This window comes from Cataglyphis hispanica, chromosome 13 (assembly GCF_021464435.1).
Source record: "Cataglyphis hispanica isolate Lineage 1 chromosome 13, ULB_Chis1_1.0, whole genome shotgun sequence".
Taxonomy (NCBI): domain Eukaryota; kingdom Metazoa; phylum Arthropoda; class Insecta; order Hymenoptera; family Formicidae; genus Cataglyphis; species Cataglyphis hispanica.
The window spans coordinates 1697140-2850572 of record NC_065966.1 but is presented as its reverse complement, the minus strand read 5'-3'; the positions used below and the strand labels follow the sequence as shown (position 1 = coordinate 2850572).

Below are 1153433 nucleotides of genomic sequence, written 5' to 3'. Positions count from 1 at the left end.
TTTTTAAAATTTTTTAAAGTTTTGTAAATTATTAATCTTAAATAACATTGAAAAAAAGATACAAAATTTTTATTACATATCCGAAATAATCGATAGTGTTTCTTAGCTCATCACTAATTATTAATTAATTAATATGTTGGTACAAGCAAAAAGGTGATCAAATAAGAATATATAAAATCATGACATCTCTGTTGCAAAGATGTATTCTGTATATATCTTGACTTCGAACTAAAACAAGATATTCGTGATATCAATCATGAAAAACGTTCGCAATCGTCGCAAATTTCCACGATAATTTAAATGTAATAATGGATATTAGAGAGCTCGTTATTAAATTAAATTATTGTATACTCGATGCGCCAGTCGTGCGGAATCGCGCGATGTTATGTTTAAAATGCTCTATAGAGTCTTTATTTATTGTACAAAAAATGCTGGATATTATATATAAATATTATATACGTATAAATTATACACATATATGATTTAAATAGTACCTAATACGATGAATAGTCGTATATGCTTATTATGTGTATAAATATATGAAACAATAAAAAATTACTTCGATGTTTCACGCAGCTCTCAGCTGTAATACTTCCTATATCCTCTTCTTTTTTATTTCTATCTTCTCTCTGTAATAATAATAATATACCGGTATATTCGGTGACAAAGAGCGAGTCTTTTTTCTTCCTTACGATATTAATTTACGGAAGTCTTGCCGACAACATAAAGTTACGATGCCGCACGCAAAAGCAACTTTAACACTACAGCGGGCAATATAATGCGCTCTGTAACATGTTACGTCACGTAACTTGTTTTACAAAATGCAAGAAGAAGTTTCGAAACTTACTCTGTACCGAATAGGAAGGAACTCTTCGAACAAGAAAGGCGAGATGAAAGGGAGAGAAAGGGAAAGAAGAGGAAAGAAAGAAAAAGCTTTCACAGATTCGCGAATATATTTACATCGACGTAAAGTAGAAGTTCGATATCAATAGTATAAAAGTCAGACGATCACATACTATATTATAGGTATATTAGAAAAGTGTCGCGCTTTCAATAGAATATATAAAATATATTTTTAATATCATATATTTTTCTTTACTTTTAATAATCGTCTATATGCTACGCAATAAAAATATCAAATGTACTTATATATCTCGTATTTTGCAGAACAGATTTGTAATATCTACCTTGTAAAACTGTCATCTTAAGCTATCATCTTAATGCGACTATAAAGTAGCGCGATATATACAGAGTAAGGTATCTAAAACAGGCCAGCTGAATAACTTGACTGCTTTTGGCGATAGAAGAATATTTATCAAATTTATCTTTAAAGGAGACATAATTTGATATTAACAGTGTTTTTGTAGGTGCAAAATTGATTCGATGCATTTTTTTCTATCGCCAAAAGCAGCCGAGTTATTCGGTATCTTATTTTAGATGTCTCACCCTGTATATAATTCAATAATCGAAATCATATTTTAAAATGTATAAGAAGAAGAGAAAGAATTTTATTTTAGTTATAGTAGAATTTTATTTTATTATAATATGGTTATTGTTTGACGTCAAAAGAACGTCGGCGTACGTACGTATGTTTACACATCGCTCGCATTCTTTTCTCCCACCATACTGCCTAGGCGCGCTCACCTTTGACGCTTGACGCCTTGAGGTCATTCGCATCCGAGATTCGGTCGGGTAGAGTAGATAGCGGCGTCGCTCCGTTTTTCGTGGCGTTATTTCGTACAAGGTGATCGTATATAATCAAGTAACAGGAGAACACAATAAACGCAATCATATCTTGTTGATTATCAGTCCGCATGATTAATTATCTCTTGCAATTAATGAACGAGCAATGTGCTATTTATCAAAGTAGATATTGCGCGTGATTTATGCATATGAAGCAGGATTCGCGCGGAAGAAATAATAATAAATTACTATTAGCGTCTTTGCGATAATTACGAAAAATATTTCTTTAATTACGCTTGAGTTCTCTCTCTCTCTCTCTCTCTTTCTCTCTCTTCCTCCCTCCCTCCCTCTCTCTCTGTCCAATATAATTTTTATATCGCGTCTTGTCGATTCAAATGTAATTTGCCGATTATTATTGAGTATAAAGAATCGTCAGATTTTCTATAAGCGCGATATATTGATTAGAGTAATACTTAAATTTTAATAATATATCTTTTGTAATTAGTTCATATATATATTATACATTGGGTTTTTATTTGACTCGCGTAGTATCCGCGCTATATGAAAATGAAGTTGGCAATATTGACTTTAAAGTTCTCACTTCACCGGTCAACGACGGTACAACACGAATGTGAAGTAAGATCGAATCGGCGGCATCGCATTTAATAAATAAATACGTACGTAATTATATACAACTAAATATACTAATATTTACAAACCGCAGAATATATTTACGCAATTCTACGTACATTTGTATATTCGTATATTTGTTGAAACGCGTACCTCGCGAGATTTATTTCGATCGTAACCTCGCAACGTCGATAATATATTCGACGTATTTCTAGATATTGAATTCCGCGGCTATTTATTTATAATATTTACTCCGCGGATAATGTTTACTTTTCATTTTAATCCGCATATTTATATTTACACTTATACGAGATAGTGATTGCGTTTGAAAATGCGAGTTTTCTGATAGCAACAAGTGCAATATCGTTGAAACGCGCGAATTTAGCTGAGCAATTTTCGAAATCGTAGCTTCGCGCAGTAATATTTTCTTCTTATCGAAACGTAATAAAGTATGCGCCGCGTGTGATTAATATCGGGAGTGCCGTATAAAGTGCTGCGCTTTCGATAAATACTGTGTTTCTGCGAGTGCCAGCAAAAGACGAGGAACGGAAGAAGAGGAGGCCCGGGGAGGCATCACGTAACGGCGGAGCAAACCAGTCAGGTAATAATTCACAACTTATTAAAAGACGCGGAATATCAGAGAAAAAGTGAAGAATTAAAATTCTTTTCTATTGCAAAATGTATAAAAATTTAAATTTGACAACAATACTGATTGTGGGAAGTCCATCATTACTTTCGGATTTCATGTCATCTCTCTCGATCAGCATCATTTATTTAAAAATATTAAGAAATGATTAGAGGTGAACAATTGTTTCCAATTACTGTCCAAAATGCCAAGGTTTACTATTAAGATTTAATAATTGAAAAAATTATTAAAAATATTAAAAATAAATTATTAAAAATATTTATTAGCTATTAGAATATAATTATTATATAACCACATGTTTATATTACAATCTACATATTTTTAAAAAATATAAACATGAAGAGAGTAGAGAAAAAAAAGGAGTTTCTACTTGTGATATATACGTATGTATGTTTAATAATATATATATACATTATTAAATTACATTATATACATATATGTATTCCAACATATTTTTAAAATTATTTTATAATACATAAAAATAGAATTCCAAATAAAATTCTGCTCTGAATTCCATTGCAAATAATAGATTGCCTGTAGGTTTTATAAATTCACTCGGGTTTGAATTGTTTCAATTTCTATCTATGATAGTACTTTTACACAATCGGTCTTCTACCTGTTAGCCTATCAATTATTCACTCATATCCATTATATTTGTTTCCTTTCTCATCTATCCAAGTAATCCTCCGTCATATTTTTCGCAATATATCGTTCTTTTTTTTTTTTGCACTTTTCACCGTTTCGCATCGTATATACATATATGAATTCTTTATCTATTTTATCTATTTTTCCGACAAAGCACTTTTCTCTTTCTCTTCCTCTCAGTTTCCTTTTTCCCTTGTTGATTCTCTTTCTTTCATTGTCAGCAATTCTTCCCCCGGTCGCTTTTGTGATCTAGATAGGGTCGCAAACGCTCAAAAGAATCGAGTACACAAAGAACCAACAGTATTCTCTTGAAAAGTTTGAGTCGCATTTTAACAGGTGACTACCGAAAGTGGACGTACCGACAAATTTCAAGCATATTTTTCAATTTAAAAACGAATTGCGCAAATTGCTGCTAATTTAAACTTGTGTTACAAATAAAAAAGAAAAATAGAGTCATTAAAATCTGTAAAGATAAATTCATTGTTCGCAAATTTTGGAAGAAATTTGGGATATTATATTTTTTACATTATTAAGCTATATTTTAATATAAAGCTTTTATTTGAAAGAGCCTATTTTTATTTGCCTATTAATCGATTATCGGTATAATTAGTTGAGGAAACATGTGTAGAATATTTCTAAATGCATTCTTTTAAGTACACACAGAGACACATTCATATACTTATATTTTTCTATCTTTTTTTTTTACAACATAAACATTATAGATTTATTTTAAAGAAAAAGCCATGCGTGGAATCAAATAAATTAACAAATAATATATAATTTATAATATATAATTTAATAATATATAATTTTATTTATTATATATATATATATATATATATATATATATATATAATTTTATATATATAATTTAATAATATATAATTTTAATTTATAATTAATAATATATAATTTAATATATAATTTTAAATAATAGTTTAAATTTTTATAATAATTTAATAAAAAAATGATTTTTTAAATTTCTAATATTAATCTATCGTTAAACGTGTAATTATTAATCACTAAATAATTATAATCATTAATCAGTAATTTTGTTTAATAATCATTAACTCGATTTCGTGCAATTTTGATAAGAAATAACATTTCTTCCTCCAAGTTAAGCACGCCCACGGTGATAGGAATTAGAAAAGGTTGCGCCGACAAAGCGTATACTGCGTAAGTCGCCCGTCTAACAATCGACTTCCACGAATGACACGCCGATTACCTCATCGAGGAAATTAGCATATTAATTATCGCGTAGGCGTGACGGCACGCGGCTTTCCGTCGCAAGTACGACCTTTTGCCCTGCGTCCTTCCCCTTCCTCTCTCACAGATGGAAACAAACAAGCGCTTTAATAAATTAGCTAATGGACGCACCGGCGGAATTGCCGGACTAATTCCGGGTGCAGGAAGTAGGACGAGTGACAACGAATAACTGGACGGGGTAACAGGCCAAATTCCCAAGTGTAGGAGTTACTGGGACGATATCACGACCGGGGCACCGTGTGTTTGCAGCGACCGTGTATTCACGAGTTTACTCGTTTTACGACGCACGTGCGCGGAATAAGAATTACGTTCAATTAGTCGCGACCTCTAATGCGCATAATTTCCGGTATAAAGTTCACGCGTTCCCAGCTCTGAATTTCGGCGTCAACTCGAGATATCATTGAGAATTTGATAATGAGACGATCAAAGGAGCTTTAATTCTCAAAGTGATTGCACATGCTTCAAAGATACATCACTTTCTCATGGTCGAGTATTTTTTTAAACGTTCTAGTATCTAACACGCGTGATTAAAGATCCAGATGTATTTTATTCTATCACTGTTTTTTGCGTAAAATATTTATAAATCATAATTTAAATTATACGCAAGCAGTGCATGTGAGAGATAATTTACGACCACATACGTAAATAAGCAAGTAGCTTCAGCTTTAATGTCTGTGGAATCTCTTCCCCATGTCTGTTGATTACCTAGTTTCTCAGACACGCTAGATGATCTCAATAAGCCGTACCTTACTGCAATATAAAATTAATCCTGCGGAAGCAATCTCATCCTAACACTTAACGTATATACTCTACGTATATACTCTTTTAGCTTCGGAAATGTTTCTAAACTTTAACAGTTTCAACCGCTACTCACGCGAGGATACGGAAAGAAGTACGTTAGCAAAATTTATTATTCCGGAATAATATATATACCTCTTTGTAATGATATAGAGATGGTAACTTTCCTAAATTTTTACGCAAACTTTAAAAAACGGATTTATGTTTTTAATATATTTTTATATTTTTAATATACTTTAAAAATGTCTAATTAAAAGTTACACTATTCTTACTTCGAATTTTTAATAAAGATTTGTGTGCGTCATACCGTCGAGTGGTGGCTAAATGTAAATAAAACGCGAACGCTAATTAATACGAATCTTGCGTTATATATTTCTCTTATCCTATAATTATAATATGTATATCCGCGTCGTAGATATTTCCCTCGCATATAAATTCGCTCTTCAACGCTCGAGTTGCGTAAGTAATGTTTCAAATTCATATGTGCCAGTGCGATCGTATTTTTCTGTATTTGTCATAAAATTCTATGGACATTTTACTTCAAATTTTACAGCGCGAACCACGCATACGGCTCTGTCATATTTTTTTTCTAATGCAATATCTGAATTTTCTTTGCCGCCGGGCTCAAAATTCTAAAGAATCGGATAGAATTCGTTTTAGCAAACTTTAAATGCTCCGAGTGCATATATCAAGTATTTTAGAAACATATTTATTAATTCTTTTACTTTTGTATAAAGTCTAATAATATAGTAAAATATCTAATGATTTATGAAATGATAACGCCAACATATTCTCCGCGATCAATTTGTTATTTTCGATTGTAAATACGTCCAAACAAAAAAAGTCTGTTTAAAATTAATAAGATTTTATTATCCATTCGTATCTGTAAACAGAAATGTTGTTTACAGAACAATATTTGCAAGCATTTTTATTTATTTTTAAGTAATAATGTACACTGAAAAATAAGAGAGATTCATAATTATAAATAACTTGTTCACGAAAATTTAAAGGCATTATTATATAAATAAGAGGTGCCGAAGTATGAAGAAGCTTTCTCTCTATAGAGTGATGAAAATAAATGTGCTTAAATTATATAAACCTATAATATTCGGGTTTCACATGCAGCGTCATCCACGTGGAACGAGATTTCAATATTTCAAGTATTATGGTTAAGTCGCGCCAAAATGTTACTGTATGTGTTATAGAAGTTGAAAGGACGGATATATATACGGAGACATATTTACATATTTACATTATCGTGCACAGTTAATGTCATATAGAGGAGCGACTGAAATCCTATGAGCATTGAATCTGCTTCCCGCAGGATCTAGTGTTTAACGTCTAGTAAAGTTGATTTATTCTCTCTATTATGTTTCTCCGCACATACGTCTATTATGTGAACAGATTTATGAAATACATTCCGACGAGGTGTTCATGCTTTGTATGTTTATTAATTATGTATCTCCGACGTAACAGGACATTACGGAAATAATTTTGCATCTATTAATATTTCTATTTTCCGAGCTTTTTTATAATTTTTTCTCGCGCATAAAAAGAATATGAGTTGTCCGTAAAGATTGAGATTATTATTATTATTCGTAATTCTTTTTTTCAGAATATTAATAAATATTAATGAATTTTTTTTTATAACATGTTCTAGTAGGTTAAAGATTTTAAATATAGAATTAAATTACCTTATAAGATGTTTTAAAACTTGTAATAGCTTGAGAGAGATAGTTTAATTCTTTTATTCTCTTTTTTATTCTGTAGCATTCACCGCATTTCTTTGCATTTATTATCTCCGGACTACTTTCCGGTTTCTTTCCTCGCATTTTCTCCGAAACTTTTTTTTCATTTCTCTGTTGAGCTTGTTTGTGAACTTAACACGTGTAATTCTTTAGAGTGGACGTACATCTAACGTTTTCGCGACTGATAAAAATAGTCAGCGACTTCGCGATAAAATGTCCTGACAATGAGAATTTTGAGATGGTTGAAATTACATGAACACAGACACGCGCATAATATTGATATAACATTCTGTGCAACAAATAATATTTATATTAATAATTCAGTAATTAATATTGAACACATTATTCACACATGTAGCACGAAATTTAAATATTTTAGAGATTAAACTTCTCGATAAAATAATGTTGCAATATTTTATGTCACTAATATATTATAACATAATTCATAAAATAATGTTTTAAAATATACTAGTATTTTATTTTTCAAAATATTTTTTACTACGTTTTTATAATAAAAAAAAATAGGAATGTTAATATTTCACTTATCAATAGACAAGTTGACTCGTTTATGCTAAAAACGTTTCTTTAAGAGAGCACAAGTTTATATTCGTGATTCAAGATAGAAAAGGTTTTGTGCATTAAAAGATTTTTTTTACGGTCAATGCATAGTGTGATATCACGCAGAAGAAAAATGCGACAATATCATGTGCATACACGTCATATCTGTCATAGGTAATAGACATACATCTCGATAACGTTAAAGCTCGACGACGCGTTCATTGTCATCCTCGTCGCCGCAGAAACGCGATGCGTCACGCTGCGAAACATTTACATATTCCCTAGAATAATATCGATCACGCGAAGAGAGAATGAGAGATAGAGAGAGAAAAGAGAAGAGAAAGGGTTCTCTGAATCATTGATCAGGGAGAGTACAGTCGCCTGTAACGGGCACACAATAAATTATTAATATGTATCATCTCGATAATGTGTGCACATTTGTTTGTGCGCCTCGTAGTTTACGATTGTCGATTAAATCGGCGGTGACGAAAAATATCATGAATAATGTAAAAAAAAAAAAAACTGAAAAATACACTGAAACATTTCGTGGACCAGGTCATTGGTTGGGAAATCCCTGTTGCACATCGACCACACACTTTCCACATTCCGCGCGAGAACGCGTCGCTGTTCCCACAGGCGGTCGCGTACGGGCACGTGTGTATGTGTGTGTATTCGTGTATGTCTGTGCCTGCGGCATTATCCGGCGGTTCGTGCAAAATTCGTGGAGGCGTGATCGTGAGCAATTCTCTCACGCGCCGATGAAGCGATCCTTTCAGCGGGGGATCGCCGATAGCAGCAGGTGAATAAACAGGCACGTATGCTTGTGTGCGATCCGGAGGGTTGTGGGATGGCACTTCGTGCCGGCTGCTAATGACATTGTGCGACTGTAGAAGCACAGCTCCATAACTGCACTAAAGTTGTGCTAAAGCGAATGGTTAAAAAAAAACATTGTCACACATTATTATTGTTGTCGTATCTTTAACGTAAAAACTTTAATTTTCTTTTTACATGTTGTTCTCGTGACTTTAAAGAAACGTATCATGTAAATTTGACATTCATAGCAAGCGTTAATAATTTTTTTCAAATTTTGGATCGATATATATGAGTCTGCTCATTATATGTAAAGAAACATATTGATATTAGAAGATAAAAAAAAGTATTATCTTTATATTTTATATTAATTACAAATTAACTATATGTGAATATCTTCGTACATCTTTGTGTAGAAGCGTAGAATAGCGCGTGTATTGGACCCGTATATTGATGTGTGAATGACCTCGGTGTACAAAGTGTATATAAGCTTCCGTGTGCTCTCACCATTTTAATCTGCTCCGCTCGATTTGACTCTCGAATAAACGAAGATTGTAAGAGAAAAAGCCGCTGCAGGAAGCCGTCTATTATAAAGGGACTGCCTCAAGTGAAGTCGATCTCTCTCTCTCTCTCTCTCTCTCTCTCTCTCTCTCTCTCTCTCTCTCTCTCTCTCTCTCACTCTCTATCTCTCTCTCTCTCTCTTTCTTAAATAACTCATCTTAACTTATAATAAAAACATTTTGTATAAATAAATAATATGATTTAAAAATTTGTAAGTAAATTTTGAGAAATTATATAATATTTTCTCATAATTATATTTTGTCAATTAAGGTGTTAAAATTTAAAATATCTTACCGCGTTATTTCACATTTTATTTTAATTTATCATTATGTAATATTTAAAAAATAATCGGAATAACAGTTTTGTTAAGAGGATTAAATAAATGAATGAAGACGTTATTGAAGCTTTTCTCTCTCTCTCTCTCTGTGTCGAGTGGAATATGACTGCTAATTTCAATTTGTAACACAATACAATCCTATTAACGATATGATATAACAAGGAGCTCTAAAATTGCGGTCAAACTAATGAAGAAGATTTTCTTGCTATTGCGTCGCTCGGCTGCCCAAGAAGACTGCACAGGAAACGGGGAAAGTGGACACGTCTCCATTCCGTTTTTGCAAAACACAGTTTTCCCGCATCCTTAGAAATCTTTTTATCTCTTGTTTCCATTTCCCTTGCGGATACGAAACTTAGAAAGCCCATTGTGCACTGTGGAAATAAAAACGCTAACCGGAACCAGCAGTTAATCGTAAGAAGAGCGTAATAAGTCGCGTTTTGTTTAAGGAAAATCAATGTCGAAGCCGATTAGCTAATTGCGCGTGTTCGATAATTTGAATCGAGAAAGTCTCGCTTATAATGAATTTTAATCTTGTAGCTAGCTATTAGGTGGCGGCTTGTTAAGCTCTCATTGTGAAAACCAGTAGTTTGCAGAGGCAAGTATTGGAAGCTAGTTGTTACTCTTAAAGTTAAAGATAAAAATAGAGGAGAGAATTTGTAGAAGCAACAATCTGCGGTTAAATTTGTTGCGGTTATATTACGTTCTTTAATAAAAATTCTTCATAAATTAATATTATTAGATGCATAAATTTTTATTCAAAGTTATATTTAAAAAATAACGAGAGAGAGAGAGAGATTCATAAAAAATTACAAAATTAAGAATTGTATTATTTTGTAAGATCATTTCTCTCTCTCTCTCTCTCTCTCTCTCTCTCTCTCTCTCTCTTCAGAGTTTCGCTTTTTCTGAGAGTGATTCATCGTAGTTTCGCTTTTTAGATGTGACCCTCGAGTTCTCGATGGCGCCAAGATATATCATGTAATTGTTATGACAAATATTGATAATTTAGTCATACAAGTGTACATGTAATTATGTCTAATCGCTTTTTGTTATTTATCTCTCTCTATAATATTTCTTGTAATTCATTACATGCAAAAGAGAACGTTTTAATTGGAAGCACAAACATTATGATAACTTTAATCTATTTTTTACCCATATTTGTTGCGATAAAACAAAAGCGAAAGCATATTGCTCCACTTTTATGCGACCTGTTTTTATTTGACAACTTATTATAATGACAAAATATGAGTTTAGTACCTTCTTGAGAATTTACAGCGACCTTGGCGCAAAGAGAAGAACTTTTACTGTCACGAATTAAACGAGAATGATATAATAGGTTGACTCATCAATTAAGATCAATTACAATTCTTGCCGTACAGCGTTTCATTTTACGATGTTTCTCTGCGGAACTAGCTCGAGTATTTGTTTCGAAATCTGAATGAATTTGTTTGAGATAGGTGTAGTATTAAAAAATATTATTTCCAAAAAAACCTGTAAAGAATAAAAAACTTTCTTGTTTAAAAATCAACTTAAACAATTTTATTTGAAAAGTATATTTTTATCGACGATCAGCTGCTTTATTTCGAAAAGAGAAATGACTAACAATAAGTAGCTTTAAATCAAGACAATTTAAAAAATTTTCTTTAATAAAGCACAGAAAAACGAATCTTGCTATAAAAAATTTTCAGATTGAAACAAATTATAAATGAAGAGAACACTCCGTAGACATTTCCTCAGAGAGAAGTATCCATTACAAACCGTGATTCTCAACAGCAGACGACGTCACTCTCAACATGCGGACGTCCCGCTCCTCTCGAAAACGTGTTCATTAGCATACTTCGATTAAACAATGTCCTTAGCAAGCGCGCCACCCCCCCCCGTGCCTTCCCTCCCCCGCGGGACGGAAGAAAATAAGTGCAGAGGGAAAGTTGCGGAAATGGTCCGCGCGCGGTCCGATACCACCGGGCGGAGAGAGCGGAATTATTTATCTCACACTGGCCGCATGCAGCAGCACGGTGTCCAGGGCCTTGATAAATAGATCCTCGCGCGAAACGTTGCAGCAGGTTCCCGCAGTTGGGCTCGAGAAGGGACCATTAGGTAGGATCTACCGCGTGGTAGTGGAAAAATGAAAAGCGAGAGGAAAAAAAAAAGAAGAGAGAAGCAGATCGGCGTGGGGTCGCGAAATAAAGCAGCCGTTTATAGTCGCCGTTGGATGTTGCCATCCTTTTTCATCGGATGCGCTATGGAAAATTGAAATAATTAATTCAGACTCCAGACTCTCTTTCTCTCTTCCCATTTCGTCTCGTTTTGAGGACGCGACTTGTCATAATCATCGCGAGAGCGTGATACGAAACGCATTAATCGACAGAGAACTCGGCTTTCTTCTGCCTTTAAATGTACATAAAAGAGATGCATGTTTCTGTATATTAACTTATTCAACGTGAAATCGCTTCGCGATCGGTATTTTGATTATTTGCCCTAGAGGTAAAAAAGCAAGACGTAAGAATACCCGATAGCATCATAATAATGTTCCAACAGCCATTTCTTTTGCAATAACGAAGTAGTAATGACGAATTGTAACATTAATAGTCAGAAACATTTAATATAACATTTTGTATTCTGTATTTTAAATATCAATATCAGATGCATACATGATTGAGTCCTTTGGATAATTAAAGATTAATAATAAAACGATGATTTTAAATATTCTGAGATAGCAATAAAGAACGTAATAAAATGTTTTATATTATCGTTGAAATTCTTCTATTTTTTTTTTTTCGTTTATAAAATATTTTATATTAAAAATAAGAGTAAAATATGATTCTCTCATTCGTATGTTAGTATAATTTGCAAAATGTTTTGATATCTTTTAATATGTTTTGATATGTTTTTAATAGTAAAATGCATAAAAGCTGTATTCAAAACTTACAATGTTTGATATTTATACAAAATCAGATTATTTATAATTCTGTTAATTAAAATATTATTTAATACTTTTTGTTTTAAAACTATGGATTTACTCATATTTCATTTATTGTGTAAATTCATGATTGTTTATAATATCCTCCATTGTTATTTTATCTAGCTTATAGCTTTGAAATTTGTATACAGATGTATCTGTACATTCCGCACGTGATATATCTATACACGGATATTGATTTAATCAAATAAGTGTAATACACGTAATTGTACAGAAATTGATATTTGCAACTGTTTCCCGAGGATTATACAATGATAGACAAATATATATGTTTGTGTGTGTGTGCATGTGTATCATTTGCTCCCAAAAGGCCGAAAAGTATCAAATGAAAAATATGCTTTTTGTAAAATGCACTTTGATACGAAATGAATACACGCATACACTTTCATATATAGCTTTTTCGCAGCCGCATAGTATACATAAATGAATAAAATTCTTTCCCCCACGTAATCCGTATCAGATTGTATATTGTAACATAGGAGAGAGCACAGGTTTGAAATATTGATTTGACCGAATTGCGGTGTGTGTTCTCTCTATCGCAGATACATATACATTAAAAGAACACAGGTAGATGACTATTTTTCTGAAATATTGAAAGTAATATCATATGCGCGTATACTTTTCAACTTGCTGTTCTCTCGCTCTCGTGATTTAAAATATCCAATGACAAAAGTAAAATAATTCAATCGAAATGGATGACGCATGTCGGGATGTGTAAAGTTTTCTCCGCTAAATGTACGAATATTTCATCATTAAATTAAACTATTTCTATTATAATCAAAATTGAAAAATGTTATTTTATTATTTTTATTTTTTTTCTGCTTGCTGTGATACGTTATATAGTAATATATAGTAAGCAAAAATTATTTTATTGTTCACAATGACGTTCTAATTGTACGTGCTTTCATATTCCATGTAAATTATATATGAATATATGGAAAGACACATACGAAAAAGTGAAATATTTTTATGCAAAATAGTGACAGATTTTTTCATATATCATTCAAAGGCAAAGCAAGAGAGATTTCTTCATATATAGAGATTTCTATATATTTATATATATATAATTTTGCAACACTAATAATTTTTAAATATCCTGATTTTTTGTAATTATATATCAATTGTAAACGTTGTGTGTTCATTAATTTTAATTTTTTGAAATTTAAATAAAAATTTTACGAAAATCAGGATATCTAACAATTCTGCGTCAAACATTTTAATTAAACTTTTCGCGATTCTTTGAAAATTACACGCACATTCAAAAGATTTACAATATTCAATTAGAAAAGCTAAAAATTTTTTTTAACCGATGGTACATGCAATCCGTTAGCGAAATCATTCCTTTCACAAAAATTTATTGGAAAGCTCTGTTCTCAATGAAAGCTACCAGCTTTACATCCAGCTATAATTGGCAATTTTTTCGATTTTTGTGAAATTTTTCTAATCTTGTAAAATTTTCTAAATTCCTATACATTTAAATTAAACAATTTACTTTACAACATATAGGCCTAATATATTCCCTAAACATTGTCGACCAATATTATTCAATAATAATTAATATATTTTATGATTGAATTTTATATACAGGATGAATTATAAGTATAGTTTTCAATTACTACATTTCTCGACCAAAATATTTTGTTCGAAAAATATTTATTCCATATTTGTTATTTACTTTTAATCTTGTATACCTTAATAATATATCTTAATGTTATTTTATCTGCTCCTAGTTCTTTCGGGATGTATCCATCCAATATGGTTAAAATTATATTTTTGTTACGTAAAAGAATAGCGGGATTTTTTTTTCGTCTCGATATATAAATCAATAAATATAATTCCGTTTATGCGCTCGTTTTACCACTATGTGTTGTCATCTAATAACGAAAAAGATGTTCCGTGGAGCTTATACGAGGAGAACACGTTGACCATCTCGTCGGCGAGTATATAAGCCTTGTATATATTGAGAATGAAAAATTCATAGGGTTTGCGATGCAACGTCCAATTTTAGGTATTTATTTCATGTAAGATATACGCGTCCGCACACGCGTATTTTCCTCTTTTACGGAATATAATATCTAATATCTTCTGTGAAAAATAGTGCGCGAAAATAGTATTTAATCATTTTTATAAAGAAAATTTTAACTAAATAGCAAAAAATTTTTGTGTAAGTTTTTACATTCTTGAAGTTTGTTCATACTTATTTAACTCATCTTTTAAATAAACTTGAAAAATTTATACTTGATTCTGGATTTTTACATTTTAGACATGTGTAAAATTCGTAAGATATAAATATTCAAAAATAAAAGACTTACTATATAATAAATTGTTTGAGAGAAAGAAAAGTGATAAAATAATATCATTATAAAAATCATGTCTTGATAAAATAAAATTTTCTTCTGAGCTGGTAAATGCTCGATAGATATAGTATAGTTATGTAGGATTAATGGCATATAGTACATACAGATTTGAAGACGATATCTGAAGCAGTATCGATTATCACACCAGAGCACAAATTGGAAGATAATTGGCTGTGTCAGCTTGCGCGCACCAGTCTCGTTCCTCTATACTGGACAATATCACATGACGGGAATTTAATAAAGTTCCGAGTTCCGACCTGGACATTGCGTAGGACGTGAAAGAAATAGATGCGGAGCGTGTCCAGCATGCACAGAACCCTCTTTCCTTCGATTCTTCCTCTTCTTATCACCCAGTTTGTCGCATTTCTCTTCTAGTTTTTCTTTCCTACGCTTCTCTCCTTCGAATCTCTTTAATTTTCCGATCGCGTGTAGATAAAATTTGAAAATAAAATGAAAGCTATCAAACGGAGTCAAATAAATTTTTTTCATTCTTTTGTAAATGTATTTAAGAAAATTGATTATTGAAATTTTTATATATAAAATTTATTAAATCTTTATTAGTTGAATATTATTAAAATACTCCCAAAATTTCAAATATTAATCGAAAAAATATTGAATTAGATATAAGAATACCGATGAGAAAATATTATATTGTTATTTTATTTCATGAATAATTATTTCACAAACATATTTAATATTAAAGATAATATTGTTTTATCTGCAAAATGCATTTTAAAAATCGTATCTTTATGGAAAATTAAGAAAATTATAATTTTAAAGAAAATTTTAATAAATAAAAAATAAATATTGTATATTATGCATACATATTTATTTATTGCTATAATGGTGAACGTTGTTAAGAGATTAGAATGAAATCAGTTCTTGAGTTTTACATATATTACATAAAATTTCATAGGTATGGATCTTTCTTTCTCTTTCTCTTCAGGCGCCGAATATATTTAAGGAAAAAAAAAATTATGCGTTTTATAGTAAATGCTTTATATTTATGTCATACAAATTTTAAATTACTCAGTTCATAGTATACACAAAAATCAATTACATTTACAGTGTATATTAATTATTATCATTAACATTTTAATATATACATATGTACATTTGATTACATATGTACAGAAATGGTTAAATTAATTTTACAAATGTTACACACATAGATCAATTTCAGTGTATTAAATTATCTTATTATAAAATCATCTAACGCATTCACTTCTATGACTTCACTGTAATGTACGTATATTTTAACAGACGAAATTTTCAATAAATCTCTATTTAGCGAATATTAGAATTAACAGATTAATTTTCTAACTCAGAAATTAGTCTAATTTGGGATATATTAATAATATAAATACTGATTAGTAATATTAAATTTATTTTTTTTCTTTTCTGTTTTTTCTTTATTAATTCACATTAGATCTAGAATTATCGTTATCATGATAAAACAATGATACGATTTTCGATATAGTAAGGTGTCTATAATAATAGATAATAAAGAAAAATTCTTATATACAAATGTTAAAATGATAACTCTATAAAATATCAGATATTATTATACTTAGCTAAAAAAATTATATTACTTTTACAATTTTTTTAATTATGATAAATTTCCTTTGCATATGATAGTATCACAGGAAAGTATATTATGTAACATTTCATGTGTATATTGTAAAGATTTTTCTACACACATCGCAATGTGTTATAAAATATTTTTTGCAATAATTATATATGGAAACATCAAATTATATATGGAAAATAATTTTATTGTCTTAAACCATTATTTATATAACGATTTTAATTTTTTACATCAGTACAAACACTATGTGCTTATATATTAATATTAATATCTCTAACATTGTTGTAAAAAAAAAGGAAATAAATAATTTTAAACTTTTTATAACTGGATGAAATTTGATATCTCACACTAAATTGTTAATTTATTAACAAGAAAATTACTGAATAAGTTCTTCTGTATAAATATAGAATATTTTATGATTGTTTTTTCGAAAAATTTTGATTTTATTTATAATATATATAAATGTTTTAAAACAATAAAAAAATGCTTTTTTTAGATTTACGTAGTTAATGAGATGTACAAAAATTCAGATCTCACAACTTACTAAAAACTATATTAAAAAACTAAAATTATTTGAAAACTGATACTAACAGACTTTTTACAAATAATAATCATGTAATTTGTCAATAAAGACAATATGTCAGTAATATAAGTTATAATTGAAACAAACATATGATAATTATTGTAATAAAAAATTAAAAAAGCAAACTTTCTTAACAGATCATGATCTAATAAAATTATTTTATATTGTCTTATATTACATAATTATGATTATCTGATAAATCTCACAATATTCCATCTGTATGTTTGTTTCTTAACATCAGTGTAGACATAATATTTTTAAGCGTATTTGCATACATAACTCTCTTTAATTTTTTTTTTTTTTTTTTTTCAAGGAAGGCAATATTCGTATTAATTATTAATCTAAAAGTAATTATATTGCTTATTTTACATTGACACTTTACTTGTATTTCTATTGTTAGAATTGTTTGGAAATTTGGACGCATTTGGAAATTTCCGTTGTCTGTTCTATACATTTGTTTGGATAACCGTCTTTTATCGTTTCGGAAGAGGGTTTTATATCATAGATCTTAGTTTTCGATGGATGCTCATATTTGCATATCACAGCATACATATCACCGCCTAAGCGAAGTGCCAACCATCGATTTTTTACAACAGCCAATTTTAAACATTCGCACTTCATTTTGGCATGAAAATTCGTATGTAAGGTTCTACCCATGCCCTCGATGACTATAAGATCAACATTATGCTTCACCATCGCAAGACATAGCTCCAAATTTAGACGACTATTGTATAATGAAATAATATTACATATTACTAATATTAAAATATCAATGAATATTACGAAATTGAGGGAGTTATAAAATAGCTTTTTTTCTATTAGAAAAATATATAACTGCTTATAATTGTAATTATATATTTGATATTCTAAAATACATACCTGAGATCTAGACAAGGACCTGCTTGTGCAGTTTCCATGGCAATAAGTGTATTATCTTCTAAAGCCTGTTTAATAACATTACAAATTTTTGCAGCATCCCGTAACATTACAACCAACTCGGGATACGTTACATCATTCAGAGCTGGCAAAGAATTAGCGCATAATATTACCTAAAAATATACACAAAAAAAATTTTTAAATAATAGAAAATTTTTTTATTAATTATTTAATAAATTGATTTCTAAAAATAGTTCGACATTTTCAAAAAGATTGATTCAGATATGATTAATGTTAATAGAACTAACTTTAGTTCCCCGTTGTAATAAATCTCGTGCAAATGGCAAAATTCCAAGAACAATATCTACACCACTGTTGTCTACAAAAATGGCTGCGCATTTGTGAGACTGTCCATTCTGTAATCTATATATCCAATCATCTAAATCATCTTCTAACCATGGTCTACCTATTTTTACAACAGAATATTTTTAGAGTTTTATTAAAATAACACAAAATTAGAAAAAATTTATTGAAAGATATAATTGTAGTAGTTAAGAGAGGTTGAAATATTGATTTTTTAATAATAATAATAGTTTACCTGGAATTTTTGCTTGAGCTTCTTCAAAGCCAAAATCATTGGTTTCCAATAATTTTGCAACATCTTTTGCACCCCAATCAAATATATTCCCACTTAGAACACCAAGGATTAAAGCCCTTATTTTTTCTGCACCTTCTAACTTATCTAAAACCGTTATGCGATTGTGTAGATGCCTTAAAGCTTCCTCGTTCTCTTTCTTTTTTTGCTACAAATAAAATGATATACCAATATGGTATGATATATAAATTGAGCGTTTTGATAATTTAAAAAACATAATTTAAAAAAAAAAATCACTTACATGTAAATATGGATCCGGAAAATCAAACTCTTTCATACAATGCTCAATAGTATCCAGTAATATTCTAACTGTAAGTGCCCCATATGCACTGCAAGTTAAAAATTATACATTTAGTCCATATATATATAATTATTTGCATACATATATGTAATTAATTTATCTATTATTAGTATTTCTCATGATGGAAAACTTACACTGGTTGCGTATTGAGATAATGTAATCTATTAATGTACTTCTCCTTAAGTTTTGATCCTCTATCCTTTGCCGTCGGACTATGCGGTTGACTATGAATAGCTCTCGACACAAATTTATCCACAGACTCTTCGAAACATTGTAACCAATAATCTCTATAATTATAAATATTTTTGTATTTTATATTTTATTATTTAGATTTGCATAATCGTAATTTTTAAAAATAATTGAATAATATAATTAAATAATAATCTCTCATACCTGGCCTCTTTATCCTGAGCAAGATCTGTAGTGTCAGGATTGTAAGATGCGGGATCTTTCAATAATGGACAGAATGTAACAGCATATTCTGCTTGATCAATTTCCAACTGATCAATCTTCATTCCAAGATCAGTTGGTATAGAATCCTTAAAACCTGATGATCCAGCATAATTTTCTAGCCAACTATATTTGTCTGATTGTTCAGTGCCATATAAATATGCTCCAATCGCACCAAGGTAACCTTCATGGCGAAGAAAGAGAGGCTTTACCTTACCCTAGATAATGAATATGTGACAGCAACATAAATATATAGAAACATATAATTTTCAAAAAACCTGCATTTTACTATAATTTTTTGCTAATTATATAAAAATGATTTAATTAAAAAAGATATAATTATGTCCCAAAAAAAGAAAAAGAAAGATATATTGTAAAGCATGGAGAGAAGCAAATGTAGAGACTAACATGAGACCAGTATTTGATGGAGTATGAAATGGTATGCATCGATAGTGGATGGTTACGAAGGAAATAACCACCAAAATAAACCTTATCCATATTGTATACGGTCGCATATAAACTAGCAATGTGTCCAATATCATTACTGATGGTGAGCAATAAACTCCTTGCAAGATCAGCTTCAGAAAATTGTGGATGTGCTAAAATGTTATATATTAATATAATTAATATAAATTAGCCTAATGCATATTTTAATTTTTTTGAAATTTTCAAAGAATGATTCAAACTAGACAATAATAACTAAGAACTTATTAGAATGATTTGATGTAGAAATAATTGTCATTTTTTATGATATTATTTAATTGCATATTTTGAGAGAATGCATTTTTGACAGAAATAACATTTGATATAGTGTTTATATATATTTATGCTTACCACAAGCCACTGCTTTGCCAAAAGATGATGCAATAAGTTCTCCAGGTAAACCTTGAGAGGAATAATCGCCTCCATAAATATCTTTTACTAACATATCTACATTACGGTGATCCCCTCGTTCTGCAAGTTGCAGCAATTCATCAAAGCCCTAGCAGGGTGTTTTTAAAGTCATTGTTTTAATACATATTTCTATATATATATAATTTACATGACTCAATGGAGTACTAAGATGGTGCAAAATCCTTTCATATAATGAAACAATCCATTTTACCATAAAATTTCATTTTTGTAAAAAGCAGATTTGTAAAAATTAAAAATTAAAAAAAAAGAAAATACATTTAAATGATATCAAACAATGTTTAATAGTAATAAAAAGAAATTTAACAGCAATAAAAAGAAATAATAGGCATAAAAGTTTAAGAAATTATAAATTCTATACCTTTCTTTTTCTTTCTATACCTTTCTTTTTGTCAGTAATGATCCTAATCCCCAAAATGTACCTCCTCCTGTAGCTGTACCTCCAACTCTTTCAAATACTTCATCTGACTCTACCTATAAAAATTAAAAAGACTTTTAAAAGTTCATTTATTTACTATAAACACAAATTTATTAAATATTTATTTCTTACTTTAAGAATACTGACGCCACTGCCAACATTAACTAGCAAATATGGAAATATATTAGGTTCAGCTTTTTGAAATTTATACTCTGGATTTGCATGACGATGGTATTCAAAAGCTTCGCATGGTATATTTTTAAGTAAGAAATTACAGCCCTTTATCAGACAGTCTATCTCATCCTCTTTGTCAACTCTAAAATTTTATCTTATCAATCAGTAAACATGATGTTGAGAATTTCATATATTGTGTATTATAAATTGAATAATGTTAAAATTAAATATATATTATACATAATAAGATATTATTTTTAAAATCTATTTTTAATATTTATATTAAAAATATCTACAATTCAAAAATTTTAAAAAATTTAAAATTTATATTTTAAGCAAAATTCAAAATATATATATAATACTTACAATAATCCTAATTTCTCTTGTAACAAACGAGTATATTTAAATGCTCCACCTCCAGTTACTTTAATGCTTTTCCCATGAAAGCGTTCGACATCTACTAAATTCTTTTTGACAAAATCTAAGCAATTCTCAATATATCTTGTTTCAAACTTAACAAAATGTAGTCTGCAACCCTCAAATACTTTGTATGCTCGTTCTCCACTATTTCCTAAACCTTCTGCATCCTCATAAAATGCCTTGCGATAACTTATCGTTGAATAATAGGCAATTTTCGTTAATGACAATCCTGAAATAATACAACATTGAATTTGTATAATACATATAATATGAAAATATTTATTTCCTTTTTTTCTTGAGGCAAACAATAAGCAACTGATAAAAGTGATCTAAAAACAATCAAATTTATTGTGTAATTTGGTACATAATATTCGTTATATTAACAGGTATCATGTCACTTAGTAACGTAGACGCTGCAGATAATTAAATTTATTTTACGACAGTTTAAACTCGTGCAACAAGATAGAAGATGATGATGCAAGAGTTAATTTTAAAAAGCCAAGCTGAAGAAGATGCAATCCCGAAAAGATCATTCGATTTCGATTGTATAACATACCGATGTCTATAGCGAAGGTTTGCGCATTTTTCAAATTGGCGAACACCTCGACAGCCGGCGGCAATTTGATGCATTGCGGATGCGAATGCTCGCCATCAATTTCTGCTGCCATTTCCGCGTCACAAACGATAATTTGTCGATTTTCCCAGTATGACACTTACTTGACTGTTCACGTACATTTAACAACTGGCAGGTGGCGATTGTACTACACCTACATGGTCGACGCGTGTAGGTCAAGTACCAGACAATGCTAGATAAGAAGATGCTTTGATTTATGTAGCCGACATAAACATCTGATTCTGAGAGAGTGGGGAGAAACTCCAAAAAGGAGTTTCGCTCTTTCTCGTTTTTGCTCATATACTAATTATTCATTTACTCATATTGCGCATGCGGAGTATATGTATACGTTTAGTTAAGGTTAAGTAATAGTAAATATAATAAATTGACATATGGGATACTTTTTAAATTTATTTATTTCTCTATGCATTTTATATTTATTATATTTACATCTGTCCAGAATAGCATATTAATTTTAGAGAATAAATAAATATGTGAGCTTTCTCTACCAATTCCAGTTTCTTTATGTTGCATATGCTATATATTAATGTGCAACTAAAATATATAAATGTCTAAAGTGTTTTAATTGAACAACTGATTTACAAGATTTACAAGTTTTAAATAAACTTTTAAGTTTAGTCTTAAGTTCTGCTTACAGGTGCTTATAGCTTACAGGTATCCTAAAACATTATGTTATGATATCGTAATTAGAATAGATGTGTTAATGACTACTGATGTGTTTATAATATGTACATCACGCGCGCATATATGTACATATTTATATCAATATAATTTAATTATCTAATTATCTCTCTAATAAATAAATAATTTTGCAATTTACAATTATAATTCATATATCTTGATCTTAACAAAGATTTCTTACAATTACATCATATTATATGTGTATCGTTTATCGCAGTCATATTAAAAATACTATAAAATAAAATAAAATAAAAATTTAATAACTTTGAAAATTTATAAAGTTCCACACAGATTATAAATTTTATGCTGCAAAAATAGTTGTCTTTCATGCATCATTAGAAAGTGATAAAGTAAAATATTAAAACCATTAAATGTGAAATTGCAAGCAATTCCATTAATAAAATTAATTTCTATATTTATTTCTATTAATTTTTACTATCATTTGTAACTTTCAAATAAAGTTTTGAATCAAAATCTTTAACTTAAATTAATTTATCTTTATGTACGTAATATATACATTATTAAATGCTTCATCATAAAATAACAAAAATCACTTCTCTGACAAAATCTTATCCTTTGTTTAAGAAAGCTTAGAATTTTTCTGCTTTAAGGATAGCAAAGATTTAAACTTATTACTTTGTAATAAGTTGTATGAGCCATATGTACAAAATTTGTCAGATACAAATGGAATGTAGAAAGCTCTGAAAAGTGGATGCGATCTGTAACATAAATGATAATAGATTATGTTAGATGTGAAAGAATATTCCTAATTACATTGCCAGACATTGAATTTATGAAAAATTTGTTTACTTACTTTGATGCATCAAGGAATTTAGAAGATTTGATAATAGTAAATTGATCACTTAGGCGAGAATAATTCGGTTCTAAGGCCGTTTCAGTTCCTATATCCAGATCTAATAGAAAATGGCACTTATCTAAATTAAACTAAAAACAAAAGAGAAAAAAAAAGTATTGATAAAGTATATTGATATAACTATAAAATTTAATAACTTGTAATATCTTATTATGAAACAAGTACTTACATAGCGAGATGATTCCTCTTTATTCATATCATTAAAATGTGCTTGAATTACACTTGTCGCATTTTCATGATCTAAAAAAGGTTGCGGTAATTGTCCTTTAAATTCAGATCTCAAGTATTGTAATTTCCAACTAAAAACAGTCCAATATTGTATATAAGAATAATATAATTGTATTAGATTAATGTAAAATGTATCAGCGTATTGTAATATGTAAAAGAATATATTGTTTAATTAATTCAGAGTTAATTTTTGCACTCACTTATTGGAAGGAAAGAAAAAACTGCTAGGAAAACGATGCCACTCCTTTCCAATACAAAAATTTATATTAACATCGTTGGGTACCTTGCCTTCTGTTCCAAGCTTGTTAGCTTCAAACATTATTTCCATAGGAGCATAATATCCTAATATAATAAACAAATAAACCTTATTATATGTTAAGTAGTATTAGATGTATAAATTAGCGACATAAATTGTTATCTAAATAAAAAATAATCGTAATATAAAAAATAATTATATCATAAAAGATATATGAGATATATAAGACCTTTATATATCGCCAATGATCTTGATAATCCCAACAGACCACTTATTAGTATTGCCAGAACAGTAATATGTGTAGTATACTGTAAGTAGTGACAACTAATATGTGACGAATTGAATTTCGTTCTAAGAAAAAAGTATAACTTTTGTACAATATCCACTGCTAAAGCGCCTGCCAAACAAATCATAGGATATACTGGAAACAAGAACCGTTCCTCCTGTTGACACATTCATCTCGTCAATCTTTCTGTTTTCTGTTTTGTAGATTAATGCATTATAGTAACATTAAGTAATAGAATAGAAGCACATACATTTGAATCTAAATATTGCAAACAAAAGAATTTTCACTACTTTTCAAGAATGCAGAAATATGTTGTTTAAATGTGTATCCATTCTTTTCTTAATAATGTAATGCAAATAATGTCAATATTATTTTTTATACATACTTTGTGTGGTTGAAGGAAGAACACGAAAATCCATAGATACAAAGGCGCCAATGAATACCAATAAGACAAGCATAAACGATCTCTTGGCCGTGCTGGCACAATCAACCACACTAAAAACTATATAACACAGAATATTTAAAACAGTACCAAAATATACCATATGTTATACAAGATGTGCCTACTATCGCGCACTTTTTTTCGTTCAGTGATAAACGATTTAAATAAAATTTTAGAGATGCAAACAATTAATGTTCTGCTTATTTAATTGTAAATAAATTTGACTTAATTTCAATATATCAATAATAAAAGAGGTCTGTAAAAATATAATATTCACATCAAATATTTTGGAATAGGAAAAAATATTAATTACATTTCGTTAAAGAAAATCTACAGTTTATAAAAAATGCGCGACATTCAAGACATTCTGTATGCAAAATATGAACTGAAAAAATTCTTACTAAACCCAAGGGAGCAAGTAATGCGCCGATAAAGACAAAGTTAAAATTCAAGAATCCATTAACAATATAATAACTGAATGGTTCAGTGCCATAAAGATTAGGTCCATGATTGGTGAAAACATTATACAATACGATGTTTATTGGCGCGATGACAAATTTGCCGAAGTATAAAGAATCCACCCATATCATTGGGACTCCAATTACAACAGCTGATATAATAACCCACTTTATAAATTTGCTCCATTCTCGCCTATGTATTAATATCTCAATGGCAATAGGAAGTCTAGAAAATAAGACAAAGGAAATACTTTTCACTTTATCATGATATACACTATTTACATTAGTATACAAATTACCCAAGTAATGCAGCAAATGGCCATCCAAGTAACGAAGAAATGGCAGTAGCAAAAATAGCCAATTCATATTGGCGAGCATACCAAGCTGCTGTAGCAACAGTACTTAAATACCTGTGACAAATATTAATGTAATATAGATAAATTATATCTCAAAATCCATATATATATATATATATATATATATATATATATATATATATATATATATATTTTATTTTATAACTAATTCTTACATTGAAAAAGATGATGGTAAAAATGCAGCACTAGAAATATACATCCCAGAATTGAGAGTAAGAAATGCTAATGTAAGCCTTGCTACATGAACTCCAAATTCGCGACAGACATTTCTGGAAAATATAAAAGATTATAAGTTATAAAGCAAAATTAAGATTTGCTCTGCAATCATAACTCATATATCATATAGATATTATCTAATTTTATAAAAAATCAATCATACTTGTAAAAGTATACTTCACATAATGCACAACCCACTGACAGGAAGCATCGTATAAAATAGAAAACTAGCATAGGATTTGGTTCCAATAAGTAATGATAAACTTTTGCTGGTACTATGTGAATTAATAGATACATATATGAACGTAAGGCATATTCGGGACTATATTCCCATGTTTGCTGGCCTGTTCCATAGAGCAAATAATGACTCTAAAACAATAGATATAAATGCATAAAATTATATATGAAAAATTAAAAAATAAAATTTATATATTCCATTTATAACAATATTTTTAACAATATGTTTTTTGAAAGAATGAACTGCACATCTTTGATATTTTGATTAAAATACAAATCAACTCCGGATGCAACAAATATAATGTGTAGCTTAAAAAAATTATAATAATTTTTGAAATAGTGTAATGCATATTTATAATATTAAATTATATTATGAATTCACCGGTTCCCAGTAGTTGTATGTTTCATCACAATCTGTTATGTGACTCCATATAGCAGAGCAAAATCTTGCTGATAGCAGCAATTTGAAAGCTGTATCATAGCCAGGATAAATAAGTCCCACATCAGAAGATTCTTCTGGCCTGAAATATACTTATTTAATTTTTTGCTCCACATTTTTTGTACATTTATATTTTAACTAGCATTATTCATGGTATGATTGCTAGACAGGATTTTGTTTTGTGATTAAAACTTGCAAAATTATAATTATATTAAGAAAAATAATGTGATGATAATGTATATGATTTATTTTTCTGAATACGATTGAAATATTGCAATAATTAATATGCAGGATATAGACTTCTCTTATTCTAAAATTCACAAATTCACATATCTTGACCAAAATTAAAAATCTGAATATCAAATATATAAAGTAGAATAAAATATAAAAAATTAACATCAATTATATGAGTATCATAAAAGAGATGCTTTGTAAGCATGCATATTTGTTGTTATCTAATGTTTCCAATAGCTAAAAGGTTAACCGCTATGTGAGTTGAACGTTTCACGCACCAGAAATGTTTACGAAACTGTCTAGTTAGGAAGGGAAAAAGAAAAGGGAAAGAACATTTTATATACTTTGAAAATCTTCTTCCATTGATCTTTTTCAATTCTTTCTTCGATAAAACCAGCTGACGCTGACGTTGATTAGGCGCCATGATCTTTTCGCGGACCTTATCTCTTATCTATTATCTTCTCTCTGCTGTTATCTACTGAGAACCCATCATTCTTAATTAATGTTAAAAATCAATACCAAAAAATATAATCGGAACCATAATTAAAATTTTTCATCAAATATTTTTGTAAAATTGCAAAAATGATATGATTTTTTTTTTTAACAAGACAAAAATACGCAAAGAGAAGAAAAATGATTATAGAGAGGGAGAGAGAGAGAGAGAGAGAGAGAGAGCTCTGCCTCAGTATCCATTTAAATTTAAATCTTTATAGAGTGTATTTTAAAAAAAAGAACATGCTTTTACAATTTGATTATCTCATATTATTTTAAGAATTATTTCATATTTGTAATAAATTGTACGCGCGTATGCATGCGTAAGCGTCTGTTATTATTTCCATAGTGATGACAGGTGTATATGTTTAAAAATGGAGATTGATCCGAAATTTACGTTTGTGCCACTGAAAGAAAAAACTTATTTCAGAATTAATGATATAAATTCACAAGAGTATCTTTGCAAATGGTAACATTAATATTTATTTTAGTTTAATACGATTTTTATACCGTAGATATGTTTAATTTTTTAATTATGTTAGTGAATATACTTTATATTCTCTCGATAAAAAGTATAGCGATTTATTATTTTCAAATTTATTAAAAATTATTTTATTGTTTTATTTCATAGGGGTTTGAAAGGAAATTTTGTCATTCAGAATTTTTCATTCAACGAACAATTTCAACAATATCACAAATATCAGCTGGCTGATGTAAGTTTTATATTTTGTTTTAATAAAAATTTTGGATATTTTAAAAAACCAAAATCAAAATCAAAATATTCTTCAAATATAGTATTAATAAAACAAAAGTAAACATAATGGATATCAAAATTAATTTTCTTGTTATGTACCAAATATTCGAATTAACTTAATTTCTAACTATGGGAACAAAAATTTAAAAAAATTATATAATTATTCAATAAACTTATATGTTTATGTTGTTTATTGAAATTTATAAATTTGTAGGCATTTTTTAAAGACGACTCAGTTGCAGAAGTGTTATTGTCTAAACAGGGCAATGCCTGGGTAAAACAAGGTATATATTAGGTATTAATATATTATTTATAATCTTTAACAAATCTTATATTTTATAGTTTTTTCTATAAATCAATCAGGAGAATAAAAAGAAATTTCTGTTAGGTATACGTGCATCGAGCGTAGAGATAAAGCAAGTGCCATGTTCCGTCTTATGTATGTCTTTCTTTAATAAATTGAAGGATCCAGATAATGGGATAATATATGGTGCAGAAATGATCTGTAAAAGATATGATATGCAAGTAGAAGAATTTTTGGTGTCTGATAATTTGCGTAGTGTAAGACATTTTTATTATAGAATTTATTACATAAATAAACTATATTGTAATATTACACATTGTTTAACGAAATCTGATTAAAATTATCGAAACATGTTTAAATAATCTTAAACAGCAAACTCTAAGAGATATTTGTATGTTGCGTATCAGAAATTTTTCTAATGTATACATATTATTCTTATCTAGATGCTTTTAGACGAGGAATCGGAAGAATACAATCTGTATTCGGAAGAAGAAAGAAATGAATTTGTGTTTCGAATTTTTCAAATGCTCGTCCTTGGCGGAAAATTATGCCAATTTGAGGATGCGTTAAAACCATATCTAGATATTACTAAAAGTATCTATAAGGATCTTGTAAGGTTATTAGAATATTTATATTAAATTTGTTTTACAAATTTATAGAAACAAAATATAGAATGAGAAATTTAATGCTGCTTGTTCTAGAGTGCAGAAACAAAGTACTTCGAATAATTTATTTATAAGTACTATGGTATTGGAGGTAATTGCTAAGGATAGCAAAGGCCAAGATTACTTTCCATCTAATTCTAGTAACAGGCAAAATATTGCGTTTCTATTGATAGACGCTGATTCTCGCGAAATTACATCCTTTGTGCATCAGTATGGCGGATATTGTCCTGTAGACTAAATCTGATTACATTATATATATTTTATTCGATTATAAACATATCGTACTTATTTCTCTTATGCATATTTTCTTAATTTATGTTAGTCATATAATATGTTCGACTAGTACATAATCCTAATTAATCTACATAATATAGGCTTATAAACATAATAATTTATATAAAATGATTTATGATAATATCAATATCAATATTTGTATTTCATACAAGATAATTTATTCAATTATAAATTGTGAGCTTAATTATATTTAATTGTCCTTATTTGCATTTATTTATATATATTATATAATTTATATATAAATACAATTCTCTTGTTGTGTATGTATGTGTGTAGAAATAATTATTTGATTAGAATGTATATATTATTATTATTTATATATATATAAATTATATACACACATGAGTCATTCAATTTGTTGCAAAAATTATAAAACAAAAATAAACCGCTATTACATGTATTCATTTGAATTAATTTATATTATACTTAATATTATTTAATGAAAATTGTATTCCATCTAATTAAATATAAACATAACTGAAACATTTACAATGTAAATTTGTTGGCGCACAATACTGCTACATATATTAATTTTATTATTGCCTTTCTCGCACACATTAAATAATTTCTTGCAAAATATATCATCATGATATTCACAAAAATTATACATATATCCTGTATTTTTATCACATATACAAATGCTGTGTATATTTAATGACTTTAAAACGCTTATCAATATTTTGCTCGAACACATGTGCGTAAATCTTTTTTTTGTACATATATAAATAGAACTTTTCTCCATATATTATTATTATGCAAATCCATTAATCCATTAATTAAATAAATAAAATTGTTGAACATATTACGTTTAATGAAAGATTAACAAAATATAATTTTTAATTTATATATATATATATATATATATATATATATATATATATATCTGAATAATTTAAAATATGATTTTCTTTTAGGAATGATATGTGCCATATGATATTCTCTTGATAATTCAGTTAGCTATAGTCGGTACATATAATAATTTAAATAAACCAATCTAACAGTATAATATCACACATAATAAAATTATACCAATCTAACACAGGAAACTCTTTATAGCCCAAAAAATATTAAGTCACAGCAGCGCTTTTATTTAAAATTAAGTAACACCTTTTGCGCTATATACAATTAAAATTGTCACTTTCTTTGATTCATATTTTGATGTTACGTTCTTATATACAATGTTTAAAACTATATTATACCTAGACATTTAACTCCTTATCCTTTACAATAGCAATATTTGCGTAAATGAAACAGTGAATTTTCCACACATCTCGCTTGAGATCCATACATATTAATTCTGCTAACATCGGAAATCTATAACGCAGATTATAATTTGTATTGTAAAAAATATATTTGTATTTTTGTTAATTATGAGTTGGTTCCTAAACTTACCTTAATGTGGAAAGTATTTTCCGCGAGATTATGAGTAATGCTAACTTCGAATAGCGCATCACCTGGCACTGTTCTCACTTTTAATTGATAAATTTCTGTTGCTACTTGGGTTTTGGCACTAAAATCACCTATGAAACCGTCTTGATCTCCAGATTTTCGGAAATTTAATAAACCTGTGAAATGTCATAAATACATTAACTTTTTCTATGGTGCATTTGATAATAATGTATTCTCTTGCATGCTATACCTTTGGTAGGTATGAGCTTAGCAGCCCATAAGATCTTGTCCAAATGTAATATCGCACATATGTCATGATGATCTGCAGTGTAACCATTAAGGAACTGGACAAAATAATTGGCAGCTGCGACAACATTCATGTCGTCAATCAAAATTTCTTTCCATCCAAGACAAGCACACCAATGTGGCTCTATGAATGCATCCGCGCACGTTCTGTTCAAGGGCACCTAAAAAGCGTTGCATTTAACAAAATAATCATTTAAATAGTTTAAATAGTTTAAAAAAATGTTAATTTAAAAAAATAAGGGAATGAACTTCATTTAGTGTAAAAATTAAAAAAAAAAAACCTTTATGAAACATCTTTGTAAGTCTAATATTAATAATTTGCAATTAATCCTGCAAACAATTTGCAGGAAGTAATGAAAGAATATCAAGAATGAGAAGTGGTAGGAAGTAGTGGGGATAGTCTGATCTGATACTGAAGCGTATTATTCATTAGTATTATTTAGATCTCGTGTTGTTGCAGACGCACGACGCAGTTCTCGGTCTCGGTTAATTCACTTTTCCAAAATTCGCGTAAATAAAAATTATCCATCCGCTTTTCGTTACTTTATACTGAGAGTGATTATGATTGTATTTATAATCTCTGATACTTGCAAAAGCCAGATAGCCTATCTCAATACTTGTAGATATCATGTGTTATTGAAATTAGAAAAGATAGTAGAAGATTTAGTTCCAACAAAGGAATGTCACTCTTTGTAGTTCAGTCTATATTATAGAAATTATCTTTTCATTAAAATATTTAAAAATGTAAGGAAAAGTTTATTAAATTCCGGCTTTTCTTTTTATTTTTGTAACTACACAAAATATATGTAAGCAATATATTGAAGTTGTAAAAAAACCTTTCAAATTTAATCTCAATTTTACGTTTATAGAATATACATATGTATATAATATACACACACACACACACACACACACACACACACACACACACACACACACACACACACACACACACACGCACACGCACACGCACGCACACGCACACGCACACGCACACATGTGTGTGTGTGTGTGTAAAAATTAGACAGATTATTGTATTAACTTACTTTATCGAATAAGCTGATGGCTCTTTGATGACGATCTCCATCTTTTGGGACATCAAAGTTAAGTATGTTTTCCAATGTTTTGTGTACGTCAAACGGTGATGTTAAATATTGTGTATTGTATACAAAATTTGCATAAGCTTGTGGATGGGCTTGCTTGAACCATGGTGGAAAAATGAAAGAGAAAAACGGTAATCTTTCCTCTTGTTTACCTTGGAGAGTATTACGAATGTCCGCAAATCTATGAAACAAAAACAACTCGATTGCTCATATGTATTTCAAATAACCAGTATATGTATAAACTGTCAGTAAATGGCATAGAATGCACATTAATGACATTTATATATACAGATATATATATATATATATATATATATATATATATATATACACATATAATATTTAAACCTGTGTCCATGGTCGCTCATCAAAATCAAAATGGTATTGTTTAAATGTCCATGATCATGGAGGTCTTTAACCCAAAAATATACATCGTTATCTACCACCCCGATATCATTGTAAGAGTCGTGAGAAAGTTCGCCATGAAATCCAAATACAAATTTTGGTTGTTTTTTATATGTATTAAATATCGTTTTTATATAATTCATCATCACCTATATAAAAATAATTAAATCAGCAATTAGATAGCATTTCTTTGATCTATTATCTGATTAATAAAAATTGATAACGTTTTATACATACCATATGACGCGGGATACCAGCTATACAAAATTTGTTATATGTTTTGAAATACGGAGAAGCGGCTAGATAATACGTGCGCATGTAATGATGAGTTGGTTGCTCGTCGAATCCTTTCAAACGATACGTAAACGTTCCGATATGCGGTACATCTTCCATAAAACCTGTTATGTATCCGTGTTCCTTATATTTATTCCATATCATGGGATACACGTTGACGTAGTATGCATTGTGACCCATTCGTTTTCGCGTTTCCGGTAATTCAAGTTCGATCTTGCCAGTTAAAATTGGGATAAGCGCTTGCGGTGTACCATCTCCTACGATATTATATCCTTCTAATACTAGAGCATCCAATTGTTGTTTTATAAAATGATAAGTTCTTGGTAGTTTACGAATGAACGTATTTCGCGACAATGAATCGAAGCCGAACATAAGCACGTTTAATTTCAAGCCCGGCACATTGTCCCAATTATGTTGCTGCTCAACGTACGGATTGTATTTTACTCCGGCGAGTACACTACGCCACCTAAGCATATTCATCATCAGTGATGTAACGATGAGTACGTTTGTAAAAATTAATTAAACAAATTAACTAACACGTTTCCATTTTGTGACTTGCAACTGACGCTTGCAAAATCGCTGTCCTTCAAAATGTAGAAATCGTCAGCCTGTTTACCATCTAATAATTTTATATTGTAATCATCTGTTCTGATAATTTCTGAAAAAAAAATAATGTATATCATACATATTATCTGGAATAATAGTAAATAATTTCATATTAAATATTAGTAATTGAAATAACATATATCTCAATTAGTATTAATGTATACAAATATACACAATATTTTATCTATATTAAAAAGATACAATCTTCTTTTACTTACCATTGAATATGCATTCTATTCGTCCATGCTTCGTTCTCGCTTTATTAGTAATAATAAGTCTTGAACCTTCCACTGTGACCCAGTCTTCAGGTCCACATGATAATGGTGGCACATCATATATAAATCTCATTATCTCTGGACTAGAGATATTTAATTGAGGTAATTTGCACGCAACACCTTCTCTGCACAAATATATTAAGTAAATGATAAATACTCACAAATAAAATAACAACTGCAAATAATAAAATGTATGAGCTATCATATGCTGCAATTATACACATTGTTCAGCAGTTAAATATATAAAATAAGATATATTGCTATATAAAATTTATATATTATTGCCTCGCTTCTTTAAAACAGATTATTGTATACATACCTCACATAAGATTGTTCTGACTCTTTGATTAATTGTGATATGTGTACTCTGAAATTATTTGATAAAAATTGATTATCAACTTGATATTAAAGCAAGAACATAAGATAAAATATTAAAAGATCACTCACAATTTGTCTAGATTTGAAAGATCAGGTTCATTAAATCCTAATTCTGTTCTTATTACTTGAAAGACACAAAATAATAGCGCTACAGATAGTACTGCTATTATGCAACGACGAAAATGGCACGCCGTGATCCTCATGTTTATTCAATATATAAAGAATTTCTGTAAAATATAAAATGTCATGAGCTTAATTATCAACATTAGGAATAAATATCTTTTTATTGTTCTTTCTTTTTTACAGAATATAATAATCCTCTATTGAATTTTATTGCATTTATTAAGACAGTATTATATTACTCTTGTTTTTTTATAAATATCATAAAAATATTTAAAATATTCAAAATACAATTAATAAAATATAATTGTTTTGCTAATTTGCCTTGTTGTCTAAGCAATATCATGCAATACAAGATTAAGATAAAAAAAATCACTAACAAAACACAAAATTGATAAATTTATTTAGTAGTAAAAGTTTATTCTTATTCTTATTAAATGTTTAAACTTATTTTCTTACATGTTCAGATATAAGATTATTATTATAGAAAGACTGATGATGATTTCAATTCAAACTGATGTTTAAATATGTAATAATTGTCTACAAAAAGACGTTATACATGTTATATACATGCATAAACGTACAAAACGAAAAAAGTATTACCTTTACGTTCTCAATCACCTTTACGTATCACTCACAACAGGCGATTAGCGCGAATGCATAAGAATTTAATAAACATAATGTCAATGTTCGTCTAGGAATTAGAAAAAATATACGTAGGACGTATAAATACAAAGGACGTACAAATAAAAACGCACGACAAAATTCTCATCGAAGATTCAAGACAGCCACACGAGTTACAGCCTGTCGGAATGCTCAGACAAGTGGTGTAGGAATTTGTCTGTAAAACGTAATGCTACATCGCGCGCAAAAATGAGAATATAAGAAGACCGGTTCGTTTCACAAAAAGCACTCTCGTAATCGTGACAATACATCACGACGTTGTCGATGTATTTGATCCTTACAAGTTTTTAAGCCCGGATCTACTAATAGGTGTAATAAAAGCCTCAAACTATAAGAAATTAATCAATCACAGTCAAATGTGAAAAGAATAATGAATTGTTAATGGTAATTTTTTTTTATGGCTTTTTAAGACTTACATCACCTATTGTTTGCTACACCTATTGTAGATCCGGCCTTACCGATGTCCATTGAAAATCAAGACCATCTCTTTTCGGTATATATTCAGGATATATTCGGTCCAAGTGTAGTAAACTGTCGCTCGCACATGCACCATGTACGACGCACGACACACGACGCATGCACGCGTGAAACGTGAGACATCGGCGTAGACCGTGAGCAATAGTGCAATGAAGTCAAAAGTCAAATGTCCAATCGAAAGGTCGACCGTTTAGTATTACATGTGAAATTCGAGTATCATTTAATCAAAAAATATTATTTTTCTTTTCTTTTCCCTCTCCTTTCTTTTAAGATTATTTTATTCAAACGGGTCGATCGGGAAATTTAAGAGAATTTTTGAGGATTTCGAGATAATACGAGATATTTCATGTGTAAAATTTCGAGGATAAATAACACGAAATAGAATGATTATTTTCTGTAATAGAAATATGATTTGATGCAATTTGTGTAAAAATTGATATTAGAAAACATGCCGAATTTAATAATTCCTGTGATTTTAATAACTTGCTTGTAAACCACAAGTTGAAACGCGATCGTGTAAATATTTTTGTATGCCTGACGTATAGTTTTATATGTATGAATAAATCAGCTGATCGCTTACGAAGCGCTCGTGTCTTGTGTCAATACGCGACCTAGCACTCTTGTCAACGCAAAGTGTATATACTTGCAATACCGCTCGATCGATCCGTCACGTTGAAAGCTCACAAAATATATTATGCCAGCGAAGTAATTGTTTTATCGAAGTATTTTTATATGTAAGCTGCAATACACATAATATTTTTATTACAGAAAATCGATTATGCACAACATTTTAATCACAAATGTGCATTGTAAGCGAATTATATATTACATATGTTTGTTTAATTTTTTTCTATTGAATTTGCACACATACTTACGTATATATTACCTTTACTTCGCGATATCTACTGGAAGAAAAGAAAGAGAACATATAAAATATATAAAGACGTAGATAGGGAAAAGTGCAAACTAAACCTGACTACGCCCACTTCCTGTTTTATATGTTTTTCTAACGTCCACTTAACGTTACTATGACGTAATGATAGCACTATTAATTATTTTTTTTCAATAAATTGCAAAATTTTTTTCATTTTTTATTTTTTTTTTTTTTATTTTTTTAGCTTCTTTAATAAATATTCTATTTTAAAATATTAAGTACATTATCTATTTTGTTTCAATTGTTTTATGACGTGGACAAATATAAAGTAATCAATCATGTTTGAAACAACGCTATATTGCATAGAAGGAAATTGTGAAATTTACTCGGTAAAATTGCGGAAATATATTTATTTCTATAATTATGCGATAAATGAAAATAAATCAATGAATATTTTTTAGACAGAGAAAAAAATATATTTAATATATTAATTATATAAATAAATATATGTAACAATTATTTAACTAAAGAAGGGAGATATTAATTCAACTGTAAGTAAGAATTGTAGTATTTATTTAATGTATATTTATTTACATCATTATCACCTTTTAAATAAATCCAGACATAGTGCAAGTAAAAAATTCACATATTTCTTAAGTGCATTAAATATTACGCGCATATATACATACATACATTGATCATAAGGTACACTTCATATTTCTTATAAATCATATATACAATTCATATATATACATGAAATTATATATTAAGAAATTTTATACCTCGCGACAAAATGAAGTTTATCGGGATTTATTGGGGTTTATCGGGAAAAAATCACAGTTTTGCTATTTGCTTATCGCATACATTTTTTATCTTAATCATTATATGTATAAGAACAATATTGATATTTAACACATAATATTATTATATTATGATAGAGGTATCGTACACAAGCTTAATTACTTATTTCTCACGGAACTTTCTTATAAAATTATTTAATTATAAATACTTGTTTTTGCCAAAGAATTCGTTAAGAACTCGCTGATTTAGTCAAACTGTACACTAATTGTAACTACATTTTAAATATATCTGTTTGTAAATTTTCTACAAATAATGATTATTTATTTATTTTCTTGTAATCATTATTTATCTAAACTTGTATACACATATATCGTATGTGAGCCTTTATAATACATATATCGTTATCTATCTTTGTACATATGTTAATTATAACGACTAGTATTTTGTGATGGTCTTAATAATTGCGAAAATAGTGTTTAATTTAATACTTGCAAAAGAGCATTTTTTTCCTATTTTGTTATTAATATATTATATATATTAGATTTATTTTTACATTATTAGTAAATACAGAAAATTTTGGTATATATAAATTTTCAGGCTTGTTTAAAGATTGCAGAAATGAAAAAAATGATAGCGATATAACTTATCATGTAGTTTATATCGGAATTTTAACCGATTTTGCCAGTATATACATATGTAAATAACGGCTAAGTTCATTTGGTAATAAAATTAGTCGTATCAGCAACTTAAATTATATCACTGATATGAAAGAAAATAAGATGCTAAAATAATCATTAGACTTCTTTATTTGCATGACTAATACTGGAGCGAGGAATATCGAAGCAACAGTTTTGCCAGCATATTATTCCGTTTTTTGAAACGAAAGACTACCTCTCCATGGAAACATGCGATATCCCTGGTAATAATTTACTTTCTTTAATGACGTTACAAACATTTTTCAATTTAATAAACTAATTCCTTAAGTAAACTAAATTAAATAATGAATAATGTAAATATTGAATTTATGAAATTGGATGAATGTAGATCAAATAAAACAAGAGGCATAATTTATGATCTTGGCGTATGAACAAAAATTTAAAAAAAGAAATAAAAGAGAGAGATAGATAGTCTAATTTTATTAAATATTTCTATTATTATTACCGCTTGCGAAGAACTGCGTTCGCTGTCGTGGTCGCTACAATTGAGAGGTTGTGGGGGTTCCTCGTTTCTTCGTAGAATTTTCATTGGTCTATAAGTGTCATATGTGAGTAATAAATAATCAGGTATTAAGCATATAACGACTACGATTATAGTAATTAACCAGAACGAGGGTGACATTAATAATCTATAGAAAACCCCAAACATATCACCATCGTATTTCCTAAAAAGACACAAAAAGACACTTTCTAGATAAAAATTATATTTCTTTATAAATATGATAATTATTAGTTATAACTTTTCCGATAACATAGATTCATACTTACACATTTATAACTGAATAACAAAATGCGCTTAGGAAGAATACTAATTCGGAAAGTATTATGCTTAAAATTAATGGAAATGTCCAATATGAGCTACGCAACAAAATCTGAAATAATATTATCGTCATCACGATGATGCGTGATTATATAATTTATCGTGACATTTATATATTAGATTGTTGACTCGAAAGATTAAACGCGTCCGATTAAAAAGTTTCAACCATTAAGATAATAAAATTTTTATTGTAAGTGATGCTTGAAATACTCAATATAAAACATTCAATTATCCATTCTTTATCATCTGAATTAGATTATCCAAATCAACGATCTTAATCTACATATTATTTAATGCCTTGATACGTACTTGTAGATTTGCTAGCAAAGTGACTATATGAAAAATGCATGTACTAAAAGTCCAGTGTCCAACCGGCGTATTATCGTATAAATATGTCGGATTGATGTATGAAATACAATATACTGTAAAATATGTTATTCCTGTGTGCCATAATCCTAAAAAAATAATAAGGAAGTCACACAATATCTATCGATGTGTGCTGGGCTAATTTTATTAAAAAGTAAGAGGCCATGATATATGAGAAATAATTTTTATATATTAATGTTTTATTATTTTTATTTAAAGAAAATAAATTTTATATTAGCTGAAAAAGATAGAATTATTAAATTCTCTATATATACGGACCTAAAAGCAACCATACCATGAACTGTTTTCTCGACATTAAGTAATTTCTTTTATTAAGTTTATACAAGTACGGATGTCGCATAAGCTTTTTCGCACTGTGATTCTGTTCAAATAATCCATACAGCAATATTGGTAATGACGTGAATAACAAGTTAAAACACATTAGAAATATACCGTCATACAGTTCCTATAAAAATATACAGAATAATATATGTTGGTAGTTCACATTATATGGCATATAGTTCGTAAATTATTAAATAATTAAATTTTAAAAGAAAAATTATAACAAGAATTAAATATGTAATAATTTTGTTTACTAATCTAGTCATAAAGAAAGTTATTAACTATTTTAAAGAGTTATTCACTACAAAAATAAAAATGACATGTGATATACGAAAGGGAAAAGAATTCATTTACATAACGTAAGTATATAAAACACCGAGGATTTTTTTGACAGAACGAAAACACAGGACATTATTATTCTCTCACCTGGGTGGAGAAACCGTTGTGAACGCCGAATAACACCTGCGGCGTTATGAATACCACGTTTTTGTAGAAAAAATACTGCATTAAGATGCTGATGCGCAAATAATACCAATGGCCGTGCACTAACAACGCTTTTTTCAGATACATAAACTTTGTGAAGGCAAAGTCGGCGGATATCGACGCCTGTCGACCTTCCTTTCCCAATATTCCGATTCCCACGTGAGCTTCCTGTATCATCGAGACATCGTTACCGCCATCGCCAATGGCTGCGGTGTGTGGCCGACTTTGTGCAGTTTTTATCAGATGCACGATCTATGTCAGATTTAATATTTTTAATATATATTTTTTTTATGATATTAATATTTTTAATATATTTTTGATATCAAGTATTTCGAGTACCTCGCTCTTTTGCAATGGCGTTAATCTACAACAGACAACCGCTTCACAGGCCATTCCGATGGACTTCAATAATTCAGGGCAATTACGTAAGGTCGCCGCCATGCTCGTACCATCTATTATCAAACCATATTGCTTATGCGGTTCCAATTTTATTTTGCGGCTGTAAAATAATATGTATAGACTTATTATATTTTACTTTCCTTAATGAAATTTCAATATATTATTATTGAGTAAATTTTTTGAAAAGAATTTCTATTCTATGTGTGTATGTGAGTGAATAGTTGTCATGTTAGAAATAATATGAGCAGTTAAGTAAGTAGCACAACTGATATAAATAAAGAAAATAAGAAAATAAAATTTTGGACATATAAGTTGTACACTCACTCGAAAGTAGTTAATATAAGGAAACAAGATTGTCCTGAAGTTTCTTCCATTAGTCTTAAAACTTCAGTACCCTTTTTAAAGTGGCCGCAGAGAAAAGCAATGTTCTCCGCAGTTTCTGCTTTATCTCCGGTGAGTACCCATATCTAAACAATAGAGATTCGCCAAGTTGAATATTATTCTTCTCGAAGTTAATTAGTTTTAATTATATATAATTATTTTATCTTTCAAAATTTTTTTTAGAAATTTAAGAAAAATATACATATATTTAATGTATTTTCTGTAAAAAATAAATAAAAAATTAAACAAAATAAATGAAATATATATATAATTATACTTTTGAGAATATACAGCTTAGAAAAGAATAATACAATTTGAAAACTCGATGATTCTGATTGTGATAAAACCGATATGTGACTTGATAGTTAAATAATAATGGATTAATAATTTGTATAAAGACGGTAATAAACTAACTTTGATTCCAGCGACTCGTAAGCATTCCAAGGTCTCTTGCACGTCGTCTTGCAGACGATCTTCCACTGCAGTTACTCCGAGCAAGGTGAGTTCGCTTTCCATAAGATTGTACGCACGTGTCATGTACGTTTCTCTCTCCGTCCCGATTATTTGTCTCGCCTGCTCGATGTTTTGCGATAGCCTATTGTATTCAGATTGATCCATCTTTTTGTACGCTATAACCAATGTTCGCAAACCTCTCTGAAAAAAATTGAGAGATATTTTAATAGAGAGAGATAGATTCTATAATATAATAATAAAATCAAAGAAAAAAATTAAATATTAATTTAATTTAATATTAAACATTTGTTTGCAATCAGAAATTAATTTTGTTTTTTAAATTGGATTGATTTCCTATTGTATCATACTATTTGATATCATTCACATGAGACAATACAGTGCAAATTAATATAATTATCAATTTATCGATCATAGCCGAGACAACATACCATGGAGAAATCGGCGACATGAAGGGAAGCTTCTTGAATTTTCCCTTGTACGATCAATGGAAGAACAGCCGAATCCGCACCCTTACAATACAACCAAATATCATTTGCCGAATCTTTCACTATTATTGACATTCTCTTTCGTTCTGTCCAAGATACATAATATTAACAATATTTATTTCTCTAGTATTAAAATATAATGATAATTTAATTCTTGTTTATGATTAATGATATATATAATTCATGAATAATGTTTGGTTTCAATGCTAATTATTTGAGTGACAATTATTTTAATGATTATTTTATCATATATGTGATATTTAGTTGTTATTTAATTAATTATTGTGTTTTATACTGATTTATTTTGATTTTGCAAACACGTACCAGAAGTGAACTCTAGTATCTCCAATTTTTGGAAAATCATCATGTTTTTGTTAATCCGGATGTACATTGCCTCGTTAGTACCCTTCTGAAAAATAACACCGCATCTGGCACTTGCCTCCACTAGTGCCTTCTCATCTGCCGATGCTGCCTGCCATATGTTATATGTGTTTGTACATATCTTTATACAGAGCTAATCGCGCACGCGTGTTTACGCTTCTTCATAGATAAACATCGCAAATTTGATATTTGCGTACGCAAGTTATTTTTACCTGATATTGCGGTAAATCCGGATGCATCATCAACGAACTGTTGACCCTCGTGATTTTTTTTAATCTGAAGCTTTCGCGGAATGAAATGCGTTTAGCTATCATTTCTGGACGTAGGCTCGGCGGCGCGATTTGGACCATGTGACATAGCGATATACTTATCATAAAGTGCCAGATGTTCTCCTATAATCGCGTATTATAGTGATAACATTGAAATTATATTTTTATAAATAATAATAACGAATATCATATTTTCTTTTTTTGTGTTTGGATTTACCTCCCATGACGTTAGTTTGACAGCTTCATCTTCGTTCCCGCTTGATGGCAATAGATAAAGATTCCCATCGCAATCTTTTTCCATGTATATGTTGCCGTCGATCGAGCAACGTCTGAACACCATCAAATTTTCAGTAAGCGTGCCGGTCTTGTCAGTAAACAAATATTCAACCTGACCAAGCTCTTCGTTCAAATCTGACGTGTTGGCGAGTGCTGGCTGATCGTTGGCCGCATCGTACATATCCAAGTCCCAAGCGAAAAACAAGGAGCCGAGAAACTTTTGTAACTCTGAAAAAATACACGCAAATCTTCATCGATAATATTTTTGTAGATTTTTAATTTTAATGCATTTTATAAATGTTTTTTTTTTTGTATATTGAAAATTTCAGAAGAAAAGAGACAGAGAGAGATACAGATAGAGGAAACGATTTAAATAATTTTTAAAGTAGAAAATTTTATGATAAGAAAAGAGACTTAAATGGAAATGTCAAATAGAAATGTCTCACCGACAGTGACATATAAGGATATCGGTACGATGTAATTGAATAAGATAAGAAAGCTCATAATATTCTCAATCAACGTAGAAAAATTGATTTCAGGCGATGGACCCAGATAACTGTCCCACTTTTCATAAGATTCAACGTATATCTTCATTATAGTAGATACTAATACTTCAATCAACAGTATTACGACATATACAATAAGATATTTATTGATTGATCTGCGAATAATATAATATTTGGATAAGAGAGTATAAATTTAAACAGCAATCTCTATTTTAAATAAAATAATTTCTTAAATAAATAATTTAAGCTTTTCTTGAAAATACAGCGATTGTGATAGCAAAAATGCAAGCAGATTTAGCGGAAGCAAGTAGTAATATCAGTTGTTTATTTTTGTGCATAAGTAAAGCTTAAATAATTACTTCTCGGCGGTTGAAAATTTATTACTGACTATCTTTGAATTAAGTGACAGTTTTGTATCCTGACCGGTATAAACTGCACAACCAATCACATATTCGGTGTCTTTTAGTCTCGATCCACGCAGCAAGAGATTATCTATCGTCAAATGCCCGTTTATTGTTTCGTTGCCACTGTTAATCTCAAGCTTACCATGGAAGGTATAAAGATTTGCCAGAGGATGCTGACACGTAATCGTCGCTTCCATAGCCACTATATGCGAAAGCGGCAACTTCGAGACCACTTTCGGAACATTCAACGTCTAAAAAAATTAATAATCTTAAAATTAATAATCCTATAACAATTATAATTTAAATATTAAAAAAAATTTTTGATTGTATTTTAAGTTTTGTCAGAGAAAAATACATGTCGCATCTAATCTTTAAATATGTAAAGTACTTTTAAATTTGTTTCTCCGTCGAGATTAGATGTCGTGACATAACAACATCCGGGAGTCTCGCTATAAAGAAGTATGATATCACATGGCACGTCCTCGTCCCGAGATACTTTTACGAGATCACCTACCACTATTTGCTCGCAATATATATCCTGTAAATATCATATGTTATTTACGTATAAAGCATAAGAGCATGCTTAACATGAGTTAATTTCAGTCGTAAGAAATATTTTTTACATTTTATAATTTTAGTTAAAAAATTATAAATTTTAGGGAATAATTTAAATTAAATAATTTTTTTTATTATGTCAAAATTAATAAAGCGTTTAAATTATGATATTATATTTAGCGGCAACAAACCTGTGTACATTTGTTGCGAATGACATTAACTGATCTCTGATTATCTCGTTGATCTGTCTTGTAGCGCAAATAATCTTCATATCCCTGTTTACATGCGGTTACCAGAATGACGAATGATAAAGGCAGGGCGCTGGTTAAGGGCGAAATAGGCGAGTCTATCGTAAGCGTGATTATTGTCGTTAGCAGGAAATAAAAATTCGCTATTCGCCGGAACTGCTCGAAGAAATTCTTTGGAATGAAGTTCCATATTGTGTACTATAGATTACGGAGATAATATGATTAATATATCGCTAAAATATTTTTAGATGTATGCAAAAATTTTAGAAATAATAATTAAATTTTTAAAACGTCAGCAGAGCACGACGTTAAAATACTATAATACTTTTTATATAGAATTGAAATATATATATATATATATTTATATAATATATATATTTTTCAATATTATTTTAAAATAAAATACAGAAAGAAAGCACACGCGAGATATACCTTATGCGATTTGACGCGATTGTTGGTAAAATGTGTTTGTAATGGATCATTTGTAGGATTAATATTCACGATTCTGTGGTCGCTAAGCACTGAAGATGTTGCATATGTAACACCCTATATGTAAACAAAAAAAAAAGAAATATTACCTTAAATAAATAAAAGAAATAAATTTAAGAAATTTATAAATCGCGCTTTGATTGTAATTTCTAACGATTGCAAGACTATGCAAAAGATGTGAACTTGATTTCAAGTCCAATTTTTCATCCCAAAACAAAGGTTAATCGCGAATTTTAATTACAATTGTGAATGCAGGTCTTAGAAGTCAAAAATCACGATCAAAAGTCATAATGACATAAAGAAATACAATATATGTGTAAAAATTATCTGTTTGTTTGACTTGTTCGGAAAATCAAATTTCCAAATTGTATGATTTTCTATTTTTTACACGTGATACCACATTGGCTTTCATTTGTGCTGCAACAACAAATGGGGGGCAATGTACGCGAAACTACAACCTTATCAAACTACACAATTCGTTGCGTCATGTTTATATCGGAAATTTGTACAGTGTTATCTGTACTCGAGTTGGAAAAATCCTAAATACAAGAATAAATTTCCTAAAACCATTATCAAGCAATTTCACAAAGATCTAATATGCTGCAAACGCGATAATGGCGATAAGAAGGATAGCATGCTTAACATGAGCAACAGCCAGTACTTGGATTACATGTACAAGGCATGGCTCGAGGACCATAAATCTGTGAGTAAGTCGTGGGACTTATATTTCAAATTGATCCACACCAAAAGCTCAAAAGATTCTCATGCTAAATCCAATCCGACTCGCATCAATTCCCCTACATTAAAGACATCGAAGTTAGGAGGACAATCGAACAGTGAGTTTATTTTAATAAATTCTGTTTGAGATCCACATGATGACATCGTTTTCATACAATTGCAGTTAGAATGAATAATTAATATTACATACAAGTGTAATATTGATTTCAATTTTAATTTATACATAATGCAGAATAATAAATACTATATTTTATATATAAAGATTTTCTTTCATCCATATCTAAAATTAAAAAAAATATATATTATTAAAATATATTATTAATAATAAAATTAAATTTTTAGGTGTTGTTTGCGTACAAAAGTTAAAAATGTTATAAAATAATATAATAAAAATATATTTTATTAATTTATATTTTTATTAATTTATTAATTTAATATAATTTATAAAAATATATATGATTTTAATATATGTATATAATTATATACTTTGTATAATTATACTTAATACATTTATTATTTTATAATTATATTTTATTATTTTATACAAGTAAAATACATATAATACATATATATATAATATAACAGTTAAATAAATTTATTTCATGAATCGCTTACATCAACTAATGTGTCTAGTTAATCACATATGTTTTTTTGTATGTCTTATATAATAGATCCCTCGTTTCCAAACAAATCTTTTGTCCGAGAGAAATCAGATGAACAGGGGAATCAATATGTAGTCGATGCACTCCATATCAATGCCACGATCCGCGCTTATCAAGTACATCTCTCAAAATAAATTTCGTAAAGTTGCGCTGTATAAAAATATGCGCTCTTTTGTATATATATTGAGACTTATTTGGTTCTCTCAAGGCACGTGGCCACCTTATTGCCGATACAGATCCGTTGGGCATACAGAATCCGGACTCGGCGAAACTGCAGGGCACTGCAGATTTGCCACCGGCAATTGTAGTGCGACAACATCTTAAGGGTATGACGGAAGCGGATATGAATAAGGAATTCCCTCTCGGTACCGTGACCCTTATCGGTGGCGATAAGCCAAAATTAACATTGCGAGAAATACTAACGAGACTCAACAAAGTCTATTGTGGTCATTTGGGCCTGGAATACACGTACATTCACGATCTTAATGTGGTATGTGTGAATTGTACGTTAAATCAGAATTTTATTTTTGCGGGAAATTTTCCTATGCAAGTATATACATTTTGTACTTGAACAAGCGATATATCGCGATGAATATAAATACTATGTGATAATTAGAAATTAGATTAAATTGCCAATTCATTCTATTATTGTAATAAATAATATTCCTGTAATAAATGTTGACAATTAAATTTTAGCTCTGTAATATGAAGATATAAGCCGGGAATATCTATTATATAAAAATTGAGAAAAGAAAAAGAAATTTAAATAAAAAAAAATTATTTAGATTGCATTACAAAATTGCGAAGATTCTAACTATGATTTAATTAAGAAATTTCTCATTTTTGTAATTAAGTATCAGTAGAAATATTTTTTTATTAAATATATATACAATAGCTGATAATTGAGTTCTGAGATCAAAAAGAAAGAATAATTTGTATAGAGCTACGAAATATATTTAATATACGTTTCAGTTAGATTGGTTGCGGGAGAGATTTGAAAGACCAGGCGCCTGGGAATTGCCCGCGGAGCACCGGAAGTGGAGCTGGATGAATCTCATGAGAGCTGTGAGTTTCGAGAGTTTTCTAGCGAAAAAATACGGAACAGAAAAGAGATTCGGGCTAGAAGGTTGCGATACGTTTATACCGGCCATGGCGGAATGTATGGAATCATCGGCGTTAAATGGTGATAAATAAGTTGTTAAACCTTGATGACTTAAACTGACAGATGAATATGAAGCTTATTACTTACTTATCTTTGAGCTTTTATAAATGATATATTTATTAGGAGTGGAAACTGTAGTCATTGGAATGGCACATCGCGGTCGTCTGAATACTTTGGCAAACATATGTTTAAAACCAATGAGTCAATTGTTTACTCAGTTCAATCCGATTGCACTGGAAGGATTCGGTTCCGGTGACGTTAAATATCATCTCGGCACGCATGCGGAAAAATTGTTAGAGAGGTGAAAGGAATTATATATATACCACATCATGTAAAATTTATTTACAGCTTTAATATGGATATGTCAAGCATCATTTTTTAAATCTTTATTCCTTTCATTTATACTTAAAGTTTTTAAGTAAAGTTAGTAACGTTTATTATATTTATGTCGATTAATTATTTATTTATGTCGATTTATAGAACTAAGAAAACAATGCTTGTTTCTATAATGGCAAATGCCTCGCATTTAGAATCGATCAATCCGGTCATAGTCGGCCGTGTGCGCGCCGAGCAAGTCGAGAAAGGTGACTCTAAAGGTATATATCAACGCGAATACATAATTTTTTAACAGACGATTGCAACTATCCTCAAATAAATTGGCTTTTTTTAGAGGGCAAAAGATCTTTGGCTATTCTAGTTCATGGTGATGCCGCTTTTTCCGGTCAAGGTGTCGTTTACGAAACAATGCATCTCACCAATCTGCCAGAGTATACGACGGGTGGTGTGATGCATATCGTAATTAATAATCAAGTAGGGATTATTAACGACAATTTTTGTGAGATAATTCTATAAATATTAATCAGAAAATTCTAATTTTGCTTTAATTAATTAAATTTTATTCAAATTTACTTTAGGTTTTTAAATATATAATTATAATAATATTGATATATAATTTGTAATTAAGGAATATTAAAATAAGAAAATAATTAATGGAAATATAAATTTAGATTTAAATTAATATTCCTTAATTAATATTATAAAATCATAATGAAACATTTATTAAATAAGTGAAAAAATATTTATGAATGTAATATGATTTTAGATTGGTTTTACAACCGATCCAAGATATTCACGATCTAGTACACATTGTACGGACGTGGCTCGCGTGGTTAACGCTCCTATTTTTCATGTACACGCTGATGATCCCGATTTAGTGACTTATTGCAGCAAAGTGGCCAGCGATTATCGGTAAATCGCGATATAGATAACGTTTAATTTAAAATTTTTATAATATTTTATTATAAGATCACTTGAAGTATTTAATCTTTTCTTATAGTTATCGAAATGTTATCGAAGTTGGAGAAGATATTTAAAATATAAAAATCCAAATAATTTTGACAAATAGAATTTTAAAAAAGAAAAGAGTAATCTTTATAGATTCAATTTCAAGAATTTTTTATTTATAGAACATAAACGTATTACTATTAATTTATTATTATATAAATATTTATTTGACACTTAACTTGTAACACGTTTTGTATTAAAAATTGAAATACCACCAAAAGTAAATAACGAGTTTTTTAGAAAATATTATCTGAGAGAAAATTATCTAAATTCGTCAAGTAATTTATTGGTACAGTTGCTGCGGTAAAATTGTTTATAATGATTTATTTATTCTTTATTCTGAAGAAAAGGGTTGACTATTATTCTAAAAATTGGCAAAAAAATTATATTTTATATTAGGGCCACCTTTCATAACGATGTAGTACTGGATATTGTTGGCTATCGAAAACAAGGACATAATGAAATGGACGAACCGATGCTAACTCAACCGTTAATGTATAAACGCATAAAGGCTCATCCCAATGTTCTTTCTTTATACACTGATAAGCTTCTTAAGGAAGGCGTGATAACGGAGGCTTTTGCAAAAGAAGTTCGGAAAAAATTTGCGCAACAATTAGCTTATCTAATTCTTGTCTATGATCTTGACGTTAAATACATAAATTTCTCCTGTGGATAGGAAGTGGAAAAGTATGTAAATCATTGCGAGGAAGAATTTAAAAAAGCGCAGACCATTAGTTCGATGCAGATGAGTGATTGGCATGATGTACCCTGGACCGAATTCTACTCGCATCAGAGTCCGAAACAAATGATACCTGCAACTGGTATCGATTTAATGATCATTAAAACGATATGTAAAGCTATATCTACTCCGCCCAGTAATATCGAGGCGCATCTTCAAGTTAGTAAAGTATATAAATATGAGGAATTTTGAAGATCAAAAAAATACCTTCTTATTCATATTTATTTAAACCTATTCCAGAAATTATCTATCATCAATCTTTGCAGATATTCTTGGAAAAAAAAGAAATGAATTTTTGGATTTACAGAGAATTTTTCAGAATTTTAGCCTAGAATTTTATTCTCTTTAATTGATATTTGATTTAATTCAAACACGCACTTTACGCGCACAGGTATTGAGAGCGATGGACAGGCGAGCGAAACTCATGGCGGCTCGACAAATTGATTGGGCGATGGGGGAATGTCTGGCTTTTTCTTCTTTATTGAAAGAAGGTCATCACGTTAGATTATCCGGACAAGATGTTGAACGAGGCACCTTCACCCAACGTATACACATCATTCATGATCAGAACAGAGACAAGATTTACAAGAACATTTTGCACAATATTTTTCCCGGGCAAGCTTTATATACCGTCTCGAATTCGTCGTTATCGGAATTCGGCGTGTGCGGTGAGTGAAGTTCGACGAAAAATTGATTAGCATTGATTAATTATTACGTCACATACGTGGCGATAACAATATCTATTTTTACGATTTGTCCTTCTCTTAATCATCATGTTGTTGACGATATCTGTTTGTCTGACTTTTCGTATATTAGATCAGTGATCTTAGAGTATAAGTAATTTCTCAACATGAAATATTAAACTGTTAAATTTTATCGTTCAGAAAAACTAATGATAAGCTTTTCAAATAAGCGTAGAATGTCTCAGCTGTGTTATTCATTAATAAAATAAATATTGTAGAATTATTGGAGAAATATGAAGATATTAAAATTTAAAATTAATTTGCCTTTAATTATAACAGATAATTTATGATAAATTTTAATATTTTATGAATAATTGACGAGAAAAGGTTTTGAGTTGGGATATGCGGCGTACAATCATAAGGCTCTTACACTCTGGGAAGGACAATTCGGCGATTTTTGCAATTGCTGTCAGGTAACGTTCCTCATTATTATTATTATATCTTTCAATTTAATAAAAAATTTTATATAATTAATTTATAATCTCAAGTACAATATATTTTAATTGGAGATTTTAAATTAATTAAATTTTCCTCACAACTAAAGATTTATTTTCGATCACATTAGTTTGATTGCCGAAAAGAAAATTATCGAAAATTAATTACAATATTTTATCGAGAATATCAATCGGCCATATAATTAAATTGGAGGATCTTTAGGTTATAATAGACTGCTTGTTATGCTCCGGACAAACCAAATGGGGTAGGCAGCTAGGATTAGTGATGTTACTACCGCATGGTTTGGAGGCCCAAGGACCAGAACATTCATCTGCCAGATTGGAAAGATTCCTTCAGTTGTGCGACGACGAGTGTACTCACGTGCCAGGAACGGAGCCCGGTGCCCCTGGCGGCGAGACAATCGAGCAGATCATGACCAGGCAGCTTTTTGAAATAAATTGGATTATCGCCAATCCCACGACACCCGCTAATCTGTTTCATCTTCTACGCCGGCAGATACTGATGCCGTTTCGAAAACCGTTGGTTCGTTAAATCTTTGTCTATATAATATACCGTGTGTTTTTGTCTCGAATACTTTATATGATAATATACTATAAGCATCGCTATCTTTTAGAAAAAATATGTTTAAGCAAAAAGTTGCAAGGTTTTGAAAAAAAATGCTTGAATAAAAAAGAAAAGTAAGATTCTTGCTTCTTTTTGACATTTATATCAATTTTGTGTTAATAGTTTTCAACAACTTCAAGTTCTCTGTTTATTTTTTAATGTTGCATTTGAGAAATCTGTCTTGCAAATGTAATGAAACAAATTGATGAATTAATATAAATTCTTGAGGAGAAAACAAGAGCCGTTACAAAATCAGCTACTAAATATTTCCTTTGAGACTCTATAACTTTTGCTTGAACATTTTTTTGCTAATGCCAATACTTTCGGAGAAATTGGCCTTGGTAATATCGATGCTGAAACAATTCTGTACATCCAGCACATGAAATTGTTTTGCGCGATTCGCGAGGTGCCACATTGCGGTGAAAAATCGACGTAACATTTTCCAGAACGCGTTTGCTTATGCCAATTCGAATGAGCGTAACCGATTATACTGAATAAAAATTTAATACGGCAAACTTTTTATTTGCACCTTGCATTTTTACCGTAAATTAAGCGTGGTAGCAAAGGACGGTTTTAAACCCGATTAGTTTAGTCACGACGCAATTATATCAGTTACATCATTTTTCGTGAGGTATAATGTGAGGTATAATGTTAGTCCTTCAATTCTTATCACATTTTCTGATAATTCTATTATTTTATATCATATTTATTTCATCGTAAAAAAACATTAGATCAAACTTTTAGTCATACTTTAGTCATACTTTTCGAAATTTGACTCTAAAATAAAGCATATAAGAGTTATTGTATTTCCAACTTCTATGTTTATTTGTTATTATATTATGGAATATTTTAAATTCGATCAAACTTAAAATTTGAGCAAAATTATGTCTTCCATGCTGTTTAGATTATTATGTCCCCCAAATCTTTGCTACGTCATCCAATGGCGATATCAAATTTTGAGGAGATGGGACCAGGTACAACTTTCACGAACGTTTTACCGGATCCTTTTGTGAAGCACGGAAACGTGAAGAAAGTATTGATGTGTACCGGAAAGGTATACTATGATTTGATCGTCGAGCGGCAGGAGAGACAACTGGAGGATAAAATAGCGATACTTAGAATCGAGCAGCTCTGTCCCTTTCCGTATCATCTTTTGGCAGAGGAAATGAGGAAATTTCCGCGAACCAAAGTGAGAAGCTTTTGATATAATAACATGCAATTTTTAAATTGATTTAAACATCTATTAGTGTAAATTCAATGGTAAGAAAAATTCCGATTTACGAAGTTGAATTCCAAAATTGCAATAAATTAAAAATAATAATAGCAATAGCATCAGGGTACTAATAATTAAGTGGCAAAAACGGCAGATAAGAGCCAAGATACAATATCGACGTCTTGGCTCTGCCAGTTTTCCCATTTAATTATAATTAAAAATAATTATATCCATGCGCAGATCATGTGGCTGCAAGAGGAGCATAAGAATCAAGGCGCTTATTATTACGTGAGAGACAGGATAGCCTTAACCTTGGGCATTCCATTGGAAAATGTGAAATATGGCGGTCGTCCTAGTTCGGCTTCGCCGGCAACCGGCAGCAAAATCATTCACAAAAACGAATACGACAATATGATAGCAATGGCGATGAGTCTCGATTAATTGCGTGAGAACATGACAGAAACATAACTTTTTCGAAAAATTAATAGCATATACCGTAAAATTATATAAGATTAGATAAGAAATATTTGCATGTGTTGTGTCAAGTGCAATATAAGAAATCAGAAATAGAATGTAAATGTCCACTTTTTTTTATCAATAATTTATAATTGATTATTATTATCTATTTTTTTATCAATAATTTATAATTATTATTATTATCTATTTATTTAATAATAAATATGAAAATGAGACGTAAAATTAATTTTGATTATTAATTTTGATTTTCTTTTTTTATCATTGACTTACCGACAAACAAAAATATTCGGCATTTTCTTGTATTGTGCACGAAGGAATTTCTTTACTCAAACAATTCCACATTACATTCTACGTTTCTGTCTCGAAAGATCCCGTAAGCACGAGTTGCAAGAACGCTTGAGATGGGACTAAACGTTGATTAAGATGAGAGGCGCTAATGTTACCGTCCTTGGCAGAAAAAAATTTACACCTTGGACAAAGGCCATGATCGTTAAACGCGGCTTTAATAGCTTCTTCTGTAGTCAACTAACAATAATTTTTATTGTTTTTATTTTAAAGTAACATTTCTTGCATCATATCAAGAAATTAGATTTAGCGAAATATCTTTTCGCGTTCTGAGCAATTTCTGAAAATACCGATTCGTAGACTGAAGGAGCGGTTATGATAAATATATTGATAATCCTTCTTTATCACATTGAGTGACATAAACCTTGTTCGGTATCTCCAATATTTGCATTCTTATTCATTCAAAGAATAAACTTTAATCATACCGGAATTATTATTATCTATTTATCACATTTTAAAACGGAAATCCGTATAACTATATATTCCATTTGCTCTCGCAGAGTTTATTAATAAATCATAATTAAATAATAAAAATAAATTTTTCAAATAAAAAGGCTTACCTGAAATCTAATATTGTTGAAAAAAATATGATAACGTTTCAGAGATAAGATAGTGCCAAATTAAATGTTCGTTCAAAAAGTTAAATAATTTTTTAAGCTGGAATTTTATGTATCTTATACATATAACTTACCATATCGTTGTTTTGACGGTGTTTAAAGTGACGAGTACGATTTCAGCAACAGAAAATAATTTCTTCACTTGCTTTAACTTTACTCTTATCTGATAAAAAATATTCACTTTATTTTGTACGCACTTTTAACCGTATATTATTCTCACTATTACTAAATATATTTTTAAATATCACACAATGTGTGTATGTATGTGTGTGTGGCCGTTCATTAAGATGCACTTTAATTACTTTTTTCTTGATTTTGTTGCAGCAGTTTTCCACTTTTGTCTAGTTTGTTCATGCAGTAAGCACTGTGAACAAATTTGTGTACTCACTTATTTGAATATTCATATATAAAAAAGATACATTTTTATTACATGCATGTGCAAGTGAACGATGAATGCACATTGTGCATACAAATTTCATTCGCAGTTAAAAAAAAAGCAATTAATATTAATGATCGATAAAATTGTTTTAATTAACAACAATAAAATAATATCACAAGCAAATCGCAAAATTACTTCAAGTATAAATTCAAATTTCTCAGTTTTAATATTTTTATATTTTATAATCGACATTATAATCTCAAAAAAAACAAGCTATTTTAAAACAGTAATTAATTAATCAATATGTGTGATAAAACTTAAACGTAGTATAAATATAGTTGTCGTTATCAATTAATATCTCGCGACATTCTATAATCGATCATCGTGTGTCTGATTAAAATCGAGGAATCGCTCGATATTTGCGTCAACGCTTAGTGCTCATTAGTTTGTTTTTTACTTACTTAAAAGTTTTTTTTTTATTTCCTTATAAAGCGCTTTGCTGTTAGTCGATGGTTTCCTCACGAACGAAAACCAATTATTCGCTGCCTATCGGCCAAGAGAGACCGATACTGAAATACTCGGTCGTGACAACGGATAAGAAAATCTTTATCAAGCGTTTTGCACATCTACTTCCACATCGGTCATTAGCGATTATAAGTACGAATCGCCGCCTATCGCAAAAAGAACAGATAAGCCAGTTAAAAAAAAAAGTTTTATTATCATTAATTTTCCTCATCCCCTTCATCTTTAATTAAATCTCAAGGATTTATTGAAATAGCAAGCATTCGATGATAATGAAAAGGTCAGAATGTTTATTACAATATGTTGAAACAAGGCACATTGAGATCGCCTTCTACTTTAGGATCGTTTCTTTCTCTCGTTGGTTTCGTCTTATTTAATCAATTTTTCACAAAACAGAACGTATATCTTATTTTTGATTGCGGAATTTGTATAAAAATAAATCGGGCATGAATCCTATATCAGTTCAATTGCACATTATAACTTCAAGTGCGAAAAGCAGTTTAAATGTCCGTCGGAACGTCTTTTATTATTGCATAAAATAATAATAATTATATTAATAATAATTGCATGTTTCATTTTGATTATTACATCAAAATGTCTCGTGCCAAATCAAGCATGGCGGTGATTTTTCTTATCTGAATAACGGCTGGGTCAATCGAGTTTGTAATAGGTTTAATTAATAGCTTAAAAATTAAAAATTCTTGAAGCAAAAAATAATATTAAATTTATTTATACAAATAATTTTTTTATCAAAATAAAATAAATTTATATGTATGAGTATATATATATATACTCATACATATAAATTTATTTTATTCTCGATCCTATATATATATATATATATGTCATAGTCAAATATTTCGATAACAAAATATCAACAAACATGTATTCGGCCTCGGGGGGGTATACAAGAGCACGCTAATGCTTACGTGCTTTGAGCTTGTTGTCATTCGCACGACGACACTCGAGCAGTAAAGTTGTAGTCAAAACGTTTCGGAGATTATCGAATTATTTTTTAAACGCGATCGCACCTAATATCGATACATAATTACGCGCGTATATATATATATATATATATATATATATATATATATATATATGTATATATATTCGTACGTAAAATATTTCGGCAACAAAATATTAACAACGATATGTTCGACTTTGTTGACTTTTTTTAAAGCTCGTTATATTGTTTACTTGTCACGGCCTTTTTATTATTCGTATGGCGACACTCGAGGAGTAATGTAGTAGTGCGAAACGATTCATATATTATCAAATTCTTTTTCTAAACTCTCGATAGCGATTAGTATTAAAATATGATTTAATATAATTATAACAGTTAATTAATTAAAAGATTAATTTAATTTATTAACTTTTGATAAACAACATAAAATTGTATTGCGACAATAATAATGCGTATATAGCGTGATTGTTCCACGATCAGTGTCGTGTAAAATATCTCGCGATTGTTGCTTATACTACTAATTATAATTAACGTGTTTTCACAAGTGTGAGTGCCACGAGAGAAGAGCAAAGAATAAGAAAGAGAAGAAAAGGAGGTTTGGGTGATAAATGAACCAACGATATGTGATAAGTAATTTAACAATTATTTATTATCTACATTATTTCCTAATTAGATTCATTTCTCGTTCTTTTCTCATTTTCTTGATGTACGCTTGTGTGTAACAAAGTAGTGCTATAGGACGATAATAAATCGATTAGTATAAGGATTAATTACTAATTAATGTATAAATCCATTTGAAACATTTAATATTTTTGTTATATAATTATACATAATTTTATTTATTAAGAGTAATTCTCACGTGATATGGGATTCAATCGTACAGAAATTCGAAAGTGCGGGAGTGCCGTTTAAAGTATCGCGCGTGTGAATCAATCTGAGAGGAGGAGGAGGAGGCCTAGGAAAGGCATCCTGCATCGGCGGAGCAACCCTAGGGTGAGTATTTATTATTTGTATATCACTTGTTAAAATTCACGCGCATTAAATCAGTCTCTTTATTGGAATGAATTAAAGAAGAGAAAATTAAAAAGAAAGATTTTTACATAAATCTTATAAAAGTCTTTATTTGAAAAAGAAGTTTTTATTTGAGAAATTTTTTTATAATTTATAAAATTGTTCCATATTTATATAGAGCTTTTTAATATTGTATGCATCGGATATAAGTTATTCCGCATGAAATATATGCTATTGCTATAATTTGGATTGTATATTTTTATGTTACAGACAACGTAGCCTCAAGTCCAACAACTCCGCCGTTGCGCATCAGTGCCGGTGCGTGACAAATTTTTAATTTTAAAGTAACGGATTTTTAGAGATTGTAGATGTACGTTGTAGATTATAGATTGTAGATAAATCCGTTGCTTTTAAATGGATGAGCTAAAACTGATTTAGTTGAATAACTTTTAATAAGTTCTGTTAATATACATTACATCTATTACATCTATTGCAAAAGTAAATTAAAGTCAAAATTAAAAAAAAAAGGATTATAGAAAACATTTTTTTCTAATTTGTCAGACATTGTCTGATTTATTGAATAAAAAACGCTGGTATTTTTATCAATTATATATATGATGGTAATTTATTCTTATAATGCGCGCTGATCTTATCCTAATTTCTTGTACTCATCCATAGCGTAGAATTTGTTTGTAGAATGTTTTTAAACGTTGTTTTAATTGATATAAGAGCCAAATACTCAATCAATTAAATTATCTTAATAATAAATGGCATAAATGTTGTGTAAATTAATTTTATTTTAATATTATATATAATTTTATATTACTATGTAATTTTTTAATATTACATATTATTATAAAAATTAATTTTATATACTATTATATTATTACATAAATTTTATATTAATATATAAATTTTAATGTAATTTATATATTTATCATTTATTATCATAATTTTTTAATCAAAATTTTGATTGATAATTTGGCTTTGTCTCAGTTAAAAAAAAATTTTATATTAAAATAAATATATCTAACGAATGATTGTAAAATCATACGATCGTCAACGAGCGTGAAATATTTGCGCTCATCTACTGGCGACAATAATTAGCCGCCAAAAGAAGGAGTTTATCTCCTTACTAGCGCAAGAAAAATCTTGTGGCTAATAAATAGCCAGCGATAAAAGGAGTATGTCTCTCCTTTTTCGATCTCTTTAGAGATCAATTCAGAAAGTGGCCAGAAGCAACGAAAGGTAGGTCCAATTGGCCTGAAGAATGAATAGTTTACGCAGAATAGGCGGCCAATACAAAATGCGTACATATAAGTACATGTAAGTTTAGGATACGCGATTAGGGCACGCGATTAGGGCACGCGATTAGGGCACGCGTTTAAGGCAACGCAGTTAAGCCCCTCGCGGTTAGGCTCCTCAAAATTTTGATGATCCCGTATTCCCGCTGCCTTAGTCAGCAAAAATAGGATTGTTGGGACTATTAGAACTATCTTAACTTAAAATAGTTTTGAATTTCTTACGAATTTAACTCCTTAAAATTCTTACGGAGTTAAATGCTTACTAGGAACTAAAATAATATTAAAATTACTAAAATATTGGACAAATAAGCAAAAAAATAAAACAGAAATAATATGAAATTTAAATTTATTTGTATATCAGATAAATTTTAAAAATAAAATTAAAATTACTTTTAGGGATAATAAAATAAAATTTATCTTTAAGAAAACTAAGAGGGAGAATTAATAATAAAAAATTTTAAAAGTGACATCTTTTAATAAATCAAAAATTGTATATATATATATATATATATATATATATATATATTTATTATGTACAAAATAAAATGTAATATACATGTATGTTACATTTTATTTTATATAATTTTAAACTTTTATATATATATATTTATTATATTGTTATTCACATTTATGTAATATTGAACTTAAAATAAATGCTGTCAGTATCAAATTATCTGCATCACTAGATATATCGGATGTAATACTGATAGCATCATTAATTGTAAATTCTATTTTCTTGTTATAATATTTGTACAATATTTAATTATAATTTTACAACACGCAATTAGGGCACGTGGATAAGATGCGCGATTAGGTAATTAAAATGTGTGATTAAGGATATGTTCTCCAAATCTCAAATTTCCGCTGGTTCAACCAACAAGTAGGATTGTTAGGGCTGTAGAGACTATTATGACATTAAGGAAACAGCAAAATAAAATTAAATATATAAAAAATAAAATTAAAATATATAATAATAAAATAATTAAATTTAAAATAATTAAAATAAAAATAATTAAAATAAAAATAATTAAATTTGACTATTATTAATGTTATTGTGTTTTTTTTTATTTTCCAAAAAATAAATTTAATTATTTTAATTTTATTTTAATAATCAAATTTAATTATTTTAAATTTATTTTTATTTTATATATATATATATATATATATATATATATATATATATATATATATATATATGTGCGTGTGTGTGTGTGTGTTCGTGTGTGTATAATATGTGTGTTATATTATTTATTACATTAATAATTTTTAAATAAAATAAAAGTAAAAAAAACAATAATTGAGAGAATAGAAAAAAGGAAGTTTTAGATCTTTACCCTTTCAAAAAATGTGGGTTCTAATATTAAATTAATCAAGGATAGGTCTGTATACTTTTTAATCAATAGCCATACATGATATGCGCGCGAATATATCTAGAATATGTTCAAATCAGGAATATTTAAACCATCCATTATTCTATTTTTTCTATTTTTATTATATTACGCACCTTCTGTGCTCGGAATGTCAAATAGATATATGATAAATTGTAAGCATTAAAGAGAGAATCTCTTTAATGCTTACAATAAATAAGAACAAGAAATAAGAAAGGTGAAAATTACGGAAAGTTAAGTTACGGAGAACCAGATCTGACAGCGAGAACGGCGTCTGCTACACTTGCGCCACTGCGCACGCGTACATATTTGCTCTCCCCTACCTCCCTATCTAGAAACATCGCTCAGCTGCTAGCGCCGTCGTCAAGTACCAGCCTACCAGCTGCCCGGTCGACCAGTATCCTGTCTCTATCCAGTATGACAGCAGACGGCGTATGCATTGCAAAGTGCTTGTTGATATTACGTAATCGTGATCAGTAGAAGGAGCATTAGAGCGAGTGGATCTGTTGCGAGCGAAAGGAGGAGAGAACACGAGAGGTGATTATTTCGCAGACAAGTGACACTACGACAGTTCGACGACAGTGCCTGCCGTGGATCAGGAGATATGCCGCCGAGTGCAGGCGCGCATTGCTAACATTGGCGAGGATGCGAATACGATTATCACCGGATCGGTAACGAAGGTGAACGGCGAGCGGCACGATAGCGCCAGCGCCAGCGTTAATATCAGCAATAGCAGCAGTAGTAACGTTTCGTGGAACATGACGACGATCAAGGATAGCGGTACGCCAGGCACGCCGCGTCAACTTAACGTCCTGAGCAACTTCAAGTACGAGTACTTTGTCGCGGGCATCTCAGGCGGCGTCGTCTCGACCCTCATGCTGCATCCGCTGGATCTCATCAAGATACGATTCGCAGGTAAGTCACGCGCGCGTTGACGTGAACGCGCTCGCAAATATGGCGGCTGTCTCTCACCTCGCCTCTCCGCTTCACTCGCGTCACGGCTAGCACGTGGTATAGGTATTTCGATCGCCTCGTGTATCGCTCACACGAATATGTCTTTTCTTTCCTGTCCGATAAACAATTTTTTCGAGTGGTCTTTCTTGATCCAGCTCGTTTTTTTTTATTCGAACTCACGAGAAGAAAGCATGTTAAATATATAGAAATGTTTGAAATATTTAATTTATGGATTCACCACGTGTACGTACGCTCGTACGTTCTCTTTCGCTCATATATTATCTCTTTGAAGAGAAGAGAAAAAGAAGAAAAGGCAGGGAGATAGACAAATGTGAAATCAAATAGGCGATTTTTTTTTCTAAATCAGTTTGTACTGAATGTGTAGAAAATCAATGTACTTTTATCGGAATTTTTAAGATTAAGCGTGCTTAACACGTTTTTTTTTTTAAATTCTATGCTTTCATTTATTAGATTGTTAGATAGTTTATTAGATAGTTATACTATAAATAGTATAAAATGCTTTGTTATGCATACATTTAAAATTCTTTTTTAATCTCGTTTTTAAATTATTTTTAAATTATTACCCCATATTATATATAATAATTTATGAATTAATTATTTATTTTATTCTAATAGATTCGATATAATTGCATCGTATCACATTTAATTTTGGAAATCTTGAGTCATTTTTATCATGTAGAAAATAATATAATCCTTTTAAAATATAATTTTGTTATTTATCGCAGTTTTAATCTAACTTACATTTTTTTGTAACATTAATTTGGGAGCAGAATTTTTCAGCGGTATGTTTTACAAGAAGATTATTTTTAATAAGCATTTAATTAGATTTTAAAGACAAATTTAATAATTATCAGATGCTGCTATTGTAAAACTTATTAGTCATACAATTTAATATTCGATATAAATAGCTTGATTAAATGTGAAGAACAAGATGTTGAACCGAAAAAGGAGATATTAAATCATATATGGATTAAAATATTATTCAATGTAAGTAGCTCCATTTTAATCTCTCTGTTTTACATAATTCAACGAAGGAATTGAAAAAAAAATGTTCCCTCAAAATTATATGTTGTGATAATATTTGTCAGTTTACGAATGGAATTTATCTCGTGCGAATAAATGTTTGGCAAGGAAAGTTTTTTTTTGTTTGAGAAAGAGAAAGAAAAACAGATCAAAACATTATATATTCTGATTTATGAAGCATTGCGACATGCAAGATGGACTTTTGTCGAGAAGTCAGTGATTGTAGAATCTAAACGAGCAAACCACAAATAATTTATCGCCTTGTTTTTTTTTTTAAGAAGGAACTAAGAGAATAACATAGAGATTACGGGCTGAGCTGATATTTTCCGACTTATTTCTTTCGTGTAAATAGATATATATATATAATAGATAAATTCGTTTCTATAAATTAAAGACATGATAATGATGCGTGAATCAAGTTTCTATTCGACGTGCATGTTAAATAAAATGATAAAGTTAGAAAGTTTTCGATTGCAACATTCGATTTTGTGTTACTTGATATCGATATATCATCGTGGATCACCAGAAACAGAACGTTCGCATATTTTTTTTTACGTTTAAAAGATAAAAAACCAAATTGCGTTCTACATATTTCCTTTTATTTTCAAATCCAAGAGAGATATTGAAGTACGTTCTGTTTATGGAATATTGAATTTTAACGTGTATATTCGTCGTGTATTATCGTCGATAGTCGATATTATGGATATTTTCATTGATGATGAATTTCGTTATTTTTATTTAATTATGATACTGTCACAGCAGTTTTTCTTGAGCTCATATGATCACATGATTATCTTTTCATTGGCTCTTTGTCACGATAATTATATATAAGATTTAGATTAGATAACTTTCTCAAAACTAAACTGTTTCTATTTACAAGTTTTTTGTTCGACGATGATATCATTCTGGGTTAATGTTCCGATACGTAATAACAACTATCTGACAAATGTCTATTAGCTTGTCTGGCGAATGACAAAACTGCTTTTAAACGACAGCGCATTGTATCTTAAGATAATTCTACGCAAAACAATATGACAGAGATTAAATTATTTTAATTCTATTTTTAACTCGAAGTAAATCGGTCATCCATATAACATTTGAGATATTAAATTGTATGAGTAATATTTAAAATATTTTGATATTGGAATACTGATGACATCGTTGACTAATGTGAAATTTTTGATTTCAAAAGTAACTGCAAACAAAAGAATAAATTAGTAATTAACTACGCTGATAAATGAAAAATCTTCTATGTTTCTAATTTATTCATATTCACATTATTTGACTATTATCGCGATAAATTGGTAATAATAATTTCTCCATTCAATATTTTTTCAATGAAATAATTATATTATGTAATTATATTATGTAATATTATGTAATAATTAATAAAATATTGATTAGAAAAACAATAGAAAATTCGTACGTATATTGTTATATCGTTATAATTCATATTATCGTTATAGATTAAATTCCTCTATATGAATAAAAATTTTATCTTGAAAAAGAAGACAAAGGAACATGCAGCTATTTTAAATTATTTGCATAAATTTTCTATTATAATTGATAATTAAAGAATATACGAAGCACGAAAAAATCACAAAATTTATTCATTGACAGGGAATGTTATTTAAGCGAAAAATCGGAGAAAGTAACGTCTAAATTAAGCTCATAATAAGAATAGAGCGCATTTAAATAAACTCATATCAATTCCGATGATGAAACATTTCTGTGAAAAGATAATTGTCACAAGGATGTCGTTCCGATAAGCCTTTTGCCTTTGAAAGGCAGATGATTAATATGATATATGAATTTAATTGATATGAATAAACGAGACGTTTGAATTTGAAATGCCTTTTGGGAACTTTGAAATTTGAACGAACATTTCGTCGGATTTATCTCGAAGTCTTAGAGACGTTAAGCTATTTGCTGAGATATTAATCTACATTCATCACGTGCTACTGATATCAGAGTTTACTTTCGGGAAATAGCTCTGATATGTGATTGATATAATGATTATGTAATCGTCACGTGTCCGCATTTAACCGCGAATTAACTATTATGAACTGTTTTTTCCACCATAAATACAAGTACACATTTTAACACTATTGATCAAATATTTTTATTATTTTATTTTTTTTATATAAGTACACTTAAAATAAGTTATACAATATACTCAATATATTTTATAACAATCTTAAATAGAGGCAAATTCGTAACCATTTATTCATGTTATTATTACTAAAATTTAAAATATATATTAATGACAATTTACTGATACGTAGAAATATGTATGTATTTTTTAATCTTTATTTTTACGTCAATGAATCTGATGTCAATTAATCGATTCCTGTTTATGCAATAAATGCGAAAACATCGCAGTTACCAATTACCATACCTCATATGCGTCAATCTTTCGCGATAGATTTATTATAGAAATTTTTCGTGAAAAAGAATGTGCGAAAAAAATTATCACATGTAGCTAATTGTAATGATAAATTGCACGTGATCTTTTTTTACGGTGAGATAAGCGAGTTTTTTCTGCGTTTTCACAAATTATCTCTGTAATTGAAAATCATTAATAATTACTTTAAAATGAAATATTTATCTATTATATTATGTTGTAAGTAGATATTACAGTCACATTATTTATTGTTTTGATTATAATTTAAAAAAACTTAATTTCCGAATATATATGTTTATATCCAGCTTTTCTTGTTTTGAAGCTGTCTTCTCGCTCTCACGTTTGCGTTTGTCCAATATATAATACCTTGTCTATATCGATTTTTCACTGAATGTGCGATTACAAACAAGTTTTTACACACACACACACACACACACACACACACACACACACACACATATATATATACACAAACTTGCGGAAGCGAGAGAAATATTAAAATGTATTAGAACAGAAATAGCTCTTATAATAACATTTAACACGTTAATAGTTGTTTTAGGAAATTTCCGTACCAGTATAAAGACATTCTTTTTTTTGTCATTATTGCACGTCAAACCAAATGAATTGCTGTTTTGAATAATGGTGTTTTGAATAACGATAGCATACCGCGAGTACAATCAGCTTTTGTTTATTCATATCTTGCTTGTTTGGGAGATTCAACTTCCGCGTAGAGGTTGATAACGAATCACAATCGCCTTGTGCATCTATTTTTATCCGCTTCAGATCTTCAAGATGCGGCCGATATTGGTCACCTAAAATTGCGAAACTCAGAAGCGAGATAAATTCTGTACAAAACAGAATAAGGTCAGGAAAGTTTCTCTTCGTGTTTAAATGATTTTTTTTTTTTTTTTTAAACGAACTTGTCACAACTGATGATGACATAAATGTGACATAAATGTTGGTACTAAACGCGGCGTGAAATAAGGATGAATAAGACTTGTGTTGTGAGAAACTGTGTAGTATTTTTAACAAAATATTCATTGGCCGTTCACCAAGCACCAAGTCACGCGAATTTCACGAGTTGCGTCAAAATGTCACGTGACATTCGTTATTAAATCATCTTGTCATGCAATTTAGTCGGAGAAAAAGGGAAAGACAAAAAAGTGTCATGCTGAGAGTTGATTCAAAATTCCTTATCCTATTATCTTTGAAAATTTAATAGATACGATTATTAAATCAATTTTTGCAAATACATGGATCTGCATTTTTTTTACACGAATGTATAAATGTACACCTACTTTCAAATTTTTTATCTTAATTTTTTTATAGAATTAACTAATAATAATATACTTTTTTGCATGTATATAAGTACATATGTAAACCGATATTTTAAATTAAAATTATAAATAAATAAATAAATAAACGTAAAATATCTTTGTTTTTGCGTTTTCTGAATTTTAAATATTGCGGAGATAAATGACAAAGTATTATTTATCTAATTTTGTGTAATTGCATTTTACATTTTCTATAAATTTAATGTAAAGTTTATTATATTTAATAAAGTATACAATGTTCAATATTAGCTATCTCGCGCAAATTCTAAGTTACGCAAACAACTTTAAGATCAAATTAAAATATAAAAGCTTTTGGTCGTTTGTCCGTATCATATGGCTTTCTATTTACTTTATGCTCGATCATGAAAAAGATAGCAATCGTTTTTAAAATTTATATCAAGAAAGAAATGATTTCAAATTAATGAAGAAATTGGTAAAGAAAATTTCATCAGAAACATCTTGCATACATAAGACCGTATACATAGGACGATTTCTGGCCACGTGAAATCACTGTTATTCATGAAAGCGAAAGTAGATTGTACCTCGCAGATGGTGATTATACTTTATTTTTTCTCGCTTCTTCTACCGTGACCTACCTTAGGATGATAGGCATTTTCAAAAACAACATCACCATTGTCGATTAATTTTCGTACTAGCTTTGAATAAAAGGTTGTCTGTATAATGGATATAAAATTTATATGCCTCATCTGTTCTTTGTGATCTCTCTCTGTAGAAAAAATAATTATAATATTTGTTATCTATTTTTTATTATTTATTATATCATATGTACTAGACTACATCATAAACTGTAAACTATATGAAACTATAAAAATCGAGGACGTAATAGAAATGTGTGTAATGAAATTTTAAGTATTTATATTTCATCTTAGAATGTGTATCTTGTATATAAATAATTTGAGAAGAGAATTTCTCGGATATATATTTAAGAGGAGAATGTTTCTCGGAAAATAAGACATCGCAAGACGATATCGCTGCTTTCTCGCGAGACACGGTATGAAACTAATGCTACAGATAAAGCGAGTTGATATTCGATATGACAATGCGCATATATATATATATACATTGATTATACCTATATACATTGAGAACGCATTCAAGCATGACAATTAAGTGTTGCTTATCACGAGACGATGCATTTGACGACGGTAGTTTAATTAACAGAGATAAACGATGAACGCAGATATCGCTTTCATAAACTCTATTAGTTATGACACAGATTCTCGTATCAACGAAAAGTTAAATGTATTATAGATGCCGATAATGTTATGATAATTTTCACGAGAATAGAAGTACCATCTAAGTTGTGATAGAAGTTGTTTAGGTTTTGTTATCTTTTTGTAGTAAATGATGGTCATACGAATGCAGTACCACGATACAACGGACTCAGGAATGCCATCGTTCAGATTGTTAAAACCGAGGGAGTGCGCGGACTTTATAGAGGAGTAACTCCAAACATTCTAGGATCAGGGAGTTCGTGGGGTTTCTACTTTTTCTTGTAAGTATATATATATTATATCTATTAATATTGATTAATTTTTTTTTTTATATAACGTTTTATATTTTATACATATATGTTGAATATATCGAGATTTAATTTGCAGCTATAACACGATAAAGACTTCGATCCAAGGTGGTAATTCGAAGAAACCGCTTGGTCCGTCCATGCATATGTTTGCTGCCGCTGACGCTGGAGTGCTTACCTTGCTCATGACTAATCCAATCTGGGTGGTGAAAACGCGGCTGTGTTTACAATATGCTGAGGACGTAAATGTGGCGGAGTCCAAGAGGTATAGCGGAATGATAGATGCTTTAAGGAAGATTTATAGGACGGAGGGCATTAGAGGCTTATATAAAGTAAGCAAATGTTTTGTTGATTAAACTGAAAATTAATTTGAAATAAAATAAATTATTATAGTTTATGAGAAAGCGAAAGTTATTATATCGTTGTATTTTTTTGTAGGGTTTAGTTCCTGGATTGTTCGGTGTTTCGCACGGTGCAATACAATTCATGGTGTACGAGGAGATGAAGAACAAGTATTATAATTATCTAAATGTACCCATTGATACGAAATTGGTGAGTCGATTATATTTTTATTGAAGATTTTATGAGGCTATAAGATGCATTTAGAATCCTGTGTGTCATATTAATTATTAATTTGCGTCATTGGTGTTGTTTTCTTCCACTAATCTATATCTTTTGTACGAAGAGTATGGCGACGTTATCAATTCATAATATTATCAATTCATAAAAATGGCGCCATAAGTTTTAACTTAATTTATGAGCATCTATTAAGATGCTCATAAATTTAGAATAAAAATGAACAATATCCATTCTTCCATACAGAGTACAACCGAATATATCGTCTTTGCCGCGATGTCTAAACTGATCGCTGCAGCATCGACGTATCCTTATCAAGTGGTGAGAGCACGACTTCAGGATCATCATCACGACTACCGGGGTACCTGGCATTGCATTCAATGCACATGGAGGTCAGAAGGCATTAAGGGTTTCTATAAGGGTTTATCACCATACCTTTTACATGTTACGCCAAACATATGTCTGATTATTCTTATTTATGAGCATTTTACTAATGGTAGTTAATTGTGTTGATATCTTATTATTGCAAATGTAAGGAAATTTTTTAGATCAATTTTTTTAAATCTTCTATAGAACGCAATATTTCCTTTAATCAAAATGACGCCAGATGCTCACAATGCATATGATTTTTCAAGTATGCGAGGCCATAGTACTCAATTATTTCAAAATAGCTAAATATCACGCGTACATAATGTACCATTCAGATTGATTATGATGTAGAATGATATTTGTTTCAAAAGGGTCGTTTTTAGAAAATTATTTTTATTTCAAGTATTTTTGAAAGAAGCGTGAAAGGTAGTGACTATTATTAGTAATAATTTTTATTCGATTTTTATTTGATTTTAAATGACATGTGAATATATATTAATTTTCTTTCTAGTATTTGAAGTGGAAGCTTATGATATTTTCTATTATTTGTATCTCTATTAATTGATATTAGATTTATTGAACAGAAGGATTGATATTAGATTTATTGAAGAAGGAAATTGCTTGATATAGCAGTTTAAATCATTGCTTTTACTATCATTGTTTTAACTTGTATAAATTACTAAACTCATATAAATTGTAATTCAATAATTATTGCAAACCAAGAAATGGATTTTAGAATGGCAATAGTGAAATGGGAAACAGTTGGTAGCATATTGCATAAATGTATGCGTTTTATTTATTTAATTATTTATCGTTCCTTATCCAAGAATATTGAAAGACTACGATAGTATAGAAGATGGTAGTTTATTTCTCGCTTAATTTTATATAAATTTATTGCGAAATTTACTGATGTATAATACTTTATGCAAGGAAAGTTTTTTTATACAACAGCACAATATATTTCAACTGAAGTGTCTTCTAATCGTATAAGGTTAGTTTGCGTGACAAACGAATGTATGTCATCCTTTGTTTACTGAGACACATAAGATATCTGAATGTCGTGTAAATCAGATTTAATTAGGCACACGATTTGGTTATATGTATAAGTGAAAGAAAAGTAGTGAAAGAATACTGAAGCATAAGCTTAATGCGTTCTACACAAAGGGCTGTAAAAATACACCCGATTTACATCGCTAAAGACGGGTGTATAATCTTGAATAGTTAAATTAATAACCAAATATTTACGTAACTGTACGAATAATACATGTATGTCTATATAATGCTCGAACTATTTTTTATGCATAATGTGTGCGAACCACATGTATAAAGTGATGAGTTTTATGTTTCCGCATGACTCGACGAGTTTCAGTGCGGTTTTTGATTCAGACAATTTTTCTTTTTTAACAAATGTAGTAAAAGTTTACAGTTCCCATTTTTGTGTCTTACATATATTTTTTTTTACGTAAGCGGCTCTCTGTAATTATTTATATTATTCTAAGTTCAGTACATATAAGAGTCCGCGATAGATCAATTTTGCGGGGATTGTCATAGAATTTGGCACTCGAAAAATACGATAGATAGCAATAAGTTTCCGCAATCTGTAAATAGTAGGATGAATTTATTTATATCAATTCCTTTAGCTATAAATCTAGTTAGAATCTGTTTTTTCGATAATAAAATAATGAAACACGCGAAGGTACATACTTAAAAGCAACATTGTGACGATATTAATAAATACAACACACACACACACATATCGAAAAATGTTCGTCATTAAATCAGCTACCGACTATTCTTTAAATTACGCTATTCGAGTTTCCCCATATTTGATTTCTTCGTTTTCCCAATTTTATGCTATTGACATAGATTCTTATTGGCAGCGAAAGATGTCATTAAGCATATATAATTTAATGAATTATATTTTCCTAAACCTATTTTGCATTAAAGTTATTTTATCGCCATTTACAGGAGGATAGCATGTAGAAAGGTATTGTGACTGAATGCGTTATTGATTATATTATTTGTTGGGTAGTTTGTTAAGCCACCAGCAGTACGATTTTTGGACGTAATACGATGATTATTGAATTATTAAGCATTTATCGTAATTTATATAAATTTATTGTGTTGTAATTAATGAAATAAAAATAAAACATTTTTTATTGCTTTAAATTTGAGCGCTTGTTTAAGAGAAATCCTACGATTGAAATATGTTAGAAAAACACACATTGTTTTCTCTAATTTAATCTTTCGTTGAATTTTTGGAGCCGTAGAATGAAAATCAGTTTTTGAAGAATGTCAGTTTTTTCCGGCTCTTTATGTGACTTTGAATTTTTATAATAGATTGCATGTAGCGTCAAGAATCGTACGCGGGTTAAATTAAAAGCGCTTTATACGATGCTTCGTATCTTCTGTCTTTTGTTATAAAACAAGTAAAACAAAGGCGTATTGCTGGTGGTTCGTTGCAGGTATGAAAGTTGGCGTGGCTTTTACAAGGGTTTAGGTGTAAACCTCACCAGAGTGACACCGGCGACGGTTATCACATTTGTGGTCTACGAACATATGTTTCATTATCTGCAACCGAGGCGCGCTGCCGTGGATGAAACGATCACTGTGCCTGTCTCTACGGTTAACAAACTGAAGAAATAAGAAGTAAAAAGGATATTCCTTTTGGAGCTTTGATGAAATCGAGCGAAAGTTTGATTTGGAGTCCAATTTTTCTTATATTCCCGGTGATATGTTTCGGTATGCACCGAAAAATATGATTTATAGAAATCATAATAAAGTTCTACTATAACGAGAAAAACTTAAGGCGCAAATTTTGCAAGGTACAAAAATTTAAATCTCTTATTAATAGATTGCAAAAATTAAAAATGGCATAAAAAATTAGAAAAGGCTATAAATGTCAGAAATCTTATAAGAAAAGCTAGTTACTTTAATTTTTTTCTTTTTTTAAGTTGCAAAATATTTTTGTTTATATATTACTGTCATATATATTATTATAATTGTTATTCTCGCAGACTGTTGAAATGCTATTGGCATTTCCATTTAGCTCTAGTTTTTAAATGATTAACCATACAATTTTTCTATTGAGAAAGAGAGAAATATCTTAGCAAAAAAGCTTTAATAGATTAAGTGATTTGCATCAAATAAATAATTTCATCAAATAAAAAAAAAATTTAACTAATTAAAGCGTGTATAGTTTTCGGGGGTATGCTTAAAATGCAATCGATATTGAAGAATATTTTCAAATGCATCGATCACATTTTTTTCGTATTTGTAATTTAACTTTACAAGAGCTTCGCGAAAAAAGTACATAGTAGTCTACGAAATTTTGTTTTCTTTAATCTAAATGTGTTTATAATGATAGAAAAACAGATTCGTTGATTAGTACGGTAGCATTTTTGTGGAAAACATTCAAAATATTCTTGTAACTTGCACAAATATAATGTGACATTTGTAATTTTCACGTGCTCTTTCGAGATAGTAGATTAAAGATGAAAAGAAAATAAAAGAAAAAGATTTTATTTATAATGTATATTTCCGACGATAGATTTGAATTTTATTACATTGTGAAGAACAATCTCATGATAAACTTTGCATTTAAAGATGTTTTAAATATGTGTATAATAAGTAGGTGAAAGAAAATCAACAAAAAGCAGTTACATACGAGGAACAAATTGAAATATTCCCAATTTCTGCTATTTGTACTGTTGATTACTGATTGCTTGTTGCAAAATGTATTTATCGTTATATTTGTTAGATTTTTGTTGATATCATCATTTGCGCAAATATTATCATCTTTATCAGCTGATAAAGCTTGCGACAGGCACTTTATGGGATTCTTTTTCGATAAACTCTGAATTAACAATAAGTTATTAATGCGTTATTAATATTTGCAAATATTTGTATGATTCAATAAACAATTAAATGTTAATTATGAAAAAAGTTACATTCATCAGTTGATGCTGACGTAATGGCTTATTAGATCTAAAGGATTCAAAGAGCATTTTTTGTAACGTTGGTCGCAATCCTGCTCGTATTCGGCTTCTATAATCTCGTTCGGAAGATTTTCGCTTCTTGATGTGGAGGGTCTGCAATAAAAATATGCAAACAAATGTTAGAATTTGTATATTAATCGTTTAAGGCGTGCCTGATGGTTGATAATTATAAAATATTAATGTCTACCGAATGAACTTTCGATGAGAAATAAAAGCATATCGCATTAATTAAGTTGAACCCAATTTTCTAGATCTCCCGCATCAAGTTTTTATCTATTGCTTACATTATATGCTGACTAATAAAATAATTATTGATTCTTCTCTTTATTATTTCGACTTGATAGTATCGAATAAAGTTCTTTTGTATTCAATACTTACGCGAGTATGATTTGCAGGATATCACCGAGTACTCCATTTTCGCTTAAAGAATATCTCGCAGCTTCACAAATCATTTTCAGCAAACAATCTAATCCAGAATAACCCAGGCTGCAAGGTAGATTGCACTATATTTTTTAAATTTTACTTGCAAAACATTATATTTAGGAGTCAATAATCCTGTTATCGAAAACTACGTAGTAAGATTTTACGAAAGCGAAAAGTTTAACCGAGATACATGATATGCTTTGTAAAAGACATTATTTGTGCGCAATTTTGTTACCTTTCCATTTTATTTATAAGCACCCTATACACTAATTGGCGATTAAGACTGCGTTTTGCGTAGTAACCTTCCTCGTAAAAATAACTTGAATTCCATTCGTACGGCAATCCATAATTCGCTTCGAAATAAAATGCCATCGATATAGACTGGTCGGGAATATCTATGGGAATTCCCAAGGCGAAAAATATCTGCAAATGCAAATATGCGCTGACAAATGTAGCAACATTGCCCCTCTACATACAATATTGTCCGTTCATATAAAATGATTAATTGATTTAGTCTTCAACGCGAGCAGATAAGTTATTTACAGAATGTGAAAATATTTTGTAAAGTATGAAAAAAGCATTTACAAATTCTGAGGAAATGTTGATAAAAATAAATTACAATTTACGATTTTCTGTCGTAATAATTTTCATGCTAGAGATAAATGATGTCTCTTTCAAAATACGAGTAAGAGTGAATTTTCATTATAGGAAATATTAAACGTTTATGCTGTGAGATTTTTCGATTTTGTCGGACGAATCTTATTTCACGCGAGTATATGTGAAGTAAAAATGATTAATATATTGAGTTAACAGGCCGCTCATATAATCCTGGACGCATTACTAGATGAAAAATGAATGATTGATTCATCATACCCCCGTATTGCTACCCTTGGGAAATCCGATGGATCGTACATGTCTCGATATACCATGTGTAATATTTTTCACTCCCGATACACGTGTTGACTTCATGAAACACCATATCAAAAAAGCCAATGCCGTAATTTGATCTCTGAAATATTTCGGAAAATGCAACAAGTTTCATATATTTTATTTATTTATCGAATTTGTCAACAATTATCTCGTATTATTTTTTATTTTTTTATCTTTCGAAAGTAGATGCTTAATAATCAACTGTTAAAAATTATTAATTATATAATTTTTACAATAATTAGGAATTGTTTTTTTTTATAATTTTATTGATTTATTTATTAAAATATATTGAAGTAAAATTGTTGTAATTTATAATGAATGTGTCGAAATTTATTTTAATTATTTGCACATTGTTATTCATACAATTTTTATTAATAACAATATCCGTAAAATGAAATTCGATAGAGAAAGCTGCGTAACAATGATACTTAAATTTGTTTTGCAAAATAAATAATACATCGTGTAAAATAAATAACTGAATGTTTAAATACCAGAATATTTTTAGGATTTTATCGAGATAGCGCAATACCTTGGATATTCTTCATTCGGTATTCGTATGTGGGATTCGCGGAACGATCGATATCTCGGTAAAAAACAAAAAAAAAAAAGGTATACGCGCCGCATCTGTTTGTCCATTTCTTTATTTCACGAATTGTTTTGATTTTGCCGATCGCTTCATTGGTTTTCAGTCCAAATGTAAATATTCGCTCATCCCGCGCATTGCGATTGCAGGAATTTTCGCTGCCACGAATGAAACAAGTTTATTTTCCGTGACGAGTCACGCATATCGCGTCAGTAAATATTTCGCGCTTTTTGTTGTGCGCATTACCATGTATTTTTTAACAATTAGCGTACTCACACTTAAAAAAAAATAAATAAATTTGCAGCGCTAGTTACGTAATAATAATTTCGGTATCGAATACTCACTTCCTCATCTCTTTAGTACATACACGTCGCACGAGACTCACATAAGGCTTTCACCGAGTGGCGAATTAGCGGTTTGTACACATTGCAGGGATATGCGAGGAAAAAAATAGTCCGGTAATTTGCGTAAAGCTAATAATCGTAATCGTTGCTGAAGTACAGTTTCCACTTTGTTATGAGCATTTAACGATGCTAGTATATTTGTAAATTAACAACTTGCAAATCATATTTAACATTGCACAACCAAAAAATCTTTTTTTTTTTTTTTCAATATATTCTTCGTAATATATACAATTTTTTTTTACTCGCGAATGTAATTATTTAAATTGTGAGTGATGGGATAAATTGTGTTTGTATATAATGTATTTGATACAGATTGCTGAATATAGTCACATATATACGCTGTTCGCAAATATTTTGATTATGGAATCTCATTGCTCTTCCACGTCGTGTAACAAGATCGCATTTCGAAATCACTTTAGCAAAATCCAAATTCAAATCAGACTAAATGAATAAACGGATTTATGCACGGTGTTTCAGATCTATCCTCCGCGTCTTTTTTTACGTACGGATTCTTCGATTAATCTCTATCTCTCTTTTATTGGAGCTTTTTTTTAATTTCAACATTAGATATTTTTAAGTGATAATTGAATCTTGAATTAAAATTACGTTAAGATAAAATTAACTTATAATTAAATAGAAAATAATATTTTGTTATTTATTTTTAACGACAAAAGTTAATAATTGAAAAAAATTTGTTTTTAATTCTCATTCCAGTATTATTCACGGAAATTATTATTTTAATATTTATTTAGCGTAAACTTTACATTAATTCGAGAATACGATGAGACCTACCCGGTGTGTAGCGAGCGATATCGGCTAGTTCCAATCGTTCAGATGGCGGAATGAGATTATGGTCCGCGTGATGCATTAATCCTACGATCAGTATGCATCTAGCACTAATTGAATTAATAATGGAATTGCAGGATGTCTGTTTCTGCCTTGTTTGGTACATTCCTGATTCAATGGCGAACTTGTAATTATTCCGCGAGACTTTACGTATAGAATAACCCCTTCTCTTTCTCGCCGATATACCATCGGGCTTCTGTGGCTGGATGAACAATGTCCAGGAACCACCTTTTACTATGTCCCCCAGCTGGAATATCTACGAAGTGTTTCGCACACCAAATACATTATTGATTAGCGTACCTTGAATTTAGCGGTCTCCGCTGCATCTTGCAAGCCGAATACTCGGAGTGGCAGTCGGTCGTAGGGTGGCAATCATTTTTGGGTCACGAAATACATTTACCTGCATTGTGTATGCGTAGAGTGGCACGGTTTTTCGAAGCAGTCAGCTGTCAAGCTGCATGTCTTGCGTACTCTTTCTTGCGAATTTTTACTTTTCTTTTATCCTGCTTTTGTATTTTTATATTTTTATAATTTTATAATTTACTTTCTCTCTTTCACGAGAAGTTCTCTCTCTCTCTCTCTCTCTCTCTCTCTCTCTATATATATATATATATATATATATATATATATATACATATATATATACCATATATATTTTATTAACTTTTCATTTTATATATGTTTTGTAAAATTAAATAGATATTATTTTTACAATTATTAACAAATATAAAGTATTGCTTTCTCTTTCGAGCTTTATATACCGCCAGAGAAATATCTACTTCGCAGGTGCTGCTCGACAAAAAGTGAATTATTAGTAATATCTCCTTCCTTTTTCTACGCGAAAAAATTCGCTCCGCACGCGTGCGAATCACTTCCGCGCTCGGGCAATATCGTGCGCTCATTGAAATAAAGGATGCGAGATTTACGGTGGAATTGCGCGAGGAAAATTTTATGACGGTGCCTGCGGTACGCGGAACAACGCCGAAGATTCTCGCCGCAATTTTCTGCAGGGCTGCGGAATGCGAGATGCGCGGCGTTACACGGTGTGTGCTCGACGAGACGTTGGTGGTTCGGGTGACTGCGGATACCATTGTCGTCGCGCACGTAACAAGCGATCGCGGCAGGTAGACATTGCGAGAAATTCCAAAGCGAAATCTTATCTCGCCATAGAGCGATTCAGACGATGCTGGGGCGTCGATAAGCGTAATGCTATTCTGCGTAAATGTTCACTGCGATTTTTATGAAATATATAGAAACACAAGTGTTATCTCATATTGAAATTTTATTGTTGAAAGAGCACGCGAATGTATGCAAGAATATGGTACATCTGGTACATCTCGCGGTATAAGCGAAAATTTTATTGAAAATGGGAAAAGACAGAAAAATGTAATTCCAATCTAATCTTTTTTTTTTCAGAAGAAATTTTTTCCGAAGACTCAGAATCTCCCTCTCATGAATGTTGATTTTAAGATCAATAATAATTAGAATACATTTACTCAGATTAAAAAAAGATATAAAATATATATAAAATGATAAAAAAATAAGCAATATAAAAATATATATATATATATATATATATATATATATATATATATATTTAAAATAAATAAATAAAAAAAATATGAAGGAAAAAATAAATAATGCGAATAACATTGTGAAAGGGATTAGACATGGGTGAGAGTGCAAATCCGCGCACGATATTCCATCCTTGGATCGCGAAGGGCGAACGTTAGCTCAGAGGGTTGTTCGCCCTGTGGTGTGCAGATGGCGGTTCCTGGTTGGTATCCGGGACCTTCAGCCCCGCCCATGTAATTTAAACGACGACCTTCCCAGTGTCGCACCCACGCGCACCCCAGACCCAGAATGGGTTTACGCGGGGTGATCGTGGAATTCTCGAGGGGGTGAATGACTGAACGCGGCGTGTATCTGCGTCGCGTTACACGCGCCCGTGTCTTCGCCCTCGTTAAACGCGACCCATTTCGGCTCGGTAACACCGAGCACAGTTCAGGTATCCCAAAGAAGGGGTGGATGCCGCAAAACATTGTACAGACGACGTCATGTTACATTATTATATAAATTGATGTCTTATCAATAGAGTCGTGGGATAAAATCAATGAAATACGAGTAAAGTGGAGAACGAATGTTTCTTCTGTCTTATTTTAAAATAAACGACCGTGTTTGATGGAAACAACAGTCGTGCAATTTTTACGTAGCAATCAAAAGTTTATTTTTTATTCATGATTACTTTATAAGAAGAGAATAAGAAATGCATGGATTAACTGAATCTTACATCATCATTTAAATCTGAATAATATAATGTCTGTTTTCTTTTTTTTTTAAACTAATTAATTGCAATACATGCTTAAGTTTATCTGCATGTTATCTTGTTTCAGCGTTATTTTTTCGTCATTATAAATATCTATCAATTTTTCCATATAATTCTCTGTTCTCTTTATATTTTCTTTTCGTGATGATTATTGCTTGTACTTATATTTCCTGATACATTTTTATACATATATATATATATATTTTACATTTAATAAGGGGATGTTATTCTAGAGCTTGATAAAATTATGCTTTGAAGAAAGAACCGCCCCAGGCTCACATTTTGAAGACAGAACAGAGAAAATACGCGATGCTCGGGACACCCTGTACAAAGTACTGGAGTACCCTCGAGCACGACCGCGGACCCGGCGCGACCGGACCGAAAAGTTCAACAGACAGATTTGCATCGGAATTACATCGCGTAAAGTCGCGGTTCCCTTCCTCCCCTATCTCTCTCACCCCCTCACAGCGGACCACGGGCGCAACCGCATTAAATACTGTCCGGGATCTCCCGCTTTCCACGTTCTTGTCCAACCGCCGTCTAAGCCCCCTTCCCCCCTCACCCCGCCTCCCCCTCCCCTCGGGCCACGAATCGCCCCGGGTCATGTCAGACAAGTTCATCTTCCACTTTGACCGAAGTTCGGCGTTCGCTTTGAGCGGCACGAGAAGCGGGAACGATTATGAGCTTACTTGCGGCAGGCCGGGGCCGGCGACTTATGACTTGACGAGAATTAATGCGGCCGTAGGGGATAATCGTCGCCGGAAAGGGGTGAAGAGCTCAATGGGTGCTTTGAGAATGAAGGATTAAAAAAATTATATAATCGACAATTGTCTTATACGTAAGAATGTAACGATATTCGACGTTTTAAACGTATCGCAGTATTTATAATTTTATATTGAAAATTTGAGTTTATTTTTTTTTCTTCCCCGGGCATTATTTTAAACTCGTTTTTCGAAGCGCAATTGTATTTTTTTTTTCCATAAGTTTATACCGTGCAGTCCAATTGAATCATATATCAAAGGAGATATGTACCTCTAATCCCTTACTTTATACTTTGTTTAAATATGATTGATGTTTTAGGAGAATATTTTTGAAGCACACAATTCTAAATGTTTGTTTTTATCTTTTGTGTTTTCTCATCACTCTTCGTGTAAAAAAAATCATGGCAGATAAAAAATAAAAGCGCTATGAAAAAATCAGATATATAAATATAATAATAGATATGTGTGGAATAGAAGAACGCAAGACAATAAATTCTTTAAATGCTATATACACGTGGATTTTTCGTAGCATTTTTACTTTTTGGAGGTGCGACAAATTGGGCCACTGTTCGCGAGCGGTCGTTTTTGTTGCGCGACACGCGATATTGTTCGAATCGGTTCCGATATGTTCAAACGCACCCCCTCATCCCTTCCCTGTCACGCCTATACGTGGGGCGCTTACGTGGTGCACATGTGTCTCGTACGTGCATGTTACCCGGAAATCGATTAACCCGATTTCGTGCACCGCGAGTTAACGTCCACCATCTACCTTGCCAGCCACGTACGAGGGCATTCCACGAACCACCCGTGCCGCGCCCCATCGGCTTTCGCTAGGCGAAACGTTTCGAATCACAGGGGAGTATGAGGGGTAAGATATAGGGAAAGAGAGAGAGAGAGAGAGAGAGAGAGAGAGAGATGGGAAGGGGGGTTGTGCAAAAGTGTATGGTAAGCATTTATTCCGCCAGGCAGCATGCAACCGACGAGATCGAATAATTTCCGAAGGTGGGCCAGGTGGATGAGATTATTATCCGAGGAAATTGCCGCGTCTCGGAAAAGACGGGAAGGAAGTCGGGATTCGTCGGCATTCGTTTTCCGGCTTTGCCGGAAAAGCGGAACGTTTTCATTTTAAAACGTCACCGCTGCTGTTAGACATTCAAAAACTCGTTCTTTTTTTCCTCTTCAACCAGAGAGAATTCATTTTAATTACATTTATCTCGCTCATCCGCTCGTATGTTGAACGAGAAAAGCGATTTTTACTTTCATTTCATATCCGAATCTTCTTCAAGGGGAGAAACGCGCAATGTCTGGGACATCCCTGAAGAAATGAATGTTGGAATAATATGGTACTATATACCGTTGAGAATTCTTGCGTTTTATTTTTGCATGTTTGCATTTCGCTCATAGTTGTACATCTTGCGCGTTGATTTTTGTTTATAGCCCCCCGACGCTTGCAATCCCGAGTTGCTATCGGCACGGACCATTCTATTTGCGGAAACTACACGGCGCGAACGCATGGCGACGCATTGAATGCAACTTTGATGCGGATAGATCTTTGCGATACTCTTTTGGGACGCAAAAAAAAAAAAAAAACTAAAAATCGGTAAACACCGTTGCTGCGCAAACTTTTAAACTCAATCAGTGAAAATGTTACTAATTATAAAATAGTGACGAGATTTTATCGAAAAGATTAATAAGTATTTTATTGATCTTCAATGCAAACACTCATACTTTGTTTCATTGATTATGGCAATAAAATTTCACAAAAAAAAAAAAATCAATATTACTGATTCTTTTCAATAAAATTTTGCTATCTGCAGTGTTACGCTTATAATCACTGAAACCATCGCTTATCACTAATATCATTTATAAGAGCAACGAAGAAAAACTTGAGCCCATTTTTTACTGCATCTCTGCTTCTCAAGTGACGTAGAAATTAACTCGTTCTCGATGTACGATACTGTCGGATTCTTTCGGTTCTATTATCTATTATAGGGGCGATTCTCTCTTTTCGTTTCTTTTCACCCAGAGCGATTCGATATCCGTAGTGACTATTTTTGAGAATCCCAGCGCGTCGACTATTGTTATTCGCGATCTCTGTCGACAACTCGAATTCAAAGGCCCGATAACCGAACGATCGATCGTGACGGACGATTTTTCGTGATGTCTAGGGTGCCCGGGGATTCCGTCGCTTGTGTCTCGACCGGTCAAGATAGACGACCGGAGGGTTAATCGGGTTAAACGATGAGATTACCACCGATGAAGATTCGTCCTACCGTTTTCCAAGGAAAAGTGTCATTCGCCCTCTTATCAGAGTCCGTGAGAGATTCTCATAATGAAACTGCACAGAGGCAACGATTAACGTGACGGTAATGAAAACACACTCGATGATCAGGCGCCATCAACTTAATTGATACTTGTCGGCGATGTTAGCTTTATCGTTACGTAAACGAAATTTGAGAGTAAATCGACGATAACGATGTATGTGCGCGCAATAATTTTAGCTAGCTACAAGATACATATTTTTTATCTACGTGTCAAAAGTTTGTCGCATACTTTTTGTCGCAAATTTTCAATTTTCCGTTTCGATTGTAATCTTCTTTCATATTTTCAATACGCGCTCTTCGATTATTCTGCAGCATCATCTACCTTCGATCGTAGATTGCCCTGCACCTGTGTGTCTGGAGGGAAGAAACGGCTCCTCGAGTTTCTCGTTCGCCGAGCAATGTCATTTCGACCTTCCCCGTCGCGGTTATGTATTTCAGAATCTATTTCCAATTTCCGCTCGAAAGGTCCCATAAAGGTAGCATAAAGAAATAAATTTTATGCAGTTTTTTCTCACTTATTATTAAATTATTTTTATTATTATTAGAATATTATAAAAGTGTTAAATATAAATATTCACTTTCTATGAATAAACGTAAAAAAAGATTTTTTTTTTTTTTTAATTGGAAGGATTAATCATATTAAAGAGATCTTTAAAAAATATATATTTACATTTTTTTCTTTTTCAAAGTTTTATATATTAAATGATTAAACTATCGTATGTAATGGATGCCCGATACTTTTAATGAGACAAAATTGATTCAAAATTAATCAGAGCAGCTGCCATTTAGCATTGATGCGACAGTATGACATAGGATACTCCATATAAGATATCAGAATATCGGATGAAGCGTGAAAAATCTGGATATCCTCCAAATTGACACGTGGAATCGATAACTTCGCGTTAATTAATGGCGGAAAGGGTATTTCTCTCTTCCCGGATTGGAATGTATGGAATTAGTTTCTGGAATCGGCGCGACATTTATTACTCCGGTGGAGGAAAAAAAAAAAAAATTTGATAACTATTCATTTCCGATAGCTTTAAGCGGACGTTGCGAGAATGCTGGGTCAGCGTTATTAATTGAAAGTTCGCTACTTTTTGATCAAAAGGGCCGTGAAACTTTAATTTCAATTCAAAACTCGCCAACAACTCTGGGAATGACCGCAAACTTTTCTTCAAAACTGCCATTTTTTTCCCCTCAGGAAAATCAGTTTGACACCCGGAGACTCACTACATAAAACTAACTTGCGTAACAAGTGGCACTTTTTAATCTATTTTAAATTTTATAATTAAATTCAGCAAATTAATATAAACGCGTCCTCATATATATACACAGAAGAAGTATCCTGTAATTCTCTGTCGAGTTATAGATTAACAGTGTGCTTTTTTTTTTACATTTTTTAAGATTTACTTATGATTTTTTTCGTTCTACAAAATAAATTGAAAGCTCAAGTTAGTTGAGGATCACTGAGCCGCGCAATATTGTCTGTCCGGGCTTACATCGTTCGGGAACGCCCTTCTCTTTTCTCACGAATCTTCTGAAAAAGTCACGTCAGGGTTTAGTCACTTCAATTCTTTTCGCCTTTTACCGGTCTTCAGCATCCTCCTACGTGCCATACAGTTTTTCTTCAAGTTCTCGAGATTGTACGTGGAAGAAGAAAAGGGGTATCCTCGAGGAGCGATCCTCCGGCTTGGCCGAGTGATCCGATCTAACGAATTTTCTTTAGAGATTCGATCTAGACTTCCGGTGCCAGTATCATATTTCTCGTAAATACTCGCGTTCTTCTCGTCGTCCCCGTTGGATCTCTTTAACACGTCCTTCAGTCCCAGATGCACGCTTCGTTAAATTAGCTTTGTCAGCCCTTAACCAGATACACATAGTACGTATGGCTGGATCCTCGGACTCGGCAAAGGATACGATTTTATTCTCTTGTCGATGGATCGACCTCAGGGAATTGGGGTCGAACAATGGAGTCGGGTGAGGTTTTGTTCTTGTCGCGGGACCGCCCTTTTTTCGACGGACTAACGACGCTGCGACATTAATTTTCAGGTGACTTAGCATTCTCGCGTCGTCGGCTCTGTGCTTAAATGACTTTCTGAGAATAGCGCGATAAGATTGCAAATTTGCGAGTAAGAGTTTTTAATGGAAACTTTGATTTTTTTTTATGCAAGAGACTGTTTTAACGAGAATTAATTGGAAAGGATCTAAAACAGCATATGAATTGCTTTATATATTTGTAATTTTTTTGTTGTGAATATAAAAAAAAAATATATATTTTAATTTGAAAAAGATTAAAGAAAAAGATTTAAATAATTAATTTATATATTATATATATATTGATATCTATGCTAAATATTTCGCTAAATTTGATTGTATAGAAATAATTAATATCTTTTCTAAATATTTTGCTATATTTTGAGACGATTTTTTTAGGCCTACATGATTTATAGAGATAAAAATTAATTATATATATTTTCTGCATTTTGTATGTAAATATTGAAATGCTTTTTTACGAGTTCACATATCTCTTTTTTTTCTTGCTCAATCATATTGAGAGATTCACGTTTTTTTGACGCTCGGCAAAGCTACTGCAATCATTATTTAAAGTTGTTCGATTTAAAAAGAGCCTTTTAATGAAGACGCTTTTGCTTCTAAAGAAAATGCTCGCGAAAAAAACTTCGGAATCTTTGATATCGCTGTTCGAAGATGCATTAAATAGCGCGCTTAACGATATTGAGCGACGCGATTATTCGCTTCGTTCTTTTGAAACCTTCTTTAAAGCTAGGAGAAAAAAAAAAAAAAAAACTTTCGACGGAATTCTTCGCTAATTAAAGCCCCCAGTAGCTTTTCTATATCTTATGCGCGTTTAATTAGACTACGTCTTAATTAAACTTCATTTTCTCTCATTTAAGATTTTAGAAAGCATTAGACCGTATTTGTGCAGGCACATTCTGAATTTTTTTTCATTTATTTATTATTTAATCATATTAAAACTAATGTCGAAGTGTGGCGAGGAGATAGCGATCTCTCTTTGCCATTAATAGGAAGGACTCCGAAAGGAAATCGGGACCTGCCACTGTCATTATCATTATTATCTTATCATAATGGCGAACCCCGATGGGATAAGGAGGCGCGGGGGCATCCCAGATGTGTGCAAATGTCAGATTTTCGAAATGTCCCCATTATGCTTTGAAGGAATAGTCATCATAGAAGTTTTTAGTGAATTCTATATCTTTCCGATCTGTCGCCCCCCTCCTCCCTCCACCGTCACTGTGCAAGGTCCTCCTCTCATTAAAAAAAAAGAACTAATGTAACATAATGTGTTAGAGCTAATCAATAACTTTGTGAGTTACGTTATCGACTTGGAGGTGATATAACAAACGATAAACTGTGTATGACTATGTATGGTGTCAAGTCGCTTTCGCGATTCGCACGTCGAAGCATTAACACGTGTGCTGTGTTCTCTCTCTACGATTTTTTTATTATAAACGTGATTACAGTGACGAAGAATCAGTGATTGGATAAAATATAAACGCTATCTTTCAGGATAATACAAGGTATGCCAATGAAATTTAAGAAAAAAGATTTATCTAAAAAAATAAAAAATTGAATTAAATAGGTTTTAAAGATTTTTAAAACACATTTTTTTAATAAAATTTTTTAAAGTTTACTGTCTCTATAAAATTAAATGTATTTTGTAGAAGATTGAGAATATCTGGACAACGTGAATCTGGAATCTTTTTTAAATTCACTAATTCTGTGATCGCTGTGTGGAAAATATTCTTTTAACCTGGAATTTTCAACTGAAATAAAATCAGCGTTTTCCTGATGATGATCGCTTCAACGACTTAAATCGCCGACGGAATTATGTAAGATATAAATTTATTGATACTTTTCAGAAGTGAATTTATGTACGATATTATTTTAATTAGACTAAGAATCAGCCGATATATATATTATTCACACAATGTCCCGTGAATTTTTGCTATTCTATAATACGTTCGCGGAAAATAATTAATACTTCTCCTTCTTCATTTGCGGGAGGAAAAGGAAGACCATCTTCTTTTATATTATCTCATTACTACCCGAGCATAGTAATTAAGTTCGAATTAAGTTCGACCAAAAAAGAGAAAGCATCGTGAAGATAAATTATATCAAAAAGGATTAAAGACTTCAAGTTGAGCCTCATTCGGCGCGGTTCGTTCGCTTTCTCGTTTCGAACTGTAGCCTCTCGAGTAGCCTCGTAAATAGTGTGCATCGGCATTATTTACCGGACCATAAGCAAAGCGCTCATCGTACACATGCAAACATAGAAATACACACACACATAGGATGCTGAACTAAGGTACTGCAAAACGGAAGCCTTTGCGCAAAGGGTCCGCGTGATGAAGGATAGAACTCGGTATGGTCGCGGTTCGTTTAAACGAAATGACGCGAGGCTCGCCATTTATACGCGTGAGTAGGAAATGCAATTTCTCTCTCCGACATTCGTACCGGGATTGGGAGTCACAATCAAGCCGAGGGCGCGCATCCCTCGAATGTTCTCGGTCGCTGTCGTCTCTTTCATCGACGGGGCGGCGGCCCTCGATCCTGCTCGCTCGTATACGAAAATCTATCTGTGGCTCATCGACGTACACGTCGAAAAAAACTTTTAGAAAAAAGAGGAGATTGAAAAAAAATATCACGTCGCCGATGGTTCTATCCACTTTCTTTCTTGTTTTTATGTGTTCCATTCATTTATGATATAAAATGACGATGCTTTCTGATTATTATTTCTTTAACATGTATATGTTTCTTGACTCTGCTTAAATTTAATCTTGCATATATATCTTGCAAGAAACAATAGGATGTAAGTCTACAGATTTAGACATCAAGAATTGAAAATGATGATCTTCCTTGCCAAGGGGATAGCGACACTGAAGAGTTATCGATCAAGATCTGTCAGTGAAATTAAGGTTCGCGATTCTAACGAGAAACTTGGTATAAAAAAGTTTTTTTTACTATTTTTTTTTGACATACGAGATGTATTCGATCATCGTGAAAAATTCTAAGACAAAGAATTCAGAGAATCCAGGATAGCGCGAAAAGAGGTCGCGCTATCTTTCACGATTATCTACTTTTTTTTTTTTTGCTTTGTGGCCGGAGCTTTTTTCTTATACTTGATTTTGCAAAAAATTATTTGTCCTCTTTTCTTGCAGAATTCCCGCGATTCTTTGTGCTGTCGCAAATGCGATGGAAATGCGGATGACGGATGCGATGCGGCGTCACGTGAGGAGCCTGCCCTTTCCGGAAGACAGCAGGATGGGGCTTAGAAAATTTTCGATTAAGATGCTGTACCGATGTAGTGAAGTAATATGTCATACAGTTTGTCGTGTAAAAGGATATCGTGCGTATTGCGCGGCTATATTTATGACGTATGTATTATTTCCGTGCAATTTTTCATCGACGAGGAGATGACAGATACTTGCACATAAAGACACGAATAGAAAAGGTCCATCGGCATCATCAAGAAATTACATTAGTATAAAGAATTAATATTTCTAGTTTGCTTACGATTCAATATTAATTTCATTTTTGGAATTTCGTACATCAGTCGATAAATACAATTCAATTAGCGAAGTGCGGGAGGATTGGCGGATTAATGAATTATGTAGGAGACTATCGAATGCACTTTCCTGAAAAAGCTTCTCGCGAAATATAGCACCGCGTACAATATCGGCGAAGTGAACGAATCCATTTAAATTATATATATCCATCTCTTCTCTGTTCATAATTACCGGAATTGAAAGTTCCGGTAATTGGAAATACATTGATATATATATGCATATATTATCTTAAATTTTGCAGATGTATTATATATGAATTCTATATCGGTATATATTGTATCGTATTATATATATATAAAAAATTGTACAAAAGATTATGAAACTCGTAATAATTAGAATACAATGATTTAATATTAATGTAATGATAATTAAACACAGCTAAGATTTTTTTAATATTCATAACATATAATATACTAATAATTTTAATAATATATTTAATAATATGTATATATGTATAAATTTATGATTATTACACATTTCTAAATCTTAATTAAAGCTTTAACTGTTTCTTGGAGCTTAATGAGTTCGTTTGAGGTTCTTGCCATGCACGTTTCACTGAAATTCGGTGGAAGATTATTCTATGTTCTGCGTTTATTTTATGTTCACACACTTACATCTTATGACACGAACTCTGACCGAATACGACTTTATCGTGGATCTAACAAGTACATTTTTCACATCGCGTTGCGGTAAGATCTCTTAACGCCCGTAGACATTTTCTACACTTCCCCTCTCTCGTGACTTCGATTTAGTTTCAGGTTCGTTAGCTAGTAGTCTCTGCGTTTTGAGAGATGAAAGAAAGTCGTTGTTATCGCGCGCTTTCTCTTTACCGGGATCGCGCGCGCGCACGAACGGAGTTTTACTCCTAGTATCCATATTTATAACAAGGAAAAGTTCGCAGGCCGAACTTTTGTTCTCCCGGAAGATTAATCACGCGGGACGCGCGACTCCGTCATTACGCGTTTTCCTTTTTTTTTTTTTTTTTCTTTTTTCACCCCTTCGCGACACACCCAACAGTAGTCGGCTTTCTCGCTGCGACATAATGCTCGAGTCGAATAATATCGCAGCGTATTCGCTGGATATACGCGACATTGAAAAACGATCCGTATCCGAGAAATAGGAAGAGAATGGAATATTCAAATATTTTTATAATTTCTCTAAAGTGTCAAGAGGGTTGCGTCTCTTCTAAACGATATTAAAGATTCTGATCGATTCTAATCGGAATGATATTTTTTCTTTTTAGCTGTTTTTCGCTCTTGCCATTCCTTTGGACGATCCATCGTCGACGATGGCTCAGTGGCTATGTTTCTTGAGGCGGAATATGAGTTGCCGAACGTAACGGAAATCGAATGGATGAGCGGAAATGATGAGGGCGGGGTCAAAAGAAACGCTAATCGACAACAACGAAGGGTCATAGATCGTACCACGATCTACGCCATGCTGGAGTCCAAATTTGAATCGATAACTCGTACATAAAGTAGTTTTCATCTTAGAATAAGACTTGTATTAATCAATTTTTGAAAAATTGGAGGGTATATATATTTTTCGCTTTTTAAAATTTTATTTATCGCGAATTATAGATGTGTTTCTCAGGGAGGAATAGCTTTAAAAAAAAAATTTGGCGAATATTATCGTGTAAGAAAGCATATCAAACAATAATAATAGTCTCCACGAACGACGGGGCGAGGTAAAATGGCCTCGTCGAGATTTACTTGGAGACTTTGGGAGATCCTCGATTCACCTTCCATGAACTTTCACATACGCAAAGTTATGCAGTACGAATTTCCCCGGTCCAAAATTTCCGCATGGTACACGTGTCGGAAAGCTTATCAACAGGGGCTATTATCCGTCGAAATTATTCAATGCGATTCTTGACGAGATAATTAGCGTCTTATCTCATATTCGATTTTATTCACGCAAGTTCAGAGAGCACGCGTTCTAGGAGGAAGAAAATTCTCATACTCTCATAAACGTAAATTAATCATTGAAATATATTTTTCATTTTTTTTTTTTTTTTAATCTAGCATTGTTGTCACTCTGCAGAGATGAATGACAGTCTCAAATCGCCGATAATTTAATTGTCGCGTTTGCACGGCCGATATCTAACAACTGCTTTCCCCGAACGATTCATCTTATCTGCTTCGAAGATTGATTAACTGTGCACTTTTCCTTCCTTCGTGTGATTCCGTTCCAGCTGTCGCTCAATTCCTTGACGGGATTCCTCCAATAAGCGCGGCATTGTATAGGTATACGCAAGTGCAGAAATGTCGTTCCGTAAGCTTAGCAATCAGATATCTTCCTAACATTTGAAAAAGGTAGAGAGACACTTTTCCCTTTTAGATAGTTTTAGTTGCTTGATTCATCCGTTTTATACTCCCGATAAGAACAAAGAGATAGAACGGACGAATGTTATTTTTGCGAATGGATAAGAGGAAAGGGATATCATTAGTGCCCCGGATTGTAGATGCGGTTCGTCGCTGAGACGCGTGACATTTAAATCGAATCCGACAAGTACGAGAGATTTGCATATTAGAGTCTATGCTTTAGCTGGCGCATGTCAAACCCCGTACCGTATGCTGATGGGAACGTTATGGGCTTTTGCAGTCGCTTAACGTCGAATCGCTGTTAGTTTCTGATGTCCTGAATGAGAAATGAATAGCGAATCGATGACAATTATCACCGCGAATTAGCGTATTCGAATTCTTAATCGGGAAATTTCGAATTTGTTTGTTCACTTTAATAACTAGTTACAGAATTAAATAATTTTAATCTTAATTTAACAATAAATATTTTTAATTTTTTGATATAAAGAGAGAAGAATGGAATAAATTGGCAACATGTGTACGACATGTTCTAATATCTTATCATATTTCAAATGAAAAAAAAGAGAGAAATAATTGATGTATTTTTTAATTTATTACAAAATTGTTTTATTTTAGGAAAGTCTGATTTATTTCAATTAAATATACAAAGTCGATCACTTTTGTTGAAAAAAATGTCTAATTAATTTATTTTGATTTCATTACGAAATATAAACTTGATATAAAGTTTTTTTTTCTAATCGCATATAGCAACTATCTAGTGATTCAAGTGTTGCGAAAAATTATATAATAAAAATTCCCGAAAAATGTTCTCGATTAATATGTATTTTTTCATCATTACTCTTAAAATCTTTTTTGCTCTTTGTTTCTTTGTATTGTCATATTAGCAAACAGTCTTGCATCCGGCTCAAAGGGACGTGACTTCTTAGAGAAGTTCATTGTCGGCGACACTTAGGGACCGAGACACATCCTTTTCGCAAACCCAATCCAATTTCTCTCTCATTCGTCACTCTCCCTATTTCTTTCGGAGTAAGCCAAAAAGTGTCAAGCGCCGGAAACGAGTACAACATGCGTCTATCTGGCGGATAAACTGAGACAATATACTTATAGAAGACAGGCATTTTCCGATGTCACAATAGGATGAATAGTAAAGCTCGCGCAAAAATATGCTATTTCTTGCGCTGAATAGTAACGCTGCGCATTTGCATTCAACATTTATTTTACATAACTTGTTATAGCGTGCTACCGCTTTCTTTTCTTTTTCTATTATTCTTGTTTCTTTTTTTTTTTTATTGTACAATGAATTGTACAATTTTAACTTTATGTAATATACGTCGCAGACTTTTTGCAAATTTAAAAGCCTAGGATTTTTATAAAACGTCGTTTTTATAAAAATTCGACATTGCATAAGAAGATTTTAGCCTTTTTAAAAATATTATCATTTAATAGCAAAAACAATATGGAAATTCTTATTATTATTATATATATTGACGGTCGTTAATATATATATATATATATATTAACAGATATTAATACAAACTAATCAACTCCACTTTTTATAAATTTCTTAATTTTCTTACCATAGCACAGGGATATTAACATTCTTGTATTAAAATTTAAAAATTTTATGAAAAGTAGAGTTGATTAGTTTGTCTTTTAAGAGGCTGATATATTAACGATATTTATTATAAGTCAATAGTGCTGATCGTTAAGATTGATCAATTGATAATCTACTATCGGGTTTCTTGAGCCGGCTGTTTTTGTGTCAAACATACTTTATCTGACGCTACATTTATTATCTTTATCCACAGCTAACACACTGTGCACTGTATGGCGCAAGTTTTTCAATTAGCTGTCAAAGCTGTTTTAAACGAGCAAACTTCCGCTTCACGTATCTTCCTGTCCGCGACACCGTTGCTCTTACTACTAGCCACCTCATTTGTCTCGTCAAACATCATCGTATGGGAATGACGTATGTACGTATGACGGAACATTTGTTCTATTGCTTCGCAGAATGGGATATCCAGGACGTCAATGTCTTCTTAGATCCATATGCGAGACCAAACGACGAGCCGTTCACATCCAGAACGGGCTCCTCGGCGATCTGTTGCGTATCGTATTTGCATTCATCAAGATTTTTTTAGCATATGCCTCTGCTCTCCCGAGTGAAAAAAGCGGTATCATTTTTTTTTTTTTTTTTTAAATCGATCATCCTGGAGAGCGTAAAAAAGATACTTCTTCACTCGTTGAGGAATGCTTTGAAATGTTAGTAAATGAAATATCTTTGAAACTGCGCGAAAATTTAATATTAAAATTGGTGAAGTTCTTAATATTGAGAAATAATGGAATGTTGGAATAAATCTTTCTTTAGTTTAGCATTGTATAATCTCTTTTTATGAATATATAATCTTCGATAAATTTGAAATACATTTCGCTGATAAAGATTTTACGATGACAAACAAAAATATTTTCAATTTTCCATTTTCGATATCTCTTTTTCTTCTTAATTTACGTCTAATTAAAGCTAAAGCTAATATGGGATTTAATATAAGAAAAAAAGTATCAAATAAAGAATATTTGATTTGATAATATCAATGCATCATAAATATCTTTAAAAATATCTCGTATAAATGGTTGGCAGTTGATAACAGCGAAATATTAAATAATATTACCTGTTCTCTCTAGCTAACACAATGAATGTAATATTTTCTGCATAAATAAAAAGTAACTCAATTTTTATCTACATTTTTACAGCAAATAATATTGTGATATATTTATATGCAATGGGAATGTAAAAAAATTGACGTAAAATGGAATCATAGCGAAAAGAGAAATACGTAATATTTTTAATATGAAAACAAGATGGATTAATTTCTAATTATCGTTCAATTTGAATTTTAATTATTGCAAGCCACTTGAAGAAGATCAAGTGATTTTTTTATTGATGCTGGTCGCGAAGCTGACTTAAAATTTTCTCTCCGTAGACCAAGTCCATGCCCGAGCAAGATCTTCTTCAGGAGCACATCGACGCGGAGAATGTTAAAGAAACGGAGGAATGTATGGGAATATATTCCTCCTGCGAATTTAACATTTACGACTTTGTAACTTTTCGAGAAGCATGAAGTTTTTCTCCTTGAAAAGTGCGTTGCACGCGAATTTTCTAAGGATGTATCCACGCGGAAGGGTAATTCTATTTTCACGCGACTTGAATATTTTTGCTGTCGTTGAGCGTGTGAATATGCAGGCGTTATAAAGATCGCTTTCGTACTGATTCAACGAAATGTACAAGTGTATTCTCTCGATATCATCGTGTCACGAAATCAAATAAAATATTTGGGAACTTGAGTTTTTAAGTCAAGAAAAAAAACATCTCGGATTACAATGTGATATCCTTAAGGATTAAATTATGCATTTAGACATCAATATTATATAATTAATAGTTACATATACGTGTTAAATTGTTACACATCAATTTATTAAAGGGAAGATTGCGTAATGAATTAAATCAGTAGTTCGCAATTACATGATCTAGCGTAAAAAGGTTAAACCGACCAAGGACATCGTCGTTAAATCGGTAAACGATTCACACGTGCAGGAGTATCGCTTTTAAATCTCTAATATAAAGCGAATAAAGTCCTTCGTGCTAAACTCGATGCTATAAAATGCTTTACTTTCCACGTAGATGTCAGAATCTTTGAGACTTCTCTATTTGTAGCGGTTGTAAAATTTACTGCATTTTCGGGAACTTTGGGTATAAACTTGAAAGTTCCGACGAATCTCTTTATGAAATTTTATTCGGCGAGTTATTGCTTGAATTATTGCCGATAGACTTCTCTTTCGAGCGATCCGCGTTCTCTCTCATGAACTCCCAAAGAGATAATGCAAAAAATAGAAAATTTTTCGAAGCGTTCTAAAGTGAAAATAGCGTCGTAAAAATTCGGCCCACGATTAATTTGCAATTTTAATGTTTCGCTACTACTATATATTTAAAAAATGAAGGGATGTGAAAAAAATGTAACATTTGTGTAATGTATTTATAATTATAAATACATGCAGAAATAGTTTATTAATAATTTATATCAAAAATTTAACATTGTAATAATTAATTTTAATTATTTGTTCATCATTAATTACTTTCGAAAAGTTTCTTATCTCCCTTATCGGTGCCGGCGCTGAAATAACTAACGCAGTCTCGCTCGGGAGCGGATACGGAAGCGGAGAAATGTGGCAATAACTCTTATATCCTTTCTCGTTCATTTGAGATTTACGACCACACGACAATTAGGAGTGGGCATATAAATACGTTCACCTGCGCGTTAATTCGATAATACAGCGGCGCGTTTCTCCGCTCTTTTCCACTGTGTATGTAGCGAGTTCTCCCGGTAGATAATAAACTGCGAATAAATTGTAAGGATATACCCAAAGGACTACTTTTAGTTTGCCATATATCATCGTGCGAGTACAAATTAACTGTTACTGTTTTAAAGACCGCGTCCTTTTGCGGAGTTTTAAAGATCAAATAATTTCGCAAAGTAAAGCACAAGAGAGGAAGAATTGTATAAAAAATTTAGCGTAATCTTCAGATCTTTAGATCAAACAATGATTATGCTCGAATAATAATTTATTTAATAATATAATGTATATTATAATAAATATAGTAATAGCTTACACGCATATTACTTACACAATACGTACTCTACATATAAATATAAATATATCTCTAACTAAGAATGTTTAATATTCTTTTATTAGAGAATTTCTCCTGTCAGCGTTTCTCTATCTAATAGATTGAATCACCGAGAAACTACGGAACTACGGAAACATGAAACATTCTACGTTTGTACACGTGGACGTAGCTTTTCAATAGCGGCGCAATTAGACTGTTTGTTTCCCGAAAACCGCACGGTAAACTTGGCGACGATTTTTCAGGGCTTACGCGAAAACTCCAATCAAGTCGAAGAGTCCCAGCGGACATTGCGGTTGGTACTTGGAGCAGCTTCCATTGCGGCCGACCAGCTCAGCCTCGACAATATCTCGCGGCAATCCCTCGTGCCTCGATGCGCTCGGACTGAAAACACGATTTCTTCTAATAATTGAACCGCAATAAAAATCTGTGGCGTCCCCTTCGCAATCATTCCATTGAAGGGAAAGGTTTCTTTATTTAGATGATGAGACAAAATGTTTCTCTCTTTTTCTCTCTCTCTCTCTCTCTCTCTCTCTCTTATAAGAGAATGTCTCGTCAGAGATTAGCATTTATTTTTTAACTCGCAATGTCAAAACAATTAAAAAATTAAAACAAAAACTGTTTGAGATTATAATTAGAATTAAAGATCTTCTTTCTCCGCTGAAACCGTGTAGGTGTTTTTTTAATTTTGCCGAAAGTCACGATGGCAATCTTTTTTTAACACGATGCTCTCGTGTTAGGAAATTGGCTAAAAACTTTATCTCCCCCGAGTGCAAGCCTGATAATACGTTCGGCATTATTTTCGCATATCCGCGGATAATGAGCCGAAGAAAAGATATAGGCACCTTACGGTAATTTCACGAACACAATTTGCCCTGTGTTTGTTCATTCTTTCGGCTTTTACGTTCGAGATGCCGTGAGCTTACGACGAAATTTCGAGTATCGTCTTGCATGGTAATCGCCACTTTAAGAGAGAGAAAGAAAAAAAAAAATGGTTTTGCACTGGCCCAATTCTTTTTATATGATCTTTTGTTATACTGTGCGCGGCGATACAATCGGTTTATTGGAGTTTTATTTCGTCCCCTTTTTTTTTTCAGCTCTTCTCCTTCGGCAGCCTTTTGCCCCGATCCGTCTCTCATAATCCCGCTCCCTCCTCTCTCTTTCTCTCTCGGGGGAGTACATAAGCCTTCTCGATGAGAGACGATAAATCTTGAATATCCTGCGTGCTCGAAAGGAACCGAATGAAAAATATTTTTCCTTCACGGTAATATTCCCCTCTCCAAGTTTCTTTCTCCTTTTTTTTTTTTTTTTTCGGAGTCGCGGCAACGAGGATGCATCTTCGCGTTCTGAAATATCCGAAGGGCGTATCGTCCTGCTTTCCGACCTTCGTCCGAAGAAGCGTCGGGCGTTCCTCTCTTGAAACTTTATTGCCGGTTTTATTAAAATTTAGAACGGCTGCGCCATAACTTTGCAACTTTGTTGTCTCGTACTTACGGAGCGAATCGAGTATTCAATGTTTCTTGACTGGCGAGCGGAAATAACGAAGTAACTCGTGTCATAAAGTAATTTTATTTTATTTTATTTTATTTTATTTATTTTTTTTTTTTTGAGAAGATACAACGGAAAAAATTTAATATTGCAAGAATGGCGAGCCAAAGAACTTTCCTCGATACATCAAAAAATTATTTTATGACAAATTTTTCCACTGTCCGTATATTTCGTTCCTACTGTCTAACGATCAGTAGAGACCTTTCTCGGCCACCTCGAGACGTAAATGGAGTTCCCTCGTAATTTCACGTTTCTTCTGGTAGTCAAAAAGATGAAGATGCATCCGGGCAGGGCGTAATAATGCATCAGTGTATAGCACGAGTGCGACGTTAAGAACGAAGACGCGAAACGAGCTCTCGCTTCTTTGTATGTCCTTTCTCCGCTGTGTTTTCTGCGCGCAACATTTTCCGCGGAAGGCAACCGTGCATTGTCGCGTCCCCGACGATGAAAACGACAATGCAATGGGAGTGAGGTCGCGTATCTCTCGTGCCGAGATACAAAAATCTTAAAGGGACGACACTCCGGTTCTTTACCCCGTTATTTTTACTTGCTCCGTCGCATTTTCCGCTTTTTCGGTTCACTGATGGAAGATCGTTCACTGATTCGATTTAATGCAAACTATGATGTTTAAAATCTCAAAGGATTAAAAAGATACAGTTTCGACAGTACAGTATATTTGTAATTAACAAAAAATATTTTTTTATATATATAAACTATGTTGCGACAGTTACGGTATTATTAGAAATGCGTTCTCTGCGAGCGATGAATATAATATCAGAAGCTTTCACTTTCATTTACAATAGAATTATTTATGTGATTTAAAATATGAGAGGGAGGTGGAAGAAAAGTTCTTGGCGTTTTTCGCGAAAAGTGCAATTTATCAACACGATTACGTTATACGGAGACGGATTTTTTCGCTCGTACGTCGCGATGACGACAATGTCGCTTTTGCCCGCGGATTCGTGTCCTTTATTCATACGTTCCTGGTCGGAGAGCTTATTCGCCCACGGCAGGAAGAAGCGGGTCGAAACGGAATGGATGCACATCTCTATAGGGTGGGCGGGTTGGCTGCGAGAAAGTCAAATTTGCTTTTCTACGGCGCGCGTATCTGCTCCAATTTGCAGCGCCTTGGAACGCCGCTGTATTCGGGGGGAAAAAAAGGCCCGCGAGCGGTGCGCTTTTTTCTTTTTGCAGAAGAGAGAAAATTCCCGTCTGTGCATTTTCTTTGGCGCATTTTATTCGCCAGTCGACCGAACAATACCGTGTAACGGAGAAAGCGAGAGGGGAAGGGGGAGGATGAGAGACTGCGAATTATTAATCGAATTCGCGAATCTTATCGCGTATATAATAGATCGTTAATTGCTTTAGCGTGATAGCTCGTTTCCGAATGAAGAGAGTTTCGAGAGTCATTGTTAAACGCGAAATTAATCTTGTATTATTGACGAACGAGTTAATAGATTATTATATTAGTTTTAAAGTAAGAGTAGCCTAAAGTTCACGATCCCAATTTCTCAGAGTGTACAGAAGTAATTTATTTAAGCTTCTTTTCTCGACATATAGTCTTTGTTCCATTAAATAATTTGTTTCACTTTGTGCTTCGTATGGATTTTGGAAAAAATTATTCAAGAGATTAGAAGAGAGTTTTATAAAAAGAGATGAAATGATTTTAATCGCGTTAGTCTTTATTTTTGCAGAATTTTGGCTGTCATTGTTACGTAAACAACAGAAACTTACGTGAAAAGCACGTGCATTATGTCGCCGATGATCCCGTTGTGCCGCAGCGGATATTCCGAGGTTTCGCAGATCGCTCTTAGGAGGCACTCTCTTCCGGGATTCCCGGAGCTGGCAGGCAGAGAGAAAAATCAAGGAAGCGCATGGAGATGGGAAAACGAAACGTCGTGGTCTGTTTACTTTGCGCTTTACGATTCTCTAAATACCGGATTGAAGACTCATGTGTGCATACGTAATTCGTTGCCTATGTATATTTTCGCGAATGCATACACACATACACACATACACACGCAGATGCCGAGTCGAGCATGTAACGCAATTCCCAGATGCCCCGAATGCTCGTAAAATGGAGCCAAGAGTGCATTTGTGCCTTTCTATCCCGAATCTCCACTGATTTTTCGCCTGTTCCGAGCGTCGCGACGATGCAGCATTCCGATGAAAGTTTTCCCACCAATTTTCATATTCCACGATCAACGTGATTCGCGCCATAATCGAGCTCACTGTTTCAATCTTACTGTGTAATTAGCCAAATCATTTACGACGCGCTAATTTACAAGTGATTAGTATTTTCGAGAACTCTATGGTATGTCTTGAAAAGTAGTCCATTTTATTTTGAGAATGTATGAGAATTTTAAGAAGACGAAATGTGTAAGAAAAATTGAGAAAGCAAACTGAAAAATAAGATAATATATATAAAACAAAATTAGAAATTGATCTAATATGATTCAATCAAAAATTGAGATAAGAGAACAAAAATGATGAAGGATTTATAATTTGAATCCGTTATTATAGTAAATTAGTTTAAAATTAAATTTTATTAACGTTTAAATCAAATCTCTTACCAAATTTAAAGATAGAGTATTTTGAGTTTGAGTTGGGAAAAAATTTAAGAAATTGCAGATAGGTTGTATCAGAATTCATGAATCAGAAGAAACATAAATACCATAAAGTATCGCGAACGAATTACACTAGGAATTATAGAACTACGAAGAAGGGCTCCAACTCTCGTAACATATAGCTGTCTGTTTGCGAACTTGCCTCTCGAATTTACTTTCCAGAACTCGATAGATCGTGGCTCTGTCGATAGTCCGCTTTCTCCTTTTTAGCTCCGTCCAGGGCTCAAAGTACGTTATGTTCGGCGGTAAAACGTAGTTAGCCTCGAAAAAGTACGACAGGGAGATAGAGTTCAGTGGATTTTCGAGCGGCACCGCGAGAGCGACAAAGATCTGTGAAAACATTCATCGATTTCATTTCTGTCTTAAATTCTTCTCGGGATTGCGAAATTTTCAAGGGAACATTAATTTAATATCGATTAATGATAAATAATAAAAAATGATGATATAAAGAAAAAATATTGAAATTTCAGGGAAGAGAAACGTAAAAATATGATTGCAGATTTTTTATATCTATAGCGATGAATTGTGTTAACTGATACTATTACAATTGCGCTGCTATCTTAATGGTACATCTTAATTATTGCTTATATACTAAATATTTTTTTTATACTCACGCCCATATTACTGTTCTTAGGAAATGACAGGCTTCTGATTGGCCGATGTAATATTTCTGCGATATCCGAGTTCGCCATTTTTGATAGTACAATGGATATCAACATCAAATTAAATACGAAAAATCTACAAATTACCAAAAATGTGGTTTATATATAAAAAATTACATTTAGAAAATTCAAAATCGTTTAATTTAATTTTTTTACATTTAATTTTGTAATAAATTCACTTTCCTTTTATTTGATTGTTAATAAATAAAATTAATACTATTTAGATCAATTAGAGTTTGATAAACATGTAGAGCAAAATAGAGAGCCAAAAGAGAAAGTAAGTTGAATTTTGAAGCTTACAAGATCTTTTCTACCCGGCAATGCATGGCAGCTCAAATTTGCAGAAACCGCTTCAATCTGCAGACTTTAAAACTTTGCGCCGATTTGCGTGAGCAATCGAGAGGTGTTTCGCGACGTCGAGATATGTAAATCGGTTTCTGTCAGACGTCACTCTGTATACAGTTATGAGTTACGAATGTTAACTAACGTGTACACACGGAAATCTTTTCGTATTAATTAGTCCGCTACTTAGGCGACCGGAATATTGATTCGTACCTTCACGATTAAATTTCACGATTGTTTTAACCAATTCCTCTGAAATCACGAATGGTAAAATGATAAAAGTTTCTCGTTTGATACTGACATTTCTCGTGTGTATCTATCGATTCGAAGTTAAATCGAATCGGCGAGTGATAAACTTTTTCCGAGAACGACGACATCTTCTGTTTCCTGATCCGAAAAACAGCGAGACTAGATATCAGGTAATATTTGAATGTAAATAATTTTAATATAATAATAATAACAGATAACATAATAATATGTAATAGGCAAGTGTTACACGTAGATGTATAATAATGAAATAATATTTGATCCAATTATTTTCGTACGTATATTGAATATTTTTAATCAAGATGAATCTTATATATACATATAATTTTACTCTCAGATTACATTTCCGTTTGTTTGATATGACGATTGGAGCTTTCAATATTTTCTTATATTTGCTATATATATATACTTTATTTTATATATTATAAATTAAAATTATAAAATGACAATATATAATTTACAGACAGATATAAAAAAAAAACAGATATTAAAATATCAAGCATTTTTCAATAAGTATACTACTTTTAAGAATGAGAGATAAGCATATTTTATTTTCATAAAACTTTCTGCTTTTATTATATTGGATCTCTGTTCTTTTTATATCATTTTATGCTTTTCGAACACGAAATCGAACAAATATCTATTTATTCGCGCTTGAAAGAGAAAAATGCAAATATAGAAATTGCAGTTGAAAGAAATATACATATAAATATGTACATATATCTATCGCAAATGCGAATTTTATAGCTTTATAAAAATCACTCTAATAATGGATTCTAATTCTCTAATTGAATTTGTTAAAAAGAAAATATAATATTCCACATGTTTTCGCGATACAAATCAGCGATATGGACGGCGCGGAGATTATCAATGTTATCACCTTTGTTGCAAATATTGACTTAACGTATCTCGATGCGCCGAAGAAATAGCTCGTGAATTCTCGCACTAAGCGTTTAATTAAATTTGCATAGATGCTCTTCGGACTCGGACTGCGCATGGAGGACGACGTATCCACGATTCTCGGTTATGTGCTGAAATGCAATTATGATCTTCCCTACAACGCGTATTGGACTTGCAGCAGTGGCGGTCACGGTTAAAGAGATCCGAGAATGACTTTGCATTATCGCGGCACGACAACGAGCGAAGGTAAAGTGCAGTCGCGGCTTAATCGCGCGTATATATAAAAATGAGCCCCGTTCCCCCTCCCCTCCAACCCGAACATGTAACCCACGGATTATGCTCGTTTTTAATTTTCCCTCCTTGTTTTTGCGCATCGCGCCATCAAAGGCACTCTCGTTCTCGCGAAAAATCTCTCGGAACAAAAATGCACGAAACGGAAATCACGGAGAGTAACGAACGAGACGATAATGAAACGCATAATAGTGGCGAGAAAGCGACGCGGGTAATTAAACCGCGGCGCAGGACGAACGCACGGCTTAATGAAACGCAACGAATGCGGAGTCACGTATTTAAGGGACGCGATTAACGAGGGGCTAGCATCGCCAACATAAAGCGGTGGATTTATATGTGGACGTCAGCTAATTGATGTAGATATATTAGTTCTCCGCTCCCTCATTAGGGGCGCGAAGAGGGAGCGGATCAACTCAACGCACTTATATGTTTTATTGAGATTTTTTTTTAAAATGTTTATTTATTTCATTTTTATCGTAAACGTTTAGTTCCAGCGAATAAATCTTTAGTCGTATAACAAATTTTATTTAAAAATGTTTGACGAAGATTTTCAAATATTTTCAGATATCAAGAGTATTGATTTCCTTCCTTTTGTCCATATCACCGTGGAGATAAACACGGAATATTAATGGGGAGATGTAATTAATTCCCGTCCTGGAGTGATTAATTAGCCGTTTATTAGATATTCATAGAAGCAGTTAAGAAGTGGAATGTTTCTAGGATATTTTAAGATACCCACAGATCTCGCTGTCTTCTCGGGACAATTTTGTACAAGATATATTTACAGAAAAGAATATTATCTCAAACCCAAAAGTGCCATTAACGGTGGATTAACGAGATAAAACGGTTTTAATTTTTAATGAAGATATCAAGATGTCATAATAGAGTTTTATGACAAAAATTTGCTAAGAGTATATGTGGTACCTTACATATATATTACAATATCTTCATTCAAACACGAGCTTTTTAAAGAGAATATCGATAGAGGATTATTGGATGAATAGATTATTCTTTAATTTTATGCAGTGTAAATAATAGATATATTTAATTTCGCATTTATTACGGAAAACTTATCGCTACGTTTCTGTACCGTTATGTATAGTAGAAAAAAAATTAAGGGCTCAAGAATTCTTCGCCCGAGGCGCATTCTTTATTGGAAACTATCGATAAAATACTAAGCACTTTGCATGCCTATTTTTGCTCGCATTTTTAAAAATGGAAAATTGCTTTAATCGCGAAATAAAACGAGAATAAAGAGAAAAATCGAAACTATTGGAATTTCTATCAGCGACAACATGACCAATACTTTTCTTTACAATAAATCTTTCTCTCTCTTCAACGTAATCTCTCGCGACGATTAAAAATAAGAGATTGACAACTCTTGAAAAACTTAATTGCAAATAGACCAGAGACTGAATTATGCATACGTCAGAGTACGAAAGATTTTTTTTTTTTATTTTCAAAGGATAAATTTTTGAAGTTTTGTCCAATTGCGAAAATTCGTATTTGATTTTTTAATTTACACGTAAAAGTCGGACTCGTATTACGTATCGAGAGCAATTTGCTAGCGCGTTGTACCGCGTGGTTTTTCAGTTTACAATAACTCATTTAAAGCGACATCCACGTTCTTTCTCATCCCTTTGCTAACCGTACGTTTCTAGTGCCGGCCACCGCCGAATGGTTGTTTACCGCAGATGTTTCCCCCTTTTTACGAGGTGAGCTCCGCCACCGGCATCAGGTTTTTTTCCCTCATTTTCGCCCGGAAGGAACCTCCGCGGGACGGTTTCTCGTGGAAGTCAATAGAAACACGTGCTGCTGCACGGCTAATGTTGACGGGTCACTCGACACTACACGTTGTCATAACACTTCTTTTACGACTCTCGTCGTAATATTAACGCACATTCGGCAAGTCGCCGCACGATCAGCTCTCTTTTTTACGACATCCGAGACTGAGGCTGATGTTAATTTGATAGAGATTCAAAGAATGCGGGGAAGGTTTAGAATACAGAATGGGCAATATTTTAAACACAGTGTATACATATCTGGAAAGCGTGATTCAAACTCATATGTCACTGAAAATTAAATTTATCTAAAAGGCTAATCTAATATAACACGATGAATACGCGAAATTAATATATAAATAGATTTAATACATTGCGCTGTTAACTAAAAGTTAAAGGTAGAAAATTAATTAAATTTAAGTCTAATTCTAATTAGTTTTTACGCGAATAATTTATAAATATTTCATGTGACAGCTTTGAAACGTCGCTTATATTTAATATTCAATCTTTCCTATCTTTATCTCTATATTGCAGAATTTTAATATCTCTTAAATTTCTATAAGATATCTCTATATATGTTTCCTGTATTCCTTGTGTATCAATCACCGTAAACGCGAAAAAAGATACATTTCGTTCAAGAGCCCACGTTAATCGACTTGTGGGAAGATTCTCGCACGGACCCTTATTATCGTCTTCTTTTCGCAACGTAGAAGGAAAAATGGGCTTGATTTGACCCAGGTGTTGCGCCTCCACGTAATTTTCCTTTTATTTTCGTTTTATTTACATGACACGATGGACATTGTACGGGATGCTGGAATCGACGATGAAGCGCTTCGGTTCCGATAAAGCATGTCTACTGCGGGTCGTCTGCAAATCCGCGGCGTATCCCTTCAACAAAGGACACGGACTCCTGGGGGAGCTATTGCACGTTCTCCTAACGCCGTCGACGACCAGCGAGGAATACGAAATCTATTGGAATCGCGAGTATCACGCAGCCGAGGCGATCGGTAGGAATACACGCGGGAGATGCGCGCCCTTTTATCCCGAAGTACAATCCGCTCGATTACTTCACCAAACTGCACGTTTGAATAAATTCAGTTTTCGAAGAAGGCAAGTTTCGCGAATTTCCCGAAGGTTTGTTCTTCGTTTCGAGTAACTGAACAAAAAAAACTGTCACGAGACTGGCAATGTAATGTTCGTTTGTAAATTAAAGAGTGTAAGAATAAAATCTACAACCTAATTTTGTAAGAACATTTAAAGAATTAATCTTTAAATTAAATTTTAATGTAACGATTAAGTTTTTCGAGTCTTCGAAAACATCATTTGCGATTATTTAATACACAATAGATATAGTTCGGCATCGTGAAGTAAAATAATGCGAGAGAAAAAAATCTGAATGTATCTCGAGAATGTTTATGCAGAATTGTGCATTAAAAGTCATACAGCGGCCTCGGATATTCTCCTCCGTTCTTCTCAAACATGCTGACGTAACGTGAATAAAATCCGTGAATCGAGAAGGAGTCTCTTAGGATCGCTATTGTCCGAAGGGAAGGACCAGCGCGTGAGCGAGTTCCCGCGAAAAAGGAGAAAAAAATGGGTCCTTCTCTTGCATAATTTATAAAGAGAACTTCGTAAAGGGTGTGCACAACGACGAAATTGCTAAGTATGCAAAAGCCTGCAACGTCCACCTGTCCGTTTCGCGATCGCTCCGAAACTTTTCCCGGTCGGTCCAGCGTTATCGCGTCATCGTTTCGTTGAAGCAGCAAAATTTCCAGTAAAATTTTTTTCGCACCCCTGCTTTTACCATCGTCGTCGGTCTAAAGTCGAAAAAAGCGGGACGATCGACATTCCGCGAATGAAAACAATCACGTCATTGTCTTCGCGGAACGCGTTTCTTTTTGCGCTTCTATATTAATGAGTGGTTCCTATATTACGCTGAATTTTTCAGGCTTTCCATAAAATTTTCCATGAGAGATTTCCAACCCGATTAAAGCCACGGGACTTTCACGAATTAAGTATTCGTTGTGTCGGCTAAACTAAAAACAAATATGTATGACGCAGATTGCCGCGTGTTCGCAATTTATTGAATTCCGCGAGTCCCTCTTTTTAGCACCGTGATTTGATTATTTAATTTATAAATTATTAAGTAGAATTTCATAGAAGCGGTCTAACTTTTCTGGAATATCAATTTGTAAAATGTGACAGAAAAAATTGATCAATAATAAAATATTTAAAATAAAATATTTAATCTAAATTAAACCAAGAGTGTCTCTTTTTAACTATTATACTTTTTAATTATTACTGCATATTTGAAGTGGAATATTGTAAATTGATGTGCGATTAAATAAGATTTTAAATACACAAGAATATAACACAGATTTAATTTTTTTAATTTACAAATTTACAAATTAAATTTTTTATTAGATCGTAGTTTGTACGTAATTAAAATGATTTTTTTAAGAGAAAATATGTGTGTGGCTGTTTCTATTTAAAAATATTTTTTAAAAGTCATTAGTAGGATGAAAACTCGATAAAAAATTTGAGGATGCAGTCGAAGCATTCATTTCTGAAAAATTTTGCCACTCTTTTAGTTAATCCGATGTTATTTTTTAACTCTCTTTAAATTAATTAACAGATGCTCTAGAGCCATTTCATAAAAATTTTAGACTCTAATAGATTTTTCTTCGACGATAAAAGCGAAATAAATTAAAAAGTTAAATGTCCATCATTTATATCAAGAAACTATTTATGAAAGAAAAACTTTCTATATCTTCTGCATGTTTTTGCAATCAATAAACTAAGTGTGGTTTTCTTGCATGATATTGAAGCTGCTTATCAATACATATCAACGCTTTCACACACATACACACATACACATATATAAAGAGCTTGTTGAAGAAAGTTTACTTTAAGTTTTGCTTGTGAAATCCGCGCAGTGCTTAAAGCTCGAGTTGCGTTTTGCTTATGTTTGAGGAACGTTGGAAATATTCCGTTGTATCGAGAAAAGATAAATGATTCTCAGTGGAGCTTGCGTCGCTGGAAACGTTTCAAGCTGGAAAAAAGTTTCGATCGTTTTTCTTCCCATTCGTTTTCTTTCATTCGGCGCGGCGAGAAGGTATTTACCAAGACGTTTTCCTTCCTTCTCGCAATTATGGGATTTTATATGATTGCTTATGAGAAAATATTAGGCATTGTTCGCTCGTCGCGCTTGATACAGAGAAGCTCTGCCGCAAATAAATCTCTCGTACAACAAAAACAAAACTTTGATCGAGATCCAACGATATTTGGTGCGCAGAATGCAATGTCATTTATAGATACAAGGTTTGTTCACTGCAGTTGTTATCGATTCGAAAAAAGAAACATTATTTTACAAATTATAGTTTGTTAAAATAACTAACGAAAGATAAATAACGAAAGATTTATGCTTATTTTAACAAAAGATTCACATAATTATTCTTTGCCGTAAGAGAAAATGAATGCTCAATTAAAACTATATATAATGAATGACAGACATTTCATAATCTGGCAAGAAATTATAATATATAGAGAAAAGTAAAAAAAAAAAAAATTCTCAGGATCATTACAAAACAAGATTAATGCATTTGATTAAAGTGGTACTAATCGAATCGATTCTAGCTGCATTAAAACTATTATTGAGAAATTAAAGTACAGAAAGAGCGCGAAAAGGAACGCGAGAGCGCAAACAGCCGCACGTTTGAATCTCTCGGGTAAGAAAAATAAGCCGGGATAATCTTCGTCAACATCGTTCGCGGTGCTTATGGAAATCGAGCCTCGCCTTTCCTTTAACCATTATGAGATTTTCTAGACGTCAGCTATCCGCTGTCTGTGAAATGCGCTGCATTAAACTGCCCGTTCCGGACCGTAGGATTGAAGACAGTTCTCCCAGCCGCGGTTGGGCTTTTCATCGAGCTTACACTCCCGAGTTTTTCGATAATCACCTTTCATAACCACGTTTCCCCCTCGGTTACTTTTTTTCATCCTTTCCTAGAATATTCCGCCGTTCTCCGACGAGCCGATGTCGTCCCCCTCCCCGTCACCCTTCCACTGGTATAATCAACTCCACAGAAATGCGACAAAACGAGGGAAATATCCTATTCGCGACGTCTATTTACGTATTTATATTTTCTATTACACATGTGCAAAAGATTTTCTTTAAGAGAATAAAACGTCGTAACGAGCAATTATTCGGTGTATGAAATGCAAAATGTATATTATTCTCAGTCGCGTTTATTGGATTTTTCGTCGCGAGTACATTTTATCCTTTCTCCTAGAAGAGTACGAGGCGAGAGCGGAGTATTATCGACGCAATCGGCCATTTTTAATATCGAGCGAAAAATGGCAAAGGAGCCAGAGAATGGCCGGTCACTTGTTATTACTAGTTGCTTCGATATTAATGATCGTCGACCCCATCCCTTCCCCGCGAAACATGGCAGGAGGATACGTACTTCGAAAGTGGGTCGACGAGCGCAGCTTTTTAAATAGCGAGTGCTTTCATGATCTCGAACAACTTTAATTCCTCCAACATTTTTCAATACCTACCTACCATCGACAAAAATTTATATCCAAACATATTTGCTCGTAATCATAGACGGAGAGAGAGAGAGAGAGAGAGAGAGAGAGAGAGAGAGAGAGACAGAGAGAAAGCTGCATTGCGCATAAATTTTAACATTATACAATGCATGTCATGTTTCGCATCACGCACTCACACAATTCGATATTATTAGACGTTTACAAAAATTTATAACCTGAGTTTTTCTCCATCACGTTTTACGTATTATTCAAAAATCATATAATTTTCATTATAGCTTTACTGTTTGTACGTTGTTTAAATTATTGAAAATTCGATTGTGTATTATGTTCTACAGATATTTTATCTTGCATGCGATAGATTTATGAATTCATCGATAAATTTAAAATGTATTTCTTTATGATGAATAATTGTCGAGTTATTAATATTCTACGGGAAATTAAATTAAAACTCTTAATATAAATTTTCTTATATTACGGAACAAAAAATAATGGGAAAATTATCTAATTAATTTTAAATATTTTTAGAGAAAGAAAAGTTAAAATATATTTAGACTAAATTAATTAATTAAATCTTATAATTTAAACAAGAGAATCAGTATGTAAATAAAAAAAGATTATTAACTGGATTATTAAAAATATATCCTATATAATGTTCGCTTACTTTCAAGCATTTGTAAATTTCTTCGAAAACATTCTCGAGCTCAAGTCCTTAATTCATTGCCTCTTGATCAGCTGAATAATGCATTCTTATTCGTTCCGGAATTTATTATAATAAAACTTTTGCGTACATACTTTAATTTTATTCTCATCAATTCCGTTAAAACATAAGAAGATTTTCCACGCGGCGCTATCGATTCCGCTTAAATCCCGCGGCATGGTCTTTAAATCGCGAATATTAATCCACTCTCGAACAAGCTATTCGCGCAAATTTATCGAGTTGCGGGTGACCAAAATCCTTTCAAAGTGTCATTATGTCGCCGAGATTAATTACGCATTAACTGCTGCATCAAATGACAGCAATGATGACGTTCAAATTACTCGTTTTAGGGAAGAGAGAACATCTGATGCATTTAATTATGCAATAAAATTTAAATGCACAAACAAATACAAAGATGGATTTTGCATTAGTTGTAATAATTAATTTTCCAAATTAATCATTAATTCTCGCATGGTGGTATAAATCTTACAAAGGCAAAAAAGCTCTTTTGGTTCATTATCCGGTTAACTCGCGGCAGCCGACTAACTCGCGAACTATTAATTGCGATAATTGGCACGTTTGACTACACCTCGACCGACGGCCGTTAATTTGTCAGTTTCGCTAAAGTTTAAGAATGCGAATCCCCCGTGAATTTTCGCTGGCCATCTTGTGTGTCTACATTCACGATATTTATGCTGCCACTTTATCTCAAAGTAGCGGCAAGTTTGCCCGCGATAAGAGATATTTGGTGTACCCGCCGCCTGGGGACTATGCGCTGTCAAGAGTTCAGGTACTCAAAGATTCCTCTTAAAACGCGCGATAGAATACGTGACAAATTGCAAACAGATCGCATCTTTTTTCATTGTTCAAGATTATTGTTAGATAAATTAATTTATTTTTTTTTTATCTTCAATAAAAATATATTATAATTGTCTTATATTCTTTATAAATATATGCAATCAAATATTTTGATCTTTCTTGATTAATCGAATTGATATGTGTACATTAAAATCTCGAAATATTAAATTAGACGTATTCAGTGCGGTGTTTCATATATAAATATATGAGTGCTCTATTCAAGTCAAAGCATTTATAAAATTTTCTACAAAATTCTCTGGGTTTCTCAAAGTTAACTAAACATTGTTTTATTATCGTGTTGTTCGGATTGGTTCGTATAATCTCTCGATGGCGAACGAAGCGTTTAGTAGAGATTCGCGATCGCTGCTTCTTCGAATCACAGAGTTCGAGAGACACCTATTTTCCGATCTAATTTCATGCGATTGAATTTCGATTGTTGTCAAAAAGAGGGGGAGGGGAAAGGGCCAAGAGGGTGTGACTGGATCTCTGGTTGCGGCAAACGATCGATGACACCTTCCTATATTTGAAAACCGTTCCAGTTAATCCTTGGCCTCGGTTTACCCATGGAAGTTGACGTCAGCATGATTATCGGCTATGTGATGAAATTTAATTACGTCCTACCCTATAATGCCTCGTACTTGACGGATCCATACGTCCGCTATGACAGATCGATCAGTCGCCATGTCGAATCTGATGGCAATGACGCTTCTCCATCAAACGCGAAAGGTATAACGTTCTTTATTTGCAAAGGATGCGAAACTAATTGATTTATCGATTTGCTTCCCCTCTTAGAAATTTCTCCTTATTTTTCCTTCATCTTGCAGCAGAAAAATATCTTGCATCTTCATGCTATCTTGTAATGATATTTCATTATTTGCTTTGTTACAGAATATTATAATCAACAATTTTTCTCATGTTAAATGGATCTTAATTAATGCGTTAAAAAGCAGAGAGAAATAAATTAAAATCCTCGGCTTTGTAATTGATTGCGCGGATTTTTATCCGCGTGAAGTGAAACTGTCGATATCTCGAATTGGCAAAAATGTGCGTCCAACGGAACGTATTTAATTATTTAAAATATAAAATTTTTATCTAGACAGCTATTCAAACGCTTCGTAAGCTTCTGAAGAAAGTGCTTGTATGAATTTGCGTCTCGCTGTTTTTCGAATTAATACATATGTTTGAACGGAAAATTGTTGAAAATTGAAGAAAACGCGAGATTATATAAGAAGCACATAAAATGCTTCGAGAGATCCTTGAGAATCTCCGTCTTTCGAAATTTGACAAGTGTACTCGGGATTCAAGGGTCGAAAGCGAGACTTAATAATATCCGGATAAGGCGAAGATCTCTTTCCTTTTTACATATTAATAAGGCTACTTTGTGTTGCGTGCCTACCTCGCGATACAATGGATACGTTAAATCCTACTTCCTTATCGAAGAATTTTCTCTCTCATTCGCTTTGATCTATTTAATTCAGATCTCACGCTTGGATGTTTTCTCATTTTTTTCGACGTTATTATTATCTTCTTATTTGTATCTCAGATTCATAAAGAATTATGATGTTTGAAGATTTTTGAGAATATTTTCCGGGATAATAATCGTTTTCGATAATAATATAGAAAGTCTAGACTAAATATCTAAAAATAATATATGATATACATTTATTTTTAACTTTAATTTAATTTTATATTTATAATTTATACTATCTTTCTCATAAATATATTTCTTTTTCATCTTTATTATTTTTTTTGGGGGTTAAGCAGCATTGATATCTAGATGGGAATGCTATGAAATCCTCGAGTCGGTCTTCGAATCTACGCGCTCGGGTAAAGCCTGTCTTTTAAAAATCATTTGCGAGGCTGCGGCGGTACCTTTCGGACAAAGTCACACTCTGACTGCGCAACTCGCTCACATTTTCCTCACGTAAGCATTAATCTGGCAAGAAGTCTCTTAGAATAATCTTCGTTAAGCCTAGCGTAGCTGCGATTAAGCAACGTTTATCATACCATTGTCGCAGCTTAGGAACGCGGTTAATTCATGCATGGCTGTATTATTATGCGGCGTATCCGAATTCATATGTATGCTTACAAGACGTTTATTCAGAATGAGACAATTATATATATATATATATATATATGTATATATAATAAGACACATTCCATTATAGCGAGACCGAGTCTTATTTTACCGAATAACGCTACATAATAAATGTCTCAATATTAAAATATTTTTTTATAATATTTCATTCTGCGATATGTTTTTGCAAAATAAAAATTATAATTTTTAAAAGTGTAATAAAATATATATAGTAATAATACAAATATTTCAGACCTTCCACTACATCTGAATCATACGGAAGTGTCTTTGACCAAGAATATCACGCCGCTGAGATGGCGGGACAACGAGATCCCAGCAACTGCGACAACTTATATCCCGAATGCACGGAAAGCCTCTTGGATTATTTTACCGAAATCTATTAAAATAACTGTGTCATTTCACAAAGAGTGCTTTTATTTTAGCGTTACATTATAGCGCTACGTCATCAAGCTATTTATGTGGTATCTCTAAAAGTCAATCTCTATCGTTATAGCAGAATTGATCGGCGTTTTTTTGGTCGTGCAATTGTACGGAAAGACATTATTTGTCACAATTTTTCTATTTTTAATACAAAATAATTGACATGCATTAATTAATAATTTCAAGAAAGAGAGAGAGAGAGAGAGAGAGAGAGAGAGAGAGAGAGAGAGAGAGTTTTATCTATCATTTTTGAAAAAAGCAAACGTTCTTATCAATTTTCATTTGCAAAACTTCATTTGCTGAAATTATTGAATACGCGCAACTCGTTAAATTAAATTTGAGTTATATGTATGTAACACGATGCGAATTTTCGATATAAATCCTCGAATGAAAAGCGAGAATACAGCGAAAAAATTTGCTAGAGATTGGAGACGCAAACGAAGTATCCTTTTTAATAACAGTTGCGCTGCACCGCGTGATGATTAGTAGCCGGTTTCTCCGGCTTCTATAAATTTCGAGCCGGTCATTTTCTCCTCGCGTGCACCTGTTGTCGAACGGGAATATTGGCAATAATAAAACCCGATAACTGCGTCACGTTCCAATCGCGTTTGGACGCGACTTTTATATATTTTTCGCTTCCTCTCACGGTTTCCTTTTTATCGTTCTTTTTTACTCACTCTCGTCCTGCCGCCATTGTCCTGTTCCTTAATATTTGTAATATTAGATCGGACGTGATCGTGCGATCGTAACTTATCTCTATACGAAAAAGCTAACACACGTTCCAACATATATTATGTGCATTAGTTGTCCTGCAAACACTGCTTGTGACGATAAATCTTATGACGATCAGAAGAGACTGATTTTGAACCACTAAAGTTGGGACAAAATCGATACGTATCGTTGATAAATTTAATATTAATTAAATTTATATCGCATTAATTTAATATTAATGTGTATTGTTAATTAATTTTATGCGTATCGTTTATTAATTTAATGTGTATTGTTTATTAATTTTTATTAAAAAAAGAAACATGCTTTTTATTGATTATATAATAATACATACACGTGTATGTATTAATATGATCAATAAAAATCATGTTTCTTTTTTTAATAAAAATTAATAAACAATACACATTAAATTAATAAACAATACAAGTTTTATAGAAAGTAATAAAGAACTTTGATATTATAAGATAAAAGTGCAGTCTTTCGAAAAGTGTGAGACCGAGAATCTCGATATTACGGTATCCTGATAGATAAACGTGACGTGAAAAATAGGACCGAGTGATCCGAATTGTGCTGGCAATCACGCAATAAAAAAGGCAGTAAGCAATGTGTCCTCCGACAAGGGTTCAAGGTTTCGTGTAGGCGGTAATAAAAAAGAGAACGGTATTCTACAAGAATATTGAGCTAGCTAGGTTTATATATAGCTTATACATTCCGCGTGAATCTATATTTTATTATCTCAATTATATTATTTTAATCTATGAGCTGATTGAATGCACATCTCTTTAAACAATTTTTTTTTTAAAGCCCACTTTAGACGATATATAATCCGCAATAAAATTTTATGTATTACATAATAAAAGAAATATTTGCAGAAATGTGAGACAATTATAATAAATTAAATTCTGTTTTGAATTTTGTTGCAAATTATGGATCGTTTAAGGCAGTCTTTTTATATAAAAATGTATGTAGATGGCATAAATTTGTAAGGGATTTATTAATTTTTAACAGCTAATAACTCGAAAACTGTTGATAACCTTAGTAAAAGAAGAGCAAATGTAAAATTAATCAAAGAGAGTCCAATAGGCAGAAATTATCTTTGATTTATTAGTTTTATTAGAATTACGTATTGTTAATAACATGCCATTTTCTAATCTTGTGGACAACTGGAACCATTTGTCCTTATCGAGTGGACGGAGCAATTGGTTTGGTTCACATGTATTGCCGTGAAATGTACTGCCGTGTATTCTGCCACGAAATTGAATTACAACTCCAGAACGACGTAATAAAACCCACCCTTCTCGGGTATATATCCTTGTTCGCCCGTCATTGGGGCAAGTGTAAGAAGAAACGAATCAACCCCCAACCGTCTTCTCTGGATTGTCCAGGAAGGTTCGTTATCGATCAGCGACAAACAAGTTTCTGATTCGCGTAATGGAATTTTAACGATGTTACAGACGTCGAAAAATTCTAACGTAAATTATATAATGCGTGAGATAAATACGTTTACAATTAATCTTTATTAAATCTGCGTGGGAAAAAAATCCGTCTATCTCGTCGTATTATAATAAATAATTACAGCTTAACAAATCGTAAATACAATTATTTTAAATGAGATTTATGTAACAAACCGCGCGAAAGAATCCAAATGTGCTTTTGTTCTATTTTTAGGTTTATAGCGCTTTTAATCATTCATTTCAAGCACTTCTAAGGTGCTGACACGAACAATGGATATTTTTTTCAATTTTCGTTTTAAGTGGCACGTACAACCGGGCTACTGCGGAAAATGGAGCCCCCGATAACCCCCATTGTTGACCAGCGTGATAAACTGGCCCCGTCTTCTTTTGTTTCAGAAATACCCCGCGTGCTCTCTGTTACATAACAATTTATTTTTCGTCCAGCGTCGATTTTGTGCATTGTATAAACTCAGCGTCTCCCGATATAAAGAGAAATGATCAAAGCCGCGGAAATGTTTCCTGCCACGCTATCAAGGATACACCTTACAATTTCAATTGTTTAATTTCAAAGATGAAGGATTCCGTGACAGGATGATTAGGAGCAATTATACATATAATACCTTATTTCTTTTTTTAATTATAAATATAACAAGACCACATTACAATGATTATATAATTAAATACGAAATGGGAGTATAGCGTTCACCAACTCAATATCGTAAAACAACACGAAGATCGAGAGGAGTTTTACTTCGCTAGAAGAATAGATGTTTCTTTTATCGAGAGCTGAATTTTTACTTTCCATCAAGGGTTCTCAGATGAAATAGGCGTTATTTAGATCGCATATGACCGACCGTGGGCATAACACACGTACTACGTTTTGCATTCGGCTTTTTGTCCGGTGATTGTGCAAGATAACACAGGTGGAGTGTTTTATGAGATCATACGGTTGCGCTGTGATTCAATTTAACGCCAGCAACCGCGGACTAAGTCAAGATTTCACGATGCGTTCCGAGAGACTCACGAGAGACTGATCTTTTGCACAGCAAAACTTCTTTCTTCTCGTTACACGTCGGTCATTTTTCTTCGCGAGCGCGAAGAACTTACCCGACTTACCCTCCGTCCTCGCACAAATTTCGCGTCAAGATTTTATTACTGCAATTGTTCGTTTAAAAGCTCGCGAAGTATTTATTGTGACTTTAAAAATATCTGTATTTATAAGAAATAAGAGAATTTAAATTCTCATCCACATTTGCAATTCATATCGTGATAAACACAAATAAAATTTATTTCCGTTTTTTTTTCTATTCTATTTGATCGAAATTGAATAATAGAAAGCGATATGTATATTTCAAACGAACTTTCCCTCCATCTTTCCTCTTCGCTGTACGAGAAGAATCTACCTTTGACCTTTTTCTTCCATTGTAGTCAATCCTCGGAGATCGTTTTGCGAAAGGCCAATGTTGCGTTTTAAGAAAACACAGTTCCTCCTGCGGTTGAAGACGCCGCGATGAACTTAAGCTAGGCTGGATTTAAAGAGCAAGATATTATTCTTTTCGTTCAGAGATTTTTCCGTTTCTTTTCTTTCTTTTATCACATAATACGACTTCGATTTGGACCCGAGTCGGTTATGACTGCGGCTACGCGCACTTCGCGCCGCTCTTATCGAGTTTTCTCTCGTGACGCTATCGGCAAAGTGCCGATCCATTCATCCTAGATGCCGTATTAAGGCGATATCATAACGAAATGGAGCGCAAATGTACTCTTCCTTTTGCGGTTCGCCAATGCGATAGATTTTTTTTCTTCAAGCAACCCGCAAAGGTCACTGAACTCACTTTGGCACTCTACAGTTTGTAAAAGGATTCGCGAAGCTTGGCGCCGATTTTTTAAAGCGAAAGAGGAGAAGATTTCTTTGCAGCATCGCGTGAGGGAAAATGTATAGTTACTGCAGCTACGCGCGTGACGTATCGATTGTAAGAGAGGCTGTTATAACGAGGAGAAATAGATTTAAAACAAAAATTTTTCAGATTTTTAAATAAAATGTATTTTTCGACACGCGTAATATTTACAAATATAAATTATTTTTAAGATTATCTTATTTATTTGTTCAAGTAAAAATTAAAAACGAGATTAATAAAGCGCTCTTATTTCTCTGTAGCGTTAATAATTCTCACAATAATAATGATTCATTCAAAGCAGCTTCGTCGAGATGCTCCTCCGCGCGTATTTCGCGTCCCGGTGAATATTTAATTCGCACGACAGGCGTGCAGACGCACGAAAAGATTTCGCGACGCTGCGCAAAACCTGACTTATTAACAGAGACACATTACATGTATTTTCGCACGATTACACCGCTGGTGTAATCGCGAGATTTCAAACATTTGTTCGAGAGACATTTCGCAGACAGACGCGCCAACGTTAACGAAAACCGGCCTCATTATGCATACGTCGGCGTTGCGCAGGAGGTGGAAATTGCTTGCTCCTTGTCGGATTACGTAAACGGTCTTCGAACCCGGCCACAATTCGACTCCCGGGAACCAACCAGGAGCAAACATTTGCGGCCCAGGATGTTTAACGGGTTCCCGCGACACGCGAAAATGCCTCGCTGTTCGAAGTCGGCGACAAAGTCAAGCTTAATTACGCCGAGAAACCTCTCGACTGTGTCATCCTCTCGTCGCGACTGTAATCCCGGGAAAATGATCGCATCGATCGTTCTCGCTCTGTTCCTGTTTTGTCAATCGATCAACATCGGTGGATGCCTCTTGCCTCGTGCGAACGGCACGATCCAGCAAATCTCACAGCGCAGAATGAAAAGAAGTCTCACTTTTCCCGATTCATCCATGCTCCTGGTATGTAATCGATTAATCCCCTTTTTAAATTATTATTAATATTAGTGAATTATTAATTTGTCGTCAACTATAAAGTTGTACAGATATAGAGTTTTTTTTACACTCTGTGTAAAAAGATTTGGCAAATTATGTGTGCTCTGAAATAATATTGTAATTACATTATACTTTATCGCGACACACGCGTACATTTTATTATTCGTTTTTATTATTCGAGTAATTAAAATCTCCGTTCGTTAAGCTTGTCTGTGAAAATGAATATACACAGCCCTTTCTCATGCGCGCGTGCTCCGCCCTTCGTCGTTCATCCAATTTTCAGGACAGCGTGTTTCTACGCAAACACCACAACGGTCTCGCATGGTCTCGGCTTTTGAATAAATGGCGCAAAGAAAATCGACCAGCAGGAAAATCGTTATTCGCGACGGTTTTTTTTTTTTTTTCAACGACATGAATAATTATTCGTCTCTCGCGAACGACATCGCCGGAAAATTATTAGATGGTCGATTTTGACAGTCCAATGCATACAACGCGATCTTTCGTGGTTCATTCGATTTCCACGACAGCTGACGAGGAGGAGGGAATTGGAAGAGAACTTATATAGAGGAGATAAACCACACACACACACACACGCTTACAGAACGTTACTATGTGGACAGCCTCTCGTGGACGCGTATATGAATTTCGATAAAACCGCGAATTTCTAGGGAAAATCGTACTTTGGTGATATGTCTGGAAAGGACAGTTTAACGAGATATTCGCTGTAGCTTTTGTACGAAATCGCGGTGAGGATCGTTTTTACACATCGTGCCTACGAGATTGCCTCGGCGAACGAAATCGATACATTCCACGAATCGCGTTGACAGATCACTGGTTAGAGCGAGAGAGTGCGGAAGAACGGCTTTCATTATCCGCGTTTTAATTAAAGACAAATCAATCGGACTGGCAACTCAAGTCAGAAAATAGTGTTTGGAGAACACATTTTCAATGCGGCAAGCGAGAATGTTTATTCTTATATTTACATTACTATTGTGAGCACACATACGCGAAGAATACTACGTTTGCCCAAGATTAACAAGCTTTCGCCGTACCATTGAAACACATTTATTCAGCAAACACGTGTAATGAGAGACTACATCTCGTTAGCCCGTAAACAAACTTTTCATTTAGATTTCCGAGTAGTAAGAGGGGGTTGTACCGAAAATTATGAACGTATTAATCTCACGGTTAAATAAACGTTAGTTCAAACTTTTAAATTTTTTTCTTTCTACTCCTCGTGTTATCAAAAATCTCGCAAAAGAAATTTAAAAAATAAGTAAAAAAATTCACATATTTTCAATTCTTCTAATATTTGTAATTGGCAGTTTTTATTTGATGCAGATTTATTTTATTTAACTTGAAGAGTCACAAGTTCCTATCAGCTATATTGACCGATGATTCTGAAAATAGCTCGCATTTCCGGAGTGCGAAGGGATTAGTTGCATTGGCGAGAGACATTCGCGCCGGAATTACGCTCGTACGATACGTTCGCAATCAATTATTCGCGCATAATGTCGGGTGCGGACAGGCGGCATTGTTTATCCCCGGACGGGGAGGGGGTAAGGGGAGAGAAATACTGCGTGTCGGCTCCCTTTTTTCCGTCGGCTAGCATTTTCTCCTCTTCCGGTGAGGGCCGAGATACTCGCCGCCCAGATACTCGGCGGCGGAATGCGATTCCACGCGGAAATTTGCGGTTTTATCGGAAATTCATACGAGGGGCGGGGCTCGCATGCGAACCCGACGCGGAAATTGGATGAACTTCGTACGATCGTGCGGGATTCATTGCGAGTAGCCGTATATCGGGTGTTCCCAAACCATCGTGCGTGTGTGTGTGTGTGAGTCGTTTTAATGACAGATTCTTCGATCAATTTAAAGTGCATTTTTTCTTAACGAAAATATCGAGACATTAAGAATCTTTGAATTATAAGCGATTTAAAAAAAAAAAAGAGAGTTTTCCTTAAATAAATTTCGGGAGAGCCAAATGGATAACAAAACTATGCTCTTCAGTTAATTTCAGGCAAAGTTTACTTAATAGAATTTTTATTCGAGACTTAGACAAGAACAAATATATAGTACATGATGATTTTTCTTTACATTTTCACTAGAAATCGACTTTAAATCGATCAAAGAATTTGTCTTTAAAATGACATTCATGTGGTTTTGTATATAAGAAAATAATTATATCGTTAGATGGCCAGCAAAAATAATTATTACTTATTAAATTACGCTTTTAGTTGATCTTTGGTCTGGGCACTCCGCTACAGTTAGAGCGCGAAAGCGTAATCGTGGGTGTATTTACGAAAATGTGGTACATCCTGCCAAGCAACGCTACGGATTTTACGGAACCGGGGGTGTATTACACAAGAGCCGGTAGAAGTAGATGGAGTTTTTACAAAATGTTCGAAAAGATGCTGGCTATATACGGCTTTGGTGGCAAAGAGTGTTTGCTAAGAGCCATTTGCGAAGTGGCATCCGTTCCGTTTGACATTCACCACGGATTACTAGGGCAATTGGTACAGACTTTTCTCAGGTATGTCATTTTGGAAAAAGAATTTTGTACATTTGAATTTTTATCTCGAAAACTTCAAGTTTTTTTTTTAAATATAAAAACAAATTACAAAAAAAAGAAAAATTATAAATTGAAGTATTAGAACTAAATAAGTCTTTTTAAATTTTACAGTATTTTAAACTAATGTGCTATATTTTTTTTAGAAACTCATAAATAAATTTCAACTAAATTTTCTCAAGTTTTATTGAACAATTCAAATACTATTTATCTCGATCTGAATTTTTAGTTGCGCGAAACTTGTTACAAAATACTGATTATGCGATGTTAATGCATATACGTGTCTCTCTGGATACCTCATTTATAAAAAAAAAAAAAAAAACATTTGTTTTTGATAATCGTTTGAAACAGATATTGTTAGCGAAAAAATCGATTGGCCGCGCTAAATAAAACATCACACCAGTCACTCGCGGATGTCGATTACACGCGTACATAATGTTACAACAAGAACGGGTAACGCGGTATTTAACAAACACCACATCAATTACATAGCCCAGCGAGTTTCCCCGATACAAGCATATACGATATTTCCCATAATTTTAATACATTTATTCAACAGCACGTGTCCGCGGCTAGCGGACAAATTTTGCAATTTTTCACGCACGATCTAATTATTTATACAAAAATTCTATGGGATTCTAGGCCCTCCAGTACTCAGGAAGAATATGACGAGTACGGGGATCGTGAGTACCGGGCGGCCGAACAGCTGGGTGAGCAGGTGGAGGGTGAAAACTGCCACACCCTTTATCCGGAATGTCACAGAAGTATTCTCGACGTGTTTTCCGCATTGATCACATGAGACCGAATGGAAATCTCGATGGGAGATACGATATGCCAAGGATACGAGGAACGTTAGGATTATCGAGATATTGGATGATATTGAAAGATGCCAAATCACACAGAGTCCGAAAATTTTCAAATAATATGTTGCTGTCGAGACATTTTTATAAAATATTTATATGTATTTTTCCTATAATTTCCTATAATTTTCGCATATTATTTTCGCAAGATAAGAGATTATGATAAGAGATTATTTGGTTTGAAACGCTATTGGTTTTATCTAACGCGTACGATATATATCGACAATTTCTGTTTACAGAAAGAACACGTACTATATTTGTCAATAATAAATCGAATTTCGACGCCGCGCTTTAAACGAGATCCCTACCAAATAATCCATCTCCGCTCGATGTTTCGTCGCTTTGAGGATGCGAAGAGATCGTGAAAGCGTTCCTACGTTCTTCTACGTTCCCTATTGGCATTCCTCTCTCTTTCCCGATTCGGAGTTTCATTTTCCTAAAAGTGCGCGGAAGAAATACAGAGTTTCGGCGGCTGGAATGCCGGCATACGATATTAAAGAATCTTCGGCATTCGCAGAGCCCATCCGCTAAAGTTTATCGCGCTTTTTTTCCGCTACTTCCCGCATACTCCCGTATAATCAGCCGAAAGAAAAACTTGTCGAATGTTTCCGCTTTTACGATGCGCCTATCGCGATTTCTTCATGTACATTCAGAGCGATAAGATTTTTAAGTTATTTCTTCTTTTTTTTTATGATACTTCCTTTTCTAAGATATGGCAGAAATAAAATTTTAAGAAGAAAATTGTAGTAAAAGCTATTAATTGTCCAAAATAGTTATCTGAACTACCTTCGCGTGTGATATATGCAAATCAATTCGGTGGAATGCCCTTAATTTAGTGTGTGCGCGTGTATATATTTACATATAGATGCATACCTGTACATTTCTCGTAATGATGCCTATTGCAACCGCATTCGCATCTATGTGGTTGCATGTGGTTACCGGTTAATTATTAGATAATAGACGCCCTTACTATATATATAGTTAATTATGAATAGATATTAATTTAGCCGGTAACTTGATCTTTACTGGACAGAACAAAATGTAAAAATACGACGTCGCAAAGCATGTGAAAAACTATTCCTTAGCCTTAGACTATCTTAGACTATTCTTTATACCTAAAGAAAAAAAGAATGTAAATAAGAATCTATAATTTTTCAAGACGAGCATGCAAAACTCGAGAATCACGGATAAGCATTTTGAATGGGCTTGCTTTTAGTGAATATAATATATATATATATGTTAAATTTAATATGTAATTTAATAATTCTTGCTTTTTCTCATATCTTTCAGGTATAAAAAATATTCTGCAAATGTCTTGTTGATATTTTTATGTCATTTGGCTTCATGGGTAAGTTGAAAGAAACCGAATTTCTTGCCTTTCAATTTACAAAGATATAATGTTTACAAAAAAAATTTGCTTCATTCTCATTTATTATCAAAATCGCCTTGAACCCTGGCAAAGTTGCATCTTGTACACGCAATTTTTTACATTTCAAGCGATTTTGTTGCCGCGATAAATCCTTTTTCTCGCGTTAACATTCCCGGAATATTGCAATCAATGTACGATCCTGGATTGGCATGGCATACTATATTGGAAAGCCGCTTTAGCGTGTTACATCGCGAAACGATTTCCTCTCCGTGACTTTTTTTTATTATGTCGTGCCTCATGCACGCTTGTTTGCAATGCGCTCGTGAAAATCTCATCTCCTTAAAGCGTCGCGTAAACACGTGGTCTTACGTGTCGTTCCACGTGATAATGCTAAACGAGCGTATTTCTCTGGGATTCACAGATCGCGAATTTGTTTCGCGACTTACAATAACTGCCTCCCGTCTTCTGTGTTGACTACTTGCTCCAAGATATTCTCGAGTTTACGCGATGTCCGCAACTGGGAAAGCTAAATTTGATGGGAAAAGTTTGCCTTCTTTGGAGACGGAGAAAGTTTGCGCGGAATATTCGACGAATATTTGCATTTCTATTAAAAATATATTTGTAGTATAGAAAACAATGTATTTATGTAATGTAAATATAATCCAAAAACTCACTAGGTGAGTAAGAATGATTGGATGGTTGTCTTTAACAATACTTTGTCAGTGACCGAAATAATTCATGCCTTGTAATGTCATTAAGATCTAATATCGACTTTGTAATATCAATATGAAATATATTTTGATAAAATTCAAGAGAAAGGCAAAAGTAGAAAAATGTGCATAATATTAATTAAAAATTGCTATTAATTTGCATCGTAATCAAAACATGAAAAACTTGAACTGCAAGTCGCGCGCGTCGCTGCAATCAATCAGCGATTCGTAATTATTATTGTTGAATTATTCATTATCAATTAATTATAATTATGCACAAATGTATTTGCTATAATTGCTCATCCACTAATTACAAATGTCGATAATAATTGATGATAAGTAACGAGCCGATTATATAATTTTATCACTTTCTTTTGAAAGGAAGCTCTTCCTTGAAAAGAGAGGCATACTTTTTTTTTTAAATTTTCTATCGATGTATAAAAATGACACTACAAATTTACGGATTTTTCTCGAATTATCGATATTATCGGGTACAACTTTTCCTCGTTTCAAATTTTCCATGCTTCTACAATGTATCGAGACATTTTCGTGCTTCTCATTCGACTGGATACACTTGTCTCGAGGTCGGTCGGTAGTGAATAGAAACGATTTATTGCCGTGCGACATCCGCTCTCCGACGCCAATATTTCTCCCTTTCCTCTAATCCCTCAAGAGGAAGTAATACCTGACATTGGATGGAGATTGCAAGTTTGCTTGTCGGAAAAAAAATTTGCATGAATATGATGGCATCATTTCGATATGATCAACTGACAGTTGGAAATACTCGATGTGGCATGTGAATAGACGCGTCAATTGCTGTTGTCACTTGCGATATATAATTTTTTTAAAGAACGCTCTAACAATAAGAATATTATATATTATATATATATATATATATATATATATATATATATATAATTATATAAATAATTATTCTCCTTTTTGCTTCTATTTCATTTAAAAATATTAATATAACAAATGTACATCATCAAAATTTTGGGGAGCTTAACCGCGTGCCCTAACCGCGTGCCTTAATCGCGTATCCTAAACTTATATGTAGCTATGCATTTTGAGCAGTGCTCATTGGTTACCTATTTTGCGTAGCTTATCCATTTTTCAGATCAGTTGAATCTATTTTTCGTTGCTCTTGGCCACTTTCTGAATTGATCAGAGATCGAAAAAGAAGATACATACTCCTTTTATCGCTGGCTGTTAATTAGTTGGCGAATAATCGCATTTTTTTTTGAGCTCGTAAGAAGATAAACTCCTACTTTTGGTGGCGAATTATTGTCGCCAGCTGATGAGCGCAAATATTTCACGCTCGTTGGCGTACGATTTTACGATTGTTCGTTGGATATTTGTTTTAATATAACTTTATTTTAACTGAGACAAAGCTAAATTATCAATAAAAATTTTGATTAAAAAATTATGATAAATATATAAATTGGATTAAAATTTATACATTAATATAAAATTTATATAATAATATAATAATAATATATGAAATTAATTTATATAATAATATATAATTTATAATAAAATAAGATTGATTTTCACTTTTTTGCCAATTATTATTAAGGTAATTGATTTGATTGAGCATTTGGCATTCTTATATCAATTAAAACAAAGTTTAAAAACAATCCACAAACAAATTCTACGATATGGAGCTATAAGAAATTAGGATAAGATCAGCGCATTATAAGAATAAATTACCATCTATATATATAATTGATAAAAATATCAGCGTTTTTTATTCAATAATAAATCTGGTGAAATCTGACAAATTGGGAAAAAAAATGTTTTCTATAATCTTCTTTTTTAATTTTGACTTTAATTTACTTTTGCAACAAATGTAATAGATGTAATGTATATTAACAGAACTTATTAAAAGTTATTCAATTAAATCCGTTCAAAAAAATATTAAAAAAAAAAAAAAAATTATTTCTTATAAAGAAAGAGAAAGATCGCGACAAACCAATAATTTATAATTTTGATTCCTGTCACTTCGATTCTTGATTATATGTGTGTATATCACGTGCAAAATATGTGTCTCGAAATTTATCATTGCGATATAATTACGTATTATTTAAGATAAATATTAATTAATTATTTATCATATCAAAGTATTTTGCAATATTTATCGCGATCGCGTTCAGAAAACAAATTTGACGGAGTGTCTCGCGCTCTACTACTTTAGGTTCAAGGGTTGCGAATGATAAGCCATACGTTAACAATAGCGCGCCAATGTTTACTTCACCAAGGCCGAATACCTTGTTGTTGATAATACGCAGCCAAAATTATTTTGCGTGTTATGACGTACATACAAGCGGAATATTATACAAGTATTTTAAATTATAGATTATTTAATAAACGATTAATATATCGCGGAGCTTATCATTATGTTAATTATTCGAACCTGTGATTTAACTATTTTATTACGCGATCTCAATTCGAGTCATATTTAAATTGTCAGAAAAAAAGCATTATTATCGAAAGATAGCATTATTTATTATTTTACAGAAAAAGGAGAATATATAATATTAAATAATAATATTGTTTATTATTTTTTTTTTGATATTTTTTTTATTTTTAAATGTAAATCCGCGGAAGGTGCGCGCAAAGTGCGCGCTGCGTGCTCGTATATTAAAATTTTAAATTAATTAATTAATATTTTAATACTACAAACTAAAACAGATATTTTAATTTTAGTCTTCCATTTATCAAAAGTATCTCTAAATTCTACTTTATATACGTTTTTATTAACAGCTATTTCGCTTCGATGTTTGTTCGATTTTGCCTTAATAAAGCGAACTGTACCACTTATTCCAGATTGTTGCTTCCTCTCTCTCGCGTTTTGCTTCGCTTCCGGGCTTTAATATAGCACAAATATCACATGACCCATATAAATTAATTGCCCTGCAATCCTAATTCTGTCTCGTTCGATTCTCAATACGCATCCTCTTCTCACTACTGCTCTTCAAATCTTTCGTCCCAAATTCGGCAGAAATCTATCTATCGAGAAAATAAAATCTAGAGTAAAGCCTCGAGTCTTCGACTCGATTGGTCGAATCATTCGGGGATGATTTTTTGAATCAATTTATAAAACGCGAGATAAAAAGGAAAGGAACGTATAATATAATCGTATCTCTCGCACACGTATCGCGCGTAAAGCGTTACGTGTCGTATCTCGTTTGTATCAGTTATGAAAATTATGGTCTCTTCCCACGGTCCACTTTCCCAGGACGAGCTGTCAACCTTGTCGGAACTAAAATTGTATTTTCAGTGAGACCGGAAGCGCGGTAGGGAGAGTTAAATGGTGCCGTTGCGCCAATGATTGTTGACAATCGGTGAGGATATTTGTTCACTGAAAAGAGAGAGAGAGAGAGAGAGAGAGAGAGAGAGAGAGAGAGAGAGAGAGAGACGGCGTGTTGTCTTATTTGCCGCGATGCTGCGCGAAATGTTACTCGTCGGGAAAAGCGTCATCCACTTAAAGCTACATCGTATCGAGCGTTGAAGATTCTACTTGAGAGTTGTTGACGCTGTTGCTTTGACAATCTCTGTTGGTGACGGATTTCGTATTTCATTCAAAAAAAAAAAGATTTTTGAAAACGCTGACACAATCAGAGGCACATATATCGCTCGAGTAATATGGAATTTATATCTAAGGGAAAATTTTGGATCGGTAATTTTTATATCAAGAAAATTATGTAAGAATGATCACAAATAATTTACTCTCTTTGCGAATTAACGTAACAATACCAATGTAAGATAGAAATGGAAATTAAAAGGATGAAAGGGGAGTGCGACGCGGGGATAAATGATATATATCGTTTATGTAATATATTAAAAGAATAATTTAAAGTTAATCGATAGTTGATATTCGATAGTCCAATATTGAAACCAATACGCTTAGATTATTCATCCGTGGACGAATAATAAATTATCCTATTACTAAATTGTGATATTGCGAAGTTTTATCGATGATCAATTATTTCCTTCTTGTTATGAATAATTTATATTCGTCGCAAATAAATTTAAAAATTAAAAATTTATAAGAAAAATAGAATATTTATAAAAGCCATCTTATTGTTGCAGTTATCTTCATTGAACGATAAAATGGAGTAAAAATAGAATAATAGAATAATAGTATTTATATAATCAAATTTGTGCACATATAATTAAATTCGCGCTCTTATTATAAATAATTTACCGAAAGTTCATTTATTATTGACTAAAATTTAAAATATTGAATATTTGGAATTTTATATTGTATTTATAAAATTTTATATATTACCTTGTATAAGATTTTTTTTTTAATAAATTGTTTAATTATACAAGTATAAAGAAAACATGATGATATCAGATTATGTTCTCTTCAAAAGTGATTCAATATAAGCTTTTTAAAATAATACGATATCTTATATGAAATCAATTACAGTGAGAACTTCTATGTAATTTGCGTTTCCATCATGTGTTTTGTCGACAATGGCAATCGGAGAAAATAAACTAATAAAGAGAGACAGATATTGCTTATTCCTTTGCTCAGTTAACCTTTCCTTTCTCCTCTTCGTCAGGACGAAGAGTCCGTTGTATGCAAGCAGACAGCACGGAAATGCATATCGTGCGTTTTTCGCGTCTACAAAGGGCAGCACGTTGTTGCCGAAACGAAGTTGTCATATGTCGTTCGCCCCAACTCATTTTGCGAGTTTTGCAAATTCCATTTGTCGCGCATCCTGCATAGAGACGGAAACTAAATAACGCACGACAGTGGTAAAATATCAAAGTCGCTTCATATAGTACCTAGTCAATGTACCTTGTGTAACAAGAAACCAAATCAACATCCGTTAGTAGTATTTGCAAAAAGATAAAAATTAATTAAAATTGCTTCCTATAACTCTCTAAGCTTTTTTAACATTAAAATGTCCGTTACAAAAATATATTCACGCTTTTGCATTTTTCCCGGTAAAATCACTGGAATTATAATTTATTCTATCATGTGCCGTGGATATGATTCGATATTCGAATGTGCTGGCGCCGAGATCTGGATATCCGTTCTTCTCACGCCAACAATTCGACGAATGATTAACGGACAACATCCAGACATTCTATCGCGTAAATGTCTCGTGGATTTTCGATGGATTATAGGCGTCGTATAACTGCGGACGTCCGAATCCACGTAGGCATTCGTTGCAATCTGTATATAATGGACATACGTAGCGATTGCATTCAGATAACTCGAATCCACTGTGATTGTTATGATCCGTCTGTAAGTTCACGAACATGCAGGAATTTATGCGGCAATAAATGCCTACGACAAAGAATCTAATTTTCTTTGATATGAAAATTGAAACGATTATTCTTTTAGGAAATTTAATTGGAATTTTTTTTCAGAAGAGCGACTTGAAGAAAAAAATGTGTGGGCAACCGCGAAATGCAATTATAAGAGTTTGGAGGATATTTTATCACAATCTTTTTCACAATCGACTTACAAATCCAATTCAAGTGCTCTCTGACGTCGCACTTATCTCCCGCAAAAATATTATTAGAATTGACAAATGTCCGACTTGCAGACATAAAGGATGCCGTGCTTCCTTCGGGCGAGCATCGATTCGATGCAATTTCAATTTAATAGCGCATCTCCAATCAACAAGGCTTTATCTTAGAAGACGTTTCGGACGAGCGCAATTTTCTCGAATCAAAGATTTCTTCGTCCATTCTTTCCGATGTTATATCAGGTATTCCTTCATATTATATGTCTCTTAATTTTCGACGGTTTTGATTTTAATTAATTTATTATCTTCAATAATTTCACGAGTAAATTATAAAAAAAATTATTAAAATTTTGATTAAACGTTAAGATTTCCCTTATCCGGTTGCAATGTAATGATATAATCACGATAGTATATACGATAAATCGTGTGAGAGCAATCTCGCTAATGATGTAAATACGATATCTGGAATGTGGTACGAGAGAGACATGTAACGGTCGAGCCGGACTTTTGCTTCGGATGAGATTTTAATTCAACTTCGGCCGTTAATCCCGCCGGTACGAAAACGGAATTAATTAAAGCTGCTTAAGACGGGCAATTATTGGATTTAAAACGCTATCGCTTGCCAAGATTAAACCTGGTATACGCTGATGAATTGCCTGGCGGCGTCGCCGGCTTGATGTATGGCTGTGTTGTGTCTCTAACGCCCACGCAAATTTTCTTTCTTTTCGTGCATGTTTAATCGCGTAGCGGATTCTCGCTTTTTTCCCGCTGCTCACACGCGACTAAAACGAAGGATCGATTATTTTCTCGAATGTCTGTCAATCGAAGCGTCGATTTGTTCTTCTTGTGAAAATATATGGGCGCGCAGGTTTAATCGAGCGAATAAATAAACGCAAAAAACAATATTTGATAAGAAATCTATAGCGTACATACATATATGTGTGTGTGTATGTAATAAATATCGTTTATAAAATATTATTTTAAATAAAATATCTACTAAATCTATTTCCCACAACGAAGCGAGAGATAACTGTTATTACTTCGAGATATATAACATCGATGATTCAATAACAGGGAAAAAAAAATGACTCTTTAGACAATCCAAGTTTTTGATCGCTCATAATATCTGATCGGGAACGTTTGCCGGATGCAAATAGCAGTGTATTCACGTTTTCCAGGCGTCAGTCCGAGACTCATTATCGCGCTCTCACAAACTCGTCGATAAGCGCGCCGAGAAATAAGAGAACATTCGCCCACGGTTCGTTGACCAGTGGATCCGCGTGAATTACTTGGGTACAGAATTAGGAGCGCACTTCTTTCCAAGACGTCCCGTCGACATCGATACCGTAACGCGATCATGCCGCGGCTGCTTTTATGGGTGTTCGCATCCGTTGGCCTTTGGACGAATTTTTCGAGGTGCTGGGAGATACTGCTGTACCCCGAGAACACTTTGTATCAGGTATCCTTAAAATTTTCCGCTATTTTTATACACGCACGTTATATCGAAAGAATTAATCGAATTAAAAGTTTCATTTTATTTTTATCGAGAAAATACACGCATCTCTCTCTCTCTCTCTCTCTCACTCTCTCTCTTGATGAGGGAAGCTTCACACACACTCAACTTTGTTAAGTGAGCATTCTTAGCATTGTAAATGCTATTCGGCAAAAAAAAAATCTGTTATTATACAATTTTTGTATTGTTTTTAAAATAAATAAAACTTTTAATAAAAAAATCGCAAAGAAAATCATTTTTTCAGAATCTGTATTGCCCAACACGTATATAGTATTCGCATGTTATTTTTTAAAATTAAACTGGTGTGTCGAAACATTGAATATTAAAACTCTGGGTATTAGAAGTTGTTTTTATAATGCTGATGAATTTATCTTTAAACTCGCAGATTGACAATAAAAAATTTCTCCACGTTCCATATGCAGCAGAAGAAATTGCGCTCGAGCTGAAAACGCGATAGGCTATTAAAATGATATTTAGCTGCGGATACCAATTGTTACAGGGGCTTTTAGTTTGCGCCTGCGGTTCGCGCGACAAAATACTACCGCTGTCATCGCGCAAATTAAATATTTATTTGCAAGCAGTCGCAACGCTAATTAACGAATTTAGCTATCCGACCCGACTGAAAATCATTATTTTCCTTGAAAAAGCTCTTTCGCTGTTTGAATCAAATTTTTTAAATCTAAATATAACATTTATTTAACTTTAATTAAATTTAACTTTAATTTATACAAAATTTGCTTTATTAAATTATTAAAATTAAATCAAATTACAAGACCCACATCATTTGCCTCGCAAGTTGAATATAAGATAATAATCTTGGAAAATTTGTTCGACAGTTTACTATGGGTATCTCGACGCCGGTAGCGATGACGAAAAGGGGCGGCATCGTCTTCAGTTCGGGATTTCAACTCAACTACGCTCTACCCTGGAATCTGTCGCAGCTCGAATCGACGATAATTCCTGCGAGGCACATTAGGGATCTCAATTTGCAGGAAACTTACGTCACCATTGAGAATCTGCTGGATGAGTAAGTTTTGTCGGTCGTAAATTTCCTTAAAAGAAACTCCGTCGCGGGACTTCACCGTCATAATCTCGATGAGAAACGAGGATTTATCAAATTACGCGATTATCCGATTGCACAATTATTCTTGTTTGCATTAATTAAATTTGCCGACAATTAGGAACAATCGAAATATAAAAGTCACGGAAGATATATCAGGTGATTTCAATCTGTGCGACCCTTACAGAGTGTTATCGAGATTGGTTGAATGAGACGAGCGAGTTCTGTCGTTTCTCTTTCCCTCGTTATTTCTCCACCCGCACCTTTTGTCCATTTTCATACACGCGATCCGAGAACAAGCGCGCAATTTTGCTCGCATTTTCCCCCCTCCCCCCGTCGAATTTGCACAATGAGCAGTCGAGAGGCGATTTGAATTTTGAATCGGAAGAACAAACGCCGTGCATTACGCAGACGAAATTGCTCGATGAATCAGTAAACATGGCAGAAGTTGGCGCGAGCGCGAGTAAATTCGTAATTAACTTAAACTCCGCTGCTGTGTATATTAGTAGTGGTGCGCGATGGCCGCTTATTGAAATCATATTTCTTGCAAAAGGCAGGGAGAGACAATGGTTCTTTTTTTTTTCGATAATTTATCTTTCGGGCAAAGTTCCAAGAGTATTGACATTGACATTATCGATAAAATTATACATCAGCGTTTTTGAAATTTTATCACAAATTCTTTCACATCTCATTTTTTGGACATCGGTAATATATTTGTTAATAATGGCATTAAACATGTCACAGTGATAAAATTTATTTATCACTTGGGGGAGTTTTTGATATGTCATATTTTTTTATATCAATCTATAGTCACGATAAATAAACTAATAGCAATTTTATATTTCTTTTTTTATTGTTTAGGCACAAATACCTACATTCATTATTTGCTCTTAATTCAAAATTAACAAAGAGATGAGATAAAATCATTGGAATTTAGAGATATTACGATTCGAGGCAATTACTACTATTAAATTAAACATAACAGAATATATGCAATTGCAATTTGTACGATACGAATTCTGCCAACTAGTTTCAACAATAAAGGAGAACGTATCTGCTCGCTTTCTATTACTCACGCTTTCGCCTTGTATAAGCGAAGCATCGTCACTCGCAGGATCAAAGGGCGGCGCAGGAACGGCGACTCGAACATAAATTAATTGGGACACAAGGCTATTACTCCGCTGGGATACAGGGTGGTATAATGCAGGGTCGTACGTGATAAATGAGAAGTCTGCCTTCTGAGATATCGCGTATAAGAAGTGGCCAATCAATAATGTCGAGTGTAATAATTTTGCGAATACCTGAGAGAAGTGATTTTGAGGAATGATGTTGGCGCAAAATTTTCAACTTTCTTTTTGTCTTTGAAATAAAATTCAAAGCACTGTAAAAACTAATCTTATCGATATATAAAATGCACATTTTCAGAATTTCAAATATCGTTTTTTATTTAATTATCACACCAAATAAAATGCGAAATATAAGTTTCACGCTTACGTAAAATTCCGTAGCAAGTGTTTAATGAAAAGTCGATATTTCTGCTCTCTCGATTGCTTGTCAAAGATTTCACATGGTTTTTCCAATAATTTTGTCGTTCCAATAAAATTACGTGTTAGATTAAAATAAGAAAAAAATTAAAGAGTGAGGAGAAAGAAAGAAGATACATTGCCCGAAGTAATATTTATTTTAATTGATTCTTTAGACACGGCTGGAGGGATGGCAGGCAATGCCTTTTGAGAACTATTTGCGAACTCGCGGAGACGCCACTTCGCAGGACCCAACAGGATATCCTCGAGGAAATGATTCACTTAATTTTAACGTAAGTCAATTTCAACGTTTCGGCACTCGCGCTTTGACCCTCGTCGAAAGGTGACGGTCGATGTACATTCGTACGATGTACCGGAAACGAGATTTATTACCGGAAGAGTCGCGAGTAATGAATTCCCTTGGAAGCCTCTAATGGTCGAAATGCATTCGTTGGAAATAATGTAAAGACTCTGCTTTGAGATATTTTTAATGTAAAATGTAGGTTAACGAGATGCAAAAATTGCAAATTCTTCTTTGTTCTATTATGCGTATTACCAGCTATTATTATAAAGTTTTAACATATGATTTTACAAATCTTTCAAAATCCGAATTACGAGACTCAAACTATATCGGTCTTAGAAACGGGATTAGAACATATATTTATACAAAATGATATGTGTGAAAAATGTCAAAAATAAACGCAATCTCTTCTTTGGAGAGTTTTATTTTTTAGTAAGAGATTTCTCGACCCGCATGGCGGATGGGAATTTTATCATTAATTAAAATTTCTTATGCCACTCATGTTTGGCAATAAGTTCTAATTGATCGTCAATCGAGCAGTACGGGTAGCTGTTACATCATGTAAAATATTCGCTCATTTTGTAGGGAGGCCACGAATTTGCTATTCCGAACGCGCGTTCACGTCCGCGTGTGTTCGAGGGAAATTGCGCTTGCAAGCTAACACCGGCGCGCTAATTGCGACAAAGTTAGGCGCGTACATTAAGTTTCTAATGGAAGTGTTTCGCCTAGGAAGGTTTTCGCCGGGCTTTACTTTGTGCTATCCCTTCGCAGCCGCTCCGGGAATTTCCCTTCGAAATAACCCAACGAAATGCCGATGAATGTAATTGCATATTTGGAGAGAAAGAGAAAAGAAGGAGCGCTCACGCGAATATATGAGCTTTGTTGCTTTGAAAATGTATTTCACGAATTAATACCGGCAAGCCATTAATTCCTGCACACGAGCACGCAAATTACTGAGATTTGTCGAAAATTCTAGTCATCAATATAAATTCCGCTCGGTTCAATAATATATGAGTAATGGAATAAATTATAGCATTTCACTTATAAATATAGACATGTAGATTACATTCAGCATCGACATGAGCAGCGGAAATTATAATTTTTATATAGTACAATTTTTCATTTTTATTAAAAAAATTGTACAATAATTTATTAAAATTTCAATTCTATTTTTTGCTCATATATTATATTATAAAAAATATGTATTATATATTATAAACATAACTACATATATATATATATATATATTCTAAAATGAAGGTATCTTGATATGATGGCTTGTAATGATAGAGATAAACATCATAGTTTTTGAAATAATAATGCTTTTGAAATACAAGATACGTTTTAAAAGACATCGGATAACGTGGATTTGAATAAGACTCGCTGGGAGAAGCGCTCGAAACGATTTAATCGCAATCTCTTCTCGATAGGCCCACAGAGGACTTGCCGGTAGCGATTAATTCCAGTCACCGGAGTGTCAACAAATTGTATCAGGAAGCCGAACGATTGGGTAGGTCTGGCGGCGATTGCATCCTAATGTATCCCGATTGCGTCGAGTCACCGTTGGAATCATTTACCGAGATTGTATTTCCTTGAGTAATCGAATCGTCGCGACTTCGTTTCCTTCCGGTTCAAGACGCGACTTCAATTAAACGCTGTGTCGCGCGTTCGATTATGCGTGTCACTTTCTTACGTTACGTGCGAATCTTAAGACGTGACGAGCAGCATGTCCTGCGGCCTTTTGTTTACCGATGAGCAATCCATCCCGACATGTGACAGATGGAAGTTTTATCATAAACTGAAGCTTGACACGTTCGAGTGTAAATGACAAATTGCAGTTTGTGAATTATTTATCCTTTTTATCTTGTATAAAATTTAAGATTATATTACTATTACTCGTACCTTGTATTGTTGGAGTGAATCATGTTCTATTCTTGCGTATAAATATTTTAAAATTTCAGAAAACTTTTAAAACAATAAAAATTTATCGTTCTCTACAAAACGAAGCGCATGCATTTTAAATTCCATTACTTTCACTTATTCTACATTTCCTACATTTTTATATCTGTGTTTTTAAAATGCACACGAGAAGATACAAATATAATATTTGCAAAACAGATGCAAATTTAAACAGATTGAATATCCTTGATTAAAATTGTTTTAAAGGAGTTTATTTATATGAATATGTATATATTAATAAAATGTTAACGTTAATAAAATTTCTGAAACGCTATCGCAATTTAATTAAATTTAAGAGAGAACTGCTTTTTATCAAAAAATATTGGTTTGCAATGATGATATGATCGTAAACACTAAAGAAGGAACAACAAGAGTACTAAATAAATTCAACTCTCTGGTCTCACCCCATAAGATAACTCGAAAAGCGTTATTCAGCGACTGATTTTTTTTCTCGTACGTATCTTCTTTCGGATTTTTTATCTGGATTCGTAAATACCGTATCTATCCTCGTCCCTTTTCCTTCTTCTCTTTCTTTATCGTTCTTCCTCTTCCGGTCCCTCCTCGTGTCCGCTATCTTTTAACGTCTCTTCCTTCCGCCTGTCTCGCACCGTCGAAGCTTACGTATGTATGTATCTGGTACTTCATGCGCAGCCACGGAGGCACTTCGTGAAAGATCCATCAACTCGCGATAGTTTCTCCTCTAGACGATGATGGAGTGCGTTCAGTCACGCACCTCCACATGTCCTATATATATATAGAGCGCCCTAGAATAGACCCATAACACTATTCCTTGGAAGATTTAGAGTCGATTTTTGTTAGCGAGTATCGAAAGATTAACGATCCTTTAGCTGTACGAAGAGATTTCCGCGAACTTAAGTCTTAAGAGATAAAAGAAAAAAGCGCATTCTTTAGAGAGTTAATTTCAAGTGGACTTTACTTTAACTGAATTTTAATTTTCAGTCTTGCCGCAAAACTACGTTGCTATAAAAAATTGAAAGTTTGTTGACAAGATAATAACTTTGCTGCACATTTTTAAAATAAAAAAAAAAACAGACTCTGCATAACAAAAGAGAGATTTCAGAGGGATTTACATAATTATAATAAAATATTTTGCTATCATTAAAAAATTTGAGGTTTTACAGAAAAAAGACGTGTCTAATTAAATAATGTCTAATAAAATAATTTATATGCAAACATGGAATTTTTTTTTTACGAGAATGACCTAATTTTATGCCCTCGGCGCTTTCGGGGATCGTATTGTGCAGCGTACCTAGTGTTAAACATATTACGCTCCTGGGATTAACGGTTACATTTGCGATATAATAGTATAATGTTACAATAGAATGGCGCGCTAGAGGATTACATGTACGGTTGGAATTAATTAATTAAACAATTAACTATTCGTAGATAACGTTATGCGCAATTTTCAGCGAAAGAAATGGAGTAAGATGGTTCCGGAGATCCATCTTACCCAGTGTTTCCTCTGTGCTGGGCGAGACGGAAGGCTTTTTCTCCGTTTACTATCCAATTTCGTTCAACCGCTTTATTGTCTCCCCTGTTTCCATCTTCATTTATCTCCACCTTTTCTCCCACAATTTTTCGTCCGCGCCCGAAACATCTCGAGTGCAAAGTATCAGAAGTAAGATTACTCCCGCCTTATTTTGCATAACGTGGCATTATATAATTTTATTATAGCGCATCGATTAAAACTTTGCAAGTCATTAACTCTAAGGAGATTTATCCCCCGCGAGACATAGAATAATGTCTCTTTCTTTGCTTAGTTGCGCGTCGGTTTACATTCTCTTCTTCCCTTCTTTCCTCTTTCGATCCTATCTTTATTTATCTCATCTGGCCTTTCATCTTTCTCTTTATTTCGCATTATTCCATTTTCTTCTCCCTCTCTATCTTCTAATGCCACCCCCTTCTTCGCGTTTCTCGGGGCTTGAAATCGCGTAATCTTCCTGTTCCCAAAACTTATTCCGCGCGCAACGTCTCTTATCCGGAACTTGTCGCGGGCATTCTCACCTGGGACGGGGTGGTGACAACTTTCAGCAAACAGTGATTACAAAGGCAGAACTGACAAACATTTGAAGCAGGAGAGGATGAACAGTAGATGGCCATCTATCTCTCGCGATGGTATCCGGCTGTTACTTTCCGAGCGCGTTTTCACCACCATTGTTCGAAGTAAGTCTTAGCATTAACTTTAACTACTTTAACTACTGTCACACTTATGAGAGAGGCTTTACTCTGCATTATCAACGCGTTGTTTTTCCGACGCGCGGAAGTGATGAGAATTAAATTTGAAATGTTGAGTGAAAGAACAGACGTGCGGAATGTAAAAATAATTTGCGTAACGATGATTAATTGCTGTCTGACATTGCGCGTGTCTCATTTTTGCTCGTACAACATGTGAAAAAAGCGAGGGAATTACGAGAGAGCATAAGTAGATAAAATATAATACAGGTGGAAGATTAATTCACCCGGTGGGGACTGTAATCCTAAATTTAACGATGAAATATAATATTCGGTAAATACACAAATGTATTTTACATTTGAAATTTCTTTTTTATAATTACTTGTTAATATGCGCACGAGTAATGATTGAAGACAAAGGGAATTATATTGGAATTATACGAAAATAAATTTAGAGTTACGAATCAAATCCATTTTTATCAACAGTTGTTACTTTCAAGATTATTAAAGTAAAAAGAATCTCTATGAACATTTTCATGTATTTTATTTTATGCAAACATCAAATAAATTTTTTTATAAAAAGTACTCCGGTTATAAAAAGAAAAAGAGAATTTATAAAACATTTCATATGATTTTTCGCATAATAAAAAAAAAATGATTAAAAAAGTATTTTAATTAATAAAACATTTTTCTATGTTGTTACGTCGCACTCTCTCTCCTTTTTTATAAAATACATTTTAGAAAAAAAAAATGATGTATGTAATTCAATAAAATATTTAAAGCTATTTATAACAAGAAAGCGAGCATTTATCTTATTTCTGTAAATTTCAAAATTGCACGCTATTCTAGAAAACTGATTATTCAAAAGTGTAGATTGTGTAATAGAAATAACTAATATTTTATCACAAAAAGCAAACGACAAAAATTGCCCGAGTTTCAAAAGCATTATCCGTTTAATTTCAAGAACATCCTCCAGATCCTCTTTAGACCATGACTGCCCCGAGACTGTCCGTTGCGCACGAAATTATTTGAGCGTATTTGGCTATAATTCATCGCAGGTGTCGACTCGCTGAGCAAGCAATTCGTGCGGCTCTGCGAATTTACGTTAATTTCCACGAGACGGGCCACGTGCGCCGCTATAGGAGTTCCGAAACGGAGGAAGTGGAAGCGGCCGGTTAAAGTCAGACAAGCGTACGTATGCGCCGCTACTGCAGCGAGTCTGTATTCTCAGTCATAAGATTAAAGGTACGCCATCAGATGAAACACATGTTGTCTACAAACTATTACGGTCGGTATTACGGTTTAAAGATATTTCTACGATATTTTCACTTACGTTGTTCAAAATTTATAAGTCATTTATTAAATTTATATAGTTATTCTGTTTTTTTTTACATATATTAAACATTGATTAGTCCTAACAGTGTTCTGCTGCAAACTCCTGCAATTTACGTCAAGTCATATTTATTACTAAAGGATATATAAGCGTTAAAAAAGTGAGCTTACGATCTTATACGTTATATTTGCCGAGAAGTAAATAAGGTCTACACTGTTCGCATGAAATGGCACGCGATTTATTTGAATTTAAATTTATGTAGCCGTGTGCGAGAAGAAACCTAAGTAAGGTTTTAATGTGACATAATACTTGTCGCGAAGCGAGCTTAAGAGAAAAACGCCGGAAACAACGACGAATCCGCGACACCTCAAGAGGTCTTTCCCTTCGAGCAATGGTCAAAAACTTTTCCGGACGCCAGGCGAGTTATTTACCGCAAGTCGCTCCTTTTTCGGCACGGTTATACTCGCCACGGGGAAAAGTGCGAAAAACGACGCGATACTTATACAGGGCGGGCCATAAAAGCCGTCATAAATCGCGCCCTTGATAAAGGTAGCTATATTTAACGCCGGCCACCCGCGGGTTACACCTGAATACAAATTCATTCGTCTTGGCAGCGTACATTTTATCCGTAGAATACGCCGCGGGTTTAAGAATCGTGCTGCTTTCGGCTTCGGGATTATGGCATATTTGCCGCTGCTCGTGAGTTTCGCTTCTTATCCCCCATAGAATCCAATAGGATCGACTCGGGCGAGTGTGTGACAGTCGTGATAGTCGTGAAACGTAAAGATTATTATGTAAGTCGATCTTCGATTTTATTCACTATGTCTCTAATAATAAAAGATTCTCCAACTGCTCCAAATGTCCGCAATTTTTATATAAAAAAGTGTAGATTTCGCAATCTTATTCAACTTATAAAGGAATTTTCTGTTTTAAATGTTTTTATATATTAAAGTGATGAGTCGAATTGATAATAAAATTGTTAATTTTATGATATATAATTTGTATTATATATATATATTTCATTTATTCTTTCACAGTTAAAATAAATGTAATCTTTGTAGATATATATATATATATATAATAATTAAAACCTGAATTATAAAAATACAAATTCTTATTTTCATTATTTTTTCTTTGATGAAAAATGATGAAAATCATCTTTTGCGTCATATACTATCACCATAAAGTAATATTATCCTGTTGTTTGTAGACGAATACGTGATATGGACTTTTAATGAGTGACTCTATGTGTCTCAAAGAGAAGCACGGTGTACAGATACAGAGAAAATTGAGTTGATAAAATACAAAACAATTTTAAATAATATTTTTTGCATGAGTGAAAAGTGGCCAATTTTAGACAGAAATTGCAATGCGATAAATGACGAATGTGAAACTATGCAGAGAGTACAGCTTTCAATCGAAATTGATAGTTATTAAATCAAAAATTCAAAAAAAGCTTATCTCTGTTTATACTCTGTTTTAAAGCATATTTTTCTCAAATATATCTATTTTACTATTAAAAGTGTTGACAGTAAAGACAGTACATAAAAGAAGTAATATCAAAAATAGGCAAACACTTAGATCTTCATGCTTAAATAAAAAAATAATAAATTGAAATATATTTGTATGAAATAAAATAAATATATTATATATGTTTTTTTTTTTTTACAATTTTATTAGATTTAAATGGCGAAAAAGGTATTTCTGTTCATCTTGCTTGTATTATATCGTTGGAAAGATGAAAGTTTCGCTTCCAGACAGAGAAGACAGATATTATATCCACCGCCGATTGTCTATCCATATGGAGGAACATTCAAGGTATTTTAATCTCTAAATCCTTTTTGGTCTTTAAAAAAATCTTGTTTCTTAAATAAATGCCATTAAAAATATTGTTTTGTTTTTGCTTTAATTTTATTATTCAAATGTCAAATATTTAGAGCGAGATTTTTCGCCTCAAGATAGTTGAAAAGAGATTCCTGATTAGTTTACAAACTAATTTTTGAAGTTTTTGATGCGCATATTTGAAAATTTCTTTAAATATCTTCTAAAGGACGCGCTAACTAATTACGATTCTCAGGACATAATATTCCGCATGGTTGAACCGAGTGGGAGTGAATCCTCTTTTGAAGGCGCGTATTCTATATCGCGGCAACTATCTTCCATCCAACAGGCTAATGATACTTCCTATCTTTGGATGTGGTAGATTTCCGTAGTTACCTTGTAATCTGGATTTCGCTAAAACAAACTTTCCGTTTCGGATACTCAAAGAAACATTTCTTGAACAAGTTTTAAACATAATTAGTTTAACACGTGTTCCGCCATTTTAGTATCAATCGTTAAGTGAGTATTTAATTTGCGTAGTTATCGGCGTAACATTATCCTTTCAAACGTTTCATGTTATTAAATGACAATTTAATTAAAATCTATGAAATATTTAATTTATTATTTAATCATAATAAATAAATAAATAAAAGTTTCCGTACTGGAGATATTTTGCAATTTATCATATGTAAAAGATACTGAAACAAAATGTGTGTTGTATATAAATTTAAATATTTTTACAATAATTATTTATGACTAATTTATTATTTTAAATATTAAAATTCTAAATAAAAATTGCTGTCTCACACGCGTGTAATGTTTGAAACTCTATAAATTGATTTTAACCAACTCTATTAACAAATATTGAAATTAAAATGATTTCGTGAACAAGGTGAGAAAATGCGCTAAATTTTTCTTAACACAATTTTAACAGAGTCATCGATAATAGCGCTTTTAATGTCTCGCGACAGCGCGAGAAGCGGAAGAATAAATTTAATTGGCAAAGAAGTCCCGATGCGATTGTTCACCACAGAACGCGATTGATAATTAACTGCGGTTTTATGTCAGCGTTCTCAAATTCTCTAATTAAATAGAAAAACTTTAGCCGCACTGCCCGTCCTTACGGCGGATGAAACAAAGCTCGATATCATGATGAGTTGTTTGTTTTGATTCTCGCTGCCTTAGCAAAATTCTATTCTCTGATAATACTTTCTCTGTCTTTCTTTCTTTCTTTTTCTTTCTTTCTTTCTTTTTATCGAGAGAAAGGCTGAAAATAATCAAAAGAAAACGCAATGCTCTAGAACTTTGACAATACGCGGATTATTGTTTGCATTTAGCTACGTATTTTTTACCATTTTTTAAAAAGGAAATATAAAAAATTCCGTATGCATAACGTAAAACGTAAATGTATGAAAAAGGCAAATTGTATTTAGGTCAATGCACGTAGAAAGAGACGTCAAAATATACGCTGATATAAAGACGACGAAGTAAATCGACATCGATTGTTCGCGTTACTTATAACGCGAGTTAGTCGCCGATTGCCATTTCCTTTCGTGGAAGGAGTGTCTTTAATCCCGGAGGCAGCACGACAATTGTAAATATTTGAATGTTTGCTTCAAAACGCGGGCGACCAAAGGGGGAAAGCGGATTGAACGCGTTTCGGGTCACCGCACGTGTAAACTCGCGGAAGAAATGATGTCGGGGCTTGATTGTGATTTGCGATGCGAGCAAAGGGGAGAGGGCAATGTCGGCAGTTAAATCTCTTCTTTTTCAATTCAGCGTTATTCTGCGAGATATTACATTCTGTAAGTAATATCGTTCTAGCGGAAAATGCAGCGAGTCGTGATCAAAGCGTAGTTCGAATACATTTCACGAATGCCACTGTTTTATTGCGTGCTCGATGAAGCGATATCCGGATTACAACAGCCGTTAAATATCGTGAGGGAAGCTTGAAACTCTCTTGGCTGCCGCGTACCAATTTAACAAGAGACGTTTGTATTTCTTCTGAAAATTGGTATTCCCGTCGCACGTTTTAACAAATGCGCAATATATCCGGAGTAAAAGGTAAATTCCCATGTAAACATTCGAGATTGTTGAAACAAAGCGCGTCGCGATCGCTCTGCAGAGCTCAAGAGATTCCTCATGTAAATGCATCCCGAAAATACGGCAGCGATCGCGAAGAGAAGGAGATGCTGCGGGCGCAGTTTTGCGTTCGTTTTCCCCGCCGGGAAGATATTTAGAATAGGGATATCGATCTCGTCTCTTGATTTCTACAAGTAGCAAGATGCAATCGGTACATCTCTCGTGGGAAAATTCAGATTCCATCGATGCAACCAGATAGCGAAAACGTTGCACAATTTATAATAATAACGAAGACAAAGCAAGAGACATTTGCGGTAATAAAAAGTCAATCAAAACAATTTATGTTATTAATATAAAGCAATGTATAACAAAAATCAGTTTACTTTTTTGAGCATAGATATTATAGGCAATTTCAATTTTCAATATTAAAAATAATTTTACATATAAAATAAATATTTAATTAAAAGATCATTATTAAAATTCAAATATTGATATTGTTAATATTTTTGTAATGTTTTTCAAGAAGGGAAAGCGCCAAGTAACAACATAAAACTGGCAATGCATCTTGGCAATGTTAGCTTTTGTGTAAATAATAGCGAAGCATCTAACCAAAGTAGGAGCCTCGCGCGTTATAAAAACTAATAGGAAGAGGAAATACAGGTTTGGCGTGTCGCCAGAGAGATGTATATAACTGCTCTGTCATCTGCAGGTTACGAAAATAGCATAAGGGTAGAGGTCTTCTCTTGGGAACACGAAAAGGCACACCATCCAAATATTATAGCTAACTGGGCAAGTTTATTTCGAATGTTTCCCTATAATATTTTTTATGCTTTACGTTCATTAGAATCAAATCTTCGCATACATTTCGCAAAACGACAGATCGGTATCTTGCGACCATTTCTTTTTTCTTCTCGCTCTCTTTGAAACGCAATCTTGTCTTCTCTCTCGTATTTATTCCGATTAGTCATCGATCTTCTCCGGGAATGTACGAGCTGCGGTCATCGCCAGTCGCATCTTTATATCCAATAGACGCCGATATCGTTATTGATACTCCTTCGCATTTCATTCCTTTTTACCGCTCGATGCTCGGGCTAGGTCGGATTTTTGCTTCTCCGTTTTCGCGAGATTGATTTACGACGACGCGTAATCTCTAAAATGAATTCGCGAGTCCTCCTCCGCCCATCGCGGTCAATTCTTTTCCTTACAACTAGATACTGCCGCGCATATGAAATTTTATGTTTATTGCGAGATGCCATCAAGAGAGCACCGGTGACGCCGCTCGGCATTAACTTACTCCGCTGCGACCGCGTTTTCTCTTCCTCGCTCCCCTCGTTCCCTGACTATCATCCAAGAAAATCACAAAATTAATTCCCCTCCGTTTCTCCTCGCATTGCTTCGGTCTATACTTTTCCGAACGAGTAAACTACCTCCTCTCGCGATAGATCCACTCGCGGCGCATATTTTTTATCCTCCGACCAAGTCCGGAAAAGCTCGCGCTTTTATCTCGATCGCTCGAGATAGATCTTTTATATTTTCGAGGATAAAAGAAAAGGAAATATTTCAAGAGCGTGATCGCGAGATCCTCTAAGCTCTTTTAGAAATGTGCAAACTCGTTTGCTCTGTTCCGCGGTTATCTTACTTGGAATTTCGCGACGCAATTTTGTAGAAGATTTTACAAGAGAGTCATTGCCTTTAATTAAATATTTTTTTTTTAAATTTTATTAATTTGTGTGTTTCAAACACTCACGTTTTTTTGTTAAACAGATATTTTATTTTTATTGTGATCTAAATCTCTATTAAAACACTTATTTATATGTATGTATGCATTAAAAATGATTGTAAGTGCCGTATTAAAAATATTTTAATTATGTTTTTTTATAATATTTTTAATAATAAGTAATATATTAAAAATAGCAAAAATAACTTGTAAATGACTGCATATTTAATATTTCCATGATGCTATATATTTATGCAAATATATTTATTTATGCATTATATTTGCTAAGCTCATCGTGGGATATGCAGTGCCCGTAGAACTCGCGGGCAGAACTTTGGTTTACGGGCAGAATTTTCAGTTCCAATACGTCTTGCCGCAGAACGCGACCTTCTTCACGGAGTTCTTCAAAAATTCGTCACGACGACGTCGCGAAAGTGTTAACTGGGACGAAAGGTTCACTGTCTACAGGCTCTTAGAGGGGCAGCTTGAGAGGTGAGATAGTTCTCTATTTTGAATATTCGCATACTGCAGAGGAATATGATATCCGCGATGACAGCGTGAAAATTTATCATGTTATGTACGTGTAGATGCATCTCGAATGATTATAAACTCAATCTAAAAAGGTGCACAGAAATTCAAAGAGATAATTCACATGTATGTAATTGAATTTTCTTTTTTGTAATTTCCAGAAAAGGAATAGATGGAAGGGAATGCATGAAAAAAAGTATATGCGAAGCAGCGATGGCGCCTTTAAAGGACGAAGGACTCGTGGGAGAATTACTGCATCTCTTGCTCACGTAAAAAAATTTTTATATTTTTATACCAATTTTTATATTATTATATTTCAAAGATTTTGAGATACAATGTTCATTAAATTTTAGGCCTCAACAAGGAAATAATTCATCCTTAAATTCCGAATACTTGGAAGCGTTAGAATTTGGACAAAAAAATTATGATTGTGCGTTAATCTATGAATCGTGTTTGTCTGGTCAAGGAATTCTAGATCAAATCTCAAAAGTGATCTCATAAAAAATTGTATTATATAATTTCCACTAACAAAACTTGACACAGAAACTACTACATGGTAGTGAATAAAGAGCAATCAAAAATTAAAAATTGAAATAAATCGAGTGCAAAGAATACTAGCTGCAAATATTCTGATATTTACTATAATAAAGTTGTAGTGTAATAATTTGATTTTTTTTTTTTTATGTGTTTGCATCAATAAGCCTTATTTTAGTTTATACATATCTTTTACAAAATATTTTAGTATAAAAGTGCACGTGTATAATAATAGTTAATATTAATAAAAAATATTAAAATAATCGATTTAATTTTCTTTTAATAAATATCACTTAAATGTCTACATATTTATTTCTGGTTGAAAGAATTTGTATATTTTACGATTCGTTTACAAGACGCTTCACCGATCAATTAAATCGTATTGAGCCGAATGAATGGCCAAAATATCAAACGAAATTGATGTGCGAATGAAAAGAAGGATTTGACACACGGTGGAAAACTCGTGGTGCAGAAAATCATCGCGTTTAGTTACGCTCGAGCTAAATCACACAACCGGTGTATTTCGCACATTTAACACGTTAGCTGTGTGGAGATTTTAATAAAGACGACAAACTAACTCTGAATCGTGTCGCAAATAATTTTCTATTCGAAATGCAAACATGCAACGAATACAGTTAGATGTGTTACTTACACTGCGATACTGATAATTGATTGATCCTGGAAGCGCGTAAAGGTCAATGTATCCTTGTCTCAACGGTAATAATTTACGTAGTCGAAATACTACACGCGGTCGAAATTAAACGACCGTTGTATCTCACGAAATTAACTACGCTAACCACGCTCCTTATAATTCGCATACGAGTTGGGCGAGTCTATAGTAAGGAGGTCGAAAACGGCTAAGAGGGAGGTTGCCCGGCTTACGTTGTAAATGTTAGCACGAACGATCGTAGTGGTTGTTCGAGATAAGCGTCGGTGGATTCTGGCGTAAAGCGTGTCACGTCGGAAACTCCGACGCACAGAACTCGAAACGGATTTCACAATATAACTTTGTCCTAAGAACTCCTCGTCCCCGAGTCCCCCTCTCTGTCTTCGACCAAGTTACGAGATAGTGCTGATTATGTGCCCGTCATTCTCCAGCGGTGTCTACTTCATCCTTCTCGCAAACTTGGGGTTCGCACAATCCGGAAGACCGATTAGGGCTCTAGCCTTCCGCAAAGGCAGCACCTTTTTCGTAAGTGTCACGTAATATTTTCTCCCTTTTCTTTTTTTTTTTTTTTATTATAAGCTTAAGCAAACCATATTGTATGATTTTTAGGGGGACATTATTTTTTAACATTAAATCTACCGCTATTAACATCATTTAACGTTACTTTTTAAATACAGTTTAATTTTGCACAATTTGACAATAGAGAAACTGTTGTTTAATAGAAGATATTTCTTTATTTCATATTTAAAATCTTATCGCAAATGTAACTTTATATATGTTTTAAACAAAAAGTTGACTCGTTATTCATCAAAATAATTATAAGAGGAAATAAAAATATTTTAAGTATTTTTGTTTATGTAATTTGTGCATAAAACTGAAAAAAAAATAACTTTATATGTCTTTTAATCAAAAGTTGGCAAAGTTGTAAAATAAATAAATTACGTAAAGTGAAGGATGAACAGATCACACGGAAAATTATTATCAAGAGAATTAAAATCGAAAAAAAAGAAAATTGAATTAAAAAGGCAACATGCTGAGTTGATGGGGCAAAGTAAAACGCGAACTACTGGAAACTAGTTTGTACCGTAAAAAAACTTGGCACGAAAAAATTAACAAACGTTAAATTGACAATTTATCAAATTTTTGACGGTCTAGTGGGAACACCATCGATTTCACAATTTTTCGCATTCGTGGGAAAAATCGTAACGTAAAAATTAGGAGTAAAAGACCGTTAACCAAGTAATGGATATTACCTGATGTTGTAAAATTGATGTAATCTAATTAACATTTGTATACATCAGCTGTTTTCAAGCACAATTGCATCATTAATATAATTAAAAGAGAATCTAATGCTATATACACGATGATATAAAGAAATCGAAGATCGCAATACTTTCACAGTTTCTTTTTGCCAATGATAATCCCGCTTTGATTTTCTAAATCAAAATTCTAATGCAGAACGGATATTATCGCACATTCAAAATACGTAGTCCAATTTCAATGTGACAGAAAATATTGACATTATTGTAAAATACAATATATATATTCATATAAATATATTCCGCCCAATCGAATTTATCGCTCGAAGAATGTTATTGGAAATATTTTGCATTTGCATTGTACAATCGAGAGATGCCGATGAATATATCATTTTAAATTAATTACATTCTCATTATCCTGTTGGACGAAATATGCGAAAACGTATCTGTCCAATGAAGAAATTTGCGGAATTTTTTACGCGGATTTCCACGCACGCAGTAATTCGCTTCGATTATTTCGATTTTTCTGCCATTTATTTTTGTACAAATCGCAGCCTCTCTTTCTCTGTCTCTGTCTTTCTCTCTCTTTTTTCGCACCGGTTGCTTTTCCCGAATTTCGATATTCAAATGCAATGAAGTGCTTGCTTTTTTCGTCTTTCATGAAACAGCTGTGTGCACGCGCAAAATAATATCTTCCTCACCTTTTATAATTTATACGATTTCGCATCCGGCTTCGTCCGTCAAACGTAATGCAAATAAATGTTAAATCTTATTTTTTTTAGAAATACCCGCTACGTGACTCCTCTAAGAATAAACTTGTTTGTTGAATATTGCAATATTATTTTTGACAGTCGTAAGCAGCATTTTTTGAAACTTGTCAAACTAATGTTTTTGTTTTCTGCTACGTATTCTCTGCTAAATTTTCCGTTTTGAAAGTTAAAATAAGCAAGAGATTTATTTCTCTTCATACGAAACACAGGAATTTGTTGAAATGTACGTTTCAAATATAGAAAAAAATCGAATAATAATTCTGCACGATTATGCGAGTGATTATAGAAAAATCTACTCTACAATTCAGCATCATAAATCAATCGTAATTTTTGTATGTTAATCGTATTATAATTAATTGTAAATTATTCGAAACGTGCGTTTTGAAAAATGCGCGGATACGTTAGCCAATACCAATTATTACATTTTACGGAATGTAATAAACTATAGTTTCCACGCGGTATTAATGAAAGTATGCGAATTATTTCCATCTCCGGGATTGGGGAATACAGGAAGAGGGAGAGAACGTAAAATAGATGGAAATCCATCTATTTCACTTCCGTGAAAAAAAAAAGCTTCACTCGCAATTTCGACATATTAAAGGAACATGGTGCATCAATGGCAGGTAAATGGATCGTTCGTTCGAACGGGTCGTAAAAAGCCATATAAGAATCAATGTTGAATAACATCCCGTATCATCCGTGCCAGCGCATGGCATTGGCACTGTTTATGCAGCGTCTAGTGTGCCGTTGCAGAGAGAGAGAGAGAAAAGGAGAGGGAGAGAACACGAGAGATAAATTTATGCGCTATATGTACACGAGACTCGCTATAATGTAAACCGATCGGGGCTACATCCGTATTTTCACTTTAAAAGGCATGAAGCTACCGGATGGCGGACATATTTTGAAGCACGATAGTGTGGGCTATTAATACGGAATGAAACTTGCGCGCTTTTCGCGTTCTCGTACGATAAGTACGTACAAATAAAAAAAAAAATTCAGATCGATAGAAATTGATCGGTGGTATCGCAAATGTAAGAGAATGCAACGATTAAAATATACTGGTATCAAAATGTGCAACGTAATGTAAAAATCGTCTGTTCACGTATGTATTTTTGCTGTCGCAATTTTTTCATCTTTAATAATCTTTAGAATTAAAGACATTTTTTTATATTTTTATATTTAATTGACGTCTCTTAATGTACGCGAATCGTACGAGTAGAGATTTGCATTGACGAGACGAAGAAAGTGATTCTGATTTGCAGAGACGCAATTGTGATGATGATGATATTATAAATATAGAATTGCTCTTTGAAATGATAGAATTAAATGCGACACGAGCAGGAGGGAATATGTTTTTGTTGCTTAAGAAAATAGCAGGTGTCTCTCTCTGAAAGATCCGAGCATTTGGGCCAACTTGTATGACAGAAGAATTATGCAGCCCGTGATGATCCGGTGCACTTACGACGAAGTGCACCGCGATATCGATGATACGCGCCGTGTTTACCGTATACATTATCCGATGTATGGCGGAAACAGGGCTTAGGATCAATATGCATGAATCAACGTTGTCTCGTTACAACCAGTCTATGTATAGCGCCGTATATATGGCAACACTTAACAGATTATTCTGATCGACATAAAAAAATGTTACATTAAATTTTTTTTTAAGAAAATAAATTGTTTTTTTTTTTTTTTTTTCTTTGAAAACGTCAATAATAAAAAATGCAGTCATGTTTTTCGTCTCGTGTAAAAACTGCTCAAATAGTATAAATTTAGTCAGGTTTGAAAAGTTGATCGATTTAAATATTGAGCTTTTCAATTTTAAAATAAACTTTAAATAAAATTTTTTAATTTTAAATAAAATTTTTTTAATTTTAAAATAAATTATAAATTATATTACATTATAAAATTATATAAATTAGTAATATAAATAATAATAGAAATTCTGAATATTTCGTTTGATACACCATCAATTATTAATATATATTTATATATTAATAATTTTTGCTGCTATTTGAGCAGTTTTACACGAGACGAAAAACATGACTGCATTTTTTATTATTGACGTTTTCAAAAAAAAAAACTATTTCTTAAAAAAATTTAATGTAACATTTTTTATGTCGATCAGAATAATCTGTTAAGTTATATTATTAATATAAATTTCGTATTATTAATATAAATTTGTATTGAAATTTATATTAATATATATTATTAATATAAATTTCAATACAAGAAATATATACATACAGATTGTTGAATAATTATCGTATATTGTAAATATGCCAATAACAGAATGATAATTCCCATCTTTCATTGTTTCAATTGTTTCCACTTTAAATAAATAAATTGAGCGAAATATTTGTTTAGCGGTAAATATCTACCACCTTGATATATTTACAAATCTTTAATCGCGGAGTTAATTAAAAGTACAGCAAGTTAATAATCGCTCATTATAATTCAGAGAATGCTTCATCTATTGAGTATCTTTTAAACTTTCGACGATAAATGCGCAAAATTTTGCGACCGTCACGTTCTCCGTCCATCCAGCTTTTTACCCTCTACCTTGCAAGTCCGAGAACGCGTTTTGGTAGCGATAGAGCACTGCCGGAAAATTATAGACACACACACATACGCACGCACACACATCCAACGATCCAGAGCGCCCATACATATTTCGTCTCGATGGGCTGGCGCGAGGGGCGCATAAATCTGATCGCCTTATCGTATTTTCGGCCGTTAAGAAACAGAGGTGGTAAGGTGGCGGAATGCGCGCGACTGACAAACGGCTTGCCAGATCCAGGCGACACCATCCTTCCGTCGCGTTTACACGGGGAGAAATAGCAGGGCGCGATTCACGCGCCGGTTAATAGGCGCCGCGAAACCGGCACGATGCTTCCATCCCCGTGGCAGCTTCTTGCTCCGAGGAGGAAATACGTCGAGGAGATCAAGCGCCATTTAGAATAGACGCACTAGTGAATAACCAGTTCAAGACTATTGTTAGACGATTCAGTATATATCTCGCGATGTAGAATATTCCGTATTTTGATACCTATGATACTAAATGCTGCGATGAAATAAGAGACTTTGTTATCCTTCAAGTCTATCGAAATTTCAATAATTTTGTACTCCAATGATTTATATATAAAATTTATATGTATATTTAGCATTTTCATAAATGAAAGGGAATAAGACTGAAGAAAGCGAAAACAACATTATAATAAAATTTATATAATGTCTCTTAAATATTTTCTATATTCTTAGAACAAGTTGATGTCCGAGAACTTTATTTACGGAAGAAATCGATAAGCGGCGCGGGAGATTTTCTCGCTGTATTGCTCGCGCGGATAATGAGGGAATAACTCGTAAAAATCGCGGCGACGCGGAGACGCAATTTCACGATAAGTGTGTCATTATTTATGGACGAACGTAAAGATAAAATCACGAGGGGGTGAGAGAAAAGAAAATTATACGTGGCGCAAAAGAATTACAGTGTAACGTTACAATGCGTTTTTACAATTGCTTCAGACGGGAAAGTAATTTACAATAGAATAACCTGGATAAGAGACGAAAACTGAATTTTCTCGGCGAATTTCCATGGCGAATTGAACGGCCGATGGAAAATTCAGAAAATTGTTCTCTTAAAACGATTACGCCGGAAATTTCATATATTTCTGCACTCCTTTGATACAAAGTTACGATTTCGAATTTCGTAAGTGAAATTTCGCACGATTTTCAGCGCGCAATTTCGCGTTCCTTCTCCCGATCCTGTTCTCAAAGAAGTCTTTTGTATGTGCAGAATGTGTCAAATCTATTTAAAATTATTTCACTTTCGATAATCACATAATAAAATTAATTTATAAATATTTCAGTAGCTGCATCAAACGTTCTCAAATTATTCGACTATCTATTTTATTCGATTCCAATTTATGGACGTTGAATATATCGAGACACTAAAATATATTGGTACTAGAATATTTAAATATATCTCTCCAGAGTATTCTCGCAATTATTTTATACGGCTAGATGCGTCATCTCGGAAAGGCCACGCGAGAATTCAGACTCTTGTTTGGCCGACAGTTGAAGAGAACGAGAGTTATAAAATAACTCTGGCATTCACGGTGAATAAATGATCTTTCAGTATCGGCTGAACTACAAGATAAACTCACTCCCCTACACGACCATCTTTGCGCAAGCGTCGGGCTTTAAGACGACATGGCAACTGCCCACCACCGGCGACTATCGCAACATCCGGTCCCTACCTGACATTCACGAGTGCGCCGAGCTCGTATACGAAAGGTAATAAATACTGTAAATAGTCGAGCTATATAATGTAAGAATGGTGACAGTCGCGAGGGAGCGGGAAAGATAGCGAGAGAAATGTGATCATAGGTGAGACAGTGGTCGTAGGTGTTGATCAAGCGGTTAAAAGGATGATGCGGGAATGTATTTCCGGCCGACTGACCGAAGACATCCGTTGCCAGTGGGATCACAGGCAACCGTCAATAGTTCAATGCCGTTTTCCGTGCATCGACTTTCTAGACACAATCGAAGAAAATTAATTTATATATTCTTATAATTAGACAATTAGTAACAGGTGCAATTAGGATAATTAAATAATTGAGCTAAATGTGACACCGCAATAAATTTCTACGATATTCATTATTTTTCAATGATTTTGAACCCTTCCTAACGAGTTTTTAACGCTTATTGGATTTATTAAATCATTATTTCTCGATATCATTGATTTGTTCCAGTATCGTAATTACCGTGATTAAATTGATTGTAATTAAAACTTCGTTTTTATCTCGATAATGCATATCTCTTTTCTGGTTGTGTTTAAATAAATTACGATAAATGTTTCAGTCACGGTTTCGACGGTCGTTCTTGCTTATTGAAGAATGTCTGTCAAGCGTTACGGTACACGAGGCAGCAGGATGGCGTTATAGGAAAGATATTGAAATTATTCGTAAGGTAAGAGTGCCGAAATATATTAATTTTAATTACATTGTTAATCGTCTTTTGTTACTTTCAGATTGTACATTAATAATGATACTTGGCACGAAGATCCGTTGTTCTGTGAGCGTCATTCCAAGAATTGTCCTCTGGAATTAATTGGGGTTAATAGTTTTACGGCGAGCTAACATTTTTTAGAGTATCGAAGAGTGTAAGTTAAAAGTAAATATCTGTTTATCGCAAATAAAATAAATATACAATAATATGGTGATGTAATTATTTTTATGAAATTAATATTTTATATAATATTATTAGTCACAAGTCACATACACTTTTTTTTTTTTACACGTAATGTATTGTTAATCGATGAAAAAAATTGAGTTGTTGTTTTCTTGGCAATGCTTGAATAGTATTGTGATTAATAATGATGTTGTAAATGATGTATGTTAAGAACGAAGCAACATTATTCAAGAAAACGGATAAAGTGAATACAGTTATGTATTCACCGCAATATATAAAATTGTCGTGTCTGCCTGGGGTCTTGCTAGTCGTTTTTGTAGGAGATTTCATTTTTCACATTGAAATAAGCACGGACGTTACAAAAAACGCTTGAAGACCTGCCTCATTCCTACGCGATTGTCCCTACAGTTATCACTAGATGACACTGTGAGAAATGACAGCGGTTAATGAAACATTTGTCACGCTGCAAAACCGCACTCGAATTATTCCGGGGCACCGGACACGGCAAGCGATAAAATATGGTGGTACGTCAGCCGACTAAATGTAGTAAAAATATACGTTTAGCTCTAAAGACCGGAAAAGAGAGAGAGAGAGAGAGAGAGAGAGAGTGTGGAGCACGTATTACAAAAAATGAGCGAAAGGATATTTCTACCAAGCGTTATATACGGCCCTCAGCGCCATTAATTTGTCTTCGTATAATGGTTACCGCGAAAAAAAATATTTCTCGTTTTCGTGCATTATTCTTTCTCTCTTTTCCCTCTCCCACTTCTGTCTCTCTTTCTCGTATCCTTTGCCTGTCACGTTCCCACAGGACGATTATAATTGCTACTCACGAGCAGCGCTGGTCCAGTTCCAACGAGAAGCATTAATTTGGACTATCGCGCAACTATCTGGCAATTAAAAAGTGCCCCACTTTACGTTCGCCATTTGCCAACGCAAACACATATTATTCAGGAGTCAGGTTACAATTGCTGGCTTACAATTACGCTAATGAGCTAAAGTCGCAGTATTTAAATATTATGATAAAAGATTTAAATTTACGCGTAATGATGTAAAATTACTCAAGAAGAGACTCTCTTCGCGGGAAAAACGTTTTCGATTTTTATTTCGATTATTTTCTAAGTTTCCTGTCTTGAACATCCATTGTTCGACTATTTTATGTTAAAAATTTAATGTATTATAATTAATTAATTTTGATTACAATATACATATATCCAATACGTTGAAATACTGCCAATATTTATATATTTTTTTTTTTATTTTATACAATTACGTCAAAAAATGTTTCGTTTGAAATACGTTTCTTGCACGTTAACAAAGGGACCATTTTTCCATAAATACGGACTTTTAATTGCTGTGCATTGTTGCCCGACGATGAATCCCATGACACAGATTATTTTATTTTAAATATACACAGCGTTGTAAGATTGCTTTATTAGCATGTAAATAAATTTGCGATGTAATTATTTCGAGTTTCGTAATGGAGGCCGCATCCAAATAAGGACATCAAAGGTTGATATCCGGCACAAGTTTTAACGATCAAAAATATAAATTGTTAATTACGGATTATCGGTAATTTATACAGTGCGTGGAATTTTTTTTTTTTTTATTATCCCCGAGCGAATCTGCTAACGGCGATAAATAATTAGGGCTTCAAAGCGGCGCGTTGAAATTTTCATTATAACTCAATGACTCAATATGAATTATATGATTCTCCTAAGTGCCATATTTCTAACGATTCACATATATAAGATAAAGTATGAAATCACGATGTTTCTGAATGAGAGCTTCAAATTTCCAAATTTTTTTTCTCCCGAAATTGAAAAATCTGCGAAAGCCATAGATCTAGACACGACTTGGAACAGATTCGATATATTTTTGCAAAAATAGAAAAAGAAAGAACATTATACAACATTTCTATAATAGTTGTAGTCAATGCTGTAGAATTAAATTTTGTCAAATGTTGTAAATAAAATATCAGTATACTTCATCGAGAGGGCATCATAGCTAACATATCGAAGATCAGTAAGGGAATGGCAGCGAAGAAATTTCTCGCCTATATACGCATCTCCTTGACGGTTCGCGTGTCTCAATTGCGGCGACTTCCATTATGTACATTGCGAGTATACGTTTCTATTCCCCACGGAAGCTTCACCGACGAGATGCTCCAATGATCCACGTCCAATAAAATCAATCTGCGATCGTTTCGATGGACCGGCGATCGTTTAGATAAAACGCGAACGCCACCCTTTTACAACGCCTCTCCCTGCTTCTATCTTCGTTATTATCCCAGCGGAGGAACTGTCGTGTCGGGACTGTCGCATTCCGGGAGAGAACGGGTTATAATTGCATACGGCCGTGGTCCCGGAGGGACACGCGTTAACGAAAAGCATTAATTTAGAATGCTCTGTGGTTTTCTTGTCAGAAAACAGGCCGCGCGCGCAACTCCCGTATGCAATTAACGGAAAGCGTTATGCGCCTCCGTCGCAATGACGACACAGAAATCGCTTCAAGCGGAGAGAGAGAGAGGGGGAAAGGAAAAAAAGAAGAAAGGGTACGTTAAAGAGCCTGGCTTTGTCAGGCTTGATCCACGCGAGCGGGTAATATTACGTGCTTGGCGATGCCGGTACACAAAAAGATTCGGCCGCGGTGAAAATGTGTGCGAGAGGGATTCGCTGATAGCAGCGGTTCGTCGGAGATAATAAAGGGTTGAAAGGGCGCGACGGTGAAATGGACTGGAAAATCCCAAGTGAAATTAAATGACGATCTCCTCCGCTGCTCATCCCGTTTATTTATTCTCATATCACGCATCTTTATCGCAGGTTTCAAGCTCGTAGACCCCACATAATTATACTCAGATATTTAATACGCGATATATAAAATCAATTATATCTAATTATCATATAATTTTTGTTAAGAATAAGCTAATTATGCAGATAATTTTTTAACATCAAAATAAAGAACGCATTACTTGTGATTTATTTTATAGCCATATAATGATATACATTTCGTATATATATAAAATAAGTAATTAATAAAATAATTAATAAATAATTAATAAAGATAAGCATAAATTATATAATAACGAAGAATACAAACACATAAAATTTAAAATAAAGATAAAAGAATTTCTTGCACATTGTTGATTTAAAAAAAAATATCTTTTAATAAATATAAAGATGTCAGTTTTTAATGTCTTTTTTTTAATGAGAGAGAGAGATAAATTAATTTTGTATTCCAATGGAATAACTCATTCGAATGCTGTAAAACTTTTTATTGGAGCGCAACATATGTATTGGTCTTCTATCAGCAAATTAAATATTCTAATCTTTAATTAACAGAGTATTCGAAGAATCTTTGAGAACTTTAGAAGATCGTAGAATGTAATTATCGACTTTCCGTCCACTTTCTTAATTGCGGATACAATTTGTGGACTTGTATCCACGTGGGGATTTATGCGGTGGCTCCGCATTTTACTTCAGAGCAAAAGTTCTCAACGATGTATGCAAAACACTCGAGCAACTATCAACTACAGTAAACATACCATAAATCGAGATCCAACTTTGCAATTTTCGCTAAATTATTAATTATACAAAATGTGTATGTATATATAGTGTATTCATTAATTGTTGCAATTTTCGTTTAATAATTATTTCTATATGCAAGAAAAAATGCTTGTTCTTTTTTTTTACAATTCCACAAATTTTTTTAGTTACAATGTAGTATAATTTACAGCCTCATGTTATGAAATTATTTATTTATTTATTAATATTTTTAAATTTATTATTATAAATTATTATATTAAATTGTTAATCGATGCCAATAAAGTAATCAATATCAAAAAATTATTTGTCTCAAGAACAAATGCTTCTCCTTATATTGAGTCATTGCTTTCATTTCAGAATATATATTTGGTAAATACTCTTTTTTTCCCATTCACATCTCTTTCAGCGCTAATGAATATTTTATGCTCATTGCAATTTTTCTCATTATTCTTTTTTCTCATTAAGGAACAAATTATAAACACAAAAATGTGTTGCGCAAACGCGCAATCAGAACCGGTAATAACGAGAAAGATAACGTCTTAGTTCCGCATTTTGTGCAATGTTTAAACGACGTAAGGATAAATAAAACGCTCGCGCACAAACAGACTTTCCTTTTGTTTGACTAAGTAATCATCGATGCAAACATGAGCCGTTAAAATGCAAAGAAACTTCCAATAATCGTCATTACCGTTAGCGAAAATTACTTTGCCAAATCTTTGCACTCATCGTCCACTGCCGGTCACGGCCGGTTAGTGTAACGATGACTACCTCGTGACAAACCGCTGATCGATGACGAAACGAATTTATCAGATATCGCCTACTTATGTCATGTGATTTTGTTGTGTGTCGCTCTGTGAGTTTTGTTATTAATTAACGTACATTAAAAGAGCTCGATCTATCTACTCGAGAACTTGTTTCCTTTTTTTCCAAGATATTGTGTGCAAATTTATAATAATAATTATATATAAAAATGAATTTTATTAATCAACTCCCGGAGCTCTTTTTACGAAACCTTTTGTAATTTTAAGTATAAACTAGCCTACTTCTTGCAGGCAGGGGATACACATAATACGAAAAAAACGTTCTGACGTACGATGGATATGTCAGACTACCGGTTTTCTTTTCTTATAGGATACTTGAATTGTTTGATTCTTTGCACCAGTTCGACGATCATTGATGAGAACACAACAGAGATCGATATCGCGCCTAGAATCTTATCGCGGCCTAAGAGGTACTTGATTTTTCCACAGGGTAGTAACTTTCAGGTAAATTTATTTAAATAATACTTTAAAAAGAACATCCTTAAAATTTATATTTTGTTTTTTTAAATTCAAGAATTTTTTCACTTGTAATTTATAGAACTTTTTACATGTATAAAACTTTTGCGAAATAATATAACCACACAAGCACAATTTAAAAAAATTAGATTTAATATCCAGGAGAGTATCTTTCTACTTAGAATTTAATACAATTGTGAGAAAGAATAAGCGATATTATTTTAAATCAAATTATATCGTACGCATAGAATTGTAGAAAATCAAGCCATATAAATTTTGCCAAGTACTTGGCAAACGTTTTGTATACTTTCCATAGCGTGATTTTATTGCCTCTTTCCCTCTCTTAAATTTCGGTACACGGATAAAGTAGAAAAGTAAAGTACCTCACCGCGCTCTCGAGCTTTCTGCAGTCTGCGAAATTTACGTGGAAAACTAAATTTGCGCGTGAATGTTCCGTGTATTTTCCAGTTAGTGTATTGTCTGACTATCGGAGCGTACGGCCGAGATGGTGATTTGGTGCTGGGACTGACAGCTGCCTTAGCCTGGGAACTTCCGAATAAGGTCGACTCAAAGATATCGAATTTGCTTCACCGTAGAAGCCGTAGCGTCGTATATCCGAAAATGGAGGCTTTTCTACAATCGTGAGTGTCGTGTTATTTGGCGTTTTTCGAAAACCGGCTTTGCCAATCTTTCAATACGCATTCGGCCTGACGAGAAGTAACACTATGGTCAAGAATACTTGTCCGAAACGATTTGAAACATGGAAAAATCGTGTAAGAAGTTGAGAAATGGATGCGCGTCTTGTCTACGTCTAGATCGACTCTTAAATTTATCGGGAAGAATTTAACGCAATGAATTAATCGTTATGTAAACGCGGCTTTTTATTTTATGACAATTTATTAAAATGAAAGAGAAAACTAGAAAACGTAATTCCGATAATGTTAATCTCTATTATACGCGGTTCGCGCGCTGTAAGTTGTGATTGCAATTATTTTTAACTGTAATTAAAAACAAAATCATTTCGAGCATAATTATTTTCGCGCGGGGCAAGCCGAGCCGTCGTCAAAGTTTATGCCAACCAACGCTTTCAAATTAAACTTTATCGGCAGCACCGGCCTTGACGGTAGATCCTGCGTGATGAGAGCACTCTGCGAAGCGAGCCAACGAGATCCCTCTCAAGTAGGTACAGGCTCCTTCGTTCAAGAACTTCTTCATGCAATTTTCACGTAAGTGCAATCGCGACTTTATTTTCATAAATTATTTTTATATTAAATAATTATATTAATTTTTTCTTTCTTTTCTGCTTCTTTTTGCGAAATACTATCCTTAGAGTTCTACAGCACATTTATCTTTTATCTTAATTAAGAAACAAGCACAACTTGATAAATGCTTTATTCCTACAAAGGATTAAATATAGAAAATATTATTACAGCAATAATTCTGTTGTAATTCACAGATTACCTATAGACGGCGGCAGATTCGAACGTTCGGAAGACCGCGCTTACGATCACGCTTACGAAACGAGCGGAAACTGCAAGATGCTATATCCCAAGTGTCCGTATTCCATTTATGACATGGAATTTTGAAATTATATTGACTTTGCGACCGATTTTGCTTCGGAAACCGTGCCACAAACTGTAGTTTGCATACACATTGGCCGACATGACGATCGCACATCTGATGGTGACCGACTTGTCGTCGAAACCTTGGTGAAGTTTTTCTGGCGACTGGACAATTTTTCCTGACATTTGCCCTGGCTACGTGTGTGTTATTCCGAATATCGGTCTTCGATTACTGATAAAACGCGTGGACCTATCGCATAGTTGGTTTTATTGTCATTTCAAACTTTTCAAATATCGCCGAGACTAGAGAGCAATTTTACCGTTTGTTTTTTTTCTTTTTTTTTTTCTTCAAAACGTCATTTTCGAGAGAGAAGATATATTTGCATTAAAATAGAGATGAGTTTACGCAACCCGTTAATCGAGTAAAATCTAATTACGTAATGTTAAATATTCATACATTATATTTTAATTCAACATATACTAATTAAGTATATGTTAATATCATTATCTTGCCACGAGCCGCCCTACATTGGTTGCTATATGTATTAACATGTAGCATATAATATATGTGCATATAAAGCTAATAATTTAATGAATGGGTGACAATCCGTTTGCGCGTCTTCTTTTTTTAAATTTCTGATAATATTTTATCGCGAACGTTGTATTTGCTTGATCAATCGAATATGTGAATATTTCGAGATTTACACAATTTTTAACGATAATATAGCATTTTCGCATTTTTTATGAGCGTGTGTGTTGATGGATCACGACGACAAACGATTATTCAACATCAATGACTATTGCGGGGTTAAATTCAGAAAGTTTCACGCGAGACTCTCGCGCTATGAATATTCTATATCGGTCATTACATTACTTCCGCAACGTGTAATTCATTTTGGCACGGTTTCGAATAATTTCACGACGTTTTGCATTAATAAAACGGTCGCTCGGCTCTCGTCGATTTATGGTTCATTTCTGTAGAGTGCTCCGATGGAACGCTCCGAATCTCGCGGTTAATTTTCCTTTTTTTTCTTTTTCCTTTTTTAATACGAATAAAATATGCCAAATACATCTCCATGTTATTATAACAAACGTCTAATCGATATTCAATCGCAGAAGCTGCTCGGCAAACATCTTTGCATTTAAATATGTCAGTATTTAATCTGTCGCGAGCGACAGAAGAGCCAGTCGCGAATATAAATAATATCACATTTGTTTGATAATTCTTTTTATTGTACATAGTAATTGCACGCTCATTTATTAACAACAAAATTTTATCCGCGATGTAATACATATTTTAAGCAACTGAAAAATTATTGTTATCGTCATAAAAATTGCAGGCTGGATATTTTCCGCTTCGATGTAAAATTTCGTTCTTCTACTCGGTATTCCGACATTATTATTATTATTACATTCACGCGCGTATTCCGCTTTTGTTGCGTCGCGCTAAATATAATTTTGCGATGCATGTAATATTTGGCTTAAATTAGATTACTGGCACGAGTCTGATTCGATAATATGTACCGTGCGCCCGGTTTAGTCGTGTCCTAGTTATTTTAACCGGAAATTTATTCCAATGATAATCAAATTATTGCAGGATCGTTTACCGCGCAACTTAAAAACGCAGGAGGATCGCTGATATAATTTTGTGTCCGAAATCCATAATATATATGTAATCTGCGGAAATATGAAATAATTGTTATGTGAGTAAATTGTACGAGGTTATTCTGACGAATTAACGACTTTCTGAAGTAATAAATTATTGTATTTATAAAAAGCACCTGTACATTTTGATATTAATTTGAATCAAATTAATGTTTAATCGGCTCATGCTTTATTTTAATGTAATCGATAAATAATTAAAATTTTATTTTAATAATTGTTCTTGGAATGCCTCATTACTAATTACATGGTCATATTATTATATTGTGCAAATAAAAATTTAGAAAAAAAATGCAATAATAATTGCCGGATAATTAATATCTTTTTACATAAATTTTTATAAATTTTTTCTGTATTTTCTTCAAAAGACAAAACAAGAATAAAAAGTCAAATTATTCCTCGCTTAGCTCATCGTTAAGATAACTGCCCCGGAGTACCGTTGCTTTTCGACACACGCGAATGTAGTTAGCGTTCACTCTCGAGTATTCGCTGCTCAGCGCGCTCACCCGTTCAAGCGTTATTCTATCAGTTAGGATTAGGACTTTAGCTCCGTTCGATGGAACATGAAATTTGCGCACCGCAATGCTGATCAATCGTTTCCGACACCTCGTTTTACTCGGTATTCTCGTGCCTCGTTTCGGAGGACCGACAAACTCGACGACATTCCCAAACAACTCGCTTGTGAGGTCCGAGAGAGAAGCTGGCATTAATTATCTAATATTTCCTCAAGGCAGCAACGTTCAAGTAAGATGAACTTTCATTTTACATACATATATTACAAAGAGAGGAGCGCGTTCTCGCTAAAATGGCAATTACGGTCGCCTCTTCTCGCGTCAAGTCCGCGAATTTGCGATGCATAAACTTGAGAAATGTTAGGGCGAGCGTAAATGCACCTGTTCACACTCGCTTTGGATTCGGAGTCCGTTATTAAAATGAAATCATAATCTTCTCGTGTTTTTGTTTTGACGGAACGCGCGAGGCAGGTCGATACGCGAGCCGGTGCAAAGGGCTTCGCCTTGTGCGAAGTATACCATGGCGCAACATAAATTTTCGATATAGTTTAGCTAGGAAAGTTTCATATGCTAAATGAAACGGAACTTGCTTTATACATAACGTTTTAAAAGACTCTAATAAGCGCAGCAACCTTCGCAAGTAATAGCAAACTATATAAAAGGCAGAAATATTAATCTGAATAACGTTTACAAGTAAATAATTAATTTGATGAATACACGCCGCGTTCAGTATACACTGAATTATATCGAATAATAAATTAATTACTTAGAAAGTAAGTTTTAATTAATCAGCACTAGTGATCTATTTCTCTTTCTCTCATCTTTTTAAATTAAATTTTTTTTTTTTTTAATATATACATTATTTTTATTCTTCCCTTGGTTTAATAAAAATTAATCTCCGTATTTACCTTCTCGTTTCTCCTTTATTTGCTCACTGTATTACGTAGCTCGTCTACTGCCTAACCATGGGCACGTATTCGAAGCCCCGAGGAATGTTCGTCATCGGTGTCACCGCCGGGCTGGCGTGGGAATTACCCTATAGAAATACCGTGCCATACAGGAAGCCAGCCGAGGTTTATCATCGTCGAAGCAGAAGAGAATTATATCGTAAAGTGGAGCTAATGCTAAGAACGTGAGTAAGGAAGACAGACGAGGAAAGAAGGAGAGAGAGAGAGAGAGAGAGAGAGAGAGAGAGAGAGAGAGAGAGAGAGCTAAAGACCATTCTCTTTCTCTCTCATTCTATACACATTACAATATAATATTACAGACTTTATGGACGGACAAAATCACATAAATTAATAATAACGTAAAAGTGTCACGTTATTTTTAATATACGACAGAAAAATCGAGATCACGACTGCACGATTACGCGACATTTCGTCATCCATCGGGAAAATCGAATATTCCATCGTTGCATTGCATTTTGCGTCTGGCTCCGTTTCGTTTTTCTCTGCTGATCAGATTTATTCTTCTCTTCGATGAAAAGTCCGTCGATGGAGAAATGGTAATTTTATTGACAAAGCGCGTGAAGGGTGACTTAGAGTGAGATTTTTTCTACTTCGGCGAGTAAAAAGTTTGTTGTCTTCCAATGCAAAGGAAAATAAAAGTGAACTTATTATATATGGAGGAAGAGCCGCCTTTCTCATCTTAACATTGAGAAAATATTTCCATTTTTCCAAGAACGAAGAACAGTTTCTCGTTTTAGGAGCGATCCGGAGTCGTGCGAGAAAATTATTATAAAGACAGAAATTTAAGAATATTTAGATGATATTCGCCTAGTATGCGCTCTCCCCCTCCCCTCCCCCCCCCGACGTAATCGACGTTCCCTGTTCGACAGCTAGCCGCGTCTCATGCGCTCGCATGAAAACGTGAAACTCTCGTAAAGCTCGACCGCGCACGCGAGCGTGACCGTAATAAGATTATCCAGGAAATCCGGATAACACACCGGCCGTGGCGAAACACGCGCGACGAAAGAATTTCACGGCCCGATGGTTGCGGCAGAGAAATGCTTTCGAACCCTCTCTACCTATGACGATAATTTAAGAAACGACGCACACAATGCGCGCTCGCGGGCGGATTAAGAGAAGCTACCTCACTCAATGCCACCGTGAAAGTTCTATGCTTGTTCACGCGACAAAAACGTGCTCGGAGTCGATAAATGGTTTCTTTTCGTCTCGTTCGCCGAATTATTCCTTGAACGTGCTAGGAATAATACTTTGAAAAAAAAAAAAGTCATCAGTTTAATCTGTCTTCTTACCATGTGACGTTACAAATCCGTCAAACAATATCGTCGCGGAGAACGATTGTTGGAAACGCGGACGTTTCATCAGGTGAGAGCAATTTGTTTTTTTGGGGAGAATCGGAGTGAAAGCAATTATATAGAAAGCCGTTGGAGAAGCACTTGCTTTCGCGCCGCAAAAACAGTGAACAATTATGTGCGAGAGAACGGGTATTTTAATGTAATCTCCGATTAAATCGGATTTTCGATATAATTGCAGCGCGTTGCAGCGATGACGTTCCACAAAATCGGATAAATCCCGGCGCTAAAAGTTCCAGAAACTAGCCGACGTTCTCGCGACGCGAAACACGAAGGGATAACGCGAGAATCGCCGTAATCGCTTGCGAAACGCATACGCCGCGGGGAAAATATATGGGGCTGTCGCCGTTTGACGCGCGCTCAGCTCACGTGAAAAAATTGCACGGCATTACTCGGATGAACGATGCCCGCGTACTTGCGATACTTTATTCCGAGCGTCGCCTCGGCGATGCGGTTTCGTGGACGACCATCCCCAGCATCCAACCAACCAACCAGTCAGTCAGCCACGGCTTAGAGAGCGCGATTCCGTCGTCTTAAGACGTCCTCGTCGAGTAATCCGCGGGAATAAAAACGACCGTTATTAATTTTGATTACCCGAGGGATTGTATTTCATACGTCACATGCGGACGGCCGAAGATTACCGTTGACAAAATGGTACGCGAGTACGAAGGATCTGAAAAAAGAAAATTAAGCGCATTGTCCCTGTCCTCTTGTCTAGATTGACGGAATCCTAATGGATCTTTTTGACATTTCCTTAAAATTACCGCAACGAATTCTCCATTAATATTTAAGCGTTTGATAAAGATTCGCGTTGCATTCCCGACAAACTCGACTATCTTAGCATGTGAATGTTAATGGATTAAAAAACTCGCGAAAGGATTTATTACTCAAATAACGGGACATTAAAAGGAAGCTCCAAGAGATTCCGGCTCGTCGATCGCACTAACACGCTGGGGTAAAATCCCCTTTTGGTGCGGATAAATCATCCCTCCTTCCTCGCAAACTGTCTGGGTATTCGCAATCCTCTTGATCGAGTCATATATACGTTCTACCGATCTACAACCGCGCGTATACTAAAGTTTCGGTTAAGAGTCGAGCAGCGGGATTAATCCTGGGTGAGACGGTTACTCTAATTCTAATTGCGCCGAGCCATAGCCTAATTGCCAGTGCTTGCTCAGCGAGGGTAGAGGCGGCGAGAGAGGAAGGCAGACGCGAAACGACGGCGCGCGGTTGTTTAGCATACTGTGCGGAGAAGGGAGGGTGGGGGGAGGGAAGGGAAGGGAATGAGGGCTCATTGTAACCCCCGGGTTTACAGTGAAACGTTTCGTGCACGGCAATATCAACGCGCGGTATTATCGCGAACTTAATGAATAGACCGCCGACTCTCGGGGCGAGACCGACAACGATAACGAGGATGATAATGACAAACGACCACCGAATTACACCGCTCTTCGCCGAATCTTCGACCCGGTAATCTCATCCTGTGTTTCTCATCGCGAAGCCAGGAGAAGGACGGCAAGGCCTGCGTTCTCAAGGCGATCTGCAAAGCAGCCGAGCGTAAACGCGAAGACGTAGGGAATGGGAGCTTTATCGAGGAGATCCTGCACGCTACGTTCACGTAAAGAAACGTCTCATTAATATTAATAATTAAATCAAGTTCTTTGATATTTATATTAATATCAGTAATTGAATTAAATTTCTTGTTTCAAAATTAAAAAAAAAAAATATATCTCGAATTAATATCGGGTCGAAAGGTGACGGGTTTAATGATTGCAGTTTGCCTGGAGGACACTACGACATCGATCCGATGACCGAATACGAACGAACTTACCACTTGGGTGAGAATTGCGATGAAATGCACGCCAAGTGTCCAGATGTCTTCTAAAGTGCCGCAATCAGCGTGATCATCTCTTACACAATCACGGAATGAGCAGCTATCACGCAGAATTCTCTCTCTCTCTCTCTCTCTCTTTCTCTTCTATCTTTTCTTCGTTGTAATCAGATTAACGAAGTGCTCGAACTGTATATAATACCAAAGATTATCAGATTTAGATTAAGATTTTCAGGAAACTTGGTATTCACAGATAGATGGAATAATAGATGTTATTAATTGTGCTTCATCTTAAGTTTTTAAATTAATTATAATACAAGTATAGCACTTTTTAAATTAAAACAATCATTTCTTATATTGAATTTTTAAATATATGCAAGTTTGTTTTTTTTAACATAATTGTAGAACTAAAACTATTTACTATTTCATTGTTTGACAGAAATGTTTAAATAGAATTAGTTGTACCCATGTATAATATATTATAATAAAAAATTTATTACATTTATATACAATACATATCTCACATTTGTCGTGTCTACTTTATACGTAACAGAGCTTCATATACATTCTAAAGTGCATTTTAAAAGTACTCGGATCGTCGTAAGTTTCGCGTGACATATGTCATGAATTAGTTTAGACATAAACCCACCTCTCTTTCTATGCAGTGTGCAAAGTAAGATACTCTTTGCTCTGAGCTTGAAAGATCGTGTCGCTTTGAATAGTAACTGCGCGGTTTTTAAATCGTGAAAAAAAAAAAGACGAAATATCGTGGCATAAAAGCGAATAATATTAACCATCAGTATGTGATGAGATCGACAGCAATGTTGACAACAATGACGTCAACAATTCATATTATGCAGTAAATGTCATTCTTGGAATTTCCTCGTAACTATGAAATTGCTCGGATTACAACAGAACTTTCAAAGACCTGATCTTTCGTAGTGAGAGTGAGAGAAAGAGAAGAGTCTTTTGATAAAGTATAAATATACTGTGTACCTCGCATTAAAGTCTATTCACTTTTTAATAATTGCGAATAATTTAATACAATTCTAATTTAATTATTCTCGGAAAGACTATTCTTTTCCACCGATGCACCAGATAATAAAATCTTATTCTTCGATTAATTCGACGCACGTCTTCAAAAGAGTTTTACAATAAAAATTAATTGGAAAAAAGTCACTTTCTCTAAATATCTCGGATGTCCTTTTAAATTGCAACTTCTTTAAATAATTCGAAGAGAACATTTCTCTTTTTTAGCAAAAAATTAATACTCCCATATATATCTTCATGCGCATCAGAAGATTTCGCGAGAAGTTTTCGGATAAATTCCATCGCGATGTCAATTCCAATATTGCGAGAGAATATAGCTTCGGAGATCGCGTGATTTGCGCGCGAATCGACGACGACTCCGCTCTAATTATATGTGATGTAAACTCGACTACCGGCTGACGTTCTCAGGAGGGGAATTGTATTACGTTAGCTTACCATCTGTACGTGCAAACAGAGCGTAATTTCGTACATGCGACATGCAACACGCGATGCATTACGATGTCTTAGAATATGCGGAAATGTCAGCGAGAGAGAGAGAGAGAGAGAGAGAAATGCGGTGTATTATTCTATACACGACCTATTATTGCAAGCTACACAGATGAATCTGCGTCCGCCGGTTTCCTTAATAGCGACCAAAATGTTCGTGGAAAATGGACTTTGGGGTAACATTGCGTTTCAAGGAAATAGTCGACCCGCAACCGGATAAGCGTGTTGCCAACTATGGGGCGCGTTTCGTAACGGATCTAATAGATGCTCCAAGTATTTACCGTAATGAGAATCGAGGAGAATCGAGAATCTTGAAAGTACATTGCGAAATATAGAGATTACTGCGCTGATTACGTTGGCAATTTTTTTTTTTTTCCCTTGCATTTCTGTAGCAATTGCGCGCGATTAACTAAAGATTTCGAAGAATCGTTCTCTCGAAAGTGAGAGAAAAAAATCACTCGATTTTAAGCGTTAGATAAATCACGCGGTTTTCTCGGTAAGGGTGGCAGAATGGAACTGGCAGTGTCGTCGAGAAAAGGAAATAAAGAATGGGCTTAAGTAGGGAGAAGAAAGAGGGGAGAAAAGAAGGGGGAATCAAAAAGATCCGAAAGCCCAAAATGAAATTACCTCGCAGATGGAAGCTGCGAAGATGGTCAGAAAGCACTCGAATCCTCGGGATTGGATAAAACAGGCAGCCCGTTCTTGAATATATTTTGTGAGATTTACGAAATTTAAAGGCTCTCGCGGTGGATAGAAGACTGCGACGAGAAGGGGAAGGGGAGGAAAAATAAAGAGCCGATGAAGCTCTCATAAAGAACCGGCCGAGCTTTCGGTGAGATTTTTCAAGATTAGCATGGAAAAGCCAGAGGACTCCGCAATATGGGGAACAGCTTGTCAGACTTTAATGGCCTACGAGAAACCCGAGAGAATTAATGAGCTTTCTTGGTCGTGTTCATTGAATACGAAAAAACGCATGAAAATAAGCGCCAATTTGACGATTCAATAAATAAATAAATCACGAAAAAGTTTGCAAAGATTATAAAGACGTATTTGCTATGCTATTGTCTGTGTTAGGTTTATTTTAATTTAAATTTCTTTTACGTGTTTTTTTTTTTCTTTATACATTAACTGTCTTATTTCAAATTTAGAAGATATTCTCATTTATATTGAAATTTTCACGTATATCAGCGTTGCATGTGCTGAAATATTAAAACTAGACAAAAACTAAAATTTATTCTGTCTTGCCACTGAAAAGGTATCTTGCCGCGACATAAAATATACCAGAGAACGTATGTGCGAGTCCATGTATGAGATAGAAGCGCATACTTTATCACAACCGCAGAAGTAGTCCCTTACATGAAATTTCGTACATATGACTGAAATGTACAAAAAATTTCATACTTGATTAGTACATTACTTTTAAAGGAATAATTTTTTGTCCACAAAATAATTGCAACAGAAATAATTGCAGCCTTTTCAATCTCGTAATAATCTATCTACCTTGAACGAAACCGCAATAATGCGGCTATATAAATGTACGTTTAAATATTCGTCCGAGCAATTAGATTGTCTCTCGTCGTTCCAAGTCAGACACGTGATAATTCGCGGTGCAAACAGCGAGCGCGGAGACTCTTTCCCATATCGTCGTCCCAGCGGCGAGTCGCTTCCCGTGCGCGCAAAATGCAAGTGTAATATGTCGACGTAACCGCGAAGGATGTTTCCGGGTTTTCTGAAAATTTTCTCCGTCCCGTGAACCTCCCGGGAGATCTCCCGAGCAACGAAAGGTGGACCGATTTTGCCTCGCCCGCTCGGTAATTCCGAGAAATGAGAGCCCCGTGGCTCGTCCTGATCCTCGCCGAGATCCCGGACTCGTTGTCGCTCCTGCGGGAGGCGGTGTGTCACCGTAATGACGCCGACTTAAGTGCCGCTGGTCAAAGATCAGGGGAGACTTTACCTAGACGTAGACGGGAGCTCGCTTTTCCGAAGGGGAGCGCCTTCGTGGTGAGTCAGACGGTCAGCGGAGGGTCCGCCTTTCGTTACTTTTACGAGAACGTCACACACTACTCGCTCCACCAAGATCGAAAGAGATCGATAGGAATCAGTTAGACGGGCGTTTTCTCATTTTATGCGAAAACCGCGCTTTTACGACCAATCATTCCGAAGATGAGCACGTTTTATACCATAAATCGAAAAATATTATTGAATTAAGTTTATCAGTAGTGAACGTGCAAAGTATGAAACACGTATTTTCTCGCTTCTATCAGCGATTATATTTTACTCATCAAAATAGTAGTAAAAGTATTTCATTAGTTTGATAAGTTTTTATAAACGTGTATATCAATTTAAAATAAGAAAATTTTTATTAATTTTTATTGTATCAATTTAATTATATAACCTTGAATTAAAAAAAAATTAAAGACATTTTATTAGTTAAACAGTAATTTTATATACGTGGAATTGTTCATTTAGGTAACCTTGAGCTTGCTAAAGGCTATTCAGATTATGGAGCCTAGCAACTGGAATCTCGATCTGGAATTCGATATGATATGGCCTATACCTAGTCGGGAAGATTTGAGGAAAACTGCGATCAAAAGACCATCTAAATTAAAACGACGACATAGACGCGAACTTTATGCCAATCTTGAATTGGCATTAAACAGGTAAAAAAAATTAAATGATTAATAAATATATATAAAGCAAAATTTTTAGAAAATACATAAAAAATATCAGAATCAAAATATAAAAGATTTTAAATATTCGAAGCAAATTATTTAATGTAAAAAGAAATATTCTTTTGATAATATAAATTTATGATTTTATATATTAAGACATACATGTACATTAAAGAACGTAAGGGGAAGGAAATCAGTTATAATTTTTCGATAAATGTTAAAATATTAATTTTATCAAATGTGCATTAAATATGTATAAGTATATATTTTCTATCAAATATAATTATAGCTGGTTATTGAAAAATTTTATTCATATTTTGACTATATTTAAAGCTTAATATTTGCCGTTATCTATTTTAGTCAAAACTTGCCTGGACGATTATGTATTCTTCGTGCGATTTGTGAGGCGGAAACACTGTTAAGTCCCCCGGGATTTTCAATTATCGAAGATGCCATACGAATTATTTTAAGGTAAGCGCATTTCCAACATTTTTATTGCGATAAATTAATACTTTCTACAAATATTTTAATATATAATATTTTAATATATATTTTATATATTATATTGCTTTCATAAAAATTTGTGTAATATAATGATATTTCAAATTAAAAGTTTAAAAATATTTATTTCAGAAATTTCGAGGATACTAATAATCATGACTGTTATGATATTGCATATCGAACAAAAAATGATTGTGAGATTGTCTATCCCTGTCCATTTTCACTACTGAAATTATTGTTATATAATTTATATACAGAAAATAAATAATTGTGCCGGTTTAAAAGTTAGACTAGTAATAAAATTAAAGTCTAGGCAATCTAACTCTAAGCACTTTATAATGTAATTTATTAAAAAATTTTATATTTAATTGGCGTGTTTTCTAGGCGGAAAAATCTGTGATATTTTCAATATTATTTTATCGAATAAATCATACATCTAAAATCTGCATATCTTAAAAGATGTTATAATATATAAAAATATAAAAAAAAAACAAAATTACAAATAACAAGCAATTTAATTCAAGCATTTTTTAAACTTTAATTTGATACCTACCGAAATTATTATTAGATCATTGTTTAATTGTATAATTTTCATTGGAAATAAATTCCTAAAAAAATACACCAATTTTTAAAATTTATCATTTTCTCGTAATAAAAGTCATATTTTCGAGAAAACGAGCGATTTCAATCGCAAAATCTGAATCACATACATGAAGCATATTTAGCATTACACTGGTGTAATGAAGTAAATGGTATTTGATATTAAACCATAGCCACGTATATAAAATAGTAGAAAATTAGCTATTGGCTTCACATATTTGAAATTATAATCCTCAACTTTTATACCGTCGGCTTTATTAATATTTCAAATGCATGTTACAGTCGCGCCGAATTTATAAAACTTTTGCCTCATAGATAAATAAATTTTTATTTCGACATACCGGTTTAATCAGTCTAACAATTTTCGTATGTTTCTCTGACGCACAACCAACAAGTTAAAATTACATATGACTCTTGTTAGTTCATACGTGAACTTAATCTAGCGAGGCTAATTTGTTAGACGCAAGCATGATAAAAATAAAAAAAACTTTATCTACGTTTATATTTAATCCTATCCAGTTTAGACCAATTATAGAAATATACACATATTTTTTATCTTTAAATTAATTTTAGTTAATATTCCTCTTTCAATTCATAATTTAATAACATTTGTTATTCTTACCCTCAATAAGTGACATTTCTCATAAGATAATCTTTTAATTTATTTAGAATTCTCAAACTATCGATAATATCTGTTTTACGGTTTATTCAACGGTAAACATTGCTTTCTCAAAAAATGAAGTTTTTCAAACCAGCCACTCTCATAATTCGCCGCGTGGATAATGATAATCGGCAAAATTGCAGTGCGCGATGATAAATGCTCTTAAATTATAAGCACAACCACATGATACAAGAGCGCGTGCGTGTGTCGTGTGCAGACACAGGAGAGAGACGCACTCGACACACGCACACATATAATACGGACGGAAACGTTAATCGCACTAATAGTGGAGCGGTATTTTACGTTCACGCCCAGCAACGTGTCGGGCAGTGTTCGGCTCTTGAGCCGTTAATCGTTCAGCTAAATAAAGCCGAGGAGAACGGAAGTACGAGCGAGCGCGGCTGGACGTTAATGAATTCGACAATGCTCCGCGCTCACACCTAACTGCAATAATAACGGTCGGTCCAGGCCGAAACGGGAGATTATTCACCTGGCAACCCTCGTGGACGATCGCAGGAGATTCAAATAAGTGAGACAGGTGAGAGCACCGGGATTATTCGACGCTCGCGATTTGACACATCGGCGGTACGATAATAAAACAGCTCGTTTCAATTCCATTTTCGTTTTCGCGGGACACACGGAGAGATCCCGGAGATTGGCCGGGATAATTGCTCGGCCGGTGATCAAACTCGCGTACAATCGAGCTGGGGCTATCTATGGGACTATCTCGCGAATTTACATGCTGATATTTAACACGTACGAGTCGTTTCCGCCTGCTATTTTCCAAAACTTTATTTACAAAGCGTGTAAATTTTCGTGTAAATGCGAAATATATCTCGTAAATATAATAGATTGTATTATATATCAATACTGTAATAACGACAAAATTAATTAAAAAAAAATGATACACGCATTTAACCGTTCAATACATTGCATACCATTACTTTTTATATTTATCAAAACAATCTTTATTCACATTTATTGAATCCATACGATACAAGCGGCGCGATATTATTTTGTTTCAACGGAAAATAGCGACATTTTCAATATTCGACGGAAGAAAGGCGAATAAATGACGATAAAAAAGAAAGTTTGTCAGAAATGTCGATAATACGAAGTCTCCTCTGCTTCTTCAAGCCGATTACTCATCTCTTGTCACGCGGGAGATTAAACGGTACAACTTCGCTTTTATGTAGTTTTCGCGATAATGCACTCTCTTTGTTAATTTCATGCCGGGATATTCTTTGGCTTCGGCAAATTCAATACAGCCGGCAAACTGTTCGACAAACTGATTAATCATAATCTATTTACGAGGTAGCGAACCGCGCGCGTTAACGTTACGGCGGATATTATTAGCGGATTGATGTATTTAAGAACAAACACACGCACACGGGCGTTGTTGCTGTTTTCCATCAGATTTTATGCCGATATTTCAAGAGAGAATCGAATACTCGATCAAAGAGATTTAGTCATCGAAACAAAAAAATTGCCAGAAAATTATTAGACGTACATTATTAGACGTCCAGAACGCACATCGTGTAACACATTGTGTTTCGCGAAGGGCGAAGGCATCACCCGTCACCGATCGATCATTCTCCTTTTCCCGAGTGTCACTTTTTCACGACAAACTAATTTCCTACTTCCTAAAGAGCTCGCCGAAGTGAATTACGGGAGTTATTCTTAACGCGAGGGCTCGATCTTCCGCGGAAAGTTCTGCCTGACGTTATACGAAAATATTTGGCCAGTCCTCGCTCGACACACCTCAGGGACCACGAGTCGGGCAATTTCCTGCCGTAGCGGATTATGTCAGCAATGTCCGTGGAATTTGCGAATCTCGCATGTCATTTTTGATATTTTCGACAGACGACGACCGTTAGTACATATCGATAATATCAGGGATATCCGGCGGTTATATCCTCAAACGGATATCCAGGATCGATGCGGATATCGGGGAATAATCGGGATAATTAATTATCTACCGATTAAATGTCTGTATGAAAGACAACTTGATCTACATGTTAAGGATTATAAACGCGAGGAGATTACAAATTCCATCATTCGTCTATTCGATACACACACACACACCTGTGTGCAAAGTAATTATCTCCTCTACAAACATCATTAAAATCCATTATATCCCTTAATCTATTACAATATGGGTAATTATAATTTTTGCGATGCTCTGCTCGAACAAGAGCTCGTCGAAATTCCATCGTTTTATAAATTCATTGCGCCCGTTTTGTTGACCGAGCCGGGTTACAATATTAAATCTCCCTGTTAAACGATATAATTATGCAATTTAAAGAACGCGCACGTGTTAAAGTTAAAACTCGTACAACAATGTGCCGATACATTTTTCATTTTGCGCGTCACATATCCGTAATAAACTTGGGATCAAGGACGGAAGAGGTGGTCAACTTGTTTCTCGTTCATCGAAATAGATTTTTATCGAATTCCAAGCTACGAACGTGTCTGCTACATCTAATCAAACTTGTTTCATCGGCGATATGGCGAGGGCGGTCGAAGAGACTTGACGATACCGACGGACCAATCGATTATATTGGTTTTCATCGAATACGGAGTATCCTGTTATGGTATATCGACGAAACGAGTCGGCGGATCGCAATTTGCGGGGGCAGACCAAGTCCTTCGTATATTTTTCGATATCTCGCTCCGGCGAATTATATGGCTCTGATTGGCAGCCTCGTGCAAAACCGCAAAACGTCAATCACACTACTCTTTGCCCCGATTTATCAGAATTAATAATAAACTGTATTTCGCGTGACGTTATGTATGCGCGCATATATAATATAATTATTATACATGTTATCGAAAGTTTGCGTTACATTATATTATGTGGAAAATTATTGACGTATATTCGTTAACGTGTATTCGTTAACGTCAGTTAACGAACCTACGCGCTTCGAATGTACATAAATAGTTGCTCCAGGAGAGAGTATCGACTCTCCCCGTGACGTAACAAATTTCGCAACATTCTACGCTATATCCGGGAATACATTAATAATCCCTCGTACCGTTGCAAATTAATTGGCTGCTGAAGGTGGTTTGCAACTTGAGCGTGCAACGTTTGACATTGATTATAATATCTGCGTTCAAATAATAAGATTCCAATTACGCGTTAGCCAGAGTCGGAACTGACAAAAGTTATAATATTAATTAATGAAATATACGAACCATATGAACGATACATACGTCGAGAGAGTAAGGTAAAAAATAAATTGCGCAGTGTGCACGTATTTATCTTGTTAGTTATGCATTTATCAAAAAAAAAAAAAAATTATTTTACTCTATCGCACACAATAAATTTTTTAAATCTTTTATAAATTTTGCAGTATTTAAAAAAAAAATACACTTCAATCGTAAATTCTCACATTCATCCTCGTCGATAGACACGACTATTTTCTATTTTATTGATTTCTTGATTTAACTTGACGTCTTTTCGAGAACACGGGAATTGACATCCCGTTTCGGCGGAATGAAAAGTTCGCGGCAGAGGAATGCGACAATATCCCGCCTGTCGTTACGCGGGTGAACGAAATTCCCTCAAACGTGAAAGGAAAAGCGGATAACGTCCTGCTGCAGGATCTATGGGATTCGTGGCCGGAAACACAAGGACGGTGATCGATGTATAATCACGTGAGAATGTACAATTCGCTTCTACTCGTATATATACACACGCGCATCTTGAGCCATCCTGCAGTATACGCCATATTCCCCGCCAAGAGAAGAAAGAAACTAATGCCGGCAATTCCGAAGTTTTCCGGGTTAACATCGAGGAAGAATGGCAATCACTAGCGCAGCATTCACGTCGCGGAATGAAAAATTAATCTTGCATCCGCAAGATAAAACGCACGCGCACACCTCCTTTTCCGATCGCAAAGGACAGTCGATATTTTTCGAACCAATCTTTTCACAATTTTCATAATTTTTATAATTTTTATTATATCGATATTTCTGTTAATATATCTTTTTTGTTTCTCTCAATATCTTAAAATTAAGGGAGCTAAAAGAGCAAACGATTTCGCGCACGAGAAACGTAGAGGACATTTGATGTTTAATTCCGGATCAGCTGACGCGAGAAACCAGAGTTAAAATTCCACGCGAGCCGGCTCTTAAATATCTGCAAACTCGCGATAAATCCAGCCATTGGAGCGTGGCCGACCGGATTATTTATCCCAAGATTATTTCCTCGTACAATTCCAACTTCCTGTCTAATCCTCCCGACCGATCGCTAACGCCCGCTCGGAGTCACCAGCCCGAATCACAAGAGAAAGAGAAAGAGAGAAAGAACGAGAAAGAGAACCCCGATGGTTTACGGCAGTTCGCTCCTCGCGATCGCAAAAAGGCGGCATTACCGGCGTCGCTCATGGGCTGCTTTTATTTCAGGAAAGTCGTCGAACAATTTCTCAACGGATTATACCAAGATTTGCTCTCCGGAAAGTTGGGTAATTCCTTTACAAGTTCGCGCTGGAAGAAGTTTTCGCCCGCCACGAGCCCCCTTTTCCTCTCCATCTAACCCTTCGATCTTGCGCCCTCGCTTTCGCCATGTTGCGCTCCACGATGACAATGAAATAATTTCATTCCGCTTCAAAGAGCGCTTCGTTGACACGACGAAATTAGAGGTCCGGTTTTTACGAAAGTTTCAAACGCGGAACATCACCTTTGAGCGTTTCAAATAGCGACGAAAATAGCGAACGTCAGCTGTGCCAATGTCAAACTTGCACAGGTAACAAACGCAACTGTTTTTAATCCCGATTCCTACATTTAACTAGAAATAGGAAATATGTGTTTTGCGCTTCACATGCACAATAAAAATCGAGCATGTATACTTATGTCGAAAAACGAGAATTGTTAATTAATATAAATTTCATTACATAAAAATATTATAATATTTTTCAAGTTTTGGAGTTTTTCCAAAAACTCGAAATTTTGTCGATGAATTTACTTAAAAATGCGCCATCTCTTTCATTAGTTGAATCGATTACGTAAAATATACTTTTTACAGAATAGCACAATGAATTATAACGCCACGTATCTAATGTTTTTAATGTTCTGCTTGGTATTGTCCGAGTATGAAGCGAACGATAAATCAATTCTCTCAAGAAAACGACGTTACATCGTTTTTCCCGAAGGTTCTACATTTTCCGTAAGTACAGTATAAATCGTACAATATTTGTATAATATTTTTTATGTAAATAATCTCGATTATTTCCTCTTGTAATTCGAAACAAAATTATTATTCATAGCGTCAAATGTCATTATATTTTTCTGTTGACTTTAACAATAGATTTTTATAGTACAAATTTGTTAATTTAAATGTAAATTCAATGGATGCATGAATTAATTTAATACCTGATTATAAAAGGCACCGCTCGCAAGCTAATTAATTGATCATTAATTACTTATTGATTAAATGCACTTACTAATTAAGTTACGCGGCGGAATTATTATACTTTAATATTATTTATTATAAGTTATACGAGACCTAACACATTATTTTCACTATCAACAAACAAAATTTAATAATTTAATTAAATTTAATAAATTTAATAACTGTAAAAAATTTCAAGGAATTCAAGACACTTGTCCGTCATCTATTTTCCATCAGATATCTTTTGTCAAATAAGATTTCTAATCGCAGATACAATCCTTGCTAATTTTGCAATACTGCTTTACAGATTATATAATACTTTATATAATAATATAAATATGTACGTCATAATTTATTCATCGCAAGAGATTCGTGCCGCGGAAAGTAAGCAGTAATATTCTGTGTTAATGATAAGATAACGAGAAAATCATGCCCAAGGTGCAAAGGTAAAAAGAAATGGCGAGTCACAAACATAACGCGCACTTCTACGCAGATCGCTCTTTGTCTGACGGTACACACCCTGACCCCTGACAACATTTTCACGGAGGGTCTTAACTGGGGTATCTCCTACGACCTGCCTAACGAGAGCAAACCCGCCCTGGAGCCATTCCTGCAGCTAAGGAACGATAAACTTAAAAGTGGCAACAAGCACGACCGTTACGGTTCCACTGCACTCGCTAATAGGAACGGCCCTCTGAAATATTCAGGATGGAATAACGATGTCAGGACACATTTCGCGCCCGGCGGAAAGAAGTACCGCAAGTCGGAGTACTATTATTTGCAAAGGAGGCACCGAAGGGAGCTTTACAACAAACTAGAGGTTATCATGAATGCGTGAGTATACAATTTTTTAATCAATGAAAAAAATTTCATAAACGCGATCATCGCAATTGAAATTGTTAAAAATTATATTATATTTGCGTTGAGAAAAATATTATTACAAAAAAAGAATGTTAAAATATGTATATGTAAATAGATTTATTTTTTAATATTTAAAATAAAAAAGATTATATATAATTTTATGACAATTAAATATTTGTAATTAAATACTTTTGAATCAAATTGCAGCGTTTGCATTTCTCAGATAAGAATTTTATATTAAAGTATTAAAAATTAATTGGCAAATTAATCAAATTTGTATGTGATAAAATTTTAAAATAGATGCTCGAGGATTTACATAACAATCTAATTATTGCCGTCCCTGATAACAATAACATCCGCATTCGCGAGCGATGAAGACGATAAATTTCAATGTCGCCATCCATTAAAATTGAGTAAATATATTAACCTAGATTTTAGAGCATCTTTGAGAAAAGAGAGCGGGAGAGCGACAAATTTTCACGAGACGAGAGACACGCTCGATAATAAAATAGAACGGCGGCTTTAGTGGCTCTGGCACGATCGAACGGCCGTCTTGCCTCTTTACGACGGAGACACGTCGAAGTACATACAGTTTCTTCCGTGTCATCTATCGCGATGTATTCCGACATATCAGCCGCATTAACCGGAAAAGCCGATATATTGCAATAATGACGCTCGACGAGACCAAACTCTTCGACCGCACATCGGTCGAAGCTAAAGACACGAGCTTATTGTCACGTCACGTGGGCTTACAATTTGTCAAACCGTATTATACTCTGAAACGGACCTGTGACGTGCTTATTATACAGGATTTAGCCAATTAATTTTCATTATTTGACCGGGGATTTAAATTACATTTTATACCGAGTCTGCTAATCCCAGTCACCGCAATATGTGATATGCGTGACATGATATCGAAAGTCTTGATATCATGATATCTCTGTGATGACTCTTTTATCGATATATCTCGATCTCTCTCATCTCGATCTCAATCATTTTACGTCAAATGCTAGAAAAAAAATTATAAAATTAATAATTATAAGATCCAAAAAAGGTGCAAACCGATTCAAACGAAAATTACAAATAAAAATCAAAAGCATAAGAACAAATTAAAAAGGATCTATCAGAAAATCCATGACAATTTTATCAATGCTTTTATCTACATCGTAACGCGCGAATTTACGGGATAATATTACGGGAATGTAACGTGCTGGCGCATCTTTATACGAACTTATTACGGTACATTGGCACTGAAAGGCTTTGAATAACGCGCGACAGAATGACAGATATCTTTATTACGGATGAGACCATGGATATGGTCCGAGGATCGTTTATATCGGGATCAATCTTTGGCCATCGTCTTTCATCCTCGCTGATAGCAAAAGATGAAATCAATTTGTCTTTGTATACAATTATTCATAATATTTATTTGAAGTATTTATTTAGAGATATTTTTATAAAATAATTAGATGTAGCATTCTGAAGCATCAACTATTTCTTTAAAACATGCACAATGCTTTGTTGCACATAATTAAGCGAATATCAGTTCAAGATTTTTTCTTAGAGAAAATACAACTCGATACTTTCTTTTCTTCATAAATCTGTGCAATATTTTCTAAATAAAAAAAAAAAACAACTCTATTTAAAAAAAGCGTATATTATTAAGTAAATAATTTTTTTATGCATTATTTATAATGCTTACAAGGCGAATAACTTTGCGACTAACGTTGTAAAGCGATCAAAGAAGGGCCATTTGTGTGTGCCTGCATAATTGTCGGAAACGCGTTTATTGCATCTCTCGCGATGCTTTTAAGGACGTTTATCGAACGACATTTAGCAGCGTCGTTTACTTCACTTTATCGCAGCCGGGATAACGAGGCGAGCGTTAGAATATTGCGGCTAATATCCGCATGAAATCATTCACTCCTTCGCCGAGAAGATGCTAAAGTGGTGGTGGTTTACCCGACGTCTTAAAGCAGTCGCTATAGAACGTAAGGATGACGCGCATTTCTATGTGTATGTATGTGTACGTGGGAGAGAACGACAGAGGCAACGTCGCCGCTGGTTTATAAGGGATTGGCGGTGGTGGCGCGGTTTCAGGATGGCATGAATCAGAGGGTGGTTTCCACAGCCGCGGTCCGAGCGGGAGGGTTGTTTCTGAACGAGTCTCCAGCAGACCATTTATCCGTTTCTCGGGCCAACGACCATGGGAAAATAGTTTCTCCCTCTCCCTCTCTCTCTCTCTCTCTCTCTCTCTCTCTCTCTCTCTCTTCCGCGACCCGGGCCATAACCAGATTTATACTCTCCGCCAGTCAGAGAGCCTCCGATTATTTTCGTCGGTAGCGTTTCGAGTCAAAATAAGGCCACGGCTGTAGCCCTTGGGCGTTCTTACTCCAAGGATCTAGCAAGAATACCTAACTAAAATTCTTACAACGTCGGATTATGAGAAGGCTTATGAAGCAGCTATCCGAAAATGCGACCTGTTTCAATGCTGAGCGTTTGTTTGTCATTCCGAAACGATATGTAGAATAATTTGTTTGATGTTTAATGCAACAAGAGAAGCATTAGCGGCAAAAACTATGATAATTTATGATATATATAAAAGATTCAGATTCTATAATCAGTACGATATTTTTTATAACAAACTGCTATTTTAGAAAATGTAGAAATGTAAAGTAAATTGTATTTAAGCTTGTCGGTAAGATAGATTGAAGGATTACATTTGAAATAACCGTAAATTGGCAATATACAAACGACTAATAAGTTAACTGGATCTCATTTATTTGAAAGAATGAGTGGGATAAAATGGTACATTGAAATGTCTACGTTGGACCTGCAGTATTAATTCTATCTCATTTCTTCGAAATGTATTTTGTTAAAGTCCTCTGTTCGTAAAAAAAAAAAAACCCTCGGAAATAAATGGTAGACGTTTATTCGAGATTGCTGATGTAGTCGGGTTCGTCAATTGCGTGTAAAATGAATGACCCGTTATCTTAAAGAGAAAGGAAATTCTAAATTTTTATAATTTAACTTATCTTTCAGGATTTAAAATTACAGCAAATATAATACAATTTTTATTTTGCAAGAATAAATATATATTATAATAAAAAATTAATCGTGAAAACATAAAATAATTATAAAATTATTACAGAAAAAAAACTAGAAGTTTGTTGAAATAAAATAGAATAGAAAATTAATTGAATCACTAAGCAATTAAATATGTAGCTGTATTTGGGGCATTTTTGTGTTTTTAAAAATCTTTTGATTTTCTTTTCAAAACAGAATTTATCGATTGTCTAAAGAAATATGTATCCTTTAAAATATCGTTCTTTCTTGTCTGTCTTTGAAGGTCAACAGGGAAATCTGATAACTGCTGTCATTCAGCGCATTTTCCCTAAGGTTTCCTTGAACACAAAGTGGCAGTGATAAGTCAGAAAAATTGTTATCCTGATCTGCGCGACAACGCGCAAAAAGAACGAAAAAGTGCACTTCGGCAAATCAGGATGAAATTCAATGGAAGATTTTATCTTTTCTCTCTTCCATAAAAAAGCAGCGATAAAAAAATATGTTGTCATACCTTGCAAACATGCTTTCTTTACAGAATATATCTTTTACATCTCATTATCTCTTATTTTTCAGGATGGGCTTCGATGGCAGAACATGCATTCTACGCGCACTTTGCGAAGCATCTCAGCGATTAATGCCGAGAGGAAACACCTTGATAGAAGAAATGATGCGGATATCATTCTCGTAAGATTCTCAAATGAGATGAAAGGATTTGGCAAATCTCGAAGAGTCGTGAATTGACGTTCTATTTTTCGAGGTTCCTTTCTTTTACATTTACTTTAATTTAAAAATTGATAAATATTAATTGCCGCAAGATTTCAAAATAATGTGATTCAGAAGAGAGAGGAGAAAGAGAGAAAAAAACAAATGCAGCGGAAGAAATTAAAAATGATCAATATAATTTTGTAGTTTTGTGTGATAGCTATTCATTCTCTTGTTGCAAAAAAAACCTCACCTTCACTTTTAATCGGTTTACGCGAAAGCTTAATGCCTGGACATTTTTGTTTTGATTGTAATTCGTTATTACTTGACCCACTTATATTGAAGCGCTCTAAATAGAAAAGCGCTCCAAATAGAATCTTGATAATGATACGAGAGCTTTTATAAAAAATATATTTTTGCAATGAAAAAACCAGATGCTTCTATACGTATTGCGATTCACTAAATGAATGACATGAATGGATTATATACCTATAAAAATTTCTTAATTAAATTTTTCATTTTCTATCTGATTTTTCTTAATGTAATGAGGAAAAACTTCTCTTAGAAATTTTATATGCCAATTTACTTTTTTATCCTTTCTAAATGAAGGTACAGAACACAAAACATAAGATTACGACTCTCTCTTTTCCGCAACGCAAAAATGACGACGAATTAAAAACGTGACTCGACTCGCGTGCGATTTAAAATAGCTCTTTCTGTCTGACGGATCTCGGAGAAGCGCCTCCCCGATTATTCCGTAACCGACCATTACGAGCAACCTACTCATCATCTCGGCCAAGAATGCGCAATTCGCAAAATGTTAGGGACCTTTATGGAGGGTTGCTTCCTGAGAAAGACAGAGAGAAAGAGAGAGAGAGAGAGAGAGAGAGTGTGTGTGTGTGTGTGTATTCTTCCCCTTCTGCTTGAAAAATATTTCGGTCGTAATATCTCTCTCTCGGCGAACGATACATGGAAGATGAAAATCGAGTCTCTCCCATCTCATCGATTTTCCACGACTCTTCGACGCGCAATTCGATCATCGTCACGCAACGTACGATTCGCGATCTAAAAATCATCCATTACATTACAGACTACCCTTAAAGAGGGTGTTCTCCTTCGAACCCGACGAGCATCGCACGTACACTCAAGCACATAAAGCCGGCCACGAGGGCAAGGACTGCGCCGCCATGTTTCCCGAGTGCAGTTTCTCCCTCATCGACTTGGCCCTCGGGAAATATAACGCACCCCCGTCCGTCCCGAGTCTCGTAGATCCCGCGACCGAAACTTTCGGCATGGAGGACGAGTCTGCCATGGATTGGACGAAATACAGCATGAAGTAACGCGATGCATGCAGATGGTAACCTGATTCTGACAAACGTGCATCATCATGATACCGATGATCTACCCGAGTAAGGTAAACGATCGTTACGAATGTCGAGAGGAAGTATAACACAAATTTGCTAGAGAAACAGATTTTTCCTATTGCAAATTCATCTTTAATGCATGACTGAAAATGAATCTTAATTCAGAATCAATTATCAATCTGTCATCACATCGTGTGTCAAAATGCTCCGATTACGCAGCTTTCATAAAAAGGCATATTTTTAATAAACGGGAGATGCGCTTTCATATATCTTTTTTTAAAAACACGTCACAAAGTTAAATAATATGTCTCATGAATTTTTTTATATTATTTAATAAATTTTAAATATTATGTGTAGTTATAGTTAAAAAAAGATGTCCAACAAGTTACATACATTTAAACAACTAACATTGTTTAACTAACTAACCTACGAAAGGTGATTTGCGGGTATATCATTAAATGGAATGACGCGTGATTCGCGAATAATAGAGTTGAGAATGGAAATTGGAACGTTGCTATATGTAACAGCCGGAAAAGCATTCACGTGACACGTGGATACGGTTATACATATTTTCCATAACAAGCTATAACAATTTCTCGTTATATTGCTATCGTAACACAGTAGGACAATTTAACTAATTGGATAGGATTGTATTGGATTAAACAGCACATGGAATACGAAAGCAATGAAAAGATATATAAAGATAAGAAGAAATAAGAAGAAGAGAACGGGCTAAAGATCATCGAAATTCAAAGAGATATAATATGCTTCATTCTTGCGAATACATCGTCGATATTGCACAATATTTCATGGATATTTTATAGAGACTTCCTTACGTTTCAAAATGTCATATTACAATGCCAGTTTAAAATTAAATTCTTATGCATTGTAGATCAAAAAGCGAATTGTATAACATTCTTATGTAAGAACTAACTTTAAAGATATAAACTTTAAGAGAATAATAATTTTTGCTATAAAATATTATAATTAAGTGCAAAGTATTATAATTAAACAAAAATAAGAGCTTACAAAGAAGATATAAAAGCGATATAAAGATAATAAAATTTTTAAAATTTCAATGAAGCAAAGAGATTTTATTCTCGTATAGAATTGATGATTAATTCGAATATTGAAATTGGTTGGTCAAATAATAAAAATAAAATTGTATGAAAAAATAGCATTTCGTAATCGAGATACAGAATGATGTCATTATCAGAGAAAATAACTAGTAATTCTATGATTAATAAATATGTATGTTATTTAAATATTATATATTATAGAAAAAAAATTTAATTATTGGCATATAAAGCTCACTAATTAAATGCAAGTACTGAATTTTAATTATAACCCCATGAATTTAATTTATATAAGAGAAAACGCGGATATTAGATATCTCAATTACATTTTATATACAAAATGCATCTGTTATTTCCCGTGTATTCGATAATTTTTAGTTTATTTATACAAAATGACATATCAAAATATAATAAGTATAATTAAAAAATACAGAATGCATATTTATATGCAATATAAATTCCGTTTTAACAATATTTTCAAAAATTAGTTAAAACGAAAGAGAAAATTTTCAGAGAAAATAATAGATTGTACTACGCTCACTGGGCTCAAACCAAAAATCGTAAATAAAATGTACAATAAATTATTTAAAAAGATATTATTCTTTATTCTTCTTTATTTACTCCCTCTTTATCTGTTTGTTCTATCCATAACTTCCATTTAGAAGACATCATTTTTCAAAAATGTTGCTACAAAGTATACAAGGAGATATGATAAGGGGTTAATCGTGCACGGCCGACATGGATCGGGTGAGATACGACACGAAATGGGACGTTGCATCAAGAACCGGTAGAAGTAGCAGAGAGGGTGAATGATGGAAACTCGAAGAAGGGGGAAGAAGAGGAGAGCATCCTCGAGATAGCACTTATGTTGTATTTGCTACGTGTCATAAATACTTTATATCTCCGCGGAAGAGATGATAATTTTACTGAAACCTACTTTGCATGATCAAGCAATTAGAATCTTATATGAAATTTTAAATTATTCTAAATAAAATAATTTTGTTTAAAAAACCATACATTCTTCCTGCTCTTTTTCTTATATATATATATATATATATATATATATATATATATATATATATATATATATATACTTTATTCACGTTATGTATCATCGAGATATTGATTTTTAATTTAAAGTAAAACTTTTATAATTATTTTTGCCCATGAGATTTTTAATGAAATTAGCCATGTTTAAAAATTAGATTTTATACATCTTTTCGTCTGTAGCTAGTCCGATTTCTTTAATCTTTCGCATCCTAGATGATTGGTCTTTATTATTCTTTCATGTTCGCTCGCCGTTCTTGTCTGACATCATAATATTGCTCTTCAGGATGAAGAATGAAAAATTACATCCCGCTCATCAAAAGGAAACCTTCGGGCTACACCGGTAATAATATAAAAATAACGTAACTATTTGCTGAAGGGACATCAGTACGATAGGCTTGTCGGAAAAATTGATTCTGGATTTATGCGATGACATTCATGTCCGGTGGGCGTCTCCATGGGGATAATGACACTCTTGTGGCGGCGACGTTATTGATATTATTGACGAAGAAATCCAATATATTGATTGCGTGGCGAAAGACTCGTTAATAATGCCACCGATGGAGCTCGGTGATTCCGAAAGTAATGTCTGTTATTGTACGTATTATTATACGCGTTTTCCCTTTTTCTTCATAACGCGACATGAATATGCGAAATATATTTTGAAAAGGAATTTTCGCTGACGCGTTTTCCATATTTTTTTTATTCATTTTGCGTCAACGCTATAGAATTTTCTTGATAAAGTTAATGCCTTAATAATTCAACGCGTTTATGGGTATTATATATACTTGTAATAAAATTCTAGATAAAATATTTAAAGTTTTTATTATTCTAGAACGATTCTAGAAGTAATTCGACGAATAAGATATGCTCGAATAAAGTTATTAGATATTTACGAGAGTTATCACTCGGCTGAACGACCGGAGAAGCCGTTAGATACTCTTTCGCCCTATTTATGCCGCAAAGGTTGCTTTTACATTTTATTGCCGCACACATCGTGTTTGTTTTGCCGGTAAGGGACGCCCTTTTTACTCCCGTCGCAAGACGCGGCTTTTTATCATAACACGGCGGGTACGATGCACCTATCTTGGTAGTCTCGTCACACGTGCAACCCTACCTTTTTCTGGGCGTTGCACGGATAAAGAGACTTCGACGTGCGCCCATAATAAAAGGCACGCATCCTGTAAAAGCGACGCGATTGTAAAGTCGCAATTAATTATAGCGTGAAAATTAAATTATTTAGAACGCGCGTGTAAGTCGAATTAAATAGGACGGCGCAGATTCTCATAAGCCGGACTTTGTATCATCTTGTTCTCATAATTTAAATAATTACGTTGTAATATGTATTTGTAATGTAACGATGTAAGAGCGCGCTAGCAATCTTTATACAAACACGAGTGCGTATGTACGTAATGAGGTAAAGTCGATTCAAGCAGATAGATAATGAGATATAATTTTAAAAGTTACATTTTTTAACTTTAGCGCAGCCTTAGAAGCTTTAATTTCTCGCACCTGCGCGATAACAAAAATTAGATTTAAGGAAATTACGTCGGCGTAATTGCACTGACGGAGCAGCATTAATGTTGCCATTTAAACGGCAATTAAAATGGAAAATCCAATTTTTACATTTTCGGTATAGGCCGCTCTATCTTTTACAGCGAACTTATTAAAATTAATGAGCGGTGATGCCGGTAAGATGCATTAGCGGCCGAAATTCGCTCTCATATACTTTCTTTCTTTGTACGCGCGTGATGCCGGGTGTAGGCATCTATCGATGCGTATTTAAAATCGTGAAAAAAGAAGATACAAAGACTTATATATCGTTCGCTTTGTCAAATTTTCTAAAATATTGCTTTTTTGATACTGCAAATTAGAATTTAAGTTAGTGATGTCACGCGGTAACCAGCCATGAAATGGAATACATCAATTATATTCGCCGACAACGAATTCCGGATTTCCTGCCTGCCCGCTCACTCGCCCCGCACAAATTTATTTTTCATCCCGACATCCCACTTTCTCCCCCTCTCTTTTTTTTTTTTGCCATTGAATAAAATCCGGTAAGAGGGAACAGATATCGATTCCGCGCGGCGCGACGGCACCGCCCTAGTTCGCGGGCCAGAACCGGGCGTGGTGGTGTGTAGGCCGCTTATAACAACCCCTCCGTTTGACTACGACACTATCGTATGATTCTATGGCGGTTTACGTCGCGTGAATTCCCGTAGGTGATAAGAGCAGGTAGTACTAAAGAGAGAGAGAGAGAGAGAGAGAGAGAGGAGACGTCTCTCTCCGCGTATGCCATCGCTCGACGTTTTCGTAGCCGCGAGTCGAGCGACATCCAAAGTCACTAGTTTCGCGGTCGATGTTGAATTTTCACATCGCGATGATGACGAAATATCTCGTGGGATTCGCGATGCGCGAGTAAGCTACCCCATACTCGACGCTTTCTATGCGAAAGTACGCCTACCGAATAGAAAAACACGACTCTTTTCCATCCTCTCCTGTGCCTCTATGCGCTTCTATGCGTCTCGCTATAAAAATAACGCTAGCTGGCGGGAGAATCGCGTTACTCTGGAAATAAATACACGTTTCCACAAGTTCTCATTGTTGCGGAAAAATCGCATTTAACGCTTTTTTGATAAAATTGTTTTTGATAAGATATCAAGAATTTTTACACGCAGATATATCTTTAATTATGCAATTTAATAAATGTACAATTATGTACTTATTTAATATATTTTGTTTGTAGTAGATTTTTGTAATTGTTATTGATTGTTATTAATCTAATGCACACATATTTATTTCACATCCATGCACAGATAATTGAAATAATTGTGTGTGTGTTTTTTAGTAGAAAATTGTTTCTCTTAATGTATTCCGTCATGTGTGTGCGCGTTCTTTGTCGGATTTGTATGTAAATGAAAATAAAATTAATGTTTAAAAAACGTAGCACATGACGATTTAAATCATGCAACTCATTTAAATTTGCTGATGTTGATTAATTTAAAATGATCATATCTCAGTTATCTTCTCACATTTTTTATATACAGAATATTCCAAAAAATAATTTCAAAAAAAATCTGCGACCTTTTTTTACGGGAAAATTAATTCAATATTGAAAAAGTTAATCCTGAATAAGTTGCAATACTTGATTAGCAATACTTAATAGAGATAATAAATTCCCTTCATTTTTTAAAGCTTAGAAACGCTATCGGTTTATTATCGACCAGAATCGTAAAGCATGACGCGGTTTGAATGAAAAATCCTGATAGTGTTTGCCGTTTATCGCGCAACTTAACTCGATGCGACATCTTTTACGTGGTTGAACTTTCCAATCCGAGTTTCCGTTTTAAAAGAGTTAGTTATAACCGGAACTTTTTTAAGCGTCTGCAGCAACATTCGATAGAAATTCAACGAAAAGTTTCGCAGTCGACGATAGCGCGCAAAATATGTCATCCCCTTCGCGAGATGTTAATGCATAAACGTGAATGGGAAAGTAAATTGCGCCAATTTTTGAGCCACATCCCTAATACGAAATAACATCGAAACCTTATCGACACATTTTGTATTTATCTCAGGCGATTATATTTGGTATTTATTTTTCCTATTCTCTACTTTTTCATTTATTAATGAAATAAAAATTTAAGTATTTATCTTTCAATTTTGCAAGAAATTTATAAAATACAAATTCATCCCAGAATTATTATATTTACTTTAGTATGTCGAGGTGTGTCACTAATTTACCTCATATGGCGAAATTTGTTAATATATACCTCTGGTTTACACTGTTAATTACAACTTGAGAGATATTACAAATGAGTTTAATGAAGTTTAAGAAGATAGTGATTCTCGTTAAGTCCGCTCGCTAAAGTATACGAGAAGGAACGCGCTCTTAAACATCATAAATATGAAGTGACGCCGAAGTGACGCTAAGCCGCTTTGCGGCGTTGCAACTGGAGGCTTCTCTCGCGACGAGTGAAGTATTGATTCGGGAAGGCATCGCGTCGTCCGCAAGTACTGCCGCAGTACTTCCCGAAGAAAAATTGGTTCCTTCCGATTAACTTAATTTGTCGTGAGACGCGACTCCCTCCGTATTGCCTCCGAGAGGCGCCCCCGGGATTGCCTTCAACGGCAGTTTCGGCTGCCGTAAGTGATACGCCCTGTCTTGAAAAGCGCGGCGAAACTTCCTCTTACAAGCGCTCTTTCCCCTTTTCGTTTCGATACGTTATCGCTTGTACGAGCCGTTTCGCGAACGACACGTTATCGAATTTCTTCACATCAATCGGCCTACATAGATAGATTGTGTAACATTTATTTTCTCAAAGAAGCTTGTTATATATAAGTCCGCCATTTAATTATCTATTGTTACGGCGATCTAACATCATTTAAGAAAAGAATAGTTCAATCTCTAATCAATATTTGAGCCTGAGTGTAAAGCAGGGAGGAACTGGATGAAGATTAAAGCACGATTCAAGCTACCGGAGGAGGCTTCGGAATGCATCGTCATATGTCGTGATTTCTTCCCCTCCCTTTCGCAAGCAACGAGATTAATAATGAAATTACATCTCGTCTACCGTGTCGCGTCGGTTTCCACTTTCCCGGGAAACGCGAGCTCGATCCATTAACAATGACATTTCGCTGGCACGTTAAGCCCTCTGCTGTGTCTAACCTTACACAGAAATACCACACGCATCCGGGATTCCTGTTTGGTTCACCGCGATATCAAACGCACGAAGACAAACTCCCAATGTAGTTGGGCAGCGGTCTTATATCCTCGAACATTGGACCACATCCGGCGGAAAGCATCTGCAGTCAAAGTGGAGGTATAATGGAGAGAGAAAGAGAGAGAGAGAGAGAGAGAGGAGAGAAAAATGGAAAAAAGGAAAGGAGGAAATGAGGATATAGAATTTTCCACTAAAACCAAAATTCATTCCCTCGTTGCTGTACTTTCGCTATAATTACGTCGCTCGAGCAAGCCTCCTGCATCCTCCATAAAATTGCGATCGCGCGACGACAAAAGGCAGAGATTAATTTCTTTCAACACGGTATATATATATATATATATATATATATATATATATATATATATATATATATATACGGGGCAGATGAATATCGCAAACTTGCCATGTCGACGAACGGCTCTCCCCTTTACCTTCGCAGATAACAATAATGGAGCTCCCAGTGGCTATCTGCGACTTGGAAAAAAGATTCCCTTCTGATTGAGAAATAGCCGCTTTACTGTGGATTATGTATGAATGCATTATGCGCGATAAAAAATGAGAAGGGTATTTATAGGGTATTTATTAGTCTCGCTTGTGCTCGACGGTAAGCCAATGATAAGGGTTACAAAAATATTGAAATCCCAAAATGCATCTGATTTTAAGTGCAATCGATATCAAACTCTATTCATCAATCATTTTATGCCTCTTTTATATATTTCGATTTATCTATCCATCCATCTCTTTATTATTTTCTATTATTTTATAGATATATTTATATTGTAACATAATATTATGAATTATTTAAGATTTTTAAACTGATATAATGTTTTTCTCGTCGCAAAATATAAAAAAAAATTATATTGGAAAGCTAATATATTTTTTCAGTGAAAAGAACTTTAATGCTTTGGCAATATCGATGAAATAGCACCGGCAAAACTTGCGAAAAGACTTTTAAGATCTATCTCTTGTATAAGGAACGTGGATAAAAAGAGCTGTGGAAAGATGTGTACGTTCAGATCATTTTCTAATAAATTTGGCGAAGAACTGGAGAAGAGAAAAAGAACACACACGTTTATATCTTCGATTTTTCTCTTTGCAAATTTACGACGAATACGTTGCGTGCGACTCTCTTTGTTATAAAACTGAAATCCTATAGAAAACTCATTTTCCTTGTAGATGGACAAAGTTTTATGATCGCTCTTCTTTTGTCAACTTTGTGGAACAGACAAAATTATTTTATGGTATAAACGAGGATCATCTTTAGCTCTTGTTAACGTTCGCGCTGGTAATACGAGACATGGAACTTTAACGCTTTATCTTTAGAAAAAAATCTTTAATTAAAGAACTTATAAAGCAACGTTGAAGCACCATCTTTTAAAGAATCTGTTAAAAGGTTATTTTAACTTAAAGAAGAATGCAAGATTTTTCTACGTCAATTTCACGCTTCATGTACAGTACTTTCATGTCTCATATTCGCAGCTTTTTTATCAAAAAACGACTCAATTGACTCAGTTGAGCTCGAAGAAATGCATTATTCGAGAGAATCTAAAAATGCATCTACAAACAGCAAACTTTGTTGTTCAATATACGATAGTGAAAAATTGCGACAACACTTGTGAACAATTTTGCCTCACGGATATCGAGAACACAACTACGAATTACATACATCCTTTTCCATTTATTTACTCAGAACGTTCCATACTCTACCGCGTATAATGTACAAGGAAATTTCAGAAATAACATCGATATCGCAACGAGAGACGTTAAACTTCTCTCCATCTAAGTTTATCCATTCCGTAGTTCAATATACTTTTTGCTCCTCATATACATCTCAAGAATGAGAACGCACGAGTTTATTCCAAGAACCTGTCAACAATGCATTTCTAAAGATACGTACGTCTTTCTTTACGTAAGATCGCGATTTATGTTTATATGAGAATTTGTTATCATCACATAATTAGACTAATAAAATATCAAATAAAAGATTATTTGCCCCTCTTTCTTCCCTTTTCTTTCTTTTTTTTTTAAAAAAAAAAGAAAAATTGAAAATTAATATCGCGGTATTAGAGATGAGATTCTCACATTTAATATTAATAATCTAATCCTTCTGATGCTCATACAAACATGCACATCACGTGTTTGCGAAGTTTTCGAAACGGAAATTTCCCGATAATCCGACCTGCATACCTTACGTCTATAACGAAAGAGGAAGAACAGAAGAGAGAGGGCAAAGGGGAGTGGAAATTCCTGTAAGAGAAGTCTCGGGCGATTCGGCATGGAAAATTCGAATACGTGCCGGGAGCCAATCTATCTGAAACGAGGAAGAAAGAAGCCCGACAGGAATGCCACGCGAGAAGGATATTGCATCGTCGTCGTTGAGTCTCGCGAAAGAAGAATAGACACCGAAAGAAACCAACGGCTTCAATTCTCTTTTTGTCCCTCGCGTTGACTGGAATAACGTCCCTAACGCGAGATCGCGAAGCAATAAGAATGTCAATGTATAAAGAGTGGTAAAATGAGAGGAAATAATAATGTACGTTTAAAGAAATATTATCATAAACAATTATATTTATATGTATGTGTGTTAGCTTCTTATCTTTTATTGATTCAAGTATCCGGGAAAAGTACTATTCTGTGTGTTCTATTCTTCATTTTTTTAATTATCTATTTAATTAAATATTTTATTATTAAAAGATATAAAAAGATATAAAACTTAATTTAGTATCTATTTTTATAAAACTTTAACATTTTTTGATCTAAGAATTTAATGTATGTAAATTTCAAAATTTTATTTAAATAAAGAAAAATCTGCCTCTAATGTTAAAAAAAAGTATTTATAAAAATAAAATATATATATATATATATATATATATAACATTAAAATTTATTACAGTTTTATTCTGCAATATGCGTATAAAATAATTTTTACTATGGATCAAAATTGATTCAGTGTTCGTTATTCGAAGATTAATCGATTTTTCTTATTTAAAAACGATATGGATTTAAATGTAAAATTATAAAAAAAAATATTTGTTTTTAATCACTACACATTGAAAAAATTTAATAAAACCCGCTGTATCTCAGAGAAATGAATTCTATAAAATAAAATTTTTATTAAATATTTTTTTTATATTTATATTATAATATGTATCCGTTTTTTTTCTCCATATAATGACATATTATTGCTTGCTGCGAGAATGTTGAATTATTGAATAGGACTGCCAAGCAAAGGATGATTCTGGCAGAGACGCGGGTTTCGATAGTCGTAAATCGTGGGAGGCATTTTTCGAGATGGGGGCGGAAAATCCGCGACACAATGCGGCGGATAGCCTCAGGTCCTCGAGATACACGACAAAGGTCCTCGAGCGAAGATATGTTAGGATGGCACTCAAAAAGGAGAAAAGGGGAAACCGTTCGTTGAAACGTTTTTACGTTACTTCGATTTTCGAGTATCCTCCATCTCGATTGAGGCAACACGCGTGTGTATGATTTCTGACTGTATTTACATCAGTCGGAAAAATTCCCTCCCCCCCTCCGTAATTTCTATTAGCATAGTACGAAATATAAATTGCCTTTTTTATAAATAAAATAAACCAAGAAAAAATTGACTTTTCTGTCTCTCGTTTTCTTAAAAACATTTAAGTGAAAATATTTAAGTCTATACGTGCCATCAAGTACTGATGCAATTTTTATCGTTTTCAAGGAAAGTTAAATGCTATTAAAATAACTTGCAGCTAATCGCTTTTACGAACCCATTAAAACTCAGCGGTAACTTTATCCGTTATAGAAATTTCTTGCTGGTCGCGTAGATGTAACAACCACGTCAGCTATGCATATTGACGCGTATAATTGAAATAAAAAAAAAAAATACCTTGCTTGAAATGGATGCATCGTAGAATATAAATATAAATATTAAAACAGAAATAAAGAAATCTAACGAAAAACATCAAAAATCCCAATCGTATCCGACGAGATCCTATTTCCCGAATTCAAAACCAATTACAAGCAAGCTGAACAAGCGAGCAGACAAATATACCGTCTTTTCGCTTTGAATACGTTTTTATTGACAACAAGCAATTTCCTCGAAATAAATTCGTGTCGTTTTTCCGATTTTTACCAATGTCAAATACTTCAAACTCACCATTGAATATAATTCGAATAAGAGTGACTATCGTTCGTAATAAAAATCAGATAAAAAACATGGACAAGAGTTGCAGGCATATCGACAGAAGAAATTGATCAAACATGTACGAATTTTATCACAAATAAAATTTATAGACATCTTTTCTTTAGCAGTGCTTTAAACATCGATTAAAATGAGCCATAAATATCTGTCGAGTTAAATGAACGTGAGAGAAAATAAATTTAAATATGAATTATGTATTTTTTTTTGTCCGTCCAAAACTACACGAAAACTATGCCGATATTTTTAATCTCAATAATATTCAAGATGTATCCAGACGCCGTCGCAAAATATCGGGTACGTTTGGTTTCGAGACGCAAGTTGACCTGTGTGTTAAAGCAGAGACACGGCGGAATAAATCTTGGGAGAGACCGTCGTTTTACGCGGCGGAATCTCCCCGCGACATTTGTAGCTCGGTGTGGTTCGCTTTCGTATACGCTACTGTACATGTATATATTTTTACGTCTGGTATAAATTTTTGCGCGCGTCACACGCAGGAGAGAGGATATTAATGTCTACATGACGAAACTTCTGCCGAATAACATGCCTGCAAACAGCGAAGGTTTTCCTTCCTGAAGCTCCCGCCATTCAGCGGGGAGCTGCTTACTTTGAAAGAACCGGCTTTAAAATAATATAACGCGTGTAAAAAGTCTTTTCGCGGAAGAAAAGGCATCATAGTGTTTAAATAACATACTGTTGCGCTATTTATTAATATGTACATTTAATATTATACGTCTTTTTAGTTTTTTAAACGAAGAATTAGATAAAACAATTTGACAAGTTATTAAATTTGGGAGGAACCAATTACATCTTTCAGTATTTTAAAGAATTTGGCTCATTTTGAATAATTCATGAATAATTATCATTCATACTATCTACTCAATATGCAAGTTATTAATAATATCAATAATAATTTATCAATAATATCAATAATAATTATTAATAATATTAATAATAATTTTGGATGCTCAAAATCTCGGCAGTAGTTAAACACAGTATAGTTATCTCAAAATACAATTTAAGTATTTAAATTAAAATAAATTTTAAAAATTATTAATATATGTATTTATTTTAGACATTTAAATAAATTTAAATATTTCGAAATCAAACAATCTATTTTTATACACATTTTGCATTTTACGTAACGATGTAACACGTGGATCACTATCGCAGAGATGACGAGCAATCCTTTTACAAATAATAAATTAAATAAATTGTATATTATTTACCACACAGTTGCTCTGCCATCGTTCGATGTGCCGTTGCTGGGCCGTCTCTTTTTTCTCCGCTGATTTTCTCCTGATGATATTCACATGCGAGGAGACAAGGCCAATTACGATCACTCGCGCACTAATCAGTAAAATATGACAGTTATAATTTGCGCTCCCAACATTGATTACATTCTGACGATATTTTATTATTGCAGTAGAAAAAACGACGCGGAAACTACAACGCGATCACACAAGGCAATGTGCCGTTGATCGTACAAATTATAAACGATTCGTTCATGGTTCAACTTCATACGTCACTTTCCGCGCCCTCTCCCGGAGACATCTGCTTTTGACAGAACACTGACACAGCACTAACACACAGCACTAACACACAGCACTTACACTGACATCGCACTGACATTCCACTGACGTCGCATTAACTGCTCATTTTTATATAAATGTGTTTGAATGAAATATATATATATAATTCAAATATATTTATATAAAACACTGGACAGAAGCGACAAATATTTCGTATGAATTCAATTTCTGTCTCCAAAAATTTTTTTAAATATATGATTGTTATAAATATATTACTGCGAGATATGTATATATGCTTCGACAAATAGCCGTCGTCGAGACTCATTTATAGCGGAAATTAATCAATTTTGCAAGCCGATAATTGCTACTTGTAAAAATAAAGGGACATGATCGTGATATCGGAGATTAATATAACAGACAGAGAACAATTCGCATCGCTAGCTTCTCGCTCGAATCCCGTCGCGCGAATAACAATAGAGGTTTAGAATATAACCGACAGCGCACTGGTTTTGTTGTCATCCTGGCGGCCAAGGTTGTTTACGCGAAGGTCGCGCTTAGTATAAACGTTTACCTTGCTATCAGCACGAAATAAATTTCACGCATTACGTAAATTCACACACAAAAATACTTTTTCAGATTTCAAATTAATTATTAATTAATAGTTGAGATATTTTACTACTTTTTTCATTATTTTATAGTCAGAGTTCTGTGATCCATCATTACTCTTTTAAATAAAATACTGATTCATTTAAGGGAGTATATGTCCAGAAATGTGCGCAGTGTGTTTGGAAAATTATATTAATATATTAATATATTAATTAATTATATTAATTATATTAATATATTAATATAACTAATAATTATAGCAAATAATCGCGCGCGCGTTTAGTGCGTACCTTCTTCCTGTTCGAATGTTATCGTACGAATGATGATAAGGCAACTGAGCGCAAATAATAACGCGCTTACGCTGCCGTAGAAAAAGTATGGAATTTTCTGACGTATATGTTTATATACCGCCTTGTTGACATTCTTACAAATATAGTAATATTCTTCAAATAAAAGATCTTTTCTTTTATTCTTGTTTTTTTTATGTGAGCTACCGTATTTTATTGACATACTCGTCATAAAAAGAAATAATATCTATTTTAATAATATTTGATATATATTTGCGCGACAAAAATGTTAATTTATAATTCTTCTTTGAGAATAAAAAAGTTAAAAGTTGAATAGATTTGAGTTGAAAAGTTGATGAGACTTTTAAATGTCATCTCCCCTCCCAATTACAAAATAAAAGTAAACTTAATTAAAAATTTAATAGTTATAAAATATTGCATTCTTTATGGGAGCTGAAAGCGTAAATTAATTAATAAATGTACCTTACATATTTCTTGAATTTTATCAATCTTTTTGCAATAATGGATTATATAACGAAGAAATTTTTAATGAATCACAATATTTCATACAAACATTCGATTTAGTTAAATAAATTTCTTCTTGATCCAATCTAGAATTTAGCAATTAGCCCTTTGCTGTAGTAGTAATTAATAAAAAATTAGGTAACATTAACAATTTAATTTAATAATAAATATTAATTCTTATGATGTTCCGCTAGTTAATATCTTCAACATAGATGAACTGCTTAAACTTTAGTTTCTTGTCAAGGCATATTATTTCAAAGTTTATCACGGTAATTGCTCCTTTGTTTAATTACATCGATGTAAATGTGAAATGTAAAATGTGATCGATATAAAGTTGCTTCCATCCTACGCAATTTTAAATAGTATAGTGTATGAATGCCGTTTCATATCAATAAAGAGGAACTTTCAACGCGACGACTTGATTCTAATTAATCAGAATTTATTATCCGTGACACTAATCTCTGTTTTTCGAGGGAGAGCACCTTAATGGTTCTTTATATACTCACGTCACAATTAATTCCCGAGATACTAATGTGAATTTATACTTTCCTGCATCTTCTCCATGCGATCCTTTTCCTTCTTTTCGCGACTTTCGACGTAAAATAAAAATGCATGCCCTTTCCAAAGAAACGAGAACATGTTTTCCTAATTTAATAAAGAAAAATATATGTACGCTGTAAAAAAATAATGGACGGTTTGTAACATCTACAGGAAAAATATGACGTAACAATAAGAGTCGTGTGCGTGCAGAAACTTCGAAAAGGAACTTGATGTACTAATCAGAAAAAAATTCTCTACAGAGAGTAGAGCCCCGGTGGGTAATGATATAACGTTGCGTGCAATTAAGAAGTTAAGAAGGATAAGAAGACAGTATTTCTCTTATCAGAAGTTTTCAGCTTGACAACAAAAGCGAAGAAGCACGTCGCCGTTAGACGAAATTAACGAGCGCCATCAAGTTTGCGTTGGGAAAGGAAGTTTATAGAAAGAAGTTTCTACAACGCCAAATAATTGGATAATTCACTCTTGTGTTCGCCAAACATCTTTCTTAAAGCTCAAAATTCATCCATCATTCATCGCGCCTCGGCTATACAAGCGCACTTTCTCTCCGCCTTTTCTTTTTTCCTCTCGCGAAGTGCCTTACCAATAAAATTTGCCAAACGGGGATCCGTCCGAGAAGAGAGACGTGATGACAAGCAGGTGCGGGCTTTCCGGCCGCTTGATGGATGTATGCGCAGATTTTCGGGAAAGTGATTTTTACACGAGAGAAGAGAATATATATATATATATATATATATATATATATATATATATGTGTGTGTATACAAAGGACGAAGACGGAACTCGACGACAGATGACGTCGAGAGAGAGACGACTCCTCTTAGCTTTTTTTTTCAATACGTTTATTATTTTTTAAACAATAATTTTAACCGTTCGTTATATATATTTCAATCGTTTTACATACGTTGGATAGTTGTGTAGAGTGTAGACGTTAGCTTACAAATAGATTAGTTTAGTTTATCCATACATAATGTGTTCGTGTGTTTTCTTTCCCCTTTATTCTTCTTAAAGTGTGTAATGGCTTCTTGTGTAATTAGATAATTAATATTTTACACATATAGCGTCTCTGCTTCCGCTTTCTCTCTCTCTCTCTCTCTCTCTCTCTCTCTCTCTCTCTCTTTCACCCTCTTTCATTCTTTCCCTTCGTACGTTCCTATCAAAACTCCCTCGTTCTCTCCCGTTCTCTCTAACTCTTTCCTTTAATTCTCTTCCTCGCCCGCTCCTCAAAACCCTTCTTCTCATATTTTAATGTTTCATCGGGAGCGGAATTACGTGAGGAATTATAGACGGATTTAAGTGCCATTTGCCCGTCGAAGCGATCGCGCGAAATCGAACGAACTCGAAATGCGTTGCGTGAGACGGCGTGTGCGTTTTCGTGACGAAGCGACGAAAGAAATGCGCGAAAACACAACGAAGGAGCAAACGTGCGAGAGCATATCCACGCGTGCGTATACGGATACGTGTATTTACACGCGCGCGCGAACTGCATTTCCGATGCCGCGCTTAAGCCCCGGCGAGCCTCGTCGTTGCGCCGGATGTGCGTATATGTACGAGCGGCAATAGTGAAATCGCAGATATCGCGGATGATTCTCCTTCCGAATCACGATTCATCCAGGCAGCAATGATCATCGAAGCCAATTGTCGACGTCGAAAATTAACGCCAGACGTCGTTATTCGATGGCGTCTCCTCTCATTTAAATTCTAGACTCGCGATGAAGATACGAAACTCGTTTCGTTATTCTCAACAAATGCGATGAGAAGTTAGAAATTCTTACTCATTTATTACACTGGAGCATTTCTGAATTTACAGGGCAAACTGCATCTAGCAGCGTGTTAGTTCCAAGTTAAATTGAAATTAGAAACTTTGGATTTTAGCTTTTGACATTTCGCGTTTCCTCCGATTTTCTGTAATACTGAAGTATAGGAATAATTGTGCACATGTGAATGCCATAATAGTTTGATATTACAATATTTCTCAATTACAAAAGAGATTTATAATTACCGCAAATTATTAAAAAATTAACTATTAGTCTTATTATTTAAAAATATTGTAAAAAATATATTTATATTTTTGTTAGAAATTTATCAAATGCTCTGTAGATTAATTAAGAGCTTACCGGAAATTCTCTCACTGCTTCTTTTACGGAACCTCATATTTCTTAATATCATGCAAGTTCCATTTCACGACTGTTTCATTAATTGCCAAATGCAATTTGGCAAAGAACGAGGAATAGCGTTGTTGCTGCCGCAATTCATTGCCGATACGCTGTCATTTCACTGCCGATATATCACGCCGATCCGGCACGTCGACTAGGCATCATTATCGCTAAATTGGGTGTCTATGTATGTGTGAGTGTGTGTGTATAAAAGAAGTCGTAAAAGTTACTATACACAGTCTATCATACGTATTAGTGGCATTTGAGGCTCGCGGGGGCTCGAATCATATGCGGCGTAATAATTGCGCTGATCGGAGAGAGCCATTCAAAATTACTCGAATTAGCGGAATATCCGAATAATCGATGCGGATAATCCGAATATTTCGACGTGTGAACGCGACAAATCGATACCAGGATAGAGAGCAAAGAGAGTGAATCGCATGAAGATTTGCCACTAATAGTCAGTAGCCAAGCAGTAGACGTCTTGCAACATTCAAATAGCGAACGATACTCGCGAGCGACTGTCACACTTTGGTGATAACAAATAAAAATCTATTTGGATATCCCATAATACTAAATCAATGTAATGTATCTAATATAATTAATAAAAATGTATCTTATGTAATTAACGTTAAAAAAGATAGTTATTTAGCTATTCAAACTGTAGTTTTTTTTTTTTTTTTTTTTTTTTTCTTAATGTCAAACAATTAAAATTGTATATATGTGTATTTTTCCGGCGGGACACAACATAATCCTGCATCCCTATATTTGTGGAGTCGCAACTTCACGCGATGTTAAATTCGAGTATTCGAATATCGAATGAATAGGAGACGAGAGAGACACGATTTGATTGATCGTTATTAAATATGTACAAATCACGAATGTGCATGCGCGCGCGCGCACACACACACACACACACACACATCCCAATTTCCGAATATTCGAATACCGAATTACTCGAGTGCTTGCCACACGTCATCGAATGTCTAATTACGATTTGTCGATGCAATTGCGAATGTTCGTCGGCGGATGTCTTCGATGACCGGAAGTCTTCGGGACGAGGGAATGCTCGTGCTGATATACTACGTGCAACAAGATTAAGAAGAAACATAATAAACGCACGTTGGGCAGGTGGCACTCGTTTCTGAGACACAACAAACACAGACGCACAAGGAACAGACAGACAGACAGACAGACAGATCGACAGACAGACAGACAGACAGACAGACAGACAGACAGACAGACAGACAAACGGACAAACAGACAGACAGACGAACAGACTGATAGACAAACAGATAGATAGAGAGATCGGCATGTCAAGAATGTAGAAATCTCTCTGTCTCTCTTTCTCTCGGTGATTCGTTGTTTATTTAAAACAAATTCTTTCCTCTCCTCAAATTTCGCGCCTTCTTTCTTCTCTATATTTTTTTTTTTACGCGCGCTTTCACAATTTCATATCGCTGTTCGTTCTGCATACATTCTTTTATTTTATTGTTCGCTCTCTTTTTCGCATTCTTTTATATACTATCGATTAAATCTCTGTATCGTCACTCGGAACCGCGACTCGCCAGAACGATAATAACGCTTGCTAATAATATTTAATGACAATAATAATAATAGTTACAATAATAGGATAATAGCGATTACAATAATAATAATTGTCGTAATCGTATAATAATGATCGCGATGACCTACAATGGCGGCGAGAAATGTTCTTCATTCTCCCCCTTTCTCCGGCTCACCGCAATCCTTTCCGCTTTTCGCATCACGTATGTACATATGTATAGCAATAATTATTTCACTTCCTTCATCGTAGCATCGGTTAATGTTTAATTAATGACATCTCACACATTCTCTTTCTCTCTCTATACAGCGATAATATAAACACTACACCAATGATGACAAAAGCGGTGATGTGATGACACGCGACGCAAAGCGACGTGAGCTCGATACCGTCACGAAATCGAAAATTACGAAAAAGAAAGAATCGGGACTCTTAGATATAACGAACACGACGATGTGATTTATAATGTGATTCAGTTGCTTAAAATCCTCGAGACATTATCAGGCTTTTGGAAGAATAATATTTTTTTTTCCAACATTACCTTCCTATTTGTAATTATCTCTAGATAATGTTACCGCATATTACTTTCGTTGATCGTCCTATTAAAATGTCGATTTGTGCTAAAAATGGTGATGTAATTTTTATATTTGCATAAAATCGATCGACTGAATGACATGACATGTGAGAAGGATTAATAAAAGATATGATTATCATATTTATTTTGTTTGATAAATACGTTATCATCAAGCATAGTAAGCAACATGAGAAAGAATTAATGTATAAATTATATATTTATTTAATTACGGTCATTACTAATGAGCATATTAATAATTGTCAAATTTTAATATATATATATATATATATATATATATATATATATATATATATATAGTCTTGTTACGTTCCTTCAATCTTTTATTATTGTATAATTAACATTAAAAATGAGAAATATTATTTATTAAGTTAATTCAAAGTTTAAAAATTGCTTATAATCAATTTTTGCCAACAAATGAATTAACAAATTTCATGTTTTCGCTTATCACGCTTGATGACATTTTGACATGACCAATTTAAAAATTGATCACTCTTAACAAATCGTCGGTTTCGTTTAAATGCCGATTTATATCACAATTGGAAGTTATCTACTTTTTAAACGCATGTAAAATTACCATTCGTGTTACACAAATTGCATACGTTTCCAATGATGTCATGAATAAAACACGAATGTTTTCTCTACAAACATTCCCCTACTACATTGATTGCCATTTCTTGTGACTGCAAAATAATATAGATGTAGAATATAAGAATTATTAATGAAAATATCGACAGCGTAGAGAGTACTGAATGAAATATACATATACATATATATATATATATATATATATATATATATATATATATATGTAAATAGCAAAAAATTATTATGCTGCTTTTATATAAACAATTCATATATAATTGCTTTATACTAATTTGCGATCTGATTTATCAAATCTGTCTTGAATGTATCAAAGTTACATATCTGAAAAAATAACGACGAAATGTCATTAAAATTTCTTTCCGACAAATATTCTTCGCCATTCAATGTAGAATAACGGCGAATATATACAATAATTTCACAACTATACTTTCGTCGTACATGTTAACTCGTTTAACTACGAAAATATATTATTGCCTTAGAAATAAAAATAATCATATTTCACTTATTAATATAATACCTGAATTTTGTCTCGTAATCGAATATTATAAATATTTGTGAGTGTTGTAAAATAAATTAAGCGAATGAAATGTAACGCCATTTTGACGATCTTTTTCGCTCTTGCTCTTGCCACTGTCGCGTGTATTTTTTTCACGGCGCGTTATAATTTATTTCGACGTCTCTCTCTCTCTCTCTCTTTATTTCGACGTCTCGCGTATCTTTTCATTCACGCTCGCTTTCGCTCACGCAACGCGGGGACGCATATGCACATGCACAGGCACGAATCTCACGCACACTCATACAAATCATTCTCACAGGTATGTGTTTCTTAACGGGCACACACACCGTACGCGCTCATGCACGCACGTAGAACGCAACACACTCTTGTACGATAAATACATGTAATGAAATATATTTCAAGCCGACTTAATGTAGGATAACAGCTTCATTTTCATTTGTATATCTCGTTTTAGGTCGTAAATCTAGAGGATTGGCACGAGTCCGCCGTACGATTCGATTAGTTAGAAAAAATCTAGAATTTCTTAATTACCCGTAATTTTATCGTAAACATTTAACTGTAGATTCGATACGTTCTCTTATAACACACGTTTCTCGCCTACATTTGTTTTTTTTTTACGGATATAACAAAACGCTCGTTACGTTATTTTTTTTTCCTTTTCTTCCTTATTCCTCGTGTATTACGCGTTTATGTAGAGCTCATGTGTATGGCCGCGCGTGTGTATGTGTATATGTAATAGGATGTGCTCTCGATGCGTGGAATGGTGCGCGCTTGTTATACGCTTCGTGGGTACGGCTATGTACGTATATAACATGCGCTTATCTGCGTTTTATCCTTAATTTTCCTTAGACACTTGTTACCTCGTTATCTCTAATTAACGCGACATCGTAATCGTCGTAGTCGCCTCCCGAGCGAGACGATTCGCTCGACGAGATCGCTAAGGGGAGGGAAAAAAAAAAAAATGAATGAATGAATGAATGAAGGAACGCGGATATACGCAGAGAGGAAAGGAAAAACGGGAGCGCGTCGGAGTTTCGATCGGAAGGGCCCGAAGAGGAGAGTTTAAAACTGATCTCCCACTAGCGACGCGGCACTAACACACCCTTACATACGAGACACCGACGGGATAATGTTATCGAGGTTCGCTGATTCTCGAAGAAAGTTTTCGCATTACTCATCCCGTCGCAACTTTTTTTTTTTTCCATTTCTAAATCATCGCTAATTGTAAAAGGAGCAAAAATGCTTTTCTTCGTTTATATCATCGCCAAGTAGGATGCGTTTGTAACGCGACTAGCGAGGTAAGATATGTGTGCATCGATGAAACTAAACTCCGCTTTTCCATTTCAAGATGTGACGATGTATCTGTGAGAAAATGCGCGGATGTGTTGAGATAAAACAAGAAAAAAAAAAAAAAAGAAAAGATGGAATATTTATACCTAGGAATAAAGAGAGATTTCTTGCAGTCTTCGATAAGTGTTCGCGTCTCAATTTAACGTCTTTCACTTCTAAAACTATCGATACCCCTCTTCTCTTTTCTTCTATTACGTATACCCGATGCAATGAATTGCATCGGGCATTAAAAGCAGGCATTAGTCCGAGACTATCACTAGCTGAAAAGAAACTGTTCGCTCTCCCGCTGCTAAGGTTCGCGGATGTATTTACGACCGAATCTCTTTATCGTCGTCGTCCTCGTATCGGGGTCCGCCGATCGAGATATCGATCCTACTAAAAAAGCGCGCCGTTCTTCCCCCTCCGCTTAGTTTTGGTTTACAGAAGCCCTCCGTCCAAGCGAAAAGCGCTACGCGACGAGGGAGGATTTCTCTTCCTTTCGCGGTATATGTATATATATATAAATGTGTATGTATATATGTTATATGTATATACGCGTACCAGAATATACCAGAATTGAAACGGGACACGCGTCTATGCGCATCCGTCTAAGTCGTAAAAAGTGCTGAACGATCGACGCCGTACATCGACGACGGCGTTACGCGAAAATTATCCCTTCGGCCCCAAAATCACGTCGGCTCCGCCGTGAAATCTAAGTAAAGTAAAGAGAGAAGGCGACGTGAACAACGACCGAACGAGAATCGCTGATGAACGCGAAGCGTCGTTCTCCGGTAATCCGCCGCTTCCGTTTTCCAAAACGCATAGGAATGGCGACATAATATTCTAACAGCGACGATCGATTAGGAAATTGTTTATGTCCGCCATCTCTATCCTCATTGGAAGTATTTTCGATTTTCACCAGCTATTCTCGTTGAAAAATATACATTTTATCGTCTCTACGATAATGTCATCAAGTCCTTGATGTGCGTATGAATTTGCAGGTTTGTATCACGTGCGTGTATATATGTATGCGATGTATCATGAATCGCACGCTCTCCCTCGATTATAATTGAAAAAATTTCAATTTGATCCAGATTTAACGCTCTTTATTTAATCTTATCATCTCATTATATTTCTGGTTAAATACGCCTTAAATAATCAAAGAATAATAATAATTAAAGCGTGATATTTCCCAATCATTTTTAAGACTCTATCCATTAAAGCAGCTGATAATTTTACGAGAAAATTATTAAAATTATAATCTCTTAATGCAACTTTCCGATTCGAGGAGAAAGCGCGCAAAATTACAACGATATTTCATATGTATTTGTAGGTGTGCGATGTATATATGTATGTGTATATGTGATGCAAAATATGCGCGTACATATCCGTTTTTTCCGCGTCCCTTTGGCCCCCTCGCGGCGCGAATGACGCTGACGAGAATGGACCGCGAAAATGTCGGCGGCGCCGCCAATCATCCTCGGGCGAGCTCGAGAAAAATCATCGGCGTCATCGAAATATTCGCCGCAAAATACGGCGATAATCTTCCCCGGCCTTTTTACGCGTTTTTCTTTAAATTCTCTCCTTCCTTTCTCTCTCTCTCTCTCTCTCTCTCTCTTCCTCTTCTTCTCCTTTTTTTTTTTTTTTGGTTTAATCGTAGAAAATGTGAGGCGTTACAAAAAGGTGTCCCACGGCACGCATTCGACGCACTTACTTCCGCTTCTCCTCCGATTCTGTTTCTATTCCTCCGATTCGCTCGCACTGGACTTCCGGTTGATCACGCGATCCTTCTTCTTGCATTCACCCACGTGTGAGGCGAGGAGCGAATGACTGCAGCGAGTGAATATGCTAGGGCTGCGTCGAAGATCCGACCTGTCCGGTTTGTTTCCGGCCCTTTTCCTCGACTTCTCAGAGGCCCACTCTCCGCGTTGCTCTTCCTTCGGCATCCGGCTTTCGGGGACGAGTAGAAAAAGGGGGGAGGGAGTGATAGTTTCACTTATTTTTCCGTGCTCTTTCTGTCATTCACCCGCCGCACTGACGGCCGTCGACGAACTCAACAAATATTCATAGATAGCCCTGCTTGATGCGTGGCCGGAGCAATAAGAGTCTGATTGTCTTAACAATACTATCAGTTTTATACGAGTTACTAATAGTCATTTATATAGTAATTATTAACAGTGTGTTTGTGTGTGTCTGCGTGTACCGTAATATTTTTTTCTCGTGAGTTAATTAGATAGCACTCGATATACTCTAAAGATAAGAGTTATCATTAATATTGTTGTTTAACGTCATCGTTATTTTTTTACGATTATCTCGTTATTATTATTGTTGTTATTATTATTACTCGCTATTTTTATCACTATTATTACTATGCGTTTATTATTTTTATTGTTATAGTATTATCTTTTTCTTTTTTATCATCGTTATAATCGATCACTTACATATATTATCGTTCGTCTATTATAATTATTAATGTATCACACTATTCTTACATTTAATTATCTACTATTCTCATCCTTCTTTCTCGGGCTTGTCACCAAAAACATCGCGTATCGTGCGTACGATGTCGCATGTAATTTACAAACGGATCAACGATAAAGAACCGATAGAGTGATAACAGTGTTCCTCACGGTCCTCACTCGTGCGTGTGATTAAATGTTCATCTATTTATACGAATCTATTTATACATCCGTTACATTTGCGGACCGTCGTTGCGTGACGACAACAATTAATTCTTTCATTCTCGTTCTCTCTCTCTCTCTCTCTCTCACTCTCATTCTCTCTCGTTTACAGAGAATATAACTTTGTTTTATCTTTAAGTAACACATACACAACGTTGAGCAAAGATTTCGATTTAATCCGTTTGAAGGGACTTCGAGTGTGTCTCCCGTTTAGTCTCCTGAAATGTCCACCACGTGTGATTCTTCGATAACGTTAAACCCTATAATCGCTAATCGTGCTCTGCGCACACGATCGCAGGCAACCTTTCAAATCCATCGACGCGCTATCGATGGCTTTCATGAATCTTAACATAACCGTCGAGAAAACTCCGATTAAATCGCACGAATTGTTACGCTTCTTCTTCTCCTTTGATCGCGCAAAAAATGTCATACGCGCTCGGCCCTTTCGCTGCCTTGATCGTTACATTTATAAATCTCTATTCTAAATCAGATTTATAGACATAGTATAAACCGTGCATTTCCTGTATAAGTGTAAGTATTTACAATACTTTAGTTTAAAGACTAGGTAAAAAAAAAAAGAGAAGAAAGATACAGCTGGAAGTGCTCTTTCTCTCTATTCGCGTCTGTGCAGTGATATTATTAGCAGTGATTTATAGCAGAATAAAAATTTGACATATTCATATGATCGAACAATTAACTGTTTACCTAGCTATCTCGATTTTTTTAATTAGAGAAAGACGGAGCGTCCAGTCGTTTCTCTTTTTTTACCTTCTTTAAGATCTCTCATCCATGCTAGGTTTACTTACACTATGTCTATGTCTAAAAACTCCCAGCGAATGCACGAAGTAAATGAACGCTTTTCAGTATTTCGTGTATATGACTCTGACAGTTAATTGAATCGTTTCGATATACATTTAGTATGTGTTAAACTAAATATCAACGATTAAACGCGCCCACGCACATACACATTCGTTGCATTAATTCGCGTTCTTGCACTCAGCGCAATAGTAACGAATGGAATTTGTTATACGCGCAACAAAGAGATCAAACTATGTTGCCTGTATTTCAAAAAGCATCAATTCAATCAACGAATTGTCCCGTCGTTGAAAGCTGCGAATTTTATAAATCCCAGCTAACGTTGCACGCCAAAACTACGAATTAAAACGCAAATACAGCAAAAGGGCCGATGGCGTCTGCTCTTGTCAAACGTGTTATGTGAAATGTCAAAAGCCGACGACGACGCGACGACAACCGGATAACAACAGTGATAGTCATATTAAGGATAGCGATCATTCACACAATCGATATATCGACAATTTATAGCGATTGATCACAAGATCTGTCCTCGTTTTTTTCGCGTGCATTCGCGGCGGCGAAAACGCCCGATGGGTCCGACGTGTTTTATCCAGAAAAAAACAACGGAATTTATTTCACCACCTCGATATTTCGGTGCCATATCGGTGAACGTCGTCGTCGGGTTGACGTATTTTCGCGCAGTTTCTAAAAAAAAAAGAGGAAATCGCGAAAAGTCCCTTTGTCTTTCCGCGCCGGCCAGTTGTTTCGCTCGCGGTTTTTTGACGGCTTTGTGCCGACAACCACAACTGACAACGGTGGTTGTCGCGGGCGAGTCCCGATTATAATTCAATCCGCTCGACCGCGTTCGTTTATCTCCCACACGCGCATATGCACGCTCCGCGAAGATTTGGGGGGAAGATGTTGAAAAACAAAATTTTCGCAAGTTTCTCCGGAAAATGAGCGTAATCGAGCGATGTTCTGAGCGCATTTCTTCCACGCTGAAAATCCTCTCCGATCGTTTAATAACGACGCGGTCGAACAAATTCGCCGCGAGCGAGCATGTCCTTGACGGTCGCCTTCTTCTTTGACGACCGACGATGAGAACCATCGCTCCCTCCCGTGAAAAATCGAGGGAGAAATACTCGAGTGTTATCGACGATGACGGGGATAAACAGAGAGCAAATACGATACGAACGTGTCGTTTCGCTCAAATAAATATTCCTGTGTCTACGTAGGCGTTTTCTCGATGAGATCTTCTGCCGCAGACGAAGAAGGGCAGAAGATAGAGAAGAGCCCCGGCGAGATAAGCGAAATCACGCGGAAAAAGCGTCGCTTCCCAGCTGTTTCACGACGCAACTCTGTCGCATTGTTACGAAGCGATGGTATCCTCGAGATTGTATAGGCAGTTGATGTCTTGGTCGAAATACTTGCGTTGTCTGTTGCGTCAAGTGACAGCTCCGGGCCTCTCCTCTCCGTCCGCCCGCTCCTTGATAATTCGCGTCCTGTGATCGGCGGTACAAAAGAAAGTCTTTACGTCGTTTATTACTCCCTATTTCGGCAGTCTGTGGCATTTGGTCGAGTTGTTCGATTATTTTCTAGAGCGGTACCATTACACCCTGATCGTCCTTTCGCGTGTCGGCGAGGGAGCTGCAGAAAACGATCAGCGAAAGTGAGACGAAAAATATCGTGGCGCGATGACAATGCGAAAGAAGAAGAGGAAGAAAAAGTCACGCTGCTTCGCTAATTTCAACGCTTCCCTTTTCCCTTCTTAGTTTCGGACGCGCTTCGGCGGATGAGTGATGAGAGAGAGACGCCCGAGTCGGACGAAGAATCCATAACTTTCTGCTCACAAGATCGCGATTATTCCTCGTGTCGCGAAGCTGATTATGTCTCGACTGTTTAAACTTAATCTCACGAATGGAAGTTCTCTATTTAAATTAAAACAAATATATATATATATGTATAGTTTCTCCTTTCCCGCGTTGCCCTTTAGCCTCATTATTTCCTCCGCAAAAGAGTTAATTGCTTGAAATTGTTGTGATTGTTCCAAGTAGCCTTTGTACCGAACTTGGCGGAATATTATGTTTCGTCTTCTCTCCTGTGGCGAAATAGGTAATTTACTTACTTGCAAAGCGGAGTACAACTCAATACCAAAGTTCCGAGGAAGCGTAAGTAAATCAACGGTTAAGTAAATATGTCTCTTTCGAGCTAAATCAAAATTGCGTTCACATCCGATGAGGCGTCTTTCCGTCGTCCCGATCATACGATGTAAGTATGATGGGGACTCGTCTCAATCACAGATCTTCGCTCGAATAACAAGAAACGAACAAACTAAGTCGAGTAAAAGTTTCTTTCTTTCTTTCCGTTTCTTGTCGTGTCATTTTCGCAATAATTCATCTTCCAGAATCACGATCCTTTCGACGACAATTCGCTTCGATGACTCCCAGCAAAGTATAACAGTTTTTTATCGACTTGCCATGTTTCGTTGATGTCTAAATCGGGGTCTCACACGACTCGCGTCCGTCAATCAATTACTCTTCTCATTGAAGTGTGCACTTCACTTGGCGTCGCAATCACCGTAATCGTATTCGCAGAAGGCATACACAGACGAGAATTATGCGCAACAAGATTCTTTTACGGCAATGGGGAAAGAGGAAATGCTTTGTCGGCGTTTCGACATCGTTGAGGCGATCCGCCGCTAAAGACACGATCCTTCGAAAGTTCTGCGGAATAATTGGCGCGGCCGCGCACAAAAGAGTCTCATAAAGTCGAAGGGTACTCACAGGAAGACATGCGATAATAATTCTCCGCTAAATCACTCCGCCTTAATCGAACGCCTCGCCTCGTTGAAGGACCGACCTGCGTTCTCGAACGCTCGAGAGTTCGCGGTCTCAGAGATGAGAACCGTCGCGTAAAGCTCGATGTTTAAAGACGCTCTTAATTCGAAGACGCCCTCGGAACGAGCGAGGAATGACACATTGCAACCTTTTATCGCTGCTTATAGTTTCTTATCGCAGATAAATTCTATCGTTCTTCACAATATAACACAATAACTTTTATAATGTTCTTAAAAATAAAGTGGTAGTCGTTATATTTTAGATATCGATAAATATGAAAAATGAATTTCTGTTCGATTGAAATTATTAACGAGAGCAGAGGAGAAGGTAATTTTTGATACATTGTTAAATATATATTAATATTTAAAACAGAGAGAAAAATGTGTATGTTTTATGGATACAAAATAATATTATTTTTGTAAATATTTATTCATACGTAAATATTAAAATTTTCACACATTCATTAATTGCGAAAAAATAATTAAATACTCAGCTCTTTCACTTGCATGTAAGACTGATTTCTCTCACGCAACAAAATGAGATCCTGATTGTTTCCTTCATTTTATGTATAATATATATATATATATATATATATATATATATATATATATATATATATATATATATATATATATTGTAGAGTAAATTTTCATCTTCTTTCGGCGTCGCATTCCTCCCTCGTGCGAAAATGTCGTGAAAATTCACGTACAAATTACAGCTTTTTATGAAACACCAATGTAACAAAAACTTACATGGTATAATTACTGCGTTGGCACGCACTGTCGACATAACGTTTTGCCCATTGGCATTATTTATTCGACACAAGATACAATCTCGTGCACACGTGCCGGAAGGGGAGTCAAATTCTCGTGAGCAACGCAAATTTATTCACGTATCACAAAACAAATTCGTGAAATCCGAGAAGAAGCTCAGATTGATCGGTGATTTTTAGCGAGCGCTAAAAAATTTAATGATGAATTTTCATTTTTTTTTCTTTTATTTATGATTCATCGTTTTATATCAAGAATCCTTTTTAACTATTTGTTTACACGATAGTGAATATCAAATCGCGACATCTTTTTGCCGCTTGATCATGCAATATGATTGATGGTTGATTCTCTTAAAAAATCGCGTCAGTATAAAAATGACGAAAGAGACACAAAATGTTTTTACACGTTTATGTCAAATTTTCGTATACTTTGGCGCGACAAAAATTTGCGCATTTACGAATAACTTCGTCGATTAATCTTTTGATGCAATTACATTACAGTACAGATTTGACGATGTAATAACATCAAACTAAAAAAGTATATTAGTATTAGTTAACTCATATTAGTTTAACTGATATTAGTTTCTTGTTTAATTAAAACAAGACAAAAAAATACCAAAGAAAAAAAATTCTTTACTTTAAAAAGGATACAATCGAATCAAGAACATTTCGTATTACGATGTGCTCTATCCTAAACTGCGGTAAAGAATTAAATAAATTGCTCTATCAATTTGTACTCGAACGATGAAGCTACTAGTAAAAACACCATTCAATAATGCAAAATGAAGCAATAATATTATCGCGATGAAAAGTTTCCACTAAGAAATAATGAGATTATATTATTCCTTTTATCCGTAAATTTCTCTGCGAAATTTTTCGTAATTTCTTCCTCCTATTCAGTTTTCTTCCCACGCGATTTTTTTTTTATGGAAAATATCGCGGAAGAGACCTATTTCGTCATCGAGTATAATAACAACATTCATAAATAGCGCTCGCTGAACACGAAGTCAAAATCATTCAATTTACATTATCATTACAACCGCTCTCTTCATCCCATGTTTTCCTCGGAAAAGTTACTTCACCCCGAAATCGCTCAGATAAGAGTGCTTTGTGGAACTCTTTGAGCTTCTGATAATAAGTGCTTGTTTCATTGAGCGTTTTGCGATTGTGACCCAATATTTAGTACACGACAATATATAATTATATATAATTACACAATTAAAGAGAATTATCATTGATGCAATTGTAATTGTGCAAAAATTTAATATAATGCAATAATAATGAGAAATCGGAATCATGTATTAACCGAATATGATCTGTAATTGTTCGAAATGCGAGAACACAATATGTCATGCTCTAATTTTAAAGCAAATTTAATTTCTCGAATGTAAAAGAGAGAGATATTAGTAAACAATTTTCCAAAGTGACATCTCGTTTAAATCGATTAGCTTTCGAAAACAGATTCGACATGTCCCATACAGCGCATTATGCCTGTAATGTCACGAAATATCTAGAATTAATCGCAACACATTCGCCGCGCAGTGCGCACAAATTGTTATTGCAATAAATATTGATACATCAAATTTCCGGTTACATATTGCTGGCTGAAAGATTATTGTTCTGATTTTGCTGATTGGCACCGAAATATTCTCGGGCTTACTCGCCTATCACTTTTTCATACATTATCAATAAGTATCAGAATTACATGCCAGACCTTTCAAGCTTGCGAATTTATCGAATCTTGTCGAACATGTTCGAAAGAGAACATTTTATTGCCGAAACAGCTGTTGAAAAGCAAATTTTTACTCCGCCAATTATTTCTTCAAAAACATTTCATATATTAAATCAAACTGTCAAATATCGATAGTAATACAAGAACCGCACCACTGTCTCTTCGATTGTCAATGTCTACGTATATGGGTCACAATCCAAGAGATCTATCTAAAATTACTTACGCGAAATATTCCTTACGATTTATTAAGTTACTTAACCACCTATTCCGCGTTCTTCTCGCGCGTGTATGTACACGGATTTGTACAGTCTCTATATATATTCGCGCGTGTAATACAATACGCTATAATATAATAATAATAATATATAATCCGTTTTCGCGGATACATTGATGGTTTGCGAAAAAAGTAGGAGTCTCAAGGCAGGAAGACGGGTTTCTGTCGCGATAGCTTGTCATCTCCTAATATTTTCTCGTCGTCTCTCACCTTCCCGACTATTTACGCGCGTCTGTCTCGATTAGCTTCATATTCTTGCGAATCGAATGCAAACTGATGAATAAGATACGTCGCGTTCGTAAGTTCGTTAAGTTCCAAAGTTCAACGATTGAGCGCATTCAGCGGGAGAGAACGATCGTATAGCAATTGAATGTTATTGACATGTACACTCCTAGATTCAACGAATCGAGATTCGATAACAATTCAATCGCTATTCAACTGTTGTCTCTTCTGAATGCACGCATTGATGATCACAATGTAATTTAACGCTGCACACATGATCCGTTTCTCTCTCATTCATCGACCTACCGTTCGTTAAATAATAATTAAACTGTCGGGTCGACGATATACAGGATGGTACAAAATTATTATTCATTACGCGCAACTTTGAATTAATTTGTTTCTTGTTCCTATTCAATGTAATTTACATAGAAGGAAATTTCACCTTCTAGTTTTTAATTGGCATATTAATTTAATTGTTCGTACGTTTTAAAGTTAAAAAAAAAAAAAAAGAAAAAAAATTGCAATTCTGAAACATCAGTGAAAGGCGTAACATCAAATATTCCTAAATAATTCTAGACACTCGTCCTTAACGTAAACTTAATTAAGATCTTTGCACTTAATTACAATCTTCCTAATTCTCAATAATTAAATGTCCCAGTAATTAAGTTAAAGTTTTACTTTGAGATGAAAGTAAAAAATAGATTTTGTTTTTTACTTATTATTTATCCCCAAAAATTTGATTCTCCTTCTGAATCTTCCTATAATTCAACGACTATTAAATTCTCTTATGTACATATACAAACTAAAGGAACAGGATCCTTTGTAACTCGTATTCTAATTACGTTTCATTGAGAGAAAGTCTCTTTTGACACTCATTAAAATTTCGTACGATGTATCTGCTTCATCCGTTTGCTTTTTCGAGTGACGCGTGCACAAGTTACATATACGTACACGAATAGCGGGAAACTCTGTACATGCATAATGCTCTCGCGCCTTGCAAAAATGAAATTTACGATGCAATTTCCTAAAACGATCGAACTATAGGCGTTTCCTACGCCACGCGTATTCGTGTTCTCATGTTCTCCGTTGATCCTGCAGACACGATGCGACAAACTCTGAACGTGTAAATCTAGAGACGTAAGAACGAGAAGCAGAGACTTTGGAGCATGCTACCGCAATTATACCGCGTGTGTAAAGATCGACGCACTTGCAACGATTTCACAAATGTATAGAAATGAAGGGAATCACAGACATAATAAAGAAAAATCTTGCTCAAGCTAATAGCTTGAATCATTAATCGATAAGTAATATTACAAGAAATAGACTCATTAAATTTATTACCAAATTATAAATTTTCATGTTACTTAATCGCTCTCTCTCTTACCCCTAATTAAATCAGCGGCGTAAAAAAACTTAAATTTCTCGCGATAAAATCCGATTATTAAATAATTCCCCTCATTAAATACGGCACCTGCACTCGCGCGTGCACGAGAGTGAATTGACAAAGGTACACCGAGCGAGTCGCAAAAAAAAGAAAATAATAAATAAATAAAAGAAATAACGCGGCGGAAAATTTGCGCGAAATATGATCTCTCGTATTTCGAGAGCGGTCGCGAGACACGAAATCAGAACTTACTTACCTAATCCACGAGGTACTCACGTCCTTGGTTCGTTCGATTGTTCGTTCGTTCGTTCGTTCGTTCGTTCGTTCATTTACCTTGCACGCCCGTCCTAATTTTCCACCGCCGTTTGCACTACTAATGAATCACGTTTCTGCCAAAGGCTGAAGTGACTGAAAAATTCAATTACACCGGCGAGCTTTCATTCCCAGCGTGGGTGTAATGAAATACTCCGAACGCGGAATTCGCAAAATGAAAGAAGGAAGAAGCGAGGGTGGGCGAGAAGGTAGAAGAAATGGCGAATGCCGAATGAAAACAGAAATCGCAATTATCTCGTGACCCGATTTGTCTCCCCCGATCTGACAGGTAACGGCTCCTTTTCTCTCTCTCTCGTTCCAGCGATGTTATTTATAATGCGTGTTATGCATGTTATGGATAATCACACGTGACATGCAGAAATACTTATTATTTGTGACAAACGCATACTTACGACGCAGAATGTTCGATAGCAGGCACATCTAATTTCATGAAAATATTTAGATGGATACTGTAGCTTTGTTTTTATTGAAGTTTCATGCTCCAAGTTACGTTTCTGTTAAAACTCGTGCGAAATTTTGAACTAGAATATAGAAACGCGTCAAAGATTCCGGAATTGTCCGCAAGACGCGATGTTTCACCTACAAATGACAGTTTCTCAATTATTAGTTCGTAGCTCACCATGTGTCCGCTGATTATCAAGCTTATCGGAAAACTACGCGTGTGTCTCATTTCTAGGAATTTTTCTCTAGCTATTTTCCTTAATACGGAAATGGGGGAGGCGAAGGTGATTCGATTACAGGAAGACGCGTGATTGGAGCCTTCTGGCGACGTTTACGGGGTGAAGAGACTCTAATAGAAGGGATGAGAAAGAAAAGAGCTGTTCTGCCCTTCCGGCACGTCACCCGCGCGCTTCGTTGATAACGACGATTACAATCAATAGCGTCTAATATTTATACAGTTTCACCGATATATATGTATATATCAAATTATGTAATCCTTACGTAACTTTATACAATTTTCCTGTAGCGTCTGTCCAGAATAATAGAATAACAAAACAAAGATAAAATACTTCTTTCTTTCTCTGTTTCTCTCTACAGGTATAGATTGCATTTCACAATAGCATGTTATGCATAATTTTACAATACATTCGTTCTTCAAAATATCGCACTGCATGTAACACCATAATTACTTGAGAATGTAGCCCTGTAATTCAATTCAATATTAATGATGCCATTGAATAATTACATTAATCGAATTCCACAAATTCTCGTTCTATTCTGTTCTAGAAAATTGTACCAGTTACATAATTTTTACATAACTTTCTACAATTCTGAGATCTTTCTGAGCCATTAAAGAAGATCCAAAGTGGATCGAAATATTCGACGCTTTCCTGTGTATGTATTTCTCGAGAGAGAGAGACAATACTTACAGTTATATCATAAATACTTACGTACACTTACACAGCTGCGCTCGGACTTTAATCGGGCCCTTCTCTTCTTATAACAATTCTACGATAATAATGATCGAGAAAATGGCGCCGATTATACAATTTTCGTGATCGATCGTAGTTAAAAGTCGAGGCGACACGATCGATCCGCGTGGATCTCGCAAGCCCTAATTCAAAGTCCAATACTTAAACGCTCCTTCTCACTCCTATATACATTTCTCGTCTTATACTTTATCGAGCATTGTAGCCGATTATCATCAATTATACGAACAGTTTATATATAAACTAACAATATGCACTTATCGTCATCGCTATCACTGTCGCTATCATCCTCCGCTTTTTCCAACCTTCTTCTCCTTCGACACGATAGTCATCACACGATCGCGTTAATTTTATTGTTGTTTACGGTTATCATACTCTCGGGAGAATCGTAGCGAGCGGGCGGAAGGGGGGAGGTGGAGATGCGAGCCGTAAAAAGAATGAGAGGCGACGCTCTCTCTCCCTCCCGCGCGATAATCGATATTTATTTATTATCGTAGTAACGGTCGTTGGCGCGCTTTATCGGCTCGTGTGCTCCAGCCACGCAGTATCGATTAATCACTGTGCACGGGCGAGAAATCGGGTCGTTCTCTCGTGTGTGTGTGTGTGTGTGTGTGTGTGAGTGTGTATGTGTGTCTATCTGTCTGTCTCTCCCTTTCCTCTTTTCTCGCCCTTTCTGGAAAAACCGACCAATTTTCGATGACAACGTACGCGAAAATGAGCCTTGCGTTTGCGATCGTTCGTATGACAAACGCCGTTTGACGCGTAAAGCGTCTCCGCCATTTATTCTGATCGCGCGCGAACGCGTTATAGATTCATAACAAATCACGATACGCGGCATGATGACGCGTCCGAAATATACCGGCTGCCAGGATAAATCCGCCGTGTTGCTTATCGCGCGAGCTATCGATCGAATTCGAAATCGCGCAAGAGAGAGAAAGACAAAGAGAGGGACACGCGAGTACAGCAACAGATTTAGAAAACGAGATAGTGATCGCAACGATTTGTGTCGCAAGTAAATCTTTTTCACCGGAACGAAATGGAAAGAATATTTCGATGAGAATTATCTTATCGCGCTGATGATGTAAAAGTGGTCAAAGGGATAGTGCAGGCAAACCCATGAGATAATTTTAATCCCCACGTTGCACACAAGAGATTATCCCTTTAATATCCCTCTCGATGTGAAAAACTGTATATTACAAAAGCGGAACAGATTTTTTTTTTTTTTATAATTGTTACACAAATCAAGAAAATTTCTCAGCATTTACGTGCGTGTATCGCGTTATTAATTAATCTCAATCAATTAGTCTAATGTTCGAATGCGGAAATATTTCACCTCATATACGAGAGAACAAATTAAACGATCGATTATGTCATCCAAAATCCAGTTTCAAGATCCATTAATAATTAAATATATAAATAAGATCTCATCGTCATTGAAAATTGGATGTGGTTTATCTCGATTTTCCCGCCCGATACGATCTTTTGTTCCGCGACTACGATAGACGCCGCAGATGCCGGACATCGGTGATTTTATTAGCCATTGTCGACTCACCCGCCATTGGGTTCGCTCACTTTTTCCCCTCTTCTCGCCACGCGTGTGCATACACCCATGGTTCCATCGACCCCGTCGCGATGATCGTGCCCCTCCGCCCTCTGCCATCGTCCTCCTCGTGGTTGCCTCCTTGTTAATTAATCGCCGAGAAAAGAGGTTTCCTGCTATTCTTTCCACATCGAGGGATAGTTGATCCCCTTAGCGATCGTCAAGAATAAAAGCGATGGTTATCGGAGCTTCCACGCCTTCTAGTTTCCTTATCTCCCTTATCCGCCCCTCGATATTTAGCCTCCTCGCTATTTCGAGAGTGGTAGCTCTCTGCAATCTGGCTCCTTCTTCGATCGAATCTAGTCTAATCCCCCCTCCCCTTTCCCCCCTTACTCCCCGTTTCCACACAAAGACACGTGTATCTTGCCTATCCGACGATCCGTATGACGCGACAGCGAGACACACCAAAGCCTTCTCGTCACACTTGTCACAACGTCAACAAGCACTGCCGCCTCGCGCGACTTGGCGAAATGAAATGTCCCTCTTTTCTCTCTCTCTCTCTCTCTCTCTCTCTCTCTCTCTCTCTCTCTCTCTCTCATTTGCTCGCACGCAGATTGTACAATTAATTAATTAATGTAATCAATCTCTTTACACCTATTATGCACATATATGAAATATATTATACCGTTACCTTTTACGTGAGCAAATAAATTGATTATTATATCGCCGGGCAGGGGTCACGCGAGCGTTCTAACGCTCTTCTCGACCCAAGCCCCCTCTCGTTCCTCGTCGGCGTATAAACAATGTGTACGTACGTATGTATGTATACGTGTGTGTGTGTGTGTGTGTGTGTGTGTGTATAGATGTTTAGACAAAGTATGTATTCTCGTGTGTTTATGAGTATGTGTCAAGCGCGTACGCCAAATATGTGTAAATATGTGTATGTATACGTGCGTGCGCTCGTGTGTGTTTAATCTCCAGCGGCTCTAATTACGTCCTGTCTCCTCTCCCATCTCCCTCCCCATCCCTCTTTCGCTTCTTCTTCTCTCTAACGAAGTAAAACTATCCGAAACCGTGTCATCTTTAACTTCTGTCGCGTTCTTACCGTGGATCCTCATCCTTGGTATCCTTCTCGTGTTCCGCGGTTCCTGCCTCGTCATCTCGGCTTCTGTTAACACCCCCTCTCCCTTAACGACGGAACGCTCTCGACGTGACTATGCCGGCAAATCGCGACGATAGCAAACACATCGAGAGCTTTCTTGCGTCTCCACTTCCTCTTCCTTTCTCCTTCTCTCTCTATATCTCTTTTTTTGCTTTTCTTCTCTTATTTATTTTTGCAAATATCGATTGTATCGCGATGTATTTTATATATATATATATATATGATAGAAAGAAGAAATAATAGGCAGCGTTGCCTAATTGATGAAAGAAAGTCGAAAAAGAAATGAACGAAATGAATCACGATTGATACTCGCGCTTTGAATGAGCCAACTTGAACCCTCGTGCTTTACGGCTGAATTTTATACAAGATTAAATTTCTTTTTATGACGATAATATAGAGATACTCTTTTAAGCCGATAATTAACGTACGACGTCACGTAAACGAACGTCAATTCATATCTTTTCGAGAGCCTGTGGCTTTTTCAATGTCGTTATTAATAATTAATCGCGTATTTCGCTCTTAATTAAGTTTTTTTTTTATATTAATGCAATAAAAATTAATTAACGTGTAAATTACTTGATTGAAAAAAAATATCTTTTGACAAAAATTTACACGTGAATTTTCCACCCTCAAAATAAATATCGATATTAATATGGAATAAACATTATTAATATATCAACAGATGATCATTGCGATTCTTTATGCACGACGTGATTATTTGTTCCGACGATCATACGAATCGTTATCGACACAATCGATTCCTGGTTTTATTTCTTTTAATCGTAAGACAGTCGCGAGACTTTTTAGGACGAGCTCTTTTCTCGAAAATAAAGAAGGACCGAGAGAAAAGGCAACAATCATTCTTCGATCGAATTCGTGCCGACACATGGGCGAGCTGGCTCGTGGCCGAAACCGCTTTTTGGCACGCTGGTGAACCCTATCGCTTTCATCCGACCTATTCATCTGATCTATTCGATCGTCGTATTATCCCACCGACGCCGCACTTATATCGTCTCTTGTTACACAAGCCGACCAAGTAGTTCAGACAAAGACCGAGCGCGTCTAAAAATTGGCAGTTGTTGGCATGGTTGTCGCTCAATTTATGTTTGCTCCTGTCTCCTGTGACTTTCGACCCCTCTCGTCCCCTGATCTTCGGATATGCGCGCGTTTTACGCAAAGGGGGACGAGTGCCTAAACGCGAGCGACGATCCATTCCAGAGATCGCCATTAATCAATGACATTAATTATGGGACAAGCCGACGAGCGGATATGCTTCGCGAAAATTATTTTGCCAATCAATTATTCCCGGTAGTCGTGCCGTTCTCGTTAGCTGCTTGAATGCTGTCCGGGCCACTCGATACGTCGGAATAATCGATCAATTGGATAATTTGCCTCGATAATTTGCCGCTCTAAATTACTCGAATCGCGTCGATAAGGGCACATCGATATCCGTATCAAGTGGCGATCATTATTCGAGAGAAGAACGCCGATGATACCGTGGAAAAATGAATCGGCAGATCGATCGAGATGCAATGTTCCAGACTGTCATCTCGTCGACCGACCATAGATGGATCTCCGCGTGAGTAAATTTTCGGATATTTTGTAGCAAAAGTACATAATTTTGGGAATATTTGAGACACGTTGAAATATGAAAGGTATTAAATTTGCAGGATATAAATGAGAAAGTTTGCAGAAAAATCTGTAAAATCCTGCGAGAGGGATGAGAATTTCTCCGAAAAAACTTTCTTTAAAGCGCATAGAGATTCTCCTTCGCCATGTCAACGCGAACGCGTGCGTGAAAATGTTTTCGCGCGTGTGCTCCACGAAATGCGCCGAAAGATGCACGCGCGTGTCCATACGTTTATATATAAGTATACCGCGTGAGTGACATTGATACCGGTATATGTACGGTAAATGGTATATGTACGTGTACAGTATGTATGTACGCCAAACGCGTGTGTAATGTATTATATATGTATGTAAGTATAGATGTAAATGCGTGTGAAATCGGTACCTCGGTGTACCACGCATCTCCTCGCGCGCTGTAAACGTCTTCTTATATAAAATCGGCAGTTCGGGCAGTTCGACGTCTCGCCGCACGACTCTAGCCTTACGTATGAAACCAGATTTACAAAAATACGGTGCGCGTGTTTTTCGCGTATTTGGCACTTTTTCACCTCTCTCTCTCTCTCTCTCTCTCTCTTTTTCTCCTCCTCTCTCTCTCTCTCTCTCTCTCTCTCTCTCTTTTTCTCTCTCTTTCATCCAAACTCTCGCTTGTTCTGTCTCTCTTTCGCATCCATTTTCACACCCATTTTCTCCATCGTTCCTTTTGACGTTCCGTCTTTCCTTACTTCCTTCGGTTTCCTCTCCAACATGCATACGCAAACACACACACGCATACACATGCGCGCTCTATCTCACTTTATCTCACTCTGTCACGAAAGCTCTCTTACTCTCGTGTACCATGCGGTCGCACGCCCTTATCTTATCTCCATCCCGAAGGGTGATCGGACCAAAGTTCAACCGATCTACCCTCTTCGAAGAGGGTTACAGTATCCCATTTCACGGATTTACCCGGCAAAATTTCATTCGTTCGTGATCCGCTCGTCGCATCGCTTGATCCCCTCACTTGCGTGTCCATCTTCTTGGTGTCATCCGTCCGGGACCACGTATCTTTGGCACCAACGTGAGTTCGAGAGAGGGTCCTCTTCCACGTCGACGCGAAAATCGGCAGTTTCGATGATGGGCGGCCGCGGGGAACGACGACAACGACAACGATGACGACGACGACGACGACGACGACGACGACGACGACGACGACGGCGACGACGACAACGGCGGCGGCGGCGGCGGCGGCGACGTCGACGACGGCGATGGTAATGACGTGGACGACGCCGTCGTCGGCGATTAGGCGGCCGACACTGTGGACGCGGCACGTGGCCGCGCGGGATCGTCGACTAGTCCTCCTCGGGGCCCATGTTCATTAGCATCATCTTCTTCTTAGCAATCTTACTATATTTGATGTCGATCGGCTTCGTCGTATCGTAGAGGCTCGGCGCTTGCAAGATAATCAACGCCGTGCCAAGAACGCAGGCCAGCGTGAAGATCCAAAGGAAGATCCGATCGAGCACCATCGCGACGTACTTCCAATCCTCCTCCACCTGGAACCAATCCAAAAAGAACATATATTGTAATTAGTTATTTATCTTACTGTGAAATAATCAGAGTCCCCTTGGAGCAATTCATCTTGAGATATAAATTACGATACTAATTTAAAATCGCGTTTGTCGAGAACAATCATCCTTAAAAATTCAAAAAATTTTATGAAACTTTGGTAACAAAAGTATATTGGCTGTACTTTAGTTTGATGTTTAAATTCAGCCTGTACAGGCAAAGTCAAGCATAAACATAATTTTTCAACTCTATTTTACTATTCGGAAATAAAAAGAGATATAAAAAATTAGAGAAAAAAAGTTACTTTTTTAGTATTTGAAATATAGCTATTAATTATTTCAAAAAATAATTATTTATAAATCATGTATTGTGTTAATAATTGTTTAAATAATTCATAGTTCTGGTAAGAACTCTAAGATTATTAAAAAGAGTAATTTTTCTCAATAAAATTTATATATATGTATTTTTAAATATATTTTAACATCCACATATTTTAATGAATTTTACGCTGTGTAGACATTTTAAGAAATTGTAAATTATTTTATCTTCTATCATATAAAATTACTTTTAGCTTCAACTCACTTGAGTGAAAATTAAATCATTTTTCCTTATCATTGATTCAACAATAGACTTATCTATCTACAATCTGCATCAAAACAAATGCATCTCTCGTATGCAGAAATGTTCTGTGTGTCGCGTATGGATCTCATAAAGACACGAGAGACTCTAGATCGAGAGTCTCTCGCGCATGTTTAGTATCAACAACTTGCCGGGCGTATCCGCTATCCAACTTACAGAGTATATATCGCATTTGGTATACGACAAGCTATAGGACGAGTTTCTATCTCACGTGATCCGCTGGAGCACCCTCGACATACTGCGTCAGCTTTTCGCATAGAAAAAAAAGAGAGAAAAATACGAAAAAGAAAGAGAGAAGGACAATCGATCCGTCGTGCTAACGGTGTATTGACTTCCATACAGATTCTCACTGAGACAAGGAGGGAGCCAGGAAGGCACGATAAAACAGTCACCCAATACTTTTATGATACTTTCACGAGGACAATGCACCAGGCCGTTACTTTGCTACTACTCCGATCACCATTTCCCTCGCATCTCCTGCCCGTTTTGGCTCGTCTTTAGATCCGTCAAAGAAACATCTTTGCCCTAAGAGCATTTTCGGTACGTGATCTCTAAGATCAATGTCAGAAAGCGAATAAACCCTCCTTCACGCTCCCCCATCTTTTTATTAACGCGCGAAAAAACAACCATATGTTTTTGTGTAATTAAAGTAATTAAAAACAATTGATAAAAATTTGATTATATAATACAAAGTTTGATAAAATATATATATATATATATATATATATATATATATATATATATGTTTAATTAAAAATGCCGTAATCACACAATATAAAATATAAAATTAATTATTAAAGATAATAATTATTAAATATGAAATTGAAATATTTAATAAAAAAATGGGATTCAATGCCAATTTCTGCGTTTAATGTATTCAACGATTTCGTGTTGCAACCGAGTTATTCAAAACTCTTTTAATCTGATAAAGCATTGACAGTCTCTTATTTTATATTTTATCCACACAAAAGATTCTTTCGATCTCTTTTATAATCTTATATGTACATATTTCACGATATTATATGATTAAAAAAGTATAATTCTATGCAAGATGAGACGGCATTATGCGGTTCTATAAAATCGAATTTGTAGCCAAAACTTGGCTACAACAACGAAATTGGCTGCCGCATCATCTTCCATTCTTTACTATATAAAAATGGATTTGCATATTTTGTATATATGTATACTTTGAAACGTATATATCGTATGTATGTTATTATATGGTATACATAAGGCGATAAGCATATATGCATTTGCTGGATATACCCACATTATTCCATATACGGTGTATTTTATATAACGCTTCAAAGATCATTTTTAGTGTAATTAAATAAATGTAAAATAAGAATATAATTGTTAGAACTATACAAATTTCTTCTTTCTTCTCGGAATAGAAAAATGTATGATTCACACACACACACACACACACATCTTGTAATAATTTAAATGTAATTTAAAAAAATTATATTTAAGTTTGCTAAAGAATTTCGTATAAATATTTTTAGCGCAAACGTGAAACAAGATTAGATGTGATATAATTTTTTTATATGAACTGTCAAAATTTCAGATTTACTGAAATTCTTACAACAAATTATTCTTTCCTTGATAATTTTAATCTTGCAAGATGACACTTTCTGAGCACTCGGTATGTACACACTTGCCGCAAAACGGGCGCATTTGGCAATGAACGGCACTTTGCCGCAATGCGTTCTCCACCGTATACTTTGCGCAAATAAGTTATGCGCGCGACATTGGAGGGAAGGAGGGAGACAAGGGGGTCGAGAAATGATCTTAAGTAGTAAAGCTTCATCGAACTTGGTTTTTCATGGCACCAAGATATCCGAAGATATGCCCTGGCAAATAAATCCGGAAATCAACACATATCCGGAATCACAAGATTTCGATTTAACTGAAGACCGCTACGCGAGATACCTCGTGGAAATTGGATGCGACAATATCATTCTTCGTGCAATTTGGCGTCGATTTTTATCAGAGAGAATATCGAGATGATGATTAAAATAATTCTTTCAATTAAACAAATAAAGCTTTGAAAATAAGTGTAACAGAATATCATATTTCTTTCGTTAATTTTTTTTTTTTAAATAGACTGTAAAAAGCTTCAATTTAAAATTAAGTTATTAAAATACTGCAGTTGGAAAGTTGTAAGAAGATAATCTTTTTCGACATTCTCGCTGAGAGAAGAAGTTTATTCACTAGAAGTAACGTTAAACGTCCGCTTTTCGCAATTCTGAATAACTTTATATGAATCATAAGCTAGAGATTTTCCCGTCGACGCTCTCATTCAAAATGTCTGAAATGTGAAACGTTTTGTATGCGTTAGTCAATCTGAATACGAAGATGTCTCTTTTTTATTGCTTGAGAGAATAGTACGGTAAATGCGAGGGGAACAATATATGGAAAGAAATCTTTTCATTTGTTTAACATCCGCTTTCGCAATATTTTCAACGCTATTATTTCATGGCCGTTGCTGTGGATTATGTCTATCGTCGAGATCCGACGGAGTTGATGCTTCTTCGATTTTACGAAGGAGATTTCCAAATCTCTCGAGTATACGCGTTTGAGTTGGATCGGGGTATATCTTAGATACGCTATAAAATGCGAAATATCGCACGAAACTGATCGCGAGATCCATCCTAAATATGAGAATTCGGGTCAAGCTATATAAAATTGGACGATATTGGAATATAGAGCAATTTGGATACTTCGTATATTAGAAATACAAAACTACAATGCGAAACAAATCATTATAAAAACGAAAGTCATTTTGAAAGTTTTATATTGCGTTTAGATCTCAAAAACACTGCGTGAATGAAAATATGCCAAAAGTCGATACCAGAAAATAAATCAAATTTGAAATTGCATTTGAATTTAATATCATTTCAGACACAATAAATAAATGAATATTATTCCATACGCATTACTTCTTCTATAATGAAAGTCCTTCTTAATGAAAGCCAATAATCCTCTTATAATATTACGGACTCGAATAGTGAGAGATTCATTGCGTTGCGTGCAAAATCTCAAAGACAGTTAGTGTATGATACACGCGGCTTTATTATCATTCGTACCGTAGTGATGCAATATATATTACGATCAGAAACTATTTCGTTGCAATCTCGCCCCAAAATGCGCAATAATAAAACGTGTAACAATCCTTTCTCTCGATGGCATTAAACTTTGTGATATATAAATCACCGTTTTTTTTTTTATTTCGGAGTGCTTCCAGTGTGTATATTCAACTGTTACAAAACATTCGATGTTTTGTAAACTGCTACTTTCAGTGGTTTTACAAACTCGTAACGAGGGATTCAATTGTTGGAGAAAATTATATAAATCAAATAATCTCAATTCCATTCGCGCTCTTTAAAGTTTTACAATCTAATTAAAAAAATCTAAAATGTTCTTTCCGATTTTCAAAAACTACACGAAATGTTTCTTTCTGATTAAAAAATTCTGACAAAATAATAAATTAGATACTACACAGCAAATAAGAAAAAAAATATATATAAAATATATTATTAAATAAAGTATTTTAATAAAATTAAAAATATGCTGTCTTGCAAAGAGATTCTTCTACAGAGAATCTGATAATACTAAAAATAATAGTTAAACATTAACGTTAACTATATGATATTTAAAGCATATTGTGATATTTATAAGGCAAGTTTGTTAATTGTAATAAACTTTTATGCTACAAATAAACATTTTTTCTCTGTCGCATAAAGTTTAAAAGTTACATAAATAAGTGGGCGTTTGGTTTTAAGGTCAGACGTCATACCTATAAAAGATGATGGGGAATGAATGAAGTGTATTTTACGATTGTGTCTTGGGACAACGAATATATCCACAAAGTTTTATTCAACTAATGACTTCTGATTGGTAAGTGTTTGTTGTAAGCAGCTTATTTTTAAAGAAACAAGATTTTACAAAACAAAAAATAATGATGAAGATACGGAGGTCTTTTTCTTGAATTATTCTCGATTTAAAAGTTGTCGATTATTTTCGACAAATAAATACTTGCATCTCGATACTGTAATCATATTAATCAATTATTCGCAGTGCGAACAAGCGTACAAGCGTATAAAATAAAAATATCACTTCTAGCGTTTATTTCTCAATATATAAATAAATTCGTCAATATATAAATAATAATAATACTCACGCTCTCGAATTTGTCCTTGTTCTTGGCGTGCTGAGCGATAAAGCGAGCGTCGTCGATAGTCTTCTCGATCTCGCGTACCAACGGCTTCTCGAAGGTGGGGCTGACGTCCTCGTGAGCATATCCGGGACTAGCTGGCCCGAAGAGATCGTCGTCCGCCCCCGGCAGTGGCAGCGAGGGTAGGGGCTCCTCGAAGCAGGGTGCGACGGTGCCGACGGTGCCGACGGCGCCGAGGTCGTACCTCGTAGCCGGCGGCGGCAGACCGTGCGGCGGTACCTCGTACTCTCCGCTGAACCTCTTGCCGTAGTACGTATCGTACTTATCAGTCTCTGGTACATGGAACACATCGGTGAGGATGCCCTCGGGCGGCTTGCCGTTCGCCGCCTCGACATCGTCCTCGTCGTCATCGTCATCGTCGTCGTCGTCCTCGTCGTCGGCACCGTCGTCGTCGGCGTCATCGTCCGCGCCACGACCCGCGCCGTTCCTACCCTCGTCCTCATCGTCGTCGTCATCCTTCTTCGGCCGCTGAATGAGGAGGAACCGCGGCAGCACCTGGATGAACACCACCCGCACCCAGTTGGACATGCGGTGGGTCACGGGCGAGCGAAAGTTGACGTTCAGCACGGCTATCGTGACGACCACCGACAGCGTCACCAGCACCATCGTGAAGAGCAGGTATTTGCCCAGAAGCGGCACCGTCAACGACGTGGGCGGTATTATCTCGGCCAACAGCAGGAAAAACACCGTCAACGATAGCAGAATCGAGATCGACAGCGAGACCTTCTCGCCGCTGTCGCTCGGCAGGTAGAACACCAGCACCGACAGGAAGGATATGCCCACGCACGGTATTATCAGATTCACCGTGTAGAAGAGGGTCTTGCGGCGCAGGGTGATGTTGAACACGATGTCGGGGTAGGGCTCCTCGCAGCATATGTAGAACGCCTCGTTCCTCACGGCAGGCACTTTTATGATGTCCCACTCGACGGAGATATAATAATCGGTCAGGTCGATGCCGACATCGATTTTATTCGAATCCTCGGTCTGCAGAAGATGCCGCAGGTCGACCTGCAAACATAACGGAGAAACCGAACGTGAGACGAATGAAAACTAGACAAAAATCAACTATTTATTTGTGTGATCTTTTGACCAAGTAGAATATGCAATCGTAAAATCTATCATCTGCGGCAGAGTCGTGATAAAGTTTTCCTAGCCAATCTCGGTTAATTAATTATCGTAATTCTGTAGATGAATAATTTTAGATGTTTCAATATCATGCTATTGTAGAGTATTGTGCTGTTTGAATTTTCAAAGAAAATATTTTCCGCGTAATATTCCAACACTGAGGTTTCGTATCTTTCACGCTTCGTTTAATGTTGGCGTAATGAAATGTATATTTCGCACGCAAATACGCATAAATATTTTATCTTAAAATACGCGCATTTTGCCACAACACATACATATGTATACATATTGTATTATTGAGACAAGTTTTATCAGTAAATATTTAATACAATGTGAATATTTAATATTGCGTAAAATCCGCGTTGTATGTAATAACAATACAATAACAATATAATAGCATACTGAATATGTATGTGTTTATACATCAACTAAAAAAACAATTTTAATTATTATAATTGCACATTAATAATAAAAGTTGAAGTTATTAAAAAATATGTACAGTATGTATTAATATAATAAAAAAACCGGAATTTTTTAATTCTTTCATAAATATGTTCTCCAGCACATGTTATATTCTCAGAATATTCCAATATATTATTCGAGTAATTGTAAAAAAAGACATTTCTGTAACTAGAATGACTATAACTCTCAAAAAAAAAAGAAAAAAAAATATATATATAAAGTAAAATTGTGTGCGAGAGTGTTAATTTTATTTTGTATTTTTAATTAATATAATGTATATTAAAATAAAAATTTCCTTTGTCTATATGCATATATAAAATTTTGTAAGAAAATTTAATGACAAAATAGTGCAAAAAACAATCTAGTTTTCAATTAATTATTTTGCTTTTAGACTGTAAAGTAACTTGGGCGTCGTTAAATCCTTTAAGTTGTTGTCACTATCATATATATTATACATGGACAAAAAGAATTACTATAAAAGACATAGAAAGATGCTGATCTATGATCGTCTAAATATAATATCTTAATCTGGGGCTTCTTCCTTTTGCGATAGCATGGTGATCCGACTCAAGATCTATAATCTAACTAATCTTAATAAATCCCCGGCCTTCGAATCACGATCGTCGAAATGATCTCAGAGGTTTAATTCAAAACTATTGAGCAATAGCTAAATTCAAATTGATATTCCGTTCCGCCTGCTACTCTAATCCTCAATTGCTCGATATCCGATGCGGTACATAATCAAAACACATCGACGAGAGATAAATCAGCAGATATAGCCGAGGAGGGTACTTGGGATGCCCAAAGATTATTATCTTAGTGCGCTGTCTAATCGGTGCTCGGGATAATCCGCATCATGGAAGGAACTTCCTGACAAGGCAAGTATGTATGTGCGACGTAGCCCTACATACCTATGTAAACACGATGTACAAACGTTTACCAAAATTGCAGTCACTTAGAGAACGCAACGTATAATCTTTCGTAAACTGAAGTTGAGTTGTCTCATCTATTAATGCGACGAGTAACGTTTTAATTACTATAGACGAAACTAAATTAATTACTTTTAATAAAGAAAATGCGCGCGCGTATATTTTCTGAGGAATATAAACCCCGCCCTTACATCAACACACAAATTATATTGTTCTGAAATATTTACGTAATATTTCGTATATACGAAATGCCCGAGATACACGTATAAAAGCGAGAATACGGTTCTGCGCCATTCACACCAGAAGAAGACAATAAACGGAATCGTCATTGTGTGCTTTAAACTGCTGCGCCTTGAAATTTATGGACTGCACGACTTCTATTCGAAGACATTTCTGATACAGCTTTCGCGCGATAAATAACATCACGTGGCCTATACGTTGACTTTCACGGTATGGGTTGGATATATGTCGACTCGCATTCCAAAACAATATATGTACATGACATCCATATGTGCATTACTCTTTGTTTCGTATACAAATATTAGAAGCTAAATTAAGAATGCCATTTATTTTAACATCTAATCATAAACAATTTTTAAATTGTAAACAAATAAAAATTTAAAAGTATTTTTATAAATATATGAAAATAAATGAAACATACAACTTTTCAGAGATACAAATACTGGCCCTTTCATTTAATTTCATGTAAATATTTTATTCTATCGAAATATTGATTTGAGATTTTAGTTTCTCGCATTTAATGTTGAAAATTATAAAGATGCAAAAAGAAACATTGTTTTCAAAATGAAATTTGATTTTAATTCAAGGAATACATATAACTAACATCCTGTATATATGTATTTGTGTTCTGTGCTGCGGGGGTTTTCTCGATCAGCTACGAGTCGTCGAAATCTATTTTATCCCTCGCCACAATCGATTTTCTAGGTATACTATTGTTTAAAAGAGGGAGAAACAACAGAGAGAGAGAGAGAGATAAAAAAAGGAAAGAAGGAAAAAAGGAAGAAGAACGGAAGGAACGAACGGGAGAAATTGGATACCTCTAATAGCTGCGCTGGATAAATTCTGGCTATCTCAAAGCCTGCAGACCATGGAATCGGAATAAAGTTGAGAGCCAAATCTCGCGACCGCCATTGGAGTTACTAGCTGATCCTCCCTGGACCACTTTCGAGATCTGTCGATAGTTCGATGAACGATCGTTGCTCATTCACCTTTCTCGCGCCTTTTCTCACCGCACTGCTTGCCCTTTATTCGGATTCGTTTCCTGATTTTTCAATTTCGTTCTTACAAATCAAGAAGTTTTCCTTTTTAATTTGAATTACAGAAGAATTTTACATAACGATCTATTCCAATTCATTCTAACGTTATTTCAATTTCTTTGAAATGAAAATAAAAGTAATTATCGTATCATTAAATTTGTAAACACTATAATAATTAATAAATATAGCTTCCTCCTTGGTCCACAAAAAAAAAATTCTATTGAATATTTTCTATCTCAAAAAAATTCTCAAATCTTTTTAATGTTCTAAATTTGTATTGTTCCATATCGGCATCTACTACTGTTACGTTGAATTTTATTGACATCTATGTGCGATGATTAAACAGTCCGCAAATATTGCAATCAGTTTTTGTATCGATTAACCTTCACTGTTGAATACAAGCGCCGTTCTATCTTCGTATCATCCCCGATGTCTTTTTCGCGATGGAAAATATACTCGATGCAGCCGCGAGACATGTCGCTGGGGAGGGAAATCGAAATCGAAACGCGGAAACGGAAGTTATCCACCGCGTGGGTGGATACGAGGTTGATCACTGGGGGTCCTGTGTTTTCGAAGTGGGGGGGGGGGGAGAGAGTCTAGCACGGACGAGCTTCTACATCGAAGTGGCTTACCCCCGCAGACGCTGGATTTATATCCGCAACTGTACAGCGGTAAAACTCTCACAGACAGGCGGATTTGTCAGTGACGGATATATCCGTCGATCGAACGATGGGTAGGGCTTACTCCCCCGTCGGACTGCGCGTGAGAAAGAATGCGATCGACAGGACAAACAGGCGCCTCGCGAGTTGTAATCGCCAAAAATCGTGACGTTTCATTGACGCGCTCGGTGCTTCTCGCGTTGAAATTAAAACACGCTGTGAAATTCCGTAGGGAATTCCGCGAAACGTATTTCCAATAAAATACACAAATTGAAAAATATAACAGTATTTTATACCAACTAAAAATAATTTGGAAGTATTTCAAAAAAATAATGCGTGTGTAATTGATAGTTTGAAGGACAAAACATTGCAATTTTTAAGTATTTAATTTGCCATATTATATTTCCAGTTAATTTGTCATATAAAGTTATCCGGTAGATCATAGCTATTTTTTTTTCTTTAGATAACGATCAGAACGTAATTCGAGATATAAGCTTGGCTAATTTACGTATAAAGTTAGCCAACGCCGAGAAGAAACCTGTTCTAGATATTTTTTAGATGCTCACATCTAAATTTTTCAATGATAGTTGAAATTATTTTTTGTTTCAATTCTTTCAATTCTTCAAAATTTCAAAAAATGTAAATAAAAATAAGCCCAAATGTCATTCTATAAATTTTTAGATTAATCCAGCTAATTTTGAATTTACACACATTTCCATAATACGTTGTAATTTGTTGTAACAGAAATTTCTGATACTTCTCTTACAAATTTATAAATTTTCATAATAGATAAAATATACATAAAAATAATCTTAAATAGTGTCCCAAAAATTTTAGACATGTAATATGCGTCATTATACAAATAATTGGAGTTAATTTATATACTAAAAAAATTAAATATTATTTATATTTGTATAGTAACAAATATTTAAATGGATTAATATGGATTTGGAAATGCGTATAAAATTATAAATACAATTTATGATGACAATACAAAACTCTTGCTTTTTCAAAATGTACATGTAAAAATATAAATTTAATTTATTGTAGATGTGTTGAGTGCATAACATTATTTTAATCACATCCATACTTCATAAATATATATATTTAAGCCATGGAATATATTTTATAATAACAAACGCACGAATTTTTATTGAAACATGTAATAAAAGCTATTTTCACAACTTTTGAGAAATATGCATGACATATTCCTCGTTTATTTAAGCTCATGCAACATGTGTGCAATAAAGTGTCGTAAAATATTGTACATAAATATTATTTCGCGTTACGCGTTAGAATTTACAAATTCCAATTTTTTTTATATAACCAATTGTAAAACTCTTCGCGAAATAATTCTATAAAATTACAAAAAAATCTGTAAAATAATTACCAGAGCTACAGTTCTGCAATTTCTACTTGTCCTTTAACATACTTTTTAGGCGTTGTAATTATATATTATTTGTGTGTGATATCTCAGTGAGAGATAATTCTCAAAATTATTTTAATACAAATATTTGCCAAGCAAACTTAAGCGTGTGTGTGCACAATCTTTCTTCATAATAATAATAATAATAATTTATAACCCCGTACTATGTATTTGATTAATCTACTTACCGTGTAACCGTCGTAAGTCCACGAACCAAACTTCATAAAACAAGTCTGCTGGTCGAAGGGAAAGTATTCCACGTCGATCTCACAAAATGATTTATAGATTGCCGGTGGCTTCCACACGACCTTCCCCGTATGGTGCAAAATCGCCTTCGTCATGATGGTTACCTCATAATTACCGTCGGCACTGAAACAAAAAAAACAACAACATATTTTAAATAATTTATCATTGAACAATTTAAGATATGATTAATTATTATAACAAATCACATTTCAAAATATCGCTGTAATTCTAATACATATTTTTATACTGACTTATATGCCAAATTATCGATAAATACTTGTTCAATCGAATATATTTCGGAATTATATTATATGACGAGAAAGACATCTTATAATCAACATAATTCTAGTTATCTCTTTTAGATATCTCTTTCTAAATTGTCTGCGAAGAAGAAGAGGAGCGCCGTCAGCGTGCAGCGCAACCGCAACATGAAAGCGGAATATTAAAAGGTTCCTGCCATATGTAAAGCCAATAGAAACGACATCAATCGATATCTCGAATAAAACGAAGCGACGCTTTAAATGTTGCTGTACAAAAATTTGACAAAGCGATGTACGCTTCGATGCGTACATTGAACGCTGAACAGCTGTAACCAATCTATCGCTTTAAATCATCTTCTCCCTGTAAATTCCTTTAGATATCAATTCTCTCTCTCTCTCTCTCTCTCTCTCTCTCTCTCTCTTTCTTTTTCTATCTCACTCTTTGAATTAAACGACAATTAATGTATTAATCCAACAAATTTTTTTATTTTAAAAGAAATATTTTTAAAAAAGAATTAGCAAAACCATCTTTATCACCCAGGAGCGATTAGATACAAAAGGCTTTTTATGAAATTAATCGGTAAATGGAAAATCTTCATTTAAATTAAAACTCTTCAACACAATTATTTTTATATCCTTTTACAGAATAAAAAAAAAAACAATTTGTACATTGCAATCTCATTAAGATGATCTAAACTTGAATTAAATCATCAGAAATGAATCGAGCTGCCGGTTAAAAACTGCGAAATTCGAACGGAATTAACACGGAACGTTACGAATGGACAAACTCGTCATAAGCGAGATGAGAAAATTCGTCGAATAAATGATACAGGTAACCGGTAACATACCCGAGCGATATTACGCGAGACTAAGGAAACAAAAGTACACGGTCAAAATAAACTCGTCGAGTTAATGCGATTTCGCTCGAGGATTTTTGATATAATACATGCCGCGCCGCGGTCAGCTGACGCTGTCGCAGCTGTCACTGCCGCGCCTTGCACTTGTTGCACTACTTTGAACGGGCGTCCGGTCAGCCCATGGCATTCTTATTAATCCGACACGTCACGGCCGTTATGTCGCGCTGTGAATTCTGCTGTGTCGATTCATTTCGCGCCAATTCGTAAATTTTTCATCCATACCGTCTCGCGCTCCGTGACGATATTATCGATCGTGATATTTCCTCACCACATTCGTCGGGACGAAAGAGAGACGCGTTCTTTGACATATAAATTATCGATCGACGAAATAATTCATAGCCTTAGTTGCTACAGGATAACATCATATACGGAGATATAAAAGTATATCTATATATAAGATATCAAAAATGTATATATATGTCAGAGGCGAAGATAATGGTTACTACTAAGTCTCATCAACGGAAAATCAATAATTACGAAAATCATTTAGTATTTCATGTTAATCTTCATAAACGCAATTGTTATAATAAGTGAAGAAATAAATATTCTTTTATTTATAATTATTTTCTTATAAAATAATATATTTAAAAAAGCTCTTATAATTTTTACAATTCTTGAAATATCTAAAATGCAATATACAAAAGTTCACAACAACATAAAATTCTCTTTCTTAATATAAATGAAATAAAAAACAACTAATCGAGAAGATTAATCAGCATTTAAAAAAGAATAATATTTCGAAATCTTAGAAGCATAATATATAAGAGGCTATATGTTTAACGTTAGCTAAATGATTCATGAAACTCGAGTATTCGCTCGCAACAAAAGCTGAATATCGGATAAAGTTCTCGCGCCTGCGAATCCTGTTACACAAGCTTCGCGTTAATGTAGGTCTCCTGCACTTTGTATGGTCATCCAATAATTATATTTCTGTTATCAACCTCCGTATATGGAGAGAAAGAGAGAGAAGAAAGTGCGCGTAGGCTAAAATTAAGAATAGTTTACTGTAATTATTACGATTTGGTATAATGCACGTTATAGTGAATCGTAAAAGTTAAGGCTAACAAACTAATTCAAATAATCGTTAATAATAATGAGAGATGTATGGAAATATAAATTTTCAATAAATTATGAATCTAATTTATCCCAATTTTTGATCTCATATTTTTGAAACCAGACCCACCTACGTAGATATTAATTATATCTCTATTATTATGATATCAATCGTTTATTTTTTCATTCGGTTGCATCTTGAAATATACAGCCATCAATAACGATAGAGACAATATTCCAGGATAATCATCCGAGAATAGATGGTGCAATGCATTCTGTACCGGCCGCGAAGCTTTCAATTATGATCGATCGAACGGTTATCTTCATGAATAGTAAAAGCAGCCGTCACAATCCCGGTAAGCCGGGACAGGAAACTCTGAAAATTAACCTGTGTGTGGAACATTGCTTACATTAACCCCGCAAATTGGTCGTGCTGAATGTTCCAAGGATCGAAAGTCAGCGTTTCCGACGCGCATGCATTAGAGAGGAATAATGATAACGGCGATTCATCTGATAACGCAGGGCGATGATTCAAAAGAATTTTAATCGTGACTCTCAAACGAGACATTTAAGCTTTGTTCTCAAATCTCCTCGGCGAGACGTTGTTACGGAAAGAAATAAATGATATAATCTCGGATGTTATTCTGTCAAAAAAGATGTTCGCTTAACGGAAGAACGAGTCACAATTGTTTTTGCAGTCTCGATTATCCCGTAAATAAGCTTCAAGGAATTCTATTTCCCGTTGAGATTTACATGTAATAAAATAAATAAGCGATAATGCGATAATCTTAAATAAAGTTCCGCTGAATCTTTCAAAGATAGATGCTTATGCGATTACCGTATTTTTGCGTTATAATTTATTTAAAAAAAAACAAAATAAATGTTTCTCGAAAAACAGATAGAAATTATGATATAAAGTCATAATATCTGTATCTCGCCGATTAAAGACTAAAACGTTGCGAGCGCCATGTAAGAAACAAAGAGCGCATTCTGTGAGTTACGTCAAGAAAGTTCGAAGACTCAATTAATCACGTTTCTTTCGTTTTCGGCGTGCTTTATGGCGCGCTTCTTGCGCAGCCACGTCATGTAAATCTCGGAACTCCGTGCAAACAGTAAAACCACCGTCTACGGCTTCGAGCCGCGATGAGAGTCGCATAGCCTTGTCGCAAATCTTAATGATAACGTCGCCGTCTTTTTCTTCCATTCGCGACTGTCTCTCTGGCGGAGACGAGTCCTTGAAAAAACTCTCGCGCAAAAAATTGCGCGACGACATAATGAAAGACGACATCGTTCTCTCGCCGTTCAGCGCCACAAAATTTGTCATGGACCACATTAATTAATTTAATATTCATTTTATTCGTTAATTTTCTCATTGTAGATACGACTAAAATTGTATCTCTTTAAAATCTTTATTTTTAAATCAAATATATTAACTTATACATATATACCTATACACTGCACTGTTCCTTGTAAGTCTACATTGAAAATTTTTAAGGTTTACGTATAATTTTGTACATCAATAAATACATATGTTTGATAAGTATTAATTGAAAAGTAAAATAAATACGAATAAGAAAAAAATACAATTATAAAAATATTTGCTATCACGAAAATCATTTTCTCGGGAACCGAGACTTCAAACTAACACGACGACGACATCAGCGGCCAACATTGTGGATCGCCGGTCATTACGGTTAAGTCCACCGATAATCTTTTCCGCAGCTCGCTCGAGAGAACGTGCGGATCTTGTCGTCTGGACCACATCGGTATCCTCTTACTCGGACAGTTTGTCCTTCCTCAACTAGGTAAGAGCTCGCGCGGGGAAAAGCTTGAATCGTTGCAACCGCATTCCACACTGAGGTACTCTTTATGGCACGATATTACTTACAACCCCTCTCTACTGCCATCCCTCCATCCATCCGGCGATCGTTCCGAGAGAGAGAAAAGCTTCCTATTGTCGTAGCTCTCGATGCTTACAATGTAGCATCCGCGTGTGAGACGGACTTGATCCAGCAATTGATAACGTGGCGCACGAAAGTACCTCTCTGAAAAACTGAATGCGCAAACTTGCGGCTGACACTTGCGACATGCGAGTCAAATGACTCGATGAGAAAAAGAGAGAGAGAGAGAGAGAGTTATTCTACAAATATAATCAAAGTGAGAGTTCAAATACGCTACAAATAGTTCACTATCATGACAATTTTTTCCGCTTTCGCTCAATCGAGTACATTCCTCCTTCCACCCCTTAATTCCTCGTTCCCCCTCGTATCAAATCCGCATCGTTCGAGAAAACAATTGCTATAGCGATCGCTCTTTTTACGCGTACGTGTGCGATTACTCGGAGAGAGGAACGTTGCTTTGTTACCGGGTCATATCCGTTTTCTCGCGAGGCGACTAGAATGGATTACCGCAGCGCGCATCTGGGATGAGCTGCAGGTGCAGTAATCCGGTGATAATGGAGTAACGAGATTCGCCCGCACGTACGTTTCCTGCATATTTTAACTTTGCATTTTGCGGCACGGTAGCACGTACTGCGCTAGGGTCGTTGTGCCTAAGCAACCCTTTGGCCGCCACTCCCTTGTCCCTTCGCGTACATATAGACGTTTATTTATTTCGCCCACGTAAATTTGGTATTCTTGCAAAATGGCAATTTTGCCCGACTATTAAAACAATGTTTCGAACTTTTGCGGGAAATTTTTTCGAATATGATTCCTTTGAATGTTGTACAAATGTATACAATAAATACTAAAGAAATCCGAAAGTAGTACCCGGAAAGGAAGTGATTTCTTCTTGTAAAATAAATCGAAAATGTAAAACAATTTTTTTTTTTTTCATGTGAAGTTTTTATTTTCGAAAAAAGTAATTTGGAAAAATGGAAAATGATTGATAACGTATTTAAACTTATTAAATTTATCTCGATAGGAGCTATTAAAAGGTACTATAAAATTCTCTCTGCCCAAAAAAAAAAAAAATAAAGTTCTTACATAGATATTTTATCTACATATTTTATTTCATATTTTACATATAGCTTTTTCAGTAATTTAAATCATTTTAAATTGTTTGATTAAAGAGAATGTGAAATTATACTTTTGTATTTATGTATTGCAATAATTGCAATTGGAACAATTTTAATTATCCATAATGCAAGATCATTAGAGATCATTCAAGTAAAAAAAAAGTGAATATATAATGAAATTTAAATATCCTGAATTTTAAAATTATCTTTGAACCAAAAGCTCATTTAAATGAGAAAAAAAAATCTATACTTTCTATTTATACTTTATATTTACGCAGAAAATTTCTTCCTTTCAATTATATTGTAGTTTTCGATCCACCTTATACAATATAAAAATGAAAAATCAATAATATGGTGAAGATTTAAGATACTGCCATATGACAAAATAATTTTTTAATCACCGTAACGCATCAAAAGAATGTCACTTATCTTATAATACACACTCACAAACGCATTCAGTAAATATTAAGCAATTTCATGAAATCGAAAGAATATAAGATAATTTTATGTAATCTGCAAATTATTTCATTAATGTAATTGCTGTAATAAAATAATCTCATTGAATCAATGATATTATCTCGTTAATAACAATTTTATCGATTCAACAATAGGTCCATTAAATCGACAAAATGTTTCCTCCGAGTCTGTAATGACTCATATAAAGTTTTTTGGTTCGTTTGGCATCCTTGTATAAGAATGCGATAGCTGAGCTCAGAGTGCACTTTACATACAGAAAACAGAAAATAAGAAAAAATATATGAGGCATAAAGTAGGCAGCGCCGTCTTGGCACGTTAGTAGGCTGAGTTTTACATAATGTATCCTCTCAAAGAAATAAAGAAGATGAGGCAAGGCATACCCGGCTCATGAACGTGCAGAACGGATTTAAGCTCCCCGATGGAAATGAGAATGGCGGATTGAACGTCACACGCTTGAAAGAAGTTTAATAGGGCGGGTTAAGTTAGGCGGCTTATTTGATACACCGTCTTTAGATAAGATTGCTTGCCTTTGCCCTGGTCGTTTGCGAGGGTGATGTCGAAAATCAGGAATGCCGAGAAATCGTAAGTGTCATCAATCTTGTCGGCATAAATTTTCGCTTTTTAACTCCAAAAGCATCCGGCAAATTTCAATAAAATAATATTTTTAAATTGTTTGAGCAATTTAAAATATCCGCTTACATTTTCGTAATGTTTCGTCTCGTACTTTTAATAAAAATATTATCATTATTATTATAATTAATATAACACTATTCCTCTGTGGATTAATCGCCGTAGACATCTGCCAGTAACTAACGTTACAACGCGATATAGTTACAAGACGAAAGGCTGCATCAGCCGACACAGGTAATTAATTTCGACTCCCATTTTCCGGATTAATGGTTTCGTAATTTGCGCGGACTTATGCAATTTGCGGCTTAACTGACCGCACATTATGCCTCACGTCATTGTGTTCGAGTACAATGTGCACGGTGAAGATTCGCGGCTCTCGCATGAAATCCGCGGTCATAGATGTCGGCATCACGTACGCGCGATATCCGCGATTGCTAACTAGCATGTCAACGCGTCACTTGTCACCTCGCCATTCCTTTCATTCGCTTTATTATTTACAATAATTATACAAAAAAGCGTTTATTAAAACCTTGTAAAGAAAGCATGTCTGAGAGATGTCTTTCTTTCCAGATAGTAGACTTCCCGAGTTACTTTTACCACGGAATTGCTTTTGTGATATCGAAGCATCATACTACCATCGACCTCGTCAAGGCTGTGTGTATGTGTGTGTGTATATATATATATATATATATATATATATATATATATATATATATATATATATATCCGAGATGTAACCTTTTTCCGCACGGTTAGTCGAGAGTTACGTGCGAGGATCATCGAGCATGAAATGCGGTACGGGGACCGCCGAACAAACGAGTCGACCTCTCTCCGCGAGGGGCTTCTACAATTCCCTCTCCTCGTAAAAGTGTCCTCGGCTAGTGCCCGAGTACATCCTATTTCTCAATGTTAGACGCGCCGGATAGCTACCGCTCGTTCCCGCGGCATGGATTTTCAAAATAGCAGGTGAAAACGTGCCGTCCCTCCGAGAAATATTCCGAGTGAAGCTTTACGTTTCTTCGCACTTTGCGCTGAAATCCTACAAAATATCGTCGCTTCGCGTCGTGATCAACAGTCCGAGATAAGAAAAGTTACGCGTGAGGGAGACGACAAAAACAATGGATACGAAAAATCTGCCTTACGAAAAGACGAGTGATATCATTAATTAAAAAAAAAAGAAACGTAAATGAAGGCTTATGTCAATGATTCGAATGTGCGTTCGCTCTAATATTATTAGAAATAAAATAATAAAAAATTCCTACTCACTTGTTGTAAAGAACAATGTCAGGTAACCATATGTGTTCCGATGGTACGTGAAGGGTGTCGACGCCGCCATAATCGTCCGGATTCCACTTCAGCTTGTAATCGTTCCACTCCTGAAAGTAGAGATAAGAATCGTAAATGTCTCATCGATTTAACGGAGATGAAAAAGTCTTAATCGATTACCGAGCGTCCGACAAGAGTGAAGAAAAATGCCACGAAACGAGAACACGAGATTGGTTTTTTTTTTCTATTCATGTACATTCTTCATTTTTCCCTTCCTTTTTACGCAATATCTTTTCCATCATAGTTGAATGCTTTAAAACAATTATTAAATATAATTTATATTAAATTAAAAAATAAAAATACTAAAAAACATTTTTTCAAAAAATTAATTTTTTTTTTTAAATAATAATATAATTATTTAAAGTATAAGTTAAAATTAATCTATAAGAAAAAAATAGAAAATGTACATTTATCGTATTTATGTAATATATTTATGATTAGATCCCAGGATCCCTGCAGTCGTGTAAGAGAGAGTGGGTAATCGTTCGTAATCGTCCTAACTGCTGTCAATATATCCCGAGTCCCTCTGACCACAGTCTTGGCGACCCTCATAATTACCTCACGGAAGTTTCGCCCATCGTAGCCGATATCCGGACAGGAAAATCCTATTTCCAAGATTCACTTTCCGTAGTAACGGCTTACGCGACCAAACGAGATAAAATGATTAAGAGAGAGAGAGAGAGAGAGAGGGATAGAGAAAATAATTACACGAGATCTGCGGTTTTTCTACCTTCTCCTTCTATCTCGTCAGTCTCTTCAAGTTTTTGCTCGAGAAAGATAGCGATGCTCGAGTACATTATGAAAACGGAACCATTTTTAGAAAAGTTTCTTTATCACACCTCTCAACAAAAGATGTATCCCTTTGATATCGGCACGCCTTTTCCCTAACTCGTTAGCGTGTCGAGCAAAAGCGACGGTAACTTCTTGTTAGACGTCTTGTTAGACGATCAAACGAAATATTACGACAAACATGAGAAGGCAGGTATCTGCATGCGTCGCATACAAGATGCATCGATATTTTCTGCAAGACAGATACTTGAGCTAGTATAGCAAGACATAATTTATGGGACACGCAGAGTTTTCTTACGCCGGATCGATACTGAAGCAACGCCCAACTCCGCTGACATTCAATCATAGATTAAATTTCGCTAATTCATCTATTGAACGAGTCGAGTTTACATAAAAAATTAGCGCATTGTTAATAACCTAATAATAATATTCAAGTAGTTTAAAATGTACGAAATTTTTAATTTCCAATTATAATTAAATTAATATTCGAATGATTGAAAATATTGTAAAAATTATTGGAACATTTTTAAGTATCATTCTCTCTTTCTCTATTTATATTTTCATTTCTTTCTTCCTCCATCTTTTCCTCTCAAAAAGAGAAAAGATAAAATCAATTTTCATATTTTTTTTAAATTTCTCTTTTAAAATGATATGTAAGGCAATGATTACATAAAAGCAGAAAACAATTATATTACTTTTCAAATGCATTATACATAATAATTTTATACTTATATGTTAGAATTTGCTAATTTATCAGTTAAAAATTTTTATTTTAGCTATTAAATGCTGGTGGAAATATATAGAGATTTCATCAGCTTAAAAGAAGAAAAAAACAGACTTTATGAAATAGAACACAAGCGATTTTGTTGTGACTAAAATATAAACGCTTTTTATAAAGCATTTCGTTTCTATATAAAAACGACTAACTATAAATTTTAAAAACTCTCTCGTTGCATGCGTAATAACATATATAGCGCTGTTAAATTGTTTTCACCTGTTCTAAATTGCATGATTCGTTGAACAAAAAAAAATAGCAGAAATTGTTTTGATTTTAAAACAAATATGTATATGTAAATATATATATATATATATAAATATATACACACATTTATTTGCAATTTGCGCTTGCATTCTAAAAACAAATAACGTTATATGGATATAAATAATTCCTTTTTGTTTCCAATAATAATGCATTTAGAATTTCCAATTGCATCAATTTTACATTAATTTGAAAATTGCATCATTGCCAACTATGCAAATCAAACTTGATATTCAGACCTACATTTCTACATCAAAATTTAACAGTTAAATTACACATGCAACGTAGACATCTTGATCATCTCTCATCATCTTATACGCAGAATTATATCACGCAGCAACGCGCGACAGAAAACAGCCACTGCAGATGCATCCGCGATATATGTTCGCGCTCACGAAGCGTCGAGTTTCGTTGCTCCTATAGGCATTAATTATTCCGCTCGCAATTAGCCGAGTTTGGTATGTACCTGGTATCGCCGCGGAGCGTATCTAAAATTTCGCACACGATCCAACAGACTCGTATCGAGATCAATTATTTTGGCGCGCAGTGAGAACGGGATCGGTTAAAAAGATTTTAATTTGTAGTTTAAGTATTTCTAGTTTAAGGAATCTTTTCATAAATATAAAAAGGATTTTATATATTATATCGTTTGGCAAAAATATGATTTTTGCATATAAGGCAAAGATAGACAATAGCATTAGTCGTTTCTCAGAACGCACCATCTGGAAAATCATTGACATGAGAAAGCTGCGTGTAATGTGAACAGATGCACGCAATTATAGCGTACATTTTAGTAATTTCTCTGCGTTGCCTTCTATGCCCCCGGAAAATCGCGGCATTCGTGATGATAAACCGTCACACATCTACCACGGAAAATTATCTTCACGCTAAAACGATTATATGGTGGCTTATGATCTCGACACTAATTTAGTACGTAGCACGAAAATAGAACCAGGAACACTCTTGAGATAACTTCGTGAAGTGTATGAGACATAAATGTTTGGTGAATTCGATCAAATTGAAAAAATTGGACGAAAAATTTAACATAACTAAATCTTCATCAAAAAGCAAACTCTCTCACAAAAGTTCTATAATTTGTTAAAATCGAAGTTAAAAAAACTGAATAAACTAAATAATTTCATTAATTAATCCAGTATTATCACAAAAGTATTTCTAATTGTGAACAAGTAACTAATAAAAAAAAAACTGTAGCGAAAAAGTAACTAATATTTCTCTTTCCCTCTTATGACAATTTGTTTCAAAAATTGTATACGGCCATATGTGTGCGACACAAACATAAAAATTAGTTTTATTTAATTCTTCAACATAAAACTATAAATTACACTACATGTAATTTGCATTAGATTTTTTTTTACTAGCATTCCGCAAGATGCGATTTATTGGGGACGAAAATCGATTGTACGACGTCCGTAGTAAAATCGCATAGCGAGCTTCTACGTACTGAATTTCCGAACGTGATTACAGTCTAGTGAGAGAAAAAACGCTGGTAATTTAGAAGCAATATTTTTTTTCTTACGCGCGGAAAAAGTACTTTCATCGCTTGCTAAAAAAAGGCGCTACAGGAAAGCTCAGTCTTCTATCTCGTATCAAATATTTTCAACAACAATTTATTTCTTCGCTGCCTTCCTCTAATCGCATATGCATATAATAAATTATTTAATATTATAACTAATTATTATAAAAAAAGCAGTGATATAATTGAGTTTATAGTTTCTCGAAATTGAAAATAGTTCTGAAAATAGTTTCATCGAAATTGTTACATAATATCTATCTGAAGAAATAGCTGGATAAAAATCAAACTTTTTATTTATAGTAAAGATATTTTTGTTTGTTGCAAGATTCGAGGATATATATTTATTTAGCGTTTCCGTCAAACTAAATTCTCCAAGAGTTAGAGTTCTCTTCCTTAAACACATCTCTTTGTTAAAGGAGTTACATTCGATGTCGAAGAAGCAAGGGTGAATCGTAAATCAGTTTGCGCCGCGTCGACGAACATATTGTCGCGGAAAGGAGGCGTAAAGAGAGGGAAAGCGAAATCGACGACTATCTAGAGCGTAACCTTTTAAACTCGAGAATGGCGGAGAAGAATCTCCGTATTTTCTCGGCACCTCCTGTCGCGCGCGGCGCCCAAAGGATTTGTCGATGTATCTTGCGCGAAGAGAGCTAAAGGGAGAGACAGATTTCAGAGACGAGGGCGAGAATTTAAACGCACACAGTCGTAAAACGCGGAGGAGATATTGGCACCCGCGATTTATTCGACTGCCGAAGAGTCATGCGTGCATATCACGCGATTGACAATCGGCAAACTTTTCGATTCGTAAAGCGACTCATTCTCTTCCATTACAATGCAACGCTGGAAAAAGCGAGCATAACACAACGGTGGAATTCACCTTCGTTTATCGCGCACAGCAACGTTTGCGGCACAGCTGTGTTCTGTCAAGGCTTCCAGATTTAGCATGCCAAATGTAACGCGACGTCACGTTAGCTTTTACGGAAAAAATCTTGCGGCGAAAACCACGGAACAAATGTGCGCGAGCGCGAGAATTTTACCTTGTAGTTTTATCAACAATATTTTTCAAGGCACCAGCAGAATGTTACGATTGATAATAAAATTGCAGAACCAACAGCTTTGAAATACAAGTATTGCTTGTTTTCGTTTACGAAAATAACATTCATCTTTCTACGTGTATTTAAAAAAAAAAAAAACCCGACTATCTGATCCTGTCATAAATATTTTTCCTCTTTATAAAAAATGATATAAGTAAAATTAAATATGAATATACGCAATATATATAAATATCAAAAATTGCTTATATTCCCGAAAAGATAAATCCATATTAGAAATAAAATTGATTATTACATTTTTCATCTGCATTATATAAAATAAGGTTCGTAACAGAATAGCGGTATCATGAGAGAACGCTGATCGTCCACTAATATCTCAAGTTAGCGCTTCTTTCTCTCGCGACACACAGGTCAGATAGAATCTTTTAACTTTTATAGGAGTTCGCGTCAAAACATTTTGCGCAAGGTGAAAAACAAGCGCAGAGAAGAAGAAATCCGTTGTTACCAAAGTAGATGAGAAAACTTGGCACTACCCGATGAAAACTGTCGGCTTGTTTTCTGGCAAAGCTGACAATCGTCCGTGTCGGACATTAGGAAGCCGCAAAACTCGCTTAGCAACACACAATGGTAGAATAGTAGATAGAATAAATACGGATGATGCGGACATCTTATCTTTGTCGTTTCAACAAGCCGACTGTCCCGCGTATCCATAATTTCTAAATCAGCTGCGCGTTATTTTCACATAGAAGAGCGAGAGAGAGAGCGAGAGAGAGAGAGAGAGAGAGAGAGAGAGAGAGAGAGAAACACAATACATACGTAAGTAAATATGAATAAATATATTTCACGATGCAAACGTCGCTATTTCAGTACTCACATTTCATGTTCGTCGGATGTAATCTCGTTATCATCTCGTCGATGTAGACTCGTCTCGTAAAATATTTGCTTCATTCTCGACGTGAGGTCGCGCATTAAACACGTGTAGAAAAAAAAAACGTGCTCGAGTGAAATCGGGGGCATGTGTATTTTCCATCATTCGCTAATAAAATTCAAATATTCTAGAATTTGTCTAAAATTATCGAAAAAATAATCAAACTCATCTTTAGCATATCTTTACTGTAAATATTTACATAAATAACATACACATGTACATCGTATAATCGATTTTATTAAATTAATAAATTTACAAATTCATTTTTCATAAGAGGCGTATTAGATAATATCCTAACACGAGTAGCACTCGTAAAAACGGACGGGATAAACGACTCGCGATTACAATAATGTTACGTAACAATACGATACGACAAAGCCTATACTGTTTACTATGTAAATTCTCACGCTCGCGATGAGTGAATCCGTTATTCAGATTTGTCTTTGTAACACGGACGACGCCTTCTTCGTGTTATCGAGAAGTTAAGTGCGGCACGAGCCTTCGGGCGCATCGGTTAATGAACAAAAGGCCGGGAAGAGAACGAGAGCTTCTACTTATATTACGTTGCAGTTACAAAGGCTAAGCAGGAGAGTACGGAAACTTCCCTATGACGTGCGCGCACCCGCCCCCGTCATATATTTATAGTATAAATATTGTCGCGCGTGCGAGGAGATTCTCTCCGGCCCCGTGTCACGAACTCGGCCCGATTTCCGCCGGTGTTCGACAACAGAGAGACGAGTGAGGCGAATTGAAAACTCGTCTCTATTAATAATAGCGAGAGCTCGAATATTTCTCTCTCTCTCTCTCTTTTCCTATCTATCTATCTATCTTTCTCTCTCGAAATGTGCACGAACAAGATGCAACAGTAATAATACGGGCGATAACCCAATTAAATAATTTTTTCGATGGAGTCGATAATTTGCGCGCGCGTATCGTAATTGAGCATCGTGCCATTCCAAATGACGCACAGTCAATTACGATTTCCTATCGACGATGAAATTCAAACTGAACGCCATTCGCGCGTGCTTAAATCGTCGCGTTCTCTCCTTCTCTTTCTCTCTCTCTCCCTCTCCCTCGTTCCGGTTCTCTTTCTCGTTGTAATTATTCTAACAATATCGATATAATAGCGGCCGCATCTCCGTATCGGGGACACTCGAACTGGATAAATCCGGTCGAAATTGATCGGCGACGATTATGCAAGCCGCACAGTTGTCTATTAATAGATGCGATTGTTTCGCTCTCGTGTCTCTATGTCTTCTTTTTTTTCCCCAATTATAACCAGCTTACGAAAGAAATATTTCTCTTTTACCTCTTGTCCTACTCCCGTCGCGAGATTCACCACCCTCTCCCCTATTATTTCCATCGGCTCCGCAATTTGTCTTCGGAGGGTGAAGATAATATCCTCTCTCTGTTTTACAAACAAGACACGACCGCTGCCGCCGTCGCACGATTCTCGATTAAACTTTCCCCTTCCCCCCCCCCTCCCCCTCCCAATCTCCCCCGTCAGTTTTCTGTCAAGAAAAACATATGACTGTTTACTTCCCCGAGTATATCGCGAAACTTCCGAACCCATCAAAGGATGCCGTTGAGACTGCCAGTCAGACTTCTCTTTTTCCTAGAGAGAAGCTCGCTTCTCTCCGACTAACAGTAATCGCAAGCAATTCCGAAACTCTGATAAAAGAGTGCCACTTCATCGATGGACTGACATGATGCCGAAGAGGAACTCATCCGCTATCGTTCTGCAGGTTGACGTTAGAAAGAAAGAAAAAAGGAAAAAAAAAAAAGATCGCCTATCTCGCTTTATCGACACTGACAAATGATCGTAACGAACCAACGACGCGAATAAAAGAGGGGGATAGGACAGCAAAAAAAGTTTCGTAGAAACGGAAAGTGCCCGATATAAATCGAGATCTTCTGCCTACGGCTTAACTTTACGGAAAGTTCGCGTCTTGGATCTCGCTACTAAAGGCTTATTGTCCGCGGTTAACGGTATTCCGGTATTTACGGTCGCTCAACGGAAACTCTCTACAAAGACTCGGGAATGTTATGTGATTGTTATTGTTTATGTCTGTGTGTGTGTATCTGTTGTTTTCAACGATCGAGAGGGAAAGAGCACAAAAAATTACCATATTTGGAACAGAAAACAACTTCAAGAAATTATTCAAATAATACCGAATTAATGATACCAAATAAAAAATTTAATATTAATAAGTTTGGAGTGCCTAGAAAATAAAATAATGAATACAAAAATTTATGTTTTATTCGGACCTGAAAAGATTAATAGATGTATTAATTTTTGAAATAAATTAAATACTAACTTAAATAATTAAATAATAAAAAAAAGATGTTCAGTATATTAAATTTATAGTAAAACTGATTGAAACTCATACTATAAAAATACACCCTGTAATTTATATACAGCCTCTTTTCTAATTAATAATAAACTCGATCATTTAGAATTTTCTTTCTTCTGCCTCGCACGTACGGAAAAACTTGGAACGCTGACAAAAAGTTATACCAAAGTCAACCAACAGGCATCCAGACGAACATTCCGACGAAATCCATTCTACCGCGATATCAAGTTTTTTGGATCGTCGCCAGTCGTCGATCGGCGATTCTTCGAGAATTCAAAATTTTCCACATTGCAAGACGAGGATTGCATCCACGAGCGAGGCAAGTACGTGCACCCAAGCTGCTTTACAATTAAAATTTATCCCGCTGACACCGCCCTATCGCTTGTAAATTCTGTAAGGCAAAGCAAAGCTTTTTGACATCCCGCATCTTAAACCAAATCAGAGATTTCTTCAACGAACATCATTCCGTAACATTGTCATCACGATCTCGCCTTTTCACCAAGATGCTTTATCTATTTTAGTGACTGAGAAAAAATTCTTATATATATATATATGCTAACATTTCCATTTTTTTTTAATTTTGTTAAAACAGAATAATAAATAAAAATAAAGAATTTTATATGTCATTTTACATATAAATTTTAATTTGAATAAATTTATATATCCATATTTATCAAACATATTTATCAAACATATATTAAAAATAAATATTACTGTAGACGTCAATCTGAATATTTTGCAGGTTTTTTGATTTACAATCTAAAGCTTTTCAGATACGAGTTTAAAAAGCTAAATTTTTTTTATGGATGGCGTTAATTACGAAAAGCAGAATAAATATATCAATCATTTTCCCATTAAAATCAAAACAGATATTGATACGTTCTTGACACGTACAAAAAGAAAATAGAATATAATTCTTATGAGACACAAGAAGCACAAAACGAATTAAATTCGGAAGACGGAGAAACGATCGTGTCACAGAATTATTCTCGCGAATTCAAGAGGAGGACATCACGTCAATAAAGGCCAACTGCTATGCGTCGATTCGGATTTCGTCGTCGAACGTGAATGAAATTCGTCTGCTTTGAAATTCCAAACCAGCGCCTTACGTCGAGTAGGAAGATTTGACAGTCAAAGCGATACGATCGCGTCGTGTATAGCACTCGCGAAAATGGAAACCAAATTTCGGCAGCCGGCTCTTGCAGTTTCGTGCTTCACACGGAAATATGGAATTTTGGCAGCACGTATCTCTCAATATCTTCCGATAAAACAATTGTCATGTACAAAATAAGGAACAGTATTTTTTTTTAATTATGAAAAGTTACAAATTTTTACATTAAAAATAATGTGTATGATTTACATTAATAATAACATAATTATATTCTATGCTTTGCAAAGGAAGCATCAATAATGCTAAATATTATCAAATCGATATTGTGCGAATAATTCGCGAAAGAAAGCATATCTCTTGCATATTTTATTAAATTCCTAAATTAATTACTAATTAATTATAGAAATATGATAAGCTCAAATCGTTCAATAATCCTAGAGATACATTAATATAAATACGTTAATTATATGGTGATAATTATAATTATTTTAACAGCAATAAATAAAATAATAAAATAAATACACAAACGTAAATATACAATTAACATAATTTATTTATTAGCTAGAAATATAAAAAGGCAATATTCATAAAATATTGCATTTACTTAATTTAAATCAAAACTTGTGTTTACATCAATATTATTTTTTTTAACCGTATCTTTTTATCGTAAAATTTTGATATATGTAAAATTTTATTATTTAGAGAATAAATTTTTTAATTTTTATTATTATTTAATTAATTATACTTTTATTTGTGCATAATTATACACAATTTTATAAATAATAAGATTACGTCACACATAGAAAATATCATCTGTACGCTTTACGTACATGTTTCCCTTAAATACTTGATATACATAAAAAAACAATTACTTACTTGTTCCACCCAAACATTTGTCGTCATGATCTGGTTCTTCAGGTTCTGAAAAAGAAAACAGAAGAGGATGAGCATGCGATCTCTAGAAAGCGTTATCCTACTTCGTTTCTGGTTACTCAGAGACGGATTTATTGGTTCTTCGAGATACTAGAATGATACTAGAGAACAACAAGAGAAACAAAAGAGAAAGACGAAAGAGACTCTTAAAGTGCGCTCGCGAAGATCCCAATAAATCATTCCGCCATCGAGTACATTCATTTTCTACACTGAAATCTCAGATATATTTTCGAATATACATCTAAATATATCTATATATTATTCTTCTTCCGAGGAGACAAAACGTTGTCTCGTAGACAAAACGTGTCCTCTTCATTCGCCGTCTCCATATATCATTTTTGAGTAATTAAATATTCTTAACACAAGAATCGTACTCGATAAGAATAAAACTCGTTAAAGTAATTGTATATCATAACAACATATTACTCTAAAACTAAATTGCATAAAAATAAAAAATAAATAAAATAAGTGTATTTTTTACATAGATATCTGGATATCATATTTCGATTATACATAGTTAAAATTTAAAGAAACTTTAGAGAAATTAATTTTTCACAATACGAACTACTGAATAAGTCACGCGAGATAATAATTATTATCTGGCTCTCAAGTGCTGCATGCAGGTCAATAGATTCCCCGATTGCACCAATAGAACGTCAACGAACATTACAGTAGTTACAGCTCTCGGCATTGAGCCGCACCTCCATATCAGTAGTCATTGACAAGCGCTAGGATCTGGCCGGCCGACCACTAGTAATACAATACGATAATGTTGACAGCAGGTAAGGCATCGTGGCTATCCCGCGGTCACGGCAGTAGTAAGTGTCAAGCTCTGGGCAGACGGACCGCGCTACGTGAGGGAATCGTAGATCGCCGAACCACTACAGTTATGTTAACTGTGAAACGTTAATGTCCTCCGCGATAACGATTATAGTCCCGCAATCAGTCCTATCGTCGTCAATAGTCACCGCCCGAGTTTCACGTCGGATATGCAAATCTCGGTTAGATCACGAGGGGAGAAATATGACATTCACTTAGCACTGGCTGGAGGGATTCGAGGCTTATCTTAGCATTAAAATTTCTAGTTTTTGATTAAAAAGAAAACTAAATTGTAAAGATAAAAAATTTTATGCATTCTTAACACTATGAGAATTTACATGCAATCATGTCAGTTGAGTGTTGTATGCACACGATATAGATTTTGACAATTTCTTTTGAAAAAAAAAATTAATTTTTTTCTAAAAACTATTTTTAAATATATATATATATATAATTTTATTTGTCGTTACTTTTAATTTTTAATTTAAATATTTAACAAGACTTATAAATATATAAAGTCTAGTACTAAATCTTTAACAGTTTGGACATTTGGTAAGGTATTTGGATAAAATAAATCTCAAATAATAATATAATTAATTTTTTACATTAAAAAGATCGCCAAGCGAATTTCGATTGATTTGTTAGTGAAACTATATCAGTATTTCGAAGTGAAAAGTCGAAAATGTAATGGTATATATATTAAGCATACATATATCATCAAACAAATAAAACAAACTAAAATAAATTCTGTAAAAACTACCGCCGAAACTCGCGCGTGCTGAAATAATCGGTAGCATATTAAATTAAACAAAACGGCGGCATTATTTTCACCGCGCAGCGATGCGCTTCAGGATTAATGGCAACTGTTATCGTTGTCCTCTACGCGATGGCGGTTCACACACGACACGCTTAAAGTTCTCTCGGCAAGCGTATCATTAGCAATTATCGCGCCGCACGCGCGCAAACTCGAGAAGCGGACGAGAACGGCACGCTAAGCGTGTAACGGATAGTCACGGCTGTGTAATCAAATATATCGGCATCAACGATCGTCCGCGACGCGTAATAGCTAAGTGATAATAACAGGAGCCCTCGTGAACGTGAGCGCGATTACGATTTCGTACTCAACCATATTAATGTTCGTATATATTCCGGATACGGACGGGACCTGCATCCCTGAAAGCGCGACAAGTGGATATCGTGACCGCGTTTAGTAATTACGGCCACCGAACCGGACATTACGTATCGTTGCGATCGCTTTGAAACATTACATATGTCATTATAATTATAATGCGATAGAATTAAGTGAACAATTATCTTAGATGATAATGCGATTCAAACTCTCGCGCGCAGCGAGAGTAATACACAAAATCATGTAATGCCAACAAAAATAACAATATTTATCAAATTTAAAAAAAATCAGTATTTTATATGTATGTGTGTGTGTGTGTGCGTGTCCAATTTTTAATTCTAGATTCCTTGACAACTCTAAAATAAATACATCAAGCTTCTGTCAATTATACTTGTCATAATAAATTTTCACTTCTTCTATAACTTATTTTATTCCTTTGTTTATAATAATTAAAAATAATATTGACAGAAGATCTTTATTCAAGATTTTTATTAAAAGAAAATAAATTCCAAGTGATTTCAAGCTGTATAGATTTTACGATTAGTAAAAAAAAAAAAGGAAAAGATCTTTCTCACCAGCAGACATAAAAGTTTGATAGTTGGCGCGTATAAACTGAACGCAATATTTTTTCTTTAAATCTTGACGGACCTCTTCTTTGTAAGCATTTTTCGCTGAAAGGCGAAATGTCCCATTTATCGCGAAAAATCACGATACCGCGATTTTACACGCAAACGTTTTAAACGGTGTCGTTAACGTCGCATGTACTACTGCACATAACAATGGTGTAGTTCTCGAGAATCAAAAGTAATCGATACATTTTCATCGTGCCGATAGAAAAAATATCCGGAATTCAAACAAACAGACAATTGTAAATATCAATAATCCCAGAAGCGTAAGATTAGCTAACATATTGTTTTATTGAAAAATTACGAATTCGATGTTGTTGATTCGATCGATGCAAAGATTGATATATATATATAATTTGTAAAGATTTTATTATTGAACATCCATCAAATGTGATTCAATAATGTATTATTCTCCACTGTTTTAATCTGTAGAAAAACGATATGTTGTAATTTACTGTAGATTTGATATAATAAGAAACGTAAATCTAAATGATTAATAGAGCTCAATATAAATTTATAAATATATAATTAACTAAAAAAAACATGTTAACGACGAATTAAAATAATCTTTACCTAATCTTTATCTTTATCTCTTGATAATTCAAGTATACACACGTATACGTTTGATTTAATATAATTCAATATATTGTATTATTTGAGGCAAAATTAGAATAACGTAAAAAAAATAATCGAGATGTATGCAAAATTTGACACTGGATCTGATTGTAGCTGTTGATAAGATAATGTTGGTTTAAAATTTTTTAATTCAAAATGATAATTACGCGCATACCAATTAGAGATTTTATGAGCGTACATGATTTATCGCTCAATTATTATATATAGGCCGTATCGCAGGTATACATTCGTAGGCATTCAAAAATTTATGTCATCAAATCATGTATTATTATAACAGCCAAATAGAAGCATAAAATGATTCTTTCGCGCTGGACGCAAAATATTTTAATGTTTATCTTTTCGTGTAAACTCCATTACATATCGTACTACTTCTGTATGCAAACATACAAACGTGAGCGTTTTATTCGAGTAACGAATAAAATTATACTCGTGCTGAATTTTATTGAACAGGCCGCTTCCGATTAATATCTGTATATTATTATTATTATTTATCAATATATAATATGTGTGATTATTTACATTCTGCAATTACAGGACATTATTTACGCATTATATAATCTTGACTAATATTTAATGATTAAAATTTACATTAAATTTATTCATAGGTCAAATTACATTTGTTCATGCAATAAATAAATAATATTAAAAAAAAGTAAAATAAAAAAAACACAGCTAGAAATATCCTCGAGAGAGATTTACATATCTTTTAGGATTTTATACAATGATGAAAAAGAAGGTTAAACTTTCGAATTTGCAATTTAATTTGCCTTTTCTCAATATTATAAAATCGAAAACTCGATATCCAGGAAATAAATTCTTATCCTTAACTTCCCTAAACTTTAAATTCTTCTTCCTCGTTCAAATTAATTTTATCGCTTTTGATTAATATCTACGAGATTATGTTATTTATCGAATTATTGTAATTATTTACGCTTTGTAATAGCATTAGTTGCGCGTTATGATCTTTATTATACGATTAACAGTTAACGATTAAAATTTAATTAATATATATTTAATAGATCAAATCACTTAGCGTAAGTGAATTAATTTTATCCGACGTAAAGTACGCTAGTTACTATGCGAATTCTATACTCAAACTATCCTAAACTCCGTAACACTTAACCTTCGATTGTAACTCGCACACTTACACAAGAAAATCTCTAGTGAATGCGTCGACAGAAAGTTTTCGAAATGAAACTCGAAACTTTGCGCGAATAGTTGGAAACGATCGCATGCCGCGTGCAATCGAAGTACGCGAAAAATTTGTAAGGAAGTTACGTAAGATTGTAACATATCGTCGATTTAATGGCAAAAAAAAGAGAAATGTACGCGAAGAAAGGTAAAGCAGGAACTGAGAACTCTTGCTCGTCTTGATGAAGCAAGAAATGAAATCATATTTGCAGCATCGAACAATAGTAAAAATAAAGATAGTAAAAATACAGAATCCTTCCATTACAAAGTTTCGAGAAGCATTTTCGAACAATGTTGCCTTACTACTTCCTTCGCAAGAATTTGATTCCTCCATGAGGATAAGACGGATTTCACTGACACACACAGCGTATTGCGAAACAGAGAATCTTAGAATGGCATCAATAATATATAATATATTTATAGATATCGTCCGTAATTTTTCACGTCGCGTCCTTAATTTGGATTAAAAAATAATAATATTATTGCCAAATAATTACGCGATCATTATTTTAAAATATATTTCAAATATAAAAGAAAATATTAATACAAATAAAATTCATTTTTAATAAATAACTGGTTTTCGTTCTAATCAATTGACGCTAAATGATCTGAAAAGAAATTAAACGTAAGATAAAATTCTTTTTCGACGAGCTTGCGAGTCACATGTTTTCCTCGCACCTTTTTCTCGCAGTTTTTTTCTGGAAGGAGCGACTTTCCACGTAGAGAAGAGAGAATCGCGAGGAAAGCGCAACGTTCGCAATTGATAGCGTGAAGCTTTGGCAGCATTTAACGTCGTTATCCCTTAGGATCGCTTCTGCGTGACAAGAATTTATGAGAACGTCGATGGAGAAAGGGATGTTCCTCTTTATAGCTTGACGCAAGCTATTAAAAGAACAATGCTAGGCGTACATCTATCTCTCTTTTTCAATCTGCGAGAATTTTTATTATCTCGAAAGAAAAAAAATCAAAGATTGAATCTGTCTAACCAGAACAAAAAAAAAAAAACGCGAAATAATGGATAGACGTAAAAGAACATGCTATGGCAAAATGGCTTGCTCACGTGTGTAATCAAACTTTATGAGATGCGAAACCTCACTAATCTGAAATTTAATATATATATATATATATATATATATATATATATATATATATATATATCTGTATTTAACGCATTATAAAGATTTCGCTACGCGAGCGCAAGTGATTGTGATAATCAAAAAGCTCGACATTTCGAAAGACTCGCAGAAGAATTTCATAATTTTCGAAAGTTATAAATAAAGAATAGAAAATAAATGAGTTTTCCGCGCGCTAATACTATTGCAGCGCAAGTGTTTGTGCTGCTCTTACATCATCTTGGATAACATAATACGTATCTAGTATGTTATTAAAGTGTGAAAAGTTAAAAGCGCAGCCAACCGCGGAAGGTTCATTACGGCAAAAATTCATAAACTTTGCTCATTAAGCGACATAGTTTCGTAGGCATTTATCGAGTCACCCGAGTTAGCGAAGCCGCTCTCTTTACGTGGATTAAAGCGCGATTGAATTAACTTGCGTGCAAATAAAATTTTGTTAATTTACCAAACAGAGATGCGGATACCACGATTCCACAAATGACTAGTCGGAATTTAGCGCGGAGACTTTTCGAAATAGCACGATAGCATCTAGATGCCTCAGTTTCAGCTTTCCCAGATCCTTCGATTGTCCGTAAAGAAAACAATGTTCGTTGGCTTGCGAGCGTAGCAGCTAGAAAGAAGGGCAAATCAAGAGATAAGCGGCACGAAACCCTCGAACACTCTCAGCTAATTTAGAGGAAGAATTATAGTTCAAAGAAAAGGAAAAATCTTTTCGACTCAGATTTCGAATATTCTGCTCAGAAATAGCCAGGGTTATTGCTGATCGCAAAGCTTTGTCATGCTGTTCAAACGGGAAAAACTAGCGATTTACTATCGTAGAGAATCGAGTAACAATAATTCTTGAAAGAATAATCGATTTCGGTTACTTTCAAGCAAGGCATCTACAAAGAGACACTAGTATAAAACATGTATGTGCGCTGTTTGCTTGGTCGTGTATTAAAAACCGATCTCCAATTGTGTCAGTTGGTTCGCAACATCAGCCATCGCGACGAAAAAAAGACCGACGTTACGCTGATATAACTCTTTTTCTTTATTGACAATCGTGCCACACACGATGACGATGGCAGTAATCGTTACAAGCCAACACCCCAATTCATATTTCACGCTACGCGTGCCACAAAGGAAAATTTGCTTCGTCGTGTAATCCGATTTTACGTTACTCGCCCGTTCGCTCGATTATTAACATCGTTTATCAACCCTATCCAACGTCATTGTATTCGCATTCATCGTACCTCTTTAATAACCAATACTGCAGCGAAAACAGTTTTACACCCGCCATTTGCCACGCGGATGATGATGTATCGTTCGCACGTATCATCGAGCCAACACGTTGCACGAATACAATGTTATATCGTATTTTTTCATATCCTCAAAGAACATTTTGAACAAACAATACATTTTTCCAATTTCTTAGTACATTACTCAATTTAATATGTCGGTGTATAAAATATGTGCTTTTTTTATACAGCACTATTTAGAAAGTCCATTTTTTTTCTCTTCCTTTTTCTGTCAAAATTTTACCGCAATTTAAATTATTCATCGTTTCTAAATTTACGACAAACAAGATTTAAACAATAAACATATAAAGGATCTAAGTAGTTTTTGTAATATTTTGGACACATTACAACATTAAAAATCTTTTTAATCTTCTTACTTGTAAATTTATTTTAGAAATAACAATATTTAAAACGTGGATATTGGACTCGTTTCCTAAAAAAAAAAAAAAACTTAATGATAAATAAAAATATTCATAAAAAACACAAGCCCTAAACTAAAGACATATAATATTTAACATACATTGTCTTTATTATTATTTTAAAAACTTGCTAACGGAAAAAAAAAAAAATTTTCTCGCTAATTTCGATTTTCCATTCAGCCAAGATTAATTAGACAACTAACTAAATTAGTTTTATAATATTTTAGTTTTTGTGAACAAAATGTATAAATCAATACACTTAATATGTCACGAGGCAGCGAAAATGAATATGGTAATCATGAATGTAGTGCAAAGTCTGGATATACTATCGATAAATGTCAAAATTTCTTCTCCCCTTTCACTCCATCGTTATGTTGCATCAAGGCGCGAAGGCTTTGTTGCGCGGCTTATTAATCACCTCAATCTGCTCGTGCAACTATAATTTAATGCAACGTGGCTTGAAAGCTCGTTATTGAAACCGCTGCCACGTCCACTTGTCCGTAAAGCACGGTCATATTCAAAGCGACCGTGCATCGTTATCCAAAAGATATCGCTCATCGTCCTTGATAACGTTATCTCGATCACATATAACGGATGACTCCTTTTAAACATGGTTTAGAGAAAAGATGCCGCGCGCGAGAATCCGTTCGCATGTGTGGGACAGCTTCTCTTTAATGGCATGGAAATTGGATGTCGAGAGAAAACAGAGAACTTGAATCGAGCTCTCCCTCTCTTGAGACGAAGAAGGAAATGGATATATTATAGCGTCGAAGCACTTCTTTTCTATCTGTAATTCTTTATTTGACGTACCTATCTCTCACTTTCGTTTTAATCTTTTTTATTTTTCGAATTTTAATTATTGAAATAATTTTCGTTTTCTCTATTACATTATATAATATATAAAATTAGAAATAAAATTCTATTCTAAAATTTTTGCCACGGATTATATTGTAGATTATTTAAAATAAGCTTAAAATTATATCTTTAGCTTGAATTGCATATCTTTAAGATTATATTCTCTTGATGAAAAAAAATCTCTATCTGAAAGGGCTACTAGCAGTGAACAAATAAAATGATTTATTTTCTTTCTCATTATTCATTTTATTCATTTTTTTATTGCTATTGTCTTCATTCGTTCTCCTCCACGTTTATCTTCTTCATTATTTTTTATATTTATTCCTATCCGCGCGCGTTCTATCTTTTTCAATGTCGTTTACAATATTCTGATATTTTATTTCACGTCTCTCCTCGCTCTTATTAATTCGTTCGGTTAAAATGTCAATATCTGTGTAGATGTGTATTCGTGCGTAAATATACATACGTGCCTGTATGTGTGTGTGTATTTTTCACTTGACGACGCTTCCGGAGTGTAGCTTTAACGATACCTCGGAGAAATTCAACAAAAGAACAAAGGAATTGTTCTGGGACGCTGGAGGTTGGTGGAATTGGAAAACGAACTTAGAGAGAATACCATTATTCGCGTCTTTTAGTCTTATTTGAGTTCAACCCCCTAAGACTTCAGGATATTTCCAGTTCCACCGCCACGGTTGTCGGTAATAGGAATATGCTAAACGCGTACAAGCTATCGGAGATAAAAATAGATTTACATTGCGCTTTAATTAATTATTTTACGTAATATTAGAGTAATTTGATTCAAAATGAATGAAGAAATTTTAAAGGAGACACTTGGAGCCGGTTTTTCTTCGGTAAAAATATTAAGCTAGCTGCTAGATCATCATTTATTGCAACTTTTTTCCACCTAAAAGTCGTAATTTTCTAATTAAATTTTAAATTAAAATTGTGCTAAAATCTTCTTAAAACTGTAATAAATTGAATGGATAAAAATGGAATAATGGTTTTGCTGGCATCAGCAGATATAATATATTTCTATAATAGATATTTCTAAATGACAACGTGATCTCCAAAAACTTGTGGTTACTTGCAGAACAAATAGCAGAATCGGATAGGGCCGATTATTCGAATTTTTGCAATATTACAATACTGAGAATTTATACGCGAAAGAAGACCAAGGATTTACATTATCGCGATTCTAATCTCAGCAAGTTCGTGAACAGTTGTATGTAAGCGATGGTGCAGCCTTACTTATGGAAAATTACGAAACACTGTTGAGGAACAGCATCAACTTCGAGCCACCCCATGTATCCGCGCATTGTTTAAAAGTGGGTTAAGAAACTAATAAAGCTTCGAAAGAGCAAACATGCGCTTAACGGAGAAAAGGGAAATCACGGGAACGCGCGAAAGCCAGCGGAAATAAGGGAACAAAGAGAATAAAGAAAAACGCAACATTGAAATTATTCATTGTAACACAGTGCATTTCTAGTTATAATTATTTATTGTCGCAAACTCGTAACGAGGAAATATCCGAAAATAATTATCTTGACTAATAATAAGAAAAATCAAAATAAATAAACATATCTACTTTAATAATGCAAATTATATATAAGTTGATTAATGCGCAATTAATTTCTTATTATATATTCTTATTATGATATAATTACTTATCATAAATATTTTCTCTTATATATATTTTTTTTCTCCTCCCCATAATGTATATAATGTGCTGCGAAATACGAAGTTTTGTATTGATAAAGATATCGACGCCCTTAAGAACGTTGTTAAATTTAAGCATCCACTTAAGATCCAATAAAGTAATCAATATGCATTATACAAGAGTAAACTATACCTCCTACAAACTTTCGAGATGCTTGAATTACTGAAGAGTATACGTAACCAACTCATACGTACATATTAGACGGTTCCCACCATCTCGAGTATTAAAACTGTAAGTAGAAGTTCTGACGTTACTTTGCGTCATCTGATACGAATTAGATTTGTTAGCTTAAGTACAGTGTATGTTAGTTGCGCGGGTACATTATTCAAAACTTCTTAATCTTATCATTCTTACATATAGGTATCTCCGAACTGGTATTACAATCGAGACTGGAACAATTACTGATGAAATATAAGTAAAAAGAAGAAAATAATTTTTTATTTTATTTTCGAGAAAGTCAATTTAGAAGATTAAAAAATTAATAATATTTTTATGTTTTTTTAACTTGAATTATTTTCAACGTGATTATGTTATGTGTCGTCGAAATCGTCTCACTAATGGCTATAAAAATATACATTAAAATATGTTTTATAAAAAGTCAATTTTTTTAAATAAAGTTGCTTACGAGAGAACTAGATTACATTTTCAATTTATTTTTTCGCGAGAAATCATTTCCTTTTCAATTGTACCATTAATTTGAAGATATCCTGTACAATTAAGCTTTTAATGAATTTAATTGCAAAAATTTTATGTAGTATTAATTTTTAATATATATTTATAAATTTATGATTTATAATATTTCTCTAACAAAATTAAGACTGATTTTCTGTACATAAAATCTTTCTTCATGTCAAACGCGTAAAGAAATTGTCGGAATAATTAAACGACTTTAAATCCTACATTTAACAGCACGAAGCTTTCTTTTTTTCTTTCATCTTTCGACTGTGATCTCTTGAATAAAGATAGAACGAGACTAGCTGTAAATGAGATCTGGAAATACGGCGAGGCTGTAGCCAACGCGAATACCCAGCTCGTTTAAACCGTCCGCGTAATGAGTTTCGCGAACATGATAAGATTGTAAAAGCGTAGAAGGTGTGTGCGGATTTATTTACGTCAGGAACGACGGCCATCCTTTGACAAATCGAGCACGGCTTGTCGGAACGTAAGAGGAAAAGTCTGCCATTCGCGTTCTTTTCCATCGTGGAGGAGCTATAAGAATTCCTTTTACCGTACAGAGAGAAAGAGAGAGAGAGAGAACGCCGGCGTCTGAAAACGAAATCGTGATACGAATCGTAAAGAAAGAGAAGGAAACGAAAGAATGTCGTTGTCGTTACTGGGAAACACAGGCGCATTTCTATTTCCGGTATCGATTTATACATGTTATTAGAATTCTTTGTATATGTCTCGGTGCAGGAGATATAGCATTTATAATTTTCTCGTGCTTGAACGTGAAGTCTTAGGTACAATTGTATTTTTTTTTTCAATTTCGTACGATTCGCGTTATCATTATCACCGAGCAACACATCCCGCTATAAGATTGTTTTTTCCTGAATCTTTACGCAAAATTAATAATTTAAATCAATCATTTACCATTTTTATATAAATTTGCGCGTGAGTAAACGATGGACAAAAAATAATAAAAAATAATCTAGTATCCTTTGGTCGTTTCGGACTCATAATCCCAACCTTCAGGAGATTGTGACCGACCCGAGATTCTGGTTATCTGGGGACGTAAAAAGCTGTCCAAAGACCGCAGACCGCAAATGGCCTTTCATCAAACTGTGCCGTAGAAAAAAATCGAATAGCGGCGAATAAGAACGGATGTTACGTCGTATGTCAGCCCGGTTCATCCTTTATCGACCGCTTATCTAGTGAAGCTAAGCGATTTTTGAACGTGTCGTTGACAAGAACCCTTGCGGACCCATAAAGAGAGTGGACTGAAGAAAAGACAGCCATCTGGCGCGTCCGAACTTTCTGCTCTTCGCTGATTCTGCTTTTATCGCTTCTACATCAAAACACTCTTCGCGAATATTCAGGACTTCTCGAAAGACCAGCCGTCACCGAAAGCAACTGACAGCTGCGCCATGAATAAAAAAAAGGCTCTACGAAATGTGAGAAAAAAACTTGAACTCTACCGACCAATGTAAATGTAATATAAAAATAGTTTTTGATATTAATTTCGATCCTACTTATATAGAATATGTGATTGCTGTAAATGTATATTAATACATATTTTTTTTTATAATTTCTTCGCATTATCTCTTATTACATTTCACTTTAAATATCATAAAACTTTGTAATTTAATATCTTACGTTTATTTGAATATTCCCTGATTCAAATTTATATCCAAAGCATTACAATATATAATAAATAACTAGCAAATAAATATAATTAATAATTTCAAAGAAAAATTATTGAAAATTTAATTAAATCCATAAACTTTCATAACTTCAATAATTTCAATCATTTTTCTAGACTAATAAATAAATACATATATATGTGAATATATAATCTATAATTTAAATGTCATCTATAATATATTTACGGAACGTTTCCTATATAAATTTATTCGAAAATTTAATATATATAATTGACATATATATGGTATTATAAAATTTATAATTTCAGACGCGTAAAACTTTTATTATATGATGTTGTAAAATATATATTTTTTCGAGCGAGCGAGTGAGCGAAAAAGAAAGAAAGAAAAAGAGATATGTAATTATAAACATTTGTACTCACAATCATTTAAGTTAAAAGTATATATCCGTCGATTAATCAACTTTAAACGAACGTATTATTGCAATCTGAATAAAAATAACTAAATGAAACTTATAATAGAACGATGCTTTATGTATCATGTGACAATATTTCGTTGTTTCATACAGTTTTGTATAAACAAGGAATCGATAAGAGTTTCAGTCTTTTCGTGTTCAATTTCGCCTTTGGTAGAATATTCAGTTGTCAAAGTGTAGGAACGGCTGCTGAGTTTACAGCAGGCAGAAAAAGCAGATCGAATAAACGGCGTTTCATAACAAAAGGTAGTGCGACACTATCACGCCAGTAACAAAGACAAATTAACTGGTGGAAGTAGAAAAGTTTTAATTGCGTTCGGCGACCCAATCGGCTAAGTCCTTTGACGTCCTCGCTTTTCTCACGCGCGCAGTCTGCACAGCTATTTTCTCATCTCCCTTTTATTCTTCATTTCCGAACTCTATTGTATTCCGATGCTCCACCTATGTCTACATTATCATAGACAAATTTTGATCTGCGACTTGTTAATGTCGAGCATCTCGTCATTCTATCGGGAAAATTGATTTTTAATATATGAATGACAGCTTCAATTTTTAAACTTTAATACTATCAGATTATATTGTAGTAACATAATCAGATGTATAATAAGTAAAAAATGTACGCAATAAAAATAATTTCTTATTTTACTCCGGAAAACGTTCGTTCCATGTAACCAGAAAAGTTTTTTGTGATTTTCCTGTAAAGTTGTTAATTACACGCTTCGATCGCAATGGTTTCATTATCGTCCCATTATAATTATTAACCTCGATTCTCATCGAACAAAATCTCACTTCGCAATCCATAAAATTTTCACTTAATTTCCCGCGACAAAAGAATATATGTGTGCAAATTTGAGTATGTGTGTATCAGAGTGTAATACTCATTGTCAGTCACGGATCAAAATAAAAAAAAAAAAGGATTATGGTAAAATCTTTTTGCCTAACATTTTAACGTTCGCGGGTTTGAATCTGGAACACAGATACTTTGTAGAAACTTAACGATACATTTTTCACGAGCAATCTGCGCGACGGTTCTTATCACTTAAACTGACGAAAGAGTATTACGGTCGAAAAGAATTATGATCTATAATCCATGTCTTTGCTAAACGAGAAAAATTCGATAAATCGATACTCCGACGACAGTCGGGCTCCTTTCCTTCGTCTTACATTTTCCAAGACAATCACGCTTGGGCGAGACTTCGGTACTCTCTTTACCGGCGTAGGGAACCTTCTGCCATATTCGGGATCACGACGACACGCCACCGTCAATTCCCATCCTTGAGAATTGTCTAGCGAATGCTCGCAGCGAACTTTCAATCGATCCTGACAGTTTGACTTGCGGACAAACTTGGCCGAGATACGACAAGACGAGGGAAACGATATATCCCGAAGCCTTTAGAGGAAAGCGACGAAAAGCAGGAAACCCTCTACCGTCGTCGCGGTTGAAAATTCAACGACGTCAAAGTGGTGTCGGTCAAAGATGAAAAAGAACGATCTGTGCGCGTATCGTTTCGCTCGAAGGAAAGCAATTTGCGAGTTGTCACCGACGGGACCATCTCTCTCTTTCTCTCCTACTTCCTATAAAATCGTAGCAGTTTGGGTGGACTGTGCTACTTTGCATTGTCAGCCATCGCAACCCACGTGTATGTTCGTGCAACATCCATATCACTTATTCTATTTTTATCTTCACATCGTGCATTTGTGTAAAGAGAAAGATATTCAAAACTGATACATTCACTATATAACATTTTGTTTTTGAATTTTATCCCCTCGATAAAAATTTGAACGTACAACAAACATAAGAGTGGATTTAGCATGTAAATGAACAAAAGCAAATACACAAAAATATGAAATTTTGAGAAATAAATTAGCTAACTAACTTGATTTTAAATATTGCATCGTAATATATTGATGTGATTAAAACTTTCATTATATGTTATCTGCATGTTTTGTCAAAACATTTTATCTCTTCATACTGTATTTCATTTCTTTATAAATAATTCAGATATATAATTAAATAATTGTAATGTTAAAAGAAAAAAAAAGAAAAAACTAAATATAATTCTAAAAATAGAAATCACTAATCTGTTACTCATTATTGAATAAAGTAACTTTTGTTAGAATTAATCATATGTTTGTCGATCGCCACATGCTGAAAATAAATGTAAATAATCGCATCGATTTACAAGTTTGATAAGCGCTAAAAAAGATTTTCAAAGTAAAAAACCTTGGGATACATTATTTAAAACTAAAATTATCCCGGTCTCTCTAATCACTTAATTCTCGTTAACTCCATTATTCTCCGTTATTATTTATTCCGTTTCTTTCACTTATTATAGCGCGAATCCTTTTGCAAACTTGCTTTAAAAGAGTTAAACATCGGAGCTTAAGTAAAGTAGTGTTTGCTTTTTTTACCGCTCTCGTTCTTTACGGTGTGAATGTGTTTTTACTCTACTAAAAGGATCCCTCATACTAAGCAGATAGTTGGCAATAGTGCGCTTAACTCCGGCGCTCTTTCCTTTCGGCTGGTTCCGATAAGCCATTTAACAACGAAGTTTCAACGTTCTTTAAACTCCACTTTCGTAATCTCTTAGAGCAATCGATGAATAAAACAAAGAGAGAAATATTTTCAAACTTTTGACGTATAATTTCGGTAATATAATGTAGTATGTTGAAGTGATTTATGACAGATTCATTTCTCGCTTCTCATTTCGCGTGTACTGATATAAACTGCGATGTATCAAATGTGTAAAATTTCTTTTTCAACTAGATAATAAAAATATATTACACTCTGCATGTGCGAATAAAATGTTCAATTTGCTTGATACGCGTGGAATAGAAAACGAGTGCGTAAAACTTATTCCTTCGCAAAATTACGATTATTCGAAAGTTGGCGGTGTAACTCGCGTGCGCGCCGTCACGCACTTTCGAAAATTGCATTTCCAACAATATATGCCATTGGCAAAACGGATGGTTTCCTTCGAGGGCGTAGTTATCTTTATGCTCTCTATCTCCGGCACAAGTTGTATAAGCCGTTTAGCATTAAGATGGAGTTTCTAAGTTCTCGAAACTCGCAGATATACGCGTCGCTATATTTGTCCCTCTGTAAATAAGAGCGTATCCTTAGTTACTCGACGCACTCGCCTCTCACGTGGATAGAACTTATGTTCGCGAATGGCGAATAAAAAAAAAAAAAAAGTGGCAAAAAAAGAGGATGTATTTTAAAATAATTTAAATAAAACGGAGAAAATATATCATGATCGAGATAAAATTGAAATTGTTGGTTTTAATGATTGTAATTCTCCCTTCTTTTTTAATAATTTGCACAAGATATATTGCATGTGTGTATTAGTGATATTTTATATTGATATATCATGTTATATTTCTCAGTCTTTGAAGGATATAAATATTAAAGCAATGCTGATTCATCATGTGGTTGTAATCTTGTCAAAGCTAGATAATAAAATTTCGTTGAAATAATACCTAATATAATTCGATAACTAAGAATGACGATGATAAATTTATTCGTGCCTATCGACACTAAGAAGATATATAAGTGTGTCAGATTATAGATAAGCCTACTTTATATATTCTCTCTCTCTCTCTCTCTCTCTCTCTCTCTCTCTCTCTTTCTCTGTCTATCTCTTCGCGCTCGGATCCGTAATCCATTTACTAAGACTAAGTTTCCTAAGTGTTCTACAAACTCATAAATCCTGAGTTGCCTGCCTCTTAAGCACGAAGATGAAGTTCCAATAAAGTCTCGACGATCGTAGAAGCCTTTTGCTGCATCTTACTTGCGGTCTTACACAGCAAACATTTTTAATGTTTCTTTTAAGTGTAGACGCTATCTCCATCAGCTAATATTGACAAGTTAATTGATAAGAATATTATAGAAATTAAAATTAATTAATTATTACAAAGTTAAATTTGATTAATTAATTAATTATAATTCAAAAATTTATTATATTATAACAAATATAAATTATATGCATAACAATTATAGAAATCTAATTTTACTTTTTATTATAATTATATAAAATAAACATTAAATTTAATATTTTTGGGGGATAATATTTTTTGAGTGGAGTAATTAATTATTAAATTTATTTTATAATGCGTAAAAAATATTTCATGGTAGCGACAAATTAGCTACAATGCTCAATATTTATTTTTTATAGTTATACAAACGTGATCGCGATATATATTGAAAGAAAACGCGACCATTCTCTATAAACAATTAGCGATTATTAACTCGCGCAATTAATTCCCACAATTAACGACTGCTATTTATTTGCTAAGCAGATGTTTTGAGCAATTTATTCATTCAAAGTAGAAATCGAAATGATAAGAGTAGGGATGAAAGTTATAAATTATTTTGTGATATTTATGAGCAATAATTATGTCTTTAATGTCACTATATTTGGATTGAAATGTCCATATCGTTTCGCATGTTGAATATTTTTCAAATGTAATTTATCTATCATTTTGGATTGGAGAGTGCAAAATAATATGCGAAAATCATCGAATCGAGTAATTCCAGGAATAGAAAATCGTAATGTATCGACCGTTTGTTGATGATACACAAATTTGACAGAATTTACGTTTAAAAATGTATTGCGCGAACAATATTGAATATTCGATTGCATATTTTCGAGGACAATTCCTCTCAAATTAATTAGCCATTAATTCAATCAAATTGTATTTTCATGAGGGATTATTGGGTGAACGCCATAAAAAAAGTGACAATAAAAACAGCAAAGAGGCAAGAATGGCGTTAACAAAGCAAAGGGATACGAGTACTTTTTTATTTATTTAAAAGATAAGTTAAAAGATGAAATATTACTAGGAAAATAGAGTTTAAGTTCGTAAACAGTTAAACGTCGCTAGAATGTAGGCAAACTGCTGCCATAGCTATACGCGCAAAAGAATGAAAATGGGTGAAACGGTGTAGACAATTCCGGAATCTGAAATGTTCAACCCATATGAGTTCTATTTCTTTTTATAGGGGACAATGGCATGAGCGCACACATTGTTGAAGCTCACGCTGCCCCCTCATCCTGGTCCCTCTCATTCTCCCCCGCCTGACAAGTTCGTACAAATTCTGACTGGCTGATATTTAAATATCGGAAAACCACTTCCGTCGGTGGCCGCTATTCAATCGGCAATCCGATCAGAATCTACTTTCATTCGAAATTCCCGATATCGTTTCCATCTGTCCGCGAGCACTTCAAATAAATCGCTGGGTCGGTTTCGCGGTATCGCGCGTTTAACCAAAAACAACCGAGAACAGACCGCTCTATGAACAAAGGGGGGATCGATTTCGACAATCAATTCCGATATGAATTATTACTTCGTTAACAACAACATCAATTCTGGCTGATGTATTCTTTGTCTCATGAAGATTGTTCTCTCCATGCAATATGCAATAATATTGAAACTTTGATAAAGGAATATTATCTGTTTTGGAGGAGCTGATAAAAATTGAAAAGATGCAAAAATAAATTTATATTTAAATCAAGAAACATACAATTTGATCGATCGATCGATATGGAAAGATAAAGAGAGAAGAATATTAATTAATACACGTAGATCGTAAATATCACGTACAAATTATTCTAGAAAAACAGCTTATTTAATAAATAAACATTGATGTCAGCTTTTCCATTCTTCTTTTAAACTTTTCCGTCTGTACAGAAATTAAAACCGGCTGCACGAATAAATTTTATACAAAACAGAATTTTACGGTTCTTAGGTCGTAATTCAAGCGTTTCACGTTTTGCGCCTTTTAACAAGTATTCGGGCAAAATGAAAATCCTTACAATCGCGAAATGGTTGAGTTTGTAATAGTTAAATCTATACAAAGTGAGAATATTCAAAAAACACAAGCGATCGACAAAACCACACAACGATGCATCCGATTCACAGATTTTTTTAATCTTCTTACGAGCGCATGTATTGGCCGGTCGAAATCCATTTATCTATTTTAAAACACAAATCGCCGAATCTTCTCGAGCACATTGAAATTGTATACGCGCCGCTTTCGAATTACATCTTTTCTCTTCGATTGGCGTGTTAATCTCGCGAGATGAAATTTTATCCGCTCACAATTCAATCAGAGCTGATGTCGTCCAGCAATAAAAACCACAATTCCGAGAATATCATATTTCTTTGATTCAATTACAATAACGTTTTCATTTGTCGACGCTGAAATGAATTTCGAGAACTCGTATATCCCTTTACTAACTAACAAACGCCTGAATTACGCGTGAATTTGTTAAACTATATAATATTTTAGCGGATATCGCAAGAATATTTCAGTTAATTTTAAATGCTTTTTGAAAGGGAGAAAGGCGTGATCATTAGATCAAATAACGTCGGTTTTTAATTGCTGCCCATCCTTAATATTTCAGAGCGCGATCATTTATCGCGCGAAATCGAGCGGAATAAAGCTCTGACCCTATCGTAATTTCCGTACGCTACGTTGACGCACAAAAGACCGCATGTTCTTATCCGACGTTAATAAAAACACAAAGAAAATTAACGGGAAAGGTGACAAAATAAAGCGATAATAATCACGCTCGCAGTGTGGCGATCAAACGCCGTCACTAACCGAAGTGTAGTATCAATTATTAATTCGCTAAGCGACCTGATAAAAGCGCAATAATAAGCTTAGTGACGGACCACAATCTCGCGGTTGGCTTTGGGTTCTGTCATAATCGTTTGAAACTAGCTGAAGAAAAATGTTTTCACGAATAAGATTTATTATGTTATAATTTCTTTTTAGATAAAGTTCATTTTTTTGTTTAATAAAAATTTTTTTTTTTAGCTCAAAATCGTTTATACTATTGATTTTTTCTTTAATTTATTATATTGGAATAGTATACATATTTTATCGAACAATTTAAACGACATTAAACGATATGCTTTGTTCAAATGCAATAAAAGCAAGGTTTAATGTTGTGTCGCCAAGAAATTCTCTCGTTTTATTAAGAATGTAATGTAATATGACAAGTCGTCGTGCGATGGAAAGAGTACCTTCGCAAAAGCATAATGGAATCAAAACTTTCTGCCTGCTCTTCCGTACGTACTGCTACCTAAATGTACTCTTCTTCTTATCAGAAAATGTAATGGGATCTACTGAGTGAATTCACAAACTTAATTTTGATAAAAACTGTAAAAATGCATTATCGTGCATACGATAGATCTCATGTCATTATATATATTTTTCTATGTCAAAAGAGATAAATAATGAACATAATTAAATAATTCAACGAATTCGATTATTTCACTGATTTTTGCTTCTACAAAGCCAGACAATAAACGCATAAATAAAAAAATAATTAAGTAAAATAATTTTGTGGCTTTATAATAGAAACGAAAATCAATAAAATAATAGAATTTGTTGAATTATTTAATTATGTTTATCATTTATCTATCACATTTATTTCAGTCAGCAATAAATAATATAACATATAAATATCTTCTTTCGCACAAAACTCGAAAACAAAACTCTTGGTACGAATTTTACGAAACATTCAAGCAGAATGTCTCATTCTCATGCGTTACGCGTGCGTAATATCATTATCTCGCGTCGCGGACTGATGCGGAATGAGAAATAGAGTAACGCGTGTCGACGTCGACATGATCAACGAGCGTACCTAGCCGCTAATCAGAAGTATTCAGCTGTCGTGATTGTTGCTTCGCGGAACGAGCCAAACCCCCGTGTATATAATGTAGCTGACACAACACTCCATGTCCGTTATTATTGCCGCGTTGCGAGCGCTCGTAAAGGTGACGCGGAGCTGCAATAGCCGCGTCGCGGCTGGATGAGAAAAATCGTTGCAATGACTGGAGAGTTCGACGACCCCGTGTGCGACGACGCTCGAACATCGATATCTACACTTTCACCGCGTGTAAAAAATAATTTAGAGTAAGAAGCATTCAAAAAATAGAAGTGCTCCCTTTTCTTTATTTTCAAATTAATTTTTAACGTAAAAAAAATTGTATATTATTATATATAAAGTATATTATTACCTTCATAAAAAGACAAAATAGTACGTTTTAATATTAATTGCACATAATTTATCGCACGATTGTTCTCATTGAGTCCATTACATACAAAAAAAAGAAACAAAAAAAAAGAGATATATATAAATAATTGTTCAATATTATTAATAATGAAAACTTTTTAACAAATGCATGAATATGCTTAGAACAATATGACAACTGCGATTACAAGAAAAAAATAATGTATATAAATTTATTTTTAATTACTTATACAATCGTTTTGTTGATCGATATATATTTGATGAATTCAATTTCTCATGTTATAGATATGCGAGAAAATATATTGGATGATGTATTTTCGTTATTATATAAAAATTTCATATTTATAATACATTTTTTGCCGATTTATTTGAAAATATTGATGTTCTGTAATATAATATAACAGTAATATACTGTAGTATAATGCTGATATTGTTGAAGAAATAATGTATATATGCCATTATTATTATTTTACCGATGTTTATACAAATTGGTTTTTTTATCCCGCAATTATTATATAAAACCGAAGAATATGTCGTATATAAACACGTTATTTTTATTCACCTTTCAACTCATACTACATAATTAATGTTAAATCTTAAATTTTCCTTTTGAGATTATCCATTTTTCCCTTAAAAAAGAAACAATTACCATCGTATTTTATTTAATACAAAAATTTTAATACAAAATTGTTTCATCAAGATTTCGGCCAATTTATTATAAAAAAAATATATATATAAATACGGTTTATTTAACTAAAATTTCGAGCGTTATCAAGTTGACAATACTTGTCATTTTTTTTATCATGCGTGTAATAAAATATTCGCTAGTTTTATTCGTGATGCAGTCGTGATTATTTGTCGACGATTTACCGTGTATTGTTATGCCACATTAAATTATACATATGAATGTCCAAATGATTGCAATTCGATGCATATGCCCGACGTAATCATGATGAGAATATGTTTATGCGCATATCACGTATCCTAGTAACGTGACAGCTATGCCGATAACGTTGAAAAAGTGAATGATCGATAGGGATGGTATTTTTTGCCAGAGTGTTTTTTTACAGCAAAATCGACGCAAAAACTCGACCAGAGACAAAGCGACCTATATTCTCTGGTCTTTTGAAAAAATTTGCACTTTCTCGCGATTTTGAAAGAAAATTAGTAGTTTTGAAGTTTCTTGTAAAAGAAGTTTCGAAAATGCCTTAAGTCGAGCAAAGAAATATGGAACAATATAAAACTTTTTTTACGTCTTGAAAACTGAAGGTGCGCTACGCGAGCAGATTTTTTACATTTTATATCGGAATAAATTAATGCGCGCTAAAGAAATTATATATCGATAAATATTTAAGTGGTCATTAAATTTTTATTCTTTATGTAATTTTTAATATTACTTTTACGACGAAGCTCTAATCTCACAAAATAATATTTATTAATCTCAATAGCATATATAATTACATCCTATTACTATTTATAGAGTTGTATAAATTTTTATTACCAACTATACACATATGTATAATATATAAAATAATATTTATTTCCAGTTAGAGTGCGCTTAAAAGTTTCTACGCTGATAGCAACACATTTTAATCTTCAAATATAATAACTTTGCTAAATATAAATAAATAATAATAAAGTGAAGTGGAGAAACGATCTGCCGTCATCGCGTACGGTCTTTCTCGGATGTTTAATTTTTTCGTTTTACCCTTTCCCTTCCAGCATGGTTAATATCCGTGAGTAAACAAAACGATCTCCGCACAGTCGAGCACGACTAAATCGAATTATTATGATGAAAAACGGTGGCGAGAAAAAGAGAAAAGGAGAGAAAGAGAAAAAGAGAGAAAGAGAGAGATGTGCACGTATATGGCCTTTTCTAAAAATTCATTAACAAATTAACTGATCCCTTCTCGCAACGTGGTGCAAGACTTTGTTTGCGCGTTTGCTCTTCCCACCCTTTTCTCGGATGTCGTGTTACCCGCCGAACCACGCCGACAACCGCCCTCCGTGCGTTTACTGTCTCTCGGAAAACTGCCGCCGGCTACCCATCCCCAGGAATCAACCGCAAAGTTCGGCGACTGAAAATTGATGAAGGCGAATTCTAATTTAACTTAACTCAATCTATTCCGATTTAATTAAATAGTCGGAATTCGACCCCTTGTGTCAATGTGTAGCGTAGAAAAATGTGATAGCATACCCCTATCGGTTCTCATGTATGTATATATATCTTCTTGTTTAACTTTGAAAAGATAGTAATAGTGTAATGTGATTAAAATAAAAAAAAAATCATCTCCAAGAATGAGTTAAAAATGCATTGTGCTTAAACAAAATAATTAAATCAAAAAGAATGTCAAATCAGAGATTAAATCGTCCATTATAATTTACATTTTTCACTTTAAATTCTCTCTGTTGTGTATCAATTAATTATAAATTTATTAATAAACCGTTTTATATTAATAGAATAAAATACGAATAACGAATCATATATAATTTGTGTCGTGATAATTGATTATATATTAACCACCTCTAGAAATCAATTTTTATTAAAGATAAATATCTGAGCTTATAGAACGATATGACATTTTTAATTGCTTTACAGTATATTTTATATTTGTATAACATAACAAGAGATAATTCTGATATCGTGCACTTCTCAAAAAATCTCGATTCGCTGCACTTAATTATGTGATCGAGGCATGAAATTATGTTCGTGTATTCATTACTGGCGCAGACAGCTCAACGATCTCACTTCCGCTCTATAGTTCGGACACGTGTAGCGATTCAGAAACTCGGTTATGCAAATGCCAAGGACTGAAACGGAATTTTTGCGTCCGCGCAAATATGACGTTTATACTCGCTGATTGCGTTGTATGGTATGATTTTCGACAAAATTATACATTGTACGTTACCATCAGGGAACGTATTAACGTGCTGTGTATTTGAAAGAAATTCGGCGACTCTATTAAGCCACGCATGTAACTATTTAGCTAAAAGGTTTCCATATAGACTTCGTAATATACATATATTTACAAATATTTTAAGAATAATTTAATAATCATGTGAGAGCTTTGTGAGAGAGCGTGTGAGTTTCGTTAAAAAGAATCAAATAATGCTAACGCTATTTCTGACGCTCAATATTAAACTAAATCACGCGTAATAATAGAAAATCGTTATATCTATAAAAACAATTCGTATTTTATAAAAAAAAAAAATCGTTAAAAAAAATCAAATTTAAATAAATCCACGTTATTTCTTTACGTACGTGTTTCAATCTAATTGAGCTCATCCTTCTCCGTTCTATCTTACCAATTTTGAAAGTGAATTTTATCATGTAGTCATCCATCATTCTGCACTTCTGCAAGCTGCTTTTGAGAAAAGTAGTTTCCGAGCTTCATCTTTTTCCGCTTCTGAGATACATATATAATACGGTGAGGGAAGGAGAGAAAAACAGCTTGTATACACAATTTTATAATGGATCCGTGCTTTCACATCGCGACACATTCCCTACGAGCACGCCGAGAACAGAGGGCGTGTATAAATGATATAATGTGGAAGGAAAGAGAGATGGTGATCATTCGTGCGCGCCTTATCCCGCGGATAAGGATTTTCGATCCCGCAGCCGCCGGCGAGAGCACAATGTCTTTTTAATTTCTCCCCTGGACCCCCCCTCGTATTCGCCAACTCCGGCGGATTTTCTCTCGGCCGTCGCGACGCGAGCGAAGACGGAATAACGGTGAAAATTGCACGGAGAAAACGGAAGTTAGCCGATGCGAAAAGAAAGTCGACAATGGGCAGACGGCGTTGTCTCGTCGTCCGCAAGGAGCGAAGGAACGGACATCCCTCTTTGTTCGGCCATACGAGAATGGGAATTATGAGATGGAAAAGGAGTTGGAAAAAAGTTGGAGAAAAATGGGCGACAGGCGCGCTGAGACGACAACGGAAGTGGCGGAGAGAGGAGGAGAGAGGAGGAAGAGGAAATGGTTGTGCTGGTTTAATACGTAGAAAAAAATGCGATTACGGTAGGCGAGGAAGGTGCGAGAAAAGATCCGTGATGAGTTGAGGCGAGTTGATTAAAAATGGGCTATGAAAAACATATAGCAGTGACTTTTTTCTACTCTACAAATAATAGTAACGCAAAAGTAACATAGAGATAGGCGTTGCCTATCCGAGAAAAATTGATTTTTCTTAGTAGTAATTTTATGCAATAATATTTTCTCTCCTATTTTTAATTCATTATTCGTCTTTGTAACTTTTAAGAAATAATCTCCCGTTGAAAAAATCTCATTGAGATATGCCGCTGCTTTTATTTTTAATGTGTGTCTCCGTTTTTTCTTTTTCAACGCAGCTGTGCGTTACAATGAAACCACACTTGCCTTTTATACGGGAAGGTATAAGATGCTTTATATGGAAAAATAAACTGCAGGTCTTAAAATATTAGAGAGAAAAAAAAAAAGAGAGAGAAAGGGAAATGTTGTGAAAAGTACATTCTGAATTCAAGGAGAACAAAGCAAACCAAGTTTCTTTCGTAAATGACTTTTCTTTTACTTTAATATCTTCCATACAATATCATTTCAAATTATGCAACCGACGTGTTTATGCAAAATATCCTATGTAACTGTAGATATTATATCTCTTCCCCAGATTATATTCGCCTGTGGCGAGCTACAACAGGAAATTGGAAAAGGTCCACCGAGCGCCCTCAGACACGAAAAGTTATATCTGATGGAGTTGCACCGAGGAAAATTGCGTATTAATCCGCTCGGAGCTAATGCATCGTAACGCGATCTTATTACTTTTCCCTTCGAGAAAGAAGCTGCTTCATCCTCTTCAACTTTTCCATTCACGTTATAGCTATAATCTTTGCAGTAGCTGGCATGGAAAAGAGTGATTGTGCGTGTGTAATTTCAATACGGTAGCTCTTATCAAAAAGGCGCGAAAAGAAAATCATACATCTCCCCTTCAATACCGAGTAATTATATATATTTGGGAATTATAATCTTCGCGTTCTTTGTAATCTTAAATATACAAAGAAAATTTCAAAAAACATCGATATGTCACAGATCTGTCCGGTATCCATCGATAATCCATCACGTATCGATAATCGTGAGTGCGTGTTTTGCATGCGATTTTTCTCGACAAAATGTGCGAGAGCGCGTGAGGAACGCAAAAGTCACGGCTTTGCGTTTTCCACGCATCTATAAAACCATAATCCTGCGGCGCGACATAATTCCACATATAAGCTGACGTGATTCTCGAATGGAACGACTCGTAAATCCGTGGAGATTATTACAGGGTGCTGAAGGGGGCGGGCTTCGGGATTGTCGAGGTCGCACAAACATTGAAAGCCTCTACGCCGCCGCGGGTTAACCAACCTTCATATCGGACCTTCATTTATATTTAACGCATCCGCACATTTTGCCGTTGTGCGTGAGACGAATAAAAATTTTCCCTGGTGATACTTGATGCGAGTCACGCGCCGTTTTTCTTAGCCAGCATTATATCATATATCCGCGGGATGACAACGTACGACAGTTATGTATATGTATAACGTATCGAGCGTATATTGAAATATATCTAAAACATAAACAAAGAAAATATACCAGCAATATATAATTCTCTGAGAAATCTAAAATTTGATTGTTATAAAAAAGCAATCATTATAATGATATAAAATTCATTCGAAGGCAAGTAAACGCTATGTAAAAATTGATTTTGATTAGATTTATATTGATGATATCGTAATAAAACTTTGCTACACATTTATCGATATCGATATCGATTTATGCATATATATATATAAAAGAACGACTGCAAGAAATCAATGTTTCTTATTGACTTTAACTTATCAAAATCAATTTAATCTGACAATAGACTTAGTCAGAAAGCGCGGCGCGAGACAAATATATTACTCGGGAAATATTAATTTCCAATTCCAATTCTCTTGAACATGACACACCTCAGACCAGCGCTTAAACTCAGACAACCTATAGTCGCGAAGCACCGCCGTGATTATCAATGACAGCTCTCCGATATATCACAGAATGACAGCGATCCAGAGAGAGACTTTAAGCAGCTATATCAAGTACGTAACAAATCGGCGCTGCTGGCAGGATGCGGACGAACGACCACGGGATTCTACGGAACGAGAGTAATCTCCTTTTCTCCCTCCAGCCCCTTACTATAGGACAGCTGGGATAATTAAATTCTCTATGGCTTTAACAGGCCGCGCGCGGGCAGATGTTCGGCGGCCAAATTGGACGATTTTGAGCGAGGCGCTTGGTGCGACGCGCTTTAAACATCCATCCACATTCCGCAGAGCAATGGCCGGATTACATGAACGGTTGATCTCGCGTTACGTGACCGTCCGACAAGGCATTCTCAATTTTAGCATTTTCTCCTTCTCTCTCTCTCTCTCTCTCTCTCTCTCTCTCTTTCTGCTTTCCTCTCTCTCAGCTCCGTGCCCCGATCATTAGCCCCTGACGGTCATTTGCATTCGCGAGCGTCCCGGATTTTACGTGCCGTTGCTTAGCATCAGCCCGGCGCATAAATTGGCATCCTTTAAATGCGAATCCTCCCCCGCCCCTCCCTCTCTCGAACGTCGCACCTACCGCGATGCTGTAATAAACAGGTTGATCTCGCGTATGCCGTCTCGCATCGATAAATCGTCCGCCAGTGGCTTTGTTCGCGAAGACTGCAACGCATAAATAAGAAGTAAATATCATTTGAGTCTGTTAATAAAAGTAAATATTATTCAATTTCTCTAAGAATCGACATTATATATCGATGTTTTATAAAAGTATAAATAAATCAAAATTCTATAGAATACATTAATACACTAGAAGTTAATTAGTAGCCAATACTTAACTCAATGCATACATATTTCTTTCACTGTAACAGTGAAATCTTTCACTGTATTTAAAATCCAAAAAAATTATAAAAATATAACTCAATTCCTGATTAAAGGACTTTCTACTCTAAAGATGTTTTACAGATCTGTTCCGAACATCGATCGTGTTTTCTTGGAGATTCTATTAGCCAGCAACGCGATTTATTTTATCTATTCTCGCGAGTAACATCTATATCGAGGTGCAAATCTTAATGCAATATGACACGACAAGAAGTAAAGTGGATTTCCTGTTAACTGGTGACGTAAGACGTTGCGGCAAAGCCTGAGAGAGAAGGCACCTAATTTCATTATTCCTATAATCCAGAAAATAGGACACCCCGAACGCATATAAGAAACTCATCTATCAAGAAAGCTTTTTAATACATATTCGCCTTTTAGATATCAGTGTACCGCAGGAGAAGTAAGGCAACAATATTATTAACTTTTGTAACGTAATAAACCTACTTTTTCATCACATCAATTCTTGTTATTCATAATCCGTCAACGTTATTTAATCGTTATATCAAGTTAATCTCGATTCGAGAATGCGGCATGTAAACAGATAAAATTTCTGCTCGGATTGATCAAGAAATGTATTGACAAAAGTGATCTTTTTCCTTGAAATCCGCGCGTCAGTTACGAATCCGATATACAATTCCTTTCCAATTCAATCATCTTCGTAGATTCCGCCCTAGAGGGTTATCGAACTTTATTTCGATTAAATGCATACAACGGACAAACCGGAGATCCCTAGATGTTTAAAGCCGAACTGCTCGTATTATTAACACAACGAAATATATGCCATTACAGGGAATTCAATTATCAGTAGTATTAAATTTCGTGCTGCCATGAGATCATTAATCGTACCGTCATCAATTTCTAATACACGCATATACAGAATGTCATTTAAAAGCATATTATAGCTATATTCGTAACCACACACACACACACACACACACACACACACACACACACACTATATATATATATATATATATATATATATATATGTGAGAATTATATGTTTCGGTGTTACTGTTGCGCGTGGCATATAATACATACGTATCTTTCAAAATTATTATATTCATAAATAAATCACTAGTCATTAAATTATCGCATTCATTTTATGCTGTATTTTAACGTGTTGTTAAAGATTTTGATAAAGCAATTTCTGTGCCGATAAAGTACAATAGATAATACGGAAATAGCACGGATTCAGTGACAGCACTTGTCAGATTAATCATATCGTCCATTGAAACACATTATTGAACGTCCACTCGACTAGAAATCGTAGGAACAGAAAGAAACTTAATTATTAGAATTACGAGATCAGTGACTTGTGAAAATTAAAGGAAATTTAATTACCGGAGGCACTCGGTAATGAAGAAGAAAACCATTACTTGCTGAGCTAAACACAAATGCACGTTCAATCGTACATCCGAAAAATGCATTGATCATTATAATAATCATAGATGCTATTTGTTCGTATTTATTAAAATGTATTTTCATGATAATGCGAAAACTAAAATGTTTGGAAAAATTTATTTACATCAAAGAAATATTTTTTATTTATGTTGCAACATATTTTTTGAATATTTTATAAACAACTTTTTAAAATAATATCGTGCAGGTTTCTTAGTTCGCAATAGCAAGTTAATTTCGCAGGTTTAATATCTTGTACACTATTAAATAAGAGAATATATTTACGCGTCGCATTAAATAATAATTTCAAATCCAAGAAACAAAAGAAATTAATTTTTCAACGCGCACTCGTCTCTAATGACGACCTCGAACTATGGCGGTTTAGCGATTAACCTCGGCACGGTTATTCGCGTGCAATTAAATGAACCGATATAGAAAAGGCGCACTGAATGTCTAGAAAATGGGCTAACCAATTTTCATTGTCACGGGGTAACTGCGGGCTCGCCTCTCACTTGCGGTGAGAGACGATTTTTTTTTTTTGCGCTGAAAGCAACGGCAACCGCAGTACCAAGTTTCGGTCGGTGGTAGTTACAGCAATTGGAACCGATGGCCTGCGAAAACTATAAGAGATTTAATTACTACTGGCGGTGGCCGGAAACAAGGACGAAAACGATTATTCTCCGGAATCAATGATCCTGCCGCAAGAATCATCAATTTTGCAGACACGGGGCAGAGGTACGGCATGGTAATCGAAAATATATTGACTTCGAACATTTGATCCGCGGAAAGCGGATTTATCTCGGCATGTAAATGGCCTAGTTCAATCTCGCTCGAGGTACGACCACACAATCTTCCGAGAAGGCTATTCAATAATTTTGAGAGCACATGAAATGATAAAAATTAAGTATATCTAGTAAACTTAAAATGCAGATACACACACAAAAGATAAAATCCAACAATATTTTAAATATTTAAAATTAAAAGTATATATTCAGATATTATATTAATATAGTCATATAAGTGTTTTTATAATAAAGAAAGTTGATAGTCATAACTCTCAATTGTTGAAATCTTTAAGCTAGTTATTTTCTAAAATGTGAAAAAGAATGAACATCGCTGAAGTTCATCATTTACGAATTTCTTCATATAATCCTTTACCCATCTTTCTCTACTGAGTAGGAAGATAAAGAATGAAAAATATATACTTGAACGTGCTTCCCTCATGCTATTAAGATAAAATGTAGCGTCATTTATTATCGGATTAAAAATCCTCACCATGACAGTACATTATCGCGCAGTTTAATCGCAATAATTGATGGTAGGCATCGCGCCTACCATCTATACAGTTATCTATACAGACCTCAATAATATGCAAATTCAGGAATTTTTTTGAGTCTTTGCCACGAAGGCAAAACGCCGCGAGGGGATAAAATGTCGAATCATTAATAAAAAAAACTTTCTTCCGCGATGATCTTAACGAGCAAAAACGTGTCTTCGTTATCGTGTGGCAGTTGATAACGACGAGGCAACGCGATCCCCCTGTAACGCAAACCTTAAGGACCAACCACGTCGCCGGCGTTCTCCTTTCAAGACGCGATGAGATTTATTTCGCCGCTCGACAGAAAAGAGAAACCCGAGAAAAGCGAATTTGTAATCCCTGATTACGTAAAGTGAGTCACCTTAATTGACACTTGTGAAACAGAACACGAGCACGTGAAAGAAGAAGCGGACGCCGCACCGTCTGTCTTTTACGCCAGTTAATTCGTTTGAGACACTAATCAACGCAAGGCTATTTGAAAGTCTGTGAAAAACATCCATATAATTGGAAAATAAAAGATATTTCAAATACTATTCGTATTTCGCAGTTAGAGATAATAATAATGTCGGACATGATGCATCGTATAAATTCTCGTTTGCTTTTAAACGAAATTGCATTCGGATAAATAACTATTACGCTTATTAATCTCCTTTTCTTCTCTTCTTCCAGATATATTTAAAAACCGTTAATTGTTATAAACAGTATATTCGCAATTATGTAAAATGAATTTTATTTAGAATTCAATATAATATCTCATTGTGCTCACATCTATTATATAATTAATTAATTATATAATTAATTAATTAAAAGTATATTAAGTGAGAAATATATGTGCAACTTTGTATCTTTTTCTATTAATATTGTACCCACATCTACGATATGGAAATTATAGATGTATAAAATTACTGTGTGAATAAAGTACATGACATGTCTCAATTACATAATGTTGCGGTCCCAAACAACATTTGATTAAAAATCCTCGGCTTGTCGGATTTAATCTGCGTAATCAAATCCCATAAATTTAAGTTGCTATACTGAATTTATTAAATTATTCTCATTAATAAAAAATTAATACTCAAAATAAGAATAATATAAAATCCTCGTAAATTATATAAAATTTCCAAACATTTATAATAATTTTAGCATATCATCCTAACGATTGAAAAGATTTTGATTGATTTCTATGTATCGCGTGTAACTAAAAGACAAATTTATATAAAATGCTCATTTATTATTATATAATATTTCGCTGAAAATATTTTGCATATAGTGAGCAAGAAAACAATGTCAACATTATTTTTAATTTAGTTTTATCTGACTTTTTAATAATTGTATAGAAGATAAAATATAACATTTTTGCGTCTCTCGTAATGAAACATGCTACGAAAGTCTAATGATTTAACATTTATTGATAACAAATTATGTGTAAATACACATATTTTCAACTTGTATGTTTCTGTACATTAAAAACAGTGAATAACATTAATATGTTTGTAAAAGGATTGATTGTATCATTTGATTGATTCATTTTAATTTATATTGAATTTCTTGTATTCTCAATTCATTTTATTCCAGGATAACGTAAATATCGGCGCTATCTTGATTCGAAATTTCTTGCGTAAAATTGCACAAAGTAATGTCTGCATGGCAACGATATTTTTCGCGTAAAAAGTAGTAAAGCTCCTTACGGGCGTGGCGAAGATAAGTGCGCCTTCCAACGGGAATAATGATCGCGGTGCAATCGATAATCGCCACTCATCATAAATCCTCTCGCTACTTGGCGCTCGAAAAAGTAAGACGCGCGCAGAATTTCCGAACGACGTGCGGACGTGCGCTCCAGTTTTCAGTTTCGTAACATCGTCCAAGTCTCGTTTAATTAGAAGAAATGAAAAGCCGATGCCAAAGGCATTTCTTGTTCACGGTGCACCGCAAATATAAACAACTCGACTGTCAAATAAAAATTGTGATAACAACTCTTGGGATACATCCACTTCGGTTATGCATCTATCGCGAAACGCGTGCGCTAAAATGTCGATCAAAAATAGATCAGATGCAATCAAACGCGTAATCGACGACAGCTGATCGACAATTTTGCCGATTCGGCAATAGTTGATGCGACGCGTTTCGACTCGATCCAAACGATTACGATTGATCGCGAAATTAATAATGGGTCACGCTGACAATAAATATATTAATGATTTTACATTTTGCGAAATAAACGTACGCGCATTTATTCACCAAATAATTTCGATAAATAACATTACATAGTGCAAATGATTTATATCGCAACTTACAGTTTACAAGAACTGTAGAAAAGAAAGAAAATTAAATTAGAAGGAGAAATTGAAGACAAGTTGTATAGAAAGACTTAAAAGGGAGACAAATAAGAGAGAAATTGTTTGCACAAACAAATATAAGATGTATTCAACAACCTCATGAACAAGGAACGTCATTTTGATTATACTTGGTGCAAAGTATTGATTTAATAACAACCGTTACTTCTGCAAGCTCGTAATGCGGGTTGATCGAAGGCGCAATTTATCGTTTGACAAATAAAAGCTTTCGAGTTTTCGCGATTCACATTTCGCCAACAACAGGAAAATTCTTTCGCGATAATAAAAAAAAAAAAAGAAAGAAAGTGGTCAGGAGAGGGAAAAGAAAAACGCGCGTGATTTCGAGCTGCATCCATTCCACGGAAGTAAAAGTCAATCTCGCTGCCTGCTGTTGTGTTGCTGCTCGTAAATCCCCGTAGAATCGATGCGGAAGAGCGGATCGGGAAAGAGAGAGAGGAGGGGTGGATGTTCCGTGGAGAACAAGTGCGATTCCAAGAAGGTGATTCTCCCTTGAAAAGGAGGCCGTGTAAATAATGGTTCAACACTACGGCGCGGGGAATCAGTCCTCTTATGAGCCCGCTGGGATATCATTCCGTTGCAAGAACCAAGCGATCTATACTTCCGATTATCTGTTAACGTATCCGCATTGTCGTTTGTATAGATTTATTAATTCCACGCATTCTTCCTACTCGATGCGCGTTATCATTCGTGTAAAAGTTGAGATATTCCTATTGCATTTTTATAGTCAGGTCGATCAAAATCATCGCGCGATAACGTAATAGATAATATTGTGACTTCCAAAATTAATTCCAAAAACAATTACATTCTCTTATATTCGATATCATTTTTCTCAAACTAAACAATCAATAAAAAATATATTTCATTTACCTGTATTTATTTCCTTTTCGATGACGATTACTTTTTATCAAATATAGTTAAAAATTTTATATTAATAATTAATAATTCTCTATTTGATAGGAAAATTGATAATCGCAACGGTAATTACAACAAGACAGGGATGTCAAGTGTACGTTCAAACAAGCAAATTCGAAGCACTTAGTCGACACCTTTAGAGTGTCAAAGTGTGATTCTGTGACAGTTAAAAAAAAGCTCTCATTTCCTTTCTTTGTCCCAACATGCTCTCGTTCGTTTCTTTCGCTCGCGATAAACAGACACTTGTGTGAGGAAACAATCGTTCAGTTAGCCTCTGACTATTGATCGAATTTTGCAGCTTTTATCGTGCCGCTAGCTGTGAAAAGTGGGCGTTGGCAGTTTTGCACGACAAGTACGTCGCCGCACGTGAGATCGAAAACATGCGAGCTATCCGATTTTAATCGTCGTTTATCGAGCTTCGAGTATCGCGCTTCCGATATCGCGATTGCTTTAGATAATGCGACACCGAAAGTATGCATTCATTATTTCTCACGCTAGCCTTCGTTGGAAATCCGAAGCCAACAATTGTTTCATAAATTCTATAGACGATATCTGCAGAATGAACGCGAGTTCGTTGCACGTACCATCGCAGTAATTAAGTAGTATTTACGTCTCGCCACGGGATTTTCAATCAGTGAAAAGTTACGTGCGCCGCACGTTTCGAGTGAATCATTATATAAACCCAGACGTAGACGGGCAACTATTATAAACCGATTAATTTCCCGTTCGTATTTAGCAATTATTGCAACAAGAAATCGTACAAATTTTTGTTTAAAATTGTTGACGCGTATTAAAGCATTCAAATGTTGAAAGTTCTACTTCATTAAACAATAGCATAGAGTATATGTTTTAAAGTCCACTCCAGATGATTTATAATTCGTTGATAAAACGTTGATAAAAGAGAAAATTGAGAAACTATTTATATAAATTACAAATGTATGAAATTTTAAATTGAAAATTCTAAATAAAATATTTTAAATTTTATCATAAATTATAGATCGTCTAATGTAAGTGTATAATATGATAAAAATATAAATGAAATAATTATTTAACAGTCATATCTTTCTTCAAAAATATTCTTTTTACAAATAATAAATATCTTTATTCTAAAAATTAATAATCATGCCAAAAAAATTCTTCTGTTATCTCAAATAGTAATAAAATAAGGCATTAAAATCGGATTAATTGCTTTTGAATACAATGTAAGCATGACTGTTAAATGATCGAAAAAAATTTAAAGAAATCAATTTGATTCATTAAACGGCAACAATGGTAGATCTCGACGATCTCTATTTTTGAAATCAAGTGCTTATTACGTTTTGATTCGATAACATTATCTGCACCAAATTCGCATTCAATGATTTCTGCATCGATAATGCACGGCAGTAAGCACCCAGTCGAAAACAAATTAATTATGGTTTAGACAGAAACGCGTATTAGTCGATAGAGATCCATGATCGAGGCAATTACTGCCGAAATTCAAATCGAGTCGCGGGCATGTAACTCGAATGTAATAACCGTGGGAGACAATGGGGAGGGAGAGGAGGAGGAGGGAGGGAGGGGGGGGGGACAATCAACGTAATTCTAACACATTGAGATGCACTCGCCCACATATACGTGTGTGTAGGTGCGCGCCTACGTATACGTTTAGTTTCGAGTGCTCCTCGTCGAGATGCGATTGATTGCTGACGATCAGATTATGGCAATTAATAGCTCGAGTGCCACGGATCCCTTCGCTTGTAAATTAGATCCGTTTCCGGCATAGGAACTCCCGGAATCCAACTTATCGCCGCAAGTACGTGGACACCCGTTATCGGTCACACATCAAGCACATAATCCATATTCCATACGTTGCAACCATTTGAATGTCTTTTCGGATGAACGCGAAACATGACATAAACGAAATCACGTGATGATTATTCGATTAAGATTGTGTATTTGCGATTTCGAGAAAATCAATTGTTCATATATATCTCACATTTAAAATAAAATCTAACTTGTCACTTGTGGTCTGTTATTAACCGTGTTGTATCACATATAATTTGATATAATTAGTTGCAAAATATCTTCTGTTCTACATTGTAATGATTTATCTTTATCATAGTAACCAAAATATATAATGAGAAAAGAGATACACATTAAATATAAAGAGTAAATGGTTGTGAAATATTCTGCTTTCTGTGAGATCGTTAAAAAAATTATTTAAATTAGATGCTTTATAAATAGCTCGAATTTCTAATTTGAATTATAATAAAATCCGTTCCGTATGTTCCCAGTTGAGGAAGGAAGCTTCGTGCCTTGTCTCATATTTGCATCATATATATTAATATTGAGTAAATTGAGTGGCGCGGTATAATCCAGATTATATAAATTGAGAATGGAGTTAGTAAAATTGATGCAACACATGCATATTTCATCAAAACTTGACACGGGGAATTGTATACATCACTTATGGTCTTAAAATTATATGTTATAAATTGAAAGTTCTAAATCGTCTTCTCTCTAAATACAATGCTAGAGGAAAATATTTTCTTTTATAATAACGCGTAGAGGACGCGGTTCAAAATACACAATCAAAATATACGCATTCATGCACGCGATGTTTTTACGACATAATTTCGAATGACGCGGAAAAAAAAAATGAAAACACAGGGAGAGGAAGAAAGTGAGGATAAAATATGTTCCTAATATGTACGCTTAAATTCATTACCTGTGCTTCATCGTGCTTTGTTAAAAAGAACAATTGTACGCAAAGGATATCGTTTCATTTGATAGTTTGAAGCCAATCGATGAAACATGTTGGACTATTTCACAAGCAAGTACTCTTGCTCCACATATTTGGCGTGCATCCCCGAATCGGAGACGGGGATGCAGCCTACTCTATATAGAGTATAAACGCTATTCATGCGACGGTATAATGGGTTAAGTGGGGTCTACTCACGACGTCGATGAGCTGGGAGAGGCGTAGTCCCATTTTGACAGTGAGGCGATCGCTGTTGTTGCCAACAGGGCGGATGAGGCGGTTGTAGTTCGACAGCAGGTCATCGTAGAGACGCTTCGCTTCCGGATTGGCCGAGGCGCCCGGAAACGGGGCAACGAGACAGGATATGGCTGCCGCCATCGCCAGCAATCCGCCCAACCTGGACCACCATCGCCACCAGCCTTTCCCACCGTCGTTCGTCCAAGCATCCCTAAGCATCGTACGCCTTGTCCACCCCTTTAACAATAAATTACGTATCCCTTTGTAATGCATGCCTCGTAGTGATGTTGAACATTGTAGGAGAAGGAGAATGCAGAGTTTGTTGATCTCTCTCTCTCTCTCTCTCTCTTTCTCTCTTTCTCTCTTTTGCGCGAAAGCCAAAAATTCATCTCGTGCACTAATTATCTTGCGATTGTTTTACATTGTAAGAAGGACTTTTTCGTGATAAAATAGAATGATTTCGGCAACTCCTCCAGCACAAAATAAAAAAAAAAGTCGGCAGTAATTAAAAATTTTTTTTTTATGCCTTATTTTTACGAATATTATATAAATCAATTATAAATCAATATAAATGAATTTATATAATGTCAGTTTTACTGACATATCAGTACTAATGTACTAGTAAAACTGTCAAGATATTTAATATATCGAAAAAGAGAAAATCATATATTTATTATTATTAAAAACTCCCTTCAAATCTAGCAAAATTTTTTCAAATCAAAAATAAAGTTTTATTTTAAATAAAAAATGAACACTGAATATGCATATACCATCACTATTAAATTAAATATCACGCAAAAATAATAAATTATTTGGAAGACTGTAAAAAAATCAATAAAAATGATTCACATAAATAAATGAAAACTTTCTTCGGCAAAACCTTTCACAGCCGATAATTTGAAAAATGACTGTTCGATGTAAAATCTCGAGGAAGAGCAAAAAATAAATGTAAAATAAATTTAAAGGGCAATTTCATGAAGGAATACAAATTTCACTTTCTATACTTCATTTCACAGTTTGACAGTGTACTGAGAGACTTACAATAAATCGTTATTTAAAAATAATCGAAAAAAATAATCGAAAAAAAAAATATATAAATATTCCATGAAATATAATAAGACGACATCACTCACGAACGATGATAGACGATCAATAGTTATAAGTTTTACGATGCATTTTGCGTAAAATGAAAAAAGGCAGTATCGCCAAAAAAACCAGATAATTCCAAAGGAATGCTCTTTTACGAGCGAATATAAATCTTATTTGGAATAAGAACCAAAACGACTTCACAATTAGCCCGCTTTTCACGCTCGATTCCGTGTCGTTAAGAAATTAGGATACGGATAATACGCGAGTGTTTGCAACTTTTGATCCATTGTTATAATGCAGGTTTGATCGTAAAATGGATTATTCGAGAAAATTACTGGCAGTTACGAAGCCGAGAGGGATGAAATATTCTATCGTAAAATAAAATCGTAACTCTGCCGTATCCGCTTATGGATTATTTGTTTATTGATATTCCTATCGAGAATTTGCACGAACTAACATTTTCTCTTCCATCTATCGATTTCACGTACCAAAGTTGTCGACCATAGTTAATTCTCGCGCTAAATTTATTTATTTGTCCGTTCCTATTCTTGGATATATTATTTTTAATTAATTTGTTTTAATGTTTATTTTTTAATTTACAATTCATTCAATTATTCTCATAATGCGTAATTATATGATAACTTAATATCACGTTATAAAATAATGGATTAAGCCCTAGTTCATCACACAAGATCGCGCGCGATTATTCTGCAAAGAAAGGATCGATGCAAGAGCAAACTGTTCGCTCGTGAATCACGCAAAAAAAAACTTGTTGCGGCAATTTGGCGTGTTTTACGTATCATCCATATTTCTAAAGTATGTTAACGAGATCGCGACGGGAAGCCGTGTTTCTATCTCGAATGTATCGCGAATGTCGCCTGTCAATTCTTATTTATAATACTTGGTCGACGTTAACTTTTCTGAAGCGTGTCACTGTCCCATCGTAAGATGTAACCGGTCGGCTGGTAGATCAAGTCATTTACTACCCGTGACGAGGAGCGTAGTCGCCCATAAAGGAGGCTTGAACGACATTGTTGTGTCAGAAAAAGGCAGAGAAGAAGAGAAGCTCTCGAGGAAGTTTTATCGCTTCTTTGCTGACCTACCTCGCCTACCTCGCTATTATCAGCATAACCGTATGCCTCGAAGGACTACTTCGTCGTATTAGGGTAACTTCTCGCGCTCTGATGCTCCTCTTCTTAAACTTAGGCGCAACAAAGAGCGTTCAAATAGGTTCTAAAATGTATTTTATCGAAACTTCCAAGGAAAATATAGACAACAAAAAAATCTTTTTTTCTTTTATATGTAATTTTAGACTCGCGCAAAATTATTTAATAACGAAAACATATTATTATACAAATATATTATTTTTATATATTATTTTTTATATATTATTCCTTGATAATATATATACAATTTATAAAAATTTGTTTTTATATATGTCTGCTTTCTTCTCTTCCTTCTTATTATTATTAAGAAACTAAGAATATTTTTATAAAAGTTCTGAAATATTTCATTAATCTCGTAAGTAACTACAAATCAAAAAATATAACCAATTAAAAAATGAATCATTACATTTAACTTTTTTTATAATATGCAGTTATCTAAAATTTCCGAAAACACCTTTTTCAAGCGTTTATACGAAATATGTATTGCAAATATTCACGTATATTCCTTTTTATATATTATTATATTATAAAGACAATTATAGTCTCAATACGCAAATATTACACATAAATATTATCCGAAGTTTAGATAATTCTCACGTGACCATTTACGTAACAATAGATACCATGGAGATACCTTGCCTTGTCTTCATTAACATTTGACCAAAAGCCCCGGGGAAACCAATTCAACTAACAATAAGTATATGTGTGCAACCAGCTTGTATACAGCCCCGATTAGTGATAACGATATACTATATAACAGATGATCGGTTTCGTTACATGATAAAAGGACAGGTCGATCGAACAGCTTGTCCGACAGTGATCGGACGCGGTTTGAGAAAGCGGATATAATGGAACCAATAATGAGCCGCCGCATCCATCAATCCGGATCAAGCAGCGAATCAATTTAACCATCCTTTCCCTCGCACATCCAATGTACCTTCGGAAAACAAGCTACGTGATCTTAGATCGCGTGTGTGATCAACATCGGGATGATTAAAATACCTTTTACAAAACTAGATCGATCCTTCCGTACAATTCGAAAACGATAATAATAATAATTGAGAAATGTTAACGTGATACTGCTGTTTTCCGTTTTCGTGCTTGTGTATAAGAATAAGTTCGGATAAGTTACTAAATAAACAAACAACAAAGTATCCCGACTCTGACGTCAACAGTATCTGTTTCTTTCTCATGAAATAAACATAGCGTTATACATACAAGATGTATTATGTTCTACGTAAAATTAATGAAATAAAAAAAAGAGAGAGAATATCAGCATTACATTGTGGCAAGAAGTATCTTTCTATCTTCATTCTTATCAATGAAAAAAAAACAATATATAAAATATATATATATATGGTTCACTGTTAAATTATCATATTTTGAAACGCGTCAAACTCGTTTGTAAAGCAATTTAAAAAATACATATACCTAGTTGCCGACAAAATACAGCTCGACAAAACTAAAACTCTGCGTGATGAACACGATACGGTGAAATGGACCTGTTCCGAGGAAAAGAAGAGAAACAAAAAATTCAGCACTGCTACAGACGATAACGCTAAGTGCAGCAGTCTGTATACAATCAGAAACAAATGGCAGACCGTTATCCATACGAAGGATACAAATCGGCGCGCGATAGAAGGAGGCCAAGCAAACGTGTCGAAAGTTTTTGCGCGATCCATGAACGTCTTCCTCATTCGGTAGTGTCGTTTTTTCGACCGACTTTTGCGTGAAAGTTGTAATTCCGACTTTTACATGCGATGCGAGTTGTAAATGATCAACGGATTGCGAACGATTCATACAAGTTTGCGCCGAATGGAAAAGCGATGTCTGCATAGCGGGGTTAACGACAGGCGATATAGACGGTCGACATACATCGAAAAATGGAGAAAAATGTATTACGTCCACCACGAGACGTTAAACTACCTGGCAGCATGACATATTGCTGGCCGACGTAATAATTTATCACGTTTCGCGAAATTGGCATCGCGGAACCTTTATCGACATTCGAAAGAGTTACGTTTTAAAATCGCTCAATAGATTTTTCTTGTGCCAAAATTAATTAAATTTAAATAGCTAAATTAAAAATTTAAATATTCTCGTTAGAAATCCATATATTCTTAGTATGTGCAAGTTAGAAAAAATGCGATATAATTCGTTCTTCTGCAGTAAAATACAATCAACTTCGAAAAATGATCGAAAATTACAATTGAAGTAAAAATAATAAAATATGATTACTACGTGTATGAAATTTTGTTAAATTGATAATATATTAAAATATTAAAACACTTATTTTTAAGAATAAAAATGGAAGGCTATATCTCTCGTAAAATACATAATGGCGATATTTTTTCCTTTTTTTCATTGGCACACATACACGTTTTCCGAATATATTATTCTCGTTAATAAAAAATTTTAATGGAAGTAGCAAGGATTAATAGACGCGTGACATTCAAAAAATATAATATAACAATAAATAATACTCTGCGCGATGGGTTCAGAGCAAGCAATATAAGCTATATAAGATAGTTACTTCGTAAATGTGTTTATGAAATATTTTCTAGGTTGTACGTCTCTTCCCCATACAAACAAGAAGAACGTAATGCAGCGTAGTTCAAACGTATCGCTTTATCGTTTAAAGCTGCCACGCAGCTCTTGCAACTGCAACGAGGCTAATCGAATCTGGTACCGACTGCACCAACTAACTAGACTATTATGCACCCGGTGCGGAACTGTATCGGCTGGACCGGCTGTCTATTTCCTTTCCCATTGGATGAATCAACGGGAATGAGAGGCAGACGATTGGATAGAGACCCATCCGATATGAAGAGAGAACGAGAGCGGTATTTTGTCGCGTCGCAGAGAGAAAATCGCGGAGTTTCAATATCCAGAGATAGTATTGAATTTCTATATGTACGCATATATATATATATATATATATATATATATATATATATATATACCGGATGCGTCTTTCACATACTTGCTTTTTAATTTTAATTATAGCTTCTCTAACAATTTTCAATCGATTTTACTTAGCGCAAATATCGAGATTGCTGATAAATTAGATCCGATTAGAATCTTGGGATCTCGAATTAATATTTTAAATATTCATTACATTGATAGAAATCCTTTGTATTCTTTCATATTCAATGCATTGTTGTTAAATCTTTAAAAAAATATCTTTTTCAAAGGTTCACAACTCATGATATAATTTTACTCTCATGCTTAAAATATGAAAAGCACAATGCAAGATATATATACATATTTCGATACATATCTATGGAGTTTACTACAGAAGGAGATTCGCAGAGTTTCAATATTCGAAGATACAATGCAATCTTTGAATATATATATATATATATATATATATATATATATATATATATATATATACAGTATATCGTACGATGCTTGATAAAGCCAAATGATAAATTGAACCGATTTGCGAACGTTGCATTTTAGACATGAAGCAAATAGGAAATAAGAGAGAATTTTGATTAAATCACGTGGAAGTATTATACATTAAAAAATGACATATAATTCAATTTTTCGTAACTAAATTTTTATTTTTAAAAGCGTACTATTACTTTTCCACGCTAATGCAATTTTATTCCCACGTTTTTAAACGCATGATGGAGATTTTCATGTTGCATGAAATTGCATTTTGCAAGCCACGAAAGACGAAAGTAGGTACATTTGTAGAGAACAAAAAGAAAAAGAGTAACACCTAAGTCGGGAGAGAAGAGAGGGGGGGGGAGAGGAGGGGGAGGACGACCGGACTGACAATAAAATCAGCGCCGGTTTTCTATCGTTTTACAACCTCGTATACCTCTCTTTAGCCGACGAGACGCGGCTTAATTTAGAGCGCTCGCGGAATTTACGGCACTCTCATCCGGCTCGTTTCTGGCCGAGCCGTGCGGGTTATGGATCGTGTAACGCTTGAAGGGCAGGGGCGAACGGGGTTGACGGTGGGAAAGAAATCAATTGTGCGCTCCCATTCCTCTTCATGTCTTTCTCTTTCTCTCTCTCTCTCTCTCTCTCTCTCTCTCTCTCTCTCTCCCTCTCTTTCGCGTTCCATCCCATCGCGAGTCTTCGCTATCAACGGGCTTTTCGGATAAATCGACGGAAAATGAATTGTCCCACGATGCCAGGCGACGATTTGTACATCTACTCTCTACTAAGCGTTTCAGTCACTGAGACGATACCGTCCGGGATCCATGACATGTTCATCACTCGTAAATCGCAGCCGACGGAATATATCCGGTCTCCAAAGTTACATAACGACAGCTATAACTATCCGCGAGATTATAAACGTCGCGCCAAGAGAGAAATCGCGATATATATCGAAATCGCCGTGAAATTATTATTCGTCTCATATCAGGGAACAATTCAGTTAACAGTCTTTTAGTCTTTTGCAAAAATATTATTGTACAGCATCGTTTACACACACAGTACTCTCTTCTCCCTCTTCCCCGTAAATGTGTCGATAGGATTAAATCTATCGGAGTGTAATGTATTCAATTACGAAATGATACTCCAAGCGTACGAGAAGATTATGAATTATTACTAGATTCCCATGAGCGATAAATTTTCGATTAAAGCATTTTTGTTGGCGCATAGAGTGCTGACTCGCCTAAAAGACCCGTATATGTATCTGTGTATGTGCGTATCGAAAAATCAATCGCTCGCCGGCTTCGATATTACATTGTACATTGGAAATACTCGCAGCCATACGTTTTCGACCGAGCTATCGAAAATGGATTGCCGCGCGATGTAAATCCATTCCTTGCCGTTTGGGAACTGCGCGCCCGCGATCATATTCGCGCACCGTTAATCAAAGTTAAAAAAAAAAGAAGAGAGAAAGGGAGAGAAGAAAAGTGACGAGAAAAGAGAAGACCAAGTTATTATACGTCGCTCGTGATTTTTTTTCCCTCTTGTTACAAAATTCGACTCTCTCTCTCTCTCTCTCTCTCTCTCTCTCTCTCTCTCTCTCTCTCTCTCTCTCTCAGAGAATGACAAGAATTCGCCGTTGTAATTTAGCGCACCACAAGTGACAAATACTGCACTTTATGACTTGTAATTATTCAAATGGCGTGGCTGTTAGTGAACACGAATAATATCGTGCGAATGATGGCGTGAAAGTGCTCATCGCGCATCTAAAAAAGAAAAGAAAAATTTTTCTGCGCCATCTTTTCGCAGTCGATCGTTGCTGATATTTTTCAAGCTGAAAATTCTCACGCGCATACGTCTGTCGCGTGATATTTTATTGTTTTTTTTTACATATATTAATTCGATACTGTTTTATATAGAATATTGTGTGTTTCCATCCGAAAGATTTTTTTGTAAAATCGACATTTTTTGTTTAGCAAAAATTTAATTAAACACCATTTTCTTTTCCGCTATATTTCCGCTAACGTTCTCAGATTAAAATGTTTTTTAAATATAAATATAAATCCGAAATATAAAATTTAATATTTAAAAAGAGTGCAAAAAATTTCCTTCTAATATTTAAATTAAGTTTATTATATTAAAATTTCATTATAGTCTCTTAAAATAATAAGAATAAGTGACTATGCAAAATTAATTAAATTTCCTTCCAGTCAAGGTACTGCACTATACTAATGTAATCGTACGACATTGCAAGTGTTTCGCTTTCTATTAAAATTTCGAGTTGACAATATTAATGCTAACGTAATATTCGCTTCGCGGCGCTTTTGCATAAGTCGTAATGAAATGCTTCCCCACTTGTATCTTACACAATAGTGATACAATACAATGTTAGTCTCTATAGTATTGGTTTGTAAGAGTCCCGGTAACTGACGCTAAGTTAAATTACTATGATATTATAGCACTATAATATTCCTCTTTATGAGTACAGGTATCGCGAAAGGGGACCGTTCGTCAGATGTAGGGTAATTCAATAAGGAACGGCTCGCGAATGGTTGTGGCAGAATGACTGAAAACGGAACGGGTGAAGCATTGAGATGTAAAATGGAGAGAATGAAGAACACAATGGGAAAGCAATCCTGGTGATCTATGGGAGCCGCGCCGATACGACCCGACAATCGCAATCCATATGGATAAACTAATTCAAGATAGTGACGTTCTGTATAGAGCCGACGGCATTACAATAAGAAACGATGCAAACGTCATTCCGCTATATGGATCGCTGTAATGTCTTCTCTACGAGCACTATGACTTATCTAATTCTTCTCTTCCCGTCTCGAATACCCCTTTTTCATGTATCATGTAAATCTTTTGTTTTTATTTTCAATATTCATAGCGAGACATAAGCACAATTATTCGATAAACTGATATGAAAGAAACTCAATTAATAAAAGTAATTTGAAAGCGGCTAAAGATCAAGAGCATTTGAATTACCTCCAATATTACATTTTTATATCGATATTTATACGACGTTAATATGACTCTTATCATCAAGTATCAATATTATATTACAACCTCCTATCATACAATATTATGTTCTCCTTGATATCATAAAGTAACGTTGTAATCAAGTGTTCCAATTATGGCCACTGCACAAGTACCTAATATTTGAAAATCGAAGAGCCCTCTCTCTATCTCTCTTTCAGAGACGTAAAACATATTTTCATAAATAAATACATTGTTTTAATTTAATATATAATAACAAATTAACAGGAAAAAATTATTTTAGAAGATTTTGTAAAACAAACAAGCTCGAAATGTTTTATATCTATATCTCTAATTTGTGATCGCAATATCAAAGCAAATAATATTGACAACATTATAATGTTTTGATCGACACGTGTGATGTTCTTCGAGAGTCATCTTACTTTCACGTAAACTGACATTATGCATTCAATGCTATGCACAATGTTGATTTATCGCCGCCGCGGTTCGTACTTCGAACCGACCGCTTCCAGGCAACCAGGAAATCGTAAATTTGGAACATTTCGAACTGTTCCTGCGGTAAAGCGCCGAAGTGCAAAGCGTCCTTTAACCGTGTTTAGGCGTCAACTCTGAAATATCGACTTTGCAACTGTGTATGAATCTGTATGTGTGTGTGTGTTAAATGTGACGTGTAACATATCCAGCTGTATTTCAGCGACTTCACACATACGCGATGTGTGAGCCATATATGTGCAAGCAAAAATGTGTAAATTTTGAGTTTTAGAAAAATTGTAAAACTTATGAAAAAAAAAAATATATCAATTTTTTCTTAATAATAATAAAATAGCGTGGCATTTCTCTTATGTGTTCGTACTTATGTACTTTATGGGAATCATTAAAATTAATTCAACTAAATTATAATTCTGTATTCATCTATATTAGAACAATTTAAAATATCAGGGATATTTTCTGTAACAAAGCAAAGAAATCTTTAATTTAAATTTTCTCGAGTTAATAATTTAATTATCAGGGATAGTACGTCTTCTTGTTTATATTTGTCCATGCAATTTCTTCAAGTGGCTAAACTTCTACAGCGCGCTGCCGCGGAGGATTTTCCTAAAGAAATTTTCTGACACGCCGGCTCCTGAAATAATGCGAGATGTCATTTCATTGCAGCGAGTCCATCGCCTCATTAACCCAATTAAGCAATGAAGCTTAATAACACGCTAGTTTTTCATTCAGCAAATTAGTACTGGTGTCTAAAAGAGCGTTGAACAAGCAACCGCGATCATACAGAAAAAGGCTCTATTAAAAAAACTCAGCTTTTCGAGCATCATCTTTTTCAATGCCGCAAGCAAGATTCGCATTATTAATAGATTGCCGTTTACTCTACAGTAAAGATAAGCCGACGTAGGATTCAATTTTTTTTCACATAATTAATCTTAAAAGTAACTCGTAATAGCTCCAAGAGATCACACGTCAAAAAGATTTTATTTTTAAAATCATCGAGCTTTTAATGGTGAAGAAAATATTTTTAAACCATATAATATTTAATCTCAAATTATGTACATTTATACATTAAATAATATATAATTTATTTAAATAAAATAAAAAATTCATAATTAATTTAATTAACATAATACTAAGAGATAATTTTTAGGAAAATATTACTATCATTTGTGCATGTAAAAATGATTATCTTATGGAAACTTGGTCAAGCTATTTCTAAACTATTATATAATAATATTACTTAATACAATTGTGCTTTTTTATTGCAAATATTTAAATATATATCATCGTTTTATATGCATATTTCGCGCTTAGACTCATTCGCATTAAAGTGAACCTTTGACTACAAACTTGAAAGTTGTGCTCTTTGGAAGTTCATTTTGAAAGCAACGACCTCACGTTCCCAAGCGTAACAAAGTTTATTAAAATCGCTATCTCTGAGGCAACGATGAAAGTCTTTTAATGCTTATCGTTTGCAAACATCCCGTTTGATGGGATCAATTCTCTATGCATATAAATCGGCACTCGGCGTTAGGGCTGATATTAAATGGCATACTAGGTGGAAACTTCAATCATCGTCGACTTAATTAAAGTTGCATTGCAGTATAAAAATTCTTCTTGTAAAAAAAAGTCCATTTTCACACAAATCGGATGAATTTCTTGAAATACATATCTCTCAACGTATAAATTCTCAAGCAATCATTATTATAAACAAAATAAACTGAAAATTAATAAATTTTCTTTTTAAAAATTTGAGAAAATTTATCTTAAAATATTGGATAAATAAATAAAACTTGCAATACAATTTTCTTTAATCTAAAAAAAAGGCAATAGCTTAGAACATTGTTGTACTCTTTGCGCCGTTCGTTTTAAGACAATATGTAGCAAGATGAACGAAGGACACTAAATATTTTACGCGAAGTCCGGGGATGAAAACGGAAACGTCGGCAACAAGTTAATCCTAGCGAAACATCGCTAAGGATCACCGACCTTGGTCAGACCGGGCTTACTACTCTTGAAATCGGCTTTCGCGTTTCCGCCGATACACCGAGATAGCACATGAATATAAATCTTACAGCAGTTTACTATGACTGTTGCACACATCGACAGGCAACAATTAACAGCGACGTCGTTCGTATGACACGCCCGATCGCTCTCTCGATTCATCGCCGATCGATGCGCGCCGGCTGAGGAATTTTTTACTTCGCTTCCATTTGCGGGCAAGCCTTAATCTCTACTCATCGATAAATTCTTGCCAGCCACGTGCAATCTGAGAGAGAGAGACAGAGAGAAAAAGAGAGGTTCGTTGTCACTCCTCTCTTTCTTTCGCTCAGCCTTTTTTTTTTTTTTTTCAATGCGACTCAGTCAACCATTATGTTCCGACAAAGTTTAATCGCCAGGAAGTACCCTCCGACAGCGAGTTTATATGGAAACTCCTTGCAGGTGGTTTTTTTCTACCAGAGCATGATAACAACGTTACACGACTATATGAATGCGTACAGTAAAAGGTATATAGAGAGCGTTTCAAGCATCGCGCATTTCCTTCTAGATTATTAATTTATCTAATTTTTTAGAATGCAATGAGTAAACCTTTTTCTTTACATTTTTCACCATTATTTTTATCTTATTCGTGTATAGTCAATTTTTTCAAGATCAATTTCTCAGGCCTTGATATTCCTGGATTTTTAAAAAAGAAAAAGAAAGTAAATTAAATTCTTATAACTATTACAATTTAATAAATTAAGCAATCTCTAGTAAATATCTAGTAAATATAAATTCTTATTTTAAATTATATATTATAGATTAAAAATTTAATAACATAATAGTATATATTAATGAAACAAGATTTGGTATCTCTTCCCTTTAATTTGAATAATCCATCTTTTTATTTAGTTCTCCATCAAACACAAGCAAGAACCGCTGAATTCGGTTTGCATAAAATTCCTCTACCAACTTGATTAGTCTTTTTTAGAGATATTCACAAACTCTCAAAACATTTGAACCCATTTGATCGCCGAGCACGGACGTTAGACGTACCGCGGAACATGACTGGCGCGCCGCTGCAGCTCGAGTGCACTTCGTTAAAATTATTCACCCTCATACCGGGGGTGGCTCGGTCACGGAAGGATGGAGCCACCGCGCTCCGGCTTCCACCGTTGCCGGCGGTGTGGATGCGCGTATTAAACAACAAATCGGGATAAGAGGTGGCTGGTTAAATTCACCGTGATGATGCGAGTGCGTGAACGAGCTAAAAGCAACCGCACATTCGTCCCATTATAATTAGACCTAAAATACACGATACATGATAAGCGTGTAAGCGTGCGAAATGTACGGAATGTAAGTAAGGACGTAAGGAGAAATTACCAATGCATTTAAATTTAGTTGGAGTGTTCGCATTTACGAATAAATTTTATTCTTATCAAAAAATTTTATCTCGTTAAATATTTTATTGTTAGAAAGATATGAAATATATCCAAAATATTATCTGTTAAAGAAAAACAGAATTTTATCACACTTATAAAGCGTCTAAAGAGACTTGAGAGAATTTATTTATTTTAGGATTTCTTCTGTATCTAGAACCACCTGTGTTTTATATAATTGCAACAAATTAAATATATAAACAAGTTTTATAACTGATCTCTTTCTTTCTCTCTCCTCCGACTTTAATTGCAGAGGTATTTAACATCAAACAAAATTTTCAATAAATTTGTAAAATAATTTCATGAAACGCACATATAATGAATTATTCAAATCTTCGCCGGTTTTTAATGATTTCTATGGAATTAACTTTTCGTCAATTGTCATCAACTCCAGCAAAATTATTTGTTAGTTATTTAATCATCGTTGTATTATCACACTTGACTGATTGCAACATACATTTTAATACATTGCTGGGATACATTGCTTCTCTCACAAGTCTATCGATCGCGCCCGTAATTAAGAACTTGAGGTGCAACAATTCATTCGCAAACACGAAATTAACCGACTACAATAAATCGCTAATATAGTCTCTCTAATTGGCCAAACAAGATTTAGCCCGTCCAATTAATCGCCGGATTATATCGACGCGTACGCCAGCGATGCCAGAAAATCATTCCAGCATTGCTATGCAATTACAGAATGCGAAAAACGCGCGTAATAGCATTAACGACGTGCAGGTAAGCACCGATCACTCGACGCTGCAATATAAGTGAAACGGTAAGCGTATTGAAATATCGTTCGTTATCGATTGTCCGCTATAATATCCTGGAATTATTACGGCTCACTCATCATTAGCGACGGCGCTCCGGCGACCAACCAATATAGTCACCGTAATTTATCGGCAACGAGTCGATTGCAATATTTTCCTGGAGAATACCTTTCGAGCCTATGCGCTTACACATAACAAACTACGTAACAGAAAAGTAACAACACGTTCAGTTGGTGTTCATTAATTAACATATCCATCCTCAATTATTATAAGCGCTAATTTTATTTTAGTTTTGTAAAATTATTAAACTTTAAAAATATTATATATCTCGTACAAAATAAATGTTAATGATTGTAGAAATAAATTACTCTCTCTTTCTCTAACAAGCTTATTATAAAAATACAACAAATATTATAGAGGTATATGTACATACATCCTCGCAAGCTTATTTTATTTCTATATTCAAATTATATGAATTGAAATTATGTAATTTTTAGCAATTACCAAATGACCTGAATCTTCGAAACTGAGAGGATCGATAATCAGAATCTCAAAATATACATATCATTTTAAATTACTTGCAATTTGTTTTAATTTAAGCGGTGTGGCATATTCAGCGCTTGCCCAAACAGTCATTAATTATCGGTATTCTCTTTGAAAAGTATACAAAAATTTTGAATGAAAAATTCTTTACAAATTAGGCCAATAAATCAAGAAGCAATAATAATTCTTCGCCCCGAAGATTTCGATGATACAACTTCTGCCATTCCATAAATCATCGCGCCGCCGCTGAAATATCTCGTTCTTTTGATTTATATCACGTAGCACCGAAATTTCGCGCAGACACATAGATATGTGTGTATACACACACGAGGAATTAGCGATAGTATGACGGCTCGACAATGGAGGCCAATATCGCATGAAAGTAAAGATCCGACAGATATAGGATTGTCGGCAATTTGTAGGGTTGCGGGCACCAAGTAGATCGAGAGGAGATAACGGAAGGAGAGAACGAAAAGAAGACGCAGACGACAAGAGAAAAGAGATGGAAGGATGGAGGGACAACGATCCGACGAAGGACCGTTGGTATAAAGCCACCGTTTTCAGTAGGTTACTCACGTCCCGACATTATTTAGAGCTCGAATACCGAGGACTGACGTGTTCCCGAGGAAAATCGTCTTTTGGAGGGGAAGGAACTAAAACGGAAGACGTATTTCCACCTCAGCGCCGAGATAGTGGATTCATCTGAAACTTCAAAATCCCCACCATCGCCTCGACGAAACGAACCGAATGTCGTGCTCCGACTGTCAAGAAGAAATTCCCTCCAACTTCGCGAATTTGCCACGCGGCGAGAAGTAGAGAGAGAATCCTCCCATTGTACTTACGTATAATAAAATTTAAATAAGGAACATTCGCGCGAGAATATATAGCTTAATGTGTTTGCATTAAAATTGCCGCGAGAATAGCAGGAGTAACACATTTTTTCCCCATCTCCTTGTGCGAGTCGCGCCGGACTTATCGTCGAGCTATTCTACTTTTATCGATCTATAAAACACAATGCGATAAGATGCATTGTCTACAACAAGGACAACCATATGTGGCGCATAATGGCATAACAAAATAAGTAAAAATTGACAATATATTCACATGTCTCTCGCTCGCCTTTCCATCCCTCCCTTCTTCTCCTCCCCTTGTCTATTCACCCTCACTTTCCTCTCACGCTTCGCATTAATGCGTCCACATGTAAGCACGCATACATCCAATATGTATATGAGGAGCCTACGAGAGCATGCGGTAAGGTATATGTACCTCCGGTCTCTCTATCTGCAGCGATAGAAATTATGCAAAGCAGTGCTATGCAGGGTAGGAGAATAAGAGGAGCGCAAAGCTCGGGCAGGAAACTGTGGAAATGCGCTAAAAGGAAAAACTCGTGACTAGGAGGAAGCGGAGAGAAAATGAGAGGGAGCGAAAGAGAATGCGACGAAGAGAATGCGGAGAAAGAAGGAAGGGAAAAATAAATGGACGGCGGAAGAGTGTATTCGGAGTATGAGTTGCAAGTTGCATTTCGAGTGAGTAAGTCTTGCCATGCGGATGCCATGCTCGCTGCGGCCCGTCCGTGTATTATTGACACACCTAACGAGAGTACCTACGAGATCGTGGCAAAGGACGGATATGAAGGGGAACGGGCGGAAATTTTCACGGCACACAGGACGAAGACCGTTGAAATCAAAATCGTGTTTATGCATAACGATGTTGCGACTCGCTGATGATCCTCGTTAGTGTATCGTCGTAAGCACAGTGTATCTATACTTCAGACAACACGCTTAAACTGAATCTTCGCAAATTACGTATATACAACTTTTTAAATTCGTACAGATTGTTATAAAATTTTTGAATTTCGCGAAAAACGAAGATATTAATCTTGCAAAAAATATTAATTTTTTAAACAAATTAACGACTAGATGATATCACGAATGATAAAAGAGGACAACATAGTTTGAAGAGAATAACGCGTTTGTTAAATCGTCAAATTAAAACGCATTTAATTAATTAACTTTCCTAATTTCACGAGAGAATCATACGAGAGTGATATTTGCCGGTGCAGTTCCACTAGCTGTGCGGATCACGCGCGTGCATTCGTGCCGGAGAGTCATATATACGGACTACAAACTTTGGTTACAATTAACGGTGTCATTGAACAGTGCCTAGTTGACGCGTCGTGTTACATCAGGTTGTTTCGAGACTCAATAATGATGCCTCGGGTGCTCAGGGGTTTCAATTTCGTGTCCTTATTTGCTTAAGAGTGTCGCCCGACAACGCACTCCGTCCGACAATGTGGAGTAGCATGCGACAGAGTGAATGCGGTGATGCATCTCTATCTCTAGCTTAATACTTTATTCCACTTTAATCTCTGCGCGCGGAAAGACACGCTCGCATCTTTCGAAACTTCTCTTGACCCGAGGTCAAAGTATTTTTCTCTCAGATAAACGTAACATTCTCTTTCGCGAGAATAAATTTTTGAGAGATATCAATATTCACCCTTGAAAAATACTAACTTTATTTTTCGCATAAATATTTTATATCCAGTGTCTCTAATAGCACAGAAACAAAAAATTTTTCATCATATAATTAAATTTTGTTTATAAAAAAAATTTATAATGTATATATATATATATATATATATATATATATTCATTAAAAAATAATTATCTACGATAAAAGACATTCTATTATATCTCAACTTTATTGCGATGTTTTTCTAGTTTTAAACATACGCGTTTTGCAAAGTTATCCTGCAAATGTCTTTAATAATAAAAGCAATAAATATTAAATATTATAATGTGTGATGTATGTGTATATGCTACTTTTAGTATGACTGTATAAATAACTTTTTCAAGTGCCATGCGAGAATCAAGTGCCATCGTGGCAAGTGTCACCTTATTAATTTGCATCATGTCACGATAACGAGCTGTTATATTATAGTCTTGGCTCTTTGATTCCTCGATAGCTCAATAATTCAGTCGAGTTTTCCGAGAGTTGCGTCCTAGACTTTCATTCTTATCTCGTGTTCTCGATTCATCGCATAGAACGCTCATCATATAGTTTGGTTAATAATAATGGAACAAAAATATTTGAAACACATTATCTAAATAAAAAGTGTAACATACTCCGAAATTCATCATTATACTTTTATATCATCATATGTCTGAAATGTTATTTTACGATTAATTCCTTTTTTATTTGCTTGCATTTATGTATTTTATTTACAACAATCTATATGATAATCAACGATTAAAAAGTAACACATGTCATATCATCTGTTTATTTCGAAATTAATCTCACAATTATCATGTTTCCCTATTTTAAAAAATACGAAAACATAAATATATATACGAATATATACGAAAATACGTATTATATATTTTAAAGTATTTAATTACAAACCTAACGTAACACTTTATATATAATTACTTAGATAACACAAAGTGTCTTGGCGTATCTACATTCTCTTTGTATAGCTCAATATAAAGCAACTAATGAAAAACGCGGCACCTCATTATCTCATTACATTCAGCCGTAGTAAATCATAATTTTCGCAAACAATGATGTCGAAATTCCAAAACAATACCGTGTATGTTCAAAGAGACTCCTGTCAGACATGTCTACATATCAGTGCCGATGAAATTTATACGACTACACACATCGCATGTATCAAAGACATGCGCTTTACTATGTATCCTGATGCTAAACGCACTACTGCTGACTGCGGTGGAATCGCGTGAATGGTACAAACAATTCTTCTACCTAATTAAGGACGTACGAGTCTCGCAAAATATGGTTCTCTCGATACTCGATAAGAATAATCCCAATATTAAAATATTATATAGTGCGATTGTAATAATTAGTTTTAGAATTTTAATATTCTATATATTAAAATCTCTGTTCAATTCTCATTCTATTCAAAATTTCAAATAAAAAAAAAAATTTTATTATTTATGAAAAAAATAATATATGTGGAAGAAGTTCAATTTTCAATCACTCAATCTAATAATTGTGAAATCTAATAATTTTTTAATAGTTTCTATAATAGTAATCTAATAGTTTTTTTTTTATCCCTTTCAAGATTTTATTAGATTTTTAAAATAAAAAATTTATCTTTCAAATCACTGTGTATAATTATATCCCTGCTTTCGAAATGTATTACACTTAAAAGATGAATTTAAAATATGTATAATATTAATGCACAAGAGCAGATTGGAATAGATGATTTCTAGAGCGAATAGTGAGGGAAAGGGCAATCGGAATCGGAATAATCTCCAACATCAATACTGACGCTAAGCCTTAGACATTGAGCTTGATTATGGAGCCGACGTATATGCATTCCTCGCACGTATGTGTAGCAGACTGCCAATAGAACGTATTACATTAACAGGATATGTTACGAATCCATAACTGCTTCTGGTATTCTCCACTGAGAATACAATCAACGCGTGTGATTAAATGTTTAATATTTTCGCAATAAATGACAAGTCTGGAAATGATCCGCTTCGGCAATTATACTCTGACTGAATTGCAAATAATTATTTTTTCATCATACATTTTTCATCACGCCAGATTCATATCGAAAAAAAATACAAACTATTGACTCACTCACCTGAGGCTACGAAATCAATTTATGCGCATGAATTGAATAAGATACCCAAAAATTCAGAGTTTAAAAATCGCAAAAAAGTCGCAGAAAAAAATATTGCCGTGTATAGTTTTTATTCTTTTCATTAAATGTATAACAAGCGCGCGCAACGCTGCAGCGAAGGAAAGAGAGACGTGAGCGATAAATTACGCGTTAGAATTCACTTATCCTCAACAATATAGTTACATATATTTGTCCAAAGAGAGAATTTAGCGAATACATGTACGTGATATGTTTCGATTAACCGCATAATTACATACATCCTGTACCAAACCATCTCTGAAATGCCCTGTCAACGTATGTCATTTCTCGTTTGTCCGTTCCTCGTACTAAATGCAGACATGCTTGCTTACACCGTTTGCTCCAAGCCTCGGGGCTAATCCTTGAGGGATCATTGAAACGCATTCCTCCACTTGCAGACGACAGCAGATTCATTAGTTGCGCGCACTCATATAGATTGTAAAAAAATTTTTAAAAGAGTAATTCTCCTAATATGTATATGTCGGCAAAAGGAGAGCAAGATAACAACGTTCCTTATGAGCAAATGATCAAAAACAAAAGTTACTAAATTTTTTTTCTTTTTGAAAGCCATTTTTATAATAATTATCCTCATATTTTAATTAATTAAAAAAAAATTGTTTTGGCATTTTTGCGTATGATTATATAAATTTCTTAAATTGTTAAAAGTAACGTAAAAATACGATCCTATTTTTTTAAAGAATAATAATTAATATAAATGAGATAAATGAGAATGCGCCACACAAATCGATTCTAATGAAACATTAGAATTTACATGCCCTATTTAACTCGACACACCGCCAATGCAGGCGTCATTTCGCAGGAAAAAAAAAATGCTGCCGCTATGTCGTCGCCCTTTATCATCGATTCGCCTCTATCCCATCCTGCGCTTTTCACAAAAACGCAGAATCCGATCGTGAGCCGCAATTGCGGAGATTCGTGAGAGTGCTAGGAAAAAAAAAGTCAGCGGAAAACGTGAAGGGGATGCATGGAAAACAAGGGTCCGCGTGTCGAGCTCCTGACGTAAACATAAACGTGCGTGCGCATATGTATTTCTACCTCGAAACTGGTTCGAGTATGGAAATCGATTAACGCGAAATTGGGGCGAAAAGTCGAGTTTCCCGACGGACGACGTGCCGCGTAAGGCCATTTCCATCGAATGTGCATGCCTGTTCATTAAGATACCGCATATTGGAAATGATCGATTCGTTAGTGTACGTGTACTTAAGATGCGCGATGATGCGTCAGTGTATTCGTGCCAGAAGCGCCGACAATCGTTTATGTCTGTGATACCTGAGAAACGGACGGATGCAAAACTAAGAAGTTTTTGTTCTCATTTTTTTTTTTATGGAGAAGCCCGAAATCATAAATGCTTATAGCATTTTCAAATTACAATTTCCGCAATTAGAATTTTTATATTCTTTTATAGATTGTCATAAAATTCGAACCAAAGCGCAAAGAAGGGGCTAATCTTTTCAAATTATAAATTGTCGTGTGAATAGAAATTATATTTATACATCATCGTACGTGTATAGAGATATACGTTGCTTATGTCAAAATATTCGCCCCACGTCCGTGACCCACAGACTTTGCGTCGCTTACTGACTCGGTGAATTTCATTCACGCATTTAATACAAAATGGAAAAATACCATAAGGGATATTCAGCCATTGTCGGTATCATTGAGAAAAGTGAAGCTCTGGCGCCACTTTGTACATTATCGCGCTATGCGAAACGCCAGCCGTGCCGAGGGTTCGTGGCGATCGATAAAATTCTTACGATGTGTCAATAATGACAGTCTATTGAACTCTGATTCAAAAAGGGTCTATTTGAATAGCGTGTTCTTTGTTTTGTGATAAATAAAATAATAACTATTTTCGTAAAAGAGAAAAATATGAAATATCTCAAAATAAGAATTGTCACATTGTGAATCATGAATCAACGGACATAGAATGCTCGATCGTATAAATATCCCATCGCTGTCGAGATGTGGCGCAAAAATAATAAGATTCATCAAAAATGCTCTCTCCTTTTTTCTCTGTATCAAGCGTTGTTTTACAAACCTTCGTTCACGGCGGTTGAGCAAGCTATTGATAAAATCTCGACTCGAAAAATCCAAGAATTATATAGTGGTTATTCTATTCGTGTTTCTCTTGGGATATCTTTCCGACATTCTCTCATCCACGCTGACGTTCGCGAAAAAGGGAATGCCGAGAAGATGTCGTGAATCTGCCGGGAAACACGGCTTTGTGGGGCCTGTCTACCCTTATCGCGGATTTCAGGCCATTGTCCAGGCCCTTGGTCTCGTACATATACATATATAAAGCTCCATCCACTTTTTTCTATCCGTCCCCGCGTCATTTTTCTCCTCCCTCGCAAACGCACGCAGAATATGGCCTTTTTGAATCGCTTCTCTTCGCAAAAGAACTGTGTGCGAAACGAATGACCCACTGACACGCATCGCGGGCACTCCTTGTACAGAATGGGTGCGCGGAGAACAAGCGCAAACAGATTATGCAATTAGATATACTTCTACAATGATGTTATAAGCTGCGTTATTACGAGATAACGTGCCTGTGCAGATATTAAATAAAGATCGCGCGCAGTAAACCTGAAAATAAAAATTGAGATGTCGAATCGTGCAAGTCACGCAAGCTTTGAAATCGCATGCTGTCAAGAAAGAAAGATAACATTTTTCTGTAACTAAAATAAAATTGCGATTAATATCGATAACTAAATCTGTGGAAGACAATGTATCGATATATTTTATAATTGAAATTGTCGCAAATTTATGTCTTTGAATTCATTTTAGACGATCTATAGTTCGCGATAAAATTTGGAATAAAATTCTATTTATAATTTTATGTACCGTGTAATACGGAAAACATATTTAAAGAAATAAAATATGCACATGTATAAAATATAAGATACACACATACATACATTATAGATATGCGATACATAAAATTATAAATAGATTTCTGTTTAGAATTTTGTCACGAATTATAAATAATCTAAAGTGGCATTGTATTGCAAAATCTATTAGCAATTTTACACAGCTGGCAAAGACAATATGTATATATAAAAGAATGTCAAAGAAATGATAAAGAGACGAGACGTTGAAATTCAACACATCGCTCTATATGTACATGAGGTGAACCAAAATTGTTCGCGAAAATGGTTACGTAAACTTCGTCAAGCGCGAACATAGACGGCTGTTTTAGCATGAAAATCCTATAGAAATTTCGAGGTAAATCCAGTAGGATTGGTATCGCGTCGAACAGGGATTTGTGGTACACAATGAAACCGGTCCGCTTTGCCCCATCTTCCTCCATCTCTAAAAACACCAACTTCCATAATCTATTTGTTGCACTGTATACACAAAACGCAATATCAATCCTAAATGATACGTAATCTGTTGGCATATGCAACCGCGCGCGCATATGTTGCCTATAATACAAAAAACCAGAGCTTGTTCGGAAGTGAGATAAATAGAGAAGTAATTATATCACATGGCAAATAATAATTGAAAACCTCAAATTATTCTCCTTTCGGTGAAGAGAGAAAATTAATTATTTTTGCAGCCTTTTAATATCAAGTTATAATATTTTTTTAATTTTCGAATTAAATCTATTAATCGTGTAATGTTTCAATAAAAAAATGTACTAATTATTTTTTGCTTGGTTATTGTAATTTCTTTTTGTTTTAAATATACATATTATGCGCGCAAATAATTTGCAATTCTTTCCAAAACTCCAAGAATTTCATTCACCTCTCTTTTTATCTCTAATGTTGATTTAACTCAAAAAAAGAAAATTAATAAAATGATTTGATATTTGGATAACAACAACTATGTGTTGTATTAAACCCTTCAGATTGGCGTTAGTGGAGATAAGTAGTCTATTAGGGAGAAATCAGATCACTCGACTAATAGGTCGTTCCTACACAAGCATCCTAGACGAGATTAGCAGCCTCTGCTTTGTGGTCTGGTATACCTGGTGGACAAAGGTAACAGGTGGGATTATCGGGAAAATTTGCATGTGAACAAGAACGATTATAGCTATAAAGAACACGGAAAAATAATAACCCTTTCAATTTTATGCATTTTTTAATTAACAATATGCTTTTCTATATCACATTAAGTGTAAAATGCAATTTTATTAAAAACATCAAAAATTTTTAATAAGATTATATAAACAAAAAAAGAAAAATATATAGTTATTATATATCAATAATGACGCATGTGTTCCATAACAATCGTAATACAATCATTCAAAATTCGAACATAGCATCAAGGATAATTCATCACTTAGAATATAAATCAAGGTTCTCTGGTGCATTAATCTATATCTTGAAATTCTTCTCAAAAAGATTTTTCCTTCAAGTTTTCGTTCCATAGTGAGAGCCCCTCATTTCCTGTCCCATCTATGAGCCTCGAAGAGAAGCATCCCAGAACCTTAATTTCTTCATCCCCATTTTCTTATCTAAGCTTTTCTGCATTCTTCGATAGCCACGTCTCTTACGAGCGGATAGTGCTCTCTTTTACACGGATCATTCCTCAGGAAATAGTTTCTTCCACAGAAATATCGGCTGCATAATTTAACGCATGCTATCTAGACGGCGAAAACTATTATCGCACAATTAAAATAGAATAATAGCACCAATTACGATGATTTATCTTCGGCTAAAATTTAATTATTTCGCAGTGAGATTTAAAGAACTTCTCCGATGCAATTGCACTTGTCTTTATCGTTCTGCGGAATAATAAGGGATTGATAAGTCGCGCTATACTACATTTTCATTTTCTTTTGTCACAAATTTCCAAGACCTCCGTTTTCTTTCATCTTCCATTCAGTCTATTTCCTTACAGTCTGTCTTTCTTCAAAACAGACATTCGCCAAGCTGGAGGAACGTGCTCGCGAGAACTCGTTAATATTTCTTTCTTTCTTTCCCGTTTGAAACTCCCTTTTCTCCTCTTTTGACGACATCGGAATCATTAACTTTCGTAATTGAACGTTACAGACAAAGAGAGCACGTGCATTACGAACATACAATATAGACGGTTTCCATTAAATTCACCACCATAACGACAGACGTAATCCATTGTCCAAGAAATTATAATTTCATTGCCGGTTTCATGTCTCCAAATTACTGTTTGCAAAGCATCCAACAGAGAATACAACTGTGTTTCCCGGACAAGAGATGTAATACATTAATAACGTCAAAACGTTTTGACAAACAGTTTTACAAACATTAGTTTTAAGAACATAATTTCAATTTTGAAATGTACAAATAGCAAAGAATATTAGAATGATCAACCAAGGTGAGAAATAATTGTAGTTTTTAGTTCGAATTTAAACTTGATTTCTAACTTTAATTACTAAATTTTAATGGAATCTGCAATATATAAACGAGAGAAAGAAACTCTCTTTTTCTCTCTCACAAAATTGGAAATATATTTAAGTAAGCGATATCTTAAGTGTATAAATAATAAATATTATTTTTTATTATAATAATAAATATTATTTTTATATTAAACAGCACAAACTTACCGAGACATATATTACAGAAATAATGTTTTAAACGAACTATAAAAATGTCCTTTTTATGTTGCAGCATTTATTTCCGACATTGGACAAATCTTTCATAATCTATGGATATGCATGTGAAGCGCAGATTACGCCGACATGATTATGTCATTCATAAATTACACAGTACAAACGTTAAATCTTTTTATTTTTCGTGAGTTTTCCTTTTACAGTTAATAGCAAAAAAATACAGACGTATGTAAATATAAAAGTTGATCAACTTAAACGATTCCGTGTCAATATCCCGATTATTATTTTTCCGCGGCAAGCTGCGATAATTTTATCACAGCGATAATTCGATATAGGAATATACATGTATGTAGCGAGTCACAAAACGATCGCTATAACTCGCGCATGTGTCATAATGAATGTTAAAGTGATGTTTAGCGATATAAAGAAAGATTGTATATTAAATAGAGTTTGTTATTTTAAATAAATAGCCGACGACTATTTACATTACGCCTCGGTCAATAGCTTAACATCGTGTCATATTTTGATCATATTTATCTCTTTTCTTGATATTTTAAAATAGCAATCTTTTTAAATTAACCTTCACGTTTGATGTCACGTTGTTGTTGTTATATATAAATCGAATTGTTTTGCCATCCAGGAATGTGCTAATCTTACGCTAAATCTTTCTTGAAAGACACTAAAAAAAAATGCCAGGAAGAAGAGACTTTCCAGAGAATTTCAACGATCCGTTGCTGCAGTGAGATTCTGACATAAAGCAAGTGAAGCAGCGCTTGCAAGCCCTACTTTTAAGACCATTTTGTCAATAACTATCTACTTTTCTCATCAACGCTCCAAATTCACTGTAAAATCGGTGACCAAAAAGGAGATATAGAAAACAGAAGAAAATCCGCACATCTTTATTAATACATTCTTTTTTGCTCGAAATTTTCAAAATAATTTTGAATAAATATAATTTTTGCCGACAAAAAAATTAAATGTTTAAGCATCATGAGTATATATTTTTTTCTTACAGTATATAATTAACTTATAAGCAAATTATAACTTATTTTCAATAAGATTTTTCTCTATTTTAATTTCTCGTTAAATTCAGAAATGTAAATATTCGATCTTGTTCATCTTATCGTTAATTTCTTCACATTATCTCTATCTATATTATAGATTCACTTAGCAGAAACAATTGCAAAAATGAAGGCAAAACTAACGCAACGTATTATCGATATGTTTAATCCAGAAAAATGTCGAAGAGACATCAATATTCAACATATTCGATATTCAAGCGAGTGTAAGCTGCGTTATCTCTGTAGCATCGTATCGTCGGCGATAAGATGCTCGATAAAATCGTTCGCGCGGAAAATGGCACAATGTAATAACGCGACGATGCCCTCGTTAGAAGAATAAATCGCTCGCGTTCGCAAAAAAAAAGAAGGAAAAAAAAAGAAAAACGAACAGATTCCCTCACTCGCTTCGGCAAGCAGAATCGCGAGAAACGCATTTTGGAGAACGAAATGAGCAACTGGGTTAATCTGCAATGTCAACCGGAACTTGGAGCAATCCGGTCGAAAGGTAAGGAGAGGATAGCCGAGTTTTAAGGGACAGGAGCGAAGTGAGCCTTCGCCAGGACGAAGAACATGCTTCGATAGCCACATAACTCGGTCGACAAGAAGCTCGTAATTAGAACTCGAATGGCGCGCAAGAAAGATCCACCTATTCCGCCGCCTCGTAAATGCCTTCGTGTTGGTGTGTAATAATGGACGGACAGTTTCCATCCTAAGACGCGGCTATCGATTCCACCGACGATTAAAGCCGCGAACGCCTTTGTCTGCAGACGCGAAACTTCGATTATTCAACAGCGCAAGAGTCACGGACTCCCGTCGTTAGATCGCAGCTTTTTCGCGTCCGTTTCATGTTTTAAACATACGTACTTGACTGCCGACGTGATTAGAGAAAGCGAGTCCCGTCTATACGGATTAAATATTTCATTATCTCCATCTTCGCTATAATCGAGTGCGATCGAAGCTGTTGTTCCACTTTCGATACACATACATACACACCTACACACTGTTTAGCTCTCTCTCTCTTTCTCTCTCACACACATACATACACAGCAATGATTTCTTCGACATTTGGGAAAATTGAATATAAATATTCATTTTGAATTTCACACACACATACACACATAAAGTCGAATTATTTAAACATCAGGCGCGCTTAATTCCGCACCAAAAAGGGATTTGCGGGATTAATTTAGCTTTAAAGAGAAACAAGGAGAACCTTTGCGAGAACAAAAGGAATGCTTTGAAAGCTGGATTGGATCAGCAAAGAGATCGTAATTACAACTTAGATTGCGCAGGAAGAAGATTCACTAACCCTTCGAGTTAGCCGGAATATAAGAGACGAAACTACTGCCGTGCAAACACAAACTGACTCATGTGACTAAAAGTGGCGAGTAACCGAAGAAAGTACTTTAAGTTCTCGAATCTATCAATTCTCTCCGCAATTTCGATTAACTTAAAACTCGCCATTTCAATCATTGTCTGTGTAAATTTACAATTTAAATCAAACATATGTAAAAAAATATGTGAAACTATGTGTACTAAAATAAATAACAATTACAATTACATGCATAAAAAGATACAGAGCATACATTTTTCTCTATTTATATATATATATTTTATTTTCCATATCATATATTCTAGAATAATATTATATATTAATACATTCTCTATATAATGATATTATTCCATCATATTATTAGCCCTTTGTAAATGTAATAAATCAAACATAGAGAAAACAATTTAATCAATATTATTTATTATATTCATAAATAATTAATTCAATATGAAAATGGCTTATTCCAATAGATTTACCTTTCTATATTCACAAATGTTCTACTAAAAATTAAATAATTCCAAATTACAAGCTTCAATCTTACAATATATTTATTTAATACAAGAGAAGAAACTAAAGATTAATTTCCTCTACGTTGATCAATCAATTTATATATCAAACGAGAATGTAAAGAAAATATAATATATATGTCTCACAAAAAAATATTTTTTTTTTTTTTTTGCTATTTAGATTGTTTTCAAAAAAATCTACCGCGAGAATAGCTTCGGATCGACCGGCGAAACATGTCAAGGGGTTTAAAGAGGGAAGCTACTGCGTCAAACAAGTACGAGAACACGGAACTTCGCATCGGCGCTAAATTATGGATGGTCCCACCGGGCGCTGGATTCCATAGAAACTCTCTGGAAGTGACAGGGTCGCCCGCCATCCATGGCACATGCTCATACGGCTAAATTTACTTACACCTAGAAGCTAGGTGCTTCATACTTTCCTCTCGATCTCTAACTTTCGTAACCGCAAAATACTAGTCGCAAGTTCCATTACAATATAAAGTATAAATCGACAGCTCGCACATGACCCGCACTGATAACGCGGTCGACCTAAAATATGTATATACTTATAAAGCAGTATATAATAGCGATTCATAAATTATTAAAATTCCTATCTTTATTTTAAATAGTTTTATAATCAAGGGTTTAAATGTTTAAAAAGATAATTCCGGTCATTAAACAATCGGGAAAATGGCATATTCTCAGAAATTTATAATTTTACGTAACTTCTAGAAGGAATTTTACATTTTAAAAGCAAAATAGTCATTAAAATAAAATAGCGCCGAGGAAACATTATTATACAAGCGCATAAGAATATAAAGAACTTACAGATCTTAAATTCAATTATATTCATTACAAAATGAAATAGAGTTCCACGTTAATTCAGTATTTATTTGGATTCAAGAGTGTCTAAACGATGAATAGTGTCATAATATTTTTTAAATAATTTATTTTGCTGAAAAAAGCAAGTCGACTTGCAAGAATTTTTTTTCTACATTAGTTCTCGTTTAATTCTGCGTCTATTCATGCATTTTAACGAATGTATAAAGTTCAGCAGCCCATCTTCAAAATTCAGTAGTACTGATTAAAATTCGAGTTTCTTTTCTTAGAGTTTCGGAAGACTTTACAAAATTCCATGATGAAAAGATTTCTAACATATATAATTAACATTATTAAAATTACATTTAAAAGACAAGGTGCTAACTTCTATTTTTTATAATTTGATAAAATAAAATTTCAAATATGCCTATTTGAGCATTTACATATTACGCTTTTACGATTATTGCACAAAGTCGTGTTATCTAATCAAATATTAATCAGATTTCAGAAGTTTTTAAGTGAGAATGCTCGACGCTACGTTCCACCTGATTTTCTAATAATCGGTACGTCGCGTCATTAAGATACTTTCACGAGCAATATCGACATTTGCGCTCCTGAGACGCCTTCTTAAACGGCATAAAGTCCTGTGCATAAAGACTCCCGCGGGAACCGAGGACCGATGGTAACGACCGATTATTTTGAAAATGTTCACAGCATTCAATTATCAAGATGATGCGCGCAATGAAAAATCGTGATAAATGCAACATTATAAACATCGACTGGATCGATACATATATATATGTATGTACGTGTGTAGTTTAAAGCGCTTTTAGCTCACCTCGGATGCTTTTCCCATGGGTATTTTCGTGAACTCTTCATACTTCCACACTGGCATGTCGCCACGAAGTGCCCCAGGGCTACGCATAGTTTTACAAATATTCCGTTCCTTGTTGGTAAACCGTTAATATTTCCTTGCGGAGGTGGACTCTTGATATAAACGCATAGCGGTATGCACAAGTATTAAAATTATTCGGAGAGAAGCTGAGGTTGCATTCGCGCGCATAAGAGATTTTCACTTGAGCAAAAAACATTACTAAATTCAGGAAGATCGCGACACCTCGAAAATATCGATAAACTCGCTAACTAATTGTAGATACGCATATTGCGTTATCATATCTTATCATCCCTCCTTTTTCTCAGATGCAAATAAGATGCAAATTCATATATATATATATGTGTGTGTGTGTGTGTGTGTGTGTGTTAGTCACAAAATTGACAAGATTTTGAATCTGTTCGAAGGGTCTTTTCACTTCGAGTGTCATCGTTCTTAATTTTTTCATATCTGGAGGACGCTGTATTCTGCATATGTGCAATCCTGTTTTGTCATTTGAGATACATAAGAAGTATAGTCATAAAACATTGCTCGTATGCAGTCACTTGCGACCCGCAGCGCTAGATGAGTGATGGAATTAAAAAGTTTCCCGGCGGGACGCGTCCAGAATTAGCTTCGGGGATGTGCAGCTCCCCGGAGAGGAAAGGTTCGAAGAAAAAAATGTGCCAAACAGCTCGGTACGAAAAGAGAGACGCAAAATTGTATTAAACAAATCTCGCACCAATCTCGGTTCAAAAACTTTGTTAAAATCGAATGTGAATTATGAACGATCCCGATGGACCAACGACGGGCCTTCGGGAGCTGTGGTCGAATAACAGCGGCGCTATATTTACGACACCCCGCTACGAGATTTAGTTTCATTGATAAATCTGCGATTATACGTAACCCTCTTTTTTTTCATCCGGGGATCCTAACCGATGTCATACCGCAACAAGAATACAATCTATTTCCACGGACGAAACAAGCTAATTTTCAGGACGTCTGTCTTCCTTCATTTATTTGATACATTGTTTCCTGGGCTTAATTGGGGAATTAAGCCAAACAGTTTCTTAATTCAATTTTTGTTGTAAGAATATAACCCACTTAATCTATTTTTTTCACAGTACAAGCAAAGAGAGCGAGAGAGAAAGAGAGAAAGCGCGATCATTTTTTATAGTGAAGCCTAAAGATGCTCCCGCAAGAGAAATTTGTTTTCAGACAAAGCGCTTTAAGCTCTAAGAGAGAATCAGTTTATTCTTATAATATTATAATCAACTTATTTAACTTTCCTCAATATAAAAATGTTTCTCGAGAAAAGAAACTTCTTTTATTGTGTTAAAAAAATAAATTAACGCGTTTAATTAAGTTTCGTATACGAATTGTGTAGCAATTCAATCTCATCGAAAATTATGTTTTAGCTGTTGTAGTTTTATCATTCGACGTCTTATTTTCGCGGTCGACTTCACTTCAAAAACGCTTGTACAATATAATGAACAATAGTAGTTACAGCGTCCTATGCACATTCTTACAAGGGCACATTCAAACCGCAGAAGTAAAACGTCACGAGTGTACTGCAACTTTTCCACCGCAGAAATTTTTCGGAACACCAAAAAGAGAATAATCCAGAAAATAAAACCGCGTAACATGTTAGTACACTTGTCGCTATGCGGAGGATGTACGTTGCAAAAATCCTACCTACAACCAAAAAAGAAAAATGCGACGCATCGTCGGCTCAGCTTCTCTCTAATGCCCAAGACACACTTGAAATAAAAGTACGAAATAATACGCCAGCCCTTAAAAATGTGCGTAGGAACAAAGAAGGCAAAGAAAAAGTCGCAAATATATTTTATTGTAACTCTCTGAGCTCGCTTTTCAATGCTTTGTAAACGGGAAGCTTCAGCAACCAGACACCAGCAACAACGCGTGGCTGTAACGGCTTTTCCATATTCATATTTCTTCGTCGTTTCGTTGCAACTACGTTGTATAAAACATATTTTGGTGACAGCCAGGATGATCACAAAAATTCCTTCTACGAGCAAGTTGCATAAATAAAAAAAAAAAAAAAAGAAAAAAAAAATTTATCTCGATAACAACTCGGTAACAATTTTTTAGTCGTGTTGCCATAATAACTGTATATTTATAGTTATGTCGTGCGCTCATATTTTTCCAAGTTAACCTCGCGACGAATATACAGTTAAAATTACAACAAATGAAAATTATATGTGTATTAAAAATTTAAATATACGCTCGAACATACAAAAAATAAATTGCCGAATGAATTTTTGAATCGCATTAAACAAAAGTATATGTTATGGAATAACATCACCGAATTTAGAGCTAATCCGCGTATTTTTCTTTCGATAGTCGCAACGATATGTTAATGAAACGTGAGGAAGGATTTTGGCTTCCTGGAGACGGCAGGGAAGAAAAAAGAGAGACGGCCAAAAAGGACAGATAGCTAGTCGTGATTCAAGACGCGCTTGGCGTGCCATTTTGCACGAGAGAACGAACGTACGCGTGAAAATGGCCGGGATTTTCCTCGGGAATAATTCAGCCGACATTGCCGCATGGCTGAATTTCGACGAATGGAAGGAAAGAAATCACGGGTATAGTTCGGTGCCAGCGTGTGCAGGACATTGGACTCCTGCCATATTTTTTAATTTGGCGGAGTGTTTCTGTTGCCCTATTCACGATCGAAGTTCGCAATGACGCTCGTTCATATCGGTAACGATGTTATATCATACGCGAGAAAACAGTATGGTACACACAATCTAATGTGTAGAAGAGAGAGAGAGAGAGAGAGAGAGAGAGAGAGAGAAACGTAAGAGCGTGAAAGCGCTTTGGAGCGATTAAGCGTGAATTCAAAATTGACGGAATTTCTCGTATCACTGCGCTTCCGCCATTAACGAGATAGCTTGAAACTTCCTGAGCTCGCGCTGGAAGAGAAACTTCGCTTTTCGCAATTACATTTAACCCTTAACAAATTAATAGTACTTTCTACATCGCTACGTTGTCATAAAGTTGAATGATACATCTATTATGTACGTACATGAATCGCTAATTGCAGAAAGAATCGTGTCATAAAATTTAAGTTGTAACAAATTTGCAAACACAAACAGAAAATGAAACATGGTCATAGTCATTTAGCTTAAAGAATAAATAAAAGTCATAATTGTGGAATACATATGACATTGTTAGAAAAATTATATACAGTTTATTATATAATTCCATCCATGTCCGAAACACTAAGACACAATTGGTTTTGATATTTTTTTTCAAAGAAAAACCCTTGGTATCCTATTTGAATAGTAACTTCGAAGGAAGTTTGATTTGACCTGTGTAAGGAGCGTTATATAGCATGTATTTCTCGAAACTTTGGCGAGCTCGTGCAAAAGTGCCTATATTTCAAACGTCTTTCGCGTATTGCGCTCAACGATCGGGGAACGATCCGAATATGATACGAAAGAAGCGACAATTGATTGTAACTCGATATAAGAAATGATTTATATAAAAATTTCAAATATCATCACTTGTACGAATTCATAATATTTTTATAAATACTATAAACATAATCAATAACACAGATATATGTAACATTTGGAAAGGAGAGAGGTAAAAGTACAAATATCGTTTAGCGTGGCGACCGAGTGAAAAATACAGTCTCTGATTAATAAAATAATTAATTATATATTTTATTATTAATATCCATAAATCGTTTGTAAAGCTATTGAATACATTTTCATAAATCTATCCTTATTTAACTACAATTATAATATTTATAATAGCTCAATTAATAATAATTACTCTAAATAATAATTAATTCGTCAAGTCAACTGTGATTAATTAGTTTGCTTTAACATCAACTTAGATTCTCCCAGAATTTACACGTCAAATCTAGTTTAGTATAGTACACTCATATATAATTAATTATCACATGTATATAATTATTTCAACAAATAATTGAATTAATTAAATTAATCAAACAAATTAAAATTCGGTTTTTTTTTTATTCTTTAATATGCGTGAATTATTTAAATATCAAAATAAAGAATAAAATAATAAAAGTAATTTCGCACTGACGTGTCAATATCATCACGATCTCCATTTCTTTCGAATCGACCCTGTCCTTTTCTTATAAAACTGCACCTGTCATTCTCAATACTTAGAATGTCTATGTACAAACATACCAAGAAAAAGAAAAATCGTTGACGTTGATTTCAATTTAGCCACAGAAGTGAATATTTTCTATTACTTTTTACTTCATAATTTTGTGCATCTTGATGCAGTGTCTTTATAATCGTAAAATAGTTATTCACACGAAAACAACTATATAATGTAATGTCTGAAATCGTTTAACCGATCCGCGGAATATTATCAAGTTTGAAAAGAGTTATCACTGGATTTGATATAACATTAAAGTTCACTAAATCTTACGACCCAAAGGAACTTTCGAGACATGGACTAAACAATCATACTTAAGTAATTAGGTTCTGCTTACCCTGACTCGCATATACAGTCCCATAACTTTGAAAATCGTCCACGTTGTGGTGTCTGGCGCGCGCTTTGTTATCGGGATAATAATTCTACCTGAATATCGTTGTAGGGGAGTGGCACGCTGGAATAACAGAGTATCGTACAAACGGCAACATCTAGATCTTGGTTTCCGCCCCAAGAGCTGTAAGCCGTATTTAGCTCAGCATGAAGCATAATCTAATGTAGGAATCTATTTATCATAGAACATGTTGCAATTATAAGATATGTTTACCTCGCACCCTTCGATTACTTTGATTTATTAAAAATATCTTTTCTACAAAACAATGTATTATTTTATTCAAATAATAACGCTTTCTTTTCCCTCGCTTCTCTATATTTATCTGTAATATATTTACATCTCAATTTTTTCCATAATTGCAGAGAAAATTTACTGCGAGTTTCTTAAAGAATTCGCAGATATTTCTTCGATTCGTCATGAAATATTCCCTACACTCATTTAAAGTTGTGAAATAGACTAAGTAATCTCGACAATTCGGCAATAAATGATTTTATATGACGACATAAGTTATTAATAAGCAATTTTAATACGCTCGATATGTTATATTTCATCACTTTTTGACAGGATACAATCGCCGTATTCTCTTTCCATCTCTTTCACTCTTTTTTTTCCTCTCTCTCTCTCGCTTTCGGAACAAACTCGGTCAACTTTATCCGCGAATAGGCGACTGAATGGAACTATTCGATAGACGGCTCGCAGAGCACGTCTGTGATGCACAGGGCGGCATTATTATTTCGAGGCATTTGCATCACAAAGTGCTTTATCGCTCGCCACACTTGTGAAAGAGAGAAAAATAAAGCTCGGTTCCGCTGTCTGCAACACTTCACGCCGAGATGGCACTGGACCGGTTTGCATTCGACCCGGACTCAACCCCGCATGAAAAATGCATTCGGCACACACCGCGCCATCGCACAAGGGGCCGAAATTAACATCTCGATTGTGCGCGCGGGCACGTTATAGATTTCATTAACTGACCGGTCCCAAACGGATTGTAGCGGATAGATGAACGGCCCGACATTCATCGATCAGATGAAATTGATGGTGGTTCGAGAGAGAGAGAGAGAGAGAGAGAGAGAGAGAGAGAGAGAGACGATATCGTTAGCTTTATCGCACACAGAAACTTGAAAACGCAGAATCGATTGATGGATCTAAAATTGCGAGTTTTTTAGTTGACTCAGCCTCGGCATTCTTTTTATTATATCGAGAGACTTATCTACGTTTGTACCTGACGAATGTCTGCCTGTAAATCGACGCGCGTTGATCTCGCGCGTGATTGATGCCTGAATTCGGAGCTCTCACTTAGATTGATCGCTTGTGAGTATTGTAAACGGTTGAGGCTCAATCGACATTGCCGAAGGTAAAGCCAGAATGATATATAAAAAGGCACAATATCTCTATTATATATGTTTACGTTTCTTTCTATATATTTACATCGCGTTGATCTGGAAATGTAATGTTTTTGTTTGTGTTATTAAGAGAAGCTCCCCGCTTTCCATTTATTGTCAATATAGCCCAAAAGTCTGTTCAACAATCACTACAAAATAAATAGATGAAATAATTTAAAACATGCAAGGCAATATAATATCATGAAAATAGTTCTACTTTGTATGTGTAATATGTAATAAACGATTTAAAATCTAGATGTAAAAAACATCTTAAAGTAATTAAAAAATGCTTTTGAGATATACGCACATAAATTATCTCATTTTCACCGCATTATTCTTTGGTATTTTTTTTTAAGCAGATAAGATTTAAAATTATTTTTTTCTCAAAAGAATGACTCGAATAATTAATTAAAAAGTTTCTAGCAAAGTTAAAAAAAAAATAATAATAATATATGTATAGCAATATCATGTTCCCAAGATAACTTTAAACAAACTTTAAGAAAATTTAATTTAAGTCTTATTTAATTAATTGGATTAATAATATCTAATATATTAAAATTTGAAAATTGTAATAAGTATTTTCCTATCATTTCCATTAAGAAAAAATCTATTTTATAAATTGATTAAAAAATTTTTTCTTTCATTAAAAATGCAGTACGAATTTGTGATGATATATATGTGTGTGTGTGTGTGTGTGTGTGTGTGTATGGAAAAAAAAGATAGTCTGTAACATTAGAAAGAATAATTCATTAAAAAAAAAATCAGATTATATCTTAATATTAAAAAATAAACACAAATTAAATTGCAAAAATTAAGATAATAATTACACTGATTGGTATAAATAGCAGAATTTTTTAGAATTAAAAGAGCATGTTTTTTTCTTTACTTTTATACATACTAACTACAATAATCAGGATGCAAATCGTGTGATGCTTTGAAAGTAAGTTTTATAAAACGCATATGCTACTTTCAAAAATCGATTTAACCTACATCCCCGTATTACGGGGTCAAAGTGCATCATTCTCGAAAAACACGGTCAGTGCGTATTTCGACCCAGAAACCGCAAATTGAATTACTCCGTTAGTTTTGACAAGCTTGTTAGAATCTGTACACATTATATCCATTTTCATTCGTTTAACTTAATAATCGCGCACAAATAGTCATAATCATCGCATCAATATTATATCTCTTAAATATAAAAATATTTATAAAACAATATATAAAGGTAATTAAAGAGATCATATGAAATCATATGAAATCAAAGAGATAAAGTAAAATAAAACATAGCAATAATAAAAAAAAATTTATATAATACTTATGGTAATAAAATATTTATTTAAATAAATCAACAATTGCCTTATAAAAAAGAGAAAATAATGCACAAAGTATTATAATGCAAATTTAAGAATTACACACATATTCATCGCATCGATGCATAAATCTTCAATATTGCCTTATTATTTCTCGTAGAAATAAATTATTTATCAATTTTCATGATATCCTCTCCCGTTACATCATATCATCAGATAAATTTAGTATATTTAAACATCGTACGCCATTGTGTGTAACTCGATTATGTACGCGTAAGAAAATGGAGCAATAGGGTGGGTGCGGTTCACTCGACTATGGAGCGTAACATCAGTACTTCACAGTGAACGACCAACTCGGTCGCTTTAAACATTGTGTCCGCAATCGCCTAGTATTGTTCACGGAGTAAAAAAAGCTACAAACAGCCAACCTGCTTCCTTTGAAGAGTTAGTTAATGTCTCAGCCGTGCAACTCTCCGATTGATCCCTCGATTGATCGAACCTGCTTTGGTATATTTTATTAAATTAAGTTTAATCGTTATTTTTTATGGCGATATACATATGTGTTTTGTTTAGATTTGATGTTGCCTCCCTCTCACAGTTCCTCTTTACTAGATTACGTCTCTCACAAAGCTAATGATAATATTCATGAAACGCAAAATTTTAATCTGAATTTTTAATTAGCTATTTGTAAATAATTATGCAAAAAGTGCCCCACTTTCGCCGCGTTATTCCTGTAATGGTACATCATGAGCAGTTTAGAATGAAGTTTTCCTTAGCAAGAAAACGTCTAGAAAGATGATTATAATTTATCGCAACTTTCCATATGTGTCAAATTAAATTGCAATCTGTCATCTACAATTGGATACGTCCGCATTATTACAAGTGTATCAATTATTATATTTGCACATTTTTTTTTAAACATTATTTTCTTCTTTCATCACTTTGAGCTGGAAATTTTCAAAGCGCAATTAATGTACGCGGCTCGTAAAAAGACTAATTACATGACGCGAGTCGACGTTAAAAGCTTATGGCGATAGAAGAATCATGCGCAACAGCTGACGTTATACGATGCCAACGGGCGTATATAATGTTTATGCAGATTACGTGGTGATATACAGTAGCTTCAATTGACTCGACGAAACCTCGATTTAATAACAAAATATATGTTCCTCTTTTATGACGCGGCGGATCAAATGGAACAGAACAGACGCGCCGGCATAAACGCATCCGCGAAATTTCGGAAATGGCCCTTTCTTCTTTTTTTCCCTTCGCACGAGCAGTATTAAATGCTTGCTATAAACGAGAGAACGAATCGCTCTCTCTCGGATAGACGGCCGCGGCCGGAAATCGATCCTTCTCGCACCCTCCGGTATCCTGTCACGCTCCTGAATTTTTATATCGCGGTCGGCAGCTACTAACCTGATTAAACGCCCCATATAATTTAACGACGATTGCCGACCGACAAAATAACCTTTACCTCTGCTCCCAATTGGATGTTAAAACATAGAAATTGAGCTTGATGAATATCCCTTCTTGCGCCACCTTATCACTAAAACGTGATAATAGAACTTAACAAGCATAACCAGTGCGCTCACGTATTTTTCCCCGTTTTACGCACCGATCTTGCCGGTAATTCACGTTTATAGTACAAAAGCCGATAGCTTCATTTGCTGGTAAAAAAAATGATAAGGCGCGAATTAGGCGTGTATATAGTATCTCATAAAATAAAATAATTTTCAAGCAAAAGATTAATTCGTTTTGATATCTCTTGTATGTTTTAATCTATTAAGAGAAAAATATCAATTTTTTATGTGTTAATTTAATTGCAGATAGTTCTTTAGTATGTCATTGCCAGCATCCGAGGCAGCCTTTAATTATATATGGAGCAGAAAATTGAGGTTATTCATGCAATTTCACATCACTAAAAGATTGTAAAACATAAATTTTTTGTCAGACAAATGCGTTTTTTCCCATCTTCTTTTCTAAATTGTAAAATACATCATATAAGGTTGCCTGTATGCTAGAAATATACAATATAGATGCATAGTAAAACAATATATTGATGTTCTACATCAAAGAGTTTAGTTTTTCTCATCAAATGTGCGCTTCTCACTGAATCGTTTATATCGCAATCAAGAGACATCAAAGCATTTAGCAAAGCGAAATATTAGTTGACAACGATAATTATTCATGTTTGATTACCTCAAGCCCGATAAAAAAAAAAAAATTATGTTACAAAATACGCCTCGTAGTTCCGATAGTTTGCATATCGGATATTCGCGCTTTTATGCGTCCAAACAATATTAATGTTACAAACGATTTTTGCATTTAATAGTGGCCGATGCAATCGATTGTGTGTTTATCAGCAATTAATTTATTCGATCTGTCTGATCGCAATCTATATGCAAGTGATCAATCAAGAAGCGAAGAGAATTTACGCGAGAGTCATCGAGAGAATCACGTCGAGAAAAATGAGCAAATTGAATATTGGCATGATAGAGCCGGATTCGAATGTAAATTTCATCCGGCAGAGCACAGCAGGTAGATCATAAATTTGAATAATATCAATATAGATCCGATCATTAAATCACGCCGCTATACGAGATGAGACGATTGACTGACGATGACAGTTTTCTCGCCATTAACGACGCTTCTTGCAACGGTTCTGTACACGGATCGTGTCATCACTCTTGATTAATCTAAAGTCAATTATTTTTCTTAGAAAAAAATTGTCTTGTCGAAAATCACTAGTATTATATCTAACTACGACAGGACAAACTTTATTCAACGAATACATCGTCATAAAATGACATTAAATGATGACGTTTCTGGAAATGCCGATGCGTCAGCAGGTTTCGACTATTCGTTCGCATTTCCATAGAAATCTGAGTTCGTCCAACATGCCGGAAGTGTCGCGCTTTATCCGGATATGTCGCGGTAAGGACGAAACGGCTCGGTCGAACCGTCACGCCGATAAAAACTTTCCCGCTTTCATTCCCGCGATACTCGCCGAAAAAAAGCCATAGTCCTGCTGTCGTCGGCAGTTCTGATGCGGAAGCTTCGACGAGAACCTAACGATTTTTCGCCATCATTTGTACGAGTTATCGCGACCTTTGTTGAGCAAGGATCATTCTTCAAAATTATCAAGTAAAAAGAAAATGATGCACATCAATATAATACGCGAATTCTGACACTATTTCGCATTGATGTTTGTAATCACGGTACAGCGAGTAACTATAAAACCCGAAAAGAAGAGCGAGATGAGGAAAAAAAATGAAAAGAGATAGAGAGAAAGAGAGCAAAGAATTCATGATATAAATGCAAATAGATTTATTGCGCACGTAAGAATAACTATGATAGAGTACATTTTAAATCCTGTCCTAAATTGGACTCGCGAACAAAACTTGTAGAACGTATCTATGATATAAAAATTTGATAGAAAATTATATGTACTACAAAATTCTTTTTATGTATTATGTTTATTTGAAAAGAATGCACAATAAGATATGAAATAAGATATCATATGTAATTTAACATTGAAAAAGATAAAATGTAAATTTGGCTTTCATATCCATCAATTATTCGTATTCTTCCATAATCTTATTTTACGAACATTTCATGTTTACACTCTAGATAAGTGATGTATGCTATGACACGATATGGTGACAGAAAAGAAGAAGGATCGTAGAAACCGAAAATTTTACATTATTTCTATGTCATTGTGAAATGCAAACTATCCTTTCATCGTAAAGAAAAAGAAATGGATACAAATGTAAACAGCAAAATTTTATCATTTAGAGTGTCAGCCACCTAAAACTTGTCGCTTTTATTGCGTACTGTGACGCGCATATCAACATCAATGCGTTCAAAAGCGTCATATTTTTCTACATATTATATATATATTTTTATAGATACGTCAAAAATAAAAACAACGATTCTGATGCAAAAAAGCATAATTTCACTTTTAAAGTATTTAAATACTACCATTACACATATACTTTTATTTTCTAATATTGCATTAATATCAATCGGTTGAAGAAGAATTTAAAATTTACCGTGTCATCCAACCTATAACGTTAATAGGAGAGCAGCTCAAACACGTATGGATAATCAAATAAAAATTTATGAAACGTTTTATCGTACGACTCATCGCGTCTCTCTGCACAGAGAAATATTGGATACACATACCATTACTAGATGAATAACGGACATTACATAAATTTACTGCAAAACACTGAATTTTCGAAAATGATAAAATCGCTCTTTTAAATTTTTTGTAGATTTGGAATTCTTTGGTTATACCGATTAAAAGCAAATCGCTCATAATTTAAACCGGATCTCAACCGGATTGTGTGTAAAACTGTCAAATAATATTCGCGCGGAAAATTTTGATGAATTTCACAATTTATCGTTCACAGACATATATACACACATTTATATCAAACAGCGGCTAAATAATAATATAATTGTTCAAAGCAACAAATTTGTATATATTTTTCATTTCAAATAAAAATATCGTAAAATTTTTTCGATAAACAAAAGCTTATTAAAAGCTATAAAAAATTGATATAAATAAAAACATGTGTGTATATTAATATGTTTTGTGTTAACGTTATATAAAAGTATTAGAAGCACTAGCGGTGCTTTATTAAAATAATAATAACGTGAAACTTCGAGTTCTTTTATGTACATAAAATGTAATAAATTGCCACGCATTGTGTAGCGATCGGTTTTAATCAACTTGATTAAATATCCAATAGCATCATTATCGTGTCATACAATTATAATTACAATAACGCTTTTTTGTTCAGTGTCTAAAAACATAATCATGATAATCATACAAACATAAACTTATTATATATATATATATCATTTTAAAATAAACCGATAATATTTTGACTATTTATTCAATCGATCCAAGATTAATTTCTTTTAACGCAAGCGTCAAAATAGCATTTTTTAATCATTAGCAGTTTAAAATAAATGTCTTTTTATCACAACTTTTATTATAAATTAATCAAACAGATAACAAAATACTCTTCGTTTATATATATTATATTTATTTTAACAGAATTAATATTTTTGGAAATTTTTAATAATAAAATTAAAAATAAAAGTACTAATAAAATGCTTAATATTATAATGTTTTTAAGAAAAATCTAAGAAAAATCGAATTTAAGTTTATTAAAAAATGTGTCATTTTATCTTTTTATTCCGTCTATGTAAATAAAGATAGAAAATTAATATAAGAATTAGAGAAATGAGGCTTATTGTAGAAGAGGCAGATGCAAATAATTGATCCGTTTTAGAAAAATCTTAAATCACCGCGAGTGTAAGAGCCGAGCGAGCGCACTGGAAGTAGAAGAGGGAAAGAGAGGTCAGACAAGCGTGGCAGGACTACGCCCAGGCCCTCCATCCCTTGAAAGCACTCCGACGTTTTCGCACGACTCCGTAGGAGCTTTCGGGTGGCTTTTCCTGGAGAAAAGTTCAGGAGAAGAGGCAATTTATCCTTCGCTTCGGGTAAGGACGCGGGCGTCGCGAAGAAATAGCCTCGGTGTGTATTTAACTAGAGGGGCCGAGCTCTCTCAATCGATCGATCGTTCATTTTTTTTAACGCGAGTTGTTCGGAATCATTCATAAGTGAAACACACGAGTTCTCATCTTCGACTTCAATTAAAATCAGAGGAGTGTTAAATTGATAATTAAAGTATTACCTAACTACAAAGCCTCTTTCGATAAAATATATGACGCGTAAAAATCTTTTATCTTTTGTTTAATCAATTATAAAAAAGGTCATATCAAAAACTTCAAAATGTGTTATAAACGTACGAAAAAAATCTTAAAATTTTTTTTTTTTTTGAGAGAAGATATCACACACACACACATAAAATGTTAGAAATTTTATTTTTCTTATCACGCAATATATATTTCTGAATTAAGAAAAAATCTACTTAAAGTTTCGTGAATTTTTTTAAATATAAAATTTTAAAATTTGTTCAAGTATCACGCTATAAAAATTAAACGTGCTTAAAAATAGTTTCGAACAAAAACAATATAAACATCTTGAAGCAGATACTTGTAGGAAATACTTTAAGGAATCGTTGTTCGATTCAACATGATATTTTATTTGTAATAAAAAATTATTAAAAATATGAGTATAGACGTACTTAATTGTTTGTAATGCGTTTGTAATATTAAATTGTTTTTATAACAGTTCAATATAAATAACCAAGAAATATCAAAATATTAATCATAATATTCCAAAAAATTAAATTTATAGTTTCTTTTATTCTTTATTTTTAGGAAATTTTAAAGAATTGTCAATAAAATAATAATCAATCAATATTGCCGCTTGTCCAACAACAACCTTAATCAGTGCGACGAAAATGCCGCGGTTACTAACACGCGGTTACTAAGTACTATCACAAAAATACATTTGAAGGAAAATATATTTTAAATGATTATGAAAAGCGTCGAGTTATACGGTACGAACAATGAATGTTATCTGGCATTATAAAAAAGTTGACGGAAGAAGCGGCGAGAACCGGCCATTTCCATAATCGTGCGTGAGTGAAGAGACGAGAGGGCGAAGAATATAAGGCTGAGGTACTCACGTTGCTATCCCGGCGGGTGGGCACATTGCCCGCGGGCGTCGATGAGGAGTAACGCCGAAGGACGAGCTACCGTATCCCGGGCGTCCTATGTACCGAACACGAGGACTTGGCGCGACGTGCCGATTTACCCGCAGCAGTCCCGAGTCCTCGCCGCGTGGACGTAGCGCACCCGCACATATCCCCGACGTCGTCGTCGTCGTCGTTGTAGTTGCTGTCGTCGTAATCGTCGTCCTCGTCCCGGTCCGCGCCACCGTCCTCGTCCTCGTCACCGTCGCCGTCGCGTACGTCGTCGCCCCCGCGCGTAACGACGACTGTCGTCGACGCGCGACCCCGTCAGACGGGTAACGGCCCTCCGGTAGTTAGCCGGTGGTCGACCGCCGCACTGCGGGTACGCAAACGGCCGGCCGGCCGGCAGTAGTGACCTGTAACACGAGGGATCGGTAGACGGCGCACCACCACACCGCAGCACCCACCAGACGCACCACCGACGGATATAGATAGCCCCGAGAGGAGGAAGATCCGGACGGCACAACAGCACTGCTTCTAACGATTGAGGAGGAGACGCGCGACCGTTGCCTCCGCTACCAGGGTTTCGATGGCCCGAGAAACGAGGAACTTGCGGGGGCAGCGACAACGAGGGCGAGCGCAACTGCCATCTTCAGCATCGTCGTCAGTATCGCCGGGATCATCGACATCGTTGTCAGCAGCGGCATCTTGCTCAGCGCGGGCGTCATCTTCGTCGTACTCGTAATCGTACTCGTAGTCATCGTCATTATCGTCGTTCTTGTCGGGTTTTTCGGCAGCGGCGCGATCCTTTGTCTTACCCTGGTAGTCGTCGCAGTCGTCACAGCGATCATCGGCATCGCGGTCGTCGTAATCACAGTGCTCGCGGTAATCGGGCTCGCGCGCGATCTCCTCGGTCGTTCCTTCGTCATACTCGTGAAACGGGAATCTCGTGACGCGAGCCAGCTGCCCATAACCCACGGCGGAATCCAGCGGCCCCTGCCAGCCGCCAGCTCGACGACCGCGGACTGTTACGGACTCCTGGTGATGCGCCGATGATCGGTAGTTCCACCCTGTGCGATCCAACTACCACCACCACAGCTACCGCCAACGGCACTACCACCACTAACGTACGATCGGTCGCACCGATATCGCGCGCGACGACGACGACACCCTTCTTTCGCCACCACCGCCACCGTTGTCCCCGTCTCTCGATTCTTCTTACCGCCCTCGACGGCAAATTCCAGTTATTTGCGTGCGACGATGCGGCACACGCGGCGGCCCGCATAAGCGGCGGCGGCCGCCTCTTCCACGAGGCCGACGACGATCATTCACCTAGAGAGCACCCACCACTGCACCACTACTACCACCACCATCACCACCATTACCACTGGCCACCGCCACCCTCAAGCCACGCTGATCTCCTACTGACTTTCGTCTTCTCTGACATATTTTATTACTCTTTACTACCTCCCTTTATCTATCTATCTTTCTTTGTTCTTTCTTGTTCTAGTCGACTCCGATACATCTATGCGACCAACCGAAACGACACTGATCCGACCATATGTAAAATTCCTATGAACGTCGAATACCGCTCGACCTCCTCTCTCATGATTCCGATCGTTGTTTCGAGCTCGTCGCACGTCGCTCGCCACTCGCCGCTCGCCGCTCGCCGCACGACACAAGCCACCGCCACTCGCGCTCGGATTATACCGCCTCTCCCGCGATCGTTGCCTGGCCCGACGTACGCTATTTTCACTCGCGATCCGCTACTGCCTGTTTCGCGCTCCCGGCGGATCCCAGCTGCCGCACTCTCCCTCGTTTCTCGGTCTTTTTCTCGGTCTCTCCCTCCTCGCTCCCTCCTTACGCGCCTACGTGCATGCGTGCTCACCCGAGTTCCGTGTACCTGTGTTCGCGAATGTGTACGCGAATGCGTACGTACGTGTCATTGCCATTCAATCAGTCACTTTTCCCGGTGCGCGCGTTCTTTCCGATCCTTGCACCGCTGCGAGTCCTGCACCAAGAAGTCGCGTCGGTGCGGCAGGCAGGCACTCCCAGGACGTATCTCTCTCTCTCTGGCAATGTTCCGACCGAGCAACCCACCTTAGCACTGACGCTCTGCCCGTTTCGGGGGGTGTTGTGGCGAGAGCCGTGCCTGTCTCTTTCTCTCGCTCACTCTTTCCCTCTCCCTATTTCCGTCTCATCCCCGCACTCTCTCCTACCGCGCATCGGACACCCTCTCGCATCCGCCACCGTGTTTTCTCCCTCTCACTCCTACCCTACGTCGTCTCGTTCTCCGTGCCACGGTTAGAGTCTCTCTCCGGTTAGAGCCCCGCCGCACCAAGCCATCCTGCGCCCCGGGAGCCAATACCAACCCATGTGGAAGCCCCGACGCGAGACGTCGGCGATGACTTGCGAAGTCGGCCGAACCTAGCCGAGCCGCCACCCCGCTTTCTCACTCGTCCTGACACCCTAACGCCGAGCGAGATCCAGCGAGAGCATCCTACCACGCAGGTGCCGCCCCTGAAAGCTCGCCAAGCCCGCAAAACACGACGCGCGGCCATGTGGCAGCACCGACAGGACCGGCTACGAGAACGCTCGAGATGCGCCGAGCATTGCACGACTCGCCCTCGATATAACGCGAGACCATGTGGAAACCTCGAGGCGGCGACGCGCCGACAGGGATGTATGCGTGCGTTTGTGCCGCTCTCTCATCCCAGTCTTCGTATACGAATAAATGCAAGATCGTTGACGATGCGTATCCACGCGATGCACGCTTGCATGTGACGACACTCGCGCGATATCATCGCCCCTGTTTATGATCAGCCCGCTTACGCGACCGTTAACTTGTTTGGTATGTTGACCAACTTAGCTCACGGTCGTCTCATCCCAAGTGTTTTCCATTCGGCGTGTGTTTACCGTATACAATACCCTTCAACTTTTAATAAAACCGGTTTAGCTATAATATATGTTCCTTATTTTAATTGTTAAAAGTAAATTTTCTTTGTTAAAAAATGTATTCTATTTTTAAAAAATTCTGGAAAAACATTTTTAAAATATTCATCGCGAAAAGAAATTTGCAGAATTTGTAAAACCACGAATCGATATATAATATTCGATAAGTTTTTATTTACAAACGCTTCGAATGCAATGTGCGAGTATTTTTAATTAATATACATATATACTTGATATTATTTATATTATACTATTTATATAGAATTATTATTTATATATAAAATAATTTGACAAACGTTACTTTTAAAGATTATTTTCATCAAACAAATATTTTTGTGCTATTTTATAAATATTCAGATTATTGATCGTGTTATTAATTAATAGTTTTCAACATAAAATACTATATGATTTGAAATTATACAATTCAACGTGCGTATAAACTACTGTTCGTACATATTGTTTCGTACAAAGATCGCACATTCCATTACTTGATTACTGTCTTCGCATCGCGTTCATATTTCAAAGCAGGATGTGAAATAGCAATACTCATCAATCTCTTAAACAGAAAAATCTTTGAAAAGCGCGTTACGATGAAAAAGCCCTATCAGTCGATAATCCTTACGTCAACATAATATTATGAAATAAAGGCCCTTCGCGAGTCGAGGCACGCGGTAAGTAGATATGGCGTATATTAATCCGCCCATCCCTCTTGCATGGATGAAATTTCCAGATACGCTTCACGTCACGGCATCATTGTCAACGGTAACTCATCAAAATGACAAGAAGATTCAGACAGTGATTAATGAGACGATTATGCGCCAAAAAGTTGGATGTTCACGCAGTGTCTCAGTGTAAAAGGTGGACTCGCATACGGCACTGAACACGAGATTTGCCGAGAATCGGCGAGCCGCCCCATATTCCTCTCATTCTATCTTCCGGCATCGCTCTCTTTCTATTTCCCAACATCCCCCTCCTCTCTCCCCTCCCCCTTTCACTTCCTCGCTTTCCTCTGTGTGTACAGCAACCCTCTTTCCTCTGCCCTCCCTGCCATTGTTCTCTCGAGGTACCCCAGTCGATACTGACACTGGGTGCGAGGTCGACTCGTCAGAGGGTGCTGAGCGGAGTGCAGAAATGGTGATGAGGCGTGGGGGATGATACGAAAAAAAAAAAGAAAAAAACGATTCTCGATCTCGGCCTCCTTTACCACCCTGTATACGTCCGTTTCCGTCTGCTTATCTGACTCGGCCTCCGCTCTCCGTCCTGCTATTTGGTTCGCAACGATGGGAAACGAACGCTTCATCCGATGCGGATGTATCAAACATAACTTTGCGCTCCTCATCTTTCTTCTATTTCCCGTGTTACCTTCATATTACCCCTCACATTTTCCAGTATACAATGTCACCAAATAAATCGATTATTTTTATGGCTACTTGTTAGAATTAGGCAGTAAAAAATTTTGATCTAATATTAATTATTCAGTTGGAATTATTCAATAAAATATTATTTAATATTACGCTCTCAGTTTTCTAAGCTCACCTAACGTATTCTTACTGGTGATATCTCATATCACCGCGTATCCAATATATAAATGTATTGAACGTACATTCATATTTCTTTGACCTGTATTCTCACTAAGATTCTAAATGCCACTTCACAAGATTTATTTATACAATTTAAATATCATTAGATATAAAAATAAAATAAAAGCCAGCTGTTATATATCTTTAATCATATTGAGATTTAAATATGCAATAAGAATATAATTCTTCCCATTTTTAATCTATTAGTTATATTTGCTATTTGATTGCTATTAGATTATTAATGCACAATTGATCATATTAAAATTATTAAATATAACGAGATTGTGAAAGAGAATTCTCATTAATTCTGCTAAGAATAAGTATGTAAATAATTTAGAAATGAGTAGGAAAATCTGTCAATGGCTAGCATAAAAGAAAATAGATTTGTGAAGGAGAAGATTTTTAAGGAAAAGATCTGGAAATATTTTCTGATCTCAAATAGTTTCGAAAATATTCATTCGACATTCTTTTCGCGTTATGAAATTATTACATTAATACATTAATTATACAATTAATTTATTAAAGACAACAACCGCAATAAAAATTATATCATCAAAAAAAAATTAAAATTGTATTAACATAATCTAATGCAATAATTTAAATGTCTACTTAATAGAATCTACGTAAAAGATACGTGTACTGATTGAGTCAATGCGTTAATCATAGAATGTTTCGAATTAGCGAAAACACACACGTCAGTTACAGCAAACTGCGTGAGACCACCTCAGATATGTAACAGTCTACAGCACTCCGATTTGATGGGGTATGTGTGAGGTATTTCCGGTAGCTGGTATCTACACGGATTCCCCAAAGTAAGCGGTATGCGTGAAGTTCTTGTTTCGCGGCACAGGCAGCAGAGAGAATTCCACGAGGGTACGCGCGATTGTGTGTTGCCTTTGCACGACACATGAATACACACTCTGCTTTACCTCGCCGATGCGATCTGATCGGGGCTTACTCGTGAAAATTCGATGGCATTCGAACCAGTTGGCGGAGCGAATGGGAATTCACCACACCGTACAAAAGACACATCCCAATGAAACATTATATAGATCAGTGATATCAATAATTCATGCACCAATGAGAGACGATCGTGTATAGAATTCGCGCCCGTGATCCAAATCCGCGAGTTATCCGACCGCGTATGTATACCGAAGGAAACCAATGCCATACGCGTGCTTCGTGAAAGAGAAAGAGAGAGAGAGAGATTTTTCGTAGTTGGATTTAGCTATGACAGCTGGAAAAAGGTCGCTGCAGTCTCCGTTAACCCCTTCTTTCGCCTCGATCGCATTTGGACGAAATCCTCTTTTATTAAGTCTTAACGGACACGTTACTTTTATGGCGCGACCGGCACATTGCACCATGTGATATGGTGCATTGCACACGAAATGCGATTTCGACGTACGCGGAAATGCACTTTGCCGGCCTCGACGCGAATTTACTCGTGCCTATAAAGCCGGATATTAAATTATACAAGGAATTATCGTTCGAATTTGTAGAACGTTTCTTTAATTATCCCCGTGTTATACATTTGTCACTACACGACGATTGTGTTACGATGATAAAGTCTCGCTTTCATTGTTCATTTTAGGAATAAGCAAGTTTGTAACGCGAACACGGCAATTAAATCCTTAAAGCTGCCATAGCAACGTCAGCTCATTCTTTAATAATTGCATTTCTTTTCTGTAATGTGCATCGCTATGCAGTGTTTTCAACTTTAATGTAATTATTAATATACTCGTAACGCCGTAGAACGAAAGTAGAAACGATTCGAGAGAACCTGGCGCGTGTCGAGTACTAGACGTATTTCCCCGAGGTATTCTCAATCCGAAAGATAGATAGGTCGGTCCGGAGTATCGACATCTTCGATAGATTTGCTCACGCACTCAATTATTCTAATCGAAAACGTAAAATGAAAAAATCATTCGGCAAAGAAACGCGAGGTCGGAAAATACATTTGATCAATATTCGCTACATCAAAGGCAATTTTTATATTTATATTAAATCGCAAATATATGTATATCACAAAACAAGTATTGTTTAAATATTTTCTCTTTCAAGTATATGTGTCTTAGAAGAAATATATAAAAATAAGAAAATCAATTCTTGAATTTTCTATATTAATAAATTATCTGTTACGATATCTATTAAATCAATAAATAAAACTGTCTTTCAAAAATTCAATAAGAAATTTATAACTGTGCAAAGATAAATAGAATCTGTGTAATTCAAAAGATAAATATGTTGATTAATCGTAATTTGCACATGGCGCTTAGATAAACACATATTGATACCATGCAGTCGCTATAATGGCTATCGCTGTTTCAGTATGGCGATATATGCAGATTTATCATAAGCGTAATTGAATTTCCTCATCAAGTTTCGCTGAATAGACTCTCTCTTCATCAAGCTCCGTCGAAAATAAATCATCGATCACAATTTATAACATTACCGCACATGTTAATCACGCACTAGATAACATCACTTCAGTTATCGTATTTTAGTTCCGTTCAAGTATCGCGCTAATGGTAAAGATAAAATTCAACAAGAGATATCCTGTACAATTCCGGTACAAACGTTACGTCGAAAAATGCAATTACCTCTGGTATGCCATCCGGCTAAATGGAGGAATTCTCGCACCCCTTATTTTCACGTCGGTCTATCTTACATTCTGTTACTATTTTCTATTTACTGTGCCGGGCAGCAAATCAATTTCAGTCTTATCTTCAATTTCGTACCAAAATTTACGCAACCTGTCTATTTAACGAAAGTCTTGTATGAGGAAGATATTATTTCTCGCATAGTGCTCGCGCTTTGACAGGAAAAAAATTAAAGATATGGCAGTGAAATAAAGATTGAGTTACATTTGTGACTTACCTCAGTTCACAGAATTATGCTAGCTGCTGTTCAATTATATTTAAAAATTTAATAATAGATTACCAAAGAACAAAAATTTGTCGTTTATAACGTTCATATAAAATTAACAATTGCAATTAAAAATTTACAAAAATGTTTAAATACTAAAAATGATATAGAAAACTACTTTTTCAAAATAATATTTTATATATTCAAAAGATGTAGAGAAAACTAATTTTCATATTTGTGTTATGCTTAGAAATAATAAATAAAATTTTTTTATGTTATAAAAGCCAATTATTTATATTTTATAAATATAGACGGAAATATTCGCGAGAACAGCAGCTACAGCTAATTATCAAATGTTCAATTATCACAATCACACTGCCTATTATTCCAAAGGGGATTCCCATCCCCAATAACTGTTTCATTCGAAGGCATTTAAGAAGATGTCAGTCGTGTATCATGTTACTACATTTTCTCAAGTAGACATCATTCCCAACGGGAGTTTGCCGGTTCCTTTTGCCATCTATAATGATGTTACCCTGAGCTTCAACCTCTCGGGAGCGAACATCGTGCTTTAACGTCACTGAAAGATCAGAACTGGGGCGAATGATGTCGGTGACAGACGGACCGGGACGACACCCTTGGGATAACGCGAAAAGACCGAACAGGCAGACCGACCAGTCCCTTGATGCCGAAGAAAAAGAGAACGCCGATTGTTTACCGTGAAATCATTTCTTGCACGTGATTATTCCACGAAAAGAAAATTCGCACAATTGGAAGAAAGAGAGAAAATAATTATATTTAAAGCTATATACGCGCATACAGACTGACATCCTCAAATTAAAATAAAAAATAATTCAGTACTCACAGATATTCACTCCATAGTTGCTCCATTGCATCAGCTGATACCTTCTGTTCCTCTCGTGCTCCTCTTCATTCATCTGCTGTAATTATAACACAAACGTTGATCTGTAATGTACAAATATAATCAAATTATAACGATAAATTATAACAATAATTAATATTTTAAAATACATAATTATTGCGCATCATATTGATTTTTTATTTTTCTTCCAATAAATAATAAAATAATTATATAATATTCCATATAAAAGTCTTTTTCTTCAATATAAACTTTTTTATAACAAACAAAAATTTAAATCTTATATAAATAATTCAAATATTTATCAATATTATGTATAAATATGTATATATATATATTTATATATATATATATATATTTATTATAAAAATTAAGAAAAGTATTATTATAATTTTATAAATATTTCAAATTAAAAAAAATATATTTTATAAAAATTTTAAATGTATTTCTTAATATATTTTTTAAGATGTAAGCAGCACAATATTTTTTATATGTATCGTATTATATTTTATCATATATGTAATTGCTCATGAAATATGAATGTTGAGAGACTTAATAATAAGTTTACTTACGCACGCGTAAGTAAACAATTATATATGAATAATAAATCACTCACCCCTTATAATTGCTCAGCCACATCATTTGATGCCCTTCCTTCCTCTCTTGTTCCTTCTATCTTATTCCTGCTATCTCAATATCGGAAATATGATCGCGCGACGCTTTATACAGCACTTCCGACGTTAAATCGCGAAGTCTACTTTATTACACTGCGACGAAAATATAACGCAGGAAAAATATGAAGCTGCAATCCACGCGATCCATGCATCTCGCCAATTAGCGTAACGAACGAATCTCGAACGGAAGAGGAAAAATGGTGCGAGATTAATTATAATTGAGCGTGCATTAATAACGAAAATGCGCGATCGCGCGACGCATTGCACGGCACTCCCAGCATTAAATCGCGAGATCCACTTTATTACATTACGACGGAAGAATAGCGCGAGAAATATATGAAACTACAATTCATTCGATACCCGCGCATCGCGCAAATTAGCGTAACGAACGAGTCTCGAACGGCAGAGGAAAAATCGCGCGGGGTGAATTACAATTGAGCGCGCATTAATAACAAAAATACAAATCACTCGACACTTTGCACTCGGCACTCCCGATGTTAAATCACGAGGTCTACTTTATTACACTGCGACGGAAGAATGAGGATGCCTACGATTCGATCTCGACACTCGCGCGTCTCGCAAATATGCATAATGGACGAATCTTCAACCGAGTCAATTGCCGATTTAATTTGGAAATTGCGCGACCGACTTCACGCGCTACCCGTCGCGCCGCGACGCGGCGATACTGCACCTGTTGCTCTTAATTGCATTCTTTCGCGCCCTTTTCGAATTTTATATAAGAGGTGACATATACGCTCGCGTTTTAAATTAAGTATCTCATTTTATCTATCTCGTTTTATAACATAAGAAAATGAATAAATACATATCGATTTATGATCATAAGTAACACAATATGAATTTAAATATGAAAAAAATTTTGGTGAATAAGTATAAAAAGATCAGATTTCGAAAAAGTAATCAATTTTATGTTTAATTTTAAAATGTCGCCAGTAGATAAATTAATAGACGAGTGTTTATACGACCAAACTGGCAATTTATTGTTTGATTGTTCTATCACGACGTTTCGACTATATGGTTTGGTCCTTATCAAGTGAACTAAAATAACAATATTATAAATAATGATAGTCACGTTACAGAAATGAAATAAACGGAATTATGTACCTGCGTTATAGTTAAAAAGTAGAAAGAGAAAAATCGATATGTCAAACTGACATTGTGTCAACCGCTATGTTTGGAATACTGAGAACGACTAAACGACCTCGGTCTCAGTATCCCAAACATAGTTGTTGACACAAGGTCAGGTTGACATTTCGATTTTTCTCTTTCTAGTTTTTAACTATAACGCAGGTACATAATTCCGTTTATTTCATTTCTGTAACGTGACTATCATTATTTATAATATTATTATTTTAGTTCACTTGATAAGGACCAAAACCATATGATCGAAACATCGTGATAGAACAATCAAACAATAAATTGCCAGTTTGATCGTATATACATTCGTCTATTAATCAATTTTACATTATTTTCTTTATATTAAAATTGTTAACAATTTTTTATTTGAATTAAGATTGACAATATTTTTAAATAGCTAACCAACCGCGACAATTCACGATAAAAACGTAAAAGCAACTGCATATGTTTCTTCTCTTGTATTCTATTCCAATATTATACAAATGATTAGATTCATATGTGTTTTAAAGGTAATTTGAATAAAAAGCTATATTTTTAAAAATTAAATGCTCAAATAAAATTAATTGTTCAAATAAAATTAATTCAAATAAATTAATTTTCGCACGATAAGAAATAATAATGCTACTATGATTGTAAAGTTGTAATAATTAACAATATACCTTTCTCCTTCGATTGGAGTTCATTAAAAATTCAACAAGAGAAGAGAATAAATGTACTTTTCTCGTTATAGTCTCGCAGAAATCAACGTCAAGAAAAAAGAAAGCTAATCAACTATGCAAGGAAATGAATAAAAATATCGGCGCGTGGCATACATCAAATGGAGAAGGGCATGAAGACACTATTTTAACGCACACTGCACAATAATATGCAAATAATTAGCCAAGCATGAGATATGACGACGGTGCACCTTCTGAACACCGCTGGTGCACGTATATAGCAATGAGCGTCTCGAAAGAGGTCACCATAATTTACCGAGAGCGCGCAAACACTCATTAAACTCCAACACTATTCTGGCTATTATCTTGGGGTTAAAGACCCCCAAAGAAAGCGGACAACGAATGGCAGATACAGTCGGTGGAATAGAGATAGAGCGCAGATCTCGCACAAGTGTTCGAGGCACATAGTGAGTAAATCTAACGGAGAACTATAATGGGATTTTGGCTTATCTCGTGGCCCTAAAAGTTTTCTCTGTACGAGGGAAAGCACGGGGAAAACAGTGAGTCGAAGCGAGAATTTACGACGGGAAATCGCTCGATGCGTGAGGCCACATTAATTACCGCCATGTCTCGAAGATCAATTTCTGACGTAACCGTCTCTTTCATGATTACGTCTAGATTGTGTGCTCTCTCTCTCTCTCTCTCTCTCTTCATTTTCTCGTATTATAAACCTGTCTCTATCTCTCTTTTTCTTTCTCTCTCTGTGCTTCCTTCGCGTTTCCTCGCCATCTGCCCTATCTTCGTGTTCAGACACCGGAAATTTCAAACACGGCTACGCCGGTACAACTTTCGTCGCGATTGAGGAAGATGGCTTCTGTGCGACGCCAGATTCTAGCCACGAGTTCTGATTAATAATTCGTGGTAAGAGGAGGGAAAGCAAGGCCCTACGAGGCTCTCGCTGGTTCACTTTACGAGGATAGTTGCTCAACATCGGGTAACTGTCTTCCGATACATGACCGCGGAAGAACAAAATCCGATCATGTCGTCAGAAACTTCAAATACGCTCAACGAACTTTCCTACAATTAAGGAGCAGACAGGGTAAATGGCGCAATTTAGGATGGAAGCGAAGCTGATAACTTTCACGGACTATGCGCGTTCGGAGTATAATAGAGAGTTATTTGGTTGACTAAATATTTAGGTCATAATCGGAGGACGTATCGCAAAGAGGAATAGTTAAAGTGGTTGTTTAACAATGTCGTAAGAGACAAAGGAAACAATGCATAAAAAATTCGCGGAATGCAAATTCCTTACACAAGTTCTTCTGCGAATTCATTCGATACGATTGCACGTATTCGTCCATGCTAAACTGAGACACGTACAACAAAATATGTAACTCGGAAAGATCTATCCCAACCAACTTCTATTGCACTCAAGAGTAGCGTTGCATTTTTCCTACCGCCGCCTCACCAATATGACAGAGGGAGACAGAGAGAAAAGAGGAAAGCGGAAAAACAGTTGCGTTTATCATAGAGCTCGTAAGGCAGAGTAACACGAGACAAGTGCAAAAGATAAAAACGCAGGAGAATAGCTTACGCATAAGAATAAAGTGCTGTAATGGACGAATGTACGATGTCTCGACCCTACCATAAAGAAAAATACTAGATGGCTAGCTATAACATGAGAGCGTCATGCACTCGACAGCCAACAAAATGTTTTCATTACATAGAATTCATACAAAATATAAAGTCTACTCTAGACGATCTTTAAAAATCGTGATATAATTCAGAATAAAATTTTCAGAATAATTTTACTTATTATTGTATTTTATATTTATTATTATATGCTATAGATGTATGTGATAAATAGAATTCTATTAATTATTCTGTTAATTATATGTATATTATTATTATTATTATATACAAAATTAATTTAAGCTTGACAACGATATAAAGATATTCATACGTCAAATTAATAAAATTGGCATTTTATGTGACTTTGATATTTTCATAAATAATAATTTTAAATATATTCACATTTGTTTTCTCTCTCTTTTTCTACAATGTATAAATTATTTGTATAAGATATTATGTATACTTTTGCTACATATACGATAAGAATAGATATTTATTTACTCTCCATAAAATTGTTGTTATACATATTTTAAAAATAGATACTTCTTTACTCTTTGTTAATGATCTATCAATTACTCGAAGAAATACAATCATAATAATAGTAAAGCATATTATAAATTGTGCATTGTGACAAGAAGATTGCCATTTTATTCCACATTTACTTAAAAGATTTACGCTTATAACAAAATGCACTTTTGTTCGCGAGCTAAGTAAATTCACATATTTAAAAAACAACCTGTATAAGGAAGGGAAATGTATAATCGCACTGAAACATCATGACAATATAAAACAATGTTAATGCCACAAATAGGGAAGTGCAAAATGTGGATTGTAAATGTATACAATACACAGGCGCGCATTGCACTTACACGAGAAAAAGAAATTGCTGGTGATTCTGACGCTCGAAAGTGGATCTGCTACTTGGCAGCTGCAATGGTTTAAAAAAAAAAAAAAATCGGAAAGATAAGCTGGTGTATCCGAGCTTATATACACGATAAAAAGGATGAAGCTGATACTTAAAAGACATAAAAAAAAACATCAAAAGTTACCGCTATATAATTACCGTAAAAACAAAGCATGAAAAATGTGCGATTATAGTAATAACAATTATAAAAAAATTCATTATAAAGAAAATTGATCATAATTTAAATTCTGATCGTTAGTATGATTAATCGTCCATAAAATTATAAAAAGCAAATCCACTTTTTATTTATTGTAATGATGATTTATATTAAAATTAGCATCATTTCAGATTGCATAATTTTTCAATATTAGTTATGATTTAATAGATCAGCACATATACTTTTTTTTTCTCTCTTTTTGTCTACTTCATAAAAGTAAAATTATTAAAGCAAAAAAAAATCGATTAATTATAATAACTAGCTTGTGGTTTTATCGTAAATAATGAATATTTATCGAGAGTTTACTACCGCATTCTTTCAATAAATATTAGACAATAGATAGAGAACAATGTATGTAAATAGAGCCGTGAAAATCATTTGGAAAGGGCGAGGTGCTCCCAGGAAGACGAGACCCGGCTGGCTTGCGCGTCTCTTTCCACTGTGGCGCAGTAGAACATTGCGAGTTTGCGCGGTGAAGGTGCATTCACATCGCGCAAAGACCGAGAACCGGCCATGCTGGTACATGCGCAATGCTGTATTGATCCTGCGGATTGGAGATGCACGTACCAGCATCCAGTGGTCCAGCGGCTGTACACAATGTCATTTTTGTTCGACGTTCTTCCGGTATTTCGCGAACGAAACGATCCGCGCGAGTAATGAGAAACTAGATCAAAGTCTGATTCGTATCACCGACTGATAAACGCGCGTCAGAGATCAGAGCAGATTTATCAGAGCAGATTATGATAAACAAAAAGGATAGAGGATAAAGGTGCCGTATCCTGGAAAAGCGCGTGACGAGAAATCCGAGGAAAGTGAAGCGCAAGTATGCCATGATAGTTTAAATTATGTATTCTCGATAAATGTATATAATATTTTTGGCTTAAATAATAAGCTATAATAACTCGATGAACAAAATTGATAAGCATTAGAAAAGTATGAATACAACAAGTAATCGTAACAGTTTTCATTTTAGAATATGCTTCTAATTTGTTCTTGATATAAATAATAAATTAATTACAGTAACTATGACAAAGAAAAGTATAGAAAAAATAAGTTAAGTTTATGTTATATATAATACTGTTATATATATATATATATAATCTTTTTATATTTGTTGACATTTATATTTGTGAAAATAATATATAATTCTCACACACGCAAACTTTCTTATACTCTTCTCTGTAGAAATATTTATACAATATTTAAAACTTATTAAAATATATATAAAATAAATAAAAATATAGTTCATAATTTACATTATTAATATAATAAAAAAAATCATTGAGCTGTCACAAATACAGAACAATATTATGAACTTCTAAATTTGTCAAAAATTTTAACAGAATTTTTTCGAAAAAAACTTTAACTATCCACAAATTTTAATTCAAATTAAGATCTTAAGAAAGAAATTTCATAATGAAACATATTTCTCGTAAAAATTTTAATGCGAACAGACAATCATTTAACGCAACAGGTTTGTAATTCTATGACTGATAACTCGCAAAGCTCAGTTAGACTATCGATACATACAGAACTATAAATATTACTAATATAAAAATTAAATTGAAATTTCTCAATCAACAACAAAAAATATGAAAACTATAATTTAATAAAAAATCATAATCCCAAGTGTAAAATAATCTTGATCGCAAAAATTTTTATTTGATATTTATTGTTTGAATAACAAACAGAAAATTATTTTACGTAAATTTATAGATAGATTTTATATATAAAAAATACTGTTTCAAATATTGCACCAGAACGACTTAATACAAAATTTTTTGCAAAATGTTCAAAATAAAGTAATAAAAATCGATATCTTAATAAAATTATTATGTACATGTGCACACACTTCATCTGTATATTGTTTTTAAAATTAAAATGTAAAAACTGATATATAATCTTCTTAATGACATTCACAAATATCTCATAAATTCATGTACGAAATATTAGAGAATAATAATAAACATGAAATAAACTAATGTCGTTTTATTAATGTTTTTGTGCAGGATGTTTTTGATGATCTCTGTTTAAAACTCTGTTAAACACACGTTAGCAAAAAAAAATAATGATATTCCCTTTAATCATCCTGATCCTTTCGGTGGGGATCTGCTATAGCAATCCAGATGCTAAAAGACTTTACGATGATCTACTCTCAAATTACAATCGGCTCATTCGACCTGTATCCAACAATACCGATACTGTTATTGTAAAACTAGGTCTCCGTCTCTCGCAGCTGATAGATCTCGTACGTGATGTACATATATTTTTTTTACGATCAAAAATATTTTTATCATTATTTAAAATTATGTGCAATTAAATATGTAACATATATTTATTTTCTACATCTCCTTTTAATGAAATTTATTTATAATATTTGCAGAATTTAAAAGATCAAATTTTAACGACGAATGTCTGGTTGGAACATGTAAGTGTTGAATTATACATGGAAAAATTTGACCAACTGTTACTATCTGGATTGCAAATCGAAGAGCCGATTGTTACACAAATTAATATTTTCAGGAATGGCAAGACCATAAGTTCCAATGGGATCCTTCGGAATACGGGGGTGTCACTGAACTCTACGTGCCTAGCGAACATATATGGTTACCTGACATTGTTCTTTACAACAAGTACGTGATATTGTTCTTCATCTTTCTTATGATTATCGTAAATGAAAAATAATTGCGCACGATTTTTTGCGAAATACATTTCTAGCGTTTATTGATTTTTCATTCGGAAATTATCCAGTTAAAAATATTCATAAAAATTTTTTAACTTATCAATTCGAAATAATGAACCTACGTTTATTGATTTTTCACTCAGATATTATACGGTGTATTATATTTTTGCATGGAAAAATTTATAAATATTTCAACTTGAAATAACGTAAGCCTACTTTCAGCGCGGACGGAGAATACGGTGTGACAACAATGACTAAGGCTATTTTGCATTACACCGGCAAAGTTCTTTGGACACCTCCCGCAATTTTTAAATCTTCCTGCGAAATAGATGTTAGATACTTTCCTTTTGACCAACAAACCTGTTTCATGAAATTCGGCTCATGGACATATGATGGCTTTCAAGTAAGTAAATCTATTAAAAAATACAATTTAATAACACTTATATATACAAAAAGATAAATATAAGAGATTATAAATATATGCATAATTATATATGATAATCATTTTTTTCATTTATTTATACTTTGTAAGAATATCGAATGCAGAATTTCTCTAATATATTTTTTATTTATTTATTTTTTAATTTATAATCATCCAAAATATATTTTCTTCAGATCGATTTGAAGCATATTAATCAAGATGTAGGCGATCAAGTCAAAGTAGGTATCGATTTACGCGAATATTATCCAAGTGTCGAATGGGACATACTGGGTGTCCCCGCGGAACGTCATAAAAAGTATTATCCTTGTTGTGTCGAACCGTATCCTGATATCTTCTTCAACATAACTTTACGTCGGAGAACATTGTTCTATACGGTGAATCTTATAGTGCCATGCGTCAGTATTTCTTATCTATCGGTGTTGGCTTTCTATTTACCAGCCGATTCCGGAGAAAAGATCGCGCTCTGTATTAATATCCTACTATCACAGACCATGTTTTTCCTATTGATATCAGAGATCATACCATCCACGTCTCTAGCACTGCCGTTGCTTGGCAAGTATTTACTCTTCACAATGATCCTAGTCGGTTTGTCGGTCGTGATAACGATCATTATTCTGAATGTACATTATCGTAAACCGAGCACTCACAAAATGGCACCTTGGGTGAGAAAAATTTTCATCAGAAGATTGCCGAAGCTACTTCTGATGAGAGTGCCCGACGATATTCTTAGTGATCTTGCCGCGCACAAGATACACGGAAGAGGAAGATCCGGAAAGAAGAGTAAGTTCAATGCTGCTATCGCAGCGGCAGCGCAATCGTCATCAATAATATCTTCGCCAGATTCTGCCCGTCATCAACGAATCGATGGTATGATCCTTTTATTCTTTCCATTTAAAATAATAAACTTTATAAATAAAAAATTTATTTTTTCTTTAATTTCTTTAAATTGGTATGCGCGTTCCATATATATTTAATATATTAAAATTAACGTTTCGTAATATATTGAATGGAATATATCATTAAACGATATATTTTTGATGTAAACAAAATAGATTTTTAGTTAAATTTAAATTTAACTTTTTATTAAAATTTAGATTCTTTATTAAATTTAAAAGCAACGAGTATAACAGTTATCGGTGTTTTAGGTTGCAACGGTTTACACAGGACAACGGCTCATAATCGATTTTTAGTCGGCAGTTTAGGATACAATGGGCTTCCAACAGTTATGTCCGGTCTCGATGAATCATTAAGTGATGTAACGCCAAGAAAAAAATATCCTTTCGAATTGGAGAAAGCTTTACATAATGTCATGTTCATTCAACATCATATACAACGCCAGGATGAATTCAATGCGGTAAACATTTTTTTAACATCAATTAATATATTACAAAAAATATGAAAAAATATTTAAATATACCTAAAAAAGCATACATTAAATATTTCTATTGTTTTTGAAGATATAAAGTTATTAAAAAAAAAAAAAAAACAGCTATGATAGAGAAAAAAATTCGTTAAATATTATTCGTATAAAACATGGAGATAATGGAATCTTTTTAGAAAAAAATATTCAAATATGATCTTTTAGGTGCCTTATTCTGTATATTAATTACTATGTTCTATGTACTATCATAGGAAGATCAAGATTGGGGTTTCGTCGCAATGGTTCTCGATCGTCTTTTCTTATGGATCTTTACGATAGCCTCTATAGTTGGAACTTTTACAATTCTATGCGAAGCACCGGCACTTTACGACGACACAAAGCCGATCGACACGAAATACTCCTCAGTTGCTCAACAACAATTCTTACCACCTGGCCAGGACTTGCTGGAAACTATCGGGTAGACGTTCATAGGATGATGTGATTCTATTTGCTAATATATTATCAATATAAAGGAAAGCAGCGAACAGTCTTTTCGAATATAACAAAGTTGTGATTGTCTATGTTGAGATATCCGATCGAAGAGAGATATCTTTATACAAAACTTAATTCATATATGATCGTTCATTACATATACATTATTATTATATTTAAAGATTTGATTATAAACCTAAATAAATTACGGTTTCGACGATATTTTCAAAAGTATGCTATATCTGTATATATAGCTCTAATGTTATCACAATTCAAGAAATTGGTCTAAAAATATTAATGTGATTTAATTAATTTGGCGAGAAAGACGATTCGCTGGCTTACTGTATAATTGACAATTACAATACGAGTATACTCTTGAAATAAAATATATTTATACTTATTGCGTAAATAAAAAAAAATGCGCGACTCGTTCTTTGATAATAACGATAATAACTATTGATGTTTGTGATGTTTGAAAAAAAGACTTCACTATGGATATCATTTGTAAAATTTTTGGTAACGTTGGTTACAGAATCGAAGTGTAACGGTGGTATTTCATTCGCACACCAAAGTCTACCTGTATATAGGACAAGTTTCATGCTCCAATTAATATCTTCCCGAAGAGCAATCGATTCATATATACGTAGTGTAGTTTTTCGACAACTTATAAACAAAACTTTTTTCATTACAAACAAGAACATATATACTCGAGTTTGTTCGATATACTGTACGCATTAGAAACAAAAATAAAATCTAAAAAATCAAAAAGTAAAGGATAAATCTTTTTTTTTAATTATATACAATAAAGATATATTTTTTAATACACCTAAAATAACCTACCTACCTTAAGATATAAACGCATGGCAAATTAAACTATATATATATATATGCTCGGACACACAGTCTTAACTAAATATATATATATTTTATTATACCATACATATACAAAAATTGTATGGTAAAATACTTAAATAAAGATTACAGAATTACAAAAAGATATATGTATTAAACGTTCCTAGCTATGTTTGCAGTAAATATAAACAATGTAAGGAACAAAATCTCATGAATGTTATTAATGCGAAACGTTATAGTCATGAGTTTAGGAGAGAATGAATGAAGAAAGAATGTCGGAAGTGACTGAAAGATGTGATATGATTTTCGTTCTATGTGTGAAAATAATAAAGTCTCAAGAAAACACGTATGGAATATCGCAATTCTCACATAGTTATAATAGATTTTCTCGGCCATAAAAAATGTCCAAAAGTCAGGTACAGGAAAATGTAAAGAAAGAAAAAGCTGTCGGGTTGCAATCAGACACTAGACTAACTATTTCTACTTCTCCAGTAGTTCAACAATTATGATACACGTTACACGAATATCGCGCGATATTTTTACATCTTTCAGAATAAACGATGTAATCTAAAGACCACGCGTAATTCCAATAATCTTACAACTCCCCACATACTTATTCCTTAAACTTCAAAAAACATTCGCCTAAAATAACATTCAAACATAAGATTAATTAATTTTTCTATGATTATAACACTTTTATTTGCCGTTGATTGTAATCATTTGATTAATTGTAGGTATAAACTTAGTGACAATTGTTGATGCGAAGATAGCGAGAATAAGTCTCTTAATTAACATTTATTGCATTCGACTGCTTTCATTCGACATTCATAGAATGCCATTCGCCAAGAACAATCTTTGAAACATTTAGCAAGGGCTTTTCTAATCTCGGCCGAGAGGAAATGGAATGGAATCTTTAAATAGCAATAAATATTAAAATAAGAATTTAAATAAATAAGAATTAAAATAAATTAAAAATAATAAAAAATATGTATATATCATTTTATTTGTATTAAACTGTGAGCTTGGCAATCAATTGCACATCTGAAATCCAGAAAACCATTGAAACCAAAAAATTGAGACTTCATAAAAGTTACTGACAATAATATAACTTTTTCCTTTAATATTTCATTAATTGATTTTACAACCGCGGCTGGAAGAGACTTTGCAAACGGAGGAATGACATATATGTTAGGCCCCTTAGAAAATACTGTTGTTATTCTGGCTTCTTAATTCGAAATGCGATCCTTGTAAAAGGATATTAATTTGCTTATTTTCGACCGCAGAGTTCGCACAAAATCGCGCACGTTCGAAAATAAATCAAGCAATAGATTTCGAGCAAAAATGGATGCAAATTCATTGGTTATAATTCAAAAATATCATGCGACGTGTCGCGTATCGGTTTTTATTATGTCAATCAATCTTATCTGAATTAGAAAATAAATTGACCATTCAATTCCGCACTGTTTCGTCGTATCAATTAATTATTTTAAAATGCGAAACTATAGCATGATTTTAATGATAGGAAAATGTCATTTTACATCATAGATTTGTTTATATATTAATATTTGCAGTCTTAATAAGTATATATTATTAGAAATAAGTGTATGGAATAATAAAATGCCAGATTTATAATATCTTCATTCTATTTCAAGATAGGAAGAAATAAAACAAAAAATATAACAAAAATATATTATTGCCCTTGCATTTATAATTAAAATAAAAAAAATATAAAAAAAAAAAACAGCTAATATATGAAACAAAAGAAAAGACCGATAATCGTTATTTTTTATATAACTATAATTAATAAATAAAAAATAACATCAAAAAAATTTTGCACATAAAAAGATTGATTTAGTAAATCTAAACAGGAGGACTTTTGTTAATAACAGAATGAAAGAAAAAAAGAGGAAATGATGAAAAATTTCAAGAAAGCGTGGAGAGGCCGATCTGTTAAAATAAGGTGAAATTTAATTTCCCAATGTCACATTCGAATATCATCGAATCATATTTTGAATCTTTCGATACAATTGAACGACATCATCAGTTTGAATAATTTAAACCAGAAAAAGAACATCGAGATATTAATTCATTCAAGATCCTCTTAATTTCTACAAATTTTTTCTTAATCAAATTTGGGACAGAATGAAAAACATTGGATTGTAACGCCGCAAGACACGAAATTTCTTTAAGAAGTTCTGCTGCCCTAGTGCTTATCAGTTTTATCTCGATAGCATTGCCTATGTATTCGTAAATGATAATTTTTTAATGAACTCAAGCATATAACTTATATATTTATATATATACGCGCTCTTAATATACTATATTATACTCTTCTATAATAGAAGAAGTTCGCAAATCCATTTTATCTCGTACGCAAAAATATATATCTTGTTTATAATATATATATATATATATATATATATATATATATATATAATTTATATTTTATACATGCCTGTATAATATATATAATATATAGAGATAAATTTGAAGACACGCTTAAATATGCGTTTACGTTTTAGCTTATCAGGTTTCATCAGAAATAAAAACATATTTTTTACACTTACCGTAAATCTTATCATCTATTCTTCACGAAGATCATATTTCTCACATAGTACAAAAATAAAAATATACGACAGTATTACATCATTTTAGACACGAGACATATATAAGACAGCTTTCGTTGTTCATGCATATAATTAAACTCTTGCTAAGCAAATAAAAAATTATATAAATAAAAAAAAATAAAATTTAAAAAGAATTTTTCTTATATATTAAACATTAATTTAAATATTTCTTTTTAACACAAAGCAACGAAAGTATCCCAAAGAATTCAAGTGTCCAAAATTCTAGTAATAAAATCACACATGATTCTTAGTTCTGAAAATCTTTCTAAGAAAAAAATATTTCTATATAATATATTAGATTGTTAACATATTCAAGCAATGTTCAAAATATAGTTTTATCCTTTATTTATGATTCTATAATAAAAAATAAAAAATTAATTATTTATATATTTAAAAAATATTAGTTTTATAACGACAGTTTTATTATAACTAAAAGTACTAACCTTTTTTATTAAATATTATTATACAAAATTCTGAAATTCATGATTAAAAAAAATAAACGAGATGATAATATAATAAATGTTACGGAAAGACTGAAAATGACTTGTAAATATAAAAAATAATAAATCAATATTTCTTATTCCCAAATTTAAATTGGCCAATATTAATATTGGTGGCAAAAAAAAATATATTTTTTTTCGCATATAAATAAAAATATATTTTTCTTTTATGTAAAATGTTCGTAATTCTCTCCAATATTCTCTTATTTAGTGTATTTATGTATTTTAATGTATTTTTAATGTATTTAGTGTATTTTTTAGTGTATTTTTTATCACTTTTTACATATATTAACAGTCTAATATATTTTATAGAAATTTATGATTCGGAATCATGCACTTTCATCTTTCATACAATCCACAATTCACTCTTGTTTGTATCTACAATCGACGCGACACGCTGCATCAAACGAATCTAATCTAACCTGATTTTGAGAAATTATCATTTTTTCCATATCGCAATGCAATAACTTTCAAGTATATAATATAACATAACTTACATTCTCAGCAATCCTTCTTTTCAGTTGTTCTTAATGTGTAATAAGCGAAGAATATTGAGTAACTCCTGGAACTGTATAACATTCTAATATGCAGGAAACTGCAGCCTATATATGCACACATGTAATCTTGCAATCAACCTTTCCATGTACCCATATAATTTTTACAGTTGGGACAAAAGTGATGAACACTCATGAAAGTGCTCATACAATATGGCAGGCATGAACAGAGACAACATCTGAAACAAGAGATCATTGAAACTAATTATTTATATAATCAGTGGCTGACATTATCGTTTATAATACAATATATTTGAGTTATACAAGAAATTAGACAACACTTCATAAATAATTTTTGCGCCACGACATAAAATTCTATTTTGCAAGAAATATATATTACATATGTTATCATCTTGAAAACAACAATTTACATTTTGATAGCTAGTAAAAATATTTAAAAATAGATTTAATTCTCTATAAATTTTGAACAATCCAAAAGTGAAAAAAAAAATAAAAAAATAAAAAAGTTAGTAAACATACATTTCTTAATAATAATAAAAAAAAATATTTTATTAGATAATCAAGATAAAAAGTAAAAAGTACAAATTTAAAATAAAATAATAATAAAACGTCGTTCACCCGAGTAAGCAGAGCACAATACAGCAAATGTGAGCACTAGGCTGATGATCCGATATCGTGGTAGTTTTGATATCAGCGTGACACGACGGACAGGACATTTTCACGGAATGTGATCTTAGAGTGTACGATACATGATGAACAACCCGTACTTCCGACTGTGGCACAGAATTCGGCTCTGCATTAAAAGGCTGCGATTGACTCGAGCCTGGATATATGGAAGGTGTTGGCATCGTCGTTTGATTTGGTGGTTGAGTGTCTAAAATTATATACATAATTTATTCTATACATGCACTTTTTTTATCACCAAAAAAAGTATATTTTCAAATTTAAAAAAGTATATATCATCAATTCTCAAAAATAATTTTCTATTTTTAAAACATATTACACACACATACATGGCATTGGCATTGATATTGACGGTGTTCCTAAGGGATATGGTGAAGAACCAACTGGAGGGTGTAAAGGTGTTCTTCCTGTATTAGCTATAGCTTCCTCGTAAGACGGTGGAGCCGTTGGCAGAGGAGCCGGGGGTTGAGCACTAAAGCCTATATTCTTCTCCATTTTTTCTGGAAAAAAAAAAAAAAAAATAGAACAGTTGAAGCTAACAATTATATTATATATTTACATAAGTATGTGCATATTTGTATATATAAAAACTATCTTCCAAATTTTTTAAAAATTCTAAAATTTTTTAATTCTCTTTCATGTAAATATAATAATAGTTTCATGTAATCATGTAATGCCAATATTTTTATATTTTTTTATATTTTTATATTTTTATATAATTAATTTATGTAAATAATAATGTCCACTTAATTTTTTAAATTAATATACATTATGTAAATTAAAATTTTACTTTTATAATATAAGCAGTAATATTAGGTATTTATATGAGGATATAAGGTTTTAAATATATATATAGATGAGTAAATAACTTTATAATTTTACGATTTATTTTCGCGTTAATAGTAAATAAAAAAATTAAAGAATATCCATTTGAGATTTTTTAAGCATACAAAAAGACGCGCAAAATTAATATTGAATATTATCTGATTTTACATATTTCTTTTAGTTTTGACAATTTATTTGTTTTCACATTCCATTAAAATGCTACGCAAGCGAATACATTCAAATTTGTTTTGATTTTACTCGCAAAAAATTGAACACGTGATTCTCAAGTGTCGACGTAATAATTATCTATAATATACATATGATCGGAATATTTCCTCTTTTTGCTTGCATATAAAATTAATAGTAATGTATTTTGTAACTAGTTATTTCAGACTAATAAAAATGCGGAAAATAATGCGCATTTTGCAAATAATATTTTAATCTTAGTCATGTACATACTTACGCAAGTAATACATATAACAACGTAATATTTAATCGATCACGTATATTATAATGTATAATCATAATTATTGCAATTACGTTATTATTATATCAGATTGGAAGGCTTTATGAGTCTTTATTAATAAATGCTTTTGTGCGATGTTAAATATCAAAAGTTATATATATATATATTTAAATAATAAATATTTTTATTATTTATCTTTATCTCATTTACTAACAAATTAATAAAAAAACATATGCAATTTTAAGATCTTAAGATGAACAATTGTACGGCACAGAATAGCATGCAAGACTTGTAATAACATTTAAATGTAAATAATGAACAAACGCACATACATGTGTGATCGAGCACAAATAGAAAGTTGAGCGGATGTTAAGTAATGCAGACATGATATATATATATATATATATATATATATAGCAAAACTGTACGTATATATATATATATATGTATAATAGAAAGCTGTGCTTATTGGAATCCCGAGTGCATCGTAATTTCAAACATCTCGTAATACTTTAGACGAATTATATGATGCTCTATTTTCAATGTATGAGTGTGTATGTGTAATAATAATTATTTGAATGTACACACGGATACATTTGCGCTTGAATAAATATATGATCTGTCATTAAGATATAATACGATAATTAAAGATTAAAATATATCATTAGGTCATAGGTATTTTCTGAGAGAGGAGATCTTTTGCAGTTTTATTTTTGTCTTTTCAATTTTGAATAAATTGATCGACCAAAATAAATAGTAATATTTTAATAATTCAGTATCAAAATAATTCACTAATAATTATTATTATTAATATAATTAATATTATTAAATAAAATAATATTAATGGCAATTTTCGATTATATTATTTGTGCGTGTTTTCTAAAATAATTATCTCTGAAAAAAATTATCTTACAAAAAGATAATTTCTTTTCTTGGTAAATTCACAATTTTGACTAGCAAAAGAAAAATTATTGAGAGAGAGAGAGAGAGAGAGAGAGAGAGCGTAGCTTCTATATTATACAATATACTTGTTATAAAAAACGAATAACACTGAAACATTTGAAAAGAATCAAAATAAAGAAAAAAAATTTCACAAGATCATATGTTTGTAATTTACAGTAAGATACACACGCACACACACGCAGATTCAAGCTTATTACGAGACTTGTTATGCAAATAAATTTTTCCTTTCACTAATGTTTCCGCGTTATAATTTCCCTGGAGCGTCTTCCATTACGTGCTCACTTTTGATTAAATAGCAATTAACAGCAAATTTATTTATTAATATAAAAAATAACAAATGTTCTCTATTTTAAAATAATAATTTATCAAATAAAATCGTTCAATTTACATAAATAATTTCGTACACTTTTACTACAAAATATTGTATTTTGAATTATTTGTATGTTATCGGTATTAAAAAAGATATTGATAATTCCCCCTTCGCTGTGTACAAAATTGTAATATAAAATATTCGTACTTTTTATTATTTATATATTTCCACAGCATTTCTTGTACACTTTCTATACAATTGTGAAAATGGCTTCTGCAATTACAAACATTGCAAAAAATAAATCATTTGTACTTTTTACATAAAATAAAATTAATATGTCATATTTAAATTATTTTTAATAACATTAAAAAAAATTTTGTGTTTTAACATATTTATCCATTTTTTAAAAACTTTGTATTCATACATATTTGCACATTATATGCAATATGATATAACCTCATCGAAATAGTAATTGTTCAATAATCTAAGTAATTGTTCAATAAACCAAACAAGAGAATTAACCTTAACCCGTTTCAAAAAAAAAAATGGACATTCAGTACGCAATTTTTTTCATATTTGTATATGATTCAAGCAACAATTAATATAAACATAAAATGTGTTTCCATGTTAATTGAATATTGTGGTCTTGCGGAGAAGATAAGCGACGTAAAAAAAAAAGATAGAAAAAAGAAGATATAATTATGACGACTCACGTCGGACGGAGAATACAAATAAAAGAAAAGACTGCGCAAATATACGCATTCCAATACAACGTACTCACCGTGTATCTCGCGGACCTTTCCGAATTAAATAACTGTCCACGTAGTATAACCACTGACGGATTAGATTAACGTCCGTCGTTCGATTTGGCGGTGTAAAACGCGGCAGAGCAGGGGCTGTGTGACGAAACACGATTCACACGTATTCACGCAAGAGAATTGTCACATATATTACCATACGACTCGTCATCCATCACCACTCGTGAATCTTTCTCGCTTGCCAAAGACACGAGTGAAGGAAAAACACGCGAAACGATCATGTTAAAAGAAACGAAAAAAAAATGAAAAAAGGAACACCTTTATATCTTATCGAAACGACGACTGTAACGTGACTGTTGTGAATGTTGTGACGAGACCACAAGAACGAGACTGGCGTGAGCAATTTCTATTTCTATTCTCTAGCCTCATGTGACACGCGTCTACCAATCACAACGCTTCGATTGGATTGCGTTCATTGGGTAGAGAGATCTATTGACCAATCAGGACGAAAGGACCAAAAGGTATTCTGATTGATCAATCAAAAGTTCCTTCACTGCGACTAGTAAATTTTTAAGCAAAATCCTAATCTGCTAATATTACCAGATACGCCATTTGAATTTATGCGTTAAGAATTTCTTTTTAAAAGAAAAATATGATAATATAAAAGAATAAAAGAATATATATTTAAAACTAAATATATATTTTATATTCCTAACCACACAATTTATTTACGTTGTAATATAGTCACTATTTAATTAAAAAATTGAGTTACTGTCAATATATGCACACAGACAAAATATAAATTGTTTTGAAAGAGACACTAGCCAATTATATATTATACATATTGCATATGTATTAAATAAATTTTATTCAACATAGATATAATTCAAATAATTAAACGTACTGTGTTCTCGGCTTACTGGTCCTTGTTTTCTGTTCAGCTATTTGTAATGGTGATGATATTAAACCTACTAAAACACAATCAGCTTCTAAAAGAGTTACATCTGTGGTTGCACCTAAGAATCTACTGGACAATTCCAAGTCCTTTATCCTTAATCTAACTTTTGATCCTCTCACGTAATATCTAAAATGATAAATATAGGATCCATAATAACGTGTATTGTTCAAAAAATGAAATATTTATTTTGAGAAAAAGAAATCTAAACACTCACTGTCCATTCTTGGCAGGTTTCCGACAAACACAGTGAAACTTCCATCCAAAATCGATATACAGATCATTATCGACCACATGAAAGATCTCACCGATTACTAATTTACCTTCAGGATCTCCCAGCTGCAAAAGATCATAAATCAATATTACATGCTCCGTAAAGAACAAATACTTGCGTAATTTTTAGACAAAAAATATTTACATCGACAAATTTGGAGTCGCGAATCAGGGAAGCGAATGTTTTGGGCGTCTCCGGAATTTTATCATCAATGTGCGAGAATTTGTCATAACTTTGCGCAAAGCCGCTTAATTTTTTCTCAGATTCCGTTGTTACTGCATCTGTTTTCGCCTCTGCTTTCGCCGTTTCTTTGTCGATAACGGATTCCAAGATCGGCGAATCATTGCTGTCTCCTTCTGAATTTTTCTCTGAACTAAAATATCTCGCAGAATTCACTCTGAACACGTTGAGAGATCGCAAATGTGACAACGTTCTCTCGAGACGATGTATCTTGTTCATGATTGTAACAAAAATGCCGTTTCGTATCGTCACGATTACTGTCTCGGCGAGTCGTAGATTACAGCCGAATTTGAGGTTATGCACGGTTATGTAGAAATTCTCGTGTCGTGTCGTTACGGTTTCTGTTGTTATCGTAAAAAAATCTGAAATTATTCCTATTTTGATTGGAATTTCGTAAAGTGAGAGCTTCTATTTGAAGATAAATGTAATTGAAAAAAATATTCGAGAAAAAATTGTTATGACTTGTCTTTATATACGTAAAAATATCAAACATTTCTTTTTCGCTAGAAATTAAGGTTATGTTACAATATTATGCAATTTGTGTTGTATTTCAGATTGTTTTAACAAAAAAGTGTATATCTATCTCTCGGAATAATGTTGCCCTCCGCAATGTTAAATATTACAAGTAGGAGCATTTCTACATCAGCTCCTGCGAATCATATAATTAAATTAAGTCGATTGAGAGTGGTAGATAATAGCGAAATAGGAAAGAAAGCTATGCTGGAGGGTAAACCACCACGATGCATACATGTCTATAACAAAGTTGGAGTTGGATATATTGGTGAGATAGAAAAAAATATATATTTGTGAAAAAGACTTTTCTTTACAATAATATATTTGAATGATGATATAAATTATTTAGGAGATAGAGTTTTAGTCGCTATAAGAGGTGAGAAGAAAAAGGGTATATTAGTTGGATTAAAGCAGACACAGGCACCTAAAGTTCCCAAATTCGACAGTAACAACTTGGTGCTCATCGATGACAATGGAACGCCCTTAGGTACAAGAATACAAGTACCTATCCCACATATACTCAGAACGAAAATGAAGGAGAAAACTCATAGCAAAGGAGCAGATTATACCAAACTAATAGCAATTGCATCCAGATTTGTATAGTGTATTTCATTTACCATTGTAATATATGTGTGTCACTTGATTTAATAAAAAATGTTAATTCTGTTTATTACTTATTTATTATATCAACTGCTAAATTTCTTGCAATATGTAAGTAATTATTTTATCTTTTTATATCTTGCAGTTTCAACAAAAAACAGAATTTTATAATAAAAATATTGCTTTTGATTAATTCTTCTAATATAAATATATTTGATATATTTGTCATATTAAACTACAATATATACTGGAGTGAGAAGAAAAATGACCTAATTTGTAGAAAAAAATTATATATTTTATCATATCATTATCAAAAACATTGACTTTATCTATTTTACGAATTGAATGAAAAATAAAGTAATTTATCATTTTCAACTTCTTTGTTTAAATTGATAAATAAAACCAAAATTTATGTATAACATTTTTTATAATAAAATAGTACATAGGAAAGGCTTCTTTTACAGTATACTATAGAGCTTACACTGACTATACTGTGCACATAGACATAAGAAATATTGTGAACTTATAACTGTGCGTAGTTTCCCCTCTATATGTGAACTACTTTATCGAACCCGCATTTTTGACAGGACTTATCACTCGACGCATGACATGACGCAGTCTGACGTCGAGTATTGTCGTGTGTTGAATGATAATATCAATGCATATTGTTAGCGTGATTCACATTCATTTCACGCAAAAATTCGATACGCAGATATCTTATCGATTTTGATAATGCAAAAAGATGAGACTTTATAAAACAAATAGTTTTGTCATTGCGTCGATTAAATGTTTTCGGAATATATTTTCGATCAAATAATATGGCTTTTACGTGAGTACTCTGTACATACAATTATTTATTTTATTATCGTTGATCATAAAAATTTGTATATCCATTTGATCTGTGCATATAAACACTATGTGTAATGTACGCTTTGAATTTTTTTAAATATTTCAGATAATCGAATCATGAAACATTAAGTTTAATATTCTCAAATAAAGATTTCGTTCTCATGTGGAACAGTAGCAATATAGATTAAAATTTATATCTTTGTGCAGAATATAATGCATTTTTGTAAATTTTATTTGAGCATGTTTTATGAGAGTAATTATATTAAGGTTATAAAAATATTTATAGCTTGAATATTATTATATATTTTATGTGCTTTGACGTGGCTTTGACTTACTATTGTGTGACATATGTAAATTGCTTGTTTAGGTGAAATTTGCTATGACAACAGAAGACACTACCTTATATTTAAAAAGGAAAAAATAGACAAGATTCTTTCATAAGAAATATATTGGATTATAAAACTAAAAGCTTTCACATTTGGATGTTCAAGGTTGTGTATAGCCCATTTATTATATACTATATAATACGCTTGAAGCCAACATACGCATCAATTCTAGTAAATTATTCAGAAGCCTTCATATACTTTCAATGACAAACAGTATTGATATCATTTAGAGATTTAAATACATACTAATAAGTTTACTAATAAATTATTGAAAAGATTATCTTCAAAAATAAAACAAAAATGGCCAGTGGTTGGAAAATTTTTGGCTTGTTGCTGTACAAGGACTTGATAGTACGCAAGAGACATTGGCGTATGACATTATTCTTACAAGCTGTTCTGCCTATTGGATTATTTGCATTATTACAAGCTGTGCGAGATTTTAGCGCTCAAACACCAATTAAAATAAACGAAAGCACGTTTTATTCTATACAAACACAAAATGATTTAATGGAGAAACTTGATAACGATTTAAATAATGTTTATTATCTGCCAAAAAATGCATATACAGATAAAATTATGGAGTCTGCCAGAAATTGCCTTGGACTTGTATCTGAAAGTAAGTATTGCTTTCAAAAATTTCTCTATTCTTCAGAAAAAATATGATTATTTAATAAAATTCTTTAATAGTTAACAAAAAATATTAATAATCTTTTTTTTCTCATACAGGTATGAAAGGTTTCTCTAATGAAACTGAAATGATAGATGCTTATATAGTTTCTCAAGCACAAAATCCGATACTTTCTGTGGTAGCCATTGTTTTCGAGCAATATAATAAAAGTACCATAAAGTACAAAATTAGACATTCCTGGAAGATTCCATACGATTTGTATCAAACTGTATTAGGTGAACATTTGAGAACATCCTCTACAATGTACTTTGATATGGTTCCAATTGTGCAAGTTCAGATGTGCGTAGATGAAGCGCTTATAAATCAAGCAGCAGCAAATTCTATGTCAAACATAAAGGTATTATAAATTTTTAAAAAGAACGATAAGTTTATAAATATATTTAAAGAGCAATACACATAAATATGCTTAAAAAGGAATATATAAATACATTTTAATAATACATAATTTATTATTAAAATGTGTTTGGCAAATATATTTACGCATGGAGACATTAGATAATATGATGTATATGACGGTATTACATATATCTTATCATTTTTTGATATACATGTGTTATATTTTTCAGATGTCAATACAAAGAATGCCCTATCCACCGCACATCAAAATAGACACAGCTGATGTAATATTACGTGAAGTAATTTGTACATTTGCAGTTATAGCTTTTGTGATCCCACTTTGCATAGAAGCCAACTATGCATCGAAAGAAAAGTTTATTGGTATAAATGTTAGTATATAATGGTTTATTTTTTGTTTCTATATATTTTATGTGTTCTTGTATAATTATTGTGAGATATTATTTATCTTGTTTTATGCAGGTTTTAATGGCAATGAATGGAGTCAAATTGTCCTACAATTTATTAAGCTGGTTATTTACAGGAATATTATTTAGCACTCTTTATGTAGTACCAATAATCATATTATTTAAAAATACTTTTTCTACAAATGTTGAAGCCTATTTGCAATATGGAAATGTATTTATATTTTGGCTCGTATTTACGGCACACATTGGTCATCTTATAACATTTGGCATGCATATTGCAGCTTACTTTACAAAACGTAAATAACAATATCTTTTGCAAAATAAATAATAATTTTTTTTTTAAATACATTAATTGTTGATTTCTTTATAGCACGTTTTGTGACAACTGCTTTATCTATAATATATACAGCAGCATTGTCACTTCATGGACATATGGCAAGGGAAGAAACTTTTGGACTTATATCATATTTTGGTATAATATTTCCAAATATTCTGCTATTTAGATTTCTTCAAGAAACAAATGCACATGAAAGCAAATGTAATAACTTTCAACTTATTTGTATTTGTTAGCTATATCGCTAATTTATTAGAAAAGATTATATTTTAAGATTGTATATTGTAAGTGAACAATTTCTTTTATTTTAGTAATTGGTATTCAATGGAATAATATTTTTGTTCCTGGAAACGAGGAATATGGTATTGTAGGAAGTATAGGCTTCATATTTCTCTTTTCAATCTTGGGCGCTATGATACATTTTACACTTGCAGTTTATATAAATGCTATATTTCCCGGTAAATACGGAGTTCGAAAAAATCCATTATATTTTTTGAAGGCAAGTTTATATATAAAGATCATAAATAGAATGAAAATGATATTGTATGTGACATGTAATAATTTTATGCAATCATATTTTATAGTGTATCAAAAAGAATAAAATATCCCTGGATGAAGAAGCTGTTGAATTCGATTATGATAAGATAGATAATGAAGATTTTGAACCAGTATTAGGTGGTGCACTTACACCTGGAATACAAATACGTGATCTTAAGAAATCTTATACAACATGCTGGCTACGAAAATCTGTAAGTTTATATCAAAAGATAGATATTACATTTCTGTAATGTATTTTATTAAATTTATATTTTAGAAAGTTCATGCACTGAGAGGAATTTCTGTGGACTTTTACAAAGGACAAATTACTGCTCTGCTTGGACATAATGGAGCAGGAAAAACCACACTTATGTCTATATTAACAGGTATTACATTGCATCAAAATAGTTCTTAATATTTATTTGCAAAACAATCCATATTTATTTCTGATAGGTGTGACAAGTGAGACGGAAGGAAAAGTATTCATAAATGGCAAAAATATAAGAAAACATCTACACAGTATTAGAAAGGATTTAGGTCTATGTCCTCAAGAAAACATGGTTTTCCCAGATTTAAATGTATTTGAACAGATAGAATTTTTTGGTTTGGTAAGAATAACAAAAATAATTTTTGTGGATTAAAAGCAATTGTATTAAATGTATATATAATGCTTTTATGTTATGGCAGTTGAAAGCTAAGAATAAGACCAGGAAGGAAGTCAGGCAAGATGTTTATACTTTACTTGCTAAGCTGAAGCTTTCTGAAAAAAAAGATTTTCTTCCTAGCAAATTGTCTGGCGGTCAACAGAGAAGATTGTGTCTTGGAATGGCACTCATTGGTGATGCTGGTGTAAGTTTTAAAATAGGTATATAATGCACATTATATTATATTGATCTTCTAAAATAAATTTATGTTTAGATTATAATTTTGGATGAACCGACATCGGGAATGGATCCTGAAACTAGACGTGACACATGGGACATTATATTAGTAAGCACAAATTTTTGATCTGAATCTTTTCAAATAATATCTTTCGATATATGCATATATGTTAAAATATGTTATACATTTTGCACATGAATATTTTTCGACAGAAACTTAGAGGAGAAAAAACAATATTGATTAGTACACACAATATGGAAGAAGCTGATATACTTGGTGATAGAATCGCGATAGTACATTCAGGTCGTCTTAAAAGTTATGGCACTGCAATGTTTTTGAAAAAACAATATGGTAAGATATTATGCTGGACTTACTAATATTTAAATATGATATACAATTTAGATTGTTATTCTATATATCATAACTTTTTGTTCACTTTTAGGTCATGGTCATATAGAAGTTACCTTATCAACAAAGTCTTGGTGCATTCCTGAAAAAGTTATAAGTAAATTTGATTCGAGGACCCAACAACTTTGTGTTGATACTGAAAAGATTGTTTTAAATGTGCCATATACAGAGTCTCTGCCACAATCATTAGATAAAGTAGAAAGTGAAAAGAAAAAATTAGGGGTTACTGGAATAAGCGTTTCATTAATTACTTTAGAACAAGTTTTTCTAAAGTATGTTTTTTTGAATTTATTTTGCTTTGTTATTTTATTGCTAGTTTCTTATACTTTACTATTTGTTTTAGAATTGTGAAAAAAGAAGATAATGGAAGACATCTTAATGAATTATTTACAGCGTCATTAGGCAAAGTTACAGGGACTATGCTATGTATGCAATCAATACTGGCATTACTTGCCAAGAAATTCACATATACGAGAAAGAATATAACTACCTTACTGATGATTGTATGTATCTTTTTTCACTAATTTCTTTACAAATATACATTATATTATTAATATTTTTCTTCACAAATATTGAAATTGGAATTTCTATCATTAACATCTCATATTTTCAGATAATTTTTCCTATCTTGTCGGTTCTTTTAATGGCTTTAAGTTACAATTTACCAAACGATTCCACAGATATTATTCCATTAAATCTTGGAATGTATAGATATCCGAAAGTTTTATATTCACACGATGATATAATTGGTCAAAAATACGGAGATGTTGTTCGATATTTCGGCGAAGCAGAACGCATAGCGGATACAAGTATTACAAATGGTAAAGTGAACCAAATAAATGATCTCGTATCAAATACGACAATAAAATTACATTACAATAGTTTTACTAACTTTTTGTTTCTTATAGCTCTTCTGAATTTTTCTATGATGGATATCGCAAAATATCGTAACAATTTTATCGTGTCTGCCGAATTTAATGTCACTGAAAACAGCACGATATTGGCTAACGGTTTTTATTCTGGCATAGCACTCCATAGTGTACCATTAACAATGAATCTTTTGAGTAATACGTTTATCAAGACTTTTGCTAGTGATCAACACTCGATTCTTATATCCAGGCAACAATTACCAAATACACTTATTTCAAGTAAACTAGAAGCGCCAGAAGCAGAATCGCTCTCGCGCGTCTTAATATTCTGTTCGTTTTTCTTTCCCACTGTGGCGTTGTTTGTTGTGCATCCTCTGCAAGAAACAATTACAAAAGTTAAGCAACTTCAACGTATGACTGGTGTTACATCACTATCATACTGGGGTACAATGTTCGTCTTTGATCTTCTATTGTATACAGTATGCATACTGTTCATTACCTTGGCATTCTACATTATGGATATTATCCTTGATCTTCGTCTATACTATAGAATAGAGATACGTAAGTCGATTTTTAAATTACATCAAGACTTTAATATTATAATATTATAGATATTAATTATAAAATCATATTTTTATCTCTTTTACATATTTTCATTTTCATTTCATTATTTGTTATTTTTTTGCAGTATGTACGATATTGATCCTGCAGTTGTTTGGTATTAATGCTTTGTTTATCGTCTACATATTTAGTTTTATGAATAAATCAAGAAGTACAATAATAACCATTTTGGGTCTTGTACCTCTTGGTCTTGGTAAGTTTATATATAATATTTGTCTTTAAAAGTATGATTAAAAATTTTTTCAAAACATTCAAAACATTGAATTAAACAATTAAAAAAATATTCAAGTAAATATTGTATAAGAAATAAATAAATTATTAATATGTAAATTATTTCAGCTGTAATACAGTACCTCTTACATGAAGTAATACACAATTTTGACTGGCTTAATCCGCTACACATTATACAGAAAAGAATCTTCCATCTGATTCCTTATATAAGTTTATTCCATGGTCAACTATCCTTTTTCAACATAGCTGTACAAAATGCAAGATGTCGTCGTCTACCAAATAGACTTCACGATGTAGTTTGTCTTATACCCGGCGATTCTTGTTGTGGTAAAATTGTGCAGTGTTTATATGAAATGAATGAATTTAAAGTTGCTTTGTTAACGATAGAACTTAAAATTTACTTTATCATTATTCTTTTCAGGTTTGGATTGTGCTGATGGAGTTTGCAAAAAACAACTGCCTTATTTTGGAGACTTTAAGGATGATATAAATTTCGAAGAAAGTATACTATATTTATCTATAACTCCAATTTTGTATTTTGCTATATTGATTATGATAGAGGAAAAAGTATTTTTGAAATTATTTGCGAAGATTGGCAAAAAGCCAAAAAGTGAACTAGAGACTATGGATGATCAAGTAAAGAAAGAGAAACTTGCAGTAGCATTAGAAATTAATAAAATTAACAGTCAAAGTAAGATGTATACAATTGTGAATATTTTCTAAAAAATATATTACGAAAAATTAGATAATATTAAATGTATATAATTAAATGTATATAATTGTTGGATTTATGTACAGATATAAATGTTATGAAAAAAGAATTCAAGACAGATACTACAGATGCCAATAATTCCGAATTAATACAAAGTTCAGTAAGCGAAGATAACAGCCTCTTTTTAGTGTACGAATTAAGCAAATATTATGGAACGCTAATGGCTGTGAATGAGATAAGTTTTCGAGTGAAACCACGGGAATGTTTTGGATTGCTTGGCGTAAATGGTGCCGGAAAGAGTACAACTTTCCGAATGCTAACTGGGGAAGAAATTCCTGACAACGGCATAATGTACTTAGGCCGAGCGGAAATCTGTAAGAACAGAAAGAAGGTAACAATAATTTACATTCTAATTTCTGTATCACTGTATTGTTTATTGAAATATTAAAGAATTTTTTTTTATAGTATCTCTCCGAAATGGGATACTGTCCACAAACTGATGCTTTAATACCATCCTTGAACGCTTTCGACCATTTACGATTGTTCGCTCGACTTCGCGGCATACCAAAGTCCAACGTGGAATTGGAAGTTAACAAATGGATTAATAGACTGAGTAAGTGAAGTGTCATAATGTAAAATTTTAAAAGTCATTCTACATGAAACAGTTTACGTGACAACATATGTACATTTTTTTTAGATTTAACTGCTTGCATGATGCAGCCAAGCGGTACTTACAGTGGAGGGAACAAGAGACGCTTAAACATTGCGATGGCTTTAATTGGTAATCCTACTCTTGTTCTCCTAGACGAACCTACAACTGGTGTTGATCCTGCGGCTAGAAGATCGCTATGGAATACTTTGCAAGCATGCCAAGCAGCAGGACAGGCTATTATACTTACATCTCACAGGTACATCTATCAGAATTGTCCAAATATCTAAGATAAAATATATATTTACTGTTTAGATTTCTGAATAAATTTATTTTTATTAAATCCAACATATTAAATCTATATATTGCTCAGCATGGAAGAATGTGAAGCACTTTGCAATCGACTAGTCATTATGGTCAAAGGCGAATTGGTCTGCATTGGTCCAAGTCAGGAATTAAAACAACGATTTGGAGCGGGCTATGATATTCATATAAAATTAAATCCTGGCCGATCAGATGAAGATGTTGAAAATATTAAAATGATCATTGAGTCTACTTTAACATGCGACATTAGAGATGATAATTTGGTGATGATTATGCTTCGCTTAAAAACACATTTACAATGATTTTATTGATAGATTCTAATTTTATCTTTTCTGTTTCTATTACAATTAATTTTTCTATATCTTACAGGGTCTTCTTTCCTACCATGTAACTGATTGTAATACAACATGGGAAAAAATGTATGATACAATGAAAAACCTTAAACAAAGATATAGCTGCATTGAGGATTATGCTGTTTTATCCGCAACTTTAGAGCAACTCTTTATTCAGTTTGCAAGAGGTATTGAAATGCCTAAAAGGTCTTCAACTTACATTACTAGTCATGAAGAAGTCTAAATAAAATATGACATTGGAAGATATATTACTTAAATAAATAGACTGATAACATATTAATATATTGATTACATTATAGATAACGTTATCAGTTTATATAAAATATAATTAATCATATAATAACTTGATTTAATAATTGTTACTTTATGTTGTATTCAGTATTATATCAATGAAATAATTTCTGTATACTATTTTTAAATTACATTACAATGAGAATATTTTATTAAAAAATGAAAGACATGTATTTTTATGTAAATATGTATATAGAAAATTTTGCTTATTTGTAAAAGAAAAGTTTTAGAATTTATTGATTATTAAATTTTGTGTATGTATATAAATATAAAAATATATTTATATATTTTTCATAGCGTTAATACACCTTCTATTTATTCATAAAGAATAAAAATATAAAAACCTTTTGAAATTGATCTATGTTATATAATCTATTACATAATCTTATCGTTGTTGCTAACTGTTAATTACACACATGTATACTTGAAAGATATTGTATATGTCTTAAAGTCGATATAACAAATAACAATATTTATCAGCAAAAGTTGAACATCATTGCGCTTGATATGCAAAAGCGACTTAAACCAAAAAAAAAAAAATTAAAAGGCGGGTTTTTTATGAATAAAATACACATCAACTTTGTATAAATAAAAAATCTAAATGATATATTGTTATGTACATAATGATGTATTGTTATGTACATCCCGAAACAAAATAATATGAAATTCGTGTCTGTGCATGGTAGATATGTCGATGATTCACGAATTCGCTGTCTAATATTGGTATCCACCACCCGAACTTGTTTGATACGAGTTCGGTCCCTGGTACGCGCCACCATGACCGCTTCCTATAACAGAAAATAAATGTTTAAATAATAGACATGAAACATTAATATGTACAAATTATGCAATTGTAAATGATTATTTAAATCTGATTATTCGTATAACTCACCTCCGCTAGGATATCCGCTGTCTCCTCCATGTGAATATCCTCCATCCTGATTTTCTCCCCTAGCTTCAGCGGCGAGCGCCAGTTCAACGCCTCGTTGAATTTCCGGCGGAATCGGAGGCGGCGTCGGCAAATGGGCCCCTTGAGGATGGAAGCCATTTTCATCCGCTGTGTACGTGATGGAATATTGCACACCATCGGATCCGGTATAAGAAAAGGATCCACTTATCGACTCGGATTCTCCTGTAATATCAGATACATTAATGATCAATTAGCTTTGACGCAATGATCCCTCAATATAACATTGCATTGGTTTACAATATTTTCGCGATTTTTCCATCTAAAGGTGAGCACTGATGGAAAGAAAATTTAAATAAATTTGTCACTATTAAAATCAAAACGCGTCCCTAGTGATCAAGTAATTAGCAATTAAATTGAGAAATAGAAATGTATAGTTTTTTACCTTGTTGATGACCAGTTTCCTGTACGGTGATACCATTTCCAGTTTCATAACTAAATTCATAATTTCCATCACCGGTGTTCTCGTTACTATAAGAAATAATGGGTATTTCTTGACCACCAGGCTTACCCCCGCTCAATCCGCCACCTACGATACAAAATTAAACTTTAAAAGTAAGATAAAAGTAAGTTATATTCTTAGGAAAAAGATTTGAGCTGTCTTATTTTCCTTGAGAAAAAGATGCGAAAAAATATTTTAAATTTTAATCATCTAATAATCACAGAAATTTCAAAGAGACAGATAAAATTATGTTTAAGATGAGATATAATTATACTTTTTTTTATCTTTGCTCAGACTTACCATCTTGGTAAGCACCGCTACCGCCTCCGAGACCGAATCCGCTTGGTCCACTAGGAGGACCGCTTATTGGACCACGATTACCTGGACCACCTAAGCCACCTGGACTACCTGGACCACCTAGACTACCAACTGGGCCACTTATTTTAACGGGGCGGCTACCACCACGTCCTGGAGGATGAATTAATCCTGGTCCGCCCGCACTTCCAGCGCTACCAGGTGGGAGATAAATATTATCTAATCGTGCGGCGTGGCATATACCGACGATCGCTAGTAATGTGATGGCAACTTGCTAAAACAATTCCAATCACGTTAAATTCTGAGAAAACAATTGTTTGATATGAGGAGAAAGTATAAGAGAGAAGAAATGAATACAAAAAAAATATAAGTTTCATTTTTCATAGACACACTATCCCACACGCGAAGCGGAAATCACGCAATCCGAAGAGATATTCGAGCACGATAAATCGTCTCATTTTCGACTTATTGTTAGTCATCGCGAAATGGGATATTCGAAATCCATACGAACGGAAATATTGTTAAGATTTGCACCTTTCGTACTGGTCTCATCTCGCTCTTCGGTTGAATGTCGGCGATGTTATACACTGCAACGATACTCAAAACTGTGTATCGTCAAACTGACGATGATAATTGATCTGCACGGATCCAGCTCGGATCCAACATGCTTATATACTAATCCCGCACGAGGATCGTCTTCCTCCCACCCGTTGACGAGAAATCACGCGCACGGATGGCATCGGATGGCTAGAGATCACCCAGTGATGCGTTCCTCAAAGATTCGCTTGCAATCCTCGCCCCGCGAAAGATGCCGCCGGGGAGAAGAGAGAAAAATAGATTCCGGAATTACCGAATAAAGAAAGAGGCATTCGGTGAGCAGACCATCAAGAGGTGGGTGCGAAGGAGACCTCCGTCACGAGATGAAACTTTAGTTAAGTGATGAAGGGTGGTTGCGCAATGTCAAGTGATATAGATCGGTAAACATCTCCGAACGGACCTGAAAGTCAGCATGAAAGTCAAGATATAAAAGCGAAGCGATAGGATTTAGATAATGACGTGTAAAAGTGAAACAGTCTGTCGCTTAAAATACGTTTTTTACTCCCATTTTACAAAAAAAAAAATTATTAGATACATATTGTGAAAATAATTATTTTAGAGCTTTTCCTAATAAAAGCTGTGGTAATTATATATATATATATATATATATATATATATATATATATATATATATATATATCAAACTCCCTTTTCAAGTTGTGCGATTTATTTTGATTCATTTGCGAAATGATAGAAAATCATAGAAAAATTGGTCGAGCCAATGATGTAGCTGGCATGTATCGGCTGTACATTCTCCCTTGTAATTATATCGGCTCTTTCGACGCGAGAATTATACCCGAATGCCGCGGGGTCGTCATCGCCGTCGTCAGCAATCGAACGTATCTCTATGGAGAGCAAACTTCGCGCAATCGAGCGGCTTCGTTGCATAATCGTTATGCGTTGAGCATCTCCGGAGCGGCATCATCGGCCAGCCCGATTCGTGCGTACACGTGCTGGGTCGGAAACTCTGAGTATCTCTGGGCAACCCGAGTTGATCTATTACGCGAAATGTGGCCTATATATGATGTAAAATTTAATATTTTTGCTCTTTCCACTGACAGAGTTATTAATGGAAGCTATTATCTTGTCAAAAGTTTAAGCGCGCGTTTTTACTTACACCATCTGGATATTCGAATAATTATAAATTATATCGTGGCGAAGAGTTCAGATCCGGTTACCCGAAGATTTGACTTGATTACGTAAGATGAGTTACAAAAAGCTAATCCGCGAAATCGTTCTACAGTTTCACATTTGTGATCGCGAATGTTACGCGTCCATATAGTTGCAGTTTCAATGTGTACTGTAATGTTTCCATAAAAAATACCGCACGCAAATACGTAAGCCGTAGCGAATGCGCTGAAATCATCGGATTGCCGATTGACACATAAGTTGCCGATTAACAATCCAGCTTACGGTCACTGTACTCAAGTTTCACCGTAAATGAAGCGATGATCGCGTCCCGATAGGCATTGCGTTCACCATACGATAGAGAGAAAGACGTATGTCTCGATTTGAAATACAACGGTCGAACTTTGGATCCATATTTAGAAATCGTAGTCGATAATGTTGTTTTGACATTACATCTCAACGAATTCAACGCACAAATAAGGAATAGGCTGAGGAGGAAAATCACAAAACAGCAATCGTGAAACACCCTCTGTATACAGCGTGCCAATTCCTGAGGTCAAAATAAACGTGTTCTACAGGTCGGATGCGAGAATGCGGCCGAGATAAAAAATTATGAGCGATCGTGAGCCACGAGTCCGATAATAGGATACGGCGACCGTGTCGAGACATCGTATCCCACTCCGCGGAGCACACTCCGAAAGGCATCGAAATCACCGATATTCTTTGAGAAGAGACCCGACCCTTTTAATACGCTATCCATGCATTCATCTTGCTGCTCGTGTTGCCAGAGGTGAGATCCATCGACGCGAAAATTCTCAAAACTAGTCCAATATGAATTCCGAAGCGTAATCGAGCTTTATGTATCCTTTTTGTATCTATCGGCGTCGAAAAATAATTGGAAGGAAACAAATCTTTCGCCTTCCTTCACGATTGATCGCTCACGACTTCAGTGTTAGATCTGTATTGATCACATAAGAACAAAGCTGCACAAGCTCCCTGATCGTCGATGCCTTCTTAAATGCAGGTAATCTGAACAAAAAAAAAATTATTGATAGATATTCGATATTCAAAATTATTTAATATTTTTGCTATTAAAAGCACATATTTATTATACTCGATTCATCTAGTTATGTCTTTGCTATAATTAGACGACGCGTCGAACTCGGTTTTGACAATCACATATCACGGAAGTATCGCGAGATTCGTTATTGGTGAGCGATATGTAATAAAGAGATTGCGCAAAACCGGGAGCGCACGCGTGTTCTCCTCCACCGCTCTCCTTCTTACGACCTCGTGCTCGCGTTCGCACCATTTCGAAAGAATGGGTGCCTACGTCGGAGGTCAATGGAAGAAAAAAAAAAGCTGCGGTCTCTTCTCGACGGTTCTCTTTCGCGGTTTTGACGCAACTCCGTGACGGAGCAAAAAAAGGAAGAAAGGAAGAAGAGCGGTGATCGCAGATTTTTACCTCACGGTAGGCAGGGTTGCGAGAGACAGGTGCAATCGTTTATGTTTTATTGCGGTCCCTTCCAGAAATCAGTATGATGCCAAAAATGTAAGTAGCGGATTAAAGTTCATCCATTCTAATCATTCAGTTAAAAAGCGATTCCGATTACATATGACTCCGCCTTCTTAAATGGAAAAATCATCGGTTACTATCCATTCATTCTTGATTTGATTTTTTTTACTAAATTTCTGTAATATTAATACATATATAGTAAATATATATTTATATCCATAATACTAATTATACGTATGAATATTTTAAAGAATTTACAGGTTTTCAATTTAAGTTTCTAACGTTATCGCGAAAATCTATGTTTACTAATAATTTAGAATGAATATGAATGAATATTTAGATAAATCCGATGTGAGAATCGATTTCTTAGACACATGTATGCTAAACTTAATTATACGTCCAATCCTTGCTCGTTTCGATCGTGTTGGGAATAAAAGGAAAACACATAAGACACTGTTACATCATCTCGCTCAATTCAACGCCTCAACGTTTTCGCGAGGCACATAATTGGGATACCTCGTTAATTTCCTTTAACTTTCGTTATAACTGCATTCCGCTAATGAATGCTGCCTGCATCTGTTACTTCATTTTCATATCTTCTCGCTTAAATCATTACAAAATAGAATGGCATTATTTTATTGCTATCTTCCCACGATCATCTCGGCATGTACTTTCTACACTACATGATGGATGCTTCTTACGAGAGAGATCGATATTTTAAATCTATCCAGATATATCACATAGATTATTCGACTAGATTTGTTTCTACGACTGTTTATGCGAGATATGCTTATGCGGAATACTTAAATGCATTACGCGTTCCGATCTGCAAAAAAAACTGCAGTTTGCTTTTGGAATGCGACTGGCGTAATCGCGCGTGTAGTCCGCGACATCGGAATTTGAAAATGTGTCACGTGGAATTTCGATCGGCGATCTCGAAATCGTTATGTCGTCTATTGATTGAGGAAGAGAGAGAGAAAGCGATCCTTTGGATTGCAACGACGTTGATCCTCTCTCGTTGGCGAGCCGAGTGAATGGGTGCTTCAACTGTCGGTAGCCGAAGCCTTCTCGCGTGAGATGAGCAAAAGAAAATATAGTTCAGATCGCCGGGTAAAGCCGGTTGCATAATATAACTAAGGCGCGTCGCAACGTCGCTCTCGAATAGCAGACTCCTATATGAGAAGACACTATTACAGCTCCTCCTTGTCGCCATCGTTGACCTTTCGGAAGCGCATGTAAATGCATCCGCCGAAAGGTGCAGCTGGGTATGGGCGCAGTATCGGATCCTATAACGCGAGTATAGACTCAAAGAAACCTGACAATTGGTGACAGACCAATATCGCGTCAAGGACCCGGCTTGCCTTGAGCATCGCGCGAATATAAGAGGAAGTGTTTCTTGGCAAGCAGATCTGTCGGGGATCTGAGATTGATTGCTGATCATCGCTGAACTCACACAGAGTAAATCCTTTCGCCGATAACTTTCGGACGATGCCTATATAGATGCCCGCGGCGATTTCTCGAAGTGAGAAATCGGAACAGCCGAAGAGTACTTGCCGCGTGTTTGTTTTCCGAGAATGACGCAATCCGCATACACAGCCAATTATTGGATTATTGATCCTCTCTCTTTTTTATTCTGCTCGTAATTCCATCGATTATAAATTCCGATAGTGATCCATTTTATTCGCCGAGCGGTATTGTATTAGCTCCATACATAGAGCAACCTTGTATCCATTGTAATCGAGCAATTGGCGCGATTGCGGAACATTTCCGATAATAATAATGACAGAGTCAAAGATGTTACTTACAAGGCAAACGCCGACAATTGACAATTGCTTTTTAAGTACGCGACGCAGCTTCAAATTCTCCAGAGACACTACCATAGAAAGGAACAGTTGATTAATCGCGCCTTAAGCCAGAGTAATTACATTATATTGACGTGCATAATGCTGTAATCGCACCGACGACTGATTAACCATTTGTGCCGCAGATATCTCCGTCAATGTAGAACTTTCATCATAATCATTAGCAAATAATTTGTTCTATGAAGACTTTATTGATCACAAACCAGTTCTGATCGATCTGAAAAATCGATAATAAATAGAAACATAACAAGCAAAAGGAGATACCGACAATTTTATTATCTATCAACTAACCTAATTATATTTGATATAGAATCTAGTCGTTTTTCCTTGCCGCTATTAGATTAAATTAAATATATGATTAAAATTCGATGCTTTGATTCATCTTGAATTTTTGAAAAAAAATGATGAAATTAGCATCGATATATTTATATAAGTCAAATAAATATATTAATTGTAAATAAATAAACACCGCGATATATCTCGTCAAAAATTCAAACGTCTCCAGCTGGTAGCACCGACGCCGTTCCAAACGTCATCTTCGTGTGACATTTGATACTAGCATGCCCGCCGCGCTCTCGAGGTAATCAAATCCCGTCGATAAAGATGCGAGAAGGGTCGACACTCCGAAAAACCGTTATTATGAGGCATTCGTTGTTGACGCTTCGCCTCTCGTGATTCGTTCTTTGTCGGGCCGAGAAATGGCGGAGGACGAGAAAGCCGACTGGCCAAACAACGCACGGCTGTTCCAGATCGTCGTTTCCAACAGTCTCAGGAATATAAGCGAGTCCGTGAGGTGAGCGATGTGTTGTATATGAAAAGACCCGCGCACGCGTGCGTCTCCTTTCGATTTCGCGCGCGCATTCCTCGCACACTTAACCTCTCCTCTCGCGCGACGTGAAGGAAGACAGATAAATCTAGGTGCTTGCTCTAGGTGTACATGTGTGCGAGATAACTCTTCCAGTTGAAAGCTGAAGGAAGTGCTATGCCTTTCCGCGCGTGTCTTTCTACTGCGAATTTAGATTGCATTGTTATGCCATAATGAGTTCTTTTACTCTTTGCTTTTCATACTTGTCTGTTTTTCTTAATTTCGATTGAAACATTTCTTTTCAACTTCAGTGTCTGATTGTACCTCGAGTTATAATTCTTATGGTCAAACATGCTCGCGCAATAACAGTACCGCTATCAGAAGTATGTCAAGTATATCATGCGGTTGAAAATATATCTCGGATCAAGCAGCATCTCTCGTTTATGTTCTTTGGATTGTCTTCGATATATCTTCGTTTTTCGAGAAACTTTGACATTAACATGTTTTAATAAAGAAATGGAAAAAAATTTAATATTATAAATAATACAATGATCATAAATCTAAAACAAAATTATATCCAAAATATAAGAAAGAACATCATTGAATATATATCTCTTAACGCAGCAATCTATTACATCCATACACAATTTATAAATAGATATACACAAGTGATATGAAAAAAATTAATATTTTTATATCTGTCAATAATATAGTATTTTTCGAATTTTATTTTAATTTTAAATAAAAACGGAAATGAATGAAAACAAAAGAATATTTTATACGAGACGATAGCCTGCCAATCCATCTTTTTCACGAGAAGTCGAGATTTATTGACGCGATGATGAAGCAGCGGATCGGAACGGGAAGCGGTGGGGGAGGGATCGGCATCGACGATGACCCAAACGCACGACTCGGTGTTACTCGATGTCATTGGCCTCCGCGGTTCGCATATTAATTCCCGATTTGTCATCGCTCACGTGTACGCCCGGGTCCATACTCTTCCGCGGCGATCTACCTAAATCTGGTCGGTCCCTTTTGAAGCATCGCGTGCGGACTTCCAGGAAAATTTTTGCGCGGACCCACCGGTTGACCTTCGAGGAATTCCACGAAGCGTTCGGGGAAACAAAGGCCTCCCGTAGCGGTCACCGGCGCGAGAACGATGGTCATTCGTGCGCTGCGTATCGCGGGCATCGTGCGTGCGTGCGTGCGTGCGAGCGATTCTTTCTTGCCCGAGTGTATAAATTGGACGTAGTTTGTCTCCGATGGTCGTTTAGTGCAGACCGAATATTTTTTAGTATCGTAAAATAATCAAAGAAATGGTTTTGTACTCGATTTTATATCAGCTATTGGTTTTCTGTTCTCCGATATCGAAAAATGCGTATGTATACAGATTTCGGATATACTGGCGAGTTTCTCTCTCTTGTGGACCATCGAAAGCGTACTTTAGTTAGGTCTGGACTAATGCAAATATGTAGCATTGATTTCAAATTGCACCAGTCCCGGCCTGATTGAGTATGCAAGAAACAACATTGACATTTCTCATTGACAGTGCGATCTAAGAGAGTACTAAAACCATCTTGGGTAAGTTTAAATATAGCGTTTGTATAGATAGGCAAAACGATAGGCAGAATAAATTTACATCAAACATTATTAAATGTAATGGTTTTGGCATTTTTTAAAACATCGGAAGCTGAATAAAGAAGAGACTGCATCTTACTATTGTATGCTTATTATAAGACGGCAAGAAGTCGATTAGAAAACCTCGCGACTCCCAATATCCTTTGTGATTGAAGATACCGCTATTCTTTGTCTGGCGCATCGGGACAAAGAAAAATTCTCGATTCTCGACATGATATTCATCCTGTATTAATCCATGCATCATCCGCGGGGAATGCGCATCCGGTCATGCGTTGGGGTCGGCGGAATAAAAAAAAAAAATAGAAAAGGCGGGTGTATTCTTGTGTACGTATGTATATCGATAAGATTCCATAAAGTAAGATGAAGCAAATAATTAATAAATCATGCTATAAGAGGTTGTATTATATTTCCGGACGCGCGAATCTAATCTTAGATAGGGGCATCGATTTTTCGAGCTACGATTATACGCGTTTAATAATTTGACGTAATAATTGCATCGTACTAATGTATTTTGCATAAACTAATCAATTTTTTTTTATCATTTTCTTCTAGCGAGGATGAGTTTGTCGAGATACTCCCGATTCTCAAATCGAAACCCAACGTTGCCCAGAAATTATACAATACCCTAATAAAGGAATTGTATAATAGTATGAATAATGATCTGGAGAGTATATTGAAGGAAAGTGATTTACGGGACGTTTTCAGCAAAATAGCTCAATTGTCCGAGGAAAGTACGACGTCCGTTAACGAAGACGCATGGTCAGTGTGTGATAGATTTGTTAAAAAATATTTTAATAATTGCTCAATATGATTTCTCTAATTTAAATCATTTATATGTAATTACAGGCGTCCTCCGGGAAATGTAAGTACACACTTGATATCACTGGATGCACATGAGATCAAGAAAGCAATCGAGGAATTGGAGAAACAAGTGAATGAAATAGAAAGAGAGAACGAAACTTTAAAAAAGACAATTGTAGAAAATAGATCGAGAATATGTGCTACAAATGATAGAATGATGAAAATTTTGAATCATATGCCAATCATATTGCAAGAATTAGACAAAATGTATGAAGAATTAGTGACCTGTCATAAAATGATCAAAGATGAATATTTTCAAGATAAAGTTTAGAAATATATTATGTGTGTTTATATTTATGCTATAATGTACATTTATATTAGAAATAATAGATTTATTTGCTTATTACGTATTATACAAATTATTTATATTTTTAAAAATTTTCTATTTTATTTATACAAAATTTATAAAGGTTATTTTTTTATTAACTCATCAATGCATCGTCGTTTTAATTTGTTTTCTGATGTATTTTCCAGAACAATATTTATTCGCTTTTTTATGTTCGGTGAAATGGATACGACATTCTCAGATTTTTCTTTTAAATCTTGAAGCAATATCGCGTTTTTTTCCTAAAAATAAGATGTAAAAAATTTAGAAGTAAACCAATAATTATACGTTAGATGTTAAAATCACTTGCTTCTTGTTCAGTTATCATAGCCTTTACGCGGATAAGCTTTTTATTATTGTCGTCGGCATTTTTCTTTAATTGCGCCAATTCTTCTATCAGTGCGTTTCTCTGTATCTTCAACTCGTTTATCTTTGCGTTAATCGTCTCGTTCAGATCTTCATAACCACCACATTTTTCCGCACACGCTTCGTAATTTAAATGTATATTTTTGAAACTCTCTTGAAGATCCTCTTCCATCGATTGTACATTATTTAACACGAATAACGATTTGCTTTGTAATCGTCTCACGTCGGAAATTTCTGTCTCCATATTTTCATATTTGTCGCGGCAGTCGCGCAATTTTGACTTATAATGATCAATCTCTCTTTCCATCTGATGGAGTTCGCTATTATAATCCATATTGTCGACATCCATGACCGTGCTAGACGCTGTGTAATTCATTTATCCGCGTGTTACTCCATTTATTATTTCAATAAGAATCCGATACGAAAAACAGGATAGAGTAACGATGATTACCTTGCGTAAATCGATTCATAATAATCTTTTTGAAATTCCCATCAAATTGATTGTTATCCATTTCGATTATATATTCTGCATAAAAAAATTTAAAGTTGTCCGACAATATGGCGGGAATTTGCGTAAATTTCATCATCAAAGGCGCTAATACTCTTTCAGCAAACATTATCTAAAGTGAGAGTAATACAGTAAAGTGGAAAAGCGCGAGTTCCGATATTTTGTCTTCAGCATTGGGAAACTTGTATTATAAATTATATTAAATAATTCACATTATATATTTCGATCGATTCTAATACTACTAAAATATAGGCTTATATTTATATATTCTTGAATATAAGAACACGGATCATAAATACGGGCCATATATTTTGAGTTGAATATCTACTCTTGTTTACTACCTTAGTTGATATCTTTCGGTTGTTTCGACTTCGATATTGCGATTCTCGAATTCAGTGAGTCGTCGGTAATGGAGTGTGTCGCAACGATTTGTGCGGTCTCAGTTTCGAATCGTTTCATATTTCTCGCAATCGTTGCCATTCGAAAGTGAATCTCGCGTGCGAAGAGTAATCGGGCGTGTGTCGTAAAGTATCAAGTATTAGTTTTGCCAAATAGTGCTGTAACATCGTAATTTTTATATCGACAATTCGTCCCATTTGGAGGCCCGGCGATTATCGAAATCATCTACCATTAGACGTTATTTTCTCTCGAAATGTAAGGAAAGTACGATGAATCCCGGAATTATCGTCAGGTATGTTTATCGTTTTATCGATTATTTTTTTAGTAACCGACTATTTTATATGCATTATTCTTTTGTCGCTATAAAAAATTTTATTACTCATTTAAATATTAAATTCTGCGTTAAATAGCAGCTCTGCTTATTTCGATCATATCGCTCCTTATCAAAATGATATATTCATTTCGCGTTAAATGTAAAAAAATGCATCTAAAACGAGCAAGTTTAATTATCGCGATTAGCATCTAGTCCTAGCCGTTAACGGCGCCAACCGCCACAATTCAAAATAAATCAAGCAATGGCGTCGATGACGTCAGAGCATAACGTTTCCCGCGTAAATCAGCGCCGCACTCCCTCCGCCGATAGATGGCCTGGCATCCGCAAGATGGCGGCAGCGCGTTCGATCGCAACGCACTCGCGGTTCCTCGCCATTGCGACGTGATTGCCTACTATCGAAGTTTCGTGTTTGTGCGTGAGAGAATTCGGTCCCTGGTGCGTCTCGGATTTTTCTGCGGCTGCCTACGCAAGTTACAAGTAAGTTGAAAATCGCTTCCGCGTCACGTCGAACGCACGCCGATCGTGACCGGCGAGCGGAGTTCGCGCGCGTCGTACGCGAAACGTCACGCATTGAAGGCGCGTCGTCGCTCTCCGGAGAGGGATACGCTCCATTCTTTTTCTTTTCCCTCGTGGAGGGTTAATTTCGGCCGACCGTCGAGAGACACGTCGCGACCCATGTCCTTTTCTTCCCTGCGCGCGCGCGCACCACGCTCGCTCGCTCGCTCCTTCGATCGCGACTCATCATGATCCTTCGAGGAACGTTTCGATTTCTCCATCCATTTCTCTCCGACAGATTCCTTTTTTCCGACGCTAAACGCAACGGACGCGACGTTTACGTCGCGGCAAAACGCGTCGCGTCCGTTTTATAGGTTATACGCGCGACAATGCGCGGCTTCCAGAAACGTGCGACGCCGCGCGCGCGGCGATGATGGCCGGAGTCGATGTCGATACTCTCGCGTCGTGAATTTTTACATTTTCGTCGTGCTATCGGGTTCTCGGTGAGGTTATGAGTACAGTGCTTGTAGGAATAGCGATACTACTGTACTAGGGAGCATGATCTGATAACGAATCTCGTTTCGATGATTTTCCACCGTGATAAAATATTAAGGAATTAAATCAAAATACTATGACTATGTTTCCCACAATCACAAATGACTGTGTAACTTTGTTACGGTGATCGAAATTTATTTATGTTTATAAATATAATGTATATACACTTCATGTTGAATCTCTGTTAGTTGAGTCTCGGGGTTTTTTTCGCATTTTGTGATAACGCTAAAAATGCTATAATATATATTTTAACGTAACGCATTGTCTGCAAGGGAAGGAGAGTTCGATATCTGAACACGAGCGTTATCTCGCGCGATAAGTAAGCTGTGACGTGTATGACGTGAGCGTTGTTACACATGACCCAGAATTATTTTCTCAGGATTTTTATATTGCATGTCTTTACAAATTTAAGATTTTTTTTATATTGTAAATCTAGTAATGTAATTTTCACATCATTTTTTTTAAATCAAAACAATAATGTAATAAAAGTTTTGCATATATCAAAGATATTTTATTTTCGTCAAATATTATTGGTGAAATAAATTCTTTTTCGTATTTCTTGTCTACAAATTGATAAAATTCGGAAATTAACATTTTTTTGTAATTAATGATAAAGTTTTTCCGCAATTAATTGCCATGCTTTATGAATCGTTAATAAGAAAGATTTTACATTTTATTAATGCGAACAAATTGTGTCGAATTCAATTCTGATTTTTCAATGTTTTTACTTTAAAAAAAAAAATTTTATAAATATAGAAATAAAAACTTTTTCAGATACGTTGAGCGAATTATGACAAGTATATATTAAATATACATATATATCTATATTAAATATATAAAATGTACATATTAAATACTATGTTACATACTATATTAGTTATTTTCAATATGCATATATCTATATTAAATATACATATTTTTATGAACGCAATATTCAATCGAGCAAGTTGGTTTGAGATTTTTAATAAATAATGAATTTAATAAAGTTAATAATGAATTTAATTTAATAAATTTAATTTTATTTCAAATTAAATAAAATTGTCTGGTATTTAAAAGAAAATAGATTTTTTCTGGTCAAAACGGTCTTTATCACACGCGATAATTTTTTAAATAAATTTTTGAAAAGCGCGAGAATAAATCGCGGTCTTTTTATATTTTCAAATTTTATGGAGTATTGAATAACACTTAATGTTATTATTCTACTTTATATATGCATGTTAGGGTTGATAATAGAATACGCGTGAACGGCTGAAAATTCTCTGAGCAACAATTCTATTAATAACTCGATTTGAAACATTTTTACTTCGTGAGCAATCGCCGATGTGAAGCGGCAACTTCTTCAATATGCATGTGCGTTTGTATTGCATGTATGATATAATCCATCGTTATATTTTACTATTAACTCTATCCGTGATAATTATACTAACTTAAGCGATGGTAATAAACGAGCCTATATAGGCTCATTCAAACCGGAATTTGCTTGGCTTCATTTTGTGGATTCAAGTTATTACGTAAAACTTTTAACGATCGATTCCCGCTTCTTTAACTTTGGAGGATCGTTTTGACTCGTGGCTTGAGACTAGTTTCTTGAAATCGAAAAATATTCAATTGAATATTAATGCGTTGTATTCAAAGTTGTTTATATTTAAGAATGTCGCACGCTTTAACAAATAAAAAATATCAAATCCTTATTTACAATTCCATGATTCGCGTAAATGAAAGATTACGGAATGGCTCTCGGACGATGCGGGTCCAGAGGAAATGCGTGCCCTTTATTCGTCATTGTAGGGTGACAGGACGGAAGGGGAGGAGGAGATAGTTTGGGCTAGGTCAAGCCGAGTTGATTCGTCCCCGAATGGCAATCGAGGGGTTAAGAGGGTTGAGAGAGGAGGTGGGGGGGTTAGCGCGACCGTTTCATCCAATTTCTCGATGGAGGGAGAGTGGGCGAAAACGGGGGTGGATTTCTCCCGATTCCCTCCTTCCCTTCTCCCTCCCCCCTTTTCTCCTCCCTTGCCGCTGCCGCTCGACACAATGGCACAACAAAGCGTTACCAGGGTAACTGGCCGACGGAGCGGTTGCCATCACAAAACTTTCCAACTTGTGATTGCAAACATTAACGTCGCCGCGCCGGCACACGCGCGCTGCCGTGCGGATTCACACGCACGACACGCCGTTCTCACACGCCCGTTCGGCACGCGAGAGCGCGTGCCTCGAACACGCACTTTGTTGTTTCCAGCACTAAGTGCCGGGTGGAGAACAACGGTGGTGTGGCGTCGACGGCGACGAGACGCGGGGGGATTGGGCAATGTAGATGCTTCTTTGTGAATCGTTACGGTTCAAGGTTTCTTTTTATTATTATTAGGTCTCTTTGCAGGTTGAATTTGTTTTCCCTTTGTCGAAAGAGAGAGAGGAAGAGAAAGTATCACGCACTTTTGATAGCAGGTGCTGATGAAGTTAACGCCTGCTATAGTATACGTATAATATTGAATTTTGAATAGAATTTTCGCGACGCCCGTAAAATGAGAATTTCAGATCTATTCTATAACTTTTCAAAATTGCATGCGTTATATAGAATTTGTAATTTCATTAAAATATACATTATATAGTTAATGTGTGAAAAAATTTATACAAAAGATCTGCTGGTGTGACAATTATCGATGCATGTTAATATAATTATTGCTTAAATTGGATGCTCTATTGGAAAAACATTGGAATTTTAAAAATGCTCAAATGTGAATAAACATATGGAAATTATTTTCAGTCAACCAATGGTCCTCTACAGAGGTTAAATTTAATCTGCGATTAGAATGATTGTGTGAGAGCTTCGTCGATTCTAGGTCTTGAGAAAACGCGCGAGTTAGCCTTGATTCGCAGTCTTCGCGCGAGTTGGTTTCACGATTTATGCAAAGGGATCGACCGCCGGTCAACCTTGATTACACTTTTATCACTTGAAACGGGGGTCCGGCACTTTCAGCGCGTAGCAGCGCGTAACACTGACACCGCGCTCGCTCTCGCGCGTGTAATGACACGTGGATTGACCTAGTTGTGTGTAATTTTACAATCTGGCTTAGTCAGTACGTGTTTTTATGTTTAAATGGCTCGTAGGACGTCATTCGCGGTCGGCGTCGATCATTTCCCACGCGCGACGTAATCGATACTGTCACGGAGGAACGGGGACGGAAGGGCGGCAAAAGAATTACATATATATAATTATTATTATTATTTTGAAATCGCCATTTGCCCTAGTATACTTTTAGGCGCTGCAAAATTTGCGAATTGTTGGAAATAATTGGTACACAATTTTATGGACATTAAAAATAGAATAAAAAAAAAAGGCAAAGTGAGGAAAATACATACACATGTATTATACATCGGGATTATTTATATTGAGTAGATATATAACTCTTTGTATATATCGTACGTGATCTCCGGAAGATTAAGAAGCGAAAGAAAAACGTCTCTCGGGTCAGCTTTAGCTCCGTGGAAGGAAATTAATGGTTTATTTTATTCGTTGCAGAAGACTCCCCCCGTGACTTTAATAACGACGGCAAGTTCCGCGCTATCTCGCGCGCGATGGATGACGAAACTCTTAATTAGATATCGGAAAAATAGAACTTTCCACGTAGATCCGTCTCACGGACGAAACGAAATATTTTGTTTCCGTAACTAGCGAATTGTGTTTCGTTCGAGCGATAAATTAACCATGTAATTCTCAACTTTCCTCTAGCTGATTACGTTTGATTTTTCTGTTTTATTTACTCGCCAATTCCAATGCATCGCGAGACGCAAAAGAGTTGTTATTCGGAGTGTAACAGCACTTTAAATAATATTGCTATACGTTTTTATAGCGATAATTTTCGAAGAATCGATAAAATAATAAAGAGAAAACAAAGAGCGATAATAAAATAAAATTAATAACTATTATCTTTTTTTTTTATTTGCCCTCTGTTTTAAATTTCTGACATTTAATTTTTATCCTCGCATTTGATGAGGTGACAGTTTACGGATTGCAAGTAAAAACGATACGTGTCATCGATTCGCACACTTTCGTCACGTTCTAGTTAGCCATCTGTCCGAGGAGAGCGGGCGGCTAAGTAAAGTGAAACCGTTTTGTGTAAATGACATGGATCTAAAATAGGATGGACTATTTGCAAGTTCAAACTGATAAGGTGTTACCGCGACAGATGTTTACATTTTTTTTATTTATTATACATTTCATTATTCTGTGTTTTCTTTTTGTCTCTCTTTCTTTCATTTATTCTACATCTTTCTCTTTTAATCCTATATCTTTTTGATATACGAACGGAATCTTTTCAAATCCGCGAATAATCTCATGAAAGCAATATCTCATGTTCGAGTGTGTTCTGTTTATATCATTTTATTTATAGGGACGCTAATACTTCAGTGTGCATGTCTAATTATGATGACAGGTGTGAATTCATTATTCATAATTGCACGCAAGCAACTCATGCGGTTGCACATCTATTCGCCGCGCACTATTTGCGCTCTAGTGCAGTGTATTATTTTACCACTATTAGCTATTCACATACGAGCCATTCAAAACCAGAGTGGCTTGAGTACTTTACATAATGATGCGGATTGATTAACTGTAATTACACATCACATACTTTCTATATATATATTTGTAACATTTATTTACAAAAGACTTTTTTTTAGCTGCTTTTAAAACAACCTTATAATGATTCGATTTATATATAAGTTAGATTTTTTACGATTTTATAAAAAGCCTGCATTGCCTCAAGCGATTTAGTAAAAAATTTTTGCATTTTATCTTTTAATAAATAAAGATTTTGCATATGTCTCGGATTATTCCGGATAGATTGCTTGCAATTAATTCCTGGACGCGGGAAAATAAAATATGTAATAGTGGTTGTTACGAGAGCGATTGCCCAAGAGGATTGCAGCAACATCTCGCGGCATTCCTTATCGTGTCTCTGCCGCGGAGTTTCCCTTTTTGAACTTCGCCTCCTTTCTTCTTCGCCCTCCCCCCTCCCCCCCACGGTCCCACGCTATTGTCGTCTCGCCGACTCGTAGTCCTTGGATCGAGCACTTTTACGCGACGCTGGAATGCAGCGGGTTCGCCGCCTGTTGTTGATCTATCTAGGTCCTCTCCCCGTTCGCGTGCGCGCATGAAAACATCACCGCGTGTGCGTAATTGCTCGTTGCCTTTTCTTTTCGCGATCGCCGGCATTCTTATGGCATTCGCGAGGTTACGAGATTACGCGTTCCGTTAATTCTCGCAAGCGCTCGCGTATCCCCTCCGTCGAGTTGCAATGTCGAATGGAATTTTATTGCTGTTTACGAGTGCCGGTTTAATTGCGCCGCGTTTCCACTTTCAATCGCGACGTTTTTAATAGGGTAGACACAGTAGACTCAATCCCAATCTATGACGATTCAGTCTCGTAATCGTTCAGATCAGATTTTTCCTCGCGCTCATATTTCTATAAAGCTATATTCGCGAAAGCTTTTAAATACATCTCGTGAAGTGTTTAGGACAAAGGCGTAATTGAGAAGGCTGCGAATTTTAGTATCTCATTAATCATGGACGCATATAAGTAAACGAGTCAAGTGTGACTTGAAAAGGATTAGGCCGATACTGGCAGATGTTGTTCTACAAGCGTAGATATAGTAACGAGAGAGATCGCGCGCGCGAATGATATTGATGGCGTGCCGTGTTGCTCTGAAACAAAAAGCGGCGTCATGTAGGGGGATTAGCTAAGAGGATTGAAGGTGGCGAGTGCGATATCGCGCGCGTGTGTCTGTCGGATTAATGCGCTCGTATGAGAGCGCGCCATTAAATCTCATCGTTACTTTGCCGCCAGATGAAAGAGATTTACAATTGTACGTAATAATAACTGTAACATTTTTCAACGGATATTTACATCAGTTGCGACAAATTATATCATGATCATATACAAGCTTATGTGTACCTGCACAAAGCCCATGAAATTAACGCTCACGTGATCCAAATTCGAGGCCTCTTAATGTCGAGCGATACGTTTCAAGATCGTAGATATATTAGTAAAAATTAAATCCGCGTGAAACAAAGATGATTTTTGTAATATAATTATTTTATAATTTTATAATAATTACAATAATCAAATTGTTTTTTAAATTTTAGAAATATTTTTTTAATCATTAATTTTATCATTTGAAAATTTCTTATACTGATACGTTTATTGAATTGTTACAATTATTTCGATTGTTCTATCTGTCATTGATGCAGATTACATTATTCGATTACAATCGCATTCGTTATTTCTTTATTTTCCGTAAAAACTGCCGCGCGATCGTAGCGCGGGCTCAACGAAAAGCACGTTGTGAGAAACCTGCATGCAAGATATGTATCGTCTTAAAACGTTCTCCGTTTACGTAACCAGCTAACTATTCAGGTAGGGTTAAGAGAGAAGTCAAGAACCGGGGATCGGGGAAGATCGAGCTCTAAACCCGCCGCTCATTTCTATCTCTCGTAACTGAACGTCGAGCTTCGCAACATCGTCGTCGTCGTCGTCGTCGTCGTTTACGTAACGAGTTCACAGGTAGAATTACACATCTCGGATCACCTGCATGCCAGGTGTTGTTGCTCAAACTATCTTCTGAGAATTGCTTGTCAGAGTCACGTGTAAATTGCGGTTAATAGGTACGATCATAAAAAGTTGACGAGAATGTCTTTTGAATTTGGCTTAATTCTCGATGATTGATGATCCATTTTGTCGCATTTATTAATTCGCAGGAATAAAATACAATTTTATAAAAATTATTTTATAATTACATTTAATGAATTGTTTTAATCTTTGGTGAATATTTTTAATAATCAGTAATTTTGTTATTGGAAATGTTTCACATAAAAAATGTGAATAGTGACAGAATTAAATATAATTTTTATTTTTCTATTAGTCATCGAAAATTAATTATTGGCAAAGCGAATCGGTAGTATTCGGGAACACTTGTTCTTCTCGTCGTGAGAGAATTTGTCGTTTCTTCTGGCCGATATGCTCCAATTAAAGACTTCCGACATTAATGGCCGTTTGAGTATGTTTATCTTTCAATGAATGCAAACACTTGGCCTTGGATAATTCGTGCAAGCTGTTCTACGATCGCGCAATCCAATGTAACTGCTTTTTCATACGTTTCTCAATAGATCCATGTGCTACTTGATTTAAGAACAATCGAGATAATTGTGACAATACAGTTATAGTGCAAAACATTTTCTATTAATAAAATTAATGATTAAAAAAAATATTTCTAAAACTTTAAAAAGCAATCGAATTTTAATGTAATTATTATAAAATTATAAAATAATTATATTACAAAAGTCATCTTCGTTTGACGCGGTATTAATCTTTATTGATATATCTTGAAAAATATTTTTTGACATTGAGGGACCTCGAATTTCCCGTGGATCACGTGGGCGTTAAGGTCCATGGACCTAGCAGGTGCACAAGCTTATATATGACCACGATGCAAATGTGTCCGGTATGAAACCGCGTTCTGAGATGTCAGGTTGACCTTGAACTTGGCATTGGGCGACCCCGTGCATCCTCACTTTTGCGAGAGTATGAAACTTTTACTTTCACTTTGCACCGGATTCCCGTTTACGTGTCCTTAATGCACGCAATGTAGGCCGAAGGAGGAAAGGAGAGCGGCGGCTTCTCTGGTCCGCTGCAACATCTTTCGGCGCAGATAAATCGATCACGATGAATGAGAGACTGAGTTTCTTCACGAGGTTATACGCACACGTGTGGTATAACTTATACTTTTTTTTTTATGTGTAAATCTAATATATTTTTGAATAATTTTTTTTTTTTTTGTATATACTCTTTATATATAATAAAATATATGTATTAAGAGACCAACATATGTAAGACACGATAGTTTTACGGACTTGGTATCAATGAACAGAGTATTTGATTCACAAATTACTGGACAACAGCTGCGACAACAAGCGGTGCCAGAGGATTTCTCGGAGCGTGACGCTCATTGTTCCGCGCGATCTTGGCACGCTTGACCATGCGATGTCGCAATGAACGTTGAAATCAGTCGAAATTCTTGCAATTACTGAGTGAATTATACGCTCGAACGCTACTGTTTGCACTTTCATTGACGTGCCGTAAAATTCTGTATAAATTCGCGCGTGTTTTTTTTTTTTTTTATGAACATTGATTCATACCGCTTTCTTTTGTCGATGATCAGCTGTTCTGACGCGTGTTCGCGTGATCGCGTGCTTGGTTACTTTGGAAGAGTAATTAAATGGTCAACTCTTGTATAGTTGTATCTGATCCGGATTTGTCTCTCTACTTTCAGAGATAAGCCAGCTCGCTAATATTAATGAAGTGACACTGCGAAGTAATACTGCCCGATGTAGTAGTACCGTCGAAAAAACTTTCCGCCTAAACAACGTTTATTAAGTCCTGCTTTATTTCAGAAGCTATCTCTCGGATGTAAATTATTTTATCTCATCGCGCGGGACAAGTACATAGATAAGAAATTATATGCAGCAAAACTTGCACTTTCCTAAATATATATTTTGTAACATTTTTATTGTTAAAGTGAAATTGAGTTAGAAATATATTATAGACACATGCCTCTCTATGTGTCATTGATGTAGAGAACGAAAAAATATAGAAATAGAAAGGAATAAAGAATGATAACGCGAATAAGTCAAACTAAGTAGAATACAAGAGATTATACATATTTTAACGCTCTAGAATTTTCTTTACTCTCATAAAGTTTAGGAACGTTAATGATCCACATTTAGTTAGAAGGGACTCGTTATGTATGTACATAGAATTACTTATTGCGTACGTAAAACTGTGTAATATTAAAGTAGGTTATTCTCGGTAATTACTCCATAATCCCTTTATTGAAATGCCAAAGTTAATCAGATGGGAATGAGGTTGTAAACGCACATGAAAATGGAACGGCTTCGGTATTCTCAGTTATTTTAGTACCTATTTGCCCTTTTGCCAACTTTGAGCGTCTTCAAATATATTTTGACTGCCGTGTCTTCTATGTATGTGTTGTACTTCGTAATTCATAGTTAATACAGCCGTATATTCCCGTGTACCTCAATCCAAGAACGAGCGAGTGCCGCACTGGTGAGAACAAAGAACGAGTGATGTAATTCGCCGGAGGATGATCCCGCCGGTGCCGTATTCATTGTACTTGAATAGAGAAAGGCTAGAAGCTAGAGATCGATCGGATTATTTCATTATACGAGGTTCGAGAAATTTGCAAATCAGTAGACAAGCGAAAAAAGAAATGAGATAACGCATGTCTCCTTTTTCCCCTCTCTCTCGAGAAACTCTTTATCTACGACGCTCGTAAATCAAATCGCCTCCCTCCCTCCCTCCCTCGAAAAACCGATTAATCCCGAATTAAAAACGAATCGAATTACGGAAGAAACGAATCGAATGAAATTCTTCGTTGAAAATGGGTCCGCTCGTCGAAGGGTTAAATTCTCCCTTCCCCTTTCCTCTCGCGAGTCGATCGCACTTGAATGGTCCGGTAGAGTATCTGAGGAGTATCCTGACTTTGCAATAATTCTCCCTTTCTCATCTCTTCTCTCCTTCTTCTCTTTCTCACCTTTTCTCGTTATCGATCCGTCTGCGAACTGCGAGAGAGAGATACCGAAAGGTATGCCTCGTGCATGGATTTTAATCTCGTACTTTGTTAACTTTCGCAGTACATTCGCTTATACGACTGGAAATCGTTCTTCTTAGCGTTCCTTTTAGTGTTTCATTAATTAGTGCGGCATTCCTGCGCTTGCCGTAGTCTCGCGTTTTTGTTTTTTTAATCATATCCGTAATTGTTAAAAAAAAGACAGCTTCATGAATCTCTTTTAATTCACTTTATATTAAATAATAAGAATTAGATTTTTTTTTATATAATTTCTGGATAAAACCACGTTTGCGATAATGAATTTTCATTCATGGGTTAAGACGAAGGGGTCGAAGAATTAAATCGCGCATCAGTTCCGCATTGCGGTCCACGCGTGGTTTACACGCTCTCTTCTCGTCTCGCGATTGGGCTCGCTCTTCTCCTTATTGCGTACTTCGCTAAGACTCTCACAAGTCTCCCTGACGAGCATCTCTCTTCGGAGGGCCTCGGAATGGGAATAATACGCGACGTAAGATAGAGCCGTTCGTGAATTATTGAGGGTGGCGTGTACGACTCGCCGCCAGCAACGTGGGGAGCATCGTCGCAGTCGTGTCGCCCAGACGGCCTCTTCGTCTGCATCGAGGATCCGCGATGCGATTTAATGTTACATCAAACGATCGTTTTCGGCGCATGACGGAAATTTAAAATTCATTTAAATTTTATTTAAATTTTAAATGGTCATTTTGAAATTAGCATTTCGAAAGAGAAGAGAGATATCTATTTCTCCAAGTCTATTTGAAGAAGAATCATCAATCTCTCACACATTCTGCTTTAGAAAATATCGAATGTATATTTATTACAATAGATATATATTTATTTTAATAGGACTTTGAAATTGCATGATTGATAAAATACACGCACATTAATAAATTAAATGATTAATGTATAAAATATATCATTTTGTTTTTGCTATGAAATATTTTCGCTTTGGATAACATCAACGTGGATATGTTACATTTTTGCTTCGCATCGATAAGCTAGTGTTAGAACGTGATGTAACGAATTCTTTTGAAATGAATGGAAGCAATTTAAAAAAAAAAACGGATATATCACTCGTCTTTAGCTGATCAAGTCGTGTCAGTATCAGGTCATCCTCTATTTACGTGAATTCTAATTGCGACTTTTATTAACGAAAATAATAATGATCGCACGTTAAATTCTTGTAGCATAAATGGATAAACCAATATCTACCTGAGAAAGCACGATAATATTCGGAAATAATATATATATATATATATAAAATTTATATTTCCTCTCTCGAAATTTTTGAATGAAAACGCGTTAAGTGTACATAAATAATGTTAATATTGAATTTTACGGTTGAACTGAAAACGTGCTCAACAAATTCATTTACGATCTAACGAGTCACGCATCGTTCCGTTAACTCGCCTCCGCCTCCCACGCGATCGCCCGATGCGTCCAGCTAATTACATTACACGATTACTTCCCACGCGAGGCGCATTTGCAAAGATGAAATTATTTCGCGATTAGAAGTCCTGTTCGGAGAAAGAAATTTCTTACCAATCGGAAATGCGCTGGATATAGAGAGTTAATAAATTTATATGAATTTGACCAGACTCGGCGTTTTCAATACTTCGTCGATCAATCATCTCCCGTGGATATCCATTGCATTTAACGTAACGCGAAATTATATTGTATCATATCCTACACGACGTTGTGCATCTCCATCCACGCATTTAATGTACGATATGCAAAAACGAAACTACGTGATTTGCAAGCGTGGGAGCATTCCATCGAGCAGATCGACTTTTTATTGGGTCGCTAGTTTTTTTTCTACGCCGAAACTGCAACGCGCAGCGTGTAACACATTCACAATGGCGTACTCATTACCTGAAATATCCTCTCATAAATTTTCAAGCGGCCGCAAATCCTTGCTTGGCTCGTGCATATCACTCGCGCGAGCCACGTCCTTTGGCAGTAAGTAAATTACTTCGAGGTCATGTATGCGACAGAAACATCGCGAATAAATGCGACGCGGTAAGTCTTATATTAAATAAATTTCATTGTTGAGCGGGATTAATTTGTTTAAAAGAAAGCAGAAGTAAATATAAAGACGTAATCGTCTCCAGTATACTTGTAATAACGCATATAATTGTCTTTTCTATTTATCATTTTTTTTTGTACATGACAATTATACAAATCTTCGCATCTATTGTCTTTGCTGTGAAAAATGGCAAATACTTTACTCATCAAAATCTACTATATTAGAAACAAAAATATATAAAACAAAATAAATTAAATTTGATCGCCTGTGCGAAAATGGAGTAAGTTAAAAATGATTCGACTATCTGTCATCTTCAATACTTTTTATTTTTGCGACGAGGCGTACATACGCCCCGACACAGCGACGGATATTTCATGCTGCGTGACATAGACTTAAAGCCGCAGATATCATGGATGCAAGAGAGCGGAGGAGGAGGAGGAAGGTAAAAGGAGGAGGAATATCAAATATGCTAGGACAGATGCATGGTCCCACAGTAGTTTGCCATTCTTGGCGGTTTCGCTCTTTCCGATACTTGTTCTCTTTAAACGTTTCCTCCTCCCTCCGTTGTTCCTCTCCCCTTCTATCTCCGTCTTTATCCAGCCATCTCTGCCCTCGGTACTCTCTCCTTCTCATCGTGCGTTTCTCGCGTCTACCACCCTCGCGGAGCCCTCTCGATCGGCCGTTTTTTCCTCTTTCTCGCGTAATTATAGTTTCCACTGTTGCATGCACGTAGTACAGCCAGTTCATGATAGCTTGGGAGTACTTTTTACTACGTTACGCCGCTGTGCCTTTCGTGGAAAAGTTCACGTTTTATGAACGTGCTTTTTTATTATTTATTATGCACCGCTAACTAAAACTTAATACGATCACGTATATACGTCTTCATAAACTTTTAGAAAGAGAAAATAGGATTTAATTTTTAGAAAAAGTACGGGTATAAAGAGATCTTTATCTTTATACTGCGTGTATAAGTTTTAAAAAAAAATATATCATAATTAACAATAATTACATGGAGACTATTGTGTGTACGAATATTTCAATTTGAATTTTGAGCTATAATTTATATTTTCGTAAACGGGGAAACTCGTGCGATTCTAGTAAATCCTCCGGCACCCTCTATCGCGAGGCAAGCTCAAGATTTAGCTAAGACTCAAAATCCGGCTTAATAATTATGACGGAGCGAGATACGATCGTTCACGTGGATTTCCGCGATTTATTCTTTATGAGTAATCCAAATTTAAATATTGAACTTTGGCTAGCTTCTTCCACCTCATTCACGTTTAGCATAAACTTCTACATCTCGCGTTCTATTACATTTCAATCTTCTTTTTGTGTGTACTTTCTATACTATTCAAATATTTGGAACCTTCAAGGCAAGCCATCTGCAATGCTTCACTATTTTCGAGAAAACGCACATTTTACCGCGGGAACAACTAATATAGCAATATTTGCACATAATTTAGCAAAATTATAGACTTAGAGAAAATTGATATAACTTGTGTTTTTCTCAATAATTCTGACTGCGCATTTTATAAAAATTAAATATTGAATTAATTAAAATACAGTATAAGTACATATCTTGTAAAGTTTTTTTTAACAGAGATTTATATATATATATATATATATATATATATATATATATATATATATATGTGCGAGATAAAATGATAAAGTTATATAATTTCCTGATATAATTTTAAGATAATTACATAGAAACGCATGTTACATTTTAATTTTTTCCGCGAAAAGTTTGTTTCGAAAAATTGGACTTGTGATTTAAGTCAACAGTGCATCGTCTTGATCTTATTTTTACGCGAATGTAGATTAACATGGCATCAGATTTTCAAAAGGTATCGGCGCTTCATCAGTCGAGAAGATTGACTTTTATTATTACTCGCCGAGGCAATCTAGATGAAGGAATGCCTTCCGCGAGGCGAGAGACTGCTGGGACGGACTATTTCTGCTTTTCCGAACTCTTTATTATTATGGAGCGATAAGTCATGCATTCGTAACGAAACAGTACACCCAGTAGTTTTCCATCAAACGATTTTCGGGGAGATGCCTTCATTTCTCTCTTTTCGCTATTGAACCGGATTTGGCTTGCGTTTCCCGCGGGACCTTCGAAGAGGAACAAACACCCGAAATTCTTTCCCATGTCGGTTCCCCCTCGTCGGCACCTTTCGCGGATTCGATCGAAATCCACTTAACTCGTCGCCGCGGCACTGATTCGATTTTCGAGATTCTTTCGATCTTCGATACGCGCGCGTCCGAGGGTGAAAGAAAGAAGATGGAGGATGAGCGAGTGATGGTGATTTATATGTGTGCGCGTGTAGATGTGTGCGAGCGCTTTCGATAGGCCCGACGAGAGTCGACATGCGCTGAGCGGGGAAGGGATGGGGGAGGTGGAGTGGCGATTAATTATGCAGAAAAGCTGCGATCGATGAAGGAACGTGCACCCTTAAAATATTGATACCACGGACGGTCTCTACCATAACCGCCGCTCTCTATCTCTCTCTCTCTCTCTCTCTCTCTCTTTGCTATTCTCTACCCTCGATCTAACAGCTACCGCCGAGGCCGCGACGTAGCTAGCGAGGGGGCTGCTCGCCTGCTTCGCAGACTCTCTCGATTGTGTGTTCTATACCTGTAATATCGAATCCACCCAAGTGAAAAGTAATATTCGCCTCGGGATGTGGGCGGGCGTTCGGAAACTACCATCTGCCTGCTTCCCGTACTTCATCCATGTGCATACTTTATTATTACAGTTGCAGTAATTTTGCTTTGTTTCGTCATATCGGTCGGCCGTTTTGAATTCTCATCGAAACAAAAATCATTTTCTATCTTAATTCGAGCGTCGTCGATTCGGACAAATTGCATCGAATTCACGCCTATCTTTGAGAGCGTTTCTCGAGAAAATTTGTAGCGCGAACTAATGAAAAAGGCGGCATTTGCTTGCAATACAGCTTCGATTGTGCAAGAAACTGGTACACGGCATCTCTCACAGTCTCTCTCTCTCTCTCGGTTCTCTTTATTACATTCGAAATGACGAGGCGAGAAAGTTAGTCGCGCAGCTTCTTTTCATTCGATATAATCACGCCTAATAACAGCGATTGCGACTAATGGAGAAAAGCCACAGAATAGATATCTGTTCCTTCCATTTTTTTTTTTTTTTTTCCGGGGCGGCGGCGTTAATCGCCTTCTTCTCGGCAAGCCCAAAGTATCCGGCGAGAATTTCGTCTTATTATTTTGTAGATGCGCGAGAAGAGTTAATAGGAAAGTTCCGTCCGCGCGGACGAGAGATTCCTGCTGTCGAACTTTTAAGTTCGTCAATGCCGCCGTACGCTAACGGTGAGGAGGGAGAGAAGGGAACAGAGAAAGAGGGGCGAGAGCATGGTATTTTCACACTTTCCTTCCCCGAAGTTAGAGAAACTCGCGCCGTGAGGAAAGCCTGCCGCGAGAGGTTTCGCATTTTCTGCGATACATTGAGCGGAACGCAGTTCTCACGGTTATATCGTTCCAATCAAAGGAAGAAACGATGCATACTTTATTCGCCGAAAGTAATGCCTCTTCTAATTTATCTATTACCGTTTTGCGATACACTTCTGGTGTTGGGTATAAATATTACATGGAACATTTACGAGAATATATTATATGATAAAGAAAGTTTGATTTTTTTTTTTTAAATATTGAATAAAATAGCTCCTATATAAATGTTACAACAATGCAACGCAATGTTGTCTGGGCTGGAATGAGATAATCTTTAATTAAATATGATTTTTACATAGTTTTATATTTAGCTGTGTTTTGAAATTATGATATAATGCTGACGAAACGTAAACAACGTTACAAATTGAAAAATTTGCTACACGATTTCGATCTTTCGAGTCACGTTTCTGCAACATGATGAAGTGTACTCAGTGGTACGCGATAAATTTATCGACGGGAAACAGGTTGTGAAAGAATTGAGCGGATAAAAAAGTACACGAATGTTATATAATCATATTTAAATAATATTAATATTTATCTATGCATTTATACATTTATTATAAATTTGTTTCATATTTTTTTTATTACATTCAATTATATATTATATTAAATTTATATATTTATAATAATAATTGTAATATTTAATTTGTCAAATCAAATCTTATCAGCTTTTTCGTAAACATGACGTTTCTTATTTGTAAAAGTCGTACGTATCGATCGTCTCGCGTTTATTTTTATCGTATATTGAGATGAAAATAAACTCGAGAATTGGCACGAGAGATTCGATGGTGAGTGCGCGCTAGAAATATTGGTCACGACCGATCCAATAGCGAAGACTTCACCTCTGCTCAATCCCAACGCGCTCATAATTTTTGCGTTACATTTTCGGCGAATTCATCGGATTTGCGGAATAAATCACTCTCTCTTCTCAGTCACATATAATTACGCAATTCCACGATCCGCCGCGCAAACGCGCATTCCCGAGATTGTAAACGCGAGTGTAACTTGCTCGAGCAGTTTTGACATGTAAACTTGCAATAGAATTATATCCTCGTGCAGCTAACACACATGTATATCCGTATATTAAGATATGACTCAAGACTGAAAGGGTTAATTACAATATGCATCATACGCCTGGTCTTATCTGTTTATTAGTTTATACCGACACGGTATAAATTCTCTGCGGCGGAGAACTCGCGATAAGAAATATCTCTCTCGGGGAGAAAAGACTTGTCTTGAAAATATCTCGCATAAAATGATCTTAGAGGAATGAAAAAATAATGCCGGTTACCGCGTTGTTTGATCGCGAATGATGAAAGCGTTTTCGCGCGGAAACGCCCGGTCGCACGATGGAGAAGACCATTGTCCTTGCGCCGCAGCCGGTTTCGAAAGTTGAAAAAAATCGTCGATACAAGGGTGGGGCGGAGCGTGGAAGAAGGAGAGAGAGAGAGAGAGAGAGAAAGAAATAGTTATATTCGCGGTTGTACTCGCCTTCCTCCTAGTCGGAGATGAAAACAGTCCGAGAAATCTTTCTCACGACCCAGGGGCATCCTGGGATCATCGTGTCGAAGAACTGCGAGTTAAAATGAAAGGGAAAGAGACCGAGGATAAGGACTATCCTTCTTTCTCGCTCTCGCTCCGGATGTTCCGCTCGTTTATTACGTCGTTGTTTTACCCGATTTTTCGCGAACGTCGAGCATCGTGTGCGATCTTCATCGACGTGTGGGAATTTTTAGAATTTAGCGCGGCGCGACAAAAACGCGATGTCATTGTGCGACTGACGTCTATTTCTATCGAAGATCTCGTTTCTTTAATAATCGCGATTACAGTTCGGCACGTCGCATATTTACGCTCGCGTTCTTTTTTCTTAGGCGTGAGGTCGTCGACGCTTCCGCCTCCTACGCTTTTTCGTCATGCTATAATATAATTGCGCGGTCTCTCCCTCTTTTTCATCGCGATATAAACGCATCATTGTTTTCTCCTATGCTTTTACGTCAATTATGAATCAAAGCATCTCTCGTAACGATAAATTCTCCATCCGCGCTTTCTCGCTCTCCCTTCGCTTCGTTCTCTCCTTACCATTCTCTCTCTCTCTCTCTCTCTCTCTCTTTCTTTCACTAACTCACTCATGCATCTTCTCTTTTTTTCCAAAGTTGCTCATGATTTCCGTTCATTCACCCTTTCCGGTCATCACCCTTTCTTCTCTCGCTACCTCCACGGATCCGACATTGTTGTCTCCTCGCAACACATTTCCGCGACTTCTTCTCAAGATCGTTTACCGCGCAGCGACAATCTCCTGACAAATTGCACATGTGAACTTCTACCTTTCTTTAAAATTCAAGAGAAGAAATAAGAACAAGTTTAAGAGAAAAGATAAAGGAATGTAAACAGATTTATTTTTTAAAACTTTCCACGAATAAGCACGCGATTCATTTATATCATTAAACTTTATATTTCTTAAACATGTGCTTGCTTGCTTCTCGAGTTCTCGAGCTTTACGCAACTGCTTCGCGAAATTATAACAAGCTGCGACGATTTCATCATCGTTTTCAACTTTTGCAATTATATCTTTATTGAGAACGATGCGTAAAGTGATTTCGCTAATGGAGAAAGATACGTTGCGTTCGCGCAAATAAGAAACATGAAGACCTTTAAGGTTCATGAAGGATTTATCGCTGGCAGAGTTCATGCAGAAAATGCATCGCGTAATCGTCGAGTTTGTCATATCGCGTTTAGAAATGTTCTCAGTCGCTCGTTCGTCATCGTCAAAGTGAATCTCGCCCCTTACGATTGCGATTCGCGTGACGCTTTAATTCTGTTCTTATAATCCCATTTCACTCGTGCCATCAATCCGATAAAATCCGGTTAGCTAATAATATCGTTAAGTTTGACACATGTAAAGCCCTTATTTCTGGAAAAGGGATTGAGTAAATTTTAAAAATAGATTACTAATTGTTCAGTATATTAAAAATAGATAACAATGAAAAAGTAGAAATACAATATTAATATTAATGGAGAGATGATTTTTTTTAAGCTAATTTATTAAAATCTCTTGTCAGAATCGAATTTGAAAGCTTACCGAACTTTTATACTCAAAAATAGAATGTCTGGAAATAGGCACTATTTTAGAATGCAATAAGAAATTAGAGTCTGCATTGTTTTAGATTGGCAGGCACATTTGTCATATTTTATTAGGTCGGACAGATACGCGATCATGTGTGGGTTTAATTGACAAGCGGAATTGGCGAACTCGTTCGCATCGTGCAGGACAACAAGGTTGGCGTGTCGGTTAATACGGTTTCCTCTTAAAAACAAGGCGAACCAATCGAACCAGTTTCCGTGGAACGAGCAACGTGCACGATATTATCTAATTTCTGAATTATTTATCACACCTCGCCCTTCCTCCATTGGAATCGTGTGTCGCTTTCGTATTTCGATATCGATTTACGGCGCGATTACGATTGTTTAATGGTACGAATGTTTAATTATTTTCTTTGTGTTTCGTTATCTCTTTGCCGACCATTTGTTCGCGATATTTGCTTTATTTTTTTTATCGGATAAACGCTGATTCCGTTCAAAGGTTGCGTAACCTAGATTTTGGCAATTTAAAATTATTTATGATTTTTCGAACGGATGATGAATATTTTTTAACAAAAAAAAAACAAGAGAAAAAGAAAACAATTTTTTTTGTCTAATTTAAATATGTCTCTGATAGTAACAAATTTTCAGGGGAATAAAATATTTCTCGGACTAAGATGTACGTCATACATAGTATATTCATGCATTTTTACGACGCAGCGGAGATATACATATATGAATGTATCGCGTTTGTCGTCGTAGAACCGCCGCGCTGGATATCTCGAGCATCCGCGTTCATTTCGTCATCACAGGAACCGGGTGTACGAGAGTAACCGAGCGATCGATAACACAGATAATCGAAAACGTCGAACGAGGACATGTCCGCCTCGAGCGTTTCTGGTTCCTCTCCAAAGTCGCGAATAATACCGCGGGTCGTGCTTGATAATCGCTCTTTGCCGAGTCTTCGCGCAGAGTGGATTTCGATAGTGCGATGAGACACGTCGACACTCCGCGTGACAAATGTCGAGATGAGCGTCTAATAGCGTCTCTCTGTTAGCCGTCCACATTCAAGATCCTTTTTCAGCGTATTGTCCTGTCTGCTTTTATTGAAACAGGTATCATGACAATTTAAATTACGAGTTTGTTATCAAGCTTGTTTTATTCAATAAACAGGAAATTTATCTTTCTGTAATAAAAATAGTCATTTAAAAATTTTTTTTTTTTTTTTTGTGAAATAATACAGATGTTCAATGAATAGCGTTACGCGATGACGAAAATGATGTAACTTACGATATAATTAATGTAGTTACGAGATGCAATTGTTATTTATCAAATCTATCCGATACGGGATAGAATGTACATTGAATCGCATTTTGCTCGTTATGAGAAAATACAATTGGGTATTTATATACACATTTGCGGTGTACGTTGCGAAATTAGCAATTAGTGCTAACGGTCTCGTTGCATCTCACGCGGCTTAATTCAAAATAAGACAAAACGATGCGCGAAGCGCTAACAGTGAATTCTGGGATGTAGCCAGAGAGCTGCGAAGCTAATACCATTAACTCAACAATTGCTAAAGTGGCAATTAGACTTCGAAGACGAAGCCGTGTGTGCGACACTTTGGAACTGAGATTCGATTGTGTATCTACGGAATGGCGAGAGATGGAAACTTGTACAATAACGATATATTTTATGTTCTTAGGAATTGTATAATTTTTTATATTTTTATGTTTCTTATGCCTTTTATTTTTAAGTAATAAATTTATTTTAAGATAATATTTTTATAAATATTGAATTTTATTATATATTATACAACATAAACATATCGTTTCAACATGTTTTTTTCAACTGTTATTAAAAAAAAAAAAATTATTTGTACAGGTTGAAAATTATAAGAAAGCAATATACCTGTTCAAAACATTATAAATATGAGTTTATTCGTCGACAAATTACATCTCTGAGTCGAGAATCAAAATAGGATTTGGCGACACCGATAAATCTTTCGTGTCTTAAGTTTATCGCTTCGACTTAATTGCCACGATTATTTTTATATAAATACATCCCTCGCGTAGCTGCGTCGTGTTGCCGAAAACGTACTCGCCGTGATAAAGAGATTGCGAGGTGGCTTGAAAAATATAATCATTAGGGGATGTTTGAGGGTTACACGCCGTTAGCGGCCGTGGTACCAGCTTTTCAAGTCCCTTAGCCGACGGTGGCGGTCGCCTTCGACTTTCTCGAAGCCCTTCAGCATTCGGGGAGGGTAGAGATCGTACTATAGAACGGCGACCGGGGGTTTGGTGGTGGAAGAAAAGCGGTTGCCCTCGAGAATTTCACCCTCCCCCTCCCTACCTTCTCCAAGGGTTATGTAGGTGTTAATCGCGATGTGTGTGCGAGACGCTGAACGTAGAAGAGAACACCGGGATCGGGTAAGCCGCGAAATATCGACCGTAGATGTTGTTGATGCAAACGGTAACCATGGGTGACTCGACTAGATTGACCAATTGCAGTCTTCACGGTGGCCATACACGACCAATCGGCTCGCGGTACGCTGCCGGTTTTTTGATTGGGCGATACCAGGGATAAGAGACCAGTTCGAGGCCATCGGGACTCACAAATGAACGTGGACACTTGAAGCGGAGAACATCGGCCTGCTGCTGCGACCGTGCAAAAGTGCCGTCGTCGTTCTTCGTCGTCGAACTTGGTCGCCGTCGCCGTCGATCACCTCGCTCGTCTTCTTAACGCGTAACCGCGACCTACGAATAGCGATTCGGATTTTGTGTCTATCTCTCGATTATCGGTATCGCCAAGCCTCTTCTACGTAAGGTTCTTTTACAATCAGCTTTAAGGTCTGGAGCTCGGTCTCCAATATGACCACCGCACACTACTTGTGGATGCACTTGATGTTTCGCTTTGTTGTGTAACCTGCCACTTGCTTTGTCACGGTCCTCGATCTATGAATCCGAGTCAACGGAAATTCCAGCGAATTTTTCCCTTTGACGAATTTTCCTTGCACCGCAGTATCACAGTCGAATGCAGTTATGCAATTAGCTTTAAAATAGTATAATGATAATGTTAGATTTTCGAATTTTCATTTTACAGCATTTTTTTAAGCAAACTAGATATGAACACTTAAATTTTTTTAATAATCTCTTTTTTACATATTGCACCTCATTTGCTGTCGATGAATTTTTATTGAGACGTTATAATCAACGCACATATGTCTTTCTTGCTTCTTAATTTACTCGATTAGAAAACTTTAATCACGATAGTTTTTGTAGCTGTCTTAAAATAAAATTAGAGTAGGAAGAGGATATTGTGTGAAAATATACATTTTTAATATATTTCAGAAGTAGAAAGATGATTTGACTTTTAGTTTGTCGATATCGGGATTTTTTAAGGCACTCTCGATATAATTCAGCGCAGTTGACCGTACGTCTTAGATAATTCAACAGATAACACGAGCTAAGAGAGAGTAGATTACAGTGTACTTTGCGCTATAACATGCGTTTTGTCGCTCGAGCACGTATTTTGCATCGGATTCGCCCGCTTTCAGCCACCACTACTACTACTACTACCATTACTTTCACCACTACCATCGCACCAGCAGCAGTCACCACTGTCACTGTCGTCCCTTTCCGCTTGATCTATGTGTTTGTCGGAGCGAAATTAAGTTATTTCATTATCGCACGCTATTGTACCTATTCCCGTCTGCATAGACACGCTGTTGTTTCGGCGCCGAACTGGCTTCATCCGTCTCGAGAGAGAGAGAGAGAGAGAGAGAGAAAACTCGCACGACAGACACATTAAGAGGATTCTTTAAGTTTTTTACCTCTCTCGTGATAAAGTGACGCGTTAATCCTGTACTCGATAATGTATATATCTTGTACCGTAAACTCTCGTGATATTTCGTATTCTTTTCGTATAAATGAGGTGTATTTTTCTCTTAAATATTATATTTCGTATCTAATAAAAAAACTGTAAAGAGACATAAATATTCTATACATCATATATAGAATATTTATGTCTCTTTACAGTTTTTTGATTAGATACGAAATATAATATTTATATATATGCTATACATCATATATATTTACATCGTACGAATCAATAACATTTCGCTCATCATCACATAAACACGTTCCACCTTTTGTTTACACTCGTGTTTGTATTCTTTGAGCGTGTCGCAATCTTCGTATAGAAACATTCCACAACGCGTCTCTTGTGATAAAGACGCCGAGTTTGGCGGACAGCTAGCTCAGTCTTCTTGTCGAGTTTTCGCGTCGTGGATCGTGTGGCGAACCTGCAGCATAACTCTGTCGCGTTTTGTGTTTCAGACTGACGGAGTGCTGGCATTGATCGCGGAGTAATTTACTTCTGTGTCAAGGTGAGTCGATAAATACGTTTACTTTGTGAATTAGTTGCTTCGTAAACTTGAGAGAATGAGGTAAAAGTGTCACGCGATATCGAGTCTGGCATCGGAGAGCATTTCGCATTAATTAATTTATTACGCTCAGATGTATCGTCCGTCACATCTTTAAATCACTTTTAAATGGATCGTGCAAACTTTGCGCGCGAGTTAATGCTATTTTCATAAAATTTCAAGGATAGCAAAGTTGCACAAGTATCGTTCATTATCATATTACGGGTATATCTTTTTTTTAATTGTTAATTACGAGCTACTCACATTCTTTATACTCGTGTATCAAGATTGACGATAAGATCGTCAATCGCCGTGTGGCTATTGTTCCTTCTCGCGTATATTCCGGGAAAGGCACGAGTCGCGGTTAGCATATGCCATTCATGCGCCGTATAATTTTCTCCGATTTCTCCAGCTTTTCCGCCGCCTTCGTGCGAAATTCGCGTGATTCCCTACTTGATCGCGTAAGAATAATGTTATCCGCCGCCCCTCGCATTCGCTTGGCATTCGAATGAATGCCGGTGACGAATATGAGAAAAGCCACAAGAGCTCTAACTGTTCCCTCCCCGTGTCCGTTTTCATTCAATTAGACTCGCTATTTATATCCGTGCGAGCCTCTCTCTCAGATTAAGACGATAATCAAGTCGTCGGAAACGTACGACGATTCTCTAATCGCGGCGAAAGGCGCGCGCGACGCTTTTAATTATGTCAGCCGGCGGCTAATGAAACTAGAATGAAATGTGTCGTTAAAATTGTATATTTCCGCGCTAATAATCGTGCACGAATATATAACTCCATTAAAGATTATTATCCATCGGTAACGTGGATACCATCCGGTATTGTAATAATAATGATACGCGATAAAACAACTTTCGTCGATGTGTAAAAAACAATTCTAATATTTAAATTAACGGCGGAAATTATTTTATACCTTATAATTATGCAAAATAAATAAATATTATATATGCGCGAAATTTCAAGGAGCAACTTTCACGACACATTTTTAATTTTTTTACTTTTCTACGCCGAAAAATTAATTAATGCAAACCGTTACATCATAATGCGGAGTTAACGTAAACCGTTGCAACATCCGAATATTCACTTTTGGCACGAGAGTGAAGTAAAGTTTTCCGTTTCTTTTTGTCTGAATAAAAAAAAGGAAAGAAAAGACAAAGAGAAAGAGCATCGCAAAGCGTGATGCGTCTGAATTCTCGTTTCAACCGTGAAATCACAGTCTAGCGTATTCAACTCGCTCTCGTTCCGTGTCCTTTCCCTTTCTTTTCCTTTACTTCTTTATTTTATATTTTGCCGTTTACTTTCCATCGACACGGAATGAACGGAAACGTCTTCTTCGAATTTCTACAAGAATGAGTCGATCGTTATTTAATCACGAGCTATCATTGTTGCGATAACTAACAATTACGCGCGTTGCCACTGATATTATTAATTATTAATGTGCTTGTCGGAATTCTTTATCGATCGCATTTTTAATTTTTGCATAATTGCGATGTCGTTTTTTTTTCCCCCGTAAATATGAAATTGCATGTAGAAATCAATCTTTCCTTAGAAAACGTTTAATCGGAGCTATATTTTTTTGAATAATTTTTTAAAACATTGTACGTTCATCGGCTTTCTATAATCCCGCTTATTTTGCGTTGCATCGCATTATCGTCACTCTGAAAAGTGTAATCCTTTCGCGTTCGTTACGGTTCGTTAATCCATATCTCGGCAGAAACGAATGGACGTAATTTAAAAGCGAAAAAAGGGGATGGAGCATAGCAGATTGTTACGTATGTTTACCGAATATTAATCAGTCCGCATGTCATTGAACTCACCTTTCTTTAATCGTATAATACTAGCGACACGAGCGAAATATTCTGCAGAGAACGGCTCGATACTTGAAATATATGATAATATTTTTTTTCGTATTTTTCCGTTGTATAATTGTTATTAGAGAGCAATCGATTTAACATCGTAGCAATTGTAACAATTTGTTATCGATATTTCGTATCAATATTTGATCTTTGACTGCTCGGGAATTTCTTAAAGTTACTGAAAATTATTGCGAGCAAATAAAAATTGAAAACGCGGAAATATATGGAAATCGGAGAAAGTCGTACAGACACACAAAACACACGATTATACGAATGGGTATGCGATATGGAAGTGCAGTCACGGAGAAACGTGTCATCGGAAAAGTGGAAGACGTTGGAAATAAGAAAGAGAGAGAGAGAGAGAGAGAGAGGAAATAGTAGGAAAGGAGGGAGTTTATGTAATACGATGTAATTTAAGCGGTACGCGATAAAGTAAGACCGAACTATTAGCATATTGAGGAGCGACATATCGAAGTGAAAAAACCGGAATATATATCCTTTCGATAAGAAGGAAAGGCTTGAATGTGTATGTGGGCGCAAAAAGAGAGAAACCGGATATTTGCGCGCGAGAATCAGAGATACGAGACGCGAATTCGATTTTGTTTTGCCTTCGCGGTTATCATAAAGCTGTTTCTATCATCGGTCATAATTTTTAGAACGAGAATTTTTCTATAAAGAATTTATCTGTTTATTCTGGAGTATCTTCCTTAGTCGTTTAAAATCGCTTTCTTATCGATAAACAGATGCGCCCGGGTTCTCGTGTCTCGGATTATTATGACCCCCTGGAAACATATTCTGGAATCGTATCGCGGATTTCTGCTGAATCACCCTGTATATACGACGGACAAAATTGCCGGGTGGGTGCAGAAGACGTAAAAGAAAGTAAGGGAAGAAAAGATGAGAGAGAGAGAGAGCGAACGAAGGGACGAGGGCGCCTCATTGGCGCATGCGTGCCGACGCAACAATATGGTGAATTCCGCGAAGCGGCCCAGTATCCGCCCGACCGTCAGCTGATCGATATACTTCCGCACGCACGCCACGTCATACGCGCCGTATCCGAGTGCGACACGCATGTCATGCATCGGTCTGACCGTTACGCGTGCGACTTTACGCCGCGGTGTCGCGCATTCGCCGCCGATCTGTGCTCGGGATTTCGTGTTTGTGTTACGTCGTACGTGTCGTTCTCGTCTTCGTCAGCCTCGTCGTCTTTCTCGTTGTCGTCGTGCGGCGGACGAACGGGACGTGTTCGGTCAACGACGGACTCTTCTCGACGAAGATAGAGTCCAAAGGGAGAAAGAACTTTGCCGATCGCAGGTATGTCGAAACGTGTCGCCCGATCGAGTTTATCAAATCGAATGAAAAATTAAAAGGTTACTTCTACAGCTGCGACAGTACATCGTGATTCCGTGGCATCATCACGGAAATGTTCTAACTAGATTGTTCGATGCGCTGAGTTTTGAAATGTTTGAGAAAGCTTTATTTTCATTCAAATATGAATAAAATTCTTCTAGAAACATTTTGTATTACGTGAATAATTTGAAATTAATTCGGAATCTGTACAGGTATCATGATTTTAAATTTTCTAAATATATGTAGAGCTTTTTCTCATTCTATTGTCATGATACTTAATTGTATTTTACAAATAGTATGATTTTTCTAACTTTTCTTGCTAAATAGTGGAATAATTTTTAATTTTCCATCGAGTTAACTAATGGAAAATTTAGAATTCTATTTTACTAATAATTTATTTTACAATTCTATATTTTTTATCAGTTTATCATAAATTTAGTTATAATTACAATTTATATAATTATTTATAAATCAGTGCATCAATTTCTTCTAATGAATCTTTATCTGTCTAATAACTGTATGGCATTCTTTATAGCATCTCCTGGTAGCTTTTGCCGGATGCTTCGTATTCTTTGTCGGTGCATTCGTGGCAACAGCGTATAATCTCGACGGTGTCGAGTGTCGCGGTTAGTCAGCGTTCGCCGCTCACGTAAGCGACGTAATCGCGCTTTCGGCATAAACAAGAGCCTCCGCTTATGGGCGCGCGTCTCTTCTGGAAACACGATACTCGTGCATCTTTTTATCGCGACGATCTGGCCTAAAAACCTTAAAAGTCTTATCACGCGCCGCATGACCTCTGCCATCGGCAGGGGGTCTTCGCCTCCGCAACTGTGAAATTTTCATCGCGCGGCGATCTCGGAGCCGTTCATTGACTCTCTCTTTCTCTCTTACCGCTCTCGCATTCTCTCTCTCTCTCTCTCTCTCTCTCGCGTCGCGATGCATCCGCATTACTCGCTCGCGCACGCACACATCGTTCGCATCGTACATACACGCCGCTCCTCTCGTTTCTCTCCCTTCCCTCCCCGGATCTTTCCCCACGATCTCCCTCTGCGAGCGATTCGCCCCACCAGTATTCGAGCCTCCTCGCGACGAGGAAGAGGTGGACGTGCCTCGTCGGAGAGGAACGAGCTTCGGCCACTTGGCGAAGTGAAGTTTATTCCGTGTTTTCTCGGCCTAGTGTCGGTTCTGGCGCAATCGCGTCTGCACGCGCGCAATTATCACCCGCAATTCGCTCGCGCAGCATTCTTCTCTAAAGAGAAGCATTGGAGTGCGGCGCGAAGTCCCGGCTGTTGATGTTCTCGCGTCTCACGTCAGGACGCCCTCACCAGGTTCGTTCGCGTCGATCGGCTCTTGCAGGGAGATCCGGACGTGCGATAAACGGAAACCGGAATGTCGCGCACAGGATGATGCGCGCTACCGTTTATTGTACAAAAGATTACGTACGTCCCTTGTGGGAAGGTTGAACGAACTTTTGAGTGCAGCTGCCGTTGCGTTTGGCACGTTTCATTGTCCCTGACCTATCCCTGGCGGAATGGGATGGGGTAGGTGAGGGGGGGGGGAGGGGAGAAAAGGAGGGAGCGTCTGGAATTTTCAACCTTGAATGCTCGCGCGATCGTGATTCGCGAGCGTGCACGACTCGAGCGATCGGCACTGTGAAGTTTACTCTCTCTCGCTATACATATCTGGTGACAGTGATCTAGCAAAAGTGCTTCAAGGTTCCGCTTGGGTCAGTCCTTGAGATCCGCGCGAGGGCAGCGATCGAGCGTTTTAACGCTCGAATTCGATCGGTCGTCCCAAACGAGCGGACTTAAACGAATGTCTGCGTCTCGGTCAGCGATAATTTTGTCCCTATGATAATTTTATCACCTTTGATACTCGTCCGCTTATTGTGTAATCTCGCGCGTTTCATGCGAAACACGCTGCTTAATAAATGCGCGAAACAAGCTGCTTAATAAATGCGCGACTTGAGCAACCGGGGATTTGAGTAAGGACATCTTTATCGATGCGAGGGATCCGAGGAGCCCCCGCAGTGGATGACCTCGCGTAGATTCGCAAGATAATCGCGTCAATTAATCGCGATTTATTTCTCCCGATGGTTTCGCAATTTCTTTTAGGAACGTCGGCTTTACGGTCCCGCTCGCGTACGGTCGGCGATGAGTAGTTTGCCGAGCGTTTATAATTAATTCCAGCACACACGTGACTGCGCGATATTCTGTCTCGTAAGTCTCGACGCAGTTTTATGACGATACGCTTGAAGACGTGAGATATATAAATGCGCGTTCTTCTGCGTCGATTGTACAAAAATAAGCGAACCAATTCGGAGATCGGCGAGACACGCTTTTATTTCGCCCAGTCGATTTTTTTATTATTAATCTCATAAGTTTAAATGTCCCGATTGATCGTGAGAAACTTACTTATTTGTATGCATATTATAGTATGTATATTTTAATGACGTTCGCATTTATAGTTAATTCATAAAATTTCATGTCGCGTATTAATTCGTTATCCAGATAGACATATTTCGCTCATCATTAACTTTTCACGCGAATGTCGTCGTAATTAATATTGAATTTTGCCCAAAGGTATACCCGAAGATTTTAAACGTGACATGCGAATATTTGGACGCGGATACTTTCCTTCGCGCATAATAATGCTAAGATTAGGAAGATATTAATTCTCGAAACGCTAATTATAATATTACGCACACGCATTAGACGAAAGTGCTAACTCGCAACTATATTGATTGTGCAGGTCTTAGTATTGGTTCATCGCGGAGGTTGCAAAGGCGAACATCATTATCGGTGAGTAACAGTTGTTTGTTTTAATGATAAATATTTATTTTGCAAATTTTTACAAATTTCGAGTTACGATATATTTCCGCGCGCGGCTCGTAAAAAGAAAGAACTCTCAGAAACATTCTTATCACGGCTACGTCGCCGCGGGGATAAACACACGCGTTAAATGGGATTACGATTAGCAAAAAGCAGGTCGCAACGTTTTCGCGCGGTGAAGGCGAAAGCAAAGCCGGTGCAAAGTAAAACGGTCCGCGCGCGCGCGTACGATGGAGAAGCGTTAGGAAAGAGGGACGCGAAGTGGTCAGACTGGTGTAACAGGACGTTACCCCCTGGTTGCGTGTGGCAGGAGCAGGACGATATTGTTGTTGCGCCCTTCCTTCATCCTTTGCGCATGGTTTTCTCGGCCCTGCGCCGCAGCGGCAACGGTTCTCAAATCTTATCGGACATCGCGATTTCGGTCTAAAAATTCTCGACAATCGAATCAAGTCAGATAAATCGAATTGCATTTAACATTTAATTTTTTTTTTTTTGAAAAAAAATACATATCGCGTTTTATATTTTTTTTTTCAATAAATAATTCTTAAATATTTTTAGTTGTTTATTTATTTATATATATATTTTTTTTTTTTGTGAATTTATATACATATTTCCTTTTTTCCTTTTTCTAATAAAAACCACAGAAAAAATTGAAAATCTTGATCGCGTGTACATTTTACTTTGACTTCGATCGCGATTCCACCTGTGCAGCAACGCGATTACTTACCTTACGCATCTCGCTCATCTTTCATTCTTGTCTCGCGTTCCCATTACACGCCGCTGCGAGCCGATGTCCTGGAATGCCAGGCAACGAAAACGAATGGCTCGCAGAGATTAAAAATCACGCATCGTCATATATTCTATCTCGCGGCGATCATTATTTCGTCGTATCTCTTTGCGTGATACTATACTACGTATATGAGACAAGAATCCCTTTTGCAGCTATCGGCATGTCCTTTATACACCATCGTCATAAACCATTATGTCGACCGCAAAGGGTTAACGCTTTGAAACGAGATAGTTGACACGGCGCTGAATGAATCAGTTCTTATTATGGAATAATATCGCTCGGTGGTTTCGCGGTATTTACGCAACTCGATAGTATGATGCGATATACGTTATATTTACAGAAATGCATTTTGCACTGATTAGCATGCATATTTCTTCGTATTTAAAAATACGAAGATTTTCCGTATTTAATTCTGCTCATATTTCAAGTACGATAAATTCAATACGCCGTCTAGATTGCTACTATTTTGAGAAACGCGAACGCTTTTCGTGCCCTTTCCTAATGGCTGATAATTTTACAAACTTTCCGCTTCTCTTTCTTCTATTGTTACGACTGCGGCCTACAAATGACGTCGGGTTAAAGATCGTGTTTCCCACTAATTACTATTCTTGTTCAACTGCCACTAGCTTGATGCCAGTTTCGGCACGTTTTCACAGACGCGGCGCGCTAACGATTTTCTTTTACGACGCTCGGCTTACGACACCGTGGCGAGAAATGCATTATAGGTCGGTTGTTAACCCCCTAATCGCCGCTCCACTTTTCATTTTATCTGTTGGATCTTTTGGCCAACGAATTTTATTTGTTTCATACGACGTCTCTCGTCGCGACATTTCGAAATTTATTATCCATAAAATTGTTGATACTCTTGAATAAATAATTGTTTCGACAAATAGATACCAAGCAAACTGTGTTACACTGCAATTATCTTTATGGAAAATTAAGGACTAATCAATCATCGAGACATGGGCGACAAGTTTTGCTCGCAAATTGTACGAAATGTTCTGCATGATAAAATAATGTGCTTCTCAAATTTAATTTAATTGCGGAAATTCTTGCAAACAACACGCGCCCCCTCGGTGTAATTAACGCCAGACTCTTTAACGTCAAATCCGCGTTCTCGTCTGGAAACGTAGACATAATAGATATTATGTAACATTAATCAAGTCGCAGTCTAACAAAATGCTTGCGACGGAGCGTAAAACGTGTTATTCCGGAACACTGAACAACCGTACGCGAGGAAATTTTTTTCTAATAACAGCTTTGGCCATTGAGATAAACAAAGACTTTCGCGGAAAAGTGCCGAGTCATCGTTTGTTCTATTGTCCACATAACTTCAAGCCCACATCGTATTCCAGGAAAATTTTCACAGCAATTTTGTAAATAGCTATTGCAAGAGAGAGAGAGAGAGAAGAGAGAGTGAATAAATGAATGAATTTTGCCAACACGGGATGGAATTCGCACTCGCGCTAAATAAATTTGCTAGCTCGCTCGAGCTTCCGGCTTGTTCGTTTCATAAAGTCTAATTTTAAGCTTGGCCGACTGGACGAACGGACGGACGGACGGATGGATGGATGAATGGATGGATGGGTAGATGGATGGGTGGGTGGGTGGGTGGATAGATGGACGAACGGACGAGAATGCACTGTGAAAGCTCGTTAGATATTCGCCTTATGGGAATAATTGAACCATCAGCCGCAGAAACGCGTGCGCAGCGATCGATTCCTGTTTCGTCTTTCGGAGGGTAGACACGTTCGTTAGCGACAAAGAAAATTCTACTAATTATTGTAATAAAGTCTAAATTATCATTTTTTTTATGCCACTTTATGAACTAATATTATCGCAAACAATTTAGATTGAAAAAAAAAAAATAATTTTTATATTGTAAAGTTAGACGATATATTTTCGTTTACATGCACTTTTATTGATGATACTTTTATTTATTTATTTATTTTTTTTTACATATTGTACTGTGCGCGTGTGTGTATTCCATTGGTAAGAGAGTTGATCGTGCATCGAATTTATTTAATAGTTCTCTTCATCGACATTATCTTCACTCTTTAAAACGTGATTATATTACACGGTCAATTTGTGCCATCTTGCTGATATTGGCTGGCACAAAGCTTAACTCAATTTATACCAAATACAAGGGGAGACAATCCGATTAAAGTGACTGTATTTAAATGCCATAAATGGATGATCGTCAATGAAACGTCTTCGCTCGGTATACGAATTAGTATTAGCTTTGATAGGATACGCCTGTTCACAGATAATATTTGTATTACATCGCCTGCCATTTAATCGTCGATCTAATCTCGCTGATGTTTAAGTAACGACGTCGAAACTCCGGCGATGTACACATATATATTTATGCGCATACATATTGCGGATTTTTTATATTTTTGAATATTCTCCGTAATCGGTTAAAGAAATTGCGAGACCGGTCGCGAATGGGTGGAGTATCTTTTTAGCGGCAATTTTTTTCTTCCTTTAACACTTGTTTCACGCAACGAAGATTGCGGCACAAACTCTCTATTTGGCTACGTTGTTACCATGTGTTACAACGCTTGTTGGCGCGCGCGCGCGCGAACGGCTTCCGGCTTTCCAATCTTCTTGTCTGTCCGCCGTACTTTGCATATTTCTTTACATAGGCGTGTTCCTTTTCAGCGAGGATGCGGAGCGTTTTGTAGGCAACGCGCGTAACGTATCGAACAGTCCGAAAGTACCGTAAGCGACGCGACACGACGCGACGCGACGTTTGTCCCGCATACCGGGTGTCGAATTCACAGGCGCGTTCGGCGGCGTTAATCATTCTATTTCGAGGATCCCGAGGAAGAAGCGAACAGTGTGCATTAGTAGACGCGTCTCTCATACTGACGTCAAAAGTCGAATTTCTAAGCCAACTCCGTTTAGTCTCGACCAATAATCTCGCGGTTCACCAGCCAATTTCCACCGTCACCTTCGTCGGCTTCCTCTCATTCCCCTTTTATTCACTCAAGTCGAATATTATGCTCGGCTTACGATCGTGAGCAAAGTATGTGCACGCATCGCAACGCTCATCCATATTCATGCTAATTTCCATGCGGTTGTGCCCGTGAACGGTCGACTTTATTTTGCTTTTAATAATGCCGTTCAACCGATGCATCACATGCCTGATTTATGCAATTCATTAGCAACTTTTTTCTCGTCTCGCACAGGTAAAAAAATGGTCTAAAAATCTTTAGTACTTTTATTTAATCGGAGTATATTTGGTAAATGTATAATCAGAAGATAAGATTATAATTGTGATAAAGTAGAATCGATGCAGTATTGCGACAAATGTGGATGTGACGAGAAGAAAAGGAGACATAATAATTGAAAATATAAGAACACATTGATTTTTGGAGATATTTCGAACGAAAGACGAATGCTTGATATAGAACGATGTTAAACGAGCTTCTTTTATCTCTTTACTAGATAAAATACGTGCGTCATTTTTTCCGCGAATTTATTCACTGTTTTTTGTTCTTTCAAAGCATTTTTCGACCATTTTTATGCTTCGACAAAATTATTAATTAAATTTGTATTAAATTATTAATTAAATTTCTATTTAAAAAAAATAGCAGCGTTTTATTTTGTTTATGCGAGTTAGCCTGATTTTTTCTGCGCGAAAGTTGCAAAAATTTATCGTACTCGAGAAAAAAAAAAACGAATTAAAACAGTAGAGGAAAAATATTTCGGTCCGCGCGATGAGAAGGAAAATGGGCGACACTGAAAATCCCGGGAACATCCTCGATGGAGGAGAGAGCCATCGCGAGTTAGAAAAGCCGCAAGAACACAGTGGGGAAAAACAGTAAACGAGCTTCTCTTTCCGACGACCACGCTTTACGGTACCTTGGACCGCGAATAGCGCGTACTGGTAACGCTTTTACGTTGTACATCGCGCCTGCTTACTAACGCCAGCATTACGTTCGTCATCGCAGTTATGTGGCGGTTACAGACCGGTTCTCCTTTTTTATTTCCGCGCCCCGTTACAATCTAATGGCAATTTTCTGACCCTCGCGTAACACTCATCATCTCGATCCACTCGGATTTGTCATTTATTGAAACGCAGATGGATGTTGCGGCGGATCACACGGTTTCTTTTTCAGTCCGACATTATCTCCGTTGAAAAATAGGATCGTTGAAAGAAAGGAGAGAACTGGAGTTATAATAAAACGAAATCTCACGCAAAATCATCTCGAGAAAGGCTTTTTTCATAGAATATTCTTTATGAATATTTTTTTTTTTTTAACGAACAAGAGATATAATGGGGGAAACTCAGGAATGCCTCCATTGTCTTGTATGAGAAGAAGGCGTCTCGTCACGAAAGAGCCATCATTACGTGTTCGGGGTTATCGGCCCTTAACTTGTAGATCAGGAATAAATCCATCGATGGTATAATGCGACCGGGGTAGTTTACGAAATTACGGGAGGTCCCGTGGGAATCGTCATTGGGGGAAAGAGGAAGGAGAGGCACGAGATGGCGGGAAACGCGCGCGTGGAGTGAAAGGAGAAGCCAGATGAGAGGTACACGAGGCAAGAACGGTAAACAAGCTTCTTTCCTTGCAACTCGTCGACTCGATTTATGGGGCTCCGCTGTCCGGTCCACGACTGCCCCGGCTTTGTATTGCGAGCGAGTACTTTCTTTCCCCGCGTCGTGATTTCCCCTCGTCTCTTTTTCCCTCTTTCACGGCACTTTTTCCTCGTCCTCGCGGACAATCTGTCGTTTTGTAAACCGCCGCGTATGAATTTTCTTCAATCTTCCGCACGCTTTATCGTGTCTCGATCCTTTTCCGGGGGGAATTCTAGTGAAGAAGGAAATATATATATATATATGAGCATCTATTTCTTCGTTTTTTAAATCGATGTCTTCGAAAGAAAGAAATTTTTTATGTATCGCGAATCTCGGACGAGGTATCGACACGCAATTTTCGAATAACGAAACTATCAATATTCGATACTTTTGCGATTGTAGGATTGTCAATGTCGCGACGCTGGCGTCACAATTATTTGCTTTTTCTTTGCGCGGCGACGAAATAATTACTTGGACAATATATATAACTACGGAAGGCGCCATTATATCCGGGCCGGAAAAACAGTCTCCGTCTCGGATACATGCGCCGCGACTTGTTTCCTGCGGTTCTTCTCTTTCGCGCCGAACTTTTGGGAAAAGTGAAATATTTTGGTCGAGATTGCTTAACTCGGCGATATCACTTTCGATACACCCCCACAGTTTGTTAGATGTATCGCTATCCTTCTCTCTTCTCTCTTTTCTCTCTATTTGGCATATCATATCCTCTCATTCTTAATCAATTCCGGAACATTCCACTGTGACATACATTCACACTATGACATAGTTTCATGCAGTCAGCAAAAGCACGAGCAGCGTTATAACATCGAGCTAATTACATTTCATCCGGCATGCCTCGCCAAACTTTGCAAACGATGGTTTGCTTAATCAGGTTACTATGGCATCTACTTGTTTTAATCGACCGTTGTTCGTGATACGCGATTAAGAAGCGCATGGTAACAATGTGTGCGTCCAAGCGAAATTTAATTGATTGATTGGATAATAAGCCTAAAATTTTTACTCGAAAGAGATTGATAATACGCGTTCACATTTAAAATACTTGACAATGTTTCTATGATAATATAATATTAAAGGGAATCTTGTTTTCTATCGAACGATTTGGTTCGATAGTTCAATCGTAACGAATTGATCATCGTGTCTAAATCGCGCCCGAAAAGACTCGAGCTTTCGTAAGATAAATCACGAGGAAATCACCGATTCAAATTATCGAATCACTGAGAAACAAAGAGGTGCAATCGAGAAAAGGATTCAACACCGCGTAATGATCGCATTATCGAAATGGAGCATCGAAGGATTTAATTACCATCTCCCTTCGTCCCGGTCGTTCGCTCTCTCGTTTCTTCTTCTTTCCTCACGTGCCTCTATATCACTTGTGGTACTAGCGTGCGGACTGGTTATGGACTAGTTAGTCGTTGCACTCCTGTGGAGAGTGGACTTTCAGGCGCCTCACGCTACCGATAGACTCCGCGGCGCCCTTTTTTCCAGCCCCCTCCTCTTCACGTGCCTCGCCCTGCTCGTGTCTTTGTCGATTTCCCCCCCTCCTCCTCTTTCTCTCTCTTTATTCTTCTCTTTTCTCTTTGCGTATGAGCGAGGCAACACGTGCACGCATACACAATCGACCAGCACGCGCGAGCGCACTCTATCATTTTGTCATTCGATTTTTCTTGCGCGACGAAGCTCGACGGAACAAACCCCCTTCGCCTTCGAGGGTGGCTGGGAGACTATTTCGGTTCGCGTCACGAGAAGCGCGGTCACGCACCCACATTGGATCGATGAGCGTATTGTATGTAGACGCGAGGTAAAAAATTATAATTTCATAAACGATGCTCGACACAATAGCCATTTTATTAAACGTTATATCTCGAATGGATACCAACGCGCGTGCTGTTTTAATTAATTCACGGGAATATTAAAGATGCGACGCGCTTTTGCGCGATAAACAGAAGTTACGACAATTTCGCACTTTAGAAGGTAATTTTCGTGATAATGGCAGTGTGTAGTACAGACAATATTTCCGACTTACGTACGTCGTTCGCCGGGGATATTTTTGTGCAATCTTGTTAAGGTCATTCTTGGCGTGGCCTCGTAACGGGAAAGAAGGATAAGACGGCCGCGAATCGGAAGTGCGCCCTTTCGCTGCGGAATCATTGCGGTAAATTATTAACGTCGCGTGTGTCCCGGTATCTACTGGGTGGTATCGATTCCGCCGTCCTGCTTTTTCATCGCGTGCGTATGCACACGCGGCATCTAGATACCGTCGCGTCGCTTTAATTTCCATTTGCATCCCGCCGACATTGTTATTAACCCCGGGACGTATCCTCAATCTTCCGATGCATTAGGATTCTCTCTCTGTCTCCCTCTCTCTCTCTCTCTCTCTCTCTCTCTCTCTCTCTTTGGCAGGGAAATAATTGCCATTGAATTCTTCCGCGTTTTTTTTACGATTCTACGAATTGATTGATCAAACTGACATTCACTGTTATTTGACTGTAAATAATTGACCGACGTTCTTATTTACAAGAATGATGAAAATTGTGCTGAAAAGTTTCCATGACAACTTATACCCATATACTTATTTAGTAATTAGTACAATTATGAGTAAAATAAAATTATTGCGTACAGCTCGATCAATTATTCATCTATAAAAATAGGTAAAATGATATTTGAAATACAAAATAAAAATATTTATATAAAAGGCTCATCTTTTTTCTTGGAATATAAATTACTTGTACAATTTAATGATAATTTTGGCGGGCGGTTTTATCCATCCGCGGCATCAGTGTCTTGTCACAGAAGTAAGAAATCTTATTAAAAAAAAATCTTGTAATCAATGTGTAGAGTGACTGGTTGAATCTGTGATTGCCAATTAGTAGGCAACCGTTCTAATAGTACATACTAATGACCTCATCATCACCTCTGTTGTGCATTTAATGAAGCAGTACAATTTTTCTCACCTGTGCTCACTGTTGAATAATTATTATCGATAGTCTGTATTCGAGATGGGCTCATCGCTCTCTAGGCATTATCCGTCAAATATTTAACTCGCGCATGCTTTACTGTTATATACCGCGATCGTCCGACATGAGAAAACGATTAAAACCGATTCGGCTCTTTCGTCATATGCTTGCGTGCATTATAATCGGTCTCGAATACAACGAATACGACCTAGTTCAGTTGGCGCGTTTCGTTTGCATATTCGGTTTGCATATCTTGCCGAGTACAAAGAGTGCGCTTTACCGCCACGTCGCGGTTATAAAACTGCGGTTAATGTTACGCCACGTCTCGTGAAAATGTGCGGAATTGTAAGAAGTTAATCCGAGGATTTTCAGGAAATTGTTCAATGATCAGACTATTGTAATGAGGATTTATACATTTACATGAAACGAGAATTACAAACTTAAATAATTGTATATGCCGAGCGATCGTGTAAAATTAGTTTATAAAATTATAATTAAAAAAATATCTAGTTTTATCGAGAAAGTAAAAATAAATTTATTAAAAAATAAAATTAATTGATGTTTTATTTATATTATAAAAATATATTTATTAAAAAAGCGGGAAGAGAGAAAAGAAAGAGGAAGATAATTTTAAGATATATAATGTTGCGATACATACATATATATGTATATATATATAGGCTAAGATTTCTAAACAAGATATAAAATCCTTATTTTCCAGTGATTGTTTGATATCGAAAATGGAGATTGGACACAAAAATGGAACTCTGCACTGCAGTCAATATGCAAAATTATTGATTTTAAAATAAGGATTTAATAATTTACTTTGTATGTAACGTAATTAGCGACATTGATATGACAAGCACACGCATTGCAAACGCAATATGCCACCTTACTAGATGTATATCGCGCAAGTTTCTCTCTGCATTCTCTTGTGACTGCCTATAACCTTATATTATGATGTTCCCATTGCCAGGTATAGTCTTGTATTCCGCTCATGTAGCCGCGATTTCTATGCTAAACGCGTCGAGCTATCACCGGCTACATGCGGACAAATGATCAGTCGGCAAGCAGCAACGAGTTTTCATTTCGTTTTCTTGCCGCGATGATAGCTTCGCAATCTGACACGACCAAGGTAGTAGTTTGGAAGCGAGTAATTCGTTGATTTGAATGTACGCACGAAGACACGAGCCATTCGTACGTGAATTTCAGTTGATAAAGCTTATGGTTGCCGGTATTACGGGGGGGATACATCGCGTGTGTGTGATTAGTGATTACCGGAGAACCGAGCGCCATTGTGTGGTTAGCTTCACTGTTCTTTGATCAAACAGACTGATTATGTAATTAATTATTCGCAATTCAATCGTATTATAGTAAACATTTCGGACTGGTGAGCAGATAAACAGTGATTATCGCGTCAATTTATATGCATAATCTCCTCTACATCGATATATTCTATCGAGATTTGATTTATCAATAAATTTATCAATAATGTAGCATATAATTATACGATCTCAAGGGAGCGAGTCGACGAATGTAACTCGTATTTCAGTCGATTATATTTTATTTTTATTTAGCAAAAATAATTTCTTTCCCATGCATATTTATTAACGTGAAATGCATTCGCATTTTTGAAATTCTCTCAATTTATTGCCGATATCTGTTGCATTTCAACGTTAATAAGAGAATTTAATTTCATGTTGGCGTACGAAAATCAATGTATTAACAATTTAACCATTTATGTCTGGGGAGAAAATTAAGAGGTTAATGCCAGTCTGCGTTTATGCCCGCGGCCACACTCGCGGAGAAACTGCGCTAAATCTCTAATTAAGCAATAAATCTTCGGCGGTGTGCGCGCCTTGCGAAGGATATCGACGCACGTAAGAAAGAATTATCTGGCGCGGGGAGAATTAATCGTCGCTTCTATTTTCCAGCGGCAATGGCGGCGCGAGAATAGAAATAATTAAATTCCAATCCCCGTCGGGTTTATCATTCCGTAGATATTTCCGACGCGCTTGATCGGCAATTAAATGCGATTCCTGTCGTTAACTTGATCTGAAAACAACTCTGTGTGTTTCCTTTTGTTTGTATTCAAACGTTTATAAACCAGTTTATTAAAGCTCAGAGACTTGAGAATATTCATTACTATTATTCGATACAATTTACTCGAGAAAAGCATTGATCTGTTTTTCGCGGAACACTCTATAGTTAAATTCGTTTGCATTAGTACGCGTTAAAGAACTGGATAGATTCTGTTCGCTCGCGACAATTTATTAGCCTTTAAATCGCCTTGTTCGCTTTAATGACGTTGATGTCATGGGAAAGCCATTTTACGAGACGACGTCTTTTTATTGCTCTTATCCGGCGTTTTCGTCAAGGGAGCCGCGACTGTCAACGAGGTCGGAAGCGTATGTTAATTTATCGCGGCTTTACGAGCCATAATCCTGGCAAGCGCTTGTGCTTTGTGCGCCACCGGAGACGACGTTTTATTCGAAATTACGGTAAATTCCGCGGCCCGATTATACGACCACGTTAAACAACATCGGCTTCGTTGTTTTTATTCGCGAGACGAGTTCCGCGAGATACGAGAGACGCATTTTCTGACGAGGAATTTCTATCTGTTTCAGGAATAATGAAGAGAGAAGCCGAGGCTGGCGCTATGACAGGTTCTGGAGGTCCAACGAGTCCTCACAAGCGCTATCGACAGGGTGACGATGAGCTTCGTCTTCTCATCCCGAGTAAGGTGAGTGTTGTCGATCGATGTATATACGATATCGTCAAATTAATGTTTTAAGCTCTAAGAGATATGCAACCAATAAAATATCTCCGATACAGAAAATAAAAAATTGCGAAATTTTGCGAATATGGAGATAGTGCCTTGATAAATGAGATACACAAGTTTTTCATTTTTATTTCACAAATATAAAAGATGAAAATACTTAATTATTTACAAATTATTTACAATCCTTTAAACATCTGCGACGTTGCAAATGCTAAATTAAAAAAAAAAAAAAAAATAATAAATTTTCTCTGTGAAATTTTTTAAATCTTGTTTCGTTCGCGAATATTTTATCTAGTAAATATGAAAAATGTCGCAATGTTCAAAAGTTTACTTTATTCTCAGAATGAATTTACAAACAACAAAAGTAGCATATTACTTATTACGCTTGCTAATTTTCATATTGTCAAAGTTAGTAATTTTTTAGAATTTTCTAAATGGAGTTCTTTTCTTGGAAGTCAACGTTTGCGAATAATATTATTACATTCTTGAAATAATACGGAAACACACATTCGCGTTTACGTGTTCTTTAAATCGGAAGCCTAAAGTTCGACAGTCGTCGGCGACGCCTTCGTCTCTTCTCGTGCACGTAAATGTGTATTGCTGCGCACAATGTGGATCGGAGACGACGTGCTTCCCACACGTGTTCGCCACACTGGGTCAATGTATTTTCCAGTCACGCGTATTCGGCCCGGCTGTTTTCGCCGTCTTGGCTGTATCGTTACCGTCTATCCATATGTGTGCAACACGGGACCACCTCCGGCACGTCCGCTCTATCGATGGAACAGCCGGGATTCTTCCGGTCATTGTCGCCCCGCTCGGCGAACCGTTATCAGTTTCTACTTTCTTTCCATCGCGGGAAATCCCGCGGCGAATCTGTATAAAAAAATCTCAAGCCTCCTTCGGTAGACTAACGGAAAAAATCGCATACACGATCTTTTAAGGCAATACGGATCTCTCAGTTGCTTCAGCGTTATAAGTTTCCATCTTTATTATATCGCCGATACATCGCCAGACCGGATGTCCCTCTTTTTCTCTCGCTCTGTCGGTTGGGCGGATATTTTCTTGCGCCATCGTTTCCTCCGCGATACAATAAGACGCGGGAGACGAATATCGCGATTGCAGCGGCCGCCGAGTCTGCTTTCGAGGGCATCGGGACAGAAGTAATATCATGAATCGAGGTCTATCTGCACCTCCTTTCGCTCGATAGTGATTGATTGTAGGCATTGAGAATATCAAGGGGAATAGAACGAAGCACTCGCTTCTTGCGCTTTCTTTGTTCGATGTATTTTCGTTGGAAGACAACGCAGATTTTATCGCGAAACATTTTCCTTTCGTATCTCTCCGTAATTTTCCTCGGCGTATCTTCGGATGTTTTCGAGGGATGATTCATAGCAACGATTCATCGCGAGTTATACCAATTTGCAAAGCACACATAGTTCGCGTACGATATAAACTGTTTGTATATCGCGTACGTTAATAAGCTTAATTTAATTGAGTGACCGATTGTGAGGGTGCAGATAAGAAGCATGTTATCGACACGCGAGCATTCAAAAACACGGCATACGTCGTGTGAAACAATATTTTGACGAGTAAATTGGAATTTTCGTAGGTTGTATTTTCTTAGAGCTTAATTATCGCGAACATCTGTAAATCTGCTGAACGAGAGGAAAGAGAGAAGTTTTCGAAAATTTGACGCATGTTCGCGTGAGGCTTGATGATACGGGACTCTGACGCGACTCAGCGCGACGCGATGCACGTGACATCATTAACGAATGGCCCTGAGCAAGATCGCGCCTTAATTTCCTAATGGACGACAACAACGTGTGTACTACGGTGCGTGCCGGTGCGATTTAATCGGCGCCTTATTGCGATCCAGGCGGTCGACTACGAACGACGTCGCGCTCGATCGCGCTCATGCTCGAAGCTCGCGCTACGTAATCGACGATACCATCGCGTGCTGTCATTAATGCACGGTGTGTCAGGGACGATCGATATAGCATTTCCAATAGCCGTAGCCTTCGTAGAAAGTTGCTGAATTCATAACTTTAATCTTTCTGTGCCAAGAAACTATGTATGTGCACGGAATATTTTACAATTGTTTGAAAATTTAAAAAATTATGGATAGAACTTTGGAGAGAATATGAAGAGTATCTTGAAAAGTTACTTTGGTTTATTATTCTAGTTTATTTTAAGGGATTAGAATAAAAAAACTAGACCATTTTTTATTTTTATTTTATTAGTCACAAATTAAAGGAAAAATTCAAAAAATTTAGCTAGAATTGTTTAAATAATTATAAATTTTATAATGTGTTTATAATGTATTTTAAATATATTTCAGTAAATTAGAAAGCTCGGTCCAAAATATTCAGTAAAGAAGCAATCTTCCTCTACAAAAAGTTTATTATTATATAAAAAGTGAAATATATAAATGAAAAATCGTCCAATTTTCGAAAATTGATTTCACTCGCTTAAATTTAGGCAGCGAATAAAAATTATTTTATGAAAGTATTCTACATATTCTCAAAATGTTATAATTTTTTTTAATTTTTTTGGAAAATCGGAAAACTCTTTTTTGAAAACTGTGCTCGTTATTCTTTCCATCTGCAAATTTCTATTTTGTCGAGGGCGAAGGCGAATACGTAGCATCATCGGAAAACTGCGTAGCCGCATTCCAGCGTCAATACATCATATCATAATACATTGCTGCTTTTGTGCGCATCGAAGTGCGTCCTTGATGTACCTTCTCTCGCAGGAGAAAGCGTTAATTGTCAAATAATACTAGAGTTTATTTAATTAGCCGTTGAAACACATCTGTTATTAAAGACAGCACCGGCCGCGACATTATAAATCTGTCAAAATTTAATTCGATATCCTCGCGATATGTGTCGCATTCCGTCCCATTGTAAGCTGCAATCATTTCGCGCTTTACGAGAAACAATAACAGTAGTTGTTTTCGCAGGTGGCATGAGGAACGATGCCGGAAGTTTGAACTGCGGAAAAATCAAAAACCTAACTAGAGAAGCGAACGTAAAATTTTTATCGCGCGCATCAAACGGGGCTTTCTAGAGAAAGCGAGAAGTTGATGCATACAGCCGTGGCTCTCGTGACGGCAGAACGGAATTTCCGTATTTTCATCCTTGTAAATTTCCTTAGGCGAATTATCTCACTTACAAATTTTTCGCTAATTAAACATTTATTTTTTAATTAAACATAACGCCATAAAGACTGAGGATCGTATAAATGTATCATTGATCGTAATTTTGACGGAAGTTGTTTAATTCTTAGATTGGTACGTCAGGTTTTGATGCATGTGTCATCGCAAGATATCGTATCTCAAATGAAACAATTTATAAAGTTTAGATAAATAAATAATTAAACACAAATAGTATTTAATATTATTATTAAATTTATTAAATTAAAAAAAAAATTTTCTTTGAAATCTTAGTAAATTTTTTAATTATTTGCTCTTATTTTTATTTATTAATTAAGTTGTATTATCTTTTGTTACAGGTTGCCGGTTCGATAATCGGCAAGGGTGGCCAAAACATCACCAAACTCAGGAGTCAGGTAAGCTTTTGCGCTTCGACTCGTTCGTAGTTTCGCTGCAATTTCGTTCCTGTCTTTGTCTGTCTTCTCGCGAAGCTCCTTGTTACGAGCAAACACAAAAAAAGATAGTGGAAGACAAGGATCGTATAAATAATCGAGCAGAAGATCGTAAAAACCGTCTCAGCAGTACAATTTAAAATGCATACTGTTGTATACTAAAGCCACGCATTTTTCCGATCTTTTGACTATGTTTGCGCTTTTAGTTCTAATTCTATGTCGGATTTTTAATTGATTGAGAGTCACTTTTTATTCCGTTTGTCAATTTTCCGGCAATGATTTAATCGACTTGTCATATTAATTAAAAAATCGCAGCTTGCATTTTATTTTTCTCGCCCACCGTCTACGGATCGATGACACGAGTGCCTGTAACATAATTAACCCTTTAGCTCCCTTGAGCTTTTTAACATCATTTGAATCTAAAATAATTATGGTTTATATGAATATAAAAGACACACAGAACGCTAGAGAGTTGATACGGAGATTTATATAATTTGTGTAAAGAACGAAGCATGACAGAGAGAGAGAGAGAGAGAGAGAGAGAGAGAGAGAGAGAGAGAGAGAATGAGAATTACTGCGTGTAAAAGGCTTTATTGCGAGAATTTGTTTGGCCAGGCGCTCGTCTCGTCCTCCAAAGACATTTCCACAGTACGAGCTTCATTATGCATTTGGTTTCCGAAACACGGGGGATGGCTTTTCTCGTCTCTCATGTATATCTTGCATCGTATCAATATATTCATGAGACATTCGTTATTTCTTACAAGGATAGTAGCTTCGTTTGCTTCGATTTTTATTTTCGCGCGCCATACCTTAAAAGCACGAAAATTGCACGCTCGCGATGATCGATGACGAGAGAGCTCGTCCCTCTACCCGGACTTGTCGACGTGGGGCGAGATCGACGAATCCTCTCGTCTTTGTCTGCGCGATCTGATCGATGCATCGCGCAGGTCTCCACGCGACGTTAATGTCGCGATTTAGATTACGAGCCCGAGTCTCTCTGAACGTGTTCGTGTTTTTCAACATGCGATCGGGTCGCCCTGTTTGAACCAAATGAATACATGAATGCGCAGTACAATGTAACATTCCGCGAGCTAGAGTCATCCTTGTTAGTCTTGTGACTCACAATCAATTCATCCGATTAGTCGACTCGAGAATGAATCATTGCATCTCTATAGATCGTTGCAAAATCGGCGGATATCATGAGCGCAAAAATAGCACAATTAAATTTTTTTACGAAAAAGTCATATATGGTTTATAGAATATTTATCATCTGTTTGACGATCTCTTTATAAAGATATCCATCGATTTTGTCGTACATTGTTACTTGAATTTATCATACATGTAATTCGATTCTCCGCGATAACAAATCGACAAAACATACTCCGCTATAAAAAATGATTGAAAAGAGGGGGGGGGGAAGCAATCACGTGTCTTTTGTAGTGTATATGTTCGTAATCGTTAATAAAGTCCGCGATACACGCATTATATCATTATATTACTTGCGTTATCATCTCCCAGGGTCACCATAAGGGTCTTACGGGGGGGATTTCGAGTGCACAACTCGCGAGCTGCGATGCTATAGTGCACTCGTTGCGGGAAGACAGAAGGTTAATCGCGTTAATATCATGCTTTTTATAATAATCGTGCAGTTGTAACGTCGTCGCAAATCAAACGCGTGCACCTCCGTCACGTTTCGACACACGCGTCGAAGACGAAGCCGCACATTCAGTGAGTTCATCGTAACGTTATCGTGCGCACGCACGTCTTCGATTTTTTTGCGATATCTCCGCGTCTTAACACCTGTCGACACGAGTGCGCCCTTCACTCGATAGGACACAGTCAGCGTTTTCTAGTGTAAATGGAAGAACGTTGCGAGATAACGCTGAAATAGCGAGATTCCAGGCGACTGCGTGCTCCGAGATGGATACAGTATTTTGGGAATGATAATTGATAAGGGGAAATCAGTTTTAATTATAAGATAATTTGAGAAGATCCTGCCTTTCAATGATATCTTAAAAATTTGATAGATATTGAATATATAATATAATTGGATTAATATTAATTCGTGTAATTAATTTTTTATTCTTAATTAATGTGATTTATTTGCCGAAAACGAATACGGTCGTATAAATTATTAGTATAATACGAACGTTTAATTAGTTTGGTAGAATCGAGAGAGGATCTTAAATTTATATATATATATATATATATATATATATATATATATATATATATATTTTATCCCCGGTATAAATGTGGCACGATTCGTCGAGCACTATTCCCAAAGAGTGCTGTATCCGTGAAAACCATTGGAGAGGATCTCTCGACGATTCATTTCCAGTTTGCGTTGCTATTCTGGCGGCCTTCTCAGAAACCCCTCTTTACGCGAAATCTCTCATCGCTTTGTGGAGTTTGATGATTGGAGCGGATGCTTCACAAACTTCCACGAGCGACAATATGCTTGACGTTAGAGGGGGCTGCCTCGGTTGTGTGCAGAAAAATATTGGAAAGTCGTAGAACGCGAAAAACTTTGCTCGTGTGCGCTGCAAATCGATGGATAAATCTTATCCGCGTACAGTACAGATACGAATAGTACAGATAATAGTTACATATTTCTTGCGCGCGCGGAGAATGATCGGAAGAGATAGAAGAGTTACCGTCTTATACCGCTATAATTTGCCGTCTATGCTTTGGATAGTAAAGTTATTTCCGTTCGTAGATACGCGAGCTATCGCGCTCGTCTAACCGCAGCATCCTCGTTTCTTCGCGAAAGTTTCCGATTTATGTCGATAAAATTTTTCGATAGGGGGATTATCAGTTACACGTACACGCGAGACGAGGCTCACTCGCAAGAGTTAGGCGGGGGACGCTTAATACACTTCTTAGCTTAAAAATTAAAAATTCGCTTGATCAACGACACTTCGTTAGCAATTAAAATATCTTACGGACCGCTACGTAGAGCAGACATCAATTAAGTGTCGCGCACCGGGAGAGGAAAGTTATTCGAGTGCGCCTTCGGAATTCTTAATGGCTTCGAGGGGACGAGGGAAACGGACGATACCCCGGCCGCGGTCTTTGCCAACATATGATACAAGTACGTCTGTCGGCTAAGCATTTCCTTGAAGAGGAAAGCCGTGGTAAGGCTCGCTGTTACTTCACGAGTTGTCGGCAAATCGTATTACGAATCTCGTGAAAGAATCAACCGTTCTCGAAACTTGAAACTTTAATCAAATAATCGTTAGCTTATTGTGCGAATACGAAACGCGGCAATTCTTGAGACGCGACTTTACGCGGAAGAAAATACAACAAATACATATCTATTTGAAATATATACAAGCGCGATTTTTCTGTTACTCGACTTGCCAATATTTTTCTCGCTCTCTCACAATCCAGAGACGATAATGAAAGAGAAAGGGGTTTAAGGGAAGGGAGGGTGGGGAGGGGGAGGAGGAGGGGAACGGGAATGAGTCCGTATAGAGCGGAGAGGACGCGGAGAACGCGGGAAGAAGGGGGATTAGGAGCTTAAGTCGCGAAATTAATCCAGTCGTCAGACGTGATGTCTAACTTGGTTGATGGTTTGTGCCCTGGCCCCGCCCCAACCCCGGCGTTGCCCCCCTGGCGTTGCCCTGCCGTTGCCCTGCCCGGAACGACGGACCCCGACTCGATCGGCAAATGGACCACCACGACCCTACCAACAATCGACAACAACCACCAACCAACCACCAATGAACCAACCACCACGGCCCAATCGACAGTACAAAGCCTCAATCATTGTACCCGATTGCCCCGGACCCGAACGGTAATGACCAACACCAACTACTTAATGTTCTTATTTTTCTTTGTCTCTAATTACGAGGTACCTATTAAGAACGCCTGCGGAATCTGGCGAGCAAACAAATATCTCTCTCTCTCTCTCTCTCTTTCTGTCTCTTTCTCTCTCTTTTCTATATTTTCTATATACATCATTAATTTTTCACCTTCTGTAATCGATTGTACTTTCTCTCTACTGTGCTTTTTTGTTTCTCTTCTTCTCTATCTAATTATCTGTTTATCTATTTATAGAGATTTATATCCTTCTATCTGTCAATCTGTCTGTTCATTTCTGTTAATTTGTCCATTTTTTTTTCTGTCTCGTGCGATACCGTATTTTTTTTCTATCGGCATATTATTTTTGTAACGCGACGACCATCTATTTTTAATACGCTGTCTACCATCGCGTTTATCTTCATTCTGTGTATCTTTGTAGAATTTTATTTTTTGTCAGTGTCCTCGAATAATTTCAAATCGCGTAAAATACATCGCGAAAGAAGAAGAATATTTCGAAATATTCTATATATTTTTTTTTAACACACATTTTTTTTAGCACATTAGTCGTTTTGTAAATTTCATTGATACATTTTGGAAGAGTTTTTTTTTTTTTTTCCGATTATCGCAAACTATGTCGTGAAAATTGTCTCATTAAATTAGGTATCTTTAAGAGCAGCGTGTGTTCCTCTCGTACGACTTTTAAGAAATCGTGATCGCAAGAGTGAAAACCGCTAGATGCTGCGTCGTTGACTGCACCTGTCGTTGGCACGCGATTGCGTGAATCGTTTGTTGTATCGTTCCACACAATGTTTCGCGCCTTTCGCGAATTACATTCAATTCATTTTTGTGTTTCATGACAAAAAAATCAATTCAGTACCATATCGGAAAAACAAGCCAATGTGTCATCGGCAGTTTCATCGTTAGATTGCAGTCGAATTTTTTTATACACCTAAAATTACGCGACGCGACGACACGACGTGATGAAAGAATATCTTGCAGAATATTTTTTTTAAACATGCTTCGCATACGCGGGTCTAGAGAAAAAAAAATCTACTCGATTATTTGTATTAATCAAACTAATCGTTATTTTGCGTAGGAAAATTTCATTAATTTTTTTTTATCTTCATTCTTTTTATTTTCTCTTTTTTTCATTTTTATTTCTTTTATTTTTTTTCTTCTCATGTGCGCTATCTTTCTTGTTTTATTATTATTATTATTATTAGTATTATTATTATTATTATTATTATTATTATTATTATTTTGTTTTTCTTGCGTAAGCGCCACGTGATAAGACGTGTGCGATATCACTCGACACCCATACACGTTTATACACACACACGATGTCGGGGATATGTTTTAAACGATGTCTGTAATATGTGGCTAACACGGAAGCTAATATGTGGTATGTGACGCACGCGGCCTTAAGGCCGGTTCAATGTTAAGGATTGTAAATAAAGGTATTATTATCGTGTTGAAAAAAAGCTATAGATACAACATTAAATAAAAATGGAGAGAGGCATACATTTTTTTCATTTCAATTAAGATCAGAAATAAAGCGTAAGAGCTAAACTTTAAATCGTAATGAGAAATTCACGGGTGTCACATTTACGCGATCAAAGTAGCAATTTCAACGCGACAAAATACCTTCTTTAGATATCTGGCCTCGATAAGTGGTTGTCTTCCATTAGAAATATTCTGACGTTGATTAATTAACACGCCAAGTCGAAAGTCATTACCAGTGCACAATTAATGCCGCGCACTCGATGTGTCCCGTCACGGAGAGAAGAGAAAACACTCTTGACAACGACAATTTAAACTTACGCAATATAAAGCCATAGTGTTTTGGGTGATTGTCGTGTCCACCACTTCGTGGTCGTTTATATGATTTTACGTACGTTGGGTATATCGCGGATTTCGATCTACACACCCGTCGGTCGTTCCTTTTTTCCCCCAAGAAATTATGTCGCGCGGCGCGCGCAGGTATTAACGCGAAATTTATCTTCGTCCTGGGACGGCAATAAATTTTTTTACCGCCGACGATAAAGCTCCTCGAGGATGCCCCTAATGCGATTTCTATTCGCGGCAGTACGATCCGGCCGGGAATTTCGCCGGCACGTAACAAAAGGCACTTTCGAGTTGAGAAAGATCCCGAAATGACAGCGATAGCCGGTGTTTTTTACACTCGACACAACGGGCAGATGAAAGATCGAATGTTTCGGAACAGGTTTTTTTGACGTGTCGAGGGTTTTAAAAATCATCTCTCAAGTCGATTAATTGCTTAAGGAACTTATTTAAAAAAATAACTTTATATGATATATAGTTTCTTTTTTCGCTCGATTGTCATTAATTGCACAATTGATTCATTATCACATCTTCTCTCTCGATAAGACGATGACACGTGTAAATGATCGAATTTCTTCTATATTTTTCGTGGAATTGCGCGACCATAAAACATTCAGCTTCGAATTCTTCAACGTTTTATGTGCTATGAAGTCTAGATCGCTCGTATAGATCTCGGACAGTTTTCTCTTTCTCTTTCCTTCCTTCTCATATAGTGCAGCGTAATCACAAACGTCTGCCATGAAAGCTATTCGCGAGTCCACATATGTACATGCGTATTCTGCGATTCATGAAGGGATGACTTTCGACCAACCCATTTTGTAATTATCTGCATCATAACGCTATATAACTCCTCGATTTAGCTTCTTTAGAAAATATTGCACCTGCATAAATTTTACGTACTTCAGTCTCGACTTTTTTAATCAAAGTGATTCGTGTAATCATTTTATTTTGTCTTTAAACTGGGTTGTAAGTAGGAAAAGATGATGTCATTCGCTTTCGCGATCGAGAATGTCGTCGGTTAGGAAATTCCTAAGGAATTTTCATAAAATATACGTGAAAAAATAAATGTAATATAAATATATTTGCGAATATATATATAGAATTACAGAGATGAGAGAAAATTAGCTAAAATTACAAGGTTGCGAAACAAGAAGGAAATCATTCTCAGACAAGCGCGTGAATATTCGCGGTTATTAAATCGTCGATCGGATGCTTCTCTCGCCGGCAGAACGAAAAGAGGATATGCGACTTTGGTGATATATCCATTCGAATGGAAGGATACGCGATTTCGACTCGTTATAACAGGAAAGGAAAACGCGGAAGTGGACAGCGAAAAGGGACGACTGATAGAGAAGGACTGATGAAAGAGAAGAGGGTCTTTTATCTCCTCGTATCGATTGGGATGGATTCGTGTCGGTTGTCATCCCCAAAAGTCCCATGTTTGTTTTCTTAAAGCTACGGAGAAAGGAATATGCAAAAGTACCGTCGTTCCCCCGCCTTTCGAAAGCTGGAATGTATTGAAGGTTATGATTTGAAAAAAATAAGATTGTTATTCTGCGCATGGCAAAACAGTTTTTCGAAACTAGATTCGCCAAGAATGAATAAATCTTCAAATAAAAGTTGAAATAACAACGATATTAAGATAGGAAGGGGGAGACAATATTCAATTTTTTTTTTCGCTCGTCGTTCTCAGTCAACAATGACAAATAGATCGGTATGAATTACCTTGAACGAATTGGACCGGCAGTATTTTCCGCGACGCGCAATTCGCCCCGATCGATGTCGCGCGTAAATATGATCGAAGCTGGGATGGATGTAGGTCGGGAAAATAGCGCGAGGACGAATCTTACGATCGATCGCCGCTCGCGGAAATTTCGCCGTTTCGGTTCTTACACGCGACAGCCCGAAATTATTCATATCGAATTTAAAATGAATTTATTCGCCAAACTAATAAATTTTGAATCCTTTTAACGCATATTGATTCAATAACGCCTATAATGTATGCAAAATATATTCGATGAAATTATCTTGTACATTAAACGTCTCTTACCTCTCGATTAAATATTTATAGCGACGCTTCAATATGCAGATAATTTTGGAAAATCCACGTATACTAGCAGTTATTAATAAAGAATGGTGTCACAATTTGGCGGTCGCATCCGCGTTAGAATCGATATAGGAACGTAATGGCGCCGGGTTTGCGGTGCCCACTGTGCTAATTGCATGCACGACGAACCGCTGCTGCGGTACATGGAGCGTGACGCATCGGGGAATTTGCCATTAAATTTTTATCGATTTTAGCGTGTAAGCCTTTTGTCGTGTCGCGCGACATCATTTTATCGTAGTAAGTGTCGGGCAACCCTCAACTGTTACAATCGAGAGTTTAACATACGGAATAAAATATAACATTTATAATGTATACAGCTAAATATCGCGATCGAATGCGACGTATATTAGGGCATGCATCCAGCTCCGATCGACCCACGCGCATTTAATTACTCCCTACTCCATCGGAGTAGACGTGTCGGAATTTCACCGGCGCCGTTGTTCAAAGCGCACTAACGGGTGACGACGAAGTACATATATCGAGGGGTAGGAGGGGAAAGGGTTTGGCATCACTGGTTGATGTAACACACGCGTACGTCATTCGCACGGGACTGTATGATCAATAGCACGTACGCGAGAATTTACGTCGCCTGGTAAGATCAGTGTAATTCTGGGGATCCTTCTGATTCTAGGGTACTTACCATCAGCTCGGACCTGCCCACCGTTTTGCAAGTGCTGAACGAGGTCGTACCTAATTTGGAAGAGGTGAGTAAGCCAAAATTCTATCTCTTTATTTGCCTTTTTTTTTTTTTATTAAAAGAAACACCGTTATGAAGACCGAGAAAGAAAGGATATTTTCAGGATATTTTTCTTACGAAAATAATTTTTTTTTTTTTTTATAAAAATCTTTTTATTGATTTACTTTTAAAAAATAATTAAATAATAATTGATAATAATCTTTAATAAATTAATATAAAAGGAATCTTTAAAATAAATTAATATAAAATATAAATAAGAGATTTTTTAAAAATCCTCTTTAGCAGAGAAGAAAGGATACCTGGAAAATATTTCTTTTTCGGTTCTTTGACTTTGTGATATTTTTGAAAAATATATGATATTATGTTTTTTCTCCTAATGAAATTAACGAATAATCTCGCAATGACAAAGGGCGTATACAAATAATATATTGAAATTTCCACGATTTATTGTAGACACGATTTCAGAACGGCTCCCGTCATGGCAGCGACGAGATCGATGTGCGCATGTTGGTGCATCAGAGCCAAGCAGGATGTATCATCGGCAAAGGGGGTCTGAAAATCAAGGAGCTCCGTGAGGTGAGTCATTTATTGGATAATTAGTCACGATTCGTCAAACGACGTAACTCGTTTTTCTCATCGAGCAAATGTTGCGCCATGATATTAATTTCGCTGGAGATTATTGCGTTCCGGTGACTTCGAGAAACGAGAGACGACGGTTGACAAGCGCAAATTGAAAACGGAAACGAGAAAGCGTCAAAAAACACACTGAAATCTTTTTACATTTTCAAACTTGTAAATTAACTTCCCGGATATTTAATTTATCAATTTATGTGTAACATCGAAGTGGCAACGTAACAGCTTGGAAGCTTTATTAAAAATCCAGGCTTCTCGTTGAGAGTTTTTATTTTATTAACAATTTAACGACGATCGCGCGTTTCGTTGAACGCAAACACCATGGTCGATTTATAAACATTAAATGTATATTGACTTATTAACGAGAACAGAGAGTTCTCTTAAAAATTTTGTGAGACAAGTTTGTTTATAATATATTCATCGAATTTGTTTAAGAGTTTGATTATAGACACAAGGGAATTTCATATGTCTAGACAGAAATTTCTAAGACAATAAAATATCTCAAATACTTTGAGACACAGTATAGATTATGTTGCACAGATCCTCGAAAAGAGGATGCTGTCGTCTCCGTTCTGAGGACGCCAAGAAAGCGGCGTGCTCTGAACGACAATTAAGTTCCCTTTAATTAGCGATCTTTCCCCGACATCGTGGCCCCGATTTTACATAACGAGCTCCATGCTCGGGTCTGGGTCTTCCCGTGAAGGGTCTGCCTGACTAGTTGGCCCATTCTGAAATATGCAACGTGGCCAAGTGGCTTGTTACGTTTCGCGTTCACGAGAGAAACAAAAATGGAATGTACCCGAAGCGTCCTAGCTTTTGTCCCCGCCTCGAATCGGTGAACGCTTGAGCCGCGTCAAAGTGGTGCTGTGCGGCCTCTTTCGTCTGTGTCATCTCGTTTCTCTTGCCCTTCCTCTTCAAACGATTCCGTCCATCGTTGTTCTTTCGTCTCGTGCCCGACGAGAACTCGTCGCCGACGTTTGTGTATTCGAAAGGTCGATATCTGGAAAGCGGTCATTTGATGGCAATGCTTCTTTTGCGGGAGATCGTGTTATTTTGCAGATTCATATATCGAATGAGACCGAAATACGTAGATAAAACAAAATTAAATAAAAGAATAACACAGTTTACAAATTGTTGTTGTTTTGAAATTTTAATTGGCTATGTTTTTGTAGCGATGCATGTTGATTAATTAATCAATTATGAAAACTCACGAGAATTTTTGTTTACCGCCTATATTTCTCCGCTATTGCCGTCATTCCCCGCTGGCAAAGCAAATTTAGCAAATTCCATATGGCGCCTGTATACTCGCGCAGCGTGGAATAATGTTGTTTGGCAATTTGCTGAAAACTTATTCGTAATTTCGTCAGCCTTAACATCAGTTCCCCTGATGAAGAGCAGTCGAGATAATTAGTCTATTAGAGCTTAGTTAATTGCTGCGTCAGGTAATACATTTAAACGTATTGCTCGAAGGGGAAGAAGAGTCGGAACAATCGAGTTTTGAAGTATTATCGGTGGCGCCGATATAAAATGGTAAAGATAAATTAGAGTGAGCTTTAATCAATCGGAAACAATTTTCACTTTACGTATGTGATGTCTCATACATCACACCAGCACTAAACGAAAGGAACTTTTGATCTTGGGTACTTTTTTTTCTTTTTTTTTTGTCGTTCAGTGACTCATAATTACGCTTTGAAAAATACGAAAAAATGCTTTCGCTGAATTTCACTATTAAAAAAAAATCAGTGTGTGTGATATAAATAATGAAAGCAGCGAGTCTTAGCGGACCCTGTATTTCTACCCCCCTCGAACGGGGGCGGAAGACGCGGCATCGCCACTCGGCGACATCGCCGAACCATTTTATTTCGATTCGCGGGGGCTGGTAGGGATAACTTTATTGATTTCGAACGGGATTCCGGCGCCCTCTTTTTTTTTTCTTTTTTACCACGTCATCGGGGATTTCCGCTGCCAGAAAACTCGCGGCACTCCGATCGGGAGAGATAAAGATTCGAACGGGTTGTTTATTATTCCGCGCAAGTGTGTGCAACGCTCGCAATTGTCCCGAATTCTTTTTTCTTCGTCCTCCCCGATCGGCGAGGGAAAATGTTTTTCCCCTTCCCAGTCGTGTGACTGGCCTTTGTAACGGAGTAAAGATTGTCAAAACGCGCGCGTAATTACAAATTGGCTCGCAATTTTCTTCGAAAATTTGTCGACTGACCGAATTCGTGCTCTATTTATCGCGCGAATTATTTCGCGATCGGTACAATTGCCCTTTCCGCGAACAATTCTCGCACGAGGATTACGAACGATCAGGATTTATCGACTGTTTTGAAGCGCGCGCGACCGCGATGCGAGGTTATCATCCCTAATTAACCCCTTGAGAGTTGCAGTTGCTCGACAACAAACTGATTAACCGCGTTAGCAGTACGGTTACTTCGATCGACAATATAACTCTAGAAATATTTATAGATAAAATTGCTCTGATTTGTATGATTGAATTTTTTAAAATGCATCGCGTGTATTTCATTAAAAATTTATCGCGTTCTTTCCCGACGTTTCTGTCCCGTAACACTCACCTTTTTGTGTTATCGAGACAAACTTCTTTCATGTCTTCGTAAATAGAATGACTGATAGGATGACGGATACTTCTTGATAACAATGTCCGAAAAACGTGAAAAGAATAGGAAATGCGTAAAGGAGATATATGCATGACAAAAGTCGTGGCGGTGACATAAGACGCAATGCAAGACTCGTATTTGAGTATGATGCAAACACAATGTTATACATGTTGAATCTTCAAAAAGAGAAATACATCGATGAATGAGCGAATCAATGAATGGATTTGATTCAGTCTTTTATTTAAGGATTTTATGTAAGGATTTTTTAAATCCTTAAAACTGGGAGAATAAAATTTGTAAAATATTTAGTGAATATTTTTTTTTTTATTGATTTTGTGTATCACGAGTCCATAAAATCTATGTACGTTGCAATTAAGAAATATTTTATTAAATAAAGGATTTTTACAAAAACGTTACATTAAAAAATCCAGCGATACGCATCTGTCAAGATAATTTAATTTTGCAAAACATACTCGGTGTCTTCGAGCTCGATGATACGTAGAATTTATCGCATCCCACATCAAAGCAAACGCGATTCGGTCAACTGACACGAAAAATATCAGCGATTCGGCAGAATACCAGCGATACTTTGTTTCGATTTGCGTTCGAGAATCGACGAATGGATCTTGTTACGCAACGGCAAATTAACAGCCGCTCGCGACGAAATTTACGCGGATGAGACGGATGAACGCTTCGCGTTCTTCTTGTTCAGGATAGACACACGTAATATAGACGGAAGACAGACGTTGCGTTGTATTAAAGCATGAGGAAGCCATATGTCCACTCGGTAGCTAATCATTAAGCGCTCACACGATGTATCTCGTCGTCGCGTGCTAACCACACGTGCGTGTCGTTCGGAAAGCGCAACCGACGTGTGTCTATAACCGCATGTGTGATCTACATACATGGCGGGTAAAATTGCATAGCTTCGCAATTGCCGCGTAATAACCCATCTTGTCGATGCGTCATTTGAATCGCCGATCGCATTAATTCAGCAAGATGTCGATAACAAGGTTATCGAGGTTCAGTTCGAAGAAAATCGCTCGCAACAGGTAATGCGTCACATCTTATGTCTCTCGCGACTTTTTTTGCGACGCACTTTTTTGTACTTGATGTCTTATCACAGACTCTCTCTTGCAATAGTAGACTTGCGAAAAAAAATTTTTGCGTAATTCAAGTAATATCGAGACGAGTGCATTTAATGAACAGGACGAACGGGAGGGGGCGATGTTACCGAGTTAACGGACAGGGGTGTGTAAAAAAAGCTCTTCGAGCGAAGCTCGAAATTAATTCCGGGAAGGTACACCAGATAATTATGCACACGCGATGTCTTTATTATCCGCTGACGCCGTTTAGTCTGCGGCGACGTTGTACGAAGCAAGGTGGGGTAAGAGAGGAAAAGAGAACGAAATATGTGTATGTGTGTGTGTTGCACCGTACTATGATATTACATGCCTTTCTTACGCATCTTGATGTTTACACGACTCTTTTATCCCCTAACAAACACATTGCTTTTTACAACCCTGTATTAAAGAGAACGAGGAAAAAAAAAAACATAAATTAACTTAAATAAAAATATTAAATGGAAAATTACCACACACACACACACACACACACACAACGCGTCTTTCTCCTCTCCCCTTCCCTGACTGAAAACCCATCATGATTAAAATGGATTGATCAATGAAGTCACACGCGTATCATATTCGTGGATCAATTTCCATCGTGCAATTGTAGATAGACTGTTATTATTGCGAATGAATGCGATAGATGTTTGAAATAAACTTGCTAGCGTTTCTACAACAAATGTATTCAGCGAGATGCGACTCGCACATTCGATATTCGATTCTCTCGCGGCAAGAACCACCCGTTTGCCTGTTTGCGAAATATTTGTGATTCAAACTCGCGATTAAATTGTACGATTAATTAAAATATCAAAACGTTTGCGGCATACGCTACGCGTGCCGATATATCCTCGTATCGGATTTCGATTTACTGTGATATCTCGTCTAGTTGAATGGAAATAGTATTAGAGAAAATTATATATTGATAATCAATTGCGAAATCATACATTAAAAACGGGGAAAAAACCCATTTGTCGTTTTTTTTTAAATTATGTTCTTGATCGTGAAGATAACTCATCAAGGCAAATCGCGTACTGAAAGTTATAAAAAGAAAAGGCGAACGAAGCGGTTTTTAGTTGAGCTTTCTCTCTCACTCTCTCTCAATTTCTATTCTTCCGAATTGTCGTTCTACCGTATTAGGGAGCACTCGCGGGCAACATGTGTTGCTATGGGCCCTTCTGGAAGGCCCGCGCTGCACGCAATCCCCGAACAGGTGCTGTCGAACCAGGTAACGGACGGTTCCGAGCAGCTGCCACGCCAGGTGTAGAGCTCCAGTCCCTAAGCTCGTCGTTGGTGACGCGGCAAACCAAGCGATTTTCCGCTGCCACCTTAAGCTTTCGTTTCCTCTTCGTATCTCGAAATGTTGCCGCAGCACATTACAGCTGATTCGATATTTCACTTTCCGAAGAAATGCGCTCTTAACGTCGCGCTTTATACGTTACACTTGTCATCGCGAGTTTATTTTAACGTCAGTGAATGCGACACATAAGAAAAACGGACGTGTGTTATGATAAAATTATTTCGGGGATACGCGTTTTTTAAACAGATGCGAGATATAAAAAAATCTCAGTTATAAATTACGCTAAAAAAAAAAAAAAAAAAAATTTGATTAAAAATTAAAAAACCATTTAGAAAAAGGAAGTAAAAAAGGACATTATTAAATTTAAATCTTTGAAATCCCCATTTAACTATCAAATATTCTGACGATTTGCAATCTGGTCTCGGGTAATGGGTAGTAGTCCCAAGGGCGACTTAACGGGGGCAGCATCGCGCGGCGGAAACCGGAGTGTGAAGCCCCTTTGTGGTTGAAGTCCGAGGTAGAATCGCAACAGCGACTGAAATCGTGACCAGGAGCGCATGACGGATCCGCGAACCCTGCCGACTTTTCAGTATTCGTTCGTTCGTACGCTCGCGAGGTTCTCCTTGCTTCGTCCGGTTCGGCTAATTCGGGCAACGAGACACATTTCCTCAGTGCACACATTAGGGAGGATTTCGCAGAGTTCTCTTACGAGAGGTTCGTCGATCATGGGTACGTTAATTAATTGACGCTCGCGTATTAATAAGCCTTGTTTATTTCATCTTCCATAGTTAACTTTAATTTTTTTTGTGATAGTATTTTATGTAAATAAAAATTTTTGACTTAAAATTTTATTTTTCTGTTAATGAAGCATCTGAAAGGATTTAATATAAAACTTTTCAGCGTCGTTATAACTTTGAATATAAAAGAAACTACTATCGTGAAGACAAAACTTTCAAATATTAACTCGAGATGGAAGAGTAGGTATGCAATTGCGTACAGGAAGCATGTTCATCTGTTTGTTCGCATCGAGAATAGACTGCGCGAATAAACGCGGAAGCGGATTGAAAAAGTGGAATTTGCGTTGAGATTTATAAACTGTTTATTAAAAGCAACGAGAGACCGCGGGGATGGGACGTCGAAACAAAACGGAGCGAGAGATGCAAATTAAAGAGTCGAGGAGAAGAACTGTATATATTTGCTTTACTGCATTTGCACATAAAGAGAAAAAGAGAGATACTGTCGCACGAGATATTTGTCAGGCACGCGTTTCCATTTTTGTTCTTCCGTAATGTAGATTCGAAACAACGTTGAATAATTTTCAATTTTCTCTCTTATTTTACTTTGACACAAGTATTGATTAAAATCTACAATTTTTGCGCATGATCTATTCTTCGAATTTCAATTATTTTAGTGTCAATCAGTGACACTATCCACCACGATCAGTGTTATATATCTCATTATTGGTAAATATCGATGTTTATTTTACCGCGTCGATTTATCGTTTTGTGTCTCTATTGTCACGTGGTCCGGTGCAAAGTGGACACGTGTGTAAATAGCTAACTCCTAATGTTTTCTCATTCTCTTTCTCTTTCTCTTTCTCTCTTTTGCTAGATAAAGTGTTAAGAAAATGGATGAAACTGTTCCTTTAACGGCCGGATTTTATCGGATATTTCGATTCTATCAGTTAGATTCGTCGTCAGGAGAAACGCTGAGGGACCTATTATCTATAGCGAATCCGAACTTTGGGGTTCAATTCGTTTTTGATTTTAAAGTTTAATCTCGTACAAAAATATCTATATATTTAGATTTGACTAATACAATTTTTTTATTTAATCATTAATTTTTCAAAACCATTGAAAATTACACACACACACACACACGCATATATGTATATATTATCGATCAAACTTGATCGAAGTCCCTGTCGGTGATTTTGACGTGACCCTTGGTTTTCTCGGCTCGCAATAGAGAAGAGAATGGAGAAGAGGACAAATTTTTTAGGCACGTGAAAACGAGAGAAAATTGATCCGGAAGCCTTTATTATGTACACTTTCCACGTCTGTCGAGAGAAGCAAATTTCGGCGCTCCCCTTTCACTCTTTCTCTCAACAGCACGTCAGATTTTAATTTCAAATCGCATCTCGTCGAGAGAGGAATTTTGCAATGATTTCTTTTTTTTCTTTTTTTATTGCTTCAGTCTACATCGTGTTCGTATTAAAGAGTATATTAAATACCGAGAATCTTTTACGTATCGCTACGAGTTCTTTTATTATTGCGCTAGTATTTCGATAAAAAGAAATTATCTCTTGAATGACAATTTGATTTAAAGTGCAATTTTTTAATCACAATGATTAAATCGGTATCACTGTTTTTCGAGAGGTGTACGACACGATTATTGAATTACTTCCGTAATAAGATTTTCGTGCCTGACTTGACGAGAGGAGGTGGGGATAGAGAAAAATAAGCGGACGAGTGCTTGCGTGTCATTGCACCGTACTTGTTTTTGGCGAAAATTTATGCTGTTTGTGGAAAAACGCACAGTGAAAAGGGTGTACGAGCAAAAAAAGAGGAGAAAGAGAGAGAGAGAGAGAGAGAGAGAGAGAGAGAGAGAGAGAGGAGAGAGAAAGAAAGCCTCCGGCTTTCTCTCCTCTAAAAATGTGAGAGGGGCCGAGGAGGGAGAAGAGAGGAGGCCGAAAATAGAACCCGGCCACTTTGTCGGGGACAATATCGTACGTCTTAGCTCCACTTCGTAAAATAAACAGTTCTCCCCCTCTCCCTCTTTTCTCTCCCGCTCTCCCGAGAATGTCCTTTTTCTTTCGCCCGTCTTTCTCCACTACTCCAGGACTACATTTTCGTATAACGCGACTTGCCGCGTTACGAAAGGCGAATATATCCGCGATACTTCCTCGATCCTACGCCCCTTTATTCTCGTCGTTCTTTTCTCTACTCCTTTCTTCAACCAAAAATGTACCAATCTTCTATTCTCCTTGGAAATCTCGTATAGAGGTGAATCGTTTTGCGTGTGTATACGTGTACGACACATACATATTTCGGTCTGCACTCGTCGCGCGATTCTAAGACTGTTTATTAAAAAGCTTTTAGTGATATTAGACTGTTGGCGAGAAAAGCTGGACTTTTCCCAGACGGACGGATTCTGCCGCCGCCACGTGACCGGTGCCCTCTTTGATCATCGTTATGAGTGCGAATTGGTCGCGAGACATTTAAGATAGATATAGTAGTAGATAGATAAAGTAATTTAGGAACATCTCAATATGTTTTACAAATAATAAATAAAATATATATTTTAATTTGTATCTTTATATAGGAAAGAGAGAAATAAGATATGTTTAATAATATGTTTCAAAGCAAGTGCCTTGCATACTAAAAATTAAGAAAGGTCGAGACACATTAATATTTGAAGAAATTTAGACGTAATGTGAAAGTAATATAGTATTTTTAGAAAATATACTATAAATCTTTAAATATAAAAATGCTATATCGTCATATGAATAAATATTTTGATTTTGTTCATAATAATTATCTCACAATAATTATCAATGTCTTTAAAATTTCAACTTTTACATGTTGAAATGTTTTCAAGTTATCTTATGTTGAAATATGGAAAGCGATAAATTCTTCTCGATTTATCCACGACCTGGAATAATTGAAACAATTTACATTCTTTCTCTACGTAAAATTTTTAAAGAAGAGACCACTTATAGAAAATCTTAAAAAAAGAAAAAGAAAAACGCATCGATCTTCCGATCGATCCTCTCAACACAATTCGGTCTCGCAGCCGTGAAACACACTCGTTTCCCTCCGTCGTTCCTCGTCGTTCGTGATGACGCCGTCTGGAGTTCGTTAAAACACCCTCGAGAAATTGCGTACACAGCCGTCGCGATTGCTGCACCCATTATTCGACTTCTCACCCCTCCCCTCCCCTCCCCCCCCCCTTCCCTCTCCTTCCCCTGTTTCTCATCTTATCCACTAGTTCTGCGAAAACTTTATAAGTACTCCGCCGTTCGAACACAGTCGTGCCTTAATTTCCCGCCGATCGATATTTCATCCGCATCACCCCGAGCACTGACGCGCACTCCCTTCTCTCGCTTGAACGTGCTGTTTTCCACGTGCGTTTGATATATTTTGCTGTGATGCAAACAGATATGATTCTTATAATCGGTTCAACCAGAATGCGCCGGATATTGCGCGCCATCCATCGATCAAGAATTCCTTGATCAATCTAGTTCTTTCCTTAAAGATCGAGGCTGCATTTCCGATATTAATATTTTCCCGGAGAGAGAATCTAAAAAGATACGTGAGAAAAAGAGAGAAGCGCGTTATATTTATATGTATAAATGTTTTTCCTAAAGATATTATTTTCTTTTGCTGAAAATATTATATTCTACAAATATTATATGATTACAGAATAAAATATATGAGCGAGATAAAATTATATTCTATAAATATTATATTATTACAGAATAAAATATATGAGTGAAATAATATCAAACATATTATAATTTCTATTCCATTGCTTAACTTACTCTTCTCTCTTATAATACACATTACATTGTTCTTTTTAACAAAATAGGAAAAATAATCCCAGTCCGGAAATATGTATTTTCTGTTTTGGTTTTCTACGGAAAAGTTCCGCGGAAAGATGGCAATCTTTAGACAGTCTCAGCGTTAAAATAAAAATAAAGCGTGTAAGAATTTTCTAGGGGAATAATACTTTCACCACTACCATCCAAGAACGATATTGCTAATTTTGCGAAATGGAGTTTCCACACGGCAGGAACGAAATTTCCGAGTTTTGCCAGCATTACCCCGGGCGATGAGACGCTCGCTCGATGCCGCTGTTTTCCACGTGTATTGTCTCGCGAGCTGAGGCTCCTTCGCAAACACACGGTTCTCGTAATCTGCCTATGCGCCGACAATTTCGCTCGCAGCGAACGCCGCTTACAAATCGACTCCGTCAGTGCGTGCATCGCGATTACATCCTGAGAAAATTCGCAAGGAGAAGCGAACAGGGCCGCGAGCGCGGATCGATCGTCGAACGTCATTCGTTAATTTTTCGACGGTGCGAGAACGCGGTCGGGATAGCGATAAATTTTCTACCGCTTCATTAATCTCGCGATATTGCGAACAGTGCATTGCGCGAAGGAACGATACGCTCTCTCTTTTCCTCCTTTGCTTGTATTTATTCCTCCTCGGGCAATTAAGTTTTTATCATATTCATCTTCTTCGCTATCGCGGGCCAGCGGCGGGTTCTCGCGTGCTTCTTATGTGCATATGAGATGTACGCGCACCGTATGCTAAATCGTGAAACTCTCTTTGCAAACAAGAGGAGAAAGAGAGAGAGAGAGAGAGAGAGAGAGAGAAAGAAACAATTTTAGGACGCGGGAATGCTGAGCGCATAAATTCGTATGCGTGCGGCGCGCTCATCTCGCACGCATGAAATATCGTCGTCCTCGAGATCGCGGCGGAACAACTGTGCGATGTGTACGTGCACACACACGAGCTTACTAGAATATTTATTGTATCTCCGACGCGGGGATAACGTTTTAAGACGATTCCGAGCGCGCCCGAGTACTTTGTTTCTCCTTCTTCCCTCTTTCTCCCTTCATGCACCTGTTACCACCGACATCTCCTCAGTTTATTTTCCTCGTCACCAACGAGGAAAACAGCATCTTGTTGCGATGCTCTGTTAAAGCGCTTTATCAAAGAGAGATTGGAAAAATTGCTGCTTTTCGAGCCACGCGAAGAAAAGGAGAAAGGAGCAAGTGCAAGGGTGAAACAGGGGGATGGCCGTTTGGGAATGCGGCAAGAAGCAAACGGGAAACTGCCGAGAACTCGTTAGGATCCATTTGAGAATTTTCCTCATTCCCCTCCCCCCATCATCCCGCTTACTTTTTTGCGTATTTCTTACTCTCGTCTGTTTCTTCCTCTATTGGCAGAACGATCAGCTGATCTGCAACTCCCGGTGTTCTCGCGTTTTTCTCATCCAACGGAGAAAGCATTTCGCAGTGTCATTTATTCGCATCGGCTGTCGACTCCCCGTCAATCTGCGCGACGACTTAACGGCTCGCCGGTCGAGCGATCGTGAAAACTGCGATAGAATAAACGAGAGGAAGGAGAGATTTTTACTTTCGAAAGGCGAATTCACTTAAGTCACGTACCGCGATGGTAAGATTTCTTAAAGTAGCAAACACATCAGATCCTTTGAAAAATTTACGCTCGTCTGGACACGCATCGGGTGTTTTCTCAAAGTTACGTTTGGAAAAGGAACAGTTCGAGAGCGGCGGAATCATGAATCCCTTTTTCAAAGGTATCGTATCGAGTTTCCTCTTTCTCGCAAAGAGAGCGGCAGCCGCGTCGAGAGGTCGACAAATAAGAAAAAAAAAAAAAAATCGCATTTCCGCACTTCCTTCTAAATGTAAACGATCCTTTACCGTCGAGAAGGCGTACGAGCATTTCGAATTGGCTAGATTAAAGACACATGATGAAAACGCGATTCGATGTTGTTTGACACGTGAAGATAGACGGGATAATTTAATTATTTAAATCGAACATGCCATCTTACTCTCGTTTAATTAGCGCGCTGTTGTTCTCGCAACGGTGCTTGCGTTGCTTATCCGAAGCTCTTGTACCCAAAGAGGCGCAACGTCGCGACCAAGATAACAAGACAATGCTAACATCGCGGTTTTCACGCGATGATGCAGTGTTTCGCGCAAAGCTTTCATCATGCGAGAAGAGTGTCACACCCTTTGCGCAGCGTCAAAGGGTTCGCGGAGAGAAATGAGAGGGATGAGAAAAGAGAGAGAGAGTTATGAGAGTTGAAGAACTCGACGCGACCCAGAGAGAAGCCGGGGGATACATTTGAAAGTTTTCACTGGCGCCGGAAGTTGGTATGGAAAGCAGATGGCCGACGGTTGACAGGAAGGATATGCGGTTTTCCACACATGTCATCGCGGTAACTTCCTCTTCTTATTCACGCCTTCTACTCCCATGCGAGTTCCAGTGCATGCAACGATGTTGACGGGACAAATCGAACGTGGCGACCACTTTCTTTGTTGGAAACGCGATGGTCTGATGAATCCGAATAAATGTTCGATACATCCAAGAACAAATAATCCATCCAACGATTAATATAAAAATGTTAATATAAAAATGTTTATATAAAAAACTACAATATTCTTCATTAAAATATTCTTAACTTTTCCAATTAGTTATCTATCATTGTTGTGCGCAATTTATTTATCGTATCTTTCCATTGTGAATAATCAAATAGAAAGGAGTGTGTACTAGATTGCAAAGATTCCAAATTTTATTTTTTAGTGTATCGTTTTGCAATACAGAAGTACACAGCAGTGAAGATACGGTATGGAACAGCATATTGTGCCGAGAATTTATGCTTAAAAATTTATCTTTAAAAAAGAAATAACACTTGAAAATTGATAATGTTAATCAATATTTTTAACAAGTAAAGTTCGATGTAAAGTGTGCGATATAAGTAATGAAAAGTATACGATAAACGCATTACGCATCTTATTTTTTCCTTATACATAAGTAAATACGAAAGAAAGTCGATACATTTTTAAATAAAAGCGATAATCTTATCTTGGATTCAGAGATAAAAATGGTTTTTAAAAAAGAATGCATAGGGAATTTCGAACATTATTTATCGAATTGATACAAGTTATCAAATATTTTCTCAGCAATTATCAAATTATTTCTTTAGCTTTTAATGCACAATTGTAATTTATTGTATCCCTTATTTCGACGAAATTTCAAGATTTTACATTTATATATGCATACAATAAATGTATATGCATTTTTTTAAATTGTAAAAAAAATAAAAAAAAAATTAAATTATAAAAAATATTATTTATTAAAATTGATATTTTTTCAATGCTTGAAATTTTGTAGTTTTATGGAAAATTTAAAATATAAAGAATCTATATATGACTGATGATTTTTATAAATTTTTCGAAACGGTTTGTGCGTATACAAGTTTTCTGATATCTATAACTATATACTTTACTATTTTCCGACTTGTTTTCAAGCGATAGTCTTTTTTTCATTCAGTTTGATTTTTTCGTTTTTATTGCAGCACTGCAGAATCATCATATAATGACTGTTTTTTTAATTTGTCCGATAATCACATATAAAGTAAACTATTTTGACTTAAGCAATTTGCTTACACTATAGAAATCAGTCTGATAAGACATCAGATGAAACTTATTTTGAATGAAACTTAACAATTTACGTAAGAAAATGAAATTTAAATCGGTGATTTGAAGTTAATCCAACGAATTGACAAATATGCTTTAATTTTATTGAAAATCTTTGTTCAATTTATAAAATTCGATGCTATTTTCATATTCTTCGTAATTAATTGTATATCTTCATTTATAAATATTGCATATTGGAAATTATCATTTGAACATTAACCATCTTGAGAAATACAAGTGTATAAAACAAAACCTCTCTTTTCAAAATAAAATTAATTACTTATTGTTAGAAAAACGTGAATGTTTTTTCGAAAACATAATAGCATTAATAGATAATATGAGAATGATCCTGCATTCTGTGTCTTGTTCCTCGTTCTATCACATTATCACACGTACGCAGCATTCTCGCGTTGCGTATAATTATCCAACGAAGATGATTGTTTAAAAAGAATAAAATATGAAGAAGGTCATAGCGAGCGCGATTCCACCTATGAGCAAATAAAAGGGTATGCCGGGTCCCTTCGTGTAGTTCTCTGCCTCTTTCGAGGCATATCCCGATACCCAGCCCCGCTTTGGTGATCGATTCGTCCTTTCCGATTCGACGAGTACGCCGACTTGATACTTCTTCATCAGCTCCATAGCATCGTTCGAATGTCCGACATCGTCAAAGCCCTCGGAGGCGTCTTTGCCTTTGTGATCGAGCAGGATCTCCTCGCCACCGGGATGCTCGTTGAGGAAGTCGTAAACATTATATACTTTGTCATGCAGGATGAACAGCGTAGTGTTCTCCTCGTCGTTTCTCTGGATTTCGCTTCTCGTGAATTCCTTCGCCATGTCTCGTTGACGTTTCGCTCTATTTTATCTTTGTACAGTCCGCCTAAAATAAAGAAAGAAGTATTAAGATTATTGACTATCGATGACTGTCGATCTGAAGAGCAAGAATTGAAATTACATCTATTATTTTGTCTCGTGTAAAATATAGCGAATGTAATAGAGATTATCTACTACGATTCTCTATATAAAATACTCTTGAATTTCATTAAATTTCACTCGACACGTGTAGCAAGTCTCATTTTCAACAAATTAAAGCGTTGTTGTGCAAATACATACGTCACGATTGGCAATGTATAATTGCAGAAAGGAATTGTAATGTTGCGTTATATATATATATATATATAGAATGTCATACATGCGTTTCATAGTGTTTATTAGAGAAGAATGAGCCGTCTGATATGGTCAAGGTCATTAAAGATTGATTGCGTAACGAGTGCCTCAGTTATTCTACAGCAGACCACGCAGTAAGACTGTTTTTCGACTGATCTTCAAAAATATACTATAGCATTTTAATGATATTTTTATAAATGACTCGGCGAATTCTTTTATAAGTACCAGATATAATAATTAAGCAAACTCTTTTGACACGCAATCGATTTCGGAATTAACAAGGTGATCATTGAATATTCATTTTTGTTATTGAGCATTCCTGGATATTTATCTGAGCGCTGTTTTATCGTAACAACGTAGGATCGATCTGTAAATCGAGGATCTTCTAATATTATAATTTTTAGAATTGATATACTATTATTACATTAATAGATTTTCTCCGAAGTGTGCACACTCGGGTGCTCTGAATAATTTCCTAGCAAAGAGTATAGGAAAAGATTGAACAGAGATTTTTACCAGTGAAAACTTCATCTCTAAAAGATTTTCCGAGAAAAATTATATTTTTATTTTTCGTTTTATTCACTATCTAAAAGGAGATTTATGTATAATTATTTTTTTTTTTTTTTTGTCAACGAGAATCCCGGATAAACCATAATCACAGTCGTTCGCGTACAGTTCGAGAAATGTTTTCCTCTCGTCACAATATAATTAAACTTCGTCCGATTCGCAGTTGGATGAGTTCGTTTACGAAACTTCATGTTTTCGCGTGTGGAAATTTCAAAATTTCAAACACGCCTTGAGCGCAAACACTCGGCACCGCGAGTGGAGAGATCATCATCATTGAGAGATATCTCCACCGAACAAACAAGATACGAATTTGGCAAGTGGCATTGGATCGATAAGATCTCTCTATAACGTATTTTCCTACGAAACGAACCGGTTGTGTCGAATCGTTCTCCCTCGACGAAGACGGCTTCGTCCTCTAAACCAGTTCGCGCAATAGAATTCGTCGATCGTTTCGAACGTACCTCCACTCGCTTCGCTTTTGCGGATAAAAATCGACTTTTCTGAAGGAAGGATGGAATGAAGCGTTATCGAGAGATATGAAGTAGTGCTGCAGGTGCGTATGCCAATCGTTGATCTCCGCTGTGGATGACGCCGCTTCACGAACTTCCGCACTGAGACACACTCGCGTAAACACTGTGGAATCCGGCTTGTTGATCGTATAACTTTATAATCCCCTCCTCTTCGTTTAGGCCACGTCGTGTATTCAGTTGAGCCCCACTGTGCCGTCCGTTGTTATCCGATGGCAGCGTTGCCAATCTTTACGCTGATCCTACTGTAATTAGATCTTTGATCTCAATGTTCCCTAAATACAAGGTCACTGTAAAAATATGCAAAACCGATTTGAGAGAAAATGGCGCCGGAAAAGTTATAATTACAATTTCTCACATGTTTCTCTCTCTCTCTCTCTCGTTTTTCATAACGAAAAAAATTTTGAATAATTATCAGAATCTTGTTTCACAAGAGATTTACGATATTAGATCGCCCCATTCATGGATGCTTGCTGATTGCATACTACATTAGTGTGTACAGCGTTTATAAAGTAGGAATGACATTGATAAAATGCATGTAATATCTATCATAAAATGACTTTATTCTTCATAATGTGAATCTATTCTTGTGTTTGTACAATGACCTAGATTATTCATTGATAAAGCAACTTCACTAAATCAAATTTATCAATTTAGTTTGACATATTAATGCTTGTGTAAAATATTTAGAAATATTAGTAAATGGTGTATAAAGTAGTAAATATTAGTAAATAGTTTTGTTCGTTCTATTTTTAAAAGAATAATTATATTTTATCACGCATGCAGCTCTCACAAACTAAGTCGAAGAAAATATTTTCTGTTTATCAAAAAGATTGCAACGGTGAACAGATAAATGAAATTAATAAGTGAAAATATATTCATGTCATGAATCTAATGAATGATATAATCAGTGCAAAGATTGAAAAATATGTTATTTATCATGTAATCATCTCCAGCTATTCATCGCGATGATATATAGCCGCGATTAGAGTGTAAAATCTTTTGAAACTTCTATTAAAATTGAAGAATACAAGAAAAATTGTATTTTCTTGGAATTTTTTATCAGCTCGTATCATTTCTGTTCCTGCGGACTCTAGCATTATGTAGCATGATGTTCGATTCATATGCAAAAGCGTCTAGTCACTGTGACGCCGCGACTATTTATCTGCGTGTATGTCACAGAAAGATAAGTACGATAGTAGAGTTGCTCGACGAAATGTGCATTCACCAGAGACACACAATTTCGCAATATATGTATACGAAAATATATATCGATATATATATTTATCGATATATATATATATATATATATATATATATATATATATATATAAACTTTTGTTGATAATATAATAAATGTATATCACATGTATCACGTTACTGTTATTGACTAGAAATATTTGCAGAAAATAATAAATATGTATCAAAATAAATATATATATATATATATATATATATATATATATATATATTTATTTTTGATACATATTTATTATTTTCTGCAAATATTTCTAGTCAATAACAGTAACGTGATACATGTGATATACATTTATTATATTATCAACAAAAGTTTTTTTCTTTTATATACATATACACACATTCAGTATTTCCTTCACCGACAAGATGGCTGTTTTCCTGCAATATATGTATAATAAATACTTGTTACTGATGACAATACACGATGAATTTAGATACAATATTTTTTTCCAGGATATACATTTCAAATATATATTTTAAATATTGCTTATATAAGCGCGTGTTAAAATTACAGATTAAAACGGAAAGAGTTACGTAAAATGTATCGGATTTTTGTTGAATCATTTGAATATATTTTCTGTGCTGCCGCTTCGTTACAAGTTACATTATAATGTAAATTAAATAATAGAAACGCAGAAATAAGCTTTCTATTTTAATTTGTAAAATTATCATAAACAAATTACACACACACAATTATTTTCATCCGGATTATATAATTTTAATTCAATTATCTTTCATCAGAGTGTTATAAAAATACTTGTTTAACTTTACAATATAAACGTATATCTCTTTCAACGCAGAATTTAAAAGATACAGTTTTATATCGCTCTATAAAGATAATAAAGATAATAAATTACTTGAAAAACAACAATAAACAAAAACAAGAGACACACTTCAAAAAGTCTAACAAACTTATTTTCGATAGAACAAATTTCGTAAACATTTCATTTTGCACAGAATTTTGTTAAAATTAAATATCTGTGTACATATATATATGCACACAATGAAACGTTTCAAAATTACATAGTCTGATAGTAATAGTAGAATATGACAGCATAAATTGCGATTGCAACGTAAATGAATCCTTGAATTGAAGACTTTTGTTTCGTTTGTGCTTGATGATCGTAGTCGTTGTAGTCGTCTGTTGGTTCTATTACATCGCCTTAAAGAAGAAAATATTTCTTAAAGCATAGAAGTGATATTGAGAGATAAACGACTTTTATGTCTGTTATTTCTCTTAGGGTAGCAATAAAATTATTGTAATAACTGTCTTTGAAATAGTTAATAGTTATTGAATTGTTAACGTACATATTTATCATTTTATTGTTTATTGTAATCACATTAAAATACTTTTTTCAGAGAAAATACAGACATAAATATGAATATATGTGAATTTATTTTTAGAAAACTGCCAATTTAATAAATAATCGTTAAGAACAAAAATCTGATATATTTTATCTGTAAAACACTGATATTGAATCTGCAGATTTTTGTATAATTAGGAATACAATTGAAGTAGAAAATAACCTGTTATCTCATCTGCACTAGTTGCCTTCGATTGAACCGTGCTCGTTATCTTGGATTGAGTCCCGCTTTCCTGATTCGTTACTTCTCCGATTTTAAACTTTTCTCGAAGTAGTTTTGCCTCGTCAGAATGACCGATGTTATCGAAACACTCTGTTCCATCTTGCCCTGCTAATCCTAGCAATACCTCTTCGCCGCCAGGATGTTCCATGAGGAAGGACGTGAGATTATAGACATTTCCGTGTATTATCACCCACAGATCTTCACAATTATTGTGCAGAGCTACTTCGTCGATCGTATATTTATTCATCGTGGTTCAAGACTGACAAAAAAAGGTTGTAAAGAAAAAAGATTATTTATGAGAAAGCTCGATTACGAAAAGTACACTTGTATTCTGTTCTTTGCTTTTTTTTTTTTATAACGATAGTCCGCTTTTCACCGTAGAATATCACTTTAACATAAAAATTCCCTCGCTCTGCTTCACCTTGGCACAACGCACGTGCGCGCGCGCGATCTATTTCAATGTCGAGATCTCAATCGGATTGTGTGCTTTGAATGGCACTTTGAAAGGGAAAACAGGCCCGGGATATATCGGACAAAGGTGAGTTTCTCGACAGCCGAGTCGCGCTACGTCGCTTCGTTTCCTCGCGCGTTTGCGGAGTCACTGCTCGGGCCGGTGGCTTCGTTTCTTTTCACCTTGCGAATCGACGGCGATGGTGACAGACGGGTTTCTCATACTTAAGTTTCACTGTATTTAACTGTCCCGATCACTTGCACGCGGCGAATTTCCGCGTATGTTTTTTTGGCCTTAAATTACGCCTTATTTATTTTACAATTCTGATCTCTTCGTTAATATTTCTCTCGTGTAAAGCAGGCAAGTTATACAACAACTTTTTTGCTTTTCATTAATATTCTATTGATTGCAGTTATTTATTTGAATTCATGTATGCGGAGAGAAGTATTTGTCAAAAATTCTGTGACTGTCAGAGCGTTCAATAGAGATTGAGAAATATAAATTTTAATCTACCTATCTAGATAAGTATCTTACGAATTGTAGAATGTTAAACAATTCAACCGAAAACGATTCAGAAAGCTTGGAATCCTACAATATTTTGGCGATGAAAGTACGTCGATTTGTAAAACGGGTCTCGCTTCATTTAACCCGAGACGGAGTCCGCGCGTCCAAGTTTTTAATATTTACATAAATCATAGTCGCACAAAGAATTTGTATCGGAGCTTACCTGATTCTAAGAAAGAAATCTCGAGAAAAACGAATGTGTTGCGATACAATAGCTGCACGTTCTCGTACACGACTGGGATGTCGAAATATATCACTATACAATCACTGTGATAGTAATCAAGCCAACTGATAGCTCTCTTTTTCAGTGATATCGATATGTAGATTCACATCGTACGTAAGCAGCTCTCATGAAAATGCATTATATGCAGGTATATTTTTTATTCGACCAATAGGTGCCAGTATTTATATGATAGGTGATAATGTCACGGTAGTCGAATATGCATATTCGTCTCTTGTGGAAACAGAATTTTATCAAGCTATTCAAGCTATTCATGTCATTATCTTATTATTATCTTGCTAAAAATATTTTAATTAAAATATTATTTTTAATTAAATAATTAATTAAATAATTAATTAAATAATTTAATTAAATACTCTTCATGAAGTTTATATTTAAATTATACTTGAATTTAAATATGTTTTGCTTCTGAGACAATTAATCAATTCATGAAAATACTTCGTTAAAGAGAAATATATAAATTAATAAAAATATATAAATAATGATCAAAGACAGGAAATACGAAGAAAATAAAGTAGAATGTGAATATCGAGTATCTATAATATTCGAGATCGTTAACTCGTATGCTGCATATAGTTGACACAAATGTCGAAATTGGTATTGAGCGATATTGTCGACGGGTTTAGCGTTTACATAAGTGCAGTTTTGGCGGCGATGAACTTACCGCAGGGATGAAAGTTTGTCGCATTGAATTGAATAGAGCGATTCATGTTTAGATTAGTTCATCACGCCGCTCGTAATACCGCGGAAGTTTGCAAACTCCAGACTTGTGCCACGGATGCCACTACGGCGGAGGATTGTTAAGCGAATGCGTATTTGGACGCAATGCAGCTTACAAAGCCATGTTTCCCTATGGTTATCCCGCCAGGACTTCGAGGACTTGGAAGTCCTTCGAATGTGTTCGCACCGAATTGCCGTAAGCCTATTAAAACTATTTGCATTTTCCATTTTCGTTTCTATAAAAAAATTTCTTATCTCTACTCGCACATTTTGTGCAAATATGTGTTTTATTAGTTTTCTTTTATATATATTTTTATTTGAATTTTGATGTGAATGTGATATAAAAGTTATCTTTCTAAAAAAATATATATATATATATATATATATATATATATATATATATATATATAAAATAAAGCGCGTTAATTTTTAGAAAGATAACTTTTATATCACATTCACATCAAAATTCAAATAAAAATATATGTAAAAGAAAACTAATAAAACACATATTTGCACAAAATGTGCGAGTAGAGATAAGAAAATTTTTTATAGGAACGAAAATGGAAAATGCAAATAGTTTTAATAAGCTTATAGCAATTCATATATATATATATATGATGCTGTATAAATGTCAAAGTTTAACGTGCGTGGAATGGCATATTTTAAGTTCGCGACCTTGAAACTTCGGGAAACCATTATCTTCGGCTCTTGAATATTCAAGAAAATTCAACTCGCGAAGAAAGTCCCGCGATCGTGGAAAGTTTTGAAAGTCCTGAAACTCTTGGAAAATTGAAAATCTATACGGCGCATTTCTGTGACGATCGAGAGATTGATTATAGAGAATTTCGTGCCCGGCGTTTTGAGTGTTATCGGTATTTTCGTACAATGTATCGTCATGCAATGTTCTCGTTCGCAAAGATAATCTCCTTCCGTCACATAAAAGCAAATCTCTCGGATCACTCTCTTCAATGATGCAACTTACGCTGTTATATTTACGACACGTTGCCTCTTTCAAAGGACAATCGATCCGCATCTTTTCAAGTGTACCGATATCGAATGTCAAAGGATAGAAAGTTCAGGCGAGCGGAAGTTTCTGTCGAAAATTCTCTCCGGGACGCCTTATTCGCGAGAAACGCGAGTCAAGAAGCACTACAACGAGAAGCTTTCATCTTAGCCTTTTATTTTTCTCTCTCGCTCTCGAGCTTCGTCAATTAATTATCAAAGTTGCGCTGCCAGCTCCTCCCTGATAAATCTTACTTTGGCATTACGGTATATAAATAAGATTCTTACTACTCGTAAGCTCGAGAGAGATACATTTCATGTCTAGTTAATAAAAACTTAATGTCATGATATATTCGCGAATTGAAATGAAGATGGAAATGAAATGCAAACATGATATTATCGTCAAAGAATAATGCTGCGAAAATACAATTCAATCAATTTACTAATCCATTAAATGATCCTATCGCGCGTGTAAAGATATCTATTTATTTCCATTTCTATCACGCCGAGAGATTGATCTGGCTGATTCTGATGCGTATCGTCTGAATTAATTAATTTGATTAAAATCATATTTATAACTCACGTCGGAGGCGCATACATTGTGTAAACATTAGTGCACATGTCATTTTATCGATTTTTTTTTTTCGAATCTCGAGAGCAACAAAATTCGAAACAGAAAACTATTGTATTTGATGTCGTTTTTTTTATTTCTCAAGAATATGAATTCCATTGACCAATTATATATCCGAGCGATATGTCTCCCCATTTGCCATTCATTCATCAGCAATTCCCTCGATCTTTATTTTCAATAAAATAAAGCAAATGTTGCCTTTGCTTTTTCGAAAAAAAAAAAACGTAATTTCTTGCCTGAAACTCGTGAAACTGAGACGATTAAACTGCCAGAATATAAATTGCATTTGTTTTTTCTCTTTCTTCCTCTATCTTTATGTATCCATATGTATATCCTTCTCTCGAATCTCTATCACTTCGGAATTAACGCCGGCATCCCTGTTACCGAATATCTGCATCGAAAACATCGTTTCAATGGATCTGTACGAGATTGGTAGGGGATTCAGGAGAAAAGAGAGAGGGAGAGGGAATTGCTTTGATCTACGTAATTAAACGGCGCGATTTCTCCGCACAATACCAACGGTTGCCGGACACACTTTGTGTACATATGCGCGAACTAGATTGTTATCTGTTTTGGATATTTCGCGTTTGTGCACACAGCTGTCGATATTATCGGCAATTTTTCGCTTCTGCGTTATTCGCATCAAAGCCGCATCTCCGGATGTCCAGCCTGGTATATACGTATGTCATTGTCTATCAGTTTCATCGTTCCGTGATCGTATATAAATGTAGTTTCGTGTAACAGCAATATTTGATAACGCGTCCGTTATCTTTAAAAGTTTTACGGTCGCTAATTATTTTTTTTTTTTTTACAACGCGGACGACAAGTCGAAACTAGCCGGAGAAAGATTTGAGGAACCACCCCGACGTGCTGCACTTAACCGTCTCGACGTAGCGTGATCACGATCTAAGAAAGTGGTCTCTACGGTTAGGTAGACTGTTAAGCGACTATCAGCACGCAATCTGACCATTGTCGTCTCGAGGTATTACTTAGAAGTCTGTGCAGCAAAAAGAACGGGGTGCAGATTAACGTAGCGAGTACGAAAACATTCGAGCATTGTTAGGTCGTTAAGGGGTGGGCGAGAGTTGTAGACTTAAAAAAGTAGACAGACTCGGGGGTTATCGCATTCACGTTACATTAACGTGTAATTAAAAGAAAAGAGCGCGATGATTCGTTGAGTTATTAACTTAACGATATCAGTTGAGATCACGTAATCGTCAATTAATGGTGAAAGAAATGGAATTATAAAATCAAGCAAAATATAGAGAATTGTATGTGTTAAAGAATTCTTTGATATATGCGCGTTATCCGTATCCAGATTCCAGAATAAGCGTAAACTTTGTTACAGAACCATTATCTACTCGAATTCTTTCAACTTCCCAACAATGTTGGAAGTTCTCGGTATCAATCCCCTCCTCTCGATGCAAATCGATACGCGAAAAGTTCTACGGAATTTATCCCGATCCTTGAGTAGCTGTCGTACAACGTCGTCTAACGCGCTCGAATATCTTTTATGTTCCAGAAAACCGGAGCCAGGATCAAGATCTATTCCAACACCTGCCCCCGCAGTACGGATCGCCTCATCAGCATCTGCGGGAAACCCACGACGTGCATCGAATGCATACGCGAATTGATCGCCACCATTAAGACCGTAAGTATAGAGATCATGACTTTCCTATAAATCGAGCGGTTACATCCTACATATACGAGCGAATGCGATCCTTTTTGTTAGGCGCGAATGATTCGTTTCTTCTACTACGCATATAAAGTGTCTCGCCATTTCGTTTATATATATTATTCTAATCTTGTATAGAAACGACATGTCAAAAAATTCCTTTAAATTTTTAGAATATTTTTGCTCTATTTGCATATCTATAATCGATCATCAAGGAAGAAGAGTAACGTCGCACTTTTATTTTCCAGTCACCGTTAAAGGGTGTGAACAACCCTTACGACCCGCACAATTTTGACGATTATTATGCCGATGATTACGGCGGCTATGGCAACGCAGATGGTAATCAGGGCAAGGTCGGTGGATTCGGCGGCCCTGGTGGTCGCGGTGCTGGCGGTGGAGGCGGCGGCGGCAATAGCGCTGGTGCCGGAGGTAACGCTGGCAGCGGAATGCCTCCCAGACGCGACAATCGCGGCAGCGGTCCTGGTGACATGAATCGCGGCTTTCCGCCGCCATCGAGAGGCGGTCCGCGCGGCAACAGCGGCGGAGGAATGTCCGGTGGCCCACCGGATCGTGGATACGGCGGTAACTCCCGCGTAGGCAACAGCGGTGGCGGAGGCGGTTATGACGGTGGCCGCGCCGGCGGTGGATATGGTGGAAACCGAGGCGGACCGCCACCCTACGCAAGCGGAAATTACAACGGTAAGGAAAAATCTTTTTTATTGATGATCCACGTTGAAGCACGTGGCGATGATCAAAGAGCCATCTTGATTTTTGGCGTTTTAATCAAAGATTTGAAAAGAGAAATGTTTTTAATCGCGAGGGAAAATATTAAAATATTATTGGAGATTAAGATGCTGATAAGATACGGATGACGAATATTCCATTAAATCGTATGTCGTCGAAATATCATATATATTCGAGAATCCGCGTATATCCGTGAAACACGAGTCCATTAATGTTTCTTTTGTCGCAGGTGATGGATGGGGTATGCAAGGAGGCGCGCCTAATGGCCTAGGTGGCGGTGGTAACTTGGGGATGAGTGGTGGCCCACCTATGGGTGGAAACAATCAAGGCAACCAGGGCAACATGAGCGGAAACAAGACCAGTACACAAGTCACCATTCCCAAAGACGTAAGTTGATTAAGCTAATATTTATCATATTTATATCTATATTCTCGATGAAAAAAAAAATATTTAACAATGATTGTGGTATCTTAGAATTATACTTGCTCTTAGGCTATATGTTAAAGTGTAAAGAGAGGAGCCTCATTTATAAATTTTATTCTTGTTTGCAGTTGGCCGGAGCCATAATCGGCAAAGGCGGTGCACGGATCAGAAAAATCAGGTCCGACAGTGGTGCCGGAATAACTATAGACGAGCCACTGCCTGGCAGTAATGATCGTATCATTACTATTACCGGGATTCCCAATCAGATACAAATGGCCCAGTACCTACTGCAGCAGAGGTAATTATTACGATATATATTATTACATACTTAATGCTAACGTAGACATTCGCTTTTCATTTCATATTAACATTAAACGCTATTCTTATATTACATTGGCAAAATTTGAAATCAAACACATTTATTGTCAAATAGCGCCACTAAATAAAAATGGAAGAGTACATTACGAGGTATCGATATTTAAACGTTATATATTTATTACTATCCTTCTAATTACGTGATAAAAACTGTACGATATAAATATTTATGATATATGATATTGTAATACATATTGTTATGCGTCGCTATTTTACTATAATTTTGCGAAACTGCATAAAATTTTTGATAATAATAAAGAAAATATTGTTAAAATAAAATCGAAGAAAGAAGAGAGAATCCACGTATAAAATTATTTTGAATTTTGAGAAATATAAATAATTTAAAAATATATAGTCAGCCTGCGAATGATATATGTCGTGGTATTCAAACTCTTCGATTTTATATGGCGTGTCCATCATCGGAGTATTCTCCTCTGCCGTTTTCGTATGATTCTTCGTACTTCATCCGCCCGCTTATAATCGGCATCGCCGTCATCGGGTCATCTCATCTCACCTCTAGGAACTAACACAATCCGATTAACCAAACGAATTGAAGCGAATGTAACAAACTCGCAATGGTGGAGGAGAAATCGAGACGGAGAGAAACGAATGAAGAAAGGAGAACGACGCGCTATAGCCCAGCGTGAAGGAAAATTGAGCACCGTTGTATGGAAGACTAGTGATTTTGTTGTTCTACTTTCGATGTAACAAGGAATCACTAATCATCCTACAAAGGCGCTTATGAACGTCGCCTCCCCCGAGATCTGCTTTCGGAACTAACATCAACCCCCCCGCTACGCCTTGTTTGCTCATCGACGCGCCGTAATTTTGCTCGACTAAAAATAGCGCCTTTTATAACAAATGTGCTTCTATAATCATCGAATAATAGCTATGAAGAAGTGATGTATAACACTTTATTCATGTCCGAACCATCCCATTTTTCTGTTAACATAATTTCCATTCTTGATATATACTAATATGATTGAAACTTCGAGCGCTATTATCACTATGAAATCGCATTGCTCAAATATCATTAAATTAAGGCTTTTCTTATCAATATTGTTTAACTTTAATTTGTGTAACGCGTGAGATGGTTGCATTCTTGTCTTTTTGCGCTTTTATTTAATCTTCTATGAAAACATTTTTAGAAAATAGTTCTTAGCGGAAAAAAGTTTTAGAAATTAATATCAGGAAAAAAATATTTAAAAAAATATTTTATATATATAGTACAGTATAGATCATTCTAATTTCTTCATTTTTCTTCCTATTCTTTCAAATTCTGATCTTCTCATCGATCTTCGACTAAACGAAAATTTCGTTACTTTTTATGTTTCAGTGTACACGAGAATGCAGATCATTACTAAGCCATAGGTGCATTCGGGGGAGGGGGAGCCAAAGATGCGTTTTTTTTGTAATTTTTTTTTAGAAATATTTCTTGGGTAAACATGTAAACGTTGAGAAAGTGGAAACTGAAACAAGTACACACGCTGACATGCACCCACGAAAACAACTTCTGGCAGAGCGCTATGCGCAGGAGGATGATATGTAGAATTTATACATATATAAATACACCACACGTGAATCACCCTCTCCCAGGAAGAGAAACGCTTAATGGTCTATGCTAACGTGACCTTGATGTAGCGAGATACTATTCTCAAGGATGGTAACCGCCCATCGCAGCCTGCAAAGTAAATTGATCTATGAATCGAGTACCGCTAACATTTTCGATGTCGGCCTTTTTTTTTTTTAGTATAGAACTCTTTTATTGGTATCGTGTCCAAGGCACATATACATACCCTGTCGATGTGACAGCGGGAGGGGTTTCAAACTGGCGAGCAATCGCATCGTGTTCCCCGATGTTAGCATTCCCGAGAAAACGTATTTATCGCTTGAAAGAGAAATCCAAAGAATGATCCCTTCTCTACCGTAATAGCGCGAGCTTTTACGTCGAGACATTGTATCTCCCTCTTTTTCTCTCTTTTTTAAATTATCGTTAGATCTTGTTCCCTTTCATCTGACGGAATTAACGTTTTAATTTCGAATTATAGTGTGTCACCGAATAATCGAGACGCTGGCGCGAAACAGCCAATTTGAAATCGTTTATATGCGAAAGCGACTCCTGAACATCGAGACCTGACAACGCACACTTTTTCCCCTTACGTTTTTTTTCAACTTTTTGATAAATTTTTTACAAATATTAATCTTCTCTATTGAAATGTAAGAGTAAATGCACATAGAGTGAATGCGAAGGCAACAGTGTCGAAAGGGCGAGGAGGTTGCAGCGATGAAGAACGAGAGAGAAAGAGAGAGAAAAAAAGATTTCATACTAGGCAAAATATATTTGCAAGAGAAAAGAAGTAACAAAAATATATCGCGAAAAGAAACTGTACATAAGACCCACTAACATTTTTTCCCCTTCCTTAATTGCCGCATACACCGTTTCTCTGCTGTTGCATTATTATATATTATTGTAGTTACTATATATTGATTATTATTATCATACAATTTATTGATAAGGATATCTATTACGTTATTATATCCCACCCTAAATCTGCACTAATTACATCTTTATCTATAGGAACGCATAAGTTACGTTCTTAGTGTTATAATTAGTAAAAGTAATTAGGCTTTACCTAACGAAGAGACATGTAAGTAAATATAAAGGGGCACCATCGGCGGAGAGGAAAACCAAACGGTTTAGGAATGAAATCGATATTGAATCTGCAACGAAGTCTATTGTGTATTAGTTGTATAATATATTTTGATAAAAAATGATGTTATCATGTCCGAATTATTTTCTAACGATGACTCAAATGAAGCGTATTTTTCAGTTTGTTACTCATTCGCCTCTATAGTTATTTTTCTATTATATATTGTACAGAGAACATCTCTCTTACACGAGAGAACGTGAGATGTAGATTATTGAAACGAGACGATGCTGTTGCCGTTATGATATTGAGCAGCTAGAATCCTTTATCACGATCATCCTCGTCAATATGTGTAAAATCTACGATTCGAAACTTCACACAAAGATACAACTGCAGTCTCAAAAGTAATATACGTCGAGTTCGACGTATAACATGATCTGTAAATATATACCTGTAACGTAGCAATAGCACTATCTTGTGAAACGCAACTCTGCTCGAACGATTGTATTTTTTAACAAATATCGGCCGTATAGATAATTTTTTCCAAGTACAATTAAACAATTGTACCGAAAAAGCATTATCTAGTGCAGCCGTTCGAGCGATCGTGATTGAAGAACCGCCCCGAAGAATAAAGAATTTAATTCTCGAACTAGAAGAAGTTATGATTATCATGACGCATGTCGAACTGTATAACCTTGACCTTGATAAAAGCAACTGTGGTCATTCTAATGTTACGATCGTCGTTTCCAGTTTTCCCGTTACCGATGGCCCCGCGTTAACTCGTAATATTATTTTTTCCTCTCTCTCTCTTCGAATCCTGAATATATTTAGTCTGATCAGTAATCCAGTCATTATCCCTTTCCTCCCCCTCCCCCTCCCCCTTTCCCTCTCCTTTTCCTTCTTTTATCGGGGTACATACAAAAGGGCATTTTTAAGCATCTTGACAGTGTCCGTTATAGATGACAGCGTACCGACCACTAAACACGTGATTCGTCACATACGGATGTAAATCTGTGCGTGCGATGAATCTTACATAGATTTAAAAATGTCCCATATTTTTTACAGCAACGGATTTCGATCGACTGTTCACAGAAAAAAAACTGCTACGATTTTTCATAATGAGATTTTCTTATTTTTTTATAATAGTTATTTTTTAGTTTGCACTCTGTATCATTGTTCAATTCGGGTTTAGAATACCGAGAGAGAGAGAAAGAGAAATCTGAATTTTTTTTTTCTCTTCTAATACGTTGTGTTACATTATATATTTATTTTGTATCCTTTGGAGAATTAGATCAGCTAATATTAATCATTTTGATGATTTCAACGTAGAAGAAAAAAACGTCAGGATTATTGACCTGTGAACAGTTTTGCGGAATTGCCTTGGTCTGCCAAAGTATTATATAAGGATCTTTTTTTTTGAAATTCAAACAGACGTGCGACCCCGTAAACGAGAGAAACTGAATCAAAATTGTTTCGCGTGAAGCTTCGTCTGCGTGTATGCATTTTTCTTTTAACACACTTGTTAGATGTAATCCGTTTCACACTATACGACGAGAGAGGCACGCGTGTGTGTGTGCGAATGTAGTGTGAGAGAGTGCATGTATAGATGCCTGTCCGAGAGCATGGAGGAAATATATTAATGCCAGATATATATAAATTGATTATTACAGAGAGAAAGAGAATCGGGTTTTTGCGAGGTAAAGACGTGCGAGCACCACGATTATAAGTGGAAGAGAGCGAGAGAGAGAGAAAGTGAGCGCTATACACTCGTTCGTATCACGATGTGTACTGTATAAGATATACAGTTTACAATTATTTGTAACGGATACTTTTTATTTGTCAAATAAAAGTTAGTACAAATGCGCTCTTCTTCTTTTCAATCCAATCAAATCAAGTTAAGTGATGTTTCTACGTCCTAATTCCATATTATAATATGATGAACATGACGAAAGTATGCTTTTTTATAATAATTATAAGTAATTGTAAAAGTGCTTTGTGTCAGATATATTCAGTACTAATGTACGATGAACTTATCAAATGCGTCTCGTCATTTTTGAAAAAATGTAAAAGTAATTTCTTCCAATTACTTATTTGAAAATTAGCTGAATGTAATGAATTTTAAATTATAGAACCTCATTGGTGAATATATATATATATATATATATATATATATTGCTTTAGTATGATAAATATTCGAGTAATTGCAATTTGTTTGAGTGTATAATCAGATATTAACCATCACATTGGAATCTTAATACCATTCCATCGAATTTACTTAGGGATATTGGATAAAGAAAATTGAATATGACACGTAGCGATCGAATCGAAAATAAAGAATGATCGCTGAACAAAGAAATTACCGGCTCGCGTTCTCCTGCAACACATTCAGTCATTTGGCAAATCTCCTGGCATATACTACCTTTTTTGTTCCAGTTGATATTCATAAGTATTACACGGTAGCTTCAATTCTTATTAGAGACATGAAGACACATTGGGATAAAAAATCTAGATTAAAGAATTCGAAACGTGGTAAGAGATATAAATAATATTTAAATATTTACAAATATTTGTTCTATTATTCTTTTTTTTTTTATATATCATCAAACGAATCGCGTATATCCGGTGCGTGCGATATTGCAGGACACCGTAAATCGTGCTTGACGCACGATATAAAAGAATACACGAACGGATGGTTTTACGTTTATTGCAAGAACACCAGTCTGCACGGTTTTCGTTATATAACGATGAACGGATCGACGATGATCGAGAGTGCTTTTTGGTCCGTGGTAAGAAACTTATCGTTGTGATCTCTTTGAAAATCTGAGCGAGTATTTGAAGGAAATGATGGAGAGTTTAAGGAAACGTGTTGCGCTCTCGATAGGTCTGCGTATCGTCCATCATATTCTGCGTTATACTCATGCTACGTTTATGGGATAATTATTCCAACAATCCCATAGTGACGACCATCGATACGACGAATCCGATATGGAACGTATCTTTTCCAGGCGTCACGATATGCAATAATAATAAAGTTTATCGTCCGCACGCCGACATTATCGCGAAAAATTTGTAAGATATATTTCTATCTGTTTTCTTTATTTCTCTCTTTTTCTACGGAAATCAGTTCAGTCAACTTATTTAAATCAAGCTAGATCGAACTAAAAAACTTGGTATCTCCTTAAATTTATATCATGATACAATTGCGTGATTTGCTAGATATGCGAATGGATTCAGCATAAATGAGAGCGACAAATTTTTCCTTTCCCTCATAAAGCTAATACGGCCTGATAAGATCTCGATTGACAATGTAACTGCGAGTCGGTTTCTCGATAGTCTTGACACGACGGTCGAAACGCTTATGGAGCAGGTGACTATGAAAATGATTATTTCAATTAATTCACGTTTAATGCACGATAATATAAAAATTATTAGACGTTAATAATGCTCGTGCACACACAGTTAATGCAGCCTTGCAGCGCGTTATTGGTGAGATGCGCCTGGATCGGACAGATTTACGATTGCAACAAGATCTTTAAAACGGTCAAATCCAGGGAGGGTTTTTGCTGCTCCTTCAATTCCCATTATAATTTAAACGTCAGGCAGAAGTAATTCTTGTGAATATATCGCACTTACTCGAGATAATCTATTATCAGATAATTATTTCGTTCGAAGTTTCAGCACACTCAATGAACAGACGGGCGCGCCGGATTTTAATTTCACCGATTTTGACAGTAGCTCCGCGAATCTGCCGGGTGTGCGCGATATTCTGGTAATTGTCGTATTATCGGGCGGTATCTAAGCTCATATAGAGATATACAGAGAATATACATTTGGTTTTATAGAAAGCGCCGGGGAGCGGTCGCGATATCGGGCTTACGATTGCCTTAAATGTCGAGCGAAGTATGTACAAGGCTACCTCGCGCCCTTTCGTAGGGGCTTCTATTATGATACACGATCCGATCGATTTCCCCGACGTTGGTGCACACATGGCGTCCGTGTTACCTGGACACGTCTCGACGATATCTGTCGCCACTACTGCCATTAAAAGTATGGAAAGCTTGCGATATATTTCTACAGAGAAACGTCTTTGCTTCTTCGACGAAGAGGTAAGTAAATACGACTTTGGTCCTATCACATTACAAGAATATTTATGACACGCGATATTTAAAATTTCACATGTTCATAATGAATACTTGTATATGTGCACAGATACCGGGCGAAACTCGTTATAGTTTTCAATCGTGCATTTCGGACTGTATAGCGAAAAATATACAGCGACTATGCGGCTGCTTGCCGTTTTACTATCCGGAGATGCGTGAGTCTCTGCACGAGATTATAAGCGTTTAAATGTTAGATTATCTTTGTATAACACATCAGTTATTGTTATATACAATATATATATATATATATTTTCTTAACTTTAATTTTTAATGTTACATTTAATAGAAAAAAATATTTTGCATCCAGATTCTTTAAAATAATAATTTGGAATATTATGTTTAACGCGTTAATAGACGAAGGAATAAGGACATGTTACCTGCCCGACCTTGATTGTCTTTTGAATATTCGAAGTATGAAAACAATTTTAAATGATATGCATTGTATTTTATACATCGTAATTAACTAATTAATTTTTTTAATTTTAGGATCGACAGAATACTGGAAAACGGAAACTTGCAGAAAATGTCTACCCCAATGCACCGATATGATGTATCATATCAATTTAGAAGACATTAAGATGGACAATGTGAATTTCGATTCCGATATAACGTGAGTCATTTCTCCAATGACAAGAATATTAGCTTCTTTTCTTTCTTTCTCTCGTGATGAAAACAAAAAATTATTCATATTTTATAAACAAAAAATATTTATCTCTACACCTTATAGACGTGGCTTGGATATAAACAATGTGGCTTTAGTGTATATATTTTTCGGTGATCTGTCATATGTCGAGTATCGTAAGGAAAGTATCATTAATTGGGATTCGCTTCTCGGTGAGTTGCGTAGCATCTCCGTAGCATAAATGATCTCTGAATTTAATTTTAGCATAATTTAATTTAATTTAACAAACAGAAAATCGTAATTATAAAATTTAATTGGGGCAAAGGAGCCTCACTAATTAATTAAAATATTTATTTGTTGTTAATTTAATTTACTCAAATTTAATAAAACTGCGCGCACGATTTATTTCAGCATCCTTCGGCGGTATCTTTGGTCTCTGCCTGGGTGGTTCCGTGATAAGCGTAATAGAATTGGTTTATCTCTTGGCCAGACAATTCTTTACGAGACAGCTTTCTAAGAGACAAGAGCGATCGCGTACACGTTTGCCGCCGGCATCGGAAATGTTTTTGTCGATTCCCGCGGAAAGGAAAGACGTTCAGTTACAGAAACCAAGCCATAAAGAATCGAATGACAAACGTGTTTTTGTCACGTGGTGTCAACCAGTCCTTCATCGCCGTGAAACATATTTTGATCAAGTCAATTATCACGATTAGAAGACTAAGATCGCTATTCGATCGATTATTCTCGAATATTAAGGAATAAAATGTGCGCGTGTTGATGAATATAATTATAATATTTATTAAAATAAGTAGCTTTGTATGATTATCATATTATTTATTAATACTTTAAATGTGACAAAGTTTGTAGATGATTAGACAATCACTGAGTGATGCATTACAATACTATAATACAAATATTTCACACTTAGCTTTGCCTCCCGATTGTTGATTGAAATAAGCCCTCGGTCTTCTCGCGTAGTTTCTCTTTATATTGCGCTGCGGAAGTAACATATGCTTCAAGTGCACGAGGAAGCAGGGCCACAGCAAGTAGTAGAGTATGAAATTCGTCGAGCTCGCTAGCGCATTTAAAAGAGTCGCCCACATACGAAATCTGCAAAAATACGACAAACGGGATGTCCTAAGTAAACCGACGAGAGACAACGATTTCTGTTGTTTATCGGAATACGGGATCGATGACAGAAAACATTGCCTCCTATGCGTACACATCCTTTTATTGTTTTATCAGAAAAATAATTGTACAATTTTTTTTTTGCGCCACGATAAACTTTCGATTGAAATCCACTCACCTCTCCATAAAGCTCTCATGGACCTTGGAGAGATCTCCCCCGTAAAGGAGGGACATGGCGCTGCGACGCGACGCTAAATGAGTTGGCAGCTCGCCCACGAGGAACAGGAAAACAATGCCGACCAGCATAATCGTCAGCCGCGCCTGATCCTGACAAACCAATGAGATAAGTGATTAATGAAGCGCTATTTTTTTCTCACAAGAAAAAGATTGTTGAATATTATTTTAGTTAAAAAAAAAAAAAAAACTTTTTTACGCGATTATTTTTAGTCTGCATTTGAATGTGCCCGTCATTGAATGGAGTATAATATACATATAATTCGCGATTTTCATTGATCAATATTTCTCCTGCAAACTTTTGATATAAGTTTAATAGATAATCAAGAATCTTTAGGAAATTGTGAAAGGCGCATGAATTATTTCTTGGAAAAAATACAAATTGTTCATTATCAAGGTAGCGTAAATGGATTAAACTCATTTGCTTACGATATTATAATAAATTATAATATAAACATTATCTGCATCAAATGACAAGAAAGTTTTGATAATTGTTTTCGTAAAAACACGACTCTACGATGTTGTACGGTTTTCCCACAAACTTTTCCAATTACGCGCGATAATAATGATTCGCGCGGGATTGTGTTTCCGGATACCATTTGGTTTCTCAATGAGTTTCATGCAAATCGTGTCCTGAGACGTTTTAAACTGGAAGAACATGGCCGCTCGCTTAGATGCTCGAAAGTAGGATAGATTTTCAAGTAGAGTGAATTGTGATTCCGGTTTCTAAAGTTTGGAATCGGAATATTTCGTTCGGACGCGAAGGCGCCTCTTTAACATAGGTTCAAATTAATTACGATATTATTTGGATGATTTTTTTGTTATTTTTCTCACACATAAATAGCAAATATTTTTTTCGGATTTTCGCTCGTATTTACGCACCCGCAGATGATTTCCCTCGCGTATGTTTTTGCGTTTCAGCAACAGCTCTCTCTGCTTGAAGACCTTTTTCACGGAGTAGCACATGATGCCGTTCGCGACGAATAAGAAAACGGCCGGCATCAAGCCGAATATTATAAACTGTAGCCAATTCTGAAGATTGAACCACCTACAAAGACCATCCGGATGCAATTTTGCCGATCGAAATTGAACTCGTGCAAAGAAATATCGTCGCGTTTTTGTGACAAATGGAGAGAAAATTTTCAAATAACTTTACATATTTCTGAATATAAATATATTTTGAGGAAAAGATTTTTTTACGATTTACGACACGGTTCTTTTTATACTTACCACGAGTGGAAAAAGCTGGTCGTTACTAGATCGCCGCGATTGTTATACGTGTACATGAAGCAATATGGTATGTTGATGAAAATAGCGAAACAACTGGCGAATATCATCAACTTGCGTGCAACTCGCTGGCTGCAAAATTTCGGTGGTTTGCATCTCGGCATGCTGCGTGAATCAATATTCTCGTTAGAGATTTTGACGCACATATTTGAAAATACGTTTTACGCTTCCTCTCGTCAATAAAATTTATATATTAAATGTAAATATTTACCTGCGAATATTTACACACGAGAGAATGATTTATATATTTTTATGTTTTTACCTACAAACTATTATTAATCTATCCACGCTCACGCCTAATGCGGCCCAGACTGTGATATTTGAGGTAACGGAGCCGATCGGAAAATGAACGAATGCATCAAATTCTACCCATCCTTTGTGACATCGAAACATGCCTCGGGTTAGAGCGGAAAAGAGGATCAGAATACAGGTGACTAAATCCGAAGATGCCAACACTATAAAAATAAAAAAATAAAAAATAAGAAACGGAAAGAGAATTACATAAAATTTATAATATTTAAAATATAATCATATGCGCAGCCAAAAAAATACAAAAAACAATTATTATTTTTTCTTCAGTTTTTTTTTCTCTTTATTGAACCGCGCAATTATTATTGCGAATGATTATGATCATTCTCTTGAAACGCATAATAATAACGACAATATCGCGTTGATTACGCACGCAACCTATTTTGCCAATCCACCGACCTGCTAAATACGTGTACGTCGACGCTTTCAAGTACGTCTTCGCCTTCAAGTGGACCCCGAGAATCAGCGAGTTTCCGATGATCCCGAGAACGGAGATAATGGGAATGACCACGGTGTATCCGATAATAATCCAGATATTCGGTTCGATTGTCCACAGTCCTTGATGCTGTATATGCTTGCTGGAGTATCTCAGAGATTTTGATCTGGAATCAATGTCGTTAATGCCGACACATGAAGCGCATCACCGATCTCGCTCTATATCATATATAACATTGTTTTCCTCTCCTCTCTCTCTCTCTCTCTCTCTCTCTCTCTCTTTCTTTGTCCCTCACCGTCTGCATAGTACGGTCATATTGTATATCTCGGTGATGTTGAAGTATGTGGATCTCATCGCACCATTTGCCTCGTATTGGTGCACTCGGGACGAGAGATCTTCTCGACCCATTTTCTTCGCCCGAGAAACTTTCGCAAAGGAAGAACTCTACTCCATTGTCGTGATATATTGTCGGATGACGGAGTGTACTAGGCTGGTAAAAAGGCGTGGCATTAGGCTCTAGTTTTAGCTCCCAGCAAGTCACCAGCAGCTGAATCGAAGCCTGATGAATGTCGAGGCTAAGATTATGAAGAGGTAGCTGAATCAGAAATTTATGGGAACTTACCGAGGAGCTGTCGTGTCATCGAACAACGTTTCGTGCGCAAAATGCTTTTCGTATCGCTTCTACTCTCTAGTAAGTAAACATAAATATTTTTTTAATAATTTTCAACTTTAAATTTTAATAAATATGTATTATACATATATAATTCATTTTTTTTTTTTTTATGGAGAAACAAATGGGTAAGAATTACAATTTATTAACTTACCAATTTATGTGAATGAATCATGCAGCCTTCCCAAAAGGTTTTTAAACAGATTCTAATAAGCGAGATATTCGCATCGCAAATGCAATTTCCGTCTCAAAATGTTATCAATATTTGTGAAGCGAAAAATGTGACTAAGAGATCATGTACTTTTAAAAGCTTTCGCGTGCATGCAAGAGCTTTTAAATATTTCAACAAACTATGTCATTCAATATTTATATTATTTTTATTTAAGAATTAAAAGTTTAATTGTTCTATTAAAACCCGTATCATACTTCAAATATAATTCAGATCGAATCTATCTATTTCTCTCTCTTTCTAATACCCTGAAAATTGACTTGAATGTGAAATAATGCTTTGTTATCAATTTCGCTTCACACAGGTCTGATAAACAGCGGTAACTCTCGCGTTACGACAAAACGAAAAACATCTTTGAAAGTCATTAGTTTTCCTTAATTATGATCGCAAACAAACTTTTATTATGATGCGCACAATATTAATCTGTTTATACGAATAACTGAAACGCAAATATTGATAATCTTTCAATAAAATTTGCGCGCGCTTGGAAAATAAATCGATTAGCTCGAATTCAGTCCAAAAAATTGAATTTTAATGCTTATCGAGAGATTTGATGCGTCTATCGAAGGACGGTCAAGAACGCTGCGAGCGCGAACACGCCATAGATATACTGAACATCAACGAAATTCTGGCAATTAAAGTTTTCCTATATTTGGAGAGGGGTTTATTCCCCGATAATAATCCTGCGATAATGGATACGCAAATAGTGCGTACGAATAATACACATCGTCACGAACCATTCGCCGCGATCGATTGAGCATTCGCTGATAAGGACGGCTGGAGCGAAAAATCTCAGATGTGTCTCTTAGAATTTACGGATTATCGAATACATTATCGAGGATTAGCGGCGATACTCTTGCTCAGGACGGGCGCACGCTTTATCGTGTCTTGTTGTTACACGTGGGGGCAACCCTTGGGATTATTCAGCTTTTAATATACACCCGCCGCATTGCAAAAAGCCTCCTTACGCAGTTACAACAGTCGGCTTTGATGTATCCATGGAAACAACCGCGATAACCATTATCGATCGTATATCGGCCACGACCACTTTCAGTCACCCTCGCGACATTAAATTAATGATATCGAAAATTTAGGACATAACATACGCTTTGGAACGCCTCGTTGTGCGAAGCGCGGGACGTGATTTCCGATCGCTGAGCCGGAAATCTATCTATATACCAACTTTGTGCGCTTCTCCTTTCCGGCAATAAATAAATGTTTCAATATTATTAATTTTCACGCACGCTCTTTGAACAACAAAATTGAATACATTGTCAAACAAATGGAGACTATCCGAATATAACGAGTTTATAACGTTAAATATCTTAAGAAGATTCCGATAATTTTGATAATACAAGATATGACAATAGTTTTTAAATCTATTTTAATCGTTGATAACGACGATAAAATATCACTACTAGTCTAGTATTGTTTTTGAATTATTGTATATAGAATAAAATAGGATTTAATATCTCTTTATATTGGAAGAAGAGGAAATAATAAAACGAACATTATTAAATTTAAATTATTATCTATTCAATTTATTTATGTTTTAAATGAGATCAACAGAAATATTTAATGATCACGCAAACCGTGTTTATATTGTCACTGACATATAAATTAAATTAAATTTAGTTCAATTTAATTTTTAATTAAAATATGATGCATATTTTGTGTTGTTTATGATTTTATTATAAACTGTTTTATTATAAATGTAAAAAATTTATTATTTTACAAAAAATAAGATTAATTTACTCACGGGGATCAATTATGAATAAAATCATTTCTTTTTTCACGCACAAATATCATTTCACGAATCCATCTTTCTGGAATCCTCTTATCGCACATTCGTATATTTTTTTCATATGATGATACGTTGTATGTTTTATTATATAAAATCGTCATATAATAATTGAATAATATAAATGGATTAAATTAAAATATAAATTATTCTTTAAATCATTAATATTTTATATCAAAAAGATATAATTGGAATAGTGTGTTTTTGTTTTATGAGATGTGATCTCGTAAATGCGAAAAAAATTTTTGTTTTAGGGAAAAAAAGAAAATATTCCTAAACAAAGGTAGTTATGATTGCGTAAAGGTTTTGGAAAGGAAGTGGAAATTTTATGAAAACATAGAAATTTGAAATATTTGATAAATGTACATGGTCTACGAATGCCAGGAACGAGAAATTCTGTTCTCGATAAGCGGATTGCGTTCTTGAAGTTTGCCGTCGGGATTTTTGAAATTTACGGTACATCGTATCGGAAAATGATAGCGTTTTTCTAATACGTGCAGAAACAAAAGATCCGGGAAAGATAACTATAATTTTAGAGCGTAAAGTTGCGACACACAGTAATAAATCGCAATAATTGTCTTGGACGAAACAGCACGTGCCTTTACTTATTAATGCATTTAATTAAAAGTTCATGTTTAGCTTTGCGCAGCTCATTTATGAGGCAATGGGAGTCACTTCTCCTGTTTTCCTCACGTGGCATCGTACGATGTTTAATTCCCCTACATCGCGAACGCAGGAATTCCACTTTCGCGGCGGTTCGCAATTTCAATGGCCACTCGAGTTTACGTCCACGTCGTCGATCACGCTTAATGACGTTTGGAATTTATTGAGAAGCAACACAGACAAAGCGCAAAGTCGGTTGGGAATTCGTATGAAATTCTGTTCATCTGAATTTCGTCGGAAAAATAGAACAACGTTGTGTGTGGGTTTTCATAAAAAGAACGAGAGTAATTCAACACGATTTTATGCTTCCACTGGAGAAAATGTTGTACTTAGGAACCAATTTGTTCATACATCGTTCTTGATTTGGCATATAGAATTAGGGAAACAAGATTCACAAATGTAAAGAATTTAATTCCGTGCTTGCGCGGCTGTATTTGTTTATAAATGTTCGCATATCGTCTAACGGTATGCGAAAACAATTTATCCCAGATTGTGCGTAAGAAAGCGCATGATCCAGCGGAGATAACAATTTAGAATCTTATTCAAATCCCTTTGGCACACTTGAAAAGTGGATTTTATCAAGGGACCCTAGGAAAGAGAACGTGCCTGCTGCGTAAATTTTTATTGTGCGCTCGTAAAAAAACGTAGGCGTATAACAGCGGCATTTAGTATCGCTGTGTATTTCACCGCTTCTATCTCTTCTTTTATTTATTTTTTTTTTTCTATGTTATACCACATTTTATATGTGGGCGTCAGTTCAACTTTCGACGCGTCATCCGCGATGAAATATCTGAAGAAATCTTTCTCGAGGTCTTCGTAACGAGAGATACATCTATTTTTTTTTCGTCGAGATATTTTTCGCAAAGACTTTCCATCCCTTTATCGGTTGAAACTCATTGTCGTTTGCGATTATGCAAAACCGTTTGTGTGATAAATTATTCCAACGTTTGTTATCAAAAAATTTTTTATTCGTAACTCTACTAGTATCCCTCTAGTATAAAAATTTTATCATCATTTAAATTTATTATCATAAAAGAGCATCCCCGGATGTAGGGAAATCAATTTTGCGCGATAATATCGAGAAATAGTTTTTAAAATTTTTTCATTACATATATATTGTAACTAAAAAATGAAAATTAAAATTAAAACAAACTTTGCGTATAAAAAATGTAATTTTGTCATTTCTCAAAGTTTAGTTCGTTAAAAGCTTTATAATCCAAAAATTATTAATGCAAAAAAAAGTAGCCTCTATTAAAACCCATATCCGGTCGGAATACTCTCTACACATATATTGCAAAGTCTGGATTAATTTTTGCCTCTATTTTTCTCCATGTTTCTCAAATGCGTAAGCATTTGTAGTTTTCCCCAATTTGCTCCAAATCATCTTTAATTCCGCGTCGTCACAAATTCAAGGTTATTCTCTCGTTTAATCGTTGTTTCACTCAATGTATAGTATAAATCTATCGGTTGATTAAATTGTTTTAATTGAATTTTCGAATCAGCGACAGCAACCGATCAGCGTATTGCGGTAACGTCATCTATCTATTCTCGTCTATCTATCCTCTGGGTAAACTTCTGCGTAGTAGAGATGTCAAAGTCTCATTCACGTGGCTCTTAATTAGTCACCTCGAAATCTTGCCTTCCTCATACAAAGCCGTGGAACGCGTTTTATCTGCATCGCAGCATCCGATGCATCGCATTTCGCCTTTCTCTCTCTCTCTCTCTCTCTCAACTTAGAAAAAGAAAAAAAAAACGAATAAGCGTGGCGACAGTGGAGAAAGGCTCGATGCATTGTCTTCACGGCCCAGAAAGTCTCCTCGCCTCGGCGAACTCTCGAGAGAGGGTCACCGATCTGTGAATAGGATCTCGTCACCCCCGCACTCCCATCCCTTGCGTTACTTATCGTTGGTCCTTTATTTATCGCGTCAGTTTCTCGCTCTTTCTCTCTCTCTCTCATATACACATACACACACACACACATGCTCTATCTTTCTCTCTCGTAGGGCTGCTGATACGGAGAAGTGACCAATCGGGCTGAATCGAGAGTTCGATCGATCTACTAGCAATCACCCAACCGAGTATACGACACGCTTGTCACACTTGCTCAATCGTGCAGGTGTGCATGTACCTTGTGTGTTTCCGGAATACGCTGACGTATTTATGCGTAGTTGTACGTTTAGATAATTATTATATATAATTAGTATATTGATATACATCGTAGCGTCGAATTTCGAGATTGATCGATGAAGGAGCGACGAGTAAAGAAAATCTATAAAGATAGAACGAAAAATGACTTGACTGAGAGGATCAAGGATTAACTTCCACATCTTTTTCGTTAAAAATAACTCTTAAGGCTTAGATCCTATAAAAAAATGGGAGAAAGAATTCGCGGAATAATTGGTTCAAAAATAACTGTAACTTTATTGGACGTTGTATGTCGCACGTCGTCAACCCTCTTTCAGGCGCAATTAATCGAAAAGGCGGACGAGAAGAAGGGAAGATAGAACTTTGTTGGGCGTTCAGAGGAAATTCCAAACTTCAAAGGTTTCGACGACAAAGTTAATAAACAAAAGGTTGCATTAGATTAAGAAGTCTCTCATAAACACACGTGCGCATCATAATCCGTGATAATGTAACTCGTCGATGGCAAACTTTGACACTTCGAAAGAAATGACGAAAGATAAAAAATAATTTTCTGTATTCTTGAAAATTCATGGATGTTAATCTATGAAAACAGGAAACCGTCATCTTTTTCTCTCTCTCATTCACTGTCATTCTCTTCCATCACCGTCGACTTAATGTTAATTTAACGAATGTCTGGAATTTTGCAGAAAATTACTGTAAAATTAAAGCTATTATGAAATGCGTGAGATAAGAAATAAAATATTCTACGACAGTTTGAGACAGTTCTGAGAAAATTTTTAATCAGTTTAATCAAAGCAAAATATAAGCATGTGTTGTTCCTTATCACCGTGACTTAAGGGAACAGCGTGTCACGATTAGCTGCAACCGGATGTTATCGATGTTCGCCGGAGGCTGTTGCTCTTATCACAAGACCCTGTTTTGCCACCGCTCGCTCACAGCCCTCCACGTGCGTCGATCGATTAGCCGCAGAACAAGAAGCTTCCCGAAACCACGAGATCAAGTTCAAATATTTCCCTTCATTCTTATCAATAGCAGGGAATTAAAATAACTGTGGAAAACCGTCTTTCCAACGAATATTCTTCGTTAATTAACGATAGAAACCGCACGTGCCAATTTCTTGCATGTTTTAAAATATTAAAAAACCCTCTTGATACATAAAAAGTTTCTCATTTTTACCATAATTTCCAACTGCGAATTTTTCAAGTCTTTTTCTTTTATCGAAAGAAAAATTTATCGAATATAAATTAAATTAAAGCGGCAAGTATATCGTTTGGCGAAATTGCTATTATAATTTTTATTTGCAGACACAACAGTAATAATTATTTTACCGTGCAATTACGATCAAAAATTACTTTGCAAGGCTACCTTGCGCCTTGTCGCTTTTATGACCACGGTTTTGAGTATCGAGTATCGGTTACTTTATATGTCTAACGTTAAAGCACCGAGGACATGTACGAAACCTCTGCAGCGTTAAACATGTTCCGTAAGCTAATTAATTCCGTAACTCGAGCTCTCTTTAGAGAATTCAGGAAACTATCGACACCGCTTGCTATTGCCCGCATAATAGTTCGCTCATAGATAATTAATATCTAACATTAATATCAAACTCGCTTGTTAGATGTAAGAAATATCTGTGAATTATTACAGATTGTAACATCCAACTTCTCCGTGTTTCCCGCCAGGATGGAGAATAGCCTTTTATCGCCATACCCGCGATATAGCATAGCGCATTACGCGAACAATCGATCTGTCAAATCCTCGAGATTACACGCCATATGGCGTTGGATTGCGTGTCAATTGATTCTATTCGAATGTTAGAGACGCACACTGGAATTTACTTTGACGCAGAAAGCAGATGAGCCGCGAGCCAAAAGCGAGAGACATATTTTCATTAAAATTAATCCCGAGTAGAATAATTTGGCGAAAGAGACGTTTCGCATATCTTTTACAATATTGCGCGAAAAATTTTCAATATAAAAACGAGACGCTCTCGCGTTGTACTACTGATTAATAACACGAGGAAAAGAGAGAGCTCTCGACCCATATCAAGATGAAACTCTACGTCGACGGAGTCCCGCGGATATTCGTGGATTTACTTTGGGATCATTTATCAGTCCTTTGCATGCAATGCACGTATTCATACAAGTCGCTCGAATTACTTTAAAGAAGACACGAGATCTCGATTAACATAAGACAACCGGGCGAAGCTCCTTGTTTCCAAGAACCTTCAATTACTTTTCCCCTTCCGGATCCTTTCACGACGCAACTAAATGAGCTTTTTAATAAATGCAAAGCGTATCGTAAGCTCTTTACAAGATATTTTGCAAAGAGGAATATGGCGAATATTTCTTTTTTGTCAACTTACAATTTCAGATTCGAGAATGTTATTAACGGATCAAGCACGGATTCATTCGGATGAAATTGAGCGGCGAATCTTTATAAAAGTCATGAAAAAGAAATCCCCTTCCGCGAACAGATATCCGATAAGTTGGCGCGATCGGAAGTTGAGAAAACGTTTCTAATCGGGTTAAGATATTCAATCTCAATTTCTTTCTACTTCTCTCTCGTTTTTTTTTATTATCGTCGCTTAAATTACATCGGATCATCTGTTAGAAAGAAAATTGCTTCTCTCTCTCTCTTTCTTTTGAATTTCCCCAACGCACTCTTTGGGCTTTATTCTTCGATTTTTCTATCAGCACACGTTCCCTAAACGAGTTTCAGGTAGATGAAATTACTCCTCATGTTCTTTCTCATTCACGTGACATAAACCCGAAGTAATTTCGCGCGATTCTAATCGGAAGGAAGATAATCTCGAGCAATCTCATTATCGCGTTCTCTTCAATAAAGCTCGGAAAATTATCATTCTACGTACGTATCAATATATCATATTTCTCGTACACGAGGTTTAAATAAAAAATTTTACATTTTTTAAATTAATGTAATAAAATTACATCAACATTTTTCTTTTCGTTACGAGAAGAGAAATTTTTACAAAATCGGGATTAAAACCTTTTTGTAGCAAGCTCGTTTACTTCTGTCTCTATTTTTCTCTTTTTTTTTCTCTCTTCTCTGTCGGGTTTTCAAATTATTATACAAAGCATCCTTTCATTTCAGCGCTCCATGACGATTGCGGTGACTGTAGCGAACGAGCGGGAGATCACTTTTACGACATTACCGCGAATCCACCCGTTCTCGGGCGAGTTTTAGGGTGAATCACGCTTGCGCAAGTCCAACAAGAGGTGCCGGAGCCAGAACGACGTGCAACAACCATGCGAGCTTTAGTTTTCGCCAGGGCCTCGTCGCGAAAAAAGGGCTGCATCCCAGAAGTTCATCCGTTGCATCCCGACACGTTGCCTCGTGGCGCGAATTATCCGTTTTAACGAGGACGATAATGCACTTGGATCGTAGAGATCACGTCGCGATCTCCGGAGCGGCGATACCTTATCGTCGAATAATTAAATGAGAGTGAAAGGGGTGTTTGTATCGTTATCAAAAGCGGCTACTTTGCATTTTATTCTAATCGTGCTGAATTCGTTTCGTGCTTAAATGTATTATGTTATAAATAGTGTGCGCGCGCGCTTCTTTAACTCACTGTTTAAATAAAAATTATATTTCAGCTGTCTTCTTTCTATATAAACTTCGAAAAAATCGTGGAAACTGTGTAATCACGTTTGGGATTAATCCATGATCGATGAATTTATTAATTCTTTCTTAGCCGAGCGACGCTAAGTTTTGACGAAGGACCACGTGAGGTGTACGCGAATGGAGGGAAAGACGTAGCGGATCGAACGATAAGAGAGTCGCCAACGATCTATGACGACTTGCGAAGTTTCTAGTGGCTGTATGGCAACGTCCACGGTGACGGATCATCATGAGATCGTCGAGAAAGTTTCCCCGGACCTTTCCGAATGCATTTCTATGAACGTTTGCCCGCCGAGTAACTTCCCAGACAAGTTTCAAGATTTCTTCGCGGCACTTACCGAGGAAGGTGACGACTTACCCAGCATGCTCGAGAACAAGCTTATACCGAAGTAATTAACAATGCAATAATGTATAATTACGCGCGAAACTTATCTAAGTATTAGTATTTAGAAATTGGAAAATATCCTTGAAATCGTGTTGTGAAAAAAAAAAGATAGTAACAAAATTTCAAATATTATAGTCTTTATATCAAAGTATACTTCGAAGAAGAGCGATATTAAATTGTATACTAATTAAACAATGAAAGAAAATTAATAAATTATTTAATAGAAAGCCTGAATCTTTATAAATTGATTTTTAATTAACAGGACAAACGATATTAAAACATCTTTGCTGAAACTTGTGTGTGAAAGGGAGAAAGGAAACTTGATCAACTACTAAACATAGAATTTCATGTCCCATCGATTGTTTCAGTATAATTAATTAACTATAAATAGAGGTACACGGGGACATTGATTGAATCGATATAATGCGATTAAATCATAATCGATGCTATAGATAATATTATCAAATTAAGCAAGAAATAATTTTAGTTTATCCTTTACTTAGCGTACATCTTAGTGTACGCTGTTATTGTAAAACAACAATGCTTCGAAAAAGTAACGGATTGGATTGTCTCAATAAATGTTTTGGCAGACGAACATACAAAATTTCAACAATTTTAGAAAAAGGCAATAATGCAGCACTATTTGCTAACACACAATCGGAGAAAGAACTCGACTGCAAGTTTCTCTCGAAATTACATTTCTCAAATTAAAGGATTATTCGGGCTGTTGCGCTCGCGTCGTATCGAGTTCGCGGCATATAACGAACGCGCGTGGGAAGTCTTTGGCATTGGCTGAAGCCATTTGGGATTCTCGCAATCGCATTAGATGTTGTCGCGAATGCCATTCCAACGCTACCTCCCTGCTTAACAAATCAATCGACTCTCAGTTTAATAGAAAATCGAAACAAAGTAGCAGTACTCAACTTAGTATCCAAAAAATCGATAGAAATGTGATAAAAATAGAATCTATTTCGAATTTGCAGATATAACTTGTTCGATTTAATTTGCATAGCTCCTTAAATTAAAAAAGGAATTATCCAAATTAGATCGAACGTTACATCTGCAAATTCGAAATTTCAAACCGCATCACTACCTTCGTAGAAAGTTAGACGGCACAAGCGTGGACGCGAAAAATCGACGATGGAGCAAGAGGACTGTCCAGAGGCGAAGCAGCGAGGTGGAGGTCCGTCTGCATCGCACCACATTGTCCGGATCTCAGGGTCACAGCTGCACGGATGGATTAAAATCGCCGATCCCCTCCAGACGCAGAAGCTCGAGCATCGCGGTTGCCAGACCCACGCCGGATTTGCATAGGTCGTTGTTTCCTCGTAAAAGTGATTGATTAATCTTTTGATCATTACGTAAACCCGTAAATCCGACGTCGTTCGTTCGGTAATCAATCTGTCCACACCGGCGCTGAAAGCTCCGGTATCGCCAGTATTTCCGCGACTCGCGCTAGATCTCGTCTCGCAGCTTGAGCGACGAATATAAATTAATCGGAGAAAAAATTTACGATAACGCGTCTGTGTCGCGTCATGTATCATATGTGGAATATTCTATTTTCGTTCGTCTAGATTTCTGCAAGCGGAAGCCGGTCCCTGGGGTCACCTGTCGCCATCGGCCAGAAGCCCCACCAGGACACCGGCTTTAAGTCCCGGCGCCGTATCGTCCTCGTCGCATTTGAGCGCGAACGCGAGTCCGAGCGGACCCAGTCCGACGAGTCCTTCCGGTTCGGCGGCCGGAATTCGCGGGTCCAGCCAGTATCGCAACAGGACCAGCAGCATGCCGGCGGTTCCACGGCACAGGGTAAGTGTATATTCGAAGAAACGTAATATAAAGAAAGGGGAATCTGAAAAATTTTCTCTGAAAAAAGACCCCCTCCCGTGTTTCGCATAATGACTATCTTGCGACGTGAAAATAATTTACGATCTGCGGAGAGATTCGCGCGCGGTTGGCAGACAAACGGTACGCGCACAATGAGCTTTAACAGTAGGCAGATCGATAACGCGTGTGAAATTGAATTAATTTCCTCGGCCATTGTAGCCACGATAGATCAAAATGTTGCTCCGAAAGGCTTCGTTGTTCTATGACGACGCGACGACAGAGCTTCGCTCGTGTACAGACAAAAATCAAATCGAATGCGTCGGGCTGTAAAATGGTATGGCGACACAATAGCGATGGAAATGTCGCAGTTGTCATTCTTCTCAAATTTCAGTCTCGCAGAATGCGAGATGAAAAATCGCGAAGCGACGCAATGAACGCGATGTATAGGCCGTTATCGTGAGAAACTGCCATTAGTTCCGCGTTGCTGATCAAGCCTGGTTTAAAGAATCTATAATTCATGCCGCAAAACTTGAGGCAGCGTTTGAATTATAATTTTGCGATAGAAAAATATTTTTGTAGAATTAAAATATATATGCATAGGTATATAATAAAATATAGGGGAAAATAGAGTAAAACCGAGTACTTTTTTGGATTTTTTCTTCCTATAAAAAAAATCAGAGTTAAAAATTTTTGCTGACCGTTAGTCATAAATAAGACTAGAAAAATAATATTCGATTACCAAGAATAATAAGATTTTTTGGAAATAATCAATCTATAACTAATAACACGAGTTAGCCAAAGATCGTAGCATTTATTTCGGAAAAATAAAAGTACCCGGTTTTACCCTATATTAGAATATACACGTACTTTTAGAATACAAAGACACATACAGTTACAAACGGAATTTTATCTTGAATTTTGTCACAAATTATAGATCCTTTAATGCATTCTCTAATTTTTTTATTACTGGAAACTGTTGGTGGACCATTTCAACTGTCAGATTTGAAATTGAATATCGTCAACGCGAATTTGTAATTATCGCAGGTTTCACGTAACGAATAAACTTGATTTTAAATTAAATTTAAAAAAAGAAAGGAATTTATTTGTTATACCTTTCGAGAGAAAACCCCTTGTTTTATCGATTTTTTAATATAATATACAATCCTTATATAAAATAAAGATACGGTTATATATCCCTACGTCTAGTCGTTGAATTTTGTGGCGACGGATGTCACGTAGAGACAATATAAGATGGTCTGCTGCGCAATATTTGCCAAGGATTTTAAGCTTCAACGTTGAGTGCCAATCCGACTCTGTGTCCGCCTCTGGCAATGTTCGCGCAATCGATGTTGAATGAAAGGATTAACGCGACTCCGTCGTTTAGCTTCTGCAAAAGACTCGTGGCCAATTGTAAATCAGTGTTGAATTTAAATCGCAAAGTCGAGCAGTTGTCGATTTTACATTTCGCCCCGGCGCCGATGGTCCATTTTTGCACGTCGCCTCGTTTGGCCAATATACCATTGATCGCGACATCCAAGTCAGGGTTCACTAAAGAATGAAACAAATAATCGCGATTGGTGGAAAGAAGAGGATTCACGAATATGTATACATATATATATATATATATATATATATATATATATATATATATATCATAGATTAAGATTATAGACATTACATTTTATGACACGTCATAATTTTCGCGACGGTGTTTAAGCAGCTAGATTTGTCAAATGATCTCTCTTAAACCAGTATAAATGACACTGATTAAAGCAATGACACAGATTTTATTGAAGATGAAAATTTTATGAGATATTCACTAATCTTGAGTAAAAAAGTGTTCACACTTTGCTCCTGCCTGTTTTATATTCGACTTATTAATAAAAAAGAAATTATTACTGAAAAGTTAGTAATACTAGCCTTTAAAACATTTTCTATTTTTTTTTTGGATTGCTATTTTTTGAAAGAAGCGTCCACACAAATCTGGGATGAAAAATACGTATCGTATTTCAATTCAGAATTATATATATGTTATGTTAATTTTTATTTTTAAAATGTGACAAACTCATAAAAATTGATGACCAGATTTTTTTGTCAAAAAATCGAATGTTTCTTTAACAAAATTTATAGCTCTATAATTTTATATATGACACATTTTTAAATTATCATTGATTAAAATAGTCGCTATTACTAACTGATCCTTTCCATGAGAATTCATCAATTTACAATGCTGCTTATAATCAAGATCATCAGTGATTATTTCCCACTTTTGATAATACACTCTGATTCCATTTAAGAGAAATTAATTTGATTTTTTAATCTACAATTTTAAACAAGATTGCTCACGTGTAATGCTACATGTTTTTTTTGCACGAACATAATAGTGTCATAATAATATTACGAGCATTGCTACACGTCTTTATCACATGATAAACCTCTCCTCCCTTTTACACTAATGTCACTAATTATCACCCTTGCTCGACCGAGGATATTGATAACGTTAACGTAATATACGACATATGCTAAATGATTGGTATTACACGACCATATTCCGCCTATCTGAATGCGGAACAAAGGAATCTCATTACAGTCCCTTGAACGAGGCACGTTTAACCCCCATTACTTAGCACGCGAGAGGTAATCTAACGGTTCTGCTCGTCGACGATGCGCGACTGCATAAAATAAGTGTAAAATAAGAGGTAAATGTAAAATAAGAGGCGGTTAGTAAAAGAGAGCATTATTAAAGTAAAGTAAAATTGCCTCGCGTTCTCTCTCGTAAAGATATTATTTTTCATTGGACACACCGCTTTTGCACACAAGGCAGAGCACGTTGATTTTCGCAGAATTGCGTAAGCATAAATATTGTGTTACGGACTCGCCGTTTACCTTTGTACCATACAGAAAGCCCGTACTCGTATGGTATACAAGTACAACGAAAATGGAAATCAATATCGGGGCAAGCGTAAAGCAGACCGATGTCATTCTTCGTCATCTTGTTCTGGGCTGTGTCGTAGCCGGCTCGACAGCCCAAGAGGAGATCCTTGCATTTCACCACCATTGTCCCGAGCAAACTGGTACCCGAATTTAGATCGTTGGCTGAAAATTCGATAATTCGCACGATTTGACATTTGATATATTAACGCAATTACTCGCATAATTGACAAGCAAACGTTCCCAACTTGGAAATTCAAAATGTTGTGGAAATACATAGAAAGTATCTCGATAAGTAATTTTGCTATTTTTGATTACTGAATTCTCTGATGTAGATAAAATAAATCACATAAAATTGGTCTATTTTTCGCTTTTATTTTATTATTCGCAAACTTATTACTTCAAAGTTTTTTTTTTTAAAATTAATTTTCTTTTAAAATTCTTCGTACATCTAACTTAGTTGTCAAGAATTTATTTTATCATCTCAACAAAATTTTTAAATTTAAGAAATAATATATACTTATCGCGATGTATTTTCAAAATTTAATAATTTTTGAATTTTTAAATTGATGAGATATTTTTTAGATATAGATATAAAATTATTTTATTTCACTGCAAATTATATATTAAAAAAACGGTATTTTAAAAGTATATTTTAAAAGTCAAAAGTTGATTTTTATTAAATTATTTCTCTCTATTTCATTGAAGCTGTTTGTAAACCTTCCTCTATTTGAATAGCGAAAAATTTAATTTATCCTGATCTTTGTATGCCCCGACAGATTTGTAATATCTATTTTATCTCTTTGAAGTTCGACGTGAAAGTTTTTGTATCATATCGATAAAATGCAATCTCGCAGTTGTCGAAACTTCTAAAAATGACTGTTTCGATGGCTATTCTGAATACTCGTGTTTTGCGGGAAATTCGCGGTTTGTTAGTAAACATTCAGAATACTGAAATATTTAACGCGCTGCGTGATATTAGTTAGAAAGGAGTTTATCGACGCACACACTGAATATACGACAGAAATTGTTTATTGAATTTTCTTTTAAATGCAATCGCGGAAATATGCGGTAAAAGAAACAGAGGGAGAAAGTGAAATTACCCGAGGACAAAAGCGAGCGAAATAGTGTTCCGATCAATGTGCGATCTTTTTTATACATTATATATTCTATATATCTATCGTTACAAAAAACATAAGAGAAAAATCAAGTGCATGTGCCGTAAAAATAAAAGTGCAAAGGAAGGGAAAAAGATGTACATTTAAAAGTATCTCGATATTTTAATAATTTTTTATACTCTCAATATTATGTATATGACGAAGCAGGTAGTAATTAAATATTAATGGAAATGCTTAATATTATTTCATAATATAATAGTATATATATATATATAAAATATGTGTGCAAAAGATTCTTTTTTTTTTTAATGGGATGGTACTTTATGTAACATTTTTTTTAAAGAGACCGGTCTCAAAAGGTACCACGATCTAATCAGTCTTCTTCATCCATCCCTTATAGATGAGACTATAAACATAGTATGTAAAGCCCTTTATCCATCGTTCAAACAGCGACCTAATCGAAGCTGTTACCTTGCAAAATTTATAAATAGAGAATGAGTTTGTTCTGCGAATTTTGCCGCCTGTGTTTCATAGAGAAGCCTGGCAAATTTACAAATATTGTCAATGAAAAAATTAATTTTTAAATCTTTCTCAGAAGCAAGCATTGACATTTGCTCCCCTCAAAGAGCGAGAAAAAAAATCTATCGCAAAATTCTGATAAACACGTAAAATTAATTATATAAATTTAATTAGAGTGTATAAACTGACAGATCTCGCAGTGTGCGTTGAGCCTCTCGTTGGCGAATTTCGAGCCGACCTTCACGTTTTTCGCGGCTGTCTCTGGATTGTAAGCGCACTCGGAGAGTAAATCGACACCCTTCATTAGCAGACCGTTAAACTCGTAGCCCAGAAAAAGCACGCCCTCAGTTGTCCATTTCAGCAATAGGGCTCCGGCGTCCGCCTTATACTTCGTCTCCATTAAACCGCTTAACTGTGCCATCAATGCCTTGTTGAATAAATTATTTAATTTTCTCTTCAACGCTTACATCTCACCCAAGCGATTCCGTTTTCAAGATTACTCGAGGATTATATATCATTTGAATAAACTATTACAATTCGATTTTCAATACGCCATTTAAAAGGCAACAAAATATAAACGACATTTATTGAACCTATTAATGCTGTGATAAAATAACTATTTTATGAATATTAAAATATTACTAAATGCATATAAATTATAAAGATAATGAAGAACCATCGCTTTTTCCGCTTTTAGGGCAATGCCTCGCCACGTGTTCGAACTCAGTCATATACGCGCGTAATATTGCTCGTATAATCCGATATATAATTAAAAGCAAATATTGCTGCATAAATGAAATAGTTGAGTTTTGTCAGCTACATTTTCTTGCAAAATTTTTCACAGAATACGCGCTCAGCACATCATTTTTATGAACAATCGACGAAATTATAAGCAAATATATAAAACAATATTATATTATCATGCAATAATATATAGATCAAATCTGTTTTTATGGCAAGAAATTCATTATTTTGTAAAGTTTAATTTAAAAAATACGGACACGGATAATGCAATCTTCGATAACAATTTTTATATAAAATGTCAGTCTTACCTTTGATGCCTCAAAATTCAAAGTTGTGTCACTCATTATTTGAAATCTTTTGGCGGATGTGGTCTTGACATTGAGCTTGATAAGGCCCTTGCCTTGATGATAGGCCGTCTTGAAGACATCCCTTGCGTTTTTCCCGAGATCAGCGAAACTTGGTACCTCCATCACGAATTCAGGAATATCGTGAAATAAATTATTTTCTTGCTTCTGTAGAATTTACTTTTTTTTTTTCTCTGATATTAATAGAATATATTATTACAAAATGTATAATTATAAAAGATTTTTCTCTCTATCTTTTTTTCTTAATACAGCGCAATTATACATAATTATTCAAATATTTAACTCCTCAAAATCTCTAAAATTGTTACTTTTAATTTATTAATTGTTCAAGATTAATGCAGACAGCGTATTTTATTATGCAATTCTTTTGATTTGATATTCCATCTATGAATCGGGATAACCAATCTAGTCATCTCGAGTTTTTTTTTTTTTTTTTTTTTTTTTTTAGAACGTACGTTTTAGTCCTGTTGGATAAGCTGAGACTCAGCAGATTGGAGCTCTGATGTAATTCAAACTGACGACATACACGAGAATTCCTCGACATGACGAAAACATGGTCAATGTCAATTGCTTGTCGCGGGTTCGAATGGGACTCGAGTAGAAGTAGACCGATTAATTCCGCGACTTTTATAGAGAAACGGGGTCGATGCTTTTTTCACGCTTTACTGCCAAAGTCATCAGAATAATGAAGTGAACTTGATCGAAGAAGGAAGTGAGGCACTATCGGTTCGAACTATCGATGAATGCGGATCGAGGAACATTCGAACCGCGTGATACGCGTTCGTGTAAGTGCATACATATACATGAGCTAAACCCTGAATGATGCGATAGATGATGTCACTTGACAAGGTTTGCATCGATTAGCGAATGCGTTAGGATTCGCTCTGACCCTAATACGGAGGATCTGATGCGTATTTTCGTCGTTTTTTTCACCTCGCTTCGCAAGGACGACAAATGATCGGTGTATACCGATGGCGCGAGTCCATTCAGCGCAATTTACACAGCTTTATACCTCGATTTACATTACGTTGTTTTAATTTAATTTAATCAAATGCATCGGAGAATCGCATGTATCATACAGTTTGTCGATGACGTACGTTTGGCAAAAGTATTTATTTCCCTTGTGCAATGCATCAAATTATTTTTCAAATACATCCTTTAAAATGTAAATATAAACATATTTTTTAACGGTGTAATATTATACTTAATAAAAAGTGTGAAATTAAAAAGTATCACTAAAGAATGAGCGATAATTTTCTTCCAATTTGCAATAACTTTTAATTTTTCAAGAGTTTGCGCGTGTTGCTTCCGCAATAATCGATATAAAATAGATATCCGTACATGCTAGAAAAAAATTAAGTGAATTGATCCCACGTAATTGTTGCTTGTTACAGCCAATGCTGGCCGATACGAAACGCAGCAACGCAACGGGTGGCGAGGAGGGCGAGACTGAAGACGGGGTGGAATATTACAGGCTACGATCCTTCTCCATAACGGCGAATGGGGTTTTCAACTTGGGCGATTCATTAAAGACGCGACGCAGCAGGAGCATTAACAGCGTTACTTCGTCCACCAGTTGTAGTAGCACTCGGGAGAGCAGACTGCTCAGGTGAGAAATACGGAAACTGAATATTGTTATGCAAGGTAAAAGAGAAAGGGATAATTTTCCTTCATAACATCGGTCCGTTTTCTGCCACATTTCAACTTCTGTTGAAATTACTAGAATTACTTCGAAAGTAAAGCTCTTCAATAAAAACAATAACAGTTTATGTAATTTCAAAAGTTTCACAAATAAAAAAAAAATGCACATTTTTTCTCTTTCTCTCTCTCTCTCTCTCTCTCTCTCTCTCTCTCTTTTATATTGTAATTATGATGAAATTACAATAAAAGTGTTTATGTAGTTAGTTTTATTACATTCGCGATGCTTATAACTTGCAGCTGTCAAGAGGAGAGCATGATGATTGTGCGTGTACAAAAATAATTATATTCTCTTTTATAATATTATTTGAAAAATAATAATGAGAATTGTACGAATAGAGAATTAACGTAGCTATAAGACTAAACTTCAATGACTGAATTATAATTGGATATTTTCGTCTCTATGGTTACCGCATATAAATATAATGTATAAAAGTATAATGCATGCGACTGCGAAGAAGGACATGCTGCAAAATAATCTTCCACGTGGTACACGTGCATTTCCTCCTCCGCATTTTTATCTCTCTGGGCTCGGCTGGGATGTTTATTTTCCTCCTCGAGGGCTTCGTTGCAACGTCGTCGATTTAGAAAACAAAACAAATACGTTCAATGTTTCCCCTTGCATGGCTTTACGTAAATACATAAAACATGAGTTTTTTGTGAGATAATATGTGATATAAACGATTTTTAATTTATTTTAATTAGTTATCTTCTCGAGAATATCATACACATAGGCGTGCATGTCAAAGAATATAAAAAGAATTTTTTTTTTTCATAAAAAGTTAATAATAAATAAACAAAGATAGCATATATATATATATATATATATATATATATATATATATATATATGGCAGATATTTTTATTGACACAAAAAATTTAATTCAAATTTACTTGATAAGCCGGAGAATGTTGATTGTGTAAATCAGAAACTACGCGAAAGTACGGCTTTCCTTTGACGGGAGGTTGACACATGCTAAATCTAAATTTACCACCAGTAACTGCCGGAAACTACATCGGAGAGAGAGTTTCGCTCCAACCTTCCCGAACGGCTATTTACGCTTCCTTGGGTCGAGTAGATCATATTCGGGCGCATCGTATCTCTCCTCGGTTTATCAGCAACTGCTCGATTCACCCATCAACTCTCCCGTGTGAGAGCAAACTTCGTGTAATTCGCGATTCCGCGAACACTTAAGGACGCCCTAATTGCCCGCGGGTAATTACACGTTCGCGTCAAGGATGTCGGGAGGATTACCGTCGTAAAGAAAGTCACCCTCGATCACAGCAGTCATCGAGCGTAGTTTTAAAGGAAATTAAAGACTCGCTCTCGACCCTACGCTTATTACGCTGGTTGTCTCTTATCTTTTCTCTTCTTTTAATTCACCGACGCGATTTTCCACATCAAATCTCCCAAAAACGTTCTTTTTCGTACATACGACGAAAAGTAGCAGCGACAATCGTGCGCGACATGATGCGCAATCTTGGAAAGTGCTTCTTTAATGAGAAAAATCTCGGCTTCGCAGAGAACGAGACAGACTCGAGGGTGCGATACATACGTATATCTGTGCAGCTGTGGCGAATAATTTCGATCACGAGGCGCACAAGCTGTCTCGTAAATTTTCCTGTCTATAAAAAAGCCCGACAATTTAAAGAAAGATAGAAAATTTCTAGCGTTGTTATCGCAACGCGCAGCTTTGCGATCGCGTTTCGTAGCATTTTTTGTCTTATAAAATTCTCATTTTACAGATCAGTTTGTTCTAAACGCATCTTTTTTGTCACTTGTCTCTTTACCGTTTTCTATTTCAAACATACACCACACACACACACACACACACACACATCTCAAAGCATTTTTATTCAATGTTAAATATAAAATGTTAAGTATATATATATATATATATATATATATATATATATATATATATATATATAAAGGAAGTTAGAAAGATATTCTGGTAATGACGATAATAATGGAAGATTATTATTAGACTTCTGAATATATGGAGCAGAGTGATGGTCGCGGAAAAGTTTACTTTAACTTTATAAAGATGACGTGTAATCTTTCCTGGCGCGTTTTCCTTCGTGAAGTAAAAATATCATATTTTCGCAGAATCATATTTTTATAAAATCGTGAAAAATAAAATCGCTTGACATCATGCATTATAGCAATAATAACCGCATCGACCTTAATAAAAATTGTTGGAATTATACATATATGATTAATGCATGAGAATAAAATTATCGTCATTTGTTGCTTTAACGAAGAGGCTATTTGGACCGCGTGTGTACATCTCGGGTAATGACCGGACGAGAAATGACGTATCGCGTAATCGCGCACGATTATGATGGGGCATAAATAAAATTGCCACTTCCACAAGGGCGCGATCCTGAATATATCCGTGTATTAATTCCGCGTACGTAATCTACCTCCTTTAGATTTCATTCCTCTTTTTTTTCTTTCCTTTCAGTTCGGCCTCGCAGCTCTCCGACATGGAAACGGGGGAGGAAGCCGGCAATGAACGGGTGACGACTTACAAAGTAGGCATGCTGGGCGCGTCGGAAGTCGGAAAAACCGCTCTCACTGCACAATTCACTACGAGCGAATACATTTGCGCTTATGATGCTTCCCTCGGTAAAAATATTCAAACTATAGTAGAATATTCACCCTCCGCAGATCTCTAATTTCGGTACTGGAATTGATTAATTGCGCGTAGCAGCGACGCACCGTGGATCAGGCACTTCTAAAACGTTCTCTCGAAAAGAGTCATTTGCGCCATTAAAATCCACGCAATTTTGTCGGGAGAAATGGCTATTATACGTTCTCTTCGTCAAGGGACAGAGGGTCTCTTTTCAATTGCAAATTGCGTGCCGTGTCGCACTCGTCGCCGAGGAGGAAATTGATGTCGTCTCCGCGTTTCTACCTCGGAAAGAGTTCCAATACTCACCCGGATAGAGCTCCTCTCTTTCCGGAACCTCTGCGTTCAACAGATCATTGCAACGGTTATTTTGCATTTAATATAATTATAACATCTCTCTCTTCCTTCTGTCTCTCTCTCTCTCTCTCTCTCTCTCTCTCTCTCTCTATCCTTGTCTCTCTTTCTCGCGCGCGCGCGAGAAAGAACGTGATTATTCGCAAAATTGTACACGCTTTTCCGAGATTTGATGAGAATTAATTAATCCGATGCAAAACGTGTTGACAGTTATATCCGATATATTTACATGTAACATATTTTTCTTCAAATATTTTAATTGCATCAAAGTAATTACTCGATTATATTGTCGACAAATTATTCTCCATAAATAGCTTTACTGCTCCGCTAAAATTATTTTAGTAAAGTCAAATCGCATCGCATTAATCTTTTCTATTCTAGCGCAGTTTCTATTCGCCTTTCAGATTGTCGCGTGTACAATAAACGGCCTCGTATAACATTCCTTTTGTTGATCGACGATTCGTAGTAAATATGTATATTGTATGATTCGGTATTTATCCGAGAGAACGAATTTCGATCATATCTCGCGCAACTTTCAATATATAACAATAAACAATAAGGCAGAGTTTAACGAAGTCCCCTCAGACTAATTAATTTGTCCGAACTATTCGATTTTGGAAACAATTTCCCTTGTAATGAATCGTTCATTGGTGCATTCACGCCACGTTTATGCTTCTCCTTGTTCGTGAAACTCGACTCACGATACAAAACATAAACTTCAATGCTTAATTAAAATTCGCGTCGCGATGCGCCTTTTTCATCTCTTAAATAGATCCTCTATGATAATAAGCTCCTTTTATCTGTTGGAGCGGAATACCCTTTCACACTTCATCCGGAAGAAAATAACATTTTGCATCAATGAGATCTTTCGACATCAATCTTAAACGAGAATATCGAGAATATGCAGCTTGGTGTGTTTGATAACACACCATTGTACTTTGAGTGAAAATGACGAGATAACAGACGGATAAGCGATTCGTCGTTGACCCGAAAAAAGAATGACTCGGCTACTTTTCCGCTTTCCTTATTTCGTGTCCTTCGATCGCGTATGTGGGCAATATATTTTCCATCGATATTTCCGCCAGCGTGGTGGTCATTCCCATGATGGCTTTCAGCGCTGATTTTATTGAAACTGTACAAACTTATGGACTCGCGTTACGAGCACCGGCCGGCGGCTATTCGCGAGAGCTTTCAAAGTTGACCCCTCGTCGTATCGATTTTGCACTGAAACTATCGTTCCGCTGAGGGAGCGTAATCGATATTTCATATATTACGAATGAGATGCATCTTTCTCTTCTCTAAGATAATTCTCTTTGACGGATACAGATTCGTCTTGAATTGTAATCGCTCGCGAGAGAATAAACGATTAATCGATTAAATTGTAGAATTAATTTTATCACCGTTTTAAACGCAATTAAATCCGTTTGATCAGATAAACATTCGTGTAGATTTCTCCTCGGCCACGTCGTATAACATAATGAAGAATTAAGCCTAATTGGCGTAATGGTGTGAGAGATAGTGAAATATGATCGTCGAGAGAAGAGACCCGCGTAACGGAGACATTATTGTTCCTCAATTTAATTGTCGGAGTGATATATTAATCGTGTTCCATCTATGAATAATATTTATTTACTTGTGGGAATATCACCGACGCGTGCACGCTCGCGATTAATAATCGGATGGCATCGCGAATTTTAATTACGCGATTTTCAGACGAGGAATACGGGCAGAAAAGCGTCTCCGTGATGCTCGACGGTCAAGAAACGGAATTGGAAATCATCGATCATCCCGCCGCGGAAATGTCAGTGAGTATAACAGATGCAATGTTTTTCTGCATGTGTAAAGAAGTTTTGTTAGAAATAATCGGGCTATTATCGGGCGATCAAAGCTACGTAAATACATTGCATTGAGCGAAATTTTTATTTGATGTTTTAACGGCTCGTAAATAGACTTATAACACGATACCCACCTAGAATTTCTTTTATCGTCGCTAATTAAATGTCAACACGTGAAAAAATCCCAAGATACACATCTCGATAGAAACTGTACGCGTGATAATAGGCGTAGATGAAAGAAAAAGATCGGAGAAACGTAGGTGTTATTCTTTATCTGTTGAGAAGAATGAATAGATTCGATAGAAAATCAATAACACGGAAGAGGAAGCATGTGAATTATTTGTCTGGATTTATCAAGATGAATCGGGAAAAGGTTTCCGCGTGGATACATGATATGTAATATATGATATGAAATGTATAAGCTTCATATAAAACAAAAAGCGTGTAAACTGTACACCGCCATAAAGGATTAGTCAGAAACACACGCGCAAATTTTATTGAAATATAAATTATTTTTTTTATCGTTGAAATATATATTCTTATTCCATTTATTGTGCAATATTGCGTCGTCGTGCCACAGCAATTTATTTGCGCGAAAAAAATAAAAGCTATTTGTCGAATCTGTTCTCTCCAACGCATCGCCCGATAATCGACGTTTTCTGCCGAGTTTTTCCATTTTTCCTTTCATCTTTCTGAGGTCGAGACCTTTTGTTCGACCTACAATCCGGACGTGTACGTGGTTGTGTATTCGGTAGTGGACAGAAGGAGCTTTAAAGCCGCCGAAGAAACATTGCTCTATTTGTGGAAGAGCGATTACATGGCTACTCACGGTGTTATTTTGGTCGGTAATAAGGTCGACCTCGAAAGAAAGCGGGAAGTTCCGTCAGTGGGTGAGTATGTAGATGAATATTCGTGCATATTTTCCAACGCAATTACTATGTACGAACTATTTTAATGAAGTCCCGAGAGTCGATCAAATTTTCAGTTAAAAGAAAATTCTCATTAAAGCGAGAAGCAAAAAAGAATATTTATAGCATTTTTTTGGCAGGATAATTTTAATAAAAATTTCTTATCAATTGTGCATTAATGATTAATAAAAATCTTTTATCGATTATATTACATAATTTTATTATTGCATTAAGATTGATTGAAATAAGCGACGAAGAAAAAGCAATATTTAACAAATCTCGATGAGGTAATAAAATTTTGTAAAATTAAAATATGATAACGTGTAAAAAAGATACAGGAAAAAATCTGTGAAAATTTCAATCGCATGCACATTCTCGAGCCCTTGATTTCTGCCGATAGTCGGTCGCCGGCTGGCGAACAACTGCGGCTGCAAATTCATCGAGACCTCGTCGGGTCTGGCCCATCACGTAGACGAGCTCTTGGTCGGCATTCTGGCGCAGATCAAACTGAATCCGCAGCGGGATCAAGCGACCAGGCACCGTCGGAGCAAGCACCGCAGGCGTATCCTGAAGCATCTACTCGGCTTCAAGAGGAAAACCAAGAGCTGCGAGAACCTCTTCGTTCTCTAACGTACCTCATGCCTTCGCGCACGGCGAAGATGATGATTTCGCCAGATAACCGGATATCTCGTCGAGCGATTGTCGACTCAATCGGCCCGAGAAAAAAAAACGTGCGCTATCTACGACAAATCTTGTCGATCGTGCTCACGTAAACGAGAAGCGTATCTGATAAAAGCCGAATCGGCAGCGCGAAGCAGAAATATCGAGCAGGCTCTCGTAGCCTGCCAATTGTAGTACAGAGAAGTTCGCGCGATACGTGACGAAAAAATTGTCGGATTTTTGCAGGAAAATAAAACAGGTATCGCTTCATCATATAATTTCGAAGTGAGTTTTTTTTATACGTCCGTACGTGACGCGCCGGATTATTAAAGCAAAGAGGACTAATGCGAAATTCTGTTGCGAAACGCACATTTACATGCGCGAATAATGATTTTATAAAAGAGTGCTAATGTGTATGTATTGCGTCGTACTTTTCTCTCTCCCTCTCTTTCTTTCGTATAGAGAATAATTATATTTCATCAAGGGCTATTTTGATGTTTGTGTCATCTCGCGTGCGGCTTTATGCAATGCTGCAATTCATTACGAGGACAATGTGACACTGAATAGAATAAGCAGGACGAGAGAAATAATCATCAATGAGTAATGGGATATACGATAAAAATTATATATGTGAGATACATGAATTCTGACAGCTGAGTTATCGCAATCACGAGAGGAAATGTGATTTATCGTAATACACGTGGCATTGACAAGGGGAGGCTACGCGCTGTCCTTTTTGATCGATTTCTATGAAATTTGCAGAGAAAAATGATAAACAATATTATACTACCAATATAAAGATTAAAGATGATTTCTTATGCGCTTATATAACTACAGGAACTGACATTAAACAAGCATAGTTTAATAGTATAATGTCTTAAAAGTATAATATTTTAAATGCTAGATAATATATTTGTTAAAAATATAATTATATACTTTCTTATATATTTTTCTTTCTTCTTTTTATTGCTTTTTCATGATCAAGAAAAAAAACATAGATAAAAAAACTTAAACTATTTCCAGCTCTACTCAAATCTGCAAACATTAATCATACATCAAGTATATCTCTTTTATATCTCTTCCTGTAAATTTAAGTAATAGAAATTGATGAAGAACAGCGCGTATAATATCGCATTGGGAGATGAGAAACTGACATTTAGAAAAATTTCGCAAAGCTTCGCATTTCCTCGCATTTTGCATTTGTATTTGTGCTGTACTAACGGTCTACTTGGAAGATTACCGTAAGCTCATTTTCTCTTCCGAATGTATATAAATAAGCTACATATATATATCCGATATAATCTAGATTAATGTTTGTAATAATACGATCGTTTAATATAATAATAATAATAATAATTCTAATAATTACAGCAGTGGTAAACAAGAAAATCGATCGCTTTGCCATTTGAAATGCGCGAGAGGATTAATCGTAATAGAAACACCAATTTACACATACACATTACGTTGACGGCTGTCTAGCGATGGAATTGAATCGAATTTACTCGATTAACAGAATCAGAAGAGATGTCATAAAAAACGGAAATTCGTAGCAGAGTTCTTTCGAAAAGAGAATCTGTCTTCAGATCCATTGCTTCATCAACAATTTTATGATGTACGAATCTTTTGATCGTGAGCTTATTCGGACTTTTAAAAGAACTTATCTGAAGACTTATCTGTTTAATTGTAATTTAAGGATACACTCTTGCGTGCACGCGCTAATGTTTTAAATATAATGAGCATATAGGTGGGATCAACAAACATAACCGACCAAGCAAGCGATGTTTTGTTTATATAAGGAGACAGCTTTGCCGAGTTGCGCGAGAGAGATGCGAAATTATACATATAAAAAAAAATTTCAGCTACGGAATTCGCATTTGAAAATATGTGAACGATCTACCTGTTACTTATCTACGTTGAACTGGTATCTGTTTAATATCGATATCACATATGGGGGGGAACATATCATGTAACTACGAGAGATGTAATCTATCGGAATTACGTGTGCTGGAAAATCTCGAAATTAAATTTATCCTTACAAATGAACAACGTAGTTGCTCGTTTTTCTAAGACCTAAGAAAATTCGATATTTTGAATACAATTTATCGGCTGTACGCGCAATTTCTGTTAAAATCGATGAAAAATGAATGTTTTATATGGATTTTTAATAAATTTTTTTCTTTCCCTCAATTTTCTGTCGAGAGAGAAATTTCTCTTCCTTCATCTTATCCATTATCGTCATCTACGCTAAAGTGATAAATGATCGCAACGTGAAAAGTCAAATAGATATATTTATTTTTAAATGTTCCTCGAATTGTTTAATTTGTTATGGGTAAAAATAATATGGTGACGAAATACAAGGGGGACAGAACGGATCCAGGAGACACGTTGCTGGCAGTATCGAAAGTGGGATAGGACTGGGGCAACACGGTCCAGGTGTTATCGGGCAACACGGTCCAGGTGTTATCGGGCAGCATCGAGGTGGCGGGATGCAAGGCGGTCTCCGAGGCGGAGGCTCGCAAGAAACTTCTTCGATCCTCGGAGGTAGAATTACGCTGCATGAAAGTGGTGGCGAATTGCACGGGGAGGATTTGCTACAAAATATTGCAACGACAAAACTTTAGCTATATTACGGAAAGTAATTCTCTCTTCTCACATTCTCTCTTAATTAAATAAACGTTTCGCACCAACAATCCATCTTGCTTATCAGATATTTCAGTTCGTCCATGTCGTTCGGTTCTGAGTTCTTTTTATAAGATAGGTCTCTTATGAAAACCGACATTTTATCCTGTCTTAATTGTAAAAGCAACTAGAAAATTTAATTGCACATTAAATCTGGGTGTGCTTTCTGACGGATAATTTTTTTGATAAAAAAAAAAAAAAGAAACATCATCGCGTGATGTGAAATTGCAGTTTAATATAGAAAAGCAATCTATCGCATTTTTAATTAATACAAGAAATACCGCAGTCAAATGTGTCAATAACACACTAAAATGTGTCAATTTTAGCTCCAAACTCTTTTTATAAAAGTTCTTTTACGAAGCATTTTATACAGTATTTACGTTGTGAAACGCGTCTTTTTTTGGAAGATAATCGCACAGAATTATGGCAATGCCCGGTAAAATTAGCGCTTATCAGAGATTAATGTTGAGAATTGCTTCAATCCTGCCTGAAAAATTCCGCGCCACGTTTTTGCATCCTGCAGGTACAACGCTATCTAAAAATTTAAATTTTCCTAAAAAGAAAATATTTTGTAAAGAAAAAAAAGTTGTTTCATATCTCAGGACCAACTACTGTATTTTTCTGGGCACCGACGTTTAAATGGGGTCTGGTAATAGCGGGCATAGGAGACATTAATCGACCTGCGGACACGATCTCTCTCAATCACACTGCGAGTCTTATGATTACAGGCGCTATATGGTCTAGGTATGAATTTTATCAATTATCAATTTAATTACTCTCTCTTAACTCGTCCGTATCTGCACACTTTTAGATATTCGCTGGTAATAATACCCAAGAATTATAACCTGTTTAGCGTTAACTTGTTCACTTGCGGCACGGGGGCATATAATTTCATCAGAGGATTATTATATCAAATGAGAGAAAATAAGTGAAAGAGACAGGATTGAGATGCCGATACAGATGGAAATCGTGAAATTATCGTATCGATATACATTTTGTAGAAAAACGTGTGTATAATCGTCGATCTTTATTTTATAAAGTTATTTTACAGTTACGCTAACTATTCGTATATCATCGTAAGGCTTGTCAGTCTTAGGATTCGTCTTTACCTGACTGATATTTTGCACGACTTCCATTCCTTTGTGAACCCGGCCGAATACAGTATGTTTGTTATCTAACCAGGGCTATAAAAAGCGAATGAAATAAATAAATAAATATATGTATATATATATATATATATATATATATATATATATATATATATATATATATATATGCACATATACAGGGTGTTATGACACTCTGTATATATTCGCACTATGAAGTACCTTATAGAAACTACATAATTTCAATTTATATTCAAAAAATTTCATTCAAAGAATGTGTACTCACCGTCGGTGTCAGCGTGATGAAAAACTGGCTACCATTCGTATTCGGTCCCGCGTTAGCCATACTTAAAGTGTACGGTCTGTCGTGCTTCAAGTTTGGTTTAAACTCATCCTCGAACTCACCTCCCCATATGCTCTCACCGCCAGTACCGGTTCCAGTGGGATCGCCCGTCTGTATCATGAAACCCTTGATAACTCTATGGAATATATGACCATTGAAATAGCCGTTCTTCGCGTGCACGCAGAAATTTTCCACCGTCTTAGGGACGTCCTTGCCGAAAAGATTCACATGGATGTCGCCGAGCGCAGTATGAAGAATCGCAGTGTCATATATTTTCTGCATATTCGTCGCTTCCGTCGAAGATATAATATCTTCTTTGGAGGGTTTCTCATTAAAAACATCTCGATCACATTCTTGGCTCTTTGTATCCTCTGGCTCTCGCCTCGTGAACATGTAGAATCGATTTTTCTTATGAGCTGTGCAAAACAACGTCGGATCAGGACGGTTCATTTCCATTGTGGGATTTTCAGAAGCCTCCATTTCAACGGTTAACGCAGCAGTTGTCTTTCTCGCTTTTCCCTACACATCATTCGTATATCATGAATCAAGTATCAATTCAATGTCGTTTTTCCGCGCTTCAATTATAAGACTTATTAAATACTATAATACCCTAAATAATACCTGGAATAATGCCAGCTGCATTGGTCGTATGTTTTCTGGCTTTCCCATGATTTTGATACAACGATTTGTGTAAAGATTCACCATTTTAACGCCCAGCATTGTAGGATATAAAATAATATAACCAGATTCGTCAAAAATGATATTTCCTAGATTCGTCTCAGTTTTATCCAATTCTCTTTCGACTGCCATTCTGCAATGTGTAATAATAGAAATTAATGTAAGCAAAATGAAGAAGCAATTCAGAAAATTTAGTGAACCATAGAAAGTGCAAGCATTTCACCTGCGTCCAAACTCCATGTTTGGAAGTTGTTGCATGGTTTGTTGCAATTCGCTAAATCTTTGAAGTGTCTCGTCAAATATCCTGTATAGTTTGCCTGTCTGGAAATTAAAAACCCTAACCTTTCTATCTCCACTGAGGGATGCAAATCGTTTGCCATCAGGTGATATCGCTAAGCCACACGGGTAAGTCTTGTTTTTAGCAAACTCAAACAGATCGGTGTCCAACTTCGATTCAAACGATGTGCATTTGGGAAACTTGTACTTCATCTTTGGACCTGTCCAATACTCCAATATTCCTGCTTTATCAATGGAAATGCATGTCTCGTATACAGAATTATACTGTAAAAAAAAAGATATATTAATCAATTTATCCCTTTTTCACAACAAACTCAATAAATCTTACTTTCATAATGACGACAGGTTTAGTGTGTAGTTTCTCAAATACATGTAAGGGTGTATTTGTTCCCTGACCATCGTAGATGTATATTTTATTTGATTCTTGCGAAGATACTGCCACAGCGGATATGGCATCGCCAGCTGAGTATACCCATTCAACACAGAGTGGCACAAAGTCCAATTTTATCATATTTATCATATCTTAAAAATCAAACATAAATATAATAAATTAAAAATTTTCTATAAACATTCTAAATAAAAATAATATATTTTTAAACTTACCAAAATTGATGACATCAAAGATTTTTATAGTTTTATCAATACTGACTGAGCACATATGAACTCCATTGCAACTAGTAGACATTGATTGTATTGGCATTAGATGTGCTCGAAAATGCTTTACAAACTCTATCAATTCCTCTTGCTTTTTCCAAAATTTTACATGTCCATCGCAACTGGCCGTTATCACAAAGTTTGTCCTGTATTGATATATTCCAATAACAGATTTTCCAGAAAGCAAAAACTATACACACATTATTTTATTATTTATATAAAATACTAACTTTGTTACCAAAATATGAGTAATGACATCCCTGTGCATATAAGACTTCTCATAACATTCGCAACATGGCAAGTTATCTATGTATACCTGTTCATATTCTAAAACTGTAAAAAAAATTAAAAATATTTAAACAAAAATACACATAAATAAGAATAGAGATTTTTTTACTTATTACTAAATGTCAAATAAAAATAAAAATAAAATTAAAAATTGCACAAAGTTGAAATAGGAAAACATTATATTTATTTTTATTCATTAAATGTGAATTACAAAAATTTTTTTGATTTTAACCTCGTTGCTTTTTTTGCGGTGCAGCTTCCGAAGGTAATGGTCCAATCCAGTCATCTTCCGTATCATTTTCTTCGTGTTCACGCTTGCCACTCATTATGCATATAAATTAAAATATTTCCAATTTTATTAATAAATAAATACAACCACTTATGTTTTCACAAATATTTATGCTACAAACTCTTCAGCTGACATTTTGATTGATTGGACAAGATTGTTCGAAAATCCTACTTGTTGAACAAAAAAATCTTTTGTCCTGATTGGTCAGTTAAGCGCAGGTTTATTCCACAAGTAAGATTTCCGAACACGCTCTATCGTGTTTATCACCCATATGATATCCAGAGAAAGTAGCATGTAGTGCAGCATTGGAGCTTAGCAGAAGTGCAAAAATGGCTTCTTGGATGAGAGCCGTTCGTACCTTTTCGAGAAAATATGCGACATCTGCCAGTCACGAACATGCCAGTTCAGGTAAATACAAGTGAATTATTGTGCTAATAATATAATATTTTATATGCGCGCGTTTGAAAACCGAAATTTTTGTAATTGCACAGAATATGACATACTCGACGATACTGTCTTTTACAGTAGAATATTTTTGTTAAATATTGTTAATTAAGATCTTCTCTATGATGTGACGCTTTGTACTTGAATAACATTACGGTAATGCATCGTATTTTCCGCGGAAAATATATCGCATCTTGAAATAAATTATCGGCAAACATTACATAACAGTAATGCTTGTGCATATGTACTATACAGAACAGACACAACTGTTGTGGAAGAGGATTTCGCTCTTCGTAGGCTTTCCAGCGATAGGTCTGGCTATGTTGAATTGTTATTTGAATCATCAGGCTCATCACGATGAAGAACGTCCGGAATTTATTCCATATGATCATATGAGGATAAGAACCAAGGTATATATCAATAAGTTATGCATCAATATCATTTTGATTGTATGTAAATGTGGAAGATAAACATATTTTTAAAATTTAAGTATTGAGTAATCTTTTATTATTCTTTTGTTTACAGAAATTCCCATGGGGTGATGGTAATCATACACTTTTCCATAATCCCAAAGTAAATCCTCTACCTGAAGGGTATGAAGAATAGAGGATGATTCTGTTTAGTTTGTACTTATAATGGTTACGCTAATATGAGCATTCTCTATAATATGTATCCTACATTGTATTATCAAATGAACGATTGAATCAATAAATTAGTAGAGATACAATATTTATATTTTTTTTACATGTTATAACATTTTCCTATATAATTAATACAATTAATTTGATATAACTACTGCACAAATCATTATTGCTGTATATTACATATTTTAAAATTGTTTTATCGCTCAGAAAAATTATTTATTAATGTATTTTATTAATTTTAGACTAGTCGAAGAGAACTTGTAACTAAGAGGGAATAAATCTGGAAGGGATTGTATTTTTACTAGTATTATATGTATACGAGTCTATATTCTCAATATGTAAGTTGAATTAATGATAACAGCATTAAATATATAAATATATATTTTTCCTTTTTATATATATGTATGAAAGTATAAAAATTATCTTATATCTTACAAAGTCTTACAATTCATAGATAATGAAGGTAATTTTTAAAACAATACTATAAGATTTCTTTCAAGTTTGTCAAATCTCGTATAATGATATCAAAAATTGAAATAGATACTGGATTTTTAAAAATAAACATTAATACAGTTAATATTTGTTTTAGGAACTATTTATATATGTACTGTTAACATAACTAATGCTATATATATTACTTTCTTTATCTTTATATAGAATGATTTATGTATTTGTGTGTGTGTGTGTGTGTGTGTAATATATATATATATATATATATATATATATATGTGTGTGTGTGTGTGTGTGTGTGTGTGTGTGTGTGTGTGTGTGTGTGTGTGTGTGTGTGTGTGTGTGTGTGTGTATATATGTCTACATTTAGAACAGTAGTATATCTTATGCGCGGTCGACGATAAAAAAATAGAAAGAGAAAGACGAAATGTAATATGTGAATTTATTTCCATTTCCACAGATTATATCTATTTTTTTAAATAAAATCATATATCTCGTATCGTATAAATCGATTTCACTCGACATTTTGCATAAAATCTTTAAAAAAAAATTGGATTACAAAATTTCAGTATAGGAACTCTATCTCTAAATACATGCTTAGGAAGCTTCAAAGCTCTGTCAACATTCTTATTTAAATATTTTTAAACACTGAATGAAAAACAAGGTTTTTTTTTAAATTTTAGATTATACTTAATATTTAGATTTCTCTTTTTTTTCTCTCCCCTTTCTCGCATATGTGCGCATAAAAGAAATTGCATTCACAGGAAAAATAATATATAAAAAGTTAAGCATCTTTCTCGTTACATCTTTTAACATTTTCACTTGTGCTATATTTTTTTATCGTCAATCCGGTAAGAAAGGAAAATACCTTACTTTAATATATCATAGTATAAATCATTCTATATATATATATATATATATATATATATATATATATATATATATCGCGTATAATTTAAAGAAAATTTTTCTTATAAAAATAATTTTGTCAAGCAATTAATATATTTTTTAGACATAAGTAATAACAAATACTGATTAGTTAAGCTCGAACAGACATGGTTTATATATTTGGTATATTAAGAAAAAAGCCCAAGATTCCAATTGAACGCCGTATTCAAAACCAGCACAGGCAAGAATCTTGAAAAATTATAAATCGATACAGATGATTGGCTTGTAAAGATTCTTACAATGTTTGTAATGAATTGCTTTCCAATGCAAATCTGAACAACGTTTGGAGCAGTAAGGAGCCTCCAAACAGGCCTGACAATATACCATGCTTTTGCGTTTACAACGTAAACACGGCCTGTTCTCTTGTTCACCTGAGACTTCTAAATTGTCATTTACAGCCGACGATATTTCTTCCTTCCTTTTTTCATTCGACGACGAGGAATTAACGACTTCCGAATCATTGTTCACGTTCTTTTTTTCTTTCATATCATTCAACGTGGAGTTAAGGACTTCAGAACCATTGTTTATGTTCAAGGACTTTTTTTCTTTCAACGTATTCAACCACATGACATTATGGACTTCCAAATTGTCGTCCACATCCGACGATTTCTCTTCCTTGATTTCATTCAACGATGCGGAGTTTAGTACTTCAGAATCATTGTTTAAAGATTTTTCTTCTTTCATCTCATTTAACCCCTCGAAATTATAGATATCCGGATTATAATTAAACGACTTTTCTCTATACGTCTCATTCAACGATATGGAATTAAAATCCGGAATGTCGTTTACATCTGACGACTTTTCTTCCTTTATCTCATTCAACGAATCAAAGACTTTCAGTTTGTCGTCAATGTCCAAAGACTCTTCTATTTTTATATTTTTCAACAATACGGAATCAGGATCTTCCGGATTGTCGTTTACGTTCAGCGATTCTTCTACCCTAATCTCACTTAACGATGTGGAGTTAGAAACTTCCAGATTGTCATTCGCATATGACGATTTTTCCTTCGTCTCATTCAACAATGCAAGATCATCTGAAAGCGTATCAGAATTGTCTATTTTCTCAAATAACGACGCCGATATGCTTGTGACGTTCAGGATATTCATCATGATATCGGAATTTTCATGATCATCTTCGCTTTTCGCGGGACTGATAATCTTGGAGTTCAAAATATCATTTCTGTCGACAACAGTCTCATTCACATTTGTGGCGTTGCTTTTCATTGTAAGATTGCACGAAGAAGATCTCGATTTTCCGTTATACCTATCGGATACATGTCTGAGTAGTTCATTAATCGCTTTAACGCCGCTATGAGTATCCATTTGTACTTGGTTCTCCTTTATATTTCCAAATTCTTTCACGGTGTCGATCGATTCCATCGCCGCTCTCGTGCTTGATGTATCCTTTGGAATTTCAGACGATGATATTTCCTCAGCTTGTATCTCCTTTTGTTTTGATGCTAATTCCTCATTAAGTTTCTGAATATTTTGTTCTTTTACTGCTAATAATCTTAATTCGAAATTTTCTTCAAACGGTGACAGTGATGTTATTTCTATAGATTCGCACCTCGTCTTGTCAAGACATAAATCCTGCGACGTATTCGGTTTATTTTCGGAAGACGATATCTTATCGTGCTGCTCTTCTTGCAAATCTGAACTCGATTTTTCCCCGTTTTCGTCGATGTGCAGAATTCCTGAACTTTCGTCGTAGCTCTCATCGTACATTGTCTCAGAATTATTAATCTGTTTATGCGGAGGATCATCTTGTGACAAGGTTGACAAAAATTCTGATAACGTTTTGGAAGTGTATTTTTCACATGCGATATGTATTCGCGATGTTTCTGCGGATTCGCTTCTGTTCGTCGGAAATAATAATTTTGACGTATTATCTGATATAAACGGTGTAGAAGTTTGTGGTATACATGACGTATTAGATTGTTCTGTGAAAATCGATCTTTTGGTATTTTCTGCAGTTTTTTCGTTATCGCGCATTCCATCATGTGAATTTTCGCCAGATATTTTATTGTTGAGATTATGCGCTTCATTATGATACAATTCTTTATCTCGAGTTTCTGTATTACAAGGAACTTGCGACACCGTTTTTTCGTTTCCTTCATTGCTATTTAACACTGTAACGTTAGAGATTTTGCATATGTTGTCCGTTTCCGCATCATCAGGTCCTCCGATGTTTACATTATCATCTTTCGTTTCATTATCTTGTAAGTTCAACGTTTTTTGTGTAGGAGAGGAACATGATTCCGACATGCGCTTATCATGTAGATCTCTTGCCGAAGATTTTTCAGTTTCTTTATTTATTATATTATCTTGCGTTTTCGTATTAAAAGAGGATTGTGATATAGCATCGTTTTCTTTAATATTATTTAACGTTATAACATTCGAAATTTTAAGTATGTTTCCCGTCTGTATGTTATCAGTTTTTTTAGCATCATTTTTTGCAATCTTTGAAGAGCCTTTTATTTCATCGCTTAATGCATTTTGTAAGCAACTCGATGTATTTTGTGCGAGAAGAGAACATAATGCTGATAATTGCTCAACATGTGATTTTTCCGCCGGAGATTTTGCAGTATTATTAATATTTGCGTCATCTTGCGTTTTCGTTTCCGAGATTCCGCGCGACGTTTCCGCGATCGAATTTTCCTCCAGAATATTTGCATGTCCCGAATCTAACGATGTTTTTATATTTTCAGATTGTTTTTCCATAAAGGAAGATGAGTTTTTCTTGCATCGCATCTTTGGTGTATCTATAGTTTCCTTTGGCAAAACTACAATTTCCGGAGATGATTCTTCGTTATTAATTGTCGTGGATTTTAACATAGATTGAACAAGTGAATCCCCATTTCGCGCTTTCGTCAATAAATTATTTTCTACCATCATAGATTTTGAGTTTATTGAAGTGTTCAGATCAATATTTTTTTTTAGAGATTGTCCTTCTCCTACTTTATCGCAGATTGAATTATTCTCATTAGTTTTATTAGACTGAGTTTTGTTGCAAGATGTTTCGATTTTTGATGATTTTAGATGATTTAGTATTTTCGATATTTTCCGCGATGCATTGTTTTGTAGTTTCTCTTTGACTTGATTTTCTTTCATCATGTTGGTGATATAATTATGTAAAGATTCATAAAAGAGAACTAACATCTTTCTTTCAAGGCGCAATATTTGGGAGTCTTGGTTAGATGAACATTTTTTGAGATAAAATTTTAATTGATCTATCAATATAAATTTTTGAAGATCTGTCAGAATACTTAGATTAAAGTGAGGGTTCACAATTTCGTTTGGCGGCGATGGTACAGGTGTAGATTTTAATAATCTTATTTTATCTCTTTGCGAAGTCGCATTAAATGAATTTTGCGAGACACTCGGTTCTTGCGACACGGGATTCTTCGTAAAGATGCCGGACGACTTTTGCGATACTTTATGTACGCATTCGTACGCATTTGTGCATACGTTATGGACACACGGGGTTCCTTGATGTACATTTTGTTGTGGTTTCGCGAATAATGTTTGATTTGGTATGCAATCCCTAGTTTGTGTCTCGGAGATGCTCGTTTTCTTTTTCGCCATGGATGGCTGCGCGTTCTGCGAGACATTATTACTTGTCAAATTGATTAAAGATATAGACGTACCATTGGGTAATCTTTGGTGCAGGTATTGTTGCGAATTTTGTTGCTGCTGGCTCGGTTTCGGCAAAATATTCTTTACACGTGCAGATTGCGACGCGACACTATTCGGCACGCTATTGTTATGTTGTGGAACATTTTTCTCCGCAGGTATCGGTGGAGTGTGCGGATTTACAAACGGATTCCCGGGTCCAACATTTCCCGTCACATTTCCCGGAGCGTTAACAGTTGTACAAACTTTGGACTGAGTGACATTGTGTACAAACTGATTTATTCTATTAATATTTTGGTTTGTCACGAATACCGGAAAATACGGTACTGATTTTATGTAAAACGGCATCTGAGGGTACAAAGTCTGGTTCTGTTGTTGCATGTTAATCGCAGATGCTGCAGTCGCACTACTGGCAGTTCCGATATGCGTCTGTCCAGTTGTAGAAGAGATGTTTGTATTCCCTTGATTTGAGGACGAATACGTGCGCATATTAATATTTGATGCTGATGGGGGGGCCGACGATGTAGTGTTACCCAAATTTGCGAAAAACTGTTGATTATTGACACTCGACACATTTGGCATACGCTGGCCTTGTAAATAATTCGCGTTTCCTATAGGTTGTTGTGGATTAATCGTTGGATTCAAAATGGGATTTGACGAACAAATATTCGGTACAGGTTGCCTTAAACGCGAAGAATTGTTCGTACTCCTCGAAGGCGGTGATCGATTGATACTCGGTCTCGGAGGTGGCATTGTTGAGGATTGCGCTCTGAGATGCTGCATGCCTGGCAACTGCATGCCTGAAATATTTCCCAAATATGGTGATTGCGCGTGAACATTTGATGCCGATGCATTCGGAACTGAACTGTTAATGTTCGAATGTTGCGGCATGCTTGAATACATATTATCGCGAAACGGTGCGGTACACGTGACGATCGATACATAATTTCCGAATAAAATCAAATATTTCTTAAATTCTCTAAATGATATTGGCATAGCTAGTATCTTTTGTTGATTGATGTAATTTATAATATGATCTTCGTTTGGCATATGCAACAATATCTTCAAGGTATCTATATTTTGAAATATTTGAATTAGATTGATCTTCATTTTATTCATCTTTTCTTCGGTGAATATTTGTTCTTCACAAATCTTGCGGCATGATGCAAAGTTCAAGCAAATATTTAATACTGCATCTTGTACCTTCGTGACATCAAAGTTCGAAGAAATATTATCAGCCGGTACGCCGAATAGATTCGACGATTTGGGTGAATGATTCGCCGATTTAGTAGCGGAACTATACGATGGTGGCGATGATCTGCATGCCGATGATGCTGAAGACACTGTATTGTTTGATATAATCGATATATCAGAATTCATAGTTAAATTCATAGGAATATCATCCCACGAGGATCCAAGCTCCGCGCTCGTTCGAACCCTTACGTTGTCTTTTGCATCCAAAATTTCCGAGGAAGTCTCTGGTTGTTTTTCCAAATCAGGCATGTCGAGTGTACATTTAGCTGATTCAACATTGTTTTCAGGCATTCCTTTCCCTTCGACGGACTGTACGCACTCATTCTTTTTTCCCTGATCACCCTTCGTCGCATCTCCATCCTCAATCGAAATTATATTATCTTGAGGATTTTTTTGTTGCTCGTCTGCTATCTTTTCTTTGTCATTCGAGGAAGGCTTTGGTAATTGTTTTTCTAAATCAAACGCAGATTTGGCTGATTCAGAATCATTTTCACTTATCATCTGCATCTTTTCTTGTTCGGCAGATTGTACGTGTTTATTGTTTCCTTCTTGATGATGCGTCGCATCTTTATCAAAAATTGTATCATTTTGAGAACTTTGGTCTTGCTGTTGTTTTGAAGAATGATTTGCATTATTTTTGGTAATATGACTAGGATTACATATAACTTCCCAAATATGTGATGCTGTTTCAGCGATACTATCTTGATTAACGTCAGACGATTTTTCCGACGTAATTTTCGCTTCGTTTACTTCGCTGCTGATTGTGTTCCCGTGCCTGGAGTTTTTGGAGGATGTTTCGGAAGATGTTTTAAAACTCATCTGAAAGAGTTCGCCAAGAATATCTGGTTTGCTTTTCAATGCATTCAAATTTTTGCAGATGCACGTATTCACTACAGATAACGGTGCTTTCAGCGAAAATTTTTTCGATATTCGAGATTTCGACTTGGGTTTTATTTTTATTTCTACTTCAATATCGCTAATGTTATCTTCATCTATTGATGAATTATCATCACTGGTGTTTATATCCGATTTTTTTGAAGACGCGAATGTTGATGAGGAGAAAGCTTCGTTAATGCCATCTTTCTTGTTTGAAGAACTTTCCTCCAATTCTGGTGACATTATCGAAGCATGATCGGCTATCACAGTCATTTTATTTTTCATGGTATCTTCGTTATTTGTTAAGAATACTTTTTCGACAGTTGGCGATACATCACAGCCATCTTTCTCTTCAATATTGGATATTAACTCTTGCGCAGACATAGTTGATAATATCAAGTTTGGTTTTATATCTTTCGATATTTTTACATCGTTGGCTAAATTAATATTTCCGATGTCCTCTTGATTTTCCTGCGTATTCTCCATATTTACTTCTTTCGTTTCCTCGGCATTTTCGATATTAACATTTTCGATATTTTTTTTATCTTCTTGCGCGTCCTGCATAATTACGTCTTTCGATTCCACATTAACCGCACAATCTTCGTTATCTGTACCATTTTTGCTAACAACGGTTTCGGCATCGGCAATTAATACAGAATTTTCTATGCGCTGTACTTTCACCGGGATTACGTTCTCTATATCCTCCTGCGAAGTATCAACTAACACTTGACGTTTACATGTCGATGTTTTATCTGTGTTAAAATCTGTATTTTCATCCATCTCTTCGTCCGTTGTAAAATCGTGCAATGTGTCGTTTTGGATGCATATGGTGGAAGCATTTGAATCGATGGATTCTACTTGAGAGATTACGCTCTCTGAATCTTGTTTCAAACTATTAACCGACTCACAACGTCTATGCATCAATATTTCATCTCTTTCGTAAATATCTTCCATCTCTTCTTCTGTTATAATATCGTTAGATGTGTCATATATTTCGGTATTATTTGAGACAAATTGCAGATTTCTTTTCTCTAGGCATTCCGATATAATCTTGAAGTCCTCGTCACTTTCACTTTTGCTAGGACAATCTTGAAAACAGTCGCGAAATTTTTTTCGTATCCTTTTAATCTTATTCAGCCTCTTGCATTGTATTTTTCTTCTTTGTCTTAGATATCTATATTCTCTTTTCTTTGTCATATATTGTGTAATCCTCTCCCAAAATATTTGCTTTTCATTCTCATTATTATCATGAATTTGTTTATCCTCGGAAAACACTTTACGATCGAGTATCTCGGTATCATTCATCAAATTTTCATCGAGTGACCTATCAAGAGATGCCTCTTTCTTTTTTTGAATTTTTTTCGTCGATACACTTTCATCCAAAGATTCAGAATGTTCGCTTTCTTTAACTGCGTTTTTAAAATCTGTTTCGACAGGTAGACTATCACTCTGCCAATCTGTAAGCTTTGTTTTTATATTTTCGTCTTGTGTATCTATTTTTACAGATATTTTAGTTGCAGAAGCATGTGCTTGCTCAGCTAACAATTCAGAATCGCTACCAGAAGTTTGCGTATTCGAAATAGGTATGTTTTGATTTTCATCTACGATATCATTAGTTTCCGTTTCTAAGCAAGGTCTTAAATTTAATACTGTTGTATCATGTGATACATTAACATTACGTTCACATGAATTATCATTATCTTTAGATTCATTGCTGTGTTCTTGTGAGTCTAACGATTTAATTTTTGATGAAGAGGCCTCTTGATTTATTTCTATTTCTCTTTTTTGCTCTTTTTTATATAGTTCGTATTCTTTTTTAAAAATCGTATTATTTTTCGAGGAGTCAATGCTACTGCTAGAATGATGCTTCTTCAATCTAATACGTGTCTTGAATAATTTATTTCTCAATGAATGTTTCTTATTGATGCATATATTTTTCGAAGAAATAGTTTTACGTTTAAAATGCAAACTTTTATTTTTGAATTCGCGGACGGAATTATGTGCAGATTTGCTTAGCAATTTATTTTTCGAAGAATCTAGCTTTACTTTGGTGCTCGATTTTTCGGCAGAAATATGTCTGTCATTCGTTAAAATAATACTGCTATTAATGTGAGAGTTCTTTTCTTTTGTTTCTTGGATAGAGTTTTGTATAGCGTTATCCGACGATTTTTTCGCAGACAAGCTACGCTCCTGGATTTTAGTTTGACAAGTATTAGCATCCGTTCTGATGCCTGATAATGCAGTTTCAACAGAAGAGCTCGCGTTTAATTTTACGCTGTCGTCTGCAATTTCTTCCTCGGTTTTCTCAGAATTATGCTCCGAGTTTCTCGACCACGATTTTTTTTCATCATCGTTTTGATATTTATTTTGTTCCTTCTGAGGGACAGACTCTTGAAGACTACCGCGCGGCAATAGATCCTTATGTTGTGAAGATAATTGCAGTTTTCTAAAACATATAAGAATACATAACATAATTACATAAAGTAAGAAATATAATGTGTACTTATGTAATAATTTTTAAGCAACGTATTTATATTTTATATTCATTTAATAATTTTTAATGATGGATCTCAGTTCTGCTGCGCAATATGTGCTAATTAATATTATTAAGCTGACTTTATATGATTTATGATTCTAGACATACACACATTTTTGCAAAAAAAAATATAAAAAAGTTCTAAATTATCTGTAATAAAATCTATTACAGATTTCAGTTTGTTGCATATGTTAATACTACTAAGCCTACGTCTAGAATTCATATCAAAATATACATATGTATACTAATACATAATAAAACAAACTGAAAAGTAGAACTATGACCCAAATTATATGGACTACTTATAAAATAAACTTTAAATAAAAAAAGATTTATTTCATCTTTCTCAGGATTAACATTTATCGATTTCGAAAAAAAACTTAATTACTTTTATTTTATATTATTATCATACACTTTATCATTTTATTTATTTTTTCAAAATTTTGTATATATATATATATATATATATATATATATATATATATAATATATTAATATTTTTGTCCGTAATAATCTTTAATAGCCGTTACGTTCACACATCATTTCGTTATATTACATTGTATTCGATCATATAAATCGACAAAACGAAGTAAGAGTTCGCAGATCACCTGTACGCAATCTTATCCGAAGGACTTATATATGCGACGAAGCCTGGTAAATCAAATAATTCTGTCATCTTTTTTTCGACATCATCGTATTCCGATGATTTCTGATTATGAACTGCAAATTCCTGGCGATCCATGATTATTTCGATAAGAGCATTTGTGAGATGCGATTCTTGTGGCAAGTACTTGATAACGCGCAGCCGTTCCTTCTCGAGATATCAAAGTCGTCACGGATCCTGCAGATGTGATGCTGCGCATTGATCGATGCTTTGAAAGTGTTATCCGTCAGCTCACTGACATGTCTCGCTCGATCGGTGTACCATTGCTGAATCTTTTTACTCATACGTGTTTCCGGTATAAGTAGCGCATTATCGTCGATTATGCAATCAGTGATTGAGGTCAATGACCGTCACCAGTTGATTAAATACAGCTGAGAAAGGCGAATTGTACTCGCATACACATACGCCTTATATTATTTCGCTGTTTGCAGTACCATCAGTGGACGCCTGACGTGGAATCGAATATCGCTGAAACGACGAGATCTGATATATATGGTGAGTCTGATATTTGCTAAGACTCGAGACTATTAGTTCTCTTAAAAAAAGTAATAAAAAGAAAATGTTCGCGTAAGGTTTTTTCTTAATTATAACTCATATTTATTTTGCACACAATAAAAAGTTTATAGCTGCCGTCATCGTTATATCTTGTAAAGGAAAAATTTAATATTACTAGGAAATTTATGCAAATGTGCGGCATATAATATTATATCAAGAACATAAACATATTATTACTCTCTATCTCATTAAACTGGACCCAAAGTGCTTGCAAAATGCACTTAAGAATCAAAATACACATCATATGATCGATTAGGATATATTAATTTAGAAGATTAATTTCTTATATATTTCTTATATTTCTTAAATAATTACCCAAAAAATTTATTAACATAAATTACTTTCTTATAAATTAGATTTCGAAATATTTATAATTAATTATGAACACGTTGCGTGAGATTTAATTGTCAGACAATTTTTTTTATGAGCTTTTCTGTGGCGATCCGAGGAATAGCGAAGAAAAAAGAGAACGCATTTATTGCATTGTATGAATGTAAAGCACACATACCTGGCAATTCATCAAAATAGCGATAAATTATGACCAACTCGCGAAACAACGCCGACGGAAGGAGTGAGCACATGCGTCCGTCGGCTATTGACAACCACCTGTTGCGCGCGCCACGTGGTACGCGATGATACGCCGCCGATATCTCGCGATCAAAGAGAGAAAATGAATCATCGCATCTGCGCGCTCCTGTTCCGCATAATATTGAATGTTAAATTTGCATAAATTTTTTATATTGTGACATCCTGCGCGATAAATACCTCTTTTGTTCGCCGTTTCTTCGATCGCCACAAAGAGCTCGTTAATGCAAATTATTTTCTTGCGAGCCTCGAGGCTCTAACTAATGCAGGCTCTTCTACACTAATGATTGATTCTAATATTAGAGAATTGCGATGTTTATTAATTTATAAGAAAATAATTTACGTTAATACATTTTTTTATGGTAATTATATTATATATTTGAAAAATTCAATTCTTCTAAACTAATATTTTCATCGATCATACATATATAATACTGAGCATAATAAAGGCTATATTAATAAAATAATTCCCGCAAATATAAAAAAATAAACACTGGCTATATAATATAATGGATTATTGTAATGTATTCATTTATTTTTTTTTTTTTTTTAAGCACGTGATGTCATATTTAATGTATTTTTAACTCTGCATGTCAGCATTTTATTGATATAAGAATCAAGCCGAGATATTATAAACATATTATATGATATGCAAATAAAATTCTAATATAGTAATATTTTTATTACATGCTTTATCTAAACAACGCGTCGCGGCGCCAAGAGATTGGCGCCGATATTCTTGCGACTCTGAAACAATGCGCTGGATAAACGTGCTTCCTGTTAGATCTTTGATATAAACTCATTTTTTGTTTTATAAAGGATATATACAAGTTGATTTATCGAAAGAAAGATCAATCACCGCACATCATCTCCCGCAATATATGATTGCGTGAATACAAAATATGAAATATGTACATACGGATAGCGTGATTGTTGTTATAAGCCTTGAAGATGTTTATTTTGGCAAGGGCACTCTCGTGTCGGAAAGAAAATTAATAATCCAGATTCTAGTGAAGCAAATTGCAAATGCGCAAAGTCATGCTGATTGATTTATCGATGTTTTCGAGATCTTATGCGTATCAAACGATTTTAATTTATTACACCTACACACACAAATCTTTAATCATTGATCGACTCACAATTATTCTTCCGAGAATAATAATTATATATATATATATATATACAAAATTATATTTATAAAATGAGTAATAAGCTGTGAGAGATAGATACAAGAATTTTTCCAAAGATCTTTCGTAGTATTTCGTCAATTATTAAAAAATATTTTCACGCGATGTTGATCACACACACTATTATTTTTATCGAACAATTCATGTATCCATTGTCACCATTGTATCCATTGTGTATGCCATTTAAAACGTATATCTATTCACTTCGATATCAACGAACGTCTATCCGGCACAAGAGGTGCGACGAAACTGTCGATGTTTTCTTTTGCAACCCTCGCAGTGTTATTAGAGTTTTTTACGCACACAAGCGCGAACCGTGTATATGTGATGCGCAGAACGCTCTGCGTATCACATGTACACGGTTTGCGCTAGTGTGCGTAAAAAAATCCGTCCCGTCTAACAATACTCTCGAGGCCCTCGAGAACCTCGGGGGTACGGGGTACGGCAAACAAAAGAGGAGGAACTTACAGCGTTGACCATTAAAACAAGACTACCACAAGAGCGGTGAGGATGGATAATCCTTCATGCTCGGAAGAGATTATTTATCTTTGATATTTATAAGCGAAAAATATCAAAAGCTTTGAACGAGTTGGATATATTATATATTCGATAATTTTATTTTTCTATGATTAAACCAAATATAAAAAATAAGATTGCACGTTTATTATATATTGAAATACATTGTTTCCAAAGTACATTCGGAGCAAAACAATATTAAATGTTGTCTGTGAAAAAGCCTTTGATCTCAATTTTTTTTTAAACTTTTCCGAAAATCTATTTTAATTTAAAAAAGAGAGATGTATAGTAATATATGTGTGTTACACACACACACACACACACACACGCACATAGCATATATATTCTTTGTAAAAGTTATATATTTGAATTTTGAGCAATAGAAAAGAAAAAACTCATTCCTGAGAAGATGAAAGCGAAACCAAAGAGACCCTTTTTAGCCATAAAAAGGCTGATCTTTAGAAAAGAAGAATGTTTGAAAAATTTTTTTTCTAAAGCCTTGTTTTTCCGACAAAATGAGACAGATACGAAGGATCGAAGGATCGTTTCTTTCTTCAGTTAAACATTGTTTCCCGAAACGCGAAGGTATTCGCATCGTGAAAGAAAAACTTACAAAATGTTGGAAAACTTATGAAAAAATGTATACGTGTGTAACCAATTAACTTACATAATTACAATCAATGTAATAAGTGATATTTATATTTTTGCTGTATTTGATGTGATTTTTTTGTTTATTATTTGTGTATACAAGAGAAATAGCGCATATTTCGCAGCAGAGAAACTTCTCGTTTTCCGTTTGTTCAAAAGTTCAAGTGAATATCGTTTATACTCTAACAGATAATCCATGATAAAATTGTGTTCGCTAAGGATATCTATCGATGTGAACGATAACGCGTTCGTCGCACTAATCTAAAGTAAACTTACCTGCGACAAGAGTCGACCAATCGTCTGTCAAGGATCACATATGGCTTTCTTGCTAATTGTATTAGCCCGCGATGAACTGCCTGGTGCGATAGATGAAGCTTCCTCAGATCTTCTTTCAGCTGAAACAATTATATATAGATAAAAATTTCAAAATTAAATTTTTATCGAGTCAGTATCAAATTTTCTATTACGAGACAATGGATCTTCATCACTTTATTCTATCGTCTCTTTACCTATCTGTTAATCATTCTATTGCATGATATGAATCACTAGTTTAATTAGCGAAGCTTGGAAAATGACAAACATTTTCGTTGCAAAAGTATAGTTTAAAAAAAGATTATTATAATCCGTTACACATCTCGAAATTTAAACACTCAAAAATTAAGAAAACTGACTATAACACGACGGAGAAATCTGCGATTAATAGCTAAGCGAAAAATAATTCGCACTTTGATCAGCAGCGAGTAGCGATTCTTGCTTCCAGCGCGACGAAGCCACCACTTCAATTCAATGTTGTCGAAGATATGAGAAGCACGCCCTTCGCACTCTGTCACTTGACTCATTCTTTATCAGCGGTAATTTCTTTTTTGAATGAGCGAGACTTCTTCTTCTTCACTCAATCTGAAAGATTGAAAAGCGATCACAATGACTTTTGCCCTTGACCCTTGTACAATCCATGTTCTATGTACGTAGTTCGGGAACCTCGTGTCGATTTGCACACGTGTTTATAACAGATGCAAAAATCGACCACGCAACAATAAATTAAATTAAAGGGCCACGGAAAAATTCCGTTTTTCGTTTGTCGTACAAAACTATTTCTTCTCGCGTTCCTTCGTCAGTTTTATTTAATGTCCTTCCTGCTATCAGATACCTTTTACTTTAAACACATTCCTCACTATGTTTGTCTGTTGAGTTTCACCCATGAATCGATAGATTCGCCATCTCTTGGTAAATTTTAATACTCGATTATTCATAAAACTTTTCACACACACACACGCACATATATATGTATAAAAATTTATACACGCAATAAAATGATATAAAAAAAATTTATACATTACATATAAATTTTTTTTATACCATTTTGCGTCAGAAAAACAAACAATATAAAAGACTCGATTTTTTATCGTTCTTTTCTTTATTTCTTTTTTTCTGTCTTTTCTATGAAATTTGTTTATTTCTTAATATTTTCAATCTCTTTGTTAGATAACGATAAGTGCTTTTTCGATTACTTTTTCGATTTCTGATACGTAAAAATATCAGAAAGACTTTCGACAGATTAAACCTACATTTTTTATCTTTCAGTGAAATGTTTTCAAAGGCTTCCTCTTTTACATCGAAATTTTTTTCTGCCTTGTTAATGAAAATTTTCTTTCTGGCTGGTAGATATTTTTTTTTTTTCAGAATGCTTTGCCGCGTAGCATTGGATTTTTGCAAGAACGATGTAACTTGAGATATATAGGTGGGTGTGTTTGAATGAATACAGCCCATTACTAACGATAACGAAATTATTTGCATTGCTCGTCTTGCCTGCACATCTCATATTTCGCTTTTTCTACGATAAATTATTCACATATTATACACATGCAATGTTATAGTCTTTATTAAAATACACACAATGCGTCTTTTCACACATGTTCGTAGCTTTCTTTTATCGCTCTTTCTTTCTTTTGCCTTGATTTATCTTCAATTAATATGTTCGAAAAATGATAATTAAGGTAGTATAAATTTTTTTTCAAAATTAAAATTTGAACGATTATATCGTTCATTTCTCGGCAAAATTAAAGGACGTACTATTGTATATAATATTATTTTTTTATTAAAATACGTTACATATAATAGAAGATAAAAATATGTATATGTACATAAAAAAGCAAACGAAGAACTTCAGATGGATCAAGAGCTCAAAGAGCTCTCGAAAAAATACTTGCGTGATCTTTCTTCCTAATGATTCATACGCACTTGTGTCGAGGCTTTTTTCCACACTGAATATCGAACACGTTCATCGGGCTATTTATATTACTACATCGTGATACGTAACACTGGACTATAGAAAGCTTGACCAATGAAATTGTTTATGAGTTATCTTGACAAACTCTATGCGTAGACTTTGATAAAAAGTCCACCACAGTTCCTCATCTATCATCATTTCTCATCCTCCTCTCATTAAATTAACGAGGGAATATAAAACGTCTGTAACGCGTAGATAAGATAATATAGTTTCCGGTGGAGAAAGAGAAAAAGATGAGTCATCACACAGAAGTCGTGGATGTGACTGCTGCATATATAATTTCAATGAGAAAAGAATAAATTTCATATCACTCGTTGCATTACTGATATTTTTAGCATGTACATGATTTGAAACGAGAATGCGCTACCAGACAACTATGTACTGCGTTTGTTTCGCAAGATGACTAGCATAATGAGTTAATTAATTCCGTCTCGATTGATTTTATGATATAATAAAAATAATTGTTTCTTTTTATAGGAAATATACATTTGCGTATATTCTTACGATATGATTCTATGTGCTGTATCGTACAATGAGACATCATCGATACAGCTTCCATATTTTTAAATATTACGAACTATATCGCGCCCTAAACCGATCGGCCGAATAATTCTGCTAAAAATTATTTTACAAAGTGTCTAAAAGTGACATAGAATCGTCACGGTAGATTAAAAGAGAAGATAAGCAGACGCACTTTCTCTATTCGGTCAAAGTTTAGTGAACGTAAATCGTTCCTCGAAGTCGAAGAGATGATGAAACTGGACGCCTACAGCGATCCTAAACTTTTCTTCGCTGTGTGAAATAACATGTGGAGTTAAAGAGAACCGGACCACCTAGATTTGTGCGTAACTAATCGTACAAGTACATACACATGTTGCAAGTAACATTTGTAAATCAGAAATTAACACGAGAGGGAGTCCCTCGCCAATTGTATTACGCAAAAAATGCCGAAGATGCGAGTAAAGAATTTTTTTTTTGTCAAACAGAATTTTTTCTACCGAGAATTTTTTTCAAACCCTCTGACAATAGGAAACTAATTTTTAGTTTCAACTGTAACGCAATTCATGCAACATAAATTTATTACAAAAGAAATCTCATTATAAAATTATTAACTGATGAATAGTAATTGAACTAATATCTGAATAAGGGAAAAGAGAAATCTGATAGATAAACAAATTGCTGTAAAATGTTTCATCAATTAAAAAAATCTTTCATAAGATATAAAGAAAGACTGAATAATTCTTTCTCTAAAGTCTTTGTCATTAAATAAAAATTCTGATTAGACATAGATGCTTGTCAGCCAACCTTACTAATCTTAATAGGTTTAGGTTCAATCAATTAAAAGTAATGGTGAAATATAATTATTATTGTTATACTATTATTATATTTATATACTTTTAACAAATAGCAAATCGCGACACGTCAATGACGATGACAATGACGACGACAGTGCACCACGTTGGTGACGAAGGTCGCTTTCGCGACAGGCGGTTTCTCTTTGAGAACAATACAGCCTAATTATGAGTACCTTTTTAAAACCGAGAGCACTCACAAACAACTTTCAACCTGCTCCTGCACATCATCCTCCTATTCTTTCATCTTCACTTTCCCTTCCCTCTCACCCTCGTAAATTTTGTCTATTATGAAAAATATTTACTTTGAAAAACTTATATTTTTAAAATGTTTAACTTATTACATAAAAATTAATAACTGTTATTGAAATACAAATAAAAGTATAATTAGTCACGTATTCTATTTTTATCGTAATTATCATATTTTTTATTTGAATTTTAAAAAAATCTTGAATATTTAATATTGGACGATTTATCTCTTTTTTCTAATAATTGCTTCTTTTTCTTTTTTGCAATGTTTAAATAATCATTTAGATTATAGATTATTAAGTATGCAATACGGAATACATTCTCAATAGTAATGTAAAAAAATGCGTATAAAAAATTAATGTTAGATTAAATTAAAAAAAGACAACTCCCGAGACTTATATAAAATATGTAAATATTCGTTACCGTCATAATTAATTTGTTTCTTCATATTAAATAAACATTTATGCATCTGTGTAAAAAAATGAAAATAATACTAAATTGTACATGCGCATGATTTTCCTGAAAAACAAACTATGACCGTCAAAAGAGAGATCTTCTAAAATTCTATAATAAATTTTTTACATACTTATGAAACTTTTTTATGAAACATTGTGTCATAACAATCATGTAATAAGAATTTATATAAACGCGAAGCAAATGCTAAGATAAAAAATTTCAGAAAATTATTTCAGATGCCTAGCAAAATGTAAGAAAGTGATTAAACATACGCCTATGAATATAAATATGTCGAATATATTTGTCGAACATATATCGAACGAAAGATAAAGTAACTTAGAGAAGATTTAAAAGATTTCTATATCAAATATACACATCTACGCTAGGAATGGAATATTATTTTATGATAAGTATGTATTCACATACACACATATGTAAAAATATATGCTTCGGCATATGTAATAAAAAAGATAAATTTTAGAGTTTCTCAATATATCTATTTCATTTTTTCTTCCTCTCTCTTTTTATTATTTCTTTTTTTTTTTTTTTTGAATGGGATCTGTACCAATATTATTAATATTTATTGTAATCGTCAATCATGAAGAGTGCCGACCGTTGACTTTATTTCGCGACAATGTTATTTTTAATAATTAAGACGTCAGTCAATATTCCAATAACGCAATATCGAATATCTCTCCTCTCTCATTATAAAATGCAACGATTGTCTGATCTTGAGATCCCTTTCATCTCGATTCTCTGGCTGGATTTTTTGTCGCGACCTTCAATCGTGAAAAATATCTCATGCCGCTATTTTTATCGCCACTGACATTCTTATCGCTATTTTATTTTAACAATTAATATATCGAGACGAAATATATATTAGTAAATGGAGATTACTATAAGTAATTACTATAAGTTACTATAAATATATTATTGCGAATAAAAATAGCGCAAGCTACAGCTTCTCTCACCTTAATGCGGAGTTTCCTTGATAATGCGTGAAAGTGTTTCATTGCTGGTCAACGCATCGAATTAAAGACGTGATTGTATATCTCCATATAAATATCAAATATCTTACATAATTCACGGTGGCATCCACGATAGACGTGATCATTGATCCGCAATGCCGGCAGTTTCCTCGCCGCGATCCATGACAACGCCGGCTTCAGCTGTTGGCCGCCTTCCTATGCCTCTGATGTCTCACGACATTGTAGGTTTGCCGTTTTTTGTTTTTGTTATGCGATGCACGTCTGGTTTCGCCAATAGTGACGATGAAGATGAAATCGAGATCTGCATTGTACATACACCTTGTGCATATCCCCGCTGTTATTTCATGACGATGTTGGGCGGAGTCGATCATAATTCACGGGGCCAGTAAAGCCCTTAACAGTCACAGTTTGCCGGACAAATGACGCAATTGTTTATTAATATGGACCAATTAGGATCGGCATTTGTGCAAGGCGCTTGGCTGCGTAAACGTTAAATAAAGTAAGGCGATGCCGACGAGGTTCTTATCTACGTGACGTGTTTAGACTACGTTTCTATGCATACGTATCCTTGACAGATTTATAACATTCATAACGCGCGGATATGTCGAACTCTTGTAACTCAACTCTGTCTTGTGTACCTCTTTTTATCTCTCTCACATTTCTATTCTAAACATTTTAGCTCCAGGAAAGAACTACGTGATATTATTTCAGCCTAAGATCCCAAATAGCCACAACGGAGTCGCTCTTTCGAGAAGAAATAAATCTAACATGCACAGAAAAGGAAGAATGCAATTCTCGATCGTAAAAAAAGAAAAGAAAGAGCCTGACTGGCGCCTGTAATAGGATCGTGGATAAGGCTATAAAATTTGAAACCTCAAAAATTTTTTACAACGAGATACGTGGAATTATCTTGAGATCTTAATTTTAAGAAAATATATTATTTATTATTTTCTAGATCTTATTTGTAAATAAATAATTAAATAAATAATTAAAAATATAATTTTGGTGCAACAATTTTTCCCCTACTTTTTTTTTGTGTGTACAAAAATTTCGAATAATCGATAAAAATTAGTATCATGTTGATTCATTATGTTCAAAAGATTATAATCTCTGTCAAAAAATATAAAATAAAAGTTAAAATTATCTCTGACAGATCTTTTGTCTTATTAATTGTATTGGCTTTATTTATCTTTTGTTATTAGTTGAGGATTCAAAGATCCTTGATTATAATATAAATATGTGGTAACGTTTCAATAGATAACAATCATCGGCAAATAGTCTCTGTAGTTAAAATCTGTCTACCTGCTGGCAGCATCCTCTTTTAATCGCACGCTCAATCTCAACAATTTGAGGAAAAAAGATGAAACATCCTAATAAATTCATTATAGTTCGTTACAATATAAATCACAATTTAAATCTTGCAAACAATACCACTTTTTAAGTCTTATGGAAGCTACTATGATTTCCTCGAATAGATATGTATATTGCAGTTGTAAAACTCGAAGAACAGTAAATTGCATTGTATAATAAAAAATTAATCGAATCTCTTCATAAATCATATTTTTGTACCCTTTTACGATCAATTAAAATAACAATTAATAATTTTATTTAAAAAATTTGCAACTTTTAGATTGTTAATTAGATTATAATTAATAAGAATTAACATGCACGGAGTATTATTTTGCAAAATTTTTATTATTACTTTCCTCTATTATTTCTTTCCTCTCAAAAGAACAAAAAAATATTCTAAAAAAATTCTATTCAAAATGAAACTAAGATATTGTAAGCTTTATGAAACTGGATATATACAAGATTACTTAGATGTTTTATTATTCCAAAGAAAATCATAAAACGTTCATAAATATATATACATCCCAATTTATTATATCTATTTTCAGTGAGTTCACACACAATACAGCAAAAAAAGTGAAAATCAAACAACGCATAACAATTGCCAATAAAATGTCGCTTCCTTTAAAATATTTCCATAACAAAGGATATTAAAAAAAAAAATAAAAAAAATTTTAAAAAAGGCATTAATTTTGAATCAAAATTTTCATTATCTATTCGATTGCTTTTATGTCAATACTCGTACAAACGAAAAACATTACCGACGCGTTCAATGTTTGAAATAATATTTCCTTTGCTCTGAAGAAAATTGGAAAATTTCACTCCGACAAATTAATACGAATCGAATTCATATCCATGCTGCTTGAAAAACTTTGCTCCATACATTAATATTGACTGTATATATTATTTGTGAAGTATGATTTGATCTGTGAAAGAATTTATTTTCAAGCATTTTTTATATGTGTATATTTGATGATGAATATTGCGTGTATATGTGTATGTAAATGAAATAAGATATGTATATGCGTATGTAAATGAAATAAGATTCTCACTTACGATGCTACAATTTCTCGCTGATATTCTGATGATTATTTAATAACAAGAGAAGCTTATCAGACGTATTATATATTGCAATCGTAGTATCTTCTTTTCTCCATGCTGTGTCATTACTAATGACAGAAGGTGTCAATATTGTTATTGCAGCATGTTCGTTCCACGTTGTATTATTATTAATGATAAAAGGTGTAAATGTTGTTATTGCATCATCTTCGCTCCATGCTGTTTCATTATTGATGACAGAGAACGTAAATATCGTTGTTGCAGTATCATCTTTCGTATTATTTGTGAGGCCGCTATTCTTAGATAAAAAAGTTTTCACTATGAAATTATAAAATTCCGCGCTGTCTGGCACTTCAGAGCCCTGATCATCCGCGAATAATGCCGGGCCATCGGTACTTTCTATCACTCGCGACGTTGAGCTACGTATATTCAGAAGGAAAGTGATTTATTGAAAAAGCAACAGATATGCAAATAAAAGATTCTTTTTACGGAAAAGCTATATTTTTTTAAACGTACTTTTCCCTTTGGGTCGAGTGATCGTCTACATTGAAAAATCTGGGAATAATATCTGTGGAGTTGTGATTCTTCTTGCCCAGGTGCATAACGGACCAGGTAATAATTATCAACACGATTAAAAATATTGAAAACGATATTAACCACCGAATCAGCCCAAAAACCATAATAAAACTTAAATTATTTATATTTTTAAAATCTCGTCAATTCTCTTTTCTTTTTTTATTATACACATTTTTATTATGCACATTCGTAGAAGAAAGGATTCAACCATTATGAAACAAAAAATAATCTGTATCGATAATCGATGCAATGTATGCTATGTATGTTTGATTGTTTTGTCAAATCAAAATGATTTGATAAAATACGATTAAGAAATTTGCACATTATCGTATCCAGTGACAAATCTATATTTCAAAACAGATATTTTTCTTCTTGCTCTGCAATAAATAATATAATTATTTATTTATTACTAACAGAGTTAAAAGAAAAGATATTCAAGCGAAAATTTATTTTAAATCATTGGAAACATCATAATTTTAAAAATGATTGACATCTGTGTCATTGGCATCTTTAATAATTTTAAATTTAAATATATGTGCGTTTTTTTCAATTTAAAATACAAAATAAATTCTGTGATCTATGATGATTATACATCAATAATATTATATAAGCAATTAATTATCATTATTTATCCCTTATCACATGCATAAAGATATCAGTTTATATCGATATAATAAAGGTTAAAATTTTTTTTTATTGTATTTAATCGATTAAAAACGTTAATTTTTTTTTCAATAACACATGTAATGACATCTGCCATGATGCTTGATTATGATTAAACTACTATAGCAATCCAGTCGGTAAATTTTGTTATGTACCATGTATCGCTGGCATCTCATTCTGTTTTATATTTTAAATATAATAAAATGCAGCTAAATTAAATGCACGTATAATATGATTTTGCTTTTGATAATATATGAAAATTGTAAGCAAAACGAACTGTCATAATATTGCACTCTTTAGAATTTTCTACACTGGAAATGAGAAAAATTATATGTATATGTTTAGACGTTGGAGAAAGAAAGAAAGTGAAGAATCAGCTGAGTGCAAAAATTTTGTTGTATGTTGTTTTCTCACGATTAACAAAACACGTTGAATTTTACGGCAATCGAAGCCGTTTTCGTGCGTTTCTTATTGAAATAATGAAGCATCGATAATATGAACGCTCAATAAAATAATGTTTGTGGTATCCAAAATAACGACAATATAACCTCTTTCTCTCTCTCTCTTTCTCTCTGTATTTCTCTTCCACACCGAATCGGCGAATTTGAGATTGCATCTCGATGTTTTTTTCGGTCGTTGATCCTCGCGATCGTGCCTTGCATTTTTTATGATACATTGATCACGCAAGTACTATGTTTGACGATTGTGGGCATGGAGAATTTCAAACTGTTTTGAGGAGTTATTTACCAAAACATTAAGAAGGATGCCTGGAAGCTGCGCGAGTCTGATTAGATTAATCAGACGACGTGTTGTTCTTGGACTCATCTTCGCTTTGTCACTGACGTATTGTGCCTTTTCGTTATTCCGAAGTGAAAATGTAAGTATATTCGTATCGTCGAGGCTGAATTATCAGCCGATAATTGGGCTGACAGTCAGAGTTTTTATTACAGAGAATCATGTTTTTGTTACAGAAAGATTCATTGAGTCTAGACAGTGATCTTGATCAAATGGATCCTATAATGCTTAATGATAACAATGAAGATCTGATGCCTGATGATAACATGCTTCCAGAAGAGCTAAGAGTATCCAGTAAGCCTTTATTATGGCAAATGGAAATACCTGATCAAGCAGATAATACAGGCAATATGGATATGGTCAATTTAAATGAGAACAATGCTTCTACCCAGCCCTGTCGCAATTCTGTTCAAGTGAGCGTTTGCTTCAGTTGAGTTTATTTTATTTTTGATATAGCAATTCCATATAATATATTTTATTTTATCAGGGAAAAGGTTTAATAGTAGATGAACGCGGCATAGTATGTTCAAGACACGAAGTTCTGTCGAATGGCTGTTGTGCAATAGAGTTGAAACAGGCATCAAAGAATGAAGAGACTTTGTCTGTTGCCAAAAAAGAGAGATATAGCTGTAAAACATGCAATTCTCGAGGATGTTGTACTATTTATGAATATTGCGTCTCTTGTTGCCTACATCCTGACAAGGTAGATAATCGATTTTGTAAGCTTGTTTTTCTTAACTGCAGCTTGCAGTTATATATTGAAATATAAAAAACTATTTAGCCATATTATAAAACTATACTAGCTATATTTAATATTTAGGACAGGAAGTACATAATATTGATAAATTTAAATTCGTAATACATTTGTTTTAGTCAATACTACAATTAAAAGGTCGAAAGTCAGCTTCCGCAAAGATGCCAAAAGACGAGGGGAGACTGCGTATACGTAATCCGGATCGCTTTCAGATTTGCTTGGCCATTTGTCGCACATCGAGCTCGAGCGTGCGACACGAGAACACTTACAAAGATCCTCTCGCGAAGTTTTGTTACGTTCCACAGCCGTTGAATTCTCAGCGACATCATCGCAATTTTAATTCATTAAATAATAACGGCGACAATCCCGCCGTTGTCGTTACTTCTTCTTCTGTAGTGATGTTATTTACCCATCTTTTTCCCGAATGTCATACCTTATATTGTTTATTAAATGAATCCCACGTTGACCTCTCTTCCTATATGAATATTATTTACATTGAAACTATGTATGTTTACATTTAATTCTTATTATCTGACAATTATCCCTGTTTTAAGATACAATAGTTTGATCTTTAAACGTTTAAAAAGAAGATTGAACACCGCGCACAAGCGTAGATTTGAAACGCCATATATCTGCATACGTTAAATCCACGTCGGGATATTTTTTCTTCGCGTAATCCAAGATTTCATTTCTGATGGTGTCCTGAATTGGATCGTCCTATTGCAAAAATATGTTATTTGATTAAAATTTTTCATGATGGTGGATTTGTATGTCTTATCTTGTACGTACATCGGCCACACTGTAATCTACTGTCGCATAGTGACAGGAAATGGCCCGTCTCGTCCTCTTGGATTTGTTGATGCCGGATCCGTGAATAAGTAACGGATGGAAGAATACTGTGTCGCCTGTTTGCATCTCGAGATTCACCCATCGATCGATTGAAGGCAAATCCTTCGTAACAGAAAAAAGAGAAAACATCATTTAGTAAAATGATAAAGTTAATATATAAAAGGATAAAAAAAAGATATCTTACCTGTACTCCGTGATAAAACTTGTTTATCGTGCCATCTGAATTTAAAGGATAACTGTGTTGGTATATACGTCCCGCGGTGTGTGTTCCAGGCGCTACATAAAGACATCCGTTTTTGGTGTCACATGATTCCATGGCTGTCCATGCGGCCACTATACGATCGGCCGGACGTATCGGCATATAGTATAGATCTTGGTGCGGTGGATGTCTGCATAAGCATATTGTGTTATTTATTTTATAAACTTGATATGAGAAGTATGCTGCTATTAATATTAACTTCAAGGTTCTTCATACGATCACCTTGAACTTCCGAATCCAATGTCGGGCGGCTTCGCGATGAGCATACTGTGTATCGCTAAAATGTTTGGTCCCGTAAAGCATTCAACTATGTCGAGGATTTTCTTATGCTCGATATAATGACAGAATATCGGATCCCGATTTATGTCTTGTATTTTATTTACCGACTTCCTATCCTTTATATCATACATCACTGTGATTCCGTCTCGTGGAACTTTACCTTCGACAATATCATCAAATCTGAAAAGAACAAGTGAGAGAGACAGAATTTCAGTACACAATTTCTGACGTAGTCAGAAATGTGTCTTTAAAATGGATCTCTTACGATTCTTTTTCGATAAACTATATCGAGATACACATATTGCTTCCCGAGTCAACGTCGTTACGATGTGATCGATATCAAAGAAAGCTCATATTTGCAATTTACTGTATGCCGGCATTTCAGAGATATTTGAATTCAGATATCAGTCATCTGTGATATCAGAGTCGGTTTGCGGTATTTGCGTGAGCGTTAATATATCGTTAGTAAATTTACCGAAATATCGGGAATGTTTCAGTAACATCAAATTATCAAGTTATATCATATTGCGTAGTCGTCGACAAAAATTATTTTGAATTAATGTTTTCATAGTAATTATGAATATTTCTGCTTTGAAAACTTTTTTAATATCTATCTACACCTATTTATGTAAATATATTGAATAAATGTTTCAGACGTTTCTAAAAACTAGAATGCTCAAAGAAAAAATTAACGCACATACACACATACATACACATATATATATATATAAATTAAATCCATATATGTATGTATTTATATATTATATATTTATATATACATATATATATATATATATATATATATATATATGTATGTATATATATATATGTATATATAAATATGTAATATGTATATATAAATATATAATATATAAATACATACATATATGGATTTAATTTATATAATATCCGTCTGGATTTTCTTCATATATAAAATTTCCATAAATTTCATGTTCTGCAATTAATTGAAGCATTCAGAAAGAAATGTCGTAATGGTAAAAGATAAATATACCTTTTATGGCATTCATCGATCACATCTTGCGGTATGAGGCCAGGAAATACTAAATATCCATTCTTCTCGTAGAACAGCTTTTGTTTCATCGTAAGACGATTTAAAATATCTTTTGTGTAGCGCAAATGTCCGTTCATTATTCAGTTTTTTATTCAATACAAGTGACTCGATGACTTCTTTTCTCCTCACTGCAGCTATTCTGAAACATATGAAGTTTTTTTGCTTTATATAATAAAATAATAATCGCTGTTTATAAAGCTAGCGCTAGACTATGCGCGCAATTGCGAATATTCGCGATACGTTTATAATTCTTGAATAATGTAGATGGAAAATTCAAAACCGACCAATCATGTTTCTTTATACCGTTCACGAATCATGAATTACGAATCACGAATTGCGAATACGCGCATAGTCTGGCGTTACCTTTAGAAATATAAATTGTTAAAAATTATTCATTATTAAACAGATTTAATATGTTTAATATTTAATATTTGTCACTAAATAATGCGAGAGAAAGAGAGTAATTTCCAGGCAAATGTGATTTAAAAACTAGTATTTGTTTTAATCGTTCATACAGCTTCATCGAAGATTGATCGATTCAGACAAGGATTGCATAACTGTTTATAAAGCTGTCATTTCAAACTTGTTCTATATGTGAAACATATTTCCAGGATAATAATATAAATAATATAAATTTATAAGTCTACAGATTGAATATAAAAATTAATTTTAATTTATCAATATATAATAATAATGAGATCTTTTGTTACACGTTCTACTCCAATTAAAAAAAAAAAAAAAATATTTCATGAGGCAGATCATGAAATTTCGATAAATGCAATATATTATAAAAAATATTTTTTTATTTATTTATACAATCTATAATTTTATCTCTTTTGGAGGAATGTAGCGAGTTTTACTATCGATATCCCGCCGTCGACTTGTTTCGAAAAGGCGATCAGTATCTCGTAGATATTGGTACCGGGCTCGTAAAATTGATGTTTAGGGGTGGATTTATAGGGATGATGGTAGGATGTGGGTGAACGTTACGAGATTGCGGGAGCGAAATCATCTCTGATACGGCCGGATTTTGCAGCGTGTCGATTTCGCACTCGACTCTATCAGTACCGCGTACTTATACCTGTCGAAACAGATTATGCGCTGTCAATTTACCCTCGACGTTTCCAGACGCGTGTTGATATCAGGCAGTGATCCAATAACTCGGTGGACTGACCCTTTATGTAGAGTACCATAACAACGAATAATTATTAGATTCCTTGAAGAATTGCGATACGCAAAAGATGGGAATCGGAGTAAATTATGGCGCCGATTAATTAAGAAGGAACTATTGCCGATAATATTAATGATCTCGAAACAATAATACTTAAGAATCTATCCAGATGGATTTAAGAAATTGATTGATCCATTTCCTTACGCATTTATTTATGGACTAATCAACCTTTTTATGCATATACTTATGCATAAAAAATTCTTCTAGATAGGCCCTAATCATTGTCGTCATCGTTCAAAGCAAAGAATATCGCACGCATCGAAAAGAAAGAGAGGATGTTTATTTCTCAAGATTTAAATTCACGGACTGAGATATTAATTGTTGTCATTTAGGGAGGGTTGCGACGGAGAAACCGGCGATTCTCGAACGACCACGATTCTTTCTTGGCATCCCGGAAGCGCCGATTGCGCGCGTCGATGGACGCGTCGCGACGCGCCGACGTGGTCGCTCGCGCCCGTTTCCTCTCTCTCTCTCACGCTCGCTCGATCAGCACGTGGCATCAAAGAGAAGGATATACATCGGGGTGGTCGGTCTTCCCGGTCAAACGACGACGACCCTCGGTCCCGTTGTCGTTTATTCGCGCGCGCGGATTCAAGAGTTCGCTCTTCGCGATTGACACATCGTCATCGCGAGCAAATATTTTGCCACGCGATCGAGTAATCTCTTTGAGAGGCTGAGTGTACGAGATCTTGCTAAATTCGAAGTGAAGAGATCTACATCGATCTCCTCTGGATCCTTGATCCTCGTCGGAGGGTAAATATGGAGATCAGTGGCTTTTGAGATTATCTCCAAAGCGACTTTGAGATGGATACGTCGTTGGGTAAGCTCCAACTATCTCTATCTTGTTGAGAATCACGCGGATCCTTTTTAAATTTTTTAAATTCATTATTATAATTCATTTACATTAATTTTTATGTTTGTAACTTTACGAGAAAAAAAAATAAATTGTGCAAAATTGTACGATGTACTAAGACGAATATTCTAAGCTTCAGTTTTTAATTACGTAATTTATTCCGAAAGTATAGATCAGTTTTGAAAATAGCAATAAATTAATAAATTGATAATAAATTGATCATATATCAAACATGCTATATAGTTTTGAAAATAAATGTACTGGACGATTTATATGACGGCCTTGAAAAAAAAAAAAATTCTCGCCTAATCTACATCCGTTTTAACTCTCGATAGTTTACCTCGTAAAAGTCTAATGTGTAGTAACACAAAATATATGTATATTAATACATTTTACGCGCGCGAGAACCGCTTCCATCCGCGCTCGTTTCGACGTATTTTTAGCGGAAGCCTACGGCGTCAGATTTATACATGTGTACAACGTGAACAATAAAATTCTCCCGCAAAATCGTACGAAAATTCAAGAGAGACGGATTCGATTGATCCCGCAGCTATTCGCAATAAAAAATATTATGCAACTTAACAGTCCGGACTCGACAAAGCGTATCTCGCTCGACATTTGCCATTTCACCTCGATAAAAATTCCGCATTCATCGAGAGAAATTCTTTGCGGAAATAAAAGCCCCCTCCCGGCTTCCATTCACTTGCACGGGCATGACGAGATGATTAATTCTCGAATCGCCGTTCGACGGAAGTCCTCCGAGTGATCGGCGGTGGATCTCTCTCCCTCCCCTCTTGCACCCTCTCGTCACTCAACCATATCCGCAACCGCGAGAATAGAAACGAGTTTACGGAGGCAGGCAGACAAAATCGATATACATCGCGTTAATAATGAAGCAGCAAGGTCTATAACCTTCCGTGAGCGAATCGACCTTTCGCGGGATGATATAAAGACACTCGCGTTCCTGTCTCTCTTTACGCGTGGCATTTCCGCAGATTATCCCTCTCCTCCCCTTCCCGTAGAGTCACTTTTGCAACTTCGTTTTTATATTTCACGTGAGATTCTGACAGACCCATGTGCGAATATTGTAATCCCTATGACTCGCGTGACAGCTCTCATCCGACTTTGATGAAAAATGTTACGGATCGAGATAAATGTATTCGCGTATATAATAACATCGGGATATATCATAATGTATTGCAACCCCATATCAGGGGGTTAACTGTTATTACGCAACGCGGAAGGATTAGTATCATACATGCGACGCGCGATTAATTGCGCGAGATATAATTACACGATCCCTCGATACCGTCCGGCCAATGATGCGTTACACTTTGTATACGAAATGTTGTTACACATTATGTAATTTATCGAGGCAACAAGTGATCCGTATTACATTCACGTTTTTCATTAACTTGAACAGCATGAATATTCGCTCGCGCGTCAATATGGATTTTTTCCGTCGCATAAAACTGCGTGCAATTCAAAATCGAATATTTATCATTTAATTTACTAGCAATGATATACGAGATTTGCAAACCAGTTTGCTTAGTTATGTATTTTTTCGAGCGTTTTTAATCAAACGATAATATGCATTACAACTGTATGAAATTATTACATGTGAACATATGTCATATATAAATAAAATATAAATTTATATATATAAAATATAAATATATATTTAAAAATTTCATATTATCCTTTTTAAATATTTTGTTATGATTTTCCTTTTTTGTTGGAAGTTTCTCATGTTTACATCTCGTATTAATTAGTCTGCGATTTTGTAGTTTTCCTTTGATGTGTTATTAATGTGAAACATAATATAGGAAGAAACTCGCGCTTTGAGGAAGACAGGGGGAGAGGAAAAGAGAAAAGGGGGAAGTGTTTATTCCGTCATTTATTCTGAATTCACCAAGGTCTTTGTTGAGATTTCGATCCATTAAATCGCCCTTGATTAGCGACGCTTCGTTAAACAATCCCTGGTAACATTTACATTTATCTGACAGGAAGGAAGCATAATATATCCGGATACCACACACACACACAAACGCCATGTATTTTTTTTTTTAGAAAATGTAAATGATGTCGAGATCTCGTTTCGATCTCGTGATCTCGCTTCAATCTCGAGACGTCAGCGTGAAGTAAAATAAAACGCGTACAATTAAGAACAATCAAAAACTATTATACGAAGCTACGCAATTATAATGCAACTTCAATTAAACTCGAGTAAAAACTTAAACGTAACACAACATTCATGAATATTAAATATTCTGCACGCCCTGCAATTATTATACAAGATATTATGTGGGATAATTAAATTTTGAGAATAACAAACTCGTTACAAATTTCCTATGTTCCCATATGATTTATATCAATGTTGAAGCATATTCACATGCGACCTACAGCTGCATCTGCCTTTAAACATAGAAAGGATTTAATTAGTTTGGAAAGAGAAAGATACCGCAATAGCTTGCAGCATTCTCGCTTAAGAAATCCAAAGCGATGTAATTCAAAGAGAGAGAGAAAGAGAGTTTTATGGACGAGGAGAGATAGAATTCCATTTGGCCGACATACAGGTTCACTTGGCTAGACTCTCCGGCACCTTTGTTTGATAAAGGAACGATGTTCCATCTCTGCCAAAACAGTAAAAAAATCTAGCCGGAGGGATGTTCCTCCTTTGTACAAGACATTTCGCTGATTGCCGTAACAACGGAATCGTTAGCTTAGAAAAAATTCGGATTATATTTATGCGGAGATCGTTTTTATCCAAAATAGACAGATAAATTTCGATTTGTATGCAAGAATATGATTTCCCGCGTGTCCCTTTGCATTCTACTTTGACAATTTATATTTTGAACAAACTTGTGTGTGTGTGTGTGTGTGTGTGTGTGTGTGTGTGTGTGTGTGTGTGTGTGTGTGTGTGTATGTGTAAACGCCGGGGATATGCTCGAGGATACATTCGCGCAATATCTATTTGTTGTCGGAATATGCACATAAGTGCATTCTTTCGCTTTTGAATTGCATCTTGATTATATTTCGAGAAAATGTCGTGGATTATTCTTTGTCACGCGTTTCAAAGAAAAGACACAGTCTTATAATATTTATCTCTTTCACAAAAATATATGCACAGCGTGTTTAATTTCTCTCTTTTTTCTTTTTTTTTTTGTAAATTAAAAACATTGCTCTCGATGATCGTATCTTAAATTGCGCTATTCTCGCATTACGCTAGCAAAAGTTGTTAGCATGAATCCTTGTCATATTGACTTTCCGCTTGGAATACCTTAGCCGATGATATAAATTCTTCCCTTTGAATCGTCTCGCAATCACTAGAGAAATGGAAATACCACGAATGAAACTTTACATTAAATTTCTCTCGCTAAATGTGCTTAAGTAGAGCTTTACAGCGTTCATATCCTGAGATTATGAAATATACGTTGATCATATGAGCTTCGCCAAATTAGATAATTTTAAAATATGCGTTGTACAAATAAATGTCTCTCTATCTTCACATCTGCCTCTCGTATACGCCTTCAATCTTACAATTAATGCATCTCAACGACCACAGCTGAATTCTCTAAATTTCTAACGTTTATAAATATTTTTTCTATCAAATCGATAATAGATTAAAAAAGTTGTGCAGATGTATACCGAATCTCCATGATACTGAATGATAAATTATGACGATAATTTCGTTGGCAGTTGAGAGAATCGCTAATCCAATATTAAGTAAATAGATTGAACGCCCATAAAATTTCTCTCTTCTCTCAATTTCCCCAAGACACGAAATGTATAATACTTAGATAATAATATAATAATTGTATCAATGTCGAGATTAACAAACGGATAAGATTTTATCCATCGCGATATATAACGCACTTAGGAATGATTGAAATATTAATAGCATGGAAAGAGATTGCGTGTCAAGGTGTCGTGTTGGGCTTGTCCTGGGCCAAGGTCTCCCATATTTTTTCCCGAATGACCGACGTTTTCAAAGCAGTTTCCTCTACGTATTTCACGGAGAGCACATGTGAGAGAGAGAGAGAGAGAGAGAGAGAGAGGATTTGTTTCGCAAACACTCGTGAGCAGCGGTCCGACAAATATCTCACGCGTCGATTCACGTCACTCGGCCTGTACTTTAAACCGCGTTAACGTCGAATTTATCTACGGAGATTTCATTTCGCGAACTGCAAACCGCAAAGATCTTATTCGCGGGATGTACATGTTGTAACAAACTTTCAGTTGCAAAACACGATGTATCGTTTCAGAGAGAAATTTCTTACGGATGACATATTCCCACTCCGACACGAGATACTTAATAATCATCATCGCGAATTACTTCAGAATTAACCATTCGCTTCTTCTCATGCATAATTAATTATTTGAATAACGTGCTGCGTATACCGAGTGAATAATATTAAATGTTTATAAATACATGCTTGGGTAATTAATTATTATTTACTTGTTTATAAATATTATTTGCATTGACAATAGATTCCGAGAAAATCTCGCGTTGCTGCTATCGAGTCGACGCGTGCCGCGAGGAAATCGCGGCGATGTGTACCTTGGGAGAAGCGTGCCAAGGTCACTGGTGGTCGGTGGAGAACGCTTTCCGGAGCCGTGTCGTCTAGTCGCTTCACCGGATCCATCTTCGATCCATCACGATTGGATTGTTTCCTAACGCGAAATTTCTTTCTCCTCCACCCGGACCGGAAACCAACGAGTAAATTGCGCGGCCAATGCGGGATGACAAACGAGATAAAGGCGGGTCGAAAGGAGCACGGTGTATCCTTCTTTACGCCTGACTTGACGAAACTAGGACACTCCATGAAATCGATATGTCAGTCGTCTCGTCCAGTTTCAATTCGGTATTCCGGATCAATACCGACGGTTAGGTCGTGCAAATCGAAGCTCATATAATGTCATTTAAGTAATGGAACGAGTAGGGAAGGGACAAGGAATGCGCGGATTCTCTAAAATTCCGGATTTGTTTTGTCGGGAAATACTTGATTTTGTATAAATGGATTTCATCATAAATTCCATCATGCAACAAAGATCGATACCGAGGGAATGTTTCATATGTTCGATAAGATTTTAACTGTCTCAATAATGTATAATATTTCGCGTTGCAAAATTATAAAGTGGAATTACCAATAAATGAGAAATGACTTTTAATTTTCCCTAAAAATTCACCCGTGGTTTTCGTACGTCTATTTCAATATGCTTTGTATGTTTAGCGGATTGGCTGGCCGAAGTTAAATTGCCACTACTAAGTCTATATAAAGACCGCTAGAGCTATCAGAGGCCAGGAAAAGTCGAAGCATCCTCCATTGTTTATTTCACTTGAAGCGAAAATGTTTCTCGGACAAAAATAGACTAATGCTTTTATGTGAATCTTGACGAGTTTATTTAATTTGTTTGATTACCGCGAGGCGCGATCACGTGCATCAAGATCCTCTTAAATACTTTCCCTCCTGTGCGTTTCATTTTTACAAGAGCGTCGCATTATCCGAGAGAGCCAAAATAATGCTAATTTAATTTAGTTTATAATGTTTCGGGTCAAGCAACAATTATCGCGAGATAAATGAGTGGAAACTGAGAATAGCGATCCTTAAAAGGTATAATCCTTAGAGTCCAGCTCACGATCCGCGTGGCCGACATCTGTGCAAAATGCACGAAAGAATGTCCTCGTCGGAGAGATAGAAAAATGAATATATACAGAGCATTATACACATGGTACCTACTTTGTGTAACGACGATATTCCTCCGACCTCTTATGTTACAAGCACGAATACACATTTACTGTGAAATGAAATATACATTATCGATCGGTGTATAATACCCTGTGGCAAGGCGAATACATTAGAATGTTCGTATATTGACAGGAGCAAACTTTTATTATTCAACAAAATATTTAATTTACTTGCAAGGATTGTCAGCGCGATTTAATATTCGGTTGCTTCCTACAACTTACTTGAAAAGAAGTCGACATGTTGGCGATATTATTTAGAAAATAATCCTAGCATTATGATGACGATTACGATCGCGAAGCACAATGGTAAAGCAATCACGTGAACGCGGCGAAATCGTAGAAAATAACTCTCCACAAGGACATCGCAATTGCCGGATCAAATATCATAATCTTTACTTTCTTCTCGAGAAAGCCTCTTTCGCCACGCGATTAATTAGGAGAAAATGTTTCGTGGGATGTTAAAAAATATAGAAAAATAGCGTATATTTAAAAAATGTTCGTTAATCTCATTAAAATCTAAGCTTGTCGATGTAGTTACCACTCGGTAGTTTGCAAAAACAGACACTGTCCTTTCGTAATATCCTTCTGTATCTCTTTTTACCTCACAATCGGCTCATTTCTATTCCCCTCGCTCGTTTAAACAATGTGGGATTCGCCCACGATGTCATTTAGCAGTGTATCACGTGTCATTGCATAATATTATATAAACCAGACAGTATTATGGGGACCAGACAGTGAGTTGGCACGAAGCCATCGTCAAGAATACGATAAAAACCTGTGTCTCCTCCGTCTCGTGAAAGCGCGGGATCTCGGCATGATTCTTCCTTTTCAATCTTCTCTCTCTTTTTCATTCGTTTAGATTCATCATAAAAATCTTTTGTGGAATTTCTTTTGGCTTTAACTATCAGTATTACATATCATGACAAATAACGATATTTCTTTTATTATGTGATCTATCAGATACAAATATATTTGTACATAAATTATCTCAAAATAACATAAAATGTTTTTTTCATGATGTGTTCTTTGACTGACTAATTTGTAGTCGATTTTTCATTAACGAAAATGTCATGACATCAGTAGATTTGGAGTTATAAACAAAAGCAAATAAACTGTCTTTGAAAATAAACTTCGGAAAATTAAACTACATTCTTCAGATAATTTCGAGTGGAATTTACTTTAATAAAATTATCTCTTTCAAAATTTCTGCTAAGAAAAAGTCGTCGAAGAATCTGTTAAAAGAATATTTGATGATTCTGGACCATCCTAAATATTTCTCTTTTTTTTTTTAAATGCACGCTATTTCTAAAGACAATTAAATAGAGACGTGTGTGAGAATCGCACGTTCTGAAATTATTCCATGCTCCAAGCCTGAAAACACTTTGAGCAGATAACATTTTGTATTAACGAATGATTCGCGGTTCGAGTCCAAAACCACCGACATGAATCAGACATCATAACTTTGCGCGATGTAAAACCTTCTTCTTTTTCCGGTCCATGTTAACGAATTGCATGATATTCCGCACCGGCTGCGAACATTCTATCGACGCACGTCGAACTTGTTAAAATAGACATACGAGCGAAGAGAAACGGGGACCCTCTCTTCTCTCTTCTTCCTCTTAGAAGGAAAACGTAGCAGACACTTTTTCGTCTCTCTCCCTCTCCATCTCTGTCAAAGCCTCGTTAAGAAACGATCGATCCGTCATTCTCAGATCGATCCAGCCGATAAAAAGAGCACGGAACAAAAGAACAAAAAGTGAGAACGAGAGAGAGAGAGAGAGAGAGAGAGAGAGAGAAATCAGGTGTGGAACGATTGCGTAATTTTGCTCAAGTTACTTTTGCCACTGTTGGATTTCTGTTCGATTTTCTCATTATCGCAGCCGAGGAAGAGAATCGTATGCGGTGTTTGTAGCCGTTGAAAATCAAATAAAAATTGAACGAATTAAAGTATAATATAGGTCGACGATAAATTACATCGCGCACATATTAAGTCGCGATAAAATATTGGTGTATAAAATATTAATGATTACTACTTGTGGGAAATATAATCAACTGTAAGCCACTCGAATGTAGCGATTGTGCAATAAAGATTTTTTTTTTCTTCTTTTGAGAAGAAATAAGATGTCAGTCATCTTTGCGGATAAAGAGAATTAATTAACGCCAGAAACAACCTCAATCGTATGCAAAATACAGAGTCTGCAAATGTAAGCTGATTGGGACATGTTGAATGAGAGAATCACGTAAGATATCGAGAAATCGATTATCGGCAATCTCATCCAACACACAAGGGGAGGAGATGTCAATATCCTGTTGTTTTTCATTTAATACACCAGTCGGCTTTGCAATAGCAACGATTTCCCTATCACCATTCGTTATCGAAATCTGACTCGTCGAATCAACTTGTTATCGGGACCTTAAAGCTATATACGGTGCTTTATAATTAAAATTGCAGCCGATTAGTCTGCCCCAGCTGGCAAACTCGATAAAGTTGGCACAAAGAGCGGCAAGTTATTAATGAAATGGCGAGAATATAAAATTTTCGCAATGCTCGTCGAAAAAAGTGAGCTAATCTGCGGGTTTGTAAAAACAAAAGCACCAAATTTCGTATGTATTTGTCATGTCACATCGATCATAATCTCTGATTTTAAAAATAATGTCGACGAGTAATAGAAAAAAAAATTGCGCTGTCTAAGACTATTATTTTTTTCCGCAATTTAGAAATTGTTGTTCGCCTCGAATGGAACTTTCCGGAGTTGTAAGATTATATTTAATGGGGCGAAAGTTATCCAAGCGATATTTCTCTATTTGCGCGACTTCAGAATTTATGACACACACCGCATATCGATATCTTCGATTCGTTACTGAAACGAGGACTTGGAATGTCATCATCGTATTTTTCGAATAACGACGCGTCAATCGAGCTTTCCATAACAAAGCGAAAAATATCGCGTGTCATAAATCCAAGTACGAGTACGTAACAATTTTCATATAATTAAGAATTATCAGTCGCACATTTTCTCGCAATAATGTTAGTATTATATTTACGATCTTTTAAAAAAGAATTTATCATTTCTTCAAATCAGCACGCGTCAAAGCTGTTAAAAATGCAATGAAATGCACGTGAGCAAATCTCTTGAAAATTTCGACATATTTGAGAATCGTTCATAATCCTCTACCATCATTTATCATGTCAGGAAGATAGTGGAGAAAAGTTATGATAACGCTCGTCGCGGAGCGGTTCTTGAAATCTCCGGTGCAGCTTAAGCTCGAAGAGATCCCGTGTTCAAATTTATAATCTGGCTTAGGTACAAGTTTTAATGAGGTATTACGCGTAATTTGATACGTAAGACTCCATAATGCGCGCTGACAAACCGCGAATAATGACTAGAATCAGAGATTTTATCTTTTTATTTCTTATCAAACTATGAATTTGCATAATTTCGAAATTAATCCTATGCTGTAGTGAAGCGAATAGCCATTCGAGAGGGATATAATCTTTCGGAATAATAGTCTCGCATCAGGATCTTCCATTCAAGTCCGTTATATGCTTCTCTTTATGAACACATGCGATGGAAAGCAGGAGCGTACGCGAAGCTGACGTGCGTCGATAAGGCGAATTTGTCGAGGGAACATTGACATTTTCAGCAATCTTTGCCGACCCTATCCGCCTGTCCTTTTTGTAAGGATGTCTATTTTTACTTAGAACTTATAACCCCCTCGCCAGATTCTAAGATCATCCCGGAAACTGCTTCTTTCTTCGAAAGTAAATTTCATTTCCGCGTCATTATTACCGTTTTCGGGAAATTTCTGTCTCGAACTCAAATCTCTTTCATTTTCCGAGTAGCTTTCACGGTCCATAAAAAGACGCGATAAATTGTAGCCGGCTTTTCTACGCAAATCGGGTAAATTTATCTCTCCGTCGCATGATCGACCAAAGATTCCCCGTAGTATTCCTTTCGTCTTCCCCTCGAAACCGCTTATCACCGAGTTATCCCAAAGGACCGATCGATTGCGGTATCCACAGCACCCCTCACCGCCTGAGAGGAGTTTTTCTCAAGGTCGCGACAAATGCGTGACCTTCTTTCAAGGACGCATGCTCTGTTCGAATTTTGCAAAACGAAACTTTCATAATTAAGTCAAACATGAATATCGAATAACCGCAACCAGGAAAATTCATCAGATACGAGATTGAAATTGTTTTGAAAAAAAAAAAAAAAAGAAAAAAAAGAAATCGATAATTTTAATTGTGTCATGATCTACCTTTGATCATTTCAACGCGAGATCGCTCGACTCGAGAAGATTCTTCCTTATTTTTCTTCGGAATTTCCTCCCGTTATACCGGGCGATATTTCTTCAAAGTTATTGCCTCTGTATAAAAGATGATACGCGGCCAATGATCGACCCGTTATGTAATTACATATTTACGGAGATTTATTTGTATCGCACGTTTCCCTAAATAATTCAATGTGCCTTTCCAAGATCGGTTGTCGATCGCATCCAAGGATTCGTTTCATTATTTATCGGTCCCCCTCGGGCAGAATCGACAGGAGCTTCTCATGATTAGGCGAAGGGTAAAGCGATAGTCGCAAGCAGCTACGCGGCAAATGATATTAATTAAAATCCATTAACGAAGCCAGCTGACGCTAACTGACGTGCGATATACCATAATGTCGCTCTCGGCTGAGATATATAGCGAAACTGGAGAACACGATGATCCTGTTCTCTAATTTATCCCGTAGAAGAAAAGGACCTGAGATTAGTCCCGAGTAGTGGGCTCATCGTTTGTTCTCTTTCTCTTTATTTTTTAACGCGCTCTTCTTTCACGATAATCTGAAATTGGCGAAGGACGAGGTACGTGATAGGTCGTACTAACGATTGGCGAGAAAGACTGCCGTGCCTACAGGATATTTATTTCACGAGTTTCGCTGTCGTCCGACCGCTTCCTGGAGATGTCCGCTACCTCCGGGAACAATAAAGATAGAAATAAGGAGCCCATTCCGTTGAAATAATCATCGTACGGGTAAAACAAGGGTTAATTCTCTTCAATAAATCCTTCGGTTTAGTCTCATGTTCAAGAATAATGTAGCGTATATATATTCGGATCTTTAAATATAAACATTTCGTGACACGAAAATTTCCATCTTACGACATCCATAAAAATATCGTGCCTTTCAATTTTTTTTTTTTTTATAATTGGCGCAACGAAAACTAACATACTAAATAATATTTGAGTTTATTGGATATATCTTTTGATCTTTTAATTTTCATCCTTTCGCACCGTTTTTTTCTCCTCGCGAATACTATAAAATAAAACAAAGTACACACAACGAACGCTCCACTTCAACGAAGTAATAGTTTGCCACAAAGGTCAGAAAGAAGAGTTTTAAGAAGAATAAGGACACGAGTAGGCGTAGATATATAGTAGATCGATGAACAACAAACGGTGAACGCCTATTTGCAGTTGGATAATACCGGCAGTCACGGAGGAATATATCTCATCCTTTATTTCCACTAAGCCACCGCTCTCGGCGTCTCTGCTTTGTAATCTTTGACTTTTATCGAGATTTACTTTTGTTGCTACATCTCACGTGATTTTTACGTAAATCCACGATACAAAAAGCAATAACACTAACAATAAGTCGTTCACTATGATTAAATAATTATGTTAGTGCCATTTAAAGCGGCCTTCGTGTGTCAATTCTATTTTTCGCCCGGCGTATGATAAAGAAAGTTGTTATGTGCAAGAAAGAGGAAGTAAAGAGAATCAAAATTTCTTCTCAAGTCATGCCAATATAGCGTCGAGAGTAAATTGCATGATGCCTTGTCCTCGTCGCCGGCGAACGTGAAAAGATATGACCACTCTGGTCAAAATTAAATATGAAGCAGCAGTTGCTTTCTCCGGAAAAATATTACATACTCTTCTGTATCGTATATATAAAAATAGAAATATAATAAATTAAATTACAATACAACTCGAATAAGAGTCTGGAAATGATAAATGATTTATACAAAATGACGTTTTATACAAAAATAATTTTGCATCTGCAATCTTTTTCGTTTCGCATGCATTCGATTGTGAAAAATAATTGACACATTAAAGACAAAACGATTTTCCGCGCTTTGTGTGATAAGCCATCCGTATGATTGGCGAAACGTGCTCCTTTTATCTATAATAAGTTTGGAAGAAAACTTATCGTAATACGTGACAAATTATTTATCGTGATACGTTATCGTCCGAGGTCTGTGAAACCAGCAGTGTACGAAGTTTTAATAACCACTACAGCGGTTAATTTTATCTCCGCCTCGAAATTTTGTTCGCGCAGCGAAAACGAGCGAAAGATACGCGAATTTCCGCGCACGTTGCACGTTTAACAGCAAAATTTTTTTCCCATATGCGGTTTGTCGCTTCTACTTTTCGAGACAGATGCGTTAGTTGACTTACTGGAATTATAGTCGGTCAGCGTAACGAGCTTGCGAATTAGAAGGGAAGAAGAAAATATGTCTCGCGCGTAAGCAATTTTTGTTGTTTTCTTGATTGGCTTATCTAGCAATATGACGCGGTAATATTATACGCAATATTTTTGCGAAGGGAAACATACACATTACTTTTTTAAATAAATATGTGTTCTTTATCTTTGTATTTTCTATTTAAAAACAAAGAATTATTTGAAGAATTATAACAATATCATGAATAATAATTATAGCGATAAAAATAAATTATGTGCATCATGAATATTCATCGAGATATCGTTATCTTGATATCAGATACATAAATAAACTGGTCAATTGTTAATAAAGAAAAACAAGAGATCCTAATAACAAGAACTTCACCGTTACTTAGGCGAGCGTAAACTTGAGTATAAACTTATTTGCTAATAGAATTTGACTAGAACGCCACTCGTGTCAAAATATCAAATAAGCTCGCCCCTTTCGAAACTCTCACTCGCGGCAAAAGTTTCCTCTCTCGTTAATAGAATACAGCGTAGTTTCTACGATGTACCGAACTATCTATGTGCTGTGCGTTCAATTTAATTTCCCAATAAATAAAACAAATATAAAAATCGTATCATCATCAGAGAGTTTGGAGAACTTTTTTTTCCTCTTTTCGTTACTTTACAAAAGATCAAAGAATCATAAATGGATAAATACCTTATATCTTTTTCATCAAAATAAGTATCGCCACGGGCGATACAATAAATCGTCGACTTTAAGGAATTCCGGATGCGCGAGCGCTTTCGAGTTATCGATCGTCCACGGGATCCTTTCGAAGGACCTCGGCGCCGACGTGGGAGGTTTTTTTCCGTGCAACAAGTAACTTAAGCGAGATGAGCTCTCCTCCGAAGAGGAGGCTCTGCGATTCGAATCCTCACAATAAATGGTCCCCCGAGGTTATCTCCGCGCAACAAGTTACTCAAAGCCATCGCTATATGCATACGTATGTATATATAGTTGACCTTTCCACTCGGCAAACCAATTCGGCACAAGATCAATCGAGTTTTCTCTTCAGGATAGTTTAGGGAAAGTTTCGCGCCCTTATATTATCGAACGAAAAATTAATTCCGGCTTTTGAAAAATTGCCAACTAATCGTTCAACATGCAAATGAAGGTAAAATATGCTATTATCATCGTCGCTGCATAAATGTGACGGAACGCGGGTTAATTTATCACGAAACGACAAGTTAGGATTAATGACGAATCCACGATAGAGCTTCGCGTGCGCATGAATTACGAGATTCTCGTAAAAAATTCGCGGTCAGTGGAGCACGAAAAAAAAAAAAAGAAACAGGAGGAAGGTCGCGCGCGAATAATGTCGATGCACGTTTACCCGTGGCTCACGTGATAACGCGATACAGCTGTTTTCACGGCGTATTATGGATTGAGCAAAGAGGAATAAAAAGGGTCGACGAATAAGGGAAGGTAATCGATATCAAACGTCCTTCGACATGTCTATTGTGTGGAGAGAAAGCTTCGTAAAAAATTTTTCATCTTACATTCATACGCGCGTCTTTTACAAATTTCCCGTAAAACGTGATTATCTTTCGCGATAACCGTTCCTGAAAACGACCAGTTATACTATCGCAAATTCCATTTCATAAAGTACCGCATCTCGTCTATATGTATACGACGTAAACTACAAAAAGAAAAATGCGATGGATTCATTTTATATAGCGGTCGCAGATGGAAGAGAACGTATTATTGACGCGTGTACTCACGTCAATAATAAAATTGCGAAGAGCTAGTAGGATCGCTAAATAACATGCGACGGAGATTCATTATTTCGTTGCGTACAACGAATTCGATTGCCTCGTGCACCCATTAATCATGAACGAGAACAAAATTTCGGATCTTCTTCCCCTCCCGATATCAAATTGACATGGTGTCAAATTATATTTCGACCACACGTTTAATTTAATGATATACGTCAAATATCGCGAATCTATTAATAAAACAGCTTTATCGGCATTCCTAAATTCTCAATTGACGCTAACTAAAAAATTCGAGGAATTACATAGAAAATTTAAAAAAATATGTTGCAGATTTAACAAATCGCATATATGATTTTAGAGGTCTTTAAGGTCATTATTTTAAACTCAAATAATACTAGTAGCGCGAAGAAAAATAATTTAAGGATAAAGAATCGACATAGGTCTTTCTATAGGATCTGCAATTCCATCTTGATAACTTATCAGAAAATCGATGCAAGACTTTCTAAAGGTAGAAAAGGTCTTACAATCTCATCTCTTAATTCGGTGTAATCTATTAAAAAGCCGTATCTGACGAGAAAAATGCTTTCCTTCACTTCGTCGCTCTTCTCGATAAAATTATCAATATCTGTGACTCCTTGAAACAGTTACTGATTTTTATTAAATAAGGGTTCATTATTATTTTTATATTAACTTTGAAGACTTATATTAGAAGAATTGAATGTATATAATAATGTATAAATCTATCAATAAAGAGAGAAGAGATAATCTTGAATAAATTCTTGTAAATATCTAATGTAACACGTGCAATTATGTATATGAGAGAATACGCGAAGGAATTCCAAATGAGAAATTCCTCATCCATATCTGCGGGCTTAATATATGTTATATATGAAGGAATAGCAGTTTATGAAGATGAGATTTTACCGAAATGCAGACTTTTAATGAGATTAGCGGCATTCCATTAGGCAGCAATCAATGAATTATTCAACATCGATTTCGAAACGAATCGGAATATGTAGTTAAAAATAGTCAGAAAAGGTGAAGTTTATAATTTAATATCCAACATAGCAATATTGAGAAATGCAGAAAGTTTATTGATTAATTCGTATGTCATAAATTAATTTGGAAATTGTTTAAGGAAAAGTCTAATTTGGCTCACGCGTGCAGGTTGAGCATATTTTTAATATGTAAATATGATGAGATTCTTTTTAGTTCGTATCTTCAATTGTGAGTCCAGCGACTATTAATAGTTGGACACTGTAAAATTCAACGACGGCAAACGAGGTCGCCTTTTCGCTTCGTCGCGACTAGACAGCTAGCCGACGATCGCAGCAGCCGCATCTCGCGAGTCGTATCGACATAGTCGACTGCCGTTGGGAGATACGCTAATGGTCGATAATGGAACTGCCGCGGCACAGTTGAAATCGAATTATGTCACCCGGTAGCTACTCGTGATCCGCAAAACAATGTGTCGCGGAAAGTGTTCGTTTTCTGGCATCGCGGTGACGCAAATCGATGAGAGATAAAAAGAGGGTGTTCTGTTCTTTGCTCAAAAGCGAAATAAATAATAGATGATTCCAATTTTTATATAATTCTCCTATTTCGATTAATACTATTTATATAAAGGAATCATTTTCCCTATTTCGTATACGAAAATTTTCTTGTAATTTTTTTACGCCGAAATATATAAGATTCAAATATTTATGCCCAACTCTTTGCGTGCCCCACAATTAAAAAGATCTCATTTATTTATTTATTATTATGTCGTGTTATCACGAATAGAAAAGCTTGAATATATTTTCAGTAACGTACATAAAAATTATGAGATTATTCCTGAGCTATTTTCGGTTTCCATTTTTTTCGAAAGATTGTAATCACTGTCACCTTCACCGTCATCGGTCAACATTCAACTAGAATATATGACCTTTCGCGTGTCTGCCCTTGACTATCTAATCCAACATGTGTCTCCTATATCGATATCTACATATGCTACTACAATGTTAATATTAATGACAAGTGAGAGTTGAAGATAATATTGTTTACATTATGCGACTATTGTAAATATGATAATTTGTTTTGTAATTATTACTGATATGCAAATTATGGTTAAAAATTGTATAATAAAATAGTTTACGATAAGAAAGCACTCTAATGGTTTTTATACAAAGCAGATATGTGTTTAAAGATGACTCCAAAAAAATTATTCACATTGACGAGAGCGATTATTTTAATTGAAAATATGTATGTCTTTTAAATTTTTCAGATATGGCAACGCAGACAAGGATCCGAAGACTCAATAAAGCTGATAGATTCACTTGAATAGGCACCAACTTTTCTCTTTCTCTCTTCTCTGGAAGAAATATCCAAAAAAAAAATAAAACACGCGGGAAAAGAAGGAATGGGCCCTTGGGCCTTCGGCATACCTATCATCCTCTTGTCAACTCTGGGCCTTATCCTGAATGGCTACGTTCTCCTTGTCGTTCTTGGTCTTAGTAAACAGGTGAACAGTAAGGAACAGATATCTATAATATTCGCATATGCGGGCAAAATGCTCTTCTGTCCTTTTTTTCCATTTTTTCCATTTTACATCGCGATTTTTGTCGATTCGTGCCTTTTGTAACATCCATTTTCTGAATCAGGATAATTTCCAAAGCGCGATCTCGCGTAATTAATGCCGCAAAAGTTACCGCAAACGTGCGATTTTAATGATTTTTGCAATCGCACGTGTCAAAAACGAAAATAAATTCGAGAGAGATACGTGTTACAGAACGCTCTCTCGAGTGTAAAAAAATTAACGTGAGTTTTCTGGTCAAAGAGTTCACGATATTAAAGGATACGTATGATATTAAAATGTATGTGAGAGTTGCGATCGCGGCAGAGAGGTGAGGGAGGGAGGGAGGGAGGGAAAACGAAAAAAAATAAATTTCTCGAAAATACTTCCTTTGATCGCTATCAAGTTTCTGATACCGTTAAGTAGTTTTATCGCGAACAATAAAGCTCGAATAAAATTCCTTTTAAAGCCAACGACCAATTACTTACTCTCCGTTAATGACTTAAAAAAGAAAAAAATCGTGAACCTCGCCGCAATCAAGAAGAAAAAAAAATCCCAATAACGCGATAGAGAGTCGAGACGATCGGCAAATCGACGAATCGCGCCGCAATGTCCGCAGACGCAGCAACAGCAGACGGCGAACACTTTGCTGCTGATCCATTTGGGCGCCGTGGAAACGGCTTTGTGCTTGATATTGCTGATCTTCACGATCGGTTCGTGGTCAGTCGCCGGCACGTGGTGCGTTTTCCACGGATTCCTCCTGGCATTGCTGCATCCAGTCGCTCTCTGGACCGTGACAGGATTAAATTGCGACAGGTGAGTCTTTCCGTCTCTCTTTTCCTCCCTCTTTCTCTTTATAATATTATAATATTATATCATTATTCGATATTCGGATGCAGAGATATATTCCATGCAAATCGGAGACTCGGGATGAATGAAAGATTGTTGTATATCAGTTCTCTCCCGTAATTGATTATTCGCGGAAGTGAAGTTGATGATAATCGATGCATCGAGGTTTGTAAAAGGGATACGTGTAACGGCTATTAATCACATTGTTCTCGCGTCAATCATGCGTGAAACCGCGTTTTAATCGACGCGCGTTTAAAGCATGTGCTTTACGTGCGGAGATTCGAGTATCCCTTGTATGTACGAGGTATGCGAATTGCCGCATCTCGTGCATTTTCGAACGAATTATCTCCGTGATTCGATTTCAGTGTGAACTCGATAAAATTATTCTCGTACTGCCTATTGCTCGAAAAATTTTACTCTTATATATCGTTCGAAACGTGCAATACGCTTTCAACGAAATTTTACGTCGGATAAAGGAAAAAAACGTCATTGTCGCTCTAGTAAATCGAGGACGAAAAAGGTAGTCGCGGAAACTTTCGATGAAAATCGAGTTTAATCTCGATATACAGTACACGGGCGAGACGTGAATGAGGCCTCAGCGACAACTGACGCAAAAGGCAAAGAGATTTCCGATGTAGGATGTCAATAATGATTCCATAGACTCAAACAATATCGTCGTAACTCAGATGATACAAGACATTTATTCGATACAGCCTGCATATAATCCAGAATCGCAACCCGTCATTCTACTTGTTGCTTATCATCTCGCTGCGTTCTCGCATTAATAACTGAGGCATGCATTTCGGTGATACGTGATGAGTTTCGATTGCATCGAAATAATTATCATCCTACGTACATATTGCATCATGTTCTAGCATACAGTGGAGATATATATTCCACGTTGTACGATATTCATTAGATTGTACAAAATTCGAAAATATATTAATTATTTTGCAAAAAAAAAAAAAAAGACAGAAAATATATTCTTCGCAAAATTTGAAATTTATCTTCCGTGTCATAAAAGTACTGCGCTGTACGAGCTTTACTGTAAGTTATTTGTAAGCTATTCACACACACTTTAAAAATCCTGCATTTCTTCCTCCGCGAATGATTCCCGTGAATTTCCGCGACAAACGTTTCTTTATCGTCTCGCGACCCTTTAAGGAAACATGGAAAATTCCCTTGAGAATATAGAAAATTCTTCGCCTCTCTCTTTCTCGGTAAAGGGCACTGCCGGGCCCGACCGTTGGCTCGATCGACCACGGAATATTTTATTCAGCAGACTTAACTGATTTAAGTCACCAGTGAGTCTTCGGGTTTCCTCATCGCGCATATATAAATATATATATATCTCGTTGCATTTTCATTAATTCTCGAAGAAAGTTGGTCGTTTAAATATGACATCATTCTCTTCCGCTCATTATATTCACGGTCTAATAAAGGGAAGGAGAAACCGGAGAGAGGAAATCGTTAGAATTAGACGCTCAACTGAACGTGAAAACGGAAGCTCGCGCGCGGTCTCCAATTACATTTTTGCGGAGACTCCCATTAGCCATGCCACGCAATTATTCTATACATGCAGGTATTACGCGATCGCTGCACCGCTGCATTACGCCGCTTTGGTCTCGCCGCGTCGCGTGGCCGTCGGGTTGGCTGCTTCCTGGACGGGCGCTCTGCTTCTGTGCTTGCCGCCGTTCTCCGGTCTGGTACCGCCTTACAGGTTTGTATACATATACATATATATATACATATATATGTATATACGTATCACATCATTAACCACCACCATTATCACCATCGCCATCGCATTACGTGGCGTTGCTTCTACGATATTGCCGCGCGATTGTTGCATTTTCTCGCATAATGAACAAGATTCGATTTACTTTGTGCTCTCTGTCTCTCGCCTCGCGCAAGTTGTTTTGTATTGTATAAAGGCGCGCTGCGAGACAATTTCCGTGCCAGCTCTCTCGGCGAGCATGAAAGAATTCAATCTCATTCAAGATTTCATCGGCGCTAGAGTTAGTTAAATTAATTAAAATGTATTGCAGTAACAATGCCGAGTGAATTACAATATTCTCAACAAGGGCTTCGATTTTATTTTGTTTTTAATGTCCGCGTATAAATACGGTTAAAAGAAAAGAAAAATATAAAAAATATAATAAAATTCGCGCAATTATACATGCACGTTCTCCTTCTCAATATCCTGTGTATCGATCAGGTATAGCCCAGGGTTAGGTTGCTGCGCCCCGGATTTCGGGAACGGCACTTGGGGATCCGCCGCGGCGCTCTACGGCGCCGTTTACGCTATCGTGGGCCTGGGACTGCCGGCCGTCCTCGTGACGGTCTGCAATTTACGCGTGCTGGGTATAGCGCGGTATCATCGGCATCGTATCGCCAGCGCGATCTACGAGGTCACCCTGAGCGCCCAGGTGACCATTACCCATCAGCGAAATCCGTTTTTTGTGCCAACTGTCACCGCACCCTCCGCCGGGGGACCGCCGCGTTTTCACAGCGCCGCCAGCACGGTTCGTACTGAGATATAATTTTTTTTTTCTTTCCTAAGATTTAGTGTACATGACGCGAATGCATCTAAAAAAATACGATTTTTTTCTATATCATCCCGTAACGGCAATTTCTTCCATCTTCAATCGGCGAAGAATCGATTTTTTTTTTTTCAACAGGCTTTATCCGGCCAATTTAACTCTTGTCAAGTCATTCGATTTAAGTTAATCAGGCTAATCAATAGTGCTCTGTAAGTTAAAGCCTAATCTGTAATTTAATTTTCTTCGAAGTTAGCAAGTCAAATCGATAGACACCACGCTGCGAGGCATCAACGAAATACGTATTGAAACTTCTTCGCTTTGCGAAATATCTCGTCTTGATTAAGAACCGTTCGGTTTATTTCTATTCTAGGAACTGTGACCCCCGGGACCTTTCAAATATAATAAGTCTCGATATTGACGAATATCCTTTATCGCAAGGATAAATAATTACGAGCTTCGCGGTCGAACGCGCGGCTGCCAATAAACTGGCCTCATCGAATGATAACGTTCCAGGTGATGCAACTAGTCGGCTCCTTGTACCTGCTCTACTTTCCTTATTGCGGATTTATTCTCTGGGAAGTTTGCAATGCCGGTAATCAGCAACGTTCTCACGCATATCCTAAACTCGCCGCTTTGGCGTCGTTCCTCCTGGCGTGCTCGCCGCCCATCAACGGCGTTCTTTATGGCTTAAAATCGCAGACTCTGCGACGATCCGTCCAAAACTATTGGCGAAAGAAGGCGACCAAGTCCGAGTTGCAACAGGTAATCCGAGCACGGGAAAAGCAAAATGAACTCTACTACCGAACGACGCAAAGGACACTAGTTTCCGAAATTTACGATTAATATCGCATTTATTGGACATGTAAAATCGCATTTCAGGAGATACAGGCAAGAACGCCGAGCGTCGCGGGTTCTAGGCGGCCTTCCGGCAGCGGAAATGCTTCCTTCTTCCCTTTCCCGCCCTTACAACGTAGACTCAGCGAGGCATTATTGGCTCTCGGCTCATGCAGAACCGGCAGTAACTTCGAAAGCAATAATCTCGGATTTCAGCGCGGGAGGCTGCAGCCCGCCGTCTCGTGCAATACTCTTAGAGTGCCAACCGCGGAATCAGGTACGCAAATTTACGCGATTTACATTACTGATATTGTTTTAACGATACTCTCTCTCTCTCTCTCTCTCTCTCTTGACATATACATATCCGTGCTTCCGGTTTATATTCAGAAATAGTGTTCGTAACTCGAGAACTCTCATAGATCAAGATCTTGTATCTTAACGCGAAGTGTCTCTTTCTATAAAGTTTCGTAGTAAAATAAATCTTCTGTAAGATTTCTTTTGATCTTTGATCGGTAAACATTTCGATATTGATATGAGCGTCATCCTTTCATCATGGCCCGCTAAGAGGAGCCAAGAAAATTGGTGAGGGCGAGCGCGAGTGCCGCCAGTCTGATGGGTCCCAACTATCGGAGCGACTTTATCGGGACGGACTTGGGCGCGGGATGCTCGATAGCTTTATGCGAGACCCCGAGGAAGAGTCCGAGGATCCTCATAACGCGCGCGTACAGCGAGGAGAGCCAGGACGGGAGCAGCCCGCTTCTAAGAAAACCCCTCAATTCCAATGCTAACCCACCGCCGTGCGAAAGTACGTCATAAATTAACAATTTGTGATGTCGTACATGTACCTCAATCGCATTTGCATTTTCGAAATAATATCGCGACTCAAAAGTTAAAAAAAAAATTACCGCAAAAGCCGTTATTAATTTATCTTTTACGCGATTCCTCATGCTAAATATATATATATATATATATATATATATATATATATATATATATATATCATGCGTACAGAATGAGTCACATTAAAAATTATTATCGTCAAAAAATTCTAAATTATGAGTTTTGTATAAAATATTTTACATAAAAGTTATTTTTTTATTTCTCTCGAAAGGAACATCGTACGATTAGTATAATCACAACTTTTATCTGAAATATCTTTCTATAAAACATAAAATTTACGGTCAATAATTTTTTGTAATTCACCCTTTATATATTTATTTTTCCTTTCTCTAATAAAATTTTCTCATCACGTAATATTATCTTGTCCGTCAGCGAAAATGAATAAATTTTTAATAACGTTAGTATCGTGACAACCTAAGTTGCGTCCGTTTCGTGATAACGCAAGTCTCGTCGTACGGAGATTCGTAAATGGATAGATCATTGAAAGAAATGAGCTAAATCAATGTGTTTGTTCGTATTCGAAAAGAGAATTCTCATTTATATCGCGCGTGCATAGAACGCCGATGGCGGAACTGCAGCACCGGTAGCGAGAGCAGCACGGGAAGTAGCGACGCGAGCATCTGGACCACAAACGTGACCCCGAAATCCGTCAAGGGTAACGCGTCAAGGAATTCAATCGATGGCTGGTCGTCGCGACGATATGTGCGCGGCAAGAATTTGGAGGAAGGTCCGCTATCGACTGTGATCAGACCGAACAACAATAGCGAGAGCAGCGATACCACGGATACGACCACAGCCACGACAACAACCACCCTGCTCAAGTCTCTCGCCATAGTAAGTATCATTGCTAAAATAGATTCCCGTAATAATAAACATTGTTCATTAACACTGTTAATAGTCGTCTGAAATTAGATTAATTTGACGATGCAGGAAAATGACGAACTGAACGAAGAGGAAAAGGAAAAAGTGAACGGTAACACAAAGAAGAGAGAGTTTAGCGAAAGCGAAAGCAGTTGGAGCAGCGTGGAGGAGATTGAGACTAAGGCGATAACTGAGAGAAATGATGAGGACGACGGTCTCGAAAGGTCGAGGGAGGAGCTGCGGATGGAACTTTCGCCGCGAAAGTCAGGGATTGACAACCACGAGGTTGCCGAAGTTTCCGAGGACCGAGGCGAGGAGGCTGCGCAGCTGAGGCCCCTCCTGACTCCCTCCTCCTAAGTTTATCCTCTTAAGTCTAAATGTATTTTCCTTTCGGATAATCCATTCGTGTCCCAGACAAGATGAGATTCTACCTAGTGTACTTAAGCGACACCGCTAAACAGAACGAAGTTTCGTAATAGGAGAGAGAGAGCATCCAATCATGACGCACTTATTTCGTGAATTTGCAAAAATATAAAGAGTTAATCGGTCAATTGTGACACAGCTATTTTAATAACTTGTATCTATCGACACAAAAGAGAGGAGATATTTGAGAAATAACTCGTCCAAGCGTACATTTTGTACCACAAAATGTGTGATCTCAATCGTTTCTTATACGTTCTAATGAGAATTGTAAAAAAGTTTTTGAAGTAAACGAGAGCATTCGGCGCAGCCTTTACACTCGACATTAATATATATATATATATATATCGACATATCCTGAAATTATATTTTTATACTTTCACTCTGCAACATTACATAACGCAACGACGACATGAAACCATCCTTTACAATAGAGAGAAGAACGAAACTAATTAATACGCCACCGGCGAACTCGATTTCGGAAAATTCGTTCGCTCCCTTGACGCGCTGAACGAGAAAAGAATTAATTATCAATCGTTTCCGATCATTATCGATGAAAGTTTTGCGTCAGCGATTTCATCATCCATGAAACCGATCCAATTTATCTTTAATTTACCAAAGCAAGAAAATTTCATAGAAATTCGTGCAAGAGCGAAGAAAGAATAGCGGACGGAAATCGGACACCCGAGAAAGTTCTTTTAACGGAAAGCGGTAACAAAGATCAAATTAAAGGTGCGATTCCTAAGGAATATTCAACGTTCGCATTAAATTCGTAAATATGCGAAGACAAATTCTACGTAGAAATAAATCTCACTTTTTGTAAATGTCAAATTTCGCTCGGTATGTAGTTACAATTTCTCATTGACGTGAATTTCATGGCCCTTTTACTGGACTTTCTGACATCTACGCAAAATATATAAATGATATTAGAGTAATTTAGATAAGTCAATAATTAGTCGATAGTGATAATAGTAGCCGTTGGAATTGACACTCCAAAAATTGCATAGGGCATATATGTGCAAAAATCTATGTAAAAAAATATTTCGACATTCTCTGGACGTTTAATGGTGTTATTTATGATACGACAAGAAAGTTTTTATTTTGATTTGTTGTTGAGCGCGCGAGAATCGATCCGTATTCGCGTATTTAAATTACAATTGATACGGACTACAGACTAGTCATTCCGATGGTACACAGTATACACTATACAGGATGAAAAAAAAATGAGTCTTCGTGCAAAAATAAGTTGAAACTGTAGAATAGAATTTTTTCATAACAAACTTTCTTATTCGAGGAAATTGATTTTATAAATTGGAAACTTAATAACATATTTATTGTGCTCTTTTTATTACACTCTTTTTCAACTTGAATAATCACAAGATTTTTATCTTGTGTGATAAGTTATCTCGTTTTTATCTTGTGTGATTTATCTCGACAGCGGCTCTTAAAATGCTGTATAAAAAGATACATTATCTCTATTGCAAAAAATAAAGTTTATCTTGATGCTTTATATACATACACAACTTTTTTGCTACACACGCACATACATAATAAGTTAGTTCAAAGTTTTATTAAATGGAATATTATATCTTTTAAAACATTATATTATAATCGTATTTATATGTAAATTTTTTAAAATTCTCTCAAAAAAATAATTTCCTGGAAAACAAAGCTTCGTATGAAAAATTGTATTTTACATTTTCAATTAAAATTTTTGGTTTTTTTATACATTTCTCAATTTATCTTGTATATTTATACATATATGAGATTCCACAGTCCGATAATATATTTAGATAAATTAGATAATATTAATATATATACATTATTTATTATTCTGTTTATATAGCTCTGTAATGAAGACATATTAATGTAAGTCGAGTTGTTGTCGACTTGTTGACTGCTTAATACGACGTAAATACGGATCATTCTCTGTACGTCAGTGTAATTTATATGATATATTGTTGTTGAATACATACACATACATCGTTATAGCCGAGGCAACACTTATTGTTCGCAGGAAACTTGATAGTTTCCAGCGCATGTCACAACGTCCATGTAACACACTTCGAATTTTTTAGAATCGCTTATATTCGAGCTCTGTTGATCTAAACTTGACAGTTAGAACTGTGTGTATGCAGCTCGGATCCGTTAAGTATAGTAACTGTTGATCTCATAAAAAAGACCGTGATTTCTCGATCAAATTCATCATCAATGATAAATACTTGAGGAACTTTGTCGGGTGCAAGTATATTGTATCGATGTTAACATTACAAAGAGTTGCGACATAAACAATGTCTGAGTGTATAAAGTTAGTGCAAATAAAAAAGAAATGAAAACAATATACCAGGAAATTATTGAGTTCATAGAATGTCCGCACATTTTACATGCGTATACCTTTTGTAAAAAATTAAATAATATATATGCAATAATTAAAATACGCAATAAGTAACACGTGCAATAAATAATATAATTGCGTGTCTCAATCGCGTTGTTTCTCAATCAATATGGCCTTTATATATTTCCGGAGACATCTTTAGAATAAATATATCGTTTCCTCATTTGACAATGAGAGTAGACACGATCCTACTTTTGACACGTATTGAAATTCAAACGAGATTGAATAGAATGCCCTTTTCGATAATTTTGGGTATGTTTTTTATAGCTGAACTGGCACTAATTCAGAGCGAATTTTTCTTCTTCCAATGTGGAGAGAAAAAAAAATTCTGAATTAGTGCAGCCAATTCAGTTATAAAAAACAGATCCTCTGTTCGCGAAGCGTATTCCCACGCATTTCTGAATTGCGAAATTGCGATTACATTATGTTTGAATCTCGTCGAACAGGTATACGACCTGGCGGGCGGTCTCTGACCGTGGTCTTTTTTCGTTCACTCTTCATCGATGAGCCGCGTCCGTCGGTTTCTCGCGCGGTTTAGCGTACGAATTTCTTCACGCTTGGCGGAATCACCGAAAAATTTGCGGTGTGTTCATCCGAGAGTGTAAGATATAGTCCGTTGATTCGCGATTATCTAAGCGTACCGGTGGAATTTCATTGAAAAACGCATATTCGCGCGCGTCAGTGCGGAAAGTGTGCGATCGAGCGTGTATAATATTCGCATTTTGAATATTACTGCAAAGAGTTTCTACCCGGTGGAGATGGCGGAGAAGAGCGTTCTAACGTGTACATTCGAATCACCGGAAGAACGGAGGTATGAATTGCGTATGTACTTGTCATATGTCAAGAATTTTCTAAGTGTCTCGCACAGATATTCGTCAACATTTGCCAAAGAAATTTTTTACAATTAATCTTTCGAAACTTGAGTCGCGCGCGCGCACGAGCATGCATTAATACAGCCCTGCTGTTGACAGCCCGCGCAGGCTCGCATCGATCTTACTCGCTCAGCTGATGCAGTCTACGCCGCTGGAATATCGCTGGAATTTGTTCCGTTACGGAAGACGTGTTAAAAACGCTTAATAAGCATGTCTTCCGACGATTTATCATCGAGCGCGCGACAATTTTCTTCTCACAGTTCTATATAGCGTTCAATTATTTCATTATCGCTCGTTGCGTACGAACAAAGTCAAATATCAATGCGTTTAGGATTATCCGACAATTCGCAAGTGTGTATGTGCTTTCGTGTCAGGGAATTCAACACGTTATTTATGTGCTGAAAAAAATGTTCCGCGTTTTCGTAATGTAATTGACATCACCGATATGGCGCGGAATTTCTCTCTCACACGTGCCAGTCGAGAAAAGCGCCAGAAAAAACACGTAGATGGTGAGAAACGGACGGCATGTCTTCCAAGTGAGTGTGATCAATGAATTGTATTAATCGCGAGAGGAGAGTATAGGGGCAAGGGGAGAGGAGAGCGCGCGGGCTCTCCATTTACTAATAAATCTGCCGTACTAATAAATGGAGCTTTCCTCAGAGAAAAATCATGAGAGCCTCCTCGCCCTCGTCCAGCACGAGTTCCGGTTCCGTGTATGCCAGCGGCGACGATGCGTGCCGGTTCGGGAGGAACCGGTCCCTCGATTCGGAGAATGTCGGAACCGCCTGGCTCCTCCGTTCTACCCGTCCCTCGCGTGACAGATCGAGATTTCGAATCTTCGAGAGATTCAAGATAGACAAGTGAGTCGCGTTGCATAAAAATAAAAATCATACACGTTAATCATGCATAAACTTATTCGTCATTACGCTATTGTTTCCGCTACTCCCAGAAGAAATTTCGCATTTTAATATACTAGAATTATATAGAAATTATTTTACTTTTATCTTTGTGAAAAAGCACTTTGATTCTGAAGTTCTTATTAATTCTAAAGTTACTACATATCAATATATATGTATATTTTGTTCACGTAAGGAGAACCTATTACGCGGCATCACGTTTTACGCAATCGCATTACAATTATTTCGTTAAATATCACATCTATATATTTTTTCATATAAATATAGTCATCTTGAATATTTGATACACTAGTCGGATTAATATATTGCAGAATAAAATAGAATTTAAATTCAATTTTTTTTAAGGAGCATTATTTTTTTTCATATAAAGACAGCCTTTGCGAAATCAATCAATGCAATTGATTCAACATTGCAAATCAAACTATTTTTAAATATGTTAAATTTTAACATGAGACTCATAACAAAAGATCTCACATTTCTTGTCACAATCTTTTTTGACAATTCTTCATTTAAATATCGCATCAGATATAACTATGAAATAATTATCAATAAAACATTATATTTAAAAATAGTGCTTTTTATATATAATATAAATAATGAATGTATAAAATGAATAATGAAATAAAGACTAACATAAATAATAAATAATATATAATTATTTGAGTATAAGGGATAAAATATTATCCAAATAACAAATTAGATAAAAGTTTATTCGAATAATGCTCCCAATTCTGTATATAAGATTATATGAACTTACCTTGCGATGCAATTTCCTTGAGTTGGTAAGATACAGGCCGCCAATTTATCGGTAGAATCAACTTTTCTTTCTCTGTAGTTTTCTCAATTTTGATTCTTGTGTTAATTTGATAGAGATCCGAAGAAATCTGTAGATCCGTAGTCTCCTCTCTCAACGAATTTCATTAGTTGATTTGTTGGATTTTCGAAAGTATTGTCAAACGTGTCAAATGCGAGCTCCCTAATGATCTGAAATCACAATAAAAAAAACGAGAAATAAATATTATGTACTCCACAATGTATTGACGAGTGCGTCTGCAATACAACTGTTGCCAATCGGTTAACTGCGTACCGCTTTTATACATATGTGCACTATTTCTCTCTCCTTCTCTCTCCTTCACTGATAATTGCTTTATTATGCAGCACAGAAAATCACAATATCAAAATATAAAACATGAAATGACATCATATAGACTTAAAAATCATTATATCATTTGATGTTATCGTAATTTAATGTCATCGTGATTTTCTGTTTTGCTTGGGTTATAAAAAATAAATTATGCAAAATATTAATATATGCAATTTTTCTTACCATCTCTATAGATATAATATATTGAATTATTTTGTGATAACAATTTTTATAAAAACTGATGTATAAAGAAATATAAAAATTAAAAAAAACAATAAATATTTACCAAACGGTTGTCGGAATAAACAATTGCTCGAAAATTAGAGCGCGAATTCAATTTCGTCATATATATGTAAAAAATAATCTATTCGATTTTAACGAGAATTTTTTAGAAATTACATTCGACTGTACGAAAGGCATATTATTTCAATTAAAATCATTACGCATTGAGTGTGAATAACAAGGCAGTAATGAGTGTTTATTTAAGACTTATTATCTTGCGATAAAAAATGACCACAATCAATATTATATTCGCCTGATAATGCAATCTATCTTACTTTTCAGATCGCGACGTCACCTACGATTCTGCGCGATCATAATAATTGTCACCATCTTAACTGCATTCGTGATCGCTGTAATCGGTCTTGGTATTTACGGTACATCTAATAATAAGACCTGGCAAAATGATTCTCTGGTACCGCCCGATCCGGAAACTGTGCAACCACCATCATGGAGTAAATTGAGAACTTTCAAACGCGGTGCCGTTTGCGCGGATGGAGCGCCATGCGCTGTTATCGGCAAGTATGTGCACTGTACGCGCGCGAATTTTTGAATTCAATGATATACACAGGCAGCGATATACCTGACTGATTAAGTATTTTTTTTTTTTTTTTTTCACAAAGGAGTAAAAAGAAAAAATCTCTTTCAGATCGATCTTAGAACGGAATGGATCGGCGGTGGATGCTGCGTTGGCAGCGTTGATATGCAACGGACTCGTGAATATGCAAAGTCTCGGATTCGGCGGTGGATTTATGATGACCATTTATCAAAGATCTACACGTCAAGCTTTCGTTCTCAATGCCAGGGATCGCGCACCTTTGGCAGCGAATTCTACAATGTATAATGACAAGCCCGTGAATGCGTCTTTTCGCGGTAAATTTTGGATATAAAAATTTCTCCATAAAATGTTTAAAAGTTCTATTAAATTTTTAAAAATTCTATAAAATTTTTCTACATAAAAACATCTTAAGATTATATTCTCTGAGTATCATTTATCTATTTAGTAATGCATGAATTTTTTATTTTAATAGGCGCATTGGCAGTTGCCGTTCCCGGTGAACTAGCCGGTTACTGGGAAACTCATCAACGATTCGGTAAATTACCATGGGCGGATTTGTTTAAACCGAGTATCGAACTTTGTGAAAAGGGCTACACTATGACAATGGCGCAATATGATGGCCTTATATATAATAAGAAAAGTATTTATAACGATCCAACTCTGAGGTATGTATCTGTCAAATATAAATTAGATTAAAAATTATAAAATATTAATTTCATCTAAAAATTATTGCGTGTATGTGTGTAAAAATGAAATATCTTTTGAATCTTTTAGAGAATTGTTCATCGATCCTACGACTAATGAGTTTCGTAAAGCAGGATCTATCATTAAACCCCGCACACTTTGCGAAACGCTGCGAATTATCGCCGAGAAAAATGCGACTGAATTTTATAACGGCACGATTGGACGATATCTTGTCGATGATTTACGCGAACAGGGAGGAATCATAACAATGAAGGACCTTAACGAATACAGGTAATCAGAGAATTATATTGTTACGCTACGAATTTGTTTTAAAAAAAAAATAATTTTTTTAACTTCTACGCAGAGTTTTATGGGATCAACCGATGCAGACGAATCTCTCGAGCGGCATAAAACTCTTTACTACAGGACTACCCGGTAGTGGAGCTGTTCTCTCGTTTATCCTCAACGTCCTTGACGATTACGGCTTCACATCGGCCAGCATGACCGATTTTAATACGACGATCCTCACATATCATAGAATGATAGAGACCTTCAAATACGCGTACGCGTTAAGGACGGATCTAGGCGACGGAGCTTTCGTCGATATGACCGAAGTAAAAATATAAATACGATTCTTTTTTCTCTCGGAATATTAATGTTCGTTAGGATTATCTGTATCGTAATTTGATTCTTTTCAAGATACTCAAAAACTTGACGTCGAAAAGCTTTGCACGCGTGATTCGAAAAAAAATTAGTGACGAGAAAACCTGGCAGGATCCGCGGCAATATGGTTCTTCCATCTACGCTGGTGCCGAAGATCATGGCACCGCACATGTATCGGTGCTAGCGCAAAATGGTGATGCTGTATCGGTTACCAGCACCATTAATTATTAGTAAATAAATTTTTGCCTATCAATTTTCTCTCTCTCTCTCTTGTATATTATTTGAGATTTTCCTTGTACGCTTTTGTATCCAATAATCTTGCAGTTTTGGAAGCGGAATAGTCAGCAGAAGAACCGGCATTATATTGAATAATGCCATGGATGACTTCGGCATTCCGTCGAAGACCAGTTACTTCGGTATACCTCCCAGTCCCAACAATTATATCGCACCTAAGAAGCAGCCGTTGTCTTCGATGGTGCCGTCCGTGCTCGTCGATCAGCATGGTGATGTTAAGATGGTCGTGGGCGCAGCTGGTGGTACAAGAATTACCACCGCCGTGTCTCAAGTTAATATTTTAATTTAAAAGCCTTAACACTTCTGTCTATTCCTTTTATATCTCTGCTTAACAGCGTGTTTCATAAAGCAAACTGTCATCGTGTTTTCTTATTCTCAGGTGACTGCAAAGATTCTTTGGATGAAACAAACGGTCAAGGAGGCTGTGGACTCAGCGAGGATACATCATCAGCTGTTTCCATCAGAAATAGCTTATGAGTATGGAGTTCCCAAGCAGGTGATCGATGGCCTGAAACGTCTAGGACATGCCACGAAACGCTACAGGGAACGCGGCAGCGTAGTCTGCGTGATATTGTACGAAAATTCCACTATTTTCGCGAACGCTGATTATCGCAAAGGTGGTGATGTTTATGGAGTCGATTGATATGTATCATCTTCATCGGTATTCAATTATGCTCTTGCAGTGCGAAACTCTTTGTAAACCGGCTTTGTTTGGACAATGTCGATCGTTTCCTCACGATTATTGTAAGACCGATGTGTACGTGATCGATCATGTTATCGTCACATTCGTATGTTTGAAAAATCGCTACGCTGTATTGCTTTATCAATACAATCTTTAAATATGTTCTTCTTTCCAATTTCAGTATTTGTTTTTTCTTGAGTTTAACATACTTTTTGCGATATTTAGATATACAAAACGGATGTAACAATGTAAATACACAAAAATTTATGAATTTTATTTAATTTTAGCGCCATATGGTACACGATATAAATATATATTTTTTTTATACGATTCATATTTTTAGCATATAGCACAACTATATCCGCTCCATGAGACGTCCTGCTTATTGAACACTTCCAGCCTTGTTGCGCTTTTTATAGATGTAAAATATTGACGTCAATATTACTGCGATTTGCTTCCTATTTTAAAATACTCCGTACCATTCGTATGAGATACGAATACGTTTCTTCCACGATCGCACGTTTTAAGCTAATCTTTTACTTCGTGTGAAATTTTTCAATAAATTTTTTTATAATTTTATCAATTATCATTTATCATATATCGATTTTCCTGAAAAGTGTATTTTAATAATATATCAAAAAAAGATGTATATAGTACCATCATTGTTGCTGAAACTATCTTTTGTGTCCTTGATATATCATTGTGTACATCTTCTTTTTTTGCCCTTCTTTCCTTTCTTTTCTTTACTCTTCAGAATCGTGAAGCTTTTTGTATCATCGAAATGAGCTTTGGAAGAATCATACAAATATAAAATACATTAGTTATTCTCTTACTATTATCCGGCAAAACTTATATCCGAAGCTATCTAGGATTCTCGGTACATCATTATTCAAGATCACAGCTGGCTTGACACGAATGTCTTATCAGGATCAGATCGCGATCAACGGTACTTTTCATATTCGCGCTCGATATTCGCAATGTCATCGTCGTCGTCTTTTGAATTTGGTCGGTGATTTCCTTCGCTCAGCGGTTTTCATGACAAGAATTAACAAGAAAAAAAAAAGAGAGAAAGAGAGATCAGACTTTATCTTTCGTCAACTCTGCAGAGATATAGCGTATTCCACAAGTTATAATTAAACGTCGTTCCACACATACACGGAGAGAAAATATACGAGCATGATCATGTATTTCAGTCTAGTCGGAATATAATCCGTCGTCAATGCCTGACCTTGAAAATTACATTGCGCCGTCGAAAAAAAATTTGCTGTTTTGAATATAAATTATAATAATAGATTCGGGTGCGACGCTTAATTAGCACACTTGAGAAACAACGTTGATCGTTAACAAAAATATATCGGATAAAAAATCAAACAAATATACTCAACATTTTCAATTATTATTGTAACGCTTATCAAAATAACCATCATCCGCGTTAATTGCCATCATCAGAGAGATGATGTATATCTGATATTTGCGAATAAATATCGCGTATTTATATTCGTTGCAAAAACATACGCAGCTGTAAAGTGAGTGTAGAAATGCTTTCGATCTTTTCGTAATGTTAATATTCAAATACAAGATATTAAAAAAATATGTTTATAATTTTACTACCTTTTCATCGATAACTGACAACTCTTCATACTTAATTCGGAGATGAAACTTTGTAAGAAAATTCTCTTTTTTTGCCAAATAAAATTTACATGAATAAAGAAACAAAGTTATTAGGCTTCGTCATCACGTTAATTGAGAATAACAATGATTTAAAGTTACATTGTTATTTCTAAGACTCTGAGGAATTATTTAATCTAGAAATTTCATCGATGGTGCGTGTGGACACGTCTTTTACGCTCCGATAGTTTCGCTTCGCATCAAGATTGTACGATGTAGAAACGTGCTCGGCTGATACAGGTCTTCCCCTCCGCGATATATATTCACACATCCTACTTGTTTCAAGTACATGTATATGTATAAGATCGATGAACGTAACGACAAAATATTCCTCGAGATACTTACGTCCTCTTTATGAGCGTTTTGCTACGCCTTTACGAGGTAGAATAAGTCTCATACTTTGTTTACAAACGACTGGCGTGACATACGCGCTCGCTAACAAGTGCCGTTTTTTTTAACTATATACAGCTGATTTGTTTTTATTTCCTTGATTCTTTCGAAAATATATTTTTTTATCTTAACTTAATGCGCGGAATAATAAAACACTCGCAGTTCCTTTGAAAATATTTTTCAAATTTTTAAAATATATAAATAGCGAAATATACTACATACTATTTTATATAGAAAAGTTTCATTCAAAATCAAGCATGCATTATTATAATTTTGTAGCTATACCAGCATACATACATACATAGAAGGTAAAGCACCTAGACGTTGAATTATTACGTGTTGGAATTTTCTAGGCCGCGAATACCTCGACGATAGATTAGCTACGTGAGTAAATGATCATTGGATGTAAGAGGAGTATCTTATTATCGCAGTCAAATCGCGTGCACGTCGAAGAGGAGCAAAACAACTTCAAATATTATATTGTCAATAATATTCGAGAAGTATTTATAAACATTTTCCGATACATCTCAGACATAGCGTTGTTTATGATGATAATATGTGTTATATTATTTTAGTTTTATTTGATAATTCTCTCTCTCGCAATCCCGAAACATTAATTTTATTATTCGAATTTATGGATATGTGTGTAGAGAAATTTTAACCGATTGAGAGTGATATTAATAACTATTTTAAATAAAGCAGCGGCGAAGAAGTTTTTGTGAACGCATATGACGTTACACCTGAGTATACAGCCGTCGATGACATATCTAACTAATTGTGTTCAAAACGATGTGTTCTTGCTTTTACGCATTTTTAATATATGATTCGTTTGATTACATTTGTCATTTCATTAATTCTTAATATTTTGCTCAAAAAAGTAAATATATATAAAACGATATCAATTCGTCAAAATATTACGTAATAATTTTATTTATTTGCTTAGTGAAATATTGATAATTGAAATCTATGAGAGTTGCATAATTTGCCAAAAGAGTAAGAAGTTGAGACTTCTCGATACGTTATCAGAGCTATATCGAAAGATTAATGTATCGATGTATATACAAGTATTTCGCGCTTACTACGCAGTTGTGCAAAATATAGTTGCGTAAGAGATGAAAACCAGATTTTTTTTTACATTTCAAATTATCTACAAATATTACATTAAACTCACTAAAAAGTCACGAAGACATATTTTATTCAACCTTGGAATAAAACCTTCTTGAGAAGAAACTTGAACAATATTAAAAATTACAAAAATTAAAAGATTGAGAGAAATAAATTCTTAATAAATTTATAAACAAAAGTATATTTTCGGAGACACATATCAGAGTTGAATCGTTCAAGTCGCGGCAATGAAACCGGCTCTCTGGCGGCCACTGGATGCTCCACGCACGCGCGACCGTGCAAACTCCGTGACGTATATAAATCCGGTGCGACGAACGCGGTATAATCAGTGTCGAGTCGATCCCCTTTGGTGGAAGGTGGTTATCTAACGTTGATCATTTTTGCTTTGCATTGTCGCGCGGCGACCTATTTTTCACAAGCGTCCCCAAAGATAGCAAGAGCTATGTCCGAGGCATATTTCGACGAGTACGAGCACTTCAACTACGATTACGACAAGCACATCTTTACTGCACACGGCGGTAAGCAAAGGAGCAAACGCGAGGCCGTCACACATACCAATCACTTCGACCCGAGCGGCCATTCCAGAAAGATCCTTACCAAACTGATGAATACCGAGCATAACAAACGGACCGGCAAGAGCAAGGAGTAATCTGCGAAGGTGAGGCATTTGACGTTACGTTTCACTTTTTAAGTCTTATTCCGTCGTTGGCCTCGTCCGAATATTTTTTCCTTCGCATTTTTCTCAACAATACAATCAATTTACTTGCTTTGTCTCGAGCAAGAATGACGCAATCCTTGTGTTATCTCCTACAAAGAAAGAAATTGAATAATCCGAAACACACACATTCATCTCTTTATCAATCTCTTAATCAATATTAATAAATTTTTAAATTATTCCTTTTATTGAATTTTTTTTTATGCATAAAATTTATTTTTAACAATAGTCTCTGTGCCGATTTAAATTCATGTATTCTCGAAGGAAAAGTATAATAATGGAAAATAATCAAAATAATATCGCAATTTCTTGGTCATATTTAATTATGTTTATTCCTTTTTGTTTCATACGAGATTCGTAATTGCTTGTTGAAATCGTACCTTGATTTCTCAGCGGTTTTTAAAAATTTTGTAACTCAAATTTCGATTAACGTGATACTTTGTATCGTGTTTTTCCATTGTAGATTATCATACGTGCTGATTCGCGGTATTGCGTCTTACTTTTCGTTATCGATACCCATTATCTCGCTGACTCATACGATACACATATATATACACACTTATATATTTTTTTCCTTAGCTAGTACATTCACATTGCGTAAATACGCGTTTCGCGATATTATACGATTATTTCTGAAAATATTTTCAAAACAATGAAATCATTATTACCCCATTGTATGTTCCCGATATTTTTTTACATTGCTTTCTTTACCCAATCTTCGCAATTTCAGATTACGCACGTTCCTATCTTCGCGGCAGATATTGTCAAGTTGGATCTCATCTCATAGGACTTTACCTAACGCCTAAGACGACCGGGATAAGAAAGGAATATGTATATGCGTTGTACTATCGAGAAATTGCATTTAACAGTAGATTCTTACGTAATTTTCAAAACGTAAGATCGGAGCACGATAGATCATGCTTCGTCCATCTTCATTTATATATTAGAGGTACGGATTCCCATGTTATTAATAAGAATATTAAATAACATCGTACTTCAATTATTGCTTATGTTGAACCTGAAAATCACGTGACTTTCTTTTTATATAACATAGTACGATGATATTGTGTTAATTTTCATGTGTGCTATTAGATTAATTTATTAATATAAGCTATGATTAAACCTGCTTTTTTCTATTCCTATAATCATTAGATTTAATTGAATAAATCATTAAATCGTTAACTAGAGTAGTTTTCTTTATGTATGAGTTTTCGTACTCCGTGTATAAGAATTACCGCTGATCAGGATAACATCTTTGTTATCATTTGTTCTTATAACGGGCGACAATTGTCGTATCGTAACGTATTGCAGAAAACACACACTTAAAGAAGATCGAGTTGATAAGCTTCAATCAACTCGTAAGAATACACGATATTTAATGTTTAATTAGGACTCAAATCTCTCGCATATTGTGATTGATGATAAACATCAATAGAATTGCCAGATATATCTCAAGTTTTTGCGACAAAGAAATCATCTATTGTTTTGATATAAACATCAAAATATAATTGTATTGAAAAAAAAAACTATGAAATAAAGATTTATAGCTAATAAAAATGCATTTTTATTTCTTGTTCATTGTCAGAATAAGAACATCTCATATCCTGTATTTTCTTCTCTTATTAATAAGACTTTTGTTATTACATATCACAATTCTGCTTTCATTCTATTTTTAAATTAAATATATCAATCATTATTATACAATTATGATTAATGTTGATTCTTATCAAGATTTGTTCAATTAATAGAACTATTAATAAAACACATTTGCAAGTTTAAAAAAAAAATAAAAATTTAAAGCAATTGCACCAATTTTTATTTATAAGTAAATTTTAAAATTTTAAAGTTATAATTTAATAATTAATAAAAAAATTAAAATAATTGTATCAACTTTTGTTTACTGGGAATGTGACAGCATATAGCGTTGTGTTTGTTTATACATACTAATTTTTAAACAATTAATATAATAATATAATATAATATAATATAATATAATTAGTAACAAAAATATTTAGATACCTAAATATTGACAGCATTAATAGTTCTTATTAAAGGAGGGGAAGGGTTCACTGGTAATCACATTATTCTATATTTATCAAAATCCGTTTCTTGCTTTAAAATACCAGTCAGAATAAATTCCGTGGATTGTATAGTAACAGTCTTTGGTGCCTTTACGAGAAATTTTTTCGCATTTGACAAATCTTCTTCACGGGATACTATTACCGCTTTTTCAGGCCATTTATTTGGTGGACGTAATAAAGCTTTTCCTCCGCAAGACGTTATCATGTCTGCAATATAATGTCTCATTGCAAATCTGCTGCATCTTTTTATAACAATATAAAAATATGTTTTAACTTGCCTTTTAATTCTTCTATTGGTGGGGGCGCAATATTTGATGTCAATATAACAGTATAGCCATCTAGTAATCTTTGTTCCTTAGCCTTATCAAGACTTTTTCTCAATCTAAAGCCGAATTTGGCTTCGGCAACAGGATCTTTTAGTATGTAATTTTCCCAATCCAAAAATCGAGTTGCTGATTCACTGTCTTTTAACCAATTTATGGTCACTATAGGTATACCTTTCGCTAGCGCACATAAAAATTTATACGTTCTGCGAACTTTGTCAGTAACCAAAATGCTGCACTTTGCTGGATCTTCCACTTTGTTTCCACCTGTAAAATAAAGACAATTGTTAATAAAATTGTAAATTTTTTAATACTTTTTAATTTATTACTCACCTAATGTTTTAACGATATTGCTATAGTCCTCTGTTGTACCTGTAAACAAAACTCTGTGTCTCGCAGTGGATGGTGTGGAATAACTAAAAACAGATGAACTCCGACGCATTCTGGTTAAAGGCGTTGATGGGAGAGGAGTAATTTCTGTACTTATATTTATCGTTGAAGAAGTACTGTCATTGATTTTACGCATACTTCGAGTTACTTTAATCTTTTCGTTCTTTCTGATACTTGCCATTTTTGATCTTGAAGATCTAGAACTTGACGAAGTATCATTTTCTGTATTACTATTTTGACTGCTTTCATTGATTGTATCTTCTGTGGAGGAATCAAAGCTTGAACTTGCAGAATTCTGGTTGACACTAATAGGCTTTTTAAATGTTTCCTTTTTTTCCAGAGCATGTGTTTCTCCTGTGGAACTTTTAGTAAATCTCTTGCGAATTTTAATTTTCAGTATGGAATCATCAGATTGTGTATTAGAATCATCTATGAAAAATGATGTATTGCTCTCAGTGAAAACTGAATCTGTTTCGGTATCTATGTTGAGTTGTTTCCTGCTTCTCATCCTTGATTTCCTTTGAAACATCTTTGCAGTATTAGTTTCTCTAATCGATAAATTTTTGTCCTGCACATTACTCAGATTTTTTCCTGTGATCATTTCCACTTCTTGTGATTCGTCTTCTATAGAATTTATTACAGATCTTATGGGACTAATTACGACCTTTAAAACTTTGTCTTGTGATAGATTCATCTGTCTTTGTTGCACTTGGACTTGTTCATTGTTAACACTACTTTTATTCGCAGTTACATCAGCATTCATTGCAGTTTGATCATCATTAATTTTACGTTTGCTTCGTTTAATATTAGATCTTCCAGAATCGATATTCTCATCTGTTTTTAAATCTAAGGTTTTTTGACTTTCGCCTAATATAGTTTCAGGTACTGTTTTATTATCTCGGGAATACTTCGTATTTCCAATCACCGGGAAATTTTCGCGTGAGTTAATTTTAATAAAGTTATCAAGAATTGGAGATTGCCTGTCAACATCTGTTTTTACTGTGTTTCTTCGAGCCCGCATAAGAATCGGACGTGCCTCGATGACTTGATGTGCTTTACGTTTCCTCGAATTCGTTTCCTTGACATCATTTTCAATCGAATTCACTGTTCTTTTTTTCCTGACGATAGATCTCGTTTCTGGCTTCGTAGATTTATCGTAGGTCTCATTTTCCACGCGGGCTTCTTTGCGCGATACATCCGAAGTCGCGCCATTTTGTTTACTGGAATGTCGCGTGATTCTTGAACTTGAAGTTGTATGCGTAGAAATTTTCAATTCATCGTCAGTACCTAATTTCAGATTATTCGATAAATTAGATAATAGGTTGGGCGCACTTTCCTTTTTGTTGAACGTATTTCGTACGTTTTTTTTACCGCGTTTCGGATAATCGTCCCTATTATTTAACATTATTCTGTCTGCCATTTGCTTGAATCGTTTAGTTTTCATTTCAGTGTCAGAATCATCAGAAGTATCGACTTCTTCCAATACATGTTTCGTCATTTTATTAGTTTTCACATTTAAATCGGGCATATTATCAACTAATGAAATTGTCGTTTTATCGTGCTTTTGATTCGAGCTTCCGTTCTTTTCAGCGTCCTCAGCACTTTGCTTGCGTAATTTATTTCGTATAATTTTTTTATTTCTACCTTTTATTCTTTTGAGCTTTTCGTTACAAATAGTCGACGTCGATGATGCGGAAGGACTCGCTGGATTTGAGAGCGTCCCCGATATTTTAACCGCTGGTAAACGTGTTAAAATGTCATCGTCGCTCTCATATGATATATCCGACGTTTGTGCACGTTCTGCATCTCTTGATGCACAAGGTGCACAAACATTGGATTCACTCCCCGAGTCCTTTTCTACATTATCGACTTCGACTTTGTTAGGATCATTTTTCAAAATTTGTTTGTTACCTGTTTCCGACGCAGCTCCATATTTTCTTTTCATCGAAAGTCGAAGATTATTTTCATTGTTCCTGTTATTTGAGGTAGTTTCGGTTATGTTATCGTTATTTAAACTATCTGTCATTATATTAGTTTCATTTTTTGAAGTCTTTTTATCTTCTTTATTAAATTTTGTAATTGTATTATCATCAACTTTTTCATTTACTTTAGATATTCGTGATATATTAGAGTCTTGACGAGAAGAAGTTATATTCTGGAGCATAGAATCTACGAGCTCTTTCTCTCTCTTCTGTGTCTCTCTCGAAATATTTCTTTTCTGTCTTGTAAGAGTAGAAAAATGAGTATCTGAAGTTTGCAAATCAATCTCCACATTGTTTATGTTATTCGCTTCGGTATCTGGTATATCACACGGAGATTGATTGCAAGGTGTGCAATTTTTTTTTTTTAACTGCGTTTGCAATACGTTATCTGTACGCGAGCTTTCGTTTACAGTGTGTTTGTTGACAGATAATTCGTTATCACTCTGCGATGATTCTAGAATATCTTCGAGAGCCTGAGTCGATAGATGTGGTGGCTCATGAATGCTGCTATTAACATTTTCAAACATTTCATTAAGTTTTTGTTCCAGACTGTCATCTGCATCTGTTTGAAAAGATCTGATAGCTTTCTTCTGATAGCGGCCAGTATGTTTCGTTCGTCCCTCTTCGATTGCATTATTAATATCATTGATATCTGCCAAAGATTTATTTACCAAATTGTCTTGATCATGTGTGTCATTGTTGCTTATAATCTGTGTCGGCGCCATATCATCAACAACAGCGTCAGTTTCATTGATTTTCGATAAATGGTTGCTGCCTGATGAATTAGATGTATCCTTAACTGCAAAACTATTCGATTGCGTTAGTGCATCAAATATGTCTTCAGATTCAATACTCGTGCCTGGATCATTTCTATTATCTATATTGTCATTGCAAGACTTATCCGAAATGTTTAAAGATTTGCGCTGCTTTTTAACGAATTCCTCTGAATTCATTTCTGGATCATTATTGATGGTTTCCTTTGATCCATTCTTTTTCTTCGAAAGCTTGTGTATATTTTTCTCATTGATTTCGTCTGATTTCCTTGATTCAAAATCACAAAGGCGTTGAGTGGGAACGTCGAAAATACTGTTTTCATCATTGTTCGACATATTTCCGGCATTGTTATCTCTTTCCGATGATGTTTTCATATGCGATTTTGGTGTAGATGTATTAGACGCTTGTATTTCTTCCCGATAATCTTTATCAATGCCCTCGCCAAAGTATTCTAATAAATCTGATGATTCGAGCAAATGGTCACTATGTAATGAAGAAACGCAATCTTTATCGACTCCCGGTGATGATAAATTCAAAGATCCTGGGCTACTAGATCTGGAATTTGGCGATTGTGCAACATTATCATAATTGATTTTGGTTTTAATAGTTTCAATTGTGTTATCTTTAACTTTTTCATTATCATCATTAATTCCATTTTTAGTAATGTTTGCTACATCTTTATCCATATTAACTCGATCATTACTGATATCATTTACATTATTATCCATTTGAGTTTCTATATTGGATAAGTCTTCTGCAATATCTTTATTATCAAATTTTAGTGTTTCTGAATCGTTAATATTGCATTCAACTTGATCTAAAACTTTTTTTTGATTTTTATTCTTATCAATTTTGGATTTTTTCGTATTGCAATCATTTTTGCTAGTACCATCAATATAATTTTGCGTTTCCGCATTATGAATATCTGTTGTAAACCTCTTCAGTATTACATTCTGAATATTGTCCTCGCTCTTTTGAGTCTCCAGTTCGTTAATATAATTTTGCGTTTCCATATCATGAATATCTGTCACAGAGGTGCTAGTTACTTCATCTTGAACATTTAGCTTTGATTCTAGCTGTTTGTTAATTTTAGTATTTGCTTGAATAGAATATGTAGACCCATCTTTGGAAAATATTTGCGTTTCTATATCATGAATAGAATTTGATGTTATCATTTCATGTCCTTCGAATTTCTGTGTTTCTATATCAAATATACTACTAGGTTCTCGGTTTTCGCTAATATTAATATTGGATGCAGGTAATATAGTGGCACTTTGTAAATCATTGCTCTTGCTGGAAGATGCGAGAAAAATATTTTTTTTACCGATGCTTGCGGACTGGTGTTGTTGTGGACTCAACGGACGCCGAAAGACACCGTTTTGTTCGTCTCTTTGTGTTCCAAGGATAACGGATCCATCATCATTGGATAAATTATTCTACAAATATTAAAAAGGTACATTAATATACAAATGTCATATCAGAGATTAATTGTATGCACAAAATACTTACGAGAGATGAATCCGGAGTGCTCGGGATTATTGTACTCGTAATTCTTTTTTGCGATGGCGCAGGTGTTTCTGGTATCACCTTCGGACGATATGCGCGATAAATCGCGTGCACTCTACCAAATTTAATAATATTTCCATCCTTGAGTTCATATAAACGTTTAGGTAGCAATATTTCCTGTTAAAAAAAGAAGAAAGAATGCAACTATGATTAAGATTAAAATTCTTAGTCAAAATTCTTAGTTTTGATCTATTTTTAATCGCGATTTGAGAGTTGGTTTCTATAATTTGTCCTCCAGTTTTAATTTAGAAAGCACATATGATAGTTGATGAGATGATTTATATAATAAAAATATATTTTTTAAATACAAAGATAACATAATAAAACATAATAAAATATAATAAAAATATAAAATTTTATACAATTTGACTTTTGATCTCAAGAGTTTTCGCAGCATAATATTTGCGTTAATATTATCTTAAATGATTAAATCGATTTTAAATTATTAATAAATTTTGATTTCGTCAGTTTAATACACAAATGTCATATAGAACAAGCATATATATACATAGCATTGGAATTGGCTATTTTAAATTAAATTTATTTTTATATATCAAAACATGCTGAGAAACATGCAGCAAAAAGATAAAAAGAAAAAAAAGATCATATTTATAAATTTAAAAATAATCTATAAGTGTTTGTCAAATTAAATAGAATTTACCATAGGTATCATATTATAAACACATAATTAGAAAAAAATTATATAGATATATATATATATATATATATATATATATATATATATATATATATATATATATAATTGCTGAATGCATATTCAAAAAATGCAGTTTGAAATAATATTAAGTCTATCATGCAAGATGCATTAACAGAGTATATCTCTGAAACACAGTTGTTTTTGTAATCATATATCATGAAAATTGCATGTTATAGCATTTCCGCTTGATTACCCTTATCATCTTCTAATTATTTATGAGCTAATGTATATATGTTAAAGGTTATTTCTCTGGAAAGTAACTGGTCCATACATTTCAAGTATAGCGCAAAAACGTAAATGATATTATTATAAAATGTAATTAATAGATATTATTAGATATAATCTCTAAATAAAACTTTTCAAGACTGCACAAACAAATGTAACCGTAATATTTTCTTATTTTCACTCTGTTATACTCTCGATAACAGGGACAAATATTTAGATATGTATTTACATGCTTAATAAACGATCTATTATTGATTCTATCAATTGGACATTTGCATACAGGATTACATAACAAACTGTGCTCAAATATAGCATAAGAAGCGAGAAGATACAATGCAATATAAACTGAGTATATAAGTAATGAAGATATATAGTATTAATTACATTATCAAGTTTCGTCTTGTTGGAAGAATTTAGATCAGAAATCCAAGTTCTTGATCCTTGATTTATCATAGCTTCAATCACTGCGTGTATTTTCGATACTGTCTAAAAAAAAAAATTCAAATTCAACATTAGGTTTAGTTAAGATTTATTTTAGCTTGTCTGGTAACCAAATAAAAAGTTATACATATGAAATGTTAAAAGATTATATGTTATATGTTTCAAATTTATTTCAATTTTTCTTTTATAAATTCAACATTTATTTCTTCGCGTTCTAACAAAACGATGAAAATTCAGGAAATAATATAAGTTCAAAGAAAATACAATGACATCCACATTAAAAAATAGCAAACAAGAGCTTTGAATTATTCTGCAAAAAAACTTGATCTTTTTGTCTGAACTCTGCAATTAACTTTTATTAAAAAATAATGCTATCTAACTTGTATATAAATCCAAAATTTTTTTCAAAGCATAACTTTTATTTTTATTTTTAAAACAACATTTAATTAATAAGAATCATGAAAGATATAAAACTTACCACATCATTTATAACAATGTCGCAACCATAAAATCTACCGATTTGTGTAATCCCTCTTTTAATCTGATATTCATTGGAATTGATACTTAATGTTCCAACCTAAAGTAATTATTTTAACATATATAAAATATTTTATCAGAAACAATTAGAGAAACAACAGCTAGAGAAAAAATGCATTTAAATATATGCTTACTAACCAATACTGGCTCTTCCTCTTCAATAGTATCAGGAATTTTCTGAGTAGGTGAAAAATCGTCATCTTCAAAGATTTGTGTGGCTACGAACTCCATCGTTATCGAAACTGTTTATTCTAATAATAAACATTTACTTACAATAAGAATGTATATCGAAACAATATTTATGTGACATAACCTCTATCGCGAATTAATTCTGAAGTTCATGAATTTATTAGATAAACGTGCTCATGAACGCGTAGAAGTATATCATCAACGTAAATTCGTTATAAATTCGTTATAAATAATAATACAAAATAATTAATGTTAACACAAAACATTTTACATTGACATTTTCTAAACGATTGACTGATCGTACAGTCGAATGTGATTCTTCCCGCCAATCCAATCCCGCTATACATACAACATGCCATACATTGTCCCACACATACACACATGGCTGCGATCGAGGAGTACGCTTTTAGCGTTATGTGCTCTGTCCTTTTGTTCAACTTTCAATAATAAAGATAAAACGCTAATAGCATCTCTCCGAATGCAGCAAAATATTTCATTCATTATGCACACTGGAATAAGAATAAATAAATAAAAGTAAATAAATAAAAAAAAGTATTTACAAAAAAAAAAAAAAATACATTATTTGCTGATACATACAAAGCATACGTGTATGTCCTTAATAAATTAAGGATATTTCTATTATTAACAAATTAACAAATTTAACATCACAAATTTGTCTTGTTATTTTATCAGAATATGTTGAAAATCATACAGAAGATAAAAAGAAAAAATCATACTTGATAAGATGATAATTCAAAAATAATCTCTAAGTGTTTATTAAATTAAATAACGTTTATAGTTCATAGATATCATGTCATAAATAGTACATGATAAGAATAAAAAAAATTTATAAGTGATTGAATACATCGGCAGAAATGCAGTAATAAATGCAGTAAAAAATGCAAAAATAAGAAAATGACATTATATCTTTCATGCAAGCTGTATTATCTCCGAAATACAGTGCTAATATTTTCGCAATCATACATTTCGCGACAAAATTTCCGTGAGATTGCCCTTATCATCTTTTTGTTCGTGCTAAATGCAATATTTATTTATTATTAAACAATTCTCTTTTAAACTGAAAGTAGCTGATCCATACATTAGAAATATATCGTTCATTGCAAAAATAAATGACATATAAGATGTAATTTCTAAATAAAGGCTTAAAAAACTGTACGAACCAATGTAATAGTAAAAATTCTCTTATTTTCACTCCTTTAGATATGCATTTATGTGTTTTATGAACGGTTTATTAAACATGATTCAATTGGTCATCTTTGCATGCGTAAACAGAATTACATAACGACAAACTATGCTCAAATATAGTGTAAGAAACGAAATAATACGAAGCGATATAAACTGAGTGTAAATAATAAACATATACATACGTGTATTATCAAGTTTCGTCTTGTTGGAAGAATTTAGATTGCAAATTCTTAATTCATCATAGTTTCGAGATCACTGCGTGTATTTTCAATACTGCCTAAAAAATAATTCAAATTTATTAGGTTTAGTTAAAATTTATTTCATCTTGTTTGATAACCAAGTAAAAAGTTATATATAACAAAATGTTAAAAGATTGTATGTTATATGTTTTAAATTTAGTTTATCTTTCTGTAATAAATTTATTTATTTTATTTTTAAATTTATTTAATCTTTCTTTTATAATTCAGCATTTATTTCTACATGTTCTATTCATCAAAACAATAAAAGTTGAGCAGAAAATACATCTTATAACGAGAATGTTCTTTCAAAAAATAGATTGTTATAAATTTTTATTATCAATCTGATCTGATTTTTTTTTTTCAAAAACAGATATTAATTATTATAATTTGAAACATAGGCGATATTAATAGCATGAAATAGAGTCGTTTTCATATATATAACTTTACGCTATCAAATTGACATTGGTTTCTCCTCTTTTAGTCGCTTATCTAATTCCTGTACATAACATGAACGTATGAGTTGTGTATGTAGAGATGAGAGACGTTGATTACTGAATATAATATAAATAACTGGCGCCGGAGAAGTGCCAGTTCACAGTGATTTGTATGAAAGATAGCACGCTACTGAAAACCATGTTAATAAAACTATCCATCGTTCTGCTTTATTTAAGTTTCGCTGTATTAGCCAATTCAGATGAGGCAGCTCCAAGAGTCAAGATTCCCTTAGGAGGACTAAAGGGTTATTATAAGATATCACAGAATGGCAGAAAGTACGAAGCGTACGAAGGGATTCCTTATGCCTTGCCACCTATTGGAAAATTAAGATTCAAGGTACACGCATATAATCTGATAATAATTCTCGATTTCAACGTTTTTTGCAATTGTATCTTGAAATGATATTCCATAAAATAAAATGGGACACAATCGTGACACAATAGATACTCATAATTTTATATTTGATCAAACATGTTGAATATTCCATTAATTGTTTTTTGTGATTTGAAAACAATTTTTATTTTTCCCTTATTAAATGTTCATAAAAAATGTTAAGAGTAATTTAGAGTATTTTCTCTTATCGTTTTTTTCTTTCAGTCTCCTCGACAAATACCAGCATGGATCGGCGAATTATCAGCTACGAAGTTCGGTTCTCCGTGTATTCAATATTCCCAACAGCCTCAAGATCCTACAGAAAAGGTTGAGGGTGCCGAAGATTGCTTGTATTTAAATATCTACGTTCCAGTACGGGAGAAGGCGGAAAATAATATTTCTATGCCGGTATTGTTTTGGATCCATGGTGGTGCTTTTCAATTTGGTAGCGGTATGTTATATAACGCCAAGTATTTGATGGATAGCGACGTCATATTCGTCACGATTAACTATCGGCTAGGATCGATGGGTATGTAATATCATCATACAATGTAATATGGAATCATCTCAACATTTCTTATTAAAAAAAATATATATACAATATTTCCGCATATTAAAATCTATTTGTCCAGATGTTAAAATGCAAATGATAGAAAATTTTTGTTTTAAAACTCGTTTTGTTTGTCTTCTCATGTTTCTAATTTTTTGTCTTAAATCATAAAAAATATTAGGTTTTCTCAGCACGGAAGACGAAGTGATTCCTGGCAACATGGGTCTAAAGGATCAAAATATGGCCCTTCGCTGGGTATCCGAAAATATCGAGTGGTTCGGTGGCGATCCAAACAGAGTGACCTTGGTTGGTTTGAGTGCCGGTGGTGCAAGTGTGCATTATCATTATTTATCGCAAATGAGCGCGGGACTCTTCCGAGGTATTTTTACTCGATAGCACGTAGCAAACACGATATGTTTACAGCAATTAAATCATTTATGGCTTATATGATTATATCATACTTTTCATTTTATCATATAGGAGGAATATCGTTCAGTGGTACAGCATTCGATTGTTGGACACAAACTGAGAATGCTCTAGAGAAGACTAAAAAACTGAGTGCTTTGATGGGGTGTCCCACAACTACCTCTAGAGATATGATACGTTGCTTAAGATATCGACCGGCTCGCGCGATCGTACAAGCTACAAGTGAATTTATGGTAAATTTTGTTTCATAATTTTGGAAAAAAAAAACATGATTTTCTTTCAATATTCCATAATTTTGAAAAAAGAAACGCGATTTTCTTTCAATATAGAAAGAAGAAAATTTTGATATCTGTCCTATGGTTTTAGCCATTCCTCTACAATCCTTTTACCCCTTTCGGGCCGGTATCCGAAAAAGCCGGCGATGATGCGCCTTTCATCGACAGGACACCAGTTGAAATCGTAAATAGTGGTGACGTACACGATGTACCTTGGATTACAGGAGTAACGAGCGAAGAGGGCCTCTATCCTGTGGCCGGTAAAGATAACATGCAAGATCATTAGTACAATGTTTTCAAATACAAACTTTTATATATTATATAAATATTATTATATTTATTATTGTAGAATTTATAGCTGACGATAAAATTCTGAAACAACTGAACGACAACTGGGATCTTCTCAGTCCGCATTTCCTAGATTTTAACTATACTATCCCTAAAGAGAAGCAAGTCGAAACTGGTCGTCTCATTAAGAAGCATTATTTGGGTACAAAACCAATAGACCGAACAACTACAAGACAACTAGTACAAATGGCGAGTGATCGTTTCTTTGTGGCCGATAGCGAAAAAGCTGCGCGAATGCAAGCTAAAGTAAATCAGAATCCAGTTTGGTATTATTATTTCACGTACAGAGGAAAGCAAAGTTTAAGCGATTCCATGAGTGGTACCACTGAAAATTACGGTGAGTCTATCATGAAAATTATTGTTCTGGAAATTCGCATATAAAAAGAAAGATATATTTACAATTCAAAAAAGAAGAGTTTTATAAATGTAATATTTTATGTTTTTTATTTAGGGGTCTCCCATGCCGATGACGTATTGTATGTATTAGATACTCCCTGGATGGATCCAACAAAAACGCAACAGGATCGCGATATGCAGAAACACTTAATCGACTTTTGGGTATCTTTCGCCACAGATGGGTAAGTGCGAAATATCTGCATATCATGCACATATCAATTTTCATTGTTGAAATTTTTTCAGAATTGCAAAAATAGACAATGTAGAATGGCCGAAATTAGATCCTTCAAAGAAGGAACTTCATTATCTGCATATTGCTAGCCCTACTAAGATTAACATGGACAGCAATGCTAATTTTGGAGAGAAAGAATTCTGGAATTCAATTAAGTTCAAAGAGAACATATTAACATCCACATTAAAAAATAGCAAAGAAGAGCTTTGAATGATTCTATGAGAAAACTCGAGCTTTTCATCTAAACTCTATGCAATTAAGTAATTTTATTAAAAAATAATGCTAATTAATTTTGTATATAAAGCCAAAACTCTTTTCAAGACAGATCACTTTTTCATTTTACTTTAAGATCGATATTCAACTAATGAATCATAAAAATCGTAACTTTAGAATTTATCACATCATTTATAACAATGTCATAGCTATCAATCATACTGATTTTTGTAGTCCCTCTCTTAATCTGATATTTATTGAAATCAATACTTAATGTTCCAATCTTAAATAATTGTTTAACGAAACAAAATGCCTCAATTGAAAACAATTATGTAAGTAATGTATCGTTTAAAAAGATGTAAAATATAATTCAACAAACTCATAAGAAACTAGCAAAAGAAATTAGCAATTAAGATATACAATTAATAATTTGTTAAAATTATAAATTTGTTATATAATATATAGCTTGTGATTTAATGAAATTTTTTTTTTTGATATTTAATTTCGTAATAATTTACGAAGTAACTGATGTTTAAACAACATAATTTCTTCTTATTCTTTTTTATCGTTATATCATAATACATGCATTTAAGTACATAATATATAATGTATGTTTACTAACCTTTATCAGCTACTCCTCCTCGATAATATGTGGAATTCTCTGAATAGAGAATGGTCATTCTCATAGATTTATAACCGCGAACTCTATTGTTATCAGAAATTGTTTATCGCAAAAGTAAACATTTATTCACGATAAGAAAAGAGGCATCGAAACATTTACTAATATCACGTGTCGCATCAGTTATGATTATAGTTCTTCAACCGTGTCAGTCATCCTCGCTCTCATTAGGTCTGTTCGTTTTAACTGAACTGGCTGCACTAGTTCAGAGTTTATCTTTTTCTTTCTGAAATGGAGAGAAAAAGATAAACTCTGAATTAGTGCAGCCAGTTCAGCTAAAACGAACAGACCAATTGTCTCATTGTTGCGCGGCTGGTTTGCGCAGCTGGTCTGCGCAGCTATAGTCGATCGCAGCCGAATAATGCCGAAGATAACCGACGCGCATTCTTGTTCTACCGTTGGCATCAGTGTGTATATATATTCTAGTATCAATATATTATATATAGATTTTTGCTTTCTCTCTCTCTCTCTTTCTCCTTTCTCTCTCTCTCTCTCTCTCTCTCTCTCTCTCTCTCTCTAACGCCATTCCGGTATTTTTCGTATGCCTGTACCTACCGATTGTCCCATTGCCGTATATCTATTATTAGAGGACAGAATTATGTAGCCATGTAATTTATTTTTCAATAATGCTGATTAAATTACTATTTGAAGCTACTTTTACGAATGTAGTTGAGTAAGGTTGCGACCTAACCTGACATAACTGTCAAAGTGAAAATCGAAGGCGAATGTTGCTCTGGAAGTGACCGTGAAAGAAGTTAATCATTTTTTGTCATTGCTTATTGTCTGACTTATCATACAATTGTCAAGAAAGCAGGATAGAATAATAAAAATAAGCACTGCTCGAGATACGAAAATGCCGCCGAAATGTAAATTTCAAGAAGGTATAATCTCGTTTTTTTTTTTTTTTTTCTTAATAAAGCACTTATAGCATTTAGTAAATTGATTTAAAGGAATGGCCATTCAATTTCTTTTTTTGTATTTCCATTGATAAGCCATTAATTTTACATATTTTAAATGGCTTTAACATTTTTAGGAGAAAAAGTTCTATGCTTTCATGGGCCATTGATCTATGAAGCAAAATGTTTGAAGTCCTCCATTACTAAGGAGAAGCAAATCAAATATTTTATTCATTATGCAGGCTGGAATAAGAAGTAAGTAAGCTTTTTGTAAATAGATAAACTATGTTATTTGCTGATACAAGGCATGTATATGGCTTAATAGATTAAGAATATATATTCCTATTACCATTAATAACCATCATAAATTTATATTGTAAAAATAGCTGGGATGAATGGGTTCCGGAAAGCAGAGTACTCAAATATAATGAAGCAAATGTACAAAGACAAAGAGAAGTTCAAAGAGCACACTCAACTCAACAATCTGCACAAAAGAATAAAAAAGGAAATACAACAACTAAAGCACAGGGGAGAAGGAGCGAAGGTGGTAGAGAGAAAGATACAGACAGTAGAGCAAGCACTCCTGTTTCGACATCTGACAAAAGTATAAGTCGTTTTAGCAAGGGTACTAATAGCACGGTGACGGCTTCATCCTCTCACGAGTCCACATCGGAACCCACTCGAAAGAAACGGAGGTTTGTTATCTCCTATCTTACATCTTTGTATAATGATATATTATGATTGATTATAACAGACTGATCTCTTTCAGTCGACTAGAACCATCTAGCGAAACTGAAGAATATCTCACTAAAGTGGAAGTTAAGATAAAATTACCCGAAGAATTGAAGTTTGTGCTGATAGATGAATCTGAAGTAATATTAAAACACCATAAGCTACCTGCGTTACCTGTACAAAATACAGTTGACAAAATTTTAGATGATTATGTAGAAATGAAATCATCTGGAAAAACAAACGATACTAGGTATGATGCAACTGAAAGTTTCAATAAAAGATGCTATATGCGATTATAATTAAGATTGCATATATAAATAGATGATCAACTTAATATTTTTTGTTTTAGGGAAAGTACATTGGAAATAACAAAAGGTATTCGCGAATATTTTAATATTACATTAGGACTTCAATTGCTATACAAATGGGAACGCCCGCAATTTATACAAATAACGAATGACAATCCGGAAACTTTGCCGAGCCAGTTGTATGGAGCGTTTCATTTACTTAGACTATTTGGTAAAACCTGCATTTCACAAAATCTTTATTGTCTTTTTTTTTTGTTATCGTAGATGATAATTTTAAATCTTCTTTACAGTGAGACTCGGCGGTATGCTATCATACACGCCTTTAGATGAAAGGAGCATACAGTTGTTACTGTCGCATTTTCATGATTTCTTGCAATATTTGCAAAAAAATAATGCCGAACTCTTCAATCTTCAACAAGATTATACAGATCCACCACCAGATTATCATCGAAAATATGGTTAAACCATCAAAGTGCGTAAAATTATTTCTCAAATTCATTTATACTTGGAACAATGTATTTTAATCTTGTGTAGAATATTTTATATAGGAATCATACACACATGTGTAACAATATTAATTGACTCTATTTATTGTGCAATCATAACTTTGTGATTTAAAGCAGCCTGCCATAATTTTACCTATATTAGCAAAAATATAAACATGAAATAGAGATTTTAATAATTAAACAATATTTATGAGACAGATGAGGTATAATGCAGTAAAAAAAGCAACATTTAGATACAATAGATTGTCACATTAAACCAAGTAAATCTAACAATCCAACAAAATATATGTTATTGATTCGAACATGAAATCATTATTTAACAATACATTGCATTCCTCTCCATGGAAGAAATGTTATCTCCTAGATAAATTTTTAGACCTTCGAAAGTTTCCTAATAGCCAATTTTCGTTAAGAAAAAGTTAGCGATATGTTGTTCCTAGAAAAATAGATATTGAATATTTATATTTGACAACACAAGTTTTGAATCGTCCTCGATTGACCAATCAGGACAAAAGGGACAAAGATTTCCTTGCTCTGATTGGTCACGTGCTTGAAAACATTTGCAGCAAACGAGTGCACCCTCTACGCATAGATCTCCCCGCGTCGATGGTTCTCCCACCACTTCCCATTCTGGTTCTGCGGTCTGCGGCCTCGTCAAACCAGCAGTCGATAACAGCACGTATACCTAGACGCATCGATGTTGGATCTCACGTTCGCAATGTTGCGGAGCAAATGCGCGCGCTAGGCAGACAGTACGAGCCAGTCCGCGAACATCGGGCCAGTCAGTCAGTGGCAGGAAAAAATGGCGGATGTCGACTTGAATATCGACAACTTGATACAGAGATTATTGGAAGGTACGTGATTTGCTTGCGACGGGGCTGCCGGTGCGAGAAACGCGGTCGATCCCGCGGCTTTCCCGCCGCGATTACCGCCGATCTACGGCCGCGTGTATATTCGCGTCAGCGACGAGGAGAATCCGCGCCGGATTCGGACGCGAGTCCGCGGGTATATACATAAGTTTTCCTCGAACGCGCGCGCTCGCGTTTTCGCCGTGTGTGTATGTGTGTGTGTGTGTGTGTGGTGTGTGTGCGCGCGCGCGCGCACTTGTGTATGTAAATACGTGTGTATACACACGTTCGCTATCTCGCTCCACTCCGATTCACGTCGCAGATTGTCCTTCGTCCGATCTGATCGACTCTGTATGCAAGAGCGCGAGTCTCTCTCGACTGCGTCTCGCTGCGCGACTTCCCTTCGGTCGATCGGATTAAAAAACGCAGGTGAGATATCGATCTCCACCCGTGCGCCCCGTCGTAGCTCTTATTGCCGCGGTCATCGCCGCCGCGATACATGAATCGCGTGAAAAGTTCAAGGGACCGTTCATCGTATCTCTCTCTTTCGTTCCGAGTTCCCCTACGTTTATTTTTGTCTTTTCATTTCTCTCTCTCTGTCTCTCTCTCTCCTCTTTTTCATTCTCTCTTCTCTCGCTTTCTATCTCTTCCCCTCTATCTTTCTATTTCGCCATCTCACTCACATTCGTTCTCTTACGTTAGTATACCTGTCAGTATATCTCCGTCTCTCTCACGATTTCAAGAAATCGTCCTCCCCTCCTCGTTTCCCCTCCTCGCATCAGCTCCGCTTTACGCCATACACCGCGCGATCACGATCTTTTATATATCCTCCTCATGTTCTCTTTAGGCGCAGAAAAAAAAACAAAATCTCTTTTTGTTTGTTCTCTCTCATGCTACGCGAATGCGGAACCCCCTTGTGCGGTAAAGTATACCACACGCAGAAAGACCAGGTTCTTCAGAAGAAAGCCAAGCTAAAAGATATTTTCTCGTCGGACTTCGTCGGTATGCAACTACTACAACAACAATAATCGTCACCACCACCGTCCACAGAAAAACAGCAGGAAACAGCAAAGCCTCTCCCTCTCCCCTTCACGTAGAGCTATACGTTCCACGTTTGTTTAGTTTGTTTAGGGCTTGCCGACTCTATTGGTATAATTACACTATCGTCCCGTGACTGCGTTCGTCTTGATGTTGTAGCTTGAACGTCAAGACGAATGCAGTTTAAATGGTGCAACATCTCTAAAATGTAACAGTCGCATTCGGCGCTAAAACGTGCGTTTTATCGATTCGTCTTCTCTTTTGGTCTATATTTACGTTTAAGACGTCATACACACGTTTAGAGGACATAGCGTCGCTGTGAAAAATGGCTGTCATATTTCAAAAGTTTAATCGAAAGATTGAAATAATCGATGATGATGTAAAAACATGGACTAGTACAGTCATGTTTAGCGCTAAATGCGTCTCGATATACGATAGCCATCATTGTTCGTCGATCTCGCGCGCGCGCGTTTATTTGCGATTCTTTATTTTTCTTGCTCACTAAAGCATCGCCGATCTTGCACGTTTTTTTTTTTTTTTAGCGACGTTATTTTCCACTTGCTCGTTCTTAATCGTCGATCCTGTTAAACTTCTCTTAGTGTTAAAATTACGATAATTACACGTCTCCACTTATCTTTACCACTTCGGAATATAAGTATCTCCACAGATTTCTTTTCGAACGATTTCAAGTTATTTCTGAATTTCTGTCGATGCACTTCGCATCAACATTTCAGGATTTATCGTTTTTCTTTCTCCGCCCTCTTTTCTCACGCACGTAACCCTCTCGATTGAGATGTTTTAGCCACGTTAAACTCGAGTGCTGTTGGCTGGAAATGTTAGTTTAAATGTTAGCTTAGAGCACGTTTTAGTATAATAGATGTGTATTTATGCGATCCGCGGTTTAATTATATGATTTGCCACGTGCATTTGATTATTACATCTCCTTCCCATGTTTTTATCCAAGTATAAAGCCTTTTTTTATTCCGTCAAAATAATCGTAATTTTCAAAACAAGAAATTTTGCTAAATTGATTGTGTTTCGAATTATCATTGCAGATATGGATTTAATTAGCTCAAACGTTAAATATTCTTAATTGAAAACAATATCTCTTATCAGCATACATAATTTATCATAATCTATAAAATGCATCTACGTATTGCTTTTCGATATAATACAATTATATATCATTTAGATTGAAATATACATTCTTTTATTAGTTCTACCAATGAAAAATTAAATGTTCGCGCAGCGATAATGACAAATTATTTTTATTTACTTCAGGAACGAATTATTTTAGATTCTTAGTCTCTTCTATTCACACAAAGAAGCTTATCTTTGATGCAAACGCGATATATAAAAGTGATAACGGAAATTTTATCAGCGAGTTTTCTGATTTTTATTACATTATTATGTTTTCAAAATATTATCGTACATCGAGTAATGATTTAATACTGAAAATTACGCTAATAACTACGTTCGTCGCGTGTCCCTGAAGCGATACGAAGTTCGCACTCCAGAGTCATCCATTAACGAGACCTTACAATTATTTTTAACCTCTTCAGGGACAGGTTATTTCTAATTTATCATTTTTTTTTCATCATTTTGCAAAAGCGGCAATTTATACGACAGGCCGGATTTAACTATCGGATATCGAGTATGTATTGGATCATTAAATCAATACATCGTCTTGATTTAAATTACATTTACACGAGTACATGCGAAATAAGTTAAGAAGAACTATCGCTATAAAAGAAAGAATTTTTTAATCATATTTGATCAATTTGTTCAAAAAAAAAAAAATCGAAAAAAAAACCAGTTATCTATAGTTTTCTACTTATAATTAACTATTAAAAATGTAATATAAATTTTTACACAATCGAATTCATATATTCTTAGAATTTTTATGTATGTGATGAAATACTTATGCATGTTTATACATCTCTATTCGAGCGGTTTCAGATTTCTAAAGATATTTGTTTTTATTTCGGTGCGTTTATTTTAGCACTTGATGACTCCGCGCAGTGACATTTCCAGCTTTTCGTCTGGAATATATCCATATGGTGCGTGTGTATGTGTCGCAGCAAAGTCTGACAATAGCTTCACCCTTCCCTCCGCAGATAGCGGAATCTCTGCATTTGTGCTCTATGGTCGCCGTGACCTTGCTAATATGCAGTTTTCCAATAACCAGTATCGGCCCAGTTCAGCCGCAGCACCGTGAATATTCCCCTTTATGTCTATAAATAAACAGTCCGACGACATATCCATAGCTTCATAAAGAGGGATGATCTCCACTGGATGTCGGTTAAATCACCTCTCTGCCTTTGAGCACCGCTTATTAACGCTTTAGGGATGTCGAGCAACGTCGTTCATACATATTCGACACGTTTATGAAGAATCGAGATTAAATGCACTAGTGAATTTTTACTCTGCGAAAAACGAGTTCTATATATAACTCATCTTTTTTTATTAAATGAAGATGTATTATTCACATTTTAGATATTAAACTTTATTACATTTATTGATATATTGATAAGTTTATAATAAAAAGAATTATTTAAGATTAAATATTTTAAAAATTACATTCTCTCTTTTTTTTACCTTCTAATTTTAATAAATTATTGCTTTAATTTATAACTATCTAACAGGTAATTTCGTAAACATAACGTTATCTTATGATCATAGATGTATATAAATATTTATTCACTGATGCATTTTCACGTGGCATTGTGTTCATATAGATGATATTAAATTTGATAAAGATTGTAAAGATTAGGAAACCCAACTTGAATCTAGAGTGTTGCACCACTATCCAGAATTTATAGTCGAGTAATATTATTCCAAGTTTCCATTACATTCGTGTACAATCCGTCAGAGATTCTTTCTCCCGACATTATTCCTATTGCCTATAACGAGCTTATCAGTAATTTCACACCTTTGACGCTATTATAGCCGATGCGATATCACCGTAGATCACGCCGGAAGTTCCGCGTGGATCCATGTGCAAAGTGCTCGAGAATAGGCAAAGATGATCTGGCCTCACCGTAATCTTGTAATACTGTAATCGTGTATCTCTCACCCCTGTTTATTGAGACAGTCGATACCGGCAGAAACTTGATTCATCTTCCACGCCCCAAAGTAGAGTTATGCTCGTTGTATATATCTCGACGTTTGTCTCTCATCAGTGCGGTGGACAGAAAGATGGAATGCGTTATTAGACGTCATTATTGATTTCAAGATACAAATTAATGTGAGTGACTCGACAAGAATGACATCGATAGTCTCGGTCGTGTTTTTTTTTTTTTTTTTTTTTTTCCTTTTTTCTTTTTTTTTTTTGAACTAAGGAATTACATAAGCGCGCGTAATGGCGCGCCAATTAGGAGAAATATGAATAACTCAAACATATGAAGAAAATTGACGGGAAATAATGATATTGGCGTATCACGCTCGAGTAATTCCAGAAGGAGTAATTCGCGCGTGACAGTATAAGTAATGCGGTTTAAGTAGCGACACTAATTATACGTGTAACAATGGCATTATCGATTTTTTTCCGGAGATAGATCGCCTGCTCTTATATGTAAAGATAGACTTCTATCTTGACATAAAGGCGTTTAAGAGAAGATTGAAGGAATTAACCATAAAATCTCTCGTATTGACGATAAATTTGTCGTATATACATTTGCGTTTTGATTTATTTTATTTTAAATATCAAGTACATATATATATATCAAGATTATGATACACCGCACTAATGAAGAGTGGTCGTCTCGGTATCTTGTATAAGAATTTAACGCAATTAATTAATTAAATATTTCTGGGCACACAGTCAGAGGATGTCGACCGGGCAAGACGGTCATCATGACGGAGGCTGAAGTGCGTGGCCTCTGTCTCAAGTCCCGGGAGATTTTCCTGCAGCAACCAATCCTGCTGGAGCTGGAAGCACCGCTTAAAATCTGCGGTGACATACACGGCCAGTACACCGATCTTTTGCGGCTGTTCGAATATGGCGGTTTTCCGCCCGAGGCGAACTACTTGTTTCTGGGCGACTATGTTGATCGAGGGAAGCAGTCTCTGGAGACGATATGTCTGCTGCTGGCATATAAGATCAAGTACCCGGAAAACTTCTTCTTGCTACGCGGCAATCATGAGTGCGCGAGTATAAACAGGATATACGGCTTTTACGATGAATGCAAGCGACGGTATAACATCAAACTCTGGAAGACTTTCACGGATTGCTTCAACTGCTTGCCAATTGCCGCGATCATCGACGAGAAGATCTTCTGCTGCCATGGCGGGCTCAGTCCTGATCTGCAGGTGATTAACAAATCAACGGACAATTAATAATCTATCAATTTGTAAACGAAGAGAAGATAATTAGATATGTACAGTATATATACATATATCTTTTTTTTGCTGTGTTCCAGGGAATGGAGCAAATTAGAAGAATTATGCGTCCGACTGATGTACCTGATACTGGTCTCCTCTGTGATCTCTTATGGTCCGATCCTGATAAAGATGTTCAGGTGAATTGCAATGAAACTTATGTGTGTGAAGAGATTATTAAATTAATTCTAGAAAGACTATTATATAATGATTTGTTATTTTAGGGTTGGGGCGAAAATGACAGAGGAGTCTCGTTTACATTCGGTCCAGATGTCGTGTCAAAGTTCCTGAATCGTCACGATATGGATCTCATATGCAGAGCGCATCAGGTGGTCGAAGACGGTTACGAATTCTTTGCCAAGCGACAACTCGTCACGCTATTTTCCGCACCAAACTATTGTGGCGAATTCGATAATGCCGGCGGTATGATGAGCGTCGACGAAACCTTAATGTGCAGTTTTCAGGTAATCTATACATATATACATATCTCCGTCGTTATTTCTGTCTTTAATGTGATTTCTGTTCTAATACATCATTAATACAACATATTTATTGTATCGTATTTCGCATTGTTTTGTAGATCTTGAAACCGTCAGAGAAGAAAGCTAAATATCAATATGGAGGAATGAACACAGGTCAAACAGGTAGACCATCTACACCACAAAGGAATCCAGCGAAAAAGAAATGACAGCCTTCAACCGATCCTGCACAGCAACAAACACGATTATCCTTAATGGAGGCTATCATGCTAGGTAAATCTGCTTTATGCTTGTCAAAGCTTACTTAATCACTCTAGCCGACCACTTATGTGCATTAGTATGAATCTATTTCCCACGATTATCGGGTTAAAAGAAAAAAAAAGAGAAAAAAAAGAAGTGAAAGGAAAGAAAGAGAGAGAGAGAGAGAGCGAAAGGAAGTGAAATGTAGAACATTATTCGATGTATTTAAGTTCGCGCAATGATTCGCCGATGATTTAGATGTTATATTTAGCACGCGATTATCAACACATGTACATGTATGACGCACCTCGGGGCGGATTTAAATGCGATGAGTTATGGGACAAAGATACATTAATTGATTTACACATGGTCACACATGGATTTGCGAAAATTGTTGATGCTTATGCTTGTCAAGATACTGAGCACCTCGTCTCGGATATCATTAGATCTGATTTCGTCTTTGTTTTTCACGTGTTTCAGTACGAAGACATCGAAATACAGAACTAACCCAATTTGATAAAAACAAAGTAAAAATATGTAAAATTTACCTCTTCTTTAATTAAAATGAAATAAGAGGTAGAAATTATCGGCGGCAAAAATGAGTTTTGATTATCATCCTATTTGACGAAGGGTCGCTCTCCAATTTTCGCGACGATTACATTATTCGATGATATCTTTCATAAACGAAATGAATTCTTTGTAAAGATAGCGCTCTTTAAAAAGCATTTCGTAATTCACATTTGTATTTATTGCTTCCACTGTTGATGTTGAGTGTAATTATGAGACTTGCTGTTATTTTTTATTATATTATTAATATTAATATTATTTTTATTTTTTTTTAATATTATTTTTACCAATACTGCGCTTAACGCAGCTAATATTTAAATGTCATCGTTTCACAAGAGATTCTGCGCGCGTGTATATAGATAGATATATATACATATATATATTTTTTTGACCATTTATCCTTTCTCTTTTAAACCACCAATGCATTAGCCATTATAAATTTAATTATATCATCTTGGTGCAGTATTCCAAGCATAGTAATGACTGCACGTTCCAGAGATATGACGTAGACGAATTAATTTGTTTAAACGAATTACAGAGAATCAATATTTTTAAAGCAACGCTTCTCTACGCTCTCTCTGATGATTACATCTTTATTCGACAGATAAAAGAAAGGGAATCGCTAATAAAAGAGAAACAAGAACGACGCGTCATATATACAAAAAAGAAAAACATGTTTAGACACAATCTCACTCGCGAGGTTCTCATGCTTGTGAAGAAAGTGAATGTATATTTGTTATATGATTCATGAAAGATTTGTCGAATATCGTTAAAATGATTGCTTTGAATCGCGCAAACAGTTTCAGTGATAGTGTTTCAAGAGGCGAATCATTACTTTCTATTTCGATGAGTTGAAATTTTTTGTTTTACAGGAGATATATCTATATATTTACAATTATTTAGATGTAGGATATTCACGTGTTAGATTAAAGCTTATTTATTCTTTGAACAGAGAGACGTACGATGGCAATCTGCATTTAGGTGATTTGATGCATTTATTTAAACATTTATAATATTTACATTTCTGTATGGCACATCGTTGTTTATATGTTTTTCGATCGTTCACATAACTCTGGATTTGCGTTGTTGCAGAAGTCGCCGCAAGCTATTGTTTAGTAATTTAGTAATTACTAATTAGCAAATTAACATTAATTCTTCGCTATACTCTCGTTTTATAGTCGGCGTTGTATTATCGCTTGCAATTGTTTGCGCGACAAAAGTCACCTCTGGAAAAACGTGTGTTTTGACAAGGATCGCCGAATATTATGACAAATTGTATTGTAATATGTACAGAGGAATATAAATTATGTGTCCATGCAACATTTTTCGAAAAAGGAAATTTTCACAATACTCTACGGAAGCAGCGATTGGTCAAATAGTAATAGAGGTTGTATCCATATCGGGGATATCTTTCGTAATAATGCGCGCAATTGTGTCTTCTAGAGATTTAATATTTGTTATCAGGGCACACAAAAATATTTATAAATATAAATGATGAATTTTCTATCAAAATTTACGACGAAGCATCGATAAAGCGCATTTGTCGACAACCCAAATAGAGACTGACGAGAAATCGTGTTGTACGAACAGTTACGATCGAGAAGGATGATCTGGAAACACGAAATAAGACCATATATGAATACCGAGAGCTTACCCCGATCTAAAAGATCAATCAAACATAATGAGTCCTTCTTGACGCTACGATTGGCATTCATATCGTTACTTATTATTTGATTGTTATTTAGCGTTATCGGATATATTGATAGCGAGACAAAGATAATAGTTTATTGTTCAACATACGAGAGAGAGAAAGAAAGAGACGCGATGCAAATTTGTTACGTTCTGGAACGCACCGACGACGAAACGATCATGTCCTTGCCACCTCTTTCCTCCTGCATTCCTCCCCACAAAAAAGGTAGAAAGGGAGATTAATTATTGTCAAAGGAGCGGTTGTGATCCCTCTCGATATGCGTTTTATCCGAGATTCATATATTATATACAGATATTATATTTGTAAAGAGTTGGCCGATTGTGTGATTCGACGATGCTTTAAATTAAATAAATTAAAAAAAAGAGGAAAGAAAGAAAAAGAGAGAGCCGTACTCTCTCGTGAGAGAAGTTTGCGACTATCACAAGGGTTGTTACATCGTTCGAAATTGCCAACGACAGAACGCGCCATGCAATGGCATCCTAGAGATATAAAACTTTCAGATAATAAACATGCATATTGTTGTACAAACCTTTTTTCCAGTTTATTCTACAACTCTCTCCCAACTCTCCGAAAAGAAGGTATGCAAGAGGAATGGATATATCGCGCTTAACGAGATCTTTAATCGTACTAAGAGTGTATAATATTTTCCTTTTTGATTTTTAAAAGAATATTAATTTTTTCAATGGTAAAGTTTGATAACAATTCCACTTTCATTCAGACATTTAGATTTGACATTATTAACTTGAAAATAATCAACACAAGATATTTACATCTCAGTAATCTACATTAAATTGCATATTTTGATTATGTTATTTTTATCGAAATTATTAAAGAATTTTGTTTTTTAAAATGATTAAATTATGGAGCGTAAGAAAAGTTTGTCATAATTAAAATCATAAGGATGTTACAATTACAATATCTGGGAATGAAACAAAACTGAATGAATTGATGCCGTATAATAAAATTTTGGCAGTGTTTATTTTATTTTGTAGACAGATCGGATGAACAGTACAATAAATCATATGGTGGCGGGAATTGTTAATAAATAAAATTTCGTGAAAACGTGCACTGTATAATATAGAGATGCCAAAATTCTTTCAGGATGTGATGCAAATTCTCTTCTTTTTTTTGGTTGACTTTATGAGCGTTATTTTTTTTGTCTTTTTTTTTTCACGCTTTCTCTGTATGGCGCCGGTCATCAGTAGACATGAGCTGCAAAAAGAGAGGCTTGTTGATTAAATGCGAAGCGGTGATCTCTCACACTCTTATGGAAAAATATTTAAAATGGAAGAAAAATAAAGTGAGAAATATGATAAAATTCGACGATGGTGATTAATCCAGATTAATCGCACTTAATGCGACATGTGACATCGAGATAAATTGAAAAATTCCTGATTGATTACTTTTCCATAAGAGCATAATTTCGAGATTCCTGCTGGAGGAAGTATAAACGTGAAGCGAATTTTTTAAATACTTTAGAAATGAAAAATTGGCATCTTTTACACTTATAATTAGTTTACAATTACGAAGTTTCATCCTCCTATAGGAACCTTTACAAAATTCGATAAAAAACGACGAAATTATCATACTATATACAGTTAAATATTAGAAAACTCATAGATCTTTACGCATCCTCGTTACATACGGTGTAATATTTCGACTGTAACAATAACAATCATTGTTAATCATTTGTCCTTTGATATATAAGATAATGAATATAAATATGATATGTTATATGGGGTATTAATATCAATCTTGCTAAATACGAGTTTAAATTTAACACAGCATGCTACAATGGGCGAATTATATCTATGCAACTATAAATATATTGCTATTAGCCGAGCATAGCATATCAAATTGAATAGAAATATTATACCGTGAACGAGGTTCCTCCAGCACACTCGTCTGGGGGTGTTCGTGACATACTCAATACACAAGTATCCCTTATTGGGAGAATTCAAAATATGCTGTTGAATATACATATTAGTCGATGGAGAAATGAAGAAGGAACAAAAAAATGATGTATTCATAAAATATATAGGTTCGCAGATTGTATACAGGTCGTCGTGGGAGATGATGATTATGTGAAAAATTAGGAATTAGTTAACGAAACCCTTTGGCTACGACGCTTCTGGCTGGACTGTCATTTCTGTCTTCAAGGACAGCCTCCGAAAACGGCTCACATTTTTATGCTAAACATTGATCTCATAAGCAATGAATATACTATGAGGCTTGCTAATAATCGCGATATGCTGACTTTAACGCTAGAAGGTAAATATTTTTATATTTTTATTTTATAATCTTAAAACAATTGCATTTTATATATTAGTAAAATATATATAAACATACAAAGAAAATTTCCTTATTGTTCTATTTTTATTGATAGAATTTAAATTTTATAGGAAAAAGATAGGATTTCCAGCTATTTGAAAAAATTATTATATCACAAAACTTGCAATATATTTCCTTAATGAATAAACTTGTATCCTTCTAGTGTTAACTCAACTAGTAAATGACGAATGTGTATCAAGCAGCAATCATAGTTTGCGGAATGAAGTTTTTAATCACTGTGGCAAACAATTATTCCACGACTGGAACAGACAAATATTGTCGGGCACGTACCGCGTGTTCGAGAGAGATTGTATCAGCGGCTTCTCGGCGGAGAACGGAGAATAACGTCTCGGTAATTAATAATTACCGCAAGGATTAAGGAACATTCTTGTAGCGATAATGCAGTCTGGGAAAAACATTTAAAGAAAAAGAAAACAATCGAGTTAATACACGAGTATGTATATGATCGGAGTACACGAGGGAAAAGAGACGGATCTCTCGATATAACAGAGTATCGATATTGTAAATTACTTTTGTGAAAAACATCGAGGAAACACGTGGTAGCCCAAGGGTTAAGAGATCCAGAATCTCTCTCATTCAAACAGCCGTCGTACATATAGGTCGATTACAATGTATATACACGTTGTATGATCACTCATCTGTTATAATATCTACTTGCATGTTAATGGCGAATATAATATGGCTTTAATATGGCGCAAACGGAGGATCGGTTTTCTTTTCTTGGAATGAATTGTAATGCCACCACGGCTATCCTTGCCGACTGATTGTGTGATTACTGATCGATTTGACTTATTAAACGAGTAAATGGGGTGCGAGGGATTGAACACTTCGGCCACTTTAATCTCTTATCGCTCACTTTTTTCGTTTAATGCGTGGTACGTTTATTATACCACGGGCTGGTAAAGTGAAATCGTGGAACTGGCTGCGAATAATAGTAGTATAAGTCTCCTGAAAAATGATAGACATTTGTTTGCTGTAGCATCGATCTTATTATGTTAAATCTGCATCGAGCATTTTCAATTTCAAGTTGATAGAATCGAATCAGTTGTAAATTGACATTACTTGTCTTTGGTGAGATCTCAAATAGGTACAGAAATCGAAAAGGCATCTAAGAGTCTGAAAGATATCTATAACGTTAAAACGCCTTTTGGATGTCTTTTTTTTTATGTATGTTATTCAGTCTGTTAGAGAGAATCTTTGTAATGCTTGTGTGTGTGTGTTCTCAGCGCAAAACAAAAAGCAACTATTTGCTGACTGAGACAATTTCTGTAATCTGTTAAAAAATGTGGAACGTGCTCAAAAAGTCAAGCTGACCCAAAATGTTGATTTCGCCACCTTGGCACCAGATGTTCTCTTAATTTCGCAGCTCGGCGAAGCTGAGGCATGATGTTGCACTTGTGTCAAAATTAGCAACAACAACGCCGAGATGCCAAATATCTCTGTACAGCCACGACGATTTATATTTTCGATCGAGGTGACAGGCAAAAAGGATATTCCGACCCGTTTTCTGACGTCATGACTGGCGATGATATTTATCGTTAATTAACGCTAAACTAGCCAATTCAATTTTCAAGAAAATCTGTAAATATCAATTATGCAATACAATTGTCGCATATTATTCTTTAATTTTTGCATAAATCTCTTATATCATTATACAAAACATATCATATTTTAATTTTTGAAAAAAAAAATTTGATCAATTTTAATCTGATTAAGTAAAAAGTTTTCGCCAGTAGAGACATTCCTGAATATTTCATGGGGCATTGATAAGAGTGAAAAATTACCAAAATCCGTACCGAGACTGGGACTATTCTACTAGTAAAAAGGTAGATGGCTGTATGATTTCCAAAAGCTTACATATCCTTCGAAAATGAAAGGAAACGAAAAATATTTCTTGTGCGAAAAATATCTCATCTTTCAAGAGTCAACCTGTATTTAAATAATGTATGTTAATTGCATGTTATAAAAAAATGCATTTTGTTCTAGACTACTATATCTCATAATCTTTTTGTCTATTCTTTATAATAAAATACATTTGCATCTTGCAGCTCAAATTATTTGAAATAATAGTCATAATTGTAAGTTTTTTGCACAACATTCATATGTGATTTGAGTGATTCTGATATAGCAGTGGTTTTTTAAATCTTTCAATAGTAGTCTAGATTTAAATTTGCGATTATGAATGTCTAATTAAAGAAAAATAATAATTGCAAATATATTATAATTACTGACTACAGATTTCATTAAGAAATTTTTTATTACAAACATATTTTACTTATGTTATATATTTCAAAATATTGTCTGTATTTTTTAAATATTTAGTTTGAAATTGCGAGATTTTAACATGCAATATGATAAATGATTCTAACGTCGATATCTCTTAATAACATCTATAGTCAGTGTTTGTTAATGACCAATGCCATCGAACGTCACATAAATTTTCATAATCGCTTGCCGCGAGAACAAATTTTCATTTTTGAGATGAAAATTTGAAACTGTCATCATTATTGAAACTGTCATCATTATTGAATTGACATTATCACTCTATTATCTGTCTAGTAATCTCAACAAAATTGTACGTTGGCATCGATCTCAACTCGCCATGGAAAAGAAGAATGGGCCGGAAGGCCATAAGTACACATACCGAAGGGCCTGAGGGGATGTCGGCTCCACAAATAGTTACGTTTAATTGGACTGAGGTAGCTGTCCCTCAGATAAAACGGTGTGCGGTACTGAGCGTAGCTCGGAATATAGGGTGCGTAACTCGGGTACCACCATGGGTCCCGGGTAAACGCACTGATGGGCGCCATTGGTGATGGTTCCAGGAGATCGAAGAACGGCTTTTTACGCAGCAGGGTAGATGGACGTGGCAGTAAGTAGTCGTCCACGAGATTACCTGCGCGCGAGGCGATTTTAATTCAGATCAATCGAGAACTGGTTGGCGGATGATCGTCAAGAGCTACCGAGAGGTAACGGTAGGGGTGTATTGTTCATAAATATATACTATGTTATATAAGGCCGCTTACACGGACGGCTGTAAATTGGCCTTGAGACTTCTCTTGTGTGAGCTAAAGCGAAATATTATTAGCAGCGATTGTTTAGCAAGTGCTATCTTTACGAGATGCTGAAGCTGCTAGAATGAGGTAATTTCTTTATTTACAAGATCTGTTTTAAAGGATATTTAAACGCGTTATACGAAATAGCTGTATATAATGTTATAGTAAAAATTAATAAACGTTTATGTAGAGCAAATTCGAATTATATATCTTGCAAATATTAGTAATAATCATATGATTACTACTGATTTTTGGATGAAATCTTATTAGTATAATCAATGAAACATAAGGAGTAAGTGTACTTTTATTGAAGATCAGTGAAACTCATTACAGTATAATTTTTGTGTGCTTTAATAAGTGACATTTTCAATTTAAGAGAGGTAGATACGATGGATTATATAAATTCGCGAACTACGTATCTTAACATTGTATATTTTAATATTTATCATTATCAATCGCATAATTGGCAATTTTGGCAAATTTGGCATTTATTTATTGACGATTTATTAAAATCCCTATCCCACGCGATTTATTTGAAATTGTGAACAGTCGATAAAGCATCATCTATATATATTTTAGGAGATATATCGTGGATAGTTATTTATAATTTTAATTTATTTTAATTTATTTTAATTTGTATTTTATTTACTTTAATTGTACTTTATATTTAATTCATTTATGTTAACAAGAGAAATAGTAGTTATCTGAAAACATGCATATTATTTAATATTCAATTATTATTATTTATTAACAAAATATTAAAAGTGCACGAAGGTGCAGTAAGGAGTGACAAGCATAGCATTGCCGCGGTGCGGCGTGAAATTGGCCGCGCAATTTTCAAATTCTCTGTCGTCCGGCGCTCATCCATTACACTGGACGCACTGGACGCATTGGACGTCGTGGGAGGACCGAAGCTTCGTTCGATTATATTTCTTTCGCGTTATTTTTCCGTCGCAATGTAATAAAGTGCACGTCGCGCAATTTTAAATCGAAAGTGTGATAAAGAATGTCGCGAAATTGTCGTACTTTAATAATTAACGCGTCCATCGTTGCAATGATCGCAGTTAACCTTCGTCGTCGCGAGAAAGCTGCGAGAAACGGCGCGAATGAGAGGCAACGAAGGAGGAAGAGAGAAAGAGAAGAAGAGGAGAAGAGGAGGGAGGTAAAGGCGACGTCGAACGACAGAGCTTGTGAGTAATTTATTATTTTTTATTTGTTATTTGCGCGCGAATTTATATTAATCGAGATCCAAAATATTTCTGAGATTAAGTATATTTTGCATATGCGATATCTTAATACGAGATATTAAAAAAAAAAACAAAATATAACATATAATGCATAAGCAGGTAAAATTATGTTTGAATTTTCATCGGGCAATGAATATCGTATATTCGTGTTTCTTTTTTGTACTCACCGTGAATGTCGAACAATCGTTTCGTACTGAGCGGTGGGCTTAAATGACGAGCCAAAAGCGGTGATTTACTCGGGTAGAGCTTGTCGATGTCCGCCAATCGGTTCAGATGATCGGTCCAGGCTTTCTCAGCGTCGAATGGTTTCGCTGTAATTTTGCCGTTTAGAAATAAAAGCAGAAATTCGTCGATTTACAACTTTGCCTATTTCTCTCGACGAACACGTTGCGAATACTTTTTGCAATAGATTTATAAATATTGTTTTTAAGTAATACATTTTTTTAATAACTTATTTTTTAAAAATTTTAATAATTTATTTAATTTAAATTATCTTGTATGTGTGGAGAAACACAAAATCTCTAAATAATTTTAATTATATGTATAAATATCTCTCTAAATAATTGTATTATAAAACTATGCTAAATATGGAAAAGATCAGATTTAGTTTCTCTTTGTTTATTGACTTTTAAATTTCTCTTAATTCCTATATTTAAATTGATGCATTCGCTACGTTTTGTCCAGATTAAAAAATATAATTGATACATTTATCTTAATAAAAATATGGCAAGCGCACAAAGGAATAATATTTGAATAAATTTATGAACTTATTCTAAATAAATTAAACTCAATCGGATGAGCGAATTTATTATAATTGCTTTAATATCTAAAAACGTTTTGTGCCCAATTATTATTATATTCATTGATTATACTATATTTAGTGTAATATATACAATAAAATATTTTTTTATTCTATGTATAATAGTTCCTTTTTGCGCTTAACAAAATGTATTAGAAATAAAAAAAGCGGGCGATTTAATTAGAAGATATCTTTGATCCTAAAAATATATACATTTTTTTTTTTTTAATTAAAGAGCAATAATATTTGCGTAACAACTTTTCAATACTCGATAAAAAATTAAATTTATAAAGTTTATATATATAATTACTTATTTACAATCGATCTTTCTGTTTAATACATAACTTTTACATCAATTCTTAATAACACGTCAGATTGATTGGATTTGTTTATATGGCCCAAAATTTGTCGAATTAATCTTTGCTTTGCGCTTCATTTTCTCCTTCTTTTAGTATTTTAGCGCACAAGCAGTTTTGTTCTTAATCACTTTCGCGCAGTATTCGCTTTTGTAATAATAATCGTAATAAAATTTATACAAAGCACATAAATATACATACAAATAGATCATGCACGAAACACAGTATTATTAATGCATTATTAATGCATTATTAATACATTTTATTAAATAAATTAAGTAACTATTTGACAAGCTACCAATATATATTATTTCTAAATATTATAAATATATTATAAAGATATTTAATTTATAGAGAATTTAGTAAAAATTATGCAAATTATACGAGCGCGCGATTCTTGTTATTTTCGCGTTTAATTAGCGAATGACGGCTCTTTAAAATATAATTAGGAAGTTTGTCGAAACTTTGAGTTGCAGTACATCAACTAGACGAGCTATTTCAAACTCTCGCTTAAAGTTACAACTCGGTTTGTTTATGGTAAGTACAGGAAGTTAAAAGTACTAGGGTTCTGTCCCTGTGTTTCATATTCTCGTAAGCCGTGCGCCTTTACTAAATATTAAATATTCTTCTTTATATCATAATAAGTTTCTAGACGAAAGCTGGCATAAACTGACGCCTTACACACAAGCATGTGTGTAAAAAAATAAAAGAAATATTATAGTTGTCACAAAAAATAGCATGACGTTACGTAAAGTGAAAAAAGCATACTAACCTGGTGGAAAAAAGCTGCTTCAAAAAATAGGTGACGAAAAAAGCTGCGACGATTCGTGTTGTCAAAAAACGGCTCGGTTATCAAAATTTGTAACGAAAAAAAATTAGACAGATAATGAGATCTGTATTACTAAAATGACTCATATACCTGATTATAGATGATTGTTTAGGCTTACTAAACTATTTTTCTATTAATTATGCGCTCGATGCTTGAAACTAGTGAAAGCTCGATATTAGCACGAATTATCATTTTTTTTTAAATCGATTTTATTGTATGTGTTTTATACTATACGCTATTACTAAATTGTAGCTTTAAAGCTGCATATGCATTATTTAATTCCTAATTTAAATTAAATATTTATCGGTTACTTAATTTATGTTTAATCTTTCTTTGCTAAAATGACGACTGTATTTGATTTATTAATTTTTTTCATTTAAAGATTTGTGGCTATTGTCGCTATGATAATTTTCCTATGTTTTATAATCGGTGACGTTTGATATTAGTTACTAATTTTCTACTTTCTATCAGAAAATGCACGGTTAATTTATCATATTGTTTAAGCATTTTAAGCTCGAATAAGTTACGTAAAATTTTTCATTAAAAATCGGTACCTACTAAAATCCGATGTGTAATCTGATGTGAACTATATATAGTAATTGCGGCAATCCTGTATGTACGTTGCGGCGATCCAGGTACGTCCGTGTAATCATCATAAATTAGCAGTCGTTAATTATGCAGTTTCAATCAAAAGAATTACATTTAAAGGCGAATCGCTTAAAAGCTAGAAACGGGTTTCTAGGGAAGGGAAGGTTCAAATTAACGAAAAAAGTACATGCCATATCCTGAAAAAGATAGAAATTTCTGGATCTGGTTGTAATTAATTGCACGTTAATCTGTCCATTGTTAGTAAATACGCGTGCATGTATTATTGTCGATTAGAGCGTATATTAAAGAAAACTTTCGATTTTTCTCGGCATCGCCTTGAATCTCCTGTATTTATAATATCATCACGTTAGATTAATAATTTATTATAGACATCATATATATATATGTGTGTATATATTATATATGTATGTATTTATAAAAAGTTTTTGTGTTTGTGAATTATAATTATAAATGTATTTTTGTATGTATATATTTGCACTATTATTTGCTTGCACGACATTAAATGTATTACATAAATATATATTTAAATTAACAAGAGAAAAATTTAATAAGGAGATAGGCGACATTGTAATGTTTGAAAAATCGGAAGCACGAATTAGAACGCGTAAGCGTCGAGAGAAAATTTCCAGCTTTTTCAAGTTTTGGCGGTCACATTCTATCTCAATTTATTATTTTTCCTTTAATTTTCGAAAAGGAGAATTTTTCTTCTGCACGATACTTTTTCGCCAGCTTTGTTTACATACGCATCATCCATATATGTCTTATTTTCTTCCAATAGAACTGTCATACGATCACATACATTCTATATCAACGTGCCGATCCCTTTTGTTTTTATAAATATTTACTAATTTGTTATACACTTGTGTGTATAATCGTTGTCTAAAGTAGCGTTTATGACGATCGAAAAGACCAGTCTTTCCATCGTTCTATCCCACTTTCGAGTCGCTTTTTTATATCTCCCTTTTGGCTCATTGACTTTTCTCAATCAAGCTGTGACCTCCACCTCAGCTGCAAGAGTTAAGGATTTCTAAATAGTGCGTGCCCATTCTGCCTCTGTAATTGTCTCATGTCAAAAATCGAAAAATAGAATGCGAAACATTTTTAAAAAATCGTCAACTGTTTTCCTCCATATTGTCTTTATAAAAAAAAGGAGAAGTGAAATATAATATACACATATTTTATTATTTAAAATTATTTTGAAATAAGCTGTTTTTTTTTGTATAAACGGAGTTTTTTTTTATATATATTATTCATTATAATTAATACAATATATAAATTAATTTTTCTAAATTTATTTTTTGCACATTGTACGATATATTATTTCATATATTTTATCAGACTGGAAAAGCTAAAAAATATAAAATATGAAACATAACATTGTAGCCAAAAAATATTTACCAAAATGTTTATCAAAATATTAATTTCTGATGTATCTTATTAGATCTTGTTTTTATAATTTTTTAATTATAAAAGCTTGTAGCTTTTTTGTTTTTATAAATCGAATTTTCGATTTCAGTTCTTGACCACATCGGCTGTTGTCAATATAGTCTTATAAAGTTTTTCCTTTTACGGAGATTCGCGGGATTTTTTCGATGACCGTCTTAATATGTATATTAAAAAAAAGGAAGGATCATGTGTAGGCTTTATTTAGGATTGCAGGTTGTATTGTTTTTGTATTAATAAGCGGATAATATTTTATAAATAATAAATTACGATGTGTTGTAGGTGTAAACCGATGTGTATATGTATGTAACTTTATTGCTATGCACACAAGATCTTTTTTATACAAAATTATCTTATTCAATGTAAAAGTACATGTTTTTTAAATGTGTTTTTTAAATGTGTTTACTAATATTTAAAATTTGCTAATATTATAACTTAAATTTAAACATTTAAATATTAAACTTTTAATATTTAAATTATCGTGTAAATAAAATATAATCAATGATAAAAAATATGCAAAAATATGATTATAATAATGAGAGAAGATAAAGTTACTCAAAAATTTGAATACTCGCGTCAATTTCTTTCTCTACAACATTTTATATTATAAAAAAGCAATTAATTATAAATATATATTAATTTATTCGATAGTTCAATGTATGATAATTAACGTCTAATTATAACTAATAAAATCAACAAACATTATCAAAAAATTGTCAAAAAATCATGACAGTTCATTAAAAAAAAAAAAACACAATAGCGATTGCAAAAATGTGATACGTGAAACTGTTAGGCAAATCTAAAATCTAAGCGATCACTCGCTTGCTACATCTACGGAATAAAGAAGCACTTATGTGTATGTGTAATATAATGTTTTATAATAAGTGTAGGTGAAGGTATTTTTTTTTAAAGCAGGTTTATATTGGGGAGAGGATTATGCGCACACATGACATTAGTAGTCGGTCGTCTTTCGTAAGCAATGACGTCGCGTTCGGTAGGTGAGCATGATTCGCTCTTTGGTCTCCCATTTTCGGGAGATCTGTTGGCGTCTAAGGTCGCTCAAATCGATGATGCGATTCAGTATAAGCCACTTGTTGGGTTTAGCGCCTGAAAATCAAAAATCAAAAACCTCTGCTCAGCAGCGTGCGAGACCGCATATAGTTGAACGAATTGACAATGATACCCCATTTCGATGACTTTGAATCGTTACTGGACGAATACGGCGAGCTAGAAAATACTTTTTTTCTAGAGACGAGATCACAGGACGACACCTCGGGCACGACACGTATGATCCACGTGTGATCCATGAACGATGGTGAGCGATGATCCGTGATGCCTCGATTTAACGATAGAGGATGATATCGATAATGGTCGAATCACTTGTTATTCATTAAAATTAGAAATGGTTAATCAGATTATTAGAAGTATGCGATGTAGAAAATTCTTTATATTATAGTGGATATATATATTTCAAGTTTATTTGATCATAATTAATAATGAAAATTTTCTAGATTTTCAAAACTGATTATTTTAATGCTTTTTATTTTTAATATGAAGATAAATTATGTATTTATGAGATATGATTTTTAAAATTTATTAAATTAGGATATGAAAGCCATAATGAAAGACAATGTTAATTCAGCGTAGGCGTGACTTGAGACAGTTTTGTAATATTTGTCATAATTATTGCCATATATCGGGATCGAGATTAAATTTTGATGTACGCAAAAAGGACAAATATTCAATTAGATAAAAATGTTGCAATCCACCCCAGGCTGTCTTAATTATATGTTATAACGGATTATATACTATCATAAATCTACAATGTCTTGTCAACGTCGATTTTGAGTCCAGTCTCGATTAATAATTAATTAGGATCTGAAAATAAGGATATATGACTCTAAGTGGAACATCGCGAGGCAGAAAAGTCTTCAGAGATATTGAAACATATTGTACATATATTTATACGTACGAATAGATATGCATGTTTTCTCATATATATATATAATGATATAGTATATATATAAGTCTAATAACTTATAGATACAAAGAGATGCGTAAAATAATTAGTATTACACATGGTATGTGATGTATGAAGATATATATAGACATGATTATTTTGATTATTATTATTGTGATTTACAATGAAACTAAACAAACGAACCGATTGACACATACGTTCAAGAAGTGCGTACGCATTTTACACGTCAGGGGGGAGTGACACTTGGTAGCATAAAATCGAGGCCGCGGATGCGATAAACGGAGGTGATGGGGTGCGGGGTGGGGCGTGATAAGTCTTTTTTTTAATGGTTGTCTCTTTCTGTTTGTCCCTTCGGTTAAGTGTGCAGGCAAGGTGGAGGGCAAATATGTGATGTACGATGTCCCTCCGGAAAGGCGTTTCTGGCTTCTGAGAAAGGCCCGGAGGGTCCCGTGCATGCATGCGTAAGATGTGACAATGTCTTTCTCTCGAGAATGATGATCGTTTGTTTGTTTCTTTCTTTTAAAAACACCGGCCAGAAGCCAAAAGCACCGGGTTGTTATACATCGAGAACTTAATCTAGGAAGGTCCACGAGAACAAGTGTAGTTATCTGTTAACATATTTCGGTACGATACGATTTGATGATTTCCGTGATCCATTCTGCGCGTTCATGCTTTTCTCTTATTCGCGCCACCCGGTTCTACTCTCTCGTCTATTTCACTTATTTTCTATTTTTTTTTTGCCGCGTACTCCTTTCCCATTTTTTTTTCTCGCATACTCTCACACTCCCTCTTTCACTCTCGTTCGATATCGAGGTATTATAAGAGTTTTCGTTTCGTTTCGGGCTTTCGATTTCTTTCTCTAAGACGCCGTTTACTCTCTTTTCTTTCGCTCACAGTTCTTTAGTACGTACCGGGGGTGAAGCGTTCTACGGGTTTGTATTGATGGGGATACAGCTGCCTCGGCGAATAACCGTAGATCTCACGGTGCACGGGTAGATACCTAAAAAAGAAAGAAGGAAATATAATCGCGTTAATTATATTTTGCAGAATAGCGGCTAAAAAGATCATGAATAATTTACAGTTTCTAATATTTATTATTTTTTTTTTAATATCTCTAAATCGAATATTATAACTAAAAAAAAATAAGAGTGAAATTTTATTAAGTAATTTGGCACAAATTTATATGATCTTCGTATTTTTTAGGTCTCTGCCAAAAGAGTCGATATATCAGAGATACGTCAGAAATACATTTTTTATACATCATGATTGTTTAAAAAATGTGACAATATAGTACTTTCTGATATTTATTTTGATTTTGCTTTATAACTTATTAATTGGGTATATATGTAGATATGTTTTTTTTTTAATCGTGAAACAAATCTTATTTTATATGCGATTATATCTAATGACGATGAACGAAAAAGAAACAAAAATACACACCTGTATCCAGGGACATTGATACGGTCGGCTGCGTGAATCGGATTTTCGAAGATTGACTTTCCAAACGGCCAGTTGGATTGCAGCTCAGGATAATCCGAGCGGAAAATGCTGCGGGGCCTGTGAGTGTGTTCGGGAGCTCTGATGTCATCAGTGCCTGTTTTTATTTCGTTTTATTAAAAAAATACTCTTTCTCTCTCTCTTTGAGATCATTTATAAATTGAATAATGTAAACAAAGTGCAGAGTTTTATAATATAATAAAATATTTGAAAAGAATTAAGATTCTAAAAAATGCATGTACATTTTAAAATTGTCCGATAAATATATTCGTGTATTTTATTAAAGCTTCTTATTGAAAAAAATGAGTTTTTTTTTTAAATTAAGTACGAAAACGCGATTTATAAATATATATATAATATTTCGAAAAGGATATGCTCTTATAAAAAAATATTAGCTCAGTGCGGAAATATTTATACAGTTTGTTTTATGCGATTTATTTTATATAATTAACATAAATGCAGAACATACAAATATTGGAAATTCAAAGATAATCACGCAGACAATGTACACATCTCACCTTTCAGGGCCCGTACATAACTCTGCCAAAATTTCGCCTTCCTTGTGATGGGCTCGTTGCGCCCGATCATATCGAGATTGCTTCTGAATCGCGCGTCCATTTTACCACTCTACTGAACTGCTAACCACACTCGTTCGCTGTAGCTAGGAAGCAAAAGAGAAATAAACAAGACAGTCAAATAAATATGCCATTTTTTCCGCCCGCAAGACTCATAAATCGTGAGAATGTAACAAAAACGAATTTATTGAGTTTCAAACCGTTTGATATTTTGTAGAAATTGCTCTTCCTCGCATGAAAAATTGCCGTATACGTGGGAGAAGATTGTCGGACGGCAAAGTTAAAAAAACATCTTGGAAATACATATCATGCTTTTTATATCATAGATCCTTTTAGCAGTTTTGATGTTAATTAACTTTCTGTTAATAAAATATTTTACTATTTTCGCGATATTTAAGCAATATTTTTATTTTTATTTGAGTATTAATATGTATATATATTTATTTTTTTTAAAAAAGGTTTCAAATTTTCTATAATCTTTTATATATACGGCATGTTTAATTAGTAATTTATAAGTTAAAGGAATAAAAAATACGATTGGATACAGAAGAATATTAGAAAATGAAGAAAACCATGCAAAAGAATTCTATGTTAAGAGAGCTTTAACTCTTTCATTTTCTCGAATAGGATAGAAGCGAATCAATTTATAGATTTTCTCTGCAAATGAAAGTAGAACTTTTACGAGAAAATCTCGTAATAAACGATATACAAAATTCCATTGGTTTGAGGCAATTGCATAAGCCACATTAAATTTAACGATTTACGTAGGTGTGGCTATGCTTTTTTAACCTTGTTACGATAAACTGTGCGTTATTTCCGCAATCCATTATCGTGATGCCATTCTCTTTATTTATACACGGTATATAAGCCAATCCTGATGAATGAATTTGTAGATCTAGTTTAATAATCTGCCGACTTTAGAAAAAAATTGCCATTCTTAGTATTTCTTGCGTATTGTGTGTTACATATAATTTGATAAATATCAAAAATAAAATAAGCGCGTTACATAAAAAGTTATAAGTTAAATTATATATAATTATTAAAAAATATTTAATGATATTAATATGGAAATATAAAAAACTAAAGAGATATAGTGAAAATTTAGATCTAAACATCTTCGTTTTTTATATAATATAATGTGAAATATTTTAACATTGTTGTTTAAGTGTTTTAATGTTATGTTTAAATTGGATTAACGGTATTAAAGTCGGACTTATAATTCGAAAATTATTGTCACATTACGGTGTCCCGTTTTCGTTCGCGTGCAAAATCAGAATTGCTTCGTAACGTCCCTTGCATCGGCCAATCGTAGTCTGTAGCAGAAAATGGGAGCAACGTTTTTCTTTTTGTTGACGCAACGGATGCCGCTAATTTTAGCGTCACGCATACTTCATAGTCGCCCTGGATCGCCCGAGCGTTTTCGTAGATATTCCTGTTTCATTCTCGAAGACTGAAGGTCGTGAAAATGAAGTAAGAAAATAAGATTTCTTGGCGTTGCTCTTATTTTAAAAAATATATCCCATTTATTCTTGTATTAAAGGTATATGTATATTAAATGTATATATGATATAGTATTAGCAAAATTAACACAAATATCTTAAATTTGCGTTGATTCTTTCCAAGATGTAAAATAATATTAGAATTACAAAATTTTATTTTATATTCGAGGTCGTTATTTTTAGAATCTATGCGAACAAGAGGCAATTTAATTTTAGATTCAAAACTTTTTAAAATAATAAAATAATTAAAGCAGAATAATTTTTCTAAGAACACAAATCTCTTAAAGTTGTCAAAATTAGGTTTAAATTAGATTTTTCAAGTTCTTTAGCAAAAAAAAAGTTTGAAACTGTGTCAGATAGATTAAACTCTGATCGGTTAGAAAAGTAGCCGGGTAAAGTTTTTTTTGCGATTTGTTCTCCAGGCTGCATACAATTCTCGAAGCGAACGAAAAGGAAGGCGCCGCGACGCGACGCGACGTGACGCAAGAGTCCCGGATTCGCGGTCGTTATATTTAGATTAGCCCGGGCCCCGGTCCGTTTTTAGTTGGTAACAGGTGGAAGCGTCGCGAGAGATAGGTGCCCCGTGCTCGAAGACAGCATAGTCGACGTGTCTCCGTGTGTGACTTTGACCGATTTTCGCGAACCCCCATTGAAGGCTCATGGTATCCCCAATGATAATGACCTTCTAAATTCTGTACTATTCGGCAGTTCTCACCGCCGAATCTCGACTGATGCATATAACTCGAATTTATGCTTTTATAATATCATGTTTTGTGGATTAAAAAGATTGCATCTTAAATATAACGTATCGCGTATATTTAGAGATAATTTTTTTTTTTTTAATTATTTTGAACTTCTGAAAAATTATATATATTTTCTCTCTATAAAAAATCTAGATATGAAAAAAAATCAAAAATAACATTTTCATCATACTTTGATTTAATAGTATTTTATTAAAGTATTTTATGAAATCTTGTAAGATACATTAATAATATATTGATTAATTATATATATAATTAATTATACGCATAAAATTAACTGAAAATTGCGCGTGTTCGGAATCTTGATTCGCCGGAACTACTTTTACTAGATCGCATCACGACTCTGGGAGTATGTATGTCCGAAAATATCTTGACCTTAAAATCTTGTCCACGTGGAAATGGGTTGAGTTTAGCGCGAGTTTATCTTGCTAATCAATTTGAGCGAATTTCTATGGGACACTACATTGAAACGGATTAAGAGAGATTTATCGAAGATCTCTGCAAAAATAAGATCTATAATGACAAGTAAAACAAATATATAAAGCGAGTAAAAAAATTGGCCGATTAATTAGGGAATTGGATGCGAAGAATCGCATTTTTGTCGCATGCGTAATACAGATTGTGTCGCGATGATGAAGCGCGAAGAAAAGTGAAGGGGAAAAGTGTGGGCGCGCGTGGTAGGAGTAGATTACATCCCCATCCGGACGCGCGTGGTAATTTAGATGGCTTCTAAAAATATACATGGCACGGTCAAGCAAATCATCTGGGATGTGGGTTTAAAAATTGAAATCCCACCGCTTGCACAGTCGATACTTCGCGATGACTCGAAAGCTCGATTAATCATCATTGAGATATTTTAATTGAAAGGCTAATTGCTTTTTACGAATTAGAAAAAATCAATTTTTAATCATATAAATATGTGCACATTTGTTTTAAAGTGCTATATTAATGTTATATTAATAACTTTAACACTATATAATATATTATAATATATTATTATTATTATATATATTATAATATTTATGATAATGTATATAATTATAATATATAACACACAAAACTTTTACTAAAAAAAAATCGGGGATATTAAAGCAATATTATAAATATTATAACGTGAAAATAATGTTTGGAATATATTTTTTTATTATCCTGTTTTGTGGTTTATTGTATGTAAGATGGAAATTTTCGCGAATGATTTGCAGATACGTCATTGCGCCATGAAAGACGCGTGACATGAAGAATTAAATAATCTGAAGATTTGGCATTCTCTCGCTAACACGTGCGCAGCTTTAATGTTCTTCCGAATGTGCGTTGCAACGGCATTACGGTTTACGATTGCTATGGCACTTCCACCTGTCGGCCTGGCATTCTTGGCTGAAAATCGCGCAGCACCCGCGCCACGCGACCTCGTAAGACAGCCAAGCTTGACATAACCGGATTAAATAATGATACATTATATCCATTGTTAAAATTCACATTGATTCAAGAGTAAACTTATAAAGCGAATTAATCACTGATAATTTAGGAATTATTGTTACCAAAAAATTTTTTATTTTCCAACCTGACAAGCGTTTTACATAATGAAAAGAGACGTAGACTCGCGAAAATTAGCACATCATGATTATTCTTTGGAAGCAAAGCACATGCTTGTATTGATAGTGCGATTGACAGTGTTAGAAAGGAAAGTTGAAGACTTGCCAGGCGAGAGCGGTTGAACGCGAGTTTTGTTAAAGTACACGTTTCTTTAAATTCTGAGCATCGCGTGGCTCGTCTGTTAGAAGTTGGTAGACTCCGCGATTCGCGTGGAGAAAAACTTTCGCGATATTAATGTCGAAAAACTTGATCGGCACCGAGAAGATCCGACACGTTACGGTGAAGCACGCGGGAAAGTAGTAGAGCGTCCGCTCGTGTCAGACGGCGTCGTTTGAAATAAGGACATTCGGTACCATGGATTGCAATTATCACACGTTTTATTACTTTGGCCTTGGTCTCACGCACTGTTTACATTCATTTTTTTTATATTGTATATTATTTTAATTTTAAATTTGATAAGTAAAGGAAAGAGAAAGATTTTATTATACACGTTGACTTTTTTAATACGCTTTTAGAAATAAAGATAGATCTCACAACCAAAAATAAATTTATTTATATTATCTTCTTTTTAAAGAAGTCGCTTATAATAAAAGTACTATAATAGTTTTAAAGAAGTTGATTATAATAAAAGTATTATAATAGTTTGCAGAATCGAGATTATTTTATCGCGGCAGAAGGTTTATTTTAAACAAAATCTAATATTATGTTTTGTCAGGATACTTAAATAAATTTATATCATTGGGATCTTATTTGTTGTGACAGATTAAAATTTAGAATTGATTATGATTGTTTGCAATAACGTTAAATTCGATCTCGATGCGGACAGAAAGTAGTAGTGTCCCAATTTAGTCGGACTTGTCGTTTAACTCGGCGAGACGTTGGCTAGCACTTGTACAATGACGTACTCCATAATATTAGCAAGTCCATCAATCTGGAACGCATTTAGTTAGAGAATTAGATTTCGTAAAGTTCTTATTTTTAATTTTTCAATCATAAAAGTGCGCACAAGTGTGGCTGACGATGCACAAATAATATTGGATTAATATGATAGACAAATAATAAACTAGAGAAATTAAAATGTTTTTTCCGAATAAATAAATTATAAATTATTATTAAATATGTAAAATCGAAATGGCGACGATTTTCTTTCATTGATAGACAAAATATATATATATATATATATATATATATATATATATATATATATATATATATATATATACTGCCGACTGAGAATAGATCAGCACGATTCGCCCAGACCGACGCGTCTGTTTAGTTGTTTCCTTTTACTGATTGTATATATATTACACTTTTATATATATTTTTTATACTTTATATATATATATATATATATATATATATATGTATGTAAATGTACAATAATATATAATACATATATATATATAAATATATATAAAATATAAAAAAATATATATAAATCAGTAGAAAGAGAACGGCTATAACAGATACGTCGGTCTTGGCGGATCGCGCAGATCCGGCTATTCTCGGTCGACGATATAAATACGGGATCGCGCGCACGCGCGCCTTACATAAGCTTTAAACAAATCTCTGCCAATTATTATAAACAATTTGCCATTCTGTGAACGATTGGCATAAACTCGACAATCGTCAGGTAAAGTATGCTTAAATGCCGCGCGAGTCTCAAATTGGTATTGCAATAAAAAGGAAACTGAGACCACCGTACGCGCGCCGGTGCCATTGCCAAGTCGCTTCCACGAAATTAGAATGCACCGGAGGTGAGATTGCGATGTTAGAAAGAGCGGGATCGATAAATTTTCGATGTTAACAAGAACCGCTCTATAGTCATTCGTATACGCATGCAATAGATCTCAACTCTTTAAGAGAGTTCTAAATCATTTTACAGCAAGTTACATTATTTATTAGAGCGATCTTCATAAATTCTTGTAGATTCTCGTATTTTTCTCAATAATTTCTCCAAAAAATTGCCTATATTGTTTGTAATCGATACCTTTCGACGATTATCACGCAATTGCGTTAATGAATCGACCCTAAGAAAGAGAAAGAAAGTCTTAAAGAAAATTATTTAATTAAATAAATAATATCGTCGAACATGCGTTAGAATATTTAATTACATTTGGCGTGCATTTTTAATTGTTTATATAAATCTTTTTAAAAAATATAATTATGGAAAAATTTAAACAATATATGTTTAAAAATATGAAAAAATAAATATATAAAATTAAAATGAAATTTTTTTTCAATAGAGAGGAATTATCTGTTGAATAATTAAATAATCTTTTACATTGTAATCAATAACTTTATTTAGACTGTAAAGAAATTTTACAAAAAAATTAGCAAAACACATTTATTGATGCAAGTTTATATTATTTTTTTATCTTATTGAACAATATTTGAATATTTTTATATATACAACTGTACTTGATTTTAAACATACAGCTGTCAAAGAGAAACGTCATTATTTTACATAACGAAAATAGCAATTCGGTCACGCAAGGCAAAAATACTGTTAGATATAAAAAACATCGCAATTATTAATGACATACAAAAGTAAAATGGACATAAATTAAAATAACATTAAATAATTATTGATCGATAAAATAAGGCTCGTAACTAACAATTATCGATATATAATTGTTAATATTTCTTGCAACAAACTGGCCTGACAGGTTTGACATAATTACGGAATTAATGCTCCATAATTTTTTTTTGTTTACAAATAACGTTTTTTAATACATTTTTTATACATAAATATAATTACATATACAGAGATACTAATTGAAATTATCAATTAATTTTCATCAATTCACGAATATATGTTAGTGACATCATTAATCGCACACATCCGTTTTATATACATATACACACACACAAAAGAATGAAATAAAAGCCATAGTCATTGGTTAACGTGTGGTTAACACGCGTTTTCGCGTGAATGGGTTAATGGAAGAGCGAGTTCCTACTAAATAAATGCGTCGCAGCAGAGGAGGACCACGTTCAATTAGGCGTTTCTTTCTTCACTGCTACACAGTAGATCGAGGATGCGCTCGTTTTGAGACGCATCGGAAAATCGGACCCTTTCTCGCGATCTCCGGTGATCTTCTCGATCATCCCTTCGGTGCACTCGCGATGGCGCTCACGTCGCCCTTTCTCACCCCCTACGTTTACAGCGAAAACTTCTCCCCGCGGTTCTTTATTTTCTCTCTCTCGAGGAGAAAGATCGACCGATAGTTTTTCGATCAGAGAGAAAGAGAGAGAGAGAGAGAGAGAGAGAGAGAGAGGGAGAGAAGAGGAAAAAAAAAAGAGAGATATAGGCCTTTACCTAAGTATTTCGGGCGACCGTTCGGTTCGGGGATTAGACCTTAGACTGGATGGCTGCCGCCAAAAGTGTGGACTAGTATATCGCTCGTGCTATACACGGTGGCGCCGATCTGGCGACGGGTTCCAACGATAAGCCACGCGACATTTATGGCACAACCCCCGCCAGCGAAATGCGATTGGTCAAATGAAGTTCCCTCGTAAGAAGGAAGACGAGGGAAGAGAACAGAATGTGCGCGCCGCAGCTTCCACCGCAGCATCCACCTTCGCTGCAGCTCAATTGCACTCGTGACTGCGCACTCGCCATCCGGAATTTACGACGATAATACGCGTACTATACTAACATACAATGGCGTCGTGTACTTCGATATTTGAAAATCGAGAACGATGTACGAATTCCTGAACGCGGTGCGCAGAAACAGCGGCGTTATGTAACGTTAATGTAAATCGCACACGCGTTTTCTTAATGCGAACACTTGAGAGAGAATAGTCTCTCGTATAGATTTATGAGATTTATATTTTTGAACTATTACGCGCGTATACTTTTAGTTTTATATCCTATCTAAAAGAATATTAACATGGTCTCCGCTAAAACTATGATAAAATAAAGGCTCTGCTTTCTTTAATTTATTTTAATAATATAGGACAATTATTTTATAATTTTAGATATTTATCTCTAATAATCTCTAATAGTATTTATATCTTAAAGATCGAGCATTTTTTAAAAATATATATAATAAATATATAATATATATATAAAATATATATAATAAATATTGATCGACAATAGAATTTTTCTTTTGTCTTTTTTATTGCTCATTCAAACTAATTTGCTCTATCAGTTTTAGTATTTGCCGCCTGTATTTTATTCACGATATGAATCGATGCTTATTTCTGTTCCGCTAAGCAATGACTCAGTTTATAATGCGAGAGGAGAGCTGCACGGCATAATGCAGATGCGTCGTTACTGTGCATATGCTCTATTTATGTACGTATTGCGTGAAGTGCATGAAAGAGTAGGGCATCGCTTCTTAATTTCCGTAGTGGTGCGGCGACCGTAAATCAACCCTTAATACACTTTAAATTGGCAATTTGTATTTTTCCGCCAAATAACGAGCTGTCGATACTCGCGCGTTGCCAGAGTCGTGAAAGTTAGTATCACCGATTTACGAAAATGAATCACGTATTGCATCGCGAAGTGCCCGCAATTCACGTTAACTCTAAATATACACGGTCATATCTCTTTTCTTGTTTTTTTTCTTTTTAAATATATACGCGTGATTCAACACGAGACGCGCGAGCCGATACGATTCTAAAAAAGGTATTGGCTTGCTCAATCCCGCTCTCGCGACGTAGAATGTTTATGTTTCCTTGTCAGTGAGCGCCCTTGATATATTTTTGCTCCCCTTGAACCTTGAACATTACGAGAGAGAGAGAGAGAGAGAGAGAGAGAGAGAGAGAGAGAGAGAGAGAGAGAGAGAGAGAGTTTAGTAATACTATAAATTTTATTAAAAGTAAATTTTAATTTTTGGTGACGGCCGTTAACATATTTAATAATCGTGATTTGCGTGATTTTATAACAAGTGACATAAAAAACATCATGCCGCATCTGACAAGTGACAAAAGACAATGTTAGACCAAATTGACATTGGCAGTATGTGACGTGTAGATCTTTGAGTGAAGATTACTTGTCAGGCATAATATTACAAAAATTAATATAATATTGTTCATAAATTTTATCTTGAAATCTGTCGATTTTAAAAAAATATTTTAAAAATAAATTTATATATTTCGATATAAAAAATATATAAAATGAAAAAAATTCACACATAAATTTAGCGTTCATTATTGTGAATTTAAGACATCTTATTTTTTTTGTGAAGATATATTAAAAATAATTTTTACTAAGAATGCATTTAATTTGATTATGTTTTATATTGTAAAATATTAGAAAATTATATGACAAAGAAAGGAAAATTAATAATAGTTAAGACACATGTGAAACAAAATCAGTTGTGAATATGATGAATTACGTTTGTCGATCTCCGAGGATTTATCGGGTCTTCAAGCTGAGAAAGTGAATTCTCATTCTACTCCGCGTAAATATCTGTGTGTTTACAGAGGAGGCAGTGACGTCAATTGATCTTTAAAACCTACGTCATTCAAAGATGATACCTTCGTCTCGAGCGTGTGCAAAAATTCACGAAGGCAATTGAAAATCATAAAAGTTGATTTTTTTAAACATATAAATTATATTCGTTGTATATAGCTATCTTTCTGTGACATACGTATATAAATTTTTCGAATCATTACGAAAAATACAGTATATAAATAAAGAAAATTGTTTATTATACTAACAAACTTTGATAACCGAAATAAAAATAAAATATATTCTATTGGTTTATTTTTTAAAATTGACGTCTTTCTCCAAAGGATTAAAGGCACTGGCACAGAGATTAAAATAAGAACATTATATCTTCAGTAAAGATATAATATAAATAATATAAAGATTATATAAAATCAAAGAATCATAAACTTCTTGCAGGAAGACTTATACTTATTTTAATGTAGTATTATGATAAAAGATATCGAAGAGAAACGTAAGGCTTATTGTATTTATATATACTATTCTTGATCCGACTTCAACCGTGACATTCCAGAATTGCAATTGAATGCATTCCTTGCTATGCGAAAGGTCTAAGGGAAACTTGCTCGACGCGAATGTACTAACAAGGACGGAAGAAAGGTGATCTTTACGTTTTTGGCACCTCGTCGGTCATTCGCGCGTGGCCTCCTAGCACACATGTACCGGGTGCGCTAAATGCAGCGCTATTTTCGTTGCCGCGTTCATGTCGGCCTGGCGATACGGCATCGACGGACGAGGAGGAGGACTGTATTTATTTTCAATTCGGCCACGGCCAGTGCGATGAGCGGTGCCGGCACCCAGGATGTGATTTCACGGTGACACATGTGCCGACTATGTATTTCCGAATCGTTTGGATGCATCCAGAGGTTAAAACCCATTCGATTAATGCACGCAGGTGGTTATCATAGAGATGTTCATGACTAGACATAATCGAGATGAAACATTTAATTAATTATTTTTCCCTTTTCTTTTTGAATGATACTTACTGTTAGAAATAGATTTTTTGACGAATTTAAAATGGATTTTTCGATATATTTTTTCCATGTTAAAATTATGTTGATTTTATCACGCTTTAAACAGAAATATATAAATTATTATATTTAATAATTAATAAAATGTACGCGTTTGATGATATTAAGATGAAATAAGTGACTGTGTTTTGCGTGTATCATCTCGATTACGTTAAGTAATTATTACGTTTGGACAGTCGTTATTATACCGAAAGCTCAATTACGACTGCATCGTATGCGTATAATAGTTTTGAAAAGCTTGCCTCGTCAAGAGCTAAATTTAGAATTTCACTTGCATTTATTTTCCTACAATTCGACGATGGTTTTGGCGCAAATTTCTCGAGTATATTATGCGCGGGAATATACTCAAAAATGTGCAACATCTGGTTTTGTCGTACTCGAAGCAATTATTAGACGTGTAAAATTTTTGTGAGATTTTTACTCGACTTTTTCCGTTTATATGGTAGATTTAATCTCCGTCGCGTGACTACCGGAAATCTCGTTGAAGTAGCGAGCGCAGAAACGAAGCGAGCGAGACGACTTGAAAAGAAAGATCTTAAAATATCATATGTATGATAATTTAAAAAGCGATACACACCACCACACATCACTACACGAGGCAAAGCTTTTTTTTTAGTCTAGGAAAACATGGAGAAGAGTAAAAATTCAAAATATATAGAAGCCATTTATTCTTCCGGAATTCTGACATTATTTAATTATTTATTCGCTATTTTAATACGATATTAATACGATATAACAATTTATATCATAAAGAATAAATTTAATATTGCAGAATATATTTCAATTATTTTTATTAAAATATAACTAGACTTACACATACATCATTTTTATCTGCTCCGATAAAAACATGGTTATGATGTTTGACATGATGAATGAAGACTTTTATTTTTTTTATCTTAAGAAAGATTTAACGCTATTTCACTCGCATTCAACATCTTTTCGACCTCTTTCACGTGTAAATAATGGCCGACACACATATTAAGATTACAACTTACGATCCCAACGTTTGACCTAATTCCCAGTTATTTGTTTCAATCCCGTTTTAAATTTAGATATTTCGCAGCATCCACATTTCGTCTCATTGTATAAAAAGGATTACAGAATATCATAGCACATTCCCCAATCGAGGCAAAAGCGACACTCTCGTAATGAATGAGACGCATAGTTAAAATTATAATCATGACGAATAAACTACACCCTCGCAGAATCGCGGAATCTCTCTTGCAATAATAAAACAAACGTCGTAATACGTGCGTAATACAGTGATCGTCGGTTTCTAAATTTAAGTCCGTACTACTACATCGAAGACACTCGCAATGTAAGCAAAACTTCTATCCATGTGCCAATGACCATATTACTAGTATCTGAAGAGAAGATTCTATGGAAACGAGACTAGATGAATATCGATATATTGTCTCGTATTTGAAAGTGATTGTCGCAAAATTTGCACGTGGTAAATAGGATTGTAATTCATGCAACGTCATCGCACTTGTCGAAAGGAATGAAAAGTATTTGGATAAGTAGAGAGGGATTTCCCAGTGTTTGTTTCTCGGTCTCGCCGGATATGCTGGACGTTGAAATGCGCGAAAATCAATATAAGGCGCGCAAGTTGCGGAGGACGGACGCTGATCCCCGGGGCTAAATTGAAACTTATGAGTTTTCCAGTCCGACGGGAGGGCACCCTCTCGGGGTGCCTCTTCTTACGCTCGCGCGTCCGCCATTCTTCTTCGCCTTTAAGGAGACCTCGTCTCCTTGGTAACTGATACGCCTTATTAGCTGCTCTCCTCACCTTACGAGGCTCACGAGGATCATGCGCTCACCGGTCCTGAATTCCTCTCTTGCGCAGTAACCTACCTCTCGTCCTGCGTCTCTTTCCATGACCTTCTTCGGGAACGAAACGCCCTGTCTTTTCCGTGCGACTCGCTCTTATCCTCACTGCGAAACCGATATGAAGCTTAGCGTTGAAAAAGGTAGTCAAAGCGAAGTTTAATAAACTGTGACTGATATATACAATACCTTATAATTGATGATACGACCAGGAAAAAAAATACATGAAAAAATAACAAAAAATAACAAAACAAAATCTTCACTCTTGATATAGAAATATTTTTTTAAATATAGTGAAGAGTAATTTAATTTTTTAATGCTTTATCGAGTAATATTTCTTTGATTTTTTTAAAATGATTTATAAAATATGTGACTTGAATAATTGCAAATCATCCGTATCATGCATGATCGAGCAATTAATTGTCGTTTTAAACTTTGTTGATACATCTCAGCATGAGAGTCGCCAGCGCATTTATCGTATTGTCCATTGAAAGATATTTAGGCGATTTGGGTGGGCTACCGTTGAGCCATCAAATTCATTCATGAGAATTCCGTGGCCACAGGCCATTCTGCGACACCGCCGACTATATCCCATGACCACATGGGAATGGCCAACAACAATGCCGCGCGGGGTCGACACAATGCACAGAAAATACAAATATTTTGGACAGGCGCGATTTCACGCGGCAACGCCTCCCTTTGCATTGCCACCCGACAGGCGAGAGGCGCAAAGGATCTTCTCGCAGTCATCATCTTCCTCTCGAATGCGTGTATACGGCAGCTGAGAAATCATGTATCTTCGAGCTCGTCGTTTTTCTTGCGGATCATACGATATTATCGTGGAATTACGAGACTCGTTCATGTGATGTGAGAAGCTCCTTTTATACATTCGATCACGCCATGTTTCTAAGCTTGAAAATATAACATGTCCATATTATATCTCAAGCGAAAGAGAAAATCGAAAATTGTTCAAGATTTATAAACATATCCATATAAAATATTTCTCGTACATTTCTTTGTGATTTTAAATTCAAATGTATCTCTAAAATTATTCTTTTAAATTATTCTTTCGAAATATTCTCTGTACTTTTTTCTTCTATTTTTTTTTTTTTTAAGAATTCTATTGTGCGACTTAATCTTTTACGAGAAAATGTTCGCTAAACATGAATCGCTTACCGAGTTTGTTTCATAAACCATCCGTTCCTTCGTACGATTTTCAAGCCATCTGGTGCGGTCTCGGATCCCATAAAACAGAATTTGTCAGCAGCTCCCTGTCATCATTGCCCTCTACGGAGTGCATCCTGACTTTGGAGGTGACAGAGATTTTTGAAATTTCACGCCCATTACCATTGTCAATGGGCAGATGCCGCATAACAAAAGGGCGCGAGTCACACTCGCACTTTTGCACGCGTATTTCTAGACTGCTCTTAATACGAACGAAAGTGGCTTTTGAAAATGTTCAAAAATACGTTGACTATATATTATTCTTTGTCAGAGCTTCAGAGTTTTATCTTTCGCAAAGCTTATTATCTGATTTAATGTTTCTGTATTTGACAATTATATTGTAAGATTGAAATTATATAAAATCCATTTTAATAGATAGTCTCTAAATTGCGGCAAAATTCTAATTCTTTTTTTATTATAAATGTAGAATCGTTCAAAATAAATTTTAACATTTTTTTTATTTTTTACTTATTTTATATTTATTTTTTTTTTTTTTATTTTCTTAGGAAAAAGAAATTAATATTACAGTAATAAAAAAAAAAATAATTTCTATATAAAAGATTAATATTTCCAAGATGCGAATAAAATTATAAGGATGTAAGAAAAGAGAATAGGTCTGTGCGTGATGACAGCGGTCAATTTTAAATCTCTTCTCGTCGTGGAGGCCATCCTCGTATCCTTAAACGGCAGGCACATCGCCGTTTTTATCACGCGCTTGATTAAATCTCATCAATCTTTATTAGGCGACGAGGCTTCATATCGACAGCGGTGATTTCACGATGACGTTAGCTGGGACCCCCGTGGAAAACTCCGTTGGGGGGGTGCCATGAATACGTTTATGGCGGAGGGTGAATCCTCTACGCTCGAAAGCTCTCTTTCTCGCTAAGACAATATCCGCCTTTATCCCGCGCTCGCTACAGTGTACATGTCTCTCCCGAGGATTATCCTGTCGACTGTCACCGTCCACAATTATTTGACAACTACATTACTCGGTTTGCCGTGGTGTAATTGACGGCTGACTTGAACCACGAAAGACTCGATCCTATTTACATTTTAATATCGAGGGAACGTGTGCCGCGTTGATAGAAAATTTAAGATTATTGAAACGATGTAATAGATATTTGATGTTATTACAACAAGGATTTTGTACTCTTCTACAATTATTAAATATGGAAAAATAAGTATTTATGAATGTTAATTAAAGAAGCATCTCTCTCTTTCATTTTTTAAAACTAAGTTTAAGGGAAGTATTTTATCAATTTTTCTCTGTGTTGCTGATTTTTAAATATTTAGAAATGCTCGGACAAAATGATAGAATTGCTGATAATTGCGTAGCTTACTAATGGATGTTTCATTTATTCGAAAAGCCGCATTGCTTATAATGAGCTTTACGACGAAACCAACGCGCATAAAACAATCGTATAAAGATCCTCGTTATAGCAACACACTGTAATGATCCTTTGCACTGCCGTGTTACGTCTTATCCTGCTTTATTGAATGTTCTTGTAAATAGGGTCTAAGTGTTGGCGATATATCTGGTTTAATGCCGCCGTGCCCCTTTCTTATCTTCCATCTCTATGACCTTTCGCCGCGTTCCATTTTCTCGTGTATTCACATTATCTTAAACGATCTTGCACATAGTCGCGTAATAAAAAAATGCATAAAATGTATCTGCAAAATCTAGAACGACGTGGAAAATGCTTCTTTTCACAATAAACGTTATTAATATTAACAAAAATAATGGCAATGACGTGAACAAAATTTATTCGTATATATATATATTTAATTTTTATCTTTCTACAGAGAGCATCACACACTTATCTACACAATTTAAAAATTAATTTATGACATTTTTCTTTACAAAAGATAAAGATAAAAGAGAGAAAGAGAAAGAAAGAAAGTTAGATAATAGAAATTTGTTTAAAAATGATGAAAAAATTATATCTTAAGTAAGGCTTTAGAGCAAAATTATAATCGGAAAAGAAAAAAGATAAATGTTGATCAATTGTAATACATTAAAAAAATAATATTTTGATATATTAACATAGTCAATTTATTCCGAAATTGTTAAAGTACCACTGCTAATAATAAAACATTGGTCGGTGAAAGTTTCTCAAAAATTATAATAAAGAAAGTAATATCTTCTTCACCTGCAGTATGATCGTTTATTGCACGCACTTAGTGCGTGTGTATCATCGACCAAACTTCACGCAATAAACCACCACCACCGTAGTAGCCAAATCAATCCTTGTGTTCTAAGCACACGTTTACTTTTGCCGGCGACCCGTTGGCCAACCATCAGGTTTTCATATGTTAATGACGATCGTCAGACATCAGACCGCCGCCGAATCTAATATCGACTAACGTAATCCACAGGCTTAAGGCTTACAAACCCCCGTGTACATATACATATAAAGCCCTTCTCTCTCTCTCTCTCTCTCTCTTTTTTTCTTTCTCTCTCGCATCAGGGTTTTACTCTCGTTCACTCGGATGATGGTGTAGCTCGGGTTTCGCCTATATGACAAGTATATTACGTTCGTGCGTTTATATCAATTAGCCTCTGACGTTTCGGGGGTGTGCTCGCTCGTGAGGCAGACGCTAAAAGGGTGATGGCGAAGAGGGTGCTCTCCGTCGAACACACCCCTGAGGCATACCGCTTCCCCATTATCAGAGGTGGAAAATCGTGAGCGCATCGTCGATTTCTTTCAGCTGATTCGTTAATCAAAATTAATTTTAGAATACATGCGAGAAATTAAGAGATACGCATGTTGAAGTTTTTTAAATCTATCTTTTTTTTCTATACATAATCTCTTCGGGTATTAATGACGACTCTCACGATGACTTTTCTGTGATATCTGAATTAAACCTCTCGTAACCTATTTTATTTTATTTTATTTTATTTTTTTCCATTCATTGTGATACTGCCTGTGATTTATGAGGATTAAACTGCCACCGCCATTAATTAATCACGCTTACCGATACCTTGATTTCGACGCAAGAATCGAAGCGTTTCCGCCGCTCTTTAGCAGAACACATTTTAGTAGGATTCCCCGGCTTAGATCGAGCCGTTCGACGATCGACACACATCGGTCGCCCCTTCGGCGCATTGTACCCATTTACACCACCGAGAGACAAATTTCCTGAATGGGCGACGGCCATCGATCTCTCCTTAGAAAAGTAAAAAAGGGGAACTGGAAGGAGAGACGAAACGAGATCAGGAGAAGCGACGGAAACACGGGACACGCCTTGTCGGAACAAGGGTCGCCTCTTTCTTTCGCGGGACCCAAAAACGGGGCCCCCGGACAAGGACTATCCCTCCCGATGATGTCTCTCCTCTCCCCCTCCTCTCCCTCTTTCTTCCTCCCGTCCATTCTCCCATTGCATCGTTGTTAAATGGATTTAAACGACTGCCTCGCCGACAATGCCGGCAACACGCAACCGAACTCGGGCAATGCGCACCAGCTGGTCGAAAATTTTGATTTATCATTGCCGTGACTCTCGTCCGAGACACGCGAGAGCAAGAATCGCGCCGAAGAGTCAGTCCTAAATACACACCTCTGCTTCTGTCGAGAATGCACTCGTAATCGATCCGCCCCGTTTCGTGAGTACGTTGCTTTGAGAAGGAAAACGCGGCGACGAAGCGTAGTCAAGTCGCGATCGATCTTTGGAAAAATACAGTGCAAACCGACGTCGTCAGGCGTTAATTTGAAGTTCTTCAGGATCGAAATTACTTTGAGATAGAAATAAAATTCCGAGTTGTAAAATATATTTTTGTTTGTTAGCACGAATAATTTTTATTCTGCGAAAATGAGAAATTAATGAATGTGTCAAAAAATTGAAATTTTTTTTTTTTTTAATTAAAGTATTTATATCGAAGAGAGCTTTAATAATTTTTATTTTTTTCAATTAAAATTTCTTAAATACTGTGTGAAAATATAAACTCTCTTATTTCGCTATTATTCGAACTTTTTTCTCTCGCAGTTATTTTTCGCAGTCATGTTTTTACATAATAAAATTCGAGCGAGACATACGCGACCCTCGGACGGTCCATGGTACGTCGACCCTTACGGTCATAAGAACACGGAAATTCGTGGCGCTTTGTGAATTTAATTTTATGTGCATCCGCCACGCTGCTTGTCCCGGAAAAAAAATATCCAAGAGTGGAAGAGGGGCTGATACCAATAAGGGCCGATATGACCGGAAACACAGAATCGGAGAGAGAGGGCCGGGATTCGGCCGATACGAGTGCACTCTTATAAATGAAAACGTAAAGCCGTTCGCTGCTGATTTGCCGCTCGGCCGAGCGAGTGATTCGACGTCGTCGTGGGGTTCGCGACTCGGAAAAATTAAAGTCGCATCGTGCACGAAAGTCGCGGCGTGCCGCGAATAAACTTCATTTTAAAAGTATATCTTTAAAATCGAGCGATTATAGAGGGGAGTCGTTGGAGTTAAAGCACCCTTCTGTTGTCAAGATTTGGAAAATCTAATGGCATTAAGCAGTAGTTAAATTGTGTGCACGTGACTGAATTGTATGTAAATTCTTATTGATTGAATTCTTATTTATTTACGTATTACATTGAAACAAATTAAAAACATGAATTAATAGAATGATTTAATAAACTAAAAAAATTTAGTATAATAAAAAATAGATACTACAGTTTTTTATAAACGCGTTTTACATTTTCAGTTTATAATAATTGCAAACTCTCTCTCCTCTCTCTCCCCCTCTTTCTTTCTTTTTCTATATATTGCATTTCAACGACTACTTTGCGAAAGATGAAGATAATGACGATTATGTATCCTGCCCATCGATAACTGTGTCATTGAACGCGCGTCAATGAAATTCTCTGCATTTAAAGGCCATTTCCTTCGGAATCGATGCTTTTCAGTCATCCCTAAACTGCTGGACAATGCCGCGGGTCACACCGACCATAACAATGGAAACATCCGGCCAATTGTCGCGCCCACTAACTGTGGACCATGGCGTGTAATTGTGGTCATGTTAGCCCCCCATTTGAGCGTGGAACGCGCTACCGTCATACCCGCTCTTTCTCCCTTTCGTCGAGGGACGTCAAATTTTACCTGACAATCGCGAAAAAGTCAGCGACGAGAGAGGGATCGATTGAAAAACGTCCGGTCGTGTATTTCCGTATCATTGAGAGAATTCTAGAGAAAGTGAGAGAAGCGAGTGACTATATTCGTCTCTCTATACAAATTTTGACACGAGATATCAACGTTTCGTCGAGATCAAATATCGGAAAAAAATTTAGCATTTGCTACAATACGAAATTGAAACTTTCATTTATGTTACAAGATATATAATTGTGGGTGTGTGTGTGTGTAAAATACTTTAATTCGATTAATCAAAAATTATCGCATAATTTTCTCATATGTGATGTTTCAAACTTTTGTTGCGACAATTTCGACATGAATAATATTTTGAGGATAGAAGGGAAGATTTTTAAATCACACGACACACACGTATGTGTATGAGTACAATAAAATCGCAATATATAAAATAATTTGCAACATATTAAATATTTCTACATATATCGCATTACATTTAACAACAACTTTTTATACTTACATCATTTTTTCATCGAGCTCTCGCGTTATAATGGTTTCCCAGTTTTCCAACAAGTAAAACGCGTGCGAAAAAAGAGCTGCGATCGTTTGCGCGAGCAAACGCGGCCCGTGAGACAATGGTCCGATATATATGATGAGCTTCCACATTGGCTATTACGTTACTTCCGGTAACACAAACCAGCACTTTGCCGGCATAACGCTGACACGGCAGTGTTTAGATCGGATCTTGATCTATTAAGGGGCTTATACTCGCTCCCTTATAAGCCGGCCGCAGGATCTAGACACGCCAGTCAATTTGTTACAATCTTCGTCAATTCGCCAGCGAATGTGTCAGTTAGTTGATTTCTTTGCCCGACGAAATATTCCATCATATGTTATCTACCATAATCGCAAACTGCGCCACGAATAAAAGTCAATTAAGCGTAAATGATTTTATATATGTAAAGCAAAGATTATTTGTTGTAATAGATACGGTAGCTCGATTTGAATAATAATAATTTTATAATAGTAATTAAATAATTGTAAAATAATTTTCAGGTAGTAATTATATTCCTTTTACCGATTATTATCACAGAGTATTTATTAAATTTATTTTTTAGGTTTTAATCAAATTTGTAATCGAAATTAGTTACTTTTTATATTTACGCGGCCAACTCAAAATCTGGCAACACGCTGTTGCATATTCGTCGGAAGTTTCCCTAATTCGCGCTTGAAGGAGTTCTTAAACGGGGTCTCACTCTTGATGAAAGCGCCTCTTTAAATCTAATTAGCGGCAATAGAGGGTTGCATTCAGCCACCGTTAGAAAATCTCGCTTGCACTTATAACATCACACGAAAGTAATCGGCAAAATAATAAAGAGAATCGACTAAATATTGCTGAAGTTGATTTGATTTCTAAAAGTTATCTCTCTCTCTCTCTCGTTAACTGCTCGGAGATCAAGAAAATCAGATTATTATACACGATTGAGATATAAATGTCTGTACAGTTGACGAAATCACCCTCTGTCGTCCAAACGGTAAATAATTTTAAAATCCAACAATACACATGTCACTACGCTTGCCAATACGCGAATTGCATCTTCAAACATCCGTCATCGATAATTTTGTACGCGTTATGCCAGTCGTTGTCACAAACGTCTTCTCCTATGATATTCTCAAGACATTCTTTTACGAAAGTCCATTTGCAAGAATTTTCAAAAAGATATTTTGTTTTCTATCTTGGAAGCTATCCAGTATTAAATATGTAGAGAGAGAAAATTCTTTTATAGAATTTTTTTAAAATTCGTTATCGTTATGAAGAAAATCTTAATTGACATATACATATTTGTTACAAGATCAAAGTATATAATAATTTCAAATAATTTGCAATAATTCAATATACAAAATTTAATGCAGACAATAATAGCAAGAACATATGGTAATATAAATATATATAAACTTATATATTTCTGATCGTTCCCAGGAATCTATAAGGCTATAAAGTAGGTTGTAATAAAAATTAGAAAACATTAAAAATGTTAACAAAAAAAAATTAAAAAAAGCAATAAAACTTAATCATGGCTATCTTTTTTCTGAACATGTCTTACAGTAGAACATGGTGTTCTTGCATAATCAACGGAAGAATATTCCGTGATCTATGTGAAGGTCCTTTCTCTTTTTCTCTTTTTTTCAATCTGTAGTATTGCGAATTTCACCAGCGTTTATTCTCATTTTACGCAAAAGCCACCGGAAATAATTCTTGATATAACAAAGGCGAGAGGTATACGTTGCTCTGACAATAATGTTGTCGTCAGAGAGTGTCGATAACTGAGAGTCCTCTGGCTTCTCCTTCATTCTTTCCCCTCTCTCTTCTCTCTCATTTTCTCTCTTTCTCTCTCTCTTTTTTGCCTCTTTTCACCCCTGAATACAGGGGTGTGCTTTCCGGGGTAGTAGCCGCGCTATCGACCACTGTCGCGAAAGCCACGCCTTTGCCCAGGTGAGCATGCAGGGAGCTGTTTCCACCCCTTCTTCTCTCTAGGCTGGCATATATCCCGTACATGCGCGCATACATGTTTGTGCCCTCACACATGGATTCTGACACGTCGTAACTAACTTTAATATAACTCGAAAGAAGGAAAGGAAAACTTTCGATGTTCAGCTACTACTTCGCTAGAGTAGATCTAGAGAGAGAAATAAGTCTTTTAACAGAAACTTTATCGATTTATGAAAATTAATTAATTTGTTATTTATTTGAAAAAAGGATTTGGATTTGGAAAAATGATCACAATTTTTTTTTTAAGGGACGGCAAGACTTTTAGAGTTATAAACGATTTAAAACATATTTCGATGAATTAAATTTCAGGACTTCAAGTAAGGGAGGCCTTGTTCTACAATTACTCTTAAATGATTTGTATTTTCATAAAAAATCTTATTTTTACATGCAATTATTAAAATATTAGCACAATATTGAAACTTAAAAAATTACGAAACCTATTTTATAATGATCAAATATAATATGCAGAAAAAGTAATATTTCTTTCATTTTTAATAAAAAGAAGAAATATTAAATAAAATATCTTATATACGAAACGGGGCTACGAAGTGTTTTTCACACATTTAATACGGATTGAAGACGCTATGTGCGTGTTTGAATAGATTTCAGATTTATTGTCGCGATCCAAGTCGTTGCAGTTTTGATTTTCACGAATATGCTGGCATTTATGCGTTGGTGTCCACGTTTAACAGGCTTATCCATGGCACGGTAAACGTGGCATTATGTCTCAATTCGGGTAAATGCCGGCTTACGACTACCACGGGGGAAAGAAGAACCGTTTGCTGCGGCCGGTGCGCTCTGCGGGATTCCCTCTGAAGAAATATCTGGGAGAAATTGAGCGGCAAATCAATGCACGCGCTAACGCCCATCGTGAATGCGTCGTGTTTTCACGGAGTTTTCAGCAGGCGAAAATCCTGCCGGATAATCTCGCTCGCGGTCTCCTACGCATCGTTACTCGAATCTCGCTCGCTAAACGCGTTATTGTCCGCGATCAAACTGGCATTTATGTGATTGTTATGATTTGATACATTCGGAGAAACGATCTCGATTTTTTTTTTTTTTGAAGAAATTTTAGGATATTTTTCATAGTGACGCCAAAGCTTATTGAGCTAGTGATCGCAAAAATATTAATTATGACGTTTGACATGCAGGCTGTCTAATGAGATTATGAAAATTTATTTTATTTCTTTATTGTATAGACATATATGTATACTGTCTAATAGAAATTTGATTTTTATGTGGATATGAATAAATATGATGGACTTGAATAAAATAAAAATTTTAAATTTATATTATATATATTATATACATTATTCATTCAGGAGACACACGTTTTATTATAATCTCGAGTGCTCTTTCGCGCACTTTCGGCGTACGTTAGGGCGCAGGAAGAGATGATAGGATCGCGGGAAATATGGTGACAGTGTATCACCGCCGTCATATCGGCGGTGATTCCCGAACGATTTTGAACATATATCGGCGTAACCATCGGTTAATGGTTTAAGCGCGTGTGCGGCCCATTGTCACGGGGGCGAAATAACCCCGATGGGGCGTGGGAGGGTCGCTCAACACGTCCTAGCGGAATTAGGGTCCTTCGATTGGGTGTGTATCGCTTGACGCGAATTCTTGATCGTCCTTACTGTCGTTCTTTAAATGTTTGAAAATTTAATTTTCTAATGATAATAATTTTTAAATATCTTTTATTAGTGAATGTTCTTTCTCTCTCTTTTACATATAATTTTACATATAGAGCGAGATATATATTGTATCAGTAAGAAGATTTATATTCAAGAACAGAATTTTTAAAAAATTTGAAAAATTTGTAAAAAAATAACATTCTTGAAATTTAATATTATATTTTGAAAATATAACTTATGTCTGTATGTATTTAGTTTATAATATGTCACATTTAATTTTTATGTTCTAAACTCATGCGAAGGGAACACCTTGGGCGATAGACACAACGCCGAGTAAATCACGACTGTCACCTCGGATAGAAGTGAAAGAAAAAGTTGTTCCATTCTGAGACGGGTAGCTCGTTTAAGCAGATTTAGCCGCAAAACCGGGAAACGTTTAAGAGGGCAAAGGGCTTCGTAAGGAAGCTGGCGCAAAGTAGTTGGGATTAAAAGGGCCAGAAAAAACTCCCGTCCTCCTCGGCACGGCTCCAATTTTTCCTCTCGATCCCGCAAGCAAAAGGATCTATTGTACAATATGTTGTACCTCGAAATAGCTTTCAACGAGAGAATTGATATATTTTTCTATGATGCATTATATACCCTTCGCGTGATCCTCATCGATCGCTGCTGCGAATCATGCGATAACTTTTTTTAAAAGTTCTGCCATATAGTTATACGGACAAGAAAGGAAAAGAGATCTAAAATATTAATATATCTTATTATTTTATTTGACAGTAAAAAAAATCAATTTTTTATTATTCAAAATCATTTTAATAATAAAGATAAAACATCATGGTGTGTATATATATATTATGTAATAGCAACTTTTAATTTTTTAAAAACTTTAATCGTTAGTTCCAATGATCAGAACCAAGAGAGAGATTTTTATTTCTATTATTATTAAAACAAAATAATTTCTGTAATGAAAAAATATTAATAGATAATAAGTACACTTTAAAACAGTACCTTGTAAAATTTGGAGAATAGTTATAAGATTTTTAAAAGAGTGATAATTAATCGATTTTCTGTGATGTGTTTTTTATTCTGACGAAATTATCTGACAGTAATTGCGTACGGTCGCTTCTTCGGTTGATATCAATCGAGAAGCCACAGTGCATATCAAGTGTCAATGTTTGGTCACTTAACCGTGACTAACGGCCCGCTAACTGTCGTTTAACCATGGTTCTATTTGTTCAATCCACGTTCAACCATTTCGTGCACGCGTCTCGTTCAAACAAGTAGCTCAACTTTTCGTTCCCAAAGGATGTGCGAAGAACGGAATTGCTGGGGGCGCAAATAGTACGTTTTATGAAATTTGTATTCGAAAATATGGTCTAAAATGTTATGAAATTATTATGAAATTTTTATTGTACGATTTTTAGTTATATATAAAGAAAATATATCGAATGGATTTTAAGAAAATTTTAAAAATTACAAATAAAAATATTTACAGTCGAAAGCAGTGTGTATGAAATCGGTAGAAAAGATTTCATAAAATCTAATTTTTTAGAGAAGAAAAAAAAATTGATTCCAAATTTTTATCAAGAATTCTACAGCTGAAAGAAAATGAAAAAAGAAACCATATAAAATATATTAATTGACATTTTAATCGAAATCAAAAATAAGGGAGTTGGATGAGGATTTGCCTCCCGGGAACTGAAAAACGAATTAGTTTTCCGCATGGGCTTTATTGATTAAGTAATCTTAATACATCGCTGGGCCGCAATGTACCATAAAGAGAGCGGAACCGGAAACGATTCATTCTTAGCGGGGAATATGCTTTGTCGGCGGCGGTCGCTCTTGCCGCTTCGAATTTCTGCTTTGATTAATCTACTCCGATCTTTTTTCCACCCGCGAGAGAGAGACTTATCATCTCGCGACCGACGATGCACGCTCTCTCTGGCAAATTTCCAGAGCACACTCTGCACTCTCAGACTGCCGCCGTCTCGAGATATCGCGCTGGTGAAAGGAGATGCTACTGGGAAAAATCGATACGCGTCCTTATGAATCCCGACCGTTGCCAGAACGCGACAAGAAAATCGCGAGGGCCATTGTTATTGTGGTATACGAGCATCGGAAAGCATCGAGTTTCGGTGAATTGCAACAAAATAAAGCTTGAAGAAAGCTATTTATTGTTTGTCCTCTGCGAAGTAGCCAAGCATGTTGCGATGAACATGTTTTTCTGAAACGTCTTCGAGAATATAGATGTTTAAATCGAAAATATCGTTGTAAGAAACATTCTATATTGTTAGCTTTTCAGGAGAGATAAAATAGGATATCAGAAACAGAAACAATATTCGCAAATTTTTTTTTTTTGTTGTACTCTACCGTATCTTTTTTAACGCGAATAAATAAATCAAAAATTTATTAGAAATTTTATTTCAAAATTTCTTGTTTTAAATATCTTGCCGAATTAATTGCATGCATTGCTTTGTACTACATACATTATTTTTATTCTCTCTTGAACTGAATTAACAAAAAATATTTCTGCTTAAGAGAGTAGTGACAGAATTTCACTGTTTTTAGTGCTATAACTTATAACTGAAATTACTTATCAATTAAATTGCTTATCAATAATAATACACTGATCTTATTTAAAAGAAGACATATTATTTCATATTGATATTTCAACGGTTCATTTGTAAATCATTGATTTAAACTCGCGGCTGCTATGAAGCGTGTGTATTTTTCTTGTAATCTCTCAAGAAATTTACGCACAATTTCAGCCATGACATCGAGATCCGTCTCTTCTACGCCCGATAATGTTTAAACAACAACGCTCTCTCGAGCAACGCTGACGATTCGACATCCGTCCAACTCCTTTGAAACTTCTAACAGCACAATAAACTGCCCGCGGCGGAAAGTTTTCGGGATTGAAAAAGTTTCGGGCAAACTTCTACCGCCCCTCGACGCGGACGGACATTCAGATTTCCGTCGGACGTACCGAGAGAATACCGATCGAACAAGTAGTAAACGCGCCTTTTTGTTCGGGCTCGAATAAAAACACGTCGAACCCGTCGAAATAAGTCGATTAACGTCAATGACTTGTTTCTTTGCAATATTATTGGGAATATTCGTTCTACGTTGTGTCTTTTCTTTAACTTTGTAAAAGTATAATGTACATAAAAGTTATAAATAATTTATTTTAATATCCACATTATGATAATCATAATAATATCGATATATTTTATCCAGGAATAGTAATTAATTATTTTATTTAATAATTATTTACGCAATTATGTTTATCTCGCGCACGCGAGTTTATACAAAAATGCGATTAGTTTATAGAAAATACTTGGCAAAATAAATCTGTTATAATATTTTATCTATGATTAGTCTGCAATTATTTTTGAGGAAGATTATTGAGGTGAAATCCAACATTGCAAACGAAGAATGGCGTCACGTGGGTGGAAAAGAGCAGTGTTGACGCGGAATCGATACCAATTAGGACGCTCCTTCCGGTCACGCGACTTAACACCCCGGCATAATGTCGGCACGTGTCATGTGCGTGGGTCTTTAAAAAAAAATGATAAAAAGGGAACGTCGCTTCCGGTTCCGACGTCAATCGGAACAACGGCGGTTCGTTCCATCCCGGTGTTCTGATCTCAAGGGTCATCGAAGATCGCGCCGTTCTTATAGAGCTTTCGCTGCGACTGGTATCGAAACAACCAATGTTCTGTCATGAAGCGTGAGAACAGGTAGAGATCCAGATGTTAAAAGTAGGATGTTATCGAATATATAGTTCAAAATGTAACAGAGTAATAATGAATGTATGTATAGTTATTCTCAGCGAAAAAATTTTAAAGGATTAAATAAGATTTTAATAGAAAAACGGAAGGCTAAGAAATTAGATTCAGAGATATATTACTGATTATAAAGCAAAGATAATAATAATTTGAAAAGAAATTTCAAGGATTTTCTCGTTCGAGTACATCGATTTACCGATTCAATTAGTTTTATGTATAGGATAGATTGACTAAGAGAGGCCCGCGATAGCCTCGTTGCCGAGGGGATAGAGTTAAAAGAGTCCACGCAAACATCTCATACATTATACGGAATTTCCACCCCACGGAAATCAGCCAATAAAACACCCCCGGAACACGTCGTCCACTCGTCCTCTCTCTCTCTCTCCTCCCGCCTGCCCCTAACTGCATTGTCGAAGTTTTTTCGGTTTTTTTTTCTCTCCTCGGCGACGTTCATCCTCGTTCTCTTTCTCCATTCATCCCCCGCTCTACCTCCCTTCTTCTCTGTTGTTCTGTATTTTTCCTTTTTTTTTCTGCGTTCTCCAAGAGCGCGCACACCCCTTCGATTACATTCGGAAATATTAGGGGACGTCCCGTCGTTCGACAAACTATCAATTTATTTTCGGCTATTGATTGGCGGTAGCCCGACGCGATACGCTGACTCCTGAGAGATTTTTATCTCTTCGTATGCATCTCATAGATGCTCGCACTTCGCGATGTAGCCACGCGTTGCTCCTGAGCGACCTTCAACTGGACTCTTTTATACGACATAGATTTCAATGATCATATAAATATCTAACAATTATTATATCACATGATTTTTAAAATAATCTTCATTGAACCTCGCACGTATAAAATACGCAAAAAATATAATAAAGTAAAGAAAAATATCTTCAAAATCTTTTTTGAACAAACGTATCAAAGTTCATCAGTTCAGGATCTATATAAAGTTTATAAAAAAAAGTTTGTTTATTTTATACATTTTATGTAATTAAATTAAATATTATTTAAATATATATGACTTATCGAAAATTATAATTTTTTTTTTTTTTCAAAGCATTTTAAAGATGTTTGCAGCGCCGCATCCGCGAGGGATTTACGCGGAACGTAAAACGCCGACGGGGCGGTTAGATAGGTAGGTAGGTAGAGCAAAAGTCGGTGGACTATGTCCAAATCTATAGATTACGGCTGGTCATATAAATCATGGGCCCGGTATAGCGCGCGCGGGTTGAATGTTATCTCCCGCTTCCGGTTCGGCGCACCGCCGACATTTCGCCGCTGGCGCACCGCGCCCGAATATTCCATGTGTATGGGGACAGTTTCGTTTTGTACAGCGGCAGGAGAGAAGATCGCCACGAAGCATATGCTGCCCGCTGTCCACTCCATTTACCTCGCTACGTCATCCGCCGATGATGCGAGACGGGAAGATAAGAGAGGTTGCGGGACGGAGGGGGGAAAGAGTCCGAGGGAACATCCTTTTGTATTATCCCGCTCCGATAGGAAAAGTGGAGCAGTGACAGATATCATTTCTCTCTCTAAGAGCGCATTCTAATTTATATGTTTCGTGTACAGTTCATGTACTCGCGACGTAATATGTATATATTGTATGTAGGTGACCCACAACACGCGAGTTTAATACTAATGACAGGTTCTCTGATGAATTTGAAATAGATTTTATCTTATCGGGAATGTGTCGAGGCACCAATAGTTTTCAAGTTATTTAGAAGCGACTAAAAAAAATTTCGTCCTTATCTATGTTTTATGGTATTGAATAAAATAGAGTATCATATCATTTAGTTAATTTTGATATCTCGATTTTAATTTGATATATATACTTATATATTTTAATATTTTAATTTGATAATTATATGTATATATAATATTGATATTTGTATATTATAGATTATTTATATAAAAAACATACATTGTGTATGTTTTTCAAATAGTGATAAATGTAATTCAACATTTTTGCTAAAAAAATTGAGTTTAAATTAATAAAACAACCCATTATTAAAATGAAGAAAGGATAAATAGAATATTATAGTAAATTATCACAGTCAATTTTTTTAATTTTTTCATAAATTAAATTTATAATATTATGATCTAAATTATAAGAAATTGGAACAATGGGCAATCAGATAGAGATAATCAAAATTGCAGAAGGTAGAAACTTTTGGCGATAACCGTTATCGCTTGATAATTTAGCTTAGATTTATGCGATTATTCATCATTGTTTTGCACGCATTATCATTTCGCAAAATCTAATTGATTAATAAAGTTCCACAGAATACTGATATACGATCGCATTTTATTACGTGATTCGATAAGACAGCGCGATTATGTAGTTCGATTATTTTAATCGCGAAAGGAAATTGCTGGAGATAAGAAACGTCGATTTGAATTCACGATCTGCTTCTTGTTGGTTGGACAGGCAAGTTGTGCGTCATAACGCGAATAATGAAAAGTTTGTATGGGGGTCGCAAAAGTTAAACGCGATCCCCATCGAGACTCGATGGGGCGCCCTCAGGAAATCTAAACCGGTAACAAGATGGCTGCTCGGAAACGGAAACCGGAAGCTTGTCACTCAAGCTACGCTGGTTTCCGGCGTGTCCCGAAAAAAGGGAAACGGTTCTGAAACCATCCAGAAGAGAGAAAAAGATAAAGAAAGGAGCAGATTGTTTCGAGTGCATTGTTTCGTTATATTCCCTATTGTAGACATAAAGGAAGAATGCTACGATATCACTGAAATATTTAAATTTTTTGTTACATCATTTTTATATTTCCAATTGATAGTATATTCGAAACAATACAATGAAAGAATGCACAATGAAAGATGTACATATTATTTGAAATTTTGCAACAGAATTTTTATAAGATGCCACTGATATTAAAACAAATCTTAAATATATATTAAGAACATTTTGCTTTTCTCTAGATAGAGATTCGATTTGTTGGAATAATTTATATGTAATATAGTAAAATATTAAACTTTTTCAATTTGTTCTTTAATTCTAATTAAAAATGAGAAATAGAGAGAGACTTGAAATGATTTTTGGGTTAAGATTAATAAGGAAAATTTGCTTTTCTTAAGGTTCAGATTTATTAAATACGATTCTGATATATTAGTTTACTATACGTATCATACACAATGTACATATATACATTTTATATATAATTAATTAAGGACGAAAGGAACACTGTGCAATATATTTTTGCGATTGCTCACAGTATCATGATCTTGCATTCTATTTCTCGATTTATTATGACATCAAACATCATAATAATTATGCTACATGATCAGCATATAATACACATATATTATCGATGTACTATTTTAAGATAAAGAATTTATGTTTAAGATAACAATTTACAAAATCTATGTTAATATCAACGAAATCAGCATTTCGCTCTCGTAGCAAGTTTTTCTCATCTAATTAACTCTCTCAAATCGCGTACATACACGAGGAAATTATTAAGAAAAACTACATTTAATTCCGATGAAGATATTCAATTTTACGCTACGAGGATGACATATGTATTCAAATAAATGTGTCCTCCAAACTGGTCACTTATTTCTTCTTCCGCGCAAAATCTATCGCGAGAAACGAAAATGTCGCACCAGTTAATCGAGAATAGAACCACGCGTAGTTATATATAATATCTATCTTGCGAATGTAGAATTTTTTGAAAATCTATTAAACACATCATATATCGTGGATCTTCCAATGAAGAACACGAGAAAAATATGTGCAGAATTATATCTAGAATTAATTAATTGGACTGACTCACTTGATTTCGAGATTGTATTGATGATTTTATCTTATATTTATTTTATATTTTTAAAAAAGGTTGTATTTCTGAACATTGTCTTGATTTGTCTTAATTTAGAAATTATCACTTTAAAAAATTTTTGCACATACAAAACAATTTTTAAATTCCGAAATTTAGTATTTCTGAATATTGTTCTATTTATTCAATTTCAAGATTGATGATCTTGCTGCATGCTACTTCTTATACACACACATATACATACATACATAATTGAATCATGAATTCGACTTTAATTCATTGGCAGTAATTCATTCTCCTGTGACATATTATCGAAAAATTCGAAAAGAGACATTAAATGTGCATGAATTTAATTATGTGGTAGTTAGACGACATCGTGCACTTCAGGATTAAATCGAATTGCATTTACGATATTCATACCTACACACGTTCTAAGGACTAAATTTGAACTCTACGTAAGTCATCGGAATATTATTAGGTAACAAGTTTGTACAAATACCTTATCTCGTAAGAACGCGACATCGATTTAATGAGAATTATCTCTTTTCTACACATTTTTTTATATCTATCATTAATTTACTTATTCACGTCAAGCTCTAATTCATACGCGAAATTAGCTCGTACGCGAAAGCGATCTTTGGTTTTCGACGGTATTCGCACTGTCTTCAATTTTTTTATGAATATCAACACTAGCCACAAGAACTTTTGCAGCACACTGGACTTCAGTTTATTTTAATTCAAGAAACTGAAGAATTGCGAGCGAGGGACTCGCAGTTTTTTAATTACCTATACTTTCGTTAAACTACTTTACATTTTCATTATTAATCTTCCACACTTACTTGCATTTTGAACATTCAGGTTTTATCATTCCTTTGTCGATATCGACATTTTATTTTTTAGATAAATATTCGTTTATACGCAATAGGTTCTACGTAAGTAATTTTATGAAATATTATATCGTGATATTTGCTTGTCTTCTGAAATATTAAGATTTGTTCGCGACATATCTTAAGAATATTTGTCCCATATTATTAATTTTAGCTTCTTTCTATGCTTTATATGATAGATCCATTATATCGTCTATATTTTTGTGTTTGTAATTTTCATTTGCTAAAGTTTTTGTGGACATTTTTCATCGCACGAATAGATACTCCGACTTAAACTCCGACGAGTATTTATTGCTGTCATAAAACAACAATGTTCCGCATCAAATTTCGATCATAATCTTTCCTTTAAAAAGGTATTAAATTGTTTTAAATATTTTCATTTTCCTAACAAGTCAGTATCATTGAACACGTGTATTTTATGAAATGTTAGAAAACATCGTGCTTTATTCGAAGTGTTATATTTTCTGAAGTTTGAAGTACACGCGATAGTTAAATTTATTCGGTTGTCAGCTGGTCACGCTTTTTATAATTCGTAAGTGGACTTAGTTTTTTATGTTATTGTTGCTATGTGTCCCTTTAATTTCGCCGCACATTTGAATTGCATGAGGAGAGTTCGAATAGATATGCATCAATTATTCACTAGAAATCGAAAAACATATATAGAGTTGAAAAAACCGATGCTTTAAAATTTTTCTTCCATCAATCTTTCTCTTTTCAATTAATTTAGAGAGATCTTTACTCTCCATTATATTATAACTCTTCATGTCCGTTTATTCAACTCTTTGTCTTCCCGAATGAATTTTCGACAATATCCAGTTAATCTGTAATCATTAACACTTAATTATTGTACACACTATACGGTGCATCATCATGAATTTTCGTGCTCTCTTCACGCTCAACATTGGTGGAAATTTTTCCATCTCGAATTTCTCACACGTCCGTCAATTATATTTCACATCTTATCACAGCAGCGTCTTTATCGCCGATGATTCGCGCAATCATTCACCGCGCGGATCGTTTCTCTTTTCTTCAACCCCCTAACTCGATCTTTTCTACCACCAATATTTGTACGGTGCCATGGGGAGTTGGCCGCTTCCGGGATAAGTCGCGGGCTCCATCAGCTTGGACTGACAGGGTTTACCATCTCTCACCAGCACTGGTACGGCGACCCGCCTGGGCGAACATCCGCTGCCACTGGCCTCAACGCGCTCGCTCGCCGCTCTCTTCGTCTTGTACCTGTGATTCTGGAACCAGATCTTCACCTGGGTAGGCGTGAGACGAATGATGGAGGCCAAATGCTCGCGCTCGGGTGCACTTAAGTAACGCTGCTGACGGAAACGTCGTTCCAACTCGTAGGTCTGCGCCTTGGAGAACAGGACGCGTCGCTTTCGCTTCTTGTGCTCGGTCTCATGAGGCTGCGCCGTCTCGTTGCCGACCTGCTGTTCGTCCTCGAAGTCCTGCGACTCTTCGTCCTTGGACGACTCGTGACTGTTCTCCTGCTGCGACGGGAACGACATATCCGAGATCGCAGGGCTCGTCGAGTCCGGTTGTTGGAGAACTGAACACAAGAAATAATATTGCGATATTAATTTTTAGTTTGAAAGAGGAATATCATTCTGTAGAAAAATTTTGTAGCGTAGGCATCTCTCGATTAAGTTGTTCGTACTTTTATTAAATATTAATTTTTATCGAATCGAATTTTTGTTACATGACTTGCGTGTGACTCTGGTTTGTTAGTGTAGCCTATCGTAAAAATAAGTATGTTAAACAACGTGACGGAAGTATAGTGTTTAGTAAATGACCAAAATCTCTCTCTCAATTATTTGATTGATGATAACCAAGTGCAGCTGCATTTCGATTCAGCCGGCGCCGTCGATTGCTCTTAACGTTGATTACCAGCAGATGCACGCCTGCATTGATTTTTTAATAGTTCTTTTAATCAGTACTGATGAATTATATCGTTAAATCTCATGATATATCATATATGGTTAATTAAACTGAATTTTCTATAAATATACATACAAACTTCTAACTCACTCGCGATATTCCAAGATCTCTGAATTCTTTTTTTCATAACACTAAACGACTATGAGAATTTTTTTAATCGGTTATGAAAATAAGAACATGAATGACGTTATTATAATTTGCAAATTAACTGATTGCAATATCTAGTCAGAGATTTTAAAACAATAATAAAATAAATCTAATTTTGCTGACGCGGTAATTATACTACAAGTAATAACTTGATTTATCCGATAGCAAAGTGGTAAATGTTACGATCTAGTCCGGCATATCGGCTAATTTAATGTACAACGTCGGGATACTGGCTTTCGCCGTGGTACAATATGCTTTTGTGAGCGACCCCCCGGGACCCGCTCAAGGAGGGTGTGAACCAATATAAAGCCTATTTGATACCCCTGCTCCGGACCCCATGGGATCAACCATATCATTTTCATGGGAGATTAGGCCATACTCGCAGACGCACTGTGATTTCAATTAGACACTCGCCGCTAACTAATGTCTCCGAAGGAAGCTATGCCATAGCGGTGGGATTATCTCGCGTTCTTTCAACATGAATTTCGAGTTATTGAACGAAATTTTGCAAAAATCCAAACTGTATATATTATTTTAATTTTAATTTATTTATTTAAAGAAATAAAATGCAATTTATTTTTTTTTTAAATTTATTCCTAAATATGAAAATAAAATCAAAATAGGCATATTGCGATAACAAATCTTTATATCGGCGTTTTATTATATGTATTTAACAATTTTTTTAAATTATAATTCTTATTTTTCCAAGTATATATCACATTTGCATAACTTTCTAAAGTCATTCAAATATCATATTTAAATCATATTTAAATCTGTCCAAAATTTTTAGAAATCTACTTCATAGAGAGTTATACGTAATACACTATCCAGTGAACAATATAAACGTCCGATGTAAAAGAGATCCACTCAATCGTGCGTGCTCCCTCTTTATCTGCTACAGGACGACCGCGATTATTCGCAGGCAACGCGTTTCTCATGTCGGTTCGACACGTCGCTCGGATTTTTCGCTCGTGCGAACCGTGACCGAGCGCGAGAGGATAAAAAGAAGCGGGATTCGTCGCCGACGAATTTTTTGGGCGTGACGATCCTGATTTAACGAGGGCCGGGGCCCGGGGGGCCCCCTCCGCTCGCGCATCTGTCCCCGGGTAAGGACATCTGTCCTCATTCGCGAACCAATCGCCGTGCGGTATCCACGAGAACCTTTTACACGACCATTAGATCCTGCTTAACCCTCACGGACCAATTGTAGGGTGTTAAATAAATAAGGGTTTCCATCTCGCGCCCTTCCGCCCGCAAAAGCGCGCGCGCGTGTGTGCGTATGCGTGTTCCCTTTCTACCAGCGCGAAGAAAGGGGGCGAGAAATCTTGCACCTCGATGGAAAGTGCGGCGACCGAATTCGACCGAGCATTCTTTAATATACAAGTGACGTCTTTGACAAATGGAAAATTTGTATATTCACGCTTTTCTAGAAGATTAATAATTATTTCTCGTTATATAAACGTAAATACGCTCCCTAAATTACAACTTGTTAATTTTTGTTATCGCATGCCCCGATTCCTAGATAATTAAATAAGGGGTAACATGTTCGTGCTCACCATTCACCTCTTCCACCAAGGGTTGAGATAACGCTGTCGGTAGTGCTGGTCCAGCTGGCCAACCTAATAATCCAGGCGGGGGTGGCGGCAACGTATTCCTATTCAGATTAGCATGCATAGCCGGTTGCAGCATGGCGGTCGTATGCTCCAAAAATTGTTGATATGATAAGGGCACGTCGCTTGCCGTTGGCAGAACCGTCGTAGCACCTGGAACACGAAACGTCAGAAAATTTATCAATATTTTTTTTAATAGCTAAATTTTACAGCAAAATAAAATGAAAAACTTTACATTTTCTCCCGATTATTAAATAATTTATCGCTTTAATATATGGCCTTTTCTTTTTTTTTTAATTTTGAAATATGTATTAATATCAGATTATAAAATCGGATCAACTCAAATTTTTAAGATGACAGTTCTGTATTATTTTATAAATTTGATATTTATCGATTTGTAATTAATAATTAGTAGTATAATTTATGTAGTTAATAATTGTTAAATTGCTAGTTAGTAATTGGAATTAAAGAGATATGAAATATTTATTTTTTAATTAATATAACTATTTAATATAATAACTTGCCGTACCTTGCGCGTCTGTTTCTTCTTGCGACGGCTTGGCATCGTTTAATTCCAAAATATCGCTAATGGCAAAACCGGATGTCCTAGCCGGCATTTTCATACTTTCTAGCAGCCTGCAACAAAAAATTCCTTGGTTATTATAATCTTAAAAAGAAAAAAAAAAAAATTCTACAGATAATACCAACAGAAAGTGTTATAACATTACAATAAAATATACAAAATGATTTTCAATTGTGCGTGTATGTCAATAATTATGGGATGAGTTTAGGGTATAAAACAAGAATTAAATGTTATATGAAGATAAATCGTTTGGTTATTTTATTAGGTATTAATCTGCATTGATGCATGCTATAAAACTATCGATTTGCTATTTATTATTGTCGAATCGATGTTCTATTGAAACAATATATTCGCATATCAGAATGGAAATATACATACATAGATATAGATAATGTATAGTAAAAATATATAGATAAAAAAATGATTTTAAAAAATTAGACATTCCTACGCTAATATGCTTCCGGTATTAAAAACTTGTGGTTAATTAATATCGCATATAACTTTTATAAAACGAACATGTGTATTCAGTCGCAGAATTTTGAATAATCATAACTATATCCGCGGGTGGATTTTGCGAGTCGGAAAGTCGGACACAAAGGTGTTTTTCGTCGGTAAAATCCAATTTTGAAGGAGCGTTGCTGACTGGAAGCCGCGTGACCGTCAAGAAGCCATCGGCTCTTTTAGAACCCGATCAGAGAGACGTATTCGAGGGTGTATAATACCTGCCTACATCCGCGTTTAGCAACCTGTCCGTGGACCTGCGTGTAGGAACGAATTTTTCGGTCCGTTCGTACTAAGCTGGGCGAGCTATTATTGCGGCACGTTCGGCTACGTTTTTTAAATGCTTCCGACACGAAGCGCGGGTGTTTCTGAATAAGCTTTCTCCTTAAGTATTTACAGACTGCCGTCTGAGAAAACTTGTGCGAGAAGTTTGCGACGAGATAAGACGGCAGTTTTTAGTTGTAGACGTGAAAAAGTTTCGGCGAACATTAATCATTAATACAGGATTACTATAATTTTATATCTTACAGATGCATGATTGTATGTTCTCTTTTATATTCACAGGTATACATACCTGCATATTTATACGAGGGAAAGTCATTAAGTATGTGACAAATGGTTATTGATTGTTGAATTCTGTCAACAGCCATACACTGCCACAATCAGAAACTAATTTATTCTACTTATAGCTATTTCACACTCATTTGTGACTTAATGACTTTTTCTATTAAACCTAATTGATTTATTTTTTTTTATCGGATTTGCGTGAAAATTAGATTAAAATATTAGAACAGAATCGTCTCCTCGCGAGAAGTTGATAATTATTTGGAAGTACCAGCATTGAAATCGCTCGTGATTTCAACCTCTTGTAATTACGACGCTTTTTCGTCATCACAATTGACGTAAAAAAGTCATAGCACAAGCGTAGCTTTCGTCACTTTATTGTTGACATAGTTAATTTTGTGCAAATGCATAATATATAGTTTAAAAAAAATATACTGTAATATATTTACCAAATGTGAATTGTACAAAAATTTCAAAATAAGAATTTGAAAACGATTATATTAATAGAATTATAGAATATTCCATTAAAGTAAAAAATATTTGAAAATATCTATTATATATATATAAATTTTTTTTTATTTTTTTATGCTACATAAGTATATATAGGGAAAATTTATATAATATAATATCGAATAATTATGTAAACGATTTTAAATAATTATGTAAACAGTTTAACGGTGATTTCTCGATATCGCATGCAAAGTTTATCGATAAGCAATTCGTGTTCCAATCATCAATTGATATACGATATTACGTGATATATCGTAATAAAGCCACGTATAAGAATTCGATAATCAAAATCCCCGATTAATCAAAGTAAAAATTATCGATTAGCTTGATCATTTTTTAATTTGTTTGTCGAACTCACTTACGATTATTATACTATCTTTAATTTAATATTTGTAATGGCGTTTTTTCTCTTTTCTCTCTCTCTCTTCTTCTCTCTTTTATATTATTCCTTCTCTCAATTTAAAGAAAATTACTTACAAGAAAAAGTAAAAAAGATTAAGATTATTTTATAGTTATCCAAAAAGAACTAAACATACTGAATTCTCATTAATATTATTTACCTAGTATTCAATGCAAGTTGGCTGTACCAAACATGATTTAAAAGACTGGCCGGATACGGTAGCAGCGGCCAGGTCAAAATCTTATTTTTGTCCACCATTTTGAAAAGGTTTTGAGACTTGAGGTTCTTAGTACACGTGTGTGTCAGTACATGTCACATGTTTCACCGACGGCACATTTCTTGATGTTTAAAAATCTCTTTCAATCGCGGACCTGATCCCCATTTATAATTCTTATTTTCTTCTCTCTTTTCTTTGATTTAATAATATTTAAAACTGAAATTAATTTCCAATCTTAATTCAAAAGACTTCTTTTTCTTCTTTATTTTATTTATTTTTTAAATTCTTTTTTTACTTTGCACAATACGTACAAAAGCTAATGAGATTTTTGTCTCTCTTGTTTAGAAAAGAGATAAACATTTATTTATTTTTACTCTCTTAGAGGAAAATTTCCTTTTAGAGGGAAATGAATAATGTTTTAAATTTATTTATTTATATAATATGTTTCTTTATTTTTCTTCTTATCGAAGTAACTTTCTTAGAAATTTTTTGTATCTCTTTGATCTTTCTGTCATTGCAACTGCCCATATTTTTGATTTTCCATTTTCATAATCACTCTTTTTCTCTCATATGACACTATTATAGTCTTAGCATCACCAACTGTTACTTTTCACGACAAGAGTTCACGGATCTCGTAGCAAAAGTCCTTGTGCCAGCACAAACATGATAATAACCAGTCCAACAGGTAATCCAATGTCCATTCACCGATTTTTGTATCGCACTCGCGACTGTCAGTCATTACTGATTCCGGCCGAAGAACCCGTAAGGCAGGCCATAATTCCTTTTTGGAACTACTAAAGGACACTTCTTGTAATTTTTAAGTGTCCTCGACGAGCACTTGACGACTAGTGTTCGTTCGTAGGTCGCCCGTCAAGCACCCTCGAAGCGTAGGGCGGATTCTACATTGGGGCGGGATTTCACGTTCATCCCCTCCTGTTTGCTAGCTTTTCGCATCCCACCCTGCTACCCGGCGGTAACTTACGGAAAGTTTCCGGCGGGAGAAGCTCAGGATAGAAGAACCGTCGCTGTTTCGTTTTTCGTTTAATTTATCATCTCTTCAAAAGCTTCATTCGTTCAAAAAATAAATGCAATGATGATAATGTAATATTCTGATGAAAGTTCAATGGTTTTATCTTATTCGTGTCGCGTAAAGTAGTTTATTTATAATTTGTTGAATTGATAACTTGTTAAATTTATCGATACACGAGCTATCTTTCTTTTTATGCTGTAAAAATACTTGCATTATAATAATCAAAGAATATTTGTAGAGTATTGGTCTCGCTTTAATCTCGCATATAGAGGGTTGATCTCCGTAGTAAAGTATTAGTCTTTATTCTTCAACTAAAAGGCAACTAACTTATTTTAATAGGATTATTTTATAAATTTAATTAGAATTCTTCTTAATATATATAAGAATTTTTTATACCGATACATTCTCTCAAGTGTTTTGCAATTAAACTTTATCTTAAGAAAAATTCAAAATATCTTTTACTTTTTTTAATCATTAAAAATAAATGGTTTTACAAATTTAATGATTAAAGTAAAGTGCAAATATAAAATAATTTTTTATTTATTTTTCTAGAATTAAATTAATAATGATATTAAATTAATTAATAATTAAATAATATGAATTAAATAATAATGATAGGAAATAATATGAGTGACTCAATATTGAAATATAATTCAGGGTGTAATTTTAGCAAATATTTCGCTAATTAATATGGTCTTGCAGAATATTTATATTTTTATGAATATTTATCGTCTAATTAAAAACTTGATTTAATTCCGCTTTTATTACATATATAAAAATAAGAATTATATGTAAAAACAAGTCTTTTTGTTTTCTTCGTCGCATCAAATCTGATAAAATTTCTTGCCACTCCGAGCGATTCTGGTAATATTACGGGGGTAAGTTACCGAGGGGTGTTACCACCAGCCAACCAATGGGATGGTCGCGTGTCGGGGAACCGTCGCCCAGCGGCCCGGGGGTTGATTTCAATCCAGCCCGACGAACGAGCCAATCGGCGAGCTTCATCGATCAGGGGGCTTTTTACACCGAGAGCATACTTTACGTCGAGTGTTAATGTGAAAGAGCATTAGTGGTGCTTTTACTGTGTCATTTCGATTTTTCACTCGTTTCCCTTACCTTTCCCCCTAGTCACTTCCCCTGCTACCACTCTGTTTTCTCTCTTTTCCTCTCTCTCTCTCTCTCTCTCTCTCTCTTTTTCCCCCTGTGGCACTCAGATCGTTGCCTATTGATACGCAAAACTGGGTTAGAAGCGTGGTCGCGACTTACGGCTGAGTGTTACACAAACGCAAACCAGATACATATGATCGACCAGCTCGACTGTCCTCTTTTAGGAACTTGTTTGTTCGATCAAAAAATCGAAGGGTGCGAAATGGAGTTTAATTGAAGGGAGGCATATATATGTTTAATTTTATAAAACCGAAATATTTTAATAAAATAAAATATAATTCGTAACTTCATATCGTGTAGATTGTTCATTTATTAATTTAACAGTATGATGATATTAAATGAAGTCTTTCATGAATCTTTTTTAATGATAAATTACTCAGGCAAATACCGGAGAGAGAAGTTACAGATACTCATGAAACTGATCAAATGTTTCAGAAATTTTATAAAAATTTCTGATATCACGAGAAAAAAAAGGAAGTGGTGATAATTCTTACAAATAAATTATCACCTTTCTTTGTATGTCAAGTTGCTTTTTTTTAGAAGTTGTTTTAAAAATGTCCGAATAAAGATTTAGAAGACGCGAGATTGAATTAAAATTGTCAATTTAAAGTTGTACTCGAAGAAGCAAGCGAATAAAAATTGAGAAATCAAATTTCTATTTAAATAAATCCAGCCACACTGTGTGCCGGCATAATTCAGGCGGACATGGTGTGACGGCTAATTTTATAGCAAGGCATTTATTACGCGCACATTCCGTGACAATCGGTCCCTTTTTTCTCCGATAATCGCGAGGCTGGCGCGCGAGGAAAAAAAAAAAGACACGTCATCGGCGACAAGGCTGACCTGATTTCTTTTTTATACCACCTACTTATTATTCGCGGACACGCATTTGTTACATCGGGTAACGATAGATAAAGTCCCTGTCGTTTCGCGCGATTATCATTCGGTGCGCAACACGCGTATCGTTATCCGTCGCAATTACGCGCAAAAATAATAATTCCGTGGACTCTGCTGTGCGATTCAATCGAATCGAATTTGTTTCGCGACCTTCTTTCGCGATCTTGCGATCGTAGATAAAATATTATCGTCGTAAAGCTGTATTGTACGTTAAGATCGCATGGCATTATACATTGCTGAATGTGGAGGATATCAAGATATTATCACGTACGTCACGTGTATCACAGGATATTTTGTTAAATGTCTAGAAATATATGAGATACATTTTATGTGAAAGCGATTAGCTTTTGAAGCATTATAAAAACTTTATAGAGATCTTTAAATCATTCAAGTCAAATTTATTTTTGTATTTTTATATTGTTTCTCTCTTTGTAAGGAGATTTTTAGGCAAAACTGGACTTTTTTATCGTCTTTTAAATATTTTTACATATCTTTGAAAATATTTAAAATGTTGCAAAGTATTTAATACAAATTAGCATTAGAATTTCGTTACAATATATCTTAAAGTGATTAAAATCTTGATGAAAGGGACGGGAGTTGTTTTTAATGAAACTGAAAAATGATCATTCTTAAGAAATATAAATTATACTATAATATAATGAAATTAAAAAAGAGATATACATAAAGATAATAAAGGAGGATAAAAATATTTATAACGTGGAAATTTTTCCATAATTTGCGCTTTTTGAAGCTCTTAATTTATCCCGAATATTCTTGCGTTTCATTAATTAAAAAAGAAATATTTGGATATTCCGTTTTAAATAGGAGACCACATATTTTATTTTGATCGACGCTTTGAAATTGATGATTCGTCGGATCGTTGAATGGAGAGTCACAGGTTGTATCCAATCGCGAAGAGAGATGCGCACCTGAATGCGGGCCACTCACAATAAATACACACGCGTACCGACAGTAGCACGGTGGAAAATGGGGGTTTCGAAAAGCGCGATTCAGAAGCTAAGGAACAGGTAAGAGGCAGGAGCGAGACGATAGAGCGAGTTTCCGGTTTATTCAGACCGGTCCTCGTACAATCGCGCGGCTCCGCCGCACAGAAAGTCAAAAAGTGCGGAAGAGGGTGTGGAGGACCCGACTTTCCTGATTTTTTTTTTCTCATGGCCACGTCTTGACCGTCAGATTTATTTCTGGAAATAAAAACTATCGTCTACCGGAAGACACCTGTATTCGTCAGTGGTCAAGTTGCTAAGAGACATTCAGTCAATATTTTTATACTTAAATTTTATTGGGATGATAAAACACAAAAATTTTTCTACGAGTAAAATTCTTAATATATGACGAATAATGAGAACAAAAAAAAAACTTTGTAACGAAGTATAAAAAAATATCTTTAAGAATTTATTATTTTCAATAATTAGCATTATTGGGATGCTTATCTAAGAAAAAAATAACGAAAAATTCTTTTTGTGTTATTTTTTTTTTTCAATGAAGACACTCACACTTTGTTACGTATTACATTTCATTGATTAGGGCTCAAGCAAGGCGCATTTTAGTTCTTCGCGGATCGCATCATCTAACTCGGTTAGAATCGTGTTCAACACGAGAAAGAGATCCGAGAGACATTTGTCGTTTTTCCGCAATTCCACCTTTCTCTCTCCTTCTCTCTCTCTCTCTTGTCTTTTCGTTCTTCGTTCTGGGAGTTCCGAGCGTCGGCGGGAAAAAATGGAAGAGTCTCGAGCTCTTCGGGCAATCGAGCAACATTTGCCAAGCTCCCACGACTGTTTGGCGATAGCTGTGCCAACTTGTTTCGAGCACGCAACCCAATTTGTCTGCGTCTCATTGTTTTACTACCCCCGCGGTCGCCGCCGGTGCAGTCTCTCACTCCGCTCCCATCGCCGTCATGTGAAAGCCGGGGTCGAGGGGATCGTGCCGCGAATTATTACAATTCTCCAATGATCGAGTGGAAATCTTCCCGAGCCTTCTAGTTTAATAACATTTCTGTATGCGTATATTGCGAGCATCGGAAATTTAACTCGATATGGAAATGATTCGAAGACTAGCAAAGTTTCAGATCAAGTATATTTTTTTTAAATTAAAAAAAAAGAGAATTATGTAGGGTAAAATGTGCATTATTTTAGAAATATATATTATTTGCGCGTGTGTGTATTCTTTTTTAATAACATGCAAGCTATTTCGTAATTGTTTATACATTTATCTATAATATTATACGTTATTAAGTTTTTTATTATTTGTAATATTACTTTCATCATATCTCAGAACATAAAATTAGAAATTTTCAAGCACTATGGCAAAATCAGTTTAAAGGTGCAAGAAACATCACCGGGTTTTAAAATGTATGACCAATATAACAGATGTGTAGCCTCATTAATAAAAGAATTCTTTGACTTCGCTTGCCCTTTTTCTGTTCTGACAACAAAGCAGATCTATTTACTTTTCAAAAATTGTCATGGGGAGAAAATAAGCTTGAGCAAGTGAGAGAAAGCATACAATTCATTTCAATACTAAAGAACTGTTGGCTTTATAGCCATGGTTAATACGATAAATCTACTTAAAAAAAAAAAAAATTTTTTCTAATAATAAACTTTTTTGTTGAAAAATTTTTTTGTTGAGAAGGCAATATTGACTATCATTGTTTATTAGGAACAAAAAACACAAACAACTTTTACTTATTTAATTAATCAAACGATTCAAATGATTTATAGCGCTAAGTATCGTAAATTTTCTTAAAACAAATTTTTTTTATTATGTTTAATTTTAAAAATGTCGCCAGTAAATAAATTAATAAACAAGTGTTTATACGACCAAACTGGCAATTTATTGTTTGATTATTATATCACGACGTTTCGACCATATGGTTTTGGTCCTTATCAAGTGAAACTAAAATTACAATATAATAAATAATGATAGTCATGTTGCAAAAAAAAAATAGGATTAAGCAACTTACGTTATAATTAAAAAGTAGAAAGAGAAAAATCGAAATGTCAAACTGACATTGTGTCAACCACTATGTTTGGAATACTGAGACCAACTAAACGACCTTTATTAATTTATCGTATATGTTGTTTAAATTCTCTGTATCTTTTTGGGAATTAATAGTGTTGTCAAATTTTTTAATAAAAAACATTTCAGCTATTTCTCTCTTTCTTACATGTTTTTCGTTATGTAGAATATCAGGCGCTGACCAATCGAAGTCATGATCAAATTTTAATTTGTGTTTGCTAATTACGGATAAATTACTTTCGTGCATTTTTATATTATTACAATGTTCCTTGACTAATTTATCCGTAATTAGCAAACACAAATTAAAATTTGATCATGACTTCGATTGGTCAGCGCCTGATATTCTACATAACGAAAAACATGTAAGAAAGAGAGAAATAGCTGAAATGTTTTTTATTAAAAAATTTGACAACACTATTAATTCCCAAAAAGATACAGAGAATTTAAACAGCATATACGATAAATTAATAAAGGTCGTTTAGTTGATCTCAGTATTCCAAACATAGTGGTTGACACAATGTCAGTTTGACATTTCGATTTTTCTTTTTCTACTTTTTAATTATAACGTAAGTTGCTTAATCCTATTTTTTTTGTAACATGACTATCATTATTTATTATATTGTAATTTTAGTTTCACTTGATAAGGACCAAAACCATATGGTCGAAACGTCGTGATATTATAATCAAACAATAAATTGCCAGTTTGGTCGTATAAACACTTGTTTTATAAATTTTTTGTTAAAGAAACAATTTATATCATACTAAAGAATACATAAAAATGACGTTTCTTTTATACCAAATGGTTTTACTTGTAAAACGACTTTTTATTTTTACATATACCAAAGCATTCTTTACATTGTTTTTATGTGTTGATATCAATAAAAAAATTAAATTGCCGTAAAATATCATTAGATCTGCCAACTTCTATCATGTCATTAATTGACCGTATAATGCTGCGACATGTAGAATTATACTGCCATTTAATTGCGACCAGGTGGGCAGAACAAAAATTCTCTTCTTCCATTCGTCGTCTCACTCTCTTGTCTATTCGAAATGTATAGCTACAACTGCCATTTCGACCGACTAACATTCTTTTTAGAAGGAGCAAAAACGGAAACGTAGCGGAAAACTGAAAAGCAAATCCGGCAGGGTGGTCAGCGGAAAATGATCGGATTAACTCGACTTTGAAGAGAAGGCGGGATACCCTCCTCAGAAAGCAGATTAACTTGGTAGGTCGCTTTGCGGTTGTACGTTCGTTTATGTTAAACGACCTCACTTTAAACTCAGTGTTCAAGTTAACGATTTGATGAAGAATAGCTAATGGTAAGCGGGACTTACCATTTAAATCCATCTTGGCTCTTAAAGCCACGTAAATTTGCATCACAAGTGATAGGACTCGTCAATATTGATAATAGTGCCCTATACCTCGAAAGGTGATTTTTGATAGTTCGAACTTTCTTTGCAATTAAATAAAAAAATTTAGTCAAATTTTTATTCAATATCTGATCATAATCATTAAGGAAATAAATGAATGATTGAATAAACGTCAGATAAAATATATTTCCAAGTTTGCAATTATAAAAAATACTTTGATATGTAACGCCAGACTTAATATATAATTCAGTTTTTACAATTGAATTATATAACATATTAATTCAACGTTTATAGAAATATATTTAAATGTACAAAATAATTCGTAATATTCTGGTGCTAACAGTTAATAATAGTTTTATACAATGGACAGCATGAAACGGTTTAAATATGAACCATGAAAATTTATGACGTACAGTCAACTCAGTATTTTTTTTTTTTTTTTTGCTTCTTTGAATCTCGAGCCGCCAAGAATAAAGAAAAAAAATGCCGGGTAAGGTCAAACAAAGCTAAATCTTCATGGAAACACTCAGTCAGCAGAGTGGCCACTTGAAATTTTGTAAACGTTTGGAATTTTCTGAGTGACCGGAAACGGAAAACGTGGTACAATGAATAGACACTCGTCTATTTTACTGCATATCTCGCCATTATTATTGTAATTTTAGTACCTGAAAGCTCAGAAACACACCTGAGACTGATCTTTATTTACTGAGGTAGACGTGCGGACGAGACTTTTTCAAGAAAGTTCTCGTAAAACCCCGCTATCCTGTGATCTCTAACTGTGAATTTTCTTAAAACGCCATCATTCACAAATGTGGAGGATCTTTTACGAGAGTGTGTAAGAATTTAATATCAATGCTCGATCACCATTAGAGAAAAAATAATTGATCAAAGATAATTGAAAAGGGCACACATTCTCCCTCTTTATTTTTCTCGCTTGAGTGCTAGCTCTTGAATGGCTATTAAACTAAAAATCCCCAATGACTACAAATGAAGGTTGAACAAAAAAGCTTTTCTTTGTTCGAGCCTTTCGAATACGGACTTTTCTATGTAATGTAATTTTACTGAAATATTTTGAAAAGCGTGAAATGAGACGATACTTCAAATTGACAGGATAGCATAAATAATCTTTAAAAATGTAGCAATTATATAGAAAAGCTGACGTGTAAAAAATCAATTTGTTATTATCATATCGCGATTAATTATATTTTATAGCGTTTCTCATAGTGACTTATTATTTTTTATCTAACGAACAATAAGATAGAATCAAACATATTCTAATCTAATTATTAATAATTTTTACATTTGATGTAAATATGTGCAATTCTTTTTTTATTGCAAAAAACATATACGTCAAGTAGAAATAAAAATAAAATATTAGAAATATTAATCATGAAAGAAAACAGTTTTCACTGCATTAGAGTTATGTATTTGTTAACATTTACATTTAATATAATCAATAAAAAATTGTGTTCTTTGACAATTTTATTTGAAATAACTCTCTCATCGAAACCATCTGGAAAAGAAGTCGACGGAATTTGGTGGTAAGGAGGGGGAGAGGGGACACAATCGAGCCTTACGTTCATTCATAAGTTGCTACAAAAAAGGCAACGGGCTTCACAGGAACATGAATGAACGTAGTACACAGTGTAGTAGGGATTGGGCCCCGGCAACGGGTGGGCCTACCCCGCGGGGTTATACTCTTTTAGCATCCCGATTCAAGGGCCTTGTCGAAAAGAGATCCTTATTTCTTAAAGCGCGTTTTCCATCTTTCTTTTTCTCCCTCCTCCCGTTTGAGCGGTATTTTGTCAGACGTGATCTAGACTGATTCGCGGCCATCAGCCACCGACGTCGTTCAAGAACCGTTTAAGATGTTATTTCAAGCATAGCAGCAGGACAATTTCACGTTCACGTTCCTTCTCGTTCACTGGCAAAATAAATTCAGTGCGAAAATGTTCACAAAGTTAGATTTTCAGAGTATTAAAAACATAATCCTCGGGAAAGTTTTTATTCCATTCCTTTATCTTTCCATTCATATATCTTTGTAACTAACAATAGGCCATAAATAGACATTATATTAAAATAGATTGTTACACATAAAAATTAAAACTAAAGTATTTGCCAAGCGATATATGGCAAGTACATGTAGAAAGAAAAATTAAGACGGTGACAATGTGTTAAATTAAATAATCGTCCAATTCGATGACTCGCGAGCTCGCAGGTGCAATGAACGGGGAAGCGCGGAATCGTATCGTAGAGGAATACGATTAATCCGAAATTTACGATGGAAACCAACAGGTGTCGGCGCACCGCGTGCGGCCACCCTCTCGCTTCTCTCGTGTGTGTCCGGCGTGTAACAAGGCGTACCACTCTACTCCGAAGGATTCACCTAACCGATATGCGTGACTGCTCTTAAATGTTCACTTCCGGTTTCCGGTGCTATCCGCTTAATCAGATATGTTAATCGTAAACCCGCATGAATGCGCGGGGAATCCGGTGATTCTTTTAGAGATTAATGACAGTTTTTCTTACGAATTAAATCAACGTTGAGAAGTAACAGAACAATCTTATCTTCTCTTCGATGAATTATATAATCGATTAAGTTATATATTACTTTGTATGATTATTTATCAATAATATTAAATTATTATGATAAGATTTTTGTATTGTTTTTTATTTAAAAAGAGAAAAGTAATATTTGAAAGATGATTATTTTAGAATTAATTAATAATGAAGTAATAGAATTGTATTTTTTCTTAATACTCACTATGTACTCATTACCTCTGAGTTTTATTTGATGCAAAAAATAAAAAATAAAAATAAAAACAATTTTTCGCCATAATTGTGATTTTTTTCTATGAAATGCGTTTTTCATTTTTATTGAATTTTTTACCTGTAATCCTCCTCGTTGCTGACGTAATCCGGCGGAATCAGATGCCAGGAAGAGTCATAACAATCGTCGTATCCGGCTGCCATTTTTCTCACCTTCTTGCTCTTCTTGCTGTTCCGAATGTGTCGGCTATGGGTCCAATAGAAAAAGTTGAGAAATATCCCGCGGAGATCAGGAAAGTATCGATGTCACGACAGACACATCAGGAAGGACAACCAGAAAAATTCTTCGTATTGTCTTAGTTCGTACCTTTTTTTTCGGATACGAAAGACCAGCGTGATTTCATACTCGCATTCCTCGAAAATTCGACGTGTATTTCATGCTGAAGCATCATCTCCTGGAGTAACGATTTCGCGCAAATTTTGCTTCTCGATGAGGCAAAATACGAGGAAGAAGAGATGGAGCTTTTGTGCGTATCTAACGCGGCGCGATTAAAACACATATATTGCAATTTTTCGAAAAATCAATTTTACAATATTTTATTAAAAACTTGCTTGATAAAATCGAGCGAATGATAACGCGATTGCTACGAAAGATAGAAAATAATTCTTGATAATGAAATTCAAAGGCTCACTTTTTCTCTAATGCCTTTTGGCACTCGAAAGTGGAATTTAATAATGATAATTATGGGCAGGATAGAATACTAAATTACTCTTATTCGATTCGTGATAGCCGCTTTACTGAGAACTATGTGGCGATATATCGATCACCTATATATTGCATCAAAAATATGGCTACCTGATAGGAACTCCGGCAACGTTATCTGCGTGATAACACTCTACATAGATCAGTTTGACTACCGCAAATCGGTAACGTCAGAGACGCCAAAATATCAAGTCTCTTCGACCTGTTGAAAAACGAACCATATACACATATTTCTCTATATCTATATATTTAAATAAGTTTCAAAAATTAATGCTCTCTTCTTATTGATATTTATTTTATTCCGCTTTAATCTTACGATCATCAATTGAAAATATATAAATGTATATGTGCTCTCAAAATAATATGTGATTATCTTAATTATATAATATTGTATAGTATTATATAATATTGTATAACATTAAAACTAAAACACGATTTTTATATAATATAGTAAATACACTCAAAATCACCAGATAGCCTTTTAATGACAGATTGTTTATTCAATATTTGATATATTTTTCAAATACAAAAAAAATAAAAAAGTCAAGAGATGTTATTGCAACTTTTCGCATTATATATATATGTTTTGGTAACCAAGCCTTAAATTAAAATTTACTTAAAAAAATCAACTCTAAATAAAAAATCTACTATTAAAAAAGCATTAAGTGATTTTCTTTTACATATCATATACACAAACATAAAATATATATCATTCAAATGTGTTGCTCGTCTGTGCAACGCACGTGTCACTTGATTAGAAAACGAGCAGTCTTTATCTAGCCGTTTGCTAATCGCACACAGTTATGTGTGATGGAAAAGAAGAAAATTGCTGTATTTATCATGTGCGAAATGATTTCAAGATATCGCGCGATCGAGAGATGATAAATTGCCACGCTACGATTTTCTACTTAGAGGCTTAAACTGACACAGCATAAGTTCGATAAATACGAATGTATTTTTGTTATCGATATTATTTCGTATTTATATTGTTTTGGTTATTGTGCACTTAAATTTTAATCGTTGATCAATTTCGATATCAGTATACACGGTATACTTGTCATAAATTATCGCGTCGAGAGTACATCGCCTCAACGTAAAAAAATTATAGAAGATAAAGAATAAAAAATTTCAAAACAATGTTGCGGATCGTGAACTGAATTGCAAATGAGAGTGGTAACAACTATAGAGAGATAATCGGTCAATTGTTGTTGCTACTTGATCGTCGCTTGTACCTCACAATTTGTTAATGACAAGAGACTCTCGAGATGAAGTATCCGCAGCTTAATCGACAAGTGCTACCGAACAGAGTCAGCTATGAGTGCACTTGATAAAGTAATGTTTCCCCTCACTATCTGTATTTATTTATGCAACAATTTACACACACACATGCATATATAGATTATAAATTGTTGCACAAATGCAATTGTTGCCGTGAAGAATATCATCCGGCGCGAAAAAGAGAAAAAAGATCGCATTGTCTAAAAAATTAATGATACTTGATGGTGTGAGAAAGAGTATTTTTTGCGGGAGGGAGAGATTTAATATACAATGACGATGATGTAATTTTAAATGTGGGATGTATCTCGCATCATCGTGTGGCGCAATCTCTTCGTTAAACCAGGACGCCAAGAACACCGTTTATCTGTCCATCCGGCACTCCATGACATATGGGTCTAATCTCTGCTTATCGCGGTTAAAGCGATAAGGGCGAGTTGTTGCGCGTCGCAAAAAAAAAAAGAAAAAGAAAAAATCGACGCGCTTTGATATCTCTAATAATTTTATGAAAAGGTGATGCGAGGAGAAATTGTTATAACACTGTGATCGTAGTCTGTAGTAAAGGATTGATATAATTTCGAGCGACGCAAAAATTTGTGCCGCGTAAGATAAGGGAGCGTCGGAACGAAGCTATCAATATTTTGCCTGCGGTATTGATTTATACTACTTTATCATCAGTTGTTGTCGATTGTATATATATGATCGGATTCCTTATAGTCGTGATATAATATCGAAATAATCGTTTCACAAGAGACACATTAGATATATGCGATTACGATTAAATAATTTATTATCATAATAACAAGTAGATCTTTTTTTTAACAATATAAAACAACCTTAGTAACATTATTATATATTCACAAAGAAAAAGGAAAAAATATTAATTACAATTAACTATAATAAAAGATTATAAATTATACCATTTTCGATGATATGCACATGCATTTTTTGTACCTTCCATAATCAAAATCAAGATAATCAAAATCGATAAAAATAGAATGAATGAACATGTGAATGAATAATTTCGATCATTCAAGAAGAAATATTGATATATATGTATTGTTACATTGCCAGAAAAAAATATATGTGTACGATTGTAACTGAAATAATTAAAAATTAGATGATAACATTTTAATTAATATAAGGATGTTGCAAACGTTATGCATAACGAAACGCATTTAGAAAATGACAAAGGATGGACGGGTCATTTTCTATATTTATTTCATAGTCCTTTTTTATAGTTTAAAAAAAAAGAAAATACATTTGCATACATCATACAAGATAATCATGTGCATATTGATTAAAACTGAATTCCTTTTATATTTATCTGCGGCTCTGGAATGTAAGACATAATAATCATTTATCTGTGTGCGCGGATGTTATTACATAAATAAGCGAGTGTAAATATGCGAGGAAATCCAGTTCAAGCAGTAGTTTTAAAGATAAGGCGCAGACTTTAATCATATTTTCGTACACGTTGCATTTTGCATTACCGTATCGAAGAGAAACAAAATACGCATAATTTACCATCGGCGATTATGTAATTGCCAAGATAGACCCGATGTTTCGTCTAAATACGATAATGCTCGGTGCGTACTTTGAACGCGATTTAGATGCATTCGTATTCGTCGTCGCTTGTCTAGACAAGTTTATATCAGAATCGGGAATAAAGTTCATTGCTGGATCGCGTAAAGTAATCGACAATTCCAATTAATTTCCCCATCGTATCTGAATATTATCCTAACAACGAGTGTCATTCTCGAGCGCAATGCATGAATTTCAAACTGCGACATGCATTTATTTTTTTTTTTTTTCTTTACTGTTTCGCGTGCAAACTATAATTATTCTCGAAAGAGAGAAAGCGCGATATGTGTCCAAGGAAGTCGCGATAATGACAGCTTTAGACGGGTTTGAGTTTGACTGAAACATTTCAACAGAGAAATGTCAAGAAATGTCAATGTGATGGAACATCGCGATTTTTAGAATTGTTTTTCTGCAAACAATAATTATCAAATAACCGAGATAACTCGGCATTTTTTTTGATGAGGTCGAAAATTTTACACAAGAATAGTATATACGATATATACATATATATCTTGATAGATAGCCCGAGATATCTTTATTGTATCTCGCTGACTGCGACAGCGCTCGAACAGAGATATCTCTTATTCCAAATCTTCTTAATCTCTCTACTTAATCCTCGATAATTTTCGTAACTGTCAATGACGTTCGATATGGCGCGCGATATCACTGATAATAACCGACCCTTTGCGAAGAGAAGCTTTAAGCTTTCACATTTTCTCTTTCCCGCCTTCTTTCTCTTTCTCTCTGTTTCGCTCTGGTTGATTATTTTTTTCTGCGATTGCCGTGACTCGTACGTTTACCCTTGTGACATTTACTCACGTTTGCACCGCGTTTCTCAACAACCGCGCCGTTGTTTGCTCTTCCAGACGTCTTCGATGTCTCTGTCGAAAAAGAATGAAAATCAGATCTTTCAAACGATCTGAATAAATTGAACAACTTAGCGACATAGCAAAGCCAGCTCATGCAAAGTGCGTAATTGGCTATGTATGTACCTGAAATCATTGATGCTGTAATGAAATGTATATCACCGTTGGCATATTCGTTCGTCTCTAGGGAGTCTCTCGAGACGGATTCTAGACAAATTAATAATGCGAATATAATTAACTTTATTTATTTAAAAACATAATACACATTTTTATATATACATAACCTCAGTCAAAAAATCGCAAAGCATTTCATCGAAAAATGTTTAATGATTTCCATTCATCACTGCTCTGTTGATATTAGTTTCTATACAAAATTCTCAAGTTTTCTTAAATCAGTTGTATAATTATAACAGAATTGATTTCATATATATTTGTTCTTAAGCTTTCTTTTATAATCAGATTACTTATTAAAATAATAAACAATGAATCAAATAAAAAAAATTCAATGTTCTTTCATGTGAGCATTTCGTGCCGAGAGAGGTAATGTGTTTCACATTTAAAAATCAGTTTTTTACAAAATGTTCTGTCAAAGAAACGAAGAATCGTCGAATTATTCTCTTGATTGTGCGATTTATTTGCCGTTTTATTTCGATCTTATATGTCGGGATCATCGGGATAAACTAATAATAATAAAAATATATAATATAAATATAATAATATAAATAATTTAAAATAATGCGACGAAAAAAAGAATCACGTTAATCTTCTTCAATGGAGTTCCTCGAAACTTAACGTCACTATCACGTGCGAAACAAATAGTTTTGCCGATAGCGCGATATCTTTCCACGTTTCGCTAATATTCAGAGTATTCTGCAATTGATGATACAATCGAAAAGATAATGATTACGCGTAAAAAAAATAAATCTTTCAAGCTTAAAAATGGTATTTGTATGGTCATTATAGTATTAATTCTCAGATTTCAAAAAATTTTATCATTCTTAAAATTTTCTCATTTTTTTATTTATTTTTTCACGTAAAGTCGTCTTTCTGATGATTGTACCATCATTCACAGAATATACTCTATATAATCATTAACCACCATTAATCGACGAAATTTGCATGCCCATTATATATGCGTAATGTTACTGAATGATCTCTATGCGATTGTGATTTAGCCAGCAATTCTGTTGACACTGAAAGCGAATGCAAGCGAAGCACGTATAACAGAAAGGTCAATGAGAAGGCGAGAAAGCAACAAATAAATAATAAATCTCACGCAAAACAGCCACATAGGAGACGCAGGATCACTTACTCTCGGTGATCGGCGCCTTCGGCATATCGTTGTCTGAGCTGAGCGGCGAGTAGAAGATCGAATCGCCCTCGCTGGACCTGTCGGGCGTATAACACGTGGGCGAGTCGATACGCTGCGAGAGGCGCTCCTCTACCTTATCACGGTTCTCCCCGGCCGGCAATCTCTGAATTCGTTGAACAGGCACGTTGAACATTTTCGCACCCTTATTTTAATGCGTCGTAAAAAATGCTCCTCGATACCGATATATTGTTCAATTTACGTTGCGTGCGAAAATTGGCATGAGTGTAAAAAAAAGATTTATATTTGGAAATATATAAATTATTTTTTTAAATTTGTTTGAGAAAACGCGATGATATTCTTGTACACTTTTTCGCTCGTGTGTTAGTTTACTCTTGTAATTTCGAATTGCACGAGACAATCAAATCGAAAAATTGATTGTTCAATATTCGACAACGGCGTATTCCTCCTTCCTTAACTATCCATAAAGTTTTCGTCGATGGTATATTTTACCTGGTCGAAAACTTGTGCGGCGGCCCTCTCAGCAGCCTGTAACTTCTCGATTTCATTTCGCACTTCTGTACTCTTGTCACGTATCACGCGTTTAGCATCTTCGATGATATCGCGAAGCTCGGTGGAGGATACATTCCCAGCGTCCTCGTCGATCTCACTGTCATCATCCTCATTGCTGTTGTCGCGACTTTCGTTGCTCGAAACGGTGCAATCGGCCGGCTGAAAAAGATGATAGCTGAAGCGTGGCCAGATAAATCTTCCATATCGCGCAAAAGCACCGCTTAAAAATATAAATGAAACGAACAGCATATATCGTTAAAGTCGTTGCGGACTATCTATCGAAGAAAGAAGGTCACGTCACTGAATTTTCTTCATGTTCATAAATTGAATACGATCGTGGATACGAGAAGCTAACTTTGATGCGATTTCGATGAAAGATTAAAAATATCAACAATATTTCACATAGCAAATGAAGCAAAACGATTTTTTCAATAACATGATTATTTACTGTATGAGGGGAGAGTCTAATTGTGTATAGATATGTTTACATATTTATTTGCAAATCTGTAGTTTATTAATGCATTATATTTCGATTACTTACATCAAAATCCTCATCTTCATCGCTACTCTCCAAGGCAAGTCGATCGATCTTTTCTTCCAGAGTCTCCTCATCCTCATCCTCATCATTCAGCTCCTCATCCTCCTCCGATTCACTGTGATTTATCAAGTTTCTTTGCTTCTCTGTATTATCTGTTGATTCCGTCACTGATTTTTCTTCTGATGTTGATGTTGCCTTGAAAAAATGTCTCGTTATTTCATCGAATGATAATTTCCGATAATCTTCTCAAGAGATTTTTGATAATACATGTAAAAATCCACATACAAAAGACATTGCAATCCGTGAACAAATATTTAGAAATATAAAATCCTATAAATATACAAAATATCAAACAAGAGACTTAAAATCAAAAACAGTAGTATATCAATATCCGAATAAAATATTCGAAAAAAGAAAAAATAATTTTTAAAAACTGGTAGTATATTCATATAAAAAGAATTTGCATGCACATCTTAATATATACTCGAATACAATGCGATTTACACATTCGCGTGGAATCAATAGTGGATATGTTTTCTACTTACTGCATCGAAATCGAAGACGTTACTGACGTGAATTTTAGTGGGTGGTGGTGATAAGGAAGGTTTGGACGTATCCAGACAGGACAAGCTCGATAAGGTCAGACGAATGGATTTCATGAGGGCTCTTCTGGTCTCGTTCATTGACGATTTCTCATCCTACACCCACCACCACAAAACTATTATCATGCTAATTTAATTTCATTATCTCTTTGAAGAGCAAAACGCGTTTTCTCGCGTCCTTTATACATTATCGATCGAAAGAAGCGTGTACGTTCTTACCTTATCCTGTTTCTCCCTCGTTCCACTATTCTTTATGTCATTTAGTCGCATGCGACTTTTTTGCAGGAATTTTACCTGTCGGGGAAAGCATTTAGATGATAAACGAGACGTGTGATAAAAAAGGATCACAATATCTGAATAATTAAGTAGCAAAATAATATTTGTGAATTTTATAAAACAGTTTCGTGATGGAAAAGTTGAATGATATAAGTAGAATATAAAGCTTGCTTCATTATTTCACTATCGATGCATAACGTTAAATCCTGCACATCATGTAAAAGCGAGACGTACCAATGCACTCGGTGTGACTTGGGGGTAACCTATTACGAAAGCACCTACGTTCACCGTCATCCTGATCGTACGTAGCATCACCAAGCTCGGCAAAAATAAAATCCAGGGCAACGGTCTTACGAATTCCAATTTCCCCGAAGATTTCCCATTCTCGTCTAAAAGCGAATTTGGAGAATAAATCTACGATTGATCGCGCGATATTTACGGATCGTACCTTCAACTTCCTGGATAGGTAGGCTCCATTCCGCGCACTTCTCCACGGTCCATAGAAAATTGTCTACGAGTTTCAATGCTGTCTGACCCAACGAGGTTTGCATTGCGATCGATTGCAGCAATCTCAATTCCGGGCAGATGCCATCGTTTTCCGGCGTCTCCTTGATTTTCTAACAAACAATAGAATTTATTTTTAATTAGATTAATCGGCTGCTTATCGTATATTTCTATAGATGTAATTTTGGAATGCTCACTGCGGTTGATGAACTCTTGCATTCCATGGTCATGTTTAGGTTGAAAATAAAATCATAATATCTGAAAAAAAGATTAAAGACATCATAAACGATCTGCTTACGAATTTAATTTTGAAGCTATGCGAGTTTGAATACAACTACATTACATCTATTTAATAATATATATTAATTGTCAAAATATTATGATTGTGTGTGTTGGAGCATATAATAAAACAGAAAAAATAAACTTTTCTTCTCTGATATAAATTCTCTTCTCTCATAAAAGTAGGTATATATTTATTTAAAGATTTTCGATAATGTACATTGATGTAATTGCTTCGAATTTTATTCTATTTTCTATTGATAGACAAATCATTCTAGTAATATGTTTATATGGGAGATAATTCGTTGATGATCGTCTACAATCTGCTATTGAATCTTTTAAATGCGACTCAAGCTAAGTCTCAATGAGTCAAATACACAAAATAGACAATAAAGAAAACAACGATAATTTATTATCGAGAAGGCACGACCTCGCCTTATCAAGGCGGAACGCCAAAAGAAAGCCTAATAACGGCATATTCTCATTGCAAAATACAATAATACAATAATACACACGATCACTGGTGAGATGAATTAAACATTTCACAGGAATATCTAAGTTGTGGATTTCGCGGACTTTATAATCTGTATGCAGTTTCTTCACACACTTTTTCGTGAAGCAACAGTTATATAGATTTTCGTATTTTAAGAATTTTTTGCATAAGCATTCGAGAGCGATGATAAATTAAATTTAATCTTCGGATGTGTTTCAATGAATCACAAAAATATAGAATATATTGACGAGAATTGTGGGTGTGCGAGAGAGAAATTATTATTAAAATATATACTTAAATTTTAAAGCACATACTTATAATCCGTTATTTAAGTGTATATTTCGCGAACATATCTTGGTAGAGATTATTTAATTTATTTATACATGCCAATTTATATTTCTAGAGACAGGTATAAATATCTTTCAAGCTGAACGAGAGAGAAGGAATGGTAATCTTTATTAAACAGTTGCAACATACTGCGACAACATATTTTGTTTTAATCTATCTCGGTTTTTTTTTTTTTTACCAAAATTAATCGCAGTTTCCACCAGTTGCAATGGCAATTTTTTGTAATGCGATCAAAGCACATTCGTGATTAAACATTCTCACATCCCGCGCTCGCATGCTCACAAGTGCGCGTGATACATAAACTCGAGTAATTTACTGATCAAGCAGCTTTTTTGATTCTGCTTTATCAATTACATTTTTTTCACATACAAAGTTCACATATAATTTAATAGATAAAAACAATTTAATGTAATTTTTCTTTTTCTTGGCTCAAAGTCGATGGCAGGAATATTACGGAATAATTTGTCGCGAAGCTGAAAGCATCCAAGAAATAATATGTATGTTGCACGATAAGAGGCAGAATTAGAGAAAGAGAACTAAAATAAATTATACGTTAAAATATTTAATTGCGCGATTTTTATTTATTTCGATAAATTTATTATGTAAAATTAATGGATTTAATTATCAATCGCACAGATTTTTTAATTGTAATCAATATTTATGTACCATCAATATTTATATACCATAATTATGTAACATCGATACTATAAGCAGATTGACAATTGAATTTTCTTTCGAAACTTTTTACTTTAATTTTCAATTTTTCGAGCTAATCTGAAAGCGAAGTTTGCAAAATAAAGAAACGTGTAAGAAATGTAATATATATATATATATATATATATATATATATATATATATATAATATAATATAATATAATATAGATTAATACTTTCTTATTCTCTTCGAGATTTCGCGGATCTATCAAATAGCAAATCTTAGAAATGTTTTCCTCGCGTGCCGAACGATAATAAAGCGATAATAAAGAATTGTGTCTATTGAGTGTCTAACACAAAAACTTCCACACACAATTGATTCTACTATCGTCTTACCAACTTACATTTACATCGGTCGTTTGGTTATCGTAATTACGATGTGTTTGTTTTTTTTACTTTTATCGTGTTTTCGTTTTGATTCGTGCGGCAGGTCTTGTTGACTGTCAAAAATCTCGCGTCTATCAATATAATATAAAAACTCCCTGGATATATGTATGCATGTATTTGTATATAGAAATTAAATCAAAGCAGAGCAAAATTAATTTAAAATTTATTTTAAAACACCGATTGTTTAAAACACTGATTGTAGCTTCTACATATAATCTATAATACGACTGTGTTTTATTTTTTAAAATACTTTTATGAAAGTAAAAGTGATGAAATATATATTTTTAATTAAGATAATTTATAAAATCATTTATAATTATCTGCTAATGTACACGTTCCCTATTGTTCTTGTTGTTGCTCAAAATTATATTATTTAATCAACGATAACAAAGTTTTTTCGTAAATATAGAAATTATTAAAAATTAAATAATATTAATACAAAAGTATTAATTAGTATTAATTATGAATGCAAACTATTCATCTCTTCTGTCTAATTAACTAACTTATATTTATTTCAGCACCATTATTCGTTAATATTTAATATCGATGATTCCATTCGTGATTCTCGATTTAATGTTTATAAATTTAGGTCAAAAAGGGCAGATTTCAAAATAGCATCGCACACATTGGTCAATACATAATCTCCAGTTGAGTGATTTCGATGCTAGTTATTTTCTAACGTAAGAGAAGTATATCTCTTGATCCAAATTTAATCTTTCTTCGATTAAAATACCGTTAATCATATAATATATAACAATAATGTATCACAGACACACTCATCTTCCGAGGTGTAGAAAATAGTAATATAAAGAACTTTTCCATTGCTTATATTGATGAACATCCTTTACACACAAAATGTAATTTTCTCGATGTCTACCTGTTTTTAAATTTAAGTCAATATCATTGATTACCTCGTTGAAGATACGAAGAATGGATGAAAACGATTGTTGCTAATAGTGATCTTCGCCACACGGCCAGGTAATTCTAGTCAACGTTCTAGACCGGCAGCAGCGGAAGCTGTACTCCCAAGTACTCGATTACATGCCGAGACTCTCACGACTGCGAGATGCTCAGAGTGAACCGGGAGATCAGAAATTTCCAAGCTTCGTCGGACAGTGGCGTAACAATTTTAAACGGTGTCCTTCGACGATATCTCAAAAAGTGAATCAAGTTTATGCGATATATTTTTCCTTCGATTTTTCCTTTCTGCAGATACTGCGTACGAATTTATAATAAATCAATATTTCGTTATAAATCACAAAATAACGAAATCACGACTAATTTCTTGTGCGATAAATTATATAAGAATTAAAACATATATAGACTTTTCTTTTTTCCAGTTTTCATACCTACTATTTGCGCATATTTTGTTGACTAATTATGAGTAGACCATTTATAGTCATCTCATTAATCTCTTATATTTTTTGTAATAGATAATATAAGCAAATTAGCGCTGTTACATCATGTTCCTATATTATTAATTTTTTACAACCGGTAATTTATCTCTGACGAGTAGCTCTGTTTCTTATAAAAAAAGAGGTTACTTAATTTCACTCGATAAATTTACGGTTTTAGTTCAATAAAAATTTAAAAATTCGCAATTCCTTTTTTGCGGCGAGTGTCTTAATTATAAGGTTATCAAAAAAATTATCGACACATTTGATTACACAAAAAAGCTTAAACTGATTTAAGGATTCGGAAACAAACCGCATTCTATTTCTCGCTTTCTCGGGTCTTTATTAAACGTTTATTACATCGGCAAATTTCAAATTTTGAAGCACATACAGAGCGATGAACAGAGCACAAGCCAAAAATTGTATCCCTCCTCCTCCTCCCTAGAACTTAATGGACTTAGTAGTACGTAGTATGAATTACATCCTAATCAGACAATTATTATTCACTCACAATGTGATTGACGCTCCTTTTGTTTGAAATTAATCTCTTGCGCGATCAATGTCGATTTCGACATCCGAAATCAATAATATCAAAAGCGCGCGCGCGCGCGCACACACACGCTACACACACATGCTAGAGTCACGTAAGCATTCGCGCAGAACATCTACATATCGTACCCCTTTCGCTCGTTGTCCCTCACATTCGCGTCTGCTCTCGAATCGAGTAATTTTACAGATTCTGTTTTTCTTAAGAAAGTGAAATACAGCTGCATCATAATCGACGATATTTATTGAAGAAACGCTTTGATTCAGAATATTTTCAGAATCTCAAGAGTTCACCGTATTTTAAGGCCATTCTTCACATCTCGATAGACTTATAGAGATGCATACATGATCTTTTTTTCTAAAATCGATTTATACGGGGTAAACGTTTCAATAGACAAATATCTTTCAATACGAGTTTTAACTTTAATTAGTCTTTCAAATTTTTACAATTCAGTAATATCGAGCGTATAAGCGTGCCATTTTGTTTCGCAATCTGCCTTTGCAAAGCGCACACTGTTTCATTTATTGAAAAATCAAAGTACACAATCTTTGCATCTCTACCAATGTATTATACAATAGTTTTTGTGTTGATGAGACGTAGAATAAAATTTCGATGAGTATAATTGAATTTTAATCACTAACATGATTTATTCAAAAGTTATCTCTATCGACAGAATAAGTCTACTGTTCAGCGTAAAATCGCTGAGTGCATCGGCCATATTAGAGAGCACACCGCACAAAGAAAACAAGTCGAACGAAGATTGAATAGCTCTGGGCTGAATTTCTCAGCAGGATTAACATTGTGTAGATAACAAATAGATTTCAAAAGATAAACTATGAGGTTGGGTAAAGAGCTTCGCGCGACTCGTTATCTCAAACTTAATACATTTACAAACAAAACGCATTAAAAAAAAATGTAATTAACGGAAGTCGCTACATAACAATACGGATGCAGATAACATTAATAGATATCGATATCCCCATAAATTTGTGGGAATTTGTCATAGATGTTTGGAACTCTACCACATTGTAACGCTATAAGGAAATGTAATAATTTGTGAAAGATTATTATTAATTGATTTTCTTCCTCTATTTATCTTCTCTTCTCATGTTTCTCTTATCCTCTCAACAGTCAGAACAAGTTATTCAAGTGCACTACTCGACTTATGTTTATCCTAATGTGCAAATCTTAATGATTTTATTTATTAATGAAACGAATGCACACACACAATCCATTAAAACTGCTGAGTTTGTGATATAAAATAGCTTAGTAATTATGCAAGGGATACTCTCATTGGTTTGCAGGCATAATAAACCGAAACGCACTTGGATAATTTGTTATTCATTTCAATTACACAACCGTAAATAAAAAAGGTTAATATTCCTCCTCATCATCGGGCACAAGCCCGTCCCCTTCCAATTCCTCAGGTGGCGCAAAACCGTCCTAAAAAGATATAACAAATACGTTGTAGATATTTAGGGAAAAAGTCTTATAATTGCAGTTATTCTATAATGTTCAATATCTTGTGCATAATTATGAAGTACAAAGATATCATAAATCTGTAATAAATAAAATATCTACAGATAAATTTATATAATTTTTATTACATTAAAAAATATTACTCATATCTATAATGTTAATTCAAGAAAAGGACAAAACATAGAAAAATAGAAGATTAAGTTCAAATTTGGAAAGGCAAAAAGTAAATTTGTCGAATGTTATATGATATTACAATAAAAGAAGTTTGTACAATCTAATGACTATAATGTATATATTTCTAAAATTTAAAATGTACAAAGACACATATTAAATAAAGACATGAGGGCTGTGAAAAGTATTGATATTTATAATACACATATTGCAATCGTACAATTAATTGAAAATTTTATGACACATTTAAGAAAATATTAATTTAAATTGTAAAATATTAAAAATGAATATCATAAAATTAGATGTAAAAATATTTTTAATATCAGTGTCATAGATTTTTCTTAATACTTTTCGTTGTGTGTTAACTACAAAGCGCACACACGTACAAAACGTTATTACCTTATTAAAAAAAACGCGCCTGTTACAAACATATAAAAAAAGGTGCTTATAGTTTCATCTCAGTCGTCTTCTGTTCTATATCCTGGACATCCTATAATATTATAGCATCATATAGGTATGTATAAAATTTTATTAAAATTCTACTTTTAATTATCCATCTTTGCTTGCATAGGTATATAAAAAAAATACAGATTTAGTGCTTTGTTTAATCATGATGAATGATTAAAATGTGTCAATGCCTTCTCAATAAATAACAATTTTGTAGCTCTCATGTCTTATATGAGATTTACTATGTTTATTAACAGAAATTAATAATTTTTTGTATTGATTTTATATTATATAGTTTAAGCAAATATATATAAATTATATTTGTACTATAATAAAAATTAACTATCAAATAAATTGGAAGGAATAATACGAATTACCTCTGTTGCATAAAGGACATCTAAAATTTTCTGTACAATAGGTGGAGGATCACCGCCATTGTCGCAATCTTGACACATGACTTCAATGTCACGCAGTTTTCCAAAATAGAAATCTCTTTCCTTTTCCAGGCCTTCGACTGACATCTTCAACTCGACCAACTGAAACATTTCACAAATTTTTATTAGAAAGAGAAAGAGAAGATATGTACAAAGGAGATACTTTTTTTTTTATAAATATTTATTAAATGAAATAATTGTGTATAATGTGTACCTGTGCACTAAGTTCTTCAATCTTTCCAGTATCACCACGATTACCGACCATTGTGTTTTTGGGTTGCGCACGGTACGGTGCTGCAACTTTATTTACTATATAGATAAAGAAAATATATTATTTAAAAATATTATGTTAAAATATAAATAACTATCAATATTTCTATTGATATGAATGGAAATAATTTGTATCACAATTATAACTTGTAAAAATTAACAAAACTATAGATATCTAGGCATATATAAGCTATATGAAAAGCAAAAATATGCATGCAGGAATGTGTTTCAAAATCATGCACAGTACTTGTATATTACAATTGTAATAATATATCTTACAAAAAAGAAATATCTACAAAAAAAGAAAATTTTTTTATTATGGAAGAGATTTGCAAGACAATTTTTTTAAAGAATTAGGAAATGATCCTCATGTTATTACATCTTAACTTGTACAATACAATGCATTAACAAGTTGATAGTGTGATATTGACTACAGATTAGTATAACAGTATTAATAAAGATAATCATCATAGACTAGTGGAAGGCTATAATTATTGTTTCAGAGTTCATTTTGTGTGAGAGGACAATATAATCTAACTACGTATAAAATACTTCATACAAAAGTATCTCATTCTCGATGAATTACATGTTCACTAAAATTTTGCTCCTTGTTTTAATACATATAATATATATATATATATATATATATATATATATATATATATATATATATATATATATATATATATATATGGTCTAATCTATGTTCAGTGATATGTAGAATCTTAGTTCCATTAATACTGTAATATTATTGCAATATATATATATATATATATATTGCAATAATATTACAGTATTAATGGAACTAAGATTCTCCGACATAATCACTGAACATAGATTAGGACCATAATTTTTTTTTGTTTTACCCCATATTTTTCTTTATATATATTTCAGTATCAAAACATATACAAAACTAAGGAAGTAAAACGTGTAAATAACGAGAATTACAGTTAAAAACGGAAAAATATCGAATTTCACCTAAAATGTTTGTACTATCTGGACGCACGGAAGATGGATGTCCCTCACCTAAAGGCAAATTCCATTTAAAATTATTGACATCGTATATGCAATAGCCCATAATTGAAACTTCTGTTGAAATGTTTAGAATTATGAAAAATATGTAACTGCAATTCTTATACAGAGTTTCCTATATAGATATAGATTATTATTGTCATATTCCTTGTCAGAATACAATATAGTACTGATTTATAACCTACTTATATGGAACACTCTGTATATTGCAGAAATCTCTAATAAAATAATAGTTTATGAGAGTTTAATTCTGCTGACACAGCATTCATGTAATATTAATAACTCGCCTGCAGCAAGATCAGTCAGATAGTCAAAATGGACATATCAAAAGACAATCAAATCAATAATTAGTAGAAATCTGTGTTAATGCATAAGTTTGAAGTTATATTTAAGAAAAGATTATCTGTTCTGTCGGATCCTATTCTTTTTAATATGGTTAAGATTCAAACTTTTTTGTATATCAAAGAGGGAGATCATTATAAGTGATGTACCAGTAGTACGAGGAGCAGGCTTAGCCAAATTTACTGTGTCACGTGGAGAAGTACGTTTTGCATTAGAACCACCACGAGGTGCATTATTTCCGCCGCTACCCATAGGCTCTCCGCCTCGCATAGTAAGCGCATCGTAATCTGCTCCCGAGTAGTTCGCATCAAAGAACTTCTTGAACCATTGCAAAAACTCAAAGTTGTCTTGGAATCTGCCTTTCACCAGCCTATCAATTGGCACAATCTGCAAATGAGTAGTGTATGTGCAAAATAAAATAAAACATAATAAATGTAAACAAATTATGGCAGATGAATGATGCAAACAGGATTTTACTCATAATAATAACCATTTGTAACAAAATGTTGCAAGAAAGTACCATGTTTTTATGGCTATAATAATAATATATGGAGAATGGTGCAATAAAGTTAATATGAAACATACACTGTATGATTTTCTGTTACAACAATTAATGTAACATATTGTATGATATCAAAAATCATAGATAAAAACAAAATAAATACAATTTCTTCTATTTCCTAACATGATTCTTTGCCCCCTACATATAAATTATAAACTATTAAAAATAAACAGTCTTGTTCTTGAATTCTTCCTCTTATTTTATAATAAATCAGAATGCACAAATGCAAAACAGATATCTAATATATCCCATTCTCTTTCTCTTATATATAAAAAAATTATTTCCTATAAATATATATATTAACAATTTATATAAAATATAAAAGTATGCCACATATCTCTCTGTAAATTTTTTATCACGTCAAATTAGATAGTGAGATTCATGTGAGATTCTTGCTAGATTTTCTCTTGTTCATACTGTGGAAAATTGAAGAGTGCATATATAAAGTGAAGTACATGTGTTTATGTGTGACATTGCTAAAATAGCTCATAATACATTTAATGCATATTGATTTAAAATAATTTGAAATTATAGATACTACAGATTGCAATAAACAATACTATTGCAAACGGTCGCATATTAAAAATTCATGTACGCATTTTTAAAATACGCATGTGCGTGTTTTTATGTGCATGTGATGTGTGTGGGGATTGTTTATAGAAATATTACTTAAACATGTTATAAACGGCATGCAAGAAGCGTCCGCGTAAAAAATCGAGATTGACAACGATATACCCTGCTGCTGTCGCGGGACGCTGTTACGTTGTTGTATGTGTTTTTGTTGCATTTGCGGCTGCTTCGATTGCGGCGGCAAAGGTACCAACTGGGGATTTGACAAATTATGCGTCCCGTCCACGCCGGAACCTAACGGTATGCAGCCACGCGCCTCGTAAGCGTCGTATTCACGACCATCATAATTCGCATCGAAAAACTTTTTGAACCATTGTAGAAACTCAAAGTTATCTTGAAAGCGCCCTTTTATCAGCTTGTCCACTGGTATTACCTGAACCATTCCCATGGTCATATCATTACGATTTTCGTTATTCACACAGATTGTTCTGCCCAAAATAATACTATCGCATATGCGAGGCAATCTTAGATCTTGATGTGATATCATATTATATGTATATTGTATCATCTTATCTTAAAATAATCTTCATACTACGTCATGTAATAATAATTTTTCTCTCTCTCTCTCTCTCTCTCTCATATATATATATATATATATATATATATATATATATATATATATTTTAAGATATTAATGATTATTTTTTGTATTCATCTAATATGTTTTTGAATTTATTTTCTATAAACTATATTCTTTTTATAGTTCCTGATAATTATTAATAAAGGAGATAAAAGATATACAGTAAAATTATAATTTTCAATGTAATTATTTTAGTTTATCTTTTATAATATAATCTTTCCCAAGTATAATTTTTACTTATTGCCAGAGATATCCTCTTTACATGTGTTTGCTGCCCTTAAGATATATTTATCAAAGTCAATAGTAAAAAAAAAAAGATAACTGTTTGCTTACCTTATCCACATTCATCTTTTTGAAGCCACCTTGAAGAATTTTGAAATTCTGTATATATTCATGCTCCAGATTGGTTTTGAATTTGACTCTTTTCAAAGGTACACTGCCCGGAAAGAGCATGTCCATGAATTGACAATAAACTGCACCAGTGCACAACTCTTCAATTTTGGTGAATGAGGATTGGAGACAGTCGTTTACCCATGCCAGCATATCATGACGACTGAGATTGTCGGATGTCATATTCGTGGCGTAGACGTTAACAGCCATATTGCTTTGCTTGTTCTAACTGCAAAATAATATATGTATAAAATATTAGCAAATAATATAGCGATACCAATAGAATGAGATTGTAATACAATATATCGCATCCAATCTTAAATTTAACGTCGCAATATTACAATTATCATCATTTACATAAAGACCGAAAAAATTATAATTAAAATTGCGATCACGATTCGCGCAGTCGACGTTACGTTCGACATAAATAAAGTTGGTAATCTCTTCGACAAAAAATAAACGAAACTAATATAGGTTGAATTTGCCGTTGCAATCCGGAACACGCGATCGGCGAGATCAATTGAAGGGTCGAACCCGAGAGGATCTCTTGAGAGACAACGTTCTATTAACTTTTTTTGTTACGAAACTGTCTCGCGTTCGCGACATATTCGGCATTCTTTATCGGCGATTTCGTATCGTCCAGATCTCATCGTGCCGTTCAATTTGCCTTGCCCGGGACGTACCTCGCGAGAGGAAGGCCCAGAAAGGACGAGGCAATTAGTCGGCGTAATCAGGAGTTCGTGACGACGAGCAACGACAACTTACCTCGGAATCGCGGGATGAAAAACGCGGATAATAACAGCGAGAATCGGGAGTGGTTCCTCGCAGATGACAAATGTGCACTAGATCGTTCAAACGCGCACGCAACGGAAACTTCTAACGATTTCCTCGCGCGCGATTGGCCGGTGCAGAGTCGCGCGCGCGCGCTTCTCCACCTACGTAGACGATGTCCGGATCTGTGTTCCCGATCTCTACGCAATGCGTAGATTCGACGGGATCGGAGGGTTGCCGCACCACGTGGAACAAAAGCGAGGACGAAAAGAGATTTACCCGATCTGACGACGGTGATCCGACAAAGGAATACGGCCACAATTTAGACAGCGTGTAAAGACGTATAATCTGCGATTATCGACTTAAAGCCATGTTCACATCATAAATACGATTATGGCAGATTCATCTTACAAATGAGATTCCATATCCAATAGGAGAGAATTGTTTTGGGGAATTCTAGCTAGAAGAAATCCTTTGCGCATGAATAAAGAAATAACTAGCTCGACTATCTTGTGCGCAAGATGAAACTTCCACTATGAAAGAAAATAAATGAAAATAAATAAAAGAAATTAACACATTCGAATTATATAAATAATGCAACATTTAATATATTGTCGTAAACATAAAATATTAAAAATTATCGAAAATGATTATAAATTGGCGAATTTTGTAAACATTAACTGAAGTTTTTAAATTTAGACTTGTAATCTATCTCTATCCGATTGTTTGCATTTTCATATTTCCGAGCGTATAATTAAATGATAGAAGTGTCTCGTAAGACGTGTAGCTTTAAAAACTATAACTAACTTTTTAAATATTTCAATACATTATTAAATATATTTTCCAATTTTATTGTGAAAAACAGTAATGTTAAGTATATATTATTTTTCATGTTTATTAATTACATGTTAACAGACCTAATTCTTCCATTTAACATGTGGTAAATGTAACGCGCTTTCGGCATAAAAATATTCTTCCGATTGAGGTTGCAATCTTGCTTTGTAATCCATCAGCATCATGCGGTCCCCTTGTTGTACATATATCTATAAAATTAATAAATATAATACTATAGCACATATCATTTGTGCATTCTTTTGGCTATAAATTTCTTTTTTTATAAGAGCGTGTACGTACATCGATTACTATCGTATGGCAAGATAATTTCTTTGCCATTTCCAATCGTTTCTCTAAATTGTCGACAAATTTCAAATACTTTTCAAGAATGGCACATGGTGCATTGTGTTCATGGAGTACTTTCAAAATATCTTCTATGTGCAAATGTGTTTGCAGCTTTATATTACCAAGTATTCCCTATAGTATTATTGATACAATAAATCATAATTCTATTGGGCATATCAAAAATTATAAGATAAAACGCATTACTTTTGTTAAAAGTAAACGATCGATATCGTCCCATCCACCATAGGCAGCTTTAACTTGTATAGCAACTTTTTGATATAGTCTAGGAGAAATGTCATGATCTTGAGAGAGCGTTGTAGGTGATATTGCGACAAATGTGTTTGGTGTATTGTAATGATGTTTGCACGCATAATGCAGAGAGTCCCGAATAGAAGAGTTCAATGGGAACTCTTCATTATCCTTTCTTTGGTTGATCGCTATTTGCCATTCTAATAATTTACAGTATAAAAACAATAATTTGTCATATTGCAGCAAAAAAGGAAAATTGTAAGCATACCCAACAACTTAATATAAGATTCCAAAAATATGGCTTCTTTACAATCAGGTAACATGGCAAAATGTGCTTTCTGGCAATTGTGAAGTTTTTGCAGTAATCTATTTGGATCTCTTGTGTTCTTTATAATAATATGAAGATTCTTCATCTGTAATAAACTATAGTATAAATATATTTCGATTTAATTTGTGTAGCATATATAGTAGTAATACTCACAGCAGCGGTCGAAGAATGACCCAGCATTCTGTAAAATATTAGATGTGAGAAAAATAATTGTGATTTTCAATCAATGATATGCTAATAAAATTGCATACGTTAAAATATCAGTTATTTCACTTGTTTGTAGTCTTATAAAAAGATAATGTATATATACATTTACTGCTTCTGGTCTGTCTATTAGTAATCTTTGCACAAATGATCTTTTCAAAGTTTTTGTAAGAAATAAAATTATCTGTAACATTATAATAAAATATTGGTAATAAATTTTCTTAACTTTATGATTATATACACAATATCATGATAAAAAATTATTTTATCTATATATAAGATATATTTATACTATCAAAATGGCATTTCCATCTCCACTCAAAATAGCGGCATCTAATAGGGCAGTTTTGCTAGCAAGAGACTTGTATTGTTCTAATGAGTATGGCCGACCAAGCAATATTTTTTTCAAAGTGATGTCTGGCTGTTCAACAGCTCTTTCTGTATTTACATCCTGTAATTTATCTGCAGCTAATACTGAAAGATTTTGCATTATATAAAAAAATATATATTTGTAAATATATTGAAATTTTTCAAAATTAACATATTTGTATCTTTGACAACATACTGCATGAAAGTGTCTTTTCAGATATGATCGAGAACAATGGTTTTGTTGTTTGAGGATCATCAGTACATTTAAAACTACTTTCAGAAAGTGATCTATCCGAGATTCCGGCCCATAATTTTTCAGTTTCATTCTTCGATACTCCGAACAGCTGATCTACCTGCAATTTAATTCTTATAGCTGGAGTTCATAAAAAAATTCACTATTACAACTCATCTTTATAATTTTTTACCTCATTATTTTCGAAGCAGAATGATCGCTTTTCGCTGCTGAACCAAAATTCATCATCGTCTTTAGCGATGTTCATCTTGGTTTTAGAATATCTCGAAGGTGGTTCAATAACCTAACCAAATTTTAAATGACAGATAAATAACAGATAACCTGAACAAAGCAAAATATCTTTGACACTTCTCTTATGGCATTGACAATAAATTATTAAAAGACATTAAACGACCCAATCTCAATACATAATATGGCGTCCTCTATTTTAGAACTGTGATTGGTAGATTTCGCTAGAAAATTTTAACTATAATATTCTGAACCAATCGGATCATCTTAAGCAGTTTTCCTAATCTATCTGTTAAATTATTTCTTTACCTAATTTTTTTTCATGGATTCAAGTTATATAAGACACATAATAAAAATATTTGACTATGATTAATCAATTTGTGTTTTTTTATGTGAATTTGCTTCTTCACACAGGATGCAAAAACGCTTACCATGCGGCAAAAAGCGACGTGATAACCAATCAACTTACAACTTTTCCATTAGAGTGAAAATTGATTGGCCATCATGGTGCCTTTCATCGCGTGATAAGCATTTCTGTGCGCAGGAGCCATAACGTCTTTCATCATACACTTTGTTCAATGGTTCAACGTTCAACTCATGTCACTCATGTCCAACATCCAATTCCAGCTGCAACAATAATCATTGGAATTGAATGTATAAATCAAAAGAATTTAAAGGAAATTGAAGTTATAAGAGTTGTGCTATTGATAGAGAGATATCTCGCGAGTTTTAAATCTTGTAAATGTTAATTTGACATTCAGCGAGCTATAATCGAAGATTTGTGACGTCAGTCGAGACATATAACGACTGCTTGGGTTAATCCGCCATATTATATCCTATATGTGAACGAAAATTTACAAACGAAAAGATATTGTTTTGATCACAATGTCTTTGACAACGTAAGAAAGATTATTTTTTATATTTTTTTAATCATTTTATTTTTCTATATTATTTTATATGAATAACTTAAAAAAAAAATTCTAAGTATATAAACTTGTAGAATATACTTGTTTTCTTTGTTGTAATAACAGTTTTTTTTTTTTTTGCAATTAGTTTATTGCCTACTCCAACCCAAGTGCTGTGGGACAAAGATGATGAGGCACGTGAGCAAAAATTGCGCCAAAGACCTGTCTCGGCGCTTGTTAAAGCCGTTGTCACAGCCCCACCCTATGGGCAACGGAGAGGATGGGTCCCGCGCAACCCAGAAGTGAGTATTTACTTCAATTTGCCAAAGAATTTCAAAAAAAAAATATTTGTTTTGTTAATATAATTTATTAGTATTTTTCTATTTTATCAAAGATATAATAACAAATTTATTAGTATTTTTCTATTTTATCAAAGATATAATAACAAATAATACTTTCAATATTCTAAAGTATAATGCATACGTTATATATAGGATTTTGGAGACGGCGGAGCATTTCCAGAGATTCATGTTGCACAATATCCACTTGGAATGGGAATGAAAGGCAAGGAAATCACAAGCAATGCATTGGCAGTACAACTTGATGCTCAAGGAAAAGTAAAATATGATCTTATAGCGAGACAAGGCCACAGTAAGGACAAAGTAAGCTGCAGTCTTTTTGTTATATTTAAATCTATTACTTTTTTTATACTTAAATATATCATATCTCTACTCCTTAATTTTTATAGATTGTATATAGCAAATTGAGTGATTTGCTACCATCCGAAATCACGAACGAGGAAGATCCTACCTTGCAACGACCACCCACTGATGAAATTGATGATCTCACAGATAAAACAAAAAAAGCATTAGATAAAATAACAAGATCCAAAATCGCGGCTGCCATGCCAGTGAGATGTGCAGAGAAACAAGCTCCGGCGCAATATATACGATATACACCCTCACAACAAGGACAATCGTTTAACTCAGGGGCCAAGCAAAGGGTTATTCGCATGGTGGAAGCCCAAGTAGATCCGATGGAACCACCAAAATTTAAGTAAGTAAAATAAGAATAAAATGACAATCATAAAAATTGTATAAAATTTAATATACCACAGATATAAAAATTCAATATATTAATATATAGATTTACGATTACAGGATTAATAAAAAAATTCCACGAGGGCCTCCTTCACCTCCAGCTCCTGTAATGCATTCCCCAACGAGGAAAGTAACAGTAAAAGAACAAAAGGAGTGGAAAATTCCACCATGCATCAGCAATTGGAAAAATGCAAAGGTATCTAGAAAAATTTTATGTCTAATATATCTCAATATATGAAACACATAATATTGATATATATAATATAAAAAATACATACTTGATTTATTTGATTAAATTAAGTTGTTTTTGATTTTAGGGTTATACAATTCCATTGGATAAACGTCTTGCTGCAGATGGTAGAGGTTTACAGCAAGTACATATTAACGAAAATTTTGCAAAATTAGCTGAAGCTCTTTATATTGCTGATAGGAAAGCCCGACAAGCTGTTGAAATGCGTGCACAATTAGAGAAAAAGTTGGCTCAAAAGGAGAAGGAGAAGAAGGAGGATCATTTAAGACAGCTCGCCCAAAAGGCCCGAGAAGAGCGTGCCGGCTTGAAATCTAGTGCGACATTAGGTTTGTATAATTGCTATCTGATTTCTGATGATTGTGAAAACAAGAATATTTCTGCAAATCTATTGCGAAATCATAATAAAGATTTAAGTTAATAAATGTTGAAACATTTAAAATACAGATAAAGCTGAAGAATCTCGCGAAAGAGACCAACTAAGGCAGGAACGACACAAGAATCGTGCTCGCGAGCGTAATTTAGCTCGTGCTGCTCCAGACAAACGCTCTCGTTTACAACGCGAACGCGAGCGCGACATTAGCGAACAGATTGCGCTTGGTTTGCCTGCAAAGAGTATTCCAAATACGGCAGAAGCACAGTTCGATCAACGTCTCTTTAATAGCAGCAAGGGATTAGATAGCGGCTACGGTCATGAGGACGAGTATAATGTTTACGATAAACCATGGAAGGATGGCAATTCGATTGCCTCGCATATTTACCGTCCGAGCAAGAATATTGATAAGGATACTTACGGAGACGATCTAGAAAAATTGATAAAAACAAATAGGTTAGAGTTTATATTTTTATTTTTGTTTATATATATAGAGCACATAACACTCCAGTAAATTTTATTTTATATGATAATAATATATATAAATGTATGTGCATATATATTTGATGTGTTTGTAAATATAAAATTATCAAATTAATTATTTTCTTTTTTCAGATTCGTCCCCGACAAAGAATTCAGTGGAACCGACAGGACAGCTACGCGATCAGGACCAGTACAATTTGAGAAAGAGGAAGAAGATCCTTTTGGTTTGGATCAATTTTTGAAACAGGCAAAACGCGCTAGTTCAACCACGACAAAGCGCAAAGAAGAACGCGAGCCACGTCGGGATGATCGTGACAAACGAAGAAAACATTAAAACAAATCGTTTATCCATCCCTGCCTGAGTTAGTTCTTTTCAATTCCTTCGATCCTTTTTGGATCCTTTCGATCCTTTTTGATTCTTCAAACTTATCTATAAAAAATGTTTCATCTATTAACTTCATAAAGTTCTTAATAAATTCTAAAATACTCTATCGGATTTTAGTAATAGAATAAAAAATAGCATGATATAATATTGTAATAATAAACAATATTGTAATAATAAAAAATGTATTATTTTAATTTAGCAATAATGCTAAAATTTATGATCATTTTACTTGATTAAAAAGTGATAGAAATTCTGAAATTATTTGACTAATTGTTTTCAATTATCATTATTGTAATAATATACAATATTTTTACAATTTTGTTCTGAAATAGTATAAAAACTATGGCAATATTTATTGCAAATACGAATCTTTGAGAGTTTGCAATATAAATTAATTAAAATTCTTACAAATTTTGTAATAAAAAAGATATAATATTATACAAAGCATGTGTACAAATCAAATGTGAAATAAATTTTATTCACTTTTTTGGGATATATATCACAAACATGTTATTATATATACTTCTTTGTAATAAAATAAAATTTATATGAAAGATGCGAGATAATGTAATTGTGTAAGTATGAAAATTTGAATCTCTGTCTGCAATTCCGTTCTATTTTCATTACTTCAAAGAAAAGCGAACACGTTTGGCATTTTAATAAGCAAGCTTGAATAACAAAGCAGAACTGCATGAGAAATGTTACAGCTTGTTTTATGACTTATTACTTTTTTCATTTTTATTCTTTTTTTATCATGGAAGAAATTAGCGTGTAATACGTACCATGTTTTAATCAGTAGTAATTATTTTTGCTATAACATCAATTAAACTTTTGAGAAAATCTCGCATAATAAATGCCATTAAGTACATAGAACATAAAAGAATTTATTTCGATCATTGTTATCGAAAATAAATCAATTTTTTATCGTTTTTTTTTTTTTGAGAATTAAATCTCGCAAAATATAATATATAAATTTTATTTTTGAGTACATTTTAATAAATTCATTCGTTACGTCATACAAAATTGTCGTGTAACAATATTGTTATAAGCAACCGATCGACCGAACAGTTTATAAATCCTCGATACAAACTTTCATGCTAAAATTGATGTTTGATTACTCGTGTAAATACAAATCATCTTTGAAATTATAAATGAAAGACAATCCAAAGTATATAATCAAAAGAATGTATTGGTGCCTGAAATTTCAAAAAAGATCGCGTTTTTTTATCGATCATTGCTTATAATTAAGAATATATGTATTAATTAATTAATTAAAATAGCTCAGAAAATGATTGTTGCTATATAAATATAAAAGTAAAAATATAAACACTAATTCATTCATCTTAATTTTTCCAAATCGTTTCCATGGTTGTACCAATATTTTTGATAAGACAATAAATGTGCGAAGTAATGAAATATTGCTTTCCACGATTTATTGTATACGTTATGTATGTCATCATGATAATAAATACATTCTCGTAATTGTTATTAATGCCCAAGGCGCAATTCGATCAGTATTCTTTTTATAATAATAAAGGCAAGAACGTTCTATATTAATTAACAATTAATATTTTTTCTCTTTTCAGAAAAAGATGTTGAAGTACAGAATGTCGCCTTCAATTGTAAAAAAGAGAAACAGATTCGCACCAACCTTGGAATGTCGATCAAAAGTTGTTGGATGTTGGCCGATTTGGCCGACGTTAATCGGTAGCACAAGCACGGTGTTTCGAGCTGTTAACTCGAGCTGTATATTCAAGTGCCGGCACTTTGAATCGCCGTTTGATTGCGAGATGGACATGTGACGGCTGAAGAGAAATACGCGGCTGACCTGCACCGGCTTTTTCTACTGCATCACCGCCGTCAAATCGACCCAATAAATATAAAGCAGATCAGGAAGATAAAAAGGCACGTATCATTTTTCTGAAAATAAAAATCTAGTTATTTTATGTTTTTTCATTAAAAGTTTTTCTATATATTATTAAATATTAAATATTATTAAAAGAAGATATTAAGATTAACTTAATATTTCTTAATATTTCTTAAACCAATATATCCATATTCTTTGTGTTAACTATTTTATCAAAACTGATATGAAACTTGGTTTGCTTATTGTTAATTAATTTACTCGTTTGTAAAAAGCCATAATTATACATATATATTACAAGTATATTAACAAGTTAGTAAGTCAGTTTTTATCGAGAGTTTTCGAAGCTCGAACAATTTTTTTCTATGATTTTTTGCAAATTATATAATCTAAACAACAAAACTTTCGAATTAACAGAATCTTCAATTACTTACATGTTTACATATTTCTAAATTTGTTTCGAAATATTCTTATCTTTTTATCATGAATTTTATTATATTTTTATATCTTAATAAATATGTCAGTAAAAATTAATTTTTCAAACTTCAATCTTAAAGAGCTTTATTTGTCCACGGAATAGAAAAAAAAATGAGAAATTATAAAAACTATCATATGATCTAATAGGAAATGCAGTATCTAATAAAAAAAAATTCTATAAATATAAATTGTCATTTTAGACTTTCAGCAGAAAGTTGGAAATGATACATAGGTTTTGATGATATACCTTTTCTCTATTTTTTTATTGCCATTTAAAAAAATTTTGCTATAAAAGAAAAAACACGAAATATGATAATCATTAAAATTTTATTTTCGCGCAAAAAATAAAATGTAAGTAACGATTTTTAATAAATAGTAAAATAATTTTTGAATCGCAATTATTCCATGTAAACATAACATTATATTTTATACGAGAAAAAAATCGGAAATTACATTTATTTTTGTTTATTCCTCTGCGGGAGTTTTATGATAAATTCTAGCATGCCGAAGAAATGAGTTTTGGATAGAAATAAAAAAAATTACGAGTTTCCGGCGATGGCGTAAACCTACCGGTATTTTTAGTAAGCGTTTCCGACGGCTAACATTTCGCGTATATACCCGGCGTTGGAAAAATACCGCAGCGTCTCAGTGTGTAAGTTTTCTCTTCAAATACTTCAGCCCTGATTTCATTACTTAATATCCATTTATGAGGGAGAAAGATAAGCATGCCTTGCTCTCGTTTATATAAAATAAATTTTTCCCCAACAAAAACCTAGCACTTCCGTGCTGTTTCGCGCACAAATTAAATTGTTATCCGCATTGTAATCTATGCACAACAGACGCGGCTTAATCCGTACGCGTATACATACGTGAGCGGAAGAAAATTTTCGAGAATAACGCCGGAAATTGCGAATCGATTTCGCAAATCGCGAAATACGGAATAGTGTAGCGACGTATTTCGCGCAAAATTTGCGACGTGAAAGTGTTCAACGTGTTTGATTTCGATCGGTTTGCCCTCGAGAGACAAGTGACATCCGTTGAATTTTCCGCGGTCCCACAGCATCCAGACATGACTACCGAGCAGATTTTACATGTACATTCCCGTCTTGTTGCTCAAGCACCGCGGACTACTACTGTACATCACGGTATACACGAAGGTATTAAGCCAACTCAAAATTTTCCGAGTAAATACAATTCGAGAGCGCGCACATTAAACTGAGTAACGGAGCTTTAATCCTAGCACGCATGACCTATTTTGCGTTACGTAAATGCAAATGAAAGTAGTCTGAGATCCTCGAAATAGCGCCACAAAATTCGATGCACTACGTTTTAAAATTTTTCTGATGTTGCAAATGTACATATATATATTTTTATATATTTCTCTCGTGCATTTCTCGAAAGCACGCCAACGATGATGAGATAATTTAAGAACATTTTGATATATATGCTTATAGAAGATTTTACTTTTGCAATTTAGCAAATTTGTGGAAAGATTTTGGGATCTCTCTCTTAAAAACAATGACGGTTATGGGATGTTCTTATTATAACGATACATAAAATCATTAAAAAAAAATCAAAAATGTTTCTACGAAAATTGTACAATTTTCGTGTCTGCAAAGCAACAATTTGCAAATCTTATGCAAATCTTATCAAAAGTTGAGTTTAGATAATTTTATCATGTCACGGTACTTTTATCTCATTTTAGAAGGCAATAAGATTTTCAGTAAAAAATATAATTTAACATGTCAAAATTTCCCCCACGAATGCATTCCAATCTTCCTTGATATATTAATAAAAATAATTTACTTTCATGAGTATCAAGCAAATTTACTTTGAAGCGTCTATGTTTTACGATCTCCACTCTCTTGCGTGCATAAAATAAAGATTAAAATATCTGTTTCAATTTGTGAAACGCCAAGATATCAACCAGTTAATCCAGAATAATTATTTTTAAGTCAACGTGTCGAAAATGTATCTAATTATATATTTGCGACGTATTCGTCTTCATGGATTATCCGCGCGCTAGGACAGTCGAACGGATCGTCGGAGACCGAAAAACCGAAACCGAAAAAAAAAAATAATACAACATCTATTTTTCAGAACGGATAAAGAGGATTTTCGCCACCGCTCGCACTCGGCGCGACCCAATTACCGCATTTCCCAATTAGATCGGGAAACGAGAAACGGATTCGCGGGCGAGCTTCTCTCTTTCGCTCTCGGTATATTGGCAGCTAGAAAGAAGGAGAGAGAAAGGGAAAGAAGGGAACACGTATATCGCGGTTATTTATAAGTTCGGCGCGAGGGTCGGCGTTTAACCTTGCCCGACGTGGACCGTCAGGCATGTCACCTAGCCGTTTTATTGCGACTGTTTTGTGTGTGTGTGTGTGTGTGTGTGTGTGTGTGTGCTCTCCGAAATGCGCTTCCAATTGGGTCAGGTCCACGTCTGCTTTTCGGAACGCGTTTCGCGAGCTGCCACTGACAGAACGAAGTTCTGTCGGTGGATTAAACTCGCGCCTCCCTCCCTCTTTCTCTAGTTCTGCCCTCGCGGCGGGATAATACGCCGGTAATAATTTATTGCGTTGCTTTAAATCCCGAGCCCGAGCTCTCGCACAAGGGATTGCGTTTTGCTTTAGAATGAATGGCGATCATTGTGAATGGTGCTTGAAAAGAGAGGATTCAACGTACAATTTTATAATATTTTTATTGTTTCAAAAAACTGATAATGTGCTGATATGAATAATTGAATGCCAGATAGAAAGAAGTCTATATACGTGTAACTTTTAAATAATATATGTTAGATTATTCACAAATTATTGAAATTTTTCTTGTTTAAGTAAAATTTTCGGACCGTTGTTCGTATAACATTTTTTTCTTGTCTTTACTCATACTGATAAAGTTTGATTGTACAACTTTGGAACACGCTGTATATTATATATCAGTTTTCTAGAAAGAAAATTGGAAAACTTCTTTCTTGAGATGAGAGGAGTTTATCGAAGAATCAATTGCGACTATTTTGATTAATAGAATCTCGAAAGTAAATACAGTTCTATTTACAACTTTACGACTTTATTTGGTAAACTTCTTATGTCAACATAATGTTAAAACTTTTTTCTTTTCCTTTTTATTCAATATATTTTATATCAATCTTTTGCATTCTCTAGTTGTATATATTTATTATATACATATATGAATATAAGAAAAGGTCACGCAAATTATCTTAAGCATTAATTTTTTTGTTCTTTACTGTGACATTTGCATTTTCGGAAAATTATCGATTTGAATAATTAATATATTAGACACGAGCCGTTCCCAACAGTAGAATGAAACTCCTTGCGAGTTTAATTGCGCGCTAACTTTCGCGTTGCAATGCTCTCAGACCCATGGAGACACAATTGCATCAGAAGATCGTAATTGCCACTTCCTTGTCTCTTTCAGTGATTATCAATCGCGCGACATGATATGCTTAGGAATTAAATTTTTACGGCATAGCAATCGATGAACATTTAAAAAAATCGATTCTACGCCCAACAGACGGTATTTTTACGTCAACGTTTATAAAATCGTAAGCGATCTACAAATGTCGCTTTAATTTAGAAGACTTTTAAAAAGGAAATAGTCCATCTTGTGCAATCTATAAGTTTCAAGACTGATCGGATTACGATTGGCAAATGCATTCTTCAGCTACTAAAATGATCGAAATCAATCTGCAGTCTCGTATCTTCTTTCTTGTTCTCGCTAGAAAAGAATTTCATCTTTTCTTGTAAACTTTGCTTAATAGATTCGAATTTATTCTAATAAATCTCTCGTTAAAATTTTCTCTCTCTTCTTTTTGATAACATTTATCATGTATTATACTTGCTAGACTAGAAATTATAACATCAATTTGTGTATAAAAATTTATGACATTTTATATATGAGGCGTATATACACGTATAAGTCCATCTTACGCTCCCATAATACACGTGCGGAAAACATCGCCATTTGCGGGGGTAATTGCTTTTTTTTTTTTGAGTTTTCAGACATGCGCTACGACGCAATCCGTTGGTGATAAAACAACAAGGGCGAAAAGGGATTTATACAACAACGTTGATTAATTTCTGTTCTAGCGAAGCTCGTGTAACGACTTCGAAACGACGAATAGCGGGAAGCGCGAACGCGCTCCCCGTCGTGCCATTTGTCGTTTAATGATAACGAACGCGTTGCACTAATGAAACATTGTTCGCGAAACAAAAACATCGTGAAATCTCGAACATCGAGAATGAGATGAGTCATTCGCTCTGGCGAACGAAGGAATATGGATGCCGCAAGTTGCGTGGAAAAAAAAAAAAGAGAGAATGCAAAGTGTAACGACGATATTTCACTCCTCGGTTTCTGTTTTCCTCGGCGAGTAAGAAAGACGATAACGAATGCGCGCCTTATATCGTTCCGAAATCTTGGCAAAACGAATGCGGGGAAAGATAACAATAACGTGTTTGGAATAGAATAAATTTTCTATGGAAGAAAAAAGTCGACGATATGTGGAAAGTTTTCAGAGGTAGTTTATTTTGAATTTTTGATTGGTGTATTGAAATCTTTGAATTTTGAATAATGCAGATGAATCTCTCTCTCTATCAATTTCTTGCTTTTTATATTAGCTTCATGATTATGTCACAACTCACAGATCAAATAGATATATCAGAATACCGTCGAAAAAATGAAGAATATTTTTCTCATCTTTTCACACAACTATCTCAATAGACTCTAAAGTGTGGAAATCTTACATGAAAGCAATACAATTGAGAGGATATAACGAGCAGAGAGAAGGAAATGCATAACGTAGCAGTTATGCAATATTGCATTCAAAGTGCATCGTTGACGATAAATTTAATAATTACGTAACCTCGGAACGAGCAGAGTGACAATGAGATGTAATCGGAGCATCGAGACGCTCGGCTTTCTCGGTCAGGAGTCACCGCGAACATCTCGCCGGCACCGGCGACGAGACCGCCGTGTCGGTCAACATCAGCGGACAGCATCTGGACCCGCGCTCTCGGCTCTCCCGTCTCTGCCACCGGCACAACGCGCTCATCATCAGGACCACGCCCTCGGCGAAGAACCGACGCCGACGCCGTCGTCCCTTCCTCCCCTCTCGAGATCGCGTCCGCTCCCGCCGCCGCTCGTCCTCTCTCTCTCCCCCTTGCCATCTCTCGCTCTATGTCTCTCTTACTCTACGAGCGACCCACCTCGCACGTCCCACCCGCCGCCAGCCAGCCAGCCTGACGGCCCCCCAGGATCTCCTCGACTCAGAGCGACTCGACTCGTCGTCGACGGTGACTCGCGTGTCGTCCCGCGCCAGTCTGCCACCGACCTCGCGATCGTCCACGTCGTCGTCATCATCGTCGCCGTCGTCGTCGTCGTCGTCGTCGTCGTCGCCGCCCATCGTCGTGTCGTGCCGTCGCTGGTAGTGGTGGTGATGGATGAGTGATCAGTGTACGCGTGAGAAAGAGAAAGAGAGAGAGAGAGAGAGAGAGTCGGAAACCGCGCACGCACGCAACGCATAGTAACAGTTGTTGACTCGAGAGAGTGATCCAGGTGATCCAGGTGAGCCTGTGATCGATCGATCGATCGTTAGTATCGGATAATCCGGCTCGATCGAGGCGCGCGAGATCGCGTCACGTTGTGTCGCAACAAGAGTGGTCTTCGTCTTTGGGGATTGTTGCTTGGATAACATTGGGGTGGTGGTGCGGTCGGAGTACCTTTGCGGCGCGTGGTGCACGCTGCTGATTAAAGAAAAAGAAGAAGAGGAAAAGACAGAACCGTTCTCCCAAGACGCCCGGCATCCCGAAAGGACCGCACGTAGGAGACGCGGGGAGAACTCGCGGTGATTTGTCAAATTCGCAGGCAGACGCGTCATATGGTACGTTATAACCACCCGGTGTGCTATGTATACGTGTCATAGTAGACGCATGTTTCCGGTCGTGGAGAGACGAATTAGAGGCACGACGGGAGAGATGAGTAGTAATGCGGACCGGAGCAAATGTCAAAGCTTTGTTTGGGTTAGTGTAAACGAGGGGAATGGTGGCGACTAGAAATGCCGAACGTGACTAGTCGGGTTCACGGTTTTCAGCCAAGTCACGTTCCCGCATTTAACTCTTAACGATGTATGCGGAAGGTGTACGATTATGTTTCTATATGTAAAGTACACCAAGAACCTTCAGGCGGCCGACGAAACCGGATATAAGTTGAACCTTTGCAATTTTTGCAAGTCTAAAAAATAATTTCTTTATCTTACTTCAAAGTGCTTGATATAATGAAGTACAAGATCATCAGAAATTATTAGTAATTACAATAGACGTTATTAAAAGTAACGATGAAAAAAGTGTTTGAAAGAAATGCAATGTATTTGACATTATAAAATAAAAATACATTAATAATCATTGCGAATAAATCAATGTAGAAAAATAATGACACACAATGACAGCAAAAGTATAAAAAATTTAGAGAAAGCTTCTTCATACATTTTAAGAAAAAGAACAGATTTTTATAATAATATTATTAATCTACATAAGAAAATAAATTTTATAATATTAATTTAAATTATTATGATTTATAATTTATAAAAAAATTGAGATGAACATCCTCGGTTAAATTTTTTATAAATACTTAATAATTTTTTATTCTATAGTTATTTTTGTTTGAAGCAACGGGAAAGGCGAATTCGCGACGAGCTCGCGGATCGTAAATTTCGCGAGGATATAATTTGTTCGCATTCCTCCCTTCTCCTCCTTCTGTCCTGCTGTTGGATAGGAAATATACACGACGCGTTCACGCGTTGTTTTCGATGATGTAACTGCGTGGCGGCAGCGACGACGACGAGACGGCGGCTCGCAAAAGCGCAAGACTCGGCATGGCGCCGAGCGGAATGTTCTCAATGTTCTCATATATATATATATATATATATATATATATATATATATATATATATATGTATAGGGCATGTTTTCGAGCGGGAAATCTTCTAATTAAAATTGCGTAATTACGAAGGACGAGAGAGTAACAGTGACATCGTCGCGATAACTTCTTGGCGGTAGCGACTGCTCAGGAAGTAGTAACAGATCGCGCCCGGTCAGACATCGAATCGCGAATAAACGAGACGACGAAATAATTTAGAACTAGTGGATTAACGTTGACTAAATCGGTAATCGTGTTTCGTCATCTGTAAACTGTACTTCAGGACGAGTTGGAATTAGTTAAATTTGTGTATAAATATAATTAATTAATTCTTATAAACTTGATTTATTTTATTAATTCAGTCTTTATTAATTGACTTTGATCTGCTTGGTATTCTTGATCGTCGATCTTGAGTTATTTTAATTTTTGTGTAATAGGAGATATATAACAGGAACAGGAAGAAAATTAATTATAATCATTATACTGCATGATATTATTTATATATGTCATCGTCTTAGCCTCTATATAATTTTCTGCGTCAAACACAAAAATAATTTACAGAAATCAAAATTACTACGAATGTTTTATCGGTTTCTGTACTAAAAATTTGTCGAGTTTATCTCTCAGTGTGCCAAAACGACGGAAATTTATTTTCCATTTCGTGTTTCTTCTCTCTGTTGGCGTCGAAAATTATGCCCGATGAAATTATAACGCTTCCGAACGCTGACATGTGACGCGAGGATCTCTCATGCTGACATTTATCAAGTCAGAGATATCGTACCGAACAATCTCCATATCCGACAATGTACATTTTCTCTTTCGAATATAATTAGACAGCGTTATGAATTAATTCGAAATAGTTCGTGGTTTTGAATAAGTTAAGTTAGGAGCACAGAATTTTATGTTGCTCGCCGATTATATATAAATTGGTTCAATTAATAATATTTTTGCGCTCAGTTCTATTACAAGGATTAAAGATAATTGCAATTTCCGAGAGATATTTGTAAGAGTATCAACCATCGATTGCAATACGTTTGATATACAATCTCTCTGCCGAAATATTACGAGATATCATAATTTTCTTTTGTTCGAGAACACCGCGGGAAATAATTTCTTAAGGAAATATTGTTTCCGGAAGGAGAGATATCTCTTTCCTTTACAAGTCGATATATGTACGATGGAAAGTGCAACGTGTCACGCTTTTGAGAAATGTCCTCTCGCCGAAATCTCGTCGACATCAATCTCTCGACGTTGACGCGTATAAAAGTGCAACGGCTTCGATGCTAGCATGTCATATCGCGCAAACGTCTGCTTATATCGAACGTAACAGGGTTTCGTATGACTACTTTCTTTTTTTTTTTTTTTAAATCAGAAATTTTTCAGTAAATAGAAAATTGAAATATTTCGTTGAAAAAGATTTATCGAAGAGTTACAAAATTATATTTCTATATCGTTGGAAATTTTAAAGATTTTAAACCACTAATTTTGCGATGAGTTGGAAATGTATAACCAAAGATAAGAAGAATTGGAATCTACATTCTAATGAATTCTAATAAAACGAACATTTTAGTGAAAATGAAACTTTCACACATTTGAAGATATTAATATTATTTTTTAGAATCTATTATCTCTGTTAATTTATTATAAAATTGAAATGCAGAAAATATGCCTTTTATCGCGTGTGCATATGATTTAAGTGTGGCAAATGTACTTGCTTGTAAAAATAACGACGCGTGGTCTACGCATGTCAGAAAATTCGAGATATTCGCGTCTAGTGGACCTCGTCGTGTTGGCAATATTTTCTGCTGATCTAGCGTGTGAAATACTGGACTCGTAATTTATTTCTAACTGTCAAATTCCATTCGCTTCCAATATTATATATCATATAAAATTATGATATAAAAATCACATAACATGTCATGTGTGTTATTAAAAAAAAAGAAATATAATTATAAATTTCGTATATAATAAAAAATTATAAATATAAAAGAGAGTGTATTAAATCTATTGCGAATTGCGTTCTTCAAATATCTATAATAAATAAGAGATTTTTGTTTTTCGTGTGAAGATCTGCAAATTTCAAAATTTGAAAACTTCTTTAGACTTCTCCAGACAAACTTCTCCTCCTTAAAAGCGATTTTGATATTCAGAAGTAGAAGAGAAATTCGAATATAGTGTTACATGAGTGTTTGCAGCGGTAAGTGTCGCGTCAATTGTTGACCTCGCCACAAAATCTTTCGTTTAATGTTTGAGCAAGTCATTTCAAAGCAAGAGACCTACTGAAGTGAAGGGATAAAATAAAATAATTGATTCCATGCCCTTAATATTGATAGTCAATCCAATTATATCTAAAATAGATGTAACTTTATATCTTTCGCGATAATAATTTTTATAGCGAATAATCGATCATTGCTAACGACAGTTGTAAATGTTGTTAATTCTTGTACTAACAAAGGGGATAATGAACGATTATATCGCGTCATAAATGATACGGCGATAGTAAAGGAACGTATTATTACGACATATTATTAGCTGCTTCAACGTCTTAAAGGAATCAAACATTCGATGTTCGGGGCTTATAGAGACGATAAATGAGTATCTGACAATCGGCAAGTATGTTTATCCCAGGCCGGGAAAGATATTCGCTGTCATAAATTTATCACTTTATTTACACGCATGAGCGGCTACGATTGCCGACGAATGCGAGCTCCGAGCGAAAGAAATACTCCGGATATATATGTGCGAACGAATAGAGTAGAACAGGAATAGGGGAGGCAAAACGTTCAATGTATCGCCCGATTTTCCGCAGGGGGTGACTGCCTTCTGACAACGGCGAGCGGTGCGGGGCAAGGAAGGGATGGAAGGGAAGAATCGGTCGGTCGGTTAAAAATGCCAGTTATTTGCGCGTCCTTATATTTATGTCCGCCTTATATATCTCGCGAGGGGTACTCTCGCAGGATTTATCGTCGGCTTTCGTTTCGCGACTGATGCTGATATATGTACGTTAAAACATTAATTCTTCGCTCAATTCTTATCCCCCACCCTCCATCCCCCCCCACTCGCCTACTCGTTGCCGAATTATTTTCGGCGAAATTGCGGGCACCCGGATTCACACGCGACTTAAATTATTAGGCCGAGTAATCTGAGATGCGTGAACGATTATACGAGTCGGAGGGTGATTTATATGCGCGCGGAGAGAAATAACGATAAGACGAAACATCGCTTCTGATCGATCATCGTAAAAATTTTCGAGATAGAGAAGAGAATTTATAAATAACTGGGATCCCATAATCCCCATCTTGTCGCGAGTTTTATCCTCTCCGTGGATCGTTCTCGTAATTTTCTAAATGTTTGCTTTATTTAATGGTGATTATCGTGAGAAGCATGTTGAATGCGATGCACTGTATACCATGTGAAATTACGACACTAAATTGCATAATTAACGAAATGGTATTAAATTACTCGCCGTGTTGCTTGTTACACGTGTCCGATTATATTATGTACGCAAATTTACCAAGCAACAAAGTTTATTGTATGGAATATAAAGTTTAAGTGGATAAAATTATAAAAGACGTTATTAACGAAACAACAAAATAAAATATTATATAAATACCTTTGTATAATAAAATCAATTTTTGTATAATTATTTAACGAGTTCAAGATTTTGAAATTTATTCTTGCAATAACGTCATCGATTTTTAGCTCCTTTATTAGCCAAACTAAAATAGTACATATTTAAAACGATCGCATGTCTCGATAAAGAGAAAATAAGAATGTCTTTCGAATTATCGGTAATCATATCGATAATTCGAAAGACATTCATATATCAATATGAATGTAGCTCTATAGAGTGACTTAAATATATGTACCTATACATACAAATTTCACATGATCATCGATTCTATATTCGCACGCGTTCCTACAAGCATATAAATCCGACGACTATTCAGTCGATGACGACGGGCATTAAAAGCGACCTGACCCCCAACCAGCTTGAGAGGGCTGTAATTCTCAAGTTTAAGCGTTTTACACGGTTATTGTTTAGTGATAAATCGCTGAAGCACACGCAGGATGCATCTCGGCGGAGCCCTGTGCGGCGCAATCCGTTTTGTTAATTAGCGCGTGAAAACTATTCGACCCCAGAATTTACGAAAGCCGGTTTGCGCGGTCTCTCAAATTTCGAGACACGGTTTGCGCTCTCTCGCTATCTTGATCGCGTTTCAAAGATAACGTTAGTCACGTCCTTTGACGCTCGTAACGGCGACAATCACGTTGTAATTACGATCGAAGTTATAACATTTTGCGGTGATTTCGCAAAGCAAGCATTTGCGAAACATTTACTATTGCGCTTCTAGGAAATATCTCACAATTAATTCATATAAAAAATTTATTAAAAAAAAAAAACAAGGCTATATATTTCTAGAGCATCTGTTATATATCAATGAAATATTCGTAGTAGCAAACAATTCGAACAAAACTACATTTCTGTATGTAAAAAATATACTTAAAAAATGTGCATTAATACGAAATTCTTAAGTTTGATGCCTTTTGTAAATTTACTCTATTGTTTTCATCAAAATTTTAAACAATGGAAAATTTGGAGATATGATATCGATTCGTTTATATAAATCTTCTTCGAATAAGTGATTACAAGTATATGAGATAGATGAATAGATATAATCTCGGTATGGTGTATGAATTTAAGTTAGTGGACGCAGAGGGTTGTTTGGACCGGTCTTGCCAGTGGATTAACTTGTTATATGACTAGACTCTCTGTCATCTGTATACTTTACAGTATAATTATTCGCATCTTCAAGATTCGCTGTTTCATCGCTAAATAAATATATATATCGAATTATAAAATTAATCAAAACTAATTTATAATTGTCATGTAATCTTTTATGCAATTATTATATATTTAATGTAAATAGAAAAATTCTAATGAAAATAATTAAATCATCTTAATCTTACATCTTTAAATGCTTCAATGGATTGTCCTTCATGCGAAAATACAAATTTGTTAAAATATATAAAAATACATTTTTTTTTTATTATCTCTTTATGTCATTATATTTTGTTCTTATGCCAAAGTGAATTACTTAAAAAGAATTACTTTTAAAATTATAATTTCGATTAAGAAATGCTATTTTGCTTTAGTCATTCGATCATGGCGCGGGCTGAGAATAAATAAATGATTTCTATCGTCGTGCGTCGACTTGACGTGGAGCCAAACATCTGGGTTTTGTTTGCTGCGCTTCATATTGATTTTGGAATCACACTGCAGCACGATGATATTAGAACATTACGAGGAAACTTAAGCCGAAAATTGTATCTTAGGAATTTCTCAATGATCTTTCAAGAGAAGTATGCTTGATCGCTAAAACTATTTTAAAATAGATCGCATATTTCATTAAAGTTCTATTCATCTGAAATCGTAAACGTATTATCATTTTATAATAGATTACATTGACAATCACATTTTTATAAATTGATATATATATATATTTTTATGTATAGATATTATTCTAAAAATATATATTCAAAAATATATTTTAATATGTATATTTTAATAACACTTGGCAATATATCATACAATATAATATGTAATATCTGATTGCGGAGAGTCAAATATTGTTATTGAATTGCAAAACTTTTCTAGGAACCCTTATTAGCAACATTTTTAGCGAAGATATATCTGAAGATATATCTTGCTTGTAAAAATAACAAAGTGAATCGGGGAACTAAAATTGCTGCGATCGTTATACTTTTCCTTTGTGAAATGGAACTGATAACATTGGCGTCAGCACGTTCAGTACGTTTGTATCCGGCGGAACAACGATAACAGCCTCGAACAAGAATTCAGAGGCCGATAGACTGGTCAATAACCGACCTTCGAAAGAGGCAAGGGCTTTTTCTTGGCAGACAAGGGAGAGAATAACTGCTTACAAAACGTTTAAAAATATCCGTGTCGAGAGTGCGTGAATGCCCACGCGAAACCTTGAGAACTTTCCTCATGAGGCTGTGGGACCCTTTGCCGTTATTTACAAACTTTCTGATGGAAATGCCGCGAATTATTCCAGGAGAGATCGCCTTGTTTACCTCTGTTCGTAATATATTTGAAAAAAAACAAACTCTCTTGTACTTATGCGTCTCTGCGCGTAATGTACAATTTTCATTCTCATAATTCTAATTTAAACATATCTCTGCTTTCTCTTTTAAATTTATATTGCGAATAATTATGTTTGTGTATAAAGTCTAAAGTAGAAACAAAAAAATATCACATTGATTATTGTAGTAAAAAAATTATGAGTGAAAACGAGAAAGAAAAGTAATGAATGTAGAAGAATGAATCTCTGTACCTCTCCTTTTTTTTATTAAATAAAATTGTTATAGACTAAAGAGTATCAATGTTTTATCGTTTTAGGTAGAGAAAAATCGAATGGTATAAGATCTTATCTGGAATACGAAGAGAATCCATCGCCGTAGAGAATCAAGTCGCGTAATTGACATGAAGAAGCGATTGACTTCACCTTATTAAGCGTTTCATCGGTCCTCCAGGTCCAATAAAGACAACGCGATCCTACCTACTCGCTGTTCATTTCCATCAACTTATATATATAAACGCGAAATGAAAAAAAGTTTATTTGAAAGCGCCGATTTATATATGTGTGTGTTGTATATTTACGTACGTGCAGCACACACATTTGATGTTTTTACAATCCATTGTAAAATGATGGCAGCAAGGCAGTGGATTGCTCGAGAGAGAATCTCTCGTTCCTTCTTATAGAGCGACGAAAGTAAAATAAAATAAGAACCACGAAAGTTTTGCCAGGGCACGTTCGAGAATGTAAATAGAAGTGAAACGCAAATGAGAGCAATTATAATCCTCGCCCGAGCGCCAAGCAAAACTTCGAGTTTCATTTAAATTTACAAAAAAAGTGCTGCTTCGAAACGGAAACTGAAGATTTTGCAAAATCCATTCACGAAAATAAATTAGCTTGCAAATTATCGTATAGATTTAAAGAAATTTGTCTAATTTTGCATTTAAAAGCTGGATTTTTTTCTTTTACATAAAAATGAGAAAAAGTTCTTTCTTGAGATCGAAATTGGAACCGATGTACGTTAGAGATTTTGTAAAATTATTTTCATCCGATCGATGAAAGTTATTAAAAGCGGGCAAAGTATGCAAAAAATATCATCAATCCACCTCGCGTATTTTCCTAGTCTTTTCCAGGATGAAGAAATACGCGCGATGGCGCATACATGAATAATTCATCGAAAAGTTAAATCACAAGACACCAAATTAAATTTAATTAATGGGCAAAGATAACACAGTTAATGCACACCGTAATGGTAGTGAAAAATTACCAGGACAATATGCGAATATGAAGAAATTAATCTCGAGCAGGGACTTACGTAACATCCGGTGTGCGATTGCGAAAGTCATAATGGTCCAATTGTGCGAGAGAGAGAGAGAGAAAGACAGAGGGAGAGAGAAAGAGAATCGTCGATGTTTTGCGAGTATTTTTGTACCACCGTTCCCTCCCACCACCTTCTAGATACCAGACGATAAAATAAAGTCGGGGATTCTCAAAGAAACGAACGGTATATCGTAGGCAAGAACAATATATATATATATATATATATATATATATATATATATATATATATATATATATATCTTGGCGAGAAGAGAAAGGAGAAAGAGAGAGACGACATGGTTTTCTCACCCTTCTATGTTCGCTCCCAACGAAATGATGGTTCGTCTGGTATTAAGTACTTTTGAGTTCTAATTTATTATCCAGTCTCTTTTATGAGCGCGAGAAAAAACACAATTAAGTACAGACATTTCGATAAACGAGATTTGTACATTTTGATAAACGATTCATTTAAGTGTCGATGATAATTAGTGTGTAAGCAAAAATCATCATTTAATTAAGTAAGGGTCATTAATAATCACAATTAATGCGTTATCAACGATCAATATCTAGATTATAATTCGACAAAATGTATTGTTATCCTTTTTCCGTTCGGTCGAGCATAATCTTTGCTACTTAATTATTAATTGGTTTAGTTAGGGGGAGAGGGGGTAATCCAAATCCCCAAATGGGGGAAACCAAAATTCAGATAGAGAGAAATAATTTTAGTTCTAGTTTTCGGTCAATTAAACGAGCAAAGAGCCGTTCTCTCTCATAATATACTATAATTATTAATTATAGTTATTAGCTAGCACATAGTTATTTTTTTAAATTATAATTAATAGATTTACGTATATAAAAAAAATTATATATTCTTCTTTACAAAAAATTTATAAACAATTTAAAAACTAATACGCATCAGGCAGAAAGTTTTATTGAATTTTACATATGTGCGAGTCTTGTATTTTGACTTACATTCGAATCGCATTCGAGAAAAAGCATTGCTTTGATGCATATATATGCATCCAAAGTTTAATCAATTGTGCATATAGAACCTGCTGTTTAATTGCGGAGTGCAATTATAAACGCTGCCGATATTCTATTACTTCGGGTGTGTGTATTTAATCGCGTTCAACTTGACAAAAATTACGAAAGAAATCAACTTCAATCGCGACGAAGCGATTCTAACTTTCTCAAGAACACACTCCACGTACGGACGGGCAATGTTGGAGTTGTTCCACGCCATTACGACGGAAATCCATCATCGGACGCGACGGTGACGGATTAAACCTCACGAGTATCGGCGCGACGTAATACGATAATTATACACAGAGATCGTTACACGTCACATCGATCGATCGAAACTTTCCGCGACCGAGAAAGGCCTCTCGAGGCGCACGAAGAAAGAAATTTGCCCTAGTTGCACTAATTTAAATACTTTTCTAAGAGACCGTTCTCTCTCTCTCTCTATCCTTCTTATCCTCTTTTCCTTTTCTCTAACTTCTCTTCAATTTCATGTGATAAATTGTGATAAATTGAGAAACGCGATGCCAAGTGTACAATAAATAATGCTTCTGTAAAAGTTGTGCCTAAAGTATGTCGCTTTTTTACAATATGATAAAAAATGCATATATATAATATATATAATATATATTATAATATATTATATATATTATATATATAATATATAATATATAATATATATATATATATATATATATAACATATATATAACATATATATATAATATATAAATTCTATAAATTATATTTTTTATTAGCTCTTTTGACTTGCGCGTTTCTGAAAAATTCGATTTGATTGATATAAGCGGGAGAAAGCCGTCCGTCGTGTATATATGTTTCTGTCTTTAAAAGATTAAATTATTTGGAGCAATTTGCATGAGAGATTTATTACGCAGCTTCGCGAGAAATGTCGTCCCTGCAAATTGTTCCTTTTAGAAGCCGCGCGTATTTCCGAGTCGAAGTAATCCGTACTATTCTGCACGTTAGCTAAAATGAATAAGAGAAATTCAGCGCTACATAAGTTATGAAATAGTTTCTGCATCTTGCGCTAATTGCATGTGTATAATAGTTCAATTGCATTATAGTAGCAATTGCATACGCGAGATAGTTTTCCCAAACTTTCGCGTGCTGGAGATTATTTCGCGTATATAATCGAAATAAATAAAAGTAGACTGAAAAAAAAAATCTTTCTTATGTGAATCTCGTGTTAAAAATGCTTTAAAAATGTAAAATATAAAACGTATCCATAAAATTTAAATATTGTGTTGAAATAAAAGAAAAAAGAATTAATTTACAAAGGACATTGTAAGAATAGCATTTGTAGTTAGTTGCTTTTAATTTGTTAATCGACACTCTATCTATCCTCAATTTAAAAAGTTATGTTAGATCTAGTAAAGCAACTTTTAATAGTATTACTGTATATTCTCTCGGATTTTGCTCAAGATGCAAATGCAATTAAAAGTACATCATTGCTAATAGAAACGAAGGGACACGGACAGCATTTACTGAATGAAACGCAATGAATGAACAAGACCATAGACTACTATCTTGTCAATAGATTCTATTAATAAAATAAAAACCAGCAGTAAAATCATCAAAATTTTTTTCATTTTAATGTCTATAATTATAAGCAAAGTTATGAAAGTTATGAAAGTTTTAAAATTACATAAAGTTTTTACATATCTAAATATATATAAAAATTTTTGTAATAAATTATTTGGAAATTATTGTAATCATAGTTTGTCACACTTTATTAATCTACATCTTTTTAATTAATATATACATGTATAAATTAGATCCATGTTAAGTATAACAAATGTTTACAACACTTTTCAAATAATTTAAAAATTTCTACGAGAAAATTTCCATAGAGAGTTTTCGTGACTTTTTTTACCATTGCAGATCAAAACACTTTTGAAATTTAATATACGAACATTACTTTTGGTCACTGATGTGAATAATAATTTTTCAGAGAAAGGTTCAAAGTGTAGTCCGTAAAAATCACTTTATACATCAATAAAATAATAACGAGTGCTTGCAACAATTTCAAGTATATTTTTGAAACGATAGCACATACCTGTAATAATTATTTTTCTTATAAAATGTTTCATTATTTAATTATTAGTTACACTTCGTCATTAGATTAAATGGCACGGGCACTTAACTCGTTAACGCCACTTTTGGTATTCGAGAGCAATACCGAGGGCACGTGTAAGGGGTTATTAACTTATTACGTCGCAGCGATAAATATAGTCGTCGGGGAAAATACGCAGGAAAATACGACGCGCGACTCCTGCGTCACGCTGTCAGCTGACCGGTCATCTCTATTTACTGCCATGTCGCATGAAACGATTATAGTCAATCAGAGGACTAAGATCGTTACTAGCTTTAGACGCTTGTCTACGAAATTCAGTGGAAATCTGTTTGGAGAAAAGAGGAATTTTCCGGAAAATGATTAAGAATAATAAGCCCGTTCATGAGGATGCTTAATTTTGTCGTCGAAAGCGTCTTTAATAAATCCTGTCACATTCGAGCATTAATAGCGTTGTCGCTGGAAATATATGTTCCCCAGAAAATGCGAGAGCCATTTCATCTCTTCGTTTCGGTTGATGCTTCCCACTTTCTTAGTCGCTCTTGTCAACGTGCTTACGCGTCACTCGGTATGCTCCAGGATCATAACGAGGACAATGATAATCCTTCGGGAAATAGTATGTATGACATACAAACAATGTCGCTTAATGTCGTACATACAAGCTATCCGGATGTAAATATTGAAGGAAGATTAATATTCGATATCTTTTTTTCGATGTTTGCCTTTCGCACGGAAAGACACATATGTGTATAAAAGTATCAATTTATAAACATTATTAATCTTAAAGAATCAGAATGTTATTACAAATATATACAAAGTTAAAAAAATCTTTTGAAATAAAAAATAAAATAGAGAGATAAATATTGTTTCTAAAAAATAAATAAAATTTAAACTTTCAATGAATTATTTTTTCTTCCATTTTTTGTGTGTGCAGTTTCTTTATACACTCGTGTGTAAATACCTATGTTTTGTCTAGATAAATGTAATTTAAAATTTTATTAATTTTCTTCCCCTTGTTGATTTTTTTTACAGAATATGTCGTCTTTACGAACGCAGTCGACCGGTGGTGGTGGCGTCCTCGGTTTGAGCAGCGTTGGTTCCGATCGTACGGGCGCGACCTCGATTGCCGCCGGTTCCCACTCGCATTCCCACTCGCACAGGAAGCACCATCATCATCACAGAAGCAGAAGCGCGCCCCGGGCGCCGGAGAAACCGCCTAGAAAGCGTCACCTAAATCCCGGACAGAGTCTCGCCTCCATTCCCAGTCAGATCAAGTTGTCTATGCTGAACAGCGGCCTCATCTCCTTCGGTGAGTCGACTACTCAATTCCGTTCTACTTAATGAATCACGCCCCCATCTGGCTCCCGAGTTAATCCCGGACAATACTAATGACTGAGAGACGGATTTCGTGGATAGAAAATCTGAAGAGAGAGGTTTCAATTTTCTTCCCTCTATTCTTCTTTGTTAGCTTGCAATTTGCGCGCCAACTAAACGCCCTCGCATTTATACGAATTGTAAAATTTACACGATCCGAAGGATAAAAAGAAAAAAATATTTGACGTTGAAATCGATAATTTTAATCGCAGTGATACGAGATAGTTTTTAAAAGAAAAACCCAAATCCACAGTTTTTGACATTTTATGATACTTTCAATAATGAATTATTGATATGCGAAGAATTATTGAATATGAATCATCGCGCACGTGATATGAACTATATACGCTTTATATATTTTTCATATCGACACATTAAATTCATATTCGTTCTTTTCTAGCTATAAAATCATCATGAATAAAATACAATAAAGCGGCGAACAATAAATAAATGTTTCATTGTAATTGAACGAAATGTATTGCATTATCTTCGTAAATATGAGAGAGACGCCGCGCCATATTGACGCGCTGAAATTACACAGATTTGCGCGTCGGTGTCATAAATACATTTTCAACGTTACGTCGAAATAAATTTTATGCATTCAGGCCGTGGAGAATCTGAAGGCTTCACTTAACGACTGCGCAATTGACACTCGGTGAAGAACATCAAGCGCATAATTCAATGAAGCTGTGTGAAGCGCTTCCTCGAGGCCTTTAGAGGCGTATTAGAAGCTTTTAGCGTCGAGCTGACTGTTTCATCGCCGGCGTTTTACAAAACTTTTCCGTTCGCATTTTATATCTCGCGAATACAAAAAGAAAAACAAAAATTAAATTCTCTTTCTTTCTCGTAATTTCGATCAGCTGGCGAGCGATTATCTCTTATGAAATATTTCAATTTATTTTTTTAAATTTCCGAGCTTTAACTTTGCTTTGTTCACGAGCTGAAAAAATCAAAGCTCCTATGGCATTATATTCTCGTTAGTCTTCCGATTACGAACTCTAGACTCTCGAGAATAAACTCAATGTATTCTAAATATTTTTGAAACTCTCGAGAAACCTTCATGCTAAAACTTAGGGTAATCTTCGAGCGGCTGAAAAGATGAAAATTCTTGTAACTCTGAGGATTTTCACGATTTATTAGAGATTTTGTGAAACGCTTGAGATGGCGAAAAAGAAACTCGCTGTTTAATTTGAAAATGTTTGAAAAAACAAATTATATCGCAGAACAGCTCAGCAATATTATCGGAAAGATCATAATTATGGTATCTATACGAACAATCCTCTCGGATGGTAATCATTAACGTTTCACCGGATTTTAAACCGCCTCTTCAATATTTCGCCAATATATGCGATGATCTAGTTCTATCGATTTGAATAGCAAATCTGCCATCGTTAGCAAATCAATATGTAAACATCGGTAATCCTGATAGCTCGCATGCTGCCTTTTTATCCACATTTGTGATGACGGTCTGAGATATCTTTTTGAATTCCGCAAGTGAAGTATATAATGCGAATCGAATAGCAAAGCTTTCTCGAGCGGAATGGACCATCGCTCTTAATGCATTGTTTAAATCATATAAAAGCCCTTTCACATAGCAAACCAGTTATTGAGTATCATCGAAAGGAAAGGAACAATTTTCAATATACACAGCGGGTGGAAGAATTTATCGAAATAATATGACAATTAATTTATGACAAAGACAAATCGTGATAATAACGCAGTGCAAATATTTGCGATTTAACTTCGATTAATGTAATTTCCAAATGTTTTGCAATTCGCGGATTGGCTTTGATTCAAAGAGGCAAAATGCGCGTTAAAATTACATTGTCAATAAATTCAATTGTTTGTGATAATAGCTAAAGTATATTTGTTATACCTCAAGTGTCCTTACTGAATTCGTGCGCGAAAATAAACATTCGGCGCCAGAAATTTCATACAAAGTGTAGCGAAAAGGAGAGAGAGAGAGAGAGAGAGAAAGAGAGAGAGAGAGAGAGATAGTGAAGAAGGCAGGAAGGTTGTTTATCCTCAGGTGTAATCAAATGAATGACGTATCTGCCTTGACACCTGCCATCGTCACGCAAGAAACCAATTAACGCGGGCGTTCCTTCACCCACAACGGATAGATAGCGCTTTAATGGGCCATTAAGGACCAATCGAGCGTTATACATTATCGTGGTAAATAAAAAAAAAGACTGTGAAAAAACGTTAAAGCTTACGTTTAGTCGGATAACGGATCATTTATATTTTCTCGCTCTTTCATTGTGAAGAAGGCTTACGCGCATTATTTTTTTCAATGAATAAAAAATTTCCGGTTGTCGATGCACGTGAATGGCGTTGTCATTTTATTCGAGCGGACAATGTGGCCGAGATGTGTTAATCATTGTTTGAGACAATAACACTGCCAGTTATACATGTTGTGCTTCTTGACGTGTATTTTTCACTTTCGTATTATAGAATGGAAAATGAATCTCCTTAATGAAAATAGTACAGAGAAAAAATGGAATAAGGAAAGTTCTACGCAAACATCACGCAAAAAACGCATTTAAAATGATTAAATTATGTGTGATAGCCGGCTCTTTACTATTGTCTGAAACAATTAATTTTTATCGGAGTAACGTGCCGATGCGTCTCGTCACAATTTGAAGAAAATAGTAAGAAAAACGGAGTAAATCTCTCTCTCTCTCTCTCTCTCTCTCTCTCGTATCGACTTTATTTTCAGAGGTATGAAAGCGCCCTTGAGTATTGTAAACGGCTTCATGCATTTTTACAGCTTTGTAATGAAAACTTTTCTCGCGCGAAGCGAGAATGTTGAAATCGTACGACACGTGTGCGACATTCCATTTTATGTCGTAAGAGGGACAGATATTTCTGATTAAATCGCAGAAAGAGAAAGAGAGAGAGAGAGAGAGATAACGCGTTAATGTTCCACAGTTTAAGTGGAAAAATAGTTTTATTTTGATTTACTTTTCACTAAACATGAATTAAATCATGAATATTTATATTGCCATTATTGCGGCTTGCATGATAAATTACATATTGTTCGCTAATTGTAACTGACATGTTTATAATAATTCTCGGCAATCCTTCTCCCCCTCTCAAAAAACATATATATATATATATATATATATATATATATATACAGTATATATATTAAATTATAATTAATAAATTATGTATGTTTTCAAATTTTTTAAAAATAACTCTAAATATGTGACGCGAATTTAATATGCAAGACTCTGAAAATATTAAAACAAAAGTTATCTCTCTAATGCTTTATCATTCAGTCGAGTTTTTTCATCAAAAATATTTGGCTTTGATTTATGAATTATTTGAGCTTTGAAAGGAAAAAAACGCGCGGGAATGTGTCAGGATAAACGGTAGCGGCGCATCTCAGATATTTTTAAACCGGTGCATATGAGAGACGCACACATTGAACTGCATAACATTTGGTCCGCGGTGTGATGCTGCTGTCACACGACGAACAAAGTTAGTTGATCTTGACATAAATGCGAGCGACCCACTGCCACGAGAGCGTTGTGCCTTAGCGTGGTCTCGTCGTCGTCGCCGGGAGCGAGCTTCTTTTGCAACGGAAATAAAACGAATGCTTTTCCGAGCTGACTCATCCGACTTACGTCCGTGAACCGGATACGAGGTGCTAACATGACGACTGCCACATTGCATGATGATGACGACGACGACGAGACTGAAATTTGTTGAAGCACACTTGACCTCTTAGCAAGCTTTCAATACACATATGTTATGCATTTCACGAACGAATCGTGTTTCCTGACGAGATTTTTTTTTTTTAAGAAAGCTCTTTAGCAAAGTTGAGAGAGCTATTAAGGTAGATTAAGCATCCGTGCTTTTTCTTTATCTTTTCTACAACACCAAGAAACATACTAGATGAAGAAAGTTTACGTGAGCAAAAAATCTGTTGATCTCTATTGAGTATGGAAAAGTTTTATCATTAATTTTTAGAGGGCACAATGGATTCGCGTTTTATTAATAGTTTATCAAGAAATTAATTATTAATTTAATTATTAAATTATTAATTAATTTTAATTATTAAATCATTAATTAATTTTTTAACATAAAGAAATTTTTCGATACAGAAAAGGATAATTATTTGACGTATATCATTCCTCAACTATAAATTTCTCAAAACTGTGACATAATAGAGCAATTTTAAAAGATCAGAATCATAATCAACGTAAAAAAAAATTGCAGGCAATAATCACTCTCTCTCTCTCTCTCTCTCTCTCTCTCTCTGTCATTTTTTTTTATTTTTGGTTGAATTGTATTGTATAATCGATATATTATATCTCGAACTATATTAGTACAGATATACATACAAGAGATAATTTACCGATAAACAATTCTCTATAGTTTCAATGCAAACAACGCGAGTAAACTTAATCTAATCATTGCGTTATTATCGAATATCGACTCGGCCGCATAATCATACCGAGATGCGTATTACACGGTCAAACGGATATCCCGTCGGTGACACGAGGTAAACGATGCGTGCATTGGACGCAATAACTGATACTAGGATTTTATTTGCACATCCACTTAAACGAGAGAATTTATCCTGACTAAATGCCCGTGTGCGCGGTCCCCTGAAGCCTATTAATCCATTTTCCCCGGTGCGATACCGGCTGAAAACGAGCCCATCGGATACCAGCTGCGAATGACAGAGAGAGAAAAATGTGTGTGACAAACAACTATTTTGTGCCAAAATGGTAGAATATGCGAACGTAAAACGCATCTCCCACCTTGTATATATATATATATATATATATATATATATATATATATATATATATGCATATATATGTATATGTATGTATATGTTTGTATGTAAATATATATGTGTGTATGTGTAATCTTTTTTATGTTATTCTCTCAAAATTTTAAATACCATGAGGTTTCTTGATCATCTGGTTTTCATAGAACAAATAATTTAACAAACATTATACAGATATTGATCTGATGTATTATATAATATTATTATTATACATATTTTATCATCAAATATTAGTATTCTTTTAATTAATTGTTTTTTACTCTTTATTATAATTTTCCTGAAATTTGCGCTTGACAGATTTTTCATCAAAATATCAATCTGTAATAAATCTGACTTGGAGAGAGAATATTTTCTTTCGAATAATCTTTCGCCGGAAATTGTCGGCTCACGATCTTGCAATGCTCGACGTGCGTACATTACCCCGTAAGATCGATCGATTCTCTTTGCAAATTGGTAATTCTGATTACCGGGCGTGATTGGATCTCTGTTCGATCGATGTGGTGACGAGTAGACGCGTCAAATAAACCGACTGGCGAAAATAACTCGGCAGCGAAAATTCCTCGCGCGGACGCACACCTCTGCATCTGCCGAAGTTTTGCGGAACGTTTGTATTTAGGACGTCGAGATAAAACGAAAATATATTTCTCTCGCCGGCGTGTGTATGCGTCTTCAAGAGCGCTTTATAAATAAATCGTAGCCGGTTAAGGTTGCGCCGCGCTATACCTGTGATACACGACGATTATTTCGCGCCATCATCATAGAATAACACGCGACCACGAGATTTCTGTCTCGCGATTGATTGTTTTAATGTAATATGATTTAATGTAATACAATTTTTTTTCTGCTTACAACGCGGAGATAAAATGATAAAATTGGATTTGAATATCGAGCATCCCTTTGTGAACCTCGTTGTTTTTCTCAAAATGAAGAAAGTAGTACTGTCACTCGACGATGTTTGACACGAGATGCGTTTCCCACGTGCGTTTCATTCTCTTTGCTAGTTTTCTCTCTCTCTCTCTCTCTCTCTTGCTCTCTCGCTCTTTGCGAAATTGCGGGTGGTCGTTAAGCCCGCGACCGCTCGTTTATATTTACCTACCTACGGCGCGCGGCATCTCACGCTTTATTCGTGCCACCTGTTATTCTGCCGCATTTCGGCCGCTCAACAGAAAGAGTCGTGCATTCCCGGCATTCTCGACGCGTTCGTAACACGGAATTTCTAAGAGAGAGGGAGAGAGAGAGAGAGAGAGAGAGAGAGGGGCGCATATCTATACCTATCTACCTATCCCGGTGGAACGTGTATGTGTGTGGTTGCATATGTGGGTGTCACATTGTCGACGCTCAATGCTAAATGCGAACTTGTCGTGGCGCCAAGTAAGGCCAATTGCTGCATAATACCCGAAGCTGGGAGCCGTTCGTTACCGACATAATGGCCGGTGCTCGCTATCCCATCGACGACACTCGTTTTCGCCGATTGTCACGACGGTGAAAATTGCGGCTGGGAGGAAGTTTATTTGCATTCCCGCGCGGTGCAAATGTGATAAACGCTCGCTACGAAATTTAAATAGACGTTTATGGAAAATAATATTTCATGTTTGTTATCTCTCAAAGACTCGACAAGATTGCAATATTACTATTACAATATTATTATCGCTGATTAATTAATCGGATTCCTTCTCTTTCTCTTTTATGAATATATAAAAAAAAGAAACATTTAAAAAATATTTTATATTTTATTACCTGTTGCGAATGCAATTTTTTCCGGAAACAAGTTGCAAAAAAAAAAGCGAGAAAGCTTCTCTTTTTTTCATTTTTTTTTTTCTTTTGATGTAGCGGTAATACATTTCGCGCATAGTTCTTGTTTTATCGAACTTTCACGCAGTTGACGATAAAGTTGCAGAACTTATCCCTACGAGCTTTATAGAATATCTGAGAATTTTTCTTGTCAGTAATCGATATCTTCCCCAACGAACAAAGCGTCAGATGTAAGATACATATTCGTGCGGTAATATTGAACGAATACAGGAAGTTGATACCGAGTTGCGCGTTCGATGACAAGATATAGACGGTGTGCGCGTCCGATATACATATGTGTATGTGTGTGCGTAGAATTGTCCCGTCCAACTCACGGAAGTCGAGGCATCTATGTTCATTGCCGCGGCTATGTCCACACACAGTTTAGTTCATTGTACTTGCTAGACTTTAGCAACCGCGGCTGCAATAGTGCACGAGTATAGACGTTCAACAACCCGTGCGTCCAATGTAACGAACTTCAATAATTGTAATGCAGATTCTGCATGTTAGATTGTCGCTATGGAACAATATTATTGGTATATTTCAATTTTAAATGCCATAGCGAGTCATTGCATCCAATGTCGGCTTGGAAATGCGCAATAATAATGTACTAACATTATTTTAATGAAAAGCAATAACATATATTTTGTGTTAAATGTAGATGTAAAAATATTATTTATAGAAAATATCTCGCAACAAATATATAATGTTTTTTTTTTTTTTTCAAATAAAGCTTTATTTTTTATTTTTCAAATTTTTATAACTAAAATTTTTCTCAAAAATAAATCCTTGTTTGAAATTTTTTTTTTTTTAATTATTGGCTTATTTTTTATATAAAATCATAACTTTTTCTTGTTATATCATCAGTTACAAAACTCGGTATATGTACACCATATATATATATATTTAACAGAAATAGAGAGAGAGAAAGAGGAAATAGCAGAAGAACCTTAATCAAGCGCGCTTGTCGCCATTAATAAAGTGTATCGACTCGGATATATAGCGACAAGAATGGATATATGTATATACGCGTCCACCGATTTAATTGATCGAATCGTATCGAGCGGATCGTGAAGTGAAACATACATATCACGTTGCATTCGCGCACAATTTCGATCGGAAATTCTGATCCCTGCTCGGTCGCGCGCGCACGATAATAAAGCCGCTGATTGCGAAATCAAATTAAATTGCGCACAAGCGTAATTCGATCGTTTAATCTAACCTGAAGGCGCTGCGGATACGAGCGAATTTCATGAGAGCGAATTTATCGTGACTTTATGTTTTCATTTAAGCGCGCGCACTAACCTGATCAATTTGCGGCTAATAACTACAAGTGTAATTTTATCAATCTTTTTTTGGGGGGAATTTTTTGATATATTAATCTCGATCGTATAAATAAAACTGAAAAACTGAAATTGATTCTAATAATTTTTTTTTATCTTAACTTTTTACATAGAAGCCGGAAAATATAATAAATTTGAAATTTTTTTTTTACGCGACGAAATCGCTATTATCTTGTAATATTAATTCTATTAGCGAGCATTAATTTTTTTTAACATTATAAAAATGAGCGTGGATTTCTTTGTCATTCATCCTGTATATATGTTCGCAATAACACAAGAATCGCTTACAATCTCCGATAGAAAGACCCCGCTTGGACCGACAACAAAGGATCAATTAAAAACTCTTTTCGTTGAAAGAGATCATTTTGCCTTTCTTTGCGAAAACCGCGATTCTAAAGCTAAAGATTTTTATCCCTTTTCCCTTTCCCTTTCCCATTATAAGTCGATCCATAATCTTCTTTTCACTTCTTATCTCCCTTTCTCTTTGTCTCTTTGTTTCTCTCTTACTCTGACAGATATCTCTCTTGAATGTTAGATACGTCGGTTTCTTTACGAGAAAATTCAAGACGTTTTCTCTTTGTGAAGTGCATCTTAACTTTTCACGAGTCGCCTGTAACTTTATAATTTTCGCTTCAAGAGTGCTCGTAATCTACGATAGGCTCTTATTCCTGGTCTCATTCCGATATATGATTTTGCGCATTTCCCGCTCGTTATATGTAAAAACATTATATGTTTTTCTGCTTTCGATCATATCAATCATCGCACAACTATTGAAAAAAATATAATATTCTAAGATAGCTTTCTAATTCGTCGAGACGTTTATTTAACTCTATTTTGTATATGCGTGTCTGTTCTGTTCGTGCGTATCCTTATACACATTTATTTATACACATTTACTGTGTTTCAAATAAAATCCTACATATCTTAATTAAACAGAGACAAAAAGATATCCATTTTTTTAAATATGAAGAATTATATACCTGCCTTTTAAAGGATTATTATATTTTAAAAGCATAAAAAAAAATGAATTAAATATCCCTAAATATAATAATGTATGTGCAAATATATATTATATATAATTATTATTGATTGATTTTATATATATATATATATAACTTAAATTATAATATAAAATAATTCCACATAGTTAGTAGAATATTAAATCAAATATTTCCGCGGTTTTCCCAATTTTATAGCATGATTATCGCAGTTTTTATCTGAGTTACAAAACAGTGATGATTTTCGCCACCCTTGAGAACATCAATACCCAGAGACCCTTGTTAAATCCAAATTCACTGACACCTATGCTCTGCCCTCAATTTCGTCAAACTCGCAATTTAACCTCTATTTCCACAAACGAGTTTCGATAAAGTCCTATTCTAAGGGCGGATTCTGAAAGATATTCGCTTGTCTTGCGTGGAGTGCATAATAATGTCTCCAAGGGAGCGTATCGAGCCGCTTTGTAGCTCGTTAATATCCTCTCAATATCCCCTCATCTCATCTCGATATTTGCGTTAAATGAAATGAATAAAGCGTTTGCGATAAGCATCAAAACTGCCCGTAGATTTCGCACTGATAAAATTGCAATATTCAATATTATCGATAAGCAAGAATGTTTATAGATGCAAAATTCAAATGATAGTATACAAAAGCTTTAAGATCATTGATTAATAGAAAGTTTCAGAATAAAATTGGTTTAATTCATAATTAGCGAAACGAGAATACTATGACAAGTTTCTCCTCGCGATGATCGAGCTTCTAGTGAAATTTAAAGGCGATATTTTCCCTCGAAACATACACAGAGGCGTTTGTCAAATTTTTTTTTAGCACAGTACATCATCAGAGACAACTACCATTAATCTTTAGCGTACTAGACGCAACAATACCATACTCGAAATGGACTACTCGTTTGTATTTGAACGCGGAAAGTGCTGAAAAGCTTGAGAATGCAATCGTTAATCTTAAATTATAATTCACATGCAATATATTGACGTATACACTATATATAAACAAAAGAAAAATCGTTTCAGATAATTCAAATAAATAATCAATGTCGAATTTTTTAATTCCTTTCTAGCTTTCTCATCAGAAGATAATTTTAAGGCAAATCGGATAGCATTTTCTGTCAAAGCGTGTTCACCTGCGTTATTTCACGAGTCACGACCCTAATCATTTCTTGTCCCAATTATACTTTTCTTTTAAGCCGTCAGTTATCTTTCGCCGATTGTATTTTTTATTGTTGTATCAAGAGAGCAGCCATCCCAGAATGAAAAAGGACATTAGGGCTTTAAATTGCTCTGACTGCATTAGATAATCCCGAGGAAAGAGGATATTCCTTTCTCTCTTTTTTCACCGAGATTTTCTCAGCCGAAGAAAATCATAGAAATTGTCGAAGGCTTAAATGGCAATGTATGCAAATGTTCTACAGCTTGATGAAAACAGATTATTTCCATGAAAGAGCGTGCAGCTGATTCGGAAATACGTGTAATACACAAGAATCTGCAGCAAAACACAAAGAAAAATAATTCCGTCCTTCTAAATCCGATGAGGAATAATAATTTTTAATAGATTTTTACAAATTCATGATAATTTATTTGAGATAAATACACGAGATTTTTTTTTTTTAATAACAACAATACAGAGAAGCTAATCAAATCCGACTTGGCGCGAAATCTTTCGTACCGGCTCCCTTATTTCCCTGCGCGCTTCTTTTCATTAAAATTTCGATCTTTGTGAGCTATTTCTAAACGGTTACGCTAAGAATTAATATCTTCTTGCCCGGCAGATTAAACAATAAAATTTCTCAGAGCCTTTGACAGTCACGACATTGCTAGCGTTTTTGTTTGCAAAAATTTCAAGAAGTCGCAGTCATAGATGAATTGGCTGACCCGTGTTTACTAGGAGAATAATTATTTAATTACTATATTGAGTACGTAAACGTAAACTTTATTGCAGACATAAAATATCCCATGATTTATTTTCCAAATATAATATATTTTATACTGGAGATCAAAAGCGATGTAAAGAATATCAGTTATGCATCGAGATTTTTCGATTTTATGTAATAACCAAAATTAAAAAAAAAAAAAAAAGATTGATCATATCGATATGATATAATATCACTACATATATTATTCGATACATGTATAAAAAAGATCTCTACACGTTTTTCTATCGTTATATATATATATATTCTATCGAATATTATATATAATCTATGGAAATATAAAATATTTTTTCTTTGTAATATTTTTAAACTTTTATTTTCTGATATAAACGTTTAGTAACAACAACGTCAGTATATAATCAAATATAAAAATACCATAACATGATATTTTTATATAACAATGAAAATACGTAATGATCTTCTCACATTTCTGTAGTATGAGAAATGAAAATTACTGTGTGAAATTATATCATATTTCAATTCTCTCTCTCTCTCTCTTATTGTTAGAAGATAATAGCATGATTATGTAACTGTAAACTCTCGAATTTATGTACGTTATTTCTATTTTGTAATTTCTTTTATATATTAAAAATACATTAAAAATCTGTTTAATAATATTGACATTTCATAAAACACTAATAATAATACCAATATTATCGAAAAGTTATGCATATTATGAAAATTTCGGTTACATATATTTGACATTTCCAAATTATATAAACTATCTTACATTTAGATTCCGTGTAATGCATTGTGTAATGAGATTTTACAAATGTGTCTAATTGCGAGTATAGAATTTAATTTCGATGCAAAAGTACCTTGTGCAAGATTAAATTTCGTTAAGCGAAAGGTTCATTCATTTCTCTCCCTTGTGTCAGTCCTAAACAATCGACTTTGTGCAGTGGTCACGCGACGGCTAGCAATCCCTATTAGATTAAAAATAGATTGCGATTGATTTCAAATGGCGTGAGGCTTTTGCGGAGTCGGAGTGAGCGAACGAACGTGCGAGCGAGGGAGCCGTACTTCGTTCGCTGTCAGATTAGAGGTGCCTGACCCAACGAGGGAACGTACTACTTCCCGCAAGGCATGTACTCGTCCGCGTCCAAAGAAGTTTCCCATCATTTAAACGTGCTTGTCAGTCTGCAAGCTCAAATACTAAGAATGACAACTCGACATTGTCACGAAGAATGAGTTTCGTCAAATCCTTTTTTTATTCAGATATTATGCGACCATTCAAAGCTTTCGATGTAAAATATTATTATATTCTTATAAATATATTTCTTTTATTATTAAAGTTTTTTTGTATAAAAGATATTGATTTTTAATCTGTCATGCGTTATCGCGAAATAATAGATATATTACCACAATTCTCGATGGTTGACCCTTTATGTTTGTCATAAGTTAATAAAAGCGCGATGGAGAATGAAAAGTGGACGGGAGAAATGACCGGATAAATACGCGGGCAAAAGAGAGAGAGGGGAAAAAGGAAGATGTAACGCGCTCGTGCTTGCATTGTGTGTGCTTGCTGTGAGATATAAATATATGGCAGCTGCCCACGAGAAAATTCAGCTTTTCTCTCTTTCCTCTGTCAGACCGTCACATATCAGGCTCGTTCCAGCCTTTATCCGCCAACTCTCTCCCTTGGGACCATCGAATCTCTTTCGTTCTTATTATTTTCATCCTCTTTCGAAAGTGATACACGCTTGGAGAACCTCTTCCCGCGTAATACAAAGGCCATCGCATTTAGAGATTGAAATTTATAATTGAAAATATTTTTTTATCGCAAAAAAAAGATTTTATTATTGCTTGTAAAATCTATTCGGCGAACGTGCACGTGTAGTGACACGCATGTAGATATTGAAAAAAAATAAACTAAATTTTTAATTAACAAATAATTTGAAATAGAATAAAATAATGTAATAAGAAAATATAAAAACATAGTAAACGATTAATGCTAATGAAAAATGAAAGATCGACAAAAGATTAATGTAGCTTTTTCGGATGATTTATGAAAATTTCTTGAAATCAATAAGATATCGTGCGCGCCAAAAGATTGGACGACCCTTTCTCTCTCTCTCTCTCTCTCTCTCTCTCTCTCTCTCTCTCTCTCTCTCTCTCTCTCTCTCTCTCTCTGACGCAGGTCTCGAGAACTATTTCTGGCTTACTGTTATAAGTATATCCGATTCTGTACATAGCCGTTGGCGTAACATTATCATGAGCAAAGCTCATTGTTCCGCTGCAAAATTTCAGCGTGTAGATTCTGTAGAGTGGACATAAATAAAGAATACAACCGTGTATTTACATGTGTTGAAATCTCTAACTTTACGCTTTATTGTTGACGCGTGCAAAAAATTAAAGAGACAAAAATCTGTTTGTATACACAGTAATACGGATATAAATAAAATATAAACATATAAACTATATATAATTGCATTAATTTCTTTTATTTCTTAAGCAAAATAAAAACTCGATGCATTTATCAAGATATGAATTGCTGAGGAAGATGATATAAAAATTATAACAAATCAATTTAAATTGAACGATTGTGGAGGCTCACAAATGTAAAATATCACTCGAATCCGTATTTAAATAATTATGCCGGCTACATATATCTGATAAATTAAATTTCTTGAAAGAGATCTTACTTCTTCATCTATCTGTTGAATTAAACATTTACGCGCTCTAACGTCAATAACTTTCTTCATTCGCGTAACACACATAAAGTTTGTGCTGCGTGGCATTTAGTAATTATTCAAAATATATATTTATTTCATGAATATTAAATAGATATCGACCAAAGTTGTAATGCAACTCAAAGACCTATTTAAACGCGAAACATATACATATATGTATATATAAAAATTTGTAGAAAATTTACAAATTATTATTTAACAGAATATTAATGCTAATTTAAAGCTAAATTAAGCAAGAATGTATTGCCGTTAGGATTTTGTTATTAATAGTTAAGTTTTGCAATCAATCGATTAGACAATAAATAGTACTGATTGTTTCACCAATCGAATCGATAATTAATCACAAATTGCAAGATGCAGATAACGATATTGACGTCGTTCCAAACCACATCCCGGCCCACTTCATAGATATAATTAAATCAACCCAAAGCTCTATTCCTTTGCGAGAAATTAATTACTACTTGCATTGTGTCGCAAATATTCACATGATGTATTCGAATCAGTTATTGGTATTCAGCTTCCGATAACGGTATATCGCGATAAAAACGAGCAATCAGAATCGAAGGGTCTCCACCGGATAGACGTTACAATTACCTCTCATTTTAGGGCTATCGTGAGAGAGAGAGAGAGAGAGAGAGAGAGAGAGAGAGAAAGAGAGAAAGAGAAAGAGAGAGGGTCGAGAGGTCGGTGGTAGGTAAGCACGTTGATTAGCCGATAATTGTGTTTTCCTTGTCACTGGAACGACCCCGCGTTTTCCGCGTGCCAGCGATATTACTCGATCGAATGTGAAATCGATCGTTATTCTTATGGATCTCGGCCCATACTCGTACTCGCGTATGAGTTGGTTTCAATCGTCCCTGTTGATCGCGATCGCGCTGAATCAACAAACGGATGTTTCGTTTGTCTTCGATTACACGAACCAGGCTTTTGTAAATATTCCCGTGATTCGTGTAGCCGTACAGTAATATTTCATTTTCCAACTTTTGTTGTCGGAAATCTTCAACAATTCTCGAAGTAACGACTCATAAACGAGCAAACTAACAGATTCTACTAAATTAATAATCGCTATTAATTATATATCAAGTGTTTCTTCTTGAAAAGAATATTTCTCCTTCCAAAATTGCAAATAAAAAAATAAAAAAAGAGAAAAAACAAAATAATATCTTGCCGAAATATAATTTTTGCAAAGAAATTCCATTTAAAATTTAATTTATTATAATTATTATTTAATTAAACATTTAATTGGAGACGCCTAATTCAAAGCTTTTTGCATTGAAAATATCCGAGAAAGAATGAACCCTGACAATTAGATCCATGATCATCGGACGTAGAGAGATCGTCGGAGACTGACAAGTTCAGAGATTGCGTTGAATGTATCAGTGTCCAGAGAAATCGCGGTAATCTACTGAATTCGTCCGACGAGATCAACGTCTCGGATTACGCAAATTTATTCACCGCCAACGAATTCGCTTAGCACTGTTCCGGTGACAAAAAGAGAAAGAGAGAGAGAGAGAGATGCTATTATGACGATAACCTTTCGATGGAATGCGCGCCATAAAATCGATTGCAGTAACATTCATTTCCACTTACCGGATATACGCGCGGCCTTTCCTCTCTGGCGGAATTTCTCCTTTTATTCTTTTCTGAATATTACGCAAAACTTTTCCTGCCATATCAAACTATATCGTATAATAAAATATGGGAGAAATTTTGATGACTATGATTCCAAATGGACGATATAATTTGAGAGAAGGAGGGGGATTATAATGATTATTATATTAATGAATATATATACATATACATTCGAAATAGTTATAACTGCGGTTGGCCACTTTTGTTTGTATCGGATAACAATTGCTAACATGCTGCATACATCGCGTGCGCGCGATATATTATTTAATCCATAATTTGCCGGTTAATTTATTAAATTCTAAATGAATTTATGCCATATAAAAGATGACTTGTGTAACCAAAATCGTTCTCTAATAATTTTATAATTGCATAACGTTGCAATACTTGATGTATTTAAATTTGATCAGTGATTGTAAAATGGCACGCAATATTTCAAAATTAAAATACAATGGAATTTTTATTATTCGAACATCATTGGACAGAACATTCGGATATCAGAACAATCATCGAGAAAGATATTCACATATGTGTCAGTTTACTCAAGTTTCATATGCGCACTTAAATGATTAAAATAATTACAGATTACTACAGAAATTAAGCAGCGAGTATAAAGAGGAAAAAAATGTGTCTCTCTGTGAATAACATTCTTAATTATTCTGAAATACTTTATAAAAAGAGATCGTAGATAGTATAAAGGACAGAAAGAAAGCAGTTCTCTACTGAAATGAAATTATATTAAAAAATATATATATAAACTAGAACTTCAAAAGACCGGAAAAGTAAAAAGGAGGGTGAAAAAAACTATTAAATTATTATTATAATTTTGCTATACGCATGCTCATTAACAAATTATATACATATATTTCGCAATAAATAAATTTTCTTTATAATTTTTTTTTTAGAAAGAAAAACATGATCGTTCGATTATCCGGAAAGATCAATTATCTAAACACTTTGTCCTCCGATTAATTCGAATAATAGAAGTTCTATTGTATTTCAAAATTACGTCCTTACGTGTCCTTCATTCCTTATCTTTTTTTTTTAATTGTTTCCGGAATAATATGAAATAATACGACAGGAATAAAAACGCGACATTAGCATATCTATCTTTCTTTTTTACTTTTTCCGATGTTATCGCCTTCGGATTGCATGAAAATAATAACGGGTGTACTATTTTTCGTGTTTTCTCTCTCTTTCTTGCGACACGCGAATATTTTCGCGGAATAGTTCGAGTCGGCTACTCAAAATTTGGCGCGTCTCCAAAACAATGATCACAATAACAGCGATGTACAGCAAGAGTGTTCGATTTAGGCCAACACTTTGTCTTCGAATCTTTCAACCGAGTTTCTTCGCACGTGAGCTGATACATCCTCACGATACGAGGGCTTCTTCAAATCACGTCGTTTGCGACGCGACAGAGAGAGAAATATCGATCCGCGACATGTATACGCAATCGACGATGGCCGGTAGATAAAAACCACATGTGGCTAAACGGACGCCCGTTGACCCATTTGCAGCTGGAACCTCGCGTTTCGCATATGAATTGTAATCGTGATATGTAGCGTGAATTATGCAAACAATCGCGGTGAGACGGTAGTTAGCTCCTTTTCGCATCTCAGATACCAATACACGCGATCAAGAGAGCGTGACGTTAGAGACGGATTACAAGGCAAGCGTTGATCGCGTTGCAAATTACGTGCGCGATGTATCAAGTGAACTGTTTATTCAGAAGGCGGTACACGTCCATTTTTAATTAAATTTGCATTCCTGCCTCCTTATCTTACGCTCTCAATGAAATAATTTGCTAATCAAAGTGTCTGTTAATTAACCAACATTCGTATAATTACTTTAAAGCAGAATATATATTATTAAGTTTACAACAATCAGCTGCAATCTTCTTTGAACGCGGTATTCAAGTAAATCAAAATAAATGGTGGTATCGTGGAAATTGGACTCACCTAAAATATGGAATTTCATTCTCAAGTTGTTTTTGTGTAAGTAGTATGTTTTCAAGCGTATAGCAGCGCATAAAGTTCTCTCAAGTACGTCGCTTTTACCGAAAAAAAAAAAATTTTACAACCGCAGTGGCGGTTCTATCTGAGAAAACCCGCGTGGAGAGAGAAACTAAGGTGAATAAATTACTGTACAAAAGTACTGCGAGTGTATGCGTTTCCTTCCCGTGACAGTAGCCGTTGAAATATGGCTAGCGTCAATGTCGGAAATTGTTTTTGCCGATTTTCAACCGCACTGTTCGCCAGCAAACGAAACGTTCCTTTTACGACGATCGCTTCGCGAAATTGAAATTGCGAGAGAAAAAGAGAAATCGCCAAGAGTACTTTTAATTACAATAAAAATTCGACTAAAAAAATCTGGCACTGGAAATAGCTAAAAATAATTCCAATCGCGTGGCACTTGAAAAAATCTCGAATCGTTTCGAAGATCTCACGTCAGCAACTCCCAAAGGGTTGAGAACGATACACCAATACTTCCTTCGTTTATCGAGATCTCGATAGTTGCTATATCTCGTGTACCGCGCGGTTATGCCCCGCGAATAATAGCTTCTCCTCATTTTGATAATAATGCGTCACGTTGTCTTTGAAGGAAACGACTTCCATCTCCCTTTCGGTTTAGCGAAGTCCCAAGGGTAAGTGCGACCGTGTACCTCGTCGCTGCGCTGATCGATTGGCAACGGAACTTGGAAAAGCGTCGCTTCAACGATTTCAGCGACCCTCCTCCGAGTCGCTTCCTCTTTTGCCTCCCCGAATCGATCCATCTCCTACCGACCTTCTCCTCCTCCTCTTCCTTCTCTCGACAGAAATCCTCCTCCTGACTCTGGCGGCCACTTGTCGCCGTTTATTTCCGCGCCGCCCTCAGAAATTTATTAAATAGATAGAAAAAAATGAGAGAGAGAGAGAGAAAGATTGAGGGAGGAAGAGAGAGAGAGAGAGAGAGAGAGGCAAAACTGTTTCACCTCTCGGTACGCACCAAAGATGACTTTATTGTTACTGGAGGATTGGGATTTATGGACAGCCAGCAAAGCTTGACCATTTATAATTGATGAGCCCGAAAAGGAAGCTAAGTTTTAGAAGCTAAGTAAAATTTTTCAGAAAAGAATTTGATCCCTTCTGTCCGTCAGCATTAGAGAAAATTGACTATAACAGATTGACTTGCTAAATAATTTAGAACTTAGATAATGCACACTTAGGGGTGATGTGTATTATTGTTTCGTGGAAATTTAATACAGAGTATGACAGCATTTTTTTTCTTTTCAAAAGAGCATATCCATTAATCCTCGAAAGGCAAATACTGAGTCATTTGCTCAATCGCGTATACATTTCCAGAGCACTAGTTTTCATTCTGATCATATCATATTTCTAACGTAAATTTTGTAAAAAAATGTACGATATTAATACATATAATCGTTATATATCTATAAAAAGAAAAAAAATCTATATTTGAGAATATTTTATGGATATTAAGATTATAATAAAACAAATTTAATGAAATAAGAATTATGCCTGTCATATAAACTTGTACATTGCTTGCCGTAACGCAACATATGTATTTATGTCAAAAATGCAATTTAAATTCAGTTGCAGCATTCAGCGTCGCGATTTCGCGTCCCTAGTTTGCGCTAAAGTTTCGCGCGAGGGCGAGATCACGAACAGCCTGGATGAAGTTTTCGACGTCGCAAATATACTCGAAAGTTAGCGCGGAATCCAAACCTTTCCTGTAATTTTGCGATTTAATAGCCGTTGAGACGCCGGATGATGAAACGGCGAGAGTCGCGATGTTCCGTGATCCTCTTTACAGTCGGGAAATTCGATTGGGCGCTCGCCGGGAAAATTGCAAAGTTGAAGAAAAACCTCGGAGAATGCGCTATCCGCCCGCCCCCTCTTTTTCCCTTCCCTCTCGGCATTCTACGAATATCTTTTAGCACCCGCGCTTCATCCCCTATGTCGTTCCGTCTATATTTTCCGATGAGAGGAAAACATTTCCTCTCGGTGGAAATAGGTTTCAACTAAAGGACTCCGCTTTAGTACATCCCTTCCCGATACGGAGCTTTCTTCCCCTTGTCGCTTCTCGCCGGACGATCACTTTCTCTGGTTTTATGCAAGCTTTGAAGCTCTCACGTAGCGAGAGAACGATTGATCACGGCTTAGCCCCCGAGTGCTCTTTTCACAACGGCGTAGATGTTAAAAAGCGGATCGAGCAGGCGTTCTCTTTTTATGTTAATCATTTCCATCTCGCCCTTGAAAAATTTGTTACTCGAAAGAGACTGTAGAAAGAAATGTGTACATGCATTGTAGTTTTCTTTCTCTCTCTCTCTCGAATAATATTTCTGCAATATCATATGATCACGATTTTGCTTTAAAATTATTTTAAAAATTATTACATGCTCATTCGTTTTCAAGAGAAAATACACTAATTTACAATGTTAATTCTTTTACTGCATTTTTTAAATTTGATAACAATACAAATTATTATAATTAATAATAAAAGTATTTTATATTAATTATAATGCAAAATATATAAATGGCACGGAAAATAATGCGCGATTAATCATTTGTGAATTATAAAAATAATAAGATTTTAATAAGCAATCTCAATATACGAATTATAAATTAATTTAATCCACAAATAATCATACAAATGTATATCAGCGTCTGAACGTCGTAGATCTATTATCTTCAACGTCACGCTTCTCTTGGGATCTTATCCACCCTATACATTCAATCTATTTGAGAATAAAATCGTGTGTATTTTCTCACCTGATGGCATCCCTCTATTTCGCATTGAAAACACTCGATCTTATTTTCCACCTGTTCCTTCTTATTTCCCACTCGAGTTACTTGAGTTATCTCGAAATGCCCAGACGCAACACGGTCGCGAAACCGGAAAAACGATTCGAAATATTGATATGCAAAGATGCGAAATATAATTGTAACTGTATATCATCGTTGATATTCTAATTCTTTTTTTTTTCATATTATTCTATCGCATAAATCATACCGTCGAAACAAGTCTTCCCTGAAAAATGAATAGCAGCGCAATTTCGATTTATTTTGTATTCAAGTTGTCTCTACGATATTGATGTTGATGTTATGCACCGCCATTGTATGCGAAGATTCTACGTTTTCCCGCATACTTTGTGCGTTATCGGTAGCTGTTATAAAGGAAGGAACGTAGAGGCAAGATCGACAGACAACGTCGAATGTCCATCGTTTTATCTCGACGACGAGCGCATTACGGGAGAACGATCCCGCACGGGATCGTATTCGGTCGTCGCGACTTTAACTCTCGCGACGGGTATTGAATTAATTGCCGAGCGTCCTTTCCCCGGACGGTTAATTGCACGGGGAAGCACGTGCGGTAAACTCGTTTGACGTAGATAAATTTTAACTCGTTGACGCGGCTGGTTAAGGAACTATCCTCTTCTTGCGAGGATATAATTATCTGTCATCGGAGATTATCGCGTTGACATTTCAAGTCATTTGCTTATTGCTTCAACATATCTTGAACGGCTAAGTAAAATATGAAAAAAATTCACACGCTGATTTTTATCTTCGTCTTTGACATTCCCGCGCATATGTTTAAATTAATTTTTTTTCTTAAATTTTCATTAAGTATCTCATTGTATTAATTTTCTCCGAAATTTTATATAAATACACTCTATCAAATAAAAAATTTAATATCATGAAACCATTGCCATTATTCGCCCATCGCTGATTTCAACATGTGCGAGAGAAATGTTTTATTCATGTTCGGTTAACCCTCCACTGTATATATAGTTTGTGATTATACAATAGCAGCTTTCGCTGTTGCTAAAAAAATCTTAAGATTTTAAATTTTCGTCCATGTACAAATTTATGTGATGTATACGTGTAAAAATTATTATTTTATTTTTCAACATAAAATTAAAACGGACAAGATCTATACATAAGATAAATATATTTTCTTATGTATTCTAATTTAAAAAAATTTTTTTTTCTATAGAGTGTGTCGTTACAAATGGTAAACAGTCTTTGAATGTTTGGAATCGAATCTCTATGGTTATCGCACGGAATCTGACAGAGTATCTGAACGATGCTCCACACAAAGAAAAATCGGGGAAAAAAGACTTCGCCGAGCAGTAAAATTTGAATATATTCGATATCCACCGCAGATTCCTTCGGACTCTATCGCGTACATTTTGAATGCCAAGCGATATTCAAAGACTATCTTCCCGACCTGTTTATATTACATGTATCGCGCCTCAAGTATCACAAACTGAAAGACATACATACCGAAGGATTGCTGAAAATGTATCCGAATCCCCGAGATTGATCTTCCGCAGTTTGGTGCGTCCTTTACTCCTCTCTCTCTCTTTTTGGCTTTTTCATCACATCACTGTTTAACATGGCACAAGATCGAGAGACGACACACAGTTTGTAGAAACGATTGCGAATCGCGAACTATTTTTACGTCGTTATTTGACAAAATGCTCCTTAAATATCACCTCGATGGCCATCCGGATTATACAATGTATGTTCGCAAGTGTATGTATACATACATACATACACTAGTACGCAGGTAGGCAGGCGGGACAATGATACTGTTTACATCGCCTGCCGACCTTTGTCAACGTACGCGCTTAATCACTACTGACTCTACTGAGTTGACTCCCTAGGCAGATATAGCGAACAATCATGTAAACAATACTAATTCGTACGTGTATCAGTGTGTTATTGTAAATAAGGCAGAGTCCGATAGATCGATTTTTTCCCCGATAAACAGCCGGTATAAATCGAGGTATGCAAATGATATTTAAGGAGCATTTTCTCAAATGACGACATAAGAATAATTCGCGATTTGCAATCATTTCTGCAACCCGTCTCTTAATTTTATCTTTTGTACCGTTGAATGATGATGTGTTAAAACAAAGAGAGAGAGAGAGAGAGGAATAAAGTATGCACGTTTAATTTGAAATATTGATGCAAACGCAGGCAATTATTGCGATTATGTAATTGCAAATTTATTGATAATTTTATATTTATTTCAGAAATTAATCATAATATATTCTTTAAAAAATTACGTTTTCATTGTTATATTAAATATTAAGAATTTAATTATTGCTGTTATCGATAACAATTACTTCAAGATCTTCCTGTGGATTAAATGAAATATTGAAAGATGAGATATAATCTTTTATGCAGTTTTATCATTAAGAGAATAAAGAGCATATATAATTTTTCTCAAAGAACAAAATTCCTGAAGTAAAAGTTCATTAACAATTTTAGAAAAAATATTTTTCACAAGAACCAAAAATTATATATTACTTATTTAGAATTTAATAGTTGTATTTATTGTCTTATAATAATTAATTGTCGACATCTTTCTCTGGATTGAAAATATTTCATATATATATATATATATATATATATATATATATATATATATATATCCCCCTTTCCCCTCTCTCACTCTTTCTTTTTCTCTTTCTTTATATAATGCCTTGGGCAAAAAAATTCTTTCAATTCTTTGAAAGAAATCGACTATCAAAGCAATAGTGAAATTTGTAAATTGAAAATAGTTTTTTTTTGTAGATAAAAAGAGCGATAAAATAAAGAATATTTTTTGAAAACAAATTTGTGATCGTAAATGCGTTTGTCGAACGAAAAATATTCGATGGTTTGGCGAGCAAAAATGTTACACAACATGAAACATCAATGGATTCGTGCAACGTGCTCGACACCAGATTGTATTCGATTACAAACTGACGTATAAAGGATTGGCTTGAATTAGAAGCGAGCGCTAATACGTGGATTCTCAACAAATATTCGCGCGGCCGCGCGTGTCGATCATCACTATTTGTTCGATGATAAAAGCGATCCGATCTCCGGAATATTGATTATCGATTCATCGCCCTCGACAAAGATCCGATCCACTCGTTCGCATTGCCGAGAATTATCTCACGTAAATACGCGCAATCCGATCGTACGAAAAACAGGATCCAGAAGTCCGGCCTAATTTCGGTCAAAATTATCGTGCTCACAATGCACTCGTCACATTAATTTACGCGAAATGTTAGCGATCGATATCGTTATAAGTTTCTGACAATCGCGAAACGTTACATCATTATAAATTCAGTCCGATTCCTTGTGAGAAAAATTATCTACGTTGCTTCTCTTCGATGAGAACCGAAATAGGTGTGAAATTGATTTAACAGAGTATATCCGCAACTTTTTGCAATTTCGGGCGATCCCGATAACGTACTTTATCCCGTCTCGACTCGTGATACCGGACAAGAAAGGGTTAAGGGTCATCGGCGACACACAGGAGGGCGATTTTTCTTTCTCGAAACTAGGCGGCGAAATTCGATCGATGGAGAACACGAAATAAATTCGATTGCTCAACCAAGGCTCACATACGGAACGGTGAGTAAGTCCTCGTCGGCACCTTGGAACATTTCAGAGTGGACCGGACCGCGGTCCTTTTCTGTCTCTACTAAATGTAGGACATCGATTTTGGCCGTTCCACGAATCGGGGAATAACTTTGGCCATGCCGAAATCACGCTCCCACGAAAAATTCGTCCAATTTACTGGCAGAAATATTTTATTCGCACTTGCCGAATATGGGCGCAATGTTTATTCTTACATAACACGGTTAATATCACACGGCTGCATTGCATTGTTTTGAATTTTCTAAAAAAGGACATACAAATTTAAAGAGAATGTAATAGAGATCTTATATTTTAATACGAAATTTATAGATTTTAGATTGTAGTAGATGGGGCCATTTATAAAGATAATTTTGCATTATCAAAAAAACACGCATCTCGCTGTTAAACAAACTCGCAAACTTTTTTATTCGCACGTAAATCTTCGCGCTTCTATAGAATTCTACGAGGATTTTCGATTTGTGGATCGCGGGGAGAACTAGAGATATAGAACGAGCCAGCTCTACACGCTTTATCGGAAAAACGCCTGACGCAAAAATTTATAATGCGGCTACTTTGCCGCTGGTAAATTTATCGCCATTCCCTTTCCCATATATTGGTTCGCATATGTACAGCGCATCGCTCCACGTTCCACAAGTTTAAGCGAGGAGACGACGATTTAAAGAACAAACGTGTCTGACGGTGCATTGGGTTTAAACGAGCTTGAGAATTTAAAGCTGCTTTCTCTATGGCTCGGTGATATCGCATTTAAGAATGACCGTTCCTATAGGAGCTTTGCCGAGAACATACCGGGAACTTAGATTGTACTGGAAGCCTCCAGGAGCCTTAAGCTCAAGGAGCAATACAATCTATTTCATTGATAAGTAAAAAATATGATTACTTCGATCCGAGATAAAATTTTGCTCCTATTTTAAACCTCTATTTTTTTGACGTTTATGGATGCTAAACGATTTAGATAGGTTTCATTTATATAAAAATTTTATTGTAGCAAACTTTTATTTTGTAATAAACTTAAATAAGCAATAAAAGAACGAGTTTTTCACTTGTTAGAAGTTTAAAAAAAGAGTTTTCGGCAAAGCTGTAGATTCAAAATAATTTCAAAATAGAATGATCGCTTAAAATATCAAAGTAAATGTTAAATTGAAATTGAAAGTAAATGAAAAATTTTATTTTGGAAATATATTAAAAATTCACGTAATTTTAATTATCAAAATCTATAAATTTCAAATATTTATTTTTATAAAATTTTTTAAAATATAATTTTTTTAAAATAATTTTATAAACCAAGACCTCAAAATTGTACCAAATTTTTTTCATATTTTTCTTATTATTATTAAATACGCACACATGCATTCGACATAATACAAAGTAGGAATTTAATAAATTTCCCGACATCACTCATTTCTTTTTGAACATTTTGTACTCTCTTTATACTCAACCATAATATACAACGTTAAATATACAAAATTGTGTAAAAGATGCGCGTTTGAGTTGTGCAAACTTGCGTATATTTAATATTACAGTTTTATTTCTTTCTTCCCTTCTCCCTCTTTCTCTCTCTCTCTCTCTCTTTTTAATTTGCAAAAATCATGCGTAAAGTTATCGCAATAATTTTGCAAAAATTTCGAGACGATATATGCATCTGATTATCGTGTTACGCATCGCAATCGCATTTAGTATATACACGACGCAGTATTTCTACATCCCTGGAACTTAGTCTAGGCCCATTAATCATCGCCTACAATGCGTGTCATTAGGCTAAACGGTGTCCCCATGCCGATATTAAGTACCCCTCGGGTAATAATAATCGAGCATTCTCTCATCGCATCGGTCCTTGCGGAGTTTCAACGTAGGTATCGATTAGGTAACGTCTCTCCGAGGAGACCGTGTCGTGCAATTAAAATTTTACAGATCCATTTATAAACGACGAGAGCTCCAAATTCGTTTGTTCGCGAGATAAAGAGAAAGGAAAATACCAGGATAAAAAAAAAAAAAATGAAATCACATAACGACGCGCGGTAAATTTTTCTAACGACAAGTCCACGGGGCGTTATCAATCCTCTGAGGATTCTCGAGGGAGCTAATGCATCAAAATGAAAAAAAAAAAAGAAGGACCAAGCGATACGTGCTGCGGTCTCTATTTATGTGATTCTGCTTCCTTTGACATTTTTTTCTACACGTAACAAGCATGCATAACAAGAATATACGCATAAAGAAGCGATAATGATCCCTCTGAACTTATCTCGATTGTAGATAAACATATTCTTGCGACATTCTAATGGCTAAAGGTAAAACAACACGTGCTTCTTCTTGAGCAGCAATTAATATCTCGATATCATTTGTCACACCGACTTGAAAGCAAGATTTAACTCGTTAACTGTTTCCTGGGCAAGGAACGTTCGCCGTCTTGCTGTCGCCCGGAAAACGAGGGATTCTACTCGAGTATAAATGAACCGGCGGAATAATAGAGGAAAGAGAGAGAGAGAGAGAGAGAACAGAATCTATCTGTCTCTCCTTTCTCAGAGTTAAATGCACAATGAGTTCTCTTTTTCTTGCCTCTTTCTCTTTGCGGTAAGAAAGAGAGACCGGAATAAAGGAGAAAAGGATGATCTTAAAGGAAATCAGCCACTAGTGCCTCTATTTTCGGATTCTTTCTCATAATTCGACCGCGACAAAGGAAAGGAGAATATCCACCCGGAGGCGTTATCGTTCCTCGCCGACCGACTGGATCCGACAACTTCGACGATTTGTTTTCGCCCAGTGACTCCGATTTAGACTTCAAGCCGAACTATATACGTTACTCTTCCTGTAACGTTAATGCATTACTCCATTTATTAACTATCTTGTTATCAAGCTCCACGGACTTTGTTTTGGCTTTCTATGCAGTTACAATTTCGAACTGTGTTCACTGAATGGCATTTGGGTTGCGGTTAAACAGAGAAAGTAATAGGATTCTTGCGCATCGTGATTAAAGTATATAGTATAATTTGAAAATGTAAATATATATCATAAATATTTGTTTCAAATTATGATTGTATATAAAACAAATGAAATAAACAATTCAGTATACATTCCAAATTGAAGATTCCGGTCTTGTTTAAATTTTATACATAATATAATTCATTTTTCTCTCCCTATCTCTATTTCCGCCGCTTTTTTTACTCTTCAATCGCAGTGTTGAAGAGGAATCTATTAATTTGCATTGAATAACGAGAATCACTTGAATAAAAGATAAAAAAAAAATGTATTTATACTTCAATATATTTTTATGCAATTTCTACAACACATGATCCTCCAAGTGACATAAATAATTTCGCGATCGCGTGACTCCTAATTGTAATTTACAGTACAATTTTTGAGCAAACAATTTATTATTCTTTACCCTAATATAAGTACGTGATTGTCGTCAAGAATGACTTGACTATTTTTCGAGAAGGTAGATTTTGTTTCCTCGAGTAAGAAGCTGCGACCGCGTTACAAAGAATACGTATTATATTAAAAGTGGGTCGAGATGTCGCGGACTTTGCCAGCCACAGCTCTTTCGACACCATCGGTTTTCGGTAGATCTCCTCTTGTTTACGGAATTTTGAACTGAAATTTTCACGAACTCATTACCGCGAATGTTTGCGCTGCCGGTGGTTAAATTTGCTCTTGACGTTCTGCTTAACTCATTATTAACGTGCGTTAACAACACACACGTGCACGATGCGAAGCATCGTTGACATAAGTGTCTCGTGAATTCTAAAATGCGCATATTAACAACTTGATTATTTTAATATCACAACTGCTTCTTTGTTCGTATATACTTTTTGTGTACAGTCTCGAATGTCGTATTAATTATTAATTGTTTTCATGTTAATCTTTTTTGTAGTTGATAATTATTTAATGATAATTTTATGACAATCATTTAGCTTTTAATTTTAATTTTTTATATCGTCATGCAAAGTATTTTATACAAAATATAAAATTCTAATAATGAAAAATGAATATATGGTAACTTATTTACCTTCATAAAAAATATATCATGTTAAACGTAAAAAATTTTTTAATTGGCTTTTATTAGATACTTGCTTATTAAAGCTGCTGAAACAAAAAATTATTGCAGCATAAAAATAATTGCAATTCGAAAATATAATCAGATAAAAAATGCTTATATAATTTTTTTTTTTATTATTTCACATTATTTATTGAGTTTTTATTATTTCGCTTTTGAAGCTTTTTCTACGCTTTAGGATTATAATATAATATAATTTTCGATTCTCTTGTTTAATCTATGAGTACATGTGGTTGCGACGATAGCGGAATTATTATTAAAGTTACTTCACAATTTCAATTTGCAAAATATGACAATCTGGCTTTGCAAACACGATAATTCGCATTTCATTATATTCCGACAAGTCGAAGTGATTAGGAACGGCCTGCCAGCGGCAGCGGAGCTTCCGCTCATCGCGGATATGTCTGATCCAATCGATATCGTCATGCCGTTACATTCGCCGATATGTATTTACGGGATTGATTGTGTTGGGCTGCGTCAACTTGATTTCTTTTTATTGGCAATCCGATGGAAAACGCTGGCCTTATTTTGATACGCCATTAATCCTCATTCATCAAATGCGGCTTTCGAAAAATATTGCCGTAATTGATGAGCAATGATGCAAAATTCGATAACTATCAATACGAACTGTGCCGAACAGCGATAAAATATAACGGCAACTGTGTATTTCGATTTTTTTCATTTTTTATTTTTATTTTTATTTTTTTCATTCTTTCATATCGCTCCAATTTGTGTTAATTCGTTATTACTTGCGTAAAGCTCAACATAAGGCTCTATTTTATTTCTGTTTCATATATATATATATATATATATATATATATATATATATTGGTAAAATAAAACGATAAATGAAACTGAGCTAGACGAATTCATCTTGAACCGATATCAAAGTTTTTGATTACCCAAGAGAACGAATGTTGACCGATGTTGACTGTATGATTTATGACGATCCTTGATAGGGACAATAATGTACAGAATATTTTTTACGAGTTCATAAGAGATGAAAATGTACTTATGCCGCGACATATGTATATCTCATAAATATCGTGCTCGAGCAGATAAAATGTTAATTGGGATAATTCCTGGTTTCATAAATGGCGTTTTATGTAATGCACGCGAAGAAAGAGATCCAGTACTGGTGTAGAGCGAGTATGAAAATAAATTTCGCTAGATTTATGCGCGCACATTATTTTCAACAAACTACAAAAGCTTTTACAAGAAGAGTCAAGAAAAAACATACAAGAATAATATACAATTTAATTAATAATTATTGCTCTAACCTATATATATATATATATATATATATATATATATATATATATATATAATGTATTATTATGAAGGCAGGAATTAAAATGTTAGTTATTAATATTTATTACGTATATACGGACGATATTAAATCAAATCACATACGCTCGTAATAAAATTAATTTAATTAATTTAAAAACTACAAACGATATTTCTATGCCACGAGATGTTTCGCTGTAATTGTGTTTTATATCTGCGAACCTTAAACGATTTTGACGTGTAATAATTACGGATGTCGCTCTATATGCGACTTTGGTCATCTAATACCTCACATTTAGAAACTTCTCGGTGGTTAGTTTACAAGCTGCAAAACTTCCACAAGAACAATAATTAATTAACGATTTATGAGATATTTATGTCTCAAATGATTATTATACGGGAGACAATTACATAGTTAATTTATGAGTTTGCCAAGAGAAGTATATCTTAAAAAGTAAGACGAGAGGAGAATGAAGGGCAACATTCTCTTTGCTTAAATCAAGAGTTGTACCAATTTTATGAAAATCCGCAAAATGTCGTCTAATTCGCGACGATATTTCACGATGTAAGACGTTTTATCATCTCTCAATTTATGGCGGATATTTACGGCGGTATTGCAACGCGCTGTTCTTCTTCCTTCGACTTTCTTAATAGATTAAGAAGTTTGACATAGATAGAATATGAAACTTTGCGATAGATTTTGTCGATAATACGAAACAACAATGAGAAGTCTATTCGCGATCTTACGAAGAGACACGTGAGACAATCTTTATGAGAATTCTCATTTTAAATTATTATTATATTGGAAATTTTTATACATGTTGTTTTTACATCAAAATATTTAAATATTAATTTTTCAATTGCTACATACATATATCTGAAATTTTAATCTATTATTTTTTCAAGCGTATATTTTTTAATGCATGAAAAATGAATCTAGCTATTTCATATTGCGCAGGCAAAGGAATTTACAGAGAGAGAAAAAGAGCGAGAGAGAGAGAGAGAGAGAGAGAAATAAAAGTGTAATCATAATTAAAAATGCAGAAGTATTATTTGTACGAGAACTTGTATCTAGTGATCGAGATTAATGTTTTGAGATTAATCATCCTTCTTTTTTTAATTTAACACGGTTTTATATAGAGACATGCTAATTTAGCGTACAAAATAATTGATCTAATGTAATGTAAACTTTCATGATATAATCGACCTAATATTCGTTGGAAATCGACGCCAACGCAAAGTACATTACGTTCGCGACTTTCCATTACGCAAATCGGAGCGCAAGCGACCCTCGAACAAATGCACAATATTAACTCGATCTGCCCGATCCTCGAGCGCGTGCCAATCGGTTGATCTGGCAATACTTTCACCGCCCACTCTCACATATACATGCGCATACATATACATAAGCACACAGTCTCGTTCTCGGGTTCGTTTACGCATCGCACTCGATGCACGAGCGAAAATCAGGTCGCAATCGTAAATCTATGACGGATAGAAATAAGAATTGACGTCGAATGCGATCGACTGATGATTCAATTCTTTTCAGCATAACTCATCGTTCCCTCCCTAAATCTCGCGATGCAGGATAACATGCTTTGCCGCGTAATCAGCGTTCTATGATGATGAAATCAAGCGAATGCACCTGTTTACGTGGATCGTAAATCGAGGGTGTGTCACATGCGCCGTGTCGAATCCAGATGCGCGTTACACGCAGATCTGACGTTCACGCTTGATTCGCGAATTATTTCGGAATTAGAAAGACGCATATTGGAATGAATGACGGTGAGATTTCTGAGAACATCTATGCGATATTCGAACATAGATTAATGTTTGATTGTCCGTACGATATGAAAACAAAAATGCAAATAAATATTCCGTATGTATGTGTCAGTTTATACAAGTGCATTTAGGCACACACCCAAGTATTATATATACCTAAAGTAATGGATTACAGTACGCTACATCAGAAATATAGAAGATTTAAAGAAACAAAGAATATATATATGTTTCTGAAGATAATATCTCTTCGCTCACATACATACATATATATATATATATATATATATATATATATATATATATATATATATATATATTCTAAAACCTGCTATTTATTTTAGAGAGAAGATCTTATGAAACACGGAATGAAAACAACTGCATATTGAAAATATAGCTACATTATTGGAAAACGATATGTAAACTAGAAGCTCAGACATTGAAAAGATAAAATAGACAGTAAAAAAAAAAAAATATAATATTTTGTTTTGTCATACATTCCCAGAACGTATAAATAAATACGTGATAAATAAACCTTCTTTATTATATATATTTTAGAAATCGTTCGAATTCCAGAAAGAACGAATTATCCGATAATCGATTATCCGGCGATTATCGGTCAACATTTTGTTGCTCGATTAATGCGAATAATAAAGCTCTATTGCGCAATATATAGACCAGACTTTTAAATTCGAATGTACTTAGCTGTATACAAACTGTATACAAACGGAGTGCAAGTCCGCGTAATAATTTATTTTTATGACGTTATTCGCAATAAGCGGTATGTTTCGCCGAACGCGAGGCAATTTCGCGCAATGTAATACGAAATATGTACATTCCTTTCCGCTCTTTTCGCGAAGAAGGAAAAACAGAATTTCGAAAAAGCACACGGCAAAAATGCATACTCGAAACGAACTGATGGAATTGCTTCGTTCGCCTCTCGCGTACCAGTTGTCATGGCGCGAGGAAAATTGATAGCGTTCGTCGTTTTCTTTGGCGAAAATATCGACGATTCCAAAATCTCTCACTGTGTGTATTTTCGGCCCTTACGTCAATAAAGTGCTACCTGGCGAGTTGTGGCAAGGAGAAAATCGATTAAAATTATCTGGAGGGAAAGTAGCGCAACGTATTTGGTCTCGCATCGTTCTGGTGATCTTCCACTCTTCTTCCCTTTTGATGTCGACGCGGTTACGTTTAATATTCCTTGATAACAGACTCGATCGCATGTTTGCTTCGTATTCCCTTTGTAATAAGATGCGTTCAATAGCGAGTGATTCGCAAAATGACATGAATAAGATATGAATCAATCAAATATGTACAGCTCTTGTTGTATAGAGAAGAAAAGAGAATCGTATCCTTTAATAATCTCAATTATATTAGAGGATCCCCCTCACTATCATATTATACATATAATCATACGTATAACAATGACATATTAGGATAAAAGCTACCTTTACATAGCAAAAAGAATCTCGCAATCAGTAACATCTATTCTTGTCACGTTATCAATTTTTTTTAATTCGTAAAATCAAGTGCCTTCATTTATATCGAGAATCATCAATTTCATTTTGCAAATCAAAAGCGTAACGAAAAATTGACTGGAAATTTAGATATCGAAAAAATTCTTACAATACCACACACGTAACTAGAATTTTTTATTTTTATTTCGAAAAATTATTACAAAGTCGTATTGATCGCTCAAAGGTCACAAGCCCAAGAGAGAAAAAATTTCTTCCATTCCAATTTTTCGAAATTCTCATCCTGTATAACACACATTTCAATTATATCCTCGGTACATTCTCGTGTCTTCTAATAATATTTCAGAGAGAGAGAGAAAAGAAATTAAACGTATCATTTTTTTATATTAATCACGAATAATATGCTACTTTTAATTAAAGCAAAATTAAATTAATTTATTACGCGGGATTAATGCGAAACTTCAGTTATAAATTGTTGGTAATTATCACAGACAGTATCCTCCGCTTTTCCCCTGCTGACGGAAAATTAATGCACGACGCGCAGTCACATAGTCGTAAAATTAACATGATCCTGCTTATGACATTGGCAGCGACGGTTACGCTTTTTATATCACGCGATATATTCCGCACAATATGTTGACACAAGACAAAATATGTAAACCAGGTCGGTCGAGGGGACGATTCGATAATGGCGATATAATTTGCGTGACAGTAATAACGATTTGTGCCTAATTGCTGGTACGGCCAATGTCATAATGAACCTCCAATCGATCAGCGCAAGACAATAACAATTGCCGCCGGGCTCGCACTAGATAACTCGCACGGATCAGGCTTCTCGTTAATTAACCGCCGCACTTGGCGAGGTTGCCCGGTTAAAAATTACATGAGTTTAGTTAGAATTTACGACGGAACGTAAATGTGTGGGTTGGATATAACAGCGCAGGTGGAGCTTTTCAACTGCGAACGGAAAATATCGGCCTCGCCTTCAAACAAACGGAATGTTTTGTATTAAAACCTTTTGATTGGAATATTTAATTAAAATCGATAAACTAATTGAGAAAAAAAATTTGTAAAAGGATAGAATAAATTTTCGTGAATTCGGCTACGGTGCAGATAACAAAGAGAGCTTTTGCTTTTCATTTAATTTCAATAATTTAAGAATAATATTCTGAGGAATTTTCTCTCTCTCTCTCTGGCTTTCTTTCTTATAAAATATAAGAATATAATATACTAAATTTAAAATAGAAAAAAATCTATACATCTAAACTGTAATAGACATGTAGAAAAATTTCTAACACGTTGAAACTTGCTTTGCATTTAGTTTAAAGATTATATTTTCTCATATAGAATATTTTTACATAAATAAAAACTAAATTTCTTTCATTACGATTGAACGCATGACTGCAAACAGATTTCCCGAAGTCGATCGCGTTTGATATCTAAACGACGGCCTGATATCCAGGTATCGTAAGATCCAATTTGATACGCCTAATTTAACAGTACATTTACCGTGCGAGTTACTCGCGGGACGTTCCTTACAACTCCTATTTGTCGATCTGATGCATTACCCGATTACTTTTCTCTGTTCGCGTCGATAGAAAAGCGCTTTGAGGGCAAGAATTTACGATAAACGAGCGAAAACGAAAAATGAAAACACATCGGCCGAGATCTCCCGCGAAACTGATGACGCTCGCGAATAAAGTACGATTAGATCGACGTGATTAAACAGAGGCGATAAATAGGCATTCGCTAAATTCTTTGAGGAAGTACAACGCTCGGCGCGAATGAGCGATCTGGTCGGGAAAGTTCTCTACGTCGACACGTGTCGATACTGCGAAGAGGGTCGAGTTACCCTTTGTAGTCAATCACTCTGTGTAATCACTACGAAACCCTTTCCACGGCAATCGGATCGCCCGGTTGGAATTCATTGCGGCTGTCTCGAAGAATGTGAGTCTTCGAAGCGATCGGTCGAAGGGTGAAATCACCCAGCTTGGCGTCGGGTCGAAGAGAATGTGTCTGACGACTAAAAATACAATGCTCAATGTCGACAGATACGAGAAAGTGGCTTCCTCTAAATGCTAACACGCTCGATTCCACGTATCTCGCGTAAAAAGACCGTTTTAATGCCGATTGGTCCAATATTATTTCTAAAAATGGCTCGATACTTTACATTATTTTGTTATTTTAACCCAATGTCATCTCAGAGTATCTGTCTCGCTAGATTCGAGACCATATCTATATTCTATATAAATGAAATATTATCCTGTTTTGATATCTTAATTGATTCTTGCTTGCTTCTCTTCTGAGTGATCTATATATTTTTTTATATTATTTTTTATACTATATTATAACACGTGATTTGTTAAATAATTTTATATTTAATTTCTCTCTCTCTCTCTCTCTCTCTCTGTCTTTATATATATATATAAAAATCATGCAACTTTAAAAATTAAAAATATAGCAGATTACTTTCCTTTGAAATTGGAGTGGAATATAATGATTTTTCAGTGGAGATGTATATTTTAAAAAAAGGAAAGGTTCCTCAAATAGGGAGGAGATAAATATAAGGTAGAACATCTCGCAATCGCTGCGAGGGCTCTTCGAGTTTGAGGAGAACCAAGCCGAAGAGGGGCAATTAGTTGGGCGATATCAGCAACTGCTCGACGAGGAAAGATACGCAACGATAGGGAAAGATCTAATTAGATTTCTGATGCCGCGGACACGTGTATGTCGAAGGTCACCTTATCGCGGAATGGCTGAAGCATGTCGAGACGGCTTTCATCGTGCCGGGATCCGTTTGCTCACCTCCGAAGGAAAGAGAGAAGAGGGATGGCCACTCAACCGAGCTTCAAAGTGTCCGCGGCTTTTGGCCGCATTTAAACGAGGATGACGGCTCTTTGTACCGATCGACATGGAGCTTCAAAGAAATATTTAAGCTCGGCCTGTTAAAGATCATTTCCTGCTCGTTGAGAGAAACAGAGAAAAGAGAGAGAGATTAACGAGTTTAGCAAACTCTGCATCTTGCAAAACATGGTCATTGACTGTGATGTTTATGGATTTTAATGCAGTTTATCTTTCGCACTTACTCTTGTAAGTTCTCTCTTTTAATTGTTTCGACAAATCTTTACGTGTTTTTCCGACGATGCAGTTGTTTGTATGATAATTCGACAGAGATGTTCTTATAAATATGTAGATGAAATAATGAACGATTGAATATAACTTAAATATTCAAAAATTTCTTTGGAAAATTTCAGAGTTTATATTATTTACAATATATCAATTTTGTTTTTATATTTTTCTCTACATAAGTGTGTTGTAGTATCTCACGTGTCTCCATATCTAACAATGTATTCGATGCATTGTAATCAAGATCTCGCGCGCGACAGCAAACTTGATTTGGTGCATTATACATGGTGTACGCATCAGTCTAATAATAGATGTATCCCGTCGATAAATTCGAACCGATAAACAACCACCCACCCAACGCGCGCACTTCATGCTTCGGCATGCCGAGGTCTGGTAGAACGTAATATTCAATGCGGATTTCTCGGAACGCAATGTATTATTTTGGCGGGAAACAACAAGTAGAAAATAAAATTCGTGCATTCCTCAAATTGATTATGTTAGCGCAATTTTTCGGCAAACGACGAATGATGTTTGAAATTCAATTGTATTTTATGTATTTCAAAATTAAACAGAACAAAAACAGAAATAATTTTTATTTTTTTTTCATTTTCTCGCATATAAATTTCATTAAGTCCTATAATTTCGTCATTTTATAATTTTAAATATTTAATAACATAAATTATATATTAATTTTAAATTATCATATTTTTGCTTAAAAGCTCTATTAATTGAGAAAATATGATTGTTATATTGTCAAAAATGTGATATCAATATATACATATATATATATATATATATCCTCATACATATTGTTCGATGACGACATATTATTAAATAAAACTGATGTAGAATAGAAATAGCTATGTTGTTGCATATGCTAACAATAAACATGGTTTCTTGCATTCAAAAGAGACAAAGGGTAATGAGGCTGTTGTTCTTGTGTAGGCAGCTTTGCGTTCGTATGAGCCAGGTAATTAGAAGGCCCAATTTGCAGAGTTGGATATTGTATTAGGATTCATTTAGATCCTATTAAATTCGAGAACGCATACGGAATAATATCAAATAATAACATCCGTAAACAAAACAGTGTCATTAAAATAATAAAATAATAGGTTCATATAATAATATTCTATTTATTTACCGCATAATTTGCTTTGATAAAATTGTTGTTTTATTCTCATATCTAAGTGCACAGATAATTTATAAAATTTCGTCTTTGGCGTTTTTTACAACAGTCGACATGTTTCGTTGTACACGCTATAGATATTATCGAATGGCGCTTCTGTGTCATATTTTTCATCAATTCAATTTCCGCTCACAACTGCACATCAAGCGTAGCATTACGCGCGACTGAAATTTCTCGAAATTCTGCATAAATTGTTTTTACATTTAAATGTCAGTAGCAAGCTGTTTATTTTATCTGTGCAGCTTTGAAATATAAATACAACATGCGATTAATTACTTAGTAAGTTTGACTGCTTAAATATCCTCACAAAATCATTTTAGTTTTATAGAATTTCTTTCTATTTTTTTGTGATTAAACATTCTATAACAATAATTGATTCTTCAATATTCTATGCTGTCAAGACGAATAATAATGAAATGAATTGAGAAATCCACCAATTTTTAATATTTTTAAAATAATTTACGTCGAACATCTGTCCATTAATCATGCGATCAGTCGATTTTATATTATCGGAACGACGGGGGCTAATTAATAATATTAATTAATTTATTAATATTATTAATATTAGAGAGTTATATCTTTTGTATGAAACTGTCGAAAATTGCGATATTCGCTATATTGAACCAGGGAGTTTAAATCTCTCGTGATTATCAGCGAATTAATAATTTTCGGCGGTAATAAGTACAACTGTGCTTACGTGCATACACACACACACACACACACACACACACACACACACACACACATTCAAGCTGTGTGTGAGTGTACATGTCTCGAGAGAATGCGCGTACGTACGTATGTGGGAAGTGCTGAGAACGACAAGCAGCTGCAAATTTTCCTCGAATGAAGTAGCGGTTTATCTCACTCTCGCGTCTGTCTCTTGCATCTTGGTTTTTCCACTCATTTTTCTACCCTCAAGAGAGATTCCATCTCTGTGAGTGAGAAATTTTAGCAGTACACGGGCAAACAAAGCGTCTGTTCAAAGCAGTGTTCAATTTGCCCTCGCGATTCTTTTTCCATAACACGTAGTTCGATCTACAATACGTTGTTTGAATTTTATTCAGAGTTCTCTTAATGCAATCAAAAGACAGCTTACTTTCATAAGTATCAAGCAAATTTACTTTATAAAGTGTTTATGTGTGTTTTGCAAAATCTCTTCATTCTTCTATATAATAAAGATAAAAATATAATTATAAAATGAAGATAAAAATATCTACTTTAATTTGTCAAAATATTAAAATACTATATAATATTATAATCCTTGTTGATCTAGAATTATATTATTTTTAGCGTTAGCTCGTTAAGACCTCTAAATCACCTTACTGTTTATTTTATAATCTTATTAATACTTTGTCATCTTTATATATTTTCAGCGGAAGAATTGGGGAGCAGTAAATTGAGCACCACATTGCCCACGACGCCGACTGAGCTCTCACAGTTTCCGAAACTCTGCGAGTTGCGCCGAAAATTTCCGGTTCTATACCGAGTCGAGTTTCAGGTGAGACCTCATAAATCCTATTTCCCGTCTACTCATTTAACTTTGGTCACCTTTTGAAAATGTCGAGCCTCGACCTTTCGCTTCGACAACTTTTATGGTCTTTCTTCACTTCAATACGTTATCGATTATAGACAATGACAATTAATAGTATAATTTATTACATTTTGTAATTTAAAACTCTGCTCATTTCGCCTCCCAAACAGCATATAATTATATGTAAAAAAAAAAAATACCTTTGTCGTGAACTAAAAAAATGTTATTCTTTTCTAGCAAGACTATATTTTGTAATACAATAATACGCAATCATTTCGTAATAGCTTTTTAATTACGTGAGATTATCTGACAAATATCAAAGGTAGATACCGATCAGTAGCGTTTGGAATAAGTTTATCTGCTTATTAATGCAAATATATATAGCGGAATTACGTGACACAGTCAATTCTGTATCCGTAGATGCGTGGGTAGATAGGTAGATATACTTGCGGATATCACAGAGTGCTTGGGGATAGGTAGACAGCTAAGCGACAAAGCGACTCCCTCTCAGGAGTAGGTCGAGAGAAATCAAGATTTACCATTATATCGGTTTCTCATTAGACCGTCGCCCGATTTGGGACGCAAATTCCGCGGTACGCGAGGATATATATGCTTCACTCGGGCAATTTCAAGCAGATATTCAACGTTAATGATTATAAGCCGCTTTACTAAGAATATGAATTTTGAGTCTCGTAATAAAAATAGTATAATGTTAATATCAAAACGTTTGGTCTGATTGAAATTTAAACGTCAAATTTTGCTATTTCAGCTTTAAAATTCTTCAAAGGTTACGTAACTTAAAACGTGTTGTTTTTTGTCTTTTTATAATATAATGTAAATGAAAATTCTTTGAAAACTATCAGAGAAACACCTTTTGAATTTAATTTTTTTTAATTACTAAGTGACTTTATTCGCGTTTAAAGCACAAAAAAGATTTTTTTTTCATAGTTAGAAATTTTCAAGTTGACGAAAGACGTATCTTATTGCGGTATTGCCGTGAGAATTTCTCCTAGCGCAATCTACCTTCCGTTACGAGTCATCATTCCTATTATTATGCAAGTATAACATGTAGTGAAGAAAACTCCATGCGGACGACGAGACACAATTGAATTCTTAACTGCAGTGCCTTGGAAAGCGAGATACATCCGTCTGATCTCCATTCTTCGCTTCATATCTCAGCCACAACACGTTCTACTCTGCCTTGCTGTTTCAGGAGAGACGAGAGGTCTCAGCTGATATTTACATATTTCACTGAGTCGCTCTTACATCCCTCTTCTTCAAAGAGTAAAATCGATTTATAACCTTTGTAGTAAGAAAATACTTGTTCCTCGTGTATGCAGTTTCACTTTTGAAAAAGACGAGTTATCGTCAGGCCTTCGGAGAAGACTATTCTAGTTTTCATATTTTCGAGAGACGCGAGAAAAGAGATAAAGGAGGATTCATAAATATTTTATATTTAAATAAAACATTTTTGGAAACAATGCCCCTCCCTCCACCCCTGGATAACGAGCTCTGATGTTTAAACGCCTTTGCGATATAACATCGAAGAGGACGACGAAAAATCAGTCGCCTTCTCTAAGACATATCATCTGCTTGTGTAAACGCGTCTGTGAAAGATCCGCTTGACACGCGATAAGCGCGTCTCCTAAACACGACAAAATCGAGCAGCTTTTTTTCGGGCGTTCGCCATCGACACGAGAAAGCTCTTAACCCTGCTCACGATATGCACGACGAGGTCGGCTCTCGAGCGCAGTTTATACGCCAACGGAGATTATCTCAGGGATATCCGATGTCCTCGCGGCGCACGGGTTTCTTCTAATTGTCGGAGTAATCGCGGAGGATACCGATCCATCTATTTTTTTTATACGACACCCATTTTCAGCGTTCTTTGCTGCCGAGAAATTTTTGCGTCTGGCCGAAAAAGAACTTTGTTCTTCTCCGCTTTTTTTTTTTTGGCGATAAATGGAAAAGATCCGGTGAGCTATTTGCGGATAACGACAACGGAAGGACGAGAGCAAGCAAGGGGATGATGAAAATAAAGGGGGCGGACGATGGCAGACGGGGAATGGCAGCCGTTGAATTTTAATCCGGCCGGCGCGACGCAGCGATGCGAAAACCATCTGGGCGTGATTTTTAAATTAAACTCGCCCAGCATTATCGGAAATGAAAGTTCCTGATGTTCGACAAATACTGGCGGATAAAGCGTCATACGTATTCATGATGCGGCGCGTAGAATACGAAAAACTTCCGGGAGCTGCGCATTTACGCGACGCGTGAATTAATTAAATTTTCAGCGGCGGGGAGTTGCTAATGGCGACAGTAATAATGGAGATCTATTCGCGTCCAGTCGACGTGTAAAGTCCAAAATATTCCGCGATCGGAAAATCGTCCATATGTGATGTCCGTCGTTGACGATAGGTTTTAAAGAGAGCCATCGCATAAACGAACTCGTGAGTTTAAATGTCAAATAATGCGACCACGTGTAGTTGCCACGTAATTTTTCTCATTTACCGAATCTTAAACATTCGGCATTGCCAAAGAAAACCACTTTCTGACTACTGAGAACTTTCATGTATATCATAATGGTGTATATATCGTGAAAATATTCGCAGCTGCTCACCACGCCAAAAATATGCGCCATCTGCCAACGTTCATTCTCGCGATAAAGATTAAATTATCGCGACGTTTTTTTTTTCAATTCTAATTTTCTACGAAAAATTGAATTCATCTGGATACATTCGCGAAGAACTATACGAACTTTTTGCGTTATCGGCTAAAGAACTTTTTTTCCGATACGGATATTGTGAAACTTTCCGAAGTTTTCTATTTCCTTTTTTTTTTTTTGTACCTTAAGCATGTTTATAATCAGAGTTTCGTCTATAATTAGCTGTCAATTTTATCGCAAGGATATAAAATTCATTAAAGCGCGGAAAGAGAATATTTAATACTCCTTCCTGCTCCCGTCTTTTCCTACAATTTCTTATATTCTATAATCTCTCATGTACTGACAAAATATCTTTGATTTTCTAAATCCTGCTCTATATATATAGCATCAAAATTTACTCAACATCCACGAATTCACGTTATTGACGTGTGATACATTGATTCAACGATTCAATACTTTAATTATAATATAGCTAAAAATATCGATGACAAAAAATGGTCCAAGAACGTGTGATTTTTTCAGCGAGCAATGATTATATTCAATGTAAAATATATAATTGATTATATATTTTCATATAATAAACAATTTTATATCGTTAAGTTTCTTTATAAATTTATTTCACTAAATCACGGATCTTTTTTACCACAATTTTACGATTAAATTCTTTATTTCATATTTGTATTTTTATGTTGCAGACAGCAACGAAGGTGGAAACGCATTCGTGCAGACACGCCACAAAGCCCGCGAACAAGGAAAAGAATCAGAATCAAAGGTGTATTCCGTGTAAGTGGTAATCCTCATTCCAATCTCTTATCATCGCGAACATTGCCGTTTTCAAGCCCGGAAATGAATCACGTTGATTGCACGCACAATTTGCAGACGTGATGAAATAAAATGTCGATTCGAAATGATGAAAAGCTGCGTAACGAGCGTTCGCTCTTGTAATTATCCACGGACAAATGAATACGGTTGCAATAACGCAATTCAATGTCTCTAATAAAATTGTAAAACTTGTGTGTGTTGAATATGATTATATAATATACATCGAGTAAAGAAATAATTATAATTGCGTTAATAATAACTGTTTTGCGGAAGTTTCCGGATTTTCATTAATTAACTTTCTCGCTGGGAGAAAGAAGATTTACAAGGTTACAAGGCCGTTGCAATCGCCGATACGGCTGTTCCTTTAACGAGAATTTATTTTCATCCTAGAATAAGAAGTCTCGCCTCATTTAAGGGCTCTAAAATATATTTCTCCGTTTCTTTTTATAGACGACTATAATAGGGTAGTATTGGAGACGATAGAGGGCGAGCCTGATTCTGATTACATTAATGCATCCTATGTAGATGTGAGTATATCACGACATTCGATAATAAGCATGCGAGTATTAATTCTCGAGCAAATAAATCAAGCGCGTTCTGAATTTACGTGATCCAATATCACAACGAAATCATGTCTTTTATTCATGGAAAAGACAGGGTCTCGACAGATTTGGATTTTTCTCTCTCTCTCTCTCTCTTTTCTACATAAATTGATTATTCTATCCGCGCGCAAGGTTTAGACGTATATTAATGATGTGGCGGCCGTATCGAATTACAGTATGTCGATATTGATGTTACATTTCAGAGTATATTGAAACCAAACGCTTACATCGTCACTCAGGGACCTATGGAGAACACAGTGACGGAATTCTGGCGGATGGTCTGGCAAGAGCAGGCTTCCTGCATCGTTATGCTGACGAAGACCTTTGACTTTATCAGGGTAAAGGGCCTGATATGAAATGAGATTCTTGCGAATGGACACAATGCGAAGTTCGAAATTATAGTCCATTAAAGTTACTTAGTCGCGCGAAAAATATGGTTTTACTGAGAGAAACTGACATTGCTTTAATGCTAGCATTAAACTTAAAGTCCATTTTATAAATCCTGCAAATCGTCGCTCTTGACAAGTTTTTTACAGCTGCAATTTACTGTCGCAGGTAATGTGCGTGCAGTATTGGCCCGCGAGTAAGGACAAAGACGAGGAATACGGCGGTATCGGTGTTTCCGTGCTAAAAGAGGAAGAACTCGCCAATTTTCACATAAGGACGATAAAACTCTACAAGAAGAACGAGAATGACGTGAGTCCATTTATCCTTGTCATACGGAATTTTTGCGTTTTAAATTATCATGCATATCGGATATGATATAAAACGTAAAACGGGGATAAAATTAGAAGATATTTTTTTTCGACACACAAGTTCTTCGTTTGAATTAATAACTTTCGACATGCGCAACATAATAACGCGCCCGGATACGCAAATACGCAAATAAATTCAATATTTAGACAAGGAAGAATGCAAATACGCGCGATGGAAAACGATCGGCAATTCAACGGATGGCAAAACATTCAGACATTTATACTAGTCGTTGCGCGAATTTGTGAACATACAAGTTGAAAAGCTCACGATATACGCACCCTATTATTTTGTCACCGTGGACGAAACGACAATACAAATCCACCACAACATGATTTTAAATATCCGAATATATTCATGTGTATGGTAAATAAATCACAAAGATCTGCAGAGCGTGCGCCACATCAACAAAGATTATCCGGATGATCCGCGGGCGCACGAGGATTCGTTAAGGATTCTTCCCCTTTTTATTGACCGAAAAAGCTTCGCGCGAAACATTTGCTAAAAACTCGCGAGTGTGTAATAATGTAATAAACTTCTGCAACTGGATAATACGGTATTCGGTCCAGCAGTGAATTTCGGATGCAAAACTTGTCCCGAAGTAGAGAGATCGCTAAATTGTCACCAGAGAGAAACGAGAGGGAAAGGAATGTGAGAAACAAAGTTGTCGAAGGAGTTGGCGAAATTAATTGTGTATAGGCAGAGATCGTCGTTATTTCGGGCGTTGTCTGAATACGAAATGTACGAGCTTATACGATACGATCGATGCGATAAGTTCGCTCAAAGAGTTATTACGCCAGCGGCTAATTTAATTATGTTTTTTTTTCCGCGAGAGTGGAAAACGGGAAATGACAATTGCGGGGACTTTTTAAAGCTCTTTCGAGTCGCCTCGTGCTTTGTGATCTAATTCCCTTACCGACATTGTCACTTGTCTATTCTCGTTCAACTTCTTTTTCTGTTAAGTATTCGGAAAATATTCTCTCGCAAACTTTTTAAAGCTGCTTCCCTGCGTTATCTCCGACTGTGTCTCTAAATCTTTGACTTCGTATTTTTTCGCGCCTGGAAAACAGTTCTTAATTCTTTCGACTGTATTATTTGTGATTTCACTTGCACATGGTATAATATATTTCTTACATTATTAGTTAAAAAATTATTAAAAGAAAAATTAAATATGTGAAAAATGTCTTAAAAATGCGATTTCAAATCTATTTTCTCAAAAGGCTTTGCGAATTTTTGTCACTGTTCGATTTTCTCTAAAAATCTAAAATAGCTGTAAGCCCGTTTATTCACAACGTACCATTATTAAAAAGAGTCATAACTAGACAGGAGCGATCTCATGTCACGAGATAAGTGACACCTCATTAAAATCCGTCGCCTATCTCGCGTTCAGCGCTTTTCGTAAAACTATTAACTAATGATCCGCTTGACAGTATTCGGTGACAGTGCGCGATGATGTCTGTCGAATGGCAGAAGCAGAACAATTATTCTCAAAATTCACGGAATCGAAAATTTAACATAAAGAAAGAGAAAGAGAGAGAGAGAGAGAGGTAACTTCATTCCGGAAGAAGCAAAGTGCTGTTGCGTTTAGAATGCTGAAGCGTTCAGAATGCCTCTATATTCGATGCAAGCAAGATGCAACTGCAATTGTCGAGTTTAAACTTGGCATTGTCGGGATAACAAGAGAGAAGCTTGGTCTTCGGAAAGTAATTTAACAGTGACGCAGATTTCGGAAAGTGCATGCGCCGCTTCGCTAATTTATTGGCGAAGTGGCAATTCCTTTCACATTTCTTTCGATCATAAATTTTAGAGAGCTTAATCTCACGTATATTTCAAACAACTTACTAATAAAATGAAAGAAAGAGAAAGGAAAAATAAATTGTTAAAATAAATTATAAAAGACACATATGAGTACGAAATAAGACAGAAACGATACAAATGATTTCAATTTAATTTAATTTTTTAATTTAATTTCATAAAAAAAATAAATAAATAATGAATAATGGATAATAAATAATGAATAAATGATAAATAAATATAAAAATAATCTTTATCATAAAAATAATTTGCAGTTGTAATTTATATTATGTGAACACATTTCTGCAGGAAATTACGGAAGAAAGGACGTTGTTGCAATTTCACTACACAGAATGGCATTCGCACACGTGTCCCTTCGGTAATGCGGTGCTGGAATTTAGACGGCGCGTACGGGCCGTTGTGGGATCAACTATAAAGAATGAATCCGGACCTATGGTCGTTCATTGCAAGTAAGGGCGCGATTTGCTAACATAAGCAAGCAACACACTTCTTTCGCAAAAGGGGTAATAAATTTATCTGTTTTTGATATACCAAGCGACGGTGGCGGACGATCTGGAGTATATTTAGCGATCGACGCGAACATGGAGCTGGCCGAAGAGGAGGACGCGTTCGACGTATTTGGTTACTTGAAGAAATTAAGGCAGAGCAGGAGAGGACTCATAGAAAATTTGGTACAATATCAACTTTTGCTCGATATCATAAACTTCAAAAAAATTGCGTGAAAAAATTTATATACGGACATCTATCTTATTTTTAATGAAGCTCCTTGATGTCACACAGTTTTCAATAAATAAATTCTATCATATTAATTTCTTTTTCAATTTTTCTCTGTTTTTTGAAGATTGACTTAATAAAATATATAATAAAATATTGCATTAATATTGCTAACTTATATCTTACGCGTCGTACACAGGAACAGTACAAATTCATTTACGATACGCTCGAGGAATTCGTCGTGTGCGGTGCGTCGTGGTTTCCTGTGGCAGAACTATCGCAGCGCTTAAAGCAGAAGAGCATAAAAAACCCCATAACTAAAATGAACGAGTATCAACGAGAATACCAGCAGATTTGCAAACAGACGCCGCGCTTCACGATCGGCGATTGTGCCGGTGGGCATAGGGCCGATAACAGGGAAAAAAACAGAGACGTCCTAGTAGTTCCACGTGAGTTTCATGTGATCAACTTCTTCTTTCGATTCGCGAAAATAATTTTCTTTTTTTATTCACAGCGGACAATTTTCGGCCGTACCTGACCAGCTTTCAGGGCAATAGTTTCACGGATTATATAAATGCCGTCTTTGTGGACGTAAGTTAGTAAAATATTAAAATTTTTAATCCTCCTATCTTTATCATTTATCTCGCGTTTTTAAAAAAAGCTGAACTTTTTTGAGAACAAACTTTTAATGAAATTTCATAAAGCGCTGTGACAATTATATTATTCATTGCAAAAAGGACTGTCCATCTATTATTAACGTAAATATAAATTTAAAATCAGATTTTTATTCACATTAAAATTGCAAATAACAATATTTTCTGTTCGATAATCAATAACTGATAAGTATCGAGAACATGTAGAAAGTTCCGCAGACCGATATATATTATATATATTACAGTATTTCTCGCGATCCATTTAGCAATCGCGCGTTGCCAAGTTTTTCCCCAAAACACTCATTCGCTCTCGCTATGCCATGTAGGGCTACACGAAACCGAGAGAATATATCGTAACAGAATGGCCCCTTCGACACACGTGCGGCGAATTTTGGTCTTTGGTTTATGACTATGAGTGCGCAGCGGTAGTGGTACTGTGCGTACCGCCTCAGGGATCCACAAATTTTCCCAGCTTCTGGCCGGAAGGGAGGCATTCCAAGAAATACGGGCCTGTGTTTACGATCGACCACATCAGCCACAATCATTACACCAACATAAAAACCTGGGTGAGGAGCAATCTCCGATCCTTCGTTCAAAGCTTTGAAAGTTTTCAAATAATTTCAAAATCTTGCCTTTATTTTTGAAATTTTTGACAAAGAGAAAATTTATACATGGAGAAGATAAAGATGAAAAAAAATGGTTAAACCTTCTTGCTTATAAATTAACAAAAAAATTATGTTTTTTCAGGTTTTTAGGATAAACAAGAAGATCGTCTCATTGACGGAACTCATGGCGGGGGTGAAAGCACCACCGAAGACCGTGCAATTGTTCCAATTGACCTGTTGGCCGATGGGCCACAAAGTACCCACCTCTACAAATAGTTTAGTGGAGCTCATGAATATGGTCGAAAGATGGAGGCAACGAACGGACTATGGACCAGTGGCTGTGGTATCGCCCGATGGCAGAAGCCGTTGCGGTGTCTATTGTGCGGCCAACGCGTGTATAGAGCAGGTCATTCAGCACGGGGAGGTTGACATTTTCCAGGCTGTCAAAACTGTGCGCAGGCATAGACCTCAGCTTGTAGAAAATATGGTATGTATTTTCCTTTAAACTATAATAATATTGTAATATATATTTAACGTATATTTTTTTTTTCATCTAATCTATAAGCTGATATCTGATCTATAATCTAATAGCTGAACTTTTTTTAAATGGTATTTAATTTTATAAGTTTGTATATGTGTGTAAATTTATAAATCTATTTTGTTTTTATTTTTTGTACTTTAAATTTTTTCATGTTTCTATAATTTACGGTTTTGAAGATTAATTTCTTAGATTTCATTTTATATCCATTATTATAAAACAAAAATTCAAAATATTATTAAAATTATAATACCATCTGATAAGAAGCATATACAAATCTCTAAATAAATATTTATAAATTAAAATTTTTATTTTTAATATTTTAACTAAAAATTGCAGCTCACAAAAATTACATATATAAAATAAAATTGTATGTTAATTTTACTATCACTAACATGCAAGTCTTCTAATATCGTTTAATGTAATAAAATATTTCTCTTTCTCTCTCTTTATAAAAGAAAACCTTATGATTTAAATAAAAAGGTAAGAAAAGAATATCCGTATAACATTTATTTCTAGACGGAATACAAGTACTGTTACGACCTGGTCCTGCACTACGTGCTGCACTATTTGAATAAAGATATGAATGAGAAGAAGTGAGAAAGCGAGTTGAGGGACGAGCTATGGTTCATCGAATTCGGTCGGGGAGCTGCGCTGCCGCTGACCCCGGAGGAAGCACCAGCGGACGGGGAACCGGTCGTGCCCTGCGCCCAAGGTCGCGTCATCATCGAAACGGCGAGGCCGGCGCCACCACACTTCGCTACCTGTTCCACTTATCGCAGACCGCTCCTCAGCCGCATGTCAAACGAGGTGTCGATCAGCGATGGAACGATACCATCGTCGAGCGGCACCGACCAAAGTCAGCAAGAACAGGAACAACACCAGAAGATCAGCGGCAAGGGCGCGATCAGCAAGAGCATGACGACGACGACGACGCCGCAAAGTCCAGCCGCGAGACCGGATGATCTCGGCGTGACACCCTGGTATCTGGAAGATCATCCGACGACGGACACATCGCCGATGGGCGACCGGAGCTCGTATCCCTTATATTCGCACGCCGATGGCAAGCCGGATCTCAATTCGACGAGGAACAGTAGTATCGAGGGCGAATTGCCAAGGTCGGCGGCGCCCGTTCCCCGGCGAGCTTGCATGGATTTGAAGACCGCGATGGCACTGCTAGATGAAACCTGTCCAAACGTGGAACCAAGTCCGTCTCTCACTCCGAAAACACCCAGGACGCCACTTACACCGTACACATCGCGTAGCAAGAGAGCCCGCTCTAAGAGCAGTGATAACTCTTCCAATTACAGTAACGATCGGCTGAGCGATCGCTCATTCGAAACCCTCAAGGACAAAGATAAGGATAAGAAGAGACCATTTTTGTGGAAGATCGGCATCTCCAAAACGGAGGATCGGCCGTTCCTGGCGAAGCTGACGCCAGGAAGGATTATTGGCAAACCTTACTTGGAGAAGATTGGGCCCAGCAAAGCCGTTGAAAGACCGTTCTTAAACAAGATCGGCTCATCCAAGACCTTGGATAAATTTATCTTCGACACGCCGCGTAATGAACGCAGAAACGAGATTAAAAATGAGAAAAAAATAAACGACACGACAGTGAAAAATCACACTGGGATGAAGAATGATGTTAAGAGGCACGATACCGAAGAAATGATCACTATTAAAGAAAACATCGAAAATACTGTTCAGAAGGCAGTAGTCGTTACCTCTCATTCAGAAGAGGTACAACGCAAGTCTTTAGAGACCTCGGCGACTCACGAAAGACGGCGTTCGGGTAAAGAATTCCTGTTAAAGATGTACTCCTTCGAAACAGAGGATTTAGAATCCATCGTTCCAGCAAAGGATACATTAGACGACTCGTTCCAGGACAACGTAGTGAATTCAGGTCCGAGCTCGTTACCGATAGAAAATAGCAGTGAACAGACGACGTCGAGGCCGGAATTGGAGAATCGGCCAACTAGCGTGACCGCCGAATTGTTAAAATGCCGAGTGACTACCAGCGAGGAGCTCATATCTTCATCTATTACGTGCCTGAATTCGTCAAGCGATGCCAATAGCTGGAGCAATTCGCCGCGAAGAGCGCAACGCGCAAAGAAAGGATCGGCCTTGATTCGTCGCAAGATTTTTCAAGGTTCCAGCGAAATCGTTCGTAGCGACGACAGCACGCCCAATTCGCCCACCAAGAGGCCTATGTCGAGCGTCTCTCCCGATCGCGAGTTTCGAAACAACATCTCGGAAAGAGGAATTTTCTCTCCGACAAAGACCAGGAGATCGATCGTCGAGGATACCAGGCAGATAGAGAATACGCGCAGATCGATCAAGTACAATCAGTTCGAGAGACGAGGCATCTCCTCGGATAATCTTCTGGCAAAGGACGCTCTCTCATTTGTCACTGCCTCACAGACTATAATTGATGACATCGGGAGAACGCGAGAAATTTCGTCGGAGGACTCATTGGCGACCCGTCGAAGCGAGTATACGAAGGAAACGTTCAAGCAACTGCAGGACAAGTTCAAGCTGCAGGAAATACCTACGGAAAGTTATGCGGCTTTCAAACGGCGCACTCGAGCTCAAGGCGCGTTGAGTCGACACAGACTGAATCTGCTACCAGCGGAATCTGACATAATCTTGAAGAGACCATCCGACACGGGAGATGTTGCAGCGGTTGATACAAACACGATCAAAACTGCCGAAGAGAAACAAGATTGGAGTCAAAAAAGCACAATGAGATCGATTCTGAGAAAGCAGCAAGAGATCGATCATCTTAGCGATCACGAATCAGACACGAACACGTCCATTAGACGACCGAAGAGACGAATCTTTCACGAACCGTCGCAGGAGACCATGGATTTACTGACAGAACTACGCAAAGTGAAGAGCTTGCTAAAGACTCCGTCCTGGGAGAAGGATTTGGACCTTGATCAAAAACCAGTACAGATGCCGAAGCGCATTTTGTTGACGGATAAGGAATTTTGTCTCTCGGTGGAACGAGAGAACAGCATACGACGACCATCGAGAATGATCAATTCGCTGGAGACCACGGAGGAGGGCAAGGTTACATCGAATCATGAGAATAAAGAAAACAAGGAAAATCAATCGAATAGCGAGAATCAAAAATCGCCCGGACCAGCTCTGTTCGAGAAAAGATGCCTATCATTGGATTACGCCGATGAGGAGAAGCCTCAGAAGCCGGAAGCACGAGCGATTTCCTTGGCATCTACGAGGGACCTGCCGTTCGAAGCCGAAGAGGCCGATGACTATCCCGAACTGACGCTAATCTGCGATTCGAAAAGCTGCTCCTCGGATGTCTTCAATTCCCCATCCGAGGAGATAGATGGAAAAATCGGCGAACTAATATCGGAGACGGAACAGCCAAAGAAGCCTAGCCAGAATCACTACGCCGAGGTGGACATCGCTATTCCGACCGATCGAAGGATCAATAATTCCAAAGGCGAAGACGTTCAAGAGCGGACCAGCGATCTCTACGAGATTATATCCCCTCGATCGACGCCATTCCGCGTTAAGAAACGACTCGGAAAAATTTCTGTTGAGGAGACCGTCAAGCCGGAAAATTTCACCCTCGGTTCTAAGGTCGACTGCCGATCGGTCGTTGGCCAGAAACGGACAAAATGTGTCCCCTTATAACGCACGTCGACCTGCCCGCGGGCGAGATTCTCTCTGCGACGGCGTCAATTGTTGTGCTCGTATCGTGAGAAATATGGATTCAGGTGCGCAAATAACGCCTTAATTACATTTTACTTTAACCCTTTCGGTATTGTGTACTAGATACAAGTGATTGAATATGTCGAATACAAATAGGGACTTTAAAAAGATATTAAACATAATTTTTTTTTCGGAGTTTTTAATAATTTTTAATATTTTTAATGAATTATTTTTAAAAAATGAAATTTTAAACAAAAAATTTGTTCTATATTTTTCACTTATTCCTCTCGCAATTTCTTCAAATTTATAATAAAGGTTTTATGATATTCTTTAGAATTTAAATGAGACGTGTTTATCATCATACATATTGATAAGAAAAATTTTTTAAATTGTTTATTAAATAATTATTAAAAATTACCATTACTATATATAGATATTGAAAGGGTTAAAGAAATCAAATAATGACGTATAATTACTATTCTGTGTTCACCTTCTTTCGATACGAGCGTGACATTATGTTGCTTCTAAGATTAAACGAATTGATAATTAAAACCTCGTCAATAAATCGCCTAGCCTAGATAAAGAAAGTGTCGTGATGTATTCGCGTTGCATGCGAATATTTTTCTGATGGTGCTTATCTTAAAATGACTTTGTACATTAATGCTTTTAGTTAGTTAGTCAAAATTAGCCGCGTAGATTAACGGAAATAGAGATTTACTTATACTCTTCGTAAAAACGGTAATAATAATAGCATTTGCTGAACACTTCGTTTATCGAAATTTTTCTTGCCACATTTTTTGCGTAATTTTTCGGACAATGTTATATAAGATACAATAAATATGAAAAGAATGATAAAAAGTAAAAGTTGTGAAAGGAAAAATTTAAAAGCACAGCGATAAACGTTTAGCAAATGCCATTATTTCACATAATATAAAGCCAGATTATTGCGATAGATGAATCGGGATCACAGAATAATCTCTTTGATCGAGATGTTATTAATATTAATATTCTATTAGTCAAGTGGAACGATGTCCTCTCGAAAGTAAATAACAAACTTCGATTATACGACTTTCGGATGACAGGGAGAAACAAAAAATGAAGAAAGAAAAGAACAGTTTACCAGCTTTATAAGCAAAATCTGTCCAGTCTAGAGCCATAAACCCCCGGAGTTTTCAACGCAACGAGTGCTTATTGAAACGTGCGAGAGAGCTCCTACCGAAATATTCTAAAGCGCACCCCGACCATTTTTTACTCGATCTTTTCGAGAAAGCCCGCTGCGGCAACAAAGACTCTACACTCGCTGGTGCGCAAGAACGAAGGATTTCCGGTGAAAAACCCTTCTGTTGAGCAGAGAGTGCCTTGTATGTGGATATATATTATTTAGACAAAAAAGGGAGAGGGAGAGAGAGAGAGGGGGAAGACAGTGAGAACGCAAAAAAAATACGCAAAGAAGTCCTAATCGATGATTTAATTCCGACTGCGCGCCGGATTTTCTGAATGGGTCCACGGAGTCGCGTTCTCGTCGAACGACACATCGCAATTTTCTCCTTTTCTCCTTTTCTTACGAAAAATGATCCATTCTCACAGAATTGCAAGAAAGAATCAGACGCAGCCTTCGGATTTCTATATACATATGCGTATGTGGATATGCGTGTGATTATTTTCTGACGATCTAACGTATCTTCGATGACTCGCCTTTGAGAAATATCGACGAGATTTAGATCGGAAAAGGATTATAAAAAAAGATATTTCGGTGTGAGATACGGGAAGAGAATTCGGCGAATTCGCGAGAATGCGACTCCCACGCAGATGCGTCCGCCTGCCACGCCTGCTCTTTGTTCGGCGCGGCAAATATAATAACATTTTAACGGCATAAAACTTATATAAATAAATAATACAAATTTAATTGCGTTCCTCTTATAATTTTCTAGCGATATAGATAGGGTCGACAACGCACTAAAATTGATTATGCGGAAAGTACATTTAAAAAAAATGTAGATAGACATATAAACATATAAATATATATAGTATATATAAAATACATACGTACTACGGTTAATTTTTCGGTGAAATATTTGTGCAATGCGGCATACTCTCTTAATAATGTCGATGCAGATACATTTTCACTCCATAGATAGTAAGTATTGGTATTTTCTCAAGTTGATAGAGTACTCTAATAACTAATAATGTTAATACTTTCATAAACATTTATAATAAAAAGCGGAACCAACTCTTTCCTTTTCCCATCAAGCAAAAAAAAATGACACGTATTTATGCTTTCAACAATTTTCTAAAAACCAGCCTATAGAGCCCTAAGCTTTCTTAAATAATAAGATCAACATGTTTCATCTCATTGTCAATCCGTGAAATATTAAACGCTTTCGAAATTCGTCGAAAATATTTGAAAAATATTTAAATGCATCTGAACCGATATTACATAAGGAAATTGCGCACGCATCTGGTAAATATTAGAGATTAAAATGCGAATGTATATATATGTATGCATATATGCACGTGTGCATTCCTAGCCAGATGTAATTATACAAATTCAATAGTTGATGAGATGTGTGTGCCAAAGAAAATACGATTTATTGTATGTTATGAAATTACTTTTATATACACATTACATATATATATATATATATATATATATATATATATATATATCTTTGTGTGGACGCGAGTGTGCGGACAAAAAGTGTACTCTGTATGAAGGAGTGTATGTTTGTGTATGCGTCTCTCTGTGCGTTCGTTCTGCATGTAGAAATAAACGAGTGTATGAATTTAGTATATACGTGTTATGGCTAGGAATTTACCGTCTGTATGTACCGACTTGGATATGTGGCACAAATGTGCACGCAAGAAAGATCACGATTCGTTTCACTTCGGAAACTGAACTTTATTTAATTAATTCGAAATGAAAATTGCGACTATTAATATATTCTTATCGTGACTTGATATTTCTTTATTTTAACGCATTTATATTTTATATAATAAACGTTTAGTAATCCCTTCTTTCTACATCTTGCTTTAAATATAACAATATTTTATAAAAGATAAATTATATAAATGTGCGTATCATTAATTTATGATTCGTTTTCTATATTTTGTTTGCGCCTCTCCCTCTTTTCCCATATTTGTGAAATGCAGTTTTGACTATTTTAATCTTCTAACTTTAATTTTCTAATTTTTGCTACAATTTTTTAGGAGTATCAGTAAAATTTATTTTTATTAACAACAATCGCAAGCATTCAACTGCTCATTGTCACTCGAGTCAATAATCGAATTAAACGTAAATCGTGATCTTCCTTTAATTGTAGACCGCAATAGCGTTGTATATATAGTATTTTCGGCCGGTGCAATCTAAGACACATGGTAAGACAGGGTTCGCATTGTAATCTCGAAGGACAAAACTCGTCCAAAACTCTCCTCTTCTTTTACATTTAATAAAAAAATTTACCGCGCGCGTATACCGCGGCAGCCATCCGTCCATCCTTTCGGCTGTCCATGGGAAAGATGAATGCAAAAGATGCGCGATTATGGCAGTGTTGTAATGTTCCGATACGAAACTCTTTGGTTCTCGCGGGCGAGATTTAGTATTCAAATGTACACAGCGTTTATTAGTTGCTGTCGTTGCGATTGTTAGAAAGTTAGAAGCATAATCATGGCGCTCTAAAGCACAAGAAGAGAACTTCTTCCTTGTGGATAACTTTTTCTTAAAAGTCTTGATTATTCAAACACGTTGTGTTTTATTGTTGATTCAAAAATGTAATAATTGGAGATATATTCTATACATATATACATGTATAACTTTGTTTCTATATGTATGTATATACATATAATTTTCTTTTAATCGTGGTGGTAAAAAAGAAGCCGTTGACTTACGCAAAACGATGTTTAATTGAAAGTATTATTTAATTGAAAGAATCAATAGACTATGAATGTAAAACAGAAAAAAAAAACAATAGCAATTTTGCCAAAAAACAGAAAAAGAATTAATTAATACTTGAATTATATTCTTGAAACTTTGTAATCTGAAATATCACGCATTGAAATTATTTTTGCGAAAGTACATCCGCCTATTTCTAAAGGATTCAATCTTCTCTTCTTGTTTATTTTCTCCCCAAAAAATATATTGAACTACGTTATAGGTAAACAGCAAGATAATACAATGGGGTTGTAAATGTTAATCAGTTTTTGTTTACGCGTCACGTTGAACGTGCCACGGTATAATACATATATTGTATAATACACAAGCACAGGTACACACATGATAAAACATGATATGAGTATATGGATGTAGCTGTGTGAATATACGCGACATATAAGTATTTCTATATGTGATGGGCATTTGCCACATACATGTCAATAAAATTCACATTGTAAGAAGCCATCAAATTTGCCATCACGATAAACATAATAAATCGATGAATACAGATATGCGAAACAAAAAAATCTAACGGCCTTTATCATCGAGATCGCCGCGCCTCATGTTTTTGCCAAAATATATGAAGCGATTATATTGATTAATAATTTATAGAAATATATATAAATATATATTATTAGCTCGCATGGCTTTTACGGGGTTCACTAAACGTTATCAAATACAAGAGAATCAAATACGATTTACAGTTTGAATTTCAGCAAGCATTACATAATTTTTCGTAAAAATTACAGAGAGATTATTTTTTATTTTAGTTTGTATTTTTATTAAAGATCGTCTTTTTTGAAAAAGAAAACTTCCGGAATAATATATTTGTTATTATTTCTTTTATTATTATGAGTATTATTCTAATTATTATTTATAATATTATTATTGTATTTTACAATATTGCTTTTATATGCACAAAAGTTTATGTGTCTTTATTTATATATTTATTTATATAGATGTTTTTCATACATGCACACATACATATATATAATTATTATATATTACTTTAGGGGCAAGGAGCGTTCTCTGAAATTGATATTCGATTTTAGCAATTTTTTAATCAAAGAAAAATTTTCAATTTCTAATTGGATATTATATTAATGTAGAAATAACGCAAAAATTTGACATTAAAAATTTTTATGATAAGATATTTAAAACATTAAACTTTTCTTTTATGCAAAGTCCATTTACAAATGTATTTTTATTAACATAAAAATTTTAGCAAATTCTATATTTATTAATAATGATTTTTATATTCATATCATTAATTGTTCAAAAATGATTTTTATTCTAAATTATTCAAAAAATTTATTTCTAAAATATTGTTACGTGATTTTCGGATATCTTATATATATACATATATATATATATATATATATATATATATATATATATATATATATATATTAATCCACCTTCACACAAAATATTTGCGCAATATTGTAATTGCGTTTTGGAAACTGCCGTATTCAGTATATTATATGTATCTGCAATTATTATTTTTTTTTATTTCAATATTTTTTAGAAAATGCTTTTCATATTAAAATTTCAATCTTACATTATTCACGTTGTCGTATGAGGGGAAGGGGAAGGGGATTTATATCGACGTAAATCAATTCTCTCTCTCTCTCTCTCTCTCTCTTTCTTTTACATTCGCACAGCTTCGCTATTTAAAATTAATAAAAATATTCCATAAAACTCACCGTAGACGCGTAGATAATCGGGCTCATTGCTTAATAAGAAGATTTCGTCGAGCGATGCGACTGTATCAATGCAATAGAATCGTATCTCTATGTTGCTTGGGAAGACGGCAGTCCCGAAACGCAGCTGCGAAATCTACGCAAATGCATGTAAATTATTTATATCTAAATATTAACAAATCGATCTTATCATCGTTGAAATTACATACCAAAGATTATTCGACTCATCATTGAAAAGAATCACGAAAACGAGACACACGTCTGACGCGCGGCGATCCTCGTCCTGTTGCACTTCGAATAGTACGTTAAAGGCGCGAAATTCGCGGTGGATCATCACGAAGTCGCGCTAGTTTGAATCGATCTGAAACGCGAACCGCGCTCCCCCTCGCGGCACGATCACGCGCGATTTTTTAAAACAGTGTGATAAGCGATCTATTATTAAATAAGATGCAATGTGGTACATTTTACGTAATATTGGTACATTGTTGTAAATAATAAATAGATTGTACGTTGTATATTACACAATTCGTACATTGGTCTCCTTCTAAGAGATATCTCAAATATTTAAAGATTTATCAATTAATATAATATAATTTATCAAGAGAGCCTCTTCGATATATTAGTACAATTGTCGTTCATAAAAATTATTAAATAATTTTTGCCATTTATTTATTTGACTATTTATATTCAAATTGTTATATATATATATATATATATATATATATATATATATATATATATATATATATATATATATACATAAAGTGGACTTTTTAAATATAAATATAAAATGAATTTTTTTTGAAAATAAATTCTTAAATAATTTAGAGCAGATTTTCCGTATTCATTAAAACAAATAAATATGCAAAATTGTTTTATACACAAATATAAATATGAAATTTAGTTTTATCTATTTGTATGTATGTAATGAAATGCACAATTACTTGAACTGATCAATGGAGATAGACAAATATCGAGCGCTATGCATGATCTTTCGAGAATGCGTTCAAAAATTTTATTCATAGATAGAATACTCCTTAATTGACCAATCAGGATAAAAGTAACCAAGATTTCTGTATTCTAATTGGTCAATTAAATGCTACTCTACGGGTAAGATTTTTGAATGCATCTCGAAAATTTTGCGTCATTCTGTTTCGTTGAAATCCATGACAAAAAGTTCGAATGCCACCAGCCACCAGTTATCAGCAGCACCGACAATATACAATTCTATGTCACATTATACATACGTTCACCGTATGATAATACGATTGCTCTTAGATCAGCTGCTCGCCGTTCCGGGATATTGCGAGCGTGGCACGTGCATTGCATGGATTGGCTATAATCATTGATGCATCTTCTTCGTAGCTGAAATAATTTTTTTATAAAACTCGCGGAAAGAGGTACGTAAAGAGAGTCTCACGATCAGAGCTCAGGTTATCGGCGAGATTAAAGAATACACATTGTAATAACATTACTTGTCAATAATTATGGGATGCGGCACGTATGGATTTCATCTAACATCTTATATGTCGATGTGTCAAATGTGATAGGCACGTGTATTAAAATTTAATTGACGGCGAGTTTCAGTGAAAATTTATCGTGCAAAATTTTATTAACAAAGCAGTTCCTTTTTTTTTTCATTTAGAAACGCATCTATTCGTTTAAAATCTATCATTTTATTAATAAATGAGATTGTAACATAATCAGTAACATATTTTTCTTTAATGTTGCAGATGGGGGTGTTCATATTTTTTTATATGCTCTTGTTATGCTCCACTCAACTTGGGGCTGACAAAAAGACTAACAAATATGTGACAACTTTAATAAATGCTAAGTGGAATGAGACACCTCTTGTTCTCGAAGCAGCTGAATATCTTAGCGATGAAAATCCAAATTACTTTTGGAAATTTATTGATGCATATTCTAGAAAAATTAGTAATCTTGTAATAGGTAATTACGCGGTTTTAATTTAATTGACTTGGTAAAATACATATTTTTCAAGATAATCATTTTTTTCTCAATCTTTACGTAATTTACTTCAGCTACAGAAAAGGAGAGTTATGACTTAATTCTGGAATTGGCAAAAAAATATTTATCTGAATCAGAGATAGCAGTTTTTAAGTTAGGATTGTCTTTACGTATTTATTCCGCACGTGTTGAAATGTTTTCTCAAATGGCTGTGAATAAAAATGTTTCTTCCTATGGATGTAACAATATTGTTAACATTGGTGGAACATTTACTTGTTCTCTACAAGATATAGATAGGTTATTACTAGAACAGGTTGGTAATTTATAATTTTCAATTTCGTTCTACTGATATAATATTAGGATATATCATTATATTCTATTTACTTTCCAGGATACATGGGAAACTATAGATACCTATGATGTAGACCACCGATACTTGGATACTTCAGAATCTGATAAGGTAATCATATTATATGGTCAGATTGGGACTTCTACATTTATTGATTTCCATGAAAAACTGAAAAATATAGCAGATACAAAGAGGATCAATTATATTCTTCGTCATTATGTAAAGGTAACAATAGAAATAGAATTATGTTTTAGACATTTATAATATATTGCAAAACAATTGCATTTTTCATAAAAACAATTTACAGGATAGAACAGATAAGAAATTGCGTTTATCAGGTTATGGTGTAGAATTGCAAATGAAGTCTACAGAATACAAAGCGACAGATGATTCTGATATCAAAGACAATACAGGAAAGAATTCAGAAGAGGCAAATGATGGCATGGAAGAAATTGAAGGAATCAACTTCATGATTTTAAAGTAAGGTGGTTAGTAAGGATATAAAGTATTCACTTTATATCTCTTTGTATAATATTTTGCATTGCATTACTATGATGTAATATATCATCTTTTTAGAACATTATATCCAAATCAACAAGCCAAATTGGATAAAATACAAATGCATTTATTGGAAAGTAGTCACGAGATCGGAGCTTTCAAAGTATGGCAATTTCAAGAATTGAGTCACCAGGCAGCTGAAAGGATCATGAATTCTCCTTCTGTGGAAGCACTAAACATCTTGACTGATATATCGCAAAATTTTCCTATGCAGGTATTTATTTTAAATATCGAATTCTAAACACAATTTAAAATGACATAATTAAATGCATATATATATTATTTAATAGGTATATAATGATTTATATATTTTTGTATCTCTCTTCGTAGGCGAAATCTCTAATTAGAACTAAGGTGAATAGTGATATGAAAAAGGAAATGAAACTGAATCAGGAAATATTTATGGCAAGTCTAAATATACAACCAACTGACACGGCGCTTTTCATCAATGGCTTATTTTTTGATTTGGAAGCTATTGATATACTAACTCTTTTAGAATCTTTGAGAAGCGAATTACGAGTAATGGAAGCTCTTCATAAAATTGGTACAAGAACTATATTTTTCTATATATCAGTTAAATATTTTATTAATATATTACCAAATCAAGAATTATATCCTTACAAATTATTACAGGCTTTAGTAACAAAAAAATGAGTAAACTGTTGGCATTGGATTTATCTGGAGGCACAGATAATCAAAATTTTGCAATGGATATAAGGGATTCTGCGATCAATTGGATTAATGATATTGAAAATGATTCACGTTATAGTAGATGGTCACGGTCATTGACAGAATTATTACGACCAACTTTCCCAGGCATGCTCAGAAATATTAGAAGAAATTTATATAATTTAGTTAGTATTACTAAATTTTAAATGATAATAATTAATATTTTGTTTCAAATACTTACCTATCTTTTTTGTAGGTATTAATTATTGATCCCCTAAGCGAAGATTCCATGTCATTAATAGCTCTAGCGCAATCTCTTTATGCACATTCTGCTCCACTGAGAGTCGGATTTGTCTTCGTGACGAATTATAATACATCTGTAACAGGTTTAACAGATGCTAGTGTTGCAGTTAACAATGCATATCACTATTTTGCAGAAAATAAAAATCCTAAAGAGGCTTTACATTTCTTATCAGAGGTAAAACTTCATATCATTTGATATCAATGTCCATATCAAGAGGAAGGATAAAATTTATTTTTATTTTAGTTAGGAAATTACATTGGACATGGTGCTGACATAGATGATATAAAAAAAGTTATCAAATCCAAAGATTCGTCCGCTAATATACCTTACATCCTCGGGGAAGAGTCTGAATATGACGTGGGACGGCATTTAGCCAGCGACTTCATAAAACGATGTGGTTTCAAGAAATTCCCACAAGCTTTATTGAATGGTGTACCTCTGACGCCCAGTCAGATGAATTATGAATCATACGAAGAAGCAGTACTATCTACTATTATGTCACAAACACCTGCATTGCAAAAAGCAGTATATCGTGGTGAAGTAACGGAAGGAGACGATGTCGTTGATTTTCTGATGAATCAACCATACGTTATGCCACGGTAAATATAACTCTTAATTAATATTTTATGAGTTATTATAATAAATTTATGTTCACTTTTATTATTTATTTACTCATTCCACTGTTTATTTCGCTTTCTAGTTTGAACGAACGTATTTTAAAAGTGGACAAGAATGCATGGCTAAATTTAATCGGTACGATTCCTGAAGATGAGAATTATATAAAGTGGAGTTCTCAAGATCTGTCAACTTATTTAATGAAGAAAATGCATTACTTCTTCGTACCACGACGCAGTAGCGTGCATCATTTATATTCCTTTTGGATTGTAGCTGATTTGAGATCATTGTCTGGTAGACAATTACTACGAGAGGCGCTTGAATATGTAGTATGTAATTTAAAAATCAAGCTTTATATAATTTCGTATGTATTTTTTATAAAAATATAAAGCTCTTATATTTTTCTATAGGAATCAAATACCGATGCGCGAGTTAGTATTATCGTTAATGCGGAAGGTAACGTGAATTCAAAGTCTGATATTAACAAAATTGTTCTTGCTGCATTAAATGCATTGTCACCAGAAAGAGCTATACTTTACACACGTAAAGTAATCAGAGAAGATAATGCAGCTCTCATTGCCGATGGTAGTTTTGAGATTGAAGTAAGAAATGTATTTTTATAGATGATATTACATTTTGTTAGAAATCTTTCCGCGTTAATAATTCGATTTTATTTCAGGACGAATCTGTGATGGCACTGTTGGAAAATCAAAATCAAATATTAATGTTACATCAACATTATATTAAAAATGTCTTAAACTTGGAAGCTGGTGCGAGAGCAGTTTTATGCAACGGTCGTATTATCGGCCCTTTGGATAGCGGCGAAGAATTTACAAGTGATGACTTCTCTTTATTAGAAAGATTTAGCCAAAGTACTTATGGAGATAAACTATTTATGAAATTAATTAAAGATCGAATCTTTAATGAAGATGAATATGGTATGATAATATGGTATATACGATATGTATTACTTGTAATATTTTTTTCAATTAACATCATAGAAATAATAAATTGTTTATGATATTTTTCTAGAAGAGGAGAATAACATCACGGATGATATGATTATGAAAATCACTTCACTCTTAGTACCACGTCCTCAAACTCGAAATCGATACGATGTTCCTTTCCATGGGGATGATCACAGGTAAAATAATTTTTAAAATATAAATCAAAAATTTAGAATTTATACACAATATATATATGAAACTCTGAGTATTAATATTACATGCAAGAATGATTATTTTCATTTTGCAGTGTCATAAAAATTCCAACAGCCGATCCTAATAAAGTAGCCTTCGACTTTATCGCTATCGTAGATCCAGTTTCACGTGGTGCTCAAAAATTGGGCCCAATATTGAAAACAGTACAACAAGCTTTAAATTGTAATATAAAAGTATTCTTGAATTGCTTAGACAAGAACAGCGATATGCCATTGAAAAGGTAGAATGATATATTTTATTTTCTTTATAATTCTTTTTCTTGAATTAGGATGGTATATATTTTTTTATATATTTTTTTATATATTCTTTTATATATTCTTTCGTTTCATTCCCTAGCTTTTATCGATTTGTGCTTGAACCTGAGCTACAATTCACAATCGAAGGAGATATCAGTGGCTCTATCGCGAAGTTTACAAAACTTCCCACTTCTTCATTATTAACGCAATACATTCATGCTCCTGAAAATTGGCTAGTAGAAGTAGTCCGCAGTGTTTATGATTTAGATAACATTAAGCTGGATAATGTTGCAATTGGTGTCCATAGGTAAAAGAATCAAAATACTCAATATGATCTTCTTATTTCAATTTTGCTGACTTTTATATGTATATTATTTTAGTGAATTTGAATTGGAGTATTTGCTGCTCGAAGGCCATTGTTTCGAAGCAGTAATGGGAAATCCACCGAGAGGCCTTCAATTCACATTAGGCACCGAGAAACAACCCGTAATGGTTGACACCATAGTAATGGCGAATTTAGGATACTTCCAGCTCAAGGCAAATCCTGGCGAATGGGTACTACGACTTCGACAGGGAAGATCCGCGGAAATATACGACTTCACCACTGTCGACGGACAAGATGTTATTCAAAACGGCAATGATGTGAAAGTTCTGATAAGTTCTTTGAGAAGCCACGTGCTAAAAGTCAAGGTATCTAAGAAGCCAGACAAGGCGGGATTCGATCTCTTATCGGACAACGAGAAGGATTCCGGATTATGGAACTCCATTTCTAGGTATGTCCAACTCACTCAAACTATTTTTATATTCCACATTTCCTAATGTTGGGTGTTAGTACATAATGCATAGCATGCATAATGCATTCTCGGTTATCTTTGAACTTAACTTTTATTTGTTCTCTCTTTTTTAGCATTGCCAAATTTTGGTAAGCTTCTCATTATGTAGTTAAGTACATCTATCATTTTTCTATAAATACATATAAATAAGTATCAAAGAACAAGAAATCCAGAGTAAAATACATCTGCATTACAAAAACGAACATATATGTGGCTTGAAATTGTAACATTTGATTAATCAATAATCTTAATATACTTAAACTTGATTACATTTACAATTCATTTACATTAACTTAATTCCAAGTCACCATATGTATTCTTGTCTTCTGTCTGCTGTCTTAATTAACTTAAAATATCATTCTCTCCTTTGATAATGTAGCCCATATTAATTTAAATACCTAATCGCGACTGATAAAATAGTTAAATTATACTAATGTTTGATATGTCTTATATGTTTTGACATACTTTCAAAACTAGGACATTTACAACAGACGAAAGCGAAGACCAAGATGAGAAGTTAAATATTTTCTCTCTCGCTTCTGGCCACTTATATGAAAGATTCCTGAAGATCATGATGCTAAGTGTTATTAAACACACCAAGACGCCGGTGAAGTTCTGGTTCTTAAAGAATTACCTATCACCAACTGTAAAAGTAAGTGGCTGACATATAGCAGAGTGAAACATTATTTTGTTCTAAATAATGCTAGTTATGAAAACAATTATTAAAATTTTTTTCATGACATAGGATTTTTTGCCACATATGGCTAAAGAATATGGTTTTGAATATGAACTTGTGCAATACAAATGGCCTCGTTGGCTTCATCAACAAACCGAGAAACAAAGAACTATTTGGGGATACAAGATCTTATTCCTCGACGTGTTATTCCCGTTGAACGTTAAAAAAATAATATTTGTCGATGCTGATCAGGTATACATAATATAAGCACAATTTAAAATGCAACGATATAGATATTATTTGTGTAAAATTACATAATTGATTTTATACAGGTGGTAAGAGCAGATTTGAAGGAATTAGCAAATTTGGATCTCGGCGGTGCGCCATATGCATATACGCCGTTTTGTGATAGTAGAACTGAAATGGATGGATTTCGATTTTGGAAACAAGGATATTGGAGAAATCATTTGCAAGGACGAGCTTATCACATCAGCGCGTTATACGTAGTAGATCTCAAGCGGTTCCGTCGCATCGCAGCCGGAGATAGATTACGAGGACAGTATCAAGCATTGAGTCAAGATCCAAACAGCTTATCAAATCTTGATCAAGTATGTAATGTACATGAATGTTTTTAGTATTTATAAAGATATAGAAAATAATAGATTATATTTCTTATTAATGATCTTAAGATATCCTATTTTCTTTTTTTTTATATTTAAAAAATAATCAATAATTAATTTTAGGATCTCCCAAATAATATGATACATCAAGTGGCCATCAAGACATTACCACAGGAGTGGCTATGGTGTGAAACGTGGTGTGATGATGCATCCAAGCAATATGCTAAAACTATAGATTTAGTATGTATTTTTATTTATATGTATTTCATAATGATAAATTATAATATTTTTATATTTACTCCCCAAAAAAAAATATTAATTTTTTTTTTTTTTTAGTGTAATAATCCAATGACTAAAGAAGCCAAATTACAAGCAGCCATGCGTATTTTGCCCGAATGGGTAGGTTATGATGAAGAAATTAAAGCTCTACAGCAGAAAATAGAAAATGCAAATAGACAAACGGAAAAAGATAGTGGTAAGTTATATATATATATTGCATATATGTGCGTATATCTTTTTTCACGAAATTTTTATGTTTACTCTTTATTGCAGAAATTGTCGATGATGTCTTGAAACATGAAGAATTGTAAATTAAATTTATATAAAATTTATGAAAAAATTTTATAAAATTCTATAGGGGAAATTCTAAAACAAGAAATTTCTGTTCGCAGTAGATTAATAAGTATTAATAACAATTTCCATATTTCACTTTTGTAATTGATATTTGGCACTTTATATGTAAATACTTGCCAGTACTCGTAAACTTTCAGAAATATTGATATAATTAAAAGCCGAAGGTTTTTGTTATTTTTGTTCTTATTAGATCCATATTTTGTATAATATAAATTATGGTTTTTAAAAAAATTTTGTGTTATAATAAATAAAACTTTTTCAAGAAAAATTTATTCACTTCAGAAGCGAAAAATCGAAAAATCCAATAATTGATAATTGTTGAGGATACATACAATATTCCTTCGGTTATTTATGAACATGTTCAGTTCATGTTATACCAATGTGATTTATAATTGTCTACTATGTTAGTTATAAGAAATAAACTTGTAACATTTGTAAAATATCTTTAATATTTTCCTTTTATGTAATAAACAGAGGGAAAGAAGAAATTTAAAGTAACAAAAACGGACTAAGTAAATACATTGTGTGCGACATATGTAAATTTATTCGATAATATTCACGCGATCGTAAAAAATATTCGATCGCATTATTAATGATGAGTTTTTAGAGATACCGTACATTTTTCGATACGGTTCATTTCATACGCTAATGATGATTGTGTTTTTCGAGAGAATTTATTTTGGTCATGGCGGCGAAGCGAATCAGAGCAAAACGAGCGAAGAAAATCGAAAAACATTTCCGTTAATAATCCGATAATACTCGATCTCGATCATGTCGATGTGAAAAGTCGATGTGAAAAACGATCCGATAACCGAAAATAAATTCGTCCTTATTGTTCACGATTATGCGATCGAAAATCAAGTATAAGCTGCTGATAGTGCAAAACTAATTTTTCACGATAAGAGCTTTTATATCATATTTGTCCCGATTTTCTGAATTGATAGACGCGTTGGAAATTGGAACGACACAGATCGATCGTTTTGCATCATCTACATTAAATCAGAGAAGCGCCTTTGTTAAACGGACAGAAGATAATCGAACGGACACCGATCCGGGTCATCGTCATTTCTTGCGCGCGCGTCGCCCGCCTCTCTCGTCCGCGTTCATAATATTTATATGTAAACACGTCAGGAGAGAACCAAGCCGCACGCACATCTAATGACATCTCCCGACGCATCGTAACCCACGCGCTGTCGCGGCTTTGCCGCCGATCAACTTGGCTCGGTTTGTCCTCTGTCAATTGTCCGCGCGCCCGCATCGTTCGTGTTCCTCCTCGCCGACGATTCGCCTTGTAATTTCAGAGCGATATGGAAAACAGCGGAAACAGCTTTGTGAAACAAGAGACCGTCGAGCGAAACAACAAAGCCAATGAGTAAGTCACGCTTCGATAATAGTATATTGTGTTATTATTGTTATTACACAACAAAGAGAATCTCGATTAATTCCTCTAACTTGGTAAAACTTTACATGAACTTCATAGACAAGTTTATCAAATATTTGACAATCATGCACGTAAAATATTGGTTCTTTTTATAAATATTATAATTTTATAAATAAAATATCTTTTATGATAAAATAATATATAATAATAAATAATATATAATGTTTTAATTTAAACATACATATGTTAAAGTTAAAAAGTATTCAAATAATTTAATAATACTCGTTAAGATCGCGTCACGAATAAAGAAAAAACTAAATGGGAAAGAACAAATATAAATGTTTAAATCAATTCTTATCAAAGTTTAATTTTACAGAAAAGAGAATCCTGATGATGTAAAATAATTGATAGAATAAAATTAATAAATTCTTTTGTTTTACCAAGTTTTTTTACATATCGGAAATACTCTAAATATAATTCATCTATGATTAAAACTCGATCATGATAGTTGTGGAATATCAACTAAACACTTCTTGGCAAAGAATAGAAATATAATAAATAAAAAACAATCTTGTCTGTTGGCTGATTAGTATCAGGAATTTGTTAACATTTATTATTTATATAATAATTTTATGTAGCTTTAGAGACTGACATTATAATTATTACTATCATAATATAACATCATAATATAATACTTTATATTTAAAAAATTTTAATTGCGCACTAAATTGGATCAGGGACATTCCAATCGTTACATATTCTATAAACATTTTATAGCGTTTTTTTTATTGCATGATCGTGTTTATATATTTATTTTGTGAAACAAAGAGCGGGGAGAGAAAGGTCATTCTTTGAAAAATATTATTTCTTTCTAATTGACATTTAGACGATATTTTTATGGTTGCGTATAAATGTAAAAAAGTATAACTACAAGGATCCAATTGTATTGCACGATATCCTACCACAATTTTACGATATACTGCCGAAAGAATTACAAAACATTGTCGCTTTAGATGGAACCCAATAGTCCTCGTTTCAGCACCGGAATGTTGGCCACCGCGAAAATGGATTTGGACTTCATCGACGATCAGTAAATAATAAATTTAATATATCATATTTTCTCTCTCTCTCTCTCTCTCTCTCTCTCTTATATCTTCTTTTTTAAAAACTCTTTAAACAATTAAAAAAAATAATATTACAATCTTTCATTTTCCATGGTTGTTGATTCAAAATTTTCATTTTATTTCAACAAATAATTTCAATTAACTAATGAAGACCTAATAATGCTTTCAATTAAATAATCACGTGCCGCAATTTCAAAATATATAATTTTGTTTATTTGAAGATTTTTTAAATCAATTGTAGATCAAATAAGAAATCGAAATTAAAATTTCTGCATTATACTATGTTGACTTTCGTTCTTATGGTATTTACACATTTGTTATGTATAAATTGTTGTGACAAATTTTATTTTACTATGCAAGGGCAAGGTAATTTAAATTATTGATAAGAAATGTTTAAATACGATAGAAACGAAAATTAATACAATATTATACAATATATATCAAATATGATCGAAATTAAAATTTCCGCATTATATTAATATGTCATCTCTATCGTATTTAAACACTTTTTATCGATAATTTAAGTTATCTTGATGTTTAAATACTTTTTATCGGTAATTTAAATTACCTTAGTCTTGCATAGTAAGATCAAAATTACATGTATATACTTTTAGAGCTTATTTGATGAAGCCTAATTGTCTCGCTTAGTGTTTTTCCAATTATTTTAAAACATTTTATTTGTACATATATGATTATCGATTATGATGTGAAACCATCTGCATTCAAAAAGTATGTGTAATAAATGCATAACTACTCTGCGTATTTAGAGCTATGATTATTTAATTTTTATTTCATATTTAAAATATGCGGATATATACATATATGTATATATAATTTTCATATAAAAAATTAAAAGAACATAAATAACTAAAATCTAAAAGAACATGTTTTAATTTAACTTACTGCTGTTTTTTTATTTGATTTAATCTAAATTATTAGTGAAAAAAGCGAATGTACAAGGAATTGTTCTGCCTTCTTTTTTAAAATTTTATTCTGAACTCTCTTTTCTATCTCTCTTCCATATAAATATATAAATGTTATATCGATACTCATATTTCAGAAGATATTTTAGAAGAGGGGCAATTGTATGTAGCGTAACATGCAGCATATGACACATTCGTACAAAAAGCATATATATTTTTTAAGAGTGTTTGTTATATTTAAATTTTACCTATTTACCATTTTCCTTGTATTTAATTGTATCTTTTTGAAAATCTAAGCCACTCTCCTATATTGAAATCTTTAACGAAAACTGCTAAAGTTTTTCCATCTTAACTTCTGCATCATCTCAAAAGATTAGTTTATCATCATTGAAAATTGCTTATAATGCTCAGATATTCGTTTTGAGAATTTTAAAATCAGTTCTTTAAAGATATCGATCGCATTAATCAGAGCATCAGCTGTTAAAATTTAGCGCGGTTGCATCTTATTCAGGAAATACTCCGTTCGGTAATCCGCTTCCTCGAACAATTAGCACGCATATAATAATCTCTGAATCGACGTGTTGTTCGTGTAACACGTGCGCTGGTTAGTGCCTCTCTTCCTGGATGTAGAAAGTTACGTGGCGGACGTTTCCCGTTCACCATTCGTTCAGTCTCGATCCGCGATCCACGGGATGATCGGTAATCGCCGAGTTGTCTCGTTCACTCGAGATTTATAGGATTAATCTCTTGTTTTGTAATTACCATCTATTGCCATATATTATCTCTTGTAGACAGAAATGTATCATCAAGTTTCAAGAGAAGATCTCTTTAAAAAATTGTGAAAAAAGGATACTGCATGAGATTGGACGAACCATTTCTTGAAAAACCCGATTTCGAATATCTCGAGTTCAAGATTCTCGAATGAACGTGATAAGACAAATATCGGTAAGAGTTCGATTTTGAGGACAAGAGAGATGAATGACAATCGATCGCACGTGCTCGTCGATAAATCGCGCGATTCTTAAATCCATCGTAGATCTAATAAACGGCATCCGATTCGTTTATTAATATACAAATGACGAATGTAAATTCAAGAATACTTAGAAGCATTAAATTCTAAAATTCGCGTTTCGAAATATATTGAAATGTGTTTAATGTGTTAAGTGTGTCTTATTTCAAACTCCGAGATTACTTTCAAAGGTTTCAAAGATTGAACAGCGTACATATAAGAAGGATTTTTATCTAAAGAGCAGTTATTTTTCTTTTAGCCATGTGTAATATTTTCGAATTCAGATTATTTTTTCAAACGAGACCTCAAAGGCATTTAACGTTATAAGCTATTGTGAAACATTTTATATATCTCGAATTTCAAGTGTGGGACGAAGTCTCGATTATGATGAGACATATCTTCATCAAACGGAGACAGAAAAAACAAGCAGAGACAGAAAAAGAGCAGAGATAGAAAGGAAGCGAGAGAGGGACACATCATTGAGTGGGAGGAAGCTTGCGATAAGGACAGACCAACTGAGAGGAAAAGCAGAGGGATCGAGAAGGAAGAAATACAAGAAAGAGAAAGAAAGAAACAGAGATGGAGTGAGAGGTCTCTCGATGTTAATCGTTTTATCTGTTGAACGAAGGGACCCGAGCCGGACGTGGGTCCTCTTCCAACGAAAGACACGGATATGTCGTGGCTGGACTCTCGGTGTTCGCATTTGACGAGTGACACGTGTTCAACACTCGCATCTTTACGGTCCGGGGAACGACAACACAACAACGTTACAAGACTTTGCTGATTACGACACATCGTTTCATTCCTCGTCGTCCTCGCCTCCATCCGCATTTTTCTCATCCTCCTTTTTTTCTGGCCTTTTACGATTTGACAAAACGGCGGATTGTCTGAAGAGGAATTGTGCCATTTCATCGGGCGATCATTGCTGGCGGACTGCAAGCTGATTGGATTCGCGATCTCTTCATCTCTGTCAAAGTTCGATCATGGACGACGAAAAACTCAAGCTGTGAGTTCTCCTTATGTATTCTCCTCGTTATTTTCGCGGCACGTGACGAGGTGAGAGTCGCGGTTTTGCGATTGAAACAATCGGAAAAGCGAAAAAATTGACGTAAAATCAGTAATTTCGCGAGATTGTGAAGGAATTTCAAGAGACTATTAATTTCGGAATGTTTTTCAAATGCTATGCAAAATTTTGGTTCGCTCTATTTTGGAGCTGTATTTGTTTGATATCTGTGGATATGTTTTGATTAGTCACATGCCTAATTATTCTCACGGTGGTTCATAAATTAATTTTTGAGATTTTTAGAAAAAAATTTTTTTTAATTTTTCTGTTAGAATTTTACGAGTAGAATAGAATCAGTTGAAGTATTTTTTTGAAAAATCAGTTATACAATTGAGCTCTTCAGTCCCTCGTATTCCACGTTTCGATTCTTTCATCCTTTTTGAAGTGCTATTGAAATATGTGATATTTTATTACGCGGGTATATTCTCGAGAGGCACTCTCTCTGCGAATCATATATACATATATATATACATATATATATATATATATATATATATATATATATATATATATATATATAGCAGACAGAAAATATATGAAACGTTAGTTGGAATCTATTGGAAAATAATACTCCGTGCGAGGGGAGTGAGAAGTTATGTGAATTTTGAGAAATTATGTGCCTGCAAGTGTGTTAATCATTGCAGTTTTTTGATAAGACGTCGTCTATGATGATTTACAAGCATCGCATGGCCATCGAAAAGTCTCGGACAATTTCCTTATTTATATCCAAAGCGAAAGTTGTCTTATATAAAAAAAAGATCGAGATGTCAAATTATTTTTGAATGAAAATTACAACACGCTTTATCGTTTTTAAAACTTGTGAAATTTGTATATTTGTATGAAATATGTATTATTACATCATGCCGAGTACAGTATTGCGCAGCATAGTTTCTTGGAGGATCCGATAAAAATACACGAGAGTATCTCGTTATCGGGAAAAGAGGAATATTCTTACCGTTTATCGCGATAGCAATAGTAACGCCGTGCATACAATCGTTAACGAATTCATTCGACGAGACTCACCTGTTGACGTGTCGTCGACACGAGAAAGCTTCTCCCTTCGATTTCTCTTTTCTCGGGCAATGTCTCTTCGCGAATTAACAAACGTCAGAAAATACCGGCGCGCTGATTGCCAAAATTACCGCAATTACCATGTGTGCGCGGCATGCAATATAGTTCTGTGGAAATAACAAGGCCGCGAGAAATTCCCCTTCACTTTGCCGCACGCGTGTCAGGATCTCCAACGTAATGCGAGGTCGTGCAACCAGTTTAGCGAGAATTAATAAAAAGAAAAAAAAAAAAACATTCTTTCACGATTCTTTCCGTTAAATCTGATCGAGCGTAGTCTTTGGGACCAATTCTCTCGCGCGTAAAAATAACAGATCAGATGTTTCCCAAAGATTGTTTATGTTCGATCCGAGATAACACGTGCGATTTAAAATTTTATTTGGCAGAAAGCAAGATTATTTTTTTACGTAATATCTCTTTTTACGTTAGTCTTTATACGAGAGAATCGTTTCGTGCGCGAAACAGTTTCTCTTATGAAATAAATTCCCGATTAGGAAATCGTAGGCAAGGATGATCATCTCGTTTCGCGTTCTGCCCAACTTTCGTGGAATTTGTTGTTCCATTTTCTGGTTTTTCCCGCGAGATCAAGATATTTTTTTAATATCGTGTGTCGAGTTTAGATAAAATTGCAACACTATATATATCATAAACGATGAAGCATAGATTAGGAATTATTCATTATTTATGCGAAGCTGATAAGAGAAAGGAGCGGAATTTTTTATAATCTTCACTCTTTGTTTTTATTCCTTACAGAGTATTTCCTATAATAAGGAAATGTCGGAATAACGGGACCGGTTTTGAGTGACCCGAAAACATTGCTTTTTGTGTCTGTGAGCCTTCAAAACATAGCCTTGAAATCCTTTTTGATATTCATGTCTCTTGTCGGCCCGTTGACACATAGCAATCTGCATAGCATTCTGCAAAGCATGAATGAATTTGTATTCATTCATTTATTAAATAATTTGAAATAAAATAAAAATATATGATAAATTAATTAAGAAACAGTTACATATTTGATTAAACTAATCAAATTTTTCCTATGCATAATGTAACAAGATTTTTTCTATGTGTTTATCTAATTTAAGTATCTGTATTTCTAGAAGTTATATTAAAAAAAGTTATATTAAAAAAATATATTTCCTTTAGATTTATATTTAAAAAAAAACTATAAATAATTTTTTATAAAAATATATTTTTAAAAATCAATAAGATATGTGTGATAAAATGATGAGTTATTGACTTAATCGAGTCATATGATAAATTCGTCAGAATAGTGTCCGATAAATAGATAATCTTGTTGGACTATACTCTTTAAAGATTTGCTGAGATCAGCAATCGATCGGTTACAGAATGAATGATCATTTAAAATACGATTGCGGTTTAATTGCATGCGTTCGTGGTTCTCAGGTAAGATTTCTCTTTCTCATCAGAGCGTGCTATCTATAAAACCGCATTCGTGCCACAAATATTTTTGATCGGTAATTATCGATATTATATCGGGCGTATATTATAAAGATCTAAAGAAATCTCTAATCCATACAAAATTATTCGATCAAAATTGTGGGTGCAATTACATTATATTGCCCACTCAGCTGTGAAATTTGTTTTATTTCAATTTTACGAGCTAATTCATTTTTGTCGAACATTCATTTTATCCGTCCAGTTAAGTCGATATGCGTTCTATTTCATGTTAAGTATCAAGTGACGAAAAGGCGAATAGTTTTACGGCTATAATGATTACGTTTTGTCATGGAGAAAATGTATTCACATGTGCATGATCATGATTATGCAATTCTGAGACGATCATAGGCGCAACAATGATCGATGCACTTGCATCTCTCGAATTTTTAGTAATTAGTTAGAGAGTTCAAAAAAATACTCTTTTTTTAAAGCAAAATTAACGTATTTTTGATAATTTTTATGGTTTTTACATTAAATGCATTTGATTAGCAATCCTATTTTTATTGAAATTGTTATTATCTAATTTATGTTTGTCGATTTTTCCAGTTTCATTAAATACTAAGAATTTTTTTTAAATCAGGAAATTAATAATTTTATAGAATTTCTGTCATACTCTAGCTTATATTGTACTCTTCATCAACTATTCGGCGATTTTCTATAAAATATCTTGTCGACGCCCATGAGAGCGATTCTCTCTCGGCGACGATGTTGTTTTCGTATTATCACAATATAATTAATACGAAACTAATATGGTGTTGGATATAACGACGACGGCGATGGAGCGGATCGACCGTCGTCGATTTAATCCACCTGGTTATTCTAGGAGCTTGCTAATAATCCATGTAATGTAAATCATTCAATCATTTGCACAGTCAAGTGAATGATCTGAAGAGAAATTCTTATTTTGTTAGCTAAACTTTGGAATAAATGCCAATTTTTTAATATGATAATTGCTGCAAAAGAGAAAGAGAGAGAAATATTGTTTCTGTTTTCTTGTCAACAACAAAATAATTACGATCTAGAAAAATTAGTAAATTTGATACATACAAAAGATTGATTTTATTTAAAAGATAGTAAACAATGAAATTTCCGTATAGTTGTAAGGCTATTTATCACTTCCTCATTGATCGACGAATATGTAGGAAGAGGTAAGATAAATGAATGGAACATGCGTATTTTAAAAGAAATTTTTTTCGATTTTTTGCAATTCTCAAGATAAATATATCGCCCTTGCATTACCCTTACGTATCTTTTTTAAACTCAAGAATTTCTAAGACCACCTTGATTTAGTGATGAAAGCCATAAAAATCTGGTCAAGGTGTAATTGGTTCGTCTAACCGAAGGACAAATCCTCGAAATCGGATAACGTGGCCTCCGTGGAGACCAAGGCTATTTCGTTAAAAGAATACAAATATTGTACAGATTTAATTTAAATCAGATCGCGAACGAAAATTGAGATTAGTAATTCATAATATGATAAGAATTATAAGTCTTATAAGTCTCTTTAATGATTTAATTTCGCTATGAAAAACATAAGACGATTAATTTATATAATTCACAAATCAATATTATCTTATAATATCTAAAAACTCCACATTATTAATTTAAATATAAATGTATATTATATACATCATACATATGTATATAATAATATTTTATATAAAACTTTAAATTAAACTCTGTAGATGCGTTAAATTATTTAATTAAAAAAATTGAATATATACGTGTATCTCTCTATTTCAGAGAGAGAGAGAGAGAGAGAGAAAGATTCAGATTTGACTTTATTCATGCATTTTTCAATATAATGATGCGCATAATAATACGAATCGTCTTTATCAATAATTTTCAATCGTGTGGTTTTGCACACGGCATCGTTCGTCATTGTTGAATCACAGCCAGTGATAGGGGAACGTATGTGTGTGAGAGATACACATATTTGTATATATGACATTTTCTCGATATCTAGTTGATAGATAATGGCACTCTGTGAAACGCGATAAGAAGTATATAATATCATGTTACCGTATTAAAGTGTAGCGTGTATAACATTGTCAACAATACATATTATAAATTCAAGTGTTTTCATATTTCGTTATGAAATTAATGATAGAATGTTGTTTAATTAATTTATACAAATTCAAGATGAAAATTCATTTCTATCATAATATTAACATATATAATATCGATTCATCTTCATTTTTTTATCTGACTTCTTTTTCTTTTTTTCACGTAGCGCGTATACAAATCGTATTTGCGTATAACTTTTATGAGATATTATAAGAGAGAGAGAGAGAGAGAGAGAGAGAGAGAGAGAGAGAGAGCCATTGAATGTCAGAGATAATTAAGAGATCAACGTGATTCTAAATCGTAATTCGTTGATTCGAATTAACTGTCATCAAAATCATTTCGGTGTATATTGAAAAAAATTTCAATTAAATAAAACTGACATAAAATGATGCTTGAAAAACAAATCTAGCTCTATCTATTAAAAAAAGTGACTCAACATAAATATTATATTTTTCCTCATTTCCGAATCCTTAGCAGCAATTTATATGCAATTATTCAACAAATACGTAATCACTTTCTTTCGTTATGAAATATGAGAGAAAGAACGGACAACGTTCACGCGACAAGATTGAGAGAAAAAAGTAACAATATCTCTTTGATAAATAAGAAATCATAATCAAAAGCGTTTTGCTTCACAATTAAAAGCGTTAAAGTAAGCGACGTGTTTATGACAAAGCTAAATATTTTTTCCGCAAAACCAATTTTTTATAATTAAATGCAGAATAAAATAAGAAATAAAAATGAATTTATATAATGAATTACAGATTCAAAGATAAGGCGATTTATGGCTATGGAACGAGTATCCCACCAAACAATAATGAAGACGAGGAGAATGAAATGTCGCCGCGGAAGGTGATTTTTTGTGTTCATGGAAAATTATCAGGTTGTTGTACGGTGGTGAAGAGTTCTATGGATGAAAATGCAGCTACGGATTATCAACAGAATCAGAGTACGTTCTAAGTATATTTTATTTAATAAATGATATATGTGATGATATATTTAAGAAAATAAAAAATATTACAAGAAAAATAATAATAATTAATATTTATTGAAAAACATTGGTTTGATTGGCTTTTTTATAAATAAAATAAATAAAAATAAAAAAACTCCTCTTTTCACACTCCAAGAATTGCTATTATATCAAAAAGATAGATAAAAATTCGTAATAATTAAATGAATATCGCATGTGGAATTAAAAGTCATTTTAATATAAATTAAATATTTGAATATGTATGTGTGTCAAAAGTATATGTGTGTAAAAAATATATGGATCATAGGTTAAAAAAAATTAATATATGCAGAGAAATTTGTACTTATAATGCGCGCTTTAAAAATTTGTAATATACTATATATCTTGCAAAATTATTGTGATATTTAATAATTATGTATGAGTTTAAATGTTTGAATTATTTTCTTGAATAAATATTATTTATTGTCTTTTTTTTCTCTTTTTATATTCTCAGTATCCCCAGAAGATCATTGTCACAGGGAAAGAAACGAGGAGATCGACAAGAAGGCCCGAAAGAAATTGTTGATTGCAAGTGTGCTCTGTGTCATTTTCATGATAGCAGAAATTGTCGGTAATATAAAACAAAATTTCTGACCTTATCAATGCGCAAAGAAATATTTAAGAAAGAATTTGTTTACGAAGGCAGGCGTTTAATTGTGTCGTTTATACGCGAACTTTTTTCCTCAGGCGGAGTATTATCGAACAGTTTGGCGATAGCGACCGATGCTGCACATTTGTTGACTGACTTTGCATCATTTATGATATCTCTCTTTTCTATCTGGGTGGCGGGCAGACCAGCCACTAGGAAAATGCCTTTTGGTTGGTATCGCGCAGAAGTAAGTAGTTTTCTTATATAAATATTAATAAAAAAACGGCAAATTTATATTAATATTATGTATGCAATATTATATAATTATAATAATGCTCATTTCTACACATATAACAAATTTAATTAAAAAAGTATTATAAATATTAATAATGAGTTAAAAATATACACTCTATTATTGCTAATCTCTATCTGAATTAATTTCATTATCTTAAAAATATTAAAAATATATACTATGCATATAATTAAAAATAATTTTAATATAGTCTAAACATATATTCATGATATATATGGATTACATAAAAAATTATTAAAATTTTGCACATAGCGTGCGCTTCTATAATTTGTAATATGTTTTTTTACAAAAGATAATAGATTATTATTATACATAAAAATTATTAATTTTTTTTTGTAATTTAGGTTATCGGTGCGTTGACCTCGGTTTTATTAATATGGGTGGTCACTGGCATTTTATTTTATCTCGCGATTGAAAGGATCGTCCACAAAGATTTCAAGTTGGACGCGACGGTGATGCTAATCACATCTGCAGTTGGTGTTGCGGTAAATCTAGTGTTAGTGATACCCCTATTAACGATAATATTTATTTAATGCTTTGCGCGGCTTGCGACAACTCTCATATATAACATAATTCATAATATTGTGCGAGTTTGTTTTTAAAATTTCGATGTCGAACAATCAGAATTATAATGCGCATAATGCAACATCAATCGAATTATTCTCTAAGCAATCACCGGTGATGGTAGCCAGAGAATTATAATATAAATCTGCTTTTTTTAATGAGAAATGTATGCTTTAAGAATTGATTGAGACAAGAGTTGATAGAATTATGTGCCAGCTACTTAATTTAAAAGATTAATAAAAAATTCACGCATATTTAAACGCAGTGTATCGATTGTAATAAAATTTTTGAAACAGCACTCGCATCTTCTCTTCTTAAAAAGAGAGTGAATAATCTGGTATTGCAGAATGGGCCTATCGTTACATCAACATGGCCATAGTCATGGTGGACACGATCATGGGAACAATAATGTAGAAAATGAGCTCGATGATGATCTCAAAGGGGAACATTCGAAAAGGAATATCAATGTGCGCGCCGCCTTCATTCATGTTTTGGGCGATTTTATTCAAAGTGTGGGAGTATTGATTGCTGCATTAATTATTTACTTTAAGGTATCAAACTTTCATTAATGTAATTTATTATAAGTTATATATTATTATAATTTTCATTCATGAAAACGATATTTATATATGATATTTATATATTTATGTGTGTAATTTGAATAAATTTATATGTTTTATAGTTTTTTCTTAAAGTACCATTGTGTAAAATATCAATTTAAATTTTAGCCAACATGGAGCATAGTGGACCCAATATGTACATTTCTCTTCTCGATATTAGTTATTCTCACCACCGTAGCGATTATTAAGGACGTAGTTAACGTTCTGATGGAGGGAATTCCTAAGGGTTTCGAGTATTCTCAAGTAGAAAACACGTTCATGCAAATAGATGGAGTTGTTAAAGTCCATAATCTTAGAATTTGGGCTCTCTCGCTCGACAAGACTGCCTTGTCGGCGCATCTCGCTATAAGTACGCTCTTATCCAAAAATATAATCATATATATATATTTCTTATTTATGTATTTCAGTTATGCAACTCAATTACTCTTAAGTCTTAAAATAACTTACGTTGTCAGAAGACGCTAGAAGTTTTTATTTTTAGAGTCCTAACATCTACATTCTTGACAGATCTTTTAGTAGACCTTTAAGTTTCTATATTTTCTGACTTAGAGAGAAATTTATAAATTTTATAAATTCTGTCTAACGATATACACGCATAATTAAGAATATTACTTGTGTCCATTTCATCTATTATTTCATGGCACTTATCTCTTACTAAAATAACGATGTGCCAATTTTCAGAACCTGGTACAAGCCCCCAGAACATCTTACGTACCGCTACGAGAAATATCCACGACAAATACAAATTCTTCGAGATGACGCTACAGATAGAGGAATTTAACGAACGAATGGAAAACTGTAAACAGTGCAACTCGCTAGCGAAATAAATCACCGCTGTTGTAATTATACGTGACTTAATCATGATATAAGAGATGCGCGGCATGCATGGAAGATAATTTTGAAAGTCTCGTAATCCTTACGATAATTCATCGAATAAAAACAATGAGATGATCGTCTCACGCGCGAAGGCAGCATACATGCGTTATGTTGAACTCTTATTATTTTTCTTTCTTTTTTTTTGGTCTTTTAGTTTCGTAAACAAATACACGAACTCAGTCAACAACATTCGTTACGTTTAGATGTGAATAGTCTTTTTGTTATTTGATTTATGTAAATTATAAGTAGTCCTATATAAACTAAGCTGCATCCCTTAATTATCATAATTGCAGCAATTATAACAAATATTATAATTGTTCCTCGCATTATAAATGACCGTGTTGATTACTTCCAAGATGAATAATATTATTGTGATTAATATTAGTTTAGAAATGACGTTTATATCTTAGTAAATGTTAGCAGTAAGTCGTCCATCATTGTATATATTCTATATATCAAAATATAGAGAAAAAAATATATGAAAGAAAAGATTTATCTATCAATTTATTTATTTATCGCAAATTTCTATGATCTTTGCAAGATATTTTATATAATATAAAATATGTATTATTTTAGTTGATATTAAAATAATTAATGTAAATACGCACACGAAATTCGAAATTCTGTAATTTATTTTCAAAATTAATTGATCATTATAAAAAGAATTTTCATATTCCGATATCATATGTATTGTGTTAATTTTGGAGCAAATGCATCTTCCATTTCTCAAATTGCATATGCTGCATTTTGGAAGATATGATTCAATGATAGTTAATGTACAACAAGCTGGTAAATATTGCTATTGATAAACATGTATTTTACATATATTTTATAAAATAATACGAGTATTTATAAAATAATACAAATAGTATATAATAGGCAAACTTTTTGTATATTACACTTTATATAAATATATATAATAATGTATAATATATATGTATAAAATATGATATAAAATATTTTGTTATTGAATGTAAGTTTAAATAAATTTTACTTTATGCATAATTTAATCAGAATCAATTTCCAAATAAAACTAGCCAGAATTAATTTCTAAATTTATATAAAATTTATTGTGCAATATCATTTTTCACAAAACTAATCAATTATCATTTTAAAAAATATTTATTTATAATTTACAGCTTATAATTTAAAATCCTTATTATATAAAGTGGCATGATTTTTTTATAGAAAAAAATCTTTAAAGAGATTTTCATATTCAATAATGTCTTTTAATAAATCCAAAAACTATATATAAAAAATTATATGATTGATATAATATATATTATATATATATTTTTTTTTTATAATAGGATATTATCGTGTCAATTACAATATCGAAGATTGGGGAAGACTTGCAGCATACCTGAACTCAGAACAATATATGAAAATACATGTTCTCAATCGTGCTAAATTCATCGATGATTCATTTCATCTTGCCGTAGCAGGCCGACTTAGTTACAGTATATTTTGGAATATCTCGAATTACTTACATCAAGAGAAAGATTTCATAGCATGGTAAAAGCCATGTTCAAAGCTAATGAACATATGTCAAGTATTTTTTCACTTTCAAGAAACAGCCAAAGAAATTAAGGTAAATAGTTAGATTTCATTAATAAATAAATTTGAGCCGTTTATATATATGCGTTGCATTAAAAAACATAGTTATTTACATAAACGAAAATATATAAAGTATTTAAAATATATATAAATATATGCATAAAAAGAACTTACAGCGCATGAAAAACTCAAATTCTTTAATTATATTTAGAGAAGAATAAGCGATATGTTGGATGGACTTCTTGCACATATAGGATATCAGGAAAATTATAATGACGATGATCTTATTAAGTGTTTGAGACAAGAGGCCACAAAATGGCATGCATTCTCGATCTTCCCGATTGCATAACTGTAGCCCGACGTCAAATGGATGAGTATTTGTTTGGAAACTTCAAGTAATTTTTCTTATAATCATTTTAAAGATATCTTTTTGATATCTCGTGCGACTTGCGTTAAACATCCTCCAATTATTAAATATTTAATTAACATAACTCGAAATTTCCGTTTAGTCTTGAATGTTAACTTACGTACTAATATGCTTTTTCTTACTATTAGAAAGAATGTACAAAATAATGAAGTGCTTGATTTTATATTATTGATTATTGAAGTTATTGGACATAGATAAAATGATATTTTTATTAGTATATATTGTTTTTAATAAAATTAAAGTTCCCATTAAAATTTATTATATATACTAATTTATATAATAATTTTATTTTATTTGTCTAGAAAAATTACAACTAATGCGGTATTAATTTATGTTATTAATAATGTGTATGCAATGGAACAACTTGATAAGGTAAATTTTTTAAATCCGTGTAAAATGTATATCAGCCTCTTTTAATTGATTAATTATTTCAATTTAATTCATATAGTATAAAATTAAAATAACGAGATAAGCGGCATAAAAAGCCAGACGCAAAACATAGAGCGCAAATAATAATATATTTATTAAATAGTAACGAAATAAAAAGAACATTTCGATCCTTTGCGCTCTCTGTTCTGTGCCTAATTCCTTACACCTTATCTCATATTATTATTTTAATTTTTTTCTAATACAGCCTTTCTTTATTGTTTTCATATAATATAGTTTTATAGTTTGTAATTATATTAATAAATATGAGAAATTATAAGAATATTATATATTATTGTAAATACTACTTTATAATAAATTCGTATGGCATTCGTTCTGTATCTAAATTATATTTTTATAGACATTTTCATCATTGCTTTATTTTTAACACAATTTTTGATATAATTTTAATTGCTCAATAAATTGAAATTGTCATCTAGAGTCATCTTCCTTTCCATACAAAAATTTCAATCATTATGTGATTTAAGTTGCCAGCGAGGAAGAGGGATTTAGATCGATATAAGTCTATTCTATTCCTGTCTTCTCTCTCTTACATTCGCAGTTTTGCTATTCAAAATTAATAAAAACATTCCATAAAACTTACCACAGATGCATAGATGATCACTGCTTAATAAGATTTTTTCAGGCGATGCGATTGTATCGATGCGATCACATCGTGTCTTCATGTTGGTTGGAAAACGGCAGTCTCGAAATGCAGCTGCGAGATCTACGCAAATATATATAAATTATTCATACCAAATGCTAACATATTGATATTACCATCGCTAAAATTACATACCAAAGATTACTCGACTCATCATAGAAAAGAATCACGGAAACGAGATACATCTAACGCGCGGCAATCCTCGTCCTGTACTCCATTTCGAATAGTACGTTAAAGACGTGAAGTTCGCGGCAAATGACCGTAAAGTCGCACTAATTTGAATCAATTCAAAATGCGAATTACAATCACATCTTCTCTGTTAGCACGATAGCGTACGATAAATCAATTCTATCTTTCCCTCTCTTTCTCTTTCTCCCATACATTTCCAACTTTGTTTTTTCAAAATTAATAAAAACATTTGATGAGATTCACCGTAAATGTATAGATAATCAAACCCACTGTTTAATAAGATTTTCTCGATTGTATCGATGCAATAGTATCGTACCTCCATGTTGCTTGGGAAGACGGCAGTCTCGAAACGCAGCTGCGAGATCTATGCAAATATATGTAAATTATTCATATTAAATGCTAACACATCGATGTTACTATCATTAAAATTACATACCGAAGATTACTCGATTCAATATCCAAAAAAAGATCACGAAAACGGGACGCGTCTGTCGCGCGGCGATCCTCGTCTTACTGCACTTCGTACAGTACATTGATGGCGCGAAACTCGCGCCGAATGATCACGAAGTCACGAAGTGGCGCTAGTGGTTTGATCTGAAACGTGACCTCCTTTCTTAGCGCAATAGCGCGCGGTTTTTAAAAACAATGTCATAAACGATCCACTATTAAATAAAATACAATGTAGTAGATGTTACGTAATATTGGAACATTGTTGTAAATAACAAATGAGTTGAATATTACATAATTCGTGTGTTGATCTTCTTTTAAAAAAATCAAATTTTTAAAGATTTATCAATTAATGTTACAATTATGAAGACAGCCTCTCCAATGTAGCAATATATAATTGTTGTTCATAAAGATTATTAAATAATTCTTATTATTAAATAATTCTTATTTATTTATCTGACAATTTACATTTAAATTGTTTTACTTTAATATATATTACTTTTACTATAATGTATGTGTATATAAGTCTTGTAAAATTTCTGAATGCATTATTCTCTCCCTATTCCTAAAGCGGGGAACACACACTTTTGCATAAGCGCATAGCCATAAGCATAAAGAAATTGATTGGTCCGCAAACATATGCCTAACGAAATGAACCAATCAATTTCCTTATACTTATGGCTATGCACTTATGCAAAAGTGTGTGTTTCCCGCTTAAACATACGGCATTACGGCAAATAAACATAAAAGCGAGATGGCTGCTGCCAGTGCCAAGTAAGTAAAAATACGTTATTTGTACTCGTGTATATATGGATTAATTAAAAATTTTTTTATCACGATAAGCTGACAAGATGATACGCTTATTCACAGATTAGAAGATTGCGAAGTATGCGGCACAACGAAAGCTAAATACACGTGTCCGAAATGTGAGGTTAGAACGTGTTCCCTCGAGTGTGTAAACCTACATAAGAAGGAATTAGATTGCAATGGAATTCGAGACAAAACTAAGTTTATCCCTATTACGTCGTTTGCCGATTTAGATTTATTAAGTGGTGAGATATTTTTTCTTTTCTAAAGTTTTTTCTTATTGCAGAAGGGACTACAATGTCTTGGAGGTTAATATTAAATTAAATTAATATTTAATATTTAATTAATATTTTGCAGATTATCGTTTTCTTGAGGAAGTTGGCAGATTAATTGATACAAAGAAACGAAATCCACAAAAGAAATATACACGTCAATTTAATCTACCAGTGGTAATATTTTTTATATACATATACATGCTATTTTTATAAGAGTACAGAAAAATTATAATATTCTTTTCCAGCACTTACATAAACTGAGATGTGCTGCATCTTGTAGAAAAACATCACTGTTATTTATGCCAAAAATCTTTGATCGACATAAGGAGAATACCACATTTCTTAATTGGAAAACTAATGAATTATTCTGGCGAATAGAGTGGATTTTCCCACAAGCTCAAAATGTAAAATGCGTTGTGGAAAGGTATTGATATATATGAAATATTGATATATCTTGAAAAATGTAAATAGTTTTTATATAATAAGCAACAATTCATAAATATTCTTTTTACAGAACATCAGATAATGCAAGATTATCGACACTTGTGGAACAGGTTTTAGATCCAATCTCTTTAGAAACTGAAACTGATATTGAAAAGTTAAATGTAAAATTGGCCTTAGCTGATAAATTACAATTTTATAGAGCAGCTGGACTAACTAGTATCAAAGTTCTTTTAAAAGCTGAGAAAATAAAGAAAGCAAACTTTAAGTAAATAATATACATTATTACATAATTTTATAATTACACAATTTAATGAAAGATAATTAATTACATAATTTAGAATGTACACAATTTTTAATAAAAGATATTGAAAGTTTTTAAATAATTTTAATAATTGTTTTCTTTCAGATTCTATGATTTAGATCTTACACTAACATTAAAGGAAAATTTGGAAAATAAAACTATAGTCGAATTTCCGACATTGTATGTTATTATGAAAGATCATTCTGATATATATGAAATTGTAGATACTGGTAAGTACCATATACATACAATTACTTTATTTATATTTTATTTGCATCAGCAAATTTTTATGTGAACATAAAATCTCGTAGATGAGGAAACAAGTGATATAGAATGTGAAAGTCTAGGAGCAAAAAAACGAAGACGAAATGAATTTATCAAAAAAGAAAATGAGCCAGTAAATTATTTCTTCAATGATTTTTCGGAATCTGATGATGAAAAGTTAGATAACAAACAACAAAAAAAGGAACATTCACCTGAATTAAATATACCTAACTATGAAGAATTATAGAAGTTGTGAATTCAAATTCGTAGAATATAAGAAATATTTATTTATATATGATCTTTATTGTAAATATATCTTTCACCATTATAGTTTTGATATAATTAAAACACATACAAACGTGATGACGTGAATGGTCAATTATAATACATATTTTTTTATTTGGTTCTTATGATTACTGATAATATATATATATATATATATGTATATATATATATATATATATATATATATATATATATATATATATATATGTCTGCACACCACCAAAAGAAAATATTATATAGTTAATAACAGATGTCTTTTTACATTTACTATTTTAATATTTCACAAAAGATCACAAAACTTATGACTTAACAAATATGTAGAAATGAGACAAATACAGTGATCTTTTTTTAATCAATGAGAAGAAATAAAATATATAACATTCTATTTCTTTTTTATATATTTGAGAAATGTATCTTTATCAAAGTCAATAATTTAGAGGCAATATAACATTATCTTAAGCAAATTAGGAAAAAAACAAATACATTACAAAAATATTATTTATATTAAAAATAATAGTATATGTTATTGTTTTTTTTTTTTTTTCTTTATAAGATTATTAAAATAAGACTCTCAAACAGAAATGCGATGTAATAAAAATTCTATATATCTATTCATTTATACATTATATGACAAAATTTATTCGTTTTATTTATGTCATTGCGCGGTGTTAAAAAATTGTTCAATATTTTATAATTATATACTTTGAACATAATTTACTCTATTATACTTTCATAAACATAATTTTGATATAAATTACTTTAGATACATTAATATAGTTACAAGACTTTCATTTTAACATTTTTTTCTCTTTATATGTATATATATTAATATTAAAATCATAAATACTGTATAATTATGGGTAAGATAGGCAAAATTTTTCTATCCTTGGAAATGAAATATCTTTGATAAATATTCTAAAATAATCTTTTGTCTGTATTGTTTAACTAAAGAATAAAGAAATACAATAGGAAGACCAAAAATGCAACAAGACCAGCAACAACTTTCACATACATTGATTTGCTATTTAGATGTCTTGCGTCTTTTTTATACTTTTGCGACAGCATTGATAGATTTTGCGTCTTTGTATCCAACTCTGTATATAATTAATGATATTATATAAAATGTATACAAATACATTAACATTTTTAATCTCAGGGCATAAAATAAAATAAATTTAATATAAATGTAGAATATTACCTGAAAGTACAGTCCCTCTTTGTAAAACATCATCAATATTTTGTACCATAATTCTTTGCACATCTTGTAATTGGCTGTTAAGGGTATTCAAATTTCTACGTGATCTACTGTCTGAGAAAATTTTCTTGGCTTTCTGGATATATGTATCTAAAGAATAAATATAATATAAAAAAAAATACAGTATACAAGTATACACTATATATTCAATAACATTGCCTATTACAACATACCAAATTCAATGAAGGTATAAGGCCTGGTTACTGTATTTACACGTTTACCATATTGAGCATGAAATTCTTGTGCAATATCTTCTAGGTAATTATAGGCTATACGTGTACTATAATTTCTTTCGCATAATACCAAATAACATACTTCATTTTCGATTAAATAGCTGTAAACAAATGCATAATATAAAACATATATAAATCAATAATATAGTATCAATAACCATCACTCACTGGAAAAGATAAGGACCAGTTTCTAGAGTGCATTTTGTAGGAGACTGTGGACCTAGTTTCCTAAATAACATCTTTGCTTGGTTCTGATACTCTACAATATTTTTACCATCCTGTAAAAAAAAAATTTTGTTCAATCAATGTTAATTCCAGAGAAACAGATTTTTGCTCCGAGTTTTCGTTCGCGTCGAAATAAATTTAAAAGTTTCATGAATAAAGAGAAATTTTTATGTACGCAATTACGCTTTTCTTAATGAGAGTTAACCGCGGAGGCAAAATCTCGAAGTGAGATGACATTTCATCATAACATATTTCTAACCTGTTCGTTATCCTGCATGGTAGCCGCCAGCGGCAGGCCGTCTGCTACTCTCGCGATTATCGTAAACAAGACCATATTGTCAAGATTTTGTCACCGATTTTTGTACGAGACGATAGAGAAAAAATTTTTATTACAATTCGTCGCGCCGTCCTGCGACCTCCACAGGCCATTCGCGCGAAACTAATCGCCGATGTGGCCGGATTCTCATCCGTACGTCTACTCTCGACGTACCACGTCAGTCGATCGGTCGATCGATCGCGTCATCCGCGTGCAAATTTCCTTCGGACGGGAAATTGGGCAATTCCCTCGTTCGATGATAATCATTTTTATTCGACCCGAAATAAAATAAAACAAGAGAAGGAAAACGCTTTGCTCGCTTGCGTATTATTTTTCAAACCTTGAATCGGATAGTGAATGCACTTTCGAAAGGTGCATACGTGTCCGGGAAACTCGTGGCGGGAAACTCGTCGATTCGTCGTGATTTCGAAAACGTTCGGATGTTTTCGGGATCGCGCTCGGGAGGAACAATTATCAAAGTGTATCGAAGTTATCAGATCATTGCGTGCCGATTGACGTATGAATGTCACATGCGATCTTCAGGAGTCCGCGATACTTGACCATCGTTCTTTGATATATTCATTCCTGCGTTTGAATCGGTTCAAACGTCATCGCGCCATCTCACGATCGGTTCGAAGCCAGCTCGAGAGTGCGTTCAAAATTTCTCTCGTCGTATAGAATGCTATTGAATCGACCAATCAGGACACAGAAGTCTTCGCTCCTGATTAGTCAATTAAACTCTAATCGACTTCACGGACAGAATTCTTGAACGAACCTCGACTTTGACGTTTATGTGGGTAGCGCGCTCGCGTCTACGGTTTCGCTCGCGTGGAAAGTCACGCAGCTCGGTGGTGTAGAGGAGGGAAAAAAAGTTTCGTGACGTGTTTGCCCGTCTATATCTTTCTCTTTCGTCCCGTCCATCTATCTCGCTCCCTCGCGTACAACGCATGCATTGAAATGTTGGCGTACTCGTGAGATTTGGGTCCGCGCGCGGCCATCGACGACGACGACGACGACGACGAAAACGACGACCCGTTCGTTCCGCTGTCTCGTACGAGGGAACCCCGGGTTGGTGGTACACGATAATGCGCAATCGGGCGCGCGGAGACGGCAGTGTGAGCGTCGATAGTTTAGGGTAAGTGAACGAACGCGTACGTCCCGCCGTCGAAACGCCGTTGCCTGACTTTCACAGCTGGTAGCCGTCGTTCGGTCGTAGCTGGTTTTTCCGCGTTCCCCGGACATAATTCGGATGTTCAACGGTCATCGACGAAGCATGTTCTCACTATCGTTGCTGAATTCACCTCAAATTCTCGTTATCGTAAGGTACAAATGCAGGAAAAATTTTTATCGCGCCGAAGGCGCTCTCGTTCATCAAAATTTACAAAATTATCTTATCGCCTTCGTATATACATACATATATATATATATATATAGATAGATATATATATATATATATATATATCCCTGCTACCTAAAGTCATCCTGTGTTTAAAAGACACGTCGCGACACGCGCAAGATATGTCCGAGGAAGTATCGAGTTTTCTTGTGCCAAAAATTTCCTCGCGTTGTATAAAGACTCGCGGCTGATGACCCATTTATAATTCACATCCGTGTATGTAGTAGCGTCGCGGTGACAAGCATTTCTCGAAACTACAGATATGCGTAATTGGGATTTAGCTGATTAAGCGCTTTGATAATTATTCTTTTAAGCTGACGTAAATTTTTTTCCGTCAATCAACAGATAGAATCAGAAGATAGAAAAATTTTGCATTCTCCGAAAATATACTTTTACTGTAATTACTGTTAAATTGCATAATGAAATTGTATGAGAATATATTATATTTTATATAACTCTATTATTTTTATTGACTCTTTATTGAAAATGTATACTTATGTGTATATATAAATTTATATATTTTTTAATTTACAGGTTTCAAAAGTAAAACAAATTATACTGTCCTATAGACAGTACAAATGTAAGTACTTTAATTTGTTTTTATATCATAAATCATATAACTAAATGAAAGGATTTATTAATCGTGTATTTAATTATATAATGGCAAATTTACCATGTCATCTTTGCTCCAATTATTGTGTATTTATTCAAAATTGGTAGTGGTTAATATATTTGAAAACTCTGATTTTGATTTTTACATATGGAAAAGAATTCAAGTAATTTGGTATTATTTGTTAATATCTCTGATGAAGGACTTGATATAGACATTCATATATTGCTTATGCAGCTGAGTGATTCATTCAAGACTTGAAAAGTTTGGCTTGATAAAGATTCTAAAAATACATTATACTATCACACGATTATTTATATAAATCACTTCATTTGGTTATATATATAGCATGATACAGAAAATAAGTAAACATAATTGACAGAATCATACCGATGTTGGGTCATTGGCAAGATCAAAATATGCCGAAGGAGATGCAACAACATGTCGACAATCTGGGTACACAACCACCACAAATGTATAATGTACCTGTCGAAGGAATCAACAAGAAACATTCCATTTATTGGTCTAATGGACAGCAAAGTATCAATGAAACGAGTAACAAGCCCAACACTGTGTCAGATCAATGGCATAATCAAAATTACGAAGCCGCGTCCCATCATCAGTCCGCGCATCTAGTACAAACGAATAATGTGAACGATACATTTAGTTCTTGGCCACAACCGGGCAATGTCATGACTGCCACCCCTAATTGGAGATATTCTAACATGCAAAGCGAATCTGTACATCCAAATCAACAGTTACAGCAGCAGATAGATAACAATTTGCTTAAAGACAACATGTCACATGATAATAATGATACTAGGTTTGCTGCAAATGAATGGCAACAAACGCAGGCAGCACCTACTTATGCTTTCGGTTATACAATTCATAGTGTAGAAAACAAATCGCAACGTAATTGGCAGAATCATACTGACATGTTGGGCCAGGATCAGAATATGCCAAAGGAAATTCAGCAGCAAGTCGACAATATGGGTAATCAGTGTACGCAATCACCGCAAATGTATAACACGTCCGTCGAAGGAATTAACAAGAAACATTCCATCAATTGGTCTAATGGACAGCAGAGTATCAATGAAATGAGTAATAAACCCAGCACCATGTCGAATCAGTGGCATAATCAAAATTGCGAGGCCACAATGTCTCATCATCAGCCCTCGCAACTAGTACAAACAAATAATTTAAATGATACATTTAGTTCTTGGCCACAATCGGGCAATATCACGACTGCCTCGCACGATTGGAGATATTCCAACATGCAAAGCGAATCTGTACATCCAAATCAATGGTTACAGCAGCAGGTAGATAACAATTCGTTCAAGGATAACATGTCGCAGGATAATAATGGTACTAGGCTTGTCGCGAACGAATGGCAAATGCAGTTAGCGCCATTCAGTTACGCTCCAGTAACTACGACTGTACCTACGACTGTAGAGAGTATTGTACATACGCTCAACAATAATGAACAGCAAGAGAATGAGAAACAAGTCACGATAACTTCATCTTATGAATCTCTTAATCTTGTGAAATCGAGTGACATTAAACCAATGATCGGAAATCATAATTTGAATTCAGCGATTGATAATGGACCGAAAAGTGATATTTCGAAAAATGTTCTCGGCGAGAACAATGATCGCGTTTTTGTTCCTACAGTGACAGAGGAATTATCCAGCAATTTCGGTCAACTTAATCTCGGAAACAAATCTAGGAAGCATACAGATTATTCGGATGAATCGTTGGATGTATATCTAAATCCTGTGGAAGGAAAAGTTCAACACTCGGCCACTAATTTTAATGTGGGAAGTCGTAGTAATCCCGACAATATATCCGTATTGCCATCGGATTATGTATCGAGCAGCATGGATAGACCATCAACACATTCTACTGACAACCAGCCACCTATGAGTCAAGATCATCCGATACCGAATACATATCATAATGTTACTAAAATGACAGATAGTATCTCACAAAGCGGATATGATCAGTGGTACAATCAAAGCACGCTGCAGAATGCGTGGTACGCGAAGGATCATTCACGTCTGCCTACCAAACAAAGAAGCGCTCCGGAGCAAAATGTAGAGAATTACGAAAACATTCAACAAACGTCCGACTTTATAAACGTAGAAATCGTCGTACCCACGACATTGCATGAACGCGATATTTACGGCTCGCGAGATTCTATAAACAAGGAGATGTTGGATAACGATCCTAAACCAAAAGCGAGTCCGAAAGAAAGTGTGACAAATGTACGGGGCTTTAGAGAGGAAATGAACAACGTTGAAGTACTGTCCATGCAACAGCAAGTACGGCCGCATCCGCCTCTGCAAACGGAGCAGATGCCGGACAACTACGAGTTTGCCTCGAACGACAGAAACACATTCTTGGAGACTGGTGAGTTAACAGATTCACATCAGGAACACGAGCCGACACCGCCGACCCAGGATGACGAGAATGACGAAGTGCCTAATGATATTCCTTTCCTGCGCGAAGTACCGGGACAATCAAGCACCATAGATCCACGTAGAAACGATCCTACGGGTCAAGAGAATCACGGGCAACGCATCTCCGATCCCAGAAGAAATGATCCTTCTGGTCAAGAGCAAAGTATACAAATCAGAAATATATCCGACAGGGTAGAGCGCCGCGATGTCCTTCCAGGTCAAGAGAGAAACGTTCCTCAGCTATTACGAGGCGATTCGGATACACTGGAACGACGGAATGACCCTTCGGGCAGGGAGCGTTCTCTTCCGCCGCAGCAGTCGCGAAACGATCCGTCCGGTGAGGAGAGATATCAGCCGCAGTCACAGATAATGATGGAACCGAGCGAGACTCGCGAAGTACTTGGTCGAGGCAACGAACCCGACGAAGTTGCACGACAGATTCAGGACGCGGAACTCAGACAGATACCAGGCGGAGCGTCTTCCAATGATGTTACGCAATTAATACCCGACGATAGGACGGCGGCGACGACCGGTGGTAGAGTAGTTACTGGTTCTCTTCCGGAGATCCTTTCTTCAACGATTCCGCAGGATCCGACAAGCGGTGATGCGCGAAGCAAGCGCGAAGAAGCAGTGGGTGCTTCTCTCGAGAGCGAGACGAACCAAGGTGTTTCCGCTTCATCGAATCGTCGGAATTCTTACGAGGATCAAGAGGAGGACGCGGGTTCTCGTGAAAGCCGAGACGAAAGCAGGGAAAGACGACGAGAAAGCAGTCCCGATCGCCGACGATACGAATACGACCGAAAGAATGCGTACTATGATCACGATCGCGAGTACGAAGACGATTATTATTACGATCGTCGGCGCGCAGGCGACACTGATCGTCCATATAACGTCGCTCGCGATGACTTTAAGCGACGGGATATTCCATATCGAGATGACGATCGTAAACACCATAGTCGTGATGACCTGGATCGATATGCTAGAGAAGACATGGATAGAAGGGTCAGAGGAAAAGAGGATTTGGATGAGAGGGATGGCAGAAGAAGACCGCAGGATGATCGTAGGAGAGAAGATCCGCGTCGTCGGGACAGAGATCCGAGAGATTACGACGCGCGGTATTCCAGGGATCCTAGAGATAAAGACTATATAGATCGTGAGAGAAGACGACCACGAAGATATGACCACGATTACGATATTAGAGATCCGTATAGAAGAGATTATTACGATGATCTTTATGGAAGAAGGTAAATTATATGTAATCCAAGTTAATTCTTATATAATATTCTAATATCAATGGTCAAATTTTATTCTATTAATCATTTTGATTGAAAAAAACTTCTCGAAATCTAAATCAAACATTTGAACGTTATTTGACATTTCTCAGATATCACATAGCAAAAATAAATATAGTTGGATTTCAAATAATGATAAGAAGGTGCTAATATACTTTTATGATATGCGCTCGAACTAAGCGTGCTATTATTTCTATTGTTATTTATACGCTATAGTATCCACAAGCAAAATCATTGTTTATATATTTGATAATTTATTCGATAGTTAAGAAATTTTTCCACTAATGTACAACTTTTAATATTTGTAATTTTAAAAGATAGTAATTATATATTCTTTTTTTTTTATTATTACAATAATAAAATTTCTTGGCTCATTTTGTGAGAATACTTTATGCTCTGATTATCATTTAGCATTCATAGTTTATTTTTTCTTTCAGTTCTAGGCCTTCAAGTAGATCTTCTTACAACGACAAAGATCGCGAATATTACGCACGTACAAAGGACCCTTACTATGCCTATAATAGTACGTATTATGATAAAAAAGTAAGATATGAAACGATGTGTTTTTTATATATGTAAATAAGCATTAAATATATATTTAATAGTGAATGCAAGATATGGTGGATATGATTATGGTGCTCTTTATGGTAACAATTATTACGCATATCTTGAGAATTTGCGTCAAACGAATCCTGCCGCTTATACTGAATGGTATCACAAATATTATGGCAGCCATCAACAACAGCAGCAGCATATTGCCAGAGGTGTTGGCAATTATCCAGAAGATAGAGCCAGTGTTCATTCCGGCCGTAGTTCCTGCGATGACAGGTGCGCTTTGAAATTCGTTTTTAAACTAAAAGATTTAAAAAGACTTAACATTTTTAAATACTCATCTCAATATAGTTCTTATAACATTCGTTGTATATTAGATTTTTTCCAATCCCAAGTGCATGTTTCCACTCATCAAATAAGGCATTATATGTCCCGCATTTTGGATATTCTGGATGGACCAGTAATCTGCGGGCGCATAATACAGCTTGTCACAATTTTAATAGGTGAGACCGAGAGTCTCCTCTCGGTTCAAAAGTCTTAAGCTAGACATGTTGAAAAATCAGATTTCCTTTCACTTTCTATCTTTACATAAAACTTCAGTCATACATACATAGTTGGCTAGATATTTGTAGAATGTGCACAGATACATGCAGAGTTTTTCATGATTAATGAGGAAAATATCGTTATAATATAACAAATCTAATATAATAAAAGAGAATACTTGCGTAATAGTAAAATTATATAGATTGTATGTGTAATTTTATTTGTCCTAAATTCATTGTACACTTTAAGTAAAACATGCTTGTTTTGTTTTTAATTATGTACGTTGATTTCATTATAATTTTATATATATATATATATAATGTCAGTTCTATATACGATAGCAAATGTATTTGTAATTCTTTGTTGCAAAGAAAAATAATATATATTTATTTCAGGAATACTAGTGATAAAAGAACATTGGGTGTTACGCATTTGGAGGATTCAACAATCATTTCTGCTCGATTAACACCAACCAAGTATTCTACTTCTCATGCATATGGTATAAAATTTGAAATAAAATTCGTATTATATTTTTGAAATTACTGTTTTGATATTCTTAAGACAGTTTGAAACATTAATTTACAGGATGCTTTTCGATTGGATCTTTAGTGCATGTTCATCCAAGCTATCCAGCTGATGGTGAAAGGGCTAAAGTGGACATTTTTCGTGTAGATAACTTGCTCTCACATGATCCTGTCACACGTGATTTACGATCATATCCAGGACCTCTAATTAAGTAAGTCGTATGAAAATACAATGTATATATATTAATAGTATGAAAGTAATATCTATAAAAAAAAAAACTTTATTGCAGTGGTGTAACGCATAAGAAAACTATTATAGAGTATTGCGAAAATAAAATTAAGAAAGCAGTGATGAATGAAGAAATAGTCGATCGTGCTTCATATATTTTGTTGTATGAATTGATGATTATGCTGATTCAACAAAACGGCGTAAGTATCATTTTTTTAAACTTTAGTTTACAAAAAATCGCTGTCGCTCAAATATACATTAATCTTGCTTAATCTGTTCACAGAACGTCGTCGGCGTTGACATTGCCGGGCTTTTACTACGTAACAAGGACACTTACCCTCACGATACGAGCAAACTCAAGTTTCAGGATGTAAAGCGCAGAGAATCGCAAGTATCACAACGATCTGGGGCGACAGGTAGCGACGGAAGTACCCAGGATATTTCTGCGCTATCTGAGAAACCTGAAGCCAAACAGCGAAAAACGACGGAACAAATAACAGACGAATTTAGAGATACATTACTTTACGGGCGGGTTCAAGAAGCATTAGGTATAAAAATAGAGCTTTTTTCTTTATATATTGTTAAATGTTATAAACATGTTACTAATTTCTTCTTTCTGTACTTATCTGTAACAGAGTATGCAATGAACGAAGGACTTTGGGGCCATGCTCTTTTCCTGGCTAGTAAACTAGATAAGCGCACTTACGCTTCTGTAATGACCCGTTTTGCAAACAGTCTACCATCACACGATCCTCTACAGACTTTGTATCAACTACACTCTGGTCGCGTACCTGCTGTAGTCACAGTAAGAGTCTTATTTCGATATAATATATATGCACGCATTATTTATCATAATATCAATTATTTATTTCCTTTTTCTACAGTGTGTTGCAGATCCACGTTGGGATGATTGGCGGCCTCATTTGGCTATGATTATCTCTAATACTTCAACCAATCCAGAGATTAATCGCCGGTCAATAACAACTCTCGGAGATACGTTATTTGCGAAGGGTGATATTCATGCTGCACATTTCTGCTACATTCTCGCGCAAATTGATTTTGGTGCTTATGGAGTTAATGGAGTTAAGCTCGTGTTAATCGGTGCGAATCCGAACAAACCGTATTCTGAATTTCTTACAATGGAGGCTATTATGCTAACGGAAATCTATGAATATGCTCGAAATCTTAGCGATCCATGCTTCACATTAGTGGATCTTCAAACATTCAAGTTTGATCTAATCGTGAAAATGGTGGACTGTGGATTAATAGAAAAGGCTCTATTATATATCGAACAGATTGCAACAAACATCGCGAACGATTCGTCAAAATATAAGAAATCTTTCATTGAATCAGTTTATATACTGGGTGACCGAATCAAGTACCATGATCCAATCTATAAAGACGCTACTGAAGATGCTACGAATTTAACATGGCTCAATAAATTAGCGGAAATTATCGGAAAATATCAGGTAATTGTAATGTATGTGTCATTATTTTCAAATAAAAATATATTTTAGATACTAAATAAAATTCTATTATAGAGCGAGGAGACTTCCGAGGAAGAAACGTACGCTTCCCATACCATTGTAGAAAATCAGAAAATTCAAAAAGAGATGAAGCAGCAACAATCATCATCGCAACAACAATGGAATACCATTCAACCCGATTATGGCGATGGACCTATATCAATGATGGAAGTTAATACCAGCGAAATGCAATCCAACTGGCAGCCGCTATCTCTGCCTGCGAATATTCAAGATACGTATGATCCGAACACGCAATATATGAGAAACATGGATGAATCTACTCAACAACAACAGCCGCAACAACAGGATTATTGGAATCAGCAATCATATTATCAAGGCAATTATGGAAGAAACGAGTCTACGCTATCTAATTGGCCGCAACAATCCATGCCAGGCATGATCGCAGATCAGACTGAGATCAATAACACGCAGCAATTGGATAAGTGGAATTTTGAGGTAAATTAAATGCATTATTAAGGGAGAAATTTTTTATACAAACTTTTTTATTCTAAAAAAATTCATTCATCATAAATTTTTTCTCACATACATGCATTCTTATATTTTCTCATAATTTATTTATATCGTACTAGCATTGCATTGATTCCATTTTTTTCATAAATATTTGTTGATCAGGAAAGTCGATAAAAGTATATTCTCAATTTAACTTATAATTTTTCGTATCTTTTATCTCGAAGCATTGCAATTAACATTTTTCACCTGTTTCCTCATGCTCGCTCATCGATAGACGGAAAGGGAAGACAAAACGCCTACCCCTGAAGTAAGTAATTACGGATTTATCTCGAATAATATTCTCGATTTTGAAAGATCGTCAGATGCTGTCGGTATTAGTTCGTTACGACGTCGCCGTAATGCATCAGTGAAATCAAATCCATATGTTGCTTCTGCATTTAATGATAACGATATCACTTCCGATAGAGAATCCATAATCTATGATTTATCCAGCGATAAATTCGGAATTATATCAAAAAACATTAACAAAAAATATCCTAAATTGACTACAAATTATCCGAAAATTCTACAAAACGAAAAAATTTGTTCAAAAAATATTAGAAAATCGAGACGCATAGATCCTATATTTTTAAAACCACCGTGCTCTCAACCACCCGTATTCCTAAAGTGTAAGATTAAGAAAAATAGTTTGTCAGAGAATAGAGTAAAAACAGATTCAGACAAGCTGAACGAAAATAACTTATCCGCGTTGTCACAGACCACGGATCTAGATATTCAATTTAGCAGAATGCAACTCGAGTCTCTCATAATGTCAGATTTATCTTCCGGGGCGAAAAAGAGCAGTGATATGTTCAACAGTGAAGTACAGACTCTAAAACAGTATTGTAACTTTGAGGAGAAGAAAGTTATGAGGGTGGCTCCGCATATTCGTAGGAAGGATGTTATTTGCGACACAGTAGACGCATGGTCGTGCGACAGCACTGGACAGAACATCTCCGATTCATCTAGATATAAACCACTAATCTTTGGTGGCACATATCCAATCGATTTACCGCTTAGATTCAGAAATCATAATCGTTTGTCGAAAGTTACGTCCACTAAAAAAAATATATCTCTGACTTACGACATTGATGTTCCTACGAAATGCGATTAAAAAATATCTTATAAATTCATATAACCGCGGTTTTTCTTCTTGTACATTAAATGTAGAAATAACATACGACTATAACATAATTATATATTAACACACACATATATATGCATACATACACACACACACACACAAATATTTTTGGATTCTTTTGTCAAAATATACTATAAAATTTTTTTTATGTAATACTGCACTAATGTCTAATAAGATAATAAAATAGGAACCGGAAGAAAAAATTACTAAGAGATTTATAATAAATATATGATTATTAATTTACATTAGTCCAAAAAAATTCAAATTTTATAGTGTATGTGAAAAATGTTCAGACACTAACAATGAACAGATCCATATAGTGTGATCAAATAGAAGCGTAAATTACTCTCTTGTTTGCATTAATTACATGATATTGTGTAATTGTACAGAATTTTGACATTATTTTAAGTATTATTGAATGTATATAGATATATTGTTACTGTTGGCAACGAATGTATAATAAAGTTTTCTCATATAATGAACTTTTTCTTGAACTTCTTGAAATTATAATTCTTTGTTATATAGTCTCATATATAGAATGTTAAAAAGAAATTTTCAGATGTAGAGGGCATGTAATATAAAATTTTCAAAGTGAGTGAAAAAAGCTTAAACAATATATCAATAATGAAAAATTTAGAATTCAGAATTAGAAGCGATTTTCGATTTTAGAGAGAATGATGCAGAGAATTATTACTTGCTTCTATTCATTGTATGCAATGTATACAAGCATAGATTTATTATATTTTTGCTTTAGTATTTTACGTTCTTCCATTTCCAGATACTTCACATTTTCGTCTACATTTATGCGCTTTCGAAAATTCTATTATTCCTTTCTATTCTATTCGTTACATCTAACGATTATCTTATTATGATCATCTATGATTATTATGTTGTTTTGAAGTTGTTATATTGCTATTTATTATCAGGTTGTATTTAAATCAGGTTTGGATAGGAATTAGTCTGTTTCAAACATCTTAGATAAATTTTTATAGATATTAAAATATCGTATATACAAATAGTAAGTTAAGAGATATTCTTTGTCTACATCTAATAATTAGAAACATGCAAGTCATCAGAAATTGTCTGATCATTAAGCTTGTATTGCTAAAATCCAAAATTGTTTTCAATTTTAACAAAATCTTTTATTCTTTACTCGTTTTAAAAAATATTACCTGTCTTTTATATGTTATTTATTTTTCTAATATGGATCCGATTTCCTGTATTTCAAATATCATCATCATAGAAATGTCATATCTTAAATAAATTTCTTAGGTAAGCAAAGTTTTTCATTTTTTATTGTAATATATTTGTGAGTCGCATATATTTTAGTTTCAAAATATTTCGAGTGGAGCATTTCTCAAACTTAATATGACATATGTCATATGTTACAGGCGAACTCGCATTGTTACAGTAATTAATGATAAACTTTGCTAGAATCAATTTACGATGATCAATCGTATATTTTATTTCAGTCAAATATGCAACCAGCAATCTCTATGACACCGTCGACGGGGAAGCAATACGATCCGTTAGAAGAATTGGACGCGCTCGAGACACCACGAGCGAGCGGTAAATCCCCAACGGAGATGAAGAAGACAACCGAGAAGACGGCCGAGAAAAAACCCACCAACAGCGGTGGCTCCTGGTTCGGTGGTTTGTTTAGTAAACTCGCGCCGAAGCCGAAGAATCAAATGATATTGCCGGATGATAGTAACCCAACGGTAAGAATCTGTATCATTGTGCCCGCCGTCTCTTCTTATCTCACTAGGTAGAAGTTACGATGGACGGTTTTATGTTTTATGTCGTTAAGGGCTTGCGCGGATACTTTTGGTAATAGAATGCGCTACTCTTACAACAATGATTATAAGACGGACGATAAACAGGCCAGTATAACGCAGGATTTCTTTTTAACTATATATCGTTAATTCCAGCGACTAATAGTCATTAACATTTTCCTAATTTTGTTTGCTAGATTTTTTTCCTAACAAATGAGAGAATATACAAATGACGAAGAGAAAGAAGTGTTATTTATAGAACGACATTCGTTTCGATTTGTTCTCATGTAATCAATCCTGTTGTCTTTTGTATTGCAGATTGTGTGGGATCCTGTTGCTAAGAAGTGGATGAATAAGGATGAGGACGGCGATGGCGGTGCCTCGGCGTTGGTGCCACCGCCGAAGACGTCTGACGTAAGTTTCCGTGCTCCAGTGATGGAACGCAATACTTGTTCGCAGCCGCTTCCGCCGAGCGGCGAGGATGCGTCGGCGATGGATGCCATTTCGAAATTGCCCACCGGTAATAGCAATATGTACAAATTGCCAAAGGGCAGAAGTATGCGTGCCAATTATGTAGATGTGATGAATCCCGGTGGGGGGAAACTCAAGGCACCTGGCATGACGTCGTCCACCCCCATGACATCTCCGCTTGTACCTATGGCTACTTCGTCCCCGCAGCTGTTCGTCCCCGCGCCAAGTAAGTTGCTGAACTTAATTATTCTTATTGGTCTCGTTTGCGCGTGAAATTCTCGCTCTTCAAGCTACGACAGATTAGATAATTCAAAACTCTGAAAAAAATATATATATAACTGAATATTAAAGGAAAATTTATTAGAAAATAAAATGTTATGCCTTTATCATGGCAGTTAACGATTCAACCGCTCCTGTGGATTTCTTGACTCCGGCAGCAACACCACCATCTGGAAACGTCGCAGACAATACGTCGCAAGCAGTAAGTTCTCGCAATACAAATCTACGTTATTTTAGAAATACCGAAGTATAATATACACATATCCATTACCGAAATATATAATTAAACAGTTTCTCACGTACATATACATATATGTCTCTCCCTTAAACTCATACAATACTTTCGTTATCTCTACGTTATGGCTGCATTTTGCTGGTTATGCAGCTTTCTCTCTCAGCGTGTTTTTGGAACTGTAATGTTAACATAATTTTCCTCTGCATAACGTTTCCTCTACAATTGTTGTATTGAATTATTTGTACACCTTATATTCGCTCCTTCATTTTGTATCCTCCATACATTGTATTATAGTCTCATTACAAATTTCTTTAAATTACTTGTATACTTAGTTTTATTTAAAATTATTGTGTACAATTACTACACGTGTTTTAATAATTATAATTACTACACGTACTTAACGGAGATAAATTTCGTAGATTCTCACGAGGTATATAAATCTATGAATTACAAACTGCTCCAAATCATTGTGCAACTCCCTCTTATTTAAATAGAAAAACGATTAATAATGTTAATTGAAATACACACAACTCTTTATCGCTTTCTATTTTAGTGACAGTAATACCTAATTGGATCTCCACGTTGCTACAGATATTTTTTCTTTCGTGTATCTCTGTTTTAATCTTATCCTTCTTTTTATGTTCTTTTATGCAAGCAGTCGGGGAAGCCAAATGATGTAGCCAAATAATAATTATTGCCGATAGTAAGGACATTCATTTTATTAATTTTACATATCATTATTTGATGTTTTGGGCACGCACGCTTTCTTACCCACCGCTTGCGAAAATATAACGTTCGTGTATAAAGCTTTCTTGCGTAAAAAGAACGTCAATCATGTTGCATTTGACACAATAGAAATTAATTATTAACGCTTTGTGTGATTTTAATTCACTTTGCATGTGTGAAATCATTTTGTTATCAATTTTTTTATTATATAACATAACAACAGAAAGTTAATAATGAAATATAAGTAGTAACATTTGAATAACTGTGAATAATTTTATGTATATTTTTTATAAAATATTCCATTAATCATTCGTATATTTGCACTAATCGAAGCATGAGAGAAAATGTTTTCTGGATTTGCTTAAACGCGTATAGTACACGTAAACATAAATCGCATAATACCGATTTTTATTATATCTTTTACATTGTAAAGTAGCTTTTTCCTTGATGCTTTATTAATTCATTAACGTTACGAGGAAAAATACAATGTAAATAATCGCGTATAAATCGGTATTATCGTTCGAAGGTACATACATAAGATAAGACTTAGCTAATCACCCAGCGATTTGGCGAATATTTATTAGTGAGACAACATTATTATATGACATAGCTCTCGTTGGAGCTCGACCAGCTCGTTATCGCGAGAGGTGCAAAGCTACACAATGAGGGATCCGCGGCTTCTTCAACGGAACAAGGTAATCCAGTGACAGTAACTTTCTCTGCATTTTCAAGGTGATTTTTTTTTTTTTAAATTGTTACCGCAAAATGCTAAGTTAGTACGTTCTTTTCAAACTAATAAGTTTGCTCATGTGCGCCGAATATAAGACTTTTATCATAATTCTCTCAACGATGCTTCTATTAAAAAAATTAGCTTACGCTTATCAGTCATTGTCAATCACTATCCTCATAAGATCATTAATCAAAATCGTAGAGACATGGGAGAAAGCTTGGTGAAGGATGTTGGGTTCAAATTCAGGTTTTAAAATAAGTTTGTTTGTCATCAATTTCCTTTATATTTTCCTGATATATTTAAGACATATATGATCGTTCTCTAGTTTATGTTATATCTTTCTTATGTTGTGTAAAAATTGTAAATGTGAAATTACATACTTCCAGTAACAGAATACATAAAAAAAATATATTTCTTTACTGCTTACATGTACGTTACAGCTAATACAAACAATAATTGCAAAATAGAAATTTCGAAAATTTGGAGCGATTAGAGAAAACTTACTTTCATCTCTAATGCATTATATTATGTAACGTTAACTTTTTCCATGGTATAACTAACTTTACATGCTTTAAGCTAAGAATAATTTCTAGGGACCAATGATGTTCAACCCGAGTGAGATGAAGGATCGTTCGGTGAAGAACATGCCACCTAGCAGATATCCTCCGCGATAATCTTTGCTTATGCAAATAATTAGTTATTAAAATTAGGAGATTTTTTTTTTTATCATCTCGCAGTTGTGTTTAATATGAATATATATTTGTTTTTGTATAGAAAACGTGACAACAACAGTACATTCTTTAGAATGATGATATACACACGGTGCACAGTTCTCTTTCGAGAAAGGATGTACATACTTAAATAACGTAAGGATTCGGAAGATGTCATTCTTACGATGTCCTGTACATTTCGTTGTCTAGATAAATTTTTACATTGAATTTTGTTCGATTTTGTCTCATTGTTATATTTATCGTGTCAAATAAAAAATTGCATTGAAAAATATTCAGTAAATAAGATTTCCATACAATAGAAGGATATACAATTTTAATGGTGCAATGTGAGAGATAGCAGAAATAAATAACTCAAATATGCGTTTTGCAATTTGTAAATTAAAATTTTTTCCACTTATCGAAAAAAAAGAATGTGCTTTTGTTTGATAAATTTTCATGGAATGTTTCATTAATGAATTTATTTGAAAGTTGTTGGTTTCCGCATATTTTTAGAAACGCGAAATTTTCCATCGAATAATTATCGCTATTTTTGCGTTACTGCGTCGAATGAGTTATTATCATGTTATGTAAAAATGCGCGAGTGCATTCCCATTATTATTACTATATTATATATTATATTCGCTTAGCTTGTAAGTATTGTCATTCTTTCGGATTCGATGACATCTATCGACGCGAAAATTTCAAGTTCTGTGCGTGCTATTTGAATTATCCGAGTGAGATATAAAGAAGTTTTTATCTACAACTTGCAATCACAGATTTAATTAAGTTACGATTGAAGACCTTTTCATTGAAGAGTGTCTTGTAGATGTACGATATATAGAGCGAGGATTGCGTAGCGCAGATTGTAGCTTAATTACAGAATTGGTTACAATACGGCCTTGTCGGTATATGTGTTGTAATACTAAGTCTGATTTTATATATCAGGAAGAAGGGAATATTGTGTGCAGCGCCGGTGAATAAAACATGTTAGGAATATGAAATATGAAAATTTTATCGATCGTAAGGGCAAGAAAATCGCGTTTACGAGAAGTGTATAATAGAGAGAAATACTGTTATTAAATGTCAGATTATATATTATATAATATTGATACACCAATAATACGCAACTGCCATCAACGTGGATAGTGCGAAGAGTGATGAAGAGCGTTTGTATCGCATTTCCATTGTGTTTCAATCGCATTAGATTTATAAGATACATCCGTTGGTGTCTATCTCCGCGAGGGATTCGATAATATTAGAAGGTTGTGAGAACTCTCTCTTTTTGATGAGAGATGCGTAAAGAGAAAAGCATTTTAGCCAAGAAATAAGTGATCTTAACGCTTTTCCGTATACGCTAGGATATTTTTACTGAAAATTAAGTATCTTAAAATACTCAATTTTCAATAAACAGGATGACCTTCTTCCTGTTTTAATGAATACTGTTACGTGAATTGTTCACGGCGAATGTGGTTCTAAAATAGTTTTATTGAAAATATCATTTTTGGCTCGTCCTACGATTTTTCTTGATATTAAACTTCCCCTCAAAATTTTTAAATAAGATAAAAATTTTCGACAGAATCCTTCGGATAGTAGTATATTTCTAGCATATAAATCTCCGATCTTTTTTGCCATTGATCACAATTAGAACAGACTGAGAGATTTTTGTAAATTATGACTCGTAATACATTTTATAATTATGACATACGCGTATTAAATGTATTGTAAGTGTGCATATATATGTATATACTATATATGCACGTATGAATATTTGAGAATGTCGTAACAATATTATTCGTAAACTGTATATGTAAAGCCTGGAGATGTAAATAGAACAAAAAAAACCAAATGTTTTTTTTTTTCATAAAAAAACGGTTCTTTTTATGAAAAAAAAACAATCTTGTTCTTTTTCAAATTTTTTTTTTTCAGATATTTAATATCTTCATAGTTTAATTACTATAAATTGATTTTTCATTATTTTTAACTTTTTGGATGATAGATTTGAATTAACCATTACTATTTTAAATATAGCTTGCATTGCAATTGCCTATATAATTATTACTATATAGTAATTACTATTTTTAAATAATAAAGATTTTTGTTATGCATCTAATTGAAAATTATCCAAATCATATCAAGTTTGATATAATTTGCCACAAAAGTCTCATTAATCCATTAAAATTACTTTTGAAAAAAAAAATTAAAAATATAATACTCTAATTTTATGTTAACAAAAAAAATATGAAGAAAAAATATAATATATATATATATATATATATATATATATATATATATATATATATATATATATATAAAATAATGAATATCTTATTATTATATATATTATTATACATATTATATATTATATAAAAAAATAATGAAGAAAAACAAAACTTGTTTTTTTTTCAATAAAAAGAAATGGTTTTCTTTCAACTTTTTTTTCTGTTAGAAAAAGAAACAATTTCTTTGCATCTCTAGTGAAGCCTAAGATTTGTATATATTCTAAATGTAGATTTTATAAATTTGTCCTATCGTCACATTGAAGAAATGTTTATATAGAAAATTCGCTTGCTCTTTTTAAAAATATCGAGACAGAAGTTTAACATAAACGCGCTATACCGAGATGAAGCAGAATAACCGGTGCCGTTCTATTTGTGGTGAATGGCAATTTATTACGATTAATATTGTCATTAGTATATGATTAAACAGTCAACTTTCGTTGAAATTTTGCGTAGCTAAACGCGTCGATGCGTGTTACACGCGCTTTTAATTTTTACATACATTTAATGTAATCGAGAATTCGGGCGGGAAGATATATAATTGTATAAGAACGACTCTCAACCTTTCTTATTTTATTTTTCTTTGTATTTACCATCCTTGTTGAAACAATACTACTGCACATCTTTTTTACGGCGAGATATTATTAGCATAAAACGAATATAACTGATCCGCCCGAGCTCGAATATTGATATAATATTGATACGACGGAATGACTTAGGCGAGGAAAGAGAATTTTAAGATTAGTGTTAAAGTTGAACAGAAGTATTAATCGAGCTGTAATGTATGTATAGGCCGGTTTACGAATGACACGATTCGTCTTTGATGTAACATATAATATATATATATATATTGCTATATACGCGCGCGTTTACGCACTTTCCAATTTAGAGTTGATGTACGTTAATGGGAAATACGGATTATAATAATGATAAATAATATAATGATAACACAATGTATACTGTATATTATTAATACTACGATTTACTGTCATATACATATACATATATATATGTGTGCGTGTTATAAACACATACACATATACATACATATATGCATATATACATTATTATTGGTATTATAATAAATCAATACATCAATCGAGGTCACGCGTATGTGTGTGTGTTACGACGATTTCTTAATAGCTACTAGGATGTATTGGGATACAAAGGGATAAATATGTATAATCGTGCTATTATTTCGATTCTTTTATTAAGTTTATCATAATGTTTCGAATCGATACAATGATTTCTATGGTATACTCAACTGTCGTCTTTCGGGCCACAACGTCGACGATCGTCTCCCGCATACACGGACGTTATACTCTGAGATCATCACACATGTATATACGGAATATGCGACGAGACGCGCGCGCGTCTCCGACGTAAAGAGAGAGAGGCGCGTGTGCGCTCGTTTTCTTGACCAACACGAAGAAATCAATCCAAAAATATTATCGTTTCTGCGGCGCACAATCATCGGGACAAATTGGTCGAGTCGGACAGACGGAATGGGATGAGACGGGATAAGAAGGGAGGAGAAAGGAGTAGGGCTTTTTATAAGCGACGACAGTTAACGCCGTGACACCGACGAGACACTCCGAGAGGCGAAAAAGAAAACGTAAATGCATTTTAACAATCAATGTTTATCAGCGTGCAGCGTCGAGCAAACGACTCGACCCCCACCGGCCGTTTTTTATTATCTCTATATGTTTTGCCATTTCCTTTTTTTTTCTTACGCCCTTATCGCGTGCGGAAGTCGGAGAAAAGGATGACGGAGAGGATGAGAAGAAACGGAGGAGACCGGGGGAGACGTGGGAGGAGAAGAGCGCGAAGGATATAAATATATAATATCTTATACCGCGTGTGTGTATATATCCGTAAATATGTTAAACGTTATTTCTTTCTCATCGCTCTCTCTCTTTCACACACACACACACACACACACACTCACTCACTCTCTTTCTCGCATATCCGCGTCCATATTATTGATCTGTATTTCTTTTTTTTTTTAATTTTTTTCCTTTTTATGTTTTCGTTTCATTTATTAAATGTTAGGTAGAGCCTATAAGGGACGCCCAGAGGCGCACTCAGTGAACCTCGGGCGCGATTTTCTCGTATACTAGCTGTGCCGGAACGCACTTGTACTGGTCGCACGATCGGCGAAAGATTCGGCTAAAGATAGCGTGGCCGCGTCGAGAGACTATAATTTATAACTTTAAACGATTATCATGAGAATTCATTTACTTATGGCTAGATAGACGGTTATCAATCAATAATCACGCAATCGCGAATTAATCCAATAATGATTACGATTCGCGATCAACATTTTTATATTGTCGCTTTATACGTTTTACGTATATGTAAAAAAATAGATAACAGAAATAGAGATATTCGGATAAATATATTCTCTTCGGAATTGTGTTACGAAAATTATATGTTGCACTTATAGAACTAAAAAAAAAAATAAATAATAATTTATTGAATATTTTAATATTTGGGCACGATTTGTGAAAATTGAATAAGAAAAAATTATACAAATTTGCGAATTGAGATAAATTATGAAGATTGCATTCGGCAATCGATCTTTAGCCGAGCGATTCGCTCGCGACATATTATTTAACAACAGAGTTTAACCACCTAATCGTTCGGAGGATACTCATAACTCTCGTCTTGACTTTGTTTATACAATGCGAATGGGATATCCTTTTTTCTCATTTACCTACGTAATAGGTAATAAACGATTCGTTTGCAATTCATTATTATAAACAATAAACGAAAGAATCATCGTGGTCTTTGATCGATAAGGTTTGAAAAAAAAAGTACATCTCTTCTTCCTCTCTCTCTCTCTCTCTCTCTCGAGTTGACATGATAAACTTTAATAACCCATAAGAGCAGCGATACTTGTCATCGTCATAATGGTACAATTACAATGCGATTATCACAATGCGAGAACCGCTAATAATAGTAATAATGATAATATCAATGATAATAATATAATGGCAATAATAATAATAATAATAATAATAATAATAATTAAGAATAAACTAAAAATAACTAATAATAATAATAATCTTCGTTATACACTAATTGCCATCGCCATTACAATGATGCACTTATGCCATTATGGTTGCCTATATACTATCCTCTTTTATATATACTTCTATATATATATATATATATGTATATATATAGCTACAATATATAATATTTTCGTGTTGAAAAATCGTATACATTAGTGTTGTGTCGCAGGACCATTGCTTCTGTCTCTCTCTCTCTCTCTCTTTCTCGCTCATTCTCACACCTTGTTTTTCTCTCAACGCATCTCTTATATATATTATTCTGCTATATATATTTTTTTTGCTCCTGATGGATCGCAGAGGGATAAGGGGGGGAAAACATTGTTTGACATCGATGGCTGGAAGCATTCGTGTCGGTGGATTTTTCAAAGCCAAAACGAATCGCATGTTTAGAGAAAATTTCATCGGAGAACATCGTGGAAGAAAGAAAATAGCCTCCTCTCGCAGGCCGTAAGCTTATAATATTTTTTTACGCGTCGGTTTTAAAAAAAACGCAACTATACGCCGCAAAAAGTTGACAAATATAAAAATTCAGTGCTATTGGCAAGATTTGCAATATACGGCTATATTCTTAAAGTCTGAGATGAGAGGAGGATTCACTCTTCGCGGTTCGCGTTCTCGATATTAATATAATTAACAACGAAAAATTAAGATGACTAAAAAAAACGCGTATATGAATATGATATATGATATACAGAAATTTTGAATTTTTCACGCGCTCGATATATTTTGTTTTCAAATTTTTATTCGAGAAGCCCCTCGCTTCCGTAAAGACAGATACGCGAATGGAGCGAGCGGTATCTGAATAGCGTCGGATGGATAAATCCTGGCGGGATTGAGGGGCAAGAACACGAGTGCCTCCAGACACGAGCGCGTTATGTAACCTTAATAGCTTAATATCGATTTTTAGTTCGTATTACCCGCCGTTCAAAGACGGGCCTCGGATCACAGATAGTGAGGTGATCGGATTGCGCGAGCGTTATCGCGATAACAATGCGGTCTCTATCGTATTTTTTTTATGCTTTTCTCTCTCTCTCTCTCTCTCTCTCTCTCTCTCTCGTTTTTCACTCACTCTCTCTCTCAATCTCTCTTTTTAAATTTGTCAGTATGCGTTCTTCCTGCGTTTCTCCTAAGGATTTCAAGGCGACAGCTCCTGAAAGCAAACAGCATCCGGCCGTGTACGCGCGCAAACTCACAGTAGCGAAAAAAGATCGTCCGAAAAGATTAACAAAAGGGATCGAAATATAACATAACAATATTCCCATCTGATTTTCGTGGAACTAATTCATTAGTATTTATGTATATAGCAAATTATATAAAATTAATTTGTTTATTCAGAAAAAATGCTGTGACTTATCGAGAGACATTTTTGAGTGACCGTAGTCAAGCGCGCACGTCCGATCGAGGGATATCTTTTTTTTCTTTAAAACGCAATCCTCTGCTAGATTCGTTAATAATAACAGATCTCTTTTCCGCCACGTAGAGTGACGTGCGAGTTATACAGATACGCGCAAAAAAGTATATAGAATATATATATATATATATATATATTTTTTTTTTATACACATGTATATATACGTATACACAATACATATGTACCTACGTACGTACGACCAACTAAGGATAGACAGGCGCAATCATGTGTTTCGTGACTCGAATCCGATCGATCGGCCGCGCTCAAGGATCGCCCGTCGATGTCATAGAGAGAGACAGCTGATCGGCTATCTTTTCGAATCGTTGCCAATGTCGGATTCGATGCTGTATGTTTGTGTATGTGTGTGTTATGTATGATCGAGTAATGAAATTAATAAAGACGGAGAAGTAAGTGTTGGAGGAAACAAATTTTAATGAGATTACGTGCTCGGTAGCATAATTAGAAAAAAAAAAAATGTGTGGGAGGGAGGGCGAGAAGGAGAGACGAAAAGCGGCCTTTCGAGTCCGCTCGCAAATACGGTCATGCACATCAATTTTCTAACGCAATCGCGGACAGCGTTTTCGCATTCCTGGAATCGAGAATGCGAGCAATTTAAAAGTTGCTCCAATAGGTTCAAAACTCCGGACGACGTCAAGACGAATTTTTCAACATTAGCGCTATATTAGAAATACACGTAAAAGAATAATATACTTATATATACTAATTCTGAAATATATATAAGCTGTATAATATATATACAAGTATAACATTAATTAACTCTACTAAAAATGGATCTCTTAACTTAATTTTCGTTAACAAATTGTTACTGATCTATTCACAATCGCAATGAGACGATTAATTTTCATTTCCTTTAACATGTTTGAACCTCTTGGCGTAACGCAATGTGTCAGATCATCATTGCACGGGATTTTGAAGCTAAACTTAAAATATAAGGGTCCGGGACTTAAATCAATATAAAAGACATTCGCTAGCATTACATAAAAAGGGTTAACATATCGAGAAAACGAGTAACAAGGCATTAAGATGTAAAGTCGCACGGAGAGAAGAGTCGTGTGTATTTACGTGTGATTTCGAAAGATGACAGAGGAGTTCTGCGGATGTACTTCCGCTCTTGTCACAGCGCTCCCAAAATTCATGTTTCAAAAGCTCACATTTTAAACAGAATATAATCTTAAAAAAATGTATAAAAAAAGAGACGATACAATTTCTAAATCGACAGGATCGAAGGTGTTCTTGTTCGATAAAATTTTGCAAATTTATAAGGAATCAAATCATTGAAAAAAAGCTTAAAAATTTCGGGCAGCTTTCAATTCAAGGAGTCTAGAAACACTGTGCCTCTGTTAGCTTGTAACGAGTACCTTATATCTGATTCGTGTACGCTCTTTCTCTAGCTAGATGCGTGTACGTCAGCCTCTATTATATTCTGAGAAATGAACGTGTGTCGTAGGAAGGGCACACTGACCTACGCTTTCGTCGCTCGCGTGTCTTTGCTATTATTCTTGTTAAAATTACTCGGTAAGGCAAGTCCGGATATCGAGGATACGTGAAGGAGGTGCGAACGCGACTTCATCACTTGGCGCCACAAGTGCACCGAGGATGTTGACGTATATATCAACAGTTAGTCATTTTAAGTTATCAGATTTTGTTTTCTGCGACAGGCTACCTAAATATGCATCCATATCTGCACGTATCCTTTTTTCAATTGTACAGCCAAACGAGAAGAATTAATCGAAAACGAACGCTATTCACATTCGGAACACATTAGCAAACGATTTGTATCGTATATGCGTATTTTTTCTTTCGTATCGATGAGGGAGACTGTATGTACGTATGTGTATTTGTGTGTGTGTATGTATTTCCGAGAGATGTATTTCTCGCTCGCTCTTCTCTACACGCATCGTTCGCACAATCTCTCTCTCGCCTAACATTACGCGTGCGTCTGTCTCGACGCAAAAAAAGAGATGGCAGAAAAAGTAGGAAAAAAAAACATACAAATCTTAGACGCGCGGTCGCTTTTCGTTTTCCCGGTCAGAATCAGAGTCCGCTGAATCGTGGAGTGGCGGAAATTCGGGCACCGCCTCGCGCTGTTGCATCCATCCCGCCGCGCCTGGCCCCCCAGTCAATGCCTTGCCCTGCGTCATGTTTTTTCGATTGTTTGTTTTTTGTTTTGCAATTGATTTTTAGCCCTCTGTCTTTATCCCCTGCAGGATGGCGACAAAATAGCGTGTCATTGGTCGCTAAACCTCGCCTTGACCCGATAAAAGAAAAACTCTTGCTTTGCTTGCTTACGCTTCGCTTCAAAGAGAATGTCAGGCCTGTCCTTCCCCGCGCCGCGGGTGCGAGGCCAAACTTTCTCGAAGCTCGGCATATTGTATTGGCTACGGCGGCAACGAGAGATAGAAATCATTCAAATATGTGAATAAAAATTCGAAACGTGCGCACCTCATTAGATTAACCGTGTGCTCAACCGTACTCGAGAGCTTGTAACTTGAATTTTTATTTTGTAATTTAGCTCAAATTTTCTCAAACTAAAAGCAAAATCTTGTTAATTACTTTTTACTTTTTACATTACTTGCGCTTGATACACATCCTCTCGTTACCATATCGAGAAACAAAAGGATTCGAACGCTAATCTCGATTTTGCCTCGAACGCGAAACTCTTGACGTTTGAGCATCATTTTTTCACCATCCACGCGTGGTAAACGCAAAAGCGAACATCAAATCGGAAAATCCTTTCGAATTCGCCAATGCAACAAACCGGCGTCTATTCTACTACTGTGTCTACGCGAAATTCTGAAGTCTGCAAAACGAGCTACAATGAAATTTTGACCATTCACTCCCTCTCTATCATCCTCTTTCGGTCCATCGCGTACTCATCTCTCATTACTCAAATCAAGACAAATAAAGAGACGCACACACATACTACCTTGTAGACACGTGAGCCTCTGAAAATTGCATTATAATAATTTGAATATTTTCTAAAATTGAATTTTATTCTCCACAAATTATTATCGTTTTCCTACGTACAAAATCTGTAAAACTTGTAAAAGTTATTATGCTATTCCAAAAAAAAAAAAAAAGATTGATAGAAATTTTTCAAAGGCTCTCGTGTCTTAAAATTCTACATGCAGCCATGCATGTCACGAAATGTAATCTGCCCTAGTATCTCTCTTCAACTACAGGATATACTCCAACGCTGCCCTGCCTCTTCCTTCTATCAACCTATATACTTATCGTACGTGTGAACTGTGTATGTATGTACGAAATGTAGTGTAGGAAGAGCTGCCTTTAAACAAATCTTTAAGGATTAAGTATCGAGAGCCGTGTAAAGGGCAACACGAAACCGCACGCAATGCACAGGGGTGTGCTGTCAAATATTTATGTGCAAACGGGAGATTATGTGTAACTCGATCGGAGTGATCTTTTATTGTTGTCTTTTATACACCGAAAGATAGCAGAAGGTAATTCTCGAATAATTTCAAGGCTTCATTTCGAATTCCGCGAGTGAAAGAATCGCAGTGTTAAAGACATCGGTTCGCCCTTTTGCACGTGTGTGTATGTATGAACAATTAAAAATCAAATTAACTTATCGCTTGCTGCCACCAATCTTTACTATCTACGTAAGAAACGGCCTATCTAACGTATTTCTAAAACTTAAAACAAAGTCCCAATATCAAAATCTTATTGCACACTTAGCGAGATCTAATCCTAAGGGAAGAGCTCGAAGGCGGGGACGTCTTTTTGGAGGGAATAATAAACGCATCATCGAGCGGAAAGTCTTTCGTTTTTGTCGATATATATCATCGATGTAACTCGATACAAGACTCCGAAGAATTTCCGAGTCCGAAAGCTCGATCCGCGTGTTTGTAACGTCCCGTGATCGCATCTTCTCCTCTATTGCCGTTGTATTTTCCCAATTCTTCCAATGTCGATGCATTATTCTTCAGGATGTGGACCGGTACGTGCCAAATTAACAAGAGAGATCATTTTCAGACGCGCATCAAATTAAATTTTAATAAATATTCCCCGAAAACGACGAAATTTAATTTTTTTCTCTCGCCGAATTGCAAAAATTCTACCGATATTTAATCGTCGCAACGTCAAATTGACAAATTTTTCTACGCCGAATTATTTGTCCATATTTTCTGCCGCGCTTGGGTACTCGTCGTCGACTTATAGCATATTTTTTTGAAACATGCGCGTTGTTGTTTCTTTAACGCGGTTGTTTTTCCCCCACATGTAGCTTATTGAATTCCAAAATAAATTCTACTCCTTCTGTCTCTGCGCGATAATCTTCTAAAAGCCGGCTCGAAGTAAAAATTTCGAAATACGTCCCCGGAACACGTAGGCACGCGCGTCCACCTGAGTACGTATATATTGCACTACCGATGAATTAAATGAAAATCGAGCAAGAACTCGAGCAACCCGCGAATCGAAGAATTCTAACAACGTTTCTCCAAGCAGTCCTTCTCGTTCCTAGAGTCTCAATGCGAAATCCATGACCATTCTTCGAATGTTTCCCCTTGCTTTAAGAACAATTCTAAGAAAAGGGAATTGCGCCTGTTGCAACAAAGCACGATGTCCTCTTGATCGCGGCCCTCGTCAGCTTTTCTCAAAAATTTCAGCTCGTCTTTCTCTCTCTTTCTCTCACGCGCTCGCGTTTTTTTTTTCTATCTCTGTGATTTAAAAAATTTTTTTCTCTCATTTTCTCTCTTTCTCTTGCCTCGTATCAAGTTTGTGGCGAGTTTCATTAATTACATTTGCGAAAGTTTTAGGTCGGCCTGACGCGTCACTGGAAACACAATAAAAAAGCAGGAGAGGCCGAGATCAGTGATAGATGGCATCAGTCCCGATTTCACGTCTCATAATTTTCCCCGGCTGTATGATTTCATTCTCTCTCACTCTCATTCGCGATCATCTCTCTCTATCTTTCTGTCTCTCGCGTAATTCACACTTTTCTCTCCCTCTCCCTCTCCTAGCTTCGACTGCGCGTTGTCTTTTGCATGGCTGTCTGATCCGGTGTCTCTCTCTCACTCTCTGTCGCCTTCTAAGAATTTCGTTTCATCTGTATCAAGAAAAAACGTCATTGAGTGCGATCTCGATCTCGGATTGGGGTGTCCGATCGTTTCTAGAGAGCGTCGGATCATAATTTAAGTCCTGACAAGACATTTGCCCGATTGCAATCTTCTATTTCCGAAAATTAAATCCGATTTTATATAACTAGTTCAAAAATCTCCCGTTTAAATTTACGTTACGTAATCTCTCTCAAGGACCGACAAGAGGAGAATGTGCGTCGTTCGGGATCATCTCGGGGGCGAGAAACGTTCGCGATTTCGCAGCTTCCAAGATTGGAACTTGTCAAAAGGTGATGGAGAGTAGAAGAGACGGCGCAGCAGACGACCGATGAATCGTGACGGTAACGTAGATAAGATAGCATAGACCGTGCCAGAACTGTGCTTGCGACAATGCGCCGTCTTTCTTCTCGTCTGTCACTCTTGGTATCTTACGTCGCGAGGGAAAGTACAAAATAGCAAAAGACGACAAATCGAAAACGGCTCAGGGAAAAAAATATTATCTGTTCGACGTAAATAAATTCGTCGCGAGTTCGGTCCGATGTTCTCTTGCGACAAACACAGTTCCATGTTTCCTTATTGTTATTTGTTAGACTCGAAATACCAACCAACAGCTGATTAGAACGAGATTAAAAGAAGAGGGAAAAGGAGCGGCGGTGACAAAACGAAAGAGGCAGTGATAAGATAGTAATGATGGAATATACAAGTGTATTATTACTTTGTCCGGTGCATAATGTTAAAAGTCAATCGGCCGGCGTGTGAGAGAATTTCTTTGTCATTCGTGCTCATGTAAGAGAGTGTACAAAGCGACATTGCTCATTTGTTACGTATGCGATTACGGGAAACGTTAGTGCCAGCTGCAGCGTCAAGGAGGATTCCTTGCAATCTTTGCCGTCAGAGTCGATCGCATATGCGCGACGCAACGTTGAAATTGTTTGACAAAATCGACATACAAATCGCAAATTCGATCTCGTTGAAAGCAACCGAGTAAATTAGAGACATTACTCATGAGTCATCGTACTTTACTCAAGAATGTATCGATACATATTTGTTGTGCTGCGTGTTTGCTTTTCCAAAATAGAAACTAGAAAAATTTAGGTGGAGCAGAAATAATACTTTTTAAAGATATTTCTGATAAACACACACAACATGTCCTAGAAACTAACTAACAAACTAAATTCATTATGTTTCTCCCTATTTCTGTTGAGACAAATTAAAAATTTTGTGATCGGTTTAAATTCGGACAAATTAAAAAAATTTTCTTTTATCATGAAAAAAGAGACACTTTATGGCAAAACTAGTTAAAGGTAAAAAGAAAATTTCCTGCGATTCGTAAATTCGCTACGTGTTATGTATCCTTCCGAGTCGAAAAAGCATCGATCGAACGATAAAACTGATGGAACTTAACAAGAAAGTACGCGGAAAAGGCGCGGGCTCCGTTTCAGATCGATAGAGAAGCAGAGAAATTACAGAAGCCGGAAGTGACTGCGGAATAGCGCAGCTACGAGCATGCATTTTAGTCGCTTCATTTCAACCTTTGCAGAGAGCGGCACCCCCTTTTACGCGATCTTGGAAAAGTCTCGGGATGAACCACGAAATTAATTTCCTTTCGAGTAAAATGATATCGATTTCACGCGCAAATTTAAAATATTTTCCAAAATTGAATATTTATCGATAAAGAAAATAGATTGGCGAGACAATACATTGTTGCAATCAATTAGTAATAATAATTTTATTAATAATCATTTAAGTGTTTCCGATCTTTTGCCTATATTCTAACTTGAATCAAATAAGTTCTCCGACAGATAATTCATCGGACGATACTTTTTCTTTTATTCGGCGATAGAATTGTAGTCGAAGCGAAACATCGACAAGATGATCAACGTATCGACATGTCAGATATTGGATCCGCCGGCTAGAAATTCCTACAGGAATCCCCTACCATGCTTGCCGAATACTCCAGCTCGTTGTGTTTACCCGCAAATTTAATTTAACGTCACTCCGTGTCATGTGACATTGTTAAAATTGTACGTCAGTGAAATTTACGTCCGTAAAAAGAACCAAGTATCAGAGACGAGACAATATTCCAACGTCGGAAATTAGCACACGTATACTAATTTGCCAATTGCGATAAGATATATTTTTCGTTAAGAAAAAGATAAAAAGAAATGTTTGATGCATAAGAACGCCTACATACTTAAATAAACTGAGAAAGAAGAGTGAATTATAAAAGCGAATCCAAACTTGCCTCCAGCGAATTTATGAAATTGTGGAAAAATTATGAAATCTAATGAAAGAGGAGGAAGATAACGATTTATACGCGAAGAGAATATTCAAAGGAGGAATAAATTGAAGAGTCGCAGAAGATTGATACTACCGGGTATGACACATCAGAGGAGTCCCGTAAAATTTTCCCTCTAGTCTAAATTCGCTCCGTTGCATCGCGGGAATGCTAGCGACTCGTTAGAAGCGCGGCGACGCGCATCCACCAGCTCCATTAATATGTGAGAGAGCCAGCCCTGCCTAAAAAGTGACTTAGCAACTCCAATGCATACTAAGCAAACCTGACGCTATATCGGCTGCTAGCTTGGTGTGGTGTACGTGTGTGTTTGTCTCTGTGCAAGTCTCTAGGCGACCCCTACCCGATCCAACACATCTTTCGCATCGCGACTGTCGGCGCTCATCTTCACAGGCCAACAGCAACAGCGTATTCAACCTAAGATATGTACATATATCTCCCAGTAACGCACGCATACATACACACATCTAATCGTGCATACATGTATGCGCATATACAGAGCAATAAAAGGGATTACGCGGAATAAATCCTCAAGTTCGCGTACATCTTGTTCCTTTAAGCAAATTGGCTTTTTCAAATGTAAGTATTTTCAACTATGAAAATAAGAGAAAATATATTGTAAATCTGAAAAATTGCAAAAATTACAAAAAATGATCAAGGGAGAGAAGAAAACTTTCGAACGCGTAATAATTTTCGAAACCGAACATTATCGTCCATAAATTTTTTTTTTTACGCATTCGGATTGTTTTAGATAAGAATCCCTGTATATGGCATAATACTCATTCTAAAGCTCAAGCACATTCCTTCACCGGTATCCTTTCTCTCTCTCTCACTTTTCTCTCGCGATATCGTTCTCACGCTTTTTTTCTTTCTCTTCCTCTTTTTCTCTCGTAGTGAGTGTGAGTATGCGGAAGGTGAGATGCGCATGCATTCATTGGGATGCAATGCCGTGGCTTGGAATTGCACAGAAGCGAATAGCGGACTCTAGTAATAATTTCATACGTAGTTTCCGCAAAAAAGAAGTGAACATTCAAGAAATAAGATTTGCGATTGACAGTACTAAAAAAATTTACATTAGAAATGCAGAAATAGTATCGAACAAATTTAAGGAATATAAGACATTACAATGAAAAAGGAAAAAGAAACAAAATATCTTTGATCCTTATTGAATTTTATTTTCTATCAGTCATAAATATATATATATATATATATATATATATATATATATATATATATATATATGACCGAAATATCGCCATAAAAAAAATTCTGTTTTTGTTTGCTTTTAAAACAATAACAAAATCTCCAAAAATTTACTGATTCATTATTCAAAACATTTGTCGAAAAGATAGTAGTTTCTAAATATATAAAAAAAAAATTAATTTGACATACAAACAATATTATATACTAACATATATATTTGACATATAAATAATATTATGACAATGGATAAAACTTTTTAATCCATAATAATATAATCAAATTCACAAATCTAAATACATATAATTTCGGAGTCCAAGAGAATTCGTCGTAAAAATGTTTCACTTCCATCTCATTTTCTTTGTTTTAGGGCTTAGGTTCACTGCGTTAAAATTTGTCTGATACTCACAATCCGAGCCACAGCTTGAGCGTATGGTGTTTTTCTAGAATAAGCTCATGCTTAGTAAATAACAGACTCGAGAAAGCATTAGTAATTACTGTTCAACTATGAGAACTCGGCTAACGAGAGGAGGTTGTATAAGTACAGAGAGTGCTCTATAGAGGATCTACGTGAAATTTACCTGATGCATCGGATCGTATCCCATGGAGCCGTCGTTGTACGGCTGCGAGCCGTAATCACTGCCGTTTATTCCCATGCTGTATCCGGCCATGTCTTGCGGTCCTCCGGGTGGCGCCGGCGACATCATCGGCGTCGGAGTGCCCTGGCTAGCACCGCCCATGCTGTACGGCGATGCTCCTGCAAAAGCTGCTGTAGAAACAATCGCGGTGCATACAAAATTCGAGGGTGCGATTTTTTAAGCGCCACAGCGATATTTTGTCTCTCTGTGTCTCGCGCGCTTATGCTCCTTTTATCATCAAAGGTAACATGTCAGCATATTATTCGTGTTTTCTTATTATTATTTTATTATTAAATTATATCGCGTGAAAATATGTAATTAAAATACAACGTTGTTATCTATAGGGTTTGGATAATTCACAGCTCTTGAAAATAAATAAACGCGTTAATGGTTTCCAATCGTTGAAGGATAAGGTTTCTTTCTCCTTGGAAATCTGATTCTTTTCTACTTGAGATTTGTATAAACGTACACCCGGCTTCTAAAGCCGAATATCCGACGCTTGTAAAACCTTCGCGCCATTCGAGACAAGTGTTGTTACGCGGGGTTGGATAGGAAGGTCGTTAGAATTCCGTTTCTTTAATTACGAGAGGACCGCGGGTCGTTTCGTCGCGAACGTGGTCGAGGAAAGATAAACGCAGAGAGTGCTGAAAGAAATGCGAGAAGCTCGGAATCTCCTCTATCCTCGTCCCACGTACCCTCTCTCTCTCGTCCACCCTGGCTCGTGTTCTTCCCCGTTTCCCTCTTTCTCCCCCCTTTCCCTCTTATTTCGTATAATTGGTGAGTTAAAAATATCTCACGCCGGCGTCTCCAAAATAAAGTGAGATGCCTCGGTAGTTAGGCGAAGCGTGCGTAATTGCGACGACCAGGGTGGCTGACGCGAATCCGTGGAATTTCAAAGTGGGACCAGGAATTTTTTTCTACAATTTTCATGATGGCAAGAAAGAAGGTTCTCCCACTTTCAGGAGGCTGGAAGTGGGAGACGAAAGTAGGTAGCGAGCGAGAACGTGAGACGTGAGTGCGTCTATCTCGCCGGAGGATGTAATGAGAAAATTTTTTGTAGTCTTATCTACGCTCAGTCTACTGCTATCGTCTGGCATTTTTAAAAACTTGAATTTTTTTAAAGATACAAGGAACACATAGTGAACATGCTGAGTCAACTTTATCTGTATTATTACGATTTGAGATAATTTTCTAACCCGCTAAAGAGGTAGATTCCGTTTCAAAGATATTTTCAAAATTCAAAAATATTTTAAATATATAGGTATTACATGCCAAAGAACACATCAATATCGCTAGATTTATTTTCCGTCGATGATTCATCAACGACCGCAATAATAAACGTCACTGCCGCGCCGAACAATAAGCTATAACTCACCTAATGATTTACAGTGATGAGACTTCCTCCATCTTGGTTCCAAGTCTAACGCGTGAAAAAGACGAGAGAAGTATGTGGGTACGATTTGTCTGTTAATTATTTCAATTTATATCTTCCGACTTTTACTTCACTGTGTTTTTCCTCGACAAGGCTCGACCAAAGGAGCAATAAGCACGAGAGAACATTCAGAAATCGAAAAGATGCAAATAGCAACGTAAAACATTTCGTAAAACATTTTATGAATCGCCATTCGCGTATTTTTCTCTATCGTTTTTTATTTTTCGTCAATAATATAAAACGTTACTTTTCGATCATCGAGACATTCGGATTTTAAGAGGCCATTTCGTGCAGTTTTTTTTTTTTTCAGGATTTCTTACGGACTTTTTCTCACAATTTAAATGAAACAAACTCATAGAAAAACACTCGCTTAGCGAAAATCGGGACTTACCAGCTGCCTTCTTGGCTGCGTACAAGTTTGCCTCCTCCTGTGCTTTACCGATGTTTTTCTTATAGCGTATCCTCTTATTTCCGAACCAATTGGACACCTAAGAGTAAATGAAACAAAGGTACGCATTCATTTCCGATTTGCCGAGAGGTTTTCACGCGCAAACGCCCGCTCGCGATATCTTTCTCGTCAAAAAATTTACAAATATTTTATTCAGTACAAGAGATTTTTTCTCTCTCTTTTAAAGAACAAAATTTAATTTCAAAATTATTTTAAGAATATAAAAAAAACCACACACACACACACAAATAGCGACGCAGTATATGGCAAATTATAAACGCTCTAGTAAGTGCAAGAAAAGGGAACGGACGATACCTGGCTCACGGTAATTCCACATTTTCGTGCGAGCTCCTCCTTAGCCTCTTCGCTCGGGTAAGGATTACTGAGATGGGAGTAGAAGTATTCGTTTAGAATTTCAGACGCCTGTTTACTGAAATTTCTTCTCTTACGTCTGTAACACAAATTATACATGCGCGTATTACACCTTATTTTAATTGCGCTGTGTAAATAGTCTCCTTGAATATAGAAAAATTTCCCCCTTCCCCACATCTGCTTCCTTGTACTCAAAATGACATAGCGCGATTACTGTCGCAGAAACCGCAAAAATTTCATTTCTTATCGTTTCGACACAAACCTCGCGTCCAAGAATCGACTCCTCAAAATCATTACGGCTTCGCAGGTGGACTGTTTGAGCTGCATCTGAATGCTGGAGAACTTCTTGTGAATAATTTGAACCATCCTTTCGATTTCTTTCGGCGTGATCGGCCTGGTGCGACTCTGCTCTCGCAACAGGTTCATCACGTGGGTGGTGAATTCATTACAAGCCTGAAACAAGCAAAGACAGTGCGTTCCAAGTTTACTCTCCGTTGATTGTGTAAAAGAATAATTTGAGATATTTTTTGTAAGATATAATCAATTAAAAAAATGGAACGATGTTTCGAAATAAATTTGAATGTACTGCAAATTAGTCGGCATGACGACAGGCAAAGGATTAAAATGAGCAAAAGATGCGAAAAAAGTACTGTGACCGAAAGCGTGAAAAGAAAGATCGAACGATGAAGCGAGGGAAGAAGCGAGAGACGAAAGACGCGTACGTATAATGCATTATTCCTGGTGGCTGCTCGGTTTAAGGGAAAAAGGACTTTGCTCGATATCAGTATTCGAGGCGAGCACGCTGCCTCGCAAAAGGGAGAGAACCAGAGAAAGAGAGAGAGAAGAGTGAGGCGAGAGGGTGAGCCGAGCAAAGGGGGAGTAGCTTTTCCTGAGGGAAGGAACCGGGAAAAGGCCACGGGAGGGTGTCGGAATACGAGAGGAGTCAGTGGAGAAAGGGGATCGAACAGGGTGGCTTGCAATTTCGAAATGGATTCCACTCTGCCGACGATCCCTTCTCTCCCTTCGTCCTCCTTTCTCGATCCACCGATGGCTTCTCTTCTTCCTCTTCGTTCCTTTCTTCGCACGAGACTCGTGGGGTGGATCAACCCCCCGTCGACTGTTGCACGTGACAGAGAAAGAGGGAAAGAGAAAGAGAGAGAAAGAGAGAGAGAGAAGAGAGGGAGAAGATGCGAGGAACGAACGGAACGCTGCTGAATTGGATGGAAAAGCCATAGCGAGTCGCATTCCCTCCCTTCCCCTTCGCGCAGACTAATTTCCTTTAATTTCCAAAACGTTCTACGTCTCAAAGAGGATGATACTAGCAGATGACCATCGGATACATTTTGATATAAAGAAATGCAATTGACAATATTAATTATTCTCGATTATTACAAAGATGTATTTCAAAATTTTCGGCGCTTCTTTCGTTTAAATATCTCTCAGAGGCATTCCGTGCAATATCTCTTTCTACTTTCGAATTGTGAGATGACGTTATTAATTCAGTTCAATTCTAGAGAGAAAGAGAGAGAGAGAGAGAGAGAGACTCGGGATAGTGAGTTATAAAATTAGAATCCATGTTCTCTCCGATACAAATCAGCCGCAAGCATAAATTCGATTATGCAACTGTCGAGGCTCTCCACGAGTTGTTTCTCCAACCGCAGTAACGTAGCCGCGCGATCGTCGGGTTTTGGGCAGATATATTTAGCAATGCACACGTTGGAATTTCCATAACATTGCCGAAACCGGCCATGCCCGCCTCCACTATATTCTCGCGATAGGCAACCGTATTAATAGAGCGTGTTGCAGTAAAATTAGAGTGTTGCGAGAAAATTTGCCTCGCCGGAAGCCAAAGTACGGACATTTAGAGTTTTCGTTAAAATATTCGCCTGCACATCTTCCTCTTATCATCGTAATAATAAATAAAAGACAAACATATGTAATTTATTTATTGAAAATGTAAAAAATATAGAAACAAGCGATTATACGAATGTTTTACCCTAATTATCCCAAACGCGCTTGTTTCATCTCGCCGACTGTAAATTACAATGTCGGTAACATTTCATCCCGAATTATGGTAATAATTTAGAAAACGCGCAAGTTGTTTATACTCTCTGCTTAACATCATACTTGATACGATTTACGGTGGATTATACTAGTCGAACGTACGGCAGTAAAACAAAATATTTATGCGCGCGTAAAATCTCTTCTCCTCCACCCCCTCGCGAGCACACCGGAACATGCATTTTCTGTACGCTTTTTCTGAGATACAATACGGGGATAGTATGGGAGGGTCGGTGGGAATCAGAGTTGAAAATCGGATAAAATAAAGGCGGGCGTGCACCGATGAAATTCATGGTAGGTAGGATGTTTGCTGGCGGTGATCACGCGATCCCGTAAAACCCGATGCGGTTCTATTCTCGTGCTTGTCACGCCATGTTGCATAGTCAGGCAGACATTCACCCTAATGCGGCGAGTCGACCGAATTTGAATAGTAAATTTCGCTTATAGCCGAACTTTCTGCCATGACAACGTCGGCCGCTAACTAAGCCAATAACTTTTCAGATATAATAAAATATTTATACCATCTGTTTTCCACGGCAAATTTTTTCCCTTGATATTATCTTTTTTTTTTATTATTATTATACAGAATATACGGAATTTTTTTAATAAAAAACCATCACAATTTTTCTTTACTTGAGCGTGTTGATAAATCGCAAATTGCAATTTTGTTAAGGTCTATTTAAAATTTTAAAAAATATAACAAAATATAACAAAGTAAGATCCTATGAGCCGGAGAACAGAGGGAAGGAAGATTTAAAACTCGTTAACGGCCACGTTTATCGGACCACCCCTCGGCAACACACACGAGCTGCGTCGCAAAGTGCACGCGAGCGCATATGTTTTCAGCGTGCATATTGTTGCGGCTACAAAGAGTCGTGGCACACGCATTACAGGGGCGGATCCAGGGCACCTCTACGAGGACGGTCGCGAATTATCATTTGTGATTAACATTAATGGCAGCGCAAACTGAGAAACTTGCCGTTTTCCAAGAATATAATCTTTAATTTCCGCATTAACACACACACACACACACACACCACTTTGCCTCGACTGTAAACTGCGAACAAACGGGAGGACGAATGGTTGTAAAAGCGCTCTTATCAGCTTTAGCTCGTAAAAAGAGGTAATACTATACGCGTTAACTCCGCTTCCAGCTCGGTCGGAAGAATAAAAGAGCACGCATGACATTCTTCTCTCTCTACTGGTATATATATATATATATATATATATATATATATAAAATGTTACATTAAAATAAAATTTGTCGTACGAAAATATTAGGGCGCCCGATTTTAATCCGACCCTGAGAGAGAATGGTGGACCTCCGGAGGGGCTGTGCGTGTTTACCGCGGGGAAACATCAAGCGCGCTGACACACACAGTGAAATATGGGGTCGAAACGGGTGTGGCAATTAAAGCACACGGCCCACACACTGCGTTCGTCTACATACAAACGCGACGCATATATTCGTAGAGAGCAAGTGTGTACATATACGCGGAAGAGGGAAAAATTGCCAGCGAAAACGCGAACGGCGTTAAAAAGAATTACGCGCGCATATAGGGCCGATATGAGTGGGTCCTATTTACAGTAAGAATGGCCGATTACGCACGACGTCATGCGAATGTAAGGGCTTTTTTATGACAGCGGTGCATACATTAAGCGGAATGACCGGTGATCTGTCCCGCGATGAAAAGAGGATGCAAATGTGACTGATGGCGCGAAATAACTAGTCAAAGTACTATATCGTTGCATGTATTATTTGGAGAACTACAATATTTAATACATATTTAATATAATTAAAAAAAAAAAAAAAACTGTGATTAATAATGTTCGCGTTTATAAAGTTTGGATTATTAAACTAATGTTTAATATAACGCGAATAATAAAAATTTTATATTCTTTAATTCGGATATGATATTTTATCGCGAGTACTCCAAAAATTACCCTCATAAAATTAAGTTATTATAGCAGGTTAAATTTTATCATGCGAGGTCAGGACACGGAATTAAAAGAAGAGCGACCGAGAAAGAAATTCATAATGAAACAGCTCGCGGTAATATTGTCGAATTTCCGCAGTAGTAATGGCGCAGTGATTTGCATCGTTTTGAAAGAACCTGTATCACGCGACATACAGTGGCACACAAGGGGGGCTGCTGGCCTGTCCGGCACGCGAGATTTTACTTAACGCGAGCGGGTCGGTTCATTAGCACGCGAATCGCCGGCGGCGATTGTTCCTTCCAATCGCACGCATAACATCCCTTTTTATTAGTTCATTTCGGAACGATCGCAAAATGGACCGAAGATAATTAATCTTTGTAAGCGTTATGTCTCAAAAAATTTTATTAAAATTGAAAATCATTAATTTTTATCAGTAACTCTTTTAAACTGAATCAATGTGAAAGTGTCATTAAAACAATGACAAGATTTCACCGAGTATTTTATTGATTTTACGATCACTGAAAAATCAGCCGCTATTTCTTCTCAAAAATTAATGGTAAAATTTCACAGTTTATAATACAATACTTGTAACCAAAACTACTGCTTATCAGTGATTATTGAATAGTAATCAATGTATACTTATTCTATTGAAAGAGAATATAAATTCTAAAAAAATGTACAATATGCTATAAAAATTATCAATGTTTTTTGATAAAAGTTTATAAAAAAATTTGTTTATAAAAAAAACTGCTTAAAATTACAATATCATTAATAGTTTAATAGCTTGTTACAATGAGAATCGATTGTGGTTCTCGCTTCTTCGATACTTTGCATAACATAAACGTACCTTGGCGAGACCGCGAGATCGTCGGTGAACGATAAATTCGCGTCGACGTCGTCGAATTTCACGAGCGGAGAGATTATCGATGGCGGGGAATCGAGGCGGCTGATAACGGACCGGGATGGCCGAAATTTGTCAGCTGCCGGATCTCGACGATAACCGCGCGGCTACGCGTTTAAATTTTTCATTTCGCCGGGAGTTTTTCCGGCCGAGGGTGAGTAACGGCGCTCGTTTATGCGCTGCGAGTTCATTTTGTGCTGTTTTTTTTTTTTTTCCTCTCTCTTCCTCCTTTCTCGCGCTCGCAAAGTCGGACGACGCGAATGTAATTCCCACGATCCGAATTCAATACCCGATATCGCGTCGATAATGGTGCGCGGGCGGCGAATAATATTCATAAGCGGGATTTGCATAAAGAGCGAACACGCTCGCGCTTTCCTCGGAATAAATAATTTTCGCGGGAGAAGGGGATATATTTCGCGATGGAGCGCGCGCAAATGGAAAAATGTGTGACTGCGGCGCCGCGCGCTGCGAAAATCAATACGAGAGTTAAACTTTAATTAACCCGTTTGACTTAATGAATCGGTCGGCTAACCGATTTGCATTTGCCACCGATTATTGATATAAGTTTAGGCTCGAGGAAACGCGAATAACGGCGTGTTCATTATACGACCTAGAGATGAAAGTACAGGGCACGTTCAAATAAGTTGGGTTGAGCCGTTTTTGATACACATATATATATATATATATATTTTTTTTTTTTTGCAGACAAACCTGTTCGTATTTTTCTAATTCTTGGTGATAGATTTGCCTAATCTGGGCGAGTTTAGCTCTGTAGTCCGAATGTTCGATAGCGTTGTCTGGTTGGCCAGGTGGTCCAGCGGCGGCTGCTGCAGATGCCGAAGCGGCAGCCCCCGCACCGCCACCCTTCTCTGGTCCAGCGACCCCCTCGGCAATCAACATATTGTCCAATCGCATCAGCTGCGGATCTGGTGGCTCCTCTTCTTGCGTATTTCTCAATGACAAAACTGAAAATATATGAGAACACGAATGTGAGATAAAAAAATGCATTTATAATCATAAGAAGATATATAAGAATTGTATGTATATGTATAAAAAAAAAAATGTGTCAGAATTTTGACAAAATTTATTGGCAACTATTTGAATATAAATAAAAATTATCTATATATGTACAAGTATAATTCTAGAGAAATAGAGTTTCCAGAGGAGAACATTCTCTAAATTTTTATTGCTGCAAAAATAATTATGTTACGAAAATGTGATGTTGCCCTTTATTAAAATATATATTATTTCTCGCACCCGCAATTATCAAATTTCTAAAGTTATTGGAAACGATTGATTCGATTCGAAAGAACGTTAAGGAAAAGAGAGACATCGGATTATCACACGTAAACATATTCCTGTGAAAATCGAGGAGATTATTCGCGTAGCGACTCCAACTTTCAGAATCGTGCGTTTGTCGATCATAAAAGAATCAATTTTGCTTCTTCTCTCCAAACGTCTCTCCGCCGTCTCATCTTTTTCTCCTCTTTGTCTTAAGGGCACAGTGCATGCAGTGGTTTAGAACGCGTAGTTTTCCGCGGTGTAACAGCGGTTTTATTGTACTTTTACGGCGCGTGATGGAGCTGGACGATCCATAAAACCGCAGAGCAAGGGACCTTCTATACTACCACCGTTCGTACACGCCAGCTTTTTCACCATCCTCGCGCGAGGCTCCCTGCCAAAGATGCAGCAGCCCCGTCGTCTTCGACAGTTAGCACCCTCTCCGAACGCAAACGCTGACATGCATACAGAGGAGCGAGACGAGGCGGAATAGAGCTCTCAGCTTCTTTGAGGAAGCGTCAAGCGAGAAATTTCTTCGTCAGAAAGGATTAGATTTTCCACGTGAATCACGCAGGATAAAACTTTATGTAGCAAGATTACGCCGAATCGACGTATAACTTGTTGAGAGATTTTTGGCAGACTATGATTTGATGATGTCACGATTAGATAAAAAATACATTTATAATCATAAGAAAATATATAAGAATTTTATGTATGTGTGTAAAAAAAATGTGTTAGAATTTTGACAAAATTTATTGGCAACTATTCGAACATAAAAATCAATTTCGCAAACATTTTTTTGCCATATTGTTGATTTAGGTATATATTATAAATATTTTATCACACATTATAAACTTCTTATGAGTTTGCGTGAAAACTCGCATGATAACTTTAGCGAGTTATCGTATTTCTCAGATGTGGTTTTATATGAATGAACTCGCATGTTCTCAGTTGCCCAAGTCGCTCCTTGAATTCGTTCGAAACTTTTCTCGCCTCCGCCACTTTTCGCCACGGCTCGTGAAAAAAGTCCCTGGGGAAACGCGAAAAAAGGGGGAAACGAACGAGACTTCTCGTGGATTCGCGGAGGCGTGAAACGAATGCGCGGGGCTAATGCATTTATACGAAGTGTAACAATTACGCAAGTAGAAATGGGAGGCTAGAGTTCCGTTTCTTCGCCAAGACTCTAGGGAGAGATTCTTTGGAGCAGGCGCTTTGAACAATGAGATGACATTTCTTTGAACAACAACGTCCCTTCTCTCAACAACTTAGTCATTATTAGCTAATTTATCATCGCGAATACATAAGTATATTTTTTAGAAAGATATCGAGCTACCGATAAGATTTATTAAAAATATTTTTCACCGAAAAAAAAAATTTATTGTCCCGGGAAATGGAAATCGGGTTTCCATCGTTTCCGGATTGAACGAATGCTGATCGGCGGCATTTCGGCTAGAGGATGACGTTAAAAATTGAGTTACGATGGAGAAATGTGTACGGCTTGAACGAGAGAGCTCCGGGAATGAAATCAAATAAGTTTCGAAATCGTAGCACGTTCCATGGCACTTCCACGGTCGACTTAAGAAGGGGTTAACGACAGTCAACGCGCTACCATTAAAACTTCCGTGCAGCGCCGGTAACTTTTCACAGCATTGTGGGTAATTAAAAATGAAAAACCTCCGGATCGGCATCGTGCGCCGAAGACGGCGGAATAAAAGGTCGGTTTACGGCGATGCGAAAGAACTTGCACCATTGAAAGTTAAAAGGTCGAGCAATTTCGACCACCGATACGACCACCCGTTTCAGAGTGGACATAAATGTTTATCTTCTTTCTTATCTACGAAAAAGATTATTCTATTTTTAATCCTTTCGATTTTAGTGTCCGCTCCTAATGACCCTCCGTTTTATATTGCGATCTATAATTTCTAAAAAGAGAAAAAAAGATATTTTAAAGAAAGGATCACAATCAATATTGAATTCCATAATGCATTTCGATGAACATATTCTTGTATATTATTATTAACGAAAATCATCTATTCTAATTTATTGAATATATTATATGTTTATTATTGAATAATAATTCAGGTTTTTCATTAATAAATTGTCTTATATTAATAACTTTAACAAGAAATTTATAAATTATATTTAATTCTATTTGTTTGATAGAATCTCGTAAAATTTCAGTACAAAAATTATTTATAATAAATTAATAGTACGAGAATATTGATAAATATGAGAATTTATACGTGATGTAAATTTTGCGATAGTTTTATCGCAGAGTGAAATACCAAACGGTACACATATCCGGCATAGTATAATATAAAGAAGTGAGCGAATTAAATGTTCTTTCGAAATTATTTTCGTATTTGCGAGGAGAGCGAATGTTGGCGGGGGGTTCGAGCGGGGGTGGCTGGCTTACGAGCAATAATCTGGCTATTAGGGGGTGTAAGGGGCGGCTCTGCGTGCTGCCATGCTGAAGAGGGGCCGGGCACGGCGGCAACCTCCTACGGGGGTCCTTACAAGCGCGTAAACTCAGTTTTACTAGCAGTTAACATTTTACGACTCAGACGGTCTGCCCGAACGGTCTGTTCTCTCTCTCTCTCTCTCGCCTTGTTGCTCTGTCTCTATCTTTCTTATTCTCTCTCCCTCTCTCCCTCGATTGACATGACGTGAGGCTTTGTATAGAACACCCAGTATATAAATTCGTACTGCTTGCCAGATTGTCGACGTAACGTAACGTCGTTCTCGAGGGTCGTTTGCACACAAGTGAGAGCTAAATTAATACGACATACCGTTGAAGAGCGAGCTAATCGCTCGATTAATTCGTGTCGACCGCGAAACGATCACGAGCGGCTAAGAAAATCATAATCCGACATGAATGCTAATATTTTTGGACGCGCAATCATGAGCAAAATGTAGTAATTTTGTAAATTAACACACGATGAGTAGTTATCGTATACCTTCTTTTCTCTATCTCTTTTTAACATCAACAATCGAATCGACCTGCATTTTCCTTTCTCGTATATCTGCTACATTTATTTCCCCCTTTTCCTATCCACTGCCGGCGCGCTGTTTTCCACCGCGAAAAGCGGGTAGCAGCCGACAACCCTTTGTTACCGTGCCTTATCTTAATTGCTTTCACGGGTTCCCGTTTAGATCAATACACACCGGTCGGCGTCCTGCCACGCCGCTCGCTCTCTTCTCTGTGTTGCTTCGCTTTTACGAATCTAAATTATCTCGAGGGTTGTTTCGACGCGCGGATCCCGTCGCTCTCTCTCTCTTTCTTTCTCTCTCTTTCTCTTGCATATTTTAAGAGCGCCGGTTGGAACTTTGTCGTAAGATCCGTGGCAGAATGGTCTGAATTATCACCCGATGTCGTTAGCGAGATTAAGACAGCTTTTCTTTACAACGTCGTCGCCATTTCCTCACGAATACGAAAATAATGGATGCAAAAATATCAGAATTTAATAAAAATGTTTCTTATTATATACATTGATGATCGCTTTGAATTATTAAGATCAATAATTGTCATATATAAATTCTATCATTGTTAGTTCAAAAATTAAAATTAAATTAATATTTTCTTTTGAGATGATCTAATAATTTATTCTTCTGCAGCATCACTTTAAATTAACTTTCTATTTATTCCATTTTTAATTTGTTTTCCTTGCTTTCTCGATTCTTTCTCACGCCTTCGTTCCCTAAAACAGGTCTGAACGAGAGAAAGAGAGAAGCCTGCTAGAGGGAGAGGAAAAAAGAAGGCAGCCGAGATGGCTGCTCTTTTAATTCGAGGGTGAATCCGGACGGTAGAAATTCGCTTTCCGAGAGGGAATCGGAGAGGATGAAAGAAAGACGCCGGTGCCTGCGTCCCTTCTGGGATCCGATATCGATGCCCCCCTCCTTCCTCCCCCCCCCCGCCGCGTAAGAATATACCGAGTTCTCCTGATTTACGAAGGAAATCGAGACGGCCAGGTTCGTGTTTCGTATGCCTCATCCTTTCTCATTCGACGCGACGTGACGCGCGATGCCAGCTCGCGTGCCGGCTTCGAATGTCGAGATAAAAAACGAGCGAGCGCGATAAACGCGCGTCTAAACCCTTTTATCGAAATCGGATACATATTCCGTTCTCTCGATTGGGTTTAATTCAAACGGTTAGCGTAAATAATATTTTCAAATGCACGATCCATCCATCATTTCTTTATCGAGATTTTTGTATAATTAATTGCGCGAAAAATAATTCGCGCGTTCAATAGCTAAAAGATAAATGGCGCTATAAATACAATAAAATTAAACAAAATGTAGGTCATGCACACGCAAGAAGAATTTTTTATGCTTGCAATAAGAAAAAAAATTCTCGAGTTGGATACGTAATTTTTACACGACAAAAGGTCATAAGGTCCCCCCGTAACCACCCTGCGCGAATTACCCTCGGCAGTTGCACCCGCCGTTTCGCGCCGTATCCCGTCGTCGATCGCGGATTTATCGACGCGGAAGTTCCGGCGACGAGCCGGGATTTCTGGTCGGTCGAATCTCGAAACTCTCTTTTCACCCGCGGAAAACAATGTTTTGCGGAGTTCGGGGGGAGGAAAAGGGCGGCAAGAGAAAGGGAGAGAATTCGCCCGCGCGTACATCTCCCGCTTTATTTCGCTCGCGAGAGTAGAGAAGGAACTTCTCTTCGACGATTTCTTTCGCGCTCCGGCAATTTCGTACTTCCGTTAGCCACGAAAAAAGGATCCCGCGCGAACGCGGCGAGTCTCGCTAGCAACGCCACGCGATGTTTTTCCAGCATCGACGCCGCCATCCTTTCCCTCCCCCGATCCCCTCAATCTCCTTTCTTTTCTCTCTTTCAACCCTCTTCCCCCTCCCACCCCTTCCATTTTTCCGTCCTCCTACGACTCGAATTCGCTCGACCGTATCTTCGCCATGTTCCACCCGTCCAACTTCGACCACCACCACCCCCAACCATCCGCGCGCCCCTTTCCCTTCTATTATTTCTCTTCCTTTTTCCAGCCACTTCCGCCGGAATACTCGTCCCCTTTCCGCTCGTAGTGGCTGGCCTCCCGCCTCCTCTCGTGCTCCTCGCAACCCCGTAAATCAAAACTCGACGCGAAAACGCGGCCAAATGTACACAACGCGCGGCGCCCGACGTACCGGGTGTCCGGAACGATCGCCGGCGGCCATCGATTTCCGTCGCCTGGACGGGAGATAAGTGCGAAGATGGAGAATGACGGCGTTTCGTTCCTTGGCTGCCTTGAAGGCAGTATATGTATTCTCGGTCGTTTTTGAAAATAATACGTTTAATATAGCATGGCCGATTATCTCGAGATCTAATACATTAAATATATGAAGTATTGATAATAATTTATTAATTTTGCCTTTACTTTACACTACGTTTTATAAAAAAAATTCCGTCAAAAGTTAAATAAGTAATTCGCATGATATTAGATACGACATACAGTTTTTCGCTCGGAAAGATAAAATATTTTGGGAGTTTGAAAATATGCGTGCATTAAATAAAGATCTCTATAAATATATAAAAATAATATATTGCTTTCGAACTTTCTCCGTAAAAATTGCTACAAACTTTACGAACTCAATATTTACTCCTCGATCCTTCTACCCGATAGAGCGAACAAAGGCGAACTCTCTAATGTAGCAAGAGGGTGCAAAGTTCGCGAAGCATTTCCCGCTCGCGATGGAATGCGATCGGTGGCGACGGACGGGAAAGAGGGGAAGAGGGGGTCGAATAAAATTTTACTGCCGCGAAATCGCCCAATAATTGTTACGGCTCGCTTTGATCGCGTAAAACACATCGTAAATGTCGAAAGGGACGAGCCCCCGGGTCGACAAGAATTACTCTTAACCCCCTTACGGCGGCATTATGCCGTATTATACTGTTGCGTTTGCGTCCGGCCTCCTACAATGTATGCGCGTGCAAAATCTTACGGTATCCTTCCGTCCGAAAGCATCAATAATTATATCCGCATCCCATAAAATCATCAATATAGAGAGATAGCTCTTTGACATCACGCGATTTAAGTTAAAAAAAATTCTTAATTAATTTCAAATTTATTGGAATAAATTAAAGAGAGAGAATTGCTATTTTATAAATGTTATCTAATATGATAATTATATATTTTTTGGTGACCTGAAAAATTACGTACTTGAGATACGATTTATAATAAATTGGCATGTTAGAATAGAAGAGAAGCACTGTATGAGAATACAATGCTCTTAGTAGCCTTTCGCTTTTACTCTTCTCAAGTATTACTAAGCCATTGTTCATTTCCATTACGGCCGTGCCGAAGAGCAACAAGTTTAATAGTCCTCGCATGCGGTTTTATCGCACAATGAATTTCTAAGTGATTGCACTGCCATTGCACCGCGCGTTCATGAACTATATCGATCTTGGACTACATCGATTATGTGTTTTGCATACAATAATATGTGAATTATAAACGGAAACATTTATAGTAATATCATTTCATTTTTCAGCGCAATGTGATCGTGGCGTTTTTTTTTTAATTTATCAAGTTCATCTGATAAAGAGATCGCCATTCTCGATAAAATATCGATATAATCTGTACACATATGAGATGTAAATATAGAGTAACGCTCGAAATAAAGTAAAGTTGGAAAAATATAGAGTAACTCAAGTATATAATTTGCAAATTGGACTATAAGTCGAAAGTCAATCTAAAGTGACATTTACAAATTATAGATAGGGTTTATTTTCGCTCTTCATACATTTCTTTCGTGAAAAAAAGAATTTAAACGCGGCCGATGGTCGGGACTGACATCCGTCGGAGAAACGTGTGGCACTTATGAGACACCGAGTATACGATGTCCGTCTTGCAGGATTGGCGAAGTGCAGTCGTCGTGTGCTATGCGAAACGGCGCAACCGAGAGAGGTCGGGCGGGAGATCTTTTAATGAAACGCGGATGTTAGAATGGCAGGAACGCTGCAAAATGGTCTAGGCGTGCTATGTATTTCACACACACACACACACACCCGCTATAGTTTATACACGAACGAAGACGTGAGCGTGGAGCCGGCAACGGGAGACAGGCGCGGTAGTATAACTATGAAAGGCATCCGGCTCGGATACATATATATTTACACGTACACGTTATATATATATATATATATATATATATATATAAACTATGTATATGTCTGTGTGTATGCGGAGAATGCACGAGAGAGCGAGCGTGGCGTCTCGAGGCAAATTAAGCCCCTCGCTTCGGCTTCGTTATTGAAGTGGCATTCCTGCTCAGAAATCCTCGAGAACTTGTCTCGATTCAACATACGTACATAGAGACCATTTTTATAGCTTAATCGCGCGTTGAGTCGAAAAATCGCGCGGTAGAGTCGACACGCGTCGAGAATGAAATCACTTTAAAAGTGAGGAGTCCGAGGAGCGAAATGATTATTTTAACGATTCGAGAAACTTGCCTTGTCGAGCGAATAATCGCGCGAGTACCATGTGTAAATCTCATGAATTTCTCAAGTCATTTCAAATTACCTCTAGGCGAGCTAGGGCTATAGAAGAGACGACCGTCTCATTATTCACTTATGCGCGTTCGCCAAGTTACGAAACTTCGTAAGTACTGTTTTTGCCGTCGCGACTTTAGAGACACCGTTCTCTCAAACTTGCGTCTACAGCGTAGAGTTCGCGCAGAGTTACACGGAACGAAAGACGGCATTCAGAGCCGTGTCTACTTTCTTTTTTCAGTTGAGGTAACGCGTATCAGCGAAACTAGTTAGCCTCGTCGAGTCCACATTGTTGCGAGACAATGCGAGACGCGAGGGGTGGGGGAGAGGGAGGGGGAGGGGGGGCGGTAGATAAAAAGGTCGAAGGTGATGGCGCTTCGCAAACGGAGCGTAAGAGGAACGAGGGGGTGGTGGATGGCGAAGGGGGTCTTAATAAAGGGTTGCATGTCGACGGCAAGATGGAGAGAAGGGAAGGGCAGGCGCGAGGGATGAAGAAAGAAATTCTTATTGCCTGGCAAGTCCGGCTTTTCCGCAATATACAGCGCAGGTGTACCGAATGTGTACCTCCCTTCCCCACTTCCTCCACCCTCCTGCTCCCACGGTCTCGTCGCGCGGAGGGTGGAAACACCCCCTCGCACGCATGGTCAGTACCGTATCCTGTATCCCGTAGACCATCAACCCTTCCATGTCCACCTCGGCCTCGTTCGAAAAAAATAAACCGTATAGCGTCGATCTTTACGAGAGCTAAAAAAAAAAAATATTTTCTTGGATCTTATATACTTAATATACTTCGTTAGAGTTTGTAAAATCGCATTATAATATAATTATGAATCATTTTATCTTCCTCTATGAGTAATAATCTTTCAGAATCTCGTGCGGTTATGCCATAAAATATATGTCATCGCTATTCATATACATTCGAAAGTATTTATTCGAAATACTTCCTAGATTTTCAGCGTATCCGATTTCTCTAATGTACGCAAGGTGCTAAAAATATTTACTATGTAAAGCAAAGAGGGACACTATACTTATACAATATGCCTATTTATATCAAGAACGTAGATTGCGACGACCCACAATGCCGATAATAGAGTTTCGCTGCTATAAGAATTTATGAGCATGGGATATAAGAGGCACGTTTCGTCTGCAGGTACTGTAAAATTCAACGACAACGGTAATCGATTAAATAAACACGACGGGAAAACGCCTACGCGCACCGGTCTCTTTCTCTCTCTCTCTCTTTCTAGTAGTCTATAAGCTTCATAGGCGAAACAAGTCCATAACGCCTAATGACTCTATAACCTTGTTTATGCCTGGTAGAAGAGCGACCCGGAAGAGAGACCCTCAATGACAAACTGGAAACGGACTCAATCTGTTTCTATTTCACGCGCGATAAGCCGCTGCCACCGCGATCGTTGGAACATCGGGAGAGCGAGCTTATGATAAAGTCAGTATCGAAAATACCACGGGAATTCGGCGAGAAATTTCGAAAGGATTTCCGCGATCATCGAGGGTGGCCGATCTATTTAGCGGCTAACCGTATCCATCCCACGCGCGATAAGCAGAATAGGAATGCGAGATGGAAATATCGCGTGTCGATAACGACATACATACGGTGAAATAGTAAAAAATATTAATTTCTTCAAAAATAACGCCGTGCTCTTCGAGTTAATACTTTCGTTTTTTCGAGCTCTCTTTTCAAAAATTGGGATGTTGAATTTCGCAAAATATCATCGCTTTTCATTCTCGAAGAGAACTCGCTCTCTCGAATTGACCGGATTTTTTTTTCACATCGTTCACATCGGAGTGTGTGTCAAAAAAATTTTCTGCTGAGCGAAGTATTTTCTTCCCGAGCAAGTCTTCGGCCGGCCGAAAGCCCGTTTCCACCGTATCGTCCCTTTCTCGAGAGTGGGCGAACACGTCGGCCACGTTGTAGAGGGGTAGTCGGTAGATAGAAGAGAGAACGAGAACAGAGAGAAAGAGAGAGAGAGAGAGAGAAAGAGAGAAGAGACAGGGACGGTGTGGAAGGGGTGCACCGACGTTCCTGGGGGTGAGGGCGCAGGAGGCAACGTGGTGTATTGATCGAGTGGCTCTCGCGTCGAGACCAATACCACTTTCGAGCCACCCGGTATACGTGTGAGTCTGCGTACGTATCTGCGACCGTGCGCGTGTACTATGTGCATGTATATATGTGTATATATACATATACATATATGCACGAGTCGCGATGCCTATGTAGCCACGGACCGACGTGAGCCGTATATACAGAGTGCTTCACGTAAAATGATCCAGTCGCGTGTCTTGAAAGATATTAGAGCCGGAAGATAGGAAAAACGCAAGGAAAAAATGATTAAAAAAATCTGCGAAAAAATTCGAAAGAAAAATTTATACAATTTAGTTAGAAATTACAAGCGATATTTTATATTTCTATTTTCTAAAATATTTATTCCTAAACTATTTTCTTGAATTGAACATAAAAAAATTTTCTCTCAAATTTTTGCTAATAAAAATTATTATTATTATTATTATTATTAAAAAAGCATCAATAAATGGAAAAGAGCGGACGTAAAAAATTTGAAAAAAAAAAAAGTTACAATCAACAGTTTATTACAAGATATTCATGATATTAAATATCACTGTGTATTTGCTAAATTATTTTTTTTTTATTCGTGTATAAAAGAACTCTCTATCAAATTCATGTTAACGAAAAAAATCATACCTACGAAATTTACAAAATATATATATTCAAAACAGCGGTGCAACGTTCTCTGTGCGTATCTATACGCAGTGGACCAAACTATACGCGGAGAACGAGAAGAGAGGCGGCAACGATCAGAAAATAACTCAGTCGGCGCGTGTATCTAGGTATACGTATTTGTAGGCGTGCGCGCAAACGCGGGTGTGGATGTGGATGCTGAAAACACCATGATCTACGGCGTGTGCAGCCCCGCGAATAACGCCGGGACACTTGGCCTGGAAAATCTCCGGAGTGCATTCGCGCGGATGCACCGACGGCAGCCGCGTACTATATTCGCGCGCGCGCGCGTAAACGCATAAACGTCAATGGACGGGACGCAAGAGGGAGGGGAAATTACTGCTCTTTCTTTATCGCCGAATAACTTTCGTCGTGACGCACGCGTTGTCGCGGGTGTCTAAAAAACGTCTTCGACTACGACGAGAATATCGAAAATATCACGTAATCTCAAAAGATTATTCCAGAGATTTATGGCAAAATTTTCATTCTCTCGCGAGGAATGAAGTCGCAAAAAAACGCTACTTCAAAATACTGCGATCCATTCTTTGCTCAAATATTTTTTAAATTTTATTTTAGATTCTTTTAGTTCAATAATGTTATCTATAACTGTAGCGTGATCGTAGAAATAATGATACTCTTTTGAAATATCTCCAACTGTAAAAATCCTGATCGCAACATATGATCGGCCATAATACTGAGAAACGCATAAAATCGAAGAAACTTTACGTGCTCTTCGACCGTGAAGCGACTAGTGAAATTATTCGACTTTATATTTAACTTTATATTTAATGCCAAAACATCCGCGATAAAACCTAACGACGTTAATGTTTTCTCACGACCATAGGATCAATCCTATCAGAGACATCGAAAATCGTCGAGAAGAAAAAGGTCAAGGTTCAATTTCCGACTTGGATCCTTCGGGCAATTTAAAATTTAGAATTCCATCAGAACCTGAAGGCTCTTTTCACTCGGTGGCATCAGAATCCTTTCGCGCCGAGCAAAATCGGAACGAGAAAATAGTCGAGAGACATGCCGACCCGTATTAATTTTAATTCTAACCATGTGCGACATTCTATCTCAACATTTCAATTTTAGAAAAATTTATAAATCTATTTTTAAAGTAGCATCTTAATTATTATATTTAAAATTAGCATTTTTTGGAAAATATTTCGTTAATGAAGAAGTAAAAAGAAATTGAGAGAAAGTTATTTTATTGTATTTGAAAATGTCCATTTAAGTTTACAATGTTCTCGTACTCTTGTGAAATTTTTCACACAAGAGTCGTTTTTGAAGAATGGACAAGATCTGGAGTCTCCTTCGCGTTTCGTTTTCGCGATAGTGGCTCCCGCGAGTACTGTAAACGCTTTCCAACGGTGCATCATCATTGGAAAAACCACCCTTACTTTTTCTCCCTCCCCCCCTCCCTCCTCTTCAACTTTGCGATTTCTTCGGTTTCCAGTTAACGAAGAGACTTGTCTCTTATACGCGAAATACTCTTAAACTAAATTTGAAGTTTTGGCACGAAACTTGCCGCGATACATACACTACGTTGTAACTTCGTTATCCACATCTAATCCATAAATTGTACAACTTCAGTAATATCATCTCTCTCGATTAGAAAGTAGCGAGTGCTTCTCTCGTAGAAGCATAAATTTACATTTGAATATTTTTCGAAATAAATCTGATAAACTCATAATACGAACGCGAACATATACAGTTTGCGCTGCACAAGAAAATATATTTTTTTTAAATTAATCTCATATCTATATTATTGCGAGATGTATTTCTGTCACAATAGATTGAAAGAAACACTGCCTTATATGGGCTCTAATGGAGCCATAGACATCAGGCATAACCCATAGAAAGGCCAGAAAGAGCAATCCGTCCCTGAGGAAGGGTGGACAGACGGCTCAGCTTCATCCACACCGTATCTTCGTCGAGGGGGAGGCGCTCGATATCAAATCGTGGAAAAACCGTCGTAGAAATATCGAGAATGAAGCTGAAGACGCATTATTGTGATTCGGCTATCCATAACTCATTTTTTTCTACCTTAATCTCGATAGAATTTTTATCTCTCTCTTTTTTGTCTTTTCTAAACTTGATATATTTTCTTACATTTCAGAAAACAAGGAAAGAGAGTTTTTTTTTCATTAATTAAATTCGTCGCTATTGATATAAAAATAAATAATTAAATTAAAGCAACTCTGCTAACATTATTATTAATCTTATAATAAACTTTATCTTGATTTATCCGGCAAATTTAACAGAATATCTCACGATTTAATATTCACGTTTTGCGAGCTACTTCTTGACAGCGCGTTCTATGACACGGTATGTCATTATTAAAGAATCTTATGAGCACAATTAAGGCCGCCAGCAAAGTTGCGCACATCTGAACCCCCCCGGTATCGACACACGCACACCTGCACACTTTATACAGGACTGGTAACGCCGCATGCAAAGAGAGGGAAAGAGAGGGGCAAAGAGAGACAAGGCAACTGCACCCCGTGCTTTGCGGCTGCCAAGACATTTTTCTCGCAACGCCACTGTGCATGCATAATGCATGCACATGCAAGGGAAGGAGAGGATCGACTCTGCCGCAGACTCCTTACGCGGCGAGAATTCGAAATCCTTTGCCGTGACAATTTTTCTCATCGTCCTCCCTGTTATCTTCGTGAAGATGACGGTCCGTTCTGGTAACCGTCTCGTGTAAAAATGTCGGAATCAACCGGGAGATGATACCGGGTACACGAATTTTCCGAGATTTTTCGTTCCTTCCAGCTCATACAAGGTCCGACGATGCTTATAAAAGATGCACGGAACGAGCAGGCATAAATGATGAATATGTCGACACGATGTTGGAATTGACGCTTTCAACGTGATGTCTGGAAATGGCCGGTGCGTTCCAATAATTTAACACCTACAGAATATATCTCGGGAAAAAGATGGAGAGAAAGAAAAAAAGAAGAGAGGAAGAGAGAAAACCTTTTATTTTATTTTTAAAAATCTTGTCGAAAGATCAAATGGCGTCCACGCGCGTTCGATTGTCAACGAAAATAAATTTCGGACGCTATTCGCGTAATAATAATCGTGCAAGGCAAAGGAAAGAGGTCACAAAAAAATCACCAGTGATGCTGCGAGGCATCGCGACGCCCCGCGCACTCCCGTCATATTCCGAGAGCGGCGTTCTTCTGCGGCAGACACACGGGACCTGTTGCTGTCGAGTTTACGGTGTTTTTACGAGCGACGTTACAGCCACCCCTGAGTACGGGGGTTGAACACACCCTAGCCGTAGAAACGATATCCCTCTCTTCATTGCCGACACCTATGCGAGCAGCACCGTCGTTGAATAGTGAAAGAGGAAAAGAATGAGACAGATCAAGGGAGCGCGAAAGAGAACGCAGTCAGAGTTTATTGACCGTTTCTCTCTCACACAGAAACGACGTGTCGAATAATGACTTTAATGATCGCCGGAATAAATTTGCACAAGTATTGTTCCAGATTAAAAAATTTCAAACAAAAGAAATTTTTGATTATAAATAAAAAAAAAACAAAAAACAAAAACAAAATTTATAAATAAATATCTATTATAAAAAGATATTGCGTATGTGATAAATATATATTATTTGATATCCCATCTCTTTTACTTTATCTTGGATAGAAAATGAGCGAGATATAAAGCCATTGATTATGACGGAGCGAAAACGAGCGAACGCATCTTGACGGCATCGAGCAAATTCCAAGAAGAATCGAACGGTGAAAGGAACAAAGTTCGCGGTGAACAGCATGCGGATGTGACCGAGGAATAACGATATATAAGAAAGCCGCGGCGATTCCGCGCTGTGACTTCCGGCGAGACGACGCGGCGCGTATACCTATAGAAGGAGGTTGAGTCGGGCGGTAAAACAAGCGCTAAGTTTTGCGAGAGTTGCGAAAGTTCTCCTCCTCGTATAGCCGAGACAAAAGTTTCCAACTACATGCAGTTTTGTCTCGCGCAATTAGAAGTTCCCTGTATTATTCATAGCTGACGTCGCACTCCATCTCATCCCCCAGCTTCTCCTCCTCCTCCTCCCCCTCTTTGCTTTTCCGCTCTCCTCCTCTCTCTCTCTCTCTCTCTCTCGTCCATCCACGGACGGTGGATATACCATGCCGTTTCTTCGTAACACGCAAAACTCAAAGACCACCGCGGCGAAGAGGCGCAAGTCGCGCGTACGGTTCATGAATTTTAATGAAATCTCGAGCCCGAGATGGAGGTTCCTTCGCATTCCCTCTCGCCTTGCCGCTCTTCTTTCCTCTCTCGCTCTTTTATCCGCCGCACCTCTCAGCTCTGTACGCGTTCGCCGCTGCCGAGAGCACATCTCAGGGAGAGCCATTCTCCCTCGCTCTCTATGTACCGCCCCATAAATGGCCTGCACATTGCATCGCCGCGAAAACAAGAAGTGGGCTCCCGGGGCAGCCGACGGCGCGGTATCGAGATATATTTCGACTACGTGATATTTGAATTCAAATTGCTATTACGAAGGGAATAATTATAGATTACAGTTATCGCGTTGTTGTTGCGAAATGGGAGTTAAGATTGTTCCTTCTCGAAAATCTTCCGGATATTTTATTTCTTCAAGCTCTTCAAACTTCTATATGATTTTATTTAGCTACAAAATATTTATAATCTATAATAGATACTATGATTTTCACAACTTGCATGCATAATTAATAATGTAGGAATGTTTGACTTATAAAAAGAAAGCCACAATGCATGTTATATATTATCATATAATATAATCTAAAAAAAAATTTCTACTCTATAACTATATTTTTTACACAAAATAATAATAACTGCTCCATATGAATATATTATGGAGTTACTACATATAAAGGGAGCGTAATGCGATAGAGTAAGTCGAAGAAGGAACAATACGACACTTGTGTGCCGGCCTCTAATTTGATTCGCGATAAAATTATGCCCGATATATATTCCTACCGATGATAGACGATGGGGGAGGAGGGACGGCTCGCGTTGAGGATGAGCTGTCGCTCTCCTGTCATCTGGTACTCAGACGGAATTGGAATGGAGTTAGATCAACGATAACGCTCGTATTTGCGCGCGATAGAGTAAGTGACGTTTGCACGTACATATACGCATGCGAGAGTTGGCGCGCGCGCATAATCGCCGGCTTCTTTCCGACGCGAACTGACAGTGGCAATTGCGACAGGTCGTCGCGTGTCTGAAATCGTCCGCGTGTATATAAAAACGAGACAGTATGATACTTATTTCGCGGCGAGAAACAGCGCGAGGTTATTGTTATGCCTCTCCTCCCCCTCTCCAGGGTGGCACGCCATTCACTTGTCACTTCACGTCTCTACTCAAGGAAGAATATAAAAGGCAAAGCCGGAGGAGGAAAGATAGAAGTCTTCGATGATAAAGCCATGAGTTATACCTCATCAGCTTAATGACATTGCATTAAATACATAATAAATAATTACTTCACCTGCTGTAAAAAAAACCATTAACCAATAAATAAAATTAACTAAAAAATAAAATATCTCTACAATTAAAAAATAAATTAGCTTAAGTTCTTGTCTATATATTATGCAAAAAGATTAAATGATAGAGAATCTACTCCATTTCGCGGCAAGGAAGCAAAGTAAATAATAATCGTAGCTTTCACGGATTTATTTTTGACGAGAGTAACGAGATGGGCGAAATGAAAAATAAGTTTCTTGGAAGGGGACAAGAAAGATGATGGGTGAGAAGCACAGGAGGAATGATTGGAAGCCGGATAGCGGAACGCCGTTAGTTGGTGGAAAGGCAGGCAGGACGGGAGTTTAGGTCCCGGTGGGGACGAAAAGGGCCTAACGATCCCGAGCTTCTCTCTTCGCCCCATGCAATCTCCATAGAATTACCATACGATTAAGAGAACACCGGCCCATGGCGCACCGTATAAGAGCGTCGAGAGTAGCCCTCGAGAGTCTCCCAATTAGCCTCTCGAAAGATCACACTCTCTTGTCCGCACCAAGACGTGAATGCACTGACCAAGATAATCTAAGATTCGTCCGTCGGTCCGATAAAATTGAATCGCGAGAAACACACACAGTATACTTGTTACGATTCACATGTAAGAAATTCAGATTATCTTATTTATTTATAACATACGATAAAGACATGATGTCAGTGTATATGTGCGTGTGTGAATAATCCTAGCGTAAAAAATATATGTAATCTTATTATATTAATGAAAAGAAATATCTCGACACACGATAGATTTCGAAATCAATTGTTGTAATATTGATAAAAAATTAAATTGCATTTAGTTAATTTAATTTACTTATCAAAAACTCGTACTCTATGCATTAAATTTTATTTCGTATTTTCAATTAGAAACTAGAATCCAAAAATAATATATATATATATATATCGATTCTTTAGATATTTTCTCATGATTACAAACAGTATATATATTCATAATTAATTCAAAAAAATAATATTAAAACCGTAACTAATTAAAATAAATATATCTTTGTTTTCAAAAGCGATTTTATATTATCGTATAAAATCTTTTCAGTTGCATACTCGCAAACACAATTAATATCGAGAGGCATCTCGATATTAATTCGTAATATCGGATGTGTACTTTAAAATATCACGCATGCACGGGCGTGATCACATATTAGCAAGAAGAGTTTATATCACAACGCGACAATGTGAATCGCTGCTTTTTCTCTTCTTCTTGTCCTCTCTCCCTCTCTCTCGCTCAGTTTACGAGCTTATTTTACTGGATTTTTATGATATAACGTACCCGCACCTAGCTCGAAGTTTATAGGTTTGAGCGATTTTATCGCGACATAACATATGGTTTGTTAAATCGACCTCCTGCGAGTGTGCATTATACGCACGTGGCTTGTCATACACGTACGACGAATTCCGTAAAGTGGTCCTATCTCTCTCTCTCTCTTTCTTGAGGCTAGATAGATACTTAACGTTTGATTCGATGATTCAAGTATTAGATTTGTTTGTCTGGCGAAAATATCGCGAATCCTCTACGGCAAAACGTTTTCACGCTCGAAAAAATTTCGCTTTAACGAAGCTCGCCTCATCAACCTCAAATTAAAGCACCGAATAACAAGAGAGTGGTCCCACCGCGAGAGCAATGACCATAACGACGACTTCCGGTCAGCAACTCCGCGCAATTAAAGCGACTTAAATGCAATTCCGTTAACGGTACCACTGTACAACTGTCGTGTACGACTTGACAGCACAATAGCTCTTCATTCTTTTTCTCTCTCTCTCTCTCTCTTTTTCTCGAATTTCTTCTTTTGTTTCTTTGTATCGGTACCACAGTCCGTACGCAGAGTGCTCCCATGTATAAAGATATATATTCACCTCCATTCGCGTGAAGCAATTATTTTCTAAATTTTTGAAGACGACTTAAATTATACGGCACGTCAGTTTTAACACGGAAGGAGAAAGCAGTCTAAAGTAGCGATCCACGTGATGACATTGGAGTTATGTATTCGATGATAAAAGTCCGAAAAATACAACAGCGCTCGCGAACAATATGTGCGTACGTTATCTTTGAAACGAGCATTACGGTAATTCCGCTATTTGATAATATAAGGGGGCCGCCGCGCCGCCTTATCAGCATCTGCATAGGCAACACACAATGCGTAATAACTCGCGCGTATCGCGGCCGTCTTTTCGCCGTCACAGCAAGCCGCTAATTAACGAATACGCGCGACGCGTAATCGTCTGAGTTAATTAAAGCGAATCATGGGAATCAACCGGGCTTGCTTTCCGCGAAACGAGAAACGCGGGAAGGAACGTATTCATTAAGAAACATTCCTATAATGATTCCTTAACGAAAGCGAGCGTGCACGCTTACTTTGCGATTTACCTGGAGAGTACGAATTTTTTGCGATAAATCAGTACGCGCGTGCGTGTTACAGCGTACTTTCTCGAATCGGACAAATCTCGTTAGTCGACTCCGTGAAGAAGTTCGAGATTCAAAAGAAAGAGAGAGAGAGAGAGAGAGAAAGCGAGAATAGCAACAGAAAAGGAGGGAGCGAAAGAACCAGAGGCTGGTTTACCTTGGGATGCTGAAACCCCATCTGCATGCGAGTATCACAGATGAAAAAGATAGAGAGAGAGAGAGAGAGAGAGAGAGAGAGGGGGAGGGAGAGAGAAGAGGAGGGAAAAGCAAGGCGCGGGAACAAGAAGAAAAGGAAAGCAAAGCTAGGGGAACGACATTCCAGCTGGAGCCGGAATGAGCGGCGTCAACCTCTCGAAAATCGAAGCCAGCACATTTCGTACATAGTAATAACAATAATAGGATGCACGATTAACGACTTTCTTCCACGATGTCTATTTCTTCACATTTTCTCCACATATATATGTCTTATTTCTTATAATACACATATAAATATATAGAATTTTCTATATTAAATTTATATTCTTTTTTTATATATTTATAATATTTATACATATATTATATTTTATTTTCAATTTTAATTTCTAAGAGAAATATGTATATTTTTGGAAATTTTTATTCAACAAAAGAAATGTAAAAAGAGAGTGAATTTTTAATCATTTTAGAGATAATCAAATGCAAGAGTATGTTTACCCGGTGTGTTGAAGAAAATTCGATTCGCGTAAATAAATAAGGCACAGGGAACTATTAATTATGCGGGAGATAAGGGCGAGGGTGAATCCAGCGTGAAATGCTCTCTGTGAAATCAAGGTTGGCTAGTTGCAGCGAAATGCAATGCTCAAGGCTCACATGGATTGAACCTCGTTTCCCCTTTCGGATTAATATTAACATATCGTGCAATGCAAGAGCGCAAGAATATATCTTTGTGTAAAATTTGTGTAAAATACATTCATTATAAGGAAATAAAATATTCTTTCGGGACTCGATCGTTCCCGATTAACGTTGATAAAACAATTGATTTTCTCCCGTGAATAGCGCGCTATATTGAAAGTATCGAGCGACGCCGAGTATAACGACAATGACAGAAGTATCTTGCACAGGGTATTGCACGCGTTATAGGTATGCGCGAAGGGAAATAGAATTACTGGCCGGCAGCCAAATCGAATATGGATTTTTAATTGTTAACGTGAGTTATACCGTCGTTTCAAAACTGCAAATTCGCAAAGAGGATTCTGCTATCCTCTACGATCAAATAAATCGTCACTATGGACGAGAGATCCACACAGGACACCCTATATGTAATAACCGATCCTGCACGAAACAAGCGTCATGAGCGCGCAATGACGAACCGTAAGTAAAGTCAGCCAATCGGAGTACGCGCCGCGCCAAATCAATAACCGGCCGATCTGTGATTAATGGCAGCGACGAGGATTATTATTCGCCCGAATTATCTGTTTGGCCGCGGATTAATTTTGTTTGCTTTATCGCGCGCGCCAAAAAGTTTATCATCCGATGATTCTCCCCGCTCGATAATTATCGAAATGACCATCATTTATTGCGCGGGCCAGATTTTAATCCCTGTATTCGATGCTATCTTCTCGAGATTTTTCGACGCGGAGGATTATGCCAGCTGCTCTGTACAAGGCAAGGAGCTGTCCACACACGGGTGGACAAAAAAAAAAAAGGGAGGATTGGGGCCACGGTTGAAAGGCGAGGTCGAAAAATCCCGCGGATTTTCGGGCCGGCCCGCCTTCTCTCTCCGTTCTTGTCAGTATTCTACGTGTGTCCCACGGGAAATCGTCCTGAGCGGTGTGTTCGCTCCGAAAACAGGTTTTCGAAGATCATCGCGGAGCGCTACGGGAGGAAAACGTCCCTACACCAATTTGACCGTGACAAATCGTATTCGGAGGCTGACTGACTCTTAGAGAGAGAGACACGATCGATCGCTATGCGTGATATCCGAGAAAGTAGGACAGTACATTAACGCGAATCAAACGAGTCGTCTATAGTTGCATATCTCATAATCGCGTCGTACATTTAGCGTCGATTGTAACCGCGTGAGTTTATGCCTACGATCGTATCTCGAGCTACATTTTCAGAATATAAATCTAAAATTGAAGACTTTTGATCCATCATCGCAGATGATTTAAATATTTATGGAGCAGACTTTGTTTATACATTTAGGATTACGATACGAACTTTCATATAACGGTGAAGGAATTTATGCGAGTCATCCCAAAAATTAACGTTAATTTTCGCAAAAAAATTGGATTCCTTTGAAAAAAAAGCCGACAAAAGCAATAGTTCATCCAATAAAAATCACGCGTAATGCCATCAGCGTCGAACAAAGAGGTAAAACCCCCGTACGTACGGTCCTGATACCGAGCGACGTGCGCGAGAGCAGATTATATTAAATGGCTGGTAAAACGGTCTGCTTAACATAGCGTTTATCTGCTCCTCTCGGTTTAGTACTTTTTCACTGCCTCGTCAGCCATCGCCCATAAACTCAACTACGACTATCTCGCGTCTCACGTTTTCCTGCAACGCGAAAGAGAGAGAGAGAGAGAGAGAGCTCTCGGTACATTTTTCCGCGCACGCGTGCATTGCAACCCGGCTGATGAAACTCGTAAAAGATCAGGACCATTAAAACGATTCATCGTCTCGAGTGCTCATCATGCTTTGATGCCCTTTTTGTTTACGATAAACCCGAACCGAATTGTCTCTCCCGTTCTCTATTCTCGCCTCTCTTTTCTTTCCTATTAAAATGCTTCGATTTTTTTCTCCAATATTTCTCGACATTGATTTTTTATTATTATAATTTTTAAATTTAAATTTGGTTTAAATTAAAATATTAGTTTGAAGTTTAATATATATATATATATTAAATACAAAAGTAAATTTCTCACACAAAGCAATAAAAAATCTACAAAATATATTAAAATCTTTATTCTAAATATTCTACATGTATTTCAATTTTGAAAGTATTATTATATATAACATTATTTATGTTCAATTATTAAAATTTTGTCACATAGAATATTCAATGTAAGTATAATATGTCAAAATAAAGGAAATGCATGTTAAGGATATTTTTAGGCGTTATAAATAAATATAAATATATGTAATTAGTAATGCGGTTAATTTTAAACAGATCTCTTTGTAGAATGTATTGAAAAAAATTTTACAATTTTTCAATAAAATATTTTAGCGAAATATCGTTTTGCTGTTTACGTCAGCATTATATTTGTATGTAAGACAGAGAGGTCAATGGCTCTCTTAAATTCCAGATAAAGTACAATTTAAAATTCCGATATAATCGAGCTAGTAACGGAAAATATAACGATAGAAAGAAATTAATAATAGTAATAAAAAAATACACAAAGTTTCCAAAAATATTTTTAATAAAATTACAAGCATCCAATAAAGCGATCTCGCTTCTCCTCGACCACGAAAAGAGCATCGTCTCCTTTCGTCGTGAATTCGCCCAACGCCCTTTTGGAATATTACCGAAATAGCATAACGTCACACAAACGTGGAATGTCGTTGCTGACATCACTGTTGCTTGTGCTTCGGCAACGACACCCTCGTGACTATTCATGTGTGTGTATACGTCTACGCATAAACCTATATATATGTACGCATACTCGCCGAAAAACTGAGGCGAAAGGGGATAGCTTAGCATGTGTGAGGGGCGTGGTGGTGTTTTTCCACCTCCACCAAATACTTTTGACGTAAACCGGCAACCCCCACCGATCTTTCTCAAAACTCCCCGCGACCGCTCCCCGCTCTAACTCACTCCCTCTTTCTCTCTCTCTTCTTTTCCTTCCTCGATCACATCCCCCGAAAATAATTGCGCGTTTCGCGGTCTCTTGATCCGCGCGTAAAAGTAATCCAAACATCGCATAAAAATTATGTTTACGAGTTTCGAATGGGGGCCGCAGGGGTCGCGCGACGACGAGGGTGGCCGAAGGGATCGTGAATGTGGGGTTTGTAGATAGGGATCTCTTTCGATTCCTCGATTTCGGTCTACCGCGCTTATGAGCCGCGACAACGACTCGAAATGTCGGCGATATTACACGATGAAGAAGTTGGATACGCTATTCAGAGATTGAATTCGAAGCTGTCCCGACCTGTGCTCGATCGATGCCATAAGTATAACTCGAAATGCAGAGTTTATTTATCGTTCGCTTCTCTCTCACGATGATTAAATATAGAAATTCTTTTTTTTTCGCGCACGTACGTAACGCATCGACGATTGTATTTTTCGAGATTATACCGGTTCTCCTATCTCGCCCCTTCTCCTCTCCCCCACCCTCTCCCTTCACCGCTCCAATCGATTCCGAGTTAAAAACGCAATTTAAAAATCAATTCCAAACACACAACCGGGCGCCGAAAGTCAGCGCTTTAAATAAGACCGATGATTTATGACACACAATAACTCGCGTTCACTCGGAGAAGAAGAGGGAGAGGAGCGGGGAATAAAACTCCCACTCGCGAGAAGCAAATATAATCAATGACGTTTGCATAAATAATAATATATCCTTGCAACATTCGATTTCCGTGTCGCGTGAAAATACATGGATACATATGTATGAGTGCATGGTGTTGCCGCGATATGACGCGAGAGAAATTTTTGGAATCTCTATGGTTAATCTCTATGGAAAGGTGCAAACGCCGGTTTATTGCACCGAAATTGACTCATTTAAAAATTCCATCAATCTGTTAGCGCGGCATGTAATAAGCGAGTTATTCGTGCGTAAATTTTCACGATCCAGGTGATAAAAAGGACAAACGGCAATGCGGGAAAAAAAATCACTCACCGGTCTTCTCCTTGATCTCGCAGAGGACGGAAAACAAAGCAGGCTTCATTCTGTGACAGTTGAGAGTGTGTTTCCTGCAAGCAAGATACGAGCAAACTATAGTACAGCGCAGATAAGTAAAATCGCAAAATATTGCGAGAGTTGTTGCAAAAGGAAAACAAAAATATTCAAAGGACAGATCGATCTCAGTTCTGTATAACAAAAGGAAGAGATAAATCTAGATGCGTCATTCGGTATGCAAATTACATGAGATTATACGCGTTTAATGACACCTTGATTATATCAAAATGAGCCGGCTCGGTATTAATAAAAGCGTTAACCTTAATTCAGGGTCGTACACTTAATTTCAGGATCTGTATTTAAATGGCCAACGTTTAACGCGCATCGTGAAATTACAAGACTTACTCTTCCCATCATTCTGCATGGAGTGCATGTATGTTCCCGTGGGAGGCGCATCTCTGACACTCTTTGTAGCGACATCAAACACACGGATACGACAGACAGATACTTAAATATATAACACACGCGAGGCACAGCCAGGTGAGAATATGTATACGGTCGATTAAATGCGTACGTGGCCGCAGACGCGATATGGCCAAAAATAGGAGCAACTCCCATTTTGTACCTTCAATAGTTGTTTATTTGCATACGTAGCGTCGACTTTCTTCGCGAATCATATCTAGATAAATACAGAAGAAGTTTGCATATTCAGCTGTCGAATTAGATCGTCAATAAATATAGTCAATGTTTACCGAGATGTATGTGAGATAAATTAGGCTGATTACAAGGAGCTATAATTTGCCAAGCATAATTGCACGTAGATAACGTACGTGTTGTTTATCGTCATTAATTATCTTTCATTTCATATAATTAAACTGCAAAGATTACGTGCTTCGGATTTCTTAAATAAATATGGAGATGCATCTTTTGCGTGACGCCGCAAGAACCGATGATGTATTTATACAAGAATACTTTGTATACGTAATCTATCCAATAAAATGCGTTGCTAAGAATTGTCGAGATCCGAAATAACTGTACACGCATCGTATTTTATATCGCGTAAACATCATCTTGATTTTATGAGAATTTACACGGGAATCAACCTCATAAATCGGAAATTTTATTATTAAATCTTTAATTGCACGATTAAAGAGTCGAGGATAATTTACTCCGATATATCATTGACGAGTATGTCGAGCATTTTAGCACATATAATGACAAGAGCAATCCCATTTAGAAATATTAAACATTCAACTCCTTTATTAATACAGAGCATTGTAAATATTAGACACACGATATATGAAATAAACATATATGCAAAATATTAAATATGAAATAATCATCATGTATTTGAAATGAAAATTACAAAAATTGTCGTGATCGATCAAAGGGAGATATCTCGAGAGGAGCAAGTTTCAACGAAATTAAAAGACCGCATCCCGCGCGCGAGCATGTTAAAAAAAATGGCGGAAAAGGGATACACATACCTCGCTTGCGCCTCGTCCAAGCTCTGATCGGTGATGTTCATGATCTGCTGCAGGATCTCGCCGATGTCCTGTTTCCTGGCCTCGACCGTCTGATCGGGGCCTTGGGTCGCGGTGCCGTCGACCGGGCCCATGCTGCCGTAACCGGCTGTGTTCTGGGCCGCCTGACCCTGGTTGCCACCCATCAGACCCACACCTGAACCTCCGTGTTGTAGCATATTGCCAGTCTCATCCATCAACCGGACTCCGCTGCCTTGGCTCTCGGTGGTGGATCAGTCGTCGACCACCGTGTTCGCGTGTCTCACGTTCTTATATGTATGTGTTTGTATTTGTGTGTGTCTAATAGTGTGTTTACTTATATTTACTCCGCCGAGAACGACGGAATACACCACGCACGCACGTATACACTTACGCGTTATATTCGTATACCAAGCTTCAATCAGTATCGCGAAAGGACACGTCGAGTAAGAAACTTATTCAGAGATCAGCGCGTCGTACGATCCGATGATGCGCCGGGTACGATGATACACGTGCTCTCCCTCTCTTTCCCTCTCTCTCTCTCTCTCTCTCTTTTCGGAAACGTTGTGCTTCAGAGAACTTGCACACTTGCAAAAATATACTATCTCTCTCTTTTTATCTATGTCGTTACAAATACCTCGTGACTTTATGCACTGCTGCTTCCCGCAGCGATTCCCGAAACGCGAACGTGTTGGAGGTTATGCTGACGCCGTGGTCTTTGTCCTTCTGCGCGTATCGTTCGGCAGTTTTAACTCCGCACGCTCCGTTTTGTTCCTTTCTCTCACTCTGACGCTCTCTCTCTCTCTCTCTCTTGCTAACGTCTCTCCCTCTTGCGCCGCACGCTTACCTTCCAAACCTCCGATCTTCTATCTTTGTCCGTTCCGCACTCTCTCGCTTGCACACCTCTAATTATTTCAGTTTCTAAAATCTGGTATACACAATATAGGATGAAGGAAAAATTATGCCTTTGACGGCGGTTTAAACTTTGACGGATTGTCGAGTTTTACGTATACGCGGTTGTGTCGAGACGGTCGGCGTCGCGCCCGGGCCCGCACTCCTTCCTCGTCACTATATATATATATACATATATATATATGTATATATATATATATATATATATATATATATATATATATAATATCTCTTCTCTCTTTCTCTTCTTATCTTTCTTCCTCGTCGGTGTGTGACTATTCGTTACGGTCAAGGAAGATCGGCGTCGTTTTTCGAGTCATCTGCGCCACGGACGTCGCACACAAAGTTGTCCGCTATTACAAGGCAATCACACAACGGTGACGGAGACGGTGACGACGACGACGACGACGACGACGTCGAAGATGACGCGCGCGAACCGACCGTTTCCGTCGCTCTTCTCACTGTTCTCGGTCGCTCGAGCGACTGCTACGCGGCTCGCCGCGGTTATACGCGAGCGTACGTGTAGCTTGGCAATACTGTGCGTGCGTGCGCCAATCGGCGGCCATAGTAGCCGCCGCGGCCAATCAGAGCGTCCCATGCATCGGCCGCCGCGTCTCTCACCCTCTTCGTCGCGCGCCGATCCGTTGTCCGCGTGCGCATCCACCATCCACCTCCTTATTTACAACGGCGTGATCCCGGCGTTCGTCCCCGTGATCTCATAACCTAACTTCTCCGCGCGTTCGTGCACAGATGACACTTCATCTCACCTCACGCCTCGAGGACGACAACCTCGCTTGTTTCTCGGAGGTGCGAATGTTGTGGCGCGAGCTTTGCCTCTCCAGACGAAATGATGCAAACTTCACACAACTCCGCCCATTCTTGCAATCGTCCTTTTTTGTTTTTTTTGCCGCGCAAATATTTCGAGTCGAACGCGGTTTTGGCGTCGAGCGGTGTCTGATCGAGACAATTGGAGTAGAAATTTGCAGATCGCGATGACGCGCGTCGCGGATCGCGAAGATGCGTCGCTCGGACGAGAGGGATTCGCGCGTCTGTGTGCGAGTCGTAATGTCGTAAATTACTACAAACTCGTTTCTGCGCAGGCTCGAGCGCAAGATGGCTGCCGCGCAATCAGCGGCTATATTGCGAAGCGGGAAACGTACTAAATCAAACGCACGGCTTGATTCCATATATATATATATATATACTTCGGTTTTTCAATCCGCAGCATAATAGCCATATGAATTATTTATATCAGAATAATATAGTATATGAAAACTAAGTTGAACAAATGAAAATGTCAATACGTTTTGCATTTAATTAGACTTGGAACACAAAGGATACGTTCCAAAATACTCTTCGAGGAAAATTTTCCTCGATGGCCGTTCCGAAACTTTTTTGAGCATTTCTGATTATTTCCAGATCGGCCATTAAATAAAATTTTACACCGTTATAAAATCTAGCCTAAGAGAAGCTCAACTTTTTTATTAAATCAAATATTAATTAATCACCTCAAATTATACAATCTTGTATGGATTTTCATGTGATTATTAAACTCATCATAATAAGAATACCTACAGAAATTTAAGATGCCTTGATATTTTTAGTCAACTTCATCTTCTTTAAATCTTATTTAGATATAAAGCAATTTATGTTTCGTATTCACTCAAATGTTAAATTATATATAATAAAAATATAGAAAATATCTTATGGACGTTTCAAAGACAGTACATCCTTTTCTTTTTTCGGACATGTGCTGTCTAGATCCCAATAATACACAATTTCTCAGGGAGAATTCATACCGTGGCAGAAAAGCAAAAAAGAAACAGAAAAGCAGAAACCAATCAGAACTCGCGTAGTAAGCGATACAACAGAATGGCCGCGTTCAGCAGAACACAACTGTTGCAAAACGCGGCCAATATCATTCCGTTGTACAGCTTACTGCCAGCGCGAGTTCTGATTGGCTGCTGCTTTTCTGCCAAGATATGAATTTTCTCTTACATCGCTCGATGTCTTAGGGATTTTCACTAGATTTCAGTCGATTGACCAACCATATTCTCAAAATTAACAGTCATAATGCGTGAATATATAGATACGATGCTGCGAAAGCTTGTAATCGTTTAATCAGCCAAGAAGAAAAGGACAAGTGGCTTTGCTTTGATGAAATGCTTCGAAATTTTCGGGACCGATCAAACGCAGTACATCATAAAATATATATATCGATTTTTTCTTGAGTATACGTTTATACAGAAAAGAAAATCTAATAAATACATTTATTTTTACATAGATGATCACACATGTGTTTGCGATCTACGTACTAAATTTAATGAGATAGAAGAAGTAACATCAAAGTAATATACAATTAAATAGATTTCGACACATGGTGTTTACGTTCAGGAAGGCAGCACATAAAGAATCAATATTCAGCTGATATCGAGTGAAACGCATCATTGCATTTGCAATTTTTTATAATATTAGGTGAGAAAAATTTGATATTTTTAATGCGACAAAAAAAAAAGGGGATATCTTATATTATTATACTTTAAAAAAAAAGAAAAGTATATTTTTATATTAATTTTATCTTTTTTTCTTTATATGTATTTTAGGTGAAAATATCATATTTATATATATATGATATAACTTCAGCAAATGAAGATCTAAGAAGATTTGGAACTTATTTAAACTTTAACTTTTTGCATGAAGATATATATATTTATATAAAGAACATTTTACATTTTTTCGATCTATTGTTGTTTAATAATACTCTCAATATAACAAATATGCAATCAAAAGTTGACGATAAGAAAATGGATGACAATTTTTCAAATACTATGATGTATTATGAGAAATATTATAAATTAGATAATGAAGGCTATACTCTACATTTTTCAAACAAAAAGAAATTCAGCATTAATGAAATACAAGAAATATTTTCAGCTTTTGGAAGAGTTGTAGCTGTAAATATTACTGGGAAACAGGATGGATTTAGATTTGTAAAATATAAAACATTAGATGAAACAATATGTTGTATAAAAGGTTTAGCAAATAGCAATAATATACAGTTATTACCAGAAAAGAGTAAAATGAATGATTTTAATAATAGATCAGATAAAAAAAATTCAAGTCAATGGCAGGCAGCTAGAACTGAATATTCATCTCAGAGAACATCTGGTACTGGCAAACAACATCTGAACTCTGCTCATAATGAAAAATACTCAGAAATTGAAAGTTCAACTCATAATATAAAAACTTCTAATGAACATAATCGATTTGACAATGTTGATAATTTATCAGATACTGGTTCTAAAAGTTCAACACGTAGCTTTAAAGCTAATGTAAATGCGATTAAATATAATAAATCAAACGCATTGGAATCCAATTCGCTATCTTCAAGAAAACAAAATTTTGTCAATAATTCAAATAAAATAGATTATGAAAAATATTATAAAATAATAAAAGATGGAAATTATGTTATACATTTTGCAAACAAAAAGGAACTCAGCTCAGAAGAAATAAATAAATTATTTTCATCTTATGGAAATGTTATATCTGTAAATTTTAGTGGAAATAGGAATAATGGGCTTGTATTTGTAAAGTATAAGACATTGCAGGAAATAATAACATGTTTGGAAGGCTTACAAAATAACCCTGTGATATGTATTTTACCACAAAAGGATAAAATTGATGATACAATGAAGAAAACAGAGCAAAGAAATTCATATCACTGGCAGCCGACAGAAACGCAAGATTCATTTCAAGAGACTAGCAAACAATCAAATTCCAGTTATGATAAAAAATGTTCAGAAGCTGAGAAAAAATTAATTTATAATACAACAATTGATCGGGATAAATTTGACAATACTAATAACTTTTTAGATATTGATTCTCAAAGTTCAAACCATGACTATAAATCTGCAATTACACATTCGGAGTCTCTGGTATCTAATGGGCAACATTCACTATCAAGACAAAAAAGTTCCATTAACTGTCAAGTATCTGATTATGATCTAGAACAACAACAAAAGAATAAATTTCATTCTTTTACAAAACAAGATAGCAATACTTATATGAATAAGGCTATATCTGATCAAATACCAGCATTAATCTCTGACACAGAAATAAAGCAAAAGAAATTTGATGGAATATCCAATAGCTCTTCACAATCTGTAATCGGGAGTAAGAATGCCTCAACTAATGTCATGATTATACCAATGCAGGAAATAATTGTTGCCAATATTCATGCAAATTATGATGTGCATTATATCTTACATTTGTTTAAGAAATATGACCCAATTTCGGCTACGCTTGTAGAGACAATTTTAGGTACTAATATACGATATTGTCGTGTTTATTTTAAAACAATACAAGATGTAGTAACTATTGAAGAAGAATTTGATAATTTTGACTTGTTTGGAAAAAATCTTATTGTTCTTCGAATTTCGCGGTTGATGGAGGAAGCTACAAATAGTTGTAAATAATATTCTTTAATATTTGTCATATTAAATTTATCACATCACATTAAATTTATTATTCCGATAAGATTTTCTTCATTAAAAAATATCATTAATTATATTTTTCTATACACATATTTGTTAATTTTTAGTTTATACTTTTTTAGAATGTACTTTTTCATACTTATTATGAAAAAAAGGCATGAAGGAAATATGTTTGTGAAAAAATGAATTGTAATAAAAACGCATAAAATAAAATTTAGTTTTTATTTATACGATTTTTATTAAAGTCTTAATAATAATGAGAAATAGAAAGAGAGGAAATGCTTAAATATATTTTTTACAAATATTTTATAACATTTTGATGTAATTTGATGTTAAAACTGCGAGCAACGTAAAAAAAATGCAGACGTATTTAAAAATATATATATATAATAATTCACACTTTTTTTTGTATTTGAATTACATTTATAACAATGTGTGTATTTATTATGGATATGTTCTTTGTAGCTCAACTGATTGAACTAATTCAGAGCTTATTTTTCTCCTTCCAATATAGAGAGAAAAAGATAAGCTTTCTTCGAACTAGTGTAGCCAGTTCATCTATAAAGACCAGACTCCAGAGTTCTTATGTATGCGCGCGCGTGATATTGTGTATGCTACTGTTCATAACCTATACTCTTTCCAAACACACGTGAGTTGTACAAAAGATGCAATTAAAAATGTCGAAAAAATTCAATAAAAAAGCAGTGCATCAAATGCTTTTAACAGAAGATAAGTTTATTTCGGATATATTTTCTATAATGCCTTTATCGACATGTGAATTAGGTGAGAACATTTTTAAAAAAATATCTAAAAAGAGGTTATGTATTTTGCTCATGTTATAATAAAGTTGATATTTTATTTTTTAATCTAGTAAAGCAGAATCAATCATCCATAGAAGAAGAAGAATCGAGAGAAAAAGGTTGTTATATATATATATATATATATATATATATATATATATATATATTTCTTTTACATTTATTTGAATAAATTAATTTTATAGAATTAAAATCTTTTTACCGATTCCAATGAGAGAAGTTTTATCTGTATATATTTTTTAATAAATAGAATGTATAAATAATAAAATCTTTTTTTGGAGTAATTAATAATTAGTATTTTTATCTGGATTGATAAAAAAATTTGTAATATTTGTTTAATAATCAAAATAAATTTTTTTCTCTTTATAAGTTATATTACTAATCATGTTTTCTGTTACAGTCAAGACTTTTACTTTACCAGGCAAGAAAATTGAAAGAGCACACACGTGTTCTGAGTTACACGAAAAACTAGAAAAATTAAAGGGTGTGAAAAAATTAGACTATAAACAAAAGCTTCTTAAAAAAACTTTGAAGAACAAAATTAAAAAGAATACAAAAAAGGAACAACGTTTGCTACAAAAAAAACTTGCTAGGATAGAACAAAATGCAGCTGGTGATAGTAAAATAAAGATTGACAATGAAGAGGTACCAAAAGTTCCGAAACCAAAACCAGTGTTTAATTCGGAGGGTAAAATGGTATTTAGTAAGTTTGATTTCTCTGAGATTGGAGTAAAGAAAAAATTACCTAAAAATCAAAATGATCCTAAAAAAATGTTACAACAATTACAACAAAAGAAAGAAAAATTGAAGCAATTAGAAAATTTAGGTGATAAAGAAAAAGTTGAGGATATTAAAGAGAAAGAAGCATGGAAATCTGCATTGGCAAAAGCGAGTGGTGAAAAAGTATGTATTTAACTTGATTTTTTATGAAAAATTATCTTAATATCATGAAAAATGTAGAATTCAGAAAAATAAAGAATTAATTTTATATTTCTATATTTTTAATTTTATATTTCTATATTTTGTTATAAATTTATTATATTCTTATATTTTGCATCAGTTGATTTATTTAAGTCAAGTACATATTAATTTGTTATCACATTATAAATTTTTTACACATAAATCTGTTTCATATTCTTAATGCGATTATATATTTAATAGGTTAAAGATAATTTATATATTTAATAGGTTAAAGATAATCCAGAATTGCTCAAACGTACTATAAAGCGAAAGGAACAGAAAAAAAAACACAGTGCAAATAAATGGAATTCCAGGGTAGAGAATGTACAAAAATCTATACAAGAAAGGCAAGAGAAACGACAAAAGAATATTATGAAGAGAAAAAAAGACAAAAAATTAAACAAATTGAAAAAAGCAGCAAAGAAAGGGCGTATTATACCTGGATTTTAATAAATAAAGATAAGGTTAAAGAATCTAATCTTTTATGTTATTATTATGATATTTGTTAGTGAGGAAACTGGATCTTTAAAAAGTTTAATGACACATGTATACAATATCAATCTGTATAATACAATTATGAATAATATTTTATTAATATAATTCCGCTTTTATTTGTATATTAACAAATCTATATTTACATTAACACGTTTGTATCGTAGACCAGCTACTTCCTACAACTATTGCATACATTCGGGATTATAATTATCTCGTGTAAAAAGCTTTACTCGCAAATGTCGCGAGTAAATAGTAGTATAAAATTTCACATGCATCATGATGATTTGTTACACATGCATACAAGGATATGATGCTTTCGAAGAATGTTTTTTCATAAAGTTTATTTCCTTTATTTCTCTTGATTTAAAAGAGTATGTTTTGTATTTAGCGCAATTATTGCCATGGTATGATACAATAATTTTGAATAAATTGGCCAGCCTTGTTCTTGAATTCTTTAATAAGATATTCATTCGGAGAGATTGGCTAATTAGTAAATGATTGGCAGATCTCGAACAAGAGCTTCAATATAGCTGCCATCTTCCACCTCCTGCTAGGTATCTCCCAAGGCCGCAGAGACCGCATTAGCATGCGTCAAAGCCGTCCATAATGGACTATGATCCATAGGTAACGGCACCGCCAAAGATTTCGATGGCCGTGGAGACCTGTAGAAACAAAAAATAATATACACTGCAAAGCTATATTAACTTTTTAGAGAAATATTAGAAAGAATAAAATCTTCATGTATGTGTGTTTTGATACTTCAATATATATAAGAATTGTTTAGTCATTTTATATTCTCATAAAAAAAATATTTGTATAAATATTTTAAATAAGAATTTATTTTTTCTATTATATTTCATTAATTTTATTTTGTTCTTTTTTGTTATTTATTTTTTCCTTTCATTTTATTTTATTTTATTTTATATTTTATTTTACAAATTTTATGTACTGCTAAAAAAAGTTTTCAAGTGCTTGTGTCAATGTTTGTAATATTAAATATTGAAAATATCAATATCTAAAATCTGTCAATACAAAATTCGATAAGTCTAATAATAAATATATTTATTATCGAACCAAATTAAAAAACAAACATGTACCGATATCTCTTTTATTAATGAGTAAAGAAAATCTGTGAAGAAATTTTTCTTTGTTATAATTGAAAATTTTGCCATTGTCGAATTATACAGGTTTGACAATATTTTTAGATAAATCTATGTATCTTTTGCTTACATTTATTTAAATATTTAATGTACGAAATGAAATAGGCGTATATCAAGTGTTGGAAAGAGAGGAAGAGAGAGAGAGAGAGAGAGAGAGAAGAGAGAAAGAAAGCGAAGACAATTTTAATATAAAAAAATACAAGCAAAATGATATCAAAATTGTGTTTATCTTGACGTTGTATATGATGAAAGCATTTGATAGACCAGTTGGAGCAGATTTATTTACTCTAATCAGTTAATCAAATGTTTTTTATCACTTATAAAGTCATGATAAATGCAGCTCTAATAGTATGATCCAGTATGATCTTTGCTACAATCATCAGCCAATCAGAGCGCTTCCTCGCGCGCGGTATGCTATTGCTATATATTTGAAAAAGTTCAGTTTTCGTGGAGGGCAGTGAAGAGGAAGATGTATTTTCGTGTTCTGCGTAACTCGTCGTAACTTGTCGCGGTCTTTTGTGCGTGCGTGTCCTTTTGATCCTGTTTTCGAGTTTCTTCTGGTTCCTTCTCTTCTTCTTAAGAGAATTTTGAGGTATATATATTACTATTTGCACATATTATTACTTGTATATATTTTACTATCTATTGACCGTTATGAGCAAACCGGCGCCATTATCATTTATTCAAGCATAGCGTAACGATCTTTTGTCCGAATTGTGCATAATTCTAAAGCATATTTGTCATTATTACCTTGACGGTGTCAAGGCCGAATGCTAATCAGGACTACTCAATTCCAGAGCGGTGCTTTGTTCGGGATCCGAACGTTCCTCGACAACGGTGTCCAGTTCTAGGGATGGAAAGCTTCGGGAGCCTCGGTCACTTCTCAAAGATACGGTACGTGCCGGACGATCTACACCAGCTAGCAGGATATGTCGGCGATACATTGCAATTTTGCATTGCAAAATAACAATATTAAAATATATAACTATATACATATAGTTTAACTATGTTTTACATGAAGACTTCATTTATTCTTAAGCCTATTCTTTCGTTTTTTCTTTTTTCTTTTCTTCAGAAATATTTTTTTAAGCTCAGTTATATTCCTTATTAAATATTTTATATATATATATATATAAAATATATATATATATATATATATATATTTTATAATATATATATATATATATATATATATATATATATATATATATATATATAAAATATTCTTCTAAAGTTTTTTTTAATGAGATTTATGAAAATATATATATATATATATATATATATATATATATATATATAATTAAATAAAATATTTTATACATATATGATTTTTATTTTCAAAAAAATAAAAAATTTGAGATATTAAAAATTTTGTTATATGTTTGTGATTTATGTTATAGATTTTTGTTATATATAATGAATTTTCCATGGATAATTTACGTGTTTTATTTGATCGATCAGTAGCATTTACTTAATTTTGCACGAGTAATTTGTTTTCCATTGATACAGCAGAATATCTATACCGCTTGCGCGTGTATTCTAGTTTCACTTTTTAAACTTGTAGACTCTACTCACCTAGACGATGAACCGGGCTGAAACGAACGAGGCTCAATGCGCCATGATCCAAATCACAGTTTCTTCGTCGAGCTCGTTCCCTAGCGAGTTTCGCTCTTCTCCGTAGGCAACAAATTACCATTAATGCCAGCAATGGAAACCCCAGAATGCAGGAGACGATGGGTATTATTATGCTTTCCGGCGTTACTGAAAACACAAGTAATCATGTGCGACAATTCCCTGAACTAAAGTAAGTACTAATTTTGCTTTAGATAATAAAAATAAAAATAAAATTATGTAATAAAATATTAAAAAAATTGATTTAACATCTACAAACATACAAAATCATGTTTATGCAACTATAAGTAAATTCAATTATCAACTGCAAAATGATTTAAATTTAGATCACAAAAATAAAATTAAGATCTGTTTATATTGTTTAACAGCACACATTTTGCTATGATAAACATAAAAATTAGTTAATTGTTAAAGATAATTTTTTTTTTTTTACAAAAATGAATTCAAAAAAATTTCATTTTTTGAACTTTTGATTTTATTAAAATTATAAGTACATTACACAGCTTTGCATAAATTGTTTAAAAGTTCAATTATATTGCTCGAGTTTATTTTGAACACTTTGCACTGAATTTTATCTTTGCATTCTACTGCAAGCATAGTGTCATCGACATAGTGAATCAGTATTTGGTTTTCCGTTTCTCGTTTAAGAAAAATCCAATTTGTTAATTATGTGTGCTAATTTTGATGAAATAAAAAAATGAAATATATATAATAGTATAATATTTTATGAAAATTTAAATGTTTTATATTTTGCATGTTTGTCGCGTCTCTGAAAATTAAGGGTTTGTTTTTAACATGTACGTGCAATTTTCCATAGTTGTTACCACGCAACTGCAAATTAGAAGTATTGTGGGGATTTGAATGATATACCGATTGCGCGAAGACTCTACAGTTTCTAAAGTTTTAACGTCAACTAATTAATCCAATGGAAAGCTTTGAATGTGATTCGCTTCGCCGAAATACTTTACTTCTTAAACAGGTGCTTCCTAGGTCAATTAAGTGTTAATTAAGAATCTCTTCAATCGCAATTACGAAAAAGTCGAAATATCCCAGATTACTTAAAGGGAATAGAATTTTATTATTTCAGATATTCATATATGAATTTATACTCATCATCGTCAGTAGCAATTAAAGGCAAAGCCTTTAATCGGCGAATAAACCGATAATGGTATTGTGTTATTGTATTACATACATTGTTATCTTGTTAGCGTATTCGTATTTCTCGTAATTCACGTTGTATAACAGGCAACTGCCTGACACTAATTACATTATCAACCTATTGTCTCTTTCTCTCTCTTCGCCTCTTCAAACTCGGTTCTTCTAGCTACTCGTTTATAATTCTCCACCACCGCGAGATTTAATACTTCATATAAGCGTCTAATTAAACATCATCTCGCGCAGTTAATATATGGCATCTTCAAAATGAGACGCAAATTCATGCTAATAATGCCAGCATGATGTAAGCGGCTTACACACACACACGCATGCACGCACACGCACGCACGCACGCACGCACGCACGCACGCACGCACGCACGCACGCACGCACGCACGCACGCACGCACGCACGCACGCACGCACGCACGCACGCACGCACGCACGCACGCACGCACGCATGCACGCACGCGTACGCACGCATCGCACGCACGCACGCACGCATCGCACGCACGCACGCACGCACGCACGCACGCACGCACGCACGCACGCACGCACGCACGCACGCACGCACGCACGCACGCACGCACACACACACACACATATATATATATATATATATATATATATATATAATTAATATATATATAATAGATAAAATAAAATTAATAATATAATAATAATGCCAGCATAAGATGTAAGAGCGGCTATATATATATATATATATATATATATATATATATATATACATAGCCGCTCTTATATATTCTTATGCTGGCATTATTATTATATTATTAATTTTATTTTGCTCTAAGAATTAGATACAATAATATATATATTTCTTGCAGCGAAGTAAAATTTAGTTTCAGCTGAATTAGAAACGCAATGTTTGCATTCTTACCCGTTGGATATACCAGGATTGTAGGCCTTTTAGAATTCGAAATTGTTGGCATAGTGGGTCGACCAGCTCTCACCCCTGTTGACATTTTCCTTTGTTCTGCAACTGAATGGAAATACATCTTTGAACTGACTTTTTCGATTTCGATATACATTCGTTTCTATCCGACATAATATAATGTCTTAGTAAATACAGTTACAAACACAAAGTATGAGAAAAATAAATACAGTAAAATATAAAATAAAATATAAAATAAGATACAAAATTAATTGAGAATTTGATACGAAAGAGCATAATTTTTTTTTTTTTTTTTCATATTTAAGATGTATTGCGCATAGTTAGTAGAATTACGATAGAATACAATGGGGGTAATTTTGTCGCGTAAGTGCAGTTTATCAAAACATGTCATTTTCATCCCTGACAAGTATTACTCGCTATGTCTATGGAGAGAGTGGGGAGATCGAATGGCGAACAATTTTTACATTTCTCGCGTTGGAATGCGCGATTCACTCGCCGCGCGGAGAATGGAATCGATAGTCGTTACATGTATGTCCGATTTCAATGTGCGATTTGCACGAACTGGGAATCAGCTGACGATATTCGCACCTCGTCAGAAACATGGAATTGCTGCCGTTATCCGAAGCACACAGAGAATCTCTACGAGAATCGAATTTCTTTGCTTTCGAGATTGTCGGATTTACTCGGTTACCCTCGGGATTCAAATTATTCGCTCGAGACGGGCGAAATAACGCCGACAGATCGGATATATTTGTGCGTTTCACTCGAAATCCCTCGTCTGAAATATAATAATTTAATAACATTAATATTTTTTATCAAAAATATTTGATTTTAATTATTTAATAAAAATTACAATATTCTATAGATGTACGAATATATTATATCATGAAAAAAAGAAAAATGAAAAAAAACATGTATAACACGTGTCTCGTGTATTCGACTCCAACTGTCATTAGCTGCCATTAGCTGCCAGTTTTTATCACTTCTCTTAATAATTAATGTGATTCAGAAAAAGAAGAAAATGTGAGAAACATTTTCCCACATGCAAGGTAATTTGTATGTCACTTGAATTATCTCTATCTTTTCCCGTAATTTTTTATAATACTAATAATATTGTAATGAAATTGTGTAAAAGAACATTTTAAAATACATGTAGGAGGGTTTCTACTTTTAATTTCGTATCTTTGTGTTGATTTTAGCGAATTACATAAACTCCGTATTAAAGTACAAACTTTCTTAAAAAAATATTGCTGAGGTAGTATCGACGGTAGTTTGTGAAATATTTAATTTACGAAGCGTTTAATTTTTAAATTTCTTGTAGAAACATACTTTGAATTCTTTTTATCTTCATCGTTTTTTAGCTTGGCGCATAATATGGCGCATGCTCGTTCATTATAATTTAATGGGAAAACCTCAACGCTGCAAGGACACTGACCGAAATCCAGGTGTAATAATAGTGGACAGTAAATGATCGAGAATTTGTGATATTGCCGGACGTCAGAAGCAGATAATGCAGAATAATGCGCGCGCGCGTAAAGGCTGCTCCTCGGTTAACCTGACATATCTATTCTGACAACAAGAAATCAAATCTGAATGCATGACATAATTAATTGCTAAATTATTACTAATTTATTTTAATTTCGAATTTATTGGTCCTGCCAATTAGCAAATAATTGTTAAAAATGCGTTTGCTGGCTGAATATTACGCGTTTTTACTTTTTCGAAAAATATTAATAGCGAATCTCAAATATAAAAAACAAATATATTAGAATAATTTGCTCAGATATATTGTAAAAATAGATTTCAAAAATATTAAATTTTTGATGCATCAATATGAATATATATGCTATATAACTATGTAAATATGTATACAATAAATTATTAAAAGAAGTTAATATTAGCTTCATATTAAAATGTTTCCTAAATTAATTACTGCTCAAATATTGTAATTTTGAAAATTTATTACTCGAAGAAAAGATCTAAAAAATAATCAATAACGCTCTCATGTTCATTGCTAGAGATTAAATTATTATGAGAATAAAGAATAAATTATGCCAATAGAATTTTTTTTTTAATTTCTATTAATAATTGAAAATTCTAGTGAAAATGGAAATATTAAGTCAGTTTATTAATAGTAATATTAAGTCAGTACTCTCAATTTTTAATATCAATTTCTTGCTAGTTGAGAACATTAGGGATTAAAGCAATAAATTGATAATAAGTTAACAATTAATTGTACATTCAAATTTGTTTTTTCGTAGAGGAAATAACAAGTTAACAGAGATAATTGACGTAGTTAGAGCATAGTATACGAATTACGACACAGTTAATCTTCAGTAGCAGAATTCTAATCAGTTTCACGAATTATTGCAATAGTTAAATTTTATCAATTAGTCTGCTAAAAATTAATACAGGTAAAATTAAAATATACATAATCTTTAGAAATACTTATATTTTATTATCCGGAAAGGAATTATCTAATTACACAATCAACTTGCCATTGATTTTAATATCTTCTATCCGTTTTTAAGTCTCACTTCGCGATAGTTAGAATTCTTATAATTCTGTCGATGTCGTCTGCGAGATCCAGTGTGTTTCTCTTTAGCCGCTTTTGTTTGGTTTTTAGGATTCAGGTCATTTTTATTTTTGCCGCGACGGCTTGTCGAATATTGCTACTATAAATCGTTTGAAAGGTATATATACTTTCTGTGCGCTTACGTTCAAGTATTAGTCGAGAATGATATTCGCGGAGAGAAAGGAATGGAAAGGCGCCGTTATCGTACCTCAAAGAAACGTCCTTTAAGCCGCACGAGACTTTTTTTGCGCTTGAGGGAGAATCTGCTGATAGTTTACTTATCCTTCGCCTACTGCGAAACAGACTGAATTAAAGGGAACAAAAAATAATTGTTGTTTTAGCGAGCAAAAAATTGAAATTAACGAATTTCTCGCGATTACCGGAAAAGATAAGATGTAGCAGGAACGTTTTTATGATATTATAATTTATTTGAAGGATCTATAGAACAATGTGACGAGAAGGATCACGTAATATACGTCTCGTTTATCCATCTAAGGAATGTTTACCGACGCAATATAGGTTTTGTATGTTCAATCTTTGAACGATGAACTGTATTATATAGAAGATTATATATATATAAGATTTCAGAAGTGTCTTTTGAATAGAAATAAAACTAATATATATTCAACTAATAATACGAAACTTTTTCGATTTATTAAAGTAGTGAATTTGAAATATTGACACTATTTTAGATGTTAATCTCTAATCTATTTATCTTTAAACTATTTATCTTTATTGGTCCAGCACTTTCTCACGTCAAAATAGATTGTCCTATCGATTGCTAACCTTTTACCAGAGAGAAGTCTCCTCTCTTCCGAGGCATGTTCGCGAAAGCTTATAAGATTTTCTAGTCGCTATAAAAATGATAATTTACGACATTCTTATTATTTGAACATCACGTTGCACTCAATTTTATCCATCCATATCATTGTAATAAAAACATTCTATAATGTATTTATAAGTGCTTTTAAGGTTCCAATTTTTACGACATTATTAAATTATAAATATCTCTCCTAACAGTCATGTCGAAATATTCTTAAACTATTTTGTTTCGCGGTGTCTACCTGTCGTTCAAAGGCTGGTAAGTTAACAGCTCCATCTGCATTTCCCTCATTTTGGAACGCTATCGAAATACGAGCGGTATGACCGCAGGAAGTTGCTCCTTATACTGTCTCAACATCACGGAATGTTAAGGTATTTGCGTCGCTTGTATATACGGTCTCTCGTCATATACCGGTCTCGAAACAGGGAGAGATGTTTGGCCCCTGGCTTTGTGTACCGCGCGACGCTCGCACTGACAGATCCGTCGTAAGCGACATAGGTAGATGTGTATACTCGTGTGTTTATGCACATGCACGTGCGGATGCGGGTGTGAAAGATCTCCTCAGTGTCCTAATTTATGTACGCGAAAGACAAACGCGCTTGTATATATATATGGACGAGATTAGAATTGCAGTTATACCCGCTTGTCTATCCGTTCGGCCGCGTTTGATAATAGATAATTTGATAAAGATTTAATCTCGAGAATAGCTAGATGCCTTTCAGAATGTATTAATCAATGGAGTTCAATTTCTATTCGATGATTTCAAGATACAGGCAATCTGTTTTCTTTCTTCACAACTTTTGTTTTTATGCGAGTCGATACATTGGATAAATTGAGATAATAAATTCAATTCGCGATTGATTTTGTAACACCGGAGGAAAGATTGATTTAATGTAAAGAAAAAATCGCGATCCTCCCGTTCGTATATACATATACCGATGTATCAATTCTCATATTATGTCGGTCAGATTTTATTTGATTCTAGAGGAGGTCACACTTAATCCGCGTCATCATCTATCAAATGTTCCATTAATTAGGGCAACCTCGATTAAATTGCGGATAAGCTGCGCGATTTATCCAGCCTACTCTCTCACCTTCTGCCACTTCCGCTCTACACTCTTGTTATCTTCCTGTTGAATCACTAACACGAAACCTCATCTCTCTGATCTTTAACTACATCACCATTGAAATTAGAATTTGGAGAGATTGCTAATTCACTATTTCTAAATTAGAAGTCGTTAGGAAGGTCGTGGTCAAGGTTTAGCTAAATACTTTCTAGGTCGTGTATGAGATCGATTTACTTAATTGCAGGCTAGAACTGCAAAACGTTCTTTAATGACTTTGGCAACAGTCTTTCAACTGATTATTCCCTTCTAACATCATACAGAGTCATGTTAAAACATCATCGCTTTGTTAGTATGCCGGGAGATAATTTTATCATGATGATTGTCAATCGTAATTGCTTTTCGCGATAATCTCATTATTTTCAATGGTGTCAGTCTCATAATTTTCCATTTAGTTAAATACTTTTTAGATTGATTTATTGTAAGTTAAAAATTCAAAACGTTTTTTAATGACTTTGGCAACAGTCTCTTAATTAATTCGCTTCTAACATCATACAGCCTTATATAATGAAATATCACGGCTTTGTTAATTTAACATCTTTGTTATGGTCTTATCAATCGTAATTGCTTTTCACGAGAATCACATTAATATTCCAATGATATCAGTCTATTAATTCTCTGTCTATTGAAGTAATCCATTGTATCGAGGCGGTATACGATTCGTGTTATTTGCACATGCATACTGCGTCCTTTGAAGCTCGTGCTTCAGGACGTCACGTGAATGTAATTTCGTCCCGAAATCGACGAAATAAAACGACACGGAGAAATATGATCGTGACGCGAAGTTAGGAATCTGAGCTAGGTACGTCCTCAGCTGCATGATACTCGAGACTAAATCGTCTCTCCTTTTCTTTTCGTTTTTTACATTCAAAAATCACGTTATATTGCTTATAATATCGTAATTTTTCCGGAAAAGGATTATCGAAGAAAAATTACAAGAGCAATTGGAAATAGAAAACATTGTAAGAAATACTAAAAAAAATATTTAATTTTTGTAAAGTTCATTGATGGAGTCTGGTAAAAATCTACCTAACAAAATTTCATTGTCTCTAAAACGTCATATTCTGTACATGGCCGATTTGTTATTTTTTAATCCCGAGATTGAAGGATATGCCGATAAGCAATTTATTTTTAAATTCTCACAGGTTTAGTATGGGAAAACATTTTTCTGCGAAAATTGAACGAGAATTCTAATCATGCAATGGATATAGTTTATTCCTCGGAAGCAGTGTAACGAGAACAATTTTCTTTAATATAAATATCTAAGCGATTTTCATTAATCTTTAAAAAGCAAATAATTGCTTTTGAAAATGCGTCTTCTTTTTTTTTTCAGAGTTTTTTTCATAAACGCTCCGATTTTATTCATGACAGAGATAATACATTTTATCTGGTGTTGATTTTATTTACGATATATGTCAGCTAAATCAATTGCCGTAAATATACTTGCAAAAGACATAAATAAATTGCATGCTCTCCGAGAGATAATTAAATCGCTGCTTTTATTGGAAAAAGTAAAAGCGTGGGCTATGCGTGTGTATGTGTGTGTGTGCATGTAGGCTATTTTTATCCCAGGACAAAATGTTGCTATAGGTACAAAATCTATTCATCTTTGTTTCTGTGATCAACAACTCTTGCTTTGGGTCACGTTGGAGCTCGCATATTCTATTCCTTTATCTCGGAAAAGACCCAGGAAGTGTATTGAGATATTTTATGTACCTACTCTGAATAACTAACTAGCTATGATTCTTCATGTAACACAAGTAAAGAAATTGAAAGGATAAAACATTCGTAGATGTCAGTGACTAGGAAAGATATTCCAAATGATAAAATGTTTTGATGATAAATAACGTGCATAAATAAGAGATTGATATTAAAAAAAAGAAAAAAATAAATATTTATTTAATGATTATTTTTTCTTATGCATTTTAAATATAATAATTATAAAATTTAGAATATTAGAGAAAATTGAAACAATGCAAAAGGAAATCTGTAAGAACTCTTTTATTTTTTTACATTAATATAACAGACACTTGATTATAAATTTATCGTTGTGAAATATCTCTCCGAAAAAAATATACGATGGCATTTTTCACAAATATGGTTTACGCGAGAGATGCTATTGTATATTCTAATCTTATTACGTGCGAGGAAAATAAAAGCTAAAAATTGAGAATAAAAATGTTTTATTATCTCGGAAATATCGTCAAACAGGAAGTTTACTTATAACGCCGGATGCATAATAGTCAGTCAGGCTTCAATAAATTCAGCGAAGATACAACCATGCAAACTGGTAAAACAAGAAAAAAAGAGAAAGAAGAGCATATTCAGAATATAAATTTAAAAATATGAGATATATGCGGCAAATTCTTTCTTCCTGCGCGACTTTTCTCGAAGAGATAGCGAAATACAAGACTTTCGGCAAAAAATAAGAATTGTACTGTCGAATCGAAAAGAAATCATCTCAATTTTTTTATAATTTACCATGTACATCTTCCTTCACCATTTATCTTCACGTCTTCATGACCATCGTTAATTCTTCAATTTAATCGTTCAATAACGTTACTTTCATTTTTATATTTTTTACATTACGAATTTTATGGCGTAAATTTAAGCATGAACATTTATAAGATTAATTAATTGCACTTTCTTTCGAAGCAAGATGTGACGCGCCAGAAAATTCTTAATACTCATTAAAATCATTAATGGTTCGGGAGAACCTTTAACGAAAGTCTAATGGATGCAGGATTTACGCTAAACTTGCTTCGGTTTCAAGTCTAATGCATTAGTATATGTGCAACGTAACTATAATATACTATGTAATAATAAAAGCGTTTATTAGTAGAAGTATTATAATACGTATTTAAGTCCAACCACATCATATGCAACGTTCAAATTAAATTTTTACTTTGACGAGATTTTAATTTAATTACAAAAATATATGTCGAAAAAAAAAAAATAAAAAATAGCGATAAATGATAATATTCTTTGATATATTGTTTTTGTAAGGAAAATGTTTTTAATTTGAAATTGATCAAGAATTTTTGAATACTCTCCTTCTACATATATATATTGCATTATCACAATTTTATAAAATGCGATTGTTAAAAATATTAAGAACTTAGAAATTCTTTAATTCGAGTACAAGAAATTAGTTATCCTATGCAGGCAATAAAAACTTGCAATTGCAAATTTACAAGCCAATTGCACTTATGTATGTCAGCAACTATAATTTCTAAGTTCAAGTCGAGACTGATAGTCCGGATACTTATTCATGCGATCAGTTAACGCTTTGTGTTGGTTCCCTTGTCGGAAAGTTTGACAGTAACTTTGCCAATTTCGCGGGATGTTTAATGCTTTACAGCTCTGTTATTTGTAATTGGAATTACTCTCGATTATATCTTACGATACATATTTGTTTATTTCATACACATACACGCATACGAACAAACAAGTATAATAAAAGTAAATTTTTTTTTTTTATTTGCTTAACTTTTCTCAATATTTAATTTTAATTTTATTCACGTAACAATTACAATTTTTTTTTTTAACATTATATTTTTATCATTAATTTTCACTTGCTTTAATCCATGTTTATAATTAAGCTGTCTATCAGCTGAAAATTGAATATGCTTTGGAAGAGCATGCATCAAACGATACGTCATCTTGCGTTAGATTAAGTTTATGCACTTTATTACACTTTGAACGCACCACTTTCGATATGACAGCTTTCCTCGGCGAATGTCGTGTTCCGTTATCATTTATATATAGTTTACACATATGGTTTATATTTTATAGAACGCATTCCATTTTAATATATCAAATATGTCAAAAATTAATTAATTAATATTGGCAAAAACGTTCAAAACAAAAATAGTAAAGTTTCGAACTTCTGTAGTTAAAGTTTTACATAGATCGAGAATAAATTGCTTGATCAAATAATTGCATTTTATAAAATTTTTCGTATACCGCCGTACAAAAGTTCGTTTTGCTTCTCTAGTAAGGTGAACATAGGAGTGGCGATATCTATAGTATATAAATATTTCGACAGCGGGAGGGGATTAACAGCGTACGGCATGTATTGTTATTGTTTTGATATGTTGTCATTCGTACGACGGAGCTCGAGCAGCGGCACGAGTCATTCCGTGTGTTGTCATCGCATTATCTTTCAAAAAACGTAGTTTTGCTGGCCGTGTAAAATAGTTTTGTGTGATTATGTCTTCAGAATGAGTATCTCCACACTGACGTTCATCTCGCTAGAGGTATGAAACGAATCATTGTCGGCCAATGTACTTAAATGTTACGTGATTAAAATAATAAACAATTAGGAACAATTGCAATTTTTGGAAATAATTTCTGTTTCGACTGCGTTTGTATTTTATGTTGGTCGATAATACTCGTAAATATTTGAAATATATGAATGGATTATCGAGCCTGTGATTAATCGATTGTGTCGGAATACGCATGATTGGATTAGATTAACCGACACATTGCTATCTGCGAATGCGTTGATATTTTACTATTCTTATCTTTTTTTTTTCTTTGCCTTCAAATTCATCCTGTTGATATAATTTAGGACGAATTTACTTTTACGAAAGACGAAGTATTTTAATGAAACAATTTCGAGCCCAAAAGCGTTTTCTTATATTAATATTTGCAGTCGGACGACAAGGTTGGCATTCTTCGCTTCGGATATTTTTGCGAGTTACAGCGGAAAAGTTTCTCGCTATGAAAATAACTCACGTTAAACTCTACAAAACAATCGGTTTCCGATGTTAACGAGTCGTACTCGGATTATCAAGTCAATGTGTATAACGCTATTGTGTAGGAAGCATACTATGATGCTGTTTACTAAAATTGGAAATATTTATTGCGCGTAAGAAAACATAATAACGTCTTTTATTTTCGAAACTCTCCCGATTTGACATAAAAACGGTTGTCAAATCAGGAGAGTTAATGCGGCGAACCGTAAAATTTGCCCCAGTAGACTTGAAAATGTCGTCTCTCGCGGTCAAACTTGTAAACTGTTCCGAAAATTTATGGCTTTTACCGAGAAAACATGTACCTGGTCGCTGCCGTTGTTCAACCTGTAGCAGACATTTTTTTTAATAAAGTATGTGAAATGTTACCATACACTTTTTCTCTGCACGTTTAGAGATTTTATTATCTGAATTTTTAACCAACATACTTACCTGTTTATAAATCTAAATTTCCAAAGATACACGTATTCACGTACAATTTACATAAATATAGCATAATATTCTATTTTTTATCATGTTCCGTGTTCATTATTCGAAATCGAACGTTACGTAGCATGAAAATTATGAATAAATTACTCTCTCATGTCATTACATAAAATTATTCTCTCTTGTAGTAATTGATTTAACACGACGGTGTATAAAGTTTGAAATTTTTAGTGAACGATGTACTTTATTCCAATTTGGATGAAAAGACGCTTTAATAAAATTTACATTTAGCGCGATTTAGAATACAGGCCGTTATCCCATGCAAAAACCTGTTAAAGGCATCCGCGGTAATTTTTCACAGGTTTATAGAACGAGACGTTACTTGTCTTCTTTATCTTGCTATCAACGTTACTCGCGACATTTTTCTCACTTTTTTCATCAGGTACTGAATAAAACTTAGCGAGAAAAATATTCTTACCCGGATATGCGCATGCCGAAAGTATTAAATTCCGCATAGCTCGGATGAGGTCTACTGTTATATTTCACATCAACGGTGAAACCGCCATTTATTAAACGCAATCGTGTTTCGTGATACTTGAACTTTATTTATAGCTTACGTTTGTTGTACGGAAAATATTAAGATCTTGCATTTTAAAACGATGCAGTCCGTCGATCAAAGAGAAGCACGTTTTTTCTAAAATTTAATATTCTTTGCGAGAGTTGAAGAAAAGCAATCATTTGCACTGATAATGTATTATTTTTGACAAGATCAATTATATTCTCTTCTCTCTCTTTTTTTCTCCAGAAGACGGATTATTGGAGAATAATGGGGACGTAATCCGCGATTGGATGAATATCATGGAACTTTCATTCAAAGTCCGTTCACTTTTTAAATCTGCGCATTTCCCGTCTTTTTCTCCCATCAAGACTTTCCTCGCAGATTTCCTGAAACTTGTTTTCGCAGCGTAAATGACATTGTATCTCCGGCAATTTTTTCTTGTTTCTCTTAATTTAACACCTGGGCAAATTCCATCCTATAATTTCTCAACGTTAAACGTAGCAAGAAAAAAAAAATAGTTTATCGCATTTAGAATTCTGTATAATCACTGAAACGAAACACGGAACGAAACGGCCTTTTTCACGAACGCAGTTTTACAGCAAAAATTTCTCTTGGGAAAACCTCGCCATTGATCAAATAAAAACACGAGCGATGTTTTGCAGTTTCTATCTCTCTGTAGTTTTGATATCTTTTTTTTGTTATATTATGTCTTCTGGCATAAAGAATATCGCACAAATGTCCGATTAGAATTATGTACTACTCTCTATCTAAATGACACTCTTTTTTTTTCTCTGTAAAAAGAAATACTTATAAGAACATAATTTTATGTTTTCTTAATTGTCTTTCCATTAGCACGCGGAAAGACACATTTAAGAGTCCGTGTCGATAAACCTTTTTTATTCGGTCTTAACTTCTCGTTAACCTAAATCACTGTAATCGTTAATTTATTCGACTACGCGTTAAATCCGCGCTAACGAGAAAATGTAATTTTATCTAATCTAATAATATTTTATATTCGTCTTTTAATCGATTTGAAAATTCTCTCACGCACTTCTCAGCATTTATTTTTTTGTGATCGTATTTAAAGGTGATCGCTTTAATAATGGAAATTTTTTACATACTCTGTTGCTTCTCCTCTTCGCAAGTTTAATTAAATTAAATTTATGTGTTTTATATATATAATAAAAAATCTATAAATATGTAATTTTTATTTTTAAATTTATTAACGCCTCTTAATTTTAAATGTTGAATAATTTTGTAATTGTATTACAATATCAATCTTTTGATATTAAAGAAAAAGTTGACATTAATTTAATCAAATAAAAAAAAGTTCTTATAATGTTACGTAAAACACGGAATTGCGTTTAATTGCGTTTATATATGATTACATGTATATATGATTTGATTTTTGTTTTGTTTATTAGATAGGAAAAGAAGCGCAGTTGATTAATTGACATGGATGATTTTTTTATTCCTTGATTTATATAACCATCAATTTACATGATTGTCAGAAATAATTAATTTAATAAAGGAAAATAAAATTACTAAACTTTATTTATAAAGTGGGGTGAATATAGACCTTGGCTTTTCCATGATTTTATGCTATCTGGATATGAACTAAATACGGTGTATTTCCGGTACGTTTGCGACGCCGTTTGCACATAATTGTCGCTGCAATTTGCGCGTCATGCCACTCACTAATTGCGATTACTAGACGCGAAGCGTTTAAAAATATGAGAGTGTCGTTGAACAAGAGCGAGAAATATTAACGAAAGTAAAACGAAAGCAAAAATTTTTTAGCGCGGAAGGGTCAAGAGGCTGAAAAAGAAGAATAGTAAGAAGTCGCGAAGCAAAATATTGAAATACTTTGCGTTACTGGTGAAGGAAAATGCTTTTATTGCAGTACGATATATACGAAAGTTAAATCACTCTCCCAGATACGAGCAATGCACAAAAACTTTATTGCGGTTTCATGTTGATTTTACTTTCTTTTTGTATGTAAAACTGCTTCTTTAATTAACTAATTAATTTTTTACTTGAGTTATCTGGACAGACAAAAACGATATTTTGTGAAAAAAGTTTTTTTTAAATTTGTACTCTTACATTTGCTTTTCTAAGATAAATGCTTATTTAATTCTCTTTCTCTTTAATTATATACCCTAGTATTTTCTTTTACTTTATTTGAATTTTTCTTTACATACTTTTTTTCTATATATTCATAATTTTCACATTTTTACAAAACATAATTTTCACGAAAAAAGAATTTTTACTATATTTGATTTTAATCTATTCAGCGTAGCCTTGCATTCATATTAATGTTAGGAAAATATATAAAAGTTTTTTTCCTTTGGTCTTTGGAAGAAAATCCGTCATCAAAAATTTAATCTTGAGGGACACAAACATTACGTTTTTGGGGAAATAACATTTTTCCTTCTCGTAATGAAAATGCGCACGTCAGGAAATACATTATGGCGCACGTGTGAAATCGCCATTCTGCGTGATGGCGCGTTATTTATCGCTGAAAAATCCGATGAGTAATTGTTACGCACGCTGACTTGTCGCGAGAGTGATCTATTGTGATCCACCTGTTGTACTACGATACACTATTGTATCATTAATACACTTGGTGCGTATTCGAAAGAAATATCAATGTATTGTTTGTATATGCAATTCATCGCAGAATGAATGGATACAGTCATATAGAGAGAAGTGCGATCGTCACAATGTAATCTACTAGATTATCTTTCTGTCAAAATCCACCCCGGAATTCAGTTGGAGTATTAATGCGGTAACCGGAATTGTAGATCCGAGCTTACGTCATAATACTCTTCGAGAAGAGATTGTGAATTAATATGATGCATAAATCTATTTTTTTGCTAAACAAATCGGTAAAATCTCATCTTAGAACAAATTAAAATATTTCAGCATTGTGTAGAACATTATCATTTGCATATTCAAGGCGCTTATAAATATGAGATCGTATAAGTAGTTAGATTATGTAATAAAAAGTAATGCATTGCAAATTTAAATCAATATAAAGCGTTGAAGCTTTAGTTGTTACAAAACTGATTACGGGAGCTTGTAGTGGCGCAAATTATGATGAAAAATGTATGCGATCCGTGAATTTAATGGAGGGTGAGTGCGCGGTAATTTCACTCTGGCACGCAGGGGAGCGGAACATCTATCACGGAACAATATCTCGTCACGAAATTTGCGCATATTTCCGAAAAATTTCGACGAATAATTCCGTACCGAAGAGAGTCAGTCACATCCGGCAAATTATGATAAAAGTTACGAAGTAATTTGAGATTAGCGATTCACATTGCATCCAAGCATTCTTGAAATTCAAGCGGACTTATTTTTTAACCTTTATTCCAGACAGGTTCTCTATTTGTTTTTTTTTTTTTTCTTTTATAACGTCGAAGCGTTTTGCCTCTCAAAGAATATTCCATGATCTAAAGTAGATGCTGGAAACAATTGGCGATTTCTCCGAAGAATCTCTTAGCTATTTGCATCCGGAAAATTGATTTTAACAAGCGTGAATTTTAGAGAAATATTTGTGAAATTTATTAAAATCTATCGAAATTATTCATCACGTGAGGTATTGGATTGAAATAAAATTAAGCAACTGTTGCTTCTGTGATGTGAATAAAACTTTTTATCAGTTCATTGATTTTTTATATTCTGTACTATTTTATATTTTATTTAAAACTGATATTAATATATTCGCGCTTGAAGAATACAATACCAAGTAAAATGGCTCTGAGATAAAAGTTTCGTCGACTTTTTATTTGTGTAATGAAACGCGGAACTGCTAGCCATTGAAGTTTGAGAAACTTTTGCTTCGAAAATACAAACATGTAAGATGTATGTTTCTATTCTATTCTATCAAACGCAAATTAGACTTTTCGTGTAAATACGACTGCTAGATAGTATAATACGAGCAATTTAATAATTCTGCTCGCTCTCGCATTGCGAGAAATATGGAATGATTTCCTCCTGCTGACATTACTAGTCGCCCACGGGGTTATTTTGTCATCGAATATCAAAGAGGCAAGGATTTTTTACGTCAAAATTAATATACTGTCCATCTAAATTTTCTTCTGGTCTTCTCAATTTAATATAGATTATTCGTGTGTAATTTGAGCGCTCATATTTTACAATTTTTTTCTATTAGTTATGATGTATGTGCAAAGCTATATTTTATGATATGCAATCAAATAATGCATAAAAAATCCCTTTCTCATTTTTATCGATATATTGATATATCGAAATAATATTGAAAATACACGATCGTTAAATTGATGATATCAGAAGAGCATGAAACAAATTGTTAATTTTATTGCACGTTTTGACGCGATCGCGCTTTTTGCCAAATTGACGTGTTTTAAAATAAAATATCTCTTCTTTTATTTGATTAAATTCACATCGAAGAAATTCTTTTCTTTCATATCGAAGAAATGATATCGTAGCATAATTACTTAACTAAAAATTATTTAACATATAGTATATAGATCTTTCTATAATATAAAGAGATTTTATATATTTATGCATATATATATATATATATATATATATATATATATATATATATATATATATATATATATATATATATATATATATATATATATATATATATATATATATATATATATATATGTAATAGTCGGCGAATAGTCATTTATCTGCTTGTCATTTCTTTTCGACAATCCTTTGCTGATCCTTGTCGCTTCTATCTCTTCTAACCGAGGGCTATTCCTGTTCTTTTATATCGCTTCGCGTTTTACGATGCTCTCTTTCTGCCGTTATCGACATTGTTATCCGATTTGGCGTATTATCTATGGTTTGCTGATATTTGATGATATAGTTGTTGTGGGGTAGTTTATGAAATGTCTGCAATACAAGCGTTACTGCAATAACGTTATTATCAGTCAATTAATCCGATAATACCGATATTGTTATTTCAAACATTCTTGCATCTAAAGATTAAATGCATCATGTTGTAGAAGCAATTGTAATTATCATTACAATAGGTATGATTTTATAAGTTTTACGACAAGAAACGTAACGATTATTTTAAGAGATACTTCTTTTAATAAATTAATCTTTTTTACATATTTTGCATTGAGATAGATATAGAATTTTAAAAATTCTTATTTTCCAAAATTGGAGAAGATTACACAATTATAATCGCGCAAACCATGTTTTTTTTTACTTTGATTATATAAATTCCTCAAATAACAAAAATTAATTATATCAATTTATCATGTTAATGATAGAAACTTTATATTTCTCTCAATTACGCTTAAAATAAAGTTCAAATATTTGATATCTGTTGAAATTAATTCGAAAAGTTTAATAACACATGTTTAATTTAATAATGCGATCGCTATGTATCTAGTAAATACAGTGCGTGAAGTTATGCAAGAATAATTAATTAAATACATACTTGGTGTGATTTTATGGAGATGCACGCAGGACACAGTTTCAATTTCATTGTCGTATAAACTATTTCGAGACTTTTCTTAATGTAAATCAAGATAAAACGACGAAGAGAAAAAATAGCGTGTCTGAGAAAGCGTACCTATGGGACAAAGACTTTTGCCTTTCGTAATTTCGATTGACCTTCTCTCGGCGCGCAATAATGTGCGCCTTTGTCAAAGTGAACACACATTCTGGGTCTCGAAATAAAGCGCACGCGCGTCTTTTCCTTTGGCGTTATAATCCATAAAGAATCCATTAAATTGTAATAAAGTCCTCGATAAAGAGCTCTCATTTTATGATTTCAAGATAAAGGGTTCTCATATCAACACAGAATACAGAAGGAAAGTAATGTATTTTTTTGTGATAAAAATTGTGCTACTAAGTTTACTTTTTACGCTTATTTTTAGGATACTTAACGTAGTAATAATATAATAATATCTTCATATGAGGACATGTTATTAATGTTTTATTAATTTTTTGCAATTAAAAATGTATTACAAAAGAATTTAAATTAAGATAAAGTTTACAAATTATAATATTTTTTATTACGTTCTGAATACTTCAAGTATTTTTGCGATTACTGTCTCCGAACATGATGCTTTTGGCGTGCTTTCGTGATATAAATTACAATTAATTAGTAAAGCATTTATTCCAACGGGAGAGTCGCAGGTGCGCCTTACGCCATTAATGCGTAGTTGAGGGAAGATCCTTGTTTTATTCCCCACTTTAAATATTATAATATCTCCGGAGTATTGTTCCTTAAACAAATATCGTCCTCCTTTCTAGCCGGTCATAACTGGAAGCTAGCGAAACAATCTTTTCGTGGTCTATTTTTCGGACGTGTCAAAGGATAAAGTCATGACGCGTCGGTCGGAGGGAGACGGTATAACAAAAAGGTATAACAAAGAGGGAGTAGAATATTGGCTCTCTCAAAAGCTCGCCTTTTAAAACGTCATAGCAAAAAAAAGTAGTCGTCGTATTACAGCGACAATTTTATTTTCACTTTTCTTTGACACGTTCTGCAAAAACCACTTTACATTGACATTTCCTATCTTTACTTGACATTCGAAAGTCGACAATTTATATAAATTTGATGTTGCTAATAGACACTTTTTTATAAGCCAGTAAATATACATTAAAGTTTTTTTTTCTCTCTTTCTCTCTCTGATAAATGTTTCAATCTCGTTTTTAGATCAGTTTCATTAATACATTTCCTATTTAAATGCCGTAAAAAGAAAGTTTCTGAGATAACATTCATTTATTTCGAAAGTTGAAGAAGCATAGCGTGTCAGGAAAAGATTCTCGGCTGCACTAAAACATTTTCATTTGTGCAAATCACGTAATTTTAAAGATTGGGTCAGAGATATGTTTAAACCTCCCTAGAGTACGGAATATCGCCGCAGGAGTATGTGTAGTACAATTGCGTAACTTCGACAATTGCATCCCTCTCTTGTGTGGCCTCCAGCTATGCTTACATCAATCCATTAGGGAGCAATGTAGAGACATTACGCTTTTTTTTTTTTTTTAAGTATATATATGGTTTTGCAATAAAATTTGCATATTATATGATATAATTTTTACACACAAAAAAGAGAGAAACATCGATTCAGAGAAAAAATGATGAGATAATTTTAAGAGTTGTAGAAAATAATGTTTCAGCTGGCCGGGATTGAGGGCTAAGTTGGCGAAAGATTGTTTGGGCATGCTTTGGCGGTTGTGAATCTAACGTGAAAGCACGTTGAGTATCTCAAGGATGGCAAAAGTAGCTAAACTTTTTTACTCCTACTGAGATGTGGGTGCTTTGGAGTGTTGTTGCGAAGCGCCGAGGATTACTCAGTTGGCACATTAAGAGGGCTTCCCACAAGATTCCGTTTGATTGCGTTTCGCACTTTGGATCGCGAAAAAGTGCGGAATAATCCTGCGTCAATTACGGACGATTCTCGCGATAAGATTATACCGTATAATTTGTACAAGGTAATCCGATCGTTGCTTTGTTCGAGGGAAATTCCGCTTACAAGCTTGATCCATGACGCAAAACGGGTTGTGGAATTTATCTAAGAGATAGTTCGTAAAGTGCGTCGTAAAAGAAAAATCTTCTCGATGACAGCGCGCTTTCCCGCCGGCTAAATGTGAGCAGGCGCGACTTGTTACCATGTAATATTATCAAAGTCTATGACTATGTAAAGCTGAGAGTTTAAAGGGGATCCGCTTTTTGGACAAATTATATTGTAATAATATTTTTTTCAAAATAATATCTATTTGCTAATTAACTAAATAAACCGCGCGAATGTTTTATTAATAGATTTACTTAATGCATGTACATATATGTACAATAAAATTATAACGTTTGCATGCAAATCAGTTTTCACACAGGTTATATGTCAGAAATTGCGCGACCTCCTTGTATATGAACATCTAATGAATTATGCCTCGAGTGAAGGAACATGTTTTGTTAATGAATACCTTTTCTAAAGAATTACGAGAAAGGTAGAACGTGCTTTGTGCATATATAATTATTCTGGACAATTTTACTGTACTTTACTTATGAATAGCTTAATTAGGCAAGCATTGTAACAACTATCTTTGGTTTCATAAGTGTTTATTAACTCATGATTGAATCCAGATGTATTCACATAATTCTAAAACTTCTAATTATATCTAGGATGAATAAATTAATCATACATTATTCATACATACATACAAATGTAATTTCTATTAGTATACATTCATTTTCCTGGAAAATGTTTAAATAGCCTTTGTGTGATATATTTGGGAAAACACGAGTGCCAAACATGAAATGAGAGAAAGAGTAATAATACATAGGATTACAGTGCAAGAATGTAATAAAAGTTTTATTATCCCTCGAAATCCTATACAATACCATCAAACTAGAGAGCGAAAAACGTGCAGTGAAATAACAAAATTCTAAAGAGCATTGCTTATACAAACATACGTTACATTTTTTCATTCACATAAATCACGGGATTTTGCGAAGGATAACTATAAACATGTAAATGTGTCCTTACACTTTAAATTTACTTCAATATTCTTCCTGTAAAACTTTGCCAAGAATTGTTAATCCTATCGCCGCCCACTAATTTTTTACTAAGCACGCAAAAAATTTATAGTATATCATATATATATATATATATACAAGTTTTATTTGCCAATATATGCATTTATTAATGATTTATTAGACATTTTTCGAGAATTTGACAAGAAAACAGAACGTGAATCGATCACTTTGCATAATACAATCGTGAGGGTGGTTAATGTAAGAATTTTATGATTATTTGGGGATTCTTTACGGTATTTCTTTTACTTTTTTTTATATCGGTCGCGTCGGATGTATATGATATTTCGCATTCGTTTTCTCGGAGTTTCTGTCGACTCGACTTTTGTATAGATGAAATTCTATCTGCAATTTATCGTGAAGAGGTCAGAGGGTTAACGAGACGCGAAACTTGAGTCCCGAATTCTGTAGTATCGTACCCGCGAGGCATCGTATCGTTTCTCTCCGACAAATACAGGCAATCCTGCCGTCTGCCCTTGTCGGTACGCTTCTCGGACGAATCTGGGCAACAACACGTTTACTCCTCGGAAAGTTTCACGGCCTCGAGGCAAAAGATTGCCTTACAATCAAGCTATCATCATTTTGTGTATTGAGTTACGGGAAGGAGAAGTCTATTGCAAGCGGGAAATTCAATTTGTTTGTTTTAATTGCTTTTGTTCCTCTTTTTTTATTTTTCTCATCATCACATTTGTTCTTTTTAATTGTAAGTACATAGTTTTTGCGTTGGACTATAAAAGTAATTAAAAGAATATATTTTATAAATAATTTTATGAAGATATATTTTATAAATAAAATTTATTTTTGGAGCTGATATCTATTAGACCGTTGAATTAATTTCTATGTTTGGATAGATTTATATTATGTATCATTTAACTATAAAGTACGCATTGTAAGCTTTATAAATTATAATCTTATATCATTTTTAATTACGTTATTAGAAAAAGTCAACATTGAATTGCTTTCGATCGAATAAGCGCGTGGTGGAGATTTACTTTTTTGTTGTAAATATCGAAGAACGCGAAGTTAAATATTTTACTTCGCAAACGGTTGAATAAAATGTGCCAAAATTTATCTCTCTCTCTCGCTCGCGTGATAGTGTATTGAAAGAATTGAAAAGAAAAAGCAAGCTATCTGTTCCTTATTTTGCTTGTTTGTTTTTCAAATCAATTTTATTTTTATTCAGCTTGACTTTTTGCTGGATCTTTTTGTCGTTAATGCGGGTCACTCGTGCGACGATTCAACCACATATTGCGAAGTAAATTGAATATCATTCATCGATTTTTTTTTGCCAGTCTCCGTTTCGGACCACAGTACTTAATTCCAGGTCGCGAGGGTAACCCTTGTGATTAGATTCGATTTTTTTTTTTTCTTTTTTTTCAAAATGAGTTTACCTCCCTTCATACAAACCTTTGATAAACTGTCGCCATTAAACTGTCTCGACATCGGATAACGAAGCATAAAAAATGTATGAAATGATGCATTTGGTATTTCGCTTTGCCATAATTAACTGCATTAATTAAACGTAATAGCGTTATCATTATAATGACATCGGATAATGGGAAGTAACTTGCGAAGAGCGGTGTTTGATACTAACAAAGGACGTAGATGAAAAAATCAACAGTTTGTGAAATAATTACTCGCAATTATATTTTCGCGATATTTTCTTTGCACGTGCCATAATAATATAATTTGCGATACATCGGGCATACGGAATAGTGAAATATTATCAAGACGACATTGACGGATACCGTCTCGTTGAAAGAAGATTACGGCCTTTAACAAAGCAGAAGCAATATTTCAGAATGAAAGAGCAATATTTCGACCTTGGAAGCGATCCAACGTCTCTCGCGTATCTCGCGCTTATTAAGCGTCACAGTATGTGACGTGGGCTAATACTGTGCAAGGAGAGACCCCGTCGGAATCATTCGCGGTCGTGAATCAGCAATGGACGCGAATATCGAAAATCGATACGTCATGCTGCGAACAAAAACTCACACAAATGGCGGAATTTTTGGATAACGAGCTAAACACAAAGTCGCATGAATACGATCTCCCCATAATGAATACGAGCGCGAAAAGTTCCATGTCTCTCAAAGAGTTCAAAGAGAATGAAATAATCTATCAATTTCTCTACCTCTGATATTGATAACAGCGACCGAAGTATACTTATCAGGAGAGATATGATTCAATTTTATTATAATATTATAAATATAAATATTATAAACGTTATAAATTAAATAATATAAAGACAAGTAGTCTTTATAAATATGTAACTTTTTATTTCTTTCTACTTTACAACGATTAAAATTTTATCGGTTAATTTAATTGTAAGATATTAATATTATCAAACGTGAATATCTTTTGTGCAAACAAATATTGCATATAGTTAATACAAATATTTTTGTATATACGTGATAAGCCACATTGTGTAATTAATGGTAATCTGTAAAGTTATAATCGTAAATTTAACTTTCCGTAATTAATGTTGTATTACCGCAATTAGTGGTTGGTCAATTATTTCATATTCTGTAATATCATATACCAGCTGCGTGTAAATCATATATATATATATATATATATATATATATATATATATATATATATATATATATATTTGAGGCAGATATCGGGAATATTGCAGATGTTTTAAAGGCGGAAATAAATTCAGATAAGTTAGATCCACATACCTGGAAATTAATTTATAGTTTGTGAAATCTTTGTGACACGAGTTCTTCGAAAATTTTTCGGGTAGTTGTCGCACCGGATCTTCCCTTGTTCATGCTTGACCAACTTGCTATATTCTCTTCAATGTGGTTCTAGTTGGAGGGATACGAGTATTAACCTTCGTGCACACTAACTTCCACCAGATTAGCTTCTTCGCCGAACACATTCGGTAGTTTGACGTATTATATGTCGGCGCAATATCTTTGTATGAATGTCGACGTTATAGTTCTTTTGTATAAAAATTGAAAGCGATTCATAAAGTTTCTTCTGATTTGATATATTCACACTTTTTGTCTAACAATAAGTGTAGCGCGCAAATTTTAATTACCGGTCTAAATGATTCAAAAAAATTCTCTAGCTCTTAAAAAACAAAGTCTGAGGGAAACTGTATCTCTTATATTAAATATATTTGGTAAATTATGTAATTAATGAACTAGATTTATATCGATACTCCGAATTATACATTGATTTTTGATATATATCTTCATTAATACTACGTTTTTATAAAATATATCTTTTAATTATGTCAATAGTGTAATCTTTATGACAACAATTAGAGTTGGACACTTAAAGATCGATTTTTCTCTGTCACCAGCACGCCAGGGTATCCTCAGAAATTTACTAGCGGCTCGAAGTTCGTCGGTCTCGATTCTATCAGTCGAGTCACGTTCGTGTGTTCTTTTTGGATTTCTTTGTCGAACTTTCAGAGTCCCAGCCTTTTCTCGTTTTCAACTGCGATTAATCACGGTTGCGCGAGTCTTCACATGCAAATTTATCCGCGTGAGGAAATTCACGAAATATATTCCACGAAAAATATTTCCACTCTCTCCATCGATAGAGCACAATTTTGAGCCTTAATATCGATCTTCCAGCATTTATGCATTTTACTTCGCGAGAATAGATATTTTCTGTGTAGATAGTATGTAGTTTCTGTCAACCTTCAGTGACGATGAGCTTCGAAACCTCGTGCGTATGTCACGGATAACGAAATTTGCATACAATTCGAGTACCTCGACGGCTCTCGGCCGACTGACCGAAAACGCGACTACCTTGCGCGTCTTCGTTATCCGCGCATGTGCCGCTGCAATATATAAGACGAGATTTTCATCGAAAGCCTAGAAAAATTGAAAGGGTGATTAAATATATCGCAATTGACTCGCTTATAAATAAAAGATATCTACTTGTCGAAGCTGGAATCGTGCGAATAAATTGCAATAATCATACGCTAGCTTTTAATATTTAATGTATCTCGTGTAAATTTTTCCAATCGTTATTAATTCTTCAAATATTGGAGAAAAGAAAATTTTTAAAAATATTATAAATTAATTTGCGTATATCACCTAGAATACTTAAATAAATCGTGTAAAGCTTTTTAGCAATAATTGTATAAAATTAAATAATGATCACATTTATCATGATTTCAAGTATCATATCGTGAATTTATGATTTATGTATTTTATTTATTTTATTTAAAATTATTAGATTGAAAATGATTTTCTTTTTATTTTTAAATGATTTTATTTCTTTTGCAATTGATAATATATTTCTATGAAAATAATCTCTTTGCTATATTCTATAAAATAATGTCACGAGACTATGAAAACTTTAATTTTAATCTCATGACAGATAGATACAAGCATGCCATAGAGATTGATAATCTCGCTAATTCCATCCAATCCATCTCATCAATCACAAATAAATTCACGATAGAGATATTGCATTCAAATTTTGTAAAATTTGATGAATCTGCTCTTCGGGGATGATAATTAATCAAGCCGCGTTACGTGAATCTACAAATTTCGGAGTGATTCTCTCTCCGTTATTTTTAGTCGAAGAACAATCGTATTTTCTGTGGCCTCCAGGGAGGGGATTTTCTACCGCTCGATTTTATGCTAAATTTACAATAGATACGACTGTGATGTTACAAACAAATGCTTTCTATTCTTTCACAATTTATGCAGAATAAAATAAAAGCGAAAAAATTCAGAAGTTAATATATTTACACTTGTTAATACATAACACACATTTTGTTGGAGGATTTCGACGCAACATGTTTGTAACAAATTACCGGTTGAAAACTTATGTTCGAAAAACAGAGCTCGCATATCTACATGTTGCTGGCAACTGAGAGCGAATGCGCAAATTCCTTCTTAAAGAGATACAACGTCGTTGAAACATATGATGCGAGATGCAATTCAGTTTACTAATTGCAAGGAAGCTGCACCGCCCCGGAAGTAGGTTACGTTAAGCCCGACTGAGAATGCAGGCGGACACACTCATCAAAGTGAATGCGCAAAGCTTATGAGTATATTTACGAGTGTGTATACGTGCATGTATGCAAAAGAAGCATGCAAATCTGTGCATCCCGATTACGAAATGGAACACGAAATGCAGCCCTTTTTAATTATTTTCTACAGACTTTAATTAATCACACGCTAGAATATTATACCTTAGATAAAATAGAGAATCCTAAATTATACAATTAACATAAAAATATTTATATATACATATATTTTATATAGTTCTTACACCGATATGCACTAACAATGATAGTGACATATTTCAAAGCGTTAATTGAAATGCTTAAGTGATAAACGTGATTGAATGCACATTACATCTCGTTTATGAATAGAGCTTTTGTGTGCAAAATTTGCTTGTCAGTACTGTGGCTTTTGTATGTCTGCGTGCATTTCGTAATACTCTCAAAGCGATTTCCCGACATTTTGCGTTTTGGTTCAGCAAACCGAACTCCCCTAAATATTGCGATTAAATTATAGAGCACAAATTTTAGAAAAAAAAAAAATTGAAAATTATTAATATAGATTAGCATGAAATCTTTTTTTACCCTCGAATAAAAAACACAAATAACCAGAAATTATCTCGCTGCTCAAAACGAACAGTTTAATGGTGCACTGTATTTTAATATGGAAATATATATGTGTATATATATATATGAGCGACTTTTAATTAAACTTTCAATTTAATTTTAATCGGACGTTTAACAACATGCGTTTCGTGGTTTTTTTTTTCTTTTTTTTTTAATTGCAACATTTAAATTCAATGTTTATTCGCTGAAAGATTCGAATGATAATTAAAGTGATTTTCTTAATGAAATGTTGAATCTCCAGCCGTTTTCAAGCATGTCTTTACTCACAATTACTTTTATTGTGGATTTAATCCGGCTCCATGTACTCCGAGAGAGTACATCCGGAACCACATCCGATGCGCGGACGTGTGCATATGTGTGTATGTGTCCGTGAGAGGTTCGTACGATCGTTGCGATAATGTGATAATAGTGCCTGCCATGTTCTGTGATCGCAAAATTACGACAAACAAATAAACGATATTTGAATGTATATGTGCCGACAAATATAATCTAGGAAAATTTAATGATAGGTTTTATATGCCAGAATAATGGAAAACATCGTATAAATATACATATATATTTTATTTGCATTTGACATGTAAAATTATAAGGAATTATAAGTGAAAATAATTTGAAGGTATAAAATATAGAAAATGCTTTTGTATGAGAAAAATATTATTTTTCAATCTGGTTTTTATTTTTGTTTACATATTTTATTAATTTTGTTAAAAAGGCTTTTTCTTGTTTTTATCACGACTTTAGTTGCGCTCTACATATTGAAATTATAAATGCATATATTAATGAATAGATAGAGTAATATAAAGAAGATGTTTGAAATAGAAGGTGGATATCGATTTTGTGTACGAGTGTATGTGAGCGACTTTAACTCCTTTAGCAATTTTCTCGTGAGCATGTTCGTGTCGGACGCCAGATGGTGAATACCAGACTGTGGTCAACTTAAGATTTATCACTCTACGAAACTGTATCGTCAGTAAAAGACTTTTCTCGGCGTTTAAATTCTATAAATTAGCTCTTCAATAGGTATAAATGGCGACACTTAGATTAACACGTAATCTGCTACGATTATCTCTCAAGTAAACTCTCGACGCGCTTTAAACGCTGCCGCGAAGTTTAATGAAAAAATTGTCACCTGTCTCATCCATTATCTTCTTGATAAGCTGCTAATTTTAAGTCGATATATTCTTATACACATCTGCACTTTATCTCGTATATGCGGTAGCACGTACAGATGTGTTTGCACGTAATCCATTAATTAGAACTTTGTCGGTTAATGGCTGACCTCTTATACGGTATCTCGAATTTGCAGATCTCTATATTTCTACGCTTCCTTCGAGGAAATGTTTTAAAAAGTCAAAATTTTACACCTAATGAACGATATTATTCTCTCGTTATCACGATAAAAAATGACATCGTTATTACGAAACTTCGCGGAAATGTATGCTCGACAACTTTTATGCGAAAAGTGAGCCGTCAATTCTCCTCGCAGTCAGTATTTGCTCGACACATATCACGTATAGCGATACGCTGTCACTAAACGTTTTGTACAAACGTTTACCGTTTTATATATTATTTCCTATTCTTTTTTTGCTCCGGTAACCCATATGCATATGGCACATGTGACACATAGCAAAATAAGGTGGAGATGAAACGGGAGAAACGTATTATAGAAATTCAAAGAAATCGAAAAGAATATTGCTCGTTTCCGCCGTGCAATATCGTACAATATATCGTTTGCAGAATATGCAAATATTTTTTGAAATTTTTTTAAACGATGTCTACTATTTGCATAATGTAAAGAAATTGGCTTTATCGAGTTGAATCTAATAATTCTATTGTGTTATGTTGGTTTTATGTAATTATTTTTTATAAAAATTATGCTAAATGAATTATTATGTAAATTATTTAAAATAGCAATGTGGTCTGTGTACTATATTCTCACTTGTTATATATATATATTTATTCTAATAGTTTTCAATCGGAATATCAAATATGTCTTTAAGTTGTTGCACATTTATAAATCAGCAATTTTGCAATTATTAGCTATCTGCTATTAGATCGTAATGACAAACGATTACATTCTCGAAGAAACTCGAGAGTTTCGCGTCTGCAGCAGATATGAACCCGTTTAAATGAAATATATTGATGTCTGCTAAACATCGAAAATCAATTTGCGACACGCGCTTCTTTCACGCGCCATTTTATGGCAGAAAACGGGCTTTTGTGCTCGTTCAGATATGCTAGCAAGTCTAAAATGATATGCAGACCCGCAGATTTTCTTTGATTTGACATAACAGAATATAATGGCAAATTGTAATTGTGAGCTTTGTGATTTTGGAAAGGGACCCATATCACGTTTGATATACGCACGTATATCATTAAATAAATTTAATATTATTTGAAATGTTGTGTGCAATAAAAAATAGTTTTAAAATATTTAACAATGTGGTATCCATATAAAAAAATGAAAAAATCGAAAAGAAATGATAACCGAATATGTATTGTTCAGTGTAAATATAATAGATAGCTTTTTTTTGTGTGTAAAACTTACATATTAATATATGTGATAACAATGTAATTAGTATATTTTATTTTATTTTATTTGTCTATATTTCCTCAATTCTTTGCAACATATTTTTCATTTTTTTTTTATTGAACTGTCAGTTATCTTGCATGCTTCTCCCGAAGCATGCAAGATAACTGACAGTTCAATAAAAAAAAAAATTCACGCTGGTCTCCCGATTGAACTGTTTATCGTATATATTATATATTGTTCGACTATGTACCGACAATTGTATGATAAAAATATTGCTCAGTTTTAATTGTTGCTATTATTAGCCTTTCTTTATTTTTTATTCACACAAAAAATTACAAAAAATCAATACGTATTACAAATGTAACTGCAACATGTTGCACACTTGAGCGTTCTTCATTATTCATAATCTCATATATATTTACGGCTAGATTTTTCTCGACACGAAAGATTTATGTACATAGATATGCACGGTGTGAAAAAAAATTTCTTAGCTTACGTGACTTTATATTTCATAACCAGCGATTTTACTTTGCTGGGCACAGAAAATGTCTTCCTATCTATTATGTAAATAAACGTTATTCGCATTAGCAGAATCGTACTATTTAATTCATATTCGTAATCGCGTATCAAGATTTGGAGAGAAACTGAGAAAGAATTATATCTCTCAGTTTAATTTTCAATTAATCATTTTACATTGACTCTATTGTTTTATTTCTGCGATGATTGATTGCTATATTTGGAAAAGCTGTTTAGTATTTTATTGTCTCTTCTTCACTCATTAATAACAGTAAATTGATTTATGAGCAATTTCTGTTGAGAGAGAAATTTTAAGAGGAGTTAAGATTATTTCACAAGATGAATTGTCACCGAAAGATTTTTCATATGCGACATTATTAAAAACTATCAAATATTCGCGATTTATATAATATCATGAATACATTCCAAAGAAGTAGTCAATAATTTACATCTTCCACTTGGAAATTCGGAACAAATTCGTCTACCATTCGTCATCCGTTACCTGAAAGTGCAAGAAATATCGGTGCTTAAATTTAAAAAAAGAAATAAGTTTTTTGATTATTTTTTTTTATTAAGTTGTAATTATAATTATAAAAATTATTGCGCTATTTTATATAAATTATAAATATATGAATTTTATGATTATCGCACATAAGCGACGAGCTCATAGTTACAATGAATAGTCACTATTGATCTGTCTGATAACGCGCATAATTTCTTATCGCATACTTACCATGCTAAATAATCGCATTTGTCCTTTTATCAAGCAAATGGTCGCGTTTTATCTCACCTTCTTTTGCGAGGTAAATGCTATTTTCAATAAATTTACCACTGGTGCCTCGAAGGCGAGGGAAATGCAGAATGACAGCAAGTACGAGGCTACCAAGTTACCGAAATAGACGATGAGCTACGGGAAAAATATGTATATAATTTTAACATTTTTTTGTATTAGAAATTGAATCAAAATATTTTATATACATAATTCATGTTAGAATTTTAGATGACAGTATTTCTATTATACAGTGATCTATCATATAAGTAAAGTCGAATAAGATTTTATATCTAAAAATAAATCGGAAATATGTAGAATGAGATTTTTCTTATATAAAGTGTCATTTTTGAGAGAAAAATTGAAAAGTTACATTTTGTTTTCACTTTAACGTTTGTACATTTTTAACGATACTATATCAAAGAAATGAATGTTGAAATTGTAACAGTTATCAAATTATGATTAAGATTGCAATATTCTATTTTCAAAAATAAATATTTTTTTATTTTACAAATAAACATTTCTGATATATTTTATACAACAATTATTTTCTATTTTTCTTTCTAGATACAATGTTGACTTTTTTTCATGCAGAAAGATAATTAAAAACAACAAGAAATAATAAGTTTATTAATTTTTAAAATCGACTGTTTGAAAATGTGATCTCGTAAATTTTATTCTATATTTTCAAGTAACATTTTTTTTTAATAATATCAAAATTATTCTTGTTGCATTATATCGACAGAAAAGGACCATTCTATATATATATATATATATATATATAAATATCACAGCCCTATAAAATTTAATAATGCGAAAATTTTTTTTACGCTTACGACGATTCCGTTGTGAAGATGTAACGGTCCATCCATTTGTGTAGCCGTGATCGCCATAATAACGGGATGCACTAGATAAGTGCAGTATGTAAGCCTCGAGAGTGGATACATTAGTCTTAGCGAGAGTAAACTGTCAATCATTCGTGCCGATCCTGTGCAACATTGGATCACGATAAAAGCCACGGCTATCGCCCACGCGGTGTGAGCCAAGGCCGCATATGTCGAGCTCACCAGCACCGTCAAATTTCCGGGATACAATCCGTATACTACCGAAAACATGATCATTGCGGATAATATCCAGCCAATAAACTCTGCTCCCTAGGAAATTGAGATTTTTTTATTTACATTTTAATATTTATTATTAGTATATTGACTTGGGTGTGCGCTAAAAATATTTTGAAAAAATGTTTTGGATAAAGTCCGGTTTATATTTGACTTGCCCACGTAATATTTGTCATTTTTTTGTATAATCCTTTCGTCGTTTTTTGATGTTCATGTTCTTGTCGATAAATTTGATCGATATATAGATTTTTTAAATTTATTTCGTCAGTAAATTTGCATGGACGCGAAATATATCGCTGACTGATTGGTTAATTGATGACTAAATGATTGATTCTTAAAAATGTAAAACTACTGTGAACAGTATCGACATACTCACCGTAGGTAACTTTAATTGACATTTCGTTTTGAAGAGGATATATCCAGTGATTGTGCCGACGAAATACGGGCCAACTCTTAACCAAGGTTTGTCGTAGAGTTCGTCGAAAAGAGCAAACGGCTCCTGAATCCTATGCGAGAAATTAGGTAGTTATTAAACAAATCATGCAGTGTGTATTGCGCAATTAAATTGCCGCATTGGCAAGCGAATAATGCAAAGTACAATGCCGATAAAGCGCGTCATAATAGATGCCAGTTGAAATTAAAGCCTGCTTCTAATTACAAGCGATGCAGCTGAAGCTCAATTGTTATGTTTCATAGAATAGCCTCGTAAATGAGTGTAATTTTTCTCTTGATACAATTAAGTCTTTAGTCAATTTTTTTTTATTGGTAAGATATATTTTAATAATTTAATTTGTATAAGCAATTTTAATACGTCAACTCATTATCTTAAATAATTCAAACTTACGATAAATATTTTTAATTATAAATTTTTAATTAATATTTTTTAAAAATTATTAAAATATCTCTGTACTGTTATTTATACTATGTAATCTAGATAAAATTTTTGTAAAAAGTTCAGTTTCGCTAAATTATATGAATCAATATCATGCGCGAGAGTCAACGTATTAAAAGGATCATTAAACACTAAGTAGATTTGGAGAAATCGCGACATATGTGACGATGTAAAGTATCGATCGGGAATCCCTTGTACATTACCTGGCTATGTAATCGTTGCTATAGGCTACGGAGAACGTAGTGAAACATGAAGAGGCCATCAAAAGGAAAACGATAGCGACCGCGGTCTTGAAATATTTCACGGAGAGCAAAAGAAGAAGTATCCCAAGGACGTAGAATTGCATGTCGTTGGCCATATACCAACTCCACAGCATACACTAGAAAGTTATTAATGCAATAATCGCGTATCTCGATTGCTGAGGAGATTGCGCATCGCGATAAGTTGCGAAAGTCCTGGCGTAAGAAAACCTCGGACGAGGAAAAATTCACCGTGAAAGCAACACGCATTTTAAATACCACTTTGACATAGAAATGTCAAATCTACAATTTTAACAATTTTCTCGCTCATTAACTCTTGTTGAAAAATACAAATAATAATAATAAAAATCTCTTCTTACTTAAGCGCGTCCTATTTCTCAATAATTGTGTTTATTATCTCTTATCATTTAGTATTTAAATCGCTTTGATTAAATCGCGGCAAGTGCTGTTGCAAAAATACACCTAAGAAATTTCATATTACGTTGAAAGCTTTGTCCCGTGAGTGATACATAGGAGTAAGAAAAAAAGAAAGGTACATTAGGATAAGCGAAACATAAATCATCTTACCATTTCCGTGCGCGGATATAGCGAGTTCAAATATAGCGCATTTCGCCACCAGAATTTCTCGCAGGTCAAATGATCGATAATACCAACTGAAAAGACAGTCTTCGCCAGACTGTGTTTTATGGCGATCTCGTTCATTCCCAACACAAAGAGATAAGCTGGTGTCAATCTTTGTGAAAGGAGGAAATCAGAGAGGTCAAGATAAGAAGATTTGTACATTATCTATAATTTATCCGCTGAATTGTTTCGTGTTGAAAGACACGTTATTCTCTTCACGCGTAAATTACATAATATAATATAATCGTGAAATATATTTACCTGACAAATCGATACAGAATCATGATAACGAATTTGCTGGAACTTGTCTTCAAGAAGTTACCCTTTTCCGTATTCAGATTACCCAGGGATCGATAGAAGAGTATAGTCACTAATAAGCCGCTGCGCGAGACATTGCCAAGAGTTAGTGTCGAGTTAGACGATAAGTATCTTTCTAATCAAAATAGAAGCTTAATGCGCATTGTTTCTCACCTGATAAAAAAGAAAGTATCTACGGAGAATGTTGCGTTGCTGATAGTCTGGAACATGAAATTCTTCTCCGTGACTGTTCGCAGTGTCTTGTTCTCTGTAAAACGTAATGGCAAGCGCTTAATCTCGCGAAATGGAGCCGGTGAAAGTATGCATGTTACAAGCGAAGAAGAGTCTCGATTAGCGCCACTCAGGAAATCCGATACATTCCGTTACATCATAACGTCACGCTCAATTGCATTGAAAGTTATTTATAGAAAGTAGAGCGAGCCGATCGGTTCGAAGTGCTATTAATGACGATACAATTTTCATGCATTATCGTGTTCTCGATACTATAACGAGTTACTTCGCCATTCGTTCGGTTCGGGAAAAGCGTTCGTAAAATTACCCGCGATGGAAAAAACTTGCAGATACGTGTGCACCATGACGACCCATCCCAACGAGAATACGCGAAGACCGTGAAGACAAGTTAAACTATCCTTGGCCGCAGGATCGGTGCTAATGATCTTACTTCCGTTGACTGTGGGGCTGAACGCGAGCAAGCATCTTAGCCAGAATCCTGAAAAAAAAGTGACGACGAAAGCGACGTTAAAGAAATTAAGAATATCTAGCTCAGGAAGATATATCGACAAGATGTATATATATATATATATATATGTCAACGACCTTCGCCGTCATTTTTCTCCTGAATAGGGTTCTCTTTTTGCGGATGCTTCGTCCCCTTTTCGATCAGCTCCTGACCGTTCTCCTGTCCCATCGAGATCCTGCGGTCTTGATTCAGATTCTTATCCACGAAATCATTGACCTTGTCGTTGTTATTCGATACGCTCGATGACTCGATGTCCCCTATCGGGGAAAATGATTTGTATTCATATACGGTCGCGCAGATCATCAACATCAATATCGTGCCTCCAATGGCTCTAAAGTAACAGTTTAATAAATTTATTATTAACAGTTTAAAATGAATTAAATAAAGTTAAAATTAAGATGATAGTAATACATATTAAGAATATATATAATTAACTTTTATTTTTTACATATAATATATTTTTTATTATAATTTATTTTTATTATAATTTATCATATATTGTCAAAATAATATTGCAATTGTCGGAAATAAAAAACAATTTTTGTTTTTTTTTTTGTTTTTTGGGATATTTCGACATTTTGTCAAAGACTGTGTATAGATCAATGATGAATATATAACATAATAAAAAAATATTTAAATAATATAAATATTTTTGTTTTAAATATAAAATAAATTGATTTAAAATGCTGTATTATATTATTATTAATTTAGTAAAATCAAGTAAAAAGAAGCAATAGTTGCGCTATTAGTCATTGAAGTTAATTATAAAAATATATCTCTTAATTGATTAACTTTTAATAGATCAGAAGAATTTTTTTAAATCTTAAAGAAACGTATTAGAATTATTAGATAATGAATCAAATTAAATTATATAAATACTCGTTTAATTAAATTCTAATATTTAATAAATTAAATATATAAGTCTTGTGTGGGATTGCTTAGAAACTCTCATAACGTAATAGAGTTGTCACAAAATGCGAAGCGAGAGGTAAAGTTAACACTAATTTGGCGAGATATATATGGCGAATGAAAGATTAAGCGGATCGTGTGATGACGATGGTAGAACTCACCGTCTTTAGGAACGCTTTTAGTCACGGTTTTACACTTGGCTCATAAAGTGGAAGCGCAAGGAGTTCTATAGCCACGCGTATCACTTTTGTTCATCGCTAACAATACTAACTTCTGCATTCAACGCTCATATGTGTATGTGTGTGTGTGTGTGCTCATTGTATCATAGAGGGATAGGTTTATACATTGTTATGGTGATATATACGCGGGCGGAAATTTCGCAAGTCATTTCGCATATAACGCTTTACAAACGCACTCGATGATATCGGAGAGGAGAATTGAAAAACAAGAAATCGATTATGACCGCGCAATTTAATAACGAAATATTACCGAGTATCACTGTATAGAAGCATGCTAACTTTTTCAATTTCCGATTGGTCAGTGCATTGGCTATACGGTCATTGAATTCGCGAAAGAGCTTAATGTTCTGGCTGATTAAACTCGGAAATCTAACCATACGATTTTCCGCAATTGCATTCCAATTTAATCTCTCACAAATTAATGTTTTGTCTGCATTTATTAAGATAAAGACGCGTATATAACAGCAGTTAAGCCCGCAAACTAGAATATCTAGGTAATTATTTTAGTTGTCGAATTGTCTTATCATTGTGGATTTTAATAGCACAAATAATTTTAGACGAGATACATAATTATTTGCTTTCAAAATTGGGATTTTTGTGTGATGTAAATATTTCATCGGTAGATGCATTTTCGTTAAAATACGCTGGCAATTGTAATTTGCAACTCGGTTGCAAATTGTGATACGGTTAATCACGTTGGGTATGAATTCACTGTTTTGCAAAGAAAAATTGACATTTTCGTCTTTTATTATGGAACTATGTTGAACGTAATATCGAATTTGCATGTTAAAGATTAACGCATGATTGCGATTTATAATTGATAGATGTGCTGCAGAATAATTATACACGAGAATTTAATAACATCTCCGTGATTTGCATTTGACGGCATTTATAAATCGATTTTTATTCTAATTAATTGATCGACGTTTATTATCACAGGAATGTATATATTGTTTGAAGAATTTCAATTAATTATTTGCGTAGCATGAAATTACGGATAAATATATTTGAAAATATATAAAATATACTTAAATGAAACGAGAGATTTTTATGTTATGTATTTTTGCAAATTTTTATCTTTAATTTTTCTATATTTTATTATATTATATACAATATATTTGTTTTATTATATTTGATTGAAATATTGGGAATTATTTTGTAGCGTGTTTTATTTATCTTGTTTTGCACACCGATACAAAAACCACGAAAATAGATGGATAAAGTGAGTTGGGGCAGTGAATTTTGCAGTTTCGGGCCGCACATTATTTTTGCTGTAGAAACTTCCGCCTTAATATCTTCTTGTCAGCCTTAAATTATTATTTTTGCCGGAATCGGCTAGGGGAAAAGACTCGCGGATTTCTTTATCTCCCCACAGTACATTCTCGCGCGGCTTAAACACCGCTCTCTTCGCGCAAAAGTAGTATGGCAACACCGACTTCCTTCTTTTTCTTCACATTTAACCCATTTTAACGCGCTACTACCTGCGAATCCTGGCGAAGAGAGAAAAAAGAAAAAAAAAAGCAGAAGCGATCTGAAGCGGTCCGAAACAAAAGTTTCACAAGGAAAGTTTCCGTTGCAACATTTTTTTTTTGCTTTTCTTTTTTTTTTTTCTTCGTCTTTCTTATCACCCTGTATTTTCGCTGTTCTGATTTAATCCTTCGACTACAGTCTCCGCTTGTAACTTTCATCGACTAAAAAAGCTTTTTTTTTTTCACTTTCCCGAGCATGCCGTGGAATTAATTGCGAGCTTTCGACAATCGCTACGAAATCATTGATGTGTACATGGAAATTTTTATAAATCTGGATATGAAGGGCAATTTTTTTTTAGATTTTATTAATGCTTTATGTCTATTAAGAGATTTTTTTTTGGTCTTGATGATTATATCAATTCTATCGATTGTGGTCAGTTCAGCGTATTTTCTTTACATTGCATTCGCATGATGTGGGAAAATTACAATACTTGTCAAATATACCCAAATGCGCGAAATTACATCTTTTTAAGTCTTAAATTAAGAATGAAAAACGATAGATAATTCTTTTTACGACATCATATATATGCAGAAGAAAAATGCTGAAACTAAACGTAGATTTTCTAAATCCTATTTCTCAACAATTAAATTTACTTTACCAGAATACGATACGAATTTTAAAATTCATCCGCACTTTATCTATCGTTATAAATTTTTATTTTAAATTTGATTTTTATTCCGAACTAAATGCTGGAGCGCGAAAATAAAATACCTTGTCGGCTTACCGCTTCTCTTTCCGCATATGCGAATGCGTGTAAATATGCAATTGAAATTTATTGAAATCGCACTCGGGATAAGCCAGATACCGCGTATATGGTAATGTAGCTGAACATCTGACGGTTTTCATTTCCGTAAACAATTTAATGGATTGGACCCGAGCGTACTCTGGACACGATTTGCATCCGCAAATCGGCGAGGCCCGCATTCCACCGGAGTGCAGACGACAGCGCGAGCACTTTCACGCTGCGCGGTGGCTTTCTATAATCTTACGTAATATACGCAACATGCGTTACAAGTGCGTGCGATACACGGTCGGCCGACGCATAATTGCACTCTGGATATCTTAGCACCGCTCTCTTGAGGGTCAGTCTTTTAACTAAGCACGGTTAGCAATTTCCTTTTCCAGTTCCGTCAGAAAGCTTACGTATTTTATTTCCGTTTCGGTAACAGGTTGTTAACTACCACGATTGCATGGTAATATATCTAAAAGTGACAGATCTCTTCACGTGACAATTTTGTGCGAACATTCAAATTTTCGTAGCAATGGACGTTGTTTACATTTCTCTGACGGCGAAAAATAAATTGCTCGTCGCCTTGTTTGTCAACTGCGCAGCACGGACTGCTGCCGTGTAAATATCATCTTGGATCTGCGTACCAACGCGATAAATATCGCTTTAACATGCGTTCAAGAGAGATACCGGAAAGCGTCTATATCAAAATTTAAAGGACCATGCATATAACGATCTATCAAATTTGTAGACGTAGCGCAATGTATGGTTAGCATTATCTATAGCGATTTTTGAAGAATAACGTGCCGAGGGTTGTGACATATTGCACTCGCAAGGATTATTTACGATCCGCACCATTTTACTCTCGTTCCAACTTGGTGAACTGAGTTATACACATATATCTCGAGATTTAGATCGCTACTGATTATTTTGACTTTACCATTGTACATTGGAAATTCACGTTTAATCTGATATATTATTTGTATTTCGCTTTCCATTATTATACCAACATTGCGAAATATCGTAAGCTTTATTAAATATTTTAATAATATTTTTAATTGTTGCATTAAATTCTCATCTTTATTATTCTCATATTTTTAACTGGAAAATCGGAATTGTTATTTTTATCTCAACTCATTAATAGAAATATTAATCCTTTTAGTACAATAATATATATTATTTTATATAAAATATCAACGCGCGCTGGAAAAATGTTATATTAATGATGTAATTATTTAACGCAATTTTATTGATCACATATTATAGAAGAAGGTCATACGAGATGAAGCAACTATCGATTTAACGTATTATAATTTAAAACTGTAATAACTTAGCTCGTTGGGTTGCTGCGTGACGGAGAGCCTTATTTATCTCGCTTGATTTATCCACGTTGTCTTAGACCGCGTTTAGTGGAACTACGCGAGGTTTTTTTCACTTTGCTTCTCGGCAGCGAAATGACTTGAGGACTCAATAATAAATTGCGAACTGTCATCGTCCTAGTCTAAAAACGACGATGCTATTATTACTTTTGTCAAGTAATAACGCGGTCGAATTTATTTGCAGAACTGTATTCGTATCGGGAAAAATTCGAGATGTATTTTTATTCTCATACCGTATATCGTTTGTCATTCGAAAATCGTTTTTCGAGAAATCAGAAAACGACGCGTATCTGAATACCGTGAAATTTTTCATTAGTTAATTTACGCGAACTAGTCTTTTCCTCTCTTTCTCTCTCTCTCCTTTTCTACATCGGCAAAATGACTTTTTGAAGCAGGCACGTGTCGTGAAATCGGGCCATTAGATAGTAAGTCTCCTTGGAAATTGAACTGTGCAAGTTTTTCTGCAATACGCCGGACAATCCCGCGTTCTCGTTATTTCATCGTTATGCATTACCGCAAGGACATGTCACGTTGTCTCTGCAATAGTATTATAGTTGCAACTGGGACATTTCGAGGCATCGTCAGGTTTAAAGGACTGTCTCTCAGCTTTACATATGCCACAGCTTTCAATCGATATCAATGCACTCTCCTAAATATAAGCGAGTATTCTCGGAATCGCGTATGCACTAGCAATCGAATATTAAAAACTGTTTCGAGTTAAAAATTGTATGATTGCTTGAATTAAACAACATGTCTAGTCAATCAATTGTTCATTTTTAATTTAATTTGAATACGAAGATATGTGAGTTAACTCAATTGAATTGAGAATTGTAAAAATTTTAGAATAGACTTTCGAATTCTACTGATGAATACAAATTTCGTGCAATGTTTATCGATTTTCTCGAAATATCATTTTCGCGGATATTTTCGCTACGGAAAAATGAATTATTGCTACGTAGATCAATTTAATACAAAAATAGAAAATTGTCTACCTGCGACTACCGATATCGCACGCCAATTTTTTTCTTATTATTTCTCGGTGACGTACATGTATGTATTAACGGATTTTTTGTAATTACATTAGGAATTACGTAACGTATGTCGCTCCCGACATAAGGAAATGATTAACGTTCTAGGCTGACGAGAAGAAAAAAAAATCTGCTTTCCCGTTTCTTACGTTAAATGCAAGCAACTCGCAATTAGCAAATCCATATAAATACTGTCATGTTGCTTTTACGCAACAGCCAGTGCTATGTATTAATATCGCGGTAATATTGCGCCAGTAAATCGACCTTTTAATTGGTGAACGTGACACTAGTATATTTGTGAAATTACTAATCATTGTGTCGATGTGATTTTTTTTCCTATAATGTTAATTTAATCTAATTTTCGATCATTCTATTGTATAATACTAAGATTACCATTATTTTCTCATGTCTAATTAAAAGTTAGTCACATAAATTGTACGGCTAACTTTTAATTGGAGTCAAAGGTCTTGTATAAACTTGCAGTGTCTTTATAAAGTCAAGTAGGACAGTTAATAAAAGCAAATATATTTGAATGAACATTAATAGTATTATATGAATGTACATGACTGTTGCTATGACTCGCAATAACTTATTCATATTTGAGTAATTTGAAAGGGAAATGATTAATGTAATCGATGCAAAAATATGCATTTTTTGAAATGCATTCAAGATGGAATCACGCTCGCGTGTCCGACAAAACGTCCCGTTCTCATTTAGACACAGAGTTAACTTTTAACTGCAGAATTACGTAATTTTTCTACATGACATTACATCTACTATGTAGCCGACGCGAGCCTCGAAAAAAAGACTAGGACGGTTGCATCGCGTCTCTCTGCGCAATGACACTCTTGCTCAATTTGACATCCATGATACGTCGCGTCCGGCTTGTTATATTTGCGCTCACCATGTGTACAAACGTCAGATCGCCATTACACAACGCGATCGACGCGTGTCGCAATTCTCTTTCTCTTTTTCCTCTCGATAGTGAAACCGCGAAAGTATGCTAAGTGACATCTAGCTTTAGCACTAACTCCAAGCTGGTCGCCAATTTTTTTTCCCGGCCAGCGCAAATTAGAAAACTTGCCGTGAAAGAGAAAAGGGGGAGAGGCCGCTCTTCTCTCGGACTTGTTCCGCGTGCTTTCCGCCCGTTTCGTGCGGTACATACCATATTTATGTGTAAACTTCGCTTTCCCTCCCGCGAGAGGGAGTTATCTTCCGAATTGAGGAATCATTAAGGACGTTTGGGAGTTAAGATCGAAGCTGTTAACTTAACCAGCTTAAACCAAGTTAAATTGGAAGCTTTCATAAGCGATAGACTTCTCGATTAAGTTTGTGCGCTATATTGTCTTGTTTAATTATATGCGATTTTAAGCTGCCATTAAATCATGCGAAACACACACACACACGCACGCACACGTACATAGCTTATATGAATTGAATTTTCCCACTCTTACAGAGAATGTTGTCATCTTCATTGATGCAGTCGAGTGTGATGACAGCACCAAGTACAGTATAGTATCGTATCGTATTGCGTAATGGCGAAAAATCTCGCGATATTAATTCATTGCCATGGTGTTAATATATCGTGTGTCCGCGGGCTACGATGTCGCTTGTACACCCGCATGTCGCATAATCATTAGATCGTTCACGTGCGTAACACTTTCCGCACTTTCCTTCTCCGCGGGTGCACTGTTTACATAATCGGCCGATGCGCGTTTCTCGATCGCATAATATTAATAATCGAGCGTGTCGACGATATCATTTTCCATCGAGCCGATTTAAAAGAAAGGCGTAGTAGTCCGATCAAATGTAACTTTCGATCGCGCAATACCGAGTGGAAAAAAAAAATCTACGAGTTACTTCGAAAGGCTGGAATCGGCTTACGTGCCTCTACATAACGCGAGGCCCATTAATGAAGCTCGAACTTTGGATTATATTCCAAAGTTCGACTGTAATCCAGAATTAGCCTCAGCTGCTTTCTCCAGCACGTCATAGACATAACTTCTGTCGCGGATCGAACTTTTCGAAAGCCGTATCTGCAATATACGCGATTAATAGTGTGTACATATATATATATATATATATATATATATATATATATATATATATTCCTCAGTAGTCTCTCTTTTAGTTCAAAACAGTTTGCATCAGTTATGCAACGAGAACTTAATCTAGATTCCCAGTCAGATTTTAGCGATATAATTCATTTGTAATACACAGTTCAGTTTTAATCTGTTCAGCAACATTTATTTGAATCGAGAGAATCTCTATTAACTGCATTTGCACTCATTTAATATAGAAAACGTTATTGTTTATAATATTCTTTGATATTAATTTTTTACGGACATATAAAAATTTTGGACATGGAAAAAGTTTTTCTTTTTTTTTTTAATAACTGTGGTGCGCGTTATTAAAAACTATAAATTTCCTTGCGGAGATAAAAAGACTTCTGAAAAAAATTGAACACTGTTTTAAGATTTACTAGAGACATTTTTAAGGATTATCTTCGCTGCATGATCCTAGCGGGCTTATTTTTTTTGCGAGAGTTGGAATTAAGAGAAGTGTAATTAATTACTGTTAATACTCGCCATGTGCCGATGCGTGTCTAATTAGAACGTATCATTTTTATTATGTCACGTCATATATCAATTTAAGTAGATTTTATTTTATAAATATGGAAACGAATTACTTACGAAGATAAAATTTTCTATACAACCGCGTCACGTATAATTGCATAATATGCAATTATAAAACTTCTGCATCAATCGCATAACTGTATTACGGAAACGTGCAATTATACCTTTCGCAAATACAAACTGTTACGTGTTTGTTTTGAAGTGAATGTACAAGCAAAGATATCTCACAATTTTGTTCGGATATTGCATATCAATACGCAGTAATCGATAGACGACCATCGAAATTTTCCACACGTTTTTATCTTTTATTTTTATATCGCAGATGAAAGCGCAGAATATACTTTGTAAAAAATTGATAAAGCAAAATTTCATAACGTTGCATGCATCGAAATAAATAAAGCTTTAAAGCTTTTAGAATATACTCTAATATTGAATATCGACATAAATATTCCAGATTTTGATTTGTTTTTTTTTTTGTTTAAAAGAAATCGGCTTTTCTTGATATATATAAAAAAAATCGTCGATATTTTAATTTAAAAATATTCTATATACACCTAATCCAGTTGAATAATTTTTTTATTAAGCTGTTTAAATTGTCCGAATGTAATTGTTCGAATACAAATTCAGTTGTACACAAAATTATATTCATATTGGAATAAATATTTTGATCGACGAGAAATAGATGTTGCTCGACTATTTTGGTTCTTCTTCAATATAGGAGACTCGACTTTGGGATTCGATATAAGAAGAAGAGGTACTCGCCCGTTTGCCGAAAGTACGGCAAGTTAGTTTCATAAGTTTCGCCGGAGCATCGTGTCCCGAGATGAAATTTTCCAAGTTGTGTCGTTAGATAGCTCAAGTATTTCGCTCACTTTAAACCGTATGAATAATTTTTTTTTACTCGGTTTCTCATCTAAATTCCTATCAAAAAATACATTGTGTGTATGTACATAAACATATATGTATATACATATATGTATATACATATATATATATACAATATATCGTATTAATTAATATCATATCAAGCGATAGTAGATAGTGATTTTAGTGCATACACAGATATTCGTAAAATGAAATTAAACAATAACAACATTATTGCGGTTGTACCTTTCGGCCGAATTGATGCATGTATAGCGATATTGAATTGCACGATTGGAAGGAGTCATATCGTAAAGTTTACCATCTGGAAGGGCGGGCAAATCCCGTCCGAGTAAACAACTTACGGGCATTCAGGCCGTAAGAGGATTTTTAAGATTACTCACGAGAGCACGTAAAATTTGGGATCCCGCCAGGCACAGTAATTGCTAGATGGCACAGGCTTCACCGCAACAATGTGAATCTTCGGGCCGCTCGATCGATAGGTCGAATTGCCTTCGCGTTCGACTCTATCAGCGCTGGCCCTTAGCATCGAGGTCAGGGATACGCGATCGCATGTACTCGGTAGGCAGAGACCCAAAAACACCTGACGTGTCTGGAAAGAAAATGAAACGATGTCGTTATAGAGCGAGAAATGTTCTTCCTATCCCCTATCGAAATTATTTGATTACTAAATCTTGTTGCGAACAGAGAGGAAAGAGAGAGAATTTTTTTCTCAATATTTTGCTGCCTCTCTACTTGTTGCGAAAAGATACTGATCAACTAAAAAAATATTTAAGATTTATCCAAGGCTGTATATTGATTTATTGCAAAAAATTCAAACAGATACGTTCTTTGAAAATCGGCACACATACTTGCATCCTTTGCTTTTACATAAAAAGTAGCGCTGAATATTGCAATTTTTTTCGGCGAATAATCTAATTTAAGCCGGTAAATTCTTTGTCCAGGTCAAAAGGATTTTTTTGCGCAAAAGTACAAGGACGACGCCCAAATCCGTCCCAATCTTCGAGATTAGAATCTTCGTCTGGTCGCGTAGACCTATCGATCGCGCAGCAACGGGAATGGGAATCTCTGCGAAAAAAAAAAAAAAAACGCAGTTTCCACTTTTTTTTTTCGTCGATTCTTGGCGTGGCGCACAAGCCGCGTGCAATTTCATTCTCCTTTTCTTTTTTGCTCTCTCGTCGCAGTCGATAAAACGACTTTTTTTTAGCTCTAAGAGCTTGATTTTATTGAATTTAGAAGTTCTAGTTCTGGATCGACGGGACGCTTTTTCATTATTTAGCGATAACTTATATCCTTCATCGAGAAACTGTGTGAATCACAGTGTGCGAATCGTGAAATGGCTTAAGAGGGAAACTCTCGTAATTAACACATAATGATATCACCTAACTTTGCAAGAATAATAAGGTTAGAAACTGGAAACATCAGTTTCACAGTGCTTGAAACAATGAGCCACTGAGAAACTTTGAGGAACAAATAATCGAACAATCTTATTGTTAGTGCAAATAGAAATTTTATTTTGCCAATCGGAAATTAAACTCGCTCGTCAGCTGTTACTAGACCTTTGACTCAACCAAAATGCGATCGATTTGAATCTAATATCTTTTATTGTTTTCGGCAAACTTGTGAGAAGTTTTTGTCACATATTCGAACTTTATTCAGTTTCTATTAATTCGAGATTATAGATCCATTGCTCAAGTTTTGGAAAATATAAAATATATATGGCATTTGTTTATACACGTGTTCAGTTTGTTTAGTTAAAAATATTTTCAAAGTTGCATTGCTTATTTGCAGTATAAAATTACGACTGAAATTTAGAAAATTCTTAAAATTTTTTGTAATCGAAGAAGAAAAAAATTGAAAGCACTTTTAAGTATTATATCATGTTTTTTTTTGTATAATTTTAACTAAATCGAGTTTATATTAAATTTCTCTTCAATTTTAAATAATTTGATCAGCAGATTTAATAAAAAATTTTAGTATTCTATTCTTTAAAATGAGAAAATCAGATTTTTGAGAGAACTGGAATTTTGATATGGATAGATATATCATTTTTTAACGAGATAGAGATCTACGATACATGCTATTATATGAGTTATTTATCAACCAAGGTTATAACATATTATCTTAGTTTAATATATATATGTGTAAATCAAATCTCTAATCCGAATATAATCATAGGGATGCCAGTTAGGAGAAAAAAATATGAAAGAAAAATATATATGCTTATAATAAAATACATAAGCTTGAAAATTTACTTTCCGTATGTGTTATCAAACATATCGCTATTAAATGAAATATATTATTGCGTGTAAATTATTTATAATATAAACAATAAAAGTTTATTATTTAGCAATTTAGTTTAAACGTCAATTAAATCATCAACTATCAAGCAAACTTGGTACAACTAAAAGTACATTACAGGCATCTCATATCTGTCTTATTAGAAATGAAACGAAAATACATAATTAATTGTTTATTATTAAGTATATTTTCGTTGATCTTGCGCCACTGTCATCGCGGCTAAGCGGGAGTTATTTACGGTGCGACAATTATTTAACGCGATTACGTGCAAACAAATGATTGATGAATAGTCTGATAAATGTGCGATCACATGACGATTTCGTCAGTTTGTGCATGGCTTCGATGCGCGCTTAATTAATTCCAGCAGTAGTTTATCCACACAATCGCGATGCACTCGGGAATGTACTCGGAATGGTGAAATTGTCGTCGAGTAGTAAATACAGTAATCCACAAAACGCGCTTCGTGTCATGATATTTGCTTCGTTGCATTCTGCTGCATACAATGTAATCAACCGTGGCGATGATAAAATTTGTATAACAAGATGTAGACTTACTTATTCAAGAAATTGAAAAGCAATATTTTATTCTTATAAATTGTTTAATATATTTTATTTATTCAATCGTACATATAATTAATTGTAACCAAGTATAAAAAATATATTTGTATATTTATTAATATATATTTAGAAACGTTTATGTGCGTATGTGTACAATTACAATTATATCATTGATTATACACATACACAAATAAATAATTAAAATATTCAACTTATAAAATTATAACAGTTAATATGCCGTTATAAAACGCCGAAAGAGCGTATTATAAAAAGGGCCGATGACTTACCGAAAGATCGACTTCCTTTGGGAAATTTAAATAAAGCCTAGCAACGTGGAATTTTAGAGGAAAGGGTAGCTGCTCGTCGTTGTCGTTCGTTATGCTTTTTCCGTCGGTGACATTGAGCTCCTTGCAAAGGGTGCTCGAGCCCAACCAGAAGCCGTTACCAAAATGGAATTGCGAGGAATAGCGGCCGCTCGCGTCCGACACTGAAAAGAAAAGTCGGATGAAACGTTGAGAATTATTGTCGATCGTCGGGGCGGAACGAGCGACGAGATAAACGCGCGTCGGGTTGTCGCGCGCGACTCTTATCGCGTGTCTCTCGAAAAAGGGAAATCTTTTCTGAGATGGCTAGATTTCGCGAAACGAGCGTGCTCGACGATGTGCGAAAAATTCGCACGAGTCTCATGTCAGTGTGCACGCCACGTTCTCTCTCTCTCTCTCTCTCTCTCTCGAGAAAACTCTTGAAATCGCTCCAGATACGATCCAGCTACCCGGATGCTGTTTCGGTATAACTTTTTCTTTTTCTCTCGACTTTCTCTTCGAAGAAAGGAAGACGCTGCTTTACAGCCATCTGCACCGAGAGCGCAATAAAATTTTGACGTTCCAAATTACTCGAAGGACCCAATAACATGGGCTGTCGGCGGATAGTTCATTGTCAGTTACGTAAAGCGACTTGGGCTGACCACGAGAGTAGAAAGTGCAATCGGGCGAGCTGCATAAACCGTTCGTCGGTTGAACACCATTATAAAGACGTAACGCGCGCGTTCGTTCTGTTATCGCGAAAGTAATTAATTTTGTGCGATACTCTAAAAGCATTGAATATTACGCAATGAACACACGCGGAAACTTTAACAAGCCCTATCAGAAACGTTAAAATAGTTTTTCGACATAGATGATATATCTCCCAACACTCGTTTATATGTTGGAAGATGATTTGACTTCTCAGCAAAAGTTCGATTTTTGGATGCCATAATTTTATAATCTATACTTATATATATATATATATATATATATATATATATATATATATATATATATACACACATACATACACACACATGCACACACGATTTTATTTACGTAGTTAGGGAGAATTATAAAGTCACATATGAAATTTGACTTTAGATTTGACTTCTCAGTGAAAGTTGAATCGTTGGACACCATAATTTTTATAATTTGTGCCTATATGATTTATTACGTGGTTGGAAACAGCTATAAAAACACTGTGGAATTGTCTTGAACCACAAAGCCACATTGCACTTTGGCGGAGGAATTTGCAACAATGGCGTAACTGCGTCCGACGGATTAATGACGACCTGGCTTTAGGAATAATGACTCGTTGCATTATGACAACTGCGAGATCAGGGGGACGTCAAAAAAATTGCGTAATGCAAGCTCGGGGAGCGTTTGTAAACGATTCTCGTGATAGCGGACACAAATGCAATACCGATGCAACATTTTATTGCCTGCCGCGCGGTGACTTGATAATTGCCCAAGTTTATTACCTTTATATTTCACAATTGCATTGCTTAATGTAATTATTTTTGTTGGCGCCTATAAAACTACATTGCGCACCGATTTAAATATATTTTCAATCTTCGCGATGACAACATAGTGTCTACACTCGTCACACTTATCATCTTTCCCATCATATTAATTAATTTAATAAGCTCTCCATATAATTTTTTAAAAATTTCTCTACATGTATATAATGACATTTCATTCCAATAATAAAGTCTTATTAATAGAGTCAGAGATAAAATAATTATCTCCTGCAATTAGCGTCGCTTTCTAAGCATAATTGCAACTTGGCTCGTTTTCGAAGCGCTGTCGCATACGCCCGGATCGGCAGTCGCGCGAAGATGCACCTGCCGAGGGTCGCATGTCGCGAACACAATTGGAATTTCGCAATTTTCGCGGCTCGCCTGGCCGCCGGCGCATTCGTCGTTATACGTCGTTATCGACGTTATTACTGCGGTTATACCGATAATGCGGCGTTTTCGCGAGCCGTGACCGGAAATCGCTGTGGATCTACAGGTGACTCTGCAGCCTCGCAGGCTCTCCTAGACGCAGGCAGTTGCGCGCTTCGACCTTTCTCAGCTTTCTAAAATCACGGGCGGCACCGCGTGCAATAACTATACCCTTTTTTCAGTAGTGTCTGTTATTATCACTTAATTACCGATACGATTAATTACCGAACGTTGCTTAAGCAAGCCCCCCCACGCCCCTCTTTTAATTTTATGTACGTTATATCATTGTAATTATTGTTTGAATATAGTCAGGATAATAATTTACAATTGCTGCATCGTTGAACAATGCGAGAAGGGTTTTCACGTAGCAGATGAAATTTACGTGTGCAAAAATATCGAGAGCGGACTCAACCGGCATTATTATCAAAATATCGGAGATTTTCTCTCTCTTTCTTCGAACGAATACAAACATTACATTGTGTGACAAATATGTACATTTCTCGCTTAACATTTAATTTTTGAATGTATATTTACGTTAAATATATATTTACGTTTATCATCGAGAAAGTATATAACACAATACGGGTGAGAGTTAAAATACGAAGAATAAAAAAAAGTTTATATAAAGAGGATAAAATATAATCTTTTTTGATTGATATGAAAAGTTTTCTTTAAGATAAATTTTGACTCGTGAAAACAATTGTGCGCTTCGTTTCGAATTCAAGAAGTTTATGCGAATATTTCAGCGCATTTCATTTGCACGGCACTTTAGTGTTGATTTTCTTTTGAATTCTGTTAAATGTCATGTTCGAGATAGTGTTTCATTTTCTTTTGCGACATTCACGGGAAACGCGTAAAGATTCCTGATGTAAAATGTCAAAAAGTTCACTAAATTAAACTGTAAACTGGGTCGAAGCAATTTGATTATTACAAAATGAGAGAACGCAAAAGTTTCATCACGTAAGTAATGGAATCTTTAACAAGCCACTTTTGCCTGGCAATCAATATAACAGTCATAGATCTGAGAACATACCAAAGTAAATGTCTCTAGATTAGATCTGATTAATATTCATCGACTAAAAATATTTTCTTAAACCGATTGATTATGATTTATTATTACAAAAAATCAATTTTTTTTTTATTATCCGCTAAGACTTTTTTTATTTAGTTGAATTTATAATTTGTAATTTTTTTTCTCTTTTTTTTTTGTCAGGTCATTTTTAAAAAGTCGTTAATCATTATTCTCGTCAAAATCTTTATTCAAGTTACGAAACGAAAGGCACAAGGAATTTAAATTACTTTTATAATGTAGACAACCGCGATGATTACCATACTGGTGTATTTAAATTATTAAAATCATTTAATGGAAAAATATCTAGAGAGAATCTCGAAGATTTCTTTAAATATATTTTAATTAATCAAAATAATACTTACTCTTCGCGGCCCAGATTTTCCCGTTTCTCAGCGCGTCGAGGAACCTTTCCATATCCCTTCGACATTCGTCCTGAAGTTTCCCGGGCACTTTGGCCCATCTAAGAGGATCGTAAAGATCGGCGAGCCACTGTATACTATTTGTCGTTTTTTCGAGTTTCTCCTTCATGAAATCGATATCGAGGTTCTGATACTCCTCCTCGTTCTTGTCGAACATTTTCAAGTAGTTCTTCCAATCTAACTCCGGATTATTCTTGCTGAAGGCAATTAAATGCTTCTTAGATTCATTCTTCTCGTTCGCGTAATTCGTTGTATTAAAGTTTGACGTCCTCGTCCCGATCGAAGCAAATTTCTGCGGTTTGCTTAGCTTGAGGATATTCGATTCCTTTTCCGCGAGTACCACATGGGTGACAAGAAGAATCGCGAGAAGGTAACTCGATAGATGTGCCATATTATCTTCGTTTATTATTAAAGTTGTCACAGTGCAAAATCCACTTGTGCTTTAGAAAAAAAAAAAAAAACGAACGACTAGATTTTAGGAGATCGAGATCATTGATTTCCCGTCATTAAGTTCTCCGGATACCGTCATCTTAACACTCGATGAAATTCCTTCGAGGGTAATGCCGTTGTAATGAGTGTTTACTCAATTGAATTCTCGAGCATACTTGAAGAGATATGCGAATGCGGGAAATGCCGATTCGGAAACGCAGAATTCGGGGAATCACGCTTGTTCTGTTGATTTTAACGAGCACACAAACACGTTCAAATTCGCCCTCGAGATTACAACAATTTAGCAAATAAACCAACTTTGATGCCGTAAAAGAGACAATAATTGCAGAAAGTCGTTCGTTTATTTAATGATCACCCGTAACTTTTGAAATGTTTAATATGTTCAATGGAAAAATTTAAATATTATATGTCGTATTTAATTAAAAATCTCTCTGTTTCAATATATATTTTTAAAATATTTTATATGTAAGATTTTTTTCTTCTTTTTATCTCGATATGAAATTTTGGTAAAATATATTAATATCAATGTTTAGTCGTCATTACACAGCAAACATGTTTTTAAATTCCACTAATATACCGATTTAAAAAAAAAAAGTGATATGAATCTCGTTTTATTGTATGAGAAAGTGTCTGTCAGATCTCACTTCGCGATCGCGTTTTTTTTTTCACTGATTGGCGTTGACGAGAAAAAAATCACAGGGGATGCTTTCAAAACTAGGAAGGCGATGCCCGCACATATGACAGACTAAGGATCACGCACTGAATGAAGCGAATAAAGTCTGCTGCAGTGTTTGCTCGCGGGTTCCCCTTTCTCTTACGACGATGCACTTTACCGCCATAAATGCATTTCCTTCTCCGAGTCGCAAAAAAATGCCATGGCTCGGGCCGGTTTTTCCACTGTGCTCAATAGAAAACCTATCGAATAACCATTTTATAATAATATTGACAGAATATTATATCAGCTGTTTTTCTAAAATTTTGTTATAAAACACTTTTATGTAAATCGTACTTCAAATTTCTAATGAAAGTTTGATGAAATACATACCCTTAATTTCGTAATATCATCGTAATTTCTAGGGCAAAAATGCGGTTCTATGACTTGTTTAGTTATTTATTATCATATCATTTATTACATAATTCAAATTCAAAAACAATATCATAGCTTTACATAATTGTAATAATAATAATGCGGTATATCACGCAATGAGAGATTACACTTGCAGATATAGAGATTTGCTTATATAAAAAGACCATTTTCTTTTCAAATTTCTCTAATAAAAATGCAGCTCATATTCTCACTCTTCGCTTTACACTGTAACAACAATTATCTTATATGATAGGTTGCGCAAACGTGCGGTTCATGTTTTTGATATTAGATAAGTCTTAATATCTTGGAAGAGATATCTATGTATATTTTGCAACAAGTGTTATCCGACTATCCTTATGTTTTACGTATATAAATTAGAGAAAGGTAAAAGTATAAAAATTAGAGGAAATTCAATCGCTAAAAAGGATTGCGTATGGATTTAATTCTCGACAGAAGCTGTTTATTTACGCTGCGATGCGCATAACCGCGTACTACCGTTTTGCATAAACAGCGTTTGAATTACGATCAATCCAATAATATTATTGTTATTGGAGTATTAATTGGACTATTACGTTCTATGCGTTACTTGAGATTCCGTTCGTTTCCGAGGAAACGACGTCATCATGATAATGATTTTCACATTACACGTATCGCTAATACCGAAATTATTTAGCGAACGATATTGAGTATTTAACGAGACAATTGTTTGCTTAATATTTCGCGTTCTGAATACACGAACTGATACAGAAATTTAACAATTTCTTATCCTGGAGCCGAGGAAGGATTCTTATTAATGGCGAGTTCACGCGTGTCCTTGACTCGGGAGGGTCTTGTCGCTTAAAATAATAAAGTAAATAAGGGGTGAGAGAAGTATAGGATGATTGATCTTGCTTTAGATTGACAGCGAACAGAAGCGTACCAAGTAAGAGGCGGGAATTGACGAGGCGAACATTCTTCTCGATAGCATAGTCTGGAAAATAATGAAAAGAAAAGAAAAGTTCGAGACGCGGAGAGAATTTTCTTCTCGAGATACATTTGGCTTACTCGGCTGTGAAACAGGTGAAATATGAGTCTGGTATACGAAAGCAAGTGTTAAGCTTTTTTCACTTTACGGCGACCACCAGAGAGCGGACACCGCTTGAAGCTATCTTGTACTAAATTGGCGCAATCGAGTTTTTTTTTCTCGACACAAAAAAAATTAAACCTTTAAGTACTTTTATTTTTTTTATATTTGCTTGCATAGAATTTTTATTGCGCCATCAGAAGAGAGATAAACGAAAAATGATATTAATCGCAGACTCATGTTTCCAACGATAAGCTTTCCTTTATGTAATTCGCACTGTACGAAGCACGCTTTATATATTTTTCATCTTCCTTCATTCATATCGCAGTGACGAAATTGATAACGACTGAGCGACTCTCCGCGTCTCGGATGCAATGGCCGTAAAATGTGTGGTGATTCTTTACAAATCGATTTTCGCTACATAAGCGGATGTTCTTCCGGTCGTTTCCCGCGTTTGTAAAATCCATCGAACCATTGTAAAGCATCTTATACACTGGTATCAGTTGATCCTTATTGATTTCAAAAAAATTCAATCAGCTGAGAACTTTTCAAAAAAGATAAAAAAAAGAATAGTTAAAAATTAATTTTTTTCTCGAAAAGAATTATTCTTCGATTCGTCGGCCGAAAGTATATACTTTGTTTCGATTTCTGTTATACGTGTGTTAGCATTAATGCTTTTACGTAATCGTATTTTACTCGACGTGCTATTTTAAAATTTTATAAGAGTCCTAAGAGAAGAGAAAGAAGTAATAACAGCATATCAGTATCGCGTATCGCGATTCCCGGATCTCCTCGGCTAAAATTGAGTAATCGAGCAATCTTACGCGGCTTATATACATATATTTTCTTAACGTTGTGCAAAATCAATGAGAAAAATTGCTATAAACAATTTTCAGCGCCTTTCACCGATCGCGGCGTCCACCGATCTTACAGTTTCCAAAGTTTCTCCAAATTTCTTATTGGTTGGTCCGTCACCTTTTATCATCCGCGCACCTTTATACTTTCATCTCTTTCTTTTTCTCAGAAACAATGTCTGGCAAATCCGGTTGTATAGCTTATGCAACTGAGCTTTCTACGTGATCAACCGCATACATACGCGGATTTCAACCGGTTCTCGCTCGAGAAGCGGGAGATCGGTTTCGAACTTTTGCTCTCGTTACTTTTGATTCATCGCGAAAATCTTTGTACGCATTATGTCGACGTTGATAAATACATACATATATTTTTCTATGTCCATATTCACATATAATACGTAATAATCATTAGGATCATATGATGTTGATTAATTATATATATGTTGGCTTGAAAAATTTCACTTTAATTTTAGTGATAAATTCGATTTAAATCACATAGATGGGTAGAAAAATTTATACATTTAAATTTAAAAAAAAGTAATACAAGAAATGATGTTTAACTATTTGAAAATATTTCTTGTAAATATTTCTAATACAGGAAAAGGATATTTTTTGACATCATAAATAAAGAAATATATATATTCAATATTAAACAAAAAATATATATATATATATATATATATATATATATATATATATATATATATATATATTAGGAGTCACATATAATGTTATTAATGTTATAATGTTATTAAAATCTAAAATAAATGACGATCACAATTTTGAATAATTGTATATAGTCGAAAAATATAAGAAGTATAAATTATGTATCAAAAAGAAGACACGCTATTTCGAAAATAAGTAGTGCTCAGGGGAATCGACATTATCTTTCACGCATGCATTTAGATTGATTATAAGGTAGACGGATTTTAAAAGACAATAGTCAGTTTTTTTTATTAGAAAGCCTAAGCTTAAATCGAAAAATAAATTGTTGTTTAATAATAAAATAAAATTGCTTTAATATTACAAATTAAAGATTAATTTATAATTGTCACGTATATATTAAGAATTTATTATTTATTTGTTATTATGTTTGTGTTTAAATCAAAGCATGTTTTAGAAAAAATAATCAGAAATTAGAAATATTGTAATTATTCACAGCATTTTATATCGATGCTTATGAAAGAGAATGTTCGGTAAATTAAATTATTGGTATAACTGTTATGTATTACTAACGATGCGGAATGCATGTGGAGTATGCCAGTCTTTAAATACGGAAGTGAAAGTGAGTATATCGAGGGAAAAGCTTTCTTTGTCGATTCGCTGAGATTTTCTTCTAACATTTGAAAAGAAACATATCTACAGTCGGTTAAGCAAATGCCATTTTTTTTCATTGATAACATAAACTATAAAAAATGTTATAAAAAAAACAATGCATTGATAACATTTGAAATATTTATGATTTTGAACTAAAATTGTATAATCATTTAATTATTTTAGATCTCTTAATTGATTATATATATATATATATATATATATATATATATATATATATATATATTTTCTATTTTAATATATTTGAAAAAAAAATTTTTTTAAGATAATAAAAATTAATTATAAATACAAGAAAATGTAAAAAATTTGACGTTGCTTTAAAGTAATTTTTATTTATTGTATTGTAATATTGAATTGTTTAATATTTAGATTGACGTATTAATAATAATTCTGGCTTGTAGCAATTAAAATTTTATTTTTGATATAACAATATCAATAATTTTCTTGCATTTAATTTCCTTTAATATGTATTTTGAATTTTGAATACTTATTTATGCATCCTTTACGAAATCCAATGTAAAGTCAGGATGGCCGAGCGGTCTAAGGCGCTGCGTTCAGGTCGCAGTCCACTTCTGTGGGCGTGGGTTCGAATCCCACTTCTGACAAACTTTTTGTTTTTGTACACTATAAAATTTAAAAGAAAATATTTTTTGATTATAAATAATTTCTGCAATTAAATGTTTATATTAGGCATCTGCATTCTATACGTAGATGGTTATCGAGTTTTGAAAGTGCAAACAATTGCATTCAGATTGCACATTTGTATTTCATTGTCAGACAAGCAAAAATTAATTATCTTATTTTGTATTAAAATATTAAACCGTAAAAATTTTATTTTTTGGGACATCCTATAACATACAATCTTATAAAAATATTTCAAAAAAATAAAATACATATAGAGTGGGTCCAAATGTTCGACCAGACTTTGAGATTTTACTATGGGAGATTTAATTAGGAAATTTAATTATGAACAAAAAGTTTCTTATAAGCATGGATCGAACAATGTTGCCTTAAAAAATGAGCATCTAACTTTAATTTTTTATCGATTATGGAATAATCATTGAGGTCGTGAGATATACAAATATACATATGGTGTAGATTCTTCTCCACAGTTTAGCAAATAGAAATTTTTTTATATAATTATTCTACATTAATAAATAAATATATAATTTGATCTATATACATTTATTATATCCATTAATTATACAATTTTTTTATTATTTAAATATCTCTTTGTGCAGAATTTTGAAAATATAATTTAATTCTGATAATAATTAATTAGTAAGTCTAATAAAAATTAATTAATCTTACGATCATTGCTACGGTTATTCGTGTTATGATCTTTATCAAATTTGTCGAGCATATCAAGACGTAAAAAGGAACCAACGATAGAACGAGCCGTAGATGCAGCTCTACCAAGTCCACCTTCCAAAGAACTTGCGCCACTGCTCTTAGCGATTTTAACGGGTTTTTTCGTTGCCCAAATATTCACCGCGAATTTTAGTTCGGCTATTAGCGCTTCTTTAGGCGTTATCTGCACAAAAAAAGTAATTAATAATTCTTTATCGTATTGCAGCAATAATGATGTGCGGCAGCTTAATTAGTACTTTAAATTTAATGCTAACAATAATTTTATTGTATATACAATATATTTTGCATTTTATTGTTTCTTTATAATTTACGATCAAGAGAAAATTAACGATACATTTTTTGTTTTTATATCGAAACATTGAGTATCATTGAAGAAAATAAAATTAATTTATGTTAATTTATAGCGATTATTGCAGTATTTTAATTTTAAACAAAATATAAGAATAATGAAAAGATTGATAGGAGGAAACCTTACTTTTTCTCTCACAGCGACTTTGCGTATATTCCAAAGGAATTCAAAAATAGCAACAATTAATGAGGCAACGCATCCGACCCCTAAAACAAGAAAAACGCCTCCAACGTTGGCTATTCCTAACTCGCTGGTAGCACTTTTAACTTCTTCATCTTTTTTGCACTGTCCGCCACCATTTTCTTGCCACCAACGTTTTTTAAGCTTTTGCAATTCACCTTTCTCACCTAGCTTCAAAATCACACCATTTATCGGTATTCTGTATTCTGAATCTGCAAAAAAAAAAAAAAAAATTAAACAATGATTCATTTACATAAAGATGAAGAGAAATGGGGAAATATTAATCGATATAGTCATCTGAACGATACTTGTACAATATTTCTGCTTTAGAATTGCTTTTACACTCACTGCGCGGTAAAGCTATACCATATCCCTTGTTGTCGAGCAGTGTCCCAATTTGTTCAATTTTGCATTTTCTTTCCGTTTCATATTCAATGGAAGTACTCTCCATGAGAAAAGCGTATGTTCTTTTACTATTCAAAACTCGTTCGACACCTGTATCATGATAAAAAATAAACATTTTTAACGAATAAAAAAATCCGAAAAGATTGGTTCTTGTAAAATTGTTTTTAATTTTTTTTTAAATCTATTCAAGAGCAATTATTATAGGAAATATTTAGATATTTTGACTTAGCTGTCTCACTCTGTATGCAAAGATAAAATACCTGAAGAGAAGCATTAAATATATTAGATTATTTTCTGCTTGATTAGATATTCACCTTCTTTATTGTCCTTGACAAAAACGCTTGGTCGCACTTCATTCATTGTTGCATACATACGTTTATATAAGGTAGAATTTGAATCCTGATGATTTGAATTTTCAATGCCGTTTCAATCGATAACATAAATATTATACATATATATGTATTAATTAAATAATATCGAACTATGCCATATTTGCAGTAATTTTAGCACAATATTAACGTACTCTGAAGAAGGCTACTGTAGCACCACCGCCGACAGCGCCGTATTTAATTTTTGTTTGTCCTGCTAAATCCTCGACACCTTTAATAGGCGCGTCCATCTTCTCCGCGGTCAAAAATGCTGCCAAATTCGCGGTATAAGACGATATCATTATCAATGTGAAGAACCACCACATACTTGCTAGCATGCGTATAGACGGCGCTTTTGGTAAAATGTCGCAACCTTGTTGCATGAGTGAGCCAATGGTGAGCCACAATGAATTTTTTAAATCGAAATTGTTTTCCAATTCTTCAGGATCGGCATTACATGGATGCGGATTGTCCCATTCACCAGGTGCCATCCTTAAAGAATTACATCAGACATTTCAAAACACAAAATATTTATTATTGTTTTTGTATTTATTATAGTTTTCTTTTCCCTTCTTCATTGATTTTAATATGTATTTGGTGTATAATTTTTTGTATCATATATCTTCAAAAAGGATTTAATAAATAAAATGTATTCGATAATTTATTAATAAATCTTACCTTGCTTGAAGAAATAACATTATTGATACGCCGAGATAAGCTGTCGCCATATATATCCATACATCGGTACTGAGAGGTGATAGGAAGGAGAACAATTCTGGTCTCTTTTCTTCTGGTTTACTAAATAAAATACTTATACCTACATAGTATAATAAATAAATAATGTAGTATATAAATGAAGCAGATCAATATTATTATCTATGGCATTTTTACATAAAGTAACGTATAATTTTAAACTTAGTTATTTTTTATTGTTATATATTCTGACTTTTTTGGCATCTTATTATAGTTTAATTTATTTTACAATTTGCTAAAGATTTTATTAAATAATGTTAATATATATATATATATATGTTAATGTGTTAATATATTTTGATAAATATTTTACTTAAAAAATATTGTTACCGAGATTCATAAACGGCAGGCTAAAATCCACAATATTCATACGTTCACGTGTTATTGTTAAATCACAAATCGCAAGATCAGATTTCTGCAAAAAAAGAAAAGTAATTATAATATCAACTTATTTTTAAAAAAGAGAACAAAATTGAATAGGTGTACTTGTCTATTTTCCTGAAAGATTGTAAGAAATCAAGAGTAATGCTAACTAATGGACGATGATTTTAGAGAAGATATGTTTTTTTTAAATATATTAATTTTTTATTATTAATATATTCTTATATTCGATGCGAAAATAGTTGATTTGATTGCTTTATATTTTAACAGACCGATAAAGAAAATTAATTTAATGTTCTTGAGAGCAATTTAAATCACTTTTTATATCAATATAATTTTATATAATTTTGCGAATACAAAACGTTTTACATACACGATCCACAAGGCGTTTAATTAGACCATTATATGGTCCAGGCACGAGCTCGTATTGGTATTTAAATCCTAGCTGCTCTGCAATAGCGGCGATTAAATCAATGCAATAGCCTTCGTAATATTTGTGATCGATCAAATATCCTCGTTGTTGTCCATCAGTGACTTCCATTACGTAGGGTGCACCCTAAATCAGACGGAAAAAAGGGTTTGTATATGTTTTTGAAAGCTTTGGAATCAGTTACATAATTTTGTTCATTTTTGTATAATTTTAGCCGAAAATGACATTAGATTTATTATGAAGTCTTACGTTATAAATTTCATTGATTTCTTTATCTCAATTAAATATAAATTAAAATGTACACAATGCTTTTGTTTTTCATGCCAATAGCATAGGTTTTATTTTGATATTACGCTGACTATATAGTATTTATTTTTATTATACTATAAGATATCAAAAGCAAAATTATTTTATATTTAATGTTGTTCTACTTAATTTACTATTTTCCTTTATTACGAGAATTTTTTTACTTTTAATAATAATACGATATAATTATTTCAGATTTGCACTTGATGCAGTCAGCGAGATGTAACAATTTTTTTTAAATATTATTCTTTTGATAGCTAATGTGATCTATTAATGTAAAAATCAATTTTAATATTAACAGATAATGCATTAAGCAACATTACGAACTACTCTGGTGCTAATTATGAACGTCTTATCTTGGATGCTTTTATATAAATAGCTTTCGCGGTCCTTCTCCGTTTGTACAGGATGTAGACCATTAGAATCCCAATAACCAATTGGAATCATATCCGGTCGAAAATCCAGTATCGTAATGTTAAAGTTCCGTCGACGGCCGTATTCATCAATATTCATGACGCCTGTTACCTTCCCCATCTTTGATAACTATAACGGAAATTTATTATTAGTTACATTACAAATATATAATTAATTTAAATTTGAGTATATTTAATATACACAAAATATGCTTGTTTAAGTTTCAATCGAGCAATGAAAATTCGCGGAAAATTTATTCTTATGCCAATTATTACTCTTTGATAGAGTCTGATAAAAAAGCGCATGTTAGTATATTAATCACTTTCTTTTGCTTTACTTTTCGGAATATTAATCTATCATTCGTCTCTTAAAATTTGATAAATCAATTAGGTTTGAAAGAGATTATGGCCAAGCGTATTTTCTCTATCGAATAATAAGAGAGAGACGTAAAAGAACTTACCTCTCGCATAATGCTCGTAATATTGGGTCCCGCTTGATATTTTTGATTTTGCTCGCAAGAGAGTGGTACAGGATCAATTCTTATAGGTTCATCGTTATCAGTGTTTCTCGAATTTAATGTCTCTATCGCTTTATTCAGCAAGAATACTGCTTCATAGAGAATCGCCGACTCTATCTGCAACGAAATTATAAATAGTCAAGTTAATAAATTTGAAAAGTGATACTTTAGTCTAAATTCTGCCTAATCAATTTAACATAAATATAAAGTATTTGTTTAATTTGACATAAATATTAAAACGTAAAATAAACAGCTGAGATAGAATTGTTTCTTGTTGTAAACTCGAAATTATTATTATACTTGAAATTTAAATATTTGATTTAAGATATATTTTTTATTTATTTTAAATAAATAATCTTTAAATAAATATATTTAAAGGTTAAATATATATAGTGAAAAGATAAATTTTTTTAATATTATATTTATGACGAATATATCGTTTTATTTATTGCTACTTAAAAATGCCTGTATGTTTACCAAGGTAATATTTTCTACATCATTTTGTTTTATGTTGAATCCGGTGATATTGGCAGAAGTGCCATTTTGTATCTCGGGGATACGTAGTTTTGATGCATCCTGCAATTTTAATAGAAATATATTTTAATTTTTTCTCACAATCATCAATCACATCTTATTGATTTTTTATAATATTATTTAATTAACATGTATATGAATTTTATCAGAATTTTCAATTTCTATTAACTATTTTGTTTTATTTCTTTAATTAAATTTTTATCTTTGAAACTCTTTAATAAAATGTGTAAGTTTTGTATTATTACCAAATATGTTATAACGAAATTGCTATAATTTCCAAGCAGTTTGATTTCTTTCGCCTGCTCGAGAACATCATTAATCTTTTCCGGGTCTTTGGCATCAATGATGACATTGAAAATAGACGAGTTGCGTATCTCTTTGAGCATCGGACGATACTGTTTTCCATCGTCCAGTTGTCGAATTATGATGGAATTGCTAATAGAATTATCCTTTTGTTGTTTCACCGACAAAGCTTTTTGAATGCGTGACAGTCCTTCATTGTTTTCATAAATCGCCACGGAGCGATGCCATTTCATCGAGTCAACAACGTCGGCGATAGCCTAGACAATTGATCAGTGTAAAAATTTTAAATATTATTATGATTTAGCATACTTTACATATTTTTCTTTTATGAACACATATGTTCTTTGAAGATATAAATTGCGCAAAATTTGAATTCTTACGGATTATGGTTGCAATATATTTGAACCCCTTTAAAAACTCTAATAAATTTATAGCGCATCTGCACACGACGTATTGCTTTTTGATAAAATATATTTTTTTATCACGAGACTGATCCGACTGACCTGACTGACCATCTCGCTGTCTGGGTACACATTTATGGTCATTGAGGAAATTTTATTTTCTTCCATTTCCGCTTGTACTGTCTCTTTTTCCCGCCAAACATATTCGATATGCGGTATCTCATATCGCGCGGCAATGCTCGCGACTATTCCGCGAGTATGCGGGCTTGCAGGCCCGAAAATAGCTGCCACGCCTTCTTCCAAAAGTTCGCAAGCTATACGAGAGAGAATATAGCACATCAAATAAGCAGATATAAATTAGATATGGTCAAATATGTAATAGGGCCTTTTTTTTACAGATTAAATCAGAAAAGTAGAAAGTCTTTGCTGAAATTCAAATCGAATTAAAATTAATGTAACAATACATATGTAAAGAAAAAATTTTAGACATCTACATTTAAAATTAATAGAAAACAAGATTATCAAGATTAATTATTATAATATGTTTCATAAGTTGTTTACAATGATTGATTTTTTTTAACTTTGCTTACTCACTAATTTGTCCAGTCTTAAAGCTGTCAGTATCATCATCTATATACTTGATAAGAGGGATGAATTCGAACACGGGTGCAAGATGTTCGTATCTTGTCTCGGATATTGCTTTTAGAAACGCGGACATATGATCTTCATCGCCTTTGTGAAAGATTGCACCTGACGATATAATGTTGATATAATTACAGTAGAGATCATTTAAGCTTAAAAAGACTTCAATGTTTTAAGATTTTCTAAATATTAAAGAAATTTGTACATTTTTAATTTAATTTTGTTCTGTAAAATTATTATCTTTCCAGTTGTAGCTAATGGAATATTTTTTTATTGCATAAAAATAGAATAACAATTAATATTTTCTGATTTTTGTTTAATCTTAGACATACTTAAAACAGACACGATATAATGCATTATATTGGAAACATTATTTGGAATACATTTTACATTATATGCTATCAGTAAAATAGATTATTTTTTGTTCTTATTTGTTAACTTTTTCATTAATTTTTTTTCAACAAAATCAAGTTTATTGTGAAGAACGTTCGAAATTATTTTTAAACAATGTTCTTTTGATGTATTTTTCTAGGAGGAGCCTACTACTTACCGATTTTTATTGGTCGCGTGATGCCATAACTGCGTGTTGCCAGTACTAATAGTGTTAATGCAATCAAAAAGAGACGCTGTCGTGGATCCATTCTGGTAAGTGCTCTGTAAAGCAAACATAAATTTCTGCTGCAAAATAATAGATAAGATAAATTTCTAGTGCAAAATTTGTTGTATTTCGTAATTAGAATAGCAAAATTACTAAAGCGATGTGAAATGTTTGTGTACCTGTACGCGCAAGGCGGCTTATATGCGATTGCTCCAGTGCTATAAACTAATTAAGGTATGAACTCTAGATGCGCAGAGGTATGGGACATTTATTTCAGATGTCTTATCACACGCAAATAATTCTTGTTTTCTTCGTCAGATGGCATAATCAGGAAATTTTATTTTCATTTCCGCTTCTAAATTCTTCCCTTGCTTAGCTTTCTCAACTTTTAGTAATTGTTTTCTGTGTCATATTTATTTTACATTACATATTTGTAAAACGAAGCGCGATCAAATCTAGAAAAATATAATTATAACTTTTAAGGGGATTAAACATTATGAGATTAAGGAATAAAAATAATGTTTGTGCACTAAAAACTTCATCTGTTTTACCTGAATGCCTGCTATACAAGCGCGTATCAGCAACTATTCTTTCATCGGTGCGATGCAATGCACTTGCAGTTAGATTGAACGGACAAACTGAAATCTCTGCTTGGAAAGTTTTCGAACTATTGAGAGGAAAAGCGGATGTAACTGTCCTGCATTTAGCGTTTCGCGTCCGATGTGATTCTATGTACTGATCTAAAATTGGAGTAGACCATCCTATATATTTTTGGCTTGTTGAAAACCGTGTCGTATCGATATTGTCGCATGTTCTCTTTTAGTAACAAAATATATTATTCTGTGGTATATTATTTAAAAGATTTCTTAATCATTAAATATTTTCATGCATTATTAAAATTACATAAATGTTTTTTTTTTTTAATTTATAAAAATAAATAATTAAAGATATTCTTTTTTTGTAAAAATTTTTTTTTTTAAAGTTGTAAAAGAAAGTCAAAATCATAATTAATGCAAATTATTTTCTATTATTTCTATTTATATCATAATTTTGCTATAGAACAGCATTAACATTTTTTATTTCGAACATCTCTCACTTTATAAGTAAAGCAAGAAAATACATATGTATCTAAGTTTTGATATATTAACTGCAATATTGGAAATATATAGTTTACATTACATACACTATAAATTTTCAGTACTTGCAATGAATATCGAAACGCATCCATAATTAAAGGCTAAAATATTTTATTACTTTATACACGTATATATTTTTTTATGCCTGGTTTTAAGAAACTATACATAAAAAAAGTTTAAATTATGTTGGATTATGATAGCACCGCGAAAAATTATGCGATTTTTTTATTGCGTTTACTTTTAAATTGATTATTTTTTTTATATCGTCATTCGATAATATAAATTGGAAAAAATATATTTTTATTATAAAACATAAAACATTTGGTATAAAATTCGATATAAAAATATTTCGGCTTAATAACAGATCAAAATAAATTAATATTGTAAAAGGAATTATTACTCTTAACAATTATATTGACTTTGAAAAATTTTATGTGAGCTAACAAAGCGAAATGCACGTGGAAAACATATCATATAGTGAAAATCAATATATCGAGAGGGAAAAGCTTCTTTTATTAATTCTTTGCCTTCGCGGTGATGGTCTCATTTCACCGACGTCTCTCTCGGTTAAAGATTATATATCCGCAGTCGGTGAAGCAAATCCCATGTTAAGCATTATTTCTGTTTGTTGGTAATCTATATATAAGGATTCTATATAAAAAATTTTTTATAAACACGGCGCTGTTAACATTTTAAAATAATATTTGAGTCAGAGATAAAGTTTCTTTTTAGTCAGATATACGCACAGTTTTTTAAATCAGATGTACGCACATGTAGATGTAAGGAATAGCAACACGTTGTTTATTTACATATTTGGTATGTAGTGTGGGGGGGAGGCGATGTAGTGGGGTGGGATGACTCTCATCACAACAAGGGATTAGGGGAAGGGACAACAAGGACTAGCGCGCAGATGAAAATATTGTTAGTCCTTTGTCAGTACGTGAAAGACGGTCTATTAACCATCACCATAAAATTCTTCTATCTTGGCAGTCTTCAATTCCATCACGTCCTCTCGTTAAATCGGTATATTTTACATAAAGTTTCACATTAAAAATTAATGTTTGTATTAATAGATTAGTATTTCCTCAATTACTTGATTTATGTATAGAATGTTAACTGAAACAGCGGCTGTCATTTTGCAGATATTATTTAGAATAAAAGATTTTTATTTATGATTTATATCTATATTTATGTTTTTTGAATATGAGAGAATGATTGATAGTCAAAATGATCGAACGCTTTAAGGCACTTTCTTTAGAATATAATTTCTCTGTGAGCATAAATTACAAAATTTTATTTATAATAAATCTTTTCTACTCTATAAAACGATAGAAATAATTATGTATTTACGCTTACAATAAAATTTATTTATATATACTTATATTGATATAAACTCTTTACATCACTTACACATTATCTGCTGTAGAAGTCAGTCATAAAACATACGTAGTACAATCTTGTAGTGAAGTATTTCAAAGCACTGTGCTGCGTTGTTTCAGTCAACGTTTCTATTGTTTACCGAGTATATAAACATTGCGAGCATACGCAAGTAAACACAGAGTAACAGGTGCCTCGATAGTTTGACGAGCGCGACGACGTCATCGAGTAAAACGACGTACGTGATTGTAGGCAGCATATAGTTGATGTTGCTTGTCCACGAGAACGGGGATTCCATCCAGCTTCTTGACGCTTCTTGACGGAAAGGGGATACATTACACGAAGTAATTAAAGTCTCGGGAGTCTCGTCTACAAGTAGGCAGCTGGGTAGTGCAAACGAGCAGTATCATTCAACGCGTATTAAGCGGCAAATGATGCGGATCTCGATGTAATCTAAACTGTCCATAAAACTCGCTTTCCTAGATATATTTATACGAGGCGAAAAAAAAGTCGCGGCAAAATCTTTTTATGAATGGATGCCGCAGAAGGAATTCATGCATATTAAGACATCCTGTTTCCTTGATGATGGTTATATATATATATATATTACTTTTTATTTTTTATCGCCGACGAGAACAAATGTATCCGTTGAAAGTATAAGTTTAAAATTTTGTTTTAACGTTGCAATTGGCAAAGTTTTCCTGTTTCTCTCTCTGTGATTACTTTTATATGATTTTATATACGTTTTTATGATTTTTTGAATGAATATGTGAAATTTTACAGAATTTTTCAAACCACAATTTTCACGGAAGAATTATTTGCTCAAAAATTTAAAATTGTAATACAATTTGATAGGAAACAATCTAGTAAATATTTGTGGATACAAATATTTATTTTAAACTTTTAGTTAAAAATTCGAATTTAAAAACAAACTAATATTATATTGGTTTCGATATCTTTCTCGTACTATATATCGTAATTAATTTGTAATCTACAATCTCTTAATTGCAATCATTAAGGTTGACGCCAACGTTAATAAAGTAATTTTGCGTTTTTTAACACGTTAAAGAATGCGATACATCATCATCGTACATTACACTTTGCGATCTATTACGATACACAAAAATTTAATCATGCACTTCCTAAGTTGTCTGCACGGGCGTCTATATAATTATCGCGATAAATAGCATTTTTCATTGCTTTTTTATCCAACATTTATAATTTCATTGATTCAGCATACGGCGCTGTTGGTTGCAACGGGCGCAAAGTCGGTACTGGGAGAGTCCCAGATTAGCGGAAATTGTTAATTCTTAGTACCGACCGGCCTATTAGCAATGATTACAGTAGTTTGAGTAATAACCGAGCTTAGGAGTACCAACACACACGGCCGATGCGGACGCATCTGTAAGCGATATTTAAATCGAGAACCGGGAGTAAGTTCATGTCCGGCTACATGGACAGATGCATAATTTCACGTGGATTCTTTAATCACGCACGGAGATGCGCTTTTTCTCTGTTCCAAAAGATGGATGGATCTCTTTTCGCCCTAAGGTGTTAATGGCAGGCCCTATCTCTCCTCCCCGTTCTCTGATTATGCAAGTTTTGTTATACGCGGGCATTAAAAAAATTTTTTTTTTTTGCTACGTTTTTGCGCCGCCTCTTGCTTCGCGGAATATGGGAAGATGGCATTTTCTTCAAAGCGGCCATTATACGCGTTCGTAGATTATTAGCGGGCGGGTAGAGCGTTATTAGTCGGCTATCCGCCCGAGCATCTATGCCGCACGAACGTTTTCAGCGGGACCTGTCAATTACACAGATTTATGATCCCTCCTCCTTCGTCTCGCTCACTCGCTCTCGTCGTAGCCCTTATATTCCCCCTCGCTCAGCCACGCTCATTAATACGAGCCTTGCGAAGGTTTCGCCGTATTCGCCTGAAATAGCAAATAATAATTTTTGATCGATAGTCGTCTTTAATTGCGACCGACTTAATTACAGATAAATACCTTCGCGTCGATTTATCCCGGCGCTTTGCGTTTCAAGAGCCTATCAATCTCCGTATACTGATTAACCCCTTGAAGACCCCGTGATACTAACGTGGCAACGTTTCGCAGCACGAACTTTGACCCGTATATAAGATGTTTGATTTTTTTCCGACGCACAATGGTACTGTTAGACTCTTGATTCGCAATCATTGATCTCTGAACGTTCTATGTTCATATCGTACAGTTCAACTCTTAACACTTAAGCAAGGCTTTGTTTATTAAAGCGTGATTGATGCAATTTTTTTTTTTTACCTCGGATATAATTATATATATATATGGATCGAGAAAGATGAATCACGCGTCTCTCGTCAAAAGCTGCGAAATTATATGTATAATTAAAGATAATTTAAGTTTTAAGATTATTGTGCACTGTTTGTGTGAAGCAGCTCAATGAAACGCGAATGGTCAGTCGATCTTGGGGTCGACAATTTTTTTTTTTTTTTTTTTAATAGAATAATTTTTCTTTTTTATAGCATTGCGATATAAACTGTCTTTAGAAATATTGGCGCGAAATTTTTATATGGAATTATTTTTTTCGTGCTCTCTACGTTTAATAACTAAAGTCATTTTGAGCTTAGCGCGAATTTTTGAAGACTTATACATTAATTAATTATTCGCATAATTTTCGGTATTCAAAATCAATGCTCGAAAAATAGCAACAAAGTAGTACAATCGACGGATTCGAAAAGTGTGAAAACCACGAGGAAAAGACAGTTACACAAATAAGCTCGTTAGAATATGAATCATATGTATATTTATATCCCGCCATGTATCGATTTATATGCGCGATTAACGAGGCGCTTTTTGACGATAACAGTTTATCGAATCGCTGTCCGTGTTATAGTAATCGATGCAATGAGGAGAGACGCGTCGAAAGAAAAGAGGCGAGATAAAAACAAAAGGGAAAAAGAAGAACGAGTAGCATAGGTCTTGCTGATTTTTATCGGCCGATGACAAATCGATAATACTCACGCCATCTTGCATTTAGACCGGTTCTGCGAGAGTCTTCTTTCCCTGCCTTCGTTAGTCCGCCTGTTTTTAATTAATCCCTATGCCTCGATCGATCCGATGCAACTTTATGAAAAATGTTAAACCGCAGAAAGGCAGGGAAAGAGACAGAGATAGAGAAGCGCTCATCCATGGCGGTGGCTCGCGGATAAACGTTTATCAGTTTCCGTTGCAACGACTATCGAGAGAGAGAGAGAGAGAGAGAGAGAGAGAGAGAGAGAAGGAAAGTTTCTAATAGTTTGCACACAGCGCGATCGAGGAATTTCGATGATCATTTTCATATCTTAATAATCGCCAACTGGTCGGCGATTTTATTAAATTGATATCGAGAAACTCCATGCTAAAACTGCATGGAGTTTCTCGTTAAGTAGCCGTTTACTGCGTACACGATAAATTTTATTCGCGATTAATTTGATCGCGATATCGCCGATAAGAGTTACTAACTGAATTTCTCCATAAGGGTTATACGCGTCTCGCGTGCCGAAGGAAAGATCGTCCATTCAGCATTGCTGATTATTCCGCTGTTGTCCTAGTATGCGGAGAGTCGTCCATCGCGATAAGTGCTTGAGAGTAGGTGACCTTAAAGGATGTCGATCTTTCAATTGCTCTAACAGTACCAATGTTCTCGAATGCGTACGAAGGCGAGGCTGCGTTCGTCAACAGGTGTTAGACACCTCCGTGTCGGCGAATTGCTGTCCAACTGTGCATCTCTGAGCACGAATGCCTTCCTTCAAGAAATCGTGCACGCGCGTGTCGATGTGAAGTCGCGTTTTTTCTTTTCTATTTTTTTAATTAACCGCCAGCTGGTTTTCATCGCACGTCTAATGTCACGGAATCGATTAAACATCGCGAATTCTGGATGTTTATTTTTCTCTTATGCAAAATGCTACGTAATAAACCGCTATCTTACTGCTGGATATGTCAATCTAGTTGTAATCAAGATTTTATTTAATTGATAAGAATTTTTTTTTTTTATAATATCTAATCTCTGTGCTAATTTTAATTGAACGTGATTCTTGCCATTAAATTCTAGGCTTTTCCGCAGCATTTAAATTTATCGTCGTATATTTTTGTGCGTTTTCTTTTCTTTTTTAATGCGCAGCTTCGTTTAATGACGACGATGCGTTAAATGGTTAAGAGTAAAAGAGCGTCTTTTCCCGTCCATCTTGTATTCGAGCATCGCATCTTTATGGCGTTCATAGTTATAGTTTGAGAGATCTTGTACGACGAGTATGTACCTGTGCGAGTTTTGTGGCCGGTCTTTACACGGCTCTCTGACGGAGCGTAGCGAGCGCAAAGGAATCATCGTGAAAAAAGAAGAAAACCTAGGGGATGCGTCAATCGGAGATGATGCTTTAACCGGGAGGCCGTAACCGCGAATGCGCGCTGATTTAACGACGCGATTTAATACGTTCGCTCGGTCCAATACCGATTAATCGCGATACGTCTGGCGCTGTCAAAACGCCGCCAGCTGTTCGAGAACGTAAAAGCACCGCACGTCTCACGTTTTACTTTTCTCGACGTTGAATTATCTTTCGTGTAGCTAACGTAATCTCGTTGCGCGCTTACATTAAAAGATTTCGTTAGATTAGCGAAAAATTAGCGAATCGAAAGAATAGCGGCAACATGTATAGGCGATTCTCTTGGCCTTGGCGAAAGCGAAGTTCTTTCGCGACCTTGGGAAGAATATCCCGAGGCAAGCCACGAATTTTGCGCATGTCAATTAGCTTGAAATTGCACTTGATATATTACACATGCATTTACATAAATGTATGAGTAAACGTACAGATATGCGTTTATTTTAATATGCTTGCAACCACTCGGCATTTTCACGGGTCAATCACCACATGTTCATTCTTAACGTCACACATTAAAAATTCTTGAACAGAAGTTTAGAAAATCTACAATTTTTTTAGATATCAACTTTTTTTTAGACTAAATTGCCTTTTGAATAATGAAATATTATATATCAGCAATTATATAATAATTAATTCTTATTGTATATTATAATGAGAGGCATATTTTTAAAACACAGTTCTTACGGTTATTAAAACAATAATTATTTAAATATATGTAGTTTTCTTTAAGTATAATATTATTTGAAAATATATATATTTTTTTTTTTTCATGAGTATAATAAATGTACAAATATATATTATTCGCGATCATAAACCGCTTAATCAGAACAAGTTTTTCGACATCTTTTTTTTCCACCAGATGAGTATCGGAATCGATCGGAATCATTTTAATTTTCCCGAGCTCTCGTCGGATAAATAAAAAGCGCTTCAAGCTTCATTGTAAAAAAAATTCTGCAACCATCGACGAGAAATGACGATTTGCATGATATGATCTGTGATATTAAATCTCGAGTAAGAAATAATTAAAATACGACTACAAACTCGAAAGCATCATCTGATTTACGCTTGCATATAACTTTTAATGCATATACTTACAGCTTTTTTAATTTTTTATTTCATCGCGCAATCGATAAAAATTAAACTTTCCATTAAATAGGAAAAAACGAGTCCACTTAAATGCACGTTACACTGAATACATCAATTGAATAACACGAGGTACTACTTGCATAATTCGCATATTTTGATATTTCCCGACGTCCTTCGAGAGATAATTTGCGAGAGTTATCGCGCTGCTCCTGGCTATGGAAGGTTCTTATTCGTTAAGTATTATACAAGTGTCTTGGATTTTAAAACGAAGACTGATTCCGGTTTGATTATTTATATATACCGTGTCGTAAAAATTCTTATCCCAGCATGTGCTATCGCCGGCAAATACACGCGTCGTTGCACGATCCCAATTCTCAATTCTAATCTACAGCCTGTACCGCAGGACAAAACGATCACCAAGGCGTCTATCGAGATACCTATCGCGGCGTCGTTATGTGGAACGGCTGCGATATTGCGGTACAGTTACCTTGACACGAAGAGAGCATATCTTTGCGGCGTGTGAATCGAGGATGAAAACGGGGCCGCCGCGCATCGTGAATGCGCGTCGACAAATTTCTAGTATAAAGCACACTGCACATAAGGTATAAATCGATGTCGTATCGATGTATCTATCAAATTATCGACCAAGAGTCGCTTAAATAATACCGTCCGCGATTCTCGTATCTATTTTGTATCGTACTCTAGATGTACATAAATCAGTGGGAGCAATCTTACGCGGCGTAAGGAGTTGCGCGATAAGAGATAAAAGTAGGAAGTAGGAATTTGGAATATTGACGGTTATCATGTAAATGGAGCATGTCTCCATGGAGCAGAAAACCGATTACTGTCGCGTGTAAGTCTTGACTCCAGTATATTTTACAATTCATTCAACCGGTGTACTTGAACACACCGGTAAACGACAAGGCATAAATAAAATGCTCACCGTTTGTTATGAATTCACGTTAGCCTGATACTTTATGCACCTCGCTTAAACGGACGGACGAGCGGTCTTCGTGTTTATCTAGAACGCAGATGTTGTTACCTATAAACGAATTTTTACAGGCAATACTGTATAAATATTCGATTACATGACATTCGCAAAATCATCAATAAATAATGTGACAAAAATGAAGAATACCATCTGTCAGACATTAATGGTGGCTTTTTACATAAGTATGTCAAACGTACAATCAAGATACAATCTATGCTATTTCATATTGCTATGGAAGATTTCAATCTAAGTTTGATTTTATTACGCGAGATATTTTGCTGATTTCGGAAAAATTAATTTTCCGATGTACATAGAAACTGAAAAATATCTTAACACATAAATTTATTGCACGTATGAAAGTACATACGCATTTCTCATACATTTCCTGACATTTATATAAATTTATATATTAAGATATTTCTGTCCATATCCTGCGAATATCTTGATTTCTAATTCGATGCGTTTCATCTTGCACTTCGTTTCGCAATTATTTGACGTGTATTTTTTTTTTTTTTTTCCTAAGAATATCTTGTCGCAGAAAAGATGTCGAGTGCTTACCGAGATGTAACGCAAAATAAGTAGAAGTGGAACGACGACAATCGCAAGCGAATAAGAAAATAAATGAAATAAGGCGAATCTGCGGAATCGAGGCGAGATTCAATCTCGACGGATGAATTCACCGTGAAATATCGCGATTCGCCACGTGAACGTTTTCATGTCGGCCTTCTTACTATTCCCTCGCATTTCCTTCGCATCTTCCTTCCTCCCACATTTTCCCTTCCTCGATTCACATCTCGCACGTTCGGTTCTCTTACACTTTTTACTTTGCATTACTTTCTTACTTCCCGCACTTCCTTTCATCTTTTTACCGCTTTCGGAGGCAAAGGTTTACCTAAATTCATTTTTATTCATATATCCGGTGTTACAATTGCATCGCGACGTGCATTGAAATTATCATCGTCGACATGAGAGAGAGAGAGAGAGAGAGAAAGAAACATTCGTTGAATACATTTGCAAATATCGCCGCGGGTCAGCGGTAAATTAATTTGAGATCAAGGATCGATCTATCTTCCAGAGTGGAGAGAAAGCTGGACTTCCATGCGTGAATAAAGAATCCACGTGAAATTATGCATGTGTCCGGATGGCCGAACATTAACTTGCTTCGTAGGGTTCTATGCGCGCGTATAACTTTCCGAGAGTCCTTTTCCGCTGTAACCCACCTCTTCCCCTTTCGTAACCTTCGCTCGGCAACGTAATAATTTAATTCCAGCGTCTCAGTAAACTCGAGCCAATCAAACATATGAATATGGCTTATGGATCTTTCGTCAACGGCGCTCCATCTTCTTTTGCGTGCGCATCCCTGGAGTGTCGCGCGAAATATTCACAAATGTGTACACGTGTGTTGGAAGCGTGTATCGCCGCATATATAGGATGGGCCCAAACATTCCAGACTTTGAGATTTTATAGGAAATTAATTTTTGATCAAAAAATGTTGTATAAACATAGATCGAGAAATGCTTCTTTAAAAAGTTAACGCCCAAAAACTTCTGAAATCACGATTATTTTATACATTTTTACAAATATTAAGGAAAGTATGTATTTTTTTAACAAAAAATATCTAAACAAATCATTGTTCGATCCACGATTTATAAGAAACTTTTTCTTCCCAATTAAATTTCTTATAAAATCTTAAAGTTTGACCGGAACGTTTGAGCCCACCTTGTATAGCGGGATCGTCTCTCGCAAAGCCCTTCATGACTAATCGCCGACAGAGATCGAGCTCGAGACCCAGCGTCTGAATGCCGGTCCGGGGTAACATGTAACATAGGCGAGAGCGCGGCTATGTAATGCTAATGAATGCATATACTTACATCATAAATCCATTTCCGTCGTGGCTTTTGCGGCTCGACGATTTCTGTCGGCGATTAATCTCACTCGGTGTCGGGTTTTGCATTATTTTAATGATGCTACATACTTAAAAGTAGAAAAGCGCGATGTTATTATTGTATATATTTTACATAAATTATTTTTATTATTAACATTTCTTATAAGTATGTGCAATATGTAACAGTGCAAAGTATAAATTCTTTCAATAAGATCGCGAATTGACAATTCAGCCAATCATTTGGCACTCTAATATTTTTGTAAAATATATTTCTAATATTTTGCAATTTTTTAAAAATAATTAATAATTAATTATTAACATTTTTATTTTTTATTATTATATTTTATTCACAATTTTTTTTTTTTTTTTTGTAAATAATGCACTTAAGTGCTTTTATGGTTACGGTGCTCGCGTAATGTAATAAATCAGCACTCCCATCTTAAATATAATTTTCTGCCTTTGACAAGAGTGATATAAATGTGACGCAAATTAGTAATAAATTGATATTTAATTATGCCATATATCCAAATTAGATTTCTCGTAATGAAAATTAACGGAGACGCTCCGATCGACGATTGCGTATAAATGACGCTTATTTCACAAATTCTCCGCCGAAACTGGTATAATCGGATCCTAAGAACATGTCCAAGGGTTTATTGGCAATCAGGAGGAGCGGCGGCAATACGAACCGCCTCGAATCGCTGGGGACGTGCCACGATTATTAAGGCCATCCACACGTGCGTCATTAGGACGCCCCCTTGTCGCGCCGGATAATTCGCTCGTGTAACAAGAAACAGATAAAAGAGGCGAGTCTGTCGCGGATAACAGCAGCAACGCGATCATCATAATGACATATATATATATATATATATATATATATATATATATATATATATATACGGCGTTCATCGCCTGTGGTGCGAAATTAAGCAACATCGATCGATTGGAAGCTCGTCCGACGATCGTAAAGAATTTAATCCATCGTCGATTATGTCACTCGCGAGGAGAGACATTGTTTTACTGCGAAAAAAAAGAATTGTCGACACACAACGTCATATAAATATTAACTGTGCGTCTTTCTTATACAATTAAATATAGAGTATTATTTTCTGGCTACTGTAAAAGGTATCGATAATGCGATCGACTTAATCGCCCACGCCGTTCTATTTAAATGCTCATTCATCATTCGTTAATCGCGACGGAGCGCGTTATAGATTCTTGCCGAGTGTACGTGATTAAAACATGACCCCCATAACCATTCGTGAATTATAGATGTCGGTCGTACATACGCGCGTTTATGGTGACCGTTATATTTTTTGCGATCATAAACGGCTTAACCGGGATAAGCTTAAGCCGATATTGTTTTATTAGCTTGATGGGTGGTCAATCGGAATCGTTCTAATTTTTCCGAGCTCTCGCCAAATAAAATAGAAAGCGTTTCTAGCATTGCGATAAAGAAAGATTACAGCCATGAGAAATGACGATTTGCATGAGAAAGTCTGCGAAAGATATTGAGTCTCGAAGAAAATTAATTAACTAAAGGATGACTATAAACACTCGAAGGTGTCATCCGATTATACTTGGAGATTTTTCATCGAGAATGATGTTTCAATCGAGAGGCCGTAATCGTGAATGCACGCCGGTTTAATGACACGATTTAATACGCTTACTCGGTCCGATACCGATTAATCGCAATACATCTGGTGCTGTCAAAACGCAACGCCGTCAGCTGTTCGAGAACATAAAAGCACCGCGCATCTCACGTTTTACCTTTCTTGACGTTGAATTATCTTTCGTGTAGCTAACGTAATCTCGTTGCGCTTGCATTAAAAGATCTTGTTAGATTAGCGAAGAATCGAAAGAATAGCGAGAAGCTTGTAGCGGCGATTCTCTTGGCCTTGAAGGAAGCGCAGTCATTCCTCGTGACCTTGGGTAGAACGCCCTGAGGCGAGCCACGAATTTTGCGTACAGGCAATTAGCTTGAAACTGCACTTGATAGCACGTCTTACAGGTGCATTTACATAGTGCACGAGTAGACGTGCTTAGGTATGTGTGTGTTTTAATGACGCACGCGGCATCTTGAGGGGCGTAGTATCGTGCATTCTCCACGGTTGTTAATTAACGCCAGACATTAAAAGTTCTCAGACTGAAATTTAGAAAGTCTGCAATTTTCTTAGATTAAATTGTCTTTCGAATAATGAAAAGTTGTCATAAGTCAACAATTAATTATGCAATAATTAACTCCTTACACATGTATTGTACTCAATGATAGGTATATTTCAAAAACACAGATTATTAAAAATAATTTAATTATTTAAATATAAATAGTCTTTTTATTCTTCAATTAAAATGTTATTTGAAAGTATTTTTGTTTTTGGTGTACATACTAGATACGCAAATATATGTAGTAAATATTTATTTGGAATACAATAATTTTAATTATTAATTAAAATAATAATGGCATTAAAAGAAACATTAGAACAACATTGTATTTTTGCGTAACAAAGTTATGCAAAACATATGTTTTATAATAACGTATGTTTTATAAACCCGATATGTATATCGCGCCGCAAGGTACAGGCGTGTTGTAAAGATAAACGGTTTAATATATATTTTTTTCGCTCTCTCGACCCTGAACTTGGCACGACCATGCATTCCCATAGGCGATACATATCCAGACTAGCATCCGCGTTTACCTGGCATTTACATACATAGATAAACATGTATGGCGCATAAGTAAAATAACCATTGGAGCCGCTTCAACTGTAGTCGATCGGCCCCTCATCTACGTAACTACGAAGGTCTTCGCGAGCGTAACGAGCCCTTCTAATCGACGTAACCGTTGATACATGTAACAGGAAAATCATGTATATATACAGGCTTGCAATCAGATTAGAAGGGCTTTTTCCATTTTCTTTTTTGTTCTAACGAGTAGATTCTAATAAGAGTCGTGAAACATCATTTCTGATTAATCAGAATAAATAATAGTATTAATAATAGAAATTGAACATAAAGCCATTTATGTAAACTATTATTGTTAATATGAAATAATAATTTGTGTTAATAAAAATCTACTGCAATATTTTTTATTAATTTTTACGAGTTGGAAATAAATATTTTGAGCATATAGTTTTTGTTAGAGACTTTAAAGTAATTAATTGAAATAATTATCTTGTTCATTACATTGACAATAAAATATTCGAATACAATTTTTATATTTGAATTATTCCTATACACACAGTAATTAATAAAAAATTTGACTTTTATTAATGAAAACATGTTTAAAAATCAACAAGGTTCATCTTGCGCAAACAGCTCGATAAAAAAGCTCTCGATGGCATTCGCGTATTTTCAGATATATGTAGTCACCAATTAACGTTATCTTGGTCACGATAACAACCTGGTCCCCGTGCAAATCATCGATGATTTAATCGAGTGCATTTTCGTAACGGGCTTCGGTGATCTCTCGCGTGAGAATAGGGGCGTCGATCTCGGATCTTCGATCGACTCCAAAGACACGTGCGTGTCGTCGCGGTCGCGTAGATCGGCTTTCGGATCACGGGCGTTTTCGCTCGAGACGAGCGCGTAAAAGTCACGCATCGCGCGCACTGAATACATATATACGCATCGTCGCTTATCTTTGCGCGCAACGGACGGATGGATCCGTGGAATGTTTCTCATGGAGATGCTATCGCATCTCCATGTCTCGTCGGAACGCACGTCGAGTGTTTCGTTCCATTAGCGCGCTTTTCAGGGAGTCTTAACAAGTAATTAATATAAATACGATGCGTCTTCCGGATGCGCGCTCGCACCGGTTCGCGTACAGTTCAGGTAGCGTTAAAGCAACCGGTTTATGTTCACATGAAAAATATATTTCTTTGCAGCATGCGAGAAGGTTAAATTGCATAAGTGTCGGTTCCACAAGTTCCTACGATAGATCGAGTAATTAATTAACACCGTTTTCCGGAAATCAAATTTACACTTTCTTGCGACTTCTAGAGTCAATATATACTGGTGTCCAGTGTCAATATGGAATTGTTCATACGCTATTAAAATACGTAAACATAACGATTTAGCTCCGTCCTTTTTTATTAAATTCTGCTGTATTTTTTACACATATAAATATGTTTTTCATGTATCGGTTATTATGCGCACTGCGGAATTTACATATGCATATTTATATTGCCCAAGTGAGTAGTCAATGAAACATGTTATTATCTATTTTGCATCATAAAGCATTTTATGCTAAAATTGTTTGCGCGAACGCAATGCTTGTAAGTTAGTTTCCGTAAAATATAAATTGAAAATATTAAATGCTACTTGTATATATATATATATATATATCTTCCTCTCTTATTTTTTAAAATTCTTGCGTTTCGTATGCTGCCCATGTCGAGAGTCGAGACTTCAGTGACGCGCCGATTCGACGTCTTACATCTTTGTCTCGATGCGGTTCGCCTTCATTGTCAGTCGGGACGCGATATTCTTCGCGGGCATGTCGGAAGGCGCCGAGATGATCGCGGCTCTCTCTCTCTCTCTCTCTCTCTCTCTCTCTCTCAAACTTTTGACCCGCTAATGAATAACAAGGAACGGTCAATATATAGCATCGTTACCGCGCCGTTGAACGGTAAAGGCCCCACGTGAATGGCTGAAACTTAAGATGTGCACGCCGGTCTAAATGACTAAGCAACCGATACGTTCGCCGCATATTCTGCGTCAATTTTTTGCCGCCTCTAATGGTCGGCTCCATTAGACTACTGAAAAGTATTGATGTTTCCGGCTGCTTCAGTTCAGTTAGAACATGATTATACTCACAGTAATATCTTGGAAAATTGCTCTTTTAAAAATTAATCTGCAGCGCGCATAAAAAAAGCACGAGTAGAAATTGCAGATATAATATTACAAAGAAAATTCCTTTTTTAAGATAAAAAAAAATATTTTTAATGTTTTAATGTTAAAAATATTTTTAATGTAAGAAAGGGAAAATTTTTAATATTTATAAAATAATAATATGTATTATATAAGGATAATTTTATGATCAAAACTATATTATATTTCATTGCGGAAGGAATGTTATGCATGCGGATAGAGAAGGTGGTTGGAAAAATTTGCGAGAATATTTCAAAAGATTCTTGGTTAACTGTATCTAGTGTTCGCGGAATAACTGGTGGAAATGATATCTCATCTTGCAAATTTCGCACGCAGCGCATGCACGTGGTCTCGCGTGTGTTTTCTGACAGATCGCTAGTTGCCAAGCCAGTAGCGCAACGTTAGTATTAGACCGGAATGACGACGGAAAAAGTATTGTCGATATCATTACATAGGTGACTATAAAATAGTATTATCTCTCAGTTATTATCTCTTAATTGAATAGAGGCAACGCGTGATCGTAAATTCAATTTGCAATCGTCTCTCTCTCTCTTTCTCTCTCACTCCATCTTCCGTTTTTATTACATCGGAAATGAGAATGCCATCTTTCGAAAGATACATTACGTATCGAATCTCTCTTTATCAGATTTACGAGTGAGAAATTGTACGCGATGAACAAGTCAATATCTACGGAAAGTGATTTGCGGCATCGTCATTTCAATAGAAAACGATCGATGAAAGAAGTTTACTATCAGATGTCAATTACGTTCGATTATGTAACGATGCGATAACTTTCGAAAGCAATATCTTTTTTAATATGTTGATTTGTAAATTAAATATTTAATGAATTTTAATACTTATTTATTCGCACTTAGAACAACACATGAATTAAGGCAACAAAGCAGATTCGCATAATTTTATGCTCGGAAATATAGGCAGTGCAAGTAGCTATAATACACTTGATATAAATGTATAACGATTTAAAAAAGCACAATTAATGCATTTTGTTCTCCCTGCTTTCTCTCATACTGTGATACATCCATGTCAATCGATTTGCATCATTGCGCTATCTAATTGTTATCCGCGAGTCTGCGATTCAGATTATTCATCACTTATTAATATGCTAATGTTGGGGGAAAATTGTCTGCAACAACTTCGTGAAATTACGTGTTCTTATAATAGGCAGTGGAACGGAATCTCTTGTACTTTAAATTTCAGATAATGCTAGTTTACACTGACCATGCATTGCATAATTAGATGAAGCATGTCCCGTGAATTTTACATGATCGACGTATTTTCATCTAAATAATTGGAAAAATATCTATAAAAACTAAAAATAAATGTTCTAAATTGACATAAATTTATTTTTCAGCAATTAGATGTTTTATTTTCAAAAGTAATATTTTATTTAGTTTAGAATTTAATTTTATTTAATTCAGTCATTAAAAATCTATAGCTTGTGCATTGCTTGAATGATTTTTTATTATGATATTTGGATTCTTTATTGTTTAATAATTTATATCGCGTATTAGCCATTCTTTTGCGATCAATGTCCAAATATTTTACATTCTCTGAGAGCTTTCTGTCAGACGTACACAATAATTAATAGTGAATAAAGGCCTAACGCGATGCGACTATTATTCTTTCAGTCTTATGTTAATCGTTAACAGTTAATTCTTATATTCTTCCCCTTCTTTATGGATGCATCAAACACCTGTATAACACTTTATACCCACGCGTGATACATACCATACTATTTAAGTAGGTATGAGCGTTCATTAGTATGTTTGCTGTGTCGTCTTAGCACCACGGAAGATAAAGCAAAATTGAAACGCGGGGACAAAGAAGTGGTGGAATGTTGGTATCCGTTATGTGTCACAGGGCGAAAATTAGAATACCCGCTCGTGAGAAAGAGTTAAGCAAATTGCCATGACATTCCACCTCGAATTTGCGAGATGCGAAACCGAGGTGTAACAGGTTTCAAAGTCATTCGAAGCTCGATATGAATTGAGAATTTGCCTAATAACGATTAGAAGAGAGATATTTATTTATATATTTTTAATATATGCAATAGATAAAAAATATTTTTATATTTCTATTCGATGAATAATATTTACCTAAATAATTTAGGATCTTGTAAGGAAAAAAATTTCCACACAGATTAATGTTATTTTTTTAACGAATATTTTTTTTTTTGTTAAAAACTTCAAGTACAAAAAGGAATAATCTATACTACATTTAATGATATCAATTTACTTGTGTCAAGATATTAAATGTGATTCAATTACGTTTTACAAAATTGAAGAATCTAAATTACTATCTTTATCGTTCAAACATTCAAAGAGCGACTCTACAAATTTCAATATTACCTGTAACAGGGAAGTCGTTATTATATAGTAGACGGTTTTTGTCTCCGCGTAATTTAATGCTTATTACCTAACTGCTGTGCTTAAAAACTACCATTTTCTCGCGCCATTACGATAATGATAGCGAATTTTAACCTTTGCTCTCTACGAGATTGCAAAGCGCCGACCTGCCTGTAAACTTAAAATAAATTCCAAGTCAAGCCACATGATCCTCATAATGGATTTATAACCGCGGGATGTCAGGACTATGGAATATTTTCGACCTTTTCGCGTAACTCGTGTCCAACAGAAGAGAATGCATCCTTCTCATTCTGCGTGAATTTTACATTGTGTCATTTTCTTTTGTAGGATAAATTACGCCGTCATTTAGTTTCCGTCGAGAAGCCGAGCATTATAGGAAGAATTCCTTCTCCATCGAGAGGAATTGTTCGACAGAATTCGAATTTTACGCGCTTGTTACAATGTGTCATAAGTCAGGATAAGAGAGGAATCAAGAATTCGCAGCTGTTACGGAACGCTTTACAACATCTGCGGAATCTCGGGATCGTCCAAATATGGAAGAATATATCGCGCGTTATAATAACTGTATACGTACTTCCAAACTTGGACGAATACTGGGTCAGTTGTGCGAGCTGTGGAACACGTTCTTACGGTACGATTTCCGGGTCCTTGCCGTTTCGGCTTTTGTCTTTGTTCGCTTTTTTTTTTTAACCGTATTTTAGGACGGGGTGCGTCTTTCTATCTACCGGCTTTAAAATATGTTTAATTAGCCGTTGATTAACGTCAAGAGACGCTATGATATTCCGGTTGTTATCGCGGTGCTTTAAACACAAATTACGCTGCTTTTATCAGCTGATTTACATCTTGCGGCAGCACATAAATGCCAGTTAAGAATTCATTCGTCGTTCGTGATGTTGCGCTATAAACTTTAGCATTGCGCGATTATACATTATAAAATCGCTTTAACTATCGTGTGCAATTCGAAAAATTGTGTAGTGTATCGAAGACACGCGCGTGTAGAGATGTAATAAATCGATAAGCGCTAAATTAAAATGAATTCCATACACTTTCTGCAAACTTTATCTTTCGACGATTCGATGTGCGATTTCAATCAGGAATATTGAAAGTCGATGGTTCGGGATGATATTGGGTCAGTGCCTGTTATAATTGCGTTGTCATCAGAATGCTAACTTCATTAAATTGATCGATGATTAATTGATTTATTCCGCGTGCCTAACTCGAATTAACCGCAATATCGAACTAATGAGAGATCGGTTTGATCATCAGATCGTTGAACCCTTTGTACGATTTTGTACCATAATAACATATCATAAACTACTCATACACACGCAGATGATTGATCGATATGATTCTTTTCGCGCGCGCACGCGTCGAAGAGGTCTTCTTTCAAAAATTACTACTTATAAAATAATTTATATGTCGCACGCATGATTTATGTATGTTAATGCCATTGCGTTACGATATTAACGAAATTTCTGCCAGAGTTGCTTACTTTAATTAATCTCGAGTTAACAAATTCGCTATCAAATCGAAATCGCGGATATTTTAATATATTGCAAAATTTTTATATTTATATATATATATATATATTTAATTTAATATATAATTAAATAATTTAATATATAATTTATATATAATTTATATAATTTATATAATAATATATAATTTTTATATTTATATTTATATCACTTTTATATTATTTTATTTTTATATTATATATTAATAGTTTACTCCGTCTTTTATTGTCTCATATTTTAATATTCTGATTCACAGTCTCACACACACATACATTTTAGGTACATCATATCTATAACCATGCGATATTATAGACGTAAGATATCCGTTAAATCTGGCATTACTGAAGCTTTATTCCCTAAAAGGATCGTAATTACGGTGCTTGTTACGTCTGGGCGAAACTACCATTTGTATGAGAGCGAGGCGTAATTAACGTTATATAGGATGAAACAAGGTGGACGGGCGCGAGGATCGTCGCCACGCTAACGCGTGCAACGGGGAGTAATCATCACCATAATTCGAGCCGGTCCGCAAACATTACAGCATTTCCAAGTGCGCAGCGCAGTGTCTCGTAAAATAAAATTGTGCGTTGCTATGAGTTTACGAGATCCGTCGCGCTTTGAAACTCGACGGGCGTAATCTCCGGGGATAAAGTACAGCCATTCGACCATCTATCGTGCAATTATTTCCAAATCGATTTCTTTCACCGCCCAGGTTCTTCCTTGCGCGAGTAAAGTCAAGACAAACATAAATCGCGTAATTTTATGGCACCAACTGAGACGTATTTATTATATAAATTTCCGATTCATTAATTGTCAAATTCTCAAAATGATAAAATGATATATATTATGACATTACATAATATAATTGATATATATATTTTTTTACAATGTTTGCAAAACTTAAATTTTGATTTAATAATATTCTGATTAAATATAAAATATTAAATTATTCTATATATCTTTACAATCAGATCTCATAATTTTGATTATGAGTTGTATTACAATATAAATTGTAATATGTTAATGTATATTACAACATTCATTAAAAAAAATGCTAATATTATATATTATAATGATATATTATAACATTATATAATATAATTTAGATTTATATTATAAATATATATTTTCTTGTGCATTTAAAGAAAATTTTATAAATCAAAAATATTTGTTTCCTCTTGCGTGTTTTATTAACAGGAAAGTATTATTACATTATTATATCTCTTAATTTATTATAAAAAATATTTTTTTAGGATCTGATATATACATATTTCAAAAACAGTGATAAAATCTCAGACCATATCGTAATTTCTTTTCTCGATCAATTCGCGAAAAGATAATAAAGACACAGTTTTTCTTTATCGCGGTGGAACACTTCTGGAAAAGCAATCGCCGAATCTGCCGTTTTGTCTCTTTATTAAATATCACGCGAAAATCAGGAAAATCAAGTTCCCAGGAAGAAGCGACGACGTTAAAGTGTAGCTTTAGTCCTACGGCTTATATTTACGAGATACCCATAGCCTATAATTCCTTCCTTCTTCCAGTTATCGTCCGGCCAAGTCCTGTCATTATCCAGCGTATACCTCAAACACCATGGTTAAGGTAGACCGTTGCGCTAGCGCAACGGCCACATCGTCCTTCTTTCTCTCTCTTTTTCTCGATACTTGGAAACCGATAGCGGACGACTTTTTGTTTCGCGTTCCTGGCTACCATCCTTTGCGCAAACGAGGAAACGGGACTGTATGGGCCCGCGGGCGCCCGTGATTTAGTTGAATTATTGTATCACGGAATGGCCGATAATCGACACATTATGTCAAATACTTTGCGCGAACAAGATTTCTAGCGGGAAATCTTGCCGCACCAGAATCTGCATCTAATTTAGCTGTCTATGTATACATTACTGAAAATGCTTGTCTTTTTAATGATTTTTATGAAAATTCCTTGACTTCAATCGCGATTATAGGTCTCGCTACGCTGCTGCTCCTGTCTTGTAGCATACGCTAAAGAAACGAAAAGCAGATACTATTTAAATTTCACGGTTCGACAATAAGCATGTCAAAAATGACATGCGTGAACAGTTAGCGCCTTACTTATAAAACGTGTCCGTGGCCTGAATATTTGAATATATGTATATTTTATCGTGACAGAGCCGATGTATAACTGGACGTATGATTCATAGCGTGTAATAGTGTTCAGTGACATCATGGATCTGTATTACTTGACTCGCATGTAAATACACTTATGTAACTATCGCGTGTGCGTTCGCAAAATAAAATACTCGACCGTCTTTCCCGCTTGGTGTCGTTGATCTCTAGAAAATCGCTCACTTTACTTAAAAATAACTTTATCCTCGACGTGAACCTTTGAATACATAACTTTTTAGCAAAGACTTGCAAAAATATAAATAAATTTAAATAAACAGTATCGAAGACGAATTAATTTTTCTCTCTAAATAATTTAATTAATAGAAAGAAAAAGTTCGATCTCAATAGAAAAGATATCAAGGGAAAAAAATTAATACATCAAAAAGTGTCAAAGATCTCATATATCCAAAGGTTAAATAGCATTTAAATTATTTGATCTTGCGATACTTTAATAAAATCTGTTATTATCTTGTACATTTGATAAAATCACCTTGACGTATCTTCCCTCGAAATAATACGGTAGACTTTAATAGGATCCTCGACATCGATGACCCGCGATTATATAACGCGTTTTCGTTTCGACCGGCGGTTTATTTCGGTCACTCGGCTCTGTCATCGTCGCGCGCCGACACTTCCCGTTCTCTTCGCGAAGCCTTGGGATCTTGAACTTGACTCGGAGCCCATGGCTGTAGCCTTCCAGATTATTACCGTTAGCCATTGCCGCGTTGACGTAATATACGTAGACACGTTTCCTCCCTCTATCTAGCGCCTGCCTACTTGAAACTAATTATGACATTTAACGTAGCTGCGCGAGGGCCGTATAACCATTCGCCTGTACATTTTACTGCGCTTTATAAGGCGCCAGAAACGTATGGAGTCTTAGGTCACGTATCCGCGTATCTTATTAGCACCGATGCCATTTTGATGGGACTTTATGCGCAATAGATCGTAAAGACGATCAAAGCGTTTCGTCCTAAGTGCTTCTTGTTCAATCCACGCGCGTATTTATCGAGAAAAAGCTCTTTTTTTCGTACATTGTTTAATCGTATAGTTTCGCTGCATGCTTCGAAGAATATTTTTCCAATTTTTCTATTTACAAAATATATTTTTCTGTTTTAATATTTTTATATTTACCTGTACTTGATGTTTTAGGTTGACGGATTTAAAAAAAAAAAAAATTTCTCAAATATATAAAATGTATAGTTTTATGTGAAATAGGATTCTGTAAAGATATAGAATAATTTAATCATATTTCATATTCAATCAGAACATTACTACGGAAATTAAAATTAAAATTTTACATAACATTGTAAAAGAATATATTTCATAATTTCATAATTACGTAATGCTATATATGTTACCAATTTGAGAATCTGACGATTATAGAATTGGAAATTTATATAATATCAAAATATATAAAAATTTAATATATAATATTAATATCTTGGGAGCTTTATAATATTTAAAAAGCTGGAAATTTTTTAAATATATTGAAATCGGAATTGGCAGCGTATTTCCTCTTGAATATTAGATTATCGCATTTGCATAGTCTCGCGACTTATCATCAATCCTCTTCGTCCGTCATACGGAAACGCACGACGAAAGACCGCCGGCAAAAGGAACAACCCATTTAGATATTCCCGCCGACCCCTTCTAGTCGTTCTTCACGGATTTTTTTAGTTCCTCCGCATAAGTTTCCTCCTCCGCCTCGTCCTCCCACATCCACCCCCGCACTCGTAATCACTATATTTTAGCTCGTCCGTTCGAGAGGCATCGACTCTCGCGTGCGGCAGCCAATGGGATACCAGGCGGCTTTCCACTCTTCTGGGTTCAGGGTCGGTCAAGGACTCGCTCGCGCGCGATTGTTGGCACAACGCGGTGCGAGGAGAGATGATATTCAAAAGAAATATTCGCAACTATCTCTTCTAGACGCCCCCGTGATTTCTAACCGACCAAGAGCCCGGGTGTGTTTAATCCTTCTTGAAAGAGATTAGATTCGCCGATAATTATGGTTATTACTCATTAGACCGTAATTTAGCCGAGGTAAGCGAAAGGCTACCGACAATCGTGCTTAAGCTTATGAAACAGCAACCGTGCAAATCACAGCAATATCGTGTTCGGAGCACCGATAAGTCGTGGCGAATCCTAGAGAAGTCCTGGTTGTTCGCCGACCAGGTGGATTACTTCGCGGGGAGGCGTTTAGTTATTACGTTCGTCGAGAGGAAAAGGAAGATTCCCGTATTTGCCGGATCGGGGGAGGAACGACGAGAGTCACGAAGGGAAGAGGCGACCGCGAAGGACGCGGAAGATGAGATAGCTCATTATTTTCCTCGAGGAGGATTTCTCGTTTCGACGAGATGAACCGAACCGCCATATCTCTCTCTCTCTCTCTCTCTTTATTTGACCGTATTTGAGATTATCTCTCTTTTTTTTCGTTATGTTATTCCCCGCGGATACGATGAAGACTTTAAATCGTCGCCCTTATCTACGTTCATTGTAATTATTTCGCGCACTAATCTTCTCAACGACTTCCGCTTCGTCCCCATCATTTTCACATTTTGTCCCCTCGTAGCGCCTCGCTGCGCGCAATAAACACCGAAGATCGATCCATCGGACACGGGGCGACGACCGTTCAACAAGTTTTCTCCCGCTATACGGCGTTCTCGGGTTTAGCATATCCGCTCTTATCTCGTCACGTCTTGCCAAGTAACGTAGCCGCGTATCGTATATCGGCGTAATTATTGTACGTCCGCGAGAAATTGCACGTCCCATGTACTTATAGTCTCCTTCACTTCATCGATGATGAAAATAACTGCGCTGTATATGACGAGAATAAACAGTCCCGGTTGAATTATTTCGCGCGGTGGTTATCGCGCCTTTTCCACTTACCAATTTCTCATCGTCGTACAATGTTGAAAAAAAAAAAAAGAAAAAAAAAAAAATTGTTCCCATATACACAATGGTACATTCGAGAGAGATTATCGTACGTTCGCTCGTATGGACGTATGTAAATTGTTTGCAATCTCCGAACCTAGTTGAGTGGAAATAATTGATTATCTTTCCGCTAGCTTATCCTTCGGTAAACGCCCGAGAGCCACGTATATCCAATCGAGACTCCTCAAAGCCCGATAAATCCGCCTTCGTGGCAATTTCATCGCGACTCCGTTATTATCTCCGGCGTATTCTGTCCAGTCAAGTTTATCCGTACGTATGTACGTACGTACGTACGCGAGAGTCGTTTGCTTGCAATATAAATAAACTCCACCCAAGATAAGGTTTGCCGCATTTGAAACTAGACGATAATTGCTCCGCATTCCGCGCAATTCGTTGGCACTAACGTTAACTCTCTCGGGACTCGGAAAAGTGTGTGACACGCATTGAGGATCTCGTTATACGTAGTACGTAATAACAGAGGCTCGTAAGAACGGGGTGGCCTTTACTTCTGGTATTCTTCCTCTCTTCTTCATCGCAAGACCATCCTTCCTCGCTTCATTTTCACGCACGATGTTCTTATCCCTCCTTCCTATTCCCCTCCCCCCCCCTTCCTTCCCCCCGCCGTGGCACTCGCTTTTCTGCGTTGGGTCTAAAAGTGATTTCTCACCAAGGTCACGCAGTCTACCGCCGGAACGGGTCTATTTATAGCTGCGGCCAAGACGCGGTAGCAACTTGAGACCTAGAGGCTCTATCTTGCTCGCGAGAGAGAGAGAGAGAGAGAGAGAGAGAAGGGTCGTTGCGGCAGGGTTTTAGATACGGACGATCGCGTTGCTATGTGCAAGTAAGTAGGTAGCATAAACCGAGCATGAAAATGACTCGGACGAGAGTCTTCCTACCTTAAAAGCCAGCCGGCACGAAACGGCGATCGCCTCCGCCGCGGCCATCGTCGCAATCGTCGTCGCAGCGGCTAAGCAAAGGACGATGTGTTGCGGAAGTCGGTTATGCTAAACTATAGAGACAGTCGTCTCTTCCGCGAAAGGAGCTGCTACTCGTTGGATTCAAAAGAAGGAACGCGATATTCTGCTATCCAGCGCGTTGCCAACGCGAGTGATGAATGTGGAGTTTTAGCGAGAGAGCGTTCGCCAATCGCTTAGATTGTATTCTTGATACACTGGGCAGAGGTGTATTTTTCGCGAGAGCGTTCAATAGAGTTATTGTCAGCAGGACGGCAGCGGGACTTCCGTTTCAGATGCTACCGATAGCGCGTGTCCTGCAACTCGTAAGAGCTCTCCTGCGGCTCTTTGTAGGATTTATGACTCGCTGCTGATGCGTTTCGTGATCTACTTTGTAGCAAATTGCGCGTTGGATTATCGCGAGGAAAAAGCGTAGTTATTCCACGAGATTAATCTCGCAAGAAACGTCAGCTTCGCGTTAATGTACTGTATCGATATTATTAAAAATTATTGCTGTTTATGGATTACTTGTAAGTTTAGTTGATCCAAGGCTCGTTCGAGGACAATATTTACTCAATATTTACGTAGAATCGAAAACACGAAAGAGAAAAAGACTCGAGGCAAACCTGTCGGGGCACCTCCGGCAAGATCCCATAATCCCATAACTTTGCACACTCCACTACGCTGTACCCTCGCGACTTCTGACATTACGTAATACATGACGAGCAAAGCAAACTCTCGGGTGCACTCTGTTATTCAGCGATTCCGCGCGGTTCGTAACGCGCTTTGGTACACGAGTGTACCGGCCAAGTAGCAGCGGCAAATACTCCAGCAAAACGTCGCGTTGCATCGTATGTAAGAGCGTTTCTCCGGATAAAATGCTGCAATAACTTGCGTTACGCTCTATCAGCGGCCCCCGGAAGACCGTTGCACGCTCTCTCCCGCTTCATCCGAGTCGCATTATGGCAGCAGCCTCTCCGCTTGGCGAAAGGAAACGCTCATTTGTACTGGCCGATTCCCGCGCGATATCCTGTCGGGCCGACTTGCCGCCGGCTGACAAACGCGAAAAAAAATCTTCGGGTTATCTGTTTTCCGATGCCATCCGTTGACCGCCTCGCGGATTACGGCTCTGTAAATTACGCGCTTTGATTAATGAGAGAGTGCGCGCGCGAAATTCGCATAGCGCTCCTCCGCGTTTTGCGAGCCGTATATATAATATATGTATATATATTATGCTAATGTTACGGAAATTAATGGCCGCGATATTTACATCGATGCGTGTGATTATTTGCGCGCGGAAACGATTATCAGTGTGTAACCGGTAGAGTCGTAATCTCTGATTGCTTTATTTCTGACGCTGCCTTCCGCTCGCGGATTAACTCGCGAGATACTCATCTATTGAACGAACCACTTACACATCGGTCGGTTTAATAATAGCACTAATTCAGTTCTCTTACAACAATATAATGACGTTTAATTGAATTAAATGGACGAAACGCCCATCTAATTTATCAATGCTTGTGTTGATGCTTGTGTTGAATGCTCGAGAAATTATTTGATTATTAGATAAAGAGACGTTTTGCGAGAGTGTTGAAGAAACATTGAAGATTTATCTGATATGATAATATATGATAGATATGATAATACACATACACATATGTAAATTAATCTATATCGATTATTCGCTATCTATGCGATATCTCGGATGCATTATTTCGCTCCGCGCTCGCTGTCGTTTTGAATTTCACGGTTCCGCCGATTTTATACGTTAATATATACCCGAGACCTGGCGATCCTCCTTCCCTCTGTCGTCCTCCAACACAGCGGGATCCGATGATTTGCTCGAGCCTTTAACATTAAGTCGCGCAAGCCGTCACATTGAATTCCGTCACGTCTGACGCAGCTGGTTGCAACTCTCCTGTCATGGTAGACCGCAGACCACTGTTTCTTCTCTCCGCACGAAATCCGCCTAATCGATTCCCGGCCGATGACACGCGTCTCTACGCGATGGGCATGCTTTTATATAAAGACGCTCTCGTATAATAAAACATTGTAGAAAACGGCAGTAAATAAGTACACGTTTCTTCCTCCTCCGCTCGCCACCGACGCGCTTTACTTGGCATTTTTCTCTCGCGCGTGAACGTCTTTTCTTCTGATAGATAAAAAAAACGTTGAGAAATAATATTTTTCTTACAGCGCTTCAATAAAGTATCTTTAGTGTTTACGATCGCAAAAATATTGACATCGTAAAGATATTGATGAAGAATTACTGCCGAATAGCTCGTTTGTAAACGAGTAAATGGGATCGTAAAACGGAGAGATTCATTGAAAGTAATTCTGTGGAGAATCTAAGAGGTGAAGTAAATCCTTAATTACTCTTACGAAGAATATCAAGCATGATATTTACGATGTCAAGAAACCTTTGCCTTAAGAAAAAGAAATAAATTACATTTCTTGTGCCTTGTATTAAAACGGTTGTAATAAGTTGTGGATTTCCATTTTATTCGGCTTTTTGTAACAAGGATAAGTGCTTTTTGTATACTTTATCTAATTCATCATTTAAAAACGATCAGTGTAGCATAAACTCTAATTATTAATCTAGTAATTATTAATTAACAGGCATGAGACGCGAATATTAAGTTTATCGAATTATTTGTCCTGATAGTTTATTACAATTATTCTTCCTATATTCCTCGATACGAGAGTAGAAAGCAGATACATTTTATTACTTCATTCTTGGGAGGCTCCTAGAAGAAGATGATTCTTCAACTTACATTCTCCTTTCATTAGCTCCCTAATAAAGGGAAAAGAAAGAAGAACGTAAGCACAGGCTATATTCATAAATCTTCGTAGACGCGTGGATATCAGCTATATAATTGTTTCTTGTGAAGAAAGTTGTAACGACTGTTTCTAATGATGACTGATGAGACTTAATTCACTGACTATTTTCAAGTAGCATACGGTACAACACGAAGAGAATTCAGCTTAAGGCTTAAAGAACGGCTCGATAATTATTTATTGAAAACATTTTTTTCGCGAAAGCTAATTTGTTCAATATTCCTGTCTGTATCTTCGATCAAATTTCACTTTCTCTGTAAACTCTTAATTTCAAAGATTTTTGACTCTGTATATATTAACTTTTCTCTCGAGAAAAAAACTCAAGATTAAATTATTGTAATTGTCACAAATAAATTTACGCTACCGACTTTTAGTAGCTGGCTAGAATCACCAAATAAAATAATATAATGAATTTTATTCTTTTATTTTATAAACGCAATATTTCACAACATAAGAAAAGCTGCAATTAATTAATATTAAGTTAATAATAAAATTAATTTTTAAGTCTGTTTGAATTGTGTAGGCCTTTAAATAAAATCCGAATATTTTAAATAGTAACACAAGAATCTCGGAAACAAGGGAATCGCGTGGAAAACAAGTCTGAATGGTACCGAAGGAAATAAATGACAGTGCGAAGCGACAAAGAAGCAGATTGAGATCCTTCGATTTTACCATCGTTATGCTTGTGTATCTGTCGGCGGGATAAAAAGTGAACGGGAGTAAACGGGATGTGCCCAGGAGGCAGAAAGAAGTTGCACGAGATGTGCAACTGCAGTCGCGGGATAGGAGAAGAGAAGATAAAGGAAAGTAATAATGCAGACCTTCGCGTTTTCTGCAACACACATCCGCTCGCCTTCTTTTCAACCGCGGCGGAGGGGAAGGGACGAGTTGGCGTTTACGAGTCAAGTTTCTCGAGAGACTAAGGACCTTGCTCGTCTCGGGAACGACCTTGGACGACCTTGAAGGGGCCGAGAGTGGGCTGTTGTGTGTTGGTAGCAACCGTGCGACTTCTCGCACTTTGCGATAATTCCCGGTTCACCATCCTGTTCTCGAGTGAGCGCTTTTCCGCAATAAATTGCAAGAGTCTAGAACTTTTTACGAGCGGACGAGAAAAATTATAGACACTATCTTTTATTGCAGGAAAAAGTGTTTAAGAAAAAGCGTTTTTTGCCTTTCCTTCCTATACAACTTTCGTTCGGTACTTTTTGTTAAAAAACGCATACTTTTCCTGATATTTGCAAAACTGTATAAAATATGATGATGAATGATCTCAGAGATTTTTGGGGAAATATTTTTTAAGGAAACATTTTTTGATCCATGTTTGTAGCAAATTTTTTTTTGTTCAGAACTTTCTGTAAAATTTCAAAGTCTGGCATGTTTGGTCCCATCCTGTATATCTAATGGGATTCATTATTTATGAGAGCATATGAGATTTCGAAATTTATAACGAAGAGAATGTAAAAATTTGTTTATATTGCATCGCAAAAAATCGACATGAAAGTGGAACTTTTTGGATGTTTGCAACGAGCTTGTCTCGTTAAATGATCCGTGTCGAACGCGGGAAAGCGCTCTTTGTTGTCCCGCGGTGCGAAATGAAGGTCGGGCTAACTCGTCCGGGTCTGGCAAAACCGTGTCCAATCTCCACAATCGTGTATCTCTATTAGAGTGTACAGTTATGGTATATACCGAACTGCCCGGTATCATAACTGCGCTGTATTAAAACGCTTACGGTCTCGACAACGAGATCTCCTCGTATATACAGTCAATAAGTCAACACGTTTGGACTTGATATTATTTCTTTAAGAAATTGCAAGTCGGATACTTGTTCCGACCGAGCTTCTTCTAACGAGGAAGCCTATTGCCGTTCATCGTCTTCGAGTCACCGCAATGTTCTACTAACAAAACAGATATCAGGTCGCGAATTTTTAAATTTAATCATTTGTAGAAGGCATTTGGAACTTTATTCTTAACGCACTATTTTAATTTCAATCTGTATAGCAAATAATGATTTTTTAGTTTGCTCATTTAATGATGAATGATGAAAAAAATTCGAGAAAATTTGGACATAATTCTATTTTTAATTAATAGAATTCTGTCTCAAATTTTCTCCCAAATTGCGTGTTAATTATTATATTTTTATTATTAATTATTCTATTTTTAATATTAATTAAAAATAGAATAATTAATATTAAAATTATATATATATATATATATATATATTAATTAATATTATTTATATTAACATTAATTTTTTAATTTTATGCGTCGTATAATATAATATTTGAATAAATAAAATTTATATAAATTTATAAATATGATTACATCAAGGTATACATAAAATTTTATCTCGATGTTATAGTATCCTGGTTTGAAAAACGAACAAATGATGAGATCAGTTATGGCTAAACGACTGACGTCTTCGTCTGCGATCCCGTTCGAATTTTCCGTGCAGTTGATCGACATAGCCATCGTCGTCATGGACCGAACGTACCGCTCGCGAGCGTAATGATGGAAATACTTGTGCATATATTATTTCTGTCTTTACGAGATCCCCCGCCCTCCCCGGTCAATTTCCAGTTTTCCCACAGTCACCGTCACGCCGCCTGTTGAATTCCGCGAATCGCCTTCGCGTCGCGAGTGCCTTCGCCTAGGTTTTCAATCTTCGGAGGTTTGAAAGGAAAAAATGTTTTCCTCCGGGGCATATACGTACGCTACGCCTTCCGTATTCTAGCCGCGGACCCACGGAGTTTTGAGGACGACTCGGCATATTAGAGACGATTAGACATCGTAATGTCGTAGATTACATTGCCCACTTAACGAGCCTCGACCTCTCTCGACCGGCACTGCGAGGTAATAGATATGCCCGAGTAAGAGTCTGATTCAACTCCGCTATACTCACTGCGATGGTGGTTCCCCGCAATGCATGAAGCAAATTATATTTACAAGTAATTTAATCGGAGATGGGCACAAAATGATGCGTACATGTGTTTGAAATAGAAAATAAGAATATTTATTTCAATTATGTTTCCTCTATTGGATTAAGGACATGGATTAATTATTTAAAAATTTTTGCAACTAAACAGCAGTATCTTTTGTCCCATAGGCTCTTTTCTCGTTTAAATTAGACTTCAAAATTTTATATATTTTATTCGTGGATTTCTTGAAAAAAGATTCGTAAATTGAAAAAAACAGTTGATATTTTTTGGCATTTAAGAAAAATCTTCTGCGTACGAAATCTTTTTACTCTGCAAAACTTTTTTTTTCTAACAATCTAGAGTTTACATGAGTCTCGCGGAAAAAGCGATGCGATGTATTAAAGAACGATGGCACGACCGTATAGACAACATTAGCAATGTAATGAGCTCCGACTCTGCTAATGCGGATCCAAGCTAATTGTCAAATTATGATAATATAATACTATCATAATTGATAGGAAATGATCTTTCAAATGCGCGCGTCGTGAACTTCGCACGAATTAGAATTCAAAGCGTCGATGAGAATCGCATCATAACGGAACGTCGTGCGTGATAACGTGCCTTTGATAATCCATGTATGTGCTTGTACGTACGGGTAGCATCTCTAGATGCGATCTAACATAAAAAATATAATAAAATCGCACGGTTGTTTAGGGATAATTATTTTATATGAATTCCTCCAATCGTCGATTAAATTAGATACATACATATATTTATACAAGCTCTTTCATATGGTTGAATCGATGTCACTTCTTCCCACGCTCGCATTGCTATCGAATCTCAATCGGCGGGGAAAAAAAATTGTGTAACGTCAATTGCCTCGACGCGCGATTTTATTTCTTCCTCATTGACGGAATTTCGCATCTCTTTCCGTAGCGATGCGTTACGGGAGGTCGGCGACCTCCCTAGACCTAAGCGGTAGGTCTTAATCTAAATACACGCGTGCTAGCGCGAATGTTCTCTCCATCTATCTCTCTCTCTCAGATTTAACCGCGCAACATCCGCGAAGCGTGTCGTCCCGTTCGCGATACGCCTGACGTGGACCAGCGCCGCCGTGCCGGTGACATCCGAGACTCGCTGTCGCTTCCTCCTCCTCGTAATTTCCTCATTCCATCGCGAAGAAAAATTCCTCTTTTCTCTCTCTCTCTCTCTCTCTATCATCGCTTCTCTCCTCGTGCTTCTATTTCTTCTGCGTCTCTTCCCCTTTTTCGCCGCACTCCTCCGCCCCGTTAGTCGCTTTACTTTTTGTGATAGGAAAATAATTTTTATAACTATGGTATTTTTCTTATGACCATAAGAACGAATATCATTGCTCCATATTATCGTATTTCGATTTCGATCTTATCTCTCGCAACCGCATTCCTCGGTGTTTTTCTTGCGCGATACCAGCCAGCTTCGTGTTTTGCGCGCATGTTGTAAAAAAAGAGACCAGCGCTTCGTGTACCTTCTTGCCTCGATATCCGTCGAGATACCGTACGGTTGATGCTCGCGGTTTTTTCCTTCCTTCGCTCCTGTTTTTCCGCGTGCGATTTTCATCGCCGCGATTCCGCTTCGACTAGTGACGTGGGCGCCCGGACGTTGACCACCCAGCGAGTTCCCATCCGCCGTTGCTACATCGGTGGTCGGGAACTTTGGAAAAAGATCCTTCAACGTGTATAGGGCCGATGCCATGAGAGTACGCTATCTATCTTCGATATTAATAGTTTGCGCTGTCAGTGAAAATCATTCGACAGCCGCAAATTGCTGCGATGCTATATATTAACCGAGAATACATACGATCGTGTTCAATCATACCTATTGATCGTCGTATTTAACCGGTTATTGAACGCGATAGATTAATCGATTCATCGATTAATAACAAGATAGCTGCATGCGGAGTGTGATTTTCTACAATTAAAATTAACAAAGTATTTATATATATATATATATATATAAATGCGCGATTTTATAGACGTTGATAAGAAAATCGAGGAAAGTTTTGCGAACAAAAATAGCGAATTTAAAGCACGCAGAATTGTATAGAAACTTGATATTTATGTTATGATACAAACTTTACGATATAGAGAAAGATAAACAACTATCGAGCAACAGTATTACGATACTCGACAGATATAATTCTATATATATATATACTGTTGATCGATAGTTGTCTATCTTTCTCTATCATAACATAAAGTTTGTATCATAACATAAACATCAAGCTTTTCTATACAATTCTGCGTGTTTTAAATTCGCTATTTTTGTTCGCAAAACTTTCCTCGATTTTCTTATCAACGTCTATAAAATCGCGTATTTTTTTCATTCAGAAAGTTAGTTATCCCTTCCGCGATTAACTACCAATCCGGACGATCTCCGAGAGTAAGCAGCGTAAAAAAAGCGACGTATTCGCTTAATCAAAAGAGCGGTCGCGTTCGTCTCTTCCTCGTGTGCCGCGGCTACGATTCAGTACGAGCCAATTATTTCCAGGATTCCGCGAGGATATAACGTCGCGGGCGCCGTTATTGGCGATTCTCGTCACGCGTCCGCGTCTCGAAGTCGTTTCAATTTAGAGACAGGGAAAACTCTACGGAAAAGAAGATGGATTGCCAGAGTGCTCTATACGCCTTTCTTCGTCGGCAGAAGAATGGAAACGCAGCGAGAACGCAGAAATTAGCGTTTGAAAGGCCGGACGATCGATGGGGTCGCGAAATTAGCAGTCCCGCGAGCAAACGCGTTTTTCTACCCCTGAATATATTTTCTTTTTCCCCGTCTGTGATATTGAAGAAAATTTACGAGAGCCTGTCGCGTATTTCTCTCGGTAGACTTGTATGCGCACACGTGGTTTTGTCTCGCTATTTTATCCTTTTCACGCGCTCGACGCGATCCATATATAGATACTGACACTTTATCTCGGCAACGGGAGTTATTATTTATTTACTCAAGACATCGCGGGATATAAATTTATTCTGTTTCGCAATGCGTGTTGCACAAAATTATTATGTTCGTTCAACTGGCTTTCCAGCTGAGATTGACGTCGGCTGTCAACGGGAAAAGTGAGACGAGAATAGTTGACTTGAAATGAACATGAGACAGGATTGATGGGATAGTGATTGTCAGACGAAAGTCTTCGTTAATTCGACTTTTTCTTTTCTGTCTTTTTTATTTACTTCAAGTTGCCTCAATGCGAGGATAAGTATGTACAGCGAATCGAAGAAGCAGATGGAATTAACGGCTCTAAGAGATTACAATGTGTATCTACACATATTTATTAGAGACTTCCTTGTCAAACTATGCCACAGTTTTGATAATATTATAGATTTTGATTAAAAAATTTTTCTTACAATAAATAAATAAAATCAATGACATCTCGATTGAAAACTTGAAACGTAATAAAAATTGACAAAAAATAAAATGAATTTAAAAATCAATAATATAGAATAATGTAATATTACTCGAAAGATAGTCGCCGCAGATTATGCAATCCGTCAAAGAAAATGACAGGAAAATAACTTTAGAACTGACTTGAAAGAGACTCAAGATTACATCAAATCTTACTTAGCATCCAGCGCTTATCAATTAAAAAAACGGTAAAGTTATGTCAGTTTAATAGAAAATCTATAAACCGCGGAGAGATTTTCGATACTTTATCTTCCCCATTTAAAATATACACACGTCGCATGCCCGTCCATAATCTCAATGATAATTCCAACATATCACATATCCACGTTATAATTATTCACGGCAATTTCGCGTGCCAATTATAAACGGACGAGTGTGCACGGGCCCTCTCTTCCCTTTTTCCTCAATCATCCTCGTCTCTTTCTTGTATCTGCTACGTGCTCCGCCCTAGAATTTTTTCTCGAGCGCGATTCTTCTCTTCGCAGTTCCTCGATATCCAACGATATCTCTCCTCGCGGCCTGCTGACTAATAATATAAAACGACCGATCTCTCCCCCGACGTATTATATGCCGCGGTACGATTCACGCACGAACGGGCACTATAAGGGGGAGGGGGAGGGAAGGACCCGGGAGGAGGATCGGCGGGATGGAATCTGGTCGAGCGTGTGTCACGGCCGACACGGTGCCTCGATTACGAGGGGAGAGGAGAAGGGAAAGGGGAGATGTCCGCGCGCGAGAAAATCATTTCGAATTACATAGCGGCGAGGCGGATTCCACCTCCGACAGCATGTGGAGGATGATCGTTCGTTGGTCGTCTTCACATTGCGAGGACCACGCGTCCGAGCCTTCTGGCGTAGATTGACCGCGATCGCTCGCCAAGCGAGATTAGGGTAGTGAAGTTGCGTTTACTTCCCGAAATTATCGGAGTAGAGATGCAGAGCTCACTTGTTTTTTTTTTTTTTTATTTATTTTTATTTTTTATTGTTTTCCCTCAACACGTATAAGAGTACAAGTCTGAGTAACACTTTCCTGATGGTTTTATCGTCGTAGATTGTCGTGTGAAATTGCTGTGAAGACCCGCTTCGAAGTTTCGCGCTTCGAGAAACTTCTGGGAAACGGTAATTAGCGCCGTTTTAAATTCGTATATCGACAAAAATCAAAGATATACGAAAGAAAAAATTTTCCCAGCAAACTTTATACAGGAATCATCTCGTAGCGAACAAGGTACTTCGAGAACGTATCATAGACGCGGTCGGACATAATTACCCGAATACGGATGATCGCTAGGGACGACAACGGGGGGGATTTGTGCTCGTTCTTGCGGTAGGCTTGATCGATGAGCCTAAATCTCCTCGTTCTAAAGCACCTTCTCGAAAACGATATTTCCTCGCGTAATCGTCCGCGACGTTGTTTTCTACGAGCAACATAGTAAATCTTCTCACTTCCTCATATAAATTATACCGAGAAGTGGGGCCGGCAAAATCCTTAGATGTGTAATATCACTTGACATGGCACTTTGCAATAATCTTTTATGCTTTGCTAAAGCATAAAAGTTTTGTCGATTTACACCGACTCTGTTACCGCGCTCTGTTACAACGTTAATTACACTACGCCACGTGAGAGATTGTGAAATTATGATACTTTATTGACACCTCTTATCCGCCCCATTCATAAATTAATTGATAAATAAATTGGAGATACTCGTTTTGTTTCTTATGCATTAATTGCTCGCATGTAATTTTGTTCGAAATAAGAATATGCTTATGAAATTAATATCTATGCGAGTGATTTTTCGAACCGTCAAAAGCATCAAGATATAGATAAAGTTAATTCAATGTAATCACGCGATGCGATTAATTAATAAACTAATCATGCGGCGTGATATAACATAATCTTTTACGACGATCTTTTCTCTCTCTTTCTCTTACGATTTTTTAATCAGATGTATTTCGAGACTTATTACGTATCGAAAGAAGCTTACATTGTCGCTCGAATAAAAATGATGATCGCGTGAATTAACTGGCGGGAACGCGTCACGTTATCTCTCATCCGACATGCGCGAGAATAAATCTTATTTAAATGAGAGTAACACGAGGAAGAGGGGGGGGGGAGGGGAGGGCAGAGGAGAAAAAAAAACGGTACTTGTGTAATGCTCGGGTGTTATGCGAGTGTTTATCCGCTCAAAAAGTCGTTTCGCCATCCGGTTCACTCGCACGCTCGTCGCGCGTTGCCTTCCGCTCGTCTTCCTGTTTGTTGCCAACTTTCCGTGTCATTCCTCCATCGCCGATTTGCACTTGTGTCGCTTCCGCGTGCGCGTCCCCCGTTACAACGACGTCAATATTCAAGCAGTTGCAACGTGCTGTGGTCGTTTACCGTTCGCAAAAAAAAATTAGATGATATTAAGTATACAACTTGAATCTCTCTCCCTCTCAAACAACATCTTGGTTAAAATTAAATTCTTATCATAAACTCATCCATTTACATTCTTTAGTTTGTAATTTTCTACAATCGCGTCAACAATCTGTGAAAGATCCTTTTAGCTTCTCGTCGATAAGGGCGAGTAAATTATAATCAAGCTGTAATAAACACGTCTCTCTCATCGCGAGATGTTAATGCGACGTGAATCAGAGTTACGTCATCGCGCGCGAAGAAGAGGGTTCATAAATTGTCATTCGCGCGACTATTTCTCTCTCCGCTCCCTTACAATCTGTCTCTTCGTTTCTTTTTCTTTCCGTTGTCGTCGTGCATCCAGGCCGAGTTAAATTGGCATGAAGCGTGACCAGTGTCCACTCTCGTCTTCCTCTTCTCTGTCCTTCCCCCTCCCCCCTCCCCCCGTTCGACTTCTCCTTCCTTCTGTTTCCCCTCCGTGTACATGTCTCTTTCTTTCTTTTCCTCTGCACGATTCACCTTCTCGGTCGTTCTTAGCCGCGCTTCTGCGCAGCGGCTCGGCGGAGCAGTAGCTTCCGTATCGCGCTTTAATTACAATGGTGATCCCGTTTTTTGCAGTACTTTTATTAATTGAGGGAACACGGGGCCCCGGCGTGTGCGTACCGCTCGATTCGCACACGTGTTCGTAGGCAAAGTATTATATATATATATGTATGTATGTATATGTCGGGGAACCGCACGCGTCCCACCGTCTAACAAAAGATTATTACGATACTTGATTCGTCGCGGATTCTCGCGCACCCGGCGACAATCAAATATCTTTCAGTATAATGGCGCCATTATTTACCGGCGATGCCGTCCGTCCGTGATCAAGATGAACTCGAGAGATCGTCGGATCTAGCTCTTAATTATCGTGGCGAACGGTAGCGTTACTTATGAACGGAACGAAAGAACGTTTGACGCAGGATTTTTGTGCTCTTCTACTAGAAAGATATTATTCTGTATTCAAAATTGGACGATATGTAAAATTCGCATCTCTGTAATAATTTTTTTTTTATAATTAAAGAAAATATCATGTCAGCAAATATATGATGAATCAACATTTTTACAACTGCGATTTAACAGAATATAACGCAACTAATAAAATTCTTCGCGAAAGGAAAATTAATTCATCGTGTTTGTGCGTCAAGTTATGATTAATTTACATGGCACGATTTAAATGTAACAAAAGGTGCGATAAAAGAGAATAACGGTATTAATCATTGTCACACATGTTCTCCGTTTTCACAGTTGACAATTATATGATTAATAAAATTCCGCGATTATTTTTTAAACATTTTGAAAATATTCACAAATATTATAGACATTTTATTTTTTTTTTTTTTTTTAATTTTTAATTCGAGGGGTATCCATGTTTAATGAAAGCTGGAATAAACATTTACTTAGCAACACGTCCGACAGCAGCTCGGAATGAATTATTCGGAAAGATGAGAAGAAATTTTTACAACTTTCGCACGGAAGGCTTCTACGCATATTCACTTTTTACCGGCAAATTATTCAATTGTTTCGCAATTTTAACGATGTAAATAATTGCTTTTTGGTCGCACGCCTCTCCTCGCGTCTTAGATCGCGAGATCATCGCCGGTTAACGAGCTACGATCCTGCAAATAGGGTGCTATGCAAATGATCCTACCGTTCTACGCGAATTATGGCGGATGAGTGCCGTCAGAACCAGCCACTTCCTTTCTTGTTGATGTAACTTTATTAACATAAAATAATGAAGAAAATAAAAACGAACAAATATGACGCTGGCACATTAGTGCGATAAGAGCACAATGTTTTGTTAATGACAGATTATCATTAAAACTAAGTACTAGTAATATCATAAAATTTTATATCACACATAATTTGGATCCTATATGAATATATATATATATATATATATATATATATATATATATATATATATAGATTATAAATCTTGAAAATATAACTTTTCAAAAATTCGTCAGATTTATAACATCTCTGATGTCGCAAGTTTTACCGGAACAAATTCCATTTCAAACAGAAAGGATGTGTGTTTTGACTCTAATGAAATAACGGAAAGGTATGAATGGAGGCTCGGAAAGATTCAACCTAAAAGTATTCCAAGACATCTAAGAATACCGCTAGAACGTTGCTGAACCATTATGATATGTAAAAGTGTTTGTAAGAACGGAACTTTGACTCCGGTGAAAGATAACTTGATTTCTTGATTTCTTGTTCGATCTTTTTCATTCGATTCATTCAGGCTATCCCTTTGTTGTGAGTGCGGCAATTATTATGTTTAAATATTATCTTTCGAAAAACGCATCACAGTGAACGAGACCGTTATTACAACAGTATTCAATTTAGAAAACAAACAAGCTCGACGTCATCATAGTGTCACTTATAAAAATATATATTTATTCATTTAATGAAATGTTTTTATTCCGAGTTTCTTGCCTTGATTAATTACGAAATAATGAGAATATTAAAAAATTGTATAATTAATCACAACTATTTTGTTTGGCTAAGATTACATTTATATCATATTTATTTTTGCACGCAAAAAGCGATGGTTCAGTTAAAATTAATGATCTTGCACAAGGCGCGATGACGATTACTATAATTTTATTTGTCTAATTTACACGGCTCATCAAAACTCATCGAGGTATTTTCACGCTGATATCTCAATTAATCGCCGGACTAGTGATTATCCCGCCACGTTTGCGTATCGCACGCGATGCGTCTGTTCGGTAAGTAAAAAAAAAAAATTGCGAGGGGGCAGAGGTCAATTGTTCCAAGCGGCGGCGGTCGCGCTTTTACATGTTTCCTCGCGACTGACGTTTCCGTCGTATCGATAATTGCTGTCACCTAGCGTTTGTGCATTCAGCGCGATTCGCGTCGCGCGGCTATTTCTAAGCACGACATAGTAAGCACGTGACGGACTGTCACGAGAAACGTGAAGACCGACTCGCGTAAAAAATTCGAAGAATTCTCCTCACCGGTGTGACGTATCTTACCTGGCGTGTGACGCGAATGCATTCCTTCGATAACGAGAATACGGGCGAGATAGTTTTTTTTTAATGTAACTAATATCCATAACTCGAATCTTTCAAACGCAATATAATATTGATTTTTAAAGGCATGCACGCGGGGGCACCTACATTTTATCACGCATGATTGCTTTCGCGAGAGCTATAATTATTATTCAAGGAGCTATCAACTCTTTCCATTTTGCATTGACGCAGACTGGACGCTATATATTTAGACGGGAATTTATACGGACTCTTCATAGTTAGAATCCTTATCGAATCATTCAAGCATCATCGCTCAGGAAAACTGCAGAGTCCTCGTTAGACCTTGAGCGATCCTACCGTTACGAGAGAAAAAAAAAAAAAAACAAACAAACATGTCTGCCAATTTATAATAATGTTCAGCTAATATATAATATTACTCTCTCGATAATGTTTATTTTTATTCATTTAATGCTTAAATTCTTAGGCACATCTAAATAGAGCTAAAGTAAGGTACAGTTACATAGAGAAAAATAAAGTCGCTGTAAATGGAATTGTACACTGCGACTTTATTACAGTTCATCGTGATGAATACGGATAAAATTGCCTCTGAATATACCCGGTCTCTGATGTCAAATCAAATATTATTCGCTGCAAACGAGTCGTATACCGTTAGAACCGCCTCTGCCCTCCGGCATTCCGTTCATAATGCGAGGGAAATTTTTTTAAAAATCACATAAAAGTTTCTCCCCGGATTGTTAAAGATCCAGAATCCATTTATCCATCTCTTTATTCGCAATTCGTTACTTTATTCGTTCTCCTCCGACAAAATGGAATATCTCGTATTTTCCGTGCAATATCTCTTAAATGCTCGCGATCAAAAAATATTCCTAGGAGATACCCTTTATTGCACCTGGCACTTGGGGAGTCTAAGTCGACGCGGCTGCTGGTCGACATGGAGGGCTGACCGTAAAGTCGGATTAATCTGCGGCAATTTATGGGGCATTATCCAGCGATCTTCCGGTACGCGCACGGCTATTAAGGTAAATGAATGTACACCGTCGAGGGGGGAGCAAAAATGGGAGGGCGAGAGGGAGAAGAGGGATGAGGAGGACGAGAGCGAGAGGTTCGCAGGAGGAAACAGGCGCGCTCCTGAGACAACGCGCGTACACGTTGCGGTTGCGTGTCACTCGTACCTCATTCAATCGTGGATAATGTTACGACAGGACAGCGACGTATACGCGGGATATACGATCCGAAAGAAATGCGCCGCGCCGGCTACGCGTATTAACTCCAGACGCGCAGGTAAGCGCGCGACCGCTCCCAGTGTTTCGGTTGACGGAACGAGAGATGACGTTTGCAAGACGTTTTATCAGACGTTTTATAAGAGAGATACAAGATTCGCACATAGAGATGATACATCTGTTAAGAGAGAAAGAGAGCCCTCTGTGACTTTCGCAAAAAAAAATTGCACTATTATTGAACTTATTAAGGATGATGTCTCGTCCATTGTTGCTCCCGCAATCACGATACGTCATTTTCGGTGTTCATGAATATCGTGCATAATCGGCTGCAATTTTCAATTAAATGATAATAACTTTTCGCTTTGCATTTTCAACGTCAAAAATTGCCAACTCAGATTTATGTAGAATGCTAATAACATCACCTTCCGCAATTATTCGTACACTGTATTTAAATGGAGGAACCTTATTATCCTGATCGCACAATGAGGGGGTCGCGAGATGAGATTCGCTTGATAAGCAGAGAGATCGTTATTATTACAATTTTCGTGCAAGGTCACGGCAAGAAAGAATCACGGTCAAATTCTCACGCGTGAGCGGCGAATTAAAAAAAAAAATGAACCCGAATGATTTACGCGACGCGGGAAAGACGCGGATTATAAATATTTTACGTACGTAGCGCTATTGTCCGTTATACACGCTATTCTTGTACAGTTACCTGTATCGTGCAACGCGTAGCGCTGCGTTTATTATCAATAGGAGAGCCAAGACGGAGAGAATTCCGTCGACCTGTGAGACGCACGAGGCGTATCGCGCGGCAAATACGTGACATTGTAAACTCGAATTGTTTACATGCTCACGTTGCATACCACGGCGCGGGATGTCATCTGCTCTCACGTATCCATGCACGTTGCAGAAATAGCGGTGCTCTACCATAGGAATAAAAAGGGGCGCGCCATTTCCTCGGCATTTTATCAAGCCGACATGCGTTGCGTTGATAGTGAAATAAGATCTACAAGATTTGTGGCAGGAATGCGGAGAAAAAAGGAGCGCATCTCTCTTTCTCTCTCTCTCTCTCTATGTACTCTCATAAATTATGCAATCGGCTGATAGAAAAAGCAAACGTAATCATTTCTTTAATGAACCAACAGAGAGCTTCCCCATACCAGGGGTACTACTCTATGTACATCCACATGCCTGCAGCGCAACTCGTTGTACCTCGATCGACGTTTTCCGGCGTGCGCCGTCTCTAGGAATCGCTTGAAGAAAGTGAGAAAGACGAAGGGGGAAGGCTATTAAATGACAATCCTCCCCGAGGGAATGCCGCGCTTAAATCAGAAACGCTTCAACGGAGCAACGCCGACCTTCGAGCGGCTCGTCTACAAACGAATCGCATATTTTCCGGTTGCAAGAAGCTACCGTGGCGGAATCGGCATCGATCCACCAATAGAGCCATCAAAACACATGCGTTCGTCACGAATCGGCACGCGAGAAAGAGAAAGAGAGAGAGAGAGAGATACGTAAGCGCTATTAAATTGCCTACATTATCTTCGCGTGTTATAGAGTCATCTGGTACCTGCCACGAGGATGTAGGTGTAACGGCCTCTTTCTCGCATGCTCCTAAGCAGCATCCGCGAGACTTCGGCAGGTAGGCGTGCGCTTCTTCGGCATCGAGATTCCGTTTCCAAGGGGCCTACTTTCGCGAAGAGAGAGCCGGGATGACAATGGAAGTGCTTGTGTAATACATGTATACATAATTAGTTACGTATGTCTTATTAGAATTTTTTCGTATTATTTATTAGAAGAAAGGTATCAAAATCGATATAAATTTTGTTTTCAGACTCTAGAGAAAAGTTTCTAGCTGAAAATATTTAAAATATAAATTTATATTTATTAGGGATGGCTCTCTCAGTTTCGATACTATCATAGGCCTTACAATTGAAAAATAAAAATGAAATAAATTTTAGAAACTGAAAAATATTTAAATTATGCTATTGGTCAAGCAAGTTACAAAAAAAAAAAAAAAAAATTCTCGATATAAACGAACAACGAATGAACTTTTGTGGCGAGTAAACTAATTAAGTAGATCAAACTCATGTTAACTTTGATGCAACCTTTAATTGCTCAGAAAGATTGAAGAATTTATATCAGTCTTAGCTTTTTTTTTTTTCTCCATCGCTTGTATAGAATGAATCGAAAAAAATGCAATTTTACATATATTTATTTTAAGATTCGTGCAAGATGTATTGCCCGATGAGTGTTGTAATCTCAGATGCTACAAATCACGGTAATCATCGAAAGATACACACGCGTCTGCCGACCGGTTAATCAGCTGTGGACGGACCGACAAATTCATATCCCGTGTATGACCTTGTAATGTACCGTTGAGTATGGTCAAGGACCCGAGGAAATTTGTACGCGATTAAACGCAGTTCGATCACGACGAATTAACGTCGCACTTAACCGGACTCGTTGCTTTCGGATATAAACGATCGTGTTCACGACAGCGAGTTTTTATCCAGCCGTTACCGTTGCAACAATTTGTACGATTTATCGTGGTATTATTCGTCGAATTAATCGTCCATCTTAAAACCATCCTGACGTTAATCTTTTTGATTGGAAAGCGTATACGTGTAGGGTGAGGAACTCGATGTGAAGATAATGATTAACGATCCATTAATTAACTCATCCAGATTATTCCATTGTATGAAGAAGGGAAAATTACAGCAGCGAGGAACACGGTTTTATCTCATAAATAAATCATAAAGGCACTCTTTGATCGTCCTTTCTTCCTGGGAACTTTGTGATGTTCACTTAATTGCGATATTTGAGAGACAAATCTATGAAGGAAAAAATCCAGCGATCGCTTTTCAGGAAACGTTACTGCAGTGAGGAAATAATCTCGTATATTTCGCGCAAAAGCGTAGGAATTTGTGAGAAACTGACGATATAATTGACTCGTTCTTATTTCGAGACTTAGCGCGCACATTATATATAAATTTCTTTTATATTATTCATTCCCGCGATATATCATTTGCACATAATATTTCGAACCATCGCCGCCTCCGCCGCGGCTCCTTAAGGCCATTCGCTGAAAGCTAATCCCGCTGCTTGTGCTGGAAACGTGCTGGAATCTTGATAAAGCGTGTGGCACTCTCGGTGGAATCTCACCCGTGGCGTGGTCGCTCTCGCGAGTGATTGTTAGCGCGCTTCTTTTCGAGATGACGCGCGATAATAGTACAACGGCCGCGCGAAACGGCCGGAGCAAGATGAGATAACTGTAGATCTCTGTCACACTGACGTTACGTCGACGAGACGCCCGATCGAAATTCAACCTCTCTGTTTTTTAAGCTGTTGTTGTTCAATTTTATATTTCGACTTCTCTCTTCTTTCTTTTTAATCCCTTTGTGATATACGCGAGAAATATACGCAAAAACCGACGCGATTAAATCTCTTTTTTCCTATTCTGGCCTCGAATTTTGCGACTTCTTTTTTAATCCGAACCAGCGAACACATTCCACGCTCTCAGCTGATTCACGAGATGACGCGAGAATAAAATGTGTAGAGCTGATTTCATGGAAGGGAAGAGAAATTTAATGCGCAATTGATGCACAGGCAAGGTCAGGTGTATATGTACCATCATATCATTTACGACGCTTTTATAATCTTTTCGTTACAAAAGGCGATGATAGTTGACCGTAAAATTACATCCATTGACAAAGTTTTTGCTCTTTTTTTTTAAGAATTTTAAAACTCTTGATATATTTTAAATTTGAATAGAGTTTTGACAATAAAATATAAAAAATAGAGATCGATAAACGATTCGAATTCTAATTTTATCCGATAAAACTTTCGAGGTACTTTAAAAAAAAAGTTTCTGTCAAGAAAATTTTCTAAATATCCGAAAAATTTTTTTCCACAAAAACTTGAAAAATTTTTACTCGTGTAGAAAAAAAAGATGAAGCTCTTTCATTTTTTATTTCATTGATTCGATGGTTGAAAATAATTGTTGGAACTGTTGAGAGAAGCTTCATTGATTGAATGTCAATGATCTAATGTCAGAGATAGGTGGAAAGTGACTAAACAGGTTCTGCAATCACGCCATACAGACAGTTGTTATCGAAAATCAGCTTGTGCGATAGACAGACAGACAGATAGACTAGAGAAAGTAAAATGTAAAGATTAAAATAAAATCATATTAGGATAGAATTTTAATTTACTAGGTGACGATAAAATAAAACTGATCTACATAAAGCAAGAATAAAGAAACATTTTGAAATAATCCATTGTAATAAGAGAATTAATACTCTGACTCTTTGACACTTAAATTTTTTCTTTTTTATTATCAACATTAAACTTTTTTTGATTAAAAAAAAAAATATTTCATAACGTTAATAAAAAAAAAATATATATTTTTAAAATTATATTAAAAAATTTTTTTATTTTTTGTATTTATCGTTTTTTACTTATTAAATTCTATGAAAAGATTTGCAAGAATTATGTTGGGAGATATCTGGTTATCATCGTTGATTTTAATAGCGGAAGAATTAAAAACGATATCCCGCTTCTTACAAACCTGCAATGTATTATATATATATATACTAAAGCGTAGCTTGTAAAGCGACTCCTCAGCTGACTAAGGATGTAATTTTACGGTTGACTATCATCGCCTTTTGTAGCGGAAGGATTATAAAAGCGATATTCTAGTATGATATGGTAGTACATACACCTGACCTTACCTGCGCATCAATTTCACATTAAATTTCTCTTCCCTCCCATGAAATCAGCTTTACATTTATAGATTTTTACCCTCGCGTCATCTCATGAAGCAATCGAGAGCGTGGCATGTTTTCGCTTTGTCAATTATATTGAAGTCAATTATATTCTCTTAAAACGAGATGATAACATTACAGAGATCTGACGCGCAATAAAACGAAACGTAACATACAATCGCGAATTAAACACAAGCGAACCCTCGGGATCCCTTCGGTGATATCTCCCGTCTTATCGATAACCCACACACTTCTTACCGGGAAATTCCCGTTGTAAAGACCTCTTTCGTGTCTAGGATTTCGTGTGGTGTCCCCTGTTATCTAACGGTATCGGCACACATCGAGCGAATCCAATCGTGGAGTCGACTGGGGGGCGTGCTCCGAAAAACTGATGGGCTATCTATCTGGTCCGTTGATAATCTCGTCCCAATTTTATAAAAGCGCAAAAAGAAAGGGGAGAGAGAGAGAGAGAGAGGAACGAGTCGCGCTTTGCAGAGATTGATCGCTCGTGCTATTTGTACGAGATGAGAGAAACGTATTTCGTTTCCGGGCGCCTGGAATGACAGGCATGGCGCGATTCGCCGCGCGGAACGAATCATTTTGACCGGATGACAAAAAAGCACAATATCATTCACGTCACGATGCGATAGGAAGCGGCGCCGTCGTCGCGCTACTTCCGATTATTCGCGGCCTCCTCGACTCGCGGAAGAAAGCAGGCAATCGCTTCGAAACGTCCTTCTCGGATCGTGTATCGCCGGAGAGACGCGAGCGTGAGAATTGACGGGCAAGTCGATATTAAACTCAACGGCAAATCGATTCTTATCAAATTGCGATAGAGCGCAGTCGATTACTCTATCATATCCCAATCTAAAGTGCCTGTTGTTGCAACACATTTCCGGAATTTCTCATGTTTCCCTTCATTCTATTCAACGATTTGCAGCTACGTAGGATAGCTAGGCGAGAGTTCGTGTCGCGAAGGAGATAAAGATCGCGTACATAACGCATTAATTAAAGATGCATTTCGTATCTTATATAAATTGAGAGACCTTCCCGGCGTAGATGCAACAAATCAAAACGCGATGCGAGCGTTATAAATTCAATTACCCATCGTCTTTCCGTGCTCGCGAGCACCTGACAACAATAACAGCGTTGTTGACAACGATATATGATCCAGGTATATTCCCTGGTAATTTCAAATATGGATTCGATGCGTGATAAATCGTACTAGTTAGACCCATTCCAGGGCAGAGCGAGTTTATTGCATCGCGAGGCACCGCTTTTAATCAACTATAACTCCTAATGATAAGAACTATATATACTCATTCTATTTTAAATGTCCAGGAAGGCGTTAGAGAAGGAACGTGAGGGAAGGTATTGGACGGATAGTTTATCAAACTAAGAAGCTGACGCTTTCTCGCTAGATTAGATTGTCTTTTTTTTTCTCAGCGAACTTTAATAAATTCAATTAGTTTGATCTCTTCTTATTGATAATAGGTGCTAAGAATGAACGTGGAAGAAGGTCGTTTCGAATCTTAATTATCTGACAACTCCATTACAGCATTATTACTTTGAATCGTCTAAATCTTATATTATTCAGCTGGCAAATTTTGTTTAGCGCAATTTTTTCATATTGATCTCTCTAACTCCATTAATTTCACACGAGTTTCAATTGTTAAATTACGCAAGTATTGCGCGTATGAGAGGTGAGAATGTAAAATGAATAGACGATGATGAGATGCGGATAAATAGACGTTATGAATAGAATAATAACTCGAGCCGCTGAAACATACCTGAATGCGTGAGCATTCGAGAATTCAAGCGTCTCGCGGATCATAGAGCCGTGACTGAAGAGTCTCGCCTTTTCTTCCGACGCTCGCTTCCTCGACGTCTCGCACGTCTCGCGTCGGCGAACGATCGAGCGAATCAAACGTGAACCCGGGGTTCAACAACAATGGCAGTAATGTCCGATCCTAACGAGCGTGGCGGCATCGGCTGTTGCACTCGCGCTACGCTGCGCCTGTTCAAGGTGACGCCTCGCGAGTATTACAGTTTTTGCCGTAACGTCTAATGACTTGGCGGCAGCAACGGGAGGGTGGGGTTGCGTATAATATCTGCAGCTAACAACGCGTAAACAAGCGTTTTATTTTAAGGCGGATGCGCGAGTAAAGAAAATAACTAAATCTATTTCTTGCAATAATATCTAATTTTTCGGAGTTCTCGTCTCTCTCTCTCTTTCTCCCTCCCTCTCTCAATTCATTTAAAACTCGATCGCTACGCGGCGGAGGACGGTCGTAAAATCTCGAAGGGCACCGCAGTTAACCCCGCAATAAGCCCGCCGCCACACACGCTGCCGTTTCCTGACCTGGCAAGGCGCGCTTTCTACGCCCACATATGTGCACACAAGCCGCGTGGGACAAGCTCGTAAAGCACCAAACGCGCCACGGTTAGCCTACCTGGATCATCGTCGGGAATAATTTCGCACGATCGACGGGACACGGCCGGGCTGAGAAAGACGTAACACGGCCGCCTGATCCCTTTCGCCGAAGTAAAATGCGCGTAATACTTTCGCGCCGGGGTAATATGATCGCGTGCGGATAAACGCGTCTCTTTATCCCGATGCGCAGCCGCTGTGGAAGAATGCATTTACACAATGAGCTATTAATGTAGCTTACTACGACGGCCGAAGAATCTTGCATGTTTTATCAAGTATCGGAGAATGAAACTATTCAGAGTTTTCTACACGAGAGAGCAAAATTTTTTACGGTAGCCTTCACGAAAGAAAGCTCTCTGCATTCTTCTCTTAGAGAAGAATAATAATTGTGTTCGATGTACAATTGTTATCCTAATAGTTTAGATGCTGTTTACGGATTGTAAATGGAAGGAAAGTAATTATTATATATTTTTATTTCTTAGCAACATTGATATAAATTTGGTCCGATTAATTTATTTATCAGATCAAATTTAATAATGTATTAAATCAATTTTTAAATCTTGAATTTTTATTTATTTAAAAAAAAAATCATGTTTAATGAATAATTGGAAACAATATTATTAAAACATTTTGTGATGCAATCTATAATAGAGAATAATTAATAAATATTTCTAGATATAAATATTTTTATCTTAAACTTTTAAACTAAAAATAAAATATATGATACATTGATTTTTATATACTACTCCTTTATATAATAAATTATGAATCAGAAGTTGTAAAATGTTGATTTTATAGAAATATAATTTGAGTTTCGTTTTAACGGTTTTCGTTTTTTGCCCATCATTTAAAGCAACGTACGTTTACGTATGACAAACTAGGCAGTCATTATATCGTTAAAAATTATACATCTTTCTTATACCATTGCAATATTTATGACCTAAGCTTATGAAAATGGTTTATTGCAGTAATTTCATCGCGATTCTATTGCTTTTTTTTTTAACATCGTTTGACCGTACGAGGCGTTAAAAACCACATGGATATTTTATGAAGCACTCCTCGCGAAAATTATAGCCAAAGACAGATCTTTGCATAAATACTTTTAGTTCAAGTCGATTATACGACCCTCTTTATTATCGCAATTAAAAGACTTTGATAAATGATTAGTATGCATAATATCATGTACATTAATATTCTCGTTAAAAAAGGGATAACAATTCTTTCTCTCTTTTTCTCGCGCCGAAATAGAAGATGGGTAGGTGTGCATTTTAGAGCAGAGCAAGCGAACTATGAAACTCTACAGTTAGATACTTTAACTTTGCCTGATCTATAGGAATGCCCATTTACATAGCACCCATATGATACGCGCGCTAGATCAACGAGCATAAAACACTACAGTTAGGCATTTAAACTGACCAACGTCGCTGATTTTCGGTTGTTGGTCTCTTACACGGTTCTCTTCATGGTCGATGCCCGCGTTGGCGACCGTGTAACTCGTCACAGATCGCGCGATTCTTTAATCGTGCCGACAATTTATGTTTTCAAAATAGGATCGTTAATTTTTATTAAATCTCGATATTTTTACTTCCTAGTTAACTTTCTAATCAAACCTCTATTGAAACGCATTAACTCATCAAATACATTTAATTATATTTATTCAAGTCTCGAACATATGATCTTTGCGTTGAAGTACTCATTAAAGAAGAGATCAACCATTATTAGGGTATTCTGTCTTTAATAATTATACAATCGGCATATTTGTTTTTACAAAAGATATCTGTATAGATAAATCAAAGAAAAAGAAATCAAATAAAAGAGAAAGATAGAAAAAATTTTTAAGCTTGGAGGAAGGAGGAAAAAACAAGAAAGGAAATAACAAAGGATAGAAATTGAGGAATTAATGATGGTAGCATCCACGATTAATCCATAAATTCCTCTATTAAATCACAATTTGACTAAAAATTTTTTATTATTTTCCTGTGGCCTGATTCGTTTGCTACGAAAGTGCCATTCACTTTTTTAACGAGACCCTAGCGTGTTTATCTTTCTTCCAATGAATGACTAACTTGACTAATGTGGATCCATGGATGCTTTATTATTGCTTTCGCAGCTCGGATCCACGAGATCGCATCGTAAGAGATAAAAGTGTGAGTTGTGTGATTATTTGTTCTCTTTTATATAATTATGAGAGTAATTGTGCTATCTTCTTTTAAATCTATATCTTTCGTTAGCCTTCTGTCCTACTTAGGCAATTAGAATGATATTCCAGTGAACACGGTCGACCTCCCGTGGAAACGTACATGAACTCGCGTTGGTTTCCCTCGGTTTTCCTTTGACAATTCCCGTGCGAGTCGGTAACGATGCTCGCGTGTGTATAACGACTGGCATTAAAGCCGAGGATCTTCAATTTGCTCCTCGAGATTTTCTTAGGAAAAAGAACTCTGGCCAACGGGGTAAAGCGTGTCTGCAATATTGTTCGCAGAGTTTCTTTGCTCCCTGCAGCTGTTAACAACATCCTCATAACACACGGCTCTGTAATATGTGCCTGAGATATAATATAATAATAAACTCTTAGCTTTTTCCCGAGCGCGTTATGACAATCGTTCGTCCGATAAATATTAATATAAATAAAAATTATCTATTTAACGGCATGCGCCATTACTTTCGTTAAAACGAAGATGTTTTCGCCTCTTCGCATTTCATTGCGGAAGTTTAAAGTCGTATCTTTACTTTGATCTGCACTCTCGCGTCCGCTAATTTGCACAGTCGTTGAAAAAACAGACGGTTTTTAATTTCAATTAAGTTTTCTCAGATCTAATCTTAATGGCAATATTAAGCAATAACAAGTGGCATAATTTACGGCCGTATCAGAGCGCTTTCTCGATTGGTATACCAGTCTTTACAGTTATTTCAAGCATAAAATCGACCGCTTTTAACGAATCCATTCGAATGGATGTAACACGATGCTTTCTTTTATTCGTAAAAGTTGATCCCTTGTCATCGATACGGCTTATAATGTTCGCAATTCTTGCGGTCGTGTAACGATGTAAATTTCGCCCGCCTAACGATCGTACGCCTAAGAGTTTTCGTGAACCAGATACGCTGTTCAACGTGCGCTCGTAAATTCAAGATCGTCCTGCTATTAATCGGCCCTCCGGCTTAAAAGCGAGGCAACGCGAAGGATGCGTCTCGACATAACACGACCCTCCAAAAATAAGTTATGGCATCCGCCATGAGTATATGTAACGTCCTGCCTTAAAAACTATAACCTGAGACATTGATAAAATATGCACGTCTACAAAAAAAAAAATATATCACACATTAAAAATGTATGAATTATATATGATTTTATTTCAAGTTTTTGACATAAATCTAAAGATTATTTTTCTTAAAGTCGAATATTTCACTGAAGGATGTATCATAGCTTACAGTTCGAAAAAAATTTATTTCAAATTGGCTAGAGAATCACGATTCTCTCCAAGATTTGAAGGGAGTAGATAGTTGTTTCGGTCGGCATTCCATCGCCGTAAATCTCATCGACTCCTTCAAGTTTGTGGATAACAGCCTCGCAGATCGACGGCTGACTATCCGACGCGACTGCCATTGCCATTACGTTTATACGGTGCTGCATAGGATGGCGAAGTTACGAGTTTCTTCCTCTCTAGCGACGCCTCGGAAAAATGCAGTACTCGCGATGCTACCGTGAACTCTACGCCGCTTTATAGCTCGCCTGAAATTATACGTTCGCGGCAGCGCGAGCCATCGAGGCACGTTCATTTGGCGTTGTTCGATTTATTTGAATGCCGATTTCCGCGTGACTATTCGTTATAAACGTTGCCCATTAACGAACGATGAATATTATTAGCGCAAGTTAAATATTGTCGTGCGCGGTTTCCACGAAACGTCAAAATTGCCGAAAATTTTCTCTACCGCGCATTTCTAAGACATTGGAATGCAAAAATTTTTTTATTTACAATTCGATTTTTAGTCTACCTTTAATTAAATGCAAAACACGAAATTCACTTATAAAAATATATTTTGTTTTTTAATATTTGTTATTTAAAATCGTTGATGAAAGTCACAGAGAAAATACTTTCAAGTTTAAAGAGAACTCTCGTTTACAAATCAATTTAACATATATTAATATATTTAAAAAAAAATCAAACTATATATATTTTTGACAAATAAATTAGTTAAACAAAAATTCATCTCTTCTATCACTTCTAATAAAATGCCAGTCGTCGAGAAATAGCGGTTTGTTAGTTTAGGAAACCTATGTCTCGGTCGTGAGCACGAACCTTTTTTTTACTATCTCGAAGAAATATTGAATTGAGTCGAAAGAACAGTTATAGAAATATTATGATTTGAAATTGATTCTCCTCCTCGCATATATACACGTCACATTTCAATCGTCATTATATCTAATCCGTGTGCCCGGCGCGTAGCAAAGCCAGACTTTTCTTTCGTCGCGATCATCATCGGTCGGCCGATAACGCGATTGAGGCGAACGGAGACACGACAGAAAGAGAGGGGAAAAACGGTAAAATGTCACTGTTCCCTAATTACGGCGAGTAACTAGCCGGGCTGTAGGAGGAGAGGCGCATTGAAACACCGCGGCTCCGCGGAGGCAACCGATCCCCCAGGATCGAGCCAGGGTACCGCTAGATCCGCGGGCCAATCCGCTCGCGCCTTTAACCGGCCTTCTCCAATCGCTCTCCAGTTATAAGCGGCAAGCAGCCGCGACCACCACTCGGCCAGCTTGGTTTATAAAGTCAGGCGGATGCGCTGCCTCGAAGACAGAGCCGTGCCGACAGTCCAGTCAACAGGAGCGTCTCTTTTTTTTTCTCCTTACCTATATCAAAGGCGATCGGACATCCGAGTGTTTTAAGTCGCGTGTGATCGGCCCGGTATCTTGGCGGAGGAGAGATTTCTTATCGACACGTCGTCGATATCTCTGCCAACGAGAGACTTTGCGGGTTCGATAAAGTTTGGAAAAAAAAAAAACAGTAATACCAGTGATTAGAACTATCGAGTGATTAGAGAACGAGAGCGTGAACTTGGAATCCGGGATCGCGGTGTCTGTGGATAGCCGGTCAAGGTACGTGAAATTTTCGTGCTGTCAATTCTGGTGCGAAGAGTGTCGCGGAAGGCACGGCCGGCGAGGTACCTCGACGTTGACAGTGTCAATGACCAAAAAATGGGTTCGTTGGGTGAGAAGCCTGCCGGATGAGGGATCGCTCGACGATCCCGGGTCTCGGGTCGCGAGATGTCGAGAAGTGATAGCGTCTGGAGAACGTGCGAAAGTTCACGGCGAAGGACCTCCTCGGCGGTGCCTTAATGTAGGTGGAACGTTCGTTCAATCGATCGACTTTGAATTGCTCGCTTTTGAATAGCGACGTATCTATCGTGGTAGCAGTGAGGATATTATATCATCAGTGCTTCGAAATATGGTGGAATCAAATAATAATACATGTAATTTACAGAGAGTAGAGAGAATTACATTGTTCAAATATTTTGGAAATAAATTCACGAGTAAGAGGTACGGGGAGAATCGCCGCGCCTGATGGTGTAAAATATAAATTTCACGCCGATCGCCGACACTTTTCGCGGCAGCCATTCCCACGGTGAGAGCTCGGTTCAAAGTCAGGGCCGTAGCTGTTGAACAACCGCGGTAATAGCACGCGGATGTTATAAAAGCACACGAGAAATACGTCCCTCGCGAGAGAGAAAGAGAAAGAAAGATATCCTTCGCGTCTCTTAAGAATGAGATGATTAATACTCTTGTACTTTACCGTGGTACATGGTACATGTCGAACTAACGCAATGTTGAAATCTTCCTCAACGTCCAATGATGCATCATTGTTGCATGTTTTCTCCTCTGTATATTTATATTTTTCAAAAAGGGATGTATGTTATTAATTCCTTCGTTAGAATCCCGCATATACGTACAAAATGCACTTGTGTAGCTTCAAAGGATTATTGTTGCATATCGCGAGCTAACAGAAAGAGGTACGATTTTTTTAAAACACGAGTACGCGTAGGCTGTAGCTGAGGGCGCGAAAACGAAACTCATTTCTCTTAAGCGGCGTGTGACGCGTATACGCACTGCTCGATTCTCGGTCTCGTTCACGGAGTTGATTCGCCTCGCGTTCAGAGATTAACCTTGCGCTCGCGTAACGAATGAAAGAAAGAGAGAGAGAGAGAGAGAGAGAGAGAGAAAGAGCGATGCCGCAAATGGAATAGCCCTTCAAGGTCGAAGAGATTATTTTTAGTTGGACGCGAGAAAATGAATATCCGAAGACTTGAAATTGCGATACGATTGTATTTTTATGCTGAGCTTTTTATATAGTCTATTTAATATACATTGACAATTATTTGAACTTTACCTATAATTTATTTATAAGAAAATTATAATAAATAGCGCCTATAGTTCCTTTCTAAAATAAGAAAGCACAAGTGCTAAGCCTTCAATTTCGTATATTCGACCTACGTGTCCCGAATATTCATGCTGGTACCTCCCGTTCGTTCGTCCGTGTATCAAGTCCGTCGACCTCCAGTCTATGAGTCAAGAAACAGTGTAAATTAGGGACTCGCTCGTGAAATAAGCATTTTTTAGTAGAACGTGAATCTAAAATTACGCCGAAGGAAAATATATTTAGTGCACGGAGAAAAAGTTCAAATGTTTGATAATATATTGCGATTAATAGAAAATTATTTTTTCTAACTAAATATTGTATAACTTTATATTCACACAGATATAATATTAATTATGAATTAAAAATTCGTTTAAAGTTTTTAATTATTTACAGAGCAATTGTGAGAATTTCATTGTCAATTTTGTACTTTCACGTCAAAGTTAATCCATTCAATTCAGAGAGTTCAATGCCAGGGAAACATAACATCTCTTCCGTATTCTCTTCATTGTGGAAGAGATTTTTATACAAAATTTATAAATCATTTCTTTCTGAAAAATGGTACACCATTTTTTAGAATGTCATATAATATTTTTTTTTAATAAAAAAACAATTTTTTTATATGATTCTGAGCTCAGAGTATATTGGTACTTCTTTAAATATTAATTTTATTATTCCATATGCTTCCTGAAAAAAATATGAAGAAACAAGAGTGACATTTGTCACAATATGCTGATTTGTGGCTTGTATCACTTTTAAAGGAATTATATATAAAAATGTTCATCCACAATATCGTATATTGTACTCGAAGAATAGGCATTCGATGAATTATGCAGATGTTTCATGTTACGTGTACGAGCGACGTGACGAGAGTGTGATAAAATTTTGCAGCGTTTGGACATTTGGACGTTTACATATTCTGTGCAAAGAAAGAAACCGTAAAATTATCTGTTGTTTAAGCTTCAGTTAATAGCAGTTAACAAGACCTCACAAAATTTGCATTCATCTTTGCTTCAATATATTTTAAGTTTATTAGTTTACAAATTATAAGCTATAAGATATGCAAAGTGGAAAAAATAATTCAAGTAGAATATTATAAAATCAATGTTATCAATGTTATCATCAATAGAGATCAATGAACTTAAGCATTGTATAATTATAAATTCACATTTCTCATTAGGCGACTTTAATAAGTAGCCGCAATTACTTGTGGAAATGTGTTTTAATTACTTATGAAATGCGCTTTAATTATCTACGTGTAACGCGTGCTATAATCTACATGATCTTGATTAACGCGGAGATGAAAATTGTTCCTAGATACATTTTCCGACGATTCTATTATGCATAGCAATTTTGATCGTATATTACATTTTCCTCTCACGTTTTATTTCCACGTTATCGTCAAATACTACTGCGTAGATTACTGATTTAAAATTATTATTACGTTGATAATTACTGGACTACTAATGAGTATTTTTTCGAAAAATGCGTGCTTTCTTATATAATTTAGACCCTAACAACCGTAAAATTCAGCGATGCTTGACTACTCATTGTCAGCACGGAATATTCGAAATTAAAGACAAGCGATTTCAAAATAAATCTCCAATTATATTCACCGATATATTTCTATTTATCAATATATCTGTTAATCAGTGTGCCGTTCAAATGTTCATTGCCTAGTTCTTTTGAAATGTAACAATGTCTTCATTATCGTAGCGTACATGAATTTTTTGCATTTTTATTATCACACACACACTATACACTTTATTTTACTGACTATAACTGCTTCCTTTCATGATATATCCCGCCAGTTTCCTTCATATTTATAACGCAATCATCTTTTGCGTTCTTTATCATATAGCTTTTCTCGCCACCGTACCTTCTCACTACCGCACTGCGCTTATTAGTATAGCTCAATTTATTCTGGTTATTACGTTTTCTCGTAATAACGTCTGTGTAGAAAACTCCATTTGCGCACGATTACCGGTTGGCGCTCGGTTTTATTGGCCGACTGCCCCGAATGATTCCATGCAATTGCATCGTATTGCGCCGAGCGACCTTCGAGTAGCGTGTGCTCGAGTGATGCACCTTGGCTCCTCGATCATTGGCACGATATCCTGATTTCTCGGAATTGCTCTTTCTCGGGCATTGAGAACCCGATATCAAAATCCCATTAACGTACGCGAGATCGCGACAATAGACAATTTAAACGAGGAAAGGGTGGACCCTCGGACGGAGAACTTCATTTCTCAGGTGCAAAGTCACTGCGGCGTGACCAGCTCGCTTCTCTTCATCATCATCGTCATCATTCCGATGTTCGCCGACTGAGAGATCGGTTTTTGCTTTATCGTATGCATACATTTGTGCTAAAGTAAAAACTCGAGAGAGGAAGAGAGAGAGAGAGAGAGGGAGAAGTGCCTTTAACGAATGCGATTAATATTTTTTTGCATCTTAATAACGATCGCGTATATTTTATATTTTATCATGAGTCACATACATCATCCGAAGCTCTTTATAATATTGAGCATGCTAGAGGACATATTATTTTTGCGATTAAAATCAAGAATTATTAACCTAATGGACAAATTTTTCTTGAAATTTTTTTTTCACGTATTAAGTATTTAAAGTATTGAAAAATAAAATATTACGAGGAACGGAACAAAGTGGCAACGTGTAAAGTGTCTAGAAGGATATGGAACAAATGAGACAATAATAATTCAGAAATCCTCGCAGATGTTCGGAGACGTGCATCATTAATGATGCATTTGCCCGGGTCTACGTCCGAGAATACATTTACACGCGATTAATTTCAGACACACGCGAGATTAATTCCGAGGATTTACGTGGCCGTCGTGCGTGATTAAACTTTGCTCGCAAATCACGCGCTTATCCCCGCGGAGTATACATATTTTCCACGGGGTCGTTGAAGACGCCTCCAAGACGTAAGAATGAATTTTTCGCGCGCGCGACGCTACGTCCGAATGTGCGTGTATTTTTCATTCCGTGTTCTTTATCTCCGTTTTCCTTTTTTCCTCGACGTCGTTCCAAGGCACGACCTGCCCCACTATCTCGCGTTCGACCGATGGAGAATCTCTCGCAGGCAGGCGCCGCCTGGCCGTTGACCCCGAGCTGCCAACGGCCCTGACCAAGACTCCGTTTAACTCTCACGCGCACGCTCCTTCCATCTCTCCATCCACCGCTCTCCCTCCTGTAGACACGACGCATGTAGACAGGATCGCAGTATGTGAATTCACATTATCTTCTTCTGAGCTCTCCGGGAGTAGAAGTCAAATTAGTTGCGTCCCAACTGTAGCGTAATCCTGGCGATTCATCGCTTAAAAGAACGACTGACGCTATATCGGCGGAAGGAAATCGCCGTTTACTTTTTCTTTAATCTTGTTAGAGATCTCGAAGATGATATCCTGTCTTATTAAAGTAATTATAGGTGAGCGCTTCTTTCGCGGCGAAATTCTGAGATTTCGAAATGCGATGTGTTTGCATCTTTGAAACGCATGAAGATGAGAGAGGCTCGCTTTTGCGATATATATGCCTATCGTGAGTCATTCCAACTGCTCTTATGCGCTTAACACAGGTAGAGGAATGAGACCAATAACCGTGGAAAGAATCGTCCAGAAGTTACGGCGTGCTCAAACAAGTTATATCTCGGTTGACTACTCGGTTCTATGCAGGTGCTCGCGTCCATCTGGCTCCGCAGGAAGTATCACATAGAACGAACCTTGAAATTAACTCTCCCAAGTGGCACGCGAAACGTATTGGGAATAATAAAACTTATCGGAGATTAAATCCTTGCGTGTTTCCACGGATGTGTAATATCGTACAAATATACGAACCGATAAGTGAATTTTCAATTCGCGACGAATCTGTATTTTATCGACATACAATACACGAGATTTTTTGCAGCCAGAGATATTTCGTAGATTATATCGGAAATTAAAACCGGTATAAAAGTTATATACCGATATGTGCTGTGATTTTAAAATAATCGAAATAAGAATCAAGTAACACAAATACCGGTAATCTCGTCATTTATGTATATAATTTTTCCGCATACTTCTTACTAGATTTTATCTACTAATTATTTATCTATAATTTTATCTATTTTATCTACGACAAATTGCTATTCTAAATTATATAAAAATATAAAATTAATATAAAATTTATTATAAAATATAAAATTTAATATACGAATTTTCGGTATTTTTTCAAAACGATTTTATAAAAAAATTCGTAAATGAATCTTTATCAATATTAATAATAAAACGATTTCGCGATCGCAAACTGACACGTGAACGCTTTATTCGAAGTAAGACCGGTGTCGGGTCAAGGCTCTCGCACGCGTGTAAGTTAGTGCGTACGGTATGCGTAAAGAGCGAACGAATCTCGTGAGGAAAATAACGACACGAAACTGGCCGACGTTTATTACTAAACGCTCGGCACGTTTTAAAGCCACTTCCTGACGGTCACTTCCACGCATCGCGTCGCAACGTAACGCAACGCGTACATCGTGCGCGAATACGCGTATCACGTTAAGTGTCGGAACATAATGATTTTGTTTTATCTCGCGGAGCATTCCTCCGCTGATGCGCTTTTGCGCTTAAACGCTAATTGCTTTCGTGCGTTTAAAAATAACGCACGGCTGCCCCGCGTCGTTCGGTGCGCGCTTCTTAATATCGGTGCTTAAATGTCGTCAAACGGAAGCGGTGATATACGAGAGCTAATATTTGTTTTTTTGCGATAACCGCCGTCTTAAAAATTTTTTAATTACAGATATTAATTTATTCAATATATTAGAAGAGAAAAATGTCAAAATCGCCTTTCTAAAATTGATATTTCTATTTCTGCGCGATCAAGTGCCGAATTTTATTGCGTAGAAATTAAAATTGATATAAATTTTGTCATTTTAATTTCGAATATTTGCTCGTTTATACGTGAAATTGGTTTATAAGAGATTTTTTAAACTTGAAAATTTTTTCCCCTAATAAAAAAATAAGTACGGATCGGTTTTGCCAACTTTTTTTTTATTTTTCTCAAACGAATTATTTTTAGTATTTTTACACTTCTTCGTGTCCATTGTCCATATCTCCGGTATGTTACGGTGCTTCATCGCCGGTCTGCGAAACATTCGCCTTACATACACGCACATACGCACATATATAAGGATGCATATGGCGTACCGTCATATAGTCGGATAGAAACGACATTTGGTCGAAGGAAGAACTAATCGCAACTTCACTTTGTGAAGCGGATAATAAACCGTGCTAGTGGGTCATCAATATCGAAGCTTAAGCTCGCTCGGGGCTATTAGACGGACACGTAATAATCAGTGTGAGGCCCCGTACACGCCGCTCCGGGATCGGGTCCTGCAATCTTGGAAAACCGGCAACGTGCCCGACTACACGACTCGATCGAAGCGTGCGCTTTGCAAATTGATCGATTAACGGTACGGAGGAGCGAGCCGCGGCGCGAAAGGGGGTCATCGACGTCGTCGGTGGAGATATATGATCGAGAGACGTGAAGCATGAAGACCGTGCGACAGCGCGAGGGGAATAGAGGTTTTTTCTTTTTTCCTTTTTTTTTTTTTAATAGGTTGTTTGGATCAAAGGAAATTGATTTTATACGTCTGAAAATAGATATAGCAGTTATTCGAGAAATAAACACGGAAAAGCGCCCGGCCTTCTATATCTAGGAAATTAAATCGATCCGCATGGCTGTGACAGCGGGAATAAATTATAAACGCAAACTTGTTCATTGCGAGTTCTCATATCTGGGGAATGATTCGCGACGCGACTCTCATGCACGGTAATCGATTCCGGCAACCGTGGACATTCGCGAATCACGTTATATAAGCTAAATTACAAGTCGGCATGATAGGGGATAACTGGAAAAGTGGAATGACCCGCTTGCCGGTAATATTGCACACGCGGGAATCGAGCATTATTTATATTACACGCCTTTGACCCGGTTATATAGACGACAATCTCTCTCTCTCTCTCTCTCTTTCTTTCTCTCTTTCTCTGAAGAGTACCGTGTTTCTCCAACCGAACGACACATTCACCCGCCTGTACTTAGCGGTCCTCGACCGCAGAATCTTTTTTTTTTTTTTCATCTCGTAATCGTTTGTACGGCGGAACTAGTCGTGTCCCCCGTCGACAACTAGTCGACACGTTGCCGGAGGAATGTCTTATTGATACCTCGGGACGAAATGTCCGCCATTCTTCTCCCGTCGAGAATGACGAATGCGGAAGATGGAGGGCAGCCGGGCTGTAAATAAATTATGGCCGAGTTGGTGACAAAGACAGTTTGCGAGCGTTCGTTGCGAATGCACGGATCGACCGCAAATATCGGTCCAGAGCCTGTCGATGGTCGCCACCCTGGCCATTAGGTATTCGGGCAACTTTGCGGAAGCGAGCTTCTCTCACCCGGGGCAACTGGTGTTTCGCAAGTGGGGCACGGCGTTTATTTTGCATACATACGGAATTTATTAAAATGCAATTAAGATTTTGCAAGTTTGACACCATTATAAAAATTCACGCGAAAGCATGAATAGATAACGTTTGGGAGGCTTAATAAATCCCGTACGGCCAGGAAGTCGTTTCGGTCTCGTCAAACACACACACACAGATTCCCATCACGCGTCTATAATTTTATTGAAATAGTGAGACTCATCGTCATTTCATTTTGTAATTCCAAACTTGGCAAGAAGAGGTTTAATCTAAAACATCGATTCGCGTCAGACATCTGCGTCTGTGAGATGAGTACTTTGCGTTATCTAATACTCTCGGAATGTAATTCGCGATTTTAATCGCTATTCGTATAAAAGATTTAATCAGATAACAAAGAAATTAAACTAATGGAAAAGTCTTAGATAGTCGTTTCGACTTTTGGGTTTATGACGTCGAGAGCGGTGGTAATTTTGAGACCAACTTGCACACACTTAATTTACTTAACGGCTTTAGAATTCGCACCAATTTGAGTAAGTGTCGATGTCATGCGCGAGATAACACGTTGCATCGCGCAATGGCTGAGAAATATCGCTTTCCTGGCATTTGTGGCGCGGCCAACGGTATCCGCCAACGTTCGAGGAAGGCAGAGAGAATAATCGAATCGCCGACTTAAAGGCGGTGTTCGGTTAGATTTACACCTATCTCGTAACCAACGAGTTATATCGCGCGTATCGGTCGTTGAATCTAGACAAATTTGCGCGATTCGGCATACATAATGAAACACTATGGCGCGAAAGAGGATGCTGAGTGCCATGTAACCGTGTACAAAACGCGTCACGTATCTTGCAGTTTATAGTCACTGTATTTTAACGAATAGTACTACCATATATGCAGTAAATAAATGCCAAAATCGACATAGATCTCGAACATGAGTTTTTTACTATTTTTAATTTTTTTTCTACTTTTTATTTACTTTTTTACTATTTTTTTTATTTTTTATTTTTTATATACTTTCAAAAAATAGTAAGTCTGTAAAAAGGGAGAGAAATAAATTTAAAACATTATTATCAAGACTATGATAAAAAACTTTTAAATATCTATAAATTCTGGAATCTAAAAATTATATATATATCTAATTATATAATTTTGATATTTTTTTTTCTAATACATGTTGACAATTTTTTATTTCATTAACTCAATTGAAGAGGTGCTTCTTTTTTCGTGCTTTTATGGTCGAGTTACCCGTTAACCTAATTAACAAGTACATATATGTCTCGAGTTATGCACGGTCTCTTATAATAGAAATTCTGTTACGTGACCCGGCCGTGCCTCTATTATAGTCCGACGAATGAAGCTTCTTTATTATATTTCTCGTGTGATGAGCATCGCGCCGCACGAGCCATATTCAGATCATCAGGTATTCGCGTGTGCGGTCACACGACTCTACCTATGTAACCAAAGCATAGGGAGACAAAGGAACGAAAATAACGACGGGCAATGGAAAGCAAACACACGGCACACGACTTCGCCGGCTTCTTACTGACAAAGTGCATTGGCACGGAGAGAGGCGATATCTGCCGGGTCCCGAGTTTGTGGTCCGCGCAACGGTAACCGCTCGTCTTCGATTCTTGGTTCGAAGACCGTTACACTCTCTTCCAGTCAGTCATCGCCGTTGGAGGACTTGGAGGTTCACCGGGGGTTCGCGTATCGCCCCCGATCAGGCGCTCTTTACTTTGCCGAACAAATCGGAGTCGCGCTACTCGTGCAGAGAGCATTGCTGAGCGTTGCTCTCCGCTCGGCCTCTTTGTAGGGAACATTGCACGTCGCTGTCGGATTAAAAGCAACGTCCAATACTGGATACTCGTGTAACGAACATCACGATTAACGGGATGTCGCGTCTAATATCTCGAACAGGTTTCAGTTGCGATAGAGACCGGCGCGTTCCATTGCGAAGCGATAACCGTTTGCTCTTAATCCCTTATTTGCTCTTAATATGCGTATGCGATTCGAAATTAAAATCATCGGAGTATCGGCCTCTCGTGTAAGAAGACCGTTATATAGTCGCTATTGCAATCTCCGTTTCTTCATCTCCGCGGGAATTAGTATAATTCCGCATCAACTCGGACGAGTAAATGGACAGCTGATGAATGAGAGACAATCCAAGCTGGTCTTGGCGATAATGCCGATTGCATCCAGCCAGCCGTCGCTTTCAATTAAATCGCGCTCATCCTCGTTGTTGAAAAAAATTCCAGAATCATACGCGCCAACTCGTCGAGTGCCGGACGGCGCAAAAAGCATTTCGCGAAGTAATTCAATCGAATTGGCTCGTTTTTTTTTTTAACCAGACGGGGTTTTATGCTCGCGGGGAGTTGCTTCCTGAATCGGGTTTTGCCCCGCGGCTAAAAACTGTCCGCGTCAATACACTCCAATTAGCAGCATCATCGATACGACGGCGGGGCCCATTTTAGCCCTCGTCGAAGAGGCAGAAATTGCTAGTCACGATTTTAATGGTAATGTCCGCGAGTCTGTCGATATTCTACCGACTAGCACAATGAGGGGGAATGGAGAGGAGAAGAGAGGAGAACTGTCAGTAGAATCTTGCGTACGCCAACATTCTCTTATCCCGCGTGATATCATCGCAACTGGACGCCAACCTAACGAGACGCGCTAGATCGCAATGAAATGACGTCGAAATCCACGGCGGATAAGAATGCGAATAGTTTGACGCATAGATTTTTGATCCTGATATTGATACAAGGATTTTTTTACTCGTTTCTAAATGGAGCACGATCCCAGTTGACGTTGAGCGCATCATCTCGCGATAATGAGCGTGAGAGTGGCATGTTGGATCTTTATCGCTTCCCCGATTCGCCGTGAAATCGTTGAACATGTTCGGCGATGGTTCGCGTCCATTATCGTTTAAGAGATACGTTTAGTTAGCCACGATGGCTTCCTGCTTCTTCACATGGCGATTCCACCACCGGCTGCCTTCGATACAACTATACGACCTTGTTTTTCGTGCCCCTTTAAAAAGTTCGTTACACGCCGCTACAACTTGCGTTTTAGACTTCCCGCTAAAACGGAACTTTGCGAGACTCATAAAAGAATGAATTAGATATTGATACCGTTGGTTTGGAATTAATAAATAAAAAAAAAATGTATTAACGTATATATTTATTCCAAATCGTAATGAGACATCTTTCACTAATTTATATATTTTTTGATTAATATATTTTTTACATATTTATAATTTTTATTATTATTTATTATTATAACATTATTATTATTTTTTTATTATAACATATATTATTATTTATTATTATTTCAGATCTTTTGCAATTTTGTATAATTATATATTTTCGATGTTTACTTCTCTGTTTTCTATTATTCATATATTATACATTGCATATGATAAAATTATTATTATATTATTATTTTATATAGTTACTGCAATATTATTAATAAACTGTTCTTCTCGTCGATAATTTGATGATCTGAATCGATCAATCATCTTTATCTGCGACTGACGTGACTAGTTATGATCTCAAAAACAAACAAAAAATGTTGATATACAGGACTCTATTTATTAACGGTCGTAGCTAGATCAGAGTTATTTACATAATGATTATTTGTGTGATCGAAATGATAGCCAAAGATACCGATACCAGTCGATGACAATTAGAGTCGCGATGTAAGAAAACGTGCTGTCATCATTTTGCAGCATCGAGCACTGCCCGCCCATAGTTTATGTCTGCTTTTAATGGCGATTCTCTCGAGGCGCTGTTGACTTCCTGGACGTATCGCGAAAACTTCCTGGTCTGGATTCCAGCGCGATGGAACGTGGAAATATAAATAAAATAGGCGCGGTAACCTCTCAACTTTTTTCCCCTTATACATGATAATCCGACGCGAAATTACGGTGAGGAGGCAAAGATATAAAATTAAAACGTGTTCTTGTGTTACGCGTGAGCGGACTGATATCACACACGCGAGCGATGATTTTCACGCAATACGATGACCAAGCACTTATTAAATTAATTAATCGGTACTGATGCGCGGTTCTCATTTTTATTCCTTATTTATGGATAAACGTGCACATAATTTAGTTATATTAATTTTATAAAAAATTATAATAAGATATATTAAAAATTTATTTGTTAAAATTAACGCGGTAGATTCTGTTTAACTTAATATTTTATTGTACATATATATTTATTATATATTTTATTGTATGTAATAATATTTTTTTCTATTTTTATACTATTTTAAGAAATACACTCAAAATTTTTTTTGCTAGTTTAATAAACTGCATCGAATAAATTCCACGCGATACTACATAGTTGTCAGAAAAACGTTAAAGAGTGGCACTGTCGATGTAGAAACGTAGACGTCTCGGAGTCAATATCACGGTCGCCAGAATCATTTCGTAATTTATGTTGGCGCGAGACCGTTACCGTCATTTCCGCGATGAATTTTACACCGAGATCGACGATTTAAAAGCCAGCAGGCGGGCCAGGTGAGAATCAAGGATCTGGATTCCGCGCGTACGTATTTGTAGGTAACTGTAAGTCGTAAGTGTGGAAAGCGAACAATCGGTGCTAACTTTAACGCGACTTTAACGACGACGCCCCGTTAATAAACAGCGGTTGAGGTTTCCTGCGTGAATCGCGCTCGCAGGATTTCATTGTTCTCCGGCAACTCTCCGTATCGGTGATGACACATTTAATGAGAATGGGGATTTTGTCTAATTATTCATACTCCTGAGTCTCAAAAATTGTAACTGTATTCGTACGTATTGTGTATATGTTGCCGTGAAAAATTCGCGATCTTGAAAAGAACTCGCATAGATTTCTCTTCTGTAGTCCATCTTATTATTGGTCGGTATATCGAGAGCCCATCTTACCTCGCTGAGGGCTCCTCTCGAAGGTTTAGATATTTTTTAATTTCTTTTTTTTTTCGACTGTATGCTTGTACGGCCGATCTTCGAGGTTCTTCAGCCTCTTTATTTTCTGCCTCATTACTTATAATTCTTATTTTCATTAGCTGCGAGGAACAACGGACCCCCGACATCAAAGGGTATAATTTAAGAACGATTGAATTTGTAGAACAGCCGTTGCGTGTTTTAAAAATCCTCCTCCTTCTCGTCCGTTCATTAAATTATTTTTAACTATTGTTCATAGAAAGAGGAGATATAGAGAGAGTACGTGTTTTCAGCAACATAATTATTTTAATAAATTCCACGAAACAAACAAATAAAAATAGAATATAATTACGCGTAGAAATTACATTTTAATTGCATATAATTTATTATTAAGTTATTGAATCTTGTAGAAGCATTGCCATATTGCTTAAATATTTATCTACTTGAGTACACATTTACAATTGAAATTATCTTTTCTTTCTTCTGACTAAAAACAATTAAATCCGATATATTTAAAAATGTTCAAATAATTATTAATTTATATATAAGAAAAATGTGGGTCCTCAATATTATAATTTACGATAATTCTATGTGAAAATTACGTTACATAATTTTATATTACATTTTATTCAATATTCTAAATAAAATACTGAATCTGTCCTGATATCTGTCTCTTCGATTTTTTAATTACATATCTTGAAATAAATCGGATATTTATGATGAGCGTGATACCCGAAATATTTAGATATTAAAAGTACATTAATGTCAATTAGAGAGATGAAATAATACCGTTTCAATAAAACTGTTTAAGAATAAAGATTAAATGTAGAAAAATATATCTTCTTTTTTATAACTTTATGAAGCAAGTAATAAAATACATCATGGTAAACTTCCTCATCTTTAATACATAGTTTCTAAGTTTCTCGAAAGAACGTATTGATTCAATCAACTGTTACATTCACCCCTTCAATTACACTCTCGAGATAATCATAATTTCCATCCGGCAGGGACTTCCTCAATAGTTATATTCGTTACACATTCCACCGCAACATTGCATGTTGTCGAGTTCACGCATGAAATCCACAACAAGCATTGACCATAAAAGCGCCGATAGCACGAAACGATCGTAAATGCTATAGGTGAACTATATGCGGCAGCCTACAAAAATCATATAATCCCGTTAAATCTGAACAGAAAGCACGTGTCCTCGATTCTCGCGTTTCTCTTCTTCAAATTATACAAAGAAACATTTTCACGTGGAAATCAAAATTTATTTTTTTTATATTGGATAAAAAATAAATTTGGTTTTTACCTGAAAAAAAAAAAATATATATATATATATATACTTATATTTATCTTATTATATTTTTAATTTTTTTTCACTCTAAAAAAGCATAGAATAATGTGCACAAAAAATTTAATTTGCCGCATATACATACGCGAGTTTCTTGGGAAGAATTGATCGAGAATAAAGATCAGAGCGATCCTGTTCGACCGCCACGTATCAACGTCGACTCTCGGCCACCAGGCACGTCTGCGATTAAATAAGCATAGCGACGTAATAGCTACCTTCGCGAGTCACGATATATACTCGTGCGTGACGGCGCGTCAGCTATATCGGAATCCTCGTCGCAGAACGATTCATTAACTGCGGATTCGCGTGGATTATTTCCCATTCAAGGCGATACACAGCGGGATCGACAAGCGCCGATGCTCCTTCCTCGCAGATATTTCTCTCGGTACCTTTGACAGATACCCACAGTAATGATTATAAGGGCCGCATTCGCGCTTACTGCGGACAATTTTTAATACTAACTCGTCAATCGAGTATGCATAGCAGGTATTTTACGATTAAATAAAGTGAGGACGATCATTTTGTAAAATTATTTGAGTGAATTACTAGTATTGATGAAATATTAGTTAATAATACACATACTTTAGAATAAAGCAAGTGCAGTTTTTTATATCTTCATCTTCTCTAAATGTGGGTAATTCAATGTGCACTGTCTTCCAAGATTAAGCTGTACATTTTATTTGATAAAAATATCCCGGCATCATATATTATCATTAATTCTCGCAAAGATAAGCACCTACGCAACGTTCCGCCTTGAAATGCAATTCAACATAATAATCTGACGATTCGCTACGAATAGAAAAAAGACATCTCACGCCGCGAAGATATCTGGATTCCGGAATTGTTAGAATTTTTCTCGCGTCAAAAGCCGCAGAAATTCCATTGCGATGGACCATTTCCTGTAACCATCGAATGAATAAATAACGTGTAGGAGGAGAACTAAATAAAGAAAAAAAAAAAAGATCAAGAGACCATTGGAGAAAGAGGCGCTCAAATCTACCGTTTTTCCTCCTCTTTTTCGTCTCTCTTACATAACGGTACCTTCGTCGTAAAGAGGTGAGAGCTCGAAATCTAACGTTCGAAAACGTCATGATTGTGCAACCGCACTTTGGAAATCGCTGATTAATTGCACGTTGAACACCCATCGCCGCGTCTCGCTGCGTTTTAAGGCAGCACTTAAGCTCGCTGATTCGGCTCTTCGCGTATACACCGTTATGATCTCTCCTCTTGTTTCAAAGCTCACGAATAAGGAACGTGGTTTATATCTCTTGCACGATCTCTTCATTCAACCTCTCTGAGAAAAAGACGGCGAGTCATTTGTACGAGACGCATCGGACAGCTGTATACAATTGACGATTATTCGTATATAATTATTTATAGAGAACGCAAGTGGCGTTAAGTCAATTAGCGAGGAGAAAAATAGGTGCATCGCTCTCGATGAAGCGCAGCGTGAACCGCTAACTAGGAAAGCGTTATTAGGCGTGTCGTTAGTTGTGCAAGACTAAAGATGCAACGCCGACATCTCGCGAATTGATTGCGCGCTATTGCGAGCGTATATCTGTCTTGGAAAATTTATGGCTCTGGCTTTAATCCACGTGGTTGTTTTTTTTTTTTTTTGCGGTCTACTCATCGCTCCTCTTGACGATGTGATGTTTGTATACGATGTGTGCGAGATGTACATACCGTAAGAGCATCCGGCATAGAGTTGGACAGAAGGTAGAATGTAGCAGGCGCCGTTCTCACGAATGTACATACAAGGCTCTTCTTTCGCCTACTTTAATCCATCACGTAGATAGTTATTAGCCCCGACAAGACGGTCGTCCATTAAAATAATTAGAGCAGCCTCATAATGTAATTGGATAATTGCGTAATTGAAATGATATGTTAATAATAATTTGAAATTAAGAAACTCCGACACATAACGTGGAGAGAATCGATGGAGTGCAGGAGAAATTTATTAAAATAATTATTACGAGAGAACCCGTTGCCCTGAGGATGACAGATGCGGATGTACATTATCTTTTTTTTTTTTATCTGCTCTATACAACGCCATAAATTCCTTTCCCGAAACGGACAATGAAATAATCGCGGCAGTACACCGGCGGGGCCGGTCGTTCTTACAAGTCCATCCTTTTCCTCTCTCACTTCTTCCCGTCGTTAAATCCCGTTCAGGAAATCATGCTCTCGGAAAAAGGAAAAAATTTTAGAAAGCCCGGATTTTAATCATAAATTGTTCATTTCCGAATCTAATTTTATTTCCTATAATTTTTATCGATATTTTTACAAGACCAGTCGCATCAGAAGAATCGCTCTTGAACGAGTCGAGGAGCGCGCCTATAGATTGATTATACTACGTGCAGTTCTGTAACCGGTCTTCAGCGCGATAAATGCAACTCGGAGGATTGAATGCAACACAACACACAGTCGTGTCGATTGCAAAGGCGAATCATTTACTGATGAAAGAAATTTTTTCCATACCGCTAGATCGAGATGATCTTTCGCGAATTATCTGTAATTTCGCTGCTGATACAGGATATTACGAATGCTTAGGCGAAGTTTTAATGTAAGTGTAAAAATCAAGATTAAAGTCATTGAAAAAATTCAAGCCACCATCCGCAGATCGGTTAAATTGATTCGACGTTACGAGATGTATCTCTGTTTTTGATTGAAGGTGATACAGCTGATTCGCCGGCGAAGGATTTCCTCGACGCATTGATCGACCGTGTAATCTCCCTAACTCTCCTGGATTCATTCTATATCATTATCTTATCTCTATACTTATGAAAGACGCTCGCGACGCTTTTTATCGCAAATTGAATTGCGTAAATTGTCTTGATATATCAATAGTGAAAGGAAGATGCGAGATAAAATGCATCTATCGTATTTACTATAATTCTTCATAACTATATAACATAACTACGTATCATCAGGATGTTAAAATATATATAATCTTATTTCAACTTATATCTTAATCTTTTGTTTATATCTTAATTTAACAGAGTAAATTGAAAACATATTAGATTTCACGTTGCATAGCTTCACTGCCTCTTCCCGGTACGAAAGAAATATGAACTTGTTTCGCGACCTTGCCTTCGTCCGCAACTATACTCCTCGCGCTGAAATTAATAAGGTGACGTATAAAAGTCCAATTATCCCGCGATAGGACTCCCGCCGATATCGTGGGAGGTCGAGTCCAAGGTCGTCGCTCTGCGTTTGTTTTCTTCCTTCATCCCGCGATACGCAGGTGTTCATTCCCACTCCGCATCCGCGTTCGCACCTCGGCGATTGCAACCGCGTTATATGCGTTCGTTGCGTGCGTACCTACCTACCCTGCCGGTAACCGGCCGCGCGTTCGTCAACCGAGGAGCTCTGCTCATTAACTCGAGATCATTTCTCATTACGACTCGTTTCGTTCGCTGCAGGCAGCGTAATCGACTTTCCCATTACACCCGCGCCGTTTCTTCGATTTCCCTCCCTGCCTCGTTCGCGCTTCTCGCCTCGAGGCAGTTTCTCGCGTAAGTCGCGTTCCTCGCCGACGAGCTCCGAGTGTCTTGACCCCTTGACGTGACAAGAAACGATGGTCGATTCACATATTGTACTGATATAACGAACCCATTGTTTTTTCACCGGATAACAAGATTACAGATCAAATTCGTAAGCGTGGTGAAAGTTTTTTATCATCCATTTTATCATCACGACACTGACCGGAATTTTATAACGACCGTGAGACCGTTTCATTGTGCGACGCATCGAAATTAAATACGCGCGATTTTTTCATCGTTGCTTCTTCGAAATCGAGCTTTAAATTGCGAACTGCATAGAGACTCGCGAGTAGGAAGATGGCATTCGCGGTATCAGTGCCCTCGCTTGTTGCACGCGTGATTATTATTATTCGTTCCATTAACATGCAAATAGCGCGTATGCGAGTCGCGGTCTGCAATCGTCCGGCGTAAATCGCAATTGCACTTCTCATAATTAGATTCATCGCATAATCTTCGGATAATATATTGCTCAGCGCGCACGTTCGCCGGCGGGCGCGGCGAACGTACCCCCATGATAGAAAAATGTCTTAACCAGATGATCGCGTACACCGTTGCATCCCGGTCGTTTGCCCCCCTCATCAGGCACGAGTCCATCAACTCGGAGCCTGTTAGCGTTCTGTAGAGTTCCAGAGCGATGCAAATCGCGGGCTTACGAAAAAGTACTCCGCGCCGCGGGTAGGACAAGATACTCGAGCGCGACGTTAAATCACGCCTGGTCCGTTCTAAATAGCCATTAGCCGACCGGCGAATCCGTAATTACCGGGTATGAAAGACCTAGCGCGCGCAAAGCGGGGAGAATCGTAGACGCGCAATTTATTGACCGGTTCATTGAACTCTCAGCCGAGAGAGCATCGGCGGAAGCGGTGCATTCGGAAGGAGCAGAGCTGTCGAATCGTGGTTCAACGAATCATCGTCGTAAGTCAAAAATGAATAATAATATTGAGAGTGGAAAAGAGAAAAGTCTTAGAAAAAAATCTCACTTCGGGATGGAAACGTAGATTAATAACCGGGATCCATGTTGCGCACTCTTCCCGAGATCATTTATGCGAATTGAGCGAAATCAGTGATTCTTAGGTACGATTGCGTGGATATTCATTATGCTTCCGTACGCGAGCGTTTCAAAATCGCAAACATTTCCCGGCGAGTGTACTCGAGCCGGCGATGCCGACTAGTAGAAGGACACGGGATGGAAATTATCTTAAGTGCTCCCGTCGGCGAAGCCGCCCTCGAAAGAGCATTAATTTATAGCATCCAAGCCGCGATCCCAGAGACGATAGAGAAGAAACGGATCTCTCCTCCCCTTGTCGCTTTCCTCTCCGGCGAAGCCGTGAACGGCTTCGTCGTCGGGTCGCGTCCTGTCCTATAAGATCGCTGGACCTCCGAGCCTCTCCGGTGGCTGCGACTAATCGGGAGAAATCCCACCAACAAGCGGTATCGTGTAACCGTGGACGCACATCCGTGAATATTTCCTTCTTCGGTCCCCCTAGTCGTAGACTTCTTCTTCTTCTTCTTCTTTCTCCTCCTCCTGTCCTATCGCATCTTCTACCTCTCTTGTTACGGAGTCTGCTTTCGAGCTGGATCGTGTCCTTGAACGGTACAGCGGGTTCCTCCTGGAGATCGTTTTGTCTCGTCGTCCTGCCTCGCTGATTTCGCTCCGAGCTCCTATTCCCGGTCATTCCATTTGCATCGGCCGGCCAGAGAAGCCGGATGAGTACGGACGGGAGAAAGAGGAGAGAGAGAGAGAGAGAGAGAGAGAGAAAGATAGGACGAGGGATCCGGCTTAGAGTGTCGGTTGAAAAAATCGCGAAACACGCCGGCTGGAACGTCGAGGAGACAAAGTGTCCTCGTAGCTACGGCTTTGCATGATCACGACCGCGCGATGTCCTCGGTAGGATCGGCCGTCGCGCTCTCGGTAGCGCGTATCTTCCGTCGTATGCTCTCGCATCGAGAATTTTCAAACCGGCGTTACCAGCGTAATTAAGCTACGATGTTAAGTACGTTAGAAGTTCATAGAATTTTTAAAGTTCGCGCGAACGGCGATCTCTCGCCTCGAGCTTTTTAATTATCTTTATTTCTCCGGTAGAAAAAAGAAATAGTTTGACATAAAGTTGTCTGAAAATATGTAGAGCGAATGCATGTATGTAAATTCTTCAAGTTTCGCTTCTCTCCAGAATGTTTCTTCCTGCATATGACGCTGCACCCACTCTTGCTCATCAGAATGATCTCGAGATAGTTTCAAGATGCGACTCACGTTCGCAAGTTACGTTACATTAGGCGTACGCCATCGTTGATGTAACGGGTCGTCGCGATGTTACCTTGGTTGTCCTGCATTGTTCTCTTTCCTCGGGATACATTTCTTGCGATTCCTTGGAATGAGTACATTACACGAAAGCGCCACGGCAAGATAAACGATCCGTAGCGACTTAATTGTTAACACGAGAATGCAACATTTCTAGCACTCTATCTTCAAGTATTGCACTTTGTATTATTACAAAGCACGAATAATGGCACGCTTATTGATAATAATGGCATCTTATTTCCGAGAAACAAATTTATTGACATAAATTGTTAATACGCATGGCTCTCTCCAGACTTGGCTAATAAATTAATTTTTTTAAGTAATATGGATAGATGTTTAACATAGTCAGATTATCGAAGATTATTTTCTCTTAGAATTAGTATATAAAATCCTATATTATTATCATACTTTTTTTATCTGCATTTATTAGCTGCTCAAAAAAAAATGTATTTATAAAGCATGCTTAAATAAAATATCAATCTATTTAATCTTATCTGCCATTTCGTTTTATAATCTCTAAATATATTTAATAATGATCAATGTAATTAATTCATTGTCGGCTCAAATCTTTCATGATATTAGGCAGAATCGGTTATCGACGTTAAAATTGTCAGTCTTTGCACACAGGAAGTCGTTTCAAGGTTGTTTTTTTCAAAGCCCTTATAAAACAGCTCATTACGCGATAGAAGTAACGGTGATAACCGCTGATGAGCGCAGCCGACTAATAATTAGTTCAGTCTCCAGTTGTGAGAATTTCCTCATCGAGGCTACTGCTTTCTACACGTTAGATATTCTCAAGGTCGTCGCTTGTAAGACAAGTTCCCGAAGAAATTCTTTCCTTGTCAAATGAAAAACGACGTAACGGAAGATTCTTCGCGCGGTGCAACTGCTTAATTAACTGAATGCTTAATTGTCAGTGACGATAGGAAAGGAAATGAGGAAAGCGAGGATGTCAAGGAAACGATCGCAACGAGCCTGAAAGCTTGCGGTGTATTTTTTCCCCGGGCAAAATCTAGTTTTCAATGTGTACGGGTTACGTTATATCGTTCCATCATCGCCGTGTAGCTGCTTCCTTTTCTCTACAGACATTAAGATAATCTCGTGCAAATGGAGCGCGAGGAGTAGTAGCCGCGGGCCACTTTGTTTTGTACGGAGATAAGTGCGGCTTTGCTGCGGAAGGACTCCTCGTTTTCTTTTATCCTCCCCTGTTAGTTTTTTCCATAACTTCTTTCCTTCTATTTTTCCTTGCGAACTTAAATACAGTTATCGAGGATAATGATAACTCATACATATTCGTCGAGTTAATATTAACTGAAATTGATATATGGGGGCTTTCTAAAAAATCCACGATTTTATTTTCAGTCTTGTCGTAGATTTAACATTTTATCCCGACTTGATTTTGATAAAATGTTTATTTTCTATTTTGTATTATATCTTATTTTAGCATCTTTAATTTTAATTCGATCGCTCATTTTTTATTTTATTGCAAAATTTATTTTACCGTTGTTTTAACGTACAAGTACTTTTCTCTCTTTATTCCATTTCTATTCTTACAATTTCTCGATGACTTGAGAGAAATTTCGTAGCCAGTTATCCACTCTCGGAGTGATTTACGCGCGCAATCCAATTCGTGAGTGCGGAAAAGTAATTTCTCTTGTGTCTCTCCATTATCACGCCGCAAATGTTATCCCGTATCGCTACCTCGACGTGAGTCGACGTTTACTTATTCCGGTTTACCTATCTACAAACTACCACTATCGAGCGCGGCATGTTTTCCATGTTTCATCCTCTTCTCTTCGTCCTGTAATTCACCGCGAGGATAATTTCCGTTCCAGGATGAAGAGAAATCCGGGAGCGCGGTTGGCGCGAGATGATGAAGTCGTCCGGTCCATGCTTCTTTAGCTACGCGAAATTCTCAACCGCAGATAAAATCATAAATATCTTTTTTCAACATTTTGTCTTGTCGCATATATTCGTCAATAATTAATTCATCTCGCTTAAATGTAGTACTAGTGGCATCACGCTATGACACCGTCGATTTGATCGCCGTAGGACGAGCAATCTCGTTTGTATAATACGCGAGATCGTCAATCATCTTGTCTCCGCGATATGAAATGTCATTGGAGAAGTAAGAAGCGTCAATTCGAAAGCTACAGGTGGCTTCAAGGTCATCGTATTTTGCTTCTCCATTTCCACTCTATAAAGAACTTTCAAGCAAAGTTAACGACTGCATTCTGAGGTGAAGTCTGAAAGACGTTGCGGTTTTTATTTTAAAAACTTCGCACGATTGCTTCTTGATGATACCTACATATGTCGCGATATTAACTGAGGAAGAAAACTCTTATTAAGACAGACCGCTTATTAATGCGCAAGAAGAATACGTGGGAAGCGCAATTTATCTCATTATGCCAATGTCTTTTAGAGAGAAACCTCGCTTTGCGCGCGATAGAACTTGAAATCTTGGGGAAAAAATAAAGACGCGAATGAAGATGAAGATGCGAGTTGAAAGATCGCTTATGCGCTTCGTATGATTACTGCTTGCCTGATATAAAATCATAAAGTGAGGCCGTAGATTTTCTGTACGCGCGCGTCTATCTTCGGTCTTCACTTCGCTCGAATGTTATTTCCCATCATTGAGCGCGTCAAAGTTTTCCAACGATAACGTGCTTCTCTCCACGAGAATATTCCTCGTAAAAGTTCCTCCGTCTTTCCTCTCGAGTATCAGCTCGGGATGATCTCTCACATAGTTTCAAGAATCGACCCATGAGGCGTAATGCTTACCGCTCGTGCACGATCATGCGAATACGCGCTTACGGTTAGATAAAATGAAATTTTTAGCAGCAATCTCTAGCCGTGTGTGAAGAAGGAAGAAAAACGACTTCGGCAAAGGCCATTCCGGGCCTTACTGATTTATAGAACTCGTTACAACGACGATACATCATTTTAATATTCGCCGTTGTGGGACAAGTCTCGCTGGAATAGCACGTTTACGGCATCTACCTACTCTACCAGGATAATATCCTGGATGGATGGAGATGAGAGCCGAAAGGTCGTCCTTCCCTCTCGCTTGCCTGATTATTATTCCCGCGCTGTGATAGCGCCAAGAAGGGAAGGGCTCCTACGATGCACCAGGTCGTTGCACCAGGCGACCCCTCTCAGCGGAGAGAACGTACGAATATATTTATTTATTTACTTTTTTTTTTGCTCGTTCTGTTCTTGGTTTGTCCACCTTCACGTCCTCCATACAATATATCGAAATATATTAATTACTCGAAGGATTTATCGAGATCATCCGATGTTCGTCTCGATGCATGTTTTGCCAGATCGATCGATCGATCCTAAGTGGTTATCACTTGCCTTGATCGCTGAGAAAACAACCTGAGAGATTGCTTGAGATGCAAACCTTCAGTTTTCTCATCCCATTTTTCCTAGAATATCAAGGCGAGATAGAATCGAGATAGAATAGATACGTCGTATTTTTTCATTTTTAAAATAAACTTTATTTTTAAAATAAATCTTCTAATAACAATAAAAAAATTTATTTTAGGAATTTCAAGTTCTAGATGTTGGAAATATGAATTTATTTATTCATCTTTTTCCCACGGAAGAGGCAAACAAATTTCGCGTCAATTTCACGGTTCATGTGATAAACCGTGAAATATCTATCGGAAAAGAACTCGATGCGTCAACGTCCGTGAAAATCTTCTCAAAGATTTCAATAGCGTGCGGCTTTAGCGCGATTTACGAAGCTTCATTATTTATGAATTCGTTGCTCCACGCCAGATTTTGTCTCGCTTTTTCTTTTTCCTCATTCTCTGGCTCTCTTCCTTCTATTCTCGCACACCGGCAAACTCACTTGTTTATGAATCCACACTGACGCTACTGATCTGGAAACGTGAGGATAGTCGTAGTTCATTGAGTTTACATCGCAGTAATCCAACGTCGCGCGAAAATATTCAACAGTTTGAAAATTCCAAAGATAAATACCGAGAAATCATTCCCAGAAAACTATGAATTTTCAATGGATTTATTTTCTCTATTTTTTTTTTCTATTTTGAAATATAAATATGTAACGTGCTTTACATTGATATTTAAAAATTATTATATTATGTGAAAGAGATCTTTCATTATTCAAACAAATAACAAACATATTTTCAAAAAGCACTGAACTATCTCTGTTAATATAATGAATAGTAAAAAACAATATATCTATATATTTGATTAATGCTGCAGAGAATTTATGCTGTCCAAGATTTTTGCGCTATTTTTTAATATCTTAAATCGAATGAATAATATATATATGCAGATGGGTTATTTATTTAATTATAGGCACCGCAATTATATCGCAATTTCCTTGGTACTTCATCGCTATTCACTGAGCATCACATTTCTCGTGTACCGCGCACACGAAGGTCTGCTTTTCGCTTTCATGTAAATTCCAACTGTAAGCAACAGTCGTATTCATCACGAAAGCGGATGTACATAATATCGTGACGGGATGCGTTTCGCCGAGAGGGTGTGAAGCGACCCTAAACGAAGAAATGATTCCTCTCCTCGCGAGACGCCATTGCTGGCTCTTCCTATCGCAGCATCATATTCAGCTTGAGAGAAGAAGCGAGGTAGAAAGAAACGCGAGCGATGGCGTGCGCTTGGCAGAAATAACAATCCTGCCTTTCCGTAAAACTTTTCCCCTTTCCCTTTCGTCGACGCCGGGGATGTAACAGCGAGAGGAACAATTTTCTTCACCGTCTAATCAGTTCCACCTAGGTAACCATCGGGACTGATGCCCGCGAACGTTGAAAATCGATGCACATCGGGGTTTGATATGTTCATCGAGCAACATAATTGTAAACTTCGTTCGCAATGTTTACCGAGCAATTATTATCGGACTTTGATTCGTAAACGCTTGTACGTACGGGAAATTATATGCGCGTAAAGTACTAAAGAACATTCGCTATCCAGGGAATGCTCGTCTCTATTGCCATCCTCTATCGAAAATGTAGGAAATAATAAGGGAAACAAGTCGAGCGTCGCGTCTTGCATTAAAGGGAATTCTCTTGGGAGGAGCCACTAATTCGAATGGCATTGACGTCGCAAGGAGAGAATAAATCTACATGTTTCAATAGCCGAGCTGCCTCGAGTTCCAACCTTCCTGATGCATACGCAACAATACACGATTATGATCGTACTTCTAAAAGCTGTTTATCTTGCGTTATCAATTGGTCAGGATGGTAGGAGTATAGCCGTTCGTGAGAATACATAGCTACGCGAGTTATTCGAGAAGAATAATAAATTAGCATAGATTCCACGTGTGCAGTTCGCCATGGTAATATATTCTTTTGCAACAGATGATATACATGGAACGGATCCGCGAGAACCGTAAACGACCCCATAAACGCCCGATTCGTTCTCGAAAGGATCGCTTAACTCGTGACGCTGTAATTGAATCTTCATGGGCTCTCGAGAGCCTACCATAATTACGTAGCTGGGCTGTCATGAGACCTCCATGACGCTGCATTATCCGAAGATGAGACGATCATGAGTTGGTAATTAACCGTCTACGAGAATTTGCTGGATTCTAGTGAATGCTACGAACGCGCGTTTAATTGTAATAATCATCACTATAAAACTACTTAATTGTCGTTAAGCGGACGTTACGTAAATATCGGAATGTTTTTCAGTATCATCTTCTGTTTTCCTCTTTTAATCTAACTTAAAGCAAACGAAAGTGTCACGCGACCGTCTCCTATATAATCCATAAAAAAATACCATTTCCTTTCTTCGCTAGATTACCTTAACAACCTTCCGTAATTCGCCTAATTGCACCCTGTATCGTAACGACTCCCATCGACCTGGCGGGAAGGATAATCAGGGTTTTCGTTATCGAGGAGCAGATTTCTGGCAAAAAGGCGGCTGAAATCCGGTAGGCGTGCGGTTCGCACAGACACGTCGAGGATTACCGGAAGTGTCGATCCTCGCGTGGCGAACTTGCGCCTCGGGCGATCCCGCGGAAGATCAGCAGCGGCCTGCGAACCCGTCGACCAGGTTTCTTTGCTGAATATCGCGAGACGAGACCGGTTGTGACGTAAAGGTCAGGGACTCTCGTGCGTACGCGGCATGACTTTTCCCGCGCGTGCAACGGCCGGAGAGACGACGTGCATGAGCTCCGCACACGTGTGCGATCGTTAAGATCGTTCGGGCTACCGTACTGCATATCTCGATCGCTGCCATCAATATGAATTGAAACACAATGGAAATATGTTAGCTAGTGATAGCAAGGAGTTTATCATTAAGCATTTGTACTTCAATCCGGATATTTTTTTTTATCCAGCAATAAAAAGGGAAAAAAATTAATTCAGTTATGTAATAAACAAAAATTACTATCGATTATCAACAGGTTCTTTTATTTTAATTATTTAATTATTGTTTATTTTTTATTTATTTATTTAATTATTTTTTATTTATGTTTAGTTATATTATTTATTATTAATTTGCTTTTACTTATTTATGTCTTGTTGTGCGTATATTTGTATTTGTCATGTATATCGCTTTACTGTACATGATATTCAATTGCTCTCTTTTTTTAACGAATTAATATCTGTCAATGCCTTTGATAAACACTATTATATATGCAAAAAAATATACATATTTTGCATGAAATATTTGTATACATTTACTTTCTAAAGAGAGAATAATTGTGGCGCGCGATAATGAGAATAGAAAAGATTCATAAATCTGGAAGCACCGAGTCTCTCCGCTTTACTCGCAGGTATATAAAGGTGCCGTTAAACCCCCGGAAATCCGAGTTTCTCAGGTAACTCGTGACCTCGAAGAAGAAATCCGCGCTTCCTCCGCGCGCGTGTTTCTTTCACCTCGGTAGGTGCATTAATCTTCGTAACAGTGCATCAACCTGCCTACCGAGCGCGCCTAAGCGCATTCCTCATTGTTAGCGCGCGATTTTGCCACGACGTGCAACTCGTGGGTGCCGGGTCGCGAGGAGAGGCCACGGGGGCGCGGACGGAGAGGGGAGGATGAACCTTTGGCCTCGGTGCAGGCCACGACGTGGCTCTCCTTCCCTCTGGCAATCTCCAATAGAGCGCTATTATACTTGGCGACCTCGAACTCCGCGAGACTACATGGCTGGTCTTCTGGTATGATAATATCTGTATCCTTGTTATCGTAATGTGTCGATTCGCTGATCGAACGTGCACGAGAGGGAGGTAAGTTGGTCAACAAAGCACATTGTGAAATCCGACGGTGGACAATTGCGCGCTGATTTACATAAGAGGATGTAACTGGTTCAGATTTTGGTATATCCGGGAAATAAATTCGGAAAAGCGATTTATGATAAACTTTATTATAAAAAGATTGCCTAGTATCTCACAAATTATATTTCTTGTTACTATTGCAAAATAGCAGATTTATAATAATCATTAAATAAAGCTTTTTTATTGAACATCTCTTAACATCTTTTAAATTTAGAAGATTTATAATTAGCAAACATAATTTTATAAATACTTTATACGATAGTCCTGACAACGCACATTTTTTTTTCGCGTAAGGATAATAAAAATGATTTCAAAAATTATCGATATTAGCGCAAACTTTATTGTTTATACGTGCGAGAAGAAAATTAATTGTAAAGTAACGGGAAGACGCACGTGATCTATTTTCGACGCTCACGTTCTCAGCATTTGAATTAACTCTTACGCGACTGTTATTATCCCGCGAGAGATGATAGATAAACGAATTAAGAGAGGAATGCACGAAGCGAGAAATTATTTTACGGAACTCTCGTGAGATGGTGAGATCGAGATGCGCGACATCGAGAAGCGAGATAGAACGGGAGTAGTCCCCGACATACCAACTGCGACAGAAGAAACGGGACAAAAATGACGACGGAAGGAAACGAGGAAGCTTGTATTTCGCGGTTTCGCGAAATACAAGCAAAATACGTGTGCGGGAAATTCAGACATCATGTTCCCGATCAGTTCGAGCATCGCAAGATGCTGTTTCCTCGATCAGACCTGATCAGGCAAGATCGCCTCCTCGAACCTTTATGAATGTTAAATCCGTTCAGAAGACACCCATCGTGCACGATAAACTCTTCGCGGCTATGAGGCGTGTTTCCTATAAGTCGATTAGCTCTATCGAGATCTCCGTCTGATCGAGAATTATGCCGGATTAACGCGTGTCCAATCGTTTGAAAGCGGAATTTCCGCGTACAACATATGCGTTACTACTCGAGTACTGACTTGCATATTGCATCTCTTCGTGGATACTGACGTCCTCTTCGAGAAACGTCATCTCGAAAATGTTTCTTCACTTCCTTCATATTCACTATCATTTAAAATAAGTTATCTAACGTACGTGCACGCGGAAATTATTTTCTCTCGTTCAGGCGTGTGTGGGAGTTAAGCTTGAGAAAGAATTTTCAATTCAGGCTGATTCTAATTACGTCTCTGAGATTCCTTATTCTCATTGCAGATGGGCTCGTTTGGGATCGGAACGGTAGCAGCTACAACCGCGAGCCTGATATTCACGGTGCTGTTGGCAAGCGGCGATGCTGCATTGGGTGAGTTTCTTTCAAGATTGATCGAAGTCTTCGACACATGGATTAGAAGCTTCAGATGGATGTTCGCGTTTCGGTGAAATTCTACAAAAAAATCTCTGCATAAATGCAAAATTTTTTCCCTCTAGCAAGGACGGCGTTCGAGAAACTCACCGATTACGATTATCGCGGCACCACCTATTACAGCGTGAGGAATCTCTCGTTGTACGAGTGCCAGGGATGGTGCCGGGAGGAGGCGGAATGTCAGGCCGCCGCGTTCTCGTTCGTCGTGAATCCGTTGGCGCCGATGCAGGACACTCTCTGCCAACTACAGAACGAAACCACCGCCACGAATCCGGCCGCCCAGCCCCAGAGAGCTGTCAATATGTACTACATGACGAAACTGCAGATAAGATCCGGTGAGTTAGAACACCGGGGTACATTTACACGTGTACCAAACATGTGTTTTGTATTCAAATGTAAATCTCTTTAGATTAGAATCCGCATCAATCTTGTCAACGCTGATACTCTTAAAAGGCGCAGGGGAAAAAAAATAGCATATAAAGAAATGACTTGCGATGGGGAAAAAATCACACAGTTTTTTTGCCACGCAAAACAATACGAAAAAGGAATCGTGAAATGTGATAATCTGAATTTTAAACTTAAAAGCGGGTTTGTCGGTAAACTTTAAAGGGGAACGCTAACTGGCAGGATTTCATCGAACGAGGCAAAGGTCTGCGGCAAACAATACTAACTTGTATGCGAACAATGCAAGGGCTTAATAATGCGATTCGATTTGCTTGAAGGTACAGTAGGGCGCTTTCATCTGTACGGTTGCAGTTAAACATATTTACCATGTATGCATTTTATGAGAAATTTAAAATTACGTTATACGTAATATTTTAAAACGAGACGTGAATTAAATAAATTGCAGGATTCCTTATAATTAAGAATTATAAATATTTATAATAATATTAATCGATTAATAACTTAATAACGATAGAGAGAATATATCATCGATAAACTGTTAAAATTGATTAATTTAAACAAGACATTTTATGAAAAAAGTGACAGTTTAAAGCTAATTTTGTTGTAAAAAATAATAATTATCAAATCAGGTTAAAGTTATATATTGATTTAGACGATTTTTTTTTTCGAAACAAAATATAACGAAATATAAGGAAATATAAAAAACACTTCTCGCTCTTTGTCAGGTAGTAGACACCTTTGTCCGTTTCTCGCTCTTTGTATTCACGCAAAAGTTTTCACTTTTCACCGAAGAAAATCTAGTGAGAACGACTGGTTGGACAAACACATCTGCTGGTACCTGCGGGATCATAGAGAATGCGTTTAAAGAGAATGACCGCCATAAAAAACTTCCTGCTTTCTGGATGAGATCGATTGTCGAAAAGGGCTCTCTTGGATTCTAAAAAAGATTCAATATCAGTTAACGAATGGGCCAATGTCTCTGATATTTTTAAATATACGCAAAACTGTCGCTGATCTTTGTGCAATTATCAAAGAACATAAATGAAAGGGAGGCTTTTTAAAATTCCTGAAGGAAATGCCTGCTTTCGAAAAGATCAGCTTTATCAGGACCTCAGAAAATTTAATGATCTTCGAAGGATGAAATGTTTGATCAAACTCGGGAGAAAAGAGGAGGAAGCGGAAAAGATTCCCGTTTCATTTCCACTTGGCTTCTCAAAAAAAAAATTTTGAATATCGTGAATAAGTATATGCAAACAGAAAACGTTTTTTTCGCAATAAAGGAAAACATTTTAACTTTTTTACAGAATTTTATATTTTATATATTTTTATTATAATTAAATTGGCAATAAATTATATAAATCCATGTAAATTTTTAATATTTTAGACGTTGGCCATGCGAAACTTTACTTTGCAGCTTTGCACATCTCTATAAATCCTTTACAGAGTCGAAATTTCCGAGACAAATTTAATGCGCTTCATGTTGTCTCATAACGAGTAAGGCGATTTTCTTGTCGAGTTGTTTTGAATCGTAAAGTGCTTAGTTCCCTTCCTTAAATCCTAGTCCCGGAGGATATTCGCAGAAATATTTGTTTCTATGCATTTTCAATTATGTCGGCCTCTGAAAAGAAGAATTAAGAATTTCGAAGAAGGACAGACTTCCTGTTCTAACATGATCGTTATGGTTCAGCTAGTTGCAAACTGCGCAGAATCTTATTTTAATGACTGTAAAGTTAATCAATCAATCGTGCATTTTAAAAATACATCTTAAACCTGATAGCAAAGGCACTGTTTAAAATGCAACAAAAATCGAAATTTTTATATAAAAGAAATAATACGGTCATATTAAAAAAATATACATGATTTTGATATTACGCCTGCACAAAAATTATTTTGATCAAATCGCAAAATGCTTCCCGAAATCTTACAAAAATATTATGAAAAGAAACATATTAAATTATAAATGGATATTTTATATATTTTTTGTCATTCATCGTTCGTTATGAATCGCATTAAAATACTTAATTGTGGATGTACGGTGCCAGAAAAATATACGATTACAGAGAATCCGTTAAATTTCACGTTGCTGGTCGAAAAATAATTATCACTTTATTAGCCTAGCGATGCCTTCGTTCTGGATGAGCGATCATCAGGAATTCGCGATTGACGATGATTCATGCGTGAAGGAGTCACACAGCGGTTCGTTGGCACCGAATTTCGTCGTCGGCTGCGACTTTAGCGCCGGTTTCGAGGGCGGAACAAAAGAAATTGGAACGCTCAACGAACGGGCTCAGCCGAAATATATTCCGGAGTCGTGTGCCAAAAAACCGCGGCTATGTGCGTCACCGTCGACATCAACGTCGATGCCAAGTCACATGCGTATTATGGATGTTTCAGCATGAAAGATCTCTCATATAGACTCGATAATATCGTTGAAGCATAATCCGGAAATGATAAGCTTTACAAAATATCTTATCAATCTTCGATGGAGAGGGAGACAAAGACCAAGTTGTTAAAAACTGTTTAACGACTTTATCTTCGATTAATGATTTAGTCTTTTATCTGACACTGAATAACAATTCCGGAAACTAACGATAAATTGATCTGAAATTTATCACATTTTTCCGATTTTTGTCCAGAGATTTAAAACGTAGTTTTTTTATCTTCGCAAAAGAGAGAATTGAAGAAAAAAATCAGCCATTGATAGTTGAATGTTATTAATCAGCGACTCATGAAATATACAGAAAATTAACTATTAGCATTTATACACTTACAAATGTGCAAATATTAAAATCTACAATTATGATACATATAAAATATTGAAAAATAGAACAATCGAAAAATAATATTATCTAATTTTATTACATATTATTTTAGAAAATGTTTGTTTGCGACCGTGGGCCTTCGAACGTATTCCGAATAAAATGATTCGAGGATTGGACAACGCATTAATTTACACATCCACGAAAGAAGCTTGTCTCGCGGCTTGCTTAAACGAGCATCGCTTCACCTGTCGCTCCGTAGAATATAATTACGTGACACTTCAGTGTCATTTGAGCGATTCGGATCGTCGAACAACAGGTCAATATGTTCAATTCGTGGACGCGCAAGGAGTGGATTACTTCGAGAATTTATGTTTGAAAGGTAAACGCGGCTTTTTTGAGAAAAATATTGTGGTAAAATATAAATTATAAAAGAATAAAGAAAATATAATAAAAAAAATTATGCACTCGCACAGGAAAAGAGGCCTGCAAGTATCAAAGGATTTTCCAAATGCCCAGAATCGGTGTAGCGGACGATAAAGTTGCACAATACGCAGGCCTACATTATTACACCGACAAGGAGTTGCAGGTTCAGAGCGAGTCCGCTTGCAGATTAGCCTGCGAAATCGAAAACGAGTTCCTTTGTAGATCTTTTCTCTATCGTGGCGCTCCTCAAGGATCAGCTTATAATTGTCACCTCTTTCATCTGGATCATTGGACTCTTCCGGATGGACCTTCTACCTATCTTAACGCAGAGAGGCCTTTGATCGATAATGGAGAACGAGTTGGCACTTACTTTGAAAATTTCTGCGAAAGTAAGCGAACTGGAAAAGTCGATTAAAATAATTTAAGTTTGTGTGTGTGTGTGTATGTCTGCGTGTATGATATATTAATCACATATATATTATTGTATACATTTTAGAAGGCACTGGACCATTAGCAGACCCATTACCGGTAGTTTTTGAAACTACAGAAGATCCTACGATAAACAATCTCACTAGAAACGATATTAATTGCGATAAGACCGGCACTTGTTATGATGGTATAGATTTTTTTTAATATTCCAATAATACATACACATATATAATATCATATAAAAATTATTAATAATTGATATGTTACAGTATCGGTTGATTGTAAAGACACTCGTATCGCTGTTCAAGTTCGTACGAATAAACCCTTCAATGGACGTATTTATGCTCTTGGACGATCCGAAACTTGCAATATTGATGTTATCAATAGCGATCTCTTTAGATTGGATCTTACGATGAGTGGACAAGACTGTAATACTCAAAGCGTGGTAAGTGATATAAATGGTGATGGTGATGTATTGAACTTAATCATTTTTAGGGATACTTTAAAGTATGAAAAATATTATTTATATATGTTTACAATTATACTTATAATTTTTCAATGCTATTTGTATTTTTCGAAATACTTATTATATAATATGTGCGACATGTAATTTGTAATGTATAAAATTTGCGTCAAAATTTATATTGAATTCTATAAGTTTGCAACTGTAATTCTTAAAGAATTAATTTTGCAGTTACATTGTTTTTTATTAATATTCATGCTTTGAAATACGCATGCTCCTAGAAATAGATTAAGTAAATAGCACTATAGTTAAATTACACGAACACTTTATCGATTTATTGTATGTGTGTCTAACATTACGTTTCCATACTAATGTATCACATTTATTTGATTGACTAGCACTGCACTTTTGTGCATAACTTTAAAAAACATTTTTTTTACACATTTATTTTACATGTTTTTATAAGGTCGATAAAGAGTTTATGATAAATAATGCACAACCCTCTCTCTTTGAGTACTTAATCTCTGTTCGCACTTTCTTTTCACCATGGCAGCGTGACGGTTTTCAGACTGGAATTTATTCAAACACGGTTGTACTGCAACATCATTCCGTGGTAATGACAAAGGCTGATAAGATTTACAAAGTCAAATGTACATACGATATGTCCTCGAAGAACATAACTTTCGGTATGATGCCAATCAGAGATCCAGAAATGATCAGTATCACTAGCGCACCGGAAGCACCTCCACCAAGAATTCGCATCCTCGACAGTCGATCGCGAGAAGTTGAAACTGTACGCATTGGCGACAAGTTGACGTTCAGAATCGAAATCCCCGAAGACAGTAAGTGTGTTCTCTTGAAAATTTATTTTTCTTTAAAACACGAAGAGCACTAATTATACTTGAATAACGATAAATCGATTTTTAACAATTCGACAATAATTAATATTAGTGTTCTATATGCAGCTCCATACGGAATTTTCGCTCGCAGTTGCGTAGCTATGGCAAAGGATTCAAAAAGCACATTCCAAATTATCGATGACGAAGGGTAAGTTGATTTGATTTTATTTAATATTTTTCGTTTGCATTCTGCGTGAAACTTACAGAACGAATGTCTAAATTTTCAGGTGCCCCGTCGACCCTTCCATTTTCCCCAGTTTCACTCCCGACGGTAATGCTCTGCAATCTGTATATGAAGCTTTCAGATTCACCGAATCTTACGGCGTGATTTTCCAATGTAATGTAAAGTACTGTCTGGGACCCTGCGAACCGGTAATTGATTAATTTCATTATTTTTTTTCGTTAATTATGGAAAATGAAACTATGACGGATTTCTCTCATTTTTAGGCTGTTTGCGAGTGGGGACGCGAATCTGTAGAATCGTGGGGTAAGAGACGTAGAAGAAGTCTTGCGAATTCGACAGAAGAGAAAGGCGAAGATATGACTCTATCCCAAGAAATCTTAGTGCTCGACTTTGGCGATGAGAAACAATCCGAATTTCTAAAGAGCGATGCCAGCATAGACTTCAATGAAGCAGGTAAGATAAAAAATAGAAGCATTAAAGCGATGGTAGAAGCACTTTTATGATACCAATTGTGGAATATTTATTTCCAGATAAAACAGTGACTATTGTGGAGCCATGTCCAACAAAAACCTCGGTGCTGGTGCTCGGTGTGACGTGTGCTCTTCTGGTGCTCATCTATATCTCTACGATCTTCTGTTACTACATGAAGAAGTGGCTGACACCTCGCAAAATGATGCCTTAAGGAATAAAAAAGGATTTATCTGCAGAGCGTATTCGCAAAAATATAAACGAAGAGAATGATAATGAACAGAGTGCGGAAGTTCACACATACATTTCACACGTACACACAGGCATATTCATATCGTAAGTTATCAAAAAATTCATACTCATTTTTATTATATTCATTTTCATTATATTCGCAACGGGTAAAGCATGTGTAATGTAAGAGGTAAAAGATTTTTATTTTTATTATCAAAAAGGGGGCACAATCGTACTATTATCATGCGTATCTAAATTATGTTCATTTATGTGCAACATATCATTAATGACGATTGCATTAATTATGCAATATTCGATATACATATCGATATTGATTATTATTGTATGGATGCATAATATCTAAAAGAATAGTTATACTCGTTAAAATAGATATTTTCGAGACAGTTACTCGACAGACATTAATATTATACATATATCGTTTCATGCGCGAAAATAAGTTTACACACACATTAAAATTACTGTGACTGAGTGCGACGAAGATTACGGATCTCTTGTACCATATGTTGAAAGCAAACACCTACACATATTCGAGGTCTATAACGAGGAGGATGACTCGACATCTCTTAACCGAGGTAATATTTAGCAAGGAATAGCTCATGAATATCATAATTTTTATGAAGATTGCGTCCTTTTTATGATGGTCACAGATATATTATATAATCAATGCGTCAATGATAACAAAGCAACATTTACATTTTCATTGAATGTTAAAGATATTAGATGTCTGCAAGAATAATATATACAACCACTTTGTGGCTATGAGTACTTAACAACTCTATATTTTGACTCGACAGATTGTACCGGGATATCATTGAGATAGCAATCGGCATTGAATTTTACTGATACAATTTATTTTGAACGCATGAGAAAAGCATTGCTACATAAGCGATTGTGAATGAAATTTGAATGACAGTTTGCGCATGTCGGAGATGTTTGTGTAAAGTTGGCGACCGATTCTTTTGCATACACATAGATACATACACATACATACGTACGTACACATATACGAGCATTTCGTGGAGCTCATTCGCGACTAAGATCATCTTGAAAATGCAATGAGTAAATCTTATTTAAGAATAATCTTAGATTCAAGCTAACTGTCCTCTAGTAGCTACTTCTGATCGGGTTGCAAGGAGAATAGGAACGAGCGGACGAATTTATTTTTCGTTATTTGCTCGAAGCGAAATTTCTCTGATGCTTTTTAAATGATTAAGAGATGCGAGCCTGGTTACTGTTTTCAGTCAACAGAGATCGATTTGTAACCCGCATCAAGACTAGCGGTATTTAAAGGTTCACGCTTCACTAACGTCTTTAACGATACAAGTAGCTTTAAGATAGTAATTAAGCATGTAAGCATAGATGAAAGAAGGAAAAAAGAATGAGGTCGAGAAGATATTTTCTCAGATTTAGCGGATTCTCGAAGCGATTTGTACTTTGTTCGTTATCCATACGAATAAATTTTTCATAGAGAAAAAAAATAAAAAAAAGCTCTTTATTTACATATAAGTATATACAAAGTCCATTCCCACAATAATCGTATTAATCATATATATATAATGATTAATTAATGTTGGAATTAATTTAATAATAATGGTTAAATAAAAAATGTTTTAAAGTATCAACCACTTGCGAGAAGCCGCTGAAGAAATTGTTTTTCAAGACTTACAAATAAGAGTACCTCTACTCATGAAATTCGTATTAGTATTGGAACTGATGAGAGAAACACTTGAAAAACATTCGGTTACTTAAGTGTAGATAGTCTCTGCGCATTTATAGCTGAGGTTCTCGAGGACTCTTAAAATTTTAACTGTGCGCGTTCAGAATATTAAACGAGAAATACTCGAGGTATTATCGGAGGTATAAGTAGCTACATAATAATTTTATAAGGACAATTATATATACTTTTTCAGTTTATCAATTCCATTTAATTAATAAACTCGCGCTATAAATATCCCATTGAATATTTTTTCTTGTTTCAAATATTAATGGAGGATTAATATGAAAATATGTTTGGACAATAAAATTTTTATGCACATTATGTAAATAAATATGGACTTTAAAAAAACAAGCGTTTTATTAATTTATGAACGTAAACGAGATGAGAACTGACATTCGTAAAATTAGAAGTAAAAATATTCGTTTTGAGAAAATTCATTCTACAAGAGTAAACTTATAACTGCTTCGTTTTTTTCTTAATTAAATAATAATTTATAAAATAAATATGTTATCTTTGTTTAATTTGAATATTATGACAACATATTAATTTTTACCACGAGCAGACATTTACTAAGATAGAGATATAATGATTATATGATACTATATAATGATAAAGAGGAGAGATTGGGTGAAGTAAATTAAGAACTTCCGGTTTGGGTGCTTTCTACAAAGAGATCACATTCTCAATATTGAATATTATTTAAATCAAAAGAATAATAAAAGAATGACGAACAATGTCAGCTAATAGCTTCATTAAATAATATATTTTCATAAAAATTTATTTCTTCAACTATAGTACCTTTTTAATGAAGCTATCAAATGTTAAATACAATATTTTTATTGCTATTAAATCATTGCTAATCTATGCGAAAAATGCTTGCTGAATGTATACGATCTCTTACGAAACAATTTACAAAAAGAATGTATATATTATTAAGACAAGTTACATAATAGATATTCAGAAATGTGAATACATATTAATATGCATCAATCACATATATTTGTATCCTATTTATATACGCGAATGTTTCAGTAAACTCAGATCAATTTTGACAAAATCTTTCTTTTTCTTTTATAACCATTTATTGTATACAAAAGTGATATACCTACAATTAATTTATATTTTTTATAATGAAAAAATAAAAAATAAGATATATTGCTCTACATATCTGTAGAAAAGAATTGGCATACATTAGCAAAATGTTATTTATGTAAAAATTTAAAAGCTATGAAAAAAGCATTACTTGTTCCATGAAACCATGAATTTTAAAGAATCCGATTATCAAATAATGTGGTATATCACAATTTCTTTCGTGCAAATAAATCATTAACATGGCCAAATGCCAACCAATCATTATATCGAACTTGTGACTAATTGACTTATGATATATAAACATATCGACGTGTATAAAAGTTTATTATTGCGATGAGTAATTATAGACACATTGCTTGACATATTTTAAGACGACTTCCAAACTCCGATTAACTTAATCATCGATGATTAATTTATTTGGTAGAATTACCTATAACAAAATTTTATATTTTATATGATTCTTTCACAGCTTCTTTTAATGTATCAATAAAAAATTCATTTATATATATTATAATTTATACATTAATAAAATATTGCATAATGGCAACAAAAGCGCGCGTATATATTTTAAAAGATATCGAAAATATTTTGCGATTAAAATTGCATTGCGTTTCTCCTATTCATATATTCATATTTTTCAGGCAACATGAAATGATCTATCTCTATACAAAAGTATATTGATTGGCCAATCCGCTTTGAAGATAAAGCGTTCCACGGATAAAGCAGCGCCTTTTATTGCGTGTATTGTTCTCTTATAATCACTCAGCCGATAAAGCGAATTCCAGAGGAATCTACGTCGCACGGTCGAAAACGCGGGGTGCAATGTGCAACATCGTATTTCATCCTCGTGGAATTCTCCTTCTCCAGTGGAGAATGACAGAAGATGAAAAAGAGAAGCGCGAGATATTGAGCGTGTGTGACCGATACATATACATACATACGTCGTATTGAGTCATCTTCGTCGTCGTCGAGTCTCTTGGTGCTAATACTGCAGCAGTCAACCTCGATACGTCTTCGTCAATGATAAGATAAAGGTTAGCGTGTGTGTGCGTGCGCGATGCGTGCATGAGACTTGCCGTAGAAATCGACCCCGTGGGCGTCACATCGTGACTCGCTCGTGTCAAGCTTCTCTCTCTCTGTCTCTCTCTTTCTCTCTCTCTCTCTCTCTCTCTCTCTCTCTCTCTTCATACTCGCGCGTTTTTTTCCGCATCCACCAATCGTCCGTCCGTCCGTCCGTGTCATTTGTTCCTTTCTCTAACGTTCGCTTCGCGCTCGTGCGATAAACAGGGACGTAAGAACGAGCGTAGTATTAGTATATCTCTCATATGACGCATGGTCGGAGGAATCTCGCTGAAACGAAAGTTTCGAGAAGCCGTTGCAACGGCTACGCCTGCGAGGTTAAGCCTCTTGGGGACCGCAGGTAGGTAGGTATGCGCGCGAGTAGGCGCCATCGTGCGCGACCGCCTACGGAGAAGGTATATTTCTCCGCGTCGATTTTCTTTTTTTCTCTTTTTTTTTTATACGGCCAGACGCGAATCTACCAAATGTCTTTAGTGCCCACGTGTACGTATATACACGTGTCGTGTAATTGATAATTCATGTTTCGATAATCTAATGATGTGTTGAAATTACCGATTATTATGATAAAATACTGATGCTATGATTATGATTATAGGACCGGATTATTTGTCTCCAGCCGAGGGATGAGCGAGTTACTTTCAATTATATACTGGAACAAATAAGAGCATATTGTGCATTATCGTTATCAGAATATAACGCACACTATAAAAAGCTTCACGAGCCGTCAATCCTTTGAATCATTACAAATATAGCGCGCAAGAGCTGATTGAGTTATCGAATAATTGACTAGCGTACTCTGTTTTTTATTAACATTACATTTCTTTAAACATTACTACTGTAAACTGTAGTGAACATAATTAATTCAGGATATTTTTATCTTCTGAAGTAATATTTGTTGAATTTAAATCTCAGTTCATTAAGTAATCTTTTATTAAACAATCAAATGTAGGATTCTATTCTAAAGTTGTATTTTTTCAAGTTAGATCATCGAAACATAAATTATCCAATTGATAATATTTAAAAATGTATAAGCATAGACTCTAACGCATATGATCGATCCGTCCCTGTTTATGTATGATTAGATTCGATGCTATGCACGCATACATGACACGTAAATATATGTTGTATGTATGTATGTGTGAGCACTAATGTAAATGTATTTGTATGGTGCACGTGTAGCGTTCTCCCAGTTAAAGCATGCGCATAAATAAGTTTAGATTATAAGCTGTGTAGACTGCGATTTCAACGAGTGGCGCTTTTTTCTTCGGATAAAAGATGAGTGTTCGCATATATATATTTATATAATTATATTCCCCAAGTATCATGCTCGTTTATCACATTTTCATTCGCAACATGTCATAGTTCACTAAATCTTTCCGCAAACAATACGTTATTATCGAGCGACCGTACTCATCTACAATGCAATATATAATTGCAATATATATAAGTCTCAATTCAAAACATAAATATTTATAAAACTATAAATACAATGCATATAAAATATGCTAAAAATTACATTTTATGACGAAAGCATGATACAGTGTGCCAAATATCAATCGTTAAATTAGAAACGCAGCTGTCTACTTTACGACCTGTATATACATATATATAGGTTTAACAAATAATACAACAGGAATTACGAGATGAGAAATTAACAACGCGATTAAAAGTAAAGTAAAATTCGACACGGAGAGTAATAAAAACTAGATACATGAAACAAGTCCTGGCAACAAACGTCGAAATATGAAACGTGCATTGTAAAATAATGCGAATTTTTGAAAGACAGCCAACTTCACCAAAACTTAACAGCATTCTGAGAGAGAACAGATTCAATCGTCCTTACAAAGTGACCGTTTGTGTCTCACCTTTGCCAAGATATTTGAGCCTTTTTTCCATAAGTGAAAAGAGAGGAGATTGAAAAATTATGTAATGTATCTTTTTGCATCACATACTGACCCTCGTGTATTCTTCTTTAACATTTGCGACGATTTTTTTTTAATAAGTAATAAAATTTTCATTGTTCGTATTATGAATTAAGTAGGTAAAGGTCATGAATATTGAATTGAAAACAAGGTGTCGTAAATCGAGACATTGGTAAATAGATTTGGCGTCTTCCTTTTCCTCATCATTGTTCTTTATCATTCCTATAGACCTCTTTTCCGCCAGTCATGCCTGTGCATAAGTACATGGAAGAAAGCACGGAAAGCGAAGGCTACAACAAAGAGCCGTCTGAGCGAATGTAAAGGACGAAGAGAGACAGAGGATGGTCGGCGTACATCATTTGGGCGCCGAGAAGTCTGGCGCGACCAAGCCAGGCCAGAGGCGCGTCTCTGGTTACGCGACTATTTGGGGCGCCAAGCTGGTGGCTACGGCGGTGCGGCGGGTGAACGGGGATCATGGAAGGACGGCGGGGCAAGGAGAGGGCGTAGGTAGGCGTCCGAGCAATGTCCACTGCGTTCGAAGAGAGGTTCGCAGGGTCGGAGATTGAAGAGAAAAGAGGGAGATCGCCGAAGGGAGCTCCGCAGGCCACATTCCAGAAGAACGCGAGTTTTCAAACATGCCTGGCCTGCGTGAATATAGGTCCATGACCGATCCTGTAATACACACACAACGATCTCTAAGCGAGTTGTGAGCTGTGAAACTGCGTTCGTCCCTCATCTCGTCTCTCCTATGTCCATCGCTCGAACGATTCCCCCTGTGGTGCGTCCCTTCCCCCCTAGTGTTGCTCTGTCGCACACAGACGTGTACACATATATATCAACCTTCCCTTCCCTCTTCTCCGTCATATACTCTCCCTTTCCTCGTCCCTCGTGCTAACCCGGACGACCAGGCCGACCGAGCTGGCGACACCCTGTCTGGCAAGACCGGCCGGCGGACAAAAGAGGGGGCGCCCAAGCGCTGCGTTGCCATTTACTCGGTCTTCGTGCTGCGCCTACCTTCGGCCCCAAGGACAAATCCGACGAGCCGTGCCAGCCGTCGTGCCGCACTAGGCGACTGCCGGTCTGCTGCTGCCTCGATGTTTTCCTTACGATGCTCGCTGCCGATATTATTTTCAGCGAATACTTTCGTAAACTTGCGAAACAGAATGCACGAGATGGAAGATGAAGAATAGATAGATGAGAAAAGATAGAAAGAAAAATGCAAGAAAACTAACGTCATGTAATTACTATGACTAAAAACATAATGTAAGCCAATAAATGAATTTATAAATTGCTCGAATAAAATGTTAACATTATTGTGTAATGCAATTGTCAATTGTTCATGCAGGAAATTGACAGGAAGACATTCCGTTTCAAGGACACATAGGTGGAATACCTGAATGATGAATCGTGCCTACATAACTATACGCGAGGCCGATCCTCGCAGGTGCCTTCTCGCTGCACGGTGGACGTGTTCAAAAGAGGATCTCATCGTGATCAGTAAGCGCAAGAATAGCCGCCGTGATTCTTGGAAATAGAATAGGGTGCCTCTTCAGAGAACTGCGAGAGGATTCGTCGGCATCCTTGGTTTCTGCCGGTGGCGCGAATCGTGGAAATTTACGAGACCTCGTCCGTTTCTTTTTATCAGTCTATCTTGCTCACGCGTTCGTTCATCGAAGTATATGCGAGCATGCGGCTTGCGTCATTGCCTCGCGGGTCTCTCCGTGCGTTTGTATGCGTTGCGGCCTACGTGTAGCTAAGAAGAGACATGGCAACGGCGCGTGAAGCTAAACATATTAACTGTCGGCTCACGCCACAAAAACATGATCTCATTCCATGGCGCATATGCAAGAGGTTATCGTATACCTCAAAATCTCATTCAAAACTTTAACGGCATGAGAAAAAAGAAAAAGAGAGTAAAGAGAATAATATAAATACAAAAGCATTGAATACGGTAACGGTAAACTAAGGGATTAATAATTTCAATTAACACAATATACAAATAATATTAATTGCTTTAATTAAAATATAGATAATTTTAAATCCAATAAGTCCTTGGCATTAGCTATACTAGCCTATTATAAGCTTATTTACTAGGCCGTCTTTCCTGACTATAAAATTTTCTATGCTACTATTGAGTCAGATTTGTATTGTACTTAGTGTTCGTATCTCGTAGAATATATATATCTACGACCTAATTTAAATTACGCGCTTTTTCGTAGAATAAAATTTTCATAATTGATTATGATCTGTTTCACTTCTTTGCTATCGTTTTTAATCTTAAATTTTATATAGATGCTGTATATGTCATATAACGAATTATAGAAAAGTACAGAATGTTACACATTCTCTGCGTATTCGACCTCATGTATAGAGAAGTCGAACGGAGAGGCGCGATCGGCTGGAGGAGAAAGGCGAGCAAAAATCGAGGCTCCATGCTGGCTGCTACGGCAAACTGCTAAGCGGCGCGGCAGGCAGGCAGGCAGGCAGGCAAGCACGCACGCAGTCAGACATTCACAGCAGACAACATGGCGCCGAGAGCGTCGTCGTCACGCCGGCGTGACGTTTCCCGCGCGCGTCATTAACGGAAGTGAGCCCACAAAATGGCGGAGTTTTACAGAACTGAGGTGTGAAAGGGAAGAGAGAAAGGAGAGGAAAGGGAGGGTGTCTACGCCTGCGGGCAGTTAGACAGGCAAGCGAGGTAGGATGACGAGAGATCTGTAGAAAGAGAGGAGATTAGGTCGGTAGCACAGAGAAAGAAGAATGACTAGTAGCTGCCTTCAGCGGTAAACTAGCGCCCGTACTGTACGAATGGTGGCAACGGGGTGTTGAGGGGACGACTATTAGATAGAAAGAGAAAAAACGACAAAGGCGATAAGTTGAACGCAGATAGCAATAAACGAAGTAACGAGCGAGTGGGGATACGTGGAGGAGAGGCCGAGAATGCGAGAAGAGAGACTCGAGGGAATGAGAGAGCGAGAGACGGCGTTAGAGCGGGGGGGAAAGACCAGTGGGAAGCAGCGGCAGTTCTCGCTGGTAGTGGGGATGAAAATTAGTTACGGCATCCAAGACCTAAAAGGAACTCCGGCGCCGCCAGATCGCATCGTGCAATGTTAAGCGTTAAGGTATCCTCGTGTATCGTTGACAGTGCCGGTCTTAAACTTTGTGGTAGTTATCTGCATCGTGATTATATTGTCGGACTCGTTTTTATGGTCAACGTGACGATTATTACAGGTGCGAATAAGTTACGTATGTGTAATATTTTAAATCAAAGTCCATGACCTATTTATATGTATGACGTGAGTGTGAGGTGCTCAGTGAGGATAGCTCACAATCAGTTAAAATGATTCATTCGAAACATCAACAATCAACGCATCAACAGCATCAGCAGCAGAGCATGCGAAAATCTGTGGGCGTTATGGGTACGAGACGTATTTTTACAACAGCTTTTAAAATCAAGGTTTTAGATTCTTATAGACACGATAAGGATTGCCGCCAGAATCAACGTGCCACTGCGAGAAAATATGGTATTCATCGTCGTCAAATACAAAAATGGCTACAATGTGAGGAGCAGCTCAGAAGTAGCGTTGAAAATGGAAATACTGGGACTGCCTCCATTTCTTCCACGGGTTCTCAATCGGATGGTACTATGACGGAAGCTACAGGGAACACCGTGACTCCAGCAACGCCGGCCTTGAACCTCAACCTCGCCAGACAGCACGGCGACGAGCTCACTACACAGCAAGGGCCCCCACCTTCTCATCCTCCGCATGGCAGTGCACCCTCCTCGCCCCAATATAACCGTCAAACTACTACCATTGGCACGCCTTTGCCCCTATGCGTCACATCCGTGGGTTATCAAGAATATTCAGAACAACAACGTCTTCATTTAGAGCTTGAAGACAGAGTTCATATGTCAGAGATTCACGGATATTCAGGCACGCAAGTGGATCAAGACCGTAATTATTACGTATTAAACGGAGATGGACAGCGAGATGTAGAGGCAGCTTCAATATTTAGCAGTAGAAACGAGGTGAAGGTATATCAAACTTTGACAAGTTACCATTCGCCATCTCAAGAACATCAATACGGCGTAAATGATATCAACAATAGCATGCATAATCATTCGCCGAATCATCATCCGCAGCAGCGAGAACAAAGTTATGGAAACGTCGATTCATTCGACGGGAGATCATACGGCTTGCTACTAGCGCCGTCGATGATAAAGACAGAGCCAGTGAGCCCAGACACAGCGGCGACGTCAGGACCGTACGAATCAACGGATTCCCCCGGTGGCCCACGGGCCCCACTCTCACCGATATCGCATCGAGTCGCCGATAGCGGCGGTTCTTCGTCGTCCGTTCACTTTGTTGATTCCTCACGAGCCCCCGCGAGCCCGTACTTGCACGTGCACGTGCATGAACACGCACACCCATGCTCACCGTTGAATTCCGAGAAGTCGATCCCGTCGCTTCTGCACCAGGAGAGAGAGTCAGAAGAAACGACGCAGCACGTCGAAGAGAAGGAGGAAAAGATGTCAGAAAAAGCAGAATATTGTACGGCAATGATCAAAGAAGAAGTACACTTGGATGAGGAAGAAATATATGATGACAGAGAAGAAGTTATCGCATCCTCGTGCATTGATTATCGACGACCACCTACGGGCGAATCATTAGTAGGTAGTTCAGGACCGGTAAGTCCTATATACGATCGCAATGGTTACTCTTTACCATCGAGTCCTCGAGATTCTGTTAACGTCGGAAGATACCGGAGTAGCTGCTCGGATAGCGAAATGGATCCCCTCGTTTCAGCTGGCAGCTTAAATTCATCCGGCAATTTCACTCGCAGACGATCTTTCCCCTTGCGATTTAAACTTGATGTTCTCGATGCTTTCCATCGAGATAAGGAAGTAAAGGAAAATCAACGAGCCACCGCTAGAAAATTCGGTATAAATCGTCGTCAGGTACAGAAATGGTTAGAGCAAGAAGCGGAACTCAGGGATGAAATCGCCCTTCGAGGAGATTCACGTCAACGATTGGGTCCTGTCCAGGATGTCGCTTTGATCGGTGACTCACCGTTGGATCTGACGACGACAAATTATGTTCCGAACTGCGTTTCATTGTTACATGATCGGTTTGAGATGGAACAAGAACGATCGCCATCGCATTTTTATCGCTGCGATATTAGTTCCGTTTCTCCTCAACATCCTTCACATTATCAACACTATACTAGAATAGAATCATCCTCCGAAGTAGAACCTATAGGGCCTTGCAATCTTTCTTGCTCTATAGACAGCACTACGATTTCGACGACATCCTCTTATCAAGAGCTGTCTTTGAGAGAATTCTGCTATATGGAGTCTTCAATTAAAACACGCTGTTATTCACCCAGAGCAAATTCCGAAGTTTCTAATCTTTCTGAAGGATGTGAGCAAAGATTTTCGCCGTTGAAGAGGCAGCATTGTATGCTTTCTTGCTGCTATGATGCAATGTCGTCGCCAAAGAGATTTTGCGAAAGGTTTTCGGATGTGGACGACTGTTACGATGCACCTCCTCAAGATACACCTCTTTGTCTCGTGAAACCGAGGTTGACTCGGGAATCTTCTCCCTCTCGAACGGAATTGATTTTGAAACCGAATACTGTATCGGCTTCGAATAATCCGGACGCTATCACTTTCAAGCCTTACTTAGACAATCCCGTGAGCAAGCCTGCGAAAAAATGTGCCGATCAGCGCGATTCATCTCCTATCAGCAGCTATAATGTCAATAACAATAACAACAATAATAATAATAACAACAATTGCCAAATAATTTGTAACTTCAACGAGAATCAAAGTCGCAACTATGATTTTGAGCTTAATCTGCGAGTACCGGTTTCCTGGAGGCCTGATATAAGTTTGTATACAGGGTTTCCGCAAGGGAGTGCGTTTGTCAGCGTATCTTCGCTCTACATGTAACTTCCTCTTTCGAACCGCTCTCCTTCCTTCTGTTCTAATCAAATGCAGAGAACGGAAACCAGCAAGCTCGTATAACGATCAATGGTCGTGTCTATGTTTCTCTCCTTTCATCTTATTTAGATGCACTTGTTTAAAAATTTGAAAAAGACGCTATAATGATTGGATCGACATTATACTAATAATTAACTAATTAGCTTATGGATATAAAAATCGAATTTGTAGATTTCTCAGGTGAAAATTTGCCGGCGAGAGATCGATCAGTACGTGATCTACTACACGTACGTAGCAGGCCACGTAAGCATTTATCGTTTCCACGGATCATCGGTGCCGCGTTATATATCGCGATAAAGTCTTAATCGGACGAGCTGAGGCGTGGAAGGAGATTATACATGGTCGCGTCCTCAGCTGTCTTCTTCCAACTTTATCAGACTTGCTTGCCCCTCTTCCCCTCCATCGTCCCATCTCGCTCCACGAAAAAAATCATACAGATATCCTGGTAAATCTTTTTCTCACCGCTTTATCATCGAGATTAGAACCTGGTGGTTATCGCACGGCTAGGCCGTTTAGAGGTCGAATGTGTTCGCTATAATTATAGAATTATGTCAGCGCAGCCATTGCAATGTATCGAAAAAAAATTCGCGGAAAAAAAGCTTGCCTATGAACTTATCAAAGAAAAATTTAAAAAACTTTAATTTCTTTTTTTTTAATTTACATTTTTTCTTCCAAGATATTTTTGATTTAGTTTAACAAATTTTCAATTCTTTTTAATATTTTAACATTTTTTAAATATTTTTAATATTGCATATTGTGCTCGACGCATTGCGTCAGAAAAAAAAAAATGAAGCTTTCAGATTATGAGTTTCTTACGTTTTCTCTATATTATATAAAAAACTACCCGCCAGTGGCGGGCAGATTGATCGGACGATTTCTTGGTAGTATGCATAATATACTATCCATGGTTTTCTGCGAACTGTTCACGCGATTATATTCATCACTGGTAGCGAATGTATAGTCGATCTGTGAAAATTATTTAATTGCTCAAACAATTTCTTCCATGTGTGCATATGCGTCACGCATATACCACATTAGTATTACAAATTAGTAACTTGTCATCGCTCTTCTATCCCCCCTTTTCTCACTGTTTGGCAATTGTTGTCTATTTCTTGTTCTTACTTTTTATTGTTTTCTGTTAAATGGCGTGTAAATATGTAAATATGTAAATATCGGGAAGAAACGTGACATTATCGTATTCCGTCGCATCCGAGATTTCTGCGATGTACATTTGATAGATATAGTGTTATTATAAAAATGTTTAAATAGTCGATGCCTCCAAGGAGAAAATTCCTTTGGAAAAAATAAGCTATTTTTATACGATTTCGTCTGAAAAAAAAGGAAAACAAAAGAAAAAAGAAGAACAATAGAGAGATGGAAATTCGAGACGAAATAAAACACTTCCGCAGAGACCACTTTTTGTGCCTTTTTTGTCGATATAAGACAAAATACAAAACGTTCTTAACGCATAACGAAAACGCGTAGGTCAATTATGCGCGTAATATATATAAATATATTAATATTTGTAGGAAATAATAGATTCGATATGTAGAAAATAAATTCGTTCGTTATGCACTTCGTTTCAATAAATTAATTTACTAAATAATGACAAAGATGTACCGCAATCAATTTATCCATCGTTAAAATATTTAAAACGAGAGAGATAACTATATGCGTGATGTTATTGCGTACATAAAATGTAATTAGTTTGCTGACTGATAGAAAAATCGATAGTTATGCAAGATGAATAGAAAGAATTAAAAAAATATATAAGAACAACTCTGAAAGAAAACCACATGTGCCTTATATAATATATTCATATTAAAGTTGTATATCGCTCGCACGAGGCTTAGTGCGAGATAAGACAAATCACAGGGACATATAAATTGTATAATATTAATTATTATGGTAATAATGTATAGATTTTAATTAATATTTATAAGATAGATCAACTTAGAAAGTGATATAATTATGCCTATATATTTTCTATACACAATTCAAATTATGAAATTTTTATTTGCCTTCGATACCGATCGGTGATCGCAATTGAATAATTTAAACGAGAGGAAGATTGCGCATCGGCATTGAACCAAGTCCGTAATTAATTATACCGTGTCTCTTGATTGTGAACAATATATTTTTATTTAAATAAGGAGCATCCAAAAATTATACCTATCGTTTAAAATATTCAAGTATCAATACTCTGATAATCAACAACGCTCTTATTTAATTGACTTTTCATAGAAAAGAATGAGGAACAAAAATTTAAAAATAATGAGCCTAGAGAATTAAGAATTATTTGTAAATTTTTAAAACCTGCAAATTAAAGACTTGAGAATTAGAAATATCGGAAAAGTAAAAATCTTCATTTTTATTTAGTATACTGCAATTAATTTATATGAAGAAATTTTTTTTAAATATGTGTTCTTTACATAATTTTCTTTAACACATTTTTAATTTGCAAAATTTGAAAACGCACAAATAATTCCTAATTCTCAACATTATTTTTACTTAGCGAAAGGGGACAATTGAAGACATAACAATTTATAAATGTTTTTCATAATATGAATGCACCCTTGTTCCCAGTGCACTGAGAGCGACACGATTCGTCGAGATGCATTACGATCCTCGAAGAGATAAGCGATTTCTTTCGCGTCTGACTTTGCTGGCGAATTGTCAGAATAAAACCTTTTGTAAATTGTTAGTTGATGCTAAAGGAAATAATATTAGATTGTAAGAAATACTTTGTTCGGATCGGAAAAACACATTGCGATATTCATTAATATGGGTTTTTCTCAACTTCCTCGATAAAATTCTAAAGCAATCACAAATACTATAAAATGATCATGATGCTAAAGTAAATTTCATATTTATTATTAGTAAAGACAAAAATATCAAGCGATATGATGTGAGTATAGTTTTATAGAGATCATTAATATTTTAATTTTTGAATCGAAATCAAGAAAATTGATATTTATAAAGCAGATTTCTAAACAATCAAGCAGTTGCCAAGCGATCAGCAAGAAAGGCAATTCTGTAAATCACTGCTGCAGACAGGGCAGTTACGTTAATGTTTCAATATTCACGCTTAATCGAGCTCATTCATGATGCAGCATTATTCAATATGGTTGCCTGTGTGATCGCTTCGTACCGAGCTCTAATTTATCGTCTCACGAGTAATAAATTCAAGATATGATAATTATAATTATTATTTCTACGAAGAACAGTACATCATATTACGATCAAAAATTTTTTTTCTCTACATTTCTTTTTCCAGAATAAAAAAAAAATATTTTTATTTTATTTTATCAAAATCTTTCAATCTTGTCTTAAACATTACTGTTATGTATACATATGTTTTTTGAATTAATCATTTAATTGTTAAATATATATTTTTCTATTGCAAAACGATTCGCCAATCAAGTCCGAGGATCGAGAGATCGAACAAAGAAAAGTAGATTTTCGCGCTTTGCCCACAATTGTTAATAGTGGTCAAGGCGGCAATGTACAATAAAAGCGCGCGTGCGTAATTATAAGCCATAATAAATTACATAATGCCATAATACATTTTACGTAAAAGAAGGCTGTACGACTGACGAAAAAATTCTCGATCACGCGAAAAATGAATTCGCCTCTGGAGTGCCTTGTATGTGAGAGTGTGAGTATGTTTGTCGCGTGTCCGTCTAAACTCGTATATGTAGTCACGTATACACCACAGCCCACAAGAGTCTGTTAACGAGAGGCGTAAAGCGTATATATGTATAAGCAATATCTTTTAAGTGCATAAAAGAAAGGGAGAAAGTTTCGTCCCTTCTGCATAAAAACCCCTGCGTTTTATTGACCGTACAACACACACAAAAACAAAATATATATATATATATAAGCATAATGTTCGTATTGTACAAAAAAGTTTATATATGTATATATACAAATAAAAAAAAATAATAAAGAGCTAGAACGCGAAAATATCAAAGAAAGTACATAAAAATTTATCTATCTATATATACATATATATACATATACACATATATCGAAAATTATATTTTGATACGATCAACTTACACGACTAACGCGCCTCTGAACTCGCCCGGTGCCTTCAAATTGCTCGTGCCTTACAATTTCTCGCGCGAGGAGGAATCGAGAACCCATAGACATTGTGATTCTCTCGCTGATAATATAATATTTGTCGTATCGTATCTTTGGCGAAATTGCGCGAATGCAAATTAGAAAGTAAAATAGTGTACAGGTATATACCAGTGACCTCCTCACGCGCGCAAGCATATATCAGTATTTCAATTATTCCTTATTTATTGTTTCCGTGACATATAAAGAGCCTCCAAAGTCCCAGTAAAGTAACTTGTTAATCTCGTCATCTCTATGCCTTCTCGATCGCATACTTCGCAAAAACGTTGAATTTCTTTTAATCACATCCTGCGTGCAATCGCTAATTTGATATGGCCGAAGATTATCCGGCATTCGCAATGCTCATATCATTCGATATTTTATCTTGCTGTTATTGATATGTGTAGTCGATAAACATTGAGAGAAAAAAAGGCACACGGTTCCGCCATCGCTCCACAGCTCAGAAACAAAAATAGTCGAATAATCCGTCAGCGTCTTCATCTTGCAAACAAAATTGTGGCTAATAACATTGTTAATATTATATCTCTTCTTGTATTGTTTATTTATGTGCCTTTTTTCTCATTTTTCGATTTTCCATTTTTTCTCATTTTCTGATTTTTATCTGAAACAATCATTACTGTAATTTAACAAAAAACATGAACAGAGGCGAGAAAGAAAAAAAAAAAAAGTATTGAAGAACGAGAGTGAAAATGTATGAGTTTAATGCTCGAAGAGTGCAAGAGAAAGGCATCGAGATATTCTTTTGTACGTCGCAGAGATGAAAAATTATTGTATTAAATATTGTATCATATATACACGCGCGTATAGATTATATATATATGAAGCGTGCCAAACAACAGGAATGCCCATTTTGGTATTCGTAACGTCTTTAAGCATGACACGCTTCATATGACATAGGTCCTAATTGAATTTGAGAGAAAATATAAAAGATTATTTTAAAAGAATCCACACCTGTGTTTCGTCGCTCTTCCTGCCTATCAAATTTCTCTTTTAATATTATATCTTTAACTATTCTACCTTTAATATTATATATTTAATATTATATTTATCTTTTAATATTGCTCACTCATTCTCATTATTCTTGTATCGCCAAAGCTTGTACAAAATACCGTCTGTCGCAGATATAAACTGAAACAATATTATTACTTCGATAATTGGAGTATTAAAATTTAAAGCAGTCGAGATATAATTTTCACGGAAGTGAGATACATTCCAAAGTTTCACCTGCAAAAGTAAACCATAAATTGTCTTTCGAAAAATTACTTTTAATTAACGAGTAATAATATCGATTAATACTGAAAAAAATAAATTTGTATACATAAATGTTTTACTTTCCATAATTTTGGCAATAATCACAAGTAATTATATTTTGTTAAATTATTGAATTATTGGCAATTTGTATCAACTATTATACTTGGGGAATTTTATTAATTAATATTTTCTAAGAAACTTTGAGAAACCGTATGTATTTGTTATCTAAAATAAAGCACGATGATCGAATGGCTTGAAGAAAGCATGTTGCATTAGCGCATTGACGCAATAGATCTTTCTTCTGCTGATATGATTCATAAAGTCTCTCTCACGCGATTCCACAAAACGTACAAGCACTTATCTTCTTACCGAGTGTTTCAGCAGTTACGCGACGCAGTATGGGAGAGAAAAAGTATTCTATTCTTTGATTACATCGATTCAGGCGTTTCCGCTTGAATTATGGAACAACGAGCAAGTAGTAAGGTCGTCAAATTTCGTAATATACTAAATTAAATTTTACCGTTATCGCTGCGTCATTTAACCTTTTGCGCTCGAAATTATTTTTATTATAATATTGATAAACACTACGTCAATTTCTATCTCGCGGTCTCAAGGTCTCGTCTGTGAATCTCTCTAGTTGAATCAATTTTAAATGCCTCGCAGTCTGTATAATATTTTCCTCATCAACTGTCCGTGGTAAAGTGAGATCATATAGTCCACGTCTTTATTTAGTATTATATTTCAGATTTGAAAGACATATAGAGGCCATATATATATATTTCAAACATATTCTTTATATAAATTTCTATTCTACTTTTATTATAGTTTTATAAATTCCATTTTTTTTTTCTTATGATCTGTCTATGGCAGTTTTTTATAATTAATGAGGAAATGAGTTTTTACCAAGATGAAACTCCCTCCACTCGTAATTAAAGATTTACGTAATTTCGCGCACATATACAACACAGTCGCGAGTGCGGTCTCGAAGAGGCTTCGATATCTCGCCCCGGCCCTCCCTCTTCCCTCTGCTATGCGGCATTACAGAGGCGCGATAAAGATAAGCGTGCGCGAGTCCAAGTCATAGAGATTCACGCACATCGTCTGCCTTTCCCCTCATTCTCTTCCCTCTCTCTCTCTCTCTCTCTCTCTCTCTCCTTACCCTTTTTTTCTACGCATACTTATACCGATGCACCGATGCATTGTTTCCCATATCGCGCCTGATTGGCAGCTCGCTGGAGTCGCAGCCGCGTGTGCGTTAGGTTCTCCCAGGCATGCATCGCATATTCTCGAGCACGCGTAACGCAGGAGCACACACATATATAGGACGACACACCGATGCAACGCTTATTGTTAGCTGCAGCGAACTCGTGCTCTTCGTGCGATCGCTCACGTTTGCCTTGTTTATTGTGAATTCTATAGAATCTATAGAACTGCACTATCCTATAAATTTATGTCTGATGGATTTCGTTTTGATCCTACGAATATAATGTGAAAAATCTTCATCTCATTTTTATGCAATTACGTACATAGATTATATGATTCGTACATTTTTCATACGCGCTATCATTAGGTTTCAAATGCACGGTAAATTTCTGCTATGTAAATATATGATTTATTATCGATGTTTATCATTACACGAGTCCGGTATATAACGGGAAATGCTCGCCGTTAAAAATAAAAGAGAGACTATTAAATGAGAATCACGAGCTTTTATAGTTTTACGCTGATGCTATTGTGATGATAAAGATTAATTAGTAAATGTCATTGAGGTGGGATGGAAAAAATTTAGATAATAAAACAATATTGGTGATATTATTTATTAATTACTGACAAAATACTCGCATTCGCAATTTACTTTTACTCTTCGTACACGTTAAACAGATATTCTTATTTAATTATTTTAATAAAAAGATATTATGAATAAACTTCATTAACTCTTCATTTCTAAATTTGCGAAATATAAAACTTGTTTGTTTTATATTTCTCATTTATCAGTTGGAAATTCCATCTTAAACGCATTCAGCTTATACATGCCTGTGTTCGTGTTGCAACGTAAGTGAAATGATTGCCAATGCACCTGAACAGATTGAGCAATCATTATCTCATGCGGCAGTTAAACATATAAAAGATGAAATTCAGTTTCAATTTTCACCTGTATTTGCTTCTCAATTATATATATATATAAAAAAAAAAAAATGCGCACGTGTACCTCTTCATGCACGGATGTATGTGTAGGGGAGAGGGGGATTGTACTGCCAGCATATTAAATACAATGCCTTTACAATGTATAGACTATAGATCACTATTTTAACAGCAACAGAACAATTAGATTTTTGTCTATCAAAACTTATCATTTTTTTCATAAATATATTTATGAGTAAATTTATATATTATATGAAAATGTCATCGTTTTTTTGATCTATCAGTTAAATTCTTTGAATTAGACGTACATTACATCCTTGTGTTATTTATGGACGACATATATAAGAATTTATTTCAAGGAAAAAAATTGACGGTGCATTCCTCAGAAAGGAATGTAAATCATTAGGCGATATCATGCGAAACCTCATCGTTAAATCGTGATAATAACAATATTTAGCGTTTTTATTAAGGCCACGTATGCGTACTAAGCAGACCTTGAATCAAAACATGACTGTTGCAACGCTCAATCAACGCCAATAAATGTCATCGGTTGGTGCAATGCAATTAGGAAGGGTGTATGGACGAAAAAAAAAAAACTTTGTTCAATGACTCTGATGGAATGCATTAATATTAGAAGAAATATTAATCGCAACGATGATTCTGTCGCGGTTTAACATAATCGCGTCCGGATCGAGTTGAGCGATTAATATTTAAGTCGATTTAACAGATGACATTACGTGTGTCTCGAAAAGCGTCGAGAATACGAATTGGACCAACACGTAGGTACTTAAAAAAAGTCTCGCTCTCTCTTGATCTATTCTCCGACCGGAAATACAAAAGTATACCGAAAAGACTGGCGTTGCTCCAACTGAGCGACGTGACCGATTCTGTTTGAAGAACGTGCAAACAGTACAGTGGACAAAAGTCTAAGGTTTCGATAATTATTCTTTTAGAGTGAGCGCTTCGTCGTGCGTTGATTTTATTCACAAGTCGCGCTTCTCGAGACGTGTAAGAAATCGGCGAACACACGGGGTAAGTGTGTCGCGAAACGAGAAATCGACATATCCCCGTGCCGGAGATAATACGCTGGGGCAATTTGAGTTTGGTAAATAACGCGCTATTTGCCAAATACTATTATTACTCATGAATTTTCATCAATCGCGCGATACCCTATAATCCACGAAGTTTCCATGTCCCACATAAAGTGCGCGTTCTCTCTCTCCTCCCGCGATTATAGATTAAAGATAAAACTTGATGGACGAGATGTTATTAGAGCTTTCCTTTAGTCCTGCTTCGATAGATTTGCTCTCTACTTTTGGTTGACAGCCTATATAAAACAGATTCCTGATAAATAAATATTTCAAGTATATATTATGTATGTATATATATATATATGTTATGAGAAACATTTTCCAGAAAACAAATTCTTGTAAATTAATTATACAATATCAAAGAAACTTGCTTTGCATCTTATCGACTTAAACGTAATATCGTTTTTTTTGAGGATTGACGCCACCATAATTATTGATTATGTTAATCTGAATTATGACTGAACAATGATTGTGATCGAATATGGGGTATAGTCGTAATTACAAATTGATACGCGCGAGAAGATATATAAATCGAAAACAATGTGACGGGAGTATTATATTGAAGAGACAAGAATAATTTACAACGTGACGTTAAGAGAACGGGCGTTACACGGGCGTTACATTTAAATGGTAATTCGGTCCGTGAGACCCTCAGGCGCACGACATTTGAGCGGGAGAGATGCTCATTTTCGCGATGGTTGCTAATTATAAAACGGACATTCGCAAAGTCTGTCTCTTCGGTACACGTGTTCTTGATGTGGCAGAAAAGAAAGACAAAGAAAAAAAAAATAGAGTCTCAGGGAGTCGTTCATAATATCCCATAATGGCGAGAAAATCAACGTTTGCGAAAGGATATTCAGTATATATTTTTACCCCAGCAAAGCTGCCTTCTCGTTCCTTTTTTCCGTTTTGTTTTCGTTGCTATCGCGTTTGTATTATCTCAATATCAAACACTATTTTTTTAACCGCCTGATACTTTTTTCTCTATTAAAATTATCTAGACTTAAAAATTTTCTAAATACATAGATTCGCGTGCGAAGAATTGCTGCTAGATTAAATTTATAATTACAGATTTAAAAAAGGATGGAATAATTTTAGAGAAAAAAATATTCAAATATACAAAATAAATAAATGTCTACACACTATGAATCTCCTGAGGTAACCATTGTCTTGAGCAAAGAAGAAATTCACAAGAGATATCAAGATACAGCAATGATTATATTTAATGTAAGAAAATATGAAAGAGGAAAGAATTCATTTAATTTAAATTAACTTTTAACCTCGTGAAATTTTTAATTACAGGAGCAACAAAGTAGAAAGAAGAAAGTTGTCAGTTACCTCACTTTTGGGAGCAGTCGCAGAACAATAGAATATAGTAGTAATGGAAATCATCCCGTCATTATACGAAAACCTGCAGGTTCTGTGATTACACACAACACTCCTTTATCCTTGCAGATACCGAGAGAATATCGTAAGCCAAGTGAAAAATGTGCAATAATTTGATGAAAATGTTACGATAATTTCTTCAATAAACTTAGCTGTTTGCACTAACATTATAGTATTAATTTTGAGGAAATCTGTATATATACATACATTATAATAATATAAGGTTTAAACATTTTTCAATGTGTTCATTTACCACATGAGACCATTTGTCACAATCGCTTTATAAAATATACTTTATAACAAAAACAAGCATAATATAATACATCTCATTGTCAGTTAATATCTAAGGATGTGTGAGTACTCACAAAATTCAAGTCGAATTCAGGTATATTTGTAGAGCCTCTTTCTCGATTTCTTAGAGAGATTGAGTGTTGAAAATATATTGGATACTTGCATTATTCCTATTGCTTATCATAAAATAAATAGATTACAATATAAAACATAAGCAATGTACATAATATTCCGCAAAAATTACAAAAAAAATTATTTTATCATTTAATAATGAAATTACTTGTTCCTCAATATACGTTACGACGTAATTATGATTAAATGCAGAAAATTATCTGAGTAACTTAAATGCTCTGACATCCACTGAAGCGGTGTTTCTAAAGGTGGTATAATGCCATGGGTGCGCACTGTAACTGTATAAAGTCACAATTAGTCTCAACTTCTTTCAATAAATGAGGTTGTGTATGTGTGTGTGTATTTATATTTGTTCCTTTTCTATATAAAGTTTATAAAAAAAAAATTTTACAAACCATTTTCTTGATCCGGGAACACTTCATTTAACAAATGCTTTAAAGTTTTTCTCTGGCCTTCTTCATTCGTTGGTTTTACAAGTTTTTGTATGTATTTGTCCTCATTTGTATAGCATCGGAAAGGTATATACTTAAATCCCTCCTCAGTATTGGTTTCCATAAGCCTGCCATTCACAGACCAGAATTGATCAAATTTATCATTCATAATACCATTCCAAAGCTGTGTATGATCTTTTTTCTGCATACTAGAGACAATTTGACCTCTATGCTTCAGAACATCAGCTTCCTTTATGCAAGAAAGAAAATGGGCTTCTACAACTTCTCTAAAATTGCATAAAATTATATTTATATTATCTGTCAATATCATGCAAACCAATAAGTCGTCATCGTCATTGATTAAAATATATTGCATACTTGTTTTGACAGTGCATTAGAATGTTCTCTGGAAATTTATCAAAGTGAACAACAATATTCCAAGGTAATTGAATGTCATTGAAATAAATGTCTAGTAAAACACCAATTGGATAATGCCACTTTAATGGCATTCCATTAAATTCCAACCACATCTCATGCTCTTGTTTGCTATCACTTTGTATGTGTCGTATAAAATGTTTCCGCACCTAAGTAAAGAAACAATATACATATATATTTAATCCATGTTGGGACATAATGTTAATAGAATTATAAAATAACAAGTCTCAATAAGATATCTTGTGCAAATATATTCCTTACCTTTTCTGTACATAATGGAAAGTAACTTAACCTAGGTACCATTAGATAAAACGGATCCGGCCCTTGTAAATCGCAGATTTCCTCGGAGTTGAGAGTAAAACAGACTGGAATTTTTCCATCCCAAATTTCCCGGAGTACCTCCCTATCGTTTGCCATTGAATTAATACGGATATATCTTCTCTAACGCGTTTGTTATGGGTAAAATAATTTGATAACAAACAATCGAGAACAATTAGGTTATGTTAAGTTACAGTTAGGTTGCGCTTCTGTCAGATAAAGAAGATACCAAACTCCAGCTGACTTTTAATATTGCCATCTGCCGATAAATATTACAGGCATTTTACTATACAAAATATACTATTATCAATTGAGCAAATTCCTCAAATTTTCCAAATTTTATAAATATAATTAAATTAATATATCATTGTTTTTTATCCATAGAATCTCTCTTTTTTATAAACATATTTTATATTAATCTCGGTTAAGTAATTAAAATAAAAAAAATTTTAATCTTATAAAATAACAAAATTTTCTACTAAATATATTTCATCAGTATTAATGATAAGAAAAACAATTATAAACTATTATGTAAAAAATTAGCCACGTGGAAAGAAAACGAATACACAATATATTTATATAATACATAAATAATGTATTTTTTTATTGAAATAATTCACATCATAAACATGTACTGCTTTTATAGCAGAGGAAAGGCACTTTCCTTCCAGATTCATTTCACTTTTTAATTATGTATGTGTGACTCTCCATACACATACATATAAATTTCTATATACATATGATACACATACATTTTGTTTACATAAAGTGTTGAGATATGATTTGTTTTATATAAGGGTTTTATATTATATAAGAAAAACATAACTTTTAGATTCCAATCTTAACGAGCGAATTATCGAATGGAGCGAATTATTTCGCATTTTTCTCTGTGTGTCTCAAATATATTTACAGCCATATAACCAGTTTATCTTTCATTATTAAATCAGTTACCTATACAATATTATAGTATACTGCCTAACTTTTGACAAACTGGGAATATCATCTTTAAGATATCGATTAAAATGATTAAGGATCTGATTATTTCTGATTAATATTTCGATTATTACAATCATTTCTAGACAGCTGCTTAAATGGTTTGAGCAAATTCTTATTCGATCTTTGACTGCTTTCATCTGATCAATTCTCATTATATAATATTAAATACTAAGTATTAGACACAAGCATTAAACAAAGTATTATAATTATATTTGGTTTCGCAGTCTGATCGAAACAATTTTCATTTCAAAGATGGATTAATTTCATTTTTTGTCGATTGAATTATCACGACATCGATTTGTTGTTTCTGTAAAATTTACGACATGTCAATTAATTCGTATTTTGTCGCGTATATAATGAAGATAATTCATAACACTGACGACTATGAGCTTTTTGGTACGTTGTCAATCGATCGTTCATTATTTATTGATCGTCAAATCTAATGGCAGATCTTGCTCCATCTCGGCGACGTTCTCGTTCTTCACTCTGAGATCCTGACCGCATGTATTGGCGGTGTCCATGATGTTGCCCCAAACGTTCTCCAACCCGTATCGCAACTCCATCGAATCCAGCAGGTGTCGAAAGACCGGGTTCTGTGTCTTGAGAATAAGATCCGAGAGAATTTTCGTTTTCCGGAGGATGCTGTCGTTGCTGTGTACGCAGCACTTGTGCCGGCAGCAACAATCGGCGGCGTCCTTGAGTTCCTCCTTGAGAGGCGTCTGCTCTATCTCCATCTTCAGATCCTCCGCCCGCTTGATCACCGAGTGTCTTACCGGATCAGAGTTGATTGTATTTTCCTTTTTGCAGGGTGTGCTATTGACAATTGACTCAATGTTCCTGTAGTCGACCGTAGAAGTTTTAGTGACGCTACACTCCATGGGTTCCTCGGTCTTGATGGGCGTCGATTGCATCCCGATGCGTGGCGTTAGATCAGATACTCGGCCGGGGCTTGTGTGAGGCGATGATACCACGGGGCAGTCCTTGATGATGGTGCTACCGGAAGCGTACATGGGATTGACTTGGATTCTATCTGGTATAGTATAACTGTCATCGTACATCCTTGGATAGATCTTCACGTCTTGCTCGTACGGTTTTGGTGGAGTCATTTGTTCCTGTTCTTTTCGCTGTTCCTGGAGATTATACATGTTGTTCCACTCGACGAAACTCTTCTGTTCTTCAAAGCTGTTGCTAGCCTTAGGACTGGAACCCGATATGCTGCTCTCGATGCTCGAATTTTTCTTATCTGACTCGGAATACGTACTGCTACTCTGTTTATCAGGCGAATTCACGTCAAATCTGGTTTTCTCTTGAACATTGCTATCATCAAAACTCTTCTCTTGAACCTTATCATTGTTGTTTACATAATGGCGATAAGTTTTGACATGCTTTCTCAACGACGATGGATCGGTGTACCTCTTCGAGCAACCCGGAACCTTACAGCAGTATGGCTTATCCACGGCATGAGTTCTAGTGTGTTTAAATCTATCCGAGGAGTTTGAATAGGCTTTATTACAACCTTCGACGGGGCAGACGTAAGGACGCTCGCCGGTATGAGAACGCGCGTGGATCTTCAGGTTCTCCGCTCTGCTGAAACTCTTATCGCACTGGAAGCAATGGTGCGGCTTCTCGTTCGTGTGTGTGCGTACGTGGACCAGCATCTTATACCTGTAAAAGGTAGATAAATGTTCGTCAAGAATGCAAAAGCGATTTTTCTCACATGTATCAATATATTTGAAGGAATTTTACCTCGCATTAAACCCACGCTCGCCTCTCGCGCATCCTTCCCACCCACAGTAAAAGAGACCCCGCGGACCAGGTGCAGCGTGCAACCTTGCAACGTGTCCTGCAAGTTGTTCCAGGGATGTGAACCATCGACCACAATCATGCCATCTGAGAAAAAGAAAGAAATATTATAACTCTGTCCTTTTAAAGTGCAATTTTTTTTTTAATTGCCAATTTATCTTTGCGAAATTGCGAATCATGACTAATCGAAAGTGTGATGCAGTGAATGCAGCCTTTCGACGTGCTGAAATATCGAAATATCATTTGCGTCACGAATATGCTCGCTGACTCGACCAATTGATATCAATTGCGGCCATTTTGCAATTGCCGCCGTTTGACATCAGTTTATTGTAACGGAGACCACGATGTTCGGTACTATTCCAGTCAACGACAACGAATTCCGCCAATTAAGTGGCACGGATATTGTCCACGGGAGGTCGTGGATCAAGGCAATTTCGAGAGAGATTTGATTGGCCGGGGCGGCTATCGTCTTTAATTTTTTTTTTATTTACAAGTAGCTACAATATTTTCTATATATTATATAATGGGTGTTATAAATAATGCGTTTTTAATATGATTTTAAAATAATGTGTGCCATATATTATTATATATATAATAATAATAAGTGTGACGAAAAATATAATTGACATAAATCTCATATAATAAAAAAATAAATATAATATAAATAATTTATAGAAATAAATATCTTTGAGGATCAATTGCGAGTGAAATTTAAATATAATTAAAATATAATTAAAAAACTGTGATCTTAGAGTACGAAATTTATAGTATGATATGCTGCGTGATAAGCTACGGCTTTCACGCGTCTGTCGCGTGAAAAAAGTGTCTTCACGATAATCGAGTTCTCTGAGAAACCATAATAATAAATTATTTTTTGTTGGTGATAACATCAAGTCAATAGAGAGTTGGAACTTGATATATCGTTCACACCCATATCACTCGACGGACTCGAAAAGTCGACGTTGTAACAAAAAATATTTATAAATATTTAGTGATTCGTCTTTGCGGTATCAGCATAATTTCCTTCTTTCGTTCATTATCGGAAATCGCTATCGCCCGTTCTTACATCGAGTATAAATTTTATTGAGGACGCATAGACTTTAGATATAATAAACCAAGTCGATTGTAAACCTGTTTATCATTAGAGACACACATCCTCCTCCCGCGAGAGTAAATTGCAAGAGAATCTAAATTCCGCGAAAGCTCTTAATCTCGCAATAAGACATTGTATAATAAAAGGAATACTCGTCGAGACGGACTTTAGAATTTTCTCAGTATACGACGAATAGAGAAACTTCTGACTATCAGTCGAGATACAGAAAACTGGATGTAACCGGTATGCACGCGCCACGCGCATAGAGATATGTGCATCTACATTGACAAGAGACAGATTAGCGTCGTCTAACGAGAAGAGAACGTCTGCGACGACATAGTGCAAAAATCGAGAACGACGTATTTGATTGCCTCTAAAGTATACGTCTATGCGATAATTCCATGATAACAAAGACAAGCCTGAAGCACATTGGTTACAATTTACAGCGCGTAATATAAAATTTCTTTAGATTAGATAAAATTATATATATATATATATATATATATATATATATATATAAAATTTATACAAATAAATTATAATTTAATATATTTGTTATATATTTTTTATATAATGATAATTTATAAAAAAAATATATATATATATTTGTAAAAATAGATGTTCGAATTAATCCAACAATTTTTGACACATAATTGTAATGAATCTATCGCAACAAGTGTAACAAAAATTTCATCTTTTCCCTTCTCTTTTTCTTTCTCTTACCTGCACTTTAATTGGGCGTTCTCGCCGGTCCTGATGGTACCGAGTTCCAAGCTCGAGCTGGACGCGTCCGAGTCGCTGTGTGCCGGACTCGGGGGACCACCGTTGCCAAGGGTAGCCGGGGACACCCCGGCGGCCGGTGAGGCCCCCAGTTCCTCCTCGGCCGGCATCCTTCGCGGCCAAATCGGAAGATCCAGCGGACCTGGTTGATGCTGGACGTTGAGGCTCCCGTAATAGCTCGGACCCGGGCTGGTGGTATAGCCGGAAACCGAGCTGTAAAAACCCGGGGCAGTTCCTAGCAGGGTGCCCGGGTAACGAGCGGCGCCGTAGGGACCAACGTGAGTTGGCATTCTGCCCGGGACGTAAACAATCATTTTTTTAATCATCTCCTTCCGCGATTTTATTCGCCAAAGACGTGCAGATTTCGCTCGATCGTCGCTTTAATTAGTGATTGCCCTTTAATTCGCGTTTTATGTAGACTCGATTATGCGTGCGTATTTACTTAAGAGTGTATATGTGTAATTGCCGTGAAAAATTACAGTCTCTGTTCCTCTCGAAGGAATTTCCGCGTGATCTCGCTTTCTTATTCTGATCCTGCCGCTCTAATGATCTTTCACGAGTTGATGTATAAGCGCATCCACCAATGTCGTTACTCTAGATAAATTCGCTCAAAGCCTCCGCAATTTCTCGTATACTCACAATACACACCGTTAATGACTATTTTCTCGATATCTTTATTGAGTTATCTGTTTGAAAGTTATCTTAACAAGAAAATTGTTAGCTATTATGGCCACTTTTTTATTTATAAGCCGGTTTGAAAAAATTTTAATCTTGATTGTCAATTTTAATTATCTTCCTCAAGATTTTCTATCGACAAAATGATTTGCTATCAACTGGATTTTTTTCTGCTTTTGTGTTTCCTTCGCACACGTTCGTTTTTTCAAATTTTAATGCTCTGTTTTTGATAAAAATCTCTCCTCGGTAATGGAGATCGTACGTTGTTATCGATTCAATTTCTTTCGCAATAATTTTTTTTTCCTCAAACTCGTATCACCCCTTGCCCTCGAAAGATTCGCCTCACTAGCGATTTTCGATGGCACCGGGTCTGTCACGTCGTCGCGGTCGTCGTCGCCGTTGCCGTCGACGTACTTCCTCAAGCTCGCGTCGCTGTAAAAAGCGATCCGGCCATTGGACTTGAATACAAGACTTTCCAGGTCTTGCTGGGACACGACCCTCTCTGCCTTCCTGAGCACCGTAGGTACGACAAGCCGTTTCGCGATACGATACACACACACCACCTTGCGCGCACCCTCTATTTAGTCCGAGTCCGTATCGTCAAATATACTTGAACCGGTTGGACTTGAGTATACGATAGCTGAGAAATTGCTTGCTGTACTTGATCGAGAACATAACTGGGCTGGACAACCGTAGTAAACGAATCATAAAACACTGCCGTCGCACTCCCGTAAATAGTTTTCGCGCGTCTTATTTTGACGGATTAGGTTAATAACGCTGATAGCAGCTGAGAAGACCTCCGAATCGAGATGCGCGTTTATTCAGCGAACGCTAAACGGTTCGATCGATGCTAAGAGAATCCCATTTTTTCCGATCGTTTGTCGTTTAGTCGTCGGGAACGGCGATCTCTCGAAGATGACGTGTCGCAGACGACGAAGAATGGAGAAAAAAAAAAAAAAACAGCGGTCAGAGCTCGGGATGAAGCTCGATGAACTTTTGCCGATTGAGTTGTAGTTGGCGCGATCGCCCTCTTTATAACACGTTGGAAGAACTACGTATCAGTGCAGTCGTTTATTTATCGCACTTTCTTCGACAATCTTCGCTCGAGCGCTCGAGATAAGAGCCCGCTTGAAATATTGTAAGAACGCTACTAACAAAACGAAACATGAGGAATATCGAACTGATGGCGATGACGGATGCGCAGGCTTATATATAGTCGCGCAATCATCTTTATTGCGCCCCTCCATGAGTATCACTAATATAGAGAAGAGAGGAATGATAACAGTTTGTCGCGTACTCGTCAGTGGCCTTCTTGATACAGTCGTCTTAGCAAACGAAAGCTAATATCAAGCCGTTTCCACAAATAGGCTAATTAGCCTAGAGAATACATGTTTCACAAAAAATAATCCCGTTTTTTAGAAATTATTTTAGCATTTATTAAAATAAATTCGATTTAATAGCGATGACTGATTTAGATTATTGTTAAAAATAATATTTAAAAATTTCTAGGAAAAATATAACAGAATAATAAGAATAAATTACGCATATAGAATTACGTGTATAGAAATTTCATTGAAATCGAAATGGAAATTTTATGCAAGCTGAAAATTGTGATTCATTTCGCAGACATTCTGTTGACGAGATGAAGATTGACCCCTGCTGACCTACAAGAAAGAAAAGGACAGGTGTACTGCGAAGAAGGGGAGATTGCTCGATCATCTCCCACGGTGTAATCACGATCCCCCGAATTCGTTGATTTCGTCCCACATAGCTGCTGATCAACAAGATGCGCGGGTGGGAACAAAGTCCGCGCGTATCTCGCTCGTTATCTCTCTCTCTCTCTCTCTCTCTCTCTGTCTCACAACTGGTGACGCGTTATCTAGCGTATTAGCACGTCGGTGTGAATTGGTGGGCTGCAAGCTGAATCAACAAGACCGACTGGATAATTTCTCCCCGGAGGCGAAATCACGCGCTCTCGCGCGAAAAATGACGACAGCGTCCCTGGATGATAGTCGGCCGCTTCCACGGCCGATCCATGGGAGGGGATCCTCGTCATCAGGAAATGACCAAGTCTGTCGCCGTTTCGAAAGACGATCCGCGCGAAGGTCACTGTCACGTGGTGCTTCGAACACGTTCTTGGCGCGATGACGCAATTGATAAGAGGAGAAGGCGAGACGGACGGGAGGTGGCGATGTACGATCGCGTGCGCGGCGCTTAAAAGAAACGACGATTAAAAAAAAAAGCATCGATCGATCGACGATCGATGCGAAGATATCGGGGCAGATAAAGAACAGCAACATGTGACCGTGAAGGCGCGATTCATAATTGGATGAGCGCGCGTGTCGACACGACGATCGCGATGATCTCGTTCGAGTGTATGACGTGACCTCAGAGATCAGCCGGATTGTTAGGCATTACGAGATGCTGTCTGATAGATATATCCAACCTGCGTTACTCTCGATCGTGCGTTATTCTTGACGTAGATTCGCGATGCAAAAAAGGAGATTGACACGCTATTATTAATCCGCGATGTATCAAGGTGCGAAATATCGCGTCATGCGGTGGAGAAAAAATTCCGTATAATTCGATTTGTCACGAATCATTTGTCGCGACAACACTTGTATTCACTGAGTAATCTCGTAAACGCGATAGGTGGCCAAACTTTCGTAAACATGGCTCAATTTTTCAAAATATTCTCTAAATATTTGGAGTTAACGCGCTTAATCGTAAACGACTTTGACCGACACTACATCTCTTGAAGCCACATGTTGACAACAGTCACTGAGGCAAAAGTCAAGGGAATATTGTTTTTATTCTTAGTGGCATATTGAAATCATTATCCAGCACACAGTAAAAACTCCGAGTGCTATTAAAATCTTCGATTTAAAAAAATTTATTTATTCGAATGTTTATGCCTATTAATCTTGCACAATGGAGATTTTATCTCTATATTTAGATAAAGCGGAACGTTCAATTCTTGTTCTCGTTTATTTGCCGAGTTACAAACGAGGCCGTAAACGTGCACAATGTTATTAACGACGCCATTAATTAAGGTATTTAATTCCCCGTTGTAAATCGTAACGCCAAAAGCGATATTTATAAGGACCACTTAGTTACACCGGAGGAAAATACGTTTCTTATAGACATAACAGATGTCGTAAAAGCACACCACGCACGCGAGAGATAATGGTCCATTCTCCACGCATGAAAAGTCAGACGCGCGAGCCTCGTTCCGTTTTTCATGCCGTGGAAGGCGATCGTGGCTGACGCTTCGCGAAGAAAAACCGGAGGCAAAATCCGTCTACTTTCTTCGATTACAAAGGGAAGATGAATCCGATGATCCGTAAGAAATCTCCTTTATGCTGTAGCTTTGTTCGGTTCGCATCGATCGTCTGATTTATAACACGAGGATAATACGGCGGAACAATAATTATTTTAATCATCACATTTTCTCTTATTTTTATTTATTTATTTTTTAATAGATTATTATATACAAGAGAAAGATTTTCCGTAAGAGAATTCTTCTTTCGTAGATTATCTGAAAATATCGCGAATGATATATCTTTTTAATAGTGACGCTTCTTCGGGGTGTTAATTGAACGGCAATCTAATCTCGTCGCGACTTGGAATCCGTATGTCTGGCGGTTTCAAGTAAACAAGTTTAGACTTTTATCGGTATCAAGATCCACCTGTTGCTATCCACGCGAACGGTTCTCAATCTCGCCGAAAAACGATCGCATTTTAGCGTAATATAATTAAAGAAGAGATTATAAGAAAACTAGACATTTAATTACTATTGGTATTTCTAAATTAAATATGTTATGATATATAAATTAAAATGCAAGCGAATTATTTATTTTTCTTCAAAAAAAGGGGGGAAAAAATGAAGAGAATGAATTATTCAAAAACGTGAGAGAACGTGCATTCTGACATTATCGGTATTGACTTCTCGATAACACTGTTGAGGGGGTCCTCTTACATGAACTGCTTGATAACCGAATAAACACAAATTTAATGACGCCCATCCATTACTTTAATATTGCAGCTTAATATCGCGTATTCACGCATTAATTTTTATTGCTGCTCCATCATATAGATATAGATATATTCTTTTATCGTTTAGCACGCAGCAATATTTCGCAAGAGATAATCCGATAGAATAACTTAAGAAAGATATGAAAATATATGGAATAATTTTTTTTTAAATAATAAACTCTTCAAAGAAATTATCGTTAAATTAGTATGTAAATAATTGGATAATTCGCGTGACAAGATAAAGAATGAAGGATGGGGTCGTATAATCTTCCCTGACGAGACAAACCTGATGCCGGACAATCGATAAACGTTGAAAAAAATGCAAGATCGACTGAGAAACACGAACGCTATTCGTCCCGCGCGATCTTAACTTGGAAAATAATTTTAGCGTTGTGTGTCCGTCCTAAGCGATCGTATCGCATCGTTCATTTCGTATGCGTTTTATAAATTTTATGGTGTGTCGTTCACAATCTTAGTCGTCGTTGCGGCACGAAAAAGAGATCTGCGATATATGTATACAAGAAATATTTTTTTGAACATTATATCACGCGCGATAATTTTATGTAAAGTCATTCACACACACACACACACACACACACATGTAATTCAACGTTTGCTTTTATGTATGAAACTTCGTGCGAGAATCGGTCTCATTTCCCGAAGCATTTTTAGCTCTTTTTTTTAGGTAAAGTCATTATGCGATCTGAGGACCTTGATCGATCTCACATACACGCACAGGACGCTATAATTTATACCGGTACGCATCAGACGATATTCAGTTCTTGATTCATCCTCCGAGAAAAGTACCCCCAGCGACCTTACCTTAACGTTAATGAATATTGTATGGCCACCTTTCCTGCCCCATCTCGCCTTTTCTTCTCTCTCTCCCCCCCCCCTCTCCCCTGACCTTTCCTGCAACCGCCGGTTCCCACCCTTCATCTCGGATGACACCCCACGGACCGGGCTGCTGGCGTCGGCGTGCTTTGATCTCGGGGAACGCGGCGAACAGGTAGAAGAAATCGAGACGGAGACTAGAGGGGAGAGCAAAGGAGAGAGAGAGAGAGAGAGAGAGAGAGAATGTCTATATGTGCGTATGCGTGTGAGAGAGAGAAAGATGGGAGAAAGGGACGAGAGGGAAGATTACGGCTCGAGACGGAGATTCCACGACGGCCAATGGAAGAGCCGGGCCCGACGCTAAACTCGAGAAAATATGTTTGGAGTCTTTAGATTGAGATCCGGGAGAGAGATAGTCCTATTCCCCCTCCCCGCCCCTCTTCTCTTTTCCCTTTAACCCCCTTGCCTCCCGCTATTCTTCCTTCGCCACCGCTGCTTATGATGCGTCCGTGAAACGCCGAAAGAGATTTTATTTCCCTTCGCCCCGCCACCCCTCGCCAACCACTTCTTCCCCCTCCCGCAGATCTTTCATTTAGATTTGATTCCTGCGCTTTCCCTTGGGGATACCCATCGGGCCCCGTGATCTTTCGATGGGCCCCGGCTCGCCAGTCGGGGGCGACCATTTCGGTAGCCGTTACGTTCCTCGGGTTCTGTTTACGATGATTGTGAAAAATTGAATCGCCTCTCTCGCGGAAAGAACTCCACACGGCGCTCCTTTTCGTGTTTAACGCCGCCGCCGCAACTAATAATTTGCTTTCGACATTCCGAATATCTCCTTAATTAAAGTTACGTTTAAGGCTCCTGCTGGCTGCGCGGTAGTAAAATTTGGCGCACACAGACTGAACGTTATTTAGTATCGAACTTTCTTAAGATGATACTCTTTCAAGCATTCCTCGCGCACGAGTAAATTCAATTAATAAAAGTAAAAAAAAAAATATATATATATATGGCTTCCTCCCTCCCTTTCTCTCTCTCTCTTTTTTCTCTTTTTCTTTTTCTATCGAGTTTAATGGAACGTTGAATAGACAGAATGATTCCTTAACGAACGCGAGTACAATTCTTCTGTCAAACATTCATTAACCTTTAGAGGCTTTTCGTGTCGATGGGAAGAGAAGTTTCCCCACGGGAAGCCGTTTCGAGGGAAACCTTGAGAAGAAAATTGGATCGCCCCATGCTCAGCGAGAGACCACTTTCAGCGGCGACGAGGTGGGAAACCGAATATATAGATCGCGTGGCGCTTTGCGTGTGGTTCGCATCACAAAAATATGTCCGAACGAAGAGAGAGAGAGAGAGGGGGGGGGGGGGGGGAAAAGAAGGAAGGGGGTGCTCGATCTCCCCTGCATGTTGCACAGCCACTCCATAGCTCCACCGTTGGCTCACAGCGGGGGTTGAAATTCCCGCGATCCATGCGCGGCATCGCGTCTTTTTATTTCGTCGCGCTGTTGGGGGGAGGAGTCCAGAGGGGTCGCGTCGAGGAGAGAGAGTTTGCCCTTTTTTTTTTTTTTATCTTCCACTCTTTCGAAATCCCATCGGCGGCGCGGAACCGGCCGATAGTCTCGAGTGCCGTGAGAGAAACATACGGAGAGAAGCTAGACTCCTTTGTGAACTTCTTCAAGGAGGCTTCTTCCGAAGCGATCCTGTCGAATAAAGCGACGATACGATTTTCAACGTATATTAATTCCTTTCGACGTCGTGCGGGTAGGCGCAATCTCTTCGTCCACCGTGCAAAAATCCGTACAATTTCAAAGCGTGGAGGAGTTTTTCTTCCGGAATCTTTAAAAATTCCCCGAAGTTATCGAAGCTAGGAACAAAGATCGATGTCGAGGATGAACGTGCGTGTTTCTCCGTTGATTTACCGCGCTTAAAGACGGAATATTAATATCGCGATGGCGTGCGCCGTGGCTCGGGCCTGGGTACACGCGTGTGCTCCCCACGGATGCGAGTCGTGCCACGCACTCACACACGTAATGCGCATTACGTACGGGACAGGAGGATGGCTACCGGTCGCAGCGGGAGAGCACGACGGGGGTCCTCTACCTCCGCGCCGACTCGAAACCTTGCTACCGAGAGGAAGAAGTGAACTCTCTCATCTCGCTCCGGCTTCATCTTCCTTTTCCTCTCTTTCTCTCTCTCTCTCTCTCTCTCTCTCTCTCTGTAACACGTATTATCCATCGGTCTCTCCCTCGCTTCCTCCCGCGGCTTCTCTTGGTAATCTTTCGACGATCCCTCGTGGCACTACCACACGTTGATTCGTCGATCCTGCTCGGTCATGTGACCGGTTTATAAGGCTGGCAGACGGTGCACCACTTGTTCGCCGCGCCTCGTCTTGAGAGTTGTACCGTACTTCCGTTTTTTTTTTCTTTCTTTTTTTTTTTTTGTAGGCAACCCAAGCATACGAAATTCGGGGTACGGGCAATTGATGTAGAGCAATTGTTATCGGTGCTACTTCGGTCGGGAGAATAGAAACAATGGGATAGCATCTGTGCATCGATGCGATAAGGAAGCGGAGGAGGAAAAAGATTTCAGGAAATTACAGGCTGCAAAATCGTACATTATCGAACTTCTGTAGTTTCAATAAAGAGCTTCTTGAATGTGCGCCTTTTTTTATAAATTTTTTTTTACGATGTATCGTAAACAGTCGGCGACGAAAGGAACGATAAGAGAGGAAAATTACGTCTCATACTCGTGGGAATATATATATATATGAAGACATTATCGCGATGCGAACGACGACGAAGGACGACAGAAGTTTGACCGATGTCGTGTAAACATTACGGAGATCTCCCCCGTAAGGGTCTACGAAGAGGCCCCCGCTCCCCCCCCCCGCCCCCGCGGGGCACGACGTCGGCGAAGCGCCGCACGGTCCGCTCGCACGGCGCCAGGGGCCTATTAAAAATGATGCTTAAAGAACGAATTATGGAAATGAGCCGTTATACCAGCTCCGGGCTCCCATATTACCGACGACTTAGCCCGTTCGCGTTGAAATTACAGGTTGCGAGCACCCTGCCCTCCATCCTCTTACTCTACCCATCCACTCCTAAGCCGGGTAAGAGGGATCCCCGCTCCTCTGCCCCCCGCCCCCTCAGGGTGGAATACATTACGTTGATTTTCGGAATTGAAGATTAAATCCTCCCGCCGTGGGGTCTCTCGTTCTTCCTGCATTCTCCTCGCGAGGACGATCTTTGTGTGCGTGTGCGTGATACGCAATGTTCTCTTATTGTCGAGAGAACGAGAGACGCCAATTAAATAATTCTGCCATTAAGTCGCTATCTTACGACGATCTTACATCGGCGTCATTATTGCATTATACAGATACTAGTCTTTATTGACGTACAGTAGCATCGTATTCATGAAGATGTTAATGTCCCGATAAGATTCTCAAGATAGAAACAATAAATTTGTAAATAGAATCTATTATCTCTCGCAGTATATCCTAAGATATGTCTTGATATGTTGATTACATTGTCAACAAACTAAAAACCCGTTTTCTTGTTTAAAGAAATTGATAAGAGACGGATAGAAACTGATATCGTAACTGATATTATAACAATATTATTGTATAATAATATTCTTGTGTAAAAATATTGTGATCAAACACACATTTTTTAGAAGGAATATTTATTTTTTTTTAAGATATATATCGTGATTATATCAGTTTTAGGATTTTTAGTAGAGAAATAAAATTTAAATAGAGTTATGAATTATTATGAAATATTATAATTATATGTGATGAAAGAAAAGTTAAAATAATAGAATTAAAATTCCTTAAAAAGGAAAAAAGACATATAAATAAAGATAGACTCGTGCTTGCCTTTCTTCTCCTTTAAGCGATTAAGTTAAATCTCTGAAGCGATTTTTTTTTATTCTTTTAATATTCTTAACAGACCCATACTTATATAAATAATTCCTTTTTTTTTTGCAGAATTTCTTTTCCTTGTAAAACGAAGTATTGATTCGTTCAATGATTCACAGTGTGATTTATGTGCGCCTTTACCTTGTCCGAAAAATTTAACCTGGTAAAGTCCCATGGAAAGTTCACGAGGTGAAAAATAAATAGAATGGCGCACGAAATCCCGGTGCATCTACAAAAACGTGTCCCTCCGAACCCGCCGCGTTGTTATAAGTGCTCGGCCATCGGGACACGCGATCGGGAATCTCACCTTTGCGCGTTTCACAGTTTCTGAAAAGAGCGCGCGGCGTGCGGTAACATAGGAAGGAAAATATTTGCCAACTCTCTTCCCCTGTCCCTTTCCCCTTTTCCACTGTTTGTACGACGTACAGGAATGTCTCGGCGAATGGCTACACGGGAGGTTGGAGGAATATTTTCGCAAACACGAACACGTCAGGTCTAGAGTCGCGCATTCTTCTCCGGCGAGTGCATTATCTACGGTGAGATCGGTATACTTATTGTTATTTTTATAAAATATTTCTAAAATTCAATATAATATTAAAAATGCTAATGATAAAAGAATATAATTATTTATTTTCGAAAAAAATTCTCAAATTTTACACGCGACATATGGATATAGGACATAGTCCCTGTGGGTAATCACGGTTCTCAACCCGCCTTCGAAAAATCGATAATTAATCATGAATTTCACACCTCTGGTAAACCGCAAGAAAGAAAGCCGTTCCACAAGGGACACGGAAGGATCTCATTCGGCAGCGCGGTCTGACTGCGAAGCAGGATCCGGAATGAAAGAAATCGGAGGATAGGGAGCGCCCTGTATAGACTATGCCAACACCCCATAGCATCGCGCTGTGGAATTTTGTGTTGGTGAGACGAATCGCTAAACTGGACCGCATTGACAAATGATTCGAACATTTTGTGCCGGGGAAACCGTCGGCGAGGACCTCCCACATCGAATAAATGCCGGCGTCGCGTACTTTTTCGTAGCCTTTCTTCCTTCCTTCGTTTTTTACATTTTCTGCCATCCCAAGGATAAGGCCGTGCCTTGCGATGACACGATCTGCGAGGTCAAAAATAGACGCGGTCCCCTCTCCCGCGAATTTTATACATCCATCATTAATTCCTTTTCAATTTTGCGATTGATTATTATCAGTACTTTCATGTATAATACATTTTATTTACTTTATTATCGTTATGTAACATTATTATTGAAAGGTTCGAATCTATTGTTTCAAGTTTTAATGAATCGGCGAGATGTTTCTCTTTTATGAAAAATGTGTATAACTTTTAAACTTCGGTGTTGTATACAAATATCGGTGTCTTCTACAAAGAGCATTAATTATTCGAATAAAAATTAATATACGTATTAGTATATTAATTTGGCGATCAAAAATGAACTCGATCAAAATAAAGTTATTCGATTAATTATTTAAAGTCTCAGAAAAATATCTTCAAATTTTTAATCGCACTTAATTGTATCTTTGCGTTTGAATACGCACGTTGTATTTATAAATAAATACTAAATTATACCGAATTATTAATTTATATCAATTATCAGAAAACAAATCCGATCTATTTAATTGTCAGAGAGAAATGTATTATTGATGAAATTTTAATAAATTAACTAATCACTCACCTAAGTATAATTATGTGCATACTTATTTATCGTTTTTTCATTCTAGTTATACTTTTTTTAAAATAGAAGACATTTGTTTATAAAAATTTGTCGCATTTCAAAACTAAGCTTAACAATTATAACTGGTGATATATACAAATAGAAATAAGGGAAATCATTTTAGATGTGACGACATTGTATTGCATAAGATCTCTTCAGTATCTCTCAACGAGTCTATTGCTCTACTAATAATAGCGCAAATACAGTGCCCGCATTATGCTCGTAGTTGAGCAACATGTAACGAAGTGTCACCTGTTAGAGAGCAAATGGATTCACAAAAGCGATTAAATCGACGAATTAAAAGACAGGACAATAGGAAAGCTTGAGTGCAAGATGTACGATAAAGATATTTCGACATAAAAAAAAATTTCGATCTTTATATCATAGTAGTACTGCATAAAGGCTGAGGCATTTTTCAAAAACATTAATAAAATTACGATTACGTGAACTTATTATTATTATTATACTTGTATAAAAATTTATAAAAGATTTATAAAATTATAAAATATATTTGTTTTCTGATTATCGATAAAGATAGAAGAAAAAATATTTTTATTATTATTTTTATTATTTTTATTTAAAAATATTTTAATATTATTTTTATTATTACGAACTTAATGATTTACAAATTAAAGAATTCGTGGAATCGACATGTGTATGGAATTCGATGAATCCGGGAGATTCTTCGCATCCACAGAAAGTTCGAAATATTATCAGCATGACGTAGCTCGCTTTAATAAATGTGAGAATGCTTTATAAAGAGATCCATTGTAACTCGATGCCGGTCTATATTTATGACACTCGCTTAGGCTACTACCAGCACACTCACGAAGCGCGCACTAAAATTCCAGATGTCGAAAGTGACAACGACGTTTCGAGAATATCGACGAAGTGAGATGAGAAACGTAATGCACGAGAGATTTTCCAGAATCTCTCTAGGGGGTTCGCGCGTGCAACAAAACATGCGCACGGGAAGTCGTCGCTCCTCTACATGTGCACGGAGTGTCCTGGGGCTTCTTCGTAGTTATGGTGGTGGTTCGCATGGTATGTCTCGACGCGAGACGTAAGACACCGTAGCATACCACACACAACGCGACACCTCGGTTATACGAGTTGACCGAGGACTCCGGCAGGACCACACACGAAGGATCTCGTTCCTCTCTCCCCCTCCCCCTCCCCGCCTCACTTTTTTCCTCTTTCTCCTCGCCACTTGCCTTCGCGAGTCCTTCCTTGTTCCTCAGAAAAATAAAAAAAAAAAAAGGATCGGCGTGTTCTTGGTGGAAGGACGCGAGCGGCCGCGGAGAAGAAAACCGAGAAGGAGTCACTTAATCATGCCATTAACCATGCACGAAAAGGAGGCTTAAAAACACAAGCGGCGTCCGTGTCTCGGTGACGCCTCGTTACGAAATCGACACGAAAAGTCACGAGTCATAGGCATTGAAATCGTAATTACGGCTTCAAAATTAATGAGAGGGCAATGCCGCGATTACCGGCCGTTTAAAAAAAAAATCAAGTAATACAGGACGCTTATTTCACGCTTCCTTGGAGGCATTAAAAGCATTTTTCGGATTAATTATTTATTGATTGATTTATTCGTTTAAAACGTGATCACTATTGCAGTGTTGTGTAGAATATTTTCCTGAAATTTCGCTGCAATCGCGAACGTCGATGTTGACAAAACATACTGCGGATCTGATGCATGGTGAGAATGACAAAAGGCAGATATGACCGGACTGCTCGTCTAGGATTCATGCGGGTTAGAAAAATCGTCTGGCAGCAGGGGGGGTCTTCCCGCATCGTTACTAATTGTGCGTTTCTAAACTCCGGCGGCTCATTGTTCTCTTTAAATTCCAAACTAGCCACCGACAATGTGATTTTCACCGCCAACGACCTACGAGCGCAACGAAAGGTACAAACCGAAAATTAGCTCACAATAGAGCGTGCTCGTCTACGACCTACGGAGACTGTTTTTGTGAAAAAAAAGAGGAGAATCGACCGACGGAAACCAAAACATCTCATTGTTCCATTTATGGCATGTTTTGAGTATCCTTCGTGCTTACGTCGGTCGGTGTTTACGAAAAGCGGCGTGTTCACCGGTTCGGTACATGCGCAAGATATACTGAAACGAGACGCAGACAGTTTGCAAAAACTCTCTATATTGCAGGACGCAACGGGTGTAATCGGAATTTCCTATCAAATGTATTTGATCGAAATAGGGCGATTCCGGCATCATTAATGCGCCGCGACTCGGAACGCCAGGGAACGGGAAAAAAAAAAAATTATCCGACCTCGTTCCGATATGCTAAGGATACATAATCGAGAGAATGAAACATTGTTTTTCGGCAATTGCGCGTTTTCCACGTTTTCCGTTCGCATTAAACTCTGACAAATAATTAAAAATCTACGTCAATTTATAACTCGGAGTCTGCAAATGTCGCAATGCCGGGAGCGAGATGTTTAATTGCAGAACGACAAAAGAAACCGTTAAAAGTGCTCGTCATTCTCCGGACAACTAACTTGACGGCGCACCACCGGTTGGTGCCCGTGGATTCCCACGTGGGCCGAGCGTCGAAGGATGCGGGCCGAAAATATGCAAATTTATATGCGTATCCCCGATGCGCGATTCCTCATCCTGCCCGGTTTACCCACTTGCACCCGGGGACCCGAAGACCTATGGGAGCCTGTCACTCTCTCCTGCCTTCTCCGCGGAGTCATTACCATACGTGACCATAAATGAAACCTGTCTCGCCGCGTAACAATAGAACAATCTCCTCGCGCGCGAGACACAAAGGCGTCGTATCGTGTCCCTACGTGCGCATACATATGCACCCTCTCATAGATCCTACCAACTTTTCTCCAACTCCCTCCGCATGCCCCCGTTATCCCTCTTCCTTCCCGAGATCCGCGGGATGTCCCGGGCAACGGTATCCTGCGACAGGATACCGGTTCCGACGCGCATCCTGAAGCGGGACGTTTCGTCCTGCTTCCAGGCGAGCGTTCGCCGCGCCTATTGTCTAGGTGAGATTAGGCGAATTCGAAAAATGACTCGGTCGAAGCTGGAAAGCGTGTAACGGTCGCCGGTCGGTTCATAGGTGATCGTCTTTCTGGATTCTTTTTTGAACGAGCCACGGTCAACGGCCGCGCGCCAGGCGGAGATTTCTAGGGACTGGACCCGATCGGGGATCTTTCTACCAGCACGTCGGATGATTCGTTACGACAAGACTCAGAATTTTTTTCTAACCACTGCGCTCGACCAACGACCGCATCGCTCTCTCTAACGAGATGTGACCATTTCGAAAATAATACGTTAAAGAATTGATGCTATTGAAAAATGCTAGTCTCAAAATTTTTGACGTAGACAAATTTTTTAATATATATATATCAGTTCTGTTTTTTGTCAATAAATTTTCGTAGAAGATACTCTATTAAATTAGTTGATCAGGACACACAAAAAAAAAAAATAATACGTTGACGCATCTCGCTTTTGACGTCAGGGTCTTTTTATATTTTCATGCGAGTAAGAGGATTCCTCCGCGCAGACTCCCACACTCTGAATGAAACGCACAGATTTTTACGCAATCTCATTGAATCCGCTGCGGATCAACAGTGATCCACAGCGGGTGCATTGTTAGCGCGGCACGATGCGCTGGATCTCGATTCCGGAACCTCCTCTCGTACCTGACCCGAGATAATCCCATCCCCGGTACCATGTGCGCTTTATCCCAGGGGATCTGGTACACCGTGCCCACCCCTCTTTCTTCCCTCCCGCAGATTCGAAAATGCTACGGGGGTCCTGCTCGAGAAGGTATCCCGTCCTCGCTTTACTTTCTCCTTTTATCTATCGTTTTTCCCCTCGGGCTGTCAAGCTATGGCGAATCTCGTGACAGCGACGACGTTTGTCACCCTCTATTTTTGTCGCCCGAAGCGGGGAAAATGCTGCGTTTTTCTTTCGATTTGAAAGATCATCCGATTTAAAATCGATTGTTCCGGGGAAATTCCAATTGCGCAAAAATATCATCAAAGAAAGCGTTTGTTTGTCGAAGAAAATGACATTTTAAAGAGAAATTGCGAGGAATGTCGAGCACGGATATTGCACACTGTCAAAAATCAATTTGGCATGCTTGTCGAATTTAATGACGTGTGTTGTATCCTTAACGCGAATATTGCAAAATAACCGGTAATTCGACATCGGAAGGTAAACGAGTATTATAATCTGCAAGTCTTTGGTCAGTTTTCGCAAAATTTGTAAAGGCGATTCGTCCTTCGTAACGTTTCTCACGTCCGCGAGTTTAGGAAACTGGTTTGAAAGGTCTTCCGGTGCTGTCGTTTCGTGGAATCTCGGGGAGATCGATAGCTCTCCTCGAAAATTTGATCGCGATAAATTGTGGATCGTTTTCGGTATGTCGAACAAAAAGTAAAAACGAAGGAAAAAAGCAAATCTTTCTTATAGTTGGCGCGAGATGACAGCCTCGAAGATCTCGTTCAACCAGTCTTTTGAGAAATGTGTCTTCTTCATAATATAAATTGAATTTTGTCAATTCGAGATCTGATCCGTAGTATCGAGACTTTTATAAACTTTATGTCATATCTCTTTCTTTTCTTTTTTAGCTTTTTTATGTAAATTATTTATAGTTTTACAATTTTAATATTAAATTCTACTTTCATGGTTTACTTTATGCTATATCTTTTATAAATCATAAAGAATATAGAACCTGCCGTTTTTTAATGCATTTACGTATGTATAAAAAATCGAAGTATAATTAGAACATTAAATTTCAGTCGGTTAAATTTGACAGATCAAACGTTGAATCGCTTAAATTCTAGCTTTTAATATATATATTTTAAAAGTATTGTCATTATGACTCTTACAATCAAGAAATTCAGAAAAATGGAAACAGAATAAAAAAAAAAAAATTCCGTGTTTGATGAGCGAACGATATAATGGAATAAAAACACATATGGGTTTAGAAAAAAAACTTGGAGAAGAAATCCGAGGTAAATATGCAGCCTTCACAAATCGGTATTTACATTAGATTATTATCACGAGAAAAGAAATTGTGAGAGTTGAAGTTTTCGCTAAAGAGAAAATTTTCAAATAAAACTTATGAAGAAGTCACATTGGTTTTCATTCAGAGAAATTACACGTTTGCGAAATAATTTGTAACTCACCAATAGCGGATTAGCCGGTTCTTCGGATCCTCTTTTCAAATCATCGAAATCCAAGATATCTGTTGAGGAGAAATCCCTCGGGACACAGTGTCCTCACCTCACAGGGAAGAGAAAAAACGATTTGCGCACTATGTACTAGTGTCCGATTACAAAGAGATAAGTGAGAATCTCTTCCACGTGGTCGCGTCGCGGCTCCTTGGCGACACAAGTAACGAGATATTTACGTCACGTGGATGTTTCGCGGCTGCAATTTTACGCTTCTCTCCAAGACACGTGCGAGCACCGAGAGGTAGGAAAAGAAGAAACGAAGAAAGACGAAGAGTAAGTAACACAAGAAGAAAAAGAAGAAAGTATGTAAAGTATGTGTGAGTCACGATGGTAAAGTCGAAAGTCTGGAATCGAACCGCTGGTTTCCAAGGATGCTCGATTCAAACTGAGACCACGAAGAAGTCCCTCACGAGTCCCCGGCTCTGGTGTGGGTTTTCGGTTCGTTTTTTCCTTTTTTTTCCTCCCCATCATTCTCTCTCTCTCGCGATCGGTTCTCTCTCAATCCCTCCCATCCTGTGCCTTATTCTCTCTCTCTCTCTCTTGCCACAAGGGATCGGTATCCTGGTCTCCGTTCACTTGTTCGCCCGTTTGCTCTCATCCTTCGTAGTCGATCGTCTCTCTCATTCCTTCGTCAGGGCCGATGTTTGTGGGCCCCCCGGGCCCCCGGGTAGCGGTCGTCGCATCGCTAGGAGAGGGGGCTCCAGTCTAACTTAACCCGGCCGAAACATCTCCCACCACGTGTTACTCTCAACCCCTACCTCTATCGCGGATCTCAACGAAGGAACGAAGGTGTTTGCCGGCTCTCGACCGGTAGTAGATACGTATGACAGGCCACGTGCTTTGTGTGTGAAGATGCAATATTTAGAATTATAGATAACGTTTAATTACGATTAGTATAATCTTTGTCACGATACAATTAAACGCGTCTAACGATATAAATACGAGATTACTTTCTGTAGGTCGAATCGATAATGAAGATATGAAATGAGTACAAGGTGAACGAGTACAAGATTGGAACATTTTAGTCATAAATAGATTTCTGTTCCACGACTGTCAAACTCAGAATATAATGACAGTCGCTATTAATATAAGGTAGTTATTAAAAATATTTCAAGGCTGCTATAAATATCTCAGTGACAAATATGAAGATATTAATATGAATATTTTTCGCGGAATATTTAATTTATTTCTTCATATATCCACTTATTCATATTTCCTTATTCCATCTTTGGATCAAAAATCGTTTGTGCGTGCATATATATATATATATATATATATATATATATATATATATATATATATATATATATATACACGCAGCCGGTCTCGGCGGATGATGGGCACGGAAGGAATAAGAAAGCTGCGGAGACTCCCACAGGGAGACCCACACGTGTACACGCAGATACGCATTCACATATACATATGCACACATATACTCTCCACAAAGGGACATCGGCTTCCCGCGTCCGTACGTAAGATACAACACGCGCACACACTCGCAATACACATCGCGCAAGCAAAAGAAGAATCATCCTAATATACCCCGAGAGGACATAAGCAGACCTGCCCCCTGCCTCGAATACGTTTCACTTGCGGTGCGTGTAATGCGCCCGCTGCTGGGCGCGTGCATTCACGATGCGTTCGCCGTGAGATCCGTGAGTCGGAGCGAAAGATTTAAGGTAGCCCGAAAGATTTGCTGCGCGGGTTAAAATTAAATCGCCACTCATGGGAAGAAATCGTGCCCGTCCTTTGTATACGGATTAATAATATTTTACGAAAAATGTATGAGAATTGTTTAAACAATTTTACGTGTAAAAAATTTATTGGATTTTTCTCCCCCTCCTTTCCCCCCCCCCCAAAAAAAATATATTTCTAAAAATGACAATTCGAAAATAAATCGTGAAAGCTCCTTCTTTCCGGAAACAAATAGTTTTAATGAAATTAAATAATAGTTTGATCTTATTGTTAGTATATTTGCCAAAATATAAAAGGACCTACCGCAGTAAATCTGGTTAATTAAGGGTACGATTGGTGAATGATCAGCCACGATCACGGTGGTCCCAATTAGGTCACCAGGGATGGCGAAAAAGAGCTCGTATTACTGTCCTTTGGGACTTGCGATGAACCAGCTGACAATCTCAACCGGATAACTAGATTTCTCGTCAATTATATGAAGTTACGAATCGATTACGTCTTGCAAAGGTCTCTCTCCGAGATCGTTTTTGAAAAAGGACAATAAGCCGCTTGCAATTAATTTTATCGTTTGGACCGTAGCTAAGATATTATATCGGAACCTATCATCTAAATCTTTTCTATGGAATTTTTTTTCTGATAAAAATCCGGTTCGATGACTCCTTTGACATTTTCGAAGTCTTGATAATATCATTTGACGCCGACTTAAAGATGCATTTGATTAATTTTATCATCATAAATTTTATTATTGATGCATCTTCGTTAAATCATTGAAACAGATACAAGATGAGATATCTATAGCAGTTTAAATCACGCAAATCTAGAAAGGATATTATTTATGTTAATAAAAATTATATAATATATTATATATATATATAATCTATATGTAACTATAATCTTTATGTGAGATATTTCAATAAGTTTTGTTTTAAAATCCTGATGTTTCAATTAAAGATCAATACTTGAAAAACTATATAGCTATATATATGTGTCGAATCAAGTGATAGCATTTTCAAATGCAATTTCAAAAATTTATAACATATATATATATTACAGCAAATTTAATTAGATATTGGGCAATCATATATAAGTTTAAATAAATAGAATTTTAAATAGTAATCAAAATATTTTCGCACAACGGAAAGAGATATCTTTTAATTACAGATATCTCGTGATTACAGAATGATTAAACATTGGCTAAGAGAACATACTTGAGACTCTTTGGAATTTTCCTACACTTCATATTTTGATAATTAGATACCGCGTGAGCTTAAATCTGACCCACATTCAACGCGTGTTCAAATGTATGTTTATTCGCTCGTTTGTATTTTAATGCAAATATTAATTACATAATATTATATGATTATTATTTATAATCATTAATTATTTTTTTTAACTTTAACATTGCAAAAGTGTATATTAAAAAAAAATCTTCCGAATTTATGGCGTGAAAAAATATTTCAAAATATATTTCATTCATTGAATTATACACATCAATATTCATAATTATGTATACATTTTATATCAATTTTATTTCGAAAAAGCAATCCGTGCATCTTACATCGAGTAGACTATATATTTTAACGTGGGAGAAAAAGAAACACGTGGGCTGTGAGCTCTGCTAATAAACATGGATTCACATATAAAATTGACGATATAATAAAATTAAAGGAAAAAGAAATCAGGGACTTGCTCGCTATTTATATTTTTTAGATACTCTTGAAAGATTGGTTCCTTTTTTATCTTACGACGCAAGGTCTTTCCAGAAGCAATCTTAAGATATTTAATAAGTAATCGCGTCAGTATTATCTGAAATTATATAGTACAGTTTGCAGATATTTATATTTATATTTTTTATTCGTAACCAGTTCTTCTGGTAAAGAGAAAACCACCGAGGAAAGAACTTTGACGGAGCAAACCGTGTCCTGGCGTGGGACAGGATGAGGCTACGGAGGCTGCGTTCTCTGCTGGGGGCGGCTCGATGTTATCCTTTTTTATCCCTCTCTCTTTCTTTGCTTCTCCCCGTATCTATATCTTCGTCAATCTTTCTTTGTTCGCCTCTCTTTCTCTTACCCTCTCTCTCTTTTCCCCTTCTCTTCTTCGCCTCTCTCTTTTCTCGTGTTTCTTTCTTCTCGTACGAGGTTTCTCATTCTACGTCCTTCTCTCCCCTCTTCCTTCGTCATCCACTTGAGCTAGGACTCATCGTGCCTCCAGGAAACGGCTGTCCCACGTACACTGGCGTGCGCGCCGTGTGCGTGCGTCTTTAATGCGTGCGGTGGGAGGTAAGGAGGGGCAACAGGTGGATGCGTGCATACGCGACTCGAATAATACGGGCCTATATATATATATATATATATATATATATATATATATATATATATATATATACGTATATGTATATGCGCCGTCAGTTTTTTTTTTTGGAGAAGATAGATAAGGATCGGCCACACTTTATCTTAATTATTGTTACTCACGCGGGTCCCCCAATCTGCGTGTCGTTAATTCGCCGCTAATGTAAGATCGTGCGATTCGCGCACGGGATATGCAAGTATCGATACTTATACATCGCGCAAATGATACAAACGGAGAAAAAACATTCTCGGATGTTATTACTCCACGGAATTCATCATCTCCTCTCATTTCGCCGTTATATTTTTTTTTTTTTCCTTTCTTCTCTACAGACACTTTTCCTGCGATCTGTATGCGTGAAGGATGTGAATATACGCGATCGCACACGTACCAGGCACTTATCCTTTCCGAGATTCTATTCAAGGAGACTGATCCTGAATAGGGGATCCCAAGGGCGCCTACGTAATCCCGCCCGCCATTGTGAGGACGCCAACCAGTTTTCTTCCCGAGGCTCTTTTTCACGCTCTTTCCACCGAGCGGGCACAAAACGTGGGGGGGGGGGGGCAAGAAAGGGAGGACAGACCCACGTGCAACGTGCGTACGCATCGAACGCATGTGCACTCAAATATGCTATTGTGGGATTGCTATCCCTCCCTCTCTTTTCCTTTTTTTTATCTCTCGATTTTCTTCTCGATTTCCAATTTGTACCTCCCTCTCATTGAGGATGCACAAGATTAAAAAGAATTGTTTTTTTTTTTTTTTTTTTAAGAAGATAAGTTTAATGCGAAAGAAAAATTGCACCGCTTTTAATGTATAAATTAAGGAAAAAATATATTTATTTGTCAGCGATTCCTTGTGGAATTTAATTTATAGTTCGCGACCCAACGTTTAACTCTAATTTGCCAATATCGCTATCGGCAAAAAGACGACGATAACCTGAGATTCCGAGATCGCGATAATTCGCCTGCTCGGATTTCTTTAGTCGGCTGCTACATCCGCGATATCATCGTGACACATCTTACTTTTCAAGCAATCTTTATAACATTCACTAATACTATTACGAGGACGTTTTTTTTTTAAAATTACTATTAAAATATTAATTTTTTTATTTAATCATTATCCTCAGGTAAGTTTTAAGTAAATCACCGAGGCATTAGATCGCATAGGAGAAAGATATTGAAAAGTTTGTTTATTTATTCGCTATATTTTATAATTAATGCACGTCGGAGAGATCCTTTACGAAATCGTCATTATTTTAAAGTAGTATTAACGATCCCGACTTTAATCCGAGAGAGGGTAAATGAACGTCAAAACAACACCTTTGAAAATACCTGCGTGTACTTTGAAACTGCGGCTGCTTCACGGTCGGCAATTATCAAAGGGTATCCGAAAATTCTGGGCTCTTTACGAGTCACGCTGAAGACGGGAGCCGTCGTAGATCGTATCTCGCGCCGGTCCTTTTCTCTTTATCTCTCTTTTTCCTTCTTTCTCCATGTTTATTTCGGCAGTTCTTTTCCCGTTCATTCCTCATTCTCTTTCTACAGTCCTCGATCGTTTGACCGCATTTATCTCGTTCGACATCACGGATTCGTCTCGTTCTTATTGTTAGATCAAGGATTTCAATTTCGAAAGACCCCTTTCACTCATTATCGCGGAGACTTTGATGCCAGGAAGTTTATAAAGCTCATAGTTTTATTTTAAATTATCCATTTGTTACTTCTTCTAGATATCGGTCTGATTGTAAACATTCTCTTACTGTCAACAAAGTTTAAATAAACAAAACAGTTTTAGTTATCGACGCATACGTACAAATGGATGTAATTTAATGCGTTAATTTACTTATCTAATTTATCTCGTGCGATGTCATTTAAGAGATAAGAAATATAAATATTTTTTTGCCATTGAAAATTATAAACAAAGATATGCAAATTCTATTTAGATGCTGCTTTAAAACGATCCGAGATTTTCATATATATGTAAATAATATGATTTGCAAGCGCGAAATATTTAATTAACTCTGAAAAAAATGTTAAATTTAATCTTTATTAATATACCATTCAATCATTAAATGCGTCATTATTGAAAAAAAATATAATCATTTTTGCGAACAAAAAGTGCGAGACGAAGTAATTACAAATTATCATAGTTAGACCGTACAATTTTATAAATTCCATGATCAGTTCTGTGTATGCAACACTCGTTAATAAATACTCAAACGATGAATAATATGAGAGAGAGAGAGAGAGGATATTCGCGAATGGCAACAATTCGAAGTGCACTCGAATAAATGGATGCGCAGATTCAAGTGGAAGTTGAACTGCGAACTTCAGTATTCATTATCGCATCATTGCGTAGACTTATTTGCGTATAGATCTCTGTAGAAGTTAATTGCATAATTTGCAATCGAACGATTTCTTTAAAATTTAATACAAAGATAAACATTGCGATGTTTCTATTTATGTATACAATTTTTTTCAAGCAATCTCCGCATATAAATTATCAAATTTTTTTTTTTCATAAACAAAATTATGTTGCATTTTTTGTAATATTTCAGTTGATTTATTTCAAAAAAAATTTGTTATATTCACAAACAGATTCACGCATCGCTAATAATAATACGATACTTAAATTTGAAATCTTTTTAATTAGTGATAATAACTTTATCATTGCACGTGTTTAGTAAGCATAATCTATTCCTAAAAATGCTAGCTTTATATTTCTTGATTGATAATAATCAAACAAATCTGAATATAAATATTCGCGGAATAGTCAAACGAACTGTAGCTTCGCGAATATTTATTACGACAATATCTTTGACATTTCATCTTTATAAATATAGATAACAAATTGTCTTAGTGTTTTAATTTAGTTTCTTCTGAATGATATTTATGCTATCATTTGTCAGAAATTGTCGCCTCTGTCTGGTTGTTATTATTATTGTTATTTTTGATATACAGACGATTTACAGAGAACAAAATGCAACGTCAGATCTGTTATTATTGTCGATCGATCGTCCGAGATACGAGATAAAACAGACTCGCTGATACGTATTGCTCATTCTGTCTTTCGAAAGGAAGATTGCATGATTCAGTGATTATGCTGATTGGATTCTTAAGAGACTCCAAATTTTTGCCCCCCGGTGGAATATTCCGTCATTAACAGCATGTAAATTGCTTATCTCTGATAAGCCCGACATTATAAGCCTTTCACATCGTTACAGTTGTACTTATATGACACTGATATTATAATCGTCAAGATACAATCAGCTGTGAGAATCGCGTGTGATTGTCATACCATTTATCTATAATTAAAATAATAAATTATCAGTTTAGAATTATTTTATGAATATTAATTCTATCCTTAGAGAACTTACAATCAGTTATCGATTAAAATTTTTCAAGCAAACGCAAACTTGCTTCCTCGCTTTCCCACTATATCGTTGTGAGGTCACTGGGGAATTCGACAAATTTAACGGTTGAAAACGGGCATGACAAGTGCGTGAGCTGCGCCTGGGAAGGGGCCTCTCGCGAGGTTTTTTTTCGTTCATATACATCGCAAGGTGTCCGGCATCGGCGATGATGGTGGTTGTGGTGGTGGTGGTGGTGGTGGCGGTTCCTTCGCGGCCATCGAATTAATAGACCATCTGCTCTTCCCTGCCTTCTTTAAGGAAGTCAATGTTTAGGAAGTCCATGGGAAGCGGCGACAACGGAAAGACCCATAAAGCGAGAACCAGGAGAGGACATGGGAACGGACCCTCGCAAGGAAGTCGAACGGTCTTACGGTGCACGTCCCCTTTCACCTTCTGTCCGCAAAGTGAACGCGGGGGCGTGAGTGTGAGCTCGTCCTTGTCGTCGATGTACTCGAACGATTGCGCGATTAAAGATTGCATAACAATAACAATGGACATTACGCATAACTTGGAACAATGCATTCGAATTTTTTTTTTGTGAGAAATAAAATAATGTTTAACTTATAATTCATAAATTATTGATATTAATTCGCGGATTAATTTAAGTTTAAATATTAAATCTTTATCATGTATTGATATACATATAATATTTCTTGTTCGGGTGAGAAATTAATCATAAATTTCTGCGACAACTATTAACAAATTGGAAAAATTTCTTTCTCCGATCAAACATTAGATAACGATTATTGAGAAAAGATTAATCAGTCATATCTCATGTATGAGACATATATGTAGCACAATCTATTCTGATTTATTCAAGTGATACGTTGTAGATTTATGAAATATTTGCGGAATATTTAGCGTATCTCCTGATCTATTTTTAAATCAGAGAATGATAAAAACAATGTTGATTTTTATTACTGATTTGTTACTGTGTATCTTTTGTTACAGTACATCTTACAAGTGCGAAAATATTTATTGAGAAAACTCATTTTCCATTGTCGCGCATCAAGATATCGCATTTTCGATAAGAAATCTATCAAGAAAATAAATGTTCCTCATTTCAGTTTATTTCCTTGAAATTATTCTCGTGAGAGAGATAGAGAGAGAGAGAGAGAGAGAGAAAAGACTTATGTTTATTATAGAAAAAGTTGACCTATATAAATTGACTTATCTCAAATAATATGAAAACAATAAGATATCGATATACAAGCATAGTTACTCGTCTGGTTATCATTAAAGACTTCAAGTGTTCTCTACTAGAGTTGATAATTTCAAGATAAAGTTTATTAAGAAAAATTTGAACATACGCATGAAAGAATTCATATCGCGATGAACGGAAGACGTCGTCATTTTTTTTTTTCTTAATCTATCAGTCGTACAGCGACGGCGAGACCATGTTGCCGGCAGAACAAGATTAATAAATCCGAAGGGCTGCCGCTCGCCTGGTAACAATAACGAAACACCTTTTATGCACGCGTGGATTCCACCTTTTCCTCCTCCACGGCCGCCACCGCAACCGCCATCTCCTCCCGTCTCGCTTCATCCACGTGAGCTTCTTCACATTCACCTGCTGCTATTCGAAGATCAGCTGCCTTAACCGCCACCTTGGCAGCACCTTGCCCGCCTCACTGTCCTCGTTCAACTTCGCCGCCACAGACGGACTCTTCCCTCGAATCTTCTTATCCTTCTTCTGCCATATCTTCCAATTCTCCATCCACCTCTTCCTTCTCTTTGCATCTCTCCGTCTCTTTATCGGGCATGCGAGGCCGTCTTCCTTCCTCCGTCTCTTCTCATTTACTTCCTTCTACTCCTCGCCTTCGCGGCCTTTATCTCACCAGCACTTCGGCCTCTTCTTCGTGGCTGTCTCCTCGGGGCAACCGCATGCTCGCGCGCACACACACGCCCAGGATTTTTTCCAAAAAATCCAGCTGCGCCGATCTTTTATGGGGGTCCGTTCGTTCACTATTCCCGGAGTGCGCGTTGCCGCAGCTTGCGCGCACTTGTGACACGCATATTCCATTTTCGAGAGACGAAGCGAGTGTAATGTCAGTGGCTGGCCTTGCTTGTAATTAATCGCGTATAGAGTATATCATCTTAGGTATACAATGAGAATTTTTATCACATTATATTTACGTAGCGTAATCAGCCGCTCGATTACCGTCAATTCATCACCCGTCTCTCCGCAACAGGTGGTTATAATCCACCGGCATTATACGCACCCACCGAATTTCCCATTCATCTACGCTTTTTATGTTTCTTTTATGCTTCTCTCGTACCGCAGTTTCTTAGTCGCGAGGGGACAGTTGTCGAGAGAAAGGAAGAGTGAATTCATGCGGGAGTATTAACGCGAAAGGTCTTTCCCTTTTTTTTTTTTTTGTTTTTTTCGATGATATCGGGCGCGAATTGCGTTACGCAATGTTAATGTCAACGTGTCACGGACGACCGTGTATTTTGACAGAATTTATTCGTTATGCAGCAGGTGAGGCGAGAACGAATCCTCGGGCCTTGAAATTTCATGCGAGGGGATTATTCATCTGCGGCTCCACGAGCGATCGACACGTGTGTGTTTCGCGTAATTTAGATAATACGCGGGAATACTTGTTACTTTCTTCGTGCCGCAACTTATATTGTAACAAGCGCGTGCATTGCCGATAAGGAGAATCGTGTCTGAACTCACATCATATAATCGTTATTAATTCCGCGCAAAATAAGGGCTCTTCCAAATCATTTAATGAATGTTCGTGAATACCGTTAATTAAGACAATTTTATCAAACTAGAACTAATTTAATACGATTCTAATAAAATAAGCTTATTAGAGCAGCGTAAGCGTGTTATCTATATAAAAAAATTTTTTGTTTTTTAATAAAAATATTAATATAAAGCAATAATTATATATATAAAAAATTTTTTTTTTTTTTTAACAGCATACTATTTAAATATTTTTCATTTGGTTTGAAAATGCAAGAGCGAAATGTGATATGTGCGTCACTTGAACGATATATTTTACGTAATTAATACGCTTTTTACAATAAAAAATTTTATGATAAAATATATATTTTTTTATGATAAAAAAATCACAATATGTAAAAATATAAATTTTGCGTAAGAACAATATTGATAATAATAATTTTGATGTAAAATATATCAAATATCACAATAAATCAACTGGCACAATGAGCACGATTTTTTTGAAAATTGATTCCATCAGATGTTTAATGTCACGTATCTTTAAAATGCGCTTATCTTTATTCTCGGCATTTAAAGCCATCGTTCGTGGAATGCACGCAAGAAATCCAGTTTGGCATTCCTTGATCGCTTCGATGGACACGCCAAGTCAAGCAGAATGAATCCCGACAGTGGCGTCATGTCGCCTAATGAAATTCAAACAGGGTCCTGCGGAGCGTATCGGTTACGTTTCCACCCCCAACGTCTTGCTCGGCGTCTCGGAAAAAGGGTTGGCGCCCCATTTCTTTCCCACGCGTCAGTGAGAATCTCGATTACGGGCGCGGACTACAAGCGGCATTAGTTCAGGACCAGGAGAGCCCTCGTAGTTTTCTGAGATCAAAAACCCGACAAAAAAAAAAGAGAAATAACGCAAGCAGAAATATCATATCAGTATATCAAGCTTTTTTATATAAAATTTGCAATATATATCAACCCTTTAACGTTATCAGTATTTCGATAGATTGTCCAATTTTTTACATTCTATTCGCAATTTACATTATCATTTTTATCATAACGTGTCGGTTGCGCCTGTAGTTTTACAGATCTTGATTGAACATTCAGAGAAGAAGATAAATCGATAACCATTAGAATGATTAGGCAAGCGGGCGCATTTGGCACAACCATTACCGAACGATCTTTTCTTTCCGGACGGCGCGATGCTCAAAGACTTCTGTTCCCCTCCGCGTAAAAGAAGAAGAAGAAGAAGAAGAAGAAGAAGAAGAAGAAGAGAAAGAGTAGTCCAGCACACACTGTGGGAGATCGCGTACGCAGGGTGCAGGGCCGGCCGTGAGAGGAAGCCTGCGCGCGACGAGCGAGAAGGACGAGGAGAATCACCTGCGGTGCACCTGCTGTGCAGGGGGCTCCTCCGGTCCCGTATTAAAAGTGTATCAGGTCCGCTCCCCTTATCCTCCCCCCGTCCTCCACGTTCTCATCCTCCACGTTGCTCCACCGCGACCTCCTCCGCCTATATATGTATACACTCCTCCACACGCCACGCGGAATACCTGATGGCCCTTTGCACGATAATTGCCCTTCAACCGTCTCTCGTCTTTTGCCTCTGATGGAAACGATTTGGCCGCGCGTGCGCTTATTCTTGCAAATTTTGAGCCATTCGTTAGCGATTATTTCAAAAGACATTTATTTGTAAGCATGAAATATATGTAATTATATACATAATCTTATGGAAGAGTAAATATGTAATTATTGTAAAAATATCTGCATTGTGTAATAATTCTTTATATAAAGAAATTATTGTAGTTTATATATATTTTTAAATGCTAAAAAATTCTACAGCGATAAAGAGTGTGAAAATTATTATTATAAAACGCATCACTCAAGAATAATGAATATATAATATGGACAGTATAGTTTTTTTTTTTAAGTGACGCGTGCTTCTTTGATCACCCTTTTCTTCGTTCACTTTAATACTGCCGCTACGAGATGGCCGTTTGGTCCATTTGAAAATTGCCTTTGCAACCGACATTGCCTGAGCGCGTGCTGGATCAGGCTGTGGAGGAGGCTAATAGCATATGATTGCCAAGCTTTTGCCCGCTGAAAGAAACAATTTCGCCGCATCGGCTTTTTGAATGACTTTGACGGCCGAACATTCTCGTTTGGTAACGTTCTTCACAAAAGCGTGATAGCGTTTATATATAGAATGCGCCGATTGAAACTTGCTCACGAAGGAATGTTTTCAAGGAAAGAAAGAAGATTCTTTCTCGAGAATCTTTTATATATATATATATATATATATATATATATATATATATAAAATTTGAATATAAAAACTTTTAGACCAAAAGTTTGATGATTACTTCTCGATTCGATTTCTACCCGTAACTTTATTCCCTTAAAATTTTAAGCACATTTCCTCTTCCCTCCTGCCTTATTACTTCCTGTTACTACTCGTCTCTCCTAAGGAGATCGCATCAATTTGCTTTTTCTTTCTAACGGTCTCGAAGACGTTCCCGCGCGGTCGCGCTCGTTCTCGCGACGGACAGCAGGAGTAGCGACCAACGGCCAACAGGTGTATAGCAGGTGCACACCCCGAGCGCCTTGAGGAGCTCGCTACGGATAACTAAAAAGTTTCACGTCTACCTGAAGGTCCCATGCGCCAAGAAGCCGACTTTCAACCGTCATTTTCGACGGAGCGCCACCACCCTCCGGCGTTCCCACCCCACGAAGGTGCATTTACGAAACAGCAACGACGCATGCACGGACTTTCCTCGATCTCCTGATCTTCAACGGAGAAGATACATGATATGCTATAAATTTCGATAATCGATTATTGCAAAACCTCTCTCGATCATATGTAACAGATGACGCATGGCATTATTTTAATCAATAATAATTTTATGCACGATATAAAGCTATTAATTTTAGCGATAATAAACTGTCTCTCGAAATATAAGCGTGACATAACAGAATCGTAACGTTACATTAAAACAAACCGTCTGTATCACGAGAAATGTACGGTATAAATAAATATTGTAAAGAATACGGCGCAGAGAAAAGAAAAACAGTTAATGAATCTGTGCGATGATGAACGAAGAGATGGAGACAGTAATGAAAATACAGATAGGGATCAATAAGGGGAAAAAAAATAGAAGGAACGCAGACAGGAAGAAGTAGTCGAAAGAGATCACTAGAAGAGTGTTACAATGCAACGGAATGATCCAACAGAAACAAGAAAAGCAAAATAAATGAAAAAAAAAGGGTCGAAGCGAATAAGAGGCGGAACAAGAACATAAAGAGCGGAACAAGAGGAAGAAGAAGAAAAAGACAATGAAGTGGAAGAAGAAGAAGAAGAAGAGAATGGAGCGGGGTGAGAAGAACGAGCGGGAACAATACGAGCGCACGGAGAGGAAGCACCTGCGTCTTATTATCGATCATCTATCGATCGTTACCTCTACTATTCGGTGCCTACCCTTCGGAATCACTATTCGGCGGACTATACGTTCTCGACCGTTAAAAGTCCACCCTGTCGTGGTGGAACCGTCAGGTGCTTCTTCCTGGACGGCAAGTGCAGGCGGCACAAGTGCCTTTTCGATTTAATGACACGTTGTCCCACACGAGCGTGGATACACAGGCACATATATACACTCATATACGCGCGAGCACCTTTTACCTTGAGGTCCTTCCGAGTTTCCGTTGGCCATCGTGCCACCAGGCCACACGTGGCATTTCTAAGTCCCTCAAAGAAAGAACGAGCTCCCTCGAAAGAGTCGTAAAGTCGGCGACTTTTTACGCGTGAAATTATACGTCGTCAATAAGTCTCGATTATCATATGACTTGTCCGGTAAACGAGACAGTATTGATAAAAGTTGCGAGATAAGAGATTATCGCTTTCGTTCTGGCACATGTAGCCGTCGTGAGGAAAGAACCATAGAGACAGTTTCATTTCGAAATAAAGTTCGTTGCACATTTTTTTACTTATCGAATTTCAATTGAGTTAATGATCGCACCTGTACGTACTTCTCTTTCTCTCTTTGCCGGAATACCGTTCTGGCAGCTGTAGCGTACATAAGGGACCAATATCTCTCCTACCGTGCCGGCACTGGTACATACACGTATGCGTGTACGTACAGGTGCGGAATGCACGATCACACGAGGGACACCCGCTCTACCTTCTATTCTTCTTTTTGTTACAAACTCCTGGCCTTTGTCACGGCTTTTTTATCCCCTTAGCGACACGAGCCGCACAGATTCTATAATTATTCCGATTGCTACCTATATTAGATTGCGAGTCGCATCAATAGAACTATGTGATTTTCTACCAAAATTATAATTCGGTGATGCTAAAGAGGCAATTTTTTGCTCGACGTCGCATCGACGTCTTATTAGACGATTATTAGAGGCGAACGCGAGGACCCTTTAAATCGCCCGGTGTCCCACAATGTAGACTAACTTAACACTTTCAGCCATCTGCCCCGTATCGGGCATATGCTATAAGGATAACATCGAGAATGATCCGAAACGGGTAGGAGAGAGAAAGAGAGAGAGAGAGAGAGAATAAGGAAGAGAGAGCAAAACGGATTCTCTAAACTCCCGGTACTCGCTACCCGGCTGTCGGCGATCACCTGTTGATTTCCCTCAAAATCAAAATAATATCACGGTCGCCACATTTTCTTGATGTTCCTTTCTCTCTCGATTGTGTTTTTCCGAGGAAACATAAATATCCGCGTCGGCGGAAATCGCAAGATAAAGTCTTGCGCGACTTCGTCATTACCATACTGATGGAAAGATGTTTCCTGTTTTTTTTTCCTCCTGTAGATGTTTCGGCTTATTTTGCGATATTTTTGTAGCGCGTAGAATATCGATAATCCTTTTGGGAGTCATTACGAAAAAATCATAATAAAATAATTTATATTTTATCGTGCGATATGTAATAATTAATATTAAATATATTCTCGTATATCTGAGAAAACTGTACAGGGTGGGCTCAAATGTTCCAGCCAGATTCTGAGATTATATAGAAAATTTAATTCTGAACAAAAAGTTTCTTATAAACATGAGTTGAGAAATGCTTCCTTAAAAAGTTAACGTTCAAAAACCTCAGAAATTACTCTATAAATTTATACACTCTGTATAAATAATCATGGACAATAGTTTTTGTTAAAACATCAATTGCGTAAAATATTTTCCCTTTTCCCATTTCCTCTCATGTTCGCAAAAATAAGGATTGTTTCAAAGTTAACGCTCTTTTTGTTCCCATAATAATTTTATTCATAATATTTCGTCATTCCCATTGTGTGAAAGCGCTGATTCCCGCATCAATCTCGCTTTTGAATTTCATTGTAAATACCAGCGGAATTTCCGTATGACGGACGCAACGTGGCGATGCAAGAATAGGGAGGGGGAAGAGGGGGATAAAGGTGTAGCTCGGCAGGACACTCTCAGGCAGGTCCTGATTTATGAACAAAATCTCGAATAAACGCTCGTTTCTGCGCTCTGCTGGGCGTGAAATGGCTTTGGGCGAGTTCTCGCTGCAACTGAGGAAGGGAAAGAGGCATATCCGCGACAGCCGACTATGCCGCGCAGTTCCGGTCCCCGTGGACCGGAAGTACCGGCTCATACCGCTCGATGACGTTCATAATAATAAATTTCACTTGACGATCGTCTGATAATTTTGCCGACATTTTTGTCTAATATATTAAAATATTAATAGCAAATTGTATTTGATTTCTCTATTATAATAACTTTAATAGCAATTTTAAAAATTAAAAGATAATATACGAAATATTCTCCCTTATTTATTTTTTTATTTAAATTAATTGCTGCTGTTAATTTGCCGCTGATCAACGATGTAATCGCGAAAACGCAATTACATATTTACGCCTGTGTTAAACAACATGATTTTTTGTAACCAATTTAAAGGATTGTGTACTGTTCAAACTTTGGCTTTGGCAATGGAACCGGAAGCTCGTTCCCCCGCCACATCAACGACATTCACATTCTCTCAGGGCCATAGGCGCGGCCGATGACTCCGAAAACATCCGAAATTAAAGGTTCACGCCGACTTTCCAACTTAGAAACAAAAATCCGAAATTACGGTCGATGCGTGTTATTTCGAGAACAGGTGAACCTCTAATAGTTTCCTGCCATTTCACTTTCAATTAGAGAGCATATTCTTTACATGAATAGAGGAAAAATAGTAAAATTGATGTATCATTTTGTTTTTGGACTCTAAAATTGAAAATAAATTTACATCTGCGAATATTTATTAGAGACTAAATTTTTTTAAACTGCAGAAAAATTATAGAAAATCATAAAAATATAAAACTTACGATAAAAAATATTTTTGGACTTCAAAAAATCTGAATACAAGTAGATATTTAGCGTATAAATGAACAATGAATGTATAAATTATTCTGATAAATAAATTAAATAAAATCATATTAACTTCGTTAAATATAATTTAATTGCAAAGGGATATGTCGATTTAGAAGCCATGTGTCGGCTTTGAGGCTTATCTCCATATCACGCTTGGAAACAGACATTTGTATTGCGCTTATTAGTTATTTAATAATTAATAATTATTACGAGATAAACGTGCTATTTTATTTTCAAGGAAAAAGCACGGATTCGTCATTTTATCCGCGTTCCACCTTCCTTTCTCCCGGAACGGCTGTTTTCAACATCGCACTCGTCTACGCTTACGTAAAGATAGCAGCGAGCCATTTACCAAGACGGAAGGTCGAAGATCGCCTTATAAATTAAGCTTTTATTGCAGTCGCCGCCGCAGACGAAAAGTCTTTTATTCATTCGATAGGGGCTCCCCTTCTGTCTTCGATTTAACGAAAAGGGGCGAGGAAGGGGAAGAGAACGAGATGACTTAAGGCAGAAAGAAGATCGAGAGGTTTCAGCGAAAAAAAGAAGGAAAGAGAGAAGGAAACTGTGTTATCTTCTTCCCCATGATTTTTGCTAATTAACCTCGCCACAAGCATCGCACGATTTTTTTTGCACGAAGAAAGATTAGCTCGTTGCTCCCGAAAGATACCGGCGAGTCCGCTCCTCGAGATAACGCTCGTAGTCTTTTTTCTCTTTTCTAATGGGATCGCCATCTTATCAATTATTTATCGCGGTTAATTTGCTGAATCATGTTATGGTTTATAAAAATATATATATATATATATATATATATATATATATGTTTCATATAATATTTTTGATTTTTTATCTTTTCTCCCTCCCTTAAGATTTCGTACGATATGTCAGATGCATCGCATTGCAATTTTGTAGGATAAAAAGATGGTATCTTTGAATCTCCTTTCGTCAAGATTGTCGAACGAAAGTTACATCCCTGATCTACGCGTTCCTTCATCTCGGCGGGAGTTGCACGTATGCCATGTTTACAATTCGGATTTATCATTCCCGTTGATATCGGACGTAGACAGTCGTCGGGTCAGCTTCTATCCGCCGAAGGGAGGAGAGACGGAATATGGTAACGGCGACACGAGCACACGCAGCTGTGCATACGAAAATTAATAAGAGAGAGAAGAAAGAGAGAGAAGAGTGTGTCTCACGGACGGCTTATTTACAGCATTCACCTAATAATGCGGTACCGGCAATTAGTGGACATTGCGATAGACATAAGGAATTGACGAAGGAAGAAGAAATGATACATTATAAATAATTCGCGATATAGCGTATAAAAGAATCTCTTACATATGACGTATATATGACAGAAGTGCATTCGCGTAATCTACTCCTTTTGTTTCTTCGACGTGATTATTTTCAATATAATTACAATCAAATAATATAAATTGCTTCCGAGAACGCGCGGATTTACAATCAAGCTCTTGCCGCGCACAGATAGAAGAATATTAAAACGATTTGATATATTGCTGCAAAAAGAAAAAAAAATCATCAATCGCAGATTATTATTATGACGCAATTGGCTGAATCGCAACGCTTATTACAAGTACATTAAATTTTATCATAGAGACTTGTATACGCGTCGCTTGGAAGAAAGACGTAGCACTTAGCGTATATTAATTCCTCGTGCTTCGATATAGCGATAAATCTCACTTTATTGATGCTGTTATATTTAGATCTCATTGTATGTTGCAGCTCGTAATCTCGTTGCTCTTTCTTCCGCGATCATCTTCTTTCGATTAGCGGCCGCATCAGGTGTGTCGGCCCGACCCGATGCGGTTTCTAGTCGCATCGGGATTTAATGACCGGTACAATTGACGTTACGGTGCACGGCATGGGTGTCTAAGTGGTCGGAACAATGGGGTAGGGTGGGTTTTATCGCGGCAGGAAAGAGGCGAGGGTGATTTTTCGCGAGGGAATTTCTCTCGCGGTTCAAAGGTTCGGGCTTGATAATACTCAGCTGACATCTATAATAAAGGAGATGTGCCTCGTTTATTTGTATATGAAATGGGCGCGTGTCTTGGCACTTGCGTACACTTTCGCATATCGTACTATTGATATCGTACTTTCATTCGCGCTTCAAAGGAAGAAAAAGACACTCGACGCCACTCGGTGCAGGCATGATCGATATTAGTTGTGTTTTATATAATACGACTGCTAATAGTGTTTAGAAGGGAAGTGCACCGTGTGCATGTATGTTGCGATTTAATTTATCATTCGTTTTAAAAACACGAATTATAGACAATAGAGCTCTCTGTTTTAAATAATTTATCTACGAATGTGCGTGTAGGAAGCTTTAATATAGATAATTTGTACTATCTTTTTATGTGTATTTATATATAACTCATTTTTCTTACGTTAAATGTTTTTTACAGATATTCTATTTGTCAATGTATATGTATGCAAACTTTTATTTAAAAAATTTATAAATACATTGAAAGTATTTCATTATTTCTTTATTATATAAATTGTTTTTTAAATGTATTTTTTTATTATAAAATTTATGATTAAGTTTGAGATTCATACAAATATACATATTGCTTTAAGTTTAAAGGCTTTATTAAACAATTTATAAGTTGAGACAAAATTCATACAAGACAGAACTCTATCCCTAAAAAAAATTTTTTTTTAATAAAAAATGTATACCAAGTATATAAAAAATTATTTAAATCTGCATATAATACAAAATATAAGTTTAAAAAATAAAAAAAAATTGTAAACACTATTAAAAAATTTATTACAAAAATGAGAAAGAGGATTCATGCAACTAATCAAATATATATTAAAAAATGTGACGCATAAAATTATAAAATTTTGTGGCAAATTATAAATTATCTAAAGAAGTTTATAAAGGAATATTCGAGTTACAGTGGGTTGTAACTTATCGATGACTGGTAATCTAGTCTTGAGCTTACTATCACATCATTTAGGCGAGTATGAGCAACTTTAGTGTAATATAATTTTCATAAATAAAAATACAAAAAAAAACTTGTTAACTATAAATAAAATTATATACTGCGGAAATATATATTTTGAAATAATTGCAGATAGATATTGGTATCTAGCTAATAAATTGGATATTCTCGAATTATATTTACAGAGCACGGACATGACGATAGTCGATGACTAAGTTTATGATATTATAGTAGATAGATAATTTGAAAGATTTGTAAGAAGAAAAACAAAAAACATATAAAAACAAATTTCGTCAATATGATTGTAATACGTATTATAAATTCACATCTGTTTGAATATTATCTTTCTCAAATGTCAAATATGTAAATACGTGTTATGTTGTCAAATTTTGATTTTAACATTCGTTATATAGATGTGAGAGACACTTGTCATATTGTAATTTTAATTTTGCACATATAATTAGAAATTATAAAGATTTATTTGTATTGTAAAAATTTTTTTTTTCAAATAAATAAGTTTTTAAATTTTAAATAAAAGTTTGTAAAAAGCTTTGTAAAAATTTACTTATTTTAATAGATATAGGTAATATATAATATCACTTTTTTATTTATTTTTATTAAATGGCAAAAACAAAAGAAATTATATGTTCGTTGGATATGAAGAAGAATAATAATAATTCTATCAGTGCAGGTATTCTTTTTTTATATTGTTATATAAAATGTGATTCTAAAATAATTTTTATGTTTATCTATAAAATTTATAATTAAATATGAAATATTTATACACTCATGTATATTACGATGCAAATCTCATAATTTCAATAAAAATGCTTAAGCATTATATATATTATTGATTGTCATGTGAATGAGAAATTTCATCAAAATATTTTTGGTCATTTAGATTTGTCTAATCAAGAGGAAAAAGATAAATTGCTGGACGAGATCGTGTTACTAGAAGCGCATGTCTCTTTACTAGAAACTATGATTGTAACACCCAAATTCGGTCAATTAAAATTTGAAAAATTGCCATTGACTCATGACAGTGAAGCCGTAAGGTTTCATATACCGGACGTGCAAACGGAATTATGTCATGAACTCTACCGATTCGTGGGATTGAGATGTCGGGATATTGACCAAAATTCGAGATTCGTTTTTGAAATCAATAGCACCGAACAAAATAACGAACAGTACGCAATAGAGATACTGATAGACGAAAATGGCTGTGGAAAATTAGGAAAGTGGGTGTTACCTATGTTCATTAACGTACAAGAAATATTATCGCAATATCCTATCGATAACTTAAATAACGTAAAGTACTTTTTGAAGAGCTGCAAGCATCATGTTGATAGTTATCTTTGTCGTTTGAAACAGTTTAAAGAATTGCAGGTAATTACAAAAAAAAAAAAAAAAAAAACTATTAACATAACAGAGATCAATTATTCTATTTGTTAAATATAATCATCTATTCAAATTTAATCATTTTTCAAATTTTTTAATTATATTCCAAAAGAAAAATTATAACAATATTTTTTAAATATTATATTTGTTATGATGATTATATCAGAATAGAAATGTTTCATATGCGTGCTTTAGTTGTTAAGAAGTTAATTAACAATTTTTTTTCTTACTCCTCAGAATTCACTCTCAGGGATCAAAAATATTCATGTATCTCACACTTTAGGCATTATTTTAATTGAATTCGTAATATCAGGAATAAAAGATATAGATACTGACGAATTTTATAACGTTATACTATATTTATACTATGAATCTACCGCAGCAAGACCTTACAAATTATCCTCGGATGTGGATGATAACGAAAAACCATCGCCGATTTTAGTTAAAAAATTAAACAAGTACTTTAAACCTTTCTTGAAGGAAAATTTGAGCTTGGCATTCTTGCAGATCAGCGAATCGCAAACTAAATTTGTGTGGCAAAAAATTATGGCAAACGATAACGAAGACATTGCGGAAGTGTTCGACAAATCCGATAACGAAAATATGGGATTTTTAACGGAGTTTTTACATCGAGGCGATAAGAAGAGACAGAAGAAAAGCAAAAATAAAGTACAAAATGAAGAAATTACTTTGCGTGGAAATGAAATGGAAACTTCGCTTAGCGTTGAAAAAGAGAAGTTTAAAGATACTAATGTCACAGACAATGCAGCGGAAGATGATTCTTCGGGAATAGATAAAAGAATTAAGTCGCGCAAACGCAAACGTTTGACGAAAACAATAGTAAAGCCAAGCGGCGCGAAAAAATCACAAGCAGATTTAAAAAAATTCAAGAAAGGAATATCAAACACAGAAAAAAATAGTGATCGAAATATTGCGGATATCGATTATCCTTCGGATGTCACAAGTGGATTAAAATCCATTGTACAACAGAAAAAATCTAATAATAAAATACGCGAGGCAAATATCGAACATGTACAAATGGAAGATAATTATAATAGAAAGAAAGATTCGATTGATAAAAATAAAAAAAGCTATAAAGAATTGCTAAATAAATCAAATAGTGAGCATTCGATAAATTCACAGAAAGAAAAGAGAAAGACGATCACACGTATTAATCAAATTGAGAAGAAAAGGAATATTTCAAAACTAAAGAATAATAAACAAGCCAAATTAAGTAGTAGCACTCCTATTTCAAAAAGATTAACCGACAAGTCCTATGCATTTGATGAGATGTCATCTATAGGAAGAATGTCATAGGAAGAATGAAGATAATATTTTATAATACATATTTGTGTTATAATCGTATTGGATTAACTTAACATATTTTGTTATAATTAATTATTAATGATACGTAAAGAGGAAATGTAGATATGCATGAAATATAAAATATATAAATAAAAGTTATTACCTACATAATAACAAAAGTCATGTTTACAGAAAATTAATATGCAATAATAAATTTAATTTATATTTTACGTATATTATGTATATTACGGGCAATCCAAGAATATAGATGTTCATAAAGTGTTAATTTTATGCGAGGTTTCTTCTGTTCCTTCGCTAAAGTTAGAAGCACCTCATCCATAGACGGTTGAGTAACAGAAAAGTCTGTGATCCACATATATCTTTGTCGTAACTTTTCAAGTTTATCAAATACAAAACTGTATGAAATACCACTCTCCAATTCATATTTAAGAATACCCTGTTGAAAAATATTTATTAGTTTATAAATTTTTTCTAGGCTAAATCAATGTCGTAAAGTCGTCAAACGCGTGTAATTTATTTAAATTATTTAATGTTTTATATTTAATTACTTTTTTAATGTAAAATATTAATATTTCTTTTTAATAAAAATGTCGCAAAGTAAAATTGTTTATTTTACCTACCAAGTAACTATCTTTAAACTTTATCGCTGGGAAAGTCTCATCAATTATGTTTTTTATTTTCTCGAGATTTGCAAGTTGATATCCTGGTACTACTTTAATATTTAATATAAAATTACGGCCGTGTTTTGCCTTTAGTTGCTCGCAAGACCCAATTGCGGTGAATTGGCCGTTAACCAAAATTCCCACACGCAGACACATTGCTTCTGCTTCCGACATACTAAAAATCCACAAAGTTTATAGGTATCGTAAATTTTTATTCACAATTTATTGATTTAGCCTAACCTGTGCGTAGTGATTAATATAGATCTCCCCATTTCCCGTATTTGACGCAAAATTTCACAGACAGCATGTCGAGTCATAATGTCAATTCCAGCGGTAGGTTCGTCCATAAATATCATCGGCAGATTGCCGATTAAGCTCTGCAATACGCAAATTTTTCTTTGAACTCCCCAGGGACAGTGGGCAATCTGTATATTCTCGAAGTCTAACATATCTAAGAATTTTATTTTGTTGTTGTATTTAATGAACAGTACTTGAATCTTGTATAATTTTACGTTCTATGCTTTTTTTATACCTAATACATCTAACCACGTGTTCACTTCGTCGTTGATGCATTTATATGGAACACCGCGTAGCGCCGCATGAAGTTTCAAATATTGTCTCCCCGTCATAAAATCACTTAGTCCGTTCGTTTGTGGACAGTATCCTATCATACCTATAAACTTAACAATACTTTTTATATGAGGCAATATAATAGACTAGCAGTCATAAAATAATTTCAAAATACAATACAAAATCTGTAAAAGATTAGACATAAAAGACTTAAATGTTTTTTTTTTTCATTAAATATATTTAAGAATATTTTTTTTTATTTATAATCATTTTATATTTTATATTATTTTAATTATAACGAGAAAGAGACGTACAATATATTTGACAATATATACTCACCATTTCTTGATTTCTTGTAAACTCGTATCCGTATATTACTGCTTTTCCAGCTGATATTTTTGTGTCTCCCGTTAGCATTTTGTATATTGTTGATTTTCCTGCCCCATTAAATCCCAACAAGCCGAAGCACTCCTGTTTACAGATCTAAGCAAGCGAGTAAGATTTATTTAATATTAAATACACATATATTTAAAATTTACTTACATTAAAATTCACTCCTTGAACTACCGCATGTTTAGAATATTCTTTTGTTAAATCTTGAACAACCAGAGCAACTTGTGGCGGAAATAATTTTGTTTCTTCATACTCTAAATAGAAAGAAAAAGACACAATAAAGAGAAAGACACAGTTTTTCTGATCAAGATAAAAATATATTAACTTTATAATAAAGTTTAAATTTATTCTAAGTTTATAATTTTTTGCATGTATATATATATGTATAAGAGTAATATATATAAATTTATATATATTTATTTAAATATTTTTTTATATATTTATACGTTTTATATATTCATCAACTAGTTTTTTTTCCTCCATAACTTCGGAGTCGATATTATCGTATTGTACAGAAGGCTTAGAATAACCATACCACTTTCTGCGATTTTTTTTTTCAAAAATTTCTAGTATTATAAAAAAGGTCAACATTTGAAATATCATTAAAAGTACATCATCTGTGATCGAGTGATAATATTCAGAGCCAGATTGTTTGATTAGCATTACACTCAATGGCTTGTAACAAAATTTATCGTTGCAGTTTTCTAAAATTTTAAATTTAGATTTAATACAATTTATAATTTACTACAAATAATTTTGATAAAAGTGGACTTACGACAGCAAGGATCTTCGATATAAAATTCCGTATCACATACATTGGAGTAGCTGCACTGTCTATTATATAAATTTAACATAATAAAATTGCTTAAAGCGCAAGCCAATACATATGGCGGAAATATATGTACAAAAATCTCGAATATGTATCTTCCGGTGCTGTTCAATATGCGAAACATCAATGGAAATATGATAGAGCCATTCACTAATAATACTGCAAGATGTATTCTATACTTAAATAATGTTCTAAATAATTCAATAATATCTTACTTTGAGTAAGTTTATCATTGACAAATTATGTAATGTGTAATGACGAATTATTAAATTACTGACCGACTATAATGTTGATTAGTATTACAAGCAGATAGACATTTTCCGGTTTTTCCGTGAAAAGTTGTATGCAATAATTTAATGGGATGGCGCATCCTCCGTAACATAAGACTATTAGTAGAACCTGGACTAGAAACATTAATTTATCGCATGCATATATTTTTCAAATTTAAACATCTAATTTATATACGATTTAGCACATGAATAAGTAGGATTTTTATTCTAAAAAAAAATTTCTATTTTCTAGTGCCAGACTATCATCTAAATTCGTAGAACGTTAAAACATTAATTGTCAATTAATATTAAATAAAAAAAAAGAAATTATATAAGGCAAAAATATCTCTTCTCACCGATCTCTAAAGCTGAGAACTGCACAGTAGGATGATAGGGGATTAAAATTGCAATTCCAAGAAGTATTATGAAGAACGTGTACAACAGAAAATCAATGATAAATGTCGGAATCCAATAAATTCGCATAGACACACCGATCGCATTAGTCTGTAGCATCTTCGATAGTGCATTCCTCTCTCGTATTCCCATATCGATAGATGGTAGAAGAAGAAAGAAAGTCATTACTATAGCGGCGTTCTCCCAATTTCGGATGCTGCGTGGATGGACCAACAAATGCTGCCACTATAAATCGTATATTATGTCTTATAATATTATACAAAAAAATGAAATGTCAAAAGAAAGGTATTACCTGTCCCCGTTGTATTAATGGTCGACTTGTCAACTTGATCCAACAATCATCTGAGCCACAATGATAGCGCAGTAACGCGTTATGTAGAAGATTTAACGCAATTGGTCCACTGTGTATTGCGATGGATGAGTACATGAGTTGTACACGTCCTTGTGCATATATATCGATAGACATCACATAACGATCCTTAAACTATTATAAAATATTAATAATTAAATTTAGCTGATGAAGATGTCAAATTTGCGCGATTCATAGTACCTCTATCGAGTGTAAATCAGGATGAATCATAAGATCTGTAGCTGAGACGTTTTTAGAGATATGGTAATTACGCCTTTCACTATATGCCTGGCCAGTAGTGTACAATGTGACAAGGAAGTCTTTCGCAATTTTCTCATCAGCCGCGTAATATAATACGTGAAGATTGTTGTCCATATAATTCGTTAAATTCATAATATTTTCACTACAATTATAAATAATTAAAATAATTAACTAACTGCGTTTATAAATTTTTCCAGCACACATTTTTTCTACACATATGTATGTGAAAAAGTGTTTCTTATAAATATTTCTATTTGTATAATATTTATTATATGTTTTTACAATATTTTAGATATTCTAAAAAGATGAATTGACACAATATTCCTTGCAAATAATAATTTTTTATCAATATAAAATGTACTGATTATATTTGACAAAAAACCAAAAATATGTTTTAATACATAAAAATACATTATAAGAATTTTTTGAATTTTTATATATATATGAAAGAAATCTCTTTTTCTGATTTAAAAAAAGCAAAATTAACTTACTTCGTGTCAAAAAGTCTGAAAACACTCAACTCGCCGATCATAGTGGTCAAAATGAGTGTAACAATTGCCAAAGTTATCTAAAATAATTTTGATTATATTTATCAAAATACTGATCCTTGTTTATGATAGACAGTATTTTGTGATAGAAGAGGAAATAAACTCTTACCGAAAATATATACATTTTCCAGGAGGAAACAATGTGCAATAATTTCTTGTAAAACATTGCAAGAATTTGTTGTCGCCATAAATCGTTGCCATTTAATCGCTCCCATGGTTTAGCTGGTAATTAAATTATGCAAAGAGGAAATGAGAGAGATTAATTGAGACTAATACTCATGACAATATATCGCGTACAATATTAATTATTTATATGAGTTATTAATATAGAAATAGAAAAAAATTAAAATAAAAAAGATAAATTCTATATTATTATTTATTATTTTATAATTATTTTATTAATATTTTATTATTATTTTATTATTTATTCTTTTTGAAATATCGTAAAATTTCACCTGTTTGTAACAAGTGCCGTCGTCTCTGTTGCACAATGAGTTCATATTTATCACTAGGTAATTGCACGCAGCGTTCCTTGAATTGACTTTTTAAACATATTCTATATATAAAATAAAATAAGCAAATATCGAGCAATTTTTTAGTTTTTGACATTTATTTTTATGTGATAAAAGGTAAAAAAAAACGAAATTAAAATTGTTATTTATAATAAATATTCTAGTAGGAGTTAAAACTCTGTTTTTAGGACTGCATTTATTTTATTAGCTTTGTATTTAGATAAAAATGAAAATTTGCTCATAAGATTTTTAACACTTAATACAGCGTACGTGAGCGAACACTTGATACCTGAGAAATTGATCCTCGATGCTTGCAGCACTCAGTGCAGCAGATACGATTCCTAACTCTTCCTTATTGGATTCTAAATGTTGGAGCAATTTAGTGAATCGACTGCTTCTTGGTACGTCGAATCTTATTACTAAACCCATCATGTCTCGCACAGTAATTGGATTTGCCGAGAATTCCTGTATTTCCGCTCGAACTCGTTCCACATTGCAATTCTCTTGTACCAATAAACTCAGCACATAACCGATTCCTAATACCAATTAATTTTGGAAAAATATAATTAATTAACGACACATTGATTATATCTATCTTGAAATTTCTTCTTTATGTCAGTAAAGAGATTAATCTTGTCAAGGAGCTTCAGAATTTTACCATATCGACGATTTAGATACATTTTCGAACCGTAACACTCGATCCTTCCGTTAGCGATAATGGCGATTCTATCGGCGAGAAGATCCGCAGCTTCCATAGAATTCGTTGCCATTAATATTGTCCTCTCCCTTTTTATATCCTGCAAGTCGTTAATGCGCGTCACTTAAAAATTTCTATTGTAGATATTTAATATTCAACTGACTGTGTTTAAAAAAAAAAAAAAACTATTCACCGAAAGTAGATCCCACACCTGTCTTTTGTGCCAAGGATCGATTCCATATGTAGGTTCGTCGAGAATTAAAATCTAATACAGAATCTATATTTTAATTATCTAATCTGTTTAATTTATATATCCATTACCACAGAATCATTTTACAAATGTCTACATTTAATTCTTATAAATCTGTGTTATAATTTATTAACATTATAATTAGAAATAAAATAATGTACCTTAGTGTTGCCGATAAGCGCCATCGCCAGACAAATTCTTCTCTGCGTACCAAAGGAGCAAGCTTTCGCTTTCGTATTCATTACAGATTCCAAATCAAGTTGCTTTAACAGCTTTAGCGACTCTCTGAGAGCATGAGCATAAGTCATTCCCTTCATCTAAAATAATAATAATAATATTCATTAATATTCCTGAATTAAACATTAATATAATTTAAATCCAAAATAATTTCTCGTCATAATATCGTCATAATCATTTTGATTTAAGTTTATTTGATATTAAATAATGAATAATTTTATGAAAAATAAAAATCTGTTTATAAAAATAAACGATAGATTTAAATGAGCAATCAATCATTATTATTATTATTATTACCTATATGAGATAATTCGTTTTAATTATAATCAATACCATTTTAGATTAAATACATATTTGATAAATAAATTGATGTGTTGCCCATATTTATCATTTTTTTTTGTAAATTTTAATAATGGAATTATATTTATACCATGCCAAATATATAGATATGCTGTATCGTAGTCAAGTCATTCATCAATATATTTTCTTGCGGACAGTAACCAATCGGATCCATGATACTTTTGCTATCTCTTCCTTCTACGTAAACTTGACCATGAGTTGGTTTGTACATTCCTGTTTTATATATAATTATAGGTAAAATAAACTACTTATAAATATGATAGATATTCAAGTTTAATATTCGAATATTAAACTTGAATATCTATCATATTTATAAGTAGTTTATTTTACCTATAATTATCTTTAACAAACAGCTTTTGCCAGCGCCGTTGTGACCAAGAATAACGTTGAATTCTTGATGATAAAAATCGATCGTTACATCGTCCATAGCTGTAAAGTGTTCACCAATTCTGCTAAATTCCTTGCGGGCGCATCTTACTCGAATAGACGGCTATCGTTTGTATATGTAAATCAATGAAAAATCAGTTTAACGAATTATTGATATTTTATAAAAAGACTATTTTATTCCTTGACATTTACATCATAACACATCGATCGTCCATTTAAAATAATTTAAATTTTGCTAACAATTTTATTACGATATAAATTTGACATTTTGTATTTTAAAAAAACCAAATTTGATTTTTGTATTAAATTACGTATTAATAAAGAAGCAAATTACTGTAATAAAAGTTTGAGATGTAAATTTTTTAATGTTTTTCGATTATCTGCTATACCAATTTTATAATATACTTAAATTGCCTTAAATGGACGTTATATGAGAATGTAAATGTAGAATAAAATTTAAATTTAAATTTAAAAACAATATTCTTTCTCTTCTCTCTGTCTTTTATTTAATTAGGTGATGTTATATGTATACCTTTATGTATGACGGCGTATGTTCAACTGCCGACCAATTAGTGGATCCACGAATCGATAAATCGTCATTATCATAAACAGTCTTCTAGACAATTCATAATGTATATTTGTAATTATTGTATAAAATATACACATGTTTTTATACAATATATTTAGGAGCATACACGAAAAGACAGGTGCATTTTTTTAAAATATCCTAAATATTATCCCAAATAGTATCAATTATTTATATAATTTAAAACAGAGCAAGTAATAATTTTGATGATATTAAAATTATAGGATCTTTTATTTACTTTGCATAAATAGTACCAAGGTTTTGCGCTGCCAAATTTACCCGGGTTAATATTGTCCAAGTATACCGCTAGTAGATACCAGAAAATGATGTGCAAAAACCATGCAAACAGAATTATTCCGATAGAGATCTTGTCTTTGGCATGGATAATATTGTGGACATCGCGTAGCGCCATTAATTCGGAGAGCCATCGCGGCCATAAATACGAGGTGGGACTCGTGTGATTACGCGTTTTCACCCTCTGCCAAATATTTTTTAAATCTTCATTTACTATAAAAAAAAAACAAAAATAATAATATATATTTGGTTAAATTATACATACTATTCATCACTTATACAAAATGTTTCACAAAATTATTTGTTGTATTTTCAATTTATAATAATTTCGCGTACGTTTGCTCACCAAAATTCACTCGGGTCGTGAAAGCTATAAGTCCGTATAGCAAACCACTATGCGGCAGCATCAGCGAACCGATTTTCCATAAAATAGTTTCTCTTATCAAGAATTGATCCACAACAATGGTAAAGTGTGTCAGAAAAATCCAAAACAGAATCGACGTGAGCAATGCCTTTGTAGCTATGATAAAATAATATACGCAAGCACATAAGAAAATCTTGAGAAGTAATCACACGCATACATCCACGCACACATACACAGAAAATATAATTGAAATTATAATCTATGTTTAATTTGTACTGTGATATAATATTAATTATATAACTTATTGAAAAAAAAAAATTAAAATAAACGCTCTTTTATTTATGCAAAATGTATTATACGAAGTAAAAAATTCAGCTATTTCCTTGTAAAAGCGTTTACATTTAAGGGGAATAATATATATTTTTTGTTTATATGTTTATGTAACTTACAGTGATTGAAAAATGTGCTAATCGTGAACATGAAAAGCACCGAAACAACATTGTACATTATGATAAAGATAGCGGTGATCAATACATTAGTAGCAGAGAACACGGGATACAGCAGGATCGTGCATACGATTGTCGCAGGTAACATGGCGATTATGAGATAATTGAGCCAACCGACGTACAGCATCGCGAAAGACATATTCGTCAATCTCATAAGACTCTAAAAAACATGTACATGTTTGTTCGTATAAAATATCGTGGCAAAGAAATTATTATATATTTTATATATTTATTGAGATTAATTGGCAAATAATAACAAATGTTACGAGACGTAACAAGAAACTCTTACTCTGAATCCAGTTTCTTTATTACGGAGTGCTTTTATTAATGTTCCTACTGACAGCGGCAGGAAGGCGATGACCATCATGTAATAGATTATACTTAAGTTAGGTCGAATGACAGATGGTAGAAGCAAAAAGTCCATTTTGTAAAATGGAAATCGGCCGATAGTCAACTATGGAAAACGTCTACTTTTATTTTAATTTTACTACATTTTCTTGCTTAAAATAATTTTTTATTTATCGCTAAAATTTCGTGTTAGTATCTTGAAGAAAACTTACATTCTCAGCGATCTTCGGTAGTGTCGGATTCGTCCACATTTCAACAAAGGACTTTTCAATTGCGATTTGCAGAGCCATAAAACCACTTAGCACGTACGGATCTTCGACCATAAACATTGACATAAATAATTTACACTTTATTACGACACGTAGATTAAAGCCAATATAAATAAGATTCCATTGCATTTAATTACGGCGATAATTACGCTAGTAATTAAGAGATAATTTACAAGATTGAGAAAAATGTTTTTTAAACGCAAGATTCCTTGGGACTAGAATTTCAAAGGTAAATTCCCGAGTTAATTTGAAATTTAAAGTACCAAGCTGCAATCTAAGTCTATTTACCAAAAGACACATTTAATAAACACCTTTATAAGCAGGTTCTTCCTCGTGCATCATGATTATTCGATTCTCTCCTATTTCCGACGAGCGTATTTTATATTTTAAAACTTTTGGTTTATTAGATGCAAGTTTATCGATCTCAAAGATCGCCCATAATACCTTGGAAGTGTCATTTTTTGTGTAACGTGAATGCACGAGATTGATCTCGCTATCGGCTGCTTGAACTAATATGCAACATATAGTTTTTATTTAATTTTTTACTTTAAATATTTTAATAAATATCTTTGAGGCAATCTTACTATTCGTACGAAGCATTTTTGCGGCTTTCGACATCAAATCATCTATAAATGCATTCTTCGGTGCATACCAGCATTTCACATCATTTGGCAATTTTGCCAGAATATCATCTCGATTGTATCGATCCAAGTCCTTTGTATAAATAAATATATAGGAAATACATATGTATTATATGTTCATAAAAATTGTTAGATTACTTATAGTTTAGATTATTATAAGTATATAATTAAAAAGTAGCTTAGTTATAATTTTTAAATATTTAATAAAAATATATAATAAATATTTTTCTTTAATTTTATATATACATATTTTTTATTTATTTATTTAATTAATTATTGTTTATCAATTATTATTTATGCAATTTTATATTTAATAAAATTAATATTTTGTAAACTATTTTGTATAATTTTGATATTAACTAAAAAATTAGAAATAAAATATTGAAAAGCATAATATTAGATAAATATCATCGAAAATAATTAAGTTATGAATTATGTAATAAATTTAATTTATGATACACGATTTTGCAAATGTTAATTCAACTACCTGCGAATAAAGAGCGTGCGGTTCGAATATCAAACGTATTTGTAGCGAAAAGATAATGGCTATAATAATTTCTAGTATAGTAATTATCGGACTATGCAACCGCATAAGTATGGCTTTCCACATAAGAATCCGCCATTTCATCCAGAATCTCTTTAATTTCGGATGCTCGACAATTTTTCTTATTCTCAACATCTTGTTTTTATTTTCCTGATTTCCCGTTTTACTTGATTATAAATACTCGCGAGAGGAGAGGTTCAATTTCACACTCTATTTAGCACGGAGATAGAGAAAGCAGGGGTACGTTTTCCGCATTAAAAACTAAACGTATCTTGACAACCGCTCCTTTGAAAGGATCGAAAGTTTTCTGCAAGATAAAACAAAGGAGACGATATCAATCGGAAATTTACGTTGCAGCAGGAGCACTGTTTTTTGCCATTGAAATTATCAGCGAGACTCGTATATTTTTATTAATATTATTTTTTAGATATTTAAATAAAATGCATTCAAGATTATTTTCTTTTGTCAAGTAAAAAGACGTGGCACATATAATATATTATTTAATATATACATAATATATTAGATAAAATTTAATATAGTCAAAATTTTGTAGGGGAGGGGGAAGAAGAACGATTGATTCTTAGGTGTTTACGATCGATATTACAAATTCGCATGGCTACAAACTGTCAAACCGTCGGATGACAGATGACATAGTCATCCTATTAAAATTGCATTCGACAAATTTCTGGACCCCTAACTGCCGCACTGACGACGTTTCGCGAGTAGGAAGGAAAGTGATCGGTTAATATTATGGTCCGCTAAAGATTACATCACAAAATCACAAGGCGTTTATCAGAATATATACGCGGATATTTTTTTTTTTTTTTTTTCCCCCATTTTTATTCGCTTAGTTTTACACTTTCTAATGTTAAGAATTTGTAATAATCTCAATCTAATCTTTACTGCTTAGAAGATAATCTTTCTTGCTTTTTGCTGTGCAGTTAAAAATCAGATTTATGTGATAAAATTATAATAATGATTAATAACATGGTTATGTGAGCGTTAAATAATTATAATTGTAAAGAGGCATCATATTTGGATATTCTGTAACGGAATAAAATGGAAGAATTTTATTTTTATTTCTTTATATTTGACAGGATACATTTTTAACAACTATTTCAAGATGAAGAGTATTCAACGTATCTTGAAAGACATCAAATTGCACCGGCTATTCCTGGATCTATCACTTCTGTCAGCGAAGATAAGCTTGGCGATGATAATCGCAACTTTCAGAATGATTGTGCCGCGTTCCATGAAACGTTTACTAGGTGAAACCGTTCTCGTAAGTTTCGCTTTTCGAAATGAGCAGAAGTGATTGCATGACATTATGCATTATATATACACGGAAATGATATTTTTTTAACTGAAATTAGATCACTGGAGCCGGTCACGGTATCGGCCGCGAGTTAGCTATCCAATTATCATCGATGGGTTGTATAATAATTTGTTGGGACAATGATGTTGATAACAATCGATCAACGATGAGGGAAGTGTCGAAAAATGGCGGAGAAGTACATATTTAAATGCTTATATTTTAATTATTTATGCAATATAATAAAAATATTATATTAATGATTAACTTAATATAATATAATACTATTTATATTAAATAGTATGACATATTCTTTATTATATTTTTTATACTTTTATTTTTTAATTTTATTTTTTATGGAAAAGGAAAGATAAAATGTACAATATTAGAGAATTTTTGATGAAATACGAGCTAAGATATGTAAGTGTTTAGGTTTACGGTTTTGTGGTCGACGTCTCACAGAGATTGGAAGTACGAGAGACGGTGAGGTTGATGAGAAAAATCGGTGTGCCGGATGTGACGATACTCATTAACAATGCGGCTGTGTTATATCATAAGCCATATCTGAGTTTTGATCCGGACGACGTGGAGAAAACATTCAACGTTAATGTACTTTCGCACTTCTGGGTACGCACTTATTTTTTAATAATTGTAATACGTTTATTTACACTCCCCCTTCAATTTTAATCAATCTAAACAATTCTTGTTAGTATTTTTAAGTTATTGGAATAGTATCATCATTTTTTCCAAAGTTAATAAAATATTTTTCTCTCCCCCCCACCCCCAAAAATGTGTGTAAGATATTTTATAAGATTTTTGTTTCAAGTAGACGATAGAGGCATTTCTGCCTATGATGCTGCAGAAAAATAGCGGTCACATAGTAGCGATAAGTAGCATGTGCGGCATATACGGGGTGTCGCAAAAAGTGGCATATTGCTCATCAAAGTTTGCCGTGAGAGGTATCTTTCGTATATGATATTTTTCGTTCGCCGTATATATTTTCTACGAATTTAACTTTCTTAGGTCTCATGGAGGCCCTACACGAGGAAGTGCGATTAGACGAGAGAAAATCTAACATTCATTTCACGACGATTTATCCGTTTTACGTGGACACCGGATTAGCGAAGGATCCCAAATATAGGTGAAAACGCATTTCGAGTCACTGGCAATTATAACCGCTACGTTTTGTAAGATGTTTTTGCGGAAGACGTGTGCGTAGAGATATGATACGACGCAATTGCAATGTTTCATCCATTACACCACACACGGTTGTACTCAACGTGTTATTAATTGGTCGAATACTTTCTAATAGACAGTGTCTGTTTCGTGTCGATGCTTCCGTATTGCGTTTATGTCGATGCACAAGCGTGATAATTTGCGCGCGGCGCTTTATCAATCTTAACGTAGTCTAAATGTACGCAGGATATAATTAATTAGCCCACACTAAGTGAAACTCACTAAAAATAATAAAACAATAAATTAAGGAATATATTACTTTATATTTTACTATATCCAACGATTTTTAGCTTTTGTTCTTTTAGGATTGAAATTTTAAGAAAAAATGATGTTATTTATAATTTAATTTTATATAATTAAATATAATTTTATATTTATATTTTAATTATATATAATAAAATTTTATTATATCTTTTTATAGTTTTACAGAGAAGTTAAAAATACTTTATACTCGCATAAATTGAAGTTTCATTACATAACACAAAATTATCAAGCGGTTATATAATGATATTGATTATAGAGACTCGATTATTTCGAGTGTAAAATTGACAAGAAAATTACTACACGGAGAGTGATTTTCTTAATGAATATATTTGCGATATATGTAACTTATATTTTTTTTTTATCACAATAACATCTACTTGTGTACGCTTTGTTAAATTATCTTCGATTTTATGCAGTGAATTAGAAAGAAACTTTAATCCAGAATTAATTACAGATTTCCTTACATCTTCGGCGTCGTGACGCCAGAATACGCTGCTCAAGAGATAATTAGAGCGATTCAAAGAAATTACACGGAGTATTCAATACCGCGATGTCTCTTTTCTTTGAACGCGATTAATAGGTATAAATATATCAAAAATCACATTGAATGTATCAATAATAACTGCTTTTTAATATGCACCTTTTGTCTATTATTTAGTAATAATATTTTTCTTTCGCTTAGCTTTGCAATTAATTTACAAATAATTATTTCTGGTAAAAGTTTTATATGGTAATGTGCTTTTTTTAAATGTCTTTTCTTTTTCAGAATTGTTCCGGAGAGCGTAATGCGCTTGATATTAGATTTCTTGGCGGATGTCGATCGAAAACAGAAAGAAAAGGATGTAATGAATTTGTAATTAGATTTAGAGTAAGTTTAGCATAGCAGAACTGTACGTAGTGAAAGTGCTTATATTTATTTATTAGATACTTTACATAATCGTTAAGACAAGATGAATTTTATAAAGTAATAATTTACCATTAGATTAATAAATATCTTTACACGATCAATTTTATTTTTTATCATATATAAGATATTCTTTACTTTGCTCTTAAGTTCGTTTAATGAAACTTATTTTCTTGAATTTTCTTTTAAATTATAATAAAATTAAATTATTATAAAATCTTGTAAGATACAAGATTTTATATCTCTTAAAAAGTTGTCGATTTTCAGTAATAGATATTTTTTAACTTTTCCACGATGTTGTTGAATAATATAACTACAGACATAATTTATAAAAAGATCAACTGGAACACAGAAGAAATAGCGTTCTCTTAGAAAGTAACCTAATCAGACATATCAAATGCGCGGTCAGAGATACGTCATTAAGCAGTTATGAATTGCTTAATATATAATTAATAACGTCGGCTTCGATCAATCCTCGGCCATATATAAATCATCACTTTTTTTTATCGATTTTCAATGGGATTGTACTTATTGTATAATAAATCACATTGCCTAGTGTTCCATTTCTGTTTCACTTATGTTATTTTTACAATTTTAATTGCAGATTTCTCCTATGTAATTTTATGCTGTCTGATTACTTGGCGTTACGAGTGTACTCAGAAATTTTTATTTGACTGTCATTTTAAACTATATGCGAGGCAAATTAAAATTAAGAAAAATGTTTTTCTGTTTGCACGGATACTTACATGGATACCACATTTCTTAGCAAATTTTCAAGGTAATAATTTACGCATAAATGATACATAATTCATGATTTCTTTTAAAATATCTTGTATTTTTTTATTGCCATATAAAATATAATGATAGTGACAACTAATATATGACAAGTAACATGTATGTGATTCTAACACAATGAGCGGACGTATATTTTTTATATTATAATTTTCTCGCACAAATAGAATTTATATTAGAATTAATAATTTACTTTAACTCTATGAAATAGAATTCTATTCTCTATATAAAATATCACATATAATAAATAAAATGTTACATAATTTATTTTAAAATATAAATGAAGGAGGCATTACAATAAATAGTATTATGTAATATATATATAAATAGTATTATATAACATTTTGTACGATTGAGTTTCATCATAATCACGGTAATTTTTTGCAAGGTAAAGCGCATGCCTTAACGAGAAACAGGCTGAGATTCGAGTAGCTCGTTAGTCAATAATAGTCCTAGAGTCGGAAATTTTTCAGACAATCAGTTGTTTCCTAGTATATCTTAGTATTTAAATGCGAGTAATAAAATCTTTCATGCGCGAATTAATTTACAGACAAGACGCAGTGTAAATAATATGGAGATTAGCCTTGAGATAATTTGGTTTCATTGCACTTCTTATACTATTACGTGTTCTTACGTCATACCTTTTGTTACTTTGTTTTCAAGTATCATTACAAAATTACGAATAGATGAGTTCTTGAAAAGACAAGATTTATGATTGCATATTAAAAATTAAGAAATATAATATATATATATATATATATATATATAAAACTGTACATACTATTCTGTCTTAAATTATATAAATTTAAAACTAATATGAGTACTCTAATTTACTCTAAGAAAAAGTTTTGCGTATTAATTAAAATGCATTGAGTTGATTGTATAAAAGAGAAGAAACATGAATGTTATTTTGGTATGCTTGATTGGAAAGGCAATCCCTTGAGTGGACAGGCAGTGGCCTTGACTTTATACGGTATAAGAAACCGGATTAAAGATATACGAAGTTGAAAGATCAAGATGTTTTTGTTCCATCTATCCAGACAGTATGAAAAGACATCTTAAAGATATCTAAAGGACAATCAGACATTTTTAAGTCATTTTTTATACATCTTTTGGAGACATTTATTGCCTATAGACCATACAATCAATGTTTCCAAATATATCTAATTTAGAGCCTTTTTATACAATTTTTATTTTGATACAATCATTCGTTATTCTTATAATTAGTATGAGAGAAAACGTGTATTAATATTGCTATAATACTGTGTAATCCTATTTCCGTTTATATTTCAACATATTGAAGTAATACAAGGCCAAAACAATCTTTTGTTAACCTTTATGTATGAAAAGTTCACTTCTCATGAAACTTATTGCATCACATACCGTGATTAGATAAAAGCATGCTGATAACATTATATATTCACATAATATAAAATATTTGCAATTAAAAATGAGTTTCTTGCTTTATATATATATATATATATATATATATATATATATATATATATATATGTGTGTACCAAAATAATTTCTAACAATAATACATAGTTACAAAATGTCTTCTCTGCATCTGTGTATTGGAAATAATATATGCAAACTCCATGTATGTGTAATTGTAATTTTTAATAATATTGTATAATCTTTTATAATCTTTATAGTTTTTTTTTTTTTTTAACGTAGACATATCGATTATTTATATGTATGAGATGTTTAGAAATTTGTATAAACACATGCCACGTGTCTAATAGAATGCATAAGATACTGTCGTTATAAAATATGATTAAACATGGTTTACTCTATGATAGAAAGATTGCTGTTATACGTATTTATTAGTTTCCTGATTTTTCAGTTTTTTTTTCTAAGAATTTTTTTTATTTAAAGATTTAAATTCTTTTGTCTCTACAAGTAGAAGATTTATAGGTATAATATATACGCTGCTATAATGTTTAAGAATAATTTTTTTTTATCAAGCCAAAAAAGTCCTAATTAAAGCGATCTATGATCAGATCGAGATCGAAATTAGAGTGGAAAATCATGTTGCGGTTCAATATAATCGATGGATGGATATATCATCGTGTGATGTCACCAAGGTTTCAAGTTCGTGCGTCACACGCACCTGAAGGAAGGAAGAAAACAAAGATGACGAAGAAGACGACGACCTTGCCTGAACACTCGATTATTGCCAGTAAGTTGTTTGGTTGCAGTGTTTCGTTCAGTCAAGTTCAAGCGAGTCGAGCGTTCTGATCGTTGCCGTCGTCTTCCTTACATTCACGATTACGGTGAAGTCATTGCTCCCACGCGTTCCCTACCTTCATGAAATTGCCGAGGAGCTTAGAGATCCGTGATCCAGTGATCTACGCGTCTGGCAGAGTAACGTTTCGCGCCAAGAGTGCATTTTCTCCGCCCGGCTTTTCAACGCGTTGCCTTATACACGCATGTATTTTTGTGTATAATGTGAAGCAAATTTTGAACAGTTGTTCAAACTAGTGTGTCGAGATAGCCAAGCTGCATATGTATCTTCAGTGATATTAATTTCGTGTTTTTAAAAATTTAATTTGTGTTTTCATAAAGTGACAAGAAGTTGTTATATAAAAGCAAGAAGTTTAAAGTGCCTTGCATTTTCACTTTATTTTTTATCAATCTTTGATGTATACTCTGTTGGCCGAATCTTTGAAATCTAACATATCATTTTTCTGATTCAATTTTCTAGCACTCATTAAATGTGTTTATTAAAATTTTATCAAGATAAGAGATGAGAAAAATATTGAGAATATTTGAGAATTTTCTTAACACAAACGTGGAAATTCATATATTGAAATTTATTTAAATTGTATGCATTGTACATATAACTGTGTATATTACAAGTAAAATAAAAATCTTTTTATATGTAAAGTTTGTAGAGTATAACGCAGATAATTTAAAGATCTGGCAATTATTGAAAAATTTATTATTTGAATGAAAAAAACATTTGATACTTTTGATGATCTTTCCGTGTCCATTGCTGATTCGACTGCATTCTTGCTGACATGACAAAATGAAATTATAATTTAGTTACAGTTACAAAAAAAGAAATTTAATAATTGATTGTTTGTAGCTTTAATTTACGATTACTAGATTAAAGAAAAATATTGAAACTAATTAAATTACGATTTTATTTATTATGATTATTTTAAGAATTTTTTCTGGTCTCTCTTTTTCTTTAAATTATTGCCGGAATATGAGAAAAAGTTATTGATTAAAAAAAAGTTTAAAAGGTCTTACTGAAAAAAAGACGATTTAATTAACACGAATTCTAATTTTATTCAAGGTGGTCTATTGCTTAAATTATTTCGGAATATCTTGGTGTCCTTAAATTCTTTATCGCAAAAGATTCATAGCTCTATATAAAACTTTCATATTTTACTTAAAATTGAAAATCGGTATTTTAATAAATTCTAAAGTTGCTATTTGTTAAATATGTAATTTTATAGTAATTTATAAAATATAATTGTAATAATAATATATTATTATAATTTTATATATTTATATATAATATAATAGAAAGATATAAATAATTTTACAGTAATATAATAATTATAATAATAAAATTAAAAAATAAATATAAAGAAACAAAATTATATAGTTAGTCTACACAATCTTATTTCAAGGATACGAGAAAATCTCTCGTATCGGCGTGACTCGCATACCGAGAAACACATAAGAACGAAAAATAGATAGAAGTTTACCTTGAGTTGTTCCTTAAAACTAGTTCAATATCTTCATCAGAATTATAGAGATTGTCAGTTAAAATCCAATTTAGATGTCAATTTTTCTATTTTTTCCAATTTTTCAGGATTATCTATTGAGATTGCAGATCATATTATTGATTGCGATCGTATGTATGTATACAGTAAAACTTACGTAAGAGATCGTAGCTAAAGGCGACTCTGCCTTAATTACACTTAAGTGTGTCATAAAATATGATCGTCTATCTATCACTGTGCACAATTCCCTTCAATCTCAATCAATACGATAAGATCGTGATTTCTTTAAAAAGAGTAAAGTCTCTTTGTATTTAGTATATCTCGTTTTTTATCTATTTATTATATCTAGTATATCTCATTTTTTATCAGGAAAAAGTATTATATTGCAGCATAGGTTATCAATATTTTCAAACGTCACCGATTGCATTTTTTCTTCTAATCGCATTATTATTATTGTTACGGTAAACAAGATAGTTATACATACTTAAATTTTTTATCGCTCGCATCATTTCATATTGATGTCGATCATTTCCCAGACTGTAATTTCGGTGCAACTTTTATTTAAAGTAGTTTCTAATTTGCCTCATACATAGCGATTAGATATTCTAATAAAAATTGGATATCGACAAGTGTGAATTAAATGAAGCCAACTACTTTCTGCCACGTTCATTTTGATGGAAAGCAATGCACCCAGGGAACGTACACGTTATATAATAGAAAAAAATTACTTTTCTCCTACAAACATTCTGTTTCATTTTATTTACATTTAGCATTTGCTCATGCATTGCTATTGTATTACGTCCGCTTGCATTTTTGCATTCGTACCTTGCACAATATCCCACTCGCTGTCTCATTGTATTCAATATCTTTTTTAATTTGTTATGGACAGGTGTAGTACAAGACAATGGCAAGAGCTTTTTAAACTAGCAAACTCACGTTTTCAATCTTTCGATTATATTCGCTTATCTTTCAATATTTTCGTCATAGATTAATAATTTTGTTATTAAAGCATTTAGTATATTGCAAGTTAGGCTTCGATTGCACCGTGAAGTATTTTTATAATATTGATAATATGCGATTAGTAAAAAATAAATATTTATGCAATACAATTATGCAGTATATAAGTATACATTGCAGGTATATATTTTTTACAAAGCCACTTTTTTAGCAAAAATAATATTATAAGCAAGTTTATCTCTTAATTTATACAATGTGATGTAATGTTGTTGTCGGATTTGAATGCACTAAACCGTCTTTTTTAAACGTTTCCTAGTTATGTTTATTCATGTTGACAATTAAAACGGATCAAATAAATTAATCGATATAATTAAAGTGATCAGTAATGGAATTTTTTGCGATGAGCTCACACATAAAATAAATATAACACACACAAACAGTATAATATAATTAACATAAATGACTGCTAAAAGACCTTCTAAAATTCGTAAACCTAATTAGCCTGATCGGTTCTCTTCTATAAATAATTTAACATAAATTACCACTAAAAAACTTAATAAAATTTGCAAATCTAATTAGATGATGTATATCGTAATATTCTGTCTTCTTTGTGCTAATCAACCACAAAGCTATGGTGACTGTTAGTCGTTTCAAAAGCAATGTTATTATTTGTTCTCCTAGATGATGTCAAAATTTAACCCAACCAATCACATTTTATGTTATTTAAACAGAAAAAAGAACTTACGAGACAGTAACTTTACGGTTTTGTTAAACCGCAAAGTGTTGCAGCACTTTGAATTTATACATATGCATATTACTGTCAATTCTATAGTAGAATGTTTAGTTTATTAAAACAGAAATATTTGCATATTAAATCCAATCATTGATTAAAATTTTTCTCTATATTATAAATGTTTTGATTATAAAAATGCAGTACATTTAAAAATGCAGTATATTTAAAAATGATGTATATTACGTAACTGTAATTAAACTTCAACTTAATCATAAATAATCTTCAAGATAAAATTAGTGAATTAATTTATAGTTTATTAGATTTACTTTATTTATATTACAATTAAGATTACCATATGTTTAAGAAAAGATGGAAATATTTTTTTTTTATTCAAAGTTAATTCATTATATCATGACTAAAATATGCAATATAAGTTCTAATAATTTATCTAGATACAGTATATGTGTGCGTTTGTAACCTGAGTACATTCAACATTTCCTACATTGCATTCCATTCTGTTTTTTTTTAGAATGTACATTTGCAACTTTATTTTTTATGCAACAAAAACATTAATACATTTCCACAATTACATTTCCTACATTTTCACAAGTAGATATCAAGTAGTAGCAATCAAATAGATCTTGTTTAGTTTACAGCGGATTATATAATAATTATCAGAGAGACAATCCTTTCTTTATTTTGTTATTATTGCATCTTACAGCTGATTCTGTTTCATCGTATCAATTATGTCAAATGTAGAAACGGTTATTAGATGATAATAAAAATTAATTTCAAAATTTATGTAATAAGCTATTTTAATAACTTTTTCACGTGAATTGTTAGCAATCATTTGCTTCAAAAAAAAAAGAAAAAAAAATTATTAATATCTTTAAACTTTCACAGGATGCGTTGGAAAAGAAGATAAGCAGATTAACATTTATATAAAAATGTTATTAAAAATTTCACATTAATGAGAGATATATTCTGCTGTGAAGTATGTAATAAACCAATCGAGATTCTCCATGCTTTGCAATGTTGAATGATTAACTGCAATAAAATTCTTGCAATTTTTCGCAATACATCAAAATTAGATACAATATACGATAAGATGTATGATCAATTAAAATCATCTTTCTAGCTACTTAAAACATATTCTTCCAACGATTTCTCACATAACCAATCTTTATTCGATTACTTTCACACCTCTGTGCGACGATCGTAAATCTTTTTCATCGGATGCTTACTTGTTTCCAAAGCACTATATCCTTTATTACACGTCGTGTGGCAGGCAGGAGTTTACATATTACATAATTACTTGCTCATATCGTGTTGATACTTTCTTAGGAAAAGGCATCGTTTTCGACACAGGGTGCAAGTATATAATTTATCATATCTCTTAGTGATTAGGAGAAAATGATTTTCTCTTACAAAAATCTTTTAAAAAATTAATATCTTTGTAAGTACAGTAAAGAAAAAAAAATTGGAAAATACTAATTAGTAATTGTATTGAAAATATTAATTAGTAATTATATTGAGAGACAAAATGATGCAGTTAATTTACGACATAATTATATTGCTAGAGCAAACTATAATTTTTTCGCAATTACCGATGCAAGTAATAATCACGTTAAACATTTCAACGATTATCAAATTAATTTTGTATTTAAATTCAAGTATGATTCTATCTGTTTGTCTGTCTGTCTCTTTCTCTCTCTCTCTCTCTCTCTCTCTCTCTCTCTTTCTCTCTCTTCTATCAAACTGATGTATTGAGCATTATAATAAAATAAATTTTTATTATTTTATGTGCAGTTAGATGATGCTATCAATTAGGGACGAAGCAATTATCGTAAATTCGAGAACAGACTCTTCGATCAATATCTGGTTTTATCTCAGCATCGAATTTTTAATCGGCGCTGTAATTTCTGGTTTCTTAAGTATTCTTAATGTCGTAAAATTACTGCTGCCAAAACCACCAAGGGATCTGACGGGCGATGTAGTCCTAGTACGTACTCTTTTCACCTACACGTATCATATATCTTGAATCGCGCTTAATATATTTCAAATATTTTCGATTAATTTAAAATATAACATCTATACAAAATAAATAATCTACACAAAATAATATATGCATTCTTTTTTTTTAATTAGAATTAGAAAATTAGAGATTAATTTTAGGCATATAAATGAACATTTATTTCAAAATCATATATTTACGATTTAACCAAAAATATTGTTTGATTTAAAATTAAACAGCCTCAAAAATACGTGGAACAGTATTTAAGACAAGTGTTTCCAATAGATCATCGGTGCCTCGTCGACGCTCGGCGAATCCCTCACCGAGGCATTTGCAAAGAGCGGATGTTCCGTGATCTGTGTGGATAACAATCTCAGATACGTTGAAGAGATAATCGCCAGATTAAAATCGCGGTATTGCAAGATAGAGGAAATCGGGCCAAATCACAGAGAACACGAAGTCAAAAATGAAAAGCCTGTAATGATGGCGTATGAGTGCGATCTGCTGGACCGTAATACCATTCGCGAGATCGCCAGAAAGATCGGGAACGAGATTGGCGGTATCGATGTCCTAGTGACCTGTGCTGGTCAGCCTAATCAAGATATTTTTAACATGGCTAGCACGACTCTCATGAGCCACTATTGGGTAAATATTGACCGATGTGTTTATTTTTTTTTTTTTTAAAGATATTTGTGAAACAAACTCCCGCTTTTTCTAACATTAATTTCGATAATTTATTAAATAGCAAAATCAGTTCCTTGCTTTTTTTCTATCATTGCAGATGATGCTGGCATTTTTGCCCTTGATGTTACAACGTAGTAGAGCGTACATTGTCGGAGTTACACCGGTTGCGTCCACTCAAGATGCATACTTGAGCTCAAGAGCAGCGATCGCCGGTGGGTAGCCTGTCATAAAAGCAGCTCGTTAAATCGCGTATGGTTAACAATAAACGTCGCATCGATCATTAGCGCGTGATTTATTTATATATGAGATATTTATTATGTAGGCTTAATGGAAAGCGTGGGTCAGGAATTGAGCGACCACAGTAGTCACCTCACCTTCCTAACTATTTCACCGATAGCTGAACGCGGGTAAGCTTTCTCGTAAAAAAAAATTGGGAAACTAATTTTGCTACTTTTTCTCGATGAATTTTAACTTATTAATTAACTTACTGTATTGCAGTTGTACGAGACAAAAAGAGCAACAAGTGGCTGAGGAAGTTGTACAGGCGGTCAGCAGGGACCAGAGCGTTATCGGTATCAATTGGTACTCAAAGATGTTGTACAGAATAAGGTATAAGAGATCTGACTAAAAATTGATTGATAGAATAAAGTCTAAATCTATCAATATTATATTATATTAGAAATTAAATATACCTAAGATAAGACACTATTATAAACTTCGAGAAATTAACAATAGTTTTTAAGAAAATTTATATAAAAAATACGGAATAAAAATACAATAAAAAATTTTTGTCGTATGTATTTATAGATGTTATTTAATATTATATATATATGAAAGCAAAATGTACAAAATTTGCTCGATAATTACCTTATTGGAATTAATAATTAATAAACGTAGCTTATATTTAAATTCAATGCTATTTTCTGATATATTTAATATAAATAATTGCATATTTTATTCATATTTTTATATTTTTGCTTTATTAATATATTTATGTACTGTGTTGTATGTGTGTGAACCATATAATAAATTTATAAATTGAAGATTATACTTAATTAGTCCAACAATCGTAATCTACATTACGATTGTCAGGTTGAATAAGTATAATTTTCAATACTCCATATAATTTTTAATTGACTTTATGCGATCTTGTATTCCAGTTGCATGATCCATAGCGCAATAATGACGGTCACACAATGGCTTCACACGCAGGGATGCGATTATTCCTTTTAAATTCCGTACTTGCTCATGGAGCGTGAAGCATTCCAATGCCGACCACCGACATCAACGTGGGAATTTGTGTTTTCTGTTGGCGAATTCGCTCGAGATGGATTGCAAAATATTTTAATAGTTGTTGGGAAGATGTGCAGCAAGTGATATTTCTCACGACTTGTGTAAATCACAATAAATTTATTCTGATATATTTCAATTAATTATTTGTATAATAAACACAAATATAATAGCATTAAAAATTAACACAACAAAGAATTTTGCAATTTTTATATGGAAATAATTTTTTTTTGTTGAAAATATTTTTTATTTTTTTTTACATACACAGAAAACTGTCTTTAATTATATAGTATCATTCATATGTGTGTATAAATTTCATTTTCTTATATATATATATATATATATATATATATATATATATTTTTTTTTTTGTTTATTTAATAAAGAGATAACGTAAAATTGTACAATTTTACGTTCACAAATATAAATATCAATAATTCAAAGTATCATACCATTTCCTTATATATTTTCCACAAATTATATAAAATATTACAAAATACAAAATATAATAAAAGTTGTATATCGAAGAGAACACTGGTAAAGTAATTTTAATATATATTTGGTTCCTTCTATTGAAAGTCAAAACTCTCTATTTTTATCCATTTTCGTTAATTTGCATATTAACTCAAATAAAAGTTCGATATCGAATTGGGTAACAGCACATCGTAATGACCATTTTCGGAGCATCCGGTGAACAGGAGTCTCGCGGTCTCATAGTTGACATTTACACGATTGTGGAAGACCAGCTCGAGCTCGTACCCGCCAGTGAGTTCTCGATAGATCGAGAGATTCATGCGGTGGACTTTTGTGGCCACCGTACATTCCAGTTCACTGGCGAACGTACCCACTGGATTCATGTAATCATAGTACTCTTGGCGATCCGAAATATTCCACTCAGCTATCACGAACGGGCCATACTCACGCCAATTGTCCCAAATGTGTCGCACAACCTGTCAAACAAAACCCACAGCTTCCTTATCACACGTCGTCGTGTATCAATTACCGTATAAGTCGAACTGTCAACTCAACAGATGATACTTAAAAACTTAAAGAGTAATGATATATATATAACATTTATTTGATTATTTTAAATTGCGACTATCTCCTCGCAAAGCGATTCTATTTTTGATTTCGTGACGCGACGAATCATTGTCTTCCATGATATTTATAGGCATACTAAATCATAATTCACATGATCAGATTGTTTATGTTAATCATGAACTAACCATAGCTCGGAGCGATTGGTGCTCTTCCTCGTTCCGCCACAAAATGTAACTGATTGCCCTAAACATGCAATTGCCATCTCCGTATATCTTACGCACGCGGAACGTGCCCTCGTTACACCTTAATAGAGCCGTACCTGCGATAAAACCGATGTGTATGCATTATGCTGACCGCATATTTCTAACGCGAGGAATGCCTGTGTGATGATGTTTTCCATTGTGAATATATTTTATAATATAAATGAAACAGAATCAAACATAATCACATTGACATTTAATGAAAATAAAAAATAGATAAAATAATAAAAAATAATAAATAAAGTAATAAAAAAAAATTAAACAAAATAAATTAAAATTAAAAAAGTGAAATAAAATAAATTTGAATTTTAATGAAAAATATTTTGTTAGATAAAACAATGTAAATTAATTTAATTCACTAAATTAAAATTAATTAAGCACTCATGTTTTTTGATAAGTCACCTTTTCTTGAAATCTGAGAACGTCTATTTCTACGTTTTTTTCTGCAGCTTGCTTGATTAATTCGCGTTGAAAAATCTTGTGTGCTGGAAACCCAGTAGGTTTGCCATGCAGAATCGTTTTTGCTTGTCCGAGTTTTCGAAAGGCTATTGACGATTTTGGAGTCTCCTCGATCCAATAAACGTTTCGTTTCTTTGAGATTGTGTTTCTTTTCATTCTCGAGTAATGTACGACGATGATCGCAATCTTCTAAAAATCACATATTGTATAACCTTTCCTTTTAATCTTATGTTTAATTAAATAAATGTGTCATAATATTGTCAATTCGTTAGGTTATTTAACTTGACGAAAATAAAATCCAATAAAATCCATCTTTTTTCAATATATATCAAAATTATTAGAAGTATAGCTTTTAGTAAATAACATAAATTATGCCATATTTTATATGTTAATTCTTGCAGTTCTTCTAGTATTCAATATTAAACAAATAAAATCTTTTTAAATGAATCTTTACCGTCTTTGAAGATACATGTGCATAAATAAAAACACGACAGACGAAGAATTTGTAACAATTTTGACAGTCTTGACGCTGGAAACTTAATTTATCTTTGAAGATCAAAAGATGTCACAGCAGTTATCAGCCATTCTTGCAATGCAAATAGCACAATTTCTATATTATTAGTAAAAATAAAATTAAATAGATATTTTTGTAATAAATTATAGAAAGAGATTAAACACCATGTGCACACACATGATTTTATTTGGACATTTATAGCATGAATATAGCGATTTGTGATATGATTATGATATCGAATAATTATATCAGACATGACATCGAATATCTTCTTCTTTAATTCTTTAATTACATATTCCATATTTCTTTTACTAAAATCTTTCCATACTTAAAGCAAAATAATATATGTGACACTTTCTTTAGTACAGAGATACCTATCCCGATATCTAATATCATTGATAGAATTTTTCATAAAAATGTTTCCTATCAATCACAAGAAATTACAGAACGAAGATTATTCATGTCATCATTTTCATTTTACAGTATTTACCTTTTAATAAAACAGAAATACTTTTTATACATTAAATCGCATTTCTTCTCGATGGCGAGAAAATATTACCCTATATGTGCTTACAAAGTTATAATTCTAAATTCTTTTTTTTTTTTTTTAATATATTTAACATTATTTTTAATGAAAGGCGCGGGGTGACAGCGCGCTCCACGAGATGACAGGTCCCGCGTCACGTGACTCCTCACAGCTGTAGTACAGCTGTATGTAGCGTATAGTATTCCGTGCGACTGAAAGGAGGGAAGAGGGGGAAGGGATGATTGGTTCGGTTCACAAGTGCCGTGGTGATGGCAGTCGTTCGCCGACCGTGACGAGAAACGTGTGTGTGCATTGCGGTTGCCTGATCACGGTGAATGCACGGCGGTGCATGCATACCACTAGCAGCTAGCAGCGAGTTGCAGCTTGCAGAGAAGACAGACAGAGACGGTGATCCGCGTGGTAGGGCGAGGAAGAAGAGGAACAAGTGTGTCCGCGTGAGCGACACACGGAGTAGAGCGAAAGATGGCGACGACGCATCGGAAGATGTTAAGGTGGTGATGCGGTTCGCGCGAGTATCCTCATCGTCGTCGTCGTCGTCCTCGTTATCCTCGTGATCGTCTCGCTCGTGAGATCGCTCATTGAGCGGAGCGCGGCCAAATGATATGGGAATTTGTAGCAGAAGACACTTTCTATTGACGATATGCAGCCTACAACTGGTGAGTGCACGTTATTAATCCGCATACGCGGAAATGCCAGCTCGGTTCGGCTGCAATGTATTCCTAGCTAATCTGCATATATATATATATATATATATACATACATACATACATACATACATAATTACATGTAGACGTAGTATGCAGCGACACACGCACGTTGAGTATGTCATCTCTTTTTCTTCGAATTCCGTGATACAATACCATCGTTAGTCACACTGTTACGAGCGTCTATTGAAAAAATTGGAAAATGCCGTTACTACACGTTTTCCTTATCGACGATTCGAATTTGTGAATAATCGCATGGTTTCATCGACCCGGGTCGTGCGGTTTATCTCTAAGCATTTTTATTCAAAAGAAAGTTTCGTATCGCACGTGATATTTTATTATATTACTCGATGAACATCGCTGTGTAATATCGAAGCACTTGCATTAATTGTGTTTTTTATTCTTACGTAAGAATTGCAACAATTTACTTTTTATGTTAGAAATGTAAAGGAATAAATATACATATAGACAAGAATAGTAAATTGCTTTTCTCAAATTTCTATTAGAATATTAGGAATAATTCAATTTTTTAAACAATTAAATAATTAATTAATGCACATATTATAATTTTCTATATTTATGAAATAAATAAAGAAAATAAATATATATAGAAAATAATTTTATTAAAAGGAAGATTTTTATAATAAGAGGTTTTAATATTAATGTATTTCATAAATAAATAAAAATATAAAAAGAGTAACAAGTATATTTATATATGTATTGTATATCTGCCTTTTCAGTATATATTCTATTCTTCGGATATTAATTTTATTTATTCCATGTTTTCTAATTATTAATAAACATCTATGGTTTATTTTTATGTTTGTATGAAATTTGTATAGAAATATTTTAAAAATTTTATTGACTACACAGCAGTGAATTAAAATGAACTTTTTCACACATATATATACAAAGAAATTTATGATGTAAGCTGGAGACAGTTTATATATGTATGTTCTATCACAAGTACTATGACTCAGGCTAATTAACCGAATATTTAGAACATAAGACAATTGACGTAAATTAAGAACACACACAAAGGAATCAGCAGAAATTGAGATGCTTGAAGTTGGTTGATTATTACTTTGTATCATATATATTCGTTAATGTTAGATGTTTATTAATATACATAGCTAACACTTTATATTTTTATTTATAGATTACCACTATAGAACGTCAAGTCTTCGATTTTTTGGGGTTTATGTGGGCCCCGATACTGGTCAACTTCTTCAATATAATCTTCGTAATTCTAGGATTCTTTGGGGCCTTTCAATATAGACCTAAATATATCATATCGGTATGCATAATATCTAATTATTTTTAGTCTATGTAATTAATTTTAGCAAATATTATGGAAGAGAAGAAAATTATATTTCTTTACATAAAATTTCATATGTAAAAAAACAAATAAAGAACATAATTTTCTTAACTATTTCAATTCTGTGTTTCAGTATTCTATATGGAATATATTATGGCTAGGATGGAACGTATTTATAATATGTTTCTACCTCAGCGTAGGGATACTAGACAAAGTAAGTAGAGAATGTAATTACATAACATCTTAATATATTGCATCTGAATGCTTGGAAGATTATCATATGATATTTATGCAATACTATGAATTATTATATAAACATTGTGGATGTAATATTATCTTTCAGGATAGTGATATCCTCAACCTGGGTACTGGTAGTTTTTCTTGGTGGCACGTAAATGGGCCAGGTTGCAAAGCTGTTTACGATGTTACGGAGCCAGAGCTCTTTAGACCTGCACGTCCCACTAATGTAACAGACTGCGTGCTGGACTATGAAGTTATAGAAATTTTACATGCTGCAACACAATGTATTTTAGGTGTAAGTGAAGAATTATCATCACATGCAATGCTATGTAACAATGTCATAGTAACTGTATAAATTATATATATTATTATTATTTTTTTCCAAAATTTAGGCATTTTATATGTTTCAGTTTATGGCGATTGTTGGTGGGATCTGTCTCAGTAAAGTGTTCCTTGAAGAAGATGATAGCTGTGAGTATATATTTAGCAAATATTTTAAATTAATTTAAAGATATATACACAGTTAATGATTTCTGTTTCTAATTATATCAGAATGCAATAAGGCATATCTAAATTTACATTTAAAAGTTTAATGAGGACAAGTGCAATTTTACTGTCACATTTTAAAGAATATGTATTTCCTCTATAAAATTTAATGATTTGTCATATTTTGCTTGTGGTTTATGATAAGCAACTGAGAGGAGGATGTGGTTATCATATATGAACAGAATATTTGGAAACAGGAAAAATGTAGACATTGATTATATCTCATTCTATTCTTAGAAAAGTAAAATGACAAGTTGATATTGATAGTCATGATATTTATTTTGTATAATTTATGATTATTGCAAATTTAAATCTTCCAATAATGGAAAATTATAAAGGATATAAATGATATTATCTATTTCCTTTTTTAATTATCTTTTTTTACAAATTAAATGCTGTATTATTATTATTATTATTATATATATTAGGTTAGATTTTTATTTACTTTATGTTACTTTTGTTAGTGTATATTATATATTGTTGAGTATATGAATATACAGAGAGCGGATATATTTCTAATTGCACAATAGCACATATAGTAGAAGCACATCCTTTTAATTTTAATTAGTAATATAAAATTATCTTTGATAAATTATTTATCTTTAATCATTAATACGTGTAAGTACACGCGATTATTTATTATTGCTTGAAACGAGGGTTATCGGTTACAGTTGATTTCATTGGTGGATTTGATCCTCCATTTTGGTAAGTCCGCTTAATCATGTTCATTAATTGCACGCAACATATATTTGTTTATCTTTTAGCACGAATAAGTAATTTTTCATGGTACAATCATGAAGCTACAGAGTGTACTATTATGTTTTAACATGTAGAGTTATAAAACTTTTTGCATCTTGCAATTTGTGATTTGTATCTATTATATTATTGACATTATTGTTACTATATATTGCTCAAATAGCATTTCTTTATCTTAGCACGGTATTATGTTTTGAACGATATTATGTTTTCATATCTAGGAATGGTATTATGTCTTAATGTAGTATGATATTTATCTGCAGCAAAGATATTTATAAATATTTATAAATATAATTGAAGGCAAAATATATTAAGCAGACTATGCCATGTAATAGGACCAAATATTACATCTATAAACTTCAAAATGCGATATTTTTTCTTCGTAAAATATTATGGGAGAATATCGGACATATTGTAATAATATTTTCGACATTATACACGCCGTGTATCCGCTTCTTCGACCGATTAACGTATTACTTATTCTCCCGCCTATAGTCAGTCGATCTCGTCTAATGCGATGGATATTCTTGAATGATATTTCAGTTGACTTTGTTGGAGGTGATGACTTTGGGTTGGCAGGCCACACGCCGTTGCATCCTATGTACGTTAGCTACTCGGCTCTTCCACCACCCGCATATCCCCACAAAAATTCCGCTGAAAATAATTACCCGACCGGCACAGCTAGCTCTCATCAATCTGCCTATCGCGAATCAAGCTTTCCGAAACACAAAAGCAACATTGTCAATCTCAGGAACGACACGATCCGTAGTAACAGCAGTCGCTCGTCGAGTCGCGATTTTCAGAACTTAGATTATTCGGTCGATTATTCGAACCCATTGGATCACTTGCAGCGGCCCGTGTCGCCCGTGTACGACGAATATGACTCGCTGGACAGCGCAGCTAAGCTGAGATATCAGAAAAACAAGCTATATTATCCGCATTTGGCCAAGTACAGTCCGGTCGCGCGTATCAAATCTCGTTCGACCGCGGCGAAGCAAGTTAGGAATCCCACCAAACCACGACGAGTCTTCATTGATCACGTACGCGATCAGCCTCTGAGATCATTTTACTCCGATCCGAGATTGGCCGTTGATCAGCATCAAGCGTCGAGCGAGCACGACAGGTCATCGAAACGAGATAGCCGACCCTTGTCTCTGTACGCGAGTAACTTTTGAAAGATGAGACCTCTTCCGTATTTTTTTTTTTTTTTTCTTGCACGCGATTACTTGTTTCTGGAGAACTTGTATGTTAATGATACTTCTTTTCGAACACGATCGGCAGATAAAATTGCCTACGATGTCCCTTACCGGTTTTCTGCTCTCTTATAGTGAGAAGAATTATGAAAATTATTATTATATGAACTTTTATACTGCCGCGTATACGACGTCTACATGCGGTGCGTGTAACATTATAATTCCTAGACTTGCCAAATAGATAGAACAAACATTAATATAATTAGCCCTAATTGTATAGATTCCCTGTCCTTCGGCGATCTTCGTCGGTTTAAAAAAAAATGAGTACTTCTTGCATATCATTGTGTAACTCATTAACGGTGTTTTTCGTATTTTGCATCGAAATAACTGACTGATGTCGAATTGTGTGTGTTCAGTAGCATTTGCTCGTTCATACGAACAATCAGTGCGGTGTGACTTATCTACTAATTCGTAAATGTTGCTTATTTATATACATAGAAAAATTCATACATACTTCTTACATATACACAAATTTATCATTTAATCCTTTTACACTTTCTGATAATATGCAAATATGAATAATTAAGATATCAATGCTGTGATGACACATACGATAAAATTAACGTTGGACTAATTTGATCATGGCCACCATCTTAATGATAGTAGTAAGATTAATTGTGTTTGGGAGAGGCTAAAAGACGTCGCTTATTTATACAGAAAAGTTATAGAAGAGATATGGATAATAACTGTGAATTATTTATTTTGTAAATGATTTACACGTTGCTCTCCAAGTATAGATTAACGAATACGCCTTGATGTATATACTGTGATATATATAGAAGATGTTTAAGATTACACGGTATATTTATACACTCTAGAATGTAGAAAAATCGATTAAAGATACATCGAAATTTGTATGCATCGAGACATTTTACTGTATACGCAACGTAGAGGAACGTATTTGTGATAAAACGCAACATGACTAGAACGTTTTACTTAAATGTGAAGTTCTACACCTATAGCTTTATCTAATACCAGTTTTTAAATTTGTACGAAAAATGAAATGACGGAAACTACATTGTTTTGCAGTAATATTCTTTCTAGATTTCCTCTATATGTATCAAAAATAATCAATTTCTATAAAACTTTGTTGTACGCCAGATACACATGAATAAGGACTTCAAGCTGATACTCTATGAAACGATTAAATTGCTTTTAATTAGTTTATTTTAGAGTTCAGTTTTGAGTTTGACCCGGTGCTATGAACAGTTTTTATTGTAGAATAGTTAAATGGGTTTAAATGAGAGTATAATATGCGATTTGTCGATTTTTTTTACTTTTCGCAAATCTAAAACATTCGAAATAATATGTACATATATAAACATAAACGGTTTCCGGACTGTGTATAACTTTATCGTTATTTATTTATTTTAAATGTGTCTAAATTATTTTAAAAATAATTCTTGCTTTTGCAAATTTCATATAAATCTGCATTGTGTGTTTTTTTTCATAATAATAATAAATTTCTAATTACAATAAATTCATATTTTGCAAAAAAATCGTATGTGATTTTTGATAAATATTGAAATTTATGTCAAAAAGTTACGTTTCCGATTTCAATTATACAGTTAACTGTGTGTGCAGTTATCTGCGATTGTCCCATTTTTGCAAAAGATGAAAAAAATTGGTGAATCGTACTATCTCTCTTTGTTAGTAGTGCATGCTAGTTGTGGTCTTTTTGTATTTTCAATTTAGTAGAGTGTCCAGTATTTTCAATTCCTTAAAGTCTTCGTAGTCGTCTTTGTAGAACAAATCGCAGTGTATCTAAATGTATAGATTAAGTCACGTAGGTAAATTATTCACTATATATGGGAATATTTCTAAGACGGAATTTCTTTTAAGACTAAGGAAAATGTACAATTTCAGATATCCCTTTTGGCAATCACGCTTAGAACAATTTCTATCCACTTTGACGTTTCTCATATAAGTGACTGATTTTGTGCGTTATGTTATATAATAATTTTATACAAAATCTGAAGTGACATCACGAAAAATATGTATTTACTAAATTACGTTAGTTCTTTGCGTAAAAAGTAGTTAGCATGTAATTAATTATTATGCCGATTATACAGAAAAGACTGCTCTCTAAGAGAGAAATATAGATATAGCTTACACAATTGCTTAAATTTTGTACGCATTAGAAAAAAAGATAGTAATTATATTTATGAGTTTGATATTTTTTAGAATAATGTGTGGACGCACATTATATACGATCTTTATTTTTGAAAGAGAAATAGTTATGCATATATAATACACAATATATTATTTATAGAGCATAATAGTAGAGCTAAAAATTATGTTGAACATGTATAATAATGTACATATTTATTTTTACATAATACTTATACGAAAATATTAGAGATGATAGAGAAAAAAATTTATTTATTATAACATGAAATATGATTATTTTTTTTTTCTACAGTGGCACTTTAAGTAAACGCCTTTTTTTTTTTAATGGAGTAAAAAAAATGGAACAAGGTTTTTTGTCACTTCAGATTTATATTTTGAATCAAGTATAGTCTCTATTGAGCATTTCGAGTTTGTAAAGCATATTTATCTTTTTTTTTAGACCGTTATTATTAATTTTGTATTTAATTACTGTATCACAAATTATTTACTTTGGTGCAGTTAATTGGGAACAATAAATATGCAATGCTACTATTTGCTTGCTTTTTTATTTATTAACCCTTCACTCTTTTCTTTTCCTGTTCTAACAATTTCCTACTATTTCGGTTTCTGGTGGAATCTTTTTCTTTACATTTCTTAGACATTAAATCTGTACTTTTAATTGAATGTTTAGTATCTTTTGGAAATCGGCAACATATTTCACAATACAAATATTATTTTTTGCAAAAAAAAAGAACTTATATTTATATTACAGATTATCATTTAATATATTTTAATCTAAAAAATTAGGATATAATAAACTGTATTTTAAGATACAAATATATTTACGATATTTATACTAAAAATTATTATTTTAAAATAAAAAGGAACAAGAGATTCATACATCTAATGCTATTAAATAAATATTTTGATACCTAAAAGGCAAGTTTTTAAATTAAATAACCATCTCATCTTAACAACACTCATCAAAAATTACATATCGCATTACTGATTCTGCTTTCATTATATTTAACATTTTTTATCATTTGATTAGCAGTGTGATGATTGCGAATGAACGGAGAAATAGCCATCGAGTATCGCAGAATCTCTCTGACCACTTTTCTCTCTTTCTCTCTGTTTCTCCAACAGTACGAACTAAACGGAAGAAGCAGCCACGGCCGCTGTACAGCATCGAGTACTCGCAGCCGGAGCCGCCGGTCCAGGACGACAGCGTGTCACCGAAGCCGATGACGCCGCGCCGGGTGAAGCGACGTTCCGTAATCTCTCGGGATGGCACGCGACGTTCGAGCACGCGTCGTAGCTCGGTACGCCAATCGCGTCGCAAGAACCCGGTGAACCGCATCATGGATCATCAGGAGAATCTATATGCCAACACCGGTCCGGGCATCGGCACTCTGACGAATCAGAACGTGAGCACGTTGTCGCAGGGGGTCAACTACGACCGGATCACGATCGGTGGTTGGGACCGCGAACGTAACACCGTCGACCGGAACTGGCAGCCGGAGGCGGTGAACATGGCAGTATCGTCACCGGCTCTGTGGCCGCCGCCACCGTCAAACCTGGAATCCTCCAACAACTATTCGAACGCATCGTCTGGTTTTCCGCCTGGTCAGAGCCCGCCTGGCGATTTGGACCAGCAACACGCGACCACTAGCTCTACGCGCAACCTCACTGACAATTGGCAGGCGGCCGCCGGCGAGCTCAGTGCGATGCAGTGGCAGGGCCAGAGCAACCCCACGTTTCAACAGACCAGCACACAGAGTCTGAATGGTGAGGACCTGGAGGAGCTTTACAGCAATCGGCCGGCGAGCGCCAGGTCCAGCTACAGTAACTACCATGGCGTCAGGGCAACGCCGCAAGTGCCGAACCGCACCGACATCGTCAGGCAGAGTCAGCGACAGTTTGTCCTCAGCGGACCACCTGCTTATCAGGATACGGTAATCTGATGACATGGTCATGTCATGAGCAATCATCAGCTGTATGTCTCGTATTGAAGATGAAACAATAGATTGAACAGGCCTTATAGAACTTTTTGCTATTTAATCAATTCTATTTAATCAGTAAATGAATAGATCGTAGAGATAAAAAATGAGTGATAATGTCACCTCACAGGGACATCTTAATGGAAAAGGTACTATTTTTGATAGTGCTAGTCGCGCACGCGATGCATTCGATTTAGCAAAAAGAAAATATAATGAATATAAGATTTGAAGAAGCTGCAATTTTATAATGTGCATTAATTATAACCCTTTTCCTACTGTTGATGTTTTCAAGTAATAATTTCAGACATTTATATTAACTGTATTATTGTATCGCAGTTATATCCGTGAGATTGCACGGACGGTATTTCTTAATAAATAATTAATAATAAATAAACGGGCAAGCAGCGCGATTTTGCCTGTTTCAGAGCTTTACTTGCAGATCGATGCGATAGATCTCTACTAACGTTGCATCGCATTATATTGCAAAAAAATAACGTCTACAAGAAACGTAACTTTACTTAAGACTTAAAGAGCTACAATTAGTGCTATCTCTTTTTCTCTCTTTTTGTTTCTCCTTCGTCTCTCTATTTCAAATTATTTCATAATATCGAATTATTTCAATATTATTTTAACAAATATCTGCTTACGCCACTACGCAATCTGCCGCATGATTTAACTTTTGATTATATCGATCATAAATTCATGAATCGATGACATGATGAGATTTATTTTAAAAACCGATGTAAGGTAATTGTTGAAGAGAGTTGTTGAATTAATTTAATGTACAGAAATTCTGCAATATATAAATTGAACATTTATACCATTTTTAAAGTATACGGTTTATATGATCATAAGAGTGTTCTTTCACTTTCAGAATAAATTTACCTGACTGACGTATATGTACTTAAGATCTGAAGATCTCAAACACAGATCGCACAGAGTTCTATTAGCGTTAGAATTTTTATACATCTCTTTCATCGTTTCTCTCGTTGTCAGTAGCTTTTATAGAAACATTTCATTCTCATCCTATTTATATTATAGAATTAAGGATTCTCTTATTCTACCATGTAAAATCAAAAGAAGCATAGTCTGTAAATATAGATTTATAATCCCTCATCAAACGTATTTTCGACAACACTGTACAAACAAGACAATCAACTTCATTTATGATTCTTTCTATCATTAGCGGTTTATGCTATTTTCGACTTTATGGCAATTAGAAGATATCGGCCTTTTTAAAAGTTGCTATTTTTTCGAATCTCGACTTTTTTATAATTTCTATACAACTTGCACATATACAATTGTGTATTCGGATAATTATGTTATTGAGCGTATGTTAAAGCACTCAAGCGTTTTTATATAATTAAAAACTACAGTCTTCCATTTGCTACATATCTCGCAATTTATCTATATATATTAGCAAATAAAAATTGATGCAATACACTTGTGCATTAGTGACAAATAATAACTTACAGAATAATGGCAATAATCATGTATAATAATATTATACAATAATTATGCAATAATGTCTGGCTAATATTTTGCGATAAGAAGTTTAAAATTGCGAAATTTTACGACGATTTATGTACATCGTAAGAAAATTGAGTTTGCGACATGCCTAAACTAATTTTTTTTAATGCGATATATTTATTTTTAAAATTTTAAAATTTTAATTAAGTTTTAATTTTTTGCGTCAAGACATTTTTAAACAAAGTTTTAACTAATTTTTTTCTGCTCGGTGTTATAAAAAATATAAGTGCCAAAAACAAAAACTATTTAAATGATTTATAATTTAATTAATGAAAAATAAATTGTATAAAATATGTCTTTATATATTAATTAAAATTTTTTATTGTTTATATATTTTACGCTACGAAAGAGAGAAGGACTCGTATCTTATAGCGCGTCGTGAATTTCAAGTAAGGCGGAAATGGAAACCAAAGTGTTAAATATCGATATACACATAAGAGACATGTGTCAACTTTAAAACTGCCTCACACATCTGTTCTGATTATTGTACAATTTAGTAATAATTCTGACACTTGTTCGATGGAGATCGATAGAAATGAGTTACTTTATTCTCTGATTACTTATAAGAATCTTGGATAGTTCTCTAGTTGTATATAATATTTTTAATCTCGAATTATATATATATATATATATATATATATATATATATAATATTACATACTTATATAATTTCGTTTTACATATAGAACAGCTATTTTATCGATTGCAAAGTGAATTATATCGATGCACTTGGTCATTTTTTATTAAAATGACTTAACATATTGCAATACATATTATGTATCTTACAGTTTTAAATGACAGGGATTTATGGCGATAATTTGTTAATAATAATTGTTCAATTACACCGAAATGGAGGATTCAACATGATGATTACATTATTTGAAGTTTAGATTTATTCTATAATGTATTATCGTGTAATGATTGTAAGACAATAAACGATAAGTGTTCATTATTATTTATCGATTCTAATAACCCACATATGTATATAATTTATCATTTTATATATATATATATATATATATATATATCTAATCGCTGGTTTTCAAATACCACACGCGTATATATATATGCAAAGACATTATAGTTACTTTTTAAAATTTTATATAAAATTTTAATATTATTTTCTTTATTTTTTTAACATATAGCGTCATAAATATAAATAATTGACGCGTGTATGACATTTACAAGGTGCCAAGATTATTTCATACAGAATTTTGCTAAAATAAAAACCTTTCCAAAAATCGTTTTGCGGTTTTTCTTTCTGCGAGATAATCCATGTGGATCGATTCGACGAACCCGTGACATATTCAAGATCAGCTATAGCGAATATTCTATCCCTAAATCGTGCGCATGTCCAACCGGCCGGTTTTTCCTACCTTCCCCACGGACATCTGCACGACCCTCCGTGCAGTAGACGCTGATCGCCGGGATGCCGAGGGTCATTTTTCGCGTCGTCATTGACATAAGATTGCACGAGTGATAAATTCGCATTAAACGGCATTGCCAATCGACGCACAAGAGTTCGTTAGGAGATTAAAGGACTGATTCATGAATTAATGTGGATGCGAGTAAATATTTCACGCTTCGAAGTGCGAATCACAGCGGAGTTATAGTGCGTTTGTGTAGTGCGACATCGATCATAAAATTTAGGTCATCGGAAGAGAGAAGTTTAAGGATTGTTTTTACGACTTATTTACGACTTTACGAATAATTCGAGTATTTTTTTGACAGTGTATCAAATAAAGTTATACAACGTGATTAAGGAGAGAAAGACTTTGCTATTGAAGGGTGGAGATGCAGGGAGTAAGGATGCTGAAGATTATGAGAATCGGGGCGAACGGGTTCAAAAGATTGCATTCTACTAGCAAGGTAAAAATGTATTGCAGGGAAGACAGAAAAAAAATTTGACAGCAAATCATTAAATGACAGAAATTTTGAAAAATTAATGACATTTGTAATGACTAGGAAGTTAGACATTGAATATAGCGTTTCCGTATTGCGCAATAATAAGGAATATATCTTTTCAAAATTCGATATCAGTATATTTATAATATATAATTTATTAATTTATTATCTTAATAAATTAATTTATTATTAACAATTTATTAATTAGATTATCATTTATAATATATATATATATATTTAAATTTTTATTTTTATATATAAATGAACCATTAAAAGAAAATCATCCAAGAGATGCCTGTTGTCTATTACTACCACGTGGGTGGTGACAGTGGCCTATATAAGTGACAAAAATACGTCGTATTTCACGTTATGTCTGTTGTGCCAACGAGATGCTTAAATTAGATCTGCTAGTTAACAGTTCGTGCGTGATATATAAATCTGATAATTATCGAGAGTAATATAATTTATATGTATATTACTATAATATCCATTTTACAATTATATTTCGACAAATATATATTAATACCATATAATGTACTTATATTTGATATATGTATAATGTCAAAAAAATATTTTAAAAATAGTCATATTTTTTGTACGACTTATTTTATCTATTAAAATCAGTATTCATAAATAAATATATATATATATATATATATATAAAATTTGTTTTCTTTATGTACATATATGTATATATTTATCGTTATAAATGTTGCAATGTTATTATAAACCGAAAGAGAGACTTCTTCAAATATATTAGTAAATTTATTTTCCTCTTTAAATTGACAATTTGTTTTATTGATTTACCAGAATTATTAAAAAATGTTCGATCGAATTGTTAAAAAAAATTTGTTTTTTATTCTTTTCTAATGAAATTTATTTCTATGACAAACAATAAGCTCATTTCCAGTCATTCAAGAAACGATTGCGTAACGAGGCACGAACGGTGAAAGTGATATTTTACGAATCTCATTCTTCGATCGGACGGCCTTTCAATTTTCATTACGTTCATATATGGGTACACGCAATCCCACTGATCCGAATTAGAGTGCACGTGGCAAACTTCCGCTTAGAATATTAGGCATTGATTCATCAAAGGATCAATACAGAGCTGCCTGGCAACCAATGCGATTCCTCTCAATACGAATATTTCAAAAATGCTTAATTCAACTGTTGTGTGATCGATTTTTTACAACAGAAAGGAAACTGCATCATAAATTATGCATACATTTTAATGTACGAAGAATTACATATTATTTTTTAAAGTTTAAGTTTGCTCGATAAAAAAATATACGAATAATACGATTTTGACTGCGGCTTTGTGCGGCTAATTTGGCTCAAATACAAATCGCTTTAATTTTACGCGATTGGAATTTTTATGTCTTCCCCTCTTAAATGTTACATAATATTCGCGATATTTTGCAGAGGCGCGCTGCTGTACCAGCATCCACGAGATTTGGAAATGCGAAATATCTGGACGCTGCTTTCGGAACTGCAGTGGAATTAGAACATTTTCAGACACGGTAAGAAAATTCTTGTTTACATTACATTGTTAATTTAATTATCATGAAAAATTAAATAAAGAATTTTTATCAAATAATAATATAAATATTTTTAGAAATACATTTTTATGAATTATATTTCCGATATCAAAATTCGATACGCGAAACTCGCGTAAATATCAATTTTAATACGCACCTAATCGCGATCGTCTGTGGAAACATAATGTAATATTACAAAGTAATTAAAACCAACAATAATTGTAATATATTGCGAGCGATATTAATATACATGTAGAATTCATTTTCCGTAGGGAAGGCGAATCATCGTGCAATAAATTTATTGATCCAATATAGAACCAATGCGATCTATTAACCCATCACAATTGTTCGATCAAGCATTATTATTGGCTATTATTTAAGTGTATTCAGCATCGATACGCGATCTTGTAGATCGTGATTTTATCTGTCGTTATACTAAAGTTGAGAGAGCTCGCGAGATCGTAAAATGTTATACACAAGACCGAACCTCGGAATGTTAAACTTCTTGTAGTGATTGTGTGGTCAGAGCCTATTTTCTTTTATTTGAAATTTGTAAAACCAGAACGATGGACAATTTCAAATTCAGTAATCATTACGTTGGCATAATCATTGAAGAACTGCTAAGATCTTCGGTAAGATTAATTTGTTTTTAAGAATTTCTAATATCGTTATTTATTTTTCCTCTAGAAACAATTTAACCATTATAAAACTTTGTTAAAGAATGTTTATTAAATACGTATGCATTAGATATCTTTTTTTATTAAAAGATTATATTAAGAAATATTTCTGCTAAAAAATAAAATAGGAAAAGATAATAGAAATAAATACAAAAATACAAATATCTTTTAAATAAGTTCTACAAGTTATAAATTTCTAATTTTACAGAATAAATATTCAGCATTTTCTTAATTTATTACAATTTAATTATTATTTTTATTAAATATTTTATTATATAAATATTGTCTTTTATTTATCACATAGTTTTATATGCGTATATACTATATAGTCAAAATTATGTGTGTATCTGACGTTCAAATACATAAGAATTCTTCTTATCGACAAGCTGACCTTTGTCTTTTTCTCTTTCCCCCACATGGAGTTTCTTTATTGCTCTAATCGACTCTAATATATCAAACAATTATTTGTTACCAGTTTTTGTTTGTTACGGTTGTTCGTCATCGAATGCAAATTGCACTTGGCTCTTCGCTTGCAAGATGTTACATGCACTAATTTGACATAAATGATGATACTATTTTAAGATATTTTTTGTCGTCATCGTGGGAGGCGGAAATGTGAAGGTCAAAAATTTGTTTTTTCTTCGGGTAATATATAAGAATCCCAGTGATTCCGCACAGTTGATAAACGTTGTCACATTACAAGCAATCTGCAAGAGAACGTTTTGAAACGTTTTCTAAATTTTGTACACATTAATTACATACAATATTATGTTTTGAGAATTTTTTGGATTACCCGTTATATAAACTAGTGGTCTCTAATCATATTTTGTGATCAAAGTGTATTGTAATATAAAATATTTGCTACGAATGTACACAAAGTAATGAGAGAAGTGCAAGAATAATTCTGAATTTAATTAATTACGTCAATTTGATAAATATTTGCTTATAAATCTAATAAATTTATATCAGAGAGAAGAAGAAAAGAATAATATTGTATATTAAAGTAATTCTATTTTATTTAATACAATACGTATGTGCAATTAATATAATAGCCTCGATAAATACTTGTGAGGATTATAAATATTATAAATATTATTGATTCTCTCATCAAAGCGCAAAGCATGAAAATCAATATGCCTTATATCGAGGCAATCGATTGCGATTCCAAAACGAAATCTAATCTTCAGTTGGCTAAAGTTTCGGAAGATTATGCGATTAAATCGAAAGTTGCGTGTTCGATCTGGTTAGAAAAGAAAAATGATCAATCTACCAGGATGTTGGCTCGCTTTCTTAGGTATAACAGTCGCATTAACAATTATTATTATCATTACTAATGCAGAATCTTTTGTCTTGCTTCTCGTTACAGCGAATACAGCTTCATTCATGACAGCCATTATATGTAGTGAGTACTATGCGCTACATTAATGCATGGTGTGATATGAATTGCTCACATTATGATTAACGGCATAGCATTTAATGCTTATTGATAATATCATAAATATATCATTGATAATAATTACATTGAAGTCACATTTAACTTTTCTGTTCATTATTTATTGAAATAATCAAATTTATCACTTTGCCTATAATATTTGCTTCAAATAATGCATGGTGAGAATTTTATATTTATATTTACTAACAAACAATGGTTTACAAATTATAAATGAAATATTAAACATTAATTTTATGATTGCTAAATAGTAGAATAATTTATTTTTTAGAATATTTAACGATAATGTAGTATTCACTTAAATATTATTTATTAAATATTATTTTATTATGTATGACCAAAATATGTAAAAAAATAGTTATAAAAAATATCGTAATATTGTTTTTATTTTTGCAACAACAACCACGTTAACGTATCATACATCTTTTTTTAATAGTTGCATATTAATATTTTATAGCACTCGAGATCAAGATCAAGCAACAAATGCTGAAGATGTTTTGTTTGATATGTTTAAAAACGAAGAGACTGGCCTCGTATCGGTGGGAAAATTTCTAGCTGTATGTACAACAAAATTTATATACGCGTTTCTAATATATTTGCAAAATGATTTAAAAAAAAAAAAATAAAAGTTGACGTTTCATACATGTATTCAAGGCTTTAAGGATAACGGGCTTGCGAAAGAATGATCCTCGTCTGCAAGAACTTACGGATAATCTGAAAAAGGAGCACGCAAAGGCAGGTCATGAAAATATATCACACGAAACGCAAAAACTAGATAGAGAACAATTTAGAAGGTGAGTTCACGATCTCGAGCAGATAACTTATTAGTTAAAATGAGCAAAATGTAAGAAAATTTTTTGGACAATTATAATTATCAAAATTTTGATCAACTCTTCTCTCTTAAATATATGTACATATTATTCTCACATAATTACAAACATAATATATAATAAATATAAATTGTTTTTTAAAGTCTTATTTATGAAACTTTTAACGAGAAATATATTTTTGACACGTTGCTATCTGTCCCCCAGGGTTATAAATCCTAATATCGTACTAATCTCTCGGGCGTTCAGGCATCAGTTCATAATTCCCGACTGGGCGGGTTTCACGAAGCATATAGAAGATTTTTATTGGAAATGCAAAACGAACACCGAGGGCAAGGTCGCTTCCTATATACCTCAGTTAGCCAGAATGAATCCGGAATACTGGGGCGTCTCTGTGTGCACCATTGACGGCCAGCGATTCAGTATCGGTGACACTTCAATACCGTTCACCCTTCAAAGTTGCAGCAAACCTTTAACTTATGCGATTGCCTTGGACAGATTGGGTCCGGAAGTGGTACATCAATACGTTGGCCAAGAGCCGTCCGGTAGAAATTTTAACGAGCTCGTGCTCGATCATAATAGTGAGCATTGCTTGATACTATCTCTCTGAATTAATTAATTGACATTTGATTGTACATTTGATTGGTCAATTGAAATAATATTATGAAATAAATATATTATGAAATAATATTAATTAATTAAATGCTTTTGATATTAATTTTTTTATGAATTAGTTACGTGATTATAATTTTTATTAATAAATATCGTTTTAGAAAAGCCACACAATCCAATGATCAACGCCGGGGCAATACTGATTTGCTCGCTTTTGAAAACATTAGTCAAACCAGAAATGGGACTGGCAGAGAAATTCGATTTTACAATGAACTACTTTAAAAGATTGGCTGGTGAGGAGAATCTGGGCTTCAACAACGCCGTCTTCTTATCAGAACGAGAAGCAGCCGATCGAAATTACGCTTTAGGATTTTACATGAGGGAGCACAACTGTTATCCAGACAAGACGAATTTGCGCGATATTATGGATTATTATTTCCAGGTAAATGTTTCTTTTTTTTATATAAAATCAGGAAAACGATCTAACATAAGTTAAGTATAGTAGAGATATTTCTTTAATTATTAAAAATAAAAATTGTAATTTTTTTTTTGTATTTTATATTTATTTAATAGATGAAGCTTGTTGTCGAAATCTTTTTACAGAATAAACGCAAGTCTTCTTTTATTATTAAATTTTTATATGCTACATTTCAGTATATGTTTAATGTGCAGCACAATTCGCAACACTTACTTTAATTTTACTTATCACGGACAATAGAAGTACCTAATCTTTTATTTTTGTTTTGATAACAATATATGTACGTGGAACTGATAATATTATCAGTCTACTTTATAGACGTATTAACAAGTTATATTTTTATTGCCAAGTGTTGTGCTATGGAAGGGAATTGCGAGACGATGGCGGTGATGGCAGCTACACTAGCAAACGGTGGCATATGTCCGATCACTGAAGAAAAAGTCTTAAAACCGGAAAGCGTTCGAGACGTATTAAGTCTTATGCACAGCTGCGGCATGTATGACTATAGCGGACAATTCGCATTCAAAGTAAGTGTAAATAAAACTACATCTCATTGACGTAAGAGAGATATTCCTTACGTCAATGGTTGAAAGCGTTCAATTCAACAAATCAAAAAAGACTCTTACAAATATTTTATTGGCAATTATATATTTCAGTATTTGTTAAAATTTACTATATTACGCTTGCTTTGTGTATGTAAATTTTATCAGTTTACTTTATAGATGTATTGATCATTCAATAAAACACATAACATTATAGTAAAGCATATAGTTTATTCTAGGTTGGCATACCAGCGAAATCCGGTGTGTCGGGAAGTCTTCTGGTGGTAATACCAAATGTCATGGGAATATGCACGTGGTCTCCACCCTTGGATCCGCTTGGAAATTCCTGTCGCGGTGTGCAGTTTTGCGAAGAGCTCGTAAGCGAATTTAATTTTCACAGGTAACGTTAATTCAATCAATAATTAAATCCATCTTATCAAAAACCGATATAAGATAATAAGAGATTAAGAAAATAATTAATGCAATTTTGAGAATATGTTCCTCTGATATTTCAATTATTACATGGAATATTTTTTCAATATTTTTCTCAGCTTTATTTAATTTACATCATGAAACGTAGAAGTCGACAGAATTTGAACTCTGATTATTCTTCGTCGTCGGTCTTTCTTGTATCGATTATTTTAGTCTTCATTGTGTGATCGCAGATATGATAACTTGAAGCATGCGACGAACAAGAAGGATCCTAGACGGCACAAATATGAGACGAAAGGTCTCTCGATCGTTAATCTTCTGTTTAGCGCTGCCAGCGGTGATGTCACAGCGATGAGAAGGTGACATACTCTTTTAGAACCTGTTTAATAAAGATAAACGCGCGCGCACGAAAATGCGTGGTTGTTTGGTTCTTTTTTTCCATCACGCGATGCTCCTGCAGAGTTTGTATGCAAAGGCACCAGTGCGAGATTTAACATGTCGAGACGATATTATATATCTTTATATTTTTTTAACAATCTTGCCTATGACAGGATTGAAACTTGAAAAATATTTAATTTATGCAATCCTGCTAAAATTATGAAAAAAAAATAGCTTTGAATAAAAAAAGAGTTACTTGAAAAAATTATAATAGTTTTCTTTAAAAAGAGTTGGCAAAAATATTTCATTGTTTTTATTGTAATAAATATAATTACATATGTATTATATTTATTATTATTATCTTGCAAACAGTAATAAATACTTTCTAGAACTCTTTGATTGTCACAACAAATCCTCTCGTAATTTTAGGCACCGATTGAGCGGGATGGACATGACTCTATCCGACTACGATGGCAGAACCGCATTGCACTTGGCCGCCAGCGAAGGTCATCTGGATTGCGTCGAGTTTCTCATCGAGCATTGCGGAGTCCCACACGATCCCAAGGACAGGTAAGCGTCATACAACTTCAAGATCAAGTATCACAATGATTATTTTAACAATTTTCTGTGTGGCATACTTAAAGTAACTGCACGATTATTACGGATGATTGGTCCTTCGCAATCATTTTGAATCGCATAATACTTTTTACCTTTATATTGTCAAGTAAAATTATACGTCTTTTAATTTCTGAGTATTACCGCTACTTTTTTTATTTACAAATTATTTAATACATTTGAAGTTATATTTTCCGAATTAAAATTTTAATCTTTCCCGTGCGCCTTGTTACTCACAATTTTTTAAATATTTAATATTATTTTTTGTTTAACTCAGAAAAAATTAATTTATATATATATATAATATTTATATATTTCTTAAATGTTATATAATTTTATATATATATTTTTAGCTTTCTACATGTATGCATATATTTAAATATTTTTAAATTAATGACTGTAGCATTTAAAAAAAGTAAGAACTGTACGACTCTTGCTTTGGCAAAGTCATCTTTTCAATCTAGGATCTGAATTTAGAAACATACGTACATACATCATATTTTTAGATGGGGCAAACGACCAGTTGACGAAGCCGAGACTTTCGGACATATGCAGGTGGTAGAATATTTAAATAACTATGCTCTCGCTCACGAAACCGAGCTGGAGAACAAACAGAACGAATGTATCGATGACAACAACGACTCTTGTTCTAAAAAGCAAGAAACAGCGATGCAATCGCCATTACCGTGAACAATAATGTGTAGCAAATTGTGTGAACTGGAGAACGAAAGCGGGAACAAAGCTATCGAATTAGGAAAATACATTTTCAAATAATGTAAATATACTTTTCATTTTTTTTTTATTTTAAACAACATATAATACAGATTTGCATATCATTATTTATATAATTATTTGCCGATTGCATGCATTTTTTTTAGACAATAGTGTACGAATGAATTAATATGAAATTTTTATATAAGAGTTTACATCTATCTCCCTCTCTCAATCTTAAAGATACAATAACGTGAAATAATTTTATCTGTAATTTCCAAGATTCATTAGAGCCGTATATGATCTCGTTTTACTTACACGCGATGTAGTTGGTTGAGCAGCACAGATTAACGACAACAAAATTTTTTTCTTTTTGGAATAAATTTTGACATTTCATCATCCACTCTCACATTTTAAATATATGAATATGATAAAAATTTTCGATTCACATATCAGATCAATAAAAGAATAATGAAGTATTATACGGTCTTAAAATTTGATAAAATATTCTTTGCACGATTATTTTTTGAATAGATTATAAAATCTCAATTTTTACATTGTATGGTACATAAACTTTTTTTAATTTTTAATTATATTGTTTATAATATTAAAGAATACGTATGACAAGACAGGAATAAATTCTCTTGTCTTTTCATACAACCTTTCCGTTTACCTTCAAAACGGAAGAAGAGAGAGAGCTATTTTAAGAATAAATTTTTTTAATTGACTTGTTCAATAATGCATGGCGAGACAGGGAAGTATATTTAAAATTGAAAAGAGATACGATTTATACTTTAAAATGCAAGTTCTATAAAATTGGGATTATTTAGCACATTCTTTTTAATATTTTCATATTTTTTTAGTTTTAGGGAAATAAACGATTTCACATTTAAATTTATATTTACTTTAAATAGTAGGACATCAATGATTTTCTCGTCAGTTAGATATTGACAATTGATAGAATATTTTATCTTAATATAGCGGCGCTTGTTATTCATCTAAACATACAAGTAACAATTTGTTCTTCTACAATGGTGCATGAAATACACGCGGATAACGATTTAATAGGGAAATACAGATATTATCTCCTGAAAATTCTTCGTAATAAATCGCGCGCATGAATCGTGCGTTAACATATCTTTCTAAATGTATTTCTCAACGCGTTTTAGAGATATTCTTCATAGATAGAAAATATTATATCCGTCTTAGAAATGTTTATTTCGCAAGCGTCCACTGCGAAAAAAACTTCAAAAAGTAAATATAAATATATATATCACATAGACACACAATGTATATAAATATTACATATATTATCTTATAAACAAGTTTCCCTTTTCTTTAATTTATAGGAAGATTTTATATTTAAAAACTTATAAAATTTAGATTATATTTAAAAATATTTATTTTATATTATCTCATTATCTTTTAATTTTTACGTCGCGAACAATGAAAAAATGGGCATTGACGTGAGAGAAAATGCGTAATACTATTAAGATATATTTCTGAAATATTATCAGCTACGATACATAGAAATATGTACTGTTCTTAGTTTAAATTGTCGTATAACGCCAATTGGAGTGTGTATAATTACTTCTCAGTACATGAGCGATTACTTCTTATCGGCTGTTATCGATATCGTACTGTATAAATGTGTCAACGGGCTGCAAAGGCTGCAAGAGTCAATTTTTCGCAATGTATTAATCACAAGTTGCGATTACGCTAACGTAGCGATTATCTGTATATTCAATGTATATTAGGCAACTATTTTCCAATGATAGGATCGCTTTATGCAGAAGAAGACTTGAAATTATATTTTCAAATAGACAAAAAATGACAATAATAATATATTATATATATATATTTAACATAATAATATTATAAAACAATATTATTATCATATACGAAAGCATTTTGATGTGGAATACGGATATGTGATTCTATTATTTTTCAAAAAAAAAACAGAATTTATGTTACAATCGCATAAATTTGTAGTTTATTTTGAGAGATTTTTGTATGATTTACTTCCAAAAAAATAGTTCCAGTATTAGTAGATATGTAATAAGTATTAATGATGAAAGATCTTTGCATATTTTTGTATGACTTTCGAATCAATTATATTATATTAAATAATTTTACGTTGATTTTTAATTTGTACAAGAAAGGGTCGATGTAAAAGTCAATAGTCTCGAGAACTCGCTATTCGAACATCTTATTTAAATAATTTATATAATGTTTTTGATCGAGACCGAATTTCGACGATGTGTCTATGTGTACTTGTCCTATGTATAAAAATAAAATATTTGAAACAATCATTCGGATTTATCTCATCAATCGTTTTCATATTTAACGAGCGAATTATTACTACCAAGGCATACCGGTTTAAATAAGATTTCAGCATTTCCATCAATGTCGGATGCATCAATCAGACGACTGTAAAATATGCGGAATGCATGTATGATAATATCGAAGAGATAGCGGATGATCAAACCATCAACTAATCATTAAACGAGCTTCGTACTTTTATGACGCAGTATCATGGAAAAAACAAGAAGGAAATAACAAACAATAATATCAAAAAATAAATATTGGCTTTGACCTCGACTTGGCGTATACCAGTGATTTTATATACCAATCAAGCATGTTGTATGTATGTTATAACCGATGCGAAGTAAACGCGAAATAATCCTTACGATATTTAAACGAATTACAATAAAATGGTAGTTTCCTGAAAATTAATATAGACAGAATGACAGGACATTTTTGTATGACAGTGGTTATTAGTTAAAGAAGTAGAAATGCTAATATAATTTGCTACATTAACCATTATTAGAATTAAATTCTCGACAATATGCGTTTGTTCAGAATAATTAGAGAAAATATATGCAAAAAAAAAAAATTATTAGGAATTAAATTATATATGTAATAGAATTCTAATAATAGAGTTCTAAATAATGGATGATTAATAGTCCTTCGCTGCCCACGATATACGGCATGTACATACACGGATTACGTCACCGTCCATATGTAAGTAGTAAAGACTACATGGATGATGCTGCAGTTAAAGCACGTAAGTGAAACAGTTGGGTTTTTCTGGCCAAATTTTGTTGCCTGATTAAACTATACTGCGCAAGGTGAGTCATTAGAAACGCTCGAAGGTTTCCCGTAGGTTTTGCATTTGCATTCATCATACTATTCCGTAATATCGACATTCTATCTTGATCGAACTTGATCCGATTTTGATTCATTGGCGGATAAATTATTGCCTTTGTGTCCCACGTATCTTTCTTAACATCAAGGTATTATTTAAAAAGTACCTTGAAAATAAACTTGTTAAAAGCTTTTTGATTTTATTATAATGATATGATTTATTATCTGATTTCTGTTAGAAATTATGTCACTGATATCTCTATTAAAAAATTGTTACCATAATCTATATAAAAAAGTTTGTTATTAAATAAGTTAGTATTTTATAAAATTATGTCTACAGATAAGCTATGCGATAGATAAATTATTAAAAAATTATATAGATAAAATTTGAATTTTTTTATTGGTGTTTTTCTCTAAAAATTCGTGTTTGACAATCAAATATATAATTTAAAAATTATATTATTATAGAAATTAATTCTCTTTAAAAAATTCATTATGCTTCTAATATAAATTCTAATAAATTGATAAATATAATACGCAAACATACGATGTTTAATATAGGATGTTTAATATAGGACATAAATGTTTTCTTATATAACTAATGCCAGTAGGTCAATGAAACGGTTTTGAGATCAAAAAATTGCTTCACAAGATTAACTTTGGCCACGTCATGAGGTTTCCCCGATTGTTGAAATGCAAAGAATCTCTCATAGGTCAGTCGAACGTAACATCGCACCACTTGAATTAATGATCAGAAAATCGTTAGCTGATGATAAACTTGAAAGTTAAGTAGCTCGTTCGCGTTCATCATTCGTATTTATGATGACGCACAAACGGAAATAACGAACTATTATCGCGAAACAGAGATCAGACATCGCGTACGAATATATGTGTGCATTTACGTTTAGTGACAAGGCCAACTGTATTATCGTGATAATTGTTTACTTTCCGGACATTTGCGTATAGATACTTGGAATTCGAAATCAAACTCAGCTTTTCGTTCGTTATTTCCAAGTAATTGCTCTGAATTCTCTATCAGGGGATCCCGTGTATCTATCAGGAAAATCCGAAATTAATTACGTGAAAATACATATAATAATTGATGAGTTTTAATAAATTTAGTACATTAAAAAAGACTCTTATGTTATAACTTATTGCGTTCTGTTCATTTTTTTCTTTAAGTATTATATTTATTAAAATTTTTATTATAAATTTATATAATAAATATATAAATAAATAGATTATATATAATAAGTATATATTATAAATATATATAAGGCATACACATATACAAAATATATATATATATATATATATATATATATATATATATATGAATAAATACAAGTATTATGTATAAATGTACTACAATTGTAACCGGATATAATAATTATCGATGTTGCAAATCATTTTATAATTTTTAAACATTACTACAGGTAATTCTGATAATTTGTCGATAGCTAAAGGTCAGTCATTGAACCTGACCTTGAAGAACCGGAATGATACAAGTTTCGCAAGGCACTTGAGGATACAATCTAGAAAATAGCTTCTTCAGTTAAATTGACTATTGGTTAGTGTTAGTTATTTAACGCTTGACCGACCGTTAAATGTTTATTAATTCAATGTAACAAAGCTAAATGTAAATGATATAATATATCGTTTAGTGACACTTTATAATTATTGATAAAATGTTTTCTGGAATAAAGCATTATAAAAAATCGTAACAGCTTAATGTTAGTTTAATGTTAAAGAAGAGAGTAATTAAAATGTAATTATAATATTAAAAAATTTCAGCATATTTCGGCTTGTTTTGAATAAAATATTTATATTTGTAATTTAATTTAGATAAATTTTAATCAAATGTTTTAATTATATATAGAATATATAATATAGAAATTACTGTAATAATTCCGAGAAAAGCTGGAGCAGAAATTATTCTTCTTGGCAATATTTTATTGTACCATTGGATCTTTCCTTGACCCAATATATGCATCTCCTCATCGCCAATCATCAAGTCTCGCACGTCGCATGTCACAGCAAAAAAAAAGAAATATTTCGAGAACGGCTGGTTTAACTTTTGTTTCTCTCGTTCGCTCGTTACTTTCACGTGTTCATTGGTTTTCCCCATGCATAATGATTGATTTTTTATATTTGCGTTTTTCATATAATTAATGTAATAAAATTTATTAAATATAACTTTTTCATACGCGCGTTTAACGAGTAACATTATAGAAAAAATAACATAGAAAAATAATATAGAAAAAAACTCTTGATATAATATATTACCATATATTGCCAAGTTTGTTTGATTGCACATCCTAACAGCATCATTCTTCTTGTGCACAGTTACAATAATTTTTAAAATGCAAGGGCGTATAAAAAATGCAAAGAATGGCGCTTATGCGGATGCGTATTTACGTCGATTAGCTGTGGTCATTTATGCTAATTTTATGGAAGAGAAAAAAAAAGATTCTTTTCTCGTGATATTTGGATATGATTGCACGTTCGCATTTATGAATCAGATTTTGGAATTTTATATGTTACAATCTCGAATTATTTTTTACAGAAAAATTAAATAAACTTAATGTTTTGAGCATAAAAAACGTCTTATAATATTATAATATAAAAACTTGTTTTTTTTTCTACGTGATTTTAAATGTAATTAAAATTTCTAATAAGATCTTTAATATCATCTGTCTATGATTAATTATCACCGATATAAAAAGGAGACAGAATTCGGTGAAATCGTTATGCATATGGGATTTGTCCTGTTGACTGGTTAAATTGCAAATGATGTTACTATGTTGCTAAGACTATTTGGGAATCAATATTTTTCTTGCATTAAATTTATTGTGCTTATGCAAGAACTGAGAATAACATTTCAAAAATAATATCCTTCTGATTGATCTTGTATATAAAATATACATGAATCCGGCCAACTCTATATAAAAATCTTTATTCTGTAAAATGAATCTGATAATCAGATAAATTTATATAATACAGCTATAATATATATTTAAACAAGAACCATTTAGATATAATAATAATTCATAAAAATTATTTTTTTCTGGATTGTTTGTATTAAAAATTCCCATCACATAAATCGAGCAGAAATCCCGTATGAATAATAATATAAAATGATTATTTAAGCTACCAATTATTTTCCAATAGAATAGCAAGGAATATCCCGGGATTCGAAAATATGTAAACGCTTCGTCGAAATATAAGCAGACCTTGATAGTCGATCCCATGCGCGATATTCGCGGCAAAACTTTTGTCATATCATCAACTTTTCTTGTTCTAATAATCGGTGTCACAATAATTATTTAATGTTAAAATTAAAATAAAATTTTAATACAGAATTGTGCCATCTCCAAAACGCGATATTTTTCGAAATTGACATTAATCTCACAGAAAAAAATAATTGTAAAGTATCTTAAACTGAAACCCAGACGCAACGTGCGCGATGAGAGGGAAAGAGAGGAAGAAGATTAATTATTGTCCGACGTAAAATCCACGCGTGTATCGTATATAAGATGTTGTCTTCGTGAGAGAGCCTCAGTCGCTCTTGACTTTTCGACCATCAAGATATCGGTGAAACAGACAAAACAAGAAGAGATATCGTGCGTGATAGACAAATAATCAGTTTTATTGCAAAAGTGAAAATCGTCATGAAATTGCTCAAGTGTTTGGTGCCCATAGTGGTGCTACTATTAATTAAAAATTCTTCCGCAAGGCCTGGTGAGTTTTCGATTAAAAAAAAAACTCTCTTTTTTTTTTGTTTGGCAACAAACTTGACTTCAACGTTCGATTATTGCCAGACTTCTCCCCAAATATGTATATAATACAATAATAACTTAATATTTGGTTTGAAAGTATTGTGTCATGTATCAGAATAGAATTTTGTTTGCGAACTTGTAAAGGTCAAATTAACTGTCGGTTTTTTCATATAAATTTAAATATTTTTTCTTTTATTAAACAATACATTTATTGAAAAATTTATAAATATAAGAAATTATGCAGCAACTTAAAACAATTTTTAGTATAAATTTAAATATTTCTAAGCTCTTTCTTTTATTAAACAACATTTTTATCGAAAAATTTATAAATAAAAGAAATTATGGAGCAACTTGAGACAATTTATATGTCATTATCGTTCAATATATGTTCAAAAATCTTATAATGTTTTGTTCGTGCAAAGGTGTGCTAGGTGATTTAGTTGGAGGCCATGTCGGTAGTTTGCTGGATCCATTGGGAATTTTTAAGCCTAAGAGCCAAGCAAGTAGCCAAGCTAACGCTCAAGCTAACTCCCAATCGCTAGGAGGAGGTTTAAATATCGGACCAATCGGAATCGGAGGTGGATTTTCTTCATCTTCAGCATTGTCATCAGCGTCAGCAAACGGCGGTGGTTTGTCTTCGGCTTCAGCGAAAGCGGATGCTCAATCTCAAGGATATGGAGGATACGGCGGTTCCAACGCGCAAGCGTCCGCTAACGCTAATGCACAAGGTAGATCCCATGTATAATAATTATTTTATTATTTTATTCTCTAAAATAATATTTTTTTATTATATTAATTTTTCCAGCTATTTAAATTTTTATCTTTATCATTATTGTTTTATCATTAAGATATTAATAAGCGATACGCTTTTAACGTAGGTGGTTATGACGGTTCTTCGGGAATCCTGGGGGGTTATGGGAATAATGGCGTGAATGACGGTTATTATCGTCCCGGTGTCAGTCAGGTTCCTATTCAAGTCAATCGACCGGATTACGGAAGTCACGGTGGCTCTCAGTCTAGTGCTAATGCTAACGCTAATGCGAACGCCAACGCCATCGGCAACGGTGGCAGTGGCGGAGCTTTTCCGGGAAGCTCTTATTATCCAATACCTTCCCAAGGACCCAAGGTCGTCGGCAATGCTAATGCCAACGCTCATGCGAATGCGGCTGCAAACGCCGCGGGTAGTGGTGGAATAAATGTCGTCCCAGGCAAATATCCTGGCGGAAGAATAGATCAGATAGAAGTCATTCCGGTGAACACATTACCGATCTCTCAACCAACCTCTTCAGTATATCCAACACCTCAACAGCCTATCTATCAGCCAATTTCTCAAGGAGTGGGTAAAGGAGACACTGCGATTATTATCGTCGAGGATTCACCATCAGCGCAGTATCCGCCGCATCATCATCGTCCAGGTCCTTCTCATCATTATCAACATCGTCGGCCGCATTACGGGCGTAAACCAACAAAGCAACAGCCTGTCGAGATCATTATTATCGAGGAGCCAGCGCCTAGCCAAGGTGATACTTCGTGATCGAAAATCATCACGTGATCGAAAATCATCGACTCGCTGGGATTATGCACTAATCGGTGGCAGCACTGCAAATTTTCTGCATTGTCTTTTATGTAATTCTTCCTCATGACGAAGAGGCTTATAATTATATCTAATTGACTTGTTGTTATTCTCTATGAATATCTTGTGTGCAAACAACGCCGGATGACAACTAAGACTTTGGATCACAATGGACCAGAATTTTCGAATGCTCTATTCCTCTGCTCAGCTTTTTATGTGATTAACGCGTTCTATGTATTTTTCTGTTCGTTGAAATGTCTTGCACAAGTTTTATGTTGGACAAAAATCAAGGATAAATTAGAAGATTTCTTGCATTTATATCGTTTAATCAAAATAAAAATATTTTTATGTTCTGTGAATAATAATACTTTTTAATAACTCATATTTGTATTACAACGATATTAGTTGTATTACAAATAAGAATCTTATTAATAATGCTTTTAATGGTTTTCTTTTTTTGCAACTCACATCTGAATAAAAAGAAATACAAACGAAGAATCTGACATTGTACGTGACTGAGACTGAGAGCATAAATTTCGTGACTTTCGTGCTACACATGCTAATTATATTTAATAACTATTGTTTATATATTTATATCTTATTACATTTTAACATATCTTTATATAGAAAAATTTATATATAATGTTACATTATATATATGTAAAATTATAATAATATAATAATTATATATAATAATATCAATTATATATAATTTTAAAATAGAAGAAGAAATTAAAACCTAATTTTTTTTTTCTTACAGCTAATGGTTACGGAAATGGTGGTATTCAAGGAACATATCCTGGAGGAGCTTATGGTGACAATCCCTTCTTATCAGGCGGCTCTGGATCAAATGCCAATGCCAATGCTAATGCTAATGCTAACGCCAACGCTCAAGCAGGTGCAGGCGGTAGCGGCAGTATCTTAGGAGGACATGGAAATTACGGAGGACAACAAGGTAGCAATTACCCAACAGTTCCATCAAGTCCAATCGGCGGAAACAATCCGTTTTTAAACGGTGGACATTCTGGCGCCGGTAGTGATGCCACTGCTAACGCTCAGGCCAATGCAAACGCTGGAGCCAGTAATACCGGACATCAATCGATAGGTGCACATAATCCGTTCCTCAATGGCGGCGCATCCTATGGTAACGCGGGAGGAGCGGGAGGAATAAATTATCAACCAGGTGGTTCAGGTATTGTTTTGGGCGAAAAGCCCAAGGGCATTCCTACAACATATCCTGGACAATTCCCTGGATCAGGATCGGGCTCGCTCGGATCAGCAGGAGCTAATGCTGGCGCTAATGCCAATGCCGGTTCTATTGGAGGAGGACCGATCAAAAGCAGTCCGATATCTGGATCAGGCGGATACGGCGGTGGATCTTCCGGATCGACCGTTCTTGGTGGTTATGAAGGTCAAGGATCAGGTGGTCCGAGCTTTGGCGGATTTGGAGGACAAGCTGGAGGTTCATCCGGTGCCAATGCTAATGCCAATGCTGGAGCTACTAGCGGAAGCAGCGGAACCGGTGGTCATAAAAATGGCGGAATTGTTCTTGGAGGATCCGGTAGTCAAGGAACTGTTCTCGGAGGATCTGGAAGTCACGGAGGATACGGTAGCCAAGGCAGCGGTGGATATGGACAAGGCGGCTCTTCTGGATTGAACCTTGGTGGATATGGCAGTGGTTCTTCTGGTGCTAATGCTAATGCAAATGCAGGAGCTGCTGGCGGAACTGTTCTCGGAGGATCTGGAAGTAATGGAGGATATGGTAGCAGCGGTGGATATGGACAAAGTGGCTCTTCTGGATCAAATCTTGGAGGATATGGCAGTGGCACATCTGGTGCCAATGCTGGTGCCAACGCTGGAGCTACTAGCGGAAGTAGCGGAACCGTCCTCGGAGGATCTGGCGGTCATGGAACCGTTCTTGGAGGATCCGGTGGTCATGGAAGTAGCGGAACTGTTCTTGGAGGATCTGGAAGTCATGGAGGATTCGGTAGCAGCGGTGGATATGGACAAGGCGGCTCTTCTGGATCAAACCTTGGTGGATATGGCAGTGGTTCTTCTGGTGCTAATGCTAATGCTAATGCTAATGCTGGAGCCACTAGCGGAAGTAACGGAATTGTTCTCGGAGGATCTGGCGGTCACGGAGGATTCGGTAGCCAAGGCAACGGAGGATATGGACAAGGCGGCTCTTCTGGATCGAATCTCGGTGGATACGGAGGAGGTTCTTCTGGTGCTAATGCTAATGCTAACGCCAATGCTGGAAGTTCAAGTAATGTCCTTGGTGGACACGGAAATGGCGTTAAAGGATCAGGCTCTGGACATGGTGGAGGATTTGGTGGATATGGCGGATCAGCCGGAGGAGGTATATTTATATTTTACAAATAAATTTTACGTATATCTGTATTGCGTATTACGTAATCCACGATAAACAGTTATTTTCATAATTTATGCATGCAAATTAAAACTCTAACATTTAAAGGCATAAGCATGTAATTTTTGAAATTAACAGTTAAATAGTTATTATTTCATTAGAATTAAAGACAACTTTTTTAAAAGTTATTACATTATGTAACGCCTAGTTAACATTGTCAGTCACATAACATCTCTTATTATGTGTAAATATTCATCATTTAAATGATCATCGATCAATCAATGCGTCTCTTCTTAAAATTTTCAGCGCATAATTCACCCTGCGTATTATACAAGAGATAAAAAATTACCTTAAGCCATATATTATTATCGATTAACGACTGAGAAAACCAGTCGGCCACCAGTCATTACAAATCAGCCTCCAAATTGCACGTTGCCGGATCATCACAGATATCACGTCATCGCATGTATTTCCAGCAATTTCGTCGACATTCATCGATCATGCATGTCCTTAAACATTGTGATAAAATGACCATTGGATATGAAAAAATTCACTCAACACTTCGGTGAAGGACTCGTTCGGAACTTTTTTTAATCATCTATATTTGTCTTCATGTCCATCATCAGTCGTAATAGAGCTTTTCGTGTTCGCTTTTCCACAGGCCTAAGCCCCGAGGCCGAGGCGTCAGCGTCGTCCATGGCGGAGGCTTTGGCATCAGGACTGATCGTAATTAAATGATTCGCTATTCCATCCCACAGGCTCAAACGCCAATGCTCAGGCGTCTTCTAATGCAATCGCGTCTGGCAGTGGCTCGTCCAAAGCCATCTCCGACGCTGTGTCCAACGCGCATACCAACGGTGGATTGGCGTCGGCGAACAGCTCCAGCAAATCGTCAGCCTTCACAAATGGATCAGGATCCGCTAATGCCAACGCACACGCGTCCAGTAACGCATCTTCTGGGACTTACGGTGATATAGGATCAAAGAGTTCAGCCTCAAGCCATGCGTCAGCCTCCGCCGACACCAGGGACATGTTGATCTTCAGTTAAATATTGTGATACAACGAAACGGACGAGGGGATTTCCTTAACCACAAGAGCGACATAATACTCGTTATTCATGTTTTGATACTTCACGAGTAAACATAACCGATGCGAATAATTGACGCAGTTATTACTTAGTTTTATGACAAAATGTTATATAAAATTAGAAATATAAATCCATGACATTATCTAATAATACGTTCAAATTTATAATCATGAGTTATAAATTTGTACGCATCTTTAAGAATCATAATCGTCAATTGAAGTTGTTCTCAAAATTGGAATTAATTTGATTTTGAGAATAAACATTTTCATTTGTAAACATTCTTGAGCATTTATTAGAGATTGTGTAAAAGTAAGTAGATGATCGCGATGATTTTAAAATTTTTAGTACAATATTTAGAGCACTTAAAAAACCTTAACTTAATACTTGTATTTATCGTCCCACGAAATACATCAGAGACAGATCGAACATTGTTTTGCTCAATATAAAAAAGTATTTCACTAAAATCAAAAAATTGCGATATTAGAATTTAGATAAACAATCTTTTGGATACAAGTGAAGAGAAATAATCTATAGACGAAACTGACGTTTAAATTAGTTGATTGATGACGTATCTCTCTCAGACCAAATCATTTTTATACTTAAGCATTTATAGATTTTAACTTAATACTCTCTTTTTACTTATAAGTATACTTAAATATTATATAGCTGCGTTTAAATCGTCTTCTTTTAATTTTGGATCTGTGATTCATATGAAACGTGCCAAAATGCTGAAATATTATAATAATTATAAGCATATAAGAAGAAATGTATAATGCACCTAAATGTTGTCTATGAAATTAAAATCCTGATTAAAATAATTAATATTAATATTAATATAATTATAAATTATTGCTTTATTTTTTATTTCTTGCTCTTTGCTTTATGCAATACGTTCGTATAAAAAAAAATCATATTGATTATTGCTTCAGATTTTGAGAAATTAAATGCGTTTTCAATTATACAATTCAAAGAAAGAATAATAATTGCTGGATAAGATTTTTGAGAGAAATTAAATTAAACATATTTGCATCTTTCTACATTTTCTTTTGAAATCATAAATAATTTGTAACATACTTTATATTCTATGTCATAAAATTTTATTAATTTATTCAAAAGCTAATACTTCAAATCAACAAATCACTTACTGAGTAATCCTTGTTATTTTTTTAATATTGTTTTGTGATAAAAATGTAATTATAACATTTCTAATTTGATAATAATATTAAAAATTGTTGAGGTAGATTTCTTTATGTCTTTCCTCAACGTCACATAATGTTTAGTTAATGTTTATTTGTAGTACTGTTTTTATAAAAATAATAATTTCTATGCTTAAATTTTAATTCTTTGCTTGTCTTTAACAGGCAAAGAGAAAAGAGAAGTCAGATTTCTAGATATTTTTTTAATTTGACCTTAAAATAAATTGTTTGTGTAACTTGAAGTATCCTTTCTGCATGACAAAAATTCTCGCGCATTTATCGGCATATGATAGATACGACAGTGACAATGTATTTATATTTTGTCATATTATATCATGATGTACAATTTAAATCAGCCTTTGTCATGTTATTTAAATTTTTCTCACGAAACAAATCTGCATCTAAACAATATAACAAATGTGTAACTATAAGAAATAAAAAGGACTATAATTTATGTTTACTGTTATAAATATGTATTATATGTGTTAATAAAAAATAAAATCAGTAGAAATATTAACTTTGTAGATCAAATCAAAGTAACAACACCATTATATTTTTCTTTGTCCTCATTCTCACGATGGTAAGCGTCTCTCGGAAACAACGGGGATAAGAACTCGTCGGACTTGTTTTGCGCTTGTGTATACGAGGAAAACGGAAGAGAGAATCGCAAAAATGTTGGAAAAAGAGAGGGAAAAATAGAAAGAGAGAGATGCTCAGAAAATTGATTCTGACGTCTGTTTCTCCGATCCCACCATAGCTCTTATGAAATTTTTGCAATTAATACGTAATTATTGATAATCGGTTTCACACTGCATGCGTCTCATTTATTCCATGATTTGCCGCAGTTGTCACTTATTATTATTATTACGTATATATTCAATGCACATAATAGATTTGACGTGTCATTTCGCAATTTCTTATATAATATATTACTATGCGATATGTGAGCATGTAAGTATTTAATGTTAAGTATTTTTTGAAAATGCAGATGATAAGAAGTGCTGATTGACAAATTCTCATAAATATTTTATTTTTATACTTGTTGAAAGTGACGCAACACATTGATATTTATCAGGCGAGAATAAAAGCATTTTATATGCGAGTAAAAAAAGAATAAAATAAAGTAAGTCGGAATTCTTATATTGAATATAACATAACTGAATCTTAATAACTGTATTCTTATATTTTATTAAAATTATGATTTGTTTGAAGTATAAATTTGATTGTTCATTTAAGAAATGGAATATGTTTTTGTTACATCCAGATCCGGAAACAAAGGAGAGGCAGGTAGCTCTTTACAGACATTGTAAAAAAGTCATCTGTGAATCAGGCGAACAGTGAAGTCTACAGATAGGGGTCAACGACCAGAAGAGTCAATTTTACACCCTTCGTTCAGATGTCGATCCATTTTTATTGAGAAAACTATATTTGTATTATACGCAAACACAAGCACAATTCCACTAAAACAAAATTAATTAATAAAAAGAAAAAATAATATATAATTAACACTTAATAAATTTATTTATTACTATATACAGTAATTTATAAAACTGCAAAATGTACTCGAAAATTGTTCAACCATATATTTAATATGTGAGTATCTATATTTAATGCATAATTGAAAAAAGATATTTCAATATATTTTTTCGAATGTGTATGTATTTATTAATCACGAATAATTATAAAAATTATAAATATATATAATTATAAATAATTTCTCTCTTCCAAGTTTTTTATTAAAAATAATATTATTAGTAAATCTCTAATAATATTTATTATTGAGCCGTAAAAAGAGAAATTATTTTCCTCTTCCTGAAATACTATAAAGAGCATACTTAACACTCTGTAAGAAAATGAAAGTGCAATACTTCCGAGATATTTGATTAACTCGCATTAACATCTCTATTAATACATATAAAAAATTCCATCTTTGCATACCTACGTGTGTTAGTTTCCAGTCTATACTTCCGGACGTCCCTGGGAACGGAAGGTCGTCCACTTTGTGAAGACCAATGACCATCTCTTAACACTCGTAGTTAGCATTATTGTGAAATTATGATGTGAAATTATCCTTGAATTTTGACAGTGAAGGGATTTCCTATAAAAGCATGTGGAACGAAAGAATATCTTTGAATCGTTTTTGAGACGGTCGACAAGTAACAGTAACACTTCCGTTTCACGATGAGAAGAGACTTATTTTTAACGATGGTGCTCGGTGTGTTTTTTCTGAAAGAATCGCACTGCAAACCGACGGAAATAGTAGCGGATTCTGATGTGTTAGATCCAGTTGCGATAACTGTGAACAATGAATCTGAAATTGGTTAGTGATTAAAACTTAATTCATAATATTACTCAAGATTTTCTATAATAAACAGATTGTCTCAATATAATTAATTTGATGGTAAATATTATAAGAGTAACATTACAAATTATAATAATAAAATTATTTAATTCGTAGTAAAGAGATTATTTATATCTTTATATAATAATTGTAAATTTATAATAATACAAATAATAGCGTGCCTGCCTCTTTTTTCGTAAGAAGAAATTTTATATATAAAAAAATTATTTTATTTATAAAAACAATAATTTTATATGTCTAGTTGCTACGAGAAAACAGAGATCACCACAATATGGTTTGTTGGGCAATTATGGTGATTATTCTGATTACGATGACAATGCACCATATTTTCGTTTTGGGCATAAGCGAAAACTTTACCAGCATAAACCGTATCATCATAAGCCTCATGGATGCCGTCGTTACGGCTGCGGCGGAGGGTATGTGAATTCGTTTAACAATTAAAATCACACGAATAATATTACTAGCAATTAATACTGTCATTGTATTTTTCACCAGTAATTTTTATAAAACAAAATTACCACATACAAATTAAAAAATAATTATCGTATACATATTCTCAGTTTAAATAATCTGATTTTTTATCTTACAATAAAAAGTTAAATTTATTTGGGCATCATCTAATATCACACATAATATATATTTTTTAATGTAACTCTACATTATAGATACTTTTAAGAAAACAATATTTGATTTATATTTTATAAAATACGTATATATCGAATTGCCGAAACAAACGGCAATAATAAATTCTTTAAACGTGATAAGAAAAATAATCGTTCACATCCTACTTTCTGATTCACACAGATGGCAACCGCACTACGGCAACTATCATCATACCGGACAAGGAGCGTCTTTCGCCTCAGCATCAGCAGGATCTATAAGTGGAGGTGGTCCTTATGGCGGAGGACAGAGCGGGGCCAATGCACAGAGTGCGAGTTTCAATATCGGGCCTTTCTCAGCTTCCTTTAGCGCTGCTCAGTCTTCATCGGGATATTCGGATGGATTTTGAATTTTTAAAACAGTAAGTATATCTTCGACCACAGATCTCTCTTTCCGTTTTTATCTTAATATACGGTAAACCGGTGTTCATTTTATTAAAAATTCAACTAAATTAATTAAAAGTCTACTGTATTTATATACGTATAAATATTCTAATTTTGTTTTCTGTCAATATCATTATATAGATATCGCATAATACGTGAGTAAAAAATTCAATATTTTAATTGATATATTCACTTTCTTGTCGTGCAATTATATTAATCATCTTGTTTGTCTATGATTAACAAATCAATTTATATTTTCAATATATTACGTGAAAATGTATATTCAAAATAAAGAAACATATTTTTTATAGTTTAAAAATAAAAAGAACTTTATAATAAATCTCGAATTATTCTATTGCAAAGATTCTTGCTAATTGTCAAAATCAGATTCTATAGTTTCAAAATTACATAATTTATTATTATGAGAACAATGTGTTAATATTTTGTTCAATGATTCTATGTTATAAATAGAATACCGGATGTACTTTCTTAATATTATATCTTTCGCTTTCTCAAAAGAATTAAAGTCCAAGGATGCTGCTGCATCACTCGTAACTTTGTAAGGTTGCGAGGTTGCGGCCGCCTACGAAATTGCGTCGAGCTCGTCCCGAGCGAGGGGTCAATGAACCCCGGGGGCACGACGGTCGGATCCCGGGAATCCGCGATTCGCATTATTATATCGCCGCGATTTCGCTGCACCCCTGACAACCCGCGCCGCGTTGTTGACCGATCGCGGATGAAACATCTGTCCGGCGGGCCCAGCGGGTCCCGAAAAACGCAACAATCCTTGTCGAGGAGTACGGGCGTATATTTCACCTTCGCCGAAGTGTGCGCGAATATATACGAATGAGTACGTGTATTGAATGTGTATATATGCATGTTGTGTGTATGTGTGTGTGTGTGTGTGTGTGTGTGTGTGTGTGTGTGTGTGTGGCGGGGGGAAAGGGGACCTGCCCGGAAAGGCCCCGCGAATGTGAGCTGACGCGGCGTTTGCGCATTGTGCCATTGAAGCATGGCCCTTTCGGGGTACGTGTGAAAAAGAATGAACAAAGGGGAAATGAATCTTCTTGGTTCTCAGGCGATCGGCAGACGGCCAGACAGACGGATTAACTCGTTTTAAAGGGACGGCCAGACGCCATATTGTTGTTTTGGGGCCCGTAGATATACGTACGACTCTCCTCTCGGACGGCGCGTCCGGCGAACCGGTCCGCGTTTTCATCTCTCGGAGATGATGCACCTACACGCGAATCGGAGTGTCGATTATGCACACACTTGCGACGCTTGGACATGCAGTAAATGGCTATTGTTCCTTCGAGGGGAGTCAGATAGCCCCGGGTCCCGAGCGAGTTTAAATCAGGTCGTCCCGGATTGCCGACGTAGACAATAATCATGGCGAGAATGATCCTAATTTTGAATTTTAAATTCGACGACGCATAAATTTTGACACATGAAAGTTATTCTGTTGCAGAATAATTTTTATTTAATTTTAAGACATATCTCTATAATTATGCTAAATTCCTTTTATAATTTCCTTTTACAATTGTGGGATTCCAGATATAATTTATTATTTTTCTAGACTTTTAGGCTTATGCTTATTAATGTATTTGTGTCTATTTAAAATTTTCGTATAATATTGTAAACATTTTATTATGCTGCGACGTAAAATCGAGAAACGACGATGCATCCGCCTATGCCGTTTTCATAATTCGATTTTAAACATACTTAATCTGCGGTTGTGTGTCGACGCGACCTTCTCTACGTAATCATTAAATGTAGTTAGCGGATTACCAGAGGCTTACTCCTTTTTATTAAAGATGATTCAGCTATTTCAAACCAGTTAAAAATAAAATCTGCTTTTTGTGCGTGATGCATCCTTCCTCTTTAAATAATACGATTTTTACACACAGAGCTCTCTTCAAATAAAAAAAAACTTACTTTATTATTTTTTACATTTAAATTTAATCGCGAAAATTTTAATATATATTTAAAAATTACATATTATATTATATATTTTCATGTTTATCAATTTTAAGCAATTATATATATTTGTATAAAAGAGTTGATATAAATATTATACTAGTGAAAAAAAAGCAAAAGAATCTAATATATATATTTCAAACATATTTTCGATATTTTCTATCTTTTGCAGAGATACTAAGAACTGTATAGCTCCGAATCACCCCTAATTTATTTCACTGCCATCGTTTCTTCTCCATCATTGTGGGCCCATTGTTTACAAACATACTACGTCACTAGGAACAAGTAAATAAGCCTAACCGCGGGCGCGAGCCACCCCCTTGCCTCCTGAGATTTCCTGAGAGAGCAAGTTTCCTTTGTCCGCATGCCAACTACCAGATGTTCTCCAAAATAAAACCAGCAAAAATATCGCGACGTAGCGCCGCGATTCGTGCACCAACAAGCGAGACGTAGGATACAACCTGACGCGAGAATGGCAAGGATGGAGGAGTTGCAAGACGACGCAGTAGGGAGAAGACGCCGGGTCGCGAGACGAAGGGTCGCTGGATAAACGGCACAAAAGGATAGGAAAGGCAAAGGGAGGAGTCCTGTAAAGGAGCGAGGACCTGAAATCGAGATCCAAAAAGTTCCGTGCAATGACCGGGGACGAGCTGCATGTAGGATCCTTCGCCGGTGCAGCGTCCTCCGCTTTAGGATACACTCTCTCTTCTTTACTCCTTTCTCAGACAGCCAAAGGGAACCCGGCGCCCTATCGAGAACGAATGCAAGGATGTGTTGGTCGCGAATTTACGGCAAAATGCAAATTAATTTATTTTTCGTTTAGCAAAAAACATGTCTGTGGACGGGAGGAATAATAAATAATTTTTATTATAATTTTAATAATTATTGCTAATAAAATATTTAATGTTTTAAGAGTAATTTGTTTAAATATAAGCAAATGGTTCGAGAAAGAGAAAGAAGGAATCTTGTAAAAAAATAAAAATTAAATGACTAATATTATGCTTTACTGAACATTGTTATTAAAAGTTTCCTTCATTTTTTTCTTAGAACCATTTGTGTAAAATGCTTATAAAATGACAATTATAGTTTTATCAAACATATCAACATGTAAATTGATTTATCTTGTATATAAAATAATCATTATAGTTGTGTTTTATAGGCGTCGTAAAAATTTTTGCATATGTATTTATTAATTTTATAGATTATCTTTTATATTTCTTCGTAATGATAATCGCGATGAAAATAACAGAAAATGTGACAGATAGAAAGACCGTACATTCATTTATTATTTAAGTTAATAATATTTATAAAGTGAAGTACTCCATTATTTTGTAAATTATAAAAAATCATTAAATTATATATATATCTCACTTAGAATCAGACAAAAACTTGATCGACTCCGACTTTCTTTTAGAAAGACTAAAATAAAATGCGCTCCAAATTAGTACCAATATATAGCTCAGAATTAATAGTTTGATCTCATCATTGTCATCATTAATATAAAATTTATTTATTTAAATGAACAATTATTTATATCTCAGCTTCTTTATGTATAAAGAAAAAAATTATATTCTCGAAGGATCATCGGCCAATCCTTAAACAATGCTATATCATAGCGATGTCTACTCCAAAGAAATAACATCCACGACACTCGAGATACGACAAAGAGGCTCGTTAAAGGTCCGTTCTGTCGTTAACCATTATTTAGCCGCTCCTGGGCACCTACGGCCCTGCCAGCCGGTAAACCAGTCCCTCCGTCTGTGCAAAAAGAGAAAGAATACAAGAATTGCTCGACTAAAGCGAGAGAAAATCAAAGGGGGGGGGAGCGAGAGAAAGAGAGAGCGAGAGAGATGGAGAGAATCGAGTGGAAAAAAATGAAATAGAAAGTGGTCCGGCCGGTGCAACAAACTACAGTACATGACGCCTTTAAAGCGCCTTCTTCTGGTGGTACTCAGGTTCCTGTTCTCCACGCACTATAGTAAACCCGCGATGTTTTCTTGAAGGCTCCCGCGTCATTGTGCTCGCATTTCTCGTGCGGTTGTCGACTCGGAAAGTATCCTCAACTTATCGCCGGTAAGTCGAGACTCTGCTCTAAGTGTTAAGTCCCCGAGGCCCTCTTGGCACCGATAAGTGTTGATATATCGATATAAATTGTAAAGAAATCTCGTTCTTATCGTTTCGCGAGGTCGCGCGATAAATAGTGATAAGAGCCAATCGTGGTGCTGAATTCCGTATGATTCACTTTTTTTTTTCACGATCGATATAAAATTCGGTAGGTTTTCTTATCCATCCTTCTGCAATCGATATCAAGCCCGAGGTGTAAAAAATATATTGGAAACAATATATGATTAATTGTTATAATTGACCTCGCTTTTTGCACTTTATAAAGAGTCCAAAATGATATAAAGACTTAAAAAATATAATTCTTAACAAACGTTATTTAAATGCCCCGAGATATCTTTTCGAATTTCCGTTATTCTTATTCATTAAGCATTCATCACGTGAGTGTGATCAAGATTGCACAATGTTGATCTCGGTATAATTACATGTTTACTAGAAAGAGAAGAAGAAACAAATAGAGTATATCAATAGAGCATATATCGCATTATTTAATTTATTATTTAAGATACACCCTTTGCATAAATCTTTTTAAATTCGATATTAACTATCTGCTCCAATTTTTTATAAAATATTCTTAGCGGACATGTTTTAAGAAGTACTAATTTCTAGGAGATATTTAAATATCATCTATGTATGAAATGCGTATATTCTGTGTAATGTCAACGTGACCATCCGGTTCCGATAAGACCGTCGAATTGCACAATCTCGTTGCTTTTACGTAAGATTCTACCAACGCTGACCGCTCTAGAAAGTGATTCAATTAGTAATTCTTCGAACTCGTGTTCTTATGGATATATGATTGCGGAATCGTCGAAGGTCTCTTAACGCTTCTGTCTAAAGCCGATGGATGCTGAGAATTCCTCATTGCGTAGGCGTAAAATAACCGCACAAAGAATTGCATTAATTAGAGATAATTATAATTCTTTTAGTAATATTATTGTTTAATTATTAGCATATTAATAATAGTTTAATATCTATATCATCAGTTATGTAAAGAAATTAATAATTTAAATGCTCAGATAGATTGTATCAAAATGACATCTTATCTTATCTTGTATCTTATTTTTTCTGCTTATTTACTTTTTAGGATAACAAAAATTTCGACCTTTGGACATATTAAAATTTCCGTTGCAAAATGATGCGAATTTTAGCCCTTTTGATACTCAGTTCAATCTGTGTCATAATCAATGCTCAGGGAACGGCATCTAATGAAAAACGTAAGTATAAAATAAAAAAAATTTATTAATTTTACGATTTTTTTGCATGAATATAAATTATATAAAGTGTAATTAAAATAATTTAATTGAATTTAATAATATTAAATTTCTTTTTTTGAAAAAAATATTTTATGCAATTATTGTCGCGCGCGTTTATCTGTGTTTCTTTTATCAAAGAAAGATTTATTTAAAAGTTTTTTTCAATTAAAATATATTAGATTCTACTCTCTTCTGTAATTCTTTACATTATTTTTGTATCTAACTTTCTCCATAATTACGCAGCATTTTTCGGCCAGACATTTGATGAAATTGTCGTATCGTCGGACTTAAATGTCAGAAGGAAATCAAAGGAAAATCGTCAGGGCAAAAGATTATTGTCGAACGTGCCGTCAGGAACTACTGGTCCCCCAGAAAAACCGACCGCAATTGCATCCAGACTCGTTTCCACTGATGGAAGCCGTATAACGCTGGAAAAAAGAGAGAAACGTGGCATTGTTACAGCGCGAAGGAGGTGAATTGATAGAAAACAAGTATTTTTTTGAAAAAACCAATTCATTGATAGAATGATTTGAATTAATTAATCTATATATCTTTAGTAAAAAGTATAAAAATATTAATGTCATGACTAAATTATAATTTAAATTATATTAATGCGATTATAACTTTTAAAACAAAACTAAGAAATCATAGTTAATATCAACTATTAATAATATTTTTGATATTACTTTGTTCTCAGCTCGAATTTGCCCGATTGTTACTGATAGTTAAACAGTTATTTGTGGAAATAAAATTTGTTAGCGTTCAATTCTAGCCTGATAAAAAAACAAAAAAAAACATGTTTTATATAGTTAATTTTATAAGCAAATATGTGGAAAAAATAATTAATTAAAATGTATATTTTATTACGTTTATATTGATGATTTTTCAAAATAATATTAATTATATGTAAAAATGTATATGGATTTTCTTTTTCACATTTATGTGTAATATTTCAGGTATCTGGATTTGGGCGTCGCGGGATACTTGCTGAAATCTAGGAAACGGTGAAAATTTTACTCTGAGGACAACCGCACGACCCTCTACACCCTCATCTGTGATCACACCTCTTTCGACAAATTTTTAGGCCACGGCTCATGTAACAAAAAGTACAATAAAATTCTTCTGTGTCATAACACTTCCAGCTTCCTCACTTTGCGCTGATAATATATTACTTTTTTTCTGAAAACTCTAACCTTTCTTAAGAGACAATAAAAATAAGAGTAAAAAAAGGTCTATTCAAAAAGTGTAACATAAATATATATATATATATATAATTTTGTATTTTTTAAATCATTAAACACGATTGTTTCGTCTAAAATGGACACACAATTTATTTTAAAGAAATCAAAATGAATTTTTTTTTTAAATGCGGTAGATGTTTTATTCCGCTTATTTAATTATTTACATTATAGTTTTTCTGATTTTTATGAAAAATTAAGAGAATACTTTTAAATTGAATGCTTTAATAATGGTAAATCTAACATAGCAAAATCAATATGACAGATAAAAATTAATAAAGAGATTTAATTGTAACAGATAAAAATGCTATATATTTAGCAACTTAAAAAATGTAATAATTTACATTATACTTTTTTAGGCAAAAATTATTTTATTATAAAATACTTGACCTAAAATATTAATACTTTTAGATTTTAAGTCCAGAATCAAAATAATACATCTCTTTATGCGATATTATTATTAATAGAGCACAGTGCTTTAAGAAAAAAATAAGGCAATAAATTTTCGCGAGATACCAACGAATACGATTTGAATATGCTTTTTTACGAATATACAAGCTTTTACATGACGGTATGTCATGACGATCCCACAATGGGACCGCCACAATGGCCGGCTGATTGTCAAGCATTCCGCGTTCGTATGTGAGCCGAAAAAAAGGTTCGGTTGCCTGAAATATGGCAACCTGCATTCAAAGGCAGCCGCTATCACGATTGTTATGCGGCGATACATCGCGTACATTACACTACGCGATGCACCCACGGCACGTGACAAGCACATCCAAAACATGCACTTTACTTGCTTAGCTTCTCATCTTCAGGCTCATCTCTGGTATTCTCGTCGACTGACTAAAATTAATAATAAGTTGCTTATGGCCGGTAGGATTAAAGATAGAAAAGCGAAGATCCTAATGACACTTATCATCTGTTATTTCAGATTCTTGATTTCGTAAAATTTTTATTTGATTTACTGGTTTTTATCGATTGTTAGTCTTCTTAAAATTTTTGATTTTGCGGATTTTTCGAAAATATTTTCTCTTTTTAATTTAATTACTTCTTGGATTTATGTACTTTATAATATTTCTCTTCACAGATAAGTATGTTATAATGTCTTCATTGCATGTTATTAGCCGAACGCAATCTTCGCATTACCTTTAATAAGCATGAACAGTAATGATGCAAAATGAGAGGCCGTGTGCGTTTATCGTCTTTGACAAATAAAATTATATTTTGTACTCGCAGTTTATCTTCGCATACGTAATACAAAAGAAAATCATTATTTTCTTTGAATCGATTGCGTGCCGGAAGATCTTTGGGTTTTGATTTATGCTTAAGTTGTAAATGTATAAATAATTATGATTAATTTTTATATTAAAGATTATTAAAGTCCAAATGATCGAAATGATCTCAATCTCACGTATCGATTCAGGGCGGAAGT

The 1153433-nt window shown here is 35.0% G+C and overlaps 80 protein-coding genes, 1 long non-coding RNA gene, 1 other non-coding gene and 3 pseudogenes across 218 annotated transcripts in view; 52 read left to right on the top strand and 33 right to left on the bottom strand.

Moving 5' to 3' along the window:
* LOC126853978 (uncharacterized) overlaps positions 1-64432 on the top strand; it is a 120294-nt gene extending 55862 nt beyond the window's left edge. Inside the window, exon 4 of one of the 2 annotated variants that reach the window (XR_007688050.1) lies at positions 64423-64432. The gene's annotated coding sequence lies outside the window, so the exon portion shown is untranslated. Of the gene's footprint in view, positions 576-64422 lie in introns of those variants that run through there. The other variant, XM_050600283.1, reaches the window with a different exon arrangement.
* On the top strand, positions 2888-52909 carry LOC126853924 (2-oxoglutarate dehydrogenase complex component E1-like). Of its 2 annotated transcripts, none has more exons than XM_050600114.1 (15): positions 2888-2914; positions 40909-40982; positions 45980-46460; positions 46943-47153; positions 47256-47433; positions 47613-47728; positions 47803-47942; positions 48235-48380; positions 48876-49065; positions 49153-49374; positions 49607-49883; positions 50286-50371; positions 50616-50936; positions 51922-52206; positions 52471-52909. In XM_050600114.1, exons 3-15 carry the CDS (start codon positions 46299-46301, stop codon positions 52669-52671), a joined length of 2535 nt encoding a protein of 844 aa, XP_050456071.1. In that variant the 5' UTR covers positions 2888-2914; positions 40909-40982; positions 45980-46298; the 3' UTR covers positions 52672-52909. The 2 variants fall into 2 exon arrangements, with proteins under 2 accessions (XP_050456071.1, XP_050456073.1); XM_050600116.1 differs by lacking the exons at positions 2888-2914; positions 40909-40982 and adding an exon at positions 45010-45406 and having other exon boundaries at positions 45980-46086; positions 46179-46460.
* Positions 17472-22263, bottom strand: LOC126853927 (4'-phosphopantetheine phosphatase). Its single transcript, XM_050600122.1, has 13 exons — positions 21950-22263; positions 21340-21622; positions 20932-21115; positions 20763-20855; positions 20304-20451; positions 19878-20068; positions 19413-19687; positions 19154-19306; positions 18960-19047; positions 18662-18866; positions 18372-18529; positions 18067-18236; positions 17472-17911 (listed from the first exon to the last, which is right to left on the bottom strand). The coding sequence occupies exons 1-13, from the start codon at positions 22059-22061 to the stop codon at positions 17584-17586; spliced, it is 2388 nt and encodes a 795-aa protein (XP_050456079.1). The 5' UTR covers positions 22062-22263; the 3' UTR covers positions 17472-17583.
* On the bottom strand, positions 23098-27225 carry LOC126853939 (alpha-1,2-mannosyltransferase ALG9). The gene is made up of 12 exons (XM_050600156.1): positions 27100-27225; positions 26465-26603; positions 26009-26214; positions 25785-25898; positions 25552-25662; positions 25196-25478; positions 24738-24854; positions 24296-24509; positions 24011-24152; positions 23752-23881; positions 23523-23653; positions 23098-23427 (listed from the first exon to the last, which is right to left on the bottom strand). Exons 1-12 carry the CDS (start codon positions 27177-27179, stop codon positions 23289-23291), a joined length of 1806 nt encoding a protein of 601 aa, XP_050456113.1. The 5' UTR covers positions 27180-27225; the 3' UTR covers positions 23098-23288.
* LOC126853975 (cilia- and flagella-associated protein 300-like) lies at positions 27608-30108 on the top strand. Its single transcript, XM_050600279.1, has 6 exons — positions 27608-27716; positions 27879-27960; positions 28216-28285; positions 28390-28562; positions 28749-28921; positions 29007-30108. Exons 1-6 carry the CDS (start codon positions 27622-27624, stop codon positions 29206-29208), a joined length of 795 nt encoding a protein of 264 aa, XP_050456236.1. The 5' UTR covers positions 27608-27621; the 3' UTR covers positions 29209-30108.
* LOC126853934 (uncharacterized) lies at positions 30156-36281 on the bottom strand. Of its 9 annotated transcripts, none has more exons than XM_050600142.1 (12): positions 35241-35919; positions 34744-35152; positions 34090-34247; positions 33962-34009; positions 33586-33767; positions 33299-33419; positions 32705-33227; positions 32411-32616; positions 32006-32243; positions 30904-31120; positions 30657-30829; positions 30156-30578 (listed from the first exon to the last, which is right to left on the bottom strand). In XM_050600142.1, the coding sequence occupies exons 3-12, from the start codon at positions 34221-34223 to the stop codon at positions 30480-30482; spliced, it is 1941 nt and encodes a 646-aa protein (XP_050456099.1). In that variant the 5' UTR covers positions 34224-34247; positions 34744-35152; positions 35241-35919; the 3' UTR covers positions 30156-30479. The 9 variants fall into 9 exon arrangements, with proteins under 9 accessions (XP_050456099.1, XP_050456101.1, XP_050456100.1 ...); XM_050600144.1 differs by having other exon boundaries at positions 34744-34996; XM_050600143.1 differs by having other exon boundaries at positions 34744-34996; positions 35283-35919.
* On the bottom strand, positions 36781-215961 carry LOC126853918 (phospholipid-transporting ATPase IF-like). 5 transcript variants are annotated; one of them, XM_050600101.1, is made up of 20 exons: positions 215594-215961; positions 192542-192662; positions 44514-44627; positions 44025-44279; positions 43667-43816; positions 43234-43529; positions 42815-43029; positions 42310-42596; positions 42036-42215; positions 41767-41914; positions 41386-41528; positions 40898-41137; positions 40427-40569; positions 40043-40202; positions 39647-39955; positions 39158-39344; positions 38822-38967; positions 38461-38564; positions 38138-38357; positions 36781-37892 (listed from the first exon to the last, which is right to left on the bottom strand). In XM_050600101.1, exons 1-20 carry the CDS (start codon positions 215650-215652, stop codon positions 37839-37841), a joined length of 3531 nt encoding a protein of 1176 aa, XP_050456058.1. In that variant the 5' UTR covers positions 215653-215961; the 3' UTR covers positions 36781-37838. The 5 variants fall into 5 exon arrangements, with proteins under 5 accessions (XP_050456058.1, XP_050456060.1, XP_050456061.1 ...); XM_050600103.1 differs by lacking the exons at positions 192542-192662; positions 215594-215961 and adding exons at positions 53744-54033; positions 54510-54616; XM_050600104.1 differs by lacking the exons at positions 192542-192662; positions 215594-215961 and adding exons at positions 53744-54033; positions 54506-54595.
* On the top strand, positions 59635-70268 carry LOC126853966 (mitochondrial folate transporter/carrier). Its single transcript, XM_050600247.1, has 6 exons — positions 59635-60152; positions 66336-66489; positions 66596-66848; positions 66955-67068; positions 67339-67484; positions 69927-70268. Exons 1-6 carry the CDS (start codon positions 59996-59998, stop codon positions 70105-70107), a joined length of 1005 nt encoding a protein of 334 aa, XP_050456204.1. The 5' UTR covers positions 59635-59995; the 3' UTR covers positions 70108-70268.
* Positions 70470-97938, bottom strand: LOC126853965 (uncharacterized). Of its 2 annotated transcripts, XM_050600245.1 has the most exons (9): positions 97805-97938; positions 97457-97580; positions 96985-97172; positions 95950-96057; positions 72756-72891; positions 72118-72305; positions 71838-71945; positions 71412-71552; positions 70470-71317 (listed from the first exon to the last, which is right to left on the bottom strand). In XM_050600245.1, the coding sequence occupies exons 1-8, from the start codon at positions 97828-97830 to the stop codon at positions 71417-71419; spliced, it is 1014 nt and encodes a 337-aa protein (XP_050456202.1). In that variant the 5' UTR covers positions 97831-97938; the 3' UTR covers positions 70470-71317; positions 71412-71416. The 2 variants fall into 2 exon arrangements, with proteins under 2 accessions (XP_050456202.1, XP_050456201.1); XM_050600244.1 differs by having other exon boundaries at positions 70470-71552; positions 97805-97937.
* On the top strand, positions 83888-91105 carry LOC126853990 (uncharacterized; annotated as a pseudogene).
* Positions 106968-110671, top strand: LOC126853981 (uncharacterized). Its single transcript, XM_050600289.1, has 4 exons — positions 106968-107123; positions 107731-107917; positions 108956-109115; positions 109522-110671. The coding sequence occupies exons 1-4, from the start codon at positions 106968-106970 to the stop codon at positions 109670-109672; spliced, it is 654 nt and encodes a 217-aa protein (XP_050456246.1). The 3' UTR covers positions 109673-110671.
* LOC126853977 (uncharacterized) lies at positions 114304-119500 on the top strand. Its single transcript, XM_050600282.1, has 3 exons — positions 114304-114741; positions 117009-117304; positions 117983-119500. The coding sequence occupies exons 1-3, from the start codon at positions 114460-114462 to the stop codon at positions 118137-118139; spliced, it is 735 nt and encodes a 244-aa protein (XP_050456239.1). The 5' UTR covers positions 114304-114459; the 3' UTR covers positions 118140-119500.
* Positions 126817-132152, top strand: LOC126853989 (uncharacterized). The gene is made up of 4 exons (XM_050600299.1): positions 126817-127230; positions 128121-128311; positions 130044-130160; positions 131599-132152. Exons 1-4 carry the CDS (start codon positions 127129-127131, stop codon positions 131762-131764), a joined length of 576 nt encoding a protein of 191 aa, XP_050456256.1. The 5' UTR covers positions 126817-127128; the 3' UTR covers positions 131765-132152.
* Positions 134268-142486, top strand: LOC126853986 (uncharacterized). Of its 2 annotated transcripts, XM_050600296.1 has the most exons (6): positions 134268-134311; positions 135297-135565; positions 137334-137471; positions 141563-141765; positions 141963-142070; positions 142155-142486. In XM_050600296.1, the coding sequence occupies exons 3-6, from the start codon at positions 137340-137342 to the stop codon at positions 142300-142302; spliced, it is 591 nt and encodes a 196-aa protein (XP_050456253.1). In that variant the 5' UTR covers positions 134268-134311; positions 135297-135565; positions 137334-137339; the 3' UTR covers positions 142303-142486. The 2 variants fall into 2 exon arrangements, with proteins under 2 accessions (XP_050456253.1, XP_050456254.1); XM_050600297.1 differs by lacking the exon at positions 137334-137471.
* LOC126853993 (uncharacterized) lies at positions 143177-150246 on the top strand. The gene is made up of 4 exons (XM_050600303.1): positions 143177-143527; positions 149170-149327; positions 149895-150002; positions 150064-150246. The coding sequence occupies exons 1-4, from the start codon at positions 143414-143416 to the stop codon at positions 150170-150172; spliced, it is 489 nt and encodes a 162-aa protein (XP_050456260.1). The 5' UTR covers positions 143177-143413; the 3' UTR covers positions 150173-150246.
* Positions 154502-158383, top strand: LOC126853985 (uncharacterized). The gene is made up of 5 exons (XM_050600295.1): positions 154502-154622; positions 154822-155034; positions 155515-155687; positions 156156-156272; positions 156503-158383. The coding sequence occupies exons 2-5, from the start codon at positions 154864-154866 to the stop codon at positions 156630-156632; spliced, it is 591 nt and encodes a 196-aa protein (XP_050456252.1). The 5' UTR covers positions 154502-154622; positions 154822-154863; the 3' UTR covers positions 156633-158383.
* LOC126853991 (uncharacterized) lies at positions 158800-163250 on the top strand. Its single transcript, XM_050600301.1, has 4 exons — positions 158800-159014; positions 159730-159914; positions 162601-162717; positions 162876-163250. The coding sequence occupies exons 1-4, from the start codon at positions 158853-158855 to the stop codon at positions 162982-162984; spliced, it is 573 nt and encodes a 190-aa protein (XP_050456258.1). The 5' UTR covers positions 158800-158852; the 3' UTR covers positions 162985-163250.
* On the top strand, positions 166127-168201 carry LOC126853983 (uncharacterized). Its single transcript, XM_050600293.1, has 4 exons — positions 166127-166467; positions 166936-167126; positions 167499-167609; positions 167772-168201. The coding sequence occupies exons 1-4, from the start codon at positions 166291-166293 to the stop codon at positions 167905-167907; spliced, it is 615 nt and encodes a 204-aa protein (XP_050456250.1). The 5' UTR covers positions 166127-166290; the 3' UTR covers positions 167908-168201.
* LOC126853971 (uncharacterized) lies at positions 169393-181886 on the top strand. Of its 2 annotated transcripts, XM_050600275.1 has the most exons (6): positions 169393-169438; positions 173308-173647; positions 173927-174067; positions 174786-175126; positions 178793-178903; positions 180012-181886. In XM_050600275.1, exons 3-6 carry the CDS (start codon positions 173936-173938, stop codon positions 180259-180261), a joined length of 834 nt encoding a protein of 277 aa, XP_050456232.1. In that variant the 5' UTR covers positions 169393-169438; positions 173308-173647; positions 173927-173935; the 3' UTR covers positions 180262-181886. The 2 variants fall into 2 exon arrangements, with proteins under 2 accessions (XP_050456232.1, XP_050456233.1); XM_050600276.1 differs by lacking the exon at positions 173308-173647 and having other exon boundaries at positions 169415-169438.
* A 20-nt stretch (positions 215962-215981) lies between the features above and the next one.
* LOC126853938 (acetylcholine receptor subunit alpha-like 1) lies at positions 215982-337560 on the bottom strand. 3 transcript variants are annotated; one of them, XM_050600153.1, is made up of 8 exons: positions 337477-337560; positions 335666-335741; positions 284813-285088; positions 248280-248324; positions 238537-238646; positions 230860-231040; positions 224740-225801; positions 215982-219904 (listed from the first exon to the last, which is right to left on the bottom strand). In XM_050600153.1, the coding sequence occupies exons 3-8, from the start codon at positions 285068-285070 to the stop codon at positions 219701-219703; spliced, it is 1860 nt and encodes a 619-aa protein (XP_050456110.1). In that variant the 5' UTR covers positions 285071-285088; positions 335666-335741; positions 337477-337560; the 3' UTR covers positions 215982-219700. The 3 variants fall into 3 exon arrangements, with proteins under 3 accessions (XP_050456110.1, XP_050456111.1, XP_050456112.1); XM_050600154.1 differs by lacking the exon at positions 337477-337560 and adding an exon at positions 336297-337170; XM_050600155.1 differs by lacking the exons at positions 335666-335741; positions 337477-337560 and adding an exon at positions 327398-327560.
* A 3930-nt stretch (positions 337561-341490) lies between these two features.
* On the top strand, positions 341491-348489 carry LOC126853940 (acetylcholine receptor subunit alpha-L1). The gene is made up of 9 exons (XM_050600158.1): positions 341491-341741; positions 342928-343166; positions 343302-343346; positions 343442-343551; positions 343824-344004; positions 344217-344910; positions 345189-345397; positions 345676-345881; positions 346428-348489. Exons 2-9 carry the CDS (start codon positions 342987-342989, stop codon positions 346438-346440), a joined length of 1638 nt encoding a protein of 545 aa, XP_050456115.1. The 5' UTR covers positions 341491-341741; positions 342928-342986; the 3' UTR covers positions 346441-348489.
* A 1288-nt stretch (positions 348490-349777) lies between these two features.
* LOC126853982 (28S ribosomal protein S28, mitochondrial-like) lies at positions 349778-356098 on the bottom strand. Of its 3 annotated transcripts, none has more exons than XM_050600292.1 (4): positions 355300-355438; positions 351403-351573; positions 351008-351263; positions 349778-350607 (listed from the first exon to the last, which is right to left on the bottom strand). In XM_050600292.1, exons 2-4 carry the CDS (start codon positions 351566-351568, stop codon positions 350505-350507), a joined length of 525 nt encoding a protein of 174 aa, XP_050456249.1. In that variant the 5' UTR covers positions 351569-351573; positions 355300-355438; the 3' UTR covers positions 349778-350504. The 3 variants fall into 3 exon arrangements, with proteins under 3 accessions (XP_050456249.1, XP_050456248.1, XP_050456247.1); XM_050600291.1 differs by lacking the exon at positions 355300-355438 and adding an exon at positions 354419-354821 and having other exon boundaries at positions 349781-350607; XM_050600290.1 differs by lacking the exons at positions 349778-350607; positions 351008-351263 and adding exons at positions 355568-355689; positions 355769-356098 and having other exon boundaries at positions 351409-351573; positions 355300-355479.
* Positions 356099-356147: 49 nt separating this feature from the next.
* Positions 356148-357043, top strand: LOC126853996 (39S ribosomal protein L14, mitochondrial). 2 transcript variants are annotated; one of them, XM_050600308.1, is made up of 3 exons: positions 356148-356288; positions 356419-356645; positions 356727-357043. In XM_050600308.1, exons 2-3 carry the CDS (start codon positions 356459-356461, stop codon positions 356978-356980), a joined length of 441 nt encoding a protein of 146 aa, XP_050456265.1. In that variant the 5' UTR covers positions 356148-356288; positions 356419-356458; the 3' UTR covers positions 356981-357043. The 2 variants fall into 2 exon arrangements, with proteins under 2 accessions (XP_050456265.1, XP_050456266.1); XM_050600309.1 differs by having other exon boundaries at positions 356163-356262.
* A 532-nt stretch (positions 357044-357575) lies between these two features.
* On the top strand, positions 357576-366157 carry LOC126853915 (retinal-specific phospholipid-transporting ATPase ABCA4-like). The gene is made up of 26 exons (XM_050600094.1): positions 357576-357806; positions 358194-358317; positions 358489-358828; positions 358939-359237; positions 359467-359625; positions 359717-359957; positions 360032-360199; positions 360307-360494; positions 360580-360744; positions 360810-360918; positions 360986-361140; positions 361220-361381; positions 361451-361522; positions 361627-361765; positions 361857-362094; positions 362166-362325; positions 362436-362643; positions 362731-363252; positions 363380-363505; positions 363652-363870; positions 363965-364234; positions 364342-364646; positions 364721-364868; positions 364953-365163; positions 365278-365491; positions 365598-366157. The coding sequence occupies exons 2-26, from the start codon at positions 358309-358311 to the stop codon at positions 365802-365804; spliced, it is 5034 nt and encodes a 1677-aa protein (XP_050456051.1). The 5' UTR covers positions 357576-357806; positions 358194-358308; the 3' UTR covers positions 365805-366157.
* Positions 366158-366451: 294 nt separating this feature from the next.
* Positions 366452-368288, bottom strand: LOC126853976 (pupal cuticle protein 20-like). The gene is made up of 5 exons (XM_050600281.1): positions 368131-368288; positions 367582-367870; positions 367225-367368; positions 366765-367004; positions 366452-366660 (listed from the first exon to the last, which is right to left on the bottom strand). Exons 1-5 carry the CDS (start codon positions 368146-368148, stop codon positions 366587-366589), a joined length of 765 nt encoding a protein of 254 aa, XP_050456238.1. The 5' UTR covers positions 368149-368288; the 3' UTR covers positions 366452-366586.
* A 641-nt stretch (positions 368289-368929) lies between these two features.
* On the bottom strand, positions 368930-372886 carry LOC126854006 (uncharacterized). The gene is made up of 3 exons (XR_007688052.1): positions 372643-372886; positions 370787-371013; positions 368930-370350 (listed from the first exon to the last, which is right to left on the bottom strand). It is a non-coding gene; the product is annotated as an uncharacterized LOC126854006 (long non-coding RNA).
* Positions 372887-373333: 447 nt separating this feature from the next.
* LOC126853988 (uncharacterized) lies at positions 373334-376437 on the top strand. Its single transcript, XM_050600298.1, has 3 exons — positions 373334-373492; positions 375695-375901; positions 375989-376437. Exons 1-3 carry the CDS (start codon positions 373398-373400, stop codon positions 376272-376274), a joined length of 588 nt encoding a protein of 195 aa, XP_050456255.1. The 5' UTR covers positions 373334-373397; the 3' UTR covers positions 376275-376437.
* Positions 376415-377206, bottom strand: LOC126854086 (uncharacterized). The gene is made up of 3 exons (XM_050600483.1): positions 377146-377206; positions 376639-377057; positions 376415-376570 (listed from the first exon to the last, which is right to left on the bottom strand). Exons 1-3 carry the CDS (start codon positions 377204-377206, stop codon positions 376415-376417), a joined length of 636 nt encoding a protein of 211 aa, XP_050456440.1.
* A 401-nt stretch (positions 377207-377607) lies between these two features.
* On the top strand, positions 377608-461239 carry LOC126853951 (heterogeneous nuclear ribonucleoprotein K). 11 transcript variants are annotated; one of them, XM_050600204.1, is made up of 13 exons: positions 377608-377893; positions 401570-401619; positions 407628-407677; positions 418688-418803; positions 422353-422409; positions 426201-426244; positions 430833-430905; positions 431352-431474; positions 455037-455165; positions 455438-455888; positions 456163-456320; positions 456485-456654; positions 458068-461239. In XM_050600204.1, exons 4-13 carry the CDS (start codon positions 418693-418695, stop codon positions 458093-458095), a joined length of 1344 nt encoding a protein of 447 aa, XP_050456161.1. In that variant the 5' UTR covers positions 377608-377893; positions 401570-401619; positions 407628-407677; positions 418688-418692; the 3' UTR covers positions 458096-461239. The 11 variants fall into 11 exon arrangements, with proteins under 11 accessions (XP_050456161.1, XP_050456168.1, XP_050456170.1 ...); XM_050600213.1 differs by lacking the exon at positions 377608-377893 and adding an exon at positions 378256-378412 and having other exon boundaries at positions 431364-431474; XM_050600202.1 differs by lacking the exon at positions 377608-377893 and adding an exon at positions 378256-378412.
* Positions 443875-447182, bottom strand: LOC126853998 (cytochrome b5-like). 2 transcript variants are annotated; one of them, XM_050600312.1, is made up of 2 exons: positions 446905-447182; positions 443875-445680 (listed from the first exon to the last, which is right to left on the bottom strand). In XM_050600312.1, the coding sequence occupies exon 2, from the start codon at positions 445635-445637 to the stop codon at positions 445245-445247; it is 393 nt and encodes a 130-aa protein (XP_050456269.1). In that variant the 5' UTR covers positions 445638-445680; positions 446905-447182; the 3' UTR covers positions 443875-445244. The 2 variants fall into 2 exon arrangements, with proteins under 2 accessions (XP_050456269.1, XP_050456268.1); XM_050600311.1 differs by having other exon boundaries at positions 446996-447181.
* Positions 448651-451244, bottom strand: LOC126853995 (cytochrome b5-like). 2 transcript variants are annotated; one of them, XM_050600305.1, is made up of 3 exons: positions 451084-451244; positions 449846-450164; positions 448651-449480 (listed from the first exon to the last, which is right to left on the bottom strand). In XM_050600305.1, the coding sequence occupies exons 2-3, from the start codon at positions 450150-450152 to the stop codon at positions 449338-449340; spliced, it is 450 nt and encodes a 149-aa protein (XP_050456262.1). In that variant the 5' UTR covers positions 450153-450164; positions 451084-451244; the 3' UTR covers positions 448651-449337. The 2 variants fall into 2 exon arrangements, with proteins under 2 accessions (XP_050456262.1, XP_050456263.1); XM_050600306.1 differs by lacking the exon at positions 451084-451244 and having other exon boundaries at positions 449846-450529.
* Positions 461240-461859: 620 nt separating the features above from the next.
* Positions 461860-465597, top strand: LOC126854085 (pickpocket protein 28-like). The gene is made up of 12 exons (XM_050600482.1): positions 461860-461908; positions 462020-462165; positions 462261-462448; positions 462596-462746; positions 462839-462984; positions 463052-463148; positions 463222-463485; positions 463589-463694; positions 463894-463950; positions 464026-464149; positions 464267-464373; positions 464573-465597. Exons 1-12 carry the CDS (start codon positions 461860-461862, stop codon positions 464872-464874), a joined length of 1737 nt encoding a protein of 578 aa, XP_050456439.1. The 3' UTR covers positions 464875-465597.
* On the bottom strand, positions 465064-467932 carry LOC126854003 (uncharacterized). The gene is made up of 7 exons (XM_050600316.1): positions 467851-467932; positions 467519-467721; positions 467073-467265; positions 466754-466915; positions 466406-466571; positions 465468-465616; positions 465064-465271 (listed from the first exon to the last, which is right to left on the bottom strand). The coding sequence occupies exons 1-7, from the start codon at positions 467907-467909 to the stop codon at positions 465064-465066; spliced, it is 1140 nt and encodes a 379-aa protein (XP_050456273.1). The 5' UTR covers positions 467910-467932.
* Positions 467933-476137: 8205 nt separating this feature from the next.
* Positions 476138-494872, top strand: LOC126853943 (uncharacterized). 6 transcript variants are annotated; one of them, XR_007688044.1, is made up of 9 exons: positions 476138-477094; positions 478192-478404; positions 478665-478896; positions 485986-486200; positions 488758-488921; positions 490993-491084; positions 491812-492004; positions 492423-493923; positions 494057-494872. XR_007688044.1 is itself a non-coding variant. In XM_050600163.1 (9 exons), the coding sequence occupies exons 2-9, from the start codon at positions 476877-476879 to the stop codon at positions 492650-492652; spliced, it is 1557 nt and encodes a 518-aa protein (XP_050456120.1). In that variant the 5' UTR covers positions 476138-476537; positions 476681-476876; the 3' UTR covers positions 492653-494872. The 6 variants fall into 6 exon arrangements, 3 of the variants coding, with proteins under 3 accessions (XP_050456120.1, XP_050456118.1, XP_050456121.1); XR_007688043.1 differs by having other exon boundaries at positions 494054-494872; XR_007688045.1 differs by having other exon boundaries at positions 492423-494294; positions 494376-494872.
* LOC126853999 (voltage-dependent anion-selective channel protein 2-like) lies at positions 483649-484696 on the bottom strand. The gene is made up of 2 exons (XM_050600313.1): positions 484535-484696; positions 483649-483894 (listed from the first exon to the last, which is right to left on the bottom strand). The coding sequence occupies exons 1-2, from the start codon at positions 484694-484696 to the stop codon at positions 483649-483651; spliced, it is 408 nt and encodes a 135-aa protein (XP_050456270.1).
* A 110-nt stretch (positions 494873-494982) lies between the features above and the next one.
* LOC126853929 (peptidylprolyl isomerase domain and WD repeat-containing protein 1) lies at positions 494983-499178 on the bottom strand. Of its 2 annotated transcripts, XM_050600128.1 has the most exons (9): positions 498960-499178; positions 498670-498772; positions 498389-498585; positions 498114-498307; positions 497712-498049; positions 497432-497621; positions 496754-497329; positions 496471-496545; positions 494983-495273 (listed from the first exon to the last, which is right to left on the bottom strand). In XM_050600128.1, exons 1-9 carry the CDS (start codon positions 499051-499053, stop codon positions 494998-495000), a joined length of 2043 nt encoding a protein of 680 aa, XP_050456085.1. In that variant the 5' UTR covers positions 499054-499178; the 3' UTR covers positions 494983-494997. The 2 variants fall into 2 exon arrangements, with proteins under 2 accessions (XP_050456085.1, XP_050456086.1); XM_050600129.1 differs by lacking the exon at positions 494983-495273 and having other exon boundaries at positions 496370-496545; positions 498960-499174.
* On the top strand, positions 495718-496251 carry LOC126854004 (mitochondrial pyruvate carrier 2-like). The gene is made up of 2 exons (XM_050600317.1): positions 495718-495884; positions 495964-496251. The coding sequence occupies exons 1-2, from the start codon at positions 495785-495787 to the stop codon at positions 496131-496133; spliced, it is 270 nt and encodes an 89-aa protein (XP_050456274.1). The 5' UTR covers positions 495718-495784; the 3' UTR covers positions 496134-496251.
* A 90-nt stretch (positions 499179-499268) lies between the features above and the next one.
* LOC126854000 (cytochrome c oxidase subunit 6A2, mitochondrial-like) lies at positions 499269-500189 on the top strand. Its single transcript, XM_050600314.1, has 3 exons — positions 499269-499424; positions 499716-499870; positions 499986-500189. Exons 1-3 carry the CDS (start codon positions 499346-499348, stop codon positions 500064-500066), a joined length of 315 nt encoding a protein of 104 aa, XP_050456271.1. The 5' UTR covers positions 499269-499345; the 3' UTR covers positions 500067-500189.
* A 1291-nt stretch (positions 500190-501480) lies between these two features.
* LOC126853909 (uncharacterized) lies at positions 501481-519497 on the bottom strand. Of its 15 annotated transcripts, none has more exons than XM_050600058.1 (4): positions 519379-519497; positions 514682-514853; positions 514233-514351; positions 501481-509711 (listed from the first exon to the last, which is right to left on the bottom strand). In XM_050600058.1, exons 2-4 carry the CDS (start codon positions 514793-514795, stop codon positions 501701-501703), a joined length of 8244 nt encoding a protein of 2747 aa, XP_050456015.1. In that variant the 5' UTR covers positions 514796-514853; positions 519379-519497; the 3' UTR covers positions 501481-501700. The 15 variants fall into 15 exon arrangements, with proteins under 15 accessions (XP_050456015.1, XP_050456016.1, XP_050456012.1 ...); XM_050600059.1 differs by lacking the exon at positions 519379-519497 and adding an exon at positions 516098-516391; XM_050600055.1 differs by lacking the exon at positions 519379-519497 and adding an exon at positions 516164-516391.
* A 2202-nt stretch (positions 519498-521699) lies between these two features.
* On the bottom strand, positions 521700-522391 carry LOC126854084 (uncharacterized; annotated as a pseudogene).
* Positions 522392-523219: 828 nt separating this feature from the next.
* Positions 523220-525007, top strand: LOC126853968 (SREBP regulating gene protein). Its single transcript, XM_050600253.1, has 4 exons — positions 523220-523814; positions 523909-524145; positions 524220-524435; positions 524606-525007. Exons 1-4 carry the CDS (start codon positions 523701-523703, stop codon positions 525005-525007), a joined length of 969 nt encoding a protein of 322 aa, XP_050456210.1. The 5' UTR covers positions 523220-523700.
* LOC126853970 (phytanoyl-CoA dioxygenase, peroxisomal-like) lies at positions 524993-562460 on the bottom strand. 4 transcript variants are annotated; one of them, XM_050600273.1, is made up of 7 exons: positions 562446-562460; positions 556885-557111; positions 526886-527084; positions 525817-526053; positions 525520-525724; positions 525276-525437; positions 524993-525203 (listed from the first exon to the last, which is right to left on the bottom strand). In XM_050600273.1, exons 3-7 carry the CDS (start codon positions 527020-527022, stop codon positions 525066-525068), a joined length of 879 nt encoding a protein of 292 aa, XP_050456230.1. In that variant the 5' UTR covers positions 527023-527084; positions 556885-557111; positions 562446-562460; the 3' UTR covers positions 524993-525065. The 4 variants fall into 4 exon arrangements, with proteins under 4 accessions (XP_050456230.1, XP_050456229.1, XP_050456228.1 ...); XM_050600272.1 differs by lacking the exon at positions 562446-562460 and adding an exon at positions 557829-557970; XM_050600271.1 differs by lacking the exon at positions 562446-562460 and having other exon boundaries at positions 556885-557190.
* LOC126853928 (galanin receptor type 3-like) lies at positions 528735-554621 on the top strand. 4 transcript variants are annotated; one of them, XM_050600123.1, is made up of 10 exons: positions 528735-528996; positions 545249-545485; positions 546156-546352; positions 547968-548105; positions 548604-548910; positions 549442-549690; positions 549808-550039; positions 550328-550567; positions 551219-551496; positions 551575-554621. In XM_050600123.1, the coding sequence occupies exons 2-10, from the start codon at positions 545384-545386 to the stop codon at positions 551878-551880; spliced, it is 2049 nt and encodes a 682-aa protein (XP_050456080.1). In that variant the 5' UTR covers positions 528735-528996; positions 545249-545383; the 3' UTR covers positions 551881-554621. The 4 variants fall into 4 exon arrangements, with proteins under 4 accessions (XP_050456080.1, XP_050456083.1, XP_050456084.1 ...); XM_050600126.1 differs by having other exon boundaries at positions 528736-528996; positions 551593-554621; XM_050600125.1 differs by lacking the exon at positions 528735-528996 and adding an exon at positions 541229-541287.
* On the top strand, positions 554700-561015 carry LOC126853930 (scoloptoxin SSD14-like). Of its 5 annotated transcripts, none has more exons than XM_050600131.1 (10): positions 554700-555149; positions 555871-556070; positions 557836-558072; positions 558200-558423; positions 558582-558774; positions 558884-559084; positions 559158-559407; positions 559493-559686; positions 559781-560021; positions 560130-561015. In XM_050600131.1, the coding sequence occupies exons 2-10, from the start codon at positions 555880-555882 to the stop codon at positions 560391-560393; spliced, it is 1995 nt and encodes a 664-aa protein (XP_050456088.1). In that variant the 5' UTR covers positions 554700-555149; positions 555871-555879; the 3' UTR covers positions 560394-561015. The 5 variants fall into 5 exon arrangements, with proteins under 5 accessions (XP_050456088.1, XP_050456089.1, XP_050456087.1 ...); XM_050600130.1 differs by lacking the exon at positions 554700-555149 and adding an exon at positions 555161-555746; XM_050600132.1 differs by lacking the exon at positions 555871-556070.
* Positions 562461-563926: 1466 nt separating the features above from the next.
* On the top strand, positions 563927-565887 carry LOC126853908 (nuclear protein 1). Its single transcript, XM_050600053.1, has 2 exons — positions 563927-564273; positions 565061-565887. The coding sequence occupies exon 1, from the start codon at positions 564058-564060 to the stop codon at positions 564262-564264; it is 207 nt and encodes a 68-aa protein (XP_050456010.1). The 5' UTR covers positions 563927-564057; the 3' UTR covers positions 564265-564273; positions 565061-565887.
* LOC126853892 (putative uncharacterized protein DDB_G0282133) lies at positions 565740-579196 on the bottom strand. Of its 4 annotated transcripts, XR_007688039.1 has the most exons (10): positions 578931-579196; positions 574945-575039; positions 573506-573618; positions 573309-573407; positions 572774-572875; positions 571390-571563; positions 567068-571316; positions 566690-567001; positions 566350-566618; positions 565740-565996 (listed from the first exon to the last, which is right to left on the bottom strand). XR_007688039.1 is itself a non-coding variant. In XM_050600008.1 (9 exons), exons 3-9 carry the CDS (start codon positions 573596-573598, stop codon positions 566407-566409), a joined length of 5241 nt encoding a protein of 1746 aa, XP_050455965.1. In that variant the 5' UTR covers positions 573599-573618; positions 574945-575039; positions 578931-579196; the 3' UTR covers positions 566023-566406. The 4 variants fall into 4 exon arrangements, 3 of the variants coding, with proteins under 3 accessions (XP_050455965.1, XP_050455967.1, XP_050455966.1); XM_050600008.1 differs by lacking the exon at positions 565740-565996 and having other exon boundaries at positions 566023-566618; XM_050600010.1 differs by lacking the exons at positions 565740-565996; positions 574945-575039; positions 578931-579196 and adding an exon at positions 573828-573951 and having other exon boundaries at positions 566023-566618.
* Positions 575574-578419, top strand: LOC126853897 (venom carboxylesterase-6-like). Its single transcript, XM_050600020.1, has 8 exons — positions 575574-575832; positions 576094-576397; positions 576600-576797; positions 576899-577077; positions 577211-577379; positions 577469-577804; positions 577919-578045; positions 578107-578419. Exons 1-8 carry the CDS (start codon positions 575608-575610, stop codon positions 578303-578305), a joined length of 1737 nt encoding a protein of 578 aa, XP_050455977.1. The 5' UTR covers positions 575574-575607; the 3' UTR covers positions 578306-578419.
* Positions 579197-579242: 46 nt separating the features above from the next.
* On the top strand, positions 579243-582135 carry LOC126853904 (mortality factor 4-like protein 1). 3 transcript variants are annotated; one of them, XM_050600038.1, is made up of 7 exons: positions 579243-579868; positions 580021-580138; positions 580270-580578; positions 580653-580865; positions 580965-581134; positions 581214-581395; positions 581996-582135. In XM_050600038.1, the coding sequence occupies exons 1-6, from the start codon at positions 579841-579843 to the stop codon at positions 581384-581386; spliced, it is 1011 nt and encodes a 336-aa protein (XP_050455995.1). In that variant the 5' UTR covers positions 579243-579840; the 3' UTR covers positions 581387-581395; positions 581996-582135. The 3 variants fall into 3 exon arrangements, with proteins under 3 accessions (XP_050455995.1, XP_050455997.1, XP_050455994.1); XM_050600040.1 differs by having other exon boundaries at positions 581937-582075; XM_050600037.1 differs by lacking the exon at positions 581996-582135 and having other exon boundaries at positions 581214-581738.
* Positions 582135-591220, top strand: LOC126853903 (serine/threonine-protein phosphatase PP1-beta catalytic subunit). Of its 3 annotated transcripts, XR_007688040.1 has the most exons (7): positions 582136-582283; positions 583205-583279; positions 587139-587626; positions 587737-587835; positions 587920-588159; positions 588276-588447; positions 588895-591220. XR_007688040.1 is itself a non-coding variant. In XM_050600035.1 (6 exons), exons 1-6 carry the CDS (start codon positions 582232-582234, stop codon positions 588381-588383), a joined length of 1062 nt encoding a protein of 353 aa, XP_050455992.1. In that variant the 5' UTR covers positions 582136-582231; the 3' UTR covers positions 588384-591220. The 3 variants fall into 3 exon arrangements, 2 of the variants coding, with proteins under 2 accessions (XP_050455993.1, XP_050455992.1); XM_050600035.1 differs by having other exon boundaries at positions 588276-591220; XM_050600036.1 differs by lacking the exon at positions 583205-583279 and having other exon boundaries at positions 582135-582283; positions 588276-591220.
* Positions 591221-591651: 431 nt separating this feature from the next.
* Positions 591652-612779, bottom strand: LOC126853907 (uncharacterized). Of its 5 annotated transcripts, none has more exons than XR_007688041.1 (8): positions 612612-612779; positions 605380-605516; positions 604805-604958; positions 604276-604364; positions 597515-597658; positions 595689-595940; positions 593315-593429; positions 591652-591904 (listed from the first exon to the last, which is right to left on the bottom strand). XR_007688041.1 is itself a non-coding variant. In XM_050600049.1 (8 exons), exons 2-7 carry the CDS (start codon positions 605477-605479, stop codon positions 593910-593912), a joined length of 822 nt encoding a protein of 273 aa, XP_050456006.1. In that variant the 5' UTR covers positions 605480-605516; positions 612612-612779; the 3' UTR covers positions 591652-591904; positions 593901-593909. The 5 variants fall into 5 exon arrangements, 4 of the variants coding, with proteins under 4 accessions (XP_050456006.1, XP_050456007.1, XP_050456008.1 ...); XM_050600049.1 differs by lacking the exon at positions 593315-593429 and adding an exon at positions 593901-593992; XM_050600050.1 differs by lacking the exon at positions 593315-593429 and adding an exon at positions 593901-593992 and having other exon boundaries at positions 605380-605522; positions 612612-612777.
* Positions 612780-634969: 22190 nt separating this feature from the next.
* LOC126853905 (homeobox protein Nkx-2.5-like) lies at positions 634970-654093 on the bottom strand. 2 transcript variants are annotated; one of them, XM_050600042.1, is made up of 4 exons: positions 653422-654093; positions 640782-640888; positions 640199-640405; positions 634970-638106 (listed from the first exon to the last, which is right to left on the bottom strand). In XM_050600042.1, exons 1-4 carry the CDS (start codon positions 653502-653504, stop codon positions 637601-637603), a joined length of 903 nt encoding a protein of 300 aa, XP_050455999.1. In that variant the 5' UTR covers positions 653505-654093; the 3' UTR covers positions 634970-637600. The 2 variants fall into 2 exon arrangements, with proteins under 2 accessions (XP_050455999.1, XP_050455998.1); XM_050600041.1 differs by lacking the exon at positions 653422-654093 and adding an exon at positions 642971-643076.
* Positions 654094-656110: 2017 nt separating this feature from the next.
* LOC126853900 (uncharacterized) lies at positions 656111-664902 on the bottom strand. Of its 5 annotated transcripts, XM_050600026.1 has the most exons (11): positions 664723-664900; positions 661788-661848; positions 661535-661703; positions 661321-661475; positions 661030-661104; positions 660754-660906; positions 660212-660403; positions 659611-659829; positions 659101-659263; positions 657915-657995; positions 656111-657803 (listed from the first exon to the last, which is right to left on the bottom strand). In XM_050600026.1, the coding sequence occupies exons 2-11, from the start codon at positions 661818-661820 to the stop codon at positions 657685-657687; spliced, it is 1359 nt and encodes a 452-aa protein (XP_050455983.1). In that variant the 5' UTR covers positions 661821-661848; positions 664723-664900; the 3' UTR covers positions 656111-657684. The 5 variants fall into 5 exon arrangements, with proteins under 5 accessions (XP_050455983.1, XP_050455986.1, XP_050455984.1 ...); XM_050600029.1 differs by lacking the exon at positions 660754-660906 and having other exon boundaries at positions 664723-664902; XM_050600027.1 differs by lacking the exon at positions 657915-657995.
* A 620-nt stretch (positions 664903-665522) lies between these two features.
* LOC126853906 (microtubule-associated protein RP/EB family member 1) lies at positions 665523-673280 on the bottom strand. 5 transcript variants are annotated; one of them, XM_050600046.1, is made up of 8 exons: positions 672855-673232; positions 672033-672318; positions 670077-670314; positions 669532-669579; positions 668498-668592; positions 668227-668385; positions 667802-667892; positions 665523-667195 (listed from the first exon to the last, which is right to left on the bottom strand). In XM_050600046.1, the coding sequence occupies exons 2-7, from the start codon at positions 672297-672299 to the stop codon at positions 667848-667850; spliced, it is 852 nt and encodes a 283-aa protein (XP_050456003.1). In that variant the 5' UTR covers positions 672300-672318; positions 672855-673232; the 3' UTR covers positions 665523-667195; positions 667802-667847. The 5 variants fall into 5 exon arrangements, with proteins under 5 accessions (XP_050456003.1, XP_050456001.1, XP_050456000.1 ...); XM_050600044.1 differs by lacking the exon at positions 667802-667892 and having other exon boundaries at positions 673140-673280; XM_050600043.1 differs by lacking the exon at positions 667802-667892 and having other exon boundaries at positions 672855-673229.
* Positions 673281-673739: 459 nt separating this feature from the next.
* On the bottom strand, positions 673740-758230 carry LOC126853899 (spermatogenesis-defective protein 39 homolog). 3 transcript variants are annotated; one of them, XM_050600023.1, is made up of 12 exons: positions 758162-758230; positions 756918-757050; positions 680815-681083; positions 675615-675725; positions 675386-675542; positions 675113-675294; positions 674868-675004; positions 674770-674797; positions 674557-674701; positions 674244-674488; positions 673995-674171; positions 673740-673903 (listed from the first exon to the last, which is right to left on the bottom strand). In XM_050600023.1, the coding sequence occupies exons 3-12, from the start codon at positions 680959-680961 to the stop codon at positions 673778-673780; spliced, it is 1455 nt and encodes a 484-aa protein (XP_050455980.1). In that variant the 5' UTR covers positions 680962-681083; positions 756918-757050; positions 758162-758230; the 3' UTR covers positions 673740-673777. The 3 variants fall into 3 exon arrangements, with proteins under 3 accessions (XP_050455980.1, XP_050455979.1, XP_050455981.1); XM_050600022.1 differs by lacking the exons at positions 756918-757050; positions 758162-758230 and adding an exon at positions 721841-722170; XM_050600024.1 differs by lacking the exons at positions 756918-757050; positions 758162-758230 and having other exon boundaries at positions 675386-675555; positions 680815-680946.
* On the top strand, positions 676228-679524 carry LOC126853898 (puff-specific protein Bx42). Its single transcript, XM_050600021.1, has 8 exons — positions 676228-676569; positions 676724-676877; positions 677070-677237; positions 677324-677631; positions 677736-677871; positions 677993-678251; positions 678370-678751; positions 678911-679524. Exons 1-8 carry the CDS (start codon positions 676556-676558, stop codon positions 679110-679112), a joined length of 1623 nt encoding a protein of 540 aa, XP_050455978.1. The 5' UTR covers positions 676228-676555; the 3' UTR covers positions 679113-679524.
* LOC126853896 (receptor-type tyrosine-protein phosphatase kappa) lies at positions 686819-748270 on the top strand. Its single transcript, XM_050600019.1, has 14 exons — positions 686819-687400; positions 699999-700275; positions 738278-738402; positions 741796-741883; positions 742373-742449; positions 742728-742862; positions 743080-743220; positions 745381-745541; positions 745628-745763; positions 746006-746255; positions 746321-746397; positions 746786-747025; positions 747207-747551; positions 748122-748270. The coding sequence occupies exons 1-14, from the start codon at positions 687398-687400 to the stop codon at positions 748200-748202; spliced, it is 2136 nt and encodes a 711-aa protein (XP_050455976.1). The 5' UTR covers positions 686819-687397; the 3' UTR covers positions 748203-748270.
* LOC126853895 (uncharacterized) lies at positions 748203-755719 on the top strand (the record flags this gene model as incomplete). The annotated part of the gene is made up of 1 exon (XM_050600018.1): positions 748203-755719. A coding segment is annotated over one exon (3063 nt), but the record flags the coding sequence as incomplete, so codon positions are not given.
* On the top strand, positions 758175-766035 carry LOC126853893 (UDP-glucose:glycoprotein glucosyltransferase). 6 transcript variants are annotated; one of them, XM_050600014.1, is made up of 24 exons: positions 758175-758314; positions 758648-758864; positions 758957-759195; positions 759274-759456; positions 759539-759711; positions 759808-760003; positions 760120-760333; positions 760423-760643; positions 760715-760936; positions 761006-761361; positions 761463-761706; positions 761788-761979; positions 762057-762315; positions 762413-762521; positions 762632-762817; positions 762934-763140; positions 763214-763606; positions 763741-763755; positions 764144-764318; positions 764412-764594; positions 764675-764950; positions 765086-765202; positions 765299-765437; positions 765515-766035. In XM_050600014.1, the coding sequence occupies exons 2-24, from the start codon at positions 758648-758650 to the stop codon at positions 765550-765552; spliced, it is 4554 nt and encodes a 1517-aa protein (XP_050455971.1). In that variant the 5' UTR covers positions 758175-758314; the 3' UTR covers positions 765553-766035. The 6 variants fall into 6 exon arrangements, with proteins under 6 accessions (XP_050455971.1, XP_050455968.1, XP_050455973.1 ...); XM_050600011.1 differs by having other exon boundaries at positions 762410-762521; XM_050600012.1 differs by lacking the exon at positions 758175-758314 and adding an exon at positions 758324-758464 and having other exon boundaries at positions 762410-762521.
* Positions 766036-766719: 684 nt separating this feature from the next.
* On the top strand, positions 766720-780634 carry LOC126853901 (zinc transporter 2-like). 4 transcript variants are annotated; one of them, XM_050600031.1, is made up of 9 exons: positions 766720-766967; positions 767990-768066; positions 776456-776640; positions 777155-777271; positions 777388-777536; positions 777947-778098; positions 778513-778717; positions 778895-779135; positions 779468-780634. In XM_050600031.1, the coding sequence occupies exons 2-9, from the start codon at positions 767990-767992 to the stop codon at positions 779611-779613; spliced, it is 1272 nt and encodes a 423-aa protein (XP_050455988.1). In that variant the 5' UTR covers positions 766720-766967; the 3' UTR covers positions 779614-780634. The 4 variants fall into 4 exon arrangements, with proteins under 4 accessions (XP_050455988.1, XP_050455989.1, XP_050455991.1 ...); XM_050600034.1 differs by lacking the exons at positions 766720-766967; positions 767990-768066 and adding exons at positions 769722-769968; positions 770397-771038; XM_050600032.1 differs by lacking the exon at positions 767990-768066.
* A 3311-nt stretch (positions 780635-783945) lies between these two features.
* LOC126854073 (box C/D snoRNA protein 1) lies at positions 783946-785826 on the top strand. Its single transcript, XM_050600474.1, has 7 exons — positions 783946-784146; positions 784243-784424; positions 784537-784628; positions 784700-784878; positions 784969-785163; positions 785305-785429; positions 785511-785826. The coding sequence occupies exons 1-7, from the start codon at positions 784127-784129 to the stop codon at positions 785708-785710; spliced, it is 993 nt and encodes a 330-aa protein (XP_050456431.1). The 5' UTR covers positions 783946-784126; the 3' UTR covers positions 785711-785826.
* Positions 785827-786274: 448 nt separating this feature from the next.
* On the bottom strand, positions 786275-788055 carry LOC126854070 (vesicle-trafficking protein SEC22b). Its single transcript, XM_050600471.1, has 5 exons — positions 787721-788055; positions 787405-787514; positions 787177-787337; positions 786947-787093; positions 786275-786842 (listed from the first exon to the last, which is right to left on the bottom strand). The coding sequence occupies exons 1-5, from the start codon at positions 787793-787795 to the stop codon at positions 786694-786696; spliced, it is 642 nt and encodes a 213-aa protein (XP_050456428.1). The 5' UTR covers positions 787796-788055; the 3' UTR covers positions 786275-786693.
* A 518-nt stretch (positions 788056-788573) lies between these two features.
* On the top strand, positions 788574-805100 carry LOC126854026 (protein transport protein Sec16A). 5 transcript variants are annotated; one of them, XM_050600356.1, is made up of 18 exons: positions 788575-788912; positions 789708-789753; positions 790166-793486; positions 793972-794057; positions 794140-794362; positions 795025-795128; positions 795215-795365; positions 795444-795582; positions 795666-795930; positions 796018-796187; positions 796267-796851; positions 796924-797364; positions 797654-797686; positions 800035-800283; positions 800656-801034; positions 801204-801279; positions 802659-802743; positions 803372-805100. In XM_050600356.1, the coding sequence occupies exons 3-18, from the start codon at positions 790176-790178 to the stop codon at positions 803450-803452; spliced, it is 6378 nt and encodes a 2125-aa protein (XP_050456313.1). In that variant the 5' UTR covers positions 788575-788912; positions 789708-789753; positions 790166-790175; the 3' UTR covers positions 803453-805100. The 5 variants fall into 5 exon arrangements, with proteins under 5 accessions (XP_050456312.1, XP_050456313.1, XP_050456309.1 ...); XM_050600352.1 differs by lacking the exon at positions 802659-802743 and having other exon boundaries at positions 788576-788912; positions 801204-801289; XM_050600353.1 differs by lacking the exons at positions 788575-788912; positions 802659-802743 and adding an exon at positions 788994-789100 and having other exon boundaries at positions 801204-801289.
* LOC126854033 (homeobox protein extradenticle) lies at positions 794414-854388 on the bottom strand. 10 transcript variants are annotated; one of them, XM_050600378.1, is made up of 9 exons: positions 852392-854388; positions 850905-850978; positions 827346-827599; positions 821997-822187; positions 821678-821813; positions 821306-821402; positions 820858-820902; positions 819426-819613; positions 794414-794551 (listed from the first exon to the last, which is right to left on the bottom strand). In XM_050600378.1, the coding sequence occupies exons 1-9, from the start codon at positions 852622-852624 to the stop codon at positions 794510-794512; spliced, it is 1260 nt and encodes a 419-aa protein (XP_050456335.1). In that variant the 5' UTR covers positions 852625-854388; the 3' UTR covers positions 794414-794509. The 10 variants fall into 10 exon arrangements, with proteins under 10 accessions (XP_050456335.1, XP_050456330.1, XP_050456340.1 ...); XM_050600373.1 differs by lacking the exon at positions 794414-794551 and adding an exon at positions 806956-812405 and having other exon boundaries at positions 852392-854387; XM_050600383.1 differs by lacking the exon at positions 794414-794551 and adding an exon at positions 806956-809991 and having other exon boundaries at positions 852392-854387.
* Positions 854389-855394: 1006 nt separating this feature from the next.
* LOC126854032 (uncharacterized) lies at positions 855395-858042 on the top strand. Of its 2 annotated transcripts, XM_050600372.1 has the most exons (3): positions 855395-855513; positions 855603-855793; positions 855922-858042. In XM_050600372.1, the coding sequence occupies exon 3, from the start codon at positions 856096-856098 to the stop codon at positions 857791-857793; it is 1698 nt and encodes a 565-aa protein (XP_050456329.1). In that variant the 5' UTR covers positions 855395-855513; positions 855603-855793; positions 855922-856095; the 3' UTR covers positions 857794-858042. The 2 variants fall into 2 exon arrangements, with proteins under 2 accessions (XP_050456329.1, XP_050456328.1); XM_050600371.1 differs by having other exon boundaries at positions 855416-855793.
* Positions 858043-858328: 286 nt separating this feature from the next.
* LOC126854036 (surfeit locus protein 6 homolog) lies at positions 858329-860189 on the top strand. Its single transcript, XM_050600385.1, has 4 exons — positions 858329-858594; positions 858683-858730; positions 859030-859532; positions 859818-860189. The coding sequence occupies exons 1-4, from the start codon at positions 858477-858479 to the stop codon at positions 860037-860039; spliced, it is 891 nt and encodes a 296-aa protein (XP_050456342.1). The 5' UTR covers positions 858329-858476; the 3' UTR covers positions 860040-860189.
* A 145-nt stretch (positions 860190-860334) lies between these two features.
* On the bottom strand, positions 860335-891366 carry LOC126854038 (uncharacterized). Its single transcript, XM_050600387.1, has 6 exons — positions 890511-891366; positions 886458-887609; positions 864932-865033; positions 862820-863005; positions 861995-862163; positions 860335-860746 (listed from the first exon to the last, which is right to left on the bottom strand). Exons 3-5 carry the CDS (start codon positions 865014-865016, stop codon positions 862018-862020), a joined length of 417 nt encoding a protein of 138 aa, XP_050456344.1. The 5' UTR covers positions 865017-865033; positions 886458-887609; positions 890511-891366; the 3' UTR covers positions 860335-860746; positions 861995-862017.
* An 828-nt stretch (positions 891367-892194) lies between these two features.
* LOC126854030 (nose resistant to fluoxetine protein 6-like) lies at positions 892195-914277 on the bottom strand. Its single transcript, XM_050600365.1, has 13 exons — positions 913021-914277; positions 909623-909822; positions 906861-907069; positions 897225-897478; positions 896947-897117; positions 896562-896655; positions 896352-896471; positions 896037-896202; positions 895413-895588; positions 894694-894823; positions 894036-894353; positions 893164-893337; positions 892195-892932 (listed from the first exon to the last, which is right to left on the bottom strand). The coding sequence occupies exons 1-12, from the start codon at positions 913466-913468 to the stop codon at positions 893212-893214; spliced, it is 2412 nt and encodes an 803-aa protein (XP_050456322.1). The 5' UTR covers positions 913469-914277; the 3' UTR covers positions 892195-892932; positions 893164-893211.
* A 4110-nt stretch (positions 914278-918387) lies between these two features.
* Positions 918388-918471, top strand: Trnal-cag (transfer RNA leucine (anticodon CAG)). The gene has a single exon. It is a non-coding gene; the product is annotated as a tRNA-Leu (tRNA).
* Positions 918472-919035: 564 nt separating this feature from the next.
* On the bottom strand, positions 919036-926558 carry LOC126854027 (glutamate receptor ionotropic, kainate 2-like). Of its 5 annotated transcripts, none has more exons than XM_050600359.1 (17): positions 926370-926558; positions 925998-926293; positions 925771-925898; positions 925173-925328; positions 924681-924892; positions 924120-924434; positions 923818-923916; positions 923284-923457; positions 922737-922952; positions 922047-922229; positions 921623-921707; positions 921218-921356; positions 920695-921031; positions 920486-920570; positions 920115-920261; positions 919713-919978; positions 919036-919400 (listed from the first exon to the last, which is right to left on the bottom strand). In XM_050600359.1, the coding sequence occupies exons 3-17, from the start codon at positions 925859-925861 to the stop codon at positions 919164-919166; spliced, it is 2742 nt and encodes a 913-aa protein (XP_050456316.1). In that variant the 5' UTR covers positions 925862-925898; positions 925998-926293; positions 926370-926558; the 3' UTR covers positions 919036-919163. The 5 variants fall into 5 exon arrangements, with proteins under 5 accessions (XP_050456316.1, XP_050456314.1, XP_050456317.1 ...); XM_050600357.1 differs by having other exon boundaries at positions 925998-926273; XM_050600360.1 differs by having other exon boundaries at positions 925771-925895; positions 925998-926273.
* On the top strand, positions 925754-1016537 carry LOC126854031 (uncharacterized). 5 transcript variants are annotated; one of them, XM_050600367.1, is made up of 12 exons: positions 925754-925865; positions 1008047-1008134; positions 1008260-1008529; positions 1011474-1011740; positions 1011835-1012173; positions 1012281-1012400; positions 1012483-1012658; positions 1013227-1013518; positions 1013642-1013723; positions 1013803-1013947; positions 1014023-1014212; positions 1014290-1016537. In XM_050600367.1, exons 2-12 carry the CDS (start codon positions 1008047-1008049, stop codon positions 1014439-1014441), a joined length of 2121 nt encoding a protein of 706 aa, XP_050456324.1. In that variant the 5' UTR covers positions 925754-925865; the 3' UTR covers positions 1014442-1016537. The 5 variants fall into 5 exon arrangements, with proteins under 5 accessions (XP_050456324.1, XP_050456325.1, XP_050456327.1 ...); XM_050600368.1 differs by lacking the exon at positions 925754-925865 and adding an exon at positions 927923-927977; XM_050600370.1 differs by lacking the exon at positions 925754-925865 and adding an exon at positions 979346-979664 and having other exon boundaries at positions 1013245-1013518.
* Positions 1016538-1018078: 1541 nt separating this feature from the next.
* On the top strand, positions 1018079-1031115 carry LOC126854029 (uncharacterized). Of its 2 annotated transcripts, none has more exons than XM_050600362.1 (3): positions 1018079-1018322; positions 1020519-1021553; positions 1021636-1031115. In XM_050600362.1, the coding sequence occupies exon 3, from the start codon at positions 1023631-1023633 to the stop codon at positions 1026241-1026243; it is 2613 nt and encodes an 870-aa protein (XP_050456319.1). In that variant the 5' UTR covers positions 1018079-1018322; positions 1020519-1021553; positions 1021636-1023630; the 3' UTR covers positions 1026244-1031115. The 2 variants fall into 2 exon arrangements, with proteins under 2 accessions (XP_050456319.1, XP_050456320.1); XM_050600363.1 differs by lacking the exon at positions 1018079-1018322 and adding an exon at positions 1018624-1018712.
* A 3636-nt stretch (positions 1031116-1034751) lies between these two features.
* On the top strand, positions 1034752-1036451 carry LOC126854039 (uncharacterized). The gene is made up of 3 exons (XM_050600388.1): positions 1034752-1034862; positions 1035993-1036148; positions 1036224-1036451. The coding sequence occupies exons 2-3, from the start codon at positions 1036053-1036055 to the stop codon at positions 1036422-1036424; spliced, it is 297 nt and encodes a 98-aa protein (XP_050456345.1). The 5' UTR covers positions 1034752-1034862; positions 1035993-1036052; the 3' UTR covers positions 1036425-1036451.
* A 131-nt stretch (positions 1036452-1036582) lies between these two features.
* LOC126854037 (autophagy protein 5) lies at positions 1036583-1038114 on the bottom strand. Its single transcript, XM_050600386.1, has 4 exons — positions 1037858-1038114; positions 1037540-1037745; positions 1037126-1037448; positions 1036583-1037008 (listed from the first exon to the last, which is right to left on the bottom strand). Exons 1-4 carry the CDS (start codon positions 1038011-1038013, stop codon positions 1036896-1036898), a joined length of 798 nt encoding a protein of 265 aa, XP_050456343.1. The 5' UTR covers positions 1038014-1038114; the 3' UTR covers positions 1036583-1036895.
* A 374-nt stretch (positions 1038115-1038488) lies between these two features.
* LOC126853863 (zinc finger protein ZIC 3-like) lies at positions 1038489-1059384 on the bottom strand. Of its 2 annotated transcripts, XM_050599964.1 has the most exons (4): positions 1058945-1059384; positions 1042530-1042877; positions 1040657-1040800; positions 1038489-1040575 (listed from the first exon to the last, which is right to left on the bottom strand). In XM_050599964.1, exons 2-4 carry the CDS (start codon positions 1042874-1042876, stop codon positions 1039330-1039332), a joined length of 1737 nt encoding a protein of 578 aa, XP_050455921.1. In that variant the 5' UTR covers position 1042877; positions 1058945-1059384; the 3' UTR covers positions 1038489-1039329. The 2 variants fall into 2 exon arrangements, with proteins under 2 accessions (XP_050455921.1, XP_050455920.1); XM_050599963.1 differs by lacking the exon at positions 1058945-1059384 and having other exon boundaries at positions 1042530-1044451.
* Positions 1045591-1048575, top strand: LOC126854083 (uncharacterized; annotated as a pseudogene).
* Positions 1059385-1078887: 19503 nt separating the features above from the next.
* On the top strand, positions 1078888-1081347 carry LOC126853866 (uncharacterized). The gene is made up of 3 exons (XM_050599967.1): positions 1078888-1079154; positions 1079365-1079849; positions 1080099-1081347. The coding sequence occupies exons 1-3, from the start codon at positions 1079085-1079087 to the stop codon at positions 1081176-1081178; spliced, it is 1635 nt and encodes a 544-aa protein (XP_050455924.1). The 5' UTR covers positions 1078888-1079084; the 3' UTR covers positions 1081179-1081347.
* A 39-nt stretch (positions 1081348-1081386) lies between these two features.
* LOC126853879 (phospholipid-transporting ATPase ABCA3-like) lies at positions 1081387-1082851 on the bottom strand. Its single transcript, XM_050599994.1, has 5 exons — positions 1082759-1082851; positions 1082382-1082522; positions 1082090-1082300; positions 1081808-1082024; positions 1081387-1081623 (listed from the first exon to the last, which is right to left on the bottom strand). Exons 2-5 carry the CDS (start codon positions 1082518-1082520, stop codon positions 1081387-1081389), a joined length of 804 nt encoding a protein of 267 aa, XP_050455951.1. The 5' UTR covers positions 1082521-1082522; positions 1082759-1082851.
* A 9749-nt stretch (positions 1082852-1092600) lies between these two features.
* On the top strand, positions 1092601-1098078 carry LOC126853877 (short-chain dehydrogenase/reductase family 16C member 6-like). Its single transcript, XM_050599992.1, has 9 exons — positions 1092601-1092759; positions 1092851-1092988; positions 1093222-1093416; positions 1093619-1093748; positions 1093813-1093930; positions 1094744-1094869; positions 1095056-1095157; positions 1095798-1095971; positions 1097992-1098078. The coding sequence occupies exons 1-7, from the start codon at positions 1092601-1092603 to the stop codon at positions 1095144-1095146; spliced, it is 957 nt and encodes a 318-aa protein (XP_050455949.1). The 3' UTR covers positions 1095147-1095157; positions 1095798-1095971; positions 1097992-1098078.
* A 127-nt stretch (positions 1098079-1098205) lies between these two features.
* On the top strand, positions 1098206-1105604 carry LOC126853874 (retinol dehydrogenase 10-like). Of its 9 annotated transcripts, none has more exons than XM_050599985.1 (8): positions 1098349-1098418; positions 1102763-1102789; positions 1103228-1103420; positions 1103718-1104077; positions 1104214-1104328; positions 1104439-1104523; positions 1104615-1104725; positions 1105277-1105604. In XM_050599985.1, the coding sequence occupies exons 3-8, from the start codon at positions 1103232-1103234 to the stop codon at positions 1105347-1105349; spliced, it is 933 nt and encodes a 310-aa protein (XP_050455942.1). In that variant the 5' UTR covers positions 1098349-1098418; positions 1102763-1102789; positions 1103228-1103231; the 3' UTR covers positions 1105350-1105604. The 9 variants fall into 9 exon arrangements, with proteins under 9 accessions (XP_050455943.1, XP_050455941.1, XP_050455942.1 ...); XM_050599983.1 differs by having other exon boundaries at positions 1098406-1098422; positions 1102763-1102793; positions 1103232-1103420; XM_050599982.1 differs by lacking the exon at positions 1098349-1098418 and adding an exon at positions 1098482-1098498 and having other exon boundaries at positions 1102763-1102793; positions 1103232-1103420.
* Positions 1105605-1105892: 288 nt separating this feature from the next.
* On the bottom strand, positions 1105893-1107135 carry LOC126853887 (uncharacterized). The gene is made up of 3 exons (XM_050600005.1): positions 1107110-1107135; positions 1106633-1106766; positions 1105893-1106356 (listed from the first exon to the last, which is right to left on the bottom strand). Exons 2-3 carry the CDS (start codon positions 1106696-1106698, stop codon positions 1106027-1106029), a joined length of 396 nt encoding a protein of 131 aa, XP_050455962.1. The 5' UTR covers positions 1106699-1106766; positions 1107110-1107135; the 3' UTR covers positions 1105893-1106026.
* A 1313-nt stretch (positions 1107136-1108448) lies between these two features.
* Positions 1108449-1119635, top strand: LOC126853868 (sodium/potassium-transporting ATPase subunit beta-1-interacting protein). Of its 2 annotated transcripts, none has more exons than XM_050599970.1 (6): positions 1108449-1108883; positions 1110091-1110228; positions 1110383-1110463; positions 1110593-1110784; positions 1110900-1110960; positions 1116300-1119635. In XM_050599970.1, the coding sequence occupies exons 1-6, from the start codon at positions 1108830-1108832 to the stop codon at positions 1117115-1117117; spliced, it is 1344 nt and encodes a 447-aa protein (XP_050455927.1). In that variant the 5' UTR covers positions 1108449-1108829; the 3' UTR covers positions 1117118-1119635. The 2 variants fall into 2 exon arrangements, with proteins under 2 accessions (XP_050455927.1, XP_050455928.1); XM_050599971.1 differs by lacking the exon at positions 1116300-1119635 and adding an exon at positions 1112335-1115877.
* Positions 1119636-1120104: 469 nt separating this feature from the next.
* On the top strand, positions 1120105-1131163 carry LOC126853862 (glutaminase kidney isoform, mitochondrial). Of its 5 annotated transcripts, XM_050599958.1 has the most exons (13): positions 1120105-1120333; positions 1120415-1120552; positions 1122014-1122111; positions 1124173-1124208; positions 1124714-1124813; positions 1124911-1125050; positions 1125291-1125664; positions 1125857-1126137; positions 1126524-1126700; positions 1126955-1127115; positions 1127381-1127506; positions 1127955-1128095; positions 1128647-1131163. In XM_050599958.1, the coding sequence occupies exons 2-13, from the start codon at positions 1120478-1120480 to the stop codon at positions 1128828-1128830; spliced, it is 1893 nt and encodes a 630-aa protein (XP_050455915.1). In that variant the 5' UTR covers positions 1120105-1120333; positions 1120415-1120477; the 3' UTR covers positions 1128831-1131163. The 5 variants fall into 5 exon arrangements, with proteins under 5 accessions (XP_050455915.1, XP_050455914.1, XP_050455918.1 ...); XM_050599957.1 differs by having other exon boundaries at positions 1120105-1120552; XM_050599962.1 differs by lacking the exons at positions 1120105-1120333; positions 1124173-1124208 and adding an exon at positions 1122402-1122761 and having other exon boundaries at positions 1120506-1120552.
* A 4392-nt stretch (positions 1131164-1135555) lies between these two features.
* LOC126853855 (uncharacterized PE-PGRS family protein PE_PGRS46-like) lies at positions 1135556-1141627 on the top strand. 3 transcript variants are annotated; one of them, XM_050599928.1, is made up of 5 exons: positions 1135556-1135739; positions 1136200-1136505; positions 1136656-1137297; positions 1138111-1139709; positions 1140477-1141627. In XM_050599928.1, exons 1-5 carry the CDS (start codon positions 1135670-1135672, stop codon positions 1140764-1140766), a joined length of 2907 nt encoding a protein of 968 aa, XP_050455885.1. In that variant the 5' UTR covers positions 1135556-1135669; the 3' UTR covers positions 1140767-1141627. The 3 variants fall into 3 exon arrangements, with proteins under 3 accessions (XP_050455885.1, XP_050455887.1, XP_050455888.1); XM_050599930.1 differs by having other exon boundaries at positions 1140380-1140619; XM_050599931.1 differs by lacking the exon at positions 1140477-1141627 and adding an exon at positions 1140025-1140373.
* A 2523-nt stretch (positions 1141628-1144150) lies between these two features.
* Positions 1144151-1148282, top strand: LOC126853882 (uncharacterized). Of its 2 annotated transcripts, none has more exons than XM_050599998.1 (4): positions 1144151-1144321; positions 1144605-1144779; positions 1145168-1145384; positions 1147663-1148282. In XM_050599998.1, the coding sequence occupies exons 1-3, from the start codon at positions 1144183-1144185 to the stop codon at positions 1145370-1145372; spliced, it is 519 nt and encodes a 172-aa protein (XP_050455955.1). In that variant the 5' UTR covers positions 1144151-1144182; the 3' UTR covers positions 1145373-1145384; positions 1147663-1148282. The 2 variants fall into 2 exon arrangements, with proteins under 2 accessions (XP_050455955.1, XP_050455954.1); XM_050599997.1 differs by having other exon boundaries at positions 1147556-1148277.
* Positions 1148283-1149326: 1044 nt separating this feature from the next.
* LOC126853886 (uncharacterized) lies at positions 1149327-1151895 on the top strand. Of its 3 annotated transcripts, none has more exons than XM_050600002.1 (4): positions 1149327-1149456; positions 1150592-1150721; positions 1151004-1151232; positions 1151717-1151895. In XM_050600002.1, the coding sequence occupies exons 2-4, from the start codon at positions 1150640-1150642 to the stop codon at positions 1151766-1151768; spliced, it is 363 nt and encodes a 120-aa protein (XP_050455959.1). In that variant the 5' UTR covers positions 1149327-1149456; positions 1150592-1150639; the 3' UTR covers positions 1151769-1151895. The 3 variants fall into 3 exon arrangements, with proteins under 3 accessions (XP_050455959.1, XP_050455960.1, XP_050455961.1); XM_050600003.1 differs by lacking the exon at positions 1149327-1149456 and adding an exon at positions 1150248-1150372; XM_050600004.1 differs by lacking the exon at positions 1149327-1149456 and adding an exon at positions 1150355-1150378.
* Positions 1151896-1153433: the final 1538 nt, after the last annotated feature.

Bases quoted from the DNA above. Each gene is read 5' to 3' on its own strand.
- LOC126854003 (XM_050600316.1), bottom strand. From the start codon at position 467,909: ATGAGATCCACATACTTCAACATCACCGAGATATACAATATGACCGTA. The intron at 467,722-467,850 runs GTGAGGGACAAA...CATTGATTCCAG, and splicing joins ATGACCGTACTATGCAGACG to ATCAAAATCTCTGAGATACT. The intron at 465,272-465,467 runs GTGAGTGGATTT...GTATTTTTGCAG, and splicing joins CATGAGAGCTTTATGGAGAG to ATTTCGTATGTGGGCGACTC.
- LOC126854000 (XM_050600314.1), top strand. From the start codon at position 499,346: ATGGCTTCTTGGATGAGAGCCGTTCGTACCTTTTCGAGAAAATATGCG. The intron at 499,425-499,715 runs GTAAATACAAGT...TGTACTATACAG, and splicing joins TCACGAACATGCCAGTTCAG to AACAGACACAACTGTTGTGG. The intron at 499,871-499,985 runs GTATATATCAAT...TTTTGTTTACAG, and splicing joins ATATGAGGATAAGAACCAAG to AAATTCCCATGGGGTGATGG.
- LOC126853968 (XM_050600253.1), top strand. From the start codon at position 523,701: ATGCCTGGAAGCTGCGCGAGTCTGATTAGATTAATCAGACGACGTGTT. The intron at 524,146-524,219 runs GTGAGCGTTTGC...TTATTTTATCAG, and splicing joins CCTGTCGCAATTCTGTTCAA to GGAAAAGGTTTAATAGTAGA. The intron at 524,436-524,605 runs GTAGATAATCGA...CATTTGTTTTAG, and splicing joins GTTGCCTACATCCTGACAAG to TCAATACTACAATTAAAAGG.
- LOC126853907 (XM_050600049.1), bottom strand. From the start codon at position 605,479: ATGGACGCGCGATTCAGAAGCAATCTCGATATGATCGGGCGCAACGAG. The intron at 604,365-604,804 runs GTGTGTATTTTT...TTTCTTTTTTAG, and splicing joins ATCAATGTCCCTGGATACAG to GTATCTACCCGTGCACCGTG. The intron at 597,659-604,275 runs GTACGTACTAAA...GCAAAATTACAG, and splicing joins CGTAGAACGCTTCACCCCCG to CGAAACCATTCGACGCTGAG.
- LOC126854039 (XM_050600388.1), top strand. From the start codon at position 1,036,053: ATGTCTACACACTATGAATCTCCTGAGGTAACCATTGTCTTGAGCAAA. The intron at 1,036,149-1,036,223 runs GTAAGAAAATAT...TTTTAATTACAG, and splicing joins CAGCAATGATTATATTTAAT to GAGCAACAAAGTAGAAAGAA.
- LOC126853906 (XM_050600044.1), bottom strand. From the start codon at position 672,299: ATGGCTGTTAACGTCTACGCCACGAATATGACATCCGACAATCTCAGT. The intron at 669,580-670,076 runs GTACATCACTTA...ATTTGCCTTTAG, and splicing joins GCCTGCTCCTCGTACTACTG to GTGAGGGACATCCATCTTCC. The intron at 668,386-668,497 runs GTACACATTATA...GAAATGTTTCAG, and splicing joins TTGAAGAACTTAGTGCACAG to TTGGTCGAGTTGAAGATGTC.
- LOC126853983 (XM_050600293.1), top strand. From the start codon at position 166,291: ATGAGAGCCCCGTGGCTCGTCCTGATCCTCGCCGAGATCCCGGACTCG. The intron at 166,468-166,935 runs GTGAGTCAGACG...TTGTTCATTTAG, and splicing joins CGAAGGGGAGCGCCTTCGTG to GTAACCTTGAGCTTGCTAAA. The intron at 167,610-167,771 runs GTAAGCGCATTT...TATTTATTTCAG, and splicing joins GCCATACGAATTATTTTAAG to AAATTTCGAGGATACTAATA.
- LOC126853929 (XM_050600128.1), bottom strand. From the start codon at position 499,053: ATGAGTGGCAAGCGTGAACACGAAGAAAATGATACGGAAGATGACTGG. The intron at 498,773-498,959 runs GTTAAAATCAAA...TTTTTTTTACAG, and splicing joins ACCGCAAAAAAAGCAACGAG to TTTTAGAATATGAACAGGTA. The intron at 497,330-497,431 runs GTATTATTTAGG...AATGATGTGTAG, and splicing joins TGCAGCTGGCATTATTCCAG to GGAAAAGCGAGAAAGACAAC.
- LOC126853996 (XM_050600308.1), top strand. From the start codon at position 356,459: ATGTTGCCCTCCGCAATGTTAAATATTACAAGTAGGAGCATTTCTACA. The intron at 356,646-356,726 runs GTGAGATAGAAA...TAAATTATTTAG, and splicing joins AGTTGGAGTTGGATATATTG to GAGATAGAGTTTTAGTCGCT.
- LOC126853986 (XM_050600296.1), top strand. From the start codon at position 137,340: ATGGCGAAAAAGGTATTTCTGTTCATCTTGCTTGTATTATATCGTTGG. The intron at 137,472-141,562 runs GTATTTTAATCT...ATATTTGCTAAG, and splicing joins CATATGGAGGAACATTCAAG to CTCATCGTGGGATATGCAGT. The intron at 141,766-141,962 runs GTGAGATAGTTC...TGTAATTTCCAG, and splicing joins TTAGAGGGGCAGCTTGAGAG to AAAAGGAATAGATGGAAGGG.
- LOC126853862 (XM_050599958.1), top strand. From the start codon at position 1,120,478: ATGCAGGGAGTAAGGATGCTGAAGATTATGAGAATCGGGGCGAACGGG. The intron at 1,126,701-1,126,954 runs GTAAGTGTAAAT...AGTTTATTCTAG, and splicing joins GCGGACAATTCGCATTCAAA to GTTGGCATACCAGCGAAATC. The intron at 1,127,507-1,127,954 runs GTGACATACTCT...TCGTAATTTTAG, and splicing joins GATGTCACAGCGATGAGAAG to GCACCGATTGAGCGGGATGG.
- LOC126853893 (XM_050600011.1), top strand. From the start codon at position 758,648: ATGGGGGTGTTCATATTTTTTTATATGCTCTTGTTATGCTCCACTCAA. The intron at 761,362-761,462 runs GTAAATATAACT...TTCGCTTTCTAG, and splicing joins CAACCATACGTTATGCCACG to TTTGAACGAACGTATTTTAA. The intron at 761,980-762,056 runs GTAAGAAATGTA...ATTTTATTTCAG, and splicing joins ATGGTAGTTTTGAGATTGAA to GACGAATCTGTGATGGCACT.
- LOC126853951 (XM_050600211.1), top strand. From the start codon at position 418,693: ATGAAGAGAGAAGCCGAGGCTGGCGCTATGACAGGTTCTGGAGGTCCA. The intron at 431,475-455,036 runs GTGAGTCATTTA...TTTATGTTCCAG, and splicing joins AAATCAAGGAGCTCCGTGAG to AAAACCGGAGCCAGGATCAA. The intron at 456,321-456,484 runs GTAAGTTGATTA...TCTTGTTTGCAG, and splicing joins AAGTCACCATTCCCAAAGAC to TTGGCCGGAGCCATAATCGG.
- LOC126853966 (XM_050600247.1), top strand. From the start codon at position 59,996: ATGACGACGATCAAGGATAGCGGTACGCCAGGCACGCCGCGTCAACTT. The intron at 66,490-66,595 runs GTAAGTATATAT...TTTAATTTGCAG, and splicing joins TGGGGTTTCTACTTTTTCTT to CTATAACACGATAAAGACTT. The intron at 67,485-69,926 runs GTCAGAAGGCAT...GGTTCGTTGCAG, and splicing joins TGCATTCAATGCACATGGAG to GTATGAAAGTTGGCGTGGCT.
- LOC126853882 (XM_050599998.1), top strand. From the start codon at position 1,144,183: ATGAGAAGAGACTTATTTTTAACGATGGTGCTCGGTGTGTTTTTTCTG. The intron at 1,144,322-1,144,604 runs GTTAGTGATTAA...TTATATGTCTAG, and splicing joins GAACAATGAATCTGAAATTG to TTGCTACGAGAAAACAGAGA. The intron at 1,144,780-1,145,167 runs GTATGTGAATTC...TGATTCACACAG, and splicing joins CGTTACGGCTGCGGCGGAGG to ATGGCAACCGCACTACGGCA.
- LOC126853892 (XM_050600008.1), bottom strand. From the start codon at position 573,598: ATGGAGTTCGTAGCCACACAAATCTTTGAAGATGACGATTTTTCACCT. The intron at 571,564-572,773 runs GTAATTAATACT...TTTTTTTAACAG, and splicing joins ACAAGACGAAACTTGATAAT to GAAATATTGCTACCTAAACG. The intron at 567,002-567,067 runs GTGAGTAATAAA...TTTATTTTACAG, and splicing joins CAATATCGTTAAAACATTAG to GTGGAAACAAAGTGGAAGAT.
- LOC126854030 (XM_050600365.1), bottom strand. From the start codon at position 913,468: ATGGCACATCTATCGAGTTACCTTCTCGCGATTCTTCTTGTCACCCAT. The intron at 897,479-906,860 runs GTGAGTAATCTT...CTGTTACTTTAG, and splicing joins CCCAAATTTTACGTGCTCTC to AGCCATTGGAGGCACGATAT. The intron at 896,203-896,351 runs GTAAATATATTT...CCTTTCACAAAG, and splicing joins ATTCTGTATCGATTTGTCAG to ATTGACACCAGCTTATCTCT.
- LOC126853934 (XM_050600148.1), bottom strand. From the start codon at position 34,223: ATGAGGATCACGGCGTGCCATTTTCGTCGTTGCATAATAGCAGTACTA. The intron at 33,420-33,585 runs GTAAGTAAAAGA...TTTTTTTTTCAG, and splicing joins AATAGAATGCATATTCAATG to AAATTATCAGAACAGATGAT. The intron at 30,830-30,903 runs GTATAGCATGCA...GACATTTCACAG, and splicing joins TAAGCTCATACCTACCAAAG to GTTTATTAAATTTCCGAAAA.
- LOC126853903 (XM_050600035.1), top strand. From the start codon at position 582,232: ATGGCGGATGTCGACTTGAATATCGACAACTTGATACAGAGATTATTG. The intron at 587,627-587,736 runs GTGATTAACAAA...GCTGTGTTCCAG, and splicing joins GGCTCAGTCCTGATCTGCAG to GGAATGGAGCAAATTAGAAG. The intron at 587,836-587,919 runs GTGAATTGCAAT...TTGTTATTTTAG, and splicing joins ATCCTGATAAAGATGTTCAG to GGTTGGGGCGAAAATGACAG.
- LOC126853975 (XM_050600279.1), top strand. From the start codon at position 27,622: ATGGAGATTGATCCGAAATTTACGTTTGTGCCACTGAAAGAAAAAACT. The intron at 27,717-27,878 runs GTAACATTAATA...TTTATTTCATAG, and splicing joins CAAGAGTATCTTTGCAAATG to GGGTTTGAAAGGAAATTTTG. The intron at 28,922-29,006 runs GTTATTAGAATA...TGCTTGTTCTAG, and splicing joins ATCTATAAGGATCTTGTAAG to AGTGCAGAAACAAAGTACTT.
- LOC126853976 (XM_050600281.1), bottom strand. The intron at 367,005-367,224 runs GTAAAAAACTAT...CTGATATTACAG, and splicing joins GGAAACTGGTCATCAACAAG to GAGAATCCGAGTCGATAAGT. The intron at 366,661-366,764 runs GTGAGTTATACG...TTTCTGTTATAG, and splicing joins CAGCGGATATCCTAGCGGAG to GAAGCGGTCATGGTGGCGCG.
- LOC126853999 (XM_050600313.1), bottom strand. From the start codon at position 484,696: ATGGAGGTACCAAGTTTCGCTGATCTCGGGAAAAACGCAAGGGATGTC. The intron at 483,895-484,534 runs GTAAGACTGACA...TTGATGGCACAG, and splicing joins TGAATTTTGAGGCATCAAAG to TTAAGCGGTTTAATGGAGAC.
- LOC126854086 (XM_050600483.1), bottom strand. From the start codon at position 377,206: ATGGATAACAATCAATTTGATGGGAATTTCAAAAAGATTATTATGAAT. The intron at 377,058-377,145 runs GTAATCATCGTT...TGAATTACACAG, and splicing joins TATGAATCGATTTACGCAAG to CGTCTAGCACGGTCATGGAT. The intron at 376,571-376,638 runs GCAAGTGATTTT...TCTTATTTTTAG, and splicing joins CTATGATAACTGAACAAGAA to GAAAAAAACGCGATATTGCT.
- LOC126853970 (XM_050600273.1), bottom strand. From the start codon at position 527,022: ATGAACGGACATTTGCGCTACACAAAAGATATTTTAAATCGTCTTACG. The intron at 526,054-526,885 runs GTATATTTATCT...TGTTCTTTTCAG, and splicing joins ATCGATGAATGCCATAAAAG to ATTTGATGATATTGTCGAAG. The intron at 525,204-525,275 runs GTACGTACAAGA...TTTTTGCAATAG, and splicing joins TAGATTACAGTGTGGCCGAT to GACGATCCAATTCAGGACAC.
- LOC126854073 (XM_050600474.1), top strand. From the start codon at position 784,127: ATGGCTGCTGCCAGTGCCAA. The intron at 784,629-784,699 runs GTAATATTTTTT...ATTCTTTTCCAG, and splicing joins GTCAATTTAATCTACCAGTG to CACTTACATAAACTGAGATG. The intron at 785,430-785,510 runs GTAAGTACCATA...AAAATCTCGTAG, and splicing joins ATATGAAATTGTAGATACTG to ATGAGGAAACAAGTGATATA.
- LOC126853879 (XM_050599994.1), bottom strand. From the start codon at position 1,082,520: ATGATAGGATACTGTCCACAAACGAACGGACTAAGTGATTTTATGACG. The intron at 1,082,301-1,082,381 runs GTATAAAAAAAG...TAAAATTCTTAG, and splicing joins CACGTGGTTAGATGTATTAG to ATATGTTAGACTTCGAGAAT. The intron at 1,082,025-1,082,089 runs GTTAGGCTAAAT...GTGGATTTTTAG, and splicing joins ATATTAATCACTACGCACAG to TATGTCGGAAGCAGAAGCAA.
- LOC126853886 (XM_050600002.1), top strand. From the start codon at position 1,150,640: ATGATGCGAATTTTAGCCCTTTTGATACTCAGTTCAATCTGTGTCATA. The intron at 1,150,722-1,151,003 runs GTAAGTATAAAA...ATAATTACGCAG, and splicing joins AACGGCATCTAATGAAAAAC to CATTTTTCGGCCAGACATTT. The intron at 1,151,233-1,151,716 runs GTGAATTGATAG...GTAATATTTCAG, and splicing joins ATTGTTACAGCGCGAAGGAG to GTATCTGGATTTGGGCGTCG.
- LOC126854026 (XM_050600356.1), top strand. From the start codon at position 790,176: ATGTTGGGTCATTGGCAAGATCAAAATATGCCGAAGGAGATGCAACAA. The intron at 796,852-796,923 runs GTAATTGTAATG...ATTCTATTATAG, and splicing joins AAATTATCGGAAAATATCAG to AGCGAGGAGACTTCCGAGGA. The intron at 802,744-803,371 runs GTAATCCAGTGA...AATAATTTCTAG, and splicing joins GGCTTCTTCAACGGAACAAG to GGACCAATGATGTTCAACCC.
- LOC126853868 (XM_050599970.1), top strand. From the start codon at position 1,108,830: ATGGGAATTTGTAGCAGAAGACACTTTCTATTGACGATATGCAGCCTA. The intron at 1,110,464-1,110,592 runs GTAAGTAGAGAA...ATTATCTTTCAG, and splicing joins GCGTAGGGATACTAGACAAA to GATAGTGATATCCTCAACCT. The intron at 1,110,785-1,110,899 runs GTAAGTGAAGAA...TATATGTTTCAG, and splicing joins CAACACAATGTATTTTAGGT to TTTATGGCGATTGTTGGTGG.
- LOC126853887 (XM_050600005.1), bottom strand. From the start codon at position 1,106,698: ATGTTTAGGGCAATCAGTTACATTTTGTGGCGGAACGAGGAAGAGCAC. The intron at 1,106,357-1,106,632 runs GTTAGTTCATGA...TTTGTTTGACAG, and splicing joins ACCAATCGCTCCGAGCTATG to GTTGTGCGACACATTTGGGA.
- LOC126854036 (XM_050600385.1), top strand. From the start codon at position 858,477: ATGCAATTAAAAATGTCGAAAAAATTCAATAAAAAAGCAGTGCATCAA. The intron at 858,731-859,029 runs GTTGTTATATAT...TTTCTGTTACAG, and splicing joins AGAAGAATCGAGAGAAAAAG to TCAAGACTTTTACTTTACCA. The intron at 859,533-859,817 runs GTATGTATTTAA...TATATTTAATAG, and splicing joins CAAAAGCGAGTGGTGAAAAA to GTTAAAGATAATCCAGAATT.
- LOC126853927 (XM_050600122.1), bottom strand. From the start codon at position 22,061: ATGGCAGCAGAAATTGATGGCGAGCATTCGCATCCGCAATGCATCAAA. The intron at 20,069-20,303 runs GTAAGCATAAAT...ATAACATTTTAG, and splicing joins TGGCAAAGCAGTGGCTTGTG to CACATCCACAATTTTCTGAA. The intron at 19,688-19,877 runs GTTAGTCTCTAC...TTCATTATCTAG, and splicing joins CCATCAAATACTGGTCTCAT to GGTAAGGTAAAGCCTCTCTT.
- LOC126853866 (XM_050599967.1), top strand. From the start codon at position 1,079,085: ATGGCAAAAACAAAAGAAATTATATGTTCGTTGGATATGAAGAAGAAT. The intron at 1,079,155-1,079,364 runs GTATTCTTTTTT...TTGGTCATTTAG, and splicing joins TAATAATTCTATCAGTGCAG to ATTTGTCTAATCAAGAGGAA. The intron at 1,079,850-1,080,098 runs GTAATTACAAAA...CTTACTCCTCAG, and splicing joins AACAGTTTAAAGAATTGCAG to AATTCACTCTCAGGGATCAA.
- LOC126854070 (XM_050600471.1), bottom strand. From the start codon at position 787,795: ATGGTCTTGTTTACGATAATCGCGAGAGTAGCAGACGGCCTGCCGCTG. The intron at 787,338-787,404 runs GTGAGTGATGGT...ATTTGTTTACAG, and splicing joins ACTGGTCCTTATCTTTTCCA to CTATTTAATCGAAAATGAAG. The intron at 787,094-787,176 runs GTATGTTGTAAT...TTTATTCTTTAG, and splicing joins TTATACCTTCATTGAATTTG to ATACATATATCCAGAAAGCC.
- LOC126853874 (XM_050599979.1), top strand. The intron at 1,102,794-1,103,231 runs GTATATAATTTA...ATGTGCAGTTAG, and splicing joins GTTTTCGACACAGGGTGCAA to ATGATGCTATCAATTAGGGA. The intron at 1,104,329-1,104,438 runs GTGGGTAGCCTG...TTTATTATGTAG, and splicing joins CTCAAGAGCAGCGATCGCCG to GCTTAATGGAAAGCGTGGGT.
- LOC126853918 (XM_050600101.1), bottom strand. From the start codon at position 215,652: ATGGGTGTATGCACACGCGTGGCGAGAAGAGGGGAAAAAGTGAGCGAA. The intron at 39,956-40,042 runs GTACTCGAAATA...AATCTGACATAG, and splicing joins CGCCATTGCAAAAGAGCGAG to ATCGTGCATCTGATAAAAAC. The intron at 38,565-38,821 runs GTACGTATCAAG...ATATTATTTCAG, and splicing joins CTTTGCTAGCAAATCTACAA to ATTTTGTTGCGTAGCTCATA.
- LOC126853909 (XM_050600058.1), bottom strand. From the start codon at position 514,795: ATGAGTCAAGTGACAGAGTGCGAAGGGCGTGCTTCTCATATCTTCGAC. The intron at 514,352-514,681 runs GTGCGAATTATT...TAATTGTTTCAG, and splicing joins GCTACTCGCTGCTGATCAAA to CTGAAAGAAGATCTGAGGAA. The intron at 509,712-514,232 runs GTAAGTTTACTT...TATATGTTTTAG, and splicing joins TTGGTCGACTCTTGTCGCAG to AAAACTGCAATTATCTTCAC.
- LOC126853940 (XM_050600158.1), top strand. From the start codon at position 342,987: ATGATATTCCCTTTAATCATCCTGATCCTTTCGGTGGGGATCTGCTAT. The intron at 343,347-343,441 runs GTAAGTGTTGAA...TAATATTTTCAG, and splicing joins CGAATGTCTGGTTGGAACAT to GAATGGCAAGACCATAAGTT. The intron at 344,911-345,188 runs GTATGATCCTTT...TCGGTGTTTTAG, and splicing joins CCGTCATCAACGAATCGATG to GTTGCAACGGTTTACACAGG.
- LOC126853991 (XM_050600301.1), top strand. From the start codon at position 158,853: ATGCTGATCAATCGTTTCCGACACCTCGTTTTACTCGGTATTCTCGTG. The intron at 159,915-162,600 runs GTGAGTAAGGAA...CTCATCGCGAAG, and splicing joins GTGGAGCTAATGCTAAGAAC to CCAGGAGAAGGACGGCAAGG. The intron at 162,718-162,875 runs GTAAAGAAACGT...TAATGATTGCAG, and splicing joins ATCCTGCACGCTACGTTCAC to TTTGCCTGGAGGACACTACG.
- LOC126853915 (XM_050600094.1), top strand. The intron at 359,238-359,466 runs GTATTATAAATT...TATATTTTTCAG, and splicing joins ATTCTATGTCAAACATAAAG to ATGTCAATACAAAGAATGCC. The intron at 360,919-360,985 runs GTATTACATTGC...TATTTCTGATAG, and splicing joins ACTTATGTCTATATTAACAG to GTGTGACAAGTGAGACGGAA.
- LOC126853965 (XM_050600245.1), bottom strand. From the start codon at position 97,830: ATGCATTGCCGGGTAGAAAAGATCTT. The intron at 72,892-95,949 runs GTAAGTTTCTGT...GAAATATTTCAG, and splicing joins ATAATGCACGTGCTTTTCAC to AGATCAAATTACGGCATTGG. The intron at 72,306-72,755 runs GTATGATGAATC...TTGCATTTGCAG, and splicing joins CCAAGGGTAGCAATACGGGG to ATATTTTTCGCCTTGGGAAT.
- LOC126853877 (XM_050599992.1), top strand. From the start codon at position 1,092,601: ATGAAGAGTATTCAACGTATCTTGAAAGACATCAAATTGCACCGGCTA. The intron at 1,093,749-1,093,812 runs GTATCTTTCGTA...TAACTTTCTTAG, and splicing joins ATCAAAGTTTGCCGTGAGAG to GTCTCATGGAGGCCCTACAC. The intron at 1,094,870-1,095,055 runs GTATAAATATAT...TTTCTTTTTCAG, and splicing joins TCTTTGAACGCGATTAATAG to AATTGTTCCGGAGAGCGTAA.
- LOC126853898 (XM_050600021.1), top strand. The intron at 677,872-677,992 runs GTATCTAGAAAA...TTTTGATTTTAG, and splicing joins GCAATTGGAAAAATGCAAAG to GGTTATACAATTCCATTGGA. The intron at 678,752-678,910 runs GTTAGAGTTTAT...TTCTTTTTTCAG, and splicing joins AAATTGATAAAAACAAATAG to ATTCGTCCCCGACAAAGAAT.
- LOC126853896 (XM_050600019.1), top strand. The intron at 741,884-742,372 runs GTAAGTGGTAAT...TTCTTTTTATAG, and splicing joins GAATCAAAGGTGTATTCCGT to ACGACTATAATAGGGTAGTA. The intron at 745,764-746,005 runs GTACAATATCAA...CGTCGTACACAG, and splicing joins GAGGACTCATAGAAAATTTG to GAACAGTACAAATTCATTTA.
- LOC126853900 (XM_050600026.1), bottom strand. From the start codon at position 661,820: ATGACCATGGAATGCAAGAGTTCATCAACCGCA. The intron at 660,404-660,753 runs GTAAGTAGAAAA...CATTTTTTCAAG, and splicing joins ACGTCTTCGATTTCGATGCA to GCAACATCAACATCAGAAGA. The intron at 659,264-659,610 runs GTAAAATATACC...CAACGAATTCAG, and splicing joins CCGCACAAGTTTTCGACCAG to AGATTGCCGGCCGGGGAGAA.
- LOC126853899 (XM_050600023.1), bottom strand. From the start codon at position 680,961: ATGTCCATCTCGCAATCAAACGGCGATTCAAAGTGCCGGCACTTGAAT. The intron at 675,295-675,385 runs GTATGTTGTCAA...AAAATCTTTCAG, and splicing joins TGAAAAGACACTTTCATGCA to TATTAGCTGCAGATAAATTA. The intron at 673,904-673,994 runs GTACGTACACGC...TTAATTTTATAG, and splicing joins GCCATACGATAGTAATCGAT to ATATATGTACAACAAGGGGA.
- LOC126853998 (XM_050600312.1), bottom strand. From the start codon at position 445,637: ATGGCGAAGGAATTCACGAGAAGCGAAATCCAGAGAAACGACGAGGAG.
- LOC126853938 (XM_050600153.1), bottom strand. From the start codon at position 285,070: ATGCTTAGGGATGCTTGGACGAACGACGGTGGGAAAGGCTGGTGGCGA. The intron at 248,325-284,812 runs GTGAGTAGACCC...TTTCTTTTTCAG, and splicing joins TCTCCCAGCTCATCGACGTC to AACCTGAAGAACCAGATCAT. The intron at 219,905-224,739 runs GTGAGTATTATT...GATTGGTTCCAG, and splicing joins ACAAGGACAAATTCGAGAGC to GTGGAGGAGGATTGGAAGTA.
- LOC126853855 (XM_050599928.1), top strand. From the start codon at position 1,135,670: ATGAAATTGCTCAAGTGTTTGGTGCCCATAGTGGTGCTACTATTAATT. The intron at 1,135,740-1,136,199 runs GTGAGTTTTCGA...GTTCGTGCAAAG, and splicing joins AAATTCTTCCGCAAGGCCTG to GTGTGCTAGGTGATTTAGTT. The intron at 1,139,710-1,140,476 runs GTATATTTATAT...TCCATCCCACAG, and splicing joins TGGCGGATCAGCCGGAGGAG to GCTCAAACGCCAATGCTCAG.
- LOC126853904 (XM_050600038.1), top strand. From the start codon at position 579,841: ATGCCGCCGAAATGTAAATTTCAAGAAG. The intron at 579,869-580,020 runs GTATAATCTCGT...TAACATTTTTAG, and splicing joins GAAATGTAAATTTCAAGAAG to GAGAAAAAGTTCTATGCTTT. The intron at 580,579-580,652 runs GTTTGTTATCTC...GATCTCTTTCAG, and splicing joins CCCACTCGAAAGAAACGGAG to TCGACTAGAACCATCTAGCG.
- LOC126853985 (XM_050600295.1), top strand. From the start codon at position 154,864: ATGGATATGTCAGACTACCGGTTTTCTTTTCTTATAGGATACTTGAAT. The intron at 155,035-155,514 runs GTAAATTTATTT...TGTATTTTCCAG, and splicing joins CACAGGGTAGTAACTTTCAG to TTAGTGTATTGTCTGACTAT. The intron at 156,273-156,502 runs GTAAGTGCAATC...TGTAATTCACAG, and splicing joins CTTCTTCATGCAATTTTCAC to ATTACCTATAGACGGCGGCA.
- LOC126853993 (XM_050600303.1), top strand. From the start codon at position 143,414: ATGTGCCCGTCATTCTCCAGCGGTGTCTACTTCATCCTTCTCGCAAAC. The intron at 149,328-149,894 runs GTAATAAATACT...TAAATGTTTCAG, and splicing joins GCCGAGCTCGTATACGAAAG to TCACGGTTTCGACGGTCGTT. The intron at 150,003-150,063 runs GTAAGAGTGCCG...TGTTACTTTCAG, and splicing joins ATATTGAAATTATTCGTAAG to ATTGTACATTAATAATGATA.
- LOC126853988 (XM_050600298.1), top strand. From the start codon at position 373,398: ATGGCGGAGGACGAGAAAGCCGACTGGCCAAACAACGCACGGCTGTTC. The intron at 373,493-375,694 runs GTGAGCGATGTG...ATTTTCTTCTAG, and splicing joins AATATAAGCGAGTCCGTGAG to CGAGGATGAGTTTGTCGAGA. The intron at 375,902-375,988 runs GTCAGTGTGTGA...ATGTAATTACAG, and splicing joins TCCGTTAACGAAGACGCATG to GCGTCCTCCGGGAAATGTAA.
- LOC126853908 (XM_050600053.1), top strand. From the start codon at position 564,058: ATGTCCGAGGCATATTTCGACGAGTACGAGCACTTCAACTACGATTAC.
- LOC126854032 (XM_050600372.1), top strand. From the start codon at position 856,096: ATGCAATCAAAAGTTGACGATAAGAAAATGGATGACAATTTTTCAAAT.
- LOC126853924 (XM_050600116.1), top strand. From the start codon at position 45,010: ATGTACGCGAAACTACAACCTTATCAAACTACACAATTCGTTGCGTCA. The intron at 46,087-46,178 runs GTACATCTCTCA...GGTTCTCTCAAG, and splicing joins CCACGATCCGCGCTTATCAA to GCACGTGGCCACCTTATTGC. The intron at 47,154-47,255 runs GTGATAAATAAG...TATATTTATTAG, and splicing joins GGAATCATCGGCGTTAAATG to GAGTGGAAACTGTAGTCATT.
- LOC126853928 (XM_050600123.1), top strand. From the start codon at position 545,384: ATGGGCCCTTGGGCCTTCGGCATACCTATCATCCTCTTGTCAACTCTG. The intron at 545,486-546,155 runs GTGAACAGTAAG...CAATGTCCGCAG, and splicing joins TTCTTGGTCTTAGTAAACAG to ACGCAGCAACAGCAGACGGC. The intron at 548,911-549,441 runs GTTCGTACTGAG...ATAACGTTCCAG, and splicing joins TTCACAGCGCCGCCAGCACG to GTGATGCAACTAGTCGGCTC.
- LOC126853863 (XM_050599963.1), bottom strand. From the start codon at position 1,042,912: ATGATTAAAAAAATGATTGTTTACGTCCCGGGCAGAATGCCAACTCAC. The intron at 1,040,801-1,042,529 runs GTAAGAGAAAGA...TCTTTTTCTCAG, and splicing joins AACGCCCAATTAAAGTGCAG to ATGGCATGATTGTGGTCGAT. The intron at 1,040,576-1,040,656 runs GTAAAATTCCTT...TACCTTTTACAG, and splicing joins GAGCGTGGGTTTAATGCGAG to GTATAAGATGCTGGTCCACG.
- LOC126853901 (XM_050600031.1), top strand. From the start codon at position 767,990: ATGGAACCCAATAGTCCTCGTTTCAGCACCGGAATGTTGGCCACCGCG. The intron at 777,537-777,946 runs GTAAGTAGTTTT...TTTGTAATTTAG, and splicing joins TTGGTTGGTATCGCGCAGAA to GTTATCGGTGCGTTGACCTC. The intron at 779,136-779,467 runs GTACGCTCTTAT...GCCAATTTTCAG, and splicing joins GTCGGCGCATCTCGCTATAA to AACCTGGTACAAGCCCCCAG.
- LOC126853995 (XM_050600305.1), bottom strand. From the start codon at position 450,152: ATGAATAAATATACGATCGACGAAGTAGCTCTGCACAATAATTGTGAA. The intron at 449,481-449,845 runs GTTATTTTCTAC...TTCTTCTTTAAG, and splicing joins TAGTGCAGATGAGATAACAG to GCGATGTAATAGAACCAACA.
- LOC126853939 (XM_050600156.1), bottom strand. From the start codon at position 27,179: ATGGCGCCTAATCAACGTCAGCGTCAGCTGGTTTTATCGAAGAAAGAA. The intron at 25,663-25,784 runs GTAAGAATTAGT...TATTTGTCACAG, and splicing joins TTACCATCATCTTTTTCAAT to GTATTTAAGTACTGTTGCTA. The intron at 24,153-24,295 runs GTCTTATATATC...TTATTATATTAG, and splicing joins ATCATTGGCGATATATAAAG to GATATTATGCTCCTATGGAA.
- LOC126853977 (XM_050600282.1), top strand. From the start codon at position 114,460: ATGTTTAACGGGTTCCCGCGACACGCGAAAATGCCTCGCTGTTCGAAG. The intron at 114,742-117,008 runs GTATGTAATCGA...TTACGCTTTTAG, and splicing joins CCGATTCATCCATGCTCCTG to TTGATCTTTGGTCTGGGCAC. The intron at 117,305-117,982 runs GTATGTCATTTT...ATGGGATTCTAG, and splicing joins TTGGTACAGACTTTTCTCAG to GCCCTCCAGTACTCAGGAAG.
- LOC126853981 (XM_050600289.1), top strand. From the start codon at position 106,968: ATGCGAATCCCCCGTGAATTTTCGCTGGCCATCTTGTGTGTCTACATT. The intron at 107,124-107,730 runs GTACTCAAAGAT...AAACCGTTCCAG, and splicing joins ATGCGCTGTCAAGAGTTCAG to TTAATCCTTGGCCTCGGTTT. The intron at 107,918-108,955 runs GTATAACGTTCT...GGGGTTAAGCAG, and splicing joins TTCTCCATCAAACGCGAAAG to CATTGATATCTAGATGGGAA.
- LOC126854033 (XM_050600373.1), bottom strand. From the start codon at position 852,624: ATGGATGAGACTGGCAATATGCTACAACACGGAGGTTCAGGTGTGGGT. The intron at 850,979-852,391 runs GTATGTGTATCC...TCTTGCTTGCAG, and splicing joins TTGGACGAGGCGCAAGCGAG to GAAACACACTCTCAACTGTC. The intron at 819,614-820,857 runs GTGAGTTATAGC...TTGTTTCTACAG, and splicing joins TCATCACTGTAAATCATTAG to CAGCTTTTGCAGGAGCATCG.
- LOC126854027 (XM_050600359.1), bottom strand. From the start codon at position 925,861: ATGGATCCACGACAGCGTCTCTTTTTGATTGCATTAACACTATTAGTA. The intron at 924,893-925,172 runs GTGAGTAAGCAA...TCTCTCGTATAG, and splicing joins CTTTAAGACTGGACAAATTA to CTTGCGAACTTTTGGAAGAA. The intron at 921,032-921,217 runs GTAAGATTTATT...TAATTCTTTAAG, and splicing joins ATGTTATTTCTTCAAGCAAG to GATGGCACCTGGTGAATGGG.
- LOC126853971 (XM_050600275.1), top strand. From the start codon at position 173,936: ATGAATTATAACGCCACGTATCTAATGTTTTTAATGTTCTGCTTGGTA. The intron at 175,127-178,792 runs GTGAGTATACAA...CTTATTTTTCAG, and splicing joins CTAGAGGTTATCATGAATGC to GATGGGCTTCGATGGCAGAA. The intron at 178,904-180,011 runs GTAAGATTCTCA...ATTACATTACAG, and splicing joins ATGATGCGGATATCATTCTC to ACTACCCTTAAAGAGGGTGT.
- LOC126854004 (XM_050600317.1), top strand. From the start codon at position 495,785: ATGGCAATGCCCGGTAAAATTAGCGCTTATCAGAGATTAATGTTGAGA. The intron at 495,885-495,963 runs GTACAACGCTAT...TTCATATCTCAG, and splicing joins CACGTTTTTGCATCCTGCAG to GACCAACTACTGTATTTTTC.
- LOC126853989 (XM_050600299.1), top strand. From the start codon at position 127,129: ATGCCGCGGCTGCTTTTATGGGTGTTCGCATCCGTTGGCCTTTGGACG. The intron at 127,231-128,120 runs GTATCCTTAAAA...TTTGTTCGACAG, and splicing joins CCGAGAACACTTTGTATCAG to TTTACTATGGGTATCTCGAC. The intron at 128,312-130,043 runs GTAAGTTTTGTC...TTGATTCTTTAG, and splicing joins ATTGAGAATCTGCTGGATGA to ACACGGCTGGAGGGATGGCA.
- LOC126853905 (XM_050600041.1), bottom strand. From the start codon at position 643,068: ATGGTGGACAAAAATAAGATTTTGACCTGGCCGCTGCTACCGTATCCG. The intron at 640,406-640,781 runs GTACGGCAAGTT...TTCGTGTTCCAG, and splicing joins AGAAGAAACAGACGCGCAAG to GTGCTACGACGGTTCTGCCA. The intron at 638,107-640,198 runs GTGAGCACGAAC...TCTTGTGTTCAG, and splicing joins CTTGGTGGAAGAGGTGAATG to TTCTCCAACAACCGGACTCG.
- LOC126853982 (XM_050600290.1), bottom strand. From the start codon at position 356,083: ATGAACAAGATACATCGTCTCGAGAGAACGTTGTCACATTTGCGATCT. The intron at 355,480-355,567 runs GTGAGTGTTTAG...TTATCATTTTAG, and splicing joins AAACCTGCCAAGAATGGACA to ATATTACGTGAGAGGATCAA. The intron at 351,574-355,299 runs GTACGTTTAATT...TTTTTTTTCCAG, and splicing joins ACCAGTAAGCCGAGAACACA to AAAAAATGGAGAAGAATATA.
- LOC126853943 (XM_050600163.1), top strand. From the start codon at position 476,877: ATGACGACTTGCGAAGTTTCTAGTGGCTGTATGGCAACGTCCACGGTG. The intron at 477,095-478,191 runs GTAATTAACAAT...CTACCTTCGTAG, and splicing joins GAGAACAAGCTTATACCGAA to AAAGTTAGACGGCACAAGCG. The intron at 491,085-491,811 runs GTGAGTATAACA...CATCTTTCTGAG, and splicing joins ATCCCGCCGCGGAAATGTCA to GTCGAGACCTTTTGTTCGAC.
- LOC126854038 (XM_050600387.1), bottom strand. From the start codon at position 865,016: ATGTCAACAGGGGTGAGAGCTGGTCGACCCACTATGCCAACAATTTCG. The intron at 863,006-864,931 runs GTAAGAATGCAA...TTGTGTTTTCAG, and splicing joins AATCCTGGTATATCCAACGG to TAACGCCGGAAAGCATAATA. The intron at 862,164-862,819 runs GTGAGTAGAGTC...ATATCCTGCTAG, and splicing joins CAGCCCGGTTCATCGTCTAG to CTGGTGTAGATCGTCCGGCA.
- LOC126854037 (XM_050600386.1), bottom strand. From the start codon at position 1,038,013: ATGGCAAACGATAGGGAGGTACTCCGGGAAATTTGGGATGGAAAAATT. The intron at 1,037,746-1,037,857 runs GTAAGGAATATA...TTCTTTACTTAG, and splicing joins TTCCATTATGTACAGAAAAG to GTGCGGAAACATTTTATACG. The intron at 1,037,009-1,037,125 runs GTTTGTAAAATT...GACTTTATACAG, and splicing joins GTTCCCGGATCAAGAAAATG to TTACAGTGCGCACCCATGGC.
- LOC126854031 (XM_050600367.1), top strand. From the start codon at position 1,008,047: ATGGGCTCGTTTGGGATCGGAACGGTAGCAGCTACAACCGCGAGCCTG. The intron at 1,008,530-1,011,473 runs GTGAGTTAGAAC...ATATTATTTTAG, and splicing joins GAAACTGCAGATAAGATCCG to AAAATGTTTGTTTGCGACCG. The intron at 1,013,519-1,013,641 runs GTAAGTGTGTTC...TTCTATATGCAG, and splicing joins AATCGAAATCCCCGAAGACA to CTCCATACGGAATTTTCGCT.
- LOC126854029 (XM_050600362.1), top strand. From the start codon at position 1,023,631: ATGATTCATTCGAAACATCAACAATCAACGCATCAACAGCATCAGCAG.
- LOC126853930 (XM_050600130.1), top strand. From the start codon at position 555,717: ATGGTGAGAAACGGACGGCATGTCTTCCAA. The intron at 556,071-557,835 runs GTGAGTCGCGTT...CTTACTTTTCAG, and splicing joins GAGAGATTCAAGATAGACAA to ATCGCGACGTCACCTACGAT. The intron at 558,775-558,883 runs GTATGTATCTGT...TGAATCTTTTAG, and splicing joins TATAACGATCCAACTCTGAG to AGAATTGTTCATCGATCCTA.
- LOC126853897 (XM_050600020.1), top strand. From the start codon at position 575,608: ATGAAAGATAGCACGCTACTGAAAACCATGTTAATAAAACTATCCATC. The intron at 576,398-576,599 runs GTATGTAATATC...AAAAAATATTAG, and splicing joins CTATCGGCTAGGATCGATGG to GTTTTCTCAGCACGGAAGAC. The intron at 577,805-577,918 runs GTGAGTCTATCA...TTTTTTATTTAG, and splicing joins TGGTACCACTGAAAATTACG to GGGTCTCCCATGCCGATGAC.
- LOC126854085 (XM_050600482.1), top strand. From the start codon at position 461,860: ATGAAGACACATTGGGATAAAAAATCTAGATTAAAGAATTCGAAACGT. The intron at 463,486-463,588 runs GTAAGTAAATAC...ATATGTGCACAG, and splicing joins TTTGCTTCTTCGACGAAGAG to ATACCGGGCGAAACTCGTTA. The intron at 463,695-463,893 runs GTGAGTCTCTGC...ACGCGTTAATAG, and splicing joins GTTTTACTATCCGGAGATGC to ACGAAGGAATAAGGACATGT.